The sequence below is a fragment of the Lissotriton helveticus genome, chromosome 12 (genome assembly GCF_964261635.1).
Source record: "Lissotriton helveticus chromosome 12, aLisHel1.1, whole genome shotgun sequence".
NCBI lineage: Eukaryota > Metazoa > Chordata > Amphibia > Caudata > Salamandridae > Lissotriton > Lissotriton helveticus.
The window spans coordinates 583,769,960-584,715,500 of NC_136073.1; the positions used below are offsets into that span (position 1 = coordinate 583,769,960).

The following is a 945,541-nucleotide window of genomic DNA, read 5'->3' on the forward strand; positions in this document are numbered from 1 at the left end:
AACTATCAACATCACAAAGAGATTTTGTATTCATTACAATAGCAGTAGCTAGGGTATTGATAGCCATGGCATGGAAGGATTCCGAACCCCCCACTTACATAGCATGGCTCCACCGCCTGCTAAGTATACATGTTCAGGAAATGGTTTGTATAAAAACAAGGGCTGGCGAGCGAGGGAGAAAGGGGGTAAGATTTGGGCACCCATGATCAAATGACTTAACAAAAGATATGAGGATCAATCGACTGAGGTATGAGCTGTAATAGTAAAAAGACAGAAAAAACAGAGGAACTGGCCCTCCTTCAGGGATAGATATAATGCTTTTAAGGAAGAATTTTAACTAGTCTGTTTATTTAATTTTTGTTCTGCTGTGATTTTCGTTCCTCTTTCACTTTTATTCCCCTTCTTGTTTTCTTTTTTTTAATTTCCTTTTATTATTGTACCCCATATGAAATTGGATAGTGTGGCTAGAGTGCTTTAAGATAAACTGTTGCCTGTTTTTAATTAATTGAGTGATGTAAACTATGAAACTGTGATTTATTTACATATATTTGTTTTGTAACTTGTGGCTTAATTAAAAACAAATACAGTTAAAAAACTTAAACATTCAAAAATTACTATTACTGACCATCTGGAGAAAGTTTTAAAGGTTCGGGGTCATCGTATTTAATCAGAAAGTTGATTTTTTTGTACTGTAGAAAAATTATTGAAAATGTCAACTGGTTCATGCCTCATGTTGAATAACCATTTTTTAAGGACTCACAGTGACCAAAATTGCAATTGTAACTAACTTTTCCTTCTATTGAGAAGCTTGTAATTTGCCTAATTTCGGGCAGGAAAATGACTCTAAATACACTAATTTTAGTTCCAGGAATGATAATTCCCATGCAAAAGTCATTCACAGTCAAAAGATTAAAGATTCGGAAATCACTATTACTGACGATCTGGAGAAAGTTCATCATTGTTTTTCATCAGAAAAAGGATTATTTGGACTGTGCAAAAAAACAATTCAAAATGTTAATTGTTTTGTGCCTCATGTTTAATAACCATTTGTTAGGCTTCACAGTGACCAAAATTACAATTTTACAGACTTTTCCTCTTAGTCAGAAGCGTGTAATTTGCCTGATTTGGGGCAGGAAAATGACTATAAACACTCTTATTTTAGTCCTAAAGTGATTAATCATATCCAACAATCATTTACAGTCAAAAGATTAAACATTCAAAAAATCACTATTACTGACCATCTGGAGAAAGTTTGTAAGGTCCTGGGTAATCCATTTTTATCAGAAAGTGTATTTTTTGGACAGTAAAAAAGGATTCAGAATGTCCATTGGATCACGCCTCATGTTGAATACCATTTCTTAAGTCCTCACCATGACCAACATTGCCATTTTTAGCGACTTTTCCTTCTATTTAGAAGCTTGTAATTCGCCTGACTTTGGGCAGGAAAATTATCTAAACACACTTATTTTCGTCCAAAAGTGATTGTTCATATCCAAAATCATTTACAGCCAAAAGATTAAACATTAAAAAAATCAATATTACTGACCATCTTTAGAAAAATCGTAAGGTCCAGGATCATTGTTTTACATCAGAAAATTGATTTTTTTAGAATGTACATAAAATTATCAAAAGTGTCAACTGGATCACAATAACCATTTTTTAAGGCCTCACAGTGACCAAAATTGCAATTTTTAGAGACTTTTCTTTCTGTTGAGAAGCTTGTAGTTTCCCTGATTTCAGGCACGAAAATGACTCTGAACACATGTATTTTAGTTCAAACAGTGATAATTTCCATACAAAAGTCATTTACAGTCAAAAGATCAACCATTCAAAAATCACTATTCCTGACCTTCTTGAGAAAGTTCGAAAAGTCCAAGGTCGTAGTTTTTCATCAGTAAATGGTTTTTTTGTACTGTACAAAAAATGATTCAAAATGTCAACTGCATCGTGTCTCATGTTGAATAACCACGTTTTTATGGCCTCACAGGGAACAAATTTGCCATTTTAGACACTATTACCTCTGCACAGAATCTTGTATTTTGCCCTATTTTGGGCATTAAAATGAATCTAAACATGCTTATTTTAGTTCCAAAATTGATATTTGACATCCAAACATCATTTACAGTCCAAAATTTAAACATTCAAAACTCCCTATTACTGACCATCTGGTGAAAGGAGGGCATATCTTTTCATCAGAAAATATTTTGGACAGTACAAAATATTATTCAAAATGTCAACTGGATCGCGCCTTATGTTAAATAACAATTTTTTAGAGCCTCACAGTGACCAAAATTCCCATTTTTAGAGACTTTTCCTTCTATTTCAAAGCTTGTAATTTGCCTGATTTCGGCCAGAAAAATGAACCTGAACACACTTATTTTAGTTCCAAAAGTGTTAATCCCCATCCGAAAGTAATTTTACAGGCAAAAGATTAAACATTCAACAATCACTATTACTGACCATCTGGAGGAAGTTTGCAGGGACTGGGGACATTGATTTTCATCAGAAAATTGATTTTTTGGACTGTACATTAAATGATTCAAATATTCAACTGGATCCTGCCTCATTTTGAATAATCATTCATTTTTGCATAACAGTCACCAGAATTGCCATTTTTAGAGACTTTTCTTTCTTTTCAGAAGCTTCAGGCATGAAAATAATTCTAAGCACATTTTCTTTTTGTTCCTAAAGTAATAATTCAGAACCAACAGTCATTTACAGTAAAAAGATTAAACATTAAAAAATCACTATTACTGACCATCTGCAGAAAGTTCGTAAGGTCCGGGGTCATCGTTTTTCATAATAAAATGGATATTTTGGACTGTCAAAAAAATGATTCAAAATATCAACTGGATCGCGCCTCACATGAATAACCCATTTTTTAAGTCCTCACAGTGACCACAATTGCCATTTTTATAGACTTTTCCTCTTGTTCAAAAGCTTCTATTTTGCCTGATTTCGGGCAGGAAAATGACTCTTAACACACTTATTTTTAGTACAAAAGTGATAATTCCCATCCACAATTCATTTACAATCAAAAGATTGAACATAAAAAAATCACCATTACTGACCATCTGGAGAAATCTCCTAAGGTCTGGGGTAATAGTTTTTCATCAGAAAGTTGATTTTTTTTGGACTGACCAAAAAATTATTCAAAATGTCAATTGGATCATGCCTCATGTTGAATAACCACTCTATAAGACCTCACAGTAACCAAATTTGCCATTTTTAGAGACTTTTCCTCCTAGTCAGAAGCTTGTATTTTGCTCAATTTTTGGCATGACAATGATTCTAAGCACACTTATTTTAGTTCCTAAAGTGATAATTCACATCCAACAGGCATTTACTGTCAAAAGGTTAAACTTAAAAAAAAACACTATTACTGACCATCTGAAGAAAGTTTGTAAGGTCAGTGGCCATTGTTTTTCATCAGAAAATGGTTTTTTTAACTGTACAAAAAGTGATTCAAATATTCAACTAGATGGTGCCTCATGTTGAATAACCATTATATATGGCCTCACAGTGACCAAAATTACAATTTTTAGAACTTTTCTTTCTATCCAGAAGTTTGCAATTTGCCTGATTTTGGGCATGAAAAAGACTCTAAACACATTAATTTTAGTTCTAAAAGTGATAATTCTGATCCCACAGTGTTTTACAGTCAAAAGATTAAACATTCAAAAATCACTATTATTGACCTTCTGGAGAAAGTTCATAAGGTCCGGGTCATCATTTTTCATCAGAAAAAGGATATTTTGGACTGTACAAAAAAATATTCAAATTGTCTACTGGATCGCACCTCATATTGAATAACAAGTTTTTTTAAGGCTTCACAGTGTCCAAAATTCCCATTTATAGAAAATGTTCCTTCTAATTAGAAGGTTGTAATTTGCCTCCTTTCGGGTAGGAAAATGACTCTAAACACACTTATTTTAGTTCCAAAAGTGATAATTCCCACCCAAAAGTAATTTTACAGTCAAAAGATGAAACATTCAAAAATCACTATTATTGACAACCTGGAGAAAGTTTGTAAGGTCTGGGTCATTGTTTTTCATCAGAAAATGGATTCAATTCGATCACGCCTCAGGTTGAATAACCACTTTTTTAAGCCTTACAGTGACCAAAATTGCCTTTTCAAAGACTTTTCGTCCTATTCAAAAGCTTCTATTTTGTCTGATTTGGGGCAGGAAAAATTTAACATTAAAAAAATCACCATTACTGACCATCTATACAAATTTCCAAGGTCATCATTTTTAATCATAAAATTGATTTTGTGGACTGTACAAAAAAGATTCAAAATGTCGATTCGATCATGCCTCATGTTGAATAAGCACTTCATAATGCCTCACAGAGGCCAAAATTGCCATTTTTACAGACGTTTCAAACTAGTCAGAAGATTGTATTTTGCTCGATTTTGGGCATGACAATGAATCTAAACCACTTACTTTAGTTCCAAAATTGATAATTCACATCTAACAGTCATTTACTGTCAAAAGACTAATCATTCAAAAATCACTATTACTGACCATCTGCAGAAAGTTCATAAGTGGACTGTTAAAAAAATGATTCAAATGTTCAATTGGATCGTGCCTCATGTTGAATAACCATTCGTTTTGGCCTCACACTGACCAACATTGCCATTTTTAGAGACTTTTCTTTCTATTCAGAAGCTTGTAATATGCCTGATTTCAGGCATGAAAATGATTCTAAACATGTTTTCGTTTTGTTCCAAAAGTGATAATTCAAATCCAACAGTCCTTTACAGTCAAAAGATGAAACATTCTGAAATCACTATTACTGACCATCTGGAGAAAGTTAGTAAGGTCCGGGGTCATCGTTTTTCATAATAAGATGGATATTTGAGACTGTCCAAAAAATGATTCAAAATGTCAACTGGATCATGCCTCATGTTGAATAACCAATTTTTAAGTCTTCACAGTGACCACAATTGCCATTTTTATAGACTTTTCCTGCTATTCAAAAGCTTCTATTTTTCCTGATTTTGGGCATAAAAATGACTCAAACACACTTATGTTGGGGACAAAAGTGATAATTCACATCCAACAGTCATTTGCTCTCAAAAGGTTAGACATTAAACAAATCACTATTACTGGCCATCTGAAGAAAGTTTGTACGGTCAAGGGTCATTTTTTTCCATCAGAAAATGTTTTTGGGGGGACTGTACAAAAAAATTATTCAAATATTCATCTTGATCGCGCCTCATGTTTTATAACCTTTATTTATGGCCTCACAGTGACCAAAATTGCCATTTTTAGAGACTTTTCCTTCTTTTGAGAAGCTTGTAATTTGCTCGATTTCGGGCATGAAAATGATTCTAAACACACTTATTTTAGTTCTAAAAGTGATAATTCTGATCTAACAGTCATTTACTGTCAAAAGATTAAATATGCAAAAATCGCTATTACTGACCATCTGGAGAAAGTTTGTAAGGTCCAGGGTGAATAAAAATGTCAACTATATCGCACCTCATGTTCACTATCCATTTTTAAGGCCTCTAAGTGATCAAAATTGCCATTTTTAGAGACTTTTCCTTCTATTCGGATGCTTGTTATTTGGCTGATTTTGGGCAGGAAAATTATGCTAAACACATTTCATTTAGTTCCAAATGTGATAATTCCCATCCAATAAAATAAATATAGAGATCAGGTTCGGGGTATTTTAGCTTATCAAATCGCAGAAAAAAAAGCTCAAACACGCATTGATTCAATTAGAGGCGCAGATGGCTCGATTTATAAAACTACGGAACTAAGGGGCCGATTAGGATTGTGGTGAAACAACATCCTCCGGGCCGGCGGAAGCCACCGCCGGACCGGAGGATGCGGATTCACCGCTGCGGTGAGAGAAAAGACCCCCCGCCAGATTAGGATGGCAGGGGGGTCATCTGCGGACGGGGAGACCGTCCGCCGCTTTTCCGCCGCGGTCCCGCGGCGGAAAAGCTCTAATATGGTGGCGGTGTCTATCAGACATCGCCAGCCATATTATGATGCATAGGGAAACATGCTTTTCCACGGCGGGTTTTCCACCGTGGAAAAGCATGTGGTCTTTGGCGTTTGGGGGCCCATTGCGGGCCACCAGGGTGTCGGGGGTGGGTGGTGCACATGGGGGGTACCTATGGTACCCCCCAGCATTTACATGCACAAAGCGGCAGGCACCGTGCGGTGCCTGCCGCTTTGTGAATGTAAATGTTAAACATGCATTTTTAACCTTGCGGCGGGTGCTGCTTCAAGCAGCACCCACCGCAAGGTTAAAGATACAGGATGTGACCGCCAGGGTGGCGGTCACATCCTAATTGCACTGGAGAGACTGCCGGTGCCCCTGCGGACGGTCCCTCCACCTCGGGGGTGGCGGACGGACGTAGGTCCGTCCGCGATCCTAATAGGCCCCTAAGTTTGAAACAATTTGCTCAATTTTATACGGAGCTCTACAGTAAAAGCAACGATGTAGATGAGTCTTTAGTTGAGAAGTATTTACTAGAAGACTCTCAAATATTAAAACCTGGAGAAGCAGATTATCTTCAACAAGATATTACTGCAGATGAAATTCTGAAGGCTGTGGCGGCGTTGCCTCCGGGGAAGGCTGCAGGCGATGATGCTATACCAATAGAATTTTACAAAACATTTAAAAACTAAATTTTTTCGCTATTGTGTGCAGTTATACACCAGATTGGGGAATTTATGGAAGCCCCTAAATCTTGGGATATGACTAATATCATTTTTTTTCTTAGAAAAGGGAAAGCCGCAGACAAATGCGGGTCTTATCGCCCAATATCTCTCATTAACTCAGACGCTAAAATCTTTGCTAAATTGTTGGCTAACCGCTTGGCTCCCTACATGCCTGGACTTGTGTCTGAACACCAACATTGCTTCAGCACCGGTGGGATACTACTGCATATGCCAACACGGCTAATACAACTTTTGATATAGCTAATAAGACATCTTGGGCCAGATGTAGGTAGCCCTTTACCGGTCGGTAACGGCCGAAAATCTGTATTTTCGGCCGTTTCCGACCGGTATTGAGCAATTGGGATGTAGGAAAGCGAAAATCGTCCGATTCGGTAAATTTACCGATTCGGAAAAGTTACTGAATCTGTAAAATACCGAATCGGATAATTTACTGAATCGGTAAATTTACCGAATCGCAACGGGTTGCGAATCGGTAATATTACCGAATCGGTAAATTTACCGAATCGGTAAAGTTACCGAATCGGTAAAATACCGAATCGGTAAATAAGAAGTGGTAAAAATGAAATTTGATATGTAGGGAAGCTCTGAAATACCGAATTTGCTTGAAATTCGGTATTTAAGAGTCGGTATTTACCATGGATTGAAATCAGGTGGTAACCAGGTGCATCATATAAAAAAGGACCCAAAATGCAATTCTGCTTGTACAATGGCGGCATTTTATGTCATTGCAAGAAGGCTATGGCTACAGGAGGAAGGAGAGAGGGAATGGAAGAGAGAGGAGCAGGTCTATAGACAGAGGGTCACCTTGTTCATGCTCACAGAGGCAGAGATACTCCAGAGGTACAGGTTGGCCTCAGACACCATCTTGGACCTCATCAGGGACCTCCAACCACTGTTGGAGCACACTACCCCAAGGGCACACGCTATTCCACCCCACGTACAGGTGCTGTGCAGCCTACACCTGCTTGCGTCTGGGAGCTACCAGAGCGTGGTTGCTGCGGTAGGTGGGGTGACCCAGAGCAGCCTGTCAAGGTTTTTTCACAAATTCCTTGACGCCATGTTACAGAGGATGGAGCATTACATATCTTTTCCTGCAACCCATGCTGAAGTGGTCCAAACAAAATCTGACTTTTACCAGATGGCACGATTCCCCAACATAATTGGCTGCATAGATGGCACGCACATTCCCATTTGTCCCCCTGCTGCCACCGAAGATATATACAGGAATAGGAAGTCCACCCACACCATCAATTTGCAGGTGATTTGCAATGCAAAGTGCGCCATCACTGACCTTGTGGCAAAATTCCCTGGGAGTACCCACGACTCCTATATATTTCAAAACAGCGGCATCTATGCACGGCTGACTGCAGGGGAATTTGGTGAAGGATACCTCCTAGGTAAGACACAGTGTCTGACCCCCATAACACCTATTGCAGTAAGAAGTACATGTATGCATATGAGTAATGTATTCCCATTTCCTTGTAGGAGACAGTACATATGCCCTCCGCTCCTTCATACTCACCCCCTACCTCAACCCCTCAACACCCAGCCAAAGGAGATATAACCGGGCCCACAAGAGCACAAGGAATGTTGTGGAGTGGACCTTTGGTCTCTGGAAAAGCAGGTTCAGATGCTTGCACAAGAGCGGAGGTGCAAGGCAGTATACCTCCATCACCTGCTGTAAGATCATCGCTGCCTGTGCTATGTTGCACAACCTTGCTGTGAAGAAGGGTACTGAGGTGGAGTTGTCAGACTATGAGGATCATGAGGACGACATTGCTGTGCCAGAAACACAACCTGCTGGAGTGTCAACACCAAGTGATGGCAGATACAGACGTGAGGAGATTACACGCAACTATTTCTGAGTAAGTAATGAGACTGAGACCTATGTTGCAAGCACAAAATTATGTTTAATGTAGTATATATCTAGGTATGATAAAGTACAAATGTGCACCAGTAAGCATTTCACTTCAATGCTCACAGTGAGTAAACACACACAGACAGGTGTTGAAAGCACCCACCGTAGTTGTATATTGTCACTACGCAGGTTTAAATGGCACAAATGTGCAACATAAACATTTTAATCTATAAATTGAATGTCCAATGGCAGTAGGCCATAGTATTAACTGTTCATTTGCGGCCACGCTTTGCACTGGCAGGTGTATGTGGCTCACCCTGTTCACTGGGCGTTTGGCCTGTAGCCTCACCCTGTTGCCTGCTGCTCCTCCTTGTCTCTACAACATGGGGGCTTGCCGTGCTGCTCCTACTGGTGCTACCTTCACTCTCGGGCACGTCAATAGCAGCAGTTTGTGCAGTTTGAGCATTGAGTAGAGCCTCCAGCGCACCGGTCATTCCGGCTATGCCCCTTGTCAGCTGATTGCTGTTTTGAGTCAGGACTTCCGGACTATTCATGCTACGCCTGCATAGCAGGGATGTGGCTGTTGCCAGGCGGTGGATAGCTTTCTCAGTTCTCTCTGCACGCTGCTTCTCCCTGCGCCTTGATGTTATTTCAGAGTCCAGTTTTGTGCACAGTTGCTGCATGGATTGGGCCATGTCATGTATCCCTGTAGCCATGTTCTTATTAACTTCCACCAGTTCCCTGATGCCCTTACCAATTTCCTGCATGTTGATGTTGAGGTTGCACATTTGTCTTTGACAGGACATGATGCCCTTACCCTGCATCCTCTGAATCCTGACCATGGATCCCTCCAGGCCTTGGAAGACACTGGACCCCTCCCCACGTGCACCTACACTCCTTCCTTGTACTGTGCGGCGTCTAGTGGTACTAGGTACAGGCTCTGCGCTGGGCTGCAGTGTGGCAGAGATGTCAGCTCCAGGCAAGTTGTGTGAGTCTCCACCCACCATTTCACCAGCAGCTGTCTCCATTTCCATCAGTGGGGAAACGACATGCCTCCTGCTAGGTTGTGATGCAGGTGTTTGAATTTCCAGTGATGCTGGCATTTCTGGTGAAGATAACAATAGTGGGGACTGTGAGGGTCTTGGGGATGCCTGCATGTCTTCAGTGATGTCAGGTTCTTGGGAAGGTGGCTGCCCACTCGGTACACCTGTGTCCTGTGATGCACTGGGACCTGGCTCATGACTTTCAGCCCTCTCGGGCGCCGTGCCTTCTGCCTCCTGTGACTGCCTTCTGGATGTGTGACCTGTGGACATATGAGCACATATCAGCTAGGTGCAAATGTCTCACAGCCACTACAATTAAACGTATGAAATTGCACTTATTACATGCTGCCTGCCCTTCATTATGTCTGAAATCATTTGCCTAACTTGGTGGTTACAGTGCTGTATGACATGCTCTTTCATTAACTGACTACATGTACCATGATGCATTGCTACTGTTTTGCACAGACACACTGGGACTGGGGTAACTTAGCTTCAAGGGGTGAGGGATGGATGAGGGTGTGAGGGGGATTGCTGTGCATGCATCTTAACTTTTCTAGTTGCAGCTTTCGCCGAGCTGTCCACTTCTCCCAGTCCATGGACGCTTTCTGGCTCCAAGGTTGTGGCCACCATCTCCTCCAGGTCAGTGAGGGGGGGTGCTGTGTTCTTTCCTCCACCTGTTTGCAAGGCCTGTTTGTGGTGGTCAGCAATTCTTTTTTTTTGTGAGGCTCCTTAGGCCATAAAACCTCTTTTTTAAATCTTCTGTGACTCTGGTGGTCACTCCCACTGCATTGACTTTCTCAAGGATATCAAGCCAAATCTTCCTTTTTGCTGATTCAGGCACAGAAAGGGACTGCCTTCCAAAAAGTCTGTGGTGAACCTTTACCACCTCCTCCACAAGGACCTGGAGCTCCATGCTGCTGAATTTTGAGCTTTCTTTTTCTTTCTGTCTGCTCTGTGTCCTTGCTGCTTGCCATGTTTAAAGTTTGAAAGTGCACAAACTCTGTCTGCTGCTGCTCCCAGTCTCTCTGCTCCAACTGCCTCTCCAGAACCTTCTAATTAGTTGCAGCTGCCTGTGTAGCCACTTCCTGGTAGGAAGGGGGAGGGTGGTTGCACCTGATTGGCTGTTGTGTTAAGTTTCACTTTTGCTTGCTGTCCGATTCGGTATTTATCGAATCGGTATTTACCGATTCGGTATTTACCGATTCGGTATTTCCAATGCATTCCTATGGGCCTTTTGGCCCATAGGGATGAATGGGAAATACCGATTCGGTAAATACCGATTCGGTAATTTCCGAAAGTCCGACACCGAATTTTACCGATTCGGTAAAAAAATTCAGATTTTTCCCCTACATCTCATTTACCGATTTTTGAATACCGAATCGGTAACATTCGGTATTTAAGAATCGGTAATTTCTGATTACCTACATCTAGCCCCAAGTAATTTAGGGATGATCTTGTTAGATGCTGCAAAATAATTCGATAGGGTCGCATAGGATGCGTTATGGAAGATACTGGGTAATAATGGTTTACCATCTTGGTTTTTAAAGTGGACTTGGGCGTTGTACACCAATCCACAGGCTAAACTTATATATAGCAATTTACAATCAGCTCCATTCGGGATATAACGCGGCACCCGGCAGGAGTGTCCGCTTTCCCTGCTTCTATTTGCTCTATATATAGAGCCATTTATAAAGTATTAAATCAGAACACTCATATCATCCCATTTACAAAATGGGAATTATCAAATCAAGGCAATTGCATATGCGGATTATATCGCTGTTTTTTCATCTGATCCAGCGATAGCATTGAGTGTCATCCACGAAGAAGCAAAAACTTTGGTCGGATCTCAGGGTATAAATTAAATCTGCATAAAACAAAAGTCTTTCCTAATTTAAATTCGGCAATATCTATGACCGGCGGTTGTATAGTGGCAACATACTTAGAGTTTAGGATATCTACTAGTGTTGAGCACATATAGAGACTTAACTATGAAACGCTACTTCAGTTAGTTATTAAAAAACTTAAGAACTGGAATAATCTTCCTATAACTATCATTGGTAGATCTAATATAATTAAGATGACAGTTTTGCCTACATTTTTGTACTTCTTTCAAGCAATCCCTATACGGGTCCCAAATTACATTTTTCAGAAATTAGAGGGAGCTATTAGCAGCTTTATTTGGGGCTACAAGCAGGCACATTGTGCTATATGTTACCTTAAATTTCCTTAAACGTTGGAAGGTTTGCAACTTCCTGACTTTAAGCTTTATTATTGGACAGCATTTACTAGTCGTTTACAGAGTTTATTAACTGACAAATTGCCTTACTATGGTCTTGTATTAGCACTTGGTATAGACAGTCAAATGTTGCTTTATAGGATTAATGATCCTAAATATTATAAGAGAGTCCGTTTTAAGACTATCAGAGACATGGTTTGCACATGGCACAAAATACTTGATTATTCTTTCCTTACTGGTAATGATCTTACACAGCATGAACATTTTAAACTTTGGAACAATCCATCTCTCCCGAGCATATTCCATGATCACACTGCTAAAAAATGGGCTAAATGTGGAATTGAAAGATTGGGTCATTTGTATGATCATAATGGCTTTTTTACCTTTTCATCATTGCAGTCTTCCTATGGCCTTCCACATCAGCTATTTTATAAATATCTACAAATCAGAGATTACTTTTTAAAACGACAGCTGTTGCACCTTCCAGACGCTCACAAAATATTAAAGTATTTACCGAATCTCTTGCTTAAGGCTAGAATAAGCACTATATACATACAGCTCTGTAACTTAAGAAGTACTGATACTAGTCATTTAGCTGAGAAATGGAGTCAAACACTTAGTACAACTATTGACACATCTGAGATAGTTATGGCTCTAGGCACGTTAAATAAATCCACTCATTCAATGAATTTAAAACTGCAACAATTTAGAACAATTTGTTTGTTATGTTATACTCCTGAGAAAAATTAGTAAGTGGAAACAACAAACACAGGGATCTGTTGGGGTCGGGGAAGATAGAACATGCTGTTCTAAGTGCGGCCAGCGAGCTGCAGATATTCTGCATATGCTTTGTACTTGTCCAATGTTGTCTGAATACTCGGGTAAAGTTACTAGATATACAGGACAATGCTTGGGATTTTATTTAATCTTTACTATTAAAGAGATTATGTTGGGATTCAAAGCATGTGATAACACTGGTATTACAAGCTTTATATCAAATGTATTAGTAGCCGCTCGTCTATGTATTACGAGAGAATGTGTAGTGTATTTCCTATATTCCCAATAGGCTCTGCGCATTGGACTAATATATTCTGTAGATGTGACATAGGACTTATGTCTACTAGGTCTCTATCGAATATATTAGACTTAATTGTGAGTGCCAGCTAGCTCAGAGGTCACTAGAAACTTTCTCGAATTCACAAGAAGGGATCTAGGGCCAGATGTAGGAGCCCAAATACCGGTCAGTAATGGCCGATTTCGGCCGTTACCGACCGATATTTGGATTTTGCTATGTAGGGGGCTGAAAATTACAGAATCGGTATATTTACCGATTCGGTAAAATTACCGAATCGGTAAATATACCGATTCTGTAATTCCAAATGTAGGTGGCACAGTTTACAGTGCCACAGGCCCTTAGAAATTCGTTATTTACCATGTAATACTGTTGCATGGTAAATTACAAATTTCTGTGTACATGCACATCTGTGCATCTACACCTGTGCAATGTGGCACACATACATGCCCTAAGGACATGTATGTGTGTCACACTGCACACAAGCCAAAAACGGGGGTGCTACAGGGTGTGAAAGTGGCACCCTGTCCCCCTTGGCAATTCGTTATTTTTACCGATTCAGTAATTACCGAATCGGTATTTGCCATTAATTCCTATGGGCTTCAAGGCCCATAGGAATCAATGACAAATACCGATTCTGTAATTACAGAATCGGTAAATACCGAATAATACCGATTCGGTATTTTTTACAGAATGAATACCTACATCAGATTTACCGATTCATGAATACCGAATCGGTAAAATTTGGTATTTATGAAGCGGTAAATCTGATTTACCTACATCGGGCCCCTAGTTTCTGACAACCGCATAAACATGACAACTTTTTTTCCCCAAGATAAAACTGATCTTCAGAGTCGTGGAAACAATAGATAGATATTTTACTCAGTCATTCGTGCATGCTTCGTTTCACCAGAGGTGCAGAGACATAGATAGATGGGCGTTTTCAATAAAAGGATTTATTGAACAGTCTTCTTTCTCAAGCATGAGAAATGAACTGCTACAATTGTAATACTGGTTGCAAAATATAGTGCATACAGTAAAAAGAGTAGAATAAAATAATACTGTAAGAGCATTGTATGGTTCCTAGACCATAGATAAATACATACATAAATAACAGAGGCTAAAAAGTACTCAACTGGTGCTTCTAAAATACGCCTACCCCGATGTACCAAACCTAAGCTTAGTACGAGGAAAGAAGTAAGTGAGGTGTAGCATACATTTAGTATTCTTTGCCAATGAATCTATCCAAGATTTCTCTTAGGGTCTAATCAGCTCCGTACCTTGGTTTAGAATGAAGAAGGTCAATATCAGGACTCTATTTCCCAACAAACCGCAAGGGTAGCTTGGAAACACTGGAGCTGGATTTCTCGGCAGGAGAAAAGACAGCGTCTCTCTCAGTCCGTCTGCTGGAGGGTCGGCTTCCTTCCGCACTTGCTGTAGCAGGATGCGTCGGGTAAGTAGATAGTCGAACTGCTCCAAACCACAGTGTGTGTACTATGGCAAGTGTGGGCATATTTATACCTTGAAGGTGCCGAGTTTGACGTAAATGTGGACATAATAACGTCATCAAAGAGTCTCAGTTCTTTGAAAACTCCATGAGCTCTTGGACAAATCAATATTCAAGCAAGGGGAAGTCCATAACTGCTGAAGCTGAGTTTTCCAAGAAATCGCTGTGGATTTTCGGAACTAGTGGAAGTAGCCCTGCCGTATTTGGACTGCATGAGCTATGTCTAAATATGGTTATGATTTTTATGCCTATATAAGGATATGGAGATTTATACCTATATAAGGACATGAATCGGGAAAATTACAGTAGGGTCCTAAAATACTATACAACAAATGGATCTCGCCTAAACCTCCTACTTTCTTTGAATGGATGGCTCTCATTAAAAATATTTATGAAAGGGAACGAGCATTAGCTAAGACTAGAACTATAAGGTTGATGCAAAGATGTTCGGTTATCTGGAAATACTTTGAGTTGTAGAGGGGCTCCTTGCATATAGATATGTGTACATATGTAATTGTCTATTTTTCTTATGGAACATGCTTATTTGTTAATAATGCCAGTATATATTAGTATTTCTCCTTTTATTATTCTATTTAATTTTTTTTCTTCCTGGTCATTCTTTCTTTTTGTACCCTCTGTTGAAAAGAAAAAGAAAAAAAAGATAATTACCATACAAAAGTAATTTTACAGTCAAATGATGAAACATTAAAAAATCACTATTACTGACTATCTGGAAAAAGTTCGTAAGGTCCAGGCTCATCGTTTACCATCAGAAAACTGTTTTTTTTTACTACAAAAAATGATTCAAAATATCAATTGGATCGCTCTTCTTGTTGAATAACCACTTTTTAGGCCGCACAGTGACCAAAATTGCCATTTTTAAAGACTTTTCCTCCTATTCAGAAACTCCAATGTTTCATGATTTAGGGCAGAAAAATGATTTCATAGACGCTAATTTTTGTTACAAAAGTGATAATTCCCATCCAAAAGTCATTACAATCAAAAGATTAAACATTCAAAAAATGACTATTACTGTCCATCTGGATACATTTCGTAAGGTCTGGTGTCAACGTTTTTCATCCGAAAATTGATTTTTTTGGACTGTACAAAAATTGATTTATAATGTCAACTGGATGGCACCTTATGTTGAATAACCATATTTTAGGGCCTCATAGTGACCAACATTGCAAATTTTAGAGAATTTTCCGCCTATTCAGATGCTTGTAATTTGGCTTATTTCGGCCAGGAAAATGACTCTAAACACACTTATTTTAGTTCCAAAAGTGATCATTCCAATTCAACAGTTATTTACAGTCAAAAGATTAAACTTTCAAAAATCGATATTACTGACCATCTGGAGAAAGTTCGTAAGGTCTGGGTCATCGTTTTTCATCAGAAAATGCAATTTTCGGACTGTAAAAAAATTATTTAAATTGTCAAGTGGATCGCATCTCATGTCGAAAAATCCATTTTTTTAGACCTCACAGTGACAAAACTGCCATTTTTATAGACTTTTCCTCCTATTCAAAAGCTTGTAATTTGCCTAATTTTGTGCAGGAAAATTACTCTAAACACACTTATTTTAGTTTCCAAAGTTATAATTCCCACCCAAAAGACATTTACAGTCAAAAGATTAAACATTCAATCAATCAATCAGGGAATTATAAGCGCACTACTTGAGGATCTTCCTGAGGGTGTTCAGGGAGGGGGTGCATCGGACGTCTGCCGGTAGCTCGTTCCAGGTCTTGGCTGCAATGTGAGAGAAGGATCTTCCACCTGCTCTGGCTCTGTAGATGCGCGGGGTTTCAGCCAGTGCAAGGTTGGAAGATCGAAAGTTTCTTTTGGGTACGTAGAAGTTGATTCTGTCTTTGAGGTTTTTGTGTCCGTTGTTGTGTAGGCATTTGCAGGCATGAGTGAGGATTTTGAACGTGACTCTTTTCTCCACTAGGAGCCAGTGGAGACTCCGTAGGTGTCGGCTGATGTGTTCATGTCAAGGATGCCAAGGACGAGTCTGGCAGGGGTGTTCTGTATTGCCTGGAGTTTGGGGAGTAGAGACTTGTTAATACTGGCTTAGAGTGCATTTCCATAGTCCAGTCTGCTGTTGATGAGTGCGTGGGTGACTGTCTTCCTTGACTCAGGGGGATCCACTTGAAGGTCTTGTGGAGGATGCAGAGGGTGTTGAAGCAGTTGGAGGTGATGGCGTTGACTTGTCGGTTCATGGTGAGTGATGAGTCGGTGAGGGAGAGGATGAGCTGGGTGTCGTCAGCATAGGATATGATGTTGAGGCCGTGTTGTCAGACGATGGCTGCGAGGGGGGCCATGTAGATGTTGAAGAGGGTGGGGCTCAGTGATAAACCCTGTGGGACCCTGCAGGTGATTTTCATGGGGTCGGAGAGGAAGGGTGGGAGTTTGATCCTTTGGCTTCTTCTGGTGAGGAATGATCGGATCCATTGCAGTGTTGTAATTTGGCAGCGATTAGGTTAGCATTAGCAGAAGCCATCCTGTATTTAGAGACTATCTTGTCCGTGTTGTGGAATCCATTTTGTATTTCTGTCAGCCATTTTTTTTGCCATGTGCTACCATGTGCTCGCCATGTGCTCTGTCCTACCTTTCTGTTAACTGCTCTTGAAATCTGCCTAGTGACAAGGTATATTTAGCCTCTTCTGCTTCATGCTTCATGCTCAGTTGAGCTTGCAGCTGTCCATGCAGCTGCTGTTAGTCTGTAACTGTCAGGATGTGTTCACCAGAATTAGCAACTGTTAGCTCCTCCCACCTAAAAGCAGCATTTTGTACTTGTACCGCCTTCTTTTGAGCCCCTGTGTGGGAATAAAAGGACCAAGCTCCTTCCATTCAGTGTGCTACCTGTCAGGGTTGCGTAGGGGGACAAGCTTGTTTGTGCAGTTGGAGATCCCAGTGTGGAGTTCTCTTGCTGCGTCGTTTGCATTGGGTGCCCAGGTGTGGTTGTCTCGGGTGAGGTTGGAGTTAAGTTGCTCGTCGGTAACCTTGCTATAGTTCCTTCCTGGTGGGCATGGGGTTGGTTTGGGTACCTTGGGTTTGTTGATGGTGAAGTGTACGCAGTGGTGGACGGTCCATGGCAGCTGCGTTGTGTGGCTGAATTGGATGTTGTTTCCTGCCGCGAAGATGGGGTCGAGAGTGTGTTCTGTTCTGTGGGTTGTTGTGTTGACAAGTTGTTTAAGTCTGATGCTGCCGAGGTTGTCATGAAGGATAGTGGAGTTTGGGGTCACTGGGGTTGTTGAGGTGGAAGTTCAGGTCTCCAATAAGTATGCAGTTTGTTGAGGCGATTGCGTAGGGTGCGATGAAGCCGGTGATGGTGGTGGCGAAGGGTGTTCGGGGGCGGGGGATCTGTAGACGAGTGTGGCTTAGGGGGTGGTCTGGATCTGAAAATGCAGGTGTTCAGCGAAGGGGAAGGTTTCGCTGGAAGTGGTAAAGCGAAGGGTGCTCTTGTGGGCGAAGGTGAGGCCCCCTCATGGGTGGTTGGGGTGGTCTTTCCTCCTGATCTTGTATACGTCTGGGATGGCAGTGCTGATGATGGGGTCGGAGGATGCATTGGTCCAGGACTCTGTGAAGAAGGCGATGTCGGGCAAGAGAGAGTCAAGTAGGTTCCAGATTTCCATGGTGTGTTTGTGTACGGAGCGTATGTTGAGGAGGATGCATTTTAGGTTGTCGCCGGTGCTGGCATCTGTGGTGCTGGAGGCCAGGGTGGAGGTGACGGTCTGGTGGCAGTGGAGGCAGGAGAAATGGCCATGGGTCGTGTTCGCTGAGGCCTGTTGGCATTCTCTAAGTCTTCCAGGGTTGAGTGCGAGGAGGGTGGTGGTGTCGCAGCGATGGGTAGTGGGCGGTCCAGGGTTGATGGTGCTGACCTCAGTCGGGTCGTGGACGGGCACAGACGGGCTTGCCTTTGGCACGCCTTTGGTGCACCAGCAACTTGCCTGCTGCGCGCGGCCGCCATTAAGTAGGGGAGGTGGGAGTGAGGAGAGGCTGGGAGGAGAGAGCGGGGGAGTTCCTGGGGGGAGGGGCCACAGGGGCCGCAGTTGCAAAGGCAAATGGAACAGGCAGGCACGAGAAAATAAAAACAATGATGGAAATAGAGCAAGACACAGATGGGCACAATAACAGTGGCGCAACATGGAAAAATTAAGGAAATAAACGGCTGAGAAAGGTGGTTGTAGGCAGTCTGGTCCCAGTTAGAGCGGGCAGCAGGCACAGGAGCGGGCAGCAGCCTCAAACTTCCCACGGAGGAGGTCGGGCCTGGAGGCAAGAGAAGGCACAACAGAGCTACGTGGAGAGAGTGGACCTAGTCCGAGGGTTGGAGGTCTTCTTCATTCAAAACATTAAAAAATCACTGTTACTGACCATCTGAAGAAAGCTCATAAGCTCCGGGGTAATTATGTTTCTTCAGGAAATTTATTTTTTGGACTGCACAAAAAATTATTCAAAATGTCAACTAGATCCCGCCTCATGTTGAATAATAATTTTTTAAGGCCTCAAGGTGAGCAAAATTGACATTTTTAAAGACTTTTCCTTCTAGTCAGAAGCCTGTATTTTGCTGACTTCGGTAAGCAAAATTACTCTAAACACACCTATTTTAGTTCCGAAAGTGATAATTCCCATCCAAAAGTCATTTACAGTTGAAAGATTGAGCATTCCAAGTTCACTATTACAGACTATCTGGAGGAAGTTTGGAAGGTCCGGGGGCATAGTTTTTAATCAGAACAGAGATTTTTGGGAATACACAGAAAATGATTGAAAATGTCAACTGGATGATGCCTCATGTTGAATAACTCTTTTTTAAGGCCTCACAGTGACCAAAATTGCAATTTTTCATGAAAATGCTTCTAAACACACTTATTTTAGTTCCAAAAGTGATCCAACAGTCATTTACAGTTCAAAGATTAAAAGTTCAAAAATCACTATAACTGACCATCTGGAGAAAGTTTGCAAGGTCCAGGGTCATCGTATTTCATCTGGGAATTTATTTTTTGGAATATACAAAAAATGATTCAAAATGTCACCTGGATCGCGCCTTATGTTGAATATCAATTTTGAAGGCCTCAAAGTGACCAAAAGTGATAATTAGAAACTGTATTATCCCCGTGCACACTGTGGTTAATGAACGATGTCTTGATCAAAGCTTAAATGGGATCAAGTTGGCGCTACATTTGTCGCACGTAGTCTATCCGTGCCTTCTTGAATGAAAAACTATGTTGTGGGTAGAGTCATCTACCCTACAGGATGTGCGCTCAATTCACAATGAAACATATGTTTCTGCACAAAGTTCGATTTATTGGTTTCCAAGTTCAATTCATAATCAGAAAATATCTTTTTCAAAACCATGTTTAGGTTCAACGAATAGTTGCAAACATAATGGAAATCTTATGATGCAAATTTCATGATAATTGTCGAAGCTTCAATACACCCAATGCATTTCGGGTCAACAACGGTGACCCTTCGTCAGGGGTCTGTAAGAGAGGTTAAACAGGACCAAATCAAAACCTCCACAACATATTCAGGCAGTTCGATTTAAACAAAAGGCATTTTGAGGGACCGCATGCATACCGAGGAAAAAACCGAAATGTGTCAAAAAGTGAATATAACATCCGGATAAAGCGACAAATCCTTAAGATCAGTGTGCCGTGATGTGGAACCTCGAGGAAAGAGTCTCTGAGGAGTTATTCAAAGAATACAGGACATGTCTAAAAGATATGTGCTGCTATCGAAAAGTTGTAAATATGCCACGTGCTAAATTAAATGTGCAGTTATATAACTACAATGCACGCAAATACAAACGATTAAGAAAAAACTTACATGGGACCGGGCGGTGCCGGGTCTCTCAAGTATCGGGTAACAGAGGGTTTTCGTAACGCTGCTACTGATAGGGGATGTCTGTGCTCAAGAATCATGTGGTCACCGTGGAATAGCCAATAGGAAAGGCGGATGTACCCAAACCATGCACCATGTGATATGAGTATGTGTGCTTCATACAGGAAGTGTGAGTGACACGGACAATCGATAGTAAAGTTATGTGAATACAAATAGCATGGATGAACAAAACGAAGCATGTAACGGGAAGAGCAAATAAAAAGGATCAAATCAAAACAACATCAATTACATGCGTAAATTACAAAAATACATATTATATATCAGAAAAATCGGAGATGGAATAATAATCTGTTATATGAGGACTCAGGACATCTCATAAGTCAATGGTAAAAGTATCTGGACAAGTTACAAAAAACATGAATGTTCGATCCGATCATTCATCCCGATCGGATGCATGGAATTCAATTTTTTGATCCAATAGTACTCTGCTCTCAGTCTCTGTTTCATGGGATCCATGTCTCGGCGTCGTGGAATAGTCTCTAAAATCATGAATCTTAATTGAGCGATTTGGTGACCAGCTTCTTTCCAGTGACTAGCTATAGTGGATTTCATGTTAGCAAGGCAAATGTTACTCTTGTGTTCAGTAACGCGAACTTTTTCGCTCGGTTTGTCCCACATATATTTTACCACAAGGGCATTTGATGGCATAGATACAATTAGTGGTGTCGCATGTGCTGGTGTGTTGTAACTCAATTTGATTGCCTTTAGTTGGGTGGGTAAATGATTTACCTACTATAACGCTGTTGCAGTGTGTGCAATTTAAACATCTCTGCATACCTTTCCATGTGTTTTTTTCTTTCTTTGGTGTACTTAACAGTTCTTTTAAGTTCTTGGACCTTTGAAATGCAAATGTGATTTTTTCACTGTATAGACCCTTCAGGTCCGGTTCCATTCTGATCAATGACCAATGATTATTGATTATACGTTTGATTCTAGTTGATTCGGTGGAATACTTCATGACACATACTGTTTTCTTGTCTATCGTTTTAACTTGCTCTTGTAATAGAGTTGCTCTGGGTAGTTCTGCGATTCTTTTGAGCGATGTGTCTAGAATATCTTGTGGATAACCTCTTTGTTGGTATTTGAAGGTTTGCTGTTTCAATGAATCCTGTAAATCCTGATCATTAGTGGTAATTCTTTTTAATCTGACATACTGTGACGTGGGTAAATGCTTTTTTTAAAGATTCTGGATGAAAACTTTGGAACAAAAGGCTTGCATTTTTATCTGTCTTTTTCGTGTATACTTTAGTGCTAATGATATTGTTGCGCATCATTACTTGAACATCCAAAAATGCGATGGTTTCTGTCTCAATGTTGTGTGTGAATTTGATGCGATCATTGTGTGTGTTCAACACTGAGATGTTTTCTTCAAGTTGTTGTCTGGAACCTTGCCAAATTAAAAAAATATCATCAATGTAACGTTTAAACATTATGAGACCTTCGATCCAACATTGATTGTGTAGAATATAGTCTGTTTCAAATTTGTGCATATAGATATTGGTGTATGAGGGTGCCCCCCCAAAACCCATGGATGTCCCATTACATTGGTTGAAGAATTGACCCTGCCACTCAAAATAGCTGTGGTACAGTGCGAATTGCATCAACTCCATGATGAAAATTCTCTGTGAGTTTTCTAGATCCCTATTGAGAAGGCTCCAATCCAGAGCTTCAATGCCCTCATTATGGGGGATGGATGTGTACAGGGCAGTCACATCTATAGTACATAACCAATATGTGGTGTCTTTGTTCAGTGTCACTGTTTTAAGAAGATTCAAGAATGCTGTGGTGTCTTTGATGTACGTCGTACTATTCTGTACGATGGGTTGCAAAAACCGATCAACAAATTTTCCAATGGGTTCAGAGATAGAACCACAGGCCGAAACTATGGGTCTGAATGGTGGTTTAATTGGATCCTTATGGATTTTAGGCAACATGTACAGTTGCTGTCTCCTAGGATATTTCATCTTAAAGAATTTGTGTGTCTTTTGACTAATCCAATTAATTTTCAATGCATGGTCTAAAATTGTTTGTAAGGTCCGTTGGTACTCATGAGTTGGATCTGAATCCAAGAGTAGATAAATGTCTTCATTATTGACGTGATCATTCACACTGTTGAAATAGAACTCAGTATCCATGACGATCAGCGCACCACCTTTATCGGCTTTCTGGAACGTTAAACTCTTGTCTTGGCTTAACAACTTTAAGGTGTTCCATTCGTTGGGGGATAAATTAGTTTTCTTAGGTTTAGTGAAAGAGATGCGTTGAACTTCTGATAGCACTGATCTTTCAAAAGCTTCTATCGTCTTGTGGGAAAAGGGAGCGCAAAAATTGCTCTTAGGTTTGAAATCTTTATCCCATGTGTCTGTTACTTGTGTTTCTTGAACATCCTTAAAGAAAAATCTTAACTTCAAAGTTCTAAAGAATTTGAATAAAGCAATTTCCGTCTCTGCTTGATTGGAACGATAAGTAGGAACAAAAGAGGTCCCTTTATTCAGAAGTTTTTTCTGCGCAAGTGTTAGATTTTTCGAAAAAATATTGATAATTAAGTAGTTTTTGACATCTGGCTCCTCGTCCTTTTGGCTATTTCCTCTTCGGTTTCTCTGACCCCTTCTTGTGGTTCTTCTATAATTGGTGGAGCATTGGCCGCTGGGCTTATTTCTAAAAAAGCCGGTTGTTGACTGGTGTTGCTTGTAGATGGTTTTGCTGTGGTTTTGCTGGCGATGTTTACAGGTGCTCTTGATTGGGCAATATCCGAGTCGGAGACTACGCTTTCTTGTGAGGATGTGAAGCCGGTTTTTTGTGGTTGCTGTGGTGGTTGCCATTTTTTCTGATTGTATATTTCAGCCCAGGTATAAACTTCTTCAAGTTTATAATCCAACGTGTCTCGTCGATATTTACGTATTTTGCGTTCGTTCACTTCTTTTGCGTACCGTTCAAGTTTGGTGTTGATGTCTTCTAATGTTTTTTGTAAGTCAGGAATTTTGTTGATTTCAATCTGAATGATTTTGATTTCATCTTCTATTTCAGATAGTAATTTCAAAAGCTCCTCTACGATCAGTAGGATCAAATCCAACGAACATTTATTTAAAATCTGATACCATTTCTCTACAAATTTTTTGCCGTTTTTACAGAGCATTGGCTTTAGAGCGATTCTGAGTCCTCTTGGTATTCTTTTGTTTTTGTGATAATGTATCAATGTGGTTGCATGTAACCTTTGATTGATCTCCTTTTTGCTCATGTACTCAAATTGTCTCAGTAATTGCGCAGTGGTGGTTTTATGTGGAGTGAATTTCCTGGTCTCCTGTATTAACCCATATATTTCTTGGGCAGCTTCCGGTGTGAATCCTAAGGTTTCTGCTTTATTTGTGGTTAATAAAGCGATGTCGTCTAATTGCATGTTTTGACGTTAGGTGCAATCAGGGATGAGGTAGACTGAATGAAACAATGAGAAACTGTATTATCCCCGTGCACACTGTGGTTAATGAACGATGTCTTGATCAAAGCTTAAATGGGATCAAGTTGGCGCTACATTAGTCGCACGTAGTCTGTCCGTGCCTTCTTGAATGAAAAACTATGTTGTGGGTAGAGTCACCTACCCTACAGGATGTGCGCTCAATTCACAATGAAACATATGTTTCTTCACAAAGTTCGATTTATTGGTTTCCAAGTTCAATTCATAATCAGAAATATCTTTTTCAAAACCATGTTTAGGTTCAACAAATAGTTGCAAACATAATGGAAATCTTATGATGCAAATTTCATGATAATTGTCGAAGCTTCAATACACCCAATGCATTTCGGGTCAACAACAGTGACCCTTCGTCAGGGGTCTGTAAGAGAGATTAAACCCTCTGTTACCCGATACTTGAGAGATGCGGCACCGCCCAGTCCCATGTAAGTTTTTTCTTAATCGTTTGTATTTGCGTGCATTGTAGTTATATAACTGCACATTTAATTTAGCACGTGGCATCTTTACAACTTTTCGATAGCAGCATATATCTTTTAGACATGTCCTGTATTCTTTGAATAACTCCTCAGAGACTCTTTCCTCGACGTTCCACATCACGGCACACTGATCTTAAGGATTTGTCGCTTTATCCGGATGTTATCTCCACTTTTTGACACATTTCGTTTTTTTCCTCGGTATGCCTGCGGTCCCTCAAAATGCCTTTTGTTTAAATCGAACTGCCTGATTATATTGTGGAGGTTTTGATTTGGTCCTGTTTAACCTCTCTTACAGACCCCTGACGAAGGGTCACCGTTGTTGACCCGAAATGCATTGGGTGTATTGAAGCTTCGACAATTATCATGAAATTTGCATCATAAGATTTCCATTATGTTTGCAACTATTCGTTGAACCTAAACATGGTTTTGAAAAAGATATTTCTGATTATGAATTGAACTTGGAAACCAATAAATCGAACTTTGTGAAGAAACATATGTTTCATTGTGAATTGAGCGCACATCCTGTAGGGTAGGTGACTCTACCCACAACATAGTTTTTCAAAAGTGATAATTCCCATCCAAAAGTCATTTACAATCAAAAGATTAAACATTCAAAAAATGACTATTACTGACCATCTGGATACATTTTGGAAGGTCTGATGTCAACGTTTTTCATCCAAAAATGGATTTTTTGACTGTACAAAAATTATTCATAATGTCAACTGGATCGCACCTCATGTTGAATAACCATTTTTTAAAGCCTCATAGAGACTTTTCCTCCTATTCTGATGCTTGTATTTTGGCTGATTTTGGTGAGGAAAATTACTCTAAACACACTTATTTTAGTTCCAAAATAAAATTGCTTTCTTTGGACTGTACACAAAATGATTCAAAATATCAACTAGATCGCGCCCCATGTTGAATAACCATGTTTTGAGGCCTCACAGTGACGAAATTGCAATTTTTAGAGATTTCTTCTGATTCAGAGGCTTGTAATTTGATTGATTTTGGGCAGGAACATGTCTCTAAACACACTTATTTTAGTTCCAAAAGTGAAAATTCCCATCCAAAAGTCATTTACAGTCAAAAGATGAAACATTAAAAAATCACTATTACTGACGATCTGTGAAAAGTTTGTGAAGTCCAGCGTCATCATTATTCATAATTTTTGGGAATGTACAAAAAATGATTCAAAATGTCAACTGGATCGTGCCTCATGTTGAATAACCATTTTTAAGGCCTCACAGTGACCAAAATTGCCATCTTTATAGACTTTTCCTTCTAGTAAGATGCGTGTATTTTGCTCGATTTCAGGCATAAAAACGACTCTTAACACACTTATTTTAGTTCCAAAAGTGGTTAATCATATTCAACAGTTATTTACTGTCAAAAGATCATACATCACTATTATTGACCATCTGGAGAAAGATCGTAAGGTCCAGGGTAATCTTTTTTCATCAGAAAATAAATGTTTTGCCTGGGCATCTATATAACGAGAGATCACAAGGGGTTCATGTGGGGAAATCTCGATCCCCAGCTGTAGCGCCTTAGCGCGGACGTGCACCCCTCGCGTACCCTCCCGCTGTCATTGCGGGGCAGGGCGGCCCTGTTCAAAATGATGGCCCTGCTGCACCTTCACTATGTTCTCCAAAACACCCCGTACCGAGTCCCCCCACCAATTTTTAAAAATATATCTCAGGAAGTCAGACTGTTGCTGTGGCAAGGGGGCTCACCTTGAATTGCGCTCACCAAGTTGCAACGGGAGTCTATGATGGGGGGTTGGCGGTTCCGGATATCAGACTTTACTATTGAGCCTCTCAGCTTATGGTTATCAACTACTTGGTATATGCCGCTGAAAGTGAACCAGCCTTTAGGGCTGAGGGCCGGCATGCCAGGGGCTATTATGCTTCACTCCTATACTCAAGGAAAAGAAAGCTGGAGTGTCCACCACATACAAAGGTAGTAGTGGACTGCTGGGGGAGGTGAATGAACAACTGGACATGACCGGGGAGTTGACTTCTCAAACCCCGCTATGGGAGTGGATCTCCTCAAGGAGGTAGCTACACTAACAGACTTCGGAAAGTTGAAGCTGTTAGGGATTAAACACCTAGGTGATGTAGGGAGGGGGGAAACGCCACTCACCTTTGAAATGTTGCAACAGGAGTGCGCTTTGCATTACACGCAAAAATACCACTATCTTAGGCTAATGCCCGCTCTGTGGCGGACACATCCAGCATGCCAACTCGTTCTGGAGTACACGCCTCTGGAAGACAGACTACTCCTTGACCCTATTATGGACAAGTCTACTACCACAATATACCGTAAGTTGGTAAATAACAGGCCAGACCCCCTACTGACGCTTAGGGCAGCATGGACTGATGATGTGGGAACCATAGATGACACAGATTGGCAGGAGGCATTGTAAAGTCCAAGAGAGGTCGCAGTATGGATGCGATTTAGGTTAGTGCAACTTAAAAAATACTACACCGCACATACTACCCGTGCATGCACCTCCACACTTAGGGTAAAACACACACAGTGCTCTGCATCAGAGGGTGTCAGCAAGAAGGCACATTTTTCCATATCTTGTGGGAATGCCAGAGGATAGCTAATTACTGGCGGGAGGTTACGGAGGTCCTGTTCAACGTTTTAAGTGTGCTGGTCCCTATGGGTGCAAAATGGCTCCTCCTGATGATTAAAGGGGACTTTGACTGGCACAGGTACACAGGAATCTGGCGGCTGGGATAGCCAAAAGGAATATTGCAAGGAGGTGGGGGTCATCCTCTCTGCCAACACAAAGGGAATGGGAACAAGACCTAGATTGGTGCCAAAGGGCAGAAGAAACGGCCTATAACAGAAGAAGGTGCGCCAAAAGGTGGGAGAGAATATGGTCATCATGGGAAAAAATATAGACTGGGATTGGGCGTGGAGGACCATCACCCATAGTGACATGGCTAAGAGAAAGTGCAGCTCTGTTTTTGGTCGAAGGGGTGGCCTTGCAGATTATACATATATACTAGTAAGGGTTGTGTCTCCTGAAATGAAGACTATTGATGTCCTTATGTACACCCAGGAGCCAAAGGTGGTAAGACTGAATTGTCAACTGGGTACAAATTACTGTAACAACTGTCATCTGTGGTCAATTGAGCAAACAGTTAATGAAAAGATGTTAAAAAAAATTGGATGTTTCGGACTGTGTAAAAAAATGATACAAAATGTCAACTGGATCGCGCATCATGTTGAATAACAATTTTTAGGGCCTCACAGTGACTAAAATTTTAATTTTTAGAGACTTTTTCTTCTATTCAGAGGCTTGTAATTTGGTTGATTTCGGAAAGGAAAATGACTCTAAACACACTTATTTTAGTTTTAAAAGTGATAATTCCATGCAAACTCATTTACAGTCAAAAGATTAAACATTGAACCACCACTATTACTGACCATCTGGAGGAAAGTTCGTAAGGTCCAGTGTAATCGTTTTTCATCACAAAATAGATTTTTTGGGACTGTGTAAAAAATTATTCAAAATGTCAGCTAGATGGCGCCTCATGTTGAATAACCATTTTTTGAAGGCCTCACAGTGACCAAAATTGCCATTTTGACAGACTTGTCCTCCTAGTCAGAAGCTTGTAATTTGGCTGATTTCGGGCATGAAAACAACTCTATTCCCTCTTATTTTAGTTCCAAAAGTGATTATTCACATCCAACAATCATTTACAGTCAAAAGATTAAACACTAAGAAATCACTATTACTGGCCCCTTCGGAGAATGTTTGTAAGGCCCAGGTCATCAGTTTTTATCAGAAAATGTATTTTCGGGACTGTACAAAAAATTATTCAAAATATCGTGTTGAATAACCCCTCTTTTAGGCCACACAGTGAACAAAATTGCCATTTTATTTTATTTTCCTTCTATTCAGAAGGTTGTAAATTGCCTGATTTCAGCCAGGAATTTGATTTTAAACACACTTATTTCAGTTGCAAAAGTGGTTGATTTTAACCAACAGTAGTTTACACTCAAACGATTAAACATAAAAAAAATCACTATTACTGACCATCTGGAGAAAGTTCGTAAGGTCCATGGTCATTGTTTTTCATAAGAAAATAGATTTTTTGAACTGTATAAAAAATTATTCAAAATGTCAACTAGATTTCGCCTCATGTTGAATAACCATTTTTTATGGCCTCACTGTGACTAAATTGCTATTTTTAGAGAGATTTCCTTCTATTCAGAAGCTTGTAATTTGGCTGATTTCGGGCAGGAAAATGTCTCTAAACACAGTTTTTTTAGTTCCCAAAGTGAAAATTCCCATCCAAAAGTAATTTACAGTCAAAAGATTCAACAATCATTATTGCTGACCACCTGGAGAAAGTTCATAAGGTCCGGGGTCATCGCTTTTCTTCAGAAAATTGATTTTTTGGACTGTATAAAGAATTATTCAAAATGTTAACTGGATCGTACCTCATGTTGAATAACAATTTTATAAGGCCTCACCGTGAACAAAATTGCCATTTTTATAGACTTTCCTTCTATTCAGAAGCTTTTAATTTGGCTGATTTTGGGCAGGAAGATGACTCTAAACCAGGGGTACTCATAGTACGGTCCGCGGGCCGCCAGCGGCCCAGCAAGCCTTCCTTTGTGGCCCACGGACCTTGCAGACATCGTACCTGTGTTTTTTTTTTTTTTAAAGAGTATCAGCAAACACTGCCGGTTGCTGCTCTATGGGGGCAGGGCGATTCCAGGGATAGTAAGAGTGGAGATGCAGGGGCGCTAAGAAGAGTTCAAATACAACAAAGCCTCATTAACAAGTAAATGGTCTTTTAAGGACCTGTGAAGTACTCGGGTGACTGGCGCCAAAGGGGGGGCTTTGATCTGACAGCTCAGGGGTGAGAATCAGAATTAAAGCCAACCACAGTTGTGACCCCAGGGGTGGGACACAAACCCCTCGAAGCAGCAAATTCAGAGAGTAAACGAGCTGGCTTTTACATTACACAGGGAGAGGGGGAGTGGGGGGGCTGTCTCTGGGCTGGTGACGGGGACATGTAGACACAGAACTTGTGCACTGCCCGAGGGACAGAGACAGCTAGAGACAGAAACAGACAGATAGAGACAGAGATAGACAAAGACAGACAGAGATAGGGACAGACAGACAGGGGCAGAGACAGACAGAGGCAGAGACAGATAGAGGCAGAGACAGATAGAGGCAGAGATAGATAGAGACATATAGAGACAGAGCCAGATGGAGGCAGAGACAGATAGAGGCAGGGGCAGCCAGAGCTAGATAGAGGCAGAGACAGGGACAGACTGATAGAGGCAGAGACAGATAGAGGCAGGGGCAGACAGAGCTAGCTAGAGGCAGAGACAGGGACAGACTGACAGAGGCAGGGACCGATAGAGGCAGAGACAGAGGTAGAGACATAGAGAGGTAGAAACAGACAGAGGAAGAGAGCGATAGAGACAGAGCTAGAGACAGAGCTAGAGGCAGGGACAGATAGAGGCAGAGACAGACAGAGACAGATGGAGATAGAGACAGAGTCAGACAGAGACAGACTGATACAGGGACAGAGAGATGGAGAGGGAGACATAGAGAGGGAGACAGGGACAGACAGGGACAGACAGGGACAGGGATAGATAGGGACAGAGACAGACAGGGACAGAGACAGATAGAGACAGAGACAGACAGGCAGAGAGACAGAGATAAGAAGACGGAGAGGGCGAGGGAGAGGGAGATGGAGGGAGAGGGGGGAGACAGAGGAAGGGAGACAGAGGGTGACAGAGGGAGGGAAAGCGAGGGAGACAGAGAGAGAGGGAGAGAGAGAGGGAGACAGAGAGAGAGAGGGAGGGAGCCAGGGGAGACAGAGGGAGAGAGAGGGAGACAGACAGAGGGAGCTAGAGGGAGGGAGATAGAAGGAAGGAGATAGAAGGAGGAAGACAGAGGGTGGGAGACAGAGGGAGGGAGACAGACTGAGGGAGACAGAGACAGAGGGAGACAGAGAGGGAGGGAGACAGAGGGTAACAGACAGAGGGAAGGAGACAGAGAGAGGGAGACAGACAGAGAGAGGGAGACAGACAGGCAGAGGGAGACAGAGGGAGACAGACAGAGGGAGACAGAGGGAGAAGAGTGACAGACAGAGGAAGGAGGGTGACAGACAGAGGGAGCCAGAGGGAGAGAGACAGATAGAGGGAGAAAGAGGGAGGGAGACAGATAGACAGAGACAGATAGAGGGAGACAGAGGGAAGGAGACAGAGGAAGGGAGACAGAGGGAGTGAGAGGGAGGGAGACAGACAGAGTGAGTGAGACAGAGAGAGGGTGAGAGAGAGAGAGAGAGAGAGATAGAGAGAGGGAGGGAGATAGAGAGAGAGAGGGAGGGAGACATGGAGAGATAGAGAGAGGGAGGGAGAGCGAAAAAGAGAGGGTGATGTGTGTATGCCGGGTCCAGTGACTCAGTAGACGAAGGCGTCCGCTGCAGGGGCCTATGTTCAACCTCATAGTCACAGTTTTTTGTGCTCTTCCCCACTGACCCCGCCCCCACCGGTGTGGCCCTCTGCCACAAATCACACTGTAAATTTGGCCCCTGAGAGTAAGTTTGTGAGTACTCATGCTCTAAACACACTCATTTGAGTTCCAAAAGTAATAATTCCCATGGAAAAGTAATTTCCATTCAAAAGATTAAACATTCAAAGATCATTATTACTGACCATCTGCAGAAAGTTTGTAAGGTCCAGCGTCATTGTTATTCATTAGAAAATTCGTTTTTTGGCCTGTGTACAAAATGATTCAAAATGTCAACTGGATCTCGCCTCATGTTGTATAACCATTTTTTAAGGCCTCACAGTGACCAAAATTGCCAATTTTTAGAGACTTTTCCTTCTATTCAGAAACTTGTAATTTGCCTCATTTGGGCAGGAAATTACTCTAAACACACTTATTTTAGTTCCAAAAGTGATAATTCCCATCCAAAAGTAATTTACAGACAAAAGATTAAACATTCAAACATCACCATTATTGACCATACGGAGAAATTTCCTAAAGTCCGAGGTCATAGTTTTTCAGCAGAAAATAGATTTTTTTGACTGTACAAAAAATTATTTAAAATGTCAATTGGATTGTGCCTTGTGTTAAATTACCAATTTTAAGGCCTCACAATGACCAAAATTGCCATTTTGACAGACTTGTCCTCCTAGTCAAAAGCTTGTAATTTGCCTAATTTCGGGCATGAAAATTACTCTATTCACTCTTATTTTAGTTCCAAAAGTGATTATTCACATCCAATGTCATTTACAGTCAAAAGATTAAACACTAAAAAAATAACTATTACTGGCCCCTGGAGAAAGTTTGTAAGGTCCGGGTCATCAGTTTTTCAAAAAATGTATTTTCTGGACTGCACAAAAAATGATTCAAAATATCAATTGGATACCACTTTCTTAGGCCTCACAGTGACCAACATTTTTAGAGACTTTTCCTTCTATTCAGAAGCTTGTAATTTGGCTTATTTCGGGCAGGAAAATGTCTCTAAACACGCTTATTTTGGTTCCAAATGTGAAAATTCCCATGCAAAAGTAATTTACAGTCAAAAGATTAAACGTTCAAAAATCACTATTACTGATGATCTGGAAAAAGTTTTTTTTGTTAAACAAATTTTATTGGCAGTTTTGAAATCAGCAGTATATAGACATATTGATACGCAATGATGGAATGTCCGCAAGTTCCTCCAGAGTGTCCAGCCCAGCCGGGCATCATGTCTCCCCTCCAAACCCCATTCTTCTCTATAACAGCCTGCCGCACTATGCGGTGCTAGCTGTATGTGAGTTGCATCAACGTTAACAACGTAGCAATTCTCCCCCCTCCCATGACCCCCCCACTACCCCCTCCACTGCTGCTGCCGACCAACCCGCCAATTTGCCTCTCACTGTATACATGATCTGGGTCTCAGTCAGAGCGGTCTGTGCCGTGTGTCCTGTTCATAGAGCCCACCCTGTACGTGGAGGTTAGGAGGCTATGGCCCGTTCATGCTTCCCCCTGAGCCTCTCCTTAATCCAATCCCCTAGGGCTAGCCGGTTGAGATCCTGCCTGTGGCGTGCTAGGCGCAGACTCCCGGTCCTCATTCTTCAGGTCGTCCACCAACTCCCCCCAGGCCTGCGCCCTCTCCAGTCGCCCTATTCCTCTCTTTGCATTCCGAAGCAGTATTCTATGTTCACAACTTGCCCACTTCACTAGCTCCCTTTTCCAGTTGCCTACCCCGGACTGCCGGTGCCTTCCACTTGCTAGGGAGTTCGCGTTTTGTCTGTATATATGCCAGATCTTGGAACCTGGCCGTGACCTTGGTTTTAGCAGAGTGGGGGAATAGGTTGAGCAGCACATGACTGGGGGTGCATGGGATCTCCTTCTCAGTGACACGCGCTGTCTCCCGAACCACTTCTTGCCAATATCCCTCTATCCATGGGCAACTCCACATCATGTGAATATAACTAGCCCCTACCTCCTGTCAGCGTGGACAGCTCGCATCCACCCGATTAAAATAGCGGTTAATTCTGTCAGGTGTAATATATGCCCTATGTAGAGTGTAAAAACTGATTAATTGGAATCTCACGTTGCGGGATACCTTTGTGGCCCGGAGCAGCGTATTCTCCCAGTCCTTATCCCGTATAGGACTCCCAATATCTGCCTCCCATTTATCTTTCAGGCTCTCCAGTGGCCCCGTGGAGTCCCGCCGGATGGCTCTATAGATACATGAAACCGCTTTAATGACCCCCCCTGCTAGACTTATGTATTCGCATGTAGAGTGTGTAGGGGGTTCCGTAGCCCCCTGACCCCAGTGCCTGCGCATGACCCCAGTGCCTGCGCATAGCCCCAGTGACCGCCCCATATAACAGAAAATGGCCCTGTGGAATATCCCAATTTGCCTGGAAGGCTGCGAATGTGAGAAGCTCCCCGTCACCGTATAAATCTCCTATCTTAGTGATCCCCGCTTGCGCCCATTCCTCCAACCCTCTCCACTGACCCCCATGCGGGAGCGCCTCCAATAGCACCACGCACATCTCTGGGGAGTAAGGATGTTTAGTTTTGGTTTTCTGAAGACACCTGACCCAGCAATTTCTTATTACCTTATGTTCAGAGGATTTAATTGTGCGCTGCTTAATGGTACCCATGAGTGTACTCAGGACATCTGTTCTATTCGGGGTGAATGGGGGTGTCCTCCTGTCCGGATCTAGACTTCCTGCTACCCACTGTGTGAAGCGCTGGAGCTGTCCCGCTAGATAATAATTTTCCATATCTGGCACTGCTAGGCCCCCCTCTGCTTGTGCTCTGCACAACGTAACCAACGCCACTCTGTGCCTACTGGGACCCCAAATAAAAGTGGCCAGAAGAGATTCGAGGGATCAGAACCATGTCTTGGGGATCCACACGGGGAGCGTGGTAAAAAAATATAACAATCGGGGTGTCGCTACCATTTTCAGCAATGATATGCGCCTGCCACTGACAGGGGCAACGTCTCCCAGAACGCCATACTGCCTTTTAGAGATTGTAGAGTTCCCCCTATATTTTCCTTCAGGACGTCAGAGAGATCATGATACACCCTAACCCCCAGGTATCGAAAACAACGTGTTTCCCACTGGAGGCCCCCCAGGGCCGGCAAGCGGCAGAGCCTCCCTTGCTATCGGGAAGAGTCATGACTTCTGCCAGTTGACGCAGAGTCCAGAAAGTGTTCCGAACTCGTCCAGCATGCGCCGGGCTCCCTCCAACGCCGTGACTGAGTCCTTCAGGAAAAGCAGTAAGTCATCCACATATAATGCTATATGGTGCGTCTGCTCTGCCAACCTAATACCCTCATATGGCGTCCCTGATCTTGCCACACATGCCAACGGCTCTATCGCCAGTGCGAAAAGCAGGGGGGAGAGGGGACACCCCTGCCGTCTGCCCCTCTCCACCCTGTACTGCATGGAAATGGTGCGACCCGTACGAACCCACGCCACTGAGTCCTTATAGACTAATTTAACCCATTGGATGAATCCCTGTCCCAACCCCATCCGCGCGAGGACCGCATATAAGAAATCCCACTCAAGACTATCTAACGCTTTCTCAATATTAATGCCGAACATTGCCCCCTCCTGCGCCTCTAACGCACCCTGTTGTAACACCCCGAACAGCCGCCTAATGTTCAGGGTGGTGCTTCTGCTAGGGATGAATCCCACTTGGTCAGCATGTACCAAGGAGGTCATATGTGGCAGCAGTCTGGTGGCCATTATCGTACTAAGAATTTTAAAATCGAGATTTAGCATCAATAGTGGCCGATATGCAGAGCACTCTGTGGGGTTCTTGTCAGGCTTGAGCAGGGGAACCATTACCGCCTCTCTCGTTGTGTGTGGTATACTCCCACTCTTCCATGTGTCCGCATATAGTTCCACTAACCTGGGAGCCAGCTCCACCAAGTATGTGGCATAAAACTCATGGGGCAGTCCGTCTGTGCCCGGAGTTTCCCCTCTTGCCATAGCTTTGACTTCCCCCCTGATCTCCCGTTCCTTAATCGCTGCTCCCAGTAACTCCGCCTCCTCTGCCTCCAGTGTATGGAGCGGAAGAGGTGCCAAGTATTCTGCGATTCTGTTTATATCGCGATTGCCAGTGCTTCTGTATAGGCGGGTATAGTACTCCCTAAACCTGCTACTTATCTCCTCCTGCGTATGTAATGGGCGCTCCCCCTGGTCACTTATCGTCAGTATAGTACTTCCCCTCCGGGACGGGTTAGCGAGCCATGCCAGTAATCACCCAGCTTTATCCCGCTCATTATGTGTCCTATCCATATATTTCTGGAAATCAAAGCATCGTAGACGCTCTACCTGCACTGCCACCTCCTCCTTAGCCGTCAGGAGTTCCTGCCTCAATTCCGGGTGTTCCGGCCGCCTCTTCTCTAAGTTCCTGAGTGCCTCATCTGCTCTCTCTAAGTCTGCTGTGAGCGTCCTACGCACCCCAATAAATGTAGCCTTGCACCTCCCCCTGATCACAGCCTTGAAGGCCTCCCATTCCGTGCTTCTAGAGTCAGTGGTGCCCGCATTGTCAGCAAAATATTGTATGATGTGTTCCCTAGTCTCCTGTTGAAAGACCTGGTCTTTGAGTGGTTCCGGTTTGAGGCGCCATGTAGGGATGGGTTGCAGAATCCTCCCCACCCTGTATCGAATCATAAGTGGGTTATGGTCCGATACCGTTCTGGTCAGGTACTCTGTCCCCCCCAGCTGAGTGTAGAGGCCCTGTGTGCTTACAAATGTGTCTAGTCGGACGTGTAAGTCATGGGTGTGGGATAAGTGCGAGTAGTCCCTGTCTGTCGGATGTGCTCTGCGCCAGGCATCCACGAGCCCCCAACGAGCCTGCCAGTCCCTAAAAGCCCAAGCCACTGCATGTACTGGAGATTCCCGAAGAGGTGGGTGCGACTGGTCCATCTCAGATCTGCCACACAATTAAAATCCTCCCCTATTAAAACCGCGCCAGTCATGTACGGTGCCAGTACCCCCGACAGCTGCTCCAGAAACCTAACTTGATCCACTTCAGGCCATATACATTAACCAGGGTGACATCCTGCCCGTCAAGCCTTCCGGCTACAATCACGTACCTTCCCTCTGGATCTATTTTATGCTCAATAGGTTGGAAGGGGACTCCCACCCGCACCCAGATCAGGATTCCCCGGGCAAATGCTGAGTATGACGTGTAAAACGCCTGTCCTCTCCAGCGCCTGCGCAGTGCCTCACCCTCCTTGTCCAATGTGTGAGTCTCCTGGAGCATCGCTATTTGCACCCCTCTCCTATTTAGTTGTGAGAATATTTTATACCTTTTACTCATGGAGTTCATGCCCCAAACATTCCATGACATTATATTATAGGTGGTCTGTGTCTGCTGCATGAGTACTCATGCTTACTCCCTGGCATGACCGGAGACCCAGAACCTCTATGCATAACATGCAAGCTCCTCTTACAGAGTAGCATGCCTTGGCCTCTCCCCCCGTCGACAGCAGCATCCCTCCCCGTTAACCATAATACCAACCTCTTCCCAATACTCAAAGAACCATCCCAACTCCCCCTCCCCAGGACAAGTGAGAACATCTCCCCAATCCAAACTGCACACTTCTGTGCTCAAACAGACAGAGTTCAAAGGTGGTGGTTAGGCCAAAGTCCACCTGGAGGATTGCCGTCCTCTCCGCTCCTCCGGATCCCCACCCCCGGCTTACAGAGCTCAGGTAGGCATCAGGGAACCCCCCCCCCCAAGTGAGGTTCAGGGCTATAGTACCAACAGCCCCCTCTATGGCCCCCGAACATAGTCCCGGGTATACTTGTGCGCGTGGCCCATCTCACATCAGGTCATCCGCTGATCTGGTAGTCACATGTGGCAGGATCTGGCTGGCGTCTCCAACCAAACTCGAGCTGGATTCTGAGTCTGAGTCCCTCTGTTCTCCCCGGATGGCGATAGAGGTTCCCGGGTGTCCGCCACACTCAACGAGGCCACCTCGGCGATCGCACTGGCCCTAGCTTGGTTCGCCTCCTCCACCGTCGGGTAGGTCTTTGAAGCTGTCCCTCTGTCAGGGGAGCGCGGCAAGGCTTTGTCAGCTGGGCCGTTTCCTCCTCGCTATTGTCCTCGGGGATCTTGTTTCTCAATCCAGCCCCATACGTCCTGGGGGTGGTAAAGAAGTAAGTATGGGTGAATTTTGAAAATTCGCAAATTCGCGGTTCGCAAATTCGTGCAAAAATCCGCGAATTTGTGGATTTTCCTGCGAAATCGCAGATTTTTGGGCAATTGCACTATACTCAACTGGAGTACTTTCTACTGGCTAATCAGTAAGTGCTACCTCGTTGGGTAAATGTATCGTGCTTTTCCTACACTACAGCTGTCTGTAACTTTGCCACCGCGCCCATAGGCGCCGAGGTCCCTCGAGTGAGCTGTCCATCACAGTGAGGGAAAGGGCGGGAAGAGGTTGCATAGCCTAGTGTGTGTGGGGCCGGGTTTCTGTGCGAGTTCACATGCCTCTTGTTTATAAAGGTCAGCGACCGATCAGAGCAGCAGATGAGGAGAAAGCAGTAAGTGCTACCTCGTTGGGTAAATGTATCGTGCTTTTCCCATACTACAGCTGTGTAAAGGCCCAGAAGAGTTGTCTCCAGTGACCCTGTGTGTCTGTAACTTTACCACCGCGCCCATAGGCGCCGAGGTCCCTCAAGTGAGCTGTCCATCACAGTGGGGGAAAGGGCGGGAAGAGGTTGCATAGCCTAGTGTGTGTGGGGCCGGGCTTCTGTGCGAGTTCACATGCCTCTTGTTTATAAAGGTCAGAGACCAATCAGCGCAGCAGATGAGGAGAAAGCAGCCTCCTGGTCACTGGAAGTACAGGGGGATTGCGCTCGAGAAACTCGTGGATGCCTAGACCTCCATCACGGATTACAGCTATTTGTAGACAGTAGATTTGGGGAGAAAGCACACCTGCCTAGCATTGACCGTGCTCGCTAGATTCTTGGGCTGTTTAATAATGCATTACTGAATTTGAGCTTCAACTGGGGCACCTGCTTTATTTATATCTGTAAGTGCTTCCTGCTGAGGTGTGACAGGAGCCTCGTTGCCTATTTGTAACTATTCTCTGACCCTGCTTCGAGGGTCAGAGCAGGGTCAGAAAATAGTTGTAAGTAGGCAACGAGGTGCCGCTTAGGAAGCCCTTACAGGGTTACAGCAGGTGCCCAAGTTGAAGTTAATTGCTTTGTATCCCTTTTGTAAATGGTTACAAAGAAAAAGCTTCAGCTTGGGCACCTGCTGTAACCCTGTAAGTGCTTCCTGAACAAAATTCATCCCGCTCGCGGATTTTGCCGCAATTTCGTGAGATTCGTGGATCGCGAAATTGCGGAAAATCCGCAAATCCTGCAAGCGGAATGAATTTTCGTCCCATACTTATAAAGAAGGTAGTTCCTCCATTATGCACTATGCTTAGTTTGGCCGGGAGTAGGACACCCTCATCAGGCGCAGTTTCCGCTTGACCGCCATATAGGATGCTCTTTGTTGCTGCACCTCCCGTGAAAAGTCTGGGAAGATCCGTACCACACTGTTGGTTATTTTAAGCTGTCCCTTAAGGCGCGCCTGCCCCAGCACATGATCTCTATTCTTGCAGAACAAGAGACAGGCCACCACTGGCCTCGGTGGCCTGCCAGGTTGTGGGGCTTGAGCTGGAACCCTGTGCGCCCTTTCTAGGGCAAAGAATGTGGACAACCCCTCCCCTTTCACTTCCGTGCGCAGCCAGCGCTCAAGGTACGCCACCATATTGTTCCCTTTGACCTTTTCAGGAAGGCCCGTTACTCTAATGTATTCCGGCGGGCTCTATTTTCCGCATCCTCAGCACACTGTTCCAGTATCTGTACTCTTTTTTCTATAGCCGCGAGTTTGCTTGTCGTCTCCGTGACTGGTGGCCGCAAGCTCTCTATCTCCGCTTCTGTGGCCATGACACGGTCGGCCAGTTTCCTATGGTCTGCACGGAGGAGGCCCAAGTCCTCCCTAATGGTATCTATCTTAGTTTCCACCGCTAGCCGGTAGCGTTCTATGGCCTGTAGAATATCATGGAGGGAGAGTTCTTCTTGGGGCATCCCCCCTTCTTTCCTGGGCCCGGGCTTGAATCAGAGTCTTCGCGGTCCTCACTCACCCCCTCTTGCTGTTCAGTGTTCCGCCTCTTGGTGTTCCGGCCCATGACGCTCTCAGATCAAGAAGTCGTGGCGTGGGCTATGATAGGATGAAGGTGGCGGCAGCCCTACTTGCCTTCCCTGCAGGGTGATTGGTGATTGACCACTCCAAGGCACACATCTGCCATCCTGCGACAGTTCAACCACAGTCCTGTCCACAGCAGAATTCAGTGTCAGCACAGCAACAATGTTCATATGCCCCATCTGCTCTCAACTCCTCTGCTTTGGGACCTCCACCTCCGACCCTGTCTTCTCCGTGTCCCTGACTGGTGCAAAGCCCCAGCCACCACCACCGGAGCACCTACAGCTCAGAAAATCCACAAACAGGTGGCCCACGGTCCAAGTCGCCCACTCACGCTGCCCCAGCTCCTCCGAACAGTGTCAACAATCATGGCAGCCACACCTTAAACCTCCCATGTTCGGCCTGCCGTCCGTCGCCTCGGGGCACTATCTGTATCTCGAGCCCCGCTTTATCAAGTCCGAAGAGCTATGCGACAGTGACCCTGCTCCAACTCCTGCTCACTCCGCCAGCCCCAACACAGCAGTTTCAGTAGTGGAGGCTGCTCTCTGGGCACTTCTCCTGCCAGGCGCTTCGCCGCCCCACCATAGCTGGTGTTCCACTGTGCTGCCCAGCAAGTGCCCATCCGCTTCAACCTGTTGCTTTACTGTCCCTGGGCATCCAGGATCGCCCTGGGACACCTGGTCTTCGCCGCCGTGCCCCGCCGTGAATCTGTCTTCGGCCCCAGCAATGACCAGCACAATCGTCTCTCGGAGCCCTCCCCCTTACACTGTGATCCCACCGTATTCAGTTCAGTGGAGGGGGGCTCGCAAGGCAGCTCACAGCCAGTTCCTCTGCCCCCTCAATGTCTCTCTCAGTCAGGAGCTGTTGCCCTCGCCGCAGTCTGACTGCAGGCCTCGCCCAGCACCAGAGCAACCCGGTACCTGCTCCTCGAGCTCAACTGTTTCCCGCTACGGGGCCCAACAGCCTCCACCCCGCAGCTCTGCCTCCTAAGTCCTCGCTCAGCGCTGCAGTTTGCCTTCCCCCCAATCCCTCCACCACATGGGGGGGGGCACTTGCTGACGTTCGTTGTAGGCTGCACCAGTCGTGTAGGGGATGCGAGTCCTCGCCGCGGCCGCTGTCCCTCAGGCCTTGCTCCCATGGCTGGGCATTCGCCAGGCCCCGGGGTCCACCGCAGCTCCTCCCGGCGCCTCCTCCTTACCCGCTGTAGTCCGGGCTCCTGCCGCCGCCGATCACACACGTCCCGCTCCCAGGGGAACAGTATAGGGCACTCACTCGTCAGGTCTCGGGCCCCTCTGTATTCCAGGAGCCGTTAGGACCTTGCAGCCGCCATTTTGCACCTGGGCTCCTTCGTGTGCCCCCTCCGCACCAGTGACAGTCTCAGTCCTCGCCTCTGCCCTGGTCACCGTTCCAGCCTCCAAGACTGCAGCGCAGGTCGGCCCCCAAGCAGGCATACAGATTTTCTGTGCCCCAGGAACCGTCACTGCCGCTCCGCCGCCATTTTGCACGGTCCACGGCCTTGCCAGCTCCACCGCTCTAGATCGTCTGGAGGGGGCTATCAACCTCCCGCAGCATATGTTCCGGCCGCTTCTATACTTCTGACACCTCCGGGCCGGTCTCTTCTGTCGGGGCTCCTCCGTAGCGGTCAGGATGGTGCAGAGAGGGGACACCAACAGGAGCACGGATTCAGGCTCCCGTCTCCATCGACGTCAGGCCACGCCCCCCAAATGAGACGATCTGAAAAAAGTTTGTAAAGTTCAGCGTCATCATTATTAATCAGAAAATGTTTTTTTTGGACTGTACAAAAAATGATTCAAAATGTCAACTACATTGATTAATAATTTTTTTTTAAATAAAGTTTATTTGTCAAATGCCACATAAACAGCAGGGCAGTGTAACCCAGAGGCGTCTGCACTATCAAAGCATGTAATGCTGACCATGACATTTTCATAATGATACCCAATGAAAAGAAAATGTAAGGTAATACATTAAAATCTAACTCCCCCCCACCCAACCCCTCCCCCGATCGCACCATACACTCACTCTCTGATAAAAACCATTTGAATATTGCAGTAATGCTATCCACTGGAGTTCCATGTCCCACCCCTCTCCCTGGATCGTCCCCGAGAAACCCAGAGCTCTATAAGTGCTGGTCCTGCGCCACTGGAACCGGCTCTAGGAACAGTCCCCGATTATCTGCCCACCTTTTCCGTATTTGAAATTTTTTGGGGGGCACCCCCTGGCAATGAAAATGGGTTTTTCTAGGCCCATGCAGGAATCTAGACCATTTTTCCATGTGGCTACTGCAGGGAGTCTTGGCGCTTTCCACACCCTCACTATGTCCCGTTTTGCTATGGTAAGAACCAACAGTAATAGATGGCGTTTGTAGACATTGCCACCTATCTCCTCCATGACGTGTAATAAGGCGATCGGGGAAGGTCCTACCCCATTACCTCTGATAAACATGTGTGAACCCCCCTACAAAAACGATCCAGGGAGGGACACTGCCAAACTGTATATTCCAGCATACCTTCCTTCCGGTTACATCTAAGGCAATCAATCCTGCCGTCCACAAATGCTTCCGTGTGAAGTAGGCCCTGTGGAGGTATTTAAACTGGATCAGATGCAGACGTACTGCTATGGCCGCCCGCATGGAGCAGCCAGGGCCTCCCCCCAGTCCTTCTCCTCCAGGGGACCTATATCCCCCTCCCAATCCTCCCGGAGTTTCTGCAGAGTGAAGGAACAATGAATAACCAGGGTTTGGTATATTCTGGAAATCTTACGATCTTGAAGCTCTTCCATAAAAAACTTTGGCCTCCATGGGACTGAACTCTGCCACGGACTCGAAACCTTCCAGTTTGGGAGACAGGGCATGCCGGAATTGAAGGTACTTGAAGAACTGGGATTTTGGCATTCAGAATTCCGTCTGAAGGTCCTGGAAGGATTTCAAGATTGGACCACTCATAATGTCCCCCAAGATCGATATCCCTATATGATCACATCCCCAGAATCCCTGTAAAGCTGCTAGTTGTGGAAACTGCCCATTATCCCAGAGGGGAGTCTCCTGCGTCAGCGTGTTCCACCACCCCATCCTTCGGGATCAGGTCTTAATATCTTCATGTACTCGCTCCCACACTGGTACCAGATTGTGCTCCCATGAAACCACGGGCATATCCCTTTTAAAGACACCTAAATATTTTAATCCTCCCATCGCCAATTTAAGCGACGATGCCCAGGTGCCCAGTTCCTCCTGCCCTCCTAGCATCCACGTCAATTTACAGGGTTTCATACACAGTCTAGATGTTTCCCCAAAGATTTGCATAATGCGCAGGAGCCGAGACCCCGTTCGATCCACATTCATGAGGAAGAATAGGACGTCATCCGCGTATAACGCGATCCTATCCGACAACCCCATAGCCCATTCAAATCCCTGTACCTGCACATCAATTTGCACCCACACAGCCATTGGCTCCATTGCAACTTTGCCCTGCAAGAATACATAGTGACCCTGAGTGTCAATCCATTGCTTAATGTGTGTATATGGGACTCTACGGTGAATCAATATAGCCACATCTTGTGACCCCCTCACAAAGACCAAATGGAATACCAGTCGAAACCCATACCCTTGAAAGCAGAGGAGCTTTGTCCCCAGTAGGTGTGTCTCCTGTAGTATGAGGACATCCGCCCCAGCCCGTTTGGCCTGTCGGAGTATGGCCCCACATTTGATCTTATCAAGGACTCCCCTCACATTCCAGCTAATGATACAAAGTGTTTCCGGGGATATGCGCTCCCTATGGGGGATATATGCCATGCTGACCATTGTCTGCAAATAAGAGGATGTGAGATCTAACTCGGTATGTACAAGCCTATTGTCAGTGAGAAAATGTGCGACCAAAAACCCATACCTCAGAAACGCTGAAGCATCTGTCACAGCGGGAGCGGCCCGTGCCCCGCAGCAGTAGGATCCGACCTGTCTGGCCAATGGATCCCCAACTTACAGCCCATCTATCGTTGGCACCATCTCTGTTAGCACAGGTCCACCTAGGGACCCACCCATAATTAAGCCTCTCCGAACATGTAAATGTAGACTACTTCACCACTGTGCCTTGCAGGTGAACCAATCAGGGCCCCAATATCTGCCGGCCCGAGGCTGAGCCAGTTCGGGATGATGCGTCACAGCGCACAGAGTGACGCCTAGAGCGTGATCTTCTGGCACCTTCCGATTTTAACGAGGGCCCCCTCCAAGCCACCTCCGAAGAGGAGGAATCAGACTCTCTTCCAGGTTGTGTGTGAGCATGCACCCGCGCCATTTCATCAGTCCTCCTCTTCTGGCGAGTCAAAGAAATGGGTGCGGGAGCGGTAAACCACTCTCAGGCGAGTGAGCCGGGTACAGCAATGCGTATGAAAGCTTAAGATCCCTCAAGTGGGCCTTGGCCACCAGGAACGATTGCCTCTGTTGCTGAACTAGTCTTGTGGAGTCCGGGAAAATTGGAATGCGAGCATTTTCATACTGTAGGGGAACCGTTGTGACCCGCGCCTGTTTTAAAATGGCATCCCGGTCATGATAATTCAAGAGCTTTGCGATGACTGGCCTCGGGTGGGCCCCAGGCGGGGGCTTTTGCATGAGCGCTCTATGGGCTCACTCAGCAACAAAGCAACGGGACAGAGATTCCGGGGAAGCCAACTCTCCAGCCACTGCGTGAGGAAGTGCTCCATGCTGCCCCCTTCACAACCCCCCGGAAACCCAATAAAGCGGAGGTCATTGCACCTCGCCCTTCCCTCCGCGTCTTCTACCCGCATCGCAATGCCCTGCTGGGTGGTCTCTATGGTTGCCATTCATTTTGTCAGCGTGGTGACATCGTCCTCCACCCCCGATATGCGAGTTTCGGTCTCGGTGGTACGGGAAACAGCATTTCGCAGATCCTGCAGCAACAACATAACGTCATACCCAACCTCCCCGATGTTAGCGTCCAACATGTCCCTGGACTGTGTAATAGCGGACATGAGTGCTGCATTGTCGGGCATAGGCCACTGCAATCCCCCAGAGGATCCCACAGCGGCCCCCATTCCCGTAAACTTGTCAATAGGGCGCTGTTTAGATGACCCACCTTCTCCCTTATCTCTTGACATAGCTGGCTCCGGGTTCGCTAGCACCGACCGAGCAGACGACTGATGGTCCAAGCAGGGTATGGAGGGCAGAAAGAGCAACAAAGGAGGTCCCCACACTGGACTCCCACAGCCCGATGTAGCCCTAAGTGATAATAGAGAATAAGGAATGGCAGGTGAGCGTCCAATTGCCCCCGCCCAGGAATCCCCTTTCCGACACAGGCCACAGATCACTGCTCCACCACCAAGGGATCCCGACCGCACCAGGGCGCACCACTACAGTTCAAGGCTGCAAATAGGAGACCCGAGGGAAGCTTGCAAGGATCTCTAGGCCTCCAACACACCCGTCACTTCGGGCAGCAGGCTGCAGCAATGAACACCTCCTGCGCACACACCACCCAGCATTTCCACCAGGCTCACCCCCTCGGTCCGGCAAGACCACCGAGCACCTTGCAGAGAGGGGAGGAGAAAGGGGGAACAGGAACTGGTGCAGCGTCAATTCTGGTGGGTGGGCCACCCCCCATTGTCCGGTACTTGTCCCCTCTGATGATGTCCATGTGGCCCGGTTCTGCTGCCGATGTGCAGACACCCCCAAACCTGCAGCAAACCGGAAACTGCCCAGTACCCCGTCCCCACTAGGGCTGGTCAGCCAAGATCCTCCAATTTCAGCCGGAGACCCCCGCCCGGCCCGATCGGCCGCCGATGCACACCCCCTAATGATCAATGGAATGGGGGGTGGGTGAAGAGGGGAAGAAGAACCGCTGTCCAGCGAACAACATGGGCCCAGCGTGGCCACCGACGTACCGCGTGTCCCCCTGCCGGACAACTGCTACCATGCCGTCCCTCTACCCCCTCCCCAGTGGTCCGGAGTCCCCCGGTGAACCATGCATGGGGGGAGAGGCTCCGGGCATCCAGGTGATGAATAGAGAGCCGCGGTCTGCAGGCCCCCACTCCCAGAGGACACGAGGCATGCCGGCCAGCCAGTAAGTCAAGGAGAGCGCCGGGGGGGAAGAGCGCACCCTGCTCAAAGCCCCTGCATCCAGTGCAGCAATGGCGGTGACCCGGCCCTCGCTGCCCCCACCGCGGCCTGACACGGCCACCAAGTCGCATCGCCACCCCCTCGTAGTCGCTGCTGGAAGGTCTGCTCATCACCTGGGGGGCTCTCAGTCCAGGAACACTCGCCGGCGCTGAGGTCGTCCCAGTCCCGCAGCACAGTGACTTCACTGCTGAAGTGGCTCCACCCCCAGTCGGCCAAGGGATTCAGGTGACGCCCCGGCCTCACACGAGGCAGCATCTTCCATAGGCTGCGTCGACTCACCACCTGCACACCACCGTCCCCCGCTGCATCCACAGAGTCAGTATTGCTACAGGTAGGGGCCGCCAACACACCCCAGCAGCAGAGCACTTTTAGGTCTCAGGATATCAACGGAGAGTCAGGTTTTTTAAGGATAGATAGTTGGGCTGGACGGAGAACTCTCAGCCCATGTCCGCCATGTCGGCTTGCCAAGCCATGCCCTCAAATAACCAGTTTTTTAAGGCCTCACAGTGAACAAAATTGGCATTTTTATAGACTTTTCCTCCTAGTTGGAAGCTTGTATTTTGCTCGATTTCAGGCATGAAAATGACTCTAAACACTCTTATTTTAGTTCCAAAACGGATTAATCATATTCAATAGTCATTTACTGTCAAAATATTAAACATTAAAAAATCACTATTACTGACCATCTGGAGAAAGTTGGTAAGGTTCGGGGTTATCGTTTTGCATCAGAAAATTGAATTTTTGGACTGTACAAAAAATGATTCAAAATGTCAAATGGATTGCACCTCATGTTGAATAACCACTTTCTTAGGCCCCACACTGCCCAAAATTGCCATTTTTATAGACTTTGCATTCTAATCAGAAGCTTGTATTTTGTCTGATTTAGGGCAGGAAAGTGAATCTAAAAACACTTATTTGAGTTCCAAAAATTAATAATTCCCATCCAACAGTCATTTACAGTGAAAAAATAAAACATTACAACATTCACTATTACAGACCATCTTGAAAAAGTTGCTAAGTTCTGGGGTCATCGTTTTTCATCAGAAAATTAATTTTTTGTAGTGTAAAAAATATGATTCAAAATGTCAATTGGATCACGCCTTTTGTTGAATAATTACTTTTTTTTAAGCTTCACAGTGACCAAAATTACAATTTGTATATCCTTTTCCTCCTATTCAAAAGATTCTAAAATGCCTGATTTTGGGCAGGAAAATGACTCTAAACACATTTATTTGAGTTCTAAAAGTAATAATTCCCATCCAAAAGAAATTTTACAGTCAAAAGATTAAACATTTGCAAATCACTATTACTGAAGATGTGGGGAAAGTTAGTAAAGTCCTGAGTCATGGTCTATCATCAGAAAATTGTTTTTTTACTGTATAAAAAATTATTCAAAATGTCGATTGGATCATGCCTCCTGTTGAATAACCACTTTTTAGTAACCTTGGGCGTAATTTGCATAGTAGCGCTATGCGTAGCTACGCGAAGTGCACTTCGCACTACGCACGCTACGTGTAGCTACGTGAACTGCGTAGTGCTGGAAGGAAAACGCTGTTCGCATAGAATGCACAGTGCTGGATGCTTGTCCGCACTGTGCAATCATTGAAAACGGCATCTTGCACAGTCCAAGCTGTTGTTTTCTGCCGCTCAAGTAGATTTGTACTTCAGCGGCAGCTTTCTCAACGTGGGCTGATCATTCACATCTAACATTCATTTACAGTCAAAAGATTAAACATTCAAAAATCACTATTACTGACCATCTGGAGAAAGTTTGTAAGGCCCGGGGTCATTATTTTTGGGACTGTAACCAAAATGATTCAAAATGTCAACTGGACCACGCCTCATGTTGAATATGCATTTTTTAAGGCTACAACCTGACCAAAATTTCCATTTCTAAAGACCTTTCTTTCTATTCCGAAGCTTCTAATTTGCCTGAATGCGGGCAGGAAAATGACTCTAAACACACTTATTTTAGTTCCAAAAGTGATAATTCAGATCCAACAGTCATTCACAATCAAAAGATTGAACATTCAAAAATCACTATTACTGACCATCGGGAGAAAGTTTGTAGGTCCGGAGTCATCATTTTTCATCAGTAAATTTTTTTTTTGGACTGTACAAAAAATTATTCAAAATGTCAACTGGATCACGCCTCATGTTGAATAAGCATTTTTGAAGGCTTCACAGTGACCAAAATTGCCATTTCTATAGACTTTTCCTTCTATTCAGAAGCTTCTAATTTGCACGTATTTTAGTTCAAAAAGTGATTAATCATAGCCAATAGTAATTTACCGTCAAAATATTAAACATTCAAAACTCACTATTACTGACCATCTGGAGAAAGTTTGTAAGGCCCGGGGTCATCATTTTTAAACAGAAAACTGATTTTTGGGACTGTACAAAAAATTATTCAAAATGTCACCTGAATCACGCCTCATGTTGAATAAGCATTTTTTAAGGCTTCACAGTGACCAAATTTGCCATTTCTATAGACTTTCCTTTCTATTCCGAAGCTTCTAATTTGTCTGATTCCTGACAGGAAAATGACTCTAAACAAACTTATTTAGTTCAAAAAGTGATTAATCATTGCCAACAGTCATATACAGTCAAAATATTAAACATTCAAAAATCAGTCTTACTGACCATCTGGAGATAGTTGGTAGGTCCAGGGTCATTGTTTTTCATCAGAAAATAGTTTTTGGGGACTGTATAAAAAATTATTCAACATTTCAACTGGATCACGACTCATGTTGGATAAGCATTTTTTAAGGCTACTCAGTGACCAAAATTGCCATTTTTAGAGACTTTTCCTATTATTCAGATGCATTTATTTTGCCTAATTTCGGGCAAAAAATGGCTCTAAACACACTTATTTTAGTTCCAAAAGTGATTAATCATATCCAACAACCATTTACAGTAAAAAAGGATTAAACATTAAAAAATTCACTATTAATGACCATCTGGAGAAAGTTTGTATGGTCCGGGGTCATCGTGTTTAATAAGAAAATAGATTTTTTGGATTGTACAAAAAATTATTTAAAATGTCAACTGGATCACACCTCATGTTAAATAACCATTTTTTAAGGCCACACAGTGACCAAAATTGCAATTTTTACAGACTATTCCTTCTACTCAGAAGCTTGTAATTTGGCAGATTTTTTGTAGTAAAATGACTCTAAACACACTTATTTTAGTTCGAAAAGTGATAATTCCCAATCAAAAGTCATTTACAGTAAAAAGATTAAACATTCAAAAATCACTATTACTGGTCATCTGGAGAAAGTTCATAAGGTCGGGGATCATGGTTTTTCTTCAGAAAATAGATTTTTGGGATAGTATATAAAGTGATTCATAATGTCAACTGGAGTGCGCCTCATGTTGAATCACCATTATTTAACCCCTTCCATGCTGATGACGTACCCCAGCCGTCATGCTCCATGGTGCTCGTGTGCTGATGACGGCTGGAGTTCGTCACGGCCCCGCCCTGTTCTTTTGTTTACCGCACAGCGGCGGCATCGGCCCAGCATGGAAGGGGTTAAGGCCTCACAGTGAAAACATTACCATGTTTAGAGACTTTCGTACTATTCGGATGCTTTTAATTTGCCTGATTTTGGGCAAGAAAAAGACTCTAAACACACTTATTTTAGTTCCAAAACTGATTATTCATATCCAACAAATATTTACAGTCATAAGATTAAACATTAAAATAAAACTGTTACTGACCATCTGGAGAAAGTTCCTATGGTCCGGGGTCATAGTGCTTAATAAGAAATTGATTTTTTGGACTGTACAAAAAATTATACAAAATGTCAACTGGATTGTGCCTCATGTTGAATAACTACGGGGCATATTAGCAAGGGCCATATCGCCACTTTAGCGGCACTTTTTGTCACTAAAGCGGCGATATTTTTATTGCCCTATTAGCAAGCTGTCGCTAACAGCAGTTAGCAGTTTGCGACAGCTTTTAGGCGATAGCGACCGGTTTGGGGCCCGCTTTGCATGTCAGCGATATTTATCGCTAATGACATGCAAAGTGGGCGTACCCAAACTGTTAGCGACTGAAAGCAGCCGCTAACACAGCTATCGCCTATTAGCAAGGCAGGCATAGCGATAAAAAAAATTGTGTTAAGCGCGATTATCGCTATGATCTAATGCCTACTAAAAACATGACTTACCTGTTAATCCAATGGGAGGTGGATTTTCAGGTTAAGTCCCCATTGGCGTTAATGCGTGAATATCGCTGGATGTCCAGCGATATTCACGCATTTCGCCACTATCGCTGGATATTTTAGCACAATGGAGAAAAACGTTGCTAATAGCATGTTTTCTCTGCTAACATATCCAACTGTAGGCAGCGACTAAACTTGCCATTTTTATAGACTTATCCTCCTATTTAGAAGCTTCTATTTTGCTGGCTTTTTGCAGCAAAATTATTCTAAGCACCCTTATTTTAGTTACAAAAGCGATAATTTCAATCGAAAAGTAATTTACAATCAATAGAATATTACATTAAAAAAATCACTTTTACCGACCATCTGGAGAAAGTTCGTAAGGTCCAGGGTAATCGTCTGTCATCGGAAAATTGTTTTTTTGGGCTGTGTAACAAATGTTTCAAAATGTCAACTGGATAGCGCCTCATGTTGAATAACCGTTTTTTTAAGACCTCACTGTGATCAAAAATTGTAATTTTTAGAGACTTTTCCTTCTATTCAGAAGCTTGTAATTTGGCTGATTCCGGGCAGGAAAGTGACTCTAAACACACTTATGTTAGTCCCAAAAGTGACAATTCCCATGCAAAAGTCACTTAAAGTCAAAAGATTAAAAATTCAACAATCACTATTACGGACCATCTGGAGAAAGTTCGTAGGGTCCGGGGTCATCATTTATCATCAGAAAATGGCTCTTTTGGTCTGTACAAAAATTGATTGCACATGTCAAATGGATTGCGACTTCTGTTGAATAACCATTATTTAAAGCCCCTCAGTGCCCAAAATTGCCATTTTTAAGAGACTTTTCCTTTTTATTCAGACGCTTGCAATTTGCCTGATTTCAGGCATGAAAATGATTCTAAACACACTTATTTTAGTTCCAAAAGTGATCATTCAGATCAACAGTCATTTACAGTCAAAAGATTATACATTCAACAATCACTATTAGTGACCATCTGGAGAAAGTTTGTAAGGTACAGTGTAAATTTTATTCATCAGAAAATTGATTTTTTTGGGACTGTACAAAAATGATTCAGAATGTCAAGTTGAATATCCATTTTTAAGTCCTCAAAGTGACCAAAATTGCCATTTTTAGAGTTTTTTCCTTCTATTCAGATGCTTGTAAGTTGGCTGATTTCAGGCAGGAAAATGACTCTAAACACACTTATTTTAGGGGTCAATTAGGATGCCGGTCGGAAAACCATTCCAACCGCTGTGGTAGCGGAAATTAACTCTCCGCATGTATCGCGGGAAAACGGGCGGTCAGATTAGGATGAACTGCCAGAGTAATCCGCGGAGGGCGGATTACACAAAAGTCTGCCGGGAGCATTCCGAGCAGGTGAAAATTTGTCACGGTGGTCGGATTTAATGCAGAGAGACCCAAAACCACTGCACGGCCAGCGGATTGACCGCATGTGACATTATGATACGATTGCGGTGAAGGCAGAAAGATTATCTGCTTCCGTGATCTCAATTATTGATGAATGGGAGAGCCGGTGGACGGGCTGTTGTATTCCGACCGCCGGGTCGCTCAGGAAGAGTAATGGCGGTCGAAAGCAAACAAGCAAGGCTACCAAGTGTGACCATTAATCTGGCTTAGCCTCAAAAAACACTTAACACACCCCAATGAAATCCCCATGGCAACTAAAAAATACAAATCCCAGGTCGACCCACACAATACACCTGGCAGAAATACTCCATTTCGAACCACCTACATAGCCAAGTATAAAACAGCCCCTTCCCTGCCCAGAAGCGTTTGCAATAATCTACAACTGAAGGGCCCAACACCACAGCACAAAGGAGAGGCAAATCTGCACACATCACACCATCACAACAACACCACACTCATCACCACCACCACCACCACCTTCACACCTGCACCTTTAACCCATTTGCACATCACACACCATGTCACAGAATAAAATGCACAAATTCACTGACAATGAGTTGTAAGTGATGGTAGATGAGGTGATCAGAGTAGAACCACATTTGTTTGGAAACCTGGTCCAACAGACACCATTAGCCACCAAAAATCAAATGTGGGCAAGGATAGTCCACAAGGTCAATGCAGTGGGGACCATCCCACGCACCCTGAAGGAGATCAGGTAGAATGACCTCAAGACCAAGGTAAAAGAGCGTAACAACAAGAACCGTGAACTGGCTCAGAGAACTGGGGGTGGCCCTCCCATTCCACTGAGAACATTCACTGTATGGGAGGAGAAGGTGCTTTCCATACTGCAGCCATAGAGTCTCACAGGAATACCCGGGGAGTGGAGGCTGGTAAGTACCAACACATGGCTATAATTACACTGCTATGTACTGTCTTGCACAACTACAAAGCGACACCTCCTAGGCCCAAATGCATTCATGTGCACCACACTCTCCCCAACACATGTCCCACAGGTCCAACATTTACTCCCTCTGATTTACCTTAAAGGTAGGTAGCAATATTTCCATGGGGGCATGTGTACAGGCAGCCAGCACTACAACTCTCACCATGTACCCTAGTCCCGAAGCTGAGCAGGATGGAACACTCCACCCCACAACCACAACCATGTGTCAGCCATTGCATTACTCCCTTCAAACTCACAGGTAGGTAGCCATCTTATGCTCTCTTGTCCCACCCATGAGCAGGATGGAACACTCTCCCATCCAAAAGCCATGTGTAGCCTATTCTCTTTCTCTACTCCACATCACAGGGAGATAGCCAATGTTAAAAGGGATGGGTGTTTATGGGTGGGAAGCCTGCACTACAGCTCCTACCAGGCCCTCCTGTCCCACAGCTCAGAAGGATGGAGCACTTCCCCCAGCAAGAAGCATGTGGCAAACATTGCACTGCTCACCTTCACCTAACAGGTAGGTAGCCATCTTATACTCTCTTGTCCCACCCCTGAGCAGGATGAAACACTCCCCCATCCAAGAGCCATGTGTAGCCTATTCTCTTCCTCTGTTCCACTTCACAGGGAGGCAGCCATCTTAACAGGGAGGGGTGTTTGTGGGTGGGAAGCCTACATTACAACTCCCATGAGGCCCCCTTGTCTGAAAGCACAGCAGGGTGGAGCACTTCCCCCCCAGCTAGAAGCATATAGCAGATATTGCATTGCTCCCCTTCATCTAACAGGTAGGCAGCCATCTTAACAGGGAGGGGTGTTTGTGGATGGGAAGCCTGTACTACAACTCCCATCAGGCCCCCTTGTCCCACAGCTCAGCAGGATGGAGCACTCCCCACACCCACAGCCATGTGTCAGCCATTGCATTGCTCCCTTCAAACTCACAGATAGGTAGCTATCTTATGTTCTCTTGTCCCACCCCTGAGCAGGATGGAACACTCCCCCAATCAAGAGCCACGTGTAGCCTATTGCCTTCCTCTGCTCCACTGCACAGGGAGGCAGCCATCCTAACAGGGAGAGGTGTTTGTGAGTGGGAATCCTGCACTACAACTCCCACCAGCCCCCCTTGTCCCAAAGCGCAGCAGGATGGAGCACCCCCCCCCCCCTCCAGAAGCATGTGGCAGACATTGCATTGCTCACCTTCATCTAACAGGTAGGTAGCCATCTTATGCTCTCTTTTTCCACCCCTGAGTAGGATGGAACACTCCCCCATCCAAGAGCCATGTGTAGCCTATTCCCTTCTTCTGCTCCACTTCACAGGGAGGCAACCATCCTAACAGTGAGAGGTGTTTGTGGGTGGGAAGCCTGCACTACAACTCAGCAGGATGGAGCACTCCCCACAACCACAACCATGTGTCAGCCATTGCATTGCTCCCTTCAAACTCACAGGTAGGTAGCCATCTTATGGCCTCTTGTCAAACCCCTGAGCAGGATGGAACACTCCCCCATCCAAGAGCCATCCATGTGTAGCCTATTGCCTTCCTCTGCTCCACTTCACAGGGAGGCAGCCATCATAACAGGGAGGGGTGTTTGTGGGTGGGAAACCTGCACTTTAACTCCCACCAGGCCACCTTGTCCCACAACTCAGCATGATGGTACATCATCCACACCCAGAACCATGGGGCAGCAATTCCACTCAACTGTGTCACAGACCAGGTAGGTAGACAATGAATGCACCCTGCCATTCCTCTCAAAATGCATGGAGCCACATGACCACAACAGCCCTCACATGTCACCCAACTTGACATAGATCAAAAGCCACTTCCAGTGTGCAGACAGCTAAGCGTATGTATCTGTCACAGAAATTAAAGTTTGAACCACAAAGTCACATGTTGAAGAAATTCAGGGCACAATCATGCATAGCACTGAATGATGTGTAAGGGCCATGGTGGCAGAGCATGAAGGCCCATATGAACACAAAACATGCATGGTCAGTTGGTAAAAGAAAGTAAAGGTCATGAATGATATGACAAAGGTATGCAGAAGATTACAATGGCTAGTTCTTGCTCAGATGTAACGTCTTCCATGCAGAGCAAACCACAAAGACGCATCACAATGTTGATGTACTGCAAGTCGTTAGATGACCACATGTCCTTGTAATCACACAATCTGTACATGGAACATGGTATCTATTTACATGTCACACCATGGACAAGTAATGTAGGTACTGTAGTGAGGGCTGGGCCTGTTTGCGCACATTACTATGTTAGCATAGGCTTATTAGAAGTTTAAACACCATTTTACCTTTTGCTGCTTTTGCACACAACACTGCATATAGCTGTTTTCGTAGGTTAGACTGCATGAATATCTTCACATGAGAATGGCTTATTTTCGGCATCCCTAGACTTACATCGCGACCCTAGTCTGCACAGTGAGTGCTAAAGCCTCCAATGTTATCATAACAATGTAGCTGTTGTTCGAACTGATCGGCTCATGTTTTAGTCATAACATACATGCAGCTGCAAGCCAACGGAGATTCTAGCGCCTTTAATATTGCACCGTAGGCATGATTTCAGGTACTTGGGAGAATTCCGTTTCCAGAGAGACAGATAGTTTTTGCAGATCCTGATGTGATACATACCTGCTGATCTTAGAGGTATGGGGTCCCCCACACAAGCCTAAGAGACCTTCTATATTTTATAAAACATAGTTCCTATCTAGGGAGGGTGATATACTAGGTGCCAAAAGACCTGTTTTCACCATCATTGTAAAATGATTTCTCCTTTTGCGTTTTATTGAATTGTAACAATGCTGGTGATATTATTTCTAATCATATGTCTGCTTGTGTTAGCAAAGATACTGCATCTTAGAGCACGTCACTAAAATAAATATTTGAACCTTTCCCATGTCTCTTTTTACTCCTGTTGTGGACTGGTATGAGAATAACAAATGAAAGTGTGTTCTTGCTTCCCACCATTCCTGAGTATAACCTAAGTCGCATGTTCTGGGTTGTCTAATCATTGGTTCCTTTGCTATAGGACGAAGAGCTATAGTGACACTGATGCTAGTCGGTTAGGGTTTCTAGGTCTGAGGTGAGTTTTTTGGTCCACCACAATTCACTGAGGTCCTGGGTCTCTGTGTACAGTTCTGTGTAGGAGCAGAATCCCTGCAACATGGCGCACCAAACTTAGTGGTCTTATTTTGAGACTCTCGAGTAGTGCTTATATCAGTCCACAACCCCCTCACTATTGTTTCCTGTTGACAGTGGTGACGGATAAACCTACCTATAGTTAAATAGGTCTTTTCGAGCTTGATAATTTAAAACGGTTTCTATTGTATTACTACCCAGTTGTGCTACATTACTTAGTATTGTCTTTTTCTCTGCTGTGTCATTATGGTTGACGTTGAAATACCCCAGCATAGCTGGATGGCGGTCCGCAACCATTTGCAGACCTATGCCGTCCCCTTGGAGGGCATGGCAGTTGATTTTTGTGGTGAGTGCTGACGCGTCAGACCCGTTTGAGTTTTTCTACCCATGGGTTACATTCCCTGCGGTCAATGCAGATAGCAATACGTTCCATGTTTACACTCCCATAGCCGTGCCTTTGGAGTATACTCTTTATAGGACACAGGAGATTCTGATTTCAGCTTGGCAGCACCGCTTTTGGTTTAATGGCACCCCCAGGCATTTTTTGGCCTGTTTGGGCTGGATTTACCCCGCACCCTCGTGCCACGGTGGTTCCCATTGGTGAATTGAGGCCCCTTTATACCTCTGCTTTAGCGGTTATAAGGGCCTTAGTTCAATACATTTCCCGCAACCTCTAGGGCGGGGCACCTGGTGTTGCGGCGCATCCAGTTGGACCGGGTGGGATGAAGCTTAGTCCCGTCATGGTTAATGCGGTTATGGGCAAGTGCCCCCAGGATAAGGATGATATGCCTTTTTGGCTTGCCGAGAAATTTGACCAACTCGAGGCAGTGTTTCCTAACACCACTCCTGTGGAGAAACACAGGATTCTTACTATTAGTTTGCAGAAAGACTTCGTGCCGGAAGTGACTGATTGTGCCACATGGGGTATGATATTTGTGGCAGTCTATGCTAAGTGCTTCGACACTCCGTCCATGGCTGTCCTACCCTCCGTCATTAAGCGTGTTCAGGATGAGCACAGGCCGGAGGCGGCTGTTGAATTGGGAATAAGACGCATTGGAGTGTTTGACGTAGTTTCCGATCTCGTCCTTTCTAATGTCAAGGGAGATGCAGTAAGCTTCCAGGTGTCTAATGCTTTGCGCGATGTCCCCGATGTCGATAAACCCCGACAGTTACCGAAAAAAATTACGGCGGCTTAAAAGACCATTGGCCGAAATAGTTTAGGTGATAAGGCTTTTGCTAAAACAATGCAAAAGCAAACTCAGGCGGCGAAGTCTGACAAAGATGATCGCCCCTTTATTCCAAAAGAGAATTGGAATAAGAACAAAAAAAACAGCAACAGAAACAGGCCTCCCGTCCTGCTTCACCAATACCTGTGTCTAATGAGGGCACTTATGAATTGCGTGACCGCGCTACTATTAAGTCACCTGATCGTTTTCAGGTTCCTGATCAACGTTCTCCTCGCTCTTTGCAGGAAACATCAGTCTCACTCACCGGTGGAGGAGACAGCAGGAGAGGATGAGGTGCCGCAAAACAGACAGTAAAGGCAAGCAGGACGACTCTACACGTCAAAGACCCCAGTTTAAAAAAAAAAGTTGCTGCTTTAACAGCAAGATATGCCACGGATATTGAGAAGGAAAAAAAGAAAAAACACCACAGGGAGAGAAGGGTCTAAGGGATGTTTAAAGACCAGCCCAGGTTTATATCCCCTAAAGTCAAATACAAATACCACAGAAAACCGGGGGTCTCAAAAAGCCTGCCACCAAGGACAGGTGAATGACCAAGACTCCTAGATGAGTGAGTCAGGGGTCAGGTTACTTAATATACCTGAATAATAGAGAGGGAAAAAGAACGAGAAACACAAATAGATACAAATAATAACGTAAGTGATTGTAAGTGAGACTCAGAAACAAGTCAGTGGATTCCCATCAAAATGACTTAGTGATCAATTTTCTCATCTGGTCATCCATAAGTGAGGACGGTATGTCTCTTGATCATCGAGACCCTTTCAATGCCCACTGTCTTGGACTAACGTGGGTCAAACCCACAATCACTTTCAGACCGAGAGAAGTAGATTGTATGGGAAATAGTGCAGTGCTTAGACAAACAGTGGTGAATAAAATAGGGTGAAGAGACAAAAAGAAACTCTTTATTATTAAATTGGCTCAACTCCTAATTAAAAACAAGAACAGTGCAACAACGCAGTTTCAACAAATGACTGCGGACGGGCCAACATGTTTCAGCCAATGGGGAAACAAATCCCACAGCTTTCTTCAGGGCCTCTGCTCTATATAGAATGCTACTGCATAAAGTGACAAACCAAAAAGGATATAAGTGAACATATAAATGAATGTCACTGTTCCTCCAAGTCAAGTGGTGTGTCTCACATCTATAAAACAAACACATAAAGTACATAATTAATAAACTACTGTGTTTCTCACCTAAGTTCATGCCCTTAAATTAATTAATTCTTTACACTCACCCAGCTTGACCGGGGACTGGACCTCACCTCACCTGGACCTTGCTCAGGAATTAGGAGGCCCCGCTCTGTTAGGATAAGGTACGGGACACAGAATAAGATGAGCGGCCAAAGAGCTTCTTCTATCTATACAGATTTACTGCGTCTCAACCTCCACCCTATCCGTCAAGCAAACACTCGTTCTGTTAGCCAACAAACGAGGGTCTCAACAAGCTTCTGTATCCAACATCTTACTGGATGCCCATCTTATGGCAAGTCTCAAAGGAAAGCGCTAAAAAACGCTAAGAAACGCTAGAGACCAAGCCTGAGCACAAGCAATGTCATTAATGCTTCTCTAGAATTTACTCGGATATAACCCAGCTTTTATGCTATTCTCAATCAGATAAATCATCGTAACTGCAAGTAAACAATGAATTGAGAAAGAATGTAAAAATGGTGCGTAACCGCAAGGGGTTCACTCTACCACTCACACAACTATAAGCAAAAACCCACCTGTCCGTCGTTGCCTCAGACGGAAACTGAGTCAGGGGGGAGGCACCGATCGGAACAGGATAGGCATATTTATTGCCAAGGGTCCGTGATAGGTTTAATGGAAGAGAAAACATTTACCTCTTACTGCTTCTCCAAATAAGTGTATCAGGAAGCAGTAATGCTTGCTTCCTTTCCGGGCAAAAAAGCGCTTTGCTAAAGTTTATTAAACAATAAAAAACGCTTACTGGTAAAACGGGTGAGAGCAAAGGCAAAACTCTTCCGGCGCTAATCTCGCTATTGCAGTCTCGCGAGAACTCATGGAACTACTAGATGACATCAAGTAAGCTGGCTCCTGTAGTTCTAATGGATCACGTTTTCAATGCACAAACGATGTATTGTATAATGCTCGTACAGACAGAGCCACCTCAATTATTTATATCTATTTGTGTTTCTCGTTCCTTTTCCCTCTGTATTATTCAGGTATATTAAGTAACCTGACCCCTGACTCACTCATCTAGGAGTCTTGGTCATTCACGGATATTAAGAACACAGCTTCTGAACCTGAAGTGGGCGCTGACGCTACTAGACAGTACGGCGGAAATTACCATAGTGCGGGAAGTATTGCCTCCACTTCTGAATGTGACAGCAACTGACAAGTTCGTTGTTGTTGAGACAGCTGACTCTAGAGTGGCTCCCCCTGAAAGACTTTTTGAAATCGTCCTTTTAATTGAAGGTGACATACAATGTACTGTAAAAGGGGTGTTCTGGGAGAATGTAACTAGTACATATGACATTTTGTTGGCGGAGGTTGACTGGCCCCCACCTTTTGTTTTAGCCGCTCCGCAAGGGGAGGAGGTAAGCCTCCCTAGTCTCGCTCACACTGTGCCGAAGGAGCAGGCTCTGCATTTTGCAGAAGAGTGGGCTAAGGTGCTTGCACCAGTTTTGTACCGTACTCACTGTGGTTGGGGCAAATTTTCCCCCAACATGAGATACCATTGCGGTCTATGCCACAGCCACAACCCCAATACCCCACGCGGCGTGAAGCGAAAGCTCCCGTGGCAGAGATCCTTAAACAATGGAATATCAAGGTGTGATTGAAACGTGTGTGTCTCCGATGAATAACCCTCTTTTTACTGTGACTAAGCCTGATGGCTCGTACCATTTGGTATTGGATTACCAGCACTTAAATTCTCATTGTCGTACATGCGCTGTACAAAATACTCACAGTTCTACTCTTGTGGATAGTCTTGTGCGTGAAAGGTTTAAGACCACACTTGATATATCCAATGGCTTTTTCGGCCACAATCTGTCCTCTATAAGTAGTCAATGGACAGCTTTTACCAGTGGTGGCAAACAATGCCAATTCAGAAGATTGACTATGGGCTATAAGAACAGTCCAGGCGTCTTTGCCGCCCCCATGGTTTCTCTTTTGGAGAGGCTCCACCCAGATGCATGTCGGTATGTGGATGACACTTATCTCATAGACGACGAATTATGGCCGCATCTGTGTCGCGTTGACCGCATAATTTGTCAGTTTGCGGACTTCGGTTACAAATTCAACTTTGCAAAATCTCACATTGCAGAGTACAGTGTTGTTCCTGGGCTATGAGCTCAACAATGAAGGTCGAGGTTTAGCACCTCACTTCTTGCAGAAATGCGCACAGCTGCGCGCTCCTACAACGCTGAAGAAACTACAGTCTTTACTGGGCTTTTTGAATTTCAGACGTACTTACATTCCCAAATATGCCCAGCGTATTAAGCCTCTTTATGCTTTGGTACAACCCACTTTCAACAAATCGTGCTGGCTGCCTGCTCATTCAGCCATCTTGCAATCTTTTCAGGCTGATCTTCTAGAATCAAAATTCTTACTGACTCATGATAACCACACCAACTTGGTGATAAGAATCATTCCTGGGGCGGTGGGTTTCACATACCTGACTTTTAATGAGGGTAACACAGTCCCTATCGCTTACAAGTCACACTTGTACACTTCGGCTGAGCTGCGGTTTTCCACTGTGGAAAAAGTTTTGACAGCAGTGCAAATGGCGTTTCTGACGGAATGTGCACTGTCACAGGGAAAACACATTTTGGTTGTTACTCCGTATCCTGCCTTCGAGGCAGTGACGAAAGCCAGTGCACCAAATTCAAAAGCTTTGCACCCAAGGTGGATACAATGGGCCACGTACTCGACATCTCCGGATGTCACGTACATTTTTGACTCCTCTTTGCAGACTCAGGAGTATTTGCAGTATGAATTCGTTCATCCGGCTCCTCTAACCATGTGCCCGCTGGAGGATTTCCATTGTGTCATTTACACTGACGGTTCGGCGTAACCAGCGACAGATTCAAAGCATGCATATTCTTCGGCCTGCACAATTGTGGTTGGTACTATGGAGAATAGAGAGTTCAAGTCCGATGACATGCATACACAGACATTAGGGAACTGTACCGCCCAATTGGCAGAGCTTCATGCTCTAATGCATGCATTGGAGTACGCTGATCCTAGTGTGACTACTCTTATCATAAGTGATTCCTACTTCCTACTACTGAGTACAGTCTTTTTTAAATTTTTTTATTTTTATCTTTTTTTATTTTTTTTTCCTCATATTGCGATATCTGTATGATTGCGGAGTATCAGGAATCTGCCTCTCAACTCTTTCCGACACTGCCCCTCGATCTCTCTTGTCTGGGGAGTTTTGTCATCCTCCTGATGATCTTTCGAGGAGTTTCCTTTGCCCGTTACATACCATTACCTCTGATTTTGGAGCGAGGAGAGCTAGTCACATTGACTACTCAACAAGTACCATACTTGTCCACCAGAGGATATATCGCGTTAATCATAGGACTTGTGTTTTGGTCTTACTTGGGGTTTAAGAAGTTTTCGAAGCTTTCCCAGAACTTAAATCTTTTACATGTGTTTCCCTTTCTATCAAGTTTGTTAATTCTTATGGCCGAGTTCAACCAGTCTGCGTGAGTTGGGCTGGAAGAACCTATCCATTTAATGCAAATTTCCCTCCTTGCAAGTACTATCAATACAAAAAGAAGATTTTCTTGCCCTTTTGTAAGCCCCCCTTCGTTTGCTGTATCTTCAATCCCAAAAAGGGTAAGAGTAGTACTTACAGTTAGTTGCTTGGTCAGGATAGTGCTCAGGGTCTTACCAACTTCGTCCCAGAATTCTCTCAATTGGGGACAATTTTTGAACATGTGGATGTAGTCTGCTTTTTCTTCTCCACATTTTGGGCATTTCTTTATTCCTGCGTTCTTAAACTTGGAAAGCTTTCTTGGTGTCCAGTAGGCCCGGTGGATTGTGTACAGATGGTTCCTTTTCAGAGCCGCGGATTTCAGAATTGACCAGCATTTCCCTACGGATTTTTCCCAAATTATGTCAAGGTCCGCTATTAGTAAATCTTTCCCCCAGGTTTGTACTTCTATGTTGAGGGTTATATCACTGGCCTTAATCAAGGCCCAATACCATTTGGCCACTTCTTTTGGTACTGGTGTTGTTTTAACCATTTCTTTTTCCAATTTTTCATTTCCATTGTGGTTAGTGGGTAATGCCTTAGACCAACTTAAGATTTGATAGTATTTAAATTTAGATAGTGTGTTGTTTGTCGACTCTTGAAGCTCTGACCATGCTTTCAAATTAGATCCGTTTAGTATTTGCCCCCAATACTTTACGTTGGCTCTTTTTAGAGGGAGTGCTAGTGTGTCATTAAAGCATTCAGGGGTTCCTGGCGAATTCCATATAGGAGCCAATTTGCTATAGTACGAAATTTTCAGGAATTTTCTAATTTGTGCCCACATCTTTGCTGCATCCCTTAGGGTCTTTAGTTTTATTTTTTTGAAGTATTTGGGATGTCCGAACTTGAACAAGACATGGTCATCTGATTCTGTGATAGCTTGTAAGTACCTCGGGTAGTTTTCGTGACTCTTTAGCAGCACTCTGATGTTCTTAAATTGAAAGGCTCTGCAGTACGCTGAGTACAGTCTTACAATGACAATTTGTTCTTTTGGACTTAAAATGACTATCGTGATTCCAAAGGTAGCACAATAAAACATAAAATAATCTGGGTTCGAGTGGCTGAGCTTAAAGAACGGCTGCCACTCATGGTTGTAATTCATACTCTTGGTCACCAGCGTGTCGGAGTTCACGCTGTTGGCAATAGTCTTGCTGATGAAGCGGCAAAGGCAGCAGTAGCAACATATCTGGTTGCAGCTGTTACACGTTCCAAAAGTAAGATTGATGATGACATCTTGGCAGCTATTGCCGCAACAGAGAAGGGAAGTAAATATCCTAGAGGTTTCCCTTCCAGATACTCTTCTCATTTAAGTCCTGATAAAGTTCCCTATGTGAGAATTAATGATGTTGGTGACAGATTGATTCCCAACTCTAACTGCAGGTCCACTCTGATTACAGCCGCTCATGAGGGTATGGCATCCGCTCATGCCGGCATCTCTGCGACTGTATCACTTTAACAACAGCGTTACTGGTGGTGCGGATTGTACAAACAAACGCGTAATTATGTCCTTCGCTGTGACATTTGCCAGCAGATTAAACCTTCCACTGCTGCACGCCCACCCCAGACACAGTTGTAAATATCTAATAAACCACTTGGCTGTGTTTATTTAGATCACTGCGGTCCTTTCTCCTCTGATACTGCGTATAAGTACATCTTAGTTGCAGTTGATTCTTGCATGCGTTTTTTGAGGGTGTGGCCCCAAACGAGTGCTGATTCTCGAACTGTCGTAAGGGATTTAGGGATTTGCGTGTCTTTGTGGGAATTTTTGCATGTGGTACCTTCCACTCGGACCAGGGTCCAGCGTTTGCCTCTAAGGCGTACAAGGATGCCATGCGTTCATTGGGGGTCCAAGTCAAATTTTCGTCTCCATACAGGCCAGAGGGCAATAGTGTTATGGAGTGGATGAACCGTGACTTAAAGCAATCCTTGACAGCTAGAGTTTTAGGTACCGGACGGAACTGGCTAGCCCCCCTCAATAGCAATCAGCGTGTGTGAGAAGTTGGCCTGATATGTGATGTCCACTATTCTAGTGGGCACCCTGTATCAGTCCAAACAACCCTTATGGTGATGGTTGTAAAGTCAACCTTATAGACCAGCTATCCTAGTGGTAGCATGGACAAAGCAGTCTTAGGCTAAACTCAAGAGGGCATGTGAAGCCAGCTGTTTTACCATATGTAATCCTTTATTACCAAATGAAAGGACACCACACAGGATATATATAAAATATATCTGTATTTATTACTAAATTAATCCTCTGAACTCTTTATGAGGTCAGAGGCACAAGCACATAACAAGATACTTAATAAACATACAATAGGTTGCACAAAATACTGTAATGCCCTGGGGCACTTCGAACCATATACTAAAATAGTGGTATAAGAACCACGTCACGAACAAAGGAAAGGCCTAGGGCCTGGAGAATCGCTGGGGCTACACTGTACTACCAAAGGATAGAGAGCAAGAGGCCCACGGGATGCGCGTGCAGTGTCTTTACACGCACGCGAGTTACCATAGAGTTAGAATAGGAACAAAAGAAATGGAAACTAGTTCTTTTAGGACACTTCCGGATGGACTAGGGAAAAGCTACTTGAAACTAGGACACTAGGATAGTCAATACCCACAGGAGTACCGAAATACTCATGTTACCTCACCCACAGGAAGCGGGTGCATAGGTGTCAAAGTGTGTCGGGTTTCGTCGCTGATTCCTATGGAGCCTTGGAGAAAGATGCTGCAGGCGACCAGGAGAGAAGTTTCCGGTTGGATCCAAGGGCGGATCGAGGATGAAGAGTGTCTGAAAGCAGAGGGGACAGAGTCTGGGTCACTAGCCAGTGACCAAGAAGGAACTAGGCGATGTCACGAAGCAATCAGGTGATGTCATAAAGCTTGTCTCTGCAGCCACGTGGAACAGGAGGTGTCGACGATGACCAGGCGCTGGATACTGACTGTCCCACAAAGGCTCTCGCTGTCGGCGGTGTCGGCTTCTGGATTGGAGTCAACAAGCCTTGGCAAAGGCAACCCACGCAGGAATCGAAGATGGCTTCTTAATCAGGACAGCAAGGTCTGATGGGATGCTCCATTTCAGGGGAGATGGGGCCAGTCTGGAGCAACTAGACCAGCATTGTAAATCAAAGGTTACGCTGTCACAGAGGCCACTAGCCAACGGGCAAATGACCGGACAAATGCATCGAGCAGGAAAATGCAGAAGGGCCCCAGGCAGAACTCGTGGAGCGTGTAGGGCTGATCTTTGGTGCAGTTGGTGCTCGGGGCTGGGGCTTCTCAATCCCCAATGCACAACTTCAAGGGTGCCTCAGAAGTTGCACGGAAGGCAATTCGCTGGCTTTCCAAGATGGTCGGTCCCACGTCTCTCGTCGCCTCCACGGGTCTCAGCTCTGCTGTGACTGTGGATCGGGCTTTTGGAAGTGTGGAAGTCCAAGTCTTGTCAGGCTCTGTGCTCGGGCTCCGGTGGGAGCCTCGACAAAGCAAACTGCAGATCGCTTGATGGTGCCTGCTTGTGCAGGGTGGTCACTCCTTGACCACAAGGGAGATACTTCAGTCATCTTCCTGCAAAGTAGATCGTCGAAGGTCCAGAGTTTTGTTTCAGAGATTCTGTCAGGATAAATCTAAAGTCTTGGGACTCAGCTCCTACCTATATACCAAATTTAGGGGCTGGATTACCTGCTAGGTCCCTCCTATGGGTGGGACCCAGGAAGGGGGTGGTTACACCCCTTTCCCTTTGTCCAGTTTCGTGCCAGAGCTGGAGCTGGAGTGCCCCAGCACCGGTTTGAACTGGACTATGCATGGGACACCTTGTGCGCCCCAGGCAGTGTCTCATTTCATTCAGCCCTCCCTGCCCCAATACACTATGGCCTGTCTGGGGTGGTGCTAGCACCTCCCAAGACAGGAAACCTATTGTCCAAGCCTCCCTCACTGGAAGGACTCCCAGCAGCAGGAGGTCAGACTTGTGTCTGTGGCAGCAGCATCCATCTTGTGATGCTGAGGCTCTGGTTAACTTTAACCGGGATTAGTAGGAACAACATGTCTTCTCCCTCTAGAAGGGTGGAATGCTACCCCTGTCACCAGAACTGGTGAGGGGGTAGTATTCCAAAGCGTATGACACCTTACACGACATGTTTTGATAAAGCCAAACCAAAGTTAGCATTTAACCGCGAGGTTCATAATGCACTTAAGAGTATATGGTATGGCTATATCCTAGAACAGCTATAAGGACATGGTTCCGAAAGTGGCAGACAGGCTCAGCTCATGCTAGAGCACCATCTCACATAAAACCAAGCACTCTGCCTTCAGGATTGTTAAGGCCTGCCATAGGAGTGACTTATAGGTGTATATGTGTCTAGATATAAGGTTAGATATAGGTATACTATATCTAAGCAAGGGGTGATTACACAACCTTGCCCCAGCTGAGTGATCAGCCAGTTGTGTCAGTTTGGATGGCCAGCCAGGGGTGGCAAAAGATATGCTGCAGCCCCTGGTAGGCCTTGGATGCACCTATGCTCTGGGTACCTATGGTACACTATACAGGGGCTCATAAGGTGACCCAATATCCGATTGGAGATGTACCTAGAGTACATGGAGTCCATTTTACAGTGAGAGCAGATAGCATGGGACCCTGATTAGCAGGATCCCAGGCCAACTAAGTCGAAAACCAGCAAACACAAGGCAAAAAATCTGGGGTGACCATAGTCAGGTATCCACCTTCCTACCCAACCCCCCCCCCCCAAACGAAAGGAGATAAGGCTATCCTTGACCAGGTAAGCCTATATTGCCTTAGTGGCCATATAAGGAAGTACCTGCACTAGTATGGTTCCCCCCTTGTCTCATGGTCCACTAAGCATTCCCTCGCCCTAAGGGTATCAGAGAGTCTCCACCATAGGGAATCTCTACCTGTGGTGTGTTTTGGCAAAGTAAAAGGCTGGCATTGAGATGGAGTACTGAAGTGAGGCTCCACTAATGTAGGGCTCGGCTTCCTCCAATCACTATCCACCAGGTGTGCCTTTCTTTCCATGACTGAGTTGCACTGTGCTCTCAGGGTCAACCTCTGGCTGCCTACTGCTGGAGGCTGGGTCCCTGTTGTTGGCTTACTGGAGGAACAGGTCAGGTCTGGGGCCTTCAGGTCCCATGTTTGGCTGTGCCCAACAGTGTCCATCTGGGGGAGGTTCCTAACTAAGTGTAAGGGAGATCCCTCAGGAGTTTTTGAAATGTTCACCTTGCTAGGGCTGCTAGCTTTGGTGCCCTTAATCTGCTGATGGGGGTGTTCTTGTGGACAGGGGGCCCTTTGGGGTCCACTGGCCTCCATGACCTCTACAGCCCTGGGCTGACTAAGGCAGGTTACCTGTTCCAGACTGGGTCCCACCTTGGAAGGGTCAACTGACATCAGGGGCTCTACCAGGCCTGACTACCTTTGGGGCAGTTTCTTCACAAGGGGTAGAGTCAGTTCCCTTAGGAGGCTGACTCTCACCTAATGTCTGGTGGGAGGGAGACTTTTACTCCTCCCCAATACTCTCTGTCTGAGTGGAGTGATCCATAGTTTCAGGCTTCACAACACTAAAATCTGTTTGAGTTTTCAGGAAGGAACTCTGTTTGGGTGTGGGCTGTGACCATCACAGCCCTGCCAACCTTTTCAGGGAAGTCTGCTTGAGCCTGGGCTTTGACCATCACAGCCCTTCCATCCTCTTTAGGAAGGAATTCTGCTTGAGCTGGGGCTGTAGCCATCAAAGCCCCAATAACCTTTTCTGGAAGGCCTACCTTTTTGGAATAGGTTTCTTGTTCTACCCCAGCCCAGGCTGAGATCTCTAGATCATTTCCCAGTGGACAATCTACAGGCAAGTTTGTAGACACTGCCACTCTCTTTGGCTCAGTGACACCTCCCCAGCTGAGATTTACTACTGCCATGGGATGATCTTTCTGCACTCCATCAATGTTGGTCACCTGATAGGTGAACCCAGGTAAAAGTTGTCTTGATGGGACTAGACTGTCAGTCACCATAGTGATGCTAGCCCCTGTGTCTTGGTAGGCGTAAACTTTCTGGCCATTGATATGGGGCTCCTGTCTGTACTTGCCCCAATGTGTTGGGACAAGCAGTGAAGTTGGCAACCCCCATGCCATTTTCACAGACAAGAGTAGCTGTGGAAGGGGACCTGGTTAGGCCAGAGTCCACATGGGTTCCCAAAGTAAACCCAGCCAAATAATTGGGGGCACTCCCACCACCTGAGGGATTACTACTAATAGTAACAGGAGGTCTGGGAGTATTACTTGGGGGAATGTTTTCCTTATAGTTGGCCCTTGGGCAACTGCTGTCAGTCTTCCAGTGGACAGGCTGTTTACAGACATGGCAATAAGGTTTCTTTTGGTTAAAGGAAGTGTTTTGGGACCCACCCCCACCATTGGAGTTTTGGGGCCCTGTGGAGGACTTGTCTTTAGATTTATCCCCACCTTTCTCTTGAGGCTTTGTAGAATCTTTCGTCTGGTCATCACCCTGATTTTTAGGCCTAATCCTGGGTCTGACCCATTTGTCTGCCCTCTTACCCAATTCTTGTGGAGAGGTCAGATCAGAGTCCACCAGGTGCTGGTGTACAAGCTAGTTTTGACAATTACATGCTCCCTCATAATCAAATTATACAATCCTGTAAAGTCCTGCACTTTGCTGCCCAATATCCAGCCCTCCAGAGCCTTAGTAGCACAATCTACAAAATCAGTCCAGTCCTGAGTCTGTGTCTTCTGGGTATCCCTGAACATCAACCTGTACTGTTCAGTGGGTAAGCCAAACCCATCAATCAGAACACTCTTCAGGACAGTGTAAGGAGAGCCACAAGATTGCTGCCCACTGACTTTGGGGTACCTGCTGTACTTTGCTAGCCCTCTCCAAAGCAGTTATCCATTTGTGGATGTCATCCCCGTCTTTGCAGAGGGCACAATCTTACTCAGGTGTCTATTGTCATAGGACCTGTCTTTATCCTTAGGGATATTGCTGCCACCAGTGGAATTTAATCCACTTAACTTTTGCTCCCTTGCTAAAGCAAGTTTTGCTTGGGCTAGGGCAAGTTCTTCCCTCTCTATTCTGATTTGGACTTCCCTCATCCTAGCCTCATGTTCTCTCTTTTGAGAAGAAGTCATTCCCCTCTGAGAACCTCTAGAGGCATTGGAGTGGAGAGATTCACCTGAGTGAGATCTTTCCCTCCTATACCTCTGGTTAAACCCACTTGGAGGCCTGAATGGAGCTGCCCCATTCTCAGCCCCAAATTGGCTTACGTTAGCCTGGCTAAGTCTTCTGACTATAGTTTGGCTGCCTTCCTCTCCCTCAGAATCTTCTTCAACCTCCTCTTCCTCCTCTGCTGGGACTGGGGTGTCATCTTCTGTGGAGGGTATGCCCTCACCTGCTCCCCCTGTAGGCTCTGTGCCAGAGGCCTTGAGAATGTCACTCTCATCTAAGAGTTCCATCAGGTGCTGCAGGGTAGGGTTAGAACCCTGTTTAAATTTTCTTGTGGTACACAAGTGTCTCAGTTCTCGAAAGCTGAGGATTTCATATCTGGAGGATGCCCTGGGAGGGTCACTCACCACAGGTAGAGATCCAAATGGGTCACCTGTGCCAGACATGATCTAGTGAGGTGTGGTGTGTGCACCTACCTACACTAAGTGTTTTCCTGCTAAACCTCCCTAGGAGTTGTAGTCAGGGTGTGCTAGGCCCTTTGGTCTACAACAACTAAGTTCAGTAGAACTTAAGTTTTCTAAATCTTGTTATATGTACCTATGGTACCTATGTGATCTTTCCAATGATATCTCAAAGATTATAATTCGTAAAACAACAGCAAGCTCAAATCCCAACCGCTGCACACCAAAGTGAGAAGTTGGCCTGATATGTAATGTCCACTATTCTAGTGGACACCCTGTATCAGTACAAACAACCCTTATGGTGATGGTTGTAAAGTCAACCTTATAGACCAGCTATCCTAGTGGTAGCATGGACAAAGCAGTCTTAGGCTAAACTCAAGAGGGCATGTGAAGCCAGCTGTTTTACCATATGCAATCCTTTTAATACCAAATGAAAGGACACCACACAGGATATATATAAAATATATATGTATTTATTACTAAATTAATCCTCTGAACTCTTTATGAGGTCAGAGGCACAAGCACGTAACAAGATACTTAATAAACATACAATAAGTTGCACAAAATACTGTAATGCCCTAGGGGCACTTCAAACCATATACTAAAATAGTGGCATAAGAACCACGTCACGAACAAAGGAAAGGCCTAGGGCCTGGAGAATCGCTGGCGCTACACTGTAGCCTGGGGCCCTGATTAGCAGGATCCCAGGCAGAAAACCAGCTAAACACAAGGAAAAAAAAGAATCTGGGGTAACCATAGTCAGGTATCCACCTTCCTACAGCGCGCACTTAATAATATCCGTAGAAGGTCTCTGGGTGGGCGGACCCCATACGAAATGCACTTTGGCATCAAAATGTTTGTTCCGGACCTTGAGGGTCTAGACCAGGCGGCGTCTGCCTCTCCCTTTGACATAGATGAACATTGTGCTGTTTTCCAGAATCTACAAAAGACCTCTGACAGTCTTGCAAAGGAACACTTGCCCTCCACATCTGATGCTGCATTGCAGATTCCGGTAGTTGGCTGGCTACCCCGAGTTGGTGAACTGGTCCGAAAGAAGGTCGAGAACACGAAGGAATTCGGCCCCTCATATCGTGCTCCAGTTTGTGTCCTTGGCGTGCAGGGTACAAGAACAGTCATTTTACCTGCACTTCATGGTCGAAAGGAAAACAGGTACATCTCCATTGACAACGTCAAACCACACAGAGTGGCCGATTCTTCTTAGTATGAAACCTGCGGTCTCTTGTCCAGCGATGCTGAGAAACTCTGTTTGGCTCCAGCACCTGCCACCAGGCCTGACGTTGCCCTTGAGATGAATACAGTTACGAATCCTGTATTGAATCCACCGGCTGGTGATCCTCTTGATGATACTGGGTACACTTATCCTGCAGACATATCTATGCCCGATTTAGAGACCTGTGCAGCTATTCAATCACGTTTTCCATTTGACACTGACTCTACCACATCAAAGTTCCCCCTCCAAAGTTTCGATTTTTGCGGTTTGGTTTGAAAAACATTTTTTAATTCCCCCTTGAACTTACATTTGGCTTGTGCTTTTTTCAACTTTTTTATTCATGTCCATTGTATTTGTGGTGTATTTTTTCCGTCTTGTGAATGGACACTATGTTAAAGAAAGAACTACAATTAGATTAATTGATGGAACTTTGGCACCCCACTACTCATCACACAGAATGAAGAGGGACCAGACTTTTGTGAATATCACTGCTTGGCCTGTCTTAGATGGGATTGTATGGGATGCTGTTAAATTTCAAATACACGGACCCACAGAGGTTATTAATGTCCCTAATGTACTTTGTGTTTCAATGGGGGATGTGGTTAAACAAAATATACTCTCTGATGAATGGAATGTCCAAGCCGTAGAGGCTCTATTTTCTGATTTGAAATACTATGCTGCCTTTGATGCTGACGATTTGTATTTAGATTCTGCCAATTATGCTGACTTATTTTTGTTACCAACACTATGGCAATCATTTTCTGCAGAAAGCTAACACATTTAGGAATGTGGTTAATTACACACAATGGGAACATTATCCTGCTCCTGTTGAAGACAGCTCCAAGACTCTTTTAAAGACGTTTTCTTACTTTACTGATTTTAATCAATCCAATCCTGATGCATTTTATTTTAAAATGGCTGAGAAGTTATCTTCCAAAGTTAGACTTACCCACACAAAATTATTGTATTCGAAATCCTTTATCGACCAATTAGCTATAGGATGCTATGAGCTGTGGAAAGATACTATTGATCTTAAATCTGTTTGGGGTTCTAAAAATTGGCAAGTGCAAGGCACTGAGGCTTTGCATCATGCATGTCTCATCCCAAACCATATGTTGTTTCTGAATTCAACTATTTCACAAACCACCTGCTTTGGATTGGCTACGTCTAAAAAATTAAATGCTCCTTCTATTCCTGATTTGGGAGAATACTCTAAATGGAATAATCACACCAGTAGGTCCCTTCGTGATTTACAGACTCTGTTACTAAATTCGTCCTTTAATATTTCCAGTTTGGATCCCAAAGGTTGGTTGTTATAGCACAAAAGTGCGGATTCATGCCAGCATTGTTTTCTGGGTTTGACCCCTGGCTATACAAAGCTTAGACTCCCAAGATCCGAAAGGGATGAGTGAAAAAATGGATTATTTATTGATTTTTTGACCCTATGGAGTTGACACAGTGACGTAGTAGCATGCACTAAACCAGTGTGTAAGTGACAGCATGGTTACGTTTTTCTTTCATTATGTTTCTTTATTTTAATTTTTTCCTTTATTTATTTTGAGCACAGTTTGAGTTATAGAAGTGGCAAATATTGGATTAGTTGTATTGAGTTCAAGGTTGGTATAGGTATCACAAGCATTGGTTTGTCTTTTGAGGGGTTCTAGTCAGGTTCCGCTTTTGTTTTACAGACCGTGTTTTGTGGGATAGTCCGTTATTCATTTTTTTTAGCAACCTGGGAGCCGGCTGTTCCGGTATTAGGGGTTTTAAAACGGAGCATTAGTGCTACCGAGGTTGAGCGTGTCCTGACGGTTCTGAGAGGCTGCATCCAGATCGTTTTATCAGAATGTTAGCGCTGGTTAAGGTAAGAGACCATTTGAGTGCATTCTGATTTGGAGTTCCGATGTGTACTTAGCGAGGTTCTCATAGAACGTTCCGTTTACTTTCAGACAATTACCTGCTCTGTATTGCAAGAATCCAATATTTGCCACTTCAATAACTCAAATTGTGCTCAAAATAAATATATGAAAAAATCAAAATAAAGAAACATAATGAAAGAAAAACATAACCATGCTATCACTTACACACTGGTTTAGTGCATGCTACTACGTCACTGTGTCAATTCCATAGGGTCAAAAAATCAATCCTGATTACAATTATAAAAAACAAGAATAATACATTTTTTCATTCATCCCTTTCAGATCTCGGGAGTCTATTTTTTTAATCCCGTGAATTTCCCTTTGTAGGTTTTAAAATGGAGCATTAGTGCTACTGAGGAGATCATTTTATGAAAACGTTAGCGCTGGTTACGTTAAGAGACCATTCGAGTGCATTCTGATTTGGAGTTTCGATGCGTGCTTAGCGAGGTTCTCATGGAACGTTCCATTTATTTTCAGACAATTGTCTACTGTGTATTGCAAGCTTTGAGAAGGCTTTACCAAAGGGCAGCAAGCAAGCAGGTAGGTGTCGGTTTGGGCTTTCAACGAGCTAATAATTGATTATGTGCAACGCTCGCAATAATATTGACATTAGGTGGTTTTGTTGTTATTTATTTCCTGCAGTAATGTGAAGAACTTGGTTTTCTTCGTAAGTAACCCTACAGTTGTAGAGGTGGTGGTGGCTGTTTAATTTGACTAAGGTGTTGGCAGCGTAGATACGTTTATTATTTTTTTGGGGCACCGTTTTTTGATGTTGATTTTATTTTGGTTTCTGAGCATTCAAAGCATGCTGTCACAGGGAAAGATCATTTTTGCATACCATGCATTAATCTGATGCTTTGCTTTTTTCTAAGCCATGTATGTATATATTATTGACTTTAGGAATTATGTGACTTCACTGAAAAAACTTGCAGTTATTATTAATTTTACATAGATTCAAGGCCCCTGAGGAAGGGTCCATCCTGCCCGAAATGCATTGGGCTTATCTGAAAGGAGGAAAGATCAACACTTGGAATAAAGATCATGTGTTATTGAATACATTTGTTTGTGTTAATATCACTTATATGTTTACTTTCGTATTGATTCCATGAATTAATCATAATGGAAATTGTTGAACTTTAAGCTTTAGGGGATTTTTTGATTAACTGAAGAAAGAGTTTGTTGACTAACATTGCATTGTTTAAAGCTTGTTGCTGAAGTTTCATTTAAATTCAAAAAGTTTTTTATGCTAATCAACCATAGCAACAGTGCACCGCGAATGAGTCTCTTTGACTCATAATAGGTTGGCTCTCTCAGACCATACCTGTGCAATCTCTCTGGCGTATAGTACATCCTATTGATAAATGTAAAATGAATCTGTCTGTGTTTGCCGTGCAGAGATATGCGCTTCGTGTTTGTGTAACAGTATAACCACATATCGTCATCAATTATCATGTCTAAGTCGCGCTGCCAAGCCAGTCTGTATTACACCGACTTTAACGTTGTTAGCAAACAGTAGTTATTGAATTTTAAATAATGAAGATTGCTGTGATATGCTGGCAGGGATTCCATACATAGTGACTGTCTCCCAACGTGTTGTCTGTTGTAAGAATGTCCTGTTTCCTCCTCCGCATGGGAAGCTCAATGTATCCATCTGGCCTTCCATTCCGACCTTGAAAGCAGACTTCAACAAGATGAGTCGAATAAGGGCTCTTTTGTTTAAAAAAGAAGTCGCCCTTACATCTGCGCGTGAAACATTTGTCCTTCACGTGAAACATTTGTCCTTCACGTGGCTAATACTCGTACCTAGGTACATGCCTTATTAAATACTGATCTCCCACTGCATTTTGGAGCGTTGATTCACACTATATTCAATGCCTCTTCGACCACAGGCTTGGCATACTTTTTTAAAATAGTAAGTTTTGGCCTTGTGACTTCATTCCAAACTATGGGGTCGATTACGATGGCGGACGGAAGGACGACCGCCGGCCTGGAGTAGGCGGAAAATGCCTTTTTCCAGTCCGCCGGCCGTGGTCACTCCGTCTGCCATATTAGGATGGGAAACACTGTCAAATGTCCGTACGCGTCGGAAGAGCACGCACCGCCGCGGAACTACACCCGACTCCGGGGCGGACGTAACCAATCCAGAGACACCGCCGTACCGAATGACGTCTCCGACTGTCCTCTAAATCACGATGGCGGAAAACACACATCAAAACGCTGCGGAAAAACCTGCCTGAACACGGCGGATTCCCCACAGCGAAGATACAACACATTGCAGAGATACCCACCACAAGCAGCTCGCCGTCATGGACCCAGCGCTACACGCATTTCCGATATTCTTCGTGCTCCACCACCAGCAAGTCATGGACCATCACCGACGACGTCGCAGGTACGCCAACACACCAAATACTGTCGGAAGGGGAGTACCTGCCAGGGCTGTGAAGTTGGGAGGGGGAGTGTCATGTTTGAGAAACTTCATTTACGATCGCACCAATATATCCACAATTCAAGTACACAACCAGGAATGACAACGACAAACCACTACACATGATTGACTTGCTTTATTAAACATAATAGGGGTATAATCTTACAGTAGCCAAGAGCATGTGCACTGGGTACAACAGAGCAGGTACATCAGTGGCAGCACATGAGAGGGGCTAAGTGCATCAACAGTCCATAGCACAGAACAGGTACTTCAGTGGCAGCACGTGAGAGGGCACAATGCAGTATCAGAACAGCTACAGTGCAGTGTCCATAACAGAGCAGGTACATCACTGGCAGCACGTGAGAGGGGATAAGTGCATCAGCAGTCCATAGCACAGAGCAGGTACATCAGTGGCAGCACATGAGAGGGGCTAAGTGCATCAACAGTCCATAGCACAGAACAGGTACATCACTGGCAGCACGTGAGAGGGCACAATGCAGTATCAGAACAGCTACAGGGCAGTGTCCATAACAGAGCAGGTACATCAGTGGCAGCACGTGAGAGGGGCTAATTGCATCAACAGTCCATAGCACGGAACAGGTACATCACTGGCAGCAGGTGAGAGGGGCTAAGTGCATCAACAGTCCATAGCACAGAACAGGTACATCACTGGCAGCGCGTGAGAGGGGATAAGTGCATCAGCAGTCCATAGCACAGAGCAGGTACATCAGAGGCAGCACATGAGAGGGCACAATGCAGTATCAGAACTAACAGGGCAGTGTCCATAACAGAGCAGGTACATCTGAAGCAGCACATGAGAGGGGCTATGTGCATCAGCAGTCGATGGCAAGGCACAGGTACATTAGAGGCAGCAAGTGAGAGGGGCTAAGTGCATCAACAGTCCATAGCACAGAACAGGTACATCACTGGCAGCACGTGAGAGGGCACAATGCAGTATCAGAACAGCTACAGGGCAGTGTCCATAACAGAGCAGGTACATCAGTGGCAGCACGTGAGAGGGGCTAATTGCATCAACAGTCCATAGCACGGAACAGGTACATCACTGGCAGCAGGTGAGAGGGGCTAAGTGCATCAACAGTCCATAGCACAGAACAGGTACATCACTGGCAGCGCGTGAGAGGGGATAAGTGCATCAGCAGTCCATAGCACAGAGCAGGTACATCAGAGGCAGCACATGAGAGGGCACAATGCAGTATCAGAAGTAACAGGGCAGTGTCCATAACAGAGCAGGTACATCTGAAGCAGCACATGAGAGGGGCTATGTGCATCAGCAGTCGATGGCAAGGCACAGGTACATTAGAGGCAGCAAGTGAGAGGGGCTAAGTGCATCAACAGTCCATAGAACAGAACAGGTACATCACTGGCAGCACGTGAGAGGGGATAAGTGCATCAGCAGTCCATAGCATAGAACAGGTACATCACTGGCAGCACGTGAGAGGGCACGATGCAGTATCAGAACAGCTACAGGGCAGTGTCCATAACAGAGCAGGTACATCAGTGGCAGCACATGAGAGGGGCTAAGTGCATCAACAGTCCATAGCACAGAACAGGTACATCACTGGCAGCACGTGAGAGGGGATAAGTGCATCAGCAGTCCATGGCAAGACACAGGTACATCAGAGGCAGCACATGAGAGGGTACAATGCAGTATCAGAACAATAACAGGGCAGTGTCCATAACAGAGCAGGTACATCTGAAGCAGCACATGAGAGGGGCTATGTGCATCAACAGTCCAAAGCACAGAACAGGTACATCACTGGCAGCACGTGAGAGGGGCTAAGTGCATCAACAAGCCATAGCACAGAACAGGTACATCACTGGCAACACAAGTACGTGGGTCAAGCGCCCCGTCCCAAGGACATTAATAATGCAAGGGTGGTTACAATGGACAATCTACACACCAAGTCAAATAACATGTGAGTGATGGGAACTACACCTCACAGCACAGAAACTGGTGGACTGCTTGAACTAGTCGCCTCAGACACACTGCCAGCACCAGAAACAGGAGTGTGAGACACAGCCACAGCTCTAGTGACTGACACATGAACCATAGACCCGGACACACTGCCAGCACCAGAAACAGGAGTGTGACACACAGCCACAGCTGTAGTGACTGACACATGAGCCATAGACCCAGACACACTGCCAGCACCAGAAACAGCAGTGTGAGACACAGCCACAGCTCTAGTGACTGACACATGAGCCATAGACCCCGACACACTGCCAGCACCAGAAACAGGAGTGTGACACACAGCCACAGCTGTAGCGACTGACACATGAGCCATAGACCCCGACACACTGCCAGGACATGTCCCTGTACAGTGACCAACAAATACCATGCCAGCATCTGACACATGAGAGTGGCGGACGCACACAGTGCCAGTACCTGAAACAGGAGAGGGCACAACTGACACAGTGCTACTACATGATGCATGACAGTGAACAACAGACACAGTGCCACTATCTGACACATGAGAGTGAACTGCAGCTGAGCCCCTGGGACCACTGAAATGATGAGCCACAGGGCTGTATGGCCCAGGAGGCAGGGTGGCTCTGGGAGCTGGGGATAGCTGTACTGGAGCGACATCGGGTGGTCAGGTGTCAATGGTGTGTGTCTACGTTTCTTAGGGATATGTAAGGGCACCCTGGACATGACTGGACTGGTAAGTGGTGCGGCCTCATCTGAAACATCACCCATCAAAGGTGGATCATGTGCTGGTGGGAGTATGCTCTCTGGGGACGTGCTGGACCCTGCTTGACGTTTGCTGTGGGCCTGCCTTCTGCATCATGTGTAATGGGGGATGCAACAACAGTGTACTCCTTCCTCTGCTTCTGCGGGGCGTGGATGGGAGTAGAGGTATGGGGGGACTCCACCGCTGACACATGTGTTTTACGTTCCTTCAACAACATCAGCCTCAGAGCAGCCATGGGGTGATGTATGCCTGTCCTTGATGGAGCTCGGGTCTATGGGAGAACCCTTGGCCCTGGGATGTGCCTTGGCCATAGGAGGTGTCCTGTCTCTGGAATGTCCCTGATCCCTGGGCGTTGCCCTGTCCCTGGGAGCAGACTTGTCCATTGTAGTGTACCTGTCCTTTGAAGCGTCCTTGTCCTTGGGAGTGTCCCTGCTCTTGGGAGTTGCCCTTTCCTTTGAAGCGACCTTGTCCTTGGGAGTGTCCCTGCTCTTGGGAGGTGGCCTTTCCTTTGTAGTGTCCTTGTCCTTGGGAGTGTCCCTGCTCTTGGGAGGTGGCCTTTCCTTTGTAGTGTCCTTGTCCTTGGGAGTATCCCTGCTCTTGGGAGGTGGCCTTTCCTTTGTAGTGTCCTTGTCCTTGGGAGTGTCCCTGCTCTTGGGAGGTGCCCTTTCCTTTGAAGCGTCCTTGTCCTTGGGAGTGTCCCTGCTCTTGGAAGGTGCCCTTTCCTTTGTAGTGTCCTTGTCCTTGGGAGTGTCCCTGGACTTGGGAGGTGCCCTTGCCTTGGGAGTACCTTTTGTGGGGGATGCCTGTGTAACATGTGAATCCATTTCTCCTAACACCCCTTGAGGATTCTGTGTGTCAACTCCAGTGTAGCTCACGTCGTCTTCGGTGAAAGATTTCCCTTCCTAGGGGATGGTGTCTGTGCCCTCCGTGCCCTGCCTTGCTGCCTGTGGCTGCTTCTAGTGCAATAACCTGAAAATTAGGCCTGGCCTGAAATTTCACTCTCCCCTGAGACATCAAGTGGTGTGGATGGGGGAACAGAGGAAGCACGCTGTCCATGCAACTGTAGAATGGCTGAAGACACAGTATTTGCTAATGACTGAACTGTTCTGTGGAGACCAGCAACATCGCCATGCATCCCCTCCATGAATGCCACCACCTGCCCCAAATTCCAATGACTGAACTGTTCTGTGGAGACCAGCAACATCGCCATGCATCCCCTCCATGAATGCCACCACCTGCCCCAATTTCCTATTGTGGTCTTGGAATGCATTGATCATGTTTGTCTGCCCTACACACAGTTATCGCAGCAGATCAACAGCCTCAGCACAAAGTGCACTTTGTGTCACAGGGGCAGGGGCTGCGGTGCATGCACCGAAGGCAACTCTGCTCCCCCTACTCTGGCGAGCACGAGCAGTACTTGTTGCAGTTGGTGGCAGTGTGGGCCCTGTGTGCTGTGTCCCGACTGAAGGTGTTGATCTGTCCCCCTCTCCGGGGCTGCCCTCTTCAGTGTCAGTCTGCGTGTGTGTGATCTCAGATCCGGATGCATTGCCACCACTCATCTCCGTCGCCTGAGGGTCAGTGCCCTCTTCCAAAGCTGAAAGAGAGAGAAAATAGGTTTACCTAAGTGCCACACTCACGTACTGAAGGTTACAAAATCACAACTTTCCTTACAGTCGAATAACATGTAGCACCCATCCTGCACACAACCCACCCCTACCAGACATCCTCATATCAAAGAACCGGGGGTGGCTGTGAAACATGTACATCATACAAACAGGGCAAGTGCATGCAGACCACCACACATGTCATGCCATGGGACCACAGACCTCAACGGCATGTCCTGGAACCCTCAACTACAAAGCAACTGGTATGTCCACCTGGCGGACATGGATGCTACCGCTCACTCCGCTAATGGCACCAACATGCAATTGCAGCAAAACAAACGCACCACGGATGTCACTATTGTGTCTGAGCACCAATACATGCATGCACTCACAAGTCACAGACACATACAGTCTGCTTACCGCTAGTTTGCTGTTGATCCCCTCTCAGCCGGGCGGACAGGTCAGGATGCGTCACAGCAATGATACGGTGCATTAGAGGGGTCATGGTGCGTCGGGCAAGACGGGTTGATCTTGGAATCATCCCCAGTGTCATCTCCCCAACATTCTTGCTGCCCCTGGATATGTCGTCACAGCGCTTAAGGCAGTGTGTGTGTCGTCTATTGCACACCCCCACTGCCCGTACATCACGTGCTATGGTCCTCCACACGGCCTTGCAAAGATGCAGCTTGACCTACCATGATGGGAGACAAGAGGGGAACGTCAGTGGACAGTTTGACATTCACAAATATCGTAGAAACACGTATCTTCATGCAGCCATGCTCAGTACAACACATGTGTAGGTCCCACAGCACACCACCAAGCTTGCAGAAGCCAGGAGTCAGTGACCACCTCATGCCCACCAACATGTTCCCCACTGCACTTATCACCTGTCCGGGGCACCGTAGAGCCGTTCATAGTGGCTGAGCACACCGTCCACAAGGACATCCACCTCCGCTGCGGTGAAGGGACGAGACCGGATCTCTCGCACTCTCTGCATGGCAAGGTCCAGGACTGTGGCACCACAGCAGCAGTTGTTGGTTAGATCAGCAGCAGCAGGTCGAGGTGATTGTCGCAGGCAGCAGTTGTTGGATAGCTCAGCAGAAGCAGGTGGAGATGATGGTAGCAGGCAGCAGTTGTTGGATAGCTCAGCAGCAGCAGGTCAAGGTGATGGTCGCAGGCAGCAGTTGTTGGCTAGCTCAGCAGCAGCAGGTCCAGGTGATGGTCACAGGCAGCAGTTGTTGGATAGCTCAGCAGCAGCAGATTGAGGTGATCGTCGCAGGCAGCAGTTGTTGGCTAGCTCAGCAGCAGCAGATCGAGGTGATGGTCGCAGGCAGCAGTTGTTGGATAGCTCAGCAGCAGTAGGTAGAGGTGATGGTCGCAGGCAGCAGTGGCTGAAAGCAGTGAATGTGTGCTGCAGAAATTCAGACATATATAGGGCCCTGAGCTCATATCAGTGGCACACGTCTGCAGCAATTGGTTTTCCCTGGATGCCTCATTCAAAAAGAGCCAATGACTGTGCCTGGTGTTGCGGTGCACGCTCTTCCGCTATTTTTGAATGCGCCTACTCGCCCTGCGTTACCTGTTTTCATTGGCTACATGTGCACGGACCGTCACGGTCACACACCGGAAACCGCATGTGCGTGCTACCGCGACGGTGCATCATTTGAAAAAAATCAATCACTGGCGTCGCTATGGCGGTGCACGCATTCCGCGGGGGCGGAGCAGACTAACACATACATTTGAATATGCAATTCCGAAATGGCAGTTGATACCCCCTTACAGTCACATTGCAGCACCCACCGCAGACCGCCGGTCCTGGCCGCTCACCCACTGCCAACACCCGGCGGTGGGTGACCGGTCAGGACCGGCGGGGTGTGACCGGCCAGGACCGGCAGTGGGAGACCGGCCAGGGCCATCCATGCCATGGTGACCTCAATGCCCGGGCCGCTCACCCACCGCCAGCACCCGGCGGTGGGTGACCGGCCAGGACAGGCGGTGTGTGACCGGCCAGGCCCGGCGGTGTGTGACTGGCCAGGCCCGGCGGTGGGAGACCGGCCAGGACCGGCGGTGGGAGACCGGCCAGGACCGGCGGTGGGTGACCGGCCAGGACCGGCGGTGGGTGACCGGCCAGGACCATCCATGCCATGGTGACCTCAATGCACAGGCCGCTCACTCACCACCAGCACCCGGCGGTGGGTGACCGCCCAGCACCCGGCGGTGGGTGACTGGCCAGGACCGGCGGTGGGTGACCGGCCAGGACTGGCAGTGGGTGACCGGCCAGGGCCATCCATGCCATGGTGACCTCAATGCACAGGCCGCTCACACACCGCCAGCACCCGGCGGTGGGTGACCGGTCAGGACCGGCGGTGGGTGACCGGCCAGGACCGGTGGTGGGTGACCGGCCAGGACCGGCGGTGGGTGACCGGCCAGGGCCATCCATGCCATGGTGACCAGAATGCACAGGCCGCTCACCCACTGCCAGCACCCGGCGGTGGTGGACCGGCCAGGACCGGCGGTGTGTGACCGGCCAGGCCCGGCGGTGTGTGACCGGCCAGGCCCGGTGGTGGATGACTGGCCAGGACCGGTGGTGGGTGACCGGCCAGGACCAGTGGTGGGTGACCGGCCAGGGCCAACGGTGGGTGACCAGCCAGGGCCGGCGGTGGGTGACCGGCCAGCACCCGGTGGTGGGTAACCGGCCAGGACCAGCGGTGGGTGACTGGCCAGGACCGGCGGTGGGTGACCGGCCAGGGCCATCCATGCCATGGTGACCTCAATGCACAGGCCGCTCACCCACCGCCAGCACCCGGCGGTGGGTGACCGGCCAGGACCGGTGGTGTGTGACCGGCCAGGCCCGGCGGTGGGTGACCGGCCAGGACCGGCGGTGGGTGACCGGCCAGGACCGGCGGTCTGCGGTGGGTGCTGCAATGTGACTGTAAGGGGGGTATCAACTGCCATTTCGAATTGCATATTCAAAAGTATGTGTTAGCCTGCACCGCCCCCGCGGAATGCGTGCACCGCCATAGCGACGCCACTGATTGTTTATTTTCAAATGATGCACCGTCGCGGTAGTACGCACATGCGTTTTGCGGGGTGTGACCGTGATGCTCCTTGACCATACAGCATATGTCATGCACAATTGCAGGATCAACGATCAACTTCTTTGTTGGTGGAAGGCGTCCACACATGGCGTATGTACACACACTGCATGTCTCCGCACACATGTAATGTTGATAGTTGTACATGTGTGTTAGGACATGTTCAGAATGCTGCAAGAATTATAATGTGAAGTCAATGGCCCATGGCCACGTGTGTCTTTCATGTCCATTTTTTGCATGTGTTTTCATACTATTGACCTTGCCAGTGGTTAACAAAGGGTATTGATGTGCACCCAAGTTGCGTCAAATGTGCATGGCGACATGTTGACGTCTTGGTTTGGCGGACACACGTTTCAATTTGTACACATCTACACAGTACATCAAGGGTGTCTAACCACATTCAGAAGCTGTTGTGAGTGTGTGGTTTGTGTGTGCAAGTAACAATGATGGGGGTATACATGCATTCTGTATATGCGTATGTGTGTTGGCTGTTGTGTGCCAATGCATGTCATGTGAGGATGCCCAGCATTGTAGGTGGGGTCATGGGTGCATGAAGACAAGGTGGGTGTGTTCCATGTTCGTGTGTGCAAATGCATGTGTGTCTGTGGTGACGCTTGTCCACATTTGGGCCCTCAGTCATGTGTTGTTGGCAGTTCTTTCAACATGTGTGCATGTTACATTGGACATGTTTGCACACATGATGTTGTTTGTGGATGAACATTGCGTGTGCAGTTATCTGTATTGCCTTATATATTGGTCAGGTCACACATATAATCATTGTCTGCAACATGTCTTATTTGCATTGTGTTGGTCAAGATGTGATAGTGTGGCACAGCTATGCGTTGTTGGTCAATTGACATCTGCTACCATCTACTCCCACACAGGAGGGCTCCAAATGTGCATCGACCATACACTGTGTTGGAGGACATGGTTGACGAGGAGGTGATCCGCAAGTTCCGGCTTGATCGACGTAGATTGCAGGAGCTTGTAGCCCAATTGTCACCTCATCTGCAGCCAAGCAGGACATATCCAGGAGCTATTACACCCACAGCAAAGGTGATGGCGGCACTTCACTTCTTTGCAACTGGCACTTTCCAGTACACAGTTGGACATGCCGGGGGGATGTCACAATCCATGTTCAGCATGGTACTGCGGGATGTTCTGAATGCCATGATGCTTTACAAGGATGATTACATCCATTTTCCACGGCCAGCAGAGTTGGCAGCAGTCAAAGGGGACTTCTATGCCCTGGCCCAGATACCACACGTAGTGGGTTCCATTAATGGCACACATATTGGTCTCATTCCACCCCAGGCACGTGAACCTGTATATCGCAATCAAAAGCACTACCATTCGATCAACGTGCAAGTGGTGTGCCTGGCTGACAACATCATCTCCCATGTGTGTGCCAGATTTCCAGGCTCCGCACATGACTCACACATCCTGCAGAGCAGCATTGTCCCCCAACTGATGGCTAATCTGTGTCCAGAACGTGCGTGGCTTGTAGGTGAGTATGCAGTGAGGACAATTGTGTTGTATGTGTGGCATGGTGTTCCCACCAACCCTGGTAATGACATTTGTGTCTGTCATCCCCCACCTAGGCAACTCTGCATACCCAAACCGGCCGTGGCTGCTGAGCCCCATACGGAATCCTACTACCCCTGGTGAAAAGCATTATAATGATGCCCATGGGAGGACACGTCGAGTGGTGGAACGTACTTTTGGACTGCTGAAGTCTAGGTTTCACTGCCTGGATAAAACCGGAGGGGCCCTGCCATACTCACCAGCCAAAGTATGCAAAATCGTGATTGCCTGCTGCATGCTCCACAACCTGGCCTTGCGCAATAACATTGAACTGATCATGGACCCTGAAGACCAACAGGTTGCTCCGCCTCCCATCCCACCCATGTCCACTGATGAGGATAGTGGTGAGGAAGAAGGTGTGGACCAGAGGCGTCAGCTCATTGATCACTATTTTCCTTGAATGTGAGTAACTACCTCTTGTGCAGCTAGACAATGCATGATGTATGTTTGCTGGTGGAGTGTGGATGTGGTGTGTCTATGCTGCCTGTTCTAGTATGTTCTGTTTGCAAATGTGTGTGGTAGATGGTGTACATGCAAAGCTCCCTGATGTGTGTCCTGTGATCCACTTGATTGGTGATGAGTGTGGTTTGTGGGATGTTGCAGTACAGTGTGTTGTGATGGGTGTGAATCACTTTCCTGACCTGTGTTTGTTGTTCTCTCATTATCCCTAGGTCACTCCCACAGAGGCATGATTCTCAACAACATTGATCCCTGCACCTGGTAACGACAAATTCTAAGATTATCATGTGATTAAAACATTGAGGTCACACAGCATTGAGTGTTTACGTGATGTTTATTAACAGGTTGTGGATTGATGTTGGTGCATATTTACAATTAGGTGTTGGGGGAAGTGAGAGTTGAAGGTCATGTCAGATGAAAACACCGTGGGGACACCATATTGTGTGATGTCCACCTAGTCCAACAGACGCGTGCCAATGCTTGGCATTGTGGGGCAGGATAGTTGGCAGGGTGAATGGCAGGCTCAAGGAAGGGTGAAGTCCGTTGCGGCCCCTCTTCGAGCGGGTAGATGGGGCATTTCCACTGCTCTCAGCTGGATCCAGCCTCGGACGGACCCTCGGTCTTGGAGCCGGAGCGGAGACAGCTGTGGGTGCAGGTTGGTCAGGGGCCACCTCCCTGTCCGTGGCCTCAGGTGTGGGTGGCGGTGGTGTTGGTGACCTGTCCCGCTGGGCACTTGGGTGAGCCGGTGGTGGTGTGGCGCCGGATAACCAATCCCTCCACAGAGCACTTTGCTGGCCCATGAGGTCCACAATTTGCCCAATGCGAGTGTCAATGGACCGCAACAGCTGGCTGCTCTCTTGCAAGTCTTGGTGGGCCCGATCAGCCTGTGCCTGCGACCGCTCATAGGAGGCATGGACCCAGGCGATGGCTTCCAGGGTCTCGGCCCCAGGATGGGGTGGGTCTCCTTCCCGACCTCGCCTAACAACTGCACTCCTGGTTGTGAGCTGTGGCCTCACCTGTGTCCTCTCCCGTCCACTCTCCCTGCTTGCCTGGGATGTCGATGGCCCATCATCGGGCGATGGGTCGGGCAGGGTGGCACAGGCAGGAGTGGTGGTGGAGGTGGTGGTGGTGATGGTGGTAGCTGTACAGCTCACAATGGCAGGTGTTGGTGTAGTGACACAGGCCAAGGTGGTGAAGGCCGGGATGTCCTGGGAGCCTGATGGCCCTGGGAGTCTGCTTGGGCCAGCATCGTCCTCTGCACCCGAGCTGTCAATGGGATCGTCCCCAGAGAGTTCGGGCTGTGAGGGGGGCGACTGGTGCTGGCGGTTGCTGCTTTCGCCGGTCAAGTTGCGATCACCTGCGGAACAAGATTTTCAGAATCAATGCTGTGGACATTACATGTTTTTGGTACCAACATTAGAAATCACTATGGAATCAGGACATAGTTGTTGTTGTCATCATGTTGTTGTGGTTGACAGTACAGGGCAATATGGTGGCGTGGAAGTGGGAAGGCAATACTTGGATATGTGTGGTCCTGTCCTGCTATTGGATGTTCCCCCTGTGAAGATGTCTATCTACCTGTCAGTTTGCAGGAGGAAATGCACTGGTCAGCAAATGGTGGGCAGACTCAATCTTGCTCTGGGATGAGACATGGGGGCCTGTGGGGAGTTGTAGTGCTGGTCTCTCACACCTCCAACCCCCACCACCCTCCCTGTGGACATGGGGGCCTGTGGGGAGTTGTAGTGCTGGTCTCTCACACCCCCAACCCCCACCAACCTCCCTGTGGACATGGGGGCCTGTGGGGAGTTGTAGTGCTGGTCTCTCACACCCCCCACCCACCTCTCACACACCCCCCACCACCCTCCCTGTCGACATGGGGGCCTCTTGGGAGTTGTAGTGCTGGTCGCTCACACCCCCCACCCACCTCTCACACACACCCCACCACCCTCCCTGTTGACATGGGGGCCTCTTGGGAGTTGTAGTGCTGGTCTCTCACACCCCCACCCACCTCTCACACACACCCCGCCAGCCTCCCTGTGGACATGGGGGCCTGTGGGGAGTTGTAGTGCTGGTCTCTCACACCCCCACCCACCTCTCACACACACCCCACCACCCTCCCTGTCGACATGGGGGCCTCTTGGGAGTTGTAGTGCAGGTCTATCACACACCCCCACCTCCCAGACACACCCCACCACCCTCCCTGTGGACATGGGGGCCTGTGGGGAGTTGTAGTGCTTGTCTCTCACACCCCCCACCCACCTCTCACACACCCCCCACCACCCTCCCTGTGGACATGGGGGCCTGTGGGGAGTTGTAGTGCTGGTCTCTCACACCCCCACCCACCTCTCACACACACCCCACCACCCTCCCTGTCGACATGGGGGCCTCTTGGGAGTTGTAGTGCTGGTCTCTCACACCCCCACCCACCTCTCAACACACACCCCGCCACCCTCCCTGTGGACATGGGGGCCTGTGGGGAGTTGTAGTGCTGGTCTCTCACACCCCCACCCACCTTTACACACACCCCACCACCCTCACTGTCGACACGGGGGCCTCTTGGGAGTTGTAGTGCAGGTCTATCACACACCCCCACCTCCCAGACACACCCCACCACCCTCCCTGTGGACATGGGGGCCTGTGGGGAGTTGTAGTGCTGGTCTCTCACACCCCCCACCCACCTCTCACACACCCCCCACCACCCTCCCTGTGGACATGGGGGCCTGTGGGGAGTTGTAGTGCTGGTCTCTCACACCCCCACCCACCTCTCACACACACCCCACCACCCTCCCTGTCGACATGGGGGCCTCTTGGGAGTTGTAGTGCTGGTCTCTCACACACCCCCACCCACCTCTCACACACACCCCACCACCCTCCCTGTCAACATGGGGGCCTCTTGGGAGTTGTAGTGCTGGTCTCTCACAACCCCCACCTCTCACACACACCCCACCACCCTCCCTGTGGACAGGGGGGCCTGTGGGGAGTTGTAGTGCTGGTCTCTCACACCCCCACCCACCTCTCACACATACCCCACCACCCTCCCTGTGGACATGGGGGCCTCCTGTGAGTTGTAGTGCTGGTCTCTCACACCCCCAACCCCCACCACCCTCCCTGTGAACATGGGGGCCTGTGGGCAGTTGTAGTGCTGGTCTCTCACACCCCCCACCCACCTCTCACCCCCCCCACCACCCTCCCTGTGGACATGGGGGCCTCTTGGGAGTTGTAGTATCGGTCTCTCACACCCCCCACCTCTCAGACACACCCCACCACCCTCCCTGTGGACATGGGGGCCTGTGGGGAGTTGTAGTGCTGGTCTCTCACACCCCCCACCCACCTCTCACACACACCCCACCACCCTCCCTGTAGACATGGGGGCCTGTTGGGAGTTGTGGTGCTGGCTGCTTTGACAACATTCAAGGCTGGGAACGTAGGAGTCAACATTTGAGTTTCGTCATGGTGTGTGCATTTTAGCCCAGGACTTCACATCTGGGTGACTATGTTGCCCACATGCATGGATTGGAGCGTGGGAGATGTGTCTTGGCAGTTGTGCAAGGCAGACCATGGCAGTGTGATAGTGGTCATTGGTTTGTACTTACCAGCCTCTAGTCCCTCTTCGATTACTTCCAGGCTCTCAGGGTGCAGTATGCTCAGCACCTTCTCCTCCCATTCTGCATATGGTATGGGCTCCGGGGGAGTGCCGCCGCCAGTGTGGTGTGCCCGCAGGTGGTTCTTGGCCCTGATGCCTTTCACCCTTGTCTTGAGGTCGTGCCACCGCCTCTGGATCTCGTGTTTGGTGCGTGGCACGGACCCTGACGCATTGACTCTGGTCACTATCCTGTCCCACATGTTGTTTTTGGTTGCCAAGGTGGTCTGCTGGACTAGGGTACCAAAGAGATGTGGTTCGACACGGATGATTTCATCCACCATGACCTTCAACTCACTGTCTGTGAACTTGGGATTTTTCTTTGGTGCCATGGTGTGTGATGTGCAAGGTGTTGGTGGGGTGGGATGGGATGTGCAGGTGTGTGGTGTGTAGGGATGGTGTTGTGGGTGTTTGTGTGGTGGGTGTGTTTGTGTGCAGGTTGTATGTGTGTTTTTGTGTGTCTGCTGTTAGGGGTATTCTGCCTCTTGCTTGCAGCCATGCTGTGATGCAAAGAATTGTGGTTGTGGGAGGGATCCATTTTATACTCTGTGTGGTGGTTGTGTCCCAATAGTTGTTGCCAGTCATGTGTTCTGTGGGTGTGGTGACTTGGGTGCATTTTTCGGTGCTTGGGGGGGTGTCATTGGGGCGTGTAGTTGCCTGGGATGGGTGTTTCAGGTGGGTGGGTGTCCTGTTTAGTGTGTTTTCTATTTACTTCCGTCTGCCATTTTCTAATCGTTTGATGCCAGGGATGGTGTTCGTGTGGTCCTTCCGCAGTCATGCTCCGTTTGTCGATGCATTGTTTCCGCTGCGGTAGAGGAAGGTGGTGAGTTCTGTTGGAATGGCTGCGTTATCCTAATCGCGTGGCCGGAGCCTCCGCAGGTATGGCGGCAGTTGTGCCTGTTCTCGCGGTCATGTTCGTCCGCGGTGGAGGGTGTTTCTTTGGTACCGTCCGCTTGCGGCGGTCTTTGGTGTGCTCCGTCCGCCGCGGACGGTGTTTGATGTGATCCGTCCGCCGCGGTCGGAGTTTCTTGACATTATTATCCTAATCGCAACCGCGGATTATCCGCGGTGCGGTCGGAAGTGTTTTTGCCGCGACCATGGCGGACGGAACACATTTCCGTCCGCCATCCTAATAGGCTCCTATATTTGGTGTGATACCGGCATTTTTTAATTCTATTTTTTCCAGCCTCTTCCGCGGTTTACCCTTAATTCTCTCCTTGGCTGCCGGTGTACTGCTGTTAATTTGCTTGCTCAAAAATGGTAGCACATTCTGTGCCCCACGACAACCTGCCCCGTCTGCTCCAACTTCGTAACCAGATGCTTGAATACCATGGATCGCTGCCTCTCGCTACTTTGAGTATGGCGTACGGTTGATCTTTCCGGTTTTCGTACTTTACATGCGTGCAGCCAGTTTTCCACTGCCTGGATTGCGGTTTTGAATGGGCTCTGGATTTGTGTCTCTGCAACACGGTGTCTCCTAACCCGGATTATGATCTACCACTGAGTCCCTTAGTTGCTCATGAACTAGACTGTTCTGGTGTCGGGATTATGGCCTGCGCAGTGGCTCATGGAGTCCTAGGCAATTGAAATATATGGACTGCAGCCCAAGACTTCCTGGCATGCAGTTATCTCGAAGAACACCAGAGTTGTTCTCTGATGGTGCTAGAGGCTCTGGCTGTTGAAGAACATGTGTGTTCTTTCCCATTACTGAATTGGATGGCTGAAATGTTCAGTGACGAAAACAACGACTTCCTATCGGAGGCGGTTGCAACATACTGTGCCTTTATGCTGTTTGATTGAAGTGACGATTTTTTTTCCCTGCTTCATAGACACGTACTGGACCCATGATTTTTCCTTCATTTTTTTCTCTACGCATTATATGTGTTTTGATACTATGCCCCCCTGTTGGGTTTCATAGGTTTTATGGTTACTAATTCGGAATTTACTCCCAATTATCCAGTTTGGCGAAATTTGGAACTTGGTTCTGTCTCATTCGAACTTGAACTCTGCGTTCTAAAAATTGCCCCCCCCTTATTGTGCGTTCTCCGATCAAGGGGGGGTGTAGTGAGGGCTGGCCCTGGTTGCGCACATTGCTATGTTAGCATACGCTTATTAGAAGTTTAAAAGCCATTTTACCTTTTGCTGCTTTTGCACACAACACTGCATATAGCTATTTTTGTAAGTTAGGCTGCGTGAATATCTTCACATGAGAATGGCTTGTTTTCGGCATCCCTAGACCCTAGTCTGCACAGTGAGTGCTAAAGCCTCCAAGGTTATCATAACAAGGTAGCTGTTGTTCGGACTGATCGGCTCACGTTTTGGACATAACATACATGCAGCTGTAAGCCAACGGAGATTCTGGCGCCTTTAATATTGCACCGTAGGCATGATTTCAGGCACTTGGAAGAATTCCCTTTCCAGAGAGACGGAGAGCTTTTGCCAATCCTGATGTAATACATTCCTGTTGATCTTAGAGGTATGGGGTCCCCCACAAAAGCCTAAGAGGCCTTCTATATTTTATAAAACATAGTTCCTATCTAGGGAGGGTGATATACTAGGCGCCATAAGACCTGTTTTCACCATCATTCTAATATGTTTTCTCCTTTTGTGTTTTATGGAATTGTAACAATGCTGATCATATTATTTCTAATCATTTGTCTGCTTGCGTTAGCAAAGATACTGCTTCTTAGAGCACGTCCTTAAAATGAATATTTTAGCCTCTCCCGTGTCTCTTTTTACTCCTGGTGTGGACTGTTATGAGAATGACAAATCAGAGAGTGTTCTTGCTTCCCACCATTCCTGAGTATAACCTAAGTCGCATGTTCTGGGTTGTCTAATAATTGGTTTCTTTACTATAGGACGAAGAACTAATGTGACACTGATGCTAGTCGGTTAGGGTTTCTAGGTACTGAGGTGAGTTTTTTGGTCCACTACAATTCACTGAGGTCCTGGGTCTCTGTGCACAGTTCTGTGTAGGAGCAGAATCCCTACAACTGTACCACCACATCATGTCATGGTGCACAGTATCTTGCAGCCATACGAAGTGATATCAATGTAAACTATGTGGTGTATCACATGAAACATCCAAACGTCTAACTCCAAGCTTGTGGGGTGCACTTCAATGACCATTTAGTCTCTGATCAACAGGAGATCAACAATTGACTGCTGCAGAAGAAAACACCGACATGCAAAGCCAGTCTCTACCCTTGGAACATGGACTCTCGGATGCAGACTCCCTACGTTTCTCAGATGAGGAGCCCAAACCAGGCAGATCCAGACTGCCAGGGTGCACCACGGTCCAGGTCCCCACTGTCCCCACCACTATCACATCAGCAACAACAGCTGTGCTGACCCCTGCTGCAACGACCTGTGCGGCCTCAACCACCACCACCAGTGCTGCCTGCAACACTCGCCCTACCTCAGTGGTTACTAACACCAGCACACAATCAGAGAAGGGCATGGAGAGTCTGCGGGTGCGTCAAGTGGCAACACCACAGGTTTGGGACAGCAGGGCAGGTGGGAGGGCAACTGGGGGACAAAATCGAGAGGACACTGGGACCAAAGCCCTGGCCAACATCGCCAGAGTCGTTGGGGCATATGAACAAACCCAGGGACACATGGGCCAGGTTCTGGAAGAAGTGCGTGAGCTTCGCCTACTGCTGAGGTCCTTGGACACGTGTATGGACCAAATCCTGGACCTCATGGGCCAGCTTGTGGGTGTTCTGAGGGACAGTCATACAGCCAGACGAACAGCTCAACCCCCCTCCAGTGGCCCACAGGATGGTAGTCCCACCACCTCAGCTGCAGCCACAGAGAGGGGTGAGCTGCAACAGGAAGACTCCTCAGACACTATGTACATAATAAACACATGTACAACTACTTTAGATCAAGGTGTCTCTGCATGTGACTTGTGCTGAAAGCTGTTGTTTCAGGCCAGTCATTGTTGGGGCTGTGTCAGTCAAAATGTAAGATGTTGGACACATCTCATAGGGGAATTGAATTGACATGTGTCCCCTTTTATCTTATGTAGGAGGCGATCAAATGTGCATTGTCCATTCACATTGCTGGCGGACATGGAGGATTAGGACATCATACCTAAATTCCGTTGGATCGACCTACCCTTCAAGGCTTTTGTGGTCAGTTGGAGCCCGATCTGAGGCCTCGCAGAACCTATCGGACTGCTTTGACACCAACATGTAATGTGATGGCGGCCCTGAATTTCTTTGAAACTGGTTCTTTCCAGTACACGGTGTCCAGCGCAGGTGGGATGTCTCAACCAATGTTCAGCATGGTGCTACTTGATGTCCTGTCCACAATGATGACATACAAGGACCACTAGATCCATTTTCCCAGGAGACATGAATTGGCAGCTGTGAAGGGTGTTGTTTATGACCTTGCCCACATCCCTAATATTGTTGGCGCCACTGACTGCACACATGTTTGCCTGGTTCTACCTCAGGCATCTGAGCACATAAACAGGAACAGGAAGCATTCCTAGTCCATTAATGTGCAAGTGGTATACCATGCAGATATGATAATCTCCCATGTCTGCACCAGATTTCCAGGATCAGCACATGACTCCTACATACTGCGTAACAGCGTTGTACCACAGCTGATGGCAAATCTGCATCTGGAGCGTGCGCGGATTGTGGGTGAGTACGCAGAGTCAAGTAGAGTGCTGTATGTATGACATGCTGTCCTCAGCTACAGTTTTATTATAAAATTGGTCAGTGTAATTCACACCTAGGTGACTCTGCATATCCCAAACGGCCTTGGTTGCTGAGCCCACTGAGGAATCCCAGGACCGCGGGTGAAGTCCGCTACAATGATGCCCATGAAGTCTAGATTCTGGTGTCTGGACAGGAGCGGAGGTGCACTACTCTACTCTCCCCAAAAGGTGTGTCAGATCGTAGTTGCATGCTGCATGCTCCACAACCTGGTCTTGCGCAAAGAGATCCCCCTGCTCCTGGACGATGATGAACAGCAGATGCCCACCCTTGCAAACGCACACATGTCCAGTGATGAGGATAGTGGAGAGGAGGAAGGTGTCGACCTGCGCCAACAGCTCATCAACCACTACTTCCTTTGAGTGTGAGTGACATTGTACAACAGTGCTATTGTCTGCTGTCTTTGATGATAGTGAAAAGGCCTAGAGGAGCTTTTTGACTGCTGCCTGTTGTTGGCTCTGTGCTGATGGCTGATGATTGTGGCACAGTGTAGTCATGACCAGCCACATGATGTCTATGTTGATATTGTTTCCCATTGTAATGTGTGCTGGTTTGTGTACCTTGATAACTAGTGTTGTGTATTGGTTGTGATGCCATCACCTGACAAGTAAATGTTGTTCTCTTTTTTTTAATTTATTTTTTATTATTTTTATTTGAGCAAGTTCAAAGGGTACATAGACACAAAAAAAAAGCAGAATAACATTTCTTAAATAAAACATAAAATATAACATATACAAAAATGTTTATACAAATAACATCAAATAAAAAACGAAATTGATTAAAGAAACAGAAATAAGAACTTATAATACATTATTCGTTCTAAGCAGATATATTAAACTGAATACATAATGCTAAATTACATGGTTCGTTTCACAATCATTTCATATAGATTCTCAAGTATATTTCATACATTGAAACAATGAAAAAAAAAAAACCACAGCAATCTAGAAGATTTTAAGAAAGGAATGTCTACCGAGATTGCTTTTATATAGTGATTTCCAGTTAGGAAAGGAAAGGTATTAATTCCTATGACTCTCATACCAGGTGGCAATTGGGGCCCATATCTGTTCACCTAGTGATCTCGATTTTTTGCCTCTGGTTCTATAGATTGCTGCTTCTTGTTTGTATATACCTAACAATCTGCTCAACCATCCCTGAAAAGTGGGGGCGTCTGGATCTTTCCACCGTGCTGCCAGAATAATTCTAAAAACAGCCGTACATACAAAAATAGCCATGGTTTATTTATTGCTATGACCTAGGGAGTCGTCGTAACCTAGGATAAAAAGAGTTGTTGATGCTCTTACTTCATGTCCAAAGATTTCGGCCCAAAACTTAACAATGCGTTTTTTGATCTCATCTAGCTTTGGGCATTCCGCGAGCATGTGTATAAGGTTAGCTGGTCCTAGCGAACATCTTGGGCATTGATCATGTATCCTTTTACCCCAGGTAAATAGTTTAGCGGGGTAAAGTATACATCATATATTGTTTTATAGGTTTGAGCTTTTAGGTTAGAGGCCAGCAAGACTTTAGATGATAATTGTAGAGACATATCTATGTCGATGTTTACATTATTCAACTTGTTAACCCAGTTTGTTTCAATATATTCGAGATCATCAGGATGATTCCTTATAAATAATTCGTAGATATTACCTATCCTAGTTGAATGTTTGCCTATAAGATCTAGTAGTGGTATGGTTTTTAAGTCTGTATTTGATACCGACTGTCTGAGGGAGGTAGAGATTTGTATGAATTTCAAGTAATCCGTCCGGGGGATTTGATATTTAACACAGAGCTCTTCAAAAGTAGATTTACGTTCTCTGCCTAAGAAATCTCCAACTGTTACAAGGCCTAGTCTCTCCCACCGCCCAGATGTATTGTCGTTAAGGTAGAGTAGAATTATTGAGCTCTGCCATAAGGGTGTATATTTGGTATACCTTGGTATTGTCAGTGTTTTGGTAGTTCTTTTCCAAATTTTTAATGCATCTGTAATGGTCTTAAATTTAATCTTTTTAAAGTAGGATGGTTCAACTTGCTTTAACAACAGACCCCTGGCTTTGCTTCCTAAAGATAATTCGTAAATTGACGGTGTAACCTGGTCCCGACTGGTATCCATAGAAACTCGAGTTGTAAACAAGATGGTCATTTGTTGTAGGGGGGTTGCCCATAGATAATATGTTAAGTTAGGGATTGCTAGTCCACCTCTAGAATATGGTAGTGCTAGCTTAGGGAGCGCTCTCCTGATTTTGCCATAGTTCCAGACAAATCTAGAAATCACAGATTCTAACGTTTTGATTGTGTCGCGGTTAACTAAAAGGGGAATTGCCCGGAACAGATATAATATTTTTGGAAATACGCTCATTTTAATGTAATTTCCTCTGCCAATTATAGTAAGGTGAAGATTATTAACTCTGAGTAAGTCTTTTTTGATTTTTTTGATAAGTGGGTCATAGTTCAGTTGGTTGATTTCGCTAATTTTAGGCGAAATATTTACCCCCAAATATTTTGCCTTGTTAACTCTATATTGGCTGACAAAAGACATGTTCTCAGTACAAATGACCATCGTTTTATCCCTATTCAGGGAGTATCCTGAATATAAGCCAAAGGATCGTGTGATTTCCTCAATCTCAACAATTGCCTCTGTGGGATTTGATGTTACTACCGCCACGTCATCGGCGTAGGCGAGTACTTTGGTGCTATGTAGGCCTACTTTGATTGGTTCAATTATAGATGAAGTTATAAGTTTAAGGATTAGTGGGTTGATATAGAGGGCAAAAAGTAGTGGGGAGCACGGGCATCCTTGCCGCGTGCCTCTCTGGATGTTAATAAACTCAGACTAACACCCGCCTACCAAAATCTTTGCCTTAGGGTCAACATAAAGGGCCTTAATAGATTTTATAAAGACCGGGCCAAGATTGTTTACAGCTAATATCTCCCAAAGGAACTGCCATGAGACCCGGTCGAAGGCCTTCTCCGCGTCTAATAGGATCATCGACATCTTGCCTCCCTCTACTCCCATGATGTCAAAGAGGGAGATAACTCTACGAGTATGGTCTGTCGTACTCTTGCCAGGTATGAAGCTGTGCTGCCAGGGGGAGACCAGATGTTCGATGATCCGACTGAGGCGATTGGCGAAGATCTTGGCGTAAGTCTTTGAGTCTGAGTTGATAAGTGATATTGGTCGGTATGAAGAAGTTTGTTCCGGTGGTTTGTCTTTTTTGGGGAAAATGGCTATGTTGGTTTGTTTCCATGATTCAGGGGGTTTACCATGCCATTGTATCCCGAGAAAAAGATGGGGTGATTAAATTACCGAGTATTTTATAAAGATCTAATGGGATTTTGTCTGGCCCTGCTGCTTTTCCTGTAGCTAGTTCTGTTAAAGCTAATTCTACCTCCGTTCTAGATATTTCTTTTTCAAGGTCTTCTCTTGAAGCTTCATCTATGGTTTTACCTAGATTTGTCTCTATAAGCCAGTTATTCAAAAACTCTTTAGTATCAGGTGTTAACTGTCGGTCTTCGTTTTGGTATAACTTCTGATAGTAGTCTTGAAATGATGCTGCTATAACTTCCTGGGTGGTATGTTTCTGTCCCACATATTCAATAGTTTGGATGGAGTTATGTGATTGCGTCTGGCGAGTTCTAAGAGCCAGATGTTTCCCTACATTCTCTCCAGTTTCGTATGTTCTATTCCGATTTACTTGGAGAATTTCTGCCGCTCTTTGTGTGAGATCGCTGTTGATCTCGGCCTTTAAGACTAGGATCTTGCTAAGAGTGTCTTCCGCATGTCCCCCACGATGTATCTGGGTGGCGTGTAGATGTTCTAAGTTTATTAATTCATTTGCTAGCTGTGCAGCTAGCCTGTCACGCTCTTTTTTACGAGTAGCTACAAAAGTAACAGTTTCCCCCCTTAGAGCTGCTTTGTAACCATCCCATACGATCAGCCTAGATGCACTATATTGATTAAAATCAAAAAATTATTTAGTCCATTGCCTTATGTGTGTTATATATTCCTGATTGGCAAGAAGTTTACGATCAAATGACCATTGGGAATATACTTTCTTATACCTGGCAGCTTCAAATACTAGAGAAAGTGCATTGTGGTCTGATATCGTCTTAGGGGCTTTAGATATGATGGCATTTAGGGTAATATCAGCAGTCGACAATATGTAATCGATACGTACGTATTTATTGTGAGGATATGAATAGTACGTATATCCAGGGTCACCTTTATTCTTCAGAGTCCAGATGTCTCTTAGCTTGTGACTGACCATCAATTGCTGTATTGCCCTAAATACTTTGGGTTTACGCCCTGTATATTCCTGCTGGGATTGTCTATTCTGTGGATGACCCATCGTTATATTGAAGCCCCCACATATTATAAGCGTACCTGCCCATGATGCCAACTCAAGTTCTAATTCATTAAACAAAGTGGGATTGTCAAGGTTTGGCCCATAAATCGAGCAGATGGTGAGACCTATATCAAGTTGAATAATGACCCACCTGCCGTGAGGGTCTGCCTTTTTGCGCGTTGGTCTACTCAAATTCGCCCTTGCTAAGATGGTAACTCCCCTGATCTTAGAGGTCTGTGGGGTTGAGACCAAAATGTTAAACCCAGGGATCTTTAGCTGGTCTATTTCGCCTATTGGAATGTGGGTCTCCTGTAAACATATGATATCCCATGAGCTTTGATATATTATTTGATACAATTGTGCCCTCTTCCCCCTGTCGTTAAGTCCTGCTGTATTCCAACATCCTAGATTTAGCTTCCCCATAGTATCCTTTCAAAAATTAGACGATATATAGTGTTATTTGAATTCATGCGTTGAACCACAATAGTTATGCTATTTACTAAACTAATAGTATCCTTTGACCTGCTCATTTTGTAATGCGTTTTTCCCCCCCACAACCCCACCCGGCACCCCAACAGAACCCTCCCCCCTTGCAACCCCCAATAAGGCAGCTAGACTCCATGAGAGTCTGTAGTGATGGATTAGCACTGCCTGACCAGCACCAAAAAAAAACATGCATCATTAAAAAAAAATAAGAAAGAAGTAGAATGAAGGGAGAGAAAAAAAAATGAATATTGAACAGAAAAGGGAAAGAAGTAAAAAAAATAACAAAGAAAGTATAAGCAGGGGAGGGGAAGTAAGAAAAGAGAGTGATAGCTAAAGCTATTATTTTACTAATTTCACACTACCCTCTTATCAATTGATAAAATTATCGATGTTAACTTATATCTTATATCTTATCTTGTGCATTGAATATATATATATAGCACTATTCAACCCTGTAATTTGAGTGCGTTCAAAAACTCCTCTATCCCTGTAGTGCAAACATCATCTGACTGATTATACAGAGTCCTAGAAGAGTCTAGAATCTAAAGAATTGCAATTACATTTATTTTGTACTCTCAAGGTATTCTTTTGCCTTGATCTCCGATGTAAAGTATTTTGTTTGTCCACCATATATAACTTTCAATTTGGCTGGATTGTTCAAATATACCACCGCTTTTTTCTCTTGAAAGGGCTTAATTAGCTGTCTGAGATGCCATCTCCTTTCTACTGTAAAGTGGCAAAAATCCGGGCGGACAAAGTATGAGATAGAATGTTTGCTGCGGTGTTTGTCTGGTGTAACTTTATCCGAGATGGCCTGTCGGAGCGTGAAATTCCCGAAGTAGACTAGGACCGCTCGTGGGTATTTTCCTGTTGTTGCTGTAGTTTTTAAAGTTAGTGGCACCCTGTGAGCTCGCTGTATCTCGTAGTTCCAATCCCAGCTAGCAAGTTCAGGGAGGGTGTCGCGCAGAAGCTGTATAATAAACAATCGGCAGTCCTCACCTTCAGACTTTTCAGGTATACCAAGGACGCGTAGATTGTTTCTGCGCAGTCGGTTCTCACAATCCTCGAGTTTCCATCTTATGTCCTTGAGTTCAGCTTCATGAGCTTCTACTCGCTCGTTAGTCGTTGCTGCCTCTGTCTCATTCAATACTATTCGATCTTCCATATCGTTTATTCGTTGAGTGAAAGCCCCTACGGTTTTGGAAAGTTTACGTACAACACCTTGAACTTTTTGTAGTGCAGCCCGTGCCTTTCGACCATCCTTAGATGTTTCTTCACGGTGAGATGCAATGGCATGCAATACTGTATCCATGACTTGGGTTAATGTGGCCCCTGACTGATCCGATTGATCCACTGTTGATGCCTGGGTTAGAGGTGGCGGTTGCGGTGTTACAAGAGTATGGCTTTGGTTCGAATCCAGGTTTGTTGGGGTATAATCCCATACCAAGTCATTTGCCCCATGGTGCCCTCTCCTTTTCCTTTTTAGTATGGTCCTCCTCCTGTCTCGCGAGCCCTTACGTAGATCTGAATCAGTTTCTGAACTGATTGATTCGGCATCTTCTTCTGCTTCATCGATCTCCCCCTCTGTATCCCCCGACCAGCTGATGTCCTCCGAAAATGAAAAAAAGTCTATGGGGTCTGTAAGATCTTTATCTGTCTCTGTTGTCTCAGCCAGCTCAACCGCTATAGTTTCTATCGCATTGTCAGACGTGTTAACCCTTTCGTTTACTCCTGCGATTACCTTCAGTTCGGTGGTTGTTTGTTTGGGTTTAGTGCCTGACTGTTCAGATGTATTAAGAAAAGTACCATGCCCCCTAGTGGTGTTTTGCATTAGTAGGGGGGATATGGGTAAAGTTATGGGTACTTCCGTACTCAGCTGAGCATTGTTATCACTAATATCACCAGTAGAAGCAATAATAGTTAGGGGAGTATGTATTACAGGTATTCCTGACGTACTTGATGTCACTGTTGCAGTACTTGTTGTTACGCTAGAAGTTACACTAGACACTGCGCTGCCACTACCCCCAAGGGGCATACCTTTCTCAGCCTGTGACTCCAGAGGGTCCGTTGGAGTTGCCGTAAGGTTCAAAGTCCCGGGAGCAGCTATCACGAAGGTCTCCTGTCTCTCCATTTGTTCTATGGGGGCTGAGCCTCGAGGTGTCCCCACACACTCCGCCACAGAGACAGACTCTGAACAGACATCAGGTATTCCACTCGGTGTGCAATCCTCCACCAGAGCAGGAGTTTCGACAGAAGGGCCCGCTTTCACAGACTTAGAGGGTGTAATTATCAAATCTTGATGTGCATGTATGTTCGAGGCTCTGTGGCTTGCAGCGCGTTGCATCATTGATATCACAGTCGGGGCAGGAGACAGGGCAGGAATAGGTTTTGCCGTGGTTTTCCGAGCTTGTGTTCTCTCCGCTGGCCCCCTTGCTGGGCTGCTTTCCGTGTCACAGCGAGCAGCTCCACGTCTATTCATTGCTTCTTGGTCGCGGAGAGCTTGTTTAGCCGCTCGAGTTTTTGCTGCTGCGGCTGCATTCGTGGCTGGATTCTTTGGTGCCATACTGCCGGCGAGAGTAGCGTCTCCCGTGTTTCTCGCTTGCTGCTGCCGCTGCAGAGGAAGCTGGACACCTGTAGAGGGGCGGTTACCGCTCAGTAACCGTAACCGTATCAGTGTGAAGCCGATCAAGGAGGCCAACAGTGAAAGCTGTGCTCTCAGGACCGGGCTTTCGCATACGCAGGGTGAGTCTGCTGGCTTGGTGCTCTGTCCACTCTGCACCACGGACATTCTTTCACTCTCGATTCGCGTCAACCATTCTTGTTGATTCAGAGGGGCAACGCGAAATTAATTTAGCTTATCTGTTTAGTTTTCCAGCCGATAGTTATACTAAGTTAAACTGAGGCTTTTTCATCTAATTTTCTCCCAGGATCAGCATGTTCATCTGGAGCCGGTCAGGAGCTGCTAACGGCGATCTAGCCAGTCGCCGCCATCTTGCCCGCAAACCAGTAAATGTTGTTCTCTTGTGTCTTTCTAGGTCCCTTCAGCCTCTCAATGCCTCGTCACAATCAGAGCTTCTGGTCAATTGGAATCTGAGTCAACATTGTACATACTGTGATAAACATGGAGCTCACACAAAGACATAGGTGTGTAAAGAGTGTTTAGTTTATTTACAAAGAGTGTTTGTGACAGACGAGTGATATTTCAAAAAATGGTGCTAAGTGAATTATTGAGTTGTCAGTGATGGTAAATGAGACAATAGAGTAGGCACCACATTGACGTGGTGACAAAGTCCAACAGACACCTGCCATCAACATGGCTGTGTGGGTAAGGATAGTCAACAAGACAATGTCAAGGAGAACAGAGGTGCCATCATGGCTGGCTCTTTGACTTGCGTTTTGGCTGGTGCTTTGCCACATGATCCTCCCGTGGTGTTTCTAGGACAAACCCTTTTGTGTTTTCCAGTGGGAGGCACTGCTGGTGATTCCCATTGCAGTGTACGGTGTTACCAATTCCCTGTGCAGTTTCTCACGCACACATGTACATACTTTGAACCATGGACAGGCCAATGGCCTTGCTGTTTGTCACTTTGGATGCCCATTCCCTGTGCAGTTTCTCATGCACACATGTACATACTTTGAACTATGGACTGGTCAAAGGCCTTGCTGTTTGTCACTTTGGATGCTCATTTCCTGTGCAGTTTCTCATGCACACATATACATACTTTGAACTATGGACTGGCCAATGGCCTTGCTGTTTGTCACTTTGGATGCCCATTCCCTGTGCAGTTTCTCATGCACACATGTACATTCTTTGATTTTATACTGGCCAATGGCCTTGCTGTTTTCTACTTTTGATGCCTATCTGTGTATTATGTAATAAAGACAGTTACTCCTGTTGTCTGCTTTGTCAATGTCCTTGCTAAATAAAAGGTTTTATGTATGGGTATGATTTCATGTGACACATGCTCTGTATGCCACATTAACATTGCCAATTGCTTGTTTTACTTTTTCAGAGTTTGCCAGGGGTGTTAAGCACTTTAGTTCTTCTTGACTCTGAGGTTTGAGGGTACAATGATGGTTGTTTGTGATGATCTACTGTCATCCTAATCATTCTATGGTCAGGTTTTCTGAATTGTACACGTCATGTTATGATGCAATACCACAACAGATGTGAATTATATCCACAGAATTACTTGCGGGCTGTCCAGGGTCCATCATATCTGTGTGATCTTTCTTGATGTGTGGTCATCTTGTGTAGGCCTGTCTTCCTAGTCACATGGGTACATTAGAATATGTGAACTTGAGTGGTTATACAGTGTGAATGGGCTGTCATTGTCAGTAGTGTTGATGTGTATATGAGCCTGCAACGCCAACTGCACACATGTATAATCCTGGTAATGAGTGCCTGTTTGTTTCAATTGTCTGCCATGTGCTTCAGATTGTGGGCACATGTAGGAGTTGTAGGTTGTGCACTGTGTTGGTGTATCCTTGCACTCCTGGGGGACACCTACTTGTTGTTGCCGCCAGTTGTGAGTATGAAGAGTGTGTGACTGCCAAGTCTGTGTTGTGTTTTGTTGATCTGCCATGTGTCTTGTTACTGTTTGGGCTCACTGTACAGACCTGCTCAGCCACACTGACATTATTTGTGCGTTTTCTCATGCATTGCTGTCACTTGACCCATTTTTGGCTCCAGTATGGTATGTGGAATCATACCATCCCGTATATGTGCTTCTGATGCTTACACATTGTGAGTAACTCTTCGATGTGTTTGTGCACTGTACACTCCTCACCTGTCCACTACTGTAGTACACACCACTTCAATCTCATGTCTTCCACCCCATGGCTTGCCAGTGTGTGAGCCTACCCATCACTTCATAGTGTGACAGTATACTGTGGGAGATTGATCTGTGTACAGGACCAATGTGCCACTCAGGACAGTTTCACAATTAGTTATGTGTTATTTTTTTCTACTCTTTTACAGTCATGGTTGCTCATGTGCAGTGCATATGTTTGAGCAGCACAGTCCTCTAGTCATGTTGTTTGCATCTGAGTTTCCCTGAGTTGTGCATCTGTGGATGATGGGCAAGCTGTATGTGTGTTTGCTGAGGTACTGATACCCTCCTGAGTGTGATGTTATCTGTGTGCTTTGATGATTTGTGTCGTGGGAGTTCATGGTGTGACACTCAGATATGTGTGCTACTGGTTGGTTGGTGTGCACACACTGCTTGGTGTGCATGCAGTGCTGTCAGTGTATGTTGCCTTGTACTTGCTTGTTGTTCATCCTCCTGATGTCCAGCTGAGTTTGCTATGTGATGGATTGGTATGTGCATCTATGGGGTTTTTGTTGTAGATGTATCCAGTGTTTGGCCTGTGTTGGCTCTTTCTACTGACAGATGCTATGTGTGTGTGATGTTCTATTTGCATGACATTGTGTGTGAGTAGTTTGTGCATTGCAATATAATCAGATGTATGTTGCATGTGTAGTGTGCATTACTTGTGTGTCTGTCACATGCAGCAAGGTAGATTCCTGTTCATGAGCTTGTGTTGAGTGCACAGTGGTGATTTGTCCTCCTATCTTTGAACGGTCACTTGTCAGGATTGTGCAAGTGCATGCTTGTGGTACACTATGACACCATGTTCACTTGATGGATGATTGTTGTGGTGTCTCTGTCTGTGGTAGCTCAGTTGTCCCATTGATCCCAGTTAGTGTCCATGATTGGCGTTTGATTATACAAGTCTTGTTTGTGTATGGTGTTTCTGCATTTGTCCAGAGTGACAGTGTTGTGTATTCCTGTTCTGTCTAGGGTCACATTGCCTTTCCACTATTTGGCTGCACATGTCTGGGCTTGTTGGACTTCTGTGGATGTTGTTTGTGAGCTTTGTGTTTGGCTATTGTTTTTGTGTCAGCATTGGTTCAGGCATCACTAAGTGTGAGTCTGATATTTGAGAATGCACCACAGGGAGTGTGATTGGTTGTCAGTGAACTCACAGGACATCATTTGCACCATTATGTGTGTTTCTTACAGGTGTTGAGTGTTGTAGGTGTAAGGTGGGTAGAGCTAGGGTATGTTTGAAGGTCCTACTCGTGTTTGATAGTCAGGGTGTGTTACAATGAGCCATTTGTGTTGTGCTGATGACATATACATGTCAGGTAAGTTGACATAGATGTGTGGCTGGTCACTGTATGACTTCAGAAACTTCCTAACATTCCTGTGCCTATGCATGGCTTGCCTTGATGTATGTTCCTCTGCCTGTTTGTGGATTGATTGTCTGGCTTTGCAGTGACAGAGGCTGGTTGGTTGCAGGAGTCTGGGTGAGTCAGCACTAGGCTGAATGGTTCCGATATGCATTTGGAATGGTGGGATGAGTAGCACCTGTACCTGAATAGGGCTGTACCTGCCTTCCATAATGCTGGCTCTGCCCCCTGTGGTGCATCGGAAACTAAGGCTCATTCTGACACAGGATTTTGTTGTGCACTGGCAGAGTGCCACAGAACTGGTTTGGTCTAGGCTCAGAGCCCCTTGCACAAAGGTATCAAAGACATTTTGGGGTACTAAAACCCTAGAATTTTAGACTATTGCTGGAATCAAGAAGTACTGCCCTTGCTGTGTGTCTGTGGTTGGCCTACAGTTACTGGTTCTGTCGAAGAAAGGAGAAGGACTTTGCTGTGTGCTGTGTCCCCTGATTGAAGAAGGACGTTGCTGTGTGCTGTGTCCTCTCCTTAAAAAAAGTCTCCAAGGGCCTGAAGAAGAGCTGGCCTCCTGTTTTGAAGTACCAGTAACAAAAGGACTTCACCCCCCACTCCTCTGAATTTTTTTGCTGGGAGTTCTGACCTGAGAGGAGGTGCCTGTAACTGTGTGTGGGCCTCTGGAGGTTGCTACTGCTGTTGGGAGCTGGAAGAAACTCAAGAGAAAGAAGAAATTGTGTTTCCGATGCCATCAATGCCACCGCTGTGACGCCGCGACCTGCACCGAGGCCCGAGGAGCCGCTTGTAACGTTAACAACGCAGCTCCGGGCCTGCTCAGCAGTGCCGATGCCCTACAATGCCCGCTGGCAGTAATCGGCTGTGACAAATGCCAGCACTTGCATCGACTCCGTCTTCAGCAGCACCTGTATCTTGTTATCGCTGTGCCGATAACTGGCGAGGGTGACTCGTGAAACTTGCCGACATCGCATCATCACAGAAGCCGACATCAGCCTTCTTTGATGCCGTGCAACGTCACCGACTTCATTTTCCAAGGTACTGTTGTTTGGGGGTCTGTGTGATTCCGCGCCCGATGCTGCAATCCTCGCGGGCGGTGCCGTACTTTGGATTTTGTGCTGTCCTGAAGTCGTGATAGCCCCAGTTCGTGCTATTTGATTTCTACAATCTTATTTTTGCAACATCCTTTTACTGAATATCTGTATGTGGGGTTTTTGTATGTTGGTCTTCTTTAGTTTGGATAAAGTCATTTTATTTTTCTAAATTGGTGTGGTGTCTTACTGTGTTACTGTGTGTTGTTACAAATACTTTACACATTGCCTTTGGGATAAGCCTGTCTGCTTGTGCCAAGCTACCAAGTGGGTGATCAGGGGTTATCTATAGTGTGTATCCCCCTGAACATTGACTAGAAGCAAGGGTCCCTATTTGGACAAAGGTACCTACCTCTGCCAACTAGAGACCCCCATTTCTAACACCATCCAAAAGAAATTTTACAGTCAAAAGATTAAACATTTGAAAATCACTATTACTGATGATCTGGGGAAAGTTAGTAAAGTCCTGAGTCATGGTCTATCATCAGAATTTTTTTTTGACTGTATAAAAAAATGATTCAAAATGTCAATTGGATTTAGCCTCCTGTTGTAAAACTATTTTTAAGGCCTCACAGTGCCCAAAATCACCTTTTTATACACTTTTCCTCCTAGTCAGAAGCTTGTATTTTGCTTGATTTCAGGTATGAAAATGGCTCTAAACACACTTATTTTAGTTCCAAAAGTGATAATTCACACCCAACAGTCATTTACAGTCAAAAGATCTCAAAATCACTATTACTGACCATCTGTAGAAAGTTCTTAAGGTCCGGGGTCATCGTTTTTTTTTTTAGCAGAAAATGTATTTTGTGGACTGTACAAAAAAAAATTCAAAATGTCAATTAAATCGTGCCTCATGTTGAGTAACCACTTATTCAGACGTCACAGTGACCAAAACTGTCATTTTTCTAGACTTTTCCTCCTATTCAGAAGTTTGAAATTTGGTTGATTGCGGGCCGGAAAATGACTCTAAACACACTTATTTGTGTCCCAAAAGTGATAATTCCCATGCAAAAGTCATTTCCAGTCAAAAAAATTTAACTTTTAAAAATCCCGATTATTGACCGTCTGAAGGAAGTTGGTAAGGTCCGGGGTCACCATTTTTTTTTTAATCAGAAAATAGATTCTTTGGACTGTATAAAAAATGATAAAAAATGTTAACTGGATTGCACCTCATGTTGAATAACTATTTTTTAAGGCCTCACAGTGACCAAAATTGCCATTTTTAGAGACTTTTCCTTCAGTTCAGAAGCTTGTAATTTGGCTGATTGTGGGCAGGAAAATGACTCTAAACACACCTATTTTAGTTTGAAAAGTGAAAATTACCATCCAAAAGCCATTTACAATCAAAAGATTAAACATTCAACAATTACTATCACTGACCATCTGAAAAAATTTCCTAAGGTCATTGTATTTCATCAGAAAATTGAGTTTTTTGACTGTACTAAGAATGATTTAAAATGTCAATTGGTTTGTGCCTCATGTTGAAGAACAATTTTCTAAGGCCTCACAGTGACCAAAATTTCCATCTTTAGAGACTTTTCATCCGATTTAGATGCTTACATTTTGCCTGATGTCTGGCAGGGAAATAACTCTAAAAATGCGTATTTTAGTTCCAAAAGTGATTAATCACCGCCAACAGTTATTATCAGTCAAAAAATTTAACATTAAAAAAAATCACTATTACTGACCATCTGGAGAAGTTTCGTAGGTCCGGGGTCATTCTTTTTCATCAGAAAATTGTTTGGACGTGGGATATTTGCTTTATGCAAGACATGGTGACCATAGTGGTGGTAACAAAACATGGTATCTAAGTTAGATGTATCATCATACAATTCATCATTTGAAAATGTTGCAGATTGTTCCAAATCAGACAGCATAGTATTTATAGTTTCAGAGTCCCAATCATCAGAGAAACTACTGGAGTTGATGATATCACTGAAGAAATTTTTAATACATTTGTTAAGTTCATTGAACCATACTCATCATATGAAACTCTGTCCAAAACTATTCCTTCAGGAACTGGAACTGCTGTAATGTTCACTAAGGGCAGGTATCTCTGTTCATGGTGTGAGGATGTATGCGGTTTTAGGACAAAGTTCACATGTTGTACTGTGGAGCGTCCTGGGAGGTAATGTCCATTCAGGAGCAGGAAAAAGACAGTCACTACACCTATCCAGAGAATTAGGAGCAGTAGACCAATCCAGAGCTGTAGTCAGGGTGAAACAAGGTAAGTCTTTTTCAGCCAAAGGTAGAAGTCATGAATATTTTATTTGTGGGAAACAGGTGGTGCCGGTAACTCTGGTTCACTACGATCCAATGAAAAAGTATCAAAATCAATGAAGTGGCCAGAAACAGTTCGATCTATATTTGGTAGCTCAGCTGGTTCTATAGAACTGGCAGATGTCTTCTGTCGAGAGATATTCACATAGGTGTAGGTATTAGGCAGGTAATGGAGATCTGTGTTTCATTTGTGTTTTGTTGCTTTTCAATTTCAACAGGCACAAGTTCCATCCCATTGTTGGTAGCTCCTTCACTTTGTAAAGTAGAATCTTCAAAGGTTATTATTCTTTCTGTCTTAACTTCCTGTATGGTCGCAAGAGGAGATCAGTGGCTACCCTGGAGCCCACGCGGCTTACTATTGTGTATCAGCTACATAGTGTGGTTTGATCAGATCAATTGAGGCAAATCTCTTTTCTTTCTAGCCGGCGAGAGGCGGAAGAAGTACTGTTCTTGTTCCTCCGACAGCCAGGAAAGGTACAGGAGCTCTGTAAGATAGCCCAAGCTCTTTTTTTGTCCATAATCTTTTCTCTGACCAGGTGACCAAAATCAGGACCCAGGCAGGTCTTGCTGGAACAGATTTCACCTCCCCAGAGGGAGTGCATTTTACTTGGACATTGCTTTGTAATGCCTGGAATTCATTGAGTTCCTGTAAAACAGTCAAATGATCATTGATGTCAAATGGTTTTTCATCCTCCACGGTACGGTCACACTTTTGGTTGAGAACCCACATTCTAGTCCCGAACATGACTTCATATGGAGTACGGCCCCCTAGGGAACTTCTTGGCATGTTATTAAGTGTCCTCTGGACCCCCTATGGGTGGTTGATCCAACTGCCACCCAAGCCTAATGTCCTTGCTGTTAAGGATTGCTTCAAGCAACTGAAAAAAATCTAGGCAAGTGCATTATACACGTGTGCAGGTATAATATATATACAACAGACAATTATATTAAAATATGTAAATTAACATGCATTACTGCTTATGTTATTATCAAATAATTTTTTAATTATACTTTAAAAAGAAATAGATAGTTTTCTACATGAAAGATTCAATAATGGTATACAATGCTTGCTTTGGTATCAGCCTCTAAGGCTCGTACCGGAGTCACGACTATTATTTGTTTCCCTTGAGCTAGTGCTCTTTTTCTCACTACTGCAGTGTGTACTGCTGTCAGTATTTCATCTGTAGAGGCAAAATGCATTTCAGTGTTTATGTACAAATGAGATTTGTATGCAATGGGTACATTTTAGCCTCCATTGAAGGTTAGATAAATGTATCCTAATTGACCCGTGGCTACACGGATCCCCAAATTAGTGCTATTTATATGTACGTGTAAGTGTTTGGAATTTATCAAGTCAGTTTGTATGCAACAGAGAATTTCTGTGTGTTCCTGTGTCCAATGTCAGGTCTGGTTAAGTTGTAGAAAGGTTTTACCTTTTCTGCGTAATCCAAAATGTATGTTCTGCCAAAGTTTAGGAATCCTAAAACAGATTGTTAACTTTTCAGAATTTTTGGAGGTTGGAGCAGGGCACATGTTTCTAAAAAATGATGTGCCAGGTTTTTTCCTTCATTTGATAACTCATATCTCAAAGTAGGACATTGAGGTGGGCGTTTTTTTATTTTTTAAAGTTAAATTAGTAGGCATCAGTGGCGAACCCAAGAATTATGTTGTTGGTCACACTGTTCAAATCATCCAGCAAATCATCGTCCATCAGATGAGGTTATATGACGTTATAACGCATACCATTACAATGCATTCTTCTACAACATGGTCATTACAATGCAAAAAACCACTACACGCATGAATATAGACTTTCCTCCTACTCAGAAGCTTATATTATGCCCAATTTGAAGCATGAAAATTACTCTAAACACACTTATTTTAGCTCCAAATTTGATAATTTACATCCAACAGCCATTTACAGTCAAAAGACGACATAATAAAAAAATCACCATTACTAACCATATGGAGGAAGATCAAGGTCCGCGATCATCATTTTTTCATAAGAAAATAGATTTTTTTGAATGTACAAAAACTGTTTTAAAATGTCAATTGTATCACGCCTCACTTTCAATAATAACTTTTTAAAGCCTCACAGTAACCAACATTGCCATTTTTATAGACTTTCCTTCTACTCAGAAGCTTGTATTTTGCCCGAAGTCTGTCATGATAATAGTTCAGGTAACGTTTCTTCTTAGTAACTGTTCTTTAGCAACAAAGGTAAATCTTCTTCTTAAAGCAAAGGTCTTGGCAACAAAGTAACCCCCACAGGAGTCACACGACGTCGAGGCAAAGCTATTGCCAAGGTTCGGCGTCGACTGCGAGAAGCGCTACGTCGAGCCCGGAGTCAAGGTAGACCCCCTAAACACACTTATTTTAGTTCCAAAAGTGACAATTTACCTCGGACAGTCATTTACTGTGAAAAGATTAAACATTTAAAATATCACCTTTGCTGACCATTTGGAGAAAGATCAGAATGTCTGGGTCATCGTTTCTCATCAGAAAATTGATTTTTTAGACTACATATAAAATGATCCAAAATGTCAATTGTATTGTGCCTCATGTTAAAAAACCACTTTATAAGGCCTCACAGTGACCAAAATTGACGTTTTTATCGACATTTCCTTCTACTCAGAAGCATGTCATTTGCCCAAATTCGGTCATGAATATATGACTGAAAACTCACTTATTTTAATTCCAAGAGTGATAATTTACATCCAAAAGTCATTTACAGTCAAAAGATTAAACATTTTTAAAAAATCACTGTTTCTGACCAATTCTATCACGCCTCATTTTCAATAATCACTTTTTAAGGCCTCTCGGTGACCAACATTGCCACTTTTATGGATGTTTCCTCCTACTCAGAACAGAAGCTAGTATTTGCTTGAATTCAGGCATGAACATTACTCTAAACACACTTATTTTAGTTCCAAGTGATAATTTACATTGGACAGTCATTTACTGTCAAAAGATTAATCATTAAAAAAAAATCACCATTACTGACAATTTGGAGAAAGTTTTTAAGGTCTGGTGTCATCGTTTTTCATTAAAAAACTTGATTTGTTAGACTGCATAAAATATGATTCATAATGTCAATTATATCACACCTCATGTTGAATAACCACGTTTTAATGCCTCACAATGGCAAAAATTGCAATTTTTTGTGTTCTTTTCCTCCTGCTCAGTAGCTTGCATTTTGCCTGAATTCAAGCATGAAAATGACTCCTAACACACTTATTTTAGTATCAAAAGTGATGCTTCACATCCGACAGTCACTTACAGTCAAAATATTAACCATTCAAAAATTCACCATTACTGACCATTTGGAGAATTTTCATAAGGTCCGGGGTCATCGTTTTTCATCAGAAATTGATTTTTTTACACTGTTAGAATCAGCTGTCTCTAGTTGGCAGAGGTATACACTTCTGACAAATAGGGACCCACCTCCTCTAGTCAGGGAAAGGGGATTACACACTCAGATAACCCCTGCTCACCCCCTTGGTAGCTTGGCAGAACAGATAGGCTTATCTCAGAGGCAGTGCGTTAAGCATTTATGACCACATACAGTAATAAAGTGAATACACTGCAAATGGACACAACACAGGAGTTATCATAAAAATAAGGATGTTTATATAAGGCTTAGCACAAGACCAAATAACTGACAAAAATATACCACAATCTCAATAAATACTCTTTGGAAGGAAAAATAATAGTTCAGGTAACGTTTCTTCTTAGTAACTGTTCTTTAGCAACAAAGGTAAATCTTCTTCTTAAAGCAAAGGTCTTGGCAACAAAGTAACCCCCACAGGAGTCACATGACGTTGATGCAAAGCTATTCCCAAGGTTCGGCGTCGACTGCGAGAAGCGCTACGTCGAGCCCGGAGTCAAGGTAGACCCCCTAAACACAGTACCTTTGAGAATGAAGAAAATGATGATCCACGGCGTCGAGAAGTATCGGCGTAGATCGAACCTCGGAGTCGGGGCGATCCGCAGCGGCGTCGAGAGATGTCGGGCCGGAGTAGAGCTCACGGTGGCGAAGCAGGATGCGGCGTCGTTGTCGTCATTGCAAGAGTGAGCAGCGCTCATGGCGTCGAGAAGGGCTACGGCCTCGATGCGATCAGCAGCGGGGTCGAGACGGGGTCACTTGGAGCTGGAACCGAACTCGCTACTCCTTGGCATCGCGACCGGCGTCGAAGGTGCAGGACACGGGAGTCGTACTCACGATGTCGAGTTGGATTTGTTCTGCGCACTGGAATACCACGTCCCAGTAGTAAGCAATTCAGCAGATGGTGAAGTCCTTTAACCCTGTGACTTCAACAGGAGACTGGCATGCTTCCAGCCCTTGGAGATTTTCTTGGCAAAGCTTGAGAGTACACACTTAGTTCCTCTCTCCTTGTTCCTTGGCAAAAATAAAGAAGCAACTGCAGGATTCCCCCCAGGAAACAGCACACTGGCAGAAGGGGTAGGCAAAACCTTGGATCAGCAGACTTCTTGTCCTTGGTAGAGGTTTCCTTGTCAGAAGTGATCTAAATTCTTTGGTTCAGAGGTCCTTCTTTGATACCCCTTTTCCGCTTTGATCCCTTTGTCCATGCAGGGAGATTTCCCCCATCCCAGGTTTGTTGTGGGTGTTGCCGGGCCGAGGCACCTGGCCTATTAACTGTGCAGGGCAGGGTCGTCAGCCGCCCGGCAGGAGGTGGAGTCAGTATTGTCACTGGCAGGGGCAGGGCCATCTGTCGCCCGGCAGGAGGTAGAGCCAGCATTGTGTCAGGCAGGGCAGACTATCAGGAACTACTCTTCCCCCACTCTAAACGCAAATGCCTCGTTCACCCCACACTGACTCATTCAGACCTCTGGAGCCAGCCAGCTCCTGTCACACACACCAAACCAGCAGAGACCGGTAGATAGTTAGACAAGAAACTACTCACTTTCTAAAAGTGCTAGTTTCAATCCCAGAATCTAAAAACCATCCGTCCTAAAGGATGCGTTATTAACTTCTGAGTTCAGGGATACTAAACTCTACTTTCTACCATGCTCTCTGAGTCTGTTAGGATTATATACTGTAATAATTCCAGCAGCCCATTCTGGCCTAAGGAGAGCAGGTAGCCTTACAATAGTGAAAAACGAAAATGGATGTAATTCACTATTAGGACATGCCACACACATCAGGGCTTGTCCTACCTTATGCTTACAATGCACCCTGCCCTAGGGCCTACCATAGGGGTCACTAACATGAAGTTAAGGGAAGGTTTTAGGGACTGGCACGTAGGTGCACTTGCGCAGTGAGCATGGCAGTACCAGACTGCACGCAGGTTCTGCAATGGCAGACCTTAGACATATTTTACTAGGCCGCTTCTGTGGGTGGCACAACCAGTGCTGCAAGCCCACCAGCAGCATTTGTATTTACAAGCCCTGGCACACTATACCAGGGACTGACAGTAAACCAAATAACCCAAACATGGAATCCAATTAATGTACCAATTTAACATAGGGAGCACTTGCACTGTGGCACTGATCAGCAGTGGCACAGTGCCCAAAGCAATATTCCAGCAAAACATCGTAGACAGAGGAGGCAAATAGAAAAAAATGGAGGAGAGACTCATGCCAATGATGCCAGGTCTAACACGTGTCCCCTCCAGCTGAAATGTAGGGAGAACTACCCTTACCCCAGGTAGTCCTCATCACTAAGGCGTAAAAATCTGGACAGACCATCAGCATTGGCGTGATCTGTACCAGGGCGGTGTTCCTCCATGAAGTCCATCCCCTGCAGGGAAATGGACCACCTCAACAGCTTTGGGTTCTCACCCCTCATCTGCATCAACCATCTGAGGGGCCTGTGGTCTGTCTGAACCCGGAAGTGAGTCCCAAACAGGTAGGGTCCTAGCTTCTTCAGCGACCAGACCACAGCAAATGCTTCTCGCTCTATTGCACTCCACCTCTGTTCCCTGGGAAGTAACCTCCGACTGATGAAGGCTACAGGTAAGTCTTGGCCCTCCTCACTCATCTGTGCTAGAACAGCCCCTACGCCATGCTCTGAAGTGTCCGTCTGGACAATAAATTCCTTGGACAAGTTGGGGGCCTGCAGTACCGGTGCTGTACACATTGCAGTTTTCAGGGTGTCAAAGGCCGTCTGTCAGGCGTCAGTCCAGATCACAAGTCTTGGCTGCTTCCTGGAAGTCGGCGAGGTCAAGGGGTGCACAATGTTGCCATACCCCTTGACAAACCTCCGGTAGTAACCCGTGAGACCTAGGAAGGCTCTCACCTGAGTCTGGGTTTTGGGGGGGTTCCCAAGCCAGGATGGTATCTATCTTGGGCTGCAGGGGGGCCACTTTGCCGCTCCCTACTAGGTGCCCCAAGTACACCACTGAACCCTGCCCAATCTGGCATTAGCTGGCCTTGATTGTGAGGCCTGCTCTGCGCAGGGCCACAACACTTCCTAGAGGTGGCGCAAGTGTTCCTCCCAGCTGGCGCTGAACACTGCTATGTCGTCCAGGTAGGCGGCGCTGAAATCCTCCAGTCCAGCCAATACCTGGTTGACCAACCTCTGGAAGGTGGCAGGGGCATTCTTCATCCCAAAGGGCATAACCCGGAACTGGTAGTGCCCATCTGGTGTGGAGAATGCAGACCCCTCTTTTGCCCCATAAGTCAAGGCGATCTGCCAGTACCCAGACGTTAGATCAAACGTACTAAGGTACCGGGCAGCCCCCAACCGATCTATAAGCTCATCAGCTCTGGGGATGGGGTGCGCGTCAGTCTTGGTGACCGAATTGAGTCCTCGGTAATCCACACAGAACCGAAGTTCTGGTGAGGCACCAGGCGCTGCAGCCTTTGGGACAAAGACCACTGGGCTGGCCCAAGGACTGCTAGAGGACTCAACCACCCCTAAGGCAAACATCTTGGAGACCTCCTCCTTGATGTATGCTCTTACCTTATCAGTCACCCTGTAGGCCTTGTGCTTCACAGGAGTGCTGTCCCGGTGTTCACATCGTGGACACACCACTGAGTGACACCAGGGATCAAGGAAAATAGATCAGGGAATTGTCCCAACAGTTGGCGACAATCTTGCTGCTGCTCAGGGGTCAGTGTGTCAGAGAGGACAACACCATCCACTGACCCGTCTTGCTCTTTTGCATACAGGAGGTCAGGAAGAGGCTCACTCTCCTCCTCCATTCCAGCATCTGTAGCTAGGAGCATGCCCACTTCGGACCTTTCTAAGTGGGGATTTAACCGGTTGACATGCAGGACCCTCAAGGGGTTCCTGGGAGACTTCAAGTCCACCAAGTAGGTGACATCACTCTTTTTCTCCACAACCTCAAATGGTCCAGTCCACCTGTCCTTGAGCGCACAAGGTTCAACAGGGGCCTTGACCCAAACTTTCTGACCAGGTTGAAGCTCCACCAAAGTGACATTCTGGTCGTACCACCGCTTCATCTCTTCCTGGCTGGCCTCCAGATTTGCCTGAGCAAGATCTCTGAAGCGCCGAGTCTGGTCCCTAAAGGCCAGCATGTAACTGTATACATCCTGGGGAGGTTTCCTGGGAGATTGCTCCCAGCCTTCTTTCACCAGACTCAAAGGCCCTCTTACCGGGTGTCCATACAAAAGCTCAAAGGGGCTGAACTCTAGAGACTTTTGTGGCATCTCACGGTAAGCAAACAGCAGGCATGGTAAGAAGACGTCCCATTTACGCCTCATTGGTTCTTCAAGACCCATGATCATGCCAGGTCCGGTTGAATCTCTCAACCAGCCCATTACCTTGGGGGTGGTAAGGAGTGGTAAACTTGTAGGTTACCCCACACTCCTTCCACAGGGACTTCAAGTAATTGGAAATTAAGTTGGTGCCCCGGTCTGACACCACCTCTCTGGGGAACCCCATGCGGGAGAAAACACCCATCAGTGCCCGTCCCACCACGGGGGCCGCCACTGTGCGGAGAGGGATTGCTTCCGGATACCGGGTGGCATGGTCCACCAAGACCAGGATAAACCTGTTGCCCATGGCTGTCTTGGGGTCCAGTGGCCCCACAATGTCAATCCCCACCCGATCAAAGGGGGTACTGATGACAGGAAAAGGTTGGAGGGGAGCCTTCTGCTTCCGCCTGCGTTTCCCACTTGCCTGGCAAGTTTGGCAGGTTTTACAACAGATGTCTACATCCCTTCTCATCTGGGGCCAATACAAATGGGTGAAAAGCATATCATAGGTCTTGTCCTGCCCCAGATGTCCAGCTAATGGAACGTCAGGAGACAAACCCAGTAGGAAGGCTCTGAAGTGCTGGGGTACCACCAGCACACGGGCTGATCCAGGCTCAGCAGCCTTAGGCTCGCTATAGAGGAGGTCGTTCTCCCAGTAAACCCAATGTGATCCTGACTGATCTCCTGTTGTTTGGGCTGAGGCCTGCTGCCTCATACCCACAAGAGAAGGGCACACTTTTTGCTCAGCACAAAATTCTTCCCCGGAGGGACCACCATCCTGCTGCCAGTGGGTCAGCTCGGGCAGGTCTGCAGTTCAGCAACTTGTTGCCCTGTAGGTTCCGGGGCATCCCCCTCAAGGTCTGCCTCCTCCTGGATCATGGGAACGATGGGGGATGGTTTCCCGTGCCCCTTGCCTCTTCTAGTCACAGCTGGGTCCTGGGCCATACTTTCAGGCTCCAGAACCCCATCAACACCCTTACTAGCTGTCATGGACCGAGTGGTTGCACACACCCACTCCGGCACACCCAACATTTTCAAATGTTTCTCTTGCTCCACCTTAGCCCAAGGGGAGTCCTCCAAATCATTGCCCAGGAGACAGTCAACAGGCATGGCGGGCCTCACAGCAACCTGAAGAGTACCTGAGACCCCCCCCATTCAAAGGGAACTTGAGCTACCTCACACTTTCTCTGTGAGTTGTCAGCAACTACAACAGGGTAGAATGCATGAGGGACCACCTGCTCTCTGGACACCAAGTGACACTTGACAGCCGTCACACTCGATCCGGTGTCTCTGAGAGCTTCCACCCAATGGCCATAATGGTCACCCACTGCCTATATTTCTTAGTGTTATTAGGCAGAGGGGTTAGAGGGACCATTTCCATGTCTCCTAAAGAGACCAGGGACATTTCTGCGGGACCCCTCCCACCAGGGGCAACCATCTCTTCCCCTCCCAGGGCTACTCTCGCCACTTGACGGGGGGTGCACGTGGTGGTGCATTCGAATTCCTCATGGGACACTGGGGATCATAATATTGGTGTCCCACCTGCTTACAAGCGTAGCAGGTCATTGGGCCCCTAGGAACAGGTTTACCTGTCGGGGCCTCGGGCCTCTTTACTGGGGGAGGTTGGGAACCCTCCACCTGGTTCCCTTGGGGATTACTTTGGGGCCCTTTCTGAAACTCCCTCTGTTTACCCATGTCCCCCCCACTCTTCTGCTGGGGACCCTGCCCAGCTTTGGCTGAGTCTCCCACTGGACCCTTGTGGACCCTGGTACTGACCCAGTGGTCCGCCTCCTCAGCAAGTTTTCTAGGGTTAGATACCTTGCTATCAATAAGGTGCTGGCGTAGCTTTGGAAAACAGTTATTAGACAAGTGCTCCCAAGCAAACAAATCATAAAGAGCATCATAACTTTCCACTTTGCTACCCTTTACCCAACCATCCATGGCCCTGCAAAAAAATGACACATATTCAACCCACGTAGTACCAGGCAACTTCTTACATTCTCTAAAGGCTTGGCGGTACTTTTCTGGAGTTAGGCCAAACCTTAACATTAAAGCATCTTTCATATGAGTATAAGACATCCTATCCTCAACAGGCATGTCCAACAAGGTATCTCTCCCTTCATTGACAAAGCGACCCCACAACCCCGCTCCCCAATTTTTCTCAGAGACCCGGTGAGTCAACAATGCTAACTCATATGCTTTGAACCATTGGCCAATATCCTGATTTCTATTGTAATCTTTTATCATATCTTTGGGAAAATAAAACCGACGTTCTGCAGGCCCTGATGGAGTGCTGGCACCAGAGGGATTCAATTCTAAACTCTTAGTTTTGAGCTCCATCTCCCTCACCATTTTCTCACGTTCAAACGCTAATTTTTCTCTCTCAAAATCTAACCTTTTGTTCTCCATTTCAGCCTCTCTCCTGCTTCTTGCATTCTCTAACTCCAACTGCCCTCCTAATTTAAGTTTTGCCATTTCTAATTTGTATCCTCGCTCCTTCTCCCTGTCTTCCAACTCCGACTCCGACATCACTCATGGTCAAAACTGGCAGTGTTCAAAAAACAAGCTCCAAGAAAGTGGAGAACAAAAATAGAATATCCTACCAAAACAGATTGTGGCTACGCTATGGTCTTCTCTCACCATGTAGCGTACACTAATCACTGCACATGAGTCATAAATGCAAGGTTCAAATCCTCACCGCTGACCACCAATGTTAGAATCGGCTGTCTCTAGTTGGCAGAGGTATACACTTCTGACAAATAGGGACCCACCTCCTCTAGTCAGGGAAAGGGGATTACACACTCAGATAACCCCTGCTCACCCCCTTGGTAGCTTGGCAGAACAGACAGGCTTATCTCAGAGGCAGTGCGTTAAGCATTTATGACCACATACAGTAATAAAGTGAATACACTACAAATGGACACGACACAGGAGTTGTTATAAAAATAAGGATGTTTATATGAGGCTTAGCACAAGACCAAATAACTGACAAAAATAAACCACAATCTCAATAAATACTCTTTGGAAGGAAAAATAATAGTTCAGTTAACGTTTCTTCTAAGTAACTATTCTTTAGCAACAAAGGTAAATCTTCTTCTTAAAGCAAAGGTCTTGGCAACAAAGTAACCCCCCCAGGAGTCACACGACGTCGAGGCAAAGCTTTTCCCAAGGTTCGGCGTCAACCGCGAGGAGCGCTACGTCGAGCCCGGAGTCAAGGTAGACCCCCTAAACACAGTACCTTTGAGAATGAAGAAAACGATGAACCACGGCGTCGAGAAGTATCGGCGTCGATCGAGCCTCGAAGTCAGGGCAATCCGCAGCGGCGTCGAGAGATGTCGGGCCGGAGCAGCATTCACGGTGGCGAAGCGGGATGCGGCGTCGTTGTCGTCGTTGCAAGAGTGAGCAGCGCTCACGGCGTCGAGAAGGGCTGCGGCGTCGATGCGATCAGCAGCGGCGTCGAGACAGGGTCACTTGAGCCGAACTCGCTACTCCTTGGTGTCGCTACTGGCGTCGATGGGGCCCGGTGACCGGCGTCGAAGGTGCAGGACACGGGAGTCGTACTCACGATGTCGAGCTGGATTCGGCGGCGGCGTGATTGCTGGTTTCGTTCTGTGCACTGGAATACCACGTCCCAGTAGTAAGCAATTCAGCAGATGGTGAAGTCCTTTAACCCTGTGACTTCAACAGGAGACTGGCATGCTTCCAGCCCTTGGAGATTTTCTTGGCAAAGCTTGAGAGTACACACTTAGTTCCTCTCTCCTTGTTCCTTGGCAAAAATAAATAATCAACTGCAGGATTCCCCCCAGCAAACAGCACACTGGCAGAAGGGGTAGGCAAGTCCTTGGATCAGCAGACTTCTTGTCCTTGGTAGAGGTTTCCTTGTCAGAAGTGATCTAAATTCTTTGGTTCAGAGGTCCTTCTTTTATACCCCTTTTCCGCTTTGATCCCTTTGTCCATGCAGGGAGATTTCCCCCATCCCAAGTTTGTTGTGGGTGTTGCCGGGCCGAGGCACCTGGCCTATTCACTGTGCAGGGCAGGGTCGTTAGCCGCCCGGCAGGAGGTGGAGCCAGTATTGTCACTGGCAGGGGCAAGGCCATCAGTCGCCCGGCAGGAGGTGGCGTCAGCATTGTGTCAGGCAGGGCAGACTATCAGGAACTACTCTTCCCCCACTCTAAACGCAAATGCCTCGTTCACCCCACACTGACTCATTCAGACCTCTGGAGCCACCCAGCTCCTGTCACACACCAAACTAGCAGAGACCGGTAGATAGACAAGAAACTAATCACTTTCTAAAAGTGCTAGTTTCTCACCCAGAATCTAAAAACCATCCATCCTAAAGGATGCGTTATTAACTTCTGAGTTCAGGGATACTAAACTCTACTTTCTACCATGCTCTCTGAGACTGTTAGGATTATATACTGTAATAATTCCAGCAGCCCTTTCTGGCCTAAGGAGAGCAGGTAGCCTTACAATAGTGAAAAACGAAAATGGCAGTAATTCACTATTAGGACATGCCACACATCAGGGCTTGTCCTACCTTACGCTTACAATGCACCCTGCCCTTAAGCCTACCATAGGGGTGACTAACATGAAGTTAAGGGAAGGTTGTAGGGACTGGCAAGTAGGTGCACTTGCGCAGTCAGCATGGTAGTACCAGACTGCACGCAGGTTCTGCAATGGCAGACCTTAGACATATTTTACTAGGCCGCTTCTGTGGGTGGCACAACCAGTGCTGCAAGCCCACCAGCAGCATTTGTATTTACAAGCCCTGGCACTCCTGGCACACTATACTAGGGACTGACAGTAAACCAAATAAGCCAAACATGGAATCCAATTAATGTACCAATTTAACATAGGGAGCACTTGCACTGTGGCACTGATCAGCAGTGGCACAGTGCCCAAAGCAATATTCCAGCAAAACATCGTAGACAGAGGAGGCAAACAGAAAAAAAATGGAGGAGAGACTCATGCCAATGATGCCAGGTCTAACAGACACGTACAAAAACATTATTCAAAATGTCAATTGTATCACTCCTTATGTTGAATAACCATTTTTTAAGGCCTCACAGTGAGCAAAATGGCCATTTTTATAGACCAATTTTGAGCATGAAAATGACTCCAAAGACACTTATCATAGTTCCAAAATTGATCAATCACATCTGACAGTCATTTACAGTCAAAAGATTGAGGGGCAGATTTACAAGCCCCTTGCGCAAGGGTGGGCAGATGCATCACAACTCTTCTGGCCCATCCCTGCTGATTAGCAGAGATTAACCAGAAGTAGTAAATCTGCCGCTAAACATTTTAAAAAACAATCACCAATACTGACCATTTGGAGAAAGATCCTCTCATGTCCTTTAGGTTAGTCCCATCATGTACATACCAATTATATATAATGTGTCCCATCCACACGACATAGCAGTCTTACATAGGTGACCTTTTACCTAGTAGCTTACTACTGTCTCTCAGACATCAGGCTCTTGGTACCATATTTTAATCCCTGTACCTGAGGTACACAAACATGTCCCCATGCATGGTAGATTTATTCTGTACTAGGGTCACCACTTTTTTCATTCATGGCCAACAGCCAGCTGTGCATGATCATGTTTGTTTAGAAAAGGATTAGCAGGGGATTAGCAAATGTTTTCAAAACATATTGATTCTCAAAACCCCCGGAGTGACCACTTTGGTATAATAGACTCTCACTCCCCCTTAGTAGACAGAGGAGAATTCCTTCCAAGCTTAGACAAGCCTTCGACAAGCAGAGATCTGACATCCCTTGCAGGGTGCCATCATCAACGCAAAGACTGGGTCCTTCATTCAGAACCATCAGTTGAGGAGTCAGCAGTTCCCCGGGGAATTCTTGGCTTAATTAGGTTCCATTAGGACATATGGGTACCACTTATGACAGTGGAGAACCCTCCATCAGCAAAAAGGGGTAAGAGTTGTCAGAAAGCGGATACACCTTCCTGACTAGATATTAATTACCAGTATCCAGAACCATAAAGCTCAAAGACTAAAAATAGACAAAACCTTACGTGGCGTACACCGCAGAATGCGGAAAGGAGGCAATTCCTTTCTGTTATTTAACCCTCACACACCCTATTGATGTCATGCTTCATCAAGGGGTTCACCCTGACTCCTAAAGGTCAGGGTGGGCTCAACCATATTTCAGGGAGCTCTTAGGAGATGTAGGCCAGGGGGTTTAAAGATAAAAATCCTACTCCATTCCCCAGGTATCCCTTTTATTCAAGGGGATGTAGCGGATATTAAAAAATGTCCGCTACGTTATGGTCCTATGACCCTAGTAATCAGCCAACATGTTTCAGCCCATAAAATTGGCCTGCTCGGTCCTGGGCTTTCATCAGGGCAACACAAACATTCCCTCCCTGGTGTTGATTGTGATAAATAGAAATACCAGGGATTTACTAAGCACTTTATAATAGCCTGTATAACTAATATTACAAAGAGTTAACATGTTTGGATAATACACTGTGAATAAATACTGGATGCGCTATAATGTGCACCCTGGAAAATCTGATTTGGAGACTACCGGATTAGAAGGCAAACTTCACTCTGGGGCTATATACTATAATATGAAGGGTGATCCCGGGTCAGGTTACCAGCAACCCAGTGAATAATGGGAACACATGATCACACTCCCCATTTAAGCTAGAAGAATTGGACATTTTGACTATGGAATTGTTCCAATTCCCCTGTACAAACTTATCTAGGGAACGTTTATTTTGATAAACTCATTAGCTATTTAAGATTACGCCTTATTATAATCCACAATGAGTATATATTATGTAAGTACCTTGGGCGCCTGATAAGGTCGTTTGAACATAGTGGATTCTTCTTGTTGAGGGATTTCTTATTGAGAGTTGGGTAATCGAGAAACTACACACGCGATGGTGGCTTGACATACTGAAATCCCCATGTACCCAACTAGATTGCTGGTTCAAAGAGGTTCGACATAGTCATATTTTTTGACTAACACAGTGCAAAAAACTACATTTCCCATGATGGCTATGGGATCTGTAGTCTGAGATTTCTTATTGAGAGTTGGGAAATCGAGAAACTACACACGTGATGGTGGCATGATATACTACAATCCCTGTATACCCAATGGCATTGTTAGTTCAAACAGGTTCGACACAGTTGTGTTTTTGACTAACATGGTGCAAAAAACTACATTTCCCATGATGGCGGTGGGATCTGTAGTTTGGCAATGCGCACACGGTAAGTGACGCGCAGTATAGGTGTCAGGATGTTAACCACACTCCTCCCTGAGCATTTGGGACACGGACGAGCTGTGTTACTTTAACAGACACTTGTAATGAGGAAATTGCTAATGCCGGGATGCATGAGAACCGAATAGGTTGATAATGGGGCAGAACCTTTGAAGTAGTAAGTCCCTACCGAAATCGCTCCTACCAACAGAGGTAATGTTGTCTTGACTATGAGGAGAGCAGTGTGCCCTAATACTATAGACTTTTATTTTCTAACAGTGTATTACTACAATGCTACCCCTTTCCATGATCCGTGAGAAATTATCATTCTACTCTAATTGGGTAAGGGCATAGCCAGATATATGGCTTAAGAATGGATGTTGTATATATGTACAAAGGCGGTCTTACGAAATATATAAATAAAAGTGAAGGTGTGTTGTCACTTACGTGAAGCACAAGTGGATTTTAAATTCTGGAGTATGTGTGTGGTTCACATTGGGAGAAGGTGTTTGCTACTTATGAGAATAAGTGAAGTGAGAGAAATGCACGCAAGCGGCCAAAATGGCAAGGGGTGGTCAGTAAGACCCAATTTCGACTCTGTTACACGATCATAGATTATAGATCACGGAGTGATGAGAATTGGAGCGCACCTAGCATGATGTGTGCAATTGTAAAGAAGGACAATTATTGTATTGCTTAAATTGTATGTCTTTTTGTCGCCTGTCACATTACCTTACAGGTGAAATTTGTACGCACATACCGGGAAGGGAGATAAGTATACTCTCTATTCCTTCATGAAGATACAGCTTTCTGTTGCTTCAAAAAAAAAATATAGAAACATTTTCAATCAACACCAGGGAAGGTATGTTTGTTTTGCCCTGTTGAAATCCCAGGACCGAGCAGGCCATTTTTACGGGCTGAAACATGTTGGCTGATTATTAGGGTCATAAGACCATAACCTCCAAAGAGACCCATTTTTTACATTTTTTTAATACTCGCTATGTCCCCGTAAATAAAAGGGATACCTGGGGAATGGAGTAGGATTTTTATCTTTAAACCCCCTGGCCTATATCTCATAAGAGCTCCCTGAAATATGGTCAAGCCCACCCTGACCTTTCGGAGTCAGGGTAAACCCGATGATGAAGCATGACACCAATACGGAGTGTGAGGCTTAAATAATAAAAAAGAATGGCCTCCTTTCCGAATTCTGCGGTATACGCCACATAAGGTTTTGTCTATTTTTAGTCCTTGAGCTTTATGGTTCTGAATATTCGGCCATTAGGACATATCCTAGCACGTACACAAATATGCTTCACCTACACCTCTAGGCTAGGCTAGGCACGGTTAGGCAGGCTACGCATAGTAGGAGTACGCAATGGTATTGTTTTATGTAATATGCTTTTATTCATCTTATTAGCACTATGGTAGAAATGTGTGTAGTTTTTATGATATTGGTACTAGCGATTACTTTTTTCTGCTCCTGTCATTTGATTGTCACAGCTAATATGCTTCATACTAGACTGATGCTTGACCAATAAATAATTATTGAAACCATTCTAATCGTCATTCTTTGTATTCTGAGAAAAGCAAGCCGAGTGACTGAGCGAAAGATACCGTATTATTTCCATGATACCTGAGGAATCAGGGTGGTCATGTTCAGTGAATGCCAGAAACTACCTACCGCACTGTATAGTACAGAGGGGTGGTAGTGGCACTGTAGAGCTAGCAGGTCTAACGGCTGACTCATCCGGTGGGGGAGTCCAGACTCTGTCTGCACACCAAGCCCTCAGTTTAGGTCATCCAAAATGTGCAGTCCCTGGGGGGTCCTAGGAACTACACGACATGGCGCCGCCAACGGTGGTTTGGTTCTTATATTAATATCAAAATCTGAGTTGTTCAGTCGTGCTTTCTCAGACTATCCTACTCACATTTACCAAAGATGTCTGAAGTGGGAAGGTTAATCCACCTCAGCTGAGCATGCACACCCTGGGTATTGGCGGAAGGTTTTAAAAAAGCTTGTTAGGACTAAGGGTCCAATATTGTGCTAAAGCCTACCTCTTAAACTTTTACATTCTCATCTTTTCAAAATGACTGAAACTGTGAGTAGCAGTGGAAGTACGGAAGAATAACATGACTACATTTGTCCTTCACTGGGAACCAAACACGCAATTCTAATGCCTGACTCTCAGAGGGCAGCATTGCAGAGAAGTCTAAGGCAGAAGGGAGGTGGTGAGGGTTAGTAATCGCCATTATAGGTGTGCAGCAATAACACTCAATAATTAATTGTCCAGTCTGCACCAATTTACAAATATACATAAGCTGTTGAAATTACTTTGTGACATTGCATAACATCTCCACCCCTCCCCCAGGGGGTTGGGGTCTAGTATCACCATTCCAGTATTTGCACATTATCTTGCACCCAAATGCAGTTAGTTGTACATAATCTGGAGAGAGGGCTCTGCGCATTGGCATCATACCAGTGGCGACCCACCCAATTACCTCAACAACCAATTAAAATAGGCACACCTGCCCTGAAGACACACAACTCTGACCGAGCATTTCCTGCTGACCATGAACTATGCACCTCTACATCTTAAGGGCTAATAGTCTGGGTTCTTCACCTAAGCGCAGGAGCAAGAATACATGTTTAAACATCACTTTAGAATGCCAGTACTTTTCACTTCACATTTGTTGGTCATTAGAATGCATTGCAATTACAGCCCTAAGGGCATTACAGATGAAATCACAGGATTAAGCATATACAGCCAGACACCCTAGAAGGAATGTCTGGCCACATAACCCCACTTTGCTTATGACATCATCTTATACAGGTACTTCACATTACACATGTGACTTTAAGTCCCCCTAAAAGAATAATGTGGTTAAATGCATTTGTGGTGCAACTACACCTCTTCACCTCCAGGAGATTCCCATCCCAGACATCCCCAACTCTGCCCTTCACTCCTTGATGCACTTCTCAATACACCCCCAGCTGTAGAACAAAAGTTCCAGCCCAGAAGGTGATTCAATGCTGGCTGAACCCTTGAGGGGTTGTTTCTTTTAGGTTCCCATGAAACTTAGGGAGGGACTTTTCATTCTTTGTGCTGGGGAAGACTGCCTTGCTCCTGCAGCTCCCTCCTGCATCTTGGCACTCATTTGGTGGTGACACTATTCTCCTGGGGCCACCACAAACAGGGAAAAAGTGGTGTTTCCCTTGTAGGCCGGTTCAAGCCTGCAAGGCATTATGGGAGACTCCTTGTTTTCCGTGAATATCAGTACAGCTCTCCGCTCCCTGACTTGTGCCCTTCTGCAGGGGCCAGGGTGTGCTCCTGGCACCCTGCGTTCAGGCTTCACTTTGAGGCCCATAAATTGGGGTCCCGGGCCCCTAGAGACCTCTTTGTGGGCAGCAACGGTGCTCCCCACCTCCACCTCCTCACACGGGGCCCAGAGTTGGGATCCCGGGCTCCCGAACATCTTCAAGGAGGGGCGTGATGGCGCTCCCCTCCATCCACAGTCTGCAGGGGCCAGGGTGGGCTCCTGGCACCCCCTTGGGTCATCTTCACCGGGAGCACAATGGCGCTGCCCGACTTTGTCTTCTCCCATGAGGGGGAGGCGTGATGGCGCTCCCCCTCGTCCCATGGCATCGGGGGGCCAGGGTGGGCTCCAGGCACCCCCACTTTGCGGATCAGTGCACGGGGAGCATGATGGTGCTTCCTGGCTTTCTCTTCTTGTTGGGGGCAGCCCTCCGGACCTGACCCACCCCGGGGCATATTATGGACCTGCAGCGGAACCCCACGCGCTTTGTTGTCAGTCCTTCTAGAGGTAAAAGGTCGCCTACCTTCTGGGCACGTATCTCAGCCCCCAGGTGTCCGTTCTTCGTGATCTTGGCCTCTTCTTGCTCCTGATGGTGCACCCCAGCCACTGGGAGCAATTTCCTTCACCCTCCTGGTCACACGGAGGGTGGATTCAGCAGGGAGCTCTCTTCACTGGCTCCCTGCACCAGCCTTTTACCTGGCTCTACTCCTGGGCCTCTCTTCTCCCTGCGCAGAGGCCCCTCCTTCTGCGCACTGGTCCTGGTCTCTTCTCCTGGCGCTGTTCAGGATCCTGGGACAGTTAGGGGGTTCCTCCTTCCAACTGCCCATTGCATCAGCCTCCAGCACCCTCTGCCTCAGCAGACCACAACCAAGAGAGAGCTTCTCTTCCTGTCCAAACACTTTTTAAAGTTTGGGGAGGGGGCTGGCAGGAAGTCTTGGTATGTCCTATCAAACAGCGAAACATCAGTTCACTGCCCCTGCTCCCTCCTTCCTGCCCCGGCCCCTGGGCTTGTTCAAAATGATATTGTCCAGGGTCTCCTGCCACATGGTCTCTGAGAGTCCCTTCCCCCCTCACTGCCTTCCCTCCAGAGCTCCCTGGTGCCTGACACCAGGTGTCACCTACTGATGGATGAACCTGTAGCTCACCCATCTTCTCTTCTTAGAGTGGAGGCCCTCACCCTTGGAATTCTTGTTGTGCTGGGCTGGGCCTCGGAGGCCACAGTTTGGAGAGGAAGGTCATTAATTCAGCCTGCCAGGGTTAGCCCAAAGCCATGCCCTGGTGATAATTTGACTCAGAGAAATATATCTTTTCTGGATGACCCAAAAGCAGTACAAATATGACTCTGCAGAATACTTCTTCTCACACAAGTTACAGTGGAATTTAGTGTGTGTATGGAATTTTTAGGCCTTAGGAAAGTGTCAATAGCAATGGGCTCCACATCCCCATAGGAGAATAATGAAGTGAAAAGAGTAAAACACACTGACTTCCCGAGGCATGTTTTTTCCCAGTGTATAAAGTATATTCCATGTCATCACCCAATTATGCATAAGTCCTGCCACACCAGTCTATCTGCACCTGCTCCTTGGCTGTGCACGCCAGGAATCTCCCCTGCGCAGCCCCTACACGTGTGCACACGCATTGACACGTGTCTGCATGTAACCAGCCCGGTGCCACTTACTCCAACTGCTGCGCAGTGGCCTATTCAAACTAGGGGGACACCAGTAAAATCCACATTCAGTCTCTTTCATCAGGAGTTCACTGTGGGTGAGTCCCAACTTATGAGGTTCTCCCCCAGTAAAAGCTCAACAAATATTTACTCAAAAAGTGAAAACTCCGGGTGGCCCAGAGTCTCAGAACCACCTTCTAACACGTACATTCAAGATTATGCCGAAAGAGTCAAATCTTTCAAGGACTTAATCAAACCGTATGGCACAGCAAACAAGTGGACTCCAAGACATACAGACTCTCTACGTTTAGTTCAAAGCTGACATGATAGCTTCAAAACACTTGCAGACACGAGTAAACGTCCGCAACCCGGTAATACGGGTCTTACTCGGGTTATCAGGGTACACTTAAATCACGTTCAATGAAGTTGAGACAGTTTCAATTGCATACAAATCTCATCTGTTCACAAATGCTGAAAATAGATTTGCAGCAACAGAAAACATTCTGACAGCTATACAGACTGCTGTAATGAGAGAAAGAGCACTAGCACAGGGTAAACACATCATTGTTGTTCCTCCAATACAGACTTTGAAGCAGTAACTAAAGCCAGCTTTCCAAATGCAAAAGCACTGCATCAATGACGGAAACAATGGGTTAATTCTCTCACTGCAACAGATGTAGAATATAGATACGATCCAAGACTTAGAACACCAGCATTCCTGCAATACGAACAAGAATACCCTCCACCGAATTAAATCTTGTCTCTAGATCAGTATGAATACATCATTTAGACAGTTCTGCTCAACCTGCCCTAGTGTCAGACGAGGTCTTCCTCAGGATCTGTCGAGTTGATATAAGGGCCCAGCTCTCGATACCTCCAATTCTGATTGTAGTAAATACACAGAATATTGAAGTGATCAAGCGGGGGGAAAAGGGTGTTGGGAAGGGAACAGCAGGGAGGGAGATCTGAAAAGGAAAAGTTAATGCTGCAAGTCTTTTCTATACTTTCGAAAACTCTGCAACAACTTTAATAACTAAAATTGCTTCTTAAAATTAAAAAGGCTTTTGACTTTAAATTAAGCCTAAACTCCAAAGTCATCAAATGAAACAATATCTTGAATTGTGCATTGAAAACACACTAGCAACTCAGGGTTACCAAATACTTAATGACTCTTTCCTTGTAAATAACCTCTTTACAGTGATAGCCACTAATGTCTCTTTGTCTTGTAAATATCTGCTTTACTTTGATAATCTCAAATGTCTCTTTACCTTATAAACATTCACTTTACATCAATAATCTTCAAACCCAAATACTGCACATGAATTGTATTTCTTTAAGCAATTAAATCCTTTTGCTGTACTCTGCAAAATGAATTGCGCCAGTTACAAATAGCGACCAAAAACCATTCAAAGAAGAATTCTAGAAGATTGAGTCAAAACTCTCAGTGAATTAAATCAAAGGAAACAAAGAATGTTTAAATTCACCCAAAGAAACATTCAAAGAGCACATTTGCAATGATTGCGCCAAATTTTAGCCTTTCAAATAACCCAAAAGGGTCCTACCTGTAGAGTACGACCTACTCTGCACAAAAGAAGGGCGTGGCTGCAGGAGACCCAAACCTCGGAGAAGTAGCTTACTGGCTCTAACAAGTTCTCCTCTGCAAACTTGCTTCAGGATTCACCTTCTCCAAATGACCTTCTGCTGGATGCCACTCGCTGACTGCAAAAAGAATCAAAAATGCTTCCCAAGCTCTGATTCCAACTCAGAGCATCAGGAGGAAGCTGTCACACCTTCAAAGTCCCAGGAATAGTGAGCAAAGGGGTTTGGGCGTGGTCGCGTACATGTACGTGACTACGCCCGGTGTTTTAAGCGACCGCATGCCATTTCTCACGCATCTCGCGGACGCGTTAAAGCCGCTTGCCAAATCCCACGCATCTCGCGTGAGGCTACCAAACCTCACGCATCTCGCGGACGCGTTCAGGGTGCCAAATCTAACGCATTAGACGGACAGGGGGGGATAAACTCCATATAATGTGCACATTTCAATACAGAGAAAGTACATTTCACCACAGTACATCTTCTACGTCATAAAGTTGTACAATTGAACCACCAACGCCCCCTAGAAGGAAAACAATGTACCTTTCCACACAGAAGCTTATGACATGTTACATTACGTGGGGCGGGCCCTAGACCGCAGACCACCCTAGTCCTGACAGTACTCCCCCCTCCCGAGAGCGGTCTAGGGCCCGGCTTTGTAGGATGGAGGAGGTGGAAGCTGTGTAAAAAACGAGGGGCATGTATGTTCTCAGCTGGTTCCCAAGAATCATTCTCAGATCCATAACCTTTCCAGGATACCAGACACCACAACTTTGTACCCCTGCGCTTAGAGTCTAGTATTTTTCGTACTTCATACTCCCAATTGCCATGAACTAAGATCGGTGCTGTTTTGGGTGTTATATTTTGTCTAGCTGGTTTCAGTAAAGATGTATGAAACACAGGATGAATTCGTAAGGTCTTGGGAAGTCGTAGTTTATATGTTACTGGATTGACCTGACGGATCACCGGATATGGACCAATGAACTTGGGGTGAAACATGTTTTTATGTTTGAAATGTAAGTTCTTTGTGGACAACCACACTTTGTCTCCTGATTTATATATTGGTCCTGATCGATGATGTTTATCATATTGTCTCTTGTACTCTTCTTTGCTTTGCAATAATCTTTTGTGAATTTTCTGGTGAACAGTCTGCATCAGTTGTACTGTGTCTTGTACTGCTGGTGCATTACTCTCTTCTTCAGGCAGCGTTAAAGGGATGGTCTTTGGTACATATCCATAAAGAGCTTCAAAAGGAGATGACCCAGTGGATGAGTGAGGTGATGAATTATAAGCTGTTTCTGCTATCCACAACAATTCTAACCAAGATTGTTTGGAATCTGTTACATAGCATCTCAAATATTGTTTTAGTGATTGATTTAAACGCTCGGTTTGACCATCCGTTTGTGGATGATAACTGGTAGACATGTTTGAAGTGATCTGTAAACATTGACACCAATGCTGCCAAAATTTGGAGGAGAATTGTGAACCTCGATCTAATAACAACACTGACGGCAAACCATGTAATCGTACTATATTCTCCAGAAAAATCTGCGCTAATTGTCCTGCTGTAGGCAATCGTTTACAAGCAATGAAATGTGCATACTTAGTCAAACTGTCTACAACAACCAAAATAACTGAATGCTGCTTGACTTGTGGGAGATTTGTAATAAAGTCTAAAGAAATATGTTCCCACGGTTTGGTTGGTGTAGGTAAAACTTGCAATAGTCCTTTCGGTTTACTGTGATCCGTTTTAAACCTTGCACAAGTCTCACAATTCTGAGCCATTTGAGTTACATCCCTTTGAAGAGTTGGCCACCAGAATATTTTTTGTATCTTTTCTATAGTCTTTTTAGGACCAGGATGTCCTGCCATCGGATGAGAGTGTAACCAATTGAATACAGTTTTTTGTAGTTCTTTGGTAGGGAGATAAACTTGCTTTCCATGGAATGGTATTCCTTCTTTGATTGTTTGATTCTCCCCTTTCTTTTCCCATTTTTTCCATTGAGAAAGAGGAAAGTTTTCGTAGATATTTTCTAGGAATTGGTCAGCAGACAATAAACAAAGTACTTTATCTGGATCTATAATCGCCTGCGGAGCTCCTTCAAATCTTTGCAAAGAGGAGTCTTTTCTGGAAAGAGCATCTGCTTTCTTATTATCTTGTCCTGGACGATAAGTTACAATAAAATCATATTCTGCAAAAAACATCATCCATCTTAACTGCCTTGGTGTTAACATTCTGGCTGAACTCATAAATTGCAGATTTCTGTGATCGGTATATACTGTTACTGTGAATTTTGCTCCCATTATATAGTGTCTCCATTCTTTGAATGCTTCTAAAATAGCAAGCAATTCTTTTTCTGCGATAACATAGTTTTGCTCTGCTGAGTTCAATTTCCGGGACATGTATGCAACTGGGTGCATTTGACCAGTTTTGGGATGTCTTTGAGAAAGAATGGCTGCTATAGCTACATCTGAGGCATCGGCTTCAATAATGAAAGGTTCATTTACATCTGGATGCATCAGAATTGGAGCTGCTGTAAATGCCTTCTTTAACTTCTGGAATGCATCATTAGCTTCTGGAGTCCATTCAAATTTCACCTTTTTTCTTAGTAATCGAGTGATAGGAGCTACCACTGCTGAAAAGTGATCAATAAAACGGCGATAGAAATTCGCAAATCCCAAAAAGCATTGTACATCTCGAACAGACTTTGGAATGGGCCATTCAGCTACTGCTTGGATCTTTCTATCAGTCATTTTCATGCCAGATGGTGTGAGGAGCACTCCCAAGAACTCTACTTCAAATACATGAAAGTCACATTTAGTTAATTTACAATACAGGTTATGTGCTTGCAGGGTTTTCAAAACTTTTTTAACATGACCTTCATGTTTTTCCACTGAATCCGAATAGATCAAAATATCGTCTATATAAACGATTACAAACAAGTCCAAAAATTCTCTTAGCACATCATTGAGGAAAAACTGAAAGGCCGCTGGAGCGTTGCAAAGGCCAAATGGCATTACCAGATATTCAAATAAGCCATAACGAGTTTTAAAAGCGGTCTTCCACTCATCTCCTTGTCTTATTCGTACCAAATGATAGGCCCCTCTAAGATCAAGTTTAGTGTAAATCACTGCGGTCTTAACTTGATCTAAAAGGACCGGAATCAAAGGCAAGGGATATTTGTTCTTAATCGTTATCTTGTTCAACGCCCTATAGTCAATGCAAGTTCTTAATTCCCCATTGGCTTTTGGGATAAAAAACAAAGGGGAGGCGGCTGGAGATTTAGAGGGGCGGATAAAACCATTTTCCAAATATTGATCTAAATATTCTCTCAGATGCTGATTTTCCTTTTCCGATTAAGCATAAATTCTACAATTTGGTACACTAGACCCTGGTATGAGATCAATCTGGCAGTCATAACTACGATGTGGTGGGAGTTTTGCAGCCTTTTCTTCACTAAATACCTCTTGATATTCTTTGTAGACTTTGGGTAATATTGTCTCCTTTTCTTCCGCAGTTGCTATTTGACTCACAGTTGGTTCCAAAAATTTTAAACAAGATGACTGACAAAAATCAGAAAGAAATACGAGTTCTCTTTTTTGCCAATCGATCAACGGATTATGTAAACAAAGCCAGGGCATTCCTAAAATAAATCCATATTGAGGGGCTTGTATTACATCAAATTGTACTTCTTCTCTACGTCTTTGTTTCTTTGAATCTTCACAAACCATTATGACTCGGGAAGTTTGCATTGTGACTGGCCCTCCAGACAAAATATTCGCATCCACTGCTTGCACTATTTCTGGGGTGTCTTTTTTTTCACAGATGATACTTAGTCGTTGAGCAGTTTCCAGATCGACAAAATTTCCAGTGGCTCCAGAATCAATTAAAACTTCTATTTGCCAGATTTTTAAAGTTATTTGGATTTGATCTGCTAATCTAAAATGAGCTTTGTAGTTCGTTACACAAGAGTTTATGGAAGGGTAAGCAAAGGTACCCAAGAGATCCCCTTCTAAACATCTTGGGCAAGTTAGTTTTCCGACGTTTGATCAGTTCTTTCAATGACTGCTGCTTTAGTGCTATTGGGAGATTTATTCTTGGGTTTAATCATGCAATCTTTCACAAAATGTCCTTTTCGACCACAGTAAAGACACTGACCATTTTTTCGTCTGTTATCTTTTTCTTCCTTTGATAAGGGTTGCCGAAGGGTTCCAATTTCCATTGGTTCTGAACTTGATTCGGTATGGGCAAATGGGGTTCGAGATCTTGATTCATTCTTCCAACTCGGTTTTTCACTTCTTTTTTTATCTGATCTTCTTTCAGAGAGTCGATGATCAAGACGTAGGGTTAGATTTATTAAATCTGAACAAACTGTTGGTTGTGGGTCAATTTGGGCCAGGACATCCTTTAACTCATCTTTCAGACCTTGGTAAAAGAGAGCAGCCCTTTTTTCTTCTGGCGAAGAGGTTTCGGCTACCAGTCTATTAAAATGAGACAAATATGTAATGAGGTCTCTGCTTCCTTGTCTTAACTGTAATAGTTCTCGATCAGCAGATAGAGTGACAGTTCGCCTATCAAACACCTTTTCAAATTCCTCAACAAAGCGCCTCCAATTATATAATAAAGCACTATCTTGCCTAACTAATGGAACTGCCCAATTAGCAGCATCTCCAGATAGATAGGAAATTAGAAACGCAATCCTAGATTGAGGGGTAGGAAAGGCGGCTGGTCTACCTGAATAATGTAACTCAATTTGTGTTAGAAATGTTTGCACCTTCGAAGGATCCCCCGAGAACCGTTCAGGAGAAGCTAAAGGAATTTGCGGTGGAACAGTGACTGAAATGTTAGTAGCAGCTCTTGAACCAGTTTCCTGAACCTCATCAGGAAGTGGAGTACTCTGAAGTTGTATATTTTCCACCTTTTCGGCCAATAACGTGGTTGCATTCATGGTTTCATTTAAATCAGCCTGCATCTTTACAATAACTGCCATCAAATCATCGATGGTGGCCATTATGGCAACTCCAACAGATCGGGAGGAAAAGAATTAGTGGGCTCACTATTCTGTCAGACGAGGTCTTCCTCAGGATCTGTCGAGTTGATATAAGGGCCCACCTCTCGATACCTCCAATTCTGATTGTAGTAAATACACAGAATATTGAAGTGATCAAGCGGGGGGAAAAGGGTGTTGGGAAGGGAACAGCAGGGAGGGAGATCTGAAAAGGAAAAGTTAATGCTGCAAGTCTTTTCTATACTTTCAAAAACTCTGCAACAACTTTAATAACTAAAATTGCTTCTTAAAATTAAAAAGGCTTTTGACTTTAAATTAAGCCTAAACTCCAAAGTCATCAAATGAAACAATATCTTGAATTGTGCATTGAAAACACACTAGCAACTCAGGGTTACCAAAGACTTAATGACTCTTTCCTTGTAAATAACCTCTTTACAGTGATAGCCACTAATGTCTCTTTGTCTTGTAAATATCTGCTTTACTTTGATAATCTCAAATGTCTCTTTACCTTATAAACATTCACTTTACATCAATAATCTTCAAACCCAAATACTGCACATGAATTGTATTTCTTTAAGCAATTAAATCCTTTTGCTGTACTCTGCAAAATGAATTGCGCCAGTTACAAATAGCGACCAAAAACCATTCAAAGAAGAATTCTAGAAGATTGAGTCAAAACTCTCAGTGAATTAAATCAAAGGAAACAAAGAATGTTTAAATTCACCCAAAGAAACATTCAAAGAGCACATTTGCAATGATTGCGCCAAATTTTAGCCTTTCAAATAACCCAAAAGGGTCCTACCTGTAGAGTACGACCTACTCTGCACAAAAGAAGGGCGTGGCTGCAGGAGACCCAAACCTCGGAGAAGTAGCTTACTGGCTCTAACAAGTTCTCCTCTGCAAACTTGCTTCAGGATTCACCTTCTCCAAATGACCTTCTGCTGGATGCCACTCGCTGACTGCAAAAAGAATCAAAAATGCTTCCCAAGCTCTGATTCCAACTCAGAGCATCAGGAGGAAGCTGCCACACCTTCAAAGTCCCAGGAATAGTGAGCAAAGGGGTTTGGGCGTGGTCGCGTACATGTACGTGACTACGCCCGGTGTTTTAAGCGACCGCATGCCATTTCTCACGCATCTCGCGGACGCGTTAAAGCCGCTTGCCAAATCCCACGCATCTCGCGTGAGGCTACCAAACCTCACGCATCTCGCGGACGCGTTCAGGGTGCCAAATCTAACGCATTAGGCGGACAGGGGGGGATAAACTCCATATAATGTGCACATTTCAATACAGAGAAAGTACATTTCACCACAGTACATCTTCTACATCATAAAGTTGTACAACTGAACCACCAACGCCCCCTAGAAGGAAAACAATTTACCTTTCCACACAGAAGCTTATGACATGTTACATTACGTGGGGCGGGCCCTAGACCGCAGACCACCCTAGTCCTGACACCTAGCAAGTAAACAGCAGTATAGCACTGCATGCGCTATAGTGAAAGGTCAGATGCCGGATGGTAAGTTCCATCCAAGCAATACAAATACACAATCTCTAGGAGATTGTACCAAGAAGCTGGCAGAACTAAAAGCCCTGATCCTAGCACTATGGTATACGGATCAGGAATTCCCCACGCTGATTGTGTGCGACTTGTTTTACTGTGTACAATCATACAATGAATATCTTCACTACTGGGGCCAGAATGGGTTTAGAGCCACCAAGGGTGGCATGATAAAACACAAACTGTTATGGGAACAAGTGGCAAAGCTGAAAGCATGCCTGCCACAGGTTCAAGTTATTCACACCTTGAATCATCAGCGTGTTGGCATACACGTTGAAGGGAATTCACTGGCTGAGGAAGCCGCCAAGGCGACAGTGCGAACTGCTGCCATTTCCGGCATCACTTGTTTACACACGAGAATAGACAAATATATAATAGTAGCTATTAATGCCTCAAAGAATTGCTCACCCGCCCTGCCAAAAGGCTTTCCACTCAAGTACTCCTACAAGTTAGATGTGCATAACACACCATATGCTCAAAATCCAGGAGTGGGGGAAATTAGGTGTCGGAGAGGAAAAACTGGGACCTAAAACAATCCTTAACAGCAAGGGTATTAGGCGCGGGCGGTATATGGGTCAATCACCTATATGGGGCCCAAAGGCCACTCAACAACATGCCAAGAAAGTCCTTGGGAGGCCGTACTCCTTATGAAATCCTGGTTGGGACAAGAATGTGGGTACCTGATCTTGATTGTGCCAGCACAGTGGCAGATGCTAAACCATTTGAACTGAATGACCATTTGGCTGTTTTACAGGAACTCAATGAATTCAGAGCACTACAAACCAATGTGCAAGTCAAATGCACCGCCACTGGAGAAGTGAAACCAGTTCCGGCAAGACCTGCCTGGGTCCCGCAGATTGGGGACCTGGTCAGTGGAAAGATTGTGGACAGGAGAGAGTTTGGGTCATTTTATAGAACAGCTCTACCTGTCCTGGGGGTAGTGGGAACAAGAACAGTACTTCTTCCGCCTCTTGCTGGCAAAAAAGAAAAAAGATGAATCTTCATTGATCCGATCAAACCACATCTGTGGCCGATTCTCAACAGTAGGCCACGTGGTGTCCTGAGTAGCCGCAGATCTCCTCATGCTACTATACAGGAAGTTCAGATGGAAATACTAATAACCTTTCAAGACTCCACAACACAGAGTGATGGAGCAACGAATATTGGAGTACAAATCACATTCATTGAAATTGTAAAACATCAAGAAACAACAATGCAAGGTTAGTTATGTTATGTACCATATAACTATGTGCCTACCAGATTATGTTTATGCCGTCATTGACTTGCATCGAACCCTATGTCATTTACATGGACTAGGAAAATAAGATACTTCCCATGTAAAGCGTTCTGATACCCGCAAGGGTCTTGTTGACGCTGTATAAAACTCTCAAAATAAAATAAATAGACACGAATAGGTGTCACTCAAGATTCAGGGGTACTACGGTAGGGTTTAGTATCCATAGGCCCAACCCACACCATGTCAACATAGAGGACCCAGGGGTAGTGACTTCCTATAGTGACCGTCCTGACGCTTGCTGAAGGCGGCCGCTCCCCTCGCCCCCTGCTCCTGATTGGTATCGTTATCTGTGCCGCTGCTCAAGCCTGTATTGCCTCTGCTGCCTCCTTCACAGCATAGCGCTGTAGTGCGAGCATAGCGCTGTATAGCGCTGTAGTGCGAGTGACTTATAAAACATCCAAATATTTGTATTTGAATCTGTTAGCGCTTTTGGGGTCATTGAATAGAGCGCTTGAGTCGCGCTTTTCATAACTGCAGCGCGATTTTACAGCTAGGCTGACTGTGCATTACATAGACCGCTGGAAAGTAAACTATAGCCATTACTGATTGCCTGTGCCCCAGCCTACCTCCAGTTTCGTTTCATTTCACTGCCGCCATCTTCCTTGTTGTTGTGTGCCTCAGAGACCGTCCCCCACAGCCCGGCCCGCCTCCCAGCTGACCCTCCCTCCCACGGACTACATAGCCCGCTCCCTCACCCATATTCTCTGTGACCGTCCTGACGCTTGCTGAAGGCGGCCGCTCCCCTCGCCCCCTGCTCCTGATTGGTATCGTTATCTGTGCCGCTGCTCAAGCCTGTATTGCCTCTGCTGCCTCCTTCACAGCATAGCGCTGTAGTGCGAGCATAGCGCTGTATAGCGCTGTAGTGCGAGTGACTTATAAAACATCCAAATATTTGTATTTGAATCTGTTAGCGCTTTTGGGGTCATTGAATAGAGCGCTTGAGTCGCGCTTTTCATAACTGCAGCGCGATTTCACAGCTAGGCTGACTGTGCATTACATAGACCGCTGGAAAGTAAACTATAGCCATTAGTGATTGCCTGTGCCCCAGCCTACCTCCAGTTTCGTTTCATTTCACTGCCGCCATCTTCCTTGTTGTTGTGGTGCCTCAGAGACCGTCCCCCACAGCCCGGCCCGCCTCCCAGCTGACCCTCCCTCACCCCTCCCCCTCCACTATCCACTTATGACCAATACCTCTGCGCGCAGCGTTCACGCGCAGCGATCGCGCCCCATGCGCGCCGAAGGTGCGCCAAAGGTAAGCCCGTCTACGCCCGTCCGCGCCTGGACTGCGCCCAGCGCCAGACCCCCTGGTCCTCGCAACACCCAACCCACTAGACTCACTTATGATGCCGCAACTCTCCTCGCCCTTAACCCCGGACGCACACCACATTGCTTCGAGGCCACCCCAGGACGCACCCACGGCCCTTTCGCCTGCCTCTCCTGCAAGTTCAACTGCTTCAGATCCCTCACCAAACCCACTTCCTCCTCTCACAGCTCCGAACCCAATCGCCTGAACTGCATCCTACTGAACACCCGCTCGGTCCACAGACATGCAACAGAACTCTGGGACCTAATCGACACTGCGTCACCTGACATCGCCTTCCTCACTGAAACATGGATGAACGCATCTTCTGCTCCCGACATCGTCATAGCCATACCGGACGCTTACAAGATTATTCGAAAAGACCGCACCAATCAAACTGGAGGAGGCATCGCCATAGTCCACAGAAATACCATCAAAATCACAACCAGTTCCGAGGACAATCTTGCAAACGCCGAACATCTCCAGTTCCAAATCCACACCGACCCCAGGACCACCCTCAGAGGCACCCTCATCTACAGGCCGCCAGGTACCCGCACTCAATTCAGCGATGACATAACGGACTTCGTCAGCCAACATGCCCTCGCCTCCGAGAACTACATCCTTCTAGGAGACCTCAACTACCACCTTGAAAACGCACTCGACAGCAACACCACCACCCTTCTGGACAACCTGGCCAATCTCGGACTCAAACAACTTGTTGACACCCCCACTCACACAGCCGGACACACACTCGACCCTATCTTCACCTCCAGCAAGCACATCTCCTTCGATCGCACCACAGTTCTCCATTGGACGGACCACAGCTGTATTCACTTCAGCTACAAAACCACCCTGAGCCACAGCCGCCCACAACCCATTCCTCGGAGAAACTGGAACAAAGTCACCTCAGACCAACTCCTCTCATCACTCAACCAAAATCCTCCCACCCTCTCATTAGACCCAAACCAAGCGGCCACCGATCTCAAGCAATGGATCACCCACAGTGCTGACGAATTAGCACCCCTGAAAAAGCACCAAACCAGCCAGCAAAAAGACTTCTTGGTTCAATGATGATCTTAAAAAATCCAAGAAACTATGCCGCACCCTGGAGAAAACATGGAGAAAAAACCAAACCACTGACAACATGGCCACCCTCAAGGCAGCCACCCGCAACCATCACCAACTGATTCGATCCACCAAGAAATCAGCATTCAAGGATCGTCTCGACAACAACACCCACAACAGCATGGAACTTTTTAACATCGTCAAAGAATTCACCAACCCCACCGCAGCATCTAACGACATCACCCCCTCGCAAGACCTCTGCGATGCGTTATCCTCCTTCTTCTACAACAAAATCGCCGACATCCACAACAGTTTCGAGAACACTCCCAACGATCCACCCTCCCCACTCCCCGCAGATCCCACTCCGCCAACCAACTACCTTAGCGCCTGGAACACAATTACCACTGAAGACACCATCCGCCTAATGAACTCAATCCATTCTGGCTCGCCAACCGACCCCTGCCCCCACCACATCTTCAACAAAGCCAACTCCATCATCGCACCCCATCTTCGTGATGTCATCAACTGCTCGCTCAACTCTGCCATCTTTCCAGAAAGTTGGAAACACGCCGAACTCGGCGCCCTCTTGAAGAAACCTACAGCAGACCACTCAGAACTTAAAAACTACCGACCCATATCCCTCCTCCCTTTCCCCGCCAAAGTCATTGAGAAAGCCGTCAACAGCCAGCTCGCCGACTTCCTTGAATCCAACCACTCCCTCGATCCTTCTCAATCTGGATTTCGAGCCAAACACAGCACCGAAACCGCCCTCATTGCAGCGACAGAACACTTCTGGACAACGGAGAAACTGCGGCCCTCATTCTACTCGACCTCTCCGCCGCTTTCGACACGGTCTGCCACAGCACCCTTATACAACGCCTCAGCAACATCGGCATACAAGGTAAAGCCCTGGACTGGATCATCTCGTTCCTCGCCAGGAGAACTCAAAGAGTCCGACTTCCCCCTTTCAACTCAGAAGCCACAGAAGTCATCTGTGGAGTACCACAAGGATCATCACTCAGTCCCACCCTCTTCAACGTCTACATGAGCCCACTCGCATCCATCGTGCGCCAACACAACCTCAACATCATCTCCTACGCCGACGACACCCAATTAATCCTCTCCCTCACCAAAGACCCGAACACCGCCAAAACCAATCTTCACGAAGGCATGAAAGAAGTAGCCGAATGGATGAAACAGAGCCGCCTAAAACTCAACTCAGACAAAACTGAAGTGCTCATCCTAGGATCCTCACCCTCGGCCTGGGACGAATCTTGGTGGCCGTCTGCTCTAGGCTCAGCACCCACACCCACTGACCACGCACGTAACCTGGGCTTCATCCTAGACTCCTCTCTCTCGATGTCCAGACAAGTTAACGCAGTCTCATCTTCCTGCTTCAACGTACTTCGCATCCTCAAAAAGATCTTCCGCTGGATCCCTCTCGAAACAAGAAAGACGGTGACCCACGCACTGGTCACGAGTCATCTGGATTACGGAAACACACTATACGCCGGAATCACAGCAAAATTACAGAAAAAACTCCAACGCATCCAAAACTCATCAGCAAGACTCATACTGGACATCCCTCGCCGAGAACACATCACCGGACACCTAAAGAACCTCCACTGGCTTCCCGTCAACAAAAGAATTACGTTCCGTCTTCTCACCCACGCACACAAGGCCCTCTACCACCTAGGACCCGAATGCCTCAACTCGCGACTATCCTTCTACAAACCCACCCGCCAACTAAGATCGTCCAACCAAGCCCTCGCCACAGTCCCGCGCATCCGAAAATCCACCATGGGAGGCAGATCCTTCTCCTTCCTAGCTGCCAAGACCTGGAACTCACTCCCCTCTCACCTCCGCCTTACTCAAAACCACTTCTCCTTCAGAAAAGAACTTAAAACATGGCTATTCGACAAATAATGAACCCCCTCCCCAAGCGCCTTGAGACCCTCTGGGTGAGTAGTGCGCTATATAAATGCTAGAACTTGAACTATAGTGTCGGGAAGTTGTGCCTAGATTGGCTAAAGACCTCAACACTATCACAGGTGAAAAAACACTTGTCCCTTTTGACAGACAAAATGGATCCTAGGGATTTCCTGTTAGGTCCCAAGAAACCACGTAGGAAACGCTTTGTGTATACTATCTACAATGAACTATGGAAAATCTCCCAACAGGAAGCTTCTGAGACACTTCGTGAAATCGATCGAATTCACATAGAAAAGGCCTTAGCTGTGGTAGACAATGGCATGACCACACGCTTGTCTCGTATTGATTCACTGGCAACATTTTGTCCTCAGCCATTGATATAATGGAACAAGATTTGTTTATTTTACAACATGAGCAGTCACACCTATGAGCTATTATGCTTCTCAGCTGGACGCTTCGATCATTGTGTTCTGGCTACGTTCCATGACGATACATTAAATACACAAATCTGTTTTCGGCTGACAATCTAACCGACAGACAATTGGCCATGGCTCGCAGAGATGCAAAGTAAACCATGCTGCTCATTGAAAAACTGGAGAGGTTACCTTTTACTGTAGCAGAGTCCCTGTCTATGGAATGGGTAATCCACGGCTACATCATACTGCCAATCACGACATTCCAGTTCAAATACTGCCTGAAATATTACCCAGTAGGCAGATATGAAGCGTTGGGCAAAGGGTGCATACAAGAAACCTGGGAGTTACAGTACACATATAGGTGCAGGAACAAAGACGAGGACGTTTTTCTGAGTGGTTCAAACTGCGAAAAGGCCTTAAGTGGATCTTGGAGAATGTAACAAGTCAAATGCGACCTTGTCCTGCTACCTGAAGGGTTTCCCAGCTGCTGCAATTCATCCGGTTTTTGAGTTACTTTCAAATAGGAGTTACTTGATGCTGAATGTGATCGTCAACTCCACGGTTATTTGTTGTAAGCAAGTATTGTTAAACCCCAGCTCGCGCAGTTGGGGAGGCACCACTGTGGCCTACACTGAATGTATCCAACATAGGGTTTGATTCTCTGAGCAGATTGAAAGCCATGCTGATTCAGCATAATGTGGCCTTAACTTCAGCCCAAGAGACTTTTGATCTACAAGTGGCAAGGTCTTTGGCAGAGATACAGGCGTTGGTCCGTACAAACTTCCCTCTCTATTTCAGGGAAATGATCCATCACATCTTTAACATGTCTGATGGGAGTGGTATTGTACACTTATTTAAGAGCTTAGGATCAGGTATGTTAACCACTTTTCAAACAATTTGTGGAGTGATTCCATAATTTATACACTCCGTACTTGGAAGTGTTTTTGGAGGGCTTCCTTTGGTCCAGCTTTCGGTAGCGAGCATCCTGATTTTACTTCTATTGCTTCGCAATGGATGTCAATCACTCAAGACATGGAGAGAGCACTGCTGGAGCGACGTTGTCAAGAGCGATTAATGTTCTTAATGGGGTTACCTCGGTTTCAAGAGCTGAGTGAGCATTGGTTCCTGTCTTTCAAACCGGCCTGGCTTGACTACATCCAACCAATATTCCGCTGCCTCTCTTGCGGACTCGGACACGTGTTGGACCTCTGTCTGACACTTACATCGGTTGCGTAGCTGGACATAGACATGCTCCTGGCACCTTTACAGGCTTATGTGCATTGTTGTCCACAGCATATTCCTATGTTGATGATGGCGTTCCAAGAGCCTCCACGGGACGCTTCAGCTCCTGTTGGACCGGAGAACGGCTCTGCAACAGTCTCAGGCACAGAGGCATTTACTTGTTCCCCGTCGGCTGCCATGGGAAACAGTGATGACCATCTCTGCTCGTTTTATATCATACTAGAGGTACTGAAGGGACTGCCACCTGCGGGTGCCATGTACAGGGATGTTGAGTCTTTAGCGCAGGATTCTTAATCAATCTGGCCTTTCCTGTGCTGGGAACCATTTGAGGAATTTTTAATCATGTACCAAATTGAAGGTCGATATTTGCTTTTCTTCTCTGCTCTTTCTGAACATAGTGACTTTCAAGGTGCTCAGAAAAACAATTACATTATATTGAAAATATAGAGGACCTTTTATGAACGCGTTTTAGAGAAGAATGCCTTCACTATAGATCCTGCTTTTTATGGACATTTTTAAGTGCTTTTTAGAATGCTTTTAATATAAAGGATTTTGTATGCCTTTTTTAGCATTTACTATCATTACCTAGCTGACCTTGTTGACCTTTTCATGAAGAGTGGGTGTCATGTCCTTTAGGTTAGTCACATCATGTATGTATCAATTGCATACATTGTGTCCCAGCCACACGACATAACGGTCCTAAATAGGTGACCTTTTACCTAGTAACTTACTTCAGTCACTCCGACATCATGCTCTTGGTACCATATCCTAACCCCTGTACCTGACGTACATAAACATGTCTCCAGGCATGGTAGATTTATTCTGTATAACGATCACCACTTTTCTCATTCATGGCCAACAGCCAGCTGTGCATGATCATGTTTGTTTAGAAGGATATTAGAAAATATTTTCAACACATATTGATTCTAGAAAAACTCTGAAGTGAACACTTTAGTATAAAAGACTCTCACTCCCCCTTACTAGACAGAGAATTCCTTCCAAGCTGAGACGAGGCTCTGCCAGCTGATCCTTTGACAAGTAGAGATCTGACATCCCATGCGGGGTGCCATCCTCGAAACAGAGAGAGGGCCCTTCATTCAAAACCAAAAAGTGAGGGTTTAGCACTTCCCCGGGGAATTCTTGGGTCCATTAGAACATATCCTAGCACTTACATACACGTTTCACCTATACCTCCAGGCTAGGCAAGGTTAGGTAGGCTACGCATAGTAGGATCACACCAATGCTACTGGTATATGTAATATGCTTTTATTCATCTTATTAGCATTATGGTAGAAATGTATCTACTTTTTACGATATTGGACTAGCGATTACATTTGTCTGCTCCTGTCTTTTGATTGTCACAGCTAATGTGTTTCATACTAAACTGACGCTTGACCAATAAATAATTATTGAAACCATTCCAATCGCCATTTTATGTATTCTGAGAAAAGTAAGAGTGAGTGACTGGGCCAAAACCGTACTGTATTGTTTCCACGTTGCCTGAGGAATCAGGGTTGTCATGTTCAGTGGTTGCCAGAAACTACCTACCACACTATATAGTACAGAGGGGTGGTAGTGGCACTGTAGAGCTAGCAGGTCCAAGAGCAGACTGATCCGGTGGGGGTGTCCAGAGTCTTTCTGAACACCAAGCTCTCAGTTTAGGTCATTGTTTTTCATCAGAAAATGGATTTTGTGGACTGTACAATAAATTATTCGAACTGTTAATCATATATCACTTCATGTTGAATAACCACTTTTGTAGGCCTCACAGTGACAAAAATTGCCATTTTTTGATAGACTTCTCCTACTTAGAAGCTAGTATTTTGCCCTAGTTTGTGCATGGAAATGAGTCTAAGTACACTTATTTTCACTCCAAAAGTGATGATTCACATCCGCCAGTCATTTACTGACAAAAGTATAAACTTTCAAAAATTCACCATTACTGACCATTTGGAGAAAGTTCCTAAGGTCCGAGGTCATTGTTTTTCATCAGAAAATTAACTTTTTTGACTGTACAGATTATGACACAAAATGACATTTGTATTGGGCCTCATGTTGAATAACCACTTTTCTCACAGAGACCAAAATTGCCATTTCTATAGACTTTTCCTCCGACTTAGAAGCTTGTATTGTCCATGCTTTTAAGCATGAAAATGACTCTAAGTACACTTATTTTAGTTCATAATATGATAATTCTCATCCAAAAGTAATTTACAGTTAAAAGATTAAACATTCAAAAAATCACCAGTACTGACCATTTGGAGTAAGATCCTCAGTTCTAGGGTCATCCTTTTTCATCAGAAAATTGACTTTTTGGACTGCACAAAAAATGATTAAAAATGTCAATAGTATTGCGCCTCGTGTTGAATAACCACTTTTAAAGGCCCCACAGTTACCAAAATTGCAATTTTTATGGACATTTCCTCCTATTTAGAAGCTTGCATTTTACCCGATTTGATCATGAAAATGACTCTAAACACACTTATTTTCATTCCAAAGTAATACATCACGGAGAAACACTGCTACTGCTTTTAGTACAGGGGGGCGATATTGCAGCTCTGTTGCAAAACCGGCCACCGGTAACAAAATGGCCCCCACCAAACTAAAAATGGCCACGCCCACGAGGAACATGGCGGCAGGCTGAGAGCCGGTCGCGGTAGCACCAAGGCGTCCCGATGCCCGAGAATGAATGCAGTGCGTTAAGGAGATGCGAGAGAGCTCAAGCCCCCCCTCGTCTAGGTGAGTGGTAGAGGCATTTCTCTCCCCACGTTTATCGAATGGTTTCTAGCTAAACCCGGCCTCTTGTGTTCCCTTACCCCGAGGACTATTGAAGATTTGCAGCCCGACAACGAGGCGTAGCGGCAGGCGGCACTAGGACCTGCTAATCAGCTGTTCGGCTGTGCTCGGCGAGTGAACGAGTCTGCGCGAGTGAATGCCTCCACCGGAGAGCGCTGCCCGCCCCTAGCAGAGGCTGCTAGCAGCGGCTGCGGAAGGACTGGTCAGCCAGGCAGCAATGCAGTAAGGCAGCCCCATTTGTGCCTCCCAAAGCGGCGAGCGGCAAAATTAAACGGAGATTAATGTTCAGCAACCAGCGGTAAGGTGGAATATACGGGGGGGGCAAAAGTAAGTTCCAGAAGCTGTATACTATACTATACTGTTTTGAGTCAGAAGCCATAATTGCTCTACAGTATTTTTCCACTGAGGCAGCAGGCGCTTAAGGCTGGCCGGTCTACTGAATTAGCACTAGACCTTCGTGGTCCTGCACTCATCAATATTCACGCTGGAAGAACGGCGACGAGACTTATGGAGCAGATTCCGCTCCGCCCTTTTCAAACTTAATTTTGGAAGTTTGGCAATACAACAGTTAACCAAACCGGACCCCCTGAGAAAGAGGCTTTACTCTTTACTGATTAAGTGTGAGGAGAGGGGGAGTAAGGTGGAAGTGACCCACGGACCTAGTACTGGGAGGTGGGGTTGCATGGATCAAACGCCGCCCGGTCCCACAGCACATAAGAATATTGAAGTTCCAGAACGAGAGTCGGTACTACTGAAGTACTCTGAGCCAGGAGGAAAAAAAGTGACGCAAGCTGCTTTGGTTAAGAACACTAAGTTAACTAATATTAGCTCAACACATGCAACGCAGGGAGATACTCTTCCGATAAAAAGAAATAGGTATCAGCTGAGATCAAGGGTGGAACTAAAAGAGAAAGGGGCATTAGAGTTTGAAGAAAGGGAGCGACCTATGCCACTAACCCCTTGCAAAAGCAAAAAGAAAAGGGCTACATTAGTTAAAAAACCTAAAGGAAAACCCCATGAGGGCCAAAAAGTGAAAAGCACTCCATCTCTAAAATCTTTTGTCAAGGTCCTAGATCAGGCTAAGCGCTTGTCGGTGCAGTTGGAGGGGGACATTGGCATTATACCTTCAAAAAATCGTTACGAAGCTCTAGAAAACTTGGGAAATATGGAAAATGTGGAAAATGTGGAAAATGCTGAGGAGGGAGTAGGTGTTCCTGCCAATTTAAACAAAGCACCTCCTGCAGATGAAGTGGGGGAAAACCCCGACACCAGGCCCAAGAGTCAGGCTGCAATGGCCAAACCTGTTCCAACCAGTCCTAAGGACCCAGGCGAGGAGACCTGGAGTGTAGATATAAGCAATGAAAATTTTTCAGATACTGCTCGAATAAATTTAGAAGCGAGGAGGAGTTCTGTGGACTCAAGTGAGCGCGAGAGCGACCGGCTAGGGGATCTTTTTAGATCCTTGAGAAGTGATATGATGTTGAAATTTGAAATATCGGAGGCCAATCAAAAAACAATAAAGGACAGATTCGATGTGCTAGAATCTAAATTGGAAGAGGTCACTCTGCGTACAGGGAATCTTGAAATAGGGGCTGCTGCTCTGAATAAAACTGTACACGAGAACCAAAAGGACATAGAACATCTTAAAGCCCAGAATAAATTATTGGCTACGGACCTTGAGCGGTTGGAGACCCAAGCCAGGAGGAATAATTTAAGGATCCTGAAAATTCCAGAAGGGGAAGAGTTGGAGGACTTAAAGGGATTTGTTTGTAAACTCCTCAGAGATGGTGTTTTAAAAGACCGCCTAGACATAGATTTAGAGGCAGAGATTCAGAGGGTGCACAGAGATCCTTATAAGAGGCGTATGGATAGGAAAACACCTAGGAAAATACTGGTAAATTTTCAGACATATAATGTCAAGGAACTTATTTTAGGGAGATCCCTTGCGAAAACAGACTTACGATATAAGTCCAGCTCTTACCTTATCAGGTCTGACATTGGCGCAAGAACTGCACAAAGACAATGGGAATTGGGTACCAGGATGCCAGATCTAAGGTTACTGGGAGCACATGTCCAGATGAGATTCCCGGCTATGCTCAGGATCATGTGGAAAAATAAGACATACAGTTTTACACAGCCAGAGGAGGTTGACAGCCTCTTAGATAGAATGAAGAGCGAGCAGGAGCCATAGAACTGGACAGATAAGATGTTTATTTCAAGGAAGAAAAAATAATAAAACGAAAAAAAAAAAGGGAATGGTGGAGGGGAATTTGAGAAAATAAATTGTTGAACATGCAGACTGTATGATAAAATGGGGGGGCATGATGATTTATTAGTGACTTATTTTGTCTCGCTAAAATACAGTAAACTGGGCATGGGTACTCCTTGGTTGCTCCGAAAGGCGAAGTCATCGCCAGGTATGTAGGGGGGGTTCCTCAGGGGGGAGGGGTTAATGGGAGGGGGGGAGGAAGGAAAAAGGGAAAAAAAAGTCCTCATATATAAGTAAGTGTTTAATGCACAAAGGGATGGGTGGGTATAAGCATTCACTAGACTTATGACTAATTCTTACAAGCTTAAGGTCCTGTCATGGAATATTAATGGTATAGGTGAAAAAACAAAACAGAGTAGAATTTGTGAATTTTTAAGAAATTCAGATGCTCAAATTATAATGCTACAGGAAACACATTTGGAAGCAGCAATATGTGATTCTCTCTTTAAGAAGTTTAGGTGGGTTCAAGATATAATAAGTTCCAGGCAATCGGGCACCACAAGGGGAGTTTCCATCATAATCCGAGCAAATAGAGGGATTAGCCTGAGAAGTTTTCAGACAGATCAATCGGGAAGATGGCTAACCGCAGAAGTATATATTTTAACCTACCCATATACAATTGCAGTCTACTATGGCCCAAATGAGGACAACCCAGCTCCGCTGTCTAAACTCGAACTTGCATTATTCACGACAACTGGTCCTTTAATTCTAGGTGGTGATTTCAACCTGGTTTTTGATCAAAAATTAGACAGAACCTCCAGGGCTAAATACCAGGCCCCCACAAAGTCACTCGCCACCTTAGATGCTATTATGAAAGATTTTACTCTGGTAGACGTCTGGAGGAAAAAGTATAGTTCTCAACCCGGTTTTACTTTTTATAGTAAAAAATATAAGAACTACTCTAGAATAGATCATTTTTTAGTTGATCAACACCTGCTCATTGATATCAATTACCTTTCCTTTACGCCTACAGGATTATCAGATCATGCTATTTTGGAACTGGCAATTGAACTAAATATAACCCCATTAAAACCAAGGTGGACATTGGAGAGATCACTTTTACTAGACAATCAGATAAAAGTAGAGGTTAGAGATAAAACACTAGAATTTTTTATAACAAACTTGGGATCCTCCTCCCCCCTGGTAGTATGGGAAACATACAAGGCCTACCTGAGAGGTGTTTTGAGCTCTTTAATGCATCATAAGAGAAAGAGCATAAAAATAAAAAGAAGGGAAGACCTGGCAGCAATAACAAGAAAAGATCTTGAACTACAAAATGCCGTTTTAAAGAACTCCAGCAGAGTCCATTTGTTAGAGAAAGAACTTTTTGACCTACAGCTCCAGTTAAAAGTGTCTGATGAGAGAATTCTTAAAGAAAAATGGGAGTCTAGTCGATTAAAAAACTTTGAGTATGGAGAAAAGTGCGGAGCTCTCCTCGCCTGGAAAGCTAGAGAAGAGAGAACTAGAAATAATATTAAAGCCTTACTACATAGACAGACAGGAGATCGGATCGAAACAGATTTAGAGATAAGAGAAGAAGCAAGGTCATTCATGAGGAGTCTTTATACAGAAGACAAAGATCCTAAGGGGGAAGACTTAGAATCCTGGTTGGCAACAAAACACTTGCCGCAAATGTCTGACACCGATAAACTATATCTGGAAAGCGAGATAACAGAAGGGGGAATCTTAGGTCAATTAAAGAAAATGAAAAAAGGGAAAGCTGCAGGGTCAGATGGGCTGCCAGTGGAGATATACTCGGACAACAAAGAGCAACTAACTGCGCCATTACGTGAACTCTTCAACCTTTTACTGATTCATGGTTATTCAACGCCTTTTTCTTGGGGAGAAGCCATAATAACGCTCATACCAAAACCAAATAAAGACTTAAAAAGAATTGAGTCCTATAGACCTATCTCATTGTTGAATACGGATATGAAGATCTATTCCGGTATTCTAGCTACTAGACTATCGAAGGTCATAAAATCTATAATTCACCCGGACCAGAGAGGCTTTATTCCAGGGAGACAGTTGAACGAACTAACATTTCAAGCAATAGGGGCCATAGACTACGCTAACGTTAAAAATCTCCCCCTGGCCCTGGTTGCCATAGATGCGGCCAAGGCCTTTGATCAGGTAAATTGGAAGTACCTATGGGCGACGATGGCGGCTTTTGGGTTCCCTCAAACGTTTATAGAGGCAGTTAAATCTTTATATCATAATCCGAGGGCAAGGGTCTTGGTCAATGGAATTTTATCTGAGTGGTTCGACATATCTCGAGGTACCAGGCAGGGTTGCCCTCTGTCTCCCCTTTTGTTTGACGTTTATATGGAGCCTTTTGTTTGTGGGATTAGAGAGGATAATGTTATTCAACCATTTCAGCTTGGAAATATGCCACTGAAGGTGGCCTTGTACGCAGATGATCTTCTCCTATACACCTCGGATCATTCGGCGGCTATTCCAAGGCTATTTCTGTTATCGGAAGAATTTGGGAGACTGTCTGGCTACCAGATAAATAAGGAGAAAACGGAGATTATGGGATGGAATAACAACACACACATACTGGGCGCAAAACAAAGCATGAGGTACTTGGGAATTCATTTAACCCAATCAATAAAAGATATCACATCACTTAGCTGGCAAAAGGTGGTTAAGGATATTAATAAAACATTAATAAGATGGGGGAATTTGCCATCAAATATATACGGCCGGGTTAACCTTATCAAGATGACAATCCTCCCAAAATTGACTTTTTTATTTAACAGCATACCCTTATCATTTTCACTGAAAGACATTAATACTTTACAGGGTAAAATTGGATCTTTTATATGGGCCTGTAAGTCAACAAGAATTGCATGGAAGAAACTGAGGAGGGGTCTAAAAATGGGAGGGCTCGCCCTCCCTGATCTTTTGTCTTCCTGTCATGCATTTCACTTCAAAAATTTCAGGCTTCTTGCAAATGAGCTAGATGCATCATCACAGGGGCGCCTATTTCAAGCTCTATTAATTGATTTACATTATGGCCACGATTATTTTTTATTTAAGTTTGGAGACCAGAATTTTTTTAAAAAAATTCGACTAAAAATCTTACAGACTGCACTAAAAAATTGGGGGTTCATTAGGAAAATATTCGCTATTCCCTATTACCATTCACACTCCCCGATATGGGACTCCCCTGGCACTCCTCAATGTCTCCAGGACCAATTGTCACAACCCTTGAAAACAGCTGGGTTAAATAAATGGGGGGATCTCTGGGCAGATTTGGGCCTTGTAAGTTGGAATACCTTAGTACAACTCACAGATGGACAGGTGACAAGGTTTAAATATTACCAACTATCCGCCTGGTGGTCCAGTCAGAATATGCAAAGGGAGAATGATACAGAAATTCTTGATGCAATTGGTAGAGTGGGGAAATGGGTTAAAGAGCTTTCATTTTGGTACAATTTGATGATTAAGGAAGAGGAGAGTAAATTGCATTCCGAGATAATAAAGTTATGGGGAAATTGTATATCTGAGCCCCCTGAAGTGGTTAGCAAAGGTTGGCTAGATTCCTTTTCTCTTTCTCAGAGGTTAATTAAACCAGCCAATTTAAGACGCAACCACTTGTTTACGGCTTATAGAGCTTACTGGACACCGGCCAAGCTGTATAAGATTACACGAAATAATTATTACTGTCCTCGCTGTAACTATAATGCTGCTGATGATATCCATATTTTTTTTAGAATGCCCACTTATTCAAGAATATTGGAAAGCGGTTTTGGATTTTGTGGGCGAAGTACTTTCAATAACCCCTATTTGCTCTCGCCAACTTATCTTTTTTGGTCTGCTGAAAGACTACAATATTAATAGTTTGGATACCCAGTTTATTTTTTACATAATAGCTATTGCAAGGAGACAAATTTGTATGGAGTGGAAGTCGGTGTCTCCTCCGAGATTTGCAGCATGCTTGAAATACATAATGGAAGTATGTAAAATGGATTTGGCTGGCACTAGTGCCAATACTGAGAATGTTTGGTCTAAATTGATGGTCTGGATAAATAGGTGAGCGGTCCTGTGATTATGCCAGAGGTTGTGTCGGTCCCGTCCTCTTTCAGGCCTAGGGCGCCAAAAATAGGCCTGGAGGAGTAGGATAAGGAAAGCAGCCTACCTCTGGGGATCCCTGTCTGCTATGACACTGTTTCCAGGGCGGACTCGAAGTAAAACAACAGTGTAAGAGGCAACAGTGGGACCCACCTAGAGCACATATATTCTGGTGGCATATATGAGGACAAAAAAAGAAAAAAAAAAAAAAAGTAATACATCACATCCAACAGTCATTTACAGTCAAAAGATTAAACATTAAAAAAAATCATCATTACTGACCATTCGGAGAAAGAGCCTAAGGTCTGGGGGGGTCATTTTTCATCAGAAAATAGACTTTTTTGGACTGCACAAAAATTGATTCAAAATGTCAATAGTAGTGCGCCTCATGTTGAATAACTACTTTCCAAGACCCCACAGTGAACAAAATTGCCATTTTTATAGACTTTTCCTCGTACTAAGAAGCCTGTATTTTTGCCCAATTTTAACCATGAAAATGACTCTAAAAACACCTAGTTTAGTTCTAAAAGTGATGATTCGCATCCGACAGTCATTTACAGTGAAAAGATTAAACATTGACACTTCATCAGGTCATACTAAATGGAGAGTTAAATTCTTTTGATATGCTCTGTAAGGAATTTGATCTCTTAAGCGTGTGCGTAAAATCCGTTTCGTTTGCGGAATTTGTGGATTTTTGACAATTTTGCGGTCCGCGAATCCCGTAAATTTGCCCAAAAATCCGTAAATTCACAAGCTGGCAGATTTTTTTGCCTGGTCGCGCTTGAAAAATACAATATCGCGGGTGTAAACAATGCCGAACACGTAGATGTGGCGGGCAGCTGACTTCCGGCAGGAGATTTGAACAGCTCGCTTTCCCGAAATTGCAAAAATTGGAATTCTGCACAAGAAATCCACCGCAGGCAGCATAAACCTAATGAAAATGATGATTTTGATCAGAATAAACCCTCAGAGTGACATTTGGCTGCACTTTTTAGTGCAAGGAGTCCATTTTTGGGGGGCGGTGGGAGGAAGGAAGTGCCCCAGAGTCTCCAACTTCCTGTTCCTGTCCAGCAGGCTCCTCCCAGTGCTTTGTCCATGTCCTGGTCACTTATGATTTGGATCTGGAGCTGGAAGGATTACTTTTTGTGGCTGCTGCTGGATATTTGTATTTGAGGACTTTTTGGAGTTTGGATCACTTTTGTACTTGAGATTTTACAAGTAAGTTTGTATTGTTTGTTTGGGGCATTGCAGTTGCTGCAACTACAGTTTTAAAACTTTTTCACAACTTTAAAAAATATATATTGTGGGTAGCCACAGTATCCAGTACGCCCAGGCTTAGTCATGGGTGCATGATACAACTGTTTCTCTGATTTTTTTTAACTTAATTCTCATTTATGTCATGGAATTTTAGCTCACTGTTATATGTTGATTTTTTTTTTTAATTTTGGGGTGCCTGTAAAGCCTCACTAGCCAGTAGGCCCAGGGGTACTGAGTGGTTCATGGACCAAGTCTTTCTGTGGGGTCTCTTGAATTTAGACATCATTGAGGGCATGGATGGCATTGGATTGTGGTGATTTTTATGTGTTTTTCGACTTTTTGGGGTGTTGTTGCGGGCCTGGCCATGTGACTGGGGGGCATTTCGAGGACTGGTCCAGGCAGGGCCTGGCCATGTGGTGGGGGTCGAGGCTCAAGCCAGGCAGTGTGCTCAGGCCTGCACTCAGTTTGCCTTGCTTTCATCCATTATGCCTGTAAAGCCTCACTAGCCAGTAGGCCCAGGGGTACTGAGTGGTTCATGGACCAAGTCTTTCTGTGGGGTCTCTTGAATTTAGACATCATTGAGGGCATGGATGGCATTGGATTGTGGTGATTTTTATTTGTTTTTCGACTTTTTGGGGTGTTGTTGCGGGCCTGGCCATGTGGCTGGGGGGCATTTCGAGGCCTGGTCCAGGCAGGGCCTGGCCATGTGGTGGGGGTCAAGGCTCAAGCCAGGCAGTGTGCTCAGGCCTGCACTCAGTTTGCCTTGCTTTCATCCATTATGCCCAGGGGTACTCAGTGGTGCATGGACCAAGCCTTTCTGTGGGGTCTCTTGAATTTAAACATCATTGAGGGCATGAATGGCATTGGATTGTGGTGATTTTTATGTGTTTTTCGACTTTTAGGGGTGTTGTTGGGGCCTGGCCATGTGGGTGGAGGCCATTTTGAGGCCTGGTCCAGGCAGGGCCTGGCCATGTGGTGGGGGTCAAGGGGCCATTTTGAAGCCAGACAGTGTGCTCAGGCCTGCACCCAGTTTGCCTTGCTTTCATCCATTATGCCTAGGGGTACTCAGTGGTGCATGGACCAAGTCTTTCTGTGGGGTGTCTTGAATTTAAAAATCATTGAGGGCATGGATGGCATTGGATTGTGTTGATTTTTGTCTGTTTTTCGACTTTGTGGGGTGTTTAACTGATGTTACTCTGGCTTCCTTTGCTTTTAGGTGCACAAGAGAACCACCAGTTCCAGGAAGAAGTCCTTCAGCGGTGTGTGCAGCACAGTGTCACGTGTGGCCACAGACAACTCTGCAACTCGTGCAACTGCGGCCTGCTGTTCTGACATCTGAAGAAGATGGGCCCAAAGAAAGGTGGCCGTAGCTCCTCTACAAAGAAAGTGGCCACTGCCAGTAAGAAGGAGCAGAAGAAGCAAGTGGTTCCACTTACCAAGGAGACTGGTGTGCCCACGGACACTTTTTTCGGGAAAAAACAAACAACGCCTGCAGCAGCGGGGTCCGCCGGGGACCAAGCTGGGAGCAGCACCTCCGCTTCATTGGGCTCAGTGCCACCACACCAAGTTAGGTCGAAGTCCATGTGTGCAGCAGAGGCAGCCACTTTGGTTGTTCAATCACCATTGACCAGTGATGTTGGCTCATCGCAAGAAAGTAGCACCTAATCAATGCAGGGTGTAACTCAGCTGACGGGTGTTCAACAACCACAGCCGCAACGACAACCACAGTTGCAACTAGTACAAGCGAATGTACATGCGCAAGGAGAGGCGCAAGTACATGCGCATGGAGAGGCGCAAGGAGAGGCGCATGGAGCGGCACAACTGCCCACAATGCTTGTTCCTCCAGAAGTAGGGGCACATCAGGAAATCGAGATTCAAGCGTAGGTATCATCCGAGGAAGCCACTCCTCCTGAGGATGATCCATTGTCTTCCAGATCCCCAGCAAGAAAAAGGTCAAGGAGGTCCACCACAAGTTCTTCTTCAAGCCCCCTTCCTTCTGATGACCTTGATCTTGATTGGAACCCAGCAATGCAGTCTGAGAGGGAGGCACGCCATGAGCCGACAAAGGTAGATAAGCCTAAAAGGAAGGTTCCCGCAAGGCTTTCACTTATGGCTGATGATGACGACGAGCAAGAAGTGGTTTCTGCTGCTGATGAACAGTCTGACGACGACCCAGTCATCACAGTCGTCACTCCAGCCCCAGTGGGCATGCAGCAGAAAGACATTTTTACCCTATCCCGAATGGCTGCTGAGCGGGATGTGGGAGGCGTGGAACTGGTACCACCACCAACACAAACTACAACACCAACACGACCTACAGCTTCCATATTTTTTAGTCGGAAGGGGACCTTCATCCAGCTCGACCTCCATTACCTCAAGTAGTGGTGCTGTAAGTGAACAACAGAAACTAATTTAGCCACGCCCATCCTCCACTTCATCTGGCATTGAAATTCAAAGTAGCATCTCCACCACCAGCAGACATCTCCAGTCCCCAGTTTGGGACTTCTTTACTGTTAGCCAAAAGGCAGAAAACATGGTCATTTGTTCGATTTGTAGACAAGTAGTTAGTCGGGGTAAGCTTGGTACCAACTATGGCACCGGAGGCCAGAGAGGTCATCTAAAAAAACACGACATTATCCAGTGGGAGGCGCACCTAAGTAACATCCGGAAAGCCAAAAGTACAAATCCAAATGTAGACATTGATATTGCATCTGATGTGTGGTGATTTTTGTGTGTTTTTTTTAAACTTTTTGGGGTGTTGTTGGGGCCTGGCCATGTGGGTGGGGGCCATTTTGAGACCTGGTACAGGCAGGGCCTGGCCATGTGGTGGGGGTCAAGGGGCCATTTTGAAGCCAGGCAGTGTGCTCAGGCCTGCACCCAGTTTGCCTTGCTTTCAACCATTATGCCCAGGGGTACTCAGTGGTGCATGGACCTAGTCTTTCTGTGGGGCCTCTTGAATTTAAACATCGAGGGCATGGATGGCATTGGATTGTGATGATTCTTGTGTGTTTTTCTACTTTTTGGGGTGTTGTTGGGGCCTGGCCATGTGGGTGGGGGCCATTTTGAGGCCTGGGCCTGTCCATGTGGCTGGGGGACAAGGGGCAATTTTGAAGCCAGGCAGTGTGCTTTGAGCCATAGGCCTGCACCCAGCCTGCCCTGCTTTCACCCATTATGCCCAGGGGTAGCAAGTGGTGCATGGACCAAGGCTTTGTGTGGGGCCTCTTGAATTTAAGCATCATTGAGGGCATGGATGGCATTGGATTGTGGTGATTTTTGTGTGCGTTTCGACTTTTTGGGGTGTTGTTGGGGCCTGGCCATGTGGGTGGGGGCCATTTTGAGGCCTGATACAGGCAGGGCCTGGCCATGTGGTGGGGGTCAAGGGGCCATTTTGAAGCCAGGCAGTGTGTTCAGGCCTACACCCAGTTTGCCTTGCTTTCAACCATTATGCCCTGGGGTACTCAGTGGTGCATGGACCTAGTCTTTCTGTGGGGTGTCTTGAATTTAAACATCGAGGGCATGGATGGCATTGGATTGTGGTGATTTCTGTGTGTTTTCGACTTTTTGGATGCTGTTGGGGTCTGGCCATGTGGGTGGGGGCCATTTTGAGGCCTGGTCCAGGCAGGGCCTGGCCATGTGGTGGGGGTCAAGGCTCAAGGGGCCATTTTGAAGCCAGGCAGTGTGCTCAGGCCTGCACAGAGTTTGCCTTGCTTTCATCCATTATGCCCAGGGGTACTCAGTGGTGCATGGACCAAGTCTTTCAGTGGGGTGTCTTGAATTTAAACATCATTGAGGGCATAGATGGCATTGGATTGTGATGATTTTTGTGTGTTTTTCGACTTTTTGGGTGCTGTTGGGGCCTGGCCATGTGGGTGGGGGCCATTTTGAGACCTTGTCCAGGCAGGGCCTGGGCATGTGGTGGGGGTCAAGGGTCCATTTTGAAGCCCGGCAGTGTGCTCAGGCCTGCATCCAGTTTGCCTTGCTTTCAACCATTATGCCCAGGGGTACTCAGTGGTGCACGAACCTAGTCTTTCTGTGGGGCCTCTTGAATTTAAACATCATTGAGGGCATGGATGTCATTGGATTGTGTTGATTTTTGTGTGTTTTTCGACTTTTTGGTGTGTTGTTTAACCCTGGGTGAAGCACTACGCTCCGCTCGCGGAGTTTGCGAAGTTTTTGCAACTTCGCACTACGCGAGCGGCACGTAGCACAGTGCGAACATGCGTAGTGCAGCGTAGCGTAGCGCTCATTTTTTGCTTGTTCGCGGTCCTGAACGTCATGTTCGCGACCGCGAGCAAGCAAAATGACATCCCGGCGAGATTCTCAACGCGAGGAGGTCAGGTTTCTCATTGTGAGTGGTTGCGCATGCTCGCGACCGCTCTCAATGAGAAACTACCTGTTCGCGTTGAGAAAGCTGCCGCTCGAGTAATAATCTCCTCGAGCAGCAGAAAACTACAGCTCGCACTGTGCAAGATGCCATTTTCAATGCTTGCACAGTGCCGGATGCTTGTCCGCACTGTGCAATCATTGAAAACGCATCTTGCACAGTGCGAACATGCTACTACGCAGCTCGCGTAGTGCTACGTGAAGTTCGCATAGTGCGAAGTGCACTTCGCGTAGCTTCGCGTAGTGCTACTTCGCGAACTACGCCCACCCTTAGTGTTGTTGGGGCCTGGCAATGTGGGTGGGGGCCATTTTGAGGCCTGGTTCAGGCAGGGACTGGCCATGTGGCTGGGGGACAAGGGGCTAGGCAGTGTGCTTTGAGTCATAGGCCTGCACCCAGCCTGCCCTGCTTTCACCCATTATGCCCAGGGGTAGTGAGTGGTGCATGGACCAAGGCTTTGTGTGGGGCCTTTTGAATTTAAACATCATTGAGGGCATGGATGGCATTGGATTTTGTTGATTTTTGTCTGTTTTTCGACTTTGTGGGGTGTTTAACTGATGTTCCCCTGGCTTCCTTTGCTTTTAGGTGCACAAGAGAACCACCAGTGCCAGGAAGAAGTCCTTCAGCGCTGTGTGCAGCACAATGTCACGTGTGGCCACAGACAACTCTGCAACTCGTGCAACTGCGGCCTGCTGTTCTGACATCTGAAGAAGATGGGCCCAAAGAAAGGTGGCCGTAGCTCCTCTACAAAGAAAGTTGCCACTGCCAGTAAGAAGGAGCAGAAGAAGCAAGTGGTGCCACTTACCAAGGAGACTGGTGTGCCCACAGACACTTTTTTCGGGGGGAAAAAAACAACGCCTGCAGCAGCGGGTTCCGCCGGGGACCAAGCTGGTAGCAGCACCTCCGCTTCATTGGGCTCAGTGCCACCACACCAAGTTAGGTCCAAATTCATGTGTGCTGCAGAGGCAGCCACTTTGGTTGTTCAATCACCATCGACCAGTGATGTTGGCTCATCGCAATAAAGTAGCACCCAATCAACGCAGGGTGTAACTCAGCTGACGGGTGTTCAACAACCACAGCCGCAACGACAACCACAGGTGCAACTAGTACAAGCGAATGTACATGCGCAAGGAGAGGCGCAAGTACATGCGCATGGAGAGGCGCAAGGAGAGGCGCATGGAGCGGCACAACTGCCCACAATGCTTGTTCCTCCAGAAGTAGGGGCACATCAGGAAATCGAGATTCAAGCGTAGGTATCATCCGAGGAAGTTACTCCTCCTGAGGATGATCCATTGTCTTCCAGATCCCCAGCAAGAAAAAGGTCAAGGAGGTCCACCACAAGTTCTTCTTCAAGCCCCCTTCCTTTTGATGACCGTTATCTTGATTGGAACCCAGCAATGCAGTCTGAGAGGGAGGCACGCCATGAGCCGACAAAGGTAGATAAGCCTAAAAGGAAGGTTTCCGCAAGGCTTTCACTTATGGCTGATGATGACGACAAGCAAGAAGTGGTTTCTGCTGCTGATGAACAGTCTGACGACAACCCAGTCATCACAGTCGTTACTCCAGCCCCAGCGGGCATGCAGCAGAAAGACATTTTGACCATATCCCGAATGGCTGCTGAGCGGGATGTGGGCGGCGTGGAACTGGTACCACCACCAACGCAGTTAACTACAACACCAACACGACCTACAGCTTCCATATTTTTTAGTCAGAAGGGCCGGCAGGGACCTCCATCCAGCTCGACCGCCATTACCTCAAGTAGTGGTGCTGTAAGTGAACATCAGAAACTAATTCAGCCACGCCCATCCTCCACTTCATCTGGCATTGAAATTCAAAGTAGCACCTCCACCACCAGCAGACATCTCCAGTCCCCTGTTTGGGACTTCTTTACTGTTAGCCAAAAGGCAGAAAACATGGTAATTTGTTCGACTTGTAGACAAGTAGTTAGTCTGGGTAAGCTTGGTACCAACTATGGCACTGGAGGCCAGAGAGGTCATCTAAAAAACACCACATTATCCAGTGGGAGGCGCACCTAAGTAACATCCGGAAAGCCAAAAGTACAAATCCAAATGTAGACATTGATATTGCATCTGATGATGATGATGAGGGGCTTATCGTGCAGAGGGGGAAGTGAAGAAGCGACAGACATTTTTTCTGGTACACCCAGTACCCCTGGCAGCAGCACTGCAGTGGTAGTGCCCACACCCTCTACCCCTGCAACATTTATGAGGCACACTAAGAGTCTGGGAGAGACACCAATGCGAAAAAGTACATCAATGAGCCTAACTGGTTTGAAGAAGTCTGCATCATCATCATCACGTAAAACGGTCCAGACCACCATTAGCAGATTGTTTTGGTCGGATGCGCCATTTGAACGCAACCACCCAATGGCACATCTGTATAACGCAAAGCTGGCTAAAATGCTAGCGCTGGACCTTCTCCCTTTTTCTTTCGTGGAAGGGGTGGGTTTTCTAGAATTTGTGGCAACAGTCTGCCCTACATGGAAGGTTCCTAGCCAGTCATATTTTACCAGGGTTGCTGTTCCAGCACTACATCAAGATGTGCTGGAGGTGATTGGCGCAGCTATTCAGAAGAGTGCTGTTCACACTATCCACCTGACAACAGACATGTGGACCAGTTGCCAAGCCCTTGATTACATGTGCATCACTGCACACTGGGTCTCTTTTGCAGGGGTTCAAGACAAGTTAAAAGCAGGTGTTGACACGGACACAGTTTTTCAAGCTACTCGGAAACATGCAACAGTAGCCATGTTTGCCATGGGGAAAACTCATACTGCACCTAACCTTTTGGAGGAGTTTGAAAGGAAGGTCTATGAATGGCTAGAACCAAGAAATCGCATGATTGGTTATGTTTCCACGGATAATGGCAGTAATATAGTTAAGGCCATGCAGGATGGTAACTACTTCAGAGTGCCGTGTTTGGCGCACAGTATTAACATCGTGGTGCAAGATCTCTTTGAAAAAAGAAAACACAGTCAGCGGGTTACTGACCACCTGCCGAAGAATCTGCACACATTTCAGCCATTCTTTTAAGGCCCGGAAGCAGCTGAGGAGCATTCAACATGAACGTAGACTGCCAGTCAAAGGACTCATCCAGGAGGTGGCAACACGTTGGAACTCAACCTTTTACATGCTTGAGCATCTGTCTGAGCAGTGGGGGGTAATAAATGAGTATGTCTATAAACTGGGTTCTACTATGAAAGACATGAGGCTAGAGTTGGAGGAATGAAAGCTAGTTGCAAGCCTGACAGACATGCTTCGTCCTTTTGAGGTCTTCACGCGTAAAGTCAGCAGGGAGGACTGTTCTTTGGGCAAAGCTATCCCATTGTTGCGCATGCTAGAGCACCAACTGAAGGCGGTGTCTTCAACGTTCCGAGATGATGCTGAAAAGCAAGACGCATATCAGTTGGCGGAGAGGTTATTAAGCCGCTTAGTTGCCAATGAAAGGCTTAAAAACATACATACAGACAACATTACATTTGTGCCACTATTCTGGATCCACGGTACAAAAAGGCAGTGGCCAGCAAAGCATTCATTCCTTTTGATGAAGCAGATGTTTCAAAGTACAAACATTGGCTAGCTGTGTCAGCCACTCGGTTCGAAAAAGAGCGGCAGAAAATTGAAGGAGCCGGCAGAAGTACAACTGAATCAGCAGGCCATCTGGCGTCAAGTTCCACTTCTGAATCTGTGGCCGAAGGGAGTCACTTTCCCTCACAGCCGTTAACGACACCAGCAACCGTATCATCATCCTCACCTGCACCAGGCCCAGCCATAATATTGCCGGAAGCAGATTGGCTAACTCATCAAGTGTTTGCTTGTTCCAGTGATGCAAAGGCCACAGATGGTACGCAAAGTGGAGCAACCCTGGAGAACCTTCAGTCGATGGTGCAGGCCTATCTGGATGACCCAACAGAGGTCTTTGTTAATCAGAACCCATTGCTGTATTGGTATCGGAAAAGGCCTCATTGGCGACTGATCACCAACCTGGCTCTAAATTATTTGTCTTGCCCACTCGCAAGCGTGTCTTCTGAATGTGTTTTCAGTGCTTCTGGTGCCATTGTAACTTCAAAAAGGACCCGCCTCTCATCCAAAAATGTGGAGAGGTTAACACTGATCAAGATGAATCAGCACTTCATACCACCAGATTACAAAATACGTGAATGCACGCAGGAAGAAGAGGACACCGACTTAGGTGACGGAAGTTCTTCTCTTTTAGCTGACCTACTCCCATCTCAATTCACAGAGTTTGAGGACGAGCTCTACTTCCCTGACACCGAGGCCTGAAAATGATTTCCTTTTTTTTCGTCCTTTTTCACTTTTATTCCTGTGTGTCTTTCTTTGTTTTGCAACTTTTACCACAACAAAACTCTAATCACCTAATCACAACAAGTCCATCAGCAGCACTGTCTTCATCACCTTTCATTATTGTTTTGAAGGTGCGGCAGTCTGCATTCCTGAGGTTCACAAGTTCACAACTCAATCATGCTCCTCTATCCTCCTCCTCCAGACTCCCCCTATCCATTTCCCTCAAGGCAGATGGCTGGATTACGCAGAATAAAGAAAATAAACTTTGTCTTCGTACTCGTAGACGAGTCCCCTCAAGTGGGACTGGAATTACTGACTACATGCTTGCTGATTGCTGACAGTTACTTCTGAAATTGACAGGAGAGGCTGCCCTCTGGTCCTGCACCTTCAGAAGAAGATGCGGACAAAAAGTGGAACAGGTAATGAATAATGAGAAGAAGATGGCATGCAGTGGACATCAATCGCTGTCTGGCTCTGATGAAAGCAATTGATGTTTGTTTGTTGTGCATGAAATGAATCATATGTCTTCTGTTATTATTTAATCTTTTAAACACTAAATGTACCTCAAGTCTACTCTGCTTTTTTTTACCTTGTTTAATTCAAATTGTACTTCAACCGCAGGGGCCACTACGTTGCATTTTCCAATATGCAAAATGTCCTTGGACTTACTGTTTGCCAATATACCATGATGATTGATTAAATATTCTACCTTTTTTTTTACAGTCACTCACTGGGATGGAAGGATCATCAGTGTCGGTTTAGGGAAGAACTATGGCCAATTCGTGAGTGTCAAACAGGTAAACCAGTCTACAACAACAGCAGAACTACATGTCTGTCTAGTCGTGGTATGGAGTGGTCGAGGCAGTGTAGTGTTGTTATGCCAGGCAGATTACAGAGTACAACAGTTCATGTAAAATTGGGGCTATGTGGCTTACTGCATACAATTAGATATGCTTTGTCTGTCTGTATCAAAGAGCCTAGGTATGCTACATCAGGTTGCTTCACTCAGTGGTGCCTGCCTTGATTGTCTGCATTTCCCTGCCGCAAGCATGGGCCAAAAATCTCTTACGCTCAAGAGTTTGCGAATTTTCGGCAATTTCACGAGATTCTCGGATTGTGAATTTGCCGCCGAAAAACAGTAAATTTCGCGAGCGGAACAGAGTTTTGTTTTTGGCCCATGCTTGCGGCAGGGCCATGCAGACGGCCAAGGCAGGCACCACTGTATGAAGCAACCTGGTGTAGCATACCCAGGCTCTTTGACACAGACAGACAAAGCATATCTAGGGTTTAGGGTTCAGTGCGGTTTACTAGGGTTTTTGGGTTGAATTAATAATTTGGTAGGGTTTCCGGAGTCTAGGGCTCAGGGCCCGATGCAAGCTCGTTCATAATGATGTTGGCAAGGTTTTAGGGGGGTTTGGCGTTTTTTCAGAATTGGCCGAATTATGGCCTTTTTGGTGTTTTGCGGGCGCGTGTGTTTGGGTGAACTAGTCGTACACCTTACAGTGGATCGATTTTGTTCTGCCTTGCTGATATTCTTGGGAATCACTGGAACAAGTGTCCTGGTAAGTTTCAAGAGGATCAAAGTAGTGGAAGTGCTGAAAACAGCACTTTTTTGTCAACTGGCGATTTGAGATTTTCCATGCTTTGGGGACAGCAGTATTGCATGTTTTTGGGGGGCTGCTTGGGGGGTTCTAGATGTTTGGGAGTGGGTTAGGGGGTCTGGGAGCACTGCTGGGAAGGTTTAATTTTGATAGCAAGTGGTTTGAAGAAAATCCATGGTGAAAAAGGGGGGTTTGGGCCTAGTTGCAGACAGCATTTTGGCACAATTTAAACTGAGGCCTAGCAGTATTGCATGTTTTTGGGGGGCTGCTTGGGGGAGTTTCTAGGTTTTTGGGGGTGGGTTGGGGGGTCTGGGAGCACTGCTGGGAAGGTCTAATTTTGATTGCGAGTGGTTTGGAGAAAATCCATGGTGGAAAAGGGGGGTTAGGGCCTAGCTGCAGAGCGTGTTTGGAGCGTGGGTTGAGGGGTCTGGGGGCACTGCTGGGAAGGTCTAATTTTGTTCTAAAATCGCAGTTTACACTTTACACCTAGCTTGAGGGGAAAGATCCACAATTTTCGCCCACACTTATTTTTCCTTGAAAAGGAGACACAGAGTACGCACTTTCGAAATGATGCTTGTATGTCTTGTAATACTGTCGACTCTGAAACTGAAAGTGTTATTTTGCACTACACAGCGTACCTTATATTTTTTTCTAGAGGTGTTTTAATATGACTTCCTGTTTTTTCATCAACAATTACAGGCCGGCGTTTACCCTGTGCAATGGAAAAAAAGAATGAACTCAGGCTTACCATTAGCGAGCCGCAATTCAACAACCGCCAGGCAGGCAGTGGACAAGGTGTCTTCTGGTCCCCAACATTGATTGACGGAGCGTCAGATGGAATGGAGGAGTACAGCGAAAAAGAGGAATGGCTGGATGCATGCAACTTCCCAAATTCAACAGGTCAACTACAACAACATACAGTTACAGTATCCATCTTCATTTCTACTTATCTTTTAAGTAATATTATTCCTGTGAACTTTTATGAGTGTGACTGTGTGCATTTGTTTGCTCTCTGCTTAAATTCATCCCTCCAGCCATTGTATACTTTTTTCTTTGCTATTTTGTAAACTAATTTAATGTACTAAGCGGTTCTTCTCTCTGAGGGCAGATAGGCAAGTGAAATTGCGTAATTACTGCAGCCCTGTACTGTCACATTATTTCTTCATAGTTGGTACATTGTAGAAAGTACTACTTACTTTTCAGTAACCTATCCATTTAGCAAACAACCTCCTGCATGCAGTAGTGCATGCACTTCCTTTATGTCCCTTAAAAGATTTATGGATAGCTTCGTATCCAAAGATTTGTTTATCTTCATTTGTTGTTTGTCCATGCTGTGCTTTTTTTTTCCTCTCTTCACAAAACGTTCCCCACAAACCCCTTTCCCATCCAAGTTTCAAACCCTAACCCTCTTCCCCCGGGCTGTGTGGTTTTCATTGAGGTGTGAGTAAATTACAGCAATAATTCCACACACTTGCTGGGGAGGATAAGGGCAAGCAACCTCCTCAAATCAATTTTAAGGCAGCTAGATGAATCCTAGGATATTGTAATTCTGGTTGAAAAAACAACGAGTATTTTACAATAAATTCTGAATGTCATGCCCACCATCGATTGGATCCATCGTCAACATCATCCTCCTACATGTCAAGAAGACTTGTTACGCTGCTTTGTCACTGTTCTTGTTGTAGCCATAATCATCCATGCAATTCTTTTTTCCCCATACTTATCTTCAGCATTGCTTAGGCTACTGTTCCTTCTAATACTCCTCTCAGGCCACTCAATGTCTCATTTTTTTACTTTGTTTTTCATATGCTGCTACTGTTAGTGTGGTACCATTCCTACTAACACCACAACAACGGAATTTCGGTCCGGAGTGGCGTAATCGCCATTTGCCATGCAGCCAGCGATGTGCCTAGCTCTATTCTCAAACACGAATCACATGTAAGATAAGCATTTTTACGGAGGTAGAATAATGGGCTAGGACTCGGAGGAGAGACTGACAGTAGTGCTAGTAAAGTACTAGTAGGCCAATTGAATTCACTAACTCTGTTAGTGGCACTTTTGAACATTTTAGATAATTCATGCTGGTAAGTTTGAGGAAACCAAAAGTGCAGAAACCCCCGTCCACCACCTCACAAAATAACATCAACGCGTACACTATGTTGAAGTATGTAAAATAAATAATTGTATTTACCCTGACAAAAATAAACTAGTCCCACCCCTCCCTAACCCAAACTATTGTCCATTTCAAACTGTCCTCTGAAAAGTCCCAAATAATGCCCAACTCCCGATTCCCAGCCCCCAACAGTCTTTAAAAAAGGGGCAAGGGACAGTCACTTTCTCCGGCGGTGTCCTGTAGACTGGTGGTCCTGCAGCTCTTTGCGGACGTCCCGCAGCTCCTTGCCGAGGTCCCGCATCTGGTGTTGTTGTTTCTCAGCCAAGCGCTCCAGGAAGTCCACTCTTTTTCTTAGGCGGCGCAGACGTGTCATCCAGGCTCTGGGGGGGGGTGGCAGCAGTTGTTTTTGCTGTGCGGCGGCGACGGGAGTCTGTCGGGCCATGGCGCCGCTTAGCCGGAGGCTGCTGGCTGGTGGACCCGGGGGCACTGGAGGAGGATGCAGTAGTTGCCGCCTCCTCGTCCTGCTCCCGAGCCCACAGCCGCCAATATTCAGCGCAAATGGCCTCCAGCTTACGGGCCCTGGCCCGGACAGCCATCTCCTTCCGGGTGAGCTTTTGTTGCGGAGCATCTATATGAAGAAAGAAAGAAAAATACTGTAGCCAATAGTCTTTAACATTAACTCAAAATAATTCATCAGAAAGTTGTCTCACAGTCAGTAACACTAGCAACTTGCAAGCACAGTATAACATTTTGGCATGTATCTTTCCGCCGTCCTTGTAGGCCTGTGACATTAGTGGGAGTTTCAGGAATTCTACTAGCAGCACTATGGACTCACTACTACATAGTCAGAGAGTCAGAGACTACACCAGTCTTCTTCTTTTTTTCTCTTGTTTTGCAAAAGAAATTACTTGTACGTGAACTTGAGGTAGCCTAGCCGGCAGCATAATTCCAGCTCACTCAGCTTGCACCCAAGAAGAACAGACACAAGCCACGATTACGCAGACTTGCATTACTTTAAGCAGTACATGCAGGTGGTGATAGGGAAGCTCTTACTTTTCTATATGGGTGGCACTGGCCATACTCTGTTACATCAAGGGCTACTGCTCAATGTAATTTATATTTCGCACTGCCCCCCCGGCCTTGACTACTACAAAAGGAAAATGAAGATTATTCATTTCTGATCCTATATCCTGCCGAAAACAAGATCTTTGCTTATATGATGGATGGCTTTAGGTGCTTTGTTTTGATAGATTGAGTGAACAACAGCGATAGTCCACCCATGACACAGCTGAACGAAAATCATTAACATCGGGAGTGAGTGAGGTACCCATAATTGCCGGAGGAAGGGACTTTACTTGATATGTTAACTATACAATACATTGAAAATATATGCTGTGCTTGCAAAGTAAACTACTGTACTGTTAGTCAAGGGAATATTTCTGAACAATCACAGCTTCTAGTATTTGGATTTCCTCAGCTTTGCTACTCTGGCATGAACATGCTGTTCAAAGTAACACTCTTCATCCACTGAGCATCTGCTCTACTACATACACCTCTGCTATCTATGAGGAAGAAGAAGATACCATCCAGGCTCCCAAAGTAAAGTCTATCATTCTTCTTAATGTCTCAACTGTACCAAATTTACTTTTTCTCAACAACCAACTAACACCCTTTTCTTTTTATTTGGTAAACCACCGTCTTGACTTGCATTTGAGTTTGACCCAAATGATATATTGCAATACACACCACACATGCATTTTCTCTGATTCACCCACACAGGCAGTCATCTTTTCTTTCTTCTCCAACCATCCTTGCTTCAAGCAGCCATGCATGTGATTCCTTCCTATCAGCCACCTCTGCCTGCATTCAAAAACACGTATCGTTCTTTACAGTCATAAATGTTACGACTCGCTCGTCCTTCCTTTCGCCCTTCTTTCCCATTTCGTTCTTCACATCCCTCAAGTTCATCTGATATGACTTGGCTTCACGATATAAAAGTTTCCCAGCTGAGTTGAAGTCATAGAGGGGGCCATTGCTTACCCGAGAACTACCGCCGCTAATGCTATGGCTAAGTCAAGGTTGGCTGTCTTCTCCGTGATTGGCAAAAATGTAGTTCTAAATTAGTAACTGTTCTTAACAGTACAGTGTACTTGTACTAGTGTACTGTCTACTGTACAGTACATCATACACTCCTTTGCAAGCCTACTCAAAAATGTCAATAAGTAAGGAGTATAATAACTTACCACCGTCCGCTGCCGCTGAACCTTCCCCCCAACTCCTCCTGGTGGCACTTGTTGTGGCGCCGCCGCATCACCTGGAGTGGACCCCTCCGCACTGCTGGCCCCGGCACTGGTGTTAGGTGCCACATCCGATGTTGTGAGGTCTAGAAAAAACGTCATATTTTCAGATGCCATACACCACCCCCTATATTGTCTCGTAATGAAAAAAAATGTTAATACATAACCAATTTTTAATTATTGGAAATGAAAAAAGTGACTGTTTTGGGGAGGGTGATAACCTTTTATATGGTTAGCCATTAAATTCTACACATTTTGGCACAACTGATGAATGCTTGCTTTTTAACGTGCACCATTTTTATAATTACAGACAGAAGATTCCATTGCCCTTCTGCCAACAGGACAATTCACCACCTACTCCTCATCACCAGCAGTACTTTAAGTACTTTAAAGAAGTTGGGGGCTCCTGCACAGTTATTCTAATAATTTGATGTGTTAAATTATATTGATTCAAGGGAATGTTGTTTAAACTTTAACGTCATCTATCTCATCACCAGTGCTCGCTCGCAATACTGCGCTATTAAAAATGAAGAAATTGTTTTTTTATTTCTTATTTGAAAATAAAACTTTAAAACTAACAAACACTGTGTGGTTTTTGTTCACGAGTGAGTGAGCGGAAGGGTTTGAACTTTGAACTACTGCACTGTGCAGGCATGTTTCCGTGACTCGGATAGGTCGGGACTCTGCGGTAGTCTTCTTCTGTTCTTCTGGGTCGTAACGTAATCATTGGTCAGACACACTAGATAGTCGGTCAGGGGATTGGGGGTTCAACTTCTGTTCGGACTGAGATATGTGGAAAGTCGAACTGCACCTATCATCAACAATGTCCTATTTCTCTTGTCCATACTTCTGTATGTGCAGAATAGTCATTGAAACACTAGCAGTATGGTATGTGCTCCTATCAAATCAAAAAAGCCGACTACTAGCTTATTCTTGTTGGACACATTGACATTTTGTTGTTGGAAATTGTCAAAGCACTTACATTAAGAAGACTGGAATAGACAGCAAGGGCAACCCAGAGGACTGCACTCAGTGCCTGGATCAGAGTTTTGTTTAACACTGTTTCCCGACTGGGCAAGCTTAGCTACCTACACAGACCGACTCATAATAATAGTAAATAATAGTAGTAGCACAGAGAGTGATGGTAGAGCCAGGATAAGAATGTAGAAACAGTCTATAAGATCAAAGACTATTTTGTAAAAAACTAGAATTAGAAACAATTTTGAATGAATAGGACCTGTAAGAGTTAGGGAAGTATAATTATTAATATTAACAACAGAACAACTTACTGGGGCCAGCAGAAGAGCCTGCAGAGGACCGTTCCTGCCCACCTTGTTCCGTCGGAGTTTGTCTACTTGCCCCTGGGAGGTGCTGATAATCATGAAATTAACACAAACATGGATGATTGTTTTTTTTTTAATATTTGATTTCTTTGACCACAATCTAAAATTATCTCGGGGAAACAAATTACCAACAATTGCACTACATGTATTGATTGACCGATCTGATCTGGTCAACTAGGATAGATAGTACAGTATTGCTGGATTCGCAGACCGTCTACTTGGAAAGTTATGTAAATCACTAACTAAACCAACGACAAAAAGGTTCTACTACGACTGCCAGCACTCAACAGCATGCAACGTGACAGACACAGTCCGTCATCATGATTGCAGACCACTAAAAAAATTTCCTACGATTAAATAACAAGTCATAATATACTCAACCTATCAATCCACCACTATCTCTTCTTACTGGCAGCAGGAGTACATGGAAGGACTAGACTTGAGTCTCTAGTCTCACTAGCATTACGCAGTTCTGCTCTCAAATAAGCAAAAAGTTGCAAACATGTAAGCATGGTAGCAACGCCACTGAGCAGGCAAGCACCTGCAATCACAGAAGCTATTTAAACGTTAATTTACCTGCAATGTAATCGAATCTGCAGCATTCTTGCTCTTCGGGAAAAAGATTTATTTATTTATTTATTTATTTATTCAAAGTTTTATATAGCACGAACAAGATCTTTACAGATATCAGAGCGCTTCACAGAGACAGGGGTAGGGGCAACAGGAGGGTGACTAAACAGACTAATGGGTACAGTAAAATAGTCAGTAGCATAATAGGATAGCAGTCATGTACAGATAAAATACCAATAAGCAATCAGGTAACCAGTAATATAAGACGGCGCAAAGTCATTGATACAGCTACAATAGGGTTCAGGTAAACTTTGGCTGTAGGGATGGCTTATACCATTATCTTAGAATTAGAGAGAACAAGGGGTGGGGGCATCAAGAGGGTGATTCAACAAACTATTGTGTATCATATAGTGGTCGGTAGTAGGAGAGTAGCATAATAGGGTCGCAATCAAGTAAGAATATAATGCCAATAGACAATCAGGTAACCAATGATAAAAAGCGATGCAAAGTCTCTGATCCAACAACCTTAAAGTTCAGGTGAACTTGGCCATAAGGATGGTTTTCACCTCTTTCATGAAGAATGCAGTGGAGGAGATAAGCCTGGTTTCAGGAGGGAGTGCATTCCAGATCCTGGGTGCCATTCCTGAGAAGGAGCGTTTGTATGTTTTTTCCTTCCGGAATCTACGAGGTTTCAGGAGTAGACTTTTTGTACTTCTGTTGGATCTCGAACCTCCTGATATAGACAACTTTTGAGTGAGGTAGTTGGGTGCCTTGTGGTGTACGGCCGAGTGTGTCATAACGGCAATTTTTAGCTGTATTCTGGCTTCAAAAGGCAGCCATTTCAGGGATTTTAAGTCTGGGGATATATGCGAGTGTTTTCTTGAGCCAGTAATGAGTCTCGCGGCAACGTTCAGGGAGGCTCTTAGGGGTGCGGTTGTTGATAGCGGGAGTCCGCTGAGGGCCACAATTCCATAGTCTATGCGGGGGATGACTAGGGCTTGTACAGCAGTTTGGAAGTCCTTGGCTGGGAGGAAGGGTTTAAGTTTCCTCAATGTGTTGATTTGGAAATTAGCTCCTTTCGTTGCTTTGCTAACGTGCTGTTGCATGTTGAGCTTGGCGTCAAGTGTGATGCCTAAGGATTTCGCAGAATCCACGATGGTAGGTTGGACATTGAGTGCTGTTAGGTGATTAAGCCAGATTTGGGTGGTGGTCATTTTCGCAGGAGGTGAGATCAGTAGGAACTCAGTTTTCAGAGCATTTAGTTTGAGGTGATTATCGGCCAACCAAGATTGAGTGTTTCTAAGTGTGGAGTTCAGAAGTTTGATATCTTCCGGGGATTGTAGCTTTAGGTAAAGTTGTGTGTTATCGGCGTACATATGGAATTGTACATTGGATGCTTGGAGCAAGGTGGCGAGAGGTTCCATGACGAGGTTGAACAGTGTGGGGGAAAGGGAAGATCCTTGTGGGACGCCTAGATCTACTGGCACAGGTGAAGACAGCACATTGGTGATCTTGAACTTCTGAGACCGGTTATGTAGGAAGGAAGTAAACCATTTGAGAACAGTTCCGGATAGACCCATTCCAGTGTTTAGCAACTCCAGTAGGTTCTCGTGTTTGACCGTGTCAAATGCTGCGGACAGATCAAGAAGGATGAGGAGGCAGAAATCATTGCGATCAATGATTTGGAGGGCGTCATCAATTATGTGCGTCATAGCCGTTTCAGTGCTATGTTTCGCTTGGAAGCCTGATTGATGAGGGTTGAGGAGGTCAAACTGGTCAATGTGTTTTGTTAGTTGGAGTTGTACACATTTTTCCAGCAGTTTGGCCAGGGTGAGGATATTGGTGATAGGGCGGTAATTGTTCAGGTCAGACGGGTCAGCTGTAGGTTTCTTGAGTATAGGCGTGACTTGCCCCACCTTGAGGGAGTCTGGGATGAGACCTTGTTGAAGGGAGCTGTTGATGATTTTGGTCCAAAGTGGGAGGAGCAGGGGGATGAAGTCTTTTACAGCATTAGCAGGTAGGGGGTCTATGAGGTGATTAGAGGGCTTCAAGGTGCCGAGCAATTTGTGTATTGCTTCTTCAGAGTAGGTGTCGAAGGACAACCATGATGCGTTATTTTTAGGTTGAGTGTTAGACATTCTGGTGTGGCTGGGGTATCGGCTTACATCATTGATGAGGTCACTTCTTATGTTGTCGGTCTTTAGCTTAAAGAAAGCAGAAAAGTCTTCACAGTGTGGGGTATCGCTTGTTGTGCTGTTTGATTGTAAGGGTTGTGTCTTGGTTTGAGTTTCGATTAGTTCGAACAGTTTTTTTGGCCTGTTTTTTGCTTGGTCCAGCTGGAGGCTAAAGAAGTCAGACTTTGCGCGCTTTATTTTCCTAAAGTAGGCATTTCTCTTGTTCTTAAGCGTTTTGAGATGCAGTGAAGAGGGGTCAGATCTCCATGTGCGCTCTGCCATTCGCATAGCACGCCTATCATCATTGAGTCTGCCGTCATACCAAGGGTTTGAGTTCTTGGTGGAGACTCTCTTCAGTTGCAATGGGGCGGCTTCGTTGATTATTGAGTTCATAGAGTCGAGGTAGTGCTCGGTCAGTGATTGAACATCCGAGGCGCCTGAAGGGGGAAGGAGGAGACTGCAGGTGTGGGTAGGCAGGGAATTGGGGTTAAGATTCTTCATGTCCCTTTTCCAGATCTTGGATTTGGTAGGTTGAGCCGGGTTAGGTTTAACTTTTTCGTTGATAAAGAAGGTGATAATGTGGTGGTCTGACCAGTCACAGGGTTGGATCGCCTCCAGTTGGGTAGAGTCCTCTTTGGCGATGATGAGATCGAGTATCGAGCCTTTGTCGTGTGTTGGTCTGTTGCATATTTGGGTGAGGTCAAGCGCATTAAGGAAAGTTTTGAGACTATTCACCACTGCGTCTTTCTGATCGTTCCAGTGGAGATTAAAGTCACCCAGGTAGACTTGAGTGATCTGCCGACCGGCATTGGATGTGATCGTGTCCATGAGTTGTTGGGTGAAGGTGAGGTTGTCCCCAGGCGGGTGATAGATGAGATGTAAAGCACATACTTTTTTGCCCTCGCTGGCGATATCGAGGCAGAAGAGTTCACAGGAAGTAAGGGAGGGGGAGGTGGCTTTAGTAACGGAGAGGTTGCTCCTAAAAATGCATGCAATTCCCCCGCCCGTCTTGCCGGGCCTGTCAAGTCTAATGATGTGATAATTGGGGGGGACTAGTATGTCCATTATCGGTGTAGAAGCTTCAGTTAGCCACGTTTCAGTCAGAATGGCTAGGTCCAGATCCATTGTTGTGACGAGATCCGCGATGTCGGAGGAGTGTCTCTGGGCCGATCTGCAATTGAGCTTATATTAGATATATTAGCAATATAACACAGAGCAGAAGAAAACAATGTAGCTATTAAATAGCTACTCACCAAGGTCAGGGATCTCCATACCTAGCAGGTGGGGCAAGTCCTGCTCGCGGTCAAGGAGGTCCGACCACCAGTGCGTCGCTTGATGGTAGGTGAGCGTACCCTCGTCTCCCTCCGCATGGCCCGGCACACCTTAGCCCACATCTGGCGATGCTCCCGGAGGCCATACCCTGACGCGAGCCTGCCCCCTGCTGCCACGGTCTTGGGGAGGTGGTGCTGCACATAAAAGATCAGTGCAGCCACCTCCACCGGGCTGAAAATCTCCCTGGCCGTCACATCCTCCCCTCTTAAGCGCCCTCGCAAGGGAGCCTGCTACGGGGTGCAGGACCCTTCCCCTTCAGATCTTTGCCGGCTCCCTTTGCCATTGTCCTGGACAGTAAAGTAAAATAAAAAAAAGGAAAGAATAGGGAAAAAGTAAAGAAAAGAATAAAGAGTTAAAAAAAGTAGTTTTAAAGTAACCAAAAGTAGAAAAAAACACAAAATATAGATGTAGAAAAAGAGAGGGATAGAAAATGAGTAAAAAAGATAAAATAAAACTTCAAACAAAGAAAGGATGGCAAAGATTCAAGCTGGATACACAAAGCATGCCCAGGACTATAGAAATGAATGAAAAACAAGATGGCCCCGACCATTGAGGACCGCGTGGGTACGTTCGCGTGATATTTCTCCAGCGAACACGCAAAAACGGACGCAAACACGTAATTGAGACCCACACGTAGGAATTGCACAACGCGAGCATGCAACTGGGGCCCGGAACAGGAAATACGCAACGCAAACACGTGAAACAAGATGGGCGCGCCCATGTACAACTGCATGGGTACGTTCGCGGTCATTGCAGTGAAAAAACACCAGCGAACACGCACAGCGCCCCGCGAACACTCAAAAAAAAATTAATCCCCAAATTCGCACGAATTCGTGGATTTTGCGGAACGCGAATTCGCTTTCGCACGAATCTGCGTACCGCGAATTTGCGCATTTCGCCCACCTAGCACACCAGCCATCTCGACATTTGCAACTTCAGCACTGTCTGAGGCGGAATCTATGTCCTTATCCCTGGGCATTAAACTCTTTATCAAAATTAGACTATCTCCTTACTTGTGGACAAGATAAAAGAGTGGTGTCGGGTCTATATGGTGTTTTAACTCATCACTTATACTCTCAACCACTTCTTAAAGCTCTTCGTGAGAAATGGTAGGAGCGCTTACTCATTACCATTGAAGAAGATGTCTGGTCGGATATTTTGGAAGCCCTTGACAAGGGATCTAGAGCACATTTGAAATGTTGTCTCTTCAAAACTTTGCATGATTGGTACTGGACACCTTGGCAATTGCAGAAAGTAGGATTACTGCCACATTCTAAGTGTGGGAGGTGCTCTGAAGTAAGTGGCCTTCCTCAAATACTCTGCGAACGTCCTACTATGCAGTGTTTTTGGACTTATATAGGGGACATTATGAAGGAAACAATCCCTCCCCTTCGTCTTCCCCTTTCCATAATTTTACTGTATGATCTTAGGAATCTACCTACTATTACATGTCTGCAACATCGCCTTTTGTATACTGCACTTTCTACAGCCAAAAAAAGACATTGGCAATCGCCCAATTCCCCCTCGCAGGAAGACTGGGTGGTAACAATGACTCAAACAGCATCCCATAAACGTATAATATATCGATTACAGGACCAAGAGGAAGTGTTTCAACAAATTTGGACCCCTTTTCTTTGAGACCCCTGAATATTCCTTACTTCCTTCTCATACTTCATTGATCTTTTCTCGCTTTCATCTTCTCCCTCCCTTTTTCCTATTCCCTTATCCCCTTCCTCCTTTTCTATCTCATCCTCCCTTCTCTCATTTCTTGTGCTGTACATACATCCTTCACCTTTATTTACCATCCCTTTTTCCTTCTCTCTTTCTTTCATCTTTCATCTTACACCTTTTTACCTTTTTTCCTCTTGCTTTTGCTCTTTTCTGGGAAAGGAGGCTACACTCATTTTTCCTTTACAAATGTACTTATTTGTCTATATATGTATTTATTTATCTATATATAATCTTTTAATATGACTCCCCATCATTTTCAATGTTCACCCCATCTTACACATTTAGTGCTCCTCAGATTAAATTCTGCTCCCCTATTCATATTCATTTTTATATGTATATTCATGTTCCATTTTGTCTCATTCATTCTGCAAATATATGTTTATAAAGAGAGTTATGAACTTATAAATATACTAGCATCCCGTCCCGTCCGGGAGCAATCAGGCTTCAGGGCCCCCACCGGCCCGGCCCCTGCCCGCCCCGACATTGTCCGTGGGTCCCCTGGAGTAGCAGCCCGTCCTGACCTTAGCTTCAGGGCCCCTGCCCGCCCCAACATTGTCCGTGGGTCCCCCGGAGCCTTACCTCATCCGCCACACCTCCCCGCGCTCCTGAGTTCACCGGTCCGCCGCTCCTCGCCGCTCCTCCCCTCTCCTCCCCGCCTGTCCGCCGCTCCTCCCAGCCTGTCCGCCGCTCCTCACCGCTCCTCCCCGCCTGTCCACTGCTCCTCCCCGCGCTCATGTCTGCCGCTCCTCCTCGCGCTCCTGGACATCGCTCCTCCCCGCGCTCCTGATGTCAGCACGCATGTCGCGGCCGGCGCTGCTTCCATGGGACTACTTTTTTTTCTCGTACATTTTTTAAATAACGTATATTTTTTAAATTTATATAGCCTATGTCCATCTGCACACCCTGACAATTTCAATGATGTATCGGGTGCGTGGATTGGCGCTGTGGTTCCCGAGTTTACCCGCCTCAAAGGTTTAAAGTTCTTCCTTTATAATAGTAGTATAGATTATGTACTATACCTTTTTCTTTCATTGTCTGTCTTTTATCTCCTGTATGATTCATTTCTTTGTTTTACTTTTATTTTTGTTCTTTATCTTGAAATAGAGTGTTATACTCATTGATGATAATCTTTTGTGATCCCATAACGTTATACAGCACTTTTATATATTAATGTTTTTATGTATCTTACATTTTTTTCAACAAAAAAAACTATTACATACAATAATTCATCATTACTGATAATATTCCTAAGGTCCGGGGTCATCATTTTTCATTAGAAAATTGATTTCTTTGACTGTACAAAATAGGAATCAAAATGTCAAGCATATCACTCCTCATGTTGAATAACCACTTTCGTCACAGTGACCAAAATTGCCATTTATATAGACTTTTCTTCTACTCCGAAGCTTGTATTTTCCCTGCTTTCAAACATGAAAATGACTCTAAACATACTTATTTTAGTTCCAAATGTGATAATACTCAACGAACAATCATATGCAGGCAAAAGATTAAAAACATTAAAAAAAATCACCATTACTGACAATTTGGAGAAATATCCTAAGGCTTGGGGTCAGCATTTTCATTAGAAAATTGATTTTTTGGATTGTATTGCGCCTCATCATGAATAACCACTTTTTATGGCATCACAGTGACCAAAATTGCCATTTTTATAGACTTTTCTTCCTACTCAGAAGCTTGTATTTTGCCCGAGTGCATGCATGAAAATGAGTCCAAAAGTGATAATTCACATCCAACATTCATTTCCAGTCAAAAGATTAAACATTTAAAAAATCACCAACACTGACCATTTGGAGAAAGTTCTGAAGGTCTGGGTCATCGATTTACATCACAAATTTGATTTTTTTGGACTGTACAAAATATGACTCAAGATGTCAATTTTATTGCGCCTCATATTGAATAATCACTTTCCTCACAGTGACCAAAATTGCCATTTTTATAGACCTCTCCTCCTGCTGAAAAGGTTTTATTTTGCCAAATTTCGAGCATGAAAATTGCTCTCAAAAGACTTATTTTAGATCCAAAAGTGATTATTCTCATCCAACAGTCATTTTCAGTCAAAAGATTAAACATTAAAAACATCACTGTTAATCATCCTTTGGAGAAAGATCCTAAGGTCCGGGGTTATCCTTTTTCATCACAAAATGGATTTTTGGACTGTACAAAAAATCATTCAAAATGTCAATTGTAACATGTTGCATAACCACTTTTTAAGGCCGGAGTGTGACCAAAATTGCCATTTTTATAGACTTTTCTTCCTATTCAGAAGATTGTATTTTGCCCGATTTCAAGCATGAAAATGACTGGAGTCTAGATCTGTGGGCACGCCACCCTGAGAGTGTTTGTGATACAGATCTGATCCAAAGACCAGCGGCTTGGTCGCCCACCCCCTCCCCCCCCCCCACTCGTCAGGTAAAACCCCCTACATAGAGTGACAGAATGCACTAATCGATGACCCTGAGAAATCGGCCTCCTCCCCTCCTGCTTACCCTATTCGACACACCACACTGAACCTACCGGTAGTCTCACAATTTTTTCCCCACATTTTCAACTGTTCTTAGACTGTTTAGTGATATGTTTCACAATTGGCGATTGTTTTTATTGTTGCAATGGTCTGAATACATGCATAATTCAGAATTGCATGCGATCTATGTATTTAAACCCCTTCAACAGACGTACGGCTATCTTTTCAGTAGCCTAGCTTAACTATATGATTGTACTCGTTGTTGATTCTGTTGTCATTCAATATAGTAATAAAGAAATAGCCACACAAAAAAAAGAGAATGTGCTTAAACAAATCCTCAAGACACAAGAAAACAGCTCAAAAGATATTTGGTGATGCACATTATGCACTCCTATATCAACTGCCTCCAGTCCTTGTTCGTAGGCATTACTTATGCACCAAAGGGATAAACACTGCAAGTCTGCAAGCCATAGTATCACATACATGCACACACGTGTGCTGCCAGAGGCAGTGAGCCTTATTTGATTTGTCTTAGTCATCCACTATGTTACATCTATAAGGCCAAATGTGTGGCCATTACTTTTTTTTAACTGATGATTCAATTGTCTTGTCACATGTGAGTTCAAACACATTGCATTGATGAATGAACTTTGTGTACATTTCTGGAGGAGTGGGAAAGTTATTGACTTTTTAGGGTTAGCGTCAACTTGAGTTATTTCATGGCACAGGCATATCTATAAATAGCACATCTCCTACAGAGAGACCACAGTCAAAGGAGCGAAGTTTTGTTAACATCATTTCAGCATCACGTCTTTTTTATTTTCATTGATCATTTATTGAAATGATTGAATTGCCTATATTAAGATAAAATTGTATTTTTAAACAAGAATAATGATTACAATTTTTTACAGCAGAACATAGATTTGAAAAACTCGGCTAGGTTTAGGGGCAACTTCCATGAGCAAGAGGGGCCCTGCTAAATTCTATTGTATTTGTCTGTACACATCCACATACTTGGTTCAGAGTTTTTCCAAATTTCTTTGACCTTTCTCTGGCTTGACACGTTTCTCATACTGATCCGGGCAGCCACCCTTACTCAACCCAATCTTCAAGTCACTGCTTTTTATAAACCTTGTATAGACTTGTAGCCCTGTAAAACCATACAATTCTATTTGTCACAATAATGTTATAATGTCATCAATAATGTCCTGGTTTATGCCATCTTGGAGTCCTTGTAGCAAGTCATGAGCAGAGCAAGGGATATATTCAACAATCACTTTAAGAGACACTGCCATAAAAGTCACAATATTTTCCATTTAAGGATGAGATGTGGCACCCAATCGCATGCACTGTTCGTGACCTTATCTGACATCTCAAAGGTACACATAGCACAGAACTGCAAAAGTAACATTCAGGGGATGGAATAGCTATTTAATCCCTGTCTTTCTCGAGTTAAATATTTTGTATATTGCCTCTTATTTGGATACACATAGTGGATACAAATTTCCTTCTGCATTTTAATTTTCTCTTGGTCTCAGTTACACTGGGTGTGAGGGTACACTGCAAGCATATAAGGTTGTTGGCTTATCAGCTTCAGTTTGTGCATTTGGGACACGTGTTTCTGGTTTATTGCCCATATTCAACAGGAACTAGCAGTTATGATTCGGGGTGCTTAAAATGCTGCTTTTATTTCATCAGGTCTTGTACAACTCGTAAGAGTGCGTCCTGTGGCTCACCAGCTTCGGAGTTAGCTGCCCTGTCAATTTCCCCAAGTGTTCAGCTGCCTTTTCGTAAGGTTGCTGTGAATTTATAGTTTGATACAATGCCATGCTCACTAAAGGTATATGTACAAAACTCATGTGGTACATCAACTTCTGCCTCTGTCTTCCACACCAAGTACCCATTTGCTGGAATAGAATGGACACATTGCTTCATCTTGCAAAATAATGAAGGTAGAGTTTAACTGTTACCCCCATTTACCCTCTTCCCTCCTTATAACGCTGCACCCTATCCTGTGACACAGAAACTTTCAGTATCCAACTTTCAATGTCCAATACTCTCATTATGTAAGGAAGAAGAGTCGGCTTTGGGTGAGGCGTGGATTTAGCTTCACCAGTTTAAAGGGACATTGCCTTAGTGGTACTAGCTGGGCCACTGACGTAGTCATGACTTCTAACAGTGGAACGTCTGTTAGTACTGTTCTTCATGTCCTCCCAATTTCACATTACATGCACCCCGTCAGAGCATCTTTGGCAATTCAAATATTTAGAAGATGCTAGATTTAAAGCGGTATGAAATATTTAGAAGAACCAAGCTTGTGGTTTAGAGTTTTTAAATTCTGAAGTAAATTGTTTGAGGAAATGTATTTGGAATACTATGGCCAAAGCAATGTAATGAAAGGTTGCTGCAGCATTAACAAAATGACAAAAAAGAAATCTGGAGTATAAAAGTCACACCTTAGGAATAATTTTACAGATAGGCCAAGACAGATGAAACAACGAGGACATTTCTAAGCAAACTGCAGAGAAAATAAGCCCCAAACCCATTCATCTGAGGCAAAGTATCTAGGAGTTTCAGGACTTGTGTTTATAGGTGAAACATTTACAATTACTATTAAGCACCTTGATACCTGCTTTCAAAAAGTCTAATGTCTTGGATGCGGTTATTGTGGTCTGGACATACATAGTTTTTGTTACAGTTCAAGAAGTCAAGCATTTTTCTCTAAGTTATGTTCAGGTTATTTATGTATTTTTATTTGCACTAATCATGGGGGAGTGGTTTTAGGGCATGCTGATGCCATTTTCAAGAGGCATTGGGTTGAGTTCCGGAATCATGGTGTACTATATTTAGAGGACTTTATCGACTCAACTCCTCAAATGGATTGTTCTCGAGAAGGCAATCAAATACTTTCACAAGCGTGTCTATTACCTCCCAACTCCTCCCAAAGTATGAGAAGGTCACGTAATTACCTAAACCAGATGTCATTCGGTGAACAACATTAATAAAGATTTAACATATGTGGATTAAACAACTCTGTTCTGGTGTGCTTTATAATGATTAAAAGGTGGCATGCCAGTGCCATCAGGCATCAAATAAATAATGCTTAATAATGTTCTTGTCCGACTACATCATTCAGATTGCTGCTTCAACTCTTTGACCCCCCCCCTGTTGTGTTTTGGACATTGGAACGTTCCACTTTCCAAAGTAACAAAGGGGGGGAAAGTAAAGGAACTCATCACTTAATGACCCAAGTGGTATCGGCATGACGTGATGGGGAAGTGAATTGCAGGGCTGCACCGGGCCCACGAAGGGGGCCCTCCTTAGAGGGCAGCCCACCTTAGTGCCACAGGATGGCACACGACGGGTCAGCCTCCCAGTGTTTGGGACCCTCAAGGGTCCCCCATGCCCACGTCACTTCCGGGCAGGAGGGGGCTGGGGGAGAGGTACATATACCTCTCCTGCCCACTGATCACCCTCCTTGTTAAGCTGCCTTGACGCCGTTTCCCTCCCCACCGCTTACCTGGCGTACAGGCAGAGGGGGGGGTTTATCTAACTTATTATTTTGTGTTGCAGGCGGAGTTACAGGGCAATCCAGAGGCTGTAAGGTACAGAGGGGTACCCTCTGCAGGAGCACAGTAAGGGTGCTAAAGCCAAATATCCCCAGGGAGGTCCTCGTGTTGGTCCCTGGAGGAGCGACAGCGCCCCGTTAGTCATACCGGCGGTTGTGGACCTGATCAACCGGGGGTTGCCTGCAACTCTTCGCCCTCCTTAGCTGGGGGGGCGTGAGTAAGGGGGTGGACTGGCGGTCCACCGGTGGGAGGGGCTATTCCCTCCCCCAAATCTAACAAACACCGGTTGGCGAAGGCCACGGTGTATTTTGGCTCATCAGGTGGGCAGGCGGCGAGGGGCTGCCTGCCCTGGGATCGCCTGTAAGATAACCCACCGTGTTGGCATATTTGTTATGCAAATAAACCTGCAGCAATTTTCTCCACTAAGAATGTGTCTTGTCTGATTATTTCTCTAAATTATTGCTGTGGGAGGGATGGGGAGTGTTGGCGATATTGGCACTAAAAATGACTCGAGGCCCGGACCTCGAGGACAAATAGCCAAACTAATACCGGTGTCAGCTCCTCATTTCTTTCTTGCCACAGCACACAACAAGGTGGTGACAAGCGGAAGGTTTGTTCCCTTCCACGCACTGATCTGGCCTCGCAGCTTCAGTGCACTACACCGCCTCCCCTTGGGTGCTTCCTGTCTACGAGCCTCCTCCTCCTTGGTGGCCAAAGTTTGGCCGGTTGGCCCTCTGGCCTTGCTGCCCACAACGGTCATTATTTACAACAAGGGGTGGTGAGGGACAGAGTCTCTGAATTAAGCAGAATACTCTCACCCAGTCAAGAGATCAGGGCTAGATCCAACACCGTTTTTTAGCTCATTGCACCATCCCAGTTTCAGAACCTGGCTGTATGCAAATTAGTCTGTTCCTGTCCCAGTGCATGATGGGAACAGGGCAAACCAAACTACAAAAGCCAATTCTTACACTGGGAAGGAAACAAGCTTCCGGGGACCGGTTTCTGGCATTACAGCCGTCTTCGGCCCGGCTTGCTTGAATCCTGATGGTGCAATGAGCAAGGGACTCATGTCTGAGTATACCCTTCCACGCTTAGGGTGGACAAAATTATTTACAACAAGGGGTGGTGAGGGACAGAGTCTCTGAATTAAGCAGAATACTCTCACCCAGTCAAGAGATCAGGGCTAGATCCAACACCGTTTTTTAGCTCATTGCACCATCCCAGTTTCAGAACCTGGCTGTATGCAAATTAGTCTGTTCCTGTCCCAGTGCATGATGGGAACAGGGCAAACCAAACTACAAAAGCCAATTCTTACACTGGGAAGGAAACAAGCTTCCGGGGACCGGTTTCTGGCATTACAGCCGTCTTCGGCCCGGCTTGCTTGAATCCTGATGGTGCAATGAGCAAGGGACTCATGTCTGAGTATACCCTTCCACGCTTAGGGTGGACAAAATTATTTACAACAAGGGGTGGTGAGGGACAGAGTCTCTGAATTAAGCAGAATACTCTCACCCAGTCAAGAGATCAGGGCTAGATCCAACACCGTTTTTTAGCTCATTGCACCATCCCAGTTTCAGAACCTGGCTGTATGCAAATTAGTCTGTTCCTGTCCCAGTGCATGATGGGAACAGGGCAAACCAAACTACAAAAGCCAATTCTTACACTGGGAAGGAAACAAGCTTCCGGGGACCGGTTTCTGGCATTACAGCCGTCTTCGGCCCGGCTTGCTTGAATCCTGATGGTGCAATGAGCAAGGGACTCATGTCTGAGTATACCCTTCCACGCTTAGGGTGGACAAAATTATTTACAACAAGGGGTGGTGAGGGACAGAGTCTCTGAATTAAGCAGAATACTCTCACCCAGTCAAGAGATCAGGGCTAGATCCAACACCGTTTTTTAGCTCATTGCACCATCCCAGTTTCAGAACCTGGCTGTATGCAAATTAGTCTGTTCCTGTCCCAGTGCATGATGGGAACAGGGCAAACCAAACTACAAAAGCCAATTCTTACACTGGGAAGGAAACAAGCTTCCGGGGACCGGTTTCTGGCATTACAGCCGTCTTCGGCCCGGCTTGCTTGAATCCTGATGGTGCAATGAGCAAGGGACTCATGTCTGAGTATACCCTTCCACGCTTAGGGTGGACAAAATTATTTACAACAAGGGGTGGTGAGGGACAGAGTCTCTGAATTAAGCAGAATACTCTCACCCAGTCAAGAGATCAGGGCTAGATCCAACACCGTTTTTTAGCTCATTGCACCATCCCAGTTTCAGAACCTGGCTGTATGCAAATTAGTCTGTTCCTGTCCCAGTGCATGATGGGAACAGGGCAAACCAAACTACAAAAGCCAATTCTTACACTGGGAAGGAAACAAGCTTCCGGGGACCGGTTTCTGGCATTACAGCCGTCTTCGGCCCGGCTTGCTTGAATCCTGATGGTGCAATGAGCAAGGGACTCATGTCTGAGTATACCCTTCCACGCTTAGGGTGGACAAAATTATTTACAACAAGGGGTGGTGAGGGACAGAGTCTCTGAATTAAGCAGAATACTCTCACCCAGTCAAGAGATCAGGGCTAGATCCAACACCGTTTTTTAGCTCATTGCACCATCCCAGTTTCAGAACCTGGCTGTATGCAAATTAGTCTGTTCCTGTCCCAGTGCATGATGGGAACAGGGCAAACCAAACTACAAAAGCCAATTCTTACACTGGGAAGGAAACAAGCTTCCGGGGACCGGTTTCTGGCATTACAGCCGTCTTCGGCCCGGCTTGCTTGAATCCTGATGGTGCAATGAGCAAGGGACTCATGTCTGAGTATACCCTTCCACGCTTAGGGTGGACAAAATTATTTACAACAAGGGGTGGTGAGGGACAGAGTCTCTGAATTAAGCAGAATACTCTCACCCAGTCAAGAGATCAGGGCTAGATCCAACACCGTTTTTTAGCTCATTGCACCATCCCAGTTTCAGAACCTGGCTGTATGCAAATTAGTCTGTTCCTGTCCCAGTGCATGATGGGAACAGGGCAAACCAAACTACAAAAGCCAATTCTTACACTGGGAAGGAAACAAGCTTCCGGGGACCGGTTTCTGGCATTACAGCCGTCTTCGGCCCGGCTTGCTTGAATCCTGATGGTGCAATGAGCAAGGGACTCATGTCTGAGTATACCCTTCCACGCTTAGGGTGGACAAAATTATTTACAACAAGGGGTGGTGAGGGACAGAGTCTCTGAATTAAGCAGAATACTCTCACCCAGTCAAGAGATCAGGGCTAGATCCAACACCGTTTTTTAGCTCATTGCACCATCCCAGTTTCAGAACCTGGCTGTATGCAAATTAGTCTGTTCCTGTCCCAGTGCATGATGGGAACAGGGCAAACCAAACTACAAAAGCCAATTCTTACACTGGGAAGGAAACAAGCTTCCGGGGACCGGTTTCTGGCATTACAGCCGTCTTCGGCCCGGCTTGCTTGAATCCTGATGGTGCAATGAGCAAGGGACTCATGTCTGAGTATACCCTTCCACGCTTAGGGTGGACAAAATTATTTACAACAAGGGGTGGTGAGGGACAGAGTCTCTGAATTAAGCAGAATACTCTCACCCAGTCAAGAGATCAGGGCTAGATCCAACACCGTTTTTTAGCTCATTGCACCATCCCAGTTTCAGAACCTGGCTGTATGCAAATTAGTCTGTTCCTGTCCCAGTGCATGATGGGAACAGGGCAAACCAAACTACAAAAGCCAATTCTTACACTGGGAAGGAAACAAGCTTCCGGGGACCGGTTTCTGGCATTACAGCCGTCTTCGGCCCGGCTTGCTTGAATCCTGATGGTGCAATGAGCAAGGGACTCATGTCTGAGTATACCCTTCCACGCTTAGGGTGGACAAAATTATTTACAACAAGGGGTGGTGAGGGACAGAGTCTCTGAATTAAGCAGAATACTCTCACCCAGTCAAGAGATCAGGGCTAGATCCAACACCGTTTTTTAGCTCATTGCACCATCCCAGTTTCAGAACCTGGCTGTATGCAAATTAGTCTGTTCCTGTCCCAGTGCATGATGGGAACAGGGCAAACCAAACTACAAAAGCCAATTCTTACACTGGGAAGGAAACAAGCTTCCGGGGACCGGTTTCTGGCATTACAGCCGTCTTCGGCCCGGCTTGCTTGAATCCTGATGGTGCAATGAGCAAGGGACTCATGTCTGAGTATACCCTTCCACGCTTAGGGTGGACAAAATTATTTACAACAAGGGGTGGTGAGGGACAGAGTCTCTGAATTAAGCAGAATACTCTCACCCAGTCAAGAGATCAGGGCTAGATCCAACACCGTTTTTTAGCTCATTGCACCATCCCAGTTTCAGAACCTGGCTGTATGCAAATTAGTCTGTTCCTGTCCCAGTGCATGATGGGAACAGGGCAAACCAAACTACAAAAGCCAATTCTTACACTGGGAAGGAAACAAGCTTCCGGGGACCGGTTTCTGGCATTACAGCCGTCTTCGGCCCGGCTTGCTTGAATCCTGATGGTGCAATGAGCAAGGGACTCATGTCTGAGTATACCCTTCCACGCTTAGGGTGGACAAAATTATTTACAACAAGGGGTGGTGAGGGACAGAGTCTCTGAATTAAGCAGAATACTCTCACCCAGTCAAGAGATCAGGGCTAGATCCAACACCGTTTTTTAGCTCATTGCACCATCCCAGTTTCAGAACCTGGCTGTATGCAAATTAGTCTGTTCCTGTCCCAGTGCATGATGGGAACAGGGCAAACCAAACTACAAAAGCCAATTCTTACACTGGGAAGGAAACAAGCTTCCGGGGACCGGTTTCTGGCATTACAGCCGTCTTCGGCCCGGCTTGCTTGAATCCTGATGGTGCAATGAGCAAGGGACTCATGTCTGAGTATACCCTTCCACGCTTAGGGTGGACAAAATTATTTACAACAAGGGGTGGTGAGGGACAGAGTCTCTGAATTAAGCAGAATACTCTCACCCAGTCAAGAGATCAGGGCTAGATCCAACACCGTTTTTTAGCTCATTGCACCATCCCAGTTTCAGAACCTGGCTGTATGCAAATTAGTCTGTTCCTGTCCCAGTGCATGATGGGAACAGGGCAAACCAAACTACAAAAGCCAATTCTTACACTGGGAAGGAAACAAGCTTCCGGGGACCGGTTTCTGGCATTACAGCCGTCTTCGGCCCGGCTTGCTTGAATCCTGATGGTGCAATGAGCAAGGGACTCATGTCTGAGTATACCCTTCCACGCTTAGGGTGGACAAAATTATTTACAACAAGGGGTGGTGAGGGACAGAGTCTCTGAATTAAGCAGAATACTCTCACCCAGTCAAGAGATCAGGGCTAGATCCAACACCGTTTTTTAGCTCATTGCACCATCCCAGTTTCAGAACCTGGCTGTATGCAAATTAGTCTGTTCCTGTCCCAGTGCATGATGGGAACAGGGCAAACCAAACTACAAAAGCCAATTCTTACACTGGGAAGGAAACAAGCTTCCGGGGACCGGTTTCTGGCATTACAGCCGTCTTCGGCCCGGCTTGCTTGAATCCTGATGGTGCAATGAGCAAGGGACTCATGTCTGAGTATACCCTTCCACGCTTAGGGTGGACAAAATTATTTACAACAAGGGGTGGTGAGGGACAGAGTCTCTGAATTAAGCAGAATACTCTCACCCAGTCAAGAGATCAGGGCTAGATCCAACACCGTTTTTTAGCTCATTGCACCATCCCAGTTTCAGAACCTGGCTGTATGCAAATTAGTCTGTTCCTGTCCCAGTGCATGATGGGAACAGGGCAAACCAAACTACAAAAGCCAATTCTTACACTGGGAAGGAAACAAGCTTCCGGGGACCGGTTTCTGGCATTACAGCCGTCTTCGGCCCGGCTTGCTTGAATCCTGATGGTGCAATGAGCAAGGGACTCATGTCTGAGTATACCCTTCCACGCTTAGGGTGGACAAAATTATTTACAACAAGGGGTGGTGAGGGACAGAGTCTCTGAATTAAGCAGAATACTCTCACCCAGTCAAGAGATCAGGGCTAGATCCAACACCGTTTTTTAGCTCATTGCACCATCCCAGTTTCAGAACCTGGCTGTATGCAAATTAGTCTGTTCCTGTCCCAGTGCATGATGGGAACAGGGCAAACCAAACTACAAAAGCCAATTCTTACACTGGGAAGGAAACAAGCTTCCGGGGACCGGTTTCTGGCATTACAGCCGTCTTCGGCCCGGCTTGCTTGAATCCTGATGGTGCAATGAGCAAGGGACTCATGTCTGAGTATACCCTTCCACGCTTAGGGTGGACAAAATTATTTACAACAAGGGGTGGTGAGGGACAGAGTCTCTGAATTAAGCAGAATACTCTCACCCAGTCAAGAGATCAGGGCTAGATCCAACACCGTTTTTTAGCTCATTGCACCATCCCAGTTTCAGAACCTGGCTGTATGCAAATTAGTCTGTTCCTGTCCCAGTGCATGATGGGAACAGGGCAAACCAAACTACAAAAGCCAATTCTTACACTGGGAAGGAAACAAGCTTCCGGGGACCGGTTTCTGGCATTACAGCCGTCTTCGGCCCGGCTTGCTTGAATCCTGATGGTGCAATGAGCAAGGGACTCATGTCTGAGTATACCCTTCCACGCTTAGGGTGGACAAAATTATTTACAACAAGGGGTGGTGAGGGACAGAGTCTCTGAATTAAGCAGAATACTCTCACCCAGTCAAGAGATCAGGGCTAGATCCAACACCGTTTTTTAGCTCATTGCACCATCCCAGTTTCAGAACCTGGCTGTATGCAAATTAGTCTGTTCCTGTCCCAGTGCATGATGGGAACAGGGCAAACCAAACTACAAAAGCCAATTCTTACACTGGGAAGGAAACAAGCTTCCGGGGACCGGTTTCTGGCATTACAGCCGTCTTCGGCCCGGCTTGCTTGAATCCTGATGGTGCAATGAGCAAGGGACTCATGTCTGAGTATACCCTTCCACGCTTAGGGTGGACAAAATTATTTACAACAAGGGGTGGTGAGGGACAGAGTCTCTGAATTAAGCAGAATACTCTCACCCAGTCAAGAGATCAGGGCTAGATCCAACACCGTTTTTTAGCTCATTGCACCATCCCAGTTTCAGAACCTGGCTGTATGCAAATTAGTCTGTTCCTGTCCCAGTGCATGATGGGAACAGGGCAAACCAAACTACAAAAGCCAATTCTTACACTGGGAAGGAAACAAGCTTCCGGGGACCGGTTTCTGGCATTACAGCCGTCTTCGGCCCGGCTTGCTTGAATCCTGATGGTGCAATGAGCAAGGGACTCATGTCTGAGTATACCCTTCCACGCTTAGGGTGGACAAAATTATTTACAACAAGGGGTGGTGAGGGACAGAGTCTCTGAATTAAGCAGAATACTCTCACCCAGTCAAGAGATCAGGGCTAGATCCAACACCGTTTTTTAGCTCATTGCACCATCCCAGTTTCAGAACCTGGCTGTATGCAAATTAGTCTGTTCCTGTCCCAGTGCATGATGGGAACAGGGCAAACCAAACTACAAAAGCCAATTCTTACACTGGGAAGGAAACAAGCTTCCGGGGACCGGTTTCTGGCATTACAGCCGTCTTCGGCCCGGCTTGCTTGAATCCTGATGGTGCAATGAGCAAGGGACTCATGTCTGAGTATACCCTTCCACGCTTAGGGTGGACAAAATTATTTACAACAAGGGGTGGTGAGGGACAGAGTCTCTGAATTAAGCAGAATACTCTCACCCAGTCAAGAGATCAGGGCTAGATCCAACACCGTTTTTTAGCTCATTGCACCATCCCAGTTTCAGAACCTGGCTGTATGCAAATTAGTCTGTTCCTGTCCCAGTGCATGATGGGAACAGGGCAAACCAAACTACAAAAGCCAATTCTTACACTGGGAAGGAAACAAGCTTCCGGGGACCGGTTTCTGGCATTACAGCCGTCTTCGGCCCGGCTTGCTTGAATCCTGATGGTGCAATGAGCAAGGGACTCATGTCTGAGTATACCCTTCCACGCTTAGGGTGGACAAAATTATTTACAACAAGGGGTGGTGAGGGACAGAGTCTCTGAATTAAGCAGAATACTCTCACCCAGTCAAGAGATCAGGGCTAGATCCAACACCGTTTTTTAGCTCATTGCACCATCCCAGTTTCAGAACCTGGCTGTATGCAAATTAGTCTGTTCCTGTCCCAGTGCATGATGGGAACAGGGCAAACCAAACTACAAAAGCCAATTCTTACACTGGGAAGGAAACAAGCTTCCGGGGACCGGTTTCTGGCATTACAGCCGTCTTCGGCCCGGCTTGCTTGAATCCTGATGGTGCAATGAGCAAGGGACTCATGTCTGAGTATACCCTTCCACGCTTAGGGTGGACAAAATTATTTACAACAAGGGGTGGTGAGGGACAGAGTCTCTGAATTAAGCAGAATACTCTCACCCAGTCAAGAGATCAGGGCTAGATCCAACACCGTTTTTTAGCTCATTGCACCATCCCAGTTTCAGAACCTGGCTGTATGCAAATTAGTCTGTTCCTGTCCCAGTGCATGATGGGAACAGGGCAAACCAAACTACAAAAGCCAATTCTTACACTGGGAAGGAAACAAGCTTCCGGGGACCGGTTTCTGGCATTACAGCCGTCTTCGGCCCGGCTTGCTTGAATCCTGATGGTGCAATGAGCAAGGGACGGCAGAAACCGGTCCCCGGAAGCTTGTTTCCTTCCCAGTGTAAGAATTGGCTTTTGTAGTCTGGTCTGCCCTGTTCCCATGATGCACTGGGCCAGGGACAGACTAATTTGCATACAGCCAGGTTCTGAAACTGGGATGGTGCAATGAGCTAAAAAACGGTGTTGGATCTAGCCCTGATCTCTTGACTGGGTGAGAGTACTCTGCTTAATTCAGAGACTCTGTCCATCACCACCCCTTGTTGTAAATAATTTTGTCCACCCTAAGCGTGGAAGGGTATACTCAGATGTGAGTCCCTTGCTCATTGCACCATCAGGATTCAAGCAAGCCGGGCCGAAGACGCCTGAAATGGCAGAAACCGGTCCCCGGAAGCTTGTTTCCTTCCCAGTGTAAGAATTGGCTTTTGTAGTCTGGTCTGCCCTGTTCCCATGATGCACTGGGCCAGGGACAGACTAATTTGCATACAGCCAGGTTCTGAAACTGGGATGGTGCAATGAGCTAAAAAACGGTGTTGGATCTAGCCCTGATCTCTTGACTGGGTGAGAGTACTCTGCTTAATTCAGAGACTCTGTCCATCACCACCCCTTGTTGTAAATAATTTTGTCCACCCTAAGCGTGGAAGGGTATACTCAGATGTGAGTCCCTTGCTCATTGCACCATCAGGATTCAAGCAAGCCGGGCCGAAGACGCCTGAAATGGCAGAAACCGGTCCCCGGAAGCTTGTTTCCTTCCCAGTGTAAGAATTGGCTTTTGTAGTCTGGTCTGCCCTGTTCCCATGATGCACTGGGCCAGGGACAGACTAATTTGCATACAGCCAGGTTCTGAAACTGGGATGGTGCAATGAGCTAAAAAACGGTGTTGGATCTAGCCCTGATCTCTTGACTGGGTGAGAGTACTCTGCTTAATTCAGAGACTCTGTCCATCACCACCCCTTGTTGTAAATAATTTTGTCCACCCTAAGCGTGGAAGGGTATACTCAGATGTGAGTCCCTTGCTCATTGCACCATCAGGATTCAAGCAAGCCGGGCCGAAGACGCCTGAAATGGCAGAAACCGGTCCCCGGAAGCTTGTTTCCTTCCCAGTGTAAGAATTGGCTTTTGTAGTCTGGTCTGCCCTGTTCCCATGATGCACTGGGCCAGGGACAGACTAATTTGCATACAGCCAGGTTCTGAAACTGGGATGGTGCAATGAGCTAAAAAACGGTGTTGGATCTAGCCCTGATCTCTTGACTGGGTGAGAGTACTCTGCTTAATTCAGAGACTCTGTCCATCACCACCCCTTGTTGTAAATAATTTTGTCCACCCTAAGCGTGGAAGGGTATACTCAGATGTGAGTCCCTTGCTCATTGCACCATCAGGATTCAAGCAAGCCGGGCCGAAGACGCCTGAAATGGCAGAAACCGGTCCCCGGAAGCTTGTTTCCTTCCCAGTGTAAGAATTGGCTTTTGTAGTCTGGTCTGCCCTGTTCCCATGATGCACTGGGCCAGGGACAGACTAATTTGCATACAGCCAGGTTCTGAAACTGGGATGGTGCAATGAGCTAAAAAACGGTGTTGGATCTAGCCCTGATCTCTTGACTGGGTGAGAGTACTCTGCTTAATTCAGAGACTCTGTCCATCACCACCCCTTGTTGTAAATAATTATATAGCCCACAACGGTCAGCAGCTGCTCATGCCGATTGAGGCGGGCTGCACCGACCATCCTTCTTCCAGTGGCAGTTTCTCCTGCTCTTATTTGGCCTCCATCAGCTCCGTGTCCTAGATCATGCTGCTGTTGCACTTTTTTGCTATCTGAATGCGGTGATGTGCCTTGAGAGCTTAGCTGCTCTGTTCTGCACATGGCCCTGTGCAGGCACGTTTGTCTTCTGAGCTGAACACCGTCTTCGAGTGCCTGCTGCCTGAGTGAATGTATGAGAGCCTTCCCCGTCTGTTTTTGATGCTGCTGTCTGTTAAGAATAAGAAATGATGTGGATCCTGGTGGTTGTGTCTCAGTAGCCAAATTCCCTGCCCCCACCATATGACTTTCGCCTGGTGGTGTTTTGTCCAATCCTAAGGTGCTTAGCTCATATTTGTGCTCAATCTCCTTACCCTGCACAATCGATTATTTGTGTGACATGGGATGGCCTTGGTACTTGCCCTTGAGTCATTTGTCGTAGAGAATGATCGCTGCTAACCCAGGCTCCTACATCTCAGGGTGCCATCATTCACAAGCTAGGAAAATTGGTTGTGGAGGCTGGCCTGCCATTTATGTATACCCTCACTGAGCATTTTGAGCCGCTTGAAAATCCAGACAGTAAACTTTTCCTCCTGCGCCACGCCAGGTAGCTTCCTGAGGAATCAGTGGACATTTTCTATGCACGACTAAAAGAACTTGATAGCACTTGCACGTTGCCCGACACTGGTGATGAGATTTGCTCACAATTCAGACAGGGTCTTGCATCAGTCCAACTAAGGGAAAATAAAATATTCTACAGGTCCGGGGGATGGCCATGGCTGATATACTAACAATGGGGTGGTCAAAGGAACTCTCTTAAGTGCGTGCTGTGCACATGAAAGTGGCACTCCAATGAAAAGTAAAGACTGAACCTGTCAATACAGTGACAACTGTGTGAGCAGAGAAAAAGAAGACCCGCCCCAAGCCCACGATGGGTTCTAAGGTGTGTTCCATGTGTGGAGGACCTTTGTCTCATCAAGGGTCATGCCCTTCCCAGAGCAAGAGATGTACCGTCTGCAATAAATGAAATAATTTTGCCAAAATATGCTGCCCCTAAAAAGGCGTGAAACCCCAAATCAATCAATGCTATATAGACCTGAGGCACCGGGTGACGAAGAAGACATGGATGATGATGTAGAAGGGGCAGTGCATGTCATACATGCCATGCAGCCTGGAGAGTACCATTTACGGCACATTCCCAAGTGCACAGTCCTCCTATTGGGCCATCAAGTTCCGGCCCTGATTGACACAGGGGCGTCAATAAACATCCTTGCGTAGTCTCTACTGAAAAGTCTCCTGCTACAGCCTGTCCTGCACCCTACCACTTCCCAGGTGTTTGCCTATGGCTCTTTAAAGCCACTCCTACTGGGAGGGGTCTTCATCATGGAAATCTCTCATGAATTGTGTTCCACCTGTGCCAATTTATACGTCACTAAGGGTTTCCCTGGAATGCTACTGAACTGTCGCATGCCAGAGGGACTTCACCTCGTCACTTTTACTCTCTTTGTGCACATGGGGAGTGTAGAGGATCTTCTGACTGAAATTTTTGCAGATATTCCAAGGCATTGGTTGTTTAAAAAAAAACGTATCATACACCTCCATATAGAGGAGTCAATCCAGTCGGTTGCACTGAGACACCGCCGGGTGGCTTCCATCTGCGCCCTAAGGTAGATGGCGAACTTGAGAACACTGGATGAAGCAGACATCATTGAGAAAGTAGAGGTTCATATACCCTGGGTGTCCCCAATTGTAATTGCATGCAAGCATAAACAGCCCAGTGAAGTTAGAATTTGCCTTGACATGTGACTACTAAACATGGCCAGCCGGCGTGAACGCGACCTGATGCCTACTGTGGATGATATCATGGCAGAAGGGAGTGGTTCCAGATGATTCTCGAAGATGGATTTGCGAGCAGGGTACCATCAACTGTTGCTGACTCCGGAATACAGAGCCATCACCACATTCTCAACACCTTTTGGGTCTGAGGAGAAACAAGCGACCTTAGTTTTGGGGTGTTAAGTGCAGCTGAACATACCATCAGGAGGGTGCTGGCTGGCCTTAAAGGGGTCATCAAAGTCAGCAATGGCATTCTAGTGCATGCTCCGACTATCAAACTACATCTAGACCAGCTGAAGGCAAGGTGCAAGTGATTGCAAGAGAAAGGACTCACCCTGCACTGGGAAAAGTGTGCTTTTCTCCATTAAGAAATTGCTTTCTTCAGCTACAGTTTCTCTGAATAAAGAGGTCATGCCTGATCCCGGCAAAGTTCTGGACATTCAGTCAGCCCCCGCGCCAACCAGTGTTACCGTCGTAAGCAGTTTCTTGGGGATGTTCACATACTGTTGCCGATTCATTCAAAACTTGAGTACACTCACAGCTCCTCCTCAAGAACTGACTAAATCAAATGCAGTTTGGGGATGGAAGTCTGCCCAAGAGAAAGTGTTTCAAGCAACAAAACTAGCTTTGTCAGCAAAAATCACACTGGCATACTTTGACCCTCGCAGTGAAACAGAATTGTCCATGGATGCCAGCCCTATTGGTCTGGGGCCGTGCTTTCTCAAAAACAGGATGATGGTAAATGGGCTCCAGTGGTGTATGCTAGCTGCACTCTCAGACACAGAACAGCATTACTCTCATATTGAGAAGGAAGCTATTGCGGTCCAATGGAGGTGCCGTCAGTTTCACCTTTATCTCAATGGCCAACCTTTTATAGTTCACATGGACCACAAGCCACTGATACCGCTATTCAAGGCTTCTCATCAAAACTACCTCCCAGGATTGAAAAATGGATCCTACAATTACAAGAATATCGTTTCACAGTGGTGTACTGTTCAGAGTCTCAAAAACCAGCTGACTATCTCTCCAGGCATGCGAGACCAGCTACAGTAGGTGAAGAATCAGATGCTCAAGATGTGAAGGAGCACATGCGATTCATTGTGGAGCAATCAAAGCCTCTGCCTATCTCTCTGGATGACATTGTAGTCACTACCCAGTCGGATGACTGTCTTCGGTTAGCAATATCAGCAGTGGCTTCTGGAAACTGGCACTACCTAACTCACAATGCCGCCCATCAAAGAGAGGATGCCTGTTTGCTGTTTTCGTCACTACCTAAGGTCTGGCATGTACTGGCAGGCTCTCCTGAAGGGTGCCTGTTAAGTGGTCCTCGACTGGTAATTCCGATATCACTGCAAAAACAGGGGGTTAATCTAACCCACTCTGCACATCAAGAAGTGGTGAAGAAGAAGTCCAGGCTCTGATGCAAGGTTTGGTTCCCTGATTTAGATGACTGGGTGGAACACATTGTGAGACAACGTTCCATGTGCCAAGCCGCTGGCAAGGCTGATCCGCCAGCACCTCTCATCACTGAATCCATTCCTCCCATTCCTTGGCACAGAACAAATTGATTTTGAAAACCTGCTGGATGGCCAGCACATGTTGGAAATAATAGATGAGTTTTCAAAATACCCAGAAGTTGAGATTCTAGAGTCAATAACGGCCAGCCAGACCATACCCTGGGAAGAAAATGCCACCTTTTTCTAGTCAGGTGTTTGCTGAGTACCTTGCGTCATGAGGTGTTTGTCATAGGAAGATCAGTCCCAGCTGGCCACAAGCAAACGGTGAGGCCGAGCGCTTCATGTGAACTTCAAATAAAGTCTTGAGAATTACATTGGCTAATGGTTAGACCAAGGAGAGTTCACTTTATGCTTCCACTGGAGTGTCCCCGAGCACTCTGTGTACGAAGAAAATGTTGGGTGATACCATTCCTCAAGTTCTGAAAAATTCTGAGATCAGGGAGAAAGCTGCAGAGGCTCTGCAGCAATCCCATGCACGAAATGACAGCAGGTCAAAGAGATAACAGGCCAAATCGAGGCAGTTTCAAAATGGTGACTTAGTACTTGTCAGAAATCGACGTCAGGGAAGTACATTTCTTTCACCATTTGAGGTTGAAGCGTGGAAAGTGAGTGCTGTGAAGGGGACTATGATCACTGCTCAGAAGTGAGGGGATAAAAAAACAAAGAATGCTTCTTTCTTTAAGCTCTATCAACAGCCTGAGCCTGAATCCGCGAGCTCTAGAAATGAGTCTCCCACGACTGATTCTGCAGAGGATGATGACAACATGAGAAGCCGGCAAAATGGTATTTGTTCATCCCCTCTGTCACTGCTGAGGGGTTTTGTTGTTCAGAACAGTCCAATCACCCCGTCTGAGTCTTCAGAGAATCAAATGAGTGACACTAGTGGTGCAAGTTCAAGTGCAGGGGTTTCTCAACCTTTGAAAGAGTGGGAAAGAAGTGAACCTTGTCCCAGTCTGCAAGGTATGACCTACGTCTCCGACCAGCAAACTCCAAGAAGTTGATAGATTTTGTGTCAGTCTAAAAATGTTTACTAGGGTCAAGGGTTTGAATTTTTTTATTGTCATAGCGGCCATAGCATGGTTTTGAGCTTTGTATTTCCATATTTTGTTTTGTCTGGGTAAACAAGGAATGTTGTGTTTGTGACATTGGAATTTCCTACTTTCCAAAGTAACGAAGGGGGGGGGAAGTAGAGGAACCCGTCATGTCAGGACCCAAGTGGTATTGCCCATGGCGTGACAGGGATGTCATTAAAAGGACCTGAGGCCTGGACCTCGAGGTCAAAAAGCAAAACTAATACTGGGGTTGGCTTCTCATTTCTTCTGGCTGTGTGAGCGCTTATAGCTCCAGGCCGCACCACAGGACACAACAACCCCATGTTCTTCCCACCACCCCCCTCTCTCACGACTGAGAACTGAAATATATAGAGGTGTGTAGTTGTGTTTCAGTCTCAGATACGCCATCCCTAGGGGGCAGTAGATATTTAACGTGCATACAAGATGCATAAGAAAGCCAACAAAACCTCTTGGAGAAAGATTCCAAAACATGCATTCTCTGTAAATGGGGTCCTATAAGAGAGATGAATGATCTGCAAAGAAATGTTGTAAAGTCTGTCCAACCATTTCTGTGTGTGTGCTTCATTTGCCACTTGGGGTTTTGTAATAAGACCATTTAAAAAAAAAAAGCACAAATAATTAACCTAGCCTCCATTAAGTGGCAGAGTGATTCGAAATCATCAGTGCATTATGGGAGTCACATATTTAAATGATGAGCAATTCAGTTCAGGTATGTTCCGTTTGTCCTGCCAAAGCGTGCTACTATGTTAGTGATTGATTCTCTCTCAGTAGTGACTAAACTTCAGATTTTACTCGTCCTGATAATAAAGTCGAACAAGTGCATTTGAGTTATAAGTTTCTCAGCGGGTAGTGTCTTGTAAACCAATTGCCTGTTTTTCGTGTTCTCTCTTTGATCTTCATTCTACTCTATGCTCTCTCTCTCTCATTCTAGAATTATCATGTTAGCTTTGTGTCTCCAGGTTCTGCTTGGACAGTTGGTTGACTGGTCAGCAGGTGCTGGGTCCTTTACTGCTGTGCTCTTAAATAAATCTCCTTATTTACTGCCACTGACTGGAGGAGTTTATCTACAACATTTTGGCGACGATTTATTGCTTGACTTTTTCATTAAAATGTTCTGCTTCATTTTCTTTGGTCATGGCTCAAAATATTAATATAAAGCTGCCTCCACCGTTTCGGAGTGAACCGGGCAATCCTCCTGTGCAATGGGAGGACTGGTTCATCATATTTGATAACTATTTAGAGGCGATTGATGGTCAAGAGTTTTCTTCAAAGAGGAAAAAGGCCATCTTGTTAAGTACTCTGGGCAAGGAGGGACACAGAATTTTTAGGTTCTTGCCAATTGTTTTACAGGCAAATGGACAAGCAATACCTGATCAGTATAAAGAAGCTATCTCTAGGTTGGAGGTTACGTTTGCTAAGGAAGAGAATCTTGTGATGCACCGTTATAAGTTTTATACGCAAACGCAAAGATCTGAAGAAACAATTGATGACTTTGTTACTCGTTTGAGGGAGTTGTCCATAAAGTGTAAGTTTGGGACAATGGCGGAGGAACTCATACAAGCTCAGCTTATAGTACAGTGTAACAGCCGCAAGATTCAAGAGAGACTTTGGGCGGCTAAAAATCCTACACTTAAAGTTGCAATTGAACTTGCACAAGTCATTGAAGAGTCTGAAAAGTGCATCAGAGTTATTGAAAATTAAAAAAAAAAGCAATTTGAACAAGAAGTGTCTGAAGTTTCGGATAAAAGTGGGGAATTTTATTCTCAATCTGCTGGAGATGATTCTGTCGCAATCATCAAAAATAAGTTCAAGAGCAACCCTAAGAAGAGTTTTTCTTCAAGCAGAGTTTCCAACAGATGTGGGAGCAACTCTCATACTTCAGAGGTGAGGTTTTGCTTCGCAGCAAATAAAGAATGTTTGAAATGCGGCAGGATTGGACATTTTTCAAAGATGTGTAAAGCAAAGGGCAAGCAAAAGGTTGCTGTTGTGGAAGACTACTCTTGTGACAGTTTATCTGTTGGAGACAGATTGTTAGTAGTTAGTGATACTGATGTTGGAAGTGTTGATGATCGAAGACAAAACAGACCTAAGGCTATGTTTGTTATAGATGGGCGGGAAGTTTCACTTATGGTGGACACTGGATCCCGTTACACCATCATCCCTCAATCAACATTTAGAATGTTGTGGAGGGACAAGCCTTTGCTCAAGAGTGATATTTCTCCAAAGGGATTTCAAGGAGAAACTATAGACATTGTTGGATATTTTGAGTCCAGCATTGTCTTTAAGAAGAGGTCCACAGTTGGGAAAATCTATGTGTCTATTGATGGTCCACCCATTTTGGGGTGGGTTCACCAATATGACTTGTATATTATTTTAAACCCCAGGGCCCCTGATCAAGTTATGGTTTTGGAGGATGATTCTGTTGACTTGATTTTGAGTGAGTTTGATTTTGTTTTCAGGGATGAGTTGGGGGAGCTAAATGGGTACTCTCACATGATAAAGATGAAAGATGGGTGTTTACCGATTCAACACAAGCTGAGGAGGATTCCTCTTGCCATCAGGAGTGATGTGAAAGGGTTGTTGGAGGAAATGTTGCAGAGTGGGGTCATCAAACCGGTAGAAGGATCACCGTGGGTTTCTCCGGTGGACATTTTGAAAAAATTCGATGGCAAGTTGCGCTTCTGTGTTGATCTCAGGTCGGTTAACAAATGTGTGATTGCTGATACGTTTCCCCTTCCCAATATTGGTGAGTTAGTGTCTACACTTGAGGGTGCGAAATACTTTTCCAAACTTGACCTCAAGAGCGCGTACCATCAGGTTAGATTGCATGACAGTTGCAAACATATCACTTCCTTTATCACTACTGAGGGTATCTTTCAGTTTACACGTTTACCTTTCGGATTGATTTCGGCGGCTAGCGTGTTTCAACGCATGGTTCATGAGTTATTCAAGGGGTTGAAAAAAGTTGTATACTTTCAAGATGACATTCTTGTGTTTGGTAACTCAGAGTGTGAACACAATAAGGTTCTTAGACAAGTGTTACACAGAATTGGTGATGCAGGCCTCACTTTACACAAGGAAAAATGTGCTTTCCTGGTTCAACAGATTGAATATTTAGGACATGAGATTTCAGTCTCTGGGATTAAGCCAAAGAAGGGTTTGTTGTTGGCTATAAGGTCGGCTCCTCGCCCTATTGATAAGGATCAGCTGAGGTCCTTTATGGGGCTTATAGAGTACTACTCTAAATTTGTCAGGAATTTTTCAGAAAAGACCATTAATTTAAGAGTCTTACTTAAGAAGGGGTGCGAGTTAGTTTGGGGGTCAGAGCAGGAATCAGCCTTTAATTTGGTGAAGGATGAAATTTGTAAAGCTGGTGTTTTGGCACCTTTCGACACCAGACTACTTTCCATTCTCATGGTTGACGCGAGTGCGTCTGGCTTGGGTGCTGTTCTCATTCAGAGGCATGGTCAAATTGAACGTCCCATTGCGTTTGCTTCTAAAACTTTGACTGACTCTGAGAAGAATTACAATGCCATTGAAAAAGAGGCTTTGGCAGCTGTGTGGGGTGCGCACTTAACTTTGGGGGGTCAATTTTGTTATTAAGACAGACCATAAACCTTTGGTCAAGATTTTGGCTCCTGGGGGTGCAATTAGAGGTTCTCCTAGACTGGCGAGATTGGCGGCTAAATTGCAGGATTTTCATTTTGAAGTTGAGCATATTCAGGGTTGGAGGGATCTTCAAGCGGATTGTTTTTCAAGATTGCCTATAAAGTCAGCTGAGGGAGATGTGCATGTGGATTTGTTGGATGAAAGTGTTGCCTGGGTACAAGATGTCATTTCTTTTGGTGAGGGTTCCTTCTCGCACCAGGAATGGATTGATGCTATGAGAAGTGATGAGGTTCTGAAAGAAGTCATTAAAATGGTTAGAGATGGTTCAAGGAGAGAGAGTTGTTTGCAGGTCTCTGTTCGTCCTTATGTTAAGATTTTGGATGAATTGTCTACCTGTGGGGAGGATATTCATTTGCGAAATGACAAGTTTGTTCCGCCTTGTGGTCTCAGGTGTAAACTTTTTAATATTTCTCATGAGGGGCATCTAAGTCAGACCTTGACTCAGCAAAGGCTCAAATCAAATTTTTGGTGGCCTGGTATGGATGCTCAGGTTGCATTGTCGGTTGAACAGTGTGGTATGTGCAAGGAAGGTGAGAAACGGTTGAAGGTAGCTGTTGGCACTAGCATGGGTGAAATTTTCTGCTCTGGTGTGCCGTGGCATACCATATGCGTGGACTTTATTGGACCCATGTCTGAGCTTAGTGTGCATCAACGTTTTGCCATTGTGTGCGTTGATGTTTTCTCAAAATGGATCGTTGTTGAATTTGTGAAGGATATCACTACAGAGACTACCATAAACTTTTTGAGATCTTTATTTCAATGTGAGGGTTTTCCCAGTGTTATCATCACAGACAATGGGACACAGTTGGTGTCGCAGAGCATGCGTTCTTTTCTCTCTCACTGTGGTGTATCCCATCATCGAACCTCACTCTATAATCCACAGGGGAATGGTATCTGCGAGAGGGCCAATAGGTTGGTGAAGGGAACGATTCAATTGGCTTGTCTAAAGGTAGTAATGTGTCTGAACTTGTTCAGGAAATGTTGTGTGCTCATCGAACTACTGTTCATGGTGGTTGCACTAAATCTCCCTTTGAAATCATGCGGGGAAGGGTTCCGGGGTCCAAGCTTGTTCCTTCTTGGGTGAGAAAACTGTTGGGTAGAGGTGATGTTGTGGATACTGACTCAACTTTACCTTTTGACACTAAGGGAAGAAAAAATTTGAAAGGTGACCTGGTTAAGGTTAAACCCGGTAGGTTTACTAAGGGATTGACAAAGTTTAGGGGACTTTTTATTGTTAGAAAGGTTTTCCCTAATTATGTTCTTCTTGACAATGGTGAGAAGTGGAATTTGAGGAGGGTTGCCCTTTATCAGAAAAGTGTGCAAGTACCTTCTAAATCTGTGTCTGATAACTTAGATGATGCTTCTCATAATGGTTCTGTTGGTCTTTCAAATGAAGGGAGGGGTAGTGGTTACATGCTTTTGTCTCAAGAGTGTGTTCCTTTTTCTCCTCCTTCTGACAGGTCTTGTGATGGTGGTGGTGATGTCTCGGATTCTGGTTTTCCTAGTTTTCGAAGCACCATCACTGATTACTCTCCTTCTCTACCCCCTTATCTTTCCAGTTCTAGAGTTTCAAGGTATCGTAAACCACCTGCTTATCTCAATGATTATTTTTGCAATTGATGTGTTGTTCTTTTGTTTATAAAGATGGAAGATGTGTTGTAAACCAATTGCCTGTTTTTTCTGTTCTCTCTATGATCTTTATTCTACTCTATGCTCTCTCTCTCATTCTAGAATTAGCATGTTAGCTTTGTGTCTCCAGGTTCTGCTTGGACAGTTGGTTGACTGGTCAGCAGGCCCTGGGTCCTTTACTGCTGTGCTCTTAAATAAATCTCCTTATTTACTGCCACTGACTGGAGGAGTCAACATAGTGCTTGATTCATTTCAATATCAATAGGATGAATACATTGTTTACTTACAAACAACAAAGGTAAAGATTAAAGCTTAATTTTTCACACAAAAATATCAGTGTTTGCACTCAGGAAAGTTTTGTGTCCTTTATTGGGCATACTCTGAGTATGCATTTTTATTTCGAGAGCTCAAGCTTCTTACACAGTGTAATTAAAGCACACAAGGATAGTGCAGCATGTAAGTGGAACACCAAAGATCTGAGTGGATTCCACCAAAGCCTACATTGGGAAATTAAGCATCTGGGAAATATGTAAGCTTTAACTTAGGCGAGGAGCCAAGACAGCCTTTCAGAGAGAGTGAAACTTGACAAGGCAGAGACTTCTGGCAAAAAGTAATCTACCTCACCTCTACAGGAATGCAAACCTGCAAGAAGAAACACCCTGAATCAAAGCATTGCCTTACATTAGATAGGAACAAAGAATGTCTACCAATTCTACAGTCTTGATCACTTTTAATATACAGTTGTTTTATTTCTGCAGCGTCATCTGCTTTCACACCATTTGGTTTGTTGGTAAACTTTTCATGACATGCCTTTCCTCAAAAAATTTGAGGCTACAACTGCAATTCTGTTGAATACAGCAGAATGAAGACGACTCTGCAGAAACCTGTGTGAAGCCACCAAAGCACTGCCTCTGCTTTTTACTAAAAACTTGAAAAAGCACGTCTCTTCTTTCGACAAAATGGGCTATCCATATGCCCTTTGTGTACAGACAACATATTCAAACCACATAAAAAAAGAATTGGCTCCTACAACCTTGATTTGAGAAAAAGAGTCCATGGCTTCAATGCAATTCCATACACACTCAATATGGCGACTGTGGGCTATCAAATGTTTTTCCATTCATGAAGTTTCCTGGACGAACAGAGAGCTGCTGCTCATCCAGTTTTCCACAGTTAATGGGGATTGTATAATCCAGAGGAAGAAAGTCACTGTACGAATATCTGCAAACACTCTGCATTCATAGAAATGTTCCACTGTTCGCTGGCCCACTTCAGGCAAATACGGGCCAAGGGGCTTCTCAAAACTCAGATTTCCTTACTTTAAAACATTTTTTAAAAATCATAAAAGGATTCCAAAAGTGGCCAATGAGACTTCAGAGATTGACGTTCCCGTTCATGTGAGAGCAGTTCCTGGGCTTACTGGGTTCTGTTTGTTTTTCTGATATGCCAGGCGGGCCTCCATTTTCCACCACAGGAGTGACATGGAAGCGGGAAAAGTTAGCAGATAAAGGCTCTGACAAGAGGGTGCGCTCTAGTTGGTCGGTCTCAGTATCAGACAGCTCTGTGGAATCTCGACATTTTTGGTTTCTACTGTACAGGAAGGAGAGCCGGCGAAAACTGTAGTGCATTTCTTCCTTGATGCTCTCCAGGACCTGGATGAAAGATGGCCGTTGTTTTGGGTTCTGCTGCCAGCACCATCGCATCAGCTCATGCCTACAAGAAGGAAGGAGAATGTTTTAGAGAGCGATTTGCTTCATCATTAAAACAATCAATTTCTGTAGAAACTGCATTAGTATAAGTCATGATTGGTAAAAGTCTAACAAAACTTAAAGCTACTTCTGCTAGTCATCTACAACACAACATCTGATGAACATCATTAACAAAATAACCTGGATTAAGGAAGAGCTGTATGTTTAAACAGTTCAAACACAGTTCACTAGCTGCCAGAGTTTCTATATGCATATTTTACCAATTATATGAATTAATAATTAGTTCATCATTGTATCAGCTTGGATGCAACTCTGGTTTCCCATTTAGATTTTATTTTCCTTCCTAGGTCTCACATAGTCTTGTGTAGCCCGCACACTCCCAGGAAAGGAGGCTTCAGAATCCAGAGGATTTAGTGCATGTCTATGGATACTCTTGCAGGCCTCTGTATTTAGAGCAAAGTGGGTTTGAAATGTAGCAAAATGAATATCAAGTAGTCACGATATCATGACCAGAATATAGAGGACCAAAATATCATCAGGTAAGTATGTATAGAATTTTTATACCTAGCTCCACACCTACATATCTTGAAGATATAAATATTTTTATGATGCACATATTTTGGTCATGATATTGTGACCACTCGATATTCATTCCCTAACATACCAGATTACAGTCTTCAGTAAACTTGGACTGCCGATACCCTCATTTACAGGGATTACGGTGTTTTTTTGTACGTACTAGTGATATATGGAGTTTGAAACCGGTGAATTACATTGGAGTGATTCAGTATATAAAGTGGCCTTGTATTAATCTGCAACGAATACTATCGACCTTGGTGATCCGAGCCTTACTTTCCTTTGTACCGAAGGGGGCTACAAATATTCAGCGCATGCGACATTTCCATCAGCAAATTGGCCACGATATATATTTCTTTGTCACTATTTATCTACTCAAGTGCATTTTTTATCCTTTTTCTCATCCTTGGGAACCTCAATTGGTTTACTCATCATACTTTCTACCCTGACGAAGTTCCTCAGGTAGGAACGAAATGCGTTGGCTGTTTTTGCATTACTTACAAAGAAGAAAAATAAAAAAAATTCAAAATAACCTTATGCCTTGATCTGTGACTACATACCTGGTGCTGCCTCCACGCTGTTTGAAGTCTATTAGAATACTTGGACACTCTGGATTTTGAATTTCTAGATCTTCACTGACATAATTATATCTGAAGTCTAAGAAAGCTTTGCATGCCTAAAGGCATAGAGGGTTTACTGGGCCCCGAACTGTAGATGCGTTAGCAGTTCTGGGGTCTCCGAAGGCTTTATTCTCTTTACCCTATACGAGGGTATTTGTTCCAGGGCCTCCATAGGCTTTTAGGAGGTTTTAGCGTATGTAAGCCTACAGACATGTCAGAAGCCAAAGCGTGTCAGGGGTAAAACATCTTTACTGAACTTTCTCATTACTTTATATTTTAGGGTCCCCAATTTATTCATTAAGATTGTCACTTCAGATACAATTACATCTTCTGCTAACAGGTTCCCATTATTTAAGGCTGAAAGGTCTCTAATAAACATAGTAATCTATAAATATGTGCATATACCTCAAAAGGCTTACATGCACCTGGTTTTTGGCTTCTGTGCCACAAGACAATTTAGCATGTTGAGGTCTGCTCAGACTTCGACTTGCTTATCCCTCCTGATGATATTGTATATGTAGGCAACCAAATGCTTCAGTGTGCATGTGTCTCTATTGACCTTACTGCATGGGAGCCTTCAGAGGCATTGGTGCACTTCTCCCAGCAGTGTTTAATATGCCTGCACCTCCAGACCCTTTAGTGGTGCTCCAACTCCTCAACATCTCCAGACAGGTATGTATAGACCTGTAACTGGCAGATCTGGGCACATGAGGTGCCTCGAACTCCAGAAGCTTTACAACACCGGGGCATTAGGAGTCTGCAGAATGCCTAGAATCATTGAGGGTTTAGAACACCAGGGTCTTTGGAGTCTGCAGAATGCCTAGGTATCCAGAGGCAGCTTTAGGAGGCCTGGCCTTTAGATTCTTAACAATACCTGGGCCTCCAGATGCCTCTGTAAAATTCCCAAGTCTCCAGAGGCTGCTTAAGAACACTTGACCCCCAGACGCTTCCAATTCCAACTACTTTAAACATAAAAATGCAGTGAAGGAGGGAGCAAGACCTGTGAATTATAAGCTTAGGTATGTTCCCTCAAATTTAGAAAAACAATAGGACACATTACGAAAAAATGGGAACATGGAGCCAGTGGATTCCTCATTGTGGTTGACACCTTTGGTGGCATGTAAACACAATAGGGAGTTATGAGTTTGTGTTGACCTTTGTTGCTTAAACCATGAGATCTGGGTTGATGCTCACCCATTACCCAACATTTCAGAGTTATTAGCAGGATTAAAGGAAGCTAAAATCTTTTCTAAGCTGGATTTAGCCTCAGTTTACAATCAAGTGGATTTGGGTGCTAAGTCAAGGCATCTGACAGCATTTGTGTCTCCCTTTGGGACATATCAATATTGTCAGATGCAGTTTGGGTTGACCTCCGTGGCTTCCATCTTTCAAAGGGTGATGGTGAACATGCTTAAATGTGTGCATAGAATTTCTATTTTTTAGGATGATATCCTGATTTTTGCCCCAGATCGTCAGTCTCATGGCAAGACACTGAATGAAGTGTTGAAGAGGTTTGAAACAAAATTGAGTGGTACTCAGGAGGGACAAGTGTGTTTTCCTTACAGACAAAATTGAATATTTTGGACACTGTGCTACTAGTGAAGGCATTGGTCCCATCCCAGCATTGGTTGAAAGTATCACACAAGCTAAACCTTCTGTGGATAACGTGACGTTGAAGTAGATTCTTGGCTTGTGTGAGTTTCACTCAAGATTAATTCAGAAACATGCAATGAAATTATGGCCTCTGTCTTGTATGTAGAAGAGACGAGCTGCATTTGTATAGAGTGAAGAATGCCAGGAAGTGTTTGAGTGATGGAAACAAAATGGTTGTCATCTAAGGTCATGAAGAATTTTTATCCTGATTTCAATTGAGTTCTCATGGTCAATACAAGCAATGTCGGCTTGGGAGCTGTGCTTACTCAAGTGAAGGGTGTGCAGATCAGGACTATTGGTTATGCCACTCGTGTTTTGTCTGATACTGAAACGCAGTATTCAGTTATTGAAAGAGTTGTTTGTGTGTTAGTGGGTCGGAATGAAGTTCAGGAGCTGTGTGTGAGGTAAAAGTTTTGTGATTCAAAATGATCTTAAGCCGTTATAGTGTATATTCTGAGTGGGAGAAATTCCAAGGGGTTTACACTCCATATTGCTAGGGTTTCTACAAAATTGTTGCAACTTGATTTTGTACCAGAGTACACTCCAGGAGGGGAGAACGTTTATGCAGATTTTTTATCATGCTCACCAATGTATGTAGAAAAGGATGCAGGTATGTATACTGATGAGAACAAAGAGGACTGTATTGTGGCATCCATAGATCTCCCTCCATTGCAGGCATACTTGATATTTCAAGCTTGGTTGGCCAAAATAAAGGAATTTTGAATTTGATCCTAAAACTTTTGTTACAGTTGCAGGGGAATCGTCTGTAGAGGATGGACTACTCATGAGAATGGACAAATTTGTTCCACCAATTTCATTGAGAAATTCTATAATTGTAGGCACAATTGACTGTCATTTAGGTGGTACTAAGACAAAAAAATGTTTGCAGTCATGTTTTTGGTTGCCTGATATGGATCATGAGGTTGATCAAATCATCAAGGAGCGTGTAATTTGTTTGAGCTGTGACAAGTCTATGAAAGTAAGAACTCCTCTGTTATGTCCTACTTAAATTGACTGGGGGCCCTGGGAAAAGTTGGAATTGATATTGTAGGACGTTTTCATGCATTTGATAATACCTCGAAATTTGCACTAGTCATGAAGGATTATTACAGTAAGTGGCCTGAGGTGAAATTTGTCAGTGAAGTGACATCTAAAGTGGTGGTGGAGGGGGAGGAGCCTAGCTTGCAACCATGATGGCCGCCTAATCCTTCGGCTCCGCCGACCCCTTCGCTTCCCTCCCGCCCCGTGACCTATCCTGGCATCAATCCTGCTCCTGAGTTGTGTTTTCGGGTTCGGGAGGTGACCCCGACTCCAATGGTGTGTCTCCCTAAGCGCTCCTTGCGGTGGAAGCGGTGGGACGTTCTCGCCTTCTACTGGACGCTGCCCGACGCTGACCGGTCTTTGTTCTTCGGGATCGGCTGCCTTCACCCACAATCACAGCGGCCATAGCGGACGGGGCCGAACCGGCCGACGGAGTGCAGCGGCTGAATTGTGTGTTTATATTCTGTCCGCTCTCCTCCTCTCTACGCGGGGGGCATGTCGGCTGCGATTGCAACAGTGTATCACCGCCCAGGCCTGTGTATGCCTTTGTTTGCTTCTTGTCTCGCTCTGTGATGAGGTGGGAGCCATATTGAAGACCGAGCAACTGGAACTGGTTTCTTACGATCCCGGGCTGCAACTGGTGACGCGGCCATTGCTGTCGCTACGGCTACATTTGCATAGTGCAACATGGTCTGTGTTCCCTTTGTGCCCCCGGCCCGGTGGTGCTCTGCAGTGCATCGGCGAGGTGCTCAGCTTTGTGATGGCGACGTGGATGACCTGTCTTGTGTGCTGCACCGAGTCTCCGAGCCCCATGAGCAGGAATCTGCGGCATCCTTCCCTCCTAAGGCACCTGTGCGGATTGTGGACATTCTGAGAGCCCTGGATATTTTTCGAACTGCTTTATGCGACAACGCCTGTGACCTACGGCACCGTCTGGATGCTGTTCTCTCTGTCGTGCCCTTCCCTGACCGTGCACATTCACGACTGCGGGTCGCTGAGCCACATCTTGTGTCCGACTTCTGTGGACTGCCTACCCAGGTGTGCTCGGAGGTGCTGGTGGTATGTGATCCCGATACCCCCGAGATGCTGCCTGCGATGGAGATGCAGCTGTCTGATGTTTGTGTGCTAGTTCAGTGTATGGGGTCTCGTCCTCGGACGCCATGTTTGGATACTCCTTTGTGGATTGTCGGAGACGCTTCCTACGTTATTCTGCAGTTGCTGCTACTGCCCTGGCCGGGTGGCCTGTTACAGTGCGTTGTCCCCCTTTATATCGCTGTCGCACGCATTACATTGGAATGGACAGCCTTTGTTGGTCGGCGTTATGCTCTGCTGGGGTCACGTTGCTTGTTTGTCCCATTCAAGATGGCTACTGTGCAGCCGGACCACGTCGGTATTCCCGATCGCAGGGGCCAGGGTTGAGCTCCCCCTATCAATGACTGTGGTAGTGTATACTGTTGGGCTGCAGGGGATGGACGGTGGAATTGATTGTTGTTTTCTATGAAGGACATGCGGGACATTGACTGGGTTGGATGTTGGTAGTACATCGATTTGGGGGTCGGGGGTTGGGCGGCTGAGAACACACCCCCCCTCCATCCTTTCACTGCCGGTGGGGGGTGGTGGGTGTCTGGGGGTGGGTTTGTTTTTCTCCTCCTCCACTTCTTTTATTTTTTCCCTTCTATGGGGCAGTTCCGGGGCGACAGGCACGCTGTTAATGGGTTCGGCCGTAGCCATTACAGGGGTGCAGGGTGGCGGGTGCGGGGGGGTTTGTTATTTTAGTTTGTTTTGTTCTATGGTCCCTATCGCTCTTTTCCGGCTTTGGGAGGGTTCTTTCCTCTTTAGTAGGGTTGGCTGTCCCTTGGTCTTGCACCTTACCTCTTTTTTCAGCATCTCCTCAAGCCCCGGTTTCCTTGTTCTTGGGGGTGGGCTCTCTGGGGTGATATTTGGGAACGTTGTTTACTGTAATATTGCCGGTGGTTCAGTATTGCCGCCGCGGCTGCCTAGATTATATAGTTGCTATTGTCATAGCCTATCTCAGACTGCCATTGGGGTGCGTCCCCCTTGTCTCTTCTGTGTATCTCCCATGTAAGGTGTTGTGTCCTTGTTGTTGCAGCCCCTACTCTTCTTCAAAATCTAAAAATGAAAACCTCACATCCTGTGTTGCGAGCCTCACAACCGCGTCTGGTGTACCTTAACATATCCAGTTTGTTGTTTGACCTGAAATTTCTCCTGTTTTTATTGACTCTTTTTGCGGTCGGCCATGTGGGTTGTGGGCCTGCGCATGTATCTCCGTATTTTTTGAATAAAGGTTTTAAAAAATAAATAAATAAAAAAAAATAAAGTGGTGGTGGAATTTCTTAAAGAACCTTTCTTGATAGAGGGATTTATAGCCATTCTAGTATCGGATAATGGGGTGCAGTTTGTTGCTAATGTAGTGGAGGTGATCTTGGAAGCAAGTGGTGTGAAGCGTCTTAAGAGTTCGCTGTATGATACCCAAATGAATGGGCTGGTTGAGCAGATAAATAGAGGGTTGGGGGAGTTCATTCAATGGGCTATCACCAATAAGTGTGTTGTTGCCAATGCTGTAAGGAGTATGTTGTGGTTTTATTGTACCGCTCCCTTTGCAACAACAGGTAATTCTCCATTTGAATTACTACATGGAAGAAGGGCCACCACTTGCTTTTTGCCTGGCATGGATGAATAAGTGGGTGAAGACGAATAAGAGCAAAGACTTGGATATTAAAGTCGGGCTAGAATAAACAACATTTTGATGAAAGAAACAGGGTCAAAGTACTAGCTATCAAGGTGGGAGATATGGTGGGTGTCTGGAAACCTGTACGTGTAGCTAAATGTGGTAGCAAATTGGGTGTTGCCATCAAAGTGTGTGGATTTGAAAGGAGGCAGTGTGAGAGTTCAGGGTGGTCAATGGTGGAATGGAAACAATGTAGTGAGAATGAAGGACTTTGAGAGGGGTGTGAACAGGGAAGTGGTGGACAAAGAGAAAAAGTTCTTGTGATTGCAATCGGTGTTTAGAAATTATGGGCCAAGAAACTCTGTTGAGGGGTGAGGGTAGAGTGAGGAATCTACCTTTGCGCTTTAGAGAGTGATGACCATTTTCATGTTATTTAGAAATGTACCTTTGCGCTTTTGATAGTAATGTAGCTTTTCATGTTATTTTCTAATGCAGTGTCTATTTTCAACTTTATAAGGGCTACTGTGTGATTACAGTAAGTTTTCAAGTTTTGCGTGTTCCATTTTCTCATATTTCTCCCCTTATTCTGCCTTCTTGTTAGTATGTTTTTTCTTGTGGTGACATATTTCACATGATGAGAATTGTTTTTCCCTGTTTACATATTGCTGTTTGGAAAAGGATAGAGCTATGTAGTGTAAGAAGTTGGCCTGGTATATGCTGTCCACTAATTAAAGTGGGCACCTTGCACCAGTCCAAATGATCCTTGTGATGTATGAGGTCAAAGATAACTTTTAGAAAGCTATCCTAGTGATAGTTGTGGAGAGCAGCCTGCAGGCTTAATCTTGAAGGAATGTAAAGCAGCTTGTTTTACCAGAATATCACCTCCTTTATTGATCAAATGAAAGAAGAACTACACAGCAGTTATATAAAAATATGTATTTATTAATATAACACTCTAGTATCATCTACACGAGGATAGAACACCAGGCACACAATAAAGGATCAACAGAACAGTTGTAAGTAGCACAATACACAGTGGACCCCAGGGGGAGACCAAACCATATACTAAAATAGTGGGTTAACAATCACAACTTGAGTCAAGACACAGTCTAGAGCATGTTGAATCCCTGGGACCCCAAGGAACCACCTAAGATGAGTAGATAGGGACCCCACAGAGGATGGGTGCAGTGTGCTAACACGACCGTGGGCTCTGTACAATTCTATGGGGAAGTCACAGTTACAGTTTTAAAGTTTAAGGACCCTTCTAGGAGGACTTCTAGCAAACCCTTTGGAACTTAAGAGGTTGGAGAGCCACCTCACCCGTGGACACCATAGTACCCAAGTTACCTTACCCAGAGGATTTGAAAAAAGAGAGAGGGACCCAAAACACCACAGGGGTAGGGTACCAGAAGACTAGTGTCAAGAAGAATCCCCTCGGCAATCGTTGAACTATTCAGTCATACAATCAACCACAACAACCATCCGATCATGCTAAACTCACACAAGGGCAACTGCAATGTGAACCAAGGACACTGATCAGTGCAAAAAACAATTATGAAAAAGTTGCTTACAATTTATTACAAGTGCTGTATATATAGCAACTCTACAAAATTAAAAACACATTGTACAATGTAGCAATAAAATCTTAATTTCTATCCCAGAGGAGCCAGGTAATAGGTCTGGAGTGGTGTCGGAAACCATAGTCGTTCTCAATGGAGGGCTGTGAAGAAGTACTGCTGCCATGAAGGTAAAAAGGGTCAGGAGGAATTAAAGCCTGGATTCTGGAAGGAAGGAACCTGAAAGTAGAGGGGATAGAGTCTGGGTCACTTCAGAGAAACCAGGGGCTCCATAGATGAATGCCCACCGATGTCGGGTGCTTCAGGTGCGAAGAAGGGAGGCTTGACTCTGCAGCCACGAGGACCAGGAGACGTCAACAATGACTAGGAGCCAGAAGTGAGCTGTCCCACAAAGGATGTTGAGTTCTGAGGGGTTGGTGTCCGGCTGGAGCACCAACAAGCCTTGGCAACAGCAACCCACACAGGAAGATCAAGCAGGTTCCGGTGTGGACCAGCAAGGTCCAGAGAACTCTCCAAGCAATGGGGTGTCAGAGCACGTCTGGAACAACCAGGAAAGACCAACAGAAATCAAGATGACCCTCAGGAGGACCCACAGACAAATTGACCAGGAGTCGCAAGGAGACCTCAAGCAAGAATGCTAAGTACGAGTCCACTGAGCACTCGGTGCGAGGAGGCCAGAGTTCTTTGGTGTAAATACTGCTGAGGGTCAGGACTACAGGGAGTCCAATGCACAAGCTCGGGAATTGCCAACAAGCATATGCAACTGCAAATGGATGTGGTGCACAGGGGTTAAGGTTATCCAGTCCCCACGAGAGATACTGGCCGCAAACTTGCTGAAAGGGCAGATCAACCTTGGGGACCTTCGAAAACCTACCTCCTGTGTTGCTGAAGTCTTTAGAGTCCACAGGAGCTCAGGAGCAGCAGACCAGTCAAGTGCAATACGCTGCCTGCAGTTGGAGGGGAGTGACCCCTTCACTCCAAGGGAGATTCTTCAGTTGTCCTTAGTGCACCACAGGTCCTGCATGGAGCCTGTATGGAGCAATGGCACAGACAAAGCTTTGGGGAGAAGGAGATGAAGTCGGGCCCAGTCGAAGTCCAGCGAAGTCCAGAGTGTCCAGAGTGTCCAGACAGTCGAAGGTCAGTGGTTTCTTCTTGTAGAATCTTGTCCACATAAAATCTAAAGTGTTACAGCCAGGTAAGCCCTTTTGTACCCAAAGGAGAGGGTTGGACAGATTCAGAGGACCCTCTAGGGGAGGGTCAGGAAAGAGGGGTGGTTACACCCATGTCCTTTTTCCAGTTTCATACAAGAGCAGGAGTCAATGGCTCCTGGTTTGAGCTGGACTATGCACAAGGACACCAAATGTGCCCCAAGCGCAGACTTTCAGGCACTCTCAGTGCACCCACCCAGCCCCAATACACTAAATCCTGTCTGGGAGGTGGTCACTTCCCTGTGACAGGATGCCTATTGTGCTGCCTTCCTCTGCTCGAGCTTGGCTCAGTAGCAGGAAGGCAGAAATGTGTCTCTGGTCGGTAGCATCCATTTTTTGCTGTCTGGGTCGAGAAGACTGGCACTGGTTAGACCAGTGACCCCACGAAGCTTGCTTCTGAAGGGTGGAATCATACCTCCCACACCGGTTACCGGTGTGGAGGTATGATTCCAAGGTATTTGACATCAATCACGATATGTTTTTATGCAGCCGTTTTTTAGATAGCATTTACCGTGAGGCTATAATGCACCTCTACCTATATGTCCGGCTTGGTCCCAGACAACCTGGGAGAATTGTCTCTGAAGGCTGCAGAGGGGCTCTGCTCATGCAGAGGCACCCTGTCACAAAAAACCCAGCACCCTGCCTTCAGGATTGATCAGCCCTGCTATAGGGGTGACTTATAAGTTTTAAGTGTAGTGACCAATAAATATACTGAACCTATATCTAAGTAAGTGGTGCAAGCACCAGCTTACACAGGTTGCAGTAAGCAGACCTGTAGTTCCATTTTGCATGGCCTATCATGGGTGGCATAATACATGCTTCAGCCCATGGGAGACCTTTGGCGTACCTATGCCCTTGGTATATGTGTACCATATACTAGAGACTAATAAGGGTACCCCACTATCCAATCTGAAGTGTACAAAGTACATGTATGACAATTTAAGGGAGAAAGCAGATAGACTGGGGTCCTGATTAGCAGGATCCCAGTCAGACTAGTCAAAAACAGTGCAACATCAAGCAAAAAGTGGGGGTAACCAGAAGAAGAAGTTCCTACTTCCCTACATGTAGTGTTCAGTATGTAGAGTTCTTGTATGTGGCTCGTGGAAGTTTGATGTAATAATGGTGGCATTCCACGTGTCACTGTGTTTCCATTGGGACAGTTGCTCAATCGTGTGCCACTGGCAGTTCGCTGCGAAGAAACACTGAATAAACGTACGGAAAAGGAGCTTACCTGGTTGTCTGTCCTCTTAATTAGGACAATACATTTTTCTGAGCTCAATGTAAGATGCCTCTGCCTATAGAGGCTTAATGATGCTCAAACCAAGAAAACCCTATTTCTGCTTGTGTACTCAGGAGCAGCTTATATGTTCAGAGGAAGAAATAGCATGTTCTTTAGAGATTTGTATCTTACACTGAGAATAAGGTTCCAATTAATTCTATTTAGTGACTTTGTTTTAATTTAATATTATTGTATTCCTATTTAGGCCTCACCTGCCAAACAAAGCATGTTGTCTGGTTGTTAAAGACCTGGGCTTACCAACAACTTACAGTGGGATTTCAGCTCACTCACTGCTTGCCATTCGTGCCTTTATTGTCGCTCATTTTATTGCTTCTTATTTGTTGGCTTATATTGGCTGATATTCCTCTTCTCGTGTGTGTCCTACCTCTGGGAAATAGCCCGTTTACCATTCTTTTGACTGTCTGACTACTCACTTTTAGGAAAGTACTTTTTAATGTTTGGTTAAATACTGCATGAGAGTGGATGTGTTTTCCAGATAACTTCCTCCTGTGCTTCTCCCTGTGCGCTATGTGTTGCTCTTTACCCTGTATGCCGTATGCTCTCTCTTTTAGGAACTTCTCCCACCCAAACTTCTGTGTTTATCTCTTCTTCATGCACTTCTCTCCTCACCCCGTGTTAATCTTGTTGTGTACTGTTCCGCACCAAACAAAAATGCACTTCACATATCGTGTTGCTTCCTTTGTTGTGCTGCTTTTCACCTCCTTCCCAACCCACTGCCTCATTGGCCCCCAACCCTTGAGATATTTATTTTCTATTTGCACTTTTGTGGAAGAAATTATTTTTAGGTCTTGCCTAGGCAGTGCTTGTTTTATTTACCAATTCAAGTGGAATCTGCCACCTTGCATTGGTAAATAAAAAAAATAAAAAAGAAATGGCACCAATATCATTCTAGAAATACTTGTCTACAGAATGATACAACTAGCACCAGCAATGGCGTCATTGCACTTTTTTTGAGTGGGGGGGGGAGGGGGGTTAAGGGTTTTGGTCAATAATGTTATTGACCAAAAGATCTTTCCAGACTTCGTTTGTCTTTCTTATAGTTGTTTTTTATTATTCCAGATCATTGATTAGTGTGTATTGTATGACTTGCCCATCTGCTGTGCTCAAAAAAAAAAAAAAAAGTGTTAACTCAACTAAAAAAAAAAAGCATTTCCATATGATTTGAAAGTTTCCCGTTTTCTGTTTTTTTTATTTATTTATTTTAAACTTGTCACTCTCGGAGTTGTCGCCATGGTTAATTTAATTTGTTCCATTGGCTTGTCACTAAACAATCACCAAAGGCAAGCACAGGACACTAACAGTTGTGCCCCGGGCATAGGGAGTCATTGAGCGACCCTCCTTTTAAGATCTGGTTGAAATGACCCCATAACGAACGGACTTTAATAATTGCAAAGAAGGTAAGTGCTGATGGAACACATATTGCAGGTGGTGGATAGAGAGCTTGGTATGTGCACAGGAAAACCTAGTAAGATGGTCAGAATTAAGTTACAAAGGTGATCCAATCCCCGCTTCCCCTTCCTCTGCTCCAAGTGGCTGGACCTAATACAGCATGGAGTTTTATAAGGATAAAAGGAGGAAGTGAACCCACAGTTGAACATCTGCTCACAAAGTCTCCTATTTTATTGGAGCTTCTGGTGAAGGCGCTTGGTGGATGTTTAAAGGAAATATGTTCAACAAGGCTTAGTAGAGATTTGGTTGTGAGCAAAGTCTCAGGATATTGAAATAGGATGCTATTACGCTGTGGGGGGAGGGGGGGGGGGGTGATTCCGAGTGTGCCCAGTTTAAATGGGGAATAATGCATTGGGCCAGTCTTACCCAGCGTGAATAAAGAATACAGTTCAGTATTCACATTTTTACACTTTTTTCCCATCGCACATTTCTTCTGGAACTGCCTTGAGGAATTTGTGTAGGGAAGAATCAGTTCACAAATGCAATATGCCCACAATTTGTAAACCAAGATGAGGTACAAACACCATGGTGCCCAGAATCCGGTTTATAGCGCCAAAATAGCCTGTATGTATGTATATTTCAATTCAAAGATATTTCGAAAACCACTTAACCCCCTTCGACGCTGATGACGAGCTGAGCTCGTCATGAGGTACGCCTGTCGTACGCTGATGACGAGCTGAGCTCGTCATGTAACGCGGGTTTTAAAAAAACGCAGCGCACAGCGGGAAAACCACTAGCGCGCATGCGGTTAAACTATTATTAAGGTAATACCATCCCTCCCCCAATTTAATAAGAATAGGATTAGAATAGTTACACTAGCCTTACAGAAGTTAGCAAGACAGTCTTTGTGAACTTACGAATTTAAGGTGTAATATGTTGCAGGGAGGTATATATGCTCGGTAGATATCTTGATAGATTTGTTGAACAAAATGATTTGAACTCCAACTCTTAAAAGTTGTGCTTTTCTTATAGTTTGTCATTTTGTTTTCTGAAATAGCTAGCCTTGCATTTTTACATTTAGAGTTAGGAATGCCGAGTGTGCATTATTAACCCTTACTTGTCCTGCTACTAGTAATCAACAAGGACATGAATAAACCTGTTTCAATTATATTTATTTTTCACCACTTTTTACTACAAAATATATGAAATGAAGTTTGAAAATAATATTCACGCTCTTGTAAATTTGATAAATGTATTATAATATTTTAATAAAATGTGTTTAACTGCTCAAAATAAAGGGTGACCTGTTCTATGTCTAGTTGCCACAGCTCTCTCTTGCTTTCCTTAGGCATGAAGCAGCCAGGGAATCCTCCCATCATTTTGGCAAGCTCTCCATCACCTGCCTCTCTAGAGCTTCATTTGAGCCGGTTGTTTCCAGTGCTCGGCACCTGCACTTAATTGTGACCTATTCTTAGGACACCCCCGCGCCGCACGGCCACCAGCTGTCGCGTGTGCCCCCGCCTGCCGCTGACCTCAGCCTCGCTGAGCCTTCCCTCCCCTGGCCACGCCCCCCCGCCGTTGCTCGTCGTTTGCCGATTTTCCTTGTTTTCTGAAAGTGTCATTGTTTTGTATTGTATCTTAACGTTATTTTCTTTCTTTCCCAGCTTGTCCCTTTGCCCGTGTTGTTGTCCCCCTGTGCACTGCCCCCCGCGCCCACCCGCCCCGCTCCCCGCTTCCCGCTTCCCGCCGCGAGTGTGGACACACCCCCTTTTTTTCTGTACCCTCCCCGCTCCCGCCTCCCAGCTGCTCCTTCTCCCTGCACTTCGCCATAAATGGTGACCGTGCGCACGCGCAGCGTTGACGCGCAGCGGGAGCGCCGATTGTGCGCCGAAGGCACGCCAAAGGTAAACCCGTCTGCGCCTGGACCGCGCCCAGGGCCCGGACCTCTGACCCCCACCGACGAAAGACGACCCGATTGTCCTAGGACGCCACCGAACTCATCGCACTCAACGCCGGCAGACTCCCGGGCTGCTACCGAGCCGCCCGAGGCTCACCCACGGACCCTTCTGCTGCAACTCCTACAAGTTCACCTGCATCCGGACCTGCACCACCCCAGCAGTGCCCAAGACCTCGACGAGCAACAGCAGCAGCCACCTGAAGTGCATCCTGCTCAACACCCGCTCAGTCCACAGACACGCCGTCGAGCTCTGGAACCTGATCGACACCACAACCCCAGACGTCCCCTTCCTCACGGAAACCTGGATGAATGCCTCCTCAGCGCCCGACATCGCCATCGCCATCCCGGACGGCTACAAAATCATCCGGAGGGACCGCGTCAACCAGACAGGAGGAGGCATCGCCATCATCCACAGTGATTCCATCTGCATCACGACCAACACCGACGACACCCCCGCACCCGCCGAGCACCTGCACTTCCAGATCCACATCAACCCCAAGACCACCCTCAGAGGCACGCTCATCTACAGACCCCCGGGACCACGCACACAATTCAGCGAAGACATCGCCGACTTCGTCAGCCCACATGCCCTCCCCTCCGCTGACTACATCCTCCTCGGGGACCTAACTTCCACCTGGAGAATAACAACGACCGCAACACCACGCTAACCTCGGACTCAAGCAACTGGTGACCACCCCCACCCACTATGCCGGACACACACTCGACCCCGTCTTCTCCTCCAGCAAGGACATCACCCTCAGCCACACCACCGGACTCCACTGGACAGACCACAGCTGCGTCCACTTCAGCTTCAAAAGGACCACGATCCACCACCAACAGCAACAGGTTGCACGCAGAAGCTGGAACAAGATCACAGCCAACCAGCTCGCAACTTCCCTGAGCAAGAACCCACCCACCAGCGCTACGAACCCCAGCCAAGCGGCCGCCAACTTCACGAAGTGGATCAGCGACTGCGCAGACGACCTCGCCCCCCTGAGGACCCCGCCTAGCAGACCCGGCAGCAAGAAAGCCCCATGGTTCACCGACGAACTCAAGAACTCGAAGAAGAACTGCAGAGCCCTTGAGAAAGCCTGGCGCAGAGACCCAACACCGGACAACATGACTGCCCTCAAGCTCGCCACCCGAAAACACCACCTACTGATCCACACCAGCAAGAAAACTGCATTCAAGGAACGACTGGACAACGCACACAACAGCAAGGAACTCTTCAACATCGTTAAAGAGCTCTCCAACCCCAACGCCGGAAACAACGACATCACCCCTTCGCAAGACCTCTGCAACTCCCTCGCCTCCTACTTCCACAACAAGATCGCGGACATACACAACAGCTTCAGCACTCAACCGACACATGCCACGACCAAACCACCGCCCCCCACCACCACCCTCCGCGCCTGGACCCCGATCAGCACCAAAGACACCGTCAGCACGATGAACTCCATCCACTCCGGATCTCCGACCAACCCCTGCCCTCACCACGTCTTCAACAAGGCCGACGCTGTCATCGCACCCCACCTGCGGGACATCATCAACACCTCCTTCGACACCGCTACCTTCCCGGAGAACTGGAAACATGCCGAACTCAGCGCCCTACTAAAGAAGCCATCAGCCGACCCCACCGACCTCAAGAACTACCGACCCATCTCTCTGCTCCCGTTCCCTGTCAAAGTCATCGAGAAGACCGTCAACAAGCAGCTGGCCGCCTTCCTCAAGACGAACGGATCCCTCGACCTCTCGCAGTCTGGCTTCCGGGCCAACCACAGCACCGAGACCGCCCTGATCGCAGCCACCGATGACATCCGAGCTCTGCTCGACAACGGAGAAACAGCGGCCCTCATCCTCCTAGACCTCTCCGCGGCCTTCGACACTGTCTGCCACCATACCCTAGTACAGCGCCTCAGCAACGTCGGAATCCAGGAGAAGGCACTGGAGTGGACCATCTCCTTCCTCGCCGGAAGGACACAGAGAGTCCGCCTCCCCCCGTTCAGATCAGAAGCCACCGAAGTCATCTGCGGCGTTCCTCAAGGCTCCTCACTGAGCCCAACCCTCTTTAACGTCTACATGAGTCCCCTCGCAGCCATCGCACGCCAGCACAACCTCAACATCATCTCCTACGCCGATGACACCCAGCTGATCCTCTCCCTCACCAACGACCCCGCCACCGCCAGAGCCAACCTACACGAAGGGATGAAAGAGGTAGCCGAATGGATGAAGAACAGCCGCCTGAAACTGAACTCGGACAAGACGGAAGTCCTCATCCTGGGATCTTCACCCTCCGCCTGGGACGACTCCTGGTGGCCCCCCGCCCTAGGCAGCGCACCCAAACCAACAGACCACGCACGCAACCTGGGCTTCATCCTGGACTCCTCCCTCTCCATGACCAGACAAGTCAACGCCGTCTCCTCATCGTGCTTCAACATGCTACGCATGCTACGCAAGATCTTCCGGTGGATCCCCACCGAGACCAGGAAGACGGTCACCCAGGCCCTCGTCACCAGCCGACTGGACTACGGTAACTCCCTCTACGCCGGAACCACCGCCAAACTCCAGAAGAGACTCCAGCGGATCCAGAACTGCCTTGAGGAATTTGTGTAGGGAAGAATCAGTTCACAAATGCAATATGCCCACAATTTGTAAACCAAGATGAGGTACAAACACCATGGTGCCCAGAATCCGGTTTATAGCGCCAAAATAGCCTGTATGTATGAATATTTCAATTCAAAGATATTTCGAAAACCACTTAACCCCCTTCGACGCTGATGACGAGCTCAGCTCGTCATGAGGTACGCCTGTCGTACACTGATGACGAGCTGAGCTCGTCATGTAACGCGGGTTTTAAAAAAACGCAGCGCACAGCGGGAAAACCACTAGCGCGCATGCGGTTAAACTATTATTAAGGTAATACCATCCCTCCCCCAATTTAATAAGAATAGGATTAGAATAGTTACACTAGCCTTACAGAAGTTAGCAAGACAGTCTTTGTGAACTTACGAATTTAAGGTGCAATATGTTGCAGGGAGGTATATATGCTCGGTAGATATCTTGATAGATTTGTTGAACAAAATGATTTGAACTCCAACTCTTAAAAGTTGTGCTTTTCTTATAGTTTGTCATTTTGTTTTCTGAAATAGCTAGCCTTGCATTTTTACATTTAGAGTTAGGAATGCCGAGTGTGCATTATTAACCCTTACTTGTCCTGCTACTAGTAATCAACAAGGACATGAATAAACCTGTTTCAATTATATTTATTTTTCACCACTTTTTACTACAAAATATATGAAATGAAGTTTGAAAATAATATTCACGCTCTTGTAAATTTGATAAATGTATTATAATATTTTAATAAAATGTGTTTAACTGCTCAAAATAAAGGGTGACCTGTTCTATGTCTAGTTGCCACAGCTCTCTCTTGCTTTCCTTAGGCATGAAGCAGCCAGGGAATCCTCCCATCATTTTGGCAAGCTCTCCATCACCTGCCTCTCTAGAGCTTCATTTGAGCCGGTTGTTTCCAGTGCTCGGCACCTGCACTTAATTGTGACCTATTCTTAGGACACCCCCGCGCCGCACGGCCACCAGCTGTCGCGTGTGCCCCCGCCTGCCGCTGACCTCAGCCTCACTGAGCCTTCCCTCCCCTGGCCACGCCCCCCCGCCGTTGCTCGTCGTTTGCCGATTTTCCTTGTTTTCTGAAAGTGTCATTGTTTTGTATTGTATCTTAACGTTATTTTCTTTCTTTCCCAGCTTGTCCCTTTGCCCGTGTTGTTGTCCCCCTGTGCACTGCCCCCCGCGCCCACCCGCCCCGCTCCCCGCTTCCCGCCGCGAGTGTGGACACACCCCCGTTTTTTTCTGTACCCTCCCCGCTCCCGCCTCCCAGCTGCTCCTTCTCCCTGCACTTCGCCATAAATGGTGACCGTGCGCACGCGCAGCGTTGACGCGCAGCGGGAGCGCCGATTGTGCGCCGAAGGCACGCCAAAGGTAAACCCGTCTGCGCCTGGACCGCGCCCAGGGCCCGGACCTCTGACCCCCACCGACAAAAGACGACCCGATTGTCCTAGGACGCCACCGAACTCATCGCACTCAACGCCGGCAGACTCCCGGGCTGCTACCGAGCCGCCCGAGGCTCACCCACGGACCCTTCTGCTGCAACTCCTACAAGTTCACCTGCATCCGGACCTGCACCACTCCAGCAGTGCCCAAGACCTCGACGAGCAACAGCAGCAGCCACCTGAAGTGCATCCTGCTCAACACCCGCTCAGTCCACAGACACGCCGTCGAGCTCTGGAACCTGATCGACACCACAACCCCAGACGTCGCCTTCCTCACGGAAACCTGGATGAATGCCTCCTCAGCGCCCGACATCGCCATCGCCATCCCGGACGGCTACAAAATCATCCGGAGGGACCGCGTCAACCAGACAGGAGGAGGCATCGCCATCATCCACAGTGATTCCATCTGCATCACGACCAACACCGACGACACCCCCGCACCCGCCGAGCACCTGCACTTCCAGATCCACATCAACCCCAAGACCACCCTCAGAGGCACGCTCATCTACAGACCCCCGGGACCACGCACACAATTCAGCGAAGACATCGCCGACTTCGTCAGCCCACATGCCCTCCCCTCCGCTGACTACATCCTCCTCGGGGACCTAACTTCCACCTGGAGAATAACAACGACCGCAACACCACCACCCTGCTGGACAACCTCGCTAACCTCGGACTCAAGCAACTGGTGACCACCCCCACCCACTATGCTGGACACACACTCGACCCCGTCTTCTCCTCCAGCAAGGACATCACCCTCAGCCACACCACCGGACTCCACTGGACAGACCACAGCTGCGTCCACTTCAGCTTCAAAAGGACCACGATCCACCACCAACAGCAACAGGTTGCACGCAGAAGCTGGAACAAGATCACAGCCAACCAGCTCGCAACTTCCCTGAGCAAGAACCCACCCACCAGCGCTACGAACCCCAGCCAAGCGGCCGCCAACTTCACGAAGTGGATCAGCGACTGCGCAGACGACCTCGCCCCCCTGAGGACCCCGCCTAGCAGACCCGGCAGCAAGAAAGCCCCATGGTTCACCGACGAACTCAAGAACTCGAAGAAGAACTGCAGAGCCCTTGAGAAAGCCTGGCGCAGAGACCCAACACCGGACAACATGACTGCCCTCAAGCTCGCCACCCGAAAACACCACCTACTGATCCACACCAGCAAGAAAACTGCATTCAAGGGTCGACTGGACAACGCACACAACAGCAAGGAACTCTTCAACATCGTTAAAGAGCTCTCCAACCCCAACGCCGGAAACAACGACATCACCCCTTCGCAAGACCTCTGCAACTCCCTCGCCTCCTACTTCCACAACAAGATCGCGGACATACACAACAGCTTCAGCACTCAACCGACACATGCCACAACCAAACCACCGCCCCCCACCACCACCCTCCGCGCCTGGACCCCGATCAGCACCAAAGACACCGTCAGCACGATGAACTCCATCCACTCCGGATCTCCGACCGACCCCTGCCCTCACCACGTCTTCAACAAGGCCGACGCTGTCATCGCACCCCACCTGCGGGACATCATCAACACCTCCTTCGACACCGCTACCTTCCCGGAGAACTGGAAACATGCCGAACTCAGCGCCCTACTAAAGAAGCCATCAGCCGACCCCACCGACCTCAAGAACTACCGACCCATCTCTCTGCTCCCGTTCCCTGTCAAAGTCATCGAGAAGACCGTCAACAAGCAGCTGGCCGCCTTCCTCAAGACGAACGGATCCCTCGACCTCTCGCAGTCTGGCTTCCGGGCCAACCACAGCACCGAGACCGCCCTGATCGCAGCCACCGATGACATCCGAGCTCTGCTCGACAACGGAGAAACAGCGGCCCTCATCCTCCTAGACCTCTCCGCGGCCTTCGACACTGTCTGCCACCGTACCCTAGTACAGCGCCTCAGCAACGTCGGAATCCAGGAGAAGGCACTGGAGTGGACCATCTCCTTCCTCGCCGGAAGGACACAGAGAGTCCGCCTCCCCCCGTTCAGATCAGAAGCCACCGAAGTCATCTGCGGCGTTCCTCAAGGCTCCTCACTGAGCCCAACCCTCTTTAACGTCTACATGAGTCCCCTCGCAGCCATCGCACGCCAGCACAACCTCAACATCATCTCCTACGCCGATGACACCCAGCTGATCCTCTCCCTCACCAACGACCCCGCCACCGCCAGAGCCAACCTACACGAAGGGATGAAAGAGGTAGCCGAATGGATGAAGAACAGCCGCCTGAAACTGAACTCGGACAAGACGGAAGTCCTCATCCTGGGATCTTCACCCTCCGCCTGGGACGACTCCTGGTGGCCCCCCGCCCTAGGCAGCGCACCCAAACCAACAGACCACGCACGCAACCTGGGCTTCATCCTGGACTCCTCCCTCTCCATGACCAGACAAGTCAACGCCGTCTCCTCATCGTGCTTCAACATGCTACGCATGCTACGCAAGATCTTCCGGTGGATCCCCACCGAGACCAGGAAGACGGTCACCCAGGCCCTCGTCACCAGCCGACTGGACTACGGTAACTCCCTCTACGCCGGAACCACCGCCAAACTCCAGAAGAGACTCCAGCGGATCCAGAACGCCTCAGCACGACTCATCCTGGACATTCCCCGTCGCAACCACATCTCCGGACACCTGAGAGACCTGCACTGGCTCCCGGTCAACAAGAGAATCACCTTCCGTCTCCTCACCCACGCACACAAAGCCCTGCACAACCAAGGCCCAGGATACCTCAACTTCTACGCTCCCAAACGCCAGCTTCGATCGACCAGCCACGCCCTCGCCGCCGTCCCCCGCATCCGAAGAGCCACCACAGGGGGAAGGTCCTTCTCCCACCTCGCCGCCAAGACCTGGAACTCCCTCCCGACCCACCTCCGCCTGACCCAGGACCACCTCGCCTTCAGGAAGCAGCTCAAGACCCGGCTGTTCGAGCAGTAGCGGACCCCCCCTCCCCAAGCGCCTTGAGACCCTCCGGGTGAGTAGCGCGCTATACAAATGCTTTGATTGATTGATTGATTGAACACCGGAACTTATGACAGCCTGACACAAGGTGGCGCTGTCTGGCCAATTTAGAGATTACCGCAACAGTTAATTATTATTTCAATATACATTAAAAATTACTATCATCTGTCTCCGAAGCCATTCTTATAGCTTTGGAGGCCTGTGATAGTCTGAATTGTCACGCATGTATGAGTGTGAGGGTTAGCGGTTGTGTTGTTACTATCTTTGGCATCATGGCAGGGACAATGTGCAATGCAAGCTGCTGTGGCCTCTTGGTGAGAGAACTGGCACTTATGTATTATTATTGTTTTTACAAATTAGGCACTGCTCTGAAATATGTGACTACCAGTCTCATCCTTGTATTGTTGATGTCCCTTTCAAATGCCCGAGTGTCTGACTTCATGGGAACATCATTTTGCATTTCAAAATCAATTCACGATCCCAGGGGTAAATTCGAAGAAGTGACTTAGATCTCAATATTCCTGTAATATTACTTTTAAAGCTCTGGAGAGGATACCTATAAGATGTATTTAATATTAAAATTACAGGACCTAAAAGGACTGTATTGGCACGTGTTTATATTGCAGCACAGAAAACCATCCTTTCAGCTTGGTACTTCATAAGCTGTACTCACAGTTTTTCCGGGCAGTTCTCTGGTTTTTCCAAGACTCCGTTGTCGATCACGAAGTGAAGGACCTGCTCATTGGACATCCCCTGATAAGGCTGCTCTGCCAGTGTGGCGATCTCCCACAGCACAACTCCGAAGGACCTGAGAGGGCCAGAATGAAATGTGGTTTACTTAACCATCCAATCAGAGCATCAGTGATCTGAACATAACTCACCTACCTCTTCACTAGCCAATAGGATCAATTATAACAATAAAAAACTGGATGTTAAGATAGACCTTCTTAACATCAAGTTTTTTTATTGTTATAAAGCTAGTACAGGTAAGATAGTGTATTTTGGGGACAGCTGAGACTGGAAGGACCCCATTTGTAATGTCACAGGCAAAGGTAAAGCAATGGAATCGAATGCACACAGACACACAAATGTGAACTCTACTGACTCCAGCATCTCAAATCACAACTTTCTTCTTTCTAATGTAGTCTCTTTCTATAAGTCTCACAGCATAATTGTGATTCTTTCCAGCACTCTCACAAGTGCACAGAAGTTTGGGAATCTTGAAGCACATACAAATAACAATGTTTCCTAACCTTTAGAGAGTATATGCAAATCCTTGTTTTATGACTTGACTGTTAACAACAAGCATCACTGATCTTCCATCTCAGGGAGCTAGTAAGTACCAAGATGTGTGTCCCTGGTTCTGTGTTTTGACTTCAACTCACCTGAAACAGCACGCTATGCCAGCTACTGTGCAGCTGTATTTTATGTTTTGAGTATATTTCGTCTATTAACCCCATGCATGCTGGTGACGGACCCCAGCCGTCACGCTCTGCGGTGCTCGTGTGCGGATGACGGCTGGGGTTCGTCACGGCCCCGCCCTGTTCGTTTGTTTACCGCACAGCGGCGTAAACGGGCCAGCATCGAAGGGGTTAATATTATAGTTGATTGAATAAACAGACGTGGTAAATGTGTTTTCTTCCAAAAGGGCATAAGCGTTCTTATTTGAGAGGCCACCAATGTTGCGCTTTAGGCTTTCTTGAGATATTGACCATTGATCAGCGGTGGACTGATGCCCATGAAAATCAGTAGATTTTCGGTCTAATACACAAGTGCCCACGGGCTGGGACAGAGTTATTTACATCAAGTTTATCTGATGCCCAAATTCATCTCTACTTTGATCACTAATCAATTCTCTGTTTGTTGGGTATTTTCACTATGAGAAATTCTTTTATGAAGAAGATCCACTCAGTGTTATTTAAAACCTCTAGATAGCCCAGGACCCAGCCTCCTGGAAGCTTGGTAAGCCATTTCTCAAACCACTTTCTCCCACACCTGCACTGCACAAGGTGAGTTACTCCATCTTACCCGAGATAGCCAAACTGTGTAATCATGCCCTGTTAGCCAAGTTTAATGGTTCCTCCTAATAAAGACCTGTATCTACTGAGGACCTTTGTTAAGAACATGATTGAAGTTTTACACATGTTTTTCACTCTTCCATTGGGGTCCATTTCCATGAGTGTTTCTTCTAATACCTGGTACAACCAAAAATCTGATACCAGCTTGCTCATCCAGTCTCCCTTATTGCTCCCTTCCTTTCCTTTGTTTAGTCGTTATTTTCGGTTTTATCCTGCAGACTATCAAGTATGCAGTATTATTATGCCTCATGCCTCTGGTCACTGATTCTGAAATCAGCAAAACGAGCACTACAACATCCTTAATCAGTAAAATACTATCTGGAAACAAGGTGTAAAATCAATATACAAGTGACATCAGCAAAGTTTTCACAATCCCTCTCACAGCACTCTGGACAACAGAAGGAGATCCTTTGCCGCATCCTACAGAGCAAAGCCATATAGTTTTCACCTGGCACAACACTTGCTCTTATAAACTCACCAGACATCAGAATGAGGTGTAAAGATGCCATCCTTGAGGGATTCTGGAGACATCCATCTAACAGGAAGCAGCCCCTTGCCACCTTTCCGGTAATAATCTGTCTCATAAATGTCACGGGTCATGCCAAAGTCTTGAGCAAAAAGAGAGAAACAAAAAAAAACACTAATTAGGGCATTTGTATCATTTGCACGGAAAGCTATGTCTCCAGAAAAATAATAACTGGTGATATACAAAAAGAAACATTGTGTTGGTTAACAATTCTCGCAAATAAATTCTGTATAACGGTTGAGCTTTTGCAGCCTGTGTACAATATTGTGTAAACAAAAACTTCTTGCTAAGTAAGGCATTGTTCCATTGGATGGAAAAAGAAACTTCATAGAAATAGTGCATCTGATCAAGACTTCTAGTCGCACATTCCTTACTGTAAAATTATCATCAGGAGTCAGACTAGATTCAGAAGATTTTTGTGAGTAGTACCCCTGCGCACTGATAGGTGGTGTCATTCGGTGCCACATGGTGTTGTCCACGCAGGAAGTGACATGCACTGTGTCTATATAGGCGCCACTGCAGTGCTCTGATGTACGTTTCTTTTTGCGACTTTCCATGTTAGGTGCACGGAACCACGAACAACACTGAGAACTGGTGTTAAAAACTAGAACCCTGTCAGGGGGATAACCTTGACCCTAGAAATCTGTTCTCTGAGCGGGGAGGATGGGTTGTCGGTAAGGAGTCTTTGGCTAGATAGACTCCGTACCATATACGGCATTACTGGACATAAGTAATTTGTTCATCTGATAGAGACTTTCAGACACAGATTCCTTACCTTAGAATAGTTACCCAAGCATTACCTCCCCAAAAGTTGGTCTGAGGAACAATTTCACATAAAAAGCAGTGCTTCGTAAATGTGTGCAAAGATGCCCAAATTTTTGCTGGGCAGGTGTTCAGGACCAGAACTCCGCATGCTAACACAGTGGTCATAGGTTTGACTCTGGTGGAATGAGCACGCACACCCTCAGGTGATTGCCTTTAGGCCAAAGCGCTACAGATTTTAATACAGAGCGTGATCCATCAGGAGATGATCCATTTCTACAAGGCTTTCCCTTTCTTGGCCCCAACATACCCCGTAAAGAGTTGATCGTCCACCCGTAACGGTTTTGTACAGTCAAGGGAGAAACACAACGCTATTTTTGCTCCAGCAGGTGGAGTCTCTCCCCAATTGTTTGGTAGGATGAGGTAGAGCATAAAAGGTAGGCAAAGTGATGGACTGACCTATGTGGAACGGGGTGACTGCCTTCGGCAAGAAGGATTCTCGAGTCTGAAGGACCAGTTTATCAGGGAAAAAGAATATGTAGGAAGGCTGAAAGGACAGTACCTGTGGCTCACTGACCCTCTGGGCATACATAATTGCCACCAGAAAGGCCTTCTTGATGGTGAGGAGCCTAAGAGGACAAGAATGAAGCAGTTCAATGGGAGTGCTCATTAAGAAAGCAAGAACCAAGTTAAGATCCCATTGAGCCAGGACAATGGGAGCTGGGGGAAACAAGTTGTAGACCTTTACTGAACCTATTTACAATAGGGGACATGAAGAGAGAGGGCTAATCTGGCAGTCACAGAAAGGCGGAGATTGAAAATAAATAACCCTTCAAAGTGCCCAATGCAGAGTCCTTCTGGGCTAGGGTCAGGATAAACAAAATAACCTGAGGAAGGGGAGCAGATAAGGGATGAATCTGTTCCCCGGCACACCGTAACACAAATGTATTCCAATGGCCAGTGTATACCGTCTTGGTGGAGGGATGTCGGGCTGTCAAGATAACATTGCAGACTTTACGCTGAAGGTCGAAAACTGTCACTGTTAAATCTCCACGCATTAAAGCAGAGCATTGACATGTTCGGGTGGAGAACCCTCCCCTGCTGCTACAGAAGATCCTCCTGAAGGGGCAGCCTGATCAGAGGACTGAGACAAGGTGCGAGTCGCTTGCTGACATCTGCCAGTGACAGGCACCGCAGGGCTTGAATACAGCCTTCCCTGTCAAAATCCCTCCCACACCAGAAAACAAATTAAAAAAAATTCTAAAAAAGTTTTTTTTTAAAGTAAAAAAAGTGACTAGGGGTAGGTCTCTCTGGATCTCGACTGACTGGCGTGATAAGAAAAGAACTGACGTCTGCTCGCATGGGTGGCACCTATGTAAGCACCTTGTACATCACTTCTTGCCGAATATATGATGTCAGACCGCAGACAAACATCCCGCATACCATCATACCGCAAATTTGATCCCGCAAGTACTATTAGGCCGCAAATAAAAAGAACGAATACTTTTAAAACGAATATGCCTTTAACACGCATGCCTTTACAACGAAAAGGCATGCATATTAAAGGTATACTCATTGTTAAAGTAGTTAAGGTAAGTAAGAGTACCCTACCCAACCCTACACTACACTGTAATGTAGTACCCCTGCACCACCCACCCTTGACACACAGTCCTTTTCCTACATTTACACAACCCAGCACGACCCCCCAACACTACCATAAAGCACTTTACTTCCCTACACATACACTACAACACTACCTTAATACACTACCCCCAGCATGACCCTACACAAACACTACAATACTACCCTAAACCACTACACCCCAGCATGACCCTACACTACACAAACACTACAACACTACCCTAATACCTAAAACACTACACCCCAGCATGACCCTACACTACACAAACACTACAACACTACCCTAAACTCCAAAACACTACCCTACATGACCCTACACTACACAAAAACTACAACACTACCCTAAAGCCTAAAACACTACCCCCAGCATGACCCTACACTACACACACTACAACACTACCCTAAACCCTAAAACACTACACCCCAGCATGACCCTACACTACACAAACACTACAACACTACCCTAAACCCTAAAACACTACTCCTGCATGACCCTACACTACAACACTACCCTAAACCCTATAACACTTCCCCCAGCATGACCCTACACTACAACACTACCCAAAACCCTAAAACACTACCCCCAGCATGACCCTACACTACACAAACACTACAACACTACCCTAAACCCTAAAACACTAACCCCAACATGACCCTACACTACACAAACACTACAACACTTCTCTTAAAACCCTAAAACACTACCCCCAGCATGACCCTACACTACAAAAACACTACACTACCCTAAACCCTAAAACACTACCCCCAGCATAACCCTACACTACACAAACACTACAACACTACCCTAACCCCTATAACATTTCCCCCAGCACGACCCTACACTAAACAACCACCACAACTCTACACTACACAATAACTACCCCAGCACAACCCCCACCCCAGACAAATTAACCCAAACCCCCTTACCTCTCTCGTCATCGTGGTTTTCAAAACGCAAATGCATTTACTATACATGCCTTTACAACGTAATTCGTTGTAAAGGCATGCGTGATAAATGCACATGCGTTTTGAAAAAATGCGGCATGATGGTATGCGAGGTCAATGTCCTTGCGGGTAAATGGTATGCGGCCTGAAAGTCCGCGGGATAATGGCTGCAAACTCTTCTGGCCCGGACGACACCTTGCAGAGCCAAATGATGCCACCTATCAGTGCGCAGGGGTACAGCACATGAAAAAATCTCCAGATCCAATTGGTCGCCTGGGGATAATTTAAGGTAAGGAACCTGCAGCTAGATAGAGCCTCTACCAGATAAGGCATTACGGAAGGTAGGTAGCTTCTACTTCTGGAGATAGATCCTACCGCTACTGTGTTACCACAAGTGGAACTCTTGAAGACACAATGTATGCCATGGAGGTTAGCATGTATTATACATTAATCCATGAGGAAAAATATATCATGAAAAGCAGGAATGTGGCATTTGTACGTTTAGAAACAACATTCCAAAAACGGAGAGAAATGGCCTGCATATTGAGGATGTTTAGAAAAGGAGATCCTAAGCTAGCCAAGAAACTTGAACTTTTAGCAACCCAAGAAGCATCCAAAACAAAGATAAAGTGTGGTTTCAAGTCCTACAATTGGAAAAACCTGTTGGCTTCTCAGGCAATGTGATGTTATGGCCAAATCACCCAAATACAATCTATTTTTTTTTTTTAAATCAGTTTGGTAATTTCACGTAAAAAAATGAAAACAGCAGTTCTGTTGATGCGTTTTTAATAGTCTGTTTGCCCAAAAAAGATTTTTCCTAGAAATGTTTAACAGAGACATTCATTGTATGATGGTGACCCTACTGCTGTAAAGCTTGTGATTAACATTTCCTAAAACACAAACTAGTGCTGTAGAAAGTCTTGGTGAGTATTCTTAATGCAGTGAAAATCTAGTTTTTACTACGGCAGGTGGTTGCCTGTCTAGGGGTTGATGTATCCTATGAAATCCGGAACCGCTTTTCTTTTACATGAAGAAAATGTAAATATACTTGTGAAGCAGCGATATGCTGACTACTATCTAAAGGAAAAATACTGCTGCATGCAGATGAGAAATTATCTTTAAAAAATGTGTTCATATATGGGGTACCCACCTCCAATCTTCACAGTGAAATCTTCGGATACCATGCAGTTGCGGGCAGCCAGATCCCGGTGGACAAATTTCTTGGCATTGAGATAAGCCATCCCATCAGCTATTTCACCTGCCATTTGGATCATGTCTTTCAGTGTGGGAAGGGGTAGGCCAGGGTTGTTCTAGAGTGACAGGAAAATTATAATTTTAAGCAAGACTGGCTATAAGCCAGGTGATGTAACAAATAGGACCACAACATACTGAGCTTTGAACCTAACAGAATTACACATGATATGGAATCATAACCCCTTACAGACCTGTCAATGGCTTAAGCTACACAACACAAGAGACCCGGTTATACTGTACATGGCTAAGTTAAAGTACTGGAGAGATGTGGTGCAGCGGCCAGGGCAGCGGACTTCGGAGCACAGGGTTCATGGTTTGATCCCCGGATCCGGCGGCAGTTCAGCTCATCACCATGTGACTCTGGACAATAGCTCACTTAATTTCCACAATGGCCCCCATACAGGTGAGTAGTTTGTGCTTTACAAATACGGATTTATTTTATTTATTTATATAATCAGAAAAAGACATGTGCCAAAACCCATCCAGTCATGTGCTTTTGGTGGAAAACTTAAACCACCAATTGTATCACCCAGTAACAAACAGCGAACTAATACATGTTCATTATCACCCCAATTCAAACTGCAAGCGTTAAAGTCAAACCACATATGTAGTAAACTATACTGCATATGGGATTAAGTCATAATGAACAATCCCTCACTTTTTAATTCTGTGCAGTGTTTAACATTTCTACTGCAAAACATTTCTAAGATATATGCATGTGTATTATAATAGTTGATACATTTTATATTTACGTAAATAAGTTGGGGTGGACAAAGATGTGGTACTTTAGTTTTGCAAACTTCATAATTTCTTAAACCTTTTAAATTTGCTAAGTTTGCACAACATCTACTAAATAAAGGTTTTAAAGGGGACACTGCAAAAAACTACTTTTAGTGAGTAAACAAGATGGATTACCTCTGACTTTGGCCTGAGGGAGCGAAGATAACTTTTCAAATCCCCCCTAGTCATCAACTCCATTATGACCAAAGCTGGCTGGCCCTGTGACACCACTCCTAATAGGCGCACCTGTTGGGGTAAAGAAAGACACCAGTATCACAGGTTTGATAAGCCTTAATAAATGCGACTAAACAGAAGATCATTTTGAGACAAGACATGATTCCCAATAAGTATCTTAAGCACCATGAAACCCAAGGATAGAAGAGCACATTAGAAGCGATCCATAGCACTATATGACAACATACGATGCACATCAAATAAATAGTATTGTCGAGGGAATGTTTATATTGACTCTGCAATCAGAATGCTTTGTGTGCTAGTTTGTCTATGACTACTGTTTTCCAGCATTCTAAATTCAATGTGTGAGAGTGACAGACATAATGCAATTGGGATACTGCTGGACTACCCACTGAATCTCACATTCAGACAAATGTAAAGACATCAAAATCTTCTCAAAAGAAAAGATCAACAAAATTTGGCAGTCTACCACCAGTGTAAAATAAACCTACACGATGACACAAAGCATAAAATAAAATGAAGATCCTATCACAATTCTTATCATTTTCAAGACATCCACCTTTACATATGTTAATATCCCACTTCCTAAATAGCCTGAAATCCCTCATTGGTAAAATGTTTCCACACTTCTGAATTTATCCATCAGCTCACTTCAACAAGAAATAATTGGAGACAGCCTAAAAACTGGACAATGTTCCTGCTACAGAAGAAAGTCAGCCTAGACCACAACAACTTAGCTAAGTACCGACCAATTGACCACCTCACTTTCTTTGGTACATGGTTATAAAATGTTGTTGCTGTCAAGCTTAGGCAGCAGACACTCAAAAATAAATTCCTAGGTGACTATCACTCAGACTTCAGGGTATGTTGCAGCACTAACACAGGCACCATCCAAGTTATGGACCACTCACTTCTCACCACACACAAGAGCAAACCTCAAATAGTTTTCCTACTTGAGTAGTCAGCAGCCTTCAACTCCATTGACAATCCATCTCTCATCAATATTTTCTGTTTGCAAATGTGGATTCTCTGGGTCAATACTTTGATTGTCCTCTATATCTCTGTTGACCCTCAGCTTGTCAAGAGGGCCACCTCAAGATTTCAATAGCTGTCAGTAAGCTGTAGGGTCGCACTAGAATCCATTCTCAACTACTCTTAATTTCATCGCCAACTGTGGAATCAACTTGAAACAATATTGTGAATCCATGCAATGGTAATTAGAAGTCTTCACAGTCAAAGCCGTTGACTATTTAAAGAATGCCTGCCCATCATAGAAGAAATTACCTGCTTGAAACTAAACCTAAAGTTAAACAACAATGGGGCGACCCTGTGTCCCTCAGAACCTGGGTATGGATATAGAACCTAGTCAAGATAATGTACATTCTCCAAAGCCATGAAACGCCATACCAGAAGTGGCTGCTCAACATGTATTATGAATGCTTCACACATTTCAACACAACGCACATCTACTTGGCTTTTGTGACATTGCAGCAAATACGTGGCCACTGAGACAAAGGAGGAAAATGCCCACAAGCATCCTTGTTTGGTAGAAATTGACAGCCATAATTAGGTGATTGTGATATATGGGCTCTGATACAATTCCACCTGCTGCACTAATGACAGTTGCACGTCTATGGCTTTACAATTGAGTCCAAACTCTCCTTCAAAACACAGATTACCAGAAAAACACAGTGAGTTAGAAAATCTCACTCCTACAGTAAGCAAAACATTATCTCCTTGAGGGAGACTTCTGAACCACTGTTCAAGCTCTGATCCTTTTAGTTTTGAATAATGGCAATGGCCTTCTTAGTGTTTATTTCCACCTAACCCTTCTGAAAAACATCCTTTGAGTTGCTTCACATCTCAAATGACTGCAGAGACTGGACCACGTCCCTTTCACTCATCATCTTGAATGTATCCAAGTCTCAATGCATTACAAGAAGACCGTCCAAAAAAAGAAAGTAACCAAAGGCATTTTTTGTACAGGTACCTGCATAGAAAATGAAACATCGCTCTGCTCATCAGACTTGAACCTTCACTACTCCACTTAGAAAGTAACTGAAGAGACATCTGTTTAAAGAACACCTCATACATCATCACTAATTGTTTCCTGGACCCTATCTCCTTCAAGTTCACTTAGTGAGGGCTTTCTTCCCTCTTACATTGAGCCACTATGACATGATCTCACAGGTCTCCTCACCAACGTCTACAGCCATCTGATGCTCTCTCACTAGGAATGCCCTCTATAAACATGCATAAAACATGCATATATGCACTGACAGGTCTGCTTCAGCATGCAGTAGACACACAAGATGAGAGGTGATCACGAGGAGGTCGCCTAGAGTGAGTACAGAGGATCTCTTCATGTGAAGGCCATCTTTCAAAGGTGAAATTGAATACTTCTTACATTCCATAATAAAATATATGTAACAGATTGATAAACGAATGAATGATGAAGACAACATCAGTTAAATGGACGGTCTCAACAATTAATGAGAGCGGAAAGCTCCTGGGTACTTCATCGCCTAAACCTTGAAGTGGTGCAATCACTAGCTACAGTTACACAATTGAATGGTGCATTAGCTCAACCTAAAAAAGGTGAAAGAAGTCAGTCCACGGCAATTTGAAACCTGATACCCTCAATTTGCTACACATTATCTTCTGAGGGTGCCCAACCCGATTAAGCTCTCTACCAGACATTTTGGACATGTAGATGATAGGTGCAACTCCTCTGCAGAAAAGGGAGGCAAATAGGCCCTCAGCAGCTCTCTTCGGACCCGCGTGTACTTACCACGTGGTGGCAGTTGAACGCCTTCATGACTGAGGCCTCGTTTAGAAATTCGATGCGCTCCCGCATGCTCGCCAGCTCATTCACAGTCTTCAGCGCCACCTTTGTTTCCACTTCATCCTTGACAATGCCCTTGGCGATGCCCTCATACACCATGCCGAAGGAGCCTTGGCCCAGCTCACGGATGATGTGAATCTTCTCACGTGGGACCTCCCACTCGTCTGGGACGTACACTTTGAAAAACAAACCAGAGATGTGGTCAACAGCTATCATGCACCCCTTTATATCACTTACACTTGAAGCACCTTTATCAATTGCCTATTCTAGTCAACAGTGGTCTACTTTGTGTGCAGAGACAGGTCACGTGCTCCCAGTCCCTAAATCACCTTTCATCAAAATTATTATTTTAGTGCAAAATCCACGTTCTACTTCCGTAGGATGATGGAAAAGCTCAAATCAAAGACATGGCCTTTTTTCGGTCCAGTATGGAATAATCTCACAGTGTAAGTACACAATTCTAACCTAATTATTTTGTATATAGTTAAACAGTTTTCCCATCAGTGTTATCAATTCAAATAAGATCTTAGTATTTATAAAACATAAGTACATAAGGTGCGATCTAAGAACACTTTCACATTCTAAAACTACGTTTGTTTTAAAGATACTGTCCCAAAAACAGCCATATGGTGCCCCAAAATACATATTTTCCACGACTACACCAGTAAATACAGTCAAATTTCAGCAAATGTTAGGCCATACCATATCCCTATGCATTTCCTGGTAAAATTTATTTACGTTCTTTAAGGATGTCCTGTTCAATAGAGTTGATGAAAAGCAGAATTTTGCCTAGCTAAATTGCATTTCATCGTTTTTGCATAAATGCTTAAAGAATGAAAGGCATGAAACCAATGTTTTACAGTGACTGACCCTGAGGTTCTAGTTTCTGAGCTGTTTACAAGTCCTGGGACTACATTATAAAGGTAGCTCATGGCTGAACAGATGTTTGTGTTTTCTTTTTACACCCTTGAGGAACAGCTGTATCACAAAATATTTAAAGGTGTTAGACCTGGCGTGTTTTCCCCCTGTCGGTTTTGCTTCTGACCTTCTGTTTTTGACTATGTGCTGCATTTTTTTTTGGCATTTTTTTTTGTACGCTGGGCACTTTACCACTGCTGATCGGTGCTAAAGTGCAATTGCTCCCTGTGTAAATAGTGATTATGATTGGTTATCCATGATTGGCATATTTGATTTACTAGTAAGTCCATAGTAAAGTGCACTGTGTGTGCCCAGGGCCTGTATTTCAAATTCTACTTGTGGCCTGCAGCACTGATTGTGCCACCCACATGAGTAGCCCTACAAACATGTCTCAGGCCTGCCCCTGAAGTGTCTATAAGTGCAGTTTTAAACTGCCATGTCATTGACCTGGCAAGTGCACCCACTTGCCAGGCGTAAACCTTACCTTTTCCTACATTTAAGGCACCCCTAAGGTAAGACCAAGGTAGCCCCATGGGCAGGTGCAGTGTATGTGAAAGTTTGACATGGGTTGGTGTGTTTTGCATGTCCTTATAGTGAAATACTGCCAATTTCATTTTTTACAATTCAAGGACTATCTCTCCCATAGGTTATCATTGGAGCTGCCTTGTAACATCTTACAAGTGTAACTTTTAATTGGGAAGAGAAGGAGATTTGCAGTTTGGGCTCGCTGAAATCAGAATTTAAAAATACATCTTTTGGTGAAGTTGTTTTTTCAATTGTGTGTTTGAAAATGCCATTTTTAGAAAGTGGCCATTTTCTTGCTGTGCCTTTCTGTGTCTCTTCCTACCTGTGGAATTAACGTCTGGTTAGGCTGACAGTTGAGCGGTTTGTGTATTCACTCTAGAAAGTCACACAAAGGAAACTGAGGTGTGCCCTGCATAACCGGATGGCCCATCACCAGCCTGATGGTTCATCCTGAGCTAGAGTGGTGGGTGTAGTTGTCCTTGACACCTGAACAGGGCTGTGTCTGTCCTCACACAAAGCTGTCTCCACCCCCCTGCAGTGTGCCTGTAGCCAGGTCAGGGAAAGGCAGGGTCCTGTGCACTACAAGGACTTTCCTTTAAAGTTTGACTACTTTATGGGCGTTGCCAAGATGGCGGATGGCTAGGACGTGTTTCCTGACTGCTCCGAGCCGCCACCAAAAAAGTAAATCATTTGCGCCTGCCGGCCCACTTCCAGTGCCCCGGGAGAGAATACCAGTGCCGGAAGGTGAGAGGCACTAAGAGACCCTGGAAGAGAAGATCGGGGCTTCGAGCCCCAAGAAACAGCATATAGCGGAGCTGTGGGGTGCGGCCGCGGCCTGCAGAGCACAGCCTACCCCGAATCGGAGGGTGAATGGACCTGCGGTGTGGAGCAGGGGGGGGGACGATCCTCCCCCCTACCCCCGAGTTGCTGACCAGCCGGTTTCCAAATGACAGCAGCAGCGGGATCTAGCGCCTGTTTCTAGGCTCAGACCTCGGAGGTCACATCAACCGGAGCCCAGAGAATCCAGTGCGCAGTAGAGCGTGGTATACAGCACTGCGCTGGCCCCTGCCGTGGATGCCGAGTAAACCGGTGGTACCGCAGAAGACAACACAGGGGCTCTGGAATTAGGGGGGCGAGATGGCCTCCCCCCCCATGACACTGACTCTCCAGTCCCCGAAGAAAACAGTGACTGGGATCCAGTGACAGCATTGAGGCCCTGGAACAAGAAACACTAGAGGTCTATAGGGCACACCCGATCACAAGTAGACCCAGTGCAGAGGCCTACAGCACGGGGCCCATCCCCAGTAACAAGGCTAATTCCATGTTAGCGGAGTAGGGGCCCCCGGGTGCTGGAGAAGAACCCGGAGATGCTGGGTGAGGCCCCACTCAGAAGTGAGTGCCCGAGTGAAGAAGCAGACGACGGAGAACGCTCCGATCGGGGTCCAAGAGCCCCAAAACTGCCGAAGTGGGTGGGGACCCTAGTGGCAGTGACCGGGTCGGAGGTAAGACACGGGGGGACTGCGGAGTCGGAGGTAAGCCCAGTCTCTCATCTCCACCTCCTATAAGGTCCCAAGGATAGCTAGCCCACTACAATTTTTGCAGAGGCAGGGTTAGGGGGCCTGTCTAGAGGAGTGGCAGGATGACCATAGGCAGAGTGAAGGGCTGCACGCCACGTGGGGGCCCGTCCCCATCCCAGACCAGATGCCGCAAGTGGGGCACAAGTGGCGGAGCACAACTCTATTTGGGATTCGCCTTTTGGGACACTTGCCAGTGGAGGCGGTGCGTGGAGGAACGGCAGAGCTTGGAGCGGAGCGAGGGGCTCTCCACACACTCAGACTGCACAAAGGGCTCTGGTGGGCACCGCTACCACTCCCTCAACCACATAGCATCCTGAAACGACCCAGGGTGCACCCAACTAGAGACTTTTCAGGGATAGGACACAAGGAAAAGACAGCATCCACATGCAGACCCGGAGACTCGGTCAGCCGGCGGGATTGTGGGAGCAATCCAAATATCACGCCCAGCGGAAACTAAGACTGCAGACCTGGAAATTATGGCCGGGACCAGGACAAAGAAGGAGCGATCCCTCAAATAACTGTTCGGAAAAGCAAACGGCTCGGGAGGATACATCCGCAATTCAAAAACTGGAGACCCGGAATGACTCAGACGATGGGGAGGGCCCAATCACCAAAGCATACATTGAATCACTATTATCCTCCTTGCGCACGGATCTGCAGGCGATGAAAACCGAAATTGCCTCCGACCTCCGGGAGGTACGACGGGATATGGACGAGGTGGGGGAAAGGGTAGCTGATCTGGAAGGCAGAGAATCGAGCTGGGTGGAGGAGGTAGCTTGGTTCCAGCAAGAGGTATGAAGGCTAAAAGATCAACAACTAGTTCTTCACATGCATAATGAGGACCTGGAGAACAGATCTAGGAGGAATAACATAAGGACAAGATGTGTGCCAACCAAAGCAGAAGGCCCCAATCTATGCGAGTACGTCACAGACCTCCTTCGACATGTCTCAGGTCATCCCAGAGACTTCTCCAATACAATTGGACTGGGTACATAGGGTGGGTCCTGAAAGACCAGGAAAAGGACCGCCAGCTGACATTCTGGTGTGTGTCCACGACTTCCAGATTAAGGAAGACATCCTCATAAAAGCCAGGGATTCACATCCAGTCCATTTCAAAGGCCACTCCCTGATCTTCTTTCAAGATCTCTCCAGGATCACGCTCCTGAAACGCAGGGATTTTCGCCCTGTCACGTAACATCTGCAGAAAGCCAAGATACCTTATGCCTGGGGTCACCCTTTCCGTATCATTTTCAGTCATGAAGGGGTGTTGCACCAGATCAGATCCCACAAAGAGGCCTGTGCTCTTCTATACATCGATATGCAGGAAGACTCAGAGGATCAAGCCACCTCTCCCAAACGTCAATGACCAACCTGGCAGAAGGTGACAAACAACCGCTGCGGGCCTAGACTCGACTCTGATACCATTAACAAAGAGAGGCAGGCAGTGCTGCAGGCCCTATCCTCGGAATCCTCTCTCTCAACGGCATCTTGAGCTGGCAACGATCCGGCCCCAGGGGGCTGGGTTGGCCCAGTGAGGCCCTAGGTGAGGCGCCGAGGAGTGGAGGGACAATAGACCTACATGATGACCCGCCCTCCACGTGACCCCCACAGGGTCTCCTCGGAGGTACTTCTCTGGAGCAGTTCTATCTTGGCTGAACACGCCTCATCTCGACTCGTCGGACCTGAGAGACTTTGGTCTCCTGTTGCCGTTTTTCCTTTTATTCAAAGTATCCTTTGTTTTCATTAATGGGGTCTTTCTTTCTTCTATTTCTTCTTCTCCTCCGCGCCAACCAAAGACCTACGTGGGCGGCAAGTGTAATGAAACCCGTACAAAAAGGGCACACCATTGCGTCTCTACTGCTGGGGCAAGGGCAGAGTGACCAAGGGGCAAGGGAGCATGTTAAACTACTAGGATGCATAACATCCATCTAATGAGCCTCAATGTATAAGGTATCAATATCCTGGTGACACGCAAAGCGATCCTATCCTACCAAGAGCACTCCGGGGGGGGGGGACATTTGCTTATTACAAGAAGCTCACCTGCTCACCAAGGACACCCATCGCATGCACCCCCCCAGGTTTCCCAGACAATACTGGTCCTCTGACTCATCTAAAAACAACGAGGTAGCCATTCTACTTGCAAAGAGCTTCCAGGGAAAGGTTACTGAAATCATAGCTGAACAAAAAGGAAGAGCATTAGGGCTTAGACTACGGGTGGGCCATACACAACTCATAGTGGCGTCTATGTATGCAACAAATGAGTATCAGGAGCACATCCTCCTTAGCTACCTTCCACAAGTGTTGGCCCACCCGACCGAGAGGTGATGATTGGGGAGGCCACAATCTAGTAATGAATACAGACTTAGACCACTCTGGACAACGCACAACACAAGCAGGGACTCTCTCACACAATGGACATTTATGGCTTACGAATATCTCTCTTAATGATGTATGGAGGCAGGCACACCCCGTCACTAAAGACTACACATACTTTTCTGCAGCCCATAAGACCTATCCCGTATTGATCTCTTCCTGATTACAGATGCTCTAGTTGGATGAGTAGGTGAAGCCACGATCAAACCGCGCTCTCTTTCGGATCATGCCCTAATCACGTTATCGCTGAACCTGGGCTCCACCCAACCTCGCCTGCCTCAATGGCACCTCCGAGACGCAATGCTCCACTCAGACCAGATAACCAAAGCAATTCATCAGTCACTCATGGACTATCTCACGGAAAATGAGTGCGAGAGGTACGTTCAGCATCCCTGTGGGAAGCTTTAAAATTAGTCACACTTGGAGAACTTCTAGCTATATCTGCAGGGGAAAATAGGCTCAGAAAGGAGCACAGAAAAGAAATAGAGGCAATGGTAGTGGAATTGGAATCCATACACAGGCGCACCAGTGCTCCCTGCATATGGAGGGAACTAGAAAAGAAACGGCTCATCCGCTGCATTCTGGATCTAGATAGAGCAGAATACGCCCTACTATACCAGCAGCACAAATTCTTCCTCATTGGCAACCACTCAGGCCGCATGCTAACCCACAATTTGTGCCAAAGTGAGATTTCCAGGTTGGTCCCAGCAATTAAAGCCCCATCCGGGACAACAGTCCATACGGACTGGGAAATCGCAGCAGCCTTTTGCGCCTTCTACTCCAGGCTGTATATGGAGGGAGACTCCCCCAGTGGAGACCACGTTCCTTATTTCCAAGACGTGCAGCTGACCAAGTTACCGGCGGCCAAAGCATCTCACATAGACCGTCCTATCCAAGTGGACAAGGTAGTTGCAGCGATAGCCCATCTCAAAACGGCTAAGTCACCAGGCCCGGCTTTTTAACGCATTTATTGACACCGGGGCGCTACCCCATTCCTTTACGGAAGCCTCAATATTGGTGATCCAGAAACCCTCATAGCACCCTTGGAATACACGTCCTACCAAAGGATTTCTTTACTTAACGTCAACGCCAAGATCTTTACGGGTATATTAGCTGGTCGCATCAATCAATATATGGCGAGGCTCATCAACCCGGATCAAGCCGGTTTTATACCAAAAAGACAATGCGGGGACAACGCCAAACGCCTCATACATCTCACAGATCTCATTGACCTCTCCTGAAGCGAGGCCCTCCTGCTGTTGGTCGACGCAGAGAAAGCCATTGATAGGGTCCACTGGCCATTCCTAGTGGAGATTCTCTGCCGTTTCCGCTTTAGAGAGAGACTTCTTGGTGAGATAGGATGCATATATAAAGCACCCAGGGCTTCCGTCAGAGTCAACGGATACTCCTCTGAGCTTTTTCCTATACGCAGAGGAACTCAACAGGGGTGCCCACTCTCCCCACTCCTATTCAGCTCATATATGGAGCCGATGGCCCAGAGGGTTAGAGACAATCTAGCAATCTCCAAAATCCACCTATTGGTGGACACACATACTATCAGTCTGTAGGCTGACAATGTGATCCTGTCCCTGACAAACTCAGCAGCTTCACTCACGGCCCTAGTAGACGAGTTCTCTCGCTTTAGTGAGGTATCGGGATTTAAGGTAAACCTCCACAAATCGCAAATACTAAACCTCTCCACAATCTCCGCCACTGCGGTGGCCCTGGCTAGACTGTTCCCATTCTCCTGGGCTAACCATTATATACCATACCTGGGGATTCTCTTGGCGCAAATACCTGCCAAAACACTGAAGGCTAACTTTGGCCCACTCTTGGAACAGACTAACAAAACCCTAGCTACTTGGACACGGTTGGTTCTCTCTTGGGCGGGTTTGCGCCGCAAGCTTACCATGTGGTTGAAAAACCAACGCATCGCCACGGTGCATCCAAAGAAACGATGCAGCACCTGCCATTTGGCTGAAAAGATCGCCAGAGCCTGAGTCTTCTGCACTATGTCTCTGACGTCCAAGTCATCCGCCAGACTCCGATGCAGGCCCGGCTGTGCGGCTGAAGAAATTGATGCATCCCCTGCTCGTAGCTGGGATAATCTATGCAGTGCCAGTTTTGCCACTACTGCAATGTCCCAGCGCCTTCTCATTTTTCACGCATCTGACCTGTGCGTCCAGTTCTCCATCGACACTGCCCAGCATGCCTGACTGCTCGTGCCAAGCTACCAAATGGCTGAACAGAGGTTATCTTAGATGCGTAATCCCTTTACCCTGACTAGAAGGAAGGGTCCATACTTTGACAGACAGGATGCAATACACTGCCAACTAGAGACCACCATTTCAAACATTGGTGAACAGTGGTGAGGATAAGACTTGTGTTTGTACTGGACATACAGTGATTGGTGTATACTACTACCAGAGTGCAGATCATTACACAACCACATACTATTTTCCTTTTGAGTTTGGGTACTTTTTACATTTCTGCTAAAAGAATGTCTCTCTCTAGACAATCATCAGTTGCCCCTGCAGAATACATTTTTGAGGAGGACTGGTTGGAGTCCTACAATGTGCAGCAGCTTGAGCAAATCTGCAGGGAATGCACTGCCTCACCTAAAAAGAGGGATGCAAAAGGTGCTGAGGGCCTGAGTATCTGCCAGGAATGCCAGTGGACACTCTGAGTATCAGGTTGAGGAGATTGAGGAGGAAACCTTGGTGAGGATGTACTGATGGATCAGTGCAAGTAGCAGCATCTCATCTAAAGGTCTGACCCCAGAGGAGCTGGAGGCTAGGCGTGAGGCCAGGAGAGATGAGTTGAAGATGGAAAAGCTCAAAATAGATAGGAAGCTCTAGTTGGAGCCAGCCAGGCTCAAAATAGAAGAGATAAAGATAATTTTGGATCAAGGATTTAATTTAAGGGAGCTGGTTTTGAAGTCCAAGTCCAGCCTAGATGGTGGCAGCATTAATTCAGTCCAGTTGAGGCAAAAAGTGCACTTCCCTAAGAGCTTGAGACAGGATCAAGGAGATAGACATACATCTGTGATTTAAGGGTTATGAGGCAGCCTTACACATGAACCAGGTCCCAGAGAGAGAGATTGGAGGGCGATATATGGAAGCATTTTTTATTGGAGGATTAGAGTACTTTGTTGGCAAGAGGGTCACCAGAGGCACTTACCTACACAGATTAAAGAAGCCCTAATCAAGAGGTATGGTCTTACTCCTGAGAGGGACAGGGTTATGCTTAGGGAGAATAAGAAGCTGGAGTCCCAGAAATGGTTGGAGTGTGCGGATACTTTTTGCAGTGCTAAGCAAACAAATGATGAATGGAATACTGAATAAAACATACATTCACCCCCAGTCAAGAGATCTGGGTTAAATCCATTGTTATTTTGCTCACCATGCCATCATAGTTTAGACAGCGCCATATGCAAATCAGTCTTGACCCTGTGCCTCATGGGAACAGTCCAGACCGAACTGCCAAGCAAGGTCCTCCCTTCATCAGCTCGGCTAGCTTGAATCCAGTGGCTAGGTGAGCAAGGGACCCACATCTGGACAGACCCATCCCACTTAGGGTGAAAAGTGCTACGCAAACAAATGATGGACGGAATGCTGGATAAATCATACATTCACCCCCAGTCAAGAGATCTGGGTTAAATCCATCATTCTTTTGCTCACCATATAACCCCAGTTTAGACCCAGCCATATGCAAATCAGTCTTGACCCTGTACCTCATAGGCACAGTCCAGACCGAACTGCCAAGCCAGGTCCTCCCTGGACCGGAAACAAGCATCCTGGGACCGGTTTCTGGGTATTACCCTTCACCAGCCAGGCTAGCTTGAATTAAGTGGCACAGTGAGCAAGAGACCCCCGTCGGAGCATACCCAACCCACTTAGGGTGAAAAGTGCTACGCAAACAAATGGATAGAATACTGAATAAATCATACATTCATCCCCAGTCAAAAGATCTGGGTTTAATCCATCATTCTTTTTCTCACTATGCATTGTAACATCTTACACGTATAAATTTCAATTGGGAAGAGCTAGAGATTTCCTTAACTCAGAATTTAAAAACACTACTTTTGGTGAAGTAGGTTTTTAAACTGTGTGTTTGAAAATGCTACTTTCTGAAATTGGGCATTTTCTTGCTTTACCAGTCTGTGCGCCTGCCTGTGGAATCAATGTCTGGCTTAGGCTGACAGTTGGGCTTTTTGTGCATTCGCTCTAGACGGTCGCACAAAGGGAGTCGAGGTGTGCCCTGCATATCCTGATGGCCCATTACCAGGCTGATGGCTCTTCCTGAGCCAAAGTGGTGGGCGGAATGGTCATTGACACCTGAATAGGACTGTGGTTGCCCTCACACAAAGCTGTCTCCACACCACTGTAGAGTGTCTGGAACCAGGTCAGGGAAAGGCAGGGTCCTGTGCACTACAAAGACTTTCCTTTGAAGTTTGCGTACTTAAAAGGCAGATGCTGGTATAAGTAAGCTGGTATCTGCTTGTTGCTGTGTTTTGCTGGCCTACTGCTTGCTGTTTTTGTCTTGGAGAAGTGAAAGGAATGAACTTTGTTCTAATCATCCTGCTTGCCAAGGTTCTCCAAGGGCTTGTGTGTGCTTGTCTCCTGTTTAGAAGTTTCAGGGCTATCAAGGACTTAACCTGCAGCCCCTGAACTCCTTTGCTAGGAGTTCTGACCTGCCAAGTTGTGCCAATTCCCGTTCCGGTCCTTTGGAGATGGCTTCTGATGCAAGAAAAGAAGAAAATCCAAGCATTGGTCTTCAGGGCCTGATTGTTCCACTTCAAGCTTTCCATGCCCTTGAAAAACCAACGCATCACCGCAGAGCGGCCAAAGAATAATTGCAGTGCCTGCCCTTTGGTTGAAAAGATCACCACAGCTCAAGTCCTGCTCACTGTGTCTCTGATGTCCAAGACACCCTCTCCGACTCAGGCCCTGCTCTGCGGCTGAAGAAATCAATGCATCGCCTGATGGCCTGATCGCGGCTGGGAAAATGGATGCAGCGCCTGTTGCATCGCATCTACCCCAGGGCGTCTGGATTGGAGACTCATCGCACCTGTGCACCAAGTTCCCCATCAACATTGCCCAGCAGTCAGGAACCGAGTCCACGTGTCTGTAAGCCGATGCATAAGCTCCCCTCGTAGCAAGGAGTCAATGCATAACTTCCCCTGACAGTAATGATTGGATGCATCACCTCCTCTGGCAGAAAGGAATCTGCATCACCTCCCCTGCGAGTAAGCAATCTATGCATTGCTTTGGTTTTTCGGCGCCTCATCTCCCCATCTCCTGTTTTTGTCCTTGATTTTGACACATCCCAGGTACTTTGTGCTAAAAAGGGACGCATCCATAGATTTCTACGGACTGAACTGTTCTGAACCTTTAAAAGTGATAAATGTGCTTGTGTATTTTAGTTTTTTGTCAATTCAGTCTTGTTTTACTTAGGTAAAGATTGGTTAGTTTTCTAAACTGGTGTGGTGTCCATTGCGCCTAGATCCCCTATTAGTAAACGTTACTCTAGGGGATGAAATTACGGTAGGTCACTCAGCGAGCAAATTAGGGGAGTCAGGCCATGTCTCAGCTGCAGATACTTGTGAAACTGTGTCCGATGCAACTGGTATTTAATTTGCAATTGCTGAAAATATTTGAGGGTGAGTCCCTGCATAATATCCCCCAGGGTAGAAATTCCAAGAAGGTTCCATGCATAGAAGCCTGGAAGTTCGGCAACAGGTCGCAGGTAGGTGCCCTGCCACAGAGGGGTTGTCTGTGTCAGGCGGGCGGCACAGCCCATTTAATTCACGATATAGCGCCAGAGCTGAATAACAGTTCGGCAGGTACGGTTGTTACTGTGTATTTTGTGCAAATGGTTTACATTGTCTCTGAGATAAGCCTGACTGCTCGTGCCAAGCTACCAAGTGGGTGATCAGGGGTTATCTTTTTAGCTGTGTAATCCCTATACCCTGACTAGAAGGAAGGGAACCTACTTGGACAGGAAGCAAGCCACTTCCAGCTAGAGACCCCCATTTCTAACATAAGGTAATACAAGAGCTACCCAATATTTGCAACAGGAACCTGGGTTTCTATAATTATTTAAGAACAGTAAATCACTAGGGATCGATTTGAAAATGCATTGCCATTCACAAGGCGTAGCCAATTACACAAGACACAATCAATCTATGGTCATATGAAATGGTGCTAGCCTCTCAATCATCAAGAATGTTGACTAAATGTCAGCAGTTTTAGTCATTGTTTGGCAAATGCCTATAAAATAATGAACAGACACAGTGTCTGCTCTGCTCAAATGAGACAGAGAACAACGAAAGCATCTAAAAATGTTTATTAACATAGAAACAATGTTTCCAAAATGTTGCTCAAACATTGAAGACACACTCAGCAAGGGATTTTTCATTCGAAACTTTACTTTCAAACTAGCTTTTCATTCCAAGCATTTTTCATAGCCTTTGCGGAGTGCATCTTCAATTTTTGAACAACACTTTGGAAACATAAATCGCGGAAGCCCTGCTGTGGAAGACTGCACCACCAAGAAAAAGGTATTTGGGGCTGGGAGATATAAACTATTCTAAGCCTGGAAACATCATAAGGGATTTTTTTTAACTCCAAAACGAATTGACATTCTGAGGCCCACTGGAGGGCAAGGAAAGTATTTTAAATAAAGTTGAAACAAGAACACAGATAACACTGGAGGGAAATAATGGTGCACACCACATACCACAACTCCCAAAATGCACACTGTCTGAAACTCACTTGGGAGGTCCACCTGAGGGCAATTACTTACTAGCATGCATAGGGGAGAAGAGGGTGTGTTACTGCTTCTGTGGACTGTTAGCAAGCCTCTGACGAAATAGCAGGAGTTCTGAGGCACCAGGCTATGAGAATGTTTGGAATGAAATGCCAGTTTGAAAGTAAAGTTTCTGATGAAAAATCATTGCTGAGTGCGTCTTCAATTTTTGGACAACACTTTGGAAACAAACATAGAAACTACTGGCAAAAAAGAAAATGTTTTTGAGCTGGGTACCATGTTCAATTTGTTTCCACAGCATGTCTTTCAGTAAATGTGAATGAGCCTCAGTCTGTTTGTTGAGTGTTGCTGGCATTGTGACTAAGTCTACAAGTTGAAAGGTCATCATCAGTCCTCAATTAATTGTATGCACCCTAAAAAGGGTGCCTGCAAGCATCCAGGGTGAGTTTGTTCTCTAGAAAAAGATTGTGTAGTGAGACATTTGCTCCAATGATCTATGTTTGGAACATGCAGAGGGCCTTCAAGAGTGTGCGCCTACAGTCAACTGATGCTTCCAAATTGAAGAAAATTAAGAAAATGCCTTCAGCGCAACCATCACTGTCACTGGCCTACTGTAGGATTTTTAGAAACACTAACTCCTTAAGGAACACAACACAACAAGGGAAGTTTTGTCAACATCAAATGCAAATTAATAGTATTTTTAGAATAACCAATGAAACACACCGAGGAACACAAAGTCATCAGTTTAGAAACAGTATTTCCTCTGTTTTAAAGACAATTTATGGCTGTCACATAAGCAATTTCTTATCAATTAATAGGTAAAGTGACTTTCGTGACTGGAGTGTGATAATGTGATATCATGAGTGAAATGTATACAAACACATACAAATAACACAAATAAGTCTATAAAGCAATGCTTGTCTGTCCTTTCATAATTTTATACACCATGTTTTCAAAACGACCTTCTGATATTGTTATGGCCTTGGGGTGAAGAAACTGGTGGACATGAACATAAAGTGCATAGATGTTTTGACCCAGAGGTATACGCAGTTTAACAAGTGTCACAGCGGGTCTTCCGCAGGACTGAAAACATAGATGTGGACAGCCACATCTTACCTTACTGATTTAAAATGTTCAATCATTATTATAATGTGCAAATTTTACAGTGCAATAACTTCAGGCCCTTTAATGTATGTGTATATGCTTGCTGAGTGTCTTGCACTGTGTGCACCATCGACTTTGAAAGAAAAGTATGTAAGCACCCACAGAGGCTGGCTGCAATCAGTCATTCAGAAACATGTGCAGGCATTGCTTTAAGTGGGGTAAAAAAATGTGCAGGGGAGTCTAAGGGGATAGGCTTAAACTTGTACACTAAATTCTGTGGTTCCCATAATGTGCCACTTGAATAGTATTTTGGTTTCTATCTAAGCTCTCCATTATTGCATCCCGATGTGTAACACAACTGACATACACCTAATACCTGCCAGAACTATTGGAATTGTCAGTGGTTGTTAGCAGGGTGAGATAAATGAGTAACAACATGATTTTGTTGTAAATAATTAATATTAGAAATGTTTCAATTCTGAAATTGGGAGACTATGAATTAAATATTATTGTGGCCTGGGGAAGGAGTATTGGTGATTAGTTATGTGCACTTTATGTTAGACAAGTATGCCCCTTTTCTCTCCACATCTCATCCATCAGGACATCTTAAACCTCATCTATTTCCTCTGCAGCACCCTAGTTTCACTGTCCACTGAATACCCATCCTCGCATCTACTCTGCTGCACCTCCTCCAAAAGGACATGCAAGCACTTGTTTTTCTTTCATTTTCGCCTTGTCAATATTTTGACAACTGTGTATGTAACTCAAATACTTGACGACTGCTTTGTGTGCCCTGCAGAGAGGATACCCCACTGACAGGCACTGTGAGAAACTCACACTTCCTTGAACTACTGCACCAGAGCTCTTAATTGTGGCCCGTTTATTTCTTTTTTTTTTTAAAGACCTGGCATCACTCATTTCAAAGTATGCACTATACAATAGCAAGATGCACGAACAAACACAGAAAGACAACATAATGGTAATGGCAATAGCTAACACTCTTAGGGAATGCAAGAATAAGAAAAACACGTAAAATAGAAACAGGAACTAAATTGCTGACATGCCTTACCTCAACGTTTTTAACATTCGTTGTTCAGAAATCAATGAGTATGTTTGACACAATGCTAAGGACATGAATATAGGGCCCAGCAGCGGACCATTTCAATGTCTGTTTTAAAACCAAATCACGCATCCAGATGCCCAGAATTATACAACCACAAACATCTAGTATGCTACATTGTCTGTCTTTAACCCCCGGCTGCGGCCGGAATTCTGTGCCTGTGCGGCACATTCCGATCGCGGGTGTGGTCATGACGGCTCCCGGCCGTCGTCAGCACACGCCCACCGTAACTGATGATGACCGGGAGCCATCATCAGCACCGAAGGGGTTAAAATCAAAATACGTCCAGGGTGAAGAGAAAGCATTCTAGAACTATTGGGCCCATCAAACTAAATAAATCAGGACAGTAATAAGCACCAAGTAAGCCCACCATGTTCTAGACATGCAAACTCGCAGCATTTAACGATTCTTAACATTACTCTGCTATTCCATAGATCAGGACACTATATGCACATATCCCTTTGTTCTTAACTCCTTCAAAAGCTGGGGATATTTGGATCAACTGTGCCATGGAGCATAAACCTACTAGACCCTTCGATCAACTTCGCCAGGGAACACACACAGCAGCTTCACTTCCAAAGGGGACAGCGACCTACAGCCACAGCCTGCAGTGCCACTGTTGGGGAGGTCAGCAATCCATGACCAGACGTTTCAGCACAATATACCTAATGCATGTTAGCATGAACACTTACCATTACCCTGGACGGGGTGCCAAATCTCACTTACCTCGCTCGCATCCAGTCCAACCCTGTGACGGATGGGAAAAGGTAGGATCTATGTCTGTGTCTGACTTCTGGCCTCATGCAAGGATGCATCCAGCAGTGACTGAAGCCATGAAGCCAGCAGTGTTACTGGCTTACAGTGGATATCATCTAACACAGAAGGATGAGGAGGAGACACTGCAGTGAGTTGGCCTCCAAACTAGTCACAACAAAACCCATCAGAACTGACTATCTCTGGTGTGTACGGGAAAAACCTAAAAGGTAGTGCGTACCCTAAGAGGTGGACTATTGTAGTTTAATGACAAAAGCTCTCACCCACCAATTAGGTCATCAAGCCCCTCCTGGCACCAAACCAATAGATTTGGGAGGAGTTTTCTACAATGGTTATTATGGGGAGCTTGGGGGATACAAATGATGAATATATACGTGTACAACTGGTCTGGCCACTCCCAGTGTGAGGGTTATCTGCAGATGAATTTGGAGCACATCTTTGGGTACTTTTTATGCAGAGATTTTGTTGTACTGTGGATTAATTTTCAGGTCTACATCACAGATTATTGGAGGCAGACACCCCACATCGGAGAACAGACACCAGATGTGGGTTGTGCTAAATTAATTATTAATATGTGGTATCTACTCTTATTTAGAGCAGAGAGGGCACCCCGGTTCTGAAGTATGTCACTGACAGCTCATTATAGGATCTAATAGGCAGAACCATGTCGATATTCGCTCCTGGGTAGAACTAATCTCCACTCTTCTCTTAAGACTGCTATTGGAGGACTCAATTAACATAATTATTCCGCCCAGTTGCCTGTTTTAATAACTACAATTTCAAAACCTCGCTTTACATAACCCTCACAATTAAGGAGACCAGACCGGTGGAATAGCGATGTATGAAGCTTGCACACAAATCCACTGGTTTAGTGCCAGGAGGGGGTCGATGACGACGCGCGCCACCAGGGTGAGGGCTTTCGTTCTTAAACTATAATAGTCCACACACTAGTGTACTTCCCACCTTTGTGTTTTTCACCTACACAATAGGGACAGTCAGTTCTCATGTGTTTTGTTGCTACCGTGGATATCACCATAGACTCCCATAGCACTGAAGAGCTTTAGAAAGGTAAGCCCTGCGTCATGTGTCACATTGCAGACTGCCTAGCTCCTAGCAGAGAAAGGCGGAGGAGGTAGCCTGGGACAGGCAGCTCAGACTTCAATACATTGATTTATTTCACATTATTTAATATTGTTGCAGTAAAGATGGGGTGCAGCCCCAGAGCCCTAAAGCAGAAACCACCCCTGTATCTAGCTGTAGGAGAGGGCAAAGTTGTTTCTAACACTTACAGGAAGATCCCAAAGTTATCTCCTTTGCCCACTGGTAAGAGCTGTCAGAGACCTATCTCCTAAAAGGTCTTTTCATAAGCAAAACACATAAAGTGCCATAAGACAGAGAAGTTGTCTTCTTCCTCAAGAAAATGGGCTCGCTCTCAGCAACACTTGGAGTCTTAATGCTGGTCCCAAATGCCAGGCTCTGCCTCATTGACCGACAAGATTCCAACATTGAAAAAGATGAGATGAGTTTCTGGGTCCATCGGCCAGCCCTGACAGGTTGAAGTCTTTTAGCTTGCAATTCTAGATCTGTTCATGGCAGCTCCTGTACCTTCTAGGTGATACCCAAGGGGGGGGATATTCTTGCAGGCTTGGTGACCCATGACTTTGAACTGGATGCCTTCCAATGGCGCTTCTCTATGGTCTCTAATTAGTCAGAACCTCCAGTGTCACCAACACAGAGCCTGCTCATGAAGCCGACTATATAATCGCTCTCAAACCCCTAGAGATCGGAAGAAATTGTTTGTTGGGAAGAAAGAAATGTTAAGGCAAATTCAGCAAAGGTCCATTGACCCAGAACCACCTCCAATGTCCTTGCAATGCTTGCTATAGATTGTGGCCACACGGAGGATGATGATTTGGAGGCTGATAACCCCTTTCCCATTATAATACTGATGTTTGCTTATATCTGGACCTAGGGAAATCTAAAGGTATTGACAATGTACCAAATATGTATATCTCATACCCTGCTTCAGAGGAAGTTTACTCATGAACAACTGTAGTACAAAAATCAGCTGAAGCCTTAGAATTGACCTTGCCCTCTATAAAGGACAAGATCATTCACTTCAAATGTTCACGTAAAAAAAGCATAAACCTGATTCAACAACTTAACACACTATTCTATGGTAGAACACCCACTTTTCCTAATTGCACTCTTCAAACCCTCACTCCTTCCCGAAACCAACACACAAAACAGCTGAACCACACCACTGCCTTAAGAGGAATTCTTTAATATCATAAAATAGTCAATGACTCTGATACATGTTCCTGCATGAAAAAATACATTCTCACTGAAATAACTGGATTTGACAGCAAAAAAGGTCATGGTAACAGACTCCCAATCAAGCAACAAGCCCACTGGAATTTCTCTCCACTGACTGTCACATAATACCAAACATCCAGGCACAAACTTTCACAGGCTTGAATGTCCAAAATCTATCCATTATCATCATGCAATAGTTGTTTGTATTCAATATTCCCACCTCAAGTGGTTATTTCTATTTCTTAAAAATTAAGCATGATTGCCAAAGACTACCATCTTCCAAGATTAAATGTGATTGTTCTTCTCTAGAAGGTAAAGTCTTCGTCATTGAGAATAAGCGGGCTTTAATGACTTATGTTCCTTTTCAATGGCTGAGGACATTTTCAGTAGCCTATAGGCCTTCCCCTGTTAAAGCTGGTGCTGAGACCTATATATGTTTTTACTTTATAGTCCCAAGAAGACCTTTGTTCTACTTTAATGATTTTCCTATAAGGTGTAGGATTTCGTTGACAAGCTAGCCAACTGTCGGGAGCTATCAGATGTCATCTCTAGAGCTTGATCATTCAAGAATTGAGGTTTAATACTTACTGTCAGAAGCACTGAAATACTCTGGATTTACTGAAGCATAGAGTGTGCCACTGGGATAGCCATCGTTGTTTCTGGAAAGAAAACACAAGAGCTGTCAAAGGGGACTGTCAAGAAAATGCAGCAGAAGACAAGTCACAGAAGAGGACTCCACATTGGTGGAACTTATGGGTCTAGAAATAGAAGAGGTTTTGAAGGAGAATTTAATTCCAAAAGAACAGGTGATCTCTTTCCCCTCACCCCCTCAATAACCCAAAGCTGACCTAACTCACCCACTTCACTCACAAACCATAAAGAGCAAGAACTCTACCCACTCTACTTGCTGCCAAATCTTGAATAATCTTCATTTTATTACCTGTGCCCATCAGTTGTGGCTGGCAATTTTATCAGGGAGTAGGGGGTGGGCACACAGCTCAAATACAACTCACTCACATCAATTCATTCACACACATCCATTCACAACATTCACTAACAAATCCCCATACATTCATATATATAAACATGTGCCAAACAAAAACACATAAAAGTTACCTCAACATCAGGTCTCGGATAGGAAAGCCTGAGTGGCCCCAGGAGGAATGGGACTTTTGCCTTCTCTCATTGGCTGGCCATAGGTCTGCCAATGAGGGAGGGCAGCAGTCCCAAACCTAGGAGGGAAGGCAGCAGTCTCAATCTCGTCACAGAGAGGGATGGGATTAATGAGACTGCTGACTCAACTCTTTGACTAGGTGTCACTGATTAACACTCGGCCTTGGGCATTTCAGGGCTTAAAATTTAAGCACCCAGGTCCGAGTCAATGGGCAACTCCCACAGGACTGTTAAATCCTCAGCCTACTAAAGTTCAGCTCAGGTAGCCAGGAGCCTGCACATTTAGTGCATGTATAGCTCTTGGCTTCCTGACCTGAAACAGAAGATTGTCGGTCAGGCTGACCTTTGTTCAGCCTGATAGACACTATTCTTGGCAGGAAAAAGGTAGGGGGTGTCCCCTCAGCCCGTACAGATGGGCTGCATCTGGTACCTATAATGTACACATAACTGTGGGCCAAGAATGATTTCAAAACAAGCGTAGGATAATACACTGTGCCGACTTGGGAGTTTCACATCATGAGTTTGAATTGATGAATGCATTAAAATAAAGGATCCTCCTGAAAGCTAGCATAAAGGCATTTAAAACAAACTCACATCACATATATCAACATTTCAGGTAGCACAGGGCCTAGACAATCAATAGAAAAAAAGGCACAGAATATTGGGCATATATCTGACTAGATTCTCAAATTATTGACCTATGCATTTTATTGAAATTTGATTTATATAGCACTTTACTACCCATGATGAGGTGTTGAGGCACTTTATGCCTGGAAACCTGCTTTTCCCAAGGCTAGAGGTTAGTCCAGTGCTTGTGGTTATTTTGGTTACTGGTATTCGTCTTTCCATGCATTTTCTCAAATTTCTTTATGGTGGATTACATTAAAGGAGGTTAGCGGTGTGATAATTAATGTATGGAGCGTTATGAGAGTTCATGCAGATGGTTGGTGGAGTTCATAGATGAGATTGAGGAACTTAGGTGTAGATGGGTTACAGGGGTGTGGCTTTCAACTCAGAGGCTGCAGGTTTTTTAAATGAGCTGTAGGCAATTTGCAGAAATAAAATAATAGGGATTAGGGAAAAAAATGAGTATGAGCACTTTGATCAGGTAAACAGTCTGTTCACTGCTTGGCTACCACCATACCACTACCCCACCATGGACAGCTGATCAACTCAGTGATTTGTTTGCATAAAGTATTTGCTGTGCATATGTACAAGAACTATAGACTGCCCACAAAGGAATCAGCAACTCTGAAGACCATAGCATGAGAAAATATATATATGATCTATGTGAAAATGCTGGAGTGGATGTCTTGTGACGTTCATTCTGAAGTTTGTCTCGCAGTAATAATTACAAAAGCAAAGTGTGATTTAGTTAGCAGCATCTGGTTTGGCATAGCACAACCTGGAGGGTGAGGATAGCTTCACTGGGTAGTGGAAGTGGATTACTTACATTCCTGTCACGGCATGGGGGAGAGACAGACACTAAGGTGAGGAGACTTGGGAATGGGCTCCCTTTAGAACTTTATTTAAGACTTTTTTGACAAGGAGCCACTGATTCGACTTCCTGAAGCACTGCCCATTGGCAGATGGAAGCATTAGTAGTGGGACTATAGTTTCTGCTGTTCAAGGTGAAGAGGACCCTTTATATGAGACCTAGCCTTTTGTCTTTCTTAATCACAATATCAGTTGGGGAGCCAGGTGAAGAAACATCTGTGAAAATCAGGGCTATTGGTTGCACTATCTAAGGCCTGCCTCACTAGAACTTCCCAGTAGTTAGAAGTTGATGCAATCAAGAACAGGCCATACATTTCTGAGAGTTACCAGAGAAAGTTCTAGGGAGGAAGGCATTAGGAAATTAAACCAATAGCCCTCATTGTCACAGACGTTCTTGGAGATGTCAAAACTTCATGTAATAGCATTGTACGTGACAAGATATTATTTAAAATGTATTACTTCATGGGATCAGCTTATGGCATCCAGTCATTGCTCAACATTCCTAGTAACACCCATCATGTTGTGTTGAGCTGATCCCTATAGAGACACTTGGTGATGCAGGATGGCTAAGTGGCCTTCTAAATCTGAACAAGCAATAGCTTTCCACTTCCCAATCCCACGGGTTCACACGGCTAAGGGGTATTACCCCTCAGCCTACCATGCATGCAGTGCCGATCAAGGGGAAAATAGTGGAGAGATGGACATGGGTACCATGAACCTCTCTCCTTGGGGCAAATTAGTTCTACCAAAAGAGGGACACTGGGGATTCCCACATGAGTACAGTGCATGCGCACCTCGGTGTGACGTCAGTGAAGCAATTACCATGATTTCCCCTTTTCGGGGGGATGCAATCACTCTCTGAGGATGGTAATCCATGAGATTCCAGAGGTCTGGTATTCTGGGAAATCTCAGGGAACCCCTGCACTGTTGGCCTCCATGGCATAGTAGTGGAGAATTCTGGGGATCGCACATGTCCGGGAGTGGCAGGGATGCAGGCAGCTCCGATGTTCCACCAAGTACCCATGAGTCAAGCATGGCCGAAGAGGACCATCAACACCATAAAACCAATGTCTGCCACCGCACTGCCCTGGCGAGCAGGGGTGCAGTCTACACTTTGATAAACTTGGTGCCTTCGCACAAGGTCTAAAAGGGGCCAATGAGCGAGAAAATGCATAGATATTCCTCAACTTTACATGAACGTCTGTGGGCGGAAAGAATTTTCATGGAAAAACATTACGGCTCTAAACATATAAGGTATTTAGAGTAGGAGTGAAAATGTACTCAATAATTCCCATTGTTGTAGGAGGTGTGAGGGAGGAAATACATTTCAATTTCATGGACGAACATTATCAATGAAAAGGAAACATTCAACAAAAATTTTTAAAAGGTGGTGAACCACCCATCTGTGATGTAAGACTGATGTTGAAAAAAATGATGATAATTACATGCACCACAACCCACAGATTTCCCAATAGGAATCACAACAACCAACTGACTGATACCATTTATGTCAAACGTGTGCCAAGTAGCAGTGATACGGACAAACCTGCGAGGATTCCATACACAATAAATCTTTTGTACAGCAACACACATATGTCTTGAGAAAGCTCATAGGCTGTCCGTCAGCTTTAGTTGTCTGTGGTCTAAACATCTATTGCGTACAATACTAACTCTTGGAGTGGGCTTTGGGTTATCCCATTTCTTATAATTGGCTGGCTTTCTTGTCAGTCTAATTTCTTTGCTTCTTATTCGAAGGGTTTCCTTCCTTGTCTTGTGTTTCCCCCCCCCCCAGAGCCTATTTATTTTACAGGGTTTTTGGGATTTGTTTTCTTACAATGCTTACAATATGCTTACAATAAGATTTTATTTTTCATTCAGCACGAGGGAATGCATTTGTTCCTCCCTCTCTCTTCTGCACTTGCTGTGTTGAATTTCCCTGGCAGTTCAGCTGTATTTTTGCTTACCCTACCACTTCCTCCATTTCCCTTCCACTGTTTCCTGGTGGTATGTTGCATTTCATCCCCCTACCAGATCCTCAATTGCTCTGTCTCTTCTCCAGTTTCTTCAGTTGCATTACCCTACCAGTAAACCCCTTTGTCTACCACCCTTCCCTGTTATTCTGTTGCTTTCCGCCTCTGCTCATTCCTCTTTTTTACAGAGGACACGGGTCCCTAGAAGAAGGAATTTTCACATAAATAAATATAGACTAAATAGAAACTATATTCATTGTCCAGCCGGACAGTATTTAATTTTTCATAAAAGGGGATTACACAAGTGGTTATGGTGTGATACAAGCAGGACACCAGCCGATGCCCGACTAACACACTCAGGGGAGGGACAAAACAAGGGAATTTAGGCAAGTTGGGGTAGTCTGTGTATTGTGAATCATAATCAGACAATATAAAGTACACACTATTGCTTGCAATCATTTACATAACAAATACGCATATAGTGTGAATAGGTCGATGACGTTTCGAACCCTATATAAATTCAGAGTTAATCTTCAGGACAAACAATGCATGCCTTTAAAAAAGATTCCTAGATAGCTTCTTTATACAGCCCACACTGTGGGGACCATTTGCCAAAACATACAATGATACAAAATCAGGGAGAGAAGAGCAGGGGAGAAAACATACAAAAAAAGGTTAGGGCATTTTGTAAACCAACACATAGTTGAGTGACTTATGTGCTTAAACAACCCCATAGGTGATTAGTACGATATAATCAGGAGGACGTCGGAAAGGAACATGGAGAGGGCCTAGGTTAATTGCAGTGCTGTGACAAGCCATTTCAGTGGTGTCAAACAAGGATAACATGACTACAGCAAGTGATTGGCAATGGGTACGATGCCAAAGCATCAGTAAGGAAAGGCAACAGTGAAGAAAAGGTGAAATGAAAGTGGATCAAGGTGCCTATAGGGCGGAATTAAAACCGTGAGCAAGGGTTAAGGTATGGGCTGTGACGAAAAGGGCGGCTAAAGTCCGAAGGATAGACATTGCTCCCTACCCCACCTCCACCGCGCTTTTTATTTTTCTTCTTATAACATATATTTTTGCAAGGGCCCTGTGTCGGCATTGCGCTTCCAGGCCATGAGCGTATTTATTTTTTAGCTCCTGCACTCATTGTTTTGTAACTTAATCAGCCATATGAAAAAAGCTGCCAGCCACTGGAACAGTAAATTAATTGTAGAAAATAGAAAACACCTAATTTGCCCTATGTGTGACATGATGCCTATGCATGGGTCATGATGTCACTATCCATGCACGTTCACTGTTTAGCATCGTGGAAAGCAATTTCTTTCATAAAACTCTTTTTAAAAGGGAAGTCCAAGCGTGTGCAAGTTTTAGGACACACCAGTTGCCATCCTAACATGTTTTTTTGTTATTAAAACAAAACGATCCATGGTGGCTGCTGGTAGTCCCCCCTCTCAAGTAAAAACTTGTTATCCAAGTTCAGTCTATTTACAGCACCAATTTCGTTAACAATATCATGAATTCTGTATTTCTGTGGTTATGATTTTGAAAGACAACAAGAAGTGGTGAAACAAATAGGTCTGTATATAAATGAAACACAATATAAAAGAAAACAAAGGTTAAACGCACGTCTTGGTTAACTTTAGGTGTAAAATCTTAATATGCATTAAAAAAACTTCCCAGATAGTCAGTGGAAAAAAACAGTCAATGAAATAATGCCTGCAGCAGAAAAAGAAATCTGTAAGCTTTTCCAGGTAAAACCAGGTACATTAATCATAACGTGCATCCCCATCATGCACTACCTATGACCTTACACATGACATCACTTATGACATGATAAATGGCAAGATTCATAACATCACTGATGACTTTTTTATACATACGTTAAGATTTTATAACCAAAGATAAACATGAGATCAGATTAACTTTTGTTTTTTAGTGAAGTTCTAATTTGTTTTGAATCATATACCACATCCAACTGTTCAGCTGTTCCTTTTTCCTACCCTCCTATTTTCAGCCAACCCAAATTGTGCATGGCCTTTAACCAGTTCCTAATTTGAGCCGGTGGTTGCGGGTGAGACACTGGTCTGTGAAAGCATGGTGTTTACATGACCCCAGATACCTGCACCATTGGTACAGACGGAACAGCTCCGGGCTTTGAAGATTTTAATCAACGCATCCAAGGGCTTAGACCCCAACTTTCTACAAAGCCTGACAATTACTTCTTTTGTTTCATCAAACTGCAATTTTCTGATCCTAGTAAGACGTGACCAGCTGGGTTTGGAATAAAAAGGTACCCCTAAGTACACAAAGGAAGGGACAGATGAGATTCTAGGTCCATTTATAAACAGAAGACAGCTTACCTTGAGAACATCACATGTCAAAGTGTGTGACTTAGTGATGTTGGTTGAGAGGCCAAGACTACTCCCACATGAGACAAATTTATTTAGCAGCTTCTGTAGACCCACAGCCAGGGCACGAGTCGGAGTACGACGCGGGTGGGTGGCGTCCTGCCACTAATTTTACAGGGTGGACGCCGTGCACCCTGCTTATCAAAATGCCGTCCACCCTGCTCATCAAAAGCGTGATAATCAGCAGCTCATGACTGCGCGTGCCACATGACGTACCCAGGGGTTCGTTCCTCATGCATGCTAGCATCCGCCGCTATGTACTGGAACACTGGGCGCCTGGGGGGATGGAACCTTCCACGAACCCCTTACTGACAATGCAATACCTCATGGGCACGGGAAGCCATCTGACAAAATGGCTCACTACTAGCATTAGAGCGGGATGAGCGGTTACACTAACGCCTCTCAGGACTAAGTGGGAAGAAGATATTGGGAGGCCATTACGGGAAAAGGAATGGGAGAGGATACTTCAATTCCCCAAAAAGGTGGCTAGAAACCCAAAATTTCAATTCATCCAACTAATGGTCCTGCATAGAGCTTACCTAACGCCACACCGACTGCATGTCATGTTTCCCAACACCTCTGACGCCTGTCCTAGATGCGCTTTAGATGATGCATCACTTACACATATGTTGTGGAGTTGCCCCAAACTGGGCTACTTCTGGACTACTGTTAATGACACACTTACAGACGCAGGTGCATTGATGCAGCCGTTCACCATGGAATACGCGCTCCTGGGGTTGGGTCCTACGGCGCGTAAGAGAGGCGTTTTACTGATATAGCAGTGCTGCTTGCGAAGCGTGCCATTACGATGAGGTGGAAGTCTCCCAAGCCACCTGACCCTGATTTGTGGAAAGCGGAACTGTTGCGATGGGGTAAGGCAGAGGGTGCGGCGCTACAATGCGAGGAACGCAGAGGCCTCAGAAAAACACCAATCTCACTAGATTGGTTTACTATACTGGGGAGGGTGGAAACAGGGAGTGATGAAGAGTCTGATATTTCGCTGCTGTAAACTGTACTGAGTGATGCTGTTGATAGACCTCTATAAACCTCGCACTACCATGTTGCACTAAATTGGGTCACGGGTTACCTCGTGCTACTAATGCTTATACCACTGTCTAGTTGTGTAACACGCAAACATATGCATTGTAGAATTGTACTGCCTGTTGGGAATGCTCTGGTACTAACTACTATATACATAAGTTCGATAGGAGTGTCTAGGGTGGGACCTTTCTGTGGGTGGAGGATGGGTTTTCTTTGGTTTTGTATGGGATTGTTTGACTGTCTGATAACACTACAAAATTTCTAAAATGTATGATACACGCACTGTTGCTGAGCTTGATGGAGCTGTCTTACGCCTAATTGGATACTATGATACTGACACTGTATAAATGCTCTAACCATCCTGCTAATAAACAGATTTTCAACAAAAAAAAAAAAATGACTGCGCGTGCCAGGATTTAAATACGAACTTTACCACCGGGGTTGATTGATGCTGGGGAGAAGGAGGGGACGAAGTTGTCAGTCGGTACTTGCTTGCGAAATCAAAGGGGTAAACGGGAGGTAACACTGGATTCCAGCCGCTATCCAATGGATGGACCCCGGATTGCAATCACACACACACACACACACATAAATACAGCGCGTAATACACAGATAATAGCTTTGAATGCTTTCTGATAGACATACAGAACATGTGGCCTTGCATCCGTCTCTTGCATACCAAGAAGACAGGCAGTAGTGCAAGCTGCAGATGCATTGCATCCTTCTCAAGCATGCCTAGAGGAAAGGCAGAAGTGCCGTCAAGGGGGAAACAAATATTTCCAAACATTATCTAAAGGTCTGTGTTCGTGAAGTGACTGTTGTCAAGAAAAAGAAAATCCTGGTGTCAAATAAATTGGGAAGGAGGCAGGTCAGTGATTAAATCATGAAAGTTACAGGTTGCTTCTCTGTGCTAAATACTCATTTTGAACTTCCAAAAAGGTCAGGCTTGAAGAAAGATCTTCAGGGCATGGAGCATAAAACGTTCTCAGAAGAGCTCATGTCAAGCGATGATGGCAGCATGGACCTAGGGCCTGATCAGCCAATAGGTCTCGCTTTTTGGGCTACTGGTTTTGCCAATGCTGTTTCCGGGGGTTAGGTGGTTAGAGGAGGAAGGCACATGAGGGAGAGACCAACACGGAGCAGGGGAGGTGTTTTCCAGGTTTTGGGGGACCACAAAAGGAAGAGGGCGACAAGGAGTGCGGGGAAGGGGCTGTTTTCAGGGTAGAGAAGCACACAAAGGGGGGAGAGAGTAACACAAAGCATGGAGGGAGTTCACAGGGGGAGTACACGAGGAAGAGAGCAACACAGAGCAGACAGAGCATCTTCCTGTGGGAGAAGCACAGAACAGATAGGGAGGAACGAAGATCATGGGGCAAGGGAGGTTTCAAGGGGAAAGAAGTGCACAAGAGGGAGAGAAATACAGTAAAACGACAGGGGAGAAATGAGCAAGACATGGGTTTGCAAGGGAATGCACACAGGAGAGAGCGCAACACGGAGTGCAGGGGTGTTCAGAAGGTGAAGAAAGCACATGATGGAGAAAGCAACACAAATATGAAGAGTAAGATGTGTGGTCAGTACTTGTGTCTCGACCACTGGCGTAACGAAAAGTGAGGGTTGTCAACGTGTTCAACCATCCCATGAAGCATAGGTACTGTACCATTGTACCACTTCCTGCAGTGCCATGATGTCACTCCCTGTGACACCACCTAACTTGGAGAGTCCCCCCACTTATTTTTGTAGGACTTGTGCCCTGCCCACAGCTGCTCCTGAAAGTTAATATACATACAAAAGACAACAAGCATTTGCAATGCAATAGGTCTCGCATTAGGAAACTTTGAGCTATTGCTATTGTAAATGACAAATTTTGTATTTATGTGTTGGTTTTGAAAATAGCGAAATTAATAGCTTTGTCATTTGCAATGCCAATAGTTCTAACTTTCGCAAATGTGACACTTATAGCATTGTGCAATATGTGTTGTATTTACGTGACTTAGATGTATTGGTATTACAAATAAAAATGGCTTTTAATTTTTTTAATAATTAATACTTTAAAAAAAGTTATTGTAATTTATAATGGCAATAGCTTTTGTAAATAACTTTTGTGAAGATTATGTTTATTGTAATTTATTGTGACGAAAATCCAAGAACAGAAGTGAAATATTAACATCTTTTTGTGAGTGAGGGTGATCAATAGATAGAGTGATAGCGATAGATAGAGCGAGTGCGATAGAGTGAGTGCAATCGATAGACAGATAGAGTGAGGGCGATAGATAGATAGACAGATAGATAAAGTGTATTTATGTTGCATTGAGTAGAGTGTAAGTATGAGGTGTGTAATTATATGGCACTGAGTGGTATTATGTGGTGTGTATTTACGTTGCATTGAGAAGAGTGTAATTGTGTGGCGTGTAATTATGTGGCACTGAGTGGTATTTGGAGTGTATGTTGCATTGAGTGCAGTGTAATTATGTAGCATATAATTATGTGGCATTGAGTAGTATTATGGGGAGGTTATGTTGTATTCAGTAGAGTTTAATTGTGTGGAGTGTAATTATGTGGCACTGAGTGGTATTATTTGGAGTGTATGTTGCATTGAGTGCAGTGTAATTATGTAGCATATAATTATGTGGCACTGTGTGGTATTATGTGGAGTGTATTTATGTTGCATTGAGTAGAGTGTAATTATGTTGCATGTAATTATGTGGCACTGAGTGGTATTATGAGGAGTGTGTGTTGCATTCAGAAGAGTGTAATTATGTAGTGTATAATTATGTGGCACGGAGTAGCATTTGGAGTGTATGTTGCATTGAGTGCAGTGTAATTATGTGGAGTGTAATTATGTGGCACTGAGTGGGATTTGGAGTGTATGTTGCATGGAGTGCAGTCTTTGTTTTTCTCATGTCTGCTGCTCCTTCCACGGCTCCCGTCCTCCCTGCACAGCGGCCGGGCTTTGCTCCGCCAGTTCACCGAAGAGAGCAACCGACCGGCCGGGCTTGGCTCCGCCGGCCGGACCACGACTCCCAGCAGCCTCAGGGACGACGCCACTAACGAGCGCGCCAGGAGGCGCATAAAGCACCAGCTGGTGCAGAGTCTCCTGTCTTTGTTTTTCTCACGTCTGCTGCTCCTTCCACGGCTCCCGTCCTCCCTGCACAGCGGCCGGGCTTTGCTCCGCCAGTTCACAGAAGTGAGCAACCGACCGGCCGGGCTTGGCTCCGCCGGCCGGACCACAACTCCCAGCAGCCTCAGGGGTCAGCGACGACGCCACTAACGAGCGCGCCAGGAGGCGCATAAAGCACCGGCTGGTGCAGAGTCTCCTGTCTTTGTTTTTCTCACGTCTGCTGCTCCTTCCACGGCTCCCGTCCTCCCTGCACAGCGGCCGGGCTTTGCTCCGCCAGTTCACCGAAGTGAGCAACCGACCGGCCGGGCTTGGCTCCGCCGGCCGGACCACGACTCCCAGCAGCCTCAGGGGTCAGCGACGACGCCACTAACGAGCGCGCCAGGAGGCGCATAAAGCACCGGCTGGTGCAGAGTCTCCTGTCTTTTGTTTTTCTCACGTCTGCTGCTCCTTCCACGGCTCCCGTCCTCCCTGCACAGCGGCCGGGCTTTGCTCCGCCAGTTCACCGAAGTGAGCAACCGACCGGCCGGGCTTGGCTCCGCCGGCCGTACCACGACTCCCAGCAGCCTCAGGAGTCAGCGACGACGCCACTAACGAGCGCGCCAGGAGGCGCATAAAGCACCGGCTGGTGCAGAGTCTCCTGTCTTTGTTTTTCTCACGTCTGCTGCTCCTTCCACGGCTCCCGTCCTCCCTGCACAGCGGCCGGGCTTTGCTCCGCTAGTTCACCGAAGTGAGCAACCGACCGGCCGGGCTTGGCTCCGCCGGCCGGACCACGACTCCCAGCAGCCTCAGGGGTCAGCGACGACGCCACTAACGAGCGCGCCAGGAGGCGCATAAAGCACCGGCAGGTCCCTCGTCCCGCGAGGACGCGCGCGGGACGCGCCGGACGAAGCCGGGGCAAAGGGCGGGCCCTCTGTGGCCCTCGGTGACTGAGGTAGGCTGGGCTGTGCCCGTTTATTTTTACCTGCTCATAAATATACATGTTGTGTCTAAAACGAAGCGTCATCTTGTGAAGTTAAAGAACAGTATTTGCTCCATTGACATTGATTGGAGGGCAACTGCATACTTTCCTCCATTATTAAACCTATTTTATGGTTCGTTCATATTCTTAATCACACTTCCAGTGGATATACATTTTTCCATCAACGACACTCTTTGGAAAACTATTTCAGAGGATGACAAAGAAACTTCGCTCTGGGAGATTAGTGGGGGGAAGGACTTGTGCAAAAACAAAATCCAACCCCCTAAGAAATAAATCAGTGAATAATCCTTTTTTAAAGGGACAATGTCAGCTGTTCGACCTGTGGGAAAAAGCAGTGGATAAGAAAGTATCCGTGGTTGGAAATGAAGGCTTACTTTCTGTCGCACAGGTTGGCCCAACTCAAGTGGTTGATAATTTGGTCCCCCCCTCATCAATGACAGACCCATTCCAAATAGAATCCACTACGAGGACCAGCCTTGTACATCCCGAAGCTGATGGTGTCACTGATTCAGAAAAGGGGGTGGTGATGAACAGAGTGTCTGAATTAAGCAGACCACTCTTACCCAGTCCAAAGATCAGGGCTTGATCCATCACCGTTATTTATCTCACTGCCCCATCCCAGCTCAGAACCTGGCTATATGCAAATTAGTCTGTCCCTGGCCCAGTGCATCATGGGAACAGGGCAGACCAAACTACCAAGCCAATTCTTCACCAGAAAGGAGACAAGCTACCGGGGACCGGTTTCTGGCATTTCAGCCTCTTCGGCCCAGCTTGCTTGAATCCTGATGGAGCAGTGAGAAAGGGACTCATGTCTGAGTATACCCTGCCACACCTATAGTGGCCAAAAACGATTCAGAAAAGGGGGTGGTGATGAACAGAGTGTCTGAATTAAGCAGACCACTCTTACCCAGTCCAAAGATCAGGGCTTGATCCATCACCGTTATTTATCTCACTGCCCCATCCCAGCTCAGAACCTGGCTATATGCAAATTAGTCTGTCCCTGGCCCAGTGCATCATGGGAACAGGGCAGACCAAACTACCAAGCCAATTCTTCACCAGAAAGGAGACAAGCTACCGGGGACCGGTTTCTGGCATTTCAGCCTCTTCGGCCCAGCTTGCTTGAATCCTGATGGAGCAGTGAGAAAGGGACTCATGTCTGAGTATACCCTGCCACACCTATAGTGGCCAAAAACGATTCAGAAAAGGGGGTGGTGATGAACAGAGTGTCTGAATTAAGCAGACCACTCTTACCCAGTCCAAAGATCAGGGCTTGATCCATCACCGTTATTTATCTCACTGCCCCATCCCAGCTCAGAACCTGGCTATATGCAAATTAGTCTGTCCCTGGCCAAGTGCATCATGGGAACAGGGCAGACCAAACTACCAAGCCAATTCTTCACCAGAAAGGAGACAAGCTACCGGGGACCGGTTTCTGGCATTTCAGCCTCTTCGGCCCAGCTTGCTTGAATCCTGATGGAGCAGTGAGAAAGGGACTTGCTTTATTCAGAGACTCTGTCCATCACCACCCCTTGTTGTAAATAATTTTGTCCACCCTAAGCGTGGAAGGGTATACTCAGATGTGAGTCCCTTGCTCATTGCACCATCAGGATTCAAGCAAGCCGGGCCGAAGACGCCTGAAATGGCAGAAACCGGTCCCCGGAAGCTTGTTTCCTTCCCAGTGTAAGAATTGGCTTTTGTAGTCTGGTCTGCCCTGTTCCCATGATGCACTGGGCCAGGGACAGACTAATTTGCATACAGCCAGGTTCTGAAACTGGGATGGTGCAATGAGCTAAAAAACGGTGTTGGATCTAGCCCTGATCTCTTGACTGGGTGAGAGTACTCTGCTTAATTCAGAGACTCTGTCCATCACCACCCCTTGTTGTAAATAATTTTGTCCACCCTAAGCGTGGAAGGGTATACTCAGATGTGAGTCCCTTGCTCATTGCACCATCAGGATTCAAGCAAGCCGGGTCGAAGACGCCTGAAATGGCAGAAACCGGTCCCCGGAAGCTTGTTTCCTTCCCAGTGTAAGAATTGGCTTTTGTAGTCTGGTCTGCCCTGTTCCCATGATGCACTGGGCCAGGGACAGACTAATTTGCATACAGCCAGGTTCTGAAACTGGGATGGTGCAATGAGCTAAAAAACGGTGTTGGATCTAGCCCTGATCTCTTGACTGGGTGAGAGTACTCTGCTTAATGCAGAGACTCTGTCCATCACCACCCCTTGTTGTAAATAATTTTGTCCACCCTAAGCGTGGAAGGGTATACTCAGATGTGAGTCCCTTGCTCATTGCACCATCAGGATTCAAGCAAGCCGGGCCGAAGACGCCTGAAATGGCAGAAACCGGTCCCCGGAAGCTTGTTTCCTTCCCAGTGTAAGAATTGGCTTTTGTAGTCTGGTCTGCCCTGTTCCCATGATGCACTGGGCCAGGGACAGACTAATTTGCATACAGCCAGGTTCTGAAACTGGGATGGTGCAATGAGCTAAAAAACGGTGTTGGATCTAGCCCTGATCTCTTGACTGGGTGAGAGTACTCTGCTTAATTCAGAGACTCTGTCCATCACCACCCCTTGTTGTAAATAATTTTGTCCACCCTAAGCGTGGAAGGGTATACTCAGATGTGAGTCCCTTGCTCATTGCACCATCAGGATTCAAGCAAGCCGGGCCGAAGACGCCTGAAATGGCAGAAACCGGTCCCCGGAAGCTTGTTTCCTTCCCAGTGTAAGAATTGGCTTTTGTAGTCTGGTCTGCCCTGTTCCCATGATGCACTGGGCCAGGGACAGACTAATTTGCATACAGCCAGGTTCTGAAACTGGGATGGTGCAATGAGCTAAAAAACGGTGTTGGATCTAGCCCTGATCTCTTGACTGGGTGAGAGTACTCTGCTTAATTCAGAGACTCTGTCCATCACCACCCCTTGTTGTAAATAATTTTGTCCACCCTAAGCGTTGAAGGGTATACTCAGATGTGAGTCCCTTGCTCATTGCACCATCAGGATTCAAGCAAGCCGGGCCGAAGACGCCTGAAATGGCAGAAACCGGTCCCCGGAAGCTTGTTTCCTTCCCAGTGTAAGAATTGGCTTTTGTAGTCTGGTCTGCCCTGTTCCCATGATGCACTGGGCCAGGGACAGACTAATTTGCATACAGCCAGGTTCTGAAACTGGGATGGTGCAATGAGCTAAAAAACGGTGTTGGATCTAGCCCTGATCTCTTGACTGGGTGAGAGTACTCTGCTTAATTCAGAGACTCTGTCCATCACCACCCCTTGTTGTAAATGATGGTGTCACTGAGCTTCACGTTCATTCTATGGAAGGAAAACAAGCTAACAATTCTCCAGCGCCACAAGCCTCTACTCCGTATGTTGGGTCAGGTGGAGATCCCTCATTGTCATCCATTGACCTCGAACTTTGTGGCCGTTATGTGAATGCAGGTAGTTTGAAATCTCTAGAAGCCATTAAGCCATCAGTGGGTGTCACCCCATCTGGGTTATTGTTATATAGCAGTACTCCTTCTATAAATGTGCAGGACATGTCCGTGTTGTTAAATGTTTCTATGAGCCCTGAGCTCAATCTATCTGGAATTTGTCCTTCTGCTGCTGCTGGTGAAAAACCTATATCGGAATCTCTGATTGCCCTGGAACATCTGTTATCCTCCATATTATGTCTTTTGGGCAAATTTGTGGGCAGCTCTGATTGTATCTTGGATTCTGTCACTAAAATACTGAATACAATGCTCCAAAAGGCTCCTGAAATGAGGAGTGCACCCTCCACCGCGGCAGATATTTGCTTGGCAACGGGGAATGCAAATGCGCCTGCAGAGAATTCTGGTATAAAGCCATCAGTAATAGTTAAAGAAAATAATGCTACGGCCCTGCCAGTTTCTGCGGCGACTAATTGTGTAAAGAACTCTGATCTTGAAATAGAGGAAGAAAATCTGTCTGTCTCAGTCTGTAAAGTAGCACAGGAACTATTTCCAATTTTCATCCCTGAAAAAAAAAGGCAACAAGTTGATGATCAAGAAATAAAGGAAAAAACCTGCAAACATAGAAATAATAAAGGAAAAAAAGGAAACCTGTGCGCAAATACAGGAAGAAAAGACAAAGGCGGATAATCTTCCAAAATTCTATTGTTTTAACTGACAATGAAGAGAATGCCACCGACTCTAACCTGGTGACCTCAAAATTGGCAAGTGAATCCACCCATCCATATTATGGTCCAGAGATTATTTGTAATACTCTGCCTACGACTATGGAAGCCTTATCTCAGAAGGGTGGACATGGGCTGACTGCCCCTCCTATGGTAGAGACAAGGAGCACTATTCCGGTTGAACTGGGGGCTCTCAACCCTTTGGCTCCTTCTTTTGCTCCTATGGATGGGGTCGGTGTATGCCCACTCCTCTCTTCCCAGGCAAAAATATCAGTGTCTTATGTGGACACTTTGGTTTTGGACTTTTTTCCTCTATTTGATGTGGGTTTGCCCTTAAATAGATCATGGTTGCTTAAATGTTTCAGTGACTTGGAAAGTCTTCACCTCATTCAATCAAGTGATATTGAGTTAGTTTCTTTGTTAGGTGGAGATAGTGTATCTAGTATAAGGGTAAAATTTTACTCTAAAATTATTGTAAATCTGATACTACAGCAAGCGGAGAATTTCCAATGTAGAGGTATTGACGTTCTGCCTATTTTTAGTCTTGGTAATCCCACTTCACCCCATAGGTTGATCCAAAAGGGTGATAAGCATGATGGTTTTTTTTCTCCTTTTAAAGATCTAAAGATTTGGGTCTCTAAGGGGAAACGTTCGGTCTCCCAGGCATTGCCTCCTCCACTAATCCAGAACTCTTTGCCATCAGAGGATAATCATCGGTGGAATTGGCTGCATAGTGCCCTATCAACTAAGAGCACAGATAATCCCAAATTATTCCATCATCTTTAATAATCATTTGAAAATTATTTCCTGGAATGCAGCTGGGATACATAGTAGTCCAGAGAAACTTGAATTTTTATTCTCGCTGGGAGCAAATGTGATTTGCATCCAAGAAACATGGTGCACTGATAATATCTATGTAGGGAAGGATTACTATGTGTTGGAAGCGCCGGCTGCCCATCCAAGAAAGGTCATGCTAAAGGGGGAATCGCTTGCTTGTTATCTAACAAATTGCATTGGAGATTCTCGCATTATATTGACCCAAGTAATCTCTTTCAAGCTATAACAATAGCAAATCTCCCCAGCTCTCTAAATAAGTCTGCTGTCGTAATCATTAATGTGTATATTCCTCCCGAAGAGCGTTTTAATATTTTATTGAAGCATGTATTTCAGTATATCGGACAGATTAAAAATGTTTATTTTCCACCTGAAGTTATCCTAGTTGGAGATTTGAACTGTAAAATTTCTAATGCTAGTTTAAATCTATTTAGAAATAAACCCAAAGAAGAGGCTTATTTTATCCCACAATCCCGCTTTCCAGACAAAATATTAACTAATAAAAGAGGGAAGATTCTGCTGGAAGAATTATCGGCAGTTGAGGGGCTCATTTTAAATGGGAGATTTCCCTCTGATGTGCCCGCGAAATTCACTCATAGGTCCCCTTTTGGTGCCTCCATTCTTGACTATGTGATCTCAGATTATGACATTTTCCCATGTATCCAGGATCTCATGATAGCCCCTACATCCTTGAGTGATCACAGCATAATCACTATAACTCTTTCTCTAAAACCTCCGCCCACTGAGTCTTGGTCCTTAAATAATAATGATGTTACTCTCCATGGATCTTCTGGTAGAGGTTTCTGGAACCCAACCGCCATTATAGGTGTGCATGATACTCTATGCAAAACTATATTAGAACTAAACGACTGGCATGGTTCGGAAATTGTTAACTTTGAAAAATTTATGAGGAAGATCATTTTAGATGTAAAAAAGGTCAGTTGTTCTAGGAAAAAGGTTTTTTTCCCTAATGCTTTGCGCACCCTGAATAAGGAAATAAATAAATTAGTGCGAGAGCAATTTTTAGGTAGATCAGGTGAACTAGCTAAAGAAATATCGAGGTTAAAAAGAAGGAGAACTAGATTAAAAGCGAGACTAAAAAAGGAGAAGGAAGACTCAGTATGGATAAACTTGCGGGAAGCAGTTGCGCATGGCAAAGCCAGAGAATTTTGGTCCATAGTTGGGAAGGGATGTGGTACTAGAACGAGCCCTCTCCCCATCCCTATTTCTGAAGAAGTATGGTCCTCTTATATCCGGAAGCTGTATGCAGGGAACGTAACATCGGCTGCAGATAGTGACCCTGTCTTAACATCTGAGGGTCCGATTAATTATCCTACAGAGAAAACAATAGAAATGGCCATAAAGAACATGCGCTCCTCCGGCGCAATGGGACCTGACGAACTCCCTATGACGGTTCTGAAGCAGGAACCATTACTATGGAGTAATATTCTTCACCCATTGTTTAAATCCTGCTTTGATTCTAAAATGGTCCCTGCCTCTTGGAGGGGAAGTATATTGGTCCCTATTTTTAAGAAGGGAGCTAGGGATAGCCCCATGAACTACCGTCTGATTGCTCTCCTCGACTCAGTCGGAAAGGTCTTCGCTAAATGTATCTTAATTTTACTTGACAATTGGATCGAGGAGAATAATATTTTACCATTTGAACAAACTGGATTCCGTAGGGGGCACGGTACATTAGACAGTCTCACCACCCTACATGTGATTTCTGATAAATATACACATGTGAGAGGGGGGGGTGGTGTTCGCTGCGTTCATTGATTTCTCCACGGCGTTCGATAAAGTTGACCGTCGAACGCTGTGGAGAAAGTTAGCAGCCCTTGGTTTGCCACTTTATCTATTAGATCTTCTACGTGCTCTCCATACGGAAACGTGGTGCAGGGTTCTCCAAGGGGGCGAAAGGGGACTCTCGCATAGAATTCCATCTCTGAACGGCCTTAAACAAGGCTGTCTTTTGGCACCATTATTGTTCTCCTTATACACTGTAGATCTTCCTGCTTCCTTGACAGCTTGTGTGGGTATAGCTCCGGTGGTAGGGGGGACCCCTATTTCTTGTTTGATGTATGCCGATGATATTCTTGTTTTAGATTTAACTCCCAAAGGTCTCGCTAATCGGCTGCAAGCGCTACATGTTTTTGCTGATTCCCATTTTATGAAGATTAATACATCTAAAAGTAAAATCATGTGTATTGCTGGGAAAAAGAAGTGCCGTTCTGAAAACTTTGGATGGTCTATCGGTGGCCAGAAATTAGAGGTTGTTAAATCCTATACCTTTTTGGGCAAAATAATTGCGGCCAATTTGAGTGAGAGGCCCCATATCGAGCATAGTTCACGTAAAGCCCTCGCTCATGGCAAAGGTTTGAATTCCCTCTATCTTGCCACTGGAAAAAGACACTTCGCCTGTTTACTTGAGGTGTATAGGGCAAAAATTCCTGCTACGATATTATATGGCATAGAACTCAGAGTTGAAGCACTGGGATTTTTGTCACAAAATTGAAGGGAAACTCCTAAGATCCCTATCTACCCTCAACACCGCGTGTTCTTTGGCCGCATGTAGGCTCGATTTCGGTCTTAGGAGCAGCTGGGTTCAGGGACTATGCGCCCTGGTAAGATGGGTGGTTTGCTTGGCTAGAGCCGAATCAGGGTCGATGAGAGCCCTCCTTAAAAATGAACTGTTGGGCAACTTTAAAGAGTTCTCAAGATTAGTAAGGAACTTTAGAAGAGCTGTGTCACTTTTAAAGTTAGATGAAAGTGTTATGTTCCTTCACTCATCAACACAGCTAAAACTCCTGTTAAAACAGGCATCGTGGGAACTATGTTTTCAAACAGATAAGAATACAATACATGGAAAAGGGGGTGGTGACCTCCTCCTTAATTCTTATTCTATGAAGTTGGCCCAACCCTATGCCACATGGAATATGCCACATGGTGTTCGTAGATTATGGTTTCTTTTACGATATGATCTACTGCCCCTAAATCTACTTTTATCCAAATGGTATGGAACCTCTCCTATGTGCAATTTTTGTAACTTGAGTATTCAGGATCGTATGCATGTCTTGTTGATTTGCCCTGCACTCCGCCCATTGCGGCTTAAATGGTTAAAACCAATATGTCTCCGACTAGGTATTTCTAATGTGAATATTTTTCTACAATTTCTATACTGTCCTCCAAATGAAATGTTTTGCTTCCACATTTTTAATTTTTTTAAAGTTTTTTTTAGCTATTTATTAAGGTGTCTAAGAGAGGTGTGACATTGCTTTCTCTTGTCTATATGTCAATGGATGAAATTAAGTTTCGTGTGTGTTGATTGAATTTTTTTCTTCGGTATGTAATTTGTATTGTGAATTTTATGTGGCCCTCGTTGAGAGCCAAAACATAATAAAATAAATTGAAATTGAATTGAGTGCAGTGTAATTATGTAGAGAGTAATTATGTGGCACTGAGTGGGATTTGGAGTGTATGTTGCATGGAGTGCAGTGTAATTATGTAGCGAGTAATTATGTGGCACGGAGTGGGATTTGGAGTGTATGTTGCATTGAGTGCAGTGTAATTATGTGCTGTTGAGTGCAGTACTGTGTTGTCGAGTGGAGTGCTGCACTGTAGAGTGGAGTGCTGTGCCGTTAAATATAGTGTTGCGTTGTATAGTGAGTGATGCGCTGTAGAGTGGAGTGGAGTGGTGTGTTGTAGACTGGAGTGGTGCGCTCTAGAGTGGAGTAGTGTATTGTAGAGTGGAGTGCTATGCTGTAGAGTAAAGTGCTGCATTGTTGAGTAGAGTGTGGCATTGTAGAGCAGAGTGTTGCGCTGTAGAGTGGACTGTTGCACTATAGAGTGGAGCGTTGCGCTGTAGAGCAGAGTACTGCATTGTTGAGTGGAGTGTTGTGCTGTAGAGTACAGTGCCACGTTGTACAGCAAAGTGCTGTGCTGTGAAGCGGGCTGCTGTGCTCTAGAGTGGAGTGCCGCGCTGTATAGTGGAGGGCTGTGCTGTAGAGTGGAATGTTGTGTTGTAAAGTGTGATTTAATCAAAAGGAGACTAGCTCATGAATTATGTTAATTACAGTAAGTAAAAAGACTCCAGTATGTTTCGTCATGGGGTGGGGAACACCTGGTGAGTGTGTTCATAAAGCCCTGACCCACCAACCTAGTTGGTGGCATGCTTCATCATCGGGCCCACCCAGTGACACCTAGCGTGTCGCAGGTGTGCTTCGACGCCTGATTACAGCGGAGCAGGTATGTTGCTGAGTGTGCAGTGAAGGGTGTTATGAAAGTGATGTTAAAACGGCTTGGCGGGGGTCCCAGTACCCGAGGGTGAATTAGACTTTAATACCTGGGCCTCCGTCAGCGGTTAAAAAATAAGGCTGGAGGATGTCAGAGGCGAGTTACGACCTCCCACATCCGATGGGTCAACATGTTTCAGCCAGTTCCTTATGTATATGCTGGCTTTCTTCAGGACCTATGTTAAAAAAGTGGGTGTAATTTAACTAGTGGGTGTGTGATTCAGACTATGTGTCTACACGCCCTAAAGTGTTTATCTATGTGTGAGAGGGGGATTCCCTTCTCAAGAACACGCTAGTTTTAGCAGGGTCGGGCCTCAAGGTTGAGAGGTGGCAGGGGCTTGACCAGCTTTTCTGGGCAGAGCCTGCTCTGGACCTGTAGTGCCTCCTTCGCTCTAACACGACGTGTTGTAAAGTGTAACATTGTGTTGTAGAGCAGAGTGCTGCACTGCAGAGTGGAGTGCTGTGTTGTAGAACATGCAGATTGTTGTAGAGTGCAGAATGTAGATTGCTTTGTGCAGTGTGCATATTGCTGTTAGTAAAAGCATGAAAAAGGCAATACAGAGAGTTTGAGTGAGGTTGTAAAAGTGAGCATATAATAGAGAATGTAAAATGTAGTATGAAAGAGAGTTTCAGTTAGGAACTGTTAACTAAAGCTTGTTAAAAGGAAATTGTTAGCAAGAACAAGAGTGAAATAGATATAGAATTGTTAAAACTAAGTATAACAAAAATATAGTATAACGAGATAAACTGTGAAATAGAGCAATTGCAAAAAAAATAATAGTGCAATAGAAAGAGTATGTAAGAATAAAGGGCATTTTTTATTAGTTTAGTTGAGCAATAAAAACCTGGCATGTAACGTATATTTCCTAATATTACAAGCATAGTTGTTAATTGTTTCAAATTATCATATGTGATCTTTTTATTATTTTAATGAAGTCCTGAGTGACATTACAATGACTATGAATGACATTTTTTAGTTAGCAATATGAACACAGTTGAAACATACAAACATTAAGAATTACATTCTTGTGAGTAGCAAGGAAATCTTAGAAGATCTTAAAACAATAAAATTGTAACACTCAGACTAACTTGCAGAAGAGTTGATAATATTATGCATAAAGCCATATTGACTTTGTTATAAACTTATGTGTTGACTTTATGTTGATCTGTAACCTACATAATGTAATTTAGCTTAAGTAGGGTGCTATTAGGTAGCTGCTTATAGATTGGTATCTGAACTAGAGTCTAATATACAGTTTTACATGAACTATGTAATAAAGAAATAATACTTCATTGTAAATTTTGAGAAACCATAGGCATTAATTTGATAGTAGGAAATCACTTAAATTGTTGGACTTTGGACTGTTGGCCTTAAATCTTTAGGCCTTAACTTCAACTCAAATTTATTGCTAAGAATTTTAAAATTTGCATAGATAAAAAGGTGTCATTTGACACAGGAGTGAAGAAATTGGCTGCAGGCTGTTTTGGCACATTGAGAAAGGTTCTGAAATATTTATCAGTATGAACCCCGAGGACTATAGACCCTGAGAGGTTAACTGAGATGTGACCATGATACTTCTTCTGGACAGGTAGGTATTTTGCTATTTTCTCAAACTCAGGTCAGTTACGCCTGGTAGTGTAAGACTAGCTCCCCCCCAAGCAGTTAAGTTTTTGCGCTGCACTACAGACTCACATGCCAGCAGAGCTGACTCAGATATTAAACAGTTAATGTGTCTCTCTGGTTCAGTCTCTGAGAGTCAGTGAGGTACTACAATGTTACAATCTGTAATTTCCCAGGCCCGCTGCGCGCCGCCGAGGTGCTGTTAATCACTGAAGACACACACTGAACTTGAATCGACCCGGGCGTGGCTACTGGCTGCTGTGGCCCCGTGGGATGGGGGGGGAATTATTAATCGGATGTGACCTCATCACGTCCGGCTGCCTGGTCAGGAAGTGAGGTCCTTGGTGATTAGAAGCGGTGGGGGACTCGAGAGAGGTGAGTGCCTCCTGCTTCATAGCCTGCGCATAAAATTAAATATTATTACCGGCCGTGACCCTCACTGTGACCGGTATAATCATGATCGGGAAACTCTTGCCAACCCTTGCGGCCTCGACAATATTAGTAGCTGACCGACCGGACCCCCGCTTAACTCACGAGGAGTTAGGACAGCCGCAGCCAGAGTACTGTGTGGAGGCCGCAAGCAGACAGAAAACGGACCTGGAATAGCGGCCTCGCCTGAAGTGAACTCAGCATGCATGCAGTGCTTGCAGGCCAGAGAAAGCGCCAACCGCCTGCAACACTACAGTCCTATTCCTTCGAATCATCTGCGGCCGGCCCGCGGACCAAGTACGTACTAACCAGAGCCTGTGTGTAGTTTATTAGACAGATCATGTTATATCGGGTCCTGATACTACATTATTGCTCTTTATGTCGACCCGTTATTGTGTCTCTGATACCTGTTTATTCTCTTTACTGGTGCTACATGATTGTCGTGTCCGGTTACCTACGCAGATGCCTTATTGTTATCCTCTTTGATGCCTTGTTATTACTCCCTCTGATGACATTATAGCCTCTATGATGCCCTAATATTACCCCATCTGAAGCGCCACTTTTATCCTCTAGGACGCCCTATTATTGCCTTATCGAATTTGCTGTTATTCTTGCCGCAGTGCTCAATTATGGACATATCTGAGGCTCATCTTTGTCCTTTCTGATGATATATAAACCCCTCCCTTATATGAACTGCGCCCTTAACGTCCCCTCTGGTGTAGTAGGATTTCCTTATTCATTGCCCTGTTATTAACCCATTCCATGTGCTATTATTGTCCTGCCTTATGCCATTATTGCTTCTCCTTTATCACTGTTATACCCCTGCTGATACCTCATTAATGCCAACTTTGTTGCCAGTATTGCCCTCTCTATTGTGGCGTTAATGCCTCCTCTGCTGTCTCATTAATGTCTACTCTGGTGCCTCATTATTGCTCCTCTGATGCATTGTTATTTCTCGCACTATTCCCTATTAATAGTCCCTCTGATACCTTCTTATTGCCCCCTCTGATGTCGTTATTACCCTTTATGAGGCCATGTTATTGCCTCCTCTGACACCCTGTTATTGACTCCTCCACGGGTCTCTGCTCTGTCCGTGGTTTGTTTATTTTGAGGCCTAAAAATGGAGGGGGGGTCAGTAGAGCAATAAGGGAGCTGATGCCTAACAACTTTAGCTCCACTCTGCAGCACTCCACTCTGCAGCGCTCCACTCTACAGTGCAGCGCTCCACTCTACAGCGCAGCGCTCCACTCTACAGCGCAGCGCTCCACTCTACAGCGCAGCGCTCCACTCTACAGCGCAGCGCTCCACTCTACAGCGCAGCGCTCCACTCTACAGCGCAGCGCTCCACTCTACAGCGCAGCGCTCCACTCTACAGCGCAGCACTACAAAACGCAGCACTCCACTCTACAGTGTAGCACTTCATAGTCCAGCACTCCACTCTACAGCGCAGCGCTCCACTCTACAGCGCTCCACTCCACAGCACAGCGCTCCACTCCACAGCACAGCGCAGCGCTCCACAGCGCAGCGCTCCACTCTACAGCGCAGCGCTCCACTCTACAGCGCAGCGCTCCACTCTACAGCGCAGCGCTCCACTCTACAGCGCAGCGCTCCACTCTACAGCGCAGCGCTCCACTCTACAGCGCAGCGCTCCACTCTACAGCGCAGCGCTCCACTCTACAGCGCAGCGCTCCACTCTACAGCGCAGCGCTCCACTCTACAGCGCAGCGCTCCACTCTACAGCGCAGCACTTCACTCTACAGCGCAGCACTCCTCTACAACACAGCACTCCACTCTACAGCACAGAACTTCCCAGTATAGCGCTCCACTCTACAGCGCAGCGCTCCACTCTACTCTACAGCGCAGCGCTCCACTCTACTCTACAGCGCAGCACTCCACTCTACAGCGCAGCGCTCCACTCTACAGCGCAGCGCTCCACTCTACAGCGCAGCGCTCCACTCTACAGCGCAGCGCTCCACTCTACAGCGCAGCGCTCCACTCTACAGCGCAGCGCTCCACTCTACAGCGCAGCGCTCCACTCTACAGCGCAGCACTACAAAACGCAGCACTCCACTCTACAGTGTAGCACTTCATAGTCCAGCACTCCACTCTACAGCGCAGCACTACACAATGCAGCACTCCACTCTACAGTACAGCGCTCCACTCTACAGCGAACTGCTCCACTCTACATTGCAGCGCTCCACTCTACAGCGCAATGCTCCATTCTACAGTGCAATGCTCCACTCTACAATGCACTACTCCACAAAGCACACCACTCCATTATACAGCACTCCACTCTACAGCGCAACACTCCACTCTACATCGCAACACTCCACTCTACAGCGCAACACTCCACTCTACAGCGCAACACTCCACTCTACAGCGCAGACCTTCCCAATTTAGCGCTCCACTACAGAGCAGCAGTCCAGTCTGCAGCACAGCGCGCCACTCTACAGCGCAACACTCCAGTCTACAGCGCAACACTTCAGTCTACAGCGCAACACTCCAGTCTACAGCGCAACACTCCGCTCTACAGCGCAACACTCCGCTCTACAGCGCAACACTCCGCTCTACAGCGCAACACTCCGCTCTACAGCGCAGCACTTCACTCTACAACGCAGCACTTCACTCTACAACGCAGCACTCCACTCTACAGCGCAGCACTCCACTCTACAGCGCAGCACTCCACTCTACAGCGCAGCACTCCACTCTACAGCGCAGCACTCCACTCTACAACGCAACACTCCACTCTACAACGCAACACTCCACTCTACAACGCAACACTCCACTCTACAACGCAACACTCCACTCTACAACGCAACACTCCACTCTACAGTGCAGCACTCTACAGTGCAGCGCTCCACTCTACAGCGCAGCACTCCACTCTACAGCGCAGCGCTCCACTCTACAGCGCAGCGCTCCACTCTACAGCGCAGCGCTCCACTCTACAGCGCAGCACTACACAACGCAGCATTCTGCTGTACAGCGCAGCATTCACTCTACAGCGCAGCATTCACTCTACAGCGAAGCACTCCACTCTACAGCGAAGCACTCCACTCTACAGCGAAGCACTCCACTCTACAGCGAAGCACTCTACAGCGCAGCATTCACTCTACAGCGCTCCACTCTACAGCGCTCCACTCTACAGCGCAGCATTCACTCTACAGCGCTCCACTCTACAGCGCAGCGCTCCACTCTACAGCGCAGCACTACACAATGCAGCACTCCACTGCGCTCCACTCTATAGTGCAGTACTCCACTCTAGAGCGCAGTGCTCCACTCTAGAGCGCAGTGCTCCACTCTACAGCGCAGTGCTTCACTCTACAGCGCAGTGCTTCACTCTACAGCGCAGTGCTTCACTCTACAGCGCAGTGCTCCACTCTACAGCGCAGTGCTCCACAAAGCGAACCAGTCCACTCTACAACACACCACTCCACTATACAGCGCTCCACTCTACAACACACCACTCCACTATACAGCGCTCCACTCTACAACGCAGCACTTCACTCTACAGCGCAGCGCTCCACTGTACAGCGCAACGCAGCACTCTACAGCACAACACTACACAACGCAGCATTCTACTGTACAGCGCAGCCCACCACTCTACAGCACAGCGCTCCACTCTACAGCGCAGCGCTCTACTCTACAGCGCAGCGCTCCACTCTACAGCACAAACACTTCCTAACACGCTCACGCACATTATTATTGTAGTTAAACACAAACACTTTTTTAGGCACTAATTATATCGAAAACACCCACTTTTCAACACACTCATTGTATTTAAACACACACATTATATTAAAAACACCCATAAAAAAAAAATTGTATGCAGAAGCTCTTTGCATGCAGTTGGCAAGGGAAAACTGAAACTGACATGCTCTTCACAAACCAGCCTTTAAAACTGCAACAAAGTAACAAAATGTAGAACTGCTCGTGTAAAACTGAAACTGACATGCTCTTCACAGCCGCGACCTAATCTGCGCGTTCACATCTCTTGTCTCTTGTCTGTTCCCCTTGAGTCCTTGAAAACTGAAATGATCACAATAAGTCTCGCAGCGACGGATCGCTTTCGCGATCCGGTTCGCAGGTGCGAGACCTAAAAAGGGGCAAGTACTCAAACCTGTCTCTGTCTTATCCCACACTTTATTCTGATTGGAGAGGTGCATTCCACCTTGGTCCCATACCTAATACAGTCCATCACATCTTCATGTAATTTGGACAAAAGCTTAATTAATGGGAGCCCCACGTCCGTCTTTAGTATTTTATTCCAGAGCAGCCCTCTGTTAACACAATCAAAGGCCGAACTCAGGTCGGCGAAGTCTAGCTACGGGTGGCTTGTCTTCTTCAGCGTGTATTTACCGACAAACTAAATACAGATTCCGGCCCTGTTCGATGGTCCCGAGGCCTTTTCTGAAACCAAACTGAACAGAGAAGCCACGCCTCTAGAAAATGGAAAGGGCAGAGTTAAACTGGCCATACCCACAGATAAAGAAAGAGCAAGAGGTTTATGGGCTCTCCCTTTTAATCACGCCCCCCCCCCCATGTTTACTGAGAATCGTGAAAGCACTTCAACGCCTCGTCGGAGTAAGTAAATGCGATATAAATGCGATATAAATACAATGTACAATACAATTTCATAACAAAATAGCGGAATAAAGAAAATAATATTGAACCACCAGAGGGCGCACTTTGTCTATTTAAAACAAACGTGCACAGCATTAATTTGAGGACAAGAAGGAAGATAGAAATCCCTGTCATTTTTTAGAACCACGACCCGCTTTTTAGAAGACAAACGACCGCTACTCACTTACCTTTAATGGACATGATGGGCGATTTTTTGGCGTAACTAAAGCATCGAGCGGTAACGCATTGTCCTTCAGACAACACATCTATTGAAATGACGCCCAGCTTTGCACAGTTTTATTGATACAACTATAAAGTACACAAATTATAGTGTGAGCACATCCGATTTCTGTGAATATGTATCATTTGTGCATCATCAAGTAAAGTGCCTTGATGTGTATTGACCCTGTTAAAATCTATGTTTCTAATACACTTCAGAATTACAAAAAATGTGCTCCTTGTTCATTTCCTTAATTGCTCAACGTACACAGTTCATTTAACGATAATTACGTGTGGTTGTGTGCTTCATATAACGACATTCTACAGCCTTTCCTTTCATACTCCAGCAAGATTGTCATATAATTCCCTTTAAAGACTGCTCTCACTTTCCAAACAAAGAAACGTGAACACCAATCCCCATGTATAAAAGAATAAGCAGCAGTCAGAAGAGAAAGCCTGGCATTTCTCCTCTTTTTATGAAGCAAAGCAAATGTGACAAGAAGCACACAGAATGTAAGGACTTCTTTATTTATTGGTCAGACTATCCAGACCCACCAGAAATCTGCTCGACCCACGGTTTGAGAAGTACTAATCTACACATATGTAAAATACAAATTATATTTTTCTTAATTCACTAAAAATACATTTTTCCAAAATAAGGATGTGAGCACGGGAGCCTGGAAAAATACAGAATAGAATAGGAAAGAGAAATGATTATAGAAGAGGGCACAGAAAAAGGGCCAGATCTAGTTCAACTAAGTGTTTTTTACTCTAAAAACAGAGCATTCCATTTAACTACCTAAACTATATGAGTTGTACTTGTCTGCATGGAGGTCCCATTTTCTATCATACCACATTTTCAGGACTAGAGGTTTTAGGTTTAATAGTATTTAGTTATATATTCATTTACTTTTTGCATTTTCCCGTACACCTACCCTTATTTATTATTCGGTGGGTGAATAAATAAAGGTGAATAAATAAAGTTGAAGGTAGTATAGGTCCACATTAATTCTACTGAGAACTATAGACTTTCACCTCATGATCTTTGGGGTTTTAATGTGATAAGGAGTCATGCACAATAAAGCAATGTATTCCCCTTTAAAATAATATCATTTAGTAGCAGAACACGTACACACCAGCAATTAGTTAAGCCTGGTAAAGAAATCACATTATTTTGTTTGATATTCAATTTATTTATTATGTTTTGGCTCTCAACAGAGGGCCACATAAGATGTACAGAGTTAAGAACAATACAAATACATTTCACAAACAATATCTGCCATATAAGGTACCTAAATTAAGTACAAAACTGACATACAAGACAGAACTGTAGAAAATTGGCAAGTCAAAGCATCTCCATGGAATATTAATAAATAGCTAAAAAACCTTTAAAAAAAATTAAAAATATGGAAGCAGAACATTTCATTAGGAGGACAATAAAGTGCATGAAGAAAGTCATTCAAAGTGACAATGCCAAGACGGAGACAAATAACTTTTAACCATCTAGAGCGCAATTTACGGAGCGCAGGGCAAATCAGTAGAACATGCATACTGTCCTGGATATTCAAATTACATAAATTGCACAAAGAAGAGGAACCATACCATTTAGATAACAGAAGATTTAAGGGTATTAAGTCGTAGCGTAGAAGAAACCAAAATCTACGAATACCATGGGGAAGGGACCATAGAACATAAGGTTGTGGAAGTTTCATCAGATAAGAATCAAGAAGGATATCTACATTCCTTTTTTCACAAATTAACTTTTTATCCGATTGAAAACATAGGTCCCAAGAGGCTGCTTTTAAAACAAGTTTTAACTGTGAAGGGGAATACAAAAAAAGAATGGTTTCATCTAATTTTAAAAGAGTTACGGCTTTTCTAAAATTACGAACAAGTTGAGAAAACTCATTAAAATTACCCAATAATTCACTTTTAAGGAGAGCTCTCATTGTCCCTACTTCCGCTCTCGCAAGACAGGCCACCCATCTTACTAGGGCACATAGTCCCTGTACCCAACTGCTCCTTAGACCGAAGTCGAGCCTGCAAGCGGCCAAAGAGCAAGCAGTATTTAGGGAAGAGAGAGATCTTAAAAGTTTCCCCTCAATCTTATGGCAAAAATCCCACTTTTTCACCTCTATTAATTCGATACCATATAGTATTGTTGCGGGGATTTTAGATCTATACACTTCCAATAAGCTCGGAAAGTGCCGTTTCCCCGTTGCATGGTATAGTGAGTTTAAACCTTTGCCATGGGCAAGAGCTTTGCGAGAGCAATGCTCTATATGGAGCTTCTCACTCAGATTAGCCGTGATGATTTTCCCCCAAAAAATATAGGACTTTACAACCTCCAGTTTTTGACCCCCGATAAACCAGCCAAAATCTGCAGATCGACACCTCTTCTTGCCAGCTATACACATGACTTTACTTTTGGTTATATTAATCTTCATGCAATGAGCCACAGCGAAAATATGGAGAGCATGTAGCCGATTTGCAAGTCCTTTAGGGGTAAGATCAAGGATAAGGACATCATCAGCATACATCAGGCAGGATATAGAGGTCCCCCCCACCACCGGGGCAATGCCCTCTGTGGCAGACAAAGCGGCGGGTAGGTCAGCCGTGTATAAGGAGAACAAAAGGGGAGCCAATAAGCAGCCTTGTTTGAGGCCATTACCAGATGGAATTGGATCAGATAGCCCCCTTTCACCCCCCAGCAGGACCCTACACCAGGTCTCTGTATGGAGAGCCCGCACCAACTCCAACAGATAAGATGGGAGACCAAGCGCAGCCAATTTTCTCCACAGCGTTCCACGATCAACTTTGTCGAACGCCGTGGAGAAATCTATAAAGGCAGCATACACTACCCCTCCTCTCACCTGTACATATTTATCAGTGACCACATGAAGAGCGGTGAGGTTATCTAGCGTTCCGTGGTCCCTGCGGAAGCCAGTCTGTTCAAACGGCAGGATGTTATTCTCCTCAACCCAAGCGGAGAGGGATCCTAAAAGACATTTCGCAAAAACCTTTCCGATTGAGTCGAGGAGAGCAATCAAACGATAATTACTGGGGCTATCCCTAGTTCCCTTCTTAAAAATGGGGACCAAGATACTCCCCCTCCAAGAGACAGGTACCATTTTAGACACAAAACAGGCTTTATACAAGGGATACAGAATTTTACTCCACCTTGCAGGATCCTGTTTCAGGACCGTCATGGGGAGTTCATCTGGGCCCATTGCCCCGGAGACACGCATATTTATTATGGCCATCTCAATTTCTTTTTCTATGGGGTAGTTAATAAGGCCTTCCGGGGTGGGACCAATGGTGGTATCAACACCTGGAATATCATCAGAGGCAATAGCACCAGAAATGCAATTCCCTGCATAAAGGTCCCGAATATACGTAATCCATACCTCTTCCGCTATAGGGATAGGGGAGGGGCTTAGTCTAGACCCACACCCCTTACCGATTATTGCCCAAAAATTATTTTGTTTGATAATTATATTACGCTGAGCCTTTGGCCTTCAGGTCATGAACGTAACCAAAGACAGACACTCAGTAGAGAATCAAATAAATATATGCATATCTCGTTTTTTTAGTGAATACAGGCAGGGAAACGCGTTGTTTTCCCTCTACATTAATTTATAAAAACAAGTGACGACTGACAGCCTTTCACATATTAAACAAGTATGTACCTCTTTTTTTTGTGGTGAGCCGTGCAGTTCAGTAACAATTAAATTTACACAGCTTCATTTACTATTGCGCAGATCTTCTCTTACACTGGGTTTTAATCATCTTTTTTTGCTATTCCCCATTTTTAAGTGGAGATTTAAACCTACTTAAGTCTTCACCCCCTCAAATAAACAGGTGAAGATATTTCCATAAAGGAATATATAGGGAAAACCTAAGAAAAATAATTACATTTTATCGTTTTTTTTCATAGTAAATACAAATATTTTGATGTAACATACAAATTAAATAATTAATATTGCTCTACAATTAATAAAATACAAAGTTACAACACATTCCCTCCTCAAATTAAATATTTGATTATATTTTAAAATAATGTAAATATATGAAATGTATAAGGCTTAATTTGTAAATAACTTAATTAAATCACTCACTCTGCAATACATAATTCTAATCAATTTGTAATACATGTGGTTAAAATGTATGTTAATAATTTTATATAATTCTATATTACAGAAAGAAGTTTCAAACTGTAGATCATTTTTTCTTAATTACATTACTACATAAAAAATAAAGTGTAATCAATTGATTCACATTACTTTTATTTCGGTTAAAAACCATTAAAAGTGAACATAAAACTATGTATTTTGCTCATAAAACAAAATGTGCATTCAGTTGCAAGTAGTCTCTGGATATTCGAACAACCACCTAAATATCATGCATTCACGTTCTAGTTAAAACCACTAAATAATCAGTGCACTACAAGTTAAAAGTCGAAGCCCATCTTCTTACGTATGAACCCATCTGCATGTAATACCTGCTCAGGCCAAAGACTATATGAGATGAGGTATCACGTTTCAACACTCTTAAGACTTCCTTATATTTCCTAAAACCCAGGTTTGTGCAGAGTGGGTGACTCCACTTCTTTCTATTCTTATCATAAACCATGCAAAAAACCACAGGATATGTGCCTAAAGTGCATAACGCGCAAATTTCTTCATCAGACTTGCTACCCAATTGTATAGTCAATCTGCCTAAACTTGGGTTGCTATGATAGATATTCACAACATATTCCCAACATAATCGCTTTAATTTTTTCCTGGAGCTCTATGATAGTGTTTGTGGCTCTCTCTAATATACGGGTGGACCCAGTTTGACGAGCCATGTCTTGACATGTTGTAACCAGGGAAATGTTAGAGTTTTATCTAAATCCAGGATTTTCCTAAGCCCTTTTCTGTAATGGGTCAGTTCCTGCGTTGTCCACAATCTTATCGAATGGAGAATAGGTCTCAGGGCTGCAGTGTACTCTACCTGTTTGCAGTTTAAATCATAATGCATAGGTGTTTATCGTGCAGCCACTGGTAGGCCTAATAGCCCACTCATTAATTTATTCTCCTCAGTGGCAAGCTGTTTTACTTTATCTGGGTCCCACAGTTCAGTCCCATATCGCGCTGCTGCCTAGGCCTTGTGTTTATAAATCTCCAAGGTGGGAGTGATTGCGTTAGTAGTGGACATATTATACTGGTTGGAAATTGACCTTGTACTATGCGTGAGAACCATCTTTGCATGATTTATTTGAGGTTTCCACGATAATCGAGTCTAATATTATACTCCGATATTTAAAATTGGAAACATGCTCAAATTTTTGCTCTCCACTGTGCTGTTTTTTCTAAAAGCCTTATGGGGGTTTTTGCCATGTATTTTGTCTTGCTAATGTTTATTTCCAATCCTTTTTAAATGCAGTAGGTGTGGAAACTATCAAGTAGAGTTTGGAGACATCTTGGTGTCTGTGAGATCTGGATGATGTCATCCACGAAAAGCAGTGCAGGAACCGAAGTCCCACAGAGCTACGGGGAATCTTGACTGCATTGTTTAAGATGGTCAACAACATTGTTAATATAGAGGGCTAACAGGGTGGGCACGAGGATGCACCCCTGTCTGACACCCCTATTAATAGATATTGGTTCATTAAGATTGCCATGCTCACACCATTTGACACCGAGATAGATATATATATATATATATATATTTTAATATAGAATTAAGTTAATTAATCCATCATTAGATTGGGGTGTTAGCTTAACTTCTGGTCTCTGTTGTATTATTTGGCAATATGTTGTAGTACCAGTGGTTGCCCATGTGTGATACTGGGCTGGAGTACATGTATGCCTGTTTTAACACTCTTAGGGGTGTAGCAAATTTAAAAGTGTATTTTGTGAAGTGTAATGGTTGTACTCTTTTCCAGTGTGTGTTTTGTATTAGCATGTCCCTCCCTTAACACCCTCTTCATTTTCCTGCAGCCAAACTCATTTGCATTAATTATTCCCCATTTGAGGACCATTCTATCTAGTCCCTATTTCCACCAACAATGCATACATACTTGTACGGCAATGTCCACGCTTTTGTTGGAGCTCTACACACACAAAAGATAGAATAGGCAGAGGTCTCTACCCGTCAGTGGGTTTGGAGTACTACTGGAGTACAGTGTGTGAATCGGAACCAATGAATTTTTCCTACATTCAAACAGAAATAGTCACATAATCTATACCTTTCTTGTCATCAGCAGTTTTGAATTAAAGGCTGACAAGCCAGAGACCCATCTGACATCCTTGAGGAACGGTGTTCATGCCGCTCCCCTCCTCATCAAAGTTCTTAAGAAATTCAATAGGACAACTTTCAATTTCCCATGCAACTTCACTGGTTCTTCCTACCCACAGCCTTATCTATAAAAGAATCAATAGGTGCATCCCACTGCACCTCGTAACCAAGACTGTGATGTCCAGAGGGGTTCATGTGCTTCACAGCTAGTGGCGTAAAACATAATTCGGGGCCCCCTGCAAGATATGGTGAGGGCCCACCCATACCCACATGTGGACACCGTTCATGCTCAATGCCTTACTTCATGCCGCACATCACTCAGCTTCAGCAGGATTTTCGTGATACAAGTGTCATAGAGGAGGATACTCTGACCCTGATTGATGAACATGCACTGTAGGCAGAGTGGCAATGGAGCACATCAAAAGCCGATCGCACTATTCTTGATTTACAAAATGGAGATTGATGTGCTGCCAATGTGAGTCCACGTTATCTCACAAACCTAAGTCAGCTGAGCTCTTATTAAAATGGTACTTACTAGGTTAATCATTAAGGCATGTGAAGATCCAAATAATATCCATATGCTAAGACGGAAAATGGCAAATTCCTGCTACCCTCACCACTTGATTAAAAATTAGGTTTTCAGTTTCTCAACATGTGTTTTGCTCTATAGAGAATATGACTCCTGGTGAGGTGTCGCCCACGAACCACTACTAAAGAAACATGGTCTGTTTTGGTTAAGGCATGGCCTAGTAGCTAAATAGTCCAGGATACCTATATTCATATCCCAGCTATGCCCTCAAAAAACTGAGTGATCTTTGCCAATCAGTGCATCTCTTTGTGCTTTGGTTTATGTGCCTGCCAACATTAGGTATACCAAGAGGTGATGAAATGTGCATTTGATGCATTAGGGACATAAATGCCCCCGTATTGCAATGAGTGCGCAATCTAGACTCTTTTTAGGTTGCTGGGAGGGGTGGTTGCCCCAGTATCAACAAATGTAGAGAGAAACGGGGCCAAATGTCGCTTTCTACAAGTAAATTCTTAGTATGAAGGGATTTCCTACTACTTTACGGGCTGCCATAGTGTTCAGAAGCATTACTTCTTCAGATCATCAAATACAGTATTAGCTTCAAAAATTTATGAGCTGGAACATAGCACCGTACAGGCAGCTAATATCAAAAGAGTACAGTAGCATGCCTGGTCTTACTAAAACTTTGTCTGTATCTATTGACCGGTGGCACCTGCAATTCATCTCCTGGTGGAGACGCCTGGACTCTATTAAGATGATACTTTCTCCGTTAATTCCCTACCTTTTGTCTATGATACCTGTACATATCCCTGGCTTTTACTTAAAAAAAATTGATTCTCTATTAAACAAATTCCTTTGGAAAAATAAATCTCCTCGAATAGCTCTCAATGCTCTCAAAGCTGACAAAAACTCTGGTGGTCTCAAATTTCCGGATTTTAAATCATATCATCATGCTTTCTCTCTAAGACAATCTTCTCGCTGGCTTTCGACTGATCAATGTGTTCATCCTCCTCTTTGGTTGACTATTGAAAAAAAATGTATAGCTCCTTTTCATTTTAATGAATCTCTTACTTTTTCTAATAATATTTCTTCTTTTCATTCTCAAGTTATCTACCATACACATTAAATATTAGTACCACTTCTTCCGTCCTAATATCCTTCATCTTCCTTGTTAGATCAGCAACCTATCTGGCATAATCACTTATTACGTATCAAAGCCGTACCACTTATTTGAAATCTTGGAAACTTAAAGGTTTAATTTGGATTTCACAATTAGTTTTTAATAATACTCCTCTATCCTTCTCAGATCTTTAATTAAAATGTTCTTTACCCTCTTCTTGTAAACCTCAATATGATTCACTTCTGCCTCCTCTCTTACAATACCTTTTTTTCCTTACCGCCTAGCTCTAATATTCCTACCAGATGTTCTAATCTTTTTCCTTTACTATCTATTAATACATCGGCTTCTTCTCTATATAGAAATTTATTTTTCTCCTCCGATAGGGCCAAGGGGAAGGCTGAATTGGCTTGGGAAAAGGATCTTGCAGAATGTTGGTATATTCCGATTTGGGATAAATTATGGTTAAAAATTCATAAGACATCAAGAGCAGATAACACATCTCAGACTTTTTATTTTATATACAAATGCCTTCTTTTCACCCCAGCAAAGTTAGCATCTTTCTCTACGGATTTCTCATCACCCTGTTGGTCCTGCACAGCTCCTTCAGCTGATTTAAAACACATGCTTTTTGAATGCACCTCCCTCTCCCATTTTTGGTTTCTAATATGGTCCCAAATTAATAAAATCTTGCACACCTAAATCTATTTTTCCCACTCTACCATATTTTTAGGTTCCTTGTCACCTTCCCGGCCACATCCATCCCCTAACCCCTCATTAATTGACTTACTATTAGCAATAGCCCTCCATTTAATAACTTCCAATTGGAAACAAGAGGACAAAGTTACTTTCAGAGCTTGGTGGAATACTGGTTGTTTTCATCATAGACTGGATACAAGCAATGATATCCCTATATATTTAGCCATTAAAAGAGACCTTTTATGGTTGCCTCTATCCACTTACCTGACTGATATAGCTTCAACTTCCGCTGCTATAGTTAATACTCCGGATGAAGTTAGAAAACCTCCATAAATCGTTTGTTGTCTTTTTAACTTAGCTCCAGATATATAATTTGATATTACTCCTTTTTCCTTTCAGTTTTGTATTTTAAACGTTTTTGATTATAGTATGCTTACTAATCTTCTGGTTTATGAAATAGAAACTAAGGTTCAGATAGTACTTTTACACTTACTGTTTTTTTTTTTTAAATAATATTGTATTAGACTTTTTGATTTTTTTCCATCCCCTCTTCGCCCTCCCCCTCTTTCCCTTTTCTTTTATCACTGATATGTTTTCATTTGTTGCATATTTATAATATTCTTGCATTGTGATTTCTCCTATATGATGTTTATTACTTTATATGCTACACTTTCTTCTTCAATAAACTTTAAACTTAAAAAACAGTAGCATGCCTGGTGGTGTTATTTTCTGGCAGGCAGGATTGTAAAAGTGTGCTACCAGACAAGAACTGGTTGCTTCCAATAGAAATGTTGCTTGGACATTTCAGGGCGCTCTAATAGGCTAGGGTATAGTTGATAAGAGAATTCTCAAATATGCCAAACACCCCACATGGATAAAAGGGGTGCTGATCAATTAAAAAGGAATGCTTCATGTGCCAGTGGTTTTGCAGTGTTAACTATTCTTCCTAAGACTCCCAAAAGTGCCTTGACTAGTGGCTTCTATAGATTACGTGGAGAAGCGTGGCTCAATGGTTAGAGCAGCAGACCCTGATGCAGAGGTCTGGCCCGGGACCAGGGTTCAATTCCCGCCTCGGCGGTTCTTGGACTCAATTTCCCCAGACCTGATAATTCTCAGCCTCGGTGCCTAGTCTAATCATGGGTCCCACTCTGTGACTCTGGGCAATAGCTTGCTTAATCACCACAACGGTCCCAGCAGCGCTTGGATGCCTGGCTTCACCTTGGGGGTGTCGAGGAGTGGACATTTCACAGGAAAGCCAGGATGGGTTCCACAGCGGTATGAATACAGCACTACGAGACCTCTGGGTAGAAGTGTGCTATATAAATACAAACACATTTACATTTACACATTTACCCTTATGGTATAGATCTTGCAGTTTTCCTCCTCTTGTTACAGATAATGTAATGAGTCTAGGTTGCAGATCGCCTCAATGCTACAAATATTGCCATTTAATCTCCACCCATTTTGCCACGGTGCTACAACATGCACTTTGTATGCTTTGAGGCAGTGACATAGAGCATCTTTGAATAGTTTGTAGCCAGGGACGCACCATAGATACACGGGTGCAGCTAGCTTCACTGTTCTGGCCTTGCTTGAAATACATACTTAAAACCAAAGGAGCGATCTGTGGTGAAATGTTGAGGGCCCATGAGGATGCATATCGGATGCATATCGGGATACAAGCAGCTCAAAGGTGACAATGAGCACCAGTGTCAGTGCAAAGTACATTACCAAAGCACGATACACTTTCAAACAAGAGTAACAGACCCTCTCTCTCACTGCGCGCTTCCTCCTCTCCCACAGCCTCTCTCCCTTTACCTCTCCTTCACATTATTCCATCCCCGTTTCTTACTCTATCATGCTACAACCTATTTAATTCTTTCAGCACCTCAACATCTTCCAGATCACCTCTTGCATTGCTGTCCTTTTTCTCACTCATATGCTGCCTTCTTCTCATCCATCTCAATCTCTTCCTCTCTCATTCTCATCTAGCTCCTTCCCAGCTTTCCCTCCTTAACTTGACACATGCTTTTCTAAGCTTATCTTTTAACTCCACCTCTTGCCTCTATTGCATCCACATTCAAACATACCTCTTTCATTTTACCATTCACATTTACACATCATTTGCACATCTCTAGCACATGTTTTGCGTTTTGCCTCTTATCACGTACTCTGCTGTTCTCGTTATATTCCTTCTATCGCTTTATGCACTATTCACCTATATATTTTTCCATATTCCATCTCACGTCCACCTGTCATTCTCACCAAAACATCTTGAACTCTGTTCTATCCCATGCCGACTTCTTTTTACCTTTATCTGTATTTTTGACCACTGCGTATCTCTAACTCTCTAATTACCCTTTTACTATATCTCACAACCATCATTTATTGTCCCTCCAACCTCCATATCTACTTCTCTAATTGTTTTAACTTCACCTCTTCCCCAGTTTCTCACCTACATTCACATCTTTCATTCTCTCGTTCTTTCAGTTTCCCTCACTTCTACTTCCTTCAATGTATCACATCAATCTTCCAGTTTCCATTTTCCCCAACTTTGCTACCACCCTAATAGCCCCTTGTTTTCCTCCTCTTGTGTCTCTACCTGCGGTTCTTGTAGCTTACTCAGTCTCTCTTACAACCCTCCCTATTCATTTGCATCCTTTACACTGTTCCCCAAAACTGTCATCTTACTTTCCAGTCCAGTTCACACTCTGTCATTCAACACCTTCAGCCTTTTTATCTCAATTCCTTAGTCCCATCTCTTAGCCTTTTGTTTGAATGTTTCTGTCATTTTCATTTTCTTCCTCTTTTCTTTGTTTGCTCTCCTTCCCTTCCTCATTTTGCTCCCTTTTCACTGTGTTTTTTTAAATATTTCTTTCATTCACCTCCAATTGTTTTCTTAATCCTCATTTTATTGTCTAGACCATCTTCCTTTTGGTTTCCGTTACCATTTTCTATTGGCTTCACTATCTTTTCTTTTTTGTTTCACTTTTTTCTCTTATTTCATTTTCTTTCCCTCTCCCATTCATTTTTACCCTCCTCTCTATTATTTGTCAATCTCTCTTCCTTACTGTACCTTACTGTTCTTTTGCTTCATCATTACTCATTTTTCCTCTTTCCTTTCTGCTCTCTTACTCTATCACCACAGTGAATTGTTTCCATCCCAAATCACTAAGGAGCATATTCTCAAGGCGATATCGTCGCATTAGCGGCACTTTTCTGCTGCTAAAGTGACAATATTTTTATCACCCTATTCACAAGCTGTCACCTACAGCCGTTAGTGACAGCTTTCTGGCAAAAATGTCCCTATAAAAGATCGCGACTTCGGTTAGTGATAATTATCGCTAATGACATGCAAGGGAGACGTTCCCGTGTAAATTCTGCCTTTAATCCAACATCTCCATATTCACAAGGGGATTCCTTAAGTCCAGAGGACAAAAAAATGGCTCTAACTGCAACTAGAGGCAGTTTTTTAAGACCAGAAAATATTTGGTCTTAAATTGGAGAATAACATGTGGGGCCTCATTTCAGCAGGTTTTGTTGCTGGACCGTGCTGCAAACAATGTTGCTTACTGCCCTGCAACAAAATTACAGAGCAGGACTGCGCACCATCAATAAGATAGTGTGCATTCCTGGGCCTCACTCATGAAAAGTGTTGCAGCGCTGCAACAAGACAGAGTTGCAACACTTTTCACTACCCCCTTCTTTCGACACCACGGATGTGTTGTATTCACTGGACAGCGCTCCATGACTCAAGTAATGACAGATACGTCTGGAATCCTGACGTATCTGTCTGCGCTAAAGTCACGCATTGCTGAAGTTATATCACAACCGTCATGCAACTCCAGCAATGCATGGTGCCAGCCTATCCCTGTGGCACTAAGTCACCCTTCCGCCTGCCATCAGGCAGGCGTAAGGTACTGATGCAGTGCCATCTATGAGGGATGCCCGGGTGTCGGTGCAGTTGGATATCCATCGTTTGCATTTGGGCGATGCGGTGTCATCGTCTGTAAGCATAGGCATAGTGGTGGTGCTGAGGGAGTGGACGATACGTACTTCAGAGGCCTTCATCAATCTGCGATGTGTACGATGATGGTTGGTCCAGGAGAGTCTGGTGGTGTGGCTGTAGTTGAAGGTCCAGCTGGTGGAGGAGAGATGCTTGACCGTGTGTCCTGCTATGTTGCTTGCTGCGGTGACTAGCTGCTTGACTTGGATGTTGTTGAGCTTCCACAGGAGGGGGTGTTGTTCTGGTCACTGGGGTTGTCCAGGTGGAACTTGAGTCCGCCGAGTAGGATCTCGTCAGTGGATGGGAGAGCCTGGTATGCAATGAAGTATACAATGGTATCGGAGAATGGGGGTCTATGGCCCGTGGGGCATGCAGATGAGTGTGCCGCAGAGGATGGTTTTGGTGTTGGTCCAGATCTGGGATTTGAGGTGGTCCATGGTCACCCCTGGGTCATTAGAGTGCATGGTCAGTCAGAGTGTGCTTCTGTAGGTGATGGCAATGCCTCCTCCTTGATGGTCGGGATGCTCCTTGCGGGTGAAACTGCAGCCGTCAGTGATGGCGGTTGCAATTTCCAGTCCGGAACAGAGTTGGTCCTGGCAGGCGAGGTTGCATCCAGGGTTGATGGCGAGGATGGTGCTGGCATCGTAGCGGTGGAGTGTCCAAGAGGAAAAGTCTTTGGTGCTGAGCACGGTCCAGGGGCAGACAGACGTAAACGGCATAGCCTATGGGTTGCCTCTGGCACTGGAGATGACCAATACAATGCAGGCAGTACATAGTTAACAAAGCAACTCCGACAACACAGGTGCCTTTACATCGCATTTGATGATAATGCATTGTTAGGTCAGTAATGGGGTAATAGAAATGTGTCAGGTGGATGTGGGTTCCGGATGTAAAATATAAAAATTGGGGCATGTGTTTCGGGTAAAATGTGAAAATGGGGTGTGTTTTGGGGTAAATTATGAAAATGGGGTGTGTTTTGGGGTACAATGTGAAAAATGGGGTGTGTTTTGGGATTAAATGTGAAAAATGGGGTGTGCTTTGGGGTAAAATATAAAAAATTGGGTGTGTTTTGGGGTAAAATAATTTCTGGGTGTGTTTTGTGGACTCAAAAAGGAATTCCAGTATTCACGGTTGGGTTTGTGGTGAAAAGGTTAGTTTGGGGTTGCACTCACTGCAGTGGGAATAGCGCTCTTTATGTCTCCACTATACAACACCTACTGTTGCAATGTGCCTAGTATTAGTATGCATTGGAAAGGAATGCAATGTGCCTATGGCACCCTAGTGGTACGCCCGCTGTGCATGGGCGCACAGTGGCCACCATTGAGAAGTGCTGGGGGGGGCTGGACAGCTGTGAGGTGGTAAACGCCGGAAAGAACACTGGATTAGGTGTGGACACGGGCAAGTGTGTGTGAGCGGGTGTTGTAAAAATGATAATGAGGGAAGTCTTACCTCGAAGCAGGGTTCCATGTCTTCGTAGCTCATGCTCTCCAGCGTCTGCTTCCAGGAAAAGGAATTAGGCAGCCAGGCTCCTTCCCATGAGTCAATCACAATACTGCGATGCAGTGGTGGGATTGGTAATTGGCAACGGGACAAGTCATGCAGCCAAGGGCCAGAGTAGTGGGCATGTTCTCCATGCAGGCTGCAATGCAGCCTGCATTGCGAACAGGGAAGTGCGCATGACTGGTTTGGGTGGCCTAAAAGGCCAAGCAAACAGTCATTGAGCACTTGATTGGGCATGCCAATCTGCCCATGCCCTGCTCCATGTTTGGAGCAGTCCTACTCACCCTCCCACCCTCTGAGGATACATAGCATTATAACATCAGTTAGGTATCCCTTGTTTTTCCTTTCTGAATCTATTTTGTTGTCTTCTCTGAGCCTGCACTACTTGCTTCCCGCCATACTTACCCTGCTGCCCGGCACCCCTGTCCTCGCCCGTTCCGGCCTCACAGCATATCGTTCCTCCCCTACTTAATGGCCTACAGTTGCCTACACAACAGACCCAAATACCTCAACGCAAGAATCAACTTCCACGTAGCCATAAGAAACCTCCAATCCTCCAACCTTGCACTGGCCGTAACCCCACGAATTCACAGAGCCGAGGCAGGCAGAGGATCCTTCTCCCACATTGCAGCCAAGACCAGAAACAAGCTACCGGCCGACATCAGACGCGCCCCCTCCCTGACCCCCTTCAGGAAGACCCTCAAGACCTGGCTCTTCAGCTAACAGATCTGCGCCCCCCACCTCATCTCCTTGTGACCCTCACGGGTGAGTAGAGCGTTTACAATTCCCCTGATTGTTTGATTGATTGAGTTAGCATCATGTGATGATTTATCCTCTTCTGCACTACTTGAGGCAGTGGGACAATGCTCTTCCCCCATAGCGGAAGAGCCACCACTGGGGGTCCGTCATCTAAGTGTGTTAGACCTGATCATCCCCCCTACTGGCCCTCCTTTGCTACGCATTACACCTTCTGCTTACCTGGACATTGACACCGTGGCGCTATCCACTGCACTCTCCAAATCTGTGACTTAGCCAGCTGGCGCCTCAGCCAGGTGTGATTTCACTGGGCTGGGTACAACTGTCGCGGCCTAGTCCGCTGGTGGACCTCCCGATGCAGTTGATTCAGCAGGGCCCTCCTCGGCATGGAGTTGCAGCGCTCACGCCACATAAGTTAGGCGTAGCACAGGGCTCACCCACCACAGCATACGGGCAGCCCAACATCATTCGGCCTGTGATGCAGGGAGACGGCACACACCGTTGGTAATCCCCTCTGTGCACCCCGGTGTAGTAGTGGATCGTAGTATGCGATGCGGCCTCACTACTATGGTGCACAGGAGCACCTCTACAATTAACAGCACTGAGGGTCGCAAGGTTGTCTTCTCACATAGGTCAGCAATGTGTCTCCATGCGTCCTGCCAGACTTCACCTCCAGTTACGGGCAATCGTCCCACCGCAATGTCTAGCACCACGGATCATCGATTCCACGGCTCCTCCATATCTCACTCCAGGTTCCAGACGCAGGTCCAGCGAGGCATCCAGGCTCCAGACGCAGGTCCAGCAAGGCATCCAAGCTCACATCCTGGTCATCCTGAATATAGGCTGGCTTGCAGGGGTTGTTAATGTGTTCTGCACTTGGCCTGGATGCTCCATTCTGCATGTTAATGTTTGTTATGCCTATTTTCTATTGGGAGTTAACTGATAGGCTATTTTTTGCATTTGAGGCAAGAAAACTCACGTTGGGCTGACTAACGTGTGTTTTTTTTGCCGATAATGGGCCTATCGCTGGTTTTTGCCTTCTAATGCCAGAATTCCTGTCGCCATTGCGCTTTTGTTAGTGGCAGTTTTCACCGACGTTCCCTGATACTATCACCTGTTAGCGGCTTGTTGAAAATAAGCCGGTAACATGGTGTTAGTTTCCCGCTACGTTAAGAACATTATCACTGACTGAGGTTATCAATAATTTTCTCCATTACTTAAGAATATTCCCCAAAGACTATTTCTATGGTTATGATCCTATGCTGGAGTGCTGATATAAGAGTTGTGTGAGAGGGAGCATTGCAATCACTTCAGAACTAGTAACAAGGTCCATAAGCAAACGTAACACCAAACCAACTTTACCTCCTCAGCAAACAGGTAACGTACAAGTGGCAGCAGTGCAAGCTTAACCCACAAACAAAACAACAGGTACAGCAAAGATGGCAGCATTGCAGCTTCATGGATACACAGAACCGGTACCATATAGAGCAGGAGTACAACACAGATTACACAGTGTCGGTACAACACAGACAGCAGCAGTCAAAGTACCTTCCACTGCCCTGCAACAACAAGGCAAGCTTCATCATATAGAATATGTACACACCGAACAGCAGTGCAAGCTTCCCTGATAAAAAAAATGCTTAGCATGAGGAGTAGCAATGCAGGACCCCTCACAAAACCAGTGCGGCACCTGAAGTAGCAATCTAAGGCCCCTCACAAAACAGGTGCGGCACCTGAAGTGCCAATTCAAGACACCCTCACAAAACAGGTGCGGCACCTGAAGTAGCAATCCAAGACACCCTCACAAAACAGGTGTGGCACCTGAAGTAGCAATCCAAGACACCCTCATAAAACAGGTGCGGCACCTGAAGTAGCAATAAAAGGCACCCTCACAAAACAGGTGCGGCACCTGAAGTAGCAATCCAAGACACCCTCACAAAACCGGTGCGGCACCTGAAGTAGCAATCCAAGGCATCCTCTCAAAACAGGTACAGCACCTGAAGTAGCAATCCAAAGCACCCTCACAAAACAGGTGCGGCACCTGAAGTAGCAATCCAAGGCACCCTCACAAAACAGGTGCGGCTCCTGAAGTACCAATTCAAGACACCCTCACCAAACAGGTGCGGCACCTGAAGTAGCAATCCAAGACACCCTCACAAAACAGGTGCGGCACCTGAAGTAGCAATCCAAGGCATCCTCTCAAAACAGGTACAGCACCTGAAGTAGCAATCCAAGGCACCCTCACAAAACAGGTGCGGCACCAGAAGTAGCAATCCAAGGCACCCTCACAAAACAGGTGCGGCTCCTGAAGTACCAATTCAAGACACCCTCACAAAACAGGTGTGGTACCTGAAGTAGCAATCCAAGACACCCTCACAAAACAGGTGCGGCACCTGTAGTAGCAATCCAAGACACCCTCACAAAACAGGTGTGGCACCTGAAGTAGCAATCCAAGGCACCCTCACAAAACAGGTGCGGCACCTGAAGTAGCAATCCAAGACACCCTCACAAAACAGGTGCGGCACCTGAAGTAGCAATCCAAGGCACCCTCACAAAACAGGTGCGGCACCTGAAGTAGCAATCCAAGGCACCCTCACAAAACAGGTGCGGCACCTGAAGTAGCAATCCAAGGCACCCTCACAAAACAGGTGCGGCACCTGAAGTAGCAATCCAAGGCACCCTCACAAAACAGGTGCGGCACCTGAAATAGCAATCCAAGACACCCTCACAAAACAGGTGCGGCACCTGAAGTAGCAATCCAAGGCACCCCCACAAAACAGGTGCGGCACCTGAAGTAGCAATCCAAGGCACCCTCACAAAACAGGGGCAGCAGAACTGACCTGCCTAGTCCTGCTTTCAACAAAACATGAAAAGCAGGGCTAGCAGATGTGCAAGACGTCCTCCCCTTTGCACAAGAGAGCATGTCTCTCAAAACAGACAGCAAAGGCCACCACCTAAACGGAACCTCAGACCCTGCCCAGCGGCCACGTGCCATAAATAGCACCTTCAGCAAGTCATTGCCTTGTGTACAACAGCACTTTGGAAGCTTCAAATGTTAACGTCGTGTTTAGAACATGTTCAGAACCTAGAAATCTTGAAAATGCATATTTAACCGCCCAGAAACAAAACGTGCATGTTAAAACTCTGAGGAGTTTAACTTTCAGGCTTCTCTGGGATGCACATTATTTAACAGGAGCATATGTTGGGTATACATTATTATGGAAGCTGGCAAAGCAAACCTGCACAATTGCCCATCCAGATTTCCAGGTCCAGGTCATTTTTAGAAAGCTAAAAGGGCCTCCAGAAACAAAGTTGCGTGGAGAAGCGTGGCTCAATGGTTAGAGCGGCAGACCCTGATGCAGAGGACTGGCCCGGGACCAGGGTTCAATTCCCGCCTCGGCGGCTCTTGGACTCAATTTCCCTGGACCTGATAATTCTCGCCTTGTGCCTAGTCTAATCATGGGTCCCACTCTGTGACTCTGGGCAGCTTGCTTAATCTCCACAACGGCCCCAGCAGCGCTTGGATGCCTGGCTTTACCTTGGGGGTGCCCAGGAGTGGACATTTCACAGGAAAGCCAGGATGGGTTCCACAGCGGTATGAATACAGCGCTACTAGACTCTGGGTAGAAGTGCGCTATATAAATACAAACACATTTACATTTACGATTCGATTTCAAAGCTTTATTCGACATTTAGTCATAAAAGCAACCTCCTAACATCATACAATAAATACTAATATAAAAAGTGATACGTTAAAACACATATTAAACAGCATAGTCGAATAGCTAATATTATTTGACAATTTATGCATACGATATTTAAAATTCCATATATAAAATATTGAAAAAGGGCAAGCAAGCTTATACTGGCAGTTAGTCAATCATATTATTCCATAGGCTTTAGAGCACGAGATCTTATAACCCATGCCCATGCAAGAAATTTTGCTACGCCTATTACCAATGGTGTTGAGGTATCAAATATTAGAATTCTTAGGGCCTCAGAGCAGCAGCGGGTGCCCATGTTCCTACAAATAGGTTTTAACCACATTCGACGTGGATTCGCATATAGTGGGCATGAAAATAGCATGTGTGCAATGTCCTCTATGTGGTTTTTACAATGGTCGCAATTAGCGTCCTTTGTTGTGGACCATTTTTGCGTGAAAGCGTTCACTGGTAAGACTCCCACTCTGAATTGGAAATATAATTTCCTATCCAGTGGACGTTCAACTACGTCCCAGTATTTTTCGTACAGTGGGATATGTTTTATATCCAGAAAACGTGAGGTCAGTGAAGATTGCAAACCTTTGCGATACACTGTTACGTATACTGACTCCCAATAGATGTCCTTAAGTTGCTTTTTTGAAGGGTATAGAGCAACATCCTTTTTATCCCACAGATGGTCCAGGCCCAGTTTCACCAATGTGCCCCGCAATTCCTTTAACCATGCAATGCAATGGAAGCGATCAAGATTCACAACGTCAAAAAAAGCAGTTGCATAGTGACTTAACTCTGGGGTTACCATTAACCGCCTCCAATACAACAATGGACGTAGGCGGGCAATGTCTTCAATGTTTTTCCTACCTAGGTCCAATTTGAGAGGGATTGTGGGTGTACTTTGCGGGACCCTAACAAGCCCTCGTAGGAATCTATTTTCCGCCCGCCCTAGGTTACCCAGGTCTGAGAAACCCCAGAGCTCAGACCCATACAAGCATGCACTTACTACTTTCATACTGTAAACTTCAAGTGCACAGTTTATAGGTCTAGTCAAAGAAGTGTTGTGTTTAATGGTGACTGCACCTGCTAACTGGCTAAATTTTAGAGATGCCATATTGATGTGTGATTTCCATTTCATATCATTTTGAAGGGTGATTCCTAGATATGCAAACGCATCTACTTTTTCCAGTGGTTCACCCTTGTATTTTATCACCCCCTTAAAACCTGTTTGGGAGTTCAGGCACATAAATTTTGTTTTGCTTGTGTTCAATTCTAAGCCTCGGCTGTCACAAAAAGCCCCAAAAACATCCAACGCTTTCTGCAATCCACTAGGCGTACGTGATAATAAAAGCGTGTCGTCCGCGAACATTAGTACGGGGACGTGTACACCTGCCATGGTTGGAGCATCGTTTGGAGATTTGTTTAAATACTCTACAATTCCATTCATATAGATAGAAAAAAGCGTTGGGGCCAAGACGCACCCTTGCCTCACCCCTCGTTCTACTGGGAAGGGAGTCGTCACTTCCCCCTGTTTACCCCACCTTATTTTAGCAAAATTGTTTTCGTGGAGGCGCACCAGCAAAGTGAGGAGCTCATGGCTTATTCCCACCTCCGCCAGGGTTTCCCACAGTTTCTCTCTGGGCACCAGGTCAAACGCGGCTTTTAGATCCACAAAAACTGCATACAATTTGCAATTTCGCAGCGTGACATTTCTCCAGTAAATGGCTAAAAAATAAAAGACTTGGTCAACACTACTAGTCAAGGGGCAAAAGCCCGCTTGATAAGGTGACAGTATATTTTGGTCTTCAATCCATTGTTGCAGTTTATTCTGGACTAATCGGCCCATTAGCTTCTGTGCTGTGTCAATCAGACTAATGGGTCTGTAATTTTTTGCCTGGGTTTTGTCCCCCTTTTTATATATGGGGACGATTTCTGCCCCTTTCCATGAGGCTGGTACTTCTCCACCCATGGCAATTGCATTCGACAGCATAGTAAAATATGTGCACCAAGAGGTCCGGTCTGATAAGAAGACATCTGCAGGGATGCCATCCATGCCTGGCGCCTTTCCACCAGACACACAGTCCAGTGCCAAGTTAACATCCTTTTCCGTGAAAAACTGATCACTGAAAAATATGGCTTGGGGGGGAGAAATAGATGCATATATCGAGCTTCTCGCATACTGGGGTTTGAAGAAATCAATCCAGCCATCTATTGGCACATGGTTTTGTGGCTGGGGAGCTATCTCACCCCTATTCCCTTTAACTAATGCCCCAAACCGCTTGGCATCTTTACTAATGCACGCCTGCTTCAACTCACTCCAGCCCTCTTCATCCCAGCGCCTCTTTGCTTGCTTCTGTGTCTGCCTATATAGATCCCTTGCCTTTCTAACAGCTATTGGGTTCCCTATTTTTAGTTCTTGACTTAGTTTTTGCCTTGCCAATCTACAACTTTTATCATACCAGCTATTAACACTTGCGGTTTTTTTAGCTGGAATTTGAACTGCTGTTTTAATAAAATAAGTTTGTATTTTGGAAAATAATTTTTTATGAGCCTCCATCATGTATACCTGGAAATTGCTATTCCCAGAGAGCGCTTTAATATTGTTCACTTCCTCTCTTACCTGCTCTTTCATGTTTTCTAAGTTTCTTACATCTCTTAGCAACCTTCCCCATTTCAGGTGTCTTTGGTTGTTTGAACAGACAACATCACGTGTTACCATCAACTTTTTGTTAACCAATACATTGGACTCTTGATAGGAATGGAATGTCATGCACAAAGGGTGATGATCACTCTCAAGTCGTGAGACAACTTCCATGTCTAGTAGTTTGGGCCATGCTCTTACATCAATTAGGAGATAATCAATCCTGCTAGTAGCACGCCCATTATCAAAGGTGGGGTTCCCTTTTGGGTCGGATGGTGTCCTCCCATTCACAGCTCTCATGCCTAAAGCGAGGCAAAGGCTCTTTATTGTTATGGCCGTAGCACTCCATCTTTTTATTGGAGGAATCTCCAGTTGTGGGATTCCCCATCTACTATCCTCCTCCTCTGTTAAACTCCTATCTTCTTCTCCCAGGGGCTCAAAGGTTGAATTAAAATCGCCACCCACTATAATGTGGGGATTAGGACTAAGAGTTTCAACGTCTTGTTCTAAGGTGGGGAAGACTTCAGATGGTTAACCTGCACCAACCCCCCTGGCATAGATATTATACAAGGCTGTTTCTTGGCCATTAGACCATCTGATATTTAGTGCTAGAATATCATTTGAGGTTAGTCGTCTTTCTGATATTGTGCAGGACAATGCTTGGCGAACCCATATCAGCAATCCTCCCGAGCGACGTCCTTTTCCACCTTTAAATGCAGGTTTAAAAAAGTTTAGATAGCCCAATCGAAAAACTGGATTGACTGACCAGGTTTCTTGTAGCATGACTATATCATGCTTGTCAATATACACAAGCCATTCTGGGTTATCTACCTTACTAGCAATACCTGCTATGTTCCAAGATATAAAAGTTAATGTATGTGCCACCTCCAAGTTTCTACTGACAGCCACTTTTGGCTGGCCCCCCTGCTCGGGTGTTATGTTATCCCCCGCCGCTGTTCTAGCATTCATAGAATCCTCAGACCCTATTGCAAGTGTATTACTATTTGGGCTATGTTGGACTCTATGGCCAGGATCTCTGCTTTTTTTGCTTCGATCCATAAATTTATCTAGTGGGCCTGTGAAATATCTTGACTCATTTTGTACTGTTGGTCCTTTGTCTATTACAAGTCAATCACACTCATTTAGATTGGACAATGCTTGGTATCTATTATCTAAATTTAACCCCCAGACATTGGGTGGGCCCTCCTTAGCACATCTACTGGTCACTGTTGTCCATTTAGTTCTCAGGATGCTCGGGTTGGATACTAGGCCCTTCTTTTTATAGAAAAAGTCCAGAGTTAGTGGGATTAACTCCGCCGTTCTGCGTTGTGGTGGAAAAAGGTTATTCAGAATTTCTGGTAAGACTTCGGGGCCTTTAAGACTCAAGACCACGCAGTCCCCAGAAAATTTCTTATGGCTACTCCCTATCCACTTTACTCGTCTTGCGGTTAATAAGTCTTCTGCCAATTTATGTTTACCCCCGGGACTCATATACATATTATTATTCAGCCATTGGAGTGCCTTATTTAGAAGGGATTCTGGATGTTCTTTCTGGCCTATATTTAGCGGGGGAACATTTGCTAGTACCAAAATAAGGGGCGAAGCTTCAACGATTAGCTCCATGGGATTGTTTTCTATGCTGGAGCCCTGTAATAAACAATTGCCATTAGGCTCAATAGATACAGTGGTAGCAGGGTTAGCTAGATTTAGGCCAGGCTCAGGTCGAACCTGCTCATTCTGAGGTAGTTCTGATACGCTTTGAGTCGGGCCTTCTAGTCGTGTTCTTTCAGCCAACTTTTCTACCAGCATAGTCGGCAATTCCCCCATTTTATTGTTAGTCGCTGGTATATATTCCTCCATTTTATTTATTTTAGCAGTAAGATGGTCGATTTTTGACAATATAGGTTTTACTAGCTGGTTTAGCTTAATATCCAGCATGCCCATGAGTTTTTTTAGGATGCCCTCTTCATCCCAGCCTTGATTCACATCTCCTCTGCTCACATTCCCCTCAGTATTTATCCTATTTGGCGGAGTAGCTGGCCTTTTCCTGCTGGACCTTAACCCTTCCCTTTTTGCCAGGGTCTTAGCAGTCACTTTGGTCACCCTTGGGGCGGCAACCGGAACAGCCGGTAAAGTGGGGGAGTGGGAGGGGGAGGAGTGTACTAACTCCACTTCTGGAACTGGATCATGCAGGGAGAGATCTAAAACTAAGTCTAAATCTTCAGTTAGTACTTGCGTTTCGGTGGCAGAGTGTACTACATTTTGTGGTGACCCCTTATCCAGCCCCTGAGGTGTTGGGGATGGAATATTCGAAGTATCCAAAACAATTAGATCCGTGCTTAGGATCTCAGCTTGGGACAAGGGGGGAGGGGTGCTGAGGCCCAATGAAGACCTCCTTGCATGGTTGATATTCTCCACAACTTGTACCAGATAATTGTCCATAGTATTACCCGGAACTATAGTTTTTTTTACCTTCGACATTTAAATGCAATTGATAGTAACTATTAGACTTTAACCCTCAAATGTCAATGTCAATGTAGTCAATATAATCAGGTAAAGCCTTATTGACTTGTTACCTTCCTGCTTGAATCCCCAACAGTCCAGGTTCAAATCGGACAGCGTCGAGGGCAGTGGGTAGATGTAAATCCCGATGACAATAATCGTAGTAGTTCTTTGAGTTGCGACACTGAAGGGGAGTGGCCCGTCACGTCACCTTAGGTCCCCTGAGGGCCACAGAGGGCCCGCCCTTTGCCCGGGCTTCGCCCGCGCTTCCGTCCGCGCGCGTCCCGCGTACGCGTGCAGAAGCTGGGCTAAGTAGGAGGAGGAGGGGGCGGGAAGAGGCACCAGGTGCGCGCGATTACCTGGCACTAGCACCTCTGGGCCTCGCAGTCCCGCTCCCGCTGGCACACTCAACTCCCTCAGCAGATGGAAAAATCTGGGCTGGAATGCACCGGCTGACTCGTGCAGGATACCAAAGAAGAATCCCTTGGGGCAGTAACAATGGTGAGGTGGAGCACACGGGCTCAGGCACAGTTCTGCTTACAAGCACAGGCAGTAGATAAACGATGGAGCACACGGGCTCAAGGTACTAGGGTCCCAATGTGCAGATAGACAGCAGCAGTTTAAAAGGCTCCCCACGCTTTCAGCAACAGGCACGACTGCGAGCGGCACATTTACATTTACAATTTAACAAAGTTACCAGATCTGTGTACCTTCGTCTCACTCCTTGAGTCCAGGAGCAAGGTTGGCTGCACACACAGATGCCGTCTACTGGCCTCTGTCCAGGCTCCTGCTAACTTTCCAGAGGTTCTCCAAGGGTGACTGGACATCAAATGACAGCTGAAGAGAGAACCTCAAACTGGCCCTCCTTGTTGGATGTCGCACAGCTCTCAACACCTATTTCAATGCAGACAGGACTTAACTTTGCGGAGTCCCACCAGGAGCGAAGCTACCATTGGTGCAGCGGGGGCAGTGGCACCGGGGTCCAGAGTTCTCAGGAGTCCTTGCAAGCCCGGAAATTGCTGTACTTTACTATCCTAACAACGGTCAAAGGGCCCATGCGTCTTGCTTGCACATGGCCCATGGCATCCTTGCTTCGTCACTGGGTCCCAATACTTTTCCAGACAGGTCACACACAGGAGTAAAGAGGCCCATTGGTCTCCAGAGCCTTTAAGCAGGCTCCGCTGAACAGCTGAGTTTTGCTGAACATCAACTTGTCTTTTGCTCATTCACTAAATGGGGCCCCAGTGCACAGTGGACCCTCGTGGTCTTAAGAACTTTGTTGCTAGGATACAAATAGGGCGAGGAGTGATGGAGAACTGCTGCAAACCCTGTTCTCAGGTGCAGGAGTTGGAGGGACCACCCATCCGTGACGCCACTGAGCACACCTTAATCTGCTACAGGGCAAGGCATTTTCTTAGCTGACAAGGAGTAAAAGTTTAAAAAACACGTTTAAAAAAAATTACAACGTCAGCTGGGAGGCTAGCCTGTACCCACCTCCCGTGTGTCTTCTGCCGCGGCTAGTGGGCCTCGTCCTGAGACTGATTTTCTGTTCTGCACAAAGCCCTGCGCCTGAACTATTGCAGCCTTCCTTAGATTTACTGCATGATGAAAATGACGGATCCAGGCAGCCGAGGGGCTTCACCCATCACTGAAGGTTGCCCAGCCCAATATGCAAGGTCTGGAAAAGGAAGCCTGAGCATTGAATCCACACCAGGATCCACACCACTGGCTCTCTGCGAAAGCGGCAACTGTTAAGCTGATTTTTTTTTTTTTTAAATATCCGAGCTAGGAAGGTGGTGGCCCCCAAACTTTGCCCAACTGCTCTGTGAAATATGCCCCCAAACACCCAACAGAGGCTGGGGGGACCTTTGCTACACCCCTACTATCGGTACAAAAGGGGGTGGTAATGGACGGAGCATCTGAACCAATCAAACACTCACACCCAGTCAAAAGATCTGGGTTTAATCCATCACCGTTCTTTAGCCCACTCTGCCACCCCAGTTTAGACATGGCTATATGCAAATCAGTCTGACCCTGTGCCTCATGGGAACAGTCCAGCCCGAATTGCCAAGCCATGCCTTCCCTGGACCGGAAACAAGCTTCCGAGAACCGCTTTCTGGCATTGCAGCCGTCTTCAGCCCGGCTTGCTTGAATCCAGTGGCAAAGTGAGCAAGGGACTCACGTCTGAGCATACCCTGCCACACTTATCAGCAGCAAGATCGCCATGCTGCTCCTGTAGGTGCCGGAAGAAAAAGACCTGAATCCAGGCCTTCTCTTGATAACCGAGGGTATGGACCCCCAACCCAGCCGAATCCACAGCGATTATCCTCACTCCGCTGCTTCAGAAACCAGTACAAGACTTTACTCTTCAAGCAACACCCCACTGCAGTGTACCTTCCCCCTTCAGGCACATCTCTGAAGAATAGCTCCCAGCACCGTCCTACAATCTTACCCCCAGTGGGACAAGCCCTACTCCTACCACTTAAGGTTTGCCCTAGGATCGTCTTTTAAAACTAGACACAACATCTTTGAGACGGGGTATTTGAAACAGCAATTAATAAAATTAAGTGCCTCTGCCCTTAAGTTGGGGGAAAAACAGGCCACATTAGTAGATAGCAGTGTATTATGTTGTATTTTAGGGATGTACTAGTCCAATATGATCCATACATAGTCGGATAGTCCTTTCCAAATCTCCTCCAAGTTCTAGTGTTTTGCAATCTTAAGGCGATCTTTTGAATTCCATCCTGGTCAGATCCAGGCCGCCCCTCCCTTCCAGAGTTCAAGCACTTCCTCACTACCGACCAATCAAATGGCATATGCAGCCAGCTTATCATCCAATAAACATCCTCCCCAGGACTTTGGCAAGCTTTCAAACAATTGTATTGCTAGACCTGTGGGAGTGTGCATCTATGTCCTTTAAATATTCTTTAAGTGGCGAAAGGATTTATGAGTACTGGAAGTATTACCGCAGGAGTACTTTTAACAAACACTTACAGGCCTAAGTGAATCGACCTTGAAACTTCCAGTTCCATTTTAGTAAAAGTCCAAATAGGACACAATTCTTGGTGTTTGCGCTAATTGTACATGAATATTTCCAGACTATTCCAATGTTCCTCTCATTTTATATGTGGTTGAGACCAACTCACAAAGGTGTGTAAGAGTATGTAAAATAGTACTACATTACGTGCACAAAATGCCTTTGTGAATGAGCCCCATGTGTATTTTATAATATTGTATCAGTCCAACCGCTTACATTGATTCACATCCTTAGATTCACCTACCCACAACTCGACCCCCACCCCCGATAATGTTCTCATGTGTCTCTTAATTCATAGTCATAGTCAAAGCTTTTATTTTCGGTAAAAAACCATAAAAAGACAATTTGCAGTTTACAAATTTCATAGTCTGTTTTAAAAAAAGGAGAAGTTAAAAACTATTCTAAAAAATCACAATAGGAATTGTATCATAAAATGTACAAAAAAGTTTAAAAGCAGTATAAAACAGTATCTCTTAATCTGTAAAGCACTTCTGCTAGAGGGGACTTAGTATGAAAATGAAACATGGATATTGGTGCCAACTTTTAAAGTTAACTAGACCTTAATTTTAAATTCCAGCCGTATTTAGGTATGAGAGTTTTAATTTCTGGTAAAAGCCTCATTAAAATTGGAAATCAATACACCTTGTGTCCGGAGGTACCGCTGTTAAACTCCATATTTAATTTACTAAATGTTGGGAAGGCTCTTGCAAACTTTTAGCAAAGTTGAAACTTTCTAGGCCTCTCTGTTCAGCGCCTTCATTTCCACGGCTCGCATGGTTCAGCGACACATGCAAATAGCTATGCAAATCAGCTAGACGTACAGACTTCTTAGAATGTTCCCTGAGAAGGATCCCTTGGGGGGCATGACCCACGACTTATGCAAATGTGGGCCCTGGAGGTAGGTTAACAATGCGCTGCAACTCAAGATTTGCATTAACTGTTTCTCGAAGAAATCCACAGAACCTCCCATTCACTTCGCTTAACCAAGAAAATAAGCTTTGGATATGAAGAGAAAAAAAACGACCCAACTGCGTCCTATAGGCAGTGAGCGGTGCTAAGTTCTTGTTTTGAACAAGGCAGGCAACGTTTGCAATGTCTTTAAATCGGCATATCTGGCGATCACTGGGGGCCTAACAAGGCAGACTCTGAAATGGCCTCAGGCCGAATCTGAGTCCGAACTCATGTACATATGATTCCGGTTACCTTTGAAAACCGAAATGTTTTGACTTGTCTTTGAAAGAATTCAACACTCCCGGCGCCTTGACTGAAGATTTTCAGACAGGGTTCAACACGCCTCGGTCCGGAGTCTGTCTCCCTGCCGTACTATGGCATCAACCACTAGTCTTGTACAGCGCTTTAAAGTAACTGAACGGAGAGCGTAGCACTTTATAAAACGTCAATGAATAAGTTAATGGCACTGTAGCCTTAGGTGAAGGGTCGTCAGGCTGTCGGCAGAGCTGAGCAGGTAGGCCCTCGTCTTCAGCAGAAGACCCCACCCTAGAACTCATGTGAGGGGACCAGTGCTTTAAATGGGCCGGTACTGTCCGGTACGGAGTACCAGCACTTTTTTATTTTGGGAGTGAGAGTACCGGCACTTCTCAAGAGAAATGTTATACTTTTAATTGGAGACTACCGGCACTTCTCAGAAACATGCAGGTGCTCTGCTACAGAGGACCTGCACTTCTATTTTTCCATTTCAAGCACTGGAGGGGACCGACAGGGACCGGCCTGTGACTGTGTATTGGCATAAGTGCTACCAAGCCACATTTCCAGAGGCCAGAGTGCTGCTGCTAGGGCCTCCCAGGCCTGTCAAAATGAGCGGTGCGTGAAGTCCTGAAGCTTTTCTATCCCAAACGTCACTCCGTTTGAAAAACGAAACGAGCAGAAACCAAGATGGCAAGAAAATGAGAGGTGGAGAGAAAGTACAAATAGCAGTAGCAGAAGACGGTAAAGACAGGAAGGAAAGAGACAGGCAAAGAAAGAAGGAAGGGAAATGAAAATGGAAAAGAATGAGCACAGGTGAGTAGATAATTTGAGATAACAGGGAAGAGCAATGGAGTGAGAAAGAGGATACATGATTGGGGAAGAAAATAATAGAGTGCACGTGAGGGCTCACTGCAAGAGACATACGAGTTGTATACATGTTTTATGCCAAACGTGTTTGGAGACCGTGCGGCATTCGGATTGTTTATCGGCCATTTTTCAACAACCCGTGACAGAAGACGCTACACAGCCCAATGGAACAAATTGGGACAAGCACATTTGGCGGGTATTTTTCTCCAGTGAGGTGGCACCCCTAACCGCAGTGACCAGCTGGCACACACACAGACTGAGATATGTATGCATCCCTGGACTGCAGCCTCAGCCACGCACCCACACGCAGTGAGAACATACATGCACACTAGCGGGGGAGAACATACCACCCTCAGCACTGCTGCCCCGTGGCGTGGAGCGCGCAGGAGACTCCGTGGCGGCAGCGGCCTCGCACAGGGCACAGTGTTGGCAGCACTCTGCTTGCCAGCAGGTGCTGCTACTGTAGCCATAAACCATCAGCACCGACCGGAGTCTGGGCAGACGGTTCCTGCTCGGAGCGGCTGTCCCAGCCGTGGCATCTCTGAAGCCGCCAGGAGCAGAGCATGTCCCGAGCCGACACCAGCCCCGGCGAGGGAGCACCGGTCCTGCCCAGACGGGTGACCTTTCACTCTGGCTGGCAGACGGCCCGCAGGTGTTATGTGGACAACTGAAAGTATCTGAAAGTAAACACGACTGGCTTATCTTGTATCAAATGAGGACATGAACGGGCTGTAAATGTCGAAGATCACACCGTCCCCGTTTCCTGTGTTATTGTGTGTTGTCGGGTGAGGAAAGGAAAGGACACACTGGTGCTTTCAGTGAGCAAAGCTCGCTGGTGGTGGCAGGCACTGGGCACCAGCTCTTTCTTAGGGACCGAGATGTACTCTTCCCTCGTCAGATCTGACCAAGAGAAAGGTAGACAAGGAAGACGGGAGAATTAAACGAAAGTCACGAAAACAGAGACAAACTAGTAGGCAGGAATTACAAATAAAATAAAAGGAAGAACACGCAAGTATGTGCAAACCGGAAAACTCCCAGGGCCTCCCAGAAACCACGATGCTCCAACCTGCTTGAATACAGAGGTAGTTTAATTTCAGTCTCAACCTTCCCCATTATACTACCCCTTCCCACTACCTTCATGCTTGCACCCAAACATATTCACACTCAGTACAGGCAACACCACCATGCATTGTGAGCCATTCATCACATTCTCAAACAGGGCCGGCTTTAGCGCTGGTGGTTCCCAGAGCGACAAGCTTTAGGGGCACTGACAGAGCTTAATTTGTGCCGGTGGATAATAAATTGTCAACGCCAGCACTAATGGTGCTGTCTGTCTAATTTTGAGGGAAGCAAAACGATAGGGTTTAATACTTCATATACATAAAAAAATGACAATTCAGACCATTCCACTCCATACTTGAAGCTTTGGGTTGCCTGAATAGTCTGAATTGTCACAGTTGTGGGAGGGTGATGGTTGGTAGTTGTGATGGCTCCGCTATTGGCAGCGGTGGGAGGAACTATGAGTGGTGCAAGCGGTAGTGGCCTCCTTACGAGGGCCCTGACAATTATTTTGACCAAATTAAGCACTGTATTTCCACCGAAACTAACCGTTTTTAGCAATATTTTCATAATGAAAGACTTGGGGGGGTAATAATGTTGTTCAGTGTGCATGCAGCTCTTTGATTACAGTTCATAGGTCACTCTGCTATATTAGGATTGTAACTTTTGAACTTCAAGTAACAAAACGCGGCAGGGTCGTGGACCAGGGTCAGCGGACTCGATAATTCTCGCCTCGGTGCCTACTCGAACCAGGGATCACACTCGGCAACTCTGGGCATTAGCTTGCCTCATCTCCATAACGGCCCCCCACATACGCCGGGGATGCCTGGTTTCACCTTGGAGAAACCCAGTAGGGACCATCTCACAGGGAAAACCAGGACGGGTTCCCCAGCGGTCTACAGCGCAGAGATACTCCTTCGGGAGTCGATTCTAGCGCTTTAGAAACCCACAATTAATTAAAAAGGATCTCTGTGACAAAAGCAATAATCCACTGACCTAGTCTCCTAAATATAGTTCAGTGAGCTGCATGGTACACTCTTTGCAGCAGGCACATTAACCCTCTGCGTTACTTTATGATGTGTCACAACTGCCACTAGATGTAACTCAATCTCGCCCCAGCAGGAACATTAAACACCAGTTATCTTGACATTTTTATTGTTGCCTGAAAACTGCTGGGCACAGAGGGAACTCTAGCAGGTGCTTTTCAACCCATACGTTATTTATATTAACTGCAACAACCCTCTCCCCCCCTTACCACCAGGTCAGTGCTAGGTGCGGCTGCACCAATTGTACCACCCTACCGCCAACCCTGTCCCCAACCAGAGATGCAGACTTTCAGCTCCTCAAAACACAAAGACTTTGAAAAACGTCACCATACAAATAATTGCATTCCTCCATTAACGTGCTAGTTTTCTGCAGCCTGAACTTCTGCAATAGCTTTTTGAGCAGACCGTACACATTCACATTACTATGAATACATATCCCACACCTTGATGGAACTCCACTGACCCCCTCTTGCCAGCCTGTAGCATCTGCAATTTACACTTATATGTATTTAATTGTAGTTCTTAGACATACTTACATGTGACATATTTTAATGATTTACTGAATGTCACACATAATGAGAACCTAATGCATTAGAATTGTAAATTCATTTGTGCTTAAATGTGCACGTAGGGCAGTATATGACCGTGCTGCATAAATGTGGATTTCATTTTCTGCTAACTCGACACTTCTTGCAGGTACTCACATGCATTGTTAGATGTAGGATAGATACATTACTAGAGCTAGAGAGAAATGCCTGTGAAGACCTTGAAGAAATGTACATGGAGAACCACAGAGCTAACTGAAAAGGTTGTTTATCAATGTGTTGAACTTGCTTTGAGTGTGAGAAACTGATGTCCTTCCCATGTCCAGCGTGTGACTTTCTTTCGATGCAATTATTTGCTACCTGAGAACTGGACTGAAACAATGGACCCCTGATGATGCGCACAAACTGTGGGGCCTATTCTGGTGTCGGATGGACCAGAGTCCATCCGACATCGGTCAGGAACTGTAACTGAATGACCTCCTGTCGTCGGTTACAGGCCTAGAAGTAGGATACGACTGAACCCTGTTCGGTCGCAAGCCTATACCTTTCAATGGGAGCATGCATTCCGAACGGAATGCATGTTCTCCTTAAAAGAGCAGAGGCACAGTTTATCCCTGTACCCGGTGGCAGGAATCCCAAGATGCCTGCCACCGGGTGCAGGGATCAACAGAGGGGCACTATAGGTGCACCCTAGGCCACCATTTGGCTGCCTTGCACCCATGGGGGCCCTGCTGGGCCCCCCCCAAAGCTGTTTTCCATTGATTTTCTGTGCAGGAAAGGCCGGCACAAAAAGGCAGCGGGAAACTGCCATTGTAATCCTTCGGCCTGAAAGAGCCGTCCAGGGGATTAAAGAGGGCCTTCTGAATGGCAGACGGACTCTCCGAGCCCATTGGAAGCCATTTGGAAGACCAATTTTGTTTCCCTTTCGATCGATCCCAACAGAATGCGTTGGTCGGAAGGGAAACCGAATCGGTGACTCCGATGCGGTTAGGATGGCTCCAACCGAGGGTCGGAGTCATTCCTAACCACATCGGAATCGCCCCCTGACTGTTACTTTGCTAACTTATGTATTATAACATAGTGTTTACCACCCTGAAGATTCAGATGCCCCTTTCCACACTAGACCAATGCTTTCTAGGCTCTCTCTCTCTTGGAGCCTACCAGCCCCATTCTGCATACCCCGGAACCTGATGAGGTTTAGACCTCAATGCCTATCTGATCCCTTCCCAAGAATGGTTTAGGCTAACACTTCCTGACCCATAGAAGACTCTTGACTGAGCTTATGCAATGCTAACATTTCTAGACATATTTTTCCCTTGCTCGATTCGGGTTCCTTTAAGGAATTTTATGATTTTTGAAACTCTTTAGATTAATTGAACAATCCTTTTAGCTTGGACCTTGATTTCGGTGTCCCTAGATTTACCTATGCATAGACAACAACACTTGAGACTTTTCTCTGAGCACCAAGTGCTTTTTAAAATAATTTGCACAGCTGTGACTGAATTTCTTGTATGTCCGATACTTATACACCTAAACTTCTTCAGGAGGTTGGGTTTCTTAGATGTTATTCTGTATCTTTATAGCATAATGTTATGGGTTATTTGAACCTTATTTTTAATTTGTAATAAACCTTCTTAACCCAAGCTGCAGATTCTTGGTCCTCATTTTGTAGCCAAATGAGTTGCACTGTTAATTGAATTTTGATTGACATTAATACTAACTCCCATCATCTCCCAGTCTGTTATAACGGCAAGCAAGTAGGGCCCAAAAACGCTATATCACACTTATACAGGCAACCGTGCCTGGAGACCAACTGGCATGCAAGCTCACAGACAATGCACATACTAATATGCAGAAAGGCACATACAGACACACAAATGTTTAGAGTCACGGGCATTAGGCTAAGTCACATGTGTCAAAAAGGAAACCTAAATGTTTTCATTTAGAGTGAGGAGAAAGTTATCTTGTCTTGCACTTGTTTTCTAGATCTTGAACTGTGGCATCCGGTTTGAAATGGGGTCTCTAGTTAGCAGAGGTTGGTACCCTGTCCAAGTACGGACCACCAGTCTAGTTAGGGTAAGTCAGATATGCACCTTAAATCAATCTGTGCTCACCCTATGGTAGCTTGGCACAGAGCAGTCAGGCTTAACTCAAGAAGCAATGTGTAAACTATTTGTGTAACACTTAAATTGCAGTAACTCAATGAAAACACCACAAAAGACTCCACACCTGTTTAGAAAAAAAGAAAATATGTATCTGATTAAAACAAGACCAAAATGATAAACATCCTATAAGTAGAGATATGAATTTTTATAGATTAAATAAAAAAACAGTACTTAGAAGTCAATAGCCTTAAAAAGTTATTTGAGGTCGGGCTAGACTGGGCCAAATCTGAAAAGTCAAGCCGAACGCGATGAAGCACAGATCAGATACAGTTGCAAACAGGTTCCGCTTAACTTTTACTTTCTCAAACTGAGCCAAGAGAAGCGTTTACAGGGAAGGAGTTTGTGGGGAGCACAGTGAGTGTCGTTGGTGTGGTCCATGGAGCACGAATAGCCGCTGGGCATCGCAGACAGATGGACTAGGGACTCTTGGTTGTGAACGGCAATGCTACTGTGTGAAGAGATGAACTTGCGCCCGCTCGTGTTGATCCTTCGAGCAAGCTACATGGTTCTGGAGTAAACTGGCCTCTCTCCAGTCGCGAAGAGCCCAAAAGCTTGATTTAAAGAGGCTGTAGTGCAAAAAACCCACTTTCAAGGTCCCAGGACTGGAGGAGCACCTTCAGCAAGGGTAGGACTCACAAGTGGCAGAGAACTGCAGTACTAGCAGAATTGCAGGAAGTCCTTGGTATCCCTGAGACTTAAAAAAATAGGAGGCAATTCAGCAAGCCCTTTGAGTCACTCTGGGTTCAAATGAGATGGGTCCAGTCCTTGTCTTCAGCAGGGCAGAGATCAGCAGCCAGCATGACAGCAAAGCAGAGAAACAGTTCCTCAGAACAGTAAATCACAGCAAGGTGGCCATCCTTTCGGCACAGTAGTCTTTACTCCAGCATAGTTTTTCGCAGGCCCAGGAGTATACTGATTTGGTAGGGTTAGAGCCCAAGTACTTGTACCCAAAAGTGCCTTTGATGTAGGGGTGACTTCAAAGAATTTCTCTAAAGTGCACAAGAATCCCTTTCAACCCAGTCCTGTCTGCCAAGCTATCTGTGGGGATTAGTCAGCCACATCGCCCCCTTCCTGCCCAGTAAGGCTATCAGAATGCAGTGTTTGTGGCTGTCTAGAGAGAATTCACAAAGTGTAGCTGTCACCCAGCCCAGATGTGTATTCGAGACAGGCTGCAGGCACAAAGAGCAAAGTTAAGAACAGAGAAATGTCCACTTTCTAAAAGTGGTACAAAAGGGGGTGGTGATGGACGGAGCATCTGAACTAATCAAACACTCACACCCAGTCAAAAGATCTGGGTTTGATCCATCACTGTTCTTTAGCCCACTCTGCCACCCCAGTTCAGACATGGCTATATGCAAATCAGTCTGACCCTGTGCCTCATGGGAACAGTCCAGCCCGAACTGCCAAGCCATGCCTTCCCTGGACCGGAAACAAGCTTCCGAGGACCGGTTTCTGGCATTACAGCCGTTTTCAGCCCGGCTTGCTTGAATCCAGTGGCAAAGTGAGCAAGGGACTCACGTCTGAGCATACCCTGCCACACTTATGGCGGCCAAAGCGGTACAAAAGGGGGTGGTGATGGATGGAGCATCTGAACTAATCAAACACTCACACCCAGTCAAAAGATCTGGGTTTGATCCATCACCGTTCCTTAGCCCACTCTGCCACCCCAGTTCAGACATGGCTGTATGCAAATCAGTCTGACCCTGTGCCTCATGGGAACAGTCCAGCCCGATCTGCCAAGCCATGCCTTCCCTGGACCGGAAACAAGCTTCCGAGGACTGGTTTCTGGCATTACAGCCGTTTTCAGCCCGGCTTGCCTGAATCCAGTGGCAAAGTGAGCAAGGGACTCACGTCTGAGCATACCCTGCCACACTTATGGCGGCCAAAGCGGTACAAAAGGGGGAGGTGATGGACGGAGCATCTGAACTAATCAAACACTCACACCCAGTCAAAAGATCTGGGTTTGATCCATCCCCGTTCTTTGCTTGCTCACTTTGGGTCAGACTGATTTGCATATAGCTATGTCTGAACTGGGGTGGCAGAGTGGGCTAAAGAATGGTGATGGATTAAACCCAGATCTTTTGACTGGGTGTGAGTGTTTGATTGGTTCGGATGCTCCGTCCATCACCACCCCCTTTTGTACCACTTTCTAAAAGTGGCATTTCTGAAATGGTAATGTAAAATCAAGTTTACCACTAAAGAGGAGTAGGCCTCACAGCAGAGAAAAACACATGTAGCTGTTTGTCACTGCCAGGACATGAAAAACCTAAAAATACATGTCCTGCTTTTTAGTTACACAGGACCCTGCCCTTAGGGTGACTTAGGGACTGCCTTAGGGGTGACTTATGTATAATAAAAGGGGAGTTTAAGGTTTGGCAAGTGATTTTAAATGTCAAGTCGAAGTGACAGTAACTGCACACACAGGCCTTGAATGGAAGGCATGAGACAGGTTTAAAAGGCTACTTGTGTGGCTGGCACAACCAGTGTTGCAGGCCCACCAGTAGCATTTAGATACAGGCCCTGGGTATATGGTATACCACTATACAAGGGACTTACAAGTAAACTAAATGTGCCAAGCAGGTATATAACAAAGTCAACATGCTTTAGGGGAGAAGCACAGGCACTTTAGCACTGATTATCAGTGGTCAAGTGCCCGTAGTCTTAAATCCAACAAAAAGGGTTCAGCAAAAAGAGGAGGAGGAAAGCAAAACATTTTGGTGTAACCCTGAAAATAGGGCCATTTCCAACACATCCTCTTTAGGAAGTTGTTATAGGCTTTAATATTCTTATGGTTAGAATATATTTCGGGTAAAATAATTAAGCTGATGTCTTACATATTGATTCATAGTGAGTCTGCATTTGCTGACATTTTCCAAGGCTTTGTCTTTGACATAGTACCAAGGAGGGGACTGGGCTGCTCCTGGGTTCAAGGTGCAGGTCATTGGGGAGTGGATATGAAGAGGTGGTTAAATGGTAACCTACCAGTGGGTATCCATTTTGTTGGATATGTTGGCCTCACACACCCTTGCAGGTGTCATGCTTCATCATGGGCAATGCTCCTCGTTGGGTGGGCGGTTCAATACCCAACGGGCTACACCTCAAAGAGGGGCTCTTTGGCGGAGATCTTTTTATCCAAGTGCCCTTGGGTGAAGTGTGGGTGAGGGGCCAGAGAAGTAGTAGACAGCATGTGAAATTTAAAATAACGCAGGGGTACCAGAAGGAACTTTATGCGGGTGGTCCCGTGCGCTAACTAAAAACAACAGTTAGTCTAGGAGGTCTGGAAAGTGATGTTTTCCGCACTCAAGACTATACTAGTAAGTGAGGGTTATGGTCGACATGTTTCTCGCTCAGGGCTTATTTACCCGCGATTCATCAGGACCTGGGTTTGGAAACAAAAGGAGAAGGTAGGGGGTTATATCTCTCAAGCAGGTACAGTACAGTGATCCACATATGTTATGACCTGGTGCATTCAGTGGCATGCTAGTGTTGGTGACTCCTAGCACGTGGTGAAAGTGAAACATCTCCAAATGGAGCAATAATGAGTGACATGCTCACATGTGTAGGAAAGGGGACGTTTCTTGAGACATTAAAAACAAGAAGAGCAGCAGTGTTAAAAGTTAAGAAACAGCAGTTCCGGTCTACATGGGTCCAAAATGACATGGCACTAAGACATCCCAAACTTTGCACATTGGGAGATGCAATCCTTTGTTTGAAAAACCCGAACTGCCAAGACTAGAGGACTTCAGACTAATCTAAAATGACGTAATCAAGTTCAACTGATCTCCTGTACTATCCATTGGTTGGACATAGGCTTGACAACACGTTCACCTCTTCATAACCTCATCACAGTGAAAGAAAAATATCCGGCCATCCCCTAATTCACCATGACTTATGCCAACTGAGCATCTGCATCATGCTGCCAGCAACTAAAAACCCTAAAATAACTGGGAGACCCTGAAAGAAACCCGACCTGTCCATCTTTCATGCTCAACTCTTTATCTACCAACTCAACAATCGTACTTCAGCAGTTTCAAACAAAAGCAATAAGTGCTATATATCATTCATCAGTTACTATCAGAAAAGCAAAAATACTTAATTACTCCTGGTTTATTTGAGAGCCACCTTACCTATCAAAGATAATTACAGATTTCCAAAACTGAGAATGCTTTTGTTCTCAAGGCATTTACCCACAAATGCAAAGAGGACAAACAAATCAAATCAATGTGACCACTTTTCTGACCTTTCAACTCACACAACCCAGAACATTGCCTTCAAACCCCCATCTTCAGATGGTTCCTCCATCCTTGCCAAACACTTTGGCTCATTTGGTTTACTAGCAGACCTATACCTAATACATTTATTCTAGGGCAACCTAATTAATACTTCAGTAACAATTTAAGATAGAGCTATCATCAATTACTCATCTCATAAAAGTGGAACTATTCCTGAATAATCTTTTCTTCTAATCTTCATCTATTCTTCGAAAAGAAAACAATCTGTTATAGGCAAACTCGTTTAAAGGTATGATCAATTTGTGATTAAAACTGAATTGTTTCTTGATTGTCACACAATAGCCCCAATGATTGCCACATGAGATGTCAAACACCATCATTCATTCAAACAGACTCACTCTTCTGTTACTATCCATCTATTCTGCTTTTGGCATTGTTCATCAACTCTATTGTGGCTGGAAGCTAAAAAAAAAATGAAAGAAAGGACACTGTCCCATAATGAATTACCTCTTTCCACTCTGATAGATTGTTGCATTGCTTACCCCTTACTCATCAGAATGTTTACCGATAGGCTCCACCATGTTCCCTCTCCTCTTTTTTCTTACCTTACCCTGCTACATGACCTCATCACGTCATTCATTCCCAACTACAACAATTACATATGTTCACATATATATATATATATATATATGTTGTGTTGATGATTAGTAAGTAAGTGGAAGTATTTTGGTCTAGGTGTGAAAAGATTTGATGTTGTGCATTTATGGTAGAGGCAGCTGCATCTGTGTCGCTGCAAGCGTGTAACTGTGCTTAAGCATGGACTTGAGTGGAATAAAAGTGAGAACAGGCACCGTTGTGCATGTGTATACTTACTATTTATGGTGAGACTTGGAGTATATAATTATTTCATTTGACTACTGCCTCATAGAATTGACCTCACAAGAGTGCTAGTTAGGTCTCAGCTTGACTACTGTGATATAATATTTATCCTTAGCCCTAGGAAGTATATATCAAGGCAATAAAAGATTGCAAATGAAGCAGCAAGGCTCTGCCTGATACAAGGAAACATTATCAGCTCCCAGTGGCATAAATGATCAAATTCATAATGTTGGGGGAAATTAAGTAGTATTAGTGCTATTAATCCCATAAAACATATATAATACAAATACAAATAGCCAATGTGCCTCCCAGCTAGAAACTCAAATCAGTACTGTAACTAACCTTGGGTGTAGTTCCCGAAGTAGTGCTACGCGTAGCTACGTGAAGTGCACTTCGCGCAACGCGAGCTACACGTAGCTACGCGAACTGCGTAGTGCACTGTGCAAAATGCTGTTCGCACTGATTGCACAGTGCCGGATGCTTGTCCGCACTGTGCAAGCAGTGCAAACTGCATCTTGCACAGTGCAAGCAGTCGTTTTCTGCCACTCGAGTAGATTTGTACTCGAGAGGCAGCTTTCTCAATGCGGACTAGTAGTTTCTCATCGCGAGCATACACGACCACTCGCAATGAGAAACCTGACCTCCCCGCGTTGAGAATCTTGCCAGGAAGTCTATTTTCCATGCTCGCGATCAGCAACGTCAAGTTGCCTATCGCGAGCGTGGAAAAAGTCTCGCCGGGATGTCATTTTTCTTGCTCGTGGTCGCCAACTTGACGTTGAGGACCGAGAGCAAGCAAAAAATGACCGCTGCGCTAAAATACGCTACGCTACGTGTGTTTGCACTTTGCTACGTGCAATTCGCCTAGTGCGAAGTAGCGCAAACTTCGCAAACTACATGAGCGTAGCGTAGTGCTTTGCCCTGGGTTAACTAACACTAATGAGCAATCCGCAATGCAGAAAGAAGAAGCACAGTGAGAACACAACTGAATGCAGGACACATTATTTCATTATCTTCTTTTCTTACCCAGGGACTCTGCAATGTCTAGTCCCTTAAATAAAGGCTGCGGAGCAGTGAATAATATTATGTTTTATTTAACTGGTACGTCACATGAACTTGAACTTAGCACATGTTTCTTGTGTGATTTAACGGATTCATGTAAGTGTTGCACTTGACAATAAGTATTAAAGAGTGCATTCACAGTAAAATTATAGAATTAACTCACATTATGTGTTTTACAGGAACTGACTCTTATTAATCAAAGTCTTAATTAAAAGCACTTTCATTTAGTAGCTAATGCACTGCCTATGAAGTTGAAATTCGACTTTCATTATGTGTGCTATAATATAGGAATAATATTTAATGACTTGGAAACTAGGAGAAAACTATACTGATATGTGTAGAATGTGAGTTTGTTTAAACTATTACATTTATGTCATGTGTGCACTAAAATGTAGATCTTAGCCATACTCACACCTATTTTAATGAATTACTGAATGTTAAATGTAATGTAAACCTAAAGCATTAGAAATTGATATTCATGTATGTTTAAATGTGCACAAGCATATTCATTGTTCACCATTGAATTAATGATTTACTTGTCCTAAGTAGGCCTGCATTTCACCATGCTGCATAAATGCGGATTTCATTTTCTGCTAATCTGACATTTCTTGCAGGTATTCACATGCATTGTTAGTTGTAGAATAGGTACATTACTGTACTGGAGATTGAGAAAGAACTGGAGAAGAAGACCTTGACAAAAGAACATGGGGAACCAGAGCATCAACTGAAATACCTATTGACCAAATGTTGCAATCTGATGTGTGCATGAGATGTCATTCAGATGCCCAATGTGAGACTTTTCCCCGATGTTGCAGTCTACAGCATGAGAAACGGACAAAATAACGGACCCCTGATGATGCTTACAAAGGGGGTGTGTGGACTTTGTGTACTATAATTTAATGCTCACACCATTGGAGTTTCAGAATATGCTTTTCCAGAACTTCTAGCAGATGCCCCTTTCACTCTAGACAGATTCTTTTCAGACTACTTTCAGATTCTCTCTTGGAGACTTCCAGACCCCTTTTTACAGATTCTGAATGCTTAGATCATTCCAGCTAAACCTTGAGGTTTATACTCAGTGCCTATCGGATTCTTTCCTTAGTGTGGCTTAGGCTAACACTTTCTCTCTGACCCATAGAATACTGAGCTTCGGCAACACTGACACTTTCTCTCTGACCCATAGAATACTGAGCTTCGGCAACGCGGACATCTTCTAAATGTATTTTTCCTTTGCTTGACTCCCACTCCTTTGTGGACTTTCCTGAATGTTGAGACTCTTTAGGTTAACAGAACCATCCTCTTAGCTTGGACCTTTATTTCAGTGATTCTAGATCTACCTGTGCTTAGACAGCAAGACCTCAGACTTTTCTCTGATCTTTTTCTGCTGTGACTGAATTCCTGGTTTGTTTAATGCTGGTACACCAAACGTCTTCAGGATGATGGGTTTCACAGATGGTATTCTGTATCTTTATAGCATGTAGTTATGGGTTATTTAAACCTGATTTTGAATTTGTAATAAACCTTCCTAACCCAAGTTACAGATTCCTGGTCCTCATTGTGTAACCAAATGGGTTGCACTGTTACTTGAACTTGTTTGATGTTAATGCTAACTCTCATCACCTCTCAGTCAGATTGAAAGGTCGCTCAGAGGACCAATGGTAAGGAAGTGGGCCCAAGGAAATGCTGTATTAAATCCAATTCTCAGACGGAACACAGTGGAACTGCTATCCCCTCCAAGGAGCGGTCAAGGGCTGCCTCCATCAATCTGCGAACCGCATGGCAGCTATCTGCTTGATAGCTTCTTTAATGTAGACCAACTCAATTTCCTAATGTGAGTAGACAGATATTTTTTGAGACATTGTTAATGTGGTCAGAGTGTGTCATAGTCACCAGTCCTACCTTCTTCCCAGCCTAATTTCATGCTCTTTTGGCCCCATATTCTCTGATCGCTAACAGAGTATTGATCCAAAATTGAGGACAAAATGTCATGCCTGTTAGAAGCGTAGGCAGGAAGATGCTTTGGGTACTCTCACCAGAACACTTTAAGCCAGCCAGGGATCTCCTCCTTCACTCACGATGCATTGAGTAGTGGCAAGGGGTGGGAAAGGAGCCTAACTGATAACGCAACTGGACTCCTGAAATTCATGACAGAGGATGAGGAGTGCAGAGGAGGTGCAGTGTTTCGTCCAATCTCAAAATGGCTATTGAGATATTCTAATTTAAGCACTTTTTAAGATAAAGATACAGGACTTTCATTGTACTTATTGACCTATTTAAGGTTTTGAGTGATCGCTCAATTTCAGAAAACGTGATCAAGTATGGCTACATTTTAAAGATGTAACTGTGTTACTACTTCAAGCTCTGGTTACTGGGTAGTTGACCCTCAAGAGCAGCTTTGGGAGAGCATGTCTTTGAGACAATGAGATATTGTACAAAACAAGGTGTGAATTAAAATAACCATACACTCTTGCCTTCCAACAGATAGAATCTTATCAAATATGTTCCCCTCTTCCTTAAGTTGATTATTTATAATTGAAGACATTCTGTGTTTTTCATGACAGAGTAAGAGGCACTTCTTCTTAGTTGTCCAAAAGTCTTCTGTGGGTTCATCAGTACTGCATCTGTGACAGAAGGTGAAGCAGAGCCCCTTTCTAGACTTAAAGGGCTCCTACTCTGGTATGGAATAACTCGGGAGGCATGGAAGACGCTATGGTACGCCTGCACAACCATTGGGCATTAGAACACACATTAAACACTTCATTCCGGTTTTGTAAGTAGACACTCAAACACATAAAAATATAGATTATATGTTTAATTCTGGGAGAGGGCAAAATTCTCCTAGAAAACTCTTCACACATTTATTCAGACTCGCCAAGAAAGATCTCCATATTAATCCAGGTAAAGATTAAATTTTCACTATTCTGTTATCGTCCAAAGAGCTATGATTGGGTCACCATTTTCCTATTTGCAGTGAGCACCAATTTCAGGGACACGGATTAACCTTGGGGCAAGTAATTCTTCTGCCAGAAATGTGCGGTCACTACAAAGTTAATTTTCAATAACACATACAATCGAAATCATACATTCAGTAACAAGAGGTATCAAACAAAATCTTGTGCGTGATATAGGGGTTTCATGTAACTGGTGTCCATGTGTCATACTGACAACTAACAATGTAAAATATTACATTAACGTTGGTGGTCAAATGAATTAAGAACTGATACAGATGGGAAAGATAGTTGTAAGTTTAAGTTTGGGCGGAGAGAAGATATTGGAGTGACTATCGTGTAACAAACAGAGTTGTGCATTAAGAGTGACTGCAGTAAGAACAGGAACTTACCGTTTCTTGTTGTAGAAAAAGACAAAGACGGCTAAGAAAGCAACCACCACCAACAGGACAATTGGCATCACCTTCAACAGCACATAGAAGCCTTCTGTCTGCTCCACTTCTGTGGGGAGAAAGCAGATCATCATTGAATGTGTCCTGCAGCAACCATGAAACAACCATGTAGCAGTCAGGGCTCCGAGTGGTGCACTGAGCACCTGATAGCTCAAATGAATGACAATTCTAGCATGACACCATCTGAATAATCAATGCTACCCATACTCCTGTGTATGGGCAAAACCTGCAATATCTTAGAATCACTAAATGTTTTTTTCTGTTACAGGTCTGACAGCAAGAGGACATGGCAAGCATCTCAAGTTCCATCTGAAACTCACAAAGTCCTAAAAGCTATTGAAAGTGAAGAAGTGGACAAGCAACTTTATAGGGTATGCAGACCGATCAAATCTTAACACTGTTCTGCACTAGTTATGCAATCCAAGAAGATTAGATCTTTGGATGTCTAGAGTCCTTGGGATTTGAGAGAATTCCAACTCACTGCAAGCAGCTTATCGGTGATTAGGGATAACCCTGCCATAGGAAGCCTATTGCTGGACAATGCAAGTCCACTACATGCAGTTTATTGCTGGTCAAGGTCAAACACACTGTAAGTAGCTTATAGCTGGTAATAGTCTAAAGTGACTGAAATTAATAGTGAAAAGAGTTACTTTAAAATCTCAGTTTGAACACTGACTTATGTATCTATCTTTAATAGAACTGCCACTTTTTGTAGGATTTGTCACAGAGAAGGTGAACATATTTACAGTGAAAAGTACTGACTGATGCAGTTTAAGGGAGCAGTGGCAGTTGCCACAAACAAAGGGTGGTGGGGAGGGTGGAGAGAATGCAAGATGTGGAGCGATGTGGGGTACCAAGGGGGGGGGGGTGTAAGTAATAATATACTTTAAAAATATATATTTACCTAAAGCCATCAGCCGCCTCCTGCTTCCTCTTCTCTTCTTGGTCCCGGCAGACCCTGGGACAGACTCCCATCCAATCACCCTGCTGCAGAGTAGCGCAGGGATTGGCCTAAGCGGGTTAGAAAGATGCTCCACTGTGGGGTTTCTCCAGCCAGGCTGGAGAACCCTTAGTACGCACGTGTGTTTTGGCCGTCCTGAGATGGTCAGCTGAACACATATGCACACTTAGGGAGTGCACATAGCACTCCTCCTCCCCCTCTTATGCCTCGGCCCCGCCCCTCTCTACAGCTCTAGCTCAGAGTCGGCAATGAAAAATAAAATGATGTTAGAACGTAGTTTTATTTTTTATTTGCTGGCTCTGAGCCAGATAGTGGGAGCCGCCGCTAGAAGGGAGTCACATAGAGGAACTTTAAAATATATTGGTTGATTAGCACAGCAGAGTATGGTTTCACTGCCTAATCATTGTTCGCAATATTGCCCTTGATCTTGAAACCAGTGACCCAATCTAGAATCCGTCACTAGCTCACAGTCCACTAAATCACTTGAGAATAGAAGTACAATTCCTCCAGGAAAGATGGGTTGATACTGATTTCACCAAGAGTCGCAAACTTCAGTACCTTTACTGAAAGAATTTGTGTTGATAATCATGTTACAGATTCTCTGATGAAAACTGGAGTTTTGGTGACCTTATACGTTTCTTCAAGCCAGCAGTCTGAATCAGTATCCCAAGAGTTAACAAAATGAATTCATTCTTTAACCACTTGGATGCTAAGGTGTTTTATGGCTTTGAATGTAATTTCCATTGAAGTCAATGGAAACTCCATGACGAGCTGGGCTCGTCATGAGCGTCGAAGGGGTTAAAATACAGGGGTCTTTTCATGTACTTTTGCAGGACTGATTCTGCAGGAGGCAAATATCACATCAGAAAATCTTCAATGGTTGGATCCGATATATACTGCCCTTTGTCAGCGTGTGTGTCACATCTATATATATATAAAAACAAATGTATATCTGTCTGTCTGTCTGTTTGTCCTTTATGCATTACTACACCATTCATCCGATCGCCATGAAACTTTGGGAAGTTTTTGAGCACACTCCCGCGAAGGTTTCTGGCATAACATTTTTAAAAATATCGGCCCCCTAGGGCCCTCATAATCTTTCGAATATCGCGCGGAATTGCAAAAATCATCAGTGGCTCAGTGCACGTGCTATATTAGCAGCTACGAACAACGATGTAAATGCCATCAATTTCAGCACTCAAAACAGAATACCAGGCGAAGCGACAACGTAGAAGTCCATCGATACTGTGATGAATCAAGACGAAGTTGTCAATTACCCAACGGAATTCTTGATTTCACTGGATTTGCCCGGTATGCCACCGCACATTTTTACATTGAAAATTGGCGTGCCTATCATTCTTCTCCGAAACATCAATCCACCACGACTTTGCAACAGTACAAGACTTTCGGTGAAAAAGATGATTAACAATGTCATCGAAGCTACAATTTGGAATGGGAAATTCAAGGGGGAAGATGTACTGTTGCCACGTATTCCAATGATCCCAACAGATATGTCATTTGAATTCAAACGTTTACAGTTTCCGGTGCGACTCGCTTTTGCAATGACCATCAACAAAGCACAAGGACAATCGCTGCAAGTGTGTGGACTCCATTTGGAGAATCCGTGCTTTTCACATGGACAACTGTATGTGGCCAGCTCACGCGTCGGAAAACCTTCCGATTTATTAGTGTACGCACCAGATGGAAAAACAAAAAATATTGTGTATCCACAAGCACTCGAATAAATAAATAGAATTAAAACGACACTTTGAAATGTTTTCCATATTAAAATGAATATGTTTCAATAAAAATGACACAATGTAAATTGAATGTTATCATAATAAGTTTCCTTGAATTTCCTTCCTTCTGAGATCGCAGCAACGCGCAACGGGTAAGCTAGTATTAATATAAATGGAGTGAGCCTGTGAGATTAATCAAATTCACTTCAATCGTTTGGCTGAAGATTGGGCTTTGAGGCCCAGAGATTTAGTAGAAACAGTAAGATCCGAGGTGAGTTCATAAATTATTACCTAGTATACCGTGCAATAAAGAGTATTTTTTTCTTTTTTCCTCCCCACTCACAGCATTAAATAAACAAGCCTTCTTTGTCATGTCTTTCTTAAGAACTGACTTCAGGGGTTTTCAGTACTATTTGAAAAATCTGATGTGATGTGTAAAACTGGGTGCAAAAACTCTTTTGTGCTAATAATATTTGCGAAGCATGTTCTTCAAGTTTCTATGCCGGCTTTTTTTCATCCACTTATTTTTGTAGCACCGTGTGCACTTTTACCTCCTCCGCCATTTTGACTGCATCAATATCAGCTTCTATATGACGTTCCAAACAAGCCCAAAATGAGGGTGTGTGGAATTGGCACTGAAGGCTTCAGCACAGCGCTAAAATGGGCAGAAAAATGCCTGGGCTGCTTCTAGTTCTGCATTCGGGTAGAAACGTATTTTTTTTTAACTTTACCCATCTAATCGGGAAAAGAGTGAAGTTCACAAAGGTGCAGCAGGTACAAATATGGTTGTGGAATCTGTGCCTGTGGCGCTGCATATTATTAAAGGATAAGTCAATTTAACAGCTGCAACGTTTACTGAGAAAGCTACAGATGCCAGAAAGCAACATAACGTCATACAAATAATGCAAACCAGTGCTCCCTCTAAAGGGGATAATAGGGTAGATGCTGTGTTTCCTCATGCGTTTTTCCTAAGGTCTGTAATTATCTCTATGCTGTTTAACCTAATGTGTGCATCTAGCTAACTTTCCATAGATAATTGTGGCGGCTGTTAAATAATTGATGTAGTTCGCATTTAATTTCCATTTCCTTTCAAATTCCTCTTTAATTAGTACTTCATTTTTTTCATTTTCATTTCATGAAGCTTTATTCGGTGCATAAAACATGACCATAAAAGCACAAACAATACAATACAAAGCAGCAGATGCAGATTAAAAATACAGGTTAGAACAAGAGTTAAAATAGACGGGTTGTTAAAATACCATACTTTTTCTATATTCGATTGATTTATAAATAAAAGTGGCGATATAAAAACATTTGTCCGGGGAGTTCATATCATAAATCAACTTCATTGCATCATCCACATTGTAGATACCATACTTTACAAACAGTGGTTTCAGGTAAGTAACCCTAACATTCAAGAAAAGGGTGCAAATTAGCATAAAGTGCAGGGTACTTTGTTTCGAGTGCCCATCACATGGGCAAGGGCCAACAGGGTGCTTTTTTAGTTGAGGGAAGGCCACTAGGACGTGGGCCATTCCAAATCTGAGTCTTGTTAAGACAAATCTATGGCTTGGTCTAGTTACCATACTCAAGTACGGCTGGTATCCTTCGCTTTCAATATATTTATTGTTAAGCTGGACTGTTGTAAGGCAACCATTCGCTGGTAAACGTTTTTGGGTTCTATGTAACATGAAAGTATCTTTCATTTCTTGTTTAGAAATAATTCCGACGGAACATGAATCTAACAGTATGTTGATCCCATAGATAGTTTGGAAACTGTCCACGACATATTTAAGCCAGGGTATCTTAGTACAATTTTCCAGTTTGAGACAATCCCTGATAACAAGTTGATTAAACACTGTCTCTTCCTTGCGCCAAATCGATTGGAAAAGCATCAAAGGCCTTAGGGGGATGATGTCACCTAAATAGGCTGCCCCTACCTCCCCATGTATCAAATCTATTGCAGCTGAGGTAGGTAAGCACAAAAGTTTTTTGAGGAAGATATTTTCTTCCCTTTGCAACAAGCTTGTATTAGTGTAACCCCACAACCCCGCCCCGTATAATGCAATAGAGACACTCCTTGCCTTATAAATCTTCATCATATCTCTAATTCGCCTATCCCCTAGCTTAGAGGCGAATTTGAAAATGCCATAGGAGCTTTTTACCATCTTCGTTCTAACGTTTAATAAATCCTGGGACCAACTTCCGTCGCAAGAAAAAGTGACACCCAAATAACAAAATTTTTCTACCTGCTGTACTTTCACCCCTTCAATAAAGAAGGCCTGGTTTTTACTTGTTCTGGCCCCACAGATCATGGTATGGGTTTTACTCTTATTGATCAACAGCTTCCTCTCCCTGATAAAATCAGAAAACCGATCCATCAGGCGCTGTAGGCCAATAGGGGTCCGTGATAGAAGTACGGCATCGTCTGCATAGAGCAGAACTGACACGCTGGACCCCGCTACCTAAGGTGCGTCGGCCTTAACAGTTTTCAAGACGAAGTCTATGCCGTTAATGAATAGAGTAAACAACAGGGGGGCGAGAACACAACCCTGTCTTATCCCGCGCTTTACACTAAAGTTAGGGGTGCACTCCCCACTAGCCCCATACTGCACACAGGCTTGCATCTTATTATAAAGTCTAGCTAAAAAATAGATGATTTCCTCTTGTGTGCCAAGTTCTAACAGAACTTCCCAAAGTAACGAGTGGTCAACCAGAATGAATGCACTGCTTAAATCGGCAAAGCAGAGATATAAATTACCTGGCTTAGCCGTGGTATACTTGCCGATTAATAGTTCTAAGTTCAGGCATTGATCTAGGGTCCCACGACCCTTTCTGAAGCCATATTGGGAGGTAGCAAGTATCCCCTTCTCCTCTACCCAATCTTCCAGCCTAGACAGCAACACCCGACTCATGATTTTCACTGATGAGTCAAGTAGGCTAATGGGAGGGTAATCACATGCAGCTGTCTTGTCCCCCTTCTTGTAGATAGGGACAATAATCGAGTCTCCCCAGGTAGATGGGATCAAGGCTGTAACAGCTGCATTGAGAACCAAACTAAGAATCGGTCCCCAAAGTAAAGGAAGAGCCCTATAAACGTCGATTGGGACTCCATCGGGGCCCTGAGCCTTTCCCCCCTTACTAGCTTTAATGCTGCATTCGACCTCTCCCAGGGTTATGTCCAAAGGGGCTATTGGCCAATGCACTATTTCATTTGCACCATTAGCTTGAAATATGGCTGAAAAATGGGAGACCCATGCCTCACTACTGACATTGGATGAAAGTTGGGGAGTTTTGTCATCTTTAAGTAAGGGGGAATTAACTGTGGACCAAAACAGGCAGCTGTCAGAAGTTTCTGCCGCCTGCGTTAAACTATCCCAAGCTTCTTGTTGTAATTCCCTCTTCGTCTTAGTGAGTGCCATTTTATAATCATGTCTCAGAAGTAAGACTTGAGTCCTATCCCTTGGTCTAAGGGCTAGAGCCTGCTTCAACTGGGTTAGAAGGGCTGTGCAAGCATGATCGAACCAACCCTTGCCATGGCCGGTCGAACCTGGCCTTTTTCCCATAAATATACTATTGATAACCCTGTTAATATTAACAAAGTTATTTACAATTGAAACAGCCCCACTTCCTATTGTCAAAATGACATTAATATCTGCCAAAGTTCTGGATATAATTATGGGCACAACTATAGCAGATTTTCCCCCTCTCCACCTTATCCTAGTCCCATTTGGCCTGTAGGGCTCGATATTAACTAGGGTTCTCAATGTCCGCTGATTCCTACAGTTCCAATTTTCTATATTCATAGCTAAGCAGTTATGATCACTTAAATTAGGTACCTCAATAACCACTGCCAAACAGTAAGGTGCTATACTAGCTGAGACCATCATATGATCAATGTAGGAATTAGTGTTTCTCCCAATGTAGGTGGGAATAGTTTGACCACTGGCATCTTTGACAGGCTGTACTAACTCTAAATCATAGGCTGACATAATACCATTAATTGCCTCCCCATAGACATTATGTGGGAAGTGGGGTGTATTTTCGCCACTATTATTTTGCACCCCACAAGCCCTAGAAAGTGATAGGGGGCAAATAGAACAATTAAAATCGCCTAACCAAATGTAAGTAAAAATACATTTTGCTTCTGCTACTAGCTTCATGAGGGCACTTTCCAATTCATCTATAACATTGTGCCACGAATTATTAAAAATATTGTTATAGAAGTTAATTAAAAGCACCTCTGTACCTTCTTTCAATTGCATCCATAGGATTTGGGAATGATTTCCAACAGTTACATGTTTTACTACTGTCAGCGTCAGGTCCACAGATAGCAGGAAAATTAAACCTCCTTTAGCTCTCCCATGTCTTGACTCTACTGCTTCTAAACTGCAACATGCATACCCTTCAAAACTAGGTTTTGTAACGCACCACGTTTCTTGGAGACATAAAATGTCATAAGACCTGATCATGTTCTCCCATCCCAAATTATTCTTTTTCGAAGCCCAGCCAGCTATATTCCAACTCACAATAGAGGTTCCCCCTATGGTACAATTATTGGGTTCATCTTGGTCAACGATGAGGTTAACATCAACCTCGATGGAACCAACATTAGAGACCTCAGCATATGCTCTTTGTTGATTAATCGTTCCCCTCCCAGTAACTGGGTCAGATACCAGACCTCTGTCAAGCACTATAAAAGTGGGACCCTTAGTTTCCCCCAGGTCTATACCAAGCCCACCTAGGTGTATTCCTTGGACGTTAGGGGGTAAGCTAAGCTGGGGTGTAATGACCTTGGGATGTCAATCGTTTAGGTCCAAAGAGCTTAAAGCTTGGTATCTATTCTGTAATGGAACCTCAAATATTGTACCTTGTTTAGGAGTAAAAGGTGTACATCTATTGGTGACATGGGGCATCTTACTGAGATGATTATAAAAGTATCCCAGAGGGCGTACAAGTACATCATTCTCATTCGGGGTTAGGGAGGCTGCTCTGAGCAGGACAGTTGCGGCGTGCTGAGGGTATTTATAATTAACAATAACGCATTCCCCCCTACAGGACTTTGAGTTCCCAATCCAATTAACTCTTCTTGTTGTTAGTATTTGGTCCGAGTAGTTGGTTGGGAACCCACATTGCCTGTGCAACCATGAAACTGTTTTGTTCTTGAGCGAGTCATGTGGCTCCTGGGGGGTTTGTATGATGGAAGACTGACTGCTATCAAGAGGCGGAACATTGGTTAGAACAACTACTTAAGGAGCACAGTCTGGTGGAAGATTGATAAAACTACTTTTCTTAGACACAGATCCCCCACACATACTTGCTGGTGCTGTTGTTACCTGTGCAGACCTACTGCCCCCTGGCAGACCAGCTGTAACTACTTTGTTTAAGTTCAACCTCTCATCGGGTGGCTGCGGGGCATTATCACGCACAGTCCTACAATCCGCTGGTGGGCCAGCTGTAACTACCTTATTTAAGCTTGACCTCTCATCAAGTGGCTTCGGGGCATTATCGTTAAATATTACCCCCTTCTCTCTGACCCTGGAGCTATAATTCTTGCCGAAGTGCACGTCCAGTAGTCTGCCCAATCTGCACACCTCAGCTGTCAAAAGGTCCAGTTTGTCCACGAGAGGTTTAACAATTATTTCAAACTTCCCCTCTATGATGCTAACCAATAAATCAAATTGTTCAGAGTTAGAATTAGCCGTGCAGTTCTTGATCATAGTCTCTTTGTCGCTGATGTTACTAGTTGGTTCAGCTTTCCTTTTGTTATAAATTCCCCGCGCTTGGTTTGTACTTTTCTACAGGCCCTCACAGTTCGCAAGGTCGGGGAACGCCGTGGCGTGATGGCATCAGGTGTTTCAGATGGTTCAGGAGGATCCTGGATTGAGACTGGATCAGCTGGTATTTCCATTGGGATAACATCAGGATCACCATTAACGACCGCGGGTAGATCATTACTGACTACAGATAATGCAGGAGGTAGGTCTGGAGAGTTATCCCGGCCTAACAACTTTCTACGGCCAGTGTTAATTTTGTTCACAACCTTAACTAAATAATTGTCCATGGTTGATTTATGTTTGGACATATCTAAAACAAGCTGCTAGATTTATGAGCGGGGGACAGGCAGTTGGACTCGAGGAGCAAAAGATGTGTTTGGGTACTACGTGGCACCAGAGGCGTATAAACACTATATTTACAATGATTAAAAGTCAGATATTAAAATCGCTTTCGACTTACTGAATTGTCTTTGTCCCGACAGCCAAGGGGGGTTGCCCAGCCCTGCCTCGTTCCACCCCGGACTGCCACAGACTGTCCCGGCCTTCTCCCGGGCTTCTCCCGCGATGCTCCCGCACGCGACTCGCGGTGCGAGAGGCGCTCCGTCTACTTAAGTGCCTCCGGGCACGATGGCGTCGTGACTGCTGTGCGCCTCCCCAGGGCAGCTGGGAGAGGTAGTTTGTGGTAGCGGTAAAGCCGTTCCCCTCACGGCGTGGCAGGTAGCGGTAAAGCCGTTTCCCTCACGGCTGCCGGTCCGCTAGAAGCTTTTGTAATTAGTACTTACTCTTTGAATTTTTGAAGCTTGCATGACTTTAAAAATGGTTCTCTGGGTGCATCAAAAGAAGAAATGATGCTTGAGTTCCACTACTTTGCAGCAATGGATCATAAGAGGTTATGTTGTGGCTCAATTAAAGATCTTGTCGCGTGCCGCTTGATTAGCTATTTTTTTTAAGTTTGATTTTATTAAGGGGAAACACAGCAATACGACGATATAGCAAAACCTATTTAACATGAAATGAATAACTAAAGTAGAAAATATGTAATGGTCTAGTTTTGTTTTTACTTTGACAATAATATAATGATGCTACTCAGTGAAGCCCGACACAAGGCACTAATCAATGCATTCTAAAAACGTGATATTGTCCCAGAATTATGTATATTATATGCAAGCATTATGTCCATCATACGTACCAGGTCCGAGTATGTAAAACACAACTGGCACAGTCCACGAACCGTTTCCTGCCAGGGAGGTGGCGCGGATCTTCGCTGAGTAATTCCCAGACTGCAGTAGTGTAAGGTAGACCCCTCTGTACCTTCCGTAGCGTTGCCGGGAAACACAGACCACCGTGGCTGGGACTTCCTGGAAATGTAGAATAAAGGTCTATTAGTTCAGGTTATCATACAAGATGACTTTAAGTGTCCATATTAGGCTAGATATTACACCATGCATAGAAAGGTGCCAGTATTCTGGGAACTATAGGTCACTTGGTGACGTCGGTTCCTATCAAAACAACAAAATTGGGGAGTATAGAGGTAGTGGATAGAATCCGCCTCCAGTACAATGTTCATAAACACAGAGATTCTATCCTTAGGTATTTTTTATGATTACTCATGTTATGTGCACGAAGGTGGGTGCTGTTACTCCGGGAGATGTCCAGGAGGAACACTATGTTTTTAAAATAGCCCTCACACACTATGAGTCCCATGGTGTCATGCTTCATCATGGGGGTCTTCCCGTCCCTCTACAGGGCGGGGCGTGCTACGACCGACGGATACGTGGGAGCACTGTTTTTCTGTGACAGGCTATGTGTGGTGAGGACAGTGTGAGTGGTCGGGAGTGTGATGACTAGTGAAAAAACGTAAAAAATTTCCTGGCTAGTAGAAAAAATACATTTTATTCGCTTGTCTAGCTAGAAATGTTAACAAGCATTTACAATGCAATGGTCTCGGCATTATTAAAGGTAGAGCTATGGGCGTTGCTCATGACATTTTTTTTCATTTTTAAAAAAAAACATAAATAAATGGTATTGTCATTTACAATGGCAATAGGTGAGCATTAGAGAGTAGTAGAGTATTCGCGGACACAGAGCCACACACACACACAGACAGAGCCGCGCACACACACACACAGACAGAGACGCGCGCACACACACAGACAGAGCCACGCACACACACACAGACAGAGCCACGCACACACACAGAGAGAGCCACACACACAGACAGAGCCGCACACACACAGACAGAGCCATGCACACACACAGACAGAGCCACGCACACACACACACAGAGCCACGCACACACAGGCACAGAAAAACCAGGATGACAAGCAGGGAAGAGAATTTTAAAGAAAAAGGGGTAACCCTGTGTCCCTCAGAACCTGGGTAGTTAATGGTTAATATAACAAACGGTTCTGTCGGGTGCAAAACATGAGTGATTCAAAGAATACTATTATTGTAGTTGAGGACCCCCCTCAAATGACAACACAATTCAGAACCCCACAATTAATGACTTGGGGTCTTATTCATTTCATTCTCATATTTATATGAATTAAAGTCATTCACTTAATATTTCATGTAATACAGGTAGACGACAGTCCAAATTAATTTTAGTGCAAAAAACAGTGACAGTAGTGAATAGTGATCAAGTGGTGAAAGATGTGGAGATTACAAATCTATACATTCAATATATACATATATACACAGTTATTTTTTCTTTTTCCGAAGGCCATTCCTGATGGATTTCTAGAGATAATAAATTTCTTTAAGTTTTGGAATTCTAGAAATCCATGGCCTGTTGTGCGATGTCGACGTTTTGACCCTTCTGCGCCTGTGTCTAAGGTCGCGGCGGGTCTTTTTCAAGACAGGGTGTGCTGCACGACAGTCCACGAAAGGCAGGTCGTTTTGAATCGCCTGTGAAGATTGAGGCTCAGTGGCCTTGAGATCCTCTTCCAAGATGTGAAGGGGAGTTGACCGCTGGCTCGGAGGTCCACGGGTCTGCTGCGATGTGTCAGAGACGCGCACACACACACAGACAGAGCCACGCACACACACACACACAGACAGAGCCACGCACACACACACACACAGACAGAGCCACACACACACAGACAGAGCCGCACACACACAGACAGAGCCACGCACACACACAGACAGAGCCACGCACACACACAGACAGAGCCACGCACACACACAGACAGAGCCGTGCACACACAGGCACAGAAAAACCGGGATGACAAGCAGGGAACAGAGGCACAGAAAAACGGCTGCCAGGCTTTCGCTCCTGTGCCTTTAGGGAGGGCTAGAGGAGAGACCTTGGCACTAGCGCTACAGGGCTCTACGCCGATTCTGTCACCGAGGCCAGGCAGGTGAACAGAAGCATTGGGTGCGGTAAATCCGGCTGATGTCATTGTTTACATTGTCTGTGGCTCCGGACTCGCCGAGTGAATTATCTGCGGATTGTTACCCAGCGGGGAGCGCTTGGCGCTGGGTTGAAAGAAGGGGCTTTGGAATTTCAAGAATAGGGAAAGCGGAGGCGCCCAGAGGGAGCCTTCAGGGAGCCTGAGACGGAGAGCCGTGTGCGAGGGAGGGCGTGGGGATGAACACGTCCTGGTCGGGTGACTCCAGAGACACAGAGTGCAGCTGAGGGACAAGTGACCTGGATAGGAGAGTCGGGGTACGGTGCCAGCCAATGCAGCAGTGCCACCAGGAACCGAGCTGGCATTGGCACGGCTCCATGAGGGTTCAATGAGGGCATGTGCCAAGATTCGAGACCGCCCGTCTTGGCAGTCCAGGGTTATGTACATTGGCACGGTTTTGTTGACCTGGTAACTAAAGATTTCAGGTGCGGGGAGACAGCAGAGCTTTCCCACTGCGGTCAGGGGTGAGGTGCTGAGCTAGGAAGGGGCTCGGAGCTGGGAAGTGATGCTGAGATGGGGGAGAGATTTACAGGAGGCTGAGTTCTGCAGGGTGTACACTGTTCAAGTGGCAAGCACAGAGTTAGGAAGTTGGCCGAATAGAGGAATATTGCTGAGCTCAGAGTCTGGAGAGGGGCACAGTTCTGTGGGTACATGTGGGTGACTCGAAACATATACAGGGGAAGCTGGACCAGGGCCTGCCAGGCTATGAGAGCTCGTACACGAGCCCAGCCCTAAAACTATTTGACATGTAAATCATGCAAAAAACGGCGGCTAAAAATATGATAACGTCTCTTCTCAGTGTATTTTTATACCAAGCGGTAGCGTTTCACTGTAGCATGTTATTTTTTAGCACTGCATTACTAATTAAAGAAGAGGTGGGAAGAGACGGGGAAGGAGCAGGAAACCAGGGGAGGGATCGTGAAAGAGCCCGTCCTTTTCAGACTGGGGGCGTGTTTTTTCATGATGACGTCACAGCGAGAAAGAAACGAAAAAACACGCCCCAATCCGAGAAAGACGGGCCTTAAACGGAGTGACGGCCTTCTCCTCCAATGGCTGGCCAGCATTTACGAGGCCAGCAAATGGAGAAGAGAGGCGGGTTCAAGCCCCCTAACTAAGAAACATTAAATCTCGGAGTTCCGCCCACACTGCTACGCAGTGCGACGCAGTCCTTGACCTAAAAAGGGAACGTGCACTCTTGTCTAGTTCTTAAAGAAAATAGAAATTCTCAGAAAGTGAGTAGTCGACAAGTTATTCAATCACAAAAAAATTAAAGAATGATAAAGAGCTCCAGGGAGGTACAAATACAAGACATGCAATCAAAGCCATCACATAAGAAAGATAACAAGAGTGACAAGAAAATTAACCAAAAGTAAGCAATGAGCTAACTCTAAACCCATTGAGTTTCTGGTATAGTCCACAAAAGTCATTTCGCCATCTGTAGGTGTGAATTAATATAAACAGACATACAAGTAGCAACATGTGAGCAAAGAACGCATGTATGAATGAGCCAGGCGCAGATACTGTATATACATACTGAATGTGCATACAAAATATACCCCTTGGTCCGGCCCCCCACTCCCTAGGGGGAGGGGGATAGTGGCTGGACCGGGGAGGCCACCCCCGGGAAGCAGAGCCCGAGCACCAAGGATTGGCTGGAGATAAGTGAAGGGAAGGCAGGGAAGAAGAAAGAGCGGGCCCACCAGGCAATGGGGCTGGGCCAGCTCAGCCGTAAATCTAGGGTAGGAATGTAGTAGGGAGATAAGAGTTATTTAAGGGTGGGCACCGGGCACAAGGCCCTCTTTCTCTGGGTAATTTTGTCAGGAGAAGAGGTGCAGTGGCGACAGAGTGTGAGGTGAGGTGGGGGGAGGTGAGGGTCTGGGGTGGATTGCAGTGTAGTGGATACAGGAGGGAGTGGGTGGTGGAGGGACATGGGGCAGCAGAGGGGGTGGGGTTGCTGAGGCCGAGAGTGCGGAGAGTGAGGTGCAAGGAGAGGGGTGGGATCATCCTCGTGACATCAGCATGGGTGCTGTTAGGTGAATGGTCCAAAGGAACAAGTGAAGAACAGGACGCGCGCAGAGTGGGCAATGCAAGTAAAATGTTAAAAGAGTCAGTGGCCTAGCAAACACTGAGCAGGGCTATGGCAGAAGGGAAAGGAAGTTTTCTTAGTCACTTCCCGCAATATTAGCTGACCATCGATGGCACAAGGGGCTTCTGAGGATGGGGGAGCTGCTGGGGGTCCTTGGTTTGCTGGCGCGGGACGGTGGGGTCAGGCACGGGCTGGTGGGGGGTTTGTTTTCTGGGCGGCCTAGGGGCAGGGGGAGAGGTCAGCATGCGAGGAAATGCAAGACTCTTTGTGGCTTGAATTGCGGTGCTGTCTGAGGGCAAGAGGTCTTGTGGCGCACTCGGGCAAGGGGACATCGCGTAGCTGACAATGGAGCAGCTCCATTCCCGGCTTTGCCCTGATGCGTGAGGGGAGGGGGCTCGCAATTAAGGGCAACAAAGGTTTAAAAAAAACTTGATGGGGCAGGGTGGGCGCCGGTGACGCGGAGGGTGTCCCGGACTGCAGGTGTTCAAGGAAAATGCAGGAATGGGGGGGTAGTCGGGAGCACGTACGGTGGAAATAAGTCACGGTGGAGTGGGTTATACTTCTGGACAAAACTACAGAGTACTGTTCAAAAGGAGCGGGATGGATATGCGAGAGATTTGTATGTATTGGTTGCTGTTTATACAGGTGGGTAACAGCATTAGAAGAAGAGAGCGAATTCACCGCTTAACTATGATCACTCATTAGGTGCCGATTAAGGTATGCAAAGGTGCGGGAACACCGGGTAGAGAAGACACTACACTGGGTTCTGTAATATGTGTCATGCATAGCGTTATAATGTCGATGGATAAATAGAGGGAACTTGCTCAGTTATTACTGCTGAGCGATTCTTGGGTGTGCGATAACGTCGTTTCAAGGCCACTATATAGATAGCGGAAAGCGCGCCAGGGGCACCAATTAGGTAGCATGGAAGAGTCAGCGTCGGGTCAGATTGCAGGGTAAAGGAGGGAGCGACAGGATTGGAGGGAGGAGGACGTCCAGGGGAAGGAATGTAGAGATAAGGATATAGGAGGAGGTATCAGTGCGGGCGAGGGATGACCAGTGAGTGCCATTCGAAAAGAGCCAGATGCCTGGAATGCGGGGGGGGGGGACAACAGAAGGCATTGGAAGCTATGAGGCGCAATGGGCGAAGAGGATAGCATACCTCTGCCCCCACTCCTCACATCAGCAGGTAGAGCATAGTAAAGAAAAGTTAAGGGCCGTAGGATTGTTTACAGGAAGCGTGTGGAGCAATAAAATGGGGTTGAACGAGCAATAAAATGGTTTTGAAGGATCCATAAAATGGTGTTGAACGAACAATAAAATGGTGTTCAAGGAACGCGGGGGTTAGGGCCCTAGACAATAGCGGTGGCCAGTGGGGGGGGTAGAAGCAGCGCGAGTGGGGCAGCGCTGCGAGGGGGAGCCCTGGGGAGGCCGCATCTCTACTATTTTAGCCGAGGTGACGAGGGGGGGGGGTGAAAAGGGTTGCGGAGGCCGAGTGTACGGAGAGCGATGCGCAGGGAGAGGGGGGGATAGTGTTCGGGACATTAGCATGGGTCCTGCTCGCTTCGCAAATAAAGGAAGAAATGCTTCAAAAAGCTAAGTGCGGGACGAGGCGGCTTCTTGCGGGACAGTGGCGCATGTCGGAATAGGGGCAGGGGTGCCACGGTGCTCAGTGCCGAAGGCGCGCCTAAGGCAAGCCCGTCTGCGCCCGCCCGCACCCGACCGGGACCAGGGGCCAGAACCCCTGCTCTCAGCAGACCTAACCCCAGGAACACCCTAACATACTCCAGATCAACCTTGATCGACCTAAACACACACCCCCAACACAGCCACATGGATTGTATCAAGGCCTCACCTGAATTTATAGAAGGACCTTTTACCTGCCTGTATTGTAAATGGAGCAGCTTAACGACTACAGATTCTTCCCACAACATAGGGAATAATGGCACAAGAATTAAATGTTTATATTTCAATGCCAGATCAGTGCCGAAGCACTCTCAGGAGATCTGGGACACCATCAACGAATTGAACCCATACCTAGTCTTTATCATGGGAACTAGGTTAAGTGACAATAATTGTCCCGACATTGCCACCACCCTCCCTCCAAGATACAAAATTATACGCCAGGTTAGACAAGGGAAGAGAGGAGGAGGACTCGCCATTATATTTAAGGACAACCGTAACTGTCTCCCCATTACAACTGCCTTGTATGACGAACATGAACTACTTGCTTTTCAAGTATCTAAAAACAATCACATCTTACTAGGAGAAGCTGTAGTCTACAACCCCCCTGGCCATCATGTAGACTTTAGTGCAAGGCTACTTTCACAAATTTTCTCTGGATGTCTAAAATATAAAAACTTCATGATAATTGGAGATTTCAATATTCATTTTGAGAAAGCCGGTAATCATGCGGCTACTCATCTAAGTAATTATATGTTCATACTCCAGCTTAAAAAGTGGATTCAAGGACCTACACACAGTGCAGGCCACACACTGGACCTACTGTTCACCAACATGGACTCTACTTTGATCGAGGGGGTTAAACCAGTAACATGGACAGATCACTCTTTAATCTCCTTCTCGTTTGATCAATCCGCACCATCCGTTAGGCCATCTCTACCAATGCCTGAATACTATAGACCCTGGAAACTTGTCACCCTTGAAGGCTTTAAATCCTATTGGCCTGATACTTCTATTCCTGACCTCCCTGGCACCCACTGTACGAACACTATCGCCCTTGATCTTGAAATCGGAATTAGTAACACATTGGACCTATGCACCCCCAAAATTAAATCCAAATTAGCGAAAAGAGTTATTTCCCAAAAATGGTATACCACAGAAATTAAAACCCTAAAAAGAAATTGTAAAAACAGGGAGCATACCTAGCGAATGTCTCGTTCAGATATGGACAAACTAACCTATAAGAGGGAGCTCAGAGTGTACTATCTAGCCCTAAAAAATGCTAAAAAACAACATTATGCACAAAGAATAAACGAAAACGCCAATTCTGTTAAAGATTTATATAAAATCATAAATGAATTGTGCAAACCCAACTGTCTGTCCCAAGCACTACAGCCTTCAAGTGGAAATTGTGAAATGATTAGCAATTACTTTACAGACAAAATAGAGGAAATATATGCTACTTTCAATATCAACAACAGTTCAAAAGCATCCACCTCCTTTCCAGAAAATGCTGGGGACAGAACGAAAGTAGCCACCTCCTCCCCCAAAAATGTTGCTAACTTAAATAGCTTCATCCCAATAACAGAAGATGAGGTTGCCAGCACTATGCAGGGAATTAAATCCGGATCACCTCTTCCTTGCCCTCACTTCATCTTTAGACAGCTTATACCTATCCTAACGCCTGCCATCACACATCTTTTTAACAAATCTTTAGAAACAGCTGTCTTCCCAGAGATATGGAAACAAGCCATAGTCACCCCACTGCTAAAAAAAGCAGGTTCGAATGTAACAAACCCAGTCAATTATAGACCCATTTCCCAACTTCCTTATCTTTCTAAAGTGTTGGAGAAACTGATAAACAGACAGCGGTCTAAATACCTAGAGGATAATAACTTATTGGATCCAACTCAAACAGGGTTCATAGCTATTAACAGCACAGAAGCCACACTGCTGGCTGTTACAGACAGCATTGGAAACTCTCTGGACCAGGGTGAAGGGGTGGCCCTGATCCTTTTAGACCTGTCGGCGGCGTTCAACACGGTCTCCCACCATCTCCTGCTGGAGAACTTGCTAGAAAAAGGGATAACTGGGAAAGCGCTTGAATGGATTAGCTACTTCTTACTGAATAGAACACAAATGGTACAACTGGGAGCTTTCCTGTCCAAACCCAAGCAACTCAAATGCAGGGTCCCGCAGGGAGCATCCCTCAGCCCCACTCTGTTCAATGCCTATGTATCACCCTTGGCACAAATTGGAGCACGGTGGGGTCTGGAGGTCTGCTCCTATGCGGATGACACGCAACTGATAATTAGGTTGGGGAAGGGGCATGAAGACAGCAAACTAAGACTCAACAACTGCCTAACGGAAATGGCCGCATGGATGGCGGATCACTGCCTCAAACTAAATGCGGATAAAACTGAGATTCTACTGTTCGGTGAGGCAAAACATATATGGGACAACTCATGGTGGCCCGACACGCTAGGAGATGCCCCGGCACCCAAGCACACGGCCAAAAACCTAGGCATTACAGTCGATGACACACTATCCATGCAGGCCCACATCCGAGCCCTGTGTGGGAAAAGCTTTGCTACTCTAAAACTTCTGAGAAGACTCTTCACATGGATTCCCATAGACAGCAAGAAGTCAGTCACACAGGCCCTACTGGTCAGCAGGCTGGACTATGGGAACGCACTTTTTGTAGGCATGCCAGACTACCTATTTCAACGACTGCAGGTAGTGCAAAACGCTGCAGCTAAGCTAGTATGCAGAAAAGGCAAATATAGCTCTGCCAAAGAATGCCTAAAACAACTTCACTGGCTGCCCATGCGCCAAAGAGCCTTCTTCAAACTCATAGGTAATTACCCACAAGACACTCAACAACAAAGGACCCACTATTCTTCAGAACAAGCTACATTTCTACTCCCCTGCTAGACCACTAAGGTCACAACACCTTGCTCTTGCCAAAACAAAGAAAATAAAAAAGATCAAAGCAGGAGGACATACCTTTTCTTACCTAGCCGCACGACACTGGAATGAACTCCCAGTGGAACTTAGGTTAACTACCAACTACAACATCTTTAGGAAAGAACTCAAAACACATCTCTTCCCCAAAGACTGATGCACGACACACGGCCAATCCAGCTCCCATCCGCTAATATAGTCCTTAGCGCCGTGGCATCCCTCGGGATAAATGTTGCGCTCAATAAATAAATAAATAGTAGCGGTGGGGAGGGGGGGCGATAACAAGATCAGGTGCGGATTATGGCGTGGGCAGGCACACGGGAATGCTTGGGCACAGGGAGGGGCCCGTGGGTAGGGTGGCTGGTTGCAGATTGTTGGGGGCTCAGCTGAGGGTTTGGATGCGGGTATGGGGCCGGCAGCACGGGGTGTGGCTTGGCAGGACAGTGGAGGTGTGTCTTCCACGAGTCGGATGGGTTGCGCTTGGGGCACCTGAAGGACCAGGCTGCAGCATGCATGGTGGAGTGGCATACGATTAACGTGGGGGAAGTAAGGACACAAAGTGGGTGGTGGTACTGCGGGCCAGGTGGTGGAGGTTTTCAATTTGGGGTGGGCATGCTGGGAACGGAGGAAGGCGGGCTGGCATCAGATGAGTGGAAAGGTGCACATCCTGCGGCGGGTGGTTAGGGGGAGGAGGCTGACAAATGGTTAGACGCTCGTGGTGGATACGGGAACGGGGCGCATGAGCAGAAGGTGTGGCCTAACGAGAGGGGGAGAGCCTATGCTGGGAGCCGGGGCTCAGATGTCAGAGGGAGGGTCGCTGGCGTAGGAGGAGGACACACGGGGGAGGGGTGCAGGGGGAGGGGGACGGGTGCAGGGTTGGGGCAAGGACACAGCAAGTGGCAGTAGTGGAAAGGGCGGGGGAGCCCTGAAGTAAGGTGCCAGACTCCAAACGGCAGGGCATGCGGGCAGGCTTCACGCGGGGGTGAGGCCGGGGCCTTCGAGCACCGTGGTGGGTGCGAGGTGTGCATAGGGATGGGGGTGAGCAGTGTTGGAGCACGCCCCAGTTCCTATTTCGCTGATATCACTATGCCAGTTTTGTCCTGCACCTGGAGTTGACTATATAATAACTAAATGCAACTTAGTAAGTATGGCCCATAGTTTATTGGTTTACGTAAGTTGTTTTCCCAATGGGTGGCGTAGGTCGGCGCGTCCCCCGACGGATGCTGGTCTCGCTAATATCGCCGGTCATATTATTTCAAAGTTATCGTCCTCTCCCCTTTATTCCGTTTTGCCTCTCCTTACTTTGCGGCACCCCCACTCCAAGAAGGTCTACGTGCTCCCACGATTCTTCGCCCAGTCCTCGTCCCTGCCTAAAAAGTAGATTTAAAATTCTCCACTTGAGAACTGGCAAATGAGGACGCACGCTTCAAAGTCACCCTGCGCACGTAGAGAAAATTCAACTAATGACACCTAGCAACTAATTAGCACCCAGTTCTCGGACACCTTCCAATGAGGGTGAGAAGGATACTACAAGGACTGGGCAAATGAAGTGCCAGTCAAATGTAACAGTAAATTGGTTACTCACACAAAATTCCGCACATTTACAGCAGCTGACCGGAAACGTTTGTTCTCTGCCGTCAGTCTTTTCTTAGTGCTTTAGTCACTATGACGACGAGAGGGGGCAGGAGAATGTCTACGATGGGAAGTCGGTAGTGGTCGGGAAAAGGGAAAGCGCTGCCATTTTTGCATTTGGGGGCGTGATTTTTGTGGAGTGACGGACGACATCACAGACAGAAAGAACGCAAAAAACACGCCCCCGATTCCGAAAAAGACGGGGCTTAAACGGAGTGACGCCCCTCTCCTCCAATGGCTGGCCAGCATTTACAAGGCCAGCCAATGGAGAAAACGGGCGGGTTCAAGCCCCCTAACTTAAGAAACAATAAATCTCGGAGCTCCGCCCACACTGCTACGCAGTGCGATGCAGTCCTCGCCCTAAAAAGGGGTTAGGTAGGGTGTCATTAGTTTACCCTCCCTGGTCGACATGTTTTGTAAGCAGTCCCCCCTGCTTTACTCATCAGGACCATATGCGATCCCTACTACACTAAAAAAAATCTAATTGTATGTAATATGCCTATTGTCCTAGAAACAGATTGCAAAAATAGGCTAATCTGTTTACAAAGGGGTTGATAATTTGCCCCTACAAAAATTGGCCGCTAGGCCATATTGTTTTCTTTTTAAGCTGGCCACATGAGCTCGCTTCGGAGGGGATGGTGTCTTCACTGGTAGACTATGACCTAAAATCAGCCCTTGCCTGCACAATGGCCTCCGTGCTGCTCCGTCGGTCAAACTGCTGTGAGAGTAGAAATGTATCTTGGTCCTGAAGAGAACCCAGAAAAAAAGTGGGTTCGAAACGCGTAGATCTATTTTTTGCACCAAACAATTATTTTCAAAACATGTTGTGTATGCTGTGCATTTTCAAATAATATTGTTCTTGAATACAGAATCTAGTGATGAGATGGTGTGCACAACTTAGTGCCTTGTAAAATATTTCTTTGTTTGGTCTTATTGCCTTGGTCCACTAGTTAAAAAGCAGATCTTGGGATCTAAGGAACGGACATGTGATTATATGTAGGGTTTAATTCATTTGTTGGAGAATGGGTTATGTTGTATGAATGTTTTAGTATGAGTGTAAGTGGAGTAAGTCTGTGAGCTTGTTGAAATTGTTGTCTCAAACCTTGATGTTTAGTATTGTCGTGGTGTTTTAGAGTCTTTTAAAAAATTCTTTTGTGGTACACTAAATTGTGCTTTTTCAAAAAGTGAAAAATGAAGAAATTATGTTGTGTAAATAAACAATATTGAGTAGTAATCTGTTGCATAGATTCATTTTTCTTGCGCCAATTTAATTAGGATTTAGAATTTTTTATCAGTATTGGCAGTTGTTTCGTTTGTATTGCTTTCCATACCTAGACGCAATGATTAACCGCTATATGTATCAAGCTATTTAGCATTCGCAAAGGCCGAAATTCTGCGAATTTCGGCCTTTGCGAATGCTAAATAGACAAATGGAATGTATCAAACAAGTTTGATGCAAAATAAGGATTAGCAAAATTTGCTAATCCTTATTTTGCGATTGCACTTAAGGAATTGCAAATTTTGCAATTCCTTAAATGCAATGTATCAAACAAATATTATGGAAAAAATGCCATTAAGGATTAGCAAATTACCACCAACTTCTAGTTGGTGGTAATTTGCGAATTCTTATCAAAAAGCTTTTTTGAAAAAAACCAAAGGTGCCACATGACGCCCATACATGCCCTTAGGGCATGTATGTGCGCCATATGCCCCCAAATGTCTTTTTCAGGGGTGCAGCAGGGTGTTCTTGAGACACCCCTGCACCCTTGGAAAAATCCCTAATTTGCGATCAGCAAATTGCTAATCGCAAATTGCACTTTCATTCCTATGGGCCTCTTGGCCCATGGAAATGAAGGGGTAATTTGCGAATGACAATTTGCTAATCTCAAATTAGGAATGCTAAGGAATCGCTATTGGAAAGCGATTTTGTACATACATACCGTTTTGCATTTCCTAAATAGCGATTCCTTAAAATTCGCTATTTAGGAAATGCAAAATGGTTTGTTGATACATATAGCGGTAAGTTATTTCTGCACGAGAACATGGCTATACATTTGCAAGGTGCTGCGTTTAATTGTTTACTTTCCTTTGGAGTGCTCCCCTTAAACTTGCCCTACTTCTGACTATTTACAGTGAATTGATTCATATGGTGCTTCCAAGGGAATTGTTTTCCTTTGTGTTCCACATTCATCTTGGGAATACTTGCATCTGCAGCCAACCTCTAATCAGCCTTTACATTCAACTTGATTACTACATGAGGCCCACCTGAGATTTGCTCAATTTTAAATCTGAGTACTACCGGTAAATTGTGCACGCACATCCGAATATTACACATTAATTATACTTGAGGTGTTCTTCTGGCCTGGGCGCAATTAGTCGCTTTTGTGTTCTGTAAAAAACTTTTCTTGTTTTGTATCTGTATGTTGTATCATGCTGATTACACCTGAACAATTTCACTCGCCTATTGGTCCTACCTGTGAATTGCTTCCCTTCCTGTGAAAACGAATTACAATCTGCATCGGGGTGTCACCTCTGTGTTGGGATGACTTAAGTACGTTTATCTGCTCAGTTGCATTATTATTCTACTTGCGGTACTACCTGTGAATTATTTCTGCATCTGTGTACTAATGGTGAAACATTTCCATTTTCCACCTGGGTATTTCCTTAGTTGCGGGGCAAACTATTTCTTCTGCATCTATTTGGTACCCGAGAACTGTTTTCTGCATGTGTGCTTAAACCTGTGTTATTAGCATACTTCGTCTAAGCATCACAAGAGAGTTCTTTTTTAGTTGAAAAGGAAGTATATTGATAAAATATAAGACAACTCAATAAATAAAGAAATAGGGAACACAATCGTAACTGTATAATCTGTAAGGTAATATGGAAGGGAGGGAAAGAGACAAAGAGGGGAAGGGAGGAGGTAGGAAAGTGACATTTATAGGATATGAATTTTAGCATAACCACTTATATAAATATTAATAACTACTAAAATGCATACAACAAATGGGAAATTGTGCAAAAAAAATGTAAACATGGGTATAAAAACATAGATAAATAAAAAACAAATATGAATTCATGGATGTTTAGGAATTTCTTCAATTCGGGGAATATGGGTGCATGTTATACTTGCAGACATATCTAGAAAATGAGTAATAGATGACTAGGTGACCATAGGTATTCTCATTTTATAGCAAGGGAGATGGGTGAACATATGCCCTAGCGAAATTACAAAAAAATTGGTCGAGCTTGCCTACCCAAATATAATAAAATGCTTAGACCTCTCGTCAAGTCATGAAGAAGTTTTAAATAATTTTAAACAAATCCTAGAGAAAATTAAGGAATTATCATCGTCTAAAGTAACGTCCAAAAATACAACTAAAAAAGGGTGGTTCAACCATAATTGTACTATAGCCCTTACCAAACTAAAACTTGCCCTACAAAATAAACCTAGGGACATGGGACAGATTCAATTTCTTGGACGCCAATACACCGGGGAACGTAAGCTAAGAGTTAAAGAACTGAAACAGAAACTCTGGGAAGATCTGCATAAGAGTGCTGTTTCAAAAAATAGCGAGGCTTTCTGGCGAACGGTCAGGGCTCCTTATCTTACCGATAATAACATCCCCAAGATTGAAGTAGCCATTGATGAAAGCACATGGGTGGCTCATTTCTCGAAGATTTTTAAAAAGAACTCAAATGTTGATGAATTCGAAAATATGCTTCCAAAAGTACAATACCCAAGTTCGCTCCTTTTTGATATACCTGACCTGTTAGTGGCCTTAGAATCAAGCAAAATAGGGAAAGCCCCAGGGCCTGATGGGGTCCCAGTGGACTTCTTCAAATATAACTTAGATCTTTGGGCACCCATTATTACAAGAGTATGCACAGCTGTTGCAAATGAGGGAGTCTTGAATTCTTGGACCAAGTCCATAATGGTCCCCATCTTTAAAAAAGGGGACCGCCAAGACGTGAAAAGCTATCGCCCCATCTCATTGCTGGACTCGATCGGGAAAGTTGTGGGGAGAGTAATCCTAGAGCGACTCCAGCAGTGGGGTGAGGAGAGAGGCATCATTTCCGACCTCCAATTCGGTTTCCGAGAGGGGTTCGGAACGGTAGAACAGGCCCTTAATCTCAGTTTGATAGTGGGTAAATACATGCAGGCTAAGGAGAACACGATATATATGGTTTATGTAGACCTGTCCGCAGCTTTTGACTGCGTTTTGCACTCAAAGCTGTGGACGGTTCTACGCCATATGGGAGTGGAACCCCCCCTCCTAGATTTCCTGAGAGAACTCTATTCAGGAGCCTCGGCCAGAGTACGCTTTGGCCTGAATGGCGAGTTGACAGCACCGTTTGGAGTAGAGCGTGGAGTCAGGCAAGGATGTGTCCTGGCCCCCTTCCTTTTCTCACTTTACACCAACGGTTTGGAGAAAGGGTTGTTGAGGGGGGCCCAGGACCTCCCACGTATAAAACAGCGCCTGATTCCCGCTCTGCTTTATGCGGATGCCGCTGTCCTCCTCGCGCGCACCCCGCGAGAGCTTCAGAACTCCCTGAACAGATATACTACCTTCATGGGTGGTCTCGACCTACAGGTAAACGTCAAGAAGACGTTTGTCATGATATCAGGCAACAGGAAAAAAGGAGTAAAAGAAATCTACCTCGATAATCAAAAACTCGAGGTTACTGCCCAGTATCCGTACCTTGGTATCATGATAGACGATCGATTGACATGGAAACCAGCTGTAGAGACAAGATGCCATCTATTCAAAAGATCAATAGCGGCCTTAATGAGTTTCTCTCAGAGACTGGGGAGAAGGGCCCCAGTGGAGTTATTGAAAATTTACAGCGCCAAATGTCAGGCTATCGCGTTGTATGGAGCAGGAGTCTGGGGACACACGGATACCAGCCTCATCCAGGTAGCAGAAAATGCCTTTCTAAGATTTCTCTCAGCCACCCCAAAAGGCACTTCTATCTATGCCTCCCATCTGGAACTAGGAATCCCTTACCTGGAGGACTTGCTCAGGATTCAACCATTGATGCTGTGGCGGCGCATTTGGACATCTGACAAAAATGCGCTGACCCAGTCCATTGTACTGGATACAATGACTCTTGACAAGTCTTCTAAGGTAAGATGGCTCTCCTATATTAGAAATTTTCTCAAAGACCTTGGGCTTGAGAAATACTACCTTCATCCAGAGTCCATAATTGACTTCCCGAAGAATGAACTAAAACAACAAGCCCTCCGTCATTTAGAGACCCTGAGATTGGCATCTGAGTCCTCAAAAACTTCGGTAATTCATGCAAACATGGTCCAAACAACATATGGCATTCACCCGTATCTAACTTTGCAGATAACAACCTACGAGAGAATGCTGATGACAAGATTTAGGCTGAACACATTTTTTAGATTGGTCGCGTTTCCCCTGAAAAATGCATGGGATTCAAGCCTTCTCCCATGCCCCTGCGACGAAAAATCAAACCAGTCTAATTTACATGTGATCATGTTCTGCAAATTCCATCACTCACATAGAAAAATTTGGCTACTTCCAACAATGAGGAGTTGGGGTTTTAGACAATGTAGGCCGGCATTTCTTAGACTCCAAATGCTTGAATCCGAAACTGTTTGCTACATTGTTCTTAACTTCTTAAAATGTACTATGAAGCATAGACAAAATTTATAAATAACAACCTCGTAACCTTACTTCTGATGAAACAAAATGGTCATTGCTTTTGTATGAAATTTCAGAATTGATGTTTTAAATTTGTATACTTGTGTAAAAATGTATGTCATACTTTTTAATGGTTCTTTTATGGTTTTTCTTTGTGAAAAAGCCGAATAAAGAAGTTTATATACTATATGCTCTAGCTAACCTGTGATTATAACAAACTCCATACCACCAAGAGATTGGCAGTGGTCTTCCATGCCTTAGTGATTTGTTGAAAAGCAACTGCAAGGAGTAGGTCTATAATATGAAAGTTGTTTGGGTATGATTCCCAATCAGAAGGTACACTACCAAGTTGAACAAAATATTAACAACCGTGAAAGGATCTGTGTATGAAAGATATTATTAATTTGTCTCCACATTAGTTTCCAGAAGTTATGAACATGAGGGCAAGTAAATAACATGTGTTGCAAATCACCTGGGGATGTATTAGAGGACCAGCTAGCGGGAAAGAGAGTAGGATTTATTTTATGTAATGAATCACAAGAGAGTTCTACTCTGAAAGGCATTCAACCTGTTCACTGACTATATCTCATCTATGCTTCCCCCACAAGAACTTTCCTTCAGTGTGGAAGCCACCCATGTAATGGTATCCGTTGCATTTTGGTGTGCTGTGGGACCCACCTCCGCTGCTGAATGTCATATTTCTTCATCAGGCACACAAAATCTCCAAGTTCAGGCCATCTCCCTCCTGAGGGGAACCCCAATCTCAAGGAAGTTCTCACACGAAGACCATTTTTTTAAGGATTTTTAGGATACTATTGCGCACCTTTTAGTAGCGGAGCCCGAGCACAAGGCAGTCCACAGGGAACATAAGCAGGGGCTATGCGCAGCAGAGTGGCATGCAGTGTTTTAACAACAGAGTCAGATAACTTGCATTGTCCCAAACCATTAAAAGGATAAACATGTCATTAAATGAGAAAGATTGGATTGAGCATACAAACTTTACATGAAAACCAAATGCAATCGAATAGGAAATTAAAGGGAGAGAACATAGCCTTTGCCTACAGCTAAAGCCAAGGTAAAGTCCTCAGAGTGTTACAGACCAAGACATAACAGTCTCCCAAGCACACATTTTTTAGAACAAGCACTTTTGAAAAAATATCCACGTTGACATGGTGGGGAACTATCAATTCACTGGACCTCCAGTTGCATGGCAGCGGTCTGCCAAAAAATTAAACAAACACATACATCTAATTAAAATGGATGTATGACATTACAACGCAGGCTTTTACATCGCATGCCTTTACAACGCGGTTTTTACAACGCATGCCTTTACAACGCATAGTGCTTTGGGGCGCTGGATAGTGAATTGGTTAATTTACTATTCCAACTCCAGTTCCCGTGGATAGTAGGGAAGGTGTTGGATAGTACATTAAAATAAGACAGGAGTGGCTGAGTGCACATCGAATGTTGTTAGAAGCTTAATGAAGGTGAATAGTTAGATTTGTGGATTTGGGTGCAGAAACAGGTGGCGTAACCGTCCTAGTACGCTGAGAAATGTAAGTGGATTAGCGCAAAAACTAGGGTTAACACTCTGTTGCTGCACCCACTTCAGACATCTGGGATGATTTATGGTCCCTTGACAAAAGGCTGTACGGTTGATACTACAATCGACAGTAAGGCGGATAATTATCTGATCGGCTGGTACGAGTGAGCATAGCTGATCTAGGCTTCCTGTGTTAAAGATGTCTGAAGTGGGTGCAGCAACAGAGTGTTAACCCTGATGAATCTGCCGTAATTTCTATTGGGCAGTGAAACATGTCGGTTGCAGGTAGTGGTATGCGACAATAAGCTACCAGCCTTTTTAACTCAGCAGTGCATACCTCATTCAGTAATAAAGTAGTTTAGTAGGTCTGCCTGTTGCTTTTACTTGCACTCTGTATTGTTTTGTCACGTATAGGAGCTATGCTCTAAGCGCCTTGTCTTGCACCTTTTCTTTAAACTTTCTCTTCATTTTTTCACAAATTCTGGAAAAGGAATGGTCACCTATGATGAGAAAGGGGCTGAGTATTTGGTAAACATCTGACCAAATTTCCCCGAGGGTGTTCGCCCGTGAGGTGCCTTCCTCTCCGCCACACATTTTTTCTGTTTCAATTTTGTATGTTTGGGTGTATGTATGGCCTCATCTAGGGCTGACATCATAGGTTGCGCCGAGTTGTATGTATAGTGAACCCCCCAAAACCCCCCCCTTTTTAGTATTCACAAACAAAGTGTTTGGTTGGGACAGTGGGGCATTAGAGACAATATATACCTAAACAGAGTTCAGTGGAGGTATATCCCGAATTTTACAATAGAAGATTCTAGTGGAGAATGTTCTCATGCCCGTTAGATAATTGCTAACTTGAGTCCTGGGTACTAAAGAATGTTTACCAGAGGCAGTGTCTCCTGCCCCTTCACTGTCTAGTCATATTGTTGATCCAAGGTGCTTACAAGTTCAAACGTGCACATTACATGTGTGTTCTTGTAGGGTATTTCCTCCAGAACCTGTGCAGTTCTTAACTTGGTACCACTGCACAACAGAATTGGAGTCCACCAGTTTCCTCTGATTAACTTGTGACAGACTCTTTTGCTTCCCCACATTTAGAAGCAAGCTCTGCATCAGGATCCAGCAGTCCTCACAATACCATGTCTCCCCACACAACTAGTGTACCTTGCGTTACTTCTGGCACCAGCAGACAACTCTCAGTGGTGGACAAAACTTTGAACTCAATCCGGAGGCCCTCCTTTAGATAGGTTCGCCCTGTTGCAAACACGGAAAGTGTATAATTAAGGGCCCTGATGTCTACATGGAGTTAGAAGCCTTAATTAAAGATAGGTCTGATGTGATCAGGTGTTTGCAAGTCAAGGGATATTCTGGATCCATGGTACTGAAGTCTTTTGAGACTATTAATCAGTTTCTTATGAAGACTAGAGGAGAGGATATTATTATAGTAGATATGTGCTTCACTGAGCACCAATCCATAAGGGACATAAAAGCTTTTGAGGGCAACCTCAAGGTCAAGATAGAGGTGAATGCAGATTGTAGTTGACGGAAGGATGAGAAACAAGCATTTGCAATGCAATAGGTCTTGCATTTGCGAGAGTTTTAGCTATTGGATTGTAAATGATAATGCCTTTTATGTATGTGTTTCAAAAACCTACAAGTCGTCCTAATGTCCTTTTCCTAAATGTTAATCTAATCCTGTCTTGTCATTGAGACATTCCTTTGTGAAAACTGCAGCATTGAGACCTTTTTACTATCTCCCCTCTCCCTTTAAAGGGTTTCAGGGTGGCTAGTAATTGGCACAAAGATATTGATGGTCACTTGTGCACCTTCCTGCACCCAAATTCTGTTTCTGTAGTGATCACAGACATGGTAAAGAGCGGGAATTTAACAACTATGCCTAGGAAGAAAAAAAGTAATTATGTGGTGCAGCTTGCTGACAAACCATAGCGTATGTGTGTTGCACTCCGGACAAGGTGATGCAGTGAGAGCATAGCTGCTAAGAGGACACATGTCATGTGTGACACTTTCAGCTGACTATGCTCTTCAATCGCAAAAAGAACAATTGATGGACAGATTGCAGAACAATGGCATACATTCACCCCAGTACAGAGATCTGGGCCTAAATCCATTATTTTTTGTTCCCCATGCAGTTCCAGTTTTAACCCAGCCATATGCAAACCAGGCTTGACCCTGACCCCAATGGGAACAGTCCAGTCCGAGTTGCTAGGCCAGTTCCTCCCCAATTGTGTGTCTTATGCTCTTCAACCAGCAGCATATTGCGTTGTGGGAGGTGTAGTTCGTCTAGTTTCACCTTTTACATGCGCCACAGAATCCAAAACAGGCAGTTAGGAGCTGTAACCCACAGCTGTTTTAAAAATGGCGGCAGGCGTCATGAGCGTATTTTTAATTGTTAGAAGGGCACTATGTAAAATGTGTAGACCTGGGGGGGGTGCTGCAATTGCTTCTTCAAGGACTGATTTATTCTTAGTGGTGTAAATGACACTGGTTGCACACTTCAGTATGGTGCACAAGGCGGGAGAGAGGCCAGTGAGAGGTTGGAACTATTGGGGTGGGATGTTAACTGTCTGAGCAAAGCTTGCGTCCTGCTGCAGCAGCCACCGCGCGCGCCACTGCTCCCTCTCGCGGTAAAACTCCATGGGAGTGGACTTTTGAAAAAAGGTGGGACATACACCCATCATAAGCCATTTGCAGGCTGCAATTTTTTAAGAATAAACATTTAATATCCCAACTGGTATTATTGAAAGTCAATTAGAATGGATATGCAATAAATATTATCAGAAAGGAAATAAAGAGACTCATTGAATATTTCAAATGTGCTCATGGCATCATATTTATCTAGAAAAGGTTGGGCAAAATTCAGTTGAAGCAGCACTGTAGGTAAACAAATAACAATACAACCCAAATTGTACTTGGTGCTCAAGGTGTGCATGTGATGAACAGGGTGGCCACGCAAGTGACAATGTGATCAGCATAAACGGCGCATAGTGAATGGTGCTTGGATATATACAGTGAGTAAATGAAACAATGTGGCTCCAACTGAATCGTGAAGCGTGGGTTCTAAATAAGGTTGATTGTAGTTAGGATGAACCACATTGTGGGCTACGCCACTTATAGCGCTGAGTGGTCGACGGCGTTTCGATCCTCATTATTTGGGATCCTCTTCAGGACTGGGTTGAAGTGGAAACGGTGCTGTACAGGAGGGAAAGAAATGGTATGGGGTGGAGGAAGGGGAAGTGAAAGCGCTACGGGGAGGTGGTGGAGCGCGATGGGGGAATAACTACGGTTAGGCCAAGTACGGGTGGAACCCGTAATGGGGGCATATGAGATTCTCATGCGGGGTACAGCGTAATGATTCATGAGGGAAATGCTTCATAGGCATAGGTATCCATCTGATACAGGGTTGGGGTGGATCACAAACAAGATCCAGAGTGGACCAGTGCGAAGGAAAAGGCGAGTTGGGCAAAAGCGTGTGGAACGTGAAGTCAGGGAGACCATATGTGTAATGTAGGAGCTGGCGGCTGGCGAGCTGTCCGTGGAGCCTGGGCGGGGGAAGGGGTCCTAAGAATAGGGGTAGAGACAAACAGGAGGAGGGAGCCTGCTATGAGGGACCAAGCTCGGCGCGAGTGTATAGCGCGTGTAGCCAAGCGGGCACCAATTGAAGGGAGTACCTGTAGGAACTAATAATTTCAGCGGGAATCCGGGGGAGAAACAAAACTCGATCTTGTTGATGCAGACAACCAGGCCTGTAATAGGAAGAAATGGGTGATTGGTATCTGGGGCTAGCGCATGGGAGAGCGCGGCATGTATTGGCAAACCACCAGACAGACCTGTACGCTGGGTAGTTCAGGGCCGAGGGCTGGGGTTCCGTTGGTCACGATCTGACGTCCGATCCGAGAAGTGATAGGGGGTTGGAGAGTCAATCTGGATGGGGCAGGGAAAAGGTCAATGGCGGGTAGACAACGGAGCGGTAGAATCAACGTGGGGTAAGGGGAAGATGAAAACATACCTCACGTAGCAGCAAGCCACGAGTGCATGTCTGAGCAAATCTGGCGTAGTCAAGGAGACGCCTAGGACTCGGGAAGTCTATTCAGGAATGGAGGGGGAGTGGCAGCATCACGTGGGAAGCAAGGGGTGGTGTCTGATGCGGTGGCGTGGCTGGAAAAGTCTGGAGCCTGGGACGGGAGGGGCAAGGTGATGGTAGCGCGTCAAATGGCGTGGAGAGAGGGAGGAGGTACAAGACGTGAGTAGCGTACCGAGCGAAGTGCAAAGGTGTACATGATGATACTGTATCGCTAATTCACATAAGGAACAGTGAGCATCAACGTCTAATAAATTTGTACTGGATGATTAATACATGCCAAAGGAAACATAATTGTACTGGATCGCGAACGTAAGGGCATTGCCATGTGTTCTAATTGCAAGTGGGGTAATGTAAGTCATGGAACACGCAGCTGTTTGGGATAGTAGGTTGATAAGATGTCAACCTTACACCAGAACAATAATTAGTTCGAGTTTGTAGAGGTGTCCAAGTGATTAGATGTAAACATCAATCGGAGTAATCGATATTTAAATTAGCGCGCCCTTGTGGCAATGAAAAATCAAAGAAAAAACATGGTAGAGTAATTACAGTGGTATAGTGGACATGTCAATACTGTGTCTAAGGGGAGTGAATGGAACGGTGACTTATACAGTTTCAGGGATGGACGATAGACATGTATGTATGCTTACTGTTATATTTAAACAGAAATAGGCATGTATGGAAATACAATATATTTAGATGGGGCAAGACAGATTAAGAGGCATGTATGTAGGGGGAGAAAAGAGTTAGACATGTATCATTGAGGAGAGCATAGTTAGGGTTACCTTGTGGTTTGTTTGTTTGGCAGCAGCTTCTCGGCGGCAGCAGAATTGATTTCCTTTCCCTCCGTTCTTCACCAGCAACTAGCGGTACCCGCTTCGCGGGTCCCGCGTCGTGAGGGCAGCTACTGACATCCTACTTGTAACAAGAGGGGCTGATTGACTTTCGTTTTTGCAGGGCTGCGAGCAGGCGGAGGCGCAGGACTACGAGTCCCAGGAGCGCCCGTCCGCCCTCATTGCTTACACCTGGGCAGCTCTCCCTGCAGGCTCCTCCCCCAATGGACCCAAGAAAAGGCAGCAGACACGGACTGTCGGTGGGTTACCTTGTGGTTTGTTTGTTTGGCAGCAGCTTCTCGGCGGCAGCAGAATTGATTCCCTTGCCCTCCGTTCTTCACCAGCAACTAGCGGTACCCGCTTCGCGGGTCCCGCGTCGTGAGGGCAGCTACTGAAATCCCACTTGTAACAAGAGGGGCTGATTGACTTTCGTTTTTGCAGGGCTGCGAGCAGGCGGAGGTGCAGGACTACGAGTCCCAGGAGCGCCCGCCCGCCCTCATTGCTTACACCTGGGCAGCTCTCCCTGCAGGCTCCTCCCCCACTGGACCCAAGAAAAGGCAGCAGACACGGACTGTTGGTGGGTTACCTTGTGGTTTGTTTGTTTGGCAGCAGCTTCTCGGTGGCAGCAGAATTGATTCCCTTGCCCTCCGTTCTTCACCAGCAACTAGCGGTACCCGCTTTGCGGGTCCCGCGTCGTGAGGGCAGCTACTGAAATCCTACTTGTAACAAGAGGGGCTGATTGACTTTCGTTTTTGCAGGGCTGCGAGCAGGCGGAGGCGCAGGACAATGAGTCCCAGGAGCGCCCGCCCGCCCTCATTGCTTACACCTGGGCAGCTCTCCCTGCAGGCTCCTCCCCCTCATTTAGATCATACAAGTTTAGTGGTTTAGCCCCGCTGCGCGGGAGCGACCGGGAGAAGCCCGGGACAAGGGCGGGACCGTCTGTGGCCGTCCGGGGCCGTAGGAGGCCGGGCTGGGCCCACTCTCTTTTGTCTGTATTCCTTTGATCCTCTATGGACCTTGACACAGGTTTTGGATATGCCATCACCATCTTTGGAGGGAACACCAGCGAAGGTTGGAGGAGGTAAAAATGGAACTTTGGATAATTACTTTACTCGGGCGCAGGGTGACGGGGATAAGGAAACTTCTTTGGAGAAGCGTAGGGCGGAGCGCCGCCGCTCTATTGAGAATATGAAAAATAGGCATCTTAGTGATATCATCCCTTATCCTATCTCCCAAGAGGGAGGCTCCTTTAATGTTAGCCAGGATCTACTATCCCAAGATGGCGTCCCCCTACTACTGCAGGATAGTATTCCCAACCTTAGCTTATCCACGGAGCAGACCTTTGATGCCATTCCCCCCCCCCCCCCCCCAGTCCCAGCATTATGGCTGTTGATTTAGTCACTCAAACGCCCCCTGTAGTTAAAACAAGGAAAGCCAAGCCAAAGCAAATAGTTCTGGCAGAGGTGCATGGCCCACCACCAAATAAGCGTAGAAGGAAGATGAGGGGAGGGCAGGGCAAGTCTAAAATCCCCGATTCCGATTTCGGAAAAGCACCTAAGCCCCCTCCTACTTCCGATAGGTTAACACTGAATGTGCATAATGCTACCCCGGTTAAGGGTATTAAAACTGATATAGCTGACTCTGTTAGCGTCCAAGGGGATAACCCATCTAATATATCATCCCCTGTTACTCCCATGGGGAATATAGAATTTCTACTTAAATCACTGCTTCTGCCTATTAGCGAGAGCCTGAAGAAAGTAGAGATCAGACTCACTATCTTGGAGGCAACTATAAGCAGCCTGAAAACCTAGGCTAATAAACAGAGCAGACCCCTTGATTCGAATCCCCCAACCGAAACCTCCCTTAACACCCGAAACCTTCCAATTAATGCGGGACCTTCTACGGTAACAGCTGATGTCCCCCCCCCCCGCAGCCACTCATGGCCAACCTAGCCCCATTACCATGTAGTATATTTAATATTCCATCTCTACAATCAGTAGGCCTAGTTCCCCCTGGCATACCCCCTGGCATAACCCCTGGGGATAAACCTAATGATAGTATTGTCCCCCTATTCCCTGAGAAGCCTGTTCCCAGACCACGGAGACCCGACTTGCCGCCTGAGGCGAATAGCCTTATGGTGGTTTTGGCGGGCGCTCCCCCTCTTGAAGTGGGTGAAGGTGAGAACTTTCACTCACTCAAAACAAGAATCATCAAATGGCTGAACCGGAACAGACCCCTCCCGGCCCACCTCAACAACGAAATTATCATGGTGAGAAGGGTACCTTGGCTGGGGAATACTAGAAAATCAATAATAGGGGATTGTATTATGGTGTCCTTTCGAGATCCTAGGACAGTATTACACATATGTGCTGGGTCAAACAGATCTCCTGATTCTACCATACAGACTTTGCCAGTGTCTTTTTTCTTTCCTCCTACTCGTATGCTTCATGATCCATCGCAAGGCAACTGGTCGAGGGTTGAACGGAGATCTAGACATCGGGGGTATGCTGCACGACCGGTTTATCGACCTCCGGAGACACCCTTTTATGACTATAATCGATTTACTTGTCTCAATGGATTAGATGGGGTTGACTGACTGTCTTCAGCCTCTGATTTAAACCCTGTGAATTCTGACAACGGTTTCTGTGAACCATCTGATCCAAATCCATCTACTCCTGACAATGGTCCTGGTGTTATATCTGGTAGCAGTTCTCCTCTTATTTCCACTATTGCAACCCCCTTAATTGTTGCTCCGGTGCATCTGAGGTTAATTTGGTGGAATGTGGCCGGCCTAGCTAATAAGTTGGACACACAGGACTGGGTCACCTATATCGAGACTGGGGATGTTTGTATGTTCCAGGAGACCTGGGCAAGGGAAGAATATATTCAGCAGGGCTACCTGTCATTTTCTATCCCGGCAAGGTGGGAGGGTAAGGGCCGCCCCTCAGGTGGACTTACAACTTGGGTGGCATCCCACCTTGGGTGCCAGGCGTCACGCCTACAGGTGCCATCGGATGACATTTTAGTGGTCCTATTGGCTTGGCCAAATCTAGCGAAACTTGCCTTGATAAATATCTACTCTAGGCCAGTCGGAGTTTCGAGAGAATCTCCCACCATAGATGAGCTTTCAGCTTATTTATGTGAAATTCCAAGGGGCACCCCCTATGTAGTTGGAGGGGATCTAAATTCACATTTCGAGCCACTGGCTGGTCTTCTAGAGGGATCTTCCATGGAAGAAGAGCTTAGGTGGTCAGTACCCTCTGTAGTAGCACCTTCCCCGAAGGCCTGGACACCCATAGCACTTCAGATTACTGCCCTAACCTTAAAGCATGGAATCAGAGCTTGCAATGGGCGTATCAAGTCTGATATACCAAGCAAACCCACGTATAACAGAGTGGGAAGAGAGTCCCGCTTGGACTACGCCCTTGTACAGCTAGCGAATTGGTCATCTATCCTGGACTTCAGGGTTACCGAAAGACTAGATAGTGACCACAATGCCCTAGAACTAGATTTTATCCACCCTGGTATGGAAGCCCCTATTACACCTAAGGAGGAGAACAAACCTGAACTTCTACTGGCTAATAACAGGAGAAGAATCAGGTGGGAAAAATTAGTCTCGAGCCAAGTGAAACTCCCGAGGCTATCTGCAGGATTAATTCCAATTTTGGAAAAAGTGGGAGATTTGGCTAATAATTTGGGGAACATAGATTGCCATAACAAATTATATCAGGCCCATGAGGACCTCATAAAGGGAGCGGCATGTGAGCTCTTTAGTAAGGTACAGAACTCTAGGAGGGGGCAACAACACAAATCCTCTTGGTATAATTCGGCCTGCAGGAAGGCAAAGGGGGAACTCCTCATAAGCATCAAGGAGGGAATATGTGGAGAGAAGCTACGAGAAAGCAGGCGGGCATATAAAAAGTTAGTTGCCCATGCTAAAACTGAATGGGAGGAGGGTCAAGGGGAGGAGCTTACTAGCTCTCTCGCAACTAGAGACTACCGAAAGTTTTGGCAAGTAGTAAATGGGGGATCGGGGAGCCTCCACTCGGCAATAGAGCCAAATATTGCAGCAGGGGTGTGGCAGGCACATTTCCAGTCACTTTATAGTTCAGAGCTGGGAGAAACCACGATTGCAATAGGTAATGGACTGGCTGAGTATGGCGGAGACTTGATCACAGTAGGGGAGGTCAAGGCAGCAATTGCAGGGCTGGCTTCGGGAAAGGCGCCAGGATTGGACGATCTCCCCAGGGACCTGTTCAAGCAGGAGCCCGATCTGTGGGCCCCCTACCTTGCTACTGTATTTAATGCAGTTCTGCATGGCATGGAAATCCCGAGTACTTGGCTGGGGGCAGAGGTGGTTCCTATATTCAAGAAGGGCTCACCTCTGCTCCCAGCCAACTACAGACCAATCAGCCTAATTGACGTGCCCAGAAACTTTTTGGTAGGATACTGTTGAATCGCCTCCAGGACTGGGCAGAGGAAACTGACGCCCTTAGTCCATATCAGGCGGGCTTCAGGAAGGGAGTGTCCACAGTGGACCAGGTTTTTCGTTTGAACATTATTTATTGGAGGACGGCGATATTCGAAGGCGGCAGCTTGTACACTATTTTTGTGGACTTGCGGGCCGCCTTCGACCTGGTACCCAGAGGGAAACTCTGGAGTGTTCTGGCCGAGATGGGGGTCCCTCCGGACATTCTGGCAATTTTAGAGAGATTGCATCATAACAACTATGCCCGGGTTAGGTGTGGGAAGTTTGGGGAACTAACTGACAGATTCCCCGTTGGCAGAGGGGTGAGGCAGGGTTGTGTACTGGCACCAACCCTGTTCTGCCTCTTTGTCAACGGGCTAATCGCCCATCTCAATGGCATCGAATACACCGGTGCTCCCAAACTGAACGGCAGCGGGGTACCTGCAATTATGTTTGCAGATGATACCCTGCTGCTGTCCAAAACCCCCATGGGGATACAGAGGATCCTTGATTCTTTTGTGGCTTTCTGCACGGAAAGGGGGTTAGAGATCAATGCTGTAAAAACTAAGTTCATGGTCTTGAACCCAACCCAAAGATCACGCTTGAACCCCTTGCTAGGATCATCACGTCTAGAGAGAGTCTCCACCTTTGAATATCTGGGTGTAACGCTGAATGAAACCATGTCCTGGGGTCCACACCAGACTAGGGCTAACCTCAAATTAGTGCAGACCACAGGTGGTATCCTACGGATGATGAAAAGTTCAACATATCGACCACTGGGGCCGGTCATCCAGATCTATAGGGCACAGGCTAGGGGTGCTACCACATATGGGGTGGAATTGTGGGGGCATACACCTGCCCCCAATTTGTCTATAACTGAGAACAAATTTATTAGACAGATAGCTGCACTCCCGTCTAGTACACCCCTCCTCCCTTTGAGGATGGACTTGGGCCTGAGACCCATAGCAGACGAACTGGGCCTCAGACCCATAGCCTTCTGGCGAAGGTTATGGAGCAGTGAGGAACTTTTCCCTACAGGGCAGAATTGAGGGAGTTTCTAACCCACCCCAAAGCCCTACAGATTCCCTGGATAAAATATATAAAAAAGTCCTGCGTGAGAATGGGGTTCCCGGATCTATGGTCCAATCCAGCTAATGCGTCACTTAGGATCCCACGAAGAGTCTTGGCCAATGCTTATTATGAACAGAAACTGGCTATGGCCTTAGATTGCCAGCGCGAGGGGTCATTAACATCTGTATTTACACAAAGCAAGGATTCTTACAGGCTGGAGAGGGTCCTGGATGGGATGACTCCCGTGTTGGCCAGGAAGCTATTTCTCCAATGGAGATATGGCACATTGCCTTTGCGGTCATATACCAGCTCCTGGTCTACACCGCCCTCTACCAAGCAATGCCCGGCATGTACCTGTGATGAGGAAAGCGAACTACACGTGGTCTTGTTTTGTCCAACTTACAAGGCCGCTAGGAAATATTGGCTTTTACCCCTATTAGAAACTTTGGTTGTAGGGAATACCTCCCGATGTATAGAATTTTAAAAACTGATGTTTCGGGACCAACGGTGTTTGCACTAGCCAAATTCCTCACAAATGTCTGGCATACCCGCACCCGTATTTTAAAGTCGCAGTTGACCACCTAATTACAAGAATATGAATTTTAATGTATGGCCTTTTATCTGCTTTTACTTAAGAAGTACTTATCTTTTATGGTGGAAAGGTTTACTACTGTATTATATGTATTTTACTGCATACCCTTGATGGTCTTACACTGCATTTTTTGTGTTTTACTGTATATCTTTGATGGTCAAATTGGCCGAAATAAAGATGAAAGATTAGTTAGGAGTATCGTGAAAGAAGGACGGAAGGAGTTCTGGAGCCTGAATTCAAGGTGGACAGAGTGCGATTTTTTAAGGACACACACAAATGCCAATCCAAAGAGTGGGAGGAGTCAAACCCCCACAAAATACCTACAGTGGATCGCCTCACAGCACAAGCACTGAATAGGCTTGGCCTAAAAAGGACATAAAGGCCTTCTAAGATTTTTGTTAGTAAATGATATATGAATTAGGCAGGGCATGGCTATGCAGCCAAGATGGCGGACGCAATTTAATACAGCTCCGCGTCTATCCCCCCATATAATCCGGATTAATCCCATGAAAATATATTTAATCCAGCCACCGGCAGGTGCAGAATCATTCCCAGTGCTTAGTACACTGGAACCTGAGGAGTGCAGAGGCAGTAAATTGGCAATTTGCCGCGGGTAGGTGTGGGCAGCAGCGGCCCGCACTCGATCGCCGGGACCTGTGGTCAAAGCAGAGCGATGTTGCCAAGCCGGATGACATGATATGTGAGGTCTGCGAGAAGGAGGCACAGACCCTGGTGGGTCTGCTGAGTCGGGGGAGAGAGCTGAGCGCACTGCCAGCGCCAGTACTTACGGTCCTGGAGGAGAACTGTGGCTGAGGCGTAGCAAACACACATGGGTTAGATGCTGGCTGGATGGAAGCGTGTGAGATGGATCCACTGCGCTGATCCCGGAGTGAGCAGAGTGGTCTTGCAGAGGCTGTATCAAAGGTGCAGGACAGAGGGGACGCCCTGGGCCACTTGAACACCATGGTGCACTGTGGTGATGGTGGAGCCCTAGGCCACCGGCTGCACCCTTGCTGTGAGGGGGGCGAATAACGATGGAGGCCTGTTCTCATGGCCGGCCTCTGGCCGCATTTGCATGGGGAGGAGGAGGCAGCCACGCACCGACAACTAGAACATGCTGAGGACACAGAGGTGAGCCCCAACTGTATGTCGGATTGTGGTGACCTAAGGGATCCGGGTGGGGCACGGGGCCCGATCAGGCCTGAGCCCCATCGCAGCGATACCGGGGGGACCGATCGGGCCCAGGCCCCCACACGGTGATGCACAGGTGGTGCAGGGGTGGTGAGACCTTGTCAGACCTTTCTCCTCCTGCTCAGAGACTGGGGGTGCCCCCAAGATATTGCTTGGTGACCCGCTGGACATGGGTGGTTGTGGGATGTACGGTGAGGAACAGTCTGGTGCGCAGTGATGCACTCTACGGCACGCAATTAATTATCGGGACTTCATAAAGTTGGATGAGGCCCGGAGGTCTGATCCAGCCTAGGCCTCTCAACAGGGGAGCCTCTGCTCTGGAGAAGCACTGGGAACACACAGGGACCCCTTACCACTGAAGAAAACATTAAAATTCCAAGAATGAAAGCTGACACATGTGCCCATAACCCCATCATGCGTTGCACTAATTAAAATAGAAGGGAACTAGTGAGACACTACCCTGAACAAATACCGCACAGGATAGAGTGAGAGGCAAGCTTTGTTGCACCCAAAACACAGAGTAGGTGTGCCACACATTGGCCAGACACTACCAGTGACTTACTGCAGCTGCCGGCATGGTGAACGGCGTGTTACAGGGAATAAAAGCCATGATAACATCACCTGCCACAGCAGACACGTGAGCAGCTATTAACCCATGCTGACAACTGAAGGTACTGCAGATAGCTGCCAGAAACGAGTCTACGCGATTCTTGTCAGGAATACTATAGTCTGCACAGGCTGGTACTGTACCATTGGCACATTAACTGGCCATGGGCCGTCTATGATCGAACGCCCCGCAGTCAGCCTCGCATTCGGATGTGGGTGAGGCGTCACATGAGGAGGGAGATAGAGCCTGAGAGCCCCACACTTTGCACTATCCAGTAAACTGGACTCTGTCCTAGCCGTAGACGAGAAAATAGGAGCCACCCTAGACCAAACACGCACATTCCTACAATCAAAAATAGATAGTCAAATCTGACTTTACGCTTTTGAGGGCCGACCACTGTAAGCTGTCGCGGAGGACAGGCTAGAGGACGCGGAAGGACGCTCACGCCGCAATAATGTTAGAGTGGTAGGCTTTCCGGCCATTGAAAAGGGACAAGACCCTGTGGCCTATGTCAAGTGCTAGTAGGGGGAAGTCCTGCCAGATGATGCATTGTTGCCCCAGGTTGTGGTGGAGCAAGCCCACAGGGTACCGGCTAGCAGACCAAAGCCGGGGGCCAAGCCACGACCGTTCCTATTCAGAATGCTGAACTACAGAGCCGGAAATACTGTCCTAAGGGAAACACGCAAACAAACGAAATGACATTCAGATCCACAATGCTAAAATTAGGTTGATTCCAGATTACACAGCACAGGTGCACAGGCGGCGGAGGTCTTTCGGTGTGCGGTGGAACGCCAGCTTCGAGAGTTAGATATCCGTGACTCCCTGCTGATCCCAGCCAAACTGCGGTGGTTGCGAAAGGCACCACTCACTTCTTTGATACGCCATCAGATGCCTGGGACTGGTTAGAAGAAACAGGCCCAGTGACGTGACCCAAACCATCTACTGAGCCAACGGCACCCCTGCGCGACAGAAGAGGTCAACACCAAGGCACGGGTAGAGGTCTGGGCCATCCCAGCCTGCCGCCGGCAGCTCCTGACCTGGAACAAATATTAACGAAGAGATAGGAAGCCCTCCATGTGGCAGCAATGATTCAGTCCACACCACAGGGTTCAGACCAAGAGGTGGGGTCTACCAGATCACAGAGTGAGGATGACTCTACTCCCAAGTGGTCTGAAGATCTGGACTCACTGCATTTCCCAGATGTCACACCACAAACGTCAGACCATATCATCTGAATAGCAAGAGAATACAGAGAATTGAACTATGTCGTGCAATTCACATATCCACCAGTGATCCTATCCAATGTTAGGTGCTTCATACTGCACACATAACACAGGGATGGTTTTCCTCCTGGGGGGTCTGGGGCAGGGCATGGCGCGCTCCCTTGTCTGATGGCATGCACACTAACACTAAATTCTAAGGGAAACACCTGGATATCCAGTAGAACATCGGTGGTTGTTGACTGACATCAACAATACACAGCACTACCCCTACAGCCAGACACCAATGCACACACCTTAGTTGCAATTGTTGAACAATATTGTTTGGACAAGCTTCAGTTGTGAGTTTGCTCTCATAGGGTTTTGCAGATTGCACTTCAACTCCCAGTTTTATTTTTATTTTTGACACCCCACAGAGCACTGAACGATCACCTGGTCCCCAATTATGCACACATACCCACTTATAGCGATAAGTACAACACACCCGTAATATGACTCATGGGAATATCCTCACATGGAATGTGAGAGGACTACATACAGCAGCGTGTAGATAATCCATATATTTTTACTTACAGCACAGATCCACATGCATAGTCCTCCTACACGACACACACCTGAATTGAATTGAAGCGTATAGCCTCCGCAGGTGAAGTCAGGTATACAGTACTAATTACTGCACCCAAGCTAGGGGGTCTTGGTATGGGTAAGAGCAGGTGTTCCTTATCTGGTGGAGGAGGTAGAGACTGATGTGGAGGGCTGATATGTGTTTACAAAAGGCAAGCTAAATGGCCAAAGTCTCCTTATTGGATCTGTTCACGCTCCCAATATAGAGAAGAATTCCTTTGTTAGTTGACAGAGGTCTTGGCATGCTGGAGTGGAATTACCTGACTGAGAGGAGGCAACTTCAATTTGTGTTGGATATGGAGCTGGATTGGTCGTTTCCACCCCTGGCACACATCACAGCTGCATCATAAGCACAAGCGTTGGCTGAGTGGCTGACCCATTGGTTTTAAGCTGATATATGGCATACTTGCAAAACAGACACGTGCATCTATTCATTCTATTCCCCCGTGCATGGCTTGCATGTCAGACTAGACCGCATAGTGGGGTCGCACAACCTGTTTCCTCTTGTTGGGGGGATTGAATACCTGGGAAACACGCAATCCGATAACAATCCCCAGCTCCTGCAATTTAAGTGGGAGGCGGGCCACCACCCTTTCCCACCTGACGCCTTCAGCCGGCGGCACTGGAGGACCAGGCGTTTGGTGCCTCCTTGGGGGCTGTGACCGCAGCATATTTTGAGGTAAACGACGGCTCCACAGGAGATACACTCCTAGAATGGGATGCTTTTAAAGTGACTACTAGTCACTAGTTAAGGGAAAGCAAAATATTGTAGTGATTAATTACTACAATAATATTTTTAATAACACAAGATCAGGAATAATCACTACGTTGGAGGAGGAACTTGATATCTTTCTGAAGGGGCTGGGGGATGAGTATATAGTGATATGGGGTGGTGGTTTCAATATTGAATTGTGGAAGCTAACGACAACGGATCAATGTGGCCATATGGATATTTTAGGAGATCATATTACTCCATCTTTTTTCATAATCCCTATGGTGAATCACTCAATTGTGTCATGTATAAATATGGCCTGGAAGTTATAAATTTGGGTGCCAATAATGGGGCTGTTGATGTATATACCTATGAGGGGGCTAGATCTTCTTCATGTATAGACCAAATCCTGATGTCAAGGAATAGTAGGCCTTTTGTGAATGATTGTATCATATCACATAGCTTACTTAGTTATCACCACCCACTTCTGGTAACGTTATATTCCAGCTTATATTCCATTGAAAAAATAAATGATGTGTTTCGGCAGCTGATATTAGAACCCAAGGAGAAAATGGGATTTCAATTAAATGGTCGGGTGTTCATCCTGTTAATTTTATGGAAAAATAGTCAAGATATAGAAATCTGTCTAGATGGATCCTCCGATAACATTGAGGTTGTTACTGCTTTTAATAATATCTCTATAGGTATAGATAAAGATCTGAGATTAAAAAACAATGAAAATAAAAGGGATTATTGCCCACGATGGTTTAACCAAGAATGTTCGAAACTGAATAGAGATTTGAAGGATGCATTGAAAGTTAAACCCAGAAAGGGGGAAAACATTAGAAACCTTAGAAAATGCCATAAACACGCTTTAAATGCAAGGAAAATAGAAATTACAGAAATCGCTTGGGACAACCTGGTCTAGGCAGCCAAGACTAAGAACTCCACTCTTTTCTGGAAAACTATAGCTTAACACCTGTTTAAGAATGCATCCTCGGCAGGGGTTGACACTGTAGTAACACCAGAAGATTGGCTACTGCATTTTGAGGACATTTTTAATCCCACTAAATGTTGCAATAAAAAGGATAATGATGGCAACATCTTATTAAAAATTAGCAAAATCGATATCATTACTGCAGATGAGATTGGAACTGCCTTACAAGATAGTGCAAGTGGGAAGGCTGCTGGCCCAGATGGGGTCCCGATAGACATTTTTAAATATAATACTGATTTTTGGCCCCCCATATTAGTTAATTTTTTTAATGCTGTTACTGATGGGGTGCTGCCCTCAACCTGGGTCGAAAGTGCGATTGTCCATATTTTTAAAAAAGGTAATAGAGCTAGTGCCAATGGTTACCGTCCGATTTCCCTCCTTGACTCCACATTTAAACTCATGGGAAGAATTCTGCTAGCCAGATTGGAATCTTGGGTCAAGGATGGAAATATTTTAACTGAAGCACAATACGGCTTCAGAAAGGGAATCGATACGGTTAAACAGTGTATTAATTTAGACTTTCTCATAGGGAAATATACCCGTGCAAAGCGGGTTCACTCCACCTTTGCTTTGTTGACCTCTCCAGCGCGTTCGATCTAGTAAACCATACCATGTTATGGCAAATGCTGGAAGGGATTGTTGCCCCACATAACATCATTAGTCTCTTGTCCCTAATTTATGTCAATTTAACATCAAAGATACGATATGGACTGAACGGGAAATGCACAATGCACTTTAGGGTTACTCAAGGGATCAGATAAGGTTGTGTCCTTGCGCAACTTCTATTTTCATTATACATTAATGGAGTTGATTTTTTACTGCAGGGTCTAAAGGCTGATGCCCCTACCGCTGGTAAACGTGCAACACCCGTTTTATTATATGCTGACGATGCAGTCCTGATTTCCAGGACTGCAAACGGTCTTCAACTCCTGATCGACAATTTTACAAAGTTTATGACTGATAAAGACCTAGCAATTAATTTGTCCAAGACCCTGGTTATGACATGTAGGAAAAGTAAAACTAAAAGAAGAACCCATTTAATTGATGGTGTATCAATTGAAAGGACTTCAACTTTAGGATTACTTTTTAACTGTAAGGTACCCGGAATGCACATATCAACTTAAGTAAATTGAAATTTTTAAGGACAAGTGAGGCTATTTTTAGATTTTCACAAAAAATAGGTAACAAGCCAGTGCAAGAGATTTTAAAATTATACTGGAGTAAATGTATATCAGGGGTATGCTATGGCGGAGCATTATGGGGGATGGTAGACACCTCCATATTACAAACTTTGGAAAATAAATTCTTACGTAGAGTGTTATCAGTCCCTATTTCCACGGCTACCTATATTGTCCATAGAGAAACAGATATTCCTTGTCTAAGTGACCTGATTAGCATATCTGCTATAAGTTTATGGTACCGAATTTGGAAAAAGGAAGAAACCCATTTCACTAAGCAAATAATACGTGACTGTTTAACTCTTGATCACTCAGAGAAAATGCAATGGTTAAAATATATCCATGATCTCCTTACTGAGTGTGATGTGAAACCTGATTTTAGAGATCCAATGAGTATCAATAATTTTAGTAACTGGGAGCTGAAAATGAGACTCCTTGGATCTAGGGAAACAATAAGGGAAGCCGGGTTACGTACTAAATCAAATGTTAGATTATATTGTGAAGGGCCTTTATCACTGGGCACCCAGCCTTATCTTATTTTTATTAGAAATACACAACATAGATTTTATTTGACTAGATTAAGGCTGAGAACGCTACATTATCAGATAGCATCCCCAAAGATGGGTAAATGGAGTGTAAACCTTCCCATGTGCCCGTGTGATTGTTAAGCTGCCCAAAGCACACTGCACATTGTACTGTTTTGTAATTTTTATAGAGACTTAAGGAAATTAATTTTACGTCCACTCTTCCTTTCCAATACATTATACTCCTATAAGACCGCTTTTTACTTTATTTGTAACCTGGAACATGTTTTGGTTTGTAACGCGGTAATTACCTTCACTCGACTTGCCATCAAGCGAAGGAAGGAGCTCTCATATCTGGAATCACTTGTCTTTGAAACTGAATAGTTTATAAAATCTCTAGTTTTTAAATATATCATGTATTTTTTAAGGTTTTTATAGTTTTTATGTGCTCTATGAAAAATGAATTGATTGCTATGATGTTTATATTTTATTGTTGAAATATGTACTTCTTTTAAATAATTTTATCAGGGCGGAAATTAGGTTACAGGAGAATGTATTTCGATGAAATAACCTTTGATTGCTATATAATTCCTGACAATTTGTTTTTATTATGTAGAATGCTTTTATGGATATTCTTTTATACACCGAATAAAGCTTGTTTTGATTTGATTTGACTACTAGGGGCATTGTCTGGGACTCACTTGGAACATTCATAAGCAACTAACTGAAGCACTTATCAAAATAGAGCGCCAGTTACTGCAATACAAAACCAACGAGGCTGAGAACATAGGGGGCACACAGAGCTTAGACGAGTTGGCGCACTGAGCATGTAGACTTATTATAGAGGCTTAGGTGCCACAACTACCCGGTGCATACTGCATGCATGCATGCAGCATCAGACAGGGCAGGTCGAATGCTTTCCTGACTCTCGTACCAGGAGCAGGCTCACCAACCTATATATACTCTGCCTGACTACATGGGGCACATATTATATATGCAACATGAAATACATACAGCAATGACGCAACACTATGCAGCACTCTACCAGTCCTCGGGGCGCTGTAACGAGCGGCAGTTAAGCACCTTCCTAGATTCAGTAAGCCTACCCAAGGTAAACCCCTGAGCATTGCGACACATTAGACACACCAATTACACTTGACGAAATTTGTGACACTATTGTGGCACTTGCGGCAGGAAAACCCCCCGGTCCGGATGGACTGCCGGCGAACATTATAAGGCGTATGCTGCAACACTGGCCACGTGCCTGCACGCCCTTTACACCGTGGCACTAGAAGAGTTGAAACTCCCTTTGTTGATGTGTGAAGCGGGCCTAGTATGGCTGCTTATACCTGACAGGGATCCCACAGACTTGGGCTCCTATAGACCGCTAGCTCTACTGAATGTGGACCAAAAGGTACTGGTGAAAATCCTTGTGAACCGGCTAGCGACTATAGTCCCAACCCTAGTCCATGTGGTTCATAAGGAGTATGCACCCTCTCGAAGCACCTCATTAAACCTGAAGTGCATTTTTAGAGTCACTGCATACTCCGGGTGTCATTGGCTACACTTGGGTTGTTTAATGTTAGACCTGGGGTAGCCCTTTGTCTCCCTAGAAAGAGAATTTCTGTTCGCCACCCTAGCCCAATATGGCCTTGGTGAAACATTCATCCATATGGTTAAGCTACTATATAGGGAGCTAACAGTACAGGTAAGAACAGGCCCATATGTAGCTGCGCCAATCTTGGTGAGAAGAGAGACCAGGGAGGGATTTTCTCCGTCCCGCTCCTCTTCTCACTAGCCATAGAAACACTGACCAGGGCCATTCGCACTAGTGCAGACTGGGGCATCCCGCTATCAGATGGCATGCTCACAATCTCACTGTATGCAGACAATCTCCTGGTGGACATTAGAGATATCCCATCGATCCCTCCACAACAAGCACACACCCTAGGAGACTTTGCCACCTTGTCGGGCCTGAGGGTTAATGCAGCAAAATCATGTTTATACCCTTGCCATGATGCATGTTAAGACCCGATGTATATACTGAATGGGGTATACATACAATGTAATGTTACCTGGACATAGGAATATATAGACAATCAGATTTGCTGGACGGCAAACTAGGCACAGCAATGATGGCTGTCTGCTCCCAAATATCCTTCTGGGGCACACTCCTGCTGTCAGTAACAGGCCGGATGGCCCTCACAAAAATGGTGATCCTTCCACGATTCCTATACTATTTAGCAAATTTACCCCTATACATGCCCCTGCCCCTTTTACATACACTTGAAAAGACTTTTTCTGGGGTAGCTCTTGGCACCGGGTAGCTATTGAGAAACATTACCTGCCTACAGACCAAAGAGGCCTAGCAGCACCAAACATGGAACAGTATTACCTAGTGGCGCAGCTGCAATGGGTAGCTAGGTGACTGGCTGATCGCCAGCTGTGATACAGAATCCACATAACCACCCTGATCCCTAGCCACTCTTACTAAGCTGTTTCAACCTTATGCAAAAACGAAACTGCCAGAGCCTTTGTTGCTCAATGTAGCATTCAGATGTTATTGTAGGAGTCTGTATATCACCTGAATTGTGAGGCCATATGTACCTCAACCAGGAAAAAAATCATGACTGCCATTATGTCCATACTGTAGGTAGGTCCTTTGTTAACTGCGCGTGCTGTAACCCAGCCTCATCCCCCTCGGGAAAGCCGGGATTACAGAGCGGCCTCCTTAACTGCCGCTCCCTCCCCAAACATGCGCAGGAAATCAACCTGATGATACAAGACCAGGGCCTGGACGTCCTATACCTCACAGAAACCTGGCTTTCTGCTAGCACGGACGCAGATATTGTCAATGCCCTTCCCCCAGGCTATCTTATCCAAACCTTACATAGACCTAAAGGGAGAGGAGGGGGGGTGGCAATTATCCATAGAGAACAGCTTACGTGCCGGATCAGCAATGCCAACATCATAGATTGCGAAAGTTGCCACTTCTCACTCCAAATTTCCCCGGGACACTCCATTTTAGGATTACTAATTTACCGCCCTCCGGGAACATCAGGGAAGTTCATTAACGCCCTCACTGACACAGTGTCACAATTAGCCTCCTCTGCCTCGAATTTTCTTCTTGTGGGTGATCTCAATCTTCACCTTAATGACCCCGTAGACTCTCCAGCTTCGGATTTCCTTCAGGACCTGAAGTCATTAAATATCCGACTGGTCAACAAAGAGCCTACCCATGATAAAGGTCACCTTCTGGACCCGGTTCTGACCAACATCGCGGATATTTCCTCAGATCCCCCCATCTTTCTTCCGTGGTCAGATCACTGTCTGGTCCCCTTTTCCTGCCCCCACACCATAGCACCCCTCCAACTGCCCAAAATCCAAGTGAAGGGCCGACGCTGGCACAAGCTGGATTCAGTTGAATGGGCTGGCTTACTAGCAGACTCTACCCCTATTCTCTCCACGGACCCGGCCACGGCCAATGAACAATTTAACTTCTGGGTCACATCCTCCCTGGATAAACTTCTCCCTAATACCACCACTCTTAAACATACTAAAAGAGTGGCCCCTGCCCCCTGGTACACTCCGGCCCTTAAATCTCTGCGTCAGGAGTGCAAGAGAACGGAACGCTCCTGGAGGAAGGACAAGTCGTATGAAAACAAGAAAGCTTACCAAATTGCATCGCAAAACTATAAAATTACCATCCGTAAAACCAAAAGTCTTTTCTACCAAGAAAGAATAGAAAACTCCACGAGCTCCAGTAAGGAATCTTTTATCATTTTAAAAGAACTCCTCAAAGTCCCTGACCCGGGACCCAGAGATCCCCCAGACCCTAAAACTGATGAGGAGAAATGCCACAAGCTAGCGGAATTCTTCAAGGAGAAAATCCAAATGATCCTCGACTCCATTCCATCCACGACTTCGAGCGAGGGAAAAGATACAAGCACACCTCTCACCCCCCCATGTCTCACTTCCTGGGAACAGGTGACAGCTAAAGAAGTAGAAGACACGATGCAAGTCATCAAAAGCGGATCACCCAGAGATCCTGCCCCTTTACGTATCCTCAAAAGGGTAGCACCCACGATCACCCCCCTCCTCACCGACCTTATCAATAACTCTCTCCAATCAGGAGTTGTCCCCCCCAGCTGGAAATCGGCAGTTGTCAAGGCACTACTAAAAAAACCTTCCTTGACCCTGCCGACCTGGCAAACTACAGACCTATTTCCCTCCTCCCGGGAACGAGTAAAATCGCGGAAAAACTGGTGAACAGGAAGCTTTCACAATTTTTGGAGAACAACAACTGTCTTAAAAGCTCACAGACGGGATTCCGCCCCGGGCAAGGTACCGACATCGCCCTTCTCATGGCAGTGGAGGAGGCCAGAGCACTTTTAGACGAAGGGGGATCAGTGGCAGTGATCCTCCTCGATCTTAGCGCGGCCTTCGACACCGTCAACCATCAGCTCCTTATCCAACGACTTAGGAGCGTCGGCGTCGGAGGAATGGCTTTGTCCTGGATAGCGTCCTTTCTGAGTCAGCGCTCCTTTCAAATCTGGGAGAATAACACCTGCTCCTCCGACATCCCCCTCCAATGTGGCGTGCCTCAGGGCTCCTCCCTGAGCCCCACATTATTTAACATCTACATGTCCCCCTTGGAGGAGGTTGTAATTCCGTTCGGAGTGAGCATCGTCAGCTATGCGGACGACACCCAGTTAGTGGTATCCCTCTCGCACCCTAAACAACAACCTGCAGACCTTTACAACTGTCTCACGCAGATACAAGGGTGGATGAACAGATCGTCTCTGAAGCTCAACGGAGCAAAGACTGACATTCTCCTCCTTGGTCAGAAGGGACCCACTTCACTCCAAGACATCTGGCCCCCCTGCTTAGGCCCTCTCCCGGATTCGAAACCAGAGGTGAAGAGCCTGGGCGTCTGGCTCGACAAAGAGCTATCATTCACAACACAGGCACAAAAGGTTGCCGGGATGTGTTTTGGGCTGCTCAGGTCAATTCGGAAGATCCTGCCCTTACTCCCTCTCAACTCCCAAAAACTTCTGATTCAAGGCCTGATTCTCTCCAGGCTTGACTTTAGCAACTCCATTTATCTTGGGGCCCCGGAGGCAACCCTGAACAAACTTCAAAGGGTCCAAAACACAGCGGCCCGGATCCTCACTAACACCCCCGCCAGAGTCTCGGCCAAACCAGCTCTGAAGCGCCTCCATTGGCTCCCGGTGAGAGAACGGGTAAAGTTCAAAGCCCTCTGCCTGGCACACAGGCTGACCCAAAATACTGGCCCCTCAGGACTAAAAAATTTTATCAAATCCTATAAAGCCCCCAGATCCCTCCGATCCGATCAGGAACATCTAATCGTCATCCCTAGAGTCAGAAAGGCTCGAACTGGAGGCAGGCGCTTCTCGGTCCATACCGCACGCCTCTGGAATGCCCTCCCTCACCATCTGAGAACTGAACCTATCTACTTAAGGTTCAGGAAGCTACTGAAAACTCACCTCTTCCCTTAAACTTCCCTCTCCCCCCCGCTGACCCGCCAGGGGTACTGATCCTAGCGCTGGGATACCCACGGGTGACTACGCGCTCTATAAAATTAAATAATAATAATAATAATAATAACCTGCTTTACCATTGGAGGGCACACCTAGGGGACACGCCATAACCATGGCCACCGAACTACGTGGTTGGCATGAAGCAGGGATCCAGGATATGGGAGATTTTTACAGAAGGGCACCCTAATACCATATCCTACACTAGTTGAGGAAGAGACGTTACACCCAGGCCAATTCCTGCTACACTGCTTGCTCTTGTCTACCCTTGCCGCTAAATGGGGAGACATGACCAGCGAGTCCCCAACACATTTCATAATCCAGTACTTGCATATGGTGGGGTGAAGTGGATATCTCAAGCGATGATTTGCCGCTTGCCTTAGACAGCACACCGCAATCACACTAACACCCACTGCGACCTCACTGGGAGAGGGACCTGAATCGCCCGAGTGGGCCTCGGTATTGGAGGTTCCTGGTACATATCCCCAGGAATATGCGCATCCGCCAGGTACAATTCTATATTGTGAAGAGAGCATCATCACACTCCGGCTAAAGTGAATTGATATTGAATGGGGTATTGATATTTTAACTGCATTGACGGTGCCTGCCCCCACTGCCACCTTATAAACACGACATGTTGCATATGTTGGGAGAGTGCCGCAGTCTGCGGGGATACTGGAGGGGGTGGCGGACGACCTTTCCCAGTGCACGGATCGCACCCTTCCCTTTGAGTGGGAAACCTATATTCCCCATCTTAGGAGCAATAAGCATAAGGTGACACCCCGCTTCCTAGACCTAGGACTTGCGGTTTCTAAGAGGCTGATAACCATGAAATGAAAGGCCTCTGAGCCCCCTCACATATTGGCATGAAGGCACTCATTGATGGGCAAAAGCAGAGAGCACTGCACTGCATCGGGAGGACACACTGGGCATTAGTAAGACACCAATCGCTACAAGCTGGGATGCAATATTGACTGAGCTGCAAAGCATTCGCAGCACCGAGATAGACACGCTTCCCTAAACTGACAACACCACCCCCGTGGCGCGCACTGTGGGAGGAATGCAGGCTCTGATGAAGTCGTAGTTAAGGGTCAATGGCTGACATGCATGGTCGTACACCATCTGACGTGGGCTTTAGGGCATACACCAGAATCTCCTTACAAACGAAAGCAAAGGAGACACATTGATATGGGGGACCAGGAAGAGCTCCAGTTCAGCACACAATCACCTGTTATGTTTTACGCTGTCCTGTTTCATTATTACCCCCCTCCCCTGTTAGCAGAACACTACACTGTTGGCACCTATTGGGTTGACAAACACAATGTATTTAGATAAGGAAGGACTGCAGATTCTATTAAAGATCAATATGTGAGGCGCATATATGCTCAGTTACATCTGTATTAATATATTGTCTATTTTGGAACCCTCCAAAAATTGGCTGATACAAAATGTGATTTATACTGTGTATGTCTGCACTGTTAACCAAAAACCCAATAAAACAGATTCAAACAAATAAATGATTTATGAACTAGGCATTTTAACACTCAAAAAAAATCCAAGTAGGCTTTTGTGGAGTTGTTTACAGATGCAAGGCGTCTTTTGTAAAGCATCTTTGCTTGAGAGTTCATGTTAAAATAGAAAATGTCCTTTGTCTGATTGGTTGGCTTGAGTAGGAATTAGGCAAAGTAAGCGTTTTTGGATCTCTCGATGGCTTTGGTGTAGCCCTTCCAGTGTTATTTGTTTTGGATTTAATCTTTTTGAGACTGTGACCCTCACTATTGCTATTTGAGTGGTGGTCGCTGCATTTGATCAGCACAAGGTTCCCGTCGAACAATCTGCTGAAACATATGAGACCCACCTCTGCTTTTCTAGTCATGGTCTGAGCAGGGGCGTCTAACCTGGTGGTAGAGGTTACCACACAATGGTGAAGGTGGACAGCTGATTTTATAAATACTGTAGCGCCAGAAGGCGTGTTCATACAGTTAAGCTGTCTCAGAGAGCTGCTTTTAAAAACATGTAATCTTGCACAAATCAAAATAGTCTCATAACTGGCTATCGGGAGCCATGCCTCTAGGAGACATCACAACCTTGGGGCTCGAAAAAAGACAAATTCCTGGAAGCACTCAAAAGCGAATACATTTTTCTACAATGGCGATTTATTTTCTCTTCCAAGGTTTCTGGCACATTTTGATTGAGTACTCTATTCCTCAAAGTCAGGCTTCAAACAAAACCCAATATAGTAGTGACAGTCTTTTTGGAAGTTTAAGAAAAGCACTGTCACTCTGCAATTCAAGTGGGATAGATCTTATTCTTTGGCTATAGATGATATTTAAACTACCTTATCAAAGTTAACTCATCTACAATGCTTTTTTTCAGAGAAGCGACTTGATTGTCCTACCAAACTAGCCTCCATTAACAGATCGTAGAGCACATTCTGCTTAAGTTGCATGAAATGGGTTTCTTTCTGCATTGTATATGGGAAATATGTAATACAGCTATTGGTTTGAGGAAATTTTCTATAATTGAGGCATAAATACAGTGTGTGTCACAGACATACAAGTACAACAATTCTGTAATTGATTTAACATTCATCATTAAAAAAAAAAACAGCTTTTGGAAATAAATGCATTTTTTGTCTACAACGGGCTTACCTGAAACAAAATATTAACTTTTTTGCCTGTAACCCTAAACTGTAGGTTTTTTTGTTTTAAAAAAAATATATTTTTATTGGATTTTTAAAGACATGTAAAACACTAAACATTTATATATCGCGTTGTCCATACGGGGGCGATCAATTTGGTGTTGGAAGCCTGGGTTACAGAGGCTTGAGTTCCCTGTTAAAGCCATTGTAAAACAAATAACATATAACATAGAACATAATTCAGCCAATGTATGCAACACATATTTTTCCAGAAAATTGCCAAAACCAGTACCTTTACATACTTCCACTGGTACATTTTTTTTAAGACATCCATTCAAACAATAAACGACACCAAAATCCCAAGAGAGAAAAATTCCAATCAGATCTTTTATCTGGTAAACATTGACTTTGAGACCCACAAGGTTTAAAAGTGGTTTAATTTGTATGACGGCTTCAATTTGTGATCGAATAAATTGCGATAATTCTTCACATAATAGTAGAAAGCCCTGCAAAAAAGGATTTTAATCTAGTACCTCAGATTCCCGACTGTATTTGATCTCATACTTCAAGATGAGTCCATTGGGGTTCTGCGGCTCGTTCCACTTCAGTAAAATGCTATTCTTGCTTATGTGGTCCCAGGTGATGTTTCCAGGTATGTTGTCTGCCAGGGCTGGGGAAAATTGATCAGTTTAAAATATAACCCCTTAATAGGCATCTTTCATTTCTGCTGTCATACACAATATCACAGAGAATCTATGCTGCAGGATTCTGCATTGGATGTAATTTGCTCCATCTCATTCCTTAACAAATATCTGGTCCGCACTTAGCATATTCTTTGGATCCAGAGTATCTAGGACACCTCCCTAAGGTGGAAGGTCCAATCAGTATACTTTTGAGGCCTTAGAAAACTCCAAAATGATGCCATGAGGGGCTTCGAGGTTCCAATATCTTACTTTGTCGGCGTTGTGTTGAATAGGGACCCCTTAAGGGTTGCGGCCCCTTGGAGGGTCGGGGTGGGGGGGCATGCACCTCAGGGGCCTCTGTTATGCCCCTGGAAGACTTATCAAGCAAAATCCAAGAATCGTCCAATCACTTCTTTTTTCCCCGATGTTATTTCAATCACTTTGACAGCTGAGAGTTAACACTTCGCAGACACCATCTGTCGCCCTTCTTGCTATTTTCAGACCCCTCTGGTGGACAAGATGCACATAAATAACACTTTGGCATTCATGCCAATTTATGTACAGAAAGTAACAAAGTATCACATACCTCTTTTCCCACTTGAAATGTGTAATAGAATTGCAAAGAGGGCATAAGATGATGGCTGCATAGTGTTAACTTTTTGCTGCTATAGTAGACAAAACATATATGGATGTAGATTACATATGGGGAAGGTAGTATTGCCAACTTCTTCTGATGCACTGTGGAAATGACTGCACTCATGCCCTCACATACAGAAAGATCACCAGGCAGGGGTGCAGTGCTAGCTTTCACCACATCCCTATCAGTCTAGTACCATCTATGGCAGAGGTCTTCAAGCTTTTGATGCCGAGACTCCTGCCCCGAAAACCCCAAACCCCCCCCGTCAAAGTTTTTTAGGTGTCAGAACCCCCTCCTGACAAAAATTTCTAGAACTTGGTACTCATCATTGACAACTATGAACAACCATAAACGCTCCCAATTCCCATAGCAAATCATTTTTACAGTGGGGTAATAATATTAAACAGTGTTTATCAAACCAAAGATCAGTGAGCGTGGAAGCATGGTCAAAGGTGTGGCTAAAAACAAAGGGCTTCATTTATGAGGAATTGCATAGGGCAGCATTGCATGTCTTCTCGCTGCGCTGGCCTACACCAAAGTGAAAGGGAAGGAATGCACCTTATTTATGAAATATGGTGAATTCCTGTCCTTTCCCCCTGCGTTGTCGCACAAATGGCTGCCTAGCGCCTATGTAGGCAGGATTGCTTTTGTGCAGGAAGGGGCACCTTCCTGCACAAAAACAATCCCAAGAGGGGTTTTTCTCTTTCTATGTGAGCTGCAGAACACAGCACACAGGTAAAGAGGAAAAAACACGAGACAACATGAAACCATTTCTCATCGTTATGCCTGCTGTGGGAGGCGTAAGGTTCTGGTGCTGCCCCAGGTTTACATGGTTTTGTAAATCTGGGGCAGCGTCAAAATCCATGGGTGTTGCGTGTGAACACCCACCGCAATGCCCATGGAACTCCTATTTGACAGTCAAAGGCAAGGAAGCGACTTGTTCTGCTTTGTCTTGCTCCATATGTATAGCTTAAATGAAAAATACATTAAAAGAAATTGTTACTCAGTGGGAAATGCTCTGTAGTACATTAGGAAACTTCTATTAGTGCATGCACTGCAGAGGTCTGTGTGTAACCAGAGAGCAACAGAATTAAATTTGGCTGGTGCAGTGGAGACTAGTGACTTGTGGAATTTTAGTGCTATAGGGTCAGAGCCGGTAACAGAAAACACAGTGAATATTTGAGTCATTATTTTATCCTTGCATTACACACATTATAAGATAGACTGCTACAAATTGTGCAAAAAATGGAGCATCCAAAATGTAGATTTGAGTAATACCAGAACATAAGTAATGCATTTTTATTTTCATAACTGGCCCTTCAACACCTCCTCAGGGGTACTAGGTGATTTAAAGCATGCACTTCACAGCCCAGTTGTTAACTATTTGTACTACCACTCCATAAAATAAATAATTCCCATCACAAAGCAAATGAAGCCAGAACTGCTCCCAGGCACCATTTACATTTGCAGATTAATTCATAACGCACATTTACATTTCATGCAAGTACCCTGGCACAAAGGATTGTTTTACCTGTCTGCCCAGCCTCCTTGTTTCACAGCATAGGAGACTCAATTAACTTCAGCTGAAGCATTTTAACAAATGGAATGAAGAGTCATGGTTTTCAAAAGGAAGAGCACATGTTTTAGATTTCAGGCAGACGTGAGGCCTGGAAATGCACAACGCCCTTCCCAGGACTCCAGGCCCCCTGGGGGTCACGCCCCACAGATTGAAGACCTCTGCTCTATAGTCTTGTATGTGTCATGTCCTATTTCTTGTTTATGTATGCCTTTAGTTTCCTTGCACTTTTTCTGTATAGAAAGTTGTGCAATAGAAATTAGAACATTTAATTAGGAGCGACACTAAAGATCAAAGAATATGCTTTTCTTTCAGTTTATTGAGGTTTAATTCAGAATATTCTACCATTAGGGAGTGAAATGTGGTATTATAAATATAGCTGCTACCGTACGTTATTTCCTTTATTACCGGCCCTTGACCTCGTTGTAGGTCGTCATATCCGAACTGCCTCCATTTTTTCGGTGCACTTATCAGATAGCTCATGGGATCGAGCCAGTATCAGGATTTCATCTAACGAGATGCCTGGCTGTCGCAGGATGAGGCGCCTCAGTGAAACGGACTTGCATCCTGAGATTCGCTGGGCTCTAATCTCATCATTGTGGTCTATTCTATTCCGGTGCACGTGACCGCAAGCTTCCTGAGTCTGGAATAGAACATGTCCATGGTTTCTGCCTTCGTCTGTTGAGCCTGTCGTAGTTTGAAATGCTCGTAGTCTGGATTCATCTGTGGATTGAAGTACCTGTTTAGAGCAGCGATCGCGGCTTCATAGTCATCTTCGGTGCCGGTATTAGGCAGTGACTCAAACAGTTCATATAGTTTGTCCCCTCTGAAATGCATGAGTAGCGAGTGCTTCACTTTCTCATCACTCTCACGGGTTCCGGTGAAGTAGTGATTTAGGCGTCCCACCCAGCGCTTCCACCGTGGTGCCGCTGTGGCTGGGTCTGTTAGCTGGCTAAATGGTGGCAGAGGCATCACCGAGGCATATGAATGGGGAGCTGTGGGTGCCGGTGCCTGTGCTTCACCCATGATGCCTCACCGTTTTGCGCTGGTACTTGCTGTAGTACAAGGCTCCCGCTGCTGCGCGCGCCCTCTTGCACGTGTCTGCGCACTGTGCTTCTTTCCTTCTCAGCACGTCTGGTGACACAGATGTGTGTCCAGGCCTGATTTGTGCTGTGTGTGAGCTGATAATCTTGGGACAGTCTCTCACCCATATAGAAGTTCTCTTTTTTTTTTCTTGGCGATGTGTTCCTATGCCCCCTTTGGAATCACCCTCCTCAGTCCCCCAGGCCCCAGTACAGGCAATGTTCGGTACCTATGGTGCACTGCAGGGGGGTCGGTGTCCTGGGAAGTCTGCTTGCCGGGCCCACGCTGGGAGCCACGTGTGTAAACGCAGGGGTGCTCCTCCTATAACAGGAATCTCACAATAGGCCTCTGTGTGGTAGAGAGGCTTCAAGCTGCAGGCCGGTCCACGTGTGACGTGGGAGGCAGTCTCTGTGGCGGCGGCCGTGCTTGACGCATGCCGGGGTGAGTCACTGCCGAAATGCCTGCCCAGCACGTGCACGAGATGCAGCACCGAGGGTACACCCCTGCGAGTCGTGCGGCGGGAGCATTGGCACTCACCGCTACACTCCTCCATAAAGCCGGTGACGGATGGGAGCGCAGCCTGTAAGGATCAGCACAGGGGGAGTCAGGCGAGTAATCAGCTGCTGAGCATGCAGACACTCCTTGGCCCTGTAAGCGGACGGCAGGCTGCTTGCTGGTCACAGGAACGGGACAAGATAGCAGGCGAGGGTCCGGATACACGCCCTCGAGGCCAGTGTAGAGGGCTAGGGCCTAACCAGTGGTGCAGACCTGGAATGGCGCAGAACAGAGACGCTTACACTCGTATTCTTAGTTTGGCCGTAACGTCACGTGCAACATTGGCCCCTTTATTATATACCCTCGGACGAGCCAGTCACGAGGGGTGCGGTGCGTACGCATGGTCACGTAGAGGCCAGGTGGCACTCTACAAGTTGGAGTATGGGCTGAGTATCAGGCAGGCTGCTCCTGGTGGGGCTGCTCTACATGAACTTTATAACCTACAACTGAGACTAAATAAACCTACTTCAACTACATCTCGGCTACTGGACCTCTTCATTACAGCTAGTAAGCTGTAAAACAACCTGCAGTTGCAGAGCTGCGCAGGACGCTCTGTGCCGGTTTAAATGTCCCTCCAAGCCAGGGGGCATGTTCAGGGGGCGTGGCAATACGCTGGCACTTTGCAACGCATGTAAGACAGTTAGACTTTTGTTGCATTAGCCTACTTTGAATGGAAATGTCTATCTTCATTTATGTAACTGTAACCACTTAAGACGTTTTCTTGCTCATGCTAATCTTGCCTAAAAAGTGACCTTCAAGCCCCTTTTTAGGACTCGCTATTATCCAGCGCGCATGCGCTATCAGCTGTCAGCGAGACATTTAGGAACTGGCTTTTTGAAGGGATTTCTCTGGCTACCAGCGAGTGGTTACCCGCGCTAAGAGCACAGGTGCCATCTCGCGGGCACCCTTACAGCCGCAATTACTTTCACTTTCGCGGTGCCGATGGCCGCGCGGCCAATGCTTGTTTCGTACGTGTTTTGTATTCTTGGTCGACTGACTCCTGTTAAGTGGTAACTGGAATGCAGCCAGCGGCAGCGGCCACTGTGTATTTGTCTAATTTAAAGTGACCCATGTTTATTTTTATGGGTACCAAAGTCACAACGTTTCGCTCCACCAAAAGTCACGAGTATGCTTGCACACTGCTCGTGTGTATGTCTTCTGCTGCATCGTACATTCGGTTCTTCCGATTCATCTGGCATCTTGTACTTTTTCCTTCTGCTTTGTCTGCTTCCGTTCCTCTAGAGTTCACACTTTGGTGCCTCCTGTTTGCTGCTGTCATTGTGCTGCCTGTCTTTCTTCTCTCTCTCTGTGAGGTGATGTTCCAGTCCGTGTGTGGGAGTTTTCTTCCATGACGCAGGAGCATCTTGGAAGATATGCATCTCTGTAAATAGCATGACATTGGGTGTGATACCTCTTATACTGTGCCTAACCTCTAGTCTTTAGTCTGTTGCACTTTCTTCCAACCCTCTTCAAGGTGCACTTGTTGTCTTTCACATTTTTCCACCCTCTACAAATATAACTATAATAAGATGTTTTTAGCAAACCAGACAGCTGCACTGTCTGCTGGGCTGCAACATCATCAAAGGGGGCAACTTTTCCACAGAGTCAAAAAAAGCATCGATCCCCCCGCTACTAAAAAGACCATCATTAAATCCAACCAAAGAAAAGAAAACAAGCACTTGCAATGCAATAGGTCTCGCATTGACGCGAGTTTGAGCTATTGACATTGCAAATAACAATGCCTTTTATTTTTTATTTATTTTTAAAAACATAAATAAAAGGCATTGTTATTTATAATGCCAATAGCTTAAACTCGCGTAACTGCGAGACCTATTGCATTGCAAATGCTGGTTAACATCTTGTCTGGTGAGACGAGACACCAGCACCTGAGACTCCCTTTGTTTTCTAACGCCATATGATTCCCATTGAAAGCCGTATTTGAAACCCCATGCATCCGCGTCCTCTTCGTGCTTAGGCAGCTCACTCATTGTACAGGTTCAGGGCGAGCCTCAAACAGACCGAATCTGTGATTCAGGGAAAAAATGCTATATGAGCACTTTCTCAAGTGAGGTAATCCTGCGCAGGCATTGAGTCATGGCAGAAGGAATGTCCCTCTCCACCTCCTGATATCCACCCACTTTACTGCCAAGGGCATCACTCCACAGCCACCCCAAAGAGGTGGCAACAGAGCTGCTGAAATCTATGAGTAAAAGACCAGGAAAAAACACAGATTTATAAACTCCAATTCCTGCATGTTATTCCACAAATTCTCATAATTTCAAGTACTTCGTAGCTCCTGGAAAGTCACTATGATATGAGTAGGGACCAAGAGCTGTTAATCTCCTTGCTTTCTGTAATTTCAAAGTTCGGGGCGGGGGGGGGGGGACAATGGACCATATTTTACCCAATTTGCAATCCTCCCCCCAATCTAATCTATGCCACAGACAAATGCAATCTTTAAAACTAGTATAAGGCTCAAACAAAAGAAAAATTGTGAATAAAACAGATTTATATTGAGGAACAGTAGTGTATATAGAATACGTACGTTCTGGCATGGTCCTGGCAAAGACATACGTAGCCGCACTACATCCAACGGTGTGCGCCGCATGATTGCAGGCGTGTATGTCAATGCGGTACTCTGTGAAATGACGTAGATTGGAGATGACCATCCGGTCTCGGAAGACTTTGTCCTGATTGATGGGGAAATCGATGTAGGTGGTCTGATTCACTGAATTCTCTGGGGCGGAGCCATTGGGGGACGGATGACCTCCAACAGCTACCATTGAGGCAACCCGCCGCCTCCGGGCTGGTCTGTAGAACAGAAAGAAGAAAGATGGCAGCAGTCCACATAACACTCCGCTGGCTTTCACAAGGTTTTAAAGTCTTGAATCTATATAGCTTCCAAGTATTGATTCTAAATAAACTATTAAATTAGACATATTTTCAACTAAGCAGTATTGATCAACAGTGGAGGCAGCTTTTGTCAGTTAATGCCCTTGATGAAGAAGTAGACACTGGCAAAGTTTAAGCAGAGTTATGAAACTAGAGCAATGGAACCTAAAGAATACATTTTGAAATTCTACTTTTGTACACTTTAATGTAAAATCAAATTTCGTAATTAGACTACACGCATACTTTCATTAAGAGGTCCACAGAACGGCAGATGCAGAAAAACTACCTGATTCTATACGGTAATAACAGGGTGCAGTGTTAACGGACTAGTACAGTTTTTCAGCTATGAAATGCCAAACGACTGCGGAAATCAGTGTTCCACAAGCCTTTCTTTTATTACTTGCACTTTTCCCCAGATGCATTCTGTAAGATTTCACTGGCAAAACATGTTATCCCCAACAAATGACAAACCAGCTTTACTGAATACCTCTAAATCCTCTTTAGCGCAGAAACTTCCATTCCCCCTGAAACAGGAAAAACTAAGACTCTGGTAATCCGGGCATGAGTATTCCCAGGGCAGATCATGCCCATGGCACTGCTGGCTTGAGGTCTATCATTCCAACCCCTATCAGAGATACTCCTTCCCAACATAACATTCTGCAATAGAGGTCAAACCGCTTTTTCTAGCGATACATTTACGCGGCCCCTGAATTCTTTCTAGCACCTGTTTCCCATCCCACCCAAAATGTATTTGGCAGTCATGGCACAGGTTCTGCACAGTGCATGTCACCAGCAAACAAAATCCTATATTGTAAGCCCTATAGTGATGGTGAAGCCAGTTAGTCCGGAAAAGGGGATTTTTGTCCGCTCACAACTTAGGGGCCGATTATGATCGCGGACGGACTTGAGTCCGTCCGCGACCCCTGAGGAGGAGGGAACGTCCGCAAGGGCTGCGGCGTTCCCTCCGAGCATATTAGAATGTGCAACCCCCACCCTCCCTTCACCCAGGGAGCCCGCAACGGGCCCCGGAAGTGAAAGTCCGTATGCTTTTACACGGCGGACAAGCCGCGGCGGCACAGCACGTCTGTCACACCATCCTAATATGGCTGGCGGTGTCGGATAGACACCGCCAGCCATGTTAGAGCTTTTCTGCCGCGGTCGGAATGCGACCGCGGCAGAAAAGCTTTGGATGGAATTCCAGACCCACCAGCCATCCTAATTTGGCGGTGGGTCTTTGGAGGCTCCGCAGCGGTTTTTCCGCATCCTCCGCGCCGGCAGTGGCTTCCGCCGGCCCGGAGGATGCAGAAAAACCGCAATCATAATCGGCCCCTTAGTACCATTATAAAAAATCTAAAATCAATTTGTACATGTATATGTATATATCATTTTTGTGAAGAGAAATAACCTTTCCCGCGAAAATGCAGCTGCTAATTTGTCAACATGCGCCTGTTCTACGCCCTTTTCTTTAGTCAAATTAGCAATTTGTGATTTTTATTATTTGTACACCATGCCTTAGAAGTGGCTTTGCGATAATAAGTGATTTGATGGTTTTAAAAACTTTTTAACTGAATAAAGCTTGCTGTTGACCTGACCTGATTTGCATAGGGCGTGCACATTCTTGTATTGGAGAGGTTGGGAACCATAATAAATACTGGTTATACCTTCAGGCGTAAAAATGTGACCTATGTTACATTACTGTGTGCAGCTAAACATATTGTATAAATATACTTGAAGCGTCATGTGCTACGCATTTTTTACTATGAATTTCTTAGGAATTTCATGGCAGATGAGGAGGACACTGAAGACATGCAGGTTTGAACATATTCAGGCGTTTATGGACCCTGAACCAGGGCTGATGTTTGATTAATGGCGCACCAGGCACGTAATGCAAGCTCTTGCGGTGCAGGGGAGCCCTGGATCTTCCAGGACCCCCAACCCTTGACGGAGCCTCCATCCAGCCCAAAACCCATGAATGTATGTGATATATGGGAGGCTCAGGGGGCCTTGTTCACATTCAGCATGGGGGCCCCATCATTTGGCGTTATGTCATGTCTCAGAGACAGGGCTAAGTGTAGGGTGCCCAGATCGTGCGACCCAAAAACCGGGACATGTCACAAACATAGAGGAAGGACTATAACTTTACATCAATAAAGTGCCAAAGAAGGACAGCCCTCTTCCTCATAGAAACACAGAAGAGGCACTAAGAAAGTACATAAAATGTAATTTTTAAAACCAGCATCATACCTGTTAATTAAATTGCTTGCTCATAACAGCTGCTTACTAGCCCTCCTTTGTAACACCTGCATGCTCATAAACTGCAGATCAACCACCAAGCATGCCACAGAGCTAGCAGAATCCATCCTCACTCACAACATAAACATAGCATTCATCACCGAAACTCGGCTAAATGATTCCTCCCTACCATTCCTGGACACTCTTGTCCCCTCAGGCTTTGCAATCACCAACAAAGATAGAAAAGACCAAAGAGGTGGAGGCATAGCAATCATCCACAGAGACAATATTTCCGTGACGGAAACAGACTCCTTCAACTACAACACCTTTGAATGCCTAACCGTCAACATTAACACTAGCAACAACAAAAGACTAATCTGCCACATTATCTACCACCCCCCAGGCAACACCACCACATTCACTGAACACCTGTCTGACCTGATTGCCCACTGCTTTCTCCGAGATGTGAATAACTTAATTCTGGACCACCTCAACCTACACTGGAATGAAGAAAACAACCTGCTAATCCAGAACCTGAATTAGCTGCTACACAACAACAACCTTACCCAACACTGCACAGAGGAAACTCACAACAAAGGTGCAGTCCTAGATGCTATTATTACCAAACGCAACACAGTCACGATAAACCACACCCTGCCCGTGGACTGGTCAGATGATCACTTTATCCTCTTCCATCTCACTCAACCGACCACTTTCCAACCTCACCTCAGACCAGTCCAAATGGACCCGAAACCTCACTCAGGTCAAAATGACTGACCTGAAGGCAGGCCCGGACTGGCCATAGCGGGCACCGGGCAATCCCTCGGTGCGCCGCACGGGTGGGAGCCGGTTTTGGGCCAGTTTTGTTACAGGGCCGTTTTTGCAGCATACCCCCCACCCCCACCTCGAGTGGGGAGGGGGTTCCGGCCGAGCACTTTGCCAGGGCCGGTTGTGGTTCCCAGTCCGGCCAAGCCTGGAGGAAAGGCTTAACTCCCTCCTCACTACTTCCATGGATGATCTATCCACTACAGAACTCACTGCCCATTACAACACAATCTTGACATCCATTCAAGACCAAGTAGCCCCCCTGAAACGAAAAAAAACCAGGAACATCCCTCTAGATCCTGGTTCAACACAGACATCAACAACAAAATTAGACAACTTAGAGCTACAGAAAGACTAAGGAGGAGCAACCCCTCCACAAGCATACTCAAACAACTCAAAGCAGCTCGAAGGAAGTACGAAAAACACAGCAGCAAAAAAGCCACCTTTTTCTGCTCTGCCCTGGACAACGCAAAAAAAACAGACCCAACAAACTGTTTAAAATCATCAAGCAACAAACCTCCAAGACCCCGAATCCTCTATGCAGGCCTCCAAGGAATTGTGTGAAAACGTCACCAATTTCTTCGAAGAAAAAATCACCAAGATTAAGGTGTCACTAGACATCAACATCAACCCCGCCTGCAATAGCCTGCATCCAGTGACAATAGAAAGCACGTGCTTGCACCCCACTAAAACATGCAAGTCGTTCAACCCCATCCCGGAAGCGGAGATCCCAAGCTAATCTCCATCTCCAAACCCACCTCTCACGTCCTTGACCCTATACCCACCCAATTGACCAAAAAACTAAAACTCTCCATAGCCCTGTTCTTGTGCAGGATCATTAACCGCTCCTCGAAAACCGGCATCATAACTGAATGTCTCAAAGTCGGCCAAGTCACGCCACTACTAAAAAAAAACAGGCCTTTACTGCAAGGAAATGAAAAATTGCAGACCCGTCTCCAATCTCCCCCATCTATCCAAAATCCTCGAAAAATGCATCCTCTCACAACTGACTCAGCACATGGACAACATTAACCTTCTTGATCCCCACCAATCGGGGTTCAGAAAAGGCTATAGCACCGAGACCGCGATTCTCAACATCACAGACGATATCCACAAATTCCTCGATACCGATCAATGCTGCCTACTCATTCTCCTGGACCTATTGGCAGCCTTTGACACAGTTGATCATCAACCACTCATCAAGGCCCTAAAAGAAAGGGTAGGTGCTGATGAGGTGGTCCTACACTGGCTCTCCTCCTTCTTACACATCATCTCGCAAAGAATAAAAATCTAAAACTTTACCTCCGACCTACACCCCATCATCAGGGGCGTACCCCAAGGTTCAGTGCTCTCACCACAACTGTTCAACATATACATGGAACCCCTCACCACCATACTTAAAAGTGCCAACTATCCACCTATCTGCAAATGACACCCAGATCTATCTAGAAACCTCCTCCTTAGATGACATCCTCAGACTAAATGATACTCTAAAAGAATTCCAACATTTGCTGTCTCTAAATCACTTAAAACTCAATCAAGACAAAACGGAGATTCTCCTCATCTCCAACAAAGAAGAGAACCCTCAAATTGCAGAATTGCTTAAAGCTATGGATGCTCTTAACGGTAATCTCACTCTGGCAAACTCTGTAAAATCATTAGGAATCACCCTAGACCCAAAACTCGACATGGCCAATCACATTAAAAACTCTGCAAAGAGTGCCTTCTTCAATCTGAAGCTACTAAACAAAATTAAACCATTCATCCCTACCAAAGATCTCAAACAAGCCACCCATTCACTGGTGTTATCCAGACTCAACTATGGGAATGCAACCCTCACTGGTACAACAAAATCACACCTAGCTCCCCTCAAAACAACTCTCAACGCAGCAGCCAGAATGGTCACTGGAATTAGGAAATAGGATCACATTTCACCCACACTAGGAGAACTAAAATGGCTCCCAGTCGAACAGCGTGCTAGTTTCTGAACTGCCTGCCTCACGCACAAAGCCCTACACACAGGAAAACCTGACTATCTGGCCGCCAAACTCAAGAGGGCTGGTCAGACAAGGAACCTCAGGATCTCCAACACCATGCTTCTCATCCCTATGAAAACATGCAAACAAAAAACCAATGCTAGGTCCTTCACCTGAAAGGCGCCCTACATCTGGAACTCCATCCCAGCAGATATCAGAACTATCTCGTCCTTCACATTCTCGTCCTTCACAAAATTAAAAAAAACACCTAAAAGTCCTCTACCTCAACCGCTCCCTCCGAATAGATAGCCGCTGCCTTAATGCAAACCCCTACTCCGTTGCTCTCTGACATTGTATCACAAAGACCTACCTCAGTTCAACCCAAGACAATGTGCAATCAACGAGGTTAACTCAGAACTCATGTACTACCTCAATACTGCACAGCACACTTGGACTTCCGAACCATTATGTATAACACTGCTCTATTATATAACTCTTGCGAAAAACTGTTGTAAAGCACTCCGATACCCCCGGGTCCAGCCAGCGCTATATAAAACTCATTAAATAAATAAAATGAATAAATAAACACCTAAAAAAGTGCCTCTCACTGCTTTCAGTTTACCCTTTCAAAAAAACGGGACATGAGCCAATTTTACTGAAATCTGTCGGGACAACTGTTAGAAAACCGGGAAGGTCTGGGCAAATCCGGGATGCCTGGTCACCCTATTTATATGGGATGAAAAAACTTGGGGGGTCTCTCAAGGGGCGTGATCAATGTAATTAAGGGCGTGGCTTAAATTCACGTAAGCTAAAAATCTGTGCTTAGCACAATGTGCCACTGACTTGTATTTTGCTGTTTCTGTGATTGCATCCAGATATATGATACAAATAACATCATAAGTACAACAAGTCAGGACTATTGGCTTTTTCAATGGTTGTCAGTTGCATATGATAAATAGGCAGCAACTATGGCTTGTGTATAATATTGAAAAAGCTTCAACTTAAAGCCCGGGTGACACCACGACAATGCTGCTGCTGCTCCTGAGTTTCAAAAAGAGAAGGGAAATCCAGACAGAAAATGACTTTCTTTAAAGAATTTCCCTTCCCCTACCACGCTCACCTGGCATGACGTCATGCCATAACTTCTCCACTAGTGAGAAGTGAGCAGCGTGAGCACGCAAACATGATGTGCCTGCTGTTACTGCAGTCCGCCTGTGCCAGGGCACATAACAGAGCCCAATAGGGGCCCGTTTCGAGTCCCCTTTAAAAAACTGCTGGTGTTCAGCACCGGTGAGACCCGGCCCACTTAAAGCCCTGCTCCGAGAGCATCTACACACAGAGGAAACTGTCAAAAGCCTCTCTGTCAGAGGGGACAATGACCCAGATGAAGCAGCAGGGTGAGGCGGCCGTAGTCAAAGTAGGCACCATCTGTGCATGTGGAGCATAATGGGCATCTTCGTATGGGGAAACATAGTGGCACTTTGCCGTGTGATTAGAGTCGACATGAGAGCATTGTGCCCATTCACAGCACAGATACGTTCCCCACTTAGCCATTATTATGTAGCGGACTTTGGCTGGGGGCATTCTCTTCTGTGTCTTTGTGAGAGGAGGTGGTGGTGGTGGAGAAACGTGCTGTGGTAAACTGTGGAGTGCACCGACCAAGAAAGGAAACAGAGGAAAACGTAACAAAACTGTAGACGCGAGTTCTGCACCAGCTGCAAGGAAACGACCCACTATACTGGGGAAAGCTTCTTCCAAGAGCGTGGTAGCCTGCTGGCAATGTGAACAGCAGGGCCGCTGCTGTGGACCACGAGAGCAGAGCCGACTCGTGTAACGAATCAGCACGGCAAAGGACAGGGGGAGAGGTAGGTAGGTCGGTCAGTCTTCATTATTGAACACATCAGCCGTCAGTTCATAAGCAGCAGTCATCGCCTCAAGATTCCTCTAGGATGCAACTTGTCAATGCACTGATGATAGCACAGGAGTTCAAGACTTCAGAACTCCCAGGCGGATTTCTGGGAGCCTGCCGGGAGTCAAAAGGAGCAGAAGAGGACAGAGATGTTGACCATGCTTTTTTTTTGGTATTTATTTTTCTTCCCACGCTTCTCCCCCACTTTATTTTCACAGTAGCTGCGATTGTGGGTGCAGTGGAGATGTTTGAATTTGTTGGACATATCTCAAAATATCAGGAGGGCATTTTTGTACCCTTGTTTGAAATAGGCATACTGTTTTTTGTGACGTGCAGTAGAGAAACGGCAGACAAGGTAGTGTTGTGAGATCTCTCTTTTTGGGGAGTTTGGTGGAATTATTAATATCTTATCAGCTGGCAGGGTGCACGAAGAAACTGCAAATGCAATAAGAACACCAATATGAAAGAAGTGCGCTCATTAAGCAAGATGTAGAAGTGAATGAAATGTGTAGAATTGGAGACACAAGTTTTCCCAGCCTGGGAACATGCCCACTAGTGATGTGAGGACAGAATATAAAAGATGAAAAGGAGCTAACTTAAAGCAGATTCTAATGTAGAGGAGCTAGGTAGGTTGGTTACAGAACCTGCCATTTTTTGGCCCTACCAGATGTTCAGGCACAAATTGCCTCCCTTGAAAGATATACTAGCACCGTATATCCCACAGGGGGTGCTGGCTAGATTTAATTCACCTAAAGTTAAAAGCAGGGCCGGACTGGCCTTTTATCAAATCAGGCATTATCCAGTGGGCTGGATCCATTGGAGGCTGGTTTTAAAAGCTGAAACCCTGCTGATGCCTCTGTCACTTTACCCAGTTTCCTGGGATTAGTTGCAGCACGCAGAGAAGTCTTAAGAGAGAAAAAGTAGGAGAGAGAGGAATGGGGAGGAAGGAAGCAATCAGAGAGGGTGGAGACATGGGGTTAATAAAACTATGACAGCGTTTTAACTGGACAAAATCGCTCTGTGACCTAGTGCCTTTTCTATACTGCAGTGGTACTAAGGGCTGATAGATACACATACATAGATACAACATATTACTGATTAGGTCTGATTGGGCGGTGTCAAGATTGGTGGTTTAAAACGGTGCCTTGTCCCCTTGTAGTGTGGGGGCCTCTCTCATATTTTATTTAGTCCTTGTAGCAGCAGAGCAGTCCTTCTTCCTGACAGAGTATCCACAGGTCCAGAAGTGTAATGAAGTGGTGTCTGATGTCCTTCTTTTATACACAGTTGTGCCTTGCACTGGAGAGCAAAAGACACCCCATTGATGGACGGAATGCAGAACAAATCAAAACATTCACCCCTAGTCAAGATATCTGGGTTAAATCCATCATTCTTTTGCTTACCATGCCACCCCAGTTTAGACCTGGCCATATGCAAATCAGTCTTGACCCTGTGCCTCATGGGAATAGTTCAGCTCGAACTGCCAAGCCAGGTCCTCCCTGGACTGGAAACAAGCATCCTAGGACTGGTTTCAGGGTTCACCCCTCTTCAGCCAGGATAGCTTGATTTCAGTGGCACCATAAGCCCAGGACCCACGTCTGGGCATACCTGGCGCACGTAGGGCGAGAAGGCAAAGGACACACACTTGATGGACGGAATGCAGAACCAATCAAAACATTCACATTCCAGGCAAGAGCTCTGGGTTAAATCCATCATTCTTTTTCTCACCACGCCACCCCAGTTTAGACCTGGCCATTTGCAGCTCCTAGAGGCATGCCTTTGAAATGCACAGATGCCCTGCTCTCCCTGCCATGGCCCCAGACTAACCACAAGGGGTATGCAGCCATTTGTGTGGAGAGAGGACACAGATTATTCAGGTGTAAGTGCAGTTGGGCCCAGCTCCTCCCACTTATCCTGCCAGTGATGGCCTATCCAGTCACACCTAAGATCCCATTGTGTGTGGCTGTCTAAGAGGAATACACAAAGCCAAGGCATGTGACCAGTGACAGTCTGCAGGCGCCAAATGGCTTAGGCAAGAAAATGTCAACTTTCTAAAAGTGGTATTTTCAGAACTGTCAATTAAAATCCAACTTCACCATAGGTTAGGATTTTAAATTAGGATTTTAGAGACATCGAACATGAACCAGTTATCTCTTCCCATTTGAAAAATACACTTCTAAAATGTAATTCACTTTAGCACTGGTTAACAGTGGTAAAGTGTGCAGAGTCCTAAGACCTGCAAAAACAAACTCAACAAAAACAAGAGGTCTGAAGGCAAAAAGGTTAAGGGGAAATCACGCCAAGGATGCCAGGTCTAACAGTCCACTTCTCAAAACAGATCAGTAAAGCAGTGAATTATAAGTGATACTGACATGAGGAGACAGGTTTCTTACATACACAATCCACAATAGGAGACCGCTTTAAAAAATGACAAGGATTTTAAGCCTTTTTTGTGTTTAGAGAAGAAACGGATAACTACATCTCATTTCTATTATAAATGAAGATTGCTTCCGTTTTTTTTAAGACTATCTATTTTTGGTCAGTGTCCCATCTTAAGCAAGAGTTGGAAGTTTTGCACATATGATACCTATATCACCATAGAACCCATATACAGTGGTTTGATAATTTAGTAGAGGGTCCAAAGGAGGAGTTTGAAAGTTATCAACAAGGTCGAGAAGGGACCATTAGTTCTAGATGGCACACTCGAGCAGACTTCAGAAAACTCCAAAATACTCACAGTGACAACCAAGTATAGATGGCCAATGGTATTGCTGGCATGCCTACATATCTCACTGCCAGTTAAATATGAATTTTGTGTCCACTAACACAAAGTGGCTATCCCAGGTTTGGAGAGACAATGGCAAAAGGTCGCCATATTGTTTAAACACATCTGCTTAAGCTTGTACTGTGAGTAGGCAGCAGTATTTTTACCAACCATTCGATCGGAAGTCTTTACTAGGGATACTACTCTCACCCTTTTCAAACTGAGTGAGGTGCTAGTTTGCAATCCTGGATATGGATGCATCATGGCTAGTGCTTCCCAATGGCAGCTCGTCAAGAGATGGTAAAAATGTACCTGGGAGAAGGATGGCAGACAGAACTTAGGAATGTTAGCAGTGTGAAGCATTGATGGCTGTGACCTGGACAAACAAGCAGAAGAGTGGCACTGGACTATACTAAGCTAAGCAATACATTTCATTCTGGCAGGGTTAACTCAAGCAATCTCTTGTTAGCCTCAAAGTTATCATAACTGTGTCCTGTGAGTATAAAGAAAGGAGCTAGCACGTGTAAATACATGGTTGTTCAAGTGTATTACCAGGATGCTTGTGAGAACCGGTTTCATGGTCATGGAACATTATAAAGAAGATTCTTGCAAAGTCAGTTACTATGCGTCATCTACACAAGCAGAAAGGTCAATATGAGGAAAAAAGAATAATAATTGAACTTGGTAAAATGAGGTTGACTTCGCTGTGCAGGAATTTAAGACCTGCAGATCACAACAACTGTCAGCGGTGAGTACCTGCTCGCCATGCCACCTATCGTTTTTATAAACATCAATTAGAGCAAACAAGCACTAGTTGACATGGTAACTAAATAAAAAAGTAGCCAGACATCAGCCAAATACAAATCTCAGCCTAGAAGTGCAAACCCTATATGTTTGCAGGGGTTAATTGCTGATCAAAGGAGCAAGTAATTGTTATTGTACGCAGGCATTGATGGCAGTTTCAGAATTTTGAGACCCACCCCGAAACTCGAACCACAATGCAGCGAGCGAATTGGTGGGAGGATAAACCAGGGTTACATTCAGGATCTAATTTCTGTAGGGAATCCACCTTTTCTCTTTGGTGGCTCATATGATTCACTCTTTTTCTGGACCCTATTCTTGCTGCCTTTAACTCTGTTCAATTTTCTCTTGCTAATCAGGAGTCTAGTGTGATGTTGTGGAATTATCATTTATAGCACTAGTGTTATCTTCTTGTTCTTGTTAGGACGCCATACACGGTTCAGAGTGACTTAACTTGGAACCTTTGTTCATGATTCTATGAGAGCAGTTGGAGCCGGAGCTGCAGTGCCAGGACTGTTTTTTGTGCACAGATCCTTCATTGTTGCTGTGCCAGAGTTTACTACAATATAATAAATACTTTTTATGGATCATCAGTGTGGAGGTAGTCTTCATAGAGAGTGCCTGTAATCCCCTTCTTAACATAGTTAAATTGTCTCATTTGAACTTGCCTGTACGTCTAAAGCATATGGTGTAGATGATGAACCTATTGTGCCATCCATGATGGTGGCAGTGTAAATATGGCTTCAGGCCTACCCTTTGTGGGCCAACTGCTACAATGTCAAACCTGCGGCCAACCTGTCAAACCATTTTTTACTCCAAAATACTTCACTTTGAAATATTAATAAGTGACCACTATATATGTCTTGTAGGTCACAAGGTAGGTGGCTTGGAATTTAAAAGTTGGACATGTGGAAAATTAATTTGACCATTTCACAACAGTGACAAGGCTCCAGAAAGCGATTTTCAATATGGCAAAAGTAACTGCCCTATGTAGAAAACCTGAGTACAGATTAAAATATTAATACTGCTAACTCAGGAATGGGACCAGCTAGAAAAAAAATGTAAACTACTATTTTTAATAGTTCTTAAAAATTCAATTCAATGATGAAGTTGAATTTTTGATAAATGTTAAAGAACAATATTTTTGGGAAAGTTGCCTTTACACTGCAGTAGCACCTGGAGGCTACTTTACTTTGACACTTCAGCAACTGGGAGCCTGCACGTTGTAGTCAGAAATTCTTAGTTTGATTGACGGAGCATGCTGCATGGGCAAGAATGAGCCCTCAGGTCTCAGCAGAAAATTCAGGCTGGGACTGTAGTCATCTTGTTCATACAACAGCGTCAAATCCTACCTGACTGGTCTGGTGGAGGCACAGTTGTACGACACAATATTGAGAAAATAAATATTGAAATAAAGAAATATCACTAAAATACCAATCACAAACATATCATCACCTTATGCTTAAACATTAAAAATAAGTATAGAATACAAATATCACTGTTTAAAATATCCCCCAAAAAATAAAGAAACATAATATCATTACCTCATTCAGTGTATAGACCACTATACACATATCGAAATTAGGACAACCAAATATTACCAATAAATAAAAGAAAAACTTACAAAATACACCAAACTACTATTCTAAAACACAGTTAAATACTATGTAGCACATTAAAATATTAGAAAATATTTAATTTAAAAATAACTACTAACAATATAAACACAAAATAAAAGATTTCTAAAAAATCAACAGCCCACATTTTAACTTTAACTAAAAATAGAATATGCTTTTATACTTCCCTAATATAACAAACACCAACATACCAAAGCTGAAAATCAGCACAAAACCACCTTTCCCAACTCCAAACTCAACAAACGTTAAATTGCAAGTAAGCATGAGTTAATGCAAAACAACCCAAAACACTATACAGTTTAAAAAAACAGTAAAACAAAATAAAGCCAAAAAAAGCCTATTTTTCAAACGTGTGACAGAAGGCTTTGGCCACCTTGGCATTGAGCCAGCACATGCCATTTTGAGCTGGTTTGGAGCTGGGTAAACAGTAAGCACTGAAAAAGTGCGTAGGGTTACCCGGGGATCTTTAACCCCATTGGTAGTAATTGTCTATAAGTCATGTATACCCACTAGCTATTGCCAGCCATACATTTCTCACCTCAAGATACCCTTGTGAGAATACCTATTGGGGCTGCAGACATTCTGTAGCGGTCTGAACCTGCTGTGTATGATCTAAAAGGAGCCCTGAAGAACTGGCCCTACACCCTCTTGTAACCAAAACAAAAGTGGACTCCCATATTTAGTTGGCTTACCTCCAGCATGGCTATAGGGAACCAACATGCTGCAAGAGCCATTGTCCCTGAAGTGCACAGCTGACCATTGGCAACTGGGCCTTGACTGTTGGCCTCTGCATGACACTCTGAGAGTCTCTAACTGCCTTTCCCATAGATCCTGGGCCTCGACCTTGTACTTACTTCTGACGGTCCTATGGGGGATAGGTGTGGTGTCTGAGATTGAGAGGCTATAGTTGGCAATCCCCCACAGATACTTGTGCAAGATTCATATGCACAAGAGGAATCTATAAGTTGATAAGTTGAGTACTGGAGTTCTGAAGCTGAAAGAATATGAACTGCCTTTCCCACCACAGCAATGAACTTCTCATCCTTGACAGTTAAGGGTTAATTTCTACATTGGGAAGATCAAGGATGCATGGAGTCTGTAAATATCACTCCGCTTCCCTTGACTAACATACCCACCACCTGGTTTTAATTGGTTCTTTGGGCATGCTGGGTGCCTTCTGAAGATCTCTGTACTGGGGTGAATGTATGACATTGTTCTGCATTCTGTCCATCAACTGTTGTTTTTGCGGGTGCCTTCTGAAGGACACTAGTCTCGGTCAACGTGTTGGCATTTACTCTCACTCATTGTACTGACAGCATTAAAGGCCAATCTGCAGCTAAGATGAAAAACCTGCCTCCATGATGGTTTGTTTATATCACCTTATGCCCCTCCTGTTGATGGAGGTCACTCATTAAAGTAGCGATCCCTCCACACAATGTGTGGACCCCCCTGGATCAACATCTTCCAGCTCAACAGTTGATCCACGCTTTCCTTGATAGAACTCACAATAAGACCCTGCAACTCCTCTAGGAGCTCAATTACACATGCTGAATTCTTGATCCAGATTTTAGTTCCCTGCTAGGTCACATGTTAGAATTTAACCAAAAGCATGCATTCCATTATCAAGGAGAATGCCCTGCCTTAGTCTATTGAAGACCAGTAACAGAAAACTCAGTCTTCTACACCGTTTAAGCAGTGCTGGTCCAACAGGCACTGCATGCAGCTTAGCTAAGGGGGAGATTTGACATTACTGCACCTTGCGGAAGAGCACTGATTTTGCCCTGCAACATGCATAGAAAATCCTTACACTTGCTAGAAACAAAAATACGTTTTTTAGCTTCATTTGGATGTGATACCGTATAGTGGTATCTTCTCAAACACACACACAGCCAGTAGGTTTCCAGCCACCTCCACAATATTTGATAATCTAGTAACTTTGTCTCTTACCTAGAGGAGTTCTTTTTCACAACTTTCCACGGAGGTCTGTAAAAATGAAAGAGAAATGAGAACAGTTGTAAATAATGCCCTTTTGGCTTATAGTAGGTGTGTTTTTTCAATTTAGATCCACACTTAAGACTCAGACTTTGGTTCACTATGACACTTCACCACCAGACTGCAGATGAGGACGAGGGTCACCTCGGCTGTAAATTATGTTGGAAGGTTTGGTCGAATGAAAGGTTTGCACTTGTATTAATATAACAATTGTCCAGTGGGACTCATCCAAATGTGGTACTTTCTTATGTATTTTAGAGGAATAAAGACTTACCCAGACTTATTTATCATACCAAATTAATTACAATGAATACAAAACACAAGACTGATATAGTTTGCATCTTGTAATGTTTTGACTCCAGTAAAGTGTAACAATCAACAAACTAAGTAATCATAGTGCAGACGACAAAGTGCTCCGATAATGAACATATATATATATATATATATATATATAGAACATACATGAAAGACACTGTACAATTCCTAGTGGTTGTATGAATTGATTGATACAATTTATAACAGGGTTTGCATATGTCTGTGTGGAATCCCTTGAAGTTAAATTACACCTAACACAGAGGTCTACAAACTTTTTGATGCTGAGACCCTCCTGTCAAAAATATTTAGGTAGAAGGAACTCCTCCTGACAAAAATTTCTAGAACATGGTACTCTTCATAATTGACAACTACCGACAACCATAAACCTCCCCCAATTCCCATAGCAAATAATTTTTACAGTGGGAAAATAATAATAAGCAATGTTTATCAAACCAAAGGTCAGCGAGAATGGGGGTGTGGTCAAAGGTGTGGCTAAAAATAAAGGGCCTCATTTATGAGGAATTGGTGTAGAGCCGAGTCGCAAGTCTTCTTGCAGCGCTATCCTATGCCAAAATGAAAGGGAAGGAATGCACCTTATTTATGAAATATGGTGAATTCCTGTCCTTTTCCACTGCGTTGGCGCAGAAATTGCTGCCTAGCGCCAATGAAGCAGGATTTGTTTTGTGCAGGAATTGACACCTCCCTGCACAAAAGCAATCCTGAGAGGGGGTTTCCTCTTTCAATGTGAGCTGCAGAATGCAGCACACATGGAAAGAGGAAAAAACGAGGAGTGAAAACATTTCTCCTTGTTACGCCTGCTGTGGGGAGGGGTAAGGTTTTGAAGCTGCCCCAGGTTTACATGGTTTTGTAAATCTGGGGCAGCATCAAAATCCATGGGTGTTGCACGGGAACACCCACGCAATGCCCATGGAACGCCTAATTGACAGAGTAAGACAACGCAGTGACTTGTGCTGCTTTGTCTTACTCTATATCTATGAGGCCATGCAAAGCCATGCAGGGTGACTTTGCATCATCTCATAGATATGATTGAGAAGCTTGTACCACTGGAGGTTCAAAAAAAGTGACGCTCCGGCGGCGCAAGCCTCACATAAATTAACCTCAAAATATTTTGTTCGTTTTTTAGCTCTTTCACCATCAGGTAGCTACTAATGAGATAATGGGTAGCTTAAATGAAAAATAAATTTTAAAAAGTTGTTACTCAGTGAGAAATTCACTGTAGTACATTAGGAAACCTCTATTAGTTAATGCACTGCAGAGGTCTGTGTGTAACCAGAGATCCACAGAATTACATTTGGTTGGTGCAGTGGAGAATAGTGACTTGTGTATTTTTAGTACTATGACCTCACAGCCTGTGACAGCAAGCACTGCGAATGTGTAAGTCCTTATTCTATACTTGCATTATACATTATAAAATAGACTGCTACAAACTGTGCAAATCGTTTTAGGTTAAAATGGAGCTTCCAAAATGGAGATTTTTTTTATACCAGACCGTAAAAAATGCGTTTTTGGGTTTTTTGCATAACTGTCCCTTTAACACCTCCTCAGGGGTGCTAAGTGCTGTTTAAATGCAATTACGATTAAAAACATGCACTTCACAGCCCAGTTGTTAACTCTTCTTACTACCACTAAAAAACACATCTTTGCCATCACAATGCTTGGATTGATTCAAGCACATAAAGCCAGAACTGCTCCCAAGCACCCTTTACATTTGCAGATTTACTCGCCCACTTGCATTTCCTTCAGGCAAGCAGGCACCCTGGTACGATGGATTGTTTTACCTGCCTGCCCTTCCTTTTCCTTTCACAGCACAGGAGACTCAATTAACTTCAGCTTGATCATTGAAGCATCGGGATGGTTGTCATTTTCCTTTTGACATGTTTTAGATTCCAGACAGAAGTGAGGCCTGGAAATGTACAACCCCCTTCCCAGGACTCCACGGCCTCCCTGGGGGTCGAGCCCTACAGATTGAAGTCCTAACAACCAAGAGGGAGGGTTCATCGACGTTTTGACCCCGTGTGACTGTTGGGGTCTCTTCAGGACACAGTGATCTGACTAGCAGACCTACACATAAGAGAAACCGAAATAAAAACTAAATTTCGAAGTCCTGTGCTGTTACATACTGTAAACTTCCATTAAGCACTCAATAAGCAACTAATCACCGAATAGTGAGTTTCCTTTCCTACCAGAAAGAACAACCAGGTATCCGACCTATGTATAATAAAAGGCAATGAAAATAATTATCTGAGTTCCTCACAACTCATTGCGCATATATATGTTGATGGTTATGATATGATGATACAGAGAATTTGTAGAGCGCTCGTTCACCAGCGGTTTCTTGGTGCTGAGTAGGGGGGGTGCGTGGACATGTGCAGCGGAAAGCTATTAATCGTAGGCCCGGGAGAAAAGCCACGTCTTGAGGGACTTTCTTAACATGGGATAGGAATGGATTTGGCGTAGTTCAGGAGAAAGAGTATTCCAGAACTGAGGTGCCAGGAACGCAAAACGAAGTCCACCAAGTTTTTTCCGTTTAAAGGAGTGCGGGGTCAGGAGATTGGAGCTAGCAGAGCGAAGAGCACGGAGGGGGACATAGCGCTGAATTCTATTGGCGATGAAGTTTGGCCTGTGGGATGACAGGGTTCTGTGTATCAAGCAGCTCAGTTTAAAGAGACAGCGCTGGGCAACAGGGAGCCAATGAAGGCTCCTAAGCAGGGATGTTACATGATGTGATCTGGGCTGCCCGTACACAAGTCTGGCTGCTTGGTTCTGTACCAGTTGAAGTCTCTGTAGCTGATAGGCGGGGATTCCGCCTATCAGCCTTTGAGCACAAGAAAAGAATGTGCACGAACAGTGTGCATACAAGGTGACTCAATCAGAAAGGGTAGGACAGTGGGACCTCAAGTCCTTCTACGACACATGAGAAGGTACCACTTTTGAATGAGTCCCACTGGACAGTTGTTATATTAATACATACCTGCCCTGGTCCACATGGGCAGATAGGGTTGTCCTTGCTAATTAACACGGATCTACACTTGTAGGCATATTTTAGGGTCCCAATTAACATACCTATGGCCTATGAGTGGGAAAATGTAGGTCTTACAAGATTAATTCTAACTGTGGTGACCTCTTGACCTACTGAGTATGTTAAAGTAAGCCCCACTGATTGTAGACAATCTCTCCTATATCATTATAGTTTTTAGATCATAACAGAGCAGATCTTTTGTCCTGATTGTCTTCCGCCCCCAGCACAACATAATATTTGGTTACTGGTGACTGGATATCATTTTCCAATTTCAGTTTCTCATTTAACAACTTAATAAATAGTGGGATTGAAAGTTTTGGATCATTTCAACATTACCAATTTGATTAACAAACTTGGAAAAGGTGATTTTTAAGCCCACAGCTGGAGTGTGCTAATATCCCTCTTGCCATGGATTCATCTGTTAATTATTAAGAGAATTGGAGAGCACCTGGTTACTCTGAAGAGTGTCCCAGTACTAGACAGAAACACCATGTCGTTGTCAGATTGAGTCAGAAACCGATAAGGCCCAACTAGTCCTACTAACTCTGCCCAATGAGCCATGTCTTAAGATTTTTACAGAACCTTGCCCTTAATGGTTTGAGTCTCAGGTTGAATGGCATTGAGTTCCACAGCTTGGCTGCCCATAGTCCAAAAAGTAGCCCCCCCAGTCGCATTCTGGGCACTCTAGAGATCACGATCAGAGCGGTTTCACAGGATCTAAGATGTCTTGTGGGGATATAGGTTTTAATCAAGGGAAAGAGATGGCTAGGACCTCTCTGATTCAGTATCCCAAGCATAAAACAGAGTGCTTTAAAAGAGACTCAATGCTTTATGAGGAGCCAGCGTAATTCGGAAAGACCCGGACTAATGGCAAGCTATTTTGGAATTCTTAGTAGCATTCGGGCTGCTGCTTTTTGTCCTCTTTGAAGCATTCACAGTCTGCCTTTGGAGACCCCCAGATAGAGCACATTACAATAGTCAAGCTGGTACTCCAAAAGAGCATGAATTACCGTCTTTTTACCTGAGTATGGTATAAGCCCTAAAATCTTCGTCAACAGCTTCAACACTCCAAAACAAGTTCCCACCGTGGCCTTGATATGACTCTCAAATGAGAACTATGCATCAAAAATGATGCCCAGATTTTTCACTCTGGGTTTAGGGATCAAAGTGGGGCCCATTTCACAAGGCCACCATGCGGAGGCCCGGATTGAAGGCTGTTTACAGAACACCATTACCTTTGTCTTTCCTGCATTGAATTTCAGACAACTGGCATGCATCCATGCCGTGAGGTCACCCAAACAAGACTTAAAGTTCGCTGCAGCTCTGCCACCATCTTGTGCCAGTGCGATGATTAGCTGAATGTCATCAGCATAGGACACCATTCTCATGCCATGGTGCTCAATTACAACCGCCAGGGGGCGGAGGTACAGGTTGAAAAGAGTAAGACTCAGTGCTGAACCCTGTGGCACTCCCTGTCTGCTGAAGGGGAATGATACCAGAAGTGTATGGCTTGTGGAGCACCTGAAAAGAGAGCCTGTGAAGTAAATCTGCAAGCCAAACAAAAAATCTTCCCCCTATGCCCTGTGCCCACAACCATTCTAGCAGCGCAGCATGTGAGACTGTATCGAACTCTGCATGTAGATCAAGCATAACAAGGGCACCAGTTTTCCCTTCATCTGCCACTCTTTATAGCGCCTCAGAAGCTAGAAGCAGGGCGGATTCCTTGCTATACTGTGGCATAAATCCTGATTGTGTCTCACGAAGAAGAACTTCATTAGTTTAAAGTTAACATACTTTTCAGCCATATTTGCGATGAGAGGAAGCAGGGAAATTGGACTGAAATTCTTGGGTTTAGAAGGGTCCAGTTATGCTTTTTTAAGGAGAGGAATCACAATAGCGTGCTTCCACTCAGCTGGAAGTTGACAGGCTGCAAATTACAGATTAATCACAGTACATCATATAGGATAAAGGATAGTAAGCTCAAGCTCCAGAATAGCCGGGGGCGCAGGGTCTAATGGAGAGCCAGATTTGATTTTGGCAGCTATAGAGCAGGAGTTTTCCACTGAGATGCTCTTAATCCTAAAGGATCCTTCTTGAGAAGGATTAGAAGTCATTTTCGGTGGAGAAAAGCTGTAGTTCTTATCAGTTTCTGGAAAAGAAGCATAGAGGGATGACATTTTATCAGAGATAAAGTGAGCAATCTGATTGCAGCTACTAATATTTTGGCACTCTAACAACTGACACTGTGCTCAAGGACATGAAAGTAGTAACTATTCTGAATATTTTGCGGGGAGATTTTTTAGCCGTATCTATCTTTTGTTTAAAGAATTGTGTCAGAGCAAGCATTATCTGCTCATGGTATTCCTTTAGCGCAAGCAGGTAGATATCTTTGTCTAGAATGCAATAGCTCTTACGCCACTTGCGTTCAAGGCACTTGCTTGACTTATTGATCTGCACAAGGTCCTCCGTAAACCACATCGCAGAATTCCTGGAGCAAGAAATGTATTGTAAGTAAGGAAAACATCCAGAAGACGGCTTTAACATCAATTTATTAGCACCCACCGGTGGAGGTAGTAACTACCATGACCTCTCAACTGGAACTTCCTGGAACATCTGCCAAGAGAGTTCTGATGATACCCTTACATTCTTTATGTGCATCATCAGTTAAAGGAGAAATTACAACACATCTCCCCTTGAACACATTATATGAGAGAAAGGAAAAAAAGGCAAGCAAAATATAATAAAGATATGGAATTGTGAAAATAAGAAAACAAAAAGATAAAAGAACTCAAGTAATTACAATGAGAAAAGGAACAAATCATGTATTGACACATTACAGCAAAGTGAAAAACCAGAAACTAACATCATTGCAATACATAATCATTAAGATAAGAAGGAGAACATCTCACTCTTTTGTCACGGCTAGAGAACTCAGACTGACATGCAGGTTGACTGCTAGAGACCCCATTTTGATGCCCTGCTCCTTGTTACATAAAGAAAGTCGAGACATGCTCCAAGTATTGCCATAATCCAAAACCACAACATTTTAAAAAACTTTGATGGTGCATTTGGCTCAAAATTTTTGTTTCACCTTTGGGAGACCACATAGCTTTCTTAACATACACCAAATCACCAACCTTCCATATCCGACTGCACAAACACATTGGCATCATATTTTTGTTTGTACTTTTCTTGATAATTCAATATTCTGGGATCAGTAGTTGTAGCATTACGACCTCTCACACATAACCACAAATGATTAAGTTTGGAACCAGCTATCCTACCCTTAAGTTTCATGAAAGGTGAACAACCAGTGAGTGTGACACAATTGGGTGTGTTCCTATGAGCCCATAGTTTTTCACGCAAAATATTTTTAAGAGATAACCCTGACTCACAAGCCTTACACTCCTATTCAAGCTTTTAACTAAACCCTTGGCTTGTGGAGCATAAAGAGCAGTGCGATGATGGGTAATAGAGAGCTCTTTTTGGAAAACTTCCATCTCTTGTGAGGTGAATTGAAAACCATTATCACTCACCACAGTTTGAGGTATACCCTCACACACAAATGCATCCTTAACCCCTTCGACGCTCATGACGAGCTCAGCTCGTCATGGAGTTTCCATTGTAAATACATGAGGAATTTGCAAGGGCCTTAGCATCCAAGTGGTTAAGAAAGTCAACCATGTTCTTAGTTACAATAGAGCTCATACAACATGCTGAAACCCATTTAGAAGTATAGTCCACCAGAACTACTACGAACCTCTCATTAGAAGAAAGAGCTTCAAAAGGTCCCACTATGTCTACACCCAGTTTAGTGAAAATGTGGGTCGGTTTGAGCACCGCTTTTAATTTGCTTATGTTAATGTAACTCAGTTTACTGTGCTCCACGGTTCACTCCCCACTCAGGAGTGAGGAAGGTAATCAAAACAAATAAAGCAAGTCTTTTGATCGGCTTGTCTCCTTGGGCACAAGTGTGGGCTGGATCTCCAGCATTAATTTAGTAAGCCAACAACTCAATTCTTCATTTCAATGATTTCATTTTAATTCAAATCCATGGTTTACAACGCAATCCATAATGTTGATTCACATCATTCAAAATCTCTTAATAATCATCAATATAACATTCTTTTCATTATTAGCATGAAATGGCCTCCCAATGCATTTCGGCGCCGCAGCGCCTTTATCAAGGGACCTGTTGGTCAAAATACAATTGACGGAGTGGCGGGCGGAAAACATAAGGGAATTGATGAGAGTGGCTAATGGCTACGCCTAGGCGCTAAGGTAGCTGGAACTTGTATTTCTGGAAAAACAATAAAGCTAAAAAATAAGGTTAAAAAATGATTAACCGAATGTGCCATGACAAGGAATCCATAATATTCAAGTTGGACTGTTAGCGTATATTTGCAGGTAACATAAAAACTCCACTCTTTCATTAAGCCCCCCCCGGTCTTAGAGTTTTTAAGCAATAAATCCAGTAATTTTCTCTCTTTAAAAGTTGCGCTTTATTGTTTTTCCAGAAATACAAGTTCCAGCTACCTTAGCGCCTAGGCGTAGCCATTAGCCACTCCCATCAATTCCCTTATGTTTTCCGCCCGCCACTCCGTAGATCACAAACGGAGTTCAGCGGAGTAGCAGTCAGAGCGGCATGTAACAGAGCTTCGATTACCGGTAAGCGGCATTTGAGTAACATTAGCGTTTTAGCATACTGAGCACATGCGAACTTAACCCCCAGATGCCGGTAATGTTAGTTTACACCGAGGATGACTATGTTAGCGGGTCAATAACCATAAGATACCGCATTTCTCTAAAGCTATCAGCGATCCCCACACTAACGGACACCACACCCACTTACGCATAAGCTTGTAGAAATTCCTAAACGCTTAGCGGCTGTCTTCTCGTTTTTAAACTAATACACGACTTCATCTATATCCATGTTGCCATTTAGCCTACGGTCAGACAGGGGGAATGATACATCGTTTAAGGGTAATGGTAGTTTATAGTTTACTTTTAAAGTAGACATGACATATGCAGTAGACAATATTAACAGTGAGTTAAATAAACAATTCACCTTAGTGCAGTTCATTTATTTATTTTTAGCAACGATTATGTTTAAGTCAATAGCTAGTTATAGCACTATGTGGTTGGCGATAGTAAAGTAGTACTAATCAATTGTATTTTGACCAACAGATCCCTTGATAAAGGCGCTGCCGCGCCGAAATGCATTGGGAGGCCATTTCATGCTAATAATGAAAAGAATGTTATATTGATGATTATTAAGAGATTTTGAATGATGTGAATCAACATTATGGATTGCGTTGTAAACCATGGATTTGAATTAAAATGAAATCATTGAAATGAAGAATTGAGTTGTTGGCTTACTAAATTAATGCTGGAGATCCAGCCCACACTTGTGCCCAAGGAGACAAGCCGACCAAAAGACTTGTTTTATTTGTTTTGTACACCCAGTTTAGACCATGGTCACTCAGGCAAAGCAACAGGCGAGAGTGGAGCTGAAGAGACTTTCCTTTACTTATCATTGCTAGCACAAGAAAACACACTTTAACCACAGCTTCCACCTGGCGATCAACCTCAGGCCACCAATACGTTTCTCTGACTCGGTTAAACTGCGTCCAAGGTGACCTTCATGCGTGAAATTGATAATCTTTTCACGCATGTGAGAGGGAGGAACTAACCGCTGACCACTACAGAGTTCCCCATCAACAATGTTAAGCTCATCACGAACATTCCAAAATCCTCTGACATACTGAGGAATATCCTCAAAAACAGGCCAACCATTCACAACATAACTCCTAACAGTATTCCTAGATGTATCCGTAAGAAAACTGGCTTCCAATTCAGTTTTATTTAGAGCAGGATCTTTGACCCATGCAACAACCCCTTCATTGCTTTCAGTAACAAATTTGTCAAGTGGCATCCTGGAAAGATAATCAGCAGGAATATTTTTTAATCCAGGCAAATATTCCACTGTTAAATTGTACTCCCAAAGTCCCTCCAACCATCTCTTAATCCTGGGAGTGGTGTTCTCAACATTCCTACGAGCAAATATGTGGACCAGTGGTTTATGGTCAAACCTGACAAGAAAAGGTAAACCCCAGAGGTAAAACCTTAAATGGTTGATCGCCTGAATACAAACTAATGCCTCTTGTTTCATCACCGTGTAGCATTCCTCTGCCCCTTTGAGAGAACGGGAGGCAAAATAAATAAGTTTCTCATTACCATCAATGATCTGTGACAAAACGGCACCTAACCCACGTAAACTTGCATCCTTGGTAAGTATGGTTTTCTTTGTAACATCGAAATGACCCAAAGTAGACATGCAAACAATACCACTTTTGAATTTGTTGAAAGCAAGAATGCATTCTCCCGACCATATGAACTCTGCACCCTTTTTAAGTAGAAGCCTTAAAGGTTGTACAACACTAGAAAAATTGTTGATAAACTTGGAGTATTACTCCGATAATCCTAGGAAAGATTTGACTTGATCTTTGTTGATGGGAGCAGGAGCTTGAGCTGTCGCCTAAACCAAATCAATCTTGGGACTGATTCCTTCATTAGAAATGAATGTCCTAAGTAAGATACAGACTCCACCCTAAATTTATATTTTTCTCTCTTAAGAGTGAGACCGGGTTCCTATAATCTGGATAGAACTTTTAATAAGGTAAAATCATGGCTGGCTCTATCTTTACCATGGACATGTATGTCGTCCTAAAAAAACAAAACTGGATTAATACCATCCAGGACCTCCTTCATCAACCTCTGGAAGCATGCAGTGGCAGATGCCAAACCAAATGGCATTCTTATGAATATGTAAGCTCCCAGAGGTGTGAAAAAGAGGTTAGGGCTCTGGAATCCTCATGTAGCATGGCTTGGTGATAAGCGGACGACAAATCCATTACACTGAAAAAACGTGCACCGCCAAGTTTTGGAAGAGCTTTATTTATATTAGGTAAAGGCTGTCTGTCGACCCATGTACAATTGTTCAGACTTCTCAAGTCGACACACATCCTAATCTTGCTACCTTTGTCTTTGGGCACCAAAACGATTGGAGCCAACCATTCAGAGGATTCAATTTCCTCAATGACCCCCATTGCAAGTAATCTGTCAAGCTCTTCTTGGAGAGGTCCTACCATAAGATTTGGTACTTTCTTAACTTTGTGAATTATAGGTTGTGCTTTCGCCTTTAAAATTATTTTGTGCTTCAAACCATAAAGGAGCCCCAACTTGTAACTGACCTCCGCAGGATATTTCTCAATAATTATCATTGTCATTCCCCAAATGCGCGACAATCATCACTTGTTCTTGAGAATTGGGGTTTAAAATCATGCCCAAATCTCTTTTATGACGCCAACCTAACAAATTATCACCTCTTCTGGCAATATACACCTTACCAACAGTTTCTCTGTCCTTAAAAATAATGGTCTGAACAAAGTAACCAATTAAATCAATACTCCCCCCCCCCCCCAATAAGCAATAGGGTTAATGTCAGGTGGTCGTAATTTAATATTATCGTTACCAAATGTTTTGTCCCAAAAAGTATCACTTATGAGGGTATAAGGCAAACCTGAATCAGCTAAAACAGGTATAAGTGTGATGTTAACTTAAATAACACATTTAGGCATAGACAGATCGTCATTATCAACATTTTGAGTATCATGTACAGCTTGGGTGGTATCGGCAGTTATGAGATGGATGGCTTATTGAGAATACAATGTTTTATCTTCCACCAAGCTTACTTTTGCATTTCTGCACATGCGTGCATAATTACCTTTCTTTCCACAATTTCTGCAGAACATGGTTCTCGCAAAACAATTTGGATAGTAAGGACCATGGTTTTGACTACCACATCTAGGGCATTTTATTTTTGTATCCTTGTTAACATTGCTGCTTTTTCCTTTTTGTTTGTCATTCCTACCCACAGTTTTATCATGTTTAGGATGAATTCTATTAATAGTAGATGGCAAATCACTCATATCAATGTCATTAGAGTCATAGCTCTTGACAACAGCAACATTTTCATGAGGTAAAGCAAAATTTCGTATTTCTTTAACCCAATGTGTGGAATGTTCAATGCTCTCTACAAGGCTGATAGCATCTTTTAAATTAGAGTTTTTAGACAATAACTTCTCTTGAATACCGGAATCATTTGTGCAACGTACAAGTTGGTCACGAATGAGCGAGTTTGTCAATTGTTCAAATTCACATGTTTACGCTAAGGATTTAAGAGCTGCTACGTAATTGCCAACCTTTTCACCTTTAGCTTGTATCCTCATGAATAACTAATGTCTCTCCATTATCATGTTGAGACGTGGTCCAAAATGTGTTTGAAGATGTTGTTGGTTAAAGCAGGAGTTGGTTTCCTTATATAAACTTCAGTAAAATCCATAAAATGTAGAATAAGAAGTGGATGACGAAAGTCTCTCATGAAAAATTAATGTCTATAATAAAAAAAAACAGTTACAGTCTCTTTTCCTTATTCTTCGTTTTTCCTTTCTTTTTTTGTTTCAAACAGGGAAGCCTGAATACATGTCAGTTTAGCCAGCGCTCTGTATAGGGTTGTGGTATTCTTTAAATCTCAAGACTTAGGGTTCTTATAAATACTTTTTCCAACCCCCTCTTCTGGGTTTCTTTCTTTTCTTTTTCTTTTCGTTCTATACATTTTTCTTCAGTCGTGTTCCTATATTGGGAACCCGAGCGAGCACTTGTATCAACTGATTGTTGTTCTTTGTGAAATGTGATGTTTATTTTATTTACATACATGTGAGTCATAAGTGCATGTGTTATGTGGCATGTGTTCTTCTGTGATATTGCTTTATTGATCACTGGATTCCAAAAATGAATTTCTAATGCTTTGATAGAATTGATTTTTCAAAAAACTAAAATAAAAAATTGAAAATCTGTTTTTTTTTTTTTTAGAGTGTCACGTGTGATTGTTAAAGGAATTATATAGTGGATATCAGTACTGGCAATTGTGTTGATGTTATAGGATTCTGAAATTGGCCTAGCCTTGCTTATTACGGCCATAACCCTCTATCGTGCAGAGATTGTTGCCAGGATACCCAGTGTCAACACGAACTGACGTGGGTCATGTGCATCACGTAAGGCCATAAATCGTAAGAGGATGTCAACACGGTAGGATCGTTGGCGTTCTCCTCACGCTCCCAAGCGCTGCAGCCACAACAATAATGGTTCCACACGACTCACTCCTGGGTAGCTCACGCAAGGTATTTTCAAACAATGCCAATACTCGTAACGGCAAAAACATCCAAAAGAGGTACAATAAAATTTTGGTTAGCAACAACCTTTACCTTAAATCCTTAGCTTATCCGCTTAAAGTTGAATAGTATAACAATAAATACAGAGTTTTTTTTCAAATTAATACGCAAAGACTGTGCTGGCACAGACTTTGAAATACGATGATAAAATAAGTTGCTTTGGCACGCGGGGTATATAGGTGGGTGCTTTTCTTTACTCATTGCCAGTATTGTAAATAAGGAAAATGTCCAGAAGATGGCTTTAACATCAATTTATCAGCACCCACCGGTGGAGGTAGCAACAACCGTGACCTCTCAACAGGAACTTCTTGGAACATCTGCCAAGAGAGTTCTGATGATGCACTTACATTCTCTACGTGCATCATCAGTGAAAGGAGAAATTACAACAAAATGTTCTTAGTTTTCCAAGGGGCTATATAATCTAGAGCCTCCCCAATCCAGGCCGAAACCTTCTGACCGGCAACTTGGGGGATTCATCTGTTATAACCACTGTTTGGTGCATGCAATTTCCCGATTATTTACTGCCAATGACTTGACATGTTTTAACACTTGGGTTACATTACAGGTTTAAAAAGTGTCAATCCTTGATGTCTTTTGCCAGAATAGACAATTCCTTAATAAGAAACTCTGGAATTCTTAAATACTAACTTGGAATTTGATTTACACAAGAACAATAAATTAAAGAGTTTTTTCTAAACAATCTATCCAATTATATGTCCTGCACTAGAGTGGCTTTGTGTTCTGGTTGTCATACCAGATTTGAAAAATCAAGGCAGACTCTTAGCCTTAATTTTTTCCTGTGGATATCAACCTAGGATGGAACAACTGAATGCCAGGTTTGGATTAGGCGCTAGTATTCAGTAAGGTAGGAAAAGAGTATGGCTGCACACTTAGCACACACACTGGACATAACCATGTCAAGAAGTGGACCATTAGACCCAGTAGAAAATGTATGGGACAGGGTCAAAGAGAAGCAGAGAGAGCATTATTTGAGTATCTCCTGGAGAAGCAGCATTGTTGCTCCCTTCTGATCAGAGGACTGTTCAACAGACGTCTACTTTGGTTAGTAAATAGACTTCTGCCTATGTTTGTTTTACCTCACTATACTATATGAAAAGCTATGTGGATAAGTCAAGCTCTGACACTGCCTTTAGTATAAGAGAACTTTGTAACCTAGAAAATATAGGTCTAGCCTTCCAATACCAGCACACCCCAAGTCTATATTATGATGGCCAGATGATTCCTTGTTACCAAGGACAAAATGTCACTGTATTCTGCTCATTAATCGTTGTATCAAGCATCTACGTCCAATTTGCTCAATCAATAGTAATAATAACTACAACTACCATAATGCATTTGTTAGAACATAAAAGTCCACAATGGAGCATCACGTCCTTAGTGAAATGGAGCTAGTTGGTACCCTTGGTGTATATGGCTATTGGGTAAACAATATTGGTTGATTTCACCAGGAAAAAAAAAAAGTCTAGCATCAAAAATATTTCAGAGCCAAGGGATTGGGCACAAATCATTGGTCAAATTTCACTTATTAGTCATTTCATTCACCTAAATTCCACAGTACATAGCACTTGCTCAGTATTTAATTTGTACTAAAATATAGTAATATATAGACGCACTAGATTATCTAGAACTTGCGTTTTCTCCATGCACTACTTATACTATTTTATATTTTAGCACTTATACCATCTAAAAGAATATAATTTACAATATTAGTTATGACATCGTAAATCACATATTTTGTAAGAGAGCTTCGTAGAGTGGCAAGTTATAGTCAATGTAGGTTGGATACTTAGGGGCTCATTAGTATAGCGGGCGGACATTGTCTGCCAGACATAGCCCCGGGAAAGGGGACCGCCCGCAATGCATGCAGCGGTCTTGCAAGTACAATTAGAATGCACCCGCCACACCGGCGGGCGCATCCCGCGTTTTTAACATTGCGACGGGCGGTGATGAAAGCCCCGCCAGCCGCAATGCCAAAAATGCTAGTTGTGCATTTCAATGCACAACGTGAAAGGCACCGCGCGGTGCATGCCACATTATACATTGAAATGCAGGGGGGTACCATAGGTACCCCCCATGTGCACCCCCCACCCCCCAGGAACCCTAGGGCCCGCTACGGGCCCCCAATGTTGAAAACCACATGCCTTTCTGTGGCGGCAAAACCCCACGTGTATCTTAATATGGGTAGACTTCGCCACCATATTAACAGCTTTTCCGCCTTGTCGATTCATCGACCGTTGGAAAACCGGCGGACGGTCTTTCCCTCTGCTGGGGTCCCCCGCCATAGTAATATGGTGGAGGGAATTTGCATGCAGGCGGGAGGAAATGTCGGGCGGATTGCCACCGCCATGCTGGCGGTGGTTCTCTGCCCAACATACTAACTGGCCCCTTTGTGTTTGGAGGAGTGAGAGTTACAATAATTTGAAGATGTTGCTTACATTTTAAATTAAAGAATTAAAATGTTTGTATGGTTTAAATTTGGTTTGTACTTAAAGAATAAATAAGGTCATTCATTTAAAGGTGGAGCTTGATTTACTTTAGACTTTGTAATGTTTGTTCATTTTAAGTTTGGTGTGTTTAGAAATAATAAGTAAAGTTTTCCTAACTTATTTAATTGAATTAGATTTTTAATTTAAAAAAAAAAAATATGTTCAAAATCTTAGCGTTTACTGTCTTTGAGTGGAGTGTCACTGAGTGGAGTGTGGTCCAGTAGCGTCGAGGAAAGTGCCAAAGTGTACTGAGGAAGACTGGAGTGTCGTTGAGTGGAGTAGAGTAGAGAGGAGAAGAGTGGAGAGTGGTACAGTGGAGTGGCATACAGTGGAATAACGTACAGCAGAGTGGAGTAAAGTGGAGTGTCAGAGTTGAGTGGTGTAAAGTGGAGTGTTGTAGTATAGAGTGGAGTGGCATCGAGTACAGTGGAGTATATTGTTACATAATGCAGGGACATGCTGTACAGAGTTGAGTAAAGGGTTATACTTGGAGTGACATCTTGTACAGTACAGTGGGGTGTTGTGTCACAGTGTTGGAAACTGTTTTAGAGTAGAGTGCTGTAAACTGGGGTGTAGGGGAACAGAATGGAGTAAAGGGTTGCTCAATGTAGTGTAGGGGCATACAGTGGAGCACAGTGTTGTATAGTGGCACAGAATGTAGTAGAGTCTTGTAGAGTGGGGTTTCATGAAGTGGAGTAGAGTGTGCTAGAGTAAGGCAGTGTAGAGTAGAGTACAGTAATGTGCCATAGAGTGGGATAAAGTGTCATGTAGTGCCATAATGGGGTGTGAAGTGTGGGTGTGGGTGGAACTATCAGAGTTTCTGAAAAACTCCACCAAATTCTGCAGAGTTCCACGAGCGCACAGAGTAATGCTCGGCCAACTCTACTTTAGGGATATTACACAGGCATATTACCCTGGAGTTGCTTCCCACTTTTCAGCACTATGGATGGGGATCTCATTCACCTTCTTGAAGCATCGTCCTTGTTTCAGCACCACATACAGGTAGCTCACACTAGTATAGGCCTACAGGAAAGGACACTCTATTCAGGAAGCATTGATCGACTGAATGGTTAGCAGTAGCACGATGGTTAGGGAACCTCCATGTTTCTCAAAGCATTTGCCTCAGTTAGCACACCATGGACAATGAGCCCCAGATCTGGCAGACCTTCGTCCATCCATCCACACACCCCATGATGTTTGTGTTTGTTTGAATATGGCATAATGCACAAAAGCATTGGCAAGCTGTCCCTGCCCCTCAACACAAAGGCCACCTCCCTTAGCTGCCAACATCCCTGTACTTTGTATTACACTGCTCTCTTTTGCAAACTAGCCATCTTTTTTAACCACTATCCAACTTTCCCACAGGCTCACCTTTCTCAGCTCGCTGGTATGAGCCCTCATTTGCAGCCTCCCCAGGTCAAGCAGATCCATCGCTAACACTGCCACGCCTTCTCAAAGAAGGTAGGCAAATCCAGACAAGTGTGCATGCGCACTGTAGACAATGCCTGTTTTTTCTGTGATGTCCATCTTTAAATGGTATTATTTCTAGCATGATTAACATTTTTGTCACTAAAAGCCCAACACACTGACATAAAAAGAGAAAAGGACGTTCATGCCCAATTGATTATCTCATCAGACTCCTTTGCTGCCAGCTGCCCCCAGGGGACATTCCTGGCGGCTGACATGACTGTGTGGGTAGCTAGCGCCTGGAAGCGTGCCAGTAGAGTGACATCACTGCCTCGGCGTGGCTGCCTTCATCAGACTGTCCAGTATACAGGGCCACATCATGCAGTCTGACTGCACCAAAAGCGCCAAAAGTGCTGCGCTGCTTACGTCCCTGGGCTTCCTGATTTTCATGCTTTGAAGAACCTAGCAATGGGGTCGGCGCTGTGGGCACAGAAAGACCATGTGATCCTCGCCCAGGAAAAGGGCAGAGACATGCTCATTCTGGTGCACACAATGGGCACCGCCGCCCACTGCTTACACAGAGTACCTAGAAGCTACTGTTCAGAGGTACTGGTAATGTTTTTATAATTTAAGAAAATACACAGTAAATCAATCAATGGGACGCATGCCTATCCCTGCTCACACCTCCATGGTAAAGCGCTTTTTGTTTAGTTTCATACTTGTGTGAGTCAGAGTTGCCCCTTCTGCCCCCAGAAAGCTGCAAACATGTTATGGCCACAACTGCAGCTGTGCAAGAAAGGACTGGGGATGGCATGGAGGAGAGCTGTCATCTCCTGAACCAATATTTAGAGTTTGTGGGCATGTCTTGGGAGGGTGCCCCAGCCAACACCGGGGTAGGAAGCATGCAGCAGGTGCCCGCTTCAGGGTGCTTTTCAATGATAGAGGAAACCACCCTCCCAGGAACCTTGCACTGCTGAGTGGCTAAGTTGGGTGAGCTAAGCAGTGAGGGTGCCAGTAAAACTCCACTCTGTGGCGGAAGCAGAGTTTTTGCTGAACTCCATGCACCAACAGAGCGTGAGGTTGGCAAAACTCAGTGAATTATGCCAGGGGAGCGGAGTTTACACCCAGCCCTAGTAATGTACAATACAGTAGTGTAGCATAGAGTGGAGTAGCGTGTTCTAGAATAGAGTGGCATGGGGTTGAGTAGAGTGGAGTGGCATAGTATACAGTGGAGTAAAGTGTTGTGGAAATGATGTGTAGTACAGTGGTGTGGACTGATGTGTTGTAGAGTGTCAGAAAGTGTCGTAGAGCAGAATGCTACAGAGTAGATTAAAGTGTTGTACAGTGGCATGCAGTAGAGTGTGGAACAGTATGGTAGAGTGGAGTGAGATAGGCTGACAGAGTTGAGTGACAGAGTAGCGTACAGTGGAGTGGCATAGACTACAGTAGGTGGAGTACAGTGGAATAGTGTTTTTAGAGTAGAGTATATTAACAGTGATGGAGTGGCATGGAAGGAGTCGCATAGAGTGTAGTAGAGTGGAGGGGAGTGTGTCAAAGTGCCATAGAGTAGAGTAGAGTGCTGTACCCTGGCATTGACGGGAGTACATTGTTGTGCAGTGTAATGCTATATAGTGGAGTATAGTGTGGTACAGCAGAGGTGCGTAGACTGTGGTTGTTTGGAAGACAGTAGATTGCAGTGAAGTTGGGTAGAGTGAAGTGATGTGAAATGAAGTAGCATACAGTGGAGTGGTGTACACTGGAGTGTCAGAGAGCGGAATAGCAGTGTGAAGTTGCATACAGTGGAATATCGTAGAATACAGTGTCGTACAGTGAGTTAGCATTGACTGTAGTGGAGCAGAGTGGAGTGGTGGACAGTGGAATAGCATATGGTGGAGTTCTCTACAGTGGAGTGGCATGAGTGGGGTAGAGTGGAGTGGTCTACAGTGTAATTAGGCATAGTAGAGTAGCCTACACTGAAATAGTGTACAGTGGAGTAGCATAGAATGGAGTGGCGTAGAGTGGAATGGCATAGATCAAAATACCTGACAGTGAAGTGGGGTACAGTGGAGTAGCGTACAGTGGAATAGCAAACAGTGGAGTGGCGGACAGTGTAGTGTGGTAGAATGGAGTGGCGTAGATTCAAAAAGCATAGAATTGAGTGGCGTAGACTGTAGTTGCATGCAGTGGAATAGCATATGGTTTTTGTTGGTTTTTTAATTGAGTTTCATTAACCGTAATTCTCAGGCATATTACAGCCATACATTTTTCATTATATTTCACAATGTTTGCCATAACATCACAAATGTTTACCATATGTTTTAACACAGATGTTACAAAAAGAAAACAGCAAACACAAAATGAAATTCAAGAGTTACAGAACTGGTGCTATGCAGTACCATGTTTCCACTTACAAATACAATGCTGTCAGGTGACATGTATGATATAATAGTGAAATATTATATTTGACACGGTGCTGTCCACACAAGTACTAGAGTCTTATACCGCATCTGGGTGTTCTAACAAATAGCATGTAAGCGGGCCAGGATGTTTTTAGGTCTAGAGGCCTCTGGCAGTTCCTCTGCATAAGTGTCCAATTGTTCTTTGCAATAAACAAGCTCTTTCAACCATTGTCCCACCTTAGGTGCTGTTTTCCCACCCCAGTGTTTGGCAACCATGCATTTTGCCAATAGGGGACGGACAGCCACAATGTGCCTGTTGCATGGTTTAAACTTTTTTACCAGACCCAGTAGGCATATTTCGGGCGAGCATTCTACAGTTTCCATTATAATCACCGTGAGTGTCCGGGTAACATTCATCCAGAATTCGTTAATAGAGCTACATGACCAAGCCAAATGTGCAAAATCTGCCCCATCCACCGCACTTGGCATCCTCGTGCATCCTCGTGCAGCCCATATCTCTTCAACCTCATCGGTGTATAATACATTTGATGCAGAAATTTGAAATGAATTATGCAGAGATTACAGTTGGCTGTGAGGTGGCCGGTCAATGCACAGCATGTTACCCTATCCTCCCAGACCAGTGGCACATCTAACGGTCTATTACAATTGTCAAAGGAGGTGGAGCTTTTCACATCTATTTCTCTTTGGGAAGTATTGTACAGCCGAGTAATGAGCCCTGTAGATTCCCCCACTTTTAAAGCGATTTGTAATGCTTTCAACATTTTTGGCTCCTCTAGGAATCCTGGGTCCAGCGCCCTCACAGCCATTCACAGCCAGGTGTAAACAAATCCCCACATCGGACTGTATCGGGTCCCCGCTGCGAAGTCATTTAGGGATAAAAAACTTTCCATTTAGGTACATGTACCCCAATTTAGAAATGCCCACACCAAACAATATACTCAATGCTCCCTTCTCGTGTGTAACCGAGATATCCGGGTGTGCTAATATCGGCATGGCTAGTGCATATACATTTTCGTGTTCTGCACGAGTACCCAGGGCCCACCACTGCGCCAACAGTGCACGCAACCGTATGGAACTCTTTCTTGTTTCCCAGTGTTTTGTGTTGTGGTACCATAGCCATCAATGGGATTGGATGTGCGTTGGCAGGTAACGCTGGGGGAAGTATCAATAATGTACAAATTTGGGCTTTGCGATCGCTGCCGGGTAGTGTAGTCGGGCAGTGGCGGCAATGCAGGGCAAAGTTGCGGCAGGGCTCTCGCTAGCTGTGGCGGCAAACAGGTCAGTGTCCCAAAGTTACAGCAGGGCTCCCGCTCCACTGGAGCCCGGTGTTCCTTATAAGCGCCTCCTGGCGCTTAGTAGACGTGGTGGCGGTGTGCGCGCCGCGAGTGCTGCCAGGTAGTGTAGTTCGGCGGTGGCGGTAATGCAGGGCAAAGTTACGTCAGGGCTCTCGCTAGCAGTGGCGGCAAACAGGTCAGTGTCCTAAAGTTACAGCAGGGCTCCCACTCCCCCGGAGCCGGTGTTCCTTATAAGCGCCTCCTGGCGCTTAGTAGACGTGGTGGCAGCGTGCGCGCCGCGAGTGCTGCCGGGTAGTGTAGTTCGGCGGTGGCGGCAATGCAGGGCAAAGTTGCGGCAGGGCTCTCGCTAGCGGTGGCGGCAAACAGGTCAGTGTCCCAAGGTTACAGCAGGACTCCCGCTTCACCGGAGCCCAGTGTTCCTTATAAGCGCCTCCTGGCGCTTAGTAGACGTGGTGTCGGTGTGCGCGCCGCCAGTGCTGCCGGGTAGTGTAGTTCGGCGGTGGTGGCAATGCAGGGCAAAGTTGCAGCAGGGCTCTCGCTAGCGGTGGCGGCAAACAGGTCAGTGTCCCAAAGTTACAGCAGGGCTCCCGCTCCACCGGAGCCCGGTGTTCCTTATAAGCACCTCCTGGCGCTTAGTAGACGCGGTGGCAGCGTGAGCGCCGCGAGTGCTGCCGGGTAGTGTAGTCCGGCTTCAGTAGTAGAGAGTTTGCGCTTCTTGATGATCTGACCTTCCTGATAGTTCCAGTTTTTGAGCTAGGTAGCCAGGGGATTTGAAGTGGAGGCCTTTGTGCGTCAAACAAGCAATCTTTAGTTGTATTCTTGATTCGTAGGGTAACCACTTTAGAGATCTTAAGGCTGGGGATATGTGTTCATTTCTTTTTGAATTAGTGATCAGTCTGGCTGTGGCATTCAACGAAGCCTCGAGCGGGGCCAAAGTATATTTGAAGAGGCCACTGAGCGTTGCGCTTCCATAGTCAAGCCTCGGTAGGACAAGTGCTTGTACCACCTGCTTGAAGTCATCTTGGGGGAGGAATGGTTCTAGGTTTCTAAGAATCCGCATTTGGTGGTCGGCACCCTTGCACATCATGGTAATATTTATTTTCATATTCAAGTGCGAGTCTAGGTAGATTCCAAGAGATAATAAGCGGGAACAGTTGAATGTAGAGAGATCTTTCAACCAGAAATCAATCTTGGGGGTGTGCTTAGGATGGTAAATAAGAAGGAACTCTGTTTTGGCGGTATTCAGCAGGAGGTGGTTTTCGGTTAGCCAGTTTTGGATAATCGTCAAGGAAGAATTGAGTGAGATGAAGTCTTCAGAGGAGTTGATTTTCAGATAGAGTTGCGTGTCATCCGCATACATATGGAAAAGAATGTTCATGGATGATAGAGCGTTCGCTAGTGGTAATAGGAAAATGTTAAAGAGTAAGGGAGAAAGGGCAGATCCTTGCTGGACCCCCATGGAGACTGTAGATGGTTGGGATAAGGTATCATCTATACACCATAATGTCTAATCCTGCCAAATATCATGTATCCATTCAGCATTTTGGTGCTACGTGAGATACAAAAGTCTATGGAAAATGTATTGGTGGAAAAACATGTTTTGTTTCTCCCTTAAGCAATCACAACAGGAAATCGTATGCCTGGGAATCCTAACTATAACAATATATACATATATTGAAAAAAGCAAAGGTTACAGTGATATTATATTTAGGCTCAAATTTCATATGCACAAAACAAGTAATTCATCAGTTATAGTTACCTGAGCTAACTACAACTTATGCCCTGTAATGCACTGCGTATGACCTCATATATTACATTAATCATGACATGGTCAGTGGCATTACTGGTGACATCTCAAATGGCATCACGGATGACATCATCCAGTGACTGTAAGTATCTTCTAAGCGTTTATGATATTAAACATGCCTACTAAGGTACTACACAATTTAGATTAGTATCATTTGTGTACTACTGAGTGAAACTGTTTCTAACATATATGATGTGAGTGACTGACTGGATACATCTGTGTGTGAGTATCTATATGGGTGTGTGAGTTCATGTGTCATTGGCTTAATGGGTGCATAAGTAGGTGTGTGACTAGCTGTGTGGGTGAGTGGCTGTGCGAGTGGCTGTATTGGTGAGTGGGTGAGTCAGTGGTGTGTGGGTGAGAAGGCATGCAAGTGACTGTATGGGTGAGTGAAAGGGTGTCTCAATGGCTGTATGAGCGAGTGACTAGGTGTGCAAGTGGCTGTATGGGTGAGTGAGTAGATGTTTGAGTAGGTTTTTGGTTAACTTAGTTGGTGTGTAAGTGGCTGTATTGGTGAGCGAGCATCTGGGTGAGTAGCTGTATGGATGAGTGAGATGGGTAGGTGAGTGGTTGTATGGGTGTATGCATGGGTATGTAAGTGGTTGGTAGGTGTGTGAATGGTTTTATAGGTTAGTGATTGGCTGAGTTGAGATGCTGTATGGGTGAGCAAGTAGGTGTGTGAGTAGCTGTATGGGTGAATGGTTCAGTGTGTGAGTCGCTGTATGAGTGGGTAGGTAAGTGTCTGCATGCCCTAATATATGAGTTGCTGTATTGGTGAGTGAGTGGGTGGGTACATGGGCGGCTGTCGGGTGAGTTAGCAGTTATGTGAGTGGCTGTATGAGTGAATGGATGTGTGAGTGGCTCTATGGATGAGTGATTGGTTATGCGAGTACTTGTATGTGTGTGTGAATGGTTATGTGTGAGTGGGTGTATAAGACACTCCATGAGTGTATGAGTGGGCGTGCGAGTGGTTCTGTGGAGGTTATCAGCAGTGATGTCATCAGTAATGTCACTGACAGTGTCATGAGTGATGTAATATGAGAGGTCATAAGCAGTACATTGCGGGTCATAAGTTACAGTTACCTCAGGTAACTATGACTGCTGAATTTCTCTGGTTTTGGTTGAGTGAAAGTTGAGCCTAACTGTAATGTCCCTGAAACCTCTATTTTTTCAGTGAATTTATAAGGTTTTAAATTGTATTTCCTAACTGTATCCTGTAACCTTTCAGAGTGGGTGTGATGAGTGCCTGTGTGGGCATTTGAGGGTGTGAATGAGTGGGCCTGTGAGTACGTCTATGAGTGTGGGTTTGTAGGTTTGTGAGTGGGTGTATGAGTGGATGTGTGAGCACCTGTGAGGGGGTCTGTGAATGTCTGTATGGGTCTGTGACTGACACTATTGTCTGTGAGTGGGCATGTGAGTGGGTGTGTGAGTACCTGTGAGTGGGTGTATGAGTAGTGCAATGGAATGTGGGCATTACTTTGGGCATTTGAAAGGGAGAACTACGGACTCTGCTCTCAGCAGCAGATGAAAAGAATGAACCTCCTCATTACAGTCACAACAGTCACAACGTGAGATATTGTGCTTGAAAGAAGCAAGGATGCAATCACCTCCATCACTGATTACAGATAGCTTTTCACAGTGGAAATGCAAAGAAAACAAACTTGCTTTGCCTTGGCCATGTACAAAAAGTTAGGATGATTAGTACTTTACAGAAGTGGAACTTCAACTCTGGCACCTGCTTTGTTTATATCTGTAAGTGTTTCCCGTTGAGGTTTCATTTCTGTGAAATGAGCATTGTGCCAGAATCAATCCTGACCTGCATATTTATCCAAGAAGAGGCCACCGTTTTGTGCAACTGCTCTATCCAAGTGGAGTACTTTCTACTGGCTAATTAGTAAGTGCTACCTCATTGGGTAAATATGTAGTGCGTCTTCTACACTAACTTTGCCAAACTGATTGCTCCTCGCGTGTCTTCATCAGATAACTTTACCAGGTTACCTATTTATCTTAACATATTATACTGATAATTATCAACCCGTGTGCTAAAAATAGCACATTTTCTATTTTTATTTCACTTTTCTATTTTTAGCACACGGGTTGATAATTATCAGTATAATATGTTAAGATAAATAGGTAACAATATGGCTATTGTATCTTTTACAGGGGTCTTATTAGTCTTAAGATTGAAAGTCCTGAGGATGGCCTTGAAGATTAGTCAACCATAAGGCCGAAACGTCGACACATCAGTCCACATTCTTTTCGTGCGATTAATCCTGCACAATGTTATTTAAGTTATTTTGGCTCAGTTACGTTGTGTTAGAACTTAAAAAAAGTGGACTACAACGCAAGTGGTGTTCAAAGAATAATTGATATATATCTTATCCACTTGTACATCATTGAATATTCTTGATTTTTAAAAAACACTGTACCCCATGAAATGCATATTTGATTTATAAAAACGCTTTCCACAAAAACTACTTCCCGTGTAGCTTTTCATTACAGTGAGCCATTACCACTTTGTTTATCAAATGAGTGTTGTATTAGATATCAAACAGGTGTCTTAATTAATTTAAACTGATCCTAAAATCATTAGCAGTAAAATTTGATCAGCTTCCTGTTTTCAAATTAGTTTGAACATATACGCAAAATAAATCCCTGGCAAGCACCTTTGCATTTACGAGCTTCAACTCAGGCACAAATGAGGGAGGGGGCCCGGCCTTTTATGTTTTTTTTAATATGGGAGTGGCAGTGCAGCCCCATGTGCAGATTTCCGCCCCAGGGACTCCACCCCCCAGGGCCCGACTTTACATTTTTATTTTTAAATAGTGGAGGGGGCCACACGGTCTCTCCTCCCCTGACCAATTTGAGTCTTGGGGATATTTTCTCCCGGGACCTGGCCATTATTAAATGGGGGAGATGGGCCATGAGCCTCCCCCCCCCCACTAAGGGCCCATTCGAACCCTAGGGCCCCCATCCCCCGGGGCCTGACCATTTGCCCTGGGTGCCCCTAGTTCAGCAGTCTTCAATCTGTGTAGTGCAACCCCCAGGGGGGCCATGGGGTCCTGGGAAGGGGGTTGTACAGTTCAAAGCCTAACTTCTGCCTGGAACGCAAAATGTGCTTTTCCTTTTGGACAAAGGCCAGGACCCTTCATTCTGATCGTTAAAATGCTTTAGCTGAAGTTAATGGACTCTCATGTGCTGGAAAAAGAAGAGGCCGGGTAAAACAATCCTTCAAGTAAGTGTTCTTGCCAGGGCACCTGCTTGCTTGAATGACCGGAAAATGTGTGCTAGGAGTTAATCTGCAAATGTAAAGGGTGCTTGGGAGTGGTTCTGGCTTTAATTGCTTGAATCACTCCAAGCATTGTGATGGCAAAGATGTGTTTTTTTGCATAGAGGGTTTACAACTGGGCTGTGAACTGCATGCGTTTAAGCATAACTGCATTAACACAGTGCTTAGTACCCCTGAAGAGGTGTTGAAGGGACAGGTATGCAAAAAAAACAAAAAAACATTACTTATGGTCTTATATTACTCAAATCTACATTTTTGAACCTCCATTTTATTGTAAAACTATTTGCACAGTTTGTAGCAGTCTACATTATAATGTGTGTAATGCAAGTATAAAATAGCGACTTCCACATTCACTGAGCTTTCTGTCACAGTCTGTGACCTCATAGCACTAAAAATACACAGGTCACTATTCTCGACTGCACCGACCAAATTTAATTCTGTGTCTACCTGGTTACACACAGACCTCTATAGTGCATTTAAATAATTGAGGTTTCATAATGTACCACAGTGCATTTCCCATTGAGTACATTTGTTTTTTATTTAAGCTACCCATTGTTTTATGTGTAGCTACTTGATGGTGAAATACGTATAAAACTAACAAAATATTTTGGGGCTAATTTATAAGAGGCTTGCGCTGCTGGAGCATCACTTTTTTTAAGCTTTGGTGGCACAAGCATCTCAATCATATCTAAAGCAGAGCAAGGCACTGTGTTGCCTTACACTATGTCAAGTAGGCGTTCCATAGGCATTGCAGTGGGTGTTCTCACGCAACACCCATAGATATTGAAGCTGCCCCAGATTTGTAAAACCATGTAAACCTGGGGCAGCACCAAAACCTTACATCTCCCCACAGCAGCCGTAACAAGGAGAAATGTTTTCATTTCTCCTTGTTTTTCCTCTTTCAATGTGCGCTCCTCTTTCTATGTGTGGAAAACCCCTCTTAGGATTCTTTTTTTGCAGGAAGGTGCCCCTTCCTGCACAAAACCAATCCTGCCTATGTTGGCGTTAGGCAGCAATTTGTGTGCCAATGCAGGGGGAAAGGACAGGAATGCACCTCATTTCATAAATTAGGTGCATTCCTGCCCTTTCACATTGGCGTAGGGCAGCACAGCAAGAAGACTTGCAGCGCTGCCCTGCACCAATGACTCATAAACAATGCTCTTTGTTTTAGCCACACCTTTGACCACGTCCCCAAGCTCTCTTACTGACCTTTGGTTTGCTAAACAGAGTTTCATTTATTTCCCCAATGTGAAAATGATTTGCTGTGGGAATTGGGGGTGTTTATGGTTGTCGATAGTTGGCAATGATGAGGAGGAACAAGTTCTAGAAATTTTTGTCAGGAGGGACTCCTTACCCTTAACATTCTTTGACAAGGGGTCTCGGCATCAAAAAGTTTGAAGACCTCTGCCCTAGGGCAACAGTGTGCTATGGGACTATGGGGGGACCCTCAAGGCCCCTGCGGTCCCTTCCAGTTCCCTGACTCCTGCCAGAGCCAGCATTGATTTCACACACAGGGAGCTGCTAAACATGCATACCCCTGTGTGTGAAAGCAATCCTTTCACCTGTTTTCCTGCTTGCTTGTCAACAGGCAGGGAAACAGACAAATGCTCAGCTCAGCAAGTGAGAGCATTTCTCCACTCTCGCTTGCTGGAAGTGGAGTGTTTGCTGTGACTTGACAGGAGCTGTCAAAGCTCCAGTCAAGCCACAGCACCCAGATATAGCCCAGGGACACAACAGGAGCCGGGGGGGGGGGGGGGTCCCCAGGGTCATCATGGCTCCAGGAAAGGGGCATGCTCCCCCTTCTTTGATTTAGTAGGGTCTGCCCCAGGGAGGTCGTAGTTCCTGGGACCAAGACCAGCGAGGGAGGAGGGCTGCACGGCCCACCTCCCATTTTTAAATTAGAATTTAGAATTAGAATTTGGTTCCAGGAAGGTGGTTGTTCCAGGGGGGTCTGTGAGGCCCCCATTACAAAGAAAATAGCCCTGGGGACATGGTGGTGCCTGGCCAAAAGGCTCTACGTGCCCCCCAATTTATGTACCATTAGCCCCGGGAAGGTGGCAGTCCCCAGGGACCAGGGGGGTCCCTGTGGCCCCCAGTTAAACAACATAAGCCCTATGAAGGGGGTGCCATCCATGTCCCCCTCCTTTAATTTGTGTTAGGCAGCATGCCCCCAGGATATGGCCCACCCACGGAGCCCGTGCTTTTTTTTTCTTCAGCCGGAGCTACATATCCAGCAGGACTCCCACCAAAAAATAAATGCTTTTTGTTCCAGGCGTGGCCCTTGCAGGACCAAAGAGGCCTAGGGGGGGGTCAGGGTATTCCTACCCTGTACCTTCTCTTTTTTTTGAAGTTTTTTTGGAGACTCAGCAGAAGTTGAGTCCCAAAATGGCTGCCAACACTTCCTGGTTGCCGTGTTGGCAGCCAATCAGATTTGAGCACAGGGACTGTCAGATCCTTGGAGGATCCATGTCCCTATATATACAAATTTGGATGTCCCTTAATATTTTCAAAAATACAGAAAGGATCTACACTAGTTTACAAAAAGGTCCCTTTCTGGACCAACAGCTACCTTTGTTTCCAAATTTGATGTAATTCCGTTCAGCAGTTTGGGCTGTAGTCATGTCTACTGATCATCAGTGATATCACCGACTATGTTATGAGTGATGTAATATGTGAGGTCAAAAGCAGTGCATTGCGGGGCTCGTTAGTTATAATTAGCTCAGGTAACTAGAACTGCTGAATTTCACTGGTTTTGTACGAGTGAAATGTGAGCCTAACTATAACGTCTCTGTAACCTTTGTTTTTATCAGAGAATGTCTAAGATTTTGTTATTCTATTTCCTAACTAAGACAGCCCTATAACCTTTGGTTTTTCAGTAAATTTTTAAGGTGTTTTAAATTCTATTTCTTAACTGAAACCTGTAATCTTTGAAAATTAGTGTGTGAGTGAGTGCAACAATGTCTCAGCAGGTGTATGACTGAGTGTGTGAGTGTCTTAATGGGTATGTGCCTCTGAATGGGACTGCGTATACCTGCTTAAGTGTATCACTGGGTGTGTGAGTGAGTGCAGGAGTGTCTGAGTGAGTCTTTGAGTGGGTCTGTGAGTGGCTGTGTGAGTGTCTAAGTGGGTCTGTGAGTGAATGCAGGAGCATCTGAGTGGGTCTTTGAGTGGGTGCATGAGTCTCTAAGTGAGTCTGTGAGTTGGTGCATTAGTCTCTGAGTCAGTGAGAGAGAGTATGAGTAATTGGATGTATGAGTATCTGACTGGGTATGTGAGTGAGTGTACGTGTCTCAGTTCATCTGAATGGGTAGATGAGTATCTGAATATGTCTGTGAGTGGTTGTGAGAGTGTCAGAGGTGTTCTGTAAGTGGGTACAGGAGTGCCTGGGGGGGTTCTACTCATTCTCTGCTTGTTTTGTGCCTTTATTTTGCCACTTGGTTTCTGACCTCTATTTTGACTCTTTCTGCTCATTGCTGGCCTATATTTTGCCTCTTTCTACTAGTTTCTCACCTTTCTTGCCTCTTTCTGCTCATTGCTGCCATTTATTTTGCCACTGTCCGCTTGTTTCCCTCCTTTATCTGGACTCTTTCTGCTCATTTCTGACCTTTATCTCTCTTCTTTCTGATCATTGCTGACCTCTATTTTGCCTATTTCTGCTCATTTCTGACCTCTTTTTTTGCCTCTTTCTGATTCTTTCTCACCTTTATCTAGCCTCTTCCTGATAATTTCTGATCTTTATTCTGCATATTTCTGCTCCTTTCTGACCTTTATTATGACCCTTTCTACTCCCTTCTGAACATTATTTTCTATTTTAAAATAGGGGAGGGAGGCCACACATACCTCATCCCCCTGCTTATTACGGCTCTGGGGACCCCAACCCCCGGGGCCTGGTCATTATCGAATGGGGGGGCCTTGTGGCCTCCTGCCTAAGCAGGTTGACCAGGGACCCCATCCCACAAGGGCCGGCCTTTTATTTAATTGTTTTAATAGAGATGGGGGCAGTGGCGCCTCCTCTTCCCTGGCTGATTTCGGCCCTGGAAACCTCATCATACAGGCCTGGCCATTTAGAAATAAAATGTGACTGGCTAATGACTGCCTTTATAAAAGCTAACCAAGAACGCAGTGAAATGCAGAACACAGCCACGCTGTAATAAAAACTCCATGACTGCCTTTTACCTTGGTAATCACAGCCTTTAGCCAATCACTCAGTGACTTCTTATCCACATGTTCCACGGTATACCACACAATACCACAGTACAAGATATAACTTGGTTTTTAAAGCTTATAACTTTAACACTACTTACACTATTATCGCAAACTTACCATTTATAACTCCTATGCATATTCTTGACATATTACATCTACATCCATTCACACACTTTCATGCTATGTCTGTTTCAATAACAACACTCCACTCTACGCCAATACACTCTACGGTAGTACACTCTATGCCACACCACTCTGAGGCAATCCATTGAACGCCAATCCACTCTTAGCCATTCTATTCTATGCACTCCACTCTATGCTATAATACTCCATGCCACTCCATTCTACACCACTCCACTGTACATCCCTCTTCTCTACGCTGTTCCACTGTACACAACTCCACTCTCCGACACTACACTCTACACTATTCTGCACTGTGCTACTCGACTGTATGGCACACTTCCGTGTACATCACTGCACTGTGTGCTATTCCAGTGTACGCCACTCCACTCTATGACAACCCACTGTATGCTGCTCTACTGTACAAAACTCCACTCGACACCACTCCACTATATGCCACTACACTGGATGCCAGTAAACGGAACCTTATTCTACTCTACACCACTCCACTGTATGCCAGTGGAGTGGTGTATGCCAGTCCTCTCGACACCACTACCTTCTATGCTATGCCACTGTACGCCATTCCATTCTACGACACTCCACAGTATGCTATTAGAATGTAAGCTACTACACTTTACCCGTACACTCTACCCCGCTCCACTCTACAACAGTCTACTCTACTGTATGCCACTCCACGCTACACACCTCCAGTCTATCCTATTTCACTGTATGTCACTACACTTAACCTTACTCTACTCTATGCCACTGCACTCCACATTACTCCAGTGTAGGCCACTACACTATACGCTATTCAACTCTATGCCACTCCATTCTACACCACACCAGTGTACGCTATTCTGCTATATGCCACTCTACTGTAGAACACTCAAGTCTACGCCACTGCACACTGCGCTATTCCACTGTACGCCAGTACACTGTACCTCACTGCACTCTACGCCGGTCCAATCTATGCCACTCCACTGTACACTAGTCCAGTGTATACCGCTTCACTGTATGGCAGTCCTCTCTACGCCACTACACTATACCCCACTACCCTGTATGACAATCCACTATACACTAATTCACTGTACGACACTCCACTCTTGGCTATCCCTTTACGTCACTCCACTGTATGTCACTCTACTATAAGCTATTCCTTTGTATGCTATTCTACTATGCACCATTCAGATCTACCCTACTCTACGCCACTCTAGTCTATGCCACTCCACTCTGCGCTATTCCACTCTGCGCAGCTCCACTCTTGCCACTCCAGCTATTCCACTGTACACCACTCTAATCAATGCCTCTCCACTTTAAGCTAATACAATCTACACTATTTCACTCTGACACTCCACTGTATGCCACTCCACTCCACTGTACGCCACTCAACTATACGCTATTCCACTTTACGACACTCCACTCTATGCTATTCTATTGTATGCTAGTATAATGTACCTCACTCCTGTGTACGTCGCTCCACTCTATCCCACTGAACTCTACGTTGCTCCGCTGTACACAATTACACTCTACCACATTCCATTCTACTCCACCCCACTCCAATGTATGCTATTCTACTCTATACCTCTCCACTATATATTATTCCACTGTACGTCACTCCACTCTATGCCACTTCAGGCCACTCTAGTCTATGCAAAACCAGTCTACAACACTCGATCCTATGCCACTCGAGTCCACTCCAAACTATTCCACTGTACACATCTACACTCTTGCCACTCCACTCTATTCCACTGTACACCATTCACCTCTAGGCCACTCCACTGTAAGCCACTACAATCTGCACTATTCCACTCTATGCCACTCCACAACCTACTCCACTATTGGCTAGTCCAATTTCTTATACTCCACTCTACTGTATGCCACTATAATGTATCCCACACAATTTACGCCACTCCACGCTATTCTACTGTACTCTCCTTTACTATACACAAGTCCATTGTACACTATGACACTTAACTGTGTTATTTGACTCTATGCCATTCCACTCTACCCCACTCCACTCCACTTCATTGTATGTCACTCCATATTCCGCAACTGCACCGTATGCACTCCACTGTATGCTATTCCACTCCACTGCACAATACTCCAGTCTATGCCACACCACTGCACAGCACTACACTCTACGCCACTAAACTCAACAATGTACTGTACGCCACTCCACAACACTCTACTTCACTCTATGTCAGTATAATGTACTTTACTCTATGACACGTTCCAAAAGTCTACCACACACCACTCCACTACATGCCACTCCACGACAACTGTACTCCACTCAATGACGATCTATGCCCCTAACTCTACCACACAACACTCCACTCTGTAGCACTCCTCTGTGCTCCATTGTACACTACCTTCTATGGTACGCTACTGTATTGTATGACACTACACATTACTCCACTCCACTCGATAACACTAGACTGTACGATTTGAAAGTCAAGGATAAGTTTTAGTTAGGAAATAGTGATTTTTTTTTATACATATCCAACTTAAACTATACAAACATAAGACATTCAAAAGTTATAGTTACAATTTAAATTTATAATTTACACAACACCAGTTATAACTTAAATTGATATTTTAGGCGCCACCTTCAGTTTACTATAAATCCGTCACCTCAGTACACAGTCTTGTCTCTTACCTCCCACACTACATTAACTATTACAGTGTACATGCAGAAATGTGTAAGTTGTTCAATATACATGACTAATATGTTAGTAAAGTCACACACTGGAATTGCAAGTAAAATTACACATGAGATTCAGGAGTGTGAATCCAATATTGGAAATAGAGGAAACTGTCACCTTAATTAATTTAGTTTCAGGAAGTGTTTCTTCCAATGAGAAATATTTTTCCATCCAGAAAAAAAATCATCATTTAATTCCACATCTCTGCATCTGCTGAGTTTTCCACCTGCTGGAAATTTATCATGAATACATTTTGCAGAGAGGAGTTCTCCTTGGATTCTTTGTGAATCATCGCACAGTCTGAAATTCACACTGGTACAAACAGTAATCCTGTAGTAGTGGTTTTCTGACTTTAAGAATGCTGCTGTTGTGACCTGGGCTCTTTAACATAAATATAGCTCATTGTTTCTGTACGTATGAAGACGCTACAGCAAAATGATCATTACCTTGGGATAAAAATGGCGTTTCGCAGGAAGTTTTCAAACTTCTTCTGGAAGGATCCCTCCGATGTCTCTATAAGTTGACCTTCAGCCTTCTGGCATGGGCAGCATTTGTCGTCAATGTCTTGATCTTCACCATGGCTTCCATCATCATTATCAAACCTGGTGTCAGCACTGCTGGTTGGCAGCTTTAAGCCTGCAAAATTGAGAGGAGATTAAAGTGCCAAGTCAACCTGGTTCAAAGTATCAGAGCTCAAACAAATTCTTCTGTGATGACACTTTTTAAAGCATGTTAATCCTGTAACCCCGCTGCAATCTAAAGGAGCAAAAAATGGTACCACTTCTCCACCATGTGCCTCTGTACTTACCATCTCGTACTCATACAATAGCTTAAAAAAAAGGGGGAAGTGTCACTTAGATTGGTTTATGAACTTTTTTACTTCAATGCATTAATTACATAGAAACTAAAAGGACAGTGCAGTTCATTTGCAGAGGATTTAATGATCTGTTTTGGGGTTGGTATCCCAAAAATATGAGCCATGCACAAACGTTTCAGAGTGCCACGGCTAGTACTTGCAGCCTCTAGCATTACATTTTGCACCCTTGGCACAGCCTTGCTCCCCTTGCTCTCACTTTTCATTTCTTGATCTTCCCCTAGACCACCAGCTGCAAACTGGTGGCTGTGGAGGTGTTAAGCTTGAACTAAAAGGTCCACATTTTCATAGTGGGCCAAAGAAGTGTCTTATCACTTCCACTAGGTGAATCAAAATTCATTATGAGAGTTGGCTTAAGAAAAGAGTAATATTGAAAGTGACAGATTAGGTTCAGTGTAGCTATGTTGTCAGCTAATCACTTATATAGGAGAAATGAAAAGGTATTCCTTAGAATGGAAGCAGAGGTCTTACATTTCTACGATAGTTACAGATTTTGGAGGATACTACATTCAACCAATGACTAAAGAGGGCACACAGAAGACAACTTCAACTTTATCTGGGATTAAAGGGTGGAAAGAGAGGGTTCTTCAACTTCCTTACATTGACTTAAGAAAGTTCCAGACTTGAGAACATACCACCTAAAAAAGTAAATATTTCTAGATCTGCTATACATTTACATGGGCAAATTGCTCCTGGAGAGGAATCAATTAACATAATAAATCTATCACAAGATCCAAAATCAGAGACTGTGGCTGTTGATTATATGGAGCTCACTCTTTCCCCCTCCATTGTTACCACCTCCTCCTTTCTCTCTCGGACTTCTTTAAGGGTAAAAACTGTTCACACAATCATATGGTGATAGTAATTAAGTCTATATTAGGTTCTCAAACTATCCATCTACTGGTAAAGAGGTAAAATAAGTCTAGTATAACATTTAGTCTTGGATAATTGCCAGGTTTTGGCAGCTTAATGATTCCAAAATTGAGGCAATCTTTCGAGGGACAATCATAGAATTCAACATTCAAACCATCCAGAACTTTATGGGATGCAATTTACTGGGATGACAAACTGAAAAATGTAGAGGTTATTATCATCGTTCAGGCTACACTATTGCCTCAAATAGGGACAATAGCGAGAGGCTGCTTTTTTTCTGCCAGGTGAGCTTAGGTTCCTCCAGAACCTCTTGACTATAGAACACTAAGCCTCAGTAGTCAGTGTTTTCAGAAATTCACACTTCGATTACTGATATAGCCTCTTTTGCAGCCTACCCAAGAAAGGTATTTAAATACTTCAGAGAGCTCAGAATGCAGTGGCTAGTGTAATCACTGGATTAAGACAAGAAGATCATGGAGAGGTTTCAAGTTTATTTTATTCAGCACAGTTACTTAAAACCATTGCTAAACAAATATCTCATTACATATCATCAATATTTAATGTAAAACATTAAAACCACTTCGCTAAAAAGCCAGTTAAAAAAGCAATACAAACTAATTGATGTTTGCAATACATTACTAAAATAAGCAGTTTGCTTCAACAGGAAGCACTAATAGAAGCAGGTGCTCGAGTTTAACTGAATTCGAGCACCTGCTTTATTTTATCTATTAGTGCTTCCTGATGAAGCTAACTTAGTAACTATTTTAGAATGGCGCTGGCAGCTTCCCTGCGCCATTCTAAAATAAAACAGGAGAGGGGCAGAGGGCAGAAGGGCACAACAACGAGTGTGGTAGAGGGCAGAAGGGCATAACAACGAGTGGGGCAGAGGGCAGAATGGCACAACAACGAGTGGGGCAGAGGGCAGAAGGGCACAACAACGAGTGGGACAGAGGGCAGAATGGCACAAAAACGAGTGGGGCAGAGAGCAGAAGGGCACAAAAACGAGTGGGGCAGAATGGCACAAAAACGAGTGGGGCAGAGGGCAGAAGGGCACAACAACGAGCGGTCTCGCACAAACAAAACCCCGCGAACACGCAAAGCGCCCCGCGAACACGTAAATCGCCCCGTGAACACGCAAAAATAAAAAAATCCGCAAATTCGTACGATTTTGCGAATTTAGCAAATTCGCAAATTCACGGATTGCGAATTTGCCAAAATTCGCCCATACTTAGTAAGGACTACTCTTTAGGAAGCATTAAAATGAGGCTTTTCATATGGACAGACTTAGTACAGCTAGCGTCTCCAGGGGCCAAATTACAGAATGAGAGCATTCTCATGTTGCGCCAGGGGACCCTTTAAAAAGGTGCGACCAATGTAAACAATGAAAACGCACCCTATTACCATGAATGTCACAAACTCGCGCTGCTCCCAGGTCAGTACATTCAGGTAAAAAATGGAGCGGCTGCATTACAGCCGCTCCATGTTTTCACAGTGCAGGTGGCAACCCACCTGCACTTTGAAGGGTGATTATAGATCCCCTTGTAGGGGACTGCATCCACCTGCAAGGGGATGTCTGGGGGGTCCATGGGATCCCCGTTATCCCGCAAGAGGGCTGCTCTCAGGGAGTGACAGTGTGTGACACCTTTTAGGTGTTGCACTGTCAGTGCGTCCCCTGACAACTTCTGTGCCTATTGGCCCATATCTGTAACTGCTTGATGTGTGACTCTACTCTCAATACAAAGCAGTTAATTCATGAGGAAATAATGTATGATCTTCGTGATCATACAAGTTGTAACTCACAAAATGTAGTTTATGCTATCTGGTGCACGGCAAATTCATCTATGAGGGGCAAGCCACCCAAAGAAAATCAAGGCTTGACTTTCCCAGCACAAAAGTCCTATCAAATGTAAGAATGAACACGCTTCATTGGTGTCTCATTCCATTGAATTTAATCACTCTGTCAGAAATACGCTGGCAGGTCATTAAAATGATATAAAGAAACCCCACGGGGTGGCAATATTCAGAATATGTTGAACAAAACTGAATGTTGTTAGATTTTAAGATGTGACAGTATTAACAAGGGTTTAAACACCCTTGAGGAATGCAATTCTATTATATCTGGTTGAATTCCTTTCTTAATAACTGGATTAATCCCTGTTTGCTATTATATTCCTCCAGCTCTGCCAAGAATATTAACAGCAATTTTCCAATGACAGCTTCACTGTACACAATGCGTACCCTTTTGACAGTACTTTTATATTCTATTCTTAAAATGAAACCCATAATTTTATGTGTATTTATATAGTTTAATGCTTAGGTTCCAAAACTGTGTATGAGAGAATGATATACTTGTATGAACTTATCTCTATTGCACACATCCATTACATAATCATGTATCTGTTTAATATGAGTGGATCTTCCGCTGGAAGACCTTTTATGTAAAGCATGGTGTATATATTCAACAACAGTTTTTGGTACTTCAATATTGAATTACAATAGTGGGTCTTAATTAAATTGATGCATTTAGGAATAATCCATTCTGTGTGTCCTATGTAGCATGAACCACAGGGACATTTAAGCATGTATATGACATTAGATGAATTACATGTGGCGTTCACCTTCAGTTTGATTTTGTACCCTTTCATGGGGTGATTAGTATAATTCCCGGGTATGATGTTATGACAGTTACTACAATTGTAACATGGCATGAGTCCCTTGTATGTCACAGACGATTGTGGATCACTTGGTCTGGTGAGGATCTCTTTCAAGTTGCGTCCTCTTGTATAGGCGAAGATGGGCTGTTGGGCGACTGCGCCTTGGAAGTCAGGTTCGGTGCTCAGGAGTGGCCAGTGTTTGGAAATGATTTTCCTGAATTTGTTGCTGATGATGGTGTATTTAGACACCACCACCATGCGTGTATTTTCTGCTTTCGGTTTAACTTGAAGTAAATCTTTACGATTAATCTGCTTACATCTAGCCGCCGCTCTGTCCAGTGTCTCTTGTGGATATCCACGATCTTTGAATCTGTCGAGCATGTATTTCATCTCTTGTTCACTCTCTGTGTTGTTTGAAACAATACGTTTGACCCTCAATAATTGCGAAAAGGGTAAGTTTTGTTTGAGTCCCTGTCGATGGAAGCTGTTATAATGTAAAATCGAGTTGCGGTCTGTAGGTTTTCGAAAGATGGTGGTGGATATTTTGCCATCTTGTCTATGGATTTCTACATCCAAAAAGTGTATGTTGTTGTCATTGTAACTCCAAGTAAATTGGATTCGGTCATTGATTTTGTTCCAGTTGTTAAGAAATGTAAGTAGGTCTTAGCTGGTGCCCGACCACAATATGAAAATGTCATCAATAAACCGGAGGTAAAGTTTACCATAGGTCTGCCAAGCTGGGTCATTCAGAATGTGTGTCTCCCCGAATGTCTTCATGAACAAATTGGCATATGATGGTGCAGCGCAATTTCCCATGGAAGTTCCGCGTAGTTGGTGAAACCAGTTGTCATTGACTGTGAAGTAACTATGATATAATGAAAATATCTTCAGCTCCATTAATAGTACCTGTAGGTCCATATCTAATGTGGATCCATTGAGTGCCTTTTCTACAGCTTCTATCCCCATGTCATGGGGTATCAATGTGTACAATGAGCACACATCTACTGTGCATAGTAGCAAGTCTTGGTCTTCCAACTGGTCTGTGCATGCGTTTAACTTGAGCAAAAAGTCGGTAGTGTCCCTGATGTAAGATCCGGTTGCTGTAACGAATGGTTGCAAATATTTGTCTATGAATTTGCCAATTGTTTCGTGAATGGAACCTTTGGTGGACACAATAGGTCGGAGAGGAGCTCTGGTCGGGTGTTTATGCACCTTGGGCACCATATACAGGACCGGTGCTGATGGATTGTTGGGTGCAAGATATCGTCTAGCTCTATCGGTGATGGTGCCATTATCAAATGCTTGGTTCATGATTTTAATGAGTATGGATGAGTACTGATTGGTGGGGTCAATTTGAAGTGGAGCATACGTGTTTCTGTCCGCTGTGTGGGCATTAACTTGTTCGTGATAGTATGCTGCATCCATAATTACCAGTGCTCCGCCTTTGTCTGCTGTTTGACAGACAATGGATTTGTTGTTGGCCAATTTCTGCAAGATGTTTTTCTCATGCTTGGTGAGGTTACCGCGTTTCGTTTGTTGCTGGAATGGTAGGGCTGCTATCTCATGTTTAATCAGATTTTCAAAGGGTGTATAATCTTGTGGCTCTGTGGAGCCAAAAATGTACTCTGTGGCCGGAGTCCTCTTCATATATCATCCTCAAGCATGGGGGTAGGAACCACGTTCTGAAAATAGTGACGAAAAAGAATGTTGCGCAATAGTTTAAAAGCGCTTACTTCCAGTTCCAGTGTATTGGTCCTTGTAGTGGGGACAAAGGATTGTCCTTTTTGTAGTGTGCCGCTTTCCTCATTGGACAATTGGTATGATGATATATTAAACACCAAGTTGTTCGAATCCGTTATTCAATATTGTCTGTCCTGATGATGACCACCATACTTTATTGTGGTCGAAACGCAGTTGACACCTACATGTGGCCTTGAATGAAGAAGATGCATTCTTTGCTATGTTTTGTTTTTGTTTTGTCCCAACTACATATATGTAACTTTCCTCAGCCACTTTTTATGTTTACACAGTGTATTGTCCTTATCATTATCTTATTAAAACATTTTTTTTATTTGTGTAGGGGTATTTGCCCAAGATTCAGGTCTTAGGGCTGCCCCTGTTGGTGGTAATCAAGCCTGTAATATGGCGCGGGCACAGAGGCACAGAGATTCCCTTATTTCCATGGGATAGCCCCCATAAAAATGAGTGAACTCACCCTGTAGACTGTGCTGGCGCTTTATGTGCACCAGCCCTACCGGTATTACTGTACAAGTGTCCGCTGCCCCTTCTGTAATACAAAAGTGCCCCGGGGAACCCAAAGTGGGCGCAAATGCACGTTGCACCCCAGGGGCACTTTCTTTAATACGGTCCGTTGTGTGTTAGGCAACATTACACATCATTGACTATCTAAAATACACATTAATTTCCACCCAAAGCAGAACTAATTGGTTGGTTTGATCTATTGAGTTAGAGTGAGGAGCAAATGCTAGAAAAGATCAAGCTTTAATATGCTGAGTAAAATAGCAATATAGTGGAGGTGCATAGTGCTTCGAGTTGTTGAAAATACAGCGGAGAGACTAGAGGGAGCCTCCAATTATGAGCCTTCCTCATACATTGTGCGCCAGCACTGTTAGACTTTGCTTTTTCAGCGGGTTCATCCCAGACATTTTTGCTTTTTGACCTCCTGTTTTTGACCCAGTTTCGGTGGCTTTAGGACTCTGAGCACATTACTACGGCTTATCAGTGCTAACGTGCATATGCTCGCTGTGTAATTGTTATCATGATTTGTTCTCCCTGATTGGCATATTTGATTACCTAGTAAATCCCTACTAAAGTGCACTGAGTGTGTCAGGGCCTGCAAATCAAATGCTACTAGTGGGCCTGCCGGTTGGAATGAGAGGAGCAAGATGATTTTCTAACTGCTTTCGCATGGCTGAAATGAAAGGAAACAGTCAGGATTATTGCAGAAGAGATTCACGTCGATGCGCCCACGAGCTCTAACTACATTTCACGAGTCTCAAGATCCTGGACCATTTTTAAATCATTATCAAGAGCTTCCACACACCCATAAAATGTAAGCCTTGATTAATACTATGAATTGAAGAACAGATAAAGGACATCTGTCTGCAGCACAATTGAGAACCCAAACAAAACTAAGAACGAGTCCTGAAGAGAATCCCGGAATTGTTGGGGATTCGAAATGCATTGGCTGTTGAGTGTGTGAGGTTCTGTGATTTTCGACTTTGCTTCGTAGTCAGCCACCATTTTGTGACAGCCGCCATTTTGTGTTGTCCTCACTCAGGCGACGTGGCGAACATAGTGTTTTTGCCTTTCCAGCTGCTTGTCTCTCCTGTTAAAAAGTAACCCTCTGTCCTTGTTTGTGAAACCAATGTCAGGGTCTGGCCGAGTTAGTTAATCCATGTCTAGACTGATTGATCCTTGTCTTAGTTGACTGTTTGGGTCCCACCATTCCTCCTTTACTTTATCTTGTTTGACTGGCCTTCACTATTCTCTCCGTGTATTCTCTTATTACACAACCGTCCTTTAAAGGTTCGCAATCATATTCTGCCACCTGCAAATTGAATTACATGCACTAGCATTGATTAACTTGAGGGAGGGGAGAACACGGAGTCTGAAAGAAGGGTGTATTCAAGATACTTGATAGCTTGTTTTCAAACTTTTCTCATTTGTCAGTTTCGTATGTTTTGGGAGTGGGCATTGTAAATGTGTACGGTATATAAGATTGTGCGCCACGGGATGAAGTGGCAGTCTCCTAAGAATCTACTCTCTGTAACTTCTTGGACAACTGTGCTTAGCTGCAGCTAATAAACCTGATTTTCTACGCCTAACGGAGTGTCTCGGGTCTCTGTTTGATAAGGCAGGTGAACCCGGAGGTTTTAGGCGTCGCCTGCGCCGCTCGGCAAATAAGGCCCAGTTCTCCAATTGGCGCCCAACGTGGGGCGACTTCAGTGGTAGCGGTTCAGCCCGAAGATCGTGAGGAGCCTCGCAAGAAAATTCTGGAGGATTCGCGAGCCACGTCAAGCGACCCCTGTATGTCGAAAGTGGACGGAAGGTCTTTTGCAGCGCGGCTACTCCTTTCCGACGGCTGCAGACTGCTGCTGCCCTGACTGTCGCTCTGCCTTGGCCCTCTGGTGATGATTGGTATCGCGAGACGTTAGACGGACACCTGTTGGCGTGAGAAAATATTTAGTTAAGTATTCGTGGGTAGCGCCCACTCTTTTGTTTTGTTTTTTGTTATTCGACTCATGCATTAGTCGAAGCCGAGGGGTAAGTACGTTTGTGCTGTGCTAATTGCCTTAAACCCCTTGAAGTTTGTGAATAGTCCAGTTCGTTACGAAATGCCTGGACTTAGTAAGTTTAAGAAATGTTGCTGTTTTAGTTGTACTAGGGATTCCCGGCTAGAGGACTCTTGTCCAATTCCTCCGATTCGAACTCCCACTTATGAGCTCTATTCGAAACATGGTCTTGGCCCTATTATCTTTAATGAAACATGGATTCGATATACAAAGAAAGATGGTGTTTTACAGTGGTCACAAAATGGTAGCTTTGAGCCTGACATATTAGATAATTTAGAAGCAATTTTGTTTAAGAGAAAAGCCCGGCCGGCAATGTTTGACTCTTTCCGCCTATGGCGTAAGGAAGCCAAACAGAAAGAAATTAAACAAGCAAAAAAAGATAAGAAAACGCAGGATATGACGATTCTACAAGCTTCCCAACAGTTTAAAAATAATGAAACTGATCAGATGATTGAAATATCAGAAAGACAGCATCGTATGGCACTAGATAGATGCTATCCTGTATTGCCGCCTTCTATAAATAGTAAAGATCTTGACGAAGATCCTTTAATGTCTCATTTGTTGAGATTACCTCCACCCTATGTATTAGGAGCTAATGCACCCCCATTACCACCTGTTGTTGAGCAACCTGTTGCTCAATCGGTTGCTCCGGTTCTTCCACAATTGCCTCTTGCAGTAATTCCACCTCCACCTCCTTTGCCACCGACTTCTGTACCTCAGTCTCCTTCCCCGTCAGTTTCTTTTCCTGATAGGTCTTCTCCTGCTGTGCTTAACACGTTGTCTCCGGTTTTACTGTCAGATTCTTCTACAGCTCGTCAACGATTAGTTGATACTGTTTCCGGTATTTTGTTACCTTTCTTCGGGTCTCTAAATTTGACTCCTGCTTCGTCCCGAAGACAATCCCGTTATCAAATTCCAGATACGGACGAGCGAATTAGGTTAGACTCTCTCGCTCACAATTGGATCATGAATGGTCAACAGTATAATGTGCGCGATATTCTGGATACTTTTCTTCAGTGGAATGCGCCTACACAAAGATATGTTTTCAATGCTATGTGTAATATTCTCGCTAAAGGATGGGGTGATATGGATTTGGATTTACCTCCCCAGGATTTGTTTGATATACAGGCTAAATTTGATAAAGGGCTTATTGTGGGTTCTGATGTCGAGAATGCTGTTCGAACACTTATCACTTTTAGGTCTTCCTTTTTCTCTCAAGCTTCTCTCGAACCTGATCCTGCAGTACGGCATAAAGTGAAACACTATCCTATGCGGGAAGTTCCTCCAGTATGGAGAGATGGGGATCCAGCTGCTAATCCGCCTGTCCCTGCTCATTTTCAGCGTATATGGGTACATGTCCCTTGGAAAAGATCTGAGGTTTTGGCGCTTAAACAGTCTCTACCGGACCCTCGTAAAAATCCTGCTGGATATTACAAGGAGTTGTCCCAGACTGTTGATGCGTGTGTTAAGAATTTAGCAGATATCGATTTACTGATGGGAAATGTAGTCCCTCAAGCATTATGGGCTTGAATTCGTAAGGAGGACCATGATCAAGCTTTAGGTGGTAATTGGGTTGCTTTGCTTGCCGCAGATGCAGCACAAGTAGGTGGTGCTAAACCCGATAATCTGATCACGGAGTTGCCTGGCAGAATAATAGCTCTAATGAAAACGATGATGCCTGCTCTCCGAGTTAATTGGGATACGTTAGCTGCGTGTAAACAGAAGAAAGATGAGTGTTTCTGATTTCTTTACTCGTTTCGAAGAGACGTTCATCGACCACAGTGGTCAAGATATGAGTTCGGAGGGTGGACAGCGATTATTTGTGGATAAATTTGTATTTAATTTGCTTCCCGAATTATCGCATAAATTGAAAGATTCTGAAAGTTCGTGGGCCGTTTCTTCGTCTGCCCAGATATTAGCTACTGCTCAGTATTACGAGAATAGGGATAAGGAAGAAAAGGATAAAGCAGAGAAAAAGACTAAAGAGTTGAAAACAAAGGTTCTTTTCCAACAAGCCTATCCCCCTCGTTCTGCTCAGAATCAGCCGCAACAGCCTCCACAGTTTCAGAGATTGTTACAGAAACCTGCATCGTTTGTTCCGCGAGCTTTGTTAGGTCCTAATCAATGTGCCTATTGTAAAGAGGAAGGTCATTTCAAGATTAATTGTCCGGTTTTACTGCAACGTACTGGTGGACAATCAGGGCCTCGAGGCCGTGGTGGTTTTCAGTCGACACCTAGGGGTAGAGGGCGAGGTGCGCTGTCTCAAGGACAGCGTTCCTTACCCCCTCAGCATACTATGAATTATTTTGATCAGCAGAATTTTCAGACGGCACAATATTACAATGACGATTATTATATTGAGAACGATAATTCTGATTCTCACACCAGCTAGGACAGCCATCGATAAAGCAAGGGAGTGGTATCAGTTCCAGTGGATCAGGATGGGCCTTATGTTAACGTTGTTGCATTGGGTGTTTCGGAGCCATTTATTTTGGATACTGGTGCAATGAGAAGTTCTATTATTCACTCCAAACTCCCTGGGGCACCTTTGTCTGGCTTAACGAATGTTTCTGTAGGATTCTCTGGCGCCCCAGTTAGCAACCCAGTTTCATGTCCTTTGCCCATCTCTATTGGTCCTTATGATTTGGTAGCCCCGTTTATTTTAACGACTGGTTGTGGTGAGAATTTGTTTGGTTTGGATTTATTGAAACATCTACATGCAACGTTGTATTGTTCCCCTTCTCGCGTACATCTTACTTTGGGTGATAAATTGGTTTCAATATAAAACAAGGAAATAAATGGAGGGTCCCAGGGAATATTTAGCGACCACACAGTTACAACCCCCTATTCAAATCAATAAATACAACACAAAATCACTGTGGGTCGAAAGATGTGTCAAAAAATAAATGAAATGTGTCTAAATGAGTCAGTGTGTGCTAAAAGTAGTTAGGAAAGCACACAACCAGACATCGCACTATGTGGAAAAGAAATCCATCAGTTACTCGTAATTTGCCGCCCTTTCATCCTTTGAACCACTTCCCACAGTGGAGAGTCCAGGTTGTTGCCACTTTATCAGCAAAGGCTTAGTGTTTTACAATAAGGCGCAAAAGGAAGTGCTGTATAGTAACTGAGGAGCAGTGCAGGAATAAATTGTGAAAACCAAAAGAGAAAAGGATGTGCTCTAAGGTAAAATTGAATAATGAACGCAAAAAAACTTTATTCTGGTGCCATTCATTTCCAAAATTAACAACCAATTCAGTGCAGAATAGCCAGTGATTAACCCTAATAGTCACTGACCCGGAGTGATGGTCGACATGTTTCTGCGGTAGTTTAAAGATCACTAAGTATCTCCCGCTTCTTCAGGACCTATAATAATTGCTACTGCTCAAGAGTGCGATATAAAAAGGATTTCTGATACAGATATCACCTGTTCAAACCTGGTAGTCCTCAATTTTACCTTAGAGCACATCCTTTTCTCTTTTGGTTTTCACAATTTATTCCTGCACTGCTCCTCAGTTACTATACAGCACTTCCTTTTGCGCCTTATTGTAAAACACTAAGCCTTTGCTGATAAAGTGGCAACAACCTGGACTCTCCACTGTGGGAAGTGGTTCAAAGGATGAAAGGGCGGCAAAGGACGAGTAACTGATGGATTTCTTTTCCACATAGTGCGATGTCTGGTTGTGTGCTTTCCTAACTACTTTTAGCACACACTGACTCATTTAGACACATTTCATTTATTTTTTGACACATCTTTCGACCCACAGTTATTTTGTGTTGTATTGATAAATTGGTTTCCCCAATGTATTGGTCTAAAGATCAACTACCACTTGAATTGCGTTTACTTCCTGCTACGCTTTGGGCAACGGGTCCAAATGATGTTGGTTTGCTCAAGATTCCACCGTACGTGATTACTATCAAGCCTAATGTTCAGCTGCCACGTATTCCTCAGTATAAGATTTCTAGCGATGGCGAAAGAGCTCTGTTGGCCATTGTTTATGACTTTGTTCAGAAGGGTGTTGTTGAAGAAACAAGAGGAAATGTTTGCAACAGTCCTGTTTTGCCTGTTCTTAAATATACTGATCCTTCTAAGCCTCCTGTATATCGTTTTGTGATTGATCTTCGAGAGGTCAACAAAATTGTTGTCCCTCAGTTTCCTGTTGTTCCGGATATTACTGCTTTGCTCACAATGATCCCTGCTTCAGCTGTTTGGTTCTCAGTTATTGATCTCAAGAATGCTTTCTTTAGTATTCCTATTGCTGAGGAAAGTAGAGATCTCTTTGGTTTCTCTCTCGGAGGCTGAAGTTTTAGATTTCAACGTGCACCTCAAGGCTACTGTGAGAGTCCCTCCCCCAAGCTTTGAAATCCCAGCTAGATGCTTTTTCCTTGCCCCCAGGTGCTACTCTTATTCAGTATGTGGATGACTTGTTAGTGGCTGCCGATTCAGAGGATGTTTTGCAAAAATGCGACTGTTTTGCTTTTACGTCATCTGTCTGACTTAAATCATAAGGTGTCACCTTCTAAGTTACAATATTGCCGCCAAGAGGTTACCTATTTAGGTCATCTCTTGTCGATGGAGGGAAGGCGATTGACCCCAGAACGTATTCATGCAATTTCACGAATGTCTGTACCATCCACACAAAAGGAAGTACGTGCCTTTTTGGGCATTACCTCATATTTTAGACAGTGGATTCCGAATTTTTCTCTATTGGCTAAACCCCTGTTGGCACTCACTTTGAAAGACACACCCCAACCTCTTCCTTGGACTGACTGTCAGAAGAGTTTTTCTGATTTACGTACTGCTTTGTGTTCTGCTCCTGTGTTGGGTACTCCAGATTATAGTAAGCCTTTCACACTTTATGTGCATGAACGAGAAGGTTGTGCATTGTCAGTTTTAACACAACAATTTGGAGACAAACAAAGGCCATGTGCCTATTTTTCGGCTACATTGGATCCAGTAGCCAAGGCATTGCCTAGTTGTCTCAGCGCAACAGCAGCAGCGGCGATTTCCATTCGTCAATCTGCTGGATTGGTATTAGATAACACCCTTGTTGTTATGGTACCACATGCAGTGGATACTCTCTTGAACAGAACGAAAACGCAACATTTTACGAGTGCTCGCTTGTCTGGGTATGAGTTAACGCTTCTGGCTAGTCACATACATATCAAGCGATGTAACGTTTTAAATCCAGCAACATTGTTACCTAAACCAGAAGAGGAAGATATACAAGATCAGCATGATTGTTTTCTCCGTACAGAGGAGGAAGCGAAAGGCAGAATAGATTTAAAAGATACACCACTTGTGGATCCGGGTGGGATCCTATGGGTAGATGGGTCGTGTTTCAAGCTTCCTAATGGTGATACGACAGCAGCCTATGCTGTTACTACTTTGCATACAGTAGTGGAAACTGCACGCATTTCATATAATTCAGCACAAGCAGCTGAATTGATTGCACTGACGAGAGCGTGTGTGTTGACAAAAGGAAAGAAAGTGACTGTTTACACTGATACAAAAAACAAAAAACAAAGTGGAATCCACTGGGGCAGTTTGAGATGGTCCCTATAATGATGGGGAGCACTCAGTGTTGTTTAAATACCCCTCACACACCAACAGGCCCCTTGGTGTCATGCTTCATCATCGGGGTCTTCGCACCCCTCTACGGGATGCGGCGTGCTGCGACCGACGACTACGTGGGAGCACTTTAGGTGGACTATGTGTGGTGTGTGTGGGGTAAAAGACGTATGTGAGTGGTGAGTTTAAAGTGGGTGAGGGTTAAAAAATACCTGGCTCGTGGGGTAGGAGAAAAACTTTATTCAGCCCCCGGCTGGTATTGTTAAAAGGAGTGCAGAGAGAGGTTCGTGAGTGTATGATTAAGTACACCAACCTCATTTGTGCGTCGTCTACATGGACATGTTTCGGAGGACGGAGCCTCCTTCTTCAGGACGGGATTTGCACATATACCCACCTTACTCACATGTATAGATATGTAAAAGTGTATTTTACACAAAATGAAAAAACGTGAACTATAGGTGTAATGTACCTAGTCGCTGCGTTATTGATGTAGTCTTTTTTGCCCAATTGGCAAGTGGAGAAGACCTAGAGGGAGAAAGTACAAATTAGTTCCTCCTCGTTATAGTTGTCTTCCAAATAAGGGTGACCTAATGAAAAAGTGCAGAGTTGCTAATTTTCACGAATAAATTGAGTGATTTATCATGCAACCTGTAAAAAAGTAGTGCACACATGTTTGTGTGTAGTTCATCCCTACTGCTGGTACCATAAAAAGAAGAAATAGACGAAAAAGTCTTACTCAGTATATAAGGGTCGAATACCTCATGAGCCTTTTGCGTTTAGGGGGGGTTCCATCAAGCGCAATAGATTGATCTGCAATCATGAGAAGGGGTTGTTTAGGAACCATGCTCTGTCTAAAATCAATAAAATGATCCTTACCAACTGGGGGGTGACCCAAACCTGACTCACGGTTATCTGGACGTTTTCCGACCTCCACCCTCCAATGCTGCTCCGATGATACTGCCAGCGTGAGTGGGTTGGTCTTTTATACATCCCGTAATTGGTTAATTGTCGGTACGTGGTCATTAAGTTGAGCCCATGTTGGGATTTTCCGCGTTGAGATAGATCCGGTTCTGCGCGTATGTTGAAACGTTATTGTTTCGCGCATGCGCCCAGCAAACCTGTAGTGCAGCTCAGAGCGCGGTCAGGACTGGGCGTGGTATTGGGACGCTTGCGTATGGCGCATGCGTGATTTAGCTGAGCGGTCGAATTTATGTTATTTATTCAGAGCCGGGGCCCGGGCTGAAATAAGGTGTGTTAGCCCGATAGGGTTTCTTAGTTGGAGACAGCATTATCATACCGCAGTGATTATCCGAATACAACAGATCGAATTTTATTCAAAACAGGGGTCCGGGCTGAAACAGGGTGTTATATCCCAGTTGGGATTTTCATCATTATGAGGTGATTGCCAGAATAAAACACAATATGTGTTTGTTCCTCATATAGTATAGAAAAAATGAATGAATGACTGGAGATCGTTTTTTTGATGCCAGAACAGGTGGTAGGTTAGACATTGCTCATATCCCACTACGTGAAGCTCGTATTCACAGCTGGTTATGATATAGATCAAGTGCGGATTCACTGTAGGGCTTGCTGATCACATTGTGGGTCCTACCGGATTTGGCCCCATGGAATGTCGTCATTGAGGCCTAGAATGTGGGTACCAAGACGGAAAACCCATCTCTGTTCCTTTTCAAAGAGGCCAGTCTCAGTGGGTAACTGTTCGATGATCGTCCATTGGAGATCATTCACGCAGTGTTGTTCTGTTAGAAAGTGGGTGGCCATTTTAGTAGTAGATTTTTTACAGCGAACATTGCTCTTGTGTTCATTCATCCTGGTTTTAATGGGCCTAGTCGTCATCCCCACATATTCGAGGCCAAAGGGGCATGTAATTAAGTAGACGACATTTTTGCTATTACAGTTCGTGAAGGCTCGTTGTTCCCATTTACTCCCATTTCTGAACGTGAGGTTCTGACTCATCTTGGTTAGGTGGCAACTGGCACAGTTGCCGCAGGGGTAATGTCCTTGTAGCCCCTGGAGTCTGGTTTGTTGAATTTCTACTGATTTCGGTCTGGTGTGGCTCAGACATCCCTCAGATTTTTTCCCCTCTTATGGGCAAAAAGAGGCTTCTCCAGATTCAATGTTCCACTTGTTAAGATCCTCCAGTGTTTATTCACCATTTTCGCCACCTAATCAGAATGTGAGTTGTATGTTGTAACACACACTAATCTATCTTGATTATTCTCAGAGGGTATTTTTTCTTCAAGGAGGGCGTCGCGGTGGATGTTCCTAGGCCTCTTCATTGCGGTGTTAATCACTCTATAAGGGTAATTCTCTCTTTCAATTTATCTTTCAGGTCCAGGGCCTGGGCTTTGTACTTGTTGATGTCACTGCAGTTGCGTCGTAGACGGAGAAACTGGCCATACGGTAGATTCGTCCTCAAATGGCGGGGATGAAAGCTGTCAAATCGTAAGAGACAATTTCTGGCCGTCGGTTTAAAGTGGGTTTCCGTCTTCAGCAAACCTCCCTCATGGTATATATTGAGGTCCAGGAAAATCATGGAGCTGTTGGACATTGTGTGGGTGAATTTTAGAAAGGGGTTTTGGTTGTTAAGCCATGTTATGAAATCAGCTACTGATTGGTCGTCTCCATTCCAGATGACTATCACGTCGTCAATATATCGTTTCCATAACTGGATATTCCCTCTGTGTGGGTTGACAGGATGTAGAATCTTAGTCGCCTCAAGATGGTGGACATATAATCCCGCCAGACTCGGCGCGAAAGTGCTGCCCATGCTCGTTCCATGGCATTGGAGGTATAGAGTGCCCTCATATTCGAAGAAGTTCTTGGTTAGCGCGATGGAAATACGTTCCATTACTACCCCCCGGGGGGTCATATATTTCCAGGCGGTAGAGTGTAACACCTCCTCAATGATGAGGAGAGTCTGTGTGGTAGACTGGTATATAGACTCTCCACATCCAGACTCAGAAGCATTTGAGTCTCTGGATTAAAGGGAGTGTCCCTCAGCAATTGTAGGACCGCCTTGGTATCTCTCAGATAGGTATCTGTCGTTTGAACCAGGGGTCGGAGGAAGGTGTCCGCAAATTTTGATAAGGGTTCAAGGATCGAATTGATTCCTGAAACGATGGGACGTCCTGGTGGGTTCATTAAGTTTTTATGGACCTTTGGGAGGCAGTAAAAGTAGGGTGTTTTAGGTTCTTTTTGGACTAAGAAGGCTGCCTCTTTTTTGGTCAGCCAGTCATGTGTTACGGCCTCTTCGACCATCACCCCAATCGTTGTGCGTATCGACTATGTGGGGTCATTTGTTAATACCCGGTAGTTCCTCGTGTCTGAAAGGAGTCTCCTACATTCCTGATCGTATGCAGTTGTGGTCTGAATCACCACCGCCCCCCCTTTGTCGGCTGGCTTTATTGTCAATTCTTTATTTTGGCAGAGTTCCTTTATTGCCTGGTTTTCTTTCTTGCTCATGTTCACGAAGGTATTCTTGGGGGTAGAATCCAGTTTGCTTAGTTCAGTCATTAGCGCTTTTTCGAAAGCAAGAACTTCTACCGGCAGTGTATTGTCTGGTGGTGTGAAGGTTTATTTAGGGCGTAGACCCGTGTCAGAGACTGACGGAGTCTCGTCCCGCCCCTTGAAAAATGCCTTCAGTTTGACGCTACGGACGAAGTTTTGCACCTCGCTGTGTAGCTTGAAATTGTCCAGTTTGTTAGTTGGGACATAGCCCAGTCCTTTGTTCAGGACCTGGTTCTGAGTGTCAGTGAGTGGAATAGGGGAGATATTAATCACTAGGTCCCCCTCTTGCTTGTGGACGCCTGGTTCGCCAATGCCCCTGTCATGCTCCTTGTGGACACCCTGGGGTCTGCTTCCTCTTCTGGTTGCCACGTGACATTGTTCCCTTTCTTGTTCTTGCCCCTGTTGGGTCCAGGGCCCCACCCTAAAAAAGGTTGTTGGTTTTGGGCTCCTCCTGTGAAATCCTGTGGCCACGGTGGATACATCGGGCCCATAGGAGGGGGGCCGTATTGGTATAGGGGAAACTGCGGTTGGCCCTGATATTGGGTATATTGTGTGGGACCTTGGTATCCTTGGTTGTGTTGTGGAGGGCCTTGGTATCCCCTCCAACCTCTTTGGCGTGGTCTCTGGGGTCTCTGTTGTCTATACCCTCCTCTCTGATATCTATTCTGTTGGTACCCGCTTGTGCTTCCTGAGCTGCCACCTGAGCTTACACTGTCGTTGTCGCTTGTGTCATTCCTCGCTATGTAGTCTGCTTTCGTGTAGGGGTAGGCTCTTTCCGGTGTGAACCTGTCTTTGTCTTTTTTCAATTTGTTGAATTTACTCTGTTTAAGGGTTGTCTCAAATTCAGACATCTGCTGATTAAGTTCATCTAGTCTTTTTTTAAGGACGGCTGGGGCAATGAAGGCTTTCAATTGGACTTCAATCTTTTGGATGTCTGCTTTCATGTCTTGTGCTATTCTAGCTGCAGTCTGCACAATCAGCACAAGCCAGTCTCTTGTGCAGTGCCAAGAGATTAGCGACCATGCCTTTTTGAAGATGGTATCGTCTTGAAAAATGAACGGTTCGTTCTTAACAATGAGGCCTTGAGGAGCTATCTTGTTCCTCAGATATTCTCTCATTAGGAGCCCATGCAGGGCTGCTCTGATCTGGGTTTTTCTTAAATTGGTTAGTTCGTCCCAATCCGCAATGCTAGGTCCAGGGTCAGTACTGCTCAGACTTTCGAATGGGTTTACTTCTGAGAGTATCCTGTCGATGTCTTCCTCCCCAAAGGTCAGGCCGTGTTCATCATCCATGATGGGAGATGATTCTATGGAATGATAACTGTGTGCAGGGAAAAGTAGTCTATGTGTGTCAGGAGGGAAAAACTCCCACAGCTGCGCGCTGTCTAACAATATTTCTAACAAAGGAGGGAGGGAGAGAAAACGAGTGGATTCAGTCTCCCCAGATAAAGTACAAAAAACAAAGTGGAATCCACTGGGGCAGTTTGAGATGGTCCCTATAATGATGGGGAGCACTCAGTGTTGTTTAAATACCCCTCACACACCAACAGGCCCCTTGGTGTCATGCTTCATCATCGGGGTCTTCGCACCCCTCTACGGGATGCGGCGTGCTGCAACCGACGACTACGTGGGAGCACTTTAGGTGGACTATGTGTTGTGTGTGTGGGGTAAAAGACGTATGTGAGTGGTGAGTTTAAAGTGGGTGAGGGTTAAAAAATACCTGGCTCGTGGGGTAGGAGAAAAACTTTATTCAGCCCCCGGCTGGTATTGTTAAAAGGAGTGCAGAGAGCGGTTCGTGAGTGTACGATTAAGTACACCAACCTCATTTGTGCGTCGTCTACATGGACATGTTTTGGAGGACGGAGCCTCCTTCTTCAGGACGGGATTTGCACATATTCCCACCTTACTCACATGTATAGATATGTAAAAGTGTATGTTAGAAACGGGATCTCTGGCTGGCCAAGGCTTGCGCCAACGTCAGTCAGAGACCACCACTTCCAAGTCAGGGCAAGGGAGTCACAAACCAAGGCAACCCCTGCTCACCCTCTAGGTAACGTGGCGCGAGCAGCAAGGCTAAACTTGGAGGCGGTATGAGTTAAGTATTCGCGCACGCACCCCAGCGACAACACCCTAGGCCCACCACAAAGGAAACTCCACACAAGGTTATATAAAAATAGCCTTTGTATTATAGTAAAAACACATTAGATAACACACATACTTTACAATGTGCCAACAGGCACGGGCAAGATTTACAAGGGATTATGTACAGGACAGGGCCACCTGGACCACTGTCAGGGGTATGCACTTTTTAGAAATAATACTTGTAGGTATAACACTTAGCACATCAACATATAATGACTGTAACATAGAAGTAGTAAATGTAGCATACAACCAGTAACTACTGGTAAAGGGAAAATACCTCCTACGCCACCCTAAACACTGTAGGGAAATCACGCAGGGAACTAGGACCTTATCATCAGGACCTATGGAAGGAAAACCATCACCTAAGCAAGTCACATTTAGCAAAGGCAATAAAACATCAACATTCCTCTAAGCAGGTCACTTTTAGCAAAGGGAAATAAAAGCATAAACAATTACCTAAGCAGGTCACTTTTAGCAAAGGTAAACAAACATTCCTCTAAGCAGGTCACTTTTAGCAAAGGGGAATAAACCATAAACAATTACCTAAGCAGGTCACTTTTAGCAAAGGTAAACAAACATTCCTCTAAGCAGGTCACTTTTAGCAAAGGGGAATAAAAACATGAAGAATCACCTAAGCAGGTCACTTTTAGCAAAGGTAATAACATAGACAATTGCACATGAAACATTAAAACACAATCAGAGGTGCAGGTAGAACATTTGCGCAGAAATCACATAAGCAGTAAATCATAAATTACAATGCGCAGGGTGCATGTAGCACAACACTAGGATTGTCCCTCAGGCCAACTGGCCTCGCAACGGGCTGAATGCCCTGAGTCTCAATGTCAGGGGAGCTGCGCAGGCAGCACAGCACACTAAGCCTAAACGTAGCAACTGTCCACTAAGTGCTGGACAGTTGTAAATACCGCTGGGCAACGTTGGAGCCTCGTGGGCTCAAGAACACAGGTGAGGGCAAGTACTGCGTGGGAGCCTCGGGGCTCTAACCACCTAACTGCTCTCTGAGCCTCACTGGGCCCTAAATCAAATATAATGCCACCCAACAGCCTTTCAAGGCTTGTAGACAATGTGGGCGGTGAGCCTCTCTGGGCTTTAAATGACGGACGCCCCTCGAGCCTCTCAGGACTCGCAAACAAACAAAATGGGGCGCCTAGAGCCTCTCGGGGCTCACAGAACAAAATGCGGGCGTCGTTGGGAGTCCTTCGTGGACTCGGAATGTACTTGTGGACGTTGGAGCGGCCCGCTGCCAACCGGGGCCGCTCTGTCACCCCCGGGATGCTTGGGGCCTCTCGGGGCACAAAGAAACCACTATGCCCCCGGAGCCCTTGGGGGCTCCAATCACCGCAGTGCCTCTCGCAGGCACCGAAGCACACAGGGAGCTTCCTCCCCCCTTTCGGCACTCACCGGCTGCTTCCCGGGCGGCGCTTCTCACTCTCGGTCGGCTCTCCTTCTGGGCTGCTTGGCTGTCTCCTGGGTGCACACGGGGAAGCCCTCGAGGCTTGGCCAGTCCCTGTGCGGCCCCGGGATGACGCTACGGGAGTCCCTGAGGTCGGGACCAATCACAGAGCTTCAGCCCTATGACGCGAGGGAATCTCCGCCGGCTGGGCCAATCCCAGCGCGGCCCCCTCGTGACGTCAGCGGCTGCCTCCTCTCGCCTTCTCCTCGATCCTGGGACTGCGGCGGTGAAACCACGGAGGCAATGCCGGGTGGGCTCCGGCTTTAAATAATTAAATAACAACGGGGCAATGCCGGGTGGGCACCGGCGTCAAATTAAATATAAAGCGAGGTGGGCACTCGCTCGGCCTGGCAAAGCGCTCCAAAGCGCTATAATCAAAATAAAGCGCACCCAGCGCTTAGGGGGGCAAAGCACACGGCAAAAATGCGGCGTGGGCCGCCGTGAAAGTCAAATAAAGCGCTCTACAGCGCTAGCAGGCAAGTAAGCGCTCCCAAGCGCTAGGGGCATGAAAGCAAAGCTCCAGCAGGGTCTGGAGGCAGGCAGGGGGGCAAGGCTGGGCCAGAGCCAGCACACTGGGTCTCCAGGCAGGGAGACAGTCCAAGTGGCGGTCCTCCTGGCCCCAGCAGCAGCAACAGCCCCCTCTGGCAAGGATCCACAAGTAGAACAGAGAACAACTTCTGTGGGGACACAGCCCCATTTTTATACTGTGAAATCCTTTGTTTGGAGGTGCAGGGTGGGGGGAAACCAGTTGCAGCTGGCTGGGGAGTACCCTTGATGGCCCAACCACCCCTTTCATTCACTGGGGAGGCTTGGGTCGTTAGACAAACCACAGGGGGGCGGAGCCAGCATTGTGTGGGGAAAAACCCAGCCCATCCAGGACCCAGGTGCACTCCTCCCACACATTACTCATGCTGATCTCACACTCACCACCGGGCAGACCCATCCAGACTTCCTGGAGCCTGGCATGCCAGCCAGCTCCAGCCAATCACGCTCCAGCACCCTCACTGCACACATACATCAATGTCCAGAAGTAGCACTTCCCTTCTAGACACATACATGCCGCATACACCATCTCGCAGCATTCATTCTCACGAGTTCATGCATACTAAACTCGAGCCTGCACTCCCCACACATCAGGAACTAACATGGACACCCACATTCCCCATGCATTCCTATGGGAGGGCAGGCCAGCCATACTACACGCACGCACCTTACTCTGGGACACAGGGAAAAAGTGCGCCAAGACCCAAAAATCACTGACACTGGGTCACAAATAAAAGCAAAAAGATTAGGGGTGAACCTGCCCTAAGGCCCAAGTCCAACAGTGTATTATACACAAAATGAAAAAACGTGAACTATAGGGGTAATGTATCTGGTCACTGCGTTATTGATGTAGTCTTTTTTGCCCAATTGGCAAGTGGAGAAGACCTAAAGGGAGAAAGTACAAATTAGTTCCTCCTCGTTATAGTTGTCTTCCAAATAAGGGTGACCTAATGAAAAAGTGCAGAGTTGCTAATTTTCACGAATAAATTGAGTGATTTATCATGCAGCCTGTAAAAAAGGGGACATAGACTAGACAAAGACACACATAGAACACATAGTGCACACATGTTTGTGTGTAGTTCATCCCTACTGCTGGTACCATAAAAAGAAGAAATCGAGGAAAAAGTCTTACTCAATATATAAGGGTCGAATACCTCATGAGCCTTTTGCGTTTAGGGGGGGTTCCATCAAGCGCAATAGATTGATCTGCAATCATGAGAAGGGGTTGTTTAGGAACCATGCTCTGTCTAAAATCAATAAAATGATCCTTACCAACTGGGGGGTGACCCAAACCTGACTCACGGTTATCTGGACGTTTTCCGACCTCCACCCTCCAACGCTGCTCTGATGATACTGCCAGTGTGCTCACATACGTCTTTTACCCCACACACATCACACATAGTCCACCTAAAGTGCTCCCACGTAGTCGTCGGTCGCAGCACGCCGCATCCCGTAGAGGGGTGCGAAGACCCCGATGATGAAGCATGACACCAAGGGGCCTGTTGGTGTGTGAGGGGTATTTAAACAACACTGAGTGCTCCCCATCATTATAGGGACCATCTCAAACTGCCCCAGTGGATTCCACTTTGTTTTTTGTACTTTATCTGGGGAGACTGAATCCACTCGTTTTCTCTCCCTCCCTCCTTTGTTAGAAATATTGTTAGACAGCGCGCAGCTGTGGGTGTTTTTCCCTCCTGACACACATAGACTACTTTTCCCTGCACACAGTTATCATTCCATAGAATCATCTCCCATCATGGATGATGAACACGGCCTGACCTTTGGGGAGGAAGACAGCGACAGGATACTCTCAGAAGTAAACCCATTCGAAGGTCTGAGCAGTACTGACCCTGGACCTAGCATTGCGGATTGGGACGAATTAACCAATTTAAGAAAAACCCAGATCAGAGCAGCCCTGCATGGGCTCCTAATGAGAGAATATCTGAGGAACAAGATAGCTCCTCAAGGCCTCATTGTTAAGAACGAACCGTTCATTTTTCAAGACGATACCATCTTCAAAAAGGCATGGTCGCTAATCTCTTGGCACTGCACAAGAGACTGGCTTGTGCTGATTGTGCAGACTGCAGCTAGAATAGCACAAGACATGAAAGCAGACATCCAAAAGATTGAAGTCCAATTGAAAGCCTTCATTGCCCCAGCCGTCCTTAAAAAAAGACTAGATGAACTTAATCAGCAGATGTCTGAATTTGAGACAACCCTTAAACAGAGTAAATTCAACAAATTGAAAAAAGACAAAGACAGGTTCACACCGGAAAGAGCCTACCCCTACACGAAAGCAGACTACATAGCAAGGAATAACACAAGCGACAACGACAGTGTAAGCTCAGATGGCAGCTCAGGAAGCACAAGCGGGTACCAACAGAATAGATATCAGAGAGGAGGGTATAGACAACAGAGACCCCAGAGACCACGCCAAAGAGGTTGGAGGGGATACCAAGGCCCTCCACAACACAACCAAGGATACCAAGGTCCCACACAATATACCCAATATCAGGGCCAACCGCAGTTTCCCCTATACCAATACGGCCCCCCTCCTATGGGCTCGATGTATCAACCGTGGCCACAGGATTTCACAGGAGGAGCCCAAAACCAACAGCCTTTTTTAGGGTGGGGCCCTGGACCCAACAGGGGCAAGAACATGAAAGGGAACAATGTCACGTGGCAACCAGAAGAGGAATCAGACCCCAGGGTGTCCACAAGGAGCATGACAGGGGCATTGGCGAACCAGGTGTCCACAAGCAAGAGGGGGACCTAGTGATTAATATCTCCCCTATTCCACTCACTGACACTCAGAACCAGGTCCTGAACAAAGGACTGGGCTATGTCCCAACTAACAAACTGGACAATTTCAAGCTACACAGCGAGGTGCAAAACTTCGTCCGTAGCGTCAAACTGAAGGCATTTTTCAAGGGGCGGGACGAGACTCAGTCAGTCTCTGATACGGGTCTGCGCCCTAAATCAACCTTCACACCACCAGACAATACACTGCCGGTAGAAGTTCTTGCTTTCAAAAAAGCGCTAATGACTGAACTAAGCAAACTGGATTCTACCCCCAAGAATACCTTCGTGAACATGAGCAAGAAAGAAAACCAGGCAATAAAGGAACTCTGCCAAAATAAAGAATTGACAATAAAGCCAGCCGACAAAGGGGGAGCAGTGGTGATTCAGACCACAACTGCATACGATCAGGAATGTAGGAGACTCCTTTCAGACACGAGGAACTACCGGGTATTAACAAATGACCCCACAGAGTCGATACGCACAACGATTGGGGCGATGGTGGAAGAGGCCGTAACACACGACTGGCTGACCAAAAAAGAGGCAGCCTTCTTAGTCCAAAAAGAACCTAAAACACCCTACTTTTACTGCCTCCCAAAGGTCCATAAAAACTTAATGTACCCACCAGGACGTCCCATCGTTTCAGGAATCAATTCGATCCTGGAACCCTTATCAAAATTTGCGGACGTCTTCCTCCGAACCCTGGTTCAAACGACAGATACCTATCTGAGAGATACCAAGGCGGTCCTACAATTGCTGAGGGACACTCCCTTTAATCCAGAGACTCAAATGCTTCTGAGTCTGGATGTGGAGAGTCTCTATACCAGTCTACCATACGACGAGACTCCCGTCATCATTGAGGAGGTATTACACTCTACCGCCTGGAAATATATGACCCCCCGTGGGGTAGTAATGGAATGTATTTCCATCGCGCTAACCAAGAACTTCTTCAAATATGAGGGCACTCTATACCTCCAATGCCATGGAACGAGCATGGGCAGCACTTTCGCGCCGAGTCGGGAGGGATTATATGTCCACCATCTTGAGGCGACTAAGATTCTACATCCTGTCAACCCACACAGAGGGAATATCCAGTTATGGAAACGATATATTGACGACGTGATAGTCATCTGGAATGGAGACGACCAATCAGTAGCTGATTTCATAACATGGCTTAACAACCAAAATCCCTTTCTAAAATTCACCCACACAATGTCCAACAGCTCCATGATTTTCCTGGACCTCAATATATACCATGAGGGAGGTTTGCTGAAGACGGAAACCCACTTTAAACCGACGGCCAGAAATTGTCTCTTACGATTTGACAGCTTTCATCCCCGCCATTTGAGGACGAATCTACCGTATGGCCAGTTTCTCCGTCTACGACGCAACTGCAGTGACATCAACAAGTACAAAGCCCAGGCCCTGGACCTGAAAGATAAATTGAAAGAGAGACATTAACCTGATAGAGTGATTAACACTGCAATGAAGAGGGCTAGGAACATCCACCGCGACGCACTCCTTGAAGAAAAAATACCCTCTGAGAATAATCAAGATAGATTAGTGTGTGTTACAACATACAACTCACATTCTGATCAGGTGGCGAAAATGGTGAATAAACACTGGAGGATCTTAACAAGTGGAACATTGAATCTGGAGAAGCCTCTTTTTGCCCATAAGAGGGGAAAAAATCTGAAGGATGTCTTGGTCCACACCAGACCGAAATCAGTAGATATGCAACAAACCAGACTCCAGGGGCTACAAGGACATTACCCCTGCGGCAACTGTGCCAGTTGCCACCTAACCAAGAAGAGTCAGAACCTCACGTTCAGTAATGGGAGTAAATGGGAACAACGCGCCTTCACGAACTGTAATAGCAAAAATGTCGTCTACTTAATTACATGCCCCTGTGGCCTCGAATATGTGGGGATGACGACTAGGCCCATTAAAACCAGGATGAATGAACACAAGAGCAATGTTCGCTGTAAAAAATCTACTACTAAAATGGCCACCCACTTTCTAACAGAACAACACTGCGTGAATGATCTCCAATGGACGATCATCGAACAGTTACCCACTGAGACTGGCCTCTTTGAAAAGGAACAGAGATGGGTTTTCCGTCTTGGTACCCACATTCTAGGCCTCAATGACGACATTCCATGGGGCCAAATCCGGTAGGACCCGCAATGTGATCAGCAAGCCCTACAGTGAATCCGCACTTGATCTATATCATAACCAGCTGTGAATACGAGCTTCACGTAGTGGGATATGACCAATGTCTAACCTACCACCTGTTCTGGCATCAAAAAAACGATCTCCATTCATTCATTCATTTTTTCTATACTATATGAGGAACGAACACATATTGTGTTTAATTCTGGCAATCACCTCATAATGATGAAAATCCCAACTGGGATATATCTCAACCTGGAAAATCCCAACATGGGCTCAACTTAATGACCACGTACCGACAATTAACCAATTACGGGATGTATAAAAGACCAACCCACTCACGCTGGCAGTATCATCGGAGCAGCGTTGGAGGGTGGAGGTCAGAATACGTCCAGATAACCGTGAGTCAGGTTTGGGTCACCCCCAGTTGGTAAGGATAATTTTATTGATTTTAGACAGAGCATGGTTCCTAAACAACCCCTTCTCATGATTGCAGATCAATCTATTGCGCTTGATGGAACCCCCCCTAAACGCAAAAGGCTCATGAGGTATTCGACCCTTATATACTGAGTAAGACTTTTTCCTCGATTTCTTCTTTTTATGGTACCAGCAGTAGGGATGAACTACACACAAACGTGTGCACTATATGTTCTATGTGTGTCTTTGTCTAGTCTATGTCCCCTTTTTTACAGGTTGCATGATAAATCACTCAATTTATTCGTGAAAATTAGCAACTCTGCACTTTTTCATTAGATCACCCTTATTTGGAAGACAACTATAACGAGGAGGAACTAATTTGTACTTTCTCCCTCTAGGTCTTCTCCACTTGCCAATTGGGCAAAAAAGACTACATCAATAACGCAGCGACTAGGTACATTACACCTATAGTTCACGTTTTTTCATTTTGTGTATAATACACTTTTACATATCTATACATGTGAGTAAGGTGGGTATATGTGCAAATCCCGTCCTGAAGAAGGAGGCTCCGTCCTCCGAAACATGTCCATGTAGACGACGCACAAATGAGGTTGGTGTACTTAATCATACACTCACAAATCTCTCTCTGCACTCCTTTTAACAATACCAGCCGGGGGCTGAATAAAGTTTTTCTCCTACCCCACGAGCCAGGTATTTTTTAACCCTCACCCACTTTAAACTCACCACTCACATACGTCTTTTACCCCACACACACCACACATAGTCCACCTAAAGTGCTCCCACGTAGTCGTCGGTCGCAGCACGCCGCATCCCGTAGAGGGGTGCGAAGACCCCAATGATGAAGCATGACACCAAGGGACCTGTTGGTGTGTGAGGGGTATTTAAACAACACTGAGTGCTCCCCATCATTATAGGGACCATCTCAAACTGCCCCAGTGGATTCCACTTTTTTTTGTACTTTATCTGGGGAGACTGAATCCACTCGTTTTCTCTCCCTCCCTCCTTTGTTAGAAATATGTTTACACCGATAGCCAATACGCCTTTGGCGTGGCTCATAGTTTCGGTCGCTTGTGGAAGGAAAGAGGATTCTTCACTTCCCATGGGACTAAAATACAGCATGGTCAGTTGGTTACTGACCTTCTCGAATCACTTGCCTTGCCTATCCAAATAGCGATTGTGAAGTGCAGTGCACATAAAAGGATCACTGATGATGTGGGTCGTGGGAATGCTTTTGCAGACGAGGTAGCAAAAGAAACAGCGAAGGTGTTAAGAGTCGTATGTATGTTGCAGGTCCTGCAAGATGGGTTGGAGAAGCAGGTATGTGTGAGGACACAGTGGAAAGTGTGAAGATTATTCAAGGAGAAGCAACTGAGAAGGAATTGAGTAAGTGAAGAGAGAGTACGGGAATGTTGGACACAACAGGGTGTTGGAGGGAATTGTCGGAACACCAACGATGGTTGTTACCAGATGCCTATGTACTGCCTGTAGTTACTATGGACCATGGTCCGGCTCATATCAGTGCGAAAGGAATATGTAAGCTTCTGGCTCCAGTAAGGCAGAATGAAGGTATTCCTAAATGTGCAGAGAATGTGGTGAAACATTGCATTGTTTGTTTGATGCATAATCCAGGAAAGGGAACACCAACTCCGGCAGGTCATTTTGCTCCCCCTTTTGAGGTTTTACAAATAGATTACATTCATATGGAACGTTCCAATAACCTCAAGTATGTCCTTGTGGTGGTCTGTGCCTTTTCCAGATGGATAGAGGCCTACCCCCTAAAGGATAATACTGCCTTGTCTACTGCCAAAGTCCTCTTGAAGGAATTCTTCCAGAGGTTTGGTTTGCCGCGCATTGTCTGGAGTGACAATGGAAGTGAATTTGTGGGTCAAATTATGCAGAAGGTGTGTGCGGGTCTTGGGATTAGGCAGAAATTCCATGCGGCAAACCATCCTCAGTCAGCGGGTTTGGTAGAGTGCTATAATGGCACTCTCAAGCTCAAGTTAGCGAAGATCCAGGCCAGTACGGGCCTTGCCTGGCCCTACGCCTTACCTTTGGCACTTCTCTCTACGAGAACAACTGTACATTCTCGTTTAGGACTTAGTCCTTATGAGGTCGTCTTTGGACGCCCAGCCAATGTTTGGGGAGTGCCGTGACCTAAAAAGTACTCAGACATTCCATACCCATTGTTGGTTGATTACTTACATGACCTCACCACTAAATTACGTGTTATTCATCAACAGGTTCAAAACGCTTTGCCGGAGGCTTCCTCAGATCCAGGTCATTCCATCCAACCTGATGATTTTGTGTGTCTCAAGAACTTCCAGAGGAAGAAGAATCTGGAACCTCGTTGGGGGCCACCGCGACAAGTGCTTTTGACAACGCGTACAGCTGTAAAAGTCGTTGGAAAAAAAAAACTGGGTCTACGGCGTGCACTGTAAGAGTGTACCCTTGCCTTTACCTTATGATCAGTGGGTCCAAGAAGGCATTGGTGATAGCGAATGTGAGAAAGTACCCCGATTTGTACCTTTCAGTAGTGCACGCCTGGACTGGACAAGTTCTGAGAAAGAAGACGACGACGTGTTGCAATAAGCTGTACCACCACATTTGAGATTGGACACGACTAATCCAGAGACTTTGTTTCGAGACCAAACGATACTTGGCAAGACACGGTACAACTTAAGACCCAGGTCATCGAAAGACAATTAAACTTTGTTTTCTTTTTCTTTGGTTACTCTTTTTGAAAGACATTTTTCCTTTCACTATCCATCAAGTTGCAGGGTCACGGTATGAGTCTTAGGCTGTGACCTGAATAGTGAGTAGGTCAACAGGACTTGCAGTGTCATAGGACGGCTAATAATCACAGCTAAGTGATCCAGGAAGATTACCGTGCGCAACGCCTTTAGAGTAATGGATACTAAAGTGGAAGAGAATGATGTTAAGATTGTAAAAAGAAATAAGTACATGAAACTATTGTTTAGTCGATGTGGCGTCGCATTATGTATTCTAGTGTGTTTATGTAGTTTATTAGCTTGTGTGGGATGGATTGTCCACATTATGCAGCAAGCACCTGCTCCAACTTCTGTTCCTTTGCTTTCCTCTACTAACTCTCCGCATAAGTTCTATACACTTCCAGACCATGAACAAGTTAGGAGACCAGAATACTTCAATAATTCATTCATTCAGTTGTTACATCAGCATCAATTAGTAGTTAACACTACTGACTGTTGGGTTTGTGGGCTTATGCCTCATAACGCCGAGAAAGGAATGCCATATTTAGTTCTCCCGTTTTCATATGACGGTTCTGCTTGGGCTTATTTAGCTATGTTTAGCTATGTTTCAGAACCAACTTCGATATCCTCCTGGTGATATATATACTGGTGGATCAGATTATAGTCATAGTCCTTTGATAAAGGGAATAGTGACTATGGCTAAAATTGCCGACATTAGTAAGATTCCCGTTGATGAGAAACGAGCATATGACGGTTGGAATGTGACTCGTTACATTACTAGCCTTACTGACAAAGCTAGACAAAGAAGATCTTTACCTATTTGGACCGTACCTTATAAAGGTTACTTATGTTTACAGATAAATGGTCAGAATAACAAGAATGAACAAGAAAAGAGTGTTTGTTCTCATACCTATGTCTACTCCCCCTTGATTTCTTCTCCGTTAGTAGCATCTCAAGGTACATATTTTGTCTGTCACGATAGGGCCTATACATGGCTTCCCGCCTATTTCTCGGGAACATGTTATATAGCTTTTCTTCTTCCCCCTACATACACTGCTCCTTCAGGATATCACAGAAAAAGATATGGTAGAGGGGTTATTGATTCTGGAGACACAGCTGGACAAGAGGTAGGAGACTTTATTAAAGGGTTTCTTCCCTTTTGGGGCCCAATGGCCAATAGCAGAAACATCAGACAGCTAGTTCGTATTGTCGAGGCTACGATAAATGTGACTTCTGGAGCCTTGAGTAACTTGACGGACGAACTTCAGGCGGATCGTCTTATGACTTTACAAAACCGAATGGTTTTAGATATTGTCCTTGCTGATAGAGGAGGAGTCTGTAAATTGATTGGGTCTAGTTGCTGCATTTACATTCCTGATAATGCTCCTACAGTATACCAAGCCATTTCTAAGTTACACGTGATTTCTGAGTCTATTCATCAGGACACAGGAGATTGGTCCATAATGGGATGGTTTTGGGGACTACTGTCCACATGGGGATGGACAGTAGGAATGATTTTAGCCATCATTTTCTCCTGCTGTCTGTTTGCAGTGTGGTCCCGCCATTTGTGGTCTTTGTGCCACCTTGTGTGTTCCAAAGCCTGCCTCCCAGAAAACAGAGAACATTAGAATGATGTTGCAGCAACAGCTCAATGACCTCATGACCATTGACATCGACTCAGATTAACTTGAGTCCTTTGTGTTTTGCCTGAGTAATGGCAAAAGGAGGGTCTGAGGTTCTGTGATTTTCGACTTCGCTTCGTAGTCAGCCGCCATTTTGTGACAGCCGCCATTTTGTGTTGCCCTCACTCAGGCGACGTGGCGAACATCGTGTTTTTGCCTTTCCAGCTGCTCGTCTCTCCTGTTAAAAAGTAACCCTCTGTCCTTGTTTGTGAAACCGATGTCAGGGTCTGGCCGAGTTAGTTAATCCATGTCTAGACTGATTGATCCTTGTCTTAGTTGACTGTTTGGGTCCCACCATTCCTCCTTTACTTTATCTTGTTTGAATGGCCTTCACTATTCTCTCCGTGTATTCTCTTATTACACAACCGTCCTTTGAGGCTCGCAATCATGTTTGCCACCTGCAAATTGAATTACATGCACTAGCATTGATTAACTTGAGGGAGGGGAGAACACGGAGTCTGAAAGAAGAGTGTATTCAAGATACTTGATAGCTTGTTTTCAAACTTTTCTCATTTGTCAGTTTCGTATGTTTTGGGAGTGGGCATTGTAAATGTGTACGGTATATAAGATTGTGCGCCACGGAATGAAGTGGCAGTCTCCTAAGAATCTACTCTCTGTAACTTCTTGGACAACTGTGCTTAGCTGCAGGTAATAAACCTGATTTTCTACGCCTAATGGAGTGTCTCGTGTCTCTGTTTGATAAGGCAGGTGAACCCGGAGATTTTAGGCGTGCCCTGCGCTGCTCGGCCCATAAGGCCCAGTTCTCCATGTGGGGGAAGGTAGAACAGGGTATGCCACGAGGGGACTGAATAGAAATTATTTCCCCCTCTTTTTCGAGGTTGTCAACACCCTTAAATAGGATAGGCATCCCCACCCTCCCACAGGCAGGACAGTGGACATGTGTCTTTGAATGAGAAATTGTCCGCCTTGTGTTTTTAGTGCAAATGCAGGACTGGTTTATTTCAGGCTGGTACACATAATTTATCGATATTTGTCTTGTGATCATTTGTTTGCTGTATATATTTTTGTCACAAATAAAGTTTTCGTATTATGTATGTATTGTATACATTGTCTCACAAAGGAAATGGTTCTAAATCATGCATACAAATGTTTTAAATCGTGTGATTTACTAATGTTGTGTTTCATTTTAAAAGAAAGGTCCAATTGATTTATGAATGTCTTTTTGAAGTATCAAAACTAAGCAGAATAAATGCTCAAAAACCTCAGAATTCGTGGTTTCAGGTTTATCACGAATATTTACAATAAACCTCCCTTGACACCTTTCTGTGATTTCAAAACTAGTGGGTCGGCAGCATGGATTGTGCCACCCACCTGAGTAGCCCTGTAAATGTGTATCAGATCTACCACTGTTGTGCCTGTGCATGCAGTTTATAACTACCATGTCTACCTGGCAAGTGCACCCACTTTCCAGGCCCAACCTTCCCTTTTTTCTTACTTGTAAGACACCCCTCAGGTAGGCCCACGGTACCCCCATGGGCAGGGTGCAGTGTATGTGAAAGGTAGGACATGTACTGGTATGTGTAATCATGTCTTGATAGTGAAATACTGCCAATTAACTTTGTTTGTATTGAAAGGCTATCTGTACCATAGGATAACATGGGAGATACTTTGTAACATCTTACAAGTATAATTTCCCATTGGGAAAAGATACAGAAATAACGTTTCGGCTCTCTTAACTCAGAATTTAATAGCACAACTTTAAGTAAATATGTTTTTTAAATAGTGCGTTTATAAATACCAGTTTTAGAAAGTATGCAAAAGAAACAATTGATAGACTGAATGCTTGACAATACAAACATTCACCCCCAGTAACAAGGATCTGGGTTAAATTCATCATTCTTTTGCTCCCCACACTACCCCAGTTTGGACCAAGCCATATGCAAATCAGTCTTGACCCTGTTCCTTGTGGGAACAGCCCAGCCCGAACTGCCAGGCCAGGTCCTCCCTGGACCGGAAACAAGCATCCTGGGACTGGTTTCAGGGCATCGCTCTTCATCAGCCAGGCTAGCTTGAATCCAGTGGTGTAGTGAGCACAGGACCCACATCTGGGCGTACCCGTTCCACTTAGGGCGACATATGGTGAGCAAAGGAATGATGGATTAAACCCAGATCCTTGTGCCTCGGGGTGAATGTTTGCCTTGTCCAGGACTAGGGCTGGGGATGTGCATTCACAGTAGATAGCCTCTGGGAGGGTTGAGGTGTGCCTAGCCTTTCCAGGATGACTCAGCGCTGAGCTGAATGGGGCTTGGCTGTATTTAGAGTAGTGGGAGGATTTTTCATTGCACTTGAAAAGGACCTGTCTCCCTTGCACAATGCTGTCTCCACCCTCTGTGGTCATACTGCACCAGTGAGGACAGAACTGATTTGGACTGGGCCCAGAGACCCTTACACAAAGAGAACAAATACAAAATGGATTATTAGTTGTGGACCTTAAACCCCTGAACTTTAAATCACTTCTGGACTCAAGAGGAACCTTTGCCAAGGAGAAGAGCTGGAAAGCTGTAAGGGGGAGTACTGCCTCTTTTGCACCGCCCGGCCTTCACCGCATCTCCGATGCCCTTCGACGCCTGCAATTATTGGCATTCCCAATGCCAGCACTAGCACCAGCTCCGTCATTGCCAGCACCTACATCTTGTAATCATGGTGCCGATAACCGCCGAGGGTGACTCAAAAAACTCGCTGAATTAGCATCATCTACAGAACCGATGCCTTACAGCTGATGCAACTGACTTCCCCTGTCCTGGAATCGACACCTCGTGGACACGACACCTCGCCTCCCCCGTGGCAGCCAAGGAGCTGGCCTCAACCTCTGCATCGATGCTTCACCTCCACGACACTGTGAATCATTATGGACCTGGTTTACAAAGGTACTGTTTATTTGGGGGTCCATGCGACTCCGTACCCGATGCAGCGTACCTCGCGGTCAGCGTCGTACTTTGGATTTATTGCTGTCACAACACTGTAATAGCCCCAGGTGGCACATTTTGTTTTCTACGAGCTTTATTTTGGAAATAACTGTTTTTATTCAGAATCTTATTACATGTATGTTGGATTTTTGTTGTTTTAGTCTTGTTTGGTTTAGACATAAATATTCTAAACTGGTGTGGTGTCCATTTGTGGGGTTATCACTGTTTTACTGTATGTTTTGAGTGTAAATACTTTATGCATTGCCTTTAGGATAAGCCGGTCTGCTCATGCCAAGCTACCAAGGGGGTGAGCAAGAGTTATTTAGAGTGTGTATCCATCTTATCCTGACTAGAAGCAAGGGTCCCTACTCAGACAAAGGTACATACTTCTGCCAACCAGAGAGCCTCCATTTCTAACAAGCACTTTCTTTTATTTCTGAAATTTGGAACCCTAAGTTATTGGACGTCCCGAACGCAAAGTTTGAAAGAAATCTTGGGCAAATGGCTACATTATTCATGTAACACTTTACACCTAGTAAATGAATGCTAACATTATGTAAAATTTCAATTATTTTCTATTACACCTCATCAAAAAAACATTTTCGCTGTATGGGCAATTGTTAGGATGTTAGTTGCTCTTATTTACAGAATTAAAATCAGATTTCCATTTTTACCAGACCCATCCCTTGTTATATAAGTATTGCCATTTTCTTAATATTCGATACAGCAATGGGGCAGTCATGGGTTTGTCACGTTAAAGACTACATTAAAAATAAATAATTATTAAGTGGTGATTCTCACAGCTCCACGTAAGGTTTTTCAGGTTTGCCTCACTCCCTAATTTTGAATGCTAGGAGTACAATTGTTTAGTATAGTCATTCTTATTCCTGATTGGAAATGTTTTATTTTCAAGAAGATGAAAGTCGAATGATCTATTTTATTTTTTAAATAACTTCTCCTTTTTTCGAAGCTAGAAGTTGAAATAAATAAAACAATCTATTATTGACCTTAAATCTTCAGCAACAAAAGTGTCACATCTCCTTATGAAATATCACTGTCAGAACAAATTACTAGGGTGTTCAAGTGGAAGCTAGGGTAAAGTCCTATGTTTCCAATAGTCTCGAATATCATTCCCTTTTCTGAGCTTTTTCTCAATTTTATGAATCAAAACTAGGTAGAACATTGCCTGTTGAGTGTTCTGCTCACTAATACAGGTGATATATACTCTTAGATGAAAAGTGGCCAAGCATTCTAATTGATGAACAGGTACTCTCTACACATCATGTCTCACCTTTTGTGCAGTAATCATTGACATACAGTTCAGAGTCTTCCACCAGCTGCTGCCAGAGTACCAGGTAATAGGTGATGTTTCCATTACGTTGCGTTGGTGGCTTCCAGCGTACAATAAGATGGGAAGAGGAGTTTGACATGAAAATTACTTCCCGTGGAACTGTAGGAGCTGTGAAAAAGGCGACATTTTTTAAAAACTCTGGTTCAACATTATCTCCACGCAACAAAGTGGCCTTCATCAAGGGATCTTTGGTAAAGTTGCATATAAGCTGGCATGCCCACACCCCTCCACGCGCTCCGCCAACTCCCTCTCCCAGTAGTGCATATACTCTCACATCAGCCATAACAGGCTGTGCAAGCAATGGCTGGACACACAGGGCATTCACTCACACCATGTTCTCCAGCTATTTCTTTCTTTCTTATTTTTATAAACCAAAAGTAAACCACTAAAATGCCAATGTGCTGTACATCAACCTACAAAAAAGTCTTAAATTAATCCCTTACATAGCGACAAGTCACCTTGGAGGGTAATGGATGATAAATCAGCATCCGCAATTAAAAAATGTATCAACAAAATGCATGAATTGATGAATTCAGAGAACAGTACAGAGCATGTTACATCACTGTTAGCAGCACCAATACTCAGTTATAACCAAAAAAAAGATTTGACAGTCAAATAAACCAGAGCAATCTAAAGCAATATAAAAGTCTTAATTTTGTATCTTTAAAGGATTAGACTACTGTCGCCCAGCCCTTGTTGTAGTTTCCCAAAGAATGGTGAAGAATTATGGTTGTACAAGCAGCAATTAGTGTCATGCTTAATCTACCACCTTCAGCCTGTTCATCTACTACAAGTCTATGAAACTAATCATGCCGAAAATCCCAGCCCAAAGACCAGAAAAGTCATATGGTCTGGTAAATTGTGCACACATTCATAGGTTTCTCAATGATTTTAGTCTGTACGGTGACACCAGATACCAAGAGGAGCTTGTAAGCAAATTTCTGAAGCAAAATCCTGAAGCACTTGAGAATTTGATGACTTCATCCATAAAGGATTAAACCAAATAACTTTTGGGATACCAATGGTTGTGTTCTTGATTTAAAATAAAAGTTTATATTAATTTTATCAGCCTGTATTCATAACAGAGCAGTCGGATATGAACAGATAACATTTTGCAGTTTTGGTCATCGTTTGTGAATGTGCATATAGTTTAAAGAGTGTACTATTAAGAGAGCTGTTGAGCACAGTACCAGGTTTGTATCCTCTAAATGGAGCCAACAGTGCTCATTCCTAAAATATAAAATGGTTTCTCCAGTTAAATGGACAGAGCTGTTTTGTATCAGTATCTTGAGACAAATGAATCCATATTGATTGTTAATTACTGCTGATCCCTTTTGCACTAGTTCAAGAAGGAAGAGGAACCAGTCTGTCAGTGGTGGTTATCGGTTCAGGAGATTTAACATGGGACTGTGCTATGTATAGATGGGTGAATTTCAGAACTGAGATTAGTCATCTTGACTAATGTCCATCCAGGATTCTGTTCAGATAAAAAAATAAGACTTTATCAAGAATAGTTTATGGATTATCTAATTTCTTTGGGGTTCGTGGGTGCTTTCAGCTACCACGACTTCCATGCCTTTGCTACCAAGCTGACTTCATCCCATTGACCAAAAGCTCCCAAATATATTTAACCCCTTAAGTGCTGCCGTCGGCCAACGGTCGTCACGGGCACTACCTCCCCAGTGCTGCGTGCGACCGCTGGACGTCCAGTTCAGCACCGGATAATGGACAGCGCAGCACTGGGGAGGTTTGTTTACTAGCTCCCAAGTGGTTAATGAAAGCTTAAATAGTGGATTTTGATGCGGAGACTTACAAGCTGGCTTAGTGCGAATGTAAACAATGTCACTCTGTGCCCCCATGTTCCGGCCTTCCTCTGCTGTGGTTAGAGTAATAGTACGAACAAAAATAGCATATTGTGTCCAAGGCTTGAGGTTCATCAAAGTAACAGTCGGGTCTTGTTCATTGTTTAAAGGGAGATCCAGATCCACCACATTCCAATTGTTGGCACCGCAGGCATCCTGGCCAATGTACTCTGTCACATTCTGAAATGGTCTGAAACAAAAAGAAATAGGTGATGTAGTAAAGGCAAAGCACAGACGTATAATGAGATGGGACCAACTCTACCATATTTTCAAAGCACCATACACTCTAACACTGATCCAATAGTATGTAGTACACATATTCAGTCAAATTTCAAACAAGTTACCAACCTTAATTCAGACCACATTACAGAATCACAAAAGTAAGAAACTGTCATTGTGGACATACAAATAAAGGTAAGAATTATGCAGTGTCAACAGTGGATTCATTTTCAGTTCAGTCCCACACCTCCATTGTAGTGTCACATCTCCGCGGGTCTTTAAATAAGAGGGTGAATTGTGTCCACACAGGTATGACCAGTAGATTGAAGAACACTTTGAAAGTATATTTATTTTGGGTTTCTGTGCTTTGCAAGGTTAGATGAATTTTTTTAAGTTTCATAGTCCTCACTGTCATCATGATACAAGACAATGTCACCTGCTGGCTATGTATATTGGGTAGAAAGTCAGCATGGGAGAGGCACTATGTACCTCTTTTAAACTGTCATCATGCCTAGTACACCTCAGTCTTCTACCTGCTTCTTAGCCAACTTTTGATGGCCCCCTTAGTACACTATCATGCCTCTAGGTTATGCGCTGGGATCATAAAAAGGGACCATGAAGAGGTACCTAGAGCACTAAAAGCAGAAACCTTAGGGAGGTGAAGAACTACTGCCTACAAAGTCCAAAACAACATAGCACAGGAGAAAATGGCTGCTTCACTTTATCTCAACAAGAAAGTAAATGCACGTCAGCCGACCAAGTAGCGAGACCAATGATTGAAATAGTTAAACTGCCGCAAGCGTATCTTAGTAGCTACATTGATCTTACCGTGTGTTATTATATGTGTGTGATTTCATAGAAAAAGTATTTCACGGAATACCATTACTGTGAAAACACTTAATCTAAACTGTTTAATGGAAATTTGCAGGATGAATGGCATTCACCATTTCATAGAAACCACTTCAGAGACTGTCTTTTTTTTTTTTAAATTAGCTTTTCATGCTTATTTTTTAAGGTGCTAATGCAATGGTTGCAGGTCTTAGTTTCTAAAACATTTTTGTTGAAGGTATTTTAAGGCTTCACTTCAGGGAACATTATTTCAGATATGAGTGGAAGATCTCCATCTGCTATCTCAGCAGAAGGTTCTGTGAAGCAAAACGGTGATCCCATGCTACTTTACCGGTCTTAATTAACAATCTAGTGCTTGAAGTTAACAGCCAGGGTTCTAGTTTCATGCCATAGTTGTGTGTCACTGCAGCAGAGTAAGATGTGCTCCACTTAATAGCAGGGGAGGTCTGCTGAGGACCAAAGGAATCGCGACCTGCAAGTAACTTTTAATTCACTGGTGCCTCACTACTCCTAAGCATCATCCATCCTAAACCCCACACGACCCCTAAACACCATCCATTTCTGCCACCCTAAGACACCTCAACACCTAAACAACACCCATCTATGACTTTTAAACTTCAGCAATGCCTGACACCTAAAAACCCTCTCTATCCCTTAACTCCACCTATCCCTGAACCCTGATAACTGGTCACCACACCTAAACTTCGACTGTCCCTGACCCCTAAACTCCACCCATCTCTGAACCCTAAAAGCTTTTACTATCCTAAACTCCACCAACTGCTGGACTGTAAATACCCCCTTCTATCCCTAAACCCAACCATCCCAGACCCTTAAACATCCTCATCACCCCCTAAACTCCACCCATTCCTGAACCCTAAAAACCCTTCACCACTCTTAAACTCTACCCATCACTGAACTCTAAAATCCCTTACCAGCCTAAAACTCTGTCCATCCATAAATCTAAAAAACCCTCATCACCCATAAACATTACCTATCCTAATCCCCAAAAAACCCACCACACCAAAGCTCCACCCATTCTTGATCTCTAAAACCCCTCACTGCCTCTAATCACCATCTATCGCTGCCCCTTAAAGACCATCCATCATCCGTAAACCTCACACATCTCTGAACTGAAATCCTCTCACTGCTACTAATGTTGGATTTTTCCTTACAATTTTTAAAATTATTTTATTTTTGGCTTTTTGAATGGCCTTAACACTGTATTTCCATTCGACACTCACTTCAGACCTCTCTCCATAGGGGTACTGATTTGAAAGGGGCCTCCCCGTTGGAGGACAGAGTTCTAGTCGGCCACCTCCCTGAAAAGACAATCTTGTTAATATATAAAATAACTAATCAATCACATGGAAGACCCGCTCTGGGCATTGAGGGACAGGTGGGTGCAGGATGGGATAGAACTAGATGATGAAGATTGGCAGAAAGTGGTGTCATCCCCCAAAGTGGTGGCAATTCCGGCACGCTTGAGATTAGTCCAGTTTAAGATACATCACAGGATTTATATTACAGGGCCTCGATTGGTGAGCATGGGGTTGGCGGACGCAGGATTATGCAAGTGGCAGTGTGGGCTTACTGGCACATTCTTGCACATCATTTGGGAGTGTACACATATTAGCACATATTGGCTTAAAGTACATAACATAATCAGCCAAGTATTGCGCGTCACCCTCCACTCTGAGGCAAGGAGGTGCCTCTTGAACATATGGGAACCCACAGACCTGAACATCTCAATGGGCTACTTTAGGGTTTATGATAGCCAAAAGAAACATTGCTCAATTGTGGGGGGGGGGGGGCGCTCAACCGACTACCCTGGAAACTTGGGAAAGTAATTTAGATTGGTGTATGTTTAGGGAGAAAACAGTGTATCTGGCAAGGGGGTGCCCTGGGAAATGGTCGCTGATATGGGGCCCTTGGAATAGTTACCGAGAGGAGATCTGTGTGCCGCCACCCGATACTACTCAGGATGACCCCCACTCCCTGCGAGGTTCCTCTCCTGTGTTCACTGTACTTATCCTTCAACCATCTGCTTGAAGTTCGCAAGGTAAACGGTCCTCTGTACTGTATTTCTGCTGATGTAGGTTTGGTTTCCATAAAAAGAACTATTTAAAAAAAAGAAAAACACTGTATTTCCTTAAAACCTTTTCCCCATGATTTGGTTTCCTCCGATGTGTTTTTTCATATTTCCCATTATTCACATACATCAGTTATAAGGAGTAACCCACAGCTTTGTAATCAGGTGTCTCAACTCTGGGCTGGCAAATGACAGGTATTAAGTTGTTCCCCCAACAGGATAGCTAAGGGACAGACATACTCAACTGTAGGGTAATAGTTAGTTGCAGGTCGCGATTCGGTTGGTCCTCAGCAGACCTCCCCTGCTATGTAGTGGCGCTCATCTTACTCTGAGGCAGGGACACACAAATATGGCATAAAACTAGAGCCCTGGCTGTTAACTTCAAGCACTAGATTGTTAATTAAGACCGGTAAAGTAGCATGGGATCACCGTCTTGCTTCACAGAACCTTCTCCTGTGTTAGTAGATGGAGATCTTCCACTCATTACTTTCTGAGATTATATACAAGAGTACATCCGTACTCGAAACGTTGCATTTTTGAAAGGCACTGAATAAAACAACTCGCCTGGATAACGTGGGGTCTGCCTCTTCTTTCGCCGCTCGTGTGTGGAGGTTTGAAGATTACGTATATATATATATATATACATATATATATATTTATATATCCCAGTCAGATAAAGCAAGGGACCACCACCTGTTTTCCACAATGTTCCCTAACACTGGAAGGCCCACATGCATCAAGCATTTTTGGAGTCGCAAACGGTGCGATTCCTTAAAATCGTCCGTTTGCGATTCCAAAAGTGCTGTTTGGGATGCATCATGCTATTTTAGAAATTGCAATTTTTTTGCAATTTCTAAAATTGCGATAGCATATAAGAAATCGCAATTGTGCGATTTCGAAAATGCTATGCATCATTTCATAAAAATGTGCGATTATTCAAATTGGAAGTGCAAATTACCACAAAGTTCAACCTCGTGGTAATTTGCGAAATTGTTTAAAAATTCACAAAAATGCATTTTTTAAACTGTTAAGTTACAGACACACATGTCCTTAGGACATGTGTGTATGTAACTTATACTGAAAAGTACATTTCATGGGTGCAGGGGGGGGCTCATTTGCACCCCCCTCTCCACCCTTGAAATGCATTGATGAATTCCGATTTCAAATTGCGAATTCGCAATTCCCATTCATTCCTATGGGCATTTTGGCCCATAGGAATGAATGGGAATTGTGAATTCGCAATTGAAAATTTGCATTTTTTATGCAATTCGGTAAAAATAGCGATTTTTACCGAATTGCAAAAAAAGGCGAAAATATTCATGCATAGGCTTTTGCGATTTCTAAATTGCAAATCGCTATTTTTCGCAAATTAGAAATCGCAAAAGCCGATATTGATGCATGTGGGCCCAAGCTCTTTAATTTTTCCCTATATGGGACCACAAGCATAAGGATGGTGGACTGTTATTCCTTGCAGACTACCATGCCAATCACAGGGGGTCACAATAGCGACCTGTTTAATTAATATTGACGAGGCATGTCATTCTAGGATCCCCTGCAGCTAGAGATTTTGCGATGTGACCTATTGGTACATTGGTTGCATCGCAAAAACAGAGAGGTAGCAAAAAGTGGTGCACAATTTGTGAACACTTTTTTCAACCAGTCTTTTAGTATGTCTGGCCCCAGATCACCGACAATTAAAGATTAACAATTAAAGGCCATAAATGATTGAGTTAGCAAATCTGTTCCAGCTTAGTGTTATATCAGAGGTATAGTCACTCTGGCATGTGAGGTGGAGAAACAGAGTATTTGATATGTGGTGCAAGGACAAACTTAAAATCTGTTACATCACTTTATCCCTTCTTCCACCATGTTCTTGAGAATTAGTTTAAAGACAAGACAAAAGTGCCAGAAAAGACGTATAACATCAATATTTTACATAGTGACAGAACCATGAAGCACTGACTGATGGTCAGACGACAAAAGGGACAGGGAGACATGCTCCCATATTAGCAACTAAAGACACCAAAAAAAGTCCCAGAGACATTGCATTCTTTCTCAGTTTTGAGGTCTAATAAATACCTTGCATTGAGCGAGCACACCATGAATGGGGATAATTTGGGGGAAATAGCTGGAATGAAGGCACGAAAGAGGCAATATGAACATATGCAGAGCAAAGTTTGGGACTTACGATTCTTTATAATGGACAATGAAGCTCAAGAGATCCCGGTACTCAGGTGGCTGGTAGCGCTCCCACTTCAAAAAGATCTGGTCCGCGTAAGTAATGTTAGAGATGAAACGCAAGGTGTGTGATTTGCCTGTGGGGAGATTTGTATTATTAAAGAACTTCGAATTAAAAGGTAAGAATAAAAAGGTCTAATCTGAAACTGTTATAGTTATGGCACAATCCACTGCCTTGGTGATGCCACGAAATAAATTTCCTCAGTAGCAATTATTAAAGTGAGAGAAAAAAATCTAAATGCACTGCCACTTGACATCCAGCTTATGGATATGTTTCTCTTGCAAAACACAATAAATATTTCTGCCCACAGGTGAGAGTGATACATCAATTCCAGTACTATTGTGTCATATTTCTCCTTTTTACTTTGTTTGGGACAAAATGAAGTTTTACTTTACCCACAGGCTTGCCTTGTGGTCCATTTTTAGGACTACAAAATTCAACCAGTTACCTTATTTAAATCATGCACTTTCAATGAAGTCATAAAAATACATTAAGGGAAGAAGAGAACTGACCACTGTGCGTTAGAATATAGGAATGTTGGGAACTCCAGTGAAGAAAGAGGAGCGCCCCAGGGTAAAATGGCTGCTGCACACCCACTCCAACATTCCTATGGTCGTCTTTTTGTGTCTCCCTTTTCAATTTAGAACATTATTCCCTCAGTGAGCAGAATGATCCAATAGCATTATAGCCCCTTGCCTCTAGCTATAGGTGTTGTTAAAGTTACTCTCTTTTCTTATAACCCTCTGAATGTAGCTTAGGTCTAAAACTCCGGATTATGGCCTTTAACAAACATTATGGCCCATGGTACCAGACTATGATCCATTAAAAAGATACTTCTGAATAAGCTGTGGGAAAAATTGTCTCCAGTCCAGAAGTTTACTCTTTACAAAACCAAAATAAATCAACTGACCAAGTCACACTGCATTACAAAAGCAGAATGAGACTGGCCCACTAACGAGTGTCAGTTATTCATAGTGTCCTATGTAGGCAATTTTCTAAAATATTAATTGCAAAGGAGGATAGAGAAGCCATAATTTTTATGAACAGGATGGTCAAATGTGTTTTCCAATGATGTTACATTCAAATCTTCCGGTACTCTGTCTAACTGGGAAGTATTATAGCATGAAGTTAACACAAAATGACATAGCATTAACCACATAAAAATAGCAGAACATTACAAATAATGTCAAGTTTTTAAAGATAAACTATTGAGAGCTGGTAAACTACGACAATAAAAAGTTTGTAAATGACTGTCATGTACTATTCAACAAAAGCAACTATAATATGTAGTAACTAAACCAGGGGTCTCCAACCTTCCCTGTAAAAAGAGATACTGAAGGTCAATGAAAATGATCCCGAGCTACTAAGTTACTATTATTATTAGTGTTGTGATAGTGAACACATCAGCAAGATTACATTAGTGACCACCCTATGAAACATTACCAGCAATGATCAACACTGTACATCAAGAAGGCTTGCCAGTAGTAATGTAAAAAAAAAAGCCTTTGGGAATCTGGAATGCCTTTACGTAGGTAATACAGATGTAATGTTCATGGCACTAAAGGAATAATTAGTAATACGTTTCTCCAGCACCACCTGATTCATCATTCAAATATTAGGTTTAAAATATTTCAGAAATGTAAGCATTTTTCTCCAAACATCATCTTATGAGTTCTGACACAACCATTTGTGTCTCCAATGCACACTTTTCAATTTTGTTATAAATATATTCAGCTATATAAAAACATCTAATTTAGCAGGATGGGCTGCATGCACACTGGAGAGCTACTTAGTGGTATCTGGAGAGCTGCCAGTAGCGCACAAGCTACTGGTTGGAGAAGCTTCTGCGAAACTATACATTGGTGAATAGGATATAAATAAATGGGTGAGAGCTTTAATGGATGAGACCGTTGTCAGTGCATGAGCAAGGCGGAGCAGGACCGCAAGCGTCCCCAGTGTCTTCTGTGGCAGCAGCTACCAACGTTAAAGCCTTCTGAGCCCAGAAGCCCCCAATACTAACATCCATTGCCTTCCACTTGGCTTTTTCTGTAAGCCAGCATTGATCAGGCCTAGCATCCCAACAAGCCCCCCATCTTATTGGAAAATAGATTTGCTATACTAGAGGGTTTGGATGGGATAGATTGACTGGAGCCCTCTCCCACAGATAGAGCTGATTCAATTACTATCATGCCTGGTATAGACCCCACCTCGAATATGCAAGGGCCTTGTATAATTGAAAGCCCGGAAACTAATGCCTTGAAGATTCTGATTTGGAACATAGTGTCTACACTCCAAACTCTTATGTCCAGAGTGGATCTCATTTATTACCCAATATGATATGTTGATGTTCCAAGAAACCTGGTCCGCAAAAGAAAGCATATATTAATGGTTTTGTTGGCTTTCACAACTCGGCAGCTCCATCAAGCTCTGGTCGCGCAATTGGGGGTCTGGCCACTTGATCCACCATTAAAGCAGGAGGAAGCTTGAAGATTGTTAAAACAGATAATTCTGAAATTTTAACAGTAAGATATAAAAGAGGAGGCACACTGTTTTTTATTAATTGTTATAATAATGATTTTATAAATGTAGTGAATGTTAATTTAGGTCTTTTCTTATAGACTTTTTTTTATATGCTAATGCGATCCCCTCTAGTTTCAGCAACCATAACCCTATTGAGGCACACTTAGCACTGGTCCCCAGGCCAAAGTACAATAAGGAGATCGGGTGTGACATCTTGATCCCTCCACAGAGGCCTAAGGCTGAAATGGAGATCAGTAGTAACTGAATGCCCATTTCAGAATATAAATATTGATAATTACACTCTAGTACAGGCTTGCCTCACCGAGTCTGAATCTGCTAATGCTGCAGTGGTCCTTTACATATACCTCTGTGATGCAATAAAAAAATAGCATACGGTCCGAAACGTCAAACCTATCAGTAGACAATGGTGGTTTAATCAGGACTGCTCCCACGCTAACAGCCATTTGCAATGTATCCTTAAACCATACCAAAGAACCCTGCAGCTGTAGCTGAAGCCCACAAACAATATAATGAGATACTACGTAACAGGAAAACTGAATTAGTGACACAACAATGGGAATGGCTTATTATAGCCGCAAATGGGAAGAATAGCAATCTCTTTTGGTCATCAGTAAAAAAGATGAAGCAACCTATTTGCACAGACCCTAAAATTGATTGCTATATTTCTAGCCGGGATCGGGTGAATAATTTGTCTAAAATTTATGCCCTTGCCAACTTAGACATGGACACCTTCCCAGATCACGATTTTAGTATAATTTAATTGACTTTGGAGGAGGTAGAGGAGGCATTAAAACAGAGTGTTGGGGGTAAGTCACCTAGGCCTGACAGAGTGCCTTTAGACCTTCTAAAATATAACCCGACATTCTGGGGACCTTTATTACTAAATGTTTTCAATAGTCTCTCCACCGCTCCCATCCCTGGATCTGGGTCAACCTCAATTATAGTGCCCATTTTTTAAAAGGGGATCGCTCCCAGCCCAGCTGCTATAGACCCATCTCTTTAATAGATACCACACTGAAAAGACTGGGTAGAGTTTTATACCATAGTGTAAACGACTGTGCACAGGAAAAAGCAATATTACACCCCAGCCAGTATGGTTTCACACCTAAAGTGGGTACTATAGAGCAGTGTCTCAACCTCAAATTAATCATAGGAAAGTATACGATAGCAAGGAGTTCCCCAGTGTATTTAGTTTTTATGGAAATACCAATGCCGTTTGATTGTGTTAATCGGTCCAAGCTATGGTCTGTTTTAATCTCCCTTGGTCTGGAAGAAGCTTTAGTGCACTTCTTAGCTTATATGCACACAGGAATGAAAGCTAGAATAAGGATTAGTACCAATGGTGAAGTTTCTGATGATTTTAACATCATGAGAGGTGTGAGACAAGGCTGTGTTTTAGCCCCGCTTTTATTTATCCTGTATATTAATTACCTTCATCCGTATTTAACTACCATTACTACTGATGTCCCCAAAATAGGAAGCTCCCCATTACCTGCATTATTATATGCCCACAATGCAGTATTGATGGCTCGCACACCGAAGACCCTCTCTCTCTTGGTGAATGGCTTCGTTAAATTCATGGCATCACTAGATTTGCAGACAAATTTTAAAAAGTCCTTCATCATGTCCTGTTGCCCCAAGAAACATAACATGCCATCCCTGAAGTTCGGTGAACATATTTTGTTTACAACTAACACTTTTACTTAATTGGGTTTGACCTTAAACGGCAGTGGATCTTGGAAAGCACACATAGGAAGCAGGGGTAATAAACTGTCAAGGCTGTAGGCTCGCTACTCAGCTTGCCTCGCCCCAAGAAAGGGAGCGTTTTAGTTCCCTCACTAAAGATCTATAGATCACAGTGTCTCCAATCTGCAACCTATGGATCTGAGGTCTGGGGAACAGAGAACGGTCACCAAGTGCAATTAGAGGAAAATAGATTTTGTAGAAAAATTCTGAGAGTGCCGATATCCAGCTCTAGTTTTATCTGCCACAATGAGCTGGGTCTCCCTTTGTTGAAGACTATATAAGTGTGTGACCACTGCTTCTCTGGTATGCAGTTTGGCAAAATACAGAAAGAGCACTTATGAAAGACATTATAAAAGATTGGCTAGCATGCGACAATGGTAGGAAAATCCCCTGGATAAAGTATGTTGAATCCTCTCTGCACACAATTGGTTTTCACCAGCAATTTGGCAGTCCAGAAGGCCCATGTACCACTAGTAAGAAACAGTTGCAGGCGTGTTGGTAACTATGTGTGCAGACAAAGAGAATAAAGAGAGAACTAGCAAAATCAAGAATATCAGCTTACTTAATTAGAAACCAGGGACGCGATTGCTCAACTCCAACGTTACCTGATTGGCTCTGCGAATCATTGGGAATGAAGCTTATTGTTTTACTTTAGGGAAGATACAATTAAATACTCACTGAACTTTCCATTAGGCTTTCAAGTCAATTTAGATATCTGCCCATGTCCCTGTGATGGGAAATCTGGCGAATCGATGCAGCATTTTTTATTCTTCTGTCATTTTTATTCTATATATACCAAAAACACATTATTTCAAGTGATTAAGAAGTTACAAATTGGCGATTTTAGAGAAGCCAATAATGCACTGCTCCGATTGGATGATCGTTACTTTGTTTCTGAAAGTTGCAGTGCTAGTGTGTAAGTCACTGTCTGTACAAGAATTTTAGCTTGTTTTTAGAATTACATTATCTGTGCTTTACATTGTTGCTCTATATCTGATATGAATTCCCAATTTTAATTCACCTTATGGTGATGGCAGTCCTGATTCAAAATTGATTTATGTATATTATCTGATTTTAACATGGAATTTTATTATGTACTTTTTTATGATAACTTTTATGGTTTGAAACTGTTTAAACCAAATGAATAAGAATTTAAATAATGGATGAGACAGCAGAAAATATAAGTGGCAAAACGCCCCTGCAATCATTGGTGGAAACTTCTAACTCACACCTAATTGGGTCTGCATTGGGTGAAAGCATTTGAACTGCACCAATCATGTTTTAATTAACAAGATGGATGCAGGAAGGAGAGTCTTGCACTTGGAAAGTCTTTTGTACAGGAGAAAAGGAGAAAGAATAAAAAAAAATGTTTTTTTATTGGGAATGCTACATATCAATATATAAAGCAAACACATGGAAATGATGGACGGAGCACTGAAACTTTTCAGACACTCACCCCCAGTCACAGATCTGGGTTGAATCCATCATCGTTCTTTAGTTCACTTCGCCACCCCAGTTCAGACACCACTATATGCAAATCAGTCTTGAACCTGCGCCTCATGGGAACAGTCCAGCCCGAACTGCTAAGCTATGTCTTGCCTGGACCGGAAACAAGCATCCTGGGACCAGTTTTGGTCTAACAGCCTTCATCAGCCAGGTTAGCTTGAATCCAGTGGCACAGTGAGCAAGGGACCCACATCTGGGCATACCCTGCCAACTTAGGGCGAACAAAGCAAACACAAGGAGATGATGGATGGAGCACTTCTGTCCATCACTTGTTCTTTTTGCATTTGTCAACCCGAGTGGGACGGGTATGTCAAGATATGGATCCTGTGCTCTACATGCCACTGGAGTCAAGCTATCCTGGCTGAAGAGGGGTGAAACCCCGAAACTGGTCCTAGGATGCTTGTTTGCAGTCCAGGGAGGACCTGGCTTGGCAGTTTGGGCTGGACTGTTCCCATTGGGCGCAGGGTCAAGACTGATTTGCATATGGCTGGGTCCAAACTGGAATGGTGAGTAAAAAACGATGGATTTAAGAACAGATCTCTGTATTGGTGTGAATGTATGACATTGTTCTGCATTCGGTCCATCAATTGTTCTTTTTGCACATATCAATACATTGTATGTAAAACTTAGGCATGAGTAGGGCAGAGAAGAAATAGTTAGCTTTCCTTGTAAACACTGTATATTTCAGTGTATATTTCCCACCATGCTTGAGTAAGATACAGGTCTTACATCCCTCCATTCCTCCACACTTTGCCATGGTGGGCCTAGTGCAGTGCTGCGTCTTATCCAACACCAGGGTCACTGGAATTATGCTGCGGTGGCGGACCAAAACGAATTGTTGGGTTCACAGAAATGTGTAGCAAGGAACGGAAAGTTATTCATCATAAAGCAATATAATATACATCAGTATTGCTTTACTTTATGATTTGAACAACTTTTAATACTGGCCTTGCAAAGATCTCCTCCTTAGTAGCAGATTAACTCACGAATACAGGAACCAGCAATAGAAATGTGGCTGTTAACCTTCGCAAAAATATCTGCCACCACTGTGCAGAGTTATGCATGAAACATTTTGTTTAGTAACTTTTGATCTGGTTGAGTTGGAAATAATTGTTTTTGTATGTAATATATGCAAATGACATATCATGCTGTATTATCTGGAAATGTGGCAAATCCATGAGTATGCTAAACACGCAACATCCTCAGAATTACAGTTCCAGAGACCCTGTTCTAAAACCTTACATACTTACAGGACGCACGGTCGCCATTGGTGCGTGGGTTGATCTCTGCCTTGTTCTGCCTCCCTTTCGTGCCGGTGATCTCCTCCATGTGGTAGATCTCCGAGAGGCAGAGCTTGGGGTTGAAAGCAAAGTACATTTTCCCCACAGGGATAGAAAGGCTCTCGTGATTCGAGTTCCAGAGCTGCTGAAGGTTTTGGTTGTCCAGAACATACAACGTATAGTTTCTGAAAAGACAAGCACCCGCAATGAAGCAACAAAAAAGTATTATTACAGAATTTGCATACAGTATTGTTAAAAATCAAGAGAAATTACTAAGATAAATACTGCATATAGAAATCTATTAACCCCTTCCATGCTGATGACGAACCCCAGCCGTCACGCTCCACGGTGCTCGTGTGCTGATGACGGCTGGGGTTCGTCACGGCCCCGCCCTGTTCGTTTGTTTACCGCACAGCGGCGGAATCGGCCCAGCATGGAAGGGGTTAATGTATATGAAACTCCAGTGTACCTTGTGTGACCAACAACGCGCAAACACAATTGCATTTGCAATTATACCCAACAAGTGTGTCCCCAAACTGTTTTCAAAGCTTATTTCTCCCATTAGTTATGTCTTCACCGAAGGGACCTTGCCATGAAGTCTGACATAGTTCTCTTTAATGTGAAAAACATTAAACATAATTCCATGCCTCTGGGATTATAATCCAACAACTATACACAGTAATAGCCCATATAAAGAGCACACATATCAGAATAAAATACTTAAACCAGGCAAGACCTGTCCCAAAGCATGTGAGAAATCTTTGCCCTCTTACAAACTAACCATCGGGTGAAAGGTTTTTGCAGGTCAATTTTCCCATGAAGTCCTTTATGACCAACTAACATTGTTTGCCCAATTATCTGACTGTTTTAAAACAGCGAGAAGTTCAACAAAGATTGCAAGGTTTGACAACAATCACTTAAAAAAGGTGTGGTATAAAAAAACCTTTACAATGTAACACAACTACTACAAGAGTTCGACAACTCAACTAGTTAATGAGGACCAGACACTAAATCATGATGCAGGATTAAACAAATTGTGTGTATGTTTTCTTGTCATGCCATGAATAGGTTTCTTCTAGAGCTTGTATAAAGTACAATACTCTGAAGGGTAATTTCTAGTGCTTCACACATAGCAATATTTGGCATGATCTTGCGACCCTAGTTACATAAATGGGCAATTTCAATTGGATTCTCATCATTTATTTCTTATGAATATCCTTGGAAGCACGGGGAATGCAACCCTTTTAAAATGTATAAAAAGGAAACCTTATGGCCACGTAATGAGTTTCAGCTAATAGGGTACTATATATTTCAGCTAGTAGGGTACTAATTTATAATTCCTGTCGCAGAACTATAAAAAAGATATGTAATTTTGCACTTGTAAAAATATTAATATTTTGTTCTGTTATCGCTTTTGCGATATTCTGTAATGTAAGCAAATATAGGGCTGAACAACAGTACATTTGCAGACAGAATATATAACAGGGGCTTCTGTAAAATAGGTTAAGACATTTTTAGGATTACATACTTTTCTTGGTAACTTATCAGCAAAAGGTACATTTTCCGTTTCTTTCTTTCACAATATCTCTTGCTGTTTCTGTCTTTTGCATTCAATAAAAATATGAATTCACATATTTATAAAATCGAATGGCATTGTTAAAGTATTTCCAAGAATCTCATAAAATTTGGAGGAGTGGAGTCACACAATTCTGCACGTTTTCATGCTTGAACTGAAGAAGCGTCCTGTATGATCTTGGATGCTAATGTATCATAACACTTTTGATCTGCTATTGGTTTTTAAAAGAAATCACATTAGTAACAGTAAAAACAGTAACAGTAAAAAAATTTTTTTTTGATTTGGTTTAAATCATACAAAGAGCGGAATGACCGCTAAAAACACATAAGCACCTGTAACTTAAAATTTTATATTAATACTGGTTTAGTAAGTAAGCTTTCTTTTAAAACATTTTGATCAATAAAACAAAGGAAGCGAGGGTTCAATTAGCGCCTTTTGGTCTTTTGAGGTTATACTAGCTCAAGGAATCCGGTTCTAGTACTTATGTTTACTTGAGGTAAATGTCTAAGCATTTCCTAAATCCTGTTCCGCCTCTTTCTTTTCTAGCGCTTTTGCAGCTAGACTTAAAAGTTTTAGTGATTTGCATGCCAGTTGCACTGTTGATCCTCCTAAACATTTTATTACTGCTGATCTGCATGTCCTTATCTGTTCTTTTATCAATAACGGCCGCAGCAATCTTTTCCGTTCGGATAGTAATGCCGGACAAATACAGAGCAAATGGAGCACTGATTCATCGCCTTGACCGCAAAGGCGACAGTCCATTGAGGGCCATGTGCATTTCCATTTGGGAGTTAAGTCTTTAGTTGGATATACTCCTAGTCTCAGTAGCATTAATTGGTGTTTCATTCGGTTTGCAAAATGTTCCGAAAGATATGGTTGGGGCTGTAGGTTTTTGTATGTCGGCAGAACCGTCCATGCATTTGTTTTCGTGGACAGCGTGGCTTTATCCTGGTCTTGTGACATTTGGTTAACTGTTTTGTTTACCAATTGTTTGAACTCAGAATAGGACTGTATGGTCTGCCATACTACCTCTAGCTTTAAAGCCTCAATCGATTTTCTTAAGTGCGAATAAACCGAATTAGTCAGTTTTAATTGCTTTTCGACCTCCTGCCAGCAATAGTGTACCAGGGAATCGTCCTCAGCTGCACGCATTCTCCAATAGTATTTCACCAGCGCTCCCTGTCTTGCCATAGTCTGATTTTTTAGCCCAAACTCAAGTCTTATCCGGTCTTGTGAGATGTGGGGCGGGATATTAAACAGTTTTTTTGAAGAGGCGGATTTGGGCAATGTTCAATGATGAGGCGTCCTGTATGATCTTGGATGCTAATGTATCATAACACTTTTGATCTGCTATTGGTTTTTAAAAGAAATCACATTAGTAGGAAAAGATGCTCAATATTTTTTTTCAGACAGTACAATGATAGACAATCCATTTGCTAAAATCCTTTCAGCTTTTCCCACATCAGTACCACAGACATTGTGTCCTCTTACCCATCAACCATGGTGTCACCCCGGATGAGCTTTAAGTTTTTAAAGAAAGTCAGGGAGATGAGAGCAAAGGAATGCTTAATCTTAAGGAATCCAGTGATTTTTTCAATAAGTCCCAAGCTGCTCTGAAGTTGAGATGCAAGGTTATCTGAAGACAAAGAAATAAAATAAATAACTACTGGTTTAACGTCCGCCATCGAGGAACACAAATGTGGCATACATCACATTTTCAATAAACTAGAATTGTAATATTAAATATTCTGAAGTTCTAAGCAAAACACATACATTTTAATGCCAAATTAAACTGGTATAGTATTCACTAGATAATATGTGTCTTCAAGAGTCCATCAATCAATAAAGTATTGCATTTGGTGCAATGAGCATACAGAATTAACACATTATATATATATATATATATTAGCAACACATTAAAAACCAATACATCTAAAATCAGCGCAATAAAGTGCTGGAAGAATCAATGGAAAATTAAAGAATTTTAGAAACCATAACAAATAGATAGAACTAGGTTTGAAAACACTCAGCAATATGTACCTATGTTAGACAACGCTCACAGAATCTACTACATTGTCCTGGGAGTGATTGGTCATCTCCATGTAGTGCCCTTCAAAGGTGATTCAAACAAAACCTCCTCTAAGTGTCTTCTTCTGAAATGGAATATGTACTGTTGGATAGTGTGTCAGTAATGTCTCAATTGCGAGTACCTTCTACTTTTGCAGTCACAATGACAAAAGTTGTGACGTTTACCATCCTGCGTAATTTTAAGATGCAATAAAGATTACACTTCCTAGAGTTTTCCCACATTACTGTTTAGCAGCTAAAATTAAATGGGGGTAAAGGCCCAGGAAAAAACATGGGCAGGTGTGGCCAGCACCAATCGGAGGTGGGGGGTGGGGCAGGAGGGGGGATGACACGTGAGGTAGGGGGGAGAATGCATGAGGGGGGAGGATGCGGGGGAAGCAGCTAAGAAAAAATTCAACTAAAAACGTAGCTTTTCGCTGCTTCTCCACCCTTCTCTCCTCCATAGTCCTCCTTCTCTTAGAGTCAGCCACATGAAGCACAAAAAGGGTTCCCAGTCAACCAATCACAACGTTGCCTTAGGAGCGTTGTGATTGGTCTGAGCACAGTTTTTTGGCACAGACGCTGACTGGAGGCCTGGGCATGTTCTCCACGTAGGCTGTAATGCAGCCTGCATGGAGAACATGCGAAGTGCGCAAGACTGTTTGGGTGGCCCAAGAGGGCTGTCCAAGCACTCATTGCGCACTTTAGGAGGGTGCAACCACTCCTTCCCAGCCCCCCCATGCAAAGCTTTGGGCAGAAGTAAGAGAAAATTTCAATGATAATAACGCGAATTATTATCATTTTATTTTCTCTTTCATTGCAAAAAAGCAGTGGGTCAACGCTCCTCTGCCTTAGAGGAGGATCCGCCACTGAACACAGGCCTTGTGGATTCTCGAACTTCCCCCACCAAAATATGCATGTTATTCCCAACTGTTAGGGGAAAATGTGTACTAGGTGCTATGTAATGCACATTATAAATTACGATCCTTTGGTGCTAGATGTTATTGAGTGCAATAAATAGCACAACATGCTCTGGGTCATTTGTACTCAGGCTCTAAGTCTTGAAATACCTGGAATTATGGGGCAGCAGTCAATCCAAAATTTGGAGCATGTAAAGAGTTAATTTCCAACACGGACATCGATGCATCTCATGCTAAAACATTTTCCAATAAACTGTCATGCCCAGACAAGCGGACACTAGGACCCTGGGTAGGAGACAAAGGGCAAGGGACACCGGACATCACTTCCGGTCAGGGGAGGGGACACACACACACAGGAAGATGGGCATCGGGGAAGGAAGCAGATGACCACATGCACTGTACCAAGATAACTAATAAAGGTACCTTATAAGCTGTAACCGCGTCCTGTCATCATTGGGGTCCAACGATCATATTGAATGCCCCAACGTCGACGAATGAGTGCCGACCTCAGCGAGACCAGGAGCCCACCCTGGGTCGCGTGAAAGCAAAGGAAGTGACGCGGGAGCCCACCCCGACTGCCACGCAAGAAAGCACAGAAGCAGCGCGGCAGCGCCGGTGAGCCGATTGAAAAGACCCGGGTAAGCGCGCTCACGAAGAGAGGTGAGCGCGAACTCTCGCGCTAATACCGGCGGCCATTTTAAAATCAGGCGGCCATCTTTAAGTCAGGCAGCGCCCCGATTGGTAAGGAAATCTCGCGAGATCACCGGCGGTCATCTTAAAGTCAGGCATTTGGACCAATAAGAGCGCAGAACAGCGCGGGGGCCATTCTTAAGTCAGGCAAAGAAGGAAAAAGCATCAAAAGTGCCAGAAAGAGCACCAGAAAAAAAAGAAACAAGCATATGGCAAGGCAAATGCCATGTAAAGAGAAAAAAGGACATAAAAGGGGTGATTGAACACAGAGAAAGGAAAAGAAAGGCACCCTAAAGAGAAACAATAAATATAGAAAGAAAAAGAAAATATAATATAAAGAAAAGAAAAACAGAGAGAACAATAGTGAAAGAGTGCCACAAAGAGCACCAAAGAAAAGCAAAATGACAGAAAATAGGGGCGAAAGGCAAAGCGCCCAATATCGCAGACCACTGCCATTCAACCTGTCCGAGCCACAAGTGGGTCTACGATGGGAAAAATAGATAAGAAGATTTGAAAGATACATGGAAGCGACAGATGTGACAGAGGCCAAACAACTGGGCCTATTCCTCAACCTAGTAGGTGATGAAGTAGAGGATCTACTAGTGACCCTACCAGTGGCAGAGACTTCCACCTACAAAAATCTAAGAAAGTGCCTAACGAACAAATTTGACCCGCAGAGAAACATCGATTTTGAGCGCTACACTTTCACAATTGCGTTTCAGCACACGGACGAATCACTGGACAACTTCGCAACGCGTCTGCGGAAGCTAGTGACTCACTGCGAGTTCGATAAATTCGACAACAAACAAGCAATTCGCCTGCGCATCATAGATGGATGTCGCGACACGGACTTCCGAGCGAGAATTCTGAAGGAACCAACATCCCTGGAAAATATCCTGGCACTAGCATGAGCAGAGGCAAGAGTGATAGCACAAGCAAAGGAAATGGAACGAAAGGAACGGCGAGTTGAACAAGCGCACCGCATGACGGATGGCAACCGCACAAGTAGCTGGAAAAAGGGGCAAAACGAACAGGTGACACGGAAACAGCCTGAATCAACTTGCTACAGATGTGGACTTGAGTTTCCACACAGGGGCACATGCCCGGCATTTGGGCAAACATGCAGAAAATGCAACCAAACCAACCACTTTGCCAGCGTATGCCAAGGACTGCTATTCAGAAATGAAAGAGGAAGGGCGGGAAGACTGCGAACGACGACAAACAGACATGTCAGGCATATCGAGACAGCGAACAGAAGCTCCTCGATAGAGTCAGGAGAAGAAAGGGAAGAGGAAAAAGTAGAACGACTTTACCCCATGACGTACGCCACTGTCATGTCCCCTGATGAAAGTGGAAACAAAGAAAGCATCCGCCTAGTGGACAAGAACACGATAAAGAAAACGGAGTCAGTAACTATAGGAGTAGGACCACTCAAAGCAAGGTTTGTTCTGGACAGCGGCGCGACATGTAACATCATGTGCGTGTCGGAATATGAAAAGATGGAGGTGAAACCAGCATTAAAGCCGTCCAAAGTTGAAGTATTTACCTGGGGATCAAGAAAACCAGTGGCCAACATGGGAAAATTTACAGAGAACCTGACGTACAAAGGGCAAACGATAAAGGAAGAGAATCACATGTTGAAGGGAGACATTCCAGCACCGTGGTTACTAAGCAATGTCACAGCACAGATAATGGGCCTCCTCGAAATGACATACAACATGTCAGAGAAGAAAAGCATCTTAAAACAATACCCCAAGCTACTGCAAGGACTAGGGAAACTAAGGGGACGTCAAATAACGCTGCACATCGATGAATCGGTGAAGCCGGTAGCCCAGCACCACCGGCGAGTGCCAATACACCTACAACCGTAAGTGGAAGAAGAGCTGGAAGCACTGCTCAAGCAGGACATTATAGAACCGGCAGGCAGACCGATGCCCTGGGTGTCACCAATAGTCGCAGTACCGAAGAAAGACACGTCCAAAATAAGAATCTGTGTTGACATGAGAATACCAAACACAGCGATCGAACGTGAGAGACACCCTGGACCTGACCTTGACGATATGATCAGCTGCCTAACAGGCACACAACGCTTCTCAAAACTAGACTTGTGCAAGGGATATCACCAGCTAGAGCTCGACCCTCAGTCCAGATACATAACAACATTTTCCACGCACCTAGGCCTGTTCCGATACAAACGACTGAGTTTTGGAATGTCGTCCACGGCTGAGATCTTTCAGGAAACAATCAGGCAAGTAATAAGGCCGGTGAAAAATAGCCTCAACTACAGTGATGATATTCTGGTGTTTGGGAAGTCGGACGAGGAGCATGACAAGACACTGCGAGAAGTGTGCTCCCAGCTGGAACAAGCGGGGTTGACCCTAAATGAGGACAAATGTGAACTAGGGCGAGACGAGCTAGTATTCTTTTTTTTATATATATTTTTATTGATTATAACACAAGAAAGAAAATACACATATCAGGTGTCATGTGGTGAAATACAGTACAGCTGGGGACAGGCCAATAAGTTGAAGAAATACACCACAGTCATAGGCATCGAAAAAAGATCAATACCAGCTTAAAGCCGAAGAAGAACAAGAAGATGCAAAGGACCACAGGTACATTGCAACAGCACCCGCCCGCCAGGAATACAGGATATACGAATTGGACATGCGACACCCAGATATGATGGACAGAAGATCAGGAGAGTATGCCACATTTCTTGTGAAGAGAGGAAAAGGGAATAGAAAGGTGATAGAAAAAAATAAAGGAAAAAAAAAAAAACACAACCCCCCACCCTACACCCCTGCCGATGGCTACGACCTAACCCCACTAGCAGCGTGCCTGTCGCCCACTAAACTACACCCCAAGGAAGGGAAAAGCTGGAGGAGGAGATATGGTACAAAACGATACGGGCTCCCAGATCCCCATCCCCCCACCAGAAGCAGACATCCCCTACCGCAGCGTTAAGCAAGTTATAGCAGAGCAATAAAAATTCGATAGGGGAGCCACAAACAGAGAAAGGACCGTCCCACCCGGCCCCTGACACCACAGAGGCAGCACATCCCTTGTCGAACATAGCAGTTACACAATACCCAGACAATCAGAATCCCATCTGGCCCTCGCTCCCACAGACACAACCCGGCAAAGCCAAAAGAAAACATTGCAAAGTCAGCCCTGGCCCTGACAATCCATTACGCAGACCCCATCTAGTACGATCAGGCCGCTACGATTCTGCGTGCGAGCCCTGACCCTCCGAACCGCCATCACAACAAGAACATCCAAAGACAGAAATGGCTCAAAGTCGCCACAGAAGGGGTGATACCAGGAGAAACGCTGACAAAGGCCAAAAGTCAAACCAGGTCCGCTGCCCCCCAACGATAAGTCAGCAAAGCGTTTTTGAGCATTCCCTGAAAGAGGCGAGGTATGAATCCGATAGTCCGTGGAGAAGACACACTGAAGTACAGAAATAGTCACATCCATCTCGGACAGTATCGAGAGAGGGCAGAACACACGGCCAGTACTTTTGGGTGCGCTCGCCGCCATCTTAGGGTCGCAAGAAATGTCCAAGTCCGACGTCCGCACAGGGTCCTCGGTAACAATCGGAGCTTGCTCCGCGGGTAAGGCATCTCGGCTTACGACCAACAAAGGGTCGGAATCCGGTCTCCGGCAGATGTGGTCAACCGTTAAGACCATCCTTTGGAAGGAGGCGGTGACTCGTTTGTGGAGCTCCCCAATGGCGCTCATTACATTGCGCAGCGACGGTGTAGTTTCGGCCCGTTCCATCGCCCCTCAGTGAGCGACCGGGCGGGTATCTGAACCCTGGAGGTCGACTTCTCCGGGGCACCAGGCAGAAACAATGTACGTGACAACTGTGGGCGCTACCAAAGCACGATCGCAGTGCCGTCGCCGCCAACGAGGATCCAAGCCCATCAACCCCGGGAGCTCAACGGGGCGTCCGGGCAGCGGATCCCCGGTCAAAGCAGTCGATATGGAAAGCCGCCGTAGTTGCAAGAGAAAGCTGCCACCAGGTCACCATCCAAAACGGAAAAGAAAGATGCCACTTCGGGAGACCGGAACCACCCACGTCCCGCGGCCGATGTTGTTCAACTCCAACCCGGCCGGGTTATAACTCGAGGCCCCGCCTGCAACTCTGAGTCGGGCCAAGAATGGCTCACGACGTATCTTTGTCATCCGAGCAGCTAGAAATTCCGGGATTGCACCTTTAGAAGCAGGCGCACGTCAGCTGCACGGGAGTCCAGTGGGAAATCAGGATGGGAGTCAGGATTCATGAGCCTCCGGCGGAGGTCAGCGGAGCCGGGAGCTTATGCGGCCATCTTGGCTGCTAGCGTAGCTCCTCCGAGCTAGTATTCTTTGGCCACATCTTCTCCAAGAAAGGCATGCGGCCAGATCGCAGCAAAGTGGACACGCTGGAAAGAGCGAAGCAGCCAGGTGACATCGCAGCAGTGAGGTCATTCCTCGGCCTCGCTAGCTACTGTGCAAGATATATCAAAGACTTTGCCACCGTGAGTGCTCCTCTGAGAGAGCTGACAAAACAGGGCCAGAGCTTCATGTGGACTGAAGATTGCAGCAGAGCTTTCGAAGAGATGAGACATGCTGTGACAGCAGTGGATCACCTGGCGTATTTTGACCCACTGCTATGCACTGAACTGACAGTAGATGCCAGCCCAGTGGGCCTGGGGGCCATACTGGCACAACACAGACCAGGCAAAGACTTGCCAAGATGCGTAGTGGCATATGGAAGTAAAAGCCTATCAGATGTCCAAAAAGCATATTCCCAACCTGAAAAAGAGAGTCTGGCGGTAGTATGGGCATGTGAACACTATCACATGTTCATCTATGGAAAACCGTTCATCATAATACCAGATCACCATGCACTGATAACAATTTATGGAAACCCGAAGGCAAAAATACCACCCCGGATAGAGAGGTGGGGGATACGGCTAATGGACTACAATTTCAAAATAATACACAAGCCGGGAAAGGAACATAACCCGGCTGACTATATGTCAAGAAACCCCCTGCCACATACAGTGGAGGCAACCACAATGGCGGAGGAATACCTAAACTTCGTGCTGAAGCACAACACACCGGCATCTATAACAATGGAATAACTGGAACGGGAGACGAAACAAGACCCCACCATGCGAGCAATAGAGAAGGTGACGAGACAACAAAGGTGGAGGCATGTGAACAACAACAGCATCCTGGAAGAAGGAGTAATAAGAGAGGAACTTCTGGCGTTCAAGAAGATCCATGAAGAGCTATCAGAAAGCAAAAATGGAATCATGATGAGAGGCACCAGAGTAGTGATGCCCCGAACACTGCGGAGACAGACCGTAGAACTTGCTCATGAGTCACATCAAGGAATGGTAGCAACCAAGAAATGCTACGAGAAAAGGTATGGTTCCCCGGACTTGACAGCATGGTCAAAGCAGCTGTCATGCATTGCCACGTCTGTCAAGTGACGGGGCCGCCGTCCAAGCCGGAGCCACTTCAGATGTCTGAACTCCCGAAGGCAGTGTGGACAGAACTGGCTGCTGATTTCTATGGGCCCCTGGAGACCAGAAATTACCTACTGGTGATAATAGATGAGTTCTCCAGGTTTCCAATTGTAAGACAGGTAGCGTCAACGTCTGCAACCGAAATGTTACCGGTCATGGACGATGTTTTTGCAGCATGGGGCTCCCCACAGACATTAAAAATGGACAATGGTCCGCCATTCTCATGCGAAGAGTTCAGACGATTCATGGAATTCCTAGGGATCCATCATCAGAGAATAACACCTCTGTGGCCACAAGCAAATGTGATGGCCGAACGATTCATGGGAACGAAAAAAAAAAAAAGGAAATACAGCGAGCAAAGATCACCCAGATTTCGATAGGGCAAGCCCTATGTCAAGTCCTGAGGGATTACCGGAAGACTCCTCACAGCTCCACAGGCAGGTGTCCCACAGATTTGGTGCTGGGGCGCTCTAGCCGGACCAGACTACCGCAAGTGGAAGCAATGACAAGTATGGAGCGCAGCGACATGGCTATCAGAGACGAAGAATCAAAGGCAAAAATGAAGGAGTACGCTGACTGGAGGAGGCATGCCACTAAAACAAAAATAAAAGAAGGAGACACGGTGGTGGTGCGGCAAAGACAACTACGGAAGTCAGACAGCGCGTTCTCAAAGGATCCTTTGACCGTGACGAAGTGAGGGGACCAACGATAACAGCATCAGCAGGGCGATATCACATCACGAGGAACAGCTCGCATTTCAAAGAACTAAAGACAAAAGAAGAACAGCAGGCACCCATCCCGGAGGGAGTAAAACAGGAGGAAGAGGCACCAGTGGGGAACTGAGAGACACGGCTGAGAAGGGAGTGCAAGAAACCACAGAGACTGATTGAAGAGATGTAAAATAATTAATATCTCTCTCTCTCTCTCTCTCTCTTTATTTTACAACAGGTGGGGAGATGTCATGATCAGACAAGCGGACACTAGGACCCTGGGCAGGAGACAAAGGGCAAGGGACACCGGACACCACTTCCGGTCAGGGGAGGGGGGACACACACACAGGAAGATGGAAATCGGGGAAGGAAGCAGATGACCACATGAGCTGTACCAAAATAACTAATAAAGGTACCTTACAAGCTGTAACCGTGTCCTGTCATCATTGGGGTCCAACGATACGACAAACTATGTTAGAGAATTACTACAAAATATTAAACACATTAGTTTTTTTGCTATGGATCTACCAAGTATCACAAACCATTACTCCAAGGGAAAAAGCATGGAAGGGTCATACTACCAGAATGAAAATTCAAGCAAAGATCGCAAATTAGCAGCTGAATTTCTCATCCTTTTTTCTTTTAAATGGCAATTCATTGATTTTCATTAAGCGTGTATTATACATTATAGCATCAAGATGCAGGTAAACATGGACATTGTGGACTTCCAACAAACAAATGTATTGAGCCATCAGGGCTAGGCCAATTAACATGAGAGATATATAGATCTGGTATTCGCGAATCAGTGTAACACAATGAAGAACAAGGACAGAAGAAAATGCAGACCAGCAGCAGCTACTAACTACCAGAGTTATCTGAAAGACCACCCCTTCGATTCCTCAACTTGTAAAACTAGCAACAGGGAGTGTCCTGTGCTACCAGTGGTTTATCATCAGATTTTGGATCCATGTCAAGCAATATTGTGCCCAAGTTCAATATTGCGCCCCTTTCTGTACCAACATTTATGTTATTTTTGGCAGTGGACATTGTTATAGCCCTCATCTTCATGTGTTCACATTGAATGTTGAGAAGGGTTGCAATTTCATGCATATCAATCTTTTGGATAACAGTAAGGACAAACCGAATAATTTAGAAAAGGAGATTAATGCTTTAGGTCAGGGTACTAAACCAATGAAGTACATCTTGGTGATAAATGAAACACTTGTGCTAGTCAAACCTCACATCTGGTCTACAAAATATTTCAGGAATAAGCATTTTAGACTTGTCCCTCTCTGCAGGATGACCCTCAAACATTTTGCCTTCACCCTCCGATTTTCTGAACCCGATTTTGTTTATTTTTTAGGCTCTGCAAACTTTATCAGTGCTAACCAGTGCTAAAGTGCATGTGTTCTCCTCTTTAAATATGGTGTAACTGGCTTACACTCAAATGGAACATTTTATTTACCAGTAAGTCCCAAATAACGTTTTTCTACATGTACCAAGGGCCTGTAAAATAAATGCTACAAGTGGGTCTGCAGCACGAACTTTGCAACTCGACTGAGTAGCCTTTTAAACGTGTCTCAGGACTGCTATTGCTGCATGTGTGTGTGCAGATTAAACTCTAATTTTGACCTTGCAAAATAAACCTTTTTCACGGCCTAAACCTTACCTTTTAATATTATAAGTCACCCTAGGGTAGGCCCTCAACAGCACAGAGAGCAGGGTGTATGTATTTAAAAAGTTGGACCTTGATTTTTAAGTTGTGAATGACCTGGTCATAAAAGATCTTACATTTGTTTATCAATGCTGAATGGCCTTCCTCTGCCTTAGGATAACATGGGGTTAACTTATTATATTTAATAAGTGTTAACTTTCATTTGGAAGCAGGCAAGAATGTCAAGTTTGGTGTTAGATAATTGTAATTTAAAACACTCTTTAACCCCTTTGGTGGGTATGTCAGCCAATGGCCGACACACACTACCTCCGTGATGGGGGGAACGGCCATTGGCCGACCCAGGGCGGGCTGCCAAAAATACTCTAGTGCAATGCTTTTTTTTATTTACCAGGAATTGCTATGCGTCTACCCCTCCCACCCATCTGTGACATCAGGGCGCCATGAGGCCATATGCAAAATATTAATTGTGAGGCCTCTTTGACTCCCCCACTGCCTGGGGACCACCACTTCCCCATGGCTTATTTAATGACGGGGGTCTCTTAGATCCCCGCAAACCCTGGGGACCGCCACCTCCCAGGAGCAAATTACAAGAAAGGAGGGGGACTCAGCCCCCCTCCTGGAGCCACGCATGGCCCTGGGTACCGCCAGAGCAGGATTCCTGAGAGCTGGTAGGAGGCTCTACCCTCTTTCTCCACCACTCTGCACACACAACTACCAGTTAAAAAAACATAGAAATTCCATAAAAAGCAAAAGGTTACATGGACGTTGTAGTTAGGCTTATAGTTCACTCATACAAAACCAGTGAAATTCAGCAGCTATAGTTACCTGTGCTAACTATAGCTTACACCCCGCATTGCACTGCTTTTGACCTCACATACTACAACATTCATGACATTATCAGTGACATCACTGCTGACATCATCCACAAAAACACTCACACCCCATACAACCTCTCGTATTCCTACTCGCACACCCACACAATCACTTACACAACCATTCCTAGACACCCACTCACTTTGCCATAGAGCCATTCACACACCCACTCACTTATACATACAGCCACTCACAAAACAGTCACGCATTCATACAGCCACTCACAGAGCCATGCACTCACCCATACAGCTACACACACACCCACTTCTTTACCCGTACAGTTACTCACATACCCACTAACTCACCCATATAGCCTCTAAACACAGCCACTCACTCACCCATACAAGCATTCACACACTCACTCATGTACACAGTCACTTAATTACCATTTCACAGATCTGCCCACTCACTCATACAGCCATTCACCCACTCACCCTTCAATACAGCTATTCACATACCAACTCACTTAACCACACAACTACTCACACACCTACTCAAACTGCTACTCACGCGCCCTTGCAGCTACTTACACACCCAGGGACTCACTCAGAGCCATTTAGACACCCACTCACTCTTTCACAGTCATTACACATGCAGTTACCCACCCATAGAGCCAATAACACCGCCATTCACGCATATAGCCACTGACACACCCACTCACAACTCAATACAGCCACTCACACACCATCTCACTCACCGACACAGCCACTCACATACCCAGCCACTTGCCCACCTATACAGTAACTCACACAAAGATACATACAGTCACACAACCACTCACATAAGATATTTTAGAAGTACTATCACTCAGTAGTAGCACAAGAAGTATACTAATTTAACTTTTGTAGTAGGTCAGTATATATGTTTAACATCCATAAACTCTTTAAAATATTTATAGTCTCTTGATGATGTCATCAGTGATGTTATTTAAAATGTCATGAGTGATGTCACAGACCATGTCATGAGTGATATATTATGTGAAGTCGTAAGCAGTGCACTGCAGGGGCATGCGTTTTTTTCTAGCTCAGGTAACTAACTAATGAATTTCACTGGTTTTGTACGAGGGAAATCTGAGCCTAACTATAACGTCCATCATGTAGCCTTTGATTTTTTCAGTAAATTTGTGTGTTTATATAAATATATATATATATATATATATATATATACATATCAAATATTGACTGCTAGAATGAGTTTGCTTACCTCAAAAAAATCATGATTGACAAACGAATAATTGATATTTAAGTGAATATTTATGTATTTATAGATTTAGTCAATTGAATTGTATGAGAATTGTGGTTTTAATAATATTTGTTATTGACATTGTTTTTACTCATGAATAACATTTTAGACTTTTATTATGAAGCTATAAACGTTGTTATGTTGAGGATCATTGAATTATTATTATTATTATTAAGCATCTTTATTCGATTCACAGAATCATCAAAGTAATCAATACAAAACATTATTATTAAAAATAAGAAATACAAGCATCGATCTTCATTCCAGTTACAGAACAATACCTAAAGTGCAATTTAGCAGTATTAGCAGCAAATGCATACAAATTTAAAGTGCAAAGTGCCTAGCAATCTCATCTTGAATACAATACCTGAGGCGCAGTTATGCAGTTTTAGCAACATATACAGAAAGATTTTTTTTTCAAAGTGCATGGTGCCTAACAGTCTCATCTTAAAATTTACGATTTAAAATGTTTTTACAATTTCATATTGATCAGGAGTTAGTTTAAAAATCAATAACAGAATTTTAATTACATAAGTGCAAATACCTCGAACGAATTTTCCATTATGGATAAGTTTTAACAATCGACTATGATGTAATTTAATATCATAAAATACAAGTGCTGCAAAGAGAGATATCAGTCCCTATAGAACAGAGGTCTTCAATCTGTGGGGCGCGACCCCCAGGGGGGCCGTGGAGGCATGGATAGGGGGTCGCGCACTTCATTCGTAAAAAGAAAACAACCCAGACGATTAGTTAAAATGCTTTCCTGTGCCTGGAAATCGTGGCCAGGCAGACCGCTGCATTTCTACCAGTGAGTTGCTGGCCTGAAAGAAATGCAAATGTGCACAATGAGTTGATCTGCAAATGTAAAGAATTTGCAGATTAACTCGTTGTGCACATTTGCATTTCTTTCAGGCCAGCAGCACACTGGCAGAAAGGTGTGTTTAGCTGTCTGCCTGGCTTAATTTCTCAGGACAGGAGAGTCCTATTTCAGTAAATTGATCAAATCACTTGAAACTTTTTGAGTGGTAGAGCTGCGAAGTGCTTGTGATTAATTGCCTTTGTATTTACATAGTGCTTTCTATCCTTGAGAATGTGTTGAAGGGACATTTATGTAAAAAAAATTGCATTACATATGGGCTGGATTTACTAAAAGCTTGGGGCGTTATTTACTATGAAATGGTGTAAGGCAGCTCCGCAAATATTTTTGCTGCGCTGCCCCATGCCAATTCAAAAGAGCAGGAATGGACTATATTTATAAGATAAGGTGCACTCCAGTCCTTTCTGCCGGAACACAATTTGGTGCCTAGCACCAACGCAGGCACCATTTTTACCATGGTACAAGGGCGTCTGCATTGTTGGCAGGATTGTTTTTGTGCAAGAAGGCATGCCTTCCTGCGCAAAAACAACCCATGGAGGCTTTTTCCTCTTTCTATGTGCGCTACACATAGAAAAACGAAACAATTGAGGTGAAATAAAGATATTTCTCCTTGTTATGCATCCCCAGGGGCAGCTTTCAGTTTTGACGCATCTTTAGGTTTACAGTTCCTTGTAAATCTGGGAATGTGTCAAAACCCAAGGGAAAACCCACCACAATGCCCTGATGCAGTGTAAGGCAATGCATCGACTTGCACTGCTTTGCCTTACACCATATCTAGGAGGCCCTGAAAAGCCATACAAAGTGACTTTGCGTGGCCTCATAGATATGGGTCTGCATTCTGTGCAACCAGAGCGTCATAAACAGTGACGCACCTGCAGTGCAAGGGGCTTATAAATAAGCCCCTATATTCTGGAAGCAGCCCATATATTTTGGAAGCACCATTTTATAGTAAAACATTTTGCACATTTTGTAGTGGTATATCTCATACTGTGTATAATGGAAATATAAAATAAAGGCTTATATATTCACATCTCTTTCTGTCATGGGTTGTGACCTCATTGCACTAAAAATACACAGGACACTATTCTCCACTGCACCAACCACGATTTAATTCTGTGGCTCTCTGGTTTCACACAGACTTTTGCATTGCATTAACTAATAGAGGTTTCATAATGTATCATAGTGCATTTCCCACTGAGTAGCAACTTCTTAAAATGTATTCATTATTCATTGAAGCTGCCCGTTATTTTATATGTAGCTACCTCACGGTGAAAGACCTAAAAAATATACCATTGTTTTAATTATGATAAATGATGTTTAGCTACCTGCAGTTACATGCAGCTGTAAATGCCAAGCTTTTCATATTCTGATTTAAACTCAAGGCTCTTTATCGAGCCTTTTTATTGTAACTACTGTTGCAGGAATTCTGCTCCTACACAGAACTGTGCATAAAGACTTAGGACCTCAGTGAATTACGGTGTACTAAAACCCACCTTAGTACCCAAACCCCCTACCAGACTAGCAATCAGTGACTCATTGGTTCTTCGTCCTATAGCAAAAACACCAATGACTAGTCAACCCAGAACATGCGACTTAGATTACCTCAAGTAAGGTGGAAAAAAATAGCACTCTTTCGTTATAGTCTTACACCAGTCCAATACAAGGAGTAAATAAAGACATGTGCAAGTATGAAATGTTTAATTCTAACGCCGTAATCTCATGCGCAGTACCTTAGATAATACAACCAAACATATTATCAGAAACAAGGTTGTCAGCATTGTTACTATTCCATAAAATACAAAGGGAGAAAGCATCCTATATTACTAAAGGGAAACAGATTTAAAACATACCTACATTTGACCCTCCGTACCTACCAGGTTAGGTTATAACTACAGAAGGTCTCATAGGATTACATGGGCGTACCCATACCTCTGGTACTCGGCAGTAGTGGATCACATTGAGTTCTGCACAAACTGTCAGGATACGAATGTTCTCCAACTGTGTGTAATTTTGTCTCCACAATGCATTATTAAACGCGCCTGTATCAGAGGTGGCCACAGCTGCATATGTGTTATGGGTCGAACATGCGAATAACAGGCACAGTATCCAAGATAACCTTGATGTTCCATGCTCGCACTATACACACTAAACTAGCGAGGCAGTCTAGAAATGTAGCATAACAAATTATTCTTGTGTGAAGCAAAATACTCAGCCTTCTCTAAACAATATCATAAGTGCGTGTTGTGTGCAAAGCAAAGCAGGAAAGCAAAAATGGCGTTTATGCTTCTAATAAACCCATGCTAACTTAACACGGTGTGAGTGCAAGGCTCAGCCCACGACACCCTCCCTCGATCGAAGCACGTGATATAAACGTGGGTGAATTAGGAACGCAGAGTCCAAGCCTGAAAAGCAGAGTCAAGTTCAAATTTTCAAAACAAATTATTAGCTGTTTGATCGAAAACAGTAACTAAATAATAAAGAATAGGTAGAAAAATCAAAGAGTCTTAATCCACAGCGTATAAGCACGGTATGTAGCAACAGCCTCCAAGAGGAAGTCAGTGTTCTCATCTGAAAACATTTCAGCCATCCAATTCAATAGTGAGAATGAACATACATGTTCCTCAACGACCGGAGCCTCTATCACCATAGGAGGAAAACTCGGGTCATCTTCAATGTAACTGCGTGCCAAGAAGTCATGCGCCGCTGCTAAAACATTCCAACGTCCCAATATTCCATGTATCGCTGCCAAGGCCATAATCCCGTCGCCAGAACAGAGCAAGTCATGAACCACTAAGGGGCTCATCAGCTGGTCATAATCCGCGTTGGGAGACACCGTACAGCAGAGACAGAAATCCAGGGCCCAGTCGAAATCGCAGCACAGGCAATGGAAGACAGGTTGAACGCATGTGAAAAAGGAGAATCGAAACGATAATCTATAAACTGCACCCAATGTAGCCAGAGGCAGCGCTCTGTAATAACTAAGCATTTGGTTGCGGACCAGCAACAGCTGGGACATATTCTCATGAGCTGCAGAATGTGCATCCATATTTAAGTAAACAAATTAATAGAAGCACACCGGCAACTAATGCGAGTATTAAGGGGAATCCAACAAAGATGCTGGAAAACATCGAATGAAAAAATACGGATAAGACACCAAATATAGTTTGAAAAGAAGTCACAAGGCCACTGCTTCTAACTTTAAAAAAGTAAGGTAACCCCGTAGTCAAGTACGCATTAAAGATACTCTGAATTAACTCCTCAAAATGCAGGGGCACGTCTGTATTTAATAAATCATGCATTTCTGAGTGGGTGTTTGCTACTTGAAGGACTAATGTTTCTGTAGCAGATGTAAGAGCGACCTCTTTTTGAGACAATAGCGCTCTTATACGGCTCATTTGGTTGACTTTTCTTTCAAGGTCAGAATCGACGGCCAGATGGAAACATCCAGCTTCCCATGGAGAGGAGTAAACACAACTTTTTTATAGCAAACCACACGCTCAGTTACCGTAATCATGTAAGCGATGCCTGCTAACATTGCACAACAATTTGCATTATTTCAAATTAAATAACTCATGTTTCCAGTAAACTGAACGTTGGTATGATAGAAGGCGTCCGAGTGCCTTTCAAAACTCAGGCCAAATTAGGCGCACCTTGTTTACAAGAGCCAGGGTTGGATTGGGATTAAAAATCGTCCCGGGCACGCTAAAAAAAAGTGGCCCACATTTGCATATCGCCTTTCCGCAAAACACTGTTTTGGCGAAATTGTAATAAAAGGGGGGGGGGGGTGTTAAAAAAAATGCACAGATCAGTTTACACTAGTGAAATACATATGAAAACAAGTGTGGCCACTTTTGCCCAGGCCCCCTGCCCCCACTGAAATTGCATATATTAACTGGCCGGCCCAGTGAGAGAAAGGGAGTGACACCACTCTCTGCCTGTTGATAAAATGGTGGTAATTGAAGCATCTACCTCCAGAAAGGCCACCCAGGCACCCACTGGGCCTCTTTCGGCATGAACAACACAGACACTGCCCAAATCGGCCCCCCAGGCTGCCCAAAAAAGCAGCCCACGGCTGGAATTCGGATACCGGCCCCTCGGCCATTGCCCGAGTGCCCCCGTTACCAATCCGAGGCTGACAAGAGCCATGCAATTGTATGTGTCTACAAATTAAGGAGTGATCTGGTGCTATTCTGCAATCCCTTCCATTCAGATAGACTTCTTTTCCCTCCCTCAGGCACCTATATGTAAATGATAACCAAGCTTCATGGAGATAAGCGCTGCCTAAAGATCCATATCTGCCCATAGCATAGTATTTCATGCAAACATCAAACTTAAACAGGCTAAAAAGGAACGTTATGATACCGTGGATAAGCCACACAGCTGAAACGGATCTCCAGTGAGTGACCACTTCTAACCATTCTCATTGTGCACCCTGTGCTCTGATTTGACCGTGAGAGAGTGATTGCACCATAGTTTGTACTGCTAATCATTCTCAGCATAAGCTACGAATACGCTTTCACGTTACACGTCGCATCAAAACTTCTGTGTGACGTCATGTACGGCGCCCCGTACGCAAAGACGCAAATGTTTTTAATTGTTTAAAAACATATATTTATGTATTTAATGAACATAGTAACAGAAGACATTATTTAGGATAATTATGAAAACATTTTTTTTAAGTTCCAATAATCCTATATTACTTTTAATAGCAATTACACAAATCGCAGTGGAACGTCATGCGGACGCACATCGTAAGAGCCCCGTAAGCACAGCATAGGCCATGTGACTTTAAAAGAAGAGATTTAATTGGTTCATAACACTTCCTATTACAACTGTTGAAACTTCTGTCCCATTTTAATAATTCTACTTTGACCTTCTAAGAAGAAGCATCTCTTCTGAGAATCTTGTCAAATAGAACGAAGTTTACCATAATAACAGCAATGGACTCATCTTCCAGCCATTCTTCAGAGGAATATTTCATTCCTGAAGAACCTCCAAAGAAGAGGAAAGAAGATCTAATTTGGCAGTTTTTTACTTTTCCAGAAGGGCAAAAAAAGGTTAATGCTCCAAAGGTAACCTGTAAAATTTTCCAAACTCTTTCAAGGGGTGATCTATCTGAAAAATACTCCTTTGCCACAGCAAATATGGAGCGACACGTGAAGAACTTACACCCCAACAACTTTGCTCGAACTGCAACACAGAGGTTGAAGGACAACCCACCTGCTACTGCACCAAGCACATAAACTGCTGCAGCAGCATTTTCAGCAAGCAGTCCACACCCACAAATTGATCCTGATTTTGCTAAAGTTAAAATTCTATGCATTTATTGCAATAAACTTTTGTGTTATGGGAAACAGTCCATTGACCTGATAAAACGCAGGAAGCAGGAGCATCGCTGTCCTCGACATTAGTTTTTCTTTTCATTCTTTTGTTCCTGTTGGACACTTCCAAGCCCCCCATTATTGAAAAAATATTCCGCCGGGATTTGCCCCCCCCGGGAGCTAATTAAGAATAAAACAGACTTCTCGTTTTTTTTTTCCTTTTCCACCGCATACGAGTACAATACGCGTACCCCGCGTTTTTTTTATTTTTAAAAAAAATAAAATGTTTGTGCCTAAAGATCCATGTGGGACCCCCTGAGCAGGCCTAGAGGGTCAACATGTTTCTACCCTGCCCCCTTTCCTTATTTTTCAACTTTGTTTTACTGTTTTCTTGTGACTCGGTGCTACCGAGGCACAAGATGGCTGCCAACACTTCCTGGTTTGGAGTGTTGACAGACAGTTGACAGTCAATCAACATGCAGCTCGTGCTCGTAATTGTATGGATTTCGGTACGCGTGTCGTACTTCGTCTCTAGATATCGCTATGATTTTATTTTTGATTTTCGCAGGAAATACTGAACGGATTTACACCATTTAACAAAAAGCACAATCTGCAAACCGAACTCTGCCTCTCTGCCAAACTTGGTGTAATTCCGTTCAGCCTCTAGCCTTAGCTAAAGGTCCCTATGGAAAATTGCATGGGGAAAACATGTTTTGGGACCCCCCTTTTTTCTCGGCCCCCACTTGATGAATCACCCCCAAACTTTCAGGGAAGGAGCGGAGCAGGCCATTTTCTTGGAGAAATTCGCGAAGATTCGTCCACTAGCGCCAAAGTTATTCCAAATAGAATGTTGTGGATTTCCTATGGAAAGTAGGTCCTAACTATAACTACCTACCAGAAGGTTTTATATATATATATATATATATATATATATATATATATATATTCCATATGAGGTTGCCACCGCGAATTAAGACACCGCACTCAACTTCAGATTCCACCTTTAATTTCCAACAGGCAGCAGGGTTACATGGCACAGTTTTCGCAGCAGTCATTACGCCATATCGCCTTACGCATTTCTGGGAATTATTTCCCCTTGTTCACAGGCTAGGCATACTGGGGCGGGGACACTCGCGCTTTGTTTTTCAGGTGTTTCACAGTTCTCAGTACCGCCCTCCTGGGCGTGTCTCAAGTAGAGGATTCTGGATGTTATAGTCCCTTGGTATTTCCTTAGTGGATGCGCTTTACCTCAGCCTCCAACAATATATATCCCATCAGGTCGCTTGTTACGTCTGGACCAGTTCGCTGCTTTTCTCGCGCCTCGTTGGAAAGGTATGTTGCTCTTTTTTTTGCACCTGAATTTTCAACAGGCACAAGGACCCGCTCACACGCGGTAGGGTGTCTTCGTGGCCCAGGCAGGCCACAATATATTCCATATGAAATTGCCACCACGAATGAAGACACCGCACTCAACTTCAGATTCCACCTTTAATTTCCAACAGGCAGCAGGGTTACATGGTACAGGATTCACAGCAGTCATTACGCCATGTCGCCTTACGCGTTTCTGGGAATTATTTCCCCTTGTTCACAGGCTAGGCATACTGGGGCGGGGACACTCGCGCTTTGTTTTTCTGGTGTTTCACAGTTCTCAGTACCGCCCTCTTGGGCGTGTCTCAAGTAGAGGATTCTGGATGTTATAGTCACTTGGTATTTCCTTAGTGGATGCGCTTTACCTCAGCCTCCAACAATATATATCCCATCGGGTCGCTTGTTACCTCTAGATCACTTCATGAGTGATGTATATAATAAATATATATAAAGGATATATATATGTAATAGGATTGCCAGCACGGGGTATTCTGGGACTGGTAGTCCCGTACACTAAAACGAGCAAAGACAATCCCTTACAGGTGAGCCCACCACCACTAGGAGGGAGGAGCTTGTATAAATATATGCGTGGATGCCATCACTGCTTAAGGACTGCGGCATTTGACAAAGGCACTAGCAGAAACCGGTTATGCCTATAAATTCCTGAATAAAGTACCTGCTGAAACCCCGCGATGTCCCTGGTAATCTTCTTGGCGAAGGGGTGATATATATATTTATATATATATATATATACACGCCAAGGTGTATTGAAGAATGAGTGAGTGTATGAGTGTCTGTATGGATGATTTAGTGGGTGTGTGACTGACTGTATAAGTGAGTGATTAAGCGTATCTTAGTGAATGTATGTTCACATGTTGTGATTCCCTGCGGGGGCAAAGGCTGCGGAATAACGTCACATATTTGGAGATTAAGCATGTGTTAGTATCTGTATGAGTAGTGAGTGTGTGTGTGTGTTCCTGTATGGGTGAGTAAGTGCCTGTGTGATTGAGTGTTTGGGTGAGTGAGTAGGTGTGTGAGTAGCTCTATGGGTGACTGATGATATTTGACATAAACAGCTTCAGCGCACAGACCACGCACCCAATCACAGAACCAACACCCCCACCACCACCCTCCGCGCCTGGACCCCGGTCAGCACCGAAGACACCATCCACACGATGAACACCATCCACTCCGGATCCCCAACCGACCCATGCCCCCACCACGTCTTCAACAAGGCCGACTCTGTCATCGCACCCCAACTCCGGAACATCATCAACTGCTCCTTCAACACCGCCACCTTCCCGGAGAGTTGGAAGCATGCCAAACTCAGCGCCCTCCTGAAGAAACCATCAGCAGACCCCACCGACCTCAAGAACTACCGCCCCATCTCGCTCCTCCCGTTTCCTGCCAAAGTCATCAAGAAGACCATCAACAGACAGCTTGCTGCCTTCCTCGAGACGAACGGATCCCTCGACCACTCGCAGTCTGGCTTTCGAGCCAACCATAGCACCGAGACCGCCCTCATTGCAGCCACTGACGACATCCGAGCCCTGCTTGACAACGGGGAAACAGCGTCCCTCTTCCTCCTGGACCTCTCCGCAACGTTCGATACTGTCTGCCACCGCACCCTAGTACAACGCCTCAACAACATTGGAATCCAAGAGAAGGCACTGGAGTGGATCATCTCGTTCCTCGCCGGAAGAACACAGAGAGTCCGCCTCCCCCGTTCAGATCCAAGGCCACCGAAGTCATCTGCGGCGTACCACAAGGATCATCACTCAGACCCACCCTCTTCAACGTCTACATGAGCCCCCTCGCAGCCATCGCACGCCAACACAACCTCAACATCATCTCCTACGCCGACATCCACCTGATCCTCTCCCTCACCAACGACCCAGCTACCGCCAGAACCAACCTACACGAAGGGATGAAAGATGTAGCCGAGTGGATGATGAACAGCCGCCTGAAACTGAACTCCGACAAGACGGAAGTCCTCGTCCTTGGATCATCACACTCTGCCTGGGGCGACTCCTGGTGGCCCCCTGCCCTGGACAGCGCACCCAAACCAACGGACCACGCATGCAACCTGGGCTTCATCCTGGACTCCTCCCTCTCGATGACCAGACAAGTCAACGCCGTCTCATCATCTTGTTTCAACATCTTACGCATGCTCCGAAAGATCTTCCGATGGATCCCCACCGAAACCAGGAAGACGGTCACCCAGGCACTCGTCACCAGCCGACTGGACTACGGAAACACCCTTTACACCGGAACCACAGCCAAACTGCAGAAAAGACTCCAACGCATCCAGAACGCCTCCGCACGACTCATCCTGGACATCCCCCGACACAGCCACATCTCCGGACACCTGAGAGACCTGCACTGGCTCCCCGTCAGCAAGAGAATCACGTTCCGACTCCTCACCCACGCACACAAGGCCCTCCACGACCTGGGCCCCAGGTACCTCAACAACCGCCTGACCTTCTACACTCCCACCCGCCAGCTACGATCGACCAGCCACGCCCTTGCCGCCGTTCCACGCATTCGAAGAGCCACCATGGGAGGAAGATCCTTCTCCTACCTGGCAGCCAAGACTTGGAACTCCCTCCCCATCCATCTCCGTCTTACCCAAGACCACCACTCCTTCAGGAAGCAACTCAAGACCTGGCTGTTCGAGCAGTAGCGGACCCCTCTCCCCCAAGCGCCTTGAGACCCTCCGGGTGAGTAGCCCACTATACAAATTTCTTGATTGATTGATTAATTGAGTGGCTATATAGGTGTATGAGTGGACATCTCAACGGCTGTATTGGTGAGTGACTGGCTGTATGAGTGCCTGTAGGGGTGAGTGAGTAGATGTGTATGTAGACCTATGAATCAGTGAGTGGATATGTACGTATTAGTTTTGGTGTGTGAATGGATGTCTGAAATTTGGAGTGAGTGTATAAAAGGTCATATTGGGGTGTGAGTAGGTGCAACAGTAATTATGTGGATGATGTCATCAGTGATGTAATTTGAGATTTCATCAGTGATGTCACTGACCATGTCATGAGTGATGTAATGTGTGACATCATCAGCAGTGCATTGCAGGGGCAAAAGTTCTAGTTAGCTTAGCTAACTATAACAGCTGAATTTCTCTGGTTTCGTATGAGTGAACTGTCAGCCTAACTATAACGTTCCAGTAACCTGTGTTTTTTAAGTGAATATCCAAGGTTTTTTAAATGCTAATTCCGAACTATAATGTACATGAAACCTGTGTTTTTTTTCAGTGATTTCAAAGGTTTTTTTAAATGCTAATTCCTAACTATAACGTCCAAGAGAGGCAAGAAAAGTGCAGAAAAAGGAAAAAAGGTGCAGAAAGAGGCAGTAGAAGTGCAGAAAGAGAAATAATAGAGCAGAAAGAAGCAAGAGAGGTGTAGAAAGAAGCAAGAGAGGAGTAGAAAAAAGCAAGGGAGGTGCAGAAAGAAGCAAGAGAGGAGCAGAAAGAAGCAAGAGAAGAGCAGAAAGAAGCTAGAGAAGAGCAGAAAGAAGAAGAAATGTGCAGAGAGGCAAAAGAAAAATGAAAGAGGAAGAAAGGTGCAGAAAGAAACAAGAGAAGTGCAGAAAAAAAGGCAAGGAAGTGCAAAAAGAGAAAGAAAAGTGCAGAAAAAAGCAAGAGAAATGCAGATAGAGGAAAGGGGTGCAGAAAGAATCAAGTGAGGTGCAGAAAAAAGCATGTGAGGTACAGAAAGAAGCAAGAGAAGTGATGAAAGAGGCAAGAGAGGTACAGAAAGGAGCAAGAGAGGTGCAGAAAGAAGCAAACGAGGTGCAGAAAGAGGAAGTAAGGTGCAGAAAGAAGAAGAAAGGTACAGAAGAAGAAAAAGGTGAAGAAAGAAGCAAGAGGTGCAGAATGAGGTAGAAAGTCACAGAAAGAGGAAGAAATGGTGCAGAAAGAGGGAAGAGAGGTACTGAAAAAGACAAGAGGGGTACAGAAAGGCAAGAGATGTGCAGAAAGAGGCAAGAGATTTGCAGAAAGAGGCAAGAGAGGTGCAGAATGAGGCAAGAGAGGTGCAGAATGAGGCAAGAGAGGTGCAGAATGAGGCAAGAGAGGTGCAGAAAGAGGCAAGAGAGGTGCAGAAAAAGGCAAGAGAGGTGCAGAAAGAGGCAAGAGAGGTGCAGAAAGAGGCAAGAGAGGTGCTGAAAGAAGCAAGAGAAGTGCAGACACAATCAAGCAGTGCAGAAAGAAGCAAGAGGGGTGTAGAAAGAGAAAGAAATGTAAAAAAGAAAGAAGAGATGTGCAGAAAGAGGCAAGAGAGGTGCAGAAAGAGGAAGAAATCAAAAAAGGGTGGGGCCCCAGCGGTCCCTGCCGGCTCCCAGCCTCCTGCGTGAGCCGGCATTGCTTTTGAGCAGAGGGAGCTGCAAACATGCAGCTCTCTTTAACCAAAAGCAATTCTGCTTCGATTCATGGAAGCGAGAGCATTATATATATATATATATATATATATATATATATATATATATATATATATATATATATATATATATATATATATATATATATATATATATATATATATATATACACACAGCTTTCAGGCAGCAATAAGAATTTCAAGATAATGCTTATGATTATGTTCCTGCTAGAGAGAGAGCGAGAGATCGGACTTTTGTCTAGTGGCAGTTTTGATGCCATAAAGTAGTACAGAGGGCCGGCTGCAAAGAACAGATCTATATTTTATATGGATACGTAAGTGGATTAGTAAAGCCAGGGGTTACATATGTTTTAAAACAAATTAAATGTATGTGAGAGAGGGGCTATGGAGAGATGAGGGACACATTTTCTGGGTGGTAGTGAGGGAATCCAAGGAGGAGGTCATAACATAACGTGTATTTGTAAAGCATGCATTCACCCGTGGGAATCTTAGAGCTGAATAACTCTCCAGCCTCATTCTTGGGCACACACGTGGCTCCCACTTCACCAGAGGACTTGAACACCTTTTTGGGCTTTAAGCTACAAATGGGGTAGTGCATGAAGCAACCTTGTCCTACTGGTCTACTCGCATGGTTGGGTAACGCCCATCTTTGCACCACACATGAGCAGAGATCATTTTTTGCTATTGGAGCGCATAAGCATTTCAATAATAAATCTGCTGCATTGCCCCTTGACCATCCAGACTATAACAGGTTGTCCAAAATTCAGCTGTTGTGAAACATTTGTCTCCCAGGTTTCCAGAGGTTTGTACTCCTGGAAAGAATATAGCTATCTATGAGTCCTTGATCCTGTGCAAAGGGTGGTTGCTATTCAGGCAGTACATTGCGAGCAAATGAGTTCGCTGTGGCATTAAGCTGTACATGTAGTGGGAGACCTTAACTGGCTATGTGTACCGCTTGAGCATGTATACAGAGAAGGACTCCACTTTAATCCCTGTAGGTTGCCCCCCCCCCCACACTAGGGGTTACAGGAAAGATTGTATAGTGGTTTGTCTAGCCATTCCTTCACAAAGGTTATAGCCTTTATGTGGACAATTTTTATACAGGAGTACAGCTGTGTGAGTGAGCTCTACAAAGCTGACACTGTGGCCTGCAGTACAGTTTGCTGTCACCAGAAATCCCAGAGCACTGCGTTGGATTCCAGCGAACTGCTCGCAGTCAAGTTCTAGGATAGGCATGATGTGTATGTGCTCACTACAATTCATAATGAGAGCACTTCGTCCATCATGGTTTGGGGCCAGACAGCCGAAGCCCACAAGCCAACCTGTGTACTTGATTACAAGTACATGGGCGAAGCGGACAAGAATGACCAAATTCTTCAGCCATACAATGCGAGTCGTAAAACTAGGTATAAGAAATGGTTTACCCGCCTGATCCAGGTCGCAATATACGATGGGTATGTTGTTTATCATCAGACAACCACAAGAAGACTAATGTATTTCCTTGACTTTCAGTTCTCTATGATTGAAAGTCTCACGGCTACAGTAGCAGCAGATTTCTGGAACTGTTGTGTTACTCTGCACAACACTGCTACTCAATTGCCCTGCTGCATGAGTTAAATGACTGGACCTGCATCTTGATCCCAGGAGCACCAGAGTGACTCCAAGGGCCAGTTGGCTGGCCTCAAGATGAGAGCCTCAGGGACAGAAAAAGCTCCAACCACCTTGAACCCAACACCTGGACTCAGTCTGCTGAGAGTCTTGCTTCCCAAATTGTGCCACCCCAGTCCTGGTTCCTCGGAGCTGGTCCTGAAGGTGGTCTGCCAGCCCAGCTGTGGCCCTGTGGGCAGAACGGACTCAGTGCAATATATCTCTGCTTCGGAACCGCTGCTTTGCAACACATCTCCAAAGCATTCCAAAAACAAGACCTTGCACCGCAATCCCCTTGGCACCCCTGCTCATGATGCATCCTCAACGCAGACCTTGCTGGTTCCAAAATTGAAATGCAAGCGTTTAGAACACAGGTGGTGCAGAGAGTATGATCCTGCCTGTAAAATAGACTATGGGGCTGCACACAAAAATTATTACTGTCAGATCAAGCAAACTTGCTGTAAATTTTGCATGAATAAAATTGAATCAACCCAAGGTTTGTCTCGTGAAATCTTTGCAACAGTGAAGTCACCCTCATCTCGATCTCGATCTCGAGTTTCAGGGTCAACTGAAACCTCTGTAGAGGGATGCAATGTCTTGGCCCAATTCTTTATGGAAAAAATGGCCAAAATATACAAGTCTTTTCCTGAGAAAGTTAGAGATGCCCTGTGCTTGAGCTCCTTGTTCAACAGCACAGAGAAAAGCTCTAAGGTATTGAATGTCATGCCTATTGAGCTTGAGGAGCTGGCCCCACTTTGTGCTATGTTGAAATCAGGGTCCCCACTTGACCCGGCCTCTCCTTCCATTCTAGAAAGTGAGGTGGAAGTAATTCTACCTGTAGTAGATGAGTTGATTACTGGATCCATTTCTTCTGGCCAGGTTCCTGGGTGTTGGAAGCCTGGTATGGTGGGCTCACTATTAAAATGAAAGCCTGGCGGATCCCGCTAACCCAGAGACTTACAACAGGTGACTCAATCAGGCTTTTGCCCATCACACAGCTCTTAGTCTGCCTTTTACTGGTGAAAGAGTTGATCCATAATATTTTGGATGCAAGCAATTCAGTGGCACTGCTATTATTAGATTAAGCTCCGCATTAGATACTGTCTCCAATAACACCCTGCTGGAGAGACACTGGAACTGTGGAGTGGGCAATAAAGCATTGAGCTGGGTTGTCTCCTTTTTCAGGAGCGCACTTTTCAGGTAGCACAAAAGTCGTACCAGTCAAAAGTGTTTCCAGTGAACCAAGGAGTGTGAAAGGGCTTGTCTTTGAGCCCTACATTGCTTAATGTGTACATGCAACAGCTTGAGGAGGTCATAAAATGCTATGGGTTCAGCATCATCTCATATGCAGATGACAAGCAACTTATCACACTGTCACAAAACTCTTCAAACATGGCATTGTCCTTGTGCGTCTGCCTGCAGAAGATGCAAGGTGGATGGACTTGAACGGTCTTCAGCTCAATGCTGCAAAGACCGAGGTGCTGACTCTGGGCATGCAATCCAACATCTGGTCTATGGTTTGGTGGCCTGTGGATCTGGGTCAAGTATTGGAATCTACAGTTAAAGACCTGGGCATCTGGCTGGACAGTAAGATGTCTTTTTTTTTAAAAAAAACAGATTTTATTGATACATCGCAGAGCTCTGTTCCCCAGAGACAACTGCCAATCATGTAGATATACATAACGCATTGCAATCCATCATGTCTTTTTCATCAAATGCTATATAATGAATGCAATTAACCACCCTCCCGCCGACCTCCCCCCAACACCACCCCAAACCCCAACCCTCCTGGATCCCTCCCCCCGCACGGTTTCATACAATGTCAGCAATTTATGTACACACAGCCATCGACACGGCATGCTCAAACATCCAGTACCGGGTCCTGTTCTGGCGGAGGCTCCAGCCAAATGCCCCTGAAATCAGCCCAACGTTTCCAGATTTTATAATGTTTCCGGGGGCAGCCCCAGGCTAGAAATATGGGCTTCTCCATCCCCATCCAAAAATCTAGCCCCCTCTTCCACGCCACCAATGTCGGAGCCCTCGGGTCCTTCCACGCTTGCGCTATATCTCTTTTGGCGACTGTGAGCCCCAGTAACAATAAATGACTCTTGTATAGGTTTCCCCCCACTCCATCCAACACGTGCAACAGTCCCAGGCGTGGCGGACGGGGGAGCACCCATCCAAGGACCTCATCTAAGCCATTCCAAACTCCATTCCAGAACCTGTCCAAGTGGCCACAACTCCACACCGTGTGAAATAAAGCGCCCTCCTCACATCCACACCTAGTACAGATCGGGGATGCAATGAGGCCCGCCTGCCACAGCCTCCGCCGAGTGAAATATACCCTGTGCAAGTATTTGAATTGGATCAGCCTAAGGCGGGCAGAGATGGCCGCTCCTCTGGGGACTGCTAGAGCCTCATTCCAGTCTTTCTCTTCTAACGCTCCTACATCCTCCTCCGAGTTCCCCTTCAGTTTCTGCAAGTCGGAAGAGCAATGTTTAATCAAGGATTGATAGATTTGTGATATTTTTTTGGTCTCGATGTCCCCCATAAATACCCGAGCCTCCAGCGGACTAAATTCAAGGTGAGACGTCAATCCCTCCAGATATAGGGCAATGGCATGTCGGAATTGTAAATAGCGGAAGAACTGACTGCGGGGCATATGGTATTCTGCACTCAAGTCCTGGAACGACTTGAGCGACGTGCTCGCCATGACATCTCCCAGTCTAGAGATTCCGACATCATCCCACCCCGCAAAGCCCTGAAGGGCCACTAGGTCAGGGAAGCGGCCCTTTCGCCATAGAGGAGTTTCTTCAGTCAAAGTCTGCCACCATCCAATGGGCCGCAGGGCTTACCTCCGAACATCGAATACTACCTGTGTCACTGACGGTAGTGCCCTGTGCCTTTGCGTCGCGTACAGCAACGTGTGAAGCGTGTGGGGCTCCATAAGGAACCGCTCCAGCGCATAGGCCGGATCCCCCCCGTCCCCATACCACCATTCATTTAATACGAGAAGATGCGAGGCTTGGTAATAGGAGCGTACATCGGAGGTCGCCAAACCCCCACCGTACGTTGATCAAAAGCACGTGCGTAGCGCCACCCGGACCGCAACACCCACCCATAGGAATTGTCCCAGAATCAAGTCCACTTGCCTAAACCAGGAAGGTGAGATAGGATAGGGATGGTTTTGTAGCTGATAAAGTAGTCGAGGCAAGGCCACCATTTTAAAGATGGCCGATCTACCATAGTAAGATGTCTTTTGACATCCAAATCACTGCAGTGGCGGGGAAATGCTTTGGAATTCGTGAGATGTTCAGAGAGAATCTCTGCCTCCTGTCAGAGCCAGCTAGAAAAAAAGTGGTCCAAGCTCTGATTGTGTTAAGGCTTGATTACTGTAAGGTGCTGTACCTGGGGGTCACACAGGGTTGGATCAAGTGACTGCAAAGAGTGCAGAATGCTACTGCTCCTCTTCTTTTGAACCTTACTAGGCATGCGTTGATGGGGTATGCACTTAAGAAGTTGCACTGGCTGCCTGTGAGGCATAGGTCCTCTTTTAAAGCCTTGTGCTATTGTCACACAGCATTTACTAAAAAAGGACCACAGTACCTTTAATCACTGATCAGACCATACATACCCGCTAAAAATCTATGACAGGCTGGGGAAAGGCAGGCGGCTGTTCCTAACATTAAAAGCACCCACGCAGGTGGGAGCTCCTTTGGCTATCTGGCACCAAAACTAATGAACTTTCTGGATGATTCATCAAACCCAGTTGGAATGTGTTTTTAGAGAACAACTCAAAACTTGTTTTTTCAAGGATGGAAGCTAGGGGAGCTTAATTACTACATTTGGAGTTGTGAACACCTGTACCTTTTGCTGGAACACCTCTTTGAGATAGCTATGCGCTTCATAAAATGTGTTACTGCTATTATTATTGGCGCAACACCCTAGTTGACAGCATCCTCGACAAAGAAGCAGGACTCCGTATCGCAGCCCGGCAGGTCCTCCGAATCACAGATGCACAATGCATCCTTGAAGAATGATTGCACAATGCTCCATAACTAAGATTTAAGGTGCTTTGCTGAGCGTGCCTAACCTGGTCCTTGAATCCGGCAGGCGTTCCATCGTGTTCAGGTCGGCCTGAACTTGTTTCTTTGTCCTGATCTAGCAGAGCCAGAACCACAGTTGGTGCTTTTAGGCACAATTTTGATTTAAATCTTTAAAATAGCATATTTACATTTCTACCAATTGAATATTTGGAATGTATTAAGTTTTACTCTGTTTTTCTAAATTGGTGTGAGATTTTTCAAGAGTTATGTTTTCACTTTATTTCTGTTTGAAGAGCTGCTTATACTTTACACATTTCCTCTAAGTGAAGCTACTTCTGTGCCAAGCTACCAGAGGGTTAAGCACAAGTTTATTTGGGGTTTGCCTGTGTTTCACCCTGACCCATTGTAGTTGCTGCTTGAGTAGGGTTTCACTCCGCTCATTTAGTAACTCAATTTCCAGCCAACATGTAATCAGAGACTAGCCCATATCAAAAGTCTTAACACTGCCTCTTCACATCCATGTTTAAGACATGAATAATAAACTCCAGGATACATGCTGTGCAATCGCTTTGCTGTTTAATAGGTGCTATGCTTATAGTTAAATTGAAGGTGAATTAATTTTGGAGTTATATGAACCAGTGCTGCAGACCAATTCCGGATCTGGAAACTCATTCTTCAAATGAAGTTGCCATTTCTTCCTAAAGTCCCCTAGACTACATTCTATACTGTCTCTGATTGTCTTATATAAGATCACCACTATTTTCCAAGAGCCCACTAAGGTGAGCAATGTATGCAACACTGAATTAATGGGAGGTTTTGCATTCTCATGCCCTTTGTAAGTTTAACTGCCATTTTCAGTGTTGTATGGGTTAAGAATTGCTGATGCAGAATATCTGCCTATTTCCCATAAAGTTTCAGTATATAATATAACATGTATTTGTAAAGCTCACGATTCACACAAGGGTGTCAAGGCACTGGATAACAGATGTTTATTTGTACCCAACTCAATGGTACTCATATTATCAACCCCAGAAGGATTAAAGGGGGAATGGGCCCAATTGGATTTGAACCTATTACCATGAGGTCAAACACAGGCCCCTAGAGTGGACGCATTAATCCACTAAGCCACCGGGTCTAAATAGCAGTATAAAACTGCACATACAGGCTGCAATGGCAGACCTGAGGCATGTTTAAAGTACTACATAAGTGGGTGGTACAATTGGTGCTGCAGGCCCACTGGTACCATTTGACTTACAAGCCCTTGGTTCAGGTAGTGCCATTTTACTAGGGAATTAAAAGTAAATTAAATTGGGTATACGCTAATTCTACCATGTTTTAAAGAGAGCGCATAAGCACTTTTGCACTGGTTAGCAGTGGTAAAGTGTCCAGATTCCTAGGGCCAGCAAAAACGAAGTCAGCAAACAGGAGGGTAATAGGCAAAACGTTAGGGGGAAAACCACGCCGAGGATGCCAGGTCTAACATGAGTCCCACCAGCTGAAAATGGCCAGACTTACCTAACCCCTTGGGAGTTCTCTTCACTAAGGCGGAAAGACCTAGAAAGACCATCAGCATTTGCGTGGTCTGTTCCAAGACTAAGTTCCACCGTAAAGTCCATTCTCTGTAGGGAAATGGACGACCTCAGCAGTTTGGGATTCTCACCCCTAATCTGCATTAGCCATCTGAGGGGTCTGTGATCTGTCTGAACCCATAAGTGAGCACCAAACAGATATGGGCTCAACTGCTTCAGTGCCTAGACCACTGCAAAGGGTTCTGTCAAGTTCCGCCTTGCAGGGGGATCAACGACCCGAATACCGCGCTCCTAGCGCATCAGAACGACTGCGAACTACAATTCCCGTCATGCTGAGGGGCAGTCAGGTAATAAACGCACGGAGCGTGCGCATCGCGTAATCAAAAGGAGCCCCGGGGATCTAGATGTTGCCGATAATTCCTTTTGCATCCTGGAGAACGGTTTGTGTCCGTGGAGTAGCGGTAAGAAAGCGGATTTTATCCGCGTCTGTTCTGTTTACTCAACGCTTCGTATTGACTTCTGTGTATACCACGCTGGGGTGTGGAGTCATGTTTCCAGTTCGGTTTTCCTCTCGGCTGAGGGGGAAGCAACTTATCCGCGTCTGTTCTGTTTACGCAGCACTTCGTATTGACTTGTGTGTATACCACGCTGGGGCGTGGAATCTTGTTCCCAGTTCGGTTTTCCTCTCGGCTGAGGGGGAAGCAAAAGTAGATTCCTTTGTTTGCTTCACGCTGGGATTACAACGTAAAAGCCACACAGTGAACGTGGCGACCGGATGGATAATTGAGTTTCTCTTGGCTGAGGGAGAAGCCAACTTTCCAAGTGCGAGTAACTTTGATTCATAGTCAGAGAACCGAGGCTCAAAACCCCGGTGGACTAGTCTGACAAATTGTTACTTGGTGCTTCTCAGTTCAGGGTGTGGTATTTTGAACACCCAAGATCAAAGACAAGCTTTATTGTGAAACGGAGCAGAGAACCCTTTTCCGTTTATTATTGTTTTTTGCAATGTTTTCCTATCACAACAATTTTTTATCATTTTGCCTAACTTAGGAGACACCAGAGGGGTACTATTTCAGAGGGATTAATCTCACCCATTGAGGACTGTTTCTTACTTATTTTAGGTAGGTGTGTTAAGCAGCCAGGTACATAGCGTAGCCCTCAGAAGTTAGGGTTTTCCTGAAACGTGTCTCTCTTTGTCATTTTTACAGCTGGGTAGAGTGCCTGGTACCTCCTCCCTGCGTGTCTTCCACAGAAACTGTCACATGCATTTTCCTTTACAGGTACGAGTGTGTGTTACTGTGTAGATTTCCCTTGAGTTAAAGAGACTAAGAGAAGTGGGTGGGTTAGAATCGCACGATCGGGAGGGTTTTCCGAGACGAGTTGTTCTTTGTCATTTCAGGTCTCCCTCCCTGCTGTCCCCTTCCTTTCCCTCCCCGGTTGGACACCCTTAGCAGTCTGTGTTATCCGATTCAGACTCTGAGGCAGTTCATAGGGGAGGTTATAGGTCTAGCAACACAGCCCCGAAGAGGCCAGAAAGCAGAGCCTGACAGAATTATCGGCCCAAGAATTTTATCCGCTTCTTGGCTGTGTTGACCCTTACCATGACAACCTTAGATGATGTGCTGGCAGCGTTAGCGCAGGTCCAGGTAGAACTAACGGCATCAAATAGAGAGGTGGCTGCCTCTAGGGCAGAGAATGCACAACTGCGAACACGTTTGGACAGATTGCCTGGAACCCCAGCGGCGGTGGGTGGGGGTCCCTCCGCTTCCACCTCAGTAGTGGTAGAAATGCCCTCTCAGATACCCCTGGCCCCACCTGAGCGGTTTTATGGAGACAACAAAAAGGTGCAGGTGTTCATAACACAAGTATTGATGCACTTCATGTGCAAACCTAAGATGTTCGCCACTAACCAGGCTAGAGTAGCCTTCTTGATCTCATATCTGGGGGGTGAGGCAGCGCAATGGGCAGTCCCTGTGGTTAGGAGAGACGACGCTCTCCGTTACGAATGGGATGAGTTCCGTGCAGAATTCGAAAAGGCATTCGACAGAAGGGCAGAAACATTCACAGCGGATCGGGAGTTGCTGAAGCTCAAGCAGGGTGAGTCGGATTTGGTAACGTATCTGAACAACTTTCGTCGGTTGGTGGCAGAAACCGATTGGCCCGAAGTAAAGCAAACGGCCTTGTTCTATCAAGGTCTGAACGAGGACCTGAAAGACGTTTTAGCACAAATCGACCCCCAACCTCGGACTTGCACAGCCCTTATCGAACTTACGTTACGATTAGACCACAGGATGAAGAAACGAAAGGGGGATCACAAGAAAAGAGACCGAACGGTCACACCCTATGAAAGCCAGAGTCATGGGGAGAAACCATCCACTCAGCCAGAGCCTATGGAGATAGGAGCGGTGAGGGCCTCCCTAACAGCGGGTGAAAAAGACTATTGTCGCAAACAAGGATTATGCCTCTATTGCGGCAAAAAAGGACACTTCTTAAGGGAGTGTCCGGTGAAGCCCAAACCTGGAAGGATGCGAACCGGGCAAACCGCAGCAGGCGTTACAGGGAAGGAGTCGGAAAACTCCAAACTCTTGAAGGTGCGTGAAGGGGAACCATCAAGCAGGTACATCATCCCTTCCATAACACCAGATGTTGACTAGGAGAAGAACCATTTATTTCTAAGTATGATGTTGGTGATGGGTTCTGAGGAGAAAGGTGTGCGTGCTATGGTGGACTCAGGTGCTACCGGTTGTTTTATGGACTATGCAGAAGCCCGGAGGCTGGGAGTGCGTCTTATTACCAAGGAACACCCGGAAGTTGTGTACGTAGTCGACGGAAAAGAGCTAGAGGCCGGACCCATTACACACCATACCCCGGAATATGGGCTTTCCTACGAAGGAACGCATCATGAACACATGTCTTTCAATATCATTCATGCACCCCAATATGGAATAATTTTGGGGCTTCCATGGTTACAGAAACATGAACCAGTTATACAATGGACTAATAAAACGTTCAATTCCGGTCTCCTTACTGCCTAGAACATTGTCTCTCCGGGCTACCTAATCCGTCGCAAACATTAGCCTCAGTTCTAAGGATAGCGACGGCCGCTGAGAAAGAGGTGTCTCTTCCTCCAGGTTACCAGACCTACGAGGCAATATTCAGCGACAAGGAAGCGGAGGTGCTCCCTCCTCACAGGGCAAATGATTGCCGAATTGACCTGTTACCAGGGGCGGTAATTCCCAATGGTCGGATCTAAGCTCTCACGATACCAGAAAATGAAACCTTACGGGCATATCTCGAGAAATACTTTGCCTTAGGATATATCCGTCCTTCCAGATCTCCCGCGGCATCGCCGTCGTTTTTCATCCCGAAAGCAAAAGGGGAAAAAAAATGTTGCATCGATTACAGGGCGTTGAATACCATCACTGTTAAAAACCAATATCCCCTACCGTTAATCCCTGTTCTGTTGGAACAGGTAAGATCAGCAACTATTTACACCAAGTTGGACCTTCGAGGCGCCTATCACCTTGTTCGCATAAGAAAAGGTGATGAGTGGAAGATGGCCTTCAAGACCCGGTATGGGCTTTATGAATACCTGGTGATGCCCTTCGGGCTATGTAATGCCCCGGCCCCATTCCAGTATTTTCCAAATGAAGTACTGAAAGAGTTCCTTGACCGGCACGTCGTGGTGTATATCGATGATATACTCATCTTTTCGAATACAACAGAAGAACATGTAACCCACGTGAGTTACGTTCTACAAGCGTTACAAACACATCACTTGTACTGCAAAATCACTAAGTGCGAATTCCATGTGACAACGGTGGAATTCCTGGGTGTGATGCTCACCCCCTCCGGACAAGTGATGGCAGAGCGGAAGGTTCAAGCCATTAAAGAATGGCCTCGTCCGTGTAACATCAAGGACATCCAGAGCCTGTTAGGATTCGCTAACTTTTACAGGCGTTTTATCCAGGAATTCTCGGGTATGGTAGCCCCTCTAACTCGACTCACGAGGAAGAACGAGCCTTTTGTGTGGGATAGCAACACACAAGACGCCTTTGACCAGTTAAAGACCTCTTTTTCTACGGCACCGGTGCTCACTCATGCCAATCCTGATCTACCTTTCATAGTGGAGGCAGACGCATCCGAAGCTGCATTGGGAGCGGTGTTGTCACAAAGAGATGAAGCCTCAGGCCTGTTGCACCCCATCGCCTACATGTCGAGAAAACTCAGTTCGGCGGAGAACAATTACACAATCGCGGAGAAGGAACTGCTGGCCATTCGCAACGCCTTCTTGGAATGGAGGCATTGGTTGTTGGGTGCGAAACTTCAAGTCACCGTGTATACGGACCATAGAAATCTACAGTTCCTGTGGGCAGCCAGACATTTAACTCCCCGACAACTACGGTGGATGTTGTTCTTCGAAGAGTACCGATTCGTAGTAACCTTCAGACCCGGCACCCAAAACAGAAAAGCGGATGCTCTAACAAGGCAAGAAAATCCTACCATGCACACCGTGACGCCTATCAGGGCCATCATCGAACCCTCCAAGGTCGTAGGGGTAACCCGAACCCAACATTTTCTGACAGGAGTGAGAAACGGAGTACAAACTTGCGTGTGGAGGACCTGGCTGAGACACCACCCTGAGTGGAGGATGAAACAGGGAATCCCATTGAAGGGAGCCCAAGTCCTCATCCCTACTGTTTCCTTACGCAGAACGGTTTACTCATGGTGTCATAATGCCCCCTGCGCAGGCCACATGGGGTATGGAAAAACTCTCGAAAAAGTCTTACGACAATTCTGGTGGCCTTCTGTTAGTCCGGATCTCCGTCGATGGGTAACCGAATGCACGAAGTGCAATCAAATGAAGTCGGATCGTCAACAACCACAGGGACTGCTGCAACCCATGCCCACACCCGAACACCCGTGGGAACGGTTTTCAGTTGATTTTATAGTGGGTCTTCCCAAAGATCAGGGGAAAACGGCCATAGTAGTAGTGGTTGATTACTTAACTAAAATGGGGCATCTGGTAGCCTGCGGTCAGGTCCCAACGGCGGGCCAGTTAGCACACTTACTCCTTGTGAACATTGTTAGGCTACATGGGCTCCCGAGGGATATTGTGTCCGATAGGGAAGCACAATTCACAGCCCGTTTTTGGAAAACATGGTGTTCAGAACTGCAAGTCAAGTCCTCATTGTCCACCAGTTTCCACCCCCAGACCGACGGACAAACGGAGAGGCTGAATCAAACGCTGAAACAGTACTTCCGTTGTTACGTGCAGGAAAACACAGATTCATGGGTGGATTGGTTGGGGGTGGCTGAAATCGCCTACAACAGCTCCCAACACTCCTCTACCTTACATACCCAATTCTATAGCACTTATGGGCATCATCCCCGGTTCAATCCCATGTTGTTGCCTAATGTTAGTACTAAGCTGCCTGAAGTCAGGGAGAGATTGTTGCGTGTTCGCAGGGTGCTCCTGGCCACACGTAAGAACCTGATAAAAGCCAAGGCTAGTTACAAAACACAGGCGGACAAACACCGTTGGCCCGGCCCAGTGTACAGGAAAGGGGATTTGGTGTGGTTGTCCACCAAGCACATCAAATTTAAGAAACATAGCGTATTCAATCCCCGGTTCATAGGACCATACAGGGTGGTGGGACACGTCAACCCAGTTGCTGTGAGGTTGCGATTACCAGCACACTTTCGGATACACCCTGTGTTCCATGTGTCTCTCTTGAAGCCCTCTCTCTGTCCTGTATGCCGAGCTCCCCTGCCTATCTGGGTACAGCAGGAAAGGGAGTTCGAAGTGCAGAAAATTCTCGATTCCAAGTGGGTGAGGGGATGCTTGCACTACCTGATTTCTTGGAAGGGCTATGGTCCGGAGGAGAATTCCTGGGAGCCGGCTGGGTCGGTGCATGCGCCCAGGTTGGTCACCAGGTTCCATCGCTTATGTCCCGACCGTCCCGCGACCGGTGCCAGCCCTTTGTGAAGGGGGATGTACTGTCAAGTTCCGCCTGGCAGGGGGATCAACGACCCGAATACCGCGCTCCTAGCGCATCAGAACGACTGCGAACTACAATTCCCGGCAAGCTGAGGGGCAGTCACGTAATGAACGCACGGAGCGTGCGCATCAGGTAATCAAAAGGAGCACCTGGGAACTTGATGTTGCCGATAATTCCTTTTGCATCCTGGAGAACGGTTTGTGTCCGTGGAGTAGCGGTAAGAAAGCGGATTTTATGCGCGTCTGTTCTGTTTACTCAACGCTTTGTATTGACTTCTGTGTATACCACGCTGGGGAGTGGAATCTTGTTCCCAGTTCGGTTTTCCTCTCGGCTGAGGGGAAAGCAAAAGTAGATTCCTTTGTTTGCTGCACGCTGGGATTACAATGTAAAAGCCACGCAGTGAACGTGGCGACCGGATGGATAATTGAGTTTCTCTCGGCTGAGGGAGAAACAAACTTTCCAAGTGCGAGTAACTTTGATGCATAGTCAGAGAACCGAGGCTCAAACCCCCGGTGGACTAGTCTGACAAATTGTTACTTGGTGCTTCTCAGTTCAGGGTGTGGTATTTTGAACACCCAAGATCAAAGACAAGCTTTATTGTGAAACGGAGCAGAGAACCCTTTTCCGTTTATTATTGTTTTTTGCAATGTTTTCCTATCACAACAATTGTTTATAATTTTGCCTAACTTAGGAGACACCAGAGGGGTACTATTTCAGAGGGATTAATCTCACCCGTTGAGGACTGTTTCCTACTTATTTTAGGTAGGTGTGTTAAGCAGCCAGGTACATAGCGTAGCCCTCAGAAGTTAGAGTTTTCCTGAAACGTGTCTCTTTGTAATTTTTACAGCTGGGTAGAGTGCCTGGTACCTCCTCCCTGCGTGTCTTCCACAGAAACTGTCACATGCATTTTCCTTTACAGGTATGAGTGTGTGTTACTGTGTAGATTTCCTTTGAGTTAAAGAGACTAAGAGAAGTGGGTGGGTTAGAATCGCACGATCGGGAGGGTTTTCCTAAACGAGTTGTTCTTTGTCATTTCAGGTCTCCCTCCCTGCTGTCCCCTTCCTTTCCCTCCCCGGTTGGACATCCTTAGCAGTCTGTGTAATCCGATTCAGACTCTGATGTAGTTCATAGGGGAGGTTATAGGTCTAGCAACACAGCCCCGAAGAGGCCAGAAAGCAGAGCCTGACAGTTTCCCTCTCTATTTCACTCTACCTCTGTTCCCAGTATTGATCCAGGCCCTCTTCATGTGGCTGTTAGACAACAGCCCCTATGCCATGCTCTGAGACGTCTGTCTGAATAATGAATTAGTTGATGAAGTAAGGGGCCTTGATCATGGGTGCTGAGCACATGGCCTTCTTCAGGGTAGCGAAAGCATTCTGGCATGCCTCCGTCCAGATCACCTGTCTGGGCTGCTTCTTGGAACTCAGCTCTGTCACAGGTGCAAAAATGGTGCCATACATCTTTACAAATCTCCTGTAATAGCCAGAGAGGCCTCAGAATGCTCTGTCTGAGTCTTAGGGGAATCCCAAGCCAGAATGGTTTCCATCTTGGCCTGGAGGGGCGGCATCTTGACTGTCGCCACTTGGTGTTCCAAGTAGAACACTAAAGCCTGCCATATCTGGCAATTACTGGCCTTCATAGTCAGGTCTTCCCTTTCCAGAGCTTGAAGCACCTCCATCAGGTAGCACAAATGGTACCGCCAGCTGAAGTTGAAAACTGCAATGCTGTCTAATTAGGTGGCACTTAAGTTCTCTAGCCTAACCACGACGGTTAACTAACCTCTGGAAAGTGGCAGTCGCATTCTTCAACCCGCAGGGCATCACTTTGAACTGAAAGTGGCCTTCTAGGGTACAGAACACAGACCTCTTCTTATCTCCCTCAGTCTAGGCAATCTGCCAGTAGCCAGGCATCAGGTTAAACTTGCTGAGGAACGTAGCAGCTCCTAGCTGATCTATGAGCTCACCAGCTTGAGGGGTGGGGTGTGGCTTTGTGACTGCCTTGAGCCCCCTGTAGTCCATGCAGAACTGAAGTTAAAGGGTAGGCACCTGGTGGGGCAACCTTGGGGACCAGCACCCCTGGGCTGGACAAAGGGCTATTTGAGGGCTCTATACCCCTTAACTGCAGCATCTTGGAGACCTCCTCCTTGATGCTGGTTCTCAACATACAAGACAACCTGTAGATTTTACTTTTTACAGGATTTTATCCCCGGAATCAATATTATGGGTACACCATGTAGCGAGTCCAGGGTCGGGGAGAATAAAGGGGCAAACTGCTCCAACAACAGGTGGCTGTTTCTCTGTTACTCAAGGGTCAGACTAGAGGGCAGGCTGACACCTTCCACTGAAACATCCTGCTCCTTGAAATAAAGGAGGTCGGGGAAGGGTTCACTCTACTCTTCCACCCCATCATCTATGACCAAGAGAATGATTAACTCAGACCTCTGGAAGTGGGGGTTGAGACGTCTGACGTGCAAATCCCCTAGAGGATTCATGGGAGCCTTGATGTCCACCAGGTAAGTGACCTCATTTATGCACTCTTTCACCTCATAGGGCACAGACAAAGGTCTTACAGGGCATGGGTCTCCAAAGGCTCCATCACCCACATATTTTGGCCAGGCTAAAACTTGACCAGGGTGACCTTCGGTCATACCAATGTTTCATGACCTCCTGACTTGGTGCTAGATTTGCCTTAGCTGGTTTCCAGATGCACTTTATCTGGATACGAAGTGCCAGCCTGTATCGGATCACATTCTGAGGGGGCCTTTCTGGGAACTTGCTCCCACTCCTCCTTCACCAGACTGAGAGGTCCTCGCATTGGGTGCCCAGACAGAAGCTCAAATGGGCTTAAGCCAACCCCCTATTAGGGATCCTTCTGGTATGTAAACAGTAGGCATGGCAAGAGGACATCCCACTTCCACCTCAAGGGCTCTGGCAGGCCCATGATCATGCCTTTGAAGGTCTTTTTTAATGTTTTAACAAGTACATTTGTTTGTGGGTGGTAAGCAGTGGAGAACCTGTAGTTTATCCCACACTCCTTCCACTTGGGTTTCTTGTATGCGGACATGAAGTTGGTACCCGGTACAACACCTCCTCCTTGGGGAACCCTCACAGGGCTAAATATCCCCATTAGTGCCCTGACCACTGCGGGCATCGTCACCATGCTCAGAGGGATAGCCTCCGGGTACCGGGCTGCATGGTCCATCAACACCAGGATGAACCTATTGCCTATGGCTGTGTTTGGGTCCAAAGGCCCAACAAAGTCGATGGGAACCCTTTCAAAAGGTTTTGGAAAAACAGGAAAGGGTTTCAGGGGAGCCTTGTGCTTTTCCCGGGACCTGCCGCTGGCTAGGCAGGTAGGACAGGACCTGCAGAATGCATCTGAGGTCCTCCTTATCTGAAACCAACAAAAGTGGGTGACAAGCTATTCAAATAGCTATCTCTTGGTTGAGTTTGCTCCAACATCTCCAATCGCGAACTCATTTTAATGTATTTTCAATGGTTATGATTATGTCTTTTTTAACTGTATATGTTGTGTTTTGTATATGGATTATGTTAAATTGTTTTACTTATTTGTTCCTATATATTGTTTACAGCACTGAGGAAGTTCAAGTTCATTGAACGAAACGCGTTGGTTATTTTGATGGAATAAAATAAAGGAATCCAATAAATTAAAAAAAAGACATATTTCAAGACTTTGGACTATGAATTCTAGAATTGTTCGGTACATCTATCAAAATTGTATGTTTACACCTCATTCTCAAGCTTTTAAAAAACAGGACATTTAAAGAATAATGTACTCATCAGATAATGCTGTAGAAACATGAGAGTAGGTGGAACATTTCATAGGTTTAAATAAGGGAAGACTAAAAGATTTTCTTGGTGCATCAAAAAACCTACAGAACATGGTAAAATCCATTGTCCCTTTCTGTTGAGACACATTTTTCAGCCACAAGGAGCCAGTGAACCAACCTTATGCCATCCACTAAGGAAATTTAGTGATAAAAGCAATAAATTGAGTCTACATCTGGTGCGCAAAAAGTGTTCAATGTTATTTTTCATGATTGTTAAATATGGCTCAATCAACTGGGTCACATTCAACAAGACATAGCCCCTCCTGTTCTGCAGCCAATATTCTCCATTTTGAAAAGTGATCCCTCACCCATTTACAAATATGAAATATATACTTGTATGTCTACTTTAGGGGTTCAAGGGACATGGCAGCCTAGAGAGGACAAGACCAAAATGACAAAAATCCAATTAGTAGAACTGGAGATATGCTGTGTTGAAGATTTTAGTGAAAATAGTGACAACAAGCCCAATGCAACAACTGAGTTTGTCTGTTCATGTCGGACAGGGCAAACTCACAAGTTCAGGCAGACCTCGATGGAAAGCAGGCTGGCTACAGGAACCTAGGTATGCCCACTGAAAAGACTAACTTAAATCCTGGTTTGAGGAGCGTTGTAAGTATTCGTGCCAAAGATGTGTCGTGCAGCCCAAGCAATGTGTCAGTTTCAAGCTGTGGTGAGGCTGCGATGCGAGGGCCTGCATCGTCATGGAGGATCCCATCGACAGGGCTTGTAATGTAAAGTTCGGCGTTTAGGATGTGGCATGCAGTCAGGGCAAGGCTGCAATATACAGGCTGGTGTTGTCGGTGAGGCGTCCATTGAGAAGGGATATGAAGGACTACGCTGATAATGTGTTGCACAGTGGCGGTTCTGATAAGGCTGTGGAGGCGAGGTGGGCTTTGCGACAGGTCCAATCCAAGTAGCAGTGATGAACCATTAGGTCTGCTCAGGTTTGTGCTGTGCTGCATGAGAGATGCATAAGTTCCGCTGGGTCCACAGAGGGTGACAGAGCACCTCAAGCCCACTTCCAAGGGAACAGGACTGGAATGGCTCCACCTGGCAGGGTAGGCTCACAGATGGCAGGTTGCGGGTGCAAGTGCAAGGTTGCTGGAGCCTGTTATGTCCCTGAGGATTCATATCAGCCAGCCAACTGTCCCTTGGGGTCACTCTGGGTTATGGGTTCAAGAGATGCAGGTCCAGTCCTTCTCAACCAGGCAAGAGAAGCAGGTCAGCAGAGCAGCAGTACTTCAAACCATCAGTCGAACAGAGTTGCAGTCCTTTCAGCAGCCCAGCAGTCCTCCTACTTTGGAGAGTATCCACAGGTCCAGACGTGAACTAAAGAGTTGGTGTCTGAGGTCTAGTATTTATACCCAGTTATACCTTTGAAGTAGGGAGAAGCTTCTTGAGTCAGGCCTTTGATGTACAGGGGTCCCTTGACTTTCTGGTCCTGGTTCCAGCCTAATTACAGATGGCATGCAGCCCTTTGTATAGAGGCACGACACAGCCTGTTCGAATCAAGTGTAAGTGGGGCTGGGCCCATCTCCACCTTCCCATCCAGCCAGTGATGGCCCATCCAGGCACACCTAAGGTCCCTATGTGTGTGGCTGTCTAGGAAAAATACACAAAGCCCAAATGTCAGCTACACCCAGTCATGTGATCGAGAGGCAGGTGGCAGACACCCCAACTTTCTAAAAGTTATTTCTAAAGATAGTGGTCCCTAGACAAGGGTTAATGTGTGTAAACAATAAATACAGACCAAATCAGTACTATATTTTACAGCTTTGCTGCCTGAGCGTTTCTGTTTTCATGTTGTACGTCCTTCCCACTAAGTTGGATACAGGCTTGTGTCCCACTGTAATTGTCTCTTGCTTTATTTTGTATATATTTAAGGAACTGCATATTAAAAAAACGCTGTCCGGCTTGTCAGCTGTAAAATATACTACTGATTGGGTCTGTATTTATTGTTTACTCACATTAACCCTTGTCTAGGGACCACTGTCTTTAGAAATAATTGATTACCCAAGGACCCTGACCAATTGTATTTGGGTTTCCCTTGTCTTTTTTTTATAACAACTTTATAATAGTGACATTTTCAAAATTGCAATTTAAAATCCGACTTTGGCCATAAGTTAAGATTATTCATTACAATTCCAAAGACACCAAGCACTAACTGGTTTCCTACTTCGATTTGCAAATTATAGCTTATTAAATGTAATAAGTTAACCCCAATGTTAGTCTATGGGAGAGGTAGGCATTGCAGTAGTGAAAAATGAATGTTAGAGTTTTTCACTAACAGGACATTCAAGACTTCAAAGTACGCCCTACTTTTTAAATACATTGCACCCTGCCCTATGCGCTGTCCTGGTCCTATCCTATGGGTAACCTTTATGTATTAAAAGGAAAGGTATGGGCCTGTCAAAATGTTTATTTTGCTGGGTTGAAATGGCAGTCTAAAATGGAAAAACACAGGCTGCAAGGGCAGGCCTGAGACATGTTTAAAGTTTTACATAAGTGGGTGGTACAATCGGTGTGGCAGGCTGACTGGTAGTATTTAATGTACTGGCCCCAGGCACAGGTAGTAACACTTTACTAGGGGCTAACACGTAAATTAATTATGGCAATTGGGTATTAGCCAGTTTTACCATGTTTTCAAGAGAGAGCTCAATCACTTTAGTACTAGTTAGCAGTGGTAAAATGTGCAGATTCCTAAGGCCAGCAAAAACAAAGTCACCAAACAGGAGGGTTATAGGTAGAAAGGTAGGGGGGAATCCAGGTAAAGAATGCCAGGTCTAAATCACTTTTTCTTATTATCTTTTTGTATGGCCATTAAGACAACGCCATCCATTGATTCTCCTTTTCTCCTCTCTCTTCTCTCCCTTCTCACTCTCTAATCATTTTCTCTCCAACTTCCCTCTTCCCCCTCTTTTTCTCTCTCTCTTAACGTTGGCTGGAGAAAGTGACAGAGGCACCAAGAGCGGGCCTTGACTTTCAAAACTGGCTTCCGCTTTTATCCTGCCCCGGGAAGACGATTTCTGCTACGCTGTGGCTCTACGGCGATTTATAGACACTTACCGTCTGTTCCGGTTGTCTCTGGGTGCCGTGGTTCCGGAACTGTGCCTTCGCTCGCTTCAGGGCCTCTGGAGCGAACTGGCCTGAGTCTCCTCGGCGGCGCCCGGACGGGGCGCTACGCTGTGGCCGGCCCTTGATGGCGCAGTGGGCTCGGCCGGAGAGGCGGTTGTGCAGAGAGGCCGGTCGCGGCTTTCTGGCCTGATCAGGCGACCCCACGGCCTGGGGTGGAGGCGCTGCCTTCTGTTGACGGGGCTGACCGTAAATATGGCTTGTCCCCCCCTTTGTTCCCCGGTCCGGCCATTTTGAGTGCCTCCGCCCGGACTCGGAGAACGGGGCCGGCGATCCTCCTTCTTCTGGTGGCCCCCCCTTCCTGCTCTGGACGTGCCTCTGCTGGTGGTTGACTGAATTCCGTTTGCCTTGCTGCGGCCCGGTCGGGGGTCGAGGATCGCTACGACCCCGCCGGGCTTCCAAGATGGCGGCCGACCCTGTATATCTCAGTCGGGCCAAGATGGGCGGCGGTGGTCTACGATGTGGCACAGAAGCCGGATACTGTAAAGGTGTTCCTACACTTGCCGATATCCTCGCCGCCCTGCGCTCCTGGGGTACTCCGGTGGCCGCACCCGCTGTTAACCTGGAGGAGGCTCGTTTCGCTGGGCCGTTTGAGCCCCCTCTGGCGTGTGCGGCTACGTCGCTGCTGGGTGCGGCTGGAACTATCCTGGAAATTATGGACCCGGTGGCTGCCGTCTCTACGGATCTGCGGAGTTCCGCTGCCCTCCATCGTGATGTGTCCTCTCCTGTGCTGTGGGTCTGTGGGCCGGGTCCTGTCCGGGCCGGTCTTAGTGGTTCTTCCTGTTCTTCATCTCCTCGAATGGCCGAACGTAGATCCTGTGCTGACTCCGCTGGATCGGCTTTCCTCAGATCATCTTCGGAACTGTGCCTGCATTGTGTACAATGGTTTCTGACTGTCCCGGATCATCCGAGTTGTGCACGAAACATCTTATCCGGATTGAAGTTTGACCTCCCTGTTCTTTGCCTCCTGCTCCTCGTGGTCTGGTTCTTCGTGAGGCGGACTGCTACAGGTTTGGAAAAACAAGGACAGGGATGAGACGATCTTGCCTTTGTGGACTGTTGTCTTGTAATGGTTGGATGATCGGTTAGTACGGTATGACCATGTCGGATTTTTGTCGTATTCCTGGACTGTATCCTTAGACTCTTTTGTCTTCCCGTGGACACTGATGTTTCGGACGGGAGGGTGGGAGCCTATGATTCTGTTTTATGGCCCTCTCCCGTGTTCTTTCCTCCCTTCTTCCTTCTTTTCCCCCTTTTTTGTCTTTATGTTCTATCTTGCTTTAGCTCTTCTATATTTCGGGTTCTGATTAGGGCGACAGGCACGCTGCTGGGGGGTAGGCCATAGCCTTCTGCAGGGGTGCAGGGTGGGCTTGCGGGGTGGGAGGGGGGGGTCTGTCATTTCTTTGAGGTTTTTTCCCCTCATTTTTCTTACTTTTTTGGTTCTATGGCTCTTGTGTGTCCTCTTTTTCGGGACGCGGTCTCAGCATGTGTCCCCCTGGGTGGGTTATTTTTGATGCACTAACCGTTTGGTCTAACTGTGGCTTTGGCTCGCTACGTAATTTGGCTCAGGTTACTACTGGTTCTGTATACCGATTTGTGGTCTCCGGCCTCGTTTGCCGTGGGGCGCGTGCTTGAGGCGGCGTTCTTCCTTTCGCCTTTTGTCCCCTTCTCCCTTTTTCCTCTCTTCCTCCCCCCTCTCGTGGGGAGGTTTTTCACTTATTCCCTGGGTTGTGTGCCGGAGGGCTTTATTTGATAAGCCTTTTTTGACTCTGTTTGATATGATACGTTCTTGTTGTGGTGGGTGGGCGCTGAACGGCGGTTGCCACTGTTTCTCTGGCGAGACTCCTATTCTGGCTTTACCGATATGTGTTTGTCATTATTGAGTTATCCTGTATCTTCTACCGCGGCTTGTTCGCGACCCACCACAGCCCTCCGAGATTCCCTACCTGTTGCTATCCTGTCATACCCGTTTCTATATTAGAAAATCAACCTACTCGTATCCTGTCCCGGCTGATTGCTATATGGCTTTTAGCCCTTAATTCCTATGATTTGTTGTGTTATTCTGTATGCGTTTCTGTATTGTTGAATATGTTTCTTATTTGTGGTGGCCGGCCCGCTGGGTTGTAGGCCCGTATTTGTGAGCCTTCTCTGTACAATAAAGGTTTTTAAAAAAAAAAAAAAAAAACTGGCTTCCAATGGCTACAGCTGTCCTGATGAAAGGTCCAGTAGGAGAAAAAGCCTATCGGCCCCTGGAGATATGCCATCATGCAGTTTTCACAAGATATAGTAGATAAACACATTTAAGCAAATATTCATCATTGTGTAGAACAGTGCTTAATTTGAGCCAGTAGTTTACGGTACACGGCACCAGCACTTCGTTGTCAACACCAGCCCTTATGACAGTCTACCACATGGTGGCACTGTCTGGTAAATTTGGAGATTACCACAACAGCAATTAATTTTTAATTCAATATACATAAAAAATGACTATTACCTGCCGCCCAAGTCATTCTTCTAGCTTTAGGCCCTGAAATAGTCTGAATTGTCACTTTTAGGAGTGTGATGGTTAGTATTTGTGTTGTTACTATCATTGACAGCGCTGGCAGGGACAATGTGTGGTGCACACTGCCGTGGCCTACTGATGAGAGCCCTGCAACTTATTTTTTTTCTTACAAATTGAGTACTGGTGAATGAGTTTCTCAAAACATTCACCTATTTTATTAAAAGTAATTCCACTTGGGGCCACAGACCGCTCTAAACCCAACTTAAACTCCTTTTCCTGGAATTTACATGAAAAGACATTTCAGGCCCAAATGTTTTGTTTTTATTCTTCCCTAAAGGTATTCTAAGGCTTCAGTAAGACAGTGTTGGTATAACAAGACAGAATATTGTAGGGAAAAAACACGAAGGGAAAAAAAGATTCCTTATTAGCGAAAAATAAGGATTCGCTAATAAGGAATAGCAAAAGGCTATGCATGTTGAAATCGCTTAAAAAGTTGCGATTTCTAAATATTCCTTAATTGCGACTCGCAAATTGTGAGTCACAATTAAGGAATACCTCCCCATTCATTCCTATGGGCCTCTAAATTTGTGATTCTCAATTAGAGAATCGCAAATTGAGAATGCAATTTCAAGGGTGCCAGGGTGTCAAAAAGACATCCTGTTGCACCCCTGAAATCTGCATACGAGTACATCTTGCATGTGTGTGTAAAATGGAACTTTGAAAAATGCACTTTAGTGCATTTTTCAAAGTTTTTCCAAAATACCATGAAGTTCAACTTCATGGTAATTTGCTCCCCCTATTAGCGAAATCGCTAGTTTTTTTTCTTTAATGCATTGCATTTAAGGAATCTCAATTTGCGATTTCTTAAATGCAATGGCAATTTAAGTAATCGCAATTTAGAGATTACTTAAATTGCAATTTTTGCATTTGGGATGATGCATCAAAATGAAAAAATACTGGTCGCAAAGGGGCAGATTCGGAGAATCTACCCGTTTGCAACCGGTTTTTGCTTTGATGCATGTGGGCCTTAGTCAGTAATGTTAGGGGTATGTGTCTGAGATTTCCCAATTAGCAACGTGATGTACCAAACTAAAATAAATAGGTCCAGCAGGGGCCGCTGGATGTCTAATGGATAGAGTTAAGAACATTAGAATAAAATTATTTAGAAAAGCAGGGCTTGTCAGCACAGCGCCATAGCGAGACTGTCTGGACTTTGTCTAGTCCAGTCCATTTCCACCCCACAGCAATGTAGGGAAGGGAGGCGTTGTGGCACAGGCTTGGCACCAGCACCAGATCTACCATGAGCAGATCAGGCTTAGAGTCAGCAGGAGCTGGCCTAGTAGAAGCCCAGGCCCAGCAGGGGTCATACACAGCAGTCTACATGAAAGCTGTGCTGAAGGAGAAAAGGCTAGAGAAAATCTACTAACATGACTGACAAAAGGCATCTGAACCTCCAGTAAAAGAAGGTTTTAAGCTACCCGAAACATACATTTCTTGCCCACTGCGGTATCTAAATAGCAAGGAATCTGCGACTCCTTTTAATTCCTTTTAGGTCTCGCCTACGAGGCGCACATGGCTGATAGGAAAAAGACCTTTTGTAATCGGCACAGCTTTGCAGGCACAAATGTGCACGGGTTGCATTGCTTTCAATGGCAACGCGTGCACGTTTGGCGATTTCCTTGCGGGAGCGAGCAGCGGCAACATACGGTAGCAATTATCACGTCTTGCTGCTCGCACCGCATGGGAATCGCGCAGGCCCCTTCCTCTCTCCCCTCCCCTCCCCTCCCCCTGCTGCCGCTACCCTCTGACCACAACCCCTCAAACAAGTGGTAATATATTTTAATTTGTGAAGGTAGCTGCGGTTAAATACTTAACTTATTTTATGAAAACCCTTCTTGATTTATTTTCGTATTCCAGATACGGCTTCTTTTCCACTCAATTTTTCATTTTCTTTTAATCCGACGATAAAAAGAGGCATGTGAATCATCTGCACCGACCTCTCTTACATAAGTAGTCTTCATTTTATTTTTATATTAATTCAAAATTTCGGGGTAATTTAATTTGGTGCCAAGCGGCCAAAATATTGCAGTGAGACTGTTCATTTAGATTTGGGGATATAAGCGCGGCCTTCATCCTTGCATCTGCTCATTCCTGCCTTTGGCTCCCTGATGAGCTCCACATCGTTGTTTTATGTTGCAGCCCTGCTTCAATGCTGCCATCTCGTGACGAAGAGGTGTAACTTTTTAAGGATCGCCTCATCCACTCCTGGTGGATCAAAATCCTTCACACGTGTCAGCAGGGACAAGCATCAATGCCATTAAATCCCATATTGATGAAGCGGATGGCATTGCATACAGACATTATTTGGCAAAATTAAAAGGCGGATGCAGAAGCTCGGACTGCAACTCGTGGCAAGCCTAAAACGCACCAACGTATACAGGGATGTAGAGTCTGTGAACTGCTTAGAAATCATTAACAATGCAAATTATTGTGCGGCACAAAGTGCGGAGACTGGAGTTGCTAGCGATCGCCGGCTGTGCTCTGGACTCTACAAGGCAGAGACAGATACCACTTGTGATCTTTCAGAAAATGGCTGCCCACCCTCAATCATCTTGTGGTACTACTGAAGGAGCATTTCACCACAAAGCAACAACCGGGTCACGATAAAAGCAGTGTCTCACAATCTGTACCTTACAGGCGTGTGACTAATGAGTTTATCAAACACACTCTTTAATACTACACCTTTACTATGCTGCAGATTAAAGGTGCAACGTTTTATCAGCAAAGGTATCATTGGGAGAAATATTGCATGAAGTTTCAGAAGTGGAAAGACCAGTGAAACATGGAACACTGTGTGCCTCACAGACCAAAGAAACCAAGAGGTTGTTCCCCAGTATAATACCTCTTCAGCAAGTTATGGGAAGATGGGAACCTATTTTTCTACAACTACAACTATTACCCACTATGGAGGAGACTCCCAGGCATGGCAGAGAGAACAAGAATTGGCATGCCAATAGGTATCGCCTTTGGGACCTTATAAGTGTTTAGCCATGCAACAGTTGATTTTGTTGCACCAAGGATATTGTGCTGGATAACTAAACACTTATAAGGTCCCAAAGGCGAGACCTATTGGCTATGCCAATGCTTGTTTTAATAGGGAGAATGAAATGCAGTGTTGCTATCATACACTCAAAGATATGAAGACTACGGTGTGAATACAGCCCGTTTCATTCTGCTGGGCTTTATGTGTTTCTATTCTGTTGCTTCCAGTGATTCTTAGGTTTTGGGGTATCTTTGCTAATGATGTAGTTTTGAAGACATTCTTTACGTTTGTGGGTGTAGTAGGTTTAACTTACCTTTTTTTGTGATGGTTATGAAGATAGGCAATAGAATATAATTGTCAATACTACTTGAAAGGATGTTATATTGAGCAAGCAAACTCTTATCCAAGGGTATAGATTGGAGCTTCCTGTGTCTGTATATATGTATGTATGTTTGTGTGTGCCTCAATGCATCTCTGCAAATCTCTGTCTGGTTGTTTCTGTACATATCTGTTGGTCTGTGCACTCCTATGTTTATCTGTGTATGTAAAGCCACCATGTACCTGTATATGTCTGTCTGGCTCTCAGTGTGTTGATGTAAATATCTGTGTCCCTCTGGATCCTGTATATAAAGTTCAGGAGGTTAAAGTATCTGCTGCAGCTAAATATGAAATTGGGGATGGAAGTTCGAATGTAGGCGGGGATTATTGTTCAGCCAGCTACACATATGCAGGGGTAAAAATCAGAGCCCGTGCTAGCATTTTTGCCACCTTAATTGAAGCAACATTTTACTAGTCCTCTCTCATTGTAATTTGGCAGTTCATGTTTCACCTGGCTATCTGGCAGGTGTGTAGCTGACAGCATCCTATTCGGCATTGGAGATGGCCACTCTGGAGAAGGAGGTATAGAGCCCCTTGAGAGCCTTTAGGCAACTGCTCTCCAGTGGTCTAATCAATGAGTGTGAGAGAGCTGCTGCCTTTGTCCAGGACAGGCTCTGTCACTGTCCCTTGACACAGGCCGGGGAAGCTGCTGGGAGCGGCCTGGAACCTGGTTCCTGATCAATAATTCCTACTGGAACTGGAATCTGGACCGTTGCCACCGCATTCCATAAGTGAATTCTACACAGAAAGGACGGGATTCACACATAACCCCCTGATACGCCACAAACTGCAGCAGATCAAGCTTCCCTTTTACAGGAAACAGATTCAGAACTGAAAAGAGAAGTGCAAGCTTCCATCAGTCACAACAGCCTGATGCAGCACGGATAAGCAGCAGATCAACTTCCCTCACAAACAGAACAGATAAAGTGAGAAAATAAAAAATACGAGCTTACCCGATGCAAACTTTCGGTATCGCAGGGCCTGCTTGTGTCCAGTAAAACTAAATGGGAGAACATGAAACACAATAGCAAACATGGGCACATCATAGAGGCAGAGGTCCCTCAACGCACGGCGGTGCCATTTCGCCTCTTTTAACTACTGGGCCTAGCAGTTACTGGTGTTCTTTGTGTAAAGTCGGAGCTGGCTGCAGAGTGCTGCCTGTGCACTATCCACTGCATCACCAGCATGAATACTTCATAAACCTTGCAGCGGTGGTAGTTTGAATGCCCAGATTTCAAAACTCAGAGGTTATGAGAATGAAAATGAAATTATTTCAAGGTCGCCCAACAATACACCCATTTTAACAAGGCAGCCCTAAGGCTGAGTCCAGCTCCCTCCGAAGCGGCCAGTTACCCTAACAGGTTTTGGAAGTAGCATATCCCCGGTGCACTCTGGTACATGTAATTCTTGAAAGAAAACGTTCACATGGAACTCATTTTAAACATCGACATATAGGTATCACAGATATTTCTGTGCAGACAAAATAAAAAACAGCAATGCAATATTTCAAACATTTAGAAGAAGCAATAATAACTCGGGCAGTACGTAGCATGCTTCAGCAGAACCAAATTTATTGTGTATAGTGAGAGAGAAAGTGGTAGCAGTCCCAAAGTGTGTAGTCAGGACGAAGGAGAAGTTGAAGGAAGTGAAAAAAATGGAAATAAGCCAAAGAAGTGATTGGCTGATATACATGTGAGTTGGGAAATTCAGGTACAAACGGTCATGGATACAACGGTGCTATAATTGTATCTACAAAAAGCAAGAAACTTTGTCTGTCTCTATACTCGTGTCGACAGCGTTTCGACCCTTTTAGAATAATAGGGTCTCACCAGTTCTGAAGATAACGGGGGTTGGCTTCATGGAAAGTCTCTGGCAATAAGAGAGTTGGGGGACATCAAATGAATGTCCCCCAAGTAATTGGGATGTCTCCCAACCCTCTTATTGCCAGAGACTTTCCATGAAGCCAACCCCTGTGCTTTTTTTAAAGCAGTGTTGTAAGCGGGGTTTGAGGGGTAGTTGGGTGCAGTGCGGCATGAGGCGATTAAGTGGTGGCAAAGCTTAAACACCAAAGACCGATGCAAAAAAATAAAGTAGTGTTGTGAGTGGGGTTCGGGTTTCGGCACTAGGAGATTAAGTGGCGGCAATGCTTAATAAACATCAAAGATGGGTAAGCACCATGGCAAATGAAGCGTTGGCTGCAAACACTTAACACTAGCTGAGGCATACCAAAAATATAGAAAGGGAGCTCTCAAAGTATCCTGAATAACCCAGAGAGTAAGTGCGCATGTAACAGGGGCAGTCCTCGTGGGAGGATACAAAGCCCAAAGGGAGGGACTACTAAGCCTATTCACTAATCAAAAGCCAGCATTTACATAGGACAGTAAGAAGAGCCGATTGAAAAGATAGGCGGGTCTTAAAACCCATATTGTAGGAACAGCATGTCTTGAAGAGAACACATGCACAGCCTAGGTAAGACCTAAAAATGAATGCTACGATTTATACACAATCTGGCATTTAAGGACCATCTCATGGCCCTCCCAGAACCACAAAACAGGCACAAATGTCTGGTATTATTTTCTGAGACAGGTGGCATTAGTCCAGTCTTGGATCGCCTCAAAGAGAGTGATTCACACAAGATGCTCACAGTCAGAGTCACCTGCTTAGAACCCTTACCCAGATTCACATCTTGGCCCTCAACAGGTGGGTACACCACAGCATGTGCGCCTACTTCTTCTGAGACAATGGAAGGGGAATTGCAAGATTCCCTACCTCACATAATAGATACAGTACACCCCTCATGTAACAGATGCAGCTGGCTATAAACAGTTAAACAGTATAAAAGTTTCTTTCCTTCACAGAGCAAGTACAACACAGCAGCTTGAGTGCAAGTGTCACTCTCTCACAGAAAATGTATTACACACTACCTGCAGTATTAGCATCCAATCCTCACAAAAAATGTACGCGAGGTTGAATGATTATCAGTGTTTACGTGGATGGAGGAGTTGGTGGTAGGATGATGGAATTAGATGGTAGGTAGTTGTGGGAGTCGGAGGCTTGATGGCTCATTAATTTATGTTTGTATGAATATTGAATTTGTTTGGATGAAGAGGTGGATGAGTAGATGTATTTGGATGGAGCATGCATGTGAAAAGAAGAGGTCAGTGGATTGATGGGTATTTGTGCAAAGGTGTGATGGTCAGTTTGTGTGTTTAAGGGAGGATTAATGGTTCAATCAAAACCACACTAGGGATCCAAGGGACACAATCCCAAAAGAGAACGTATCACTCCCTGTCTATATGTGAAACTCACAAAAGATATGCTCTACTTCAACCGGGGTTGTAAATAGGAATAATGGTTACTTTGTGTATGAGGAATATATGTATGTCTTTGGTGTGTTGGTGGAGTTATGTGTGGGCAGATCATTTTTGCAGACATGCGTGCAGATGGGCCCATGTACTTTGATGCTGCTGTGCTTAGAGCTGCTCTCCTTGGCAATTAGTGAGCTGTAAAAAGGGTTTTTGAACATTCAGGGCACTCAGATCTGCTGGTAGGGCAACAAAGCACTGTAAATCACTGTGATGGGATAGCACCTCCACCCAATACCATTGGGAAACATAATACTACAAAATGACTGTGGTGCTGGCTTTTCTGACACAAATCAGTGTTACAAGATTCTGAAAGTGACAAACTCGATGTAATGCATATGAAGCTGTGACCCTGACACTGCTGCTTTTAAGACTGAGACAGTGCAGAAAAGCTAGTAATTTAATGAATGGAAGTGAGCCATCCCAGAATGAGGTAGAACATGTGGCAGTACTGATTATAAAGGGCTGATATGCACATTCCAAGAAGTTAGCCATGTCAGAATGAGGCATTACCTGTGGTAGCACAGGTCACAAAGGAGGTGAAATGCACTTTCAAAGAAATTAACCATCTCAGAATGAGGTATAATATGCAGCAGCAATGAAAATAACAGGTTGATGTGCACATTGCAAGAAGTGAGCTATCTCCTAATGAGGTAATAAATGCAGGGGCACTAAAAATATCCAAGTGAGCAGTTATCACAACACTCTTCACTCACAGTGCTCCTGAATAGCATTGAATGAAGAGCTATAAGAACTAATCATCTGTATGCTAAGGCACTCAGTGTACAGTACCTGCACATGTTTGCAATGGGATTCTCAGCATAGGGCAGCATAATGCACGGAACTGAAGAACCAACTATAACTGCTGAAGCATTGTGCCCCAGTGCCCGATCATCACACACAAGGCCTGACAGGGGCACAAATTTACAAAACCTTGTGATTGGATCATCCTCCCAGAAGTGGAGTGAATGGCAGGAGGGGAACCTTACGCACCGCTGACAATTTTAAATCAGACAAATGCCCTGAGCCCTACCTGTACATCTCTCAGATTCTTCTAGGTGCTCTCAGCCTTCCACGTCAACATTAATTTCATCCAACATTTGTGATGAAAGGCATCAGGACACAACTGGCACTATAACCCACCTAAGATAAAATGTGGGTGTGTTCCACTGCATACACCCCAATGAGGCTACACCACTGTTTTCTAGGTGTGTAGAACTATTGGTAAAAGGATAAGTTGCACAATAGGCCAACCTAGTTTGGAGTTTATGATGAACGTGCCACAGAATTTGGCCTGTAACAATACAAAAACTTTTCTGCACACAAACCTTTAGATATTACACAAATTGGTGGCGAACTATTTTGTGAGGGAGAAGCTTCCTTAAATGAAAGACAGATATACAAGAAATACATTGCAGATACTCACAGCCTCGACGGATGTTCAAAATTAGACTGCCTTCAATGTACGTGCAGCCTGTTAGAGACTGTGCCACTTGAATTGAATCAATGGTCTTGATGCCAACTTTGCACACCTTCGGACAGCGACCCTCACACTTGTGGCAAAAGATGCTGCAGATAATAGGACAAAATATAGCAGAGATATTTTTTAACTTCATAGCCTCAAAAACTTCAGAAAAGCCTATGTTGCCATGGTACAGACAATAATCTAGTGATGGTAATATGTAAGCACTCTCTCAAAAAAGATCAGCACAACTGTTAAGAAGGGCATGTTGTGAGGGTATATCCTCGCAAGCAGGCAGGCTGTAAGTATCAACCTGTCTGATGGTATAGATCATAGCGCTCCAATGAGTTGTTCCGGAACTACTGGTGTAGTGAGGTCATAGAATTAACTGCAGACATTGCTAAGTTAGCATTAATTTGTTTATGCTTGGCAGCCATCTTGCCGCTTATGCACACGTTAGTACATGGCTTTATTCTTGTGGATAAACTGCTGATGCATTTGTTCATGAGAACTGTCTGTCCTTCACACATTTAGCTGTACACCGTACTCCTAGTCTTCACAGCGTGTTCAAGGTAAAAAAACAATGTATGCTGTTGATTCACTTTGGTCAGTCCCGCGCCCATAGACACAAAATAGAACACAGCTGCACTACTGAAAGTCGAGTGCTTTTAATGTGGCATTGCATGCATGAAAAGGCACTTGGAGAGATTCATTCCAACAAAGAAGAGCTGTGCTTGTCCTGAGATGTGATTCCTTGCATCTAAACTTAGAGGCATGGGGTCCCCCTGACAAAGCCTAGAGGTCTTCTATAATTATAATAAAGTAGCTTGAAGCACGGGGGACTGGTAAGGCCTTTAGCCCTGTTTCCACTATCATTATAAAATGATTGCCCTGTTTGTGCTTTATTGAATTGTAACCATGCTGATTATATTGTTCTTATGCATTTCACCGATTGTGTTGGCTAGTACACTGCATTGTAGAACACGTTAGTTAAAATAAACATTTTAAACTATACTGTGTCTCTGTTTACTCACGTTGTGGACAAGTATGAGTGTTTGAATGAAAGAGTGTTCTTCTTACCGCGATTCCTGAGAGGGAAGGAGTGACAAGTTCTAGGATGTCTAATCATTGGTAGCTTGGCTGTAGTATGGAGAATGAATGAGACACCATAGCTAGTCAGATTGGGGTTCTGGATACTGAGGTGGATTTCTGGTACACCAATACACATCGAGGTCCTGGTTTTCTGCGCATAGTTCTGTGTGTGTGCAGAATCCCTGCAACATGGCACACCTAACGTTTGGTCTGGTTCTTATTTACGAGGCACTCGAGTAGTACTGGTGCTTGTCCACCATACCCTCACTTCTGTTTTCCTGTAATCAGTTGTGACGGCATAACCTACCTATATTGATGTTTTTACAGGTTTTTTCAAGCTTGATATAAATAAACAGTTTTAGTTTGAATTACTACCCTATATTGCGCTGCCACGCATTAAGTTGTTCTTCCTTTATAGTCGTTATGATTGAAGTTGAAATTGCAGCTCATAGCCGCACACCGCTCCATCGTCTTTTGCAAGCAAATGGCGTGCCAGATGCGGGTGTCTATCTTATTTTTGTGGTGGGAGCTGATCCAGCTGATCACTTTGAGGTGTTTTATTCTTGGGTGACTTTCCCGGCAGTGAATGGAGATGATAACTTGTTCCATGTATATACTCACACTGCAACACCTAATGTTTATCGGCCTTATAGGACTCTTGAGGTTCCGATTTCAGCGTGGCAACACCGTATTTGGTTTAATGGCAACCTTCCCCACACAGTGGGCCCTTTATCAATTCCCGGGGCCACTTGGCCAGGTTTGTCCGGGGACACCGCATCCACATAATTTGGCAGTAACAGTGGAAGAACTTTGTGTATTGAGGTTCACCGAGCACTTGTGCAATACGATTCACACAATCTCCAGGTGGGAGCACCTGGGGTTGCTGCAGTGTATCATTTACACTGACGGTTCAGCGCAACTGGCGACAAAGTCAAAGCATTCTTATTCGGCAGCATGCGCAATTGTGGCTGGTGCAAAAGTGAACGGAGAGTTCAAATCGAGTGTTGTACACACTCCGGCACTAGGGGACTCTACCGCCCAATTAGCTGAGCTGCGCGATTTGGTGTTCGCACTTGAGTTTGTAGATCTGAATGTGACTACTCTCATTGTAAGTGATTCTTACTACTGTGTTCAGTCTTTCAATGCCAACTTACACTTTTGGTTTCAAAATGACTATTGTGATTCTTAAAGCAGCGCAATTAGGTATTAAATGCTTTGGGTTTGAGTCGCAGATCTTAATGAACATCTGCCTCTCACAAATGTAATTCATACTCTTGGCCACCAACGTGTAGGAGTACACCCGGTTGGCAATAATTGAGCTGATGAAGCAGCTAAATCAGCAGTAGCCACATTTACAGTTGCAGCGTTTACTAGAGCCAAGAATAAGATTGATAATGACATCTGGACAGCTATTGCTGTTATAGAGAAGGGCGGCAATTACCCGCAGAGTTTCCCTTCCAGATACTCTTATCACTTAAGTCCTGATAAAGTTCCTTATGTGCGGATTAACAGCATTGGTGACAGGTTGATTCCCAACGCGGACCGCAGACTTTCACTGATTACAGCCACACACGAAGGCTTGGCTTCGGCCCATGCTGGAGTGTCTGCAACTGTTTCTATCTTACAGCAGCGTTTCTGGTGGCGTGGGTTGTGTAAAGAAACCCGTTCTTATGGGCTTTCATGTGACATTTTCCAACAGATTAAGCCATCTACTGTAGCACGATCACCACAAACACCGTTGTATATTTCTAATAGACCTTTTGGGTGTGTTTATTTAGTTCACTGTGGTCCATTTTCTTCAGATACTGCTTATAAATTCATCTTAGTTGCAGTTGATTCGTACACATGTTTTCTTTGGGTGTGGCCACAACGAATTGCTGATGCTCGAACTGTCATCAGGGATCTGCAGGTCTTTGTGGGAATTTTTGCATGTGGCACTTTCCATTCTGACATGGGTCCTGCATTCACCTCAAAGGTGTACAAGGAGGCCATGTGGTCTTTGGGACTGCAGGTCAAATTCTCGTCTCCATACAGACCTGAGGGTAATTTTGTTGTAGAGAGAATGAACCGTGACTTAAAGCAATCCTTGACAACTAGGGTCCTAGGTACTGGTATTAACTGGTTTGCCCATTTGAATAGCGTAAAACGTGCACTAAATAATCATGCCTAGAATATCTCTGGGTGGGCGGACCCCATAAGAAATGCTCTTTGGCATGAAAATGTTTGTGCCAGACCGCGATGGTCTAGAAATTGCGACTTCTGCCAAAGCCTTTGACATAGATAATCATTCTGCTGTATTACAGAAGCTACAAGAGACCCGGGACAGTCTTGCCAAGGAACATTTGCCCTCAGCCACTGATGCAGCAATGCAGATTCCGGCTTGTTACCCAAAGTCGGAGTCCCGGTCTGAGAGAAGGTGGAAAACAAGAAAGAGTTTGGCCCCTCTTATTGTGCACCTGTCCCAGTGCTTGGTGTGAAGAGAACTCGTACAGTCATTTTACTACCACTTCCTGGTCGAAAAGACAACAGAAACGTCTCTGTGGATGATGTCAAGTTACAACATCTGGCCAATCCTGAATAGTATAACACCAACGTCTTCATGTACGGTGATTTCCAGGAATCTAATGTTGGGCGCTTCTGACACCACGCAGCCTGATACTGCCATAGAAATGGATTCCGTCAATAACCCTTTGCTAAACCTCCCTACTTCCGGTCTAAATGAATAAAATGAGTATACTTATCCTGCAACCGAGTCGTCACCTGGTTTGCAGCCTGATACCCTTCATCAGTCACGTTCCTCTTTTGACTCTGACTCTACATTATCAGTAACTCCCTCCAAAATCTCAATTTTTGTGGCCTGGTTTAAACAAACCTATTTGATTCCACCTTGGACATACATTTGGTTAGTCCTTTTTGCCATTTTTCTTTTCATGTCAATTGGATTTGCGACATTCTTTTTCCTCCTCATAAATGGTCACTACATACCTGAACGCTCTGCTGTGAAACTGGTCAATAGAACTTTGGCTCCGCATTCATCTTCTCACATCATGAAAAGGGACCTGACTTCTGTCAACATATTCGCCTGGCCAGTTGCAGATAGCATAGTTTGGGGTGCAGTGGATTTTCAGATTCATGGCCCTACAGAGATAATTAACATGCCAAATGTACTTCGTGTTTCCATGGGTGATTTAGTGTAGCACAATATACGATCTGATGATTGGGATGTACATGCCATACAATCTCTGTTTTCAGGTTTGAAGTACTATGCTGCTTTTGATGCTGATGATTTGTATTTGAATACTGCAAATTATGCCAATTTGTTTTGCTACCAGCATTATGGCCATCATTTCCTGCATAAAGCTAATGCATTTAGAAATGTTTTAAATTTCACACAGTGGGAACATTGCCTGGCTCCATTAGAGGGCAGCTCCAAAAGGTTTTTGAAAAAATGTACAGATTTTACAGATTTTGATAAATCCAAACCGTAATGCTTATATTTTAACTTAAATGTTTCGTCAAATTCGAAAGTGATGTTCACACATACACACCAAATTAGTGTATTACCAATCCTTTATTAATGATTTGTCGGTGGGTGGCTATGATCTGTGGAAGACCACAATGGATCTTAAATCTGTCTGGGGTTCCAACCCCTGGCAGGTACGAGGCACTGAAGCTTTACATCGCGTGTGCCTCATTCCTACTCAAATTTTATTTTTGAATGATTCGGTCTATCAGACTACGTGTTTTGGATTGGCTACTTCAAAGCAAATGAATGCCCCTGCCATTCCCACTTTGGCTGCATATCTGAACTGGACAAATCATACTGAATCAGAAGAAACACCATAGAGGAGAAATCCTGGATGCAATTATTTCCGAAAACAACGCAATGTCCATTGACCACGTCATTCCCGTAGACTGGTCAGACCACCATATCATTCTCTTCCACATCAACCAAATGGTCCAAACTCAAACCCCCAAGCAGGAACCCCCAAAATGGGTCAGGAACACAGCTCAGATCCCTCAGTCTGACCTAGAAGAAAGAATAAGTTTGCTCCTCCCCAGCTTGACTGATCACCTCTCAACTACTGAACTTACCTCTCTCTACAACGTCAATCTGACGCTCACCTTGGACCACCTTGCCCCCCTGAAATAAAAAAAAACAAGATCATCCCTTCTAGATCATGGTTCACCACTGACATCAATGAAGAAAGAAGACAGCTCAGACCCTCAAAAAGAATCTGGAGGAACAATCCCTCCACCCGCCATCACGAACAACTCAATGAAGCCCGCAGGAACTACAAAAAGCACATTAAGAATAAAAAGACAGCTTTCTTCTGTTCTGCCCTAAACACAGCTAAAAACCGTCCCAAAGAACTCTTCAATATCATCAGGAATCAAACATCCAAGCCTACGTCCTCTTCAATACTGGCATCCAAAGAACAATGCAACAACTTCGCAGCCTTTTTCAATGACAAAATCGCCAAGATCGACCTCTCGCTTGGCTGAAATCTCTCCCCCGCCATTGAGATCGAGGCACACGAAATTAAGGATAGTGCCTCCATGAACCCCCCTAAACACTGGTCCTCCTTCATCCCCATTCAGGAAGCTGAAATAGTCAATCTAATCTCTTCTGCTAAACCCTCATCTCATGCTCAGGACCAGCTGCCCCCGCATCTGTCCAAAGACCTAAATCCCCCCCCCCCCCCCAAGCCCCGATATGGTGTAAGATCATAAACAGCTCTCTGAGCTCTGGAATTGTACCAGACTGCCTCAAAGTAGGCCAAGTAACGCCACTACTGAAAAAAACAGGACTTGACACTGAAGATATGAACAACTTTAGACCTTTTTCAAATTTACCCCTTCTTTCCAAAATCCTGGAAAGATGTGTACTCCCTCAGCTGGCCCAACACCTGGATAACATCAATCTCCTAGACCCCCATCAATCTGGCTTCAGAAAAGGCTGTAGCACCAAAACCGCAATCATGAATGTCCTAGACGATATACACAAGTCACTGGATTCGGATCAATGCTGCCTTCTCATCCTCCTAGACCTATCGGCTGCGTTCGATACAGTCGACCACTCTCTGCTCCTCAAGGACCTCCAAGAAAGGGGCGAACTTGAATAGACAGTGCTACACTGGTTCTCCACCTTCCTTCACAACTGCTCACAAAGAATAAAAATCAAAAACTTTGAGTCCGACCTCCAACCAGCCACTAGAGGTGTCCGCAAGGATCAGTGCTTTCCCCTCAGCTTTTCAACATCTACATGGAACCCCTTACCTCACTACTTAGGAATTCTAACATCCCTTTTCACCGATATGCAGCTTTATCTGGAAACCACCTCCATCGACAACATCCAGAGACTTAATGACACACTCAAAGAGGCTCACAATCAACCACCTAAAACTCAATCAAGAGAAAACGGAAGTACTCCTCATCTCCAACAGAGACGAAAACCCCAAATTAAAGAATAGCTGAAAGCCATTGACACCCTCAATGGGACCCTCACCCCAGCGGACTCAGTAAAATCTCTAGGTATCACCCTAGACCCGACACTGAACATGAAAAAACACATTTCAAGATCCGCCAAAAGTACTTTTCTCAACCTGAAATTACTGTACAAAATAAAACCCTTCCTTCCCCCTAAAGATCTCCAACAAGCCACGCAAGCACTGGTGCTCTCCAGGATTGACTATGGGATCGCAACACAGAACAGCAAAATCTCACCTAGCACCCTTAAAAACAATCTTCAATGCTGCAGCAAGAATGGTCACAGGAACTAAGAAATTCGACCACATCTCTCTTGCACTCAGGGAACTTAAATGGCTCCCAATTGAAACTGCGAGCCAGCTTTAGAACAGCCTGCCTCACGCACAAAGCCCTACACACATGCAACCGGAATACTTAGCCACTAAACTCAAAAGAGCCGGCCAGTCCAGGAACCTCAGGAGCTCGAACACCCTATTACTCATCCATCTGAAAGCTCGCAAGCAGAGAACCGCAGCTAAATCTTTCGCTGGAAATGCCCTAAAAATCTGGAACTCCATCCCCCCCACATCAGAACGATCCCCTCATTCCTAAAATTCAAGAACCTGCTCAAAGTCCTCTTCCTAGACCGCTCTCAAGCGAAAAGATAAGTTGCAAGGAAGCTCCTTTCAAGGTTCTCCATCTTACTGTATTCTCTTAACTGTAGACTCTGACAGTGACCCAGAAAACCTCTCGGTCTCCCGTCCTGGTTAACATAGGAGCCGATTAGACGCTTGCCCTGAATGAGCTACTACCTACCTGCCCCATGCTCGTTCGCTCTCCTATCTGATCTATACCCGGCTTGACCCTGCATGGTCCATTATAATATCTGTATTGTATATCTGCACATAACTGTACATGCTGTAAAGCGCTCTGATGCCCTCGGGTCCAGCTAGCGCTATATAATACTCCTAAAATAAAATAAATAAATGATTATTCCATTGATGACTTGCAGTCCCTGCTCCAGAATGTTACTTTTAATATTTCTGCCTTAGCCCCCGTAGGTTGGTTGGTCTGGCAAACAAGCTCGGACTAGTGCCAACTGCGTTTCCATGGCAAGGCCCCTGGCTATACGCAGGATAGGCCTGATCCCCTATTTTCTCATTCCTATTCGGTCATTACTTACTCGGTTGGTAAATTATGTCAAAATGGGTTACAACACTCGACACGGTCCTCTGTGAAACAAACATTTGTCGTTATTATCAGGTGACATTGATTTGACATATTTTATAAAAGGCCTTGCTGGTGCTAGATCAAAACGATTTATTTATGCAACCTATAATGAAATATGGAAGCTGTCCCACATTGAGGCTGCTTCCTAGTTAAGAGCCATAGACCTGGCTAATTTGGAAAAAATCCTTGCTGTTGTGGATAATAGTATTAACACACTTTCCTCCCCCATTTATAGATTGGACAGTATTGTTTCATCTGTTGTTGATATTGTGCAAGATGATGTGTCAGTTTTGTATCATAGACAGAAGCAATTGCGTTCAGTTATGCAGTTTGCATGGACGTTGCAGACTCTAAAGATGGGAAAGGTTCTTTGGAATTATTTGAACGCTACATCTTTATTTGCTGTTTAACTTAACAGACAAACAGTGATTTATGTCCATGAAAGATGCTACACACATGCTTTTACACATTGAAAAATTGGAGCCTTTGCCCTTTTCTATAGCCGAAACTGAAGCTGCGCTGTGGCTCATCCATGGGGTAATAACCTTACCATTTACCATATTTAAATTTAGCTCTTGTATGAAGCATTACCCCTTAGGCCGCTTTGAACCCCTGGGCTGTGCTTTCCATCATGAGGTGTGGTTGTTACCATTCGCTTACAGATGCTTGCAGGATGAAAAAGAAGTTTAACTGGGGAATCATGCGATTTGGCTATAGGTCATTCGCTTGTTTGCAAAAATATATAGTTGCACGGAGCCTGTAACCTAACGGTTCCGAATCTCGCATGCATTCTGAAAGGCATTCCAGTGCCCAATATTACACCAACTTTCACTCTGCTTGCAAATGGTAGTTATCTGCTTTTAAATAATGAGGAATGCTGCGGTATGCTTGCTGGCATCCCTTACATTGTGACAGTCTTGCAACTTGTGGTTTGCTGTAAAAATGTACTGTTCCACCCCCACATGGGAGACTCGATAACTCAGCCTGGCCTTCCATTCTGACCTTGAGAGGTGACTTTGATAAGTTGAGCAGAATTAGAGCATTGTTGTCCCAAAAAGAAGTTTCTCTCACATCTGTACGTTAGACATTCATCCTTCAAGTGGCTAATACCCGATCTGAGGTTCAAGCCCTTCTTGGTACTGACCTCCCCCTGCATTTCGGTGCTTTGATTCATAAAATTTTCAATGCATCTAATACTGCAGGCTTGACCCATTTTTTTAAGTTGTGGGCTCCGGCCTTGTGTCCACTACCCAAACTATGTTTGGTGTGATACCGGCATCTATTCCTTCTATTTTTTCCAGCGTCTTTGGTGGGTTGCCATTATTACTTGCCTTGGTTGCTGGAGTACTACTACTAATTTGCCTGCTGCGCAATGGCTGCTTTTCCGGTGGTGCTGCACAGCCAAGACTGACTACAGATGCTTCGTAGCCATATGCTTGCATGATATAATATTTTGACCCTGGCCACACTCAGTGTGGCTTACGGATTGTCCTTTCGTTTTGCATATTACACTTGTGTGCAACTGGTCTTCACCTGCTTGGAATGTTCATTTGAATTGGCATTGTACCTTTGCCTCTCCAATACGATGTCTCCTGCCCCGGATTTTGATCTGCTGAGGAGTCCCTTAGTGTTCCATGAGCAAGAGTGTTCCGGTGTTGGGACTATGGCCTGCACGGCTGCGCTTGGAGTTTTGGCCAAGTGGGATATCGGTGCTGCGGCACAGGATTTCTTACAACGAAGTTACATCGAGCACCACGCAAGTTGTCCGCTGATGGTGCTGGAGGCACCACTCTTGAGGAACATGTTTGTTCTTTCAGTTTGCTTGAGTGGATGGCGTCTCTTTTCCTGACATAACAATGGCTTCCTCTTGGAGGCTATTGCAACTTACTGCTCATACTCTTTGATGGATTACCTGGCTGACACCAATCATCTGCAGGATTATTAATATTTTTTTTGCAGTTTCTTTTTTCTCTTTCCTCTTTTGTTGATACCTTGAACATTTCAACCTTATTAAAAGACAAACAATTTTTTTTATCTCTCCCTCCCATCGCCCCTAAACTTACAGCCTAAATTCCAAATTGACTTTTTCGGCTGAAATCTCTATTCACTTAATGATCAGTGCAGGGATTCTGCACTTACACAGAACTATGCGCAGGAAACCAGGACCTCGGTGTGTATTGGTGTACCAGAAACCCACCTCAGAACCCAGAACTGCAATCTGACTAGCTATAGTGTCTCATTCATTCTCTGTACTACAGCGAAGTTACCAATGATTAGACATCCTAGAACATGTCACTCCGTCCCTCTCAGGAATCGTGGGAAGAAGAACACTGTTTGGTTCAAACACTCATACTTGTCCACAACGTGAGTAAACAGAGACACAGTTTAGTTTAAAATGTTTATTTTAATTAACGTGCTCTACAATGCAGTATACTAGCCAACACAAGCAGTGAAATGCATAAGAACAATATAATCAGCATGGTTACAATTCCATAAAGCACAAACGGGGCAATCATTTTATAATGATAGTGGAAACAGGGCTACAGTGCCTTACCACCCTCTCCGTGCTTCAAGCTAGTTTATTATAATTATAGAAGACCTCTAGGCTTTTTCAGGGGGACCCCATACCTCTATGTTTAGATGCAAGGAATCACATCTCAGGACAAACACAGCTCTTCTTTGTTGGAATGAATCTCTCCAAGTGCCTTTACATGCATGCAACACCATATTAAAAGCACTCGAATTTCAGTAGTGCAGCTGTGTTCTATGTTCTGTCTATGGGCGCAGCACTGACCAAAGTGAATCAACAGCATACATTGTTTTTTTACTTTGAACACGCTGTTCAGACTAGGAGTATGGTGTACAGCTGAATGTGTGAAGGGCAGACAGTTCTCATGCACAAATGCATCAGCAGTTTATTCACAAGAATAAAGCCATGTAGTAACGTGCGCAAAAGCGGCAAGATGGCTGCCAAGCATAAACAAACTAATACTAACTTAGAAATGTCTGCAGTTAATTATATGACCTCACTACACTGGTAGCTTTCCGTCTACCTGTCAGCAGCTCCTGTATGTGTAGCCCAACCTGGTAAATGAAAAGCTTGTGGGTCCTCTTCAAAAACTTCATTTTGCAGTACTGCAACTTGCATACTACAGATAATTGTATAAATCTCCAACTCGTCTGTCTTTTTGATGGGTAGATCTTCAATATTCAGAATTATACTTAGTAGTGAATGTAGAAGGAACCAGTAGGAGCGGCTCCAAAAAGGGGCATAACTTATTATTAATGGGAGTGGCTTAGAAATGAGTCAGGAGGGGTTTAAGAAGTAATAAGGAAGGAGGAGTTTCGGGAGGGAGAGACACTACCACAAGAGGATAAGATCATTACAATTCACAACCTGCACTTCTAACGTTACTATAGCAATAAAGGACAGACAAAAATAGTAAATGTGCTTCAGTTCAGACCTAGTACTGGTACTGCAATAACCTTGCATACAAAATAAGATAGGCATAGACTTAAAACATAATTCCAAAGAAAATAATGTTAAAAGAAAACAACTTCTATTTACATTTTAAGAATATATATACACACATTTAATTTAATGGTAAGCAATGATACATGAACAACATTACAATATGTTATAATAAAAACCTTTCAATAACTTTTTAAATTTAAAAATAAATGTAAATTTACATAAACAAAGAATTATTTAGTTTACATCAATTCTATATATAACTTTATTTGTAATTTCTACAGTATAGATTAATATAAACAATTTACTTTAGGTGGGATTAAAAAAAATATTTAAAAATATTTTTCTCTTTTAATAAATTAATCAAATTATACACTTACTAGAAATTAAGTTAAAAGTGCAGTTGCATTTTATATTATTTTGTTCCCTATTTAAAATATATTTTTATATAATTTACATTCATAGTTAACATAAAAACATATTTCACTCCTTTTTTGTTAGTTAAATAAACTTTTTCAATTTTCTATATGCTTTACTATAGAGAGAGATTGAAAAAGTCCCTATTATAGAGGGAACATTTCTGTGTCTAGGAAGCATAGGTTGAACTTGAAGTGCTGTCTATCAGAGATTTTCAGCAGGATCGGAGGGGGCGTAGCTGGCTGCAGCCGTTGCCCGGGAGGTTGTGCGGTGAGGGTGGGTTTTGCAGTGGCGGCCAGTTTTGTCACTAGGGGCCGGTTTTGCAGCGATGCTGAAATATCGGCCCATAGTAACAAAAGCAGCAGTGCTGGGGGCGGTTTTGTTATGCAGCAGTGCTTGACACTTGTGCCGTACATCCCCTGGGGGTTGGGGAACAGTCCAACAAAATTGCCAGGGCTGCTTTTGGTTCCTAGTCCAGCCTTGATGTTCAGTATGCAACCAATTAACTAAAAAAGCAATACAGTTTTATCTATAAAGTTTTTATTATTATTTTTTTATTGAAATTTTCATCATATGCATACAAGTTATGTTAGTGTCATAAAAAAAATTCAACCTAAAGTAAACATCCTAGCATACAGTAATGCAGGATGAATAGCATCTACCGAAAGCACATTTATAATGCAGATACAGAGCAACACTTTATATCGTTACATTCCAGAATAACATACACCGCTATTCAGGTGTAGTGGATTGCCAATCTGGATCAGATCTTAAATATTCGGATAAGGGGAGCCAATAGTCTTTTGGTCTGGCACCCATTGGTAGTTCTTCTTCATACGTGTTCAAGGTGTCTTTACAGTAGACAAGATCAGTTAACCAATGTTTCTTATTAGGTGACCCTCTTCCTTCCCAGTACATATATAAACGTATTTTCGCCATCAATAATGCTATAATACAAAGTCTGCGTTTGACAGTTTTCATCTTTCCTACTATTCCCAGCAGGCAGATTTTCACTGTACAGTCTATTTATTTTTCCAATATTTGCCCTAAAGTCTCCACGACGTCCTACCAATAGTTATAGATTTTGGAGCATCTCCACGCTAAGTGTATGAAGTCTGCATTTTCTTCTCCACAGCGTACACAGTTAGCATCTACCCTTAATCCACATTTAAATAATTTAAGTGGGGTGTGGTATATTTGATGTAGATATTTATAGTGAATTAGACGGAGGTTGCCATTTAGTGTAAGCAGGGTTGTTAGTGTGCAGCTAGTTTGCCATTCTTCCTCCTGAAGTGGTGTCATTAATTGGGAACTCCATCGGTCTCTAGCTTTGTTAGTGTTTCCGGCGATTTCGCCTTGTAATAAACTATATAGCTTGGAGACCATGTGGGCATTATTTGGGCTGGTAATGACATTTGTAGCACCGCCAATGTCGGTGGTTCAGCTGGCAACGTGGCGTACAGATCCTTGATAGCCCCCCTGAATCTGTGGAATGTGAATTTGAAAATCAATGTTTGATTATGTAAGCAAGATCTGCTTCCTCAATGAAGTTACCGTCTATATATAAATACCTCATAGTAGTTATTCCGACTTTTTGTAGTATTGAGACACCTTTTCCAGTGTGTGTTACTGTCAGTGCAGGGTGGTCCTGAAGAGGTAGAGCTGGCGCATATAAACGTAGCTTCTGCGTGAGTTTCCCCATACGTTGCCATGTTGTGTTCGTAGTTTTTATGGTGTTTAAGTCAGCTCTGTTGATATGTGGGCGTGAATGTGGCAGAATACATCTAAGTGGGATCGGATTAGCATACCCATCTTCCACTGCTGTATGTGGCAGGTACCTTATCGGGAAGAACCAATAGTGAGCATATTGCGCTTGTGCACATAGATAGTATTGTAGCAGGTCTGGTACAGCAAATCCCCCTTGATGTACGGCAGTGTCAACGTGCATAGTTCTATTATATTCGTGCTGTCTTCCCAGCCCACATAAAGTGATTTACGCAAGCGGTGAGCCTCTTGAATACTGTTGCTGGAGGAGTTATCGGAATGTTATTGAAAAGGTAAAATATTTTTGGTAGAATGACTATTTTCACTATGGCCATTCTATCTGCAAGTGATAATGGGAGGTGAATCCATCTTTCTATTTTCTCCTCTATCTTAGAGATTGTCGTACCATAGTTCTACCGTATCACCACATCAGGTTCCCTATGATACCAGATACCTAAATAATTTACAGGGTCTGTCTGCCATTCTAGGGGAAATTCTGGAGTTGGGTTAGTGATATCTGTAAGGGGTATAATTGTGGATTTGCTCCGATTTATCTGGAGTCCTGAGTATCTGCCAACTTGAATGTATTCACGTAATAATTTGGATAAGTGAATATGGGGTTTTCTTACATATAGCATCATATCGTCTGCATACAGTGATATGCTTATTGGGCGTTGGGGGAATTGCAAGGCTGTAGCTGCATGTTGTTGGCGTAGCTTACACGCTAATGGCTCTAGCGATATAGCAAATAGCGGCGAGAGGGGACATCCCGGTCGTGTGCCACGTTGTATTTGGATAACATCCGAGACATGTAGATTTACTTTTATTCTCGCCACTGGCTTGTTGTATAGAACACGGATCCTTGTAATTAAAACAGGGGGTAGGCCCATTTACTGCAAGACAGTGAATAGATACACCCACTCCACTGAATCGAAGGCCTTGGCAGCGTCAAGTAAAACCGCTGCTGCCTCTAGCTCAGGGTTAAGCTGGTGTGATAGTGCAAATAGGGTGAGTATATTATGAGATGTAGAGCGGTGGGAAATAAAACCAGATTGGCCGGGCAGTATTATGTTTTGCATTAGTGGTTGTAATCCGGTAGCAATTATTTTTGTTAAAAGTTTGGTGTCTGTATTTATTAACGACAGTGGATGGTATGAATCACTACAGGCAGGGTCTTTATCAGGTTTCAACAGTGCCACAATGAGGGTTTCTCGTAATGTGGGTGGCAATATTTGTTTTTCATGCGCATCTCCGTACATTTCTACAATATCTGGACATAGGAGGTCTGCATACGCTTTGTAAAATTCTCCTGTGAACCCATACGGGCGCTGGGTGCCTTGCCGTTTGGGAGTGCTTTTATGGCGTCTGCGACTTCCTCTACTGTTATTGGTTGTGCTAAGTATTCTCCCTGGTTATCTGACAAACAAGCAATAGCAAGGTCTTCCAGATAATTGAGAATCTCATGAGCGTCAGCAGTGTCATGTGACGCATATAGATCGCTATAGGTGGCCATGAAGGTTTTGAATAGATCAGCTGTGGCATATTGTTGTATTCCTTGTGTTTTCTTCATATTAGTGACCACATGCATGGTACGTGAATTACATATTTTTTGCGCTAATATGCAGCCTGGCCTACCCCCTTCCCCATATGTTCTAACCATCTGGCAATGTGACAGGTATCGTAGTTCACTGTCTGCTAATTCTTGATATTCAGCCAATCGTTCTTTTATGTCTCCTAGTGTAGCAGCATTTTGTGTACATTCACAGTCTGTTTCCAGCTGTCTTAGGTTATCCTCACATTTTTTCAATTGGGTTTGAATGTCACGTAGCATACGAGCATTTGTACTAATACAAATGCAGCGTATAGTGGCTTTAAAAGCCTCCTAGAGCATGCCAGCATCTGTTACTGAGTTTGTGTTAATGCGGAAATATTCTTCTATGGCTTTGTGTATAGCCGTGCTATAGAGAGGGTCTAGCAAAGCCTTAGCATTAAAGCACCAGATGAAGGGCGGAGGAGTGTAGTGTGGAAGATCGAGTGTAAGCATTATAGGGTTATGATCTGATAATGTCCTGGTGAGGTGTCGTATATCCCTTATCCATGTTCTTGCTATGTTTGTTGCCAACCAATAATCTATATGTGCCCAGCTATTGTGGTACATAGAAACATGTGTGCCTTCTAGTTTATGAGGATTGTGTGATCTCCAAATATCTAATAATCCAAATTCAGACATTCCTTCCTGTAGTACCCTGAGGGCTGGTTTATGGGGTTCTTTTGTGGTGCCCGATCTGTCCAGTTATTCATTAAGTGATAAATTGAGGTCACCGCCCCACAATATTTCCATCTGCGGTAAAGTTCTCAACCTGCCCGAGATATTGTTGAAAATTGCAGGATCATCTACATTAGGACCATATGTGTTAACTAGGCCAATTTGAGTACCTCACACATGTCCAGTGATTATAATATAGCGACCATGTTCGTCCAACAGTGTTTGGTCAATTATAAAATGGGTCCCCTTTTTAACAAGTATAAGCACACCTCTTGCATAAGTTGAATAGGAAGATGTCAGTGTTACCTCAGCCCATCTATTACCTAATGAACATTTAGTATCTTTTGCTTTGCAGGTTTCTTGCAGTAATGCAATGGCTACAGGGTGCCGATCTAAGTATGTAAGTACTTGCCTTATCTTCCGGGGATTGTTGAGCCCACAAACATTCCACGTTAACATGCATAGTGTTGAGTCTGTTTTCTTATTTTCCATTTTGGTGTGAGTAGTGTTGTGTTATTGTCTGTTATGTGCGATACAATATCAACACACAGTGATGCGCTCTGGTGAGTGGCCTGGTAATATGAAGTTCCATGCATGCTTGAGAAAGTTCTATCAGTTGCTTTATCGGTTTCCGGGAAATAAAAAAAAATCCTAACCCCCATCCACTTCAGCATCCCAATTATGCCAAAGAAATAACCCCGTAATTGAAGTATTTAACATCCAACTTCGTCGTGATCACCCTGTGAGGGGCCGCTACGTGCACACATTAACACCCGCATAGCGGATGCAACCGGAACGTAGACGGTATAAATGGGTGTATAACAATCAACATTTCAAAAGGTATATTCGAACCATTTGTCCGGTCTCAACAAACATCTCGCGTAAATCTATCCTTAGTCTGGGAGCACCTAGATTTCATGTTGTCCTTTCGTATGTCCCCCTGCGCACATATCTGTATCTATGTACTTGCTTATATTACGTCCATTTGCTGAGGATGGATGTCTGCCCCATCAGTAAAGATTTACAGTTCCCAGTTGCTATCTAATCTGTGCATGAATTTGTGTTAAGTGATTCAGTGCTCATTAATAATAATAAGGGAAAAAAAACATACATTACGGTGCATAGTTTTGAACATTCAGCAATTACAATTCAATCAACATAGCAGTACTCCTATACATTTAGAGTAAGTAGTATGTACCACAGGGGGTTAAGTCACTAGATGTGTCCAGTTCTCTTGTATACATCGCTCACTGTATAGTACAAGCATAGATGGCGTTCGTTACAACTCATTTCAGTCCCCATTTAGTGGTGTTTAATGAGTGTCGACTGTGTATGCTCACTATTGCTTCTGCGCTGTACTGCATATGCACAGTCACCATGGCCAGCCTACGTGCCATGAAATATCTATTTAACAATCAGTCATGACGCAGTGGTATGCAATTCAACTAAGTATCTCATGTAAATGTTGTATATTTTTTCCCCGTGTAGAGAGTTTACGTCCTGTCTGCGTTCATGCAATAGCAGACGCCACCAAGCAACACATAGTAGTCTCTTTAGCATCATGTAGTCTTTTCATGTTATGGATGTGTTTACAGTTCGTCACCACTGCCCGCAGTCTGTGACGTAGATGGAGAGTGCTCCTTGGATTTCCGCTTAAGGGAGACGCATTCTATGAAGGCTTGAACAGCCTTAGGCGTACTCAATATTCTTGATGTGCTGTCGTGGGTGACACTCAGTTTCGCAGGATACAGCATAGCATAGGGTATTTCCAAGTCTCTAAGTTTCTTTTTTACTGCGGTAAATTCCCTGCGTGCCGCTTGCACAGTTGGAGTAAAATCTGGATAAAAAAAATATCATGCTTCTGATGTATGATCCGCTGCTTTTCACGGGCGTGGCGAAGTATTGCGTCTCTGTCCCTATAATTTAGCACACGGGCAACTATGGGACGAGGTGGGGCTCCTGGAGGTGGTGGTGGAGCCAATGATCGATGCGCCCATTCGATAATGAGCAGCCGGGAGAAGTTTTCTGCAGCAAAACATTCTTTTAACATATTCTCTATGTACATTTCTAGTCGTCCAGTATTGGCACTCTCCAATATTCCCATTATGCGAACGTTGTTCCGTCGCGATCTAGCTTCTAAATCTTTGTTTTTATTTTTGATGACTTCCATAAGTTTTTACATGGATGCACATTTTGTGGTTGTAGCACTCAATTCGTCTTCTACAGCTGAGATGCGTAGTTCTGCAGCATCCAGGTGCTCACCTGGTTTGTCTAATTTTGCAACCATGTGGTCTACTCGTCCTGTGAGAGCGTCTATTTTTCCTTCAATTGCCTGTAAACTGTGCTGGATGGCGCTGAGAGCGGCCGCCATGTTAGGGTCATGGTTGTGCTCCGATTCAAGTTCGGTGTCGGACATGGTTTGTGTATTCCTGGGCTTGCGACATGTATCAAACAATATTTTAGGCTGCTGCTTGTCTGGTTTGCCCATGTTGTATTGTGTGACATATTCAGTTTTGTAGCAGAGGAACGTGTTATGTGTACTGATAGGTATGCCTCGGTGTGTGACAGTGCAGCACTGTTCTTCTGCCTTCTAGCCCATTGCTTTTATGGTCATCAGATCTCTGCTCTGAAAGCTAACCTACTTTTTGCATTCGTCCTGAAGAGCCATTGTTGAGTAATAGCGGGGAGTGGCTTTGTTCTGAAGCTATGGCATTGGCCCACAGCAGCAGAGGAAATGTAATGTTCCACGTGGAGTGCGCACTAGTAGGCTCTGAGTAAGTGTGCATGGGGGTATCTGAGGATATAGTGCCAGAACAGTGCCAAGTGGTCAAGCGGGTTTTATCAGGTATTGGCGCTTTTTTTTTCTCCAGTTGGTGCTGCAGTGGTGCGATGCGTCTGCGTTCTAATCGTGCATATGCCGCACTCTTTTTTTCTTTTGATTTTTTGGGCGGTATAACGCTGTACTCCCTGCTTCTGCAATGCGCCTCCGGTTGAGACGATTTGTGATGTTACTGTGGAGAACTGACAAGTTATGCGCAGTGCTGCAACGGCGCCAAATTACACCTCCTAGTTATTATTAATTATTTTTAACCTCTGGTTACTTCCGACATGGCCGCCATTTTCATTCCACTGAGTGCTCGGTACAGTGCAATAAGCGCTCCAGTATACTGGTTGCGTATGACCGGTCCAGGGGCTCCCTCCAGCAAATGGCAGTATAGCCGCACTCTACATCACTTAAGCGCACTCACCCTCTGTTCAGATTGCATTTGGGTCTCCGGTCTGCGAGTTTCAGCACAACTCGCAGTCAGAGGATAATGACGGCCACCATCTTGTGTAGCTTATCTGTCTCCATGTCCGTCAGGTATAAGCGCTTTTTCGGGGCAATTTCAGGAGCGGACAGTTACCATCTCCTCATATTTCGGATCCCCCATCATTCAGATATCATAGCAGGTTCAAATGGCGCATTTGTAGGCATCGCTGGTACCCGTTTTTAGCTAATTTTCGTTCCGGTCCTGCGGAGCAGCACTACCGCACTACCATCTCGCTGTGCGCCCTCTAGCAACCCCCAGTGTCATCTATAAAGTTTGCAAGGTCCAAATCAATTTCAGAAAAAGTACATATTTATTAGCCATGTGAACCAAAAAACTATGTGAACCAAAAAACTAAAAGAAATATGAGCAAAGAAACACCAGCAACTCAAGACCACTTTGGACCTTCTTAGACCTCATCAATGCGGTGTAGCTCGAGTCCTGTTGCATAGTGAACACCAGACCAAGATCTTGACATATCCATCACACAGGTAGTCAATTGCAACAAAAATATACGTGATGGAAAGAATGGTTGAATTAATCTCAATCACAGACAATTGCTCACGGCTGCATCCCGATCCATTGTTCTTCACCCACTAAGCCACTCTAGACAGAAACCAGCCATATGTAAATCAGCCTTCCTTCTGTTCCAATAGGAACAGTCCATCACACTTGAGATAGCTACGGCAAAAAATCCAAGGTGATGGAACGAATGCTTGAATTAATCTCAATTACTGCTATTTGCCTGGGCTTAATCTCATTCCTTCGTGTGGCCCCTATTTTGCAGTAGACAAAGACAGCTACATGTAAATCAGTATTGATCCAGCTCCAATAGGAAAAGTAGTTGAACTGCCAGGTCAGGTTCCCTCCAGATGACTAACAAATAACCCCAAATAAGTTTCGGCCTCCTTGGGCATTGTCAGTGAGGTACAGCTTGAGTCTTGAGGCACAGAGAGCACGTATGCAGAGACCCTCTAATGAATAAACAATATACACAGAAAAACCAAAGGAAATGATGGACGGAGCGTTGACAATACAAGCACTCACCCCCAGTCAACTGATCTGGGTTTAATCCATCACCGTTCTTTAGCCCACTCTGCCACCCCTGTTCAGACATGGCCATATGCAAATCAGTCTGACCCTGTGCCTCATGGGAACAGTCCAGCCCGAACTGCCAAGCCATGCCTTCCCTGGACCAGAAACAAGCTACCGAGGACCGGTTTCTGGCATTTCAGACGTCCTCAGCCCGGCTTGCTTGAATCCAGTGGCAAAGTGAGCAAGGGACTCACGTCTGAGCATACCCTGCCAACTTATGGTGAACAAAGAAAAAAACAAAGGAAATGATGGACGGAGCGTTGACAATACAAGCACTCACCCCCAGTCGACTGATCTGCGTTTAATCCATCACCGCCCACTCTGCCACCCCAGTTCAGACATGGCCATGTCTGAACTGGGGTGGCAGAGTGGGCTAAAGAACGGTGATGGATTAAACCCAGATCAGTTGACTGGGGATGAGTGCTTGTATTGTCAATGCACCGTCCATCATTTCCTTTGGTTTTTCTTTGTTCGCCATTAGTTGGCAGGGTATGCTCAGACGTGAGTCCCTTGCTCACTTTGCCACTGGATTCAAGCAAGCCGGGCTGAAGACGGCTGAAATGACAGAAACCAGTCCTCGGTAGCTTGTTTACGGTCCAGGGAAGGCATGGCTTGGCAGTTCGGGCTGGACTGTTCCCATGAGGCAAGGGGTCAGACTGATTTGCATACGGCCATGTCTGAACTGGGGTGGCAGAGTGGGCTAAAGAACGGTGATGGATTAAACCCAGATCAGTTGACTGGGGGTGAGTGCTTGTATTGTCAACGCTCCCTCCATCATTTCCTTTGGTTTTTATAAACAATATACACGTCTACCATGTAATAAATGCGTATGATGAACGACAGATTTGGGCGCTAAATCTTTTCCTATTTCAAACTGCCTAAAAAGTAGTTAGACAGCGTTCACCCATAAAAAAACTATTTCACATTGGCTTGGACATTTTAGGCACATGTAGTGAAATAGATAAAGGGATAGCCCTCCCTCCATTTACTTTTACAGATTTTTCAACATCTATTCTTTGTGGACAACAGTCAATCATTCTATATTTTAACAAAATCCATTTGGATGTTTTGCTTTTTTATTGCTACCCCCTTGCATCACCCACTTCCACCTCCACCAGCACAGAGCTTTCCCATGAGTAAGCCTTCCACCGCAGGCCATGCATGCAACAATTAACAATGGTTCTTAAAAGTATGTTTGATTTACCTTTGTAAATCCCCAATAAGGATCCTGTAGAAGCTTGGAATGAACAGATAGGTGTCCCCTTCACCTGCTCAGCATTTCTAACACTAAAATGTCAGTGCTACTCTTGAGATATACTTAGGCCTAATTTAAGCACCATTTTCAGATCCTAATCTAGTCTGACCCTTGAACAGCAGAGAAGGGGCATTTCTCACTATATCACCCTCATCTCACTGATGAGAAAAGAGGTAGCAGTTTCCGCATTCCATTGCACCATACCTACAGAACTGGTGAGGAAAAGAAATGAACTAACTGCATCAGCCTCTGTCTGATGTTTGAGGTTGTAGGATGTTGAAGGCACAGCTAATATTGATCTGTTAATAAAACACTACACAACAATGGAAAATGAAGCAATTCAACAGTATTGATCTATGGTTTTGTTCTCCAATTATTTTTGCACTATAATGTGATGTACTAATTGGAAGGAAGTAAGAATGCATTTTGAGGACAGGAACAGTGTTGTGACAACACAGAAAGGGTGTCAGATACCTTTAAATGGCTTAAAATGGCCTTATTACTAGTGACCTTACAAAAAACAGTCACTTGCATTGTGTTCCAAAGATGCTTGCATTAGAACTGCCATGGTGGTACGATGAGAGTGAAGGAAGGAGGGAGGGTGACGTCCAGAGTTTAAGCATGAGCTATACAAGGACAATGAATGCATTTTCTGTAAATGGTTAAAAGTAAATCACAGTGCATATGGAGGAATGGGGTAATACGATCATCTTCCTTTAAAAACTGTTTTTAAGTGCAGAAAGAACTGCAGGAAGAAAGGGTTGAAGAAGACATCTCTTCCATTAAAGTGGGGAAAGTAAAGAAATACTACAGCATCAAAAAACAAAAGTGTCTTGGGACAGGGGTGTCCCCTACGTGGCATATACCCCTGCAGTGAGTGACCCAACTGCAAGGTTTGTTATGTTATGTTAAGCATACTTATAAAGCGCATAGCTGCCCCAGCAATAGGGCGTCCCAGTGCTAGGACAGACAGATGGCTATCGGGATAGAGTTAACTAGAGGTTAGAAAAAAACCAGGTTTTAATCAATTTCCTAAATACCCAGTGATCTTGTGTGTCCCGAGCAGCAAGAGGGACTGAGTTCCAGAGGGCGGGTGCCATGGCCCTGAAAGAGTGCCCCTCTGCTCTAAGCCTGCACACTCTGGGGATGCTGGCTAAATGCAGATTAGGGGAGCACAGAGCTCGAGTCGGAACGTACGGTGAGCACAGCCCTTGCCTAATTTGAGGACCTTGTCCATGCAGGATTTTGTGCGTAGTGCAGAGAGTCAAACTGGACTCTCTGTTCTATCAGCGGCCAGTGGTACTGACAAAGAAGATTGGAGGTATGGTAATTCTTTGGTAGGGCAAAAAGAGTGCGTGCAGCCGCATTCTGTGCCCGTTGGAGTCGTTTGGTTATGGTCTTGTAACTCTGAGTAAGAGCCCATTGCAGTAGTCTAATTGGGACTGCACCGCAGCTTGGACAATTGTTTGATGGATGGATGCGTTGAAAAATCCAGAATGGGTTTCAGGCTGCGTAAGAGACCAAAGCAGGTGCATGCCACGGTTTTGGCTTGCCTCAATAGAGAGAGCACTATCGACCAGAACTCCTAGGTTCTTAACCACGGTTTTCAGTTGGAGAAGGGGAACCCAAGGCCGTAGGCCACCATTGGTTGTACCATTGATGGGCATCATGGCCCACCAAGAGCACCTCAGATTTGGTGGAGTTCAGTTGCAAGTAATTATCCGCCATCCAGCCTGAGATGGCCAGAAGATTCTCTTGAAATTTAGCTTGGTCCTGTTTGGGGTTATTGGAAAAGGTGAATACAATTTGGGTATCATCGGCATACGATACCATGTCGATATTCTGTGCTTTGGCGATGAGGGCCAGTGGGTGGACATACACGTTAAATAGCGTGGGGCTCAGGGCAGAGCCTTGGGGAACACCGCAACTGAGAGGGTAGACATTGGACAAAAAAGGGGGTGGGAGGGGAGAGACCTGAAAAAAGCGATCAGTCAAAAAGGACATGAGACAGGCCAAGACCTTGCCCTTGACCCCGATCTCCTCTAACAGTTGTAGCAGAATCTTACTGGAGACCATGTCTAAGGCCGCACTGATGTCCAGTAAACTTAATGCCGAGGTCTTGCCCTCCTCCAGAGTGGCCCGTAGCTGCTCTGTGACTGCAAGTAGTGCAGATTCAGCACTGTGTCTGGGCTGGAAGCCATTTTGTGACCTGTCCAGTATCTCCTTTACTTCCAGGTATTTGGTCAGAGCGATGTTTACATAGGACTCCATAAGTTTGGGAGCAGAGAAATTGGGTGGAAGTTCTCTGGAAATGATGCTTCAAGGAATAACTTTGGCGTGTTTGCAGGACTTAGGGATCACCACAGTTTGGAGTGAACTGTTTATCAACTCCCAGCCCTCAGTCAAGAGGGAGTCGTGAAATGTACTCAAAAGGTCATGTTTTAAAGGGTCGTCGGAAGAGCCTGATTTTACCTTGGCCGACATGGCAGACATGTGAAACCAGTGTCCTTGCTTTGTAGTTGCCCAACTAACATGCTAATCCATGGTAAAAATCTAGAACTTCTTCTGTGACCGGAGGTGCACCAAGCATGCCCTCTTTCTAAAACATGACACTATTGCCCAAGTCCTGGGTTATTGACTTGCAATTTTTGGCAACGCACTGATTTTTTGCAAATTTGTTATCACGAAGACCTATTTTTAGGTGTCATACAGGAATATTGCTTACTGGCCCCAATTGAGTAAAAGTTCTTCTTCTGTGTGACACCCATTCCCTTGCACTGACATCCAGTATGTGTATCACATGTGTGTACGCATTGCACATGTTTGGCCCACTCAAGACAGTGAGACTCTCTGTACAGTGTATGTTTTGCTGGCGCAAGTGGGATCCATTTTGGATGTCCCAAGATGGTGGGTGGATACAGTTTCCCCAGAAAGTGGGAATGCATTGCTTGCATCCCTGTGGCTGTAGGGTGGATTCTGAGAAACTGAAGTGAGGGAGGATGGCAACAGGTCTGCCCTTGCAAATTCTTTTAAGAACTTTTAGTAAGGTATTGGTGATTATAGTTTCGAAGCACTGCCATTTAGTGCACGGTCGGGGAGAAGGAGTCAGTCAACATATTCTGTCTGGTGGATCTTATAATTTCGGATTGAAATTAAGAGACCACTCGGTATGAGGATCTTAATGAACTCTACAAAGCTTCTAATTTCATGTTTACAGCTATTTCTTGATATCGTGATCTGCAGGAGTCTGCTCTCCTTCCACTGACAGGTAAACAAATACAATCACTCATTCATCGCCCTTTTTCAAGGGAGAAAGCTTAAGCTATTAATACATGCAAAAAGAGAGATAAAATACATATTATATGGTACACACTGTGACCTTAATCATCTTTAGGGCAGTTGAGGATGTGGACACTGCTGTCTGTGAAAGAAGCAGATGCAGGGAGCTAGAAGGAAGTTTTGTCACTTTGTCAATGTCTAAAGTGGGTAAGAAGGTGCTGATTTTGCTTATGGGAAAGCAAGAGCAGTAGGGGTTTATCTTTGTTTATGTCTTGGTGAACCGTACTTGATGTTTAAAGAGACATTGAAGCATTTCCCTAACTCATGCTTCAGTTAAACTTTGTCTTAGTGAGCTGTGCTGACTTTCATTTGTTTGTGCCCAGTGAGGGAATAGTTTCTGATGGGCAAACCCCTAAAATAGGAACATAAAGAACATAAAATCCTTAATAAGACACAGTGTCCATGAGGTGAGCAAAAGTGTAACAATACATTTGAACTTTGATGAAGGTAAGGAACAAGAGTTTTTTTAAGCTTGGCCTGGCAGATGAAGGGTGATACCCTGAAACCGGTCCCAGGAGGTCCCAGGATGCTTGTTTCCAGTCCAGGGAAGACATGGCTTGGCAGTTCGGGCTGGACTGTTCCCATGAGGCACAGGGTCATGGCTGATTTGCGCGTAGCTGTGTCTGAACTGGGGTGGCAAAGTGAGCTAAAGAACGATGATGAATTCAACCCAGATCTGTGACTGGGGGTGAGTGTCTGAAAAGTTTCAGCACTCCGTCCATCATCTCCTTGTGTTTGCTATGTCTGTAGGTTATCATTTTTCTCACTGTCCTCAGCTCATATGCTCAGTCTTTGTGGTATTTAGCTTTAGAAGGTTATTTATCAATCATGTGTATGATACGATGGCAGTCATCAAGTTTAAATCATAGAAGTCTTTCAGACCATCCATTTTTTAAAAATGATTTCGGTGTGATCCACATAGTTGCAATAGGTGAAGTTGAATGATTTGACCGAGTTGAGTAAGGAGGTTAGATAGATGTTGAATAGAAGAGGGGATATGATGGACCACTTTGGGTGACCAGACATTCAGAAGCAATATCCAATCAGAAAACTCCAGATTCCAATATGGCATTGTGCTTCGATTAGCCTACTCTGCTGATGCTGAAGCAGATTTATCACATATGACTTATATTTGACTGATATTGCTCTAGTTTATACAGGCCTGATTAGGTATCCACTCTACAGATTATTTTTTTGCAGGAGCCACATAGTTTGTTAGGTTAATGTGTCAGCTGTAGACCGGTGCAAATACTCTAACAAGCATTAGTGTGAACCTGAAATGAGTTAATATAGCCTGCCATGTCACAAAAAGCTGCTGTAACAGATTATCTTTCACAAATGGGTTAATATCTAGATAACCCTGCCAAAGTCAACACACTGAAGATTCATCTCCTTCAACCAAATGATGTGGAAACCATAACCAAGGCATTTCAGGCTGAAAGCATTTGCAATATAAATGACCTCTCTAGACATCTCTGCTGAACATCGACTAACATTTTTGTATAATGTAATTTAAGATCTATGTAGTATGAATCTGCTTTTTGAACTTTGACGCCTATGAAATTCTGCTTTATCTTTATCTAATTTATGATCATAGCAGACAAATTGCTGTTATGTGGTCCAATGTAATTAATGTACTAAATGCAAAATATTAGGTGAACATTTGGGGTAGTGTTTTTATTGGGAGAAATGTGGGGATGATGGGTGGTAGGAATTTTATGAATCCTCAAAGATTTTGAATTTTCCTTCACAAAAATATGAGGAAAATCTGTGATTTAGCCAAAGTTAGGAATTTGAAGGCCATTCTGGGTAAGAAAATGGAATCCACGCAAACTACACCACCACATCCTTCCCTAGGTACCTTGTTTTCAAATGTGTTTGGGCCAGGAAGGTTTTGTTGGGTGTAGACCAATTCCTGGCCTAAATATCACAGCTACCCACAACCCCAGAATAGGGCACTGTACAAGTGGTGTGGCTCACTGGCTCACTGGTTAGAGGCGGCAGACCCGTAAGCAGAGAACGGCCCGGGACCAGGGTTCAATTCCCGACGCGGCAGGGTCGTGGACCAGGGTCAAAACAGACTCGATAATTCTCGCCTCGGTGCCTACTCTAACCAGGGAACACACTCGGCAACTCTGGGCATTAAGCTTGTCTCATCTCTACAACGGCCCCCCACAGACGCCGGGGATGCCTGGTTTCACCTTGAAGATACCCAGAAAGGGACCATCTCACAGGGAAAACCAGGACGAGTTCCCCAGCGGTCTTCAGCGCCAGGATACTCCATGGAGTCGCAGTGCACTTTACAAGTACACCCACATTTACATTTACAAGGCAAAATCTTCATCTTTCCTTGTGTCTTAGAGGCCTTAGGGATCCTTTCTGTTCACGGGCGACAGCTCAGTCACATAAGTGGGTTACTACTTTTATCGACAGACGTGTAGGCACACTGGGTGGTCGGACCCTTATGGATCCCCCACAGATTCCATTAGTACGATCTGCTTTCGCTTTCATTTTGCTGTGCAACATTAATGCGCATAGTATGCTGCGCAATACAGCAAAACAAAAATCAAACTTGGGACTCCTGGGAAGCATGACCGTGTGTACCAACTTTGACCTTTGAAAAGGAAATGTTTCTGGTGTTTTTCGAGAAACATTTTCTTTTCCAGTGCAGTGGATGACCCGTAAAAGTGCACCGCACTGTGAAATTAATGTGGTGCATGTCAACAGGTCGTCGGTCCAAAAGATCATGTAGCCTGATGTCCTGTCCAACAAGAAGTGATGACAAGTTGTGGGGATATGATGGCCACATTGCATTAACTTCTTTACTTCATGATCATAGGGAATTTCTCCAATTCCAGGATGCCCACAGGATGGTAGGTTTCTGGGCCTGGGGAACAGCAGAAAGCACAGTGGTCAAAGAAAGGTGGCAGGTGCTGCTAATAGCCGTGCACAGCTAAGAGAGATTCTCAGGTGCCATACATGTTCTAAGAAGAAGAGGGCTAGAGAGAGAATACAAATATTGAGACAATCAAAGAAGATAGAAGAGAAGATAGAGAAATTATGTTCTAGAAAAGGAGAGAAGATTAAGAGAAAGAAAGGAGAGTAAAAGAAGAGAGAGCAGGAGAGAAATGAATTTGCCATGTCTAGTACACATAGCTGGCTTCCATGCTTACAATACACAAAAAGCTGGCAGTCAGCCTACCTTACAACTTTACATCCTTCCACTTTAAGTCCCATCTAGTTGATAGGACTTATTGTTGGATTGTGAAAAGCTGATTGAGAGTGCTTTAATATGTACCTCAAAAATCCACATATTTCCTCACATATAATCACACTTTGTGCACCCTGAATATCAAAACCAAAATATAAATTACAGAATATCAAATCAAAAATATTAACAGGTAAGTAAGTATAGTTTTCTTTTCCTTACGCCACATAAATGTACCTAAGAAATATATCTATATCTTCCAGGTATGTAGATGTGGAGTTAGAAATAGTAAATCATAAGTTTCCTGTATTCACTTAGTTTCAATATTCTGTCCTCTTTATTCTTGTAACACAATTTTCTGGGGGGTTGTTATTTATTAATACAACCAGTATTTGGGAAAGAATGCATCAATAGAGCACAGCTTTAATATTTTGGCATAGCTGAGGGTCATGTGCCCCTAAAAATATACTTCTGACTATGGGTCAGCCTACACAGTCAACTATCGGGCATCAACAACTATTACTATGTTCTTTCCTTGATTGATCGACCTCTCACTCCCCACCATCCCGCGCATCTGAAGATTAACCACCGGTGGGAGATCCTTCTCCCACCTCGCCGCCAAGACATGGAACACCCTACCACTGAGCCTACGACAGACCCAAGACCTGCTAACCCTCAGGAGGATACTCAAGCCCTGGCTGTTCGATCAGTAGCGCCCCCCCCCAGCTCCTTGACCCCCTCGCAGGTATGTAGTGTGCTTTACAAATGATTGATTGATAGATTGAAGTAAACCAATACTGTTTTTTCTGAGGAGACTGGCTTGGTCTATACTACTCACATCCCTACTAATTTGGATATTCATAGAGGGTTTGTAGAGGTGGAGCGAGTGTCCGAATTAGCAAATTGATCACTCACTCTGGCAGAAAATCATAAAATGATATTGATATCAGATGTTTGAATTTCATGTTCTCACGGGATGCAATTCACCATGCATGAGTTTGACAGGCACCGAATTCTGCTATGAAGAATTGCATTTTATTATAATACTTCCATGTCTGTTTCTTTGTTGTTGAGCACTAGAAGTTTGTAAAGTGATTTTAAACAGTTTATGCAGGAAAGGGGTCTACACAGCCAACATTCAACCCTCATGGAAAGCAGACGTACAGTTTCACAGTGTTCAGGCATACTGCTTTGGTTAATTTTACACCTAGGGCTTACAGTGGTACTTACTTCCTGTCGAGACAGAACAGATCACAGCCTTCCACAAGGTCAAACATTAGAAGGGTTTGTTGCCTTCAGATGTCTAATACAAATCATAATCTCCATGTCAAGGGAAGGTTGTTTTCCTTACCTGCTCTCATTCCTGGTAAATCCAGATGGGCATTCAGATAGGCATTTGCCCTGAAAGATGACAAACTTGGAGGAATCACGGGGGTTCTCCGTGATCTTGCGCAGACTGGCACAGTACTCAGGAGTCACGCAACGCCATCCCTCATATTCGTATGTCTGTGCCGGGCACGAGTGGAGACAATGCCCGTTGAAGAAGAAGTGGCGGCATGTAACGCAGGCCCCGCTGTCCATTGGCTGGCTGCATCCTCCCAAGCACTCGTGGTGACAGCACTCCCCATTGGCGGTGCAGGCAACCCCAGGGCCGCAATTACATACTGTGGAAAAACAACAAGCAACATATTAATATATATCATACGGAATGGCAACATAAAGAAAGATCGACCTAGAGAGAAAGGGATAACGTTTAAATGTACCACAGTAAGAATGGTTAGCGGGGTATTCATGGGGTGCAGAAATCTTTATCTGGATTTGGGGCACAGGGATATGAAGTCTTCTTTTGCCTTCCTCTTTGACCAGGCCGGCTTCACTGCATTCCAGAACCACTAACAGGAGTCACCCCTTAGGAATTTGCTTGGTCTGTCCCCTCAATCATTGGCAGGGCAATGCTTCCTGAGCCCTTAATTCCTAACTTGGCCTCATAAAATATCTAGGTATTGCAATTGTTATTTTTAGTGACGCTCCATGCCTATCTCGGAGATACTACAGTCATACCTGTCCTCGGGAGTAGCCACTTTCATAATTAGTGAATGCTATTAATTAGGCAAGGGAACATCAACTTGGTCAGTGGGTGATCAACCATGGGAAGCAATTGTACTTATCAATAAATAATGCTCAAGAGAGTGAACTACATACAGATCACGTGCCTCTCTCTTCTTATGTCCTGTTGTCATTCTTTGGTTTCCTTGCTTTCAGATAAAAATTGTTCCTGCCCTCAAATACTAAAAGATAATTGCAGTATGCCCTAAATACTTCCTACAATAATTTTCACTTCTAAACATGGGATTCCTGCTCATACAATAATAATAATAATAATAATCCACATTTGTAAAGCGCACAATCACCCGTAAGGGTCTCTAGGCGCTGGGGGCCGTCGGGAAGATTAAGCGAGCTATTGCCCAGAGTCACATGGTGCTGGGCTAACCTGCCGCCGGAGCCGGGGATCGAACCGTGGTCCCCAGATTCCGGAGTCAGTCGCCCTGGCCGCGGCGCCACCACCTTCTGCTCCCACTTCATTTGGTTACACTACTACATTTCGTGAAATCAGGTCTCTTCTCAGATGTCTTACCTCTTTAGCACCTCTGCATTACAGCATATACAGTGAACAGGCCCTCTCATGACTCAACCTTACATTTACAACCCTCCTCGTGGTCAGTGAACACATGAAAGAGAATTTGCAGCAGCAGCCGATCCATTAGGGCTGAGGAGCGCCCTTCCCCCCTCCACCACCAGCAAATACAAAGATAATAAAAGGGGTTTTAAACCTTTTTTGTTATTATTTTATTTTAATCTCCTGAACGCGCCCTCACGACTCTGACGAGCTGTGGTGGTGGATCCAGGGGATGACACTGCTGGAGGGGGAGTCGTGGGCACTACCTTCCCTGTGCCTGACGGTTTGGCCGGCTGTCTCAGGTTGGCCAAACTGTCATGCGCAGTGAAGCTCTCTCCAGCCCCAGCTGTGATGCTGGGGATGGAGAGAGCAGGTACATGCCCCCAGTCTGCCTAGGTGTGCAAGCTGCCAGTGCTCAGGCCACTTCTGATGTTGCTTTCATGCAGCATCATGATTGGCAGCAGTGCAGTCTGGGAACCAGTGCCCAGAAGAAGCCTGGAGGAGCACGATGTGCTCGACAGCGACAGCGTTCAGATAAGTTTTCCCCAACCTGAACCCTCACGCCCTCCACACCTCTCTCCTCCGGCCCAGCCCGCCCGCCACTTGGCAGGGGATGGGCTGCTACTGAGAACTTTTCCTCCATTTGTTTTCGTAATTCTTTAAAGAAACAATTATTCAACACACACCTTCACCTCCTGACTTCCTCCATCAAAAAAAATAGCAACTCTTCTCCCATATTTACTCCAATCCATATCTCCCTACCGAATTGGAAATGTAGCAGTTATCTAAGCAGAACCACTTATCTCATGGGTCTAGAGATCACAGCTTTACAATTATGTCCTATGTCCTTACATGGCTTTCAGGCTGCATGGATTTTGTCAAATAAACTGAATGTCAGGCTTGGGGTACGTCCTAATAGTTCCCCGCCCCTTCATCAAACCAGTATGTACCTCTGGACAAGCGCTTAGAGACCTCTGGGTGATAAGGCGCTTTATAAATCTGAATAAATAAATAAATAAATAAAAACAGGGCAGTCAAATTAACAGAGAGGGGATTCCGATAGAGAACATGCAAAAACTTTACAGTTTTCATGGTGTATATGCTGTGTCTATGCCTAATAGCCTTCCTTAAAATAAACAACAACAAAAACTTTTTTCAAGTCAGGTAGCTAAGAGCTTTTTAAAGATTTTCAGAGCATACACCTGTGTTTGGAGGAAGGTGAGAACAAGCCTAGTAAGAGATAGGGAGAGATTATCCTCATTAAAAATAAAATCTTGTAAATTAAATGCACTAAATTGTGAAGCTATGACTGTTCCCCATCTGAAAGAAACTCCTCATGTCCGACAGAAGTGGACAATTATGTAGGGTCTCCAAGTAATATCTCAAATACCATCAGGGTCTGTAGGGATAAAAAGTATACCTCTGAGGAGCATGAGTACCCAACCCTCGGTCGGTCCCTACAAGTCTTAAAGCTAATGTATATTTGTGAAACAGGGAGGCCATCTGAAATTTCCTGGGCTATGCTCACAATTATATGTGCTCAGCAGTCTTGTTTTGTGTCTCTGATGGTCTAGCCTAGTCACGTTGGGAACACAGGCAATTCAGTCGATATCAGCACAGAGGTGACCTCCCCAAGCATAAAAGTGTACTTCTATTTTTATATTTATTAATTAGTATTTCAGCCCTTCTAACAGTTGTTTGGTAGATGGTATAGAGTAGGGAACAATTCCAGTTCAAAGATGTGAGCTGCTTCTAATATGAAATTGAGTAACTGATGTGTTTCTCTTCAACCTGGACTAGTCAAAATGACCACTACTACTTGTTTGGGAAGAAATTGAGGTGTAATGCTAATCGGCTAGCCTCTTTGGAAATAGACTTGATTTCTATTGATATAACTAAAACATGATGGAAATGCTGGGGTCCAATTTTAACTGCTGTATGTCACTTTGATGCTCTTGGGGGGGAACAGTTCATTATTATTTAGCACATCCATTCCAACAGATGAGACACCAATCATATTCAAATCAGTATCTCCCTACCCCAACAGGAGCAATCAAGTCTCAACTTCTAGGTCACGACGTCACTGCAAGACGTGTTTCTGCCTCGAGGTGGTTCTTCAGTAAGAAGTGGCTGAAAACAGCGAACAAAGTCTCGTCTGAAGGAAAAATGTATTCAAAGAGCAGAAGGAGGAAGTTGGTGTGCAGCCAACACAATGTGCAGACCTAGGGCACACTCTGAAACCCTAAAGGAGCAAACGTTCCAATTTGTGTTTACAGCACAAACACCCAGGATTACATGTTAAACTCAGTGTTGAAGCTGCCAAGATGATGGGCCTTTGTTGTTGGACCGAAAAAGAAAAACAAAATAAATCAACATTTACGGGTTCTAGCCTATCGCTTTGCTCTTCCCCAAAACCATAGTATGGCCTCCAGTGGAAAATGCCAAACATATCCTTGCCATATTCGTTTTCACTTTCCAAATAATCGAAGTTATTGAAGCTTAAATTCTTTCATGACTTTAGTCTCTAAATCACATTTAGGCCCCAAAGTAAGAGCTCAATAAAACAGAGGCTGCTGAGGTAAGTACAATGCTCAGACTACTAGCACAATACCAGCGTTTCTATCTAAAGATTACTCTGTAAGATCTGGCCTAATCACCTCAGTGTTAGTAACCAACTCTTTCAAATTTGCCTGTAAAATAGGCTTATTTACATTTGCCAATGCTCTGGTAAACTATGAAATGTCCAAGGACAAAGATATCATTGTAGACATTGTTTTCATCTTCCAGTTTTCCTTGCTATTTTATATCAAACGTTTTCGATTTTATATAAAAATTCCTTGTCAATTACTAGTGACTATAAAACATTCTGCTGTTGAGATTGAAGGAGCTAAATGCTTTTATTGTACCAAGTAATTTTTACAAGATTCTCTACTAAAGTGCATTCCAAAAGATATTTTAAAGAGATTGTAAAGAGATTTATGTGTTGATGGACCCAATCGATAGTCTGAAACTCTCTTTCAAGTGGCTTGAAAGTAAACCCAAACGTGTTGCCCTTTTATTGACAGCTGAAGACTTACTTCTTCAGATTATGTATTCCCGATGTGCAACACCTCCACATGTGGTACTTACATTTTTACTCTGTTGAATTTTGCTTACTGTCTGAAATTTAATGATTTCTTTAATGTAATGTGTAACCTCTGTTTACATGCACAGCACACACAGATCTTTCAAGGCACAGTGCTCTGCAGCAAATGTTTAAACACATAAATAAATATTAAATAATCTCGTTTTTTGCACAAAGAAAAATAAACACAGAACATTCACAAAAGGACAGTAACCCCCCCCCCCCCTCCCGTCCACCTAGTCCTAAAGTCTTGCAGAAAAATGTTCTAAGCAGCATTTCTACTTTAAGGAAGGTCTACTCTAGCCTGATTGGTAGGGTCAGCTCATTCCATTCTGTCAAAATCTGATTGTGTTTAGATTATAAAAAACACAAATGCTGTCTTGATAGCTATAGGATTGCAGTTCCTGGAACTTGTCCTGGACTGAAATGTTGTAGGCAATCTAATAAAAGTTTGAGAACATATTACAATCTAATGTGCATTATTCCAAAGGAGAGAAAATCTTAATTTAAATTCAAACATCTCCATTAAGGCGGCTAAATGCCAGGGTAATTCTAGGCTGCCCCAGAGCATTATCTGCAGGGAGTCATAAATACATGGAGGTGAGCGTAACTGCCGAAATTCTCTCTACCATAGTTACCCGTAATTTCCACACAATTACTTGTGATTATGCATAATTACGCAAGAAGCATAACCCAGCACTTAGCGTTATTTCCTTAATACAAAATGCATCTTTGTGTCCATAAATGGACTTGAGGACGTATTTTTCAATAAGAAAATAGCACTAAATGCTACAGGACGTATTTTTCAATAAGAAAATAGCACTAAATGCTACAAGACACAAACAGCAGTAGCCAGCCGGCGCTCGCTCTGTCTTAGTTTGTTGTTCACGATCTCTCTCGCTTAGTTTGTTGTTCTTGTGCTCCTGCAGTTGGATTTTTAATAACTGAAGCTGGCATAATCGGCGCAATTTCTGAAATTTCACATCACAAGAGTAATGCGTAATTACTGAAATTACTCTGGTGTGATTAAAATTTCACCCAGGCCTATAAAAGGATCAAATACGACCACTTTATTTGAGAAGGCGGTGTCAAAGTTTCTGTTTGCCCAAGTAAGCAGACATCATTGAACTCAAGCTGTGTATCTATTTATAGAGGCCCCCATAGCATCACAGAAATTGTATATTAAAAATGACAAAGAATATCAGTCAGCTCGTGCTCGGGAGGGTAGAACCGAGGCACAATAAATCAGTAAAAGAAATGTGCAAAACGCGAAAAAAGGGCAGGGTAGAAACGCCCCGACTCCATAGGCCTGCTTAGGGGGTCCCACAAGGACCCCCAGGGCCCAAAATGTTTGTTTTTTTAAAACGGCAAAATCTGCGGAGGATCCGGTTGCGAGAAAAAAAGAAACGGAGCCCGGGTTCCCGCGCTTTGTCACTATTTATCCCCCAGGGGGCCAGGTACCGGAAGCAATATTTTTAATGTAATGGGGTTCCCTGAGGGCCCCCCCAGCCCCGGGGACCGCTACCTCCTGGGGCTTTTATAAAATATGTGCAGGTGGGCTCACAGCCCCCTCAGCCCCGGGGACCCCCACCCCCGGGGCTTCAAAAATAAATGGGAGGGGGGCTCAAAGGCCCCCCAAGCCCTTGGGACCACCACCCTCTGGGGCTTTATGAAATGAATTGCGAGCCAGCCCCAGGGACCGACACCCCCGCGCTTAAAGAATATATTTGCGTGGGGCTCATGCCCCCCCGCAGCCTCGGGGATCACCACCCCCAAGGCTTTTGTTTTATTTTCAAATAAAATAAAAATCTGTGGGGGGGGCTCGAGCCCCCCTACACACCCGGGGGACCGCCACCTCTCCGGGACTCTAAATATTAAAATAGGGGGTTCCGTGACGGACCCCCCAGCCCCGAGGACCACTACCTCCCCAGGGCTTTGGAAATGTTGGGGGGGGGCACATGGCCCCCCTCCTGCAGCCCTGTCATGGCCCTGGTGCCACCACCTTCCTGTGGACCACCACCACCTGCAGTGTCCCGGGGTGCCCCCCCTCAGGGCACTGCTGTTTGCTATGGCAGGGTGGGAGCCTTGTGGCTCCCGCCCTGCCATAGCAAACTGCTTTGGTTTTGGAAGAGAGAGCAGGAAACCTGCTCTCTCTTCCAAAAACCAAAGGCGATTGCTTTTCCACGCGGGAGCTGCATCTTAGCAGCACCCCATGTGGAAAAGCAATACCGGCTCCCGAAGGACGCGGGGAGCCGGCGGGACCGTGGGGGATTGGGGGACTTCCAAACGGTCCCCAACGGAGAGGGCCAGCCCCGTAGGATGGTGTCCCCATGGCTAGAAGTGGCTGGGAGGGGGGTCTGGCAGCCCCCCTCCCCAAAATTAAAAAAAATAAAATAAAAAAACAAAAAGGCCGGCCCCGGGAGATGGGGTCCCCGGGGCCATAAGTGGCCTGAGGAGGGGGGCAACGCTGCCCCCCTCCGAAAGTATTAAAAAGAAAATAAAAAGCCATGCCCTGGGGGACGGGGACGATTAAGGCCTCGGGAGGGGGGGCCACGCGGCCCCCTTCCAAATATATATATATATATTTTTTAAATAGAGGGCAGGCCCTGGGGGGTGGGGTCCCCAGGGCCAAAAAATTATGAAAAGAAGGGGGGGCACACAGCCCCCTTCTTCAAAATAAAATTTAAAAAAAGACAGGCATCGCGCCGGAGGCCCCGCCCCCTCCTTGCAGCACTCTGCAAACGCATCCCCTGGTGCGTTTGCAGATTGGGAACCAATTCCCCTTGTATACTGGAGGTCCCTGGGGGCCAACAAGCCCACCAGTAACCTCCCGTATGTGCCAGGGTGCTGCGTTGCAGAGAGGTGTTCTGAGGCCATGCCCCTTTTTACACCTCTCTGCAAAGCAGCTCTGTGGCGCTTAATGGAGGTACCTGGGACCCACAGGATTCAAGGGGAGTTAATTCCCCAACTTAAAACGCGCCACAGGTGCGTTTGCACAGTGGTGAAGAGAGGGGGCGGGGCTTGAGTTGATCTGTGTGCAAACACACTCTGTGGCGTGGTTTAAGTTGGGGAATTAATTCCTCTTCAATCCTGAGGGTCCCTGGGGGCCACCTAGCCCACCAGGTACCTCCAGTAAGCGCTATGGAGCTGTGTTGCAGAGTGTTGTAAAAAGGGGCATGGCCTCTGAACATCTCTCTGGTGCATACTGGAGGTATCTGGTGGGTTAGTTGGCCCCCAGGGACCCTCAGGATTGAAGAGGAACTAATTACCACTTAAAACGCGCCACACGGCGTGTTTGCAGACAGGTCACCTCAGGCCCTGCCCCCTTCCTTCATCCTTGTGCAAACGCGTCCCCTGGCGAGTTGCAAGTTGGGGAATTAATTCCTCTTCAATACTGAGGGTCCCTGAGGGCCAACTAGCCCACTAGGTACCTCCAGTATGTGCCACGGAGCTGCATTGCAGAGAGGTGTTCAGAGGCCATGCCCCTTTTTACACCTCTCTGTGACGCTTACTGGAGGTACCTAGTGGGCTAGTTAGCCCCCAGGGACTCTACTCTACTCTAGCCACCACCCACGCAGCCTTAGAGGCAACCTGCCTTACGGGTAATTCCTAAGGATCAGGCGCAACTGCTCCAAAAGAGAAGACTATTTTTTCGAATCAGCTGATCTCCTCAGCAGATTAAAAGACAGGGGCTATCCCATCAGGCTCCTCAAGAAAGCCCGTAAAATGGCATGGTATAACCATAGGGAGTTCTTACTGATGCCTAAAGGTAAAGCACCCACTCTTCAAGACAGGTTGACGTGGGTTACCACATTCTGCACGAAGGGCAACCATATTAAAAAAAACGATCAATAAACACTGGCACATGGTTGCAGACTACTTGAACATGCATGAACCTCCCTTACATGCATTTCGCAAGGGAAAGAGTCTCAGAAATGCCCTGGTCAAATCTCTCCTTCCATCAAAGGAGCTGAGTACCCAGTCCCATCTATGGAATCTCCCACCCATTAAGAGCCACTATAAGTGTGGGAACTGGAAGGCCTGCACTCTGACTAGTGAAATCAAATCTTTCTCCCACAACGACTATACACACACGCTCAAAGAACACACGAATTGTAACTCTTCAGGAGTGATATATGCCATTCATTGTCCCGGAGACTTACTGTACGTAGGCCAGACGACACAGAGAATAAAATGACGAATACTACAACACTGCAGTAAGATAAGGTGCGCCACACAGGGAGCCCCATTAGTGGAACACTTCACAAAGTTCGGACACACTACAGAAGACTTGAGATGGTGGGTGATTGAGAAGGTACACACTAATCCCAGGGGAGGGTGCCTCTCCCATAACCTCAATTACCGTGAATGCAAATGGATTCACACTTTCGATATTGTACACAAGGGACTCAATGAATATGAGGAAATCGCCAGACAAGCAGCCAATTTACGTATCGGATAGGCCATCCTGCCCTCCACCCTCCCTTTAACTCACACACCATGAGCCTATGTAGTTGTGAGTTGCGCATTTGCCATGTTTAGGCCCTGTCCACCTGGCATGAGGGAGTACTTGCTTAATTGGGTGACTCTATGGCTGTTCATCGTCTTGATTGTACATAGTTGTATATAAATGTGAAATGCCTTGCTTTTAGTAATTGCTTCGATAATTATATCGGTGGGTCACATGGGTTTGTGTAGGCACCATCCACCAGATATTCAGAGGGAATGCCCATTTGTTTGTGTATTTGGCTGAATGTACATGTATATATATATGTGATAATTCTGCCTCAATGTATTCTTTGTTTCTCCCATGTATTTTCCCTCCGTTACAATTATGTACACGTAATGTTTCATAGACATGCCGCACAGTTGATGTGGCCTTGCAATGACGTTTTTTGCCGGCATATATTGTGAACCTGGTGTCACACCCCATATGTCTTCACAAGCCTATAGTACCCATAGGCATACGTATCCACTCGATATTCAGAGGGACTAACCAATTGGTTATGCAATTGGCTTAATGGACATAGATGTATATATATATGCGATCCTGCTGCCTCAATTAATTCAATTGTGTCCCTTCGTCACAATTATGTACACGTAATGTTTCACAGACACGTTAGCCATTAGATTGGCAGTACCAGGTACTTAATGCACTCTGTCATCATATCCCAACGCTACATCTAGGCAACCAGTATTACTGGCTGGTTACATTGCAGCAATCCCCCAGTTGCATCCAGGGGTATTACGAACTTATACTGGCTGGTTACTTCTTGCACCAGGGCACGTTTTTCCTTCCTGCCGACTGTAAGGATGTCTGCCCTTACGGTGACTCCTCTACATTTTTATACAAGTCACTCCACCACGCACGCGCATTAAAAGTTGCTCGTCCTACTGGAGAAGGACATCGGCTTATCCTGAGCATCGCCCATCAGCATCTGGGCTCGATTCTGTAAACCTGACACCCCCCCGCAACGTGCACGTTACGCATGTTTTCCATACGAGTTATCTATTGGTTCAGCCAGAGCTTCAGTCACTTTTCGCCAGCCGACGGATCTTGCTGGACCGAACGGCCGCTGCGGACTATTGCTTTACTAAGGTATGAACTCGCAACAACCCTGGGTTATAATTCACTTGCCTTGTGCCCTGCTTAACTCGAAGCGTCAGGTCCTTTTCGCACGGGCTTGTACAGGAGGCACAGGTTAATATTAGTTTGCAATACTTATACTCTGGCTTAGCATTGTCAGACAGGGTCCGCACATGTTTGAGAGACCCGCTGGGGGCACAGCTCACGAGGGTTATATGCTGACTCTCCACCTCTTTACTGGGGGCACATGCACTCTTGAGGCTAGACTACCTGCATGCTCAGCTGGTTCCAGGCCCACTTCCACATGGCCTTCACCACCTTCACCTTGTCCGCGGTCTGCCGGTTGCCAACCTCATTCCTCAGCTATTTGGCACCGTGTATCACGCCACACACTAAGTGGGGAGAATAGCCTATTGTCACTTGCACCCCACATAGCCCATATGTTTTATATATGTATAGGATACTAACCCCCGCCTCATTGTATATATTTACCCATAGGAAGTGATTCACATCACAATCATCATTCACAGATCAAGGACTACATGATGTTTGATTGACAAGACATCGTCAGCACTTGGGCCATTGGCCTTTTCTTCTGGAATTTTTTACCTGAGTAGCCAAGTTTGCCACCAGGTTCAGGTTAGTGAATTTTCTCTTGATCTTATTCCTGGTCACCACACACACAGCGCCTCCTCTAACTTAGTACTCTCACCCATAGGTTGCCTCCTCTTGTCCTGATGAAGACTCGCAGCTGAGGTCCCAATTTCCCTCCACGCATCAGTCGAGTCGAAACGTCGACGCCTTCCACCCCAATTGACCTGTATCAGTTCCCCTCTCAATATCCCTTGAAGTTGCATTTGGTGCACACAGTATATTTACAGTATATTTACAGATTACATGTAAATAATTGTTGTATATCAAACAGGTCTTGTATAACTGGTTTGGACCACCAATAATTTCAAAATACTGTACTGTATTTCTTTCTATTCCTTTGATTTACACATCTATCACCCACCACTACCACTCCCTACCCTTTTCCCCGTTTTGTGCGCAACCTATTGTGCTTGAACAAATTGCTTACCCAGAGAACTAATAAATGCTTTATGAATGATAATTGGTTTGGCGCTTCTATTGCTACTTGTGTGGTTTCTCCAAAATACGTGTACTCTTTAAATGCAATTGAGTATTACTGTATAGTTCTTATAGATATTCAATATCAGTATTATAGTACTTCACATAATACGGACTGTGCAAATTATTGAACTCAAGTCTCCAACATAATTGGTCACGGACCACTTCTTCATTCCGGTCTATACCCAGGTCCGCCTTTACTTATAGGGTTACCCCATTATCTAAAATGGTCCTTTTGAAATTGCAGTCACACCGTGTTTGCTGGAGTATATAGATAGTGACTGGGGAATTGTAGGCCTGAAGCACAAAAGTGAAGGTGGTTACACCACTACATGCATAATGCATATGAGTTTGAAGCACTGTATACCCTAAAGCCTGGCTTACTGAAAGAGTATATGTACTTTTGTAACTGCAGACGCATCAACCAACCAAATAATTCTCACTCAATTTTGCCAAAAGCACACTGATTCATAGTGGGATTCTAGACAAATAACAGTATCCCTTGCAGTGTATAAAGAAAGTTTAAAAATATTAGATAAATAAATGTATTAAAACTCGGAGTAATGGAATGAAATAAATTAATAGTCAGATATAAATTAGAATACTCAAAGTTTAATAGAGAGTATCCCTGGCACTGGATGCAGGGAAAATAGGGATTTAGGGTAATGAATAATAATAAAAAAGGTTTTACAAAAAAAGGGACATTACTAGAATAATAAGTCGAAAAAAAAGGGGAATGAATGTTAATACTCATATATACAAAACGTAACCTATAAAAATGCTTTAATAACAAAAACTAGTTTAAATAAAGCAATTTAGAAATTATATGAAAGTTAAAAAGTATGGAAAAAGGCACGTTTACATAAACACGTGACATACTAAATCAGTGGAAATGAGAACACCTGTCAACTGAAAACAGGAGTTAAAAGTGGGAGGAGCAATAAATTGATCCCATAGACTGTTAAGTAATCGAAAAGTATATAAACCACACCCGTGGGATGATTCGTTTTGCTTCAGAGAATCAATACGGGCGAAGAAACTACGAGCAAGGTAATGATTCGGGGCTGTGGAAGCATCTTGAGTATATCTTTCATTTCATATTGGTAATGTATATTTAAAACATAATGTGCCCTCCAGAGGAGTTGGATGAATTTCGACGCAGGAAGGAAAGAATATCGAACAGAGGTAAATTATGTAAATGGGTATATGTTTGATATTTTTTAAAAAGAAAGCAAAAATATTTAAATGATTATAAAATGTACTATGTTTAAGTTGAAATGGAATATAATAACGAGTTGACGAAAGAACCATTAAAAGAAACATAGGTTAATTAAGGAATTACTATGTGCAAGGTAATGATTAGGAACTATGGTATCATCTTCACTTTATCTTTCATTTCCGAAGAAGGATCATATTGTTAATGTATATTTTAATTTTGGAGTGGAGTGGATGACTTTCAACAGAGGATTTTTTTTTTTTAGTATGCAAGTATTTCTTAATGATTGAAAAATGTACTATAAATACACTATCGACACAAAAAGGAAATACTTTACAATAAAGGAAAATACTCTTTAGCTTCTACAGTGAAGAACAAGAGGATTATCTTCGTAAGCACTTTTAAAAAATATATATATATAATTGTGTCTTCAAATGTTAATGTTAATGTAAATGCTTTAAATTTTAAAAAATGATTGTAAAATGTAATAATGACATGAAATGTACATAAAAAATAAAGATGAAGTAGTGAGGGAGTGTTTGTTGTAGCACTTCTATTCTACTTTATCTGAAAGTAAAAAAAGCCCTAACATTAAAAAAAGGTGATGGGGCAACACTTATATAATGTAAACTTAAGAAATGAGTGCTTATGAAATAAATATGGTCCAACGCGTGATACCAATGAATGAAAAAAAGATTTCTCATTTCACCCTTGTGATGCATATAAAAGACTCAAAAATATTTTGAAAACTTGTGCATTTTTCTTTCAAGGATTCTTTGAAGAATTATACATTTAATGAAAGGACAAAGTACTCCACGCTAAAGGAAAAAAGCCACCACAATTATGATACAATAGAAAATAGAATCATATTTTTAAATACCTTTACAGTCAACAAACTCGTAAGCAGAGTACACTGTTTAAGTTAAAAACACCCCACCACAACTAGTTTTTGAAAGCATTGTAAAATAAAGTGCATCACAAAATGGGCTACATACACGGTGAGGGTATCGTAACGTCACATAGAAAAAACAAGCCAATCAACATTAGGATCAGGAAGGTAGAGTTAACCACACAACAGCCAATCAAATGTTTTTCAAATTCTGCGCAAGGAAAGGGATTGATCGGTAATACGTCATCTTACAATGCTTCACAACCAATGAAAAAGAGGTTTAGAAAGTTTCTGCTTTTAACATACAAGCAAATCAGATGACCTTGCAAGTACATGCAGCGAGAGGCAATTATTAAAGATGACTTGCTTTCGCAAGACCCCGAAAGGCTTCTTGCAGAATAAGTCCGCACTTATCTGCTAGACCCCATTTAATGATTAACCAGGCTCTCAAGCCTAAACATGTCGGAAACCATCTCTCCTCACTTTCTCTTCTTCCAGGTTCACCGTGAACGTGCGTGTCTCCTTCTCCTTTAACTCCTTTCTTTTTCACAGTAATTGTTACTCATACACTATCCAACAAATACCCCACAGATGCAACCCCCTGGATTTGCAATAGTAATTGTTACTCATACACTATCCAGCACATACCCTACAGATGTACCCTCCTGGAGTTAGAATAGTAATTATTAACCCCTACACTGACATGCACTTACCCTACAGAGGCACCCTCCAGACTTAGAATAATAATTGTTACCCCTACACTAACCTGCACTTACCCTACAGATGCACTCTGTTCTCTCTTTCAAAATCCAAACCACATTTACAACACCCTTGCACCACTTTCGCGTCACTTTTTCCATCTTAAAAGTAATGCAATAGTAACGCAATGAACTTGTAAACCTGCCCCTATCCACATTACAAGCAAAACACGTACACAACTCATTCACTTCTTTATCAATCACACTTAGACAGTGTGGTTTCACGATTCACAATGAACTTCAATAAATACTTCGTGCCTATTTAAATGGAAGACAAGATTGTCGACATTACATAACTTAATGGCATATTTACAAAGACAGAGTTAAAATTGTCGTTGCTTTAACGCCTGCAAAGTACAACAAAACACCGAAAATGGACTTCAAAACCCTTTTTTATCTTACCGGAAGATTTTCTCAACATTGCTGTTTCCTATGCAACTGTGAGAGCCACCCCTCGGGCTATAAAATAAATGGTTGTGGGGGGCTCCAAGCCCACCCCTACAAAATTATAAATGTGAGGACCTCAACGAACCCCCTCAAGACCCGGAAACCACCACCCCTGGGATTTTGTGTATTGTGGAAGGCAGACTGCGTGGCCTATTTATTGTTCTTGATGTGCATTCATTGTACACGATAATAAATCACCAACAGGGCCTGGAAGCTTGTGAACACTTTTTGAAGAATAGACCACTGAGGTACCGCGAACACACAAAAATGATAATTGAAATGATGGAATTTTTTTTTGACGAACAATATTTTCTCTTTCAATGGCTCCCTCTATAGGCAAATCAACTGTACTGCAATGGGGTTGTGTTTTGCCCCCAGTTTCGCGAATCTATTTATGGGCTACTGGGAGCAAGAGATCCTTGCCAGCAGCACCTTGTCCTGTGACTTTCAGAAGGTCATCATGTGGCTTCGCTACATTGATGACCTGTTTATTGTATGGAAGGGATCTAAAAAAGATGCAGCCAGCTTTATCTCCAAACATTCTCCTAACAGGCAACATCAGTGAGAAACAGACTGAATATTTGGATGTTGCTTTAGAAATTAAAGATAACATCATTTGCACCTCTCTCTATCGTAAGGCCACTGCAGGCAACAGTGTCCTGCATGCCCTCAGCAGTCACCCTGAGGCACTCTAATGGAGTATTCCTTATGGTGAGCTGCTGAGGGCCAAGAGAAATTGTAACAACACTGAGTCTTACACGGAAGAGCAGGATAACATCATAGAAAGATTCAAGAGTAGAGGATATCCCAACTGGGTCCTTAAAAAAGCTAAGGAGTGGGCTGAGGGAATTGAAAGAATACAAACCCTACAAGAGATGTCAGAAAAGGACACCAAAGATGGTGATGAAACCACTCGCATGATCTTTACCTTCAATTCAGAGTCACACAAGGTGAAACATATCCTTACCAAGCATTGGGATATTTTGAAGACTGATACCATTCTAGGGGATATCATTCCAGAGAGACCGAACATCACATATAGACGGAACAGAAACATATGTGATCTGGTGGTCAGAAATGACATTACTGAATATCACAATAACACACAGCATGGCCTAGTTGGTTTTTACCCATGCGGCCATTGCAAGGCCTGTAGGTATAGTAAACACAGAGGAGTCCTGGAATATAGAGGAACAACTAAGAAACTGACTCAATTTTTAACCTGTGGCATGTGTTTTGTAATTTATGCCATAGAGTGTATGTGCAAATGGTGGTATATTGGCAGAACTACCTGTGCTGCCAAAAAAAGAATTTTAGAGCATCTCAGGGCAATCACCAACCGAGAGCCTAAATACCCAGTGGCACGTCACTTTGAGCAGAATCACTTCTCAAACATTGCTGATCTGAGTTATGTCATTTTGGAACATGTTCCGAGACACCCGAGAGGGGGGATAGAGTATTAACTCTGAGACAACGTGAATCACGGTACATAATTGAGTTTCAAACCAAGTACCCGGGGGGGTTTGAACATGGATGAGGAGCTTGCAATCCACATAAGGGAGGGATCATAACACACTTACAGTACCTGTTGCTTGCCGGTTTGCTCCAGTAATTTCTGAAACTGCTAATGTGTTCTTAACTATTAAGTTTTATAAAATGAGGGACAACTTTGAGTGAATATACTGCAATTTATGATATATAATTTCTGCTTTATCCATCTGGGTTTTTTCTTCTTCTGAACGTATTTTGCTATTTTGCAATTTTATGATTTTAATCCTGTGTGTTTTCTGTCTTACAGGAGGAAAGGAAGGGGCCCCATCACTTGTATTCACCTTCACGGGCTTACCTAACCTTTGCACTCCGAAGTTATATCACTTACATCACATATGGGTTTGCTTTCACTGGTAGGTTTTCTATCTGCTTTTGACCTTCCTGATAATATATATACTTGCTGGACTCTGTGCTACTCATTGCACCAAGGTTATGACACGGTGCTACCCAATGCACTAAGGATGTGATCATTGGCTACTCTGTTGGACATTCCAATGTAGAATCACCCATATGAACCTTTGGAAATGTTCGCACCTGTGATAAAACTAATACAGCATATATTCATATATTTGTTTTTTGATTGCAATGCACTATTGCGTTGAAACCTCGTGCAATGTTCGGCTGTATATATGAATATTACATAAATTTGCTATATTTGTAGCTGACAGCAGGTCTGTCATATCATATTACAGAATTTTTAGAGACTCGCGCTACATGTGGCTATGGACTTTTTGATTTGTTGTTTGTTATTTGATATGTTGATAATAATCAATACTGACTGTTCTGCACTGAACTTGTGTTGCTATGACGATATCGGATCACAGTGTGGCCGAAACTACTATCATGCAAGCAGGTCCGGGTACTGCTACAGAAGATTAGGTTGCAGTTTAAAGTTCACCACTTTAAGATGACCGACGAATTTGAGTCGCGTGAGTCCTCTTTTGTTTTTCATGTACTTTTTGCAGATCGAAAACTTTATCAGTGCTAGCTTGTGTGGTGCACGTTTACACGTGAACAAGGCTGTTTTGCTGAAACGCGTTGTGTGAATAAACCTGCAAAACGCGTTGTGTGAATAATCCTGCAATCTTTCATCTTGGTCTTTGCTTTTGCTTCCTGAGAACGCATTGTGCATCTAAACTTGTGTAATATATATATATATATATATATATTACTGCTCCAACTCCTCAGTCTAAGGACAAAGAATTCTCCGCACTCCGGGGTAATTTCTCCAACAGTTGCTTTATTGCAGTGACAGACGCCCTCGCGTTTCGGCAGATTGCCTTTCTCAATGTCAATTGCTCTCTAGCAACATCCTGTTTTTAACAATTAATTAGGTAAAGGAAGGACTACAGGCCAGCTGGTAATAGCCAGCGCCATCTTGGAGTGGTGCGTATTTACATATTTACAAATAGATTGTGCTATAAACATGCTTTTACATTTTAGTTTTCTTGCAAAACAAGTCCATACTCCATAAACATGAGTCTTGTAGACCAGTGATACATTTGAAAATTCATAACTGTATCCCAAGCACTTGCCTCGTGCTATTTATCTAATTAACTCATGTGTCAACGCAAAAAGAATAGAGCCGTGTATCGGCAATTCTCCCTCCTTATACCAACATTTCAAATTGCATATTCAAAGCAAATCAACCATCTGTCATTTTCTAAACCATTAGACATTTTCTTATTCTTCCCCTGTTTCATTTGCGTTTTTCATCGTTACTATTTACATATCGAAAAACAGCAATTTACGTAAAAAAGCAATTGAAATCAAATTCATTCATTGATCACATTTTTCATTAGAAGCAAACCACACCAAAGTAACTCAGAAATGGTTCACTTGAAAGACACCAAGGTACTTCAAAATTAATCCTCTCTTATTTACAATGCTGATATCCCTTAATCCAAAAGATGAAACCCTATGTACATATGTATTTACATGTAAGCAATTATGCATTCTCAATTTCAGAAAAATATATATACACTGGTATGGCGGCCACTTTATATTCTGTATTCAGTATTGCCTCTTTGATCCGTTATTCTCCACCCTACTCGTTATATATCATATTAGGTACACATTCAGATTTTATCAGATACCTATATGTACCATCATATCTTCCCCACTGTTCAGACCCCAGGGCGTTTTGGTATGGAGATCAATGATGTATCTTGATTCCAACCTGCGGAGTTTTCTAAGCCTGTCCCCCCCTCTGATGTTATCAGGGACTAGGTCTAAACCATAACACTGCAGTTGATTGCGGTCACCCTTATGTTTGTCGGCAAAGTGCCTTGCCACAGGATAGGCTTGATCCACTTTATCAATGGCCCTCATGTGTTCCAGTATCCTGATTTTAAATGGATGTACTGTACTTCCAATATATTGGAGTCCACAGGGGCACACTAAGCAGTACACAACATATGGTGTACTGCAAGTGATGAACTTGCTGATTTTTTTCACCCTACCAGTGTCTTGGATGGTATATGTAAGGATCCTTTTACTGTTGCTGCAAGCTTTGCACTTATGACATGGAAAAAAGCCTCTCATATGTTTCAGGGTGTTGGTTTTAGGGGGTATTTTTTCAAGGTGGCTATGTACTAGTTTGTCACGGATAGATCTAGATTTTCTGAATGTGACTAAGGGAAAGTTTGGGACATCCTCACCTATGACACTATCGGTTTTTAGAATGTGCCAATTTTTTCTAAGCATAGATTTTAAATGATTAGCTTCCGATGAATAGGGGGTGATTAGTCTAAATTTGCCGGTTTCAAGCTTTTTGTTCTCTTTTTCACACAGCAGACTTTCCCTGGTCATATTCTTCACTTTACACAGTGTTTTATTTAATGATGTGGGATTGTACCCACGGATGGCAAACCTGGCAATACATTCGGAGGCGGCCTGTTCGAAGTCACAATCGCGTGTGCAATTTCTTTTTATTCTTAGCAGTTCCCCGTAGGGGATGCTTTGCACTAGTTTAGGTGGGTGGCTGCTGGTTGAGTGAAGTATCGAATTGCCAGCAGTTTTTTTACGATACAATGAAGTCTCAATCCTACCCTCTATTATCTGTACCTTAAGGTCCAAATAGTCCACGATACATGGACTGATGGTGCCCGTAAGGTGCAGGTTTAGATCGTTGTTATTTAAACTAGCGATGTACTTCAAGGCGGTCTCCTCAGTTCCCTGCCACACGATAAACAAGTCATCGATATATCGATGCCATCTGATTACTTTACCGTCCGACATGTCGTCCCTGTAGGTTCTGGGTACCTGCTCCTCCCACCAGCCGACGAACAAGTTCGCGTAGCTGGGGGCAAAGCAGGTACCCATCGCCGTGCCCGACACTTGCTTGTAATAGGTGGTTTCAAAGAGAAAAATATTGTTATTTAAACAGAATTCTAAAAATTCTAATAACATGCAGTTATGCTGTGCATATCTCAGTGGTCTTTTTTGTAGATACTCATTAACTGCTTTAATCCCCTTTGAGTGTTCAATACAAGTGTAGAGACTTGTTATATCCAGGACGATCAATAGATAGTCAGGTTGCCATTGCATATTTTGGATTTTTGAGAGAAAGTCCTTGGTGTCTTTTACATAGGAGGTTAACCTTTTAACAAGACTCGCTAGGAAAAAATCAAGAAACTTGGAAACATGTTCCGTCAGTCCTTGCATTGAAGAAACGATTGGTCTTCCCGGGGGGTGTGTTCTGTCTTTATGCAGCTTGGGAATATGATAGAAAGTTGGGCAGGTTGGGTTAGAGCTACGGAGGTATAGATGTTCATCGTCTCCAAGCATTCCTTTCTTATACCACTTGCTTATTAGTTCATCATATGCTTGGATGCTTTGTTGGTATATTTTAAAAGTGGTCACTTCGTAGCTTTTTCCATCTGACAATTGTCTTATCGCCTCTTTATAGTATTCATCCCTTGCTTGCACCACGACATTTCCCCCTTTGTCCGAGGGCTTTATGATGATGGTATGATCCTGTGCCAAGTTTGTTAAAGCCATTTTTTCTTCCTGAGACAGATTTAACCCACAATTTTCCTTTTTTCCATTTTTTTGATTTTTGCGGAAATATTGCAGATCTTTAATCATGGCATCCGAAAATGTATCCAGGGCATCAAATGGCATTTGTGGATTGAAAGTGGAGGATGGTTTGTACGGGCTCTCTTCTCTATCCTGTTCAATTCCAACCTCCCTAGCTCGTTCCACTATTTCTTGGCTACTTCGTGTATTTGTTGTTAATTCGTTTCTGAGATCTTCCAATGTTTCTATTCCTGCGAGATCCTTCACAGTCAGTATATCTGTTGCTGTTAGCCTCGTAGTTTGTTTTTTACTTTTGGTCAAATGACTCCTGATTTTAAAGTACTTATGAAGTTTCAATTTCCTGATGAAACTGAACAAGTCGATCCTGGTTTGGGTGTACTCCAGGTGTGCGTCCGGACAGAAAGTCAGTCCAAGACTTAGTACTTTGTGTTCCGCGGCAGTTAGTGGTCTCTGTGTTAAATTTACCACTGTAAGATTACTCGTTTCAACTACCTCCTGTTGTTTCTTCTGCGGTTGGTCCAAGTCGAGCTTTTTGGTTTTTCTACCACCGCCGGCTCTCCTGGTCTTCCTGCGCTTACGTTTGGTTCTGGGGGCTTGTTCTTCCCTCCCCTCAGCCATGATTGTCGTATGACTTGGAACTCTGATTGAAAAGGGGTTTGTTTGCCTCCAGCACTTGCACCCAGTGGGGCTTGCTCGTCACTCGATTCATTCCCCGTCAAATCAGATTCTGATGTTTCAATCATCGTTGTTGGTACTGTTTTGGAACTTAATTCCTTTCTTGGTACATCAAACTTTTTTGCGTAGGTTAGTACTCTGCCCTGCGTGTAGTCTCTTTCGTCCCTTTGAAATTTCTCTTGTTTACGCATCTTGATTTTTTGTTCGTATCTAAGTAGTCTGGGTTTCATTTGATCCAAGGCTTCGGTGACTTTTTTATCGTCTTCCTCCTTGCGCAGATCTTCCTCCATCTGTTTGATTTCTGCCAGGGTTTTTTCGCGGTCACTCCACGCATACTTTACAAGCAGTCCTAGAGTCCCTTTACAGTAGTGGGCGGTATGCTCAGCCCAATCCGTCAGGAGTTGGGGGTCAGGGTTTTCATACGAGGGGACGGTGTACACACGCAGTCCCCTAGGGACTCTATCTACCTCAATATAGCCCTGAAGGCTAGTGGCCTCCCACCACTTCCTGACTTCGCGCTCATACAGGCGCTCCAGTTTGAACAGGGACTCAGTGAATTTACTTTTGGGCTGCTTGGGATCTTGTTTGCTTGGCGGAGCCCCGCCTCCATTTGATTTTTTGAACATGTCTTTGGCATCCTCGTACCTGGTTGATTCACAAAACATATTGGTGCTTGAGAGCTGCTTTTGAGGCACACAAGTTCTTAATCTTTGTGCAGTAGCACGCAATAACGCGCAACTTGTCCCAGGAGAGTACCCCTCACGTCGCGCTGCCAAACATTTCCGTCTCTTGATTCTTAAGACGGTAGGACAGGCGTCTCGCTTACCCAGCGTCGGTGTTCACGTTTTCGCCGCACCTCCTCCGAAGCGCCGCTCGTCGCGTTCACCTACCGCAGGCAATGCTTGGCAATCCTCCTCCTTCTGGCTCCGCGCGGTGCCCCGCCTTCTGTCCGTACCGGACCCAGCTACAAAAAACCACAGGTAGCGGCGCACACTTCGACGGGTGCGGAAAGCGGATGTGGTCTCCTGCTAATATTACTGCTCCAACTCCTCAGTCTAAGGACAAAGAATTCTCCGCACTCCGGGGTAATTTCTCCAACAGTTGCTTTATTGCAGTGACAGACGCCCTCGCGTTTCGGCAGATTGCCTTTCTCAATGTCAATTGCTCTCTAGCAACATCCTGTTTTTAACAATTAATTAGGTAAAGGAAGGACTACAGGCCAGCTGGTAATAGCCAGCGCCATCTTGGAGTGGTGCGTATTTACATATTTACAAATAGATTGTGCTATAAACATGCTTTTACATTTTAGTTTTCTTGCAAAACAAGTCCATACTCCATAAACATGAGTCTTGTAGACCAGTGATACATTTGAAAATTCATAACTGTATCCCAAGCACTTGCCTCGTGCTATTTATCTAATTAACTCATGTGTCAACGCAAAAAGAATAGAGCCGTGTATCGGCAATTCTCCCTCCTTATACCAACATTTCAAATTGCATATTCAAAGCAAATCAACCATCTGTCATTTTCTAAACCATTAGACATTTTCTTATTCTTCCCCTGTTTCATTTGCGTTTTTCATCGTTACTATTTACATATCGAAAAACAGCAATTTACGTAAAAAAGCAATTGAAATCAAATTCATTCATTGATCAAATTTTTCATTAGAAGCAAACCACACCAAAGTAACTCAGAAATGGTTCACTTGAAAGACACCAAGGTACTTCAAAATTAATCCTCTCTTATTTACAATGCTGATATCCCTTAATCCAAAAGATGAAACCCTATGTACATATGTATTTACATGTAAGCAATTATGCATTCTCAATTTCAGAAAAATATATATACACTGGTATGGCGGCCACTTTATATTCTGTATTCAGTATTGCCTCTTTGATCCGTTATTCTCCACCCTACTCGTTATATATCATATTAGGTACACATTCAGATTTTATCAGATACCTATATGTACCATCATATCTTCCCCACTGTTCAGACCCCAGGGCGTTTTGGTATGGAGATCAATGATGTATCTTGATTCCATATATATATATATATATATATATATATATATATATATATATATATATACTGCTAAAAAATGTCCCTGACGAGTGAGAAGCACTCTAACTGCAGTACTGAGGTACAAGCCCTTCTGTAGGTCCAGGCGGTGTCCATGTGCGGATAAATTGAAACAGTGGTTCCGTGCCTGCCTTACGCGTTTCGAAATTCAAGCTTCTTCATCAGAGGCTTGCCGGAATCCTTGCGTGCTGTCGGGTCACTCACTTGAATTTATTCATGCTTTATGACGCGCGCCTAGATGGGGCAACTCCAATGATATTGCATGCTGGGAAAGGTAGTGCCGGGTATTATTCTCCACAAATGGTTGCCTCCATTTGTGACTGTTTTTTCATCTCTCCCTCCACCTTCATCCTTTTGTGTTTTTTTTTCTCCTTCGCTGGATCAAAGTCGGAATAGGAAAAGTAAGTGTTGGTCCTAGTGGTTGGTACTAGTGGTGTTAAAATATGCAATGCATTGGCGAAAAGTCCCTCAGTTTGTGTCAAGTACACTGACTATACAAATGGCACTGTTGTGACCCCTCAGCTTTTCGGAAGTAGAAGTCAGCAGTGAGTCTGGTGTTTCCCATAATATTTAGGACATCAATGTATAGCCTCACAAAAACTCCACATATATCATATAAATCATTTTGACAGCCTTATGACTTAACCCACTGGTTCTGTTAATTCAGTCCATCAACTAACCACACACAACTCAACAGCTAAACAGCTTGGAATCTTCAATTTAGTGGTTTTCTACTCCAGTTGGGTGTGCGTGGTGTATAAAAGATTGCACAGAACATATCATTCCTCATTCCTCCCTCTGTCTCTTGACCATGTCGCACAAGGTGCCTTGCACCATGAGAACTCTCATCCAGAATCCTGACTGTCGCTCACAGACATTCAATTGTCAGGATGAATCAAAGTAGCCCCTTTTGTACTAGAGATCAGGGGCCTGTCAGCGGGATCTCCGCTGATGTTAACCCAGAGGTTTCCTCAACTCACAATTGAGTGGTGGTATGGCAGTACTACAGGGCCCTCCGCCAGAACCCAAATGAGACCCAAAATCTTGAAGAGTACATCCAAAATTTAGCAAAAAGTGTATTTTTCTAACTCAGATTTCACTGATACTACAAACTGCTTCTACCATCTGCTGATCTAAAACCTACAATGCTGTCTCTTGTAGTCTCCACCCTCAACTGCATCATTGCCCTCTTCGGCAGTCTTCAAAAGATCTTTGAAGGCTTTCCTGCATGCTGTGGCTCCACAATTCTCCAGTGCCTGTAAATACAACCATATCACCCCGTGCGCTCATTATTAAAATTGTTCCCACTTAAAGTAAAAGGTATCTATAAATGTTCAGGAGATACCCGAAGTATCTTTCATAGAAGCGGACAGCATTCTGGAGGTCCCATATGGTCAGAAACAAAGGAATCCATTGCCTGCACTTTTAGAGATTTTGGAATGTTCCTTCAACTGTTGAGCTTTCTCAGGCCAAGCATTTATGCAATGAAACTATTCATCCCTTCAATCAGCACATTTAAATCCTTAAACCAAAATAAGTGACCCCTCAAAAAACACAGAGAACCAGCTTCATCTCTTGGCTTATTACTCCTTCTTTCTCTTCTCTAAAGAGATGGGAAAATTGATATACTTCTGTTAATATGACCATGTTGACCATGAATGATTTATTATGACAATAGTATCTGCATGGCTGTCTAGATGCATATTATACAAATGAAACCCAGAAGGATCTATCCAGAAAATATTCTCTTCAATGCAAACCCTTGCAATGCCATTAAAACATTCATGCAAAAACAATTTTTGAATATATACAACAATTAACCTGTAAGCTGGTTGTCTTGTTTTGCAGTCTGCAATACCTATTGTAAACAATTCTTGCAAGTACACAGACTGCGTTTGGCTCCTCCCTGAGGAGTATTTCTTTTTTTCCATTTATTGACTGATGTATCATTCCACCTTCTATTGAGTGCTTGCATTGATATGTATAAGGGACTAGGTTATATTACAAAAGTGAGCTGAATCATCGTATGTTCTATTTTCTTAATCTTATACATGCATTGCATACTGAAAACAATCCTTGTTATATGTATTCACTGCAGCAGGTCTTTTTCAATGTTTTAGTAAGACTTTGTGTGTGAGTCACTCACACATAGACATAAAGGAAAACAACCCAGCTGCTTAGATCAAAACAAGCATTGTCAAAGTCAAATGACCTGCCTTTAATATGGCAACGCTTGGAAATACAGGCAATTGCAAAAAACAACAAGTGATGGACTGAATGTGGATCAATGTCCATCACTTGTTGTTTTTGGAAATACAGGCAGGCACAAATTTAGTTTGCGTGCACTACATCATTAGCACCAGAACTATTGGGGGTTGCCACTGCACGTGTTGTGTAATCTATCTCCGTGCTCCCAGCACTTTGTGTTGTGGTAACAGATCCTTTGTTGATGTACAAGAGATTCCCAGATGACGGGCCAAGCTGCTGCTGTCGATTAAAAGAGCGATTGCTTTATTTAGACACTCAGACATCATGATGAAATGCTAACTTTTGGCAGCCTTACCACATCATATGAACTTGTATAATAAATGTTTACTAGTGTTCCTATTTTGAATGCCAACGGCCAGCAGCAAACATCAGTATTGGATGGCAGCCAAACTAATTGCCAAAGGGTGCAACCAGCACTATCAAATGTCGGGCTGTCGAATACCAAGGCTGGGTAGTCCTGGTTCCACCTCGAGCGTCTTTCATTCACCAACATACACTTCACCTTCATTTATGTTATTCCTGCAGGTTCTTTTTTATCCCTGCTTTCTCCCTTTGCCTCTGTTTTTTGTTTTTTTCCTTCTTTTCCACTTTTTGCATTTTTCACTCTCTTCTCTGGGTCTCATGAATCAAAATGGCGAGTGACAGTGGGCCCCACCGGCAACCATCAGAATCACATTAAGCAATGATTTTGTGTGTGGTGGAGTTAACCAAACTCATGTTACCATACTGAAACACACCTATTTGCCATTTTTTGAGCATTTTTCAAAGTGTTGCACATTATCGGCAGGGCTGTTGAAATTATGAAGCACGTGAAGTCTAAATTGTGCAGCAGGTGATGACCAAATTATGCAGCAAAAAAAAGGAAATTATGTGGCGTAATGTGGCATGTTTTGTGATAGTATAAAATTTGTTATTTTGCCATTTTTACACATTAGCACTACGTGGACAATTGTTTCACCTCATTGGTAACAATTTAACATCCAAATACAGCAATAAGCAACCGTAAAGTGACTAGTTAACTTTTGTGAAGGATCCTCCACTACACTACAACACATTGTACAGTGTTTTTAATAACTTTTAATTAGTTTGCAATAGAAAAAAAATGTTTCTTTTATTAATCTTTGAAATTATGCAGCATATGATAATTATGGGTTTGTCCTGTTTGCCACTTAATCTATCATGTATCTTTGCTTAGAGTTATCCGAAACTCATTCTACTCCTATGATCTCGCTAATACATTTTTAGAGACTATTCATTCCTTTCTCCATCTCTTCTTTACTCATCCCAAACCTCCTCCTACTCGTATGGTCTCCGAATAAACACTTTCTAGACTCTTTCCTCTCCTATGCCGCCACTATCATCTTCATCCAAAAACTTTTTTCGATCTTAAAAACAATAGATGAGATAAAAGTACAATTCCTCGTATTCCGGCTTCTAATAAAGTGACATTGCAGCCCACGAGTCTTACCTGCACCAGGGGGGACTACAATCCCCACAGGCATTTGTGCCAGGAGGCGCCAACAGCTGGGTCCGTGCCAGGAGGTGCTTTAAAGCAAGTGCAGGGCTCCCGCAGTGCAGGAGCCAGATACTGCTGCAGCCCACAAGCCCACAAGCCTTACCTGCACCAGGGAGGGACTACAACCCCCACAGGCATTTGAGCCAGGAGGCACCAACGACTGGGTCCGCGCCTGGAGGCGCTTAAAGTGTTGCGGGGATTCTGCACATATACAGAACTATGCACAGGAAAACAGGACCTCAGTGATTAGGGCGTGTGCCAACCTACCACATTAGTACCCAAAATTCCAGACCGACTAGCTATAGTGTCTCATTCATTCTTTGTCTACAGCAAATCTACCAATGATTAGACAACCCAGAACATGTCACTCTATCTTGGGAATCGCGGGAGCCAGACACTCTTTCGTTCACTCACTCATACTTGTTCACAATGCGAGTAATCAGAGACGCGCTATAGTTTAAAATGTTTATTTCAACGAACGCGCTCAATGGTGCAGTACATGAGCCAATACTAGCAGCAAAATGTATAAACAAAATATAGTCAGCATTGTTACAATACCATAGAATACAAACAAGGATATCATGTTATAAAAAACAGTGGAAAAGGACTAAATGACCTAACCACCCTCCCCGTGACAAGAGATAATTTATTATAAAAAAAGAAGACCTCTGGGCCTTGTCAGCAGACCCCCATACCTCAAGGCCTAGATGCAATGTTCACATCGCAGGACAAGCACAGCTTTTCTCTTCGGAAAGGTATATCTCCAAGTGTGTCAAAACATGTTGCGCTTGCAATATTAAAGCACACGATTTCCAGTAGTGCAGCTGTGTGTAGTATGTTATGTCTAGGTTCGAGGGACTGACCAGAACAGAATAACAAGAGGCATTGTTGTTCGACCTTGAACATCATGTGCAGACTAAACCTCAGAGCACAGCAGAGAACGTCCAAGGTAAACAGTTCTCATGTGAAAGTGGCACACACAGAGTCTTGCAAAATATATGCATGCAGTGTCGTGCGCAAAATCAGCATCATGGTAGAGAAGCTCATACTAACTTAGCAAAATGTCGACAATGGACCTATAAGCCATACTACACCCTACCCCTCAAAAAGCATGTGCAGATATCAATATGCGCGTCCATAAATTTGGAAAAAGCAAAGAAAAAAGTCTATATAAAAAACAAGTTCTGGAAGAAGCAGTAAGAAAACAATATAGTGGGAAAAAGGCATCCGAAACCCAAATGATGCAGGCTGGCCATGTACGTGATTAATCCATCAAGGTGTAGGTGTAAAAGAATGCAACATGCTCCAAAAGGTCTTCATAGTAGGGTGCCTCCATTAGCATGGCAGGATAACTTGTGTGATATTCAATGTAACTCTGAAGTAGGAGATTCTGTGCAGCTTCACAGATATCCCATTGTGCCAAAATTCCAAGTGAAGCAGCACGCACCATTAAGCCAATCCCAGAACAGTCCAGCTCATGAGCGACTAAGGGGCTCATCAGCTGGTCAAAATACGGATCCAGACATAACGTATTGGATAGGCATAATTCCAATGCCCACGTAAACCGGCAGCCGAGGCATGAAAATACAGGTTGCACGCAAGTGAAAAATGGATAAACGGAAAGATAATCAATAAGACACATTGAGTGTCACAAGTGGCAGTGTACCGAAGCATTCATGCAACTGGTCATGAAGCAATTGCAGCCGGCCCGGTCTGGGCAGCACTACAGGGTGAGCAGCCATTGCGTAGCAGGCACAGCAGAAACAGGATTCCAGCAGCTAATGCCTATATTAAGGGTAAACCGCCAAAGCCTCTGGAAAAGATAGAATGGATGAATGCAGGAATTACACCAAATATAGTCTGAAAATAAGACATGAGGTCAGAACACACAGCTTTAAAAAAATGTGCTAGGCCTTGAGTAGTCGACGCATTGAAAATGTGATGCATTAACTCCCCAAAATGTAGTGGGAGGTTTGTATTCAAAAGTGTTTGAATTTCAGTGTCCGCACTAGTCACCTGGAGGGTGAAGGTTTCTTGTGCGGAAGTCAGTGCAACTTCTTGTTGCATTAAAAGCGCCTTTAATCCGCTCAGCTTGTTGAAATCTGCTTTCAAAGTTGGTATTGTAAGCCAAACTGAACTATCCAGAGGCCCACACAGGAGTGAAAAAAGCACATTATTACAACAAATTACGAGCTGGGAAACCGTTACAATGTATGGCACGCCAGTAAGCAAGCCGCAGCATTCCTGGTTATTTAAAATAAGATAACTACCGTTAGTAAGCAGAGTGAATGTGGGAATGATGGTGGGCACTGCTTTACTTTTCAAAACACATGTAAGGTTCAGAGCTGACAGATTACATGCTCCATGCAATTGTATGTCTTTGCATACTAGAGAATGCCCTACTGTAGAATCATAACCCTTCCTGGTAAGATAAACTTCGCTATCTTCCCTTAAACATTGATAAGTGAAAGGCAAGGACCACAGTTCATGTAGAAAAGTGCTTCCAAGGGGTTCAAAGCAGACAACAGAGTAATGTTTCATACAGGTGCTAAATTGAAACAGAGAGAAATGTAAAGATATAACCCCAAGTATTAACCAAACAGCAGAGTCAGATTCTGTTACAGAAAAAGGTAAAAGGTCTATTTTTTCAATGTGCAGAAGAGTGTAGGTAGCATCTTTCATGGACATGAATCGCTGTTTGTCTGTTAAATTAAACGGAGAAAACAAAGCAGTTGCATTCAAATAATCCCACAGTACTTTTCCCATTTTCAGAGTTTGCAAAGTCCATGCAAATTGCATTACAGAACATAATTGATTCTGACCTTGATATAACAGAGACACATCTTCTTGTACAATGTCAATAACAGAGGAAACATTATTATCTAATGTATAAATGCGTGAAGACAGTGTATTAATACGTCAACAACAGCCAAAGCTTTTTCTAACTTTGCCTGGTCTATTTCCGGCAAACGAGATGCTGCTTCAATTTGAGAAAGTTTCCACATTTCATTGTATGCAGCGTATAGCCATCTTTTTGTTCTAGGAGCGCTAGGTCCTAAGACAAAATCGCCCAAATTAATATTGTTGGACAACGACGACAAGTGTTTTTTGATGGACGAGAGTGTCAAGTGCTGCAACCACTGTTGACATAATTTACCGACTGAATAGGTTGTGACAGTATGTGAATCAGAAAATCTAGGGTCTGGTTTGTCTTGCGTAAAACATAAACTAGGGTTATGGAAACGGAGTTGGCAGGCATTTGAATTAGTTTGCCAAACTAACCAACCTAGGGGGTCTATTGTAGATTCATTAAATTAATTATTATGAAATAAACTTTGTAAAGCTTCAATGGTATAATTTGTGTGTGCGCGCCAATCATTATATTCTGCTAATGTTGGAATGGCAGGGGCAGTCATTTTCTTAGCAGTAGCCAAACCAAAGCATGTGGTTTGGCATACTGTATTATTTAAAAAAAAAATTTTGGGGGGATGAGACAGGCACAACGTAGGGCTTCAGAGCCTCGCACTTGCAATTCCTTAGAACCCCATATTGATTTTAAGGCAATGGTGTACTTCCAATGATCATAACCTTTTATTGAAAGGTCATGTCAGAAAGAATTGGAATAAATTAATTTACTATGGGTTAACATGACTTTCCGCAACGTCTAGACCATCAAGGTCGGACACAAACATTTTGATGCCAAAGAGCATCTCATAAGGGGTCCGCCCACCCAGAGGTCTTCTAGGGAGATTATTAAGTGCACATTGGACTCCATACAAATGGGCTTACCAGTTCCTGCCAATACCTACGACTCTAGCTATCAAGGATTGCTTTAAGTCACGTTTCATTTGCTCAACAATTGAGTTGCCCTCAGGCCTGTATGGCGACGAAAAATGCACCAGCACACACAAAGACTTCATTGCATCCTTGTACGCCTTAGAGGGGAACGCTGGACCTTGGTCTGAATGAAAGGTGTCACAGGCAAAAATCCCTGCAAAGACATGCAAATCCCTGATGACATTTTGAACATCAGCACTGCGTTGTGGCCATACCCAAAGAAATATAGTTCACAAATCCACTGCAACTATAATATATTTATATGCAGTATCGGAAGAAAAGGGACACACAAGCCAAAGGACGTTTAGCAATGCAAAGGGGTGTTTGTGGTGGATGTGTTACCGCAGAAGGCTTGATTTTTGACAGATGTCACAAGAAAGTACATAATTACGGGTCTGTTTATATATACCATGCCACCAATACGTTGCTGTAAGACAGAAACAGTTGCAGATACGCCGGCATGTGCCGCAGCCATGCCTTCGTGTGCGGTTTTGATTAAAGTGTGTCTGCGGTCCGTGTTTGGAATCAGCCGATCTTCAATGTCTGGTACTCTAGCAAAAGGAACTTGTTCGGGAGTTAACTGATGAGAATATTTTGCAGGGAAAACTTGCGGGTAATTGAGGCCCTCCTTAGTAGCAGCTATTGCTGCCAAAATGTCATTATCAATCTTAGTCATGGATTTAGTGATGGCTGCAACGGAACACATGGCTACTGCAGATTTGGCTGCTTCATCAGCCAAACAATTCCCAAGAGCATGCGCTCCCACACGCTAACATGTGTGAGCGGCAGACGCTGCTTAAGATCTGCCACTCTATCCCAAAGCAGGTTAATGCTTATTTGTGCTGCCTTTAGAATCTCGATAATCATTTTGAGACCAAAAGAATACGTTGGCATTTAAAGACTGAACACAGTAATAAAAGTCACAGACAATGAGAGTCAAAACATTTGGATCAGCAAACTCGAGAGCAAGAACTATACGTGCAGCTCAGTCAATTGTGCAGTACAGTGTCCCAGTGCCTGACTATGCACAATGGAAGATTTGAACTCTCCATTCACCATTATACCTGCTACAATGGCACAAGCCTCTTGTTTAGAATCCATGGCCTGTTGCGCCGAACCATCAGTGTAAATTATACATGCGTACTCCTCCAAAGGAAGCAAAGACAGGGGAGGTGGATGAACGTGTTCATACTGCAAGAACTCCGATTTCTGAAGAGAGGGGTCAAAGATAAAGGTGAGATCCGGGGACATCGAGGAAGCAGCCCATTGTATCCAATGGGATGCCAAGCTTTTGGGTTTGGCACACAAGCCTTTGTCACTGCTTCGAAAGCACGGCAAGGTGTAACCACCAAAATACGTTTTCCCTGTGCCAGTGCGCGTTCCTTTAGGACCGCCATCTGCACAGCTGTCAAAACTTTTTCAACAGTCGAAAACCTCATCTCGGCCGAAGTGTACAAATGTGATTTGTATGCGATAGGTACTGTGTCTCCTTCATTGTACGTCACGTAGGTGAAATCCACTGAGCCTGGCAGGATTCATATCACCAGGTTAGTGTGGTTATCACGCATCAACAAGTACTTCAATTCAAGAAAATCAGATTGCAAAGAAATTGAAATCGCAGAATGTTCTGGTAGCCAGCTAGCTTTTAAAATTGTAGGTTGTATCAATGCATAAAGCGGCGTTATACGGTGGGCATATTCGGAAATGTAAGAAAGCCCGAAATTCAAAAATCCCAGCAAAGACTGAAGTTTTTTCAGGGTAGTTGAAGACTGCAAATGTGCGCATTTCTCCAGAAAGTGGGGAGCCAAACCCCGACCTTCATTGTTGAGCTCATAGCCCAAAAAGAGCACTGCATAACACGCGACGTGTAATTTGGCAAAATTAAATTTGTAGCCGTAGTCCGCAAATTCTAGAATTATGCGGTCAACATGGCACAGATGCGGCCATAATTTGTTGTCTGTGAGATAGATATCATCCAGATAGGAGTATGTATCTGGGTCTATGCTGTCCAACAGAGAGACAACACATGCAGTGAAAAGCCCAGGGCTATTTTTATACCCCATAGGTAAACACTGGTATATTTTTTGTTTTCCACCGGCTGTGAATGCTGTCCATTGACTGCATTCAGGGGACAGGTTATGGCTATACAAACCATTGGAAATATCAAGTGTCGTTTTATATTTTTTATGAACATGGCGTCTACTAAAGCAGTTATAAACCAAGGGTAGACCCAAATAAGTCACTGGGACGTGGGTATAAAACAACAGGTACCAACCCTCAGCTCTTTGCCAAGGGGAGCCTACAGGCCCCATCTCAACTCCACCACCCACAGTCAAGGGTGACTGATGGTAATAATAATACATTTTTGACACCCCTTTTTGATTATTAACAAATAGTTCCACCAACTTTAGACATAGCATCGTTTCTCATTTTTCCCAGGTGCCCCTTTGTTCTATTCCTGAGGAAGACCTCGCCGTAAGGAACTTAATAGCCTACACTCTATCTGAGGTTGAAACGTCGACTGTGTTGTCATTTTATGCAGCCACTATTAACAGTGATTTGCAACTGTGATACTGTTTCTTGATATGGCAATGATAAAAAGACCATTGCTTTTTGCGGCTCAAACAAGCCATTTCTATTGTAAATAATTTTGTGAACATGACAATGTCACCATCTTTTTCTTTCACCTTTACAACCTTCACCTAATGCACTTTTACCTTCCCTTTCCTTTCCTTTCTCCCACTGCTGTGGGGCACTTGTGCAAAGTGTTTGGAATTATACGCTGACTAACCAGCACCTACAATTGTTCAATGTGATTAAATAACATAGAACTCATTTTCTCTAAAAGCATCAGTGTTATTTTGTTTAAATTGTTTTCAATTTCTACACGTTCCTAGTTAAAGCCCACTGGGACCACTTACTACTGTACTGTCTACTAAAGCAGAGCTATGGGTATTTTGTACCGCAAAGTTCCGACAATGAGAGTTCAAATGCCGGTAATCAAAAACTATGCGTTAAGAGGCATTTGGTTTAGATACAATAAAACGCGGATTATTAATTGGTGACACACATGTTTAAATCACTCCTTGATACTCCAAGTGGGCGAGAATATCAGCAACGGGACCTTTGGCTTCCCTCCTTATGGGATATTGGGGTTGTGGTTAAGACATAGACCGCAATGGAATATCATGTGGCAGTAAATCTTTATCCCAGCCAACTTGACTACGGTACAGTGCCAGGGCCAGGGCCAAAGCCCACTCAGCTGCAAAATCCTCTGCATGCTCTTTGGGGACATAACGCAAAAAACTTGGTATGACATCCTCCCGCAAGCCGCGGCTAGAACAAAAGGTGAGGCCAATCTGCTCCGCTAGCAAAATGTCATAGGAAGTGGTTAGATTCACCCAAAAAATCCCTGTGATTACACGCTCAATGTCACCCTCTATACGAAAAACCATATTATACAGCTGATCCCGGTGGGCAACCCGGGTATCCGCTGTCTCCCCAGTAATGAAAGTTTCAGTTGCTGTCGCCTCCAAACAAGGACGCAGTGCCTCCTGCACTATAGTAACTTCCGCTGCGCTGTCTAGCAAGGCTACCGCCCAAATCCAGTCCAGCAGTCATGTTCTCACCGCATGAGGCATAGCTAGCTGTCAAAGCGGCAACTTTTTCCTTTTCAATAGGGCATGGAAGCGTGGTTGTTCCTCCTGCTTCCCCTTGCCGTCAAACTGACGAGGCTGTTCACGTCCCCGTGGAACAGGTTGACTCGTGCCACGATCCTGGCTTTCCCCACCACTGACTTGTGTGCCAGATGGGTCCTGTGAAGAACGAGGAGAACGCTGATCAGGGGCCTGAAATCTATCAGGAGTCTTAGTTTTCGCACGGTCGCGCAAGTCATAAGTACGCTCAGAAGTCTCATGTGTCAGTGAACCAGCATGTGACCCTTGCTTCTTTTGTTGTTGCTGCCCCCTTTTTTTGTTCCTCCAGTTCTCTTTAGAAAAGACTGGGCATCCATCTGTGTCAGACGAACATTTTGGTTGTGTTTGAGACTGAGTTTGCGTTTGAGTAAAAGGCTTCGCTCCTAAACTATTACGCCTAATGGTTTTATAAGCCTTTGCAATAATTTTTGGTAATTCACTTGGTTTGTCCACATCACGGACTGCTGCCAAGCCATTAGCGACTTGAAAGCTTACTGCATCGCCCCTGACATTGACAAGGATCATATCAGCCACCACGTCAAACACTCCCACCAGATGCATCCCCAATTGCACAGCCACTTCAGCACCATGCTCATCTTGAACACGCTTAATCACGGAGTGGGGAACTGTCATAGAGGAAGTGCCGAAACACTTTGAATACACAGCTCCAAACACCTTGCCCCAGGTGTTATAATCAGCTAACTCAGAAATCAAGTCTTTTGGCAAATTGATAGTCAAAATTCAGTGTTTTTCTACAGGAGAGGTATTAGTAAAAACAGCTTCAAGCTGTCCAACTTTCTCGGCAAACTAATAAGGCAATTCATCCTTATTTGTTGGAAGCTTGCCCATTACCGAATTAACCATAACGGGACAGATAGTCACTCCACCAGTCCCCGTAGGTTGCACAACAATTCCAGGTTGATCCACCTGGAAAGTATGCAACACAAACTGAATAACAGCTCTATGTACTTGAATCAGAGAAGTATGCAACACACGTAGCACTTGCAGCGTTGCTGCTGTTAACCCACGCGGGTGAGGTACATACCCAGTAACACCGCCCATGTGGCCCCTTTTATTGATAAGGACCTAAGCGGGCCAGCGTGAATGTGCGAGGAAAGGCACCATTATACCAAATTCGGTTATGCCAAGCTGTTAGTGGAACCTTAAAGATTCGATAGGGTTGATACGCAATTGGAACAGCCGCAGCAGTGTAGTCATGAAACAGATTGTCTTCCCTGTCAACCGCCGGAAAGGTGACCCAAGAGTAAAAGACCTCGAACGGGTACTCAGGATCCGCTTTCACTACAAAAAAATCAGATCCACACCAGCATCAGGGACACCATATATTCTTAAGAAATCCCTGAGCAGAGCGCGATTGTGAAAAGCAATATTATGCCCATCACAAAAAGAACGGAGAACAACTTAAAAGTCGGCAGCACAACAAGGGCTAATCAGAGAGAGAGAAACCCTTTTAAAACTTCCAGCTTGAATGAACCTATAAAAATGTCAATATAGGAGGTTGTACCAACAGCCACTTCCGGAGGCAGAAGTGAGGGTCTTGTGGACAAGTACAAGCACTAGTCAAGCGTCTCGCAGATAAGAACCAGACCAACCGTTGGTGGTGCCATGTTGCAGGGATTCTGCACATATACAGAACTATGCACAGGAAAACAGGACCTCGGCGAATAGGGGTGTACCAACGTGCCACATTAGTACCCAAAATCCCAAACCGACTAGCTATAGTGTCTCATTCATTCTTCGTCTACAGTGAAGCTACCAATGATTAGACAACCCAGAACACGTCACTCTATCTTGGGAATCGCGGGAGCCAGACACTCTTTCGCTCACTTACTCATACTTGTCCACAATGCGAGTAATCAAAGACACGGTATAGTTTAAAATAAATTATTTCAACTAACGCGCTCTATGGTGCAGTACGTGAGCCATACTAGCAGCAAAATGCATAAACACAATATAGTAAGCATTGGTACAATACCATGGAATACAAACGGGGATATCATGTTATAAAAAACAGTGGAAAAGGACTAAACAACCTAACCACCCTTCCCGTAACAAGAGATAGTTTATTATAAAAAAGAAGACATCTGGGCCTTGTCAGCAGACCCCCATACCTCAAGGCCTAGATGCAATGTTCACATCGCAGGACAAGCACAGCTTTTCTCTTCAGAAAGGTGTCTCTTCAAGTGTGTCAAAACATGTTGCACTTGCACTATTAAAGCACACGATTTCCAGTAGTGCAGCTGTGTGTAACATGTTATGTCTAGGTGCGAGGGACTGACCAAAACGGAATAACAGGGGGCATTGTTGCTCGACCTTGAACATCGTTGGAGACTAAACCTCAGAGCACAGCAGAGAATGTGGAAGGTAAACAGTTCTCAAGTGAAATGGGCACAAACAGAGTCTTGCAAAATATCTGCATGTGCAAATGCAGCCTCACGGCGGCCAAGTTCATACTAACTTAGCAAAATGTCGACAATGGACCTATAACTCAATACTACACCCTACCCCTGATGAGTCCATTGTATGTAGGCATAGGAAGAAAACAGAGTTCAAAAAGCATTTGCAGATATCAATAGGCGTGTCCATAAATTTGGAAAAAGCAAAGACGAAAGTCTATATAAAAAACCAAGTTCTGGAAGAAGCAGTATGAAAAAAATATAGTGAGAAAAAGACATCCAAAACCCAAATGGTGCAGGCTGACTATGTACGTGATTAATCCATCAAGGTGCAGGTATAAAAGAATGCAATACGCTCCAAAAGGTCATCCTTCTGGTCTGTGGAAAAAAGAGATGCCATCCAATTCAGCAAGCTGAAGGAACAAGAGTGTTCTTTATAGTTGTATGACCTTGAACATCGTGTGCAGATTAAACCTCAGAGCACAGCAGAGAATGTGCAAGGTAAACAGTTCTCATGTGAAACAGATCTTGCGAAATATATGCATGCAGTGTTGTGCGCAAAAGCAGCCTCATGGCAGCGAAGCTCATACTAACTTAGCAAAATGTCGACATTGGACCTATAAGCCATACTACAAAGCAGGCACAGGGTTCCTGCAGCGCGGGAGTGCATGGGCGGGCCCGAGCCAAGGGAGGGCCCATCTGTGCCCATTCGAGACTGGAGGAGGCCGGGCTGGGCCTGGTCAATTGGCCCTGTGTTCGGACGGAAGAACTAAGGTTCTGCCACCATTTTATAATAACCTTTACTTTGTAGGTATTATTTTGTTAGTTCTTAATCCCTGAGCAAAAGTGATTGTGACTGACTCAAGATCAAGTATTTATTGCTGGGCACAGTATTGTCTTTTCCTCTTCCCTGTCTAGTAGAGCAGTTAACTTCAAACCATCAATTATGGGCAAATGGAAAGCAGGAATTGGGAGTGTGGGGGGTAATACCACGGCAACCATTGAATCCTTTTTAACCAGGGCGGCCAGTGTTATCTCAAAGGAGATAGTCCTGACGGAAAGAAGGCTTTCCCTGGAGATAGGTACATCCAAATCGCCCCAACCTCATGCTGACAGTCAAGGAATGGAAGGAGCTAGCTCGGACGGGTTGTATCACCTGCAGTTGCAGAAGACACTTATGACGAAACAGAAAAAACATTGGTGGCACCGGTGGAAGATGATTTACCGAGCCCTCCCACTAAGAGGAAGAAATTAGGCTGTAAAAAAGCCCCCAGCAATCCCCCACCAAAAGGCCTTTAAGATCAGGCAACTTTGATGTATAACAGCTTATTGACTTACTCTTACAAAGACTTGAGAACTATTTAGCCCCGATTCGAAAAAACTGGAGGGTTTGGATGCAAGACTCAATGCTGTTTTCCAGATAAATCCACACCAACTGGCTGTAAGGGAATTTATGTGAGGCGGGCATACTGATCATGCTGGGCCCTCCCATCTACAAGTGACAGAAACAGGGCCACGAGACATAGAGGAGCTGTTGGTAGTACCCGGCTGCTCTACTCAGGTTGATTCTGATCCACAAGACCCCCGCAATACTCAAAAGAATGCCAGAGAGGCTAGTTTGGCAAGTGCGACCTGTAACCCAGCTGGTAACCCCTCCATACAAGACACAAACGGGAGATATAGCACAGGTTGTTCTACCGTGAGGGGCTTTAATAACAGGGGGGGTGCTGACACAAATAAATCTTTAAAATCCCCACAGAGCAGTATTGAGACCATTGACTTGCCTCCAGAAGCAGCATCTTTGGCCATAGTCCTGGTGGGTTTCCCACCATTTACCCAGGGGGGGTCAGAATCTACATTGGACCTGATACACAAGGTCACACATTGGTGTGATACGAATAATCTTAATGGCCATCGGATATCTCCAAGAATTATCATGACTAGAAGAGTAGGCTGGGTGGGGAAAAACATTGAGGGGGACTGTGTGATAGTAAACATGAGACATTCTACTTAAGTTAAAGTTTTGACAGATTGTGAGCTCAGGGACAGTTCTAAAACTTTGATTAGGATAGCACCCCTTCAGTATTTCTATCCCCCAGCTAATCCTCCTTACCTTAATAGCCCCTGGCTTCAGGCATCAAAAACGTTAAAGCCAAGTAAATCCATTACCTGTGGGTCTGGCCCCACCTTTATCTAATAGGTATGAACCCCAGCAAAGGCTACAGAGGCTCGAAGTCGTAGATTGACAACTATCAGCTGAGGGTGAACAGCAGGAGCCAAGAACAAAGGATCTGTTCATTGACAGCATTTTTGTAGCTGAAAGTCCAGGTTCTGCTCCTCAACTTAGCCCAGCCATTTGTTCAGCTACCACTAGTGTTTTACCATAGAAGGCCTGTGCCAATTGGAGTTGTTAAGGTTTCCTCGCCAGGGAAAGCAGAACTCTTTTTCCCCTTAGTATAACAGCAATCATGGCAGACCCCGTTTGCCTGAAGGTATTTAAATAGAATATTCAGGGCGGAGGGAACAAGTAGGTTGATGTTTTCTGGCTGAGGCCTCTTCAGGAATTTCAATTGATTGCCATACAAGAGAAATGGGATACTAGTGACTGGTTCTACTTGGATGGGTTCACCTCTTTTGCCAAGCACGCAATCAATTCCACATCAGGACGTACCAGGGGTGGACTTCTTTTATAGGACTCTCTAGACCTATGCTGTAAAACGAACCGCATAGAGCATCACTCCCCACATATCTTGGCTATAGAGCGGGTTTTTAAGAATCACCACCCGCTATTAGTAGTAAATGCTTATAATTCCTTCACCAGATCCTCAGCAACTGAACATCTAGGCAGCCTGGAGAATTTCATTGATATCTATAGGAAAAATAAATCTACCTACTTTGACATTCTAATTCTGGGCGATTTAAACACACATTTGTGTAACATTAATTGTAATCCAGCTAAGATTTATCGGGATTGTATACATTTAAACACACACTTTGAACATTCAGAATCAGGTAGACTCTTAGAAGGGCTTTTCTCAGCAAACAATTTGTATTGCCTAGACCAAACGGAGGTAAATACTCCCATACCTACCTTTATTGGCAGGGGATGCTCTATCATTATTGATTTTATTATGATTTCTGCGTCCTTAGCCCCTGCAGTCCATAGTATGGTCACTGTATGAAGTAACTTCAGTGACCATAATTCCCGTATACTTGATTTACTATACTCATTTGCCTTTTACAAAGTAGAGACTAGGGGCATCTCCAACTCTGGTTTTAGCACCAAGGACCAGTCATGCAGATTGAAGTGGATGAAGGCTGTACCTTATAGGTTTTTAGACAATCTGTACACGGAGCGCGCAGCTGAGGTCTCAGTATGCGTGTATGCTAACATGCGGGACAGAGTGGTATTAGATGCTTTTGGATCCCTGACGAGCCAGATAGCTTTCAATTTAACTGTCCGGGTAGAGAAGATGGACACAAAGCGAAGAAGTGGTTTGATGACACCTGTTCGGCTGCCCATAGAAAGTTAATGTTGGCTTTCAAACATCAAGCAATTAGAGCGAGATTAGGGTATGCAGGAGGTTTTATAAAAATGTAGTTCATAAGAGGAAGAAAGCTATCAGGGAAATGGCATGATAGGATCTTGGTCAAGCTTTTACACACTCTGACAGCAATACGTTTTTGGCTGTGGTTAACAGACTGCTTTTTTCTGAGACTGGAAATGCAACCACGGATTGCATCGTATCTCCAGAACGGTGGGTAGAGTTTTTGGGGGCATGTACAATGATGGTGAGCTAGAGAGGACGGAAGCACAGGGCGGCCCTAGTTTACCTCTGGAATCACTTCATTTTAAGGTCACTGAGGTTCATGTGGCTATCCCTGCTACAGCTGGGGAAAGGCTACTGGCCCGAATGGCATACCAGCTACATGTATAAGGCAGACCCCCAGGTTTGGCCAAGAATACTAGCACAGGTCTTTAATGCGGCTAGCACATGTGACTTTCCTTCATTATGGGCAAAGGCTATCATTATTCCAATTTTTAGAAAGGGCGCAAGCGATGATCCTTCCTGCTATAGACCCATTTCGCTCCTAGATTCCGCTGCTAAAACTATGGATAAGGTGATCTTGAATCGTTTATCCTCATGGCTCGAGAATTTTAATGTTATTAGTGATCTACAGTAAAGTTTTAGGCAAGGGAGGGGAACACTTAACCAATGCATACATTTGGACATGGTGATTGGGAAGTTCAATACTGCAAAGAGGGGCACACTGCACATGAGATTTATGGACCTAACATCGGCCTTTGATCGAGTAAATCGGTCAAAATTATGGCAGATCTTGGAAGAGATGGGTATGGAGCAGAGTTTAGTATCCTTTTTTACATTATGCTCACACCACCACCAGAGCGGCAGTAAGATTCAAGGAAGATGGCAGTCTGACTGACTCCTGGGAGGTTAAGCGAGGGGTACGTCAGGGGTGTATTTTGGCCCCCGAACTGTTTACGCTCTACATAAATAAACTTGGCAACATCCTCAGAGCGAGCACTAAAGACATTCCAAGAGCACGGGTCAAATTGGTCCCTGCTCTACTGTATGCTGATGACGCCATAGTGCTTGCAAAACCTTTTAAATGTTTTTATTGATTTTATGGAGTCACTCAACTTGGCGGCCGACTTTTCTAAGTCCCATACAATGACAATAGGCAGTAAACTGGCCGCCAAGACTACGATTTTTAGTAAGGCGGCTGAACTGTCAAAAGTGTCTACCTTTTCCTACTTGGGGGTGTTGTTTGATGATCATGGGACTTGGGCTACACAGAGGCAACTGAAAAAGAATACATTGACAAGAGCAGTTGGAGCTGTGTGGGATTTCGCCAAAAGGTTGGGATCTAAACCTATACCCGCCCTACTCAACATTTATAAAGAAAAGTGCATACCTATGGCAACATACGGGTGTGATATTTGGGGTTATAAGGATGAGGGAGAAATCCAGGGGGTTGAGAATAAATGTATGCGCTGCCTCCTTGCTGTCCCCTCATGTACTCCTGCCTTTTATTTGCATGAAGAGCTTGGTTTGGGGTACATCTCTGATCACATCGCTGTCGCACCACTGGTACGTTGGTTTAGAATTTGGTTGAGTTCCTCTACCACACTGAACCAGACGGTACTAGCAGATTGCATTTCTCTTGACGTGGCGACTCGTATCCCGTGGCCGAAATATATCAAAGAGCAAATGAGGGATTTGGGCCGTTCAGACTTCTATAGCAAACCTAGACCGCTGGGACCAGCAGCCATCAGGGATGTCAAAATTAAATTCTTAGCCAGGCAGCAGGCAAACAGGGAGGGCTTGGAATTAGCCACGGCCTCAGTGAGAAGGTGTGCAATTCTAAGTCTGTCCACACAGCTACAGCTCTACCAGTCATTAGTTACCAACGCACAACACGGCTTTGCCTTAACAAGATTCCGGTAGAATCAGGTGCCTTGGATTTTAGCCTTTCCCAAGGGTTATTCTATACCAGGTACACTAAAGCTGTGTCCCTGCGACAGATTCTCGGAACAGGATACCTTGCATTTTATATTTTTTTGTGAATTCTATAACCCTCCCTCATAAGAAATGTGTACTGCCACTATTAAGAGAGACCATCTTTACTCATGTTAGATCTGCACTCATTTTTCTGGAAATGCAACCCTCCTCTGTGGTGTGCTTTGGGGGCGCAAGCTTTCTGTTAGGGGCCATGAGACTTAGGAAGAAGATGCCCTTGCAGTAGCGATGTAACATTGTTCAAACATGGAATTGGTATTATATGCCTTGTTAATATATCTTAAATGTATAATCAATAGTGTAGTATTTGTATAAATGTATTGATATTTTTTGTTTGTCTTTTTAAAAATATGTCATATTATTAAATTGCAGTACTTGTAACTATGTGCTTGATAGACCCTTTGTTGGACAAGTGTATCCTTGCAGAATAAAGTATTTGTGAACTGAACTGACAGCGCATAAACTTCAGCCTGAATTCACGGCATATGTTAAATACAATTGTAAAAATTTTCATAAGAAATATCAATACTTTAAAAAAAATTAGATTACTAGATGGTTAACGCCCCCTCCCCCCAACGGCACTGGGTGCCTCTCATGATCAGATACAAAAAACATCTAGCCCGTTCCTGCCATTTCCATACAATACAATACCCCAATGCTCATAATGTGTGCTGGGGGCTATGCTGCTAAACAGTACCACTTTTATGACACAGGTCCATCACTTGGATGCTTAAAATATCTAAGAAGAAAGTTTCCTTTTCCTTACGCAAGCCCACAAGAAGCTAGCTATGAAAAAGCTCATGTGCAGGTTGCAATTTTTTTTACGAAAGCTAAAAGCCTCTCTACATTGTCTAAAATTGTATGTTCTTAAAATTGGTAAAATATATCTTGCTCTTTCTACTTTATATAAATCACAAAATAAAATTACGTGGAGTTCTGACCGCTCTGATCTGTCATCACAGGTACAGGCTGTCAAGTCAGTGAAATTAAATCTTCCTGCGGGATAACCCACCATCAAACGGATCATGTTCATTAGAAACCTTAATAAAATAAATCTGTGCTGTAAATTCTTGATTTCATCTAAATCAAAGTAATCTCCCTCTGCTATTGGCGGTAGATGATGTTATAGACTTACTGTTGGTTTATCTTGATTTGCTTCCACTCTATCATGCGCCACCTTTGCTAGGAATTTTGCTTTTATTTCTTTCTTTGATATTTGAAGGCACGCGCAAGGGTTTCTAAATAAATCCTCTAGGTCCAATGAATTCAGATTTGATCTTAAATATTGGCGCCATTCCATTTTGTGAACGTTGTCTAGTTTTAGGCAATTATTTATGATGGATTGAGTTAGGTATACTGGATCCCTCCTCCAAATTGAGTGCCATAATAATATTGGGGCAAGCCCTGGCTTTTAAGAAAATCTATCCTCCAGTTTCTGTGAGTGCTTCATAGGGGCCAACGCACAGCCCTGCTTCATAGCTGAAGGCTGAGATTGTCTTTGCTCTGTATATTGTCTTTACAACTTTTAGAGGTTGTGTGCCCAGTTTATTAGCAAATTTAGCGATGGGTGCCATACTACTTTCGATCACCAGAGCCCGATTTGTCACCATGTTAGTCCAAGCATGACCTTTGTCGAACGAGACCCTCAGATAAGTTAATGTGTCTACCACCTCTAGTCTGCGGGCCCCCTATATGAAAGGATGCCACTTTCCCGCGCCATGTTGAACCTGCTATCAGTATGAAGGATTTAGATTCATTGACCCTTAAATCCAGGGATGTCATAAAGGTTGCATTGGCCGTAATCATACATTGCAAGGCCCAGACAACTATTACTGCGTCATCGGCATAGGCCAATAATGGTAGGGTGAAGGTGTCGAAACTCGGGACATCTAGTGTTGAACCCGCCAGTGCCGCCTCAAACCAGTTTGTATTTATTGCAACAAAAAAAATGGGGCAAGGACGCATCCTTGTCTAACTCCCCTTGCCACCCAAAATGAGCGTGTACATGCCCCTTCTTTACTGTAACAGACACATGAGGTGGACTGGAAATACAACTGGTGGGTGAAGGTTAGTATTAGCAGATCAATCCCTATGTTCTCCATTATCTTCTATAATTTGGAATTGCTGCCGCAGTCTAATGCTGTGGTGAGATCCATAAAGGCCATATAGATTTTTCTGCCTTTCGCCCTGGTGTATTTTTATATAATTAGGCTCCGGTTCAGGCACTGGTCGATAGTGCCCCTCCCCCTTTGAAAGCCGTATTGGGCCGGTATGAATATGTTCTTCTCTTGAGCCCATTCTTCCAGCCTATGTAACAATAGCCGTCCCATTATTCTTGAGGTGCTGTCTAACAGGGAGATAGGTCTACAACTACGCAGCTAATTTTTGTCTCATTTTTGTAGATTGTTATAACTACACTAGTACCCCATGAGGCCAAAGGGCCTAGTTTGGCTATTGCATTAAATACATTCCGCAATAGAGGGGCCCAGAAATCTTGATCTTCCAAAAATAAGTTAATTGGGACCCCATCTGGCCCCAGGGCCTTTGCCTTACTACACTTACTTATTTATTATTTCTTCGACAGAAAAGGTGAGGGACTCTGTTTGTACAGCTGGGAAGCTTGGCTGGTTAGTATGACTTATTTAATTTGATCCGAAAATATTCTTGAAAAGGCTCACCCAAGCATCCTCACGCACATGGGAATCCAAAGTTGGGTCCTTAGCGTTTTTAAAATAGGGATTATTTCCCACCATCCAAAAGTCCCTGCTATTTTTAGTGGATATATGATGATACCACGCATACTTTTAGCACGCAGACCATTACCACGCAATTTTTACAACGCAGGACCCTTTACCACGAATACCTTTACAACGCAATACACTACAACGCAGGTACTATTACAACGCATACCATTACAACGTAAGTATAGGTAAGTATATAATATGTTAAAATAATGTAATTTTTAATATTTGTTTTAATTAATAATTTATTATTTTAATATTAAATATTTTAATTAATTATATTAATTTTTAATTTATTATTATGTAAATGTATATGTTAAAAATACCCCTGTACCCCAAAACCCAAACCCAACCCTGAAACCTAAAAATACCCCTGTACCCCAAAACCCAAACCCAACCCTGAAACCTAAAAATATCCCTGTACCCCAAAACCCAAACCCAACCCTGAAACCTAAAAATACCCTTGTACCCCAAAACCCAAACCCATCCCTGAAACCTAAAAATACCCCTGTACCCCAAAACCCAAACCCAATACCCCTAATAAATGTTTTTAAAAAAAGATAAACTTACCTATACTTACGTTGTAACGGTATGCGTTGTAATAGTATCTGCGTTGTAGTGTAATGCGTTGTAAAGGTATTCGTGGTAAAGGGTCCTGCGTGGTAATAGTTTCGTTGTAAAAGTATTTCGTGCTAAAAGTTGCGTGGTAACAGTTACATACCATTTTTAGTGGTTGCTGCCCATTCCAACTTTTCCCAAGCCTCATCTCTCAGGGCCATTTCTCTTTGTTTCCTTGCCTCTCTGTATGCTTTGCGCTGCAACTTTATCCTCCCTTGGTCTCGGGGTACAACTTTCAGGGCTTTATGGAGATCTATCCTATTCAATCTAACTAACTGACTTGCATGTCCACTGCTCAAATGAACTCATATTTACCTATACTAACTCACCACTTATCCTTTTTGGGTTCTGGGGTAGTGTGCTACTCGCCAAAAAGTGCTTTGATGCCTCGTCATAGGGGTAGTAAGCACTATATAAATACAATTACAATATAGAAACTGCCACTGACGCTGAATTCCATCATTTCAGTGGTGCAGATGAAAGGCTATCAGTGTCTGTCAAGAACAGTTCTATTTTTAGGCACCTGTGGTAGTCATCAAACCGATTCATGATGGTAGCGCTTTGACAAAAAAAGGGCAACTGATTAGAGTAGCCCATTTTGTTGAATGCTTCCACAGACAATCATACACCAGCAGAACGGACGCAGTGATCATTCTTGGTAACCTATTTGTGTTTATTTTTTTTGTGTTTAAAGCTCAAAGTAAAGCAATGCCAGAGTTAAGTAGCTTCAAGGTGCCAGCAAACAAAAAAATACAATCCCATGAAACAGTTAGAATGAAGAGCACCATAAAAATAGACATGAACACAAAAAAATCATTAAAACATTCCTCAGGTAGAGGTTTTTCAAACGAGTAATGATGGGGTACTCACTTATCCCAAAACTCTAGCCTACATTTTTCATGCATATCTGTGATGCTATATCCTCTGCTTGTCACTGTAATAAGCATTTACATATTTTTGCAAAAGTTGGAATAATTTCTAGCATTTAAGATACAACATTGTCAGCGAGGAAAGACCGCCTGTTACTTGCCCTGAAGAAATAAAAAGGACTTCCAATTAGAACCAGAATAAACATAGAAAAATAACCACTTATGTGTGTGACTGTCTTTCTTTTAAAACCTCAGTTTTGTTGATTTTATACCCAAAAATGAAAACAAAGAACAATGTACAGCATATGTAGGTAGCATAATATGATCTGATAAAATGGGCCATATGTATGAAGCTGTTTTGTGATCGCAAACACTGTGAATCGCAAAAAATATTTGTTTGCGATAGCAAAACAGAAGTACCCTATGTATGAGAGCCATAGCGATCGCGAAATTGCTAATCGCAAAATTAGCGATTAGAAACTTTGCGAGAAAATTATTCTGCAAATAAATCAGTGAAATTGCAATCTCAGCCACGCTAATAGCGAAAATCGCTAAAATGAAATCTCAAATTGCGAACTGCCAAAAGGAAATGCATCAAAAAAAATCACAATTTGCGTTTTCCCGGAATTCACAATTTTGCTAATCTCAATTACCACCGAGTCAGAGCAGGTGGTAACCAGGTGCAACCTATTTAAATAGGCCCACAATGCCACAGGTCTTTTCCACAATAGCTGGGATGTAAGTGATAGCCAGGAGGCTGCGAATCAGAGCTGCTGCACAGAGAAGGAGACGCCAGTAAAGGATCTTCAGACAGCACATTACCCTGTTCCAGCGGACTGTGGAGGTGATCCATGTGAATTACAGGCTGGATGAAGACAGCATCCTGCACTTAATAGCGGAGCTGAAACCCATACTTGAACACCCCACACGCAGGACACACACCATCCCTCCCCATGTACAGGTCCTGTGCTCACTGCACCTACTGGCCTCAGGGAGTTTCCAGGGGGTGATAGCCACAGCAGGCGGGGTCTCCCAGAGTGCGCGGTCGCGCTTCTTCCACGAGTTCCTTGATGCAATGGTACAGAAGCTGCATCACCACATCCAATTCCTCAGAGCACAACAGGCACTAGACCAAACCAAGCAGGAGTTCTATCAGATTGCACAATTTCCCTACGTCAATGGCTGCATAGATGGGACCCATGTCGCTATATCCCCCCCTCTCAGAACGATTATGTGTTCAGGAATCGCAAGTCCTACCATTCCCTGAACATACAGGTAGTGTGCAATGCCAAGCTTATTATCATTGACATTGTAGCAAAATACCCAGGCAGCACACACGACTCATTCATCTTTCGTCACAGTGGGAATTTACCGACAACTTATAAATGGTGAATTTGCTGATGGCTACTTACTAGGTAAACACATTGGTAACAAGGACACACCAGTGAAGCACAGCAGCGGCAGGACAGTGTTTAACCTGATTCTCCTCACCCTACAGGTGAAAGTGCGTATGCTGTCCGTGACTACATACTGACCCTGTACCTGAATCCTGCCACCGCTGGGGAGCGGAGGTATAACAGTGCCCACATAGCCACTCGCTGTACAATTGAGAGGACATTTGGGATACTCAAGACCCGTTTCCTCTGCCTACACAAGAGTGGAGGGACACTACAGTACAGCCCCGAGATCTGTTTCAAGATCGTGGTTGCGTGTGCTATGCTGCACAACATCGCCACCAGGAAAGGCACCCCAGTGGAGCTCACTGATTTTGAATCATCCAATGAGGATGGGCCAGCTCCAAGATGCAGGCCAGCTGGTGTCATTGGCGCGGCTGCCGGCTGCCAGAGGCAAGATGAGATCACACAGAACTATTTCTAGGTGAGAAATGATGACACAATGCTACTGATTGTTGCAAGACTGTGTTTTAATTTCCTTACGTACAGGGAAGTTCACATCACTCAGCCTGTGTTGCGCACTATATAGATTTAAATGTCCCGCACATGTTGAACACACAGTGCAAGATAATCATATTTAACATGGGTCTGTGTGCAATGGGTTAACTCAAGCATTGCCATGTGTTAGTCAGGGCACCTCAATGTCGGCGCTGACGGCTTGTAGCCCCTCGCTCAGAGTGCACAGTGCCCTCTCCTGAAGCATTGCCAGCCCTACCCTGATGCACACTATGGCGCCTATCCTGTGGGAGGGGTGGAGTGATGCTGCTGCGGCTCGATTGCCCATCCTCCTCCAGTGGAGCGGAGGGCTCCTGTGCCAGCAGAGGCTGCTGCCCGCAGCTGGTCCACCACACATGTGACCTGTACTAGTCCCCTGCCCACATCCTTGCTGCAGTGTGCCAACTCATGCTGCATGCAGATGCAGCGATGTGACAGCACTGAGGTGGCAGAGGGCAGCCGGTTAACAGCCCTTGTATATAAGTCCAGGCGTGTGTGGAGGCGCTGTCTCTATATGCGCCTGGCTGCACGATCTTCTCGCAGCTTAGCACACAGTGCCTCCAGGGCACCCGTTAGGCCCATGAAGCCCACCCTCATTTGCAGCTGTATTGATTTTATTGTCTTTGCCTTCAGGCACTGTACCTCCAGCATGTGGCCCTCAAGCCCTCTGAAAACCGTGTCCTCTCCTGCAACAGCTGTGCTTGTGGACGGACGTGCTCTGCACCTGGTTGTAATAGCTGGAATGGGACGTGCAGGGGACTGTGCTATGCGTTGTGGGTCAGACTGACCCTAGACTTGCTCCTCAGCCTCATCTGTGTCAAGTGTTTCAGACTCCAGTCTTGGCAATGGTGCTACTGCGATGCGCCATGGGTGTTTCTCTGGGATCACTGGGCTGCCTTCCTCGTCCTCTTCTTGCCCTGACACTTCCGCCCTGTGTGATACGTCCTCCCCTCCTGCCATCGGTCCCTGTGTTTCTGGGTGTGCTATGGACATAAATGCACACATTCATTTGGTGTCCTGCCTTGCTTTTGTCATGCAATAAATTACACTGTTTGGAGTTACATGGGTCCTAACTGTCTGTATTTTGCCTTTCCTGAAACACACATACCCGATTGACCCTTGCTGGTTGTCACTGCTCCACTGTTTAGTGCATGTGACTACATCTCCCATAATGCATTGCTGTGTGTGCATGCACGGGACTTGCATTTCTGTTGGGTGCCTGGGTCTCTCCTGGGTGTGTGGGTGAAGTAGGGAGGTATCAGGGGTGTGATGGCATGCTTCTTACCATGTCTTGGATCTGGGGGTTCGGAGTTGTCAAGGTCTGCCACGCCACTCACACTCTCCGGCAGCAGGGTCCCCTCGACCACTTCCTCCAGTGGCTTTGAATCAGTGGCAGTGCACTTTCCGCCACCAGTCTTTCTTGCCTTCTACAGCCTGGCAGCAACCTTTTCTTTACACAGCTGATGCATGTCGTACCAGCGTTTTCGCAGGTCTTCTACGCTGCGGTGGGTGACACCAGTGGAGTTCACCTTTTCCTGGATGTCAACTCAGATTCTGTGTTTGCGGGTCTCTGGCACACGCAGGGATTTTTTCCCCAAATAGCAGCTCATGGCTTACCACCATCTCCTGGATAAGCACCTCCTGCTCCCTTTCAGAAAACTTCTGTTTTCTCTTCCTGGTTGTTTCCCCCTGCTGCTTATCCTGTGTGGCCATTACTCCTGTCTCTGTATCAGTGCACTGGTGCCTCAGCCCTCATTCCAGCCTCTCACACTGCTTCTGAAACTCAGGAGCAGCATGGGTAGTCACACTTCCTGGTTGTGATGTCATCAAGCTGCACCTGAATTTCCGATTTGCCGATTTACAATTCCTTAATTGCAATTTCGCAATTAAGGAATCGCAAATTTGGTATTCGCATAAAAATCTGCAATTTTTTGGGACTCGCTAACTTTTTGCGAAGTTTTAACTACATCGGGTTTTGCGATTCTCAAAATGCGATTCGCAAAAAATCGCATTTTGAGAGTCGCAAGTTTTGAGTTTGATACATATGGCCCAATATGAATTAAAAGTAGGGCAGACCAGATCACGGTTCATGGTAACGATAGTTGGGTTGCAGGTCTTGTGAACTGTCCCACCATTGAACCTCCAACATCTGGGATTTTGGTCGGCACCCACTTGATTTAAAAACATATTCTTCAGCCTTGGCACACCAGCCCATGCCCTTGCCCATTTCCCAACTAGTGGAACATTGTCTGAAAGCCAGCCTCTGACAATACCACAGCTATCTAGTGTGACTGCCGTTTTAATCGCTTTTTCCATGAAAGGTTTTAAAAGCAGCTTATTTCTTGGTGTGAGATGGCCTCACACAGTGGGCTTATCACTAAGAACTTTGTAATATGTTGATGGTTGCAAATCAACTTGTGTGAGGTGGCTCAAGTCATCCGAGAGCCATGTCGCTGAGACTTGGTACAGGGATGAGATTTGATGTGATGTGCACAGGCACTGGCATATGAAACAAGCACAGACACACAATCCTACTGCACAAACTTCAATAGGCCAAGGATGGGCTGGGAGCGCCAGAGCTGGACTTGTTCTAGTTGGTGCTCAGCTTCATTAAATAGCAGGCGGCTTGTGAGCCCTAACAATGCCAAGGTACATGCATGACCTGGTGAAGGCTACATTTGGATTCAGCACAGATATTATCACAATACCATAAACACAACCACTTCACCAGGTTAATGGACATGGTCATGTACTTGCTGGTACAGGGCAATACTACACACAGCTACAAACATAGCATATACACGCAACTTACCATTATGGAGTTTACGGAGCTTTGCAGAAGTAGCCAAACAAACTGAAACAGTATGGGCAAGGGCTGGCATTCCAACGTTGGGAAACCTATTCGATGGTGGCATGTACAGTACAAAAACTCCAGAGTTTACAAGAAACAATTCATATAACATCTGGACAATTTCTGAGGTTGGTTTCATTGTTCAGACTTTATAAAGCAAATTGGGATAGTGGCAGGGGACCCCTACAGAAACTTTCTGTGATGGCAGTGTTGCTAGAATCCGGGAAAGGTGGTACAGCAGGTTCACAGATGTATTCAATTTTATTTTAACATGAACAGGACCAAATTGGAAAAACTGTGAGTGGTTTGTGGTGAGGCCAGTGAGAAATAGTTGGATATACGTGCTTGATATAATTAATCACAAGGTTAAAATTGATCCAGCATAGTATTCTCCATTGTAACTACCCAACACCTAGCCATCTTCATAAAATATTCACAACTGTACCTCACACATGCCTAATGTGCCAAGAGGAATGTGTTCACTTCATGCATATGATGACGAACCCCATATTCCGGCCTGATTTGCTGTTAAAATTGATGAGGTAAGATGCACTAAAAAGTCCTTTAATTAATAAATAGGATAGCAGATTCTAGTACTCAGTAGCTTACACAGAAAAGCCAGAGTCCAATTTTTCAAAGAACAATTGTTTAAAAAACTCTTGATCAACTTTTAGAAGAGAATCTTCAAATTATCATGTAGATGAGTGAATTGTTTTTACCCTGAGTCCTGTTTTGATGTCCTGCTCTTGACTAAAGTTTAGAGATGACACGTTCTCCTTCTGTTGGGGCAATGTACTTCCTATCCTCTAACTTTGACAGACTGTTCCAATATCCACTGTTTGCGTCACTTAACAGATATGCAGTCGCCATGCTGAACTGTTCATAATATTATTAGTAATAATCAGCACAGTGGTGGGAGCCCCAAAACAAGGAAGATTAGGGATCCAAACAAAAACACATTGAGAAATGGTGGCTCCATGCCAACCTGCAGCCAAGGATGGAAGTTTTCCTACTGGGGATTTTCCATGGATCCTGGACTTCCGCATCAAGCTCTAAAAGTAGCAGGAATGACAAAATAAAGCCAGCAGCTCTGTAATTATAAGGATCATTTACACGTTTCCTTAACACACTTTTATCTGGATTTAGATGTTTTGCTTTCAGTTTCAAATGAATATTTGATGTAAAAAGTACACAGAGCACTTGGTGAAAAGCTATTGTTAAGACTCTAAACGATCCTCGCTTGGTGCAAATGGAAACATTTAACTTGAGGATAGGAAGCACAAATGCACAAACACTGTCAAACTGAATCGGGTGAGTGAAAAATAACTTGCTTCACAAACAATCTCCCTCTCGAATTTGATGAGTCTTTGGATGCCCAAAAACCCTAACTATTCCCTTGACTGACTGACCCTCACCCCATCAGGTTAATCATCTTCATGGTTCTATTACCAGAAAGGACACATAATATGAAAGGACATAATCTCATGAGCAGTTACTCATTGGAAAAGATAATTTAATACGCCTTCAGAAGCAGTTTCTGTGGAAGAAGTTTCAGAGCCCCAAGGCAAAAGAACATTGGCCCTTATTGTGGTATGGTATCTAGGAATGTCATTGGATGTAGAATCTTAGCATGGTGGAATGTAGAATGTTAGTGGGAATGTGAAATGTTCTGAGAGAAATGAAGTGACAGGGATTAAAAGATTCAGGCATAACAAAAGCTCCTTATGTCATCCTGAGGCCAGTGGTATGGCTGAACATTTCAACAGGATTATTAAATAAACCATTCAAATGGCTAAGGGGAACAGAAATGTCTGGCAATAGGATTCTTATAGAAGAGTTCAAGTGTACAGGCATACCCCACCACCAAGAAAACACCTTTTTATTTGGTAGAGGAAGGAGGGCGAATTCACTTCTCACATTCTCTTGGGTGAATGGTATAGGGATGAGTGAGGATAGACATGAGTGAGGATGAAAGAAAAGATAAATGAAGGAAAAGAGAAGTGAACAAAAATATGATGAGAAAAGAATTGTTTTATGCAAAGAGCGGTGTTAAAGTAAGAAGTCGGTGGGTGATTTGAGCCAAATAACAAAACCTATTTCTACTAAACAAGTATCGAAGTTCTAGGAACCAATAAAAGTTGTTAAGCTTTTAGGAATGCAGTAAAAACTCAAGACTCAAAAGTGTGAAACTTAAATAGAGTTCTGTTATTTAAACAAGCAGAAGGTTGGCCTGTGAATGCAATTGTCAAACAAAGTAATGAGGAAGGAAAGATAGTGACGTACCCTAAAAATAGGACTCAAGGGCCTCAATGAATGAATACTAGAAGAGTGACAGAGTGAAAAAGGGCTCAAACATTTAGAGGATTATGTGATGTGAATAGTGGTCGCAAAGAATCCTCATATGTAGACGGATTGAGGAGCATCTGATTTTGCACAGTTTATTTGTTGCTATTATGCAGAGTATTTTGATTTCGGAAATGCATTTGTTCAATGTATTCCGTTTATGTGATAAGGTGATTTTATACATATTATAGTGCATATTGTTTTGAGTAATGTACAAAGGAAGATGTTTGTTATCTAGGAATGTCATTGGATGTTGAATGTGAAATGTGTAATGTTAGAGAAAGAGTCGGGGACAGCAAAATGGTTAGACGGATGGGGCATGTGTTCCTTCCTACAATAAACTTACTTAGGATAACTTTATGCGCTTCTTCTCAATTTAATTTACGAGCTGTGGAAGACATAGTAGCTCTCCTGGTCTGTAGCATACAGGCCATTCTAAGGCATTTTGTTGCAATATGGTGCTGTCTAGTGGCTTCTGAATTTGGCAGCTGCTTATAGAAGCCCTATTGCAGCACTAAAGTGTTTACAGAAAGCAAATGAGACCAGGGCCGGCTTTAGCACTGACGTCGTCCAGTGAGACAAACTTTTTTTTTGCGCCCATCATAACCCTCTTCTCCTACCACCCTCCAACACTGTCCCATATTATCTCTCCTTAGCCCCTCTCACACATACATTTAATTTTTATAGCGTTACTCATACTAGTGTAGAATATCCAATCACTTTATATCACACACACAAACAGAGACAGAGAATCATAAATGTGTAAATCAGGGGTGTGGTTACGGCGCCGTCCAACATGGCCCCTTGACCGGGATGCTCCGTCACACCGGGGCATCTTTTTGTCGACCGATGTGTTTCCCGCATCGTTAACGTGGCAGAAACCACCTACTTTGCCGTCGGAACATCGTCGCACCATGGTGAGCTGCTTTGTTTAGTGAAGCGCGTTGCGCTTCTTTATCTATAAACGCGGACATGATCTCCTCAGAGTACCCGCCATTTTATCTCTCCTGCATTTCTCGCCAATGGATAGAGAGTGGAACTGTGTCTTTGGTGCCTTTTTCTATTCTTCCTCATAATGAAGAACTTTTTGTGCCCCTCCTCCTCTACTGCACCAGCATTTTCGCATATCTGTCATAACCTTGCCTTCATGTGTGATTTTGGCTGCGCTTTGCATGGTTTTTTCACTTAATGGCATCATCACCTGACAGACTATTTTGGATGCTTCTTTCTATTACAATTGCCACAAGCCTCATTTGCCATAAGTCGGACTGCCTCTTTTAGTATTTCTACATTTCTTATAGCTGTTTCACCTAGAGGGATCCTTACTTCCATTTTCCTGTCATCAAATGCCTTCATATTTGTCAATGGAATGTACCTGCTCTACTGCTCAAACCTCTCCTTGTCTACTTGCTGTTATTTTATGATGTGTGACCTAGCTTCGTTGACTGTTTACTAAAGGGTGTCTTACATAGGCTGATCAAATATTTTTCCAGCTTCAATGTCACCCTATTATTTGCCTTTTTTTAGGAACCTTGTTGTCACGATTACCCTCTCCTTTATCTTTGGTTCTCTTCACATGCACCGTACATTGCTTTACTCACTTAGCTCATTTTTATGGGTAGACTACTCAAACCGCAATTTGTATTGGTTCCTAAAGGACGCACCTAATCGACTACTACATCTCCTTTGCCAGAAACAGTTTCACTCCACGCTGGAGAAATGGCTGGAGCGTCTTCTACTTGTACTCCCTCATTGCAATCTACACCTCATAAATCTTCTCTGCCTACTTCAACTTCCAAACGTCTGAAACAAGATCCTCCCTCTCCTGACAAGATGCCATCCCCTATCTCCATGGAACTTCTGCTGGAGGAAATTCGCGCCTTGCGTCCGTTTGTTGAGGAAACAAATAGTAAAATGCAACTTCTGGAGGAAAAATAGTCTTCAATGGAAGATAAAGTATCTACAATGGAGCAACAACTCTTGGCTGTCCAAGGTCACTCTCAAAGGCTTTCCTCTCTGGAGAAGGAGGTGTGCAAACTTCAACAGCATACTGAAGATTTGAAAAACCGGAATAGGAGGAATAATTTACAAATTAATGGTTTACCTGAAGCTTTGGAAGGTGACAATCCGGTTTCTTTTTTCCCCACTTTCCTACCAAAACTATTAGATATGCTTCCTTCCACTGCCCTCAATATACCGAGAGCTCACAGACTTGATCCTTGTCCTCCGATTTCTACATCCCCGACCAGGCCCAGAGGAGTCATCATTCTCTTCTTGAAATTTACCGACTTGTTTTCAGTCCTTTCTGCAGCTAGGGTTAAATGACAAGTTTCTTGGTTTGGTCAGAGGGTCTTTCTATCTTCAGATGTCTCCAATGTCACTGCTGCCAGGCGAAAAGAATTTCTTAATCTTTGACCACAAATTCGCCCTCTTGGAGCTCGCTATGGCCTTTTTCATCCTTGCATCTTTAAGGTGACTTACCAGAACCGGACCTTGTCCTTTGAGGATCCTGAGGAACTCAAGACATTCATACATCCTCACACCTCAAGCAATATGGATACTACTGGTCCTTCTGTTGGTTGACAAATTCTGCATTTATCTGCATTTCCGTTTTTCAAAGCTGTTAATATATGATTCAACCATTAAGTTTATGTTTGTTTTTTCTTGTACACATTTTTCATACTGGTTGATGTATGTTTCAAGTGTTTAGTTCCATGCTCATTTATTTATTTTTAGGTTTGCCTCTGTGTAATTTCTTCCTACTTATTGCGATGTTTGCTTAATTGCTTTTTCCTATTTTTTTACAGGTTTCTTATGTTATTTATAACTTGTATAGTCCGTATCCATGTTTCTATTTATCCTGGTGTGGCCTGGGCTTCCCGGGTCCGAGCCTCTCATCTTTATGTACGTCGTCATTGCCTCAGTGTTACCTCGTTTTTGGTCCCCTCGGGTATGTTTTTTCAGTCGCCCTATTTGGATATGTACTGTCTCTCCTTGTTCTTTCTCTCTTCCTTCTGATCCTTTCTTTCCTTCACTTGCTCCCTATCCCCCTTTCCCTCTTGTTTCCTATTTCACTTTCTCACGATTGCGCATTTTGTTCTATATGTGTCTTTAACTTCATTACATTCAGAGTTATCTCCTGGAATGTGAAAGGTTTTATTAGCTCAATTAAAAGACAGAGAATCCTTTCTCGTCTTGCCTCTTATAACCCTGTTTTGGTTCTCCTTCAAGAGACACCTCACAGAAATTGAAGCGTTGACATTAAAAATAGGTTGGGTGGGCACAGTTTAATTCTCTCCTTCTGCCAATAAAAAAATGGTGTTATCATTTTATGACATAAAAAATAAAAATGTAAAGTCATATCCCAAGAAATTGATTCAGAAGGAAGATGGTTGTTAGCGAAGTTGTTAATTAATAATGTCTCTTTAACTGTTTTTAATGTTTAAGAGCCTACACACCCGGATAGTTCTTTCTGGCCCTTGATTACGCAGAAATGTATTTAATTTAGGGATGAGCTCTTCATTTTTGGCGGCGATTGCAATCAAGTTGTAGATCCATCTCTCAACCGTCAATCTCAAGTCCGCTTCATTCCCCACAAGTCTCAAATATTTTCTCAACACTATCTCTCAAGTACACCTTGTAGATTCGTGGAGACTTTCCCACCCTGATACTCTTGATTTCTCTTTCTACTCTCCCCCTCACGCCTCTCTTTCTCACCTGGATTATATCGTTCTCTCTCAGTCTTTATCTCAAAACCTACTATCCTCCTCTATTGAAACTATTGTTATTTGAAACCATACCCCAATTGTGATCGATCTTGATTTGCTCCCTCCGCATCCCAAGTCCTTCCGCTGGTTCTTTAATAACTCTCTTCTGTTGGACCCTCTTTTTTTCTAATTCTTTTTGCACTTTTGCAAATGAATTCTTTGATCTTACCAATATCTCCAATTCCTCCCCTCATATAATTTGGGATTCTTTTAAAGCCACTGCAAGAGGCTTTATTATAGCTTTTGTCTCCAAAAAAGATATGTGTCCTTCAACAACGAAAAGATACTTTGGCACATATTAAGTTATTAGAACATAAATTCTATACCTCTTCGATGAACTCTGTCTCACCAGAATTGACACGTGCTAAATTAGCTTTTAACAAATCCACTACGGATAATGCATCTTCAATTCTTCTCCATAGTAGTGCTCGCTACTACGTTGGTTGTAATAAAGGAGGTAAGCTCTTGGCGACTTACCTTAAACACGCAAATGGCTCCCTCTTGCAGAAAGATCAAGATATTCTCAATGAATTTAAACTTTTCTATGTGATTCTTTATATTCCAGGATCTCCTACTTCCCCTTCTCTTATTCAGGCATACCTCAATAAAATTCCTCCTCCTTCTAACTCTCACCTTAATCTTTCTGATCTAGAAACAGATTTATCACTTAATGAATTATTTGTTGCCTTAAATTCCTTAACTAAAGGGAAAACTCCCAGTCCAGAAGTTTTCTCCGTTGAATTTCATTTACACTTTTCTAACGTTTTTCTCCCCAAACACTTAAAACTTTTTCATGCCTTTTTTCTAGCTGTCGATTATAAATTATTTGCCAAAACACTTGCTCTATGCCTAGATCCTCTTATGCCCCACTTGATTGGCAAAGACCAATGTGGTTTTGTCAAGGGTCGACTTACTTCCGATAATTCTCGTCTTTTTCGTAATGTTCTAAACAAAATTCCCTCCCTCTCCACATCCTTGGCAGCCATTTCTGTTGACGGTGAAAAGGTTTTTGACAGAGTGGACTGGTCCTTCTTATTTGCTTCCTTAAAATGGCACGGTTTTGGTCCCAAATTGGTTTCACTCATCTCTTCACTTCATTCCGCCCCAGAGCCTCGATATTAATTAATAGCTGTGTCTCGTCTTATTTTCCTCTCCAACGTGGAGTCCGTCAAGGTTGTCCTCTTTCTCCTCTCCTTTTTATTTTGGCCCTTGAACCTTTTCTCTATTCTATTCACAATAATAACTCCATTTCTGGATTTTCTTATGGTGATCAACAACTAAAACTCTCTGCGTATGCGGACGATATCTTATTCTTTATCTCTTCTCCCGAAACCTCTATTCCTCCGTTATTACATGAATTTACTTTCTTCTCCCTTGTTTCTGGCTATAAGATATACTCAGACAAAACAGAAATTCTTCCTCTTCCAAAATTTTGTCTACCCCACTCCTTTTCTTCCGCTGGCTTTGCCTGGAATAGTTAAAAAATTAAATATCTACGTATATGTTTTCCAATTCCATCAATTCTTCTATTAAATTAAATATGTCTGCAGTTCTCTCCCGAACCGATAGACTGTTTTCCTCTTGGAATCCCCTCTTCCTTTCTTGGTGGGGTCGCTTAGATTCAATCAAAATGATGATTGCCCCTATCCTGATTTATACATTCTCCACGCTCCCTATCCATATCCCTGCCTATTACTTTAAGCGTATTGACTCTTGCCTCTCTAAATTTCTTTGGAAAAATAAGAGAGCTAGGATTTCCCTCTCTTCCCTTCGCAGGGCGAAATCTAATGGAGGTGTGAACTTCCCTGATTTCTGTCTCTATCATAAATCCTTTTCTCTTCGCCAGGCCGCGAAATGGCTCTTTTCTGTTCCTTCCCCTTTCACTCCACTTTGGCTCTCCTTTGACCAAACCTTAGTATAACCCTTGTCTTTAAAGGAAATTGTGGCTTTCTCTGCTAATACCCCATGTACTTCTCCTCCCCTGTTTAAACACACCTGTTCACTTTTGAAGCTTTGACACATTCTCACCCCATTTCTAGAGAATCCTTCTTAGAATCTTCAATTTGGCATAACTCCCCGATTCTCCTTAACAATAGACCCTTCTATTGGAAAGCCTGGAGGATGAAAGGCATAATCTGGGTCAAAGTCAAACACCTTTTTGAAGGCTTATCTTCTTGTTCATCCCCCCAATTTCAAACACAATTCCACTGCCCCCAATCCTTTTTACAGAAATTTACCACTCTCATGTCAGTCATTCTTGATATTTACTACTCGCTTCCCCCTTTGTCTCTCCCTCTTGTCCAGAATTCCCTCCTTACGAAACTTCTTTCCTCGCCCAAGGCTTCTCTCATTGACAAATACTTCTTAGCCCCCAATCCAGAACGAGCAAAATGCAAATTGGAAATTTCGGGGAAATCTGACTTGGGTTGCGAATGGAGTGTCATTTTTTGAGACAAACTATGGTCTCGATCTTTAAAAAGTTCCCACTCTGCTTCTCTTACCCAATCTATGTTTTTTTCCTTTACCATAGACTTTATCTTACCCCTGCTTCTATAGCTAATTTTTCTCATTCTACTGATTCTAATTGTTGGACTGGTAACTCCTCTAATGCTAACCTTCTACATCTTCTATTCCTTTGCCCTTCAGTTTCTAATTTATGGGAGGAAGTTTGGTCCTATATCTCTCGCATATTCAATATCTCCATTTCTTCTTCTATCCCTGTTTTTTCTGGTAGTCTTTCGGATGCCTTATACCTACCCCCATAGCCATGGTCTCTTTGACCTTATGCTTGGTTTGGTTTTCCAGCACATCTCTCTCAATTGGAAATCCCTTACAAAACTTTCTAAACAACACTGGTGGAATAGTCTTTGCTACTTTCATAGACTTAATAGTGCTTTTGCCTCCTCCTGTAAACCACGCATTAATAGAGATTTTTTTTGGTTATCCCTTACTAACTATTTAAATCAACTTCTCTCAACAAGTATATCTCAGTTACATTCTGAATATTTTAAACCCCCTTGAATACTTGCTTTCTCTGTTCTCTACTTTTAAACTCAAAAAATACATGTGTAAATCGGTGCATAGGAAATGTTACATAGGACAATAAGGATTACAAGGCGTGGTAAAAAACTCATACAGAGACAGTAAATTATACATGTGTAAATCAGTGAATAGGAAATCACGTCATCCATACTAATAGGCAGTATAGTTTAAGTGTCTTTGGTCTAGAAAAGTACACAGTTAGGATTTTAAATGTGCTAGAGTGGATGAAGTTGACTTTACTAATAATATATTTTTACCCAAACAAATCCTTCTTACCAGCATTAAGACAACAAAAGCCAGGGGGGGAAACAATACGCTTACCTGTCCCATGCAGTTTGTATGCAGCACTTTGATGGCATTACGTAGTTGACAGACTATATTAGGATTGTAACATATAAACTACAAGTAACTAAAGGATATCTGTGACAGAAGCAGCAACCCACTAAGCTATTCACATAAAATGCAGGTTTGTGAACTGCATAGCTCACATTCTTTGCAAAAGGCATATTAACCTGCACTACCTCAGGATGAGTCAAACCTGACATTAGCCAAAACACCATCTCTAGCAGAAACATTAATCACTAGAGCTATCTTGACATTTTGTTTATGCTTGAAAAACGCTGTACACACAAGCAACTGTGCAGCAGGTGCTTTCAAACCCATAAGTTATTTCTGAGCATGCACTACCCCAAAGCCGGCCCTGAATGAGACTAATAGAATCAAATACAACCTGAATGCTTCAACAAACAAAACTACCAGTTAAAGTGACAAACTACACCATATACCACAGCGTTCAACATAACAGACACCAAACACAACCAAACCTGAAACCACCAATTCTACATCTTATCTCTCACAAAACGTTTTTAAAAAGAATCAAGCCAACAAAGTTCCAAGTCCTATGTAAATGGGAACACATCAGGTAAGTAGGTAGGTGGCTGCTGAAAGAAGTGACTCAAACAGATGGACTTACCAAAGATGAAATAAAATTCCACTACAATGTTTCGGCGGCCGTCTTCCTCAGGTACATACAAACAAACAAAAACCTCTCTGCCTAACAACTTATTGTAGTAGTGCTAATCGTCACTGATGAAATTAAACAAACAATGGACACCTATCCCCCCACGCAGAAAAACACACTAATTAGAGAGATATGTATGAAAGGAGAAACAGTCAACAAATAATATGAAAATCAATTACATCAAGTTTATAATATTAAATCGAATGAAAACATGATAATGGAATATAAATACCAACGTTAAATAACCCAGAAGCAACCAGTAAAAGTATCACACAACCATTTATTCAGACCAACGCAAAATCCTTCATTCACATATGTCCTGAAATGCACACAGATCCTGCGAACAAACTAAGATAATGGCATCTGGTAAGTAGTCCGCCCTCCAACAGCAAAGTTGACAATATTGGAAAGACCAAAATTCTAATTCACTGTGTAGTGGCATTTACACATTTTCTTTTCATCAGTTAGATCATTTTGATATCATTGATTGAACCAGAAGTTAAATGTTGTATGTTAAATGTTGTATGCAAATCTTGGAGGGAGGCATGGGAAGACAAAAACTCCAGCGCCGAAGTGCGTTTCGGTGTGTGACCCCAATATTGGGTCTAACCTTCTTCAGGGCGCAGTATCAAGAGAGACAAACAAGGAAGCGCCTACACTGGCCTATAGGGATCAACATCCACGAGAGCAGAAATGAGGTAAGAATCTGGGAGGCAGATCGATGACAAAGTGCCAAGCCCAGTTCCGGATTCAAACAGCATTTAGTCAACTGTTGCAGGCTGCATGCGAGTACACTCCGGACGCGTTTTGGCGAAAAATGCCTTAATCATAGGCAAATGATGACTTCACTAGCCACAGATGTTTATAACTTCATTGCCAGGTAATATGTAGTGAATACTACGATTCCCTTAATGCTCCTTATACCGCAATGCAATATTCATCATGCCTAATGGAGTCTGACATTGCAGTACTTATTCTGAAAATATATAGCCCCAGGCATTTTTTGATATTCAAAATTTGCTATGGATGCTCAGATGGAATAATAGATTTACCCAAGCACTTACCATGCCGAAGGTGGAAAAGGGTGACAAGAGAGGCAACAGTCTCATCTTGGTAAGATCCGGAGACTCTGCACTGATTCCACGTCTATAATGGCAGCAGCAATATGAAATTTTGACTTTACCAGGCTAATTTTGAATATCAAAAAATGCCTGTGGCTATATATTTTCTGAATAAGTACTGCAATGACAGAATATATGATATTAAATCAATTGCCTATCTAGAAACACATAATCCTTTGCTTGTGCATGTAAAATTCATACAATAAAGAGTGTTTATTATGTTCAATATATCATACATAATTCAAATACAGTACATCAACAGTGACTTAAGACATTTCATTTTTGGAAGCTCCCCATTCTAACATCTATCTCAACTAATCTCCACCCACCCCCTGAATACCCAAAACTTCAGTAAGTGTATGATTATTAACAAAATAACCATAAAATAAAGTGACCTCCATTTTAACTCGTATACAAGCCCATCAGGTTATTGATATTAGCTGTTACAGAATCACAATTCAGGCAGAAATGTAATTATTTTCATAAAATATCCACAGTTCAACCTTAAGTCACCCACGATTTACCTTATCATAGAATCAGAATCTAATTTAATCATTCATGACATTTAGATTTTCAACAAGCACCTCCCATTATACTTACAGTAGCTCTAATAATCATTTACAAGTTTCAAATCTATCAAATATCGACTAACCTGAGAGCGGCGGCAAGATGGCCGCACCCTGAAAAGGCTTGGCAACATCGAGAAACTCCGAACTACGTTGGATCGCTTTGCCGGGCTCCTCCGCGCTCACAATTTGATGTGGGTACAGGCAAACCTTCGACCAGCGTTGTGTGCCATGAGCCTTTTAAAACACTGTGCTTCAGTTCTAGCTTTTTCTCCAATATGGGGACTGCCATTTTGTGCGTGTTTTAGCAACGCGCTATAATTTCTGTCAGAATAACTCTCACTGGGACGGCCAATGTGAGCGCAGGGCACAGCGCAATCTTTCCATATAATTTCAACCTGCATTGTGGCTTTAATTATTTTTGGCACTAGTGATAACTATTTTCACTTCACTTCAGTGCATTTCGCCTATCGTTACAACTATGAGGATGTATGTTACTACACAATTTAGCTCACCTCAGCCTAACCCATGTTATGAATGACCTTGTGCTTGCATGACAATAATTAATTCAATTGGTCAAATTGCACTAAGGCCACCACTGTATATATATATATATATATATATATATATATATATATATATATATATATATATATCTATATCCACACGAAACGAAGTTCCACTCGTGCACTCGGAGTCAATCTGATGCAAATCCACAAGTATTAGTACAATCAAATTGGGAGTTTATTTAATGCATAAACTCGCCGTGACGCGTTTCGCCACCGTAGTGGCTTGTTCACACAGCGATAGTTTCAACAGAGATACCATTTACATACAATTTCATGGGCATAGTAGAAGGACTCATGATTGATTGAGACTAATTAGGGTCATACACAAACAGAACACAAACCACATGAGCTATAACTACAGTTAAGCTCTTTGAAATGTGCATTAATTAGCTAATGTAATCTACACAGTAAGGTTGCATGTTAAGCTTTATTAGTCTCCTGATTTCTGTTGGGACTATAATACCCATGCACTTTTTAGATCGTGAAAAGTGGCAACTAACAGATGCGTTTTGATGTCTGAATGGTTACATATTTTAAACAAATACACCACTAACAAAGGTTTTGAAGGAGACACAAGATCGCATTAGGGTCACAATATGACTGGGCCAGAAATATAATTTGCGTATGTGCAAGCACATAAACTACATTACTTAGAATCCCTTGCGCCCGGGTACATGAAACACAAGCAGACATAGGGCGTTTTTCGAGAACATAAACTTGCCTTATGTGGATTTTACTGTGACATACCGTAATGAGCTATGGAGGACATACTTGTATGTACAACTGACAGACATTAAATATTTAATTTGGGTAGTGTTAGCAGAGAGAAGTAAAACACACGTTGTGGAACAAATAAACCATTACAAGATGGCGCTCTGCACACTACAATGATTTTCAATCATGAGTCCTTCTACTATGCCCATGAAATTGTATGTAAATGGTATCTCTGTTGAAACTATCGCTGTGTGAACAAGCCACTACGGTGGCGAAACGCGTCACGGCGAGATTATGCATTAAATAAACTCCCAATTTGATTGTACTAATACTTGTGGATTTGCGTCAGATTGACTCCGAGTGCACGAGTGGAACTTCGTTTCATGTGGGTATTGTTTGCCGGTTTTCTCCGCCGGTCTCGCGCCACCCTGAAGGTTGGGAGCACGTAATGGAGCCTTTTTGGATTGATATATAAATCACAAACACAACCACTTGGAGAAGTAATCCGAGGACACAGCGGGGATTTCGTTGGGAGTCCTTTATTAAACAAAGTTGCGGCATAGTGCATTTCGGCTGGAATCGCCTTCGTCAGATGCCTCCTGCATCAGGGTTTAAACTGCTCCCTCTTTTGTAGTGCTATGGCGCTCCCATTGGTGGGAGTTCAGCAAATCAAGCTTCATCCAGGGCACCTGTAGCCTGGCTTGACTGACTACAGGTCCCAGCATTCACCTGTTTGTGTAGGCACTGAAGCGTGAAATATAAGAAAATCTTGTGAGTGCTGAGTTTGCCAGGCAAAAGGGGGGTCTTAATGCTGGTTTATAAAACCCCAGCAGTTGTTTAAGTCCAGGGCGCCCTTGAGTCCCCAACGCCCAAACCTCAATTGCAGACACACACCGGGCCGTAAGACGTAGCTGAATTCAGCTCACCTCCCAGAGTAATAACGGTCTGCTCCTGGCAGCGGCCTATTGTCCGGTCTGATCTTGTGGTGGTCACGCAGTAAATTCAATACCTTGAGCACAGTTCCAATTGCCAATAAAACTCTGGACACTTAGCTGGACGGGTCCTCGTATCGCGCTACCGGCAAGCGCGAAATATATCAAAAACACGACCACTTGGAGAAGTAATCCGAGGACAGAGTGGGGATTTCGTTGGGAGTCCTTTATTAAACAAAGATGCGGCATAATGCATATATATATATATATATATATATATATATCCAAAAAGGCTCCATTACGTGCTCCCAACCTTCAGGGTGGCGCGAGACCAGCTGAGAAAACCGGCAAACAATATCCACATGAAACGAAGTTCCACTTGTGCACTCGGAGTCAATATATATATATGTAGTGAGTAAAGTGTGTGATCTTCGATTATTCTTGAAAAGAGTTCTACATGAGTACGACCCCAAAAAGGAGTATGACTCATTGAAGGTAAACCACACAGTTAGAATTCTCAAATTGCAAATAAGCACTGCACTGAAAGCATAACTCCCCATGTGATTATATATGCCTCATGCGGAAGAAATAAGTCCATTAAAATAAGCTCCTGGAAATCCTCGCAAGTGACACCAGTTCAATTAACTCTGTGGGAGTCTGCAAGGGAAAGAGTGTAACATCGGATACCGGTTACTTGCTGCCACCATCCTCTATTCTGTACTTCCAAAAACCCTAGATAGAGATGTACAGAGTTATGCACGCTCTATTATAATACTACAATTAACTCTGCTTCACTCCAATAACACTTTGGCTGGCGCAAACCTGTGTTCACTTGTTATGTACTTTATTTAACCGCCTACGCACGGAGTCTTTCACACGGCTCTATCCTATGTGCATTCTGCTTGGACTTGGTACAGCATTTTGATTAAACTAACTTGCTATTTTTTTCCTCACCTGAATTTTCAAACTAATATCCTTGCTACGAGGATAGTAGCTTTTCTTCTATTAGTCCCTCCCCTTTGAATACAAAGGTCTTTTTTGTGCTTATCTTAGCAGCGCTGCTTATCTCTGGGAAGACTCCCATATTGCGTCTACTAAATTACTAAGTACTCTGGATTTTGTTCCTTAGTGTCTGTATCCCTTGGGACTTTGCAATTTTTTTTCTGCCTTTTTAGATTTGTGCTTTCTCTTTTCCTTATCATCCTCTTCATCGTCTCAGCATGGATACCATACAGTCTACTAAATCTCATACAGCTTCAGGGACCTGCTCTGGAGGTCGCAAAGACTCGACGGTTAACAACAGCAAACGCCTTAAGCAGGATCCCTCCTCTCCAACCAAATCTCCTCTCCCTCTAACATTAGAAGACATTATGGATGAATTGCGTCTCTTTCGCCCATTCATGTCAGATACTACAATCACTCTTCAAAGGATTGAGGAAAAATGGTCCAGCCTTGATATGAGATTATCAGATGTTAAACAAAAGGTAAGTGATGCACAGGATGTCATCGCCAAAGTCGAGACTCTCACCAAGGAAGTCAACCAACTCAAAAAATCCACTGAGGATTTGGAAAATCGTAATCGGCGTAATAACCTACGCATTTATGGAATTCCAGAGGGCTCAGAAGGCTCCGACATGATCTCCTTCTTGAAATCTCAGGTCTTGCAGATAGTTGGCCTCCCCAAATCAGCTGATTTTAATATTCAAAGTGCGCATAGACTAGGGCCTCAAAATGCATCCTCTGCCACCAAACCAAGAGGAATCATCGCCTATTTTTTGCTGTACTCTGACCTTATGGCTATCCTTACTGCGGCCAAACAACACAAACAAATGTTCAGGTCTGGTCATAAGATTTTTTTTAGTCAGGATGTGTCCAAACCAACTGCCAGTAGACCCAAAGAATTCCTCGATCTCAGACCAGCCTTAAAATCTATGAACACTCGCTACGGTCTTATACACCCTTGTTTCTTCAAAGTGACTTACAAAGACAGAACATTTTCATTTGAAGACTCAGCTGACCTTCGGAAATTTACTCATACTCACCGAGAAGAATGCATGGAACTTGGCAAACATTAATTGTTTTGTTACTATTTTTTAAATGTTTTTTTTTCTCTCATGCCTTTTCTCTTTAGGTCACCATTGTTCTCGGTTAATGTTATTTGCTAATTGTTCTTCTTTCTCTTTCAGGTTCACTCTGTGTAGGGTTGAAGACCCCTTCTTACACCATCCGTTTGTCTATTTTGTTTGACGTAACCCGTTCATGTGTTCCCCTAAACCCTGGTAAGCATCCGTTTTTTATTGTCTTATTGTTTTACTTGTTTATCATGGCCTGTTTTGAATATTTCACCCCTTCCTTTTCATCTGAAGTTATATCGTCGTTTTCTGTTCTCGATGTCCCCTCAGTGGTGTGGTCGTCTTGGTTTTCATCTCTGTCGCCCCTCCCCCTTCAGTGTCATTTGTTACTTCTTCCTTGACTACCGTGACTGAAGCTTATCGGCTTCTTGTCATCTCTTCTTTCCTATTTTCTTTGGGAGATACTGCTCTCTATTTCTTCTTTCCTCACTGCTCCCTCTTCTCTTTTTTCCTTCTGCTTCTTTTCCTCTTCTCTCTGGCTCCCTTTCTCTTTTTCAAGTCTTCTTCACATTCTTATTATATGGTACCTTTCTGCATTCAATGGCCTATCTGCACAAGGTCTTTTTCCCTTTCTGCTCTTCTAGTCTTTTTACACATTCATCTTTCTCTTTTCAGCTTCATTTTACTGTGCTTTTGTGATGGTTATTCCTCTTTTTCTTTCCTTTCTCTGGCAACATTTTTCTTACTTGTCCCTTACTACATTCTCTTCTCTTTTTTTATTCTTCCCTATGAATCTTACAGTTTTTTTTAACTGCTCTGGTTCTTTTTTCAGTGGTGGTTACATGGACCATTTTCTTCTCTAGCTTTTCTCTCTACTTATCACCTCATTAATAATTATTTCACCTCTTCCCCATTTCTCCTACTCTTCTCTCACTGTTCTACATTCTTTTGCCTACTCTTATTCTATTTTCAGGAATGAGTGTAATTCGAATTATATCTTGGAATGTAAAGGGTATTCAAAATCCTATTAAAAAGCAACATGTTCTCTCTCATTTAGCGAGATTGTAATGTCAAATGGACATTATTATTGCAAGAAACGCATCTTACTACACAAGATCTATCTTCATTGCGTAAACAATGGGTAGGAGGTGCCTTTTGCTCTCCAGCTGTTAACAACAAAAATGGTGTTGTTATTCTATTTCATAAATCATTGATCGTCCAGTTGCAAAGTGAGTTTCATGACACGAATGGTAGATTGTTGTTTTTAGATAGTATTTTTAACAATGTACACCTTTCTTGTTGTAATGTTTATGGCCCTAACGGTATTGATTCAACCTTTTGGAATGATTTCTCCTCACTCCTTTCCTCACATGCAACTGAAGATTTAATTGTGGGCGGCGATTGTAACCAACTGATGGATCCCTTTTTAGACCGAAAATCACAAACCAAATATGTTCCCAATAAGATGCAAAAATCCTTTCACAAAACAATCTCTTCCAGAGGCCTTCTAGATTCCTGGAGAATATCCCACCCTAACTCACTTGGATTTTCTTTTTTTTCTCCAGTGCATGCATTCCTGTATTGATTATATTTTCCTTACTCAACATGCTTTCCAATTCATGACTAACTCAGAAATAGGTTCCATTTTTATTTCAGATCACACTCCTGTCATTTTGGACATTGACTACCCCTCTCTTATTCCCGCTTCTCGACGCTGGCGCTTTAATAATTCTCTCCTCTTAAATTCCTAGTTTATTGATCACTTTATGCTTTTCACGGAAGAATTTTTCCATAATAATCTTAACTCTACCTCTGATTTTCACTTTATTTGGGATGCCTTTAAGGCTGCCGCTAGAGGTTGTATTATTGACTTTGTATCCCATAAGAGGAAAAAGGCCCGCTCACAATCCTCACAAATCCTTAAACAAATTAAAGAACTTGAACACCTTTACTTCACCACTAACTCCTCCAACACACTATCTTCTCTTATCAAAGTGAAAATGCAATATAATAAACATTCCTGGGACTCTGGTTCCAATAACCTTCTCAAATTTAACGCTAAAATGTATGGCGGGCGTAATAAAGCAGGCAAATCACTCACTAATTATCTTAAAATTAAAAAGCAAAAATCTAAAATTATAGCCTTCACTGACTCCCAGGGAATTAGTTAGTCCACTGATGCTAAAATCCGTGACTGCTCTGTCCAATACTATTCTTCTCTCTACACTCCAGAATCCAGTCCCTCCTCTACACAAATTGACTCTTTCTTTCAGTCTATCCCCAAATCCCTTGACAATATTGTGGATCTCTCACCCCTTGACATTCCTATCTCGGAGAAGGAAATACTTAATGCTATTACTCTTCTACCGAAGGACAAAACACTCGGTCCGGATGGCTTTACTGTGCATTTTTATCTCTACTTTAAGAATGTTTTAATACCACACTTCCTTTCCTTGATCAACTACTTTCTTGCCAAAGGTGAATCTTGGGGATCATTCACACAGGCAATGCTTTGCCGAATTCCTAAAAAAGATAAAGATCCCTCCCTCTGTAAAAAATTATCAGCCCATCTCCCTAATTAATACAGATTATGAAATTTATGCCAAACTCCTAGCCATTCGTATCAATAAAGTCATCCCTGACCTTGTCAATATCTATCAGTCTGGATTTGTCAAAGGTAGATCTTTTACTGATAATTCAAGAACTCTCCTTAATATCATACTCCTCGCCTCAAAGATGGATTCCCCTATCGCTGCTATCACATTAGATGCTGAAAAAGCATTCGATAGGGACAACTGGGATTTTATGTTTGAAGCGTTGAGATAGCATGGTTTTAGTCCCCCCATTATTCACTATATTCAACTGCTATATTCTGATCCCTCTACTTCTATTAGTGCACAATCAAAATATTTCTCCCTTCATAGAGGAACCAGACAAGGTTGTCCCCTCTCTCCCCTTCTCTTCATCATTGCATTAGAACCTTTCTTAGAAAAAATACGGTGTTCACCATCTTATACTGGCTTCGCTTATGAGAATACTGAGATTAAGTTTACTGCCGATGCAGACGATATTTTACTTTATATTTCTAATCCGGCCACTTCTTCTCTTTATTACATAATTATTCCTTAGTTTCTGGATATAAATTGAATATAGACAAATCCGAAGTTCTACCTCTTAATAAATTCTGCCTCTCCCATATGTTCCAGGGTTCTGGTTTTGAATGGAATCCCAGAAATATTAAGTGTCTGGGGGCCAGATGTAGGTCACCCAATACCGGTCGGTAACGGCCGAAATGACCTAATTTCAGCCGTTACCGACCGGTATTGGGCTTTCCAGATGTAGCTGGCATTTTTTGTAGGATTCAGTATTTTACCGAATCGGTAATTTAAGGACTCGGTAAAATACCGAATTCTTAACATACCGATTCGGTAAATTACCGAATCCAGGATGTAGGGAGCACTTAAGTTAGTGCATTCCTCAGTTAAGGATTCGTTATTTACCACCAACTAGAAGTTGGTGGTAAATAATGAAAACCTTTGAAAAAGCATTTTTTTTGCTTTTCCAACAGTGCCATGTTGCAGACATGCATCCCCTTAGGGCATGTAGGTCTGCTACATGTGCACCCATACACAATTGAGGGGTGCAACAGGGTGTCAAAGTGACACCCTGCCACTCTTCAATTTTTCCCCCTTTTACCAAATCAGTATTTACCGATTCGGTAATTGACATTCATTCCTATGGGCCTCCAGGCCCATAGGAATGAATGGCAATTACCAAATCAGTAAATACCGATTCGGTAATTACCAAAACTTACCGATTCAGTAATTTTTACAGAAAAATTACCTACATCCCATTTACCTGTTCTTAAATACCGAATCATACCGATTCGGTATTTAAGAGTAGGTAAACTGGGATTACCTACATCTGGCCCTAGGTGTTCTTTATGCCAATATTATTAGAGAAACCATCAACATCAATCATAAGGATATACTTTAAAAAATCTTCTCACTCATAGATGGTTGGTCCCCCCTCTTATCTTGGGGAGGAAGGCTAGCAACTGTAAAAATGATGCTACTTCCTATTGTCAATTTTTATATCTTTCAATGCTTCCCATCTCTCTCCCGCACTTTTTTTTCTAAACCATGAATAGCCTCCTAACAAAATTCTTATGGAATAATCGTAAAGCTAGGATTTCCCTAGCTCGTCTCCAACAACCCAATTATTTAGGTAGGGTTAATTTCCCTAATATTTCTCGATTTCACTCGGCCTTTACTTTAAAACAAATTTGGCCTTTCCTAACAGATTCATCTTCTCCTCCCTTAACAGCTTGGAGCTCAATTGAACTTGTGCATATCGCTCCTTTTTCTTTCCTTACTACTACTCGTCTAGCTCAACCTCCGTGGAGATTTCTTACCCCCACATTTAAACACTCCAAAGCACTAGCTCTTTCATTGTTTCGCTCTTTTTTCTCACAAGCTAACCTTCACTCTCTTACTCCGATCTGGTATAATACATTTCTAAAGATCAATAATCGAGCGCTTTTCTGGAAAGAATGGATTGATAAATGTATTATTACCTATGAACACTTACTTAAAGATAATTCCTTGAGAACTTTTCCAGACATCCACAACACTTTTCACCTATCTAACGCACACTCTTCCCAATTTCCCCTCCTTAAACATGCCCTTACCTTTATTATTTCTCAGAATATCTCCCTAACCACCACTACCCCGACTCTCTCCTCTCCACCAGATTTTTCTATTCCTTTCAGAGCTGCTGCCATCTATAAATTGCTTTCCCATCCCACTAATGATAGGCTCAAGTCTAATCTTTAACTATTATGGGAAAAAGACCTAGCTCAAGAATTTTCTCTACAGGTTTGGGATACTATTTGGTCCAAAATACATACTGTTTACCGATCTGCCAGCACCACACAAACTTTTTATTTTTTTGTAATAGACTTTTTTTTACTCCTTCTGACTTACACAAATTCATGTTACTTGATTACAAAAATGTTGGTCCTGCTCACATGACAACAGTGATTTTATACACATGTTTTTTCAGTGCCCGTTGGTTAAGTCCCTTTGGTCTCTCATCTGGTCAAAACTAAACGACATTTTATCCACTGACTATCCCTTTGAGATTGTGCATATTTTCTTGGGTGGTTCCTCACCTATATGGAATGTTCATTGTAATTTACGTAAATGTATAGATCTTTTTATAGCAATTTCTTTTCAGAAAATTACAACCAACTGGAAAGATACTTCAAAGATCTCATATAATGCTTGGTGGAATTTGTTATGTCATCATCATAGGCTTAATCGCGCCTTTGCCACCATTGCACCTTTACTAATCAAAAAAGACTTGTTATGGTTGCCGTTAACTGATTTCCTTTCTAGACACGTACCTTAAATGTTTGTCTTTTATTCCTTTATTTTCTAATGACATTAACAGTAGTTTTACATTTTTATTTCTTTATAGTAATTTCAAATATTGTATTTGTATTCTAGGTTGCCCTATTTCTCTTCCTCCCCTCCCCCTCTTTCTTTTCTTTCTCTCTCCCTTTCCTCAAAACAAAATACCTTTAAAAGCTCTGTTCATTGGTACAGTTTATTTATCCCTTTTGGGGATTCCTTTGTATACTGTCATATTTTAATACTTTTTTTACCTCTTTTCATTGCCATTTATACTTGTAATGATGTTTTACTTTGTATATCTTATTTAATAAAGCTTTCTAAACTGAAAAATATCGACTAACCTGAAATATTTCCAATATATCATCTCTAATTGATTGCCAATAGATTCATAGGATGTTTCAAGTATCTAAAACCTATAACAACAACTTCCAGAATTCATTACGATCTAAAATATATAATAGTATTTAATAACTCATACATAATATAACATAACATAATGCAGGAGATGTTACAAGCAAATGTGTTCATAATATAATCACAAAGTAGATTTTAATAAAACAAGATTAAAAATAAATTAGAACCAACAACTCTCCTCAAATTTAAATCTAGATCTCTCACTACATAGATCACCTAATTTGACTCAAATATTCAAATTCTCTTTCTTATTGCGCATTTAAAACCCCGACCATATAATAAGGTAATCTAAAAAACATCAGATCCCGCATAAGTAATGTCATACTGGCCATACAAATATCGCTCCAAAACGTATAAAATCTAAATGCACAACATTAATTTCCCTTACCCAGTGTCAAAATACATTTCCCAATCTGACCACCACCAAATAAATCAAACCCAAATTTGAACCGCCTATTTCAGGGCACAAGTCCTAAAAAAAAAAAGTGGGGGGACGCTGACGTCACGACAGGAAGTGACGTCACGAAAGGTGGCTTGCACCATCAGACTCATTGCCTCCCCTCGCTCACCCCTTAGATGCGATTGCATCCGAGAAACCAGCGCGTGAGCAGTGTTCTGAATGAGCGCCGATCTCGCCCCAGAGAGGCCAAAGAGTGAATGTATGGCTCCATTTGCTCCAGTTATCGAGCTCCCTATAAAATAAGTGTGGGACGCGGTCCACCCGCGTGGCACCCCGACTCGAGCCCTGGCCTATTTGTTACAAATTCACACTAACCGCCAGTTGCAACCTTCACTGTTTGACCTACGAATAAGTCCCAAACTCTTTCTGGTTGCTTCAAACCACATTTTATCTGCCTGAAATGCACAATTTAACATTAGAAAACAAAAATTATCTCATACAACCCTAGCCATCATTTAAAAATTAATTTCAAATTAAACCGCAAATCACAATAAAAAAGCACAGACCAAATTCAATTTCAATTTCAAAGATGCTTTATTCGGTTTGTAAAGAAATACAACCATATAGCAACATACACTTAAGAAATTTAACACAATACTAAATTAGGCTATCACAAAAATAATCTTACATAATAGCGCTCATAATAAAACATTTTAGCAGAACCAATAGTGCAATTTGGTCATTCAGATTTTAACTAAGATTTTAACAATCCTATGACCTTTAATTATGTACAAATATGCAATTTTAAAGTGCTAAGTATTGTCTCTAAGTTAATATATGTGCAAATTGGCAATTCTAAAGTGCATATGCAATTAGCAGCACCTAAGCTAACTATTAACTAAAAACGATGATAAAGTGCAAGTGATAAGCCAATCCTACAAAAAAATATATATATATTGTAGCAGCAATTAGTCCAACAAACATATGTGTGCAAAATACAAGTACGTAATTCAGCAGCATCAAATTTAAAGTGCATAATACATTTGACAGCTGAGGCAATTCATATAATAATTGATTTTCTTGCAGAGATACATTTTAAAATATAAGTAGCCACATAAAAGCATACATCTGGGGACTCTAGGTTAAACACTAGTGTCATTGCTGTTTGTAGATGATGCGTGTTATATTTTAAAAAGATGGGTTTCAAATAATATTTCCTTAAAAAGGTATAAAAAATACAAGACAACAAAAAGGGACATGTGCTCTGTTTTGATTTGCCATCACATGGGCATACACAAGTTCCAGGTTTTTTAGGCACTGGAAAAGCCACAAGATGATGCACAATTCCTAGGCGGAGGCGGGTTAAAACAAATCGATGGGAGGGAATACTAACTGTTACAAAATAAGATTGGAAGCCTACATTAGTATTATATTGTTGGTAAAAATTGAATGTACTCTGTTTAGTATATTTTTCCATCCTGGTCTCTTCTGTAAATTTCATAAACGAGACCTTTAGCTCCCGCTTTGATAAAATAGGATCCATCATTAATTCATTATAAATGTCCAGTCCATATAAAGTTTTATACCAATGATGTATATGCTTCAGCCAAGGAATGTTCGATCGGCGATCAAGTTTGATACAATCTGTTATTACGTCCTGCGTAAACTTAGTTTCATTCTTTGCCCATATTGAGCGCCACAAGGATAGAGGACGAAGAGCAATTAGATCATTGATATAGTACATATCTAATTCCTTATGTATTAGCTCCGTTGAAGCCATAACTGGAGCACTAATTAATCTTTTTAAAAACACATTCTCCCTCACCTGAATAGATTTGGTACACTGTACATCATACCCCCATATTCCAGCTCCATATATAGCTGAGGAGATGCATCTAGCATTAAAAAGGGTTAGCATTTCACGAATTCTGCGATCCCCTAGTTTAGCAGCAAATCTAAAAATACAGTTTGTATTCCGGGCCATTTTAAAAAGGACACTATTTTGTTCATTAATCCATTTCCCATTTCCCGAAAAGGTGATGCCTAAATAGCAAAAACTATTAACAGATTCTAGTTTCTCTCCTTCTAAAAAAAAAGGTTTGTGTTTTCTGATGTTCTTACCACAAACCATGGTAACCGTCTTTCCTTTGTTGATTTTCAAATTCCTATTCTTAATAAAAATATGGAATTGATCAATTAATTGTTGTAGTCCATTTTGTGTCCTAGAAAGGAGGACCGCGTCGTCCGCGTATTAAAGGAAAGGGACGGGGTTACCATTTATAGTTGGAGCATCTGCATTAATCAATTTCAAAAATGTATCCACATGATTAATGAACAGTGAAAATAGTAAAGGGGCAAGTACGCATCCTTGACGGATGCCTCTCTTTACTTCAAAGAAAGGGGTACACTCTCCATCTATTCCAAACCTTACTTTGCTTGATAGATTACTATACAAGCGAGCTAGCATATGGATAATTTCAATAGGGGCGCCCATTGATAGTAGTATGGGCCAGAGCAGTGCGTGTTCCACCAGATCGAACGCGGAACTCAAGTCGGCAAAGCATAGATAAAGATTACCAGATTTGGCTTTGGTATACTTGCCAACTATGAGTTCCAGGTTCACGCACTGCTCCATTGTTCCTAGTCCCCTACGAAACCCATACTGCACTGGGGACAGGATGTTATTCTCCTCGGCCCAGGCTTCCAATCTCACTAATAGGACTCGACTGAGGATTTTAACTGTCGAGTCCAAAAGAGAGATTGGACGATAATTCTTTGCCTCTGACCTGGATCCTTTTTTATAAAGGGGTATAATAATTGATTGGCCCCATGTCAGTGGTAAATAATCTTCCACCGCAGCATTAAAGTAACGAGTTAGGATTGGGGCCCATAATGTTAGTTCGTGTTTGTAAAAATCCATGGGTACCCCATCGGGCCCGGGTGCTTTACCACCCTTACTATTTTTAATTGCATCTGTCACTTCATTTAAGGTTAAAAACAACTGCATTTTCTTCCAACTAAAACATAAGATAGACCCATCAGATTTAAGATCCGAAGTAAAAATCTCAGAAAAATGTGCAATCCATGCAAGACAGCTAACATGAGAACTGACCTCAGGAGTATTTTCATTTTTTAAGAATGGGCCATTTATCGTTTCCCAAAAGAGTTTATGGTTTTTAGTTACAGCGGCCATATCAAGTTTATTCCAGGCCTCGTCCTGTAGCTCCCTTTTCCTGATTGACAGGGCCAGTTTATAATTAATACGTTCTTCTTTGACTCTTTATTTCTAGGTTTAGCATTAAGTACATTTTTTAATCTTTTCAGAGTCTCAGCACAATGTTTATCAACCCACACAGTTTTGTTTCTCTTAACCCTTCTGTTTCTTTTTAACAGGGAATTTTCAACTGTACATGTAATTTTCATAAAATTGGAGAGAACATCAGGCGCTATCACATTAGGTTCAAGGCAGTATTCAACCTCTCTGGTACATTTACAAATAATATCCTTTGTTAGTTTGTTAGGATCAATTTTAATCCATTTAATTCTTGTACCATTTGGTCTTTCAGCGGAAATCCCGTGAACTGCTTTACTCTTCACAACGCTTTTTTGACCCCATCCCATTAACTCCACAGAGATACTGTTGTGATCACTCACAGGCTGCTCTATTACCCAAACATTAGTAAAAAGAGAGCCACTGGACACCAAGATATGGTCAATATTGGTACGGGCATCTCTCCCCCTAAAAGTTGGACAAGTTTCATTATTTTTGTTTTTTTTACAATCAAGCAATTCCAAATTAAACTTGGCTATTAGATTATTCAGTGCGCTACCATAATTACTGTGCGGGAAATGATTAACATAAACACTGTCACCCCCTACATAATCCTCGTGGTGACCACATATCCCCTTCCGAGCATATCTGCAGGATTGGATGTTAAAATCACTTGCCCACAAAATTACAAAATTATTCTTAGAGAGAGTGATTGCAGCTTCAATAGCGCGTTCAACATCGGGAACAATCATATCACGTTTAGGGCCCACAATATTATTATAAAAATTTACAATAATTAGATCCCTACCATGGCTATGTTTTAGGAGCAGTATAGACGCATGCTGACAAACTATAGAATGTTCCCCAAGAATAAATTCTGTCAATTTAGTTGAAACCAAAGTCAGTAGACCTCCCTTAGCTCTACCAGCTTTGGAAGCTACTGCTGCCACATTATAAGAGGTGTAACCTTCAACTTCTATTAGTCCAGTATGCCATGTCTCTTGCAGACAAATAATGTCATAACCACATATGATGAAATTGTCCCAAAATGGGGTACATAATTTAGAGGTAATTCCGGCTATATTCCAGCTATTAAATACAAGAGAGTCAGCATTATTAGTTCCAGTACTTTCGGGGTGATTAGACAAGATTGAAGCTTCAAAACTTACTATCGGAGTAACATTAGCATTATCATTGGTTACAGTTGGTTCATTATCTACAACATTGCCTATACATATCACAGTATGTGATGAAATTAATTGTGACTCAGTCATAATATTTACACAGCTTTCATCACCCGGCTCTTTCTCCAAAGTTAATGTATCACCTATTACAGTACTTCCAGAACTATGAGTCAAGGATGGATCGCTCAGTCAATCATTCTCCTCAAGTGAGCTGAGCAGCTGGTATCTATTAGATGTTGGGACCAGGAAGTTGTCATACAGGTTAGGCAGTAAGGGTGGACAAATAGGTACAACATTAGGATATTTGATAAAGGCCGCTCTTGGATGTTGGAAGTTATGTGTGATGATTTGTCTTCCTGACTGGTTCCTATAAAAATAATCAAGTGGGAACAGTGTGATGTTGTATTCATGATTCGATGGCATAGGTGCATGTAAAATCGAATCTCTTGCCCATTCTGTGGTCCTGAAATTTATAATTATGCAGTCCCCGTCTATCTCCTTTTTATTTGGCCCTACCCAACCTACCCTCTGTGTAGTTATAATCTCTTCCGCGCCTCGTAGTGGAAACCCACAATTTTTCACCAACCAATACAAGGTCTTATTTTTCAAGGTTTCTTGATTTTCAAATTGGTTAGGCAGCAACTTAGGGACATTCGCGAGTATCGCTACAAATGGTCTGCAATCAGGTGGCAAGTTAATAGTGGCTGGGATGACATTATCAATATGGCGCCTCGGTACAGGTAGGCTCTTGTGGGTGGGGGGCGGGTTCGCTGGAGTTTCTTTGGCCCCCATCTACTTTTTGCCATCGTATTACCTTGGAGATGGTGGTTGTTGGCCTCTGTCTTCCACTTGCAGAGGGTACCGGGTTTCCCTTCTCAATAGGCACACTAGGAATACGATTTACTGCACTTAATTTACCGTTACTCTGGTTCCCAGAATTTAAATTAATTGAATGAGATCTAACTTGTGAACCCAGTTGTTCTAGAACATCCAAGTTAGCTATTCCCAATTTCTCTAGGTTTTCTATTTTTTTACTTAGAATTTCCAGAGATTCCATCACTGGTACAATGCAAACCTTTACCATTTTCTCTAGACATTCTTTAACTGCCTCAATATTGCTAAAAGCTTGCATCTCCAGTAATTTTATATCTTTTACATGTCTCCCTCCACTGTTCTGCTGTATCTCACCTTCTCTTTCGTTGGTTTCTAGGGTTTGTATAAACCTCTTCTTTTTCCTTCTATATATTTTAGTCTGTTTGTATATTATTAACCTTTTCCGACTTTGGGTTAATTTCCTTTTTGGGGGGACAGGCTCACAGTCAGTTTCACTACTTGACAGACTGATATCACTGATTTGTACAGTTGGAATGGCAGAATTAGTAGCATAACCATCCAAATCCCCATTAGTTACAGACACAATACTAGATATTAGGGGCTGTGGTAATATGCTAGCTGATAGGTCAGGTGTTACAGACAGTCTACTCTCCCTAGTACAAAGAACAGTGGGACCTAAAAGCTGAGGTACATCGGATTGAATTAAATCATACCTTGGCAAACCTGCAAACGATTCCAATAAAAGTGAATCATGTGATATTGTTGTCTCATTTGGAACGCTAACATATGTATTAATAGATTGTGATGTTTGATTTATTAAACACATACTCGCAGGTAGTGATAATCTTCTTTCCGTGCTTTCAATAGCGTTGACAACAACACCAATTGTCTGTTGCAGCATCCTATCAATTGCAGTTAAGGTGGGCAATGGAGTTGGCGCCAGAGTTTGTTTTCTTGTAGTTAAGCGGGTGAGCATAGGTGTTTTTTTGACAGCCACCCTACTTTTACTTTTGACCTCCATCAGGCCTGTTACCCACTATTTACTATATACGTTGACAAAGAGGGATTAGATACCTTCGGTAAGCAGGGAAAGGTAAATATCAGGGGGGGGGCTCGGCCCGGTCTCCTGCGGTCTCTGAGGGCCTCAGAGGGCCCGCCCTTTGCCCGGGCTTAGCCCGGCGCGTCCCGCGCGCGTCCTCGCGGGACGAGGGAGTGGGTGGGTCTTTATGCGCCTCCTGGCGCTGTGCAGTGATGGTGGGGGAGGCGTCCTGGAGCAAGGGCTGATGGGGGCTGTAGTTGTTACCCCACCCGACCGGCTGAGCCAAGCCCGGCCAGCCGGAAGTAGGCGATGATGGAATAAGGCAGCGGAGCTAAGCCCGGCCGCCCGACAGCCACGACCCACAGGCAGCGCGCCTCGGCAGAGCCCCAGGGACAGAGGTACGCTCAACCGGCGCTGCAGCTTTCAAACAGACCACCACCCGGTCCTCAGCAGTGGGTGGGTCTTTATGCGCCTCCTGGCGCTGTGCAGTGATGGTGGGGGAGGCGTCCTGGAGCAAGGGCTGATGGGGGCTGTAGTTGTTACCCCACCCGACCGGCGGAGCCAAGCCCGGCCAGCCGGAAGTAGGTGATGATGGAATAAGGCAGCGGAGCTAAGCCCGGCCGCCCGACAGCCACGACCCACAGGCAGCGCGCCTCGGCAGAGCCCCAGGGACAGAGGTACGCTCAACCGGCGCTGCAGCTTTCAAACAGACCACCACCCAGTCCTCAGCAGTGGGTGGGTCTTTATGCGCCTCCTGGCGCTGTGCAGTGATGGTGGGGGAGGCGTCCTGGAGCAAGGGCTGATGGGGGCTGTAGTTGTTACCCCACCCGACCGGCGGAGCCAAGCCCGGCCAGCCGGAAGTAGGCGATGATGGAATAAGGCAGCGGAGCTAAGCCCGGCCGCCCGACAGCCACGACCCACAGGCAGCGCGCCTCGGCAGAGCCCCAGGGACAGAGGTACGCTCAACCGGCGCTGCAGCTTTCAAACAGACCACCACCCGGTCCTCAGCAGTGGTTGGGTCTTTATGCGCCTCCTGGCGCTGTGCAGTGATGGTGGGGGAGGCGTCCTGGAGCAAGGGCTGATGGGGGCTGTAGTTGCTACCCCACCCGACCGGCGGAGCCAAGCCCGGCCAGCCGGAAGTAGGCGATGATGGAATAAGGCAGCGGAGCTAAGCCCGGCCGCCCGACAGCCACGACCCACAGGCAGCGCGCCTCGGCAGAGCCCCAGGGACAGAGGTACGCTCAACCGGCACTGCAGCTTTCAAACAGACCAAATTAAATACAACACTGAAAACATAATTGATTAATCTCCGGACAAATACGCCCATTTCAGAGTACCTGGGAGACGAACCCCAAGCTGCAAAACCTCAGTAATACTCGGTATCCTCCATGCTACAATTTCTATGAATGTTCAAACCAACTAATTCTCTACTTTTTCGAATAATATCTGAAGGTATAAAAAAAAGTCTGAGGATCTTATATATACACTAATTTTTTATTTATTTAATGCCGTGGCAGTGAAAATAAATATGGTCTATATGGTCTAATGACAACTGTACTAATACACTTACATTCACACATTTATTACTGTGGTTCAAAGGTCAAATTTGAGTTTATTACCACATTACAGCAGGATTGAAATGAGAAAAAACACTTTTGACTGCCTATAATTAGTTATTAAAGGGAAGGAACCCCTTGTGTCACCATTTTTTTTAATACATTTTCTTAAAATAAACACACATGGAAAAATGCCAAGGCATACGCCATATATGTAGATACAGAAATGTGAATATGCTAGTTATTGCCATGGGGGAGGGGATCAGGTCTCACTGGAGGCTTCGCCCCTCGTGAGTTATAGCCCCTCCTCACACTTAACAATGAGAACAATATAGCATATTACACTCTGCACATGTGCATGTTTTATATATGGTACAGATGCAGAGAAAGTTTGTCTCTGTGATATATAGTATATATACACCTATACATAAAATTCACAGCTACCAAAATATTAATCATCAATGCCTACATCCACCCGAAGTGCAAAGCTAAAGCTGTGCGACAGCTGGTAGACTAGCTAGTGGCATACATAAGCAAGGAAGAACTGCAAACAATGTCTTCACAGGCGACCTGAACCTACATTTGCTGTGCTCCTCTTCGGATGACACTGACTGTTCAATGGTTACTCTGGGATATTCTGGCGCAAGGGAGGAACTATCATAGCCGTTTGACCAGAATTGATACATGCCTATTGGACGATCTAGTACACCTCAATCTAAGGGCCCTCAACGGCAGGTTCGTAGAAGACAACACACTGGGGACCACCTACTATTCCTCTTCCATAAGCACAACAATGGACTAGACCTTGGTCTCCCTGTCATTGTTCTAGCGAGTCATCTTGTGCCGCCTAGGAGACAAAGAAAACCTAAGGAGTTAGGCCCTTGAGGACAGGTGGGTAGGCTGGACCCTATTTAAACAAGAAAAAGCAAGAAATTGCCTAGCCACCAACATTTATATCCACATTTAAGGAGGGTCGAAAACACTGTTTGTCTGGATCGACCAGGTATTTTTATTTATACAGCTTATCTTGTATTTTTTTTTCACAACAATTTTATTTGTAGGATCGGGCAAGAAATATGTGTGGCTCCCCACATTCAGGAGAACACCACCAAGCAATGTGTTACAGGTACAGCATAGGACTAAACGTCTGGCTAAATAGTCAAGAGAAGGCAATTATAAGAGAAATACAACTATGCCCTCCCCTACCCCTATGAACCCCAACTACCCAACCCTCCCACCTCCACCCCTGTGTCCCACCCTACCCCGGTGCACGTGCATACAGATAGCTTCAACGTCCAAACATGATGCGATACTCGTGGCGTAATGCAAGGATTCGCCAATAACCTGCGACTAGAGATCTTCCTCCAGTTCAGCTGGTGGGTCTAGTGTCAACCCCCTATACTCAGCCCATCTCTTCCATATCTTGAAATGCTTGCGGGGGCAGCCACGTGCTTCAAAAATCGGTCGTTCCAGACCCATACAAAAGTCCATTCCGGCTCACCAGGCACACAGGGGAGGGGCCCTCACATCCTTCCAAGCCCGGGCTAGGTCCCTTTTGGCCACCACCAATCCCAGGAGCAGCAGGTGACGTTTATAAATGTTTCCACCAACCCCCTCTAGGATGTGGAGTAATCCCAGACGATGAGTGCGAGGAAGAGTCCAATGCAGTACCTCAGACAGGCAGCCCCACACACCCCTCCAGAAGCCCACCAGCCCAGGGCACGACCATACCGTGTGGAGCAAAGTGCCCACGGCAGCTCCGCAGCGCAAACATTCCGGGGATCCAATCAAGCCTGCCTTCCACAGTCGTTCACGGGTGAAATAAGCCCTATGGAGAATTTTGAATTGGATTAGTCTAAATCGTATGGCAATGGCTGCCCCCCCGAGGGGACTCCAGAGCCTCCCTCCAATCATCCTCATCGAGGGGGCCAACATCCGCTTCCCAAGTCGTCTTTAACGGAAGAAGGGTGGAGGAACAATGAGTGACCAATGTCTGATAGATGCGAGAGACTTTCTTATCCCCCAGATCACCCATAAAGACTTTTGCCTCAACGGGACTAAAGTCAGGAAGCGAAACCATGTTGGCAATGCTGGGCATGAGTGCGTGTCGGAGTTGTAAATACCGAAAAAATTGAGACTGGGGCATATTAAATTCGATGCTGAGTGCCTGGAAGGACTTGAGCGTCACTCCGGACATCACGTGTCCTAGCTGCGAAATCCCAATCGCATCCCAGCCCTCAAAACCAGATAAGGCCGACAACTCGGGTAGCAGGCCATTATGCCACAGCGGCGTCTCTGCGGTTAGTCGGCCCCACCAGCCCATGCGGCGCAAGGCTTGCCGCCAGACAGCAAACACGAGACTCGTGACCCTCGGCAGTCTCCGGCGCAAACGGGCCGAGTAGAGGATTGTGTGGAGCGTATTGTCGCCCATCAATGTGCGTTCCAGGGCATAGGCTGGATCCCCGCTGTCGCCGTACCACCAATCGTTCAGGATAAGCAGATGAGCGGCCTGGTAATAGGACAGCAGATCCGAGGTGGCCAGGCCTCCGCAATAGGTGGACAAGAAGCACGTACGTAGTGCCACTCTGGCCATCCCCCCAGCCCATAGAAAGCGGCCCAAGATCGAATTGACCTGTCGGAACCACTGGGGTGCAACCGGATAGGGATGATTCTGCAATTGATAGAGGAGACGTGGGAGTGCAACCATCTTAAAAATTGCGGATCTGCCAAAGATAGAGAGGGGCATTCGAGACCAAGTCTTGATATCCGTCTGAACTCGGTCCCAAACGGGCACTATGTTACGTTCCCAGGCAACGCTGGTTGAGTTCGACAGAAACACCCCCAGATATTTTATGCCATGCGTAGCCACCTGTAGTCCCACCGTCCAGGGATCTGTCCCGGTGTCTCCATTTAGCACCCAGAGGGTAGATTTACGCAAGTTCAAGTAGAGGCCCGATACTTCCCCAAAAATTCGCATAATTTCCAGTACACGCGGTCCCGAGCGCTGCAGATCGGTAAGAAAGAAAAGGACGTCATCCGCGTAAAGTGCGATCCTATCCGATAAGCTGTCGTTCCATACAAAGCCCCGCATTTGCGCATCTATACGCACCCATGCAGCCAACGGTTCCATTAGTAGAGCGAACAGATAGGGGGAGAGCGGACATCCCTGCCGGGTCCCTCGTCCAATCTGAAACGTCTCCGACACCGCTCCCGCCACCCGCACCGAGGCCGTATTATCTGTGTACAGTAGTTTGACATAGGACAGGAAGACCGGGCCCAGATTGAGACGGGGCAAAAGAGCAAAAAGGTAAGTCCAGCTGACAGAATCAAAGGCTTTGTTAATGTCAGCTAGCAACAAGGCCGCCCGCTCCCCTGTGGCTCCCATGGCATCAATCGCCGCCTGTGCGCGTCGGATGTTATGCCGCGTCGCTCTATGAGGCATGAACCCGGCCTGGTCCGGATGTATCAGGTCAGTTATATACGGGGACAGACGATTCGCTAGAGCCCTAGCCAGGACTTTAGCCTCAATATTAAGTAACGAGATGGGGCGATATGAGTCGTGTCTCTCCGGAGGTCTACCCGGTTTCTGAAAGACTACGATTTCGGCATGTCGCCAGTCTCGGGGCAGAGTGCCCCGCTCACGCGCCGTCTCAAGCGCCCGGTGATAATGGGACCCCAACTGCACGTGAAATTTCTTATAAAACTCACTCGGGTAGCCACTTGGGCCAGGAACCTTTCCGGTATTAAGCTGTCCCAAGGCATCGCCCAACTCCTCAGCTGTAAGGGGCACGTCAAGCGCCTTTCTGGTTTCATCCGACACCATTTTAGGGGGCAAGTCCTCGATAAATTTGGTTACCTCATCAGGCGATAGGCGATCGCATGGGGCGTACTGAGTAGCAAAGTATGCGGCAAAACTCGCTGCCAGCTCAACCGGGTCAGTAAGGACCCCACCGTCAATGGACGCGAGCCCTGGCAGCGTAAGCGGCTGGAGGTGGCGCTGGCAGAGTCTATGAAGCATCATACATGACTTGTCCCCCCATTGGTATATTCTACTACGTGTAGCTAGCCATGCCTGCTTCGCATCATCGAGTAGGACAGATGCGTAGGTCTGCTGGGCCTGGAGAAGGAGTCGTAGCTCGGCTTCATCTCCCCCCCTGCGGTGCTGCTCCTCCAAGGTTTCAACCTGCGCTGCCACTTCTACGATCGTTTCTCGCCGCTTGCGCCGGGCCGCGGCACACCACGCTATGTCCACTCCCCGGATAGTGGGCTTCAAGGCCTCCCAAACCACCCCGGCGTCAATGCCCCCCACGAGATTTTCCCGCCAATACAGGTCTAACGCTTCCCGCAAGTGCGTCACATAGGCGGGCTGCTGGAGATGCCACGAGGACATCCTCCAGCGAAACGGTTGGCGTTGTCGACAGAGTTCCACCTTAATCGACACCGGGGAGTGATCGGACAAACCCCTAGGCAAAATGTCAGCACCCTTCACTCTACACAGGCAGTCGCCAGGCACAAACACGCAGTCCAATCTTGAATAAGAGCCATGCACAGCAGAGACACACTTATCTTGTATTTATAAATGTTTTTTAAGAAAATGTTTTTTAGCAAAAAAAGTACATCTCTATATCCACGTATTTACAAAAATGTACAAAGGAAAATAGCGAATAAATCAACACAAGATCCAAGGAGTTAAGTCAATTTATGACTACTAATTAAACCAACAGTTGCTGGTATGGAGAAATTAATCAAAATCACTCCTTAATACATGCCTGATTTGTTCGCTATTTTCCTTTGTATTGAATCACTGGTAAATGCCCATGTTCATTTGATGTATTGTTTTGTTTTACAACTGTTGTGTTTTATGTGGGATGTTTAGGATGTAGATATTTGATTCATTTGTTGGTTTGGCTGTATTTGTCACTTTTTTGTGTGTAAATTTAATTGTATATTTGTGTAAATATTTGTAAATACGTGGATATAGAGATGTACTTTTTTTGCTAAAAAACATTTTCTTAAACATTTAATAAATACAAAATAAGTGGTATAAATAAAAATACCTGGTCGATCCAGACAAACAGTGTTTTAGACCCTCCTTAAATGTGGATATAAATGTTGGTGGCTAGGCAATTTCTTGCTTTTTCTTGCCTAGGAGACGAAGGCGAGAGCAACCATCGCCCTCAAGAGGTTTCTTTATTACCTAATGACACCCAACTCCATCTGTATGGTTAATTATAAGCGGATCTAGTTTGCGCAGCCAACCATAGGTCATGTGCTACAGTATGCAATGGCACTTATACAAGAAAAAAAGAGGTACAACAAAAAGCTCAGTAGGAAGATGGGAGTCCTTCACCAGCAGTCTAGAGGAAACCTTTGTAGTGCCACTCAAAGCCAAACCTCTCCAAACATCTAGCGAGGTGGTGTGCATCCCAAAGGCCCAATGAAACCAACTTCAGCATGTTAAAAGTACCCACGTTCCCTCCAACACAACCCCGAGGACAACACTCTGCTGATATCACTGTGACAGCAAAGAACAACACTGAAGAAACTGAAGTGAGCTGCCAATAGATCACGAGAAGACGTGGTTTGGGTAAAGCTGTTAGCAGATGTTAGGCACAATGACACTGCATGATTATGGGGGATGATCAACAAGCTAACAAGTGTATCACATGAGGGAGTCACCTCTCACATATCAGAGATAACTGGGCAGGGTTTTTAGGGGACCACTTCAATCATCATGATGCAGTACAAGCCATAGGCCAGGACACCAGGCAGCCACAAACTAACATCCGTTCTGACATCTCCTCAAAGAAAGGCAGCCCTCCAGCACCTTCCCTTCAATCATCAATCAGACCATGGCATCCCCCAGGTCTCCCCGAACAAATTCAATTAGACAGCAAATTGGGAAAGGTAGGAGACAATGGGCCCAAGGCCCCAACGGTATTCCCCAGCAATCTTCAAACAGAAAGTGGAATTTGGGGCAGAAGCGCTGAGCCACTCATCTCTGAAATCAGACTTTGTGGCACAATTCCGGCCTCTAGGAGAGGTTCGTTAATATCCCCAATATACAAAAGCAGGAACACGTCCCTGCCAAACAATTATCATCTAGTTGCCTTCATCGACAATGAGGCAAAAGTTTTTGCAGGGACACTACTAGAGGAACTTTTGACCTGAGCGACTAAGAAGGCAATAATACCACTCAACCGAACTGGGTTCTCAAAAGCCTCTGGCATGACCATCAACATCTTGGCAATGTCTCTTCTCATTGACAAGGCAAGAGCCTCAAAATAGCCTGTTCACCTTTGCTTAATCGACTTCAGGTCAGCCTTCGACCACGTGGAGTGGGGCAGGATCTGGAGTAAGCTGGCACAGTGGGGGATTACTCAGACTCTGCTGAACCTATTGATAACTCTCCACACGTATACATGAGTGTAGGAATGCACCTCTCAAGATGAATACCAAGAAGCAAAGGGCTTATGCAGGGGTGCGTGCGGGCTCCCACTTTATTCAACCTTTTCTTAGCTGACCTGACGCAGGCACTCAATGCCTGCAACTCCAATGCCTTGAGGCTATGGGGTCTGGCGCTGTTAAGGTTCCTCTACACTGATGATGTAGTTTTGGTCAGTCACACTCAGGTGAGCTTACAGAATATTCTAAACACTGGGGGCCATATGTGTCATGCAAATTCGCAATCGCAAAGGGCGAAATTCACAGAATTTCAGCCTTTGCGAATGCGAATTTGCTAAATGGAATGTATGAAGCAAAACTGGGGCAAAATAAGGAATCGCAAAATTTGCGATTCCTTATTTTGCAATTGCATTTAAGGAATCTCAAATTTTGCGATTCCTTAAATGCAATGTATGTAGCAAAAAAATTAGCAAAATGCCCTTAAGGAATCGCAAATTACCACCAACTTCTAGTTGGCGGTAAGTTGCGAATTCCTTCGAAAATGCACATTTTTGCATTTTTCAAAGGGCCATGTGATGCACATACATGCCCTTAGGGCATGTATGTGCGCCACATGTGCACCCATGCATATTTCAGGGGTGCAACAGAATGTCCTTTGGACCCCCTGCACCCTTGAAATTATTCTCAGTTTGCGATTAGCAAATTGCAAATTGCAAATTGAGAATAACTTCCCATTCATTCCTATGGGCTTCCTGGCCCATAGAAATGAATGGGAAAGTATTCCTTAATTGCGATTCGCAATTTGCTAATCGCAATTAAGGAATTCTAAGGAATCGTAAAAAAATGTGATTTTGTACATACATACCCATTTGCGATTCTCAAATAGCGATTTCTTAAAAATCGCTATTTGAGAATCGCAAATGGGTATCTTGATACATATGGCCCAATGTCAGCTTCGAAAAGACACATACAAAGACCATCAGCAGCAACAGGAAAAAGTTACTGGTCTGGTTCTGGGGCAACAGATGAATTCAGACATCAACAGAATACAAATCTCTAGGGGTGATTGAAAAATGCTTAACTTATGTGCCAGAGGAGGACAATCAATTGTAAAGGGCTGCCACTAGCAGTATTGCAAAAGAATTCAAAATCAAAACTGAAGGGGCCAACTTCGTCCCCCTCCTCTGAATAGTGGAAGCAAACCTTTTACTAAACTATTATATGCAGTAGCGAAGTCCAGAGAAGCAGGGATGCTAAAATACTGGACAGCACCCTAGTGGAAGAATACAGAATTATCTTTAGCCTGCTCAAGCACACCTTGCCAGCACAGATCAGTCTGGAGTTTGGACTGCCAAAGCACTCCCTTGCCAGGCAAGGAGCTTTCATAATCTGTTGGGCCAAAATCAAGATGGCTGCTCCTGACACTTTAAATTACTACTTATGGCTGGTGTTGCAACAGAGAGATTCTTGGCCTGCCAGAACTTATCTTCAAGAATCACTGATTAAGACCAAGCTATGGAAAGCTTCTACCTTCCACTTTGCGTTTAAAAAGATCAGTGTGGTAATCAATAAAGCTCCTTTCGTTAGTGGAAGGCAAGGTGGCATTCTCAGGCAGAGCTCATGCAAGGATGTCATTTAGTAGCCACGCAATGCCTGCCCCCCAAAAATCCTTAATGTTGGATACTCCAGAACTATCAAGGAGAAATTTCTGAAACACCGCTTGGGGCTACTACCATGCTCTCCGCACCTTTCCCACTAGTAAAGAGAGGCACAACGACCGCTGCCACTTGTGTGGCACGGACACTGAAGATCTGCTACACTTGCCATGCACATGTACAGAAGTGGTGGAGCAGAGGAGACAGTTGCTAAAAGCTCCCTTCAACCAAACAGGGATCCACTGGCAGGGACAGGCCATGCTGGCCTGCTGCGCTTAAGAGGATCGACAGCTGAATTGTTGATTAGTAAAATTCCTTGAACTGGTGAGCAAGAAAATGCCAAAATGTGTCACCAAGACATCCTGACTGAGAATCCTTCCTGAATCTCAAGAGGTGGCCGGCATAATCTATACCTGCTCCGGTTTCTATTAAAATGACTAAACAACGCCATGCGGTCAGATCTTGCCATCCTCGCACACAACACTTTAAACAGAGCAGTACCTCTGTACTGGGATTCATTCAGGGTCATCTCTGACATTACATCACTGTTGAAACACAGGCGATGGTCCTTCACTTGGAACTTTTTGGTTTCTTGCACTTAGCACATGGCACTTTCTACATTTGGTCTGATGGCTGGGTGGGGGCTTCTGTGTCTTAGCACCTTCAAAGCATTTCCAAGTAGTGCTCTCTGCACTCAACCATGTGCTTGGTCTTGTGGAAAGATCTAGGCTGTCTGTTAACTGCGTTGACATAACCAGCCAACCACAAATCTGTGTGACAAACATAACCTGGTTTTAGCTGGTTCTTGCCTTTAAGGAGCTGCTTTTGACGTGTGTATTCTTTTTAATTGGATCCATTTATGGATTTATTGCTTGTTTCTATTACTTTGCAATGGTTTTATGTTAAACTATGCAAATAAAATAAACTTGAACATTACAGCAACATTAACATGAGAAAAACACTTTTGACTGACTGCCTATAATAATTACTTATTATAGGGAAGCAACTCATCTAATAGTCAGTAGATCTCTTTAATGTAATTTTACCCAGCTGCACAAACTTAACCCCTTGTATCCCAATTTTTTAATATAGTTTGTCAAAAGAAACACACATGAAAAATGCCAAGGCATAAACCACAAATGTAGATGCAGAAATTCCAATCTGCTATTTATTGGGATGAATCATGACTCACTGGAGGCTTCGCCCTTCTTGAGCAGTAGCCCCTCCCCACACTTAACAATGAGAATAATAAATAGCTTATTACACACGTGCATGTTTTGTATATATTACAGAGCCAGACAAATTTTGTCTCTGCGATATATTGTATACAGAACAGAGGCAGCACTGGCTTGCCTTTGTAGGTCAGTGTTTACCGTGAAAAGACATTTTCTTTATAATGTTGAGGTGATTCAATGAATCTGCACAAAACATTTTGGTTCTGCTGACCAAGTTTCATGCAGATCAATCAACTTGTGGTCCCAAAAAATGGTGATCCTAATGTTACAATCCTAAATCTCTTAGCATTCTTTGTTCTCATATACAGAAAAATGGCTTTGTGGAATTACACCACACTTGGCAATGACCAGGCCGTCTAACCAACCCGGTACAAAAGGGGGTGGTGATGGACGGAGCATCTGAACCAATCAAACACTCACACCCAGTCAACAGATCTGGGTTTAATCCATCACCGTTCTTTAGCCCACTCTGCCACCCCAGTTCAGACATGGCCATATGCAAATCAGTCTGACCCTGTGCCTCATGGGAACAGTCCAGCCCGAACTGTCAAGCCATGCCTTCCCTGGACCGGAAACAAGCTTCCGAGGACCGGTTTCTGGCATTACAGCCGTCTTCAGCCCGGCTTGCTTGAATCCAGTGGAAAAGTGAGCAAGGGACTCACGTCTGAGCATACCCTGCCAACTTATGGCGAACAAAACGGTGCAAAAGGGGGTGGTGATGAACGGAGCATCTGAACCAATCAAACACTCACACCCAGTCAACTGGGTTTAATCCATCACCGTTCTTTAGTCTACTCTGCCACCCCAGTTCAGACATGGCCATATGCAAATCAGTCTGACCCTGTGCCTCATGGGAACAGTCAAGCCCGGACTGCCAAGCCATGGCTAATCAACCCGGCACCGGTTTCAAACCTCAGCGGCAGATTCTAGACCCAGCCTAGCCATGCTCCATGCTAAAATCCCTACTACGCACATACGCAGCAGAGGTTGATGGGAGGGTGCAACATTTAGTCAGGCACAGCTGGGCTCAACCTGACGTGAGCAAACAACCCCTGTGGTGCAAGACCTTTGGCCTAGCATTAGCAGTTGGGCCAGACCCTGCGAACAACCCATTGCGGGGTGCCCCAGTAGGTTTCGGATGTAGACACCCAACCCCTGCTACCCATATCGTTTGGTTGTGTGCAGCAGGTTTTCTTCCCTCTTGTTTTTAATAGAATTAGTTTCTCCTATTTTCCTTTCCCTTAGTGAAAAATCGAACCTTGAATGACAATTGCGACTTTCCTTCCAAAAGGTCTGCAAATGGCAGCCACGAATCGCAATTGTAATTAAAATCACAATTTTGCCACAGAGTAATGTTTTGAGTCTTTTTGCCTATTTGTCAATGCTTTTGGGTCCCGTCCCCAAAGCAGTCACCTGGGGGATACGCTCTCGCTGCATTATACATTTGAAATAGCACAAATCACAGGGATATACAAAAGTATTAACTTTTTCAGGCAGATGTGCAATTTTTTTTAACACCGATATATTTTGGAAGAATGAAAGTTAATACAATCCGTGGATGCATTGAAAAAAAATTTTTTTTTTAATCCACCGCTCAAAATTATTTTCAGGAAATCCCTTCTGTTTGTGCCAAATACCAGGGTTGCCAAATACCAAGGCTCACTAGTAGTGATCCAGTCCTCCAGCACCGTCTCTCTTTATCTACCTCACTTTTTTCTTCAACGCTGCTTTCTCTAGTTGCCTTTGTTTGCCAATTTTTCACTTCCTCCTTTCTCCTACTTACGTCATTAGGTTTGGGGCCACTAATGATGATGAAAAATAAGCCATGTTACAAAAAGTGGGTGCCGGTCGAGCTCGCGCTATATAAAAACTGCACAAAAAATGCAACTTTTCAATACTCCCAAAGCGGGACTATTCCAGAGGGTAAAAATCCTACAACTATCCAGACCTCATGCGTTCTACTTTCTGCTCAGTACTGACACGGTCCACAATGTTCCAGAGTCTGACGCCTACTGTAGGTCTGCAGGGCCACAGGCTTGCCCGTTTCTGCCTCGTTCAACAACTGTCCTCAGCAGTCGCCCTTTACAGGTGCCAAAACCCCTTCACGTTTTACTATGGTCCAAACGCATTACATTTACAATTTTGTGCAGTTTTAACAAAATGTTGCTAAATTAGGAAAATAAGAAATTGCGCAGATTTCACACCATCTTAGAAAAAAATGGGCTCAGAGGAACGATGGTTAAGGAGTGGGGAAGCCAGACATTCGCTTCCCTGCTCGCACCCTACCTGTGGGCAGTGCTTAATTTGAGCCGGTGGATTCCGGTGCTCAGCACCGGCACATAATCATCAGCACTGGCACTTAATCATCAACACCGGTGCTTTTCCTGAGCACCAGTTAAGAAGTTTATGGTAGGCACAGGGAGATAATGTGATCTGCCCAGCAACATAGGATGTTGAACGACGCTGAGACTCTAACCTGGTACCCAGATCCGAGCCCAGCAGCTCTAGCCAGTACGGCACATCCTCTTCCCACTTTCATGGTTGGTATTTGGTTCGGATTTAGGAGGCGCTAGCAGAAGAAATGGGCTGGTGCAAGCTGCCTCCTGACAGGAGCCCCGGCACTTATGATTTTTACAAATTAACCACTGCCTCTGGGCACCATGTTCGCCTGGAACACATTATCAAGTCAAACAAATCGAAAGCAAACACCAATCACCAAGCCAGTGGGACCGATCACGATGATGTATCGGTTCATCAACAGCCGGTGTTTGTGTGTCCTGCAAGGAGAGCAGAAAACATCCGCTCCATAGGTCTGGCAGCAAAGAGGACGTGGTCAACAAATATAGCCAAGCCCAGCCTTGCTGCTGAAGGCGTGCTTTGTTAAAGAACCAGTGATTATGTAAACACCAGGTGCTGCCTGGACTCTGTTTCTCAGGAGGCCATGGAGGCAAAATAAGCTGCTCATGAGCATTATTATTTAGCCCCCTTCCACCACCCTTAGGGCCAGATGTATCAAAGGGTTTTAACCATTCTGTGTCTATGGGAAAATGTGTTCATACATATGGCCCTTAGTTAGTTAGGAAGGTGTGCACGAGCCTTTGCTCTCAAACACAACTCATGCAAGGTGGTGTCTAACCATCAACATGACTGCATGTACGTACACCTCTGCATTCTTTTAGTGACTGAGTTGGCAAGTTTGCCCTTTATGCCTGAACTTTACAGCTCAATTACATATTAGAATCACAAATGGAAAACTTAGGGTCTCATTACGATGGCAGTGGGACCGCCACTGTCAGGCCATCGGTGGCGGTGTCACCGCCATCAGACCATGCAAGCCCGCCTGCCACATTATGATGGCGGGTGGATGGGCGGCAGGCAGGGAGACCATTTAACACTAATCTGACGGGCTCCGGACTGTAATTTCTACAATGGTGGCGGTGCCTGCTCAGTCACCGCCATAGGGATTACACAATGTCAGTTTCTGCTGGCTGTTTTATGGCAGTTAACCCATCATGAAAAGGCAGTCGGAAAGTGACTTAAACCCATAGCGGGCACCCCTTTCCCCCTGGACCTCTGCCATGGGTCCTGGGGGGCTCCTATGGTGGCCCCCCTATACATCCCTGCACCATGTGGCAGGTTTGTAATTTTTTCTTGTATTGCGGCGTGTGCTGCAGCCCGCAGCACACACTGCAATACAAAAGATACACATTGCGACCACCTTGAAGGTGGTCACATCCTAATACCGATGACAGGACCGCCAGCAACAAGTTGGGCGGTCAGACTAAAGTCTGATCGCCATCATAGTGAGGCCACTAGTGTTTATTTAGTCATAAGTCAAATAGAACTCTCTTCTATAGTTTATCATATTTCATAGAGCTGTAAATGTGAGATGTCACTATTATTCAGTTTGGAGGTACTGTGTTTGTAAGAATGAAGTGCACGGTTGTCCATACCAAGATCTGAAGGTGATGTACATTGGTCAAATGACGTACAGTGCCCCGGGGCCGCAATGGGTGTGGGAACCTATTCTGTGCACATGGGGAACTGCAGTTTTATAGAAGGGGCCAAAGACACCTGTCCCTCCTGTAATATAGATAGCATTGATGAATATACGCACGTTCTTAAAAGAGTGGTTTCTCATCTACATGGGTACTTGGCCCCATGCAATTAAGGGAAACACTGCCTTTGGACCCGTGGTGTATTATGGGCACAGGTGAAGAAGCAAAGAGGCCACTGGGAGGTGCACCGATTGTGCACCATACGAGGTGACGCACAGTCAGTGAGCCCCCCCCCCTGTGGGTGAATCTCTGGAGGGGGAAAGTGGATTCAGTGGACCCCCTATCAGGAGGAGGGTGCAATCCCTTACTGCACCCTCCTGTAGGGGGATCTCTGGCTCCCCTTTGAAGTGCTGCACAGTGAAAGCCAGAGGAGCTGCTTCAAGTAGCTGCTTTGTATTTCACTAATGGGCTTCCCCCAAGGCAACACACTGGTGCCAGAATCATGACTAGGATCCATTCTCCACCCAACACATAAAAATGGCATAGTTAACTACCGTATGATTGCACTGTTGGAGGTGGATGCAATGCCTATGCTAGATAGTGCTGGGGGAACGCGAAGAATGGGCTAAAGAGAAACAATGAGTACCGTTTTAGTAGACGGGATTTAGAGAAAAGTCTTCCACACAGGATAACATTGTAGCCTTATCACATATGGGTCACTGTTCAATGTTGCCCTCTAGATTACCTCGGTTTGCTTGCTTTGTTGATTATTCGGCTGCTTTTGACAGAGTGGATCATAATTTAATATGGACTAAGTTGAACAGCCAGGGTATCTCACAATCGTTAAATAATTTCCCTGTACTCTGATAACTGGATATTGTATTGTATTGTATAGTAATTGCATTTATATAGCGCTTACTACCCCTGATGAGGCGTCAAAGTGCTTTTTCGGCGGGTAGCACGCTACTCCGGGACCCATAGAGGATTAGTGTTGAATTAGTATAGTGAAACATGCAAGTACATTTTATGTGGTGGATAGGTTAGTCAGTTATTTGGATATGAAATGATAGCAGAAGAATAGAGGAGGAGGACAAAGGTTTGTATTTATTTATCGCTTGTTGACGCACGCTTTTCCGAAAGCCTATAAAGGATTAGTGGTGAATTAATATGGTGAAATATAAGGTAATTTCAGTGGTGGATATTAGTCTGTTACTTGGAGTGAGAAGGATAGCGGAGGGATAAAAGGGGAAGAAAGATTAGCATTCATATAGCACTTGTTACCCCTGATGGGTGTTGAAGCGCTTCTCTGGCGAGTAGCAAGCCACTCCGGAACCCCTAAAGGATTATTGTTGAAAATTAGTATAGTATAAATATGAAGTAATTTGAGTAGTAGATATGTTATTCAGTATTTGGGCAGTATATTAGTATAGTTGAATATGGAATTTGAGAAGTGAACATGTTAGTCTGTTAATTTTGATTGAAAAGGATAGTGGAGGGTAAAAAAGAGGGAAACATTTTTTTTTTTTTTTTAGGTCTTAGCAGTAGGTAGAGAAATGAGAAAAAGGGAAGCATTTCTGGCCCTAGTCCCGAACAGGCTCAAACAGGCAATTACCCTTGTCCTCTCCGCCAATAGCCTTGATGCCCAGGCTGAGACGCACTAACCCTGGCCTCGTGTAGCCCTATTAATCAGGTGACACCTTCAGCCAATAGGAACCCTAGCCCTAACACTATCCAATCACAATACTAGCCCTAAAATTTAGAACCAATAGGAGACCAGGACCTTACTGCCAATCTTGCCCTAGTCCAAGCACCCAATCAGTTCAAAAACCCTGATCTCCACGTCCAATAAAGGCCTTAGCCCTACCAGTAGTCCCAACCCAAGTCCAAGCAGCCAATTGTACAGGTAGCCCTAGTCCCTACTTCCAATAGAAGTCCTAACCCTAGCCCTAGTCCCAACCCTACAATGATTGAATCACAGACACAGAAACCAATCAGAACCCTCAAATACCCAACCAATGAGGACATTAACCCTAACCCAATAGAAACACCAGATACAACCACCAATCAGTGTACACATGTGCCAACAACTAGCAGACCATATAAGGTCCCAGCGACCTCAGACAAGGTTTGCTGGCCAGGGAGTTGGAAGTTGCTTCTCCTGTTCAGAATCTCCTAGGAGACAGACAGGCTCAATCCACACTTTGGACTTTTGCTGGAAAAGGCTTCACTAACTCGAAATCTAACAATACTGTTTGAATGAAACTTTACTCCCCCTGCTGGCCAAAAAAGGAAGTGCACAGGCCCCAGTAAATACAGTTTAAACAGCTCACAGAAGCACCCTCTGATGTAGAATATCCCTGTTGCTGGGGGGGTGGGCAGGGGGGCTGGCCTCACTGGCTTATGAACACAAAATGGTGGCTGGGGGTGCACTGTTTTAACACACAGGTCTCAGCACAGAGCAAAGGAGAAATTTGGAGGGAAAACAGATTTGTCACCAAGGAATGAGAGGGACAAACTGCAGAGGTTGGACTGCAAATCCCACAATTCAACACGTTATATGCAAGCAATCATGGGCAGGGAAAACCACAAGTTTAAAACACAAAACAGGTGATAAAATATGCAATCACAGGCAGGTCAAAACTGCCATTTTAAACTGTAACAACCACATGCAAAGACAGTAATCACAGAAAGGGAAAATCTTTTTTAAACAACTTTGTTTTGGGAAGAGACAGCACTAGTCTGTCTTCTTACCACTTCCTGGACTCTGCTCACTGCAATCTGGGGTGCAGGTAGGCTGCAATTCACAAGATGGAGGAGAATGATTTGGGGTGCACCCAGCAAGGCCTTAAGGGGCCTGGGCAGGTGTGAGAGGAGGGCTCAGACTTGCCTGGTAGCTGAATAGCCAATGGTCTGCTGGCCTGGGGGTGGGGGCTGGAGAGCTGCTTCTCCTGTTCAGAATCTCCTAGGAGACAGACAGGCTCAATCCACACTTTGGACTTCTGCAGGAAAAGGCTTCACTAACTCAAAATCTAACAATACTGTTTGAATAAAACTTTACTCCCCCTGCTGGACAAAAAACGAAGTGCACAGGCCCCAGTAAATACAGTTTAAACAGCTCACAGAAGCACCCTCTGGTGTAGAATATCCCTGTTGCTGGGGGAAGGGGAAGGGGGGGGCAGGGGGCCTGGCCTCACTGGTTTGTGAACACAAAATGGTAGCTGGGGTTGCACTGTTTTAACACACAGGTCTTAGCACAGAGCAAAGGAGAAATTTGGAGGGAAACAGATTTGTCGCCAAGGAATGAGAGGGACAAACTACAGCGGTTGGACTGCAAATCCACAGTTCAACACGTTAAATGCAAGCAATCATGGGCAGGGAAAACCACAAGTTTAAAACACAAAACAGGTGATAAAATATGCAATCACAGGCAGGTCAAAACTGCAATTTTAAACTGTAACAACCACATGCAAAGACAGTAATCACAGAAAGGGAAATCGTTTTTTTAAACAACTTTTGTTTTGGGAAGAGACAGCACTAGTCTGTCTCCTTACCACTTCCTGGACTCTGCTCAAACTCAAATTATTAAAGGCCTGAAAGAGGGCTGCGTCTTGGTCCTGATACTATTTAAGCTTCATACTCCAGATATCGGAAAAGCTTTATTAAAGTCCAATTATTTTCCACTGAGGCTCGGCATCCTAATGGTCCAACTTATACAGTAAGCAGATGCTCTGGTTATTCTTGATCAAATTTAAATTGGAATTCAATGCACATTGGACAAACTGTGTAAGTACAACCTAGTCAATACATTGCAAGTGAATGTAAGCAAAACAAAGGTGATGGTATTCAGAACAAGCCAACTCAGTATTGGAACTTAAGCCAAGAAAAAATAAGGTCTGCCACAACATATAATTATTTGGGCATATGGTTTTCAGCCATCAGTACATCGATTATTCAATGGAATAACCAAGAAAATGGCCAGTAATCTAATGTTTAATTTGTTATATATAGTCTGTCAGCTGAAGCAATAGAGTCACCAAACCTAAACTCATTCCAACAGTTTTCTGCATCATTTGGCCTTTCCTTAAAAATTCACAAAGCTTCTGTATAAATTACACTGTACAACTTACAGGCACATCTTTTGCTTTCCACAATATAGTGTACAAGCATAAATATGACTAGAATTTGGTATTTTAAGACAGGACCTGGAACTTGAGATGTTTCTCATCAAAATATTACCATCACGTTATGGATGCGCAACCAGATACACTCAAGTGGGTAAATCAACCCATCTTTAATCAAAAGATTAATCCTGAGTCAAGTTATCGCTCCTCTGCAATTAAAGATCTAAAACTCATCTCGGATTCCTGTCTTTGCACTATACCATATGTGTCATTGAAAGCTATGCTAAAAAGCACTTGCAACGCCTATCTAGGGAAGCGGATTACATTAAAATACAAATCATGGCACAATTAGGACCGATCTGCAACTCATATGAAATTGGTCACATATAGCCGTACCAAAAAAAGGCATTAACAGAACATTTAGAAATCAAATCTTGCACACTAGTTTTATGGTCTTGCACCAGAGCGCAACATAGAAAACACACAATGGGTTGTAGGTTTTGCAACTACAGGAGAGAATCAATTACACAGATACTTTGTTGCTGTCCATAATTTGTACTTATTTATTTTTTGTTTATAAAGTTTTATATAGCGTGAACAAGACCCAAGTGGGAGCAGAGCGCTTTATAGGTGGTCAAGAAGGAAGAAATGGTAAAACACATACCATAATCCAGAGCGACACAGGAAGTGGTGGGAGCCCAATTGAGGCAGGAGGCCCCCACAGAGTCTATGTCACCCACTAAATATACATGATCATAGAAGTCCAATATTTACATGGGTTTAGGAAATGTGGCCTAATGTGTCCGCTAATAGAGTACCTGAACTCTAAAGCAAAAATGTATTCTTTAGTAGCACTTTGACTTTATTTTTAAAAGATATGGTTGAGGGGGTTCTGTCTGCTCTCAGGGGGCAGGGAGTTCCAAATTCTCAGAGCAATAACTGAAAAGGCTTCAGTGTAAGTTTTCTCTTTATAGAATTTCAGTGGTTTCGTCAGTAAGGCGCTAGAGCTTCTAGAAGATCTACAGCCACCATATAACTCCAGCTTTTATACTAGGTACCTCAGGTGTTGAAGTGTAGGGCTTTGGGTCATGCATGCAATTTCTAACTCTATCGGTACCTCATATGGAAGCAAATTTAGAGGAGTTATGTGGTTGTATCTTTTAGATCCTGTTAGCAATACCAGAACAGGGGTATAGGGTAAGACACTTGACTGCACTCCATCCACTCTATCCTGGTCTAGTTGTATTTGTGGGTGCCAAGAACCTGAAGCCACATACCCCTAAGCTTCCAAAGCCAATGCCCTAAAGCACTGTATACAATTCAACACAATGGTTCAGCACACCACACAATGTAAAATAGCAATATTGATCAAAACAATGATATCAGTAAGCCACAAAGTTTTTCTTTCTTGTTTTTATTCCAAATCTTCACACACAAGTAGCCAAGTAGCCAACGCGTTTCGTCCGAAGGACTTCTTCAGGGCGAAAAATATCAAAATTACGTCACGGATTATGCGTTCCAGGTCTTTATCAATATGAACCAGTCTTCAATTAGTGGAAAAGAATTCTTGTTTTAAAATAGACTGGTCGATTTTCTTGCAAAACTGTATTAAGTGGAAACGTAATTATAAGATGCCAAAATTCACATCCTTTATCAGTGATATCTGTATTCACCTCCAATGGTCGTTACATCTCAGTTCTCCCCGGTCGCAGCCTCGAGTTCGCAGTTTCGACTAAGATTTGGAATAAAAACAAGAAAGAAAAACTTCGTGGCTTACTGATATCATTGTTTTGATCAATATTGCTATTTTACATTGTGTGGTGTGCTGAACCATTGTGTTGAATCTTTTAGATCCTGTGATGAGCCTTGTAACAGATTTAGGAGAAGCCCTTAGTGGAGCCAACATTGATCTAGGTAGGCCGCAGAGGGTTGCACTTCCATAGTCCAATCTGGAAATCACTAGGACTGATTTGAAGTGGCCGAGCGGGAGGAAGGGTTTTATTTTCCTTGGGATGTAGCTCCTTTAGTGGCAGTGCTGATGTACTCCTGCATGTTCAAGTTCTTGTCAAGAGGTATTCCTAGTGATCTTGTGAAATCTATAATGTGTGGATAGCAATTAAGAGCTGTTAGTTGCTTCATCCATTCTCCAATATCAAAGGACTGTTTGGGTGGGGAAATTAAAAGGAATACCGTTTTTTGAGCATTTAGTTTGAAGTGGTTGCATGTCAACCAGTTTTGAGTTTTTTGAAGATTTTTGTTAAGAGACTGGATATTTTCCAGGGAAGAGATTTTCAAGAACAATCCTGAAGCTCTAACATTAAAAATCTGGATATGGTTAAGATATTCTCTTTTAATCGACCTTTTAACAAGTTCTTAAATTTTACATATGTATTCCCTGTTTTAATGTGCAAGTCATGTCTTTACGGTCTTTACCATTTTAGCTCTATATAAATAACACATACGATGGGCCTTGCTATCTATTACTCTTTTGCTATGGGCCCCCACTGTATTTGTGTGCTTCACTGCTTTGTACCACTTGCATTTCTAGCACTAATTTTAACACATTTTCGTTGCATTTTTAGCATGCATTGAATCATTTTGTTTTAATGAAATGTTTGTATTCCACTTTTATGGTCATAAGACCGAAATAAAGTTTATGATGGACTGGCAAAAAGTACAATTGGGTGTCGTCAGCATATATGTGACAGTGGGTGTTGAATAGCTTCAGAATTTCAGTTGGGGCTCCATGGACAGGTTAAAGAGGGTGGTGGGTGAGAGCATTGATCCCTGTGGGACCCCTAGCATGACTAGAATTGGAAAGGGACTGACTAACCTTGATTCTTTAGGATCTTTTTGTGGAGGAATGAGGTGAACCAATTTAGAATGGACCCAAATAGATCCATCCTACATTCTAGGAAGTCTAGGAGGCTGTCATGTTTAACTGTATTGAAAAGGAGAATTAGAAGGCAGGATTTGTTTTGATCCAGCATTTTTAGCGTATCATCTACTTTGTGTGTTAAAACCGATTCAGTGCTAGGGCCTCAGTGGAAGCCAGATTGGAATTGGGCTAAAAGTTGGAATTGTTCTATGTCGTTTCCTAGTTGGATGTGAACACCTTTCTTCAGGAGGTTCGCCAGGGTCGGAATGTTAGATATTGGGCAAAAATTGTTCAGGTACGCAGGATCTGCCATGGTTTTATTCAAAATAGGGATTACCTGTCCAGACTTTGAACCAAGATAGTAAATGCCTATTGCATCATGGCACTTCCCCAGATTGCTTAGAGTGGGAGTATGGATGATTTGATCTCATTGAAGAAATTGAATGAAAGAGGGTCGTTGAAGTCGTTAGGTTTCACAGCTGTGAGAATTTTGAGAATGTCACTTTCCTCATAGGATTTGAATGAGTTCCACAAGGTGTTGTTTTTGGGGGGTATGCCCAGTGAGAGGTTGGGCTCAGCGATTCAGGGTGGAGGGAGGCTTAGATGTGGTGAGTCCGTAAGGGGCTCCATTGCTGTCATCAGCTTAATTAAAGATTTGTTTGTCTTTACTAGAAAGTAGGAGGCAAAATTCTCTCACTTTGGTTGCAGACTTGACCCAGTAGGGTTATGGCTGGATTGGCTAGTCGATTGTGGTTTGACCAGCTTGAATAGTTTTTTGGGTCAGCATCTAGCTTTATCTAGCTGGATTTTGAGAAGTTTGCTTTCAAGCTTTTCATGTGTTGGGTATAGATGTTCCTAAGTGATCTCAGATGCTTCAGGTGATCAAGGGATGGAGAGTCTCCACTTATATTCAGGAAGTCTCAGATTGTGTCTTTCTGCATTAAGGCTAACATTGTACCATGGTTTAGAGTCATTGGGGGACAATCTTTTTATCTGTAGAGGTGCAATTGAGTCTAGGATGTTCATCATGGAATTGTTGCAATGATCTGTGAGGTCCTGGACATCCCACATTTGTACTGGAGGGGGCAAGATGTTATTGCTGATGGCGGTCAGATAATTCCAGTTTAAATGTAGTAAGCTGCTTTCCCAGTGTTTGTTTCTTTAGTTGAGCCTTTTTTGTTATCATCAGTCTGTGATGAGCAAGGTGATGCGGTGGTGGTCTGTCCAATCACATGGGGATTATAGATTCGAGTCAAATGGAATTGGCCTTAGCAAGGACTAGATCGAAGGTTGCACCCATTTTGTGTGTAGAATCTCCTTGTACTCTTCTTAAAGATTACTTTCCTCTTATGCTCCCACTTCTCAGTCATCTGGTACATGGTTATTTGTGTTCAGTTTTATATATGCCAACCAGACCTTGTGGATCATTTTTTTCTATTTGCAGCACACTTACAAAATCAGTAGAAATATAAATCAAGCCATCTGTAGGTCTCCATTCACCGTTAATGTAGAATACCTAAACTGTACCACTATACAGATGCTCCAGTCTTTGCAAGCTCACCTCCTACCAGATGATTGCTCTGATTGCATCCCAGAGAAGATAAGGGCTTCTCCATTCAAATGAGTCACTTATTAATGAATAGACTGGAACTGTGTAATTGATTCAAAAGTTTGTGTGTGTGTACTTGTGTGGATGGTTGAGTAATGAATGTGAGAATGAATTAATAAGTGGATGAGTGAGCATAAAGATAAATAAATGATGACTTAGTACATGGATAAATGGATGAGTGTCTGAGGGCCTGGGTGAGTGGCTAAGAAGTATTGTCCCGAGTAGTGAGTTGCCATTTGCTACCAATGATGCCATCGCCACCTCTAACACCATGCCCTCAGAAATTTAGTGATTCATTATCAATTCATCCATTAAGGAACGATTATCATCACCTTCATCTATCCATGTACTCACATATTCATTCAATAATACATATATTGATTCACTCACACATCCTCGGTCCATGCACCCATAGATCTACCATTCATCCTTGCACGCAGTCACTCATACACTACTCATCAGATGCTCTCTATCACTAACATTCTTTCATTCATCCATGAGTATACTAACTCATGCAGCCATTCAGTCATTCTTTAACTCACTCTTTAACTCATTCTGGTATTCACTCACTCATCGTATCACACTATCACAATTACAAAATCACCAGTATATGAAAATGTATTTTTGTTTTTTTAAGTCACACTTATTGGCTTTGACAATTGGCGTATTTCTGGAGTATATAATGGAGTCTTTTCTCAACCTATGTTTGCTGAAAATTGGCGTATGAACTGACCAGATTCAAGCAAAAGGAGAAACAAGTTTAACGCCTTATTATCAAGCCATTGATATTTGCAAAATGAGTGAGTGTGATGGATGGATTCTATTTTCAAATAAAGGAAAAAAAAGATACATGTGCACAAGAATAATAGTATCTTATTTACAACCAAAACCTTTCTGTTATGCAAGTTTGAGGTTTCTTTTTTAACAGAGAAATAAAGTATTCATAAAATCAAGTTGACTATTTGTGTGAGAGTACAGATTCACCAGTACAATAGGGCACAGAGAATAAATAATATGGAACATTATGGTGAATGAAAACTACACAGAACATATTTATGTTTTGGTAGGTCTTGAGATGGACTTGATATATACACAACATTAAAGACATAGTCAAGAAAGATGTAGTTGTTTAGTGCAGATATGATAAATTGGGTTGTTGGTTGAGGAGGGTGGGAGCCCTTCTCAAGAAACAGCCACAATCTCTGTAGGGTAAACCACAGTCACTAAAATCCACCTGTGCTTAAACATCTGGTGGCTTGGCGCAAAAGCAGTCAGGATTAACTAGAGGCAATGTGTAAAGGATATAGGCATACTAGAAAAACAAAACTGGAATTTGATCCAATAAGTCCTGATAAGCGGGGAGGGATCAGATTATCAAAACATCATAAATATCAGGAAACCCCACATGGCCATTAATCATTCATAAATCAAAAAAACGTGAACACACCAATCTTGTGTGTCTGAAACCTTATATAATTTTACTTATATTTAATTCAGTATATCTATTGTACTTGAACTTCATATCTATCTGGAACACTCAACAGCACACATTTAGACAAATGCACCAACCATGAACACATCGAATAATAATCCAATTAACACATGAAACAAAAAACACTATAGACTGAGCAAACCAGAATAGTGGCTAATGTGTCCAAGTATATCACTCCAGTGTTTTTACACCCCTCTCTAATGGCATGAGATTGGATAGCGTATTGTACATTACCACACACAATGGAGTCCCAATAGTGTTGGTACTTCCTTTTTTTGGGGGTGGGGAGAAATTGGATACTTTTAAATCTTAAATTGTGATTTTATCCTTGATGTGGTACTTCCAATTAATTCCCATGTAACAGTGCACTGTTACATGGGAATTGATTGGAAGTCGAGACAGGCAAGGGATTCAGTGGTGCCTTGAGTTTTTCCCTGTTTTCCCGCTAGCCTGGCTGGTGAGACATGTTCTATAGCATGTACCTGAGGATATCTTCATCCAAAACTGATAAAAGTGGGCGACAACCCCTGCAAAGGTTTTTTCCTGCCTCAGAGTTCCTGCAAGGGGTATGTCATGGCCCAGTTGCAGTAGGATGGCCCTGTGGCATTGGGGGACTACCAACACACGTGCTGCCTGATGCACTGGTGCTTCAGGCTCTCTATACAGGAGGTAATTTTCCCAATGGATGAGATTATACCCAGAGGTGTCACCAGCTGCGTGTGCTTCAGCATGTTCCCTCATGCACTCTAGGGCAATACACTCCTTCTGTTCCTTAAAGATCTCTTCCCTGGTGGGCCCATCCTCCACTTGCCATCCAGCAAGCTCAGGCAGGTTCCCTAGGACAGCAATGTCCTCCTTTGTAGGTTCTGGGCAGATGCCTCCAGCACCCCAAAAGCCTGTTATGTGGGTGTTTTGGGGCTGGTATCCTATGGCCCCTGACCTTTCCAGACTCCAGTCTCCCTTGACTCCCCTCCTGAGAAGCCATGGACAGTGAGAACATGCAGACTCATTCAGGCAACCGTAACTTCTCCAGAGCTGACCTCCGCACTACTTCCTTCCAGGCAGTGTGCTCCAATTCATTTCATGACAGACAATCCACAGGCATAGCAGGGCTCACAGCTACCTTAAGAAAACATGAGAGCCCCAGCCCCCCACATAAAGGAAACCAGTACCACTGAGTAGTGACGCTGACTATTTGTGGAAATCGAAAATAATTTCTGTTAGCATAAGCTGAAGCCATCTTGTCTGTGGCATCCATTTTGTCAGCTATGTAATTCTTCTGTCGTCACTGCTGCTTGCCTTTCTTTTCTGCTTGTGTCATCAGCTTTAGTTAACTCCTTCAGTACTGAGCAATGTATCAGCTCAGAAAGGCCTGTAGCTGCTAGAATGCACCTGTTTGAGAATGTAACGGTCTACCATTTCTTACTGATGTAAGCAGTTCTGTTTCTGTTATATTCTTGTACTAGATCATTCTTAGAATGATCATAGGTCATGTAGAGTGTTTAGTATGTCATGTAGAATGTAGGTGAGTAGGAATGATCAGTTGGAGATGTCCTGCTGACTGTGGATGTATAAGCTGTCCTATCTCTGCAATAAATCTACTTGAACCTACCTCACGCGTGAACTCCTTGAAATAAACTACAACATAATTACTGGCGACGATCGGGAGAACAAGTAGAGGAGTTAAGGACAGCGCTCACATTTGGAAAAATCTTATTTCAGCGACAGGAGCCCCTTTTTGAAGTATTTCTGCTCCCTGTTTTTTTTCCTATGCTGGAAAACCTTTACAGCGCAAGGTAATCATTCTGCAGCATCTATTCTTCAAGGCTCATAACTTTTAAACACATGTACATCGACTTTAAAAGACAGCTGCCGACCGAAAACTTTTCAGCGGGGAAAGCTACTGTTTACCGTAAACCCCACAGACCGGAGCCACAACTGTGAGTAAACATAACTATTTGGAAAGAAATGTAGTTTTTTACTTGCATTTGGCATCTCCGTTGGATGGTGCATCTTTTGAACGCTACGAAATGCGCACCCGCTGCGGCATCATTTAATCGTGTGTCTTAGCAACACACCAAAGACTCCATTTCGCACTCCATGATCCCGCGACAGTGAGCAACTCTCCGGCGGACTAACGCAGTGCATGTTGGGTATTGCCTTTTCACCTGACTGACGTCTGACGTCAGCAACGTGCCGCCATTTTGTTCATTTTCCTCACAGAAATTTCAACCACGGAGCGTGTGTACACAACAAGATAACTAATTCGTCGAAAACACCAGAAAATTAATTTTCACTGAAATCGACTACCATTACACTACCAACAAGGTAATAATTTAAAAAAAAAACAAAAAAAAAAAAAAGTTTTTTTCCTCTCTCTCTTTTGTGGTAACTACAATGTCCAATATTGCTGCTCCGCCTCATTTTTTACAAACGGCTGGCGAACCGAGTATTGAGTGGGATTTATGGTACCCAATGTTCTTAGCCTATGTTGATGTACTAGAAAAAGATGGGTGTTCAGCAAAACGCAAGCTAGCTCTCCTTAGACACTGTCTTGGAGGAGCAGGAATCAAAGAATTTGATAACCTTCCACCCATTGAAGGTGCTGGAGACATTGATGTTTTTGAAAAGGCCTCTAGACAAATGAAAGTCCGTTTTGGCAGAAAAATAAATACAGTCATGGAACGTTTTAAGTTTTATTCCCGCGTCCAGAAACTAGATGAATCTATTGAAGACTATGTATCTGCTTTACGTTCATTAGCTTGTTCTTGCGCATTTGAAACTATTTCTTACGAACAAGTTCTACGAGATCAAATAATGATGTGCACAAAAAGTAAGAAAATTCAGGAGAGACTTTGGCTGGGCACAGAATCTTCCCTAAGTGCTGTCATTAACATTGCGAAGGGAATTGAGCAATCAGAACTGTTTGTTTCTGAAATTAGGGGCCAGACACCTAAATCACAAGTCCCTGAAACAGAAGTGGCATTAGTAAAAGGTCAATCCGCTTCATCTGGTCCTAATAAATTTCCTTCCAAGAAAGACAATGAATTTTTTTTTCCAGATAATAAGAATGTTACAGATAATAAGTTTTCTTACAGGAGAAATGTATCTTGTTATAGATGTGGCAGTTCAAACCATTTAGGGAATTACCGGGGATGTCCAGCATGGGACAGAGTATGTGTCAAGTGTAAAAGAAAAGGTCATTTTGCTAATGTGTGTCGTTCTTCCCAAAGGGTTAACTACATTTCTCAAGAAGAAGAAGAAGTTTTGCAGAGTTTCAATTGTATTTTGTCTGTAGATGAATCGGAACAAAAAGAATTTCCCTCTTATACTATTTTAATCGATAATCGACCCATTCTTTTAATGATGGATTCATGTTCATGGTATTCCATTATTGGTTTGAGTCTTTTCAAAAGTTTTTGGGGTGATAGAAAATTATCATATCCTGACATTTCTCCAGGTGGCTATTCTGGGCAAAAAATAAATATTGAAGGTTTCTTTTGGGCTGATATTCAAGTAGAAGATAGGTACACCAAAGGGAAAGTATACGTAGCTACCAAAGGTGTCGCTATCCTAGGGTGGCCACATCAGGGGCTATTGGGGATCAAACTCGACCCCAATGCCGATCCTCCAGTGTATTTGGGTGATCCATCCATATTAAGCATTAGTGATTTAGGTGATAATGCTCTTTTTGTAGAGGACACTAAAAAAAATTTTCCTGAAGTTTTTAGAGATACACTAGGAAAATTTACAGATTTCAAACACAAGATTATTCTTAACGATAATGCTGTCTCAGTTAGACACAGAGTCAGAAATGTTCCCCTAGCATATCGTGAGAAACTTAAGGAAATATTGGGGGATCTAGTGTCTAAACATATCATTGAGCCAATAGAGTCCTCCCCTTGGGTTTCTCCCGTAGTTTTGTCCCTTAAGAGTTCTGGTGAGCTCCGCCTATGTGTGGATCTCCGCAGCTTAAATAAAGAAATATGGATTGATAAACACCCTCTCCCGAATATTCATGAACTGATTTCCTCACTCACTGGTGCCACTGTATTTTCCACAATTGATTTGGCCAGTGCCTACCACCAGGTTGAATTACACGAAGAGTCAAAGAAATTAACGGCTTTTGTAACTCCAGAGGGCATGTTCCAATTCTTGAGGATGCCTTTCGGACTTGCCAGTGCTGCCTCTGTCTTTCAACGTTTGATGAAAGAAGTTCTTGCCGACTGTAGTGGAGCTATTGCGTTCCAAGACGACATACTAATTTTCGGTAAAGATCTTAAAGAACATGATCACAACCTACATTGTGTATTATCTAATGTACAAAGAAAAGGTCTCACTTTGAAATTTAATAAGTGCAAGTTTAGACAACCGAAAGTGGAGTATCTTGGACACGAGATTTCCAAAGATGGCATCAAACCGAAGTTCAATCACGTTAAAAGCATTACCGATGCTCCTATTCCTTCTTCTAAAGAGCAGTTACTGTCTTTCTTAGGACTTACTGAGTTTTATGGCAAATTTGTTAAAGATTATTCTACTATTGTGCACCCTTTACGGTCCTTGTTGAAAAAGCAAGCTAAATTTATATGGGGTAAAGAACAACAATCTTCCTTTGACACTTTAAAGAGTAAAATCATCAATGCTCCTTTCCTGAAACCTTTTTCAGTCCAAAATGAATGTATAGTTTGTGTGGACGCGAGTAATGTGGGTCTAGGTGCAGTGTTAATGCAAAAAGATCGTTTAGGAGAATGTGTGGTATCTTATGCATCCAGAACATTGCGAGATGCTGAATTTAATTATTCCACAATAGAGAAGGAGCTTCTCGCTTGCACATGGGCGACTCAGCATTTTCGCCAATTTCTTTGGGGAACAAAATTCACACTGAGGACAGATCACAAACCACTTGTAAATATGTTGTCAGCTGGTGGTGGAAGAACTCTCACTGCTCGTCTTGCTGCTAAATTGCAGGAATATCGCTGCGAGGTGGTTTATGTTCCTGGACGCTCTAACGTGCATGCAGATTGCATGTCGCGTTTTCCTATTAGTAATTTTTCTGGCAAGGATATCTCTGATGAGTGTGATGTAGCGTTCACCTTATGTGATGTTAACTTAATCGCTGGGAAGGATCAAGAAAACCTTATAACCGAGAGTAGTTGGGCTGCTGCCATGGGTCAAGATTTGGCTCTTGAGAAAGTTAAAGTTTTTTTGAAAAATGGTTGGCCTGAAGAAAGGAGAATGAGTGGTGATGTAGCCTCCTTTTATAAGGTAAAGGACGAATTAATGGAAATTGATGGTATGATATATAGAGAAGATAAAATTGTCCCTCCGAGTGGTATTAGAGACTCCATTTGTGGGCTGGCCCATGAGGGCCATATGGGGATGTCTACCACTAAGAGGAGGATCAGAGAATTTTATTGGTGGCCCAGTATGGATGCCATGATTGACAGATGGGTCAGAAACTGCTCTCCTTGTTCATTAAGTGATAAGTCTGTGAAACCTATTTCTGCTGGTATTTCTCCTGTTGAATTTGCCTTTGGACCTTGGAGGAAGTTAGGAATTGACATTATCGGTCCTTTTAATTATCAGTCAGGGAAGGATATGTTTGCTGTTGTTCTTGTAGATTATTTTTCAAAATGGCCCGAATTGAAAATTGTCGATAATGTCAGCTCTGAAGTCGTTGTGGAATTTTTGAATGAGGTCTTCTGTAGAGAGGGTTTGCCAGAAGAAGTAGTTTCTGATAATGGACCACAGTTTGTTAGTGAAGTCTTTGTTTCGTTTCTGAAAACTTGTGGTATCCAACATAAGAGGGTTTCCAATTATTCTCCACAATCCAATGGCCAGGTGGAACGTTTCAACCGAGTAATTAAAGAGTCTTGCCAATTAGCCTTGCGAAGTGGTCTGAAATGGAAAAGAGCTTTACAAGCCACTTTGTTTACTTATCGGATGTCTCCTAACTCTGTAACAGGATTATCTCCTTTTGAGATTTTGCGGTGTAGGAAGCCAGGCACTAAAGTTTTTCCTTGGTGGTTGAAGGCGAAGGATTCTGGGTATTCAGAATTAGATATGAAGGAAGTTAGAGATCGTGTTTGTAAATACCAAGAAAAGATATTACAGAACTTTCCTCAGAAGAATACTTATTCCAAAATATCTGTAGGTGATCTAGTTAGGGTGAAGTTTGGTGGTATAATTCCGAAGGGTGTTTCTAGATGGTCCTCTCCTGTTATAGTCACTGAAGTTTTCAGCAAAGCTGTTAGAGTGGAAGGTGGGAAAATCTGGAATTTTAGGCGCATTTCGATTTGCAAATCTGATGTTTCAAAACAGCAAAAGAATGTTTACTCAGATATGAAGTCTCAAGGAAGTAAACCATTGACTGAGATTGATTCAGGTCTTCCTGGATCACATGAAGTTTTTGACAGTTTGCAAACTCCCGATGCATCTGTTCCCCAGATAAACAACAATATTTCTTCACAGGTTGCTTCTTCTGTAGATGAAGTTGTTTCTGATGAATGTACTCTGGATTGCAATTCAGAACCTATTGTACGTAGCAGTTCTAGGGTGAAACATTTTCCTGGAAAATTCAAGGATTTTGTATGTTCTTAAAGAAACAAAGAGAACAAAGCATACCCGACATGTAAATAAATTATTATTATTATTTTTTTCTTTTTTTTGTTTTTTTTAAAGGGGGGAGGTGTGTTATATTCTTGTACTAGATCATTCTTAGAATTATCATAGGTCATGTAGAGTGTTTAGTATGTCATGTAGAATGTAGGTGAGTAGGAATGATCAGTTGGAGATGTCCTGCTGACTGTGGATGTATAAGCTGTCCTATCTCTGCAATAAATCTACTTGAACCTACCTCACGCGTGAACTCCTTGAAATAAACTACAACAGTTTCCCCTCCCAATCTGAGGACTAAGTGATATTCATCTGCCCATGTTTGTCGGTAGCTATTCCTGTGAATGATTGTACCTTCTATTTGAGTCTACATGCTTACTCTGCAACAAACTCAGTATAAAAGGCCCATGGTCTGTGCATTCAAGTCACTACCTCCTGGGACACTTGAGGGTGTTGCATGGACGTGGTCTCACTCATGAGTGAATAAAATTGTTATTTTGAATTACAGCTTCAGTGTCAATCTCTATTTTGTTGGTCTAAGGACCCGTGGACAAAGATAAGGGTGACCCCTGCACTGGTGTGCCCCTAAAAAGGCACATTTCCACATATTGTCTGCTACGGCAATATGGCGAAATGTATTGAACAGCACCTGCTCTGAGGACACCAGAGGACACCTTACTGTAGCCATACTGGCTCCTGTGTACCTCAGATCCTCCACCCTCTTCCAAATTATGGTGACTCACTCCCTATACTTAGATGTATTGAAAGGTATGAGGGCTTTGTACACCATCTCGGTGTCACTCAGGGACAGTAGGGTAACCTCAACTGTGCCCCCAATACTGACTGGGGCCATCTCCTGCCCAATCTCTACATTGGCCAACCCTTGGGCCTGCCTACCAGTCTGGGGCTGTGCCCTCTTAGAGCTCCTGGGAACCCCTATGGCATGCTCACACAAGTAATATTCATAGCACTTGGGGCACTTTCCATCACTCAGATCCCCAACCCCATTTTTCTTGTGGTCATATTGGGACTGGGTACCTTTCCCATGTGAACTATTTTGTGGGCCTTGAAAAAACTCCCTCTTATTTTTATCTCCCTCCTCTTTTGTCTATTTGGAACCCCCACCACCCTTTTGGAAGTCCCCCATATGGAACCTGCTTGTGGTGCTGAGCCAAGGGGTCAGAGAGATTACAATCATCTATGAATTGGTGCAGCTCTGGGAAACTGAACATATGCTTGCTTGCAAGCAAATTGTACAGCCTCTTGTAATCACTTACGTCACTTCCCCTCATCCACCCAGAGTCTTGCAAAGGTGATCCACAAAATCCACCTAGGTCTGTTGGGGCAAATTCGGTCTGTCCCTAAATCTCTGCCTGTTCTTCTCTGGGGAAAGCCTATACTTCCTGGTGAGGGTGTCCATCATGATACCTTACCCTGTCTCCTATACCTAGGGCTACCAGGTCAACCCTCCCTTCACTGAGAATGTGCCACCAGACACAGCCCCCGCCAATCCTCCTCAGGGATCCTGTGCATCTCTAGGGCAACTTCATAGTCCACAGAATATGTGCCTATGTCATCCCCCACAACAAAGCTAGTCACCAGATCCTTGGGAATATCGCCCTTTTTGTCTACAGTGGACAATGGGGTATTGCTGCCATCATTGTTGCAGGACCTTGAGGCTTGTCTTGCTTTGAGATCCAGGTCCTCCATGCTCACCTCATGAGCCAGTAGGACTTTCTTTTCAGCCCAAGCCCTCATTGCCTCAGCTGTCTCCCTTGCAAAGGCTCTCTTTGCCCCAGCCCTTCTCTCCTCTGCATCCAACCTGGGCCCAGATCCTCCTCTTGCTTCTGCACAGCCTCCTTCATATCCTCCATTGTTCCCAACAATTGGTGAGCTTCCTCTTAGGCCATGAGAGCCTTCTGGACCTCCTCCTTCGGTGAGCTCCTTTTGACTGGAAGCCGCCTCTCCTGAAAGAATATTCTGAGCTCAGCAGCAGTGCAGAGACATACAGGTAGACTGGGGGTTGCCAATCAAGGAGAAATTTAAATAGGGTTGATTTTGGTATCAAGCTATTTATTTGGAATTTTTTGTCTTGCACAAATCACTGTATGGCACAGCACAGACACTTGTACTAGATCCCACCACTAAGCAATAATGTAAGAAATTGAGTTGTTGGTTGAGTGGGTTGTGTACCCTTCTCAAGCAACAGTCACAATCCCTGTCAGGGTGAACCACTAACATCACCAAATTAACCTGTGCTTATCCATCTAGAACAATGCCACTAAAGCAGTCAGGCGTAACTTAGAGGAAATGTGCAAAGTATTGATGCAGCATCCAAACAGTAATAAAGTGAAAACACAAAACAAGAAAAAACCCACACCAATTTAGAAAAAAAGAGTACACTGTAATACATTATTTGACACCAAAATGACAAAAATCCAAGCAGTAGAACCAGAGTTCTAGGTTTTTAAAGCTTATGGTGCTGTTCATTAGACTTCTGGAAAAGGAGCGAGTGGCTTCTCGGTTGGATCATTCAATTGTTTCAGTGCTCAAAGGATCTTCCCTATATGCACTCAAGAAGATTGGATTTCCTACATTAAATAGATTGCAGTTTAATATAGAGAGTACATTTAAGAGTGTTCAATCATCAATTCATACATTTAAATTAGAGAAGCACATTATAAATACTGGGAATTAGAAGATATTAGAATTTACGTATGCCTGGATTGTGGGGGTTCATGGTGGCATCTCTTATATGAACCCTGGCAGGTATGTCTGATTCTGAACACATCTATAGTAAATAAAATTCAGAGGAGAGGTGGAAGGAATAGTCTGTCAATTTCCTGTTTCTTTGCAGGATCCGAAATTTCCTTTAGCAACTAGGGACAACTCTGTGTGGAATGTCATGACATTCCTTCCCTTGCATGTAAAACATGACAACAATTGTCATACAGTTGCCATACCCCTTGGCTGTTCTGCTGTCTATGACTTGGCTAACCAGGGAATACAACTGGGAAGGCTAGAGAATCCAAAGGCAATGTGGCACACCTTTCTTGTCTCAAATAATTTCTAGCCAACTACAGCCAAAAAGGAAAGATGGAATCAGTCAAACTGTCAACATGCCCAGTATCCTGTGGCTCTCCTACAGCCTCAACATTGGAGAGCTTCCTCCTCATGAATATAGCGAAGATCTTCATACTGGCACTATCTGCATCTTTCTCAAAGGGTACCAACTGGCATATAGTTCTTGGAACTCCTCGACCCGCAATCATGCAAGGGCATAATCTGGAAATACTTTCAAGGACAAATGACTTTTGCCCATAATCAATGATAAAAATGTAAATCTACAGCTCTCTCTACTCTGAAGAAAAAAACACCTTTTCGTCCAGACCGAGTAGAAATTTCAGAACCTACTTTTTCCATCAACAATAGTTAAAAAAAAACCATATATTATCATGAGAGAATTACACAAATCACGAACTCCTTAAGTGTTCATTAATGTGCGTTTGCCCTTCATATTTCTATGCTAAGTAGGTTATATTTCCTGTGCATCGGAATATCTTAATGGCATTGCATAGTTTGTAAGTAAGTAATTTTATTATGCATGATTTATTAAAACCTTTGCATACAAGTAACTATAAAAAGTTTTTCATTTGCAATTCAATCAATAAAACAGTATTAAAAAAACCTCTTTATACGTTGTTTAAAATTACACAATTGGACATTATGCTCCCCAATAAGTCTAAAGTGTTTGTGCATCACAAAAAGCTAGGCTGGCGGTAGCTTTCCTAAGTTGAGCAGCGTAATAAAGTACATGAATTTGCGCATATAGCCATCGTTGGTTTAAAGTGCCTGTACGACTGTAAGGTACTGTTGTTAGTTTTTTGGGTCTAACTTCAAGGGGTGCCCAGTTCAGCCAAATTTTATGATCAGTGTCCACTTGCGGGGTGTGTTTGAGTCTCTTGGTTACTGTGTCAAAAATGTTTGTGAGCAGGCAGTTTAGCTGTACCTCGGCTGGATTGAAGCACAGCTTTACTGCTGCCTGCAGGTCCTGCTGCTGTGCCGCTTGAATTTTGGTCGTAATAAGGTGCTTCTTATGTCCTTTAAATTAGGGCAACTGCAGATGACATGGAGGATATCCTCCTTGCCTCTTCCACATAGGTGACAGGGCTGTGGACCTCCTCTCCTTTCCCATGGTTGAAGATGTGGGATGATCGGAACAATGCCTAGTCGTAGCTTTAGAAATTTTTCCTTCGTCCTTATTTTAACTCCTATTTTCAAGTAAGATTGCGGTTTGAGTGCTTCATAATCACTGAGCTCTATCCAGCCATGTGCCCTTTTAGGGAGCTTTTCCTTGTCTTCTAGGACAGATACCATTTGTGATGTTTTTTTCATCGATTCTTTTGAAGGATAGATGATCTGTGGGGTTCCTATCCAGAGATGGGAGTTTTTAAGGATCATGCCTCTACGCTCCGGATCTTATGCCAACTTTTTATGTACGCGCCCCTTTCTTTCCACCGATTGGTTTTGGAGCCCAAATTCTAGCCGTATTTGGGACGGTGAAACATATTTTGGTTGATGGAAAATTTCTCTGTAAGAATTAGCTATTGCTATGTCCAGAGCTGCAGCATCTTCACCTTTAAGAGATTCGCTCCCGTATGTTAGTGTTGGCTGCAATTTTGCACGCAGTACCTTTAGCAAGGGATCGAGTGTTAGGTCGGGCAGCATTTTCTTCAGTGGTTTCATCGCTAGGTAGGTCATAATTCCCTTTCTCCCTTTCTCCGTAGGGACTCCAGCTGGGGTTTAAATGAGCTTTTGTGGTTCAGAAGTATTCCAAGATATTTGTAGCTGGTTCTCTGAACCAGACATTGCCCATCTAAATACCAGTTGATTTTTTTCTTTTTATGATAATTTACTGTGAGAAGTTGGCCTGGTATATGCTGCCCACTAGTTATGGTGGGCACCTTGTACCAGCCCAAACAACCCTGATTGATGATAGGTTTAAAGACAACCTTTATTGAAAGATATCCTAGTGGTAGCTATGGAGAGCAGCCTTCAGGCTAAGTCTTGAAGGAGTGTAAAGCAGCTTGGTTTACCAGATTATGACCTCTTGAATCACTAAATGAAAGAAGAACCACACAAGGTATACAAAAAGATATTTATATTTATTTCTAAACACTTACTACTAATCTCTTTATGAGGTTACTGTCCACGATACACAATAATACAGTTATAAAACGACAGTAAATAGCACAATATACAATGGACCCCATTGGGGGAACAAACCATATATTAAGAAAGTGGTATAAGACCCACAACTTGACTAGACACAGGGCCTAGAGCATGTTGAATCGCCGGGACCCCAAGGAACCACCCAAGGTAGTGACACAGGGGATCCACGGGGGACGTGTGCAGTGTGAGAACACAGCCGCAAGCTTCGTTAGCTTCTATGGGGAAAGTCGCAGTGGAATTTTAAAGTTAAAGGACACTTAGGAGAGGATGTTGAGCAAACCCCTTTAGACTTAGGGGGTTCTAGGGCCAACGCCCATGGGAGCACCGTAGTACTCGAATTACCTCACCTAGGGAAGCCAAGTGCATAGGTGTCAAATGGTGTCGGGAATCGTCGTTGATTTCAATGGCGATCTGCTGCAAAGTGCTGCTGCCATGGAAAAGAAAAGGGTCCGGTGTGATCCAAGCCTGGATTGAAAATAGAAAAACCTGAAAGCAGAGGGGACAGTGTCTGGGTCACTTGCCAGTGACCAGGGGCACGATGGACAAATGCCCCCTGATGTCGGGTGTTTCAGGGATGAAGAGGTGAAGCTTGAATCTGCAGCCCCGAGAACCAGTAGGTGTTGGCGATGACCAGGAGATGGATTTGAGCTCTCCCACAAAGCATGTTGAGAGCTCTGGTGTCAGTGCTCGGATTGAACACAACAAGCCTTGGCAACAGCAACCCACGCAGGATGAGAAAATATGATTTGGTGCGAACAAGCAAGGTCCAGGGGACTCCCCAAGCAATGGATAGTCAGGGCACATCTGGAGCAACCAGGTAAGGCCGATCAGAGTCAAAGTTGCCTTCCCAGGGACCCACCAGTTGACGGATAGGGATCGCAAAGGGACCTTGAGAGAAAACACAAAGGGCCTACACTCATGGAGTGTAGGCTGGCAATCTTCAGTGCAAAGGCTGCTTGGGGTCAGGGCTACAAGTAACCCAAAGCTCAGCTTCAGAGGTCACCTCAAAGCTGATGCTTCTGCAAATGGTCACGGTGTCCAGGGGTTAGGGTTGCACAGTCTTCCACGAGGGATAAGGACCTCAGAATTGTTGAGTGCACAGATCGACCTCAGAGATCACAGAAATCTACCTCCTGTGTTGCAAAATTTCTCGGAGTCCGGCGGGATCTTTGGAGATGCAAACCGGTCAGATGAGTCTTAGGTGCCTGCCTTTCAGGGGAGTAACTTCTTTACTCCAAGGGAGATTCTTCAGTCATCTAGCGCCAAGTAGATCATCGAAGTTCCAGGATTATGTATCAGCGTTTCGTCCAGGTAAATCTAAAGTCCTGTAGCGAGGGGTTCCAGTCCTATACCCAAGGAAGGGGTGGGACAAACTTTAGGGACCCACTTATGCGTGGAAGGGTATACTCAGATGTGAGTCCCTTGCTCATTGCACCATCAGGATTCAAGCAAGCCGGGCCGACGACGCCTGAAATGGCAGAAACCGGTCCCCGGAAGCTTGTTTCCTTCCCAGTATAAGAATTGGCTTGGTAGTTTGGTTTGCCCTGTTCCCATCATGCACTGGGACAGGAACAGACTAATTTGCATATAGCCAAGTTCTGAGCTGGGATGGTGCAGTGAGCTAAAAAACGGTGATGGATCAAGCCCTGATCTTTGGACTGGGTAAGAGTGGTCTGCTTAATTCAGGCACTCTGTTCATCACCACCCCCTTTTCTGAATCATTTTGTCCACCATAAGCGTGGAAGGGTATACTCAGATGTGAGTCCCTTGCTCATTGCACCATCAGGATTCAAGCAAGCCGGGCCGACGACGCCTGAAATGGCAGAAACCGGTCCCCGGAAGCTTGTTTCCTTCCCAGTATATGAATTGGCTTGGTAGTTTGGTTTGCCCTGTTCCCATCATGCACTGGGACAGGAACAGACTAATTTGCATATAGCCAAGTTCTGAGCTGGGATGGTGCAGTGAGCTAAAAAACGGTGATGGATCAAGCCCTGATCTTTGGACTGGGTAAGAGTGGTCTGCTTAATTCAGGCACTCTGTTCATCACCACCCCCTTTTCTGAATCATTTTGTCCACCATAAGCGTAGAAGGGTATACTCAGATGTGAGTCCCTTGCTCATTGCACCATCAGGATTCAAGCAAGCCGGGCCGACGCCGCCTGAAATGGCAGAAACCGGTCCCCGGAAGCTTGTTTCCTTTCCAGTTTAAGAATTGGCTTGGTAGTTTGGTTTGCCCTGTTCCCATCATGCACTGGGACAGGAACAGACTAATTTGCATATAGCCAAGTTCTGAGCTGGGATGGTGCAGTGAGCTAAAAAACGGTGATGGATCAAGCCCTGATCTTTGGACTGGGTAAGAGTGGTCTGCTTAATTCAGGCACTCTGTTCATCACCACCCCCTTTTCTGAATCGGAGTTTCGTCCAGCAGCAGGAGGGCAGGCTCGTGTCCGTGGCTGGCAGCATCTTAAGCTGGTACCGGGTATACCGGTGCGGTCATGTTTCTCCCTCTAGAAGGGTGGGATCATACTTCCACACCAGTTACTGGTATGGGGGTATGATTCCAAGGTGTTTGACACCAAACACGACATGTTTCCATGCAGCCATCCCAAAGTTGACATTTACAGCGAGGTTTTAATGCACTTGAGAGTATATGGTTTGGATACATCACAATCAACCTCGGAATAAAGGTTCAGAAAGCTGCAGAGGGGCTCTGCTCATGCATAGGCACCCTCTCACATAAAACCCAGCACCCTGCCTTCAGGATTGTTAAGGCCTGCCAAAGGGGTGATTGATAGCTTTACATGTGCAGTGATATGGAGAGATATAGTGAACCTATATCTCAGTAAGGGGTGCATGCACCACCTTACCCATGCTGCAGTAGCAGACCCATGGTGTCATTTTGGAAGGCTTCCCAGGGGTGGCACAATACATGCTTCAGCCCCTGATAGGCCTCTGGGGTACCTATGCAATGGGTACATAGTATACCATATACTAGGGACTTTTTATGGTACCCCAGAATCCCAACTGGAGTGTGCCTAAAATACATGGAATCAATTTAAGGGGAAGAAGATAGGCTGGGGTCCTGAATAGCAGGATCCCAGCCAAACGAAGTCAAAAACCAGCTTAGTTTTCTTAAGATTTATTTTTAGGGAGTTCCGTTGTGAGAAGCTGTTTGTCGTATTCAGGAGATGTTGAAGACCAATAGGGGTCTGACTTATCAGCACTAGGTCGTCCGTGTATAACAGATTTGACAGCAAAATTTTGGAGCATGTGATGTGCTTTTGTCCAGTTCCCCTGGGAGATCAGCTAGGAAACGTTTGAAGAGCTGAGGTGCAAGGATGCACCCTTGCTTTGGCCCTTTAGAGGTGGGTATTCGTTTGGAGAGGTGTGCCCCTGCACCTAGTTTAATCCTGATCCAAGTGTCAATATGTAACAGTTTGAGCCGGTCTAGGAGTAGTTTTGGTATCCCCGAACTTTCCAGTTTTTGCCAAAGTTTGGCTCGGTCACCATGGTCAAAGGCAGCAGTATAGTAAAAAAAAACTAAGAAATTGGGGAGTGTTTGCCTCTTTAGCTGCGTCCATTAACAAGGCTAATGCCATGATGTTGGTTGTGGTTGCTTGTCCCCGGCAGAACCCAGTATGGTTTATTGGGATAATAGAGTTTTCTGATGCCCAAGATGTTAGTTCGTCCAAGTTTGTTCAAGCATAGTACTTGGCCTCTACGTCAATGAGAGCGATTAGTGGATAGTTATTTGGAGCTATCCTGACACCTTGTTTAAAAATTGGATTGATAATTGATCCTTTTCAGGACTCTGGGATTGTTATTGCACAGTTTATGTCCTAAAAAAACGGGCATAGTGCTTTCCTATTCTGCGTCGTGTTCGTCCAGCTTTCGGGGGATGCCGTTGGGGCCTGGGGCGCCTGCAAGTCTGCTCCTGGCTATTTGTCTCTTTATCTGTGTTGCTGTTGGACCATATCGTTCCTCTTTGGCAGAGGAGGAGAGGTCTGGGCCTGCTGCCAGTTCACTCTCCTGATGTTGTTGCGTTTTCCTCGGGGAGTCGTGTTGCTCTGCTACTGCTATTCTTCCCTGTTGATGTTGCCTCTGTCCTTTCTCGCGTTCCCCATGTCTTTGTAGGCTTCCTCTTCTTTTTGCGCTTTGTTGTTAAAGTGGTTAAAGAGGTAATCTACCCAGACAGCCTCTATTATGTTGGAGTTTATTCCAGGACGATTTGGTCGCTTGATTTGGTTGATGGTTTGCCAAAACTTGGCCCTATTTTTTTGTTTGGCGTTGTGAAGTAACGTGGCCCATAGTTCGTCATTCTTTTGTCTTTTTTTCTCATTTCTTTCTTTTTATTAGCACCTTCAGTTTCCGGAGGACACATTGCAGGTCTAGGTTTTGCGGAGTTTTACGAAGCCGCCTTAGTGTGTTTATGAGATGTTTTATTTTTTTTGATTCGGGGCTGGTTGCAGTCCTTTTTAAGGTATCCGCTGCTTGTCTTTATTTTATCCCCATCCCAAGTTTCCCACCAAGATTCATAATGAAGCTTTCCCATGCTTTCACTTGTTGGGTTGCTGTATCTTTCCCTTGGTTGTATAATGTTTTAGCTATGTTGATATTGCTTTGATGTTGCTGGGGTTATACCTTATTCGCTTGAGGTTTGAGGTCCCTTCTATGTTGATGGTTTTGCATGCCTCTAGTGTGAGGGCTGTATTTGCTTTTAACATCACTTCCTGGGGAAAGTGATCAATGTGTTAGTTGTCGCCTATACTGAAGGAGGTGATTTTATTGAACATGGTTAGGGTTATGAAAGTAAAATCTAGGTAAGAAGAGGTTTTTGATGAATGAAACGTGGCGGCCGGTGGATTATCCCATTAGAAGTGGCCATTCAATGCTCTCAAGTTTAGATGTTCGAGTTGATAAGCAGATGATTTGAGCATCTTGTTGGTTTCTCAATTTGCGCTAGGCCCTGATTTGGTATTCCCCAGGCGGCAGTGAGGTCTTGCACAGGGTCCTCTTCTTGTTCAGACCCTAGAAGATGTAAGTTGAAGTCACCTGCCAGAATGATGTGATCAGTGTCCTGCTCTTCCATAACCCTTTTTATTTCTTTGACCAGCTCTTTAGCTGCTTTTGATTTTTGTTTGGGGTGCACGTAGGTGTTGATTATTATTACTTCCTGACGTTCCTTGTTAAACTTGAGCGTTATCATCACAGCCTGAATGGCGCTTGGAGCTGCAATCTGGGCCTCTATGGGTAAGATTTCTCCTATTGTGGTTATTGAGGCCAGTATCATTAATCCCCCCGAGCAATGACCAAAGTAGGATACCTTTGTGGCTGGAACAAAGTGGGGAGGTGTACCTCTGAAGCTCAAAAGCTTGGTCTTCCCGGGTTTCATGGAGTAGTATCATGTCAAATGTTTTCAGGCAATTTAGTACATCAAGGTCCTCAGTTTTACTAGCTAGGCCATTGATGTTCCAAATGCACATGCTGGTTTCGTCTTGCTCGGCTGGGGCTGTCAGTGAGCTGTGCATCCCTCGTCAGTTGGGTCGCTCTGTTATTGTTTGCTGTATTTGGGTCCAATTCTGAGTTGTAGATGTGGAGGTTATGCCTAGTTGCCCGAGGCCTGTATTCAAATTGGAGACCATTGTGTGAGTATTATGGGTGCCAGGGGTGCTGCGCCTTGCTCCTTTTAATACGGAGGTGGTTGTTTTGAGCGGTCTGTTAGTATGGACATTTAAAAAGGGTGTTGGATAATGTTGTTTTAATTTGGCTTTCAGCTCTATCCATTAGTGTTGGAACTTGTTTTCTTCTTTCATGATTTTGTTACCTATCTTGCTTGAAATCCATCTTGTTTTAGTCTCACGTGGGCATTGCTGGTTATTAGTTGGTTGAAATTCCATGGAGAGCAGATTTACAGAGCTTATGTTTTCTAGGTGTGTGAGGGAATGTAAGAGCCGCAGTACGTTCCCACTGTTTAGTATGTCTGCTCTTCCCCGGTATTCATACTCAGGAATTAATATGATCGTATTCGTTCCTTCTGCGTTTCACGCCTCTGTTTCCTGGGTAGGGATTTCCTTATGAGGTAGGGGCCTTAGTTGAGCGAAGTTGCTCTTGACAGCTCCTTGGTTAACTTTAGTGCGGGAGGTTTTCAGAGGGTCAATTGATGTCCTAATTTTATCTAGCGCGTAGGTTATGTGCACGTTCCCTCTCGTTGGCTGTTGCAATGACTCCCTATTGTTGTTCAGTGGGTCTTCTTGCAGATACGAACCTGGATTTTGTTCCGCTTTGTTGATCTTACTTGGTTCTTGCGTCGGTGTAGCTAGCTCCTTTCCTATTTGGATTATCTCCGGTTTGTTGTCATCTGTTGAAGTGCTTTGTGTTGATGATCTTGAAGATGGCAAGCAGCTGGTGCTAGGGTAAAACGTTATCCTGCGGTGGGGTGTTCTGACCTGTCAACCAAAGTGGGAGTGGGGGCGTGCCTGATATCCTCAAGTTTGAATTCAGGTACTGTAGGGTTACCCGAGACTGATTTTTGGCACAAAGTCCTGGGTGGGTAACTTCCTGTTTCTTCCCTTCCTTTTTTGTTTACGACATGCTTTCGGGGGAGAGTGATTTTTGTAGGCTGCACCCTCTTTTATTGTGACTGTTGCTTTACTGTCACCAGGGAAGTGGTGTGGGTTAAATGGTGTCGACCCCATTTTTTGATACTCATGTGGTGTTGTTTCTGTCCTACGTTGTCCATCACACTGGTAAGTCTGCGATGTGGCGTTTATTTTTAAGTCTGATAGTAGGTCTCCTAACATTGATGATAACGTTAATGATTTGTCAATTATTGGAGCACAGGTGCATTCTGGTTGTGGAGTTTGACTTTTGTGGGAAGCTTCTTGCCCCAGCTTTATAAGACTGTTGAGTTCTGATAGCTTCCTATCTATCCCTTTAAAGAAACCCTTGGCCGACCTCTACGGACCTGAAGAACTATCGGCCCATCTCTCTCCTTCCCTTCACAGCCAAAGTCACCGGGAGATTCATAAACGCCCAGCTGATCAACTTCATCGGAGAGAACGCCATCCTCGACTCCTCCCTGTCCGGATTTCGCAGCAACCACAGCACCGAGACCACTTTACTCGCCGCCACCGATGACATCCACATGCTACTCGACCAGGGCCACACCGCGGCCCTCATCTAACTAGACATCTCCACAGCCTTTGACACCATCTCACACTGCACTCTCGCAGCCAGACTCCACGACGCCGGTATATGAGGATCCGCTCATTTCTCTCCCGCAAAACTCAAAGTATCAGACTCCCCCCCTTCCGCTCCGAACCTACAGAGATCAACTGTTGAGTACCCCAAGTATCCTCGCTCAGCCCCACGCTCATCAACATCTACTTGGCCCCCCTCGCTGCCATCATCAGACAGCATGGGCTCAGCATAGTATCTTACGCCGACGACACCCAGCTCATCCTCTCTCTCACGAAGAACCCAGGAGACACCAGACTCATCTTCCAAGAAGGAATGAAGGACGTCGCAGGCTGGGTGAGCGACAGTTGCCTAAATTCAGAGAAGACAGAGGTCCTCGTCCTTGGACTCTCTCCCACTGCGTGGGACAGCTCCTGGTGGCCCCCTGCCCTCGGAAGCCCACCCACACCGATGGACCACGCCCAGAACCTCAGCATCATTCTAGACTCCTCCTTCACCATGACCCACCAGACCAACCCCGTCACCTCCACCTGCTTCAAGTTCCTCCACAACCTCCTCAAAACCTTCAAGTGGATCCCCCCAGAATGCAAAAAGACTGTCGCCCACGCACTCATAACCAGCAGACTGGACTACGGCAATGCCCTCTACGCCGGAATAAGAAAAAACCTGATACACAAGCTCCAAACCATCCAGAACACCGCAGCCAGACTCATCCTCTGAACCCCACGAACCAAGCACATGACCTAGCACCTACAAGACCTCCACTGGCTCCCCATCGAGAAGAGAGCAACATTCAAGCTACTCACTCATGCCTACAAATCCCTCCACAACATCGGACCCAAATACTTCAATGAAAGAGTCTCCTTCCACGTACCAAAAAGGAACCTCTGCTCCGCCGACCTCGCACTGGCAGAGACCCCACACATCCGCAGAACTGGAGCAGGCGGAAGAGCCTTCTCCTACCTCACAGCAAAGACCTGGAATGAACTCCCAGTCAACATCAGATGCTCCCCCACTCTGCACACCTTCAGGAAGAGCCTCAAGACCTGGCTCTTCGACTGATCCGGAGCTGCACCCCCCCACCCCAACACCTTGAGGCCCTCACGGTTGAGTAGTGTGCTTTATAAACCCGATTGATTAATTGATTGATCCCTGAAGTGAAATCTGCCAAAGTTTGAAGGACCGCAAGCTGCAGGTACAGTTTGTGCAATTGATATTGAAGTGCCGAGGATGAGTATTGCATTGTACTTAGTATTGTGGCCCATTTGGAATCTGTGTATGAAGGTTCAGTGGAGTTGCTTCTCTCTGCCTGTGGCATGAATGAGACTGCCGCGGGGGAATGATTCGGAATGGGTTTTAGGTTGTATGAGGCAACAAGTTCCTCCCATTCCTGTGAAGTAAGGAAGGCCATGTCTCCATTTGTTGAGTGGGAGTCTTCATAAGGAAGCAACATGCAGCGGACTGGAGGTATGTTGCCCTATGATTCGTTGACAGCTGCCAGGGCTGCCAGGGCATCAGCTTGTGTGATATATGTCTGGAGAGGGGAGCTGTTTTTTGGTTGCAATAATAGGACCCGTACTTTTTGTTCTGCCCACTGGCTTAATTCTGGAGGGAGGGCTTGAGGGTCCTTTGGGTCTGCTCGGTCCTTAGTTTCCCCTTTCTGCAAGGTTTTTGAGGTGCCTATGTCTGGCTGACTCTTGGTGACCGATTTTGGGGATTTTTGATCCTTTTGGTGTCGGGTTGGGCTGCCTTTTGCATTGCCTAGTTGCTGGCTCACTGCGGTCTCTACTGACTCTGACCCCTGTCGGGTTGTTGGCCTATCTGTTTATCCAGGTATCTACTTCTTGGTTGGCGATGTCCAGGTCTCCATCCGTAGCCGTGATCTTTTCATAAAGTTTGTCCTTTGTGTGTGACGGTGGTTCAGCCAGTTTAGTAGTGGTCTGTGAAACATGGTCAAGTTTCCCTGGTTGCAGGGGGTTTGCAGCCCCTTTATGTTCTCACTTTTGGAGTAAATTACTGTTCTAGGGTCTTTCAAGTTACAACATTTTGTATACATTTTTGGTTGGAGGGTGCATTTTTTTTTTAGAAGCTCCCTCAATGTTTATGAATTATATTGGTTCTTGGCTTCTTGGTGCCGGTTTCAGGTCAGTTATGGTTTGAAGATGTATTGATCCCAGGCTTGGATTTTACTGGCGCTCATGCCATTGATGGGGGAGCTAATGGGGATGCAGATGTCCCTGTTACCCATAGTTATATTGCTTGTTTGGTCACAGACAGGCCCTAATTTGAGGGCACCCATGCCCTTGCACTTGGCTTTGGCTTTCATTTTTGTTGATTTGGATTTTGGTCTTGGGGGGACCTCCTTACTCTGCCTGATCTCATGTCCTCCTTATTAACCTCCGTATTGCCTGGTTTGCACGATGCTTGGTGCTTAGTACTTGCTGCTCCTTGGGGGTACTCTTTTTTTTTGGGCCCCCTGAGCCTTCCTTTGACTTTGTGGGCCCCTTGTCAGGCCTCTGATGTTCTCTGTGGCAGCCACTGTGGTCCTGCTGCTCTTTTTACTTATAGGCGGGTAGGCAGCTTTGTGGTGGACAAGCAGGTGGCTAACAACAGAAGAACGAACAGGGCGCTCGAGGTGGACCCACAAGTCGCATCCAACTTCCGCGGGTACTCTTGACTACTGCCTCTAGCAGCTGCCCTTGTTCGGTTGTGCCAGATTGCTGCCAAAATCCTCGGGCCACCACCGACTGTGTAATTAAAAAATGTATTAAAAAGTAATTAAAAGTATCAAAGGACATCAAAGAAAGGAGAATGAGGTGGTGGCTCTCTTACAGTAGCAGCCGTGGGTTTTTGGCTTCCTGCTGGCTTAACTATGCTGATTCAGGTTAGGCAGAATGCAGGCAGGAGTTTGGGAGCTCCGGCTCTCGCACCAGCCCGCCATGAGCTGTAAGCTACACTTGGCTGTTGGGTTTGGTCCCGGGGTGGGGGAACTCTTGTGATTGCCTGAGTGGGGCGGGAAATCCTGGTTATTGCCACTAGGTGATTGCCTGAATGGGGCTGGTGGGGTGAAAGGGCTAGGGGGCAGGGAGCAGGGCACACTGGTAAGCCGCAAGCCGCACCCAACCTAGTTGGGCCACTTCAGCGGACTCACCGGGCTCACACTCAGTGGCCACTGCTAATGGCGGCTGCACTCTCTGTTTGCTCGCTCTCTATTGCCACTTTCGCTCCCCTTTGTGTTTCAGTGGGAGGTTCGCAGTTCGCCTTACCATCTGACATGGCTGCCCAAGTGCTCCCTGCCTTTTCGGTGGTTTTGGAACCACTTGTTGGCCCCCTGATGCCCCCCCCCCCCGACCGCAGAGGCCGCAGCCGCTCCTCTGCCTCACTCGGCTGCCCGGCTCGGCTTCTGCTCTGCCTGTACTCTAGTCTGCGTGTACATGTGTCACAACAAAAAAGTGAGTGAGATTTGGGGTCACTCACATTAAAAGTGCACACATTTGATGTAATGTTCTTTGTCTAGCTTCAATTACCCATTATTTGATTGCAATGTTTCTAAAGTCAGTATTTCTTGGGAAACATATAAGTTATTGTGCATTAAAGAACACGGAAAGCTTTGTGATTACTTTGTATTTAATGTGTGAATATTCGCTTTTATAATTTCTCTAAACCTCATTTTGAAGCATCTTTAAATATTTATTAGAGCCCATGATATGGCTCCTGTGGAAACAAATACAGAAATCCTTTCATTATTTTTATCCTTGAGAAAAACCAAAGTTAAGGCAACATGACAAGCAAAGCTCAAGTATTCTTACAGAATTCTACAATTGCACTTGTTGAACATGCATCCTGCTCATAAATGTTTGACACTATTTTAACACTTTACCTCCTGACAAATGAAAGCATGACGCAGGTCATTTTTCCACCCAGAAATATACCAAATGTTATCTTTCTGTAGGTCACATTGCTATTTAAAATGATAACCATAACGCCCTATGAAGCCGCCGGGACTGATGGTATCCTGATGGAAATTTATTAGGTATTTGCTATCCAACTTTTGGATGTTATGAGCAACATGTTTGTACATGTATTAAATGGGGGGAGACTCCCATGCTCTTGGCCTTCTGCTAAAATAGCAGTTTTTCGGTAAAAAGCTAAGTCCCCTCTTGAATTGGGTTCTTACCGCGCAATAACTTTGATCAATGGCGACTCGAAAATGTATTCTAAAGTCCTGACCATGCGGCTTGCACCTATCATTCAAAAAATTATCATGGATCAGCAACATGGGTTTATCCCCGGCAGATCAACGATTGATCATATTCGGGGAGTTATATCTCTGTTAGATGCCACTAAGGTAGCTGGTGGCCCGATGGCGCTTACTCTGCTTGATGCAGAAAAAGCATTTGATCGGGTCTCCTGGCAGTATCTTTGGAGGGCAGTGTCAAGAATTGGGGCTGGTTCAGGCCTTATTCAGGCAGATAATATGGCATATGTGACCCAACAGCTAGGGTTGTGGTGAATGGTGTACTTTCTGAGACTTTTTTAATATCAAGAGTGACCAGGCAGGGCTGTCCCTGCTCCCGCCTTCTATTTGCGATTTTTATCGATCATTATTTATTCTCAGACTGGATGGCAATGATCTAACACCTGCGATATGGTCTCAAAATCGGGCAACTATGATTCTCACTTATGCCGATGACATAGCCATAGTAACGCCTGATCTGATCATGGGTATTAAATAAGTAGAGGAGGAAGCAGGGTGTTTTGTCAGAGTCTCCCACTATGCTTTGAATAAAAAAGACTCAAATCAATATTATTGAGAAGATCAGTATGATAGATAGTCGGGTGGTCGAGAAAGCAACCTCTTTGGGTGTTAGTCTGTCTGCGCAATTAGATAATGTGGTCAGGAATAACATTTATCTATTGGCGGAAGATGTAATGTGATTATTGTTTTTTCCACCCAAAATGTTATTTTTTGGGGGGCTATTTCCTTAGTGGTCTCATCACAATGGTTTAAAGCTATGGAAAATGAGTTCTCCAGGTTTATCTGGGCATACTCTAGACCCAGGCGAGCCTTTAGGCTTCTTTCCCTGCCAAGGGATCGAGGTGGCTGGGCCTTACACAATTTAAAACTGTATTACTGGGCTGTTACTTTAACATACAGCCAAATATTGTGTGTGAAAATTATGATAACACGGGGAATGAGTCAGTGCCCTCACCATTGGAGCTTCTGATGGGGAAAGAGGCTTGGGGTGTCTCTGGCGGCAATAGAATGATAGTCATTATAAAAAAGTCTGTTTTAAGACCCTTCATAGCGTATTAGGAATTGATAGACTATCTTATTTTGATGATTTCTTTTTGTTGGCGCCCAGTTTCATGTTATTTGTCAGAAATGCATTACAATCCTAGTACATGGTGCATTTACTACTTTTTAAATGTACCACTCCGCGTTTTACGATGTCACCGAATTGTTATTGCGATGTACATCTCGGAAGTGGCACGCATCAATAAAACCAAGTGGCATGATATTGGTATGCATTTTCATTGCGATGTACCTCTCGGCAATCTCGGCACGCTATTGGTATGCCGTCACAGAATGTTTATTGCAATGCGGGACTACGCACTTTATTGAATCCAAGTGGCACACATCCATATTTTTATTGGCAATGACGTCACCGCATGTCATTGAAATCACCCATCTCCCGTGTACCATCACCCCCGTGGCTATGGTAGTGGCACAAATCCATAATTGCTATTGGTATGACGTCACCATACAAGCGATCTGTGCGCGCATCTGTCATCTCCCTTGTACCAACATGTCATGGCAGCTCCAAGTGGCACGCTATTGGCAATAGAAATCCGCGATAGGCACTCAGCGTTGTCACGGCTAGCGATGTTAATGTGAATGTGCATAGTAGCATGCGTTCTAAAACCTTGCAATGTAATGGCTCCTGCGATGTGAAAGTCGCGTTGCGATGGCAGCGCGTGAAAACACTGTTGTTGTAATGGGGGTTTCCCCCATCAACACTTCCCAACATCAGACATTGGTGGGCACTGCTACTCTGTGTCTCCTGGTCACCTATGAGTGGCATGGACTGTCCCCTCTGCTTACAGGTTCTCATCTTCAATAATACACCCTTGGATTACATCGGGCTCTTGCAGTCTTCTTCAGCAGCATCTTCTTCGAAGTCCTCCACTGTGGCGTATGGCGGTTTCTGACGTCACTTCACACCTATTCACCCGGCTTCCCTGGTGTAGGTATTCTGGTTCCTGGGATATCCACGAGTGGGGTGACTCTCCAACCTGCGCTTTCATAGGGTTTCTCCAGGGTCCACTGGGAAGGGTGCATCTTCAAAACTGCAACCACAACTTTCCCACTGATTTCTGTTGGACATGCGGTTGCGTTTCCACTCTGCTCACAGCCTCTGTGGGGTTCCTGCGTACTTACCCTGAGTGGTTCCATGTGTCCCCAGCTCCTCTGAGTCTCCTGGTCCAAGTACCAACTAAGGTCACAGATCATATTCCACTTTTTTAGCACATGGTTTAGTCTCCCCCTGGAGACCACTGTATTTTGTGCTTACTTACTTGATTGCAATTGAAGTATTGTTATGTATTTGTGTTACTATCTCAGGGTACGAGATATACTAATGTGTTAGTGAGTGTTGTGTAATAAATAGACATATTTTTATATATACGGTTCATTTTTGTTAAACCTACACTACATGGTTAAACTGGTAAAACGAGCTGCTCAACACTCCTTCAAGACAAGCCTGAATGGTGCTCTCCACAGCTACCACTTAGAGAGCTTTCTATGATTGTCTATGACCACTAAAATCACCATAAGGGTTGAATGGATTAGTGCAAGGTGCATCAATTAAGTGTGCACCATTACAGGAAGCTGGCTCTGTATACACTACTAGGTAGTACACTACTAGGAGGTAGAAAGCTGTTCTAGTAACAAGGGGGTTACTTTAGAGGTTTCAGCCAATAATGGCAGCTTTTAAATAATACGATATTTACAACTTCGGATATCTGTTGAATATTTAAATACCTTATCTGATAGAATCACATTAGATTCACAGCAAGGTATCATTCAGTAGTATGCATTTTTTATCCTAGCAGCATGGTTGTCGCTTTTAATTATGATGCAAGATATTGAGCAATACGATGTAGGCATGTTACAGGGGACCAAAAGTACAAAGGTATTTCGCAGTTGCATACCCACCAATTGACAAATCCCTCCACACCCTCCGTTTGTTCCCTTTCCAAATGTACAAAGGCCTTTTTATGAGTGGGAAACGTTGTCCGACTTGCAAAAATGGGTTTTGTGGCCCATACCGAATTTCAATATAAAATAGCCCTAACAGGGGCCTTTTTTCAAAATTGCGGTTCAGTATGCATTTATCAATAATATGTTACCACAATTCCTTTGCAAACGATTTTTCAGTTACTGAAACCTCAAAGGAGGTGGTAACTGATTTGCAAAGAGGAAGGGGATCCCCAGGGAAGCTCTCTCATTTGTGAATCTTGTTGGCAGCCTTGGTGGAAGTTGTCAGTGACCCTGATGTTTTTCCAAGGGGAAAACAGCACCCTTTATTTAAAAGAACGTGAGCTATTCTTGTTTTAATTAACTTTATTACAAAAGATGCGTTCCATTTATAATGCAAACACAGGGATGGTGGTCTGCTGTTCCTTGCAGGCCCCCGTCCCTGTGTTTGTAGCCAATCATAGGAAGCCACACATTAGGGCTTGCCTAATTATTATGTATTAAATAGGTCATTCTGCGACCTCCTGTAACTGGTGAATTTAAGAAGTGGGTCATTAGTATGTAGGTACCTTTGCAAATCAAAGACAGATCACAAAAACTTAGTGCACAATTTGCTTTTCTTTTTGCTAATAGATTTTTATTACTTCTGACCAATGATGCTTTTCACAAGCACTGCCTCTTATGACCTCTCGGGGTTGTTTTATTATGAAAATGATGCATCTAAACCTAATCAGGAATTACAACAAAGATTAATAAAAAGTGAAATGACAATCTAGTGGCATCGCATCTGCACAACATAAGGGGCAGGAGCGAATGATCAGCTGTTTCTGGTGGCCAAACGTGTCACAATCCATCAAGGTGCATTGCCACGGTTGCTCTGTCTGTGCACAAACTAAGACTTGCCTTGTTGGAGTACTGCAACCTAGTGCTTAATTCGTAAATAAATAAGTGCCAGGGCCCTCGTCAGGAAGCCACTTGAGTTTGAGCCACCCATTCCCCTACCAGCACGGCCAATCACTGTACCAACCATCACACTCCTACAAGTGTGACATTTTAGACTTTTCCAGGCCCCCAAAGCTATAAGAACGGCTTGGGCGGAAGAAATCAGCCATTTAAAGGTATAATGAATTAATAAACAGCTGTTGTTGTGCATATCTCTAAATTAGACAAAAGGTGCCACCATGCGGTAGAGTGTCATAAGTGCTGGTGCTGACAATTAAGTACCAGTGCTGAGCACCATAAGCCACCGGCTCAAATAAAGCAATAAAGCACTGTTGCAACACCCCCCCCCCCTCCCCCCCACACCTCATCAGCAATGGACTATGATACAACTTTTTATTGTTGAACCGGAACACCCACAGGAGTATGCTACTGTTCAGGTGATATTGGATTACTTTCACAACGAGGACACTTTATTCCGTTGAAAAATATCTCACCCACAGGAGAGCTGGTTTATATTTCTTTTTAGATCAGATCTTTAGATGACATGACTTATCAGACACTACTGTCACTGAGAGGGAAGCAGCGATTAAATGTCTGCCGCAGATGTTGCAGCAGACTGTAGCCCCGATGAGCATAGGGCACAAGGTCTCTGCCATACGGTGGCTCTGAGAGCCAGCACAGCCCCGGCCCAAACCGCCTCAGGAGGCTCCGCTCTCCCGTGGCAAATTAGCTTATTTACAGATGCTTTCGTGCTTTAGTGTCTTGCAACAATTTCAAAGCGCTTATTGAATAACCAATCCTTCTACTGCTGGCAATGGCATTGTAGCGCCTCTGTGTACGAAGGGCGCTTTGCCTGCTGCTTCTGGCCTGTTCATCCTCTGTGTGAGGAGGAGACGGCATCTGCTCTGTCTGCTCGGGCTCTCTAGAACCCGAGCTGGAGTTCAGGGCAGCAACTAACCTCAGGGGCCCGGCGGCCTTGCACCTCCATCATGCAAGAAAGATGCGGCCGTGCTACACGCAGGTGAAAAGGGGCAGCGATAGGCATCAGTGTTTACAGTTCAGGATTCATGGCAGCTCGCGCCAGTTTACACCAAACAGGTGCAGAAGATGGGCCTGTATTTACTACAATGATCGGTAAACACAGGAGCAGCTCACAGTGCACGCGCCAGCTGCTACTCTTCCCGTCAAAAAGACGATCCAGAGAGGCCAGGTTACTCTTGTTCCCGCCGAAATGTCTGCGCAGCCCGCTCCTCCTTAGGTGCCAGCTGCTGAGAGGAAAGTAGGAGGCAGCGCCTGAGAACTGTGGAATGGGATTGTTTTGGCATTGTTCCATGCTCCAAAAGCAAGTTAGAGAGGAGAATCGATGAATAAAAGTGTTCTCAGAGAGCAGCCTGAGCCAACGGTCAAAAGTGGTCTGCATGAGCGAGCCAATGCATGTGAAAGGCCTACAGCTCACCATAGTCAATCAATCAGTGATTTGTGAAGCGCACTACTCACCCATGAGGGTCTCTAGGCGCTGGGGGGGGGGGGATATCAGGCAGCACCACTTCATCGGAAAAGCCAGGTCTTGAGGTTCTTCCTGAATGCTTGCAGTGTGGGGGTTCGTCTGATGTTGAGGGGGATTTCAATCCCGGTCTTGGCCGCAATGTAGAAGGCTCTTCCTCCCCTCCTGGCTCTCCGGATGCGAGAGGGCAAGGTCGGCGGAGCGGAGGTTTCTCTTGGGTGCGTGAAAGGAGATTCTTTCGATGAGGTAATGGGGCCCAGTGTTGTGGAGGGATTTGTAGGTGTGAGTGAGAAGCTTGAAGATCCCTCTCTTTTCGACGGGGAGCCAGTGGAGGTGTCATAGGTGCTGGGAGATGTGGTCCTGTCGTGGGATGCTGAGGACGAGTCTGGCTGCAGCGTTCTAGACGGTGAGGAGTTTGTGGAGTAGAGATTTGTTGATTCCGGCATAAAGGGCGTTCCGGTAGTCCAGTCTGCTGGTTATGAGTGCATGGGTGACAGTCTTCCTGGATTCAGAGGGGATCCACTTGAAGGTCTTGCGGAGTGTGTTGAAGCATGTGGCAAATACAGCGTTGATCTGTCGGTTCATGGGGAGAGAGGAGTAGAGTATGATGCCAAGGTTGCAGGTGTGGTCCATGGGTGTGTGTAGTCGATCACTCAACGGCCCATCTAACTGGTTTAACTGCTCTATTGGCAAACCCTATTAATGCACACCGGTCAGTTATGTAGAAATTGTTAGGGGGGGGGGCTTTATCTTTGAAAGAGGACTTGGCTTAACAGGGAATGGAGGTGAGCTACAAGATTGAGTCACTGACTAATGTTTCTGACTTCACTTCCCATGTCCTGAGGAGGTTACAAAACCTACTTCTAGGGAGTACGTGTGTTGGACCGGGATTTCTCTCCCCTCCCACCCCCCATTTTAGGTCAAGCCTGGGCAGCGTATGCGCTACTCTGCGAGGCATGCTGTATTCAGGCGCGCAACACCCATTGGCCTCAAAGGGCTTCAGCCCACCACATCGTGTGTGGCAGCCCGGGATGAGACACTTCCCATGCCCTCTCACAACCGCACCCGAGCACTTCACAGGTCTTTAAAAGACCATGTGCATGTTAATGGGGCTTTGTTGTTGTTTCACCCCTTCTAAGAGCCCCTGTAGCTCGACTCTGCCGATTGCCTAAAGATTCAGCCCCCCCCCCCCGAAATCTTTTCTTATCCCGCCCCCCCCCCCCCCAAATTTGACTCTAGTTGCGCCTCTGGCTGTATTCAAGTATGGAATAGAAGCTCCGCCCATTACCCGCCCATATTTTCAATTGGCTCCTGATACTGTCCTTTCGAGATCGTTGCTTTGGATTGATAAATAGGCTTAGTAGTCTCTCCTTGGTACCGCCTTGTATGCATTTGTAATCTCCCAGGTGGACTGGACTTTTTGTGTTGTTACACAGTGTACCTTATCTAAGCTGTAAGCACTATTTTCTTTAATGATGTAAAACTATTTCAACCACGATGTGCTTTCTCACAAGGGAGCACTCCACCCGCTTTTATATTATTAATAGTAATGCATTCATTTAATTTACACCGCCGTCCACTTTAACTATAGTGGCCGCGCTTATTTAGTTATTTAATTTACAGCTTAATTAATTTACAGCACGGTCTGCTTTAACTGTAGCGGCTGTGCATGTTTATTTATTTATTTATTTAATTTACAGCACGGTCCGCTTTCACTTTAGTGGCCACACTACAGAACCAGTATTTCTTTATTTTTTTCTTTTTGGGTGAAAGCGCATGTTACCTCGCTTTGACTTTAATGATGGGAACGCCCCTTTCTTTAGACGCTGCCCACTGTAACCTGATTACAGGAAGCAGCATCTAAAGAAATGGGCACAGTCACCATTATAGTGGCCTAAGATTTGCGAGAGTTTGAGCTATTGGCATTATAAATAACAATGCCTCTTATATGTGTTGGTTTAAAATATATATATATAAATAAAGGGCATTGTCGTTTACAATGCCAATAGCTTTAGCTCTTACAAATACGAGACCTATTGCATTAAAAATGCTTATTTTTTTTATGTACGCGTTACAAAACCTGACATGACCTACAACCTTGGAGAGCTTCCAAGCTCAAAACCTACTCTGCGTAGCTGTTTCCGGTACACCATGTATTACCATGTGATATCGCCCCTTCACCAGATAACAGTGTGAGGAGTGCTGATATCCTGCGACTGTACAGGTTGGTTGTTACATAAACACAAATTCTGAGTTGTTAAGTAACCCTGTATCATTAAAGGCACATTAAGTCAATCTTAGCTTTCTAGCCACACAGCTCTGAACATAGATATTGGTGTGCCAGGGTGGTTCCAGAATAAGTCAATACTATACTGCATAACATTCGCCCTCGTGAAGGAAGTTCTGTCTTTTTAGAAGAGGTTTGACATTAGGGATGTGTGCAAAATCTGGTATAAATTATTTAAAATATACACCCAGAGGACTTTGACTCCGCCCATTTTATCATTTCTCTTTCAGCCTGTCCTATAGCTATTCGGTTCATCAATCCACCTGATATGGAGTGCACTTTTTGAAATACATGGGGGCTGCTTCATGTATAAACAGCACTCTAGCTCATCACACATTCAATTCATTATCTCATAGATGCATTTAATACAGAAAGCATGCCCTTTTGAGGTCCAAGCTGGTTTGCTAATGACATCCTGGGAATATTCGGAAATCTGCCCTGGAAATGCATTCCGCACATTGTTTACCATTGGCTTTGTGGTTTGTACCTCACATTTGCTTGCTTTCTATTTGCTGGCTCTATTTGTTTTTGGCTGTCCATCTAGAGTTCGTCTCTTCCCTTGCCCAAACCCAATTTACTGTTTGTCCACGAGAGCTAGATATCTGTAAAGCAGGACTTTACATCATGTTGTTATCTTGTCACATTTCCTGTGCATTAAAAGCAGAGGTCAAATGTTAGGCTTGGTCTTTCAGGAAGCTTAGTGTTTACTTTTCTTTCTCTGACTTCAAAGTGAGGGGATTTATGTGACAATTATGCTGGTTCTGTGGTAGTGCTTGAGGAAGTCTATTCAATATTATATTTTTTTATATTGCACAACAACATTTAAATGTCTGTAAATGAACTGTGCAGATATTTCAGAATTAGAAAAGCCCAATTGAAGCACATTTGTTGGTATTTCTAAAGAGGAAACAAATACTTTAAACAATCAAAATAAACCAATACACTAGGTGATAACATTTCTACACATTCTCGCTTGTGGGCTGTATGCTTTTATAAGGAAAACGTTGTCTGTGCACATAATAATGTGATTTCAATTGAAGATGTGTTGTCCGAAATGGAAGAGAGCTACCACACCATGCATACTCCACACTAAGCCACTCTACGCCACTCCACACGGTGTCACTGCACTCTACTCCATGCCACTCTACTCCATGCCACTCTACTCCATGCCACTCTACTCCATGCCACTCTACTCCATGCCACTCTACTCCATGCCACTCTACCCCACACTACTCTACTATGCACCACTGCACTCTTCGCCACTGCACTCTACACTCTGCACCTTTCCACTCTATGCCACCCTACTCTGCAACACTGCACCCTACACCAATACACTCTACTCTGTACCTCTCCACTATATGCCAAGGAACACTATGTCAAAACCAGTCTATGCCACTCTAATCTACTCTGCAATCTATGCCATTGTACACTACCATGCAATACTCCACTCAGAAACAATCTACTCTATGCTACTACAATCGGCACCATTCCACTCTGCGCCAGTCCACTCTGCGACCCTGAAGTCTGCGCCCCTGCACTAAGTACTCTACCCTGCTGCACTCTGTGCCACTATAGTCCACTTTGCAAAACTCTACCTCATTATTTCTAGGTTACAACACTTCACACCACTACATTATATGCCACTGCCCTCTACTCCATTGTACTTTAAGCCACCCTATCTAATCAATTAATGATTTGTAGAGCATGGCAAATCACCCGGGAGGGTCTCAAGGTGCTTGAGTTGCTAACTGCTTCATGGTAATTTGTTCATTCGAACAGCCAGTTCTTGAGTACTTACCTGAACTGTTTGAGGGAAGTAGTGGTCCTGAGGTGCAGGGGAAGGTTGTTCTAAACTTTGGCCACCAGGTGTGAGAAGGGGCATCCTCTGCTGTTGCTAAGGCAGATCCAGGGAGTGTCTGCAAGAAAGAGGGATGTGGATTGTAGATATCTGGTTGGTTGGTGGAAGGTTGTGGGTTTGTTGATGTAAGCTGGTCTTTCATTATGCAGGGCTTCGTATGCATGGGTCAACATTATGAACTGGCATCTCTTCTGGATCGGGTGCCAGTGTACCTTAATAAGGTGGGGGTCAGATGGAAGTTTATCTGGAGAGGTCGAGAATGAGTCTGGCCACTGATTTTTGTATTGTCTGTAGTCTCTTCAGCTGGCTTGCGGTGATTCTTACTTCGGATGTGTTCCCGTAGTCCAGCCTGCTGGTGACAATGGCCTGTGTGACAGTCCTTCTGGTGATCACTGGGAGCCCCCTGAAGATCTTGCAGAGCATTCATAGGGGGGAAAAGGCAGATTAGACTTTGTTTACCGGTTTCTTCATGGATAGCTTGTTGTACAAAATAATGCAGAGGTTGCGGGTGTGGTCTTTTGGGGAAGGGCCGAGTTTAGTAGGTCACAATGATTAATTCCATGGAGAGGTGTTGTTTTCAAAGATGACAACTTCCGGCTTATCCGCGTTAAGCTTGAGACAGTTGTCCTTCATAAAATCGGCAATGTTCATCATACATCTGTGGAAGATGGCTGTAGTGGTGAAGGGGTCTTTTGACAGCCAGAGGATGAGCTTGGTGTAGTCATCGATGATGTGAGTCCGTGTGATCAAACGGAGCTGGCCAGGGGGGGGGGTCATGTTCATGTTGAAGAGGGTGGGGCTGAGGGAAGAACATTGGGGATGCCGCAGGTGGTCTTCTTGGGTTTTGAGGTAAACGATGGGAGACTGATTCTATGGGTTCTCACAGAGAGTTATGAGGTGATCCATTTGAGGGCATTTCCTTGACTTCCGATTTTGGGGGTCTGTTAATCAAGATGTGATGGGAGACAGTGTTGAAGGCGGTTGACAGATCCAGGAGAATGAGGGCTGCCATTTCACTGTGGTCCAGGAGGGCCCAAAAGTCATCGGTGATTACGATCAGGGCTGTCTTGGTGCTGTGGATGGCTCAGAATCCGGATTGAGAAGTGCTCAGGAAGATGTTGTGTTCCAGGTGTTTGGTAAGTTGCTGGTAGATTGCCTTCCCAAGAACCTTCGCTGGACAAGGGAGCAGGGAGATAGCCTGGTAGTTCTTCAATTCAGTAGGTCGGTGGATGGTTTCTTCGGCAGGGGGTTACTTTCAGCATGTTTCCAGTTCTCAGGGAAGGAGGCTGAGGTTCACCCAACTCTATGCAATTCACTCTACTCCACTTTATACAACACTCCACACCACTCTCCTTTTGCCCACTAATTTATTGGCATGCTGAACAGCAGCCAATCTGGTGTACAACACGGCTAAAGCATATACAGCATTTGCATGGGCAAGGCCTTTTGGCTTTGCTATCGCTTGTTTGTTTTAGGTTTTTTAACTGCATGTTTCTTTTTAATGTTTTAAGCAGGAGTCATGTGCAAGTCACATAATGTACCTATATGTTTTTACGCTTGCACACAATCCAGTTGCCTAAAACTTAACAAACATTGACAAAGCAAACTGATCTGTCTTTAATGCAGCAACCCATGTAAGTAGAGGAACGCACAAAAGCAGTTTGCATGTAGTAGCACACTAAAGCCAGACCAACTGGTGTTGCAACTGCATATTTAATTTGAGGATTGCATTTTACTTTTTCCTTTATTAGTACAGTACTTCAAGTCTCAGCATTCAAATTGCTGTTAGCTAAAACGCCTGGAGTAAATGAAAGGACTCTGATTACATGGACTAGCGGATAACTATGCATTTGTTTAATTAAAATGCACGACTGTTGAGTGGTTATGTTAGCCAAGTTTAAAAAACAAAAATATGCAAGGCTGCGAGACACAAATTTTCACAACCTTTAATACTCCTACTTGTGTCACATCTAACCGCTCCTGTCATGCATTTCTTCTATGCTTGCTTTTACTTCTACAGCAGGAATGGATTTAACAGACTTTAAAGTAAAAATACAACTTTCAAGATTACAGCACAGAACTACCAGAAGAGGCACCTACACAGATGTATACCATTATAACAATGACCTAAAACCTTTTCTTCTAAAATGCGAGTTAAGGTTTAAATTTTTGTTTTTCAGAATTGAAAGTTTGTCAAAAAACCTTTTTGTGTATTCCAGTTTCATAATTTTTGGAAGCATTCGGATAATAATTATGAGATGAAGTCAAACGATGATATTGCAGACTCAATTTGTTCTTGATTTAAACTAGGATTAAGAGGGTTTGAAAGCTAATTCATACAAATTTACAGCCCCTGTCAGAAAAGATGCAAAGAGCTCAATGCAAAATATTGTGATGGGAAATGGAAGGTGTGTAAGAACAGTTATTTTCACCAGAACCATGCCCACCGCTAAAAGGTTCTGTGAAGCAGGGCTTAAGTTTCTTCTTCTGATCTCTCGGGTTCCTGTTCATAACTTTTCACTTTATTCAAAAGTCTTTCAAATCTACAGGTCAACAGAAAGATACAGCTGCCAAGGCATCTCAAAGCTAGTTTTTATATTGCACAGTGAGCACATTGTGACACAAAGTATTGTTCAGCCTCCCCACATTCTGGTTCCACCATACTATCAAACCCTCTCGTCTGAAGTTAGTTCAAATGGTTTCAGAAAGTACTTGTGTAGTATTAAGGGATGATCATTTGATATGGGCCATAATGTTCAGGTGTAAACCCATCTTACTGACTCTGATGTTTGGGAGGACTAGTCTATGAACTGTGCTTTGCCCAAATAAAATCTGACAGAAACATCAAATTTGATAATTAGGAAAAAAGTTTTAGATGTACCAGAAATGTCAGACCCAATGGCGATCTTTTTTTTTATCGCAATTGATAGTTCATTCAAAGTCTTCAGAATGAGCTCCTGATAGGCTTAGTGCTGACAATATGAGAATACACATGCACTCCTCTTTTAATAAACCCTTCCCCAATAGACTAAAAGCAGGGTGCTCTTAGAACACTTGAGCAGGTGGTGATGACCCCAGCTTTGAATCTAAAATAGTTATTGGTTTAGCACATATGGGAAATATTACAAAGAAAGGATTAATAGAGCACAGCTATCATACCAACAAAAAATCTAGTAACCAGGGGTTCTGTGATTAAAAAAACAAATAATAAACAACAGGCTGATCACTCCAAAGCAACAAATTTACCCGTTGAGCCTACAGAGATATGTATTTTAGTGCAAAGAGTTATCTGTTTCATGAACAAAAGAAATCATTGCCATTTCTCAGGAACATTGTAAAAGTACTTCACAGAAGATTAATCTACAACTGACTGAATTAGCCTTTTCTGAAGCTGGACCTACAGTGCAATGTTTTCAGTTTGTGGACAACTTTCTTAAGACACAATATAAATATGTAACATTTACTCCAAACAGCAAAACCCATATTTCTCCTAAAAAATGTATTTGCCCATCTAGTTTTTGTTTGGACCAGTAAGGAGCACTGTGTTGGTTAGTTCGCATTCAACTATTGGTTTTAATCCTTCTATAACAACAACTTGAGGACTTTATCAACTACCGATAAACAAATCCCTCCTTCTTTACCCATCAGCTTGGAAGTTTCAAACAGCAATCCAACAGGGGCCAATAACCACTTACATCGTTAAGTGCTCAACCAGTACCTCTTGTGCTAGAGAGTTGGCTCACGTTGTTCTTAAAAAGAAACTGTTATGAGCTTTCGAAAGACCCTTGGATTTTTAACCATTCAAGGTTTTCATGTCAAACTATATTCAGAACCAATTCATGTTCCTTTTCCAAATTCATTTAATCTTTTGCACTAGGATTCTCTACTGGAATATTTAGAAGTTAAAGAGCTCTTTTAAAGAAGGGCTGTGAGACATACAGAATTGAATCATCAGGGCGCCTGTTTCTGGTAAAAAAGAAAAACGTGAATCTATGCTCAGTAATAAATCTTCATCAGCGCAGCTCTTTTGTAGCTTCCCACCATTTTAAGAGAGAGGGTCCTCCATCTCAAAGGCTGTCTTCAACTTCAAGAAGATTGGATGGTGTGTTTGGTTTTGATAGACACGTATCTTATGGTTCTAATTTTCCATGCCAGTCATCACAGAAAATATATTCAGTTAACCTGATACTGTCGATTTCACCAACTCTCCACTCTATCATTTTGACTTTCCTCAGCACCTTGGTATTCCACAATTCTTCTGAAGCCTGTTTTGTTTTTGCTAAAATCTCAGGGTATTAGATTAATAGTTTACCTAGGACTTATTATTTAGCAGGTCCAAGAAAAGAGTTTTCTTCTTCAACATCTCCAAGTTTTCATTTAGCTTCTGGGGAGTCTAGGTTTTCAGTCAATCAGGGAAATCCAATAATATCCAGTCTTTAGAATTCCTGGAGATTCAGGTGAATGTGACTTCTTCCAGTCACCAGTTGCCACAGTCAAAGATTTCCCTTTTGAAGAAGGAACTCTCCCTCTTTCTATTTCTCTCTCGTATCTCGGTTGGAAATACAGCAGTGCTCATGGGTTTAATATCTATCTCCATTACAAGCGATATTCCCAGGTCCTCAGCACTATCTGGCTCAACACAGATTAAAGATACTTCATATGACCAAACAGTTTTTCATCTCAGGCTTAGTGCCTCATACATGAAAAATAGAACAAGCAGTTTATGGGCGAGAACACATTTGAGCAAGGAATGTCAAAACAATATTCAACTCTATCCTAGATCTTCTATTAGTAGCAGATGCAAGTACGCCAATTTGAGGGGCACATTGCAGTTCTTGACTGGCATGCCAAGGTCACAGAAGGATTCGCTTTCCACATCAACTATGCAGAGCTGCTCGCCAGCTCCCTTGCAATTCAAACCTTTACAAAGTACCACATCTGTTCATTTGTTCTCAGAATGGACAACATTTAATGGGCAAAAACCACCTTGGCAGTTCTACCAGAAATAGCAAAACTCTTTTGGGAGTTCCATCATCCCTAAGCTTTCATGAGGGTGGAATATACGCACTGCAATATGGTGGCAGATTTTCATACTTATCATCAGACCTGAGAGAATGGCAACTTCATTTGTCAGTGTTTCAGGCTCAGCACATTTGCCCGAGTCTATTTCTACTAATTTTCTTACCCTACATCTCAATGCCCAACTTTGCCAGTTCTTCAATTGGAAATCAGACCATAGAGCTTTAGCCTCGGATGCTATATTTCAACACTTTCCTCCAGTGCTTCCTGAGCCATGTCCTCCATTTCTCATGATATCCAATTGTCTTTCAAATGTTAAAAGAGAACTAGGGTAGCTGATCATTGTGACTTATGTTTTTGGGCTTTCAGGTTTGGTTTCCAGACTACACTTAAATATCTGTATATTGTCCAATCCTCCTCCAACTTTACCATTACTTTCTCAGCAACCATTCAGGGCAACATCATCACACAAAAAAAGAAAACAAATTTCCTCCAGTTGTCTGATCAGAAAGACGGTCAAGAAGAAAAATACTCTTTTTCATTGGAGACAGGTTACCCTTTGCTATGTAACAAACAATTGTTAAAATGTGTGAGAAGGTCGATCTGTATTCTAAAATAAAGCAAGCACATATTGTGAAACACAAACAAAAAATGCTAAGTAAAATTCTCAACATTCACAACTAGTGCTGCAAATATATTTTTATTTCATAGTTATGGGTTAGAATATGCACATGTGTAAATTGATTATAACATACAATCAGTGAATCAGTAAATCTTTGTCTCAGTAAATTTCACTGTATTTTGGTACTAATCTGGCAGCTGCCTTTTGCACTGTAGTAAAAGTGCATATGCGTGTTTATTAGTAGTTACTCTAAATACCTCCTTATTTGCACACATTTATTTCCAGTCCCACAGCTGCCACCAATGTTAGAACTGGGTTCCCTAGCTGGCAATGACTTGCTCCTTTGTCCAAATAGGGACCCCTGCTTCTAGTCAGAGTAAGGGGGCTACACTCTTAAAATAACCCCTGCTCAACCCTGTGGTAGCTTGGCACGAGCAGGAAGGCTTATCCCAGAGGCAGTGTGTAAAGCATTTGTGAACACATACAGTAATACAGTGAAAACACTACAGATGGACACAACACAGGTTTTTATAAAAATAAGTATTCTTTATATAGACTTAACTAAAGACCCAAACAACAAAAATCCACAATACAGTGATAAGAAAATGACTTTAAGATGGTAGAAATAACTCAGTTCACTTTAGATGGTAAATGCGATACGTTTTCCACAAAGTACCTTTGGATGCGGCACGCAAAATAAGCAAAAGGTTTGCAGGGAGAACGATGCGTTGGTTCCTTGCTTCGGGGGAGGCAATGCATCTGTTCCTCAGTGCTTGCGCAAAGTAGGCAATGCGTCTGTTCCTTACCGGAGAGGAGGTGATGCGACGATCTCGTGATGCGTCCGGTTTGCGATGCGACAAGATGGTGCCTTGATGTGATGCGATGATCCGGTGCGATGTAAGAAGAGGGCGCCCGCGATGCAACGACATGAAGACGACGCGTGCATGGCCAATGGCCGTGCGGCGACTCTGTAACTTTGGAGCCACGACAGGCCCTGCGACATGCTTCTCCGGTGAGGCGCCGGCGACTCTTGGAGTAACGACACGCTTCTCCGGTGATGCAACGACATACAGCTGCGACAGAGACACACTTCTCTGGTGATGCAACCCTTGCGGTGGCAACATGCTTCTCCGATGATGTGATGGAGACAGCTGCGGATGCGATACACTTCTTCTTGTTGAGTCGCACTTCCAGCTCCCAACAACAAGCAGGCTTCTGCAGACAGAATTCCCAGCAAGGAAATTCAGGGGGGGGGCTTGTGGTGAAGTCTTGCATCCCTGAGACTTCAGGAGGAGGCAGGCACAGTTCAAGCCCTTGGAGATTCTTTATCAAGATTATGAAAGTTGCAAATAAAAGTCTTTCTCCTTTCCTTTGCAATAAAGAAACCACTGCTGGCCAACCCCAGCAATTACAACTGGCACAGGGGAAGTCAAAAACTCCTGCAGATTCTCTGGTTCCTCTCCTTGGCAAAAGGTGATCAAGGAGCTGATGAACTGTTATGAAGTGACCTGTTGATTAGTACATACATCTGTCCATAATTTTTTTTGCGTTCATTGATTTGTTCATTATATCCACGTATATGCGTTTGTTTGATTTATTCAATACAATATTTTTCAGATAAAATCATTCCTCCGTGTGTTTCTTCCCTTGTTCCTCACTTATCATTGACTGTTTCCACTAAAGAAAAGTTTTGTTGTCATCCTATGGATACATTAGAGTTAGATCTTTGTTAACTAACTCATAAATTGATCACAAGTCAATTGATAAACGAAATCCCTTGTAGTCACTTTTTACCTCAATTAAGACTAAAATGAGCATACATTTGGACTACTGTATCCTCTCCACTGTTACTGATGCAGTTTCAACTATTCAACATCATACAAAATTCACCCAAGTCTCAGCTTCTAAGTAACATTAGCGAGGAGGCGGCATGATTAATGCTAAATCTTAATACCAGATAATGCCAATATATTATACCCGCACCCACCCCCTTATGGTATCATCATTTTCACTACCAGAATAATGTCCGACAAGCCTGACACCCACCTTCATAACTACAATCCTGAACTAGGATGGATCTCTGCCAAACATGTGACAAGCATATTTGTCCTTGTACTCGGACATTCACAGCAGTATCAGGACTGGTGTGGCACACTCCTTCTCCGACATTATGGCCAAGCAAACTCAACCAATAGTCGCACCTATAACACAGCTTGTGTCCAACTCCATTGATCATCTTCTGAGATATTTGGTTTACTACTCCAGAAAAGCCTTTACAATCATCTCAAAGAAGCCAACTTCGTAAATGTGACCTGTAGGCTTCTTGTACAAGGTTTGAAGGTCTTGTCACATATACTTCCCTTCCTTTCAAATCACAGCCTGTCCCCATATTAGCCAATCTCAGCAACTCTGTAAAACTGCAAAAAGCTGTACCTTGCATCTATCTGAAAGCTATGTTTTACTTTATGGACCTTGTTTTTAAATCTGTAAAATGTGTTGTACAGGTCTGCATTTGTGTTAATAAAATGCATGTATCCTCCATTATCCTTTGGTTAAGTACCCAATCTGTACGTGACCTCGCATACACCCATTTAACTATGTGCAGCACATCTATGAAAGTGCTAAAAACGTATTAAGTACAGATACCAATGATGTAGCGCAAAATTCATTTTTATTTGTAGGGGTGCTTCATAATCACGAATATTCCACACCCGCATATGTTCCTGTTGTGGCATTAACATGAGACACTAGAAAGGGACACTTCAAATGTAAAAGTGAAGAAATTAAAGTTAAAACTAAATGTAATTAGCTGAATGTATTAACATGCAGAATTTGTACATACTGCTGAAAACCATTCACATATTTGATATGCTTATGTAACATGTTGATTTAGAAGTGCTCAGTAAAGAGTGTCCCTTTTATATGAAATTTCATAATGCCTGTGTGCCATTTTGTTATGTTGGCAGAATACTGTAGCCATGAAATGCAATTTCCCTGGAAGTTGCGCATTAGATTTAGTTGAATTTCATGTGCATGTTGAATTTGCTCTTTGTTCCGTTTCTGTTGCAGGTGGAAGAATCATACTTGTTAGTTAGAATAATGTCTTTGTTGTAGGAGTTAGACATAGAGAAAAGGGGATACATTAAGCATTGATACGGATAGTGGAGAACTGTTGTACTTTCTCATCGAACGGAGCCTGGGAATCAAGGTCATCTCACCAAGCTCAGGAGCAATGCTCCCTACTGGAAAATTATCTATGAGGATGAGGCCTGACTGGATGGTGTGATCCGCAAAGGATCCTCCGATACTACCTGTGGTATTTATGTATCGTAACTAAGGAAAAGGTCCGGGGGACTTGTGCCTTACCTTGAGAGAGAGAGAGCATCTTAGAACAAGCTCTGTCTTAGTAGTTTTATGCTGCATGACCCATGTAATGTGGAGAGACTTCTTAGGAAGGCTTAACACGCGGGCACCTTAACTGACCTTGCCTGGGAAATGCTATGTAGGGAGTTGGTGCTAGAGTAGGGAAACATTAATGCTTAATACCCCCAAACTTTCGATGAAGGGAAACCGGGATGTCTGTTCCATAATCTTTTATATCCTGATTCTCGAACTAATCATTTTGTGCAGGTTGCACCTCCATAACTTCATCTATAGATTTGGCTTTATATTAGTTCCAATTAATTTTTACTCCCTCACTTGGAGGTGCCTGTACGTCCAGTTATTCTTGGCTTTGTAATAAATCAACTAATCCTATTTGGTAGTCTGTGATCCATAAAAGTCTTAGTGAATTGAAACAGAAAAGATTGATTCGCTAACGATTCCTCCCCCATCATGCTTTCAAACTGAGAAAAAGTTACATTGACTCGAGGTTCTAAAGCGAATCTAGAACATGCAACTCAGCTCCTTCAGTTGGAAACAGAGTCGGATGGTTCTCATATGAAGCGGGGTGGAATCCAGAAAATCTAAAAAAAGAGACCTAAACCCTTTGAGCCTCAAATATTGACCCAATTATTAAAAACGGAGAGTGACGGACTTTGGCGGACACCAACGGAGTTTGACGGAGTGGCAAACGGAGGAGTGATTATCAATAGGGATGCCTCGTGTGCTAGAGTTCAAGAGTGATGTGATTGTGTGATATCTGGCGGAATATGTGTGAAAGTCGAGTGAATGTGTTTTTGGGCCAGACGTGGTCCAAGGATTGAGATTTGAGTTTCAGGTCCTGAAGTGGTCTAAGATCCCGAGATATAATGAATGGTATAGAAGACACTGAGTTATTGTGCTTGTCTGACCACAGAATTGAGGATTTTTTGTGAGACATCATTGGCAGTTCCAACTAAGACAGGGAACTTTGTGTGAATGGGATGTGTGGGAATCGTGCGGTGAATCTTGTGTAAAGGGGTGGACCATACCGATTCTGGTGACCAGTCGTGGTCGAGGGTCACTGTGTGTGAATGTTTTTGGATGATTGAATTCTATCAATCTTGTAGAAGGCACACAATTACGGAGTTGGGATTCTATGAGTGAACTCGGATGGAGAAATTGTGAAGGAGGCTGAACTGCTGCGAGAAGTGTAAGTGATGTCAGAATGTGCTGCCTGGAAGCTGTAATTGAGGAAGTGGTCTATGAAGGGGAAATTTTAATCTAATTATGCGATACTTTAGGGTATTGCAGAATTTGTTCAGGGGAGATCAGGGAGCTGTTACTCAAGTAGGTGAAGAAGCTTTGCCCGGGGATAGTCCAGCACACTATATGGTGACAAACGTAGGACTCCATACTATAGTTTGGCTTCACTGTTGGCACAATATCACTGAAAAGGAAGGGTATTTGGCATTCCCACAATATGGCTAGTTTCGATTGGAGGTGTTGTATCAATTGAGGGGAATGATGTGTGCACTGCGACCCCTGCCTAGACCAACACAGTTTGATGCATTAGATACATGGATGAGAGCAGCACATGCAAAGAACAGGGAGAGATTTCAAGGAAAGATGAAGAAGGCAATGAAGAAGGCAATGAAGGCATATCAGGATGCATGATGGACACACAACTTAAAAGATGGAGAGTAGACATGATTGAGGCAGATAGATTGTACCAGATGCTGGTAAGAGGGAAATTCTCATGATAGGAATGGAGGAGAATGTGGTGTGGATAGATCTGAACTTGTTTGACATTGTGGTTCCGAGTGACTTATGGTCCATTTGTAAAATTGCTATTGATTGGACTTCTTCTGAACCAGAGAGAATCCTATAACTCATGGTAATTTACCCTTGGTTATGAAAAAGATTGAACATGGCTGCAGTCGAAAAAAAACCACAAGATATTGATTGGGTTAAAATAGATCAAACAACCCAGGAACCTAAATAATTAGTACATGCTTACTACGAACGGCTTTTGTAAGCCTTCAAGCAATACAGTGTGTTAGATACTCTTGACACCAAGGACATGGGCCAGTTTGTTTCCAGATTTGTGATGGGATTGAGACCAGAGTTTAGAGTTATGATCCAGCAACATTTGATCTGCTGGTAAAATAAGTCAGTGGATGAAATTTTACGGTATGCCAGATACTGTAGTGATTGAATGCACAGGACAATAAAGGACAAGTAGATGCTGGTCCAAATGAGGAATGCACTGAGGAGATCAGGCTCAGACAAATGGGGGAACAATAGGTAGGATAAGGGGAATACTCAAGGAGAGGTTCAGAATAACACTGGACAAGGAAGAGGGAAAGGAGTTCCTATAGACCCCAAAAAAGGGACAGACATTGGTACACTAAAGAAAACGACCATTTGCCATTTTTGTCACAGAATCAGGCATTGGAAGCACGAGTGTTGATTAAATCCAGCAAATCAGATGCAAGAGGAAGAGTAGTTCGTACGAGTATCAGATGTGTAAACACCGTGTCCAGGCCCAGGTCTTACAATGGGGGAGGTCAAAATCAGTTAGTGCAGGTGCCACAGAGATTCTGCAGAGTAATTCGGAGAGAGTACCACCAAATGCCCATTATGGATGCATTAGTTGGACTTGACCAAGACCTATCGCAATGACGGTGCCTGGTGGGGAGGAAGACTGTACCCTTGGAGCAGTCTTAGAGGTAGACCAGAGTAGACCATATGTGGAGGCGGATGTAGGTGGTCATCCCATTACATTCTTGATTGATACTGGTGCTACCCGCTCTACTGTGAGATCTACAGTAGTCCCAAACCTACCACTCAAGTCCAGTATGTTTCTTAGGGCTCGATCTCTTATGTAAATTAAATTGTACCATTCATTGCACACCTAAGGGAATTGATCTGCAGACTAATGATAAGGACATGGAGTTCAAGTTGGCAAATCAGAATACCTGTGTACACATGTTTCCTGTACGGACAGTGGAAGACTTGCTGCTGGATCTGAGAGACACTGTCTTTCCAGTGGTGTGGGACTTAACGGGAGAAGAGATAGGGCTGATTTAAGGAGTTGAGCCAGTTTGTATACAAATTAAGTCAAATGCAGAATTTCAGAGAATGACCCAGTTTAAGCTGACCCCGGAGACGGTGTCAGGGATTACACCTGTGATTAATTCCATGATTGTGCAGGGTATATTAAAAGGAGATAATAGGAAGCCCGTGCAATTCACCCATCATGGGATTGCAGAAGCCAAGCGGAAAATATTCCATAGTTCAGGATCTTAGATAGATAAATACAATTGTGATTCAATGTTGTCCAGTGGCACCGAACCCATTTGTAATCCTGATCCAGATCCCTTGCGAAGATGTTTGGTTTACTGTGATGGATCTGTGCCAAGCATTTTTCTCCAACCTACTGCATGAGGGAAGCCAATTTGTATACACTTTCTGGCTTGAGAACAGTGTCTTAGCACGGTGTCGTATCCCTTAAAGGTATAATGAGAGCCCATCTATCTTTAACAAATTCTGAAAAAGAACCTCAACAACTTGGTATTGACCTAGATTTCAGTGCTCATGCAGTACATAGATGATCTCATAACTGCATCGGAGAGAGAAGAGGCTTGCAAAGATGATACCATTGCCTTACTGAACCATTTGGCTGAAAATGGACACAAGGTGTCACCGAACAAGCTTCGGTACTTCCTAACGGAAGTTCAGTAGTTGGGTCATCACATTGAGAAAGGCAAGAGGAAGGTGTAACCAGACTGGATAGATGTGATCATGAAAATGAATGTGCCTACCACTCAAAAGGAAGCCAGGATGTTTTTGGGAATGTTTGGCTACTGCAGACAATGGATCCCGAATTTCTCCTTGAAGGGGAAGTCCTTACAGAAGTTGACTCACAAAGATGTGAGCGATCCGGTACCCTGGGATAACGATTGCTTGGTTGGATACATTGGAGTTGGATAGAGGGACACATTTCCATAATGAGATCATTAAGCTGTTGTGCACTGCTTTAAACGTTGATCAGAGAATGCACTGTAGTTACAGGCCAGAAGCATCAGGAATAGTGGAGCAGATTAACAAGACTTTAAAGATGAGAATAGCAAAGGTGTGTGCCTTGACATCTTTGAAATGGCGTGATGTGTTTCCTTTGGTCTTGATGCGCTTGCGCAGCATTCCAAACAGGAGGAGTGGGCTATCCCCACACAAGATCATCATAGGGAGAGTGATGCATTTACCTGCAGTGCCATCCACAACATTAATTAACATCACAGATGATTTGGTTCTTGATTACTGCAAAGGATTAGCTGATGTGGTTTGTTCTGCGTCTCACCAGGTTGAAGCTGCAATGACTTTGAAGGACCTCTGCCATGACTTGGACATGGGATACTGGGTCCTGGTCCAAAAGAATGTAAGGAAGAACTGTCTTGAATCACAATGGCATGGTCCATAAAAGGTTATCTTCGTGATGAACACTGCTGTGAAGTGTTGAGGTCTGCCGAACTGGACACATGCCTCACACACCCATAGAGTCTCAGGACCTTCGGAAGAAACAGCTCCTCTCCCCAGAGTGACTCCAGCCATGGTTGCAAGACCACCAGAGAGGACAGGCCAAACTGTGGGGGTTCCTGAAGGGACTGAATACCCACCAAGTCTAGCTGAGGGGGAGAAAGCTACACAATACCCAGGTATAGACTCTGAGGGAGACGGTAACATTGTGAGTGGTATAGAGTTTGACTCAGCTGAAGAAACTGATTTGGAAAGTGGTCGTGTGCTGCCAAGAAAGACAGAAGTTGCAAAGGAATCATGGCCGGTAAGATAGAGAAGGCAAAACTTGAGACTTGCATCCGAGAAGTTTCTTGCTCCTATAACTGAATCATCTGAATCCAACCAAAGTGAGTCAGAAAAAGCTTAATGGAGCATGAGTAGATCGAGGAGGGCAAGAGTGCTGTGCCAGAGATACGCTTCTCCAGAGTAGACTTACCTTGCTACAAATGCTGGGGAGAGTGAGTTCCGGGACATCGATTTTGAAAATTGAGATCGAGTTGAGAGTTCCTGGAGCTGAGGCTAATGGTGTTTTGGTATTAACTGTATCATATCCACCAAGACTGAGAGGCTTACGGAGTTTAATTTTAGAAGATCTCACATTTCCAAACGTTTGAAAATAAGCCATCGCCTCAGGAGATTCCAGCATTGAACTTTTGCAGTGAGTCATTAACGAAGTTGGCTCTGATTTCATAAGGGTTGTAAATTGAACTTTGAACTGTAAGTAAAAATACTTTTGCTTAAGATGATAACCCAGGCCTGAGTTGGAGAAGAATAAAACTAGGGACTTTTCCATAGATGAAGAAAGAGAGCTAGGGAAGTCTTTCCAGTTGTGTAAATATTGTGCCAGAGACTGATAACTGTTTCCAAGATTTCAAGAGACTGTTCAAGACTTTGTTGCACAACTGCAAGATGTGGAGAAAGGAGACATTACATTAATCCTCTTACAGATACAATCTGAACCAATTTGAAAATGGAGTCTGGAAATCCAAACCATTCACACAAGTGTATAATAGGTACATTTACTGTAGGAGTAATTATATTAATAGCTGAAGTCATCAATATGTTCACTGTAAGTTCACACGAAGCAGAGGTTAAGGGAGTGGGAGTACATGGGACATCAACACCTACCAACTAGCACCAAAGAAGACAGATCAGGAACGGATAGTGTTTTAATAGAGCAAACTAATCTCTTGCTACATGTCGACTTGTCTAAAAGTGATTATACGCTGAATGCTTATGCAAAATTGCTGAATGAGTATGTGGACACTATGGATGTGAGAGACGGTTACGTGTGCATGCAATTGCCTGCCTCAGTTGAGGAGGGCATTAGATACCATCACCTTCCTTTGACGTATGGTATTAGTTGCAGTTTACTTCTCAGTATGTTTTATGGAAAGGGTCATTACAAGGACTATTTCTCAAATTATGATTTGGTGCTCTCAGAAGTTCCAGTTTACAAACATATGAGCAAATACGATTACTATAAGCAGGAAGAAAGAAGGAAAAAGTATTTCGTACCTACAATTACATTAGACATGGCTTATGCACATAGACAGGATTTAACCTGTACATTAACAGAGATAGAGAAAAAGTTTGAAGATCAAGTAGAAGATAGACATAGGGGATTGACTGTTCAACTTGATAGTAGGGAGGACGTTTTCAACTGGACCAAGGTCATTAGCTCAGGGGTAAGGGAAGCTATGGGCCATTAGCTCTAGATTGGGAACAACAAGGCAAGCTTTGCATTCAACAAGTACATACACGTTATGGTACAAATTTTGTGGGACAAAGTGCATGTGAACACACATTTCTGATTGATGCTTCTTCAAAGAAGTTCTGGCAGGAAGCAGTACAATTGGCGCCAAATGTTTTCGGGAGAAATGCATATGTCCGACTGCTGAACAATTGGTATGGTACTAGTTATGTGGCTGTTGTATTCCAAAATATATACCACGTAGAAGATTTGAAGAGTTTAGAAGGGAAACCAACACATAGAGAGAAACATGGAAGGAGTGTAGGGAGATTGTCGGAGATGTGTTAGGAGCAATAATACCTAGTTTGGGAGTGGTCTTAAATGATGTCAAGATTAGAAGGTTGTTAACTATAGTAGATAAGTTACCAGTCAATACAGCTCAATTGTTGTTGCTCGCATATGGACAGATGGTTTCGATAAGAACTTTGATGATACAAAACAGTCTTGCTTTAGATTTGTTATTAGCAAAAGAGGGCGCATTCTGTAAAATGTTGAAGTTCCAACATTGCTGCACTTATATCCAAGACCACCGTAAGGATTTGAAGAAGTATATTAGCAGCTTCACTGAGATACATAATGAGATGCATGATTTGGCAACTGAGAGAGTTTGGGATAAGGTTTTTGAAAGGTTGGAAGGTGGTTTGCGAGTCTTGGGAAAGGAATCCTTGGTTATATCTTGAAACCAAGTCGTGGTATGTGTCATTTTGTTGTTGGGAACAGTGAGGGCCTACTAGTGGTATCAGGCTAGACAAGCAGAGAATTCCATTAGAGAGAGGGAAAGGACAATGGAGAGACTGCAGGACATAAACAAAGTGGAATCCACTCAAGGTGGTGGTGATCCTTAAAGTGATGGGGAGACACACAGTGTTGTTTAAATGCCCCTCACACACCAACAGGCCCCTTGGTGTCATGCTTCATCATCGGGGCCTTCGCACCCCTCTACGGGATGCGGCGTGCTACGACTCGCGGATACGCAGGAGCACTTTGAAGTGAACTATGTGTGGGGGTGTGTGTATATAAATGTGAGTGAGGTGAGGTGAAAAAAGTGAAAGGTTAAAAAATACCTGGCACGTGGGAAGGAAAATTATTTAATTTAATCCCCGGCTGGTATTACTAAAAGAAGTGCAGGGCGTGGTTAGATAGATACGAGTTAAGGTATCGAAAACCACTAGTAGAGTGTCAACATGTTTCGGAGGTCACAGCCTCCTTCTTCAGGACAAGGGTTGTGCACTTACCCTCCCCTTACTCACATGCAAAATGTAAAAGTGTATTAAAAAATTTAACAAAATTACCACAATGTGTAATATTCCTAACAGTGTTTTATAGTGTTAGCGAATGCAGTTGCGCCCAGTTGGCGAAGAACCTGTGGAAAGAAATGCATAGATAAATACATGCATATGTCACAGACAGGTCACTGGAGAAGAAGAAACCTTCTCTGAGTATCACCAGGTCAACCAAAAATAATGGGACCCTGTGAGGAAAAGAAAAAACACACAAGTGGACATACCAATACTGAAACACACACATATATACAAAACACAGAATTACTCTCTGCTCTGATGGAAAGAGAGCACTTGATAAAAAGGAGAAAGTCTTACTTAGAGTTCTACAGTATAAGACCTCATGAGCCTTAGCGTGTATTGAGGATCCCTCCTTCCTGCTCAGGAAAGACCTAGAAATAAACTAGGTTCAGTTGGAAAAAATGCGCAATATTCAATCTACCAGACTACAGGGAAATGCTACTCCTTTGTCACCCATAGACTCACGGTTACTGCATTGGCAAATCGCCTGCCTTCCCTCAACGCGGCTCCGATGAAGTGAGCCTGTGTAGCGTCAGGGCCCTTATATATACTGTGCCTCATAGTAATTGGCGATGGTAAATTGGTTAATTGGAATCGGTGTATGCCCAAATTCGGAACAAGGAATCACAGTAGGTCCGGTGTTGCGCTCACGGTGAACGCTATTGGCGCGCATGCGCACAACACCCTGTCTCATGCGCATGCGCGGCCGAAAAAGGCGACCGCGCATGCGTGGGGCAGACGCGCTACACATTATGCCGCGATAGACAAGCAGGAACAAAACATGCATTGCCTCTACCTTGCTCACAGGAGCGCAGTTTATAAAACGGGCAAAGGTCTCATTTTGGAATTACGAGGGACAATAAAGTGTAATGTTGGATAGGTATTCAATTTGCACAATACTGTGAGGAAGGAGCGTCTAATACATAGTAGTGTAAAAAAACCATAATACATAGACCCCAGAATTGATTCAAACAGTGGAATACCGTATTCTAATAGGTTGTAGGGGGAAAGAAAGGAGAGACACTGCCAGGGTTGGTACTCAGATGGAAGTCAGTTGCAGGGCATGGAACAACGGTGGGTGTTCAGGCTGGGAACTGACACAACGGGGCTTAATGACTCCATCCCTTGGAGCCTTTTGAGATAGTTATTATCTCTTTTACATTGTTCTGCCCACACCCTAGATCATGATGCATTTGGTCTATCAGGTTATACAGCCATCACCTCATCTTGTGCGCAAGGCCTCCATGCCCTGCAACTGACTGCGCGCCAATAGCGTTCACCGTGAGCGCAACACCGGACCTACTGTGATTCCTTGTTCCGAATTTGGGCATACACCGATTCCAATTAACCAATTTACCATCGCCAATTACTATGAGGCACAGTATATATAAGGGCCCTGACGCTACACAGGCTCACTTCATCGGAGCCGCGTTGAGGGAAGGCAGGCGATTTGCCAATGCAGTAACCGTGAGTCTATGGGTGACAAAGGAGTAGCATTTCCCTGTAGTCTGGTAGATTGAATATTGCGCATTTTTTCCAACTGAACCTAGTTTATTTCTAGGTCTTTCCTGAGCAGGAAGGAGGGATCCTCAATACACGCTAAGGCTCATGAGGTCTTATACTGTAGAACTCTAAGTAAGACTTTCTCCTTTTTATCAAGTGCTCTCTTTCCATCAGAGCAGAGAGTAATTCTGTGTTTTGTATATATGTGTGTGTTTCAGTATTGGTATGTCCACTTGTGTGTTTTTTCTTTTCCTCACAGGGTCCCATTATTTTTGGTTGACCTGGTGATACTCAGAGAAGGTTTCTTCTTCTCCAGTGACCTGTCTGTGACATATGCATGTATTTATCTATGCATTTCTTTCCACAGGTTCTTCGCCAACTGGGCGCAACTGCATTCGCTAACACTATAAAACACTGTTAGGAATATTACACATTGTGGTAATTTTGTTAAATTTTTTAATACACTTTTACATTTTGCATGTGAGTAAGGGGAGGGTAAGTGCACAACCCTTGTCCTGAAGAAGGAGGCTGTGACCTCCGAAACATGTTGACACTCTACTAGTGGTTTTCGATACCTTAACTCGTATCTATCTAACCACGCCCTGCACTTCTTTTAGTAATACCAGCCGGGGATTAAATTAAATAATTTTCCTTCCCACGTGCCAGGTATTTTTTAACCTTTCACTTTTTTCACCTCACCTCACTCACATTTATATACACACACCCCCACACATAGTTCACTTCAAAGTGCTCCTGCGTATCCGCGAGTCGTAGCACGCCGCATCCCGTAGAGGGGTGCGAAGGCCCCGATGATGAAGCATGACACCAAGGGGCCTGTTGGTGTGTGAGGGGCATTTAAACAACACTGTGTGTCTCCCCATCACTTTAAGGATCACCACCACCTTGAGTGGATTCCACTTTGTTTATGTATACGTTCAGGGAGACTGAATCCACTGACTCTCTCTCTCCCCCCTTCTGTTATATTTCGAGACTGCAGGACAGTCACTATGAGAATCGTAAGCTTTTGGAGAAGTTTCAACAGGGAAGGCTGGCTATGACATCTATTTAGATTTGTCCTCCCTACAGATAGTTGTGATGGGTGTCTTGACATGTCACAGAGGAGGGGACTGATGTAGCTCAAAATTCATTTTTATTTCTAGGGTTGCTTTATAATCAAGAGTAGACTGCACCCGCACATATTTTTTCGTTGTATTAACACAAGACAGTAGAAAGTGAACTGAAACAATATGAATCATGGTGTATTAGGGACATTTCAATATAAATGTGAAGAAATTAACATTGAAACTGGATGTAATTAGCTAAAACTATTATGTGAAGAATTTGTGCATACCTCTGACAACCATTCACGTATTTGATTTGCTTATGTAACGTGTTAATTTAGAAGTGCTCAGTAAAGAGTGTTCATTTTATATGAAATCTCATAACGCATGTGTGCCATTTTCTTATATGGGCCGAATACTGTAGGCCTGAAATCCATTTTCCCTGGAAACTCTTGCATTAGATCGAATAGTTGAATTTCATGTGCATGTTGGATTTGTTCTTTCTCGCGTTTCTGTTGCAGGTAGAAGAATCATCCCAGTTAGTTAGAACAATGTCTTTGTTTTAGGAGTTAGACCTGGAGAGAAGGGGATACATTGAGCATCGACACTGATAGTGGAAACTGTTGTACTTTTTCATTGAAGGGAGCCTGGGAATCATGGTCATCTCACCAAGCTCAGGAGCATTGCTGCCTACTGGAAAATTACCTATGTGGAGGTGACATAACTGGATGGCCTGATCCGCAAAGGCTCCTGGGATACTATCTGTGGTTTTGATGTATCGTAACTAAGGAAAGTGTCCGGGGGACTTCTGCCTCGCCTTGAGAGAGAGCATCTTAGAACGAGCTCTGTCTCTGTCTGTCTCTGTAGCAGCTTTATACTGCTTGACTCAACTAATAGGGGGAGACGTCTTAGGAAGGCGTCACACGCTGACACTTTAACTGATCATGCTATGTATGGATGTCACATTAGTGCTAGTGTAGGGACAGATTAATGCTTTATATCCACAAACTTTTGATGAAGGAGAACGTGGACGTCTGTTCCGTAATCTTTTGTATCCTGAACCAATCATTTTGCGCATGTTGCACCACCTTAACTTCATCCATAGATTTGGCTTTGTATTAGTTCCAATGTATTTTTACACCCTCCCTGTGAGGTGCCTGTACGTTCGGTTATTCTTGGTTTTGTAATAAATTGACATCCTATTTGGTAGTCTGTGATCCTTAAAAATCTTAGTGAATTGAAACTGAAATGATTGACCTGCAAACAATTTCTCTCCCCACCCCCATGTCTAGTACATGGAACTCACCTTTTTCACAAATGTACCTATCTCCTTTGAACAAGAACCTGTATGAACCCACAGTCCAGTTACCATTACGAAGTAAACCAGTGAAAGGCCATGGAATATTTAGGCACCAGGTACATTTAATAGTAATGCTGTATTTTTCCTTAAAAATCACCTGGAGGAAGAACTTATTTATGATAAGAACGTCAGAATATAAATAAGAAACTGAGAAGCAAATAGTAGCACATTATGCAGATTAAAGACATGGCACCGGCGTGAATCTTGTAGCTACTAAAAATAAACAACATTTGGATAGGATGCAAAATGCTCTTCTCAAATGCCACACACGTTTGACTGAGTGGCGGTGAAATGCAGTGGCCTAACCATAAACTACTTTTAAACGTGTTCATTCATTTACAGAAAGTCCTACACTATTACTCGTCGTTCCACCATTAGACCAGCCCAAACCCGTCCCCCCAAACACAGCACAGTGGGCAGGCCTGAAAATTAGACCTGTGTGGTCTGACCAGCAGCACAAGTTTCCTCTTGAGGCCCAGGCTTGAGAAACAAATCCATTTAATACAGGAGGCCACGAAATATGGCTTCAACTTATGTTATTGAAAGGAGCAATTAGTGTGTTAACTGTCAAAGAAAGGAATATTCCCATAGTGCATCTGCCCTATGTTATCCCCAATTAATAAATCACATATTTAGGAAGTGGTTATATTGAGTCCTATTTTTGTTATATAGTGTTCCACCCCCTTTCTACCGGAGGACTTGTTGTTTACTGGGTAATAGTCGATTAGCTGAATTAATGAAATCTCAGGTATTATAAGTCATTGCATTTTCAGTCGGATCTCTGTGTTATTCACTGGTTGAAAAGGAAAAATCTTTTAACAGTATGTACTGCAGCGTATTTCCTCAACCTTGTTACCTACGGGCTGTAAAGGATTGGGCTGGCAGAATTAATCCGCTGCATAACCTTTAACCCAGCCCCAGAATCCGTCATCAACTGTCTCACTTTTTTCTTTTAAGTAAGATCTGGGATGGTTGACATGCTCAGTGGTCCTGACTGGTATGTATCAATTAATTGTTTGCCTTTTAGAACATTGACGAATTCGGTCGGCCGTGTGTTTATATTTTGCTGCTAAGCAACGTCTGGTTACAATTTAGTGGACTTAAAGCTTTGAACGTATGAACTCATTCGACTAAATGACCTGTAAACATGAACAATTTGTTAGGTCACTGGTTTTAATCCTGCTGCTAACCAATGTCTAGTTTACCTGTCCGTTGAAATGCGTTTTGCACTTTCTGGGTTTATATTTGTTATATAAACGTGGAACACTAAAAAATGAAAAGGGGGGGCCCTCGGCCCCCCCGCACGCATGGCGGCGCGGCGACCGTCGCCCCCACTGTCTCCTTTGTCGCCATTCGGCGGTGGGGGCGTGCCCTTGGGGGCGCGGCCCACCGCCGATTGGCTGGCGGCCTCCCTGACCCGGATCCTGGGAAGTGGGTCCGGGTCAGGGGGGGCGGGCTATAGGAGGGGCCACCTGGCCCCTCGGGAATAAAGAGATAGGGAGCGCCCAGGAGACCCCCTTGTCCCTGGACGCTCCCTCGCCGAAACGGTGTGCCCCGCGCTCGGGGCTTCTTTGTTTTCCCACCCACCATCCCTTGGAACAAAAGTTTTGTAGCAGTTCTTATGTCTGGTTGAATGGTAAGTTTTGAAGGTACGGTCCACGGGTCTCACAGGGTAATAGAGATGCAACTGTTGGTATATTTTGTTTATGCTTTTGTCTAGGAATTTTTTCCCCTTTTAGCAAGTCATGTGTGAAGTGAATTGTATTTGATGCTAAGTGTCTTTAGGCCTTTTTTCCCTTTGTAGCTATACGTTGATACTGTTATTTATTAGCCAGTGTAGCTGTCCTTTAGAATTTTTCCCATAGGTCGTCGTATTTATTAGGTATGGGGCATGCGGTAAGGTCATTATCGGTGAGCACATATTTGAGGTCTGAGGGGGCGGGCATCATCCTATGGAGGTTCCCGCCCAGGGGGAGGGGCCTGCGGGCCACTCCCAGAACTCCAGGGGCAAGGTAATATGCAAAGGAGCGCGGGTAGGAGTAGTTCACGCTTTCCTTAGGCTGGTAGCCACCCCGCGCGCGTGGACTCATGACGCCACCGGCGCAGAGTAAGGGCCCTCCTTTAGTGGGTAAATGGAGTTCAGGGCGTAGACCGGGCAATTCCCGGGGTAACACTGCGCATGCGCACATCCAGAGGGGAGGCGCAGCTTGTAGGACCTGACACCGGTAGTGACCCTGCCATATGGCCAGAAATGTACAAAAATTCTAGATGAGGATGTTTAGTCTAAGTTAGGAAACAACATGTATTAGAGTTTTGTTAAAGTCAGGCTCTCAAACTTGTTGCTAAGAATCATGTACCTAAATGTCCTGCTGAATTTTTGTATAAATTGTTGATTATGCAATTAAAACCTTTTTTAATTTCATACTTTAATAAATACGGCCGGGCGACTAGCGCCCGCCTTCCAAAAAGTAAAGACGTCTCGTGTCCACGTTCCTGGGTATTGGGTGCCGGATTGGGGGGGAGGCGGCAGCTAGTCGCTGACCATGTGCATTTTGCACACAATAGCTGCTTATAGTAATGTTGCACATATGCTCATACTATTATCTTATGGACAGAGTTTTCTTAAGCTAAATATTAAATGATACTGCTATATCCATGTATTGTAAGGATTTTAATTAATCAAACAAATATAGACAGAGGGGTTTGTAAATTTCTTTACTTACATAAGATGGCGCTATAGGAGCATATTTATTATTTATTATATATTTTCCTATTACGTTTACTTTAGGACTTTTAGCTTGAAAATTTGTTTTTTTTCAAACAGGAAATGTTTATTTAAAACATTAGGTAAAATACTAGTTCCTGTAGAAAATGGTTTAGTAGTCCAGAAAACATATTTTACTCTATTTGAAACACATTGAGTGTAGAAGGGAGCGATTTTGGCAGCTGTTCTTGGTGGTGCAGACAACAAAAGACAGCGATTTTAAGAAAAACTTACAAATTTTTGGTAACTTTTCGTGAATAGAATGTTATATAAACAATGTACAATAGTAAAGCTGCACAGAGAGGATTGGGGCTGTTGTAATGATGAGAAAATCAAATTTTCACAGAGACCCAATACATATTTTGTTTATTTCACAAGGCACCTGCGATTTGTTTCTATTGTATATTGCAGGGGTTTCTGTGCAATATGTGTCTGAGCACAGTTTTATTTTGTGCAATACAACACCCTAACGGTTATCTAAGTTCGTCTCTTTCATATATCTATTTTCCTATCTCTATGTCTCTGAAATACAGAGAGGGAGGGAAAGGGATTGAGAAAGAAAGGAGAGAGAAAAAGAGAGAAATATTCTACTTCTTACCTGAATGTCTACATTTTCCCAAAAAGCCCTCAGGAGGGAGAGCTTGTGAGGCCAGCCTAAAGACCATCACTGAGCACCACAACTGGCCTGTTACCCGTGAAATACAGCAAATGCTTTGTCCTGCAGTAAACTGCTTCAGAAGTACCAGAGTTGGGCCTTGTAATCAATTAAATGGAAGGGGGAGGACAATGGCTTGTGAGGGAGTCTGAACAGCAGCTCAATGTAGCAGACCAGGGCTATAAGCTACTGTAAAATATGTGGGCTTGAGCACCTGGCCCCAGAGACCCACGTATAAATAATAAATGTCTGTAGTATTGGGGGAAATGTGGGGAATTTAAGGCACCCATCTTCACCTACACCAAGCTGTTTAGCTCAGTGATAATTAGTCTGGTCGAACCATACACACAGTAGAGTAATGATGAGGTTATGAAATAGGCGGTGAGGATGCATTTAAAAGAAAGATCCTGGTCTAAAAATTAGGTGAGCATTAATCAACCTGAAGCCATCAGTGGACAAAATATCTAAATGTGAGAGAAGCACACACAATTACACTTTGATAAAGTAGCATTGTTTAAGTTGAGGGACACGTAGAAGGTACGACCATACTTGAAAAGATCTGCCGCTCTTACCCTTCTGGCAGTAGATCGATGTCCAGCAGCGATATTCCGTGAGGCCATTGATCTGGGTCTTCACGCAAGGCTTTTCCACATCCAGGATCCCAGGACACACATCGGCACACTCTTCGACCGGCTTATTGCCCACAATGTAGTTGTTCTCAATGGACTCCAGCACCAGCATCCAGTCAATGGTGGACATGTAGCACAGCTCCTGGTTCCTTTCTATCCGGATGGCTCCCCGAAGGATGTTAGTGAGGCTGTGCAGGCCAATGTCTCGCAAATGGGGCATCTCGTAGATAACCAGCGCATAGTTGAAGAAGAGCTCCGTTCCCCGGATGACAGACAAGTTGGGGAACAAATCCCGAAGGCTCTCCAAGCCGTACACGCGGAAGAGGAGCAGGTACTCCGTGATCATGGTCAGCTTGGGGAAGCTAAGGCCGTGGAAGTCCTCGCATTTGCTACTGAACATTAGAAGGATCTGCAGGCTGCCCTCGATGATGCTGCAGTTCTCCAGCTTCCGCAGTTGGGAGACCTCGTTGCGGATGTCCATACTCCCACAAACTGGAAAAGAAATGAGAGAGTAAATGCCAAAGTATTAGAGAGCGTTCAATTCCTCTTTCACACTGTTCCATGCACTCTGGATTTGTGATCTAGACATTAGCGTTAAGGCTATTAGCCATGAACCAGAATAGGAAAGCACTCTTTTCCAGAAAACATGTCCTACAGAAGTCAGTTTACCATTCTCGGTGTACCTATTACAGGTTGTAGTCAATACATTTGACTACAACGACTGAAATTAAAGACTTTAGGTGTATTTTAAAAGATATGTATATATATATATATATAAAAGATCATGGCTTTTAACTTTAAAAGTCGCACTGGAATATTCCATCTAATGTACATCCGTATCAATATGTCTTAGTTGCAAAAATATATACTTTTTATATGTATGCATCAAAATTGCTCATCCAATGTAGAAATCTACTTTTTATTCCCATCTTATACCTATAGTTCATCAAAATAGGATTATAAATGTTACAGATCCTTACATACGCTCTTAGAGTATTATTTTTAAAGTAACATATGCCCCTTGAGTCAGAATTCGGAATTACTTAAAGGTGCCTCATGCAGTGACTTTTGATATTATTCCTCTAGATCCCAACCTCGCAGGCACAACACGCGACGTATACAGTAGAAACTTACTTCTCAAGCATTAACCGTGCACCAGGTAAAGCGCACTACCTGGACAGCTAATACCGCCAAGGATCCTCTTTGAAACGCGCAGAGCCGAGCCCAGGCAACATGGCAGTTTACCACTTGGGTGCTCACCCCTACCTAGCAAGACAGCTGCTCAGTAGCAGTCCCTCATCAACGGTTCTTTTCATCAAGGGCAGATGATCCCTCTCACTCTTTTCCTGCAGTTCCAACATCACCCACCCTTCCTGAGGCCATCACTCGACCCCAAGTCTTTCAGGCACCTGGCTGCTTCCTCTCCCTGCACCTCTTTCCAGTGATAGTAGCAGTTGCTGTGGTTTTTCTTTGGATTTTCTGTTTGCAGCTAGTGAGATCTCGTGGGATTAGTGATCAAGGGTGACGGCAACTTCACGTGTAAATCTTCAGTCCACTGAGGCAAACGACAGTTAACCAAACTTTGCCCAACAGCACGGTGTACCTAAACCCGGTGGGCACTCCTATTCCTAGGTCTCACTATCATTAATAATTGTGCCAATGCCCTGCCCTGGAAAGTAGTGGAACATCATCTAGAGCACTTGTTAGAAGACACACAGCATGGTTCTCTTGCTCAAGAAAACATAGTAGGTCTACCAGAACAATAAAAAGAAAAGTAAGTTGCCGGCTGGATTTAGACCCTACATATGAACTAAGCTGCTGGAACCTCGCTCACTCATTCAACCATATAAACAAATGGGGCTAAAAAGCTGACTTTTTACCATGCTCATCTAGGCACAGTTGTTAGCACAGAGGGAGTACCTTTGGAGCCTATAAACTTGGCCCCAGCTATACATCACCCTGGATACAGGTTGCATCACAGTGCAGGTGATCGACCGTAGACCCTTGAGGTAGATTAGTGGACTTTGATTGGTCAGCAAAAGATCTGTTTTCTAGATCCCCAATTGATAGGAATCATTCAGGGATTTGCTACAGGCCAGCTTTTTTACCCTGCACTAGGGTAATAGTCGCATACAAAATGGGGAATCATTTGCCACAGGCATTACATTTAGATGGACCTTGAGGATGAGACAAAAAACGTCAGGTATATTTGTAATGACCAATGTGATAACTAGCACCACTGCAAGCGTCGTTATCTACTTCCAGATCTGAGCTGGAAAATCACTTTGGTATTCAATTAGAGAAGCAGCAAATCAGACATCAATTCTACAGTATTATCTTAATTTCGGCTAAACAATTAGAAATTTAATTTAGAGACCGCTACAGCTAACTGGAGTACGTAAAAATCAGGAAAAGGGATTTTCCCAAAATCACACCACAGGACATGTGAGGCAAATGCAATTTGAAAACATGTCTCCTGGATCTAAACTAGTGCACAAATGACTAGTTTGACGCTTGACCTCAAAAAATGCACCCAACACATCTGTGAAAATGCAACTGGCCATTATGGCTATTGCTCTCCGTCAGAACCCCTTTCAGAGGGCCATGGGACATGCAGAGGTTACTGGGCCCAACTGTGGGGGTTGAGGCCTTTTACTCCTGATTTCCTACCAGGAGTCCTTAGCAACTGGGGCAAGCACCCCCTTCTGCACTTGACTGTTAGTGGTAGTCGTGAACGAGCAGTCTGAGGCTCCCTCAGTGGCTATGTGTGACTATAGATCAGTGAACACAACTCATCACTCAAACACTGTGCAGCAGTAGCAATAAATCAATGTTCAGTCACATACTTAGGTTTATCATAAAAATAATTGTTTCCAGCTTTACTCATGCAGAGGAAGGTCACGGCATTTATAGACAACACATTCCTTCTTGAGGTCAGGGCTCTAGTGTTTCAAAGGAAAGTCCCTGTTCCACCAGCTCCTTACAATCTGATTAAGCTATTCCCCATTCACCAGCACCCCCTTTCAGGGAAGGCTCACTAGCGGGTCTCAACTCAAGAATCCACACCTACTCTTAGAAAATAGTCAAAAGGGTCTTGGCACCGCAGAGGGTCCCCTTTGGCCGGTAGGCCCATACTCAGTCTTACCCACTCTGGCAGAGAGAAAGCGTTCAGTGCATTTGAGGGTGCCCTGTCCATAGGCACTCTCACAGGTCCGATCCTGCCAGTAACTCAGCTGCATGTGGGAGGCACAGCAGCACTCAGTAGTCACAGGCTCTCTTCTGAACCTATGTTGTCTGTTCCAGCAATGATCAAAAGTGTTTCCACACTCCTCCCGCAAGGTTTGAACCGGACAAAGAGACGCAGGAGATACTCCGCGTACAACAATATATCCGGTATCATTTGTTTTGGTGTAAATACTTTGTTTTGTTTTGCACACCTTTTTGCAGTAGTGTATTATTAGGTCCGGATGAAAGCCAGAAGGGAATGTCCCTGTGAAATGGCAGAAACATGTTGACCACTATATCATCTATTTCTGGCTGTTATTATGTCAAACTGTCATACACTTTCGTTTTAATATTGACACCATGATTGCTCCCTATTAAAATTATTCCTTGTTGTCATGGTAGCCAATTTTAAGTTATACACTTGTTTTTTGTTTACACATTTTCCTCACTGCAATTAATATCTCACACCATTTCACCCATTTTTTGGTATTGCATGGTTGGATCCATCGCTGGTGGTCTCGGAGAAGTGGAGAATAGCACACGATTCCAACAGGTGTGTCTCCCTATCTGGACGAGTATCCATAAAAGTCCCAGATGATGATGCTCCGCCATATGGGTGGGCTGATGGGATTCATTCCCTGTACATGGTGACACTTACATTATTTCAGACACATAGTCATTTTATTCTACCTCTGTTTATAGCATAGACCGCTGACAGTGATGTATGTTTGTTTCTAAATGGTATATGGGGGTGTAGACTGTCCGTTGGGTCTATAAATATCGACTCCCCTCAGACCCTTCTCCACTTATTTCTTACACATTTCTGTGTTCCCCAAAAGAGGATGGTGGGGGTAAATTTGATCCTCCTGATCTCGATCCTAGTGATGAGATGATGCATCCATTGTGTCCTCACTCTGTCCATGGGCTCGAATCAGTTGCAGTCTGGGTTGTTCCTCGTGACCCATGTGTCACCACAGTTCATAGTCCTCGGGCTCCAGTCAAATCGGCAAAGCACAATTTTTTCCGGCAGCCCCTCCTCCGTACAGGGTTCCCACACCACTGCCACTCATGGCGCTGGCCATTACTGTGCAGCAACCTGCACCACAGTGGCCCCTCCAGGCACATGGGGTCGCCACTACAGTCCTGCACAGGCATCGACCCTTCTCAGCAGGCAGTCTCTTCTATGGCAGCCAGTTCTGGCATACGCGGGTCGCTGCAATAGTGCCATACAGATAGTCCATTTCAGGGCACCAAGTGCCAATTAGAGTTTGGGTCTGAAATGTTATGTTGGCATTCTACTTCTTTTGAAGTACATACTTCTCCTTCCCCATTTCCTCTTCAAAGCCGTCTGCCACAGCAAGAGAGACTCTGAAGTGAATACTCCCACAACATAGGCTATGGAAGGGACTAGAGTTCACACCTGGTTGTCAGCCATAGTGATATGTGTATCAAACGGTTGATCTTGGGCTCTCATCCCTACTCTTTGTGATCCCCTTATCAGCCCCATCTCCTTCATGAGAGGTGTCCAGCCCCCTTCATTGTGATTTCTCACTGAATCAAAGAGCACCCTTGGAAGTGTACAGGAGAGACTCTTTTTCCCTTCATCAAAGTGTCCCATCCAGCTCATAGAAATGCAGCAATTCACAGTGCTGCCTAGGGAGATTCTGCTACCTCCTCATGTCTGCACTAAGCACGTCTGGGCAACCCAAAGTCCACCAATGTACCATTACACGCACACTTTCACTTAGCATTTAGGCCTCACTCCAGTGACGCAGGTTAAAAAAGATCTGTTTCCTCCTACCGATCACTACACAGTATGCTTCTACCACTGTGCTCGTGCTGCATAACTGTTGGTGAAGGCCATAGCCTTTCACCACTATGAAGTTAGCCCTTCCCAGTTCAACAAGACTGCAATCCATGAGACAATGCTAAGTCATGATGCATGTGCATGATCTGGGTTTGCCTAGGACATCAAAAATCAGCATTAGGTTTCAAGACATTAGTACAGTTGGGAACTCAGGGGAGGGCTGCATGTCCATTATCACTTGGAGAACTTTTCTATCTCAACACTCTCGAAGCAAACTAATAATTTCTGCAAACAGAGTGTCTGGACATATGGCTTCATAAATCTCAATAAGACTTAGACCAAATGCCAAACAAAGAGAGAATTTGGCAGTTCAAATTACCAAAAGCAGAGACTTCTAATCCCTTCCCCAAAGTTATAAATTTTATTGAACACTTTGCTGGGGCTGAGAACCTTAAATTTAAATGCACAATCAACTATCAGGCCCTGGGGAGCCAGAATCAAATGTTCCTCTTTTTTCTAAACAACCAAGCATATTGTATAAATATGGAACTTCACAACCACTGGTTTTCTTAAAGGGACAGAATACCATTCTCGGGTGAGGCCATGCACCTTACTGAATGTCCCTTCAGAGCATTACACAACTAGCAGATGGCAGTCTACAAAATGAAAAACGTGACATGCAGAAAAATCACTCAAAATGTAACTGCATCATAACGACTCTTTGAGCACAATTACAAATGTTCAAACAAGGTACACTAGACATCTGCACCCATGGAGCCTCTGCCATTGGGAAGACTCACAACCAGCAGACAAGACCTTGCCTACTGAGACACTCAGGAGCACTAAAAGACCAAGACATAGGTTAATGACGGGCTTTTCAAAAACTGTTTCAGAACATAATACAATTTGAGTTGATGTATGCACCAAATATTAGAATTCACCATTATTGCTACATGGCCCATGTATGGTTGAGACCTGGAGGTCACTTTTGGTGATCCTTGGTCTCAAGCGTGTTTTTGCCTGATTTGGAAAAATGGAGTTGAAGTATCAATCCGTGTGGCATAGGCAGCAGCAGCTCCTCCGTAATGGCAGAGGAGTGTAGCCCCACTGCTCAAAGCCAGCAGTTAAAAAATAAAATGATAATAAAACAATTTTATTGTCATTTTAGTTTTTTAAGTGACTGGCAGAGTGTATGAGCCATGCATGTGTAGTGAGGGGAGGGCCTGGTCATGGCAGGGAGGAGAGGTAGTGGGTACTGCAAGTATGCGTAACTGTTTGGCTGATCACGCATCTTAGGACAGCCAAACGGACATGCACATTTAGGTTTTTCCACCCTGGCTGTGTTCCACAGCCGGGTGGTGAAATGGCACAGACTCCCAGTGCCTGAGCAAGCGTCAAACCAGCCCACTCAGGCCAACCCAGCACTGCGCTCATGCTTGGTATTAGCAGGAGAGCAGTGTCTGGATTGGATGTGGAGTCTGTGATGGTTTCCCAGGGACTGCCTGGAGTAGGAGAGCAGAGGAGCAGCGAGGCGCGAGGCATCCAGCAGCATCAGGTACGTGTTTGAAAAAAAATTCTTACTAAATGCCCTGAACCCCCATCCACCTCACTGTATATTGGCAGTAGCCACGACTCGGCGTAAGAAGAAGCAAAAAGTGTCTTCTGACTTGTGATGGCCCACGTCTGGTCCATTAATTCCTGTGTGGCTCATTTTGAAATGCAATGCAGACAAGAGTGGTTTTGAACACCCATTGCAAATGCAAATGAGAAGGAGTGGGCGGAGTTTGTGGAGTTGCGCTATGCAGAATTTCAGGGGTTGCAAAAAAATTCTGTGAAATTCCAAGGATTTCCGCTCCGCCCTAATTAAGATGAGGTTGTCGCATTGATAAGTGCGACAGTCCCCATAACCTATTCCTATAAACAAATCAGATTGCACGTCATGCCGGGTTCAAGCACTACACGCGATCATTGGGGACTTAGCTGGGAGAACACAGTACTGGCAACAAAACACTTTTACAGAGCTTCACTAACCTATCTAGCTCCGGAAAGTGCAATAAATATGGTGAGGCTGCACATCAGTGGAAATTTATTAATAATGAAAAATATCAGGCTGAATAAAATTCTCTTCACAAATGCGACTTTGTGTGCACAATCACAAACAATTTGTTGGCTCGCACCCCTCTATTTATATTAAGTGTCCATCTTGCCAACATTCATTATTGCCCTGGGTCCCCTTGCTCACCGGACCATTTTGCCGGACTGAAGCCAGTCGCAGCCTGTCCTGACTCAGGAACAGAAGGAGCAAAAGGATCAAGCACAAGGTCGTCGTCATCATCCTCATCTCCCTCAATGTGGAGCACCAATTATCATAGGCGAAACCAACTCCAGCACGCACTCCTGGCTGTGTGAGGTTCACCAGCATGGGGCTCCAACGAGCCAACCAATCAGAACATGGACGCATACAGCTAAGGACTAGGGCGCTCCTTGGAGGCTGTCAATCACAGTCAGGCACGACCTCTTTCTAGGAATGTGCGTCAAACTCCCACCCGTTACTTTCAGTCCATGATTGGTTGCAGACATGGGGTTTCCTTTTTAGGTATCGCTGAGCGACGCAGCGCATGCGCTGCTCGCCTTGGTGAGACCTATTGTCGGTTCGGTAGGCGAAGGGGGACAGGACATGTGGACGCGCGCGTGCAGAGGACAGGTGTTGTGCACGCGCACATGCAGAGGACAGGAGTTGTACACACGTGCACAATGTTAATAGCTGATGGCGGTGGCTGCTGTCTCAGGGCTCGTGAGAATCGCCCCTCCCATCACGGCTTGGCTGTTGCAGACGTGAGGAGGGACTGCCTGTTGGCTTGAGCCGTGCAGCTGACGTGATGTGTCGGCTCATCACTGCAGAGCAACACGTGTATTTGTTGTGAGCACGCCGACTACGCCCCTCAAACCTCCACTACAAGTAAACTGTCATCTATTGCGCAGATCGCACATTCAGCTGCTTCTGGTGCCCTGGCCTGTCACTGTTCAGGTTTCACTGCTTGTGCAGCAAGCTACCTTCCCAGTGATCGGCAGGCTTGGGGGGGTGTGCGGCAGCTGATCGCCGCCCCTCCCCCGTCACTCTACAAATGCGCCCACATCCTCACAGCAGCTGGGTTGGCAGTGCCCACACAGAAACTCCCTGTCCGCGGGCTCGGCAGCGTTCCCAGCCCTGGCTCACTCTAATTTTAGGGGTGGGAGTGTGCCTGTAACCACCTGCCTTCCTTGCCCAAGCTGACGAGGCAAAGAGCATGTATTTCTCCCAGGGAATCCTAGCGGCCCTCGGATCCCTATGAAAAGATGAGGCTTCGACGTCCGAGTCCATAACTCTGGGACTGGGAAAGATACCACCTGTACGTGCACGTCGAAAAGCACCAGGCCCTTGGGGCTGTGTTTGTCACACCTTCAGCCTGGAGTGTTAACCGCCTGGTACTGTCAAGCTTTGAGTGCCAGTCCTTGCTATTTTTAAGACTTAGCACCGAGACTTGTCTGCAGGACTTGACTCGAGGGAGTACAGGCTTTTCCCAGTGAGTCTCTGGAACACTTTAGGAGCTGCGCCCCCTTTCCTTTATAGGAATGTGATATTCGTGCATAACTCACATTTGAAGGTGCTCTCATATATAAGGGATAGGTCTTGCATTTTCTAGAGTTTAAGCAATTGCATTGCCAATAGCTTAAACTCTCGTAAATGCGAGACCTATTGCATTGCAAATGCTGGTTTACAAACTGCCTCAGCTCTGGCTCCAGAGTCCCCTCCCAACTTGACAGTTTCAGAACACTGCACTTTTTCACACGCTCGTCCTGCAGGTGATATGCTTACTTGGGACAGTGACAAACCTGTTCCAACTACCAGCTGTTCTGTGACGAGTGGCAGCAGCTGCTGCCTTTGTGGTGTAATGCCTTTTTAAAGGAACATGAGGATGCTTGTGAATCCATCCATGAAATGCGCAAACACTGAACCTGCATACACCTGGTGTCTCCTTCACATAGACATTTATGCTAGGTCGATTATAGCACACTTCTGGGATTGGCTTAGTTGTGTGCACGGTAAATATTTACCTTAGGTACGAACTCTAATTATGGATAGAAATCTTGCACTTAATGATGCTTTCTAATTAGGGGCTCAAAACACAATTATAAGCTATCAAAGTGTACAATAAATCTAGCACGCCACAGTTCTGTCATCATTGTAGAGCATCACAGAGGTATTCACAGAGAGCTAATGTGATTGTATGGGTGACCCGGCGCCGGTAAACTCAGCGATGCAACACGGGAGGCAGAGGTTTTTTCCCCCCCCCGGAGTCCACGTTCCAAGCGGAGCAAAAAAACGTCATCGCCCACCCCCTCAAATGAGTGCACACATGCCACTGCAAAAGAGTCAAGTGTATATCAGCGGTCACATTACACAATAAGCGCATTTTGAATGTTTGCACCGGGGGCACCTTTAAAAAGGTGCGCCCAGCATAAACAATGAAAATGCGGCCTTTGACGATGAATGCAATGCCCCCAGGGCAGCCGCTAACTTGTTCGGCCCTGGCATCAGCGCTTTCAGATGAAAAATGGTATGGCTGCTTTACCACCGCTCCGTGCTTTCACAGTACAGGCAGCAACCCGCCTCCACTTTGTAGGGGGATTAGAGATGCTCTTGCAGGCGGGTGCAGTCACTGACTGCACCTGCCTGGAAGGGATATCCATGGGTCCCCCTTTCCACCCTGCCAGAGGGCTGCTGTCAGGGGGCATGACAGTGTGCCCTCTGACAGCTTCTTCGCTTCTGCACCTACGTCTGTAAAATGGCACGGGTGCAGAGGCAAAGGGATTCCCTCATTTACATGGGGCACGCCCCCCCTGCAAATGAGGGAATGCCCCCTGCAGATAGTGCAGCGCTATCGGTATTACAGAAGAAGCTCCACAAGTGTCTGCATCCCCTTCTGAAATACCAAAGTGCTCCAGGGGCGTGCAAAGTGGGTGCAAATGCCTGTTGTACCCATGGGGCAATTTCTGTAATTCAGCCCCTGGTGAACATAAACAAAGGCTACGTTCAGTGTTTAAAATATGCCAGTAGTTGAAGTTGGTGAGCACCTTTTCTTTTCATCATCGGACCTTGACCCAGGGCAAGAGAGGGAAAGAAAGAAAAAATAGAAAGCGAAAGATGGAAATACAGTGACAATGGTAGAAAGCAGTGGTGAAATGAGCCTATAAGAGTGAGATAGGGACGAGAATGTAGGGCTGTGGAAGCAAGGGGCATGAAGTGGAAGCAAGACTAGACAGCCTTGGTATTCAAAAAACAGTGTCATTCAGCAGTGCTCAAAGAAAATCTTTGGGACCCTGCACATGTTTTGAATACAAATGTAAGCGCTGGTTGAAATAGTATCTACCTGGGAGCAAATGGAACCATTGTGCACCTAGCCACGCTACGCTTCCAAAATTAATGAGAAGCTTCCATTGCACAGTTGTCTAGGGACAGTCTTAGTAAATGGGAAGAGACCATGTGCATTTTGCTTGCCCTCTCGGGGTGCAAACTTCGATACACTCGACCCTATACGTGTACTCAATCAGCACTCATATTCATGCTATTGTATTGCCTGCAAACAGGAACACAAGCACTTGAAGGCCCTTCTTCAGGGTTTGAATAAACACCGAAGTATGAGTTGTGATGAGCATTTTCTTCGAGCCTCTGTTTAGCAAATGTGTCCAGTAACTAACTAGCATACATTGAGATGATGGTGCATGCGTGACTCTGTACATTCAACAGGTACTAGCACCTCAACAGGATTCTGTATTTTTATGGGGCCTTGTTTACTGAGTTCAGAGGAAAGCATTCAACAGGATTTGGTATTTTCATGGGGCCTTGTTTACTGAGTTCAGAGGAAAGCCTCAATAGGATTTGGTATTTTTATGGGGCCTTGTTTACTGAGTTCAGAGGAAAGCCTCAACAGGATTTGGTATTTTTATGGGGCCTGGTTTACTGAGTTCAGAGGAAAGCCTCAATAGGATTTGGTATTTTTATGGGGCCTTGTTTACGGAGTTCAGAGGAAAGCCTCAATAGGATTTGGTATTTTTATGGGGCCTTGTTTACGGAGTTCAGAGGAAAGCCTCAATAGGATTTGGTATTTTTATGGGGACTTGTTTACTGAGTTCAGAGGAAAGCCTCAATAGGATTTGGGATTTTTATGGGGCCTTGTTTACTGATTTCAGAGGAAAGCCTCAATAGGATTTGGTATTTTTATGGGGCCTTGTTTACTGAGTTCAGAGGAAAGCCTCAATAGGATTTGGTATTTTTATGGGGCCTTGTTTACGGAGTTCAGAGGAAAGCCTCAATAGGATTTGGTATTTTTATGGGGCCTTGTTTACTGAGTTCAGAGGAAAGCCTCAATAGGATTTGGGCCTTGTTTACTGAGTTTAGAGGAAAGCCTCAACAGTATTTGGTATTTTTATGGGTCCTTGTTTACTGAGTTCAGAGGAAAGCCTCAATAGTATTTGGGCCTTGTTTACTGAGTTTAGAGGAAAGCCTCAACAGGATTTGGTATTTTTATGGGTCCTTTTTCACTGAGTTCAGAAGAAAGCCTCAACAGGAATTGGAATTTTTGTGGTGCTTTGTTCACGGAGTTCAGAGGAAAACCAGCATCAATAATGAAAATGCTAAAAACATAAAATAATCTAAAAATACCAAACTGGCAACTCCAATATGTATTTGCTTAGATATTGAGAGTGGCAGAAAATGGGATCAAAATTTGAATATCTATATTGATCGGACTAATTCCACCTTCAGCCCTAATGCACGTTTGCCCAAAGCACTAGAGTATACTTCGTGGACATTACATTTATACCACAACCTTAATGTAGTCTTGTTAACATTGTCAATATATAAACAATACATTCTCTCACTCCGCAATCTTCGGTATGAATGACAAATAAAATATTTTTAGAAATGATGTTAAAATTATGTGTGCGCAAAGTCAACTTCTGTCAGGATCCCGACGTTTAAAAGGTGAAAAAACAGTAAAATTAGGTTTTGTGGTAGGAAAGAACTACAAACCTAAGTGATGGAAGCGAAACTTCACACCTAAAACATTTTATGTGGGAAAATCTCTCAGAAAGACATTGTGTAAGAAATTTCATCCACCTTTAAAGTAGGAAGTTTTTCCAACTCCACAAAGCTGTAAAGCGTGCCAGCCTCTCAAAACTTTTGGTTAGTCTCATAAATCCTATTAAAAGTTTGACAACGTCACTGATGCGGCAATATTGTATATGGATTTCCTACCGTCAAAGTCGTTGGTCTTTACACTCATAAAATTGTATACGTGTTCTTAGTCATATACCCCCCGATGCATCAACAACCAATTTTGCGATTCCTTAATAGCGAAAAATACCGATTCGCTATTAAGGAATAGCAAAATGGAATGCATCAGGAAATCACTAAAAAAATAGCAATTTCTTAGAATTCCTTAATTGTGACTCGCAAATTGCGAGTCGCAATTAGGGAATACCTCCCCATTCATTCATATGGGCCTAGGGGCCCATAGGAATGAATGGGAAGACAATCTCAATTTGCGAATTGCAATTAGCGAATCGCAAATTGAGATTGCGATTTCAAGGGTGCAGGGGTGTCCAAAGGACACCCTGTTGCACCCCTGAAATTGATCTGTGCACATATGTTGCGCACACACATGCCCTTAGGGGCATGTGTGTGCGCAACATGAAGCTTTGAAAAATGCACATTTGTGCATTTTTCAAAGTTTTTGCAAATTACCATGAAGTTGTACTTCATGGTAATTTGCGTGCCCTATTAGCGAATTCGCTATTTTTAAAATGTTCATGCATTGCATTTAAGGAATCTCAATTTGAGATTTCTTAAATGCAAATAATCGCAATTTAGCGATTTCTCCATTTGCAATTTTTGCATTTGGGATGATGCATCCCAAATGCAAAAATACCGGTCGCAAAGGGGCAGATTCCGAGAAACTGCCCCTTTGCGAGCGGATTTTTGTTTGATGCATCTAGCTGATAGACTCCTAAGATTATAACGTGCGGAGCCAGGTGACAATTTATAATGAAATCCAGCCCAGATAAGAGACAAAAAAGACAGATACTGTAATATAATGTAATTTGATATAGGACCAAAGAACAGAAAAATGTGAGCGTTAATATCAGATTTTGTAATCCCTCTTTGACTGTGATCCTTAAAAAAACGGAGCCAAAATGCACAAAGCTTTCTTCAGTAAGACGATATGACACATGGTCTTGGACTGCCGGCCACCTCCCCCCTTGAACACTGTCTGAATTACCCAACTCAACCAGTCAACACATGGGGGTCTTTGGAAGTCAAGGGGGGGTACGGGGCCCCCCCCCTGGCCGTATTTATTAAAATATAAAAACAAATCAAAAATTTTAATCAAATAAACATTTCTGATAATTATTAAAATGCACACTTTTCAGAATATTAGATTGACATCCGTTTCGACATGGTATGATGGGCTAACCTTAACAAATAGCTAATACAGCGTGTCTCCTAACGTAATCTAATCATCCTGAAAATTAAACTGCATTCTAATATTTCCAATACTTAATAACTTTTTAATAACTTTAATAAAGGCCTAGGGCAAGGTCGCCAACCGGTGTCAGATCCTTTTACAGCTGCGCTCTCGCGTTGAAGATGCGCATGCGCAACCCAGGGCACGTTACACCCACGTGCGCTCCCCGAACTCCATTTAACCATAACAGGAGGGCCCAGACACTCGCGCACCTTAATGACGTCATAGTGTTGTGAGGGGTGGCTACCAGCCTGAGGAAAGCGTAAACTCCCTCCCCCGCACCCTTTAAATTAATGGAGACCATCTCCTGCCCCTGAAGTTCTGAGAGAGACCAAATGGCCCCTCCCGCGGGCGGCCCCTTTCGTGACTGGGTCCGCCCCCCCCGTAAGGACCTTAAAATGCTGCTCACCGATTAATGACCTTACCGCCAGACACACATAATAAATACGACAATGCTATTCTAAAAGGAAAAAAGGCCTAAGGATAAAATTGTTAACACACAGCAAAGCATAACATCACATATATAATTACTCCTGTAAGCGGGAAAAAAGGGGCCTAAGGAAAGAATTGGTTAAAATCACGGCACTGCACCAACGTTTAAATTCTGTACTTCCTTCCAGTACAAGGGAAATTCCAGGCCTACTGGATCAAGTCCCCCTTACATCTATGTTCCGGCACATTGACAAAACCTGATACTCACCATTTTGCCAAGCCCCAAGGTCTGCTAAATAAGGGATGGAGGGTGGGGAAAATTAAACGGCCCCACGGTGGGGCGAGGAGCGAGCCCGGGGAGCGCGGGCACAAAGAGGCCGCTTCCCGCGCTCCCCAGGCTCTTAACCCCTTCGCCGCCGCGACCCCGCCCCCTCGCCCCGGAAGCACACCAGTACTTCCGGGGCGAGGGGGCGAGGAACGCGGCCCCGAAGGGGACGGGTTGTGGGAGGGACCGGGCCCCGCCATGCTTGCGTGGGGGCCTATTGGCCCCCCCTTGTATCATGGTCTTGGACTGCCGGCCACCTCCCCCCTTGAACACTGTCTGAATTACCCAACTCAACCAGTCAACACATGGGGGTCTTTGGAAGTCAAGGGGGGGTACGGGGCCCCCCCCCTGGCCGTATTTATTAAAATATAAAAACAAATCAAAAATTTTAATCAAATAAACATTTCTGATAATTATTAAAATGCACACTTTTCAGAATATTAGATTGACATCCGTTTCGACATGGTATGATGGGCTAACCTTAACAAATAGCTAATACAGCGTGTCTCCTAACGTAATCTAATCATCCTGAAAATTAAACTGCATTCTAATATTTCCAATACTTAATAACTTTTTAATAACTTTAATAAAGGCCTAGGGCAAGGTCGCCAACCGGTGTCAGATCCTTTTACAGCTGCGCTCTCGCGTTGAAGATGCGCATGCGCAACCCAGGGCACGTTACACCCACGTGCGCTCCCCGAACTCCATTTAACCATAACAGGAGGGCCCAGACACTCGCGCACCTTAATGACGTCATAGTGTTGTGAGGGGTGGCTACCAGCCTGAGGAAAGCGTAAACTCCCTCCCCCGCACCCTTTAAATTAATGGAGACCATCTCCTGCCCCTGAAGTTCTGAGAGAGACCAAATGGCCCCTCCCGCGGGCGGCCCCTTTCGTGAATGGGTCCGCCCCCCCCGTAAGGACCTTAAAATGCTGCTCACCGATTAATGACCTTACCGCCACAGGCCAGGTAGTTAACCGACTATCTGGCCCCCCCCCAAACCGCCTACACTGAAAGGTCATAACTTCCTAATCCAAACCCTCTACCCCTGCTATTTAATTCCCTATCCCTAGGGCATCCCCAACTGTCTACCGGAACCCCCACCCTGTGATTGATCCACCGACTGTTAGTCTACTTGGTCCTGTGATGACCCCCTGTGGGATATTCTGCGCTTAATGTGTATGACATAGTTTCTCAAACCAAGTGTTGATCCTCTTTATCGAGTGATTCTTCACCGAGTGACTCCTTGCACTCGCCTAGCCCCCCCACTCCTCTTACGTTCAGCCTGGGGGAAACCGAGCCCCCCCTATGGTGCCGTCTGTGTCCTATCACCGTTACCCCATGCCCAACATGACTGAGGGTGTGGGGGGCACGCCTCTCGAGGCTCCCTGCAGATGCTATGACCGGGGGAAACCTGGTACTACATTCTACCCTTCCCACTGGTATACTGTACAGTCTGCTAACCATCCACACCCAGCCATTACGCCTGGAAAGTGTTAAGTGCCTGATACTACTTTTACCATGGAAGTCCCCACTTCCTGAACCGGGGAAACGAGGCGCTGCATAGGCCTATCCTTCCTGGGGTTGCCGAGGCTAGGACTGCATACCCTTGTGTACTGTCCCATCTCTACCGTTGTCACTTACCAATTGGTGATCTATGCATATCTGACACTGGTGGCCCTGCGTGCACAGGCGCCGTTACTGAAGGTATACATTTTCCTGTGACGGCAAATACTGCAATTTTTTGTGAAGCCACATCCTGCTACGTTACTGCCGCCAGCCCCATATAAGGGCTTACACACCGAAACAATCAACTCTGTGTTGGCACCTCCTGCGTTTTTTAATCGCTCGACCATCACACTTGCGTTGTTGTTTGCCATCCTCTACCTGACGTCAGCATCCCATGGGCTGTCCACCTGTAGCAGCTTTGTGATGCGGAGCACTCCAGATATCCACCATGGACCCGGCCACACATAAATGGAAAAGATAAACACAAACCATTAGTGTTTCTGGCGATAACTGCAGTACATGTGCTAGTCTTACATTGCCATCCCTTGCCACGTTTGAGATACGATTAGCGTCAGATGCCTACTCCTAAACACTTCCGACTAAGTGTTGAGCATAGCCTGAGTTTGTGTCCCCTGTAGCGTGACTGTATCAGTGTTATGAAGAGTACCCTGAAAAAATTGCCTTCATTAACAAATACTACCCAGTGTGTAGTGTATTGCCACAAAGCATGGAGTCCCCAGTGCATACCATAACGCCCTCATGACTCCTTAACGATGATTAGGATAACAGTTAAAAAGGGACAGTCCGTTTGTATTGGCACCCACCCAATCACAACTTGATGAGATATACGTGTTCTAAGTATCGAACCCCTTGCGCCTGACTGTTGGCTTGGATCGTGGCTGACAGTGGTAACGCGTAATACAACTAAGGGGCAACCATAACCTATAAGTATTATTCTCATGATCCCAGACTGAGCATCGTTTCCCTAACAAGTTGCAAGTAGCAGGTGGCCCCCCCGTTGCCACCCATGATTGTCCAATCAATTGATAGTACACCGCCACCTATTGTAAATCATGATGCAACATTAGTTTCAACAGATCAGGGTTTAATGTGTTACCGTTCATCAACCCATTCTGCCTCCCCCAGTTCAGCCTTGTTCATCCGCAAATCTGTCTGACCCACCTGCCCATATAAGAGCACCAGCAGTATCAGAGATGGGATTTAGGCATGGTCACGACCCTCCTCTTTAGATCCACTCTACTCTAGTGAGTTTTTTGCGTGCTCTACGTCCTCTGAGGAAATTACCTGAAACTAACAGGTCTACTATGGAATGGCAATTTCCTGGCTGATCCAGAACCAGAACTGGTATTGTCAATACTCCCGATATATAGCCTCGTAAAGGAGCTAGAGGGGTGTGTTTAGAACAAATAGGTATTTGTTATACACCTGTTCTCTTTTCACTTACTCCTTCCTGATATTATAAGCTGGTAAAACGAGCTGCTCTATATTCCTTCAAGACTTAGGCTGAAGGTTGCTCCCCCACAGCTACCACTAATGTCCCCCTAAAGTAGTGAACAGCACCTCAGATGTTGATTACCTTCACAATGCAATAAGTCCCTTGTTTGGATTTCTGCTTTGGTTTGCAAAGGAAATGTGGGACCTGGGAAACTGGCTTTCACAGCCGCGTCAAGCCCTACCCTTAGATGTGCGTTACTCACCAGGGGGACCCCAAGAAAAGGGGTATACCCTATCCGTGAATGGATCCACGGTTGTTCTATCACCTCAGCAGACCCCAAAGATAGTAATTCAAAAATGTCAGCAATTATGGTTAGATTGTCTATTTACCAACTAAACAGCAAGCACGACTGTCTTGTCGCTGAGTCAGAAAGGAAAAAACAAGGGCACAGTAATTGTCATCCTAATGTCACAGCGTTTAACCCCATGTGGGCAGCTTTTCATGCTCCTTGCACTCAACCAAACTGACAAATGGTCATTTAAAGTGTTCTTGCCGAAATGTAGGTATGCAATGGGCAGCATCTCTGAGATTAGTATCAACATAAAAGTATTTAGATACAGTGCCTCTCAATGTAACACATTTTAAAGCGTGTTGATTATCCTGCAAATCTGTCATGGATACCGCCCTCCTGGGCCTACATTGGACATTCTTCATTTAAAGAAAGAGATAAAGATCTCCCAATTTCAGCGGGCAATTATTGGTGGCCCTGAACCATCCTTTTGATTAACTTGTGAGCTAAAGGCCCCACTGTTTTATTGCTATCCCCAGTAGCAGGTGCTCACCCTGGCCAACCATTTACTGAACCAACTTGCTTGTAAACAGGTGTGATAGGATGTGGGATAGTACTTTACCTACCCACACTATTCTACTTAAAAGTCCCACTGCCTTATTGCTATCCCCAGTAGCAGGTGGTCACCCTGGTCCACATCAGAGGCTGGCAGTTGCTGGTAAATTGAGCCCAAAACCCCGCCAAGACGGGGAATTGACTCCTGGTCCCGGGCTAGACCTCCGCATCAGGGTCTGCACCTCCAACCATTTGAGCCACACTTCTCCACCAAACTGGAGCCAAACAGTACTTGATATAAACGTGTAAACATTAATACCTCCACTTTGGGCATTCGAAATTGAACTGGACTGACCACGTCACTTCTAGCAACAAATATTATTCCACTGTGGTTCTTTATACAGAAAGGAGTTGAGCCTATCATTTTTCTTCAGCTTTCGTTGGCTATCCACCACTACCTATATAATAGCAAAATGAACTGTCTAGAGGAATTCTGAGAACTTCTGATTGGGCGCCACTGAATTCCTCAACTCATGTGCTGTTGTCTGCAAGCTACCAGTACTCGTAACCGCCTGGTCAGTAGCAAAATATAGCAGTATTAGATGTTTAGCGGGGTTCCTATAACTTTGGGCCCCCTGTGTCACTGCACCTGTTGCACCATTGAGAGCATGAACCTATTGCTAAAGCAACTGCATGTTAGCTCGCCTCTGCCTGACAGTTCAGCCAGCGCATGAACATGATGTTTGTGCGGCGCACCGGGCCCTTCCCGCGACAAATCGGTTTTAAAGAATTATAAGTGCAGTGGCATCATTAAATACTCGGGATCGTTACCAAAGTGACCAATATTTACTTATGCATTTTTATATGGCGCTGTTCTTCAACCACAGGTACCGCACAGAACCAAAACTGTGGTCTAGCCACCCACTTGTAGTCTTTTCTGTCATTACCACAATTATTACTATTACAAGTATCTGACCTGTAAGACTGGGCTATTGGCTTTGTCAGTGGCTGTTTGCTGCCTAAGATAAGTACATAGCAAACATGGTTTGTCTAACAGTTTGAAGAGCTTACATTTGAAGCCCTGGGGACATCATGACAAGTAAAGGACCAAAACTGTGGACTAGCCTAATGTGCCGCCCACTTGTAATTTTTCCATCATCTCCCCCAACTATATATTACCTGTAGCATACCTGGACTATTGGCTTTGTCAATGGCTGTTTGCTGTCTAAGCTAAGTAATTAGCAACCTCGACATGCACATAACATTTTTAAAATTACACAAATAAAATTACACCAATAAATGACGTGAATCTGCTGTAGGACTTTCATTAATTGGAGTAGGACTAAGTGAATCTCTTGGGCTCAATGTGCAGCACTGTGACATGTTGCCATTGACAGGGCCAATGGCGTACACTCGAAATATATCCACACATTTCCCCCTACTGCTTAACATTTTTGAATGTCACTACTAATAGACAGGTAAAATGAATGATGATGTTATTTAAAAAGCCCCACCTACGTGTGTATGGTACACCTTTTACGGCTGCAGGGTTTCAGTATTCCACTATTTTTACCGGATCCCACTGGCAGTGTTGTTAAATTAAATCAGCAAGGGAGCTATGGGCACTCAGCCAACCAGAACAGGCTCTTTAGCTATGGCTTGGATAGTAAAAGAAAGGCACATTTGAGGTTCAGTGGGACCCGTAAATTCACGAGTCCCGATGCAACTGCACCTGCTGCACTAACAATATTTACAACAGTGCGCTGTTCTACTGGAGTAACATTGCCGTTTTCTACTTACTTATCCTGAACAAAACTCACATTATAACTTCGGACGGGTTAATGTGACACACTGAAAGTACAAGCATGGACCAACGGATACGTTCTCAGTTCTGAAATCTAGTCTATTTTAAAATCGTGCTACATGTTCCACGTCACAATCTACTCCAAACAGCAGCTTGGCGCTCACTCTCAAACAGTTTCAAACTAACGTATTGCTTCCGTTTTTGATGAGTCAGGCCGTGTTTTGAAATTCGGAGCACTCTGTGGACAACAGGGAGTCATTCTGACATTTTAATGTTCCGCAGTAAAATTCCTATAAAAGTTTTGTGAAAAGCTCTATCATATGCAGTAATGCACAGTTAAACCATATTTACCGCACTGCCTCTATTTTTATTACGTGGCAAGTCCATTAATAAAGCTAGCAAGGACTTTCCTGTTCTCATCGCTGTCAACAGATAACACTCACTTTGTGCAGTGACTCGGTGCAACCTTTGGGTAGACTGTCCTTGTGCTGAAACACACCAATTCCGCCCTGTGTTTCCCCCTGCCTGCCCAACACACCCACGCTGAAAGAACATGGACACACGCGGCCCCAATGCTCACCATAGGGATTCAATCTTCGTTTTACTTCCTCTGGGGAAACGCATCGCCGTCCTTGCACTGCTTAAGGGTTGACCAGTCTTCTCCCGGCCATGGACGGAGGCCACGCCAACCGACCGTTCCCAGCGCTCAGTTGCGCCGCTCCATCAGCCACTTCCTTCCTAGCCTTCGAGAGCCACCGGGGGTTGAAAAAACGCCTTTCCTGCCTCCATGCATCTCCATCGGGTTCTGCATGACCCCGCCTAAGCTCGCAGTCTGCAACACCTGTAGCGGACAATAAAAGACAAAATTATTCTGCCCCCCGCTGGGGGGGGGGCACGGAGCAAGCCCGGAGTTGTTCTCCCTTGCCCCACACGACATGCCGTCAGCCAGCCAATTCTCAATCCTGGCGCCTCCGCTTCACCGGGTGTGCTGCTCCATACGAAACGCCGAGCAGATCCTGGACCTGGAAAAAACAAAACGAGAAAATTAAACGGCCCCACGGTGGGGCGAGGAGCGAGCCCGGGGAGCGCGGGCACAAAGAGGCCGCTTCCCGCGCTCCCCAGGCTCTTAACCCCTTCGCCGCCGCGACCCCGCCCCCTCGCCCCGGAAGCACACCAGTACTTCCGGGGCGAGGGGGCGAGGAACGCGGCCCCGAAGGGGACGGGTTGTGGGAGGGACCGGGCCCCGCCATGCTTGCGTGGGGGCCTATTGGCCCCCCCTTGTATTACTCCTGAAATGTCAGGAGTAAGTTTAGAGTTAGTCATTCCGACTCACAGAAAACAAAACCTTTCTGTAAAGCATACAGAATGTAAGACCCTCTGCACACTGGTGGGAAAAGGGAGCCGAGAACGGATTCATGCCAATGAGCTTGGATCTCCCATTATAAGAGCAGGTATGCACGTGGTGAATCATTGACCCAGCGCCCGGGCATGGCATCCACCCTCACAGCTGGCGAAAGCCCGCAGGAAAGCGGGGGCTGCTTCACACATTCTGGAAATGGCACATTCATGGCGTGGAGGCACCGGAGCGTGCCCTGCAATGTTTCTCATTAGCATGCAGGGAAATGTGTCAGAGGTCAGGTGTCTGATTCCGCTCGTTTAATGCAGACTGCGGACGTGTTGGCTTGAACAATTCTCGGAATCTTCCATGTAAAAAGTCCCATTTATATAGCGCCTCTTTTCTTAGTGCTACTGGGCAGCACATGGGCAGGAGCTGAGATGTTCACCACCATCCCACCCATCACCTTAAGCTTTTCTCAAAGAGGTGCCCTGTTTGTAAAGGGCAATTAATGAAATCGACTCATTCAAATGCTGATACATACTGTAGGAAATTGGGTCATTTATTGAGGTCGCTAATCACCCACCTCAATTAATAATTGCAATCAGAGCTTTAAGTGGGATGAAAAAACTAGGGGCCCTCGGAGGGGCGTGGCCAATGTAATTAAGGGTGTGGCTTAAAAACACGCAAGCTAAAAATCTGTGCCTAGCATAGTGTGCCGCCCAACTTGTAGTTTGCGGTTTCGGTGATTGCATCCAGATATATGATATAAGTAACATCACACCTATAACAAGTAAGGACTATTGGCTTTGTCAATGGTTGTTAGTTGCATAAGATAAATAAGCAACAACTATGGCTTGTATATAATATTGAAAAAGCTTCCACTTAAAGCCCTTGTGACACCAGGACAATGTTGCTGCTCCCGAGTTTCAAAAAGAGAAGGGATATCCAGAGAGAAAATGACTCTTTAAAGCATTTCCCTTCCCCTAGAACGCTCACCTGGATGACGTCATGCCGTAACTTCCACTTGCGAGAAATGAGCAGTATGAGCACGCACACGTCATGTGACTTCTGTCACTGCAGTTCGCAAACAAATGGACCGCCTGTGTCAGGGCACAAAACGGAGCCCGATAGAGACCCGTTTCGAGGCCCCCATTAAAAACTGCCCGGTGCTCAGCACCGGAGAGACCCGGCCCACTTAAAGCCCTGATTGCAATGATTGCCAAGGTGAACCACTAAAGTCACTAAATAAACCTGAGCTTAAAAACAATGATCAGTCCTAAGCACTCTTTAGTAGTTTTCTTTAAATTAAAAAAGGTAGACTCTTAATATGTAGTTCCAATTCTTTATTCCAAATTAGACTGGTAGTAAATCCACAACTTGATGAAGTACGATTTTCACAAAAAACAGCCAACATATGTTTCGTCGTGCGCTTTAACATACAATTGACTTCTTCATGGCTGAATGTTTCCTTCACTATTCAAAGGAACGAGTCCCCATATGATGCAAAAAGTATAATGAGCACATTCTAACTTGCTACATTCAATCCTTGCAAGTGAGATTCAAGTAAATAGTCCGAATGACTTAATCACGATATCAAAGATTCCAAGGCACTCGTATATGGCGTGCCAACAGATACTATTTTTGAAACAGGAACCTCGAGAGATACGGTCATAAACACATGATCGACTCAATGACAGTCAGTACTTTTATTCTACTGGAGTATGATGAACGCACTCTAGGATTTCCTTGGGGCTGCACCATATACGAGTGCCTTGGAATTTTAGATATCGTGACTAGGTCATTCGAACTGTTTTTTCAGGCACAGAGGCCAGAAAAAACTTCACTCAGCCCCTGGAGTAAGTGATGAATGGTTGTTTAGTAGGCTTTTACTCGCAAGGTTAGATCTAGGGAGCCTTTTTTCTAATCAGTCAGATCCTACAGAGAAATAGAAATAGAATTTGGATCCAGAACAAGTAGCTGGATGCCAGTCTCTTAAAACTTTATTGCATTTTCCTCATGCTAGAAACAAATCCCCAGACATCAGGTTACCAGGACACTGTCACTAGGGCATCAACACCAGTTCACCAGTGGGAGCACCAGAAACGTTTGGATAATTTTCTAGTTGCTCGAGTGGTCAATGTGTGCTTATTACATTTTTAGGGGGTCAAATTGTATAATGGCATGCATCTCATTTAAGAAGGGCTACCTTTAAATTTGACCTTGGTCCCAGTACGCTACCCAAGATGTTTCCAGGGCTAATACACTAACAGAGTCCACAGTCCCTACACCTATATCCCTTGCCCACCTTTCAGACACTGTTGTGTAGTTCCTATAAAACTATACAGGATCTGCGGGTTCGGACAGCATACACTGTAGAATTGATGTCAGACTGATTCTGAACACCCCCTCCAAGTATGTTGGCCTCTTGTATCAGCTAACTCACAGTTCCACCATAATCTCGTTTTACCAAGGAGAGAATAGTTCTTGGCAACCATCGAACATGACAACCCTGATCCCTCAGGGCCTTGGAAACAGTGTACTACTTTTCGCTCAGTCAATCGTGCTCACTTAGTCTGTCTTAGAGAGATACACAGAATAAACAGGCTGGGCATTTTCAATAGGTATTTATTGAACAGTTGTTATTCTGGTGTAAAATAGATCAGCTGCAATAACCGTTGGACAGTTAAAGATATAAATGATTAGAAGTACTATGAAAGTAAAAGGATGGTAAAGCTCCACTATCTTGCAGTAATTATGAATACATACAAGTATGTAAAATACATGATAAAAAGATGGGTACTCCTACGATACTTCCCTAACTAGATGTACCTAAGTGAACCTAGCATGTGTGTAGGTGTTAACCCAAGAATCCTTCTAGGATAAAGTCTACCTCATTACCTGAAGTGAGAGACTGTGGGAACCCCTCCTGGTCTCGAATTGGACACCCAGCGAGGGATGTGTTTAGACCACTGTGAGCTGGAGTCTCTGGACAGTGTGCCTGCCGGAGAAGGCTTGGTCTGCTCTGTCTATCTTAGGAAGATGTGATGTATATATACCCATAGGTCTCCCCAGGGGTCCTACCTCCCTTATTACTGTGTCGGACTTAGGATGACGTGGGGCATGAACTTTATACATAGATATTATGAAAGAGATGGTAGTCCTGCTGCACTTCCAAGAATCCTCATGCATAATGTATGAGATTTTGAACTAGGGAAAACCATCGTTCTGAATGCAGTGTCGTATCTAGATAAAAGGTCAGTCCCTGTAAACCGCTATAAGTGTAATGTAGGGAAGAATATAGGTGAAGGGTTCCGGAGTACCCTGGGTCTATATCAAGGTACCTATATGGAATATACAACACCTTGGAATGAGTTCTGTTCAAACTAAAACTCCTAAGTGTAACTGACGATCCCATGAATTACCCAAACTGTGCTTCATAAAAATGCATTTTCTAAAGTACAATGTGATATGAAATATAATCCCCAGCAATGAGACACTATAAAATCCCTGAGGTTGTATCTCAGCCACAAAAGGTCTTAGACCTTCTGTGTCTTGAGACTATCATCTTTTTTATTGACCTATTTACTTATGTGACAAATAAAGCTCTTTCCCTTTCTTAAGTAAAGAAATGACAAAACATTTATGTTTTTGAGTGTTTTTATACTGTTGGACGGAATCTGTGTCTTTAACCTCATTCGCCCTCTGGAGTAAGTAAGGAATGGTTGGCCGTACTACCATCAGATTGCCTAGGTCGAAAAAGGAGTAATTTATATGATTGTATTAAATTTGAGGGCATTAGTAGCGTGGCCCTGGGATAGCAATAGTTCACAATAGCACGACCCAGGTTGCTGTCCAGTAACCACTGACCATCTAAGGACCCAAAGAAAAGAGCTCACATTCCCAAAACAACAGACAATGCAATGTACCCCTACATCCTCGCCCGCATCCCCACTAACACATGACCAATACCACCCACAGACTTCTATCTCCACACCACCTTTTACATTCATGTTAATCGTTGTAGGTTCTGTCCATGGACATGCAGTAGAACTCATTACACCTACACAAATAGATAAATCATTTATTTAGTTCAGTTTCACTTCAACATCATTCTCTGGGTGCTTTTCTAATATGGATACACAATCATACATTAGTCACACAATCATAAGGCAGGCACACTTCTTTCATCTAGTAATGGCCCCTGCACTTCACCATAATTAGTCCTAGATCTAAACATCCTTCAAATAATTCATGTGTATTGGCCACTTCATGAACAAAATGAAAGAAACACTTATTGGCTTTACCATCTCACTAGAACTCATGTCACATACAAATTCTAGTTTACCCTAACTCACAAGCGCAGGTTCCCTCCTACTACACTAGACTGACCACCACATGACTCTGTTCAACATAATCCCACCACAAAACGCACCAACCAAAACAGATTATGTCACCTTCATTCAAGAACTTTCTAAACGGCTCACTTTGTCAAGCTCTTAGCTCACTTCAGCCCGCCACAATCTCGCACAAAAATGTCCTAAAAAGAACTAGGATTCAACAAGAAGCATCTGACATCTTGAAAAAAAACTTCACCAAATCCAAGCCCTAACCATTTAATCAGAAGATGAAATCCTTTTGTCCTTTTTAAAAGAACTGCCATCTAATGCGCTCACAACTTTCCAAGACCTTTCAATTACACACCTCTAATGTGCACTTCACCTCTCCTTTAAAAAACATGGTAACATCCTCTCCTCCTGAAATAGCTTTACATGTACCAAGACACTCTCCAATTTCTTTTAGCTACTATTACATCACCCACATCCTACTTTTACCAGAAAACAGAATCCTGCGAGAGATGTAGCCATTTAAAAACCCACCACCACTATCCATTGAAGACCTGCCAGACCAAGTTCCACATATCCTGTAATACTTAATGTGGAACTATTAAGGCAATTGCCACAGTTACAGTGTAACAACCAAATTCCTGTTGCATATGCTCCTTGAAATACCAAGAGACTGCAAGAATGTTTATGATTGACTAAACTGACCCTCTCCTTATGCATGTATATGAAATGAAATGAAAAAGAAATTTCTAAAGCGCACTGCGGCCAAGCGGCTTCCTGGCGCTAAGGAACACAACCGTATCTGCAGGGGGGCCCAGGGGGATTAGCCAGGGAAAGCCTGAAGAAAAAGAAAAGTTTTGAGGGCTTTACGAAAGTGGGAGAAGATAGGGATGGAGCGAATGGAAAGAGGGAGATTGTTCCAGATCTGGGGGGCCCGCACCGAGAAGCGGGTGCCCCCGGTGCGGGATTTACGGAAGCGGGGGACGTGAAGAAGAGAAAGAGAGGAAGAACGGAGAGAGCGACTAGGGGCATGAGAAGAAATTAAAGAGTTAATGAAAAGCGGAGCAGAGCGGGCGTGCGCCCGGAAGGCCAAACAGGCAAGTTTAAACTGGGACCTGAAATGAACGGGGAGCCAGTGAAGGGATTTGAGGGCCGGAGTGATGTGGGAGGATTTGGGAAGACGGAGGATAAGACGGGCTGCCTGGTTTTGGATGGCCTGGAGACGGCGAGTTTCGTAGGCAGGAATGCCTACGTACAAGCCGTTTCCATAATCCAGGCGGGATGTAATGAGGGCCGTGATAATGGCTTTGAGAGCATCAACAGAAAAAAACCGGGAAATTTTGCGAATGAGGCGGAGGGAGAGGAAGCAGGAGGAGACAACGGAACTAATTTGGGTATGCATAGATAGATCATTACTGATCTTGATGCCTAAAGTCCGGACGGAGGAAGCTGGGGAGGGGGGAGGACCAAAGGAAAGGGGCCAGTGAGCAGAGGACCAAGGATTAGACGAGCCACCAGTGAGAACGAGCTCTGTCTTGTCGGGATTGAGCTTCAAATGATTGAAGCTCATCCACTGGGAAATGTAAACAAGAGTAGAGCAGAACTTGGAGAGAGAGTCAGTAGGGGAGAAGAGATCAAAGACGAGCTGGAGGTCATCTGCGTAGTTATACACCGAGACCCCCAGCTCGAGAAGGGAAGAGATGAGGGGGCGAATATAAAGATTGAAAAGAAGGGGGGAGAGGGAAGAGCCTTGAGGTACACCACATGTGACCAGAAGGGGGGGAGCGGAAAAGTCAGAAAGGTGAACTGCCTGTGATCTGCCTTGAAGAAAGGACGCGATCCAGGAGAAGGAAGTGCCTTGGATGCCCGCTGCGCTGACCCGGTCGAAAAGGATGGCATGATCGACCGTATCAAACGCAGCGGACAGGTCCAAAAGGACCAAGGCCTGGGGGAGGTTGCTGTCGGCCTTCACCTTAAGTTCATCCAGGACCGCAAGGACCACACCCTCAGTAGAGTGGCCGGGTCGAAAGCAAGCCTGGTGAGAGGCCAGGATATTGTTCTCCTCAATGTAGATGGAGAGGCAGGATGTCACATAGCTTTCGAGAATCTTCCCTAGATAGGGGAGAAGAGAAATCGGCCTGAAGTTCGATGGCAGGGAGGGGTCCAGGCCGGCTATATCCCCTATATTGTTATGTAAGGCTTACCTCGTAGACAGACAGAGGTTTGTGTAAAAGGAGTCCTCTAGAGCACTCTTCCTCCAGTACTCAAATGTAGTGTACACAAGTGTAATCCCTGTGTACCATACTCTCACCTTAAAGTTTAATACATGGCACTCCTAGGGTCCATGTATGACGCCCTCCTCCACAACTTGCAGCTATATATACATATAAATCAAAGTACTGTAAGTCGACACATTTGTTATCCAGGAAGCTACCTTAACTGTTTGTTCTGTTATTTAATATGATAGATTACTGATTTATTTCTCTTTTGTTTTCCTCTTCTTTCTTTCCTCCTTTTTCTTTCTTTATTCTTTTCCTTTTCTTCTCCTTTCTCTCTTTCTTTCTCTTCTTTTCTTCTTTATCAAAAATACTCTTTAAAATGCACTTGTATTAAGTATGGTTTCATTTCATAGGATTACTTCTCTACCATTGTTCTTCACCATATTCTTGGTTGTCATAGTTTCCTACTAATATTGAACCTGTACTACTGTTTTACATTGTTTCACTCTTTTAATAAAGCATTTTAAACTTTAAAGTACTGTAAGTCAATGACATATGGCTCCTCACATCTTGTTGTATGACCATAACAATCCTGAATGTCTCCTGTCCATCTCAATCTCAACCCATCAATAGGGATCTTGTCAAGAAAATGGCTGCCACCAAGACTTGCTGGAGACAGCAGGCTGGGTAAGTTCTACTGCAAAAGTTCAGGTGCTTGATAAGTAGCAAACACAGAAACCCACTTTTATCGCTCAGTTTGCTGCATGTTTACTTGTAGCTGAGATGTGCCATGAAGGGTGATCAACAAGGCTGGGGTAGAGACTCAGCAAACCAAGTTGGAGTGACCAGGTCTGGTTGTTTGCGTGATTGCCAACCCCTTCACCTTAGTGGACAGTAACGACCTTCAAATTGGATCATTAAAGTTACTGACTAGTTGTAGTTGCCTTCTTTGCCCGGCACAGGATTGTGAAGTTTGGAGAGAATGCAGAAAGAAGACTGACCACAGGACCTTTAGCATATGCTGACAAGGAAGAAGCAAAGCAGGTGCTCACATTGCCAATGGAACTTTGGAGGAAGAAACATGAAGAGGACATGTAAAGCACCATCTTGGCAGCATGACCAACTGGCTATCGAGGAATAATCTCATCTCCATTATGGCACTGGTGGTGGCACTGGTAGCAGGGTCAAAGATTCAGCTCATAAAACATTGAAGACCCAGGAAATGCCCTCAAAGTAAATATAGCCAGGCATCGCCTAGAGCCAGCCTCTCCCAGGAATGTACACCAATCCTCCCACCTGTACTTCCATCATACCCTATTGCTAAGTGACAGCACACACCACATTTTAAAACTTTTTGGGTTAGGGGTCCTAAAACCCCGGCCGTATTTATCATGATAAAATAAAAATCTCACATTGAAATCACACTCAATGTCACTTTTACAAAAATTATATGCAGAAACACCATAAAACAACATACAGTATTATTTGCCATGCCAATTCCCTCCAGCAAGGTAAAGGTCGTGACGGGGGAGACTATTTCAAACCTAGGCTTCAAAGTGTGGTGGGGCTGTGACACCTTATAGCAAGATCTGAGGGGACTCTTGAAGCATTTCGGTTTACTGAAGCTCAGCCCTTGGCATTTGTGGGGTGGGAGGGATGAAAACGTCACAAATTTATATGATTGGTATTTAACCCACACAAATCAAGAAGGCGGCAGGGCCTTTAAGCATTTCCCTGAAATAATCACAATACATGAGCAATCTACAATAGAAGACAGGCGCTGGAATTTGAAGTTCTGCAGCAGCCACAACATAACCATGCTGGAGTTCCGAGGGGGAAGGAGTGTTAAAGAATAATTAAAATGTTTTTTTTTAATCTTATCTCATTTGCTGTGTTCAAAGACGGGTCAAATGTCAGGCTATGTTTCTGACAAACTGCTGCTTATCCTTTGAACATGGAGACTGGGGTTTACTTTGTCTGACTGGAAATTGAGTGGCTTTTGTAAAGTTAGTTATGTGAAATAATTGCTGACGTGACAGGAAAGGCTGTGGGATGTCGCTATATTCTAATAAACAACAACATTTTAAAACACATATATATATATATTTTCTTTTAACTAGAAATTGACTGAAATAACAAGTTTACAGGGACGTTATAATTTAGAAATAGAATTAAAAACCATATCAATTCACTGAAAAAATCCAAAGGCAACAGGAACGTTCTAGTTAGGAAATAGAAGTTAAAAAAACCCTTAGAAATGTACTAAAAAACCGAAGAGCCAAAACGTTACAGGGATGTTATAGTTAGGTTCAGATTTTACACACACAAAACCATAGAAATGTGGATGTTATAGTTATCTTAAGTAAGTAGAACTTGTGCCATAAGGTAACTATAATGTGGAGTCAATTTAGTAGATTCGGTCTGAGGTGTGGCGAAATGGAGGTAGATAGAATTCAAATGCGTGCCACGTGCCCTATGCTCAGAGTTTTGGAGGGAATTCTACAATTAAAACACCATGACAATGGAAGATTTGGGTGAAATGGAATTTTGTCTCACCTTTATCATAATGAAGTCAACAAAAAACAAACATAGGCCTTCCTTGCGCCAAATGTTAAGACGCTTGATAATAGCAAGCCATTGGGAAGATTTAAATCACCCTAATTGATAACACTAAAATGATCAATATCAATATGTTTGAATAATGGATGAATGATTAGACGCCCGATGCAAGCTAAATATCTAGGGTGTGGGTCAATTATCATATAACAAAATTAATAGGGAGGGTTGCATTTAACTTGGTTATTTAGGATGTAAATGACTGTGGATATTTTGTTCTGGGTTTGTATAATAGTTGGATTGTGAGCTGTTCTACACTGCTCGGGTAAATTTGTTAGCTAGGAAAATCATAATGCATGTATTCTTCAGGTAATCATGAATCCAGACTGCTTTTGTCTGCCTCATTGGGTCATGAATTTAACACTAGACATGGATTTGTTTTATTTACTTGTTACTTCTTGGACCAATGTAGGCTTATCGTCTGGTTTTTTGAATAAGGAGTTGTACAAGTGCAGATCAGGGGCAGTCAAAAGAATCATGCAACTTGTTCAATGACAAATTGTGAAACTACTGCATCAGGGAGGTAGGTGTAGGTGATGGACTGGAGATTTCATGCTGATCAATTGTCACATAGACTGTCTGGTATGCAAACAGGATCAAAACAATTGCACGGCTGGTGGATAAATAAGGACGTCTTAACCATGAGACCACATATTAAAGCATAACTGCCTATGGCTGATCAAGTGCTACTGCACAGACGGCGATAGCCTTTTTATCCCCTGACTATGTGCAACACTCGCCGGCATTCAGGCTGTATACTCCTACCCCAAATTCCCATCTGAAACCTCAATATCAAGTTTAGAACTCAACACTCATCACATCTGCAGGAAAGTCCCTAATAAAAACAAATAGGGCCTCTCAATCACCCACAACATCGTGCCTCAATCTCTATCTAGCTACAGTGTTTATCTGGAGTAAACAAACCAGTGGTCAGTCGCCCAGAGATGAAATTCACCAAATACTCAGGAATCGCAGGAGGAGCAAACACTCACTGCGGCACAATAGTGGGGATCAAGAACATTCTCCCAAACACCTCACAATGTTTACATCATTCAGGTTTAAAATGAAGTTAATTTCGGATCACACATATAAATCATACAACAGCATTAAGCCTGTTCATACATCACTTAAAACAAATTAAAATCCCATAAATTCAGCATCGGTACACAAATAATTCCACATAATATGTAGATGCATATGACCCTGATTTATGCATTTGGACATTCTATACTTACTGAAAGTCACTGATTACCATTCCATGCCGATCTGAAAGCATCCAATATATGAGCGAAATGTTATTAAAAAAAATACAACTATCAAAACAATTACTTTTATCAGGTCTTTCTTGTGGTTTTCTGTGTGAAAAGATACACACTCACCCTTCAGACTACAGCCCAACTCCGTCACACTGATGGTCATTGGAATCGATTTAACCTTTACAACAAAGCACCACCACAATAGCTGAAAGCAGGCTCCCCACCACCTGAAAACTAAGCACTCTTGGCTGAAGTTGTTTGAGAGCACTTGCACTACAAGCTCAGGACTGAAGCACCACAAGAAACCGACTCTCTTGAGCTGCACTGCCAGTCAACCCATCCAAGGCTTGGCATGGGATACCAATGGACATCTCCACATGGTGAAGGTATACCCAGCTTTCAACTCCACCACAAAAGGCTACACCCCAATGACCAACGCAGGTCCTTGCTTTCTTTTGGGATCTCTACTTAAACACAAGCAGAAGTCAATCTGTTAGGGCCATATAGGGGCTGGTAGCCAAGCTCCCGAATAAGTCACATATTAAAGTGCTTCTTTCCCCCACATTGTTCCTCAACCTAGGAGTAGCATCAACTTACACAACCTGAATACTGCTCAGAACATCACTTATTATACCAAACTCTTCACTTATAGGCCACACCCATGCCCCTGCACACTTCCAATCACGTATGCATGCTCCTGCCTACTACAAAACAGACGCTGTTGACCACTGCAGTCACCGAATCTGCAGTAACCCACTACGCAAGCGTTAAAAGTTATACTAGCAATAACAATGATTCTTCCAGGTTTGATTGTAAACAAAAGGATTTTAATAAAGCATGAAGTTTCCTACATTTCAAAGTAGAGAGAGAATCAACACAGGCAGTGGCGAAACCGATTAGTCTAGTTAAAGTCAACTGAGTGGAACCCAGTTTATTTAACAAATGAGGGAGGCATTTTGCAGCTATGTACACTCCTCCAACAAAGCTTATGTATTGTTATCAACGTCCTGGTAATGACTTATCTTTTATTTCACTGGATTGAATATTCAAACAACTTCCAATGATCATTAAAACGATTCTTTATTTAATTTATACAGTGATATCCTATCTAGAGCCAACTTGTTTGTTTCGTTAAATAGAACTTCTCTGGTTTAATCAAAAATAATACATTTACGTTAAAAACTATTTCTATACAAGAAAGTTAAAAAACAGCCATTAAAAGGACAAACTCTCCTTATAGTACATATAAATGTATCACAACATATGAAAGATAATTGGTTTGCTTGCCACCATACTAATACATTCCAGGTTTTGATGTGCATCATTGTACCAAGACATGCATCAATTGTATTGGAGACAATAGAATTCTCCTTATTTTAACAAAAGGTGCGAGCCAATAGCCTGCAATCCCTGTCATAGGGCCTCCTGCCAGACCAGGAACTGAGCGGAAAGACCGGTCTGGTCATGCCACAGAGCTTAATTGAAGGAGCTGTTTAAGGAACATAATGAAAGTTGATATTATTTATTCTGCTCTGTTTTTCCTTGCTGTATAGTTGCAAGTGGAAAGGAACTATTTATGCAAAATGCTTAGTTTTTGCATCACGTAGGTAATTATAGAAAAGTTAGGATCTTTCTGCATATTTCTACATATTCCTAGTTACTGCACCTTTTTTTAACTTGTATTAAACTGATTTTTGTCTCCTTTTACAAACAGCTAATAGCTTTTTTGATGTGTTTAAATTTGCACTTGAGATTCTATTTTTATTCTTCATGAATGCAAACATGCGCTCTCTTTTACATGAAAGAGCTATGCACCAATAATTTAAGTCACTTGTGGTAAAGGTGATGTGTGATCATGTATTATAAGGAATAAAGTACCCACTGCCGTACATGATATGGATATTGCAAGTCACCTCGGAGTTTCAGAAACTTACAAAGGAACTTGGCCTTCAACCTCGCTCCTCTATATGGTCTTGAAATTCCACGACCAGCAATATTCTTATGACGCACAGCAGGGGTACTTTATCACATATATAAAGAACAAATGAGTGGAAACCACATGATCAAGATTTCTTAAATGGGCCCAAAAAATGTAGTCCATAATACAAAGCTATTTATAAGTTGCTACGTCTTGACAACCATCCAACTTCCTTCTTCTATTCTCTCTGAAAACTTATTCTCTTTCACCAACGGCAAACGTATCATTATCTTCTTTTAATGCCCAACTAGCTCATTACGTGTTATATTCCTTCAGCGAAATAATCTATTTTATCCAACCACACCTCTTCTCTCAATTTCCCACCTCTATACCTCAGCATTTACAGGACTGGTGCATGCCACAATTCTAATTTCCGAATGTACTGCAGGGGCGGATTGGCACTGCGGGCACTCGGGCATGGGCCGAAGGGCCGGTGTCTCAGTGCCCTCTGTGGGCCGTTTTTTTCCCCCCTTCACCAGTCCACAGAGAGCACTGACAGGGAGAGGAAAGCAGCTTCACTCTGTGGCTGGCAGTTCAGTGATGATCAGCTGTGGCCTCTCCTTGCCCCCTGCCCTGCCAAGCAATCATGCTAATGGTGAACTGGAGAGGGGGGATTGTGTGCCAGAATCGGCCTCCCAGGGAGCCAGGTGTTGCTCAGGCCTATGAGCCATTTTCACTTCGGCCCCCAGGGGCCACACAGCCCAGAAACAGTGCTTGCATTAGTCCTCGCCCACAGCCCTTCTCATTCAGGGCATAGTGGGCGAGGAAGAATGGGTTTCACTGGGGTGCCAGGTGATGTAGGGAACTCGCACCATCTTCACCTTAGCCAGCCCCCCCCCACTTCCATGGATGGCCCAGAAGCTGTGTTTTTGCTATAACCCCTCTCCTGCCACGCCATTGCCCTGAGGCAGTAAAGGGCTGGGGAGGGCTGTGTAATTTACAAATAGCTGGGGCCTCGCTGTTATCAGGTGCTCCTGCACTGGAGGGCTGGGGAATAATTTTTTAATAGAAAGGGGCCTTGCTGTTTTCAGGTGCTCCTGCGCTGGAGGGCTCTGGAATATTTTTTTTATAGAAAGGGGCCTCGCCGTTTTCAGGTGCTCCTGCGCTGGAGGGCTGGGGAATAATTTTTTAATAGAAAGGTGCCTCGCTGTTTTCAGGTTCTCCTGCGCTGTTTTCAGGTGCTCCTGCGCTAGAGGGCTTGGGATTTTTTTTTTTTAAAGAAAGGGGCCTCGCTATTTTCAGGTGCTCCTGCGCTGGAGGGCTGGGGCATACTTTTTTAAGAGAAAGATGCCTCTCTGTTTTCAGATGCTCATGCACTGGAGGGCTGGGGAATAATTTTTTTAAAGAAAGGGGCCTCTCTGTTTTCAGATGCTCCTGCGAAGGAGGGTTGGGGAATCATTTTTAAATAGAAAGGGTTCTCGCTGTTTTCAGGTGCTCCTGCGCTGGAGGGCTGGGGAATCATTTTTTAATAGAAAGGGGCCTCGCTGTTTCCGGATGCTTCTGCACTGGAGGGCTGGCAATAATTTGGAAATAGAAAGGGGCATGGCTGATTTTCAGGTGCTCAGCTTGGAGGACATTGTCACCTTGGCCCTGTGTCCTTCCCAAGAACAATATCCTCCCACTTATATTCCTTGTGTGTTTCATGAAAGGGCACGGCCGCGAATGTGGGCCACGCCCCGCGAATTTGGGCCACTATTTTCGTCAGTGCCCGGGCCAAATTGTGATCCCAATCCAACCCTGATGTACAGAGCGCTGCCAGAATTACTAAAACGTTAAATGAACCTCCAATATTTCGCCCCACTTCCTGCCCCTACGTCCCACATTATAAGGCTCTAAAACTGCATGTCGAAGTATTGGTATGTAATGTTTTTACTAACTTCAAAAGCATCTCAGTTTCATCGAGTGCTTCTCTGTGTCTTCCTATGCTAGCAATGATGGCGCCTACTCAGGACCCAATAAGAAAGAGCGCAAAGTAAGGGCCATTTTACATCCTGCAGACTATAAGAGAACAGCTAGATCATACGTCTGTTTTAAGAGATTCCTTCACTGTTGTCGATTACAAAATAAATATAGTTTCTCGTCTCCCGTACAAGAACCTCATGCCTCTCCTTCAGTGCACCACTAGAGACATCCATGAGCAGATGGTTGCTGCTCTCTAGTTCAAATGTTTATCACAGGTATAGATCCAAGTCAAACTTCAGCTGAGAGAGTCCTCCATCAAAAACCATATGTTATCTCCGTGCACTCATATAGACAAGTTTTTAAAAAAAAAAAATTCTGCTTGGCGCTATTCTTGTCGCACTGTGTCTGTCAGTGCCTTCAAAAGTCTAGAATTGTGTGATATACTTATCACTAAAGGATGCGCGCATTCAACTTGAAACAAAAAAGTTTCTTCACTTGAATTGAAATTTTACGAAAAACAACACAATCTATTCTTTTCTCTTCAATTCCTTCTTTAATTTGCAAAAGGCTTAATCCTTCAAATATGATTGCTTCATATCATGTCAAACTTCATCATGTTAATCTGATGGTTCACCATACCCAATGCATTTCGGGTCTGATACAGCGACCCTTCTTCAGGGGTCTGTTAAATGGAAAACAAATACAGGACTTGAAGAGGAAAGAATAGATTATGTGTTGTTTTTCGTAAAATTTCAAATCAAGTGAAGAAACTTTGTTTCAAGTTGAATGCGTGCATCCTTTAGTGATAAGTATAGCACACAATTCTAGAGTCCTCCATCAACTCATCGGACTATTTCCTACAGCAGCCCTCGTGCAGGGGACTAGGCGAGTGTGTCATCTTTCAGAGTAGTCTGTTACAATGTATCACCCTAAGCCCCGCCTTACGAAAGTGGCACAGAGTAGATCCATCACAAAATGGTATTTTTAAAGCTAAATCGACTTACAACTATAAACGGAAGGCACCCGAAAGCGATCAAGTGAAGCAAAAGGGTGCCAATATTTAGTTTGTGTGGATGTCTCGTTTCGGGACAAGCCAATGCAGAGAACTTTGAAAAGTCCAAAAACGGGGTACACAGTCCTTGGTTGCAATTGTTCGGTTTTTAACGATCACTGTGCAAACACCTGCTTGTCCAGTGAATATAATTACAAGAGGTACTGGGGGTGCCGTAGTTTACAAGCAAGAAACATTCCGGCAGGCCAAACTGGTTATAATGCATTGGGGGGGGGGGGGGGGGGGGAATCCCACCGGTTACCCCACACTGAGATTTTGGCGCGAAAAGCACCTACATTTGCATTTTATGCCCAACTTTTAGGGCGATCCTCATATCGGGTAAATTCAGATCTCGGGGCATGTTGTGAGGAACATGTGAACCGAGGCCATAGGGACATCCGCGTCTGCCTTCCGAGAGTGATCATGTCCTGTTTGCAAACGAGCTGCAATTAGTTTGCACAGCTCAGTTTCGCAATGAACTATTACCTCTTCCAGGTACGTACCATTGTGGGATATTCTTTGCACTGTACTTAATATGGTCTAGCTGCTTTGCAAATAGAGGATATTAGGATAAGATAATGGGCAAACAGGGCTGCCTTAATTGCTAAAACATATGCTCATACAAAGAGAAGGCGCTCCCTGGAAAGGTAGCAACGGTCAGTGGGGAGAAGCATGCCACTCTCTAGGACAATGAGCGCGGGTTCCCAACCATGGGCCTGACATTTACAAAACAGTCTGCAGCCAGACATTGGCACAGAGGGTATCTTCATCAAGCGCCCTCTGCTGCACTCAAATAGCTACCGAGCAATGCAGAAGAGGCAAACAGGGCAGGGATATTTGAGAAACCCAGAACAAGAAAGCATCATCTAGGCAGCAGCTGCTGGCTCAGACACGTTTCAGTAACTGCGAACAGAATACATGAAGAAACTGGCATCTCACTATACCTCGACAAGGACCATGCGTTCAGCGTCTTAGTAACCAATGACTCTTAAAGAAGCTCAAACTTGGAGGAAAATCTCTGCGAGTAGAAGGCCTCAGACTGCAGAATTCCCAAAACCCAAGCCTGAGTTCCAAACCTATTGACACTCTCTTTAGGAACCCCTTAAACCTGAATTTGCTTTCATTCGAAGTGGGCGTAGAGAGCAGGGTTTGGAAGGAGGAGGGACATGGTTCACAGCCCTTCGGATTGACCTTGAATTTCCCATTTCTCTTTAAGAAACGGTCTCTTCACATTAGTTCTCTGAAGTAGCGAAAGGTCACATGCAGCTCTCTACAAAACTTGTTAAATACTATAGGGTTACTATAGGGTTGCGTGGTCCAAGAGCCATGAAGAGAGTAAAGCTGGTGACACCCAATTAGGCTTTCATGACCATGGTGTCCTGGAAACAGTCAGTGGTCCAGGCGCCCATGAAAGGTGATCCAAAAGTGATTGGTGTCAAACCACATGAAGGAAAGTAGTGCTGTCTGCAATGCTAGTGAATCTAGAAATCATACAGCCTTGCCAATTGGCAGCGCAGTCTTTAATCTGCATACAGCTGGTAGTAACAAAAAAAAATAAATAAGAAGAAAGATCTATATCAAGATGGGACACTCATCTTTTGGAGAAATTGCTCGGCCGGGGATTGCACTTGTCGAGATGGAACTGCCTTCCTACAGGCAATCACTAGTTTGTAGTCACTGAGTTAAAGTTTAAAGATCTCTGTGGTTGAATGGCATCATATGAAAACATTGGGCCTGCAGCTCCACAGCCTCACTGGATTCATGTTGTGCCAATTCTTTAGTTCCACCAGAAGGAGTAAGCTAAACCATGCCTTTCATACACTCAGCCTAATACAAAATCGTGTTCTTCAGATGACAGCAGCATTCCAGCTACTGTCCCTCGCAGGTAAACTCAAGGGCTTGTCTCTAACCTGGGTAACCAGTATCAATAATCAGCCCAATGCATATTGTAGGAAGGTGAAGTTCAGAAACTCATCCTTTACATAAAATAGGCCAACAGGATACGGAAACTGTTATGCTCTGTACTGCTTTATAGGTAGATCACCTAATTTTCCTCATCTCCAAATAAACTCGAGCAGTAGAAGCTTTAACAAACACGAGTTATATTTTCTTTTCCCACATAAAAGGTTGGTAGTCAAGGAGTACTGGTGATATCTGAAAGAGTTTATTGTAGAGCATGGTACCTTTCCTTCACAGATGTCAAGTCAAAATAGACTTTACTGTATTGTAACATAATTACGTTTCTATAGCATTCCCCACCTCTGATGAGGCACTGAAGCACATTTGTGGGAAAGGGACACCCTCCTCCTTGGAAGAATGAGAGTCACTCACATGGCCTACATGGGCAGTGTGTGATATTGTGCATGGGGACCAGAGTTGTGCTCTTATTGTGTTTTTGTCATTGCATGTTTGCAGAAAGTTGATGTGAAAGGATTGAAAGATAGAACACTTGCACATCAGATACTAGTGTATGGATGGATAGAAAGTGTGCCAGTGTCATCTGACCAATGTGGGAAGTGTTGCATGTGTGACAGACAACTCTAAGTGGAAAATCCAAACCAATAGGAATGTACATTAAACAGCCAGTCATCATATATACTCTGATTAATCCAATTTTGAGTGAACAGAAGTATTTATTTTAGGAAACTAGTATTATTGTTTTGTAGGGAAGTGGGTCATTAGTTGCAAAGAAAATGAGCACCTCAAAATGCAATAAGCCCACAACCTTTGCGTTTCTGAGGGCCAAATACCCCATTTAGCACTTGACTCTCTCAGGTTAGAGAATCAGAGCAGTTCAAAGCCTACTGAGGGGAAAGGGTGTTGGTCAATACCCCAGGGGGGGGTTTACAGGTATGCAACAAACAATATTCTACAAGTTATAGTTCAGCCAGTGCTTTATTATGAACACACTACTAGATTATATGCTATTACAAATACATACAGTCAGGTAGATTGAAATACTCTTGGTGACACCCTCATAACATTGTACACTCCCTAGTGAGTCTTGAACCCTATAACCACAAACCCCCCACCTATAGTAGATGCAACATCTCAATATAAGAGGGGTGTCATTATCAATAAGGCAGGTCTCTGGCTTGGTCCGGTTGTCACCACAATTGTAAAAACTGAAATAAGGCATAACAAGCCGATACATCATCATTAACATCAGCAGGTATGGTGCCATTTTACAGTGATTTTCATTAAGGCACCAGTTGCATTTACAATTCCACTCTTTTGACCCCAGCCAGATGCTAGGATTAAGGAAGCAATGAGCAGATGCTAGGGGAAGAGACTATGGAGATTAGCCATCCTAGGGGTGTTTTAGCCAGCTCTTCTCTCCCTGCTGGAAACTCAGCCATTATTAATTTTGAAAAATTGGTGCACTCTGGGACAAAATAGTGCCACGCTCTTCAGGAAGTGGTCAGACTTTTGGGTGTTACCCTGCAGCCCATTGGACAGGAGTGAACTCCTGCTTGGCCCAGAGAAATCGGACAACATATCTGAAAAGGGCAGAGCCCCTCGGATCTACTGCTTGAAACTTACGAAAGCTAGACAGCCATGCTGGAAGTTTGATGTGAATTTTCTAAGGCCTGCACTCTGAAGACTGCACCTTCTGCACCACTGAAACTACAGCTTGTGGATTACTTTGATATAAAAGGACTAAAGAGTGGACTCCCTGAAAGCTACAGGTTAATAGAGCTCATGTGGAACATCACCACCAAGAATCCTCAACCTGGAGAACTGCCAGTGGATTTGTAAGGGTTTTGTCCAAGTGGATTGTGGGAACTGAAGTCCTCAGCTTTCAAGGACCATCTTGGAGCTTCCAGACACTTGGATTGAGTTTGAGACACTTTGGGATGCTTAACTTCAGGAAAAAGTTCCAGAAGTTTGAAGAACTTTAGAGCAACTTTGGAAAAAAAGCTCCATAAGGGGACCGACTCAATCTGGCCAGCCAAGCGGCCTGCCTTCAACCGCGAGTCGGCCTGCCGTCCAGGTTTATATGGCTTAAAAGCTCCGTAGATCCTACTTCCAGAGTTTGACCGGGAGTTTTCGAAATCCGAGGCCGACGAGCCATCCTCAAATCCAGCCTGTTGAGGAGCATTGAGGGACCCCAGGAGAAAAAGCGCCGAAAACGTTTCTAAGTCTGAACGAAGAAAAGGTGACTGGGAGCAACCGCGACACACAAGCCGCCTGCCTTTAACAACGTGTAAGCCTGGATTCTTGGTTTGCTCTGCTGGAACGCTCCGGAGGTCGGACTTCCATACGTTTGACTGGGAGCTCATCGCAAGGCAATCCGGCAAAACCTCACCGAATCCGGACTGGCTGAGAGCTTCGAGAGACCCCGGGTAGAAAAACTCCAGAAAAGTTTCTAAGTCAGAAGGTAAAAACTTTGACCAAGACCTACCGTGCGGGGTGGCCGCCTAGGGCTCCATCCCGGACAGCCTGAAACTTTGACCCGGTCTATCGGAACCAGATGTCCCGATAAGGCGCTATAGGTTTCTATGTACTATATAGTGCTACATTTGAAAAAATTCATAACTCCAGTTCCTTACATTGGATTTTTGTCATTTGGTGTCATTTTAAAAGATAAAAATATTTTCTATTTTTATAAATTGGTGTTGAATTTTTATTGTGCATTGGGTCTTAAATATTTACTGAAATTGCTGTTTTTAAATGCGTTACATACCTGTCTTTGAAGTCAAGCCTGCCTGCTCGCAGCCAAGCTAGCAAGGGATGAGCATAGGAATAATATTCTAAGACCTATTTTGAGCCCTATACTGTCACAGTGGCCATATTGCCAGTGGCAGATATATATTTGCACCTACCTCCTAAAAATGTTACGGAGCTTTTTATTCTTACTACAGACCTCACATAGAAAAATGGTCATTCAGGCCCTCATTATTTCTAGATTGGACTATGCTAACGTCCTGTACTTGGGCCTCCAGGAGTTCCTACTAAACAGAATGCAGGTGGTGCAGAACGCCGCAGCTATGGCTATTCGGAGTCTCGGGCCCAGAGACCCGACCTCCCACCATCTCAGGAGCCTGCATTGGCTGCCTGCTCGCAGCAGAATTCACTTTAAGGCGCTGATCCTGGCCTTCAAGGCTCTGCATGGCCTAAGAGAAAAGTACATCTGCAGAAGAGTCTCTGGTTATGTACCTGCCAGATCTCTTAGATCCGCTTATCAACATCTTATGGTCACCCCGAAGTATCTCAGAGCTCGTAAAGGCGGCCGCTCTTTCAAGTGCAAGTGGCCGGACTCTGGAATAAGCTGCTTCTTCCACTCAGGCAAATTACTAACCTGTTGACCTTCAGGAAATAACGGAAGACCTGGTTGTTCCCACAAACAATTTAACTGTCCTCTACTTGGTCTTTTTCTTTTTTTGTTTTTTTCTCTTCTTCTCTCTTAGCATTTGGTTTTCTGTCTTAGCGCCGGGATACTATTTTGAGTAGCTGTGCGCTCTATAAATCTATTTTTAACATAACATAACAATAATCCACTTTCCAACAAGATGGGAGCAATACAGTTCTGCTGGTGGGTTGGTGCTGGCAATGTGCTCCCACTTCCACAGACATGTGCATGGGGAGCGAGGAGATACAATGCCGTACGCCCGGAGCGCTGGTCTCCTCCAGAGTATCCTAGCTCCTCCTCTCCCAAGTACTGGGGAATGGGATCCCTAGGGCCAAGGATTATTTCAGGGAGGGGGCATGACTCCTTCGCCATCAAAATTAAATTAAGAAGAAAACTGAATGCGTCACGGCCCTCGGCCCTCCCCTGGGAGCATTGAAAATGATAGCAAAGTGTTTTATTCTCTGCTAGCTCCTTCCAGTGGAGCAATCTTTGCCTTTTGAATTCTCTGGCTCTGCACAGACAATCTATTTAATTTTGGGGTAATTTAGCTCTGGTTCACACCCTCCCCCCCACACCACCACCTCCCAGCCTCCATGAGCATTACCTTCTCTTCGCCTTGCCTCTAGGGTGCACTTATTTTTGTTATCTTTATTTTCTGGTTCCCTGCACCAGGCATTCTCCCTGAAATCTTGCAGTTCTCTCCTGTGGGGAGGGAAGGGGGAGAGGGGTCTTATTTATTTATTTGAAAAGTTTTATAGAGCACTGGCTAGACCCAGAGTTATCAGAGCCCTTTACATGAGGATCCGTGAGTTACAGCTTACAAGTTACACCTGTTACAAGAGCATAGTCAAACATAGGATAAAAAAGCAATATTACGGTAATTGGTCAGAGGGCGGAGGGAGGAGACATAAATAACATGGAGACGGGGAGAAACTGTGCCCAATGTCCGGCTGAGTAGGTGACGGTCGAGGGGGTAAACCAGGGTCAATCTCCTCTATAGCTGTCTAGGCAGCTCCACCGGGCATTGGTCATAATGCTCAGACTCCGCTGTCAGGGAAATGATCACGTTTAATCTGAGAATGTCAGAATCGAATGAGGGAGTTGGAGAGAGGAGAAATCGCAGTCCGATCAAAACCCAGGTGTGAATGGGGATTTTGTTTCAGTGAATATCAAGGTGCAATCAGCAGGAAAGCTCGATGTCTGGGAGAAGTAGACGCCAGAGAACCAGAGAAGACTGCGGGCAGAACGAAGTCAAGGGGCGGGCACCATCTTAAAGTCAGGCGTTGTCCTGGCCCGACCTTACAGTAGACACCACGTCCTTGAAATGCCCCCAGAATAGAGCGCCTTTGTAAGGAGGGATCAGATGGAATGTCCCAACAGCTCAGTTTGGGAGTGACCCGGTGCTTCAGGAGTCCCCCGCTGTGGTAATCAAGACTGGCGCCAGCCGCCATGTAGAGGTCAGGCACTGCCCTGAGGAGGCTTTGCAATGAATATTTCAACCTTAACAAAGTCCCCGGGCTTCCCCCCAGGTCCCAAAGCCTTCTGGCTACTTGAAGGTCACATGTGTATCAGCGGAATCAAGGGCCAGTCCACAGTTGCCCAGGGGAACCATCCACTGTCCCCCAGCAGGTATTCCCCAAACTGCTAGGGAGTCAAAAGGCCCAGGAGAGATCCATCCTAACCCTGGGGTTCAGCTGGAATTGAAAGCCTTCAGTCCATCCTTGTGATGTAATCAGGTGGCTTCATCTTCCAGCGGGGCCTGCTTTCACAATTGTCACTCCCAGGACTCCAGTCTTCTCAAAAGAATCTCGCAATCTTGTGCAGGAGGTTTTAAGAGTGGGGGGGGAGTTCTAGAGGTCAGACACCCCGTTCAATTATAGGGGCCAACTTAATCACGTATCCCTTATCCCACCCATCCTGCAGAGCATTCTTTGAGTTTTAAATATGGTGACTTCAAGTGATCTATTGAAAGACCTTCCCTGGGTGCCTCAGCTCTGCCCTTAAATGGCACAGCTGCCTGATCACTTCCCACCAAAACAACAAAGGGGAGCCCCTCTTATGTTTAGCTCCAGAGGTCTTCTATTCCTCCTTTGTTTCTGAGATCTTGGGCTTTCCCAGCACAGGTGTAGTGTGAGGAGTTAATTAGTACATGAACATTTTCTCACCATCGCTTACGTTTCCAAGAACCAGGCCTTGCATAGTTAATAGCTCTATTATGTGGGAAGGCTGTTGATCCTCCTGCTGCCAGCAAAGTATTTAACTTGGCTCAGGAGGGCAGACAATGGCTTAGAATCGAATTACTGCCTAGAGAGGAAAGTATGAAAATTCTTAAAGTGCGATAAGTAGTACAAATATGATGGCTGAGACTGTGAAACTACACTTGAGATGCAAGTTCACCCTAACATTGATACTCCACTGGACCACTTATGCCTATGTGAGGTGAAACTGTACGATGGTGCTGATTTTGCCTATAATTTGTAATTCAGTTAAGCACCACAGACTTTCAGTAAACACTACAGAACTACACTTTGAACACCCACTCACATTGAAGGGTCCCTTCTGTAACTGTCTACCTGTGTGCAGATACTGTGCTGCGCAAGATGGTAGTCTCACACACACAGCCCGCAGATGTGCACAGACGCATGTTCTCATGTGTTCAAGCGTTACCAGCTCAAAGCCTCTTGCAATAGCTGTGCAGCAGCTGCCTTATCTTAAAATGCAGGCATTGGCGGTTAACACTCTGTTTGTTTTGCAGAATTTAATGAGAGACTCTGATGTGGAGACTTACTCACAGTAAACGTCTAAAACCAGATAGTCAAAAGCAAAAAATCCAGAGGGAGTAAATGGGCAGAACCCATTTCGCAACAGCTTTCGTGACTCCAGAAGTAATATCGCATAATAGCAATGGGCATTACAAGACCAGTCTTCATATATGCTCTGATGAGTCCATCATGGAGTGAAAAGAGAAACGGTTGTATTAGACCACCATGATAAAGGCCTTCATGAGTCCACCCAATTGTTGGAGAGTTCTATAGTAATGGACACAATATGTGTGCTAAAATGCCCTTGCAATGCACTAACATTGCTAACAGCCTTACTTATGACAAAAGTATGGCACACCTGAAGCCATCTTGATTGGAATAAACTGGTAACACTTAAAACATTTAATTTAAAAAGGAACAACATGATGGGGTTCATTTTGTCATAGAAATTATGGTTAGTGCTATAGAAAGAAAAATGAGGGCATGTTTCAAGTGTGATCTCAAATATCTTCCTGTTCTATTTCAACAGGAGCAGCCTGTCAGTTGATGCCTTTGTGTTCTACTGCAGCTTCCCAGAGAGTTCTAAAGGACAACTAGAGCGCTAACAGTCTTACTTATGACAACATTATGGCATACCTGAAGCCATCTTGATTGGAATAAACTGGTAACGCTTAAAACATTTAATTTAAAAATGAACAAAATGAGGGGGTTCATGTTTTCATAGAAATTATGGTTAGTGCTGTAGAAAGAAAAATTAGGACACGTTTTAAGTGAGATCTCAAATCCTCTTCTATTTCATTAGAAAATTCTGACATGCAGACTGAAACAATCACTTTCAAACCCAGCAGTAGACTTCCAGTTAACTCTGGTGAGCAGTAGCTTTACTACAGTGATCTAATGAACAACATGAGTGCTAACATTCTGAATGTATGGCAAATGTATGACACATCTGCATGCCTTCTTGATGGAATCAAAATAAAAAAAACTGAAAGCATTTCCTACTGAGGAGACTGCAGTAAATGAGGAAATTAGGAAACTTCATAACAAATAAGTCTCCCAAGATGGCCACCAGAGAAAGAAGAGCCCAAATTTAGCACAAATATCACCCAGATGATACCCACATATAGCCCAATGGCAGAAGTTTGCAAACCACTTTATTTGTAGTTTTTCTGCAGTTTTATATAGTGCAGACTGGTCAGGTATTGGAGCTTTACATCTTACTTGGACCCCTTATTGCGTATTTTGCACGAAGTACATGAGATTGAGCTTGCGAAAAATTAAACTTTATGATTCTGTTAACCTGAAATTGCTCTGAACCGGGCTTTGTAACACTTGTTTTTACCTACTGGTTTTAATTATTTCTCACTGTATTGTATTATGAAAAAGGATTTACTGTTTTTAGGTACACTTTTATGATCTAGGTTTCTAAATCAGATTGAATAAAGTTTAATTAATTCTATGGCAGGACGGAGGCGAGGATTATGCATACCTTTCCTCACTTTATTTGCATAGCAGTTCAAAGAAAACGTAACACAACAATCAAACAAAAGACTACACAACCCATGAACCATAAGGGGAGTAGTCTCCAAGGCAACTATAGTCCAATCATATCACAGTCCATCGTATATAATATTGTGACGTCCCTTCCGCTTCCTCTTTCTTCACTGCTCGTCAATTAAGTGCATTCCTTACATTCTTAGCTTAATCTGACATTGCTGCTGTTTGTATAGCGGTTTCTTGTGCACGTTATTAATATTATTGCCTTGGTATTGTTTCATTTTCCCCGCGCAGCAGGCTCTTGCCCGAGCGCGTTCTCCCCCTCGCAGTTCCTCCCGCTGTGCGCTCTGCGCACGGTAAGATCCTGTCAGGCGCGTCTGGTCCGAGCGAGGCAGCTCTGTCGAGCGCCCCAGCTGGTCTTTACGCGCGTTTGGGAATCCTGTCACTCCTTGTCCGCTCCACTCAAGTGTCCGCTTGATTCCCGACCAACCCTCGCCTAATTTTGACACCGCTAGACGGTGATTTCCCCACAAGGCCACCAATTACCACCTGGCGGTGGTAATTGGTATTGCGCCTCAGTCTATTCTTATAACAGCTTCGGGGAAAGCCCAGATGTTGGAGCACCGGAGAGGGGACTGCCTTAAGGATTTCAAGGGCATTTGTTCTGTGCTCACACCTTCTGCTATCAAGTATTCTCCAGAAGACCATTTTTACTCCTCCTACCAGGAAGTGGAGGAGGAGTGACCCCCCCCAACTTCTCCTTCCAGCAGTGGACCAAGCCCTCTCTCTGGCTATTTCTAGGGCGCTGGCTACTCTTAGGGATCAGGTTGATAAGCTGGACAAAAGCATCCCTGGGGTGTTCAGTGACCCAGATCTGGTGGTGCGGGTCCCTGTAGCTCCCAGATGGGGAATAAAAGGGCCGTTAAGCATAACGCCGGGCACTTGGAAGGATTTTAGTACATTTACGGAGACCTTCCTCAAGAGTGCGCGAATGCTAAAACATGCACCCTGCAGGGAGGAGGAGTAGCCCGGAGAAAATTGCGACACTGTCACCACTATTGCAGACCCCGACGGCGGGGTTGCCTTAAGGGAGAGGGTGTATCGGAGGACGATTTCTCCTCCGATGAGGATGAAGACTCGGGGCATCCCTGATGCCCAGAGTCCCACTCCTCTCAGTCGCCGGTTGGGGACGGGGTCCACTCGGACATGTTCAAGCCTACCCAAATTTACCATCCTAGGTCGGCGGAGTGGACCCCAGACGCCAAAGTGGCAGAGTATGTGGTGGGGAAAATCCATCAACCCCTTGAAAGTGAGGTCAGGAGTAGGATGAGGGGAGAAGGCCCTCATTGAAGGGGAAGGTGGCACACACACCTGAAATTGATGAGAAATTATGTACTTTTTTCTCCAAGTATATGAGAGGTCCCAAGAAGGGAATTGATAGGTCTTGGACGTGGTAGGGCCCTTGACCCAAATTATTCAATTGGCGGAGTGTTCAAAAGAGTCAGGATCCCCTTTGTCCACGGATATTGTGGCTGGTTGGGCGCACTACCCTTAACCCTAAAACACTACACCCTCCACTACCCAAACACCACTGCACTACCCTAAACCCTAAAACACTACCCCCAGCACAACACCTTACACTACCCAAACATCACTGCACTACCCTAAACCCTAATTCTACCCCCGCACAACCCCCTACACTACACAAACACCACTGCACTACCCTAAACCCTAAACCACTACCACCAGCACGACCCCTTTCACTACACAAACACCACTGCACTGCCTTAAACCCTAAAACACTACTCCCAGCATGACACCACTGCACTACCCTAAATCCACTCCCAGCATGACCCCTACACTACACAAACACCACTGCACTACCCTAAACCACTATCCCCAGCACAACCCCCTTCACTACCTAAACACAACTGAACTACCCTAAACCCTAAAACACTACCCCGAGCACAACCCCCTTCACTACCCAAACACAACTGCACTACCCTAACCCCAAAAACACTACCCCAAGCGTGACCCCCTACACTACCCAAACACCACTGCATGACTCTAAACCCTAAAACACGACCCCCTACACTACACAAACACCACTAAACTACCCTAAAACCCTAGAACCCAGCACGACCCCCTACAGTACACAAACACCACTGCACTACCCTAAACCCTAAAACACTACCCCCAGCACAACCCCCTACACTACACAAACACCACTGCACTACCGTAATCCCAAACACCACCCCAGCACTACCCCCTACACTACCCAAACACCACTGCACTACCCTAATCCCTAAAACACTACCCCCAGCACGACCCCCAACACTACCCAAACATCACTGCACTACCCTAAACCACTAATCCCAGCACGACTCCCTACACTACACAAACACCACTGGACTTCCCTAAACCCTAAAACACTACCCCCAGCACGACTCCCTACACTACCCAAACACCACTGCACTACACTAAACCCTAAACCTACCCCAGCATGACCTTCCACACTGCACAAACACCACTGCACTACCCTTAACCATAAAACATTACCCCCAGCACGACCCCCACGACCCCCTACACTACCCAAACACCACTGCACTACCCTAAACCCTAAAACACTAAACCCAGCATGGCCCCCTACACTACCCAAACACCACTGCACTACCCTATACCCTAAAACACTACCCAGAGCATGACCCCCTACACTACACAAACACCACTGCACTACCCTAAACCCTAAAACACTACCCCCTGCACTACACAAACACCACTGCACTACCCTAAATCCTAAAGCACTACCCCCAGCATGACCCCCTACACTACACAAACACCACTGCACTACCCTAAACCCTAATCTACCCCAGCACGACCCCCTACACTACCCAAACACCACTGTCATACCCTAAACCCTAAAATACTACCCCCAACATGAACCCCTGCACTACCTAAACACCACTGCACTACCCTAAACCAGTACCCCTACAGTACACAAACACCACTACGCTTCAATAAACCCTAAAACACTGCCCCCAACACTACACAAACACCACTGCACTACCCTAAATCCTAAAACACTACCCCAGCACAACCCCCTACACTACACAAACAGCACTGCACTACCCTAAACCCTAAAACACTACCCCCAGCACAACACCCTACCCTACACAAACACCACTGCACTGCCCTAAACCCTAAACCACTACCACCAGCATGACCCCTACAAACATCACTGCACTACCCTAAACCCTAAAACACTACCTCAGCACGACCCCCTACACTACCCATACACCACTACGCTCAACCCTAAAACACTACCCCCAGCACGACCCCCTACACTACCCAAACACCACTGCCCTACCCTAAACCCTAGAAAAGAAACCCCCACCCTATGCCCAATCCCCCTTACTTCTCACTCCTTGTGGTTCCTCTCTCCTCGTGGTTCCTGCTTTGCATTGTCTCTAAGGGGCGGTGCACGTTGTTGTGAGGAAACGGAACAGCCTCAGTTTCCTTACAACGACGTGGATTGTCTACATGTTTTTTAGAACACTTGGTCATTTACCATACATACCTTTACAACAAAATTGGTTGCAAAGGCATGCGTGGTAAAGGACCATGCATTCTAAAAAAATGCGTAGTAATGACTTTGCGATGTACAACGCATGCGCGGTAATGCCTGCGTTGTAATTGTATCACGAAGTAAAAAAAGTCGTTGTAACGGCTGTTTACCGATTGAAGCTGGCCCCAGTTCTTCAGTGAGACGTTTATTTGATTAATTAGGAGGAAGAAATGTGTTTTTTTTACCGAAAAAAGTGCATTCCCGGCTGTTGTATTGTGAAAATGTCCACGTGGCCTGGTTTCACTTCCGGTGAGAGAGTGGAAGAGTCTTTGGATCTAAAAGAGTTCTGTTGTTGGACGGGGCCGGCGCGACACATCATCAGAAAACATAGCTAATGGAAAGTGTCCTCCCTGAAGTTTGGAGCAGTGCCATGAGAGGTCAACGAGTGTGTGTCCCACCGCAGTATTACCGTACCGCGTGACCCATGTGCCGCCTCCAGGGTACGGGAGGCCGAAGCGGCATCGCAGGTCCTCTTGAAGACCGTTGCAGCACTAATTCTACATTTGGTACTAGGGCATTTTAACTTAGTTATTCCTGCCAGATACAAAGAGCAGATCCTGTGTTATTCAGTGCCCTCATTAACTTTTTTGTGGGTTGTGGTGCTTGTCACTACGCTGCCCCGCCGGTGCAAACGACTGGGCACCCCACCTCATGTGCCATCTGCAGGGCCTCTGCCCTCGGATCACTGGTTTTGGTTTCTGGAGTGACAACATAAACAGTTGCTCCCAAAGAACAAGCCTGAACCTCTGCACCAGCATTCCACAGAAATTCTTTCCAAGCTCTCCCACGTCGATGAGGACGTCATAATAGCACGGCTCCGCTTGCGACACCGTATGACGTCATCGGAGCCATAAGAGGACCTCATCTGCATGCTGACGTCAGTTACACCCATTTTTTCCGTGCCACCGAGGCAAACAGGCACAACAAGACATTTTCACATGTATACATAGTATAAAAAATATATATATATATTCACTGAAAAAAACCATAGGTTTCAGGCACGTTATAGTTAGAAATTAGCATTTAAAAAACCTTAGAAATTCACTGAAAAAAACATAGGTTTCAAGGGCGTTATAGTTAGTTGGACATTTCACTCGTACAAAACCATAGAAATTCCCCCGTTATAGTTAGTTCAGCTAACTATAACTCGCGCGCCCGCAATGCACTGCTGATGACGTCACATATTACAACACTAATGACATGGCCAGTGACATCTCTCATGACATCACTGATGACATCTCAAATGACATCACTGATGACATCTCAAATGACATCACTGATGACATCTCAAATGACATCACTGATGACATCATCCAGTGAATGTGTATTTTTCTGAAAACTAAATATGTTTTATATATGTATATCTCAAGGTCGATTGAAGAATAAATGGGTATATAAGTGTCTAAATGAATGATTTTTTTGTAAAATTGATTGTATAACTGACTGATTAAGTGTATCTTAGTGAATACACGAATTAGTGAGTAATGTTTAAATATGTAAATATCTGTATCAGTCTCTCACTTTGTCTATAAGTGGCTACATGGGTTGGTGAGTAGCTACATGAGTGTCTATATGGGTTATTAGTTGGTTTTTTGAGTATCAGTATGAGTGTCTCTATGGTTCGATGGGGGTATTACTTAGTGCATAGATGCATGAATGAGTGACTCACTGTTTGTATGTGTTGAAGACAGCATGTACAAAATCAACAGGTGATGGACAGAATGCAGAACAATGTCATGCATTCACCCCAGTACAGAGATCTGGGCCTAAATCCATCGTTTTTTTGCTCACCATGCCTTTCCAGTTTGAACCCAGCCATATGCAAATCAGTCTTGACCCTGTGCCTCATGGGAACAGTCCAGCCCGAACTGCCAAGCCAGGTCCTCCCTGGATTGGAAATAAGCATCCAAGGACCGGTTTCGGGCTTTCAGCCCTCGTCAGCCTGGATAGCTTGATTCCAGTGGCATGGAGAGCACGGGACTCACGTCTGAGCATACCCGCCCCACTCGGGGTGACAAATGCAAAAACAACAGGTGATGGACAGAATGCAGAACAATGTCATGCATTCACCCCAGGACAGAGATCTGGGCCTAAATCCATCGTTTTTTTGCTCACCATGCCTTTCCAGTTTGAACCCAGCCATATGCAAATCAGTCTTGACCCTGTGCCTCATGGGAACAGTCCAGCCCGAACTGCCAAGCCAGGTCCTCCCTGGACTGGAAATAAGCATCCAAGGACCGGTTTCGGGCTTTCAGCCCTCGTCAGCCTGGATAGACAGCATGTGTGCAGGACTGTATAGGTGGATGAGTGCGTGTATGGATGTGTTAGTGAGAGCATGAGTGTCTCAATAGTGTCTTTATGAGTAACTACATATGTTTTAAACTAGTATATGTGAGTATTGGTGTATATAAGTGAGTATATGTGAGAGTGAGCGATTGGAAGAGTTCCTGTACAAATAAGTAGATATTTCTATAAGTGATTGTTTAGGACAGTAAGTATGTGTAAGTTTCTGTAGAAGTAAGTGTGGTAGTGTGTGTATAACTGTATATGCCAGTAAATGGATGTTTGATACTTTGTTTGCATTTGTGACTGTGTGCGAGTAACTCTATGGATGAGTGGTGGTGTGTAACAGGATGTATAGGTGTAGGAGTACATATGATGAGTGAGCACATGTATACGTGACTGTATAGGGACTGTTGGTGAATGAGTGGATGTGTGTGTAGATCTTGGAATTACTGAATAGGTTGATTGTCACTGGTATTGGTATGTCCATCGTTTTGAAAATGTTAGTTTGTATTTTTGAGTGTGTGTATCAAAGGTTATATTAGGGAGACAGGAGGTCTGGCACTCTTTCACAAGGATGATGTCATCAGTGATGCCATTTGAGATGTCATTAGTGATGTCATGAGTGATGTCACTGACCATGTCATGAGTGATGTAATATGTGACGTCATCAGCAGTGCATTGCAGGCGCGCGAGTTATATTTAGCTGAACTAACTATATCAGGGGAATTTCTATGGTTTTGACGAGTGAAATGTCCAACTAACTAGAACACCCCTGAAACCTAGGTTTTTTCAGTGAATATATATATTCAAAATCACCTTGAAACAAGGAATGACAACGCCGTGTTCTGGCAACATTCAAAATGTATTGTCGGCTGATGTGACGCGTTTCGCCTGCCCACCAACATGAATTTATAAAGTTTCAACCATTTTAAATCTTGTGTTTGTGAAATTGTCACATGTTAAACTACTGACAAAGTGTATTAGAAGACAGGCTTGTAGTTTTTACATATCGGTTTTTTTCGACTTTCATTATAAAGTTCTTAAAACTAATTAACACTTTCAAATTTTGATTTTGAGGCATTTAAAAATTACAATTCATCTTCAAACCCCACAATTCAGAACAGGTCATTTACATTGCGAATACAGCCCCCAGTGGGCATAGTTAACCAAACGGATAGTCTTGTCTAAATAATATATACCAATATTGCTCACTCAGTTTCGGTGGTGTTATGCTCAATATAGCCCTAGTGGGCACTAGTATGCTAACATTCCTTAGCAATTATTGTACTATCAGTCTAATATATTACTTTGGTATCAAGACCGTAGTGGTCAATAATATACTGACATGTCTCTGCACAAATCCCATCTAACATAATTCAACTAATCATTTATGTAATGGTTTAATCCTGTACTGGAAACATTACAAAATGTCAGCCTTCTAAAGTGCAACGTGCTATCTATAGAAAAACAAGGAAAACAAATCAAATAACAAAAATGGTTAAAAACAGATTTCGGAGGAATTAATTTCTGGAAAGCATTAGTCAAGATTTAATTCATTTTTAAAGATGTGTATGCAAGTCTTCTTCGATATGTAATCCTACACGTGTTCTTGTGTTGAGTTCTAGTATGAAACACAATTCCATTTTTCTCAACTTTTTTTCCCGATTTCCTTCCCTAATATTAAGAGGAACAGAATCGATTACAAAATATGTCAGACCCTGCACTTTTTTGTTGTGGTATAACTCAAAATGTAAAGCCACCGGATATGTTTTATTGACATTTTTAATGGCTTGCAGATGCTGTAGCACTCATTTGTGTACGGGAAGAATGGTGCTGCCCACGTACCTCAGACCACATGGGCACTGAAGTACGTAGACTGCAAAGTCGGTTTTTCATATAAAATTACCTCTGATCTTTTTCTCTCTTTTAGAGAGACCTGGTTTGTACATTGTTGTATTCTTTCCGTGCAGATAGGCTTTAGATTTTATACATTTTATTAAGCCCTCTTTCTTTGTAAGCCAAGAGGAGTTTGTTGCAGCTGACTGTGTTCGAGGGGCCATATTGCTTACCAGCATCTGTTTCATAGATTTAGCACGTCTAAACGTGATAGCTGGTTTCTTCTGAACTAGTTTACCTAGGACAGGGTAATTCTTTATAAAATGCCAATGTTTAGATAAAATCCTCCTTACTTTCATATGTTGTTTTTTATACGAAGTGATCATTCTACACTGATTGTTTAGTGCGTTTTCTGATTTTTCTTTAGATTTACTTTTAGAAAAAAGGATTTCTTCTCTCGTTTTTTCTTTGCTTTGTACATGGCTGACTCTACACAATTCTCTGAATACCCTCCTACTGTAAACCAAGTTTTTAAACAGCCAAGAGTTTTTTTCTCACTACAATTTCTCATTGTTCGAGGCATTCCCCATAGGGGATGCTCCTAACCAGGTTGTTGGGTTGGATGCTAATTGCGTGAAGCAACGTGTTCCCTGCTGTTGATTTTCGATACAGATTTGTATGTAACTTTGGGGCCGATTTCGATCCTGGAAAAATGCTGTACAAATCGTGGTATGGAGCGTTTTCCCCATACAACTCGTACTTGTAAGGAGGCCCCTACAACCTAGGAAGTACGATCCGTACAAATAGACGCACTCCATACAAATTGTAAAAAAGACCATACAACTCGTATATACAAGCGATTCAGATTCGGATTGCTCTGTACGTGACGTTCCCATGTATTCCCGGCAGCAGTTTACAACCCAGCAAGTACGATTCGTACAAACGGCACTCCGTACCGCTCTTTTTTTACAAGAGCCAAAAAGTGCCCGAAAAACCTTGTACGCCCCGAAAACAGTACGAGACAGACCCCCCATGTACGTGTCGTACACCCCATGAATACAGGGGTACGGTGCGTATATATGGTGCGTACGGATGACATGGAAAGTGGGGTACGGTGCGTACATACGCGATGAAGGGGTACTGGTCGGGTACGCACCGTACACGCACCGTACCCCGAAATCGCCTGTGTACGCACCGTACCCCAAAATCGCCTGTGTACGCACCGTACCCCGAAATCGCGTATGTACGGTGCGTACATGCGCGATGTTGGGGTACGCACCATACACACGCCTCGCATGTGAGGGGACCCCTGTATGCCTCATACCCTTATACGACCCGTACCCCGGTATGAGTCATACCCCCAGAACGAGTCATACCAGGGTACGAGGCGTATAGGGGTTCGCTTTGTTGCCCGGTACGAGTCATTCCCCATATACAGGCCATTTTCCATACAAATCGTATGCTGACAAACCGGTACGAATCGTACTTGACAGGTTGGACAGCCTTTTTACAAATTGTATGGTCTTTTTTACAAGTCCCTGTCGTACAGCTTTTCCCGATCCGATTTGTAAGGGTCGGGCCGATCTGTATGTATTTTTCCTGTACGAATCGTACTACACGGGTTAGAAGGGACTTTTACAATTTGTATGGAAAAAAATACAAATCCTATTTGCATGGAAAATAAAAATCCAGGATCAGAATCGGCCCCTTAGTGTCTTTTACATAGCTGGTCAAAACCAGGAAATTCACAGAGGTGGAGCTTACTGTGCTTGTAAATCTTAGGTTTAAATTGTTAATCTGAAGTTTATTTACAAAATCCTTCACTGATTTCTCTGAGCCCTTCCATACGATGAACAAGTCGTTGATGAAGCAACTCCAATGTAAGATGTTGTTTTGCCATTCTTCCTGGTACAGCGTCCAGACCACCTGCTCCTCCCACCAGCCCAAATGCAAATTGGCATAGCTGGGGGTGAAGCAGGTACCCATGGCTGTACCACAGATTTGATGGAATAACTCGCCATTAAACAGGAAGTAGTTGTTTTTTAGGCATATTGATGTCATTACTATCAGCATCTGTGTATGTGTCCATAATTTCAATGGCCTATTACCAAGGTAGTATTTAATGGCATTCAACCCTTCATTATGTTTTATGCTGGTATACAATGTTGCAAGATCAATTTTTACCAGCAAAATATTTTCTTCCCAAGGCACATCGTAAATTCTTTTGAGGAAATCCCCTGTGTTCTGGATATAGGAAGGGAGTGTTTTTACTATAGGGCCTAAAAAACAATCAACAAATTTGGAAGTATTTTCCATGGCACTTCCTATTGCAGAGATTATAGGATGACCAGGGGGATTTTCTAGATCTTTGTGTACTTTAGGTATCAAGTACAAAACCGGAGTTACAGGGTTGTTGATGTTCAAAAACAATAGCTCTTCTTGTGTTAATAAACACTGACTGTACCACTCTTGCAATTGGGCATTGTACAAACGGTGACTTGTAGTCATATGTAGAAACTTTACATAATTCAAACGATTATTAAACTGTTATATGCTTCATTTAAGTAAAGCTGTTTGTCCTACAAGACTACATTTCCACCTTTATCAGCATTACGCACAATACAATTGGCATTTGATGATAGTTTCATGACTAATGCATTGCACTCTCTTGGCTGTTGCGATTAAGTTTTATTTTTAGTACTAGTGCATTTTTCCAGATTTTCTAAATCATTAATCACCAATTCGTTATAGATGTCTATTGAGTCCCTTGGTGTCATTAGTACAAATCTGGAATTGGGTCTGAAACTTGTTTATGCACTTGCTGAAATGTCTAAATGTTGCTCACTCGCCAAATCCATTGCTTGATTGATGATTGTTTGAGTATCTGTTGCTTCATTTCCTTGTTCCAGTTGCCTTAACTCCAACATAAGATTCATATCATTCACCATTAAATTCACTGATTGATTCTCATTCATGGATGTAGGTCTAACTGTTGATGGCATTTTTTCTCTTTGATTTACAGAGCAGAATTTTTTCAATCTTAATGATCTTGTCAACTTAAATATATCCACTTGGGTATAACATTTGCAGACAGCCCCTAAACCCATACTCAAACCCACCCTAAAAATACCCTTGCCACCTAAAAAGACCCTACCCACATTAAACCCTTCATATATCCTTGACACCAAAACACCCCTACCCACCCTAAAACCCATACCTACTCTAAACCCTAAAAATATCCTTTCCACCCAAAACCCAATCCCACCCCAAACCATAAAATGACCAATGCCACTCAAAAACCCATGACCAGCCTAAATCCTAAAAATATCCTTGCCATGCAATAGCCCTTACCCACCCTAAAACCTACAAAACCCTCGCCACTCGAAAACCGATACCCACCCTAAAACCTAAAAATACCCTTGCCAACCAAAACCCATACCCTTCCTAAACCCTAAAAACTATCTTTCCATCCAATAACCCATACTCACCCCTAACCCTAAAACTACCCTTTCCACCCAAACACTCATACGCACCACAATCCTAAAAATAACCCTTGCTGCACAAAAATCCATACCACCTCAAGCCCTAGAAATACACTTACCACCCAAAACCCCATTCCCACCCTAAACCTTAGAAAAACCCTTGCTTCCCAAAAACCCATTCCGACCCTTACCCCTAAAAATACCATTGGCACCCAAAAACCCATACCCACCCTCAACCTAAAAATACCCTTGCCTCCCAAAAACCCATTCCGACCCTTACCCCTAAAAATACCATTGGCACCCAAAAACCCATACCCACCCTCAACCTAAAAATACCCTTGCCACCCAAAAACCCATACCGATCCTAAACTCTAAAAATACCCTTGCCAACCAAAACTCCATACCTCACTAAGCCCAAAAAATGACCTTTCCATCCAAAAACCCATAGTTAACCCTAAAATTACCCTTGCCACCCAAAAACCCATATCCACCCTAAACCCTAAAAATACCCTTGCCTCCCAAAAACCCTTCCGACACTAAATCCTTAAAATACCATTGCCATCCAAAAACCCATACCTACCCTAAACCCTAAAAAATGCCCTTGCCATCCAAAACCCATTCCCATCCTAAACCCTAAAAAATGCCCTTGTCACCCATAAAAACGTAACCCACTCTAAACATACCCTTGCAAACCCAAACCCTATGTCCACCCTAAAAAAAACCTTGCCACCCAAAAACCCGTACTCACCCCAATCCCTAAAATGACCTGTGCCACTCAAAAACCCATACCCAGCCTAAACCCTAAAAATACCCTTGCCACGCAATAACCCATACCCACCCTAAAACCTAAAAATACCCTTGTTAACCAAAACCCGTACCCTCCCTAAACCCTAAAAATGATGTTTCCATCCAATAACCCAAACTCACCCCTAACCCAAAAATTACCCTCTCCACCCAAAACCTCATACACACCACAATCCTTACAATAACCCTTGCTACACAAAAACCTATACCACCTCAAACCCAAGAAATACACTTGCCACCCAAAAACCCATACCCACCCTAGACCCTAAAAATACCCTTGCCTCCCAAAAACCCATTCCGACCCTTAACCCTAAAAATACCATTGCCACCCAAAAACCCACACCCTCCCTAAACCCTAAAAACGCCCTTGCCCTGATATACATTCACACAGACACATATATACATATATGAATCCACAATGTTTCTCCCTCACGAATGGAAGACAATCCAGCCACATCAATAGGGCTAATAAGCAAAGTTGTTGTTTATTTGGCACCACAAAACAAAGTGATAACGCATTTTGACCGACATCGGTCTTGTATATATATATATATTTATATATATATATATATATATATATTACCTACTGGCGGTCGCCAGTAGGTATATATAGTTAGGATTTTTTCTCTATGGGATTTTTGAAAATTCTATGTCTAATAACTTTGGCGTTTGTGGACGGAATTGGCTGAAATTTTCTGGAAAATGGAACATTTTGTTTCTGAGCAGCCCCTGGAAATTTGGGGGGGGTTCGTCAAGGGGGGGCCGAGAAAAAAGGGGGGTCCCAAAACGTGTTTTTAACATTGAGTTTTCCATAGGGCGGTTGGCCTCACTTTTAGCCCGAACGGCTGAATGGATTTCCACAAAACTTGGCAAAATTGTAGGGACTGGTAGCCCGATGTGCCTTTGCTAGGTCTCAATATATGTGCTTCAGTGGATTTTGAGAAATTAACGTTCAAAAAAAGATATATATCTGTAACAGCGGACCGGGCAGCGCTCCGGTTCGCGGACTTTTCGCGGTACGGAGCTTTGTGAAGCGAAGCTGATTGGTTCTCTGGCGTCTGTGAACATTCCAAAGAGTCCGTAGCGGCCGCCATCTTGTCTCTCAGTAGGATCGAGAGACAAGAGGAGGCCAAAGCGAAGGGGCAAATGACCATAAGGGGGCATAGTAGATCCTCGCTGACCCCCTAGGTTTGATGTGGAGGTTTTAAAAGGGCCCCGCGGGGCAAAAAAAAAAAAATAATAATAATAATCGAACGGCTGAATGGATTTGCACGAAACTGGGCAAAATATTAGGGACTGGTAGCCCGATGTGCCTTTGCTAGGTCTCAATATATGTGCTCCAGTGGATTTTGAGAAATTAACGTTCAAAAAAAGATATATATCTGTAACAGCGCTCCGCTTCGCGTACTTTTCGCGTTACGGAGCTTTGCGAAGCTGATTGGTTCTCCGGCGTCTGTAAACATTCCAAACAGTCCGTAGCGGCCGCCATCTTGTCTCTCGGTAGGATCGAGAGACAAGAGGAGGCCAAAGCGAAGGGGCAAATGACCATAAGGGGGCATAGTAGATCTTCCCTGACCTCTTAGGTTTGATGTACCATTTTGCCAAGTTTGGTGTAAGTCCGTTCAGCCATTCAGGCTGTAGACGTATGTAAATGTCCTATGGAAAATTGCATGGGGAAAACACATTTGAAAGTGTTGAAATTTAGAACCAATTAAAATGTTACTTTGGTTTTGTATTTGTGTGTGATGAAAGTTAATTGGTTATGTATATATCTCAAATGAGAGGAAACCACAGCCATTTTGTGATACTACTGTCTGAGGTAAATTTGTGAGGAATTTTTGGTGGTCAATTTATGGTGCTTGATTTACACAGTACTAACACTTCTCCTACTTTTAAAAAGGTGAGTTGTTAATTTGTAAGGGGAACTATGTTGTACACTTGAAGATAATTTGAAAAATGTTTTCTGTTATTTATTTGCAATCCTTCTGTTATACTAAATACTTGATAAAGTTAGTTTTATATTATGTATTACTAAAAACGATAAATGAAAGTGATTATTTTTTTCTGCAATTTACAGCAAGCAATTTCAAAATAAAATGGCTCACAATGAAGAGACCGTGGCAATTTCTTTTGAATTATCCACTACATTGATTGAAATTGACAGCACCAATAATGAAATATTGTCACAAGGAGGAGAAGACTTGAATGATTTTTTTGATCAATCTGTTGATGGCGAATTTATCGAATGTTTGGAGACCATAGAGTTACAAGAATCATCATTGCAGACTTTTAATGAGGAGATTCCAGATGAGATGATTGAAGAGGAAATTCCTGATGAGGACATGTTACTAGTTCTTTCAAATTTAGAAAATTCAGAAGAATAAATTTATATTTAGAAATTAAAAATTGTTTGAGACATTATTCATTTTTATTTTTAATTTATGAGGTTGTAGCGAAGTGATTGTAGTATAAAATGAGACTTATAGTATAGAGTGCAACATTTTTATGTTACATGGTAAGTTTACTCATATTTACTTCCCTTCTCCCACTATATTATCTCCAATGTGTATTTGACATCTCTTCTTCATCTCCGGCCTCCTTTCTCTCACTGTGTGTCTCTGATGCATCTTATCGCTGCTATTTTGTGTAATTACAGAAGAGAGTAAAATAAAATAGTTCGGAACGTGAAAAGGGGGCAAAGTAGAGTACCCCTCACCCCCTAGGCCTTCTCAGGCGGTCCCAAAAGGATCAGTTTCTGCTTTCCTGAGAGATTATGGTATGAGTTCCATATACCACAATAACTTGCATTACAACATGCAAGATATCTATCTCCTATTACCAACTTTTGGAGATATTCGCGCTAAGCGCGAATATCTCCAAAAATTAACACCTGCCCTGAGCAGTTCTTAGCCATGTTATCCAATGGGAGGTGGATAACATGGCTAAGAGCATTAGCTCGGTAATGCATGAAAATCGCTGACTTTTTAGCGATATTCATGCATTGCGGCCGTTTTTTATCGCATTTGCGATAAACCTTGATAATAGCAAGGTTTATCTTCGATAATTTCTGACGATGCTTAGCGGTAAAAAATTCGTTGGTAAGCATCGTTAGCGATAAATATCGCTTAACTTTGGTAATATGCACCAACGTCTGTTAACGTTCGATTCGAAGGAAATGAGGAAGTGTTGAAAAACATTGTTTGCGCCATCTTGCCTTTTTTGAAATGCCACACTTTTGTCGTGCACGGCAGCCATTTTAGATGCCTTGACCAGACCCACTCTCTGCACGCTGTCGATTCGTAGCATGGCTCCCCACCCTCGCAAGCATCTTCCCCAGGCACTGGTCACCCCCGCTCTCTGTCTTATGCATGGGCAATAAACCTCCCCCCATCTGCGCTGCTCTTCCCTGAGAATCACACTCTGTGCCCGCCCGACACCTCCCTTTCGCCCTATTCACTACCGCACCCTCTGACACTCCTCTTCCTCTGTGTCCGATTGTCCAGGCTATCAGCTAGCCCTGCAGATGTAGTTTATGGCCCCAGCTGAAAAGAATCACCCCTCTTCAAAGGAGTTATAGTAGATCAAGGCCCACACCCGATGAGATCCGTCACACCACACGTGTTCCTACTATCTGAAAACCATCCTGTATTGTGATTGGGGAGGGGACCGAGCCTGAAGCGGAAGATTCCAGGGATGACTCTTTGTACATCAAAGTTTTTACATTTATGTGTCACATTAAAAATATATAGCACTCCAACAAAGTAGTAGGATTATAAAACTTTAATAACTTATAAATATATACAACAAAACAAAAACAGTAAAAACATTTAAACAACGAAGAGACCGTGGCAATTTCTTTTGAATTATCCAATACATTTATTGAAATTGACAGCACCAATAATGAAATATTCTCACAAGGAGGAGATGACTTGAATGATTTTTTTGATCAATCTCTTGATGGCGAATTTATCGAATGTTTGGAGACCATAGAGTTACAAGAATCATCATTGCAGACTTTTCATGAGGAAATTCCTGATGAGGACATGTTACTAGTTCTTTCAAATTATGAAAATTCAGAAGATGTTGCCTGGGTGCCGCACTGATTTGGGTATCCGGCGTGGGGCGTCCCGGGGGGTGGATTGTCAGTAGCGGTCTGTTGTGCGAATAGTTCCAAGGCAGCAGAAAGCGCTGAAATCTGGATGTCACGAAGGTGATGTCTAGTAAGTTGCCGCCCAGCAAATAACGGCGTGGGGCGCCGCGGGGGTGAGTGAGTCCAGTAGGCACCACAGATATACTTACCGGCATTGCAGAATTACTGCTGGGGACAATGCCTGTGCTGTAGCAGGGTCACAGCAGAAACAAAAAGGATTCTGTTGAAGATGTTGTTGGTTTTCAATTTGAAAACAGTTCTGGTGTCAACTGCTATGCTAATGTAGTGGTTAATGTATTGTTTTCTCTAGAAAATGTAAAGGAGGGGGAGGCAGTCCAAAGTTCTGGTAAAAGGGCAAAGGAAAGGATCGGTGGTTTGAACTATCAGTCAAAAAGGGGAGGGGGTGCAACAATTTTTCCTACCGGGTCACAGTGTGCTTTCACCGGAACTGAGGTCTGCAGGATTCTAGTCATTCAAAGTGAGGCTGGCGCCAGCATGGGAGCGCCGACGTCCCGCGGATACAGTTTCGTCACTCCACGGGCGATCATGGCAGTCATTCCCCATCGGGGGTGTCTGCGGGGGTCGGAGACTCCCGCGGCTCCTCTAGAATCTTCAAGGTCGTGGAGGACTACGGTGGTGGAGTCAACCAGTGACCGGGCCATTTCTTTATGCTGGGCCCGCTCTTGCCAGGTCGACCGCCATTTTGAGAGTTCGGTAGCTACTGGCGATCGCGGGGTCAAATGAGCGGACGGGCTCCACCCTGCCGGGCGAGACGTTGCAGCATCGCCACAGTGGAAGAACCCTTTTCCGGGCGCCTGGAGCGCTGAGGGTGCAGGTGGGAAGCCTCCACTGGGGAGGCGGGAGAGGCCTGTTCGCACCGTCTCTCCCTCCCAGTGCACCCCACGGCGTCTTGCTTGAGATTTGTTATGGCCGGACCAGGCGATGAGGACGAGGGGGGGGGGGGGGGGGGGTCGGAGGCATGTGCAAGACATCCCCCCAAGTGTTGTCAAAGCCATTATTGAAGAAAGAAGAAATGTCCCGTCCGTCTTCGGGCCGGGCTTCCGGTGGATGTCGGCCGGACGCCCCTTGCTCTGGCCCCATGAACGGGTTCCTTGGTTTATCGGCTGCAGCCGGATCCCATCGGCCCCGGCCGTTGGTGGCCGGACCGGTAGAGAATGTGGCGGGACTACCTGCAACTGTCAAGGGCCACCGCGGCCGGACTGGGAGAGAGAGGGGAGGGTCGAGGACACGGACATTCCCCCCCCTGCAACTCTCCAGCGTTGTCAATCCCCCTGGCCGGGTCCCGCTGGCCTCGGCCTCTCCTCCGGCTACACCCTACGTGATGATCTCCTGGCCGAGGCGTGGCAGCAGGACCCGTCTTATATGTGTTGCTTCCGGCTGGGCGTAGCCGAAAACCTGTTGCCCTTTGGAAGTTTCTAGAATGGGGCGGATGTCTGCTGACTTCTATCTTTCCCAGTTTGCCGTTATTTGGCCGTGGCAGGCGGTGGGACAGACAGGTTTTGGGGCAGTGAGGGGCGATGTTAATAGGTTTTATCATTACGTATTGTTATCGTTTCTTTGTTTGTTATTTAATAAAAAGTTCATCAGTGGCCTACTGATTTTCGTTTTCCTATTCTTTTCTTTCCAGGTTGTTTCATGCTAAAGTTTCTGTTAACAGGATACAGTGATCACTTCGTTATTATTGCATATGTCCTTTTCACTAGGGGTGCTCTCTGGTCGGGCCAGATGACGTATCTCTAGTAAATGGTCCGGGTGAAACAGGTGCATCAATCAGTGGGGAGTAGATAGGCATGACAGATTACAACGGGGGAGAAAGGTCCGCATTACCTACCCTTTCACTACTTGCAAAGATTTTCCTACGTATATTTGCAAACAGGGAATACCTCCAAAAAGAACCAATTCCCAAACAGTCAATGTTTGGGCAAACAATCAATCAATGAGGAACGAAATAGGCACGACGTGTTAAAGGTTTGCGTTACCTACCCTTCACTATCTGCAAAGGGAGAGAGAATATTCCTATTCTTCCTCGTTTGCAGGCAGAGAAGATCCTTAAGAGAACCAACTTCGAACAATTCAATGCTCGATTCAAACAATCAACAAGGGGTACTGTGAACACAAATGGACGCCGCTTATGTACATACACATTGCTATTTTCAACAGGTTGTTCTTAATGTTTCTATTTTAGCGAGGTCAAAAAGAGATCCCATTAGTGGCCTACTGATTTTGCTCGATTCCTTTTGTTTTTTTACACGATTTTTCGCTATCTGCAAAGACTAAACAGAGTATTGCGACTCTGTGCTTGTTTGTAAATAGAGAATGAACCAAAGAGAACAATCAATCAAATGGAGAGAGAAGCAGGCACGACGGATTACAACGGGGGCAAAGGCCTGCGTTAACTACCCTTCACTATCTGCAAAGAGAGAGTACTCCTAATAGAAATGAGGGGTGGGGGGCAGCATTCAAAGCAGATCAGTGTGCATAAACATGAAAATGTTTTTACTTACCACGTACTTGACATTCGACAGCTTATGATATTTGCTATTAAAAAACCATTGAAATTCACTGAAAAAACCATAGGTTATAGACCATATATAGTTAGGAATTAGCATTTACAAAACCTTGAAAATTCACTGAAAAAACCATAGGTTATAGACCATATATCGTTAGGAATTAGCATTTACAAAACCTTATTTTACTCACACAAAACCATTGAAATTCCATATATAGTTAGTTGCACTAACTATATATCGCGCACCCGCAATCCACTGCTGATGATGTCACATATTACATCATTCATGACATGGTCAGTGACATCACTGATGACATCACTGATGACATCTCAAATGACATCACTGATGATATCTCATTTGACATCAATGGTCACATCAATGATGATATCATTAATGTGACAATACAATGCATCTCCTCACACTTTGATATAACCTCTGTTACACCCAGTGTTAAATACAGAGTATAATTTTTGAAACCATTGACACACCAATACTAGTTACTACATACGCACTCACTGATTCCTACGTCTACACACACATTCACTCATTCACCCATACAATCATTCATACATACAATCACTCATCTTTACAACACTATCATATGCACTCATACACCTATACAGACACTCACACTCTGCCACTCATCCATGGAGTTACTCACACACCTAGTCAGTCCTGTAAAGAATCAATCACACTTCCATTTTCTAATCTATACAGTTAAACATAGAGTACCTTACATTTTCAAACATATACTAACACATACTTACTCTCTTATACAATCATTGATACAAGTACACATTGATCTGCACAGAGTCACACATCTCCCAGCCAGCCACACATACACTCAGTCTCCCATACAAATACTTGGACAATCAATTAATAACCCATATAGTTACTCATATAGCTACTGATCAACACATGCAGCAGTTTACAGAACAACAGACATAATAATGCACAAATTAAGACAGTTTAGTCACTAACCCATGCACTCAGTGAGACACATTTAATCACTCACTCATACAGTCAGTCACCCACCTACTAAATGCTTCATCAAGACACTTATACATCTACTCATTCTTCAATATGTAAAACATATTTAAACTTTACAGAAACACACAGTCACTGGATGATGTCATCAGTGATGTCATCAGTGATGTCATTTGAGATGTCATCAGTGATGTCATCAGTGATGTCACTGACCATGTCATGAATGATGTAATATGTGACATCATCAGCAGTGGATTGCGGGTGCGCGATATATAGTTAGTGCAACTAACTATATATGGAATTTCAATGGTTTTGTGTGAGTAAAATAAGGTTTTGTAAATGCTAATTCCTAACGATATATGGTCTATAACCTATGGTTTTTTCAGTGAATTTTCAAGGTTTTGTAAATGCTAATTCCTAACTATATATGGTCTATAACCTATGGTTTTTTCAGTGAATATATATATATATACATATACATATACATATACATACATACATACAGGTAAGTCTCTCCCCAACAGAAAAGAGAAGCAGCAGCCACGAGGGGAAGTATGAGGAGGGGCTTTATTTAAATAAAAAAAAAAAATAAAAAATAAAAAAACAACAGTCTGGTGGCGGCGAATGCATTTCGGCGCATTGGCCTTCCTCAGCGCCCAACACCTGATAAAGTCTCGAACAGCCAGCCAGCCGCTCGTTGATGAAGGCGCCACTCCGCTCCTCCCCCATGCGATTACGCTCACCTGCTGCGGTACGACTCATGTCTGCGCACCACAATCCCCAGAATGCAACATGATTATACACTCCAGGTTGGTGTTGTGGGGAAGGGTAAAAGATGTTCCAAAGTGGTGAAATTGATCGGAGGCGAGGAAAAAAGCAGCTGGGTTTTGAAGGCTGATACGGGATTATTTCATTCAAACAAAGTCTCTCCTTAGGCCCCCTCAAACTGTCAGTCCATGAGGCAGGTCGGAAATAGAGCAGGGGCATAATGCCCTATTGGAGGTATATTTCGACCTCAACCACTCCGATCATCCTGCGAGAGGGACGGGTTCCGGATGGATCCATAACTGGAACTGTAGCACAAAGCTAAGTCCGGATCCTTGACGACAGGGGCTTGCTGCATGCGCTTCTGGCTGTGCGCAGAACATATACAGGTGAGTCTCTCCCCAACAGAAAAGAGAAGCAGCAGCCACGAGGGGAAGTATGAGGAGGGGCTTTATTTAAATAAATAACAACAGTCTGGTGGCGGCGAATGCATTTTGGCGCATTGGCCTTCCTCAGCGCCCAACACCTGATAAAGTCTCGAACAGCCAGCCAGCCGCTCGTTGATGAAGGTGCCACTCCGCTCCTCCCCCATGCGATTACGCTCACCTGCTGCGGTACGACTCATGTCTGCGCACCACAACCCCCAGAATGCAACATGTTTATACACTCCAGGCTGGTGTTGTGGGGAAGGGTAAAAGATGTTCCAAAGTGGTGAAATTGATCGGGGGCGAGGAAAAAAGCAGCTGGGTTTTGAAGGCTGATAAGGGATTATTACATTCAAACAAAGTCTCTCCTTAGGCCCCCTCAAACTGTCAGTCCATGAGGCAGGTCGAAAATAGAGCAGGGGCATAATGCCCTATTGGAGGTATATTTCGACCTCAACCACTCCGATCATCCTGCGAGAGGGACGGGTTCCGGATGGATCCATAACTGGAACTGTAGCACTAAGCTGTGGAGCTCACCAGAGAAGTCCAGACCCTTGACGACAGGGGCTTGCTGCATGCGCTTCTGGCTGTGCGCAGAACATATACAGGTAAGTCTCTCCCCAACAGAAAAGAGAAGCAGCAGCCACGAGGGGAAGTATATATATATATTGTCGCTCCAAGGTTGTCCACCTTTGAGTAGCACACGAGCAGCAGATTGATTTATGTGTAGGTGAGGACGGGGTTCCGCTTGTAGATGCCGCTCCGTAATGGATCTGCCCGGCGCGTTTAGAAGCTCCATATGCTTCTCTTCAGGGGCTTTAACGGAAGCGGTGTGCGCAACCGCTAACCCACTTCTCCATTTTCCATATGACACACCCACCAATGGGAGGCTCAAATGAGACTGTGTATTATGGGATGTGTGGTGCGGAAAGCACATAATCAAGTCCTGTATGGACCCCGCAAGTGGACCCGTCCTCGATCCCGTGTACGGCTGCTGTTTCACTTCCGTGACCCCCAAGGATGATGGGGTGGTGCATACTCCGCGGCTGGACGGCCGCGTATAAATTGTCGCTCCAAGGTTGTCCACCTTTGAGTAGCACACGAGCAGCAGCTTGATTTATGTGTAGGTGAGGACGGGGATCCGCTTGTAGATGCCGCTCCGTAATGGATCTACCCGACGCGTTTCGAAGCTCCATATGCTTCTCTTCAGGGGCTTTAATGGAAGCGGTGTGCGCCACCGCTAACCCACTTCTCCATTTTCCATATGACACACCCACCAATGGGGTCCATACAGGACTTGATTATGTGCTTTCCGCACCACACTGGGTAATTTTATATTAGAAATGTACTGAAAAAAACACAGGTTTCAGGGACTTTATAGTTAGTTGGACATTTCACTCGTACAAAACCAGAGAAATGTGGCCGTTATAGTTAGTTAAGCTAACTATAACTCACGCCCCCGCAATGCACTGCTGATGACGTCACATATTACATCATTCATGACATGGTCAGTGACATCACTGATGACATCACTGATGACATCTCAAATGGCATCACTGATTACATCATCCAGTGACTGTGTTTCTGTAAAGTTTAAATATGTTTTATACATATAAATGCCAAAGTGTATTGAAGAATGAGTGGGTGTTTGAGGGGGTGTATGGATAACTTTGTGGGTGTGTGACAATAATATACCTATTCTCACCTTCCTTACAACCTTTTAATACCATTTAGCTACCTTTCCCTATTAAATGTTATTTGGTTGCTATACAGGTTCTTAATTCCACTCACTCTCATGGGCCCCACTCCACTTAGTTTAGAAGTGCCTCCCTGTCTCCAGGTAAAGGCCCGCCCTCTACCAAACCGAGTTTCTAGAGGGTAAGGACTGCTGATGATGAAGCATAACACCAGGTGGTGTGTGAGGACAGTCCTTCACTTTTTGTGAGATGCCAGCATCCTCACTTAATATTTAAACCAGTCAAATCTGTCATTTTCTTAGGAGCCGCCTCTTTTTTGTATATTATATAATCAATATATCATCTATATATCAACACCAAAGTGGTATATGTGTTTTGAAGGGATTAGTATTGGAATAAGTGTCCATCTCAAACTGGAAATTACAGGGACATGCAACACTTGGGAAAAGGTGCTGCCGTCTATGGAAGTCCTTGTATCTGATGGAATAGGACCCCCTCATATTCAAAGACATGTTTCATAGGGCAAGTCGGGCACAATCTACTAGGAACTGTGTGGGAGTAAAGTAGTTCCACTCAGTGTTGGTAAGGACTAATTAGACTACTAAAATTGTCTGTTCCTGAAGGATGCTTGTATACAAAGCCTGAATTTTGAGGCTGGATCAAATATCGGTCTCTGGGTCAAAGTTAAAAAAATGATACTTGTAGGATATCTTTTGTGTCCTTGACGTACAAGAGCATCTTGCTAACCAAAGGATAAAGGAACCAATCACAAAATGTAAATAAATATGTAGGTAAAGGTTCATGGATTGAATTAACACCAAACAATTGGTCTTGCAGTAGGAGGTCTCTGCAAATTTGTCTGGCAGGAGGAGGTTTCTGCTCCATGTGGATCTTTTGTAAGGTTATGAATATACGGGATACAGGGTTCTTTGTTTCTAGAAATTCTGCTTTGTATTTTGTGGTCCAACCCAGTGTTTTGGCCTTCTATACCATAGTGTATATGATACGTCGTAGTCTGGAGGTGGGATCTTCATTAAGGGTCTCATTGATTGGCCTATCTGATAAACGCCTCTGACATTCGGTGTTGCACATCATGGATGAGGATCACAATTGCACCTTCTTCGTCTGCTGATTTTATTACCAGATCCAAATTATGTAGTAAATAATTAAGTGCTTCTTGCACAGACTTGGAAAGGTTGTGAAAGGTGTGATCTTGTTGATCAGATTTGACTTGCGATATTTCTGCTTGTTCAAAAGCTACGGCCAATGCCATGAGAGAATGTGTGTGGGGAGTTGAAATATGGATTCATTTTTAAGACGTGTTGCTTTTTAGATGGTTTTATTACTATTTTTTAATGACTGCAATCACATTTTTCAAAGGAACAGTGCCAATTCACATCTTAGGTTATAACTACCCAGCTTTGCGGTAAGCTCAAATCCTAGGCCTTTGTTTAAGACCTGCATTTGAATTTCGGTTATTGGAAAGCATGTGAGATTCACCACTAAGCTGAGTTTTTGTTTATCTCCGGATGGTCCTCTTTCTCCTTGATCCTTATGATCATTTGTGTTTCCTCTGATCAATACACCTTTGTTCTGTCTTTTTGCCTTTCCCTTTCTCATCCTCTTCCTCTCCCCCTATAAAAGTGACCTACCTTTTAAAAAAGGAGACTGTGGATGGATAGATTGATATGGGTATGGCCAATTTATATATGGAAAGGCTGGTTTGGGTAGTGGGGTGGGTGGTACCATATACATTAAACCCTACCTGATTGTCATTGTCACTGCTACTGCGGTTGTCATTGGAGCTAAAGGACCAGTTCTGAGGGGTTGCCCTTCTCTGATGTCTTCTCCTCAGTTTTGGTATCTGTGTTAGGGTCGTTGTATAATTTTCATCTGTTACATATGGGAATGTTGGGTCATGGCAAAACTTACGTATGGATTTCTGAAGTTTGGCAATGTTAGATTGTGTTAGAAATCCTTTATGCTGGGCTAGATCTTTATTACTCTCATCTAGTCTTTTCTTATAGCCCAAGATCAATACCATGTTTTCTGATGGTTTTCCCTGGTTTGGATCTTAATAATCAGGTCATCAGATATTCTCTCGGCTGTATTACTAGTTAGTACAAGCCACACTGTGGTGCACTTACAGCAAGATACGATCACTCCTTTGTAAAAAAAAAAGACAGGTCTCCCAAGATAATTCTCACTATGTTTAAGACAAAGAGTCCTCTTGGTGCTGAGGCACTTAGTCATTATGGCCCAGTATAGTGCTGTTTTTATTAGATTTTTCTTTAGTGAGGACAGTGACCTCCAATCATGAAATTGTAAGAGGGCCTGTGACACATTCTGATATATTTATGTCCCCCAGTAGGGATGGTGCAATGAGAATATTGGCTATTGTGTTCTTATCAAACGCCAGTTCATATGGTTCTGTCATGGTTACAGTATGTTGATGTAAGAGTGCACTAGACAATAGATGTTGCTGATTCACACAGTAAAATCTTTTGATTGTACTGTAGGGTCATCCTGGCAAGATAGGACAGACTACTAAGACTGTCACCCAACAAATACAACTTACGAAGGAACAGAGGTGGATATAGCGCCTCACAACTCATATAGAGAGATTAAATTATGACGAGATTCCCTGGTTATGGATAGACATTAGATGAAGTGTATGTTTCCTTCATACAATAAGGCCATTTTACCCAGTGGGATATCATTAAACATCTGTATTAACAGACCCGAACAATCCCACTGATATTCTACAATACCACATTATTTAGCAGATGATCCATCAAGTCCATTACAGAAATTGTGTACGCATTTTAGAGATACATATACACTAAGCAATGGAAACCAACATCTATATCATGGACAAAAAAAAATACTTTTTTCTTTTATACCGGACAACTGAGGGGTTGACCTATCTTGCCCATTAAAATATCTCTGTAATCACTTTAGTGATACCCAGGTATGTTGGGTCAACATGTATATGCAGAGATAAAGCATTTTGATCTTTATTGTCCTTATCATAACTCAGTAAACACTTTTCCAATACCCATATATGCTGGGTCAACTACATGCTTGGACAATTCATACCTTTTGTGTGTGTGTGGGGGGGGGAGGGGGGAATAATTGCAAGTTTTATGCCAGAACTTGATGGTTGCTACAATAAAAGTGCACCAGTATTCAATCACCAACTCCATCTGTGCCCGTAACCATTGTGCTGTGCAATCACCACCTACAAAACATTCAGTATTTAGAAAGATAAGACTGTTCCAGAGAAACACAAATGTTCCAAGCAACAGTGTTCAGCGGTACTTGGAATCGAGTGACGTGCACAATGTCACGTGATAGATGCAGCATGGACATCACTGGCATGCAATACTTGTGACGTAATGCATCCAAAAAGTGGGGCGTGGCCAAAGCGTAACACCGGTCAATAAATACTAGCATGCCACCTTTCATAGATTACAAGCGGCGGCGGCGCACAGAATATAGTTGAATTCCCTCTGATGACACAAGTGTTTTTACTTAATATCCTAGCAAAGAATCTCCATGTGGAACACCTTTTAAATGTTATTCTCCTCTACACTCTAGTGTGTGACTATAAGGATCCCCGAAGTACCCCCTCAATGGGCCGGAATTTCCATACCAATGTCCTATTACGTATGGTAATCCTCATTACTCCGGGTCCCGTAGTCCTCGACACCTTCAGCACTAATGAGATGTATCCATCTCCTGACAGAAAAAAAGAAAGAAGGAATGCTGGACCTACCCCCCCCCCTCCCGCTGGGAGTACAAAAGGGTACAGGTCCCAGCATTCCCTCTGAAATACCAAGCCCAAAGATGAAGGCCGGCACCGAGGGAGGGAGGGAAGTCATGAAGGTGTCGAGGACTACGGGACCCGGAGTAATGAGGATTACCATACGTAATAGGACATTACCCCCAGGTCCCTCCGTCCTCGACACCTTCAGCACTAATGAGACATACCAAAGCCGCAACACGGCCTTCATCCCAAAGAAATAAACCACAACAAACCACCAGGACAACACAGAAGTCCAGAGATTTATTGGAGATAAAGAAATCAAGGGCGAACACAACCCAAAGCAAAACCACCCTCCTCACCCAGCAAATTGGGAAGGCGATAATGCCGGATGAAAGTATTGGGAGAAGCCCAAGTGGCCACCCTACAAATCTCAGACAGAGGAACACCCCGAACCTCAGCCCAAGACGCAGCCACCCCTCTGGTAGAACGACCCTGAACACCCACCGGAGGAGGGGAACCAGAAAGGGAGTAGGCAAAAGAAATGACCTGTTTCAGCCAGCGACCAATCGAGACAGAGGAAGCCCTACGCCCACGGGAAGCAGCCCCAAAGGAGACAAAAAGGGAATCAGAAACCCGAAAATCAGACGTGCGCTCCAGATACACCCGTAGAGCCCGGCACACATCCAGCAAGGACCAACACATACCTCCCGGGGAATCAAAACCAGGGCCCAAAGCAGGCAAGACCAACTCCTGGGCCCGGTGAAACTGAGAAGCGACCTCAGGTACGAAGGAGGAATCAAGGCGAAGAACCACCCCACCCTCCGAAAAGGACAAGAAGGGCTCACGCGCCATCAGGGCCCCCAATTCACCAAGGCGGCGAGCAGAGGTGATGGCCACCAGAAAAACCACCTTCAAAGTAACAAACTTCAAGGCCACGTCCGACAAGGGCTCAAAAGGAGGATCAAGCAAAGCCCGAAGAACCAAAGGCAAATCCCACATGGGAATGGAAGGACGGGACACAGGACGAGAAAGGGAAAACCCATGCAGAAGACGAGAAACCAAGTCCGCATCATCCGAAAGGGTACCCCACGGAGAACGAAACGCCCTCACAGCAGCCCACTGAGCCCGCAAAGTGGACACAGCCCAACCCTTCTCGAAACCGTCCCACAAAAACTGAAGCACAGCCTGCAAGGGACACAGCAAAGGGGAAAGGCCCAACCCCGAACACCAACGACTGAAATTACCCCAATGACGATCATAAGACCGAAGGGTAGAAGGCCTACGGGAACTCTGAAGAGCCACTGCTAAATGCTCAGGGAAGCCACGTCGCCGCCACCCCTGTCTCTCAACCTCCACACCGACAGCCGCAACCGGAGAAGAGACAGGGACGGGGACGAACGCAGGGGAGACAGGGACAGGGGGAGAAACCAAGGGCCCCGGACCGCCAGCAGACGAACCGTCGGAAACCAAGACCTCCGAGGCCAAAAGGGCAGGACCACAACCACCTCCCGAGACTCCAGGCACAGGCACGCCAGAAACCGAGGAATCAGCGCCAGGGGAGGAAAGGCATAAAGCAGGCGAGACGGCCAAGGGATCGACAGGGCATCCACCCCCCAACAACCCTCCTGCCGAAACCGGGAGCAGAAGCGAGGAAGCTGAGCATTCTGCCGGGAGGCAAAGAGGTCCAGAAAGGGACGCCCAAACCTCACGCACACAAGCCGAAACGCAACCCGGGTGAGAGACAACTCCAACGAACCCGGAAAGCACCGACTCAGGGCATCCGCCACACAGTTGTCCACTCCCCGAATGTGAATCGCCGTCAGAGACAGAAGATGACCCTCCGCCCAACAGAACAGGGGAACAACCACAGCGTTCAGAGAGGCCGAACGGACCCCCCCTTGATGGTTCAGATACGCCACAGTCACCATATTGTCGGAACGCACCAGAACGTTCCGACCGAGGAGCAGGCCACGAAACCCCATCACCGCCCGACAAACCGCCGTCAACTCCCTCCAGTTGGAGGACCGGCAAAACTCCAGGATGGACCAACGACCCTGAAGGGACCGAGACCCCAAGGTCGCCCCCCAGCCCAGCGAGCTTGCATCCGTAGTCAAGACCAGAGAAGGGGAAGGCTGCAAAGGGAGACCCCTGGACAGATGAAACCGGGTCGACCACCAAAGAAGAGTAGGGAGGACCACAGGAGAAACAGGCAGAAGGAACTCCAAATTCCCGGACAACGGATTCCAGTGGGAGAGAAGATAACCCCACAGAGGGCGCAGGTGGAACCGAGCCCAAGCCACCGTAAAAACGGTCGCCGCCATCAGACCCATAAGACGCAACCAGATGCGCACAGGAAAACAACCCCCCGCCCGAAACAGCCGAGCAAGGGACACCAGTGTCAGGATACGAGGGCCAGGCAGGAACACACGGTTGAGGTCCGTACGAAACAGGGCCCCAATGAACACCAAGTCTCGAGAAGGGGACAACTGACACTTCGGGAAGTTGATCAGAAACCCGTGCAGACATAAGGCAGAGCAAACCACCTCCCTGGCTACCAACAACTGAACCCGAGATGGAGCATGGATCAGCCAGTCGTTCAGGTAGGGATACACCATCACCCCCTGAAGATGAAGCCAGGCGACCAAGGGAGCCACCACCTTCGTAAAAACCCTCGGGGCAGACCTCAGACCGAAGGGCAACACCTGGAACTGGAAGTGACGCCCCCGCACACAAAACCGCAGGAAGCGACGGGCCCGAGGATGCACCGGAACATGGCAGTAGGCATCCTGAAGATCCAGGGTACACATGAAGTGACCCGGAAGGGCCAAAGGAATCACCCTCTGCAGCATCTCCATGCAAAAGGGAATCCTCAGAACCCACCGGTTCATAATCCTCAAATACAGAACCAGGCGGAAACCCCCCGTAACCTTTGGCACAAGAAAAATCAGGGAATAGAAGCCCAACCCCACCTCCGCAGGAGGGACCTCCTGAATGGCCCCCTTTAGAAGAAGCGCCTCCACCCCTTGACAGAGATGAGCCCTCTTGGACCGGCCAGCCGGCCAGGGAGTCGGGCGGACACCGGAGTCCGGAGGGGGCACCGAGAACTCCAACACATAAACCTCTCGCAGGATATCCAACACCCATGCGTCGGAACAGGACTGAACCCAGGCATCCAGGAAGAAGCGCAGCCGCCCTCCTACCAACAACCCAGGAACCACAGCCAAAGAGTCAGGAACTAGGCTTAGCAGGCGGAGGGGACCTAGCCTTACGATACCGACCCCGACCAGCAGCAAACCTCCCCTGGCCCTTCCGAAACTGCCTACGAGAGGAAGGGCGGAAGAAAGGTCCAGGCTTAAAGGGAGCAGGAGCAGCAGAAGAAGCTTGTGAAGTTTGTGCAACTTGTCCTCCAACTCCCCCCCAAACAGCATAGAACCCTGGAAGGGCAAACGCAAAGCACAAGCTTTCTGCGCAGAGTCAGTCTTCCAGTCTTTTAGCACAAGACTGCGGCGAGCTGCCACACAAGCACCACCAGAGAGGGCAGCCGCCCGCACCACGTCAAAAGAGACGTCAGAAAGAAGCTCCACCTGGCGCTCAATCTGGCCAAGAAGAGTAGAACAGTCCGTGGCATCATCCATCGACCGATAGAGGGACTTAATGTCAGAAATCAGAGATTGTGACACATAAGTACCATAAACACCAGCCCTCAAGGCCAGATGGGAGCCAGCATACACCTTCTTGAGAGCACCGTCGGCCTTCTTGTCCACAGGGTCCTTCAGTACAGCGTCCTCCGACAAGGAAGTGCGACCCACCAAACTAGCCACAAAGGAGTCAATGGGGATCGAGTCCGGGAGCTCCGTAGCCATATCCTGCAGGGGGTAAAGGCAAGCCATAAACCGGGGAACCAAAATACGATCCGGATCAGCCCACTCTCGCTTCAGAACATCCTTAATAAAGGGGTGCACCGGGACATCCACCGTGGCAGAACTCTGGAACTGCCGCAGCAAAGAACCACCAGACGTACTGGGAGTCGCCACATCCGTGAAACCCAAGTTCTCCTTGACATGCTGTAGAATCTCAGGCAGAGCCTCCTTGTCAATATACTTCCCCTTGAGATCAGAATCCCCTGCCACCGCCGACTCATCAGCAGAGGAATCAGACGACACAGGAGCAGAGGCCGCCCCCTTGCCACGAGCCCTGCCAGCACCCATCTCAGTGATGGTCTCACGAATCAAGCGCTTCAAGCGCGCATCATCACCCCCACCATGACGCCGGGACCTGGCAGGAGAAGGAGGGCGTGAGGAACTGGAGGAAGAAGAAGAAGACCTCTCCCTATGGCGCCTCTTCCTCGAACTTTTGCCCATCCTCAAAAGCGTAGAAAACACCCTCAGCAGGGAAGAAGAAGCACAAAGCAGCAGAAATATCAAAAAACCGCTATGCGGTACTCACCACTGCCCCGAGTTTTAAACCCTAGAAAAAACCGCCGGGACAGCAGCACCTGACCCCATCAGGACGGAAGTCAGGCAGCGGAAACCGGAAGGCATCACCAAGCTGCAGCCAATCCGGCAGCACACAGGAGGCCACGCCCCCCAGTAAGCCCGGCAGACCAGGAGAGGCGGCCAACGGGCGAGCGCCGAGCCCACGCGAAACCAAGACTCCACGCGCGGCCACCAGAAGCGCGAACAGCCCCCTGCCACTCCCCCCCCAAGCCAGGCAGTGGGGGAGAGGCCCAGGATCCAGAACAAACGAATCCGAAAGGTAAGTCCAGCGCGGGAGCGTCTTCAAGCTCCTCGCGTCAGAATGACAGAAAAAAAGAACAGAGGGAATGCTGGGACCTGTACCCTTTTGTACTCCCAGCGGGAGGGGGGGTGGGGGTAGGTCCAGCATTCCTTCTTTCTTTTTTTCTGTCAGGAGATGGATAAATCTCATTAGTGCTGAAGGTGTCGAGGACGGAGGGAACTGGGGGTAATGGTGTAAGAAAGATGGCGTAAGTAATTGAATCACAAATGCACTAAGTGGGGTGGTTTTTTGTTCATAACATAACTATATAAGCATAGATCTGCAGTGTTGTGTTCTTGTTTTGTTATGCACTTGAGCACTGTTGTGCTGTGACACATAACATGTGCATGGTGTGAACCGACTCTAAGCATTTTGCTATCAATTGTATTTGATCCTTTTTATGTGTCTCATATTTTATCTGTATTCCTACAGGACTATCCTTATTGCAGATTTGATCACAGATACAAGCATTGTACCACACAATGAATGGCTGAATGAAAGTTTGAGGATTGTATGCATAGGTTGACTGAAAATATCTGGGCAACAGAATTTACACTGGGGATCCAGGACCTTAAGAAAGCCGTAGACCCCGATGAGAACATTAAAACAGATGAAATATGTAAATCAGAGGATCAATAGCGATCACCAACATCCCAGATCCGATTTCTTAACCATAACTTAAATTTGCAAGGAAAAAAAAGAGAAGGAATATCTACAAGGATTTTTAAGTCTGTTCATTGGATTCCCTTCTACATCACGGAAGTACTAAAACATGGAGCCATTCATCCCGATAACCATTTCGAACAAATGTGTCAATCCCAATGATCAAGCATGCCACCTAGGTTGATGGGTGAGGGTTTGACTTACTTTTTTTTGTAACCCCTAGATTTGAGATACATGGGCGTCCAGGTATATTGTAGTATCTACATGAAAGGCCCTCTATGTCCTGGCTGCTGTGAAATATTCTGAATTTTTCCCCAGCATCATTTGATGACACCAGGCACATTCAGCAGCACCTGTACATTGTCTGCTTTCCATTGCAAGCAGCAACCTCTTGTCAAAGTAGATTCTTATTTTTTTCCTCCATCTGGGCCCAAATAAAGGCCTGACTTAAAAGCCCATAAGCCCTTCTTTTGTTCCAGAGGCATCCTGGCAGGATACTATCTGGAATCTAACATCTAGATTCCAATTCAATGGAGGGAAACAAAGGTGATTTCGAGCAAGATTTCGCATCGCGACTTGCTCGAGTCAAGAACCTCGAAAATCTGTTATAATCTCGTAACTTAAATTGTTTGTGTTACTAATTTTATGTATTTTGAATGTGCGTGGGTATCATAGAGATGCTTGCTTATGTGTTCTACTAATACGATTAATTCTTGTCCCTAAAATGGCCGCTGCTTGACTTTCCTCTTCTGCGCATGCGTCAGTCACACTCACGTGACTTCGCGTAGAGATAGTTTTGGAGGGAAAGGGTGCGCATGCGTAATAAGCAATAAGATGGCTGTGCTTTGATAACGTGGTGAAGCTTTGTGCTGCTGCTCTTGTGACATTGTTCGTTGCACTTACCATTAATGCATAGTATATTTTTATAATGATGAAACTAAAGTAAGACATCCTGACATGAAGTACATTCATTTATTTTTATGTACTAATTTGTTTTCGCTTACTTTTCATGTATCACGGGAAATGGGGGTCCGAATGGGTCGTGAGCCATTTTGAAGGTCCTTTCTGCGCATGCTCCAGATGCAAGGCCAGAGTCAACCATGGACCGTGGAATACAGCCAGCTGGCAGCCACAGTCAAGAGGCTCCTGAGAGCGCTACCTCTGACCCAGGAGGATGGAGCCAGTGTTCCTAGACTGATACAATTGTAGTCATTTGAATTGTATTCTGTGCGACTTTCTCATGGGAACCCCAATCTTGCTAGGCGGCACCTTAACATGCAAATTAGGCCTTAGAATAGTCTGTTCTGATTGGTGTGTTAACCAAATCCTACCTTAGGACCAATTGAAATTTGGGGATTCTGACACTTTGCAACATTGGGGGGTGGTACACTGACCCAAAAGAGTATATCTAGCCTAGGTTCACCTAGGGAAATTGTCCGACTTGTCTGAATAGCTGACCTGTCACTGACCCAACGCACTCAATAGGTGACTTGATACAGAGGTGCTGCGGAGCTCTCTGTCCGAAATTTGACCATAGACTCTGAAGGTTTTACTGAACCTTAAGTGCTGGCGGAGCACTTCGCTGGGGAATTCGCTGACCCAATCGGGGTCCTGACTGATAGCTGCAGAGAGGGTGGAGCGCAGGCGTTGCTTCCGAACTGCGGGTGCTGGTCGTGTCCTGGTGGTCCTGTCCTGATCCTAATCTGGGTTTCCTGTCCTGTCCTGGGGTGTCCATTCTGCACCTGCTGTCCCACTGAGGTTTATCCTTCCTTGAGGGTTTTCCTGTCCTTAACTGACCCGTGGCCAGGGTTGGTTTTCACACCAGTCTAGGTAAATATCGCTCTGAGTTCTTAAAACTGCACCTTTCTATTTTTCTGTCTTTGCTTCAATAAAGACATACCCTTTGCATATGTTAATTTTCCATGTTTTTCTCTGCAAATCATTGCATCTCATTAAAGTCATTTACAGTTTGCATTTTCATAGCATGTTCCTATGTTGCCCTGCCTTTTAGTATAAATCTCACCATACGGTTTATGAATTAATTAATGTTTTACAAATTTCTCTTAAATATTGAATCGAAGTAATAACGTTAGATTTATAGTGTGTTGCACTTTTACCTTCCATAGATGTATACGTTTTCCCGTGTCTTTTCTCTCGAAATATGTCCTAATGATAAAATCCTAAAACGTGCATAACATTTTCCTAGCATTTAGTACCCTCACTCGAATTTCATTTCCGTTATTTCTGAATTCCCTCATTATAAGGTTAGATGGTTACATGTATACTCTTCCTGTATGGTTATGTGCTCTTCGTTATCTGATTATAGATTGCCTCATTACTATAAACTGTATGATTGCAGAATCTGAAATCTAAGATAAACTTTTAAAACTTCTCAGTTGTCCGTGGTCATTTCATGAAATAAAATACAATAAAGTTGGGTTTGTATTTTGCTGCCTTTCCTTTTACAGCTAGCTCCCTGACCCATCGTGGTCATAGGTACCCATAACGGTGGATGGTAAGTTGGGTACACTGGAAATAAATCGAAAGGGAACTCACAATTATTGATAGTAGATTGTGTGGTCATCTGATCAATGTATATGATAAAGTAAAGTATATGGGCCCGAAGCCAGAAGTGGCGAAATTATTGGTCGGGTGACCCGCTATCTCTAGCAAAGGTACACAGTTTGTTTTCACTTCAAGTACCTAAGAGACACTACAATTGTGGGGAAGGTTTTTGACTTTGTTCAACCCATGTATATAAAAGAGACATGCATACACGGTAAGATGTATGAGTAATTGCACAAAGAAAATGTAAACAGAACTGACTTTTTTAGTTAAATCCGTTTTCAGTGCAATCATCCAAATACAGGGTGTCCTAGCACCTTACCTCATACCCACATATTATACTTGAGACAATAAACCCTACACATGTGTAAATCAATATGTGGGATATGTTACATAAGACAATGAGGTCACAGGGTGTATGATTGCCATAGCTTCCATTTTGGTAAGCATTTTATGTTTTAGGGTGCAGATCGGGAGAAAAACAAAGTCAGACTTTAAAATGTAATACAGTTGTTGGAGTTGTCTGTATTAATAAGACTTTAATAACCAAAGGAACCCTTTTTGGCAACCTTAGAATAACTACAGATTGAGAAAATTAACACTGTGGTTCTCAACCCATGCCTTGGAGTTTGTGTGCAGCTCCTTGATGCCAGTTCATAGCTCACTATGCTATGTTAATAGGATTGCAATTTATGAACTACAAGTAGCAAAAGGATCTCTACGTCAAAATCAATAACTCACATGTATACATACATAAAATAAAAATCTGTGATCTGCATGTTATAATGAGGTTCCTTGCAGCAGGTAAGGTAACCCTTTGTACTACTTCAGGAGTGAAAACTGTGACACCCCAAAATACAGTTCTCTCCAGCAAGTGCATTAACCAAAGAGATGTCTTACCATTATTAGTGTATCAAAAAATTTGGTGGGCACACAATGATCTCTGCAGGGGTGGTGCAGTGCCATGAGATATGTTAAAAGGCACTCTTTTTGTGATCAATCAAGTAAGCCACGACATATTTACTGTCTGTTTTGTCCTTGTCACCATTTTCTATGTGGCAGAGTTCTTTAGGTTTTTTAATTGAAATAAGTGCATAAGTTTTAACTGTCAAGTTGCTTTTCGTGGCTCCGCCTCTTATGACTCGATCCCCTTGCCAGTACCAAGCCTTAACCCCCACCTGTGGATTTCTGAAGTAGGTTTATAATTCCAGCACTGCTTATCCCCTTAAACAATTTTTTTTCAGCAAATTAAAAGGCTACTGGGGAAAATCTGATTGTAGCGCCTGTGTCTTTCCAATTTGCGAATAAATAAAGGTGGCGCCAACTAAACGCTGTCGAACACTAATAAAGCTCTCAATAAAACAATATACCTTGTTAAGCCTCCTGAATGGTAGGCACAAAGCCCGACAACAAGGTATGTTCTGCCAGGCGCGAGCACGCTTCCTGAGCTAGTAAATACGACAAATTTATGAAGTGTGGAAGTGTTTATACAACGCAGGAGCAACGAACAAAAGAACCTGATAAACCGGCATGGGAAAAATAAAGTATCCGAGAGACAGGTGCGGGTCGTGCTCAGTTTTTTTTCTTGCTCAGCAGGTAGCAGTTTGATATTATTGACATTTTGAGCGGCAAATCGAGTGGTTCGTTGCCTGATTGAGCGCAAGTTGGAGTCAAAAGACCTGTCTATGTCCCGCATACACTCAGAACCTCGGGAGTGTAAAAGGAGTTGTCTTTGGTGCCAGCGAAAAAAATTAAATACAATTTAAAAAAAAATAGAAATCAGGAATGTATTACACTGTCGTGTTGTGGGTGACCCTCTGTCGGCTCATTCCCCTGTCCCTCAATCTCTGCAATGCAAATTGTCTTGAGCCACAGACCCGTTTTGCACCGGATCCCAAAATCATTTCCATATCAAGTGCGTCACTTCCCTGTCAACTTCAGCACACTGGCTCTACATTGCGCAGTATTTTTTGGACCATAAATGTCGCCCTCTTTAGCCGTGGACGGTGTTCCCTGTATATATTCAGTGCCATTGTAAACTGTACCGATTCCTGCCCCGAGAGCTTATTTTGCCAGTGCATTCATGATTCAGAGGTGATTGATTTCCTTTGGAGGAATTAGGCCGTTCACGTCGTCTCAAACGTCCACCTAACTGCTCAAAGCAACGCGTGACGAGGCGGACAGAGCTGGGCAGTCTCCCACCCCAATTACCTGTTTCATCGCATGTGAAAATGCATCTGATAAAATGAAACCCTTTCCTCAGATATTTTCCACCTACTCAGTGCTTTGTGCAGGTGCATAATATCTTCGGAAACGTCCGGAACCCCGAACTGTGTGGAATAAAGGATCCGGTGGTTCTGGACCAAGTTATTACCCATTCCAGGCCAGCATCGATGCGAAGGCCTGTCACCGGAAGTTGATGCCAGCCAGAAACATTAACTCTGACCGTACATGTCAACCTCTGGTTACCAGGCATCGCACAGTAAGGGCTACAACAGGGGCACCCATTAACACCCTGCCCTGTGGCTGCAGCCTTTCATTGCTCCAGTGAGGTGAGAAGGTCAACTGGCAATATATGAAGCACCATTCACTGCTGGTTCAAAGCAAAGCCTGGGTGGAGAACTCAGCTCGCTGAGTTTTCAGCACTCCGCGTTACGCAGAACTCGCGGAGTTCTGAAAAACCTCGCTCCATGTGGTGGAGTTTTTTTTCTCGCTCGCATTCGACAACATCATGTTGGCGAGCGTAAGCGAGGTAAATCCACCTCCCGGCGAGATTTTTTCTCGTACGTGATCGTCAATATCAAGTTGGCGAGCGTGGAAAATAAACCTCCCGGCGAGATTTTTCAACGCGGAGGGTCAGGTTTCTCATTGCGAGTGGTCGCGTATGCTTGCGACCGCTCACATTGAGAAACTGCCCGTTCGCGTTGAGAAAGCTGCTGCTCGAGAACAAATCTATTGGAGTGGCAGAAAGGAAAGCAGCGCCCGCTTGCACTGTACATGGTGCTGTGCGCGATGATTTGCACAGTGCGGGCAAGCATCCAGCACTGAAAATCACCGCAAACTGCATTTTTTCATCGCACTCCGCCGCTTGCGGAGCTAGGCATTGCGCAGCAGAGTTTTTTCAACTTCGCAGAGTTTTGTGTAGCGCAACTCAGCAAACTCCGCCCAGTGTTATTCAAAGCGTGTCATACATGCATTGTGTGCACATTGCTCACCCCACTGTTAATACACCTCAATCCCAGTCACCTTGCTTTCTAGGAAATGGCGAATTAGTTCTGCTGCTAATTCAGCCAAGTAGACTCATTTTAGCCAAGACCTTATGATTTTATTAAAATTATATGTATTCTATTCTTACGGACAGGGACCTTCAGCCAACCCTTTTCATCCATTGGTCTATCCACTTCAGCCGTTGGCTAACTTCACTCCAAGTGATGCTATTCTTACTTTTCACTAAGTGTCTCATAGAGCTCAATCTGGTTTTCAGTTGTTGCCTTCATACCGGAGTTCTATGTGCAGTTTCAGACAAGAATCTACAGTTTATGTGACTGAGTTGTGATTGGTTATCAAGTATCTGCAATAGGTATCGCCTTTGGAACCTTATACGTTTAGCCGTGAAGCAGATTATCCCTTACTAGCCTGCCCACGCACTTAACACTTGACCTAATGACTGGATAAAAAACAGTTTTCGGGGTCTCAAAAAGCAGACATTGCTAAAGTGGTCCCTGGCACTGAATGAAACTACTTTGGATGAGCTCCTGGTGAAATGTGCAGAATGCTGTCATTCACAGAGCAGTTAGTCAGTGGCTGAAGTTGGCTCGTCCACCGCCACCTGCTGTCTGCTGCAGTGAAATGTGAGTGGTGTAACAACAGATCAATATAAGAAGAGGGACGGTTGGAAGTCCCCATGAGAGGGATAGATAGAATATGTACATATAATTCATTTAGCAAAATCAAAATGTCTTGGCTAACGCCGGACCTGATAAAAAGAGGGCTACCCTGGAGGCAGTAATTGGGTATCTACCAGAGGGGAGGGCAGGCAGTTGCTGGTAATCGCGGTGGGAGTGGGCCAGCTTGAAGGTTGAATCAGTCACATGTTCTCTCTTGCTCCTGGTTACAACCGTGTGTGACTTTTATTTGCCTGCTTGTGTGCTCCGCCCGCCTTTTATCCGCTAAGCTGTGCCCTCTATGTAAAGTGGACTAGCCGCAAGGCGCACCACCATGACATGTGTGTGACCCAGATAACACAGAGTTAAGTGGTGAGTGAGACGGGAGTCTGGAATTGGTCTACTAAAGTTCTGTTACACAGACTCTTGGCAGAAGGCAGCTCAGTACAAACAACAGAACACGCCCGAATGAGAGGCAGGCGGACCCGGTCTAGCTGGCAGGAGCATCTCACAGCTGGGTTGAATTACTGGAAACTTTGCCGCTCAGCTTCTGGGACCTGATTCTGCGGCTGGTGGCTGAGCACGGTACCGCTTGCGTCGACGGCCCACCAGCACCCACCAACTGCATCCACATTCAAGGACACTGAGCCAACAAGTCCACCGGAGTTTAAGGTGCAGTCAGAGCCCCAGCCGCGATTTGTACGGAGGCAGCTGTTTAACTTGACGAGAGCCCTGCCGCTCTCTGGAAAATGCCTACTGCGGTCCTCCCAACTGGCTGCGAGGGGCTCGCCGCTTGCGCCGGAGCCATGAAATACCAGACAGGTGCCCACCTGCGCCACAGGAAGCAGCAGGAACAGCTCGGACACACCTCTGCCACACAGAACAGGTCTGCGGGGGCAGATCAGGGTCTAGAAGTAGGCAAAGTGAAAACATTCAGATACAAACCTTATCCTGAACTCCTTCCTCTCTGAAGACTCACCGCAGTTGATAGTGTCTGCTGTAGCTAATTACCTAGCAACCCTGGAAAGCGTCTGTAACCTGAGAACAGCTAGAGTTCTCACAAGCAAAGCATCAAAGGAAAACAATTGTGGCCGCTAAAGTGAAAGCGACTGCACTGTGTTTAATTATCCACAACGAGAGAGGAATGCAGCTGCCACACTGTGCACCACTGCTCGCTCCCGAGACCCAAATGCCGTGGGAGGGAACGTTTAGTGGAAAGGCGGGACATGCACCCGTCTTTGGCCAATTGCGTGCTTTCATTATTGAAAGCAACACGCAAAGGCCAATGGAATGTGTGAGTTTCCAGACCCACATGGAGAAGTTTCGGGGAAGTTTGGAGGGCTCACAAGAAGCCTCCCATAGGGTAGCGCATGCGCGCTGCGCTAGGCTCAACCCAAAAATCAGTCCTTTCTGTGGCTTGAAAAGGCAAGGGTGGGTATAAAAGAAGTGCGGTCTAACTATATCTCTGAAACTCCAGAAGAGTTGGGACCTGTCTACCCAAGGGTACAGACGTATACATGTGGAATAGAATCCTGTGCTTGACAAAGTCACACCTGCCAATTTATAAACACATTTCATGATGTGAAGAGTGGTCTGGCCTTGCACCAAGATGCTTCAAGAGACCTAAAAGCAGAGCCACTGGAATGAAGTGATTTTGTGGCCATGGCATTGTTCCCATAATTATGGATTTGATGCATTTGCCACATAATTCATCATCTGCCACATAATTTGCAGAGTTTAACAAATACATTTTATTTCTAGCTTATATTGATCAAAAGTTTCTAAAATGTGGTGACACTTGTTGCTGTGCAGCAGAAGGCACTTTGCAAAGGTTGACTGTTCATCTTTCAGTTGCATATTTCTGTATTTAGGCTTTAAAATGGTACTAATAAGGTGAAGCGTTTGTCCAGAAAGTGTTAACAAAAAATGACAATATAATGTACTGATATTATCACAACATGTGCCACCTCATGCCACATAAATTGCATTTTGTTACCTTTTTTCTTTTCTTTGTTTTGCTTTAATTTATTTTAGTGTAAGGTGGGAGATATGTTATATTGTAATAGAATGTCATATGTGATGCTGCGCTATGTCATCTATGATGCATTGGGGTTCCATCTTGGAGCTCACTGTCGAGGGCAGCAGTGACAGTTTAACCAGCTGCGTCTGGTAGGGTGGTTCTGGGTTTCTCCTTGGAATAAATCTTACTCAAGATAAACAAACATCTTGGTATTCATTACAACACCCCATAATTTAGCACGCCTGGAGGCATAATGTGGTCCCCCCTTGCAGCATAATTCCAGTGGTCCTGTTTAAGAGCCACTCTGCCTCCACCAATCCCCCACACCCTATATCACCCCCCAAAACAAAATAAACAAATGGTGGCCAAGTGTGGCTACAATGTCCTGGGCTGTTTTCATGTCCCTTATTGGACAGCAGCTGCTTTCAAGCTCCTAAACCATCTGGAAAACCACTTGGTTTCCAGATAATCCTGGGCCACAACCATCAATCACTTGAAAAGGAAATATTAACAGGGAATGAGTGATAACGGACTAGATCATTCAGTTGGATTGAAATGGTACGGTACACCATGTGACACCCAAGAGAAATACAGAAGACTCCGAATTGCTTCATCCTCATGTCACAAAGGGGATTTCTGGAGACGTGTCAACGCGGCTCTGACTTCTGACAGACAGGCAAGCTCAGTTTTTTTTTTCCAACTGGTGATAAATAGAAGCATGGTTCAACGAAGTATATATTTTTTAGATGTAGCAGGGGCAGCCCTAGCAGGCTCTGGCCACTAGCAGCACTGGAAATACATAAGGGGAAGAATTGGGATTCCTATTTCCTTTTCTGTCTGGATAAGATGTGACTCCCAAATAGGATAGGATTTATTAAAACTGCTGATATCAGAATGAAAAACGTTGTTTCGTGGACCTCGTCTGCCTTTTGTCACAGATATGCTACAAGACCAGTTTCCAGGTTTAGACAGTTCTGCATAATGTGCCAGAAATGTAGGCAGGTGTGGCCGGATTAAACATAATCCTTTTACGAATTAAAAAAGGAAATCATTTTTGAGGTTTTATAAACATGCTGTGTCAGAAATCTAAACAGGCGTGATAGGATTAAAAATAATCCCTTCACACAGGAGGAAAAGGAAACAGTATTTGAGGTTTTATAATCAAGTGTTTGGAAAACACTTTGGAATCCACTACTTCGAGTCCTTAAACGTGGAACTCTGAGGCAATGTGTTTTTTTCAGTCTTTCCAAGAACATCCAAAAGAGAATTGATACTATGCTTTGTAGAAATTAAAATGTGTCACACAAGTAACAGCAGCCAAACACATGTTCCCATCAGGAGTCAGGAAAGAATTATTTTAGGAAATGAATGGGTTGAAAACTTGAGCATGCTTTCATCTTTGAGTTTCGAGTTCCAACATGATCCATTTTCGCAGTGGACACATGTAATCTGGGAACATCTTGGGGCAGCATGTATGAAATAAACTGTAGTCTTACTCTAGTTCTCAGTGGGAAGAATCCTGCTCCATTTCACACCACCCACAGGACATCAAACACAAATCAAGGTTCCTAGTAGCGAATGATAAAAGTTAACTAACCAACTTGGACCTTCCAGCCTGGTCCACATGATTCACTTCTGAATTTATGTATGAAAACAAGATTGTGTAAAGGTGTAAATAAATACTAACCAATGCTTTCAGTGAGATCAGATTCAAATAGTATTGAGACACTCGCACCGGATTTGCTGACTTCAGGACCAAGGTAGCTAACAGATTAAAGGCAAGCAAGGTTTTTGACTTGCAGTACAATGTGTAACAAGTTAACTCATTTTAACCATTTGAAATGTGATCTAGGCGCCCCATCTGGTACATTTTAAAACCCTTCCTGTCTTTAACAATAACAGAGCATCCATCTTATGCAATTTTAACCTTCAGGTCAGTGTTCGACTTCCTGACATCTGTAGAACAAAGATATTTGAATGTACGTTTTAAGAGAAGGTTGACATGTATGTATGTGTGTGAATATATAATATATATATATATATATATATATATATATATATATATATATATATATATATATATATATATATAATTTTATTTCTGTAGACTGTAGAATGCCACAGACTGTTCCAATATGTGTTTCACTGGAGTTACTGCTGGGGAGATGGTAAGATGGTAAGATTCTGGCACCAGTAGCTGGCATGCTATGAATAAGCCATTGCTTTACAGTCACCTACCTCTTCCTAAAGGTTCCCGGGGATCAGACAGCACGCTAGATGCTGCTATGCACCTGGTACATGTGGACAGGAGTCACTCACCGAACACATACAGTTGCCCAAGGGGCATCATGGTAGAAGCCTGGATGCCTTCGACTATATGATCGGGATATAAGAGCAATAGGGATATCTTGAAGGAACCACACTTAAGAGAGGATTTACTTTGAGGTATGTGAATTAGCAGTAACTGATAATCCTCTGAAAATGTCTTCTAGATGTCTCCAGCGAAAAGATGCAGGCTGTGACCAAAGATGCCATCCATAGAAAGGAATTCATCTCACCTTAAGCTTGAAACAGTGATTAGTTTATATAGGAAGCAACTTCCCAAGTCCGCCTTGGAGTTGCCACACCTTCGCTTTGACACACTTGGTTTATTATTCATGTACTTTTTTTTGCTTCCTACAATTACTTTATCATGGATGTTTGCTCACAGGATATGGATCTTTCCCTCCAGTTTTGAGGCCTCCTTTGTGGAATAGCTGATGGCCAACTTAGCTTCACTACCTCCTGTCAGTCACAACCCTGGAACAACCCACTTGTCCCAACATTATTTTGAAGACACTAACTTTGAATTTACTCCACCTGCCGTCTAAGCTCGGTTTCATGGTCTAGCTCTAACGCAAGCACCTCCATTCAGCTTGTCAATTATAAACTTCCATGAGCAAAAAAAACTTCAGAATGAGCTACCCAAGACGCCACAATTAGCTAAAATAATTGCAACAGATGTCTGAAAATTCTATGCATTTCCCACACGGTCTCTTTAAGGATCAGATAGAAACTGTGTAGGGTTTTAGTCACATTTATAACGTCATAGTCGTTTACTTCTACATCTATGTCAAACGCCAATCCTGCTTAGAATCGGTAGGTAACCGTTTCATGGCCAGTTATTGGACGGAATGTCTGTGTTAGATACTGGGAGAACATTAAGAATATGGAGAAAAGTAGTTTTTCATTGTAGTTGCTGCTGACTCACAGGCCAATGCTTAAAAACCATATGACCTCTAGACTGCTTTCACTCAACAGTTCTGTGCGTTTTAGTAGCAGTCCTTGTTACATGCTAGCAAGAAGAACACTTGAACAGAATAGTTACACAATTTAACTTTTTTTAACATTCACATAAATAAGAATTAGAATACTGTAAGTAGAGTTGTCCTGGGTTCTTAATATATGATAAGCATCTTCATTGTAGGCAATATGACCTCTTCTACGCCAATGATTATATTTATGTTATATTTACAAAATCCAAGGGGGGGACTACAGGAGGGCTTAACATTACTAGGCGGAGACTGGAATGATGTCATGTCACCCCTAGATCGCTGGCACGAGCAGCGGCAGGCACCCCAGATGAGCATATCCAAACTACATGTGTTGGCCACGATGCTGGGTTGGTCCGATGTATGGCGATCATACCACCCTGCAGAGGCGCAGTTTACTTTTTTATCCACTGTCCATGGCTCGCCATCACTCAGAGTATGTTTTCATGCCACACAGCTATATACATAGGATATCACATATCTCCATTTTACCCAGAGGACTGTCGAATCACTACCCTATCTTGTTTAAAATTCTCATAGGTCCCCAAAGGCCCCCGTTCAGGTGGCGGGTGTCACCATAATCCCTTCGCGATCCAGCTTACCAAGAGACCCTGGGACAGGCCATTATAGATTATTTCATGTCTAATACTGACTCAGACCCATACAAAATAATCCTGTGGGAAGCCCTTAAGCCTACAATCCGCGGGGTGGACATCAGCTTTCGGGTGGATTAAAAGCGGAAACGTACTGCTCAGCTCGTTGAGCTGGAGAACCATCAGCGAGCCTTCTAAGCTCAACTTGTTATAAATTCCATCCCGACTATACGTCACAACCACCTCCAAGCACAACAGCTCCTACACCAACACCTTACGAGTGAAGAGCAAGTGATCTGGCTAGCATCCCAAAACAGAATTTATCAATGGGGTGACAAGTCGAGCAAAATTCTCCATCGATTATGCAAGGCTGCGAGGTCTCCCGCTGTGGTCTCAACACTTCAACATCCGGAGGGAGCCTTATGCTCATCTCCGTTGGCAGTGGCCCATGTTTTTTGCACGGTAGGACGCCTCTCTCTACGTGCAACAAGAGTGCATATTAAGAGACCTGATAGGAGAATTCCTAACAGACATAGCCCCTAGGAAACTCTCAGACCATGCATGTGATCAGTTGCATGCCCCCATCACGGTGGAAGAACTTAATGCCAAATTGGCTAGCGCGCACCCTAGCCAAGCTCCTGACTCCAATAGTTTCCTGAGTGAGCTGTTAAGGTCACATATGACCACGTTGGGTCCTCACTTGCTATAAGCACTGCATGGCGCTATCAAATAACATATATTGCCCCCGGATTGGCGTCATGCAAAAATTGTTCTGTTCCTCAAGCCTGGCTGATGTCATATCACCCCATTTCCCTCATAAATTTAGAGCCCTAACTCCTAGGTAAGGTCCTTGCAGACCGCCTTCATACTCTTATCCATGAACTGATACATCCAGACCAATCTGGCTTCATGTCACATCGGTCCACGCGGCACAATATCCGGTGGGTCCATAACGTAATAGCAAAGGCCCCAGAGCTAGGCCGCCCTGCGGCTACCCTGTTGGCCAACATAGACGAGGCATTTGTCTTCCTCAGCTGGGTATATTTATTTAAACTCCTTAGATCCATCAACTTTGGTCCGTGATTCGTGGCATACGTGCAAATACTTTATACCGACCTTTCAGCCTCCGTTCGGTTTGCTGGATATTGATCGACCTCTTTCCCTATTGGTCGCGGCACACGGCAGGGCTGCCCCCTGTCACCGCTGTTATTCGCTGTGGCAGTGGAGCCTCTGGAGGCTAGGGTGCGACGTGACCCACTCATCCAGGGGTTTGACTGGTCACAGACACATTCTGACAGAATCGCATTTTATGTACTGGTTTTCATGACTGACCCATGGTACTCGGGTCCCCGAATCCTCCAGATTCTTTGGGTCTTTGGAGAGGCCACGGGACTCGGAATAAATCTTTCCAAGTCGGTACTTTTCCCAATATGCAGCGACCAGGGTCATGGCACATGGGCCATGCAGTTGTCCCATGCGACAGAGGGGTTTAAATATCTAGGAGTTTTTATTTCACCGTGCCCCGCTATTTCTTGGACTCGCGATATTAATCCACTCCTTACCAGTTTATGAGACGAGACTACAATATGGTCTCATCTACCAATATCATTATATGGGAGATCAGCAATTTATTTAAATGGTCTCCTTACCCAGAATATTGTATAACTACAAAATTTCCCATATGGTATCCCCTATACGTGGTTCTCCCAAATCAACACTATCCTAAATAGGTTCTTGTGGAACAGAGGCGCCATTCGCATGGCACTATGAACATGCACACAATCAACATACTGCGGTGGCATCGCGGCAGCAGATGTCTACACTTATTACGTGGCATTCCATTTGCTGATCATAAATAAATGGTGGTATAATTCACCAATGGATCCAGCTTTTGCGCTCGAGCACATAGCAATAGATCGCACCCTCCTCCTGAGGTTCCTGTATAGCCACATAACCCTCGATTCCCTACCTTCGGCTAGTAAAACAGTCATTCAACTCTGGCATTCTACGGTCAGAAATATGGGCTGGCAATGCCGTTTGACACAGACAAGTCCGCTGTGGCATGGCACATATCTACGCCCGGTAGCGTAAATGGGTATTTACGCTCTGGGAGATGTTATGCAGGGTATCACCCTTAAATCGTTTCAGAAATTACAAACAGATTTCCAGTTGCGTCGGACGCAGTTTTACAAATCTCTTCAGCTGAGACCTGCCCTGTTGCCTTTAATACATTTAATCGAGACACTACCCGAATTTCATCCCCTAGAAGGAAGCCTGTTGATTGGCGACCTAGGAGCACATACAATTCACCAGATATACCAGACTTTAATCAATCACATTCGCACGACACTACATAAGACTAGGGGTCTGGGAAATAGACCTGCCAGACATGACAGACGACGACTGGAAGGAGGCACTTCCTAGCCCCCGTGGCGTGGCAACCTCCACACGCTACTTCCTCATCCAATTTAAATATCTCCACCGAATATACTTTACTCACTCCCGCCTCTGGAAGATGGGGGTCATTCAGTCCCCTATATGTCTCAAATGTGACGGCTGAGGTCACCTTTCTACATACTGTTTGGGGGTGTAATGCGCTGCAGCCTTTTTGGCATAGGGTCGCCACCTGCCTGGGTCAGGTCTTATCATGGGATCTCCCACTGGACCCTAGGTTGTTCATGTAACAGTACAGAAGGGATCGGCGGAAATCATTACAAACAGCATTTACTCTTTCTAGGTATTACACTTGCCCAAGCTTGGCAGGAGACTTCCGCCCCAGCACTCAGTAGGCGGAAAAAGGCAATGGACAGGTGCATGGGCGCAGAGATTGCGCTGTTTTAGCCCCTCGGAAACATAGAAAAATATGGTCCTGTTAAGCTACACACCATGGCATAGACCTGCCCCCTTTATCACAGAACAGATCGCCTGCGAGATTTTGCTTTTCACACTATATTGCTCAATCCATATATTACTGTTGTCCGTATGTGTGCATATTTCAACATCCGGCGTCGAGCGAGAATTATAGTAGCCCATGTCATGGTTCCGATGTTCCAGTTGGTTTGCCTGCCGGTTTTGCTGGTCATTTATTTGTATGTAAATATTGGCATTTGTGCTCAGAACTGTGTCTACAGTCTATGCAGGGAGCCTCGGCTCCTTCTATGCCATAAAAAACAAATAAAATGTGTTAATAAAAAAATAATGATAAAATCCTCTTCCCATGCTCAGTAACATATCTTTCAGTCCCTAACCTTCTGGATAAATAAAAGGGTGAATAAAGTTAAAACGTTATTTCTTTAAAAGTTTTGTTCGGGTGGTGAAGTGGAAATGATGTTTCTGAAATTTAAGTCTAGACCACTCTTTGATATAAACGAAATTTTTGGGACTGTGCACTTGTTTCTGCATAAATCGTGTTTTATTCAGACGTTGTTGTTTTACAAATGTCTCGAAACATTAATACTGTTTAAAGAAGGCGTGAGGGTCTTACTGGGAAGCTGCAAGTGTCATGCCTGCTGCCAAAATCTTGATATTGCCCTTGGTATCAAATGGTTTGAGTTACTAGGTGCTCTTCGATGGTGCCTTTACAACAATCCCATCTCACTGTTTCCACCTGCCTGCCATTCTCTTGCTGTCGAAATCCAAATTGACTAGCTGCTGGGACCTAATCATTTGTAGAAATACAAGTCTTGATTAAGGTCACTAAGACTGATTATTACAACCTGATTTTAAATAAAAAAGAAACTAGCCGAAGATGGGCAATAGTTTTAACAGTGGCTGAATGAGTGGGAAAACAAAACTGACCCTACTCATGAAGGGCTCTGTAACAGTCCAACCATCATTAGCACCAAATCTAGTCATAACACAGTGATTAATGTGTAACCCCCACTTCATGGGTTCCTTTACCCCCAAATACTGCCTTGTTTAGTCTGTAGACTCTTAGGCTCAATGGTCACAACTAATACTCTGACATTATGGTTGGCATTGCGCTGGATGTGCCTAAAGAATGAGGGGGTGGGTGGTGTTTATCTCTTGCACAGGCATTTCAAATATCAAACCTGAATGTAGTACAATCTTAGTGATTTTTAGAAAAGTGCAATTTGCATTTCGCAAATAAAATTTGCAATTCATCAGGTAAAAAAATAAACATTTAGTGGCACGCAGCGTACTTGAGATGCAGAAGAAATGTTCAAAGTGGTCTTGGAGTCTCCTAACTGAGACCTTCATGCAAAGAAGTTCAGTGTAATAATGCAATAGTGTAAGTTATCAAAAGCTTACTAAACCTCCATGATTTCCCTTAAGTTGTACTATTTCTTATTGTTATTACATATTTTAATTTTCTATTGCAAAATATTTTTTTTAATGTATTTCATTGCTTTGAACTTTATTAATTGCTGGTTGTACATGCATATTGTTTTGTAATTCTCATTTCTTTCATTTATTTTATTTTTTACTTCTTTACTGATCGCATTTGTCTTACTGTACGCTTTTCTAAATATCATTATTGCTATACTATATATATTGTCATATTATTTGCTTTAATAAACTTCTTCTGAACTTAAAAAAAAGAGCTCACATAGCTGTACTCAAGTAGTTCGGTGGCAGTGAGCCTTCTTTCAATTCTAGACCAAAGAAGCCTCTCCATCTATGTTTCGTTAGTCACATTTGCTCCATTCACATCGTTACACCCCAGAGTTTTTCCTAGGATTTCTGAGACCTCTTCAAAGTGGGTGCCATTCTCCTCTTTAAAGTGTTTCCACCTTAGATGCCAATTGAGACGAGACACTTTAAAATCCAGCTTTCTTCGTTAAGTACATTTAGTACTTGTTCTTTTGAACACCTACGTTTTCCTGTGGAATAGCATCATTATGTCACACATTGGCTTGCTTTTGATGGAATTCTCCGATCACCAATGGAATATTATAGTCAAAACCACACACACACATACACACACCTTACCATGTCATGTAGGACATATCAAATTTTCACTAAAGGTTAACTTTTTGCCAAGGACCTCTCCCACAAAAAAAGAAAACTACAATTCGCTGTGAGAGCCTCAGCTCAATGTGATGGTCTCTGTGGCTTTACACAGTCCATTCACAAAACACTCATTGATGGTGAGACTTTGAAGCCAACAAGCTAAACTATGACAATGCCCTAAACAGTAGCCTCCAAAATTACACCCATAAGCTGTAAAACCTACTTAATTTTTCCACGTCCCACCTAAAGCTTTTCAGTTTCAGAAGGCTTTCCTGCTATGAACCCCCCCCCCACTTTCTCTCCACTCAACAAAGAGCATATATCATAGTTTGAAATCGGAGGCTAAGAGTTTGCATAGAGAGGCATCCAATTACCTAAAATATTTTTGACAGTCTAAAAATATCTAGAGACTGATGTTTTCTAAACAATAAAGCAACCTGGAAGAAACTATGCTGTAGGAGGTACTACCTTTTAGAATTTCTTCCTACATGTACCCAGAGCCCTCTTAGATTGTGTTGTTCATTCTGTGATTTACCTTAGCACTGCATCCTCCTGCGAAAGGTGAAGAGGGCTCTTAAAAGCCTCAACACTAAGGCAATGAGCAGTAAAGTGGTAAACGGCCTCAATGGCCAATAAGGCTTCAAGTTGTAATTTTGTTAGAGTAGTTTGTCCACTTAGGTTTGAATGCTCAAAATTAAAAGGGAGAAACATGATGACAAACATTGGAATGTTGGCACAGATGGTCAAATCCAGCCATTATTTGCCCTGTTCCACTCAGTTGTCTTCAAAAGAGCTCCTAACATTCAAATGTTCAAATGTAGCCATTAAAAGCCCATTCCAGCGTTAAAAGCACGAGCCGAAGGAGAGGGCCCTTAACAAGGGAGCGGTCCTTTAATGACCAGTATAGCCCAGCTAAGTTGGGCTATAAGGCTATTAGAACATTGGAATGTTGAGCACTCCATTCTATTTTTTTTTTTATTTGAAAGGTTTTACATAGCGCGAACATGACCCATAAGGTTATCAGAGCACTGTACAAAGAAGCAGATAAGATTGGCAGGTAAAAGTGTAAATAATAAACATATAGTAAGTTAACAAGAATAAGTACCAAAAGAGCAAACCAAACATGTGGTACATGTAAAGTAGCAAAAAATGGTATTGTTAAATTAGAGAACCATGTTGTTGACAAGAAATAAAAGCTAGTTATGTTGTCTTTAGGTCGATTGTTGCAGCTCCATATTCATGAGTAACTGACTTGTTTTTAGAATGAGGAGGTCAAAGGGTTATATCTGATTTCAGGAGGAAGAGTGTTCCATATTCTAAGGGCAAGACCGTAGAAGGAGTGGTTGTAAGTTTGTTTTTTTAATTTGTGAGGTTTCAGCAAGCGAGTGTTAGAGCTTCTGAGGGCACGATTCAAACCAGAAAGTTCCCGTCTTTTTTTTAATGAAGAGCTTTGTGCATCAAGCAGGCAATCGTGAACCGAAAAACACACAAGATGATGGACGGAATGTTGCACAATGGCAAAACATTCACCCCCAGTCACGGATCTGGGTTTAATCCATCGTTATTTTGCTCACCAAGCCACCCCAGTTCAGACATGGCCATATGCAAATCAGTCTTGACCCTGTGCCTCATGGGAACAGTCCAGCCCGAACTGCCAAGCCATGTCTTCCCTGGACCGGAATCAAGCATTCTAGGACCGGTTTCTGGCTATCAGCTGTCTTCAGCCAGGATAGCTAGACTCCTAGCTCCAAGCGATAGCCAATTGAGCTGAATTAGGTATGGTGTGATCATATTTTCTTGATCCCGTGAAGAGTCTGGCAGCACACATTGAAGACAAAGGAGTGCCCAGGCATCTAATGGCTGGTAGAACCCCGGAGCATCAACATTCCAATGTTTTCCTTTCACAGCTATTGCTGTGAACAAAGGTCATGCGAAGCCAGAGGGGATTTCAACCCCCTCAGACTCCTTTGTTTTACAAATTTGAACTTTTTTCCCTCTAGGGGCAGAATTTCCTAATACCCTTTACTCACAGCAACAGCTGTGAAGAGTAAACATTGGAATGTTAGAGCTTTGGGATTCTACCAGCCATTAGAAACCAAGAGTTACTCCATTGTCTCCAATAGAGTGGTCAATATTCCAATGTTACAATATAGAATGGACAGACCTTCAGAGATCACATTCTAAAATCGAACTTCAGAATGCTTCCCAACCGTCACATCAACATTCACTAGACACATCCTCTTTATTATCTATGACATTTGTAGGTGAAAAACAAGGTTCTAAAATGCTATGATATTCTCACATTTATGAAATTTCCCAAATTGCTCTATCCCTCTATTTTTTGTTAATTGCTTCTAATATGTATGATAGAGTTAATCGGTGTTTTGCGTATAATTGTTCCTTTTTTACTTGTATAAACCAAAAACATGTAAAATAAATAAATCTTCTGTATTTGAGTGGTAACATTCATTTCAATTGAAATGGCTACATCTTATTGCCTGCTATCAACATATGTGATGTTGATAGAGCAAGAATTTGCATGTTATGCAACTTGCTTGAGTCATGAACCTCCAATCTGTCATAACCCGGTAACAAAATTTGTATGTTGTACTAATTTCCCTTTATTTTTACTATATACATGTATCCTAGGGATGCTTGCCTATGTGTTTTACTAATACGATTAATTTATGTTTCTAAAAATGGCCGCCGTTTAGAATATTGCTTCTGCGCATGCGTTAGTCATACTCACGTGATGTGACGTAGTTGTGATTTGGAGGGAAAGGGTGCACATGCGTAATAGCCACAAGATGGATGCTTGTGTAATAACATGGTGAAGCTTGTGCAGATGCTCTCGTGTTATTGTGTATTGCACTAAAACATAACTGCAGAGTATATTTTTATAGTGATAATTCATAAGTACACAATCATGTTATGTAGTTTATTCATTTATTTCTATGTTTTAATTTGTTTTCGCTTACTTTTCATGTACCGTGATAAACGGGGGGTCCGAATGGGTCGTGAGCCATCTTGAAGGTCTCTTCTGCGCATGACCGCGCAGACCAGGGAGCAATAGCCTTGAGCGGTGGAACTCAGCCAGCTGGCAGCCACAGACAAGATGCTCCTGAGAAAGCCACCTCTGACCCAGGAGGATGGAGAAATTGTGTTCCTAACTTGCTACATTGTAAATTCTCTATTGTATTCTGTGTTACTTGCCTGTGGGAAACCTAAACTGGCTAGGCGGTACCCTAGAATGTAAATCAGGCCTTAGAAAAGTCTGTTCTGATTGGTGTGTTAACCTAGCCTACTTTGGGACCAATCGAAATTGGGGATTCTGACACTTTGCAACATTGGGGGGTGGTACACTGACCCGAAAACAGTATATCTAGCCTAGGTTTAGCTATAGAATTTGTCCGACTTGTCTGAATAGCTGACCTGTCACTGACCCAACGTACTCAATAGGTGACTGAATACAGAGGTGCTGCGGAGCACTCTGTCCGAATTTGACCATAGACTTTTAAAGGTTTTACTAAACCTTAAGTGCTGGCGGAGCACTTTGCTGGGGAGTTCGCTAACCCAATCGGGGTTCTGACTGATAGCTGCAGTGAGGGTGGAAAGCAGGCGTTGCTTCCGAACTGCGGGTGCTGGTCGTGCCTTGGTGGTCCTGTCCTGATCCTAATCTGGGTTTCCTGTCCTGTCCTGGGGTGTCCATTCTGCACCTGCTGTCCCATTGATGACTACTATTCCTTGGGGTATTTCCTGTCCTTGACTGATCCATGGCCAGGGTTGGTTTTCACACCATTCTAGGTAAATATATAGATAGGGCTAAGAACTCTATACTGCACCTCTCTATTTTTCTGTCTTTGCTTCAATAAAGACATACCTTGCACATGTTATTTTTCCATGCTTTCTGCAAAATCTACCCTATGAAAACCTATTGCATTGAATTTTCATAGCATGTTCCTATGTTACCCTACCTTTTAGAGCACATTATTTCCATACTGTCTATGAATTATAAATGTGGTTTATAATTTTCTCCTGAACTCTGATTTGAAGTAACGTTATTAGAGTCATAGCGTGTTCCACTTTACCCTTTATAGTTGTTTAAGGATTCCAAAGTTCCCCTTTATATTCATGTAATAAGCCCAAATAGTATAATTTAGTACGTGCATAAGCCTGCCCATTTAATAGATGTCCATTCTTGAATGCAAAATATTCTCTACTTAGCATGTTCCCTGTCGCACCATTTACAAACTTTAATGATTACCCTTACATTGTTTCTTTATGGTTATGTGATTTTCGTTATCCTGATTATCGACTGTCTTTTGACTGTAAACCTTATGATTTCCGAAACTGATTTCTAGATAAAATTCTTAAAACTTCCCAGTTGTCCGTGGTCATTTGATCAAAGGTATTTGAAAGTTGGGTTTTGTATTTTGCCTGCCTTTCTTCACAGCTAGCTCCCTGATCCATTGTGGTCATAGGTACCCGTAACGGTGGATGGTAAGTCGGGTACACTAGAATATAACAGGAAGGAATCCGGGTGCTGATGGTAGATTGTGAGGTCGCCTGATTAATGTATATGGTGAATTGAAATTTATGGGCCCGAAAGCTATATGGTGAAATTATTGGTCAGGTGACCCCCGATCTCTATCAATGTGACGTGCCAAATTGACATCTGTAAGGATGTTACAGGGAGGCATGCTCCAACCTCAAGTACCACATTGGACAGGGGTGTGTAAACTCACTTAACCACTTGGATGCTAATGACAAGGGTAACTCGTCATGGAGTGCCCATTCATTTCAATGGAAATTACATGAAATCGTTGGACATTCTATAGCATCCAAGTGGTTGCACACTGCATCAATGAACTTAGAAAAAAAAAATTGATAAGAAAAATGGTAGCTCCAAATGTCAATGAAAGATGTGAAAAGGGCAACTTTCTATGAATATTTGTAAAGATTCTAAGGCGAGAAAGGGCACACAGTGCATTAAAGAATATTTACTCCTATTATGTATTGGCATTGTTTGCGCCTGGCGCACCTTTGGAAAGGTGCGCCAGGCGCAAACAATGCCAATGTGCCCCATTATTTTTAATGCGCTGCCCCCAGGGCAGCCGCAAACTTGCGCTGATGTGAAAACACGGAGCAGCTGCTCCGTGTTTTCACAGTGCAGGCGGCACCCGCCTGCACTTTCAAATGGGTTTAGAGATCCCCTTGCAGGCAGGTGCAGTCAGTGACTGCACCCGCCTGGAAGGGGATGTCTGGGGGTCCTAGGGACCCCCATTACCCCATGCAGAAGGCTGCTGTCAAGAGGCGCACCTTGTAAATGGCGCATTGTTAGTACACTTCCTCAGGGCTTCTTTGACTCTGCGCCTGTGCCTGTAATATGGCGCTGGCGCAGAGTCAAAGGAATGTCCTCATTTGCATAGGGCACGCCCCTATGCAAATGAGGGAATACCATCTGTTGATGGCGCTCGTGCTTTAAGTGCACCAGCGCTATTGGTATTATAGAAGGGGATGCACAAGCGTCTGCGTCCCCTTCTATGATACCAAAGTGCCTCGGGTGCGCAAAGCGGGCGCAAACGCCTGTTGCGCCCTAGGGGCACTTATTGCAATATGGCCCCAGGAGTCTGAAAATGTTACTGGACATTGCAATGCTGTAAGAGGCTTTCAGCTTCAATATTAGATGAGTCACAATAGAGTGGGGACAGTTCTAGGAATTTTGGGGCTCCGGGCTGAAAGGTAATGTGAGAGGCCCCTATCATTTGCATTGAGCAAACCCCGCCTAGGCTGCATCTCCTCTTCTCAGCTACCTACAAGCTCTTCTTTTACATCTGATTTAGGGCTGGAGGTGTGAAGATTGCTTGTAGGCTGAGGGATAAAACTTTGCGGGAGCTAAGTGCTGGACAATGAGCATCCTGCAGTGCCTCTGAATGAGCAACTGGGCAGGAGGCCTAATTGCAGGACAACCCTGCAAAATGTGTCTCCTTATAACTGGCAGTACAAAAGGGGGTGGTGATGGACGGAGCATCTGAATCAATCAAACACTCACACCCAGTCAAAAGATCTAGGTTTGATCCATCACCGTTCTTTAGCCCACTCTGCCACCCCAGTTCAGACATGGCTATATGCAAATCAGTCTGACCCTGTGCCTCATGGGAACAGTCCAGCCCGAACCTTCCTTCCCTGGACCGGAAACAAGCTTCCGAGGACCGGTTTCTGGCATTCCAGCCGTCTTCAGCCAGGCTTGCTTGAATCCAGTGGCAAAGTGAGCAAGGGACTCACGTCTGAGCATACCCTGCCACACTTATGGCGGCCAAAAGCAGTACAAAACTGGGACAAGAGGAGGGGTCCCACTCCCCTAGGCTCTGTCACATCATCGCTGCAAGGACCAGACAAGTGGGAGCACGACCCTGGGCCCAATTACAAAGTAACAATTTTCTTTCAATTGGATCAGCAGGGGGCACAATAGACTGGATGAGCCACCATGACCTATCTGTGTGGCACTGGTGCCATGCCCCATGCTGGTGGGCTGAGTCTAGGGCCCTGGCCAGCTGCCCACACTGCCCATGCTTAGCGCCAGCCCTGCACAAGAGGCCGACCTAGAAGCCATCTCCACCGCTGCTCCTGGTGTCAAGTGAAACCAGACCCTGGTGTGTTTATCAACACACATGCTGCCCAAGACATGCAGAATCGGTTACCTCAGCGAGTTTACCGTAAACAAGAGAGTAAACACCATGACCGGAGGCTGAACCACAAACAAGGAGTGTGGACCGAGGGTTCGCAAAAACTTAGTGAGTCCGGGGAGAGGCAGAAATGTGGAGTGGCTGAAAGGGGCCTCACATATAGAACAAGTCTTCTCAAACACTAGCATCGGCGTAGATCGTTACTCCACATCAGATGGAAAAAGAATCTGTGGGTAGACTAGTATGCAGGAATATACAACATCCAGTCACTGCAAAGCACAGGGAGGCCAGTGCACAGTCAGGGTCGGACTGGCCTATAGGGCAATCAGGCACTGCCAGAGGCTGGCCTGACTCAGTGTATGGGCCGTTAGTTGGCTGTTTCAGGCCCTCTTATGGTTGGGTGAGCTGGTTTTCTTTGTAGATTTCTCTATCATTATCACAAACACAAGTATAAATGCCTGCCGTCTCCCATACCTCGCACAACAACTATACAGAGTGTCTTTACATGATCTCCCCAGCCCAGCGGGCAGCGACGCCACGGTAGGGTCCTTGAGAGAGTCTTGACGCTGTCGCTGAGGCTCAAACTTGGGTCCCCGCTCGGCAGATCTGGCCGTGAGGACACATCCCATCCCCAGTCTCAAAGGGTGGGAAGCCGAAGAATTCATCAGATAGAGTGTTTCTTTAGTTAGATGTTTTTTAAAGCGCTGCATTTCATCTTGTGGATGATGATCACTTTAGGCGCTGATAGTGGAGGTGTGAAAGGGATGAGGGATGAGGGAGAAAGGGGAGCAGGTGGCAAGAAAGATGGGGGGCGGACAGAACACCCGGAAACTTTTGCGTGGGGGGAAAGAAGCGCTTCTGAGAGAGGAGAGCAAGTTCTGAAAGGGAGACAGGAAGGAGGAGGGAAGGCAAGACCTCCCGAGATGGAGAGAATGGCAGGAGACATGAAAGGAGAGAGAATGTAGGCGAGTGGAGGACATGGGATACGGAAGTAAGAGTAAAGAATGGATGGCAGGCAGGCACAACACCAACTGGGCAAAAGGAGCTTCAGCTCTAACTATTTCCCTCCTGCCCTGTGTCTTAGCCCAATGTTTGCTGGACTGCACTAGAAATGGGGCCGCAATGAAAGTGTTTTGCAATTCATCCAGAGGATGAAGTGTATTTAAAAAAAGTGTGGCTAATGCGATCCCGAGTGCAATGGGAACAGGGTCGGGGAGTTTGGGGGTTCGCTCTAGTCGAGGCTAAAAAGAACAAAACATTCAGCAACAATTTTGTTGACTTTCAGCGCAGGCCCGGTTTTAGTGTCTGTGCCAGGCCCACCGAAACATGAGCCTGTCCCACCCAAACACTAGCCTGGCCCTGTCGTCTCGAATGCCAATAGTAAATGGCCACTTTAATTTAAAACGTTCAGTTTTTTTCCTAGGAATTGAGTGATTGGGCCTCGGCTCTCTAACATGCACCCCCAATCACGTATCACCTTTTAGCAAGGTGGGCTGTGTCCCTGCCCACTCGCGCGGGCACATTTGGGTCACGGGAAGGGGACAAATCCTTTCTTTGGCAGGGGCAACCTTAACTGTAACCAGTAAAGTGGCAGGTTAGATCTACAGACTGAAGTTCAAATCCTGTTTACAAATGCGTATCTGGTGTATTGGTTGCGTGTGCAGGCACCACGCCTGTCCTGTCATTTATGCAGATACTTGTGCAGTGATTTGTGACACCTAGCTGATGCTCTTCCGTAAGTGGCATGGGTGTGGTCCATGCAAACCAGCGTCCATCAGAGGCATGACTGACCAGGCATTCAACAACGCAAGCAGAGAATGTGTTAGGCCACAGCTGCAGAATTTGGGACTAGGGAACTAGGTGCAAGTCTCTGCATCGGCCTAGTATCCTGTGGCTCTGGACAAATCACTTAATCTTGCTGTGCCTAGAAAACGGATTTGTGCAATGTAACTTGTTAGGCACGATCCTGTCAAACTCTCATCTTCCGTTGTTGGAACAATAATGCTATGAAGCATTTATCCAACCCTTTGCCTTTGTGACAAATCTAAAGCTGTGTCTGTGGGGAGCCGGAAATACTAGAATAAACTTGAAGTAGCAGCCTGAATTTCGCACACTTTCTATGGTTGCTGCCTTGTCTCAGAATATCCCAAATGCTGAAAATAGTGGAACAAATAGGGCAAGATTTCCATTCTACACATTTTAATATTTTTCATTGATTACTTTAATCTCTCCAAGTGTACAATGAGATTCAAAGCACAGACACACAGCCTTATAAACAAATAATTATATTTCAATAAGTGCACTGCGGTCACATGAACCTTGAGCAGGTTAGGGCAGTGCGAACGCTGTGACCGCACTGGGTACCTATTTCGGGTGGGTGAGTAGTGTTTGCAAGTATATTATGGTTTTTAAAAAACTTGCTGCCTCCTTCCTGGCCTCCAACAATTTTCAGAAACAATAAAAATGTCATGATAACTTCGGTGATTAATGTTCTTCCTAGAGATTGGAGTTTTGTCTAGTGGAAGGGTTGACTCCTGGAAAGGTAGCACAGAGGGTTAATGTGCCTGCTGCAAACAGCATGTATTATGCAGACCACAAAGTGCAGTGATTTAATGGGAGGACCATGATGAATGGTCATTTAATGTCAGCTGTAGATGATGGATCCCTGAACAGTGTCATGTATGTGCATGTTTGCATTGTGCTGAGGGGATTTCCAAGTAATTGTTCACGCAGCTCTCTGATGGATGTCACATGCGTTTTTTCAGAGTCCCCAGATAGATCATGCAGTCTGTGTGTTCTCCTTTGTACTGCCAGTCACCAGTGTATTCAACTGTGTAGCCTTGGACCGTGTCATGTATGTGCATGTAACTTGCATGATCGAGGTAATTATTAATGGCAATACTACGGGTCTCTCGGACCGCTTTCAAGTGCTCGCCGTCCTTTTTCCCCAGCACCCCTCTTCCCCCACCCCAGGGGCGGCAATCTGAGGGATAGCCCCAGGCGCCACAAGCTCTAGCTACGCCCCTGTTTACAAGTACAAAACTGCCCCGATATGCAGCATGTGGGCCACTATATTGGATACCTGATTCACAAATGGAGACCACTTATAAATTGGTGCACATGCCTTCTTTCAGTCGAAGTCCGACCCTGATTACAGCAGTGCAAATGTTTCTAAGTTTCTGCAGACAACGCAAGCCATTGGTGTTTTCAATGCTTAATTTGTAAAAGAAAAAACGTTGGGGCGCATCATTTCACTCAGAAGCCCACACTCAGTGCTATAGAAGGCTGGGGTGCTGAAAACCAAGGTAGTGTAATCTTGATTCCACCTCATGCCTCTTTCAGCCACACCAGACTCTCCCTGCCTCTTCATCTCACTCTTGCAGGTTCTTTTCACTCCCGTTTGACTCAGGTTTTCCTCATTTCTCTACCTCCTCCTTTTACCCTTATGTGTTTTTCTCTCTCTTGCTCTTCATCATAATCTGTTGAGGAACAACAAGTGCTGGTCCCTAAAAAAGAGAGCTGGTGGGCCCCACCTGCAACTAACAGCTCAAATTAAGTACTGGGTGTCTTGTACAATTCTGTTTTTAGTGTGGTGAATATAGTAATAATTTACTTTGGAGTCTAATAGCATTGTCACCACTTACAGCAGCGGTAAACAAATCCAGTTGTTACCGTTAGCGCCCAGTAACCGTTGATAGCCTTGAGACCACAGGAGTAAAGTCTTACACAAGTTGTATTCTTGTTCTATAAAGCATTACATTGCTCATCATGGGGTTCGGATGAATACAGTTCATTAATGAATGTGTTAATTGTGAACAAATATGTATAGAGTTGAAGAAGACCATACATATGTTGCTCCTAAATCCTCTCAGTTTGGTTATCCATTATGCTCAGATAAGACACCTGTAAGAAATTGGGTGATTGGTTGATGGTGCTTTAAAAGACTCACTCAGGCAACTATACCAATCCTTGAAAGAATGAACCACAGTTACTAAATGAGCCTTTACTTACCCTCTGGTAGCTTGGCACAAAGCAGTCAGGCTTACTTTACAGGCAATGTGTAACTTATTTATGCAGCACTCAAACAGTAATAAGTGAAAATAGAATACAAGAAAAACCCAAACCAATTTAGAAAACTAGTCAATTTTAATAAATAAATTGATAACATAACAGCAAAAATCCAATCAGTATAACCTGAGATATTACATTTTGAAGATTTAAGTAACTATTGCGCTTAAAACATGAAGCCCACCTGCCATCATCTGGTTGTGGTAGAGTGGGGGAAAGTCACAAATTCTTCCAGACCGTGATGGAGCATGGGTCATTTACCAGGACCAGGTTAGTTCCGTTGAAAGAATTACCTTCTCAAAGTCCAGAGCGAAAAGTTTCATTCACAGAGAAGGCCGTAGGGAGAGTATCACTGATGGTCACCACAGCAGCATGAAGAGCAGGCCAGGTGGTGCAAGTTGTCTTCACTGTAGAGCAAAGAGCCAGTTGGGGGTCATGGGCAGTCATTGCTGGAGCAGAGGGTTGGCAGTCCTCAGTTGCCCTCTTTGTTGTAAGACAAAGTGCAGATCTCATGTTTCCGATTATCGGTGGTGGTCGCTGTCGCGCAAGAGATGATCTTGACCGGAGCATCGCATGGATTGTCATCACGGGTGACACTGTCTCAGTATGGAGGTGCCCATTTCAGGTCGCAAAGAGCCCAAACTTCAGAATTGTACATTTTCTCCTTAGCAGAAACTCAGACTGATGCCAGTCAAGAGTCCAGGACCAACTAGACATGTCTTGGGGATCAGAAACTCCCTCTAGCAGAGGCCAGCAGGGCTCAAGCAGGTCCAGTTGTAGGTATAGTTGTGGACAGTCAGCTGGGCTGTTTGTTGCAGGAAGGCCTACGGAACTTCTTATGTTTCTGCATCTCAAACTTGAGGTCAGAGGTAGAGAAGTGTGGCTCAATGGTTAGAGCGGCAGACCCGGATGCAGTAGTCTGGCCTGGACCAGGGTTCAATTCCCGCCTCGGCGGGTCTCGGGCTCAATTTCCTCGGACCTGATAATTCTCGCTTCGGTGCCTATTCTAATCATGAGTCCCACTCTGCACCTCTGGGCAATAGCTTGCTTAATCTCTACAACGGCCCCAACAACACTGAGGATGCCTGACTTCACCTTGGGGGTGCCCCGGAGTGGGCTCCTCACAGGGAAAGGCCAGGAAGGGTTCCTCGGCGGTATTCGTACAAGCGCCGAGATGCCTACGGCTAGTCGTGCGCTATACAAGTGCGTAATCATCTCATCATTTCATTTCAGGTCAGCCAACTGACCTTTGGAGTCACTCAGGTTAGCCTTTAGCCTGGGATTAAGCTAAGCACATCCAGTCTTTCTTCTCAGACAGCAAGGCAGTCCACAAGCAGCAGTGCACTCCTCAGGCAGCAGGGCAGTCCTTCTTCTGTAATATCTACAGATTCAGGAGTTGTTCTGAGGGTCCAATATTTATGTGGGGTGGGGCGATACATTCTTCACCACTGTCAGAGTTTGCATAGTTTTGGCCACTAACGTGGAGTTTTGGCTATATTCCACCAACCATCACATGGCAGAGTTTTTTCTCGCACACGGCTTGTCAACAGTAAGTTGGTGAGTGAGAACTTAGCATCCCCTAGCGAGATTTTTGGGCACTAGGAGGGAACCCATGAGATTTTCTCAACACACTTTAGTCCTGTAATCACTCTGACCATATAGCTCATGAAAAGGTTGTTAAAAACTATGCACAAGTAATTATCTAAATCTGATCCTTTCTTGTCAAAACTTGATTAGAACAATTTTTCAGCATTGTAAAAGTCCTTACAAATCCCCCTCGATACTCCCTCTGAAAATGTATGTACGGGCTTAGCTGACTTTATCTCAAGACTGAAAATATGAACGCTATTTATCATATTTCCCTATCTGATTCTATGGCAATACATGCTCCCCACCCGAAGGTATCTTGGACTCATACAGCAGTTACTACAATCTTCAACTATTAAAGGCTTATGTTTACTTTTCCGAATCCCCTTTAGACACCTGCACAACGAAAACTATTACATGTAATGCAGAAACTTTGACTCTCATTATGACCCATGTGCAACATTTCCTTTTCAGAAGCTGTGATTTTGAAGGAGGCCATGTTAATCCTTCCTCTAAAACTCACTGATCATTTGATTCTAGCCATGTACTCCTGTCCTTTTAATTTTAATAAAGTATGTTCACTTGTAAACAAGAACTATCCTAAATCCTAAAGAATAACACAAATGTGACTCTCCTCCAGCATTCTTATGTCCATTCTCGGGGTCAGTATGGTAGCAGAATTAGAAGTCCTTTGAATGACCCTAGAGCAGGGAGGGTGTGCTGCTTGGTTTTGTTGATCTCCACGTGACATTTGGCATGGTATCTCGCCTTATAGTGCTACAGTGAGTTTCATCACTTAGACTAAGGGGCGTGCCCCAAGCTCACTTTGTCTAAAAAGTATGGCTGGTCATTTTTCTTAAATTAAAGAAAAGGCGAGAACTCTGGAAGCAAATGAATTATCTAGAATAAGTGCTGGCACAACCATTCCCAAATCGTGCTAAAATGTTCATCCATAATAAAAGCTTGAACTAGACACAAAAAGAACAAAAGAAGAACAGCCAAAGAAAAAAGAAATTATCAAGTGGTGGGAAGTCAAGTCATTAGAAAAATACCCAGATGTCAACAGGATCACTAGAGGTTTGAACATTTTCTTGATGCGTTGTCACAAAGATGAGTCCACAGTAATGCAGAAGGAAGAAGGGGATGATAACATGGCATGCTCTAAAGTAAGCTTGAAATTTTGATTACATATGATAAGATCGATCAGGATCAGCTGGAATGGGAAATTAATTGAAATGAAACAGGACCGTAAAAAAGCACAAACGAGTAACTAAGGAATCTCATGGATGAAATGGATGAACGTTTAAATAGATATAAGGAAAGAATCAGTGTGCAGAGAACGCACATTTATACCAGACATAAATGATTAAGTAAATGGCCAAATCCATACATCTGCCAAACGCAAGGAACCATTAAGAAAAAGGAAAATATTAGATTAGCTCTTAAAGCGACTCACTAGAGAGGTAACCAAACTCAATTCTTTTAACCGCATGCGTGCGGCATGATTCCCCCCCCGTACGCTGGATTTTGCGAAAGCGCACTTTACATGACGAGCTGGGCTCGTCATGAGCGTGCGAGGAGGCTACCTCATGACGAGCCCAGCTCGTCATGAGCGTCGAAGGGGTTAACAAAGTGAGAGTGGTAAACGTAAGGGTAGAGGACAAACACAGATGTTCCTCTAGATTTGCATAAAAGGTCTCCCTTGCCCACTACTACTTCGGTCACTTCTCGAGTGACCTTAGCCAGGTGCAAAAGCAGTCTTAATCTGTCTTAGTGCCTGACATTTCAAGGGAACTCTAACAGTGTTATATCGGGTATGTCTTGGAACATTGCTGGTTATAACCAAAAAAGGTCTAATAATGAATGGCTCTCCTTTTTGACTTCCAGCGATATAGTGTCCCTTCAAGAGACCTGGGAAAGGGTCCCAATATATCTGACGGGGTACCGCTCCTTTTACACTGCAGCTGTTTTGTCATCTGCTGGTCGGGCTAAGGGCGGTCTTCTGACATTGTTCTCTCAGGGGTAGATGTATCAACCGATTTTTTTGTCGCAAACGCTGCGATTCGCTAAAAAGCAGCGTTTGCGACAAAAAATAGGAAAATGCTATGTATCATTGAAAACGCATCGCAGTATTAAGGAATCGCAAATTTTGCAATTCCTTAATATTGCGCAAGCATTTAAGGAATCGCAAATTGCGATTCCTTACATGCTATGTAAGAAGAAATCACGTTTTGTGAATTTACACTAAGAAATCGCAAATTACAAACAACTTGTAGTTGGTGGTAATTTGCGATTTCTTTTACAATTGCACTTTTTGGCATTTGTAAAGGTGCCATTTGACGCTCATTCATGCCCTTAGGGCATGTATGTGCACCATATGTGCACACATGTAAATTTCAGGGGTGCAGCAGGGTGTCCTTAAGACACCCTAGCACCCGTGAAATTATTCTCAATTTGCGATTAGCAAAATGAAAATCGCAAATTGAGAATAACTTCACATTCATTCCTATGTGCTTGAAGAATCACGCCAACCTTCATGCACAGCTAAAGTCACTGGGGTACTTTTCTGGGAAAATTTAGTGAATATTCATCAAATGGCGTCAAAGATATAGCCAAGTCAAAAACGCTTCTGCTATTGAAACATGGTCCTAACTATAACTATCTACTGGCAAATACACGTGCAGGTAAACAGATGAAAACATTTGCTCTGACAGACAGGGTGCGGACTTACAGCAGCCCCCTGTTTGTCACAGCAATGCCGGCTCCCACAGGAGGCTGAGAGCCTGCTGGGAATATGGGGGCTTTGAGGCAGCCCCCACAGTCCCAGGGAGAAAAGAGCAGAAAGAGGCAGAATAAAGGTCAGAAACAAGCAGCAAAAAAAGGCAGAATAAAAGGTCAACAAAAAGCAGAAAGAGGATAATTAAAGGAGTACAATGAGCAGAAAGAGGTAGAATAGAGGTCAGCAATGAGCAGAAAGACAAAATAGAGATTAGCAACGAACAAAGGAAAAAGAAATGGCAGAAACTAGCAGAAAGAGGTAAAATAAAGGTCAGAAATTAGCATAAACAGGTAAAATAATGGTCAGCAATGAGCAGAAGGAGGCAGAATAAAAGGTGAGAAGTGAGAAGAAGAAAGGCAGAGAATGAGCAGAACCCACTCAGGCACTCATGCACCCACTCATAGAATTCAGACACTCTCACACTCACTCAGAGACCCACTTAGACACACACTCAGACACTCACTTACACACTCCCTCTCAAAAGGTTATAGTTAGGAATTAACATTAAAAAACCATAGAAATTCACTGAAAAGCCAAAGGTCACAGGGCCATTATAGTTTGGCTCAGATTTCTTATTTGTTACCAGAGCGAACTATAACTTACACCTCCGCAATGAACTGCTTATGAACTAACATATTACATGACTCATGACATGGTGAGTAGCATCACTGATGACATCACTGATGACATCATCCTCAGAACCACTCACACTCCATACAACCTCTCATACACCCACTTACCCACACAACTACTCATATACCCATACAAATACTCACACAGCCACTCATACATCCATAGAGCCGCTCACATGCCCACTCACTCACCATACATCTACTACAAACCCATGTTGCCACTGTGTAGTTATAGTTAGGTCAGAGTTCCATAGATAGAGGATTTATTGTTTTGCTAATAAAGTTAACTCCATTTATCTACCTCAGCTCCTTCTTCGGAAAGTTTCACGCCAATCCATGAAGCAGGGGCAAAGAAAAATGTGGTGGATTCCAAACATTGATTTCACATGTAATTCCCATAGGAAACTTCTGTTGCAGCTACTGTAAACTGTAACTCTTGCCCTAAAGTAACAATAACGTGTGCCCCCATGCAGTGTTGTCATCAATTATGTTATTTCAGATGTTGCAGTGATCTTATGAAAGATGTCACAGAATATGTGATGACTGGTGTGATATGTGTGTCCATAAGCAATACATGGTGAGGGTTTGAGTTACAGTTACTTTAGTGCATGAGTTACAATTACTTTAGATAACTGGTGAATTTCGGTGGTTTTATTGGTTTAAAACACTATGTTTAACTGGCCGTTTCACCTAACAGTAACATCCCTTTAACTTTTGTTATTTTCAGTGAATTTCTATATATTTTTTTTAATGCGAACTAATATTTTATTACCAAATGTAGCCCTAACCTCACGCCTGCAGCCAGTCCCTGCGTTCAACCCGTCACCGCACATGGCCATTAACCATGTGCAGCATGGGGTTGGCCACATGTCAGGCCCTGCACTTAACCACCGCAGGTGCCCAACTGCTCTCCCGACACACAAACTCCAGCAGGCACCCATAGCTGAATTTAAGGGGAGTCATTTTAAATAAGGCAAAGCTACTAACTTTGTCAAAGAATCAAAATACCAAAATATAAATAGTATGGCTATTAGGCTTACAAAGGGGTCTGAATATAAACATATATAAAGCACATGTATTGTCAAAAAAAATGACCAATAATTATAATGAAATTTATATTTCATTAATTCACAGAGTTCAATAAAAGTGATTGCCATTAAAATATTTAATAAAGCTTAATTAAAAAAACAAAAACATCAACATGTCAGAGTCTTCTTTTAACATTTTTCAAGCTAGAAAGTGCATCCATAGAACCAACCACAACAGGACTCTGCACGCCAGCGATTCAAAAAAATGTAAGCGGTCTTTGGGTCATGGATTTAATGACCTGGCGATTTTCTTTTTTTTATGTTCCTAAGGGTCTGCTGCACTCCCTGCAGCCCCGCACATCATTGACAAAAATACATGGTGGTATCCCTGGCCCTTCTCGGTTTAGGTGTAAAAAGCACTCACAGGGGGATCATGGAGTTCTCCTAGCAAGGAGCAGTGAAAAATAAATGAGTGGCTCCTGCCGTTCATTTATTAATGTATAGTTTGGGCATCCATAAACACACCCTGACACCCAGATCTTTATTTTTTGTAGGAGCTATACAGTTAGTCCCAGGGCCCCCGCTGCCCTGCCGGCTCCCCCTGGCAGCACCAATCCTGGGTGCCGGTAGGAGCCAGCAATGATTTTTTTTTTTTTTTTTTTTATATTGGTGAAATGGCATACAGTCCCCCTTCCCAATGCAATATTGGCCCCATGAACCTAATCTTCTGGGACCAAAATTCATTTGAATGTGGAGGGGGTGTGCAACCACTTTCCTCAAGCTTTTACAGACTCTGATGGCAAATCCTCAAGGGCTGTATTCCTTTTTAGGGGATGGGGATGTGCAGTCTCTCTCCCCGAGCATTTACAGGCCCAAGGGACCCCATCCCAGGGGCCATATACATTTTTAAAGGGTAGGGCGGTGTGTGGACCCCCTCCCCAAGCCTTCACAAGCCCCGGGGATCACATCCTTCTGGGCCTAAGAAAGGTGACCCAATGCAAATCCATGGCACCCACAACACACAATGTAAGGGGCTTTCCGCTGACTTCCCTGCATGCAAGCAGAGATCCTGGGTGCTGTGGGAGCTGGCTTTGCCTCTGCACTGCACGAGCAGCTTTTTTCTCTGCCCCGAAGCAATCTCACTTTTCCTGCCAACAAGAGCGTTGTTGTAGCGACTGCTAGGTGGGAGCACATTTTTTTCCCTGCCCAGTGCTCTAGTTGGCAAGGAAACAATGTCCAAAGGGGGCTTTAATATAATATCAGCCCCAGGGATGGGGTCCCAAAATCCTCAGAGAGGCTTGAGGAGAGGGACACAAGACCCCCTTCCCCTATTAAATTGTTTGCCAGTACTTTTTTTTTTAAGTTAACTGCAGATTCATGAACTGCAGATTTGAGGCGAAATACAAAATAAATCTTAAGCACCTTCAGATCTTGGTTATTTAAAGTGAGTAGTGTGTTTTTTTCTTTTCTTTTTTTAAGTGTTTCATAGACACTAATCTTGATAGATACATTTTTTATAGTATGTGGTGTATTTCTCACGAGAATGCAGACAGTGTGGTACAGAGTAAACACTGTTTAAAGTACCCACTTTTCTACTCACAACTTCATTTCTCAATGTAGGTTTGGTGACTGTGAGGGGTTTGATACAGATGGAAGCTGTCCATAGTGGGGCATTCATTTTGGAACAGAGGTTGACTATTTAGAGGAACTTGGATTTCTCTGAAAAGTTGTATACATTTTGAACACCTCATGCAATGAGGGTTCCCCATATTTCTATGTTTGATTGGTAATGTGAACTAGGCCACCTGTGAAGTGTATCGTGTAGGGTCAATGTGGCATATAACACATGCTGGCTACCCCCAAGTTGTATCTGTGATGCCATTAATGTTGATTGCTATTATTCCAAGCTTTTTTATATATTTTTTCAGGCCTTTAATACCTTCTAGTTTATAGAGTAATTTGTACAAAAGAGGCTTGGATTATGCTACCGGTGATGCCATTTGAGAGGTCATCACAGATGTTACAAATGATGTCATAGGACATGTGTTGAGTGATGTAATATGTGAGGTTATAAGCAGTGAATGGTGGGAGTGCAGGTTATGGTTAGTTCTGCTAACTATAACCGTTGAATTTATTTGTTCTTTATACTTCAAAAGGTTAATGATGTCACTGAAAAATTCATCTAACTACAACATTACTTTAACCTATGTATTTTTCAGTGGAAAAATTATATATATATATATATATATATATATATATATATACACACACACACACACACACACAGACACACAGTGGTGGTAATCACTGTGTAGTTCTAGTTAGAACAAGGGAACAGGATTTTTGGTTTGCTGAGAACTTTGGCACGGTTTGCCGAATCTACATGAAACCTTACACAAAAAGGCAACTCAGCTCCTTCCTGCAATGTTACGGGGTGATCCGTCAAGCATGGGCTGATAAAGTTGGGGTGTTGGCAAAAATATGTTTTTCACAATGTGCTTTTCCATAGGAAAATTGAACAGCTCCGCAGACAAAAAAGCTGAAGAGAATTCTACGAAATTTGGTAAAATCTAGATTTTGATCCAGAAAGTATGCTTTTTGTGATATGATGTAAATGTGTGTAGTAGTTTTGGGTAAATTATGATTCAAAATCTATGTAAATATAGCGACGAGATAACTTCAGTACAACCTAACCAGACACATGTGATCTGCCTCCCTTTTCCTCGCAGACACTCCTCGGAACCACTGATCTAACAGCAGAGGAAGGTCCTTCTCTCACCAAGGAGCCAAAGCCTTAAACGCCCTTCCCCTGAACTTAGGATTGCTGAATCACTTCGGAAATTCAGAAAAGGACTCAAGATAGGGCTGTTTGAATTAACAGAGCACTGCAAAACATCTGTCAACTCCAGTGCCCTGAGACCCTCACAAGGGATTTGCCACAATTATAAATCCTGATAGATTGATTCATTTGTGGTACTTCCATGCAGTACCGCAAGTTCATAACACAGGTTCTGTTTGGGTGGTGCGAACTCCTGGGGTACTACATCCATACCACAAGGTCTGAATACACAATCGGGCTGCCTGGCCACAACATGAAGGCTCAGCTCACGTGTTGTAGAAAATAAATGAATAAAAGGAATAAGGGGCAGGACTACTCTGATCATCTAGCCCTTGTAAGTGGTCCCAAAGGTACACCCTTGGGTCAAATTGAAATATTTTATTTTCAGAGAGCCATGGTACCACTGTACTACTGCAATGCTCATCACAGCGCCTATGCAATTTCACTGTAGTACTGCACCAGCATGAAAAAAGGCTGGGCACTGCCAAACCATAGGGGTTGGTCAGTAACTGGGTCTTAATGGCCCGCAGGACGCTGGGTTCCGGTTCTGGCCTTGCAAGCATTTGGTCCAGTAAAATCCAAAGCCAGGTTCACTGACCTGTACTTCTCGGATAGAGTTTCTTGGCAGAGATAAATCTGCTGCTGCAGCCATTGCAGGACTCTGCATCTGTTTGCCATTTCTGAAAAACAGCAGGAGGAGATCTAAAAGGGAGAAGGGGTTGCAGCGCCTGACCCTCATCACCCCTGGTTCCGGTAACAGGGCCCCAAAAAGACCACCAAAGAAACATTGTTTTAGAAAAGTATATTTTGCGTTGTACCTGGACCCCGCTGCAGGGATTCACAGGCCTCTGCACAGTCTTGGAGGTCTTCAAAACCCAACCTCATGTCTCCAAACCTATGGCAATAGGTTCTGGTTGTGTTGCACAGCCTGAAGACTGCGTGCAATGGGTTTTGACTGCCTAAGGACTGTGGGGCACAGGGATTGGCCAAAGCAAGTGCAGAGCACTCATGGCTGCCTGCAGAATGTGGGGACAGGACGTGACCAGAGGTCAAGTCCTATGGTCAAACCCTGCGGCTCACAGCCAAGGGCCATGTGCTGTGGGTTGAGCATCTGCAGAGGGTTGGGCACAGAGCCTTTGCCAATCCACAAGCGAGGAGCTGACCAGTCACAAATGCTTGGACACTGGGGCTAGCCATAAATCATGACCGCATCCAGCTCCTGCTCTACCCTTTTAAAGACCATGCACTGTAGAGGTTGTCTGATGATGACAGGTAGGGCACAGTGACAGGTAGCCCTAAAGAGAAGTGTACTCCAAAACAGTTATATGTTTGGGGAAAAAATTAAATTGACTTGGAAAAAAACAAGGTTTCTGAAATGTACTGAAACCCCTAAAGCTAAAGAGTAATTACAAATCAAAAACTTAAACAACACTGAAATGTGCAACTTAAGGTTCAGTAAATTAGCCATAAATTGCACCCAGTCATGAACTGCTTTGGGTCTCACACATTGCATGTCTCATGACTTGTTAAATGACATATTTGATGACCTCACTAATGACAATAACCTCCCACTCAACCAGCAGAAGACAAAGGGAGGTGGAAAATGGACTTCTCCCCTACACTGCTGAAGTGCATGGGACCTACAGCTTCAACACCCTCACCTTGCCCGAGAGTGATGGTCAGGCTTCATCCCCTTTGACAATACAAATGTGCAGGTTACCAAACCTCAGGCCCCCTTTCACTTTACACTGGGGCAAGAAAGCACACTTTGGCTCCTTCTCTAACACTGCTAAAGTGGCACAAGGATTAAATCATTAACTCACCTCGCCTTGCCAAAGGTGAGTGAGGGAAATAGGCCCCTTAACCTTGACAAATGAGAATAGAGGTAAAAAGCAGGTCCAATTTTAACTGCTCTGCTGAAGCCCAAAACATTGTGTAGGCCATGAAAAAGCAGGTCACTTAGCAATACACCTGCATCCTGCTTTCTAATTGGGAACACAACTCAAGGGCAGGTGCCAGTGGACCCACTGCTCTGTAGCCCAAAACACTGGTCACGCCACCGAAAGGATGGTCAGATGGCAGCAACTCCTTTCCCCATTTGGTGTCAGGTCACACATCTGGCTATTTTTAAAAAATCCCTATCAGAACCCCTTTCAGAGACCCTAGGGACATGCAGGGGTTACTTGTCCTAACCGTGGGTGTTGAAGCCGTTTATTCCCTATGTCCTGGGGCCCACCCTATGGACCCTGAGTAACAGGACCAAGTTCTCCTTTTGCACTTGACTAACAGTTATAGCTGTGGCCAAGCATTCCAAGGCTCCCTTGTGGGAGGAAGTGTGAATACAAGTTAGTGAACACAACTCATAAGTTAAAGAGAACACAGCAGTGTCAATAAATCAATGTGCAGTCAAATATTTTTATTATAAAAGTAAGTATTCTATTTCTAACTCAATACATTTTAAGCAATGTTATCACATATATAAATGATTAAACCTTTCCCCTTGAGGTCGGGACTCTTGTGTTCCACTGGCAAACCCCTCTCCCACCCGATCTTCGTAATGTAGTTGGGGTTTTTCACCATTTTCTGGTGGCTGCAACCAGAGAAGGCTAACTAGTAGATGTAAATTCAGGAGTCCACTCCAACTCTTAGCAAAGAAGTCAAAAGTGTCTTGGGTCCTCAGCACCCTTAGCAGGTGTCCCTCGGAGCATGGGAGGCTCAAAAGCAGTCTTACCTTCTCCAGCACCACGGACACTCACACGTCTTCGGTCCTGTCCGAAGAGTCGACTGCATGGCAGGGGCGCAGCAGCACCCTATACGCAGGTTCTCTCCCGAGCTTGCGCTGCTGGCTCCAGCAGTGATTGGCGGTGCTCCAGTGTTTTTCCTGCAGGGTAACTCTTGTGCTCCCCAATATGGGAGTGGGCAGCCAGTGGGAGGAATTAGATGCCGATGCTCCCAGCGGTGGTCCCCTCACCCAGCAGGGAGACTAGCAGGCCTTGGCCCAACGTCTATGTAGAAGTCTTGGAGAGATTCCCTTCCTCACAGAGCCGGTCTGGCTGCCTGACAGATTACAAATCTTTGGGGTCTCAACCTCCCCTTCTTTTAGTCTATTTCCAGACATCAAATGTGATTTAGGATCTGGGTCTTTAAAGTTTTATGTTAGGGTTCTGCTTCTTTTGAGGTAGACACTCTTCTTCTCCAGCCTAATCTTGAAAGGCTAAGCTGATAGTCCCACAACACAAGCCATGGGAGTGACTAGAGTTCACACTTGGATGTCAGCCACAGTGATATGTGCATTAAAAGATTAATTCTGCGCTCCTAGCCCTACTTTTTATGATTACCTTATCAGCTCAATTTCAGCCCTGAGATGTGTCCAGGCCTTTTCTCTGTGACCTATCACTGAATGAAATAGCACCCTTTGAAGTAACCCTTCTGCAGTGTATCCCACCAATCTCACAGGAATGCAGCAATACACAAATCTGTCAGTGGGAACTCCTCTACCTCATCAGGTCTTCACCAGGCAGGCCGGTGCCTCTCAAACTCGAACACAGTAACCTCAATGTGATAAAGTTACAAGCACACTTGCACTCAGTGCAGATACACAGCACACACACTGTCCAGTAATGTTACATCCATTTATTGTGCCTCCCCAGGCACACATACATTCTGCTCACACATTCACTCAGCAGGCACTGCTCAGTACTGCAGCCTACCCGTATCGTGCCATGGTGTGCCACTTGCAAGCACACACACTTCGAGCACACACATTTAGCATCCATGCTCTCCAACATTCAACTTTCATGTATTGTACTTCTCAGAAGTACACATACCCCAGTACATGTATTCACTCTGCACAGTACTGCTCTATCCCTATATTAAACCCTTCCCAGGCACACAGTCATCCAGCCCTGTCACCACTCCTGTGCTGCGCAGCACTTCACATCGAACTGATGCAGGCTATGGTTGAGTTAAGCACACAGCAGTGTAACTTTTGAAAAGACGAGTGAGCCAGTAGGCCTCAATCCAGTGACAAAGGTTAAAAAGGACCTGTTCACTCCTACTGATCACTACATGGTATGCTGCCACCACCGCGCTTGTACTGCTTAACTTCTGGTGAAGGTGGTAGCCTTCCACTACTATGAAGGCAGCACTTTGGGTGCTTCACATGCTCCAACAAAACCACAATCCATGAGACAAGCCTATGTCATGACACACATGCATGACCTGTGTTTGTCAGTGACAACAAAAATACAAGCATTGGCATAGCTGATAGGTCACACCTTTGGAACCTTATAAGTGTTTAGGCATGCAACAGTTGATGTTGTTGCACCAAGGATATTGTGCTGCATAACTAAATACTTATAAGGTCCCAAAAGCGAGACCTATTGGCTATACCAATGCTTGTTACACTTATTCTGAATCGTCAAACCTGGTTATTCAGCAAAATATCAGCAAACTGGATCACCGAAACAGTGGCTCGGAATACACATTTTAGAGTTCTATTGCTACCACAGAATGGCTCTTATGAGATTGGTGATTAACCAAAGCATTCCAGAATAAAGACTTCACAGCTCGCTACGCACACTGTGTTCAGGCCCCTGCGTAAAAAGAGTACTGGCCTAATTTAGTGGTGAAAGGGAAAAAAAGATGACCAACTGTCCAGGCCACATGAATTGTGTGGGTCTGAGACTGCTGTATTTTCAACACACTTATGGGTTTAGCGCTCTCGCCACATAATCCACCACCAGATGCATAATTTATAGTTTCCAACAAACAAATTGTTTCTAGCTTCAAAGGCTCACAACGTAATTTTAAAAACAAGCCTTGGCAAAGCCACTCTGCCTTGCCTTACAACTACCAACGTAGATGTATTGGCATGCCAACGTTTCTTGCTAATGCTGTTTATCAATTTCAAAAAACAAAAAAAATTTATTTCCCACTGCTGTTCAATATCGGCCAAAATAGATGCAATATCAAGTTTGTATAATGGCGCAACAGTGGTCCAAGAAGATAACACATGTACGTGCATGGGTCTCTATGCATGCACATCACACATATACAATATGATCCGACCACCATTGTGGGCTTTTTATTTACCGTTCCAACATGCTGGGCGCCTTACTTGGAGCAGGAAACAAATATGATTGATGTAAAAGTGTATAAAAGTACATTCTGAAAAAGAAGCAGTGCAGGAACAAATTGTAGATCCTAGGTCCTCACAAAATTTTAAAAATACATGGTTTTCAATAAGAAAGCGAACAACATGACGGTAGAGCTGGGGAAGGTCAACGGAGGAGGTCAAGGCAGGTAAGAACAAGGGAGGAGTGTGAGACAGGGAGGGAGGTGGGAAAAATTAAAGCAAAGCAACAGATGGACTGGGGAGGGGGCACAGGTAGCACAAATAGCACACAGGTAAGCACAAATAGCGCAGTGTGGCTATTTGATAGGGGGAAGCACCACACAAGGAAGGGAGCAAGAACCCACATACACTCCCATGGAGTGCTATAAACACAATAACAAAGTAGTCCTCTGCAGTAACAATGGAAAGCCTTAAGTCATCCAATCAGAAGGCAGTAAAGAAGAAAGCCACAAGAGGCAGGACAAACAAAGAACAGTGAGGAAAGTCACAGAATAAAAAGCAGGGATATTAGATAAACAAGACAGCCATCCATCAAGAGCAAGGGGCTGAATCAATGCCCACCATATGTCTATATTTTAATGTATTATTGGCAAAGGGTTGTCAATAACAAGCAGTTGAAGCCGTCTCTAGGTAAGACCTAAAAAAGCACTATGCACGAAGAGGTCGACCCTTCTTCACATAGATTAAGCGGTCAACCTTTAATCATTATTTTTTGTGTTCTGATGTTAAACTAGTACTGATAAAGTTAAACGTTTTCCCAGACAGTTTTGTGTTATGAAATGACAAGAGAGCAAATTAATACTGACAGAAAACGTGCTGCCTTATATTATGGGGCATCATTTTCTTCTTGTTTTTGCCACATAATATAGTCAGCTTTGCCGCAGAATCTGGTCCTCTATTTCTGCATAATTCTAGTGTCCAAGACAACGGCTCAGAAACAAATGATACTGCAATGGCCTATGGGCCTAATCCCATCCATGGCATAAGCAGATACCCAATCACAGAACTTTGCTCATCTTACGGAAAGTTTCTCTTAAATAAATACCAGTAGTTGCTACTACATCCAGTTGCATCATGTTGCTTTTTTGCCATGGGGTTTTACACAGTCAGTAGAAAAGACAAGTGAAATTTCAACAAGTTAAATCAATGTTACCAAATTAAGCCACCATCTGCCACTAACTACTTCCAAGATTACCAGCTCTTCGGATGACCAGCATCCTGTAGATGTCACAATAAGAAACCACTGGTAACTGGTCTATTGGTTCTTCTACCAGGGGCTGTTGATGCTCAGCCTGTAGAGGCCCTTTAATTGTAAATGTTAAACAGAACAGCCATTTTTAGGTCTTTATCAAGAATTATATATGGGGGTGTGGAATGCAGCTTGAAAGTGTATCCTTTTGGCATACATCTGGTTTGGTCACTGATTCATTCTCCCGACACCAGTGCAGATAAGCCAGGGCCACTGGCATTATGTGGCAGGGAAAGGTCAAATTAATAGCAAGAATAGGCAAATTATGCAGTTTAACCCCCAAATTCAGAACTAAGCAACAGAGAGTTGACCAGTCAACCATTTCAGAACTTCCCCTCCCCCCCATAGTGACATTCGGAGCAGGAAATGTACTCTTGGTGGCAGGCAGCTCACTGCTGACTAAAAGGAGGCGGGGGAGGGGGTAACCACAACAACACGGAGAGTAACACAGAACAATGAGCTCGCTGCGCTCAATTATTTGCTCACTTCAAGAAAAGACAAAGAATACAAAAGAAACTTCAGTCAGAAAAACCACACTAACATTCATGTCAAAAGTGTGCAAAGCTTTAAGGATAACAGGTAACAAGAGTATATGCTACCATGTATGCAAAAAGGGCAATTACGGCACATGTAAGTAACCGTTTAAGGTATGCTCTTCCACAAGCCACAATACTATATCCCTGGTTGTCTGGCGTCTCTCTGAGCAGACGTTCAGACCAGCAGACTTCTTTGTTCCTGTTTCACATAATTTCTTGCGAAGAGACTGGACCATAACAGTTGCCTGCAAACAGCCCTAGACAAAACATTCTGAACACGCAACAGGTGAACTTGGGACATGGAAAGTGCATTGCAGGCACAAATATCTATGCAACCTAAGTGTCATTGAATATGTCGGCTTCCTCCGGCCTTGTCAGCCGAGGCGATAATGACCTACAAAGGAACATTACACAGAACAAACGCCTGTTGCACGCTAAACCTACCGTTCCTTAAAGACATCACATGTTTTGCGTGCAGGGACCACAACAGGCCAATCTCTTACCTTGGTGGCAATGTTGGTCAGGTACACTCTTGGGGAGATAAAAGTCTGCAATCAGTTTTGTCACAATCTAACTTCGAGTGATCACAAGTAAAACAAGCGTGCGCGCCTCGCGTTGAAAGTAAAAAAAACTATTTTGATGAGGAGAGGAGGAGGCAGCAGGGGGAGGGGAGAGAGGAGGGGGCCTGCGCCTGTTTCCCTTGTGGGAGCGAGCAGGAACCATCTGTTAATTAACAACAGATGGTTTCAAAGCTTGCTCCTGCAAGGGAATCGCCAAACGTGCACGCGTTGCCATTGAAAGCAATGCAAAGCATGCACATTTTTGGCAGAAAAAGGGAATCGATTACTAAAGGTCTCCTCCTAAACAGCGCATGCGCGCTGCATAGGCGAGACCTAATCAGCATTAGGGGTCCCAACAACAGTACCGTTGGGCACTCAGGGCAGAGTACATGTCCATTACCATGCAGAGGACTTTTCCGGCCCAACAAGTACCCTCCCTCTTGCCAATATAAAATATTAATTTATCACCATGTTTTGCACACAGCAAGGTGTGCTGGCACATACTACCCATGCATTTAGGTGAGGCTGGTGTAGAAAATAATGTACACCACCACCCCACCTTTGAAAAGGTGGGGCGCAAAAGCCCTCATTCATCATTTCACAAGTTGTGTAAAAGAGAAAATATGTATAAATGCAATATCTGAAATTGTAGCATGAGAAAATGAAATGCAACAGTAAATGTGGACGATGTGGTTCGCAATGTTTTTACTTTCCACAAACTGCAATTTAATTTGGAAAGAAGCAACTGTAAGAAAACAGGCTTTTTGCAGGTGCCTCCCACTTTTTGAACCCGTTTGGACTACTAGCTGCTGGTTTACGACTAGGTCCCAGTGCCAGTGCTCTCTCCCGAAATATGATGACTGTAAATTGGTCATCGCAATTGGCAAGGACTTTAACCCCCCTTATTAGTCCCTTGTAAGTAGTACCAGGGATACCCAGGGCATGGGAGTTAACAGGGTCACCAGGGCCTGAAGCACTGATCGTGCCACCTGTGTGACAAAAGTTAACAGATGCTGTTAATCAAGAGAGAGAGAGAGAGAGAGAGAGAGTACTAGATAGCCAGTCCGTATCCCCAGGGATTATATGTATTATCAATAAGGACTAGCCAATTAGTGAAGTGACTCAGAGTTTGTATGTTTAGGGGGTAAACCATTAGGTTTGATCATGAAGCCCTCACCCACCAACCTAGTTGGTGGCATGCTTCATCATCGGGCGCACCCAGGGACACAGAGTGTGTCCCGGGTGTGCTTCGACGCCTGATTACAGCGGAGCAGGTATATTTCTGAGTGTGCAGTGTGGTGACGTGAAGGTGAAAGTTAAAAGCTATATAGTGGCCCCAGAACCAGAGGGTAATCAGTACTCTAATAACTGGGCCTCTGTTAGCATTAAAAAAAAAGGCTAGTGGGTGTATAGGAGTATAGATTAAGACCTCCTGCATCCAGGTGTGGTCTACATGTTTCAGCCAGGCCTTTTCTGTTAAAACGGGCTTTCCTCAGGACCACTAAATAGGTGATAGTGCAGTCTTAATTTAAGTGAAAGTGTGGTATGTAAAAATGTGAAGCACTCGCTAAGGTGCTATATATGTATGAGAGGGATGCCCTCTATGTGCATTAACTGGCTTTTTGCAGTTATTGCTTCATGGAATCACCTGGCAGAGGTATGACAGAGACTGTCAGTCGGGACCTTCTGTGAACCTGTTGTCCTGCCGAGTGCTTCACATTTTTACATACCACACTTTCACTTAAATTAAGACTAAACTATCACCTATTTATTGGTCCTGAGGAAAGCCAGTTTTAACAGAAAACGCCTGGTTGAAACATGTAGACCACACCTGGATGCAGGAGGTCTTAATCTATACTTCTATACATTCACTAGCCTTTTTTTAATGCTAACAGAGGCCCAGTTATTAAAGTACTGATTACCCTCGGGTTCTGGGACCACTGTATAGCTTTTAACTTTCACCTTAAAAAGTCACCACACTGCACACTCAGAAATATACCTGCTCCGCTGTAATCAGGTGTCGAAGCACACCCGGGACACACTTGGTGTCACTGGGTGGGCCCGATGATGAAGCATGCCACCAACTAGGTTGGTGGGTGAGGGCTTCTTGATCAAACTTAATGGTTTACCCCCTAAACATACAAACTCTGAGTCACTTCACTAATTGGCTAGTCCTTATTGATAATACACACAAAGTTAACAGATGCCACTGTAGACTGACGGAGAAGTGCAAACGGCTGAAATTCAACTTTGCCTTCACCATGAGTGGCAAGGACACAGCACTAGTTCTAATGTATGTCAGTCGCCCCTAAGGTAGGCCTCCTGAGCCCAGGATGCAGGGTACAATACAGTAAAGGTGTGGGTATATAAGTGCAAGCTTATATGTTCCTATAGTGGCATCTTTCCATTAAGGGCTACTATAAGTGATCAGGGGGCAATAGGATCAACATGGGCTGGCACCTGGGTACCTAAAGGTTGCCATCTCCATTTTGGTCCACCTGAAATAGGTCATGCTTGGTATCAAACACCTTGTCTCTTTACTCCTGACATGATTGCTTTGTCAGACTTGATGCGACTTGCACCCAGGTGGCTACCTTAGAAGTTGCCCACCTGGTAGCCCCAGCCTTTCCTGTGCCATGGCTGACAGCCTGCGGCTGTTGTCTCCAAGGCAGGAATCTGACCCCCCTGCCAGGAGGTGTGCACTCTCCCAGGAGTCAGAAACAAAGGCCTTCCTGGGAAGGAGGTAACACCTCCTTTCCTGACAAGATGGCTAGTGAAGTGGCATATCAAGGCAGAGAGCTTCAGAGTTTACACCGCCTCTGATACGCATCCAGGCTGCCTCCCAATGGAGGAAACGGCCATGCCCTTAGCACCAAGGACATTTTAACCCAGGCATGTGGCAAAATGATTAAATCAGGAGGTGTATGGTTACATGCACTGGCCTCGCCCAGAGAGACCACCATACCTTCACGACTGAAACTGGTACAATTAAAAATACTACATAGGGTGTACTATTCCCGTACTCTACTACATAAACTGGGGCGTACCCCGGAACCTACCTGCTTCAGAGGTTGTGGATCCCCAGGGACTTTTTATCATATTTTATGGGATTGCCCCAAAATACAATCTTATTGGGAGGAAGTGTTGTTTGAGATATCGGAGGCGACGGGGGTTGTGCTACAGAATGACCCTAAGTGTTGTATACTGAACATTTGGTCTCCTACTGATATGACCAAGGGATTGCAACTCTGGGCGGCACTGGGTATGGCCATTGCGAAGCGTAACATTGCTAGGAGATGGGGATCTGGTGTGAAACCCTCATGTACTCGATGGTGTAATGATATGGACTCAGCAATGGTAGCGGAAAGGGCAGTATATGTGCATAGAGGGTGCCCTAAGAAATGGTCGAGAATATGGAATAATTGGAATGAATATCGAGGGAACCTATGTGAGCCCCCGGAGGAACTGCTAGAACCTGATGATGACCCATAGAGGGAGTGCTACAGTGTCTTTGCTATATGATAGCCTTCTGTGTGTTTTGGGGGCATGGCGGGGATGTCTTTGGAATAAGTGTGATGAGGAACGATCTAAGTCGCTGCGATATATACTGTGTAACTTGGAGTACATCTGGAGGGGGGTCATGGTTGCAATTCCGAGATGTGCCGTACTAGGCGGGGGGAGGCGCAGGGAGTGCCAGGCAAGGCTAGTGATGTGGCTTGTGAAGGGGACTGTCTACATAATATGATGATGTGCTTAGGACCCGATTGAAAATGCTTGTATAATGTAACCCTGTAGGATGTTGATAATGACTGGTGCAATCCTGATTCTCATAGAGACAAGTTATGGTTGTTTATTATAAAATGAGACGGACTAGGTCTGTGAACATTATTATCCGAAGGTATTCAGATGTTATTTACACGATTTACGGCTTGGCCAGGATGGCCGTTACCATTGCATTGATGTTTAGATGCTTTACGTATGATAAATAGCGGCCAGCCTCCGGGTTGTGTGCAGGACGCTGTGTATTACTGAAACTTTAATAAACGTCTTAAAAAAAAAAAAAAATCAGGAGGTGTACACCCCAAAAAGATTAGCCACACCCCCAGGGTGGGCTATCTGGTCTGTCAAATAAGGTGTCTGTCATTTTTAAAAGTGGCAGACTAGAGGGTTCTGGGTAGAAAAGGCGGTCCACACCCCTGGGTGTGGTCATCTCAAGGGTAGATTTGCCACTGGGGCCAGTAGCTCATTAGCTACTTGCAGCCACACACCAAAACCTCTAAATCTAGGATTTAAGGGGTACCCCTGGTACCAGAACCTCAGTTCTGATTTGAATTGGAGCAGAGGACAAAGAAGTGACCCGAGTCTGTGGCTTCATGACCTGCGCAAACAAATGCCACAATGCGCTGCACCTGAAACAACCACTCGCAACTGCATGACTGTGACTCATCCCGGCCCAAAAATCAGTTACCCCAGATAGAGGGACCCCTTTAAGAGCCAAAGGCAACTCCATACTCCCTTGAACTAGTGGCACTAGTCCCCTGCAGTCCACAGGTAAAAACCCACCGTGGAACTAAAGAATCGCTGGCGATTGGGCCCTCCGAGGGATCACCTAAACATAGATGGTCCAGTGCATTGAGGGAAATGTAGTCTTGATCTCTAGCAAGTTTCAGCTGGTTATCACTTTCACCGGACGTCAAAGTATCTACCTGCTGCACCCTACCGCTTCCATGGCGTGTTTGTGGATAAAACCAGCAACCCCTAACTTCACTCGAAGCTGCACCTCAAGGAACTCCACAGCACCCTCAACCGATCACCTCAGTGGCTCACTGGTCAACTTTTTGGATAAGTTTCCTCACCGTCACGGTCTGAGTAGAAAGACCAGCACCCCTGCAACTCCCTTCTTCAGCACCAAGGACAGCGAGAGCAATTCTGCACCCAGACCCTACGAGCCAGGTAAAATTCAACTGCCTGTCATGGCCTGGTTCTGGGACCGGCATCACCTTACCACCCAGTGGATTTCTCACAACTCAACCTGCAAGTGACCAATTGCCACTAGTGCTTTTTATCACTGACTGCAATGTTAAAGTTCTGCAGCGAAGGAGTCTTTTAGAGTGTTTGATCCTTCGATAAGGGCTGGGTCCCCATCTTCTTTCTTTTTGGAGTATTATACCACCTTCCCTGCAGGAGATGCTGTTCAGTCAAGAGGGTGATTTTAAAGCATCTGCCTTGTCCCCTGAAGTCCTATGCCGAGGTGTCAACTCCTTCATGCGCTCAAGCGGATGCGCTGAGGCACTGTGCCTGATGGTAACGCTAATAGCATTTTAAAAAAGCTACTTTCATTTATTTGGTTAATTTCTGTTTGAGCTGAATACTAGCCCTGTTGTGCTTTTTAACTTTTGGACTCCAACTCACTCTCTCCTTTCGTGTCGTCACGGCTGGACTCCCCGTTCCACCACGAGCAGTCTGCGCTCGATTGTTGTGGAGGGAGCCCCTAGGTGTGACACTCTGCAACACCCCTCTAATTCCGGTTGGAGGAGGTGAGCGGTCTAGCACTCACGCCCCCCTCACCTTAAAACGGGGCAGAGAGAGCGACGCGCGTTGGATGCGCTGAGGCACTGTGCCTGATGGTAACACTAATAGCATTTTAAAAAAGCTACTTTCATTTATTTGGTTAATTTCTGTTTGAGCTGATTACTAGCCCTGTTGTGTTTTTTAACTTTTGGACTCCAACTCACGCTCTCCTTTCGTGTCGTCACCGCTGGACTCCCCGTTCCACCAGGAACAGTCTGCACTCGATTGTTGCGGAGGGAGCCCATAGGTGTGACACTCTGCAACACCCCTCTACTTCCGGTTGGAGGAGGTGAGCGGTCTAGCGCTCACGCCCCCCTCACCTTAAAACTAGACGCAGTTGACAACGCGCAGCGGACGCGCGCAGCGGGTGCGCCGGTGGCACGCCAAAGGCAAGCCCGTCTGCGCCCGTCTACGTCCGTCTGCGCCCATCCGGGCCTAGGGGCTACCCGCCCTGCCGGCCAACTACCTATCAGGGTATACTCCCCTCAAACACTTATTTCTTTGCGTGGCCATGATCCTCCCACCAAACATCGTTTAGCCCCCGATGCCTGCTCTACCTTGAGCAACCTTCCCGACTGTCTCAGTCCATGTCGGCCACTGTGTCCGCCGCTAGCCCAGACCCCGCTACATTGCAACATAGCGGTTTTTCAGATCGGTCTGGTTATGGCCAGAATTGTCTATGTTTCTGGTATTTAAATACCCGTTCATTGGTAAAGCATCAAGCGGAGATACTTTATTTTCTTGAAACAACCAAGCCAGACATACTGCTATTATCTGAAACATGGCACACAGTTGACACCACCCCTGACATCCTGGCCGCCATTCCTGATGGCTATTATATTCTTCAGGCGAATCGGCAGCAGGGTAAGACGGGGGGCGGGGCTGCTGCAATAATCTCCCACGCTCATAAAATTAAATCTCTTAGCATGCGCCCCATACAATCGGTGGAGTATGTCATTTTTAAATTTGACCTTGATAGTTTCCCCCTCACTGTCGCCGTCTTCTATCGCCCTCCAGGACAGTTGCCCAGCTTTCTGTCATCCTTTGGTGACATAGCAGCCGAACTGGCCATTAACCATGCGAGGACTCTCATTATAGGCGATTTTAATTATTGGCCCCAGTCTCGACATGAAAGTGCCCCTTCCAGGGAGTTCACAGATCTTTTAACCAGTTTGAACTTTCTTCAGCTTGTTCACGTTGCTACCCATAACAAGGGACACATCCTCGATCAGCTTTGGACCCTAAACCAGGAAGTGTTAAACATACAGGTTTCCCCATGCGCTTGGTCGGACCACTCTTTTATCTCTTTTCTAGTACCCAAGGTCTCCCTCATTACATGTAGCCCCACTAAGTGCCCGCTCATCCGTAATTGCGGCAAGGTAGACGTCCCCTCATTCTGTCTTTCACTGGCCTCTACCACCCCCTCTCTCTTGGACGAGGCAGGTCTCCCCCTGTCTGTCCATACTCAGGCCGACAGAATCCACACTTGGATTACAGACGCACGCGACACCGTTGCCCCTTTGAAGAAACTCAGGATCAAGCGCAAGCATGATGCGCAGCGCTGGTTCAGTAGATCTTTACTGGACCTAAAATTATCACTTCGGCAAACTGAGCGAAAGTGGAGAGCAGACTACTGTCCCATCAGGAAGCTCACATTTCTTGCAGCACTCAAAGAGTATAAGCTGGCCATTCTTGAGGCCAAAACAAAACATTTCTCTGAAAAAATGCTGAATGCCACCAGCAAGTCTAGGGAGATATTCTCCATTGTTGATGAGCTGGCTAAACCTGATCGGATCACTATGACTCCTTCCTTTTCACAGTCTCTCTCTGACTCCTTGAACAACTATTTTGTAGAGAAGATCGCCCTAATCAAGGCAAGCATCCCTTTACCCGATGCAGGTTTCGATACAGGTAGTGCTTTAGAAAACACGGCCTCATTTACAACCTTTCCCCCAATTACACTGGAAATGTTCATGCCTCTCCTTAGGAAGGTCCATTCTGGGTCCCCTGCTGACTGCTGCCCTGCTCGCATTGCCCGCGAAATCTTTCTTAGCCTCCCTGAGGTTCCCCTTTCACTTCTCAATAATTCCCTTGCGTCAGGGATGGTCCCTAACGCTTTTAAATCTGCTGTTTCACCTATCCTCAAAAAACCCGGGGCAGACCCTCTGGTCTTGAGTAATTTTTGCCCAATATCCTTGCTCCCCTTTTTGGGTAAACTTTTGGAAGCCTATGTAACGGGCTGTCTTGGTTCTTTTGTAGAAAATTCTCAGTACCTTGATCAACATCAGGCTGGCTTTAGACCACGTAACTCCACTGAAGCCGTAATGGTGGCAGTTCACGACGAACTGAGAAAGGGGGCGTATAATAACATCTCCCAAGCTCTGGTGCTCCTTGATTTGTCAGCTGCTTTCGACACCGTTGACCATGCCATCCTTCTTCAACGGGTCCAGAGTGCCGGCATCAGGGGCACCTCGCTGAGTTGGCTCACCTCCCTTTTACAGGATCGTGAGCAAGGCGTTCGCCTCGGTCCGTTTACATCTGAACCCAAAAACTTGACCTGTGGAGTCCCGCAGGGTTCCTCCCTCTCCCCGTTTTTATTTAATCTTTATATCTCCCCCCTTATTTCTAAGTTGCGAGAGCTATCAGGGGTCGTCTTCAATTATGCAGACGATCTCCAGCTCATCTTTGATATTGATTCCTCCCCTACCTCTATTGAAAGATTCCAATCCACCATATTGTTTATTGGTAATTGGATGAATGCAAATCAACTCAAGCTGAACCCTGGAAAGACCGAGATTGTATTGACTGGGCCTCCGGCCAATCCCTGGAGTTCCAACTTTTGGCCGCTCTCGCTGGGCAGTGCCCCACGCCCGGCGAGCTCAGTCAAGAGTCTTGGAGTCACCATCAGTGAGGACCTGACTATGAAACCACAAATTAAATCGGTGCTTTCAGCCTGCTTTTTCCATCTCCGCCGCATCAGGAAGATCAGCAGGTTCCTCACCCATGAGGCCCTGGTTCAGACCATGCTTGGGCTGGTCATGGCCCGTATTGATTACGGAAATGCGCTTTACGCGGGGATTCCCTTCTATCAATCCCGCCAGCTCCAGCTGATCCAGAACCAAGCGGCCAGGCTGGTCTTCCGTCAGCCCAGGACAAGTTCAGCGAAGCACCTCCTGAAGAGCTTGCACTGGCTCCCTGTGATCCAGCGATGCCTCTTCAAGCTGGGTTGCCTTACTCACCAAGCCCTCGCTCGACAAGGCCCGGCATTCATCTCTTGCCGTCTGTATTGATACATTCCATCTCGATTCCTCCGCTCTTCGAGCTCTAATCTTTTGTCGTCATGTCCATTTAAACGGAAAAGACTGGGTGGACTAAGATTTTCTTTTCAAGCTCCCCTCTTTTGAACTCTTTGCCCCCGGACCTCCGTTTCATCCCCTCTTACTTTAACTTTAGAAAGGCTCTGAAAACTTGGTTGTTTTCTCAAGCCTTTGATTAGTTGTCTTTCAGCCTTCTTCCCTCTTATTCCCCCCTTAGAAAGGCTCTGAGAACTTAGTCATCTCCTGAAGCCCTCGATTAGTTGGTTTTTGGTTGGGTTATCAACTAGCAGTTTTTCCTCTGCCATCCAAAGCGCCTAGAAGCCGTTGGTGTACGTGCGCTAAATACATTTCTTTTTCATTTCATTAACGCATAACTGTTTATCAGTCTTCTTTCTCACCTCATTTGAAAGACCTTTCCAGTGATAAAAGTAGACTAGTGGGAAGTGAATAATCCACTTCTGGCTGTTCTTAAGTAAATTAGAGATGCTGATCTAGACAGTCACCTCATAATTCAATGGTGTATGTAAAGAAATTAAAACAAGCATTGGCAAAGCCAATAGGTCTTGCCTATGCAAGAGATAGTGTCTGTGCGAATGGGTTTTAGCCATGTTGTCTCCAATGCACCACCCCATATTTCACTCTATACCGCTCTCAATATACCCTCTACCTCCACTCTCTCCAACCTCATTCTACTACTATGATCTACAGAATAATCCTTTCTAGACTCTTCCCTTCTCTATCCCTCCTTGGATCACCCAAAAGCTAATTTTAATACAATGATCTCCAAAACAACTCATCTAACCTCTTGCCTCATCTAAATTCATCCCTCACCTATCCCTCCTTTGACTCATCCCAAAACTCCTTTTTCTACTATGGTCTCCCTAATCCATTACTAGAGGTTTTTCCCTCCTTTATCTCGCCTTATACTTATCCCAAACCTCATCTTCTTACTATGATCTGCCAATAAACACTTTCTAGTGTCTTCCCTCTTCTATCCCCCATTGTCCTTTTCAATCTAACTAACAACTCACATGCCCACCTCTCAGATCTCACTATACTAATCCACCACTAATCCTTTTTGGTTTCTGGAGTAGCATGCATCAAAAAGTGCTTCAACGCCTCGTCAGGGGTAGTAAGCGCTATATAAATGCAATTACATTACAATACAGTATTGAATTGTACCGAATTATTTTTCTTTCTAGAATCCATTACTCCGGTTATACTTATCCGATTGTGTTCGTTTTGGTGTCTACATTGATATAAAAATCTTCTTTATTTTTACACATTGGTGTCAGATTTCTTTCAAGTCATGACAATTACTTATAGTCCATGTTGGTCTCTGAAATGCCTAACGTATGTTCCTCTAGTAATTGTGGCTGCTCTGTGCCACACTACCAGGTCTGAGCAAGGGATTTATTAATGTGAATCCAAAGGATCCATTTTGGGCTATTGTGACAATATTACATAGTGTGCTTAAGCATCCACACTACACCATACTCCACTTTCCTACAGCAACTAAGAACGAAGTTCTTACAAATGTCTCCACCGTGAAGTTTTGTTTTAGGTCGCATATATTTATCATGCGACATTAAAAAGCACTACTGAATAAAACTTTTTGCATACATTTTTCAAGAAATATCATAAAAGCACCAATATATTATGTTAGATTACTTGGGCTAATCATTCTTTTAGTAATTGTGATACAATATTAGCTATTAGGTCATTTGGAAAAGAAGAGTTACAAGCTCACTGCTGACCTCTGCAGTCACAAGTTTTTTTTTTTTTAGTTTTTTATTTTATGTAGCGCGAACTCAACCCTAAGGGAGCAGAGCGCTTCACATAGGTACCAGTTGTGTTACAGATGGACACAAAACTTTTTTTAGGCAAGGGGAGATAAAGTGATTTGCCCAGAATCACAGGATGTTGAGTGTCCCTGCAAAGACTCCAACCAGGTACCCCTGCTTCGAGGTCGACTGCTTTAACGGTAAGGCCACATCTACTCAAATATCCACCTCCTGAAGATGGTAAACTTATCTCATTAAATTGGGTAACAGTAAAACATTATTACAAGCACTAAGAAACATCAGGAGTGCAAAGTGACTATTCAAGTTCCAATCATTATTAAAACCAGGATATTGGCTGTTGTGTCATTTCTGATGTCAAGAGACAGTGAGTTACACGTTCACCACTGACATCTGCGGGTGAGGAGTTTGAATTTCAAAAAAGGTCCAATCTGTTTTTCAAACTTCTGAGGTTTGTACATTGAACCATTAAACTTTGTTAATAGTAACATGTTACTTACAGCGCCCAGTAATAGCCCAATTATGTAATGAAACAGTGTCTAATTTATTTGTTTACAAAAAAAATGCAGGGGCCCAAATGTGGTGCTGCCCCATGTGGGATGACCTACTGCCCACTCTTGCTTTCACCTCCTGAATCTTCTCCCCACTGCCCTACAACTTCTGTCTCAATAGTTCCCTTTTGTGGGCGATTTTCTGGGGCTGCTGGTGGCAAAGGGCACATATTCTGCCGCACAAGTCCTACCTCTCTTTCTCCGCCTTTCTATTGCTATGGCACAAAATCGGAGTATGAAAAATGAGTCTGGTCTCTAAATTCAGAATGCCGGTGTCCACCACCTGCTCAAATTAAGCATATGCAGAGTGAGAAAAATGTCCGGTGACCACGATACTGGACATATTTTCTGGTCTGTGGTATTGCTGCACTTGAGTCGTCATCCCTTCTGCCTTCATCGGGCCAGGAGCCAAGGCTACTTATGATTCACTCATTGCAACTTCCATATTCACAGCAAACTATACATGCGCAGAGGCCCTATAATAGGAAGGGCCTAGCTGCAACGAAAGGGTCACAGCTTTAAACGAAGCACTAGAAGATAAAGGCCCAAGATCACATATAGAAGACCAAGCTAATTCGTTTTAGAAACAAGTCCTATTTCAAGGCTACAATGCAAACATTTGCTCTAAACCACAACATCTGGGCTATATAAAATAATAGTAATATAATAGGCATATCCCATGCACTCCGTGGAATTTATAAATATCTAAAATCACCTCCTCCTGCCAGTGCTGTATATTACAGTTTATTGATTTATAATCTATTCCACTAGCGCTCCTTCACGGAGTGGTATTAGAGCGCTGTACATTACAACAGTAGCACATAATACATGATACAATATGCAGACAAATTACATCATATGCAGCAACAGGATAAACATGTAATAAGGCGGAAGGGGTTAGGAGGAGCTGGGCAGGGATGAGAACGTATATCTGTGATCAGTTGGTTGACCAGTGCAGCCAGAGTCAGAAAACACTAAATATATGTGAACTAGTATGAACACTGATTATCTGTTCAGCTAGTATAGCCAGTGAGTCAGAACACTGATTATCTGTTAACTAGTACAGCCAGTGAGTCAATTATTTGTTAACTAGTATTGCCAGTGCGTCAGAACACTGACTATCTGTTAACTAGTACAGCCAGTGAGCCGATTGTCTCTTAACAGTATGGCCAGTGAGTCAGAACGCTGATTATCTGTTAACCTGTACTGTCAGTGAGCCGAAAATCTGTTAACTAGTACAGCCAGTGAGTCGGGACACTGATGAGCTAGTAGTAGTTATTCATTACAGACATGCACTTCCAGGCCAGTGAGCAGCCAGGTTACAATGGAGGCCCAAGCAATAGATATCAGGACAGGTTTAGAAGCACTTATAGTGATACATTTGGACACTTTGCAAGCTGTCTAAAGCCCAAGAGCTCTTGGAAGGTGGAAAACCAGGACTGGAATAAGAAGCACTTTGGGAATGATGTTCTTCTGGGACTTTCATTAGGCTGTGCTGAGCCCACACCGGAACCGTGGCAGACACCAGAAAGCGATTACATTACCTGCAAGAATATGGCTAGCTGTCAGAGAATGGAATATGTCGGTGCACCCTGTAATATTTGCTGAGACACATAAAAAAAACAATTGGCCATGCTGCAGATGTACCATCGTTTTGATCTCCCCATCGGAATGATCTCCCCTTAGCATCTGGGCATGCGTACTTCAATGCTCTTAAGGATGCGCTGACTCCGAGACATGTGGTCGCCCACTGGTAGGCGAGGGCTGCTTTACGAGTCTGGCTGCGACCCTGGCTGCCCTGTGTTGTCATACATGGGGCTTTGAGTCAGTCCTGGTTTTTTCAGACATCAGCGTTTAATTAGATACTAATGTGTGCTGGAGGTTGCAGGTGGAGGACACCGGCATTATTTTTTGGGGGGAGACAATGACTTATTTCCATCAAACGTTGACCCATAGGAAGAGAGAGAAAAGTAGAGAAAGGAGGAAGACAAAGAAAAACAGTGAGAAAGGGGGAAGCGGTGAAAAAACTCTGATAGGGTGAGATAACAGCCTGGAAGCGTAAGGTGGTGGAAGAAAGAGGTATGTGGTAGAGTAAAACACTAGTCAACCTTGGTATTTGGCATCCCCGCCATTAGGCTGTGCCGGTGACAGGATGGTAAGACAAACTGTGCCATCCTGCACTTATTCTCTACCAACGGACCAGTACCCTGAGCATGCGGGCACTTGTAGATACACATCTACTAATGGGGGCATACTGCAAGTGCCAGCATGAAATATGCTCTTAGCTCAAAATCCAGGATTACCTGAAAAGTCAGTCATGGTGGGGTGCCATGGCTATAAGTGGCCTGGGTCCTGCCGGTGCTCAGCGTCAGCAGTCATCAAAAACAGACCTTGAGATGGGCCCATACCGGGCTCTAGACGAATATTCTGAAGTCACTAGCAAAAATAGGGGTTTCCTTCTCGACAACCTGTACAAGAACCCTCAATAACCCAAGTCAGTGATGCAGTCCTTATTTCTTTTCTCATGTCTGCTTCATGTTCCTGTGCATGTGCCCCTATTTCTTAGAAGTAGGTCCACTTCCCAGATGTGTTTTTGTAGTATTTGCATACAATCTTGGAGTCTTGTACAGCACAAACTGCACATTGAGTTGCCTCGAGGCGTCTGGGGTGAGTTCAGGGTGTGGATGAAGGATCTTGACGCGGCATCTTTGAGAAGTCTGGAGCTGAGACAGAAGCCGCTGAGAACTTCTGGCGGTGAGTCTGGGTCATTAAGGAATTCTGACTCAATGCTCCTTCGGTTCTTGGCCTCTCTGCAGAGCACAGCGTGTTGGTCACATATGTGCCAATTGTAATTGCAATTCTATTGGAAAGGGTGTGAGGGAAGTACACCTGTGGGAAAATGGACTACACACCTGTGAAAAATACAGCATTTGTGAGTGTGCGTGAGGGGGTGATGAAATGAGGGAATGAAAGAGAGAACAAACAGAAAGAGTGAAATGAAAATGATGGCGAGGAAGGAGATAAAGTGGGAGATATGCAGGATGAACTAAAGAAATATGTGGAGGAAAAGGGCATTTATAGCTAGTTTTATAAAGTAGGTTGCTTGCATACGTGATGTAAAGGAAAGAATATTTATTTATTTATTTCAATTTATATAGCGCGTTATCACCTATAGGTCTCTAAGCGCTTGTACGTGGAAACACCGGACATTACAGAAACAGGCAACCAGCTTATAACACGCCCCATGCATCTTAAAAAAGCACCGTTTTTAGCATCCGACTAAACGGCAGTAGATTAGACTCCTTCCGAAGGTGCAATGGTAGTTTGTTCCAAACTGCCGGAAGAATGGTCGAAAAGGCACGTCCACCCAAAGTGGACAGGCGGAAGCGAGGGCTGATTAAAAGAGTATCCTCTGATGAACGCAATGCCCTCCCAGTAGTATAACGAGACAGTCGGGCTTTGATGTAACTGGGCGCATTGCCATATACTGCCTTGTGTGAGATGCACAGACCTTTAAACATTGCTCTCTGCTTAATAGGGAGCCAATGTAATTGGCGCAGGAGAGGCGAAGCATGCGTACTCCTGGGTTTTTTAAAAATCAGTCTGGCGGCATCGTTCATAACTATTTGCAGTCTTGAAAGTTGTTGCTGGGGAAGCCCGAATAGGAGTTGTTATTCATTTATCTGATATGGAGTAAAAAGCAGTGATAGCCAATAGGTCTATTTTGTTTTAAGTGTATTGTAGTGTGTGTGATGTACATGAGAGGACTTCCAGAAACCACATATGAAGGAACCACAATAGTGGCAAAGAGGACCCCGGGTCAAGTGTAGGATTCCAATTCCCACGCTTTAGGTCACACCCACAAGTGCACATTCCACTCCTATTGTACAAGATTATTTAGGCCACGCCCCTTTTAGATACCCCTCAACTTTTTCATCCCACTTAAAAATCTCCATGGGGCAGTCCCAGCCTCTGTTAATAAAGCTGCCAGATGACTCGCTGTGACCAAGGATGAAACGCTTCATTTGTTTAATAAAATACCTCCTGAGGGTGGTAGTCTTCTTGGCTCACTTCCGTTGGCTTTAGACACTTGGAAGAAATGACTTGTGACGTAAATACCAGGTGGCAGCATTGCACCTTGAAGACATGGGGTCATCAGGGAAAACCGACCATGGGGATTAATGATTACCGCGCCAGCTCGGCGTGGCCAACCTAAAGGGATTAATTTGTAAAAGAGTGAGCGGGGTGCCCAAAGCTCTGCTCAGAAGCCCCGCCCAAGCTATTACGTCAGCATGCAGGTCACCAAGGCTGGTCTTGAATCCGCCCCTGGCATCTTTAATCCACTGCCTGACGCCCTGGCCCTGTCCCTTTATAACACCCCTGCAGGTTCCTGCTTTGTCTCGCTACCTTTCGCTATCTTTCCCCTTTTTTGTGGTTTTTTCCCTGTGTTGTTCTCTGGAAAGTCTGAAGTGGAAAAATAAGTGCTAGTCCCCAAAAGTGAGCGCCGCTGCCCCCCACAGGCACCCCAGTTTAGATCAAGCACTGCCTGTCTTGCAAACTCTGCAGCTCTTCAGCACCTCAATATCAGCCTCGAAAGCAACCGAAACCGTTGTATATCAGTGTATCAGCGTCATCAACAATATTGTAGATACCAAAATAGCATCCCACTGGGGGTAGAGTTTCCATTTATTAAATCCAATGTGGAGATAATTTTGAAAATAATTTTTTTAACACAGTATTTTCGTCAGGCGATATTAGGGTGCTGTTATTGCGCTGAAACGGCATTACGTCAACCAGCGCAGCAGAGCGTGCCGAGTAGGGACACGCATGGGTGATGACGACAGAAAAGTGGTGAGGAACGTTTGACTGCATAACAAACAGAAGTTCTGCACCTGTGCGCTTTGCGTGCTGGTTACACAAATAACTAGACACTTGTTTAAAAATAATACTTTAAAAAATGGTGGATCCTGTGAAAAAGGTACATTTTCAAACAAGGTCCAAAAAAGTTACCTAAGCAAGTTTTGATTAACTAGAAGGTAAACAGAAATCAATACGTGTGGGTACCTACCAGTAGAGCCACTACCTAGGTGGGTGACAACGAAAAGAGTATAGAAAGTCACCATGGGGGTAGTTTTTCAAAACTTTCAACATATTCGACCTTCATAAGCACACACAACTTTTTTCCTCTAAATTCCAAGTTTAATTATCCCATTAGTCACATCTAAGGCCACTGGACTTATGCAGCAGGTGAGGACCATATTATGTAGCAAGGTTGATTAAACTCAGCAGGGGAGGACCATATTATGTAGCAAGATTGATTAAACTATGCAGCATAATGCCGCACATTTATTTGAAAGTATTAGTTCATTATTTTGTTATGTTTACTCGTGGTAACACAGGGCAAAGATTTCTCCTCTGTTGTACCGGTTAGCAATCAAATAGAGCAATATGAACTGAACATTGACCAGACAACGTTTGAGAAGGGCCTTCCAATGCAAAGGAACAAATGTTACAACATTTTTAGTAACTTTGAATCCGTTTGAGGTAGAAATTATTTTTTTAATAACATCTGCAGATTATGCAGCAGATAATGGATTAAGTGGCAAATGCATCAAATCCTTAATTATGCAGAAAACACTGTAGCTGCAGAATCGTATAATTCCATGGCCTTACTCGCCACATATATCGCTATTGATCAGCTCTGGTGCAAGGACTTTTCGATTTCCAGGCAAAGTGAATAGTTGCTCTGCATGAGGAAGGCCTGCAATCTTTCTCAGGTAGCATGTGTAATTGTCGTAAACACAAAAGATTTAAGACATTCAGTGCGAGTCCATATGAAAATTGGGACCTTTAGAATATTTCCAATTGCAAGATTCCCATTTGCATCATCTGCTTGCCTTAAGCAATGATGCTGCTTGCGAGTCGAATATCCAGATTCTATCATTTGGATGTGAACTTTGCTAGTGCAAGACAGGTGGAACTCATCTGATTTCACTATTGCCATTAGACATTTCTGGTTGAACCAGCTCCCCCACAAAAGATAGCAAAAGGTAAATTACACGAGGTACGGTTATCCATTTATTGAGATGTATGCAAATAATGCTTATTTAATAACAATTAAACACAGGACTTACAGGCATTAGCAAAACCAATAGGTGACAAAACAAGCATGGACAAAGACAAAAGGCTAGCAGCCAACACAGGTCTGTGTTGGCTGCTAGCCTTTTGTCTTTGCCCATGCTTGTTTTGTCATGGTTTTTTAACATCTTTACTCTCCCACCCTTTTCTCTTTGTATATCAACGGCGTGGTTGAGCATCTGTTGAAAGATCCCTCAGACGAACCATCCCTGGCGGGGGAGCGTATCCCCACCCTTCTCTTTGCGGACGATACGCTCTTGCTATCTAAATCCCCAATGGGTCTTCAAAAACTCCTCAATAATTTCCAGTCTTTTTGTGCAGAACGGGGCCTGGTAATCAACACCGACAAAACAAAATATCTTGTGATGAATCCCCCTAAAAAATCTGTGCGTCCCCCAAAGTTCAATGCTGTACCTTTGGGGAGGGTGGATGTATTTGACTACCTAGGCATCCGTTTGTCGCACAATAGGCAGTGGGCTCCTCACTCGAACAAAATGCTGCTAGCCCACACGAGGGTAACAGGGGCTCTTCTGAAGGAGCAGCGCTCCTGTGCTATTAGACCTATAGCCCCTGTTATTGAAATTTATGCAGCAAGGGGAGTTAGCTCTGCTCTTTATGGGGCAGAGTTATGGGGCTCATGTAACACCAGCGAATTGTCAAGATCTGAGAGGAAGTTTTGTAGGGCCATTATGTCACTTCCCCAGGGTACTCCTATAGTCCCATTAATGCTTGATTTAGGTTGCCGCCCTATTGGGGATTTGGCAAAGTTCCGGCCCTTACTTTTATGGGCCCGGTTGTGGCGAGTTCCGGAGCTTGCCAAATATGCAAAAGGGCTCTCTGAAATAATGTCATTACCGGGGTGGCACAGAATAAAATGGTTGAGAGATATGAAAGCCCTCCTGTGTAACTTGGGTTTAAGTGAAGCCTGGGCAAATAGGTCTTCTCCCCCAAAGGCAACACTCAAGAGTCTGTATTGGAACTGGATTTTGACCCAACGGAGCACTAACTGTACATTGGGCAGACTTACGGAGGACTTTTTGAAATTCAAGGACTTGCCAATACGGGAACTCTACTTAGATATCATTGAGAGACCATTTGATATGACCCTTTATTTTAAATTCAGGACTGGGACTCTTCCTCTGCATGCTTTTACATCTCGGTGGAAACCGCCAGCACGGACTACAGAGTATTGCCCCGCTTGTATATCTAGACAAGAGTCAGTGGCAAATTTTCTGTTTGAGTGTCAGGAGTATGGCCAACCAAGAAGAAGATGGCTCAAGCAATTGTGCCGTTTGTTAGGGACTAGGCATTACATTGAGGCACTACGCATTTTAATGTCGGACTCTCGCCCACTGTATGTCTGTGCCCTTTCTAGATTCTTATCATGGGGCTGGTTCATTAGAAGCAAAAGGCTTAAAGGAAATGTTTAATTCTTTTTTAACTAATTTATGATATGCTTCTTTTATCTGAAAACTAAGATTTTAAGTTTAAATTAATCAAATTTCTGTACCTTCTTTTTTTTTTTAAATGAAATTGTGTGTTTTTTACTGTGAAGCTTTTATGATAAGTTTTTATCGAAATAAAGCCTTTTGACTGACTGACTGACAACTTTACTCTTGGGGAAGCTGCTGGGCCCTTGTCAATCTAAAATAAAACAATTGCTAAAAGCCTAAATATTTTTTGTAACAAAAAGCACACATTGCTGATATCGTTTCTGTATCTGAAGAGAACTACTTTGTTTGTGGATGTGCTCTTTGTGAAAGCAAAAGGAGAAATTGATGGACGGAATGCTGACCAATACAAACATTCACCCCCAGTCACAAGGATCTGGGTTTAATCCACTGTTCTTTTGCTCACCATGCCACCCCAGTTTGGACCCAGCCATATGCAAATCAGTCATGACCCTGTGCCCCATGGGAAAAGTCCAGCTTGAACAGCCAAGCCAGGACCTCCCTGGACCAACAAGCATCCTGGGACCGGTTTCATGGCATCACCCCTCATCAGCCAGGCTAGCTTTAATCGAGTGGCACAGTGAGCATAGGACCCATGTCTGGGCATACCGGGCGCACTTAGGATAAAAAGTGCTGCTGCAAAAATGATGGATGGAATGCTGACAATGCAAACATTCACCCCCAGTCACAAGGATCTGGGTTTAATCTGTCATTCTTTGCTCAGCACGCCACCCCAGTTTGGACCCAACCATGTGCAAATCAGTCTTGACCCTGTTCCTCATAGCAACAGTCCAGCCCGAACTGCCAAGCCAGGTCGTCCCTGGACATGGCTGAAGTTGAACCACTGTCACATGCTGTATGCAGTAGCGGGCAGAAGAAAAATGTAAATTATACAATAAATGATCCGCTGATGAAGAGCGGTGGCTGAAAACACTTATTCGCAAGAATATTCTACATATAATTTTAGAAAAAGGTCACAGCTAACGCCCAACCTAAAATTATTCATGGGACTAATTTTTAACCTTGGAACGCTCACCCTCCACTAGTAAGAACAGCCTTTTTATTCATTTTTTTGCAATCTGGCTCCCTTTTGCGACAGTGCTGTTAAGGCCACTGCCTACTTGATCTTTAATGGATCACAGGCTCTGACTGGAAATCTGTAGATATCTCCAACCCACTGTTGGTACAAAACTACAGCATTGGGAAGTTGCAGACTGTTCACTTTAATTGGAGCATGGGCACTAAAGGAACGCTCATAACTGGCAATGTTCAAAACTGGCATGGCCCTGTCGACAGCAGCACGGGGCATACAATTACCCTGTTTTATACATATCCAGCTTTCTTTTTTTAAAGAAGAACAGTAATGAGGTCGAGGTGTTACTTTTGTATTATTAGATGAAGATTTCGGGGTTCTGTGCTTTCAACGGAGAGTCGAGTCTGTCTTCGTTTCTCATGACATCATTCCGGACGATGCAGTCTCACGGGACACAGTTTTAAGGCCTGTACACTCATTACCAACATCTTACACCTTGGCAGATAGAAATGGTTCACTGCAATAAAATCAGTTTTAAGGTGCCACTTTATAATGGGTATCTCTCTGACAGCCAAGGCACCGTTCACTTTAGAAGATACATCGCAAGCTGTACTGTGCCTTCCGAGCAGCCCACTCCTGACACGGGCTGCCTGAGACCTCGGGAGATCTTCTGTTTATTGCATACTGGAGATCGGATTTTTTCCTAATAAACGTGCATACATGGAGTCATCTCGTAACTCTATTGTCTTTGTCGTACCAGAGTTTAACACTTTTTGTAGAAGTACAGTTATCTGTTCACCTACAGATTGAAACAATTACTTCACCACCAGGGTACCCATGCCATTAATCACATCCAGGCTTTGCCGGGCGAAGAAATAATTAGAACTCCCATATCTATATTGGAATGCAATGAAACCACAAGTCCCAGAATGCAAAGTACAGCTGGATAAAAAGCCCGGCCTGGATGAATGTTCCACAATGATGTGGTATTCATCGACCTAAAGGAAATTTAGCCACCACCGTAATCTGGAAAATAGTTTTTGCCCTTGCCAGAAAGACACACACATTGCTTGACACTTACTGTCTGGTGTGGCGGAGGCGGTGGGTACCACGATGACAAGGAGAAACACTTTGCCGAGGTAGAGCAGGCAGGGGGGGCATGCGGTCTGCCTGGTGGCCCCCATGCCTCCCGTGCTTCACGTGCAGGGTGCTTCCAGTCAGCTGAACGGGACGTCTTTCGAGGATGTCTCACTGGAGAGAATGCTTCTGCTTCTGGGACACTACACGTGCTCTCGTGTCAGCCCATGCCAAGGAAACTGGTGCGGGCCCTCCAGGAACACCACGGGACTACCCCAACAAAGCGATCAGATCAACCCCCCAGTCTTGCTTCCACTAAAACCACAAAAAACCTTTTCTTAGCCGCTCTCTTTCCCCCCTCCCTGTCGCTTTTTGGTGCAGTCAGAAAGATGCTTTTCTCAGAGCAAACACGCCAGCCGCTGCCTTTTGCTGACCAGCACACCTGTGCACAGGGGGCGTCGGCCAAACCATTTACAACCCCCCTCCAAACACGAGGTAAAATCTCCACCTGCGACTGCACAGCACCACCCACTTTCCATTTCACAGGACAGGACCCGACCTGGTCCAGACACTATTTACCTATCCTCAGTATGCCCCGCCCTGGCTCCGCCCCCTCTATACATCCACAGGCGGAGGAACCTGTCAATCAGTGATTCCTAGAATGTGTGTGAGTGAGAGAGAGAGCGAGCGAGCGAGCGTGGGCTGTCAGCTTTTGGCACCTGCATGCCTAAAACAAGGGCCGTATGTGTGTGTATCTGCTTTAGTGTCGTTTTTTGCTTGTTCTGTTTTGGGTTGCCTCAATTCAAAATATTTACCCTGAAAACTAAAATGAGACAGATCTTGCAGCGCCGGTCGAAGAACAAGTTTCTTTTTCGTGTTTGGGAAATAAGCGATGCCAGGGCAGGTACACCCTGGAAGCCAAACAGACCGGGTCCCGTGCCAAAAAGGTGGGTTTTAACCACCTCAGAACAGTTCAGAAATTGTTACCTGTCCCGCAAGAACAAATAACTATTTGAGCCCTTGTATTTACCTGGTCCAATTACATGTTTACTGTTGGTTTAAGACAGGTGGTGGGGCGTAAAGAGTGGCCTCACAGCAGCTCCGTTGGAAATTCCGATGACGCTATACGGAAGAAAATGTACGCTTAAACAATGTAAAGCAAGTACATTTACACCATGTATAGGTCCGGCTTTACTACGTTCTGCGCGACAGTAATAATGCTACCATCACCATATTCTGCATTTCAGTAGTGATAAAAGGAAATACTTTCCGGAGTACCCTCAGAATATAATTTTTTTTTTAAAAAGACGGACACAACCTGGTTGACCTGATCCAAAAACATCAAATGTTCATCAAACAGAACTCCAAGGTTTTTCGCTTTCTGCCCAGGACAAGTAAGCAGCCCGAGGTTGGTGGTCCACCGGGACCTGTCCCAAAAAGAGACATCCTTACAAAAGACGACCGCCTCTGTCTCATCTGAATTCAATTTCAAACAATTTTCCTGCATCCAGATGACAATATTTTGGAGAGAGTTGTTTTTAACTTGCTTCTAAGGTTTCTTCAACGTCCGATGACACCCCTACTGTGTGTGTGTGTGTGTCATCGGCATAAGACACAGCTGCAAATCCGAAAGAATGAATGAGTTTTACCAAAGTCGTGACATAGATGCTAAACAATGTGTGCGACAAGGATGCGCCTTGTGGCACCCCACACGGAAGCGACAACGGCTCAGAAGAAAAGTCACCAAAAGAGACCATTTGCTCTCTCCTTAAAAGGGATGACCCAGGGATGCTAATGTGGGCCGACCGACACGTCCCTGCAGGGGACACCCATAAGAAGGCGGCCCCCTTAGTGCCCATCAGGTGGTAGGTCGCGAGGGGCGGCTTGCCTTTGGATCGTCTGTAAGATAACCCACCATGTTGGCATATATGTATGCTAATAAACCTGCAGCTATCTTTTCCCAACAAAAATTTGTCTTGTCTGCGGGAGGGCTGGTGAGTGGGCCGATATTGGCACTAAGGCTGCGCCCATTATCCCGATACTCTCCAGCCTACTGACGAGTGTACTATGATTCCCTGTATCAAAAGCGGCTGAGAAATCAAGTAAAATGAGCTTAGCCCTACCTCCCTGACTGCGAATCTCTTCCGTCGCTATCAACAGTGCTGGTTCTGTACAGTGTAGGGACCTAAAGCCCAGTGGAAGGCAGCCCGAACACTTGTTGCTTCCAAATATATTAGATATTATTATATTAGCTATGGATCAATCATGTTTTACCTCACCCAGGTCCAATTATGTGTTTTTCTGTAATGGGCAAATGATAGCTTTTTTTGCAAGCTCATATCACCGTTGTGACAGATACAGTTACAGATATAATAACTAATCTAACAGATGAAGTTACATATCAGATTATTCTTAACACTACGAAAGAGACATCTATGAAGGCAGTATTATTTAGCAGTTTGAGTATTTAATATTTAATTGAGCTCTACTTCCAGGTGAAGTTACTTATTTGTATAGATGATTTGAGGTGATCAGCAATGCAGTTGGTGTTCAAACTCTTGTTTGCATTGTTGTAGTGCAAGTTATGGATTGCAGTCCTAAGCATATTTTGTGAATTTAAATTGTTTCGGTTTTGATTCACAACCATAATTCCACTTTAACTGTGATTTTTTTTAAAGGGAATGTCTAAATTATTTTAAAAGATTTTTTGCTGTAATTAAACCTTACTATAATTTCACTTTATCCACCTTTTGTTTTAAAGTGAAGTGGTATTTATTTTACATATGACACGTGCAGCATTTCCCTCTTGCCAACACCTGCTGTGGCACAGCTGTTTAACCTTTTCTCAGATTTGTTGACTTGGAACTCCAAGTGGGAAGTCTAAGAAGTGTAAAAAAAACTCTTGCTAAGGTTTCATGGGCCATTGCCATGGGTTCACCGACCTTAGGGGCTAATATGATGATTGCAAAGACAACCTCAGGGTTTGCAAACATGGTGGCAAAATTGCTATTTTTTTAAACAAAAAAAAACATAAGGGTTCCCTTTAGGACACTCCACCTGAACCAGGGAGTCAATCAATGCCGCCACTGCCCTTTATACTTCCTCAGTTTGCCATGGCCAAGTCCCTGTGTCTTATAATGGCAGTTGCATTATGTGTGTTCAAGTTGAAGCCAGCAAATTAAAGAGCTTCAAGTTTGCGAACCCAGGTTTTTGTTTGGAAACCCAAAATGGACAATGGGAATAAAAGCTGCACGTCAAATCAGATTTCATTTTTTTATTGGAGTTGCAGATGGTTCACAAACTCAGGTTCCTGGACCATCCACAAACCAACGGTCCAGATATCTCTATCCTGCAAGGCTTGATTGGCAGGTTGGCTCCATTTGAGGCCTTTAAAATCTACTTTCTAATGCTACTATATACAAATTGGCTGAACAAGTTTACATCAAACTAAGCAAAGGTACTTCCTTGAGTAAAGTTCTAATTTCATGCCAAGTTTGATTTGGTTCTGCTAGTGTTTTTTGTATCTGGGTCAACAACTTTGTGCGCTCTCTCCCAAAAATGTATAATATGTGACGTCCCCCACAGGCCCCAGTCCATCCTGGGTGTGTTTTCTTTTCCAAGCACAGGCGTCTGCTTTTTTTGCAGATCCACCATTAACTGGCAGCAAAATAGTTTAAACATATACGTTTTTGGCCCCTATGGAGAGGGGGTCCTTCTAGGACAATCCCCAACAGGCCTAGCGGGACATGGTATCTCTACCGTGCTCTCTTATACCTTTGTGCAATCTTTTTTCTAGGACTCAGGACTGAGTTTCAAGTGCTAAGATGGCTGCCGCAGCCATTGTTAATCTGGTGAAAGCCAATCAGATCTGCTCTGGAGATCTGTTGGCTATGCGGATACTCAGTGACATAGAATATGCGAATAACATGAGTCTTAATTTCTCAAAATTTACTGAATGGATTTACACCAAATCACAAAAAGCAAGCTTTCTGGACCAAGATCTAGTTTCTGCCCAATTTAGTGTAATTCCGTTCATCAGTGTATGCGGAATTGCTGTTCAATTTTTGTATGGAGAAGAAATGGGAAAACACGTTTTTCGACCCCTCCCCTTTTACTCAGCTCCCACTTGACAGATCATCCCAAAGCACTTTCCAGGAAGGAGCTAAGTGAATGAGACTTAAACTTTTTTTTTTTTGTGAAGATTCGTCATAAGGCATCAAATTTATAGGCTAACCAAAAAATGCTTTTCTTATGGAAACACAATCCTAACTATAACTACACAGTGACAACTGCAGGACCTAGTTTCCATAGGAAAAGCATTTTTGTTTTTCTAATAACTTTGCCACTGTTTGACAAATTCTCACACAATTGTCAAAACGAATTTGCTACTCACTTCAGCTGCTTTCTGGAAAGTGTCAGGGTGATCTGTCAAGCTAGGGCTGAGATAAAGGGGGGGGTCCCAAAACATGTTTTCCCCTTGCAATTTCCCATAGGGATTTTAGACACGACTACAGCCTGAACCGCTGAACGGAAATACACCAAATTCGGCTCTTGGTTCAGAAAGCACTCTTTGTGTTAAATGGTGTAAATTCATTCAGTAGTGGGGGCATGGTCTTGCATTGGCCAAGATGGCGGCATAGTTGTCCTGCTCCGTCCGGGCCCTCGATAAAGCCTGTAATATCCTGCACTTCTCTGATAGCTGGAGGGTTGAAACTGCTGTAGCTACTACCCCGGCAGCGTCCTGAAGCAGGGGAGGTGTCTCTGACCCCTGACGGTGTGGCTGCCCATGTGCGGAGACAAAGGGCCTGTCCTGCAAGCAGCGATGAGCTCCGGAGGTAAAAGGGGTGGAGTCGCATATTTGCACTGCCTGCTCCCTGAACGGAGGTTCGGGATCTCTGGCACTCGAGATCTGCTGCGTGGGGCCTGTGGCTGGCGCTGGCTCCTATGGCCATACAGTTCATGTATCGCTGGCGGAGTGCTCCCTACAGCCTGCCATTTGCTGAGGTGAGCCCACTGGCGGCCCCAGTGTTGCTCCGGTGCGGCCTGAAGATAAGAAGCCAGGTGTGAAGTGACTGGCGGGGGGGGCTCTCCCTGGCCGGCTTGAAGAGTGCACAGGATCACCTAAGGGCCCCCTCCCTTGATCGGCGATAATGTGGGGCCAGTGATTGGGGCAAACTGTCACGGTCTGCACCCAGAAAGCTTGGCCCTGGATCTCCTTCATTCGAGATCTGCTGTGTGGGGCCTGCGGTCGGCGCTGGACTCTGTGACTGGGGCGCAGCTACTGGGGGCCTGCGCAGATCGTGTGACGCCGGCGGTCAGCTCCCTATGGCCTGCCATCTGCTGAGGTGAGTCCGCCGGCAACTACAGGACCACGCCGATGCAGCCTGAGAAGGTGAGGTTGGGCATAGAGCGAAAGGCGGGGGGACCATCCCTGTCCATTCTGAAGGCGGGTGCAGGAGCACCTACGGGCCCTCTATTTCTGCGGTAACAACGTGGGACCAGAGATTGGGGCAGATCAGCACAGTCAGCAGAGGGTGAAGAGCGGCTCAAGTAAGGACTCAGTAGTCGCAGTGGATGGCAAGTGCAATATCCTGGTGGGGTGAGGCTCCTAAAGGCGTGATGAGTGGGGACATCCCCTGCATGACCATCTGCCAAGGTCCATTTTGGAAGTGGATTGACCTGCGGTCAAGGTGGGGCAGGCGTGAGGTCGGGGGATCTTTCTACGACTGCCCTGATACTTTTCTACTGTGCCTTCTACTTTGTGGGACCCACCTGCACTGTAGGCAGGGCGTTTGGACACTCCTTGTGGCACAAGAAAGGGGGACATACCCCAATGAAAGTGCATGCCTGTAGTATCTGGAGGTCAGCAGCAAGCCACAGTGGTGGCACAAAGTGGGCCTGCAAGGTGGTGAAGCGACTCGGTGACACCAAACAGCATGAATCCAATCATGACAAAACCAAAGGGGGGCCCTGCTGCGGTGCAGTCTAATAAACTGGATAAATACACTATCCCACATCAGTTGGCAACCGAGGAGGGGGCGCTTGGGGACAAGCCTACTGGAGAAGAGCCATCCCTGGGATTAATTATGTTGGCGATCCAATCCTTAAGTATGACCCTGGAGCCGAAGATCGAAGAGGTTACAATCGAGATGAACCTGATGAGGGCGGACATGGGAAAAACCTCAGAGAGGGTTGTAGTGTATTTCCTATATTCCCAATAGGCTCTGTGCATTGGAATAATATATCCTATAGATTTGACGTAGGACTTAGGTCAGTAGTTCTCTATCGAATATACTAAACTTAATTGTGAGTTCCAGCTAGCTCAGAGGTCACTAGAAACTTTCTCGAATACACAAGAAGGGATTCGTTTCTGACAACCGCATAAATATGATAACTTTGTTTCCCTAGGACTGGAAAATATCTTCAGAGTCGTAGAAACAATAGATAAGTATTTCACTCAGTCAATCGTGCATGCTTCGTTTCTACAGAGTTGCAGAGAAATAGTGAGACGGGCGTTTTCAATAAAAGGTTTATTTAACTGTCTTCTTTCTCATGCAAGAGAGGTGAACTGCTACAATCGTTAGACAGAAGGCAAAGTATAATGCGGACACCGAGAATAGTATTATGAAATAATACTGTAATAGCATTGTATGGTTTATAAGCCATATAAAAATACATACATAAATAACATAGACTAAAATACTCAATTGGTGCTTCTAAAATACGCCTACCCCAATGTACCTAACCTAGGTCTAGTACGAGGGAAGAAGTAAGTATTGTTTAGCATAAGTTTTAGTTCTGCCAAGAATTGCCAAGGGTTTCTCTAGGTTCTAATCAGCTCCATACCTTTAGAATAAAAGAGGTCTGGTATCTCTGTCTCAGGACTCGATTTCCTAACACCCCGCAAGGGGAGTCAGAACCACTGGAACTGGATTTCTCAGCAGAGGGCAGCTTCCTGATCAGTGCGTCAGCTGGAGAGTCGGCTTCCTTTGGCATTTGCTGTAGCGAGCTGCGTCGGGCAAGTAGGTCGTCTAACTGCTCCAAACCACCGTGCTTTGCCATAGCAAGTGAAGGTATATTTATACCTTGAAGGTGTTTAGGAATGTCATGTTTGACGTAAAGTTGGGCATGAAAGAACCCCTAAGGAATAGATGTTCATTGTAAAACTAACTGAGTTCTTGGAGAAATCAATATTCAAGCAAGGGGAAGTCCCTAATGGCTTAAGCTGGTTTTAAATCGCTGTGACGTTTGGTGAACGGATGAAAGTAGCCATGCCTGAATTTGGGTAGCATGGGCTATGCCTAAATAAGGGCTTGATTTCTATGCCTATATAAGCGTAACGTGATTTGTACCTATATAAGGGCATGAATTGTGGAAATCCATTCAGAATCTAAAACGCAATACAACAGGGTCACAGGGACTGAGGAGAACATAGGGGAGCTCCAATCTGTGATGCCCAAGCGGGAGGAACGCGTGCAAAAATTGGCGCACCAACATAAGCTGATGGCCTTGAGGTTGGACGATCAGGAAGGGAGGGCCCGCCGCTATAACATCAGGGTGGTGGGATTGCCAGAAGGGGCAGAGAGCCCCAGTATGGACCTCTTCATTGAAGACCTAATCCTCTACCTCATTAAGCCTAAGAGGCTGTCCACCCTGTTTACTGCTGCGAGAGCGCATAGAGCTCCGATCCCCAAGCCGAAACCTGAGGCACCTCCTCGGGCAATCATTGTGCGTATTGATAAGCGTGGCTCAAATCCACCCGAGTGACTTACAGCACTCACCTATAATTACCAAGTAAGAAGTCAGCCGGACAGTGGAGAAGAATAAACAAAGTATTTTATTAGGCCACAAACTCCCATATGAGAGGGCCTTGTCCGACCTCACCCCTAGGAGTGCGCCGAGAGGACTGATTCATCTCATCACAGCAATACATTATAACATGGTATAGCAAAGTAAAACACGCCCATACTGGAAAAGTACTGGACCCCGGAGAGGGTGAACAATGGCCTCACACAAGAGGCATCTGCACCTGCAATAGCAACATTTGGTTATCTCTGCCCAAGGCCGCGGAGCCGGGCCTCAGCATCTCCAGCGCACGAGAACATTACTGATTAGGGTTTTTTGTTATTAGTTTCGGTCACAGTTAGCTAAGAAACGAAAACTGCTGCATTCAGGGTTTTTCCTATTCCTACGGGAGGGGGAGTGAGCGAGTGCGACCCGCACGCAGAGAGAAGCACCCCAAAATGGTGGCACACAAGCTAAGCTAAGAAAACAGAATAACATCACACGCATACATGAATAATGAGATGGAGAATATAAACGTAAATGCATAAATGAATATATCATTAGTTAGACACATTATGCTAACTCATAAATGTAAATGTAAGTGGGCGGGGCATCAGAAAATGAAACCTATCAGACCCTCCTTTTAGCATTATGTGGCTAACATGGACGTAGCCTTTATTAGCCAGAAGATAAGGTCTTTACACATCATACTAGTGACGGGGGAAGCATATCAATCAAAAACATCATCATCAATAAGCATCAACCAGTTAACATCATGGAGCTCCATGTCATTAGAAACAGGATACTGGCGGGTTGGTCTTTTAGGAGATTGCAAATTACTGGCACACATGGAACAACAAGGGGGAAGGCAATAAACACATAGGCAACAAGTCAGCAATATACCCACTACTCCTACAACACCCATCAAAATCTTCCAGCCCCAAGAGGAGAAAACACCCCACAGCCATTTCTGTAGTGACCAAGTACCAGTGTCCTGATGAAGTTCAGTCACTAATCTATGAAGTTTTCTGTACAGCTAAGTTAACAGTGGGGGCTGAGTCAGGAATGTACACACAGCAAGACGTCCCGATAACGCGACAGGCTCCACCCCTATCAGCAAGAATGAGGCCAAGCACCATCCTATTCTGAATCGTAAATAATCTCATAGCCTGCATCTCAACAGACATATTAGCTGCAATGTCTGCCTCAGTATTTACTACTTTCTCCATCACCATTGACAGTCTCCGAATAGCCCTACTGTTAAATATTGTACCCCAGAATGTCAGTAAACCCTTAGAAAAATCTGTCCATTGCTGCAAAGAAGTATCAGTCTGATCTACATCCTCAACTTGGAGTGCCCTCCTTTGACGCTGTCCAGGCATTATAGCAAACCGACGATGAGTCTTATGATAGTCTGAGGGTGCTACATAGACAGGAGGAAGCAGATAAGCCAGATAGCAGACCCCACCCCAACCCTCAGGCAACCACAGGTATCCATTATCTCCACAAACAAAGTAAATATTCGGGGGAGTGACCAAAGAAGGACTAAAGAGCAAGCGAATCGAAGCAGTCACATTGAAAGAACTGTTCCCAACCTTTATAGGGCCCCTTCCCAGGATACAGAAGAATGGTGAGGGCCCAACAACTGCCAGGGGCACCAAAGAATGACTACTACTATTTGTCACAGGAGGGTGTCTATAAACCAGAGAAGAGTTCAACTGTAGAAAACTCTCCCTAACTTTGTCAGTGTCGTTAGGAGTCACAAATCGTTCCACTTTCTTCGAGCATGTTTCCAGAAATGTCTGATCGAAACGTCCGTCAGTAAACAACTGTCCAAGAGAAGAGATGGGCATAGGGCGTACTCGCATTGTCAAAGTAGATCCTTTACTAGGTAATTGAGGATCTAGAAAATCAGGCTGTTGAAAGAATTTCACCATACCAATTAAAGTGTACCATCCCACACAACTATTCACAGGAGTTAAAGGGAGTGCCAGCAATCTATCCTTTTTATAGGCAGCAGAAGGCAGCAACCCACAAACCCAACAATCTGTCACATTATACACGGCATGGGCATGATGTAGAGTCTTGATAAAAACATTATCACTGTAACCTTTTCGCAAACATTGTTCACCATAATCAGCAGTAACCATATTGTGCTCGGTAAGGGCAGTCGGGGTAGGGATAAACATATGAACAGGATAGGCTTCATCTAGGAAAAACAGTATTCCAAGAATTATTAGAAATACAATGATGAATATCACAATGGCCACAATTTTTCCTTTTCGTGACAGAGCGAGCCATGGAGAGTCGGGTTCTGGTCTACGAGGAGCTGCAAAAGGCTGCTCCTCCTCAGGAATGGGACGGCCAAAGGGGTACATGTTCCCTAACTAAAAGTCCAAAACTAAACTAAAAAGGTAATCAAACAGTCACAGTCACACAAGAGCCGGCCAGGGGGAGTCTTCACCCTCAGAAGGGATCTTCTCCCTGTGTCCGTTAAAGCCTCACAGGCAGGCTTCTATTGTTCGTTCCCTAATCCCACGACGGAGTCGCATAGCTTTTGCAACTCAGGAGCACTTAATCCGGGCCCAGGCGCAATCCTAGTGTCCCATCTGACAATGTCTCGACAGTGCACCAGGGCTCTTACCAGCAGTCCGTCCCTAACACTTAACCATTCTTCAGCACTGTTCTCTTCTAGTCCCTATCTCAGCCCTTCTTCTAGTGGTCAGTTCTCCTTCTTTCCCTTCCTGGGCCGCAGATTATAACGAGTGCTCCCTCGCACCTCTGGATCTGTGAACAGAATGGGGGCTCAATGGCAGGGGACTTATCCGCTGATGTTTGCTCACTGTGATCAGGAGTGGCCTCACCACTTGCAATCAGAGCCGGCCTCTCCTCTCTTTGATCCGGCTCCTCACCCCTCAACAAAGCATCCGAGAAGGGTATGTACCGAGGAACTACTTCACATTCGTCATCAGCGACGCCGTTTCTCACCCATTCGTCATATGGCAGTGGCAGTGGGACGCGCTTCACGTGGGACGCATGCGTCCACGCCTTGCGGCCCTGGATCCGGAGTGCGGTGCAGGTGGTGAGAAGAACTTGCCTCGGCTCCGACCACCTTGGATCCAAGCAGGACTTCCGCTGGTACTTCTTAACGACAACCCAGTCCCCGGGTTGTATAGTGTGTCCTTTCCCCTCCGGCTGCGGGTTCAGGGTGTCTGCTACCTGCTGATGAACAGAACGGAGATCTTTAGTCAAAGTATACAGGTAATCTATCAACAAAGGGTATTCTATTTCCGAGAAACATTTAGGTCTAGGGACACCCCACACGTTAGCCGGACGGCCGAAAATGACCTCGTAGGGTGAGACACCTGTCGTGGAATTGACTGTCACTCTAGTGGAAAGCAAAGCCAGGGGGAGTGCGTCTGGCCAACGTAACCCTGTACTCTCTTGTATCTTGGCCATCTTTAACTTCAGAGTCCCATTGAACCTCTCTACCAAACCCGCAGCCTGGGGGTGTCGTGCTGCATGAAATTTCTGTGATATCTGTAGTCCCTTACATATCTGTTTCATCAATTCGGCATTAAAAGATGTGCCGTTATCACTCCAGATCACCCGGGGCAATCCGTAGCGGGAGAAATATTCCTTTATTAGCATCTCAGCTGTTGAGATACCTGTACAATCCTTAGTTGGGAAAGCCTCCACCCACCTACTAAATGAGCATACCACCACCAGGACGTACTTGAGGTTATTGACTCTCTCCATTTCAATATAATCCATTTGGATCACTTCAAAAGGAAAAGAAGGGGGAGCAAAATTGCCAACCGGAACAGGTGCTCCCTTTCCAGGATTATGTTTTAAACAAACCATGCACTGCTGCACTAAATGTGTTGCCACCTTGGAAATGTTCTTATTACTCCACACTGGGTCTAGTAAGTTACATATTCCTTTCGCACTAATATGAGCTGGCCCATGAGCCATTGTCTCCACTGGGAGAACATATGCGTCCGGGAGTAACCATTGTCTTTTGTCTGACACATCCGTCCAACACTCATCCGAGTCCAACCGTCCCCCACCATCCTTCCATGTCCTCAACTCATCCTCAGTCGCTTTTTCTTGTATATTCCGCACACTTTGTACAGTATTCATGAACATGTCAACGTCCGGTACCCACCTAGTTGGCCCTGCCACAAGCATTCGTGGGAGTTTTGTCCTAGCTGTCTCCTCAGATGTCTGATCTGCAAATGCATTGCCCCGTCCTACATCATCCACCACCGCTTTGTGTGCACTACATTTGATCACAGCCAGTCGTTTTGGGAAGCGTCAATGCTGTCAATAGTCGTAATATCAACAGACCATTCTGGATCCTTTGTCCGTGTGATGTCAAAAACCCTCTCTCTGCCCACAGTCGCCCATAGCTATGGGCCACGCCGAAGGCGTATTGGCTGTCAGTGTAAATATTCACGTCCAGTCCTTCACTCAATTCACACGCTCGCATCAATGCTATTATTTCTGCAGCTTGGGCTGAGTGGTACGGGGCCCCTAGAAGTCTCCACCACTGTTTTCAATGTTGTGACTGCGTATGCTGCAGTTGAGGTACCATCCGCAAGTTTAAAACAGGAACCGTCAACATACAGCTACCCGTCGGGATCATTTAGGGGGGTGTCTGTTAAATCTATCCTTCCCTTTGTCTCCTCCTCTGTCCGAAACAAACAATCATGGACTTCATCGTCCTTTTCATCTGAAGGGATGGGTAGCAACGTGGCCGGGTTCAAAGTGGCACATCTTTTAATCGTAACATGGGGTGCGAATAATGTGATCTCATAACCAGTAAGACGAGCACTAGTTAAATGCTGCGTCTGCGTTCTGTTCAATAAAATGTCCACAGCATGGGGTACCATTACTGTGAGATCAGAACCCAGCACGAGCCCCGCCGATTATCTAATTGAGACCGCAGCAGCCGCTGTAGCCCTTAGACAGCTCAGCAACGCTCTCGCCACATTGTCAAGCATAGCAGAAAAATAAGCGCAAGGTCTCTGTTTACCTCCAAAACATTGAGTTAGGATAGACAACGCGCAACCTTCCGCCTCATGTACATAAAGCACAAAAGGCTTCTAGTAATCAGGAGTTCCCAAAACAGGTGCAGAACACAAAGCAGTTTTTAGTGACTCAAAAGCTTCTTGACATGCTGGAGTCCAGGGTAGGGGTTCGCGCACCTCCTTAGTAGTCAGATACAGAAGGGGTTTGGTTAGTAAGGCATAATTGGGTATCCACTGGTGACAATACGAGGTTATGCCCAAAAACGCGCGCACCTCTCGCTGCGTGTTAGGTACAGCCATGTTAGTTATCGCCTTGATGCGCTCCGGTGTCAACCTCCTCCCCTCCTTCGATAGGAGATGACCTAAGTAGGTAACCTCCTGTCGACAGTATTGAAATTTAGGAAGGGACACTTTGTGTCCATTTCGAGCCAAATGGTGCAACAATTTAACTGTGGCATCTCGACACCCATCTTCGGTGTCAGATGCTATTAGAAGATCATCTACATATTGCAATAAAACATTGCCCTTGGGGAGTTCCAAATCATCCAATTGAGCCTTCAAACCCTGACTATAAATGCTGGGGCTCTCGGTATAGCCTTGAGGAATTCTACAAAATCTGAAGCTGCGGCCAGCCAATGAGAATCCGAAAAGATGGCGGCTGTCAGGGTGCACTGGGATACTAAAGAAAGCATTTTTCAAATCCAAAACAGAGAAATATCTGGCGGTGGGAGGGATCATTGTCAAAATCGTTGTAATGTCAGAGACCACCGGATATTGTGGTTCAACCACCTTATTAATGTGGCGTAAATCAATCACGAAACGATAGACATCAGGTGCACCATCACCTGCATCAGCAGAGGGTCTTTTAAGAATCGGGAGAATGGGGCTATTACAAATGTTAGAGGCCGTCTCCTCCACTACACCCGACCGTATCAAATCCTGTATTATTTGTAGCAAAGCCTTTTCACCATCCCTAGATATTTTATTCTGCGGTATTCGTGGCAATCGGGCTCCCACCTTAACCTTGATGGACACGGGGGCAATATCCACCTTTCCCACATCAGTATCACCACTGGCCCACAAAGTCTCCGAAATCCCCACAAACTCAGCTGGAAGAGGCTTGTCTTTTGAGAAGCACTGTTGCGCACGCGCGACAGTAGGACCCAAAGTGACGTACACACATAAAAATTGTTTGTTTGCTTATGAAAATAATCTTTGATCCACTAGTGCAAAAATGAATGAATAAACTAGTGACGCAAATCAAAAAAAGGACCGTTATGTTTTCTTCATATAGGTTACCATAAAATAGTCAAGTGATATCCAGTACTGGCAATTGTCTTGTTCTTTAGACAGAACCTTTCATAGCACCCGTGTCCACCAAAAATTTCTGAGGAGACCCCAACAAATCCACAGTCACATAGGGTCCTCGTTGATCAAAATCCACAGAAACTGGTCCCATGCTCTCTCCTACGCTGTCCTAGTTATGGGAGAAGCCAGTCATGTCATCCAATGCATATGCGTCGTGGTAGTACTGTCTGTCTCTGTCATGGTCACTCTCAGTTTGAAAATGTTGTCGATCCCTCTCTCCGTCAAAGCAATTTCTCCCTGGTCGCCTTCCTTCATCAAACTGTCTGTCATCCCTGCGAAATTCACCACGACCTCTACCTCTGCCTGGTCCAGCATTGGACCGAGGCTCCGGACAATCTCTCCACCAGTGCCCCTCCTTTTTGCAGTTCGCACACTGATTCGGCCCCAGACTCTCTCTCGTCTCTCCCCTTCCATAACTACTTCCACCTCGACCCGTTACCATAGGTGGGGCTCCACATCCCCGACCCTTCGACACCTGCTGAAGCAGCACCCTTGTCTTCAAATCTTTAGCTTTCTTTTCCTGTCTGTCTTTGTTCTCGTTCTCTCTATGTTCATAATACTGAGCCATACTCAGAATACCAGAGGGGGTGGACGTCGTCCACGTACTTTCCGATGCCTGCAATCTAGCCGATATTTTGGGTAACAAGTTAGTTACGAACCTATTCACGAAAAGTCGCAAGCCCCCATCCTGAGAGAGATCCTGACCACTAAAATCCATAAAGGCTTCCTCGAAACGAGTGAAGAAATCAGAAACTGCTTCGTCCTTTTTTTGTCTATATGCAGTCAACTTATCCCAATCCACCTTCTTTGGAGGAATAAGAGAGTGCATAAATTTTATTATTCGCCCCGGTAATGCTAAGATCTCAAGTTTCGGTTTTTCCCCTGGCTTCCGTTCCTTGTCCCAGTCCTTAAATTCCTCCCAAGTAACTCCCAATTCCTCCGCATGATCTGTACCCTTCACCTGCCTCCACACATCCACCAGAACCAGTAATCCAAAGAACAATTTTATGTCAGCTAAAGTCATGACCGTCGAGGAAGCTGCTTCCGTCAATTCTTTGTAATAAGCAGTCGGGTTTTTTCTAGAGTCGGGCAACTGCGCCTTCAGCGCCAACACCTCGCTCCGTTTCCAAGGCGTGATTACCCACTGTTCCTGTAAACAAGCCTCTACACGAGCTCTGGTCACATTATTAGTTACAGGGTCTACCACTTCAGGCACTTCAGGATGGAAAATAGGGTGGACTTCGCGCATTGGATGCGCTCCAAAAAAATATTGCCCTCCTGCTGACGGCAATGCATTTCTATATTCCAGAAAGTCCGCACATTCTGTAACACATCCCTCATACTAGTATTAGCCCTATAGGCTCTGTCTTTAATGTCATAAAGAACCTGGGGCGCCGTTCCTCCATAACACTGCTCCCACAACGCTATTAGCGTCGTTGACATATGCCATAAAGCATGCTGCTGCAACAGAGGCTCATAATCCTTCATTGTGGACCAGATGTCTTCCAGTACGTAAATAGGACTCCTAGCCCCCTGACAAGCCTGATTAGCCACTATCGTTTTTTCATTCAACCCAACAGTAGAGCGTGTAAGCAATTTACGTACTTGGGTAAGTATCCCACTTCCGGCACCTCGAGTCGGGGTCGTCAACTCACCTTGGGGGGTAGCGCTAGCAGAAACAGTGGGAAGTGCAGAAGAGATCACAGAGGGGGCAGGTGGGCTCGCCGCAAAGAGAGAAACCAAGGGCGCAGTCACGGAAGAGGTGACAGAAGACAATGCTTGTTCAACATCTCTCATCAAAGTAGGGGCCAAAACAGAGGAAGCGGGGGTGCCGGACAAGGGAGGAGCAACCGTTAGTGGAACTGAAACCACCGCAGGGAAAGCAGAACCTGTCAACACGGGATACAATGATTGCGGAGCATACGGGGGAGGGGGCCGAACATTCAAAATGTCCTCCATCTCATCTTGCTCTTCCTCTCTTACTACATAGCTTTTATCCGTCTGTAACCTATGAAGTCTGTCTGCGCGCTCAATCTGTATCTCATTCTCTTTCTTAGTATGTTCTCTCGCCTTTTGTGCCATCGTCTGCGCTGCTGTCTTCTGAGCCACCTTCTCCTCTCTCCTCTGTTGTTCCCTTACTTCTTTTTGCCACATCCTCAAGGAATCGAACATACTCTGGGGGCTACGCTTAGCAAATAATCTGTCCTGCAAATAATCTAGTTTTGCCACATCGAAAGAACCAGTCAATGGCCATTGCAAATCTACGTTACCCTTGGTATACTTGTGCCACAAAGTATTAAACAAAATTGGAGTCAATCCATTTTTGACATACATCTCGAAATTAGGTGAGCCCTCCACTGGGGCGGGTTGGCTCTCAGCCAATCTAGTGTCCGAGGCGCCGCAGCAGCACCCGAGGCACCGTAGCTTACTGAAACACGGCATCTTCACCCACTCAATCACACACCAACACAAAATTCACACTCACCCTCTCACCGACACCCAGATCGCACACACACATATATTCACGCTTCCTATGCGTCAAATCCCTGCCAAACACGTGTTACCAAAATGGGACAAGGCCCGTCGACCAAGTCCTGGGGAACCTGGACCCTACCGCAGACCGAACAGTACACTCACTGTTCCGAGATTGGGGAACACATCCGCCACCCGGGCGGCACTACAGATTGCTGCGCACTTTACCACGGGAGACCCGGGACCCGCTCCCAACAAACCACACACTAGGGGTTCGGGTGAGTCCCAGAATCCGCCCGCAATGAGCCACTCCTCGACCGCAGTACCACCCGGTCGGATGACCACAAACAAACGTCCACCCAACCTCCGCCAAGTCTGTCAGAGTACCACTCGCACTCTGAGTTCCCCGGTGCACACTAGCCCCATGAGCACACGGGCTCCTCCAACCACTAGAGACACGCCGGTCTCGGAGACACACCAGTCTCTTGGAGCCTGCCAGCTCCCTCAATCAACAGTCGGACCACTCACCTTCTATACGCGCTACTGACCTCTACCGTTCTCCACCGCCGGCTGCTGGGACCAACACGGTCTGAACTGGGGTGGCAGAGTGGGCTAAAGAACGGTGATGGATTAAACCCAGATCTTTTGACCGGGTGTGAGTGTTTGATTGATTCAGATGCCCCGTCCATCACCACCCCCTTTTGTACCGCTTTGGGACCAACACGGTCAGCTCCAAAGTTCCGCCTTCCGGACCCCGGCGGAAGATCATGAACCGGGACCTCTCCCGATCAGCAGGGTGGGGCAGCGCTGCGAGAACCAAGCTCGGCATCAAATGGGTACCCAGACCCACCGTGCCGACCAGAGGGTCCACGGCCTTCTGCTACCCACTTACGGGTGAGAAAGATCCTTATCGTGGGGTCCCTGTTCGGGCACCATCTGATAAGCGTGGCTCAAATCCACCCGAGTGACTTACCGCACTCACTTATGATTACCAAGTAAGAAGTCAGCCGGACAGTGGAGAAGAATAAACAAAGTATTTTATTAGGCCACAAACTCCCATATGAGAGGGCCCTGTCCGACCTCACCCCTAGGAGTGCGCCGAGAGGACTGACTCATCTCATCACAGCAATACATTATAACATGGTATAGCAAAGTAAAACACGCCCATACTGGAAAAGTACTGGACCCCGGAGAGGGTGAACAATGGCCTCACACAAGAGGCATCTGCGCCTGCAATAGCAACATTTGGTTATCTCTGCCCAAGGCCGCAGAGCCGGGCCTCAGCATCTCCATCACATGAGAACATTACTGATTAGGGTTTTTTGTTATTAGTTTCGGTCACAGTTAGCTAAGAAACGAAAACTGCTGCATTCAGGGTTTTTCCTATTCCTACGGGAGGGGGAGTGAGCGAGTGCGACTCGCACGCAGAGAGAAGCACCCCAAAATGGTGGCACACAAGCTAAGCTAAGAAAACTGAATAACATCGCACGCATAAATGAATAATGAGATGGAGAATATAAACGTAAATGCATAAATGAATACATCATTAGTTAGACACATTATGCTAACTCATAAATGTAAATGTAAGTAGGCGGGGCATCAGAAAATGAAACCTATCAGTATCCTGAACTTCAGGTACCTGGACACAATTTTGCAGGTGGCTAGAGTGAGAGGCAATCTCCCCTACAAGAACTCGACAGTACGGTTTATCCCGGATTTCACTCTGAAAGTGCAGCAGGAGAGGAGCACATTCGACGGGGTGAAATGTGCTCTTAGAGAGAAGGGGATAAAATACATGATGCTTTCCCAGCCAAGCTCAAGATCCTAGACAATGACAAATCCTTGTTTTTCACCTCGCAGGCAGAGGTCCAACAATGATGGGATGGGGACCCCCCCCATCACACAGGCGTCGTGAAGAAGTGGACTGGCACGGGAGTCGCTACTGCACTCTTGAGTCTCCGATTCGACACAGAGAGGGAGAAAGTTCAGAATCCAGATCCAAAAGCTCCTGTTCTGGAAGCCCCAAGAGTGAAGCAATGTATCCTGGAAAGTAAGGGGCAGTGTTCTCCTCTGCGAACTGCTGCATGGTCTTTGAGTGGATAAGGTACAGTCTCTACTTTATTGCTACGGTGTGGAGCTCAGACTCGAGGGACAATGACGTTCGGGACACTGCTGGATGGACGATGTTACGTATGCTCCAGCTTTACTATATGTTGTGGAGTGGAACTGTGGAGAGGACGCTATCGGGTGGTGGTACAAGTCAGTCCTACACTAGTTATTTGTTCGTTAGGGTGACAGGCGCCCTGCTATTTTGGATGTGGGTAGTTCTAGACCTACAAGGCAGGGTTGCAGGGTGGGGGGGACACAGTTAAGGGTTTCGGTGTTCTTTATGTTATCCATTGGTTGGTTTTTGCTTCAGAACAACCGCTTCAACAATTGTGACATGAGATATGTTTTCACGGGCTGGGCACTGCCACACGTAAGGGGTGGGTCGCTATTTGCCGGGAGGGGGGGACGTCATAGGCTAGCAACATGGCCACACAACCTACAAGAATACTGACAATCCTTTCTTGGAATGTAAATGAATGGCCCGGGGCACAACATTAAATGTACTATGGTTGTACAATATCTGCACAGATACTCACCAGACATGGTCTTACTTCAAGAGACACACCTCAAGGGAAACAACTACTTAGCCCTTAATAGATATGGATATACACTACAGGCACACGCTGGCTTCACGTCAGGGTCCAGGGGCACAGCCATACTCATTAAAAATGCGATACCTCTTGTCAGGCTCCTTCGTCTGATCTTCTTCGGGGCTGTACTGAATGACCTACAACCTCCCCTACACAACTCTCCCAGAGCCTGAAGTATAACACAGGTGACCAGAACAGTTCTGCCGGGGAAGGAAAGGAAGGGGACAGCGGGGAGGGAGATCTGTAACGAGAATGACAGGTAATTAGGATACACCCCCCCAGAACCCTCTATGAAAACCTTACGCTTCCTTTCTAGTGTTATATAACCTAGTGTTACGCCTACCTGTAAAGGAAAATACGGTAGAATCTGAACCTAGGAGATGAGACTGGAGGTGAAGTCAGGTGTTGCAACCAACTGCAGAGGGTGACACAATCATAGAACATGTAACTCTGATTCCCATGTGAGTAGCACTCATACACCCACTTTCATTCTGCATACCAAACAAAGTCTGTTTTCATTCCTGAAGTTGCCACTATTCCACTGACTTGATACCCCTTTCTCGTTTCACCTGTGCATAAATGATATGTGAAGATAGTCACTAAAGTTTTGATATCAAAAGGTGAAATAATAGTCAAGTATTCTGATACAATAGCACCGCTTTCGTGCCCCTCTGACGTCTAATGATCCTTAGACGTAAATGTCTTCATGTATCAAGGAGCACACCCTATAAGCGGTTATTGCCTAAAAACCATACTTCAAAGTTTTGGACTGTATCCACAAGTCCATTCACAATCAATGACAGAGAAGGTCTGTTCTCGACCTCCAAGAATGCTGAGCACAAGTGTCTCTCCCTGCAATGAGGCTATAAGTGTTCGTCTCGTCCAACAGGGAGATATGGATTCCGCAATGTGTTCCCAGCACTCGCTAACCGCGTGTGGTTACTGCAATCTCAATTGGGCTGGTACCCGATCCAAAGTGGGGTACTTGAAGTCTTAATGCCACTAAATAACAGTAGGTTGACTCTTACCCGTAGAGCAGCATACCAACCACCTCTGCGCGCGAAGCAAGAATAATCGACAACGCCGTCTTCTTTGGCGAGCTATTTACTTCCTGATTCAGCGCGACTCGCGCTACGTCCATTACGTAACCCACGGCATGCCGGGATATGTAGTTCAGAACTCCTGTTGCGACGTTTGATTACATCTGCGATCCGCGGAAGACACCGCACATGACACCTCTGGTGATACAGCTCACATGGTGTGACCACCTGGGACGTTAAGTTGCCCTATCAGGAACTTGGGAGGGACAGGTTGTAAATATCTGCTCTGTGTATATTCCCCAGTGAATCCATGAGATTACATTCCCGGACCTTAGTAAGCTTATACTGGAATTCCCTCTGGGAATTTTGCTTTTGGGGGGTGACATGAACAATACAATGATGCCGGAAATGGATAGGGAATTTCTACCCCTCTTAGTACAGGGGCCCATCCACTGTACACATTCGCGCATGAGCTGGGACTGGTGGATCTCTGGAGATTCCACAACCCCAGGTCAAGACATTACTCTCATATGTTGGTGGCATATGCCAGTGGTGGCCGATTGGATTACATTTTTATGCACACTACCTCGGCGGGTCTCTTTCAGGGAGGGTGCCATAAGGTTCGAGGGATATCAGATCACTCACCGGTTTCGGTGCAGTTGCAAGGGCCAGATTGAGACTGGTCTCTTCCTCCGAGACTGGATCCCTTTATGTTTCGGGATCAGGAATTTCGAAAGCGCTTTGAGGAGCGCACAGAACAATACTTTGCCGAAAATGCTGGTTCTGTGAGCTCCGTCCGTATTCTTTGGGAAGCATACAATGTGGTGGCGAGGGGCTTTGTGTAGGCGGCGAGCGGTGTGCAACGCAAAGAAAAACGAGTCCAGTACAAGGAACTTGAGCAGGAGATACTTGCTCTGGAGCGAACATTAAGCGCGGACACTGGGGGTGCTGGTGGGCTCAAGCATATGCTCAAACTCAAGGAAAAATCCCTTTGGGACTTAGCAGATAACGCGGCTCAGGCTTACGCAATCACCACACAAAGAAGAGTGTATGATTTGGGTGATAAAGCCAACAAACTGATCGCATGGCTGGAAAGGATGGACAGGAGTCACAACTGGGTTTCCGAGATTTGGTCCGTAGTAGGAACACAGGGTGGTACAGGGGTGGCCTTGACAGAAATCTTTGCCAAGTATTATGAGAACATTTACCAGTCCCAATCCACATAGGGGAATCGGATTGTACTGAATTCCTATGTGACATTTCTCTACCGACTCTTGGATCGGAGGACAGGGAAGCGTTAGATTCTGACTTTCATCTGGAAGAGGTAGAAAACACCATGCAAGATTTGCAATAAAAGAAAAAGGCGGGCCCGAATGGGGTACCCACAGAGCTGTTTAAATGTGTGGTGGGCAAGCTAGCCCCCCCACATGTTTGACATGTTTAGGGAGACATTCGATGTGGGCCAACTCCCTGAGGACACAAGAATGGTGCCTATAGTAGTACTCCTCAAGAAGGGCATACCGGATGACCTCTTCAGCTCCTACAGACCTATCTCCCAATTGAACTTTGAGGTCAAAGTTCTAGCCAAGATTATCGCAAACCGTTTGGGCCCTGTCATACAATCACTAATCCACCCAGATCAATCTGGCTTGATGCCACATAGGAGCAGTAGGCTCAATCTGAGATGCTTATATGGAGTCATGTACATGACTCAAATACAGCCAGAAGTCCCGGCCACTCTCCTCTCGTTGGACGCGAGGATGGCGTTCGACAGCATCAATGGTCCTACTTTTTTGATGTGCTGGAAACGGTGGGCATTGGCCAGCATTTGCAAAAGTGCATCTGGTTGCTATACACTGCTCCGATGGCCCCCATTAGGGTTAACGGGGTCATCTGCAGAGCCTTTGCGTTACACAGGGGAACGCGTCAGGGGTGTCCACTGTCCCCGATGTTATTCGCGCTGGTGCTGCAACCACTAGCGGCATGGATCAGAAAAGACCCAGTAGTAAGGGGCATAGATATGGGGGTGCTGGGAAGAGGGCATATCCTTGTATGCGGACTATATCCTCCTCTAAGTGCACAGGCCCGACAAACATTCCATAGGTTCATTCATATAATACGGTCCTTTGGTTCCTACTCTGGGTATTGCATCAACTGGGACAAGTCGCTGGTTTTTTCACTGGCCGTGGACCCTCCTGTCCTGACTTCAGCATGCTCGGAGATGGTACTGCAAGATAAGTTTAAGTACTTAGGCATCTGAATAACCAAGTCTGTGGAGGAGTTCACACAACTGAATCTACATGTGCAATTTACTAGATTATGAGAGGATGCGGTGCACTGGAGGGGGCTCCCGATCTCCCTTATGGGCAGGGCAGTCCTCTTTAAGATGATGCCTTCCCATGTTTACTCTAGCTGTCCAGAAAACAGCCTGTCGCATCCAGCAAACGTTCTTTTGAGCGATTGAGTCCGAGCTACGCAAGTTGCTATGGGGTGGGGGCAGTCCCAGAATTGCGCTCAAGAAGCTACAGAATGGGGTGTACGAAGGGGGTTCTGGCAGTTCCGGATATCAGGAAATACCACTGGGCCGCTCACCCCATGAATGTCAATGGATATTTTTTTTCCCCCACTTGAGGCACCAGCCTATAGGGTGGACAGACTGGCCTTGGGCGATCATAGCCATCTGGGTGAACTGTAACGCAAGGGTAGGGGCAACGTACATCTGCCACCACACACAAAGACGGTCATTGACATTTGGCATAAAGCAACTAAAATGTCAGGGTGGAAGTTGAAACTCACTGAACAGACTCCACTATGGGAGGGAGACTTTCTGAAAGAAGTACAATGGTTACAGGGATTCCGGAAGTGGAGCCTGATTGGCATTGACGTGCTTGGAGACGTCTGGAAAGGTGGCAAAATGGTGACATTCGATACCCTGCTGGAGGGCTTTCAAATGGGGGAGGTGAATTCCTTAGATACCTACAGCTGCGCTCGGCACTCCATTGCCATTTGAAAGAAGGGACTGCGATTCCAGAATATTACCCCCTAGAGGATAGACTCCTCTTAGATCCCATGATTGAGAAAGCGGTGTCACTTACTTACAAAAAACTGGTAAACAACTCCCCGGATTGCCTGGATACCCTGAAGGAGGCCTGGGAATCGGATGTGGGACTTTTGGAGGATGATGATTAGGCAGAGGCCATTCAGAGCCCGGGAGTAATAGCCATCAAAGCGTGCTTTAGGCTTGTTCAACTACGCATCCTTCACAGGTCTTATGCCTCGAGAATGGTGCAGATACGTACTAATGGTTGTGGTTCCGAGTTATGTGCCAGGGGATGTGGTGAGAAGGGGCCATTCTTCCATATATTGTGGTCCTGTTCCAGGATTCAGAAGTACTGGAGGGGCTTAACCCGCATAATGGAGGCTGTAGTGGGCGGTCCCAATGGAGTCCAGATGGCACATCCTCGGTGTCACGGGACAGATCAAATGCCCACATGGGACCAAGCTTTGGCTAGCATTAGGAGGGGGCGTCGCTAAGAGGAACATAGCACATGCATGGGGGGCAACAGAACCACTAACAGTAGCAACATGGCTGTGTGATATGTACTGGTGTCATAATGCGGAGCGTGTGGTACATCAAAGTCGTGGATGTCCTCGCAAGAAGGAGAATATATGGGGGGCATGGACATTGTCTCGAGGCCTGTGATGGGGTCTGTGGGTGTGTTGTATAGGCTATCCTGTGAGAGTTAGGAGACAAATTCAATCTGGCTGTGTGCAGAAATGCGTAAAATGTACCTGCGTGCTGCAATGTCTGGTAACTGCAGTGTATTCAACATAAAATGTATATGTATATTGGGATTTCCCTGTATCTAAAGCTTGTTCTTTGGTTTAATAAAAAGATTTTTCAAAAAATCCATTCAGTAGTTACTGAGAAATTAAAACATTTCTCAGATATACAACTGGGGATGCGAAGGGTCCGCAAATCTTCCCGATCTCGTGTCTGAGATCTGATTGGCTGCCAATACTTCAAACCAGTAAGTGTTGATTGCCATCTTGTGACTCGGTTGAACCGATTAACAAGAAAAAGATTGTTTTAAAACAAGAAAAGGGGGTAGGGTAGAAACACCCTGACCCCCTAGGTCTACTCAGGGGATCCCACAGGACCCCCAGGGCCTAAAAAAGCCCAAAAATTTTTTCCGGCAGGAGTCGCGTTGAATCTGCGAATCCCACCAATTTTTTTTTTTTAAGGAAGCACGGCCTCCCGCGCCTCATTTCCTTTAGGCCTCCGGGTGGGCCAGGTCACTGGGGTCATTAAAAAAAGTGATGTTCTATTGCTGATTTCTAGATACATTTCTGTGGTGCAGGTGATGTTCAATGATATGGGGTCCAGTCATGGCTGCAGGGGCGTGTCTTTGAAGATGATCTGATAGGGTAGATCATTGCAGTCCCCTGCATTTGATGAGGGCAGTATTGAACAGAATAATTCCGAGCACTTATTCCGGTGGCTTTGGGTTTTGAGGCCTGGCCTATCCCTGTGCTTGATCTGCCCACGTGAGGGGAGCTGTGGACCGGGTTGACCTCCCCTTTGCAGCCAAAGTCACTGAGAGACTCCTTAACATCCAGCTGACCACCTTCATAGAAGAGAACTCCATCCTGGACGCCTCCCAGTCTCGATTCCTAAGCAAATACAGTATTGAGACTGCCCTCCTCAGTGACGACATTCGCATGCTGCTTAGGGGTGAGGGGGCAAACTGCCTCTCATCCCAGCACAGTTCACCCCATTGCATCCTGATAAATGCAGTACGCTTACTTTCAAAGTTGCTGTAGTCTTTCACCAAAGTTGGTGCAGGAAGTGCTGTTATCTCTAGACATGTGTTTCTGGGTTTAGCCCGTCATCAGTACAGAGCAGAAAGTATTAAGGAGCAGAAAAAGTCATCAGGAGTTGGTGAAATGGTGCCCAAGTCTTCACAGGTCAAAGTACTTCTCCAATGAGCTCCACTAACATGATTCGTATCTTGTTGAAATATGCGGAGAAAGAACGTTGGAGGTGGTGGCAAAAATCAAAGAACTAAATGACACCCTGGATAAAAATGAAGATCAAGTCAAAATCAATCAATTCAAAAGTAATTTAAAAAATAGGCTTGAAAAATATGAAAAGCGTATCAAGGACAGAAAGGCCACAACATTTTGAGGGATCGCATTGACTACGACTCTGGGCGAATATATACATTTGCAAAGAAAATTCGATCCAGAACGTCGAGAAAAAATTTGCAGTGGCCAACTGAATCAACAGGGTGCATCACAAAGCGAAGTCAGTTTAGATACTGGCTCAGAACAAGAATCTGATGAGCCAGGTAATAGAGGAACCATGGGTGTGAAATTGGCCGTCACCGAGGAGTACCGTTTTATGCTACTGGAACAACAGAATGAGCATCGCGGGGGCAGGGGCCGAGGTTGGGGAAGAGGTCAAGAAAGAGGAGGCAAAGAAGAGGAGGCGAAGGATACAGGAGGAGCACAAGGTTGGCAAACAAAAAGATCATTACTCTCCAACACGAAAAAGTAAACAAAGAATTGACAGACAATACGACTATCATTAACTCGAGTACTGTGACTTTAACAGAGGATGAAGAACCAGTGTTAAAATTAGGATTGTCGTTCTGCGATGATAATGAGTACCATTATCAAAATAGCAGGATGGATTTATATCGCTTCATCCGGAAACTCAAGTTATCAAAAATGCATATGAGTCAACATGGGGCCAATCGAACACTAGAGGGATCAATTATAGAATCCCCAAGTGATCAAGCCTTCCTTAGTGTTAGTGATGCTCCTGCCCTGAAAGACATGACATCTATAATGGACAGTCAATTGGGAAGTGAGGAAATAACAGAAACAATAACAGGATTAGAAAAAACTGACCACACTCCATTTAGAGCACCATCAAAATTCTTGCCTCAAACCATGAAAGATAACTTGGATATCTTTGGGGAAAACGTAACGAAAGAATTAAAACAGTTGTATTCTGTGGCCAATCAAAATAAGCGAAAAATGGATCCAAAAAGAGCTCCTTTTCACAAGACAGTAAAAAAATTGCAAAAGGAAGGAGTATCGATTAAACCCTCGGACAAGGGGGGAAATATTGTGTTGTGGGGTAGAGAGCAGTATAACAAAGAAGCCCTCAGCCAATTAAGTAATCGCAACTGCTACAGTAAGATCAATGTAAAAGAATATGAGAAAGTGAAGGAACTATTCTTCATAAGATTCTCAACATGGAAGGAAGACGGGTTACTAAACTGGGATGAATTCAAGTTTATCAAAAAGGAAAAAGCGATAATCCCAGTTTTTTATATGCTCCCAAAAGTGCATAAAATCTCACTAGTCCACCAGGGAGACCTATTATCTCATCTTGTGATAGCCTCTTCGAAAATGCATCGAGATATTTTGATTATTTTCTTAACCCGATCGTGAGAACATCTCCCTCATATATTAAAGACTCTACTGACTTTTTAAAATGTATTTTTGACATTTGCTGGCAAGAAGAAAGTATGGTAATGTTGACACTTGATATATCTACACTTTATACTAGAATAAGACATGCAGATCTCCTAAGAGCATCCGAGTATTTTTTAAGCAGGAGACCAGTACGATTTGGAAATCAGAATAAAATGATCTTAGAATTAATTAAATGGTGCCTGACCAAAAATATTTTCCTCTTTGGAGATGACTACTATTTACAGGAGAAGGGGACTGCGATGGGCACCTGTTTTGCCCCAAGTTATGCCAATTTACATCTCGGCAGATGGAAAGAACAGGTGCTTGGAGGCAGTCCCTTGGAACAATGGGCAGGACATGTCCTGCTATGGGTCCGATTTATTGATGACGTCTTCGTGCTGTGGCAGGGCACGGAGACGGAGATTGAGTTGTTCATCAAAGATCTTAATAACAATTCCTTAAATTTGGAATTTGTGGGACACCATAGCAAAACATCCATAGATTTTCTGGACATCCGAATTAAGCCCTGTAATGGGAAACTGGTAACATCTGTATTCCGTAAAGCTACCGCTGGAAATTCAGTTCTCCATACGGCAAGTGCTCACCGTGCTGTGCTTATTAGAAGTATACCATTCGGGGAATACCACAGAGCTAAAAGAGCATGGGGTGAACAGGGGGAATACGAGGTAATTGAAAAGGAAATGACACAGAGGTTTCCCCAGAGAGGTTTTTCACCGGAGATTTTAAAAGGTGCATCAACCAAGGCTAGGAATCTAGAAAGACATAAAATATTATTCGAACCATCTAGAACAAAGATACACCAACAAAAAAGAAGCGATCTGGGTGATCAGGAGGACTCTTCTAGATTCATAACCACTTATAATATGAAACACAGAGAGATAAGGTCCATTTTGAATCAACACTGGCACCTGATAAAGAGTGATCCGGTGTTAGACTCTAAAGTCAAGAAGAATCCCGAGATCACTTATAAGAGATCTAAATCCTTGAAGGATTTAATTGTTAAAAGTGAATTTCAGGAAAGGAAGGGAGGACCATCTACCTGGTTTCAGCAGAAACCTGGTTTTAACCGCATGCGTGCGGGCGGAATTCCGCTCGTACGCTGAGATTTTTAAAAGCGCACTTTACGTGACGAGCTGGGCTCGTCATCAGCGTGCGAGGAGGCTACCTCATGACGAGCCCAGCTCGTCATCAGCGTTGAAGGGGTTAAGAAGTGCATTAAATGTAAAGCACCGAAAGTTAGAAACATATTTCATTCTGGAATTTAACTGTAAAGAACCATATGGGATCAATGTGGATGAGGATTTCTATACATGTCTGTCTTGAATAATGAAATGAAGAGTAATTATGTAACCTGCACGAGTATAAAACCATGGAATTGATGTTTTTAATGTGAAATTTGAAAACAGTAATGATTTAGGGACATATGAATTGCTATGATTAGTTTTAATGAATTGTTTCGGGTACGAATTTTCCTTTTTTCTTCCATGCATTTGCACTTTAGAGTGTAATTTGGTGTAGTATGCATATATTGATGGTAGTGATATGCTTGTAGGGAAAAGGTTACTAAAAGGTTTTTCCCGTTACATAAAAGGCTTCACTAGTTTACATGAGCACTTGCACTTTAACCTGAGACTCCCCTCTTAGCTCTTATATGTAATTTTATAATGAATACAATTAATGATATGCCCATGAAATAATTTCTAAAAATAGATTATTGTGTGGAAATCATATGTTGTACTTATTTAGCATTTGCACTTTATAGTGAAGCAACTACTGAAAGAGTGTAAAAGAGGTGAGAAGATGTATACTTTGCACTAAAGTACTTGCACTTTACTTTTGCTAGCATTTGCACCCGACTCAAAAAGGCACTGGCCAGAATAATATGTTGCTGCCAAAAATCTGGAACATGTTTATGCATTTGCACTTTACATTTCTGATAAGCACTGATAAAAATTGAAATTTTGTGGTATTTTAGATATAATCTAGTGTTTTAAACTGTGAGAAATGTAATTTTACCACTATAAATATGCACTTTATAATCTACGGAACCACTTTAAATTGAAATAAAATCTGCTGCTATTTCTTTGAAATGTATGGAAAGGAATCATGTTTAAATATGGCTGCCGCAAATTTGTAGGCTTAGTCCTGTTTTTATAGCATATTCTGTCTCCTCTCAGTGTTTACTGTGGAGTATTTTAATGTAAAAAATGGAGCTTTCAACCTCATGAACAAGGCAGCAGTGGCTGCTGAAACGCGTAGATGTTTTTCCTCGTTTAAATAAAGCCCAAAGGTGTCTTTGAATCTCGCCTGGAGTGCCGGGTGATTATTTGTTGAACTGTGGATATTCTTATATATGATATATATATTCACTGAAAAAACCATAGGCTATAGACCATATATAGTTAGGAATTAGCATTTAAAAAACCTTATTTTACTCACACAAAACCATTGAAATTCCATATATAGTTAGTTGCACTAACTATATATTGCGCACCCGCAATCCACTGCTGATCATGTCACATATTACATCATTCATGACATGGTCAGTGACATCACTGATGACATCACTGATGACAACATCCAGTGATTATGTGTTTCTGTAAAGTTTAAATATGTTTTACATATTGAAGAATGAGTGGATGTATAAGTGTCTGAATGAAGGTTTTAGTAGGTGCGTGATTGACTGTATGAGTGAGTGATTAAATGCGTCTTACTGAATGCACGGGTTAGTGACTAAACTGTCTGAAAGTGTGCATCAGTATGTCTGTTGTTGTGCAAGCTGCTTCATGTGTTGATCAGTAGCTATATAAGTAGCTATATGGGTTATTGATTGGTTGCACAAGTATTTGTATGGGAGACTGAGTGTGTGTATGGCTGGCTGGGAGGTGTGTGACTCTGTGCAGATCAATGTGTACTTGTATCAGTGATTCTATAAGAGAGTAAGTATGTGTTAGTATATGTTTAAAAAATGTAAGGTGTTCTGTGTTTAACTGTATAGATGAGAAAATGGAAGTGTGATTGATTCTTTTCAGGACTGACTAGGTGTGTGAGTAACTCCATGGATGAGTGGCAGAGTGTGACTGTCTGTATAGGTGTATGAGTGCATATGATAGTGTTGTCAAGATGAGTGATTGTATGTATGAATGATTGTATGAGTGAATGTGTGTGTAGACATAGGAATCAGTGAGTGCGTATGTAGTAACTAGTATTGGTGTGTCAATGGTTTCAAAAATTATACTCTGTATTTAACACTGGGTGTAACGGAGGTTATATTAGAGTGTGAGGAGATGCATTGTATTATCACATGAATGATATCATCAGTGATGTGATCATTGATGTCAAGTGAGATGTCATCAGTGATGTCATTTGAGATGTCATCAGTGATGTCATCAGTGATGTCACTGACCATGTCATGAATGATGTAATATGTGACATGATCAGCAGTGGATTGCGGGTGCGCAATATATAGTTAGTGCAACTAACTATATATGGAATTTCAATGGTTTTGTGTGAGTAAAATAAGGTTTTTTAAATGCTAATTCCTAACTATATATGGTCTATAACCTATGGTTTTTTCAGTGAATTTTCAAGGTTTTGTAAATGCTAATTCCTAACTATATATGGTCTATAACCTATGGTTTTTTCAGTGAATTTCAATGGTTTTTTAATAGCAAATATCATAAGCTGTCGAATGTCAAGTACGTGGTAAGTGAAAACATTTTCGCGTTTATGCACACTGATCTGCTTTGAATGGTGCCCCCCCCCTCATTTCTATTAGGAATACTCTCTCTTTGCAGATAGTGAAAGGTAGTTAACGCAGGCCTTTGCCCCCGTTGTAATCCGTCGTGCCTGCTTCTCTCTCCATTTGATTGATTGTTATCCAAGTATTTACTGTTTTAGAATTAGTTCTCTTTGGTTCATTCTCTATTTACAAACAAACACAGAGTCGCAATACTCTGTTTAGTCTTTGCAGATAACGAAAAATCGTGTAAAAAAAAAGAAAAGGAATCGAGCAAAATCAGTAGGCCACTAATGGGATCTCTTTTTGACCTCGCTAAAATAGAAACATTAGGAACAACCCCTCATGACAAATACAAAACTAGTGAGATGAACTGAACTCCACACAATGATGGCTGCAAAACAGCTCGGCTCCGCCACCCACCCCGCCCAAAATAACGATAAAGAGCGGCTGCCATGATTGGTTGCGGAATGGCCACAACGGAGCTACGAAATGGTGCTGCTCTCATGCTAACCCCAGCTTCGGTCTGAAACATCCAGAAACACTGTAGACTACCAATTCGATCAGTTCCGGTAGCGCCCCAATGTAACCCGGTAGAGAAGAACTAGCCCTCCCCTCTTTGACTGATGGTTCTTGTTGCCTGTCCTTTCTGTTGTCATTTAACAGAACTATTTAGCCTGCTGAAAGGGGTTGTGTTTCGACCGCTGGTTGGTGGAGACATTTTTACTATATTCTGGACCTGCGTTGTCGCGTAATGCGTCATATGACGCGCCGCGTTAGCGCATCCGGAAGTCATCCGGGGCGCGCAGCGCGTAACGTAAGCATAACAAGTCATGTGACTTGTTAATAAAACTTTTCATTGGTTCATTTTACTTTTCTTATTCTAATGATGAAAGCCTTGGTCATATCACCTAAAAATTACGCTTTTAATTACTTCCGAACATTATTTTCTCTTAAATATATGTTATAATGTTCCAGGCTAATGTACTTTCCCGGAAATTTTACAACTGTCCTGCAAGTAAAATATATTCTTTTTTCGAGAAAAAGAGCGTTTCTTCGTCCCATGACGGAGCCGTTGAGCAAAAGAGGGTCGACCTGCTGTCTTAGTCGCCGATACGCCTGAATATGAGATTCTTATCGATCACTTTATGTTGCAGGAATAGAAAACACAACAGCCCTTGACCATTTATCTTTACTGCGTTCCTTCGTATTATACCTTTTACCCTTCATGTAATTGGTCTGCTTTATTTCACTTGCCTTTTAATGATTCTAAAACAGTGACTATTATTAAAAACTTTACCAATGTATACACTACTACCATGTTTTCTTTTAAAAACCTTTATTGTGAAAATTTCATTATACAAATACGAGCCTATAACCACGTGGGCCTGCCACGGAGCAAACTGTAATCGTATATGATGAATAGACATTTACACTGTAGAGGAACGTAACGGGCGGGCCATTAGGTTGCAAAAACTAAGGTGTCTAACAGTTACGGAATCGGTGGACGTACATTTTATAATTAAAATACGACAGGGCCAGTTACAATAAAATTATCTAGATATACATTTGCGGGCAAGTACCATGGGTGACGTTAATTCGAATTTTCAACAGTACAGTAATCAATAACACATCAGAACTTAATATCAATAGGGATGTCGAAATATTCAATCAATTCTCGTCCCCGCCCGCCATGTGCTTCAAAACTGCATACGTATCTCGTGATTTCAAGGTTCTGCAACCAGTACACAACAAGGAGTTACGAGTCCCATTTATTCCGGCGCCATTTTGGGCGAGGACGGGCAGGTCCAGGATATAGTCAAAATGTCTCTACCAACCATCGACTATGATGATGTTCATATGCTGTATTTATTAGAGTAACACTCATCTGCCCACATGAAATTAATTTACCACAATCTAAACATGTCATTTTAATCTTTCCAAAGTTCTTCTAAATATTTGGGACCGTTTCCCTTGCCTCTGAAGCTCTCAGTGCCACTTCTTTGATGAATGTACTAGCAGGTCAGGGGTTCTCCTCCAAATCTCTCTTTTATGCAGCACTATAATTAATTGGTGCCACCTCTCCATATGACGATGCATGGTATAGTTACCACAACTATATATTTTTTCGGTTCCTCTGGAGAGTTCATCGTGGCAGATGAAGCGTGTAACATACCGGGCATTTACCTTTTTTTGCATGTACAGGAAAGGGAAAAAAAACCGAGCGTTCGAGTTCTTAGGTGTCCCAGGGCCATTTTAGTGGACCAGGCCCAAATCCAAAGAACAGCTATCTCACAGGCTAATGGGGCGACCCACGCCGAGTTTCAGCATTGTAGGATGACCACACAAGTACAGCAACTTGCTAGACATCACCTCGGTGCCATCCGGATCTCGGCGCCCCACTGCAGATGAAGTGCCTCTCAACTATGAAACCACCACGGTGACATCCGGATCTTGGCGCGTTGTGCTGCCTTCGGCCTATTCGCACATCGGTCCGCTACTGACGCCATCTCACAGGCTAATGGGGTGACCCACGCCGAGTTTCAGCATTGTAGGATGACCACACCAACTTGCTAGACATCACCTCGGTGCCATCCGAATCTTGGCATCTCAACGCCTAGTGGTATCTTCCATACAGAAAATATTGTTACGCTGCCTTTGGCCCCATTCGCACATCAGTCCGCAACTTAGACATCACCTCGATGCCATCCGGATCTTGGCATCTCAGCGCCTTGTGGTGTCAGTCAGAAAATATTGTTGCGCTGCCTTTGGCCCCATTCGCACATCAGTCCTCTACTGACACCATCTCACAGGCCAATAGGGCGCCCCACGCCGACTTTTACCATTGTACGATGGCCACACCAGTGGCACAACTTGCTAGACATCACCTCGGTGCCATCCGAATCTTGGCATCTCAACGCCTAGTGGTATCTTCCATACAGAAAATCTTGTTACGCTACCTTTGGCCCCATTCGCACATCGGTCCGCAACTTAGACATCACCTCGGTGCCATCCGGATCTTGGCATCTCAGCGCCTTGTGGTGTATTCTCTTCAGAAAATATTGTTGAGCTGCCTTTGGCCCCATTCGCACATCCGTCCGCAACTTACACATCACCTCGGTGCCATCCGGATCTTGGCATCTCAGCGCCTTGTGGTGTGTTCTACTCCGAAAATATAGTAGAAAATATTGTTGCGCTGCCTTTGGCCCCATTCACACATCAGTCCGCTACTGACACCATCTCACAGGCCAACAGGGCGCCCCACGCCGACTTTTACCATTGTACGATGGCCACACCAGTGCCACAACTTGCTAGACACCACCTCGGTGCCATCCGGATCTTGGCATCTCAGCGCCTTGTGGTGTCTTCAAATCAGAAAATATTGTTGCGCTGCCTTTGGCCCCATTCGCACATCGGTCCGCTACTGACGCCATCTCACAGGCCAACGGGGCGCCCCACGCCGACTTTCAACATTGTAGGATGGCCACAGAAGTGCGACAACTTACTAGACACCACCTCGGTGCCATCCGGATCTTGGCGCGTTGTGCTGCCTTCGACCTATTCGCACATCGGTCCGCTACTGACGCAAACTCACAGGCCAACGGGGCGCCCCACGCCGACTTTCAGCATTGTAGGATGGCCACACCAGTGCGGCAACTTACTAGACACCACCTCGGTGCCATCCGGATCTTGGCGCGTTGTGCTGCCTTCGGCCTATTCGCACATCGGTCCGCTACTGACGCAAACTCACAGGCCAACGGGGCGCCCCACGCCGACTTTCAGCATTGTAGGATGGCCACACCAGTGCTGCAACTTGCTGGACACCACCTCGGTGCCATCCGGATCTTGGCGCGTTGTGCTGCCTTCGGCCTATTCGCACATCGGTCCGCTACTGACGCAAACTCACAGGCCAACGGGGCGCCCCACGCCGACTTTCAGCATTGTTGGATGGCCACACCAGTGCGACAACTTACTAGACACCACCTCGGTGCCATCCGGATCTTGGCGCGTTGTGCTGCCTTCGGCCTATTCGCACATCGGTCCGCTACTGACGCAAACTCACAGGCCAACGGGGCGCCCCACGCCGACTTTCAGCATTGTAGGATGGCCACACCAGTGCTGCAACTTGCTGGACACCACCTCAGTGCCATCCAGATCTTGGCGCGTTGTGTTGCCTTCGGCCTATTCGCACATCGGTCCGCTACTGACGCCGCCTCACGTGCCAACGTATTTTCTCCTAATTTTACACCCTATGCCGCATAACAGGTCATGTGACTTGTTTATAAAACTTTTCATTGGTTCATTTTACTTTTGGTTTCCTAATGATGGAAGGTTTGATCATGTGACCTAAAAACAACACTTTTCATAGGATGAAAACTTTTTTTTTTCCCCAAACGATGAAAGCCCCACCTTGTTTCTGGATGTTTCAGACTGAAGCTGGCGTCAGCATGAAAGCACCACCATCTCGTAGCTCAGTCGTGGTCATTCCGCGAGCAATCATGGCAGCCGCTCCCCACCAGAAGCCTGCAGGAGTCGGAGCCCCCAAAACTTTTGATGAATTCTCAAGGCGGAGGGGACGCTTTCGAGAATGAGGTCCAAGACCTAGAAGACAAGCGTCCGATTTCCAAGGTGTCCCAGGGCCATTTCAGTGGACCAGGCCCAAAAAGGAAACAGCCTGCCGCCATTTTGAGAGTCCTGTGACAGCCGCCTATCGCTGCACCGCAAGAGTGGGCGCAACTCAGCTGAATTGCGGCTTTTGACACAGTGGACCAAAAACGGACGGAATGGCAACTGAAACGGTAAAGGGGCGCCCCACTACAACAGATGACACTCCACCTGGAGAGGCCCGTTCACGCCGCCTCCCCCGGGGCGCTCCACGCCGTTATTCGGAGCAGCATTGTAGGATACCAAAACCAGTGCGGCAACTTACTGGACATCACCTTGGTGCCATCGTTCTGCTGCCTTGGAACTATTCGCGCAACAGTTTGCTACTGATGACCCACCCCCCGCGACGCCCCATGCCGTTATTTGCTGGGTGGCAACTTACTAGACATCACTTTCGTGTCATCTAGATTTCAACGCGTTCTGCTGCCTTGGAACTATTCGCACAACAGTTTGCTACTGATGACCCACCCCCCACGACGCCCCACGCCGGAAATCTGGACGTTGTGCTGCGTTGGGACTATTCGCACAGCCGACCGCTACTTCGTTGTTTTTCCCTAAAAATGTTTATATGTTATTACTATTTTTGTTTTCTTGTATATATTTATAAATTATTAAAGTTTTATAATCTTACTACTTTGTCGGAGTGCTATATATTTTTAATGTGACACATAATTGTAAAAACTTTGATGTACAAGCAGTCATCCCTGGAATCTTCCGCTTCAGGCTCGGTCCCCTCCCCAATCACAATACAGGATGGTTTTCAGATAATAGCAACGCTTCTGCTGTGACGAATCTCATCGAGTGTGGGCCTTGATCTACTATAACTCCTTTGAAGAGAGGTGATTCTTTACAGCTGTGGCCATAAACTACATCTGCAGGGCTAGCTGATACCCTAGGACCAGCCTGGACAATCGGACACAGAGGAAAAGGAGTGTCAGAGGGTGCGGTAGTGAATAGGGCGAAAGGGAGGTGTCGGGCGGGCACAGGGTGTGATTCTCAGGGAACAGCAGCGCAGATGGGGGAGGTTTATTACCCATGCATAAGACAGAGAGCGGGGGTGACCACTGCCTGGGGGAGATGTTTGCGAGGGTGGGGAGCCATGCTAAGGATCGACAGCGTGCACAGAGTGGGTCTGGTCAAGGCATCTAAAATGGCTGCCGTGCACGACAAAAGTGTGGCATTTGAAAAAAGACAAGATGGCGCAGACAATGTTTTTCAACACTTCCTGATTTCCTTCGAATCGAACGTTAACAGACGTTAGGGCATATTACCAAAGTTAAGCGATATTTATCCCTAACGATGCTTAGCAACGATTTTTTTACCGTCAGAAATTATCGCAGATAAACCTTGCTATTATCAAGGTTTATCGGAAATACGATAAAAAACGACCGCAATGCATTAATATCGCTGAAAACTCAGCGATATTCATGCATTACCGAGCTAATGCTCTTAGCCATGTTATCCACCTCCCATTGGATAACATGGCTAAGAACTGCTCAGGGCAGGTGGTAGCTTTTAGAGATATTCGCCCTTATCTCGAATATTTCCAAAAGTTGATAATAGGAGATAGCGATGTTAGCGACTGTTTCCAGTCGCTAACATCTTGGCATGCCCACTTTGCATGTCATTAGTGATAAATATCACTCACATGCAAAGTGGGGCCCAAGATGGTCGCTATCTCCTACTAGCCGTCGCTAACTGGTGTTACCAACAGCTAGGTAATACAGAGATAATTTTATCTCCGCGAAGCGGAGCGCTGTTACAGATATATATCTTGTTTCTGAACGTTAATTTCTCAAAATGCACTGAAGCACATATATTGAGACCTAGCAAAGGCACATCGGGCTACCAGTCCCTACAATTTTGCCAAGTTTCGTGCAAATCCATTCAGCTGTTCGATCCTACCGAGAGACAAGATGGCGGCCGCTACGGACTGTTTGGAATGTTTACAGACACCGGAGAGCCAATCAGCTTCGCTTCGCAAAGCTCCGTAACGCGAAAAGTACGCGAAGCGGTGCGCTGTTACAGATATATACCTTTTTTTGAACGTTAATTTCTCAAAATCCACTGGAGCACATATATTGAGATCTAGCAAAGGCACATCGGGCTACCAGTCCCTACAATTTTGCCAAGTTTCGTGCAAATCCATTCAGCTGTTCGATTATTATTATTTTTTTTTTTTTTTGCCCCGCGGGGCCCTTTTAAAACCTCCACTTCAAACCTAGGGGGTGAGCGACAATGTACTATGCCCCCTTATGGTCATTTGCCCCTTCGCTTCGGCCTCCTCTTGTCTCTCGATCCTACCGAGAGACAAGATGGCGGCCGCTACGGACTGTTTGGAATGTTGACAGACGCCGGAGAACCAATCAGCTTCGCTTCACAAAGCTCCGTTGCGCGAAAAGTCCGCGAACCAGAGCGCTGCCCGGTCCGCTGTTACAGATATATATCTTTTTTTAAACGTTAATTTCTCAAAATCCACTGGAGCACATATATTGAGACCTACAAAAGGCACATCGGGCTACCAGTCCCTACAATTTTGCCAAGTTTCGTGCAAATCCATTCAGCCGTTCAGGCTAAAAGTGAGGCCAACCGCCCTATGGAAAACTCAATGTTAAAAACACGTTTTGGGACCCCCCTTTTTTCTCGGCCCCCACTGGATGAACCCCCCCCAAATTTTCAAGGGCTGCTCAGAAACAAAATGTGCCATTTTCCTGAAAATTTCAGCCAATTCCGTCCACAAACGCCAAAGTTATTAGACATAGAATTTTCAAAAAACCCATAGAGAAAAAATCCTAACTATATATACCTACTGGCGACCGCCAGTAGGTAATATATATATATATATATATATATATATATATATATATATATATATATATATATATATATATATATATATATATATATATATATATATATATATTACCTACTGGCGATAGCCAGTAGGTATATATAGTTAGGATTGTTTTCCATAGGGAAATCGGCAACATTGTATTGGGAATAACTTTGGCGCCAGTTGAGGAATATTCCTGAAATTTCCCTTATCTTTGCCTCCCGGCGCTCCGGTCCTTCTCTGAAAGTTTGGGGGGGATCCGTCAAGCGGGGGCCGAGATAAAAGGGGGGTCCCAAAACGTGTTTTCCCCATGTTAATTTCCATAGGGCGGTTGGACTCACTTTTAGCCCGAACGGCTGAATGGTTTTCCACCAAACTTGGCCAAATTGTAGTGACTGGTAGCCCGATGTGCCTTTGGTATGTCTCAAGATATATGCTCCAGTGGTTTTTACAAAAATTAACTTTGAAAAAATATATATTGGGCTACATTGGGCTATATATATGTTAGAGCCCAAATGTAGCCCAATGTAGCCCCATTCAGCCCAATGTAGCCCAAAGATGGCCACCAGAGACAAAAAAAAACAAATGTAGCCCAAATATCAGCCATATGTAGCCCAACTATAGCCCAATGACAGAATGTCCCAGAGTGTTCTAAAGAACAACTAGAGCGCTAACAGTCTTACTTATGACAAAAGTATGGCACACCTAAATTCACTGAAAAAAACATAGGTTTCAGGCCTTATATAGTTAGGAATTAGGCGCAAGAAAGCAGAAAAACAAACGTGTAGAACACATAAAGGGGGCATGGTAGAAACACCCTGACCCCTTAGGGCTGCTCCGGTGGTCCCACTAGGATATTAATATATTTAAACGTTATCCACTAATAGAATTAGCATTTAAAAAACCTTTGAAATTCACTGAAAAAACCATAGGTTTCAGGCCTTATATAGTTAGGAATTAGCATTTAAAAAACCTTTGCAATTCACTGAAAAAACCATAGGTTTCAGGCCTTATATAGTTAGGAATTAGCATTTAAAAAACCTTGCGAATTCACTGAAAAAACCATAGGTTTCAGGCCTTATATAGTTAGGAATTAGCATTTAAAAAACCTTTGAAATTCACTGAAAAAACCATAGGTTTCAGGAGTTATATAGTTAGGAATTAGCTTTTAAAAAACCTTTGAAATTCACTCAAAAAACTATAAGTTTTAGTGGTGTTATAGTTAGCTGGACATTTTACTCATACAAAACCATTGAAATTGCTCCTATATAGTTAGTTGTACTAACTATATTTCGCGCACCCGCAATCCACTGCTGATGATGTCACATATTAGATCATTCATGACATGGTCAGTGACATCACTGATGACATCTCAAATGACATCACTGATGATATCATCCACGTGACAATCACATACACCTTTTCATACACTATTACAATTTTTCATCACTCTTTGTAAAATACAGAGTATCATATTTAAATCCATTGTCACAGCAATACAAGTATCTAAAAATCCACTCAGTGATTCATAGATGTATACACACATCTAATCACTTACCTATGGATTCACTCATACATGCTGTCAATGAACAATAGAACACTATCAAAAATACTTATACATCTATATCGACATTAAACAACAGCACGCATCCTATTCACATAGGAAGTCATCCTACTCACTTATGCAAACAATGGATCATACTTACATATTTACTTAGCAAAACACTTATACAAACACCACTCCTTCTATTCATTTAGATTGTAAGTCATACTTAGTGAATTATAAAATCATTATTACAAGTATACAGTTATCCATACAGTCACTCACACAATCATTGTGTCTTATGTATACTTATTTATATACAACAACTGACACAAACTGTGATGTATTCCTATAGGTTCTGAATCGATCCCCCTATTCCTGACCCTATTCTGGTTAAACAAACTAAAAAGTTAACTAGCAGTCAGCCCATGAGGCAGCAAACCCCCATGATGCAGATACCGTTATCTGACGAAGCCACACTACGGCACAGGAACGTGTTATCTGATTAGGTCATAACGCTTGCGATCTAATTAGACAAGCGATATTCCTCCAGCCCCTGATAAGGCATACGGAGTTCTCATAACAAATCAAACCTATGACAACCTGGGAAAAACCCTGCGGCCATTGTTTTGATTTCACCGAGAACTTCAGCAAAAGAATGTGCTAACGACCTGGTCGTATGACATCCTTATTGACGTATCTATGTCCATCCTTACGTCAATCTCGGCACCTTAAAGGTATAAATATTACCGATATTGCCCTATGCAAACACACGCGGTGGTGACGAGATCGGAGCAGCCAGACTTGCCGAAGCCCAGAGCAGAGCAGACCCCGCTGGCGCAGCCCCGCCTTCCTGACGCGCTGAAAACGAGACGCGCTGCTTTCTCCTGCCGAGAAATCCAGCACCGGCGCTTCCGGGTAGCCCTCGCAGGCAGCCTGGAATATCGAGACCAGAGACGAGAGATACCATCCCTCATTCATCCTTAATTCCAGGTACAGAACTGAATAACCCCTCGCAGAGAATTCTTTAGTCAGTCACTTGGCAAAAACAAACTTAACTTAAACTGTAACTTTCTATTCCCGCCCACGTATTAGGCTTAGGTCAGGTACACGGGGTAGGCGTATTTAGAAACACCAGTTGAGTACGTTTAGTCAAATGTATACATGTATGTAATATATTTTATTCATTTTAAACCTTCATATGGCTTAGAAACCATATCAATGTTTTTACAGTATTATTTTATACTTCTGCTTTTAATGTATGCACTTTACTTAACCATAAGTATTGCAATAATATCGATCCATTTCTCTTGTACGAGAAAAGAGACTGATCAATAAATAACATCTTTTATTGAACACGCCCGTCTCTTCCTTTTCTCTACAATCTGATGAGACTAAGAATGCACGTACTGACTGAGTAAAATAAATTGCCTTTTGTTCACACGACTCTCGAGATACACTCTTGATTAGGGGAGAGCAAAGTTGTCATGTTCTATGGTTGTCAGAAACTAAATCCCTTCTTGTCTAATCAGGGAAGTTAATTCCTTCCTGAACATTCAAGAAAGTTTCTAGTGAACTCTGAGCTAGCTGGCAAACCCAAAACTTTAAGTCTAATATCGACAGTAGTAGACCTAGTTAACGTCTGGTCTAGGCCTTTACTATTGAAGGTATTATTCCAATGCGCAGAGCCTATTGGGATAATAGGAACTACACTACATGGCGCCCAACGCGTTTGGAAAGGGCGATAAAACTAACGTAAGACATTTAGAGTAACTCAGTCGTGCTTTCTCACTCAAACCCCTTTTCCCCATAATACTCCAAAGACGTCTGGAGTGGGTGAAAGGTAATATCCTCCAAAACCTCGCAGGAGGAAACTCCTATGTATGGTTCTTGGTTTAGTCAACGTTGAAGGATAAACCGTTCCTAAAAATTGTGCATCTAATCTTTCGTTTCCATAAGAAACCTGATCTGCAAAGTAACCATCCTGTCGGTAAAATGGTAGACAGTGATGATGAAAGAGAGGCAGTTAGATTAGCAACTGAACTCGCAGCAGCTGATACTGCACTGCAAGAAGCAGACCCGGATATAATACTCATCCCGGTCATCAAAAGGAAATCTATAACCTTAAAACTTATAGAAAATGGACTGACACCTAGAGGTGGTACAGTCATATTCGTAATTGAGGCACACGAATATCGGCAGACAGAGGTATACTATTCATGGATAAATTTTCCAGCAGCAAATGCTGCAACAAAGTACTTCCACTATTACAAAATAGAGGAACCTCCTGAAACGTACACTCCTTTCGAGGAGGTGGAAGTACCACTCAAATTTCAAGAGCACCTGCTCTTATTTGATGGCGCCCTAAAACATAATAATCACATCACCAGGCTCGGTCCTTTAGGTAGACCAGGAGCAACGTGGCCGGTCCTAGCCGGATACACACCACATCCAGACATCGACGAGATGTCTGCAGCAAACCTTTTAACACAGCTAAAACAATTAATAAAAATACATAGACAATTAGTCCAATATGTGATGCGGACTTCAACAATTCAGCCAGCAATTAAAATTCCACAGCTGACCCCTCACCAGGGGAACACAAATAAAATTACACCACAGAACATACAATCCTGCCTAGGTAAAGTACCGGCTAAACGGGAACAAATACCATTCTGGTTGGCACAGAAGATCACCCAAATAGAGGCGGTGTTTCCCGACACCACCCCGTTAGAAAAACACAGGATTCTGACTATCTGTCTTCCAATGGGAATCGCACCACACATTGAGGACTGTGACACTTGGGGTACAGTCTTTGCTTCCATCTACACAAAAACGCACGGTGTTCCATCCATTTCGGTAATACCAGATGTGCTAAAACAAATTCAAGATGAATATGGTCCAGAACCAGCTTTAACTCTTGGTATGAAATTACTAAAAGACTTCAAGCAGGTCTCAGCTATATTATTAGCCAACATAAAAGGTGAAGCAGCGAACGTGGCGATCCGCCAGAGGTTAAAAGAGACAGATATAGCAGACCAACCAGCTGAAATTGCCAGAATCATAGAACAATCCTATGAGGAACTAGGTAGAGATAGTTTAGGTGGAATACCAGTAAAACCACAACTGATTGAAAGGCCTGAAAAAATATTTTTTAATAATAATTCAACATCACAGAAAAAGACCTGGGATGGAAACAAACAATCCAATCCTAAAGAAAAGAAATTCCAGTCCAGAGGAAGGTCTCCTAGGCGAAGAGAAAAATCTCCGAACCAAAGACACAGGTCACCTCAGAGTGACCCCTCTGGGAAAAGATATAACCTTAGAAATAGGGATAATATAAAGAAGCCTGATAGATATCAAGACATTGATACACGTCCCTCTCAATCTTTTCAGACTTCCTCGCAGAAATCGGAAAGAAGAGGACGATCAGAACAAAAAGAAGAGCACGCCAAGTCCAAAGACAAGGAACCTGCTCAGCTAAAAAAGAAATTACAATTTCCAAGAAAGAAGGTAGCCAGTATCAAGGTAGTTAACAATGCCGAGAATACTGAGGACACAACTGAAAAATGGAGAATGGGCTCAGACAATGCTAGACAGCGCAGCAGAAGTGAGCATAGCTCGCAAAGTCCTTATGAATCATCTGGAGACAGTGGACACGAATGAATATCTTCAAGTGGAAACTGCAGACACCAGAGTTAGCAAACCTCACAAAATATATACGAAATAACATTACGTATAGAGGGGGATAAGACTAGAAAAATAAGGGGACTATTTTGGGATAATCTCTCCAAGGGCTATGACATCCTTCTAGCTGAAAAAGACTGGCCACCAGAGTTTGTCAGGGAGTGCCCTCATGGCGAAGAAATAATTATGCCTGCCTTCTCAAATCACATCCCAATTCATAAAAAATACACACTTGCTAGAAAGTGGCCAGTAGCTCTAGCTCCCGCTTTATATAAAAATCACGTAGGATGGGATGAGGACTCTCCTCCTCACAAAATCCAGTTAAAATCACAACCTACTGCACAAAGGCAGTACCCAATTAAGCAAGAAGCTAAAAAACAGGTAAAAGAAATTCTAGATCAGCTAGAATACCAGGGGGTGATTGAAACTTGCACCTCACAAATGAACAACCCTTTGTTTCCGGTCTCCAAACCAGACAATTCATATCGTCTAGTTTTGGATTACCGACACCTTAACTCATGTTGCAAAACTTTTGCAGTGCAAAATTCGCATAGTGCTGCACTAATGAATAATATAGTGCGCAAAAAATACAAAACAACCTTAGACATCTCTAATGGATTCTTTTGTCAAAACATAGCACCAGAGAGCAGATATTTGTCTGCATTCTCAATAAATGGCACTCAAAAACAATTCTGTCGGTTAGCCCAGGGATACAAGAACAGCCCGGGAGTATTCTCAGCGAGAGTAACAGAATTACTACAAATATATGACGACGAAGCATTATCATATGTCGACGACATATACTTAACAGATGATGACTTGGAGACTCACTTGAAGAGAGTGAACACCATAATACTTGGGTTCGCAGCAGAGGGTTACAAATTCAACTTTAAAAAATCCAGAATTGCCCATCTGACAGTCCTGTTCTTAGGATATGAATTATCAAGTGAAGGCAAAAGCCTGGCCGACAATTTTCTAGAAAAATGTGCCGTGCTCCAAGCACCTAGAACACTAAAAAACCTACAGTCAATTCTAGGCTTCCTAAATTTCGGAAGAACATACATTGCAAATTACGCAGAAAGGGCCAAACCCCTTTATGATCTGATAAAACCAGATTTTAAAAGATCCAATCCAATCCAAAAATCTTTATTTCGGCCATTTAGACCATAAAAGATACATGCAGATATATACAGCAATATTTAAAAAAGTCATATAGTTAAAATACATAAACAGGGAACAGCATAGTTCATGTCATGAGAATAAAATAGACAATATAATAAAAGGCATTTACCAACAGAAGCCATGAGTTACAGTGGGGCAAAGGCAAAGACATTCATTCTATATTGGTTTATCCTTAACCAGCTTGGACCTAATACGCCACATTGCAAGGAGAAATTTTGAAACTGCAAAAACAATGTGGGGGGAGGGGTCAGATTTCAATATTCTGTAAGATGTCAAACAGTTCCTTATAGCCATGTTCCTGCATAAGGGCACCAACCAATATTTCCTTGGGGATTTATAGGTGGGGCAAAAAAACAGAACATGGATTTCCTCCTCATCACACAGGTTGCAGCCAGGGCATAGTTTATCCCCTCCGTTGGTCCATTTACTAGTGAAGGATTTAATAGGTAGAGAGCCAAACCGCCACTGTATGAACAGCTTCCTTGCCATGATCGGATATATAAAATCCGAAAAAGTTTCAAATTTATAAGAGTTTTTGGATTGGGTAAAACAATTAGTTAGGGTGCCAATATTAAGTGCAGTCATGTGGGATGCAAGATTTTGTTCCTTGTATACTTCCACTAGTCTTTTCCTGGAGACCTTGTTACAACCAATTTCTGGAGTCACCCACAGCTCATTAAAGCCAAGCCTATACAATTCTTTTTTAACAAAGGCTAGCCAGGGGATCTTGTCATTGTGGTTTAAGTTCATAACATGTACAAGATCTTGCCTGTAGTGACTAAGCTCCTTTGTTGACCAGAGTCTATGCCAGAATCTTATAGGTTTGGATTTGAGATCCTCCCTAATGGAAGGTAAGCCCAGGTCAAGACGTAAGGGGAGCAGGGGAGTTGCAGTTGGAAGGGCCAAAAGACGCCTCATAAAACTATTTTCGGCACTTACCAGCTCAGTTGCCGCTTGGTGCCCCCATAGCTCGCTACCATAAAGTGCAGCAGGTTTCACTTGCACTTTATACATCTCAACTGCAGGAGCTATAGGTTTATATGTTGAGGTGTTAGTAACCTTTAAAATAGCCCCGGAGAGTTGAGAGAGTCTTAATCGCGAGCTTGCGATCTGAGGGCCCCATAAGAGGTTCTCTTGGAGGGTTACACCCAAATACTGAAATGTTTTAACCCTCTATAGGACCGTAGAATTTAGGGATGGGTTAGGTCTGGTTGTAGAGGAAGGGTTAAAAATCATATATTTGGTCTTCCCTGCGTTTATCTCAAGGCCATGCTGCCTGCAGAAGAGGTCGAAGCCATCAAGGATTCTCTGGATTCCCATGGGTGATTTGGAAAGCAGGAGGGTGTCGTCAGCAAACATGATTGCTGGTACCCTCCTGCCTGCCAAGACTGGGGCGTCATTATCCCCAACATTAGCTAAGTGTGAGATGACGCTGTTCACATATAGGCAAAAAAGAGTAGGGGCAAGGACGCAGCCCTGCCTAACACCCCGGGAAACAGGAAACCTGTTTGTCAGTGCGCCGCCCCGCCCGCAGCGTACCTGGGCGAAGTTGCCCTGGTGCAGTCTGATTATAGCCTGGAGTAAATTGATGGGCACTCCCAACTCCTTCAGGACCTCCCAGAGCTTTCCTCGCGGTACCAGATCGAATGCTGACTTTAGGTCCACGAACACCATGTACAATCTCCCGCCCTCGATGGTCACCGTTTTCCAAAAGAGGAGAACTAGGCGGAAGATTTGGTCCATGGTGGACGTATTTTTCCTAAAGCCAGCCTGGAGAGGACTTAAAATTTCATTTTCCTCCATCCAGTCCATCAGTTGGTCCAGTAGGAGTCGCGAATAGATCTTCTGGGGAACATCTATCAGGCTGATCGGCCTGTAGTTGGATGGGAGCAGGGGACAGCCCTTCTTGAAGATGGGGACTATCTCTGCCCCCAGCCAAGTCCAGGGGATCGCCATACCACGTGCAAGTGAGTTAAAAAGGATGTGAAGGTAAGGCGCCCAGATCTCTGGATGAGACCTAAAAAGGTCACCAGGTAATTTATCAAGGCCGGGGGCCTTGCCCATCGCTAGGCCATCTATTGCGCTTGCCACTTCCCCTAACGTGAATTCCAAAATATCTCCAGGGAGGGAGAGGAGCGTTGCAACGGTGGCATCAGTATTCTCAAGAACATCTGCATAGAGTTTCCCAAAATGATCTTCCCATATTTGTGCTGCTATGTTAGGTTCAACTGCAGCTTTGGGTTCCCCTGAGCCAGTAGTAACTAAGGACCAGAATCTTTTTGAGTCCCTAGTTATTAGGGCTGCTGAGAGGTCCTGCCATCTGTCCCAGTCCCAATCTGACCTCGCGCGAGCCATTGTGTCTTTGTACTGTCGCCGCAAAGTGGACACACTGGTCCGGGGTAGGCCCTCTTTAATTGCGTTGATAAGGTCAGCTTTGGCCTTTCTGCAGTCAGAGTTATACCAAGTAGATGTTCTAGTATTGTGCATGGGCCTAGGCACCACTGGGTAGAGGATCTCTCCCAGTGCTCCCACTAACTCTTCGTGAATAGAGGGTAGGGTTTTCTGCAAAGCCTGGGTACTGGATAGACTAATTAGTTCTTCCAAGGCCTCAAATTTGGGCAGCACCAGATGATAAATTTTCCCAATATTTTCTTCCGATTTGGAAAATTTCTGCCATCTCACCCTACGCCTGTTTGAAGTTAGTACCAGATTTCCCCGTTCATCTCTTTCCTCTGGGGGAGGGGGTCCTACAGGTTCGGGGAGATAAGCGATAAAGAGTAAGAGAGCGTTGTGGTCGCTATCAGTACGGGGGATTATACTAAAATCCTCCACCTTTGGCCATAGACTGGTGTCAACAAAAATGTAGTCCAATCGTGACTCATGATTGGGTCTATTAAATGTGCACTTAGAAGGGGTGTCTGAAGGGGTGCGTCCATTGCAAGCTCTTAACGCAAAATTAAGAGTTAATGACATGATTTGGACCGCAAGTGGAGACCAGGATCTAGGATGGGGCGAGTGACACACTGGTATACCCCAAAAGTCGTCTTCTGTAGTGAGGGCCCCTTCCCTCAAGCCCTCTAGTGGCTCGAAGTGGCAGTTAAAATCACCGCCCATTATCACCTTGATGTCTGTCGGCAACTGGCCCAAGAAGGACGCAAGATCTTCTAATGTGGTGGACTCCGCCGTTGGTCCTACTGGGCGGGAATAAACGTTTATTATTGCTAACTTAGGGGCGCCCTTCCAGTTTAGTAAAACGCACTGGATGTCTTGAGAAGACGTGGCTATGGTTTCCGCTTTGCAGCCAATGTGAGAAGCTATCCACACTGCCAAACCACCCGAGGGCCTCCCCTTACCATTCCAGGTAGCATTTATTTCAAATATGGCATAGCCAGTTTTAAGGACCGACTCCCTCGCCCATGTCTCTTGAAAGAGGCAGATATCATTGTCTGTTATTAAGGAGTCCCATTCTTCCGTGTGTATTTTGTTGAAAATACCTGCAACATTCCAAGATAGTACCCTCAGGGCTCTAGAAGGAGTGTACAGATTAGGACCCTGCCCCCCTGAGGTATTACTACCTCTGAGTACATTTGAGATGGAAACCCCTAGAGGGGAGGGGAAACTATAATTAGGTGTAACTGGAAGGGATAGGATCGTGCCATAAGGGTCTCCTGACAGCTGGCGAGGGGAGTTGGCACCGGGAACGTGAGAATTTCCATTCGGCCCACTTAGGGCCCTCTCTACAGAGAGATAACCAGGAGGGGACCCCAGGCGTCAATCACAGGAGTCCAGGCCAGAGAGGACTCCAAACCTATTATTAACTTCCAAAGGTGTAAAAGGAAGCAAATGGTCCATCCCCCCTGATTGAGAAGAGTGGTCCATACTCCTATAATTAGTGCCATAGCCCCTTTGTGGTACAGATTCCCACCCATGAGCATTCTTAGGGATCATGGGACCTGGATGTGAAGGGAGATAGTGGTTAGTCTGTTTTGGGCCGTTAATTCCTACCGGGGGCATGGGGGGCCATGGGCATGACAGGGGAGCTACTAGGGCTCTTGGGTAAAAATAGGTGAGATCACACGGCATAATTGATTTGCCTAGGTTCCCCGGCATCCAGCTCAGAATATGCCTAACAACTTCTGGGTCCCTGAAATTAATCACAATCAAGTCACCATCTATATCTTTCTCCCGCCCCCCTAACCAGGAGAGTCGGCGCACATGCACAATGTCCCCATCAACATTTGCCGGGAGTGGTCTATTTTTAGACAACCAGTACATGGTTTTGTTTTTAAGTTGCTCTGGACCTTCTCGCTTATCAGGGTCCAGGGTAGGCACACCCGTGAGCACCACTACATAAGGTAGTGATTCTGGGGGAAGTTCAACCTGGGGGATCCTACGTTTATGTGTGTTGCCAGGGGGTACCCTCTCTCCCACCGGGTGGCTTAGTCTTGTAGCTGTACTGTTTCCACCCTTCAAGTTGGTATCCTTCTTGTTGGTAGAGGCTCTAGAAGGAGTGACGGAAGTTGTAGTGCCTAGGGGGATATGGTGCACTGTTTTAGTGGGAAGGTTAGGCATGGGAAATGAGGCTGTTGTGATGGTGGTGGATTTAGTTTGGGCTGCCTTGGCTGGATTGATAGAAGTTGAATGGGGCGTCTTAGAAGTAGAGGGTTTTAAGCAATTAAGCAAACTGTCTGCAGTAAAGGCTATACTAGATGTTAAAGGGACCTTCTGATTGACTGGTCTATTTAAAATAGCCTGTTCCAAGTTCCCTAGCCGTTGTTCAATGGCCAATAATCTATCTACAATAGGGGACGTGAGCGTCCTCAGCATTTGCCCAAGGAACTCCAGAGTAGGGGCAACTGGGAGAGTCTCCTCCGGGATTGCAGTTGGAGGGGTAGTAACTAGAGTAGGGGATGATGTTTGTCTTGCAGTCACTGTAGAAATAGTAGGTTTAGTACCTGCAGCTGGTTTGGGAACGGAGGCTGCACCCCCCCTTTCCCCTTGCCAAAATCAGAGTAGCTAATTTTGTCCTTTTGTGTTGTACCCCCCTTCCTCATTCTCTTATTGGGCGGAGGACCATGAATTATCTGGGCCTCAGTTTTCCTCAGTTGGAGTTTAGCGGTGGTTTTGCCCATGGGGATAGGAGCTGGCGTAAATTTCTGGGCTACATCAGGATTGCAGGGGGGTGGGGAAGCGACAGTGAGCGAGTTAGATAAGCCCCCAGAAGGAGGTGGTGTAGAGGTAATATCCCTAAGAAGTTCTGGGATTCCCTGGGATGTAAAGGGGTCCTCAGTAATAGGGGTCACCTCTGTACTGGGTATTACGATATGTGGGGACGTAGCCATGGGGGGTCTTGCCTTATAACCCTCGATGGAGCGTCGACGCTCCACCCTCCTCTCCGCTAGGGCTTCTTCTTTTTCAATTTCTGAGATGGACTTCTTAAAATAGTTATCTAAAGTACCCTTATTAGGGTTAGCCCCCACTGTCCCAGGAGAGGCCATGTCCATATGGCAGAGGATTCAAAACTGTGATAGTTATACCGGGGTAACTATCCTAGAGTAAGCTAGCCAACAATAATAAGGGAGCTTTACCAACACAAGATGGTAGGTCAGAAACGCAATAGAACACTTAAGCAAAATATACAAAACAATGTATACCGTGGGAAGACCGGGTGTAGATTACACACATAAAGCAAAGGGACGGGGCCCAGCCCAGCCTCTCCAGCCACCTAACGGCCACACAACGGCCCGCTCTTTGCCCGGTCTTCGCCCGCTTCCTCGTCCGCGCGCGTCCCGCATGCGCGTTCGAGGCGTGGTTGAAGTAGAGGAGGAGAGAAGGGGGCGGGAAGAGGAACCAGGTGCGCGCGGTGGACGGCGCAAGCACTGCTGGACCTCGCAGTCCCGCTCCCTATGCAGGTGGCGTGTCAATCACTCCCCCAGCCGAGGTGACCGAGCCGAAATGCTCCCAGGTCAGTAAAAAGAACAGTCACAGGGCTCCGCTGGAGTTTATGCCCCTAGAACGGCCAGAAACACAATCCAATGTTCTTCACGCAGCACAAGCGGCACCCGCGCCAGCGGGGGCCACGAGGAGTTTTAAGAGCTTCCAGGAAGGACCAGGGAGGTCGGAGGGAGAAGGGGGCGGGAAGAGGAACCAGGTGCGCGCGGTGGACGGCGCAAGCACTGCTGGACCTCGCAGTCCCGCTCCCTATGCAGGTGGCGTGTCAATCACTCCCCCAGCCGAGGTGACCGAGCCGAAATGCTCCCAGGTCAGTAAAAAGAACAGTCACAGGGCTCCGCTGGAGTTTATGCCCCTAGAACGGCCAGAAACACAATCCAATGTTCTTCACGCAGCACAAGCGGCACCCCAAGATCCAATTGGACTCAAATACACACAGAAACTTTGAGATCCTTACAAACAGACATACTAATTAAAACAAAATTAGAAACACGTGATAACACACGCAATCTTGTGATTCGAGTCATCCCAGGGAGATGCGGATTCACATACCTAACCTCTAATGAGGGAGAAAAGGTACCAATTGCATTCAAATCACACTTGTACACAGAAGCTGAACAGAAATTCAGCAACAAAGAAAAAATTGTTCGTGCAGTTCAAACCGCAATAGCTAGAGAAAAAGATCAAGCTGACGGTAGACATGTCACAGTCAGAACAGCAGAATCAGCCTTTGAGGCACTAACAACACCGTGTAATTTACCAACAACAACATTGAATCCGGAATGGATACAATGGGTGAATTCAATCACAACGGACAAAGTATACTATTACTTTGATCCAGAACTAGAAGAAATGGAAAATTTAGAATATGAAAGAACATTCCCTCTGCCAATCGACATTCTGCCTTTACGACATTACGCCTGTGTAATTTATACAGACGGACATGCTCAACCCCCCGTTTGGGGAGAACAAGCATACAACCCCACATGTGGGATTACAAAAGAAGTGTGGCGCGGAGGTAAACTAAAACCTCTATTAACAAAAACACACTCAGTAGAAACTAATTCAGAACAACAAACTGAAATATTAGCATTGAAAATGGCGCTAGATAATGCGGATCGCGAATTCCCGACACTTATAGTGTCAGATTCATATTACTGCGTCAAATCATATAACAAGGATTTGCAGACATGGATTCAAAACGGTTACAAAGATGACACAGATGCAACATTAAAGCAGAAACTGCTCTGGGAACAAATAGCTCTTTTACAAAAAGAACTACCAAAGACTCACGTGACACACTCACTGAGTCATCAGCGTGATGGCGTTCACGTTGCAGGGAATTCATTGGCTGAAACAGCCACAGCGGCAGCCACTAAATCGGCTCCCGTAGTTCGAAAAAAGCGTACATTAAAATACATTGACGGTGAAACAGTGCTGGCGATGAAAACGTCATCAAAAGGCGACTGCTCAGCGCTACCGATCAACTATCCACTCAATTATACATACATAATCGATGCAAACTCCGTCCCTTTTGCTCGAATCCCTGGAGTGGGGGATAGAGTGATTCCAAACATGGACAGGAGAAACTTGTTAATCGCAGACGCACATATGGGCGAGGGTCTCAGACACCTCAAACTAAAAGATTCTCTGGAAGAATTACAATCAAGGTATTGGTGGCCAGGCATGAGCCTGCATCACACCATGTTTGTAAAAAACTGCCCAAACTGCAACAGAGATCGCAGTGGGGAGAGAAACAGTTTAATACCTCGTCATTTTACTCCAGAAAAAATCAAGAGTAAAAAGCAAGGCTTGCGATTAACATATACAGGCTAGTTTCCACTTATAATGTAGATCACCAGCACTCGGCTGACGTCTGGACTGTTATACAAGATTTGCGAGTCTAAATGGCATATACGCTAAGAGCATGCTACGTTTGACCATTGTTTTCACTCTAGCCCTCCAGCCTGAGGGGAAACATGGCCAAATGAGCATAGCACAGCGGGAATCTTCTCACTTCCTTCCTGAGGGATACGGGATGGTGTAAAGAAAAAACCAAGGCATAAAGCAATCTATAACGGAAAGGATATTAGGTTCGGGAGCTGGGTGGGTCAAACATCTAATAAGTGTCCAACGTAGTCTAAATAACTTGCCAAGAAATTCTCTGAAGGGATTCAGTCCGTACGAATTATTATTTGGAACTAGGATGTTGATCTCTGACCTTGACAGTCAGACTTCAGTGGTGAAAGAAAAAAGCTTTGATATCAAAGACCGTTTGGCTATTTTTCAGGACTTAAACAAAACAAGAAAAGACCTGAGCAACATAAAGTTGAAACAACAGCCAACAACCACTGAAGAACCACCACCTGTCCCAGCAAGACCTGTCTGGATTCCAAAAGTCGGGGATCTAGTCAGAGAAAAGATCGCGGTAAAGAAGGAATTTGGGCCTTCTTACAGAAAAGCAGTTCCTGTCTTGTCTGTCAACGGGACAAGATCAGTTGTACTACCGCCACTTGCTGGTAAAAAGGAGAACCGAGTTGTATCCATCGACCTGGTAAAACCACAATCATGTGGCCGATAACAAATAGTAGGCCAAGTGGACTCCCAATAAGTAGCAGAACACCAAGGTTTGCTACCAGTACAGAGGTTCTAACCAAGAGGCTACTCACATTCGAAACGCCTACAGAAGAACAACAAGGACTATGCAACAATGCAATGGAACTTAGACCTCTGAAAACCCAAATAAAAACATTTAGCAGAGACACACCAATCTATAATGAAGTACCAAGTGCAAATGCAAGAAACAGTAATCCTGAACCAATTGGAACAATTGACAGAACTGCATCCGGCTACTTCATAAACTTCGATGATTCCTCTGAAGGCTTCAGTGAATCAAAGACACAGCCATCATCAAAAACCTTTAAAGATAAAGCTAAAGAACTTTTGAAACAACTGAAAGAAACATATCTGATTTCTCCATGGCTTGAATTTTGGGTGGGTTTTGGTGCATTTATCCTCATACTTTGGCTCATCATGGTACTAACTTTGGGACGCTTCGTTGAGGGAAAATATGCTAAAATGGACACAGCAAGTCAGAAAATCAACTTGATCCTCAAACCACACACATCTTCCCACGTCGAGAAAAGAGAACTTTCTTCAGTCAACTTTACAGCCAATCCTATACCGGGTGGGGTAGCATGGGACAACACAGACTACGAAATTTATGGTCCGGTTGAAATCCTGAAATATCCACACCAAATTAAGATCTCTTTGAGTGACTTTGTAAAACCAAGCTCATTTGCTGATGATTGGGATTTCGAAAGCATTAATAACATGATGTCTGACTTAGTAATGTCTGCTAAATTTACCAAACATGATTATTTGCAGGGTTCTACAAATTATGATAGTATGTACTGTTATAACCACTATGGCAACCATTTTTTTACATAGATCTGCACAACCTAGAATTGTTTTAAATTATAATCAATGGGAACATTGTGCAACACCTCCAAAAGGAAGCTCAAGAACCGTTTACGACAAATATTCATACTTTTCAGGGTTTAACATAAGTAATGCTGAAACATTTTATTTCAAATTGTCAAATAAGACAGGGACAAAGACCATGATAACAAACACGAAATTGATATATTCAGACGCATTCTTTGAACAAATGAATACTTTTGGTTTTGATTATTGGGACAAAAATGTTGAATTGAAAAGTGTTTGGGGCACAAAAGAATGGCAAGTACAGGGTATAGAATCTTTGTTTAGAGCCTGCATGATCCCAGAACAAATTATATTTATGAATGACACTGTTCAACAAACTACCTGTCTTGGCTTAGCCAAAATCAAAGACTTAAATAAACCGTCTATTCCAAAACCAACAATGAACAGCAATAGCTCTACAGATGAAGAGATAGACGTAAATTAACCAAAACAGAACACATCCAGATTGGAAACAGTGGTTGATCTGGCCCACAGATACTAATAACTGTCAAGACAGATTCCTGAACAAAACACAGGGGTTCAAAATGACCAGGCCAGACCCTAGATATCCTCAAAGACATCACCCAGGGATAATAACCACCTACAGTGTGGGCAAATTATGCCTTCAATGGCTACAAACTTCCACACTGGCAGAAATTAAGCAACACCTAACTTTACTTACTGATGGTGCTGACTTGCGTGATTTCACTATGGGACCACGCAAACAGCGTCAAAAGCGTTTCATAGCAGCCTCTGTATATGCAGCATACAATGAGGCCTGGAAGGTTACTCAAATTGAAACAGCAGAGAGAATACGGGAAATTGACCGTATTAATTTGGAAAAATCACTTTCTGTAGTGGACAATGGGTTAATGACTCTGTCCTCCAGAATTTTTTCTTTGGACAGCATTGTGTCTTCAGCAATCGACATATTATCGCAAGACTTACTATTATTACAACATGGTCAGTCCCAATTGCGTTCTATTGTACAGCTTGGCTGGACGTTACAAAATCTGCGTTCAGGCTATGTGCCTTGGCGTTTAATCAACACAACGTCACTATTCTATATCTTTAACCTTACTGATAGACAAATCAGTATGGCCCAAAAGGGAGCTGATTATACAATCCTGAGCATTGAGAAACTTGAGAGATTACCAGTGACAATGTCAGAACGACCTGTCAGTGAATGGATTATACATGGGATAATAAATATTCCAATATCAACCTTCAGGTTTCAATACTGCCAAAAATATATACAGGCTGGCATGTACGAGAAATTGGGAAAAGGGTACATAAAAACAACATGGAACCTGCCCTATTCACATGCATGTGTCAGTAATAAAGGACAGAAAGTGTTTCTTAGTGGCAATAATTGTGCAATGTCACTAAGCGGTACACTTCTGTGTAACGGAATTAGTTTGCACGGAGCCTGTGAAGGGAACTCAAATAACCTTTCATGTCACCAGCAAGGCGCACCTGCAACAGAGATTGAACCATTCTTTCAAAGACTCTATAATGGGAGTTACATTCTAATTGTAGATCGCAGATGTTGTAGTCTTATGCCCGGGACTCCTTATCTCGTAACTACGACTGCGAAGGTCAAGTGCTGTGGACACTCATTGTTCCCCAGCTCCTTTCCAGACAGGGAGGCAAGGGCATGGCCCAACTTGAAAATTACTTCTATTCGAATAGATACTTTAACCCCTTCGACGCTCATGACGAGCTGGGCTCGTCATGGCGTAGCCTCCTCGCACACTCATGACGAGCCCAGCTCGTCACGTAAAGTGCGCTTTTTAAAAACCCAGCGTACGGGCGGAATTCCGCCCGCACGCATGCGGTTAAGCAGAATGAAAACAGTGCTTCTTCAGACGCCGACCAGGCTCACGTCATCAAAAGAAACGTATGATCTACAAGTCGCAAGGACGACTGCAGAGATACATTCATTGTTATCAACTAATTCCCCCATACATTTCGCAGAAATCCTGAATGAAATCTTAAATATTTCTGATACCAGTGGGGTCTCACAAGTATTTAAGACCGTATTTTCGATGGCATTAACACCATTCAAAGCCATACTGGGTATTTTTCCAGATTTCGTCCACTCGATTTTTGGCGGACTTCCCCTCATGTTAGGACTGATTGCAGGAATCCTATTCCTAGTCCTCATTTTTCGTTATGGCAAACCATGTCACAGACAAAACACCTGCGACAAGGGAAGAAACAATCCTAGCCATTGGATACCGGGACCGGATATCAAGAATCCTGGGACTATCCCGGCTTAGAGACCTGAACATGACTTGGTTTCTATCATTTCGACCTATGTGGCAACGATGTGTTTTACCTGTATTAAGGTGCCTGCTATGCGGAGAAGAATGCGTGTTAGACACCTGTCTGACGCTACAATAAGATGCGCCAATGGATGCAGAAACATTGTTGAGTCCGATCAAGGCTCATGCTTTGTGCTGCCCTCAAAGGCTACCAATCCTGATGACGGCATTCGTGGAAGCTTCACCACTACGATTAAGGGGTAGTGAAGTACAAGATGAAAGCAGCATCGATCAGGTACGACCTTCTGTCAGCAATCCAAATCAGAATGTCAATGGAGACAATCATGCGCATGAATGCATGGTTACACCTATTTCCGAGTTAGTGGAACTCTCCCAGGAAGCTGTTGACAACTTTTTCGAAAGCCTAAATGATATGATGTTCTCACCAGAGCAGAAATAGAGACTTTTGAACAAGCTCGTACACGGCGTTCCCTGAATTTGGCCTTCAACTTTGATAATAAAGTCACATGAACAATTTTCCCTCCAGTTCACGGACAGCAATTTTTTCAGCAGCCCCAAATTATTTTTTACAAATTTTTCGGGTCACTTATCTTCTGCTTAAAGTAAGAGACTATTCCTAGAGAACTAAGATTTCTATTTTTAGACAGCTTATAGACATTAGCTGCCCGCTGGCATGTTCATACATATTTTATTCTGTGATGAAATGGTCTCGAACTTTTTTTCTGTATTAAGAGCCATTTCATGTGTAAATTCTCATATACCGAATAGCAATAATGTATACAAATGCGTAATTACTTTAGCATTATTCTACAGCTTGAGTGCATACAATACATATGACTGCCATTTTTTCCGTATATTTGTAACTTTCGAAATGCATTTATGTATTTTGGGGTGGTAAGGTATACACAATACTCTATAAATATATTGTACTATGTTTTACTATGCATAGATTAGTAAATATGACCATAGTTAGCGTGGAGTGGGTGTGATGTATTCCTATAGGTTCTGAATCGATCCCCCTATTCCTGACCCTATTCTGGTTAAACAAACTAACAAGTTAACTAGCAGTCAGCCCATGAGGCAGCAAACCCCCATGATGCAGATACCGTTATCTGACGAAGCCACACTACGGCACAGGAACGTGTTATCTGATTAGGTCATAACGCTTGCGATCTAATTAGACAAGCGATATTCCTCCAGCCCCTGATAAGGCATACGGAGTTCTCATAACAAATCAAACCTATGACAACCTGGGAAAAACCCTGCGGCCATTGTTTTGATTTCACCGAGAACTTCAGCAAAAGAATGTGCTAACGACCTGGTCGTATGACATCCTTATTGACGTATCTATGTCCATCCTTACGTCAATCTCGGCACCTTAAAGGTATAAATATTACCGATATTGCCCTATGCAAACACACGCGGTGGTGACGAGATCGGAGCAGCCAGACTTGCCGAAGCCCAGAGCAGAGCAGACCCCGCTGGCGCAGCCCCGCCTTCCTGACGCGCTGAAAACGAGACGCGCTGCTTTCTCCTGCCGAGAAATCCAGCACCGGCGCTTCCGGGTAGCCCTCGCAGGCAGCCTGGAATATCGAGACCAGAGACGAGAGATACCATCCCTCATTCATCCTTAATTCCAGGTACAGAACTGAATAACCCCTCGCAGAGAATTCTTTAGTCAGTCACTTGGCAAAAACAAACTTAACTTAAACTGTAACTTTCTATTCCCGCCCACGTATTAGGCTTAGGTCAGGTACACGGGGTAGGCGTATTTAGAAACACCAGTTGAGTACGTTTAGTCAAATGTATACGTGTATGTAATATATTTTATTCATTTTAAACCTTCATATGGCTTAGAAACCATATCAATGTTTTTACAGTATTATTTTATACTTCTGCTTTTAATGTATGCACTTTACTTAACCATAAGTATTGCAATAATATCGATCCATTTCTCTTGTACGAGAAAAGAGACTGATCAATAAATAACATCTTTTATTGAACACGCCCGTCTCTTCCTTTTCTCTACAATCTGATGAGACTAAGAATGCACGTACTGACTGAGTAAAATAAATTGCCTTTTGTTCACACGACTCTCGAGATACACTCTTGATTAGGGGAGAGCAAAGTTGTCATGTTCTATGGTTGTCAGAAACGAAATCCCTTCTTGTCTAATCAGGGAAGTTAATTCCTTCCTGAACATTCGAGAAAGTTTCTAGTGAACTCTGAGCTAGCTGGCAAACCCAAAACTTTAAGTCTAATATCGACAGTAGTAGACCTAGTTAACGTCTGGTCTAGGCCTTTACTATTGAAGGTATTATTCCAATGCGCAGAGCCTATTGGGATAATAGGAACTACACTACAATACACTGCCTTTTATTTGTCTAGTTTGTTGGACCTGTACCTTTGAGAAATATATTTGCTCATCACCACACCCATAAAGAGATTCCCTCACCCAAACAAATGTTAGAACATGTAGTTTTAACTTCATATATCTACTGAATCAACTATTCACACATCTTTGGACAGTCACACACCCCCCACCGAACCACACACACTTTCACACTCCCATACAAATACTCAGTTAACTAATCAATAACTAATATAGACTTTCACATAGCTAGTAACCAACTGTGGAATCAGTTTACACAACAACTGACAAAGTGATACAGATATTCACACAGTTTAGTCACTATCCACTATATTTAGTGAGACATTATAAATTGGTCAAGTAAACAGTCAATTACACTGCTACTAAATCCTCCATCCAAATATTTATTTATATATATCCACTTATTCTTCAATGCAAATTGCTATATATATAATGCATATTTAAATAACGTAGCAAACCACATTCACTGGATGATGTCATCAGTGATGTCATCAGTGATGTCATTTGAGATGTCATCAGTGATGTCACTGACCATGTCATGAATGATCTACTATGTGACATCATCAGCAGTGGATTGCGGGTGCGCGAAATATAGTTAGTACAACTAACTATATAGGAGCAGTTTCAATGGTTTTGTATGAGTAAAATGTCCAGCTAACTATAACACCACTAAAACTTATAGTTTTTTGAGTGAATTTCAAAGGTTTTTTAAAAGCTAATTCCTAACTATATAAGGCCTGAAACCTATGTTTTTTGCAGTGAATGTATATATATATATACATATATATATATATATATATAGCGCACACAGCAGCAGCAGGTCACACAAACCTTTTATTTGAGGGAACCGGCATAACAGTCCTGATTTGTTGTGCGCCTGACCGGTTTCGGAGCCCCTGCTCCTTAATCATAGGCATGGCATAGCTGGTGTCTGCAGGTGGGTGTTTTCAAGCATTTTCCAAAGCCGCATGCTGATTGGTTTCTGCCCCCTAGTGGGTTGCTCCAGTGCACGTGTCCTTGCGAGGCATGCTGGGTTTTGTAGTGTGCTTGAAAAAACGAAAATTACTACCCTCCGGTGGGTCCTGTTAGAAACCAGTTTATTTATCCATATTAGTTACCCTCTGGTGGGCTTCATGGCTGCAGATGCACAGTGCAATTTAACATTCGCTGCTGTTCCACTCAGTGGCTTGCAAGGTTCAAGCCCCGTGGCCCTTAACAACAGTGTGATCGGCGGTGCAGTCCTCCACGGCTTGGACTGCCGTGATTAATGATTCCCAAAGTTGCCCAAAAGCATGAGAACGCACACAGCAGCAGCAGGTCACACAAACCTTTTATTTGAGGGAACCGGCATAACAGTCCTTATTTGTTGTGCGCCTGACCGGTTTCGGAGCCCCCTGCTCCTTAATCATAGGCATGGCATAGCTGGTGTCTGCAGGTGGGTGTTTTCAAGCATTTTCAAAAGCCGCATGCTGATTAGTTTCTGCCCCCTAGTGGGTTGCTCCAGTGCACGTGTCCTTGCGAGACATGCTGCGCTTTGTAGTATGCTTGAAAAAATGAAAATTAATACCCTCCGGTGGGTCCTGCTTTGGCAACTTTGGGAATTATATATATTTAAGTAGTTATAGTTAGGACCTATTATGCTTAGTGAATCCGCAACATTCTATTCCCAATAACTTTGGTGCCAATTGATGTCTTTGCAAAATTTTCAAAACTTTTGGCCAGCTCTGGTCTGCTACTAGCCTGAAAGTTTCGGGGTGATTCGTCAAGTGGGGGCAGAGAAAAAAGGGGGTTCCAAAACGTGTTTTCCACAAGGACCTTTAGCCACAGCTACAGCCCGAACGGCTGAACGGAATTACACCAAATTTGGCAAAAAGGTAGTGCTCAGTTCAGACTTGTGCCTTTCGCTTAAATGGTGTCAATCTGTTCAGTAGTTCCTGAGAAAATTACAGTTAAAGTCATTTATATATCTAAGGGTGCGGTGGATCCGCGGAGTGTGCGAGGATCGTCATCGTTCTATAAGCGCACCCTTCCGTTCGCGTTACGCAAATCTCCGCGAAATGGTAAAAAATCTCTGCGAACACACAGAAATTCTGCAAACACGTGGAATTGCTTGCTCGCGATGCTTTTTTTCCTGTTCGCAATCGCTGTTTGCGTGCACGGGGAAATATCTTGCGAACACGCATTTTGAGAACTCGAACAAGCAAAAAAATTCACGAAGTCAGGGAAAGCAGAATTTTGGGCAATTTCACGTTCTCCGTGGAACGCAAAATTACCCAAATTTCGCAAGCGGAACGGAATTTACCGCCCAGGCCTATTCGAAACCAGAAACTGTTGGCAACCATTTTGTGCCTCGGTAGAAGCGAGGCTGAGGAAGTCAGTGGAATATGTGTGCAAAACGGAGAAAGGGGGCAGGGTAGCAATAATTTTACCCTCTAGACCTACTTAGGGGGTACCAGAAGGACCCCAAGGGCCCACAATTTTTGTTCTTGAAAAACCCAGCAGGTGCGTGTAGGGTGCGCGGACTCTGCCGTAAAATAAATAAAATAAAACAGAGCTTTTTTATAATTAGCCCCCAAGGGTAAATACCGGGGGCAAAATTATTACATTTTATGGGGGGCCCAGAGGGCCCCCAAGTCTCGGGGATCGTCACCCCCCGGGGCTAAAAAGAAAAAAATGGTGGGGGGAGGGGTCCAAGGTCCCCAAAGCTGCAAAGACCACCACCCCACGGGGCTCTATGTATTGTGGGAGGGGGACTGCGTGGCCCCCCACCTAGAGCACTCAAGGGCCCCGTTACCCCCCGGGGCTACAAAAAAAATGGGTGGGTGGCTGCAAGGTCTCCAAAGCCCCGGGGACAACCACTCCCCAGGGCTTTATGTATTGTGGGAGGGCCGGCTCTTGCAGTGTCCCAGGGTGTCTATCCTGCCCTCCCCTAGCAAGGAAATCTGTTCTCTCTTTCAAAATCTAAATCAGATTGCTTTTCCACATGTGGAGCAGCATGTTATTAGCCCTCCATGTGGAAAAGCAATGCGGGCTTCCAAATGTGTAGAAGTTGTGCAGCAGAGAAGCTGGCGTCGCGCACTCTACTGATTATGAGTCGTGCATCCAGCGCGTGCGCACCAGGGGGCTGCACTGAGCGCTGCGCTGGGTGCGCGACTTTTAATTTTACCATAAGAAAATAGCCCCTATCAATAATTTCTAATATTCCCGGTGACCCTATTCCCCGGGTCTTATAAAACATGTTGGGGACCGTGGGGGGCGCTACAGTGCCCCCACAGTCCACCGGCTCCCCGTGTTCTTCAGGAGCCGGCATTGCTTTTCCGTATGAGGAGATGCTAACTTGCATGTGGAAAAGCAATCTGATTTGGATTTTGAAAGTGAGAACAGATTTCACTGCTGTGACTTTCAAAATGCAAACTAAGATTGCTATGGGAGTGCGGGAGCCAGGAGACTCCCACCTTCTCATAGAAACAGCAGTATCCCGGGAGTAGGCACCCCAGGGCACTGCAGGAGTCGGCCCTGGGGCGTGGCGGTCTCCAGGGCCCTAGAGGGGTCCAGGCGGAGGGCCACGCAGTCTGCCTCCCACAATACACAAATACCCGGGGGTGGTTGTTCCCAGGGCTTAAGGGGGGTCGTTGAGGTCCCCACACTTCTAATTTTGCAGAGGGGGGCTTGGAGCCCCCCACAACCATTTGTTTTATAGCCCCGGGGGTGGCTCTCAGTCTTGCATAAGAAACAGCAATGTTGAGAAAATCTTCTGGTAAGATAACAAAGGATTTTGAAGTCCATTTTCAGCGCTTTTGTTGTAATTTGCAGGCGTTAAAGCGAGGACAATTTTAACTCAGTTTTTGTAAATATGCCACTAAGTTTTGTACTGTTGACAATCTCGCCTTCCATTTAAATAGGCAGGAAGTATTTATTGAAGTTCATTGTGAATCGTGAAGCAACACTGTCTAATTGTGATTGATAAAGAATTGAATGAGTTGTGTACTTGTTTTGCTCATAATGTGCATGGGGCAGATTTACAAGTTTGTTGCGTTACTATTGCATTACTTTTAAGATGTGAAAAGTGATGTGAAAGTGGCACAAGTGTTTGTAAATCTGGTACACAGTGTTCTGTTTTACTTTGCTTTCCTTTCTGTAATGTTGAGGATCCTGGGTAAATATAACGGTTTCTGTACAGCCAGTATCTTTCAACCCTACCCCCAAACGGCTTTCTGCCTGTTACCATAGTAACAGATCATGGAACACTTAAATGAGCACAGAGGGTAGAAGTTCACCACACTATGTTGCTAATCGAAATAGTTACTGTGCTGGAGTTTTAAAGCTTTTCCATAGGAACCATTAGTTGTAGCTATAGACTCTGGTAAAGATCTGGTAAAGAGTTAGCCTGAGAAATATACTTCAAATAATAAATATAATTTCTGTTTTTTAATGGTTTCTAAGTATATTATTATCACACTAAATAATAGTGAAATGTTGTAAGAAAAAGAAGACATATATACTTTTTTTTATTAACTTTTATTAAAACCACAATAAATAACTAGAAAGGTAACTTAGACATAACAATATAATACATAACTAGAAACATAACTTTAACAAAACAATAAAATAAACAAAATGTGATATGGACTCCAATAGAAGTACGATAGGTAATCTGCAAAACAAAAATGAAAATTAGTGTTTAAAATTAGATCGATGTGACTAAATGAGGTCAAACATTACAAGTCAAGGTAACACTTGGCGATATTTGCTTATTTTTACATCTGCAGTGTGCCTGATACATTTCACTTGTCTTATAGGCCCACGTTCAAGAGGTGTCTGTATGAAGTGCCTACTGCGTCAGATTTACACTATGGATCAACAGGTCTTTAAAATGTTTCAGAGATGAGACAGAATTAGGTGATAGATCAATTCATTATGGAGGACAATATACTTTAGGGCTTATTTACAAGACTCTTACTCCATTTTTGTGTTACTTTTCCCATGTTGAAAGTGATGCAAAAGTGGCGCAAGGGGCTTGTAAATAAGCTCTTTTATTTCTAATGCATTTAATCGGAGGGTTTGTATATCTAGGCCGCTCTGCTTACCTTGTGTAAACACTGTGACCAACATAGTTCATAACTTGAACTCAGTTTTGGTTCTACACGGCAGAGTGGACAGCAGCACCCCTAACTTTAAAAGAGAAAGAGAAACGATGTGAGAGAGAGAGAAAGAGAGAAAAAACGACTTTAAAAGTGTGAGAGGGAGAAAGTTATAGATTAAGCAGTTAATACTGGAAAAAATACTCGTAGCTCACCTTTTGCCTCCGTTGTGTGTTCAAGTACGTGCTGGTTCATAGTGCACCCCCCAGTTTAGTGATCTGAAAGATAGTATATAGAGTTAGTAATAGCATAGAGCATACAACTGCACACGTATATTTTTGGTTTATTTATTTGTACACTCAGGATACTGTATTACATCAAGTTCCACTGTAAGGAGGTGTCTGTGTGCTGTTTTTCTTCCAAAGTAGTATATCCCATGCATTCCCACTGCATAGTTGTGAGTTCTCAATATTGCGTATCTAGACTGTTGCTGTTAGGAATTAACATTGGCAAGTGTGCTTCATTCCGGTTTGTGCATTTGTATTTGACCCCTTAGCGCCAAAACCCGTACTTTCCTGACGCTCCCTAAGGGGGATAAGGAGGAGCTGGGCCCTCCCATCATTGCTTGGCTTACTTGCTGTGACCACGCCCCCTTCCCACTTCCTGGTTCCTGTTCGAGTTGTTTTGCTGCCGTCTAGAGCTCTGCTGGGCTCTGTCTTCTAGTCGCCTGATACCTGAATCTCCTGACCCTCTGCTACTCGCTTTTCTGCCCTGTGAGTGTGCGTGTGGTGTCTGGTTGTGAAAGCGGTATTCTTTTCCGCTTCGTTTTCAGTGAACGCGAAGCCCTGCTATTCCTCACGCATTTTGCGGGCGTTATCGGTTCACTCTTTGCTATATACTGGTTTTGCTACCACTGTTACCTCTTTGGTTTGCCCCTTTACTTAAGTGGTTTTTTCCTCTTGAGAGTGAGCGCTCCGCCCTATCCTCCTAGGGGCCGGGTGTCTCACCTCCTGAGTGGGTGCTGCTCCGCTGTATTCGCCCCCTGTGCAGCCGGTCGGTGCCCCTCACTCCTTTTCTGTTTTGTGTTTGTTTTGTATGGTGTTTTGGTGTTACTGCTCCGCTGGCCTGATCCTCTTTAGTCAGCCGGCCAGTTCACCTCACCTGCCCTTACCATTTACGTTGCGTCAGAGGTGTGTTGAGTCCTTCGTGAGTCCTGTTGGACCCCTCCCTGATTGCCTGGACTCATCGTTGACGCTGGCCCGATCTACATTTGGGGTAAGAACCAAGAGTGATCACACTTGTCAATGTTTTAGGGTGTTTCATGTAAGCATAGGGATTGTGTTTATTCCTAACTTGATCTTTGTTTCCTAGCCTGGACCACCCCTCCCGGACACGCCTTATCTACTATTCTGTTACCCCACGTATGAGGAGAGTGGTGGACACTCCTTGGGTAATTCCCTCATACTTTTAGGATACAGCAGATAGGAGTGTGGTCTACCTTGTTAGCGCATTCCTGCTGCTGTGTCTTGGAGATGTGGGGATTTGTCTTCGCTCTCGTGGAAGTTGGCCCTTCCCCTAACAGTTGCACCCCATTGACTCGCAGAGTCTGGAGGTGAGTGTTTTTCTTGGGAAGTCAGAGGCAGATTCAGAAGCTCCTTGCGCCACTTTTCCCATGTTAAAAGTGACACAAAAGTGGCACAAGGGGCTTCTACATCTGCCCCTCAAACTGTTATAACCTATCTATTCTCACTGCTCGGAGGTAATTGTACATTCCTACGCAGTGAAGCTGCTGCACACTACCCACTCTCACCTTTCACAGATGACTTGTCGTTGTTTCGGAAACAAGTTTCTATTCTCACCTTGTGCCATTGGCCTGATTCAAAGAGGGTGCACTACGTGTAGAAGCAGCCTTCTCAGAAGTTGTTAGGATGGCCACACATCATCGCAGAATCCTCGAACGTTGAGCTTTAAAGGTGTTGGGGGGAACACCAACTTGTGAAACACAACCTGTAAGATTAAAAGGAAGTTAATATTGTGCGTCATTTATTTATGAAAGGAGAGAGGAAGTGAGAGACTGACTGCAAAGAATATTTGCAGCTCACCTTTCTGTCACCGGTGTGTTTTTCACCACGTGCCGGGACATAATACACCCTGAAGCTCTACATATAAAAGATAGTAAAAGAAAGATGTTATGATTGGTGTTTGTTACTATCTTAATGTGCAGTTGGATAACATTGCACTTTTTTCACACACCTTCCCTCTCGCATTTAAAAACAACTATTTGTATAGTTATATTCTGGACTTTTGACCGATTATAAAAACGTTTCTGGTATTGGAAAAAAAATATATAAATGCAATAACATTTGGTATATAGGACTGCGCTCGTCTAAATCGCTGTGTCGATTTTTGTATCCAGTCTGTTGCAGCCCATCGACTTCCTCCTAAGCGCACACAGGCCTCACTGCTCACCTTTTCGTGGACAGAACACCTTCTACATCATGCAGTCCTGGTCTGCCAGCAAGAAGTCTCACATATGGTGCCGAGTCTTGATATCAGTATGGCTAACGACATACTTGTGCTCCCATCATCATCATCCCAGGTTCCTCACCCGCTCAGTCCTTCCGGTACCACTAACTCAGTGACCAAAGTGGCCACGCACGTAGTGGTGGACCGTTGTGCTCGGTGGTTCAGGCCTACATTAGGCGTTCGAACCACTAGGATGGGCCATCACAGCGTTTGCGATGGGAGCAACTCTAAAATGGCGTACAGCATGTGCGCCCCGTCTTTTTTATTGATGCGGTCACGTGTGTGGTGACGGATGCGCTGGATGGGTGTGGTGTGGGTGTATACCAGCCATGAGGGAGTGTGTGTGTGCCATTCTGACAACTAGACCTGGAACTAAGAAATCACTACAATGGAAACTGGGCAATGTTTCGTTAGAGTGTTTTCATGGAAGCGTAAGTGGAGTGGGCTGGCCTGACGTATGCCAGTGCTGTGCGAGGCTCTGAACCATGATTCCGGAGCTATGGGCGTGGTCCCGTAGATGGTGGACATGACGCATTTCTGAGAATGTGAATGTTTATTGTACATTCAGTGGAGTGTTGTAGCTGTAGTAATACAGCGCTGCAAAAGGTTTAAGTTGTAGTTTTTGCCAAATGAAGGGCAGCTAATATATATACGTATGTGGTTATTCAGGTACACTGTAGAACTTGGTGCTGGAAATCAGTGTTCGAATCTCGGAGTTGCGTCCACATCCTGTTATTGTAGAGTAATGACGTAATGTACGCGTGCCTGAAAATGTATTGTAAATGCGGTGCTCATGTATATAGCTGATATAGTTTTGGGTTGATTTTGCTCTATATAAATATGCTTTTTTTTAAAAAGAAAAAGGAGGAATAGCCCACAAGTATTCTCACAGGTAAGATGGTTGCATACGGTGGGTACTGGCATGTGTGCTTGACTCCATTTTATTACGTTGTTGTTGGTAACAAGTAGAATAGTAATCATGATATCTTATACAGATATTTAATCATAAACGGTTTATGACTTCTGCTTTACAAAGGTAGGAGCATTGTATGTGAAATAATACACAGAAGATTCTATCCTAAAGAGTTTATGAGTTGTGGTGCACTGTGGTAGGGTGGTTTGTGTGGAGCCTGCGATGATGCGTGGTCCAGGCAGATCGCCCTGGTAAGAATGTGTTCTGACTATTGGATTTTGCCTTAACAAGGGCACGTGGCAATTATTTACGGTGTACTGAGTTAATGGTACGTCTGGTGTTTATCGTGTTCTCACCCTGCGATTATGCGTGGTCTGAGCGGGCTGTACTGAAATCATTCACTGTTGCATACTGGACTATATGAACTTTGAGGGGGGGGACATACCATTGATTGTTATCAATTGCTGTGCAAACTACGTTTACTGATTGCTCCCCATAACAAATTAAATGAATGCACTTCACGCAGTGCATACTAACTTTCACAAATTGGGGACGTATGTCTGGTGGCGATATTGAAGGTGATATTTCCCTGAGATACTAGTTATTGCCAGTGGTGGAGGTACATTTTGGCGCAATCTTCTACATTCTTTGTTATGATAGTTCACAGGATGCAACGATTCAAGGTGCTTGCGCATACTAGCAGTGCAACATCACTATTTTTTTCTCTGCTTTAAATAAATCGAGGCTGAATTTAATGATGTCTGTAGTGAAGATGCAAAGGTAAATTCAAGTTGTGAATCCTACTGTGCACAGTGTACATGGAAGCTAGTAGTCAGTACAGTTATAAAACAATGCTTTTTTCACTTATTTTAACATCTGAATACATACAGTATAATTGTGTCTGCATTAAATAAATCAAGGTTGAATTCCCTACTGTCTATAGTGTAGATGCAAAGGTGAATTCAAGCTGTAAACCCTGCTGTCCACAGTGTACATCTTAGGGTGGAATGCATCATCTGCAATTATAGTGGAAGTGGAAGATCGAACATGTATGCAGTGTGCATTTTATTATTCAACTAAAGCTATAAGTGATATAAAAAAAAATTAAGGAAGCATTCTAAAGGGATATTGTGTAGGCTGTGATAGGCGTTATACTTAGTTTGGTTTCCACTGAGTTAGTGGTACCTGAAACAACAAGGTTCTGTGGAGCCTGCGATGATGTGTGGACTGGGCAGGGCCGTACTGATAGTAATGTTTTTTGTCTTCTGAATTCTGGCTTAGTAAGGCCAAGTGGCGATTTTGTGTAGGTTTGAGGGACATTACTTTATTTGGTACTGTACTTTATACATAATGAATGAAGAATCAGTTAAATTCTGCCTGAATACGGCCATGTGGCGATGAATGGTGCACTGAGTTAGTTGTACCTTTGGGACTGAGCGTGTACGTAACCTGCAATGATGCGTGGTCCGGATAAGCCGCACTGGGGATAATGTTTTTGGACTACAGAATTTTGCCTTAATAAAGCCTTGTGGTGATTATTTATGGTGTACTGAGTTAGTGGTACGTCTGGTGTTTAGCGTGTGTTCACCCTGCGATGATGCGTGGTCTGCACGGGCTGCACTCAAAGCATTGACTGTTGCATACTGGACTGTATGTACTTTGAGGGGGGAAAAAAAGTGCCATCGATGGTTATGAATTCTTCAGCAACAAAATATTCAGAATAAGATGATTCTTCCAGTGGTGTAGACATGTTTGTCTCCAAAAAGAAATTCAGGTTTCCAATGAAGAAAAAGTGAGGTTCAAATTGTGACCAATGCTATCCACAGTGTAGACTATCATTAAGTGTACCTTTGCACTTACAGCGTGAAATTTATTATTCAAGTAAATCTATAAGTGATGTATAAAACAAGCATTTGCAATGCAATAGGTCTCGCATTAGGAAAGTTTGAGCTATTGGTCTTGTAAATGACACATTTTTTATTTATGTGTTGGTTTTGAAAATAGCAAAATTAATGCCAATACTTTTATCTTTTGCAAATGTGACACCTTTATCATTTGTAATGCAACATGTTTTGTATTTACGTGACTTAGATGTATTGATATTACAAATAACAATGGCTTTTAATTTTTTTTATATAATTAATACTGAAATAAAAGTTATTGTAATTTATTGTGGCAATAGCTTAAACTTTTGTAAATAACATTTGTGAAGATTATGTTCAGTGTATTTTATTGTGACGAAAATCCAAGAACAGAAGTGAAATATTACCATCTTTTTGTGACATTTGTAATAAAGCTTGAAACATTGAGAGAACATATTTGAACCAGTTGTTGTTGAATGGTTGCACAGATTGATACAGTGGTGGCGCTGAGTGATGTTGTGGTGGCGACGAGTGATTCTGTGGTGTTCAGTGATGCTGTGGTAGCGCATAGTTATGTTGTGGTGCCCCTGAGTAATGCTGTGGTGGTGCCATAGATTGAGTGAGGGCGATAGATAGCTAGAGGGAGGGCAAAAGATAGATAGAGGGAGGGCGATAGATAGATAGAGGGAGGGCCATAGATAGATAGAGGGAGGGCGATAGGGTGTGTGGGTGTGAGGGTGTGTGAGGGTGTGAGGGAGGGTGAGGGTGTAAGTGTGAGTGAGGGTGTGAGGATGTGAGGGTGTGTGATGGTGAGGAGGTGTGAGGGTGAGTGAGGATGAGGGGGGAGGGTGTGAGGGTGTGTGAGGGTGTGAAGGTGGGTGAGGGTGTGAGGGTGTGTGAGGGTGTGTGAGGATGAGGGGGTGAGGGTGTGAGGGTGAGGGGTGTGAGGGTGTGACGGTGAGTGAGGGTGTGTGAGGGTGGATGAGGGTTTGAGGGTGGGTGAGGGTGTGAGGATGTGAGGGTGTGTGATGGTGAGGAGGTGTGAGGGTGAGTTAGGGTGGGTGAGAGGGTGTGAGCGTGTGTGAGGGTGAGGGTGAGTGAGGGTGAGGGTGTGAGGGTGAGGGGATGTGAGGGTGAGTGATGGTGTGTGAGGGTGAGGGTGTGAGGGTGTGAGGGTGAGTAAGGGTGTGTGAGGGTGTGTGAGGGTGAGGGTGTGTGAGGGGTGAAGGTGAGTGAGGGTGGGAGGGTGTGAGGGTGAGTGAGGGGGTGTGAGGGTGATGGTGTGTGAGAGGTGAAGGTGAGTGAGGGTGTGAGGGTTGTGAGGGTGAGTGAGGGTGTGTGAGGATGAGGGGGTGAGGGTGTGAAGGTGAGGGGGTGTGAGGGTGTGAAGGTAGATGAGGGTGAGGGTGTGAGTGAGGGTGTGAGGATGTGAGGGTATGTGATGGTGAGGAGTTGTGAGGGTGAGTGAGGGTGGGTGAGGGTGTGAGGGTGAGTGAGGGTGAGAGGGTGTGTGAGGGTGAGGGTGAGTGAGGGTTGGTGAGGGTGAGTGATGTGTGTGAGGGTGTGAGGGTGAGTGAGGTTGAGTGAGGGTGAGGGTGTGTGAGGGGTGAAGGTGAGTGAGGGTGAGTGCGGGTGTGAGGGTTGTGAGGGTGAGGGGTATGTGAGTGAGGGTGTGTGAGGATGAGGGGGTGAGGTTGGGGGGTGTGAGGGTGTGAAGGTGAGTGATGGTGTGTGAGGGTGGGTGAGGGTGTGAGGGTGGGTGAGGGTGTGAGTGAGGATGTGAGGGTGTGTGATGGTGAGGAGGTGTGAGGGTGAGTGCGGATGAGGGGGTGAGGGTGTGAGGGTGTGGGGGTGTGAAGGTGAGTGAGGGTGTGTGAGGGTTGGTGAGGGTGTGAGGGTGGGTGAGGGTGGGTGAGGGTGTGAGTGAGGATGTGAGGGTGTGTGATGGTGAGGAGGTGTGAGGGTGAGTGAGGATGACGGGGTGAGGATGTGAGGGTGAGTGGGTGTGAGGGTGTGAAGGTGAGTGAAGGTGTGTGAGGGTGGGTGAGGATGTGAGGGTGTGTGATGGTGTGGAGGTGTGAGGGTGAGTGAGGATGAGGGGGTGAGGGTGTGTGAGGGTATGAAGGTGGGTGAGGGTGTGAGGGTGGGTGAGGGTGTGAGTGAGGGTATGAGGATGTGAGATGGTGAGGAGGTGTGAGGGTGAGTGAGGGTGGGTGAGGGTGTGAGGGTTAGTGAGTGTGAGAGGGTGTGAGGAGGGCGTGTGAGTGAGGGTGAGTGAGGGTGGGTGAGGGTGATAGG

The 945,541-nt window shown here is 44.6% G+C and overlaps 1 protein-coding gene across 1 annotated transcript; it reads right to left on the minus strand.

Annotated features, from left to right (window-relative positions):
* Positions 1-201,136: 201,136 nt before the first annotated feature.
* On the minus strand, positions 201,137-874,719 carry INSRR (insulin receptor related receptor). The gene is made up of 22 exons (XM_078668487.1): positions 874,192-874,719; positions 730,662-731,210; positions 568,433-568,745; positions 539,131-539,273; positions 484,024-484,168; positions 480,927-481,141; positions 473,833-473,959; positions 468,439-468,677; positions 466,566-466,733; positions 430,999-431,188; positions 398,107-398,142; positions 383,672-383,937; positions 377,126-377,262; positions 332,477-332,645; positions 322,751-322,859; positions 251,808-251,878; positions 233,688-233,917; positions 230,837-230,947; positions 229,818-229,977; positions 225,272-225,401; positions 223,389-223,523; positions 201,137-201,674 (listed from the first exon to the last, which is right to left on the minus strand). Exons 1-22 carry the CDS (start codon positions 874,292-874,294, stop codon positions 201,335-201,337), a joined length of 4,086 nt encoding a protein of 1,361 aa, XP_078524613.1. The 5' UTR covers positions 874,295-874,719; the 3' UTR covers positions 201,137-201,334.
* Between the last annotated feature and the right edge of the window lie 70,822 nt (positions 874,720-945,541).

What these genes read in the sequence shown, in the direction of transcription:
- INSRR (XM_078668487.1), bottom strand. Translation starts at nt 874,294, where the DNA reads ATGGGGGCCACCAGGCAGACCGCATGCCCCCCCTGCCTGCTCTACCTC. An exon ending in CGCCTCCGCCACACCAGACA is followed by an intron (nt 731,211 to 874,191) that starts GTAAGTGTCAAG and finishes TTTCTTTTCCAG; the next exon opens with TTTGTGGGAGTATGGACATC. An exon ending in CAATGGCGACCGTGCGTCCT is followed by an intron (nt 473,960 to 480,926) that starts GTAAGTATGTAA and finishes ATCTCCCCACAG; the next exon opens with GCAAATCACACACCTTGCGT.